The sequence below is a fragment of the Lissotriton helveticus genome, chromosome 10, assembly GCF_964261635.1.
Source record: "Lissotriton helveticus chromosome 10, aLisHel1.1, whole genome shotgun sequence".
NCBI lineage: Eukaryota > Metazoa > Chordata > Amphibia > Caudata > Salamandridae > Lissotriton > Lissotriton helveticus.
This window is the reverse complement of record NC_136071.1, coordinates 841,814,267-842,967,699: the sequence shown is the minus strand read 5'-3', so window position 1 is coordinate 842,967,699 and position 1,153,433 is coordinate 841,814,267. Positions and strand designations below refer to the sequence as shown.

The 1,153,433-nt window shown below is 43.8% G+C and overlaps 1 protein-coding gene across 3 annotated transcripts; it reads left to right on the top strand.

Moving 5' to 3' along the window:
* The first annotated feature begins 269,351 nt into the window (after window positions 1-269,351).
* OSBPL3 (oxysterol binding protein like 3) lies at window positions 269,352-1,131,214 on the top strand. Of its 3 annotated transcripts, XM_078663461.1 has the most exons (25): window positions 269,352-269,593; window positions 415,315-415,433; window positions 551,485-551,568; window positions 686,551-686,791; window positions 712,141-712,257; window positions 744,153-744,206; window positions 787,755-787,868; window positions 789,515-789,679; window positions 792,581-792,707; window positions 805,068-805,171; window positions 805,288-805,380; window positions 818,682-818,838; window positions 859,972-860,102; window positions 867,078-867,185; window positions 881,553-881,687; window positions 896,563-896,656; window positions 931,186-931,436; window positions 942,905-943,042; window positions 985,614-985,677; window positions 1,043,517-1,043,595; window positions 1,059,245-1,059,389; window positions 1,061,056-1,061,200; window positions 1,066,201-1,066,327; window positions 1,081,296-1,081,418; window positions 1,129,005-1,131,214. In XM_078663461.1, the coding sequence occupies exons 4-25, from the start codon at window positions 686,696-686,698 to the stop codon at window positions 1,129,099-1,129,101; spliced, it is 2,664 nt and encodes an 887-aa protein (XP_078519587.1). In that variant the 5' UTR covers window positions 269,352-269,593; window positions 415,315-415,433; window positions 551,485-551,568; window positions 686,551-686,695; the 3' UTR covers window positions 1,129,102-1,131,214. The 3 variants fall into 3 exon arrangements, with proteins under 3 accessions (XP_078519587.1, XP_078519585.1, XP_078519586.1); XM_078663459.1 differs by lacking the exon at window positions 867,078-867,185; XM_078663460.1 differs by lacking the exons at window positions 269,352-269,593; window positions 867,078-867,185 and adding an exon at window positions 367,428-367,587.
* Window positions 1,131,215-1,153,433: the final 22,219 nt, after the last annotated feature.

The following is a 1,153,433-nucleotide window of genomic DNA, read 5'->3' as shown; positions in this document are numbered from 1 at the left end:
TCCTCATTGGGTGACAACAAGTGGTCCTCTCCTAGTGTCCGTGTGTTTGCTCCTGCTGTTCAAAAGTAGATGTTGTCGGTGGGCACCTTCTTAGCAGATGGTTATGAGGGGGGTGTTCTGTTGTGTCCCTTTACGCCCTGTTCTTTGTAGCCTTTGGTATCTGGCATCTGGTTTGTGACCAGTACCTTGAGTTTAAAGATTGAGTCGTTGCTTGTGGAGCACCTCAGTTATGTTGGTTACTGGCGTCTTACTCGGGTGGTTCCACTTATCGCACTACATCGCCTCCATGTGCATATTGGTTCTTTAAGGGGTCTGGTGGTGCAGCATGTTGAGGCCCTCCAAGTTGGCACGCGATCCTAGCACTGCGGAATCCCGGCCCGTCTCCTCCCATGGGACAGCGTGCCAAACCTCTCCAGCAACTTCTTCCCAACCTTCAGGGTTCATTGTGGCCAGTTGCTTTTCCCTGCTGGGGGGAGCGTTTGTCCCCTGGCACTCTGGGCGGTGCCCGCGCTGGAGTGTTGGAGTAGAGAGGTATGGAGAGAGGGGGGGTGGCTTCAGTTCCGATGGGATCATGTCATCCCTGCCTCAGGTTTGCCTGTGTGGCCATTACGCTGTGGGGCATCTGAGACTGTGCAGGACACACTCTCCCCCTCCTCAATGTGTATGATTGCAGGCACTAATTCTCCCTATTTTTGGGCATCTAGGCCCGTGGGTTATTCCATGTCACATCACAGACCTCAGTGCAGGCTGCAGTTGTTGATTATTGATGCCACTGATGCTGGAGCCTCATGGAGATGTGGCCATCTTGGCAGTGCTGGCCACGCCCCATATCATCAACTGCTCTTTATGCGAGAAGTCCCTCTCCAAAAGGCACGATGCAGAAGTATTTGTGAGGCATAATGAGTATGCTCAAACATGTACACACTTACCACTCCAAGCACTGTTGAAAAAGAACACAAATATAAGCTAGTATTACATTTACAAATTTCCAGAAACAAAACAATACCCATTATTTATACAGTAATAGGATGTCACATTATAGTAAAGCATTTAATTTCTCCTTTTTTACTGTTCTCAGCTTTCATACTTGTACACCACAAACAGTGTACTGTAAAGAGCTTCATCCTTGATCAGTGGGGAAATACAATCATACAGATCGTAGAAAAAAAACCAGAGCTGCACAGTATGTAACCATAAAGAAGTGACACTAAACATTGCACTCACTACAATTATTTAATACATGGTTTTATCTATAGTTACTGAACTAGTCTAAAGAAACTTATCCTAAAAATAACTATTTTATAATTAGAAGCGTTGCAATACTACTAACAGATATAAAGTACACGTCAATTATAGAGTTGCTTTTCAAAACATCACCTCAGATAGGCCGAATGATTTCTTAAACACTAATGCTCCACATAGAAAAAATACTGTACACCACTTTTTTAACAGTTATCCTCCTTAGAACTTTGGTTGAAGAAACAAAACGTAAGAATTTGGTAGTTTGAAATGCAGTTTTGGTTTAACTTTAAGGTTGCTGTCATTGCGTTGCTCCTTCTAGTTTCACTATTTAAATAGCGTAGTGTCCAGTTGTTATATTAAGTCTCTTGTTAAAGATGATGATCCAAAGTAGTATAAGTTCTTCCTGAAACTGATATTTATCCAACTTTGAAGTGCGTAATTTCGGTTTCTAATTTAGATCTATGCACTCTGCATCATTGTTGCATCAATATGAGGTATTTTTCACTTCTTCGTATCTGCACTGTAGACATAACATCTGATCTACAATTTGGGCAGGTCATAGTTTGGTGAGCTCAGAATTGATTTGAGTAGTAGATGTGAATGATCAATAAAGCAGTCATGGTTCCATATTTAATTCAGTCCAAATAAGTCATTATAAACTCCTGTGCATCTTGTTGAGTGTTCAGTGTAAATTGTACAGATCCACTACATAGATCTACTAGTTCTCGAATGCCTGAAGCACAATGTATTACAGTCCTATCACAGTGTAAACATGACAGCAAACTACATAGTGTAGAACATAATCTATTCTGTGGTTACTGCATTTATGAGATGTGGTAAATGAAAGTGTACATTGAGAACACCATTTGCATATCAGTTGACACCAGAAGGGTTTGACAACTGGTAACCTATAATCTATCTCTCATTCTCCTGTTTTTCTTCTTAACACCTTTCTTGTTGTCCTTCTTTTCCTTCTTTTCAGCAACATTCATAGATTCTTTTGTGAGCATTCGCTTTGGACAGATTTTCAGTTTTTCCATATATGGGATACTGACCTAAATGAGGAGCATTTAAAGTTCTTAACTGATTGTTCAACGTGACACAACTTGCATCAGCACTAACTTTGGTATCATCAAAATCAACCAAAGACAAAATGGATAATGTTCTTACTTGAGACAATGCAACATATGACATACCTTGTTTAAATCCTGTGTCACCAACATTTAAATAGTTGTGTCTACTCTTAAACCTTGTGATTTATAGATAGTTACAGCGTATGCTAGAGATACTGGGAACTGCTTCCACTGGACATATGAGTCTATTATCAACAAAAAAATACAATATATCAACCAATCTGCTTCACAGCTAAGTATTCAATCTCATCTCTATTTGGAAAGTTAATGAAATCAATCACTTTACCCATAGCACCATTTAATAATCCTTCCTCAATATTTAATTTATGACACAAAATGACACAGTTTTTGCATATGCGTAAACATTTTTCTAATCCTGTAGTCCTCATAACAGATTTCTCCATTGAATCCAATTTGCCTGAAGTTTTCCACTTAGCAGTACTGTCACCCCCTGGTGTTCCATTTTGTCAATTGGTGTAATTTTTCAAAATTTCTTCTTTCTCCAGATTTATTAATTCTTTGTTAAAATTGGAGCACTGCTGAAGTGTATGCATTAAACAGACAATGGATTTTCCTTCTTCTATGATATTACATTTCCCCTCCATTGGCAGAACTCCTACTCTAATGTCCTTCAGAATATTTCCATATTCCATGTCAGATGTTTGACGCATATTCATAACCAGTATCCTGTATTGGAAGTTTATCCAAATGTTTACATTGCTAATACCTCACAAAGAATTTATTTCTAGTTACATCATGGAGAAGTGTCTTGAAAACAGGCTTTCCTTTGATGGGAGTAAGTTGCAGCAGATCACCAAAGACAATTAAATGCTTTCCTCTAACCAATACTCTGTTTTCAAAATCTGTTGCATTCCCAAGTGTGCGAAAGGCACGCATTCAGTTTGAAACCTCATTGATGATTAAAAACTTCAGTTTCTTCAGTACTCTTCAGATTTCATGACAAGCTTCACCGGATATGGCCAGGTGTTGCTGAGTCCCCGCTTCAATGGAAACGTCCCCTCCAACCATGAGCCCCTGGGTACCACAACCCCTCTGCTCTCCCCCGAGGCACAATGGCCTTGGATTAGGGGTCGGAATTACCCCGGCCGTATTTTATTAAAAACAAACAACATATTAAAAAACATTTTCATATTTACAATACGCAGAAAACTCGACCATCAATCCAGAGTATTCATGTACCAATTTTTTACAATGTATTTCTGTTATTTCATATTGTATGGCTAACCTTAACATATTATCTAATACATAGCCATTCCTAACCTAACTAAATTTTTATATTGTCATTTTTCTGTGTATCCAGAATTGAGCCTACGGGCAAGTTCATGACTGGTCCAACTAAGTGCTAAGTCCACCCCTCTTACTGGAGTGACCTTGCGCAGGAGGCCCGTTACCCTGATGATTACCTCCTTTGGGTGCCCCCTACACCCTCAATACTACCTCCGGGGGCTGTGCTGTTATGCCAACTTGGTGCCCATGCGCCTGTGCAGGGATTAGCCCAAATGCCTGCCGGAAGCTGAACTTCTCTAAACCCGCACCCTCCAGCCTATGCCCCAATACTACCTCCCAGAAGCTGTGCTGTTATCCCAATATGGCGCCCATGTGCTTGTGCTGTAATTGGCCCAAACGCCTGCCAGAAGCGAGACTTCTCTACCCCCGCATCCTCCAGCCTACCAGCCGCAAACACCCCCTGTAGTTCTATGAGAGAACACTGTCCCCCCAGGCATTCCTATTGACAATGGGGATGCCTATTAAGGACCGTAAAATGCCCCACCAATCATGACCCACTGCCACAGGCCAGCATAGTTGACCAAGTATCTGGCTCCCCAATGTCCTAAGGTCATGCCCTGTCCTTTATCCATGCCCACAGTGCTATTAGGTTCCCTGACCATCCCATTGTCCAATTTTGGGAGGGGAAATACCATCTTTGTAGCAAGAACCTCACCCCGTGGTTTGTAGCGTTGAGGACCTGAACAACTTATCACTCTACTTATCTATTCTCTTCTCTCCACCCGCCACTGAAAACTGGGAATAATGTGGGAGCGTGCCAAACTGTTTGTGGGCACCTCCATGCCAAACATCTGATCTCGGAGGTCCGAGCCTCAACAATGCTTATCTAACTCAGGTGCCCCAGGACTTTGCCACCCTTATATACACTTGCTGCTTTGGGGGTATTTGAGTCTTAGCCAGCAGAACCTCCAGAGCGATTTCTTTGACTGTCATGGGCAAAACTCCTTGCCCATGCAAAGAACATGGAAACCAGCCCGCCGGGCTCTCCGCATACCTGGCTGCGAAAAACATTGTTTCACCCTGTTCACAAATGGATGACCAGCTGTCCATCCTTCCATTTCATCTGGCCCCTCAGACAGGGACCTGAGCTGGGTGGGGTTCCGGCAACCAGCGCACAACAGCGAGCTTCCTTCCTGTAGCACAGAGCCTGAAAACAAAACCTTGCTGGAGAACACTTCCATGCATTATTAGCACCCCTCCTGTTCAAGTGACACCAGATGGCCGTTCCGCTCACCCCACTCGTGAGCGACTCACATACCCTTGCGAGCCATTGCATGCAGGTATCCATCTGAAATTAATAACAAAAAACATGAGAAACCCCCCCCCCCGCCCAGCACCCAATTATAGCCACTGCGCACTTGGGTGTCTGGGTCACTCTTGTGAGAACCAGAGAGCTGAGAAGGGCACCTAAAGCCTCACGCTACCGGGCACTCTGTGCCCCATTACCGCTTGAAGCCAAACATGGCAAAATTAATTATCCCCAATGAGCTGGCTCCCCCCCAGGGCAAAAACATTCCGAAAGCTACCTCCTCAGAAGAAAAAAGGTGGCCAGTTCCACACAGGCCATGGCAGTACAGGCCCCCCCTGCTAGTCTTGTACCGTGCATGTGGTGAGTTGCTACCCTCCAACCCTCATGCTTTAGTTTAAGGGGGTGGGACCAGAATCAGCTGATGTTGATTTACATCTGACATCACCACCTGAATCACCGCTTCAACTGAACCATTTTTTGTAAAAGCACATGAGCACTCTGAATGGCATTTTACATTTAGCAACAGTGCTCACTGTCACCCCATGGCACATTAGACCACTCAGCCACACAGCCCTGAAGCTACTGGGGCATCGTATGGAAGCACCAGTTACCTTACATAATGAGATTCATCTCTTCAGACTCCTAGGCTGTTAAGCGCCGATATTTCCACTTGAAAATTCTCACTGAAATCGAAAGTCAGCAGCTTTAGCCTATATCACAAACCTCACCCATATTTGACCAATGTAAATCCCCCATGAGCTGCCCATTAAATGCTGAAAAAAGGAGCAGTCACCCAACCACTGTGTCCACCTCCCCTTCTGGGCCCTTCGCACTGGAGATGCCCCCACATGCGACACCGCATGTCAAGCGAGAAGGACTCATACCAAGTGGCTCCCAGCCTTACGGCCTCTATGTTGCTCCTGTGATGCAGATCCCTGATGGGACTCATAAAAAATATTTCGCACATTAGTGTAAGAACTTTGAAATCTCTTCCCAGGATGCCTAGTGATGCAGTAGATTTCATAGCGCTATAAAAAAACCTGGACCATTCCAGAATAAGGTGCTTGTTATCAAAACCTCTCCGAACCTTGGCCCCAGCTTTGCCGTAAATTGCTAGTCTGCCAACTGAACGGTCACCTTACGGGTATCTGGTGTTGCATTATATGATTTTTATTGCTACCGCATTCAAAGCTACTCCTTTTATCGCCTGCAGAATAATGAAGAAGGTGTATGGGCCCGCCAGGGATTGACACCATTACCCTGGGGCCACTATTGTGTAAGCTTTAGTTCACTAGGCAGCTGGATCTGACTTTGTGATAGGATAAATTGCCGGGATCCAAACCCAGGTCCTGTGAGGGCCCTTGCCACTGGGCAGAAGTCTTACTCATGGGCTTTAGCTCCTTGTCTGCTGTCTAACTGGCCCTCCCGGCTGCACCTTACTCCTGATCACTTGCTAATATGAAAATAATCACCAGAATGAGATTTCACACTATCCAGCGCCAACCTCATCCCCCAATGCTTTCCTCAAAAAAGGGGGTGGGAGGGGCTGCTATGAGTTTCTCGTGATTATTCCTAAAATTTTACATAAGCATTCAACAATGTGACCATCAGCGCTCATTCTTCTGCTGAAACAAGTGTACACAAGGACACATTCAGTTTTTTGGGGCACCGGGAGGTTAAAATCACAAGATGTTAGGAAGGGACCTCTCAGGCTACTTTGGGTCAATGCCCCGACTCGACCTGGCTACTCAGCTTCATTCTGGTGCCCAAGCCATTCACCACAATGGCTCCCTCAGAAAAATGACTACCCCCCACCAAAATGCCCCCTCTCACCTGGGCCTCCAGGACTGGAGCTGTCCCACGTGACACAACGTGGGTCAGGTAAGTAAAACTCTAACCCATGCTGCAGCACAACAAAAAAGGTGGTGTGGCGCTGGGGCCAGGGAGACTGACACCAGACACTGGGGCTCACGGTTCAAACCCCAGCACCGGCGGCAGGTCAGCCCAGCCCCATGTGACTCTGGGCAATAGCTCGCTTAATCTTCATAATGGCCCCTAGCGCCGGGATGCCACCGGGTAGCTGTGTGCTTTACAAATACTGGATTTACATTTACATTTACTCAATAATTGGTTGTGCAAATGGATCTTGACTCAGTGATCCTGAACTTTGCCTCCTTTGGAAATGCTAAATGCTGTCCTTCACAGCCTTAAAAGAATCATTGTAGCATTCTTAGGACTGGCACCCGACATCGCCATAGCCATCCCGGGCGGCTACAAGATCACCCGCAGGGACCGCACCTACGGAACAGGAGGAGGAATCGCCATCGTCCACAGGAACACTCTCAGACTCTCGACCAACACCGACGACACCCTCAGCACCGCCGAACACCTGCACTTCCAGATCCACACTGATCCGAACACCACCCTTAGAGGAACCCTCGTCTACAGACCCCCAGACACCTTCACAGTTCAGGGACTCCATCGCCAACTTTGTCAGTACACACGCCCTCGCCTTCACAGACTACATCCTCCTCGGGGACCTGACATTCCACCTCGAGAACAACAACGACACCAACTTCACCACCTTGATCGACAACCTCGCCAACCTTGGACTCAGATAACTCGTCACAACACCCACCCACTCTGCCGGCCACACGCTTGACCCCATCTTCTCCACAAGCTCCCACGTCTCCTTCAGCCACACCACCAAACTCCACTGGACCGACCATCACTGCATCCACTTTACCTTCCGGAAACCCACCACGCACAACCACACCCAACAGATCCCACGACAACTTCAACGTCATGACCGCCCGACAGCCACTGAGACCTTTGTCCCCACAGCCGCCATCCGTGCCGATCCCCTGCTCTCCTGGACCAACATACACAACGACAGCACCATCAAAATCATGAACACCATCCACTCCGGATCTCCGTCAGACACATGCCCACACCACATCTTCAACAAAGCCAGATCCACCATCGCACCCCTTCTCCGGAAGGCCATCAACATCTCCTTCGAGACAGCGACTTTCCTGGAGAGCTGGAAGCACCCCGAGATCAATGCCTCACTCAAAAAACCCAAGGCTGACCCTAAGGACCTCAAGAACTTCCGTCCCATCTCACTGCTCCCGTTCCCGGCGAAGGTCACCGAGAAGACCGTCAACAGACAACTGACCCGCTACCTCGAAGAGAACAGCATCCTGGACCCGTCCCAGTCTGGGTTCCGCAACAACCACAGCACCGAAACTGCCCTCATCGCCGCCACCGATGACATCAGGGCCCTGCTGGACAACAGCGAAACCGCTGCCCTCATCCTCCTGGACCTGTCAGCCGCCTTCGACACTGCCTGCCACCACTCCCTATGCACATGCCTCCACAACGCTGGGATCCAAGACAAGGCTCTGGACTGGACCACCTCCTTCCTCTCTGGCAGAACCCAGAGCGTCCACCTCCCTACTTTCCACTCCGAAGCCACCGAGATCCTCTGCGGCCTACCCCAAGTCTCATCTCTCAGCCCGACATTGCTCAACATCTACATGGCACCGCTCGCCCACGTCGCCCAACTACACAACCTCAACAATATCTCCTATGCCGACGACACCCAGCTGATCCTCTCTCTCATCAAGAACGCCCTCACGGCCAAAACCAACCTCCACGAAGGAATGAAAGCCGTTGCCGAGTGGATGAAGAACAGCTGTCTGAAGCTAAACTCGGACAAGACAGAAGTCCTCATCCTCTGCTCCACCGTCTCAGCCTGGGCCGACTCCTGGTGACCGACCACACTGGGAACAGCACTAACACCCACCGACCACGGACGCACGCAACCTGGGGTTCATCCTCGACTTTACTCTCCTCATGATAAAGCAGGTCAACGCTGTCTCGTCCTTCTGCTTCAACACCCTCCGCATGCTCCGCCAGATCTACAGGTGGATCCCCACTGAAACAAGAAGAACGGTCCCCCTGGACCTCGTCGGCGGCAGGTGGGACTACGGAAACGCCCTCTACGCAGGAAGCTCGGGCAATCTCCTGAAACAACTACAACGCATTCAGAACGCCTCTGCACGCCTGATCCTCAACATCCCTTGCCGTAGCCACATCACACCCCACCTGAGAGACCTGCACTGGCTCCCTGTCAACAAGAGGATCACCTTCAAGCTCCTTACCCACGCACACAAGGCACTCCACAACACCAGACCAGCATACCTCAACAGACGACTCACCTTCTACACCCCCTACCGCCAGCTCTGCTACGCCAACCTCACCCTCGCCACTATCCCCCGCATCCAAAGAGCAACCTCTGGTGGCAGATCGTTCTCCCATCTCGCTGCCAAGACCTGGAACACCCTCCCTATCCTCCTAAGGCAGACCCAGGACCTGCTAACCTTCAGAAGACTTCTCAAGACCTGGCTATTTGAGCAGTAGCAGCATCCCCCCAGTGCCTTAAAACCCCCATGGGTGAGTAGTGCTCTTTACAAATGTTCTGGTTGATTGATTGATTGATGTATTATGCATTTTACCGGTCGCAAACGGCCCGATTCGGGCCATTTGCAAGTGGTAAAATGCACTTTGGTATATTGGTATAAATTCCAATTTGCAGTTCGATAGCATGTTACTGAATCACAATTGGTACTGCGAATACATACCAATTTAGTATTGGAAAGGGGAGTGTTTAAGGCATCATTTCCTAATACCAAATTGCAGGTGTATGTAGGAATGTTTTGTGACCAAAATGTGGTTGCAAAGCATTAGCATTTGACCACCTACTTCGAGTAGGTAGTAACCCATTTGCAAAGAGGAAGAGGTTCCCAAGGACCCCTTTCCCTTTGTTAATGTTTATTAAAATGTTTTTAAAGAGAAGGCAGTGGTCCCACAGACCACTGTGTGCTGTCGTATTACAGAAATAATCTATGGAGCTATACCTACCAATAGGCCCCAAACTTCGTCTTACCAAATAATCAGTCAGTTGGCAGTGAAGAAAAGTCAATCGTTTATTAAACCAATAATACTCTATAGAGGAGCCTCTCCGATGTCACATAGCCAGTGCGCAGAGAAGCCTGCCAATTCACACTCCATACATGGCAAATATACTTTCATTGCGTTACATGAGATCACCGTGCATGGAAAAATACTGGTTGGCACAGTAGCTTAAAGGAAAGACCATATATGGCACACAAAGCTCGTTTAGAAGTCTGCTTCTGCTATTATTGAGGAGGGTCAGGAGGGGTGACTCCCTTTCGTCTCAGTGCCTGGGAGCACAGGCACAGCGCCTCCAGGAATGTGCTTATCACCGCTGAAGCCAGATGCGACCTTGGGTCTTAGAACGAGAAAGAATAGTATGAATTCAGCTGCCATGGGTAACTCAACTAACTGGGTCCTACTCGACTGCTGGAGGACAGCACATGACCGCTGCCCGAGTCTAATACATGTACAACAAAATGGCGTCTGTTTGGTTCTCAGATCGAGTACAGAGGAATACAATGCAAGATCGGGAAAGGAATTCCTGTATTGATGTAACTAATTATTCTAAACTATGATAAACGTAGATAAAATATATATATAGATAGATACATCATGCCAACAAAAGATTACAATAAGTGCAGAAAATCGATTCCATCCCTCAGAACCACCCTTTTAGCATGATGTAGACAATCAAGAGAATCAGTCCTCGAAAATACCCTTGTCAATCTGCATCATTTCTCGTATTTCTTGTTGAACCATTTGAGCGTTTACCATAGTTGGGGATGGCTTTGTCACAGAGAAAGTGATTTTTGCAGCACAATAAGAACAACATGCTAGTCCACAGTGCATACAGAGGCAGCAGGTAAAGATAACTCCCGCTATACCAGCTAATAGCATCAGGATCTTCCAACCCAAGGTAGACAACAAACCCCAAAACCATTTATTTATTTATTTATTTTATAGTATTTGTAAGGCGCGCAGCTACCCACAAAGGGTTTCCCGGCGCCGGAGAGAGGATCACGAGCCAGCTGACCAGAGAAGGGAGTCCAGGGTACCTATAGGAAAAACTGTTGTTTCCTATAGGTCAAACAACCAGGTCTTTACGTTTTTCCTAAAGATCCTGTAGTTTTCCTCTTTGCGTATTTGAATGGGCAGAGTGTTCCACAGGGTTGGGCCCAAATAAGCAAATGATCTCCCACCCATTTTGGCCCGTTTGTACCATCCAGAAAGGGACCAAGTACCAGTGTCTGCATGTATTTCAGAAGCTAGACGGTGCAGCTTTTGAATAGCCAAATGGACAAATGGGGCAGAGTCAGGGACATATACACAGCAGGAGCTGCAGATCACGTGACAAGTTCCTCCTCGATCTGCTAAGATAACATCTAGCACCATACGGTTCTAAAGAGAAACGAGTCTTGTAGCCTGAAGCTCCACAGTCAAATTAGTTAATATACCAGCTGTAGTATTTATAACTCTCTCAGCTACTCTAGACAGGCGCCTTACTTCCTAACTAGTGATAATGGGACCCCAAATAGGAAATACTCCCTTTGCAATGTCAATAAAGTGCTGCTCTGGAGTATCAGTATGATCTATTTCAGATGTATCAAGTTCTCTCTTATCTCGTATTTCAGGCAAACTTTGTCCATCTAACCGATGATCCTTATGATAATTGGAGGGTGCTATATAAATGGGTGGATACAGAAAGGATAAATAACAACAACCTGTCCATCCCCGGGGAAGCCATGTGTGGGCATTCTCGCCACACACAAAATAAACATTCGGGGGGGGGTCAACAAAGGTGGGCTACTAAAAGTACGTAGTCAATAAGTATAATTACGACTGTCTCCCACTGAAAGTTGTCCAGCCCCTTGTACACAGAATGCCGAAGTACTATTCAATATAGGCACCGGGATAGTTTTGTTATCAGTAACGTTTCGATCTTGATATTGCTGGAAGGACTGAGTGAAATTAAATTCCGCAAAGTCTAAAATTTCACTTTTCAACCACGTGACATTTTCACATTCTGTATATAAATTCATACAAGCATTAGGGTCAAGTCATCCTTCTCCGTTGTTTCCCTGTGGATCGAACCCCCTGATGTACTTCTATATAGGCCAGGATCATCTTGTAGTCCTTTTCGGAATACCGAGATGAATCCATCGTGTAATGCATGTACATCATCGACAACAATTTAAACCAGGCCTCACAGATAAAGGCAGTGAAATACAAAGATCATGTCTATGCATTACCGACGGCAGCAGGCCACAAACCCAACAATTTGTCGTATTGGTAGCGCTATGGGTTTGATGCAACATTTCTACAAATACATTTTTAACATAAGTCTGGCGATGCCTTTCCTTATGAGGGGCCAAAGTAAGGAAGAAATGCTCAGTCGGTGGGGTAGGAGTGCCTAGTACAGTATGCATGGGATGATGAAATTCTAAATATAAAAATACACCCATTATTATGATAATAAGAACTGCAATAGTAATCACAAAAGCAACTTTCACACGTGTTGTCCAATAAAAAAACATAGGGACATAAGTAGACATTTATCGAGGAGCGAAGGGGCGTTCCGCTTCAGGAATAAAACGACCAAAGGGATACATTCTAACTAAAAGTCCAAACTACACTAAGGGATGCAGTCCAACCTGCCAGAGGGTACTTCTTTCCTGTGCCTGTCTAGAGCCTCACAGGCAGGCTCCTATCGTTCATCAAAAAGGAAACAAATCCTTGCGTTGACTTTTTCATTCCGTTGCAACCTGGGCCCCCTTTCAGCTTTCTTAGTCTTTCTTTCTGAACAGAGCAATACAATGTTCCAGCTCTCGACGTGTTCAGTCCAGTGTCTCGCTGAGCACCCCCGAACTAGTCTAGCAATGCCCTATTACTCAAGTCTCTCCCTATCTCCTACCATGTTCGGGGGTACCGTGTCATTGTCTGGGCCGCAGGTTGTATCGAACATGACCAGGTAACTTCTGGTCGGCAAACAAAACATCTGAAGTGGCATTCGTGATACCTGACTTATCATGAACTCCTTGTGCAACGATAGGGGCAACAGATTCGGGGGCCAATCCAACTGCTGGTGATAAGACCCCTTCCGTGTCCAATGCTCCTTCCTCTTGCCCTTCTTCGATTTCCTGGGCGTCAGAAAAAGGAACACCACGAGTAGCTTTCTCACTCTCCTGGGTCAAGACTTCTTCTGGGTTTCGTCGATCAAAAGGAAGTGGGAAAGGTATTTTCTTGAGACGGGAAACATGAATCCAATGTTTCCGACCATTCACTTTCACCGCTGTCCGAGTAGCCAGTAGTATTTGGACTGGTTCGGTCCACCTAGGCTCCAAGCTAGATTTCCATTGATAATTCCTCACCAACACCCATTGGCCTGGTTCCAAACGATGTCCGAGACCCTCCAGCAGGCGCTGCAGCGTATCTGACACCTGTCGATGGATAAAACGAAGGTCTTTAGTCAACTCATCATCATTGGATAATCAATCTCTCGAAAATTTCTTGGTCGTGGAACTCCCCAAACATTAGCTGGCCGCCCAAAAATAACCTCATATGGTGACAATCCTGATCGGAAATGGGGGGTGATACGTAAAGACATTAAAGCTAAAGGCAAAGCGGCGGTATAATGATGAGCAGCAGTTGGTATGATGATATAAATTAGGTTTATTTAATTCTCAAACCTTAGACCCACTGGAGCAGGGGAACAACATCCCAACTCTCCAGAATCCAACCGCCTTCTCCCAACAAGCAAAACACCAGTATTCTCAGATTGCATCACATAGTTCCACAGGTGACACAAGCATATTCTAAAGGTGAGCTAACAATAAACATACAATAATAAACATAGAAGAAAGAATATGACCTACTACCACATGTATCTTTTTACAAAAAACAATAAAATACAAAACTAAACATCCAAAATATAATCGTCAAATTTCTAGGGAATTCTAGAAATTCTTTTGTGAGGAGAAGGATTAACCTGAGAAGAAGATTCAATAGACTCCTGAGGGTTAGAAGCAGAAGATTCAATTGACTCCTGTAGGTTAGAAGCAGGAACATAGGAAGCTTCAGAACAACCCTCAAGAATATTAGAACAATCAGAAGGAACAACATTTTCGGCACGAACAACATTTTCAGCACTATCATCACGAGCAGAATCATTCCAAATGCAATCACCATCCTCATCTTTAGCAAAGAAGCGTTCTTGCCCAGGTTTAAGAAGAATAACTGAACCCTTGCTCCACCAACCCTTCTCAGCAAGAAGAACAGCAGAATCAGTGACTCTTTCAACCTGAAAAGGATTGGAAAACTTAGAAGAACCTTTCCCAGAAGAGGTGGGTTTCAAAACACGTACCCAATCGCCAACCTTGATGGACTTATCTTTGGACTTAAGGGAGGCGTCATGATAAATCTTGCCTGCAGTACGAGACTCCAGAATGTTCTGTTTAACTTCATCATTGATACCTTTCATGTTGACATCCTGCCTAACACTCTTAACAAAGTTGGGACTTAAAACAGATCTTGCTTGTCTGCCTCTCATAAGTAAATAGGGTGAAAAACCAGTAGAAGAATTCGGAGTAATATGGTAACTCCATAATTTCTCCTTCAGAAATTGTAAAACATCCAACTTGCTCTCTAAGGCAGCCTGAATGCCCTCCTTAATGAATCTATTGGCCCTCTCCACCTGGCCATTGGCCCTAGGACAATATAAAGGAGTGGTTTCTGACTTAACGCCAAATTTTTCCAAAAACCCTTTCATTTTCCTGGAAACAAATTGCACCCCGTTATCGGATAAAATAAGATTGGGAGCACCTTCCAAACTGAAAACAAAATCCAAAAAATCAATAACAGCATCTGTATTGGGATGTTCCACAAAGGTGTAATAGATCCACTTCGAAAAATTATCAATCACCACGATGGAAAATCTCTTATCCCTACCTAAACACTCAAAGGGACCAGAAAAGTCAATAGAAATTCTATCCCAAGGACCAACAGCTCCTTCTCTGAGAGACAAAGGTTGAGTCGAAACCTTCCAGTGCTTATCGGCCCTGACACAAACAGGACAATTGTCAATCACTTTCTCAATACCTGCGTCCATGGCCGGCCACCAATAATGGTTCTTAAGAATTCTTTTAGTACCAGAGATACCTGGATGACCAGCGTGAGCAAGCCTGATAAGTTTACTCCTTAAACCATCAGGAGGAATAAACAAATGTTGATGTAACAAAATATCCCCCTCAATGCTAAGCTCATCAGCAATCTGGGCAAAACTCCTCAAACCATCCTCTAAATTTCTAATGGGCGGCCAGCCTACACCAACAAAATTCTTAACTTTATTAAGCACCAAATCCCTGTCCATAGCCTCAATCCACTCTTTCTCTGAAATGCTCAACTCAAAAGAACTCACGGCATCGACCAGAGCCACAACACACTCATGTTCATCCAAAATATCATTATTATCTTCTTCCAAAGGAGGGAGCCTAGACAAACAATCAGCAGTGAAATTTTTCCCACCAGGAATATGTTGCGTCTCAAAGTTGTATTCTTGTAGTCTAGCAATCAACCTAACAAGTCTAGATGACGCCTTGCCACTCCTGACACCATCCATCATGAATACAAGCGGTTTATGATCAATGACAAGAACAAAAGGTCTACCCCACAAGAAACTTTTGAACTTTTCAACAGCCCAAACACAGGCTAAGGCCTCCTTCTCAATAGTGCTGTAGTGCTTTTCAGCACCCCGAATTGCTCTAGAAATGAAAGATATAACTCTTTCTCTACCATCAATAATTTGAGAAAAAACAGCACCAAGACCAATAGTACTTGCATCCACGGTGACAAAGGATTTACCCTGCGGATCGAAAGTCTTAAGACCAGGTGCTTTAGAAATAAGTTTTTTTACATTGCCAAAAGCTTCATCATGAATCTTGCTCCAAATAAACTGAACACCCTTTCTAAGTAACTGTCTGAGAGGTTCCACTACTAACGCATACCCTTTCACAAACCTTGAATAGTACTCTCCCAGACCTAAGAAAGAGCGTAAAGAATCTTTGTCCTTGGGTGTACAGATATTATCCAACGTGTTGACTAAGTCTTCTTTGGGAAAAATGCCATCAGCCGTGATTCTGTGTCCTAAATAATTTAGCTCATCAACTAAAAATTTGCACTTTTCCTTGCTGACAGTCATGCCTTTAGTACCAAGAATGCCAAGAACCTTATTGAGAATAACATTGTGTTGTTCACTTGTTTCTGCAAAAATTAATATATCATCCTGGAATGATTGAACACCAGTAATACCGTGAAACAAATTCTCAATAAGCTTCTGAAACACACTGGCTGCTGAAGCAAGACCAAATGGCATTCTTAAAAATCTATACAACCCAAAAGGCGTAATAAAAGTGGTAAGATCCTTAGAAGAATCATCCAGAAGCACCTGATGATAGGCAGATTTGAGGTCTATAATAGAAAAATATTTGGCACCATTAACAGCTGACAACATATCTTGAATGCGGGGTAAAGGATGCGTGTCAACGACAATGTTCTTATTAAGGGACCTCAAATCTACACATAACCTCAAATCTTGATTCTTTTTGAGTGCCAAAACAATAGCCGACACCCATTCAGAACTATCAGTTGGTTCAATGATACCTTCTGAGCATAAAGTATCAAGATGGACCTTCAATTTCTCCCGCATACCAAGTGGAACCATGCGTACTTTATGTTGAATGGGAATCGCATTCTTCTTTAACTTAATTTTATGCATATAGCCTTTGACTTGACCCACAACATTTTTAAACACATTTGAATGTTTCTTAAGGATCATTTCTAAACTATATTTGTCCATGTAAATATTGTTAACATCAAATTCTCTGAGTTGCAGAGGACCAGGACCAGGACACAAAATTACCCCCAGTCTACCTAAATCAAACCACCCGACTATATTCTTTCCATCAATGGCAACATAAATTTTGGTAAAAATTTTCCTAGATTCAAATTCTAACGAATCTTCAAAGTAACCTAACATAGTAATATCAAAGTTGCCAAAGGCTTTTGGATTAATATCAGATTTATGGAGAACAACATTTTTCCAATTTTCCTTGAAAAACACATCAGACAAAATGGTGATCGGTGAGCCAGAATCAGCCATGGCTTGAAAAGAAATATCACCAACCAACACAGAGCCTAACGGTGCTTTAAAAGGCAGATTGATGTTGTTCACAGAATATTCAAAAACATTGTCATAGATGGTTAATAACATGTTCTGCAAATCTTCTTCAACAACATCAACATTATTAATACCCAAATTTGAAGAACTAGAAATAATTTTAGGAGCATGACAAACAGAAGAAAAATGGCCAACTTTTCCACAATTAACACTTTTTTTCTTAATAGCGGGACAGTTGACATTATTGGCTAAATGTGTTTTGGAACCACATCTATAACAGGATGATTTGTTATTAGAAACTTGTTTAAGACCAGACCTTCCTTTGTTAGAAAATTGCACCGCACAAACTGGTGAAACAGAAGGTGAGTTGAAAGATTTAGAACTCTCAGCAGAAATGACTCTTGAGGATAAAATGGATCTCTCAATCCCTTTGGCCAAATCAACAGCCTCACTCAATGTAGGATTGCGACAAGCTAAAAGTCTTTCCTGAACTTTTTTAGACTCACATTCAAAAATCAGTTGATCCCTAAAGCAATAATCAACAGTTGCTCCATAGTCGCAATTAGCAGCTAAGACTCTTAAGGCAGCTACATATTCCTCAATGGTCTCATCAGGAATTTGCTTCCTTTTATGAAATGCATGTCTTTCAATAAGGACATTAGGCTCATCTTGAAATTGTTTCTCGAGTCTAGCTACAGCTTCCTTATAAACGTTCCATCCATCACCACCACCACTAGGTGGTGGAATGGGAATTAAGTTTTTGAAAATTTCAATAGCTGCAGAACCCAAAAAACTGAATAAGATGGCCTTTAATCTTTCCGCGGAAAATTTGGATCCGTCAATGGCCACAATATAATTTTCAAAACTTTCAAACCACTTTTTCCATTCCAACTTAGGCTTACCTGGAATTTGTAGAAAAACTGTGGGTTGATTGCAAATTTGCGCATTAGCCATGTTTAAATCCTGAACAAATAAAGTAAAGGATAATAGTCAAAGTTAAAATTTCTTCACAGAAAGTCTAAACAGAGAAATAAGGATGGTAACTATATAGTAGAGTTCGAAATTGAGTCAAAATACCAGTGTGCACTAGATAACACAGAAATAGTATATAAACTCGAAATAAAATAATAAGTGTGCGCACCACAGAAAATGCGCTACCAAAAGAATGTCTTCCTTAAAGCAAAATTGAATCAAAGTGTGCGCACCACTGAAAATGCGCTCGTATAGCAATTCCACAAATGAAGTAAATAGAATTAAAGTGTGCGCACCACTGAAAATGCGCAATTAACCGAATGCTTTTGATGAAGAAAAATGAAGTAAAGTGTGCGCACCACTGAAAATGCGCTAAAAACGGAATGCCTTTTATGAAATAAACAATATAAAAGTGTGCGCATCACTGACGTTGCTTTGGAGTTAATTTACAATTGTAGAAAGAGCAATCTCACCCGCTTTCCAGAGAAATACACACGAGCAGTGACAGCTAGGTGTTACGAAAGTACGCACAAAGACAGAATTTAAAATGGCCGCTCTCACGTAGGTGCGTAGTGACGTCGTTGGAACGCAGGGCAGAGACTAATATTAGATTTGAAATGGCTGCCAAAGCGTCGCTGAGCTCTGAGGTCACTGGAACGCAACGTTGGGAAGAGGAAACGCACAGCAGGAAGAGCAGGTGACATGAAGCAGACTCAGCAGGGCTCTTTTACGCGCTGGAACTCTGAAGCTCAGTCAAACATAACGGATCCATCCAAAGTTAAAGGTAGTTGAATTAAGGTAAATCGAATTAAAATTGAGATTACAGTACCTTGAAATTCGTCAAATTAATCGAAGGCAGGCAGAAAAAACTTTTTCGAAATTTCCAGAAGAGTTTTGTGCTGTTTTCGGCCTATTATGAGAGTGAAAGCTCCCAATATTTTCAAATTAGCCGAATAATCCGGTGGGTCTTCTTGAAGTTTCCCTCGTCGCCAATATAATGATGAGCAGCAGTCGGTATGATGATATAAATTAGGTTTATTTAATTCTCAAACCTTAGACCCACTGGAGCAGGGGAACAACATCCCAACTCTCCAGAATCCAACCGCCTTCTCCCAACAAGCAAAACACCATTATTCTAAGATTGCATCACATAGTTCCACAGGTGACACAAGCATATTCTAAAGGTGAGCTAACAATAAACATACAATAATAAACATAGAAGAAAGAATATGACCTACTACCACAGGCGGGCCATTTCAACCCGATGCTTTCCTGTATTTTGGCCATTTTGAGTTTCAGAATTCCATTATATTTTTCAACCAACCCTGCGGACTGGGGATGCCGAGCAGCATGAAATTTCTGTTTTATGTGCATTCTGTTTTATGTGCAGCCCATTACAAATTTGCTTGATAAGATCTGCATTAAAGTGCCCCCGTTGTCAGACCAAATCACTCTAGGTAATCCATATCTAGGGAAAAACTCCTTGATCAAGGCTTTGGCTGTCGCTAGAGCAGTGCTTTCCTTGGTGGGGTAGGCTTCTACCCTTTTACTGAAAGCACAAACCACCACCAAAACGTATTTCAAATTATTCACTCTTTTTAACTGAATATAATCCATCTGGAGTACTTCAAGAGGTAATGACGGGGGTGCAAAGTTTCCACTAAGAACAGGTTCCAGTCCCCCTGGATTATGTCGTAGCAAACCATGCAATGCTGAACTAGATGAGCTGCAGTTTTGGAAAAATTAGGATTATTCCAGACTGGATCTAACAAGGCACAAATGCCCTTTGCTCCAACATGCACTGTTCCATGAGCCATAGTCACTACAGCATTGACAAATGCATTGGGAAGCATCCACCTTTGTTTCTCACTTAAGTCAATCCAGCAGCCATTATCATCCAACCTCCCCACCTCTTTCTCCCAATCGAACAGATCAGCAGGGGTACCTTCTTTCTGTATTTCTCGGACACTTTCCATGGTGTTATCAAACATAGCAGTCTCCTCGACCCATCTGGCCGAACTCACATACATGGGACACATTTTAGATCTGGCAGTTTCCTTCGCTATTTGATCAGCAAAAGCATTCCCTTCTCCCACAGTACCCACTATTGCCTTGTGTGCACTACACTTCACTATTGCAGTTAACAACTGTAAGATCAAAGGGCCATGTTGTATTCGCTGGCCATGCGAGGTGAGGAACCCCCTTTCTACCCACAATTTTCCGAAACTATGAGCCACACCGAAGGCGTACTGGCTATCAGTGTAAATGTTTACCCTCAATCCCTCACTTAAATCACAGGCTCGCAACAATGCTATTAACTCAGCTGCTTGCGCTTAATGATAGGGAGCTCGAGGAGTCTCAACTACAATGCGGAGAGTGGTAATTGCGTATGCAGCTGTTGCTGTGCCATCTGGTAACTTGAAACAGGAGCCATCCACATACAACTCCCCTTGGGGGTCAGATAGGGGCGTGTCTGTGAGGTCCACCCGTCCCTTCGTCTCTTCCTCAGTCCGAATATACAATCATGTACGTCATTGTTTGGCTCGTCATAAGGGAGGGGTAGTAACGTGGCTGGGTTCAGAGTGGCACACCTTTTGATAGTGATACGGGGAGCGAATAAAGTCAATTCGTATCTAGTAAGACGTGCACTCGTAAGGTGCTGAGTCTTGGTTTTGTTCAGGAGCGTATCCACAGTGTGCGGTACCATCACTGTAAGGTCAGAATTCAAAACAAGTCCTTCCGACTGTCGGATGGCCACCGCTACCGCAGCGGTAGCCCTCAAACAGCTAGGAAGTGCTCTGGCGACATAATCCAATACTGCCGAAAAATAAGCACAAGGCCTTTGCTTACCACCAAATCCTTGTGTTAACACAGAAAGCGAACAACCGTCCACCTCGTGTACATAAAGCACAAAAGGCTTTCGTAGTCAGGAGTTCCTAGGACAGGTGCAGAACAAAGAGCAGTTTTTAAAGAATCAAAAGCCTTCTGGCATTCATCAGTCCAAGTTAAAGGTTCATGCACATCCTTAGTGGTTAGGTACAAGAGAGGTTTAGTAAGAAGAGAGAAATTAGGAATCCACTGGCGACAGTAAGAGGTTATGCCAAGAAATGCACGAACATCACGTTGAGTATGAGGAACAGGCATGTTAAAAATAGTAGACACACGTTCAGGAGTTAGTTTCCTCCCCTCTTTCAACAGTAGATGACCAAGATAGGTCACCTCCTGTCGACAATATTGAAACTTAGAAAGAGACACTTTGTTACCGTTGGCTGCTAAATGGGACAATAATTTAACCGTGGCTTCCTTACAACATTCCTCAGTGTCTGAGGCCGCTAATAAATTGTCCACGTACTGAAGGAGGACGTTTCCTGGGGGCAAAGTCAATTAGTTTAAAATTACCTTCAGGGCTTGACTATAAATACTAGGACTCTCCGTGTAGCCTTATGGAGTGCGACAAAACCTAAAGCTGCGCCCAGATAACGAGAAACTGAAAATATGACAGCTATCAGGGTGTATCGGAATGCTAAAGAAAGCATTCTTCAGGTCTATAACGGAGAAACACTTAGCTGCTGGGGGAATCATGGTGAGAATACTAGTGATATCTGAAACCACTGGATATTGGGGTACTACTACTTTGTTGATTTCGCGCAGGTCAATTACAAAACGATAAGTATCAGCATAACCAGGGCCACTCCCTGTAGGGGCCTTTTTCAAAATTGGTATTATAGGGCTATTACAGGTATTTGAAACCGTTTCTTTCACTACGCCTTTGTCAATTAAATCCTGTATGATCGCCAACAATGCTTTCTCACCAGCCGGTGAGATCTTATGCTGCGGAATACGTGGCAAACGAGCATTTGGTTTTAAGGTGATGGAGACCGGCAGAATATTTAAAAGGCCAATGTCCGTATCACCAGTCGCCCAAAATGTGGATGGAATGGCAGCAAACTCAGGCGGGAGGGGTTCATTTATCGCAAAACACTGCCGAGTATGCTGACCAGGCGATTGAATAGTCAAATACACTCCATCAGGAGAACAATAAATCTTTGCATGCAATTTCTTCAGTAGGTCCAAGCCCAATATATTTTCCCCACAATGTGACGTCAACAGAAATGGGGAATCCGCCGTAACTGGACCTATGGTAAGTGGGAGAGTTTTAGAAATGGGGCTCACTACCGGGATTCCAGAAAACATTCTTTTGCCCGGACAGAGCAGCCCCTGGGACCAGTGAGCGAGCAATCGAACTATTCATTGCCCCCCTGTCTACTAGAAAATCCTCGACAGTTCCCATTAATTGTCCTTTAACATAGAGCCCTCTCTGATTGACGGGTACTGACACTTGGCCCCTACTCTGTCCGTGGCTGTCCTATGCATAGCTATACCTATCTGTCCTGTCAGTTCCATAATCGTCATTATAGTACTGCCTCCCTCTCGAATTATCAAAACAATTTCCCCCTGCCTCACCTCGAATCACCTCTTCTCTTCTCATATCACTCCGATCAACTCCTCCTCGTCCCCTTCCTCTGCCTCTTACTGCTCCGTTTTGTGCGAGGCGCAAAGGACACTGAGCTTGCCAATGCCCTTCCTGTTTACAGTAAGCACATTGGTTTGCTGCCAAAGTAACAGCTGGACCTCCTCCTCGTCCTGCTCCCGCCCCTCTCGGGACAAACCCTTTTCCCACTCCGTCTCTGCCCCGTCCTCTAGCTACTTGCTGTAATAATACTCGGGTCTTAAGATCCTTCATCTTCTTGTCAGACTTATCTTTGCTCTTGTTTTCCCTATGCTCATAATATTGGACCATACTCAAATTAACAGAAGGAGTGGAGGTGGTCCAAGTACTTTCTGCTGCCTGACTCCAGGCAGATATTTCGGGCAATAGATTAGTCACAAAACGAATAACGAATAATCTTATCCCACCTTCCACCGACAAATCTTGCCTACTAAAATCAATGAACACCCCCTCAAATGGAGTAAAGACATCAGACACACTCTCATCCTTCTTCTGTTTGCAAGCAGTTAATTTATCCCAATCTACCTTCCGGGGTGGGATTAAAGAATGCATATATGTGATGATCCGATCACCCGAAACTGCCGCTCCTGCAAGAGGCTGGCTTTCAAAAACTGCTTGGGAAGCTAAACGTCAGTACATGGGGGGACCTGTATCTGGACGGTGTCTTCCGAACTAGAGATCAGTTTTACGGGAGCATACAACCCACACCTCTTGACGTGTTTTACTATGTCAGACTCAGACACGGGTTACAAGCCATAACGCCTGACTTCCCTTGCGAGCCCTCAGTACTTCCTCCCCTGCAAAACATGTTGCTTCTTGATAACCCTATTAAACTGGTGTCCACACTGTATAAATCTGTTAGGACTAACATCACCTATAATGATCTGCCCGCTAGGCGTAAATGGGAACAGGACCTGGCCTTCGCTCTCACAGACACCCAATGGGATTTTTGCCTGAAACAGACCGAGCGCATCTCCTCTAACAGCCGTTATAGGATACTTCATTATAAATTCCTACACAGGCTATATTACACTCCAGCGCGCCTCCACAGGTTCCAGCTTAGGCCTACTGATACATGTGACAGGTGTGGGGCTCCAGGGGCGGATTTCCTTCACCTTGCCTGGGGGTGTGCTGAAGTGAACTTATACTGGACTCAAGTGTTTACGGCACTATCCAAAATGATACACATGACGGTTGCTCCATCCCCGTTGGTGGCCCTTCTGGGGTATGTTGCGCCTCTCCAGGCGGCTCACCGTAAATATGTGGCGCTGGCTATGCTTCTGGCCAAACGCAGGGTGGCCTGTAGATGGGGGAGAGGAAGGGCGCCAAAATTTAAGGACTGGATGAGTGACATGGTGTACTGCCAAGAGCAGTTAAGTACATATTCTGAGCTACTGCCGCCCACTTCTAGGCCTACTGACATCTGGGCCCCGTTACAATGCTATTTGGTAACTAACCCGCTAGAGGGTGATGGCACTTGAGGTTGAGTTATTGAGATATTGAGCGGTTGTTGTTTCTTGATCTCACATTGACACTCCTGGACTGATGTATCTGGCATGATATGTGCGCTGCTTGTTGCTCCTGCCCCCCCCCCCCACCCCCCCTTCTTTGTGCTCCCTGGTCACCCCGTTTCAATCAGAACGTCCTCCCCCAAGTCTCGCGCGGCCTACTACCTCTGATACTGTGGCCCGCCTCGCACTTGGCTGGTAGTTGTGTAGCTATGCTGCCCACGTGCCCCTCAGGATTTGTTGTGCCCGATGTGCCTGTTTCCCCCCCCCTCATGCTTGGGTTCGGATAGACATTGCACATGTTACTGTTCATGTTTAGTTTAAGGTATAACTTGTAAAAATGCAAGACTCATAGATTTCGCTGTACTGACGCTGCATTTGCCACTCTGATTATGCTGGGGCCTGGAATGTTGTCACATTCATGCATATCTGCTATGATTTATATTTCTGTATGCATTGATGGCGGCCGGCCTCCGGGTTGTTGGTAAGACGCTGTGTACTCCTGGAAATGCTAAATAAATGTTTTGCACTTTAAAAAAAAAAATATATATATGTGATGATCCGACCTGGCAAGGCTAGAATTTCTGGTCTCGGTTTATCTACGGATTTCCGATCCTTGTTCTTATCTTTAATTTGATACCAAGTTCCTCCTAACTCATTAACGTGATGATGATCATGCACCTGTCGCCATACATCGACGGGGACCAGTAAACCAAAAAATAATTCTATATTGGCTAAGGTCAACACGGCCGATGAAGCGGCCTCAGTAAGTTCTTTCTAATAATCAATGGGATTCTTTCGAGGGTCAGGTAGCTGTGATTTCAAGGAAAGAACCTCACTCCTTTTCCAAGGGGTGTAAACCTATTGCTCCTGGAACCGGGCCTCAACGCGGGCTTGAATGATTTGATTCCCACCGTCCCTGACCTCGGGTATTTCGGGATGGTAAATGGGATGAACTTCCCGCATGGGATGCTGAGAGTCCCAATTCGGGCATTTGGAGAAGAACCGTTCTCGGTACTTCATTATAGTCATGAGAGTCCCATATACATCGTCTAAACCTAATTCGAATTTATGTGCCCGGTCCACAATGTCATATAGGACCTGCAGGGCTCTCCCATCTACAAAACACTGTTCCTGAAGGGAAATTAAACGATTTGCCGTGGTTCTAAAGCATAATGCAGCATGGTCCCCCATATATCTGGAACAGTATAGATGGCATTCCGTACCCATTAGGATGCTTGATCTAATACCATCTTCTTTTCCCGGTAACCCCTCGTAGCGCTGGTATACAACCGTCGGGCACCAAGGGTTCTGGAGGCATGGGAGGGGGTTGAATCGATCATAGCAGGCGTCGAAGTGGCTGACAAAGATGGCCAAGCCGAGGCCGGCGAGACTAATGTTACCGAAGACATAGTGCCAGTCAATAATGTGGACGTGACTGGTACTGGGGAAGCAGGAGTAAAAGTTGGCCCCGTAGGGGTGGGGGCTGTAGTAATGGCTGGGGCAATAGCTTGTAGGTGGGGGCCATTACAAGAGGTATCGCGGGGTATACTTGTTGCGGGGCATAAGGAGGCAGAGGACGTACATCCAATAGGTACTCCATTTAATCTTCCGATTCGGTTTGAGCTGTGTAACTTTTATCTACCTGTAACCTAAACTGTCTGTCTATACATTCAATATTTTTCTCAGTTTGCTCCTTATCGTATGCTACAGCCTTCTGAGTTTTGGTCTGACCATTTTTTATTTTGAGCAACTTTTCTTCCCTTATACGACAGCGTTTTGATTCTTTCTGCCATAGCTTCAAAGAATCGAACATTGCCTGCCGGCTTCTTTTGGCGAACAATCGATCCTGTAAATACTGTATCTTTTTCTCGTCGATTGACCCAGTTAAGGGCCACTGCAACTCCACGTTATCTTTTGTGTATTTGTGCCATAAATTATTAAACAGTATAGGCGAAAGGCCATGTTTTACATACATATCAAAATTTGGGCTGCCCTCTGGCGGAGGAGGCTGGCTTTTATCCAATCGTCCGCTCTTACGGCGGCAACAACACCTGAAACACAGTTTACTAAAACACGACATTTTGGTTATCAACAATACACCCACTCACAAATAGTACAAACTCTCAAACATGGCCATGTTCACTCATGCTCAATTTTTCCTCAAACAGAGTCATACGCACAGAACGGATAAACAAAAAGTACAATATTTTACATTGACATGTTTTTTTCCAGAACCAGAAACCAGAGAACGGAGCCCGTCGACTCTCGCTCGTGGAGAACTCGCATATTTTAGAACACCAGACCAACAGATACCAAAAACAGGCAGTCCGAAGACTACTAAAAGGCCATCAGACAGGAGGTAACCACAGACCGGCCTACAGACCATCCCGCGGTCTTCCTGGTTCACCTTCAGGACTATTCAGCCTGAGCCCGCTGAATTAGCGCTGCTTCAGATGTGTCCAAAAGGCTACCCAGGTGCAACCGCGGGCCTTTCCGAGAACAGTCCGTCCGGGTGCGCACCACACGTGCCACACCTAAGCGTCAGATTGAAACCTCTATTATTCACCAAACAAGTCCGTGGAGCATCTGCCCGTGCAGCTTCAATGCCGCCCCGTCAGACCTCCAAAGTTCTCCGTGGTAAACCGACCACCAAAACCAAATACAGTTAACTGTTGCCAAGACGCTGCTCAAACAGCGTAATCCAAAAAACACCAAATCAATACACTCACCTAGTGCACACAGGTACGATCGCGTGTTCTCCACTGCCCACTCCTGCAGACCAACACGGTCAGCTCCTGAGTCACGCCCGTAGGACTCCGGCGAGGGGTCACTAGCAGCTGGGGCTCTCTGATCGCGAGAGCGGAGTTCAGCCAGAATCATTCGTCAGTCCACCCCCTCGACCAGAGTTCCCCTTCATTTGTCCTTTCTCACCCCGTGTTACGGGAGGACGACCCTAAATGCGGAGTCCCACCAGAGTCGCCAACTTTCGTATTACAGAAATAATCTATGAAGCTACACCTACCAATAGGCCCCAAACTTCGTCTTACCAAATAATCAGTCAGTTGGCAGTGAAGAAAAGTCAATTGTTTATTAAACCAATAATACTCTATAGAGGAGCCTCTCCGACGTCACCCAGCCAGTGCGCAGAGAAGACTGCCAATTCACACGCAATACATGGCATATATACTTTCATTGCGATACATGAGATCACTGCACATGGAAAAATACTGGTTGGCACAGTAGCTTAAAGGAAAGACCATATATGGCACATAAAGCTCGTTTAGAAGTCTGCTTCTGCTATTATTGGGGAGGGTCAGGAGGGGTGACTCCCTTTCATCTTGGTGCCTGGGAGCACAGGCACGGCGCCTCCAGGAATATGCTTAACACCTCTGAAGCCAGATGCGACCTTGGGTCTTAGAACGAGAAAGAATAGTATGAATTCAGCTGCCTTGGGTAACTCAACTAACTGGGGTCTACTCGACTGCTGGTGGACAGCATGTGACCGCTGCCTGAGTCTAATACATGTACAACAAAATGGCGTCTGTTTGGTTCTCAGATCGAGTACAGAGGAATACAATGCAAGAGCAGGAAAGGAATTCCTGTATTGATGTAACTAATTATTCTAAACTATGATAAACATAGATAAAATATATAGATAGATAGATACATCATTCTAACAAAAGATTACAATAAGTGCAGAAAATCGATTCCATCCCTCAGTGCTCTTGAAAAATGAAAATAAAACTTTTCTTTTTTTTTAAACACAACCCATTTTTCTTTAAGGAAAACAGGCCACATTTAGAAAAAATGATTGCTTTATTTAAAAGCAATCACAGGCATGGTGGTCTGCTGACCCCAGCAGGCCACCATCCCTGTGATTTTAGTGATTCCTAATGGGACGTAAATTGCGTCCTGCCTCATTAATATTAAAGGGGTAGGTCGAACTGTGAACCATTAGGAAACGTTAAATGAACCTCATGGAGTTTCATGCATTTAAATAGCGATTACCTAATTGTGATAGACAGAGAATTGAAATTAGGTAATCACTATTTGAAATAATGATTTATGTGGCCCATAGTGTCCAAGTAATTGCAATTCAGAACGCCAAGACTTGAAGAATTGAAGAAGTGCCAAATAGAAAAATTCTCTTTTGTCTGGAGTTTGGCAGCTAAGTTTTCTGTGATTAATTAGATTTCCTTTTGGGTGTCTGATCAAACAACTGTCACAACCAACTACTGCATATTCCCATCCTTCTATGTTTTCTGTAACATTGCTTCTATTGCCATAGTGTTGAAGTATTTAATAAAGGCCCATGTTTCTAGATACAGGGTTCGTCTTGGATAGTACGTGTCCACATACAATGTCCGTACTTTTTGGGTTGCACTCTGATATGTACTCAATTTCTTGGAAAATTGTCAATACTCTCAATCAGGTGCTTGCAAGGCCTAGACTTACCCAAACAATTCCCCTTGACTTCCAGTACAAACAAATTGAGCTCAATCTATTGCAGCATTCATAGGAGTCTATCTCTCTGAGGGAAAGCATTTTGAAAGCTGAAGCTGTACAATTTCTTGATTAAAGCTTTTCACCTGAAATCTCCTCCCACATCTCCTTTATCTCTGTCTTCTCTGATTTTGTAATATTTGAAATGACGTAACGAACAACAGTAATGGAGTTGTCTGCAACAAATTGTACATCCATATTAGTATTCCATATTTTGAGAATCACAGTGTTATAGTCATTAATATAAGTGGATGTCTCTGTTGTTCTCTGGTTGTATGTGTTTTTCAGTGATTTTCGTGTCAGTGTATGTCTGACTGTAGCAAAAAAAAGCTCTACCTTGGGAAATGACGGGTCGTGGAGATCCAAAAAACATCTTGCGTAAAAGTTTCCTTTACATCTGTATTTTCGAAGGCAGTGCTTGCCACATCTATGTGTTTGAAAGTGCACAAATTGCTGTCTGAGGCCTTTTTCACCACTGTCTTTCGGGATGATGCATATCACATACTGATCTATGAAAGAGAGTTCATACTCATCACTGTCTGTTCCAAATTTCAGAGCGTCTTTTATCCATAACAGCATGTGAATACGAGGAGCACCACTTGCTTGGTACTCTTTGCCCCAAAACAAATCAGTTACTTCCCCAAGAGGAAGATTTGTTTTGTTGCAGATTGAAGACTGCATGGCTTGAAACTTGAGGGTAAAATATCTACAAAGATTAGCAGGAGCCAAAGAGTGAAGTTCTCCTACTGTCGTCACATTGATGTCCTTAATGTTTGCGTTTGCTTCTCTCACAAATTCAAACAAGTCATCCCATGCATACACCCTGCGCAACTTAGTGTCACACACCAAGTGTGTGAACCTAGGTTTCTCAACATACGTTTCAGTTCTCCATAATGACGATACCAATACTCATTGGTCCCCGCCATTGGCACACCATCAAATTAATCAAGTTGTATTCCAACTTTTCATCTTTCCCATGAACTGTGTCAATTAATTTGTTTGCAGAAAGATTTTGTAGGTTAACTCCTGTCTTCAGTATGTGGTTTACAGCATATGATAGTCCAGACAGACAAATAACTCTCAAATAGAAGATGGAATTTGTATGGAATACACTGGCAGAAACTAGGATTAATGAATAGAATCTGGTTGACCTGTACTCAACTGCTGGCATTTGTAAGGGTTGGCCATCATAACGGCCACCTGCTCCAGTGGGAAATAGTTGTGGAAAACAGCGAGACTCTAAACATTTCTCCCTCACACTCATGGGAGCTATTTTTACTTGTTTCATTTGAAAGAGATCAATAGCATCACCAATAACTTCCCTTAGAATGCAGTAGATGGATGCTGTAGAGTTCATAAATTTCTTCTGATCTGGATTGATCTACTTTTTCAATCTGCTCACTTGATGGTAATGTTTTATCCCCGATACAAGTTACATCTTTAACAACATCAACATTTGTATGATAAATATTATTTTATACAAGGTATAATGTCACTTTTTTTTACTTTATTAGCACCCACTAACTCTTGCCAGATTTTGTTTATTCTTGGTAGGCACAACATTTACTAGAATGATAAGAGGTTCATTCATATCTCTGTCTACCCCTACAGTTTCAATATTCCATTTAAAATCCTTCCTCAAGCTCTTTCGGTTGTAATTTTCCTGTCTTTAGTTCCATACAAACTATTGTTTGAAATGTGTGTATACCTTGTATGAGAATTGATTCATAAACATGAAATTCTCAAAGTTCTTCTGGAATTGATATTCATTTTAACTTGTTATGTACTGGTCTGGCTGGCATTTTGTTATCTTCTAACTTATCGTAGCAATACTTAAATATAGTTTGTTGTACGAACAAATCAAAGCATTCCTGCACAACTAAATATACAGCAAATTCTTGTCGCTTATCTCTGTTCTCTTGTTCAGTTTTTGAGTACAGAACAACATTGCAAGTTTGGCTTTTCCAATGAGTGCATCAACAACAAATTCAAACACAGTTTGGTTTATCTGAAGGGCCTGTGTTAAACTGTGTTATCTCCAGTGTAAAGTTGTCAATACTAATACCTGTGTCCTGTTCCTCTACACCTACACATACCACTTTCTAGCTTTCCCTTTATTCTAGATCAAAACAACAAAACGGAACATCTTCTCAAACTTTTTCTACCCCTGCTACTGTACCATGTAAAATATCTCTGTTCCTTTCTCATAAACATAGGGCAGGGGTTTTCACATAGTAAAGACTCCTAGCTAAATTTAGCATGCTAGAGTGATGAACAGCTAACATTCTGAAGTGATGAAAGATGCCTTGGCACACTTTCTTTGATAGACATGCCAGTAAATGTCATTGTACATTTCCATGCTTCCTTACTTTGCATGGATCTAATCCTTGCAAAATTGCAATTTTCCGTTTTAGACTTCTTATAGAAACTCGCATAGGAAAGTTCTCAATATATCAATTCATTTCGGACGAACACTGCAATGCTACTACAGTTCCATTTGTGTACAGGGGCCTGCCTACGTGTTCCTCGTAGCTCTTTAGCTATCACTTCCTTAATATTCCTAGGAACCATCTCTTCTTTTACAATTGGAGTACCATCTTTAACTTCATGACATTGACCAGTTGTTTCAACTGCATTCACTAATGGTGTTCTCTTGGAAGCAGCTTTCTTCATTTAAGAAATGCTCAACACTGAACGTATGCTTCCATTCACCTATGAAAAGTTTTCAGAAATGACTTGTATTCACAAGTCTTTTTTGTGGCATCTCTTCATAAACAAAGGGGTAATTGGTGGTTCACAGCAATGGTTGAATAAGTTCAGTTTAGGGTAAATGGTGTAGTGGGTGCACTGGTGGGCGGTGTCTCCGGCTGGAACACTATAGTCGTAAAACAAAGTTGTGTATGCATAACGGTGACACCAATTTCCAAGAAAAGACTAAACTCTATGTCAGATACATCGACGATTTATTCTTCGTCTGGACGGATTCCAAAGAATCCCTGGAACAATCTCTTCATCAACTTAACTCAAAAGATGAACGCATCAAATTAACCTGGCAAATCAGCAATTCGGAAATATCATTTTTGGATGTTAACATAAAAATTTCTCCCACTGGTATCATCACGGACCTTCACAGAAAAAGTACTGACCGGAATAATACTTTGCACTATCACAGCTACCATCAAGAGTCCCTGAAAAAGCATCTGCCTTTTTCTCAACTACTACGAGTCAAACGTATAGTATCTGATGAAGACACCATGAAAACACGTCTGCAAGAAATGCACAATCGATTTTTGGACAAAGGATACCCCACACAGATTCTATCTGAGGCACAAAATCGAGTGATACAAATATCACGACAAGAGGCCCTTACCAAACAACCTATGAAGGACCAACAACGAATAGTTCTGGTATCTAAATACTCTACCGTCAGCCACATCTACAAAAGAATCATCCTCAAACATTGGCCCATCCTTCAAGTTGAACCAGATTTTGGTGACATGTTTAAACCTTTACCTTTGTTTGCTCATACAAGAAGCAAAAACATCAAAGAAATCTTGTCTAAACCAACTTCCACTGTCCAAACCTACAAAGGCACCCAACCTTGTCTCAACTGTAGTCACTGTAACTGTGTCATCAAGGGTAACATCATTCGGCACCCTATGAAAGGCAACGCCATCAAATTACAAGTCAATGGGACATGTGACTCTTGCAATTTAATTTATGCTTTGAAATGTCCGTGCGGCAAACTATATGTCGGCAAAACAGAAAGAAAAATTAAGACACACCTTAATGAACATAAATCCAACATTCGGCTTAAAAACACAAAATCCAACATTGCCATACATTTTTTTGAAGCCCGACATACCATTGCCCAACTGCAATTTATTATTCTTGAAATTGTGAACAAAAAAGAAGGGATTGATAACAACAAATTCCTATTGAAAAGAGAACTTGAATGGATGTGCCGTTTACAGACCCAGAAGCCGTTTGGCCTTAATGATCGTTTTGAATATAGCTGTTACCTGTAATTTGTTCTAAATTGTATTACATTGATTCTTTATTGCCTATGTTTCTTTTAACTTTTACTGCGTTCCATTCATCTTCTTTGAATCTACTTTACTTCACATTTGTTATCTTTTTTCCTCACTCTCCCTTTCTACTTTCCTTACTTCAATATGGCGTCACCTCTTCGAACACATTTCAGTCCGTTTTATAGTCCGCTTTCTATCTCACGGCTTTACTCCACGTTTATATCAGTTGCACCCAGCGCTTTCACCCTGCACTGAACCTGAAAGTAACGCTCCGCGTTACATCGAAGCACAAGTAATTTTGTTTGCCGCCCGTTAACCTTCTGTTAACCTTCCGTTCACAAATATTTGCCATTCACGTCCAGATACCGGTAAATTTCACACCCTGTTTTAGTCACCAGCTAGCATCACTTTCCATTCACTCCTCCGTTTCTAACGACGCTTTCACGTCCTCACACATTGATAGACACTTTAAGTTATTTGGCCCCACACCATGCGCCTCATTTCCCAATCCTTATACACTGGTGTCTTCTTTCCAGCACTCCTTGAGAAGGAGTTAATTCATGCATCTTGAATGTTCCTCATTTTGACAATGTTCAACAACATTGAACTGATATGAATTGAATATCGACTGTTCTATGATAAAATATGCTATCCGAATAAACTTCCTACACTTGGAATTGAAAAGCATTTCGCCTAATTGGTGTGCCTGAGAGGGGATGTATCTGCATCTCTTCATAAACCACACAAGTTCATCAATCAATGTTTATCATTCGGCTCAGAATCAAAATAGATAGCATCCTCTTCAGGGAAAATGCCTAATCAATTACAGCCTCAACATGTTACTTTTGTTTGACTGCTTATCTTCTTTTTCTCTGCTTCATAGTCCATATGAGATTCTGAATTACCCTACTATGAAACATTCTAACTTTTATTTCCTTAAACTTCCTGTCTTCTTGTTAAACTATCTGCTTTCTGATACAATTTATTACCCTTAATGTCTCTTAGTTTTTCTCCTTTCTAAGATGATTTGAAACGCCCCTTTTTATTAACTTGGTTTTGCTCACTTTGCAGTTTTCCACATACTATTTTAAGATACGTATTTGTTTTCTTACCAGCAGCTCTTTTCTCTTTCTTCAATTTGTCTTCATTTTGACCCTTTCATTTTTCTGTTGTACGGAGATAGTATTCTTTCTTCTGTTTTTTTCTTGTTTCAGTTTTTTTCGGCATTCTAACTCTCTGATGTCTGGAATGAAAAAACAAATCAATTCATTTAGCTTTCCATTCTATTCTATAATTAAATATTTTAAGCATGTATGTACCTTTAAACACAACTAAGTCCCAATGTTTTAGCCACTTTAAGAATATTACTTTTCATGGTTAAATCAGTGTGTACCTGCATATGTTAGTATATGCAGCAGTATGTACCTGGGCTTCTCCGAGTATGTATCAGTGTGTGCCTGGGTGTTTCAGCATATGTGTCAGTGTGTACATGGGTGTGTCAGTGTATGCACAAATGTGTGCCTCGATATGATAGTGTATCCATCACTGTCTGCTTCGGTATGTATGTGTATATATCAGTATTTGCCTGGGTATACTACTGTATGCATCAGAGCGTATCTTGGCGAGTCAGCAGCTGCATCACTGTCTACCTGTGTGTTAGTATATGGATCAGTGTGTACCTGGGTTTCTTACTGAATGGTTCAGTGTGTCATTGGTTGATTTAGTGAGTGAATCACTACGGGTCTGTGTTTCAGTGTATGCATAAGTGTGTGTCTGCGTGCATCAGTATATGCATCATTCTCTGCAATCGTTAGGGGTAACTAATATGCAGTCAAATGGATGTTTAAAGCTTGGCAATAAGTTTTAAATGTCAACTCAACCTTGTAGTAAAACTGCCCACACACCCTCTGCAGTACATCAGTACATATCTAAATAAGTATATCAGTCCACCTCGGGTGTATAACCGGATGTGTAAGTGACTATGTTGCTACATGACTAGTTGTCTCACTACCTCAGTAGGGGATCTATATGTGTATGTAGCTGGCTATATGTATTGCCTCCTGGCTGTATTAGTGAGTGTTGGGGTATATACCTCTGTGTGAAGCTGGCTGTGTTACTGCTGCATACATAAGAGCTTTGTGGGCATGTGACAAAAATGTGTAAGTGCCTCTGTCTCTTTCAGACTGGCTAAGTAAGTGACTCTGGTTTTGTAAATATGTATGTAAGTTGCAGTTTAGATGAGACACTGGATATATTCAATTGTGCCTAGGGGTCTCAAACTAGACAAGAGACTGACTGCGAATTTAAAGTGCATGTCTTACCTTTTGACCACATAGCACTCTGCCCTGTTGCCTACATAAACCCTGTGTTAGGGGTAACTTATATGCAGTTGAAGGGAAGTTTAAAGCTTGGCAAGAAGTATTAAATGTCAATTTAACCTGGCAGTAAAACTGCATACACACGCTCTACAGTAGCAGGCCCAATGCATATAATTTTAGGCTACTTGTCTGCATGGGGGATTAGGAGTATGAGTACTTCAGTACATATCTAAATACATTCATCAGTCCCTCTCTGGGTGTGTCACTGGATGTGTAAGTGACTCTGTCGCTCTATGACTAGCTGTCTTAGTATCTCTATGGGTCTCTATATGTGATGTAACTCGCTGTATGGATTTCCTACTGGCTGTTTTAGTGAGCGTTGAGGCATATAACTGTGTGTGAAACTGGCTATGTTACCGTTGGATACATAAGTGCTGTATGGGCATGTGACTGAATGTATAAGTGCCTCTGTCTCGCTCTGATTGGGTGGGTGACTAACTCTGGTTTTGTAAATATTTATATAAGTTGCAGTATGGGTGAGACACTAGATACTTAACTCTACTTATGGGTCTCAAACTACACTGAATGGCTGAGACTTTTAAGTGCATGTCTACCTTCTAAGCACATAGCACTCTGCCCTATGACTTACCTAAACCCTAACCTAAGGGGTAACAGGTACATAGAAAAAGAGATGTTTAAAGCTTAGCAATACACATGCCTGCTCTACAGTTCCAGTATAACACATTATTAAAGGACTACTCACACACCTATTCTCAGACCCAGACAGACACACACCAACACACAGACCCCAACAAAGAGACACACACACTCATAAACCTACAAAATCAATCACACTCACTCACAAATACCCATATATATACTCTCAATACTTTTGCATATATGGTCAATCTCAGGTGTAGAACAATCTTTTCAGTCACATTTTTATTAAACTACAATGTAACTCACATACCTGTTAATTGAGTTGGTTGGTCAGTAATTTATTTCGGGGATGTTGTCAGTTGCATATACTTTCACACAAAATGAGAAAACTAAGCATAAGAATGATACACCACTCGCATACAAAGCAACCATTGATAGCAACCTTTTCAACTTTGCTCTCAGTGATACTGTTGTAGTTCGCAAATCTAAACATCTGTTTCATATTTTACTTTTGTTTGTTCTACTTTTCAGTGGTCAGATTTCTTAACCCTTTCTTGCACTTTAGGAAAGAATCCCATTCTGGAAGTGGTTTTGGGCATATGCGATTTTGTTGCAATCCTCAGGGATGACCCCTGTGTAACTTGGCAACGAATTTGTGATCATGTACAGGAGTCCAAAAACATACTTACCTTTGTACTCTTAATAATTTACAACTAAAATAAACTTGACTAGGAAAATAAACTCTCCTTCATAAATAATGAGTCTAAACCACTCTTACTTTAACTAATACAATATACTCTGTTTAATACCCTTCCCCCCACAGTCTCTTAGCTGAGTTTCCATAGAAACTCCTTTTGGAACACTCTTGAACCAGTAGCTCACAAATTCACAACACATTGTAAAAGCAACATACTAGTTTCAAAATTGACAGCAGCAGGTGTAGTTGACTAGTTAGAATTAAAAGCATATCCAAGTTTGCATTACATTTTTTTTATTTTTGCCAGAGCCAATCACAGATCTTATTACTTATCCTTTAAATACACTGCCTAATTGTATTACCCTGCATATTTACACCATCCAATCAAATATGTTTTTTTTTCAAACCAGGTACTGTCCTCCATTTTAATGCCTTTCATTTTGAAAACTGTCTCATTCAGCTCCAGCCACTTCCTGTATGCTAATTCTCCTTACCTTCAAAATGGTTAGAGTGTGGATTGCGGATGACAGTCTTGTGCTTTGGGCTAGAGATTGTGCTAGAAAGAGTAGCATTGAGAGTGACTTAGGTTTGACTCATTTTGACATTACTTGGATTGGCCAGTTTTGGGCTATAGAATTTGCTAGAAAGAGTGTTAATGACAGGGAATTAGATTTTGCGGGTGTGCACATTACTTGGATTGGCCAGAGATTGTCAAAGTGTCATCAATTGCTGCCTTTAGTTTAAAGCAATGCAGATTGCCAACACCCTGACCTCATGATTGTGAACTGCGGTGGTAATGACCTAGGCATACTTACTGGGGTAGGACTGGAAATACTAATGACGGATACCTTTCTCAATTAATGGTACTTTTACCTCAGACTGCTTTAATACTCTCCAATATATGCCAAAGGCAGAACTGGAAGTAGTCAAAAAATCTTGTCTACAGATAGACAAAGACAGGAAACATGTTAAAAAAATAGTTTCTGCATTCCTCAGTGACCATCACATGTGCTTAAACTACAACAACAACTTACGCATTGACATGGATGGCACCTATAGAAATAATGGAGGTCATTTTTAAGTATGGGCGAATTTTGCGGATTTGTGGTCCGCGAAATCTAGTGAGATGGCAAAAAAATCAGCGATTTGTGTGTCTGTAACTTTGCCAGCGCGCAGAAAGGCGCCGCGGTCCCTCGAGTGAGCAGTCCATCATAGTGAGGAAAGGGCGCAAAGACGTTGCATACCCTAGTGTGTGTGGGGCGGGGCCAAACGGGTGGGGCTTGCATGTGAGTTCACATGCCTCTTGTTTATAAAGGGTCAGAGACCGATCAGAGCAGCAGATGAGAAGAAAGCAGCCTCCTGGTCACTGCAAGTACATGGGGATTGCGCTCAAGAAACTCGTGGATGCAAAGACCTCCATCAAGGAATAGATCTAATTGTAGGCGGTAGATATCGGGAGGAAGCACACCTGTCTAGTCTCGACCATGCTCACTAGTTGTTTGGGCTGGTCACAGGAAGTACATGGGGATTGCGCTCAAGAAACTCGTGGATGCAAAGACCTCCATCAAGGATTACATCTAATTGTAGGTGGTAGATATGGAAAGGAAGCACACCTGCCTAGCCTAGACCGTGCTCACTAGTTGTTTGGGCTGATTATAATGCGTTACTGAATTTGAGCTTCAACTCGGGCACCTGCTTTATTAATATCTATAAGTGCTTCCTGTTGAGGTTTAATTTTTGTGACAGGAGCATCGTGCCAGAATGAATCCTGCCTGCATATTTATCCACGAAGATGCCACCGTGTTGTGCCATACCTCTACTCAACTGGAGTACTTTCTACTGGCTAATCAGTAAGTGCTACCTTGTTGGGTAAATGTATAGTGCTTTTCCTACACTACAGCTTCGTAAAGGGCCAGAAGAGTTGTCTCCAGTGACCACGTGTGTCTGTAACTTTGCCACCGCGCCCATAGGCGCCGAGGTCCCTCGAGTGAGCTGTCCATCACAGTGCGGGAAAGGGCGGGAAGACGTTGCATACCCTAGTGTGTGTGGGGCAGGGTCAAACGGGCAGGGCTTCTATGCAAGTTCACATGCCTCTTGTTTATAAAGGGTCAGAGACCGATCAGAGCAGCAGATGAGAAGGAAGCAGCCTCCTGGTCACCGGAAGTACACAGTGATTGGGCTCGAGAAACTCTTGGATGCAAAGACCTCCATCAAGGATTACATCTAATTGTAGACGGTAGATATAGGGAGAAAGCACACCTGCCTAGCCTCGACCGTGCTCACTAATTTTTTGGGCTGAACGTTACTGAATTTGAGCTTCGATTCGTGCATGAGCAAAAAAAAAAATCCACCCGTGAGCGGATTTGCGGATTTTTCGGCAATTTCGCGAGATTCGCGGATCGCGAAATTGCCGAAAAGCCACAAATTCCGCGAGCGGAACGGATTTTGCGCCCATACTTAGTTATTTTACAGAGAAAGGCAACAGTGTGTTCCTCAGCAACTTGAAACACAGCATCCTGATTTATGCGCAGATATCATCTACACACAATAAACACAAAGGCTCTTCTCAGAGCCACCCTATTTCCCAAACACTTGTTCATCTTCTTTTTAAACCCCCTTTTTATCAAAATCGCGAATACATCATGAAAATGCAAAACAAAAGCAGACATTCAATAGACACCAGCACATTTAAAATTCACAAATATATAAGACTTTATGTACATGACTGGGTGTATGAGTGTCTGAATGTGACTGTGAGTGGGAGTGGGAGTGTCTGAGAGGGTCTGTGAGTGGATACATAAGTCTCTGACTGGGTGTTTGAGTGGGTGTATTAGTCTCTGAGTGGGTCTGTGAGTCGGCACATAAGTCTCTGAGTGGGTGTGTGAATGGGTGCGGGAGTCTTTGAGTGGGTAAATGAATGGGTTTGTGAGTCTCTAATTGGGTCTGTGAGTAGGTGCACGAGTCTCTGATTGGTTCTGTGAGTGCATGCATCAGTGTCTGGGTGGGTCTGTAACCAGGTGTGTGAGTGTCTCAGTGTGACACTGAGTGGGTGCATGGGTCTATAAGTGGGTCTGTGACTAGGTGCATGACTCTCTGAGTGGGTCTGCGTGTGGCTACAAGAGTCTCTGAGTGGGTGTTTGAGTGGGTGCATGAGCCTCTAAGTGGGTTTGTGATTAGGTGCATGAGTCTCTGGGTAGGTCTTTGAGTGGGTGCATGAGTGTCTCAGTGGGTGAGTGAGTCTCTGAGTAGGTGTGTGAGTGGGGGCATAAGTCTTTTAGTGGGTCTGTGAGTGGGTGCATCACTTTCTGAGTGGGTCTGTGAGTGGGTGCATGAGTGCCTCAGTGTGTCTGTGAGTGGGTGCATGAGTCTCCAAGTAGGTGAGTGAATGGGTCCATGAGTATGTGGGTGGGTCTGTGAGTAGCCACATAAGTCTCCGAGTGGATCTGTACGTGGATGTGTGAGTCTCTGATTGGGTGTTTCACTGGGTATGTGAGTATCTGAGTGGGACTGTGATTGGGTACCTGACTCTCTGAATGGGTATGTGAGAGGGTGCATTAATCTCTAAGTGGGTCTGTGAGTGGGTTCTTTAGTCTCTGAGTCAGTGTATAACTGGATGCATGATTGTCTGAGTGGGTCAGCAAGTGGGTACATGAGTTTTTGAGTGGGTCTGTGAGTGGGTGCCTGGTTTTCTGAGTGGGCCTGTGAGTGGGTGCATGCGTGTCGGAGTGGGTCTGTGAGTTGGTGTGTGAGTCTCTGACAGTGGGTCATGAGTCTCTAAGTGGATCTGTGAGTGGGTGCATGATTCTCTATGTGGGTCTGTGAGTGGGTGCATGAGTCTCTGATTGGCTCTGTGAGTGGGGGCATGAGCCTCTGAGCAGGTGTGTGAGTGGGTGCATAAGTCTCTAAGTGGGTTTGTGACTGGGTGCATGAGTCTGAGAGTGGGTGGGTGAGTGGGTACATTTGTGCCTGAGTGGGTTACGTGAGTGGGTGCATGAGTCTCTAAGTGGGTCTGTGAGTGTGTGCATCAATCTCTCAGTGGCTGTGTGAGGGCGTACATGAGTCTCTAAGTAGGTTCGTGACTGAGAGCATGAGTCTCTAAGTGGGTCTAAGAGTATATGTGTGAGTCTCTGAGTGGGTGTTTGAGTGGGTCCATGAGTCTCTGAGTGGATATGTGAGTGGCTGAATGAGTGTCTGAGTGGGTCTGTGATTGGGTACATGAGCCTCTGAGTGGGTCTGTGAGTGGGTGTAAGAGAGTGTGAGTGTGTCTGTGAGTGAATGAGTCTATGAATGTATTAAAAAATATATATATTTTCAGCGATATTCACTAATTCATCGCAAAGTTACACGAGCCGCTCTGAGTGTCATGAGGCATTCGCAAATATCACACATGGGGAAAAAACAGCTTTTCTGTATGTTTTACACATAAAGGGATCCCTCCAACACACCTATATACCAGCCATGGAGTCAGGATACCTCTACCCTGATGCATTCTTTTACTTTGAATAAATATTTACAGCCCTCAGGACCATGTCCCAGTACATAACATGCCAGCCAAACTGTTCGGCTCAGGTTCCAGCCAGCCAATCACGGCATTCCTGTTGGCACGTACATTCGCGATTCATTGCAAATTAGTTTTGAAGTATTCACGTACCATGATATACAAATGTGTTTTTCTTTAAATATCTTTAAAACTACTGAACAGATTACACCAAATAAAAAAAGGGGCTTCTTCTGGACCAATAGCTACCTTTCTGCCAAATTGGGTGCAATTCCGTCCAGCGGCTCAATCTGTAGTGGTGTCTAAAATCCCTATGGGAATTACCATGAGGAAAAAGTGTTTTGTGCCCCTCCGTTTTTCTCAGCCCCCACTTCACGGATCACCCCGAAACTTTTAGCACAGTAGCTGAACTCAGCGTTGTACTAATTTAGAAAATTTCATGAAGATTCATCAAATGGTGCCAAAGTTATTAGAAAAAAAATGGCTTTTCCCATGGAAACTAGGCCTTAACCAAAGGACTGAGTATTGTGCCCTCATTCCTAATCAAAAGTAAAACACATGACGTAGCTGACCAATATGTGCAACAACCCTTACAACCCTTTTCAAATGTATAAACAAAGAGCAGTATAAACAAAGAGCAGTAATATATTTAAGTCAGTATTCAAAATACTACAATAAATTGTAATATCAAGGAGTGGGCTGCCAGGTGCTTCCCCTTTGACTAAAAATTGAACCACTTTGGGCAGCTGGCACTAATTGGCAAGTATGGCATCATCAGACCATTTTCTAGAAACAAGATACACACACATGTATATATGCATAGGAAAGGCAGTTGTTCTTTTAAAAAAACTTGAATGCCAAATATTAACACATTTTTCAAAAACAAAGTGTGCTTATTTCAGTGGTGGTCAAGTGGGGGGGGGCAAGAAAAAAGGTGGTTCAAAAACATCAATGTCCCATAATAATTCCCATATTAGTCTTTGCCATCCAATACAGAAAAAAAATTCTGAAAGGAATTACACCAGATTTGGCAGAAAGTTAGAAATTTACTCTGAAATCATGCTTTTTAGGTCTCGCCTGAGCCAGCGCGCATGCTCTTCCTGCAAGGCTTTTTGTAAGGACATCAAACTGGGACCACAAGCTTGTGCGTGTGTTTTTTTGGCGGCTCCCATGCTATTGGCCTTTGCGTGCGTCTTTCCAAGAAAGACAGCACGCAATTGGTCAAAGGCGGGTCCATGTCCCACCTTGCCTGGAATTGTAGCCGCCCACGGCCTATGGCTTGCGGTTACATGCAGCCTGCCACACAGCGCATCTGTTTCCAATTAGCTGCATTCCAGTATCGGGTTACTAAATTAACCGAGCGCGGTCACTTTCACTTTTGCTAATGCGCTTGCTTAGGAATGTAGTATCGGTTCGGTTTCCATTGATTCTTTACACTTTCCCACTGTTACACCACCCCTCTCCACCACCCCCTCCCTCTCCAAAACGCATGTCTTTTCTGGCAAATTATATATATTTAACGTGAAAAACATCATAAACCAAAGGCTTATTTTAGGAATTTTATTCTGCGATTTCGGTGCGTGAGCAAAGAGAGATTCTCAATGGTTTGTATACCCAATTGTTTGTTTTCTTTGTGTTGAAAACACGCCTTGCTTGGGGGTGCTGTAAATAAATTGGCGCTCTCATTACATGAAATTTTGGTGGTTTCCCCACACCCGGGCAGACAAGATAAAGCCCCCAGATTTACAGCCCACTCCCCCCCGGCCTTCAAGGGTTGCAACTTGTATTCACCACATAACAGAAGCAGTGGGGTGCTGCTGCTAACAATGCAGGTGTGCACACAGACAAACAAATTGTCCCGCAAAGAAACTGACTTCACAAATACTCATTCACAGACACACAACCAAAAAGACAGAGACCTCTAGGCGTAAACACAGCAAAAGACACTCATAGACACGAGAAGGAAACTTAGAAATTTCTACAGTCCAAGGGAGACAACGCACAAAGAAGCGCAACTATTCCCACAAATATATATGGTAAGACACAAATATCCAGGTGCGTAAGTATAAACACTACCCAGTTTGTACACAATTATTAACAAGCAAACAGAAATTCAACTCAAATCGGAAACAAATATGAACAAAGGAAGTTCCAAGAATGCATAAACACAAATCCAACTGCAGTGCTGAGCTTTTTCAAAGTGGGTTATAAAAAGGAAATTATGAGACTGACTTTCTATGGCTTGAAAAATTAGATTTCTAGTTATAGTCTTCTTTTTCTGATATTCTTTGTAATTAGCTCTCACTGTTCATGCGCTGCTAATCACACAGCAGCAGACAGTCTTCCACCACGTGCATAAATCTGTCAGGTTATTTAAGAACTCATGGTATTCAGCGCACAAGGGTTCAGCAAAGGGTTGCGGGGCCGTTCATCTGTGGGTCGCTGATTCGTAACTAACTCTGGCTTTGCCATCCTTGGAAGGCTGAGCATGTCTTGCCAAGACTGGAACTAGTGATACGCCGATGTCAGCAGTGAGCGTTTAACTCTTTGTAATAACTTTCTGTCAGGTGCAGAATATTTTATGTAACAAGTCAAGCAAGGTGCATTTCACTCCCAGAATGCATTGGTTTATCCGCTAAAGGCCCCTGACATGGAATAATCTGGTGACGCTGCCTATTTACTCACTTGTGATGATTTGATGCACACACTAGTGACTATTGTGAGAAAACTCGAATTCACTTTGCAAGCTTGTGCAGTGTTCTAATTGTAAATGTTCTATGTCTGTAACTAGTAAAATATATTTCACATTTGTATTCCCTTTTCTCTTTATCGAGTACTCGTATTTAATGTTTTCCCATATTGTTACTTTTTCTGGATTATAAAGGTATACCCGTAGAAGTGCAGGTAAGTGCTGGAAAATCAGGGGGGATGTTTTGTGAATAGCCACAAATGTGGCTCTCTCACCCTTTTCCCACTGCATTGCCTTTAACTCGGTGCTGGCATTACCCTGAGAAGGCTTGTCTACTCATCTTATTGTCACGTACATATGTAAAGGTTGCAAGTACATTGTGTGACTTATTTTTGCCCGAGTCATCCGATCACAAACTTTTTTAATGTAGACATTCCACCATTGGGACAGGCAGATAGAAGTTGTCAGCATTGACTGGACAAAAAAAAACTCAAGACATTAATTATTTTTAATACTTTTTTAATATGGTCATTCAGTTGTACATAATGCTTTCTTGGTCATATATAAGGTAATAAAATAACTTTTCAGCATGATGCAGACTTCTGTACAGCACAGCTTAAAACATAGGCAAAGTCAATATCTCTGGCTAAACACTTATAAGGTCCCAAAGGCTAGACCTATTGGCTATGCCAATGCTTGTTGTTATTTGGGGTAAATCCGTTTAGTCATTTCAAAGAAATTTGTATTTAAAGAGGTTTCACAGGGTGGTAATGAAGGGGTTAGTTTCATAGAAAAATTAATAATATGGCTGAGGGGGTCATTTTCACCCATTGTCAAATTGGGTACCATGGTATCCCATGATATGATTTGCCACCTGCAACAGCTCAAGAAAAAGTTGTGGTAGCCTTTACAGGTAAATGGGACTCGGTCCCCGTGTTCTGAAAATGTTTTTTAAAAAGGCATAAGAATACAGGGTATGGACACATTGATACCCAGAAATTTATGGGGGGGCTCAGCATGAACTCTTAGTGATTAAGTTTTTTGGGGCTGCAGGTACCATGGAACTCCTGCAAGACATAGCATGGCCCTACTTTAAGGTACTGCAGTACTCCCACAGGCCACCACACAAGCATTCCTCTCTAACACCATCGTACCATGATAGTTTCATCCTGGCCAAAGGCAAGGCCCTGTAGTCAACACCGGCTGTACAAGGCCAAAGGCCGTGTGCACCGTGGGATGGTTGCATGTGAGGATTGGGCACAGGACCTGGCCTAAGGCAAGGCCCTCCAGATGACCATGATTGCCCATAGGTGAAGGCCTTGCACAGTAGGGGTTGGCTGCATGCAGTGGGTTGGCTGTTGCTCTAATTTAGAATATGATCAAACAACTTCAGAACTTCACTGAAAAAAAGAAAGGTTAAAGTGACGCTATAGATAGGTTGGGTTCTAAGACCTTAACTCCAGTAAAAAGAAATCCTAGAGTTTCACTGAAAAAATGAAAAGATTAAAGATGTGTTATAGTTAGGTATTGGAACAAGGCATGAGGTTAGAAAAATATCAAAAAACACTGACATACACCAGTTATAGTTTAGTAAAACAAACTATAAATTCTCACCTATCATATATTGCTTACAACCTCAGATACCTCATCACTTATGACGTTCAAATTTTGTTTTAAAAATGGATGAGAATGTGGGTTGGGTGTTTGCCCAGGGAAGGTTGTGGGACATTGCATGATGGGGGCAGAAGTTATAGTTTTTTACTCTCCTTATGAAATGCTTTTAGGAGCAAAAATATAGATACCAAACTGTAGTGACTTAACTGTTGCGATTCTTTTTTCTTAGCCACATCTTCACTACTACTCAGCCAGGATGAGTGCTGGAGTGATTGGTGATGAATGGAATGATGCATGTTTGGTGATTTCATCGAATACATTGGTGCCTGGTGATGGGCTGAGTGTCAGTTGGAGTGTGCAGCCTAAGCCTACTTAACTGGAACTTAACTTGTAACCAAGCTTAAATAAACCATCTATGGAATATACACCTCGGCTAATGGTCTTTGTATTACTACACAAACCTTACAGGATGGGAAGATCGGCTGGATCAATCAAGCCTTACTCTGTTGAAGCATTGCTGCATACTCAGAATATCCTAAATCAAACTACAACTTCAAATCTGTATCTAGTGGCTGGCTGGGTACCAGAGGCTTGTGAGCTCTGGTTAGAGGGATGGTGCTTGAAAAAAGAGTTCGGTCTGACCTATTGAGATCCTGTTTTGGTGCTGTGGGCATAGGGAACAAGAACAGTGATAAAACCCTATTGCATGTGAGAAACTGAACAAGACTGGTGTCAGTGGACACAGTGAAATCCTATCACGTGGCCCATCTTATACAGTATACCAGTGATATTACAACCATTACCTGGGATAAAGAGAACAAGACCAACCTCAGTGGACACAGTGAAACCATATCACTCAGTCCATTTTATACAGCATACCAGTGATATTACTACCATTGCCTGGTGAGAGAGAACAAGGATAGTGTCAGTGGACAGAGTGAAACCATATCACATGGCCCATCAAGTAAAGCAGACAAGTGCAACCCCTGACTGTGCAGCTGGCATTTCTGTTGCAGATCGTCTCCCCGTTGGATCCCCATCAAAGAAAAAGTACCATTTTAAAGCACATATCATCAAGGAGAAAAGCACTGAAAGAACCACTGATAAAATGACATTTCGAGCTGTACCACATCTAGAGCGAAGGAAACATTAGATGAACATTCTGAATGCTCCAGTAACTATAGCTCACAAGGCTTTAGCACAGAATTCATAGAATGTGATATAAAAGGTACCTCCTGTAATCAGGGAGCCCATTCATCACTATAATCTTTTTTGATGAATGATGAACCATGACACCAGTGGTGGCCGGCACTGATCGGGGGTAGAGGAGGTAGATGGTGCAGAGGGGCAGCGGCGGGGGGTAAATAAAAAAAATATTTGAACTTTCCTGCTTGACGCATCCTCTTTGCCACCACTCCTGGTCACGTCTCTCCTCCTCCTGCCGGTCTGACCTATTGAGATCCTGTTTTGATGCTGAGGACAAAGGGAACAGTGATATAACCACTATTGCATGTGAGAAACAGAACAAGACTGGTGTCAGTGGACACAGTGAAATCCTATCACGTGGCCCATCCTATACAGTTTTTTGATGAATGATGAAACATGACACCAGTGGTGGCTGACACCAATCGGGGGTAGAGGGGTAGATGGGGCAGAGGGGGAGGTAAATAAAAAAACACCTGAACTTACCTGCTTGACGCGTCCTCTTTACCGCCACTCCTGGTCGCTTCTCTCCTCCTCTCGCGGCAGGAACAGGAAGCAGCCTAGAAGCACCCAGGCTACCCTTAGCCAATCACAACACTGTAATGAAGCATTGGAATTGGTCTGAGTGCCGTGGCTTGGTGCTCAGAAGGGGCATGGGGGCCTTGGCATGTTCTCCACCCAGGCTGTAATTTAGCCTCGGTGGAGAATTGGGAAAGTGTGCATGACTGGTTTGGGTGGCCTGAGAGGGCCGGCCAAACAGTCATTGCGCACCTGGGAGTGGGGGCAAACCACTCCTTGGCTGCTCTGTAAGCCTGTAAGCCCCACCCCGCCCTGCCCGCCTCACCTTGGAGTCGCAAATCTGCCTCACAAAAATAAAAAAATAAAAATTATAACTGAGTTATTATCATTTCTTTTTTTCTTACACTGCTGGAACAAACAGTGGGACAACGCTCCTCCGCCTTACCAGAGGAGACGCTACTGCAGGACACCTAGGCCTGCTTAACAATAATTTTTAACTTTCTGGGTGCTCTTCAAACACACATACACAAGCTTTTAGGTTTCCTAACAGTAGGGTTATTCATTTTCTCTTAGGACACCTACAGTTCTGTCGCGACAGCCGATTCTCTTCTAGTGATAACTACACTCCATTGGCCAAATGTTAACAAACTCTCCTTATCAAATCTTAATGGATTGACAATGATATTTGAATTGCTATTGAGACAAGACTTAGAGATACAGTCCGTGAGGGAATATTATGACGCTCAGATTGCACATAGTGCAATAAGAAAAGTACAAATATTGCAAACAATGTAACCATATTTATTCATAAACCATATTTTATGTGCCTAATACGTTAGGCATACTAACACACATAAACAAAGCAGGAATGAGTATATTAGGGTAACCTCAAAGAAACATTAGGGTACAGCTTTACATACACTAGGGTGTATGTTTTCATAATATTTTACAGGATTGGCTCGAATTCTAATAGTGTGTGTGATTGCATTGTTTCTTATCCCAATGATGAAGAAATAAATGGACTTAGAAGTGAACTTAGAACTGATAATTTCCTTGCGTGGGTAGGTCAAAACTGTGAGAAATGAGGTTGCCTGTAACACACAACAAATGTGAACTAAACTGTTAAGGAATCAAGCGCTTGTAAATGAGAAGTATATTACTCGAGACCTGCATGGTTAGCCCATAACATTTTGCCAGATACATGATGCCAACTTGACTGAGTGTGCCCTGGGACCCTGCCAATAGGACTCCCAGGGCCTGTGTTCCTCCCCAACACTGTACCTTTGTCTCCACAATTGGCACAACTCTAGGCCACATGTAAGTATCTTGTAGAAGGTACCCCTGTTACCAAGGGCATTGTGACCAAGGAGGGCCTCCGAAGGCTGCAGCATGTATTGTGTCTCCCTCAGAGACCACTCACCTTATGCCATTTTGGAAGCAGGCCTTATAACCCGAAAGGCAGGGTGCTCCACCCCACAGGTGAGGGCATTGTAGTAAAACTGCCCACACACCCTCTGCAGTACATCAGTACATATCTAAATAAGTATATCAGTCCACCTCGGGTGTATAACCGGATGTGTAAGTGACTATGTTGCTACATGACTAGCTGTCTCACTACCTCTGGCTATATGTATTGCCTCCTGGCTGTATTAGTGAGTGTTGGGGTATATACCTCTGTGTGAAGCTGGCTGTGTTACTGCTGCATACATAAGGGCTTTGTGGGCATGTGACAAAAATGTGTAAGTGCCTCTGTCTCTTTCAGACTGGCTAAGTAAGTGACTCTGGTTTTGTAAATATGTATGTAAGTTGCAGTTTGGATGAGACACTGGATATATTCAATTGTGCCTAGGGGTCTCAAACTAGACAAGAGACTGACTGAGAATTTAAAGTGCATGTCTTACCTTTTGACCACATAGCACTCTGCCCTGTTGCCTACATAAACCCTGTGTTAGGGGTAACTTATATGCAGTTGAAGGGAAGTTTAAAGCTTGGCAAGAAGTATTGAATGTCAATTTAACCTGGCAGTAAAACTGCATACACACGCTCTACAATAGCAGGCCCAATGCATATAATTTTTGGCTACTTGTCTGCATGGGGGATTAGGAGTATGAGTACTTCAGTACATATCTAAATACATTCATCAGTCCCTCTCTGGGTGTGTCACTGGATGTGTAAGTGACTCTGTCGCTCTATGACTAGCTGTCTTAGTATCTCTATGGGTCTCTATATGTGATGTAACTCGCTGTATGGATTTCCTACTGGCTGTTTTAGTGAGCGTTGAGGCATATAACTGTGTGTGAAACTGGCTATGTTACCGTTGGATACATAAGTGCTGTATGGGCATGTGACTGAATGTATAAGTGCCTCTGTCTCGCTCTGATTGGGTGGGTGACTAACTCTGGTTTTGTAAATATTTATATAAGTTGCAGTATGGGTGAGACACTAGATACTTAACTCTACTTATGGGTCTCAAACTACACTGAATGGCTGAGACTTTTAAGTGCATGTCTACCTTCTAAGCACATAGCACTCTGCCCTATGACTTACCTAAACCCTAACCTAAGGGGTAACAGGTACATAGAAAAAGAGATGTTTAAAGCTTAGCAGTACACATGCCTGCTCTACAGTTCCAGTATAACACATTATTAAACGACTACTCACACACCTATTCTCAGACCCAGACAGACACACACCAACACACAGACCCCAACAAAGACACACAAACACTCATAAACCTACAAAATCAATCACACTCACTCACAAATACTCATATATATACTCTCAATACTTTTGCATATATGGTCAATCTCAGGTGTAGAACAATCTTTTCAGTCACATTTTTATTAAACTACAATGTAACTCACATACCTGTTAATTGAGTTGGTTGGTCAGTAATTTATTTTGGGGATGTTGTCAGTTGCACTATACTTTCACACAAAATGAGAAAACTAAGCATAAGAATGATACACCACTCGCATACAAAGCAACCATTGATAGCAACCTTTTCAACTTTGCTCTCAGTGATACTGTTGTAGTTCGCAAATCTAAACATCTGTTTCATATTTTACTTTTGTTTGTTCTACTTTTCAATGGTCAGATTTCTTAACCCTTTCTTGCACTTTAGGAAAGAAGCCCATTCTGGAAGTGGTTTTGGGCATATATGCGATTTTGTTGCAATCCTCAGGGATGACCCCTGTGTAACTTAGTAGAGGGGTATAGATGCCTTCAAGGGATGTGATTTGAATAGGTACAAATTATAAGTTGCAATTAACTTAAGAGGAGAAATCAATCATCCTAATGTGTAACTAATACATCAAAATCGAATAGATCAAGATTATGAGATCACATATAACAAATTTGAACACATACACAACATATAAACAACAAAACACGAAGGTGTATATAAAAGATGAATTTTATCAAAGGTTATTTTAAAAATAATTCAACAGAGCAGAAAATAGGCAATGCAGGTACAACAAAATTGATGCCAGATTAATAGGTACCACAGCAAAACCTAAAGGAACATCTATCCCAAAACAAGACGAATTAAACACTGCGGGGATAAGATGATAGTGTCTGTATTTGACACTATCATCTTATCCCCGCAGTGATTTCTCCTCTTAAGTTAATTGCAACTTATAATTTGTACCTATTCAAATCATATCCCTTGAAGGCATCTATACCCCTCTACTAAATTACCCAAGCCCTCAAGGGTCACTTTGGGTCGCTCACTTTTTATAATCATCCCTGTGTAACTTGGCAACGAATTTGTGATCATGTACAGGAGTCCAAAAACATACTTACCATTGTACGCTTAATGATTTACAACTAAAATACACTTGACTAGGAAAATAAACTCTCCTTCATAAATAATGAGTCTAAACCACTCTTACTTTAACTAATACAATATACTCTGTTTAATACCCTTCCCCCCACAGTCTCTTAGCTGAGTTTCCATAGAAACTCCTTTTGGAACACTCTTGAACCAGTAGCTCACAAATTCACAACACATTGTAAAAGCAACATACTAGTTTCAAAATTGACAGCAGCAGGTGTAGTTGACTATTTAGAATTAAAAGCATATCCAAGTTTGCATTACATGTTTTTTATTTTTGCCAGAGCCAATCACAGATCTTATTACTTATCCTTTAAAGACACTACCTAATTGTATTAACCTGCATATTTACACCATCCAACCAAATATGTTTTTTTTTTCAAATCAGGTACTGTCCTCCATTTTAATGCCTTTAATTTTGAAAACTGTCTCATTCAGCTCCAGCCACTTCCTGTATGCTAATTCTCCTTACCTTCAAAATGGTTAGAGTGTGGATTGCGGATGACAGTCTTGTGCTTTGGGCTAGAGATTGTGCTAGTAAGAGTAACATTGAGAGGGACTTGGGTTTGACTCATTTTGACATTACTTGGATTGGCCAGTTTTGGGCTACAGAATGTACTAGAAAGTGTGTTAATGACAGGGAATTAGATTTTGCGGGTGTGCACATTACTTGGATTAGCCAGAGATTGTTAAAGTGTCATCAATTGCTGCCTTTAGTTTATTTATTTATTAAACGACTACTCACACACCTATTATCAGACCCAGACAGACACACACCAACACACAGATATTTATAATTTATAATATTTATAAATATTGCCAACACCCTGACCTCATGATTGTGAACTGCGGTGGTAATGACCTAGGCATACTTTCTGGGGTAGGACTGGAAATACTAATGACGGATACCTTTCTCAATTAATGGTACTTTTACCTCAGACTGCTTTAATACTCTCCAATATATGCCAAAGGCAGAACTGGAAGTAGTCAAAAAATCTTGTCTACAGATAGACAAAGACAGGAAACATGTTAAAAAAATAGTTTCTGCATTCCTCAGGGACCATCACATGTGCTTAAACTACAACAACAACTTACGCATTGACATGGATGGCACCTATAGAAATAATGGAGGTCATTTTTAAGTATGGGCGAATTTTGAAGATTTGTGGTCCGCGAAATCTAGTGAAATGGCAAAAAAATCAGCGAGTTTGTGTGTCTGTAACTTTGCCACCGCGCAGAAAGGCGCCGTGGTCCCTCGAGTGAGCTGTCCATCATAGTGAGGAAAGGGCGCAAAGACGTTGCATACCCTAGTGTGTGTGGGGCGGGGCCAAATGGGTGGGGCTTGCATGTGAGTTCACATGCCTCTTGTTTATAAAGGGTCAGAGACCGATCAGAGCAGCAGATGAGAAGAAAGCAGCCTCCTGGTCACTGCAAGTACACGGGGATTGCGCTCAAGAAACTCGTGGATGCAAAGACCTCCATAAAGGAATAGATCTAATTGTAGGCGGTAGATATCGGGAGGAAGCACACCTGCCTAGTCTCGACCATGCTCACTAGTTGTTTGGGCTGGTCACAGGAAGTACATGGGGATTGCGCTCAAGAAACTCGTGGATGCAAAGACCTCTATCAAGGATTACATCTAATTTTAGGTGGTAGATATGGAAAGGAAGCACACCTGCCTAGCCTAGACCGTGCTCACTAGTTGTTTGGGCTGAATATAATGCGTTACTGAATTTGAGCTTGAACTCGGGCACCTGCTTTATTTATATCTGTAAGTGCTTCCTGTTGAGGTTTAATTTTTGTGACAGGAGCATCGTGCCAGAATGAATCCTGCCTGCATATTTATCCACGAAGATGCCACCGTGTAGTGCCATACCTCTACTCAACTGGAGTACTTTCTACTGGCTAATCAGTAAGTGCTACCTTGTTGGGTAAATGTATAGTGCTTTTCCTACACTACAGCTTCGTAAAGGGCCAGAAGAGTTGTCTCCAGTGACCACGTGTGTCTGTAACTTTGCCACCGCGCCCATAGGCGCCGAGGTTCCTCGAGTGAGCTGTCCATCACAGTGGGGGAAAGGGCGGGAAGACGTTGTATACCCTAGTGTGTGTGGGGCAGGGTCAAACGGGCAGGGCTTCTATGCAAGTTCACATGCCTCTTGTTTATAAAGGGTCAGAGACCGATCAGAGCAGCAGATGAGAAGGAAGCAGCCTCCTGGTCACCGGAAGTACACAGTGATTGGGCTCGAGAAACTCTTGGATGCAAAGACCTCCATCATGGATTACATCTAATTGTAGACGGTAGATATAGGGAGGAAGCACACCTGCCTAGCCTCGACCATGCTCACTAATTTTTGGGGCTGAACGTTACTGAATTTGAGCTTCGATTCGTGCATGAGCAAAAAAAAAAAATCCACCCGTGAGCGGATTTGCGGATTTTTCGGCAATTTCGCGAGATTCGCGGATCGCGAAATTGCCGAAAATCCACAAATTCCGCGAGCGGAACGGATTTTGCGCCCATACTTAGTTATTTTACAGAGAAAGGCAACAGGGTGTTCCTCAGCAACTTGAAACACAGCATCCTGATTTATGCGCAGATATCATCTACACACAATAAACACAAAGGCTCTTCTCGGAGCCACCCTATTTCCCAAACACTGGTTAATCTTCTTTTTAAACCCCCTTTTTATCAAAATCGCGAATACATCATGAAAATGCAAAACATAAGCAGACATTCAATAGACACCAGCACATTTAAAATTCACAAATATATAAGACTTTATGTACATGACTGGGTGTATGAGTGTCTGAATGTGCCTGTGAGTGGGAGTGGGAGTGTCTGAGATGGTCTGTGAGTGAATACATAAGTCTCTGACTGGGTGTTTGAGTGGGTGAATTAGTCCCTGAGTGGGTCTGTGAGTCGGCACATAAGTCTCTGAGTGGGTGTGTGAATGGGTGCGGGAGTCTTTGAGTGGGTACATGAATGGGTTTGTGAGTCTCTAATTGGGTCTGTGAGTAGGTGCACGAGTCTCTGATTGGTTCTGTGAGTGCATGCATCAGTGTCTGGGTGGGTCTGTAACCAGGTGTGTGAGTGTCTCAGTGTGACACTGAGTGGGTGCATGGGTCTATAAGTGGGTCTGTGACTAGGTGCATGACTCTCTGAGTGGGTCTGTGTGTGGCTACAAGAGTCTCTGAGTGGGTGTTTGAGTGGGTGCATGAGCCTCTAAGTGGGTTTGTGATTAGGTGCATGAGTCTCTGGGTAGGTCTTTGAGTGGGTGCATGAGTGTCTCAGTGGGTCTGTGAGTGGGTGAGTGAGTCTCTGAGTAGGTGTGTGAGTGGGGGCATAAGTCTTTTAGTGGGTCTGTGAGTGGGTGCATCACTTTCTAAGTGGGTCTGTGAGTGGGTGCATGAGTACCTCAGTGTGTCTGTGAGTGGGTGCATGAGTCTCCAAGTAGGTGAGTGAATGGGTCCATGAGTATGTGGGTGGGTCTGTGAGTAGCCACATATGTCTCTGAGTGGATCTGTACGTGGATGTGTGAGTCTCTGATTGGGTGTTTCACTGGGTATGTGAGTATCTGAGTGGGACTGTGATTGGGTACCTGACTCTCTGAATGGGTATGTGAGAGGGTGCATTAATCTCTAAGTGGGTCTGTGAGTGGGTTCTTTAGTTTCTGAGTCAGTGTATAACTGGATGCATGAGTGTCTGAGTGGGTCTGCAAGTGGGTGCATGAGTTTTTGAGTGGGTCTGTGAGTGGGTGCCTGGGTTTCTGAGTGGGCCTGTGAGTGGGTGCATGCGTGTCAGAGTGGGTCTGTGAGTTGGTGTGTGAGTCTCTGACAGTGGGTCATGAGTCTCTAAGTGGATCTGTGAGTGGGTGCCTGATTCTCCATGTGGGTCTGTGAGTGGGTGCATGAGTCTCTGAATGGCTCTGTGAGTGGGGGCATGAGTCTCTGAGCAGGTGTGTGAGTGGGTGCATAAGTCTCTAAGTGGGTTTGTGACTGGGTGCATGAGTCTGAGAGTGGGTGGGTGAGTGGGTACATTTGTGCCTGAGTGGGTTACGTGAGTGGGTGCATGAGTCTCTAAGTGGGTCTGTGAGTGTGTGCATCAATCTCTCAGTGGCTGTGTGAGGGCGTATATGAGTCTCTAAGTGGGTTCGTGACTGAGAGCATGAGTCACCTAAGTGGGTCTAAGAGTAGATGTGTGAGTCTCTGAGTGGGTGTTTGAGTGGGTCCATGAGTCTCTGAGTGGATATGTGAGTGGCTGAATGAGTGTCTGAGTGGGTCTGTGATTGGGTACATGAGCCTCTGAGTGGGTCTGTGAGTGGGTGTAAGAGAGTGTGAGTGTGTCTCTGAGTGAATGAGTCTATGAATGTATTTAAAAAATATATATTTTCAGCGATATTCACAAATTCATCGCTAAGTTACGCAAGCCGCTATGAGTGTCGTGAGGCATTCGCAAATATCACACATGGGGAAAAAACTGCTTTTCTGTATGTTTTACACATAAAGGGATCCCTCCAACACACCTATATACCAGCCATGGAGTCAGGATACCTCTACCCTGATGCATTCTTTTACTTTGAATAAATATTTACAGCCCTCAGGACCATGTCCCAGTACATAACATGCCAGCCAAACTGTTCTGCTCAGGTTCCAGCCAGCCAATCACGGCATTCCTGTTGGCACGTGCATTCGCGATTCATTGCAAATTAGTTTTGAAGTATTCACGTACCATGATATACAAATGTGTTTTTCTTTAAATATCTTTAAAACTACTGAACAGATTACACCAAATAAAAAAAGGGGCTTCTTCTGGACCAATAGCTACCTTTCTGCCAAATTGGGTGCAATTCCGTCCAGCGGCTCAATCTGTAGTGGTGTCTGAAATCCCTATAGGAATTACCATGAGGAAAAAGTGTTTTGTGCCCCTCCGTTTTTCTCAGCCCCCACTTCACGGATCACCCCGAAACTTTTAACACAGTAGCTGAACTCAGCGTTGTACTAATTTGGAAAATTTCATGAAGAATCATCAAATGGTGCCAAAGTTTTTGGAAAAAAAAGTGGATTTTCCCATGGAAACTAGGTCTTAACCAAAGGACTGAGTATTGTGCCCTCATTCCTAATCAAAAGTAAAACACATGACGTAGCTGACCAATATGTGCAACAACCCTTTTCAAATGTATAAACAAAGAGCAGTAATATATTTAAGTCAGTATTCAAAATACTGCAATAAATTGTAATATCAAGGAGTGGGCTGCCAGGTGCGTCCCCTTTGATTAAAAATTGAACCACATTGGGCAGCTGGCACTAATTGGCATGTATGGCATCATCAGACCATTTTCTAGAAACAAGATACACACACATGTATATATGCATAGGAAAGGCAGTTCTTCTTTTAAAAAAACTTGAATGCCAAATATTAACAAATTTTTCAAAAACAAAGTGTGCTTATTTCAGTGGTGGTCAAGTGGAGGGGGCAAGAAAAAAGGGGGTTCAAAAACATCAATGTCCCATAATAATTCCCATATTAGTCTTTGCCATCCAATACAGAAAACAATTTCTGAAAGGAATTACACCAGATTTGGCAGAAAGTTAGAAATTTACTCTGAAATCATGCTTTTTTGGTCTCGCCTGAGCCAGCGCGCATGCTCTCCCTGCAAGGCTTTTTGTAAGGACTTCAAACTGGGACCACAAGCTTGTGCGTGTGTTTTTTTGGCGGCTCCCACGCTATTGGCCTTTGCGTGCGTCTTTCCAAATAAAGACAGCACGCAATTGGTCAAAGGCAGGTCAATGTCCCATCTTGCCTGGAATTGTAGCCACCCACGGCCTATGGCTTGCGGTTACACGCAGCCTGCCACACAGCACCATCTCATTCCAATTAGCTGCATTCCAGTATCGGGTTACTAATTAACCGAGCGCGGTCACTTTCACTTTTGCTAATGCGCTTGTTTAGGAATGTAGTATTCGGTTCGGTTTCCATTGATTCTTTACACTTTCCCACTGTTACACCACCCCTCTCCACCACCCCCTCCCTCTCCAAAACGCATGTCTTTGCTGGCAAATTATATATATTTAACATGAAAAACATCATAAACCAAAGGCTTATTTTAGGAATTTTATTCTGCGATTTCGGTGCGTGAGCAAAGAGAGATTCTCGACGGTTTGTATACCCAATTGTTTGTTTTCTTTGTGTTGAAAACACGCCTTGCTTGAGGGTGCTGTAAATAAATTGGCGCTCTCATTACATGAAATTTTGGTGGTTTCCCCACACCCGGGCAGACAAGATAAAGCCCCCAGATTTACAGCCCACTCCCCCCCGGCCTTCAAGGGTTGCAACTTGTATTCACCACATAACAGAAGCAGTGGGGTGCTGCTGCTAACAATGCAGGCGTGCACACAGACAAACAAATTGGCCCGCAAAGAAACTGACTTCACAAATACTCATTCACAGACACACAACCAAAAAGACAGAGACCTCTAGGCGTAAACACAGCAAAAGACACTCATAGACACGAGAAGGAAACTTACAAATTTCAACAGTCCAAGGGAGACAACGCACAAAGAAGCGCAACTATTCCCACAAATATATATGGTAAGACGCACATATACAGGTGCGTAAGTATAAACACTACCAAGTTTGTACACAAACATTAACAAGCAAACAGAAATTCAACTCAAATCGGAAACAAATATGAACAAAGGAAGTTCCAAGAATGCATAAACACAAATCCAACTGCAGTGCTGAGCTTTTTCAAAGTGGGGTATAAAAAGGAAATTATGAGAGTGACTTTCTATGGCTTGAAAAATTAGATTTCTAGTTACAGTCTTCTTTTTCTGATATTCTTTGTAATTAGCTCTCACTGTTCATGAGCTGCTAATCACACAGCAGCAGACAGTCTTCCACCACGTGCATAAATCTGTCAGGTTATTTCAGAACTCATGGTATTCAGCGCACGAGGGTTCAGCAAAGGGTTGCGGGGCCGTTCATCTGTGGGTCGCTGATTCGTAACTAACTCTGGGTTTGCCGTCCTTGGAAGGCTGAGCATGTCTTGCCAAGACTGGAACTAGTGATACGCCGATGTCAGCAGTGAGCGTTTAACTCTTTGGAATAACTGTCTGTCAGGTGCAGAATATTTTATGTAACAAGTCAAGAAAGGTTCATTTCACTCCCAGAATGCATTGCTTTATTCGCTAAAGGCCCCTGACATGGAATAATCTGGTGACGCTGCCTATTTACTCACTTGTGATGATTTGATGCACACACTAGTGACTATTGTGAGAAAACTCGAATTCACTTTGCAAGCTTGTGCAGTGTTCTAATTGTAAATGTTCTATGTCTGTAACTAGTAAAATATATTTCACATTTGTATTCCCTTTTCTCTTTATCGAGTACTCGTATTTAAATGTTTTCCCATATTATTACTTTTTTCTGGATTATAAAGGTATACCCGTAGAAGTGCAGGTAAGTGCTGGAAAATCAGGCCGGATGTTTTGTGAATAGCCACAAATGTGGCTCTCTCACCCTTTTCCCACTGCATTGCCTTTAACTCGGTGTTGGCATTACCCTGGGAAGGCTTGTCTACTCATCTTATTGTCACGTACAAATGTAAAGGTTGCAAGTACATTGTGTGACTTATTTTTGCCTGAGTCATCCGATCACAAACTTTTTTAATGTAGACATTCCACCATTGGGACAGGCAAATAGAAGTTGTCAGCATTGACTGGACAAAAAAAAACTCAAGACATTAATTATTTTTAATACTTTTTTAATATGGTCATTCAGTTGTACATAATGCTTTCTTGGTCATATATAAGGTAATAAAATAACTTTTCAGCATGATGCAGACTTCTGTACAGCACAGCTTAAAACATAGGCAAAGTCAATATCTCTGGCTAAACACTTATAAGGTCCCAAAGGCTAGACCTATTGGCTATGCCAATGCTTGTTGTTATTTGGGGTAAATCCGTTTAGTCATTTCAAAGAAATGTGTATTTAAAGAGGTTTACAGGGTGGTAATGAAGGGGTTAGTTTCATAGAAAAATTAATAATATGGCTGAGGGGGTCATTTTCACCCATTGTCAAATTGGGTACCATGGTATCCCATGATATGATTTGACACCTGCAACAGCTCAAGAAAAAGTTGTGGTAGCCTTTACAGGTAAATGGGACTCGGTCCCCGTGTTCTGAAAATGTTTTTTAAAAAGGCATAAGAATTCAGGGTATGGACACATTGATACCCAGAAATTTATGGGGGGGCTCAGCATGAACTCTTAGTGATTAAGTTTTTTGGGGCTGCAGGTACCATGGAACTCCTGCGAGACATAGCATGGCCCTACTTTAAGGTACTGCAGTACTCCCACAGGCCACCACACAAGCATTCCTCTCTAACACCACCGTACCATGATAGTTTCATCCTGGCCAAAGGCAAGGCCCTGTAGTCAACACCGGCTGTACAAGGCCAAAGGCTGTGTGCAGCGTGGGATGGTTGCATGTGAGGATTGGGCACAGGACCTGGCCTAAGGCAAGGCCCTCCAGATGACCATGATTGCCCATAGGTGAAGGCCTTGCACAGTAGGGGTTGGCTGCATGCAGTGGGTTGGCTGTTGCTCCAATTTAGAATATGATCAAACAACTTCAGAACTTCACTGAAAAAACGAAAGGTTAAAGTGACGCTATAGATAGGTTGGGTTCTAAGACCTTAACTCCAGTAAAAGAAATCCTAGAGTTTCACTGAAAAAATGAAAAGATTAAAGATGTGTTATAGTTAGGTATTGGAACAAGGCATGAGGTTAGAAAAATATCAAAAAACACTGACATACACCAGTTATAGTTTAGTAAAACAAACTATAAATTCTCACCTATCATATATTGCTTACAACCTCAGATACCTCATCACTTATGACGTTCACATTTTGTTTTAAAAATGGATGAGAATGTGGGTTGGGTGTTTGCCCAGGGATGGTTGTGGGACAGTGCATGATGGGGGCAGACGTTATAGTTTTTTACTCTCCTTATGAAATGCTTTTAGGAGCAAAAATATAGATACCAAACTGTAGTGACTTAACTGTTGCCATTCTTTTTTCTTAGCCACATCTTCACTACTACTCAGCCAGGATGAGTGCTGGAGTGATTGGTGATGAATGGAATGCTGCATGTTTGGTGATTTCATCGAATGCATTGGTGCCTGGTGATGGGCTGAGTGTCAGTTGGAGTGTGCAGGCTAAGCTTACTTACCTGGAACTTAACTTGTAACCAAGCTTAAATAAACCATCTATGGAATATACACCTCGGCTAATGGTCTTTGTATTACTACACAAACCTTACAGGATGGGAAGATCGGCTGGATCAATCAAGCCTTACTCTGTTGAAGCATTGCTGCATACTCAGGATATCCTAAATCAAACTACAACTCCAAATCTGTATCTAGTGGCTGGCTGGGTACCAGAGGCTTGTGAGCTCTGGTTAGAGGGATTGTGCTTGAAAAAAGAGTTCGGTCTGACTTATTGAGATCCTGTTTTGGTGCTGTGGGCAAAGGGAACAAGAACAGTGATAAAACCCTATTGCATGTGAGAAACAGAACAAGACTGGTGTCAGTGGACACAGTAAAATCCTATCACGTGGCCCATCTTATACAGTATACCAGTGATATTAACCATTGCCTGGGATAAAGAGAACAAGACCAACCTCAGTGGACACAGTGAAACCATATCACTCAGTCCATTTTATACAGCATACTAGTGATATTACTACCATTGCCTGGTGAGAGAGAACAAGGATAGTGTCAGTGGACAGAGTGAAACCATATCACATGGCCCATCAAGTAAAGCAGACAAGTGCAACCCCTGACTGTGCAGCTGGTATTTCTGTTGCGGAACGTCTCCCCGTTGGATCCCCATCAAAGAAAAAGTACCATTTTAAAGCACAGATCAACAAGGAGAAAAGCACTGAAAGAACCACTGATAAAATGACATTTCGAGCTGTACCACATCTAGAGCGAAGGAAACATTAGATGAACATTCTGAATGCTCCAGTAACTATAGCTCACAAGGCTTTAGCACAGAATTAATAGAATGTGATATAAAAGGTACCTCCTGTAATCAGGGAGCCCATTCATCACTATAATCTTTTTTGATGAATGATGAACCATGACACCAGTGGTGGCCGGCACTGATCCGGAGTAGAGGAGGTAGATGGGGCAGAGGGGCAGCGGCAGGGGGTAAATAAAAAAATACTTGAACTTTCCTGCTTGACGCATCCTCTTTGCCACCACTCCTGGTCACGTCTCTCCTCCTCCTGCCGGTCTGACCTATTGAGATCCTGTTTTGATGCTGAGCACAAAGGGAACAGTGATATAACCACTATTGCATGTGAGAAACAGAACAAGACTGGTGTCAGTGGACACAGTGAAATCCTATCACGTGGCCCATCCTATACAGTTTTTTGATGAATGATGAAACATGACACCAGTGGTGGCTGGTACCGATCGGGGGTAGAGGGGTAGATGGGGCAGAGGGGGAGGTAAATAAAAAAACACCTGAACTTACCTGCTTGACGCGTCCTCTTTACCGCCACTCCTGGTCGCTTCTCTCCTCCTCTCGCCGGCAGGAACAGGAAGCAGCCTAGAAGCACCCAGGCTACCCTTAGCCAATCACAACACTGCAATGAAGCATTGGAATTGGTCTGAGTGCCGTGGCTTGGTGCTCAGAAGGGGCATGGGGGACTTGGCATGTTCTCCACCCAGGCTGTAATTTAGCCTGGGTGGAGAATTGGGAAAGTGTGCATGACTGGTTTGGGTGGCCTGAGAGGGCCGGCCAAACAGTCATTGCGCACCTGGGAGTGGGGGTAAACCACTCCTTGGCTGCTCTGTAAGCCTGTAAGCCCCACCCTGCCCTGCCCGCCTCACCTTGGAGTCGCAAATCTGCCTCACAAAAATAAAAAAATAAAAATTATAACTGAGTTATTATCATTTATTTTTTTCTTACACTGCTGGAACAAACAGTGGGACAACGCTCCTCCACCTTACCAGAGGAGCCGCTACTGCAGGACACCTAGGCCTGCTTAACAATAATTTTTAACTTTCTGGGTGCTCTTCAAACACACATACACAAGCTTTTAGGTCTCCTAACAGTAGGGTTATTCATTTTCTCTTAGGACACCTACAGTTCTGTCGCGACAGCCGATTCTCTTCCAGTGATAACTACACTCCATTGGCCAAATGTTAACAAACTCTCCTTATCAAATCTTTATGGATTGACAATGATATTTGAATTGCTATTGAGACAAGACTTAGAGATACAGTCCGTGAGGGATTATTATGATGCTCAGATTGCACATAGTGCAATAAGAAAAGTACAAATATTGCAAACAATGTAACCATATTTATTCATAAACCATATTTTATATGCCTAACACGTTAGGCATACTAACACACATAGACAAAGCAGGAATGAGTATATTAGGGTAACCTCAAAGAAACATTAGGGTACAGCTTTACATACACTAGGGTGTATGTTTTCATAATATTTTACAGGATTGGCTCGAATTCTAATAGTGTGTGTGATTGCATTGTTTCTTATCCCAATGATGAAGAAATAAATGGACTTAGAAGTGAACTTAGAACTGATAATTTCCTTGTGTGGATAGGTCAAAACTGTGAGAAATGGGGTTGCCTGTAACACACAACAAATGTGAACTAAACTGTTAAGGAATCAAGCGCTTGTAAATCAGAAGTATAATACTCGAGACCTGCGTGGTTAGCCCATAACATTTTGCCAGATACATGATGCCAACTTGACTGAGTGTGCCCTGGGACCCTGCCAATCGGACTCCCAGTAGGTATCAGTATACAAGGGAACCCGTAAAATTGGCCAAGGACCACGGGTGGAACTACTTATTTTTATTTAACAAAGGTCCTAGGTTTTTAAGTAATACTTAGAGAAATAATTTACACAGCCTCGAGATAAAGGCTGTGTTTTTCTTCTTCAATGTCCAGCCGGACTTAGAAGCGTTTATTTGGAAAGCAATTTTTAGTATAGGCAGAATAGGGCGAGACAAGTCGCACATTGGTAACTGGGCACAAGCCTGTACCTAGTCAGAAGAAAACAATACAAGGGAAAAAGAAAAAGAGTTTACAGGCAAACAAGGAGAGCAGGGTGGCTTATAATACAATGCAAACAATTTTTGTATATAAGCACAAACCCACAGTAACTGCCGTGAAAATTATAAATCATGAAACGAGCAGTACTGCAAAACAGTCGACGAACGTTTCGATCCCTATCTCCTACAGTATAGTGGGATCATCTTCAGGACTATAATTGACTTTGCCTGATTGGTCGAGTGAGCCACAAGCGAGGCAAGGTTGGCCGGGCGTGGCTGAAGACACTTCAAATGAGCAATAGGCTTCCGATATAGCTGATGCCGTTTCCGCTTCGTAGTTGGGCGGCGTCAGAGAATGGTGGATATCAACCCAGTTGGGTCGGTTCAATTCAGACCCTTGAAGCCTAGCATCTAGCGTGGGCTCGACGGGGAACTTCAATGGAAGTTTAACCGTAATATGCGGTTTGTGATCTCCGCATGGCGCTCAATAGCGTGGGCCTTATCCGTGCGAGCCGTAATACGCTCGTAGTGGGGCCGCAATGGGTTCCCGTCTGGAGGGTCAATGGCCTGGTGCTTGTGCTTATTCAAAAATTGTTTGCATTGTAAATTATTTCTCTAAGTATTACTTAAAAACCTAGGACCTTTGTTAAATAAAAATAATCGGACTCCCAGGGCCTGTGTTCCTCCCCAACACTGTACCTTTGTCTCCACAATTGGCACAACTCTAGGCCACATGTAAGTATCTTGTAGAAGGTACTCCTGGTACCAAGGGCATTGTGACCAAGGAGGGCCTCCGAAGGCTGCAGCATGTATTGTGTCTCCCTCAGAGACCACTCACCTTAAGCCATTTTGGAAGCAGGCCTTATAACCCGAAAGGCAGGGTGCTCCACCCCACAGGTGAGGGCATAGCTGCTTGACCACCATCCCCCTACAGTGTCTGTGCCATTCACAGACATTGTAAGTGCAATGAACGCCACTTTGAGCTGGAGGTTTGTCATCACAAACTCCACAGCTAGATGATGGCTTTACTGAACACTGATAAGTTTGGTACCAAACTTCTCAGCACATTAAACCAACACTTATTCCAGTGTTGGATTTAATGTAAAATGTACTCAGCGGGCATCTTAGACATGCCCCTAAAAATACAACAAACCCTTGTGTGGCTCCTGAATGGCTAGCTGCCATTTGCCACCACCAGCCAGGTTTCTGGTCCCCTGGGTAAAGAGTTTTCCACTCTGGGTCATGAAACAAAACACACCCAGGGAACAGATCCTTCTCTAGGATGGGCTGAGTCCACAAAGGGGTAAGCTTCAAAAGCTTGCTGCCTTTGTTATCAACCCCCCTCCCGGCTGCTATCAGTAGCGAGCTTCTACCTATTCTGACCCCCACTTGGGCGGAAGAATTGGCAAGAACACCCAAGAAGGAAGAGAGGTGTGCCCACCTTTGTCAACCCCACCCACAGGTGGGGGAGGTGAATTGCAGAACACATCTCAGTCCCCTCCATCTTGAAGATGAGGGGACTCCCCCAATCAGTACGAGGCATATGCCCCCTCCCACTGGAAGTTAGCATAAGCGAGGGCATAAACACCCCAGGGAAGGGACCCATTGGTCCTAACCTGCATACCCCGTAACACCCCAAATCCAGGTATTTAGTGGCACCCATGAATCTTGCTCCTTAGATTCAACAAGACAAGAAGAAGAGGGACTGAAGATCCATGCAGTAGAGAAGACAATGACGACAACTGCTTTGGGCTCAGCCCTAATGGCTTGTCTCCTGCTTCAGAACCCATGCAAGTTGAAACCGGCATGTCCTGCAGCCAGTAGCCTCCAAGAACCCCAGTGACCTGCCTTGCCTTCAAGGAACGACTCTGATCTGTCCAGCAACCAGGTCCGGATCTGGACCAAAGCGCATGTCTGCACCACTCTATATCCGAGGCCCACACCCGAGTCCAAGTGGCCAAACACCTTAGCGAAGTCCCGCTTGCGATCCGGGCCCTGGGATCCAGCATTGGACAACCTCCTCTGACCTCCAATGCGACTCCTTCAGCCCCACCTTGAAGGATACCCCCTGCTGCGACATGATCTGAAGAACAAAAAAACGACACGAAAGGACACCCCTACACCCATATCCCTCTGGCCTTGGGGTGCCTGACAGACAGTGTCCCTGTGTCTAGCAACTTTATCTTCCAGTTTCTAGGTACCTTCTCCAAGCTTCCTGTGCCGAGTCTACAGCATTTCTTCACAACCGACATTCCCCCGTTGGTTTGAATTGGGAGCCTAATGCCTACTTTGCACAATGCACCCTGCCGCCTGAGTGCCCCTTTAAGTGCGCCATTGGTGCATACTTGTGGCCATTTTTGTACCTGCCTTTGATCCCTGGGCCCTGACCCAGAAACCACAGGTACCTACCTGTGACCCGTGCTCTTAGGAATACCCCTGTCTCCATAGCACTACATTAGGCCCGACCTCCCCTTTAACCTCTGCACACGGCCACCCCTGTGCTGCTGAGGGTGTACACTCTTTACCTACCTGACCCCTGCCCGCTGTAAATGCCACCAGCCAGAGACTGAACTGTAGAGCTGAGTACTTACCTGTAAGTCACAAACCTTGTTTTCATCCATAGGAATACATTGAACTGTTACATTACATTGTATTGCAAATAATTTCTATTGCAAAGTCTAAACCTGCATGTAAGTGACATTTACTGAAATCATTCTCAAAACTGTACAGTATTTACTGCATTTACAAAACAATTCTGCATTCTTGAAAGGTATTACCAATTTTAAATACTGCATGACTTACCTGCACTTAGTGATTCTTGGTTCTAGTAATAAAATAACAAAGTAACAATTTTTTATACAAACGATTGGCCAGGATTCAGTCTTTGAGTGTGTGACACCATTTCTTGCCTGAGTGTGTACAACAAATGCTTAATACTACCCTCTGATAAGCCTAAATACTCAGCCCAGCTACCACTAACATGAGAGAGGAATGTATTATCTACTTTAACCTTTGTCATACCTATGGGGACGCCCTGGACGCTGTGCACACTATACCTCCTTTTGGTATAGTATATACAGAGCCAGCTTCCTACAGATCTCCTTACCCACTGAAAAATAACCCCATAAAGTAGAAAATTCTGATTCACTGAGTGTAACACACTCTTCTTTTGCTTCCCCATTATAGGTAGACCATATAGGATGTTAGGGTGCATGTGTAGAGGATACACTCTGCGAAGAAAAAAAGCAGAAAAGGAATACAGGTCTGCCTCCAGAATGAACCTTTGACACATATATCCTGGAGAATCTCTCCATCACATACTTCCTCTTGTTCTGCCACTTTCCGTGTACCGCCACCCCCAATGCATTTCCCAACATTTGCAATATGGCTGCCTTTTCTGGTCCAGTCAGGGTGCATGGAAGCAGACAATGTAGTTCCCTGTAGTGTTCTACATTAAAGTTAACTGCAAGGTCTGTCTCCAACTCAGTGAATGTATCCTTACTCTTGCATGAGGTGGTCTCCATACCGGAGGCTGGATCTGATTCCTGGGTAAGCAGGGTCATGTAGTCCAGGAGGAAGAGGACAGTGCCCAGGGTGTGAGCAGATTGTATGTGTTTGCTGTGTGAATGAGAGTCAGGTATGATTGAGAAGATTAGAAATCTGGTTGCAAAGTTTCTTGTAGTAGCTTTATGGTCATCATTTTTGATGTAGGAACTACCACCCACTTGTGCAAGTAGGTGGAGACACATAAATCCTACTAAAAAATTGTGATTTCCACCTGGAAAAGGTGAATACCACCTGGGCAGAGATCTGCATCTGGGCATAGGTGGAAATCTGCATGTGAGGAGTTCTATGAATGTAAATTTTGTTTTGTAAATCAGGTTCTTTGAATATGCATGTGATGTACTAACATGGGTCACCAATTTCTTGAACCTATTTGACAGAATATGGTGGTGGACAGTGTTGAAGGCCGCTGATAGCTCTAACAACATTTGAGTCTAACATCATCTAGGTACAATATCATCTAGTTTTGCAACCGGCACTGACTCTGTATCATGGCCCAGTCACATACTGTCAGGAAATGGCTGCAGTAGACATATATTCAACCCTTTCTGAAGCTGACTGACTGCCAGCCACTACATGAAGCTACCCAGACAGGGCAAATTCAGGATTGCCAGTACTTAACCAGGATTTCAGATCAGATCAGATCAGAAGTATCTTTATTCGGTTTCCATACTTTTTCGAAACACCATAAAAGTTCATAAAAAATTATTTAGCAAAGAATTAATATTGATACAATCCGAGTTGCGACAAATATTTTCCAACATTTCATTTCCAAATATACAAATTAATTCATCATATACATTGCAGATACAGTTTTTTAGAGGAATTTTTTTTACAAATACATGACATTAGATTTTAAAGGTTCGATCTGTGATTTACACAATATTTCAGAAAACATGCCACAGATTTGGCTTGTATCTCGTTGTCCAGATATTGTAATGCTAAAAACACAGGGCGGCAGGTACGCAGGCCCATGGATTTTAATAAAGGAATAATCAATCGTCTGCGTGGAATTTCATAAAATTTGCAGAATAGGTTGGTATGAATTGAAGATTGTGGCGAGCTATTATGGCACGGGCATATTGAAAGTTCCCTCAACCAATCGTTCTTGTATGGGAAAGTAATTAACCGGAAGAACATATTGAATCTAAACCTAGTTAATAAAAACATTTCATATTGTTTTAAATTGTACATCAAATATGGTTGGATGGAAAAAGTGGTTTGGATGGCTACTGAATTCTGTACTGCGCTTTTCCCTGATTCACAAGCTAATATCAGTTGTCCTAGATGGGAAAGACATATTTTCTTTAGCTCTTTTTTAGGGATCTCACAAATGGTCGCTGGATCGTGAAAATATTTGTGAAGACCTAAATCAAACAAAAAGGATTTAACATAGGTTAGCCATTTGATATTATGCATATTATCAAGGTGCATGCAGTCTTTCAGTAAACATTGTGTTAGCTCGCACTGGGCCGTAGTCCAAATCCTACGCCATGGCATGATCGGTTGGGTTTTTAGATAATCCGAAAGATAATCCATGCCCAGTTCTAAATGACAGGCATAGGTTGAAGAGCTCTGCGGTAGTGCTAAAAGATATCGAAGAAAAGAGTTCTCAACCCTCTGCAGTGCGTCAGTATCTGCAAAGCCCCATAATCCGGAGCCGTAACTAGCGGTACTAATGCACTTAGCCTCGAAGATCTTAAGCATCTCTTGATGTGGTCTCTTCCCTAGTTTTTGGGCAAAACTTACCAGTGCAGCAGTAGCTCTCAAGAACGTCAGCTTCCTTGCATTAATGGCTGGCGTCCATTTCAATTTATTGTCTATCAAGATTCCTAAGTAAGGATAGGAAGTTGTACATTCCAATATTGTATCATTGACAAACATGGGTTTAGTTTTCTTTGGTCTAGGGCCCATATGCATTGCGTACGTTTTTTTAACGTTTACTTTAAGATTTAAAGAATTCATAAAAGCACAGTAATTATTCAGTATTTTCTGACGTTGGAGGGGAGTCCTTGCTAAAATTACCGTGTCGTCGGCATATAAAAGAGCTGGAATAGGCCGACGACAGATTGTAGGAAGATCTTGACACCCCCCCAACATTGCTGCCTCCAATCTGTTAGTATATAATGTAAATAGGAAGGGGGCCAGAACGCAACCTTGTCTGACCCCCTTCTCTGTTTTGAAGGTCTCAGTAAGTTCCCCCCCTGTTCCATATCTCACCCTTGCCGATGCCCCTGGGTAAAGTTCTCCAAGGAAGTTGACCAGCACTGGGTCTACCCCCATGGCTAAAATGATTGCCCATAACTTAGTATGGCTGACGCAGTCAAACGCCGCAGTAAAATCGACGTAAACCATGTGCAGGGGGCTTCTCTTAGCTTGGACATATTTCCCAATTAACAATGAGAGATTTAGGGCCTGGTCCATGGTGCACAGTCCCTCGCGAAACCCGTATTGTATATCTGAGATTAACTTGTGATCTGATACCCAGTCCTGAAGTCGTTCTAATAGTATGCGCCCAGCGGCCTTACCTAAAGAATCCAGAAGGGATATTGGCCGCTAGCAAGTTGGACTACTACGGTCGCCCTTCTTAAATATTGGGACCAGAATTGAGGTAGACCAAGAGTCCACCACGCCGACCTCGCATGCTGCAGTTAAAACCTTCATTAGAACTGGGGACCATAAGTCTAAGTTGTGTTTAAAAAAATCCACAGGGACCCCGTCGGGTCCCGGTGCTTTGCCAGATTTTGATTTCTTTAAAGATTCTATTATCTCTACATGGGTTAAATTTAGATATATGGGGAAACTTGTGCCAGTCAAGTGGGATATGGTTGATGCACCCTCTATTTGCTCTGGGGACTCTTCTTCGTCTGAGCTAAAAAATTTAGAGAAGTGTTCCACCCAGGTGGTTGCATCAATAGCCACCTCCAGACTTGGGGAATTACTCGGTTCAGAAAGAAAAGGAGATCTGACTATACTCCAGAATACAGTACTATTTTTCATGGAGCAACTTTCTTGTAGTTGTTTCCATAGCTGGGTTTTAATCTCCATCTTACGTTTCTTTATAACTTGGTTATAAGCTTTCCGTAGTTTAGTTACTTCCTCTCTGTCCCGGGGAATTTTGTTCAGTGAAATTTTTAATTTGGAGTACGCCTTTGTACATTCAGTACTAAATCAACCCTTTTTACCGGTAACTTTTCCATTATTTTTGCGGTGGAGTTCCTCCACAATATTATTTGTGATTATACCATAACTGGCTAGTATTTGTTCCGGTGAAGAATTGGAACAAATTTTAAAAGAAGAAAAACATTTTTTAACCACATTATTAGTCACTAGCTCTTTATTTACCTTTTCCCACTTCAAGGTGAAACCATTAGATTTTCCTATATTGAGCAATTGTTGGTCTAAAAAATTCCGATGGACTAAGTACTTCCGTAAAGTAGGGATATATAGGGACAAGATGTTCGGAAAGTGGTCACTCACTGCACTAAGAATTGTTTCAAATTTTGGAATATATGGTGTGGCGAAGAGAGAAACAAATATAAAATCAATCGTACTAGCGAACCCCATCCCAGTATAAGTTGGAGCAAACGGAACTGGTGGGCTAGTTAATTCATTAGCAAAACCCATGTCAAAGGTAGCCTGCACCTCATTCATTCGTATACCAGCTCCTGTGTGTGCAGAATGTGTTAGGGAATTTCCTGCCTCATCCTCTATTCCACAGTCTTGTGTAATACTCTTTTTACATATTGACAGATTAAAATCCCCAAATTAATACAAAATAATAATCCATATATTTCGAACATAAATCTTGCAATAAAAAGGAAACCTCATTTAAAACTTGAATTAACTCAACAGGAGTTAGATTATTATAAAAATGTATAACTAGATAAATGGACGCTCTGTTTATGGATATTAAAATAGCCTGATAGTTAGTATCTAACTTCAAGGCCTCCATTTTTTCTACTCTCAAAACATTAGAGATATACATTATTAGGCCCCCTTTTTGCCCTTCCCAAGGTTGATTGTATTGCCTTTGAGAAGAAAGTTTTATATCCTACCAAATGGAGGGGGGTTCGGAGCCATGTCTCCTGTAAACATATAATACTATAATCTCTAATTAAATTTATCCAGATGTCATTTGAAAATGTATTTGATACACCAGCCACATTACAAAAAATGATGTCTAAATGTAGGCCTTCTCCTGCTGGTAAATTACTTTTTCCCTGACAGTGATGCCCTACACTAGCTCTAGGGGCAATTATATCTCTTACAGGGGGTTCCTTATCAGCTCTACTTGAAGCGGAGTCTATGGCTTCAGGGCCTTCGAGAGAAGCATTTCTCCCAGGTATATTTAGTTTGCCTAGTTCTTTTGTACGATTTATTATCGCTGGTTCTAGTGATGTGGGATCTAGTCACTCATTATCATCTAACCCAGAGAGTACGTTATATCTGTTACAAATCGGAACAGGTAGTACTGATCCATGGTAGATAGCCCATGTGTTGAATAAATTATCAGGGGGGTAAGTCATTTTTTTGGGAGGATAAAAAAAGCCCAGTGGTAATATACTAATGTCTGCAATATTGGCTGTGTAGGTCATCCCTATCCTCAGGATTTGATCCACCAAACCTGGCGATCCGAATGTCATGACTATACAGAGGTCGTGGAAAGAAAAATTTCAATCAGCTTGGAGAGTTAATCAGCACACTCAAGGCCAACAATGGTGGCCACCTAATCCTTGGCAATTCGGAGGTCCGGCATTTTTTCCTAACCAACAAGGTCCCTTCCAGCCACCTATGGGCCCCTTTCCTCCTAACTATCCATCCAATTTCCCTACCAACTTTAATGGACAGCCTTTTTTAGGGCATGGCCACGGCAGGTCACGGGGCAGGAGGAGAGGTCACCCTCAAGCACAACCTCTAGTACATTTCAGCCCCCCAACAATGTCGAGCTCGACCAGGAACCTACGGAGCACGTCAGCCAAGAGCAAAGAACAGAACAACACGGAGGCGGCATCGTAATTAATTTGAGCAAACATATTTTGACTCAGACGGAGCAAGCTGCCTTGAATAAAGGACTTGGCTTGGTTCCGACACATCGGAACGAACATTTTGAGACCCGACTGGAATTAGCTAGATTTATCAGGAAGGTGAGATTGCATTTCTTCTTTGCTGATAAACAGGGATCGGAACAATGTGATCAGATGACCAATACAGGCTTGAAACGGAAATCGACGTTTAACCCACCTACCCATCTCATGCCTGCCCATGTGTTGGCTTTTGAACAAGCTATTGAACGTGATATTGAGGAAATGTGCAGACAGGACAATAAAGCGTTCTGCAATCTCCCTAAAGCCGAACATCAGGCTTTGAAATCATTATCTACAGACAAATCTGTAACTATCAAGCCGGCTGACAAGGGCGGGGCCATTGTCCTCCTTGACACTGAGACATATCGAGCAGAGTGTCTGCGACAACTTAGTGATAGAAGATCTTATCGCCTGTTGGATTATGATCCGACCTTGGAACTGCAAGGGATAATTCGGAACATGACTGAGGAAGCTCTAGCTGAGGGCTGGGTGACCGAATCCGAGGCTTTATTCCTCAATACAGGAACGTCCACCGCCTGGAAGACCCATCATTTCGGGCATTGGCTCGATTCTGGAACCCTTATCGACATTCGTGGATTATTTTCTACGTCCAATGGTCCAGAAGATGCCAACATACTTGAAGGATACCACCGACGTCCTGCGCTTACTGCCAGACTTGGATTTTGATGCCACAACTGACCTGTTGGTCTCATTCGATGTGGAGGCCCTTTATACCTCCATACCGCAGGACGAAACCCTGGAAGTCATCCATCACCTGCTGGATACCAACGAGATGGACACCATCACTCCAGTCCACTTCATCATGGCCTGTGCCACTCTGGCCATGAAAAAGAACTTTTTTAAGTTCGAGGGAGACATGTATTTGCAAGTTTTGGGCACCAGCATGGGGAGTGTTTATGCCCCCAGCCTGGCTAATCTGTATGTTCATGCCTTTGAGCAGAAATACATTCTGAATGAGTCCAACCCTTACAACGGCCAAATAAGAACATGGAAACGATATATCCACAATATATTTGTGATATGGCGGGGCTCAAGATCTAGTTGCCAGGATTTCCTAGGATGGATGAACAGCAGGAATGCTTTCCTACGGTTTACCATAGAGATTGGTGAAGACAATCTGGCTTTTCTTGATCTCTTAATCATAGCTACTGCCAACGGCTTACAATCTGAATTGTATAGAAAGCCAATGTCTAGAAATTCCCTTTTGATGTACGACAGTCACCATCCTAAGTCGTTACGGGACAATTTGCCCTTCGGACAATTTTTACGAGTTCAAAGAAATTGCTCTACAAGTTTGGCCTTTAAAACTCACTCTGCCGCCCTCAACAACCAGCTGGTGGAAAGGAAGTATCCTCCCCGCCTGATACGCCGTGCTATGAAACGAGCAGGCAATAACAATCGAGCAGCATTGTTGGAACCATCCCCTCCTAAGGAACCTCTGGAAAGGCTCACATTTGTACACACCTTTGGAACATTGTCCAATAACATTAAAAAAGCTGTGAAGAAACGTTGGCCCATTCTGAATTCGGGACCTCAATCTATCCAACAGCCCCTATTTGCCTTTAAAAGAGGACCTAATTTAAGGGATAGAGTGGTCCATACCAGACCACGTGAAGAAGCGACCAGACTAGTAGGCACTTTGTGGGATATGCCTCCAGTGTCTGGCCACCATCCATGTGGTACCTGTCAATCATGTGCACAAACTTCCAAAACCACCGAAATTGACATTGGTACCTCGAGGCCCTGGAGACAAACGAAATTCACTAACTGTAATAGTGATAAGCTTGTTTATCTGATCACCTGCCCCTGCGGACTAAGGTACGTGGGAATGACAACTCGGAAGATCAGGGTGAGGCTGTCTGAACACAGAAGCACCATAAACTGCAAACGTCAGGCGACCAAACTCACTACCCACTTCATCAACTCAAATCACCCACCCACTTCTTTTAAGTGGACGGTTCTAGAAAAACCATTCATTCCCATACACGTGACTGATTTGAGTAATTTTTTATTATTAAAGGAACACAAATGGGTGCTGAGACTTGGCACCCATGTTACAGGGCTTAATGACGATATACCTTGGTCCTTGTTATGAGTGCTATACTCTGCCATTGGATGCCATGTTCTGTTTACATGTCTGACTTTTTGCCATTTACAACTATTGTAGGGTCACTGATCGTCGAGCTACATTTGTTCCTGTTTTACTAACAGGCTGTGCAACATCACACATTGATTACACAAGAGAGGTGCATAACACCATTGGGGTTATTGGGATTTGTCCTGACAAAATGACGGTATTGTAACGAGGTGTGTTTACTTAATTCACCATGACTACTAGACACCGCGCTTGTGATTGGCTGCAATATCGAGTGCTGAACCAATTACAGCGTTGTCGAGATACATATGTTCCTGTTTTACTAACAGGGGTGCAACATCACACATTGATTGCATAAGAGAGGTGCATAATACTATTGGAGTTTTTGGGATCTGTCCTGATAAAATGCCGTGTTTGCAACGAGGTTTGTTCATTTAATTCACTATGACTATTAGACATCGCGCTTGTGATTGGCTGTAACATCGAGTGCTGAACCAATTACAGCGCCTGTTACGCCGCCAGCGTAGCTTCGATTTGACGCTGAGTTCGAGAGTCTACCACGTGGGTTACTTGGCCTATCGGAGAAGGTCTAATATAAACACTTTTCTGTTGAGCGAGCGCCACCTCCCCAGACGGCAAAGATGCCGGTTTGAAGTACCGACGGAGAGGTAGGGTTTAATTTTGGTTGTTTTTTGGCGTCTAGAGCATACTATTCCTGAGCGTGAGAATGTTGTAGGCACAATATTTATGACATCGATTTAAATATACTTATGATATCGATGTAAGAACGTTCTAAGCATCATGACATCGCTGCTTCGATGTTGATTTTTCGGGCTCACTATCAGAGAGATTGGGTGACCGCCATATGTCGGACAGCACATCACCACGCTGCCTAACGGTTTTGAGTATTGATAAACGCTGAGGGTCACAGGATCATAAGGAATATACCTCAGCCATAGAGAAACTGCTGATTTTTATCGTGGCAGTTTATTGTCCATACAATATAGCGGTAGAACCCTTTGGGAATTTTACGCTGCAATTAATGAATAAAAGGTAGTGACACTCACTATCTTCTTGTCAGAATTTAGGAGTTTGAGTTGTATCCTTGCTGTGCTTTAATACTTTAGTGGTGAGTGATTTTTGTCATATTTATTCACCCTAACAGAGCGGTGCTTCACTTCTTTCCTGAGCCGCAGCCAGGTGGGGTGAGGTCAGCACATCTTACACATCGGGCAAGATGTATTATGTGTAATTTGAAAATTTTCAAGTCCTGTGTAAATAAGGAGTCACTAGTACATACAGTGCAATTGGCCTTAGGAGTTCATAGGCCCTATTGATGATGTAGGTCATGCATTACAATATAGATAAGGATGTTTGGAGATAGGCTGTGTATAATGTACTCATGTTATATTTTTGAATCTTTTAGCAATCAACCGATTTTGTAAGAAGATACGGAAGAGTACACCGAGGAGGTCCAGGTGACTTTTATACCAGTATCTGATTTGTTTCACTTTCTTAGAACACTGTTTCTTCTTATTTGATTAACTTTTTTGTGCAGTAGCAGTAGTCATTATTGACAAGGTCCTGAAGAAAGCAAGGCCACATGGCCGTTATTTGCTGAAACATGTTGACCACGTTCCACTCCTAGACAGTTCATACATTTTCTCTGTCTTTGCTATTTTTAACATTGGCATTGGAAGCTATATCTGATTAAAATAGTTTTCTGCTTCCTAAACCAATTTTAATTACACTACCCTCTTTTTTTGCTATCACAGCTCTTTTTTGCACTGCACCTTAGCTAGTTACCCCATGAGCCACACCACTCATTGATATACAACTAAACACTTTTGATAAGAAAGTGACCCCACATTGTCCACAGGAGGGACCCTTTATCATTCACTAGGCCCTTTTCTGTGTGTCATCAAGCAGCTGTTTGTTGTGTGGGTCCCTGGAACCCCAAATGATGAAGGGCGGTTCCGAGTGGTGACTGATGGGTGTTCAAGACCATACACATGTTTGGCTTATTCTTATTATTTTCTGAAAGTTTTGAAATTTGGCTTGTGGTACTAATTCCCAGTCGCTATTCAGATAATCCTTGTTATTTCTTTCTGACCCTCTGATACCTCTTGTTGATATAAAGGTTTGGAAGGACGTGTGTCTAGAGCTTGGTCATTAAACTGGTCCTATGGTCCCCCATAACTGTATGTATTTGAAATGACTATACAGTCACCTGTCAGGACTTTTTCCCGCTCTCCCACCCTTTGGACCCTTCTTATCATTTTTAGGTCCTGGAATATTTGATTAAGCATTCCAACCCTGTTTGTTAGCCAATATAATGACTTGTTTGTTAGAGAGGCCCATGTTTCCTCACTCGAGGATTGAATAGGTGGAACATTACTCAATATGATAACATAAGGAGTGGCCTCTGGTGGAAGATTCAAATGTACAGAGGGGGAACCTTGGGTATGTAACAATGTCGGTTGTAAGGGGGGATACGTTAGTCTCATTATCCAAATTTCTTTTCACTTGATTATGTGACCGCATCTCCTCTACTTTTTTATATGTCTGTCCCGCTACAGAAACAGAAGCTATGGTAGAGATTAGGGTCTTATCTTTTCTACCCTCTCTAACGGTGGCAGACGAGGTTCCTTAGTTATTATCTAGAGTTTTGTTATTTAGGGTGGACGTTGGTATTAGTGCCGGATCAGCTATTTTAATTTTGTTATTTAAAAGGTTTTCTACATTGGTCATTCTGGATGAAAGCTGATCTAGCCTAACCCTTATATATAGGTCCAGTCTTTCCACTAGGGAGGTAAGGTTATGTAATTCAGATTGTGATTCAGGCAGAGTGACAGATTTTTTACCAGATATTCTAGACTTTTGCTTTGGTTGTTTTTTCGGTTGATAACCTTTCGTAGTCTTTGAGGGGACATTTACTTTTTCAGATAGGTGGCTTGACACATGGACCACTGCTACTTTATTGTCTTGCTTAGATGATTGTGGTACCTCTGATCCTTTATTTGTTTTTTTTTGCTTTTTCGGGGGTGGTTGTTTTAGAGACTCGTTACTGATATGTAATAAGTCATCAGTTATTGGTTGAATACAGCCATTTACAGTAACACATACTCTTTCCCCCGAAGTCAACAATATGGGCTCTTTGTGATTTAAAGACTCCTGGCTTACCCCAGAGGAGGATCCCAAAATTGACTCTTCTATAGTCAATATTTGTTTATCTATGGCATCCACTGCTCCAGTTAAACAGTTCAGCAAAGTCTGTTGGGTGTTACTGATAGTTTTAGTCCCTCTGGGACTTATCAATTTTCTTTTTCCCATAGTATTTACTATGCTGTACTTATTATTTCAATTTGACCAGATACAACACTGTCAGATTTATTTTTTCCCCCAATATATTGTAATAAAAGCAAGGCTTAGACACTCACACAGCCAAATAACCTGTCCCAGCCCAGCCTCTTCCTGCCGATGACGGCCAAGGACGGGCCCGCCCGTGGCCTGGGCTTCGCTCGGGCACGCCCGCACGTGTCCCGTGGCGCAGTAGAAGTCACACAGATTTAAATGCCCAAGAGGCGGGGGAAGAGTCACTCGCCTCTCGCGAGACCGCACTGCCCGCTGAGATGTGTCGTCCTGGGCAGCGCACGGTCCGGGAGGGAGAGAGAGAGCGTCCTCAGGAGCCTGACAGTTCCCAGCAGTGTTCCGCTCCCCTCACAGCCAGCAAAGCAGTCAAGAAAAACGGAAAACCAGGGGTAAATAAAAAAGCAATGGGCAAAGTTTTAGATGTTCGGTCTTCTCCTCCTCATGCAGCGCGTCCCGCGGCGCGGTAGAAGTCACACAGATTTAAATGCCCAAGAGGTGGGGGAAGAGTCACTCGCCTCTCGCGAGACCGCGCTGCCCGCTGGGCTGTGTAGTCCTGGGCAGCGCACGGTCCGCGAGGGAGAGAGAGAGCGTCCTCAGGAGCCCGACAGTTCCCAGCAGTGTTCCGCTCCCCTCACAGCCAGCAAAGCAGTCAAGAAAAACGGGAAACCAGAGATAAATAAAAAAGCAATGGGCAAAGTTTTAGATGTTCGGTCTTCTCCTCTTCATGCAGCGCGTCCCGCGGCGCGGTAGAAGTCACACAGATTTAAATGCCCAAGAGGCGGGGGAAGAGTCACTCGCCTCTCGCGAGACCGTGCTGCCCGCTGGGATGTGTAGTCCTGGGCAGCGCACGGTCTGCAAGGGAGAGAGAGCGAACGTCCTCAGGAGCCCGACAGTTCCCAGCAGTGTTCCGCTCCCCTCACAGCCAGCAAAGCAGTCAAGAAAAATGGGAAATCAGAGGTAAATAAAAAATCAATGGGCAAAGTTTTAGATGTTTGGTCTTCTCCTCCTCATGCAGCGCGCCCCGCAGCGTGGTAGAAGTCACACAGATTTAAATGGCCAAGAGGCGGGGGAAGAGTCACTCGCCTCTCGCGAGACCGCGCTGCCCGCTGGGATGTGTAGTCCTGGGCAGCGCACGGTCTGCGAGGGAGAGAGAGAGCGTCCTCAGGAGCCCGACTGTTCCCAGCAGTGTTCCGCTCCCCTCACAGCCAGCAAAGCAGTCAAGAAAAACGGGAAACCAGAGGTAAATAAAAAAGCAATGGGCAAAGTTTTAGATGTTCGGTCTTCTCCTCATGCAGCGCGTCCCAGGATTTCAGAAACTATTGAGGTTTTTTTAAGTGAGGCATTCCTGGAATATTGCAAAGCCCAAATTGAATTACCCCTGAGGAAATTAAGAGTTTTTTCTGCTTGATCCTCCTGGGGATCTGGAAATAAATGCATTTATATTTTAGCTGGCATATAGTCTCAAGGTGACCTAGAATATTTTCCTAATTTAGGTGAGAAAGTGATAATCAGATTGTGGAGCAAAACAGTACAGCATGGGTAACCGAGGTAAAGTATTATTATGTATTGTAGCTTTGAATGTTGAAACAAATGTGATTTATTTTCTTTGTAAGGTGCTTCAGTTCGTGTCCATTTTAGATAGATGATCATGAGCAAATGTTTCAATTTAATGCAGAATCTAAGAATTATTAAAGCTTCAAACTTATTGCATCTAACATCAGTAAATATACCCTCCAGCAGACTCAATATTGTGATTTTTCTCTAACAGTTATGGCTGTCCACCAAAGAATATGTTTAGAGCTATTTTTCGCTAGGGAAATGGACTTGGGTGAACACTTTGCATGGCGAAAGTCTCTCAATACAAAATTTGAAATGGGTTTTGCAGGTTTATTAGAATGAGAGGTGAGATACTTAAACTTAGGTAAAGAACAACACAAATAACCAGGGGGTTGCAAGGTGATAGTACCCTGCAGAGAACGAGGGAAACAGTCAATAGTGTAAAATGCAATGTGGAAATTGTAGGAAAGTAGGATCTGCTACTTATGGTTACCCCCAATTTTGTCTTGAGGTTTCGCTGTTTTTGACTAGTCTGACTGGGATCCTGCTAATCAGGACCACAGTCTATCTGCTTTCTCCTTTAAAATGTTACATGTACTATGGTACACCCCAGATTGGATACTGGGGTACCCTTATCAGTCCCTAGTATATGGTACCTATGTATCCAGGGCATAGGTACCCCCAAGGCCTCCCATGGGCTGAAGCATGTATTATGCCACCAATGAGAGGCCATGTAAAATGGAACTACAGGTCTGCTACTGCAGACCTGTAGTTCTATATATATCTATGGCTCACTACACTCAAAACGTATAAGTCACCCCTATAGCAGGCCTTATCAATCCTGAAGGCAGGGTGCTGGGTTTTTAGTGAGAGGGTGCCCTTGCATGAGCAGAACCTCTCTGCAGCCTTCGGAGACCATTCTCCGGGGTTGTCTCTGACTCAGCCAGACATATAGGTAGAGGTGCATTATAACCTCGCGGTAAATGCTATCTCGAAAACAGCTGCATAGAAGCATATTGTGTTTGGTATCAAACACCTTGGAATCATACCCCCACACCAGTAACCGGTGTGGGAGGTATGATTCCAACCTTCTGAAGTAAGCTACGTGGGGTCACTGGTCTATCCGGTGCCAGCCTTCCCGACCCCGCCAGCACAAAATGGATGCTGCTGACCAAAGACACATTTCTGCCCTCCTGCTGCTGAGCTAAGCTCCAGCAGAGGAAGGCAGCACAATAGGCATCCTGTTTTAGTGTACTGGGGCTGGGTGGGTGCAATCGGAGAGTGCCTGAAAGTCTGCACTGTGGGCACATCTGGTGTCCCTGTACATAGTCCAGCTCAAACCAGTTCAGGGAGCCATTGGCCAAATGACATAGGTGTAACCACCCCTCTGTCCTGACCCTCCCCTAGGAGGGTCTCACAAATCTGTCCAACCCTCTCCAGTGGGTACAAAAGGGCTTACCTGGGTGTTAAACTTTAGATTTTACGTGGACAAGAATCTACAAGAAGAAACCACTGACCTTCGACCGTCTGGACAGTCTGGACCTTGCTGGACTTCGACTGGGCCCGACTTTGTCTCCTTCTCCATCCAAAGCTTTGTTTGTGCCTTTGCTCCATATAAGCTCTGTGAAGGACCTGTGGTGCACTAAGGACAACTGAAGAATCTCCCTTGGAGTGAAGGAGTCACTCCCCTGTATTTGCAGGCACCTTAACACAACTGACCGGTCTGCTGCTCCTGAGCTCCTGCAGACTTCGAAGATTTCAGCAGCACAGGAGGTGGGTTTTTGAGGGTCCCTGAGGTTGATCTGCCCTCTCAGCAAGATTGAGGCCAGTATCCCTCATAGGGATTTCATAGCCCGAGCCCTCTGCACTGCGTCCATTTGCAATTGTATATGCTTGTTGGTGATTCCCGAGCTTGAGCATTGGACGATGTGTAGTCCTGACTCGGAACAGTATTTGCACCAAAGAACTCCGGCCTCCTCATACTGAGTGCTCTGTGGGCTGGTACTTTGCAGTCTTGCTCGAGGTCCCTGAGTGACTCCTGGTCATTCAGCCTGCGGGCCCTCCTGAGGGTCATCTTGATTTCTGCTGGGCTTTCCTGGTTCCTCCAGTCGTGCCCTGACTCCCTATTGCTTGGTGATACTCCTGGACCTTGCTGGTCCACACCGTAACCGGTTTGACCTTCCTGCATTGGTTGCTTTTGCCAAGGCTTGTTTGTGCTCCAGCCATACACCGACCCATCAGCACTCTACATCCTTTGTGGGACAGCTCACCGCCTGGTCATCGTCGACATCTTCTGGTCCTCCTGGCTGCAGAGTCAAGCATCCCTTTTTCGCACCTGAAGCACCTGACATCGGTGGGCATTCGTCTACCGAGCCCCTGCTCACTCTGAAGTGACCCATACTCTGTCCCCTCTGCTTTCAGGTTGCTTCCTTCCAGAATCCAGGCTTGGATTCCACCGGACCCTTTTCACCTTCTCGGCAGCAGTACTTCTTCACAGCCCCCCATTGAGAACGACTGCGGTTTTCAACACCAATCCAGACCTATGCACCCGGCTCCTCTGGGATAGGTAACTCAGGTACTACAGTATTCATGGGTGGGGTGGCTCTTCAACCTCTTAAGTTCCAAAGGGTTCGCTCAAAGTCCTCCTAGAAGGGTCCTTAAAATTTTAAAATTGCAACCACAGCTTCCCCAGAGAATTGTATGGAGCCCGCAGTCGTGTTAGCACACTGCGCGTGTCCTCCGTGGGGTCCCTATCTACTCACCTTGGGTGGTTCCTTGGGGTCACAGCGATTCTACATGCTCTAGACCTTGTCTTGACTCAAGTTGTGATTGTTATACCACTATTTTAGTACATGGTTTGGTCTCCCCCTGGATCCAACTGTGGATTGTGCTACTTACAACTGTTCTATTGATCCTGTATTGTGTGCTTTGCATTCTATCCTCGTGTATAGGATACTGGAGAGTGTTATATTAATAAATACATATTTTTATATAACTACTGTGTGGTTCTCCTGCGATTTGGTCAATGTAGGGTGTGATATTCTGGTAAAAGAAGCTGCTTTACATTCCTTCAAGATTACACCTGAAGGTTGCTCTCCACAGCTACCAATAGGATAGCTTTCCATAGGTTATCTTTGACCTCATACATCATAAGGATCGTTTGAACTGGTGCAAGGTGCCCACGTTAATGAGTGGACAGCATATACCAGGCCAACTTCTCACAGAAATGATAGGTGAAATTATTATATTGTTAGATCTGTTAGCCTTAGGGTGGTCTTCCCCATAACCTTTCGCCTTCACCTCTCCTCCTATTTTTGCTGATATAATTTTTGTTGATTTAGGATTCTGTGCACTTTACCACTGCTAACCAGTGCTAAAGTGCTTGTGCGCTCTCCCCTAAACATGGTAGAATCGGTTTGTACCCATTTGACACTTTTTTTTTTTTTTTTTTTTTAAAGCAAGACTTTATTGGCATTTATCGGTTAGGTTACAATCACGTGCCCCAAAATGAGAAGACCAGGTGCGTTAAACATGACATTGAGGTAAACATTCATAAGCTGTAGAGCAGTCTGGCAATTTGCATATGGAGTATACAGGGCATGAAGAGCATACCGAAACCAATGTACATCATACAGAATTTTTCGCTTGCATTTTGCATTTTTAAAACAACATAACTAAGAACTAAACCCAAGGCTCAGCATCAATCGACACATCAATAAGCATGAAATATCGAGTTAAGCGGCTGCTGGCAGTCATCGACTTCATGCACATCACACCCCACCACCCTCTTGCGTATCCGCCCTCCCGTATCCACCCGTATCATCATGCTCCTTGTGTAGCGCCCCTGCTCATGGCATGGCATACATCCCCACAATTAGTCAGTATCAGAATCCTCATCCGAGCTCTCGCTATCATTCTCCGGCAAAGGATCACAAATGTCCCCTCTGTATGAGTTCCATTGTAGCCATACTCCATTCCATTTACGGGGATTGTCTCTCATCTTATAAACTGCCCTTTCCGTTACCATGAGTGTGTCCATGTTTCTGAGCCACTGCGCCAGTGTGGGTAGCTCGGCCGCACCCCATTTCTGCGCAATATCGCGTTTGGCCACCATGCAGCCTATCGTGACCCACAGTTTGTCATAATGTGTTAGATCAGTAGGACCCCAGACATTCAACAGACACACCCTGGGATCTTGCGGTATATTGGAATTCAGTGTTTGTGCGATGGTACGGAGCACTCGCTGCCAATAACTCAATATGTAGGTGCAGCCCCAAAGCGTATGTAAAAGTGTGCCCTCCCCACCACATCCCCTCAGACAGAGCGGGTCGTCTGCCCTTTTCAATTTGTGTAGTGCCACCCGAGTGTAATAAATTCTATGGAGGACCTTCAGTTGTATGAGGCGGAACCTAGCCGAGATACCGGCTTCACGCGGGGATGACAGAGCCGCATTCCATTCGGATTCGTCAAAATCACCAAGGTCTTCCGTCCATTTGTCCTTAAGTTTCCCTAGGGGCTCAGGCAAATTATTGAGCAGTTTTCGGTATGTTAGGGAAGTCGCACCCTCCAACATATAGTCCGTGAGTAAACGGTCCTCCAACGGTGAGGACTCCGGGGGTGTGGTGCCTGGTGGGATCGCCGCCAGGAGAGCATGTCTAATCTGTATGTATCTGAAGCGTTCCGTGCCTCTCAGTTCGTATTGTTGTTGGAGGGAAACGAACGGGACCACCCGCTCCCTGGACCACATGTCACCCACTGTCGAGATTCCAATGGCGTCCCACTGGTCGAATCCCTTGGTACGCCTCAGGTGGCCCAGTGCTTTAGTATCCCACAATGGTGTTAATTTCGTAATCACCCCTGCCCAGTGCAGTTTCGCTTGTGCTTTATACCATAGTTGTACTGTGTGCTTGGTGGGCCCAATCAATTTCGTCGCCGCGCCCCTGTGATATAGGGGCGCCAGCATGCAGTTAGTACCCAGCTGGGCCCGGTCTGCCTTGAAGGCTGGGTCGTCCTGTGGTGCGTGCAACCATTTATTGAGAATTTTGAGTTGTGTCGCCCAGTAGTACAACTGCATATTAGGCAGTGCAATCCCACCGTCGTACCAGCTCCTGTTAAGTTTTGCGTGTGCAATTCTCGCCGGCCGATTCCCCCACAGTAAGCCCGACATCAGTGCTGTCACCTTTTGAAAGTAGCCGGGGGGGATAAGTGTAGGGGTGTTTTCGAGGACGTATAGAAAGCGTGGGAGAGCCATCATTTTGAATAAGGCTGCTCTGCCCAATATCGTCAGTGGAAGCGTCTGCCAGTGTTTTACATCGTTACGCAAGCGGAGGAGGGGAGGCTGCAGATTGCGAACAGAGAATTCTGCCGCATCCCGGGTGATGTGTATTCCCAGGTACTTGAAGGACGTGAGTGCCACTTCCAGCGTGCACTCGTCCGGCAGTATCGGGAGAGGACCCCTGAGAGTGTAGATGACTGATTTTGACCAATTGATGGTATAGCCCGACACTTGGCCATGGGAGGCGCAGATGGTCAGAAGGTTAGGGATGCTGCTACCTAGGTCAGTAAGATAGATTAACATGTCATCAGCATATAATGACACTCTGTCCTCCCAGCTCGAATCCCACTGAATGCCCTGCAGGAGCGGCGTAGTCCGTATAGTAATCGCAAGGGGTTCCAAGACTAATGCGAAGAGGATGGGTGAGAGAGGGCATCCCTGCCGGGTCCCCCGTTTCAGCGGTATCTCCCGTGATATGTGGCCATTTGCCACTACACGTGCAATTGGATCCTTATATAGTAACCGGACCCAGGCAATAAAGTTCGGACCGAACCCCATAGAGGCGAGGACCGCAAAGAGGTAATTCCACTCCACCATATCGAACGCCATCTTGGCGTCTAGTGACAGGATGGCCGCCGGTTCCGTCAGAAGCGGGATTCTAGCCATGACTCCCTGCACCCTACGAAGGTTCAGGGCCGTACTTCTGCGCGGCATGAACCCAGACTGATCCGGATGGATCAGCTGACCTAGGTGGGACATGAGTCTGGTCGCCAGCAGTTTTGCCAGAATTTTAGCTTCGGGGTTCAACAGTGAGATAGGTCTATAGGATGTGCATTCGTTAAGTGGTTTACCCGGCTTTGGTATGGCTACAATAGTCGCCATCCGTTGGTCAGGTGGTAACGTGCCGCTCTCCCTACTGTCCACGTACATCTGCAAGAGGGGCGGACCCAGAGGCTCAGACATTGTTTTAAACCACTCAATGGGTATCCCGCTGGGACCCAGAGCTTTGCCTGGATGGATAGCGCCAATCGCCATTTGGATTTCATCCGTAGTTATGTATGAATCCAATTCCCTCATGGCATCGTCAGTCAATCTGGGCATCGCCACGCGGCTCAGGGCATCACGGGCTTCACCCTCCGTGACACTCACCGTCGGTGTGTATACCGCACTGAAATGATCAGCTAGTACCTCCACTATGTCCTCTGGTCGCGTGTGCACCCTCCCATGCGCATCCGTAAGCTGTAATATGTTCCTACTGCCTCCCTGCCTTTTATCCAGCCAAGCCAGGAGTTTACTGGCCTTGTCCCCAATGTCGTACACTCTGTGTTTGGTGGCCGCAATGTCCGCCTTGGTCAGGCGGCGCACATGATCCATGTGAAGACGTTGACGTAGCTGTAGGGAGTGGAGGTTAGCACAGGAGGGATCCGCCATATGGGCCGTGTTAGCTTCGTTGAGCTTTAGTTCCAACTCTGGCGTCTCCTCCCCCTGCCGCTTCTTGTAGTGCGAGATCGTTGCTATCGCCTGTCCCCTAAATACAGCCTTGTAGGCCTCCCAGAGTACTGAGGGTGAACTCACTGACGCCTGGTTTTCTTCAAAGTAGTGTTTGGTAGTATTCTGCAGGGCTTTACGAATAGCCGGGACCTTGAGGTAACCCGGGTAGATCGGGTATAATCTCCTGCGTGTGGCCGAGCGGCTAGACAGTGTCAGGGTAATAGGCGAGTGGTCGGAGACACCCCGTGTCTTTATTTGTGCGTCTTCGATGGTAAGGCAACCGGTCCCTAGCGTGAGGAAGTGGTCGATCCTGGATAGACTGTTGTGTGTTGCAGAGTAGTAAGTGTATTGTGATTGTTCCGGGTGTAGTGTGCGCCACACATCCACTAGGCCTTGTGCCTCCAGAAACCCGCCAAGTTTGGTGGTGCCAGGTGAGTGCGAGCGCCCGGGGAATCTATCACGTGTGTCGTGCAGTACTGCATTGAAATCCCCCCCCCACAATCAAGTCCCCTTCCGGGAGGTCTAGGAGGAATTTACCAAGGTCGGGCAGTGCCACAGCGTGTAGCGCAGGGGGGATGTAGACCGATACCACAGACAAAGCTCTGCCCTCCCATTGGCCGGACACTGCTGCAAAGCGGCCCTGGTCATCTATTTTGGTTGAGGTGACGATGTATCGTGAGGACTTCTGCATTAGTATGCCCGTGCCACGTGACCCTGGAGTGAACGCTGCATGTGTAACCATGTGGTATCCCCGTCTATCCATGGCCCGTGTATTAGCGCCCATCATGTGAGTCTCCTGCAACAGGACCAGGGCAGGACCCGCCCTCTTAATTCCCTGAAGAACCAGGCCTCGTTTGATCTTATCACCTAATCCCCTGACGTTCCACGACATAATGTGTAGTGGGGCCGTCGGGACGGAATCCTCTAGTCCGGCCATGGCAGTGAGGTGTGTTTGCGTCCCACTAGGACTGTCGTGTGAATTGCATGCCGTTTTCTGCGTGAGGCACTCTCTCGGGGGTGAGCCCACCTTACCGAGGAAGCGCCACCTTGCCCCACAAGAGTAGGTATCCACGGGGTCGCAGCAAGGGCATCAGTGTGGGTGCCCCGGCGTGTCACGCCGGACCGTGCAGTGTTCATGTCGTGGTGTGACATATAGTGCTGAGCCAAGCCAAAAACTCGTAAAACTAAACCAGTTACAGAAATAAACACCCCCCCTCTCCCAACTTCCCCCCTCCCTGCTTCCCTGCTGTTCGGACTTTAACCTGCCCGCCTCCCCAACTTAGCAGAGTGCATTACCCCAAACCCAACCAGTGTACTTGCGCGCTGGGGTGAAGGAGTCTCCGAGGTCAGCGGCCTCTCAATCTTCTCCCCGGAGGCCCTTCGCCCAGAGTCCAACAGTGCGCCTCAGGTGTGCTGTACAGTAAGTCCCAAAACGTTGCCAGTCCGGAAATCACTGGTCATCGGTATTTTCCTCATCCGCGGCCTCGCTGTGGGGCGATCCTTCGCTCACTCCATTGCCTCTCGAAGTCTGGGAAGCCGGGAGGCTATCATTCGTACGATCCTTCTGTTGCCGATGAGGCCGTCGGGGGCGAGCGTTTGTTCTCCAGCCGTCCAGCCAGTCTCTTGCGGAGTCCGGGTTATCGAAGAAACAGGTCTTGTTTTCGGCGACCACTCGCAACCTTGCGGGGAAGAGCATGGAGTACGGGATCTCTCTCGCCCTGAGTTCTTTTTTGACCACGAAGAACGTCCGGCGTCTGCGGGCCACCTCCGCCGTGTAGTCAGGGAAGAATGCCACCGTAGAGTTCTGGATCTTGATCGGAGGGGATAGTCGGGCTGCCTGTAGGATGACGTCCCTGTCCCTGAAGTTGAACAGCCGGGCCACAATGGGTCTCGGAGTCGCACCAGGTTTTGGTTGGCCTCCCGGCACACGGTGCGCTCTCTCCACCGAGAAGAAGGAGGACAGTCCCTTAGGCCGCAGTTCATTGGTGATCAGGCCCTCTACATACAGATCCATGGCTCTCACCCCCTCCGTCTCCGGCACGCCGAGTATGCGGATGTTGTTCCGCCTGGAGCGCCCTTCCTGATCGTCGAGCTTCTCACGCAGTACCTTGTTGTCCGTTACCAGCCTCTCCACCGCCAGCTGGAGTTCGGAGACGTCTTCCACCAAGGATTTCGTGACTACTTCCATGGCGTTGACCTTTTCCGTCATCTTGTGGAAGTCCGCTCTGATCAGCGTAATGTCCGTGGAGATTGTGCCCACTGTCGTTTGTAAGTGTGCCAGGGCCTGCATCACGTCGTCCAGAGTCGCTTTCTTGGGTCCCTGTCCCTCCACGGATCTAGCAGCCGTCTCCTTCCCGGCAGTCGGGGACACCGCAGGCCTATCGCAGGCATACCGGTCAATTCTAGTCTGAGTAGGCCCACTCTTCAGGCCCCTCCCCGCCATAGCAGCAGAATCCGCGGCCCCTGGGCCGTCCAGCGACGGGGGGCCGCGTCTGCCCCTCCTGCGGCGTATGTTGACCGCCGATGTTGTAGTCCGCGACCGTGGCAGGCCGGGGGCGGAGGAGCCAGCCCGGGACACCTCAGGGGGGGGGTCGTCACACCGCTGCACGGCATCCAGCCGGGAGTGTGGAGAGAAGCGCGACGGGCGGGATCCAGTTCCCCGCCTCTATCAGTTGCTGGTACTCTGTTGTGCGCTCGCAGACAAGGGGGGCGAGGGCCAGGTCCTAGGATCCCCCCCAGGTGCCGGAGTCGCTCAGCAGGTGTTATGGAGGCTGAAGATGGTACTCAGGTGAATGACGTGCGGGGCTCTGTGTCTTTCAGTTACGGATGCCGTGAGGTCAGTTGCCCGCTGTACTATGGGGTCACTTTAATGCCAGTTCTACCCGCAGGGTATGCTCCCCAGCCCTGGGTAGTTTGTGGTCACTGCGGGCGATGACTCGCACAGCGGCCGAGATGCTGCACGGGTGATGGCGTGGATCTCCTGATCAAGCCTCCGGTGAGTGTGGCTCACACTGCCTGCCTCTCAGAGGAAACGTGTGTTGTGTGCGGCGGACAGCGGGATGATCGCCGCCTGTGGTGCGGCGGGTGAGGTCTGGATGTCGGTAAGGTCTCGCGGGGCAGTACTGGACCTACTCAAAATGGCGGCACACCGCCGGGAGGCAGTCCTGGGTGTCCGCCCGCCGGACGGTCTCAGAGCCCGGAGGAGCGAGGCGCCTTCCACCCGGCACAGTCTCAGTGACACCGGGCGCGCCCTAGCCCGGGTCCGCCCTCACTCACCCCGCGGGCCGGCGCCCGTCCGCCGAACTGAGAAAACCAGCGGGCACTTCCGGTGCAGGTCCCCCGGGCAGTCACGCTTCCTGTCGGGCCGGGCGACGAAGGCAGTCCCCGGCTGCGCCGCGCTGCGGAGGCCTCTTCTTCGCCTGGGCGGATGTCGGCTCTTGCTCGCCGGACGGGTACGGCGCTTTCACCCTTCGGCACCGCTCGGTCCCGGGCTCCGGGTTCCTCCTGCTGGGGCAGAATCTGTAGCGGATAATTTACAGGATCGCTGGAGAGGCCGCCACGATCGCGGAGCTACTCCTCTAAGCTGCCGCCATCGTTGGCTGCTAGCCACGCCCCCCCATTTGACACTTTAAATTTAATTGTAAGTCGCTAGTAAAGTGGTACCCCATGTACCAGGGTCTGTAAATTAAATGCTACTAGTGAGCCTGCAGCACTCATCGTGCCACCCACTTAAGTAGCCCTTTAAAACATGTTGCAGGTCTGCCATTGCTGCCTTTCTGTGTAGTTTAAACCGCAATTTCGACCTGGTGAAATAAACCTTTTGCCAGTCCCAAACCTTCCTTGTTAATACATATGTCACCCCTCAGGCAGGCCCTGAACATCCCAGAAGGCAGGGAGCAGTGTATTTAAAATGTTAGGCGTGACTGTTAAGACCTTTTAATGATAACGTTGGATTAAGTCACAGCTCTGAAAATGGCACTTTTAGAATGTGGGCATATTCTTGTCCTAACCATTGGGTGCCTGCAGCCTGTCCCGGGTTCACATGACTAGGTACAGCTAGCATTTGTGTTTTGCTCCCAGACATTAAGGTGAAGGGAGGCTAGGTATTGGCAGGATGGGCCACACTGACTTAACAAGGGGGGGGCTGTCACCTACCACACTTCGCTTTGTTATTCTTTAAATTGCTGATAAATACTTTACACATTGGCACTATATTAGGTCTGACTGCTCTGTGCCAAGCTACCAGAGGGTTGAGCTCATGTTTTTTGGGGGTTATCTTGTGACCCCCCCACACCCTCACAAGGACTGTGGTTGCTTCTTGAGTAGGGATTGATCCAGCGGGCTATAGAAAATATATCATAAACTACGCTACCCAACTTCATAACCTATAAATAAAATTCTATACTAAATATGGACCCATTTATGAACCTGATATATTTTGGGCCTACTGAATCAGGTGGTCAGAATAAATCTATATACACATTATCTATACACTATATACATATTTATACATTTGCAGAAAGAACATTGTCATTAGAATAAAACACAACCGTTTAGACTACCACCATAGGCGACATGATCTAGCTAATGGTAACCTACACTTCTGAATAACCAAGACCAGCTTGTTTGTCAAAAGTAAGATTTTATTTTCTAAATTATGGTATATAAGTTGTAAGTTTTATAAATGAAATTTATTTGCAATAAAGCAAGCATGATGGTAAGGAAATTGAGAAAAATACAATTTAAGCAATTGAATCAGTTTAAAAGAAATTATATAAAGTTTAGCATTTCTAAAACCTATTTCCCTAACTGAGCTAAATAGACAGAAATTAAAGTAAAGATCTTTGAGGATTCTTACGTGCTCCACGCAAAGTCCAGCAGCACATCACCCTCATCGGAAAGTCAGAAAGCAGCAGCCAGCCCAACCCTAAGGGCATGACTTTTTATACCTTTCTACGCTAACTAAACTAGTAAAGGAAAGTTTTCAGAAATCTACGACGTCCCATTGGCTGAGAGTGACAAGTGACATGTCACCCGATTCTTAAAAAGTTCCACAAAATCATGTCTTACAAAGACCATTGTCTCTTCCACGTGAAGCCAGAGGCTTCCTTCGATTGCAACTTTGTATTAAGTCATCCTCGCAGCTTCCATAGTCTTTTCAGTGCAACTTCCGCGGATGCCAAGTTAAGGACTGACAAAAAGTTCACTTTCGACCTTGGCCATGTCCGACAGAATGATGTCAGCTCATCAGTTTTTGCTTTGTGAATGCAGCCTCAATAAACGTTTTAATTCAGAATGGGCGTCTCGTGACTTTCTGCAGAATTATGGATCAGCTTTAATTTTTGCGGCTCAAATAGCTAGGCCTCAAAAGCAGGCAACTTATGATTTCTAGTATAAAACAAACACAAGAAAAGTATTAATGTAAGAAATAATGTAGATTCTGTATCCACCCCATGGTTTACTAATTAATTAACCCACCCTATTAATCAAAATGTTACCTAGCCATTGCAAACAGATAAAGCAGCGTTTATATTTACCAGTCTCCGTTTTTCTATGAGACCCATATGCACCTAGAATAGTAGAAATGACATTACACAGACAAAGAAAAGCAAAACAAGCACATGCTTATTTAAGTTTGCAGCAGTTAGTAATGACAAAAACGAAAACAATATTTTATTTTATTATTTTGCACGAACAAAAAGATGCAACAAATATGCACGTTTATGAGCACACATGTTAGTCCCCCCACGTGTAAAGTTTAATCTAAGTTGTATTAGCACGACATATCACAAATCATTAATAATTTTATTCATGTTATGGAAATGTGACTTTGCGAGTTTAAACAAAATTTTGTTTCCTATCTCGCTCCATCAACTCCCTCATCTGGTGATTAACAAATCACCACACCAGCACTCAAATTTTTGATAAACTAAATTTATTAGAAATCGATTCAAATTCAATTGTATTAGTAAAACTAAAAGTCTGTTTCAGCATAATCTTTGCAATTAACATGACGCTCTCTATGTAACTCCTGTAACTCAATCTCCCTTTCCTCTTCTTTTCTGAGTTTATAGATTCTCTTCTTTTCCTTCATATGTTTCTTTCTTTTATGCAACAAACAACCTATTTTAGTCAAAATAAAAATGAATACTATTATAATCAAAGGTGCCAAAATCTTGCCAAGAATTGAACTTCCGATATTATGAAACCAGTTTTTAATTGCTTGAAACCTTTTTGAAAGTTTCCCAGTAAAATCTTCTTCTTCTAAAGGAATTATCTCTGAATGCATTTGTGTAATATTCTTAATATACATTTCAATATTCTTACTTTCATCAGGTATATATGTACAGCAATGTTGGACATGTAAAATGCCACAGACTCCTCCCTCTTTTGCTAGGATTATGTCTAAAGCAAGACGATCTTGAATTACCATGGATCTAATAGCAATAACTTCAACATTCACTAATTGAAATCCATCAGCAGTGTCAGTTGATAATCTATCAACTATAGTGGACAATTTTCTAATTCTCCCTGCATTTAGAGTTATACCAACAAAAGGTATTACAGCTTGGAAAATATCTCCCAGAACTTCAGTAAAAGTTTCTCTTTTAGCTCTATTTACATAATTATGAATTTTAAACAATCCTTCCGAATCTCTGTCAACATGAAACACTTTAGGAAAAACAATTCCCACATAACAAGTTCCATACCAATGGTCTGGAAGGTTGTAATAGGCTTTGTCACCACAAACAAAATAAATTCCAGGAAAGATAGGATCTTTTCCACCTTTAAATCCCCAACCTCCCATTATCAAATAAGTATCTTCACAGTTGCTTGCACCTACAAAATAATTATCAAAAAGTGTGTTATCTCTTCTAATGCAAAGCTTTCCACTAACAGGCTTGTCTATGTGAATTGCAATATTTTCAAGCATTTTGCCATTTAATTTCTCATCCTCTTTTTGCCAGAAGGATGACTTAGTCTGTTTGACTAATTCATTTCTCTTATAAATTGCTCTTCTCTCCTCAACCATATTCAAAAATTTCTTTCCTTCAGCACTTAATTTACATGTTAGATTATTTTTGTAAGCATACTCATAAGTGAGTTCGTTAGTAACAAGGAAATATTCTCTCATTTGTTTAGCTTTCTTATGCTTATTTAAAGCATTATCAATCTTAACATTAGCAAAAATTTCATCAAAATTTGAATAGTAATATTCTAAACGACCAGTTTGATAAAATAAACTAGTTAATACACTACATGTAACAGCATAAGTGAGAGGAAGCATATTATATGTTACTCCCTCAGAAACAGAAGCAGGTAATTTAACACATACATAACAGTCCTTTGCATCCATTACCTTTACATATTCACTCAAAAGCTTTGTGAATGTATTGCTTGAAAAATCACCTATTGATTTATCTTGATGAATGTTAGGCTGATGATCGATAACTTTTGCAGATGTACTATGTTTAGTTTGGCTAACCAGAGCTTTGCTTGTTATGTTAACTTTGTGTAATTCTCTATCCATTTCTAAAGGTATAATCACAGCTAGTACCAACCAGAGCAGAACTAAAATGAGCAGACATACCAGAGTCATCTTACAGCATCTCTTAAAAACAGAACATTTTGAAGTGCTCTCCTTAACGTAAGGCATTTTTAGGTTAGTTTTAGCCTCAAAAATAAAAATAAATTTTAAATTTTATATACACCCCCCTTTTAAAATATATTTTTCTTTTATGACCCTAAACAACATTTCTTCGACCTTATGTCATACATAAGTTTTCTTCTACTAAACAGTTTTTCTTCGACCTTGTGTCAACTAACAGGATTTCTTCAGCCTTTTGCCAATTTAATAAATCTGTACTTCAATCATTGTCACTAATTTCTTGGATTTCGTTTTCTTCTTCACTACTATCATATATGTCAATAACAGGTGGAATTACTAAGTAAGTCCACTCAGGAGACTTGTATTTCTGGTTTGGTCTAATTATTCTCTTCCCTTTTCTCGATATCACTTCAATCTTTCTTCCAACTCCAATTTCATTTCCTGGACTCTTTTGACTACTGATTTCTTCAACTTGTTCTATTGGCTTTTTAATCAATCTCACTCTCAATCTTCCACCAGGCCAGTAGTCTGCTTTTCTCATGTACTTCTTCTTTGGTTCAGAATTATTTAATTCTGACTTCCAAGTCCTTTTCTTTCCGTTTTCACTTCCACCTTCCACGTCACTTTCTTCAGTTTCGTAATCTGAAATTTCAATTGACTCAGGAACTTCTCTATTCGGCAATTTCACTCCTTCAGGAACTTCACTTTGTCTTCCATCACTGGTACTCGGTAATTCGTTCTCTTCCTCTTCTTCAATTACCTCTAGCTTCCCACATTTCAGATTTCTGTTCCTTACTTCAGAGCTTGTTCTCTGCCTTTCGATACTCTCCTTGTTTGAAACTTCTTTTGGTTCAGCTTCTTTGTCTTCAATATAGACAACCGAATCCTCAGTTATCTTTCCTTTTAACAGATTCTCTTCACCTTCAGAATCTATTTCAATTATATCTAAGTCTTTTCTTGTCAGATTTCCATTCACTGGCACAGTTTCCAGATGTCGACTTTCTTGTCGATCTTCAGAATCTGGAATTACTTCACCTTCTGTTCTGTCTTCTGCTTCAGAATCAGAATCATCTGTGGTATCACTTTCAACATCAGAACTCTCAGGAGTTGGTATTGGAATAGTATGACTTGGATGAATCCAGCGCTTCAATCCTCTGCACTTTACAGCATTAGTAGTGATCAATATTACCTGCCTAGGTTTCTGCCATCTAGGAGATAGACAATTCCTCCTCCGATGTACTTTCGTTCTGACCCAGTCTCCAGGTCTCAGATCATGTGTCAAAACTTTTTCATTTGATTGAGCTTCAGTTCCCACCTGATTAGACACAGAAGTTACCATATCAGATAACCTTTTACAGTAATCCAAAATTGCACTGTCATTTATGCTCAACAGTTTACCTACAGGTACAAAAGCTTGCCTCATAACTCTTCCCATTAAAATTTCATGAGGACTCAGACCTGTCTTTTTATCTGGTGTACTCCTTAATGACATCAAAACAAGTGGAAGAGCATCAGTCCACTTAACTCCTGTCTCAAGACACATTTTTCCAATTCTGTTTTTGATAGTTCCATTTATTTGTTCAACTACACCTGATGCCTCTGGTCTGTATGCACAGTGTATTTTCTGCTCAATGCTCATAGCTTCACAAATTAACTTCAACAGTTTGTTATCAAAATGGCTTCCTCCATCACTCTCAATAGTGACTGGAAAACCGTACCTTGGGATGATTTCTCTGAGCATTAGTTTTGCTACTGTAATTTAATCACAATGTCGTGTAGGGAAAGCCTCTACCCACCTTGAGAATAAGCATACAATCACAAGTACATATTTCAAACAGTTGTGTAAGGGCATTTCAATGAAATCTATTTGTAACCTGGTAAAGGGACCACCCTCTCGACCAATTATTCCTGTCCCCACCACTGATTTTCTGTTTGGATTCATTTGTTGGCATGACAAACACCTTTGACAAAAAGATTCTGCAATCGTTCTAAATTTTGTATTGAACCATGTTTCTCTAAAAATTCTGACCATTGAATCTCTTCCTAAATGTGCAGGACCATGATATAATCTGGCCATGTCAGAAATCAAACAATTTGGTAAAACTACTCTGCCATCTTTGTAAACCCACACTCCATCTTCATCACGTGGTCTACAATCTGATCTTAACCATAGGTCTTTTTCTTCATCATCTGCTTCGTTTTGTAAATCTCTAATCTCATTCCATGTTTCTACAACAGTTGTTAGCATTAATGAATTTGAATCAGTTTCTGTACTTCTATTCCGATTGTAAGAATAATTTTTCCTTGCGCAGTACTTTGCTGTTTCGTCTGCGAAGGCATTTCCTTTGGAAATATAATCAGTTCCTCTAGTGTGCGCTGCACACTTGACTATGGCAATTTCTTTTGGCAATTGTATTGCTTCAATTAATCTTCTAATGAAAACTGCATTTTTAATTGGTGATCCTGTTGATGTCATATATCCTCTCTGTGACCAGAGTTGTCCATAATCATGCACAACTCCGTATCCATACTGACTATCAGTAATGATGGTAACTCTTATATCTTTTGATATTTCACATGCACCAATTAAAGCAATCAATTCAGCCACTTGTGCTGAACGAACTCCTTCAAGACATGATGCTTCTTCAACATCTTCGACTGTACAAACTCAATATGAAGCTTTTAGGACACCTCCTTCGGATCTTAAGCATGAGCCATCTACAAAGTAGACAAAATCCGATTCAGGCAAAGGTCTATCTTTGATGTCTTTTCTGGGTTTAGTGCAGAATTCCATGACATCTAAACATTCATGTTCTGTCTCAATATCATCAATAATTTCAGAATCAGGCAGTAATGTAGAAGGATTCAGATTCAAACATCTTGAAATCGAAACATTATCTGCTCCTAGTATCATTTTCTCATACTTTGTCAATCTGCTACTTGTTAAATGTTGAGTCTTACCTCTTGTCAGTAATATTTCAACTGAATGAGGCACAAAAACTTTTACAGGAAATCCCATAATGATTCCTTCACTTTGTTCTAGGCTGATACTTGTAGCTGCAACTGCTTTCAAACAACCTGGTAATGCTTTTGCAATTGGATCAAGAACTGCAGAGAAGTATGCAATAGGTTTCTTTAAATTTCCATGTCTCTGAATTAACACCGATAATGCACATCCTTCTCTCTCACTACTATATAGTTCAAAATCTTTCTCATAATTTGGCATACCCAAAGCAGGAGCTTGGCATAAGCTCTTTTTCAGGTTCTCAAAAGATTCCATTTCAATATCATTGAGAATAATTGGATCCTTTACATCTCATTTGGTCAGTCTTTGTAGTTGTTTCGCAATTACTGAAAATCCACTTATCCATTGTCGACAGTAACCTACCATTCCCAGGAACATTCTGACCTGTCTTTGTGTTCTTGGCGGTAACATTGCTTGAATCATTTTTATTCTCTCTATAGTTACTTGTCTTTTTCCTTTTGCAATTCTGTGACCAAGATATTTTACCTCTTGTTTGCAAAACTGTAGTTTAGCTGGGGACACTTTGTGTCCTTCTTCTGCAAGGCGATTTAACAGAATTATTGTGTCTGTTACACAATTTTCTCTTGTCTTTGCAGCTATTAACAAATCATCAATATACTGCACCAGCGTAGACCTACCTGGTAAGTCTAAATCTTCTAATGATCTTTTTAACAGTTCGTTAAAGATTGAAGGACTTTCTGTATAGCCCTGAGGGATTCTTGTCCATCCAAGGGTTTTACCTTGGAATCTGAAAGCAAAGATTTCATAACTGTCTGGGTGTAAAGGAACAGTAAAGAATGCATTGCAAAGGTCAATGACTGTGTACCATTCAGCATCATATGGAATCTGAAATAGTATTACTGCTGGATTTGGAACTACAGGACAACATGGAATGACAATTTGATTAACCTTTCTCAAATCTTGTACGATCCTAAATGTTCCGTTAGCCTTTTTAACTCCCATAATTGGTGAATTACAAGAGCTACTCTTCATTTCCTTTAATACACCTTGCTTGATTAATTTTTCAATTACAGGTGTAATACCTTCAACTGTTTCTGTTTTCATTTTATACTGTGGAGTGTTTGGAAATTCTATTCCCTGTTTCAATGCAATCTTTACAGGATCTACGTTTTTCATTAGACCCATCTCATTCCCAGTAAAATCCCATATTTCAGATTTCACTGTTTCCTTTAGCTCTTCAGGTAAATCCTTTTCTTCAAATGCAGGAAACAATTTTGTTTCTTCTGCTTCCATCATCATCATTGTCATTCTATACAAACCATCTTCCTCCATTGTTTGTAACTCAACTCCTTCAGGAGAACAATATATTCTGCAATTCATTTTACATAGGATGTCTCTACCTAATACATTTACTGGACTACTATTACAAACCACAAATCTGTGTTTGTCTCTGTAATTTCCAATTTCAACTGGTACTGGATCAGTTAAGTCTGTTTTAATTTGCTGATTACTTACTCCCACAACTTGGATGGTATCCCCAGAGAGAGGTAGGTTTTCAATTTCCACTGATCTAACAGTAGAACCGGTAGCACCAGTGTCCACTAGAAAAGTGATGTCTACATCATTAACTTTCCCGTTTACATAAGGACCAGACTGGTCAACCTCAAGAGTGGCTCCAACAACACACTCTTCCTCCTCTCTCGGGCACCGTCAGCAATAATCATCAGAATCACTGTCTTGGCTTTCTGTTAATAAAAATTGTTGTGAAGCATTTTGCATTTGAACTTTTTGCTGCTTTTGCTGTTTTTGTGGTTTTATTACCTGTTCACATCCCTGAAATCCCACGTTTCGATTATATTTTTGAACTCCCCCACAATTCGGAAAAGGTGGTTGTGGCAACTGGTCTTGACGATTATTCACCTGTTGTTGTTGCTGTTGTTGTAACTGTCGCTGAATATTAAATTCATTTAACCCCTGTTGCATCTGTAGCTGTTGCTGCAGGTTAACACCATTCTGCATCTGTGGATTCAATAAGGCATTCTTTGAGTTTCTAGGAGGATGAGGACACTCGTCCCTCCAATGTCCAATTTCGCCACAATTAAAACAAGGTAATCTTTGTTTCAGTTCTTCTATCTTTGGGCTAAATTTCTTTGGGAAATTATTACCTTTAAACTTTCCTTGTGTCTGGTTTGCATTTCCAGTTTGAACAAAATTAGTGTTCTTATTTCCCATGTTGGCAATCTGTTGCTCAGCCACCTTTACCTGAGCCCACATGGCTTTCTCCTTCAGCTTCTTCTGTTTTACTTCTAATTCATCGCTACAATATTTTGCTTTTCTCAGAATATCATCTATAGATAGTGCTTGCCATCCGACAATACTAGTTCTGATCATTTCTCCAATTTCAGGTTTTAATCCATAAACAAATCTATAGATAAAATGACTCATGTCTTTTTCATCTAATTTTTCATAACCACTGTATTGTTTAAAGATTAACAGTAGTCTTTCATAAAAAGAATGAACTGATTCTTTTGTTTCCTGCTCTGTTCTTTCTATTTTAACCCAATCAACTTCTTTGGGTGGAATTTTGTTTTTCATCCAAACAATTACTTTCTCGTAAAAATCCATTACAAGTGGATTTGGGGCACCTGTTTCTTTAATTCTTTCAGGTTCTGCTTTTGGCCAACTAATAGATATTTTACATTCTGTCCAAAGATCAGATGGAACTACAATGTCAAAAAATCCATCTAAATCAATCCACAGAACTTTTGACACTTTGATAAATCTATCGACTTGCCTGTACCACTCAACAGGTTTCTCTCTTAATTTTGGAAAGTCATTTGTGAATAACAGAATGTCCTGTCTTGACCATGGGACATGAACATATCCTCCACCTGCAACTTCTCTCATTGGAAATTGTCTTGACAATTTTTCCAATCTTTCATCTTCCTTCCTTTTGGTCCATTTCACTCTCCATTTGTTCAGTTCTCCTAGCTTTTTGATATAGACAATTAAATCTTTAATGTGAACTATTCTTCCCATTGAGTTCAAACTCTCAATGTCACTTTCTGAAAAATCTAATCTGTAATGCTTTGCAAAATTCTTTTGTTTACTTACATCGATTTCAAGTTCTGCAGCTAGATCCTCTAATTGATCATATTTATTTTTCGTTTTCCACTGAATACTTTTGCAAATGAATAGTAGTTCATCATCTCGATAGTAATTTAAACTATCTGGGCCAATTGTTCCAATTATTAATTCTTCTATATTCGCTTTTAATTTGGCCACATCAAGTTTTGGTGTGGTTACCCTAACTTCAGGACTTCCTACATCTGACATAGCACCCATTGGTGTTTTTGGAGATAAATCCTCATTAAAAGTTAAATCAGGCATTCTCGATCTAGAAGTGTTTAATTCAGTCAAGTCTGCTACCAGATAATTGATCCAGCGGGCTATAGAAAATATATCATAAACTACGCTACCCAACTTCATAACCTATAAATAAAATTCTATACTAAATATGGACCCATTTATGAACCTGATATATTTTGGGCCTACTGAATCAGGTGGTCAGAATAAATCTATATACACATTATCTATACACTATATACATATTTATACATTTGCAGAAAGAACATTGTCATTAGAATAAAACACAACCGTTTAGACTACCACCATAGGCGACATGATCTAGCTAATGGTAACCTACACTTCTGAATAACCAAGACCAGCTTGTTTGTCAAAAGTAAGATTTTATTTTCTAAATTATGGTATATAAGTTGTAAGTTTTATAAATGAAATTTATTTGCAATAAAGCAAGCATGATGGTAAGGAAATTGAGAAAAATACAATTTAAGCAATTGAATCAGTTTAAAAGAAATTATATAAAGTTTAGCATTTCTAAAACCTATTTCCCTAACTGAGCTAAATAGACAGAAATTAAAGTAAAGATCTTTGAGGATTCTTACGTGCTCCACGCAAAGTCCAGCAGCACATCACCCTCATCGGAAAGTCAGAAAGCAGCAGCCAGCCCAACCCTAAGGGCATGACTTTTTATACCTTTCTACGCTAACTAAACTAGTAAAGGAAAGTTTTCAGAAATCTACGACGTCCCATTGGCTGAGAGTGACAAGTGACATGTCACCCGATTCTTAAAAAGTTCCACAAAATCATGTCTTACAAAGACCATTGTCTCTTCCACGTGAAGCCAGAGGCTTCCTTCGATTGCAACTTTGTATTAAGTCATCCTCGCAGCTTCCATAGTCTTTTCAGTGCAACTTCCGCGGATGCCAAGTTAAGGACTGACAAAAAGTTCACTTTCGACCTTGGCCATGTCCGACAGAATGATGTCAGCTCATCAGTTTTTGCTTTGTGAATGCAGCCTCAATAAACGTTTTAATTCAGAATGGGCGTCTCGTGACTTTCTGCAGAATTATGGATCAGCTTTAATTTTTGCGGCTCAAATAGCTAGGCCTCAAAAGCAGGCAACTTATGATTTCTAGTATAAAACAAACACAAGAAAAGTATTAATGTAAGAAATAATGTAGATTCTGTATCCACCCCATGGTTTACTAATTAATTAACCCACCCTATTAATCAAAATGTTACCTAGCCATTGCAAACAGATAAAGCAGCGTTTATATTTACCAGTCTCCGTTTTTCTATGAGACCCATATGCACCTAGAATAGTAGAAATGACATTACACAGACAAAGAAAAGCAAAACAAGCACATGCTTATTTAAGTTTGCAGCAGTTAGTAATGACAAAAACGAAAACAATATTTTATTTTATTATTTTGCACGAACAAAAAGATGCAACAAATATGCACGTTTATGAGCACACATGTTAGTCCCCCCACGTGTAAAGTTTAATCTAAGTTGTATTAGCACGACATATCACAAATCATTAATAATTTTATTCATGTTATGGAAATGTGACTTTGCGAGTTTAAACAAAATTTTGTTTCCTATCTCGCTCCATCAGGATTCACCCCTCAACCAGTAACGCATTTTCTTTTTACATTTATCAACATCATTTCATTGATTTTAAAAAAAGGCCTCCGTTTTTCAAAAATGCAGTCACTTCATATCAATAGCCTACATAATTTTTCTGACTTTAGATAAGCATTCATTTGCATAGGAATATATTATATAAACCTGCTAAGTCCACGCTGGGAGCATCACAAAAGAGGAACCCGCCCCAGACTAGCAACCAATAGGTACTTTGAAACATAATTCCATCGAGAGACAGCAGCCATTCCTGACCTCAGCTATGTCGCTGCTGTATCATATGCTGTAATGACAGAATCATTTCTGTTAGATCTGTTTTTGAAGTAGAATCCTGCATTCATCTCACGGCAGCAACATAAAAAGAACATTCTGGAATTTTACAGGTCAGAACATTCAATGCAAGATAAAAGTAATTCAAAGCTGTCGTGGTGTGAGCTTTTCATCCAACAGAGGAGTTTCAAATGGACTGGTGGGAAAAAACGGTAAAGTCAAAAATACATCAATTCAGAAAGTTGTCAGATGCGCTCCTTAGAGTAACATCCTTCAAAAGGAGCCACTCCTCGAGGACAGAATGTTCTTTGCCACCGATGCCAAACATTACCCACGTCGTGCAAAATATGGATGCCCATGATAAACAAACGTTGCAGTTTTTCAAAACCATTTAATCTCAGCACACACGTTTCAGGCATACACGTTTGCTAACTCAAATTGTTTCATTTCGTTTTCTAGAATACGATTTAAATTTCTTGGTGGGAGTTTTCTTAGTTCTTGCTAAGTGTTGGACTTGGCCCTTTTGGCAGGTTTACCCCTGAACTTTTTGCCTTTTAATATGACCTCATGGTAGTGATTTTAGGCTTCTGCGCACTTCAGCACTGTGGCCCAGTGTAAATTGCGTGCGCTCTCTGAGTACATGTGGTGACATTGGCCTGCCCTCCCATAGGAATGCATGGGGGATATGAGTGTCCATGATCATTCCTGATGTGAGAGGAGTGCAGGGGCGATTTTGGTATGTGCAAACTCGTGAGATTAAATGCTGCGCAATGGTGTGCACAGATTTATTGTGACTAGTGGACGCCAATACCTGGTTGTGTGTTATTTGTGCTGCCTGCCATTTGCTACTGCTACTCCAGGGACCTGGCCCTGAGCCCACGTTCTTCACCTGCCATCTGCTCCCCCTGAGCACGGACCGCCCGGGACTACATCTCCCTGGGGGCATTGCGCTCTCGCGAGAGGAGTAGCGTCATTCACCTGGCCTTCAAAACTCGGCGGGGGCTCCCGCGGCGCGGGACGTCCATACCTGGTTGTGTGTTATTTGTGCTGCCTGCCGTTTGCTACTGCTACTCCAGGGACCTGGCCCTGAGCCCACGTTCTTCATCTGCCATCATCTGCTCCCCTGAGCGCAGACCGCCAGGGACTACATCTCCCTGGGGCCATTGTGCTCTCGCGAGAGGAGCAGCGGTCATTCACCCGGCCTTCAAAACTAGGCGGTGGCTCTCGTGGCGAGGGACGCGCGCCCGGGCAAATCCCGGGCCAAGGGCGGGCCCGTCCGTGCCCGGATGAGGCTGGGCTGGGCCTAATCTCTTGGCTCTCTCATGGATTAGGCGGACTTTGATCATCAGTAAGGACTCGATCTGTTTGATTAAGTAACTCTTTCTGTTTGATCATTATTTCTGGTTCTTCTTGCAATTTTTTTCTGTAGTGACGGGTGGGAAAGACTTATACCACTGTTTATTATTGTACTTGTTTGTGGGTTTTGTTACAGTTGGAAAAAAGAACCTGGGTCATTCTAAGATTTTATTTAGTGGAAGGTAGCCGGATTTAATTATAGGCGTTTAATTTTAAAATCAGTAGCCAACAATGGGGAAAACAAAGTTGCCAAGCACTAAGCCCTGTACAGTAAAGAGAACTCCTAGGAGGCTCAGCAAACTCTATTGAGTTATCTCACAAAGGCAATGGGGGCTCTGGACAAACAAATATCCTCTGTAGCAGAGTCGTTAGAGGCAGGAGCATCATGCACTATCCTTGAACTAGAGAAATCTGATGCATTAGAGCCTCTGGGGTCAAGGTCAAAGCCTAATGCATCTTCTAATGGTTGCATTCAATATATTTCTGAGGAAATTTTATTAAGTGATTCTGACTCCTCCTTACAACCTCCTCAGAAAAAACAAAAAATCCAACTCCTAGAGATAAACCAAGGGTCGAGTCCGAAGGGGGCGATGTTTCTAAAAAGACACCCAAGACTAAAGTTCCCATTGCGATAAAACAGGGCAAGCAAGGGAAAAAAAGAGCAGGGTCAAGAAAAGGATCTTGGAAAAGTAAGGATGAAGCCCATAGAAGGTCTGATTCACATGGTAATGACCATAAACAAAATACCTCTAACCTGACCTATTTACTTTCGAAAAATTGGAAGGCAGTACAACTGCATGTGGTATGAATGAAAGACAGACTATTGGCACTTTATGGCTTATATGTGGGGTTCATATTTAGATTAGCACTGTAAATAATGAATTATTAGCACAGAAAATATCAAATTTGTATTACAAAATATAAAAAAAATGCTATATTTTTAAAACAATGTTTTCTCTTCTCAAATTGTGAAAATGAAAATAAACATAAAAGTAAAGAATAATATGTCTGCCTGAATACTCCTTCTCAGTGTTGCATCCTTATGAAATGTTTAGATTCATTCAATTTTTCGAAAGTAAATGGGTCAGGTTAGAGGTATTTTGTTTATAGTTGTTTTTTTCTCTCCCACCTCTAGACCTAAAACTAAATTTGGGAGTACCCTTTGTTATACTTTTATGTCACATGGTAATGACCTAAAGAGTCTAACGGCTCTGGTTGAAAGACTAGATCTTTACATGCGAATCACACTAGACCCAACGGGCGCTAGACTAACCCTTATTGAAGCATCCATGACTAATTATACCAACTAGGGAAATAGCATGAAATCTATACCCATCGACCCTAGAAAGGAGAATAGTGGTAATATAATGCCCAAAGCAGGAATCCAAGCACGATAACAGTAAACTCTCACACCGTTCATAACAATGAGGTTGTAACGCCCAGTTTAAACAACCCTATCGAGAGTGCCAAACCTCTGAGGAAAGATTGCCACCAACAGAATACGACGGGTAAATCAATGAACAGTGTAGAGAATGGGGATAGGAAAAGCAGTAACATGAAGAAAGTCGCAGACACTAGGCCTAATTATTCCACTCGGACGCAACAGGTCCATCAACAACCTGGGGCATTTTCCTTAGATCAAAACCACGACAGATTTGAAATAGACCAACATCTTGACCTACCACTTGAGGCAACCCAATATATAATTATCCTGGCCAATGTACCAAAACTGGGGCAATTAGAAAGGGAAACTTGTGAAACGTTAAGAAATAAAACACTGCACTGGTTAGGCAGGAGGATAGGGTCAACTGAACAAATTTTTGCCGAGTTTAAGATGGCGAGAAGGGTTCAGTAGGTTGGTGACCGCGGGGAAATGCTGCCAGGGGACTGTGTTGTCCTATCATTTAAAACACCATTACTTGTGGGAAAAATCCCTTGGACGGAAGGTAACAATCCAATATCAATAGAAGGGATTAACGCATTACCCCTCGGTTTCTTCTATCCACCTTCTCATAGGGCCATGAGAGAAAATAAGCTTAGAAATGGTGAAGAAATGCATAGTTATCGTTATAACCTTCCGACTTTTAATAGGTTTAACACGCTCTCAGGCATGGAAGAGATAGACTGACTGGTTCAGTTAAATTCTACACATTTTAGGACTCAGGCAGAACTTATTACGCCGGGAGAACCCTGTTCGGACTCTACTTCCAATTTTAGCCTACAGGCTTTAAACTCGGAAATCAGTCACCAATCTGATTCCCAGATTATCCATGTTGATAGCGAGTTAGTTAGTACTGGCTTAGTATTACATACAATTATGGAAACAGAACAGGGAATATCAGGGATCATGAAGAATGCTGAATCTCAACTGGGGTTGATCATACATGACACCGCCCGGACAGGAATTTCTAACAAACTCATTTTCAATATCGTATTCTGGAACATAGCGGGCCTGCAATCTAAAATCACTAATGATAGATGGCTCGATTTTGTTGGTAAATTCAATGTGCTCTGCCTACAAGAGACCTGGGTCACTATTGTAACACATATAGAGGGTTTAATAGGGTTTGAATAGGGCTGGGCCTCCCCTCCACTACTTTTCGCGTGCGATTCCCTCTATTTCAGGGAGGGACAAGGGATGACTGATAGTCTATATTTCCAATCTCTTGGTGATTAAGGAAATGACTCTTTTCAAATCAGAACCCAATTTTCAAATTATAACCCTTAACACAAATAAACAAGACAAGTATGTACTGGTTAATTTTTATAATAACATGCACAAGGACCAGTTGACTATAACCTTAAAAGAAATCCGTCTTGCCCTGCTGGAAATTCAAAAAAAGTGTTCCAGAAATGTTTTTGTTATATGGGGGGTGACTTCAATCAAATGCCATGTGGACATAATGGTAATTTAACATGTGGCTTAATTGATGAGAACAGAACCAATTTAACGCATTTCCCTCATACTATAAGTGGCAAATGTTGAAATGAGATTTTATTTGTTTTGGAACTGGGTTTTGCTAACAAACTGGTGTCACCCCCAATTCCACTCACTCAGACATTTAACGGCAGAGGAGCTACTACCATCATAGATTTTATTTTTGCATCAAACAGGTTTGCGCCCAGTTTGCTGAATTTAAATACTCACGACAATGCCACTAGTGATCACTTTCCAAACAGTGTTTCAATATTATGTCCGTACAATTCCGATAGAAGTAAGCCGGAGAAAAAGTTTGGGAAAAAACACCTGACTATTGACAGAATAAATGGGTACTCTCTTAAATGGGACAAAGTTGACCCATTGGAGACCACAAAAGTGGTAGTAAAAAATTCCCTTAGTTCCATAATGAAATGTCTGGATATCTCAACCTCACATTAGGAGGTTTTAAGTAGCTTTATGGAAATAACAAAGGTGGTAAAGGAAACATTGAGAGTCCAACAAAAGCAAAGGAAAGGCAAGAGTAAAAGATGGTTCATTAAGACTTGCACAAAAGCATATGCTGACCTAAAATTTGCCCTACATAGAGTAGAATGGGATAGACATGAAATCAGTCAGCTTAGAAAAGCGTATAACCAGGCTATAAAATTAAGAAAAGCTGAATGAAAAAAAAGAAACCTGGGAAGAATTACATAAAAGCTGTAGGAACAAGGACAGTACTGCCTTTTGGAGGGTTAGTAAATCTCCCTTTCTTTCAGAAGCTAGGGACAAGCCAATAATTGAAATTGTCGTAGACGAAAAAAACTGAGTGGAACATTTCTCTCAGATTTTTAGATGAAATACTAAGGAGAATCACATGATAGAAGATCACATGATAGATAAGATAAGTCCTCATATTAACTCTATAATTTTTCCCATAGCCCTTGACATCACTCCAACGGATGTCGAGCAGGCTCTAAAGGCCAGTAAAGGGGGAAAGGCGCCAGGCCCGACGGGGTTCCAGTTGATCTTTTTAAGCACAACATGAACCTATGGACCCCAATACTAACCAGAGTCCTAGAAGGCACGTGTACAGTGGGGCTCAATAACTCATGGTCACAATCAATCCTGGTCCCGACATTCAAGAAAGGAGATCGCCAGAATCCGGCCTGCTACCGCCCTATTTCTTTATTAGATTATCTGGGCAAAGTGGCAGGTTGTATCGTCCTTAACCGCTTACAGCAGTGGGCGGACGATAACAAAATACTGTCTGATCTCTAATTCGGGTTCAGGGAAGGTCTGGGCACCATGGAGCAAGGCCTTAACTTGACTCTTTTAATGGGAAAATATGTGAATGCAAAGGGGGGAAGCTGTACATAGCCTATGTAGACCTAACCGCTGCATTCTATTGTGTAAGTCATGCTAAACTTTGGAGAACTTTAGTAACGATGGGCATAGAGATCTCCTTGGTAAATTTCTTAAGAGAACTATATGCGAATGCTACCGCCAAGGTGCGGTTTGGTATAGGCGGGGATCTTACGGTATTGTTCAAAGTGGAGAGGGGTGTTGGGCAGGGCTGTGTCCTGGCACCCTTCCTTTTTACACTCTATACAAATGACCTTGAACAGGCCATGTTGGAGGGGTGACAGACCTACCTCTGCTACAGAAGCGCCCAATACCCGCCCTACTCTATGCGGACGATGCCGTAATTATAGCACAAACTCCCATAGAATTACAACGCGCCCTCAATAGGTACCACATGTTCATGGCGAACTTAGATTTAAAAATAAATATAAAAAAACCTTTGTAATGAGTTGCGGGACAGGGAGAAAGAAACAGAAGGACATTTTTATTGAAAATGTAAAGTTAGAGCACACTACCACATATCCCTATTTAGGTATTTTAATTGATGATAAGGGTTCATGGAGACAAGCAATAAATGCCAGGAAATTGCTTTTTATGAGGACCACCACGGCACTGGTTAATTTTGCGCAGAGGCTAGGTAAGAGGCCACCGGTGGAGATGCTCCAAATATACCAAGCCAAATGTATCAGCACGGCGATATACGGGGCTGGAGCATGGGGTTATGGAAGGGTTGATGCGCTCCAGAAAGTTGAGAACACCTTTTTAAGGTATCTGCTGGAATTTCCACAAGGCACCTCGACTTTCCTTTGCCATGTAGAACTAGGTATACCGTATATCACTGACATAGTAGAATTACAACCAATCTTACTATGGCATCGTATTTGGTCATCCCCTAAAACACTATTTAACCAGGAGATTTTGAAGGACTGTCTTGGCCTTGAAAACGCACATAAGATTGGGTGGCTCACCTCTGTGAAAAATTTTCTGTGTTACTTGCCTCTGATAAAGTACTACTATAATCCCTTACAGATATCTGAGATTCCCAGGAAAAGGTTTAAAAAACAGTGAATGAGTCATCTGGAAGGGCTCAGATTAGCTATGGATGTAACCAAATGTTCAGTCCAACATATTTTAATGATCCAAACCACCTTAACTATACGGCCATATCTAACGTATAACTTGAGTGGATATGATAGGTTTGTTTTGATACGGTTTAGGCTGAATATATTCCACCATCTGATAACCTTCCCCAAAACAAATGACTGGTCTAAAACGATGTCAATCTGCCCCTGCGACGATGTATCAATGCAATAATCAAATCAATGCATGTGTTTTTTTTCTGTAAACTTTATAAAGAGCTGAGGAAACAATGGGTAATACCTATATTATAAATATTGGGTTTGAGACAATGCCGCCCAGCAGGCCTCCCCTTGCAGTTCCTGGAAGCAAATTCTGAAGTTCTGTGTTAGGCACAGGAAAAACTTAGAGTAGGGTTGGTGCTGTACACTCTGTGTAAGAATAAGATGTTCTCCTTTTGTGCTTTAAGCATGTATTAGACAACTTCAAACACGGACCCTTAACTTTGGCATGTTTGTTGTTGTAATGTACCTCATTGTGTTTAATTATTTATTACAAGTAGAGGATGACATTTTTATTATTTTTAATCAATGTTTTTAAAATTGTACTTTTAGGGGTTTTGTATTTTCATGAAAACCGAATTAAGGAATTGAATTGAATTGAATTGAATTGAATAGTGGAGAAGTGCCACTTTTAGAAGTTGGCATTTCTTTGTGCAGTGTCTGCCTGCCTGATGTGAATTGCATGTCGGGCTTGTGATTGACAGGGGCTGGCTGGTGTGCTTGGCTCCAGGAGCCAGGATGGGTCTACCCGGTGGTGAATAGGGAGATCTGCATGTAGATGGGAGGGAGGAGTTGCACCTGAGACCTGAATAGGGCTGGGCCTCCCCTCCACAATACTGGCTCCACCCCCTGTGGTGCGTCTGATGTCCCTGGCCTGTCCTGTGAATAGAGTAGAGGAGCTGAGCAAAACAAAGTGCTCAAGTGCTCCTGAACAAGTTGTATCTGGTTCTCTCCTAGCCCTGTGCTGTGTCACAAAGGGATAATGGTGTGTAAAAGAAGGGGCTGTGACCCCATGAATATGTTCTACTTTTGGGATCCTGACAGAGGGGGGCTTGCTGCTGGTGGGGCCCACGAGGGACCGCCATGGAGGCTGTCTCCTTGCTGGAGTGCCCTGTGTGCTGGCCCCTGAGCCCTACACTGCCCTCCCTGATGCCCAGGACTTCTTGGACCTATTGCTCTGTGTTTTGCTTTTACCAAGGCTTGCTACAGCCTTCCTGCGCTTTATTTTCAGACTGAGCGCACTTTTGATTTAATTCCCCCAGCGAGAGAGAGCCTGGGGGCTGAGCAGCGCTGAGCTGCAGCCCGGGCTGAGGGAATCCCCCTCGTAGGGATTCCCCCCTCCTCTTGTGCCTTGCGGGTGCCCACCCCGCTTATTTGGTTGTTTTTGGTGTGCAGGTGCCCACCCTGCGTCTTTGTTGTTTATGTGAAATTAATACGGGTGCCCACCCTGCTTATGGGAGCCCTAGCCGGTGCCCACCCTGCGTCTACATTCGTGTTGGAGGGAGCCTACCCCTCATTGTGCAGCGGAGAGCCAAGATTGCCGCCGCGGCCCGCCTGGTTGAGGGAGGGGGCGCCGGACGGAAGCGGAAGCGGAAGTGATGCCGCGGCAGGTCCGAAAGTTGTGTGGCGTCGGTGCGGGACTTTCGTAAACCGAGGGAAGCCCCCAGCGAGGTTCTCGAAAGGGAGAGAGAGCCCCGCCCGCTGCACCGATGAAGCTGCTGAGGCTCCAGTGAGCAATGGAGAGCCCCGGTAGATCGCAGAGAGAGCCCCGCATCGCACAGACCACGAAGAAGAGCCAGCATCCCCCTGCCACCTCCGGAGAGCAGCCTGGTGAGTAGAGCTGCCTGGAGGGGGGAGGGTGCCAGATCAAGGCACACGTGCAGTGCTGAGCGGCTCCGATTGACAGTGGGCCGCTCCACCCTGCCTCCCCCGTGTGTGTGCCAGAGGAGGCGCCGCGCTGGATTCCTCCTTTCCCCAAGCAGCCCCCGTTTGATAGTGGGGCTGCTCCAGCGATGGGGGCCAATTTGATTTAGAAGCCCCCCAGTGCGTAGTGAGGCACAGTGTTGGTGCCTGTGTGGTCCCGCTGTTGCAGCCCGCTCCGATTAGGGGGCATCTTTTGGTTCTAGAGCCTGCGTAGCCCTAGTGATGGGTAGGATTATTTCTGGAGTCAGTGCGCTCCATGGGGGCAGATTTATTTTCAGCGGCAGATGGTTCCAACACTCAGCATATTTGATTTCCAGAGCCCAAGTGGCTCCTACCTTTTTGGCCCCATTACCTCCAGAGCCTGAGTGGCTTCCAGGGGCCCCTTTATTTAAAGTGCCAGTGTTTGGGGGCCAGTTCTTTGTCTATGTTGGGCGCATAATTAGTTTAGGAGCCAGAGTGCTCCATGGAACATGTTTATCTTGCAGAGCCAGATGGCTCCAACGTTGGGCCCAGTCATTTCCATGGCCAGTGAGAGCTCCTGCCCAGATCTTGAAATTTCCAGCTGCGCAGCAATTAGTGCCAGCTGCACCATTAAGGCACAATTCTTGAGAGAGTCTCTGAGAGGGACAGAAGTGGCACAGAGGTGCCAGGCCTTCCACAGCTGTGCAGCACTTAGTGCCAGCTGCTACATTTAGGCCCTTCCTTTGAGATTCCCAGCTGCCAAGCAAGTAGTGGGCAGCTGCAATGTTTAGGTTTGCGCAGTGGTGCACCCTTGACCTTCGCTGCCTAGGCAGCAGCCCCGACTTTATGGACATAGGGCATTTGAGCCCCCTATTGGAGATGGCCAGCTGGCCAGGGGGATTGTTACATTTATAGGGCGCCAGGCCCTAATGTGATTTGTGTGCTAAATATGCTTTTGGTGCTAGGAAATGTAATGCATTGTTGCGGGGCAAGAGTACCTGAGTCAGACGCCTTAGTGAGAGTTTTAAGTGACGGTTTTATTTTTATGAACACTTTTCTCCGCCTGCTTGTGAGTCTTTCTCTGGCGAAGGCCGCCGGGTCCACCTTGGTGTTTCTTAGGGGATCCAGGCTGTAGGAGGTACAGATGAGAGGTTGGGCCCTCCGTAGGTCAGGGATCTCCCTCCGTGTCGGGTACGAAACCGGAACCAAAAGAAAAGAACAAACACAGGGATTAGGACGGACGTCCTGTCTTAAAGTATGCGAGGGCCGGGAGTGAAGGAAACCGAGTGCTTGAGTGCTCACACAAGTACGTCTGGGGTGCTCAGGTGCTCGTGAAGAGGGTAAGGGGGTTGCAGACTGTACAGGTTATATACAGCTATGTACAGGCGGGCTTTAAGTGGCGGGCTGGTTTCGACGTCCCACCCAACCCACTACCCTGCCCCTTACCTGTTCAAGCCACGCTCCTCCCGTGGGAACGTGGCAGGGCGGCTCGTGAGGTCATTGGCCTCCTGGCTTGTCAGGGACGCCGGTGGTGCTTTGAGCCTGGCACGTCTCGTCTTCTTCCTCCTGGGTCTTCGGGTTCTCTCTTCTCGTCCACTCACGTTCGCCTCCTTCTTCCTCCAGGGAAACGCCGTCCGTCTTCTTCCTGGTTCCTCCTTCTTTTGACGAGCTTGGCGCGATGACGTCCACCAGGGGAGGAGTGTCGTCTGGCTGGAATCCCCAATTAAAGGAGCCTTGCCCATTTTCTTCCTCCTGACTCCATAGGGGCTGATTATCCGATTGCCATTCCTCGTTGCAATATGGATTGGGATGCTGTTGAGAGGGGATAGAAGCTGATGAGAGGGGGACTACTGACCACCATTCCCTTATCTGGTCCTGTCCCTCGTGAGAACGACCCACCCTGTCACATGCATTTAGTACGTTTTACGCACCCTATTTGATACCTCTAAATATGGTTTATGATTATGAGGTTGTTTTGCGTATGATGGTTTGTGTTAGTAAGATTATACTTCACAGTTTGATTTACGCCCCTATTGAGATTTATACTTAGGTGGTTATGGTCTAATGTATTTAGACTTGTGTGATACTGTGCATAATGTAGTTAATGTCACAGACTGATGCAAAGTACAGTGATTACCAGTGTGTACTGGTTGTACGTTTTATGATCTATTTTACATTTACTAAGTTCGCTCTGTGATGGTTCTGACAGTGGTCCATGTGGAACTGTCAGGTGTACATAATCCCTTGTAAATATTGCCCAGTGTCAGTTGGCACAGTGTTATGTTATGTTATGGGGGGGTTTTGTATAGCGCTCAGATACTCCAAAGGAGTGTCCCGGCGCTTTCAGACCAACAGGTCAGCAGCTAACACATAACACAACAGAGAAAAAGAATCAATAAGAAAAGTAGAAACACCAGACTAAAGACCAAACAACCAAGTTTTAAGTCCCTTCCTAAAGGCAAGCAGATTGGCGGTGCTGCGGAGTGACAGGGGGAGAGTGTTCCAGAGCTGGGGAGCAAGACGTTTGAAGGAGCGTCCACCAGTCCGAGCCTTCTTCACCACAGGAACCACCGCAAGAGAGAGAGTTTCTGATCTCAGAACCCTGGTGGGTTTATAGAAGGCTAGCCTTTTCTGAATATAGGTCGCTCCAGTAGAATATAGCGCCTTGTGGGCCAAAGTGAGGGCCTTGAAGGCAATTCGCTTTCTGACAGGGAGCCAGTGCAAGGTGGATAAAAGATCAGAGGCACTGGCCCGGCGGGGGAGACCATAAATGGCGCGGGCGGCCGAATTCTGGACTACCTGAAGACGCTGCATCAGGTAGTCAGGCAAACCCAGGTAAAGAACATTGGAATAGTCCAGCCTCGATCCTATGAGGGCATGGACAGTAATCTTACGATGGTCAAGAGAGAGCAGAGGGAGAAACCTCCGCAACATCCTGAGCAAGCCAAAGCAGATGCCCACAAGGCCAAGAACTTGGGCTTTCATGGTCAAGCCATTATCAATTTTAACCCCCAGGTTTTTCGCCACGGTGGAGGAAGATGCCGGTGGGAACATGTCACGCGGCCACCATTCCTGCCAGCTCGGGTCGGATTGGCAGCCGAAAAAGAGCACCTCAGATTTTCCAGGGTTACACTTAAGACTATGACCCTGAAACCATTCAAAAACAGCTCCTAGGCAGCCACAGATACTGTCTCCATCAAACTCAGCCCCCTTTGCACACGTGAAAAGGAGCTGGGTATCGTCGGCGTATGATATTATCTGGGCCCCAAAAGACTCAGCCAGCACCGCCAAAGGGGTCAGAAAGATATTAAAAAGTGTCGGGCTCAACACGGAGCCCTGCGGTACTCCAACCCCCAGCGGCGGCACTTCGGCTGAGTGGGGGGGGGCCCAGACCACCTGCCGGCGACCAGTCAGGTAAGATTGAAACCACCTCAACACCGTCCCACGCAGACCTATCTCATACAGTCTGCGGAGAAGACCTTCATGAGGGACGGTGTCGAAAGCCGCCGACAGGTCAAGCATGACCAACATGGCCCTGCCCCCTGAGTCCAGCACCTCCTTGATAGCCTCGCTGACTTCAAGAAGCGCCGTTTCAGTGCTAAAGTTGGTACGGAAGCCAGACTGAGAGGCATGAAGCAGGCTGTGTGACTCAAGGAAGGCAGACAGGACCCCATGGACATGTTTCTCGACGATTTTAGCAAAAGCAGGTAGGAGAGAGATCGGGCGATAGTTCGCATGAAGGTCAGGGTCGAGTCCCGGTTTTTTGAGAAGCGGAACCACCCTCGCCTCTTTCCAAATACCGGGAACAACGCCACTGGTCAAAGAACAATTCAGCACAGGATTCACAAGTGGATTGACCACCTCCGCCATCCTTGCCAAGAACCTGGCAGGACACGGGTCAGCAGGTGAACCGGATTTAAGCTGAGAAAGCAAATCATGCGACGCAATAATAGATAGAGGTGGAAATTCTGATAGAGTGTACTCAGAATCTTCCACCAAATTCCCATAGATCTCCTGGCACATCCTAGCCCCGATGACAGGGTTTGGGAAAGAGTCCTGGATCAGCTTGATCTTGTCATGAAAGAAGCTGGCCAGTGCAGTCACCCACGGTTCCGAGAACTCGTGCTGAGATGCAATAGCTTTGGGCGACATAAACTCCTTCACGATAGCGAAGATCTCCTTACAGGAGCTAGAGGCTGACTCTATTCGAGCCGCGAAATAGTGCAGTTTTTCTCGCCGAATGTCAGCATGATAGGCTTTAATAACTAACTTGTAATCCGTCTTAGCCACATCCTCGTACCTATGGCGCCACCGTCTTTCCGCACTCTTACAGGCACGTCTGGACGAGGCCAGGGCCTCAGTAAACCAGGGTGCAGATGACCGCCTAGGAATTTTACGAGGAGAGGATTCGGGAGCAAGTTCATTTAGGCGCTCCCTGATCCAATCTTGCAACTGAACAAGGTCGGACTCCAGGTTTCCAGACAGCCGGCAGGGATAATCAAGGCAGGCCTGTCCCAAATCTTCAAGAGAGACCTTATGATAGGCTCGACGGGACTGCCCCGATGGACAAGTGGGGGCACACACGGGCTTACCGACCCCGACAATCTGAAAAGATATCAGAAAGTGATCTGACCAGAGCACAGGGATTGGGAGGGCCATGATGAGAGGCAGAGTGGAAAACACCTGGTCAAGAGTATGACCTCTATTATGAGTTGGTACAGCCAAGTGGGGGATAAGGCCAAGAGGGGCGGTGACTTCCAAGAATCTAATCGTGTCACCCTCATCTCCTTGATCCATATGGATGTTAAAATCACCCAAGACCAGACAATGTTTACCCTTCAAACAAAGTTCCATGGCCCTTGCCTGCAGATCCTCATAAAAAGAACCAAGGGGCCCTGGGGGGCGATAAACAAGAAGCCCCAGAAAGGATTGGTGGGCAGAAAGAGTCATGGAGAAAGCTAGGGCCTCACAGCCCGGAATGGGCTCTATCGGGACTACAGCGCAGGTGGCCGATCTCCTAACCACAATCGCCACACCACCACCTCTCCCTTTCACTCTATCTTGCCGTAAGATGACATAATCAGAAGGGATGGCGGCTGCGATATCGGGATTCGATGTTTCTCCCAGCCAGGTTTCAGTCAGCATTAAACATAGCGGCCTCTCTGTTACAAGGAGCTCATAGATATTAAGCGCATGCCTGCCCATGGAACGTGTATTGAGAAGCAAGCACTGATGGTTGTTAGTGACCTCAGGGGCCACAGGTAGCCCTACACGTATATTACTTGGGAGCCAACCGCAGCCAGGGCAGCGCCGCTTCCCACAATGTCTACCCGGAAAAACAGTACGACATGCTCCCCTCCCCGCCCTTATAGCCAGCAGCTCACCAGCCGTATATGATATTCTGGAGGTAGCGCCTCCCGCCGCCCCGTCCGCCTCCTGGACGCGGACGGGCGCAGACGGGCTTTCCTCTGGCGCTCCTCCGGCGCGACGCTGCGCGCGTGCGCTGCGCGCTAGCATATCTGAGGATTAAATAGTATGGGTCAGATTCCCTAGAAAGACTGCACCGCTAACCGGCAAAGCAGCTAGATGGCGTCTCAGCCCCCACACCCAAAATGGCGGTCGGCAGTGAGGCGGCGATCAAAAAACCCCAAACTAAAGTCACTGGGGTGAAGTGTGGGCAATGCGGTCAGTTTTACCAATTTCGAAGCGTCACAGATTTTAATAATGAATTGTCAGTGCAAAATACGCAGATAAACACAATACACACTAAAAACGAGCAGGAGGCTCTAAAGGTTAAAAGAAGCAGCCAATATTAAAAGTTTTACAAGCAGCAGTGTACAGTATGTATTTACTATTCTAATGTGTTTTGAGAATACAAAGGCTATTTTTGATATAACCTTGTGTGGAGTTCCTTTTGTGGTGTGTCTGGAATGTTGGTGCTGTTGTGTGCGTGCGCAAATGCTTTACACATTGCCTCCGGGATAAGCCTGACTGCTCGTGCCAAGCTACCAAGGGGTTGAGCACGGGTTATCTTTGGCGTGTAACTCCCTTGCCACGACTAGAGTGGTGGTCTTTGCCTGGCTTTGGCGCAAGCCTTAGCCAACCAGAGATCCCATTTCTAACACTAAGGTTTACATAGGTGTTTTCAAGGTGCCGTGAGAGATACATGAGATGCATCAGCAAAAATAATAAAAGTCTCCAATGGCCTGATTTAAAGTTGAGTGCAATTAATAAAAATCCTCCTTTTTCTGAAGTTAAATACTGAATGAAGAGAGTCCATAGCTGAAATGTCCTCATGTATATTATATTGATGGTAGAAGAGATTCACCCAACGGATTTGCACTTTCTTCATAAATTGGAGTATTTCCTGCCCCCATCCTACTCGAATCCATGCATTTACTGATCAGATTTGTGCGGTTGATTACTCTGAAAGCACGTGACAATCCTTTCAGAAAATGAACCCATTCCCACAGGTTTGTATTTTCAAAATGGGTACCTTTTGCAACAGTAACTGGTACTGGTGGTGGGTATCATAGCACTGACGACCACATAACGAGGTTCCGTTTTTTTGGGTGCTAACAGTGCCACCCAGAGTTACTGATACTGGGGCACTGTTAACCTCATCGCTGTGGCGCGAATTCCGCTGCAGTGCTGAACATTCCGATCACGGGCGTGGTCATGACGGCTCCCGGCCGTCATCAGCACACGCCCACCGTGACTCATGACGGCCGGGAGCCGTCATGAGCATGGAAGAGGTTAACACAAGGGGTGAAATTACTTTTTTTTTTTTTTGGCCTCATACATGCCACCAGAATAGATAAACTCTAGATGGGGTCTCTCTGCGCCTTTCACATCGACCGACTCGATAACCGCCCTTGGTGTCTATGCCCAGCAAGCAAAGTTCACCCAGAGGCCAGGCTGTCTCCTGGTCCAACTCCCATTCCCCCGGCTGGACCGAAATAAATACAAGGGAGGAACGGACCACAAACCTCTGGCATAATCATTGGACCGATATTAGTTCTTCCTCCAGGCCTCCAGTGCAGACCAGATTTTATTAATACTAGCTTCGTCACAAGACATGTCTGACTGACTGATCATAATAACGTTTTTTAGACAATCAGCAAATATAGGAGGGGCCTCCAACTTCCATGCCGTACAGATTTCCCTTCTAGCTATAACTATCATGCAAAACAAAAAATTTGAGGCAAAATTATTCATGTTATAGCCCAACGGCAGACCAAACAAGACAAGTCTAATGCTGAAAACAATTGGCTTTGATAGGACCTCCTCTAGGAAGCCACATACTGCAGCCACGTACGTAGCGATCTTTGGGCAGTCCATAAAGATATGTCGATCATCCAAAGCCGGATGCTTACATCTGGAACAATAATGTGTATTCATAGTCACCTTGGATAGTTTAGCCGGAGTCCAATACACCCTGTAGGTGGTATAAAGGTGATTCCTCCTCAAATTAGCTGGTTTAAATACTGTCTGAGACATAGTGAAAGAATCCCTCCAGATTTTCTGTGTCTCTTCTCGGCTTCCTGTGAGGACATTACCCCAAAGATTCACCAGTTCAGAATCCAGACAGCCTTTTACTTCAATGAACGTCTTATACCAGAAGGCAACCTCACGTTTCCATAGGCCCACTCTGGAGATGGAATCGAGGGGCAAACTGTCTTCTCCGATACCCCAGGATTGTCTTGCCCACCAAGCAGAGAGCTGATAAAACTTAAATCTAGTTAAGGACCCATTTGTTAGGTTAGTAAAAGACTCCCAACTCATAAGCTGCGAATTTAAGTCACTTTTTTTACTTGTCCAGAGGCACAGCGTTGCAGACTCTTCCTACAGCCTTTCACAGTTACTGCTCGCGGTACCCGCTTCGCGGGTCCCGCTTCGTGTGTGGACTCACCTCATCTAGTCGTTCTGGGCAAAGACTGCACCTGAAGGACAGCGACCTCTCCCAGAGGTAGCGACTGTGGGAGTGCATGCAGGGCTGCGAGCGAGTGCGGGCGCAGGACTCCAAGTCCCAGGAGCGCCCGCCAGACCCAATTGGAAGCACCTGGGCCGCTCTCCCTGCATGCTCCGCCCCAACTACAGCCGTTAAAGATCCCCTGCCCTTGGATATTCGTTGAGTCACTTTTTTTACTTGTCCAGAGGCACAGCGTTGCAGACTCTTCCTACAGCCTTTCACAGTTACTGCTCGCGGTACCCGCTTCGCGGGTCCCGCTTCGTGTGTGGACTCACCTCATCTAGTCGTTCTGGGCAAAGACTGCACCTGAAGGACAGCGACCTGTCCCAGAGGTAGCGACTGTGGGAGTGCGTGCAGGGCTGCGAGCGAGTGCGGGCGCAGGACTCCAAGTCCCAGGAGCGCCCGCCAGACCCAATTGGAAGCACCTGGGCCGCTCTCCCTGCATGCTCCACCCCACCTACAGCCGTTAAAGATCCCCTGCCCTTGGATATTCGTTGAGTCATTTTTTTTACTTGTCCAGAGGCACAGCGTTGCAGACTCTTCCTACAGCCTTTCACAGTTACTGCTCGCGGTACCCGCTTCGCGGGTCCCGCTTCGTGTGTGGACTCACCTCATCTAGTCGTTCTGGGCAAAGACTGCACCTGAAGGACAGCGACCTCTCCCAGAGGTAGCGACTGTGGGAGTGTGTGCAGGGCTGCGAGCGAGTGCGGGCGCAGGACTCCAAGTCCCAGGAGCGCCCGCCAGACCCAATTGGAAGCACCTGGGCCGCTCTCCCTGCATGCTCCGCCCCACCTACAGCCGTTAAAGATCCCCTGCCCTTGGATATTCGTTGAGTCACTTTTTTTACTTGTCCAGAGGCACAGCGTTGCAGACTATTTCTACAGCCTTTCACAGTTACTGCTCGCGGTACCCGCTTCGCGGGTCCCGCTTCGTGTGTGGACTCACCTCATCTACTTGTTCTGGGCAAAGACTGCACCTGAAGGACAGCGACCTCTCCCAGAGGTAGCGACTGTGGGAGTGCGTGCAGGGCTGCGAACGAGTGCGGGCGCAGGACTCCAAGTCCCAGGAGCGCCCGCCAGACCCAATTGGAAGCACCTGGGCCGCTCTCCCTGCATGCTCCGCCCCTCTCACAACCTCCACTTAAATACAAGCTGCTGGACCCGCTGCGCGGGAGCGCGCGGGAGCGACCGGGAGAAGCCCGGGACAAGGGCGGGCCCGTTCTAGCCCGTTACAGACCGAGTAAGACCGGACCGGGCCACCCCTCTTGGCGGTGTGGTTGCACCACACGGTTTAGGTAATAGCACTTATCGCATACTCCTGACCAGGGTCCCTGTGTGGACGATGTCTACACGCGAAACCCGAAACAGGACAAAAAATGCGAAAAAGGGTACAGGAACTTTGGACGACTTTATTACAAGGACTAATACAAACATTGACATTGAGATTAATAAACTCCAGCATAGAGTGTCCCTGGAGCTGGAGGCAGCTAGAAGACTGTCCTCAGATCTTGCTTTAGGAAAAAAATCTTCTCTAGGCAGTATTGCTCTAGCTAAAACCCCTGAGCGTCCTGTTGGCCCTAAACCCATTATTATATCGGCCGAAGTGCATACTGTCCCCGAAGAAATCGCCACTCCTGTTGATGCTACACTTGACCTTACTCAACAAACAGACAATAGTAATTTACCTGAAACCCCCCTAAGGTGGACATACTGTCGGAGGATAATAAAGGTAACGAAGAGTCAAAATGTACTCCGGGCGTTATCAAGGTAAAACCATCACAAAAGAGAAAATGTCAATTAAAGTCAGTGTATGCGAGGAAAAAGTCTAAAGTGGTAAAAAATCAATGTTTTACAGCATGGTCTAAACCACAAGGGGGCTTAAGTAGTACGTTTCATCAGACCCCTTCCACTATGCTGTTGACTAACAACGGTGATAAGATGGAAGCGTCGAATGCAGTTAATATAGACGTGTACCCTGATATCGGGGAGGAGAAAACAACTACACCATTGGTAGACTTAGAGGGTGGCAAGGAGGAATTTTTGAAAACTGTGTGGGAGACACTAAAGAAACTTCTCAGGCCTCTGGAAGTTAGGCTATCTTGTATTGAAAACCAGCTTCTTGAGGTGGAAAAAAGTATTATTACACTGTCCAGTCTAAGTTTAAATCCAAGTGGCAGTGAGCTACAGAGCTCTGATGTAGTTACCAGTAACATACCTGCTCCTATGCCCCCGGTACCTTTGAAAATAGCTGCTAAGAAGAGTGTGTCAAAAGTAATCGATCATATTGTGAGTGCAGCTCATACTTCTGTTGCAACCCCTATGGTTCCACCTAAAGGAAAAGCTGTTAATAATTCAATCTGTAAGGGCTCTGTATCAAACATGAATAATCGAATAACGAGTGTTGCCAATACTTACACCCCTGCACATACCGCACCTACCACAAATGTGCCCTTGGCTAAAAAAGAATGATAAATAAGCTCACAGTCACCAGACATTCCATGTTAGCAACAACCCAAGGGAGGATTTATAGATCTTCCACCTGATGCTAGCTCTTTTGTAATTGTACTTACTGGGGTCCCTGAACTAGACAGCCAATACGAGGAAACATTCTTGTCCTTGAAAAATAAGGTGATTTATTGGATAAATGAAAACAAGCCCGTCCCAAATCACATGAAAAGTAGAATTCTCATGCTAAGAAGGGTGCCTTGGATTGGTCCTATAAATAAATCAATTTCGGGTGACTGCATCGTTGTTTCATTTGAGGATCCTCATACTGCCCAACATATATGTACATGGAATACTTATGCAGGCACGTCCTCTATTGAAGCTAGACCCTTAACATTTTTCTATCCCCCACTGAGGCGTACTAACCATGGAGGGAATTGGACCACAATTAATCACCATTTTAGGCGTGGCACTGAATTGAGTAGGCAGGGCTTCCACAATCCGTGGAATGGAGTTCCTACCTACAATAGGTTCAGTTGCCTAGATGGAGTTGATTGACTTATAACCCAGTCAAATTGCTCTACTAATTCCAATGGCACCGATCACTTAGCTTGTGATGAAAGTACTTTCGTTAAATCTGATAACTCTAAGGTAATGCGGGGAAAGGGAGAGGGGGGTAATGATCACCGAAACAATGGGGATGTCCCAGCCAAAAATCACATGCTAGCAGCAAGCTTGAGGAACCCTGGGAACAAATTGGGAGGCTCGATTGATGGAGCCATCAATGGTGTAGTGGGTATGGCTTCCGGATCAGAAATGCTCTCTGTAGATGCCACACTGCAAGACATCGTGATAGGATCAGAGTCCCTCATATTGGACACTGCAAATTCAAATTGTCCAGGTAAAGGGGTAAAACCATCATTGCTTATAACCTCCTGGAACATAGCGGGGGTAAATAAAAATCTGAGGGATCCAGAGTGGGCCGAATATATTGATTCCTGTGATTTCTGCCTTTTGCAAGAAACCTGGGCAATAGACATACCTCATAGGATAGGGTATAAAACCTTTGGTATTGGGGCTGTACAGTCAAACAGGGGCAGACCCTCGGGGGGCCTTATCACATGGGTCAAAGTTACACGGAATATTAAGATCAAAATTATAGAAGCAGGTTCACCGGACATCCTGGCCCTTAAACTTACAAATATAAATGGGGAAGAATGTTACATAATTAATGTCTATAACTGACCCTTAGTACACTCTAAAAATTCCCCCACTATTGAACTCTTGGATAGCTTCTTAAAAAGGGTGGTTGGCGATGTCGCAGTAATTATGGGAGGTGATATTAACTGTAACTTTGAACCCGTTTTGGGGCTTGTTGACGTCTTTGCGGACGAAGACCATGCGAATAACATTCCTCAGCTTGAGACCTCAAACTTCGTCAATTGTTCGGCTCTGGTCGTACAATTGGTGAGATTAACGGTTGATCATAGTCTCAGGGCATGTAATGGTCGCTTTCCCTCCGACCTTTTAAAACACCCCACCTTTGTAAGGTCCAATACTTCAAGTAACCTGGATTTTATATTTGTTTCATTGAGTATTTGGCATTATATGATTGATTTCTTGGTGGCTAATAGGGGTGAGAGTGACCACTATCCACTGGAATTGTCGGTTGATGTTATTTTGTTTAGTGAACCCTCTTTACTATTCGCAACCGAGATTCCCAATTCTATTTCAAGTGATGTGGTGCATGTCAGTAACAACAGACGTGCACTGAAATGGTCACATTTACTTGAACATGGAAATACACTTGCAAATGTATATTCACTCTTTGACTCAATTTTTGGGTCTTTAGATGATCACTTCCTTTCACCCCATTGCTACGATGAATTCATCGATTTACAACAGTCATTCTTTCAAGAGCTAAAAATATGTTTGACAAAAATGCCAAGAAAGAAGCAACAAAATGTAAGGATGGGGTGCCATGGTAAACTATGGTATGACCGCACGTGTAGATCAGCCAAGAGGGAGTTATTGTATGCAATAAAAAATAAAACGAAGGATGATGTTAGAGTCGCCAGGGAAACTTATAAGCTTACCCAAAGGAAATCAAAAAGGACATGGGAGGAGTCAAACTGGGCGGACATGTTGGCCGCAGCCAAACTGAAGGATAATGTTGGGTTTTGGAGGCTGGTAGCCAATGGGTCCAATGCAGGTAGAGTTGTGAAGGATGTCTTTCTAGACGAAATGACTTGGGTGACGCACTTTACATCTCTTTACAAACAATATGACAGTGGATCAGGTGACACTCCCTGGTCCCCACCACCGATTGAGTGTTTAAACTTTTCAGTTGGCGAAACAGAAAGGGCAATCGCCGAATTGAAAAGCAGTAAAGCCCCTGGTCCCGATAAAATACCAGGTGACTTGTACAAACATGAGGTAGAAGTCTGGGCCCCATACATAAACCACTTGTTTAATGCTTTATCTAGCAAATGTCACTTTCCAGATAGTTGGCGTGCTGCTGAAGTTGTCCTGATATTTAAAAAGGGCAGCAGGTTTGTTCCATCAAACTATCGACCGATTAGCTTGATGGACATCTTGCAAAAACTTTACTCTAAGCATCTACTATTTCGGATAAATGATTGGCTTGAGGAAAAAGCAATACTCACTAAACTTCAGGCCGGGTTTAGGGGCAAGGTCAGCACTATAGACCAGGTCTTTAGATTCTTTTGTATATACTGGAAGTATGTACTCATTAGGAAGGGTCACCTGTATGTCGCCTTTGTAGATCTGAGAGCGGCATTTGACCTTGTTCCCCGTAATCTGCTTTGGAGGTCACTAAGTGAAGCTGGATTACCTGGCCGTCTTCTGGCTCAAATAGTTGAGCTGCATGCTAGGAATCACGCTAATATCAGGTGGGGTCCAAAAGGGGAATTGACATGTGACATCCCCATAGAGCGTGGTGTACGTCAAGGATGCGTTTTGGCCCCTACTTTATTTTCATTATTTGTCAACGATATCCCTGATCATTTGAACAGTTGTACAAGTGATTCACCAAAGCTTATTGGGGAAAGGGTGCCTGCGTTACTTTTCGCGGATGATACCATCCTTATATCCCAAACCAAGAAAGATCTCCAGGCACTCTTGAACTTCTTTAGTATATACTGTGTGAAGAAAGGTTTAGAGATAAATGTTAATAAAACCAAGTATATGGCATTAAATCCCTGCAGGCCGGACAGGGGGACCTTAAGTCTGGATGGCCAAGCCCTAGAAGTAGTGGACAATTTTTCTTATCTGGGGGTGGTGCTAGATTCAAACTTAACTTGGAAGCACCAAATTGAGAAAAGTAAGGTGTCTTATGCCCATAATGTTAAACCAATTATTAGCAAACTCAATACTAGCTCAAGTAAAAGTGTGACCCCTGCGCTTGAGCTTTTCAAATTCAAAACTCAGTCTGCTGCCCTTTATGGGGCTGAGATATGGGGGCCGTGGGCAAGGGACAGTTTTTATGGCCTAGACAACAAATTCATGAGATCAATTGTAAAGGTCCCCACCAGTACACCTCTGATTCCCCTTCAAATGGACTTGAATCTTAAAAGAACTGATAATTACACAATTTTAAGACCATTGATGTTTTGGGTAAGATTGTGGTCCACCCCTGAATTGATTGATTATAGGAAAGGCCTTCAGGAGATATTGTGTCTTGATTCTCTACACTCTGTTGTATGGCTCAATCATATTAAAAAATGGTTTTTATCCTGGGTCTATCTCAGTTTTGGGAGAGTCCTGAAAGGCTACCGTTTTATGCAAAATCTATGGTAAAACAAGCCTTTTGGTCTTTCATCACCAATTGGTTAGCAAATGGTAACAGCACGGTTCCCTTACTAAAAATTTCTTATGTTTTAAAGATGAACCTTTTTTCGAGGTATTCCTAGATGAGATAGAGCCTCCCCTTACGAAGTCTCTATTTCTGAAGTTCAGGTACGGGAACCTCATGACAAATTCTAATGTCGAACGTTGGTCTAAGAGAAATCTGGATGGGGTAGACCTTACACAGGGAAAGTGTATAATGTGCCCAGGCCTTCATACGGAGGATGAGGTCCATATATTGTTTTTTTGCCAAGCTTACACCAAAGCAAGAAAAAGATGGATCAATTCCCTGTGTAACATCCTAGGAATAAGATCTTGTTCTTTGGCATAAAGAATTGTCAAAACCAACACCTCACAATTCATTGTTTTTAGCATTAGTAGATTTCTCTATTCAGTTTACTTTGCACGAAAGAAGATTGGCCAATTATTCTGAGTAGTTAAACTTTGTTAGAATTGTCTTTTTTAAAGATGTTAACTGTGACGAAGCCTTGTGCATATGTATCCATGTATGTATTGTCGTTGAAGATGGTTTTTATGAATTTTGTAATTCATGGATAAAAAAAGTTTTAATTGTTTCATGTGACTTATGTGTAAAATGATATGTTGTGTTTTATGTATGTATCTTTTATGGCTAAAGCAGTCAAAATAAAGATAATGAATTGAATTGAAATCGGGTAAGGCCAAGCCGCCAATCTTCAAACTCCTCCTCCTCAATCTCTTCCAGGCTATCCTAGGTGTTTTTATAGCCCATATAAAAGAACCAATCTTCCCTTGAAGGTTAGCAATTAAATGGTAGCGGAATTGTATTAAAAAGAAAGGTTATTTTAGGGAGGATCGTCATTTTTACAAGGTTAACCCTCCCGTAGGTATTCAATGGCAAACTCCACCACCTTGTCAATAACTTACACACCTCCTTAGCTACCTTATGCCAGCTAACCTTAGGGATATCCATCAGCTTCTGGGTTAAATATACTCCTAAGTACCAAATCTGTTCTCTGGCCCCCTGTATGGGCACTAAATTATTCCACCCCATTATATCTGTTTTCTCTCTGTTAATTTTATACCCAGAAATCCTACTGTATTCCTCAGCTAATTCGAGTAACCGTGGAATTGCATCTGTGTGGTTCGAAGTATATAGGCGAAGATCGTCCGCATATAGAGCGGTTTTAAGCTCTAGATCTGCTATTTTAAAAGGTAAAATAGTACAGTCCGTTCTCAGTGCACAAACAAAAGGCTCAATATATAAATAGAACAATAAAGGGGACAGGGGACACCCCTGCCTGGTACCTCTAGAAATGCTAAACCATTCTGATAATGCACCATTTACTAGAACCTTCGCTCGAGGATCCAGATATAGAGATTTTACTCCTCCAATGAAGTTTGATGGAAAACCGAACCCAATCAGGGTCTCCCAGAGATACTCCCAGTTAACCTGGTCGAACGCCTTAGCGGCGTCGATTGCTATGATGGCAAGTGGCAACCCCTTTTCCTCTGCAAAGTCAATTGCACCAATTACCTGGAAAGTGAGCTCATTGAGCTGCCTCCCTGGTATAAATCCTCTCTGGTCTGGATGTATAACCGATTTTATAACTCTGGCCAACCTAGTGGCCAGTATCCCATAGAAAATCTTCAGGTCGGAGTTTAATAACGAAATTGGTCTGTATGACTCAATTTTTTGTGGGTCTTTATTTTGTTTAGCAATCAATGTTATGGTAGCTTCTGACCATGATGAGGGAATATGATCTCCTTGTATAAGTATTCTATTAAAGAGTACCTTTAAGACCGGCACAACTATCTCCAGGAGGCCAGAATATACTTCAACCGGTAGTCCATCCGGACCAGCAGCTTTGCCTCGACTCATTTTCTTTAGTTGTACTCTAATTTCCCCCTCCATTATTTCACTAGCTAAATATTTCTTATCAGGTTCAGACAGTTGGGGTAAATCTCTAAGGTCCAGCCAGGTCCTGATTTCTTCTGGTGCATGTGTGATATCCTCTTGGTAGAGACCCTGCATAAATGACCTGGCCTCCTCTCTGATCAACTCATCTTCAAATATCAGTAACCCAGACTCAGTTTGTGTCAGGTTTTTGATGTTATTTCTAACCCTTTCAGTCCTTGACTTCCATGCCAGGAGGGAGACACTTTTTTCACCATATAAGCAAAATTCTGTAGTTTGCTGGCCTCCCACCTGTCTTTAATGAACTTATCTGGCTTTAAACTCTGCTTGTAGGTTGAGCAACTCCCTCTCCAATTGGGGGATACCCTCCCTAGCTATTAAGGCAGCTTGCTGTAGTTCTACCTCTTTCTCCTTGATGGCCTTAAGGCCACTTGTTTCTATTTTCTTATTGGTATTCCTCCTATGAGTCATTAGAGAACTCAATAACCCCTGCAGGTAAGCCTTACAGGCCTCCCAGACAACCTGTTCGGTAGAGGAGCCTATATTGAAACAAAAAAAGTCCGTTATTTAATCATTTAGCTCCTCCTTCACCCTCTCATCCAGTAATACCGTCCTATCAAGTGTCCATCTTTTCTCTGTGCTCTGAGACCCCAGGTTAAGTGCTAACTCCACAGCAGAGTGGTCTGAAATACCCACTGGAATATAGCAAATCGATCCTGTATCTGCAAGCAGCCTCTGATCTACCAGGAAATAATCTATCCTAGACTATTGCTTGTATTTTTTACTATAAAATGAATATTCTCTTGCAGTACCATACTTTGTTCTCCAGATGTCAAGCAAGTTAAAATCTTTCATAATATGTGTTCTGATTGTAACACATTATTTCGCTTTAGAAGTCCGATCCAATCGCATATCCACGACTAGATTAAAATCTCCACCAAGTATGACCGGAGCAGAAGTATATAACAGACTGGCTCCGAGTTTCAGGAGAGGACCGGGATTATCTTCATTAGGGCCATAGTATACCGCTCAAATAATCATTGACCCGCATATAGACAGAGTTGCCACCAACCATCTACCAGACTGGTCTGTATCCCACTTCTGAACCCTAATCCCCTTATTTGCTCTTACCACAATTGCTACACTTCTTGTACTCCCTTTTTGCCTTGAGCATAATACTTCCTACACCCAACCCAATTTACTAAAGGCTTGTTCACAGCCCTTGGCTTCCAGGTGGGTCTCCTGCAATAAATAAACATATGCTTCAGTATTTTTAAGGAATTCACAAACCCGGGATAGCTTCCTACCTCCCCCTAAGCCGTTCACGTTCCAGGAGAGGAGTTTTATATTAGTTGACCTAATCTTGACCTGCCCGTATAGACCATACATCTAGAGCTTTCCTTGAAAAATAAGACTTCTTTTATTTTGCATGAGGACAGTTTATCAAACCGCCAACCCCCTCTACGGCCCCACCCTAACCCTCCCCTGAGGAACCCACCCGTCATGAGCATGGAAGAGGCTAACACAAGGGGTGGAATTACTGGGGATGTGCAAGTGAGGCCATAAGAGTCTCCTTTAATGAGGAATTACAGATTTTTCAGGTAAATCCTCATTTTCTCCCACAGTTTCACATAGACATTTCATCTGCTTTCAATGGCAATATTGGTTCCATTGAAATTAAAATAGACCTTGTGATTATCAAAAAGGGGAACAGGAGGTCCTGAGAGTTAGGTTTAAGGACCCTGTTCAGACATTTTTAAGAGCAGAAAGTATGTCTTAATATCAAAAATCTAACAGTTCTCGTACCTCAAGAGATAAAACACATCACTTTTAACGATTTCAGGCGAGCAGCTTAGCCTTCCAATGACAGTACATTTGTGGTTGTTCGATGTCATGGTAGACATACTTACACTTAAGATTCCTTTCCAACGTAATATAATGATAGTTTACCTTTCTTCTTTGGGTAAAATTAATACATAAATTGACTGGGTTGCAGTGCTCTTGCCCCTGAGTGCACTCCTGAATGTGTGTCTGAATGAACAAAGGTGTGTGTAAACTTGTGCCTGAACTGGATGCCCACTGCCTCATAGTACCTGACTAGGTATCATTGTGCGAGGCGGTTCCCAATGATGAGAAATGCGCTCAGTCGCAAAAACCTATATGTTCAATGTTAAATGTTTTGCAAAACTGTGGAGTAGACACCACCGCAAATTGTATATCCCTACATGTATGTCCGCAAAACTTCTTATCTGTCATATATCACAACGTATTTTGTAATGTATAAATACCAATAAAATATTTTTTTAAAGGGATATTCCATCACGGCTGGGTCAACGGTTAATTAGTATTTTGCTCATTGTAGACCCAGGGTTTTATTTGTGATTCATCCAAAACAATGCCCCATTCATACAATATATGGAACTATATAATGGTTAGTTGAGACCATTATTTTGCTCACTGTCTGTAATTCAAATTCAGTAAATGGAGATTAATGATGGTCATCAGTTAGGATGAATTTCAGGTTTTGACTGACCTTACAAACAAGTGGAAGTGGATAGTAAGAGTGTATCTCCATAGAGGGTTATCCTCTGCTCCAGTTCTGGCCCCTTGTCATGTCTGACAGTTGCAGACACTTAAACATATTATTTTAAAAGAGGATCCACACCCTTATCAGACCTCTTATTCTCCTGGTTACCGCGTATTTCATAGGGAAATCAGGCGGCACCATTCATGTCTTAAGGGCTATATTTGATGTAAGTCTAGATCGTCATGCAATCTTTGCTCTTTTGGGTTTTTGTATTTTCATGAAAACCGAATAAAGGAATTGAATTGAATTAAATTGAATAGTGGAGAAGTGCCACTTTTAGAAGTTGGCATTTCTTTGTGCAGTGTCTGCCTGCCTGATGTGAATTGCATGTCTGGCTTGTGATTGACAGGGCTGGCTGGTGTGCTTGGCTCCAGGAGCCAGGATGGGTCTACCCGGTGGTGAATAGGGAGATCTGCATGTAGATGGGAGGGAGGAGTTGCACCTGAGACCTGAATAGGGCTGGGCCTCCCCTCCACAATACTGGCTCCACCCCCTGTGGTGCGTCTGATGTCCCTGGCCTGTCCTGTGAATAGAGTAGAGGAGCTGAGCAAAACAAAGTGCTCAAGTGCTCCTGAACAAGTTGTATCTGGTTCTCTCCTAGCCCTGTGCTGTGTCACAAAGGGATAATGGTGTATAAAAGAAGGGGCTGTGACCCCATGAATATGTTCTACTTTTGGGATCCTGACAGAGGGGGGCTTGCTGCTGGTGGGGCCCACGAGGGACCGCCATGGAGGCTGTCTCCTTGCTGGAGTGACCTGTGGCTGGCCCGTGAGCCCTACACTGCCCTCCCTGATGCCCAGGACTTCTTGGACCTATTGCTCTGTGTTTTGCTTTTACCAAGGCTTGCTACAGCCTTCCTGCGCTTTATTTTCAGACTGAGCGCACTTTTGATTTAATTCCCCCAGCGAGAGAGAGCCTGGGGGCTGAGCAGCGCTGAGCTACAGCCCGGGCTGAGGGAATCCCCCTCGTAGGGATTCCCCCCTCCTCTTGTGCCTTGCGGGTGCCCACCCCGCTTATTTGGTTGTTTTTGGTGTGCAGGTGCCCACCCTGCGTCTTCGTTGTTTATGTGAAATTAATACGGGTGCCCACCCTGCTTATGGGAGCCATAGCCGGTGCCCACCCTGCGTCTACATTCGTGTTGGAGGGAGTCTACCCCTCATTGTGCAGCGGAGAGCCAAGATTGCCGCCGCGGCCCGCCTGGTTGAGGGAGGGGGCGCCGGACGGAAGCGGAAGTGACACCGCGGCAGGTCCGAAAGTTGTGTGGCGTCGGTGCGGGACTCCCGTAAACCGAGGGAAGCCCCGCGCCACAGGAAAATGCAGCCACCGCCAGCGAGGCTCTCGAAAGGGAGAGAGAGCCCCGCCCGCTGCACCGATGAAGCTGCTGAGGCTCCAGTGAGCAATGGAGAGCCCCGGTAGATCTCAGAGAGAGCCCCGCATCGCACAGACCGCGAAGAAGAGCCAGCATCCCCCTGCCACCTCCGGAGAGCAGCCTGGTGAGTAGAGCTGCCTGGAGGGGGGAGGGTGCCAGATCAAGGCACACGTGCAGTGCTGAGCGGCTCCGATTGACAGTGGGCCGCTCCACCCTGCCTCCCCCGTGTGTGTACCAGAGGAGGCGCCGCGCTGGATTCCTCCTTTCCCCAAGCAGCCCCCGTTTGATAGTGGGGCTGCTCCAGCGATGGGGGCCAATTTGATTTAGAAGCCCCCCAGTGCGTAGTGAGGCACAGGGTTGGTGCCTGCGTGGTCCCGCTGTTGCAGCCCGCTCCGATTAGGGGGCATCTTTTGGTTCTAGAGCCTGCGTAGCCCTAGTGATGGGCAGGATTATTTCTGGAGTCAGTGCGCTCCATGGGGGCAGATTTATTTTCAGCGCCAGATGGTTCCAACACTCAGCATATTTGATTTCCAGAGCCCGAGTGGTCCCTCCCTTTTTGGCCCCATTACCTCCAGAGCCTGAGTGGCTTCCAGGGGCCCCTTTATTTAAAGTGCCAGTGTTTGGGGGCCAGTTCTTTGTCTATGTTGGGCGCATAATTAGTTTAGGAGCCAGAGTGCTCCATGGAACATGTTTATCTTGCAGAGCCAGATGGCTCCAACGTTGGGCCCAGTCATTTCCATGGCCAGTGAGAGCTCCTGCCCAGATCTTGAAATTTCCAGCTGCGCAGCAATTAGTGCCAGCTGCACCATTTAGGCACAATTCTTGAGAGAGTCTCTGAGAGGGACAGAAGTGGCACAGAGGTGCCAGGCCTTCCACAGCTGCGCATCACTTCCTGCCAGCTGCTACATTTAGGCCCTTCCTTTGAGATTCCCAGCTGCCCAGCAAGTAGTGGGCAGCTGCAATGTTTAGGTTTGTGCAGTGGCGCACCCTTGACCTTCGCTGCCTAGGCAGCAGCCCCGACTTTATGGACATAGGGCATTTGAGCCCCCTATTGGAGATGGCCAGCTGGCCAGGGGGATTGTTACATTTATAGGGCACCAGGCCCTAATGTGATTTGTGTGCTAAATATGCTTTTGGTGCTAGGAAATGTAATGCATTGTTGCGGGGCAAGAGTACCTGAGTCAGACACCTTAGTGAGAGTTTTAAGTGACGGTTTTATTTTTATGAACACTTTTCTCCGCCTGCTTGTGAGTCTTTCTCTGGCGAAGGCCGCCGGGTCCACCTTCGTGTTTCTTAGGGGATCCAGGCTGTAGGAGGTACAGATGAGAGGTTGGGCCCTCCGTAGGTCAGGGATCTCCCTCCGTATCGGGTACCAAACCGGAACCAAAAGAAAAGAACAAACACAGGGATTAGGACGGACGTCCTGTCTTAAAGTATGCGAGGGCCGGGAGTGAAGGAAACCGAGTGCTTGAGTGCTCACACAATTACGTCTAGGGTGCTCAGGTGCTCGTGAAGAGGGTAAGGGGGGTTGCAGACTGTACAGGTTATATACAGCTATGTCAGGCGGGCTTTAAGTGGCGGGCTGGTTTCGACGTCCCACCCAACCCGCTACCCTGCCCCTTACCTGTTCAAGCCACGCTCCTCCCGTGGGAACGCGGCAGGGCAGCTCGTGAGGTTGTTGGCCTCCTGGCTTGTCGGGGACGCCGGTGGTGCTTTGAGCCTGGCACGTCTCGTCTTCTTCCTCCTGGGTCTTCGGGTTCTCTCTTCTCCTCCACTCACGTTCGCCTCCTTCTTCCTCCAGGGAAACGCCGTCCGTCTTCTTCCTGGTTCCTCCTTCTTTTGACAAGCTCGGCGCGATGGCGTCCACCAGGGGAGGAGTGTCGTCTGGCTGGAATCCCCAATTAAAGGAGCCTTTCCCATTTTCTTCCTCCTGACTCCATAGGGGCTGATTATGTGATTGCCATTCCTCGTTGTAATATGGATTGGGATGCTGTTGAGAGGGGACAGAAGCCGATGAGAGGGGGACTACTGACCACCATTCCCTTATCTGGTCCTGTCCCTCGTGAGAACGACCCACCCCATCACATGCATTTAGTATGTTTTACGCACCCTATTTGATACCTCTAAATATGGTTTATGATTATGAGGTTGTTTTGCGTATGATGGTTTGTGTTAGTAAGATTATACTTCACAGTTTGATTTACGCCCCTATTGTGATTTATACTTAGGTGGTTAGGGTCTAATGTATTTAGACTTGTGTGATACTGTGCATAATGTAGTTAATGTCACAGACTGATGCAAAGTACAGTGATTACCAGTGTGTACTGGTTGTACGTTTTATGATCTATTTTACATTTACCAAGTTCGCTCTGTGATGGTTCTGACAGTGGTCCATGTGGAACTGTCAGGTGTACATAATCCCTTGTAAATGTTGCCCAGTGTCAGTTGGCACAGTGTACAGTATGTATTTACTATTCTAATGTGTTTTGAGAATACAAAGGCTATTTTTGATATAACCTTGTGTGGAGTTCCTTTTGTGGTGTGTCTGGAATGTTGGTGCTGTTGTGTGCGTGCGCAAATGCTTTACACATTGCCTCCGGGATAAGCCTGACTGCTCGTGCAAAGCTACCAAGGGGTTGAGCTCGGGTTATCTTTGGCGTGTAACTCCCTTGCCCCGACTAGAGTGGTGGTCTCTGCCTGGCTTTGGCGCAAGCCTTAGCCAACCAGAGATCCCATTTCTAACACTAAGGTTTACAGAGGTGTTTTCAAGGTGCCGTGAGAGATACATGAGATGCATCAGCAGAAATAATAAAAGTCTCCAATGGCCTGATTTAAAGTTGAGTGCAATTAATAAAAATCCTCCTTTTTCTGGAGTTAAATACTGAATGAAGAGAGTCCATAGCTGAAATGTCCTCATGTATATTATATTGATGGTAGAAGAGATTCACCCAACGGATTTGCACTTTCTTCATAAAGTGGAGTATTTCCTGCCCCCATCCTACTCGAATCCATGCATTTACTGATCAGATTTGTGCGGTTGATTACTCTGAAAGCACGTGACAATCCTTTCAGAAAATGAACCCATTCCCACAGGTTTGTATTTTCAAAATGGGTACCTTTTGCAACAGTAACTGGTACTGGTGGTGGGTATCATAGCACTGACGACCACATAACGAGGTTCCGTTTTTTTGGGTGCTAACAGTGCCACCCAGAGTTACTGATACTGGGGCACCGTTAACCTCATCGCTGTGGCGCGAATTCCACCGCAGGGCTGAACATTCCGATCGCGGGCGTGGTCATGACGGCTCCCGGCCGTAGATATGTTCCCCCCCCGCAACCTTCGCTCACTCCATCTAGGCCTTCTTCAGATTCCCCCGTTCAAGCTTAAACGTTCTGGTGGACGTAGGTTTGCAACACTTGCCCCCTGCTTATGGAATACCTTTCCACTGGAAATTCGGCTCTGCCAAGATCTTCTACCTTTCCGGAAAGCACTTAAGACCTGGCTTTTCAGACAAACTTTTTAAACCTACCTTTCTTTACCTCTGTTGTGTTACCGTCAAATTTTAGCGCCAAGAAACTAATCAGTGTTAGTGCTCTTAATAAATGATTTAATAACATAACATAACATAACATAACATCAGCACACGCCCACCGTGACTCATGACGGCCGGGAGCCGTCATGAGCATGGAAGAGGTTAACACAAGGGGTGGAATTACTTTTTTTTTTTTGGCCTCATACATGCCACCAGAATAGATAAACTCTAGATGGGGTCTCTCTGCACCTTTCACATCGACCGACTCGATAACCGCCCTTGTTGTCTATGCCCGGCAAGCAAAGCTCACCCAGAGGTCAGGCTGTCTCCTGGTCCAACTCCCATTCCCCCGGCTGGACCGACATAAATACAAGGGAGGACCGGACCACAAACCTCTGGTATAATCATTGGACCGTTATTAGGTCTTCCTCCAGGCCTCCAGTGCAGACCAGATTTTATTAATACTAGCTTCGTCACAAGACATGTCTGACTGACTGATCATAATAACGTTTTTTAGACAATCAGCAAATATAGGTGGGGCCTCCAACTTCCATTCCGTACAGATTTCCCTTCTAGCTATAACTATCACGCAAAACAAAAAATTTGAGGCGAAATTATTCATGTTATAGCCCAACGGCAGACCAAACAAGACAAGTCTAATGCTGAAAACAATTGGCTTTGATAGGACCTCCTCTAGGAAGCCACATACCGCAGCCCAGTACGTAGCGATCTTTGGGCAGTCCATAAAGATATGTCGATCATCCAAAGCCGGATGCTTACATCTGGGACAATAATGTGTATTCATGGTCACCTTGGATAGTTTAGCCAGAGTCCAATACACCCTGTAGGTGGTATAAAGGTGATTCCTCCTCAAATTAGCTGGTTTAAATACTGTCTGAGAGATAGTGAAAGAATCCCTCCAGATTTTCTGTGTCTCTTCTCGGCTTCCTGTGAGGACATTACCCCAAAGATTCACCAGTTCAGAATCCAGACAGCCTTTTACTTCAATGAACGTCTTATACCAGAAGGCAACCTCACGTTTCCATAGGCCCACTCTGGAGATGGAATCGAGGGGCAAACTGTCTTCTCCGATACCCCAGGATTGTCTTGCCCACCAAGCAGAGAGCAGATAAAACTTAAATCTAGTTAAGGACCCATTTATTAGGTTAGTAAAAGACTCCCAACTCATAAGCTGCGAATGTAAACAAAGGTCGCCTCACGTCTGAATACCGGATACTATAAGTGGCCGACACAATTGATCCAAGAAACAATCAGGAGTGCCAGGGGAATCCCAAATAGGAGCCTGTAGATAATAATATGGTATCCCCAAGACTTTTCTGATATATCCAGGTTTTTAAGTGCGACCAGCAAGGTCTTAAGGCAAACTTTTTTGTAGAATTTGGGGTCCCCAAATTTAAAAAGAAAAAATTCCTGGCCCTGAGGCAAGTCGTGTAACATTGCCTGGAAAAGACGGCCCTGTGAGGAAAAATCCAATTTATTGGCCAATATCCTAAAATTCTTAAAGTGAAGGGCATGGCAGTATAAAAGTAAATCGGGTAAGGCCAAGCCGCCAATCTTCAAACCCCTCCTCAATTTCTTCCAGGCTATCCTAGGAGTTTTTGTAGCCCATATAAAAGAACCAATCTTCCCTTGAAGGTTAGCAATTAAATGGTAGCGGAATTGTATTAAAAAGAAAGGTTATTTTAGGGAGGATTGTCATTTTTACAAGGTTAACCCTCCCGTAGGTATTCAATGGCAAACTCCCCCACCTTGTCAATAACTTACACACCTCCTTAGCTACCTTATGCCAGCTAACCTTAGGGATATCCATCAGCTTCTGGGTTAAATATACTCCTAAGTACCTAATCTGTTCTCTGGCCCCCTGTATGGGCACTAAATTATTCCACCCCATTATATCTGTTTTCTCTCTGTTAATTTTATACCCAGAAATCCTACAGAATTCCTCAGCTAATTCGAGTAACCGCGGAATTGCATCTGTGTGGTTCGAAGTATGTAGGAGAAGATCGTCTGCATATAGAGCGGTTTTAAGCTCTAGATCTGCTATTTTAAAAGGTAAAATAGTACAGTCCGTTCTCAGTGCACAAACAAAAGGCTCAATATATAAATAGAACAATAAAGGGGACAGGGGACACCCTTGCCTGATACCTCTAGAAATGCTAAACCATTCTGATAATGCACCATTTACTAGAACCTTCGCTCGAGGATCCAGATATAGAGATTTTACTCCTCCAATGAAGTTTGATGGAAAACCGAACCCAATCAGGGTCGCCCAGAGATACTCCCAGTTAACCTGGTCGAACGCCTTAGCGGCGTCGATTGCTATGATGGCAAGTGGCAACCCCTTTTCCTCTGCAAATTCAATTGCACCAATTACCTGGAAAGTGAGCTAATTGAGCTGCCTCCCTGGTATAAATCCTCTCTGGTCTGGATGTATAACCGATTTTATAACTCTGGCCAACCTAGTGGCCAGTATCCCAGAGAAAATCTTCAGGTCGGAGTTTAATAACGAAATTGGTCTGTATGACTCAATTTTTTGTGGGTCTTTATTTTGTTTAGCAATCAATGTTATGGTAGCTTCTGACCATGATGAGGGAATATGATCTCCTTGTATAAGTATTCTATTAAAGAGTACCTTTAAGACCGGCACAACTATCTCCAGGAGGCCAGAATATACTTCAACCGGTAGTCCATCCGGACCAGCAGCTTTGCCTCGACTCATTTTCTTTAGTTGCACTCTAATTTCCCCCTCCATTATTTCACTAGCTAAATATTTCTTATCAGGTTCAGACAGTTGGGGTAAATCTCTAAGGTCCAGCCAGGTCCTGATTTCTTCTGGTGCATGTGTGATATCCTCTTGGTAGAGACCCTGCATAAATGACCTGGCCTCGTCTCTGATCAACTCATCTTCAGATATCAGTAACCCAGACTCCCTTTGTGTCAGGTTTTTGATGTTATTTCTAACCCTTTCCGTCCTTGACTTCCATGCCAGGAGGGAGCCACATTTTTCACCATATAAGCGAAATTCTGTAGTTTGCTGACCTCCCACCTGTCTTTAATGAACTTATCGTTTCTGGCTTTAAACTCTGCTTGTAGGTTGAGCAACTCCCTCTCCAATTGGGGGATACCCTCCCTAGCTATTAAGGCAGCTTGCTGTAGTTCTACCTCTTTCTCCTTGATGGCCTTAAGGCCACTTGTTTCTATTTTCTTATTGGTATTCCTCCTATGGGTCATTAGAGAACTCAATAACCCCTGCAGGTAAGCCTTACAGGCCTCCCAGACAACCTGTTCGGTAGAGGAGCCTATATTGAAACAAAAAAAGTCTGTTATTTAGTCATTTAGCTCCTCCTTCACCCTCTCATCCAGTAATACCATCCTATCAAGTGTCCATCTTTTCTCTGTGCTCTGAGACCCCAGGTTAAGTGCTAACTCCACAGCAGAGTGGTCTGAAATACCCACTGGAATATAGCAAATCGATCCTGTATCTGCAAGCAGCCTCTGATCTACCAGGAAATAATCTATCCTAGACTATTGCTTGTATTTTTTACTATAAAATGAATATTCTCTTGCAGTACCATACTTTGTTCTCCAGATGTCAAGCAAGTTAAAATCTTTCATAATATTCCTGAGTGTGGAATGTGTTCTGATTGGAACACAATATTTCGCTTTGGAAGTCCGATCCAATCGCATATCCACGACTAGATTAAAATCTCCACCAAGTATGACCGGAGCAGAAGTATATAACAGACTGGCTCTGAGTTTCAGGAGAGGACCGGGATTATCTTCATTAGGGCCATAGTATACCGCTCAAATAATCATTGACCCGCATATAGACAGAGTTGCCACGAACCATCTACCAGACTGGTCTGTATCCCACTTCTGAACCCTAATCCCCTTATTTGCTCTTACCACAATTGCTACACTTCTTGTACTCCCTTTTTGCCTTGAGCATAACACTTCCTGCACCCAACCCAATTTACTAAAGGCTTGTTCACAGCCATTGGCTTCCAGGTGGGTCTCCTGCAATAAATAAACATATGCTTCAGTATTTTTAAGGAATTCACAAACCCGGGATAGCTTCCTACCTCCCCCTAAGCCGTTCACGTTCCAGGAGAGGAGTTTTATATTAGTTGACCTAATCTTGACCTGCCCGTATAGACCATACATCTAGAGCTTTCCTTGAAAAATAAGACTTCTTTTATTTTGCATGAGGACAGTTTATCAACCCGCTAGCCCCCTCTACGGCCCCACCCTAACCCTCCACTGAGGAACCCACCCGTCATGAGCATGGAAGAGGTTAACACAAGGGGTGGAATTACTGGGGATGTACAAGTGAGGCCCTAAGAGTCTCCTTTAATGAGGAATTACCGATTTTTCAGGTAAATCCTCATTTTCTCCCACAGTTTCACATAGACCTTTCATCTGCTTTCAATGGCAATATTGGTTCCATTGAAATTAAAATAGACCTTGTGATTATCAAAAAGGGGAACAGGAGGTCCTGAGAGTTAGGTTTAAAGACCCTGTTCAGACATTTTTAAGAGCAGAACGTATGTCTTAATATCAGAAATCTAACAGTTCTCGTACCTCAAGAGATAAAACACATCACTTTTAACGATTTCAGGCGAGCAGCTTAGCCTTCCAATGACAGTACATTTGTGGTTGTTCGATGTCATGGTAGACATACTTACACTTAAGATTCCTTTCCAACGTAATATAATGATAGTTTACCTTTCTTCTTTTGGTAAAATTAATACATAAATTGACTGGGTTGCAGTGTTCTTGCCCCTGAGTGCACTCCTGAATGTGTGTCTGAATGAACAAAGGTGTGTGTAAACTTGTGCCTGAACTGGATGCCCACTGCCTCATAGTACCTGACTAGGTATCATTGTGCGAGGCGGTTCCCAATGATGAGAAATGCGGTCAGTCGCAAAAACCTATATGTTCAATGTTAAATGTTTTGCAAAACTGTGGAGTAGACACCACCGCAAATTGTATATCCCTACATGTATGTCCGCGAAACTTCTTATCTGTCATATATCACAACGTATTATGTAATGTATAAATACCAATAAAATATTTTTTTTAAAGGGATATTCCATCACGGCTAGGTCAACGGTTAGTTAGTATTTTGCTCATTGTAGACCCAGGGTTTTTTTTGTGATTCGTCCAAAATAATGCCCCATTCATACAATATATGGAACTATATAATGGTTAGTTGAGACCATTATTTTGCTCACTGTCTGTAATTCAAATTCAGTAAATGGAGATTAATGATGGTCATCAGTTAGGATGAATTCCAGGTTTTGACTGACCTTACAAACAAGTGGAAGTGGATAGTAAGAGTGTATCTTCATAGAGGGTTATCCTCTGCTCCAGTTCTGGCCCCCTGTCATGTCTGACAGTTGCAGACACTTAAACATATTATTTTAAAAGAGGATACACACCCTTATCAGACCTCCTATTCTCCTGGTTACCGCGTATTTCATAGGGAAATCAGGCGGCACCATTCATGTCTTAAGGGCTATATTTGATGTAGGTCTAGATCGTCATGCAATCTTTGCTCTTTTGGGTTTTTGTGTTTTCATGAAAACCGAATAAAGGAATTGAATTGAATAGAATTGAATAGTGGAGAAGTGCCACTTTTAGAAGTTGGCATTTCTTTGTGCAGTGTCTGCCTGCCTGATGTGAATTGCATTTCTGGCTTGTGATTGACAGGGCTGGCTGGTGTGCTTGGCTCCAGGAGCCAGGATGGGTCTACCCGGTGGTGAATAGGGAGATCTGCATGTAGATGGGAGGGAGGAGTTGCACCTGAGACCTGAATAAGGCTGGGCCTCCCCTCCACAATACTGGCTCCACCCCCTGTGGTGCGTCTGATGTCCCTGGCCTGTCCTGTGAATAGAGTAGAGGAGCTGAGCAAAACAAAGTGCTCAAGTGCTCCTGAACAAGTTGTATCTGGTTCTCTCCTAGCCCTGTGCTGTGTCACAAAGGGATAATGGTGTATAAACGAAGGGGCTGTGACCCCTTGAATATGTTCTACTTTTGGGATCCTGACAGAGGGGGGCTTGCTGCTGGTGGGGCCCACGAGGGACCGCCATGGAGGCTGTCTCCTTGCTGGAGTGCCCGGTGTGCTGGCCCCTGAGCCCTACACTGCCCTCCCTGATGCCCAGGACTTCTTGGACCTATTGCTCTGTGTTTTGCTTTTACCAAGACTTGCTACAGCCTTCCTGCGCTTTATTTTCAGACTGAGCGCACTTTTGATTTAATTCCCCCAGCGAGAGAGAGCCTGGGGGCTGAGCAACGCTGAGCTGCAGCCCGGGCTGAGGGAATCCCCCTCGTAGGGATTCCCCCCTCCTCTTGTGCCTTGTGGGTGCCCACCCCGCTTATTTGGTTGTTTTTGGTGTGCAGGTGCCCACCCTGCGTCTTCGTTGTTTATGTGAAATTAATACGGATGCCCACCCTGCTTATGGGAGCCCTAGCCGGTGCACACCCTGCATCTACATTCGTGTTGGAGGGAGCCTACCCCTCATTGTGCAGCGGAGAGCCAAGATTGCCGCCGCGGCCCGCCTGGTTGAGGGAGGGGGCACCGGACAGAAGCGGAAGTGACACCGCGGCAGGTCCGAAAGTTGTGTGGCGTCGGTGCGGGACTCCCGTAAACCGAGGGAAGCCCCGCGCAACAGGAAAATGCAGCCACCGCCAGCGAGGCTCTCGAAAGGGAGAGAGAGCCCCGCCCGCTGCACCGATGAAGCTGCTGAGGCTCCAGTGAGCAATGGAGAGCCCCGGTAGATCGCAGAGAGAGCCCCGCATCGCACAGACCGCGAAGAAGAGCCAGCATCACCCTGCCACCTCCGGAGAGAAGCCTGGTGAGTAGAGCTGCCTGGAGGGGGAAGGGTGCCAGATCAAGGCACACGTGCAGTGCTGAGCGGCTCCGATTGACAGTGGGCCGCTCCACCCTGCCTCCCCCGTGTGTGTGCCAGAGGAGGCGCCGCGCTGGATTCCTCCTTTCCCCAAGCAGCCCCCGTTTGATAGTGGGGCTTCTCCAGCGATGGGGGCCAATTTGATTTAGAAGTCTCCCAGTGCGTAGTGAGGCACAGTGTTGGTGCCTGCGTGGTCCCGCTGTTGCAGCCCGCTCCGATTAGGGGGCATCTTTTGGTTCTAGAGCCTGCGTAGCCCTAGTGATGGGCAGGATTATTTCTGGAGTCAGTGTGCTCCATGGGGGCAGATTTATTTTCAGCGCCAGATGGTTCCAACACTCAGCATATTTCATTTCCAGAGCCCGAGTGGCTCCTACCTTTTTGGCCCCATTACCTCCAGAGCCTGAGTGGCTTCCAGCGGCCCCTTTATTTAAAGTGCCAGTGTTTGGGGGCCAGTTCTTTGTCTACGTTGGGCGCATAATTAGTTTAGGAGCCAGAGTGCTCCATGGAACATGTTTATCTTGCAGAGCCAGATGGCTCCAACGTTGGGCCCAGTCATTTCCATGGCCAGTGAGAGCTCCTGCCCAGATCTTGAAATTTCCAGCTGCGCAGCAATTAGTGCCAGCTGCACCATTAAGGCACAATTCTTGAGAGAGTCTCTGAGAGGGACAGAAGTGGCACAGAGGTGCCAGGCCTTCCACAGCTGCGCAGCACTTAGTGCCAGCTGCTACATTTAGGCCCTTCCTTTGAGATTCCCAGCTGCCCAGCAAGTAGTGGGCAGCTGCAATGTTTAGGTTTGTGCAGTGGCGCACCCTTGACCTTCGCTGCCTAGGCAGCAGCCCCGACTTTATGGACATAGGGCATTTGAGCCCCCTATTGGAGCTGGCCAGCTGGCCAGGGGGATTGTTACATTTATAGGGCGCCAGGCCCTAATGTGATTTGTGTGCTAAATATGCTTTTGGTGCTAGGAAATGTAATGCATTGTTGCGGGGCAAGAGTACCTGAGTCAGACGCCTTAGTGAGAGTTTTAAGTGACGGTTTTATTTTTATGAACACTTTTCTCCGCCTGCTTGTGAGTCTTTCTCTGGCGAAGGCCGCCGGGTCCACCTTCGTGTTTCTTGGGGGATCCAGGCTGTAGGAGGTACAGATGAGAGGTTGGGCCCTCCGTAGGTCAGGGATCTCCCTCCGTATCGGGTACCAAACCGGAACCAAACGAAAAGAACAAACACAGGGATTAGGACGGACGTCCTGTCTTAAAGTATGCGAGGGCCGGGAGTTTTATTTTCTTTTTATTTATTTATGCATTTTTATATAGCGCGGACTTTACCCGAAGGTGTCAGAGCGCTTCACAATAGGAACAGAACTGATACATGAGAACATTACAAGTGAGCAAAATACAAAGGCAAACGTTACATTAAATGAAGCAAAATTACAATTGTGCGCCAACAAAGTATAAGAGGTAGTAAACGGTGCATTACAAAAGTGACAATCGTGAGTCAACAAAATACAAGAGGTAGCAAACGGTGCATTGCAGGAGGAAAAAGTGACGTGTGCAGGTTACAAAAAGCGTACAAAATAAATTTAGAGGTATAATACTGCAATATATGGAGGACACTCCAGCACAAGAACAAACGTTACGTAGGCACTGGTGGCACTTGTGCAGGTGTCGAAACAAACAAATGTAGGAGGTAGAAAACAGTGTGTTACCGGAGAGAGTGACGGGTGCAAGTCACCCACGAGTCCCAGACACAGGAGGAAGGACAATACTGCAATAAGAGGCAGACTTTCAAACCACAAGAACACACTTGGAAGACACTTCCATAGTCAAATAAAGTAGGTCTTTCAGTAGTTGAAGGGCTTCCTTCAGATAGCAGAGAGGGCATGAATTACATTTGGAAATGTCTTTGAAGAAGGAGAACTTTGAGGTCAGATTTGAAGGCTTGGGAGGAGGAGGTGGTCCGGAGCTGAGGCGGAAGTGAGTTCCAGATTCTCACTGCGCTGCCTGAAAAGGATTGGGCCATCGATCCCTCCTTCTTGAAAGTGGGAGGTTCAAGCAGTAGATTTTCCGCATTTCGTGATGGTCTAGAGCCTCCAGAGAGTTTCAGTTTATTCGCCAGGTAGCGCGGAGAGAAGGAGTGCAAGGCTTTATGGGTGATGCAGGCAGTCTTGTAGATAGCTCTCGCCTCGATGGGGAGCCAGCGGAGGGAGGATAACATGGTAGTGATGTGGTCGCTTCTTTTGGCCCCATAAATGAAACGAGCTGCTGAATGAAGAACAGACTTAAGGGGGGATAGGTGGGATTTGGGGAGGCCAGTCAGAAGAGAATTGCAGTAGTCCAGTTTGGAGAGGACCAGCGATTGGACCAGGGTTTTGAGGTCATGCACCGGGAAGAAGCGACGAATCCCCCAAAGAAGGCGCAGTTGGTATCGGGCAGACTTTGCAATTGAATTAATGTGGGAGAGTAGATTGAGTTTTGTGTCGAGTATGACACCAAGGGATTTTGCGCTGTCGACAATGATGGGATTAGTGTTCAGCAGATTCATCTGGTCCATCCATGATTGCACCGGGGGAGGAGAGAGTGAGGAGGAGAGGAGGAGGAACTCAGTTTTGGAGGGGTTCAGGATCAGTTGATGTGTTGACATCCAGTTATGAATGGAGTCGAGGGTAGAGCTTAGGACAGAGAGATCGGGCGTGGAGGTAACCTTGAGGTAGATTTGAGTGTCGTCAGCGTAGAGGTGATATTTGACCCCAGATTTACTTAGGAGATTTCCCAGAGGTTCCAAATAGAGATTGAACAATGTGGGAGCAAGAATAGAGCCTTGGGGAACACCTTGACCCACCGCCAAAGGAGGTGAGAGACTGTCCTCTATTTTGATCATTTGGGATCTATCAGAAAGGAAAGAAGCAAACCATTTAAGCACGGTGCCTTCCATGCCCATTCTCTGTTGAAGGGTGTTGAGGAGGGTGTTGTGGTTGACAGTGTCAAAGGCTGCCGAAAGGTCAAGGAGAATTAGAAGACAAGACCCCCCGAGTCTAGTATTCTCAGCGCGTCATCGATCACTTGCAGCAGGGCAGTTTCAGTGCTGCAGTTTTGGATGAAGCCGGACTGAAAATTGTCAAGAAGATCATTTTCCTTGATATGACGTGAGAGTTGTTTCGCAACACATCTTTCTGTGATCTTCGCAAGAAAGGGTAGGTTAGTGATGGGGCGGAAGTTGTTGAGGTCATTCGCATCCGCAGTGGGTTTTTTAAGCAGAGGGGTGACCTGCCCAGATTTGAAGGGAACAGGGAGGGAACCTTGACAGAGGGAGAGGTTGACCAGAGTGGTCCAATAGGGAAGAGAAAGGGTATAGAAGTCAATGGCATTGGCACTGGGGATGGGGTCGAGCGAGTGGTTGGAGGGCTTTGTTTCGAGGATGCACTTGAGGAGGACATCTTCAGAGATGGGGTCGAAGTTCTGCCAGATGACTAGTGATTTGCGCTCCTCTGGAGGGGTAGGATGAGCGACCTGAACCACAAGTGATTTCACTTTTTCGTCAAAGAATACAGCGAAATCAGCAGCTTTCTTTGTAGAATCCTCCAATTTGGAGGTTGGGGGAGAGTAGTTAGAGGTCTTGATGAGATCAAATAGTTTTTTGGGTCTATTTTTGGCTGAGTCAAGGAGGGTTCTGAAGTGTGATGCTTTCCCAAGGAAGATGTGCTTGTGGTACTCGGATCTTGCTGAACGAAGCGTGGCCAAGTTATCGGTGGAGGGTGCTTGCCTCCAATGTTTCTCCAGGCGTCTTAGGTGCCTCCTTTCTTCATATAGGGATTTGCTGAACCAGGGTGCTGAGGGAATGGGCCTTTTCTTTTTGCTTTGGAGAGGAGCAACGCTATTGATTTCGACTGCAAGGACTGAGAGGCATTGTGAAGTGAGATCATCAACATCTAGGTTCGGGTCTAGCCTTGGAAGTGACAGCAAAGCTGATTCACAGAGGGAAGCAGTGTCAATGTTTTTAGCGTCACGGAACCAGGAGGTAGCCCTCTTAGGTTGGCCAAGAGTGAAGAGTGTGCTAGGAGAAGAGAGAATGGAATGAGGAGGTGGTCAGACCAGTCTACGTGAATAGGGGTGGCGATAGAAAGCATGCCTGCTTTAGAAATAACAAGGTCCAGGATAGAACCCTTAGAGTGTGTTGATTCTGTGCCGTGTTGGGTGAGATCGTTTGTAGAGAGGAAGGAGGCCAGCCCGTGAGTTAAGGAAACCGAGTGCTTGAGTGCTCACACAAGTACGTCTGGGGTGCTCAGGTGCTCGTGAAGAGGGTAAGGGGGGTTGCAGACTGTACAGGTTATATACAGCTATGTACAGGCGGGCTTTAAGTGGCGGGCTGGTTTCGACGTCCCACCCAACCCGCTACCCTGCCCCTTACCTGTTCAAGCCACGCTCCTCCCGTGGGAACCTGGCAGGGCGGCTTGTGAGGTCGTTGGCCTCCTGGCTTGTCGGGGACGCCGGTGGTGCTTTGAGCCTGGCACGTCTCGTCTTCTTCCTCCTGGGTCTTTGGGTTCTCTCTTCTCCTCCACTCACGTTCGTCTCGTTCTTCCTCCAGGGAAACGCCGTCCGTCTTCTTCCTGGTTCCTCCTTCTTTTGACGAGCTCGGCGCGATGACGTCCACCAGGGGAGGAGTGTCGTCTGGCTGGAATCCCCAATTAAAGGAGCCTTGCCCATTTTCTTCCTGCTGACTCCATAGGGGCTGATTATCCGATTGCCATTCCTCGTTGTAATATGGATTGGGATGCTGTTGAGAGGGGACAGAAGCCGATGAGAGGGGGACTAATGACCACCATTCCCTTATCTGGTCCTGTCCCTCGTGAGAACGACCCACCCCGTCACATGCATTTAGTATGTTTTACGCCCCCTATTTGATACCTCTAAATATGGTTTATGATTATGAGGTTGTTTTGCGTATGATGGTTTGTGTTAGTAAGATTATACTTCACAGTTTGATTTACGCCCCTATTGTGATTTATACTTAGGTGGTTATGGTCTAATGTATTTAGACTTGTGTGATACTGTGCATAATGTAGTTAATGTCACAGACTGATGCAAAGTACAGTGATTACCAGTGTGTACTGGTTGTACGTTTTATGATCTTTTTTACATTTACCAAGTTCGCTCTGTGATGGTTCTGACAGTGGTCCATGTGGAACTGTCAGGTGTACATAATCCCTTGTAAATATTGCCCAGTGTCAGTTGGCACAGTGTACAGTATGTATTTACTATTCTAATGTGTTTTGAGAATACAAAGGCTATTTTTGATATAACCTTGTGTGGAGTTCCTTTTGTGGTGTGTCTGGAATGTTGGTGCTGTTGTGTGCGTGCGCAAATGCTTTACCCATTGCCTCCGGGATAAGCCTGACTGCTCGTGCCAAGCTACCAAGGGGTTGAGCACGGGTTATCTTTGGCGTGTAACTCCCTTGCCCCGACTAGAGTGGTGGTCTCTGCCTGGCTTTGGCGCAAGCCTTAGCCAACCAGAGATCCCATTACTAACACTAAGGTTTACATAGGTGTTTGTGAGAGATACATGAGATGCATCAGCAAAAATAATAAAAGTCTCCAATGGCAGTTGAGTGCAATTAATAAAAATCCTCCTTTTTCTGGAGTTAAATACTGAATGAAGAGAGTCCATAGCTGAAATGTCCTCATGTATATTATATTGCTGGTAGAAGAGATTCACCCAACGGATTTGCACTTTCTTCATAAAGTTGAGTATTTCCTGCCCCCATCCTACTCGAATCCATGCGTTTACTGATCAGATTTGTGCGGTTGATTACTCTGAAAGCACGTGACAATCCTTTCAGAAAATGAACCCATTCCCACAGGTTTGTATTTTCAAAATGGGTACCTTTTGCAACAGTAACTGGTACTGGTGGTGGGTATCATAGCACTGACGACCACATAACGAGGTTCCGTTTTTTTGGGTGCTAACAGTGCCACCCAGAGTTACTGATACTGGGGCACCGTTAACCTCATCGCTGTGGCGCGAATTCCGCCGCAGTGCTGAACATTCCGATCGCGGGCGTGGTCATGACGGCTCCCGCCCGTCATCAGCACACGCCCACCGTGACTCATGACGGCCGGGAGCCGTCATGAGCATGGAAGAGGTTAACACAAGGGGTGGAATTATTATTTTTTTTTTGGCCTCATACATGCCACCAGAATAGATAAACTCTAGATGGGGTATCTCTGCGCCTTTCACATCGACCGACTCGATAACCGCCCTTGGTGTCTATGCCCAGCAAGCAAAGTTCACCCAGAGGTCAGGCTGTCTCCTGATCCAACTCCCATTCCCCCGGCTGGACCGACATAAATACAAGGGAGGAACGGACCACAAACCTCTGGCATAATCATTGGACCGATATTAGTTCTTCCTCCAGGCCTCCCGTGCAGACCAGATTTTATTAATACTAGCTTCGTCACAAGACATGTCTGACTGACTGATCATAATAACGTTTTTTAGACAATCAGCAAATATAGGTGGGGCCTCCAACTTCCATGCCGTACAGATTTCCCTTCTAGCTATAACTATCACGCAAAACAAAAAATTTGAGGCGAAATTATTCATGTTATAGCCCAACGGCAGACCAAACAAGACAAGTCTAATGCTGAAAACAATTGGCTTTGATAGGACCTCCTCTAGGAAGCCACATACCGCAGCCCAGTACGTAGCGATCTTTGGGCAGTCCATAAAGATATGTCGATCATCCAAAGCCAGATGCTTACATCTGGGACAATAATGTGTATTCATGGTCACCTTGGATAGTTTAGCCGGAGTCCAATACACCCTGTAGGTGGTATAAAGGTGATTCCTCCTCAAATTAGCTGGTTTAAATACTGTCTGAGACATAGTGAAAGAATCCCTCCAGATTTTCTGTGTCTCTTCTCTGCTTCCTGTGAGGACATTACCCCAAAGATTCACCAGTTCAGAATCCAGACAGCCTTTTACTTCAATGAACGTCTTATACCAGAAGGCAACCTTACGTTTCCATAGGCCCACTCTGGAGATGAAATCGAGGGGCAAACTGTCTTCTCCGATACCCCAGGATTGTCTTGCCCACCAAGCAGAGAGCTGATAAAACTTAAATCTAGTTAAGGACCCATTTGTTAGGTTAGTAAAAGACTCCCAACTCATAAGCTGCGAATTTAAACAAAGGTCGCCTCACGTCTGAATACCGGATACTATAAGTGGCCGACACAATTGATCCAAGAAACAATCAGGAGTGCCAGGGGAATCCCAAATAGGAGCCTGTAGATAATAATATGGTATCCCCAAGACTTTTCTGATATATCCAGGTTTTTAAGTGCGACCAGCAAGGTCTTAAGACAAACTTTTTTGTAGAATTTGGGGTCCCCAAATTTAAAAAGAAAAAATTCCTGGCCCTGAGGCAAGTCGTGTAACAGTGCCTGGAAAAGACGGCCCTGTGAGGAAAAATCCAATTTATTGGCCAATATCCTAAAATTCTTAAAGTGAAAGGCATGGCAGTATAAAAGTAAATCGGGTAAGGCCAAGCCGCCAATCTTCAAACCCCTCCTCAATTTCTTCCAGGCTATCCTAGGTGTTTTTGTAGCCCATATAAAAGAACCAATCTTCCCTTGAAGGTTAGCAATTAAATGGTAGCGGAATTGTATTAAAAAGAAAGGTTATTTTAGGGAGGATCGTCATTTTTACAAGGTTAACCCTCCCGTAGGTATTCAATGGCAAACTCCCCCACCTTGTCAATAACTTACACACCTCCTTAGCTACCTTATGCCAGCTAACCTTAGGGATATCCATCAGCTTCTGGGTTAAATATACTCCTAAGTACCTAATCTGTTCTCTGGCCCCCTGTATGGGCACTAAATTATTCCACCCCATTATATCTGTTTTCTCTCTGTTAATTTTATACCCAGAATTCTTACAGAATTCCTCAGCTAATTCGAGTAAACATATTATCAGTAGCAAAGTTACCAGCATAGTTACTAGTCCATAAAAAGCGAATGGTGACAGCATGATAACATGCTGTAAATGAATAAGGGTTAACAACACTAATTTCTCACCCTCCCTAACACACATATTATATTATTAGCTAAGAAGGTCTCTTTGGGTTGAATCAGGGCGGGCCCATACCTCAGTGTCCTAGCATGAAGGAATCACATCAGCATACACCAGCTCTCTCTGCATGCGAACAGCATCAAGTGTGTTTGTGTGCCTCAAACAAAGCAATATAAAACCAGCCTCGAGCCCAAAGTTGGCAGAAGCTGCACTTATGTTATGTCTATGAAGCCGTGAAGATCAGACCTCATAACAAATCTGTATCGTGTTGTTCCTGCACCTTCAGCACTCTCTGTACAGACATAGTTTATTAAGCAAAGCTGATATCAGAGTAATAACATATTATTCTCATGTAAACCACAACGAACTACTAGGTTGAAAGCTAAATCAACAATTAAGTGTCGTGTGCAGAAGTTGCAAAAAGGAAAAATGGCGTTTAAACCTCTAATGAGCCTATGGTAACTTAACTCGGTATAAAGATATTCAGTAGCTCCATGACACCCCCCCATGATCCGTGAACGGACTAAATAAGATAACAGAAGTGCCACCTCATGAGAGCAGAATGCAACATTATATGAGCAATGTTATCAAACAAAACATTTAAAAAATTGCAAAATTCGTAATAAAATGTAATGCTAAAAAATAGCCAACAAGTCTATAGTGGCTCAAGCCAATAGGCAAGGGAATAAAAAATTTCTGACAGATAAGTCAATGAATGTAATTGATATTCTTGTACTCAGCATGTCAATATACGGAAGTGTCTAGGACAGAACTGTGTATGCCAAATAAGCAGCAACAGCCTCCAACAGGAAATCACTGTCTTCATCCAAAAACAGTTCAGCCATCCAATTTAAAAGTGGAAAAGAACATACGTGTTCTCCCAGCACCGGATCCTCTATCACCATCAGAGGACAGCTCGGTGGGTTTTCAAGAAAGCTCAGTTCCAAGAAATCCTGTGCTGCCGCCAGTATATTCCAGGGACCAATTAGTCCATGCATCACTGCTAAGGCCATAATCCTTTCGCCAGGACAAACCAACTCGTGAGTAATGATAGGACTCATCAGCTGATCAAAATCGACGTCAGGAGAAACCGGTCCGCAGAGACACAAATCAATTGCCCAATCGAAATCACAGGTCAGGCAGTGAAATACAGGCTGGACACAGGTGAAGTAGGAGAATCGATACGATAATCCATATGCCGTGCTTAATATCGCTAACGGTAGTGTGCCATAATATTCAAGCATTCGGTTGCGGAACAGCGTCAGGACCTGCTGGGCGGTGCCTTGTACAGGAAGGACATCCATATTTAAAGAAACAGAAAACCACTAGAGCGCCCGCTGCTAATGCAAGTAAGACTGGGAATCCACCAAACAAACTCGAAAAAATAGAATGAAAGAAAGCAGGGACGACTCCAAAAATCTTTTCAAAGGAAGTCACGAGACCACTGCTAACAGTTTTAAAAAAATGTGCCAGGCCCTTTGTGGAGGACGCGTTAAAGATAGTACGAATCATCTCGCTGAAATGTAAAGGCAAATCAGTATTTAAAAGGGCCTGAACCTCTGTACGGGTGTTGGCTATGTGAAGAACGAAAGTTTCACGAGCCGAACTCAAGGCCACCTCTTTCTGGGACAAAAGAGCCCTTATTCTTGCTATGCCGCTGAATTCTGCTCTCAAGGTTGGTATATGTGGCCAGATGGAATACTCCCTATGTTCATGTGTGGGAGGATACAGAACATTTCTGCAGCAAACAACACGTTCACTTACTGTTACTATAAAAGGTACACCTTTTATTAACCCGCAACAGTCTTCATTATTTAAAAGTAAATAACTACCATTTCCTAATAAGGTAAATGTGGGGATGATAGCAGGAACCGGTGTGCCTTGCAAAACACAAGCCAAATTTGGTCGGTGTCGGTTGCATGAACCGTGTAATTGTATGTGTCTACACATTAATGAATGATCTGGTGTCTCAGTACACTCCTCCCCATTCAGATAAACTTCTTGATCATCTTTGAAACACCTGTATGTGTATGGAAGGGATCAGACTTCATGAAGGAAACCACTACCTAATGGTTCATAACGACCAATTGGTACATATCTCATACAATTCGTGAATTTATATAAAGCAAAAGGCAGCGTTATTAAACCGTGGATAAGCCATGTTGCAGCAGTGGCCTCTGCCACGGAAAAAGGCAAAGATTCTAACCTCTCAATATGTAACATACTAAAGGTAGCATCACGCATTGAAAGCAAGCGTTGTTTGTCAGTCAAATTAAACGGGGCAAAGAGTGACGAAACGTTCATGTACGTCCAGGGAACCTTATTATTTTTCAGAGTCTGAAGGGTCCATGCAAATTGCATGATTGACCGTAACTGATTTTGACCATGGTACAATACTGACACTTCATCATGCACAATATCCACAACGGATGACACAATATTATCTAAAGTGTAAATTCGGGAGGAAAGCACGTTAATACTATTATCAACCACAGCAAGCACTTTCTCAAGATTTGCCTGATCAATAACCCTAAGGCGTGTAGCAGCCTCAATCTGTGATGTTTTCCAAATTTCATTGTAAACTGCATATATCCACCTTTTTGACCTACCACTAGCCGGGCCTTTAATGAAATCATTTAAATCCACGTCTGCATTTAGTTTGGAAAGGTGACTCTTAACTGCAGGTAAGGTAGAATGTTTCAGCCAATTTTGACACAATTTGCCTACAGAATAAGTTGTGACAGTGTGTACCAAGTCAAAACGTGGATCTGACCTAACGGTTTTAAAACCGTCAGATAAACCTAAAAATCGATGCTGGCAAGAATCAGCACTACGGTGCCAAAGCAGCCAACCTTTAGGATCCAAACTGGAAATGTTAAAGGAAGAATTAAGCAGTAGGGCCTGTAATTCTCTAATGGACAATTGAGTAAAATTACTCCAACCATCATATTCCTCCAAATCTGGGATTGTAGGGGTGTTTAATTTTTTAGAAGTAGCCAATCCAAAGCAAGTGGTCTGGGAAATTGTTTCATTCAAAAACAACATGTGGTTCGGGATGAGACATGCACGGTGCAAAGATTCCATGCCTTGTACCTGCCAGGCTCTTGAACCCCAAACTGATTTAAGGTCTATTGTTTCCTTCCATAATTCGTAGCCTCCAGTAACTAATTGATCAAGGAAGGCCCTCGAAGACAACAATTTAGTATCGGTAAGTCTAACCTTGGACATTGGCATTTTTATAAACTTAAAGTAAAAGGACTCGGGATTGGATTGGTTAAAGTCAGTGAAATAAGTATACTTTTTCAGAAATGTTTCAGAACTGCCTTGCGCAGGCGCTGGGCAATGTTCCCACTGTGTAAAATTAACAGTATCCCTCCGGGATGAAGTTTTATGTAAGAAGTGATTGCCATAATGTTGGTAGCAAAATAAATCACCATAATTAGCAGATTCTAAATATAAATCCTCAGCATCAAAGGCAGCATAGTATTGTAAATCAGAAAACAAACTTTCTACTGCATTAACATCCCAGTCATCAGAACGAATGTTTTGTTTCACCACATCCCCCATATTCACTCTAAGTACATTAGGAACATTAACGACTTCCGTTGGGCCATGAATTTGAAATCGAACCGCATCCCACACTATTCCATCAAGGACAGGCCATGCTGTGATGTTAACCAAAGTCAAATCTCTCTTCAACCTGTGTGTAGAATGTGACGAGGAAAGCGGGGCCAAAGTTCCATTTAGATGTGTAATGCACGTTCTTTCCTCGACATAGTGTCCATTGACGAGTCGAAAAAAATAAAACACAAAACCAATTGACATAAAGAGGTAACCTGAAAAAAGAACCAGCCAAATGTATGTCCAAGGGGGAATCAAAAAATGTTTTTTAAACAGGCTGGCATAAACTGCAAAACGAGAGGGCTTCTTCGAGGCAAGGGAAACAGAGTCAAATGAAAATCTGGATTCCGTGGCCAAACGTGCTTGCAGGTCAAGCATGGACAAATCAGTGGGGTAAGTATAGTCTATCTCATCAATGTTAGTTCCAGGTAAAGTATTTAACAAAGGACTGGAAACAGCAGGTAACTCGATGGCCACTTCAGGTTCAATATTAGAATTAGTGGGCATAACTGAATTTCTCACAATGGAAGGACAGGAAACAGCCGGTGTCATGCTAAGAAGAATCGGCCACTCTGTGTATCTTGACATTGTCAATTGAAATAAACCTGTTTTCCTTACGACCAGGAAGTGGTGGTAAAATGACTGTTCTTGTGCCCTTCACTCCAAGGACTGGAACCGGAGCTCGATAGGAAGGACCAAATTCTTTCTTGTTATCGATCTTCTCTCGAACCAGTTCTCCAACTTGGGGTAGCCAGCCGACTACCGGGATCTGCAACGCATCATCCGATGTGAAGGGCAAATGTTCCTTTGCAAGACTGTCTCTGGTCTTTTGTAGATTCTGTAAAACATTGCAATGTTCATCTGCGTCAAAGGAAGTGGCGCGAACCACACAGTCTAGACCGTCAAGGTCAGGGACGTACATCTTGATGCCAAAGAGCATTTCGTATGGGGTCCACCCACCCAGAGACCTTCTAGGGAGATTATTAAGAGCACGCTGCACGCCATTGAGGTGGGCCAGCCAGTTTCTGCCAGTGCCTATAACTCGAGCTGTCAAAGATTGCTTTAAATCACGGTTCATTCGCTCCACTACACTGTTACCCTCAGGTCTGTAGGGAGACGAAAATTTGACTTGGACCCCCAACGAAGTCATGGCATCCTTATACGCCTTAGAGGCGAAAGCTGGACCCTGATCCGAATGGAAGGTACCACAGGCAAAAATCCCTATAAAGACACGCAAATCTCTAATGACAGTCCGTGAATCAGCGCTGCGATGGGGCCATACCCACACAAAGCGTGTGCATGAGTCGACTGCTACTAAGATGTACTTATACGCAGTATCAGACGAAAAAGGACCGCAGTGATCTAAATAAACACAACCAAGTGGTTTATTAGAAATGTACATCTGTGTCTGTGGCGGACGCGTAGCAGTTGAAGGTTTAATCTGCTGGCAAATGTCACAAAGAAGAACATAATCACGCGTCTGTTTGTACAGTCCCCGCCACCAGAAACGTTGTTGTAATTGAGATACAGTGGCCGAGACGCCCGCATGCGCAGACGCCACACCTTCATGTGCCGCTGTAATCAAGTCTGCCCTGCGATCCGAGTTGGGAATCAGCCGTTCCCCAACATCAGGAATTGTCACAAAAGGAACCTTTTCTGGACTTAAGTGGTATTTGTACTTCGAAGGGAATCCCGAAGGATGTTTACCTCCCTTCTCAGAGGCAGAAACTGCTGCCAAGATGTGGCTATCAATCTTGGTCTTGGATCTAGTAACTGCTGCAACTAAGTATGTAGATACTGCTGATTTCGTCGCTTCATCTGCAAGCGAGTTACCGACAGCGTGAACTCCCACGCGCTGGTGGCCAAGAGTATGAATCACATAAACGAGTGGCAACTTAGCCTTAAGTTCTGCCACTCGAACCCAGATCATCTTGTGTTTTATTGTGCTACCCTTGGAATCACGAAAATCATTCTGAATCCAAAAGAACAAGTTTTCATTGTAAGACTGGACACAGTAGTAAGAATCACTTACAATTAGAGTAGTAACACTTGGATCAGCGTACTCCAACGCTAGTAAAAGAGCACGAAGCTCTGCCAATTGTGCGGTGCAATCGCCCAGGGGCAGCGTGTGCACATCACTGGAAATGAACTCATCGTTCAACATAGCACCGACCACAATAGCGCATGCGGAAACGTAGGCATGTTTAGAGCCATGCGCAACCTGCGCCGACCCATCAGTGTAAATGATGCAATGGAAGTCCTCCAAAGGCTGCATAGCTAGAGGAGCAGGATGAACGAACTCATACTGCAAGTACTCTTGCGACCGTAATGAGGCGTCAAAAATAAACGTGACGTCCGTGGACGTCAAGGAAGCAGCCCATTGAATCCACCGAGGGTGCAAAGCTTTTGAATTCGGTACACTGGCTTTCGTGACTGCCTCCAAATGAGGACAGGGTGTTACCACTAACATGCGTTTCCCCTGCGACAGAGCTCGTTCCTTAAGAATCGCCATCTGTACAGCTGTTAAAACCTTTTCCACAGTGGGAAACCGCAATTCAGCCAAAGTGTACAAGTTTGACTTGTAAGCAATAGGTACTGTATCTCCTTCATTAAAAGTGAGGTACGTGAAACCCACCGTCCCAGGAATTATTCTTATCATCAGGTTGGTGTGGTTATCACGAGTCAGTAAGTATTTAGAAGCGAGCAGATCAGCCTGCAAGGACTGCAAGATGGCTGAGTGCTCAGGCAGCCAGCATGATTTTGAAAAGGTAGGTTGTATCAATGCATACAACGGCTTGATACGCTGGGCATATTCCGGAATGTATGTCCTTCCGAAATTCAAAAAGCCCAGCAAAGACTGTAATTTTTTCAGTGTCGTAGGAGCGCGCAATTGTGCGCATTTCTCCAAGAAGTGAGGAGCCAAACCTCTACCTTCATTGTTCAGCTCATAGCCGAGGAACAACACTGTGTGTTCTGCAATGTGCGATTTTGCAAAATTAAATTTGTAACCCATATCAGCAAAGTTACAAATAATCGAATTCACTCGACACAGATGCATCCAAATTTCGGCGTCTGTGAGATAAATGTCATCCACATACGAGTAAGCATCTGGGTCGATTCTCTCTAACAGAGAGACTATGCGTGCGGTAAAAATACCAGGACTATTCTTGTAGCCCATAGGAAGACGCCGGAAGTGTTTTTGCACTCCTGCGCTAGTAAAACTTGTCAATTGGGAGCTAAAGCTATCCAATCTATGGGCATAGAAACCGTTGGATATGTCAAGCGTTGTCTTGAAACGCTTACGCACTAGACTATCCACTAGGGCAGAGCCGTGAGTATTCTGTACTGCACAGTTACGGCAATGCGAGTTTAAATGCCGGTAATCCAAGACCAAACGATACGATCCGTCAGGCTTGTTCACAGTAAAAAGGGGATTATTCATCGGTGACACACACGTTTCAATAACTCCCTGATATTCCAATTGTTCAAGGATTTCTGCGACGGAAGCTTTTGCCTCACGCCGAATGGGATATTGAGGTTGAGGCTGCGGCTGAGACCGCAATGGAATTTCGTGGCAAGGTGACAATTTATCCCAACCACATTGGTTGCGGTACAGAGCCGGCGCAAGAGCCCGAGCCCACTCTTCTGCAAAATGCTGCGCATGCTCTCTCGAGACAGTTTTCACGAAACTGGGGAGGATTACCTCCTCCCCTCGCGGCGCCGCGAGCACAAAAGGTGGGGGCCAGTCAGCCTCCGAAAGCAAAATGTCATACGTAGAAGAAAGATTTTCCCAAAACACCCCTTTGATAGTACGCTGTATGTCACCTTCAATCAACAGGACAATTTCATAAATTCTTTCAGGGGGAGCAAGTCTCGTGTCCGCCGTTTCAATTACAACGTATATATCAGTCGCTGTCACCCTCAGTAGTGGACGCAGCGCCTCTCTGACTATGGTAATCTCCGCCGCGCTGTCCAGCAAGGTCAGAGCCCACGTCAGATTCCGAAGCCGCGTTCTCACTATCTGTGGCATACCTATGCGCTGTTAAGGCTGCGACTTTCTTTTTCGCAAACTGCTGTTTTTTCGGCGTAGAATCCTCCTGCTTCGCTGCGCCGTCCGTCTGGCGGGACTGGCCACGTCCCTGTTGGCCACCACGTCCCCTACCGCCTCCTCCTCCACCGGTTTTCGGGGCCGATGAGTCCTGAAAGGAACGAGGAGAGCGCTGATCAGAAACCTGAAATCGATCAGGTGATTTAATCATCGCGCGATCGCGCAAATCATAAACTTTTTCTGTCGGCGCAGGGACTTGTGATGCAGGATAAGAATCCTGAGTCTGCTTATTTTGCTTCCCCTGTGTCTATTTCTTAGGCCAATTTTGTTTTTTGGACTTGGGCTGGACATCTGACACAGCAGATAGCCCTTGTGGTTGTTTTTTCTCCTTGACTGAAAAATATTTCAGACCTCTACTTGTGCGGCCAATAGTTTTATATGCGGCCACAACTATCTTTGCTAACTGTCGGGGGTTATCGGCATCGGGCAGAGCAGCCAAAGCGTTCGACACCTGAAAGTTCACCGCATCTCCTTTTATATTGGAGAGTATGAGATCGCTTACAATCTCAAAAGAACCACACAGGCGCATACCCAATTCAACCGCTGCCTCCGGTCCGTGATCATCCTGAACACGCTTAACGATCTCAGGCAGTGCGTTCATAGACGGGGTGCCGAAACACCTCGTATAAACGGCCGCAAAAGTTTTTCCCCAGCTTTCACAGTCAACAAGCTCAGGAGTTAAATCCTTCGGTAAAGTTATCGTCAACATCCTATGTTTATCAGCAGGAGTAGAATTCGGAAACACAGCCTCCAGTTGGTCAAACTTCTCGGCTAGCCAGAATGGGAAGTCATCGTTATCAACTGGACGTTGACCAAAAACCGAATTTACCATCACCAGATTAAGCCGTAAGCCGCCACGATCCGTTGGAACGGCCGCACCCCCCTGGGGACCTCCCGGGAGATGTCGACCTATGTATTGCACTAAAGCACGAATCACGGCAATTGAGACAACATGTAGCCTGCGAATTTCTGCAAGGGTACAAGCGCCGTGATTCGGGTGCGGGGTAAAGCCACCCAATGCAGGCCAATTCGTGCCTGGAATGGATAGAGGGCCTAACCTCGCAGCTGAAAAAGAGTGGGGGAGGGCGCCTTCAAACCAAACGCGATGCTGCCAATGATCAATAGGTATTTCCAGTGCCCTGTACGGTGTATACTCAGCCGGTACAGGGGAGGGTGTGTAGGTGTGGAACACACCAGAATTTGCGTCCACAGCCGGAAACGTAACCCAAGAGTAAAACAATTCAAATGGGAACGCCGGATCCGCACACACCACTAAAATCACAGCCATGCCCTCCAACGGGACCTGGTATGTCTGTAGATGGGTGCGCACCGCAATGCGACTATGCTGCGGAATGGCCACAGCCACAGCCATGATTTCACTGGAACTACAGAAAAACAAAGCAAACTTTGTAGCACAAGTGGGTAGTAATTCAAAGAAACCGTTTTAGAAAGAATCAAGCTTGAAAAGACCTATTCCATAAAATAGGTAGGTTTTACCGACACCACGTTTTCCGGAAACGGTAGTGAAGCGGTTAAGGTTTGAACGATATACTACTCGAGTGTCATGATATAAGACCACCGAAAACGTTGGGCGCCATGTCGCAGGGTTTCTGTTCTCACACAGAACTGTGCACAGAGGATTGGAACCTCGGAGAATTAGGGTGACCCAAAACTCACCTAGGTACCCAACAAACCCCTTACCGAGCTAGCTACAGTGTCTCATTGGTCATAACAAACTCCCAATGTTTAGACAAACCAGAACATGAACTTACAGTACCTCAGGATATGTGGAACACATGAACACTCTTTCGTTATACTATCATTACAAACCAGAACATGGAGTAAAGAAGAACACATGAGCATTTGAAATGTTTATTTACTAATGCCGTCTTCTCAGGCGCAGTATCTTAGATAATACAAGTAAACATATTATCAGTAGCAAAGTTACCAGCATAGTTACTAGTCCATAAAAAGCGAATGGTGACAGCATGATAACATGCTGTAAATGAATAAGGGTTAACAACACTTATTTCTCACCCTCCCTAACACACATATTATATTATTAGCTAAGAAGGTCTCTTTGGGTTGAATCAGGGCGGGCCCATACCTCAGTGTCCTAGCATGAAGGAATCACATCAGCATACACCAGCTCTCTCTGCATGCGAACAGCATCAAGTGTGTTTGTGTGCCTCAAACAAAGCAATATAAAACCAGCCTCGAGCCCAAAGTTGGCAGAAGCTGCACTTATGTTATGTCTATGAAGCCGTGAAGATCAGACCTCCTAACAAATCTGTATCGTGTTGTTCCTGAACCTTCAGCACTCTCTGTACAGACATAGTTTATTAAGCAAAGCTGATATCAGAGTAATAACATATTATTCTCATGTAAACCACAACGAACTACTAGGTTGAAAGCTAAGTCAACAATTAAGTGTCGTGTGCAGAAGTTGCAAAAAGGAAAAATGGCGTTTAAACCTCTAATGAGCCTATGCTAACTTAACACGGTATAAAGATATTCAGTAGCTCCATGACAGAGTTTTATATTAGTTGACCTAATCTTGACCTGCCCGTATAGACCATACATCTAGAGCTTTCCTTGAAAAATAAGACTTCTTTTATTTTGCATGAGGACAGTTTATCAACCCGCCAGCCCCCTCTACGGCCCCACCCTAACCCTCCCCTGAGGAACCCACCCGTCATGAGCATGGAAGAGGTTAACACAAGGGGTGGAATTACTGGGGATGTACAAGTGAGGCCCTAAGAGTCTCCTTTAATGAGGAATTACCGATTTTTCAGGTAAATCCTCATTTTCTTCCACAGTTTCACATAGACGTTTCATCTGCTTTCAATGGCAATATTGGTTCCATTGAAATTAAAATAGACCTTGTGATTATCAAAAAGGGGAACAGGAGGTCCTGAGAGTTAGGTTTAAGGACCCTGTTCAGACATTTTTAAGAGCAGAAAGTATGTCTTAATATCAGAAATCTAACAGTTCTCGTACCTCAAGAGATAAAACACATCACTTTTAACGATTTCAGGCGCGCAGCTTTGCCTTCCAGTGACAGTACATTTGTGGTTGTTCGATGTCATGGTAGACATACTTACACTTAAGATTCCTTTCCAACGTAATATAATGATAGTTTACCTTTCTTCTTTTGGTAAAATTAATACATAAATTGACTGGGTTGCAGTGTTCTTGCCCCTGAGTGCACTCCTGAATGTGTGTCTGAATGAACAAAGGTGTGTGTAAACTTGTGCCTGAACTGGATGCCCACTGCCTCATAGTACCTGACTAGGTATCATTGTGCGAGGCGGTTCCCAATGATGAGAAATGCGTCAGTCGCAAAAACCTATATGTTCAATGTTAAATGTTTTGCAAAACTGTGGAGTAGACACCACCGCAAATTGTATATCCCTACATGTATGTCCGCGAAACTTCTTATCTGTCATATATCACAACGTATTATGTAATGTATAAATACCAATAAAATATTTTTTTTAAAGGGTTATTCCATCACGGCTAGGTCAATGGTTAGTTAGTATTTTGCTCATTGTAGACCCAGGTTTTTTTTGTGATTCATCCAAAATAATGCCCCATTCATACAATATATGGAACTATATAATGGTTAGTTGAGACCATTATTTTGCTCACTGTCTGTAATTCAAATTCAGTAAATGGAGATTAATGATGGTCATCAGTTAGGATGAATTTCAGGTTTTGACTGACCTTACAAACAAGTGGAAGTGGATAGTAAGAGTGTATCTCCATAGAGGGTTATCCTCTGCTCCAGTTCTGTCCCCTTGTCATGTCTGACAGTTGCAGACACTTAAACATATTATTTTAAAAGAGGATCCACACCCTTATCAGACCTCTTATTCTCCTGGTTACCGCGTATTTCATAGGGAAATCAGGCAGCACCATTCATGTCTTAAGGGCTATATTTGATGTAGGTCTAGATCGTCATGCAATCTTTGCTCTTGCTCTCAGTATATCTCCTGATGTGGCTTAACCTTATTCACCATACTGCGGAGGGTGTGTAGCTATAGTTTTTCCTTCCTCTCTGTCTCTCTTCCTACTTCTTTCTCTTCCTCTGTTCCTCCCCACCACTTACTTTCTTCCTTTTGCACTTATTCTCTCCTTTCCTTCATATCTTCCATTCTTGTGCATTTTGGAAGACTTTCAGTGCCCCTCACAACAGCAACTTAGCTCTGTTGTGTAGTAACTAACATGCAGCAAAAAGAATCCAGCACTGTCTGTTGGTAACGGTTAACTAGTTTCAGCAGAGTTACACAGCACTGTCTTTATGTGTAGCAATACAATTTACTGTATCGAAAAACATGGAGTAAACTTACCTATTATGCACATTACTCTTAATATATGAAACCAACACTATCTGATCCTAGCCTTCTATTTAATGAATTGGGAACCAATCTATCATTGTAATGACCTTTGTTGTTCTATCAGAGAATGAATGGAGAGTCAAACCTGCTTATATAAATATGGGATTTTATTGCAAAACTCCTACAGCAACAAATGTCTGCCACATACTGTAGGCATAATTATAGAAATCAGTGGAAAGTGGGTGGTATTATTGCTACACATACAGTTAATATACAAAAATGATCATTATGGTTTGTATGTATGTATGTTTTTATGTTTATAGTATTTCTAAAGTGTGAACCTACTGGCTAGCAACAGAGTGCTGTACAGAGGCAACCCCAGTAGGGACTCATGGGGGTGAGGGGACAGAGAGAGACGGTAGAGCTAATGGAAGGAATGAGAAGACAGACTATCTGAGGCAGCATTCCTTGATGAAGTGAGTTTTAAGTTTCTTTTTTCTGATTATTAGAATGGTTGGTGCTGTTCTGTTGTCTGAAGGGATGTTGTTCTAGAACCTCTGGCGTAAGCTGAAATCCTTGTTTTCTCGTATATAACTCCTGCAATGTTTAGTCTCTAATTTGATAATGTTGGAACTCCTCATCTGGTGTTGGTCTCCTGACATTGTTGGTCTGTTGGCTAGGAAGACATGTGTCTTGGTGCAGAAGGGTTTGTATGTGGTGCACCTGATCTTGAAGATGGTCTGGGCTCGCAGCCCCTTCAACAGCTGTGCTGCTGCATAAAGGCTATCTCTCAGGGAAGGGAGGGTGGTCGCAGGGAGTTTCACCTTATAGGTGGAAGAGGAATGGAGTTTTGACTGCCACTCTGAAGTCTTTTTCCTGGGACTAAAAGGTTTCATTAAAAAGTTTTCACAGAGGTTTAAAACCGAGTTTGTTTGGTCTTCTCGAGTTATTTATAGATCCATGATATCTGGCCTGTTTTTTCGTTTGGGTGGGAAGCCCATTGGCTTTACATTGGAGAGTTGTGACCAAATAAGAATATTTGGAATTGTTGACAAAGAGGATGAATTAGGTCGACCTGGGGTTTAGCATCAGGTAGCTTGTTGACATGCAGTTTTGTATTATGGGTGAGCATAACTCATGTAATTTGTGTATTGGAATTACATAAAAATACAGTAAACTTATGCAAAATTATACATAATGGAGTGGAATGCACCTTGCACTCAAACAATTCGTTCGGGTAAAAATTCAACTTGAAAAGGTAATTTCAAGTTGATTTCCTGTTGCTTGTGTTCAAAACATTCCAGCTTATATTTGTAGTTGTGCACTCACACATTACCTGAATGGTTTGCTTGGTTAAAAAATCTACCTGAAATGTTTCTTTACCACTCACATTAAACGAACTGATCACATTCAAAATGCTGATGTTTGCATTTGGATTTGTAGTTTTGTGCTCAAAAATTACCTGAATAGTCTGCTCAGGTAAAAATCTACCTGAAATGCTATTCACGATAGAAAAAATACCCGAACAGTACAACTCGCAATAGAATTTCTCTCTGAAATTACACAATGTGGCGTAATAGCGTAACAGGCATAATTGTGTGAAAAGTTTGTTACCCAAAGTTACCACATTTTTGCCAAATACTCCAGTATCATTAAAATTTCTCCCAGATCTAGTTTGTATGCATTTCAGACAGGCTTCAAACCTCTATATTTTGTTAGTTGAGGATATTTTGAGATAGAGTTGGTCATCATCAGCAAACTGGTGAATTCTTATGCTCCTGTCTGCAAGGATGGCATCCACCGATTCCATTTAAAGTAGAAAATGAGGAGCAACAGGATGGAGCCCTTGGGGCATCCCCAGGTGATATTGAGAGTCTAGGGTAAGGTAGTTCCTATATGAATGCTTTTCTAGCTGTTGGTGCAGTAGGATGAGATTACACCAGTGAAGTTCATGTCAGTTTTCAGAGTGTAGATCAATGGCAATGGTCAACGATCTTGAAAGCTGAGGAGACAATAGTGCATTCTGCAATGGAGCTGGCACATTGTTCGATGGTCTTAAAGAGGGCTTTGCGGTTGTTAATTGCTTAGTCGATGGTGTTCTTGTGGTTGATGGCTTTAGCTGTGGTAATGATATAACAATGGTTGTGGAGGACAGCTTTCAAAAGGGTTAGGTCTTCCTGGCAGCTTGATATTGATTATTTATCTGATGCACAATTGATTAAAGCCTTCAAAACAATATGCCATAAACTTATTTTTCACAAATTTGGAATAACATGTTGCGAAATATGGTTGTCTAGTATGTGCGGTGTAATTACTTATCATCAATGGAGAGAACTGGCAGGTCAAATCATTTTTGTCTTGAAAATGTTCATATCCTTTTCTTCATGCACGGGCTACCTATAGATTGGATAAACTGTGATGTGAAGCTTTGGGCACATTGTTTACAAACATATTGAACAATCTTCCCCAAAACAGTGTCCCAGGAACCTGATCAAAATAGATTGTGCATATCTTTAAGAAGGGTGATAAGTCGGAGTCCAAGTGCTACTGCCCCCTCTCCCTGATCCATACCTCGGTCAAGATCACAGGGAGGGTGATATTTAATAGGATGCACAAGTGAGCTCGGCTTCATAATATACTCCACCCCAGCCAGTTTGGGTTCAGGGATCAGCTAGATATAGTGGAGCAGGGTCTGAACTTGCGCCTTGCTGTGAGTAAATGCACCATTGCAAGGCACTGCTCACTGTATCTGGCTTTTTATAGACCTTTCCATCGCCTTCTACAGCTTGAAAGCTGCTGTAAGACCTTGAACTGGACTTGATGTAAACCTAGTACATTATTTATATGCCCTGCATGAACACTGACAGCTAGGACTCGGCTTGGGCTTAATGGGGCGCTTAGCTTCAGAGCCGAGACGCCCCTCCGGGGGTAAGTCATTGGGTTATACCAAGTATCCATTAACATAACATAACATATCGAACCCTTTGAGCTTGCATGTGGTGTGAGTCAGGCCTGTGACCTGCTGCCACTGCTTTTCGTTTAATACATAAACAACTTCAGCCCCTTTCTAATCGATAATTGTACGGACCTTCTCATGATAGGTGACCAGGCTATCCCTGTGTTGCTGTTAGAGCATAGTGCAGTTTTAATGGCATGTAGGCACAATGCATTGCATAAGCTGGTTGAGTCCTTTGTTTAATTCATGCTCAGTGTGGACCTAATTAATTTTGAAAATTATGGCTATGGGTCCCAAGAGATGCAAGGTATCTACCCTAATGTGTGGTACCCAAAGGATAACCACTGTGAGCAATTTCCCATACCTGGGAATCATGTTGGACGCTTGGGGTTTCCACATTTCAGTTTGCACTCTAAAATTAACTAGGATTATTGGGGCAATGTTAGGTCTCCCATGGCCTGCCGGTCATAATGGCTTATTACCTCTTCTGACTATCTATTAGTGTCAATGAGTCCCAACTACAAGCTATGGTGCGTTGGTCTGGAGCTTTTCAACCTGTCCCATTCAACAGGTCAAAGAAAACTAGCTATGTAGGCTGCCGCTAACTACCTCTCTTTTTATTTCTCATAGTGAGCTGGATTTACCGTATATGGAAGATACCACCAGGTTGGTCCCAATCGTACTGTGGTTCTTGGTTTAGATCAATCCCAAGACCATCTTGAATAAGGCCACTATCAAGGATTGTCTACTGCTAAAAAAAGGGAACAACTATCCTATGGATCACTTATGTTGAGTAATCGCTAAAAGATCTGGGTCAGCCGGAATTATTTCATTCAACATCTCTTATCCAAATAGAAGATAAAAAGATAGTAAAATTCCTCTCCCTGAAGAAAATATGAGATCAAAGAAAGTACACTGAAATTTGTAAAACTGCATAATGGAATTATCTTAATCTGAAGGAAATACATGGTATGAATCCTATATATCCTGGGCTATGGGAAGTTAGGAAGGAGCATTATTATTCCACTTTAGAGCGGGAATGGTTCATTACCTGCTCAGTATTCCTATGGGAATTTACCATGATTCCATGCTGGGTGCTTGTCCATGCGAAAGCTTCTCTGAAATAACCTGCTCTATTTTCCGTTTTTTTGCAAATTTTATACAACTTTCACTAGACAGTTTTTATTATCGCCTTTACAAAATCCTGGTTTGGCTCAATGCAGATTATCATTTAACTACTTGCAACTGTTAAGAAATGAAAATCTGTAGTGTACTCAAAGAAAGGTTTGGCCTATTGAGCTTTATTTTGCCTATAATTTAGTGCTGCCTCCTCCAAGTGCATTTTGCACCTGCTGTATCTACACATATTTATATTCATTTTTACCTGATGTTTTTCATCTGATCAATTGTTGTATTTATGGATTTGCTATGTCTTTTTTAACTGTGATTTTATGTGTACATGGGTCTGCAAATAAAGAACTTTTGACTTGACTAATTAAAACCATTGTATGTATGAAAGTACAAATGTTAGAAGCTGTAAGTAACAAGCATGCCACATGTTAATGCCTAACACTTTCTCAGTAAAAAAACTCCAGCATAAGTCAAAGGTGAAGTCATCCAACTTTTTCTCTGCTAAACCCAAGAACTTTACAAGGCAGATGTTCAAACCAATATATTTTACTTTGAATGCTTAAATAAAGGCTTGTCTTAATGTCCGAATGGACAGTAAACATATACGACAGGTTTTAGCGGCCGTAAACAGAGAATCGGGCCTTTGCTACTGCTAAAGAGCCTTTGCCATGTACTAATCCTATTTTGCAAGTCAGTAACCTTTTACTGAATCCCAAAATAGGGTTTGTGAGTCAGAATTGGGAAGAGACGTGTCAAGGGCGTCCCTTCTTAATAGCGAGTTGCTGGGGGATGTACGAATGTTTTGAGACCAGAATGCGGTCGCAAAACATTCACAGTTTACCCCCTTCTTCAAGCAGGTGGTAAGCCAGTTGCAAACGGAAGAGGTCCCCTTCCCCTTTCTGAAGGGCAGCGTTAGACCTGGCACCTTGGCGTGGGTCTCCCTTCCATTTTTGCCGTTACCTCATGTGTTTTTGCTGGTGTTAGATGCTTTGGGCACTGTGCCACTGTTGTCCAGTGCCACAGTGTAAGTGCTCACTATTGTAAATTGATGTATGGGTTAGTGGCTAGTTTGGTTTACCTGTCAGACCCAAGTACCCTGCACCAGGAGTTCCCAGGGCTGGTCATCCAAATGCTGCTAGTGGGCTTGCAGCACTGGTTGTGCCACCCACAGAAGCAGCCTGTAAAAGTGTGTCTAAGGCCTACCATTGCAGAGCCTGTGTGCAGTCTGGCACTGCCATGCTGATTGGGCAAGTGCACCCACTTGCCAGTCCCTAAACCTTCCCTTTTCTTCATATCAGACACCCCTATGGTAGGCCCAGGGGCAGGGTGCATTGTACGTATAAGGTAGGACATGCCCTGGTGTGTGTGGCATGTCCCAATAGTGAATTACAGCCATTTTCGTTTTTCACTATTGCAAGGCTACCTGTTCTCCATAGGCCAGAATGAGCAGTTAGAATATTACATCTTATAATCCTAACTGACTCAGAAAACATGGTAGCAATTCGAGTTTAGTATGCCTGAACTCAGAATGATAAAATAAATCTTTTAGTGAAGTTGGTTTTAACATTCTGTGTTTGAAAATACCACTTTTAGAAAGTAGGTATTTTCATGTCTAACTATCCAAACCTGCCTCTGCTAGGTTGTGTATTCCTTGTCTAGAGTTTGAGTGACAGGGCTGGGGGATTCTAGGAGACAGAGTGAGTAGGCCCAGTGGTGAATAGAGAGATCTGCATCTAGAATGGAGGAGGTATTCGCATCTGGGACCTGAATAGGGCTGTGCCTTCCCACCACAATGCTGGCTCCACCTGCTGTGGTGTGTCTGATGTCTCTGATCTGCACTGTGAAAGGAGAGAAGGAGTAATGTCAACATAGTGTGTTCCAGGGCTGTGCCTTCCCTCCACAATGCTGATTCCACCTCCTGTGGCGCGTCTGATGGTTCTGCCCTGCACTGTGAAAGGAAGGATGCAGTCATGTCAACAGAGTGCTCCAGAACTGGTTTGGACTAGGCAAAGGCCCCTCTGCCCTCAGAGGACAAAGAATTTTGAGGTATAAGTATTGGGACCCTGATCCCAAGAATTTAGATCACTTTGGGACAACAAGAAGAAACCTTTTCTGAATAGAGGAACCTGAAGAACCTGAGGAGAGACTATCCCTAAGCTGAAGTGCTGCTTGGGGGATTGGCCTGCAGTGTTTGCCTGACTGCCAAAGAAAGGAGAAAGGGACATTGTACCCTATATTTCAACTTGTAAGGGCTTGAGAAAAGAGCTTGCCTCCTGCTGAAGTCTAAGGGAAAACAGACTTAACCCATTAGCTCCCCAAGAGTTTCTTGAAGTGCCTGCAGTTGTGCTGGACTTTATGAGGCCTTGCGTGTCGCAAGGAGCTGGAAGCACGACTCAAAAACAGGAAGCGTGTCGCCAAACTGCCGCTGCCGCTTCACAACAGGAATCGCCTCTCATCGTTGGAGAAGAGGATCGACGTCGCAGCAGACGCCGCCGCATCACCAGTAAGCGTGTCGCAGGAGAAGAGGATCGACGTCGCATCAGACGCCGACGCATCTCCGAGAAGGGTGTCGCAGGGCCTGTCGCGGCTCATCGCCAAAGAAGAAGATCGGCGTCGCAGCAGATGCCGTCGCATCACCGGGAAGAGTGTCCCAGGGCCTTTCGCGGCTCGCATCATTGTGGAAGCTACTCACATAGCCAAGAGAGAGGATCGATGTCTTTGCAGACGCCGCCGAATCACTGGGAAGAGTGGCGCAGGGCCTGTCGCGGCTCGCATCATGTAAAGCATCTTGCATCGCCGGAGAAGAGGATCGACGTCGCAGCAGATGCCGCCACATCACCGGGAAGCGTGTTGCATCAAAGAGAAAGCGCCATCTTTATTTCTTTGCACCAGATCTTTAACGCATCACCGTCCTTGCATGTAAGGGACTACCGCATCACCTTCCCTGAAACACTTTTGTTGCCCTGCGTGTCGCATCTTAAGGTACATTGACTCAAAGTGTTGCATTTTAAGATCTAAAGAAAACTGAGCTAATTCTACCAGTTTAAGTACAGTATTGTGGATTTTTGTCATTTGTGGTCTTGTGATAAGTCTATATAAAGAATACTTATTTTTGATATGAAACCTATGTGGTGTCCATCTGTAGTGTTGTCATTTGATTACTGTATGTGTTCACAAATGCTTTACACACTGCCTCTGAGATAAGCCTGTCTGCTCGTGCCAAGCTACCAACGGGGTGAGCAGGGGTTATTTTAGGATTGTACCCCCTTACCCTGACTGGAGGCAAGGGTCCCTATTTGTCACAAGTACCTACCTGTGCCAACTAGAGACCCCCAAATCTAACAGGCAGCGAAAACATTTTCTAAGAGCAGGCAGTGGTCCCAGGGACCACTGCCTACTCTTAAAAAATGTCAACCAAAACGATTCATTTTGGTTTTTTTTAACACTTCCTGTTTTCCTTTAAGGAAAACGGGCTGCATTTAAACAAAACTCTGCTTCATTTAAAAACAAACAGAGACATGGCGGTCTGCTGTCCCCAGCAGGCCACCATTCCTGTGTTTTTCGCGATTCCCAATAGGTCGCAAATTGAGACCTAACTCATGAATTCTGATGAGGCAGGTCAATTGTGGCCGAATTAGGAATCATTAAATGTGTCTGAGACACATTTGTACTTCGCATTTTGCGAGTTCCTAGTTGCGAATCACAAAATAATTGCAATTACGGACTTGCAAAATGATTCAGTCATACATGTGGCCCTAAATGGCTTATGCAATAAAGCTCTTTTCTCTTTACAAGCGCAGAACAGATGCAAACGATGTGAAAGATGGTCTTAGCCAGTTTTATTGCACAGTCTGCATATATTGCCAGGTCCCTTTTTTGACCATTGTGGAACAAGCACCCAAAACGGTATGTCATAAACTTGTGTTTTACAAATCTGGAATATGTTTCGAAAAATATTGCTGCTTACTATGTGCGATGTAATTACTAATTACTTATTATCATTCATGCATGGGACCGCCTGGCCACCTCGTTTTGTTTTGATATCCATTTCTTCAATTATCTTCGTATGCCGCTAAATTCTAGGTTGTACCTTTGCCCCATATCCAAATATTCAGGGCACTAATTTAACCGCAATGAGATGCTCAGTGCCTTAAAAAACGGCAAAACAAGTATGTACAGTGTCATTGGTGCAGTTACTACTTAGTGATCGTCGGTGATGAGCTCTTACCACCTGCTAGAAGAGTTAATCTCAAAAGCCTTATTATTTGATAAAAAGGATTTGAAATATTTTTGTGTCATTGTGTCAACAAAGCGTGTCTCCCTGGATCATGTATAAGAAGCATTCTTTCCACTCCATATCAATGAATGCTCTAAACATGAGAGTTAGAGCAGCACGGAAAGATGAGAACTTTTCCACTGTGCAATGCCAACTCACTTAAGTTAAAAAGGGAAATGCTTTAACCAGCACCTTTCTGAATAATGTATTACCAAACCACTTTCTTTGATCTGTTAGCAGCTGCTGCTGGCAAAGACAAAGGTGAAAGCCTGACATGTTAGTCCTAGCTGTTTTCAGGAATAAAGGTCTTTACTGGAGTACTGCTATACACTACACAAACAAGGTTTCCATACACTAGCAAAGTCTTTATTGCTGCCTCCTGGAGGCAATTCTCTATATTTTCACAAACAATCTCTTCTGCTTTCAGAACAAATAATGTTGATTTATATCTATCAGATTGTTGCTAGTGGCTTCTCTTAGGGAGGCATTCATGGGCAAGAGATGACATTAGCATGCCATTTATAACCTATAATGGCAACTACTGAGAGCCTGATTCACAAAGGTAAATGTACACTTATGTGTCGGTTTACTAGTGTGTGCTATTCACAAAGGGATTTATGAGTAGTGTCATTAGGAGTGCTGAGTCGCCCCACATAAAAAAATAGGCCTTTCACTGCCAGTACATGCAAAACTTAAAACTACATGTCCTACTTTTTTTTAAATATGCCACCCTGCCTCTGAGCTTTCCAGGGCCTAACCTAGGGATGACTTATATGTATTGAAAAGGAAGTAGTTCTACTTTACTTGTGACATAAAGTAAATTAACTATGCCAATGGGGTATAAGTAGAGCTCACGGTTTTATGCTATTTACTTTTTTTAACATATCCGTCCGTATTTATCCATATTTATTTTTTGCTCCTTTTATCTGTATTTATCCACATTTATTTTTGTCTCATGCAAAGGAAGAAGATGCAGCTAGTATTTTTTCACATTTATTTAAATAGACAACGCGCACTCTGACTCGGTTGTTATGGGTGTAGATATATATAGATATATATATTTTCAGCAAAGAACTCTTCAGAAGAGACAACGCCGCACACCACATCGATAGTTGATTTTTAGTTTATTTTCTGTAGGTTCCCCACCTACGCGCTTCGGACAAACAACTGTCCCTGATCACGGTTACAAACATATGTCCATCATTTGTGTTTACCTTAAATACCTGATGACACCACATGGCTTGTTAAGGTGCATTGTGGGCTCAGTAGTTTTAAGTTTGAAATTTCTCCAAACAATGCGCTGTGATTTGCCGGATCGCGGCATTTTGGTGGCACTTATAAGACTTTATAGTATTAAAGTAATACTTAACAGTTGCGCATAATGTTACTCAACATAACGTTGTATCTTCAACATTATTATGTATACTTATATTAACTGGCGCACCACGGTAGCAAACCGCTCAGAAAGTTAGTGATGGACTGAGTGTCCATAAATTTCAATTGTGGCTAAGTGCCACATAATCTAAATTGTGCCATTCGATGCTTTGATCAACAGCTCACACAGTGCAAAGATAACATTCTTATATTTCTGTCACATATATTGCATTTGAATCATTAATAAGATATAAAGTTCATGAGGAGACACATTCTATATATTTTGTTTTGCGTATTCAGTTCATCAAGGTTATAAGTGTACATAAAGTTCCTCATTGGCGTTGAGGCCCCACGGGTTTCTAGTTTTGAATCGTATTATTAGTTTCGATTCGAGGCGTCTTAGTCTAGTGACTCTAGAGGCGATAGAGTCACTAGACTAAGACTATATATATGTATATATCCAAAACACAAAGTTTCCTTTTGAAGAAGGGCCCACAAGCAGGTAAGGATTTAGCTCAAAACATCTTTATTGGAGGTTGGTTGTAGCAGAAGATCAAAGCGCAGCTTCGCGTACAGATAACCATTAACTACTGGCAGTCGCCAGTAGGTAGTTATAGTTAGGACCTAGTTTCCATAGGAAATCCGTAACATTCTATTGGGATTTAACTTTGGCCCTGGTGGACGAATGTTTGCGATTTTCTCAAAGAAGATGGCTCGGTCCGCTGCGCTCATTCTGTGAAAGTTTGGGGGGGATTGGTGAAGTGGAGGCTGAGATAAAACGGGGGGTCCCAAAACGTGTTTTCCCGTGTTATTTTCCATAGGACGTTTAGACACGGCTACAGCTCGAACAGCTGAATGGATTTATAAGAAATTTGGTAGAAAGGTAGAGTGTGGGTCGCAGATCACGCTTTTGTTTAAATAGTGTAAATCCGTTCAGTAGTTGCTGAGAAAATTAAAGTTGGAATCAGTTATATATCTGTAAGCGCGCACGGGTGCGCGCACCGCGGGTGAGCGCGAGCGGCATTGTGATTTGCTGTTTAACGTCTGTCAACATTCGATTCGGAGGAAATCAGGAAGTGTTGTCCTCCATTTTGTTAGTGCGAGTGAATATATTGTACAGAACATAGGGTTAGTATATGGAAAGGGGAGAAGGTAGAGATTGTCTGGTCGGGTAGGTTTTCTAAGGGGGTGCAGTATGGACCCTGAACGCGAAAAGACCATTTTTTTTGGGAGAAAAAAGTTGCGGGGTGCACGCACTCGGTCGCGCACCCCTATTTACAAGACTGTGAAATACTATAGTGGTGAGAATGGAAAGGGAGCAGGGTGGAGAGTGTTTGATTTCGTAGGTTTCTTGAGGGGTTTATTAAGGATGACAAAAGTCTAAAAGTAGCTTTTTTTTGCAAATAAGTTACGTGGTGCGCGCACCCGGTCGCGCACGGCGATCAAAAAACATAAAGAAAGATGGAGATAAATTACAAGTTTGAGTGTTTAGATCTAAGGTGGCTCTTAAAAGAGCCCTTGTGTTAATTGAGTTTTTTCTGCACTTATAAGTAAGTTCCAATGCAGAGTCTCATGTTACAGAGGAAAATTCTATTTCCCTCATCCGTGAAATGAACACCATCTCTCCGATAGATGCCTTCCATGTTGAAACGCAGGTTGTTGTTGTATATAGAACCCATGTTATATTCTCTGAGGAAAGCAGAAACAGATTTGTTTACATGTTTCCTTGCTTTCTCAATTTGTGGACAACGTTGATTGGACCAATTCCATTTTTGTCTTTGGCATATATTTGAATACACCAAGACAGTTCGAGGAAAAAGTGACATCAATTGACGAAAGGTGTCTTTTAGAAGCATTTCCAGACCTACCCCTGTTAATGTGCCTAGATCATTCCCACCACAGTGCACAATTATCAGGTTAGGTTCAGGGAGATGCATAAAAGTTTTCACCAATGGTATCAATTGGTGACATCTTAATCCTCTTTGGCCAATCCACGTAATTTGCACATTTGGTAAGTCAAGGTTAGAAATTCGTCTGTTTGCAGCATATTTTTCACTCCAGTGAATATAACTGTGTCCTACAAGCCAAACCTTCATTTTCAAGGCAGATGCAGTAGTACTCCGATGGGTTCTGGAAGTGGAATGGCAAGTAGATGGTGAAAGTCACGATAAAAAAGTGTATGAGGTGTCGTGTTGATGAAAAACTGAAAATGATTGGTTGGTTGTTATACCTCAAGATTGAAGACTACGTTGTATGTTACTGTTTTTTTAAAACGAAATCTTGTATTGGTTGTGGAAAAAAAGAAATGTAAAAACACAGTGGATAGGCAGGTGTGTTTGCAGGGAATTGCGCCTTTTTGCTTTGATTTAGAACGTTGAGATATTAACTTTTGACCTATGCCTTCAGCCAGGTGCAGAATGAGCTGTTACCATGGTAACAGCCAGAGAAGGCAGAGGGTGAAGGGTGACCGTTATGTGACTTTGAAAATATTGAAAGGATAACCAAATGAAATGTTAATTTGATTATGAAATTGTGCGGGAACAAATATGATTGGTTGGAGAGACATATATGAGTGTGTATTGACAGGAAATCTATGCCATTATTCTTTGGTTGCAGCGATAGAAGTATTATTGAGAGCTCCGTCAAACGGCTATCGTTTTGCTACTATCATTGTTCTACATCTGATAAAGCATTGGTAAAGGTGAGTGTATAACTGTTTGTTTTATGATGTACCGTTAAATGTGGTTTGATCATTATATTTGATTATTTGACTTACAGTGTCTAAGCAAACACATTTTTGACTTTGTTACGGTTTTATATGTTTTCAACTACTGTTCCATTTTATTACATCACTGTTTTTAAACATTGTTTCTTTGTAATTATTAGTTTAAAATTGCGATTAATAAATTTGATTAAGGTTAGTGGACTTCAGTCATGTTCTTATGCTATCAGCTACTGTTAGGTTTATGAATTAAATGTCAGTTAGAGATGGATCTGCAATGAATTTTGGGGGGGGGGGCAAAAAAAAATTATTTTTTGTAGGGGGACATGAACGTGTAATCAGTAGGTAGAGTAAAGCAGGAGGGGCTCTTAGAATGGGTAAAACAAGTGCAAGGCCTAATTAATATTGAAATGGTTCTTTATAGAGATGTGAAACGTTCAGGTGCGGCTCTGTGTGTATCTGGGATGTATGTTATCTTGGGCTTCCACAGCAGACGTGAGGGGGGGCTGAATTTCTGTGAAGTTAATGGGGGTTGTGCGCCGTTTTTTCACTTTCTTTGAAGTGTGAATTATAGTTTTGAATGTATTTGTGGTATACTGAATAAACGTAATATAAAATGTAATAAAATAGACAGAAATTAATTGAGATTTGGGAGCGTTTGCACATAATTTGTAAAGTTGGTTACAGATCAAAAAAAAGGAATTAGCAGAGACACTGATAAAGCAGGTAGAGAGAAAAATAGCAGATTATATGTGATATCGTCGACAAAAAGTGGGAATGCTTTAGGTATTTTAAACTTTAAGTTTGAGGAAAAAATTACGGTGTGGTTTGCGGCTGAGGGATGCAGTGGTGGGGGTGGGGTGAGAAGGAGAGGTGTCCCAGTACAATCAAATGAAAAATTGTGACCATGAGGTTGTACACAGGTTCGTGGCGTATATGCCTTCATAAATTGATGTAGAAGACCAAATATATATAGAGGTTTCTGTGTTCCGCCGTGTGACTGTATTTTCATCTCACTCCTGCTTTCCGTATCAGTTGCTTTGTGTTATCTTAGTGTGTGTATGTGTGTGTGTGTGTGCGTTCAGTCTGGGCTGAGGAAGTTTGTTCTGCAGGCAGACACGGATAGTCACATCAAAGTATTTGGCAGGTTTTGAAAATATTATTTATATAATTGAGATGGCTCTTGGAAGCGTTAGTCAGTGTATGTCGAGTTTCAGAATTACCGCTCGGTGGGCTCCACAGAGCTGAGGGTTTGTTGTGTTTCTCTTCTTAGTCCGTTTTGTTTCTCACTTTGTTGTCTGATGGCTGGCAAAGAAGTGTTTGTTATAGTGGAGATGAAAGGGTGATAAGTACTGAAATACGAGATAGCGTGTGCTCTGTGGAAGTGGGGGAGCAGTGATTAACAGTCTGAGTGAACCACAACTGCGGCGGTGCTTGGTTACAGTAATAAATAATTTTTTAGTCAGAGGTACGATTGATGCTATGGTTCACAACCCGCAAAGAAAGGCTTGAGTGACCGTCGCAGGCCAGCGGGTTGAACTATGAATAATTCAGGTTGACAAAAGAAAACATGAATTGAGTACAGCTGAGATTACATCAAACACATGAATACAGTTTTAGTATACATTATTTCAGTTGTGAATATTGGATAAAAGAGGGAACGTATATATTTCAAATTTTTATTCACGGATGTAGTGCTTTGAAGCAAAGTTTTTGATGTAATACAAGTAAACATATTATAAAGAAAGTAGTGGGCATAGTTACTAGTCCATACAACACAAATGATGGAAATGTAGTATGAAGCAAAATGAATAACGTTTAAAAAACATATTGTACAGCCCCGCAATCAAATATATTAAATTATATTGCATGCAAGAAGGTGTTTTTTGATTTTAAGTTCAGTAATCATATATGAAAATGCTAGTGGTTAAACATCACCTCATTAACAATTAGTTTTCTGCATACGAAGTAGTAACAAGCTTGTTGTATGGTATTGTGAAAGGAAATGAAAAACGAGCCAAAAGCGAAAACTTGGCTGGAGGTGCATGTATGTTATTTGCAGGGACGTTCGAAAATCAGTACTCAGAACAACTATTGTATTGAGATAATTTTTTTAAAGGTTTCAGTACTCGATGTGACATACAGGTTGATAAGCTAGGGTAATATTAGGGTAATCATATACTTTTCAGTTATGAATCAAAAATCTTTCAATAGGCATAAAACAAAAGTAGCACATGTGTGTGAGGCGGAAATAAGGAGCAGAAAGGGAAAATGATGATAAACGATATAAAAAGTCATTGTAACTATACACATTTATCAGGGCACATTTAACCATATTTTACGCAGCCTTGCTTCGAGAATAATTCAAATCAGATAAGATAACATAAGGTAGTGATTTGTTGAAATTAGAGCATCATGAAATGTTTTGAAGAAAATCGAGTAGGTGTGGAAAAAAAATTAACTCCACATAAAATAAAAAATCTCACCAGCAGGAAATTGCAATGTCCAATGTTAGTAAAGCCAATAGGTCTGTTTATAAAAAATATAAAAATAAAAAAATAATAAGAAAAATTAGGAAGGGAAAAACCAGTCAAGATATCAATGGCTTGCATAACAGTTATCCTTCCATTGAATAGGCAAAGTAAGTGGCAACCGCTTCTAAAAGAAAGTAATTGTTATCATCCGAAAACAAGTCAGCCATCCAATTGAAAAGAGGAAATGAACATACATGGTCATTAATTACCGGAGCCTCTAGTAGCATCAGAGGAGAACTCGGTGAATTTTCAATGTAGCTGTGTGCCAAGAAATCTTGCGCCGCTGCGAAAATATTCCAATGACCCAGAATTCCATGTATCGCTGCAAAGGCCATAATCCCTCCATCGGCACAAAGCTGTTCATGAACAAGTAACGGATTCATGAGATGATTGTAATTCACTTCAGGAGGTACGGAGTTGCAGAGACATAAGTCCAGGGCCCACATGAAATCACAGCTCAGGCAATGAAATACAGGCTGCACACAGGTGAAATAGGAAAATCGAAACGATAATCCATATGATGCACTCAAAGTCGCGAGTGGCAGAATGCCATACTGGTCAAGCATCCTGTGGCGAAATAGTTCTAAGTGTTCCAGCTCATTTGCGAAGGCAGGACGGACATCCATTTTGTAATAACGAAAATAGGAATACAAAAGTTGCAGCTGCTGGTAGTAGATGAGGAAGTTCAGAAACATAGATCTGAGAGTATGGAGTGAGAGTAGCAGAATGCCTTTAAATGATTTGGTGCAAAAAAATCACCAAACCATTGGTTAGTAGTTGCAAAAAAAATAGTGCAGCTGGGAAGTGGAGGAGCGTTAAAGATTATGAGAGTCACCTTAGAAAATTGTAAAGGAAGGTCACTATTTAATAAGGTATGCAGTTTTCTGCGAGTGTTAGCTAAGTGAATGAGATATGTTTGTGGACAGATGCTCGGGTAGCTTCATTTTGGGACAATAAGGCTGTTGTTCAAGTCTTGGGATGAAACTTTGAGTTCAAGGCCGTATTTTGTGGCCAGATGGAAGCATGAAGGTTCCCATGCGTGGGTGGATGAAGTTTATTTTTACAGAGAGGCATATGCAGAGTGACTATTACAGACTAAAGCTTGTCGTTTAAAAAGTCATAGTAATTGACATTGCTTGAAAATAAATAATTACTGCTGAGTGTTAAGGTAAAATTCGGCATTATAGGAGATACAGGTGTATCTTTGAAAACACATGCAACATTACAGCGCTTCCTGTTAATTAAGTCATGCAATTGGTAGTGCCTGGATGTGAACGATTATGTGCGGCATTGATATTTTTGACACTGTGTACTTATGAGTAGTGGAGAAGTGACGCAATGAAATGATGTTAGGTGAGTGTAGTGTAGTTACGGAACTGAAAACCTTTAAAGAGAGTTACATTTAGTATGGAATACTTTTTATTTTTTAACAAACTTGGGTATGAGAATATTGTTATAGTGTCAGCGGGACTGTAAGTTGAAGTTTGATAAACATTAGTGAGATAAGTCAATTAAGGTTTATTTAACATGTGCAGCTAATAATCTGTGAGAAAAGGCAATAGTCTACAGTCTTGTAAATAGTGGTGCGCGACCCAGTGCGCACACCCCGTAACTTTTTACGGCGAAAAAAATGTTTCTTTCGCGTTCAGGGTCTATACTGGACCCCCTGAGAAAACCTACTCGGTTAGATAATCTGTACCTTCTCTCCTTTCCATGTTCTAACCCTTTGTTCAGTAGAATACATTCACTCGCAGTTACAAAATGGCGGGCAACACTTTCTGATTTCCTCCGATTCTAATGTTGACAGACGTTAAACAGCAAATCAGAATTCTGTAAACTGTATATTTTTGTAATTTTAAACAATAGGCAAAATAACTAAACTTAAAGTTCTGAAACTATCTTCAAGTGTCGTCTGCCTTTGCACCATTAAATTTTATTTATAAACCACGTGAATCACAGTCTTGTAAATAGGGATGCGCGACCGAATGCGCGCACCTCGTAACTTTTTCAGAAAATAAAAATGTTGTTTTCGCGTTCAGGGTCTATACTGCACCCCCTGAGAAAACGTACTCGCTTAAATAATCTGTACCCTTTTCTCTTTCCATGTTCTCACCGTTTGTTCGGTAGAATATATGCACTCGCACTAACAAAATGGCAGACAACACTTCCTCATTTCCTCCGAATCGAATGTTGACAGACGTTGAGCAGCAAATTATAATTCCGCAAACTGTAAATGTTTGCATATTTGGAAAAAAAGGCTAAATTATAAAACTTTAAGACCTAAAACTATCTTCATGTCTTCTCTCCTTTTGCACCATTAAATTTTAATTACAAACCACGTTTCCTTTTCATTACACAGGATTGTTTCTCGGTTTTGCACATTCAATGCATAGACACTTTTTCTACCTTTTTAATCAGTTATGCGGGTGTGCGTGAATGGCATTGTGATTTGCTGTTTAACGTCAGTAAAGATTCAATTCGGGGGAATTCAGAAAGTGTTGACCGCCATTTTGTTAAAAAACACCCTGCACATAATCTATATGTATTTAGATAATAAATATAGAAAGTAAGATTGTGTAGCAGTGCATATCAAAAATATTGCATGTAGTATCCTGGTAATGTATGGTAGATTATATTGTAAATTATGATTGATTTAAAAAAAATGTGGGTGAAAAATTTGGTAAATAAATGTGGTTCACAAAGAAATCTGAAACTTAGGCTTTACGATATATATTGGATAGAAAATTAGGGAATGTATCTGTTAGGCATGATATTTGGTAGAATGGGTGTATGTTGTCTATTACATATGTCTGTATTATGTTAACTAAAATTCAGTTGTTTATTTTTTTTAAAGAGTGTTTGGTGCTGAAAAGCAACAACCTGAGGTGAACGTGAGTGTATACAAACAGAAAATCCTTTTTTACAGGTGAGTTGATAATTTTTAAATGATAATTTAATTTTTGAGCAGATTACCATAATATGCATGTTTTTTAAGAAAATTTACACTGCTTCTCTTTTGCAGGAGGATTTTAATTTCTATTTTAAACATGTCTGTACATGCTTGTAGTACATATGTATTTTGAAATACGGTTCCATTGTTTATTGGTACAACCTTTTTATGGGCCGGGTCCATGTGTTATTTTCTAGGCAGTTTTGGTTCATCAATTCTTTGACTGTAAGAGTTTACTGTTTACGTGGATTAATTCTTGCTAAGTCATCATTATGTCTCTAACTTATGCTGTATCATTTGTGTACAGTCATTTTTCTGAAATTATAGAGGTGTATTATGACATGGCTGTTGGCGTGATGGGCATTTCGGATGCATTTTTGTGACTGTACTATCTATTTGCACTCTATTATATGCATTTGCACAGGTGTATTATGATGAGGTCAGTCGGACGCCATGGAGGGACTTACGGTGGGGCAGGGAGGGAAGGAGGGGCAGGTGTAGGGTGGAGAGATCTAAAATGTGGCCTATAGATAAATTCAGGAAAGTATACAATTCAATTAATAAAATTAATTTTTTAGTGTACACAGCATCGCATTTTGGAATGCAGTGCACACTGCAAAATTCATTTAAATAATTAAATTATGTACTTACTACAAATTATCTATATCCTGGTTTTTAGGTCCCTCCACCCTAGACCTCTCCCTCCTCGTCTGCCTGCCCCACCATAATTCCTTCCACGAGTTGCGGCTGAATATGGTTTCATATGGTTATGATGAAATGTTTTCCATTAGATGAAATTTACATGTTGAGTATGCTGTTAAAGGTAAAAGCAACTGCCTCTGTGGGAAGTAGCAATCTGTTTAGTGAATGTTTAATTGGTATATTGTGAGTCACTCCTTCAGTTTGCATATAGTTTGAATCACAGTCTGTAGTGGTGAAGTTAGAAAATAGATCTCTACAATTAAATTAGAAAGTGTATACATAGTTCTACAGCACAGAAATGCAGAAAACAAATTTCACACTGAAATGTGTTTTTACAGCATAATTTCAATTAAAGAAATTAAAATGGATAGTGTTAATGTCTAGGATCATAGTATCAGTTTCTTTCTAAAATAAAGAGGAAGGTCCTATATTAATCAATGTAGTTAATGTCTTAAAAAGTATGAAAATGTATGTAGTTCAAAGATTAGTTAAGGTAATTTTTGGTTAACTAATCATAAAAAAGATATAATTTAGTCTTTATATTTTTTTAAAAGGACACAGAAGATAGAAAATAAAAAATAAAATGGAAGATTACTCAGAAAATATGAATGTCCATTTTGAAATGGCAACTGAACTTATTGAAGAATTAATAGAAGGACTATTTGAAGAGGAAAATACAACAGAAAATGAGGCGTTTTTGGACTGCACTTTTGATAGTGCATATTTAGAAATGGTGGAATAAGAAGAGAATTTGGAAGAGGAAAACAATAAGGAAGTATCTGATGAAATGATGCTACATGTGCTTCTGGAATATGAATTATTAAATGAATAAAATTATTTTTGTTTAAAAAAAAAAAACCTTGAAAATATTATTGTTGTACTATTAATCGTATTCTCTTTTTTGAGAATGACAGTAAAAGTTGTGATGAGGTGCATAAAAGATTAAACTTATGGAAATAAAAAGCATTAGGAACAACTACAATGCTTGAAAGTTAGAATAGTACTTATATGCCTGAAAAATTACATTCATTCAATACATGTGTAATGATAACACAGATATGGAGTGTCATGAATTTAGAAACAATATTCACTATAGGATCTTCTACTCTGACCAGAGACTGTTTCTTTGTCTTTATTCAAGTTATAAAATCAAGCAGTGGTTATAATTTGTATGTTATATGGTAGTAGGGGTCTATAATATTTTTTAACTTTTTTCCAAACAGATTGTCATTTATATCACAAACATCAATCACTATGCCAACGAGAAATGAAAAAAGAAAGCTGTATAAAAAGACATACCATTTGAAGAGAAAAGAGGCACAAGATTTACCTAATCAACAAAGGACGGAGAAAAACAAGAGTGCTCCTGGTAAGAGCAGCAAGGATTTTTTTTTTAAATTGTGTCAAAGGAAAAGTCAATTGGATAATGTTGAAAAGGAAAAACAGTTTTCAGTATCTACAAGGAGAAATGGAAGAAAAAAGGAAACGGTGTCTAAAAACAGTGGTGAGGAAAGTATGTACAGTAAAAGACGTACGAATCAGTTTGCGGAAATAAGGAAACGTATGTTTCATAAGAGAGTTGTTATGAATTTATTACAAAAGGAAAAAGTTTCTAAAAGGAAATCTGCTTTTTATAAGAAAAAGAAATATATAGAGGAAGTTGTGGATGATGCGTTCGTGACAAAAAAATTGTTTATTTTAGTGCTTAAAAGAATAAATACACTAAATAAGGCAATCAGAGTTTTAAAAGCTAAGAGTAAATGGAAGAGACACATAAATAGAACTAATTTTTGTGAAAAAAATTCTGGTAAATGGATGCATACTTCAAATTCTGAGCCATTTTTTAATGAAGAGAGTTACTTTCAAAGTAACGATTTGTTGCATGCAGTTGACACCAGTGGTCGAGCGTATGAAGTGAAGGATGGCTGTCCTATTGAGAAAGAGAAAATTGAGGTCAGAAATACAGAAGAGGAAATAGGTGGAGAAGTTTTACAGGGACGTGTTCATGCTCCTGTTTATAGTTGGAATTGTAGCAGTATTTGCAGTGTACGACAGGATTCAATTGATTTATTTCACAATTTCTTACGTAAGTACAGTAAGGAAAGTCTAAAAAAAAAATTGTAATGTTGCAAGAATTAGATCGTTGCAGAGTGAGAGAAAAAACTGGTTTACAAGGCCATTCTCTGGCTTGTCTGTCAAAAAAAATATGCCAGAGTGTTTTTCATCACTTTAGGATGTTAGCAGTGCATCATACCAAAATGAGAAAATTAGTCAGAAATATGTATTATGCAAAAAGTCCAGCACTTAAACTTAAAGAGTTAAATAGTGCTCTTTTGCATGGATGTGCATTAGATGTGAAGAATATTTGTGCAGAAATTGAGGTAAGTTATTTTGGTTGAGATTAAGAGAATGTAGAAACTAATATAGTTATAGAAGGAAATGTATTAGAAAATGTTGGACATTTTAATACTGAAGAATTTGAACAGGAAATAACAAAATTTAAGGTGATTGCAGGTGAAAAACCAAATTTAACTTGTGTGTGTTGTCGACGCATTTATTACAAAAGTCAAACTAGGTTAGTTGATTTATATTTAAAAAGTGAAGATGAAGATAATACTCAGTGGAGAGAGTTTGCAACTTATTTGCTGGTAGAAAAGTATTTTGATTTGGGTTTTGAGCAACGTATTTGTAAATATTGTTATAATAAATTAAATGAAAATAAAATGCTTGCTAGAGCTGTTCATAATAATCTTGAGTTGATAAATATTCCATCGGAACTGAAGGATTTAAATACTTATGAGACTATTTTGATTCAATGTGTACATCCTTTTCAGGCTATTGTTCGTATGGAGCCTAAGACTGGGAAATTAAATCCTACAGATTTACAAAGAGGATTAAAGGGTAGAGTTGTATATTTGCCACTTGATTTAAAAAAAAATATGGAGACAATTGGTATTGAAAATGTAGAAGAGGAACCTCTTGTTATTCTAGTTAATGGTGTACCTACAAAGAGTAAGAAAATCTGGCAAGATTTAGTGGATGTTAGGAAAGCGAAAAAGGCAATGTTGTATTTAGTCAAAAATAATAAATACTATAAAAATGTGTATGTAGAAGTAGAAGATGTAAGTGATGAAGAGGATAATAATTTGTCTATTGGACAAATTGAAAAAGTCGACATGTCCAGAACTGAAGAAATTTATGAACATTACAGTGTTCATCCACTGCATTCCAAAGAAGCAATGGGGAATGCTATTGAGTTATTTCAGATGAAAAAAGCAGAAGGAAGTCCTATTAGTGTGTGGGAAAAAAGTTTGGAAGGTCGTTGTTTCCCACAGTTATTCCCAACAGGTGAAGGTGCGCGATATGATGATCGACCTATGCAGATTCCTGCATCTGAGTACCGGACAACAAGATTATATGCAGAAGATCCCAGATTTCGTCAATGTATTCCATATTTGTTTCATCTTCTGTTTGAGAGTGACTTATCTGGTCTTTCTTATGCAGTAAACCATATCTTAAAAAGTGGAGTGCATCTGCAAAATGTTTCAGCAAAGGATTTTATGGATAAAGTGCAACAGAAAGATAGTGTTTTGGATTCTTACCTAATTAATTTATTGGCATGTCAGCGTGGTACTAATGAATATTGGTACCGTCGTCATGGAGATTTAAAATGCATGCTAAGAAACTTGGGAGCACCAACATGGTTTTTAACTCCAAGCTGTGCAGAGTATGCCTGGGAAGATTTACTTGAATATCTTCGAGAGGCAAATGTAAATATTGAAAATATAAACTACAAGACACCAGGAGAATTGTGTTCGTTGGATCCGGTTTATGTTTGCAGATATTTTAATCATAGATTTGAAGCAATGATGTCATTTATTACAAACAAGAAGAATCCACCGCTTGGTGAAGTTTTGGATTTCTTCTGGAGAAAAGAGTACCAAGCAAGAGGTGCTCCTCATATTCATATGTTACTATGGATCAAGGATGCTCCCAAACTTGGAAAAGACTCCGATGACACTGTACTGTCTTTTATTGAACAATATGCCACTTGTGACATACCTAACAGTACAACTGATAAAGACTTAAGAGGAAAAGTGTTACGGTTTCAAAGACATCGTTGTGGAAAATATTGTCTGCGAAAATTCAAATCAAAGGATAAGTTCTATACAAAATGTCGTTTTGGATTTGCACGACCGGTGCTTTCAAAAGGAAGAGTCAACAATTTGATGTCATCTTTGCGACATAATATCACAAGAAGATCACCCAAAAATACATACAATTTAAGAAGAGGAGAAGAGTCCAAATATATAAATGACTACAACCCTGTCATTTTGACCATGTGGAATGCTAACACGGATATACAATATGTTGCGGACAACTCTATTGCTGTGGCTCGATATGTAACGTCTTACATCACGAAATCTGAAAACACGGAACTGAAGGAGATGTGGGAAGATATTTCTCAGGAAAAGAGCCTAAGCAAGAAATTGTATACATATAGTTTGAAGATGTTATCACATCGAGTAATTGGAGCATATGAATGTTGTGATCGATTATCATCAGCAAGTCTTTATGCGAAATCTCGAAGTATCCTGTGGGTGAGTTTAGGTCTAGCAGGAACACGAAACCATGTTTTGAAAACTGTGCAAGAAATTGAATATTTAGCACAGAAAGAACCAGACAGTACAGACATTCTGAAAACAAATATGTTGGATACATACTATCCAAACAGAAGTACTCTGCTTGAAAATATTTGTCTGTATGAAGTACTTGAAAAATACACTTTTAAAAGGAATATTAGAGAGAATGTTGAAAAAGGTATATATGCTGTAATTGGACAGGAAGGATGTCTGGTGAAACAAACAAAAGGACTTTTAATTAATCACCGAAAACTGAGTTGCGAAAATCCAGACAAAAGAGAATTTTACTATTTAGCTCTTTTGCAACTCTTTAAACCATGGCGTACTGAAGAGGAACTACTTGGAGACTTTGTTAGTTATGAAGATTCCTTTAACGCATCTAAAAGTAGTATAGAATGTCCTGTTTTTAGTAATTATCTTAAAATGTTGAACGACGAAATAGAGCAAGAATCAACAATTGCAGCGGAGATTGCTAGAGAAAGTTCACAAGACTCTCAAAGTTCAGCATCGTTGAGTCAGGATCCACTGGGAGAACCAATTATCCGAAATGAAGCAGCCACTGCCATGGATGAGGTGGAAAGAGCACTGCAGCAAGCTCAAGAGGATATAATAAATTTAGAAGAATTGGAGAAGGAATTTAATCTTGAGCAAAGACAGATATATGACGAAGTGACAGAGCATATTGAGCATGGTTTTCGTCATGACAAAAAAGAATGCTCATGTATGTAATTTGAACCTATTCGACTATATGTAAGTGGAGAAGCTGAACAGGGAAAAGTTTTCTTATAAAAGGAATTACTACATATCTACAGCAAAGAACTCAGTCACCATTGTCTTGTGTTGTAACAGCACCAACTGGATTGGCAGCACATAATATTAAAGGTATTACTTTACATCGTTTACTGATGCTGCCAGTTGAACATGAAAATAAATTACAATATCACAAGCTATCTGGAGACGCTTGTTATGAAGTTTCTAGAGTTCTTAAAGAAATGACACTTCTTATTATTGATGAGGTAAGCATGGTATCCAATTTAATGCTTGCTTTTGTACATTTAAGAATGCAGCAGATACTTAAAACTGACTATGATGTTTTATTTGGAGGGAAACATGTCATAGTTTTTGGAGATCTACTGCAACTAACTACTGTGAAAGGACAATCTGTATTTGAAACTGTTACACATGAAGACACCAGAAAGTGCCTTGGCAGTATTGGAAATGTTAATATATGGTCACATTTCAAATATACTGAACTGATACAAAATATGCGACAGGCAAAGGATACTAGATATGGAAATATTCTTCAAGATATAAGGATTGGAAGACTAACTGAAGATGCAAAAGAAACTCTACAAACTCGATTACTTTGTAAGTTGTTTCCCAATGAAGATAATGTACCTGAGAAAATATATAGTAAAGAGGTAAAAGATAAGTCAGTCATATGCTTGTTGCCAACTCTAAAAGAATGCTCAGTTTTCAATGAGAAAATGTTGAAGTTGGAAAATGAAGAAATTAAGAAACTGGAAGCAAAAGATAAATTAGAGCATGAAGGAAGTACTATTGTTTTGTCTGAGAAATTAAAGTTAAAATTGGATAGTCTACAGAAATCTATATCTAAAACTGCTGGTTTAGAGAAGAATCTGTATGTATGTTTAAATTGTCGGATTATTTTACGCAGGAATTTACTTGTAGAAAGAGGTCTGGTGAATGGAGCAATGGGTAATGTTGTTGGTTTTGTAAATTACCCAAATAGAGATGAGATTGAATTTTTACAAATAAAATTTGATGGAATTGAGGAAGTTCAACCAATCAGTCGCTGCTCAAGTCGTTTTTTACTTGTGAAAGACTTGTATGTCCGTCGGAAACAATTTCCAATTTGTTTGGCATATGCAGTGACTATTCACAAATCGCAAGGTTTAAGTGTAGATTGTGCTTTGGTCAATATTGGAAATAGTGTATTCAAAGAGGGTATGGGATATGTTGCTTTATCACGAGTTAGAACTTTATCTGGGCTGTATCTAATTGATTTTGATGAGACAAAGATAAGTGCAGATTTAAAATGTGTGAAGGAGTATAATAGGTTAAGAAGAGAATATGCTCCAAGTTTACCTCAATATCCTTTAATTAAAAAGAGTATAGTTGGTCAGAAAAGGAGAAATGAGGAACAATGTACTGAAGTAGTAGAGAAACGAAGAAAAAAAGATGAGACTGTCATTGGTCAGGAGTAAGAAAAAGGTTAGTACTACAGAGATTGTTGGATTTAAATTTGAAAATAGGTCTGGTGTCAACTGCTATGCAAATGTAGTGGTTAATGTGGTTTTTTTCTAAAAAGTTTACAGCAACAGATTAGAGAAAATCAGGAGCAAACATTATGTTGTTCTTTAAATTCTGTGTTTGAACAATGTACCAGTGGTAATAGTGAAGTAGGAAGTGTTTCAGAAGTAAGGAATGTTTTAGACATATGTGCAGGACTAAATCAATTTTCTCAGAATATTCAGCAAGATTGTCAGGAATTTATTATGTATATGCTTACAGTTTTGGAAGAAGAAGGTGTAGGTATTGATAGTCTTTTTTGCCTTTCTTATAAATGGGAACATATTTGCGATAATTGCTCATTTACAAGTAGTACTGACATACACACAGAAAGATTTATATATTTAACATTACCTGATTCTAAAACAGTGTCCTTTAATAAACTAGTTAAAGAAGCGTATCAGAACATGGTTTGTTCTCAATGTAATTCAGAAATGTTATCAACCTTATTTATCCATAGATATGGACAGTATGTAATTTTAATGCTTCAACGATGCAGAGCTGATGGAAGTAAATTGTCAACTTTAATTAAAAACTATGTGGCTTCTCAAATATCTATTTCTAGAAGAACATTTGTAACTGTAGCAATTATTTTTCATGAAGGGCCATCAATATCATCAGGACATTACATAGCTTATTTGAAGTGTCCAACTGGTTGGACGCTCTGCAATGATAGTCAGTTAAGTTTTAAGAATCGTTTGCCTTCTGAGTTAAGAAATTCTTATCTGATATTTTTGCAACCAAAATTTCAGTGAAATTACTTGGTCTTGCCAGAGTAATACTGTAAAGATATGAAAATGTGTTGTTTAGAAATATCATGTGTTTAAGGGTGTTCAAATATAGAAATGAAACTTTTATGTGCCAAAGAGATAGCATAAGGTAAGGTTTCCTTAATGTTGATGGTACAGGACATGTTGGACTTAACTTATACTATTTGGCCACGCGGAAAACAATGAGATATGAAAATGTGGACTTAAGATAAATGTTTTTAGGGTATACTTACTTGGAGGTTTGTTGAGAGGTACTCAAAAGAAACGAATTAGCTCATACTATTTGGCCATGTGGAAAAGTATGAGATATCTAAATCTGGATTTGAGATAAATGTTTCTAGAACATACTTACTCGCAAGTTTGTTGAGAGGTACTCAAAAAATAATGACTTAACTCATAGTATTTGGCCATGTGGAAAAAAATGAGATATCAAAATGTTGACTTGAGATAAATGTTTTAAGAACATAGTTGCACGGTTATTTGTGGAGAGGTATTTAAAAGTAACTGGTATACTTTAATTAGTTTGTAATTGTGGAGTATGTGCTGTGCTTACTCAAGAAATTGCGATTTAGAGAAAAACATTTAAGACATGTTTTTTTCTAGGTATTTATAGTATGTATAGAGATCTTGTACGGGTTTTTTTAAATACAATCATTTTGATTGTGGGTTTTTTTCCCCGCTGTCACATGATGATTACTATTGAAATCACTGTTTATAGTGAAAATCAATTTATCTGAGGACAGCAAAAATAAACCAGTAAATATGTTGTCTAAGTTATTTTGTTACATAGGATTTAGAAATATGTATTATACCAGATTTCTTTATTGTCTACCACAGATATTACATTTTTAAGGTAAGAACAACTAATCATATCTGAGAGTTTCGTGTACCTGTGTCTTATCATTATTTTTTTCATCCTCTTCCTTTGTTAGTGGTGTTTAGATTTGGTTATTCCCTTTAACTCATGCTTTTTCTCTTACATCTTTTCTATTAGTATTCTATTCAGTCTTTCTTACTCTTCAGTTTATTACTTATGTTGCTTTAAAGAGAGTCACCTTTATTGATCCTTTATCATCTTTGTTTCCTGAATCTTAACTTCTGTCTTACTGTACCTTACAATTTGTTCCCTTACTCTGCTTTCTTTAATTATACTCAATTTCCAAGCTAAAATCTATAGTTTAGTTCTCTCACCCTACTTCTTTTCTCTTTATCTGTCTCTCTTACACTCCATGTCTGTTTGTATTCCATTCATCTTCTGTTACTCAACCTTTTTCACTCTTTTTCTCTTACTGTTGTTTCTTTATTTTATCTATGTCTTTAAGACATTTAGGTACTCTTAGTCTGTTTAGTTCACAGACTGTTTTGTGTATTATCACTGATCATACTCTCATTTTGTCTCTCACTTTACTTTCCTTTAGACAGTCATTCTTTGAGTGCTATTATTTCTTTCCAATTATTCTGTCTCGGTCTTTTTCTGTCCCTCAGTCTTCTTTTCTTTCACTTTCTGTTTCATTCACTTCTACTTTGTTTTGTTTTATAAAATAACACTATAACCATATTTGTACTTTCCTTCCACAGATACCATGTTTTTTAAAGATTTTAAGTTTTTCTTTATTACTATTTCTTAGGTAAGTATAAATAATAAAAATACTTTTTCAACACTGTGTCATTTCTTTGAGTATCCTGGTCATACTAGTGTTGTGTTTTATGTGAGCACTTCCATGGAGGATTGGCTGCACGGTCACAAGGAGCCTCTTAAAAATTGATTTAAGAAATCAGCAACATTTCAGTGAGTTAGTTCACAAATGCGGATTGTCAAAACATTGCAGGTAAATGATATGTGTTACAGAAGTTTAGAGCATATTATCAATGGGGTTTTATTTTGCAATTTTGAATTTAAAAGCCAAGATAGCAGAGATAAAATTATCTCTCTAGTATGTAGCAGATGCTAACACCAGTTAGCGACATGTAATAATAGATAATGCCTACATTGGGATTTGCTTTGTTTGTCTGTGAAATGTAATATAATTGACATACAAAGTTAGCATTGCAAGATGTTAGTGACTGGAAACAGTTCCTAACATTGCTATCTGCTCTTACCCACTTGAAACATATTTGTGTCATGTTCCAAAATCTCAAAAATCTAATAGCTGCCCCTGAGCAGTTCTTACGTATGTCATGTAATGGTAGGTAGATAACATGACTAAGACAAATAGTTTGGTAATGGATGAATATTGCTGACTTTACAACAATATTTATTTATTTGGACCGATTTTTATCACTTAGGACAGTGGTTCGCATACAATGTTCACCTGTGGGTTTCTTGACCTACTCAGCAGTTTACAGTGGTTCCACACCCTTTTATCCAACAGTTGGTAGGTGCTTTGTACATCCTGTTACCTTTATTAAAGTAATTGGGACACTTTCTATCACTCATTCAATCATCTGTTCACTGATCCAGCCATCCGCTCTCTTAACTATCCACCCTTTTACTTCACTGATGTATCTATGTTTTTGTCTATCTACCCCCTTTCACTTACTAATTTATCTTTATAATCACCCTTTCAGTTAAGTATTCTTTTATCTTTTCACATATCAATTTATCTATCCACACATTTACTTGACCATCATCTACCCTTTCATTTATTTATCTATGTATCCTTTCACACATCCATTCACTAAATCACTGATCCATCACGTGCTCTTTTACTCATGCATCCATCCTTTAACATATCTATCCATCCTTCTAGCCATTCAAGCAGCCTTCCAGCCATACATTCATCTATTTATTTTTCTCTGATCTATACTTGCTCTCATTCATTTATTCATGCATGTTTTCTGAGATTATGTAACTATTCTCTTTTCATTCATCTATTCATTCTTTCAATAATCGATCCAGCCATTTAGACATTCCAAATGTATTTACTCTCTCAGCTTTGTAGTTTATGACCTGAGTCTTTCTCTGCAGAGTTGTAGGGAGAAGAGGCCTGTGAAGAACAAACTACAGCAAAGGGTGGGGTGCGGTGGGTGAGAGTTTACAATACTTCCTCACATAGGCAGACTGAAAAGGTAGAAGTTATCAGTTATACATGATGTTCAGTAACAGGATGTGAGGTTACTGTTAAATGGTGTTGTGTCCATGGCTTTAAGGACTGTTTAATAAAGGGAGGGGTCTTTTCAAAGGAGGTGTTGGATGTAATTCCGTGGGCACATTAAAGCACCTAAACTACAAATATGCGTCTAGCATAGGGTGGTGCTCGACTGGTGGTATGGTGTATGTCTGATTGCATGCAGATATGTAGAACAGGAAATATCTTCACACAAACAATAAGCAAAGACTATTGGCTTTGAGATTAGGTGCTAGTTCCTTTAAGTACAAAAGCAGTAACCATGGCATTGTTGAATATGTTAATGAAAATACTGCTGTTCAAAATTCATGACAGAATGAAAAAACATTAATCTGTTTTTTTAATTTTCTTTCATAGTCTTCTTTAAAGAAAGTGGGGCATATTATCAAGGGGGATTATCTCTGCTTTTTTGGCTTTAAAAGCCAAGAAAGCGGAGATAAAATTATCTCCCTATTACCTAGCTGTCGCTAACACCAGTTAGCGACAGCTAGTAGGAGATAGCGACCATCTTGGGCCCCACTTTGCATGTCAGTGATATTTATCACTAATGACATGCAAAGTGGGCGTGCCAAGATGTTAGCGACTGGAAACAGTCGCTAACATCGCTATCTCTTATTACCAACTTTTGGAGATATTCGCGCTAAGCGCGAATATCTCCAAAAGCTAACACCTGCCCTGAGCAGTTCTTAGCCATGTTATCCAATGGGAGGTTGATAACATGGCTAAGAGCATTAGCTCGGTAATGCATGAATATCGCTGACTTTCCAGCGATATTCATGCATTGCGGCCGTTTTTTATCGCATTTGCGATAAACCTTGGTAATACCAAGGTTTATCTGCGATAAAAATCGCCGCAGCTCTGCGGTAAAATTTTGTCTCTAACCACGCAATAGCGATAATTATCGCTATTGCTTGGTAATATGCCTTAGTGTTTCCTAATATGGCATGCTGGTGGTTTTACTTTTTTTATCGAAGGCAATGCCTTCTGTTCGTTGAGGCAGGAAGCTCCTTTGAGAATTCACATGTGCGGGAGGGGTGCTTCTGGTGCAGTAAAACCCAAGGCCGTTCTAGCATTGGCTGTCAGCCTTATCACAAGGGAGGAGCGCGCAGCTCTCTGAGATGGATACAGTTACACATAAAAGGGTAGTGATGTCTGTGGAATTTACGGACGGTTGGTCACCCTAGTGTGCGCCGTGCCCTTGGCACCTTATTACGGCGGACTGTGGAGACGCGGTGCACAGTTTGGGAATCAGTAGTTTTAGAAATAAACTTTGATAATTTTAACACTCCTAAGCGTTAAAAATCGCCGTTGGTTGACGAAAAATAATTGGAAGTAAGCCAACATAGTGATAATTATTGCTAGTTGTTTACGGTAAGTAGATTTCTAAACGCAAAAAACGGGACATTAAATTAAAATAGACTATGACTATGATTTTACTTCTAGTGATGACAGTGCATGTTAACATTACCGCGTGAAAACAAGCGTTGTTTTTATGCACTAATGTGTTCTTTGTAATTAGGAGAGGGGGTTGATTTAGTTTTATTTTCCACACCTCCATGTTAACGCTGCCAAATGCTTCTTCAAATCAGCCCGTGCAACTCGTACGATAAACAAGTTTATATAAACTGTTTTCCTAAGAATAGCCGTGTACGTGATAGTATTTTCGCCTTCAAAGAGATTTTGCTTGTAGTTTAACACACGCCTACTATGCATGTCATTAACTGTCTGTGCTGCACACACGCAAAGTGCTTTTACCGCAGGCGGTGTTATGACGTTCTAACAAAGGTGTTCAGGACCATTTACAAGGATACAGAAGACTTTATCACTGCCTTGAACGGCAGGAAGTTCCCGATATAGGAGCGAAAACGGCGTCCATAATATGCTTTATAAATTGCAGTCGAACGTTATGTTAGATATAAAGGCTTATAACATACGTTTCAATTTGAATTTTTTAGAACATAGAGGCTTATTATCAAGGACGGTCGATACATTTTCGCCGATTTTACGACAGGAAATTGCCGATAAAGCGGCGATAATGGGTTTGATAATATGCCGTATGGAAATCTTATCAAAGCCCATGTGAGATGTGAAAACATCTAATATGGGCTTCGATAGGAATTCCATACAGCATATTATCAAGTCCATTATCGCCGTTTTATCGGTAGTTTCCTGCCGATAGAAGCGGCGATATTGTATCGTCCGTCCTTGATAATATGGCTCATATTATGAAGGCGATTATCGGCTCTTTTGTTACTGCGTTCTGCCGATAAAAGCGACGATAAATTATCACGTCTTCTTCATAATATGCCCCAAGTATTGCCGCATTCTTTAATTATTGTTCTGAAAATGCGGCGATACTTTAGCATATGAATAGAGCTGTTTTTGGTATAATGAGGTCGTTCTGAAAAGAACTGGTTTTTTTTTTTTTTTTTTTTCAAAAAGTTTTTTATTCTTTATAATTTGTAAAACTGGAACCACATTTTTGAACTGTAAAACAGGAACATAGGAAGTTGTTAAAAAATTAGCTGCATTCGAATCTTACATGGTCATTATATCTTCTTTCAACCAGAATGAGGCTCTGCTCCCCGTACACAATCAATCCTTTACACTTGTTGCATTATATATGCACTTTCGACAAAAATGGTTTCAACTCCATCTCTGCAGTAGATGGAGATGTAGGTCGTCTGGTCGATGAAGTACTGGCCTCAGCTGGTGGTAGTTCTGTTGCCAGAGCTCTTGTCGCTGCCTGTGCATATTGCGCAGGGTGGACTTAGCTCATATGTCTCTTCATGGTATGAATTGAAAAGGAATATTTTTTGGAAGGATTTCCTCTTGAAAGTACTGAGCTACAAATTGTGCAAGTTACTTTCGGAGCATTTACTTTTTTTTTATCCTGAGGAAAGGTAAAGAATTGCCAAATGAAAGATTCCTTCTTTTTTTTTAAAGGAAGATGAACATTTTCATCAGATTCCGAAGATGAATTGCGTGCGGCAGCCATTTCAGCGAAGTCTCAGGAAAGATGATAAAGGTTGTTTCTCTCTTCAGCGCCAAATAGATAGTAAGGGAAGTTGGTGGTTTCTGGAAAATTGCAGAATAGAAACTACTATGAACCAATAGGGAGTGTTCTTTTCAAGTCACATGATTTGACATGCGCGTATTAGGACGTATACACGGTGACGTATTCCAGACACGTACATCAATTAGAAGCATCGGTCTAATTTAATGAAGTTTTAAAATGTGAAAAGGAGGAAAGGTATACATTCTCAAATGTTAAATACCTTCATATAGGGTCACAAGAACAATGCCGATAAAGTTTCAAACATTTTTTATTCTTTCAAAATACCGGGGTGCGCGCACTCGGTCGCGCACCTCAATACGTTTTTCAACATTTAGTGACAAGTCTGAAAACGGTAAAATGAAGGTAAGGTAAAGACTTTGTAAACCTTTTGAGACTTACAAGGAGTCCCCAAGCAATTCTGACAGTGAAGAAAAGTTTGTAATACTATGAAAACATTTCTCGAAAATCTATGATAAAACTATAGAATACATTAAAAACATATTTTATATTTCGCAATTAAAAAAAACAATGAAATATAATGAAAAAAATAAGTTATGAACAGCTTATACTTAGGAAGTAGCCTTTAAAAAACCTATGAAATTCACTGAAAAAACCATAGGTTTTACACACGTTATAGTTAGGAAGTAGCAATTAAAAAACCTATGAAATTCACTGAAAAAAACATAGGTTTTACACACGTTATAGTTAGGAAGTAGCATTTAAAAAACCTATGAAATTCACTGAAAAAACCATAGGTTTTACACCAGTTATAGTTAGCTCGAAATTTTATACGCATAAAACCATTGAAATTCCCACGTTATAGTTAGTTGGACTCACTATAACTTGCGCGTGCAATGCACTGCTGATGACGTCACATATTACATCACTCATGACATCACTGATGACACCATCCTTGTGACAGAGTGACAGACCTCCTTTCACTGTAATATAACCGTTGAAACACATTCAAAAATAGAAACTAAAATTTTCAAAAAAATCGAGATACCCATACCAGTTACAACAACCAATTCAGTAATTCCACCATCTATATACACATCCACTCATTCACCAACAGTTCTATATAGTCACTCATACATATACTCACTCATCATATGTAGTGATACACCTATACATCCTGTTACACACCGACAGTCATCCAAAAGTTACTCACACACATACTCACACATGCAAATAAACTATTGAACATCCATTTATTTGCATATAGAGCTATACTCACACTACCACCTTACTTCTAAGCAAAATTTACACATATTTATTCTCTTAAACAATCACTTATAGAAACAAATACTAATTTAAACAGGAACTCTTACAATCCCTCACTCTCACATATACTCACTTATATAAATCAATATTCACATACACTAGATTAAAACATATGTAGTTACTGATAAAGACCCTAGTGAGACAGTCATTCACTCACTAATACACACATATACACACTCATCCACCCATACAGTCCTGCACATATGCTGTCTTCAAAACACATACAAAGAGAGAGTCAGTCATTCATGCATCTATGTGCTAAGTAATACCCCCACCAATCCATACAAACACTCATACTGATACTAAGAAAAACATCTAATAACCCATATACATACACATGTAGCTACTCACTAACCCATGCAGCCACTTATACACAAAGTGAAACACTAATACATATATTTAAATATTTAAACATTACTCTCTAATATATGTATTCACTAAGATACACTTAATAAACCAGTTAACCAATCATTTTTTTTTAAAAAACATCCATGTAAACACTTATTTAAACATTTATTCTTCCATCAACTTTTACATATACTTATATAACACATATTTATTTTTCAGAAAGACACACATTCATTGGATGGTGTCATCAGTGATGTCATGAGTGATGTCACTGACCATGTCATGAGTGATGTAATATGTGACGTCATCAGCAGTGCATTGCACGCGCAAGTTATAGTGAGTCCAACTAACTATAACGTGGGAATTTCAATGGTTTTATGCGTATAAAATTTCGAGCTAACTATAACTGGTGTAAAACCTATGGTTTTTTCAGTGAATATATATATATACACAGTACATTTATCTTAAAACTTTGCCATTGTAGTACAAGCACACGTGCATTTCAAGAGACTTTGAGGACCTTAAGGCACTTTCTGGTTTGTTTTTATCTTTGTGCGGTCTGATCTCTAGACAGTAGTGCAAACTATTCAGAGCACTGCTGACTGAGGGAGTCCCTGTGTCCCAGCTATCCATATGGTCAGCACAGCTTGACCCCGCTTAGGACTTCTGATCTACATCTTTATAAACTATTAACAACCTTCACTTTAGAGCAAAAGTAATCCATGAAAACGCGTTCAAGGGGCCTCTTGCCGCCTGTACCCATTACATGCACGCATTTCACTTTAATTGATTTGCCCAGAATCACGGGGCAGTGAAGTCGACACCTAGACTAAAATTTTACTTTCATTCTTCCCATTACTACACGCTCATCTTGAATGGTTGGTTACCTTTTTCTTCGGGAGAGTTTTTTTGTCAAGAAAATAACAATTGTTTGGCCTTGTGCATATGTTTCTAGTTTTGTATAGCGTGAGCTCGCACCAAAGGTATTGGAGTGCTTTACAAGAGCACCAGTTTCGTTACATAAGGTCACTTTCATTTTTACAGGCACCGGCAAATTAACTGAGTTGCCCAGAATCACGGGATGGTGAGCAGGCACTGGTTACTCACTTCAGGATAAATAAGAGTGCTACCCATGAAACCCTGTCTAATAGGCTTGACCAAATGAGAGAGCCCTGCTTGCCTATGCCCTTAAGCTGCTTTTATTGGCGACAGTGTGAAGTTATTAAGAATGCCAGTAGAGGGACGGCACTGAATAGGACTCGAAGTAAGAAGGGATTTTTTTGTGATGATTCCAGAGAGGTGTCGAATATAAAACCCCTATTGCTTAAACAGCTTTTGAATGGCTCGGGACAGGACACTGAGTTATCAGTGTTGGCACAAGGCTTTTGTTACTCCGTCATCCTCCATGGGAAAAGGGAGGGTGCACTTGAGGTTCCAAAAAGAACTCGAGCTGAGCCAGGCTTCAGTCCTGAGTTTTCAGTGGCTCCCCACCTCCAATATCTGGACACAATGACTGCTAAAAAAGGCTGCAAATTGCTGGCCAGGTGGCACAGGGAAATCAAAACAATCCACCCTGTGCAGCAGCAGACGACCAACACCCTTACGGCTCAAAGTGCTTCAGCCCCCCCCCCACATCCCCCCCCACACTCATTGTGTGTGTCAGCCGGGCCGAGACTGAGTACTTCACAGGTCTTTTAAAAGGCCATTTACTGGTTCATGAGGCTTTGTTGCTTTCTCACCCCTTCTTAGAGCCAGGCTGCACCTCCCCTCTGCCTATTGCTGGAAGTATTAGCCCCCCTAAAATTTTTGTTAGCCGCTCCCCCCCCCCCCCCAAAATGTGACTCTAGTTACGCCTCTGTGCACAAGGACACATACCTTTGGCTTTAAACTGGCTAAGTGACTGGGGCAGAGATCACTCGCAGGGAGGCAAACAGGCAGCAAGTCCAAGGACCAAGAGCACAAGTGATGTCAGGAGACAGGAAGGCGTGTTTCCTCAATAAGGGTGGGCCAGTAGTGTTCGCAGTGCAAGTAAAAAAAGAGGAAGCAGGGACGTAAGACCTAAAAACTAAAGTGCAAAAAGGAATGGGGACTGGGCCAGAGAAGTGTTGACATGCCCCACACTTAAGTTGAACATTAATGATAGAGTTTACTGTGATGTCACAGCGAACCATCTGTGATGTCATAATTCACTTGAGGTGATATATTGATAGTGTTTGCACTCCTTGCGAACTTCCCCCCAAAAAGGAATGGTAAAGTTACTGAGAGTTCACTATCAAACCCCTCTGACGTTATAAAGACCCTCCTGGTATCACTCTGTGCCCCTTACAATCGATTTTGAGAACATTCTATATTGCAAGTGTCCTTAATCTCTATTACTTGCCCGTGATATCATTATGCAAGACTCTGTGATGGCCAATGCCCACACTGTGATTTTAGAATTTCCCAGGGTCCCCTCCCCACTTACCCATGATGGTCCCTCCCTTGCCACCTCTGCCACCTGCGGCCATAGCTAACTACACAGGCTGAGTCTAGAGAAAGACTCAGTTCATTCCAGCCTAAACATCAAGTATGTATATTCATAAAAGTCGATAAGCGCTATGGCCTGTTGCTGTCTGGGTCATAGAAACAAATCAGTCTTCCTCTGCAGCGGAGTGCTTAGGCCAGACAGAGATGCCAGGGTGATGTAGAGGGAAGAGGCTTCAGGAGATCCTGGCAGCGGTTTCAGATTTCTTTCCACAGTCCCTGAGCGCCCCAGACATGAATATATACAATGTAGTGAGTTTGTCAGTATTTTTCCGTCTTTATTTATAAATACAGACAAATAAAACAAGGTTTTCTGTCTGTATTTATATGTAGAAATCCGTTTAAACGGAAAACCGGGAGCCTTAGGTATAAGCCAATGCTACCATGTTTTAAGAAGAGAGCACAAGCACTTTAGCACTGGTTAGCAGTGGTAAAGTGCACATAGTCCTAAGGCCAACAAAAACTAATTCAGCAAAAAAAAAGAGGAGGAGGAAGTCAAAAAGTCTGGGGATGACCCTGCATTAAGGCCCAATTTCAACACTACCTTCCTCTAGCCAAATTCCAGGGTAGACAAATCAATACCTAATGAGCTTCCCTACTTAGGCGATAGAACATGGACAATGGCTCTGTTATGCAGAGTCACTCGTCAGTTCTACACCTCTGTGAACTCAGTTGGATCCCTTTGTCTACACTCTTCTGAGCCACTGAACTGATCCATGGGGAACTCTTCTACTCATCTGTGGACCCCATCTATGGGGCACCGAACCTTATCTTGCTCACAGATGCATCCAAGTATGCAGACAGTACTGCCATGGCCAACAAAGTGATGTGGCCCATTCCACGCCTTGGATCAGACTTCTGTTCCCAACCCAAGAAAAATTTCTGCCCAGAAGAACAGTATCCAACAGAGGGCACTGACAGCTATCAGTGTTAAGAGCCAGGACATGCAGGGTTCTCTGACCTCTGAGGTTTCTCAGAGTGGCAGTCAGTAGCCCTGGGTGTTTTGCACCCTATGTCCACTCTACCTCCCACCACTTCAGGGGTGGTATCCTGAGACTGGCTCCTCAGACCAGCGTCTGTACCCAAAGGTGCAGCAGGGGACAGGGGTGAGTCCTCCCTCCTTCTGCCCCTCCCTCCGGGTTCCAGTACCCACTGCTTGGGAGTGGTACCCCCAGAAAAATGAAAGGTCAGGGTGCCCCTCCCCAGAATGCAGTCTATGGGCATCTGGGGACTAACTATAATCATCCTTTGGGTTACCTCCCCACCCCACTCCAGGGATACCAGGGCTATAGGGCAGAAAAAGTCTTACCCATGTGTGGAGTTCTGTGTAGCGGAACTCCGTGAAGTGCACAAAAAACTCTGCTGTGCTACGCGTAGCTCTACGAGTGGCAGAGTTTCTTTAGATAAATGCAGTTCGCTGTGATTGTCAGTGCCAGGTGCTTGTCCGCACTATGCAATCATCGCGAATGGCATCATGCACAGCGCAAGCGGGCGCTGCTTCTGTCATGGAGATGGGCTTTGCCTTTACACTGTGTTAAGTTAGCATGAGCTTATTAGAAGTTTAAACGCCATTTTTCCTCTCTGCTGCTTTTGCACACGGCACACAGTATTATAAATGTTTAGAGTCTAGTAGAATAATTTGCTTCACACAAGAATAATATGTTTTCCTATAGTATCAGCCCTGCTTGGTAAGCTATGTCTGAACAGTGAGTGCCGAGGCCTTCAAGGTTATTTCAACACAGTGGTTGTTGATCGGTCTGATCAGCACACGTCCTAGACATAACACATATGCAGCTGTGGCCACCTCTGATTTTGGCGCGTTTAATAATGCACTGGGCAGAGCATGCACACACAGTTTGGAGAACATTCGCATGCAGAGAGCTGGCGTAGAAAATGATGTGATCCCTTTCTACTAGGACCAGAGGTATGGGGCCGCCCTTGTAAACCCAAAGAGACCTTCTGTAGATATAATATAATATACTAGCAAGGGAGGGTAAGACTGAGGTGCAATTTAGCCTTCTTCCCTTTAGCATTTTAACATGTTTTCTCCCTTTGTATTTTATGGAATAGTAACTATGCTGATAACCTTGTTGCTTATAATATGTTTGCTTGTATTAACTAAGATACTGCGCTTGAGAATACGGCATTAGAAATAAATATTTCTAACTTGAACGTGTCTTCATTTACTCCTCATTTTGGACTGGTATGATAGTATAACGAAAGAGTGTTCATGTGTTCCACGTTACCTGAGGTGTTCTAAGTCCATGTTCTGGGTTGTCTAATCATTGGGGGTATGGAAGAACCAATGAGACACTGATTGCTAGTCTGTTAGGGGATTTTGGATACTAAGGTGAGTTTTGGTACACCCTAATTCACTGAGGTTCCAAGTCTCTATGCACAGTTCTGTGTAGGAGCAGAATTTTCTGCCGCTCGAGTAGATTTTTACTCGAGCGACAGCTTTCTTAATGCGAGTGGGCTGTTTCTCAACGCGAGCGGTCACGAGCATACGCGACCACTCGCAATGAGAAATCAGACCGCCCACGTTGAGAAATCTCACCAGGAGTTTGATTTTCCACGCTCGCGCTCGCCAACTTGATGTTGATGATCGCGAATGAGGAAAAATCTCGCCGGGAAGTGGATTTTCCTTGCTCGCCAACTTGACGTTGATGAACGCGAGTGAGGGAAAAAACTCCTTTCCGCAACGCGAAACTGAGTTTTACTGAACTCCGCAAGCTCCGCATAACGGGGAGTGCGGAATAAACTCTCATACGCCATGGGTGGAGCGGAGTTCACTGCCCAGACTTAGTGCATAAGTCATACTAAACACCTGGCTGGTGTACTGCTCTGGGGGAACTAGCTTTTCTACTATCATGGTCTGGCTAGCCTCGGTGTCCCCCAGAACTGTGACTAGAACCCCATTCACATTCACCGGGTGTAAGTGACAGCTCCCACCCTCAGAGATTACCAGCTAACCCTCTGAGTCTATTCCCTAGCTAAAGGATCATGGCTTGGTCTATGACCTGCCCCTGGGGACAACCTACTCCCAAGGCCATATTGGCCACCCCTGTAGAGGTCCAACCAGTGGATGTTATCTTAGGAAAGACAGATTCTCCTTGCTTCTGTCCCAGCGGAGAACAATCAAAGCAGCGGTGCTGGAAATGGGGTACCTAGGGGCCAACGCCCACCAGAACCCCCTGTCTATTTCTCAGAAGGGGTATGGGAACCATTTCTTTCCCCCTTATTCTGGGACCTGTCTGAGTGCCCGTTCACTCTGCTGGGGGGAACTTGAACCACCCTTCTTTGGGTCATTCCCAGGTAACATTTTGTAGACTCTGGGGTGAGCTAGTGGTCTGCCTCCTTAGCATGCTCCCTGGGGTCAGTGAGCTTGCTGTTAATCAAGTTTTAGGGAAGCTCTAGAAAACAATTACTGAACATGTGCTCTCTTGCAAACATATCATAAAGCTCTTTGTAACTGTTGTAATAAATTATGAAGGCCACGTAAAGAGGAGTATGTTTATTATCACACCATCAACTTTTCCGTCAGAGCAACTGTCAACAGTCAAAATGTTCACTGAGCAGCAAGGGAAACAGCCATTACAACGCAGCTGTTTCCCCGCAATGCCATTACATCGCAAGCGTAACAACGCATGCGATGTAACAACGTGTAGCCATTACTACACGTGTTTAACATCGCATGTGCTGTTACAATGCATGTGATGTAATGCCGATCCACCTCGTTGTGAGGAAACAGAGGCTCTTCCGTATCCTCACAACGACGTGCACCGCCCCTCGACGTGAAGCAGGAAGCAGGAACTGGGAGCAGAGACGGTGACGCTGGAGAGGAACCACGAGGAAAGAGAGGTAAGGGTGATTGTGCTTGGGGTGGGAGTAGTGTGGGTAGTGGTTTAGGGTAGTGTAGTAGTGTCATAGTGTTATAGGATTTAGGGTAGTGTAGTGGTGTTTGGGTAGGAATAGGGGGTCGTGCTAGGGGTAGTGTTTTAGGGTTAGGGGTAGTGTAGGGGTGGGAGTAGTATGGGTAGTGGTTTAGGGTAGTGTTGTGGTGTCGTAGTGTTTTAGGGTTTAGTGTAGTGTAGGGGTGGGAATAGTGTGGGTAGTTGTTTTAGGGTTTAGGGTAGTGTTGGGGTGGGAGTAGTGTGGGTAGTGGTTTCGGGTAGTGTTGTAGTGTTTGTGTAGTGTAGTAGTTTAGGGTTTGGTGTAGTGTTGTAGTGTTTGTGTAGTGTAGTGTTTTAGGGTAGTGTTGTAGTGTTTGTGTAGTGTTTTAGGGTGTAGGGTAGTGTAGTCTTTGTGTTGTTTTGTAGGGTTTAGGGTAGTGTTGTAGTGTTTGTGCAATGTAGTGTTTAAGGGTAGTCTTGTAGACTTTGTGTAGTGTAGTGTGTTAGGGTTTAGGGTACTGTTGTAGTGTATGTGTAGTGTAGTGTTTTAGGGTTTAGGGTAGTGTTTTGTTTGTGTAGTGTAGTGTTTTAGGGTTTAGGGTAGTGTTGTAGTGGTTGTGTAGTGATTTAGGGTTTAGGGTAGTGTTGTCGTTTTTGTGTAGTGTTTTAGGTAATAGGGTAGTGTTGTAGTGTAGTGTTTTAGGGTTTAGGGTAGTGTTTGTGTAGTGTAGTGTTATAGGGTTTAGAGTAGTGTTGTAGTGTTTGTGTAGTGTAGTATTTTGGGGTTTAGGGTAGTGTTGTAGTGTTTTTGGTTTTAGGGTAGTGTTGAAGTGTTTGTGTAGGATAGTGTTTTAGGGTTTAGGGTAGTGTTGTAGTGTTTGTGTAGTATAGTGTTTTAGTGTAGTGTTGGGGGGTTGTGAGGGGTGGTGTAGTGTTATTGTAGGGAGAGGACTGGGGGTCGGGGGAGGGTTGTGCAGGGGTAGGGTAGAGTCACTTACTTTGCCAACTTTAACCACGAGTATAGCTTTACCATGCATGCCTTTGCGTTGTAATGGCATGCGTGGTAAAAGCATAGTCGTGGTAAAATTTTGCGATGTAATGGCATGTTGTTGTCATTGACATCGCGTAGTAATACCCGTTGTAATGGTACGCGTGGTATTGATATGCGATGTAATAACATACATCCAGCAGCAGTGCTTACAACAATAAGAAAGCTTCCGTAGGAACAGGGGCAAGGGGGTGCTGACAGGAAGGATAACAGAGAAGATTGTGAAATGGAACAATCCAGACCTGAATTCACATGAATTACAAGAGTAGTCCTTCACCTCACTGCCCTTTACCCAACCATTCAGTGCCTTGCAAAAGGAATCCACGAAATCTACCCAGAACTGATTGGGCAGCTTCTGGCTATCCCTGAACTTCTGCATTTAATTCTCTGAGGTAAAGCCACATTTTCTGACGAGTACTTCATTCATGGAGGCGATACCTCATCCTATCTACCTTTCCTAAGGCCGGGAGGGTGTCCCTCCCCTCACAAGGGATGTGCTTCCACAGACTAGCCCTTCAATCCTTCTCACGGATCCTGTGCACCTGCAAAGCCACTGCATAAGCTTCAAATCATTTGTGAATGTCATCCCCCACATCAATGTCAGTCACCAGACCTTTACAAATATAGACACTCTTGTCTCCAGAGGGCACTGTAGGTAGCCTGCCACCATTATTGCTGGACTTTAATCGCTTAGCTCCAATGTCCAGTTCTCTGAGATTTTGCTGATTGGCCATTCTCCTTTCCTCCATGATTGGTCTCCCCTCCTCTCCTCCAAGATTCTCTCAGCCTTCTCCTTTGTCAAGGCCCTCTCAGCCTCAGCTTTCTGTTATTCTGCCTCAAAGGCCAGTTATTATCTTCCATCCTGAGTCTGGCCATCTCCAGCATGAATTCTGTCTCCTCCCTCCTTTCTGCCAGCTCCTCTGGGGATAGGCTGCAGGAAGACATGCTGTTCCCTGTCCTGGCAGGGAGCTCTTCTTCAGGGGCGAGGTCAAACCCCTCAGCTGCAGGCTGCATCTCAGGGAGGCCCTTTAATTGTCCACCCATCACATCATCCTGCTCAGTGGCTTCCAACACTGCCTGGTGGTCTTCCTCAGCACTTTTTGGAGCTCCACCTTCTCCTCTCCTTGCAGAACTCTTTGAGCTGGGCCATGGTGTAGACATACATGTTGGCCTTCTTGAATTCCATCCTTGCAGGTGTGGTTTCACACAACAGCAAAACACACAAGATGATGGACGGAATGTTGCACAATGGCAAAACATTCACCCCCAGTCACAGATCTGGGTTTAATCCATCGTTATTTTGCTCACCAAGCCACCCCAGTTCAGACATGGCCATATGCTCACTTTGCCACTGGATTCAAGCAAGCCGGGCTGAAGATGGGGTGGGGTGGCAGAGTGGGCTAAATAATGGTGATGGATTAAACCCAGATCTGTTGACTGGGTGTGAGTGTTTGATTGGTTCAGATGCTCCGTCCATCACCACCCCCTTTTGTACCACTTTGTTCGCCATAAGTTGGCAGGGTATGCTCAGACGTGAGTCCCTTGCTCACTTTGCCACTGGATTCAAGCAAGCAGGGCTGAAGACGGCTAAAATGCCAGGAACCGGTCCTCGGAAGCTTGTTTCCGGTCCAGGGAAGGCATGGCTTGGCAGTTCGGGCTGGACTGTTCCCATGAGGCACAGGGTCAGACTGATTTGCATATGGCCATGTCTGAACTGGGGTGGCAGAGTGGGCTAAAGAACGGTGATGGATTAAACCCAGATCTGTTGACTGGGTGTGAGTGTTTGATTGGTTCAGATGCTCCGTCCATCACCACCCCCTTTTGTACCGCTTTTTTTGCCATAAGTTGGCAGGGTATGCTCAGACGTGAGTCCCTTGCTCACTTTGCCACTGGATTCAATCAAGCCGGGCTGAAGACGGCTGAAATGCCAGAAACCGGTCCTCGGAAGCTTGTTTCCGGTCTAGGGAAGGCATGGCTTGGCAGTTCGGGCTGGACTGTGCCCATGAGGCACAGGGTCAGACTGATTTGCATATGGCCATGTCTGAACTGGGGTGGCAGAGTGGGCTAAAGAACGGTGATGGATTAAACCCAGATCTGCTGACAGGATGTGAGTGTTTGATTGGTTCAGATGCTCCGTCCATCACCACCCCCTTTTGTACCGCTTTTTTTGCCATAAGTTGGCAGGGTATGCTCAGACGTGAGTCCCTTGCTCACTTTGCCACTGGATTCAAGCAAGCCGGGCTGAAGACGGCTGAAATGCCAGAAACCGGTCCTCGGATGCTCGTTTCCGGTCCAGGGAAGGCATGGCGTAGCAGTTCGGGCTGGACTGTTCCCATGAGGCACAGGGTGAGACTGATTTGCATATGGCCATGTCTGAACTGGGGTGGCAGAGTGGGTTAAAGAACGGTGATGGATTAAACCCAGATCTGTTGACTGGGTGTGAGTGTTTGATTGGTGCAGATGCTCCGTCCATCACCACCCCCTTTTGTACCACGTGGTTTCACACAACAGTCAGGAGAATCATTTGGAAAAAACAAAAAGCATCCAATCAAGAAGAATTTAAACTCAAATTGGTCTTAGATATGGGATGGTAAAGTACACCAAATCCCTGTATGGCACTGCACAAACACAAATTCTAATCCTCACCGCTGATCACCAATGTGAGAAATTGGGTCACTGGTTGACTGGTGTGTGGGCCCTAGTAAAGCAGCAACCACAATCCTTGTCAGAGTAAGGCACAAGCAAACCGCAAATTAACCTGTGCTCACCCCTTACCCCCTCCCCCGTAGCTTGGCACAGAGCAGTCAAGCTTTACTTAGAAGCAATGTATAACGTATTTGTGCAACACTTCAAAGTGTAACACTTGTAAAACACCACACAAAAAGGATCCCATTCAAGTTTAAAACATAGAGTAAAATGTAATAAATAAAACAAGACCAAAACGACAAACAACGAATCAATAGAACCAGAGATATCAAGTTTTAAAAGTTGTACTGAGAATAGCCTCAATAGCACAACGCCCCAACTCTGGATATCTGGTTGCGCTGGACAGGGTGAAAGTAACACTATCAGGCCGATCATGATGAAGCACAGATCGACTATAGTCACCCGGTTTGGCCCGCTGAAGCTTACCCTCGCAAATTTGTGCCAAGAGTCCTGTGCGCGTTGTAGAGAGCCATGAAGAACAGGGAGAGATTAACAGGAGGCTGTCAGCATAGCACAAAAAGCCAGCCGGCATTGCAGGCAAGCATTGTTGGAGCTTCGCCTTGGTGGTCCCCAACTAGTAGTCAGTGCTATAGCATGAAGAGGCAGCTGCCGGAACTTTGCATTGATTCGCTGTGCGAACGTGAGGACTTGTTGCAAACTGCCTTGTTCGCTGTCACAAAGAGACCAACAGCTTTAAGACAGCTCCGTGAGCCACATCAAGGGATCAGGACCTGAGGGACACAATTTGGGGGCTAGGAACTCACTGCAGCTGGGTCCAGGTGCTACTGCAGGATGTTGGGGAGCCTTTTATGTCCCTGAGGCTCAGATCAGGAGGCCAGCAGACTAGCCCTTAGAGTCACTCTGGTGTCCTTGGTTCAATAATGAAGTTACAGGTCCAGTTCTGTGTTCACCCGAGCAGGAGGGTAGCAGGCAACAGGTCAGCACAGCATGAAAACAGTATCTTCAGAGCAGCAGTCCAGCAGAGTGGCAGTCCTTTCAGTAGAACAACAGTCCTTCTTACTGGTAGAGTATCCACTGGTCCAGAAGTATACTGAAGAGTTAGTGCCTGAGATACAGTATGTATACACAGTTGTTCCTTTGAAGTGAGGAGAAGCTTCTTGTGGCATGCCCTTTAAGTGCACATATGACCTACATTCCTGGCTCCGGATTAACTACATGGGGTATGCTGCCCTTTGTTTGGAGACAGGACACAGTCTATTCAAGTGTAAGTGGGGCTCATCCCAGCTTCTCCCTCGCATCCAGCTAGCGATGGCCCATCCAGTCACACTTAAAATCCCCATTGTTTTAGGCTGTCTAGGAGGAATACACAAAGCTTAATTGTCTCCCACACCCAGTCCTGTGACCCACAGACAGGCTGCAGGCAACAAATGGCTAGGGCAACAAAATGCCAACTTTCTAAAGTTGGCATTTTAGTTACTTAATCCCATTTGGAAATTGCACTTATAAAATGCAGTAAGGTAACTCCAATGTTATCCAATGGGATAGGTAGGCCTTGCAGAAGTGAAAAACAAATGTAAGAGTTTTCTACTGCCAGGATATGTAAAACTTAAAAGTACATATCTAACTTTTTAGATACACTGCACCCTGCCCTCTGGGCTGTACAGGGCATACCCTAAGGATGACCTATATGTATTAAAAAGGAAGGTTTAAGCCTGGCAAAGGATTTACTTTGCCAGGTTGCCATGGCAGTTTAGCAACAGCACACAAAGGCTGCAGTGGCAAGGGAGTTTAAAGGACTACTTAAATGGGTGGCACAATCAGTGCTGCAGACCACCTAATGGCATTTAATTTACAGGCCCTGGCGCATGTAGTACCACTGTACTAGGGACTTATAAGTAAATTAAATATTCCAATTGGGTTTTAGCCAATGTTACCATGCTTTAAGCAGAGATCACAAGCACCTAAGCACTGATTAGCAGTAGTAAAGTGCGCAGAGTCCTAAGTCCAACAAAAATGAATTCAGCTAAAAAATAGGGGGGGGGGGGGACAGTCCTGAAGAGGAGTGGAGCTTGGCCATGCCTGTGATGTTCACTTATTTGTAATGTCTCAGGCAACTAGCCTAAACCACTGGGATGTTTTCCAGCATGGCAGCCCCATCCCCGTACCTGCAGAAAGGGCTAAGTCAAACAAGTAGGAACAACATTTGTAGGGGAATTGTGAGGCATAAAGAACATTTTTGGAGGACAGTGGGAGATATGGAAGTTTCCAGACATGTAAAATGCCTTCTGTTGTGAGAAAAAAACAATTTGAAGATGCTAAATTTATGAATTTTGGCTATGATTCTAAGTGTGCTAATGTGGTTAAGTTTAAGATTCCACTGAAAAGTCTTTTTCATTTGTTCATAACTTTACTGCACATTTGAGGAATCTGCAAGAAATTTGGCAAGAACTTAACTTACTCTTTGTATGTCGGGATTCGTATAGGTACATCAAAGAGGGCCAAAATTAAAATCAGACATCAATAAATGTAGAAATGCTATTATCTTTGGCAGAATTTCATGAAAATTGGAGACACTTAAACTGGACTTAAATTGCTAACTGCATGCACTGCCAGTAGGTTAGCAGCATGATCGGCTAGGCAAAGTCCTAGCCTCACGCAAAGCCATAAACCTAACCATTGCTGAAGATGGATAGATTTAAGCTGTGCATAGTAAAATGGGCAGAGAGCTGAGCAGAAGGGTTATCAGCATTATAGATTACAAAACACAAAGTAATCCCAAACCTATGCTCTAAAAACCAGGTGTGGTGAGTTGATAGATGGAACAATCAAAGTCATACTTAGTTGTGTAAAAATGACCATCACCCACTCCATTAGTGGGGTATGCCCCCTGAATATCAACCACACAATATCGGTGGGACAGAATATTGAGGACTAACTATACAACAAAAAATAGACAGGTAAGGAAGTCTAGATTTTCTATACCTCACTCCACATATATGTACGTATGTGGTGCATATTTCTTCATGGTAAGTAGATGTGAACTTAAAAATAGTGAATCTATACTTCCCTGTGTGTACCTGCCTTAAAATATTTTGTTTCTCGATATTCTATCCTTGATAGTCATAGACCACGATAATGTTGGTATCAATATTCAGTAGTATAGTTGTTAGTGGCATGCTTTATCATTGGGTCTCATCCTGGTATACTAAGTACCAGGATGGGCTTGACTTTAGTGGAGGGAGCACTTAGATATTACTTTTGTAGGGCGATCCAGAGATTAAAAATACCTAGTGACTTGCCTGGTATACCTTTATTGTGGGTGCCACTGGTAAGGTTAAAAATAATATATAATGGATGCCTAAGGATGTAATTCTCCAGCATCCTGCATGTCAACATGTTGTGATTTAGCTGCCCAATTCAAGGAAAGTAAGAGTCATCAGGACTGATTATTGATCCTGATCAGCTTTTGATATCTGACCTTTCCCTAACAGTCTTTTATGTGAACATGATTAAGGTAAATTCATAATACGCGGGCTTTCTTAGCTGGAAGGGTAAAAACATATAATCATGTTCCCTCACATAAGTATGGGAGGGCATAAGAAAATCCCTTGACAATGTCAATAGTGGATACAATTATTGGTATAATGGGCTAAATTTATGGCAAGTTATGCTGCATCATGGAGCAGACTCTGTGGCATCATCTTGCTATTTTGACATTTTAACCTACATTGATATGGAAGGGATCTCAACATATTAAAAAATGTAAAGGTCTCTTGAAAAAGAAAACTATGACAAATAATGCTTTGTCTTACAGAGACGTACAGAAACATCCTTTTATTTACACTGTTTACTCTAACACCTGGAGTGCAATATTTGTATAGCATGTTGTAATCAGCAAAAAGCAAAGCTTACATTTGTACACTTCTTGCAATAATAAATGGGCCTCTTTCATTCTGTGCATTCCATAGAATAAAAACCTTCTGGTGTGGGATAAATCTGTGTTCAACACTGTGAGCAATTGATTCCATTATGGAACAGTCCTGAAGAGGAGTGGAGCTTGGCCATGCCTGTGATGTTCAATTATTTGTAATGTCTCAGGCAACTAGCCTACACCACTGGGATGTTTTCCAGCATGGCAGCCCCATCCCCATGCAAGCAGAAACATGATTTTGCTTCTACCAATGGAGAATTAGACTCCCACTTATCAGACACCAAGTCAAACAACCTTCAATCAGACAAGTGGTGTAAGCACTTGAAGAAGACTGAAACAAAGCTAGAAGCCCAAAGAAAAATACTGGTGATCCATCTCCTTCATATTTGGTGCCTTGAAAAAGGTCACCAAGTGACTTATCTGAATTTTCACTGACTGTCACATGCTCCACAGACACTGTCTGGAACAGCACCCACACCCTCTTGACATGGCTTATATCTGACTATCCGTATATCATGCTGGAGGTCATGCACAGTAGGTTGCTTTGCCTGGTCTAAGAGGATAGAGGTCATGTACAGAGTATTTTTTTCATGAAGGTTAGGCTCGAGGACAATACTTGCACCCAACACCCTCCTCGCAGGTGTCTATGTTGAACCAACCATGCGCATGGCTGGAAGCACAGTGAGTTCTATAGATATGGTGGGTTGTGTGCAGGGCTTGTATGGAGCGATCCAGCGTCTAATATGTTGTGAATACTTTGGCCATATATACAAGGTTATGTGTGGAACGGGACTAGGTAACCAGCCTGTTTGTTGCCACATGATAGTTGGATGCAGCCATATCATGAGGCACAGGATATTTTAGGTTAGGCTTCTTTGACATTTAAAAAATATTTTTTAATAAGGACCATAGATATATGCAAGGTAAGCAAATTTTAACATTTGTATCTAAGAACAACTACAGACTTCACATTACATACAAACGATGTTCTATGTATACTTGGGAATATTAAATGTGATTTAAGGTACATACAAACAAAAGTACAAATTACAGCAGTTCAGCTGCAAAGTTGACAGGTTGAGTGGCATGTTCATGGACTGGCACTTGATGCTTGTTGTAAACACGAGTATGCAGTTCCTATTAGGATAAAGGGGAAAGAGAAAGCAAGTTGGTAGGTTGGGGACTGACCAAACTGATCCAAGGGTTCTGATTGCTCACAAGCAAGAGCCCTCACACACCCAGGTGGGTGTCATGCTTCATCATCAGGCAGCTCCTTGTTGGGCTGGCGCTGCAAAGCCCAAAGGGTCCTTCGAGGGGGCTCTTTGCAGCAGATCTCTTTAAATAAGATGCCAATGTGAAGGGTGGGATTTTAATGCTCTATGTGCAGATTGGTGTTCTGTGATTTTAAAAATAGCTAAGAGGTACCAAGGGAATATATTTAATGTGGAAGTCCTCTTGTAATGATTAACAACAGTGAATAACTAAAATATGGGTGTGTTAGAACAGTCATCGTCAGGGTGGTCTTTCCCCAGACCTTTTGCCTTTTACCTCCTGTTTTGCTAATTCTTTTTGTTGGTCTCCGGGCTCTGACCACTTTACCACTGCTAACCAGTACTAAAATGCATGTGCTTCTCCCCTAAACATAGTGACATAGGTGAATACCTGATTGGCATATTTGATCTACCAGTACGTCCCTTCTAAAGTGGTATCACATATACCTAGGGCTTGTAAGTCAAATTCTGCTAGTTGCACCCACATAAATAGCCTTTCAAACAAGTCTGCCACTGCAGGGCCTGTGTGTGCAGTTTACTGCCACTTCGACTTGGCATTTAAAGCTACTTGCCAAGCCTTGAACTCCCTTTTATTACTTATAAGCCATCCCCAACGTAGGCCCTAGGTAACACTAAAGGGCAAGGTGTCATGTAAGTAAAAGGTAGGACAGGTGTGTTTAATCTTTCTTTACATGTCCTGGTAGTGATAAACAGACACATTAGTTTTTCACTATTGTGATGGCTACCCCTCTAACAGGCTAGCATTAGGAATACCTTAATACACATTTAAGCAGTAATTCCAGATCAAAGAGGATTAGATTGTTCATGTTTCATATCTTTGGAATGGTAATGATAAATCCTCCTTACTGGTGAAGTTGGATTTAACATTACTGTTTTAGAAATGGCACTTTTAGAAGGTGGACCTTTCGCTGCACTTAGTGCTCTGTATGCCTGATAGCCTCCAATACATATCTGGGTTGGGTGACAGCTACGCATTGTGCATGTTCCCACTAGACAGCCACAACACAGGGAGGATAGGCGTGGCTGAGTACTCATCTACATACATCTGCATCATTCTGATGGCCTTGCTTGGGCACTTCACTTCAATAGGCACTGTCCTGTCCCCACACAAAGGGCTGATTACCCCCAGAGATAGCCTGGCAGACAAGACTGGGTTAAAAGGGATACTTGTTCACTTCAAAGAGCTGTTTTGAAGTCACCCCCACTTCAAAGGCACTTATGGGTACAAATACTGGGTCACTATCTCCCTGTAATCAGACACAACAGGACTTGTAACTGAAGCTCTGTCAGAAGAAATGATGTTCTGCTTAAAGGACTCAACTGGACTGCTGATCTGGCAGGCCTGCTTTTCTCTTTGTTGCCCTGCTGCTCTCTGACACTGCGTTAGGTGAGCTGGATTCTGCCTTCACTTTAAGTAATCTCCAAGGGCTTGTTGGCTTGCCTCATGTTGCTTGAGACTCAGAGATATCAAAGTCTCTACCCCTGCTCCTGTGCCTGGCTCACTGGAAGTGCCCGCCACTTGCAACATGGTTTTTGACACATTTACTGTATGCATGTAGGAGAACCGGCACATTGTCCCGGTTGCGGTAGTAAAATCGGAGCATCGCCTTGGAACCAGAGCTCTGCGTCCAGAAATCGATGCATCAGACAGCATATCTCAGCTGATGCAGCTTGGTGAGATAGACGCATTCCCTCATCTGCTTGGCAGAAACCGGCGTATCACTTGATATCTCTCCACTCCAGCACCCGCCTTCGGAACGGATGAATCATTGACACAATGTCAAAGCTAAAAATATTTTGATACTGAAATATCGTGTCGAATATATTGATCACAAAAATATTGTTTTTCTATACTCATTATGGCAAGTGCAAAAAAATATATCTTTTTTAATTGTTGAACACAAATATTGAAAAAATATTTACAATAATATTTCTTCTAACAAATAACATATTTGAATAACTCTATTAAATAACCAGAATTATAAGATTCTAAATGTCTTAATTTTAACAAAAATTTAAAATATAACACATATAACAATTTTCAATAATTATGATCAAATACCACAAATATTATTATTATAATTTTTTTTAAAGCACTATATTCCCACAAACATAACAGACAAAAATGTAATAGAAATGAAGTATAACACAATTAAAATATTTTTTAAAAAATTATAAATGAATTCTTTTTTTTACATTTATGATTACTTAAGTAACTTCCCACATTCCTCCACAAACTAAACAACACAAACCTAAAATATAACTTAACAAGTATATGATAAATTCACAATTAAAATAATTATTAATTAAATAATTAAAAATATTTAACGTTAATAATTATTTATAATTAATTTACTTTCCACCTTGTATCCCTATAAACACCAGAACCCGCACCTAAAACATAACTTAAACAATAATTTCATTACATTCTATACATAATTAGTTATCAATTAAATAATTAATGAACAATTAATTGTTAATTCATTAAGATTTAATTTGCTTCCCAACCTGAACCCCTACAAACCCCACAGCTTGTAATTTAAAATGTAACTTAAAAAAATAGATTAATTACACAATTTACACAATTATCAATTAAATAACTGATCATTAGAAATTAATTATTAGTTAGTTCAAATGAATTTACTTCCGACCTGAGCCCCTACAAACCCCACAACCGCACCTAAAACATAACTTTAAAAAAAATGATTACACAATTTACATAATTGATTATCAATTAAATAATTAACCATAATTACAAACGTAGGGCCTTATTAAGATGGCGGGTGGCCGAGCATCCGATCTCCATCACAGAGGGATTAGGACAGCTCGACAAGCAGTCGGCAGTCCCACCTGCCATATTATAATACAACCACTGTGTAGGCGGTCGGAAACATGCGTATTTCTATTGTGGCTTGTGCCATGGCACACAGTGTATGGATGTGTGGGGGGTCACTACATGTGTCCCCTCTGGCCACATTCCAATGGCCCTTGGGAGACGGGGGCCCTGTCTGGGCCCCCAAAGTCCCTTTTTGTCTGCCTATACATTGCTTTGGGACTGCCATGTAAAGGCTTAGGAAAAGGGACATCATAAACCCCATGGCGGTGCCTATATGCCTATACATATATTCCTCCATTGTAGGAAGTACAGTCCGACCAATGCCCGATGGGCTCCTTGAGCCTTTTGGAGGTGGCGGTCTTTCCCCCGCCTTCTGCAGTCCGACCGCCAGTATTGTACTACAGTGGTTGGACCGCTACCCTTGATGTCAGGCGGGCCATCACCAATGGCTTGTCAGTGATAGTCCAGCTGGCATCGCAATGAGGGCCTTAATTATTAATTAATTTACTTCCCAACCTATACCTCTACAAGCCCTGCAAACCCCACCTAAAACTTTAACTTAAAAAATTAATACATTTCACAATTTACATAATAAATTATCAATTAAATAATTGATAATATGGAAAAAATTATTATTAATTCATTTTAATCAAATTAAATCCCATCCTATACCCTTACATAACTCACAACCTGGTACGAAACTACAGATTACAATAAACATATAAAATTAAAAAACAACAAAAAATGTACAGACTTTATTAAAAAAACATTAACAATAATTATACAAACAAGATAATAAAAAAACGATATTAACAATGATATTTTTGTGAATGATATTAACAACTTAGATATTTATAACATCGATACTAACAACATAGATATTTTTGTAAACGATATTAACAGCGTAGATATTTTTGACATCGATATTACTTCCCTTGGAAAATCGATATTCTTATCAATGATATTCCTGCATCACGATATGTGTGTATCACAATATTAAAAACTCAATATTTCTGCATCTCAATATTTTTTACTCGATATTTTGTCTGAATACTGAACTGATGCATCACTTTCAGTGCATGGAGGAAATAGATGCATCCTTCACCTGCCGCCCTCAACATTCATGCATCACACTGTTTGTGACCAGGAAAGGTACTTTGTTCACCGGGGGCTGTGTGGGTCCTGTAGCCGGCCGGTGCTCCATTGTGGTCGCCCTGAACTTTGACTTTGACTTTGCCCCGGTCCAGTGCCACCTAAAGTAACCTTTTCAGCGCTATTTTCTTCTAAGCATTTTACTACATTTATTCCTTTAAAATCCATATCTGAACTTCCATACTTTGAATTTTTGTAATTTTGGTCTTGTTTTGTTCAGAATATAATAATCTATTTTTCTAAACCTGTGTGGAGTCTTTTCTGATGTATTCATTGAATTGGGTGTGTTGCACAAATACCTTACACGTTGCCCCTTTAGATAAACCTGACTGCTCAGTGCCAAGCTACTAGAGGGTGAGCACAGGTTACCCTGACTACAGTGGTGGTTCCTACTTGGCATGTGTGCATACCTCTGACATCCAGGAATCCCATCTCTAACAGGGTGCAATGATCCAAGACAGCTCACAAGGTAGTGTACATATAGTTGGCATGTTCTTGCCATAGTTATCACTATTGGTCAGGGAAATTCATCAGGAGACCAAGAACCTAATCTACAAGTGATTGAGAAGGTGAAATGGGCTAATATTTAAGAAATACCCAATCATATAAGAACTGATACTATCTAAATGTAGGGTATGCCTGTGGATATCTACAAACCGACCCAAATTAGGTATGCTACTGGCCTCTTAGGTGATGTCACCCAGAGTAGCAGAGAGGGGTAGGCCACTGTGTACAGCGCTCCAGGCACTTTTTCACTCTGCAGCAAGTGTGGACTCTGTCAACACCTCCAAGTCCCTCCAGTATTCTGAATTGACACTTGTCCACAGGTTTGCCCATATGTGTTTGGGCTTTCACTGAGCTGGTAGGTGATCCACAGTCTATGCAGTAGCAGAATATTGTGCAAAAGATATTGAGCTACAAAACGCTAGTAGCAAAATTTCCAACTACCAGATTTCATCAAAGTAAGTGTATATAGAGGTTGACTATACTTAACGCTACATACATGAATGTTAACACCATACATATTCTTAAATTACACAGATGTGAACTTAAGAATAATAAATCTCTCTTTACCTGTATATACTTATATTATCATTATTTTGGTAGTTGATATGTTGACTATGATATTTTTGTACAAATATACTTACATTCACGATCTTCTGACATACAAACCCGGGGTCTTGTGCAGTAGCAATAGCTTGATGTGTGTCAGTGGATAGTTCATGGATAATTAATGTTCTTTTGCAGAGTTATACCTTGCAAATTATGCCATCAAAATATGTTTTCAGGCCTATTTCTGATGGTTTGCGTAAAAGTTGCAAGTACAGTTCAATAGCTGTTAATAGAAATATACATGTTTCATAGAAACACTATGGGGCTAATTACAATGTCGTGCGGAAAGCCTCCGACCAACAGTCAGATTCCCCTAAACCGTGTCAGAACCCATCCGCCCAACTCAGTCCGAAACAATTCCATCCGACTGATTATGATGCTCGTGTTTGGAAGGGAAACCGTTCGGTCATCTAAAATCGGTTCTGATCGGCACTCAGAAAATCCGTTGGTCAGCTCTACGGACAGCATTTCTGACCGACTGATTACGATGTTGGATTGTGACAGCGTTTCCGACTCGGTCTGTCCAACACAAAAAGGCTGTCAGAAACTGACTTTGGGGGCCCCTAGCAGGCCCCCCTTCATCCTGACCCTCTGGTTGTGGGCAGTGAGGGTACCTAAGGGACACCCTTGTAAAACCATGCACTGTGTGGCAGACACTATGTGGTGCCCGCGACAGGGTACAAGGTTTTCTGCAGGCATCCATTTTCCCCATAGGGGCCTGTGTTCTCGGTCGGAGCACAGGCTCCCATTGAAGTCAATGCGAGTCCTTCCAAGCGCTGTTTGGAAGCATGGTAATCGGTCGTGCGGAACCGCCGATTACAAGTCGGTCGGAACTGAATTTCAAGGAGTCGGGTGGAAAGTTTCCGCACAACATCATAATCTGACACTATGTTTCAATGTAGAGTTAAATACACTCCATGTTTTTAGTACATGCCTCTTGAATAAAATTGGATATTATTCTTGAAAATCAATTGCCATTCTTGACTACTCTCTTTGTTGTCTTTTTTTATGTTTGAGCAGACAAAGTAAGTATTTACATAAGGCTCTATGAAGGAACCACTGTACAGTTTATATCAAGTCTTAGTTGAGACCCTTTTGTATATCGTACGGTATTGGTATACTGGACTGAAGGAGAAGGATCTGTTGGGAGTCCTAATCCTCCCGCCATTTTCTGACAAGCAGCAATCACAGTAATAGCACAACCTAGAGAGCAGTGAGGGGAAAATGGGCAAGGGGTAGAGGCACAGTAGCTGATAAACTCACACAGTCAGTTGAGAATCATGTGTAGCAAAGGATGGTAGAAAGGGTCTCAAGGTAAAAACTCGAGACCAGGAATTGTTGCACCACAATGGGATGGCAATTTGAGCAATATACAAAACTCTGAGATGGATGATGCTATGATGAGCCCTTGTTCCAACTGGGAACTGGTAGAGAACTCCAGGATGCTAAGGAGTGGTAAATCAGAGATTTGATAGTAGAGCAGCCAGCACACACAAGTACATAAATAAAGAGATAGGTTTTGAATATTCTAGGAGGGGAACCAAAGAAAGGCAAAATCATAAGTTGGTAGAATGCATAAACTAATTGGCAAACGCAGTAGCTGCACGAGTACGCAATTCTTTGCCAGGCAGTTAACTATAGTGCTGAAAGACTTAAATACTCATGTTACCATTGTCAACACCGAAGGTGCAGCCTGTAAGTGAGTGAATTTCCATCAATCCGCTGACTTGTCTTTTCTTCTTATCCTCCACTGCTCAGTTCACCAGTGTCTCCAACTCCTAACCATGAATAAGAAAGAACATCGAAAAAGTCAATGTGACTGTATTTTGACAGTCCAGACAACACTAAAAGCCTGATTATGAGTCTGGCAGTCCAAAGACTGCCAGACTCGCGAGTGTGCTGCAATGGTGAACCAGCCACTGCTGCACCAGTGGTCCAACCACCTGCTTACAACTAGGGCAGTCAGACCACCATTGAATCACTGCAACCGCCAGGGATCAGAGATTCCTGGTTGTGGTGTTGAGGCCTTAAGGCCTCAATATGCTTGGCAGGAGGCACATTAAGAATTTCCTCTCCACCACGGTTTCCATGGTGGGACCTACACAATGAAATCCATGGCAGAGAGGAAACAAAGGCAGCCTAAAAGGGTCCTCTTGTCCCTCAGGGCCATGGGGTGCATGCAGGGGGGGCACATGTTGTTCCCCTCTGTGTGTATTATGCACCCCAATATCTGCACGGTATGGACTGCACCAGTCCATGCCGTACAAATAATGTCTTTGGTGTTCCGATTGTGGTACCTATTTCATAGACAACGCCGTGGGACCACCAAAGAACCGCCCACCAGTGACTGTTAAAGCTATAATCTGGCGGGCGGTGCGCACACGGGTTTGGCAGTGTGGGAGCAGACCACTGCACATATGAGAATCAATCACAATAAACTGGCTTCTGATTGGTGTTTTTCATGAAGAGAAGGAATTGAATACTAATTCAAAGAAAACAAGAATAGTTTGGTATCTTTATTCTGCTGGCTTGACTGTGCTGGCCACATGGATTATAAAACCATTGTGCTCATTTACTGTGATTCGAAGAAAAATCCCACAATCCAATGAACTCTGGCTGAGTGTCATTCAGAAAAAGGTCATTGTACTGTGAACTTTTGGCCTCTGGCTGTCAGCTGTTCTGCCTGTCAATTTCTAATATTTCATTTCTCTCTGTAAGGTTTTTAGATGTTCTTTTAATCTATATTTTACGATAAAGAGGCATTTAAGTTTTCATCAACAAGACTAAGAATGTGATATTAGCAGGGGTTTTCATATTCTTCTGAGATTTTGCATTGAAAGCTATGACCTAGTCTCATACACTTTAAGTAGCTTGACATGCTTGTATTCATGCTTGTTAGAAAAGTAAAGTTTAATACTGCTGCATAGTGCCCTTTATATGTCAAGTTTAAGTCAATGTTTAAGGTAATCTGTTATTCGAGATATGGTTTAGTACATATTAGTTGCCATAATGCAACTTGATATGTTACTGGTCCAGTGGAAGAATTATAATGGTTTAAATTGTATCTCTTACTTCTGCTACTTACTCATTTATCCCTCTAACCATATTGGGTCCTCTACAGTTAGACTGAGCACAGTATTATCCTTCCCGCAAATGGAGAATGGACCTCTGATGGATGTTTCTCTGCCGATAGGAGGGTGTCCATAACACAGAGTTAGCCACCCAAAGAGGACTATTAGTTTGTGACTAACTCACAAGTTCAAGAACAGCTTCAAATACACCACTCCCACGACCAAGCTATAGAAATAAAGTATTCAATGGGAAAATCCAACCTTCTAAAGAAGTTAAGTATAACTAAAATTTTGTACACGAGGAGCTCGGCTACAGCAACACAGAATAAAAGAAGCAGAACTTGATCCTCTGAAAAGATTCCCGGATTCTCCCTACAATGAATTTAAAATGAAATGGAAAATTGCAAAATTCAATGAAGGAATATCAGGGCACAATATTAGCCTCAGACAATTTAGATAGTTTGTTTATTTTATTAATGATCCGAAATCAGTACAGATAAGCAATCTCTTAATCATTTCAGTCACTAATATTACAGCATGAAGTACAAGACTACACATTTAGTCAGAGATGCAAATCCAAAGAGGATAGTTTAAAACAGTCATCAGATACAAGGTTACAGATTCCTACCACCATTTAAGCAAAAGCATGGTTCATTTCTCCAACAGCATTCAAAGGTTCTAAAGCAAAAAGTGGTAAAAGGAATTAATTTAAAGTCCACTAAGGGCAAATCCAACAGTATGGGCAAAAAGAGGAAATAAGGCAAAATCAAGTTGTTCGGCAAACAGGGATTCCAGCTCAAATGCTTAAAGCAGCAGTATCGGCAAAAGTCAGTCCATAATAAAAGAACAAAGATGATATATAAAATGATAGAAAAAAGCGTTCAGTCCTCTTGCATAGGAAAAATATATCATATGCAGCTCTTGCATAGAAAAGAAAAAGCAGGGCATAGAGTACATCTTCCAAAGGAAGAAAAAACTAATGGCGTTTACCTCTCATAGAAAAGAAAAATGATAGTGTTGCCCCTTCTTTGGGGGTTTCTTCTTTTATAGTCTTTATGATGCTTTAGGTGATGTAGTATCACTCCACTAGTCAGTCCATCACATTCTTAGTTTACGTATGAAATCACCAAATATATGTTAGTTATTGCTGCATACTTTCCCATGCTGATCATGAGAAAGCACTGTCTTTCTGGGCCTCGCATGTTTGTCGAGGTTTAGAAGTTCACTTTGTATCAATCCATGACATCAGGTTATGGTTCATTTTCCCACTAGAATATTTCACATTGAACTCTAGAAGAATATCCTTTAAACCTAAGATGATGTGTGTACAGAACAAATAAGGCATTATTTGCAGAAACGCCATGGGACCATTGTACTTGGCTGAGGGGGAAAATGCAGCTTAGGAAAGAACACATTTAAAAAGTCTTAAAATGCACATGTCAGTTTTAATTTGAATTCAATTAAATTAAGATCAAATACAATGCATTAAATCAAATATTTCATAATAAGAGAAAAATTGTAATGCTTCACCAATGAATTATTACACTAAATTGATTGACGTTAACTGTGACCTACTGCAACAATTTTCAACATCCATACATGTCAATTATTCTTTAAAAAAATCATTTAACTAAAATTGCTTCTTGTTTCCTATAATTATTATAGTCTCTACTGTTACATTTCATTGCAACTGTATTGCATAATTGCACCACAATCTATTCATGATGCATGTAAATATAAGGCAATATAAATGCTAAGCCACACCATTAGAATCATTAGTTTCATCAGTAAATCAATAATAAAACATCATTTTCATAAGTAATCTTCTTATGGAAACCTATTAGGAATCATTAAATGAATGTATCTTTTTTTAATACTTTCAAACAGGCTTTCTGTGTCTAAAATCAATCAATGTGTTAGATAATGTTTTTTGAAATATTTAGCGTCATCAGTACACATATATTTAAGATGGTTATGTGTTCAATGTTACATTTTTATTTGGGAAAATATTGGTGCTGTTTCTCAGTACTTAGAGGTTAAAGATGAAAGTATGATTATATAAATATGGCACATTTTACACAGATTTGAAACATTTGTATTGCCCATTTACATCTATGTATATTCGGAGAGAGATAGGAGGTTTCTTAAAAAAGACATAGCTTTAGGTTAAATGTTAGGATTTTAAAATATTTGTGATATCTGCAAGTAATGCATAATAAATGCCATGAGGGTTATTATATTAATATGACAATATAAATATGAGCGGTAATTGCAAACACAACAGTGATGGACAGAACGTGGATCAATGTCACACATTCACCCCAGTCCAAAGATCTGGGCCCAAATCCATCGTTTTTCCACTCCACACCACCCTGGGTTAGACAATGGCGAAATGCAAATCAGCGCTGACCCTGTGCCCCATGGGAACAGTCCAGTCCGAACTACAGAAGCCATGTCCTTCCCAGAACGGAATCAAGCATCCGAGGACCGGCCCGGTTTCGAGGTAACACCTCTCATCAGCCCGGCTAGCTTGACTCCAGTGGTGTGGAGTGCCTGGGACTCACGTCTAAGCATCCCCAGTACACTTAGAGCGGTAATTGCAAACACAACAGTGATGGACAGAATGTGGATCAATGTCACACATTCACCCCAGTCCAAAGATCTGGGCCCAAATCCATCGTTTTTCCACTCCACACCACCCTGGGTTAGACAATGGCGATATGCAAATCAGCGCTGGCCCTGTGCCCCATGGGAACAGTCCAGTCCGAACTACAGAAGCCATGTCCTTCCCAGAACGGAATCAAGCATCCGAGGACCGGCCCGGTTTCGAGGTAACACCTCTCATCAGCCCGGCTAGCTTGACTCCAGTGGTGTGGAGTGCCTGGGACTCACGTCTGAGCATCCCCAGTACACTTAGAGCGGTAATTGCAAACACAACAGTGATGGACAGAATGTGGATCAATGTCACACATTCACCCCAGTCCAAAGATCTGGGCCCAAATCCATCGTTTTTCCACTCCACACCACCCTGGGTTAGACAATGGCGATATGCAAATCAGCGCTGACCCTGTGCCCCATGGGAACAGTCCAGTCCGAACTACAGAAGCCATGTCCTTCCCAGAACGGAATCAAGCATCCGAGGACCGGCCCGGTTTCGAGGTAACACCTCTCATCAGCCCGGCTAGCTTGACTCCAGTGGTGTGGAGTGCCTGGGACTCACGTCTGAGCATCCCCAGTACACTTAGAGCGGTAATTGCAAACACAACAGTGATGGACAGAATGTGGATCAATGTTACACATTCACCCCAGTCCAAAGATCTGGGCCCAAATCCATCGTTTTTCCACTCCACACCACCCTGGGTTAGACAATGGTGATATGCAAATCAGCGCTGACCCTGTGCCCCATGGGAACAGTCCAGTCCGAACTACAGAAGCCATGTCCTTCCCAGAACGGAATCAAGCATCCGAGGACCGGCCCGGTTTCGAGGTAACACCTCTCATCAGCCCGGCTAGCTTGACTCCAGTGGTGTGGAGTGCCTGGGACTCACGTCTGAGCATCCCCAGTACACTTAGAGCGTTAATTGCAAGCACAACAGTGATGGACAGAATGTGGATCAATGTCACACATTCACCCCAGTCCAAAGATCTGGGCCCAAATCCATTGTTTTTCCACTCCACACCACCCTGGGTTAGACAATGGCGATATGCAAATCAGCGCTGACCCTGTGCCCCATGGGAACAGTCCAGTCTGAACTACAGAAGCCATGTCCTTCCCAGAACGGAATCAAGCATCCGAGGACCGGCCCGGTTTTGAGGTAACACCTCTCATCAGCCCGGCTAGCTTGACTCCAGTGGTGTGGAGTGCCTGGGACTCACGTCTGAGCATCCCCAGTACACTTAGAGCGGTAATTGCAAACACAACAGTGATGGACAGAATGTGGATCAATGTCACACATTCACCCCAGTCCAAAGATCTGGGCCCAAATCCATCGTTTTTCCACTCCACACCACCCTGGGTTAGACAATGGCGATATGCAAATCAGCGCTGGCCCTGTGCCCCATGGGAACAGTCCAGTCCGAACTACAGAAGCCATGTCCTTCCCAGAATGGAATCAAGCATCCGAGGACCGGCCCTGTTTCGAGGTAACACCTCTCATCAGCCCGGCTAGCTTGACTCCAGTGGTGTGGAGTGCCTGGGACTCACGTCTGAGCATCCCCAGTACACTTAGAGCGGTAATTGCAAACACAACAGTGATGGACAGAATGTGGATCAATGTCACACATTCACCCCAGTCCAAAGATCTGGGCCCAAATCCATCGTTTTTCCACTCCACACCACCCTGGGTTAGACAATGGCGATATGCAAATCAGCGCTGGCCCTGTGCCCCATGGGAACAGTCCAGTCCGAACTACAGAAGCCATGTCCTTCCCAGAACGGAATCAAGCATCCGAGGACCGGCCCGGTTTCGAGGTAACACCTCTCATCAGCCCGGCTAGCTTGACTCCAGTGGTGTGGAGTGCCTGGGACTCACGTCTGAGCATCCCCAGTACACTTAGAGCGGTAATTGCAAACACAACAGTGATGGACAGAATGTTTGCAATTACCGCTCTAAAAGTGGAAAAACGATGGATTTGGGCCCAGATCTTTGGACTGGGGTGAATGTGTGACATTGATCCACATTCTGTCCATCACTGTTGTGTTTGCAAAATGTATTATATTTGATATAAAAATGTAAAGACTTTGCTTACGGTGTGATAATTTATTTGATGGTTTCACTACAATGTATACAGTGAAGCCCCTGTGGACTTACATAGGGGCGTAATTCAGGGGATGCGACCAGAGAGTCCATGAAAATCATTTCTGTGAACCAGACTAAAAAACAATAGTATAACATGCAGGTGTAGAGAGTGGAATGCAGGAGTTGAGAGGGTTTAGAAGGGTAACGAGGGTAATGGGTGCTAGTAGGAGGGAGGAATATGTTCAAAGTATTGTTCAAACCTTACAAATGTATATAAGAACTAAGAGCTCTTTGTTTAACAAAATATGGCAGCATATAGATAGGAGAATCAAACGCATAACAGGCAACCTGCTACACCCTGGGAGCTCCCCAGCCACCACAGGCCTGTTCTCCATGCTCTCCCCTGGATGATTCTGTGGCAAATGAATCTATACATAAACAGAGAGAATCCACAGTAAAGTATTTGGTACGAAATTCACTTTTAAACCTGATTTTACTGCTTCCAACTTCACATGGAAATCCTCTCATATTAAATACCTCGGCTTGCACATCACTTCCACCATCTCAGATACTGTTTCCCTATGCCTATCCAAATGCACCCAAAAATTAGTGGACCTGACGTCCAAGCGGCACCCTCTCTACTTGTCCTGGTGGGGCCGCCTTGACACTATTAAAATGATGTTGTCTCCCATAGTCCTCTATACTATTTCCAATATTCCTGTATCTATTCCGTCTAAATTTTTCAAAAAAATCAACTCCATTCTGATGTCCTTTTTATGGAATAAGAAAAAGCCCAGAATGTCTCTTGCCCGACTTACTCGTCCTAAGACGGAGGGTGGAGTTAACTTTCCAAACTTCCCTGCTACCATAAAGCGTTCTTGTTGCGACAAGCCTCTTTCTGGCTGCAAGATCCCAGTATCCCTTGTCCTTTATGGGCTAAATTTGAACGCCTTCTTCTTTCTCCGTTCTCCTTTGCTGAATATCTTTCTTTTTCTCGTAAACCCTCTTCCATTTCCAACCCGATTCACAAATTTACTACTAAACTGCTTCTATCTTCATCCCTTTCACCTCCCACGACCATTGCCGATTTCCTTTCCTCCACCATTTGGCATAACACTGCCCTACTCATTCGCAATAAACCCTTCTTCTGGAAAGCCTGGCATCAAAAGGGGCTGGTATGGGTCTCTCAACTCTTCTCTACTTCTTCTTCTTTCCTGCCTTTCATCACTCTCCGCTCCCTTTATAACTTACCTGCGTCCTTCAATCGCAATTATCATTTACTTAGGGAGGCTGCACTAACGACTTATAATCAACTCTCTCAGCTACATCCACCCCCTGCCTCTCCCACTCCCGTCTCCTCACTTCACTCATTTTTGCGCAAGACCCCAAAAGCCTCTTCCATTTACAAATACCTTCATGCTACTGACTCTCCTAGGCCCAAATCCAAAGTTGAGGAATGTTGGGAACACGATCTCTCCACGTCCTGGCCAATTTCGTTATGGGATAAAATTTGGACCAAGATACGTAAATCTTCAAGAGCGGCAACTTTGACACAGTCCCTGTTTTTTGTTTATAACAGACTTCTCTTCACACCTTCTGACCTCCACAAGTGCTTCCCTAACACTTCTCATACATGCTGGTCTTGTTCTTCCCCACAAGCAACCTTGTTTCATATGTTGTTTTTGTGCACATCTGTTCATGCTTTTTGGTTGCAGGTTTGGACTCAAATTAACTTGATTTTTCACACAAGTATCCCTTTCTCTTATACTAACATTTTCTTAGGTAGCCTTTCCCCCTGTTGGGACAATGTTGATTTAAAGCCTCAGATTATTGACTTGCTACTGGCTGCTGCATTTCAGCAGATAACGGTAAACTGGAAAGACTTTACCAATGTCTCCTTTAAGGCGTGGTGGTTTAATGTTTGCCATAACCATAGACTAGATACTGCTTTTGTTTTTCCGACTCACATGGCTGCAAAACGTCTGGACTTATGGCTCCCTATCACGCTTTACTTGAATACATGTGCCAGTCGTTCATTTCATCCACTGCCCTCGCAACAAGAGGTCCTTAAACCTCCTTAAACGCTCATTACATTCCATTTTCTCTTTTTCTCATTGTAATATTTTTATATTTCTTTTAGATATTCTCTTACTTTTATGATCAATGTTTATATGCCTTTTCCTCTTTTCATTCCAATGTCCGGATTTTCCCTTTGATACTATTTACAATTTTATGCTTGTTTTATTTCTTATAGCTTTTATTGTTTTATATTTCCATTGTACTTTGTATTGACACCTTGCCTTTCTCTTTTTGTTATCAAATAAAATTTTCTTGAACTCAAAAAAGTATTTGGTATGGTCCATACGATGGTGTGGAACACACTATGTTCTTTAAATACCCCTTGCACACCAAAAGGACCCTTGGTGTTATGCTTCATCATAGGGGTCTTCGCATCCCTCTACGGAATGCGGCGTGCTACTAACCAGCGACTACGTGGGAGCACTGTTGTTAACTCTATGTGTGATACATGAGGGTGTTGGGTACTGTGTGAGTGGTGGGGTCAGGAGTGAATGAAAGTGTGAGTGTTAAAAAATACCTGTAACGTGAGGTCAGAAAAACCTTTATTCGGCCTCCAAGCTGGTATTATTAAAAGGGGTGTGGTGGAGGTATTATTGTATTTAATGTACAATACCTCACTTGTGCGTTGACATGTTTCGAAGCAGGGCTTCTTCTTCAGGACGGGGTGCACAGATCCCCCCCTTACTCACGTCTGGAAATAGGTTAAATTACCTGTACTAAACAATAATAAGCAATATGCTAAATGTTCCTATTCGTCTCAATTTCTCTCAAAAAATGCCTACAATGAGGATCTAGATTGAAAGTACCTACAATGAGGACCTGAAAAAAAAGAACACAGGGGAAAAAAACACATGTGGTACATCAGTAGTAACATCCAGCATGATTAGATAGTGACCTAAAAAAGTGGTAATAACTCTCTAGACACATTGGGTCATTCTATTCCGGTGCAGTGCCCTGTAAAAAAGGACAACTACAAGACAGACATACACATAACATAAAACACACACTCTATTCAGAAGGCCATTATTTAAAATGGTAGTCCTGCAATCATTACAATGTTTATCTGCAGTAAAAATGAATTGTAAGGGAGATGCATACTTTTTACCAGTTGCTGATTGGCGACATGAGCCTAACAAGAACGGAGGGACCAGGTGCTTAATAGCCCCTGGCCCAGACTACGGATACATACCTGAAGGACACAAAAGCAGTACTCCAACTTTTACAGAATCTACCTTTCAACCCCGAAAAGGCAGTGATGACAGATCTAGGCAAGCTAACAACAGGCAATGGCGATGTGTTTCATAACACCAGCAGGTTGGAATAGGAAGACATTCGCCAATTATCTGGAAACAAGGAAATCATTATCAAACCCGCCGACAAAGGGGGTGCGATTGTTGTCCAAACAACGTCTGCTTATGACCAAGAATGTCGTAGACTCCTATCAGATTGGAGGAACTACACAGTCCTTCATGATGACCCAGCTGAGTCATTACAAATCAGAATCATGGGAATGGTGGAAGAAGCTCTGGCACACGACTGGCTTTCCAAAATGGAGGCTGAGTTCTTAGTCCAGAAAACACCTAAGACTCTGTACTTCCACACCATTCCTAAGATAAATAAAGACCTGGCCCACCCGCCGGGTAGACCAATAGTCTTGGGCATCGGTTCAATTTGGGAACCTATGTCCAGATTTGCTGACACTTTCCTACGCCCCCTGGTCCAGACTACGGTTACATACCTGAAGGACACAGAAGCAGTACTCCAACTTTTACAGAATCTACCTTTCAACCCCACAAATCAATTCCTACTGAGCTTGGATGTAGAAAGTCTTTACACCAGCCTACCCCATGACGAAACACTCTACATCATAGAGGAGGTCCTTTTTTCCACACCATGGGTGTAGCAGACCCCCAGGAACCACGTGATGGAGTGTATCACTCTGGCACTCACCAAAAACTTTTTCCAGTACAAAACCACGTTGTACTTAGAGAGCCATGGTACCAGCATGGGGAGCACCTTCTCTCCTAGTCTGGCCGGGCTCTATGTGCACCATATGGAGGATCAAAAAATCCTCCACCAAAGTAACCCCTACCGACAGAATATACAAACCTGGAGGAGATACAAATGACGTGTTGGTCATTTGGGAAGGTGACTTTCAATCCATTGAACAATTTATGGTGTGGCTGAATGCACAGAATCCGTTCCTCAAATTTACCAGCTCCGCATCACGGGAGAAAATGGTGTTCCTGGATCTTAACATCTACCCGGAAGGGTTTTTTTTAAAGACAAACACTCACTTTAAGCCCACATCAAAGTACTGCCTGCTCAGATACGACAGCTTCCACCCACGCCACTAAGGTGACAATCGCCCTACGGTCAGTTCCTCCGCCTGAGACCGAATTGTTCCTGCCTGAGTGATTACAAAATCCAGGGAGTGGATCTACAGAAAAAACTGGAGAACTGAAAATACCCAAAACCAGTTATAAACAGGGCCATGAAAAGGGCACGCAATAACAACAGGGATGCACTTATAGAGGACAAGGTACAAAAAGAACCTAACGAGAGATCTATCCGTGTAACCACCTACAATACTCACTCCAAATAGATTTCCAAACTCGTGAATAGACACTGGAGGACCCTTGTATGTGGCGATCTTAACCTAGAAAAAACACTTTTCGCCCACAAGAGGGGGAGGAACCGGAAAGACATCCTGGTCCATACCCGACCCCGCGCCAACCAACCTGAGCAAGCCACTGTGCAATGGGTCCAGGGACACCACGCTTGTGGCAACTGTAAAAACTGCCACCTAACCAGAAAAAGCAGACAACTAAAATTCAGCAATGGAAGTGAGTGGGAACAGAAGAAATTCACCAACTGTAATAGCCGCAATGTTGTGTATTTGGTTACTTGCCCTTGAGGCTTAGAATACATTGGCATGACCACAAGACAAGTTAAGATCAGAATTGGGAACACAAAAGCAACAACAGGTGCAAAAAGAACACAACAAAAATGGCGTCCTATTTTCTAGCTGAAACGCACACAGTGAACAACCTGAAATGGACAGTCATAGAACAGCTACCTACAGAGAATGGCCTTTTTGAGAAGGAGCAGCGCTGGGTGTTCAGCCTAGGGACCAATACCACTGGACTCAATGACGATATCCTGTGGCATCAATTCAGTTAGGGGCCAACCCATATACCTGTGTATCTACCTTGGGAGATGTAGAGCACCCCTAAAAGTTGCCCCGGGTTGGCTCCGTGTATAGGGTTGGCTCTGTCGAGGTTTGGTTTGCAATCCTGATGCTCTGCCGGGGTTGCCACTGGTTGACAACCAATTAGAGCCAAGCTCGTGCTCGGGGGTTAGGCTCCACCAACATATGTACTTATCCAATCCGACCACCAATCCCCAAGCACTTATAAATTCACCAAACACACACCTTGCAGTAATCTAATCACTCACTCTCTACCCATGTACTCATAGAATGACCCAGACAAAGTTACATAACCGAGGTCTTCCCTACTGCCAGAACTAACATGGTTGTGTGCGCAGTCAACAGCACAATGTAATGTGGCAGGGCCTAGGGCCATCATGCATACATAATGAACACATGGACACAGTTAGATAGATAGTGGAACTGGCTACGGGCACGGGCACGCTGCCCCTTTTTATTACCAGGCTCACATGTCCAGTGATTCCTGTGCTAGATGTATGTGGGGTGAGTGTAAGCCAGCCCTCAAGGAATGGTTGGTGCTGGCAACAACTACAACAGTGGTCATCGGATCACACACAGAGATTCAATCATAAAGGGTCCTTGACTTGTGGTTCACTAATGTAGGGGCACCAAATCTTAAATCACACACAAAAGATTGTATCATAAAAGGTCCATGACTTGTGGTGCACTGGGGTAGGGGCACCAGAGATGAGCCTGCTCATATGAAGAAATTGTTAATGTTCCTTTGGGATATTCTTGCTGCCTGAGGTGACATTGTTGCAATCGGTGTCCACAGAATGAAATTCAATCATAAATGGTGCATGAGCTGTGAAGCACAGAGTTAGTGGCACGTGAAGAGCACACCGTATGCGCTGCCAGCGATGATGGCGTGTCCTTGCAGTTCAGGATTAGATTGGATATGTGTGAGACCTGCTGACAGCAGTGTAGGCCGGAGGCAGCGGTCAGCAAGGAGTCACAACGACGTGGTGTTGACTTGTGGTGCACTGAGTTAGTGGCAACAGTGGCACTCAGCGTGTGTGCAGCCAGCGTTGATACGTGGTTCGGGCAGGCCTTACTGGGAACAATGTCTTTTGCCTAATGAATTCTGCCTTAATAAGGCCACATGGCGATGACTTGTGGTGCACTGAGTTAGTAGCATCAGAAGCATTCAGAGTGTGCGCAGCCAGCGATGATGCGTGGTGCAGGCGTGCCACACTGGGAGCAATGTCTGTTGCCTACTGGACTGTGTCATCTGCAATTGCGACTTGATCTGAATTGTGAGCCCTACTTTCCGCAGTGTAGATGGAAGGCAGTAGTCAGCACAGCCATCGAAAAATGCTTTTTGTCACTTCCTCTTGACAAAATCCAAGGACATAGAGTACAATTCACTCTGCAATTAATGAATCAAGACTGAATTTGAATTGTGAGCTCTGCTGACCACAGTGTAGGCCGGAGGCAGCGGTCAGCAAGGGCCCACGGGCACGTGGCATTGAGCTGAGCTGCACAGTTAGTGGCACCCGAAGCACTCAGCATGTGCACAGTCAGCAGTGATGCGTCGTCCGGGCGGGCCGCACTGGGAGCAATGTCTGTTGCCTACAGGACTCTGCAATTAATGAATCGAGACTCGATTTTAATTGTGAGCCCTGATGACCGCAGTGTAGGCCGGAGGCAGCAGTCAGTAAGGGCACACAGCCACGTGAAGTTGACTTGAGCTGCACAGAGTTAGTGGCACCTGAAGTGCTCAGCGTGTGCGCAGCCAGCGATGATGCGTCATCTGGGCGGGCCGCACTGGATGCAATGTCTGTTGCCTAATGGACTGTGCAATTAATGAATCAAGACTGAATTTGAATTGTCAGCCCTGCTGACCGCAGTGTAGGCCGGAGGCAGCGGTCAGCAAGGGCCCACAGCCACGTGGCGTTGACTTCAGCTGCACAGATTGGGAGCATTTGGTCTTCTTAACCGATTATAGTCTCTTACACAATTTGCATTGGTAATAATCTTGAATTGTGAGCCCTGCTGACCACAGTGTAGGCAGGAGGTAGCTGTCAGCAAGGTCCCACAGCCATGTGGCGTTGACTTGAGCTGCACAGAGTTCGTGGTACCTGAAGCAATCAGCGTGTGCGCACCCAGCAATGATGCGTGGTCCGGGTTGGCCGCACTGTTTGCAATGTCTGTTGCCTACTGGACTACGTCATCTGCAATCGCGACTCTATCTGAATTGTCAGCCCTGCTGACCGCAGTATAGGCCGGAGGCAGCGGTCAGCAAGGGCACACAGCCACATGGTGTTGACTTGAGCTGCACAGAGTTAGTGGCGCCTGAAGCCCTCAGCGTATGGGCAGCCAGCGATGATGCGGGTTCCGGGCGGGCCGCACTGGTAGCAGTGTTTGTTACCTACTGGACTGCGTCATCTGCAATCGCAACTCTACCTGAATAGTCAGCCCTGCTGACCACAGTATAGACAGGAGGCAGCGGTCAGCAAGGGCCAACAGACACGTGGCGTTCACTTGAGCTGCAAAGTTAGTGGCACCAGAAGCATTCAGCGTGTGTGCAGCCTGCGATGATGCGCGGTCCGGGCGGGCCGCACTGGGAGCAATGTCTTTTGTCTAATAAATTTTCCCTCAATAAAGCTACTTGTTAGTGACTTGTGGTGCACTGAGTTAGTGGCACCTGAAGGACTCAGCGTGTGTACAGCCAGCGATGATCCGTGGCCTGGAAGGGCCGCACTGGTAGCAATGTTTGTTGCCTACTGGACTGCGTCATCTCCAATCGCGACTCGATCTGGATTGTGAGCCCTGCTGTCTGCAGTTTAGGCCGGAGGCAGCAGTCAGCATTGAGTTGAGCTGCACAGTTAGTGGCACCAGAAGCTTTAAGCGTGTGTGCAGCCATAGATGATGCGTGCTCCAGGTGTGCCGCACTGGTAGTGATGTCTATTGCTTACTGGACTGCGTCATCTGCAATCGCGACTCAATCTGAATTGTGATCCCTGCAGTCCTCAGTGTACATCAAAGGCAGTATTCTGTACAGACATAAACAATGCATTCTACACCAACTATTTTGCACAACTACACTCTTTGCCACTATATTCTACTCTGAAACAGTCTACTCAATGACACTGCAGGCTATGCCACTCTATACCACTGCATCAACGTCAATTCACTCAACACCACTCTATGCTACTCAGCACTAGAGTTGGAAGAGGTTTGCAGAGTTGCACTACGCGGAATTCCATAAAGTTACATAAAAACTCAGTGGCATTCTGCGGAGTTCCGCTCCACCCTAATGAACTGGGGGGATCATATTTCTGTTCCACAAACACCAAATTCCGGGATGGAAGTCTTGAGGTATTTATTAATCAATAATCTCCCACTGCTACAATGCAGGAACTACACAAACACGGTATGAATACCTATTTGCAAACAAAAAAACAGTCTCCTGAAAGATAAACAATACATAGGTGGAACTGCGTGCTAAACTTGTTGAAAAGTTTTGATTAAAACTTTTGCGCTGCATGCTTCTTCTTGAAGTGATTCAGAAAAAGGGGTGGTGATGAACAGAGTGTCTGAATTAAGCAGACCACTCTTACCCAGTCCAAAGATCAGGGCTTGATCCATCACCGTTATTTAGCTCACTGCCCCATCCCAGCTCAGAACCTGGCTATATGCAAATTAGTCTGTCCCTGGCCCAGTGCATCATGGGAACAGGGCAGACCAAACTACCAAGCCAATTCTTCACCAGAAAGGAGACAAGCTTCCGGGGACCGGTTTCTGCCATTTCAGGCGTCGTCGGCCCGGCTTGCTTGAATCCTGATGGAGCAGTGAGCAAGGGACTCATGTCTGAGTATACCCTGCCACACCTATAGTGGCCAAAAACGATTCAGAAAAAGGGGTGGTGATGAACAGAGTGTCTGAATTAAGCAGACCACTCTTACCCAGTCCAAAGATCAGGGCTTGATCCATCACCGTTATTTAGCTCACTGCCCCATCCCAGCTCAGAACCTGGCTATATGCAAATTAGTCTGTCCCTGGCCCAGTGCATCATGGGAACAGGGCAGACCAAACTACCAAGCCAATTCTTCACCAGAAAGGAGACAAGCTTCCGGGGACCGGTTTCTGCCATTTCAGGCATCGTCGGCCCGGCTTGCTTGAATCCTGATGGAGCAGTGAGCAAGGGACTCATGTCAGAGTATACCCTGCCACACCTATAGTGGCCAAAAACGATTCAGAAAAAGGGGTGGTGATGAACAGAGTGTCTGAATTAAGCAGACAACTCTTACCCAGTCCAAATATCAGGGCTTGATCCATCACCGTTATTTAGCTCACTGCCCCATCCCAGCTCAGAACCTGGCTATATGCAAATTAGTCTGTCCCTGGCCCAGTGCATCATGGGAACAGGGCAGACCAAACTACCAAGCCAATTCTTCACCAGAAAGGAGACAAGCTTCCGGGGACCGGTTTCTGCCATTTCAGGCGTCGTCGGCCCGGCTTGCTTGAATCCTGATGGAGCAGTGAGCAAGGGACTCATGTCTGAGTATACCCTGCCACACCTATAGTGGCCAAAAACGATTCAGAAAAAGGGGTGGTGATGAACAGAGTGTCTGAATTAAGCAGACCACTCTTACCCAGTCCAAAGATCAGGGCTTGATCTGGGATGGTGCAATGAGCTAAAAAAACGGTGATGGATCAAGCCCTGATCTTTGGACTGGGTAAGAGTGGTCTGCTTAATTCAGGCACTCTGTTCATCACCACCCCCTTTTCTGAATCATTTTGTCCACCATAAGCGTGGAAGGGTATACTCAGATGTGAGTCCCTTGCTCATTGCACCATCAGGATTCAAGCAAGTCGGGCCGACGACGCCTGAAATGGCAGAAACCGGTCCCCGGAAGCTTGTTTCCTTCCCAGTACAAGAATTGGCTTGGTAGTTTGGTTTGCCCTGTTCCCATCATGCACTGGGACAGGAACAGACTAATTTGCATATAGCCAAGTTCTGAGCTGGGATGGTGCAGTGAGCTAAAAAACGGTGATGGATCAAGCCCTGATCTTTGGACTGGGTTAAGAATGGTCTGCTTAATTCAGGCACTCTGTTCATCACCACCCCTTTTTCTGAATCATTTTGTCCACCATAAGCGTGGAAGGGTATACTCAGATGTGAGTCCCTTGCTCATTGCACCATCAGGATTCAAGCAAGCCGGGCCGACGACGCCTGAAATGGCAGAAACCGGTCCCCGGAAGCTTGTTTCCTTCCCAGTACAAGAATTGGCTTGGTAGTTTGGTTTGCCCTGTTCCCATCATGCACTGGGACAGGAACAGACTAATTTGCATATAGCCAAGTTCTGAGCTGGGATGGTGCAGTGAGCTAAAAAACGGTGATGGATCAAGCCCTGATCTTTGGACTGGGTAAGAGTGGTCTGCTTAATTCAGGCACTCTGTTCATCACCACCCCCTTTTCTGAATCATTTTGTCCACCATAAGCGTGGAAGGGTATACTCAGATGTGAGTCCCTTGCTCATTGCACCATCAGGATTCAAGCAAGCCGGGCCGACGACGCCTGAAATGGCAGAAACCGGTCCCCGGAAGCTTGTTTCCTTCCCAGTACAAGAATTGGCTTGGTAGTTTGGTTTGCCCTGTTCCCATCATGCACTGGGACAGGAACAGACTAATTTGCATATAGCCAAGTTCTGAGCTAGGATGGTGCAGTGAGCTAAAAAACTGTGATGGATCAAGCCCTGATCTTTGGACTGGGTAAGAGTGGTCTGCTTAATTCAGGCACTCTGTTCATCACCACCCCCTTTTCTGAATCATTTTGTCCACCATAAGCGTGGAAGGGTATACTCAGATGTGAGTCCCTTGCTCATTGCACCATCAGGATTCAAGCAAGCCGGGCCGACGACGCCTGAAATGGCAGAAACCGGTCCCCGGAAGCTTGTTTCCTTCCCAGTACAAGAATTGGCTTGGTAGTTTGGTTTGCCCTGTTCCCATCATGCACTGGGACAGGAACAGACTAATTTGCATATAGCCAAGTTCTGAGCTGGGATGGTGCAGTGAGCTAAAAAACGGTGATGGATCAAGCCCTGATCTTTGGACTGGGTAAGAGTGGTCTGCTTAATTCAGGCACTCTGTTCATCACCACCCCCTTTTCTGAATCATTTTGTCCACCATAAGCGTGGAAGGTATACTCAGATGTGAGTCCCGGATGTATGACGTTACATCGCGGCCACACTGATCGCGCGCTGTAACATCGCGTCTGTCACATCGCCCCGTCCATTACATCGTGAAGAAAGACATCGCTGACTTTTGCAACGCGACTGCATTGCTTCCCATTGGCCCGAACATCACCCCGCAGAACATCACGTCGCAGGGCAAAACAACGCATTTTTTTTATTTGCCGCGTGAACCTGCTTGTACCCCAGCGCATTCGGCAGTCTTCAATTCAACTCTTAGCCCGACTAATAACATTTTAAATGGCAGATATTGCGTAATCTCTGCTTGTAAAATTGTTCCGGTGACATGGGGGTAATTCATGCTGCTGTTTACATTGTACAGGGAAGGCAACCTTTTTAAGGGAGATTAACTGCTTTGCATACATAAAAGTAAATCTGGAGGCTGATTTGGATTTTGGTGGGGTGTACAGCAGGGGAATATGTGAAATACATGCAAAATGCAGGCCCGGCCGCACTACGGGAGAGGATGTGGCCACACAAATAGCACTGCCGACTTTGGTGCTGGGAACTAAGGTTCGAGCCTCGCCTAATCCACAAAAAAACAAGAAATTTACAAGTGCTTTTTTTTATGTTCCTGATTAAAATGCATGAAAAACCATAAATCAGCAACATAAAAAAGAAACAAGCATCCTAGGAGTGGTTTCAGGCTTTCAGCCCTCATCAGCCAGGATAGCTTGATTCTTAGATCTAAAGCATGGAGTTCTCATTTGCCCAATATTTCATCCGATTATTTAGGGCCCTTTCCAATTTTTGTGTTGTATCATATAATCATATAATCGTGCCCCTCTGCGCTATGTTTCACTCGTTTTTGTGTGCCCATCTGCCCCATGTTCACCTCGGTTTTGTGTGCCTTAATGCCCAATGTTTCCATCGTTTTTTGTGCACCTCAGCCCTATGTTTCACTCGTTTTTCATGCCCCTCTGCGCTATGTTTCACTCGTTTTTGTGTGCCCATCTGCCGTATGTTCACCTCGGTTTTGTGTGCCTTAATTCCCAATGTTTCCCTCGTTTTTTGTGCACCTCAGCCCTATGTTTCAAACGTTTTTCGTGCCCCTCTGCGCTATGTTTCACTCGTTTTTCTGTGCCCATCTGCCCGATGTTCCCCTCGTTTTTGTGTGCCTTAATGCCCGTTTCGCTCGTTTTTTGTGCACTTGTGCCCTATCTTTCCCTTTTTTTCGTGCCCATCTGCCCTATGTTCACCTCGTTTTTGTGTGCCTTAATGCCCAATGTTTCAAACGTTTTCCGTGCCCCTCTGCGCTATGTTTCACTCGTTTTTGTGTGCCCATCTGCCCTATGTTTCCCTCGTTTTTGTGTGCCTTAATGCCCAATGTTTCCCTAGCCAGGGCTGAGCTTCACTTCCCACCACTGGGCACGCCTCCTGCTCGCCGGTGTGTGACCGACTGGGAGGCAGCACGTGCCCCAACCATCGGCCACTAGTCGCCAAGCACTCTGCCTACACTCCAGAGGGCGGCGTGATTCATAATGGAAACTGCTCAGAAAGGGCAGGGCGCCTCCGTGCAGCTGAGATATGCGGATTTATATAGCGCGAACATTACCTGAAGGTGTCAAGGCGCTTTACAAAAGTACCAGTTGCAATACAAAAGGACTTTGGATTACCCGAGTTACATTGTGAAACGGCATGTGAGCCCCCACCCATCCATCCCTTCATCCACCAATATCCTTCCATTCATCCATCCATTCATCCACCAATATCCTTCCACCCATCCATCCATCCTTCATGCACGCATCCAGCCACACCCAGCCATACATTCAGACACCATCACCCATCCATTCTGCAACATCCACCATCACCCATCCATTCACTCATCCATCCATGCAGTATGCCACACATCCACCCATCCCCTAGCAACCACCCCTAATAATGTTCCTTGTAGCTCCGCCCATGTTAAATGCCACCCATCCATCCATTCATCCACCAATATCCTTCCATTCATCCATCCATTCATCCACCAATATCCTTCCATCCATCCATCCTTCATGCATGCATCCAGCCAGTCATAAACCCACCCATCCACCCATCCCCTAGCAACCACCCAGCCATACATTCAGCCACCATCACCCATCCATTCTGCAACATCCACCATCACCCATCCATTCACTCATCCATCCATCCATGCAGTATGCCACACATCCACCCATCCCCAGCAACCACCCATAATAATGTTCCTTGTAGCTCCGCCCATATTAATGTTCCTTTTTGCTCCATTTTGTTGACACATTTGGCAATTTGTCATGTTTTTCAACATTTGCATCGCACTGTCATTTATTACACATTTTGTGACACAGTTGGCAATGTGTCATGTTTTGCATTGCGCTGTGATTTATGAAACATTTTCTGACACATTTGCCAATTTGTCATGTGCAATTTGTCATGTTTTTCACCATTTGCGCGGTGATTTCTGAAACATTTTCTGACACATTTGCCAATTTGTCATGTTTTTCACCATTCGCATCGGCAATGTGTCATGTTTTGCATCGCGCTGTGATTTATGAATTTCAACATTCGCATCGCATCATTTTCTGACACAGTTGGCAATGTGTCATGTTTTCCACCATGTTTTCCGACATCGCATCGCACTGTCATGTCTAACATCGCATGCGTTGTAGTTGCATGCGATGTTAATGACATCGCGCCGTCGTTGCATGCGATGTGAACGAAGATGCGATGTAAAAATCGCGCTGCGATGGCACCGCGAGGTTTTGACTCCGATGCTGTGGGCGCTTCCCGTGAGTCCCTTGCTCATTGCACCATCAGGATTCAAGCAAGCCGGACCGACGACGCCTGAAATGACAGAAACCGGTCCCCGGAAGCTTGTTTCCTTCCCAGTACAAGAATTGGCTTGGTAGTTTGGTTTGCCCTGTTCCCATCATGCACTGGGACAGAAACAGACTAATTTGCATATAGCCAAGTTCTGAGCTGGGATGGTGCAGTGAGCTAAAAAACGGTGATGGATCAAGCCCTGATCTTTGGACTGGGTAAGAGTGGTCTGCTTAATTCAGGCACTCTGTTCATCACCACCCCCTTTTCTGAATCATTTTGTCCACCATAAGCGTGGAAGGGTATACTCAGATGTGAGTCCCTTGCTCATTGCACCATCAGGATTCAAGCAAGCCGGGCCGACGACGCCTGAAATGGCAGAAACCGGTCCCCGGAAGCTTGTTTCCTTCCCAGTACAAGAATTGGCTTGGTAGTTTGGTTTGCCCTGTTCCCATCATGCACTGGGACAGGAACAGACTAATTTGCATATAGCCAAGTTCTGAGCTAGGATGGTGCAGTGAGCTAAAAAACTGTGATGGATCAAGCCCTGATCTTTGGACTGGGTAAGAGTGGTCTGCTTAATTCAGGCACTCTGTTCATCACCACCCCCTTTTCTGAATCATTTTGTCCACCATAAGCGTGGAAGGGTATACTCAGATGTGAGTCCCTTGCTCATTGCACCATCAGGATTCAAGCAAGCCGGGCCGACGACGCCTGAAATGGCAGAAACCGGTCCCCGGAAGCTTGTTTCCTTCCCAGTACAAGAATTGGCTTGGTAGTTTGGTTTGCCCTGTTCCCATCATGCACTGGGACAGGAACAGACTAATTTGCATATAGCCAAGTTCTGAGCTGGGATGGTGCAGTGAGCTAAAAAACGGTGATGGATCAAGCCCTGATCTTTGGACTGGGTAAGAGTGGTCTGCTTAATTCAGGCACTCTGTTCATCACCACCCCCTTTTCTGAATCATTTTGTCCACCATAAGCGTGGAAGGTATACTCAGATGTGAGTCCCGGATGTATGACGTTACATCGCGGCCACACTGATCGCGCGCTGTAACATCGCGTCTGTCACATCGCCCCGTCCATTACATCGTGAAGAAAGACATCGCTGACTTTTGCAACGCGACTGCATTGCTTCCCATTGGCCCGAACATCACCCCGCAGAACATCACGTCGCAGGGCAAAACAACGCATTTTTTTTATTTGCCGCGTGAACCTGCTTGTACCCCAGCGCATTCGGCAGTCTTCAATTCAACTCTTAGCCCGACTAATAACATTTTAAATGGCAGATATTGCGTAATCTCTGCTTGTAAAATTGTTCCGGTGACATGGGGGTAATTCATGCTGCTGTTTACATTGTACAGGGAAGGCAACCTTTTTAAGGGAGATTAACTGCTTTGCATACATAAAAGTAAATCTGGAGGCTGATTTGGATTTTGGTGGGGTGTACAGCAGGGGAATATGTGAAATACATGCAAAATGCAGGCCCGGCCGCACTACGGGAGAGGATGTGGCCACACAAATAGCACTGCCGACTTTGGTGCTGGGAACTAAGGTTCGAGCCTCGCCTAATCCACAAAAAAACAAGAAATTTACAAGTGCTTTTTTTTATGTTCCTGATTAAAATGCATGAAAAACCATAAATCAGCAACATAAAAAAGAAACAAGCATCCTAGGAGTGGTTTCAGGCTTTCAGCCCTCATCAGCCAGGATAGCTTGATTCTTAGATCTAAAGCATGGAGTTCTCATTTGCCCAATATTTCATCCGATTATTTAGGGCCCTTTCCAATTTTTGTGTTGTATCATATAATCATATAATCGTGCCCCTCTGCGCTATGTTTCACTCGTTTTTGTGTGCCCATCTGCCCCATGTTCACCTCGGTTTTGTGTGCCTTAATGCCCAATGTTTCCATCGTTTTTTGTGCACCTCAGCCCTATGTTTCACTCGTTTTTCATGCCCCTCTGCGCTATGTTTCACTCGTTTTTGTGTGCCCATCTGCCGTATGTTCACCTCGGTTTTGTGTGCCTTAATTCCCAATGTTTCCCTCGTTTTTTGTGCACCTCAGCCCTATGTTTCAAACGTTTTTCGTGCCCCTCTGCGCTATGTTTCACTCGTTTTTCTGTGCCCATCTGCCCGATGTTCCCCTCGTTTTTGTGTGCCTTAATGCCCGTTTCGCTCGTTTTTTGTGCACTTGTGCCCTATCTTTCCCTTTTTTTCGTGCCCATCTGCCCTATGTTCACCTCGTTTTTGTGTGCCTTAATGCCCAATGTTTCAAACGTTTTCCGTGCTCCTCTGCGCTATGTTTCACTCGTTTTTGTGTGCCCATCTGCCCTATGTTTCCCTCGTTTTTGTGTGCCTTAATGCCCAATGTTTCCCTAGCCAGGGCTGAGCTTCACTTCCCACCACTGGGCACGCCTCCTGCTCGCCGGTGTGTGACCGACTGGGAGGCAGCACGTGCCCCAACCATCGGCCACTAGTCGCCAAGCACTCTGCCTACACTCCAGAGGGCGGCGTGATTCATAATGGAAACTGCTCAGAAAGGGCAGGGCGCCTCCGTGCAGCTGAGATATGCGGATTTATATAGCGCGAACATTACCTGAAGGTGTCAAGGCGCTTTACAAAAGTACCAGTTGCAATACAAAAGGACTTTGGATTACCCGAGTTACATTGTGAAACGGCATGTGAGCCCCCACCCATCCATCCCTTCATCCACCAATATCCTTCCATTCATCCATCCATTCATCCACCAATATCCTTCCACCCATCCATCCATCCTTCATGCACGCATCCAGCCACACCCAGCCATACATTCAGACACCATCACCCATCCATTCTGCAACATCCACCATCACCCATCCATTCACTCATCCATCCATGCAGTATGCCACACATCCACCCATCCCCTAGCAACCACCCCTAATAATGTTCCTTGTAGCTCCGCCCATGTTAAATGCCACCCATCCATCCATTCATCCACCAATATCCTTCCATTCATCCATCCATTCATCCACCAATATCCTTCCATCCATCCATCCTTCATGCATGCATCCAGCCAGTCATAAACCCACCCATCCACCCATCCCCTAGCAACCACCCAGCCATACATTCAGCCACCATCACCCATCCATTCTGCAACATCCACCATCACCCATCCATTCACTCATCCATCCATCCATGCAGTATGCCACACATCCACCCATCCCCAGCAACCACCCATAATAATGTTCCTTGTAGCTCCGCCCATATTAATGTTCCTTTTTGCTCCATTTTGTTGACACATTTGGCAATTTGTCATGTTTTTCAACATTTGCATCGCACTGTCATTTATTACACATTTTGTGACACAGTTGGCAATGTGTCATGTTTTGCATTGCGCTGTGATTTATGAAACATTTTCTGACACATTTGCCAATTTGTCATGTGCAATTTGTCATGTTTTTCACCATTTGCGCGGTGATTTCTGAAACATTTTCTGACACATTTGCCAATTTGTCATGTTTTTCACCATTCGCATCGGCAATGTGTCATGTTTTGCATCGCGCTGTGATTTATGAATTTCAACATTCGCATCGCATCATTTTCTGACACAGTTGGCAATGTGTCATGTTTTCCACCATGTTTTCCGACATCGCATCGCACTGTCATGTCTAACATCGCATGCGTTGTAGTTGCATGCGATGTTAATGACATCGCGCCGTCGTTGCATGCGATGTGAACGAAGATGCGATGTAAAAATCGCGCTGCGATGGCACCGCGAGGTTTTGACTCCGATGCTGTGGGCGCTTCCCGTGAGTCCCTTGCTCATTGCACCATCAGGATTCAAGCAAGCCGGACCGACGACGCCTGAAATGGCAGAAACCGGTCCCCGGAAGCTTGTTTCCTTCCCAGTACAAGAATTGGCTTGGTAGTTTGGTTTGCCCTGTTCCCATCATGCACTGGGACAGAAACAGACTAATTTGCATATAGCCAAGTTCTGAGCTGGGATGGTGCAGTGAGCTAAAAAACGGTGATGGATCAAGCCCTGATCTTTGGACTGGGTAAGAGTGGTCTGCTTAATTCAGGCACTCTGTTCATCACCACCCCTTTTTCTGAATCTTCTTGAAGTGGCCCCACGGACAACGCACACCACCTTACCCACCTCACATTATGCTATACCTGTAAGTCAGTCTACATTTGAAAGGAAGCTCCGCGCACCACTATGCACCGAGCCGCACTGTAAAGCTGTAAAGCCTGTTAGTACCACCACCCGGCTACTAACCACCTCTTGGCCTCCACAACCCCAAACTCCTTACCGCTCCACTGTTTTGCGTCCAGCTATCCTCACATGCTGACTGCCCTAAACTTCTTTGCCTCTAGGCATGTGCTCCTGCACTGGACAGAGGGTCATACCAGAGAGCCACCTCTGCTTTCCCATGCAGGGCTCCCCGGTGATGCCTGGGGGTGCGGTGATAGACACAGTGCACTCGCTCACCTACAACCAGGGAGCGGCACGCACAATGCATATCAGCTGCCTGGCAACTGCCATAAGCCGGCGCAGGACAGTGACCTGGGCGGGAAGAACAGAGTGTGGCTAAGGAGGCAGGTACAGGGTCAGTTGGGGACTGGGGCAGGCACATTTTGGGTTGGACCGAGCCGCCATCGCTGGGCTCCCTCCCTTTACCTTCTTTACTGCCAGGGACGCCCTCTTCTGGGGAAACTTCTTGGGGTTTGTCTCAGCGGGCTTGGCACCCTTGTGGCTCTTCTTCTCAAGGGAGGAGGGCTTGAAAATGGCACTAGTGATAAATGACTGCTGTAGAGCTGTTGCACCCTCGGAGCTCGCTTGCGGCTACACAGCTGTGTGCCTTAGACATGTATTAGACATGGGATGTTTGTGGTAAGACTGACACTTCCATCAAGCCCCCTTGTGACGGGAAGGCCCACCTCATAGCCTGGAGAGTCCACTTATGTCCCAGCTCTGGTGCCTGAGTCTCTGGAGCAGAAGACACTCAGGCAAATGTACCCTGTTACCACCTGCACAACGGGCCCCCCGAAATAACTGGAATATGACTGCAGAAAAAGGTCAGGGTCTACTGCAGCGACCACTATTACTACTGTGACTATACTACTGCTACTGCTGAGAATAATAATAAGTGTCTTACAATGGAGTGCTGAGTAGAAGTGGGCAGCAGGGACAAACTACGCCATGTGGCAGAATCAGAGTTTTCGCAGAACTCTGCGCTCCCAGTGGAGCGAGGAGTTGGAAAGACTCCGCTGGCGGAGCGAAGTTCACCGCCCATCCCTACTATGCACCACTGTACTCTATGCCACTGCTCTCTACACGACTCTACTCTGCACCTCCTACTATACGCCAATGCATCCTATGTAAATGCAATCTACTCTACACCACCCCACTCTACAGCACTGTACTCTATAAGACTGCACTCTACGCAATACACTCTGCATTACTCTAATCTGCATCACTTCACTCTACCCCACTGCACTATACATTACTCTACTCAACATCTCTGCACTATACTCTGCACCACTCCACTCTACCCTGTACCACTCCACTCTATGCCACTTCATTCCACTCTGAAACAATCTATTCTACAATACTCTACTCCACTGCACGCTATGCCACTGTACTCCGTGCCACTCCACGCCATTGCACTCTACTCCAGTGCAACACTCCATGCTACTCTGCACCACTCTACGCCACTGCAATATATGCAACTCTACTCTATTTAACTGCACTATACACCAAAGCACTCTACATCACTTTACTCAAAACTAATGCACTCCATGCCACTTCACTCTATGCCAATCTACCCTGCACCACTGCAGTCTATGTCACTGTGCTTCACTCGATTTCAATGCACTGCAAGCCACAACATTCTATGCCACTCTACTCTGCATTACTGCACTCTACACCACTGGACTCCACGCCCATCCACTCTAATCTACTCTGCACCACTGCACTTTACGACACTTCCCTATACTCTGAAGCAGTCTACTCTATGCCACTGCACTCTACGCCACTCTATTCCACTCTATGCAAGTCCACTTTATGACACTGTTATCTGCCCTGCAATACTCCACTCTGCACCACTCTACTCTATGCCACTCTATTCCACACTGCTGAACTCTATGCCACTGCACTCCACGTCAATGAATTATGCACCCCTTTACTTAAAGCCAATGCACTCTATGGCAATCTACTCTGCACCACTGCACTGTATGCCACTATACTCTACTCTGCAACACTGTACGCCACTGGACTCTACATCATTGCACATTATGCCATTTTACTCTACACCATTCTACTCTATGCCGCTGCACTCCACACCAATGCACTCTATGCCTCTCTACTGCATACCACTGAGCTCTATGGCACTCTACTTTGGAACACTGCACTCTCAACCGCTGAGCTATACGCCACTCTACTCTGTGCCACTCTACTCTACGCCACTCTGCTGCACTCTAAACCACTCTAATCTACTGTGCACCACTGCACTCTAACAATGTGCCCTATGCCACATGCAATCTATCACACTCTACTCTGTAAGTCTGCACTGTGCAATGTACTCCACACCACCCTACTCTGCATCACTTCACTCTACGCCACCACACTCTATGAGACTCTACAAAACATCTCCAAACTCTACCCAGCACCACTCCTCTACTCTACTCACTCCACTCTATGCTGCTCCAATTTACACCACTCAACTCCATCTAACTGCACTCTACACCATTGCACTCTGCACTCTACACTCTGTGCCACTCCACTGTTTGCAGATCTATTCTGCACCACTGTATTTTACGCGGGAAACAACCTTTACAACGCAACTTTTACAACGAACTACCATTACAACGAAACTTTTACAACGCAAAAACTTTTACAACGCATACCATTACACCGCAGGATTTTACAACGCAAGTACCTTTACAACGCATACCATTACAACGTAAGTATTGGTAAGTATATAATTATTTTTAAAATATTATATGTTTGGGTTTTTGGGTAAAGGGGTATTTTTAGGGTTCAGGGTCAGTTTTCAGTTTTTGGGTAAAGTGGTATTTTTAGGGTTCAGGGTCAGTTTTCAGTTTTTGGGTAAAGGGGTATTTTTAGGGTTCAGGGTCAGTTTTCAGTTTTTGGGTAAAGGGGTATTTTTAGGGTTCAGGGTCAGTTTTGGGTTTTTGGGTAAAGGGGTATTTTTAGGGTTCAGGGACAGTTTTGGGTTTTTGGGGTACAGGGTTAATTTGTAAAAATAAAATAAAATTATATTTAAATTAAATTAATTAAATGTAATTAAATAAAAATTTATTATATTTTAATAATTTAAATTAATTTAAATAAAAAATATATATTTAGGGTTCAGGGTCAGTTTTGGGTTTTTGGGGTACAGGGTTAATTTGTAAAAATAAATTAAAATTATATTTAAATTAAATTAATTAAATAAAATTAAATAAAATGTAATTATATTTTAATAATTTAAAATAATTTATATTAAAAAAAATATTATATACTTACCAATATTTACGTTGTAATGGTATGCGTTGTAAAGGTACTTGCGTTGTAAAATCTTGCGTTGTAATGGTATGCGTTGTAAAAGTTTTTGCGTTGTAAAAAATTCGTTGTAATGGTAGTCGTTGTAAAAGTATGCGTTGTAACGTCATACATCCTTTTACGCCACTCAAGGCCACTCTACTTTCAATCTATGACACTCCACTCTATGACTCTCCACTGTATGAAGCTCTATTCCATTAAGCTCAACTCCACTCTGACTCTCTACTCCACTCCACTCTTCAGTGCTCTTCCCCACTCAGTTCCACTCTATGCCACTACTTCACTCTACAACACTCTAAACAACTCCCTATATGCCTCTCCATGCTATTTTTCTCCTCTACATTCTACCACACACGAATCCACTCTACTCCATTCCACTACTCCACTCTATGACACTCCATGCCCTTCCACTCCATGTCACTCTATGACACTCTACTCCACTCTACACCACTCCACTCTATGCCATTCCACTCTACTACACTATTCCACTCTGTTACTCCACTCTATGACAAGCTATTCCACTCTGTGCCACTCTACTCTATGCAACACTCTACGTTACTCCATTCTGCTCTACGCCACTCCATGGCACTCTATGCCACTCCACTCTGTGCTACTCTATGACACTCTACAACACTCCACTGCTTGACACTCTACTCCACTCCACTGTGCGACACTCCACTTTAAGACACTCCTCTCCACCCTATCCACTTGACAACACTCCACTCTTCAACACTCCATGAAACTCTGCTCCATTCCATTCTACAACACTCTACTCCACTCTACACCCTTCTACTCTAAGACACTCTACTCCCTCCACAACACTTTACACCACTCCATGTTATGTTAAAATTATTTCTAGAGCGCACGTACACTGATTGGTTTCTAGGTGCTGTTTCTAGGAGTTACCAGTGCCCTGTTGATTTAATCGTATGTCTGGGTGAATAAGCATGTCTTGAGAAGTCTCCTGTATCTCGAGTGGTTGGTGCAGGATCTGATGTCAAGTGGAAGGGTGTTCCAGAATCTAGGCTCCAGCACTGCAAACCTGCACCGCCTTGTCGCGTCAGTTTGTAGGAGGGTGTGACCAAGAGGATCATGTGGGCTGAACGCAGGTTGCGGGTAGGTATATGCCTTTGAATAAGGCTAGTGATACATTTTGGGCTGGCGACATGCAAGGATTCAAAAATAAGGCAACCGAATTTGAAGGCACAGTATTGTGGTCTGGGAAGCCAATGCGACTTCCTCATGAGAGGAGAAACGTGTTGCTATCTAGGCTGCTGGAAGATCAGCCTAGTTGCCTGGTTCTGCACCAGTTGCAGTCTTTTGATTAGATATGATGGTATGCCGAAGTATAGAGAATTGGCGTAGTCTATGTGTAGGCTACCTGGTTTTAGGTTTAAAGCCATAATAACTGATAAAACCCCACCGAAAGGAAAATAGCCATCACGGTGTAAACATATAAATACTGAAAAAAACACCTTCGCAACCACAAACTAAGTGCCATTCAAAGAAAGGAAAATATGAAGGAAAGAAACCAATACAATACATTAAGCTGCTTGAGTTTTGTTGTTTAGGGTTGTCACCAAAATATTGCCTCTTCTTCCTTCTGCTTTTTTCATTTTGTGGCCTTTGGTCTAAAGATGTAGTGTTTCGAAGCATCTTTTAGGTCTTATTCAGTTATTTTAAAAACTTTAGAGAATCAGGAAATATCTAAATCATAATTTGATATTTTGGCTACGTTTCATTTCATTGATAGGTAAAATGGCTGGTTTCATAAGAATATTTCCCAATATGTACCATCACATTTACCCACAGACAGAGAATGAGTGAAATCCTTTTATACATCAGCTCCCTTTTATAGTGAGTCAGTATTGATTGTAGGTGAATAGCCAAACACCCCAGGGTTTAAACATTCAATGCAAGGTGTAGTGACAGGTATATGTGAAAAGAATGCGTGCACCAAGCATCTGAGATAGTGGTGAAAACATGACACCAGATGTTGGTAAACATGGAATGCAATGTCTTAAACAGGTAGATAACAATTTAGTAATAAGCAACAGCGAATCCGTATGTCTTTAAATCTTGTCCTTCAGGAGGGTCGGTAAATGAGGGTATAATAGTAACCCTGAGAAAACTAGTTTTGATGTTCTGCTCTGGATATAGAGCAGTTGATAATCTTCAGTAACGGTAAATTCCTACCAAGTTTGGTGATGTACCCAAAGGAATACTGGATACGTGTGCGTACCAGACCCTACCGGGAGGGGATCCAAAACAAAGTATTCTGGAAATTAGTGATGGTTCGATCCCTCTGTGGATTACGAACGAAGTTATGGTATCCCTCCTCTGTGTGTTCCCGGTCGCCGTGTTTCGAAAAACGGAACTAGTTTTCTCAGGGTTACTATTATACCCTCATTTACCAAATCCTCCACTAGAAACATCTTTGGAATCTGACCTACTGACCGGTGGGTCTCTCCACTAGCCCTGAAGAGTCGTGTTGACTCAACTCTAACACGACGAAACACGTGTCGGCTGAATGTGGAATAAATAAACGACCCTCCTGAAGGACAAGATTTAAAGACATACGGATTCGCTGTTGCTTATTACTAAATTGTTATCTACCTGTTTAAGACCTTTTGTCTTTGTTTGTACTAAATTGTGGTTGCGAGAGCTTTGCCTTTTGTATGTTTGAAATAGCCTTAGGTTTTTTCATTTGAACGGTTAAGGGCTTTCTCCGTTCGCTCTTCACGCACCACATCTTCTGATTGCCTCTAATGTACTTTTAAACGTTGATTCTAGGCAGAGCGCCCTACTTCCACTGAAACCCTAAAAAACCCTTATGGTTAGTCATGGAATGCAATGTCACTTGGAATGCTGCTGGAAAAAGTTCCTACCAAGTTCTATAAAGATTGGAGTGATATTGTTTGTATTTGCAGTAATTCAGCTATGTATATGAAAAGGTTGTATGATGACCTGTCAAAATTGCTACCTGAGCTGAAGTGCTTCCCTGTAAGAGATCCTTGTCACTTGCTAGATGGCTTGCTGAAAGCATCTTTACAATCTTCAGAGTTATTGAAGAATGCTATTGACTTTGTATTCTATTCTGGTACACTGTTTTGTTATGCCTGGGAACTAAAATGCAAATATTCCTCATTTTGTGCTTTGTGTGGCATCACAGAAAGAGTCATCCTAACTGTGTCATTTAGCCGGTTGTTCTAAGTCCTAGAGGCTAGGAATGCCATATTATCCATGAGGGGACTGTTTACGGAATTTTTACTTAGTGATGATGCCAAAGACACAAAATGTGATGATCTTTGGTCACCTATTGATAGTGATGTGAAAAAAGTACAGTCTACTGCATGCTTAGGTTCTTACAGGAAAACATGACTGCTGTTGTGGACTTAATCAAAATACTGGATTCTGAAAACACCATTGTCTACCAAGTGTTCAGCGTAATTGGTGTAGATGTGAAACATCTCCTTGAGAGTAGGCTGGGCAACACTTTTAGTGACTTTGGCACTGCAGCATGCTCCATGTTAGAATTCTTGTCACTTGGTAGGCAAATAAATGTTTAGGAGCAATTCAGTAAAATTTATTTTACAGTCAATGGGAAATGGCTTGCAATGATGCATAGAAATGTCCCTTCCCCAACCATGGCATTTGCAGTTAATGAAGCCTCACTGAGGCACTCTACACAAGTCCTAGAACCCTTCTGAATTTTCTCCAGACTTTGAAAAGTACTGCTTCATTTTGGACCGCTTCAATAACTGAGGGCATATGTGCCCAATTCAACGCATAAGTGGCAGATCATGTCCTAGACAATCACAATCTTCAGGTGCACCAGTATTGGCATGGAAAGCTATGTCATTGGCCAGAGTTAGCAAATTGTGTACTGGCTGTTTTGGCATTGCCCGTCCCAAGTGCCAATGTTGAGAGGGCCTTTTCACAGATAAAAGTTAACATAGGAAGGAAGGAGCGAGCGTGCATGACCAAACGCTCTCTAAAGAAGTATTGTATGGTGTACTACAATAAGTTTGATTTGTAAAAATGTATTTGGACCTCATAGACCCTGCACACACGTTATCTATACCAATGCACTATCAGTGCAGAAAGCCAGCAATAATTAAAAGCAAAACATTCCATGAACACCGGAAAAACACTGTTTCTGTTGTTTTTAATGGCGCAAAAATATGTATCCACTGATAACTTATGTTTTTTAAGGTATTGAAAAAACTGAAAAAACCCCACCAGAATTTACCAAAAATAGATAATGAAAACAGGAAAGCCTATCTCTGTGCGACATAACCTTGGCTAGAACATCCTGAATCAGTGCTTCCCTAGTGAGGAGTCTGCTGATTTTCTTTATCTTTCTTATCTGAAAGAAGCAAGTAGAGATTACCAATCGAATCTAATTTTTCATAGTAAGGTCACAGTTGATTGTCACCCCAAGGCTCTTGGCTGAGGGGATGGAATAGGGGGAGTACCCAGCTCAGCTAGCCAGAAGTGTGAGCTCCATGGGTTCCGAATACACCCTGTCAGAATAAATTTGGTCTTGTCCGGGTTTAATTTTAAGTGGTTGCTGTTCATCCAACTACGGATGTGCAGCATAGTGGCTCGGAATTCAGACATGGAGTCAGGTGTGTATTAACGGTGAACATTAATTGCAGGTCGTCTGCATAGTTGAATGTGCACACCTTCCTTTCTTTCAAGAACCAGATCAGTGGGAGGAGATATAAGTTGAACGGATGAGGTGATAATGAGGAACCCTGAGGTACTCCACATGTTGTTCTCATATTAGGTGCAGTGAAATGGGATAAGCGTACCAACTGGAAGTGGTCCTCCAGGAATGATATAATCCAGCTAAGAGCCGAGCCCTGGAGGACTGCGTCCCTGACATGGTCTACTAAAATATCATGGTCGGCCGTGTAAAATGCTGCGGAAAGGTCCAACAGCATCAGGGCCTGGGAAGAGCCTTTATCGGCTTCCTTACAAAGTGAATCCAGCAGGGTCAGTATTACTGCCTCTGTGGAGTGGGAAGGACGAAACCCTGCTTGATGGGAGTCGAGGTATTCAGACTGTTCAATAAAGGAGCAGAGGCATTTAACCATGTGTGATTCCAGTACCTTGGCTAAGTAGGAGAGCAGAAAGATTGGACGGTAGTTGGTCAGAGTCTGGGGTTTGGCTCCCTGTTTTTTTTAGAAGGGGGACAATGATCGCTTTTTTGAAAGCTCTAGGGATACAGCCTTGTGACAGTGACTCATTCAGGAGAGAGGGGGCAGATTTGGGGAGTAAAGAGAAAACTCCTTTTAAAATATGAGGCGGACAGCTGTCAGTGGGTGATCCATGTTAGATCTGGGGGTCTCTAGTTGGCAATAGTATTCACCTTTGTCCAAATAGGGACCCTTACTTCTAAGTCAGGATACGGGGACTATACTCCTTAATAACCCCTGCTCACCCCCTTGGTAGCTTGGCATGAGCAGACAGGCTTATCTCAGAGGCAGTGTGTTAAGCATTTGTGATTATACACAGTCATACAGCGAAAACACCACAGATGGACACAACACAGGTTTTATAAAAATAAGTATTCTTTATATAGACTTAACACAAGACCACAAACAACAAAAAACCACAATACTATACTTAAAGTTGACTTAAAGATGATAAAAGTTGCTTAGTTGATGATAAATGTGACAGAGTTCTCAACTAAGTACCTGGATGCGTAACGCAAAGTGAACAAAAGGCTTGCAAAAGGGGAGATGCGTCGGTTCGGTGATCAGGGGGAAATGATGCGTCGTGCCTCAATGCTTGCGCAGAGTAGGGGATGCGTGATCCTTACCGATGCGTGGTTGATGCGTAGATTCTCGGCTTGCGGTCCGGTTGCGATGCCCAAGATGGGGCCGCGATGCGATGATCCTTGTGCGATGCGAGAAGATGGCGCCCTTGATGCGACGATGCGATGATGCTGCGATGATGATGCGTAGGCGCCCTGGCAGCCTTGCGACGACTCTGTACTTTCGAGCCACGACAGGCCCTGCGACATGCTTCTCCGGTGATGCGATGGCGACCCTCTCGATGGCGTGACGCTTCTCCGGTGATGCAACAGCAGGCAGCTTCAACAAAGACACGGCTCCAGGGAAATGCAGCGAATACACGCTTCTCCGGCGATGCGACAATCTCAGCTGCGACGTCGACAAGCTTCCTCTCGATGCGTCGCGCTTTTAGCTCCCAGCGACACGCAAATGTCTGTAGGTAGAATTCCCAGCAAGGAAATTCACAGGGGGAGCTGGTAATGAAGTCTTTTGTCCCTGAGACTTCAGCAGGCGGCCAGCACATGTTCAAGCCCTTGGAGAACATTCTGTAGATGATGAAAGTCCTTAAAAAGTTCCTTCTCCTTTCCCTTGGCAATAAATAAACCACTGCAGGCCAACCCAGCAAACAGCACACTGGCAGAGGGGCAGGTCAACCCCTGCAGCTTCCATGGTTCTTCTCCTTGGCAAAACGTTCTTGTTTCCAGAAGTGATCTAAAGTTCTTGGGACTGGCTCCCAATATTTATATCCCAAAATCCTTTGTTCTCTGAAGGCAGAGAGGCCTCTGCCTAGTCCAAACCAGTTCCTGAGCATTTTGTTTACATGACTCCTTCCTTCCTTTCACAGTGCAGGGCAGAGACATCAGCCGCCCCACAGTAGGTGGAGCCAGCACAGGGAGGGAAGGCACAGCTCTGGAGCACTTTGTTGACAAGATTCCTTCTCTCCTTTCACAGTGCAGGGCAGAGACATCAGACACACCACAGGAGGTGGAGCCAGCATTGTAGAGGGAAGGCCCAGCCCTATTCAGGTCCCAGGTGCAACTCCTCCCACCCATATAGATGCAGATCTCTCTATTCACCACTGGGCTGCCCCAGCCTGTCTCTTGGAATCCCCCAACCCTGAAACTCAAAACTCTAGACAAGGAATACACAACCTAGCAGAGGCAGGCCTGGACAGTTAGGCAAGAAAATACCTACTTTCTAAAAGTGGTATTTTCAAACACAGAATGTTAAAACCAACTTTACTAAAAGATGTATGTTATCATTTTGAGTTCAGGCATCCTAAATTCGAATTTCTACCATGTTCCCTGAGTCAGTTAGGATTATAAGAATGTAATAATCTAACTGTCCATTACAGCCTATGGAGAACAGGTAGCCTTGCAATAGTGAAAAACGAAAATGGGTGTAATTCACTATTAGGACATGCTACATACACCGGTGCATGCCCTACCTTATACTTACAATGCACCCTGCCCTTGGGCCTACCATAGGGGTGTCTAATATGAAGCAAAGGGAAGGTGTAGGGACTGGCAAGTGGTTGCACTTGCCACGTCGACATGGCAGTCAGAGACTGCACACATGCCTTGCAATGGCAGGCCTGAGACACACTTTACAAGGTGCTTCTGTGGGTGGCACAACCAGTGCTGCAAGCCCACCAGCAGCTTTTAATTTACAAGCCCTGGGCACACATGGTGCACTGTACTAGGGTCTGACAAGTAAATCAAATAACCCAATCATGGAACCACTAATAAGTACATCAATTTAACATAGGGAGCACTTGCACTGTGGCACTGAATAGCAGTGGCACAGTGCCCAAAGCATATAACCAGCAAAAACATATCAAAACAGAGGAGGCAATCAGTACAAAAATGGAAGGGAGACTCATGGCAATGATGCCAGGTCTAACAATCCAGAGTTTACTTTGTCCAGAAGATCCAGAAAGGCCTGACTGCTTATTGATGGGAACTGCTCAAGGTATCAGGGTTTTTTGGCGTTGATGGTGGTGCCTCGAGGGGGCAGGGGATAGGAATACTGGCTTTAATCGTGGTAATTTTATCAATAAAGAAGGTACTTGGAGCGTTACAGAGTGCTTGAGAGGGTATTGGTTTTACTGTGACTCTGTCAGGGTTGGACAGTTCATTGACGGTTGAGAATATTTCCTTTGATTTATTGGTGGAGCTAAGGATCTTTGAAGAAAAATAGGTAGTCTTGGTCATTAAAATTGTTTTTTTGTATTCCTTGAGTTGAGCTAGATAGGTCTCTCTTTTGTCAGGGGAGTAGTTACATCTCCACTTCCTTTCAGATTGGCATAGGGCTAGTTTTGGGGGTTTTAGATCAGTAGATCAGGAGAGAACCATCTCTGAGCCTCATGGCGCCTGGCTGATCTTATTGCCCTAAGGGGGGCGTGTTTGTTGCTGGCTGCTGTTAGCCATGCTGTGAGGTTTTCCTCACTAAGGTTGAGAGATGCCACTCCACTTCACTTACTTCGACTCTACAACTATCTACACCACTCCATAACACTCCACAACACTACACTTTACAACACTCAACTCCACGCCACACTCCATTACACCACTAACTTTTAGCCATGCCGCACAGCAGCCACACTAGTCCTATAACAAGGCTAAAACATTGGCAACGCCAATAGCTGTTGTGTTGGCAAGACCTATTGGGTTTGCCAATGCTTTTTTCTTTAGAGATTGCCTCTGGCCCCATCAAATTTGCAGTGTTGCCATAGAGCTCAAGACTGCATAGTATTAAGTCCACCTCATTCTTTTTCCTTCTACCATCCTAAAGTTCCTGTCTCTTTGTCTCCATCTTGCTGGCTTGTTTTCATTCCTTCGTTCTCCCTGCCACATTGCTTCTTATCCGTCTATTCTTTCTTTCTCCTTTTTCTGCCTTGCCCTCCTTTGCACGGGTTTAAATTGGCTCTAAAAAATAAGTCATGCTCTCAAGGTTTTATAGAGCCGCCAAGATGACGCTAGGTCATTGATTATCCTCAAAGCATCATCTTAATGCCATTTGATGGGGCAAGGTTGTAGCAAGGACACAGGAAAGCTTGTGTCTTGACTGAACACCTTCCAGCATTATTCCATGAGCTACTACGGCCAACAAACTCGAATTTTGCACTATGTGTTTTCATTAGTAACTAGGGAAATTCTTAGTTTTGTTCTGTGTATTTAAAAAATGTGGATATGCTATGACAAGTCTTACAGTATTTCCCAGTTATCTCGCTAGCCATGAGGTCTCCGCAGCCATGTTGGGTCTGGTCACTTACTTAATCTATGACAGTGCTTAAGTTCTTTTTTTTACTTTAACAGTTCTGAAACCTTTTAGCTTCAATCCTTCCAACTAGTCGATGACTCGTATTGGCAGTATACTAGTCTTGCAGAGTTCATCCACACTTTGCTCCACAGACCCAGTGCTCCTGGCTCTGCATACATAGAAGTGCGACTATATTGTATGACTGAAGTCTGCACTCTTAAAGCCGGTGTTATTTCTGACCTGTGTCCAGTCGTACTTGTGCTTGTTCATTTAGAACTGTGATTGACCGTGGTAGCGGTCATAAGGCACTTGAAACTGTAATTGGGCAGCATAGTGTGACCACCTGGTATACTATGCCTCCCACACGGTATGTGGTGGCTGCTTCCCTACCATATCAGCCAAGTATGCTCTTTTTAACAATAATACACGTGTACCTGCTCTAGCAGCTTTTTTTATTACAATAATCTTGAATTTACTGTAAATTTTGCATTTGCAGGGTATTTTTAATGTTGGTGGTGTCACGTCATATAATGTCCTCAGAGTCAAAAAGTCACGTGAAGTTATTTCCTGTTGCTCTACCAGAGGCAATATTATGCTCTTAACACGATGGTGAATCGACATCCATAACTTGTTCCTACAATGTTCGGAAAATACAAGGCCTAGACAAAATATCGGAAAGTGGATGATAGAGAGAATTGCACATTACCTGCTAAACCCTGGTGGGATTGATGGCTGGTGAATGTCTTTTTTCTACTTCGGAGTTCAACTAAATTGTTCTGTTGCATAACACCTGTTCATAAAATACTCAAAGACAATTAAGATTCTCACGTGAGTTACATACAAGACTAACACAACTAGTATAGGCCAGTAGTGTTCGAGGTAGGTCTAGGATAGTTGGGCCTATTACCAATGATGATGGTGGTAGCAATTTAGGGTTGTACCTGGGCATTTGATCGAGTGTCCGAGTATTTAAATCTATGTTTAGAAACATAATGAAGAGTGTAGCTGGCCGTTGGTAGGTGTGCTCCTCACATGACATGCGTCTACACTGGGCTGTTTGTGGATGAGTCTTCGGTATGTCATGATACCAGAATTCCTAAAGGTGGGTGTGCCCCAGATAGCACTAGGTCTAGAGATGTTACACTGTATACATACAGTACCTAGTGACGGCTGTCAGTAGAACCCTAGACAGCTTCGGCTTCTTCTGCTAAGGTGCACAAATCAAACTGACTTATTCGGGCGCAATGGAAAATCGATACAGCAGGCAGTGTTCACCTCCTGAAGGACGGACTGACAGACTGATATTGATAGCTGCATGTATACCTTAATTGAATTAGGTTTAGGTTATAGTTACAGCTGACGCATCTGATAAGAGTAGAAAATGAGTTTCAAGTTTTTTTTAAATGCATAGCAAGTAAGGTATACCCTCCTTGCTGGAAACCCTATTTGATTCGGGTTCACATCCAGTAAAAACTCCCCCACTGCCTGCCACAAAATAAAGAACAGGTCCGACACTGCATGGAACTTCAAACTATTCAAAAATATTGAATCAAGCGTGGTCTGCCATGGATGCGTTTGGGCAGAGAAACCGGTCTTTCTCGCACATAAAAAGTGCCATAATGAGTACCCAGTAAAAACATGTAGTAGTAGTAGGATATTTAAAATCACAGCATATTAACACAATAATAAAGGAAAGGTGCACCATAACTGTTACCAGTGCTTAATTTGAGCCGGTGGTTTCCGGTGCTCGGCACCCCCAATTAATTGATAACACTGGGGCTTATGACAGCCAGCCACATGGTGGCGCTGTTTGCTAATTTTGTGATAGACACAACAACAGTTGTTTAATAATTCTATATACATTAACAATTAATAATACCTGCCACCCAAAGCTATACAAATAGCTGGGGTGGCAGGTATTAGTAAATTTTAATGTATAAACAGTCTGAATTGCCATTAGTAGTGCAATGGGTGGTGCAAGCTGCTGTGGTCTCCTGAGAAGGGCCCTGGCAATTATTTATTTACACAATAAGTACTGCTGATAACGTAATGTGAAGGCAGGGGTAAAGCGTTTAACTTACAAATAGAAACAAATAGTAACTATAGAGAAAGCAACACCAAACGGTTTACAGTAATTCTTCTTTCTATCAAACTGGCAAACTCAACGAAAAGGTGATGCAGAGACAATTTGAATTAGGTCTGTATTTAGAGTGCCATTGTGTTTGTATGTGTGTACACTGCGTGACATGAATTTAGAATATATTGCGCTATATTTATGACAAATGTGCTACACGCTCTCTCAGTCCCACAAAAGTTGATGAAAGTAATGCTTGCAATAAGTCTAACCACTGGCAATCACTCAGGGTAGCATTCCAACCCATTGATATTCGGTCAGTGGGCCACTGTTGACAAAGTCCCACCATATTCAAACAGTACTGCCCCCAGCTCCTCGTAGGAACAATCCATGCCCAAAGGCCAGACGAGGCCCCCTCCAGAAGGGAGCACAGGCAAACTGATTTCCGCCTTTTTAGGCCTCGTATGTGAGGTATATCTTGGATCCGAAGGCAAGAGGCCCACGTCTGGGAATATCCTCTCTGTTTCTCTGTTTCTTCAATTGTTTCATGCCCTCTTCATAATGAGCAAAATCCCAGACGAGTGCAGTGTTCTTTCATTCTGCTTCGCCATCCTGTAGTTACCATCAGAATGCTACTGTAAGGAAAGCAATTTGAATGACAGCATTTTGCCTATGCAAATGTGAGTCATTTTGATACAGTGGGGGACAATGTGTTCTTGCCTTTGGGCTGTGAGGCTTTATTGTGTTATTGTTGTGTAAAGCTTACATTTCAAACTTGTAATTGAAGGTTTTGTCTAAGCAGTTATTACTTTTTGTCTAAGCAGTTATTTTGGAAGTGTTTCATTTATTTGTTTAGACTGTTTCTTTGGTAACATACTTGCATGCGGTATGCCTTTCAACTGTTCTCAGCAATACTGACTCCTGCTATACTGACCCCTTCTGTGAGCTTCTCGGCTGCTCACAGTCTTCCCAGCTCCATCCTGACCACTGTGACCACCATCACCACCAATAATACCTCTACTACCTGCATCATCACCACTAGCACTTTCACAACTATCAACCCAACACCACTACAACTACTAAAACCACTACTAATATGTGTTATATATGTATGTAAGTAAATGGCTGAAGGAATGTGTGTGAGAGAAGCTATCTTTATGCTATCAGTAATAAGACACTTAGGGCCAGATGTACAACCATTTTTTGCGGTCGCAGAGGTCTTATAGGCCTGTTTGTGACAGCAAAAAACATGTGGGCCATGAACCACCCTATTTTGCGAGTCGCACACAATTTGCGACTTGCAAAATAGGGTTAGCGACTCGCTATTAGGAAGGGGCGTTCCAAGGGCGTCCCTTCCTAATAGCGACTCCAAAACCAATGTATGAATGTTTTGCAACCACAATTGCAGTCACAAAACACTTGCAGTTTACTACCCTTCTCAGAAGGGTGGTAAAGCATTCGCAAACGTGAAGGGGTCCCCAGCGGACCCCTTCCCCTTTGTGAATGCCTCCGCAAATATTTTTTAAGTGCAGGCAGTGGTCTCAGGGAGCACTATCTGCCCTTAAGAAATAAAACAGAAAAGAATCATTTTTTGTTTTTTAAATGCATCCTGGTTTGCTTTAAGGAAAACGGGCTGCATTTCTTTTTTTTGAACTGCTTTATTGACAAAGCAGTCCAAGACATGGTGGTCTGCTGACCCCAGCAGACCACCATCCCTGGGAGTGCCAGCCATTCCCAAAGGGGTCGCAAATTGCGACAGCCTCATTAATATTCATAAGGAATGCAATTTGCGGCCCCATTAGGAATCGCAAACAGTGTCTCAAACACTACAACCAAAACCTGTTGCACACCAATGAAGAAAGTACAAAAGCGATGTCTCAATGGACATATAAAAGTTCAAGTATCCATTTTCGTAGACAAAGGAAGACGAAGGGTAGTACGACTCCTCTTTTATTGTTATGGATGGCCAGCCATAACAATAAAAGAGGAGTCGTACTACCCTTCGTCTTCCTTTGTCTACGAAAATGGATACTTGAACTTTTATATGTCCATTGAGACATCGCTTTTGTACTTTCTTCATTGGTGTGCAACAGGTTTTGGTTGTTGCGTATGGTGTGTGTTTTCACACACACTTTTGGAGGGGTTTAGGGTCTTGTATCCCCTCACCTGCATGCACCCTTTTCGTTATATTTTCATTCCGTTATTACTATCGTGAGCAGTGCGCCTGGTATTTCCCTCCTTGCAAAAAAACCCTGGTCTCAAGTGTCTCAAACACTGTTGTACATACTATTTTGCAAATTGCGACTCGCAATTCTTCGCAATTTTGAGAGTTGCAAAATGCTATGGTCGTATATCTGGCCCTAAAGCATACAAAAAAGTGATGGCTGGAATGCTTCCATAAATCTCATCCACTGGTAATTACTCAGGCTGCATCCCAGAGTTATTTTGCACACCATGCCACCTTAGTTTGGACTGATCTATATGCAAATCAGTCTTCTGTGGGAACAGTCCAGCACGAACTGGCAGGTCAGGTTCTCCTTGAACCAGAACAAAAGCAACATAGGACCAATTTTGCTCTTATTAACGCTTACCATCCAAGAACACCTTAAATCCAGTGTATTTTGTATACTTCAATCAGTAATAAAGCCAGCATTGGCAAAGCCAATAGATCTCAGCCATGACACCTGTGCGTCAGTGCTCTTAGGTTTGAGTTTCTGGGGTCAAGTCTGGCTAGGCTAAGACTGTCGCATCAGATGCAAGTGCATCGGTAATGGCAGTCTTTGAATATATTTTGTTAATGATTTATTAAAGAACAATCAAAGACTGCTGGCACTGTTGCACAAGCATTCGAAGCAGACATTTTTTAATGTAATAAGTTCAAAGACAGTCACCAAAGAAAAGCGCACATCTACAATGTCTATTGTAATGCTTGTTTATCTGGCTTGTAGTGCTCATGAAGAAAGTGCAGCCAAGAACAGTACAGAACTTTAATTGGCAGCCATTAGACTTTGCAATGTTTTAACACTGTAGTTTAATGCCACAGGCAGTTGGGAATGCTTCTTGGGAGAGTGTGAAAAGCTAATCTCTGGATAAATAAATGAGCATTACTGCATCCATCTTTGAATGCATTTTGTGTGCATTTTATGATAACATTAACAAAATAAACTGAAATATGCTTGCCATGCGTGCATAATAATGTTCTCTCATGTGTGGCCATCATGAAATTGTTAAAAAAACATTTTAAGGGGGCACGTTCCAAGCACACAAGATGCCTCGCTCCAGGGCTTCTGCTTGGCCTCCATGGAATCTCTGGTCCCAAAAGTCCTAGACTACCAGTACAATCCATGTGTTAGAATATAAGAAATGTCTTTGCTGTGTTGTTTGTATATTGTTCTGCATTTGCGGCACCATTTTATATTTGGCCGCCATTTTGATCCATGAACAAAACTAATCTCTCTCTCTGCCCCTGTGAGAAGAAGCTTTGGTAATTTTCCAGTTCTCCAAGGTTGGGACCTGCTGTACTAATCAATACACTGTTCTTATTAGCGCATACCTTTCTCACTAGATAAAGGCCTGCTCCCACTAGTCCAGCGATGGGCACAGACAGAACGACCTTGGCATAGAGATATTGTGTGCCTGGTCCCAGGATCAAAACTTAGCCTTCTGTACCTCCTTTGTGTAGCTGCCTCTGTCTGGGTGTGCCTTCATTGGTTCTGAATCGTACATAATGTATTACCATGTTTTCTGATGTCAGTCCTCTCTGCAGCACCCCAAGCGACTGGGCAGACCGGACTCTGCTCGAGTGTATCTGAATAAACATATGCTTGGATTGTATTCTCTACTGTCTGGCCGACCCTTCATTTGTGTGAAAGGCTGAGAGGTGGTCGTGAGTGAACCGGGTGGCCCTAATCCGGTCACTTCCTTCACATGCATACAGTGGTGACACCTGTGAGCAGAAGAAGTGAGTAGCCACTTGTTTAACCCACTGGGGGCTGATTGGTGACTGACAAGCTGTGGCCTGGCCGGGCAAATCAAGATGGTGGCTCCTCAGCCCTTAAAGTGACATGGGGAAGGGTTAAAGCCCTAGTGGACCCAAAAGAGAGGCAGAGGAGACCCATGGGCCCCTGATGCAGAGGTCTGAGGAGAGGTCAAAAGAAGAAGACCTGAGGTACTGATACAGCATGCTATGCTGCTGTAAACATAGTATAAGATGGATAAAAAAAGTACAGAGAATATTGTTAGTTATGCCTATCGGCCCCTGTAAACAGTGCATAAAATTTATGTATCTGTCTGTAACAAGTGTGAAAACCTGATGGGCTGGTTCTGCTCCCACTGGTGCCCGATGCTAAGAAGTTGGCTAGTTGAGTAGTTGGCTGACCTCCTGTGTTGATACAGGAACCTATAGAGCAGCAGGAGACCTTTTTCGTCAAGTGACCAGTTATACCTGGACCGGACCTTGCTGGGGCCCATGCTGTGTGGGTTCTAGTCTCGAAGTGCTGTCCCTGAGGTCCTGGGGCCCTTATATGTGGCTTTTAAGAACTGCCACAGAAAGTCTAAAGAGGTGGGACATTTTTAGCATTTCAAGACCTCCGGAGCTTCAGCAGGACCTTGCAGCAAAGGTGTGATTCTGGAAGTACTTTGTCACATACAACTTCAGGTTTGCCCAGCTGGAAGATTTTGATTCATAAAAGAGACTAAGTCTAAAGGGAGAAATCTTGGCTTTGTGAAGGAAGCAAAAGTATCTGCCCAACCAGAGAAATTCCATGGGTCAGAGCTTTTCCCACCAAAGCCAATGGGATGAGAGGGACTATCTGGATTCAAAGGGACTTTGGCAAATACAACCTTCATCCAAGCCCCGCTGGAGGATTTTGACTTCCATAAAAAAGACAAAGTCTGAAGGTAAAAACTTTGACCAGGAAGACCCAATTGGTGTATCCGATCTCTGCTCCATCACAGTTGGCCTGAAATTGCACCTAGGTCCCGTCCAGTTGCAAACAGTGATTTCTCAAAGGCGAGTTAATATTTCTTGGTGGTATTTAGCTGAAAACTTAAAAAATGTATATCCACGGTCTTCCATATGGGATTTTAGTCATTTCAGTATCGTTTTTCTTACTGCATTAATCTTATTTTTTAAGAAACCAGTTCTGGGATTATTATTATTGTGTTGTGTGTTGAGTTTGACTTTTTTAGTGTAACTAAATACTTGACACATTTTCCCATGGTAAGCCTGTCTGCTCTGTGCCATACAACGGGGTGAGGCCATGTTTAAATTATTGAAACTGCGTGTTTGACCTTACAGTATTTTCTGATTTATTATTACTTAGGTAGGAGTCACATCCTCCTCAACCAACATTTTCTTATGCTTACTCCAGCAGGGGGCTACTTGCAAGACTGTGAGTGATAAAGGGAGCAGCAAAGCTAGATGGGAGAGATGGACATGACCTCCTAGGAGAGATAGGCTAGAATATTACTTAAACTTCCTTCTTCAAGCATTCCAGTAAATCAAGGATATAATGAAGTTGGTAAAAGTAGATCTTCAGTCAAGCCAGCAGGAAATCATGAAGGATGTCAGTGGGATGGAAAACGGAGATAATATACTGGAAGGAAACCTTGATGAGCAAGATGATGACTGAACACCTTCAGAAATAAATGCTTCAGCTAGAAAAGCAACACACTGCCTCACAGGGGTAGTGTGAAGTCTTGCAAAATTGCTATAGCTAAAATAATGTTTGAATTAGAGGAATTACCAGTGAAGTGTGACAGGGTGACGTTGATCAATATGTAGTGGACATGTTCAATGCTATAATGAAAGGAGCTGAAAGTGAACCAAAGACAGGGCTCAGAGAGTGGCTCCAAGATCCCTGATCAAATGTTCCTAAGGAGCACGAATCTAGTTGCTTTTAAAATGACCTTCTTTCCTGATGTCAACTTATTGTCCCTGGAAGCCCCACAGCACTCCCTTTGGACACTGACATTGGATCCAACGGTATACCAAGTGGTGGCAGGGTTCCATATATTTGCCCACAAGTTGGGTAATGGTGGGAGGGGCACATGGTGGCTACTTTAAAGGCTAGTCCCCCTTTTTAAGTGTCAACTGAAGGCATCCAGTAACTGGGGGTCTTTATTACGCCCAACATACACTCATGTGCATCTGAGAACCTTGAATCTTTCATTAGGTTTGTGAAAATAAACAATCCATCCCTGGAGTACCGCAACGCTATCGTGGGTGGGTTGGGGAATTGCTGCGAAGATTATTGTCCTCCTATAAATCCTACATATGTTTCAAACCTTCAACATGACCATTAAGCTCAGTGATGTATCCGCTCTGAGAACTGTGTAATTCTTTTATTTATGTTGGGAAGAGATCCCATCTGCTATGGGAATTATGCACTTAATGGCCTGCGCAGTTAGGCCTGGGATGTCACCACCTGCTCTGTTATTACCAAGCCACCATTTCTCTTATATGGTCGAGTGGCTGACGGGTAAGGCAAGGAAGTTATGGTACTTTATCAATCAAAATCTAGCAATGCATCCACTGGGGGAGGTTCTGTGGGTGTAAAAACCACAACACAGTTGCTTAGTATATCTTTTCCCAGTCACCAGGCCCACATTTGAAGCATGGGACCACCTAACTTGCAAGGTGGCTTTTAAGTTGTAGTCGTCCCCTTCCGTCAACCTTTGGCAATGACGACTTTACAGCTGGATTGGCTAGGCATAGCTTTCAGATATGGAAGAACCAAGGGTGCTTTAGACTGTAAGTACTTTTCCATAAGGGGTATGATCACATCTACTGAGGAGGTTAGGAGGGACTTTGGCTACAATCTGAAAGTCAAAAGGGAGTAACTAGGAATGTCATGCTCCAAAAGTGTATTAGCTAAAAAAATACTCAGTTTTAACTACACAACAGGAACAACCAAACACACTTACCAATTACAATGGGAAAGGCGCTCAATATTACATGAGATGCTAAAGGGTGGGAGGAAATCTTTATGTGAGTGAACAACTTTGTGGGAGATTTAGTGTATAAGATATTATACAGATGTTATACAGATAGCACAACAGACAAGATAAGCTGTTTGAAATAGATCACATGAAACGGCTGATTGGTGGACAGCATATAGGGAAATGGGGTACTAGTGCATATCTTATGGTCTACCCCAGGGCTGGGAAATTTCTGGTTGGACATCCTGGATAGCATCTCGCAGGCAAAGGGAAAAGATATGTAATGCTGCCCTTAAAACTTGAGAATGTCTCACACCAGCTGCTTGCACTCAAGCAGGTGATCCTCTCCCTATGAGATTCTTAATTCTGTTCTGGGTAAGAGGAGACCATCTCGGGACGCAGCAAAAGAAAAAAGGGTATCAGCAAAGAGGGTGCAAAGAGGCACAGGAAGCAACTTCAGGACAACATCCAGGGCATTACCAAGTCTGCTATGCGCCCCCTGACGGGCCACGGGGGGAGTCCAGCACATCTCCGCTCTCATCCAGGAGGAGACCTGTAGAATGCTCAAGGTTTCCTGGAGATTAGAGCCAAATCCCAATGAAAGGCATGTGGCTACAGATTAACAATATGTGGGTTAAAAAGCCATGCATAATTAGTGTATGACGTGTTTGTTTTGGAACAGACTTTTAGTACGGTATGGGACCCGCGGCAGGACTAAAAAGCCCTTACTTGCCCAGTGAGCTTGAGAGTATTGGTCTTACTAGCCCTGGATAAATAAGTCCTTAGCAACTAAGGTGAAAGTGGGGAATCTAAACAGTTGGTGCATTAACAAATAACTGGAGTCCTGGGGAAGGAGCAAGGTGAAATAGTGGTGAAAACTAAGGCTGAGCTTGTGAAGGTGTTACGGTTTACAAGTGGAATGCCCACCTTACATTGTACAATTTTACAAAGTGTCAATAGGAAACAACTCAAACCTAGAAAAAAATTACATTTGCCACCTGGTTGCAATACTTAGAGTGTGAGGAGGCGGGGGCAGGGGGGGGGGGGGTCAGTGGGTGATGAGGACTGGGATTGTTTTAAATAAAGATAGGGAGGTGGTAACGGAAGAAAGGAATCAGGAAGGGATAGAGAGGAAGCAAAAAGAGTCCATTTGATGCAGTGTAATGCAATGTCTAACGTCAGCAGTGGGGGATACGTGCTATCCAATCAAAATGCAGACATACAAAATAAACCTGGGTACACAAGACAAGAATAGGGAAGAAAACTATTGAGTCTGGATCCGGATTTGGGAGTGAGCTAGACAATAAAGGCATACAGTAATGAGCAAGGGGCTGTCCCATGTCCCACTCTGAGTATATGTAATGTATTGAAAACAGTCGGTCTCCAAGAACAGTCTGTGGCCGTGTTGCCAAGACCTAAAAATGCCAGACCTTCTGGCTTTGCCAAAGCGTGTTTTAACATGGACCGTGCAACTCTTATCTGCCCTTGCCATTCGAACACTAGTTCAAGGGATTCTTGAATGTAAAAAAATGTTGCAGTGTGGTACCAAACCTTGGGCCCTCAACGCGATGTACTTGGTTTACTGTTTTGTTCACTCCAAAATAGGGAAAAATAAGTATATATTACATCGGAGCATTGCCAATATGCGTCATATCATATTAGGAAAATCTCCCCGTCCCCTGTCAGCAGAGAATGCTAATGTTCCTGGCAAGTACTGTACCTGAAGGCATTGAGAAGCAAATTCAATAGTCCTTTGGGTCAGTGACCTGGACGTTTGCCCAGATTCAGCAACTTGTTTGTTAACAAAGGAGTCACATTGACAGCCAGTAGAAGGCAATGAATAGAAAACAACTAGTTCCTGTCTGTGCTAACTTGAAAAGCATGTAATAATAGTATTAATAAAATGGTCAAACATTTGGATCAGAATTCTGATAGAAATGTAATTCTTGCACAAGTAAATGTTTAATGACATATCTGTTAAGAAACCTCGAGAACCTTAAAGATACATGTAATGGTTTGAAGCTAGATAGACAAAGATTTGCTCTTGGAGATTTGTGGTTCAACTTGGTTATGTGCAAATATACACATATACTTACATAGGTTTTCCTGAACGTGAAAAATAAAAAGTGGTGGGTGGAATGCTTTAATTAATCTCAGCCACTGTGTAATTTTTCTACCTGCATTCCAGTGTCATTGATTTTTGCTCACTTTGACACCACCAACAAAGGCCAACCACTTAATTCAGCCTCGGTCCTGCTCCGATTGTAATAGTCCAGCCTGAGCAGGTAGGTCACATTCTGAACGAGAACACTACCTCTAGTGCTGTCTTAGTGAGTCTTCACAAGCAGGTGGGGAATGCTCACATCTGGGTTTTAGGATCACTCACTCAATTAACTCAAGCTGCACCTCACTGGGGAGGCCTAGAAAGGCCAAAATCAGCCTGGGTTGCTTGTGTTCTTGTTTGGGGGGACTAGGAGGTGCATGTGTTCTTGTTCAGAAGGTACATGCATGTCATAGAAGAATGGGCTGGACTATCTCTTTTAGGGCACACCTACGACTGCTTTACATATAACTGGTCCCTGTTGTTAAGGGCACAGATAAACTAAAATCAAAGGACTAGAATGAGCCCACCCATGACGGCAATTAATTAAAGCATTCTACCTACTACTTGTTGTGCTGTCATTTTGATAGTCCATTTCAGGTCTCTCAATACTCCAGTTATCTCCTGGTTTGGCCAAAGGCAAATATTAGTAAATAAGGTAAATAAGAAAAAAACATAACTAAGATTCTCTGGTATTTGATCATTTGCTGCACAACAGTTTTTTGTAAAGCTGGTTTGTGTATGGAAAATCAGGAACTGCCATGTTGCAAAAGTAACCTTTAAAAATAGGTTTTAAATGGAAAATACAAGTGAACTGGATTTTGTATTACTAGATAAGCGATGTTGCATGTTAAGAGGAAATGTGAGTACGCTCTTTCCTTCCAACCCCATGTCCTGGCAGTCTGGTCGACAGCAGCTTAGTCACACAGACAAATGCCATAGGGTCTCTACCCACACAACATTAATGTTCATTCACCAAAATGCCAAGAGCAGGGGCTTCTCTAAAGACCGTGCAGCAGGCCGAAGTTGCACTGGTCCAAAGGGTTTGAAGGCCTTAAATATAGCTTTTTTAACGACCAAAACAGATTATGGCAGACCATTTCTCTTCATTGCATTAGGAACCATGGCAGCTTTGCTACGCCACTGGCAAAAGGGGTGCTAAAGTGATATAACATATCGAATCCCTGATGACATCACAAGGGTTGGTGCATTGGCCCACTCTTAGCCCCACAACAGACCCTTTATGCTGCTGAGGGGCTAGCAACAAGGTACATAGTGGAAACTACAAACGGGACCAGGGCTCTCAAAACCAGCTTACATTATGTTCCTACCCATGCCGTCATGATCCCTGAGACCAAGGGTATGAAAGGCTAATCAAGGGTACCCCAAAATGATGTCAATGCTGCCCGAGCCCTGAATAACTCTCTATTGTCCCTGTAGGGCTTCACCTGGTGGTGCAGGCCTTTGCTAAAAAGTGAATGGAAACGAGACATTATCTTGAAGGGTGGTGCCTCGACCACACGTAACAACATAACAATCGGGCTTTTTATCCATTGTGTTTATGTTTTACTTTAAGTGCCTGTGAGGAATATGCATACATAGTTTAAAATCATGAAGCTATGCCAGCCCCTAAAATGAAAGACTTCATGTTTTCAAGACATCACGAACAGCCATTGATCTAAAAACAACATCGACTCATGATCAAAATAAGGAGAGTTGAAATGACTCAGCATTCCCAACATCAAAAACAAGTTCACAAAGCCCGAGTGGAAGTTAAAGACAGCCTATACCTGCACACAAAATTCAGGCAAGCTCCCATACGCAAATATTTCTGCTTATTGTTCACACACGTGATGCCGGGGTTTGGGTATCTTACCAAATTGGTTGCTGTTGGCAAAGAAATGTATATTAAATACCAACTCCTAGGATGTGGCAACATCAGAGACAGGGAGTGGTGTACTCCTGATACAGACTTTGGTGCTCCCCAACTGGAACCGTCCAGTGGTGTAACAAAACTTGAGGGGACCACGTGCAAAGTACATTGAGGGCCCCCCCTTGGACTCACTCAGGAGATGCCAGGGTATTGTGCTGAGGGGGGCCCAGGGAGCTCAGTCCCCCCCCCTGCACTGCAGGGGCCTTTGTTACTCTACTGGAACTGTCTCTTTAGCTATGAAAACATTATCAAAAGAATGACTGACAAATGTTATCTTTTCAATACTTTATATAATGGTAATTGGCAAAATACAGAAAACTTGTCATGAGCAAATTTACAAGCAAAGCATACAAGTCATAAATACAAAGAACTCAGTACAGTTCTAAATTAATTCCGGCATAGATTTGGATTAAGTACATGCTTCTCATGGTTTGGACCAATAGGGATCATCTTAAAAGAAACATTTTACTACTGAATACATTTGAAGATTGTCTCACCATAAGAGCAGATTGAGATTCACCCATTCTCACAGTCTTCGCTGTACATTTAGCTGATACATTGTTAACATGGCCTGGAACAGTAAGAGCTGTCTTTGATTCAATGCAGCGAGGAAATTTCTAAGAGAAAATGTTCTGCTTATTCAAGCAGAAGTAGATGAGTGTTGTTTAGAAACAGGATCCACACCGGTCATCATGTGATATCCTGTGATGTTGAGGTAAAATGGAGGACAGTGTAAACATAAGCTAATGTGAGCATAAGCTCAAATCATGGTGCTCTTTTTATTAACAGAAAATCAGCGCTTAAATTGCCATGACACAAAGTGGCTCCAGCGTTTATGGCAATGATGATTACTAGGCCACGGAGATGAATTTTTCATTTAATATGTGACTTTCGCCTTTTGTACCTTCCACGAACTAGAAATATGATCGAATTTAGTCTGCTTCTGATGCCCTTGTCCTGAAAACAGTTGAGTTTCCCTCGTAGCTAGTTATCAGTGTTGGCTCCACCGTTAAGGCAGAGGAGCATCAACCCACTTCTTTTCGCAGTTTAAAAAAGGTAAAATAAAATGATAATGAGTAGATTTCTACTTGAGTGGCAGCTTTCTCAACGCGGACTGGTAGTTTCTCATCGTAAGCGGTGGCGAGCATACGCGACCACTCGTAATAAGAAACCTGACCTCCCCGCATGGAGAATCTCGCCGGGAGGTTTATTTTCCACGCTCGCGATCGGCAACTTGATGTTGCTGATCGCGAACGAGAAAAAAGTCTCAGCGGGATGTCATTTTGCTCGCTCGCGGTCGACCAATTTGACGTGGAGGACCGCGAGCAAGCAAAAAATGACCGCTACGCATGTTTGCACTGTGCTAGGTGCAATTCTCGTAGTGCGAAATAGCGCAAACTTCGCAAACTACGCGAGCGTAGCGCAGTACTTAGCCCAGGGTTAATCATGTGTGCCCTGATATGCTCCTTTCCTACTCTGCTCACCCTCACTTCTGTGTCTCTTTCATCTCTTATTCCACTCTCTCATCTCTGCATTGTCCTCTTCTTTTCCCCTGCACTTCCTCCCCACGCTGCCCATTGTCCCTAATTCCCTGTCCGCTGTCTCTCACTCTCTGGCCTCCGCTAGAATTATCTCAGCCTGGCTGGATATAGTGACAGGTACTGAGGAGCTTTTTCCGCTTGGCCATACCTTGGCACTTGCAACAAAAAATATTGTAAGATTTTACTTTCAGCTTGAGGACGCCTCAGACTAGGCAATCTGTTGTTTACATTGTACCCATAGACCACAGTGTGGGTAATCCTGGGAACCCCAACACACCACGGAGACCTTTGTTATGCCCCTGGCGTGTGTGTGCTCAGAAGTATTATACTCTAGCACTCAGCTGGCAACTTGTCCATGCCACGCAGATGACTCTCAGACAGCCTTGCTAAGCAGTGTGGGTACATCCTGCACTGACTAGGCTGGAACTTGTAGGTCGTACTGACGATGCATGCTGGGACTTGTAGGCCGTACTCTCGCTAAGATCCTCCAGCACGCCTTGTGCAGTTAATTGGCTGTTGAACCAGATAAGACAGAAAGTTGTCACCATAACATGGACAATTTGACATGGTAACTATGCCTGCAGTTTGCTGCCCGTTTTACCCTAATGGAAGGTCCCGCGAAGACAGCCACTCAGTCTCCGTACCCAACAGAAGTGCACGAAATGCGGGAACTGGAAATCCCCAGTTAACCAGTACCTTGCTGCTCTACTCCCAAGACAGGAATGCAGAGAGTCTGAGGCGCAGTGCGCCGAAGCAGACAGCCTCCTTCGAGTGCAGGCTCCGAGTGCTCCTCTCGATGACAAACACTCGGCAGATCAGCCTCTGGTGAAGAGCCCCGGCTCCATAACAGACCCGTCACGCCTCTCACCTGTCAGGGGCTCCCGGCTGATCATCAGCGTCAGGAAACTCCGCCCCGCACGGGGCGCGACCAGATTCCACGGCACTGCTCAGGTGGACCGAGATCACTCATTGGTCGGGAGATCTGCTAGTCAGCGCCTGGATGCCCGCCCACCTTGGAACTTCCAGGCTGCGAGCCCAGGCGGAGTTCCATGTGGGCATCAGCCGCGCGGTCGGAGGGTGGCAGCAGCGCGCGGCCCCGCACAAGTTGGAGGTGGCTGTGGCTCTAAGCATTCCGGAGTCCCCAGGGGGCGCGCGTCTGTGCCTCAACCCCTGCCTGGCCGGGCAGCACTTCCTGGCACCTCGCAGGTAGGCTCTTCCATTCAGCAGCTTCACTCCGAGCAACACCCAAGCAGCGCAGGCAGACTGTATGAGGCTTAGCGAGCAGCTCAGACTGGGAGGCGCTACCTCGCTGTCTGCCTGACGTGAGGGCTGGTAATACCCCGGGTCTTTCACGACCAAAAGCCTGGTGTTTAGACACGAGGTATCTCCCGAGCTGAGCCCACCGACCGTCCCCATTCTGTTGTCACACCCTGCTGTGCTTCGAAGGCACTGAGACCCGCAGCACCGCACCGACTACACCCTTCCTAATTGTAATGCTTTGATTGTTATATAGCGCTTCCCGTTATGCTTGCGAGTCCAGGGCCGGCTCGAGGGCAGTGCGACCGTGGCCACTGCACCGGGCGCTGACTGCGGGAGGCGCCGTGTTTTCAACAACATTGTGATTTTAAAAGCACCTTCTGCCGCGCTCCTCTCATCCAGCAATAAGAAGGCAAAGATAACTCTGGTCATTAACGGGCCTGCTGGATAGAGATCGGAGTTTTATGTAGTGACAGTTTTGACACTTCTATAGTAGTGCAGGTAGGGTTAACGTCCCTGCTGCAAAGAACGTTTACCATGCAGATCACAAAGTGCATAGAACTAGCTAGATCTGTGAGTTGCTTGCTGCTATTGTAAGAGATCCTTTTGTTAATTGTGGTTTATAGATTACAATCGTAATACAACTATTAACTGCCATTAAAGAGCTGTAACCACTGTACTGTTAAAGGCTTCTCTAGTCCAAGCACTCTTAAACTATACTGTCTAGAAGTATGGATCACCTATGCCTCCTACACCAGTTGTATTCCTCTTTTATGTAACATTTTGACTAGACTTAGACACCTATGAATCATTGTCTCTGTTTGATGTGTGTGTTATGTAAAGTGCTCTGACACTCTAAACTGGTATGAATAGTTAAATAAAACAAAAGGAATGCGAGAAAGTGGTTATGAAAACACTGATTAAGGGTTTTGGTGACGGAATCCGAGGAGGGGGCAATTGGGGTTGCGCCACTAGCTCTAAAGCCGACAATGGTTGCGAGATCTAAGCGCCTGCTGAGAACGGGAAGCGCTCCGATGTGTGTTGTGCGCCTGGACACCTTCGGAGTGCGCGATGAATTAAATGAAACGTCTGCAGGCTGCAGCACGTGGCTTACCCTAGTGTGCACAAAACATCTGCTCCCCGGCTTTGGGCACCTCATTGGCTGTGAGGCGGTGCTGTTTGTACCAGTCGCCTCGCTCCTACGCAGTATGATTTGGCAGGACTACATGGGAGCCTTTCCCGAGCATCTCCCCTCGGCTGGGCAGCGGCGGGCCGTGTAATTGAGCCTGTGCTCTTGGACTTCAGAAACGGTCCGCGTGTGTACGTCTGACGCACCTGACTCGATTCTGCAGTGAACTGTTTCATCAGAACAATTTTGTGGGCAGTTCGTGAGTCAGACGCAGCGCGGCGGAGCAGCTCACGTGCTGAGAGGACAGGGAAGCCCTTGCGTGACTCGGCATGCCTTTTCAGGGAGCAGGATGTGAAACCCCAGCGCTTTGGCATGTTAGGGTCGCGGTGAGAGAAAAAAACTGTCTACGCTTCTCATAGACATAGAGGTTACAAAGTTGTACATTCTTGTTAACAGAAATGCTCCGGAATTCGAAAGACCTTGACAGCTTAGGATGTATTTGGAGGCTTGGAAAACATCCCAGTTTGCTAGATGACAGTGCCAGGGTTAATTTTCGGCACATCAAACCCATGCTGTGTGCAGGTATGTGCTTTGTATATGCACTATTTACGCGTGTGCAGAGTCCAGTTTGCAATTTAAAGAAAACGGTATAAATAAACAGTTCCGGTATACAATTGTATCCCATTCTGTCCTTTAGCTGGTTACGAAAGGGATTAGACACTGAAACAACGTTTCTAACATGTTTGTTGCCCACGAATCCACCTCGGCGTGCTCTTGTTACTGTGTCACTTACTCAGGGCGCATTTTATGAGGTGCGTGATCAGGAGGCAGGAAAGCAAGCAAGACCAGAAAGGGACTCTTGTGACCCACATCCAAAGTCTTTCGGAGTTTCGGGTGGGCTGTACATTGTCGCCCACAGAGATGTGAAAATACCCCTGGGTACTATGGTGACCAGGGTCCCGGATTTGCCAGGGCAGTCCCGGTTTCCCTCTCGTGTCGTAACATTTAGAACATGTGGTTTCTAAAGGAAGTCAACTGAACTTGCAGTAGGCAAGAGGATAGCAGCCCTACCAGAAAGCAATTTAATGAACACTGTTGTTACCATGTTTAAAGGTTCCATTTAATTGCCCTACGTGCCTGTGTTGCAGGGCATGCACATTTGAAGTCCTACGTCTGAAGTAGTGGAATGCCCTCGTTTTTTGTTTTTGGAAATATGATGCCCCTGCCCCACCCCGCATACAGACATGTTGAAATGAAAGATGGCTATAACTAGAAGGTGGGCACTGCTGTGTTGCCATTCTGCTTTGTGGCTGCGCGAGGCCCCTTCCCACGCGTGTGTGTTTCCCGTGCCGTAAGTAATGCTCATTTCTCAGACTGCTGAAGTAGGCGTGGGCTGCACAAGGTGGAGGGTTTCCTACCCCTGCTGCTGTTCTTAGAACTGGTCCCGCAGCATCCGCCTCCCTCGTCGGAACGGCTGTACTCGCTGCACGCGCAGGGTTCAGTTTGTGAATTGCTGACTCGTTTCCATGCGCACGCGAGCGAGCACGTGGCTGCCACGCTGGGTGGGGCGCTCCGCGTTAAAGGCGTTGTGCTCCTACTGGTTTAGGGACATAATTTAACCTTGCCTGGTCACATTCCTTCTTATTAACATTTTTAAGAGTAAAACAAATGTATTTTGCAAGACACCTTCTGTGATGGAGAACCTTCCACATATTGGTCATGTAAACTAAAGGTGACCTCTCTCCGGCACCTGTGCAAATATCTTCTTCAGTTTGAAAGGATGGCCACTTTAGGATGTCAAGCATCCTTATGACAAATGTGGCACCCTCAGCAAGTTGTGTGTTTTTTCTTTAATTTATTTTTTGTGGGCTCATACTCTAAACGAGAAACTCCATGTCCCAAAATGCATTGTTCTACCAGCTAAAAGACCTGAACTGGTTGGAGAGTTCCCATGATATGGGGACTCTAGGGCAGGGAGGCTTGCACACGTCTAGAATTTCCCAATTATAGGGCCTGATTAGGAAAAATTTTACTATGAGATGCGGTGTCTTACTCCTTTTTAGATGTCTTGCACCTGAATTTCCAGGCCTAATTCATTACCCTTTTTGTGTGAGTATATATGACTTACTCAAAGTTAGGTGTAATTTACTCATGTATTGCTTGGAGAAAAAACGCTGGTTTGCAGAAGAAAACCCTCCTGCATCACAATATGTTTTTCTGGGATTAAGCATGGCTTATTCCGATAAATGAATAGGTAAGATGAGGCCAAGCGTAAGGCAGACCCAGTAATTCATTTGTACAAATATAGGTGCAGGGGCCTAAAGTACTTCTTAGAGGGCTGGCGCTGCTGAATGCCTGAGTTGCTGAATTCCAAGTTTACCTTTTATTAATTCAGCCTCATACCCCTTGCTTCCACTGCTCTACACCACATGATGCTTTGTTTTAATCTTGTATGTTCGTTCTTCTTTGATTTCCTTCTTTTGTCATTCTTTCTTAAGTCTCTTTATTCTTCTCTTTTCACTTTTCTGCCTTTCTCTCTTGTCAACGACATATGATAAAAAAAATACGCCCAGTTCCCCCCAAGAAGTACCGGTGCCCTCCACCTGCACAAATTGGGAACTTTGTGGAACCCACTTCTCAAAAAAAATGTTTGTGATTTAGCCCCACAGACTTGTGACATAAAGAGAGAAACCATTGTGCTCTGTGGTATAGCATGCATTTGTTTTTTAGCCATACTGTCTTCTTCGAGAGCAGTCACCCTGCTTGGTACATGGATTAGTGGCCACTCATTGCATGTCCTTTTTGTTCTTTAGAGATGGAATGAATGCCTTATGTTTGTTTGCCCAAATTACATAGTGATAACAATAATAAAAACTGTCTTTCCCTACAAAGTCATTGTTTGGGTTGCAACGGGTTCAAGTAGAGGGGGATACAGGTCATGCCATTGACATTTTTCATTACCTACTTCCCTCCCATTCAATTCACTATACACAGTGCAGCATTGGTTGCACACAAAGATGATACAATTATTGCAAACATCACAAACATGCGTTGCTTTTACAGATGAGTAAAAGTTAAATGTGCAGCACACAGTTTACTTCTATTGGCATCTTGTGCAGATGCCATATTGAAATCTGATTTATATGGACATTTGGTTATAGTCACTTCTCTATGTTGTGTGGGAAGGTATTTGACAAAAATGCTAGACCTATGTTCTGGAATGGTAATTAAAAAAATCATGTTTGTTTGTTCATGTTGTACACCACAACACCAAAATTAAGGCTGGACAACATCTTCTAATTTCTGACATAATGTAAAAATACTTTCTGGCTAAGGTGTATTGTATTAAATGTTGACAGTCTTATTCAAACTCTCTGGGATATTTTTTCTTCTTGAGCATATATGAGAACTCCTTCTGCATTTGAGGCCAGGCACTAGTTGAGTTGAGAAGGACGAATGCTTCTCAAAAAGGCATTTCACAGTTGTCGATTGGGGGATGTCTTCTTCATCCGACCAAGATTTAATGGTATGAAGGGGATCAGTGAAATAACTGTTTGATGGATGAATATTTCAGCATGGTGGATGGTTGCTTGCCTACTTCTTTCAGTGTTTAGTTTTGTTGAATTTGTCAAACAAGTACTGCTAGATTGCATTGTGCAGAGTGAGTCATTTGATGTCAGTTTTGCCAATTAGGCTAATGTAAAGTTTATTGACTTTTCTGTGAGGATCATGTTTGTGGGTTGGGATTTTTGACATAATTCATGTGTGTCTAAGATCTGTTTGTGATTAGTGAGTTCTTGGGGCTTGGAAGACCAGAACATGGATGACTTTCCTATAACTGTAGGACATTTTACATGGTTTGTGGGTGTTGTCCACCACTCCCAGTGTGTGTGGTTTAGTAAGTTTACTTGGGAATCAATGCTGGCACAGTTTATGTTACAAAGGTTGTGCAGTCCTGTTTAAGATGTTTGGTGGGAGAGCTCTTAGAAAAAGTAATATCGTTTGGTGTGTTTAGGTTGGCCAGGGTGGGTGGGTTCACTGTATTGGATGAGGATTACAATTGCAGCATATTCAGACCAGGTGAGCTGTTGGTAGATCTGGGTCTGCCTGAAGGGGAAGAAGAAATCAAGAGCATTGCCCTATAAACGGGTGAAAAAGTGATTTGTTTGATCTCTATCTTGTTGGTAAAGGCCTTAATAGTGTTGTTGGACATATTTCCTGTGAGGTTGAGATCTCTGAAAATGATGTTTTCGGAGTGCTAAATGGATGAAGTTAGGATGAGGTTTCTGATTTTACGCAATAATAATTGTCCTTACTTCGAGGGTTTTGCAGATTAGGTGGGAGGTAGCTACTTAGGAGGTTGAGAGGGGTAATTCTAGTGTGTAACACCATAGAGCTGAGGATGGAGGTTTTCCTGTAGCATGCAAGACATATAGGTCTTGCCAATTAGGACGAGGTGTCCTCTGGCTGGTACTTTCAGTCACTGTTTTACGCTGAATTTTTCTGGGAAAAGTACAAAAAGGTTGTGTGTGGATATGAGTGAAAGCGAGAGCCATGTCCTTTTGATGAAGACCTCTTCTAAAAGAAAGATTGAGATGATGTCTGCCAAATATACCCTAACTTAGAATGTACACTCAGGACCAGGGACAGCTACTTTATTAGGGGAAAAGGGCTACGCCCCCCTCCCGTCTCAATACTTACTTGTTAGTTATTTTTAAAACTGTGATAGTAGTGAATTGTTTGGAGCTTCTGACCCTCGCTACGAGTGAGGTCAGGCAAAAGCAGGCTCTTCCGAAAGACACTTGCACTAGTGCGCAGGTGCATGCTGTCGCAGGATTTACAGGGCTCACTTCTATTTAGCCCTGATCCTCCGTGCCCTGCAAGGCTGCAGGGCCACTGCCTCTTATGACACAGTGCAGCCTCGCAGATAGAAAACAGCCGGGGCGCTTTAAACGTAAGCCCTAGGTTTCTCATGGCTGTTGGTCAGTCAGCAAGGCTGCACTGTGTACCAGTGCAACAATACCAATTTCTAAACGCGTCACAGGTTGGGGTGGGAGCACGCACCCCACCTCATACTGGGAGGAGTTAAGAAATGAGTGAGGTGTACATGAGGCTGTGGATGAAGGAGATCGGAGCCTGCAGCTGCTGCTAGTTGGTGTTTAAGGCAAGGATGGGCAAAAAACATAAGAAAATTAAGCATTGGTAATGCATCAGTTTTGCCGTTGTAATGAATAAAGAGCTATTTTCATCAATTATCGTCCAGGAGAAGGAAAGAGCTCCCTGATAGATAATACAGTAGTGGAGAGGATGTGGCACAGTGGCTAGAACTCCTGACTCGAGAGCTGGGGATCCCGGTTAGAGTCTCAGTGGCACTACGCAACATCCTGATATTCTATGCAAATCACTTAATCTCTCTGGGTGATAAATTGTTATATAAATGGGCTGCAAGAGTAAAAGGCAAAACTTTATAAAAAATGTAGTTCCACCAAAGCGGATAGTAACACTATTTTGGCACCAGGAATCTGATATGAGAAGTAGAGGAACAAGCATTGGCATATGCAGGAAAGTAGGCTTCAGCCAATAGAAATGGAAGAAAGGTAAGTGGCATGCGCAGGAACCAATGAGCAGCCAGGAAAGAGAGGTGGTGGGATGTAAGTCCCTTCTAAGTTTATATTAAAACTATACATTTCTCAAGCACAGTGCAAGTGCTGTGCAGGAGAAACCTAAAAATGAGCCTTGATTTATTGACCATCATCACATTCGCCATTAAAAACAAAATACAAAAAGCTGTCAGTGAAAGACTTGAGAGTTGGGAATGTTCTAGTGTTGCGTTATTTCTACTCCACTTGGATGAATTTGTTGCCTTACATTCACTCACCACAAAGTTAAATGATTAAAAAAAATGTTACATAGAAAAGATCGCATTGGACAAATATGCTGCAGCTTCAACAGACTTGTGTACAGTCTGATAAGTGCCCATTTCTGTATACCATTTTTTAAACTATTTAACTTTATGGTAAGTGAATATCAGGGCTAGCGTTACTCCAACTGGTGTTGAACTCTGTGCTTAGAAAAAACCAATGGGTTTAATCGCGATCCACTGCAGAGTTACTTGTGTGTCCAGCCATTGTCAAGCAGCAAAGAAAATGTCATGATAACGCCGGTGATTAATGTGCCTGCTGGAAGGAGATGGAGTTTTGATTAGTGGCAGTTTTGACTCATCAGTGGAGGGTTAATGTGCCTGCTTCAAAGATCTTGTATCAAGAAGATGAGAGAGCTGTATTTTATGTGGATAGGTCAGTGGGTTACTGCTTTTGTCTCTGAAATCCTTTTGTCACTTCCATTTATTAGGTTACAATCCAAATATAGGACAGTGACCTATAAACTGTCATCAAAGAGCTGCATGCAAACTGCAAAGTATATGTTAGAACATTGTGTTTTTTCTCATTCTTTCATTATTCTAATGTTGCAAAAAAGGATTAGTTTGGGTAGAAATTTATTATTATTATTTTTAAAGCCAACCCTATTCACTGTAGTACATTTTAAAATCCTGGATTTGTGCTTCTCAATAGTATACCAAACACTCTTCAGATATGCTGCCTACTTCTCATTGTTTAATGCAACTTTTCCTATAGGCTGGTTAATAGCTGTATGGTTCATTGTCTCGATATTAAGTGTGTGATGTAATGTGCTCTGACACCTAAACGGGTATGAGTAGCACTATAAAACATGAATGCAAGTGAAAGAGGGCCTGTGGAGAGAGGAGGGGCTCTGTTGGAGGGTGGTAGTGAGGAGAACCATGCAGCAGGCGGTCATAGGAGAGGGGTCGCCAAAAAAGAGTCACATCGGGCCCCACCAGTGCTAAAGCCGGAACTCGGTGGACATGGCCTGAGCAGATGTTCCTTTCAGCAAAAGCAAGCACCCTTGCAGTCTGCAGGTTGTTGCTCAGCTGTAATAGGTAGAAGAAGTTGACATTCCCTTCCACTTTTTCCTTCCTGATGAAGTTAAGGAATATGCACAATGCAAATCCCATTACTTTGTACCACACCGCAGTATTATTGGGTGCTGCAGGACTGCATTTCTGTTGCCCCTCTGAGGCCCAAGATGGCCTGCCAAACCATCATGCACACTGAGAGTGCCACCATTCCCCCTGCAGTGCTTTGCCCAGCCCTACACTGCACCTACAGGCCCGCTAGTGAAAAATAAAATAGCAGCATTCTGTTATAATTGGGTTTTTTTCTTGTGGGGCGATGCTGCTCCGCCTTAGTGGAGGAGCTGTCGCTGCCTCCATCTCATAAACGGTGAACTGGTAAAATCAAAACCCCCTTAGAACATTAAGGGAAAATATGTATTTTGGTGTCAACGTAACATACGTATTGACCCTTTTCTAAGACCACAGCTATAACTTTCTATATCAGGGAAAAAGAAGCAGCTTAATGCTATCCTCTTTTGTAGTTCTTCCTTTTTTGTTTTGTTTTTTAGTGAGTCCTTGCAGAAACAACTGCTGTCATTATTCATCCACGTGTGATATGCCGCAGGAGCTTTAAAGAGCAAGGGGTGTGCTTGGCAGTAAAATAACCTACAAAAACTGATCTTAATCCCATCTCCAATCAGATTACTTCAATTGGTGCATTTGTGATAACAGAAACCCCCCTGTTGCATTATTTGTTACATTAGTGAGTGTAACCACTCTGTGGCCCCTTATGATATTAGGAGAGATATTTAGCTATGCTTGCATTCTTTAAAGGAGTTGCAGACACATACCATATCTTCAGTTTAATCATTGTAGCTCCTATTGCACAAGACTAAGTGCCTTTACCTAAGGCTACCACGTTAAAGTATTGTTTTGTTAGCTCTTTTGTGGCCAGTAAGTTAACACCAAACGCCTCTTCTTTGTCTCTAGATCCTAGATTAGAAGTTTACTCAAGCAGACCAATATCATGACTTGGATCTTTTGCAGATTTATTTTAAATAACTTTCCTTCATGAAACTTTTTTTAAGACCGCCCAGGGTATGATGAATATCAGTAGATTTTGGTTCTTTGCATTGCGTGTTTGGATAAGGAGTCCCACTCCAATGTGGGGGCTGTACTTGACTGCTAGAGTCACCATTTGGTTCACTCCAACTTGCCTTGGTGTTTGTCCACATCTCTGTCCCCCTTTCACTGACTGGGGACCTCCACACAAGCGAAAGTCAGAAGGAATTTAGCAGGCCATCACATGTTCAGTAGTTCAACAGGCATAGACGTAGCTTAGAGGAAATGGGCAGCACAGTGTACACATCTCAATATTCAGGAAGCTCTGTGAGAGGGGCCTGACAGGACTGTGTTGATTATAACCTTCCAATTGTTGGCATGAAACTCCAATTTATAGTCTCAATCTGTAGCATTCGCGCGGTAACCCTCTTCCAGTTTTTGTCTGTGCCTCTTAAAGTTCTAAAATCCAACCAGTTAGGTTGGGGTCAGAGTTTCATCCTCCGAGAATGATGAATAGAACATGCCTTCCCTTTCCATTTTCCAAGGGAATGGTCAGTGGTGGCTAATCCCCACGTGACAGCATGCAGGTACATTCATCAGGGGTCTTGTGTGGTGAGAAACTTTGTGCCAACATGTAAGAGTATTCCTACTGATTGCTGCAGTAAAGATCATACTAATTCTTTGCAAACACCCACATTTCATTCAAAACTAAAACAAACACAAAAAGAGTCCTGTTTCCCAGGCATCATTGGACTTCATTTGCATTGGGAGGCCATTACTCAGCACACAAGGGTTTAGCTCTTACACCCCAAAACTACATAAATACTTTACCAGTTGGCACCTCGATGAAAGGGTACAACTGGGGAATTACTACCTAATTGTGACATTATGGGGGACGGGGATAAGAATAGGATCTTTTCCTATCCAATGGTACACCAAAGTGGTCCATAATACGCTTGAAGAAACTCAACTCTTCATTCTCAGTGGTCTCACTAATACAAAAGAAGAATCTGACACAGAAGCTGTAATATAAAGAGAACATTTTTATTAAACTCAAATGAGTGAAACTACGTCACACAGAAGCCGTAGCAACTGAATGAGGCAGTCTAAAGAGTACAGAACACAGAGGCCTTTTATATGCTTAGGGTTACAAACTCAGCACAAAAGTAAGGGGCAGTCCTAGCTTTTGCAAGCATGCAAAATACCTAATATGGACATACAATATCTGCAAAATATTAGCCAATAGGAAAACATTCAAAACAAGGCATCATGTAACCAGAACATCCCCCTTGAGTCGTGCTTTTGCCCAACCCATAAGTCAATCAATTACACCACCTACAGGTCAATCAGTAATGGCAGAACATGTTTGCGTGCTTCAAAGGAAAAGGTTGTGGAATAGGAAAACACAGGGAGAGAATAGCAAAGGCCAAAAGATAAGATACAGCACGAGAAGAATGCTAAAGGCTAACAGATAGTTGATACAGGGATTAGGTGGTCCAGACAAGAATTAGTTAGGCCAGCTGGTGTCTGAGATGGGTTTCAAGACAAGGACAGAGGGGGTCTTCAACACGTTGCAGTCCAAAAGGGCAGAGACACTTCGTGAATCATGCAGCCTGTGTAAAGGCAACACAAAATGGAGTTTGAATATAAAATGGAGTCAAAATTAAAGAACCTCAGACCCTCCTTTTGCCATTACACAGGCAAATCCGAATTCATTGCTAGGTGAGCATTCTACTCGTTTTATAAAAACAGGAATATTTAAGCTATCAGCAGGAATACAAAGAGAACAAAGCATTTAACATTTAGATAACAGAAGAAAATAATGACCACTATCTCAAACAAAAATTATCATTTTTCACTACCCTAAGCAAAAGCAAAACCTAAAATTATCTAGTAAATTTTTTTAGGGCTCCTATGCATTTCAGAAACGTATTATATATTCAGGTGGAACAGTGGCGATCCTTATAAATGCTCTCAGATGAAAAGGGATACTCTTCCACAGAGAATGGACTTTATTCTGCTTTTACTAAACAGAATACTACTTTAAAACAATGCCAGCAAAACAACAAGAATCAGTCTCCTAACACCCATTTTATGCAATCGCACGGAAACCACTTGTGCAACCAACTATGCCCAGAGTCGGTTCAAAGCCTCTCTGGCAGACTTCTATCATCCATCAAATCTGCTCCCATTGTTGCATGGGCCTCTTGATTCAGGCCTCCCATAAAAATTAGTGTTTCTCAATATTCGTTGGAGTGCCCTCCTGGCAAACACTCACAGCTCATTCGAAAGTCTCAATGTCTCAAGGCAGTGCACCAATATCTCTCCTCTGCGGCAGGCACTACAGATGGTGTGCTCTTCATTGATCAAGGTCACAGATCATCTTATGCAGATCCGGCTCTACATTCTCAGGCTCCAACACTCATTACTCGGTGTCAGAGAATGCTCAGGCTGCTCTTTCATGGGCACCATAATGTAGTGCTTTTTGCCAATCTTGGATCCTCGGGTGCACTGCACTTCCGTTGGAACAAAGGAAAAGGGGTTGTGTGGCCAAAACTCAGGCCAAGGGGCTCAAGGGACTGCACACTGTCAGAGGTTACCAGCACATGGCAGGTGGAAAACTGAAGCCTCAAAACAACAAGAATCAATCTCTTTTGCTCTTTTGCACTGAAATTCTGGTTCTGTGATGTCCATTGCCGTCTGATGGAGCAAGTTCGATGCTTTAGAGATACCATTGATGGCGCGCTGGAGATCGCTATCCAGCCTTGCTTCTTTTCTGGGTGCTGGGACTTTTCATCTAAAGCTGTCACTGATGAGATTGTGGTTGAGTTCCGCAGGTTATTATGACTTAATCCCGCAGAACCTAGTGACGTAGGAAATGTGACACAGTTGTTAGTTTCCTTCAATTTAGTACAAAAACAGTTCATTGTTTTTAACAAGGGGACTGTAAGCAGGTGGCCTGCAATCTTCAAAGGAGTGGCCATATGCCATGGGACAATTCTGGTCTAGAATACACTGTAATTCTCAAAGGCAATACAAAGACAGTAGGAAAAACAGTGCCTCTAGCCTCTTCAATTGGGTTTCCATGTGAGAGCATATCCTCTACCATCTAAGGGTAGATAGCGACATGGGAATTCTATCTGAATGGATGTCCTCACACATGGTGACATCGTCTAATGGAGTAAACATATTTTTTCTCTCAATGATTACATATAGGTGTTCCCTAATTCCTTATCTAGAACATCTAAAAAGAGAAATTGCATAATACAGATTATCAGGGGCATGTAGATACCTCCCTTTTAATAACTGTGCATCAGGTGCACTATGCAATACACATGCTAATGATCAAAAATGTGGAAACAAAAGACAAGAACTAGAGAGTCCTGGTATTTCCATGATTTGGTACACATCTGATTCCACCAAAAATTAAAGAAGCAGGAACAAAAGGGTAAAAATCCAAATTAAAACAGTCATTGAAAATTTGTCATGTTCAAAAAATAAATGTAAGGTATCTCCTATTGAGGTGGAAAACTTGTCTTACTATAGTATTGAGTCAGTTAACCAGTCCATCACTACCCTGACAGTCAGACTGGAAAACATCGAAGTAGGCCTAAAGAAAATTCTTAAAAACCAGCCTGGTCATATAAAAGGGAATTATGCATAATATGGGGGTTCCTAGTACATTACTGCAATCTGGAAGTGTGAACCTGAACAATACATCAACAATAATAAAAGCTGACTAGTGAAAGGAATATGGGAAAGAGAAATGGGACTAAGTCACAGCAAAAATCCCCAATAGCTAGGCACGATGCGACATCGGTCAGGGGAGAAGTAACAAATGAAAAATCTATAGGAAGAACAAGGAATTACTTGGGTGAACAAAAATCAAAAATAGTTCAGAAATGTTAGCTCTACCGCTGGCCACTAAACCATATATGGTAATCTCAGCTAATGTTCCAGTTCCTTCTTCAGGGAAAAATGAAACCTTGTTTCCTTTATGGTACAAAGCCATACACTACTTAGGAAGCAGAACAAAACTGACTAATGTAATATAGAAATTAGGTCACCATGTACAAGAGTCACAGATCTATAATTTATCCTTACGTCCAATCAGGATCCATAAATCTAGGGCTGCCTGTTCCTTAAGGGAAGGGGGCAGTAACGTGACTAACAGCAGGTGACACACTTTGATCCTGTATATCTCTTTTTTATTTTTCTTCAAATACCATTATAGCCAAATTTGACATACACTGATGAAGTGTTGTCTGTCTATCTGTGAAATTTAGTGTCCGAGCAAATCTACCCAACTGTTGTGCAGGATACACATCGTCATGTATATCCCTTCACAACACAGGTAAACTTGTAATAGTATCAAAAGCAGCAACATAAAACAAAAACATGCAAAAAAAAATGCACATGTCAAGCCATCCGATATACTTGCTGTATATCAAGCACAAAAAGCATAGACAAAACAATAGCATATATAAATGAGCGGTGACGCACAACACCATGTCATGTACTTTATGCACTGTGAACCTGAAGCCCAAAACCCAATATTCGGGCCTGCTTAATTTGTCATGTTTAAAATCCTCACCCTCCTTTTGACAGCAGCTCACCAGTTAGTGGAGATTTGGCTGTCAAATACAACTTACTGTGTCTCTTCTGACACACAGGACCAGCAGGAACAATTCATAAAAGGATAAAATGCAAAAATATGTAAAACGCACGAACATTTCTTTTCAAAGAAGTCATAATTAAAAAAAACATCTGTTTTCAACATACTGCTGACACTGCACATAACTAACAAAATATCAACTGTAACCAACCATCTTTTGAAAACATGCTAAACCACCGTAATTTTTATTTTCAAAAATAAAAGTCTTTCACAGACACTCTGCGTGTCCCGTGCGCCAACCACCTTTGAGGCCCTGCTTTTCCAAGTAATAATTTCTCCATCCGTTTACACTTACTCCTAACTCCCACCTTACTGACCTTAAGGTCAAAACCTGCCTTGCGGGCTCCTCAGCCCTCTCCCTCTTCCTTACTCTAAGGCTGACAAAGACAAAAAGCCTTCCCAACTCTTTCTAACCTGCAATAACCAACCCTATTTAAAAACACATGATATATATATTACTCCTGTTAGGGGCTACAATTTATTTCTATTCTTAGATTTTTAAAACAGTTACTGTGAATAATTTGCAGAACATAATAAAACACATACCAGTTTTTAGAACAAATGCTTGTTTGCAATGGTACTCCTTTCATCAACCTTAAATGGATGAACGTCTCAGTAAGTCCAGCTAAAGTTAAAACCTTCCACCCTGATATTAAACTCAAACCTCTGCACCGGGCACATTGGCTCACTGAGCCATTTAAAAGCAAACCCAAATGGGAACAACCTGCAAATTTGTAGTATACCTAAATGTATGCATTTACTGAAGCCTAAAGCACTTTAAAGCTATTGTAAATGGCAAGAATGCCCAAATGTTACCCAAATCCGACTTTGATATCTGGGGCACTTAAAAATAAATATCCTATAATTGTGATACATATTAATCATCCTCAGAATGTTCTTTACACATTGCAGAGATTGGACATTAGACATATCTCATGCAAATCCTGAGAAAAATGAGTTTTTCACGCCTGCGCCAAGTGAAATTCTATATGCTAATGTCCTCATTATGCAGTGCAACACAACTTAAATTAAATTATAATGCTAGGAGGTCACAGTATGAGCATTAAGCTTCATGAATAGTAAAAATCGAATTTTGTAGCACTTATGTTTAATAATTATTTTTCATAATTAATAATTATTTTTAATAACCCCAATCATTTTTGATAATTCCACATATTGTGGTTCTGTAATTCCTCGAGTCTGACTTAATGTTTTTTTCCTGTTCTGGTTCACCATTTTTCGCCTTCCTCCACGCAGGCCTGCAAAGATAGTCCGGCGAACAAGGTGGCCTGGCATCCCCAGTTCATGTACACATTAACCAGGCTTACTCTGAAATGAACTGTAAGAAACTGACCTCTTCACCTGAAACTGACCTTGCAAAGCCAATTTCCCTGATTGATCTTTATCTGAGATTGCCAATCAATGTTCAGGACATCATTAACTTTTTAGTTTCCTTGCACATGCCTTATCTTGTTCAGCATTTGTTACTGTTTCTTTTTTTTTTTAAATGTTTCTTCATTACATAGGTTAATTATTATTTAGCAACAGAACCAAGAATATACTTACAGAAATGCTTAAAGCGAGGAAAACCCTTAATTGAAATGTCTTCCTATAATACAAAATAATGAACCTTAGTTTTGGAACCTTTTTAAAACGACATTCTGAAATACAAAGATTCACCCGTGCAACTGAGGGCGAAGTCCTGGCTTGAGTAAATATTCCTGTTTATTCTGTGACCTACAAAAACAACTGCTCTTTGCTCAGAGGTAATAAAAGTTCTCCTCTCAGTATTAACATGAGCACAGTGGCAATCTTTTTCAAACTAAGACACATCAATGCGTATTCTATATTATGCGTTTGAATTCAGCAAAAATTTACTTCAGCTGAAGTGTTTGCCTGTTAATATCTAACACAATGTATGTAAGTAAAAAATACTATAAGTTTATTTTTCTACATAACACAAAATTTTCGTTTTTGAGGCTTTTTTTATTCCTAGTGAATGTGAATTTAAATTTTAGTTTTTAAGCATTTAGACATTTTGCTTAATACACTGAAAACATCAAGAAAAACCACGAACAGACATTGAGCTCATTTCAGACATAAACAGAAAGGGGTCAAACACTCAGGACACACAATACGGCGCGCTTTAACCATTTATTTCGTGAATAGCGCCATCGCTATTCACTTACAGAAATTGCACTAATGGGAAAACCACATAGACATTTAAACACACATTTAACCCACAAATCAATACTTAGAACAAAAACAAAGGACAGCCCACAGACTGTACTTAAACCAAACCATATGTAAATACTAGTTGTAAGTCATATTTACAAGAAGCGCTTCTCAATAGTGTTCCAAAAGACTGCAAAAACAGCCCAACAGACTGATGTGTATCCAAGAAGCGAAAATACACTCAATTCACTAGCTTTGGCTAGCAGAACACCCAAAAATCACTCTGCATATCTTCATTAAAAAAAAAAAATTGCACAGAACAAAGGATCCTTGTATGTATTATGTCCATATTTTAATTCCCTGGGGATACAGAATCACCAAGGAAGAAATATGTTTGTATACCTAAACCTATTTAGGTATTCCTTCTAGGAGAGCCGGCTAATTAATTTCACATCACACTATGGTACCTTCCAAATAAAGCAACACATTCTTTGATGTGAGCTTGAAACAGGCATGCCAAAAATATTGCAGAATATATAATATTATACCCCAAGTAGTGCTTAAAGTACTCTTCGTAAGTGCACCGTTCAAATTTTATACAAAGTAGAGAAAAGTCTCCTCATTACCTGCCTACACAAATTGCAATTCGCATATACAAACCTATACAAATCCAAAGTTGGCCAACACAAATTCCAAAGCTATGGTAAGCGTTACTAAACTACTTTACTTTTACCAATCAAAAGATTGTCCAAATTCTAACTGCCAAGTTCTACATGACCTAACGGTCTTTTTTCTTTTAGAATACTCACGCCAAAAAGGTTCTCAGTCAGGAGTGACATCATGTGGAGGATCAAAATCAGGAAGATCAGAAATATACTTGGCTGCAAAGATAAAGAATCTCCAGAATCCTTGTGCACAGAGTAGTAGAGTCCCGTCCTGTCCTCCTCAGTAGATTTCAGTCTCCTGACAAGATCACTCCTTCTGAAAGTCACTTCTCTGATGAAGCCCACGCTGGTCGCGCCATTTGAAGAAACTCAAGTCTTCATTCTCAGGGGTCTCACTAATACAAAAGAAGAATCTGACACAGAAGCTGGAATATAAAGAGAACATTTTTATTAAACTCAAATGAGTGAAACTACATCACACAGAAGCCGTAGCAACTGAATGAGGCAGTCTAAAGAGTACAGAACACAGAGGCCTTTTATATGCTTAGGGTTACAAACTCAGCACAAAAGTAAGGGGCAGTCCTAGCTTTTGCAAGCTTGCAAAATACCTAATATGGACATACAATATCTGCAAAATATTAGCCAATAGGAAAACATTCAAAACAAGGCATCATGTAACCAGAACATCCCCCTTGAGTCGTGCTTTTGCCCAACCCATAAGTCAATCAATTACACCACCTACAGGTCAATCAGTAATGGCAGAACATGTTTGCGTGCTTCAAAGGAAAAGGTTGTGGAATAGGAAAACACAGGGAGAGAATAGCGAAGGCCAAAAGATAAGATACAGCACGAGAAGAATGCTAAAGGCTAACATATAGTTGATACAGGGATTAGGTGGTCCAGACAAGAATTAGTTAGGCCAGCTGGTGTCTGAGATGGGTTTCAAGACAAGGACAGAGGGGGTCTTCAACACGTTGCAGTCCAAAAGGGCAGAGACACTTCGTGAATCATGCAGCCTGTGTAAAGGCAACACAAAATGGAGTTTGAATGTAAAATAGAGTCAAAATTAAAGAACCTCACGCTTTAGAGTTGCATTTTGGGGTTATTCCCTTGAGCAAGGGGACCCTTCAAACCCTTCCAAAAGATAAAAAATTGCAACTGTGTGGGCTAAAAGATGAGGCCGTTGTGCATACTGTCAGGATCTATCATCTGTACATTTTGCATTCTTGTTTGCAGAGCATGCTCCTGGAATAGTGTGTTACTTCATTCCTAAGACAAACATTTATCAGATTTCTTTTTAAATCATTTTCTATTATCTAGGGTGTTGATTCAAAGTCGCTCCCCACATTTCCTAACATTACTTAAATCTGTTTTTTTCAAACCTATAGCCCCACCCTTCCATTCATCATAGAAGGCATTCCTAAGATTTCTGAAGTTGGACTTCACAGAGGACACAGTATTGAGGCTGATGTCTCTGTATCTGTATCTAGTCCTAAAAATATTTTCAGAGCCTCTTTGTCATGTCGTCAACTCGGTGCCAGGCAATTGTAAGAGAGGGCGCAGAAGCAAAGGCTGTAGCAGTTTCCAAATCCGATCACACTTATGGAAAAGTTAAGGAACACCAGTGTGCTTTGTCAGTGCTGACGGAATGGTAAATGTTCAATGTCACAGTTCTAGGTAAAAAGAAGTCCATATTTCCCACACATTTTCTGAGGCAATTAGACTTGTGCATCAAGTTTTGAGTCAAGGAGAACATTTCTTTGTTGGAGAACACTATTCCAGGCCAGTTCTGTCAAAAATACAGACCAGTGTTTTAAATCATGACCAGCACTTTCAGAATTCAAATCTGAGGAGGTGGCGGAAGTGGAAGTCACAACAACTAACAAACCACCATTGGGTCTCCCTCTCATTATTGTAACTGGTCAGATCACATAAGGTCAGTTAAAAGCAGGGTAAGCTCTTCTACTATCCAAGTTTGCTACAAAAGAACATCAACGTGCTAAGAAAAGTTAGATATTAGAGTCTTGCAAATTGTGTTTGAATCTAGCAATATTAAACTAAAATAAAGTATTGGAAGTGCTTATTACCAGGGATCCTGTTTAGGATTGTTGGTGTGCCATTTTGTGAAGTGTCAAACTTGATGAAAGACAATGGACTGTTGTGTTCGGTAAAATGCAGTTATAATCTGAGAGTAATTCTAGATAGGAGTCCATAGTTATGGGAGTAGACTATTTAATGAGTTATTATGTAATGGTCTTTAAAGAGTTGCAGTTCAGTTCTTTCCTAAATAGAAACAAGCATTGGCATTGCCAATAGGTCTCGCTTTTAGGACCTTATAAGTATTTAGTTATGTAGCACAATATCATTGGTGCAACAACATTAACTGTTGCATAGTTAAACACTTCTTCTAAGGTCCCAAAGGAGAGACCTATTGGCTATGCCAATGCTTGTTAAAAGAGCCAAGTATAAAGGCCAACAGGTAAATGAGTTGAAGAGATCTTACAATAACAAGTATTTTAAAAGTTTATGATCAGGCAGTCCCCTGAAGACTCTTTGCACGAGTACCAACTACCCCAGGGGGTTCTATTTTACACAGTGTGCAAATACATTGACATTGCCTTGTGAAGAAGGTGCATACATGTGATATGATATTGTGGACAGAGTCGCTTGATCATTAGGGCTAAGGCATACTCCAGTCGTGTTTGCAAGAGTTTAATTTAATGAAGGCTTCATTATAAATTATGCACGTCCTGGTTTTCAATGAAGGTCGCCGGCTCAGCACTAAACGGAAGGTTTTCATACGTAGCGGCTCAGTAGTGGGCGGCCCTCATCCGAAAATAGTATAATTCTTTAGCCCGAGGATAATGCTATTCCTGTCTTGCGTTTAATGACTAACAACCAGTGATGATACTATAACATTATCCCAACAATAGATGTCCAGATAAGCACATTCAAAACAATCCCTTCGCAATGCAATCGGTCTAGCATGTTTGAAATTTGGAGTTATTGGCATTGGCCAGTAACATGGCGGCCGGCCTGAGGAGCGGGAGAGGGAGGGAGCGGGTCAAAGGGAAACCCCAGTAACATGGAGGCCGGCCTGAGGAGCGGGAGAGGGAGGAGGGAGATGGGCTGCCACGGAGCGGGAGGGAGGGAGCGGGTCAAAGGGAAACCTCAGTAACATGGCGGCCAGCCTGAGGAGCAGGAGAGGGAGGGAGGGAGATGGGCTGCCACAGAGCGGGAGGGAGGGAGCGGGTCAAAGGGAAACCCCAGTAACATGGCGGCCGGCCTGAGGAGCGGGAGAAGGGGAGAGGGAGGGAGGGAGGGAGATTGGCTGCCACAGAGCGGGAGGGAGCGGGTCAAAGGGAAAGTGCTGCTCCTGCGGGGGTGATCGCCGCACAGAAAAACGAGGGAACAGAGGGCAGAAAAACGAGGGAACAGAGGGCAGAAAAACGAGGGAACAGAGGGCAGAAAAACAATCACAACGCAGGAACAGAGGCAAGAAAAAAAATATCAGAAGCAGGGAACAGAGGCAAGAAAAAAGGCTGACAAGCAGGGAACAGAGGCAAGGAAATCGAGCACAAGCACTTACCCTCGGTTGCTCTGGCAGGAAAGCGGACCACGCCACAACACCAACCAACTTTTTCCGAGGTCAAGAAGAAATGCTTCGGAGAAACGCACAGTCCTTTTCGGATTCGGGGGCGTGTTTTTCTTTCTCTCCTCTTCCCATTGGCTGGAATGTAAAATTCCAGCCAATGGGAAGAGGAGAGAAAGAAAATGAAAAAGCACGCCCCCGAATCCCAAATTGACGGGGCTCAAACTGACAGACGTCCCTCTTATTCAATGGCTGGCCTCCGTTTAGGAAGCCAGCCAATGGAGAAGAGGGGCGGGTTCAAGCCTCACACTAAGACATAAGATCTCGCCGGCGAGACTGCGCAAGCGCAGCCTACGCAGGCCGAGACCTAAAAAAATGGCTGTGGAATCAGCTTTTTTCAGCTGTGCCGTGACCAAGCACTTACAGATCCTGAATCTTCAGTGGGCAGGACAGTGAATGCAAGCCTGTAGGGTGGGGGGTTGGGGGGAGGAGCATCAAATTAATAGATGTAGAAACTAGACAAGCCCCCACCTGCAGACCTGGGTCCCTACTTGAGTCCCTACTTGAACCTGATATGCACCCTAGAGCACTCTTCCCATCAGCGCAATTAGGGAGCTGAGGGGAATCACAGCCATGGCACCTAAGCCTCCGGTAAACGTTGTTTACAACGCGGTGTTTACACCGCACGACCTTTACCACGATGCCATTACAATACAAGTCGTTACTACGACTTGCGCTGGATGGCGCTGTTGGTTAAGGAATATTGTAATTTTATATTCCAACACCTTCCCTACTGTTACGTGGACTGGTGTTGGAATATAAAATTATAATATTCCACAATCCGCGCCCTCCAACGCAAGTCGTTATAATGACTTGCGTTGTAATAACCGCGTTGTTAAGTACCGCGATCTAAAAGATCACGTTGTACTGACATACATCCAAGCCTCCAAATGAGGGCTGAGTGCACCTGCCCAAGCAAATCCAGGTGCTGCTCTCATGGATCAGCGTTTAAATTGGCTCTGGTGCACTAGGTAGCATGAGGGGAGAGCATGACCAATCACCGTATGGCTTATCATGAAGCCATGTGGTGATTGGCCATTTCTGCTCTTCCCTCTTCATGCACATTGTCACCATTAACGGCACATGTGAGTCCCCTTGCCACTGGAAATGTCCCGGGCCGGCCGAAATTACAAACACGCTCCAAGTCACAGAAGCTGCGGGCCACAGAGTCGAACAAAACGTAAACTCTGTTTTGTTGACTTTCTATGGTATGCCTCTATGGCATGCCTATGCCGCCATCACCAGTGTTCGAATATGTAGCTGTAGGCTAGTGCTGTTTATTCTTAAGGGTGCTAATCATAAATTGTTTGTTACTAGATCTGAATTACAGGCAGAGTAACCAGGCTAGAGTCTCGGCGCCTCTCAACCTCCCGTGATCCTGGGCAAATCACTTAATCTAAATCTCCCCGTGCCTAAAAATAAATAAATGAATGTGTCTTTGTGTAACGTAACTGGTGCTCATGTAAAGCACTCCAATACCATTTTACACCCTGGTATGAAAAGTGGCTTTTGTTTTTCTTGCTAATAGGCAGTAGGGCACGCATTGCTGGCCGTGACTCAGACACTGCAGAAACTATTTAAATTACAATGAATGTCTGGCCTTTCCCTGGGATGAATTGTGACTGAAGGTATTTAAATACTTTCCAACAGAGCGAACAGTATTAAAGTGTGCTCTGTTCGCCCTTGTGGAGAGCAGTGAATCTTTGCTCCCCGTAAATCAAAGGGTACTTTAAACTCCAGTGTTTTCAAGCCTCTGTGGTTATGGGGCTGGTCAACTCTCTTTTGTCTTTTTTGGACTTTACATATGCTCTATAATTGGGGTAAGTGCAGGGCCTTATCTTGAGAGAGAGATGGGAGTGTGCTGGTGTCAAAAGTATCAGGCTCTCAAGGATTTTGACGTTATTTATGGAAAGGTCAAGGGAGTCTCCTCTTTAAACGCTGCAGACGCAGACTTGCCTGCATGTGGCACTTTTTGCCAGGCCTATGAAGGAGCCAATGTTGACCCCCCCCCCCCCACACGCCTCCCCACCCTCCATTCACAAAATATATATATTAAACAGTGCATTCTGCTCTTTAAATGAAAATAAATTTGCCTGGACCCTACTTGTGTAACTCCTTTCTGTTAATCAGCCTGAGAACTAATTTAACCCCATAAAAAATGCACAGTAAATCGCCACGGACTTCATAAAAATGTGGTGCCCCCTCTCAGCCTCACCTCTCTGACTACACCAACCGCCACTAGTTGTATGTGACATACGATTTCTATTGATTAGAAAAAGCACACATTTAGGAGTGCAGGTTATCACACTCTGGCTCATTGTTATATTGTATGTGATATGGGCCAGACTGGTTAGTTTTGATTGCCAGATGAGTCTGGTATGACAGGGTTACTTACAGCGGTCAGGACCATGTCTCTCTGTGCTGTGGCTGGGCAACTGCTGTTTTCTTGACAGTATCCAGTAGGGGTTTATGAAGCATCTCATGCAACAATCTGGTGAATCATATTTATATCTGTGTATTATATGCAAAATACAAGCAAGATGTAGATTTATTTCATTCATTCTAGAAGAGTTGAGAAATAGGGGGCTGAAGCTTCATTCATGGACCAGGTGGGTCACTGGTCGCGTACTGAAATGCTTTGGTAATTAGTAGAGGGAATTTAGCTGGGCAGGTCGTTCCACAGGGTCGGGCTACCACTAACAATCTCTGGTCACCCTATTGTTTTTGGGTGTCCAAGCGACTCCCTTTTGCTGAGCCTTAGATGCATGCTTTGATCTATTGTACCTGCTAGTAAAAGCCGGCATGGGATGTACAAATTTCTGAGTGTGGCAAATCTGATTGTTGATACTGGGGATTGGGAGAATCCGGACTCTTTGTCTACTATAGAATCTCTTTAACGGTGTAACATGATTTCTAACCCTCTGTCAACTCGCATCACCCTCTGACTTCTACATTCTGTCCCTCAGCTGTTCTTCATACCCCCACATTACCGCTCCACCTCTCTCCCTGCTAATCAGACACCTCGGGTGCTCTACCCGCAATGCACTATTGATGTGCCCAGGGAGCTATTGGCATTTTGGGGAAGGCTGCTCCATCCACAGGCCAGGTTGCTCTATCCACAGGCCTACCTCATCCCCCCTCCATCTGTCACTTCTTTTTAGTTCCCCCTGGTCCTTCTCTACCGCATCTCCTTGCCACCGTTTCAATTGCTTTGAATTTACATTAGGCAAGTATAGAGTGCCATTCAAATAAGAAGCCTAGCGTTTTCTCAAATGTATGGTACGAAGAGTATTCTGAAACAAAGATCTGCTCAGACACCTATGGGCCATGTCCGAACTAGCAGCTGGAGCCTGAGGCACAAGAATGGTAGGCAGACTGTAGTGTCAGTTTTATTTACTCCTATTTTGCAGCCCCCTTCTTTGCTGTATCTATCCATCAATCAAAAAGTAGGTTTGCCTGAAGACTCATTAACTATTTATTAATTGAAATGTTTGTCCACCCCTAACATGTCATTGGTAAAGTGCCTCCCAATACTTGGCATATAACCTCTGATGGCAAGCTTGGAGTGCTCAACAGTTGGGTAGATTTGTTCTCCAGCCAGGTATCCGTGTGATTTGGCATGGACTCAGGAGCCAGAGATACATCATATGTATTCATTAGGCAGCCCCCCAAAACATTTTCCCCTCCGATGGCACCAGTCTATGTAAAACGCTTCTCTGAAAGAAGAGAGAAATACAAATCCGCCCATAACATTTAAATGCAGCCAATTCTTCCTAGCCATAGGGCATTTTGAAGAGCGCACACCAGCAGCTGAAAAAGGTGATTGTACATTTTACTTGAAGTGCAACTCAACCATGGGGAGAAACCAACAAGTGTGTGCAGTATTCAGGGCCGTACTGGCCGTAGCGCGCACAAGGCAATCCCCCGGTGGGCAGCACGGGTGGGGGCCGGTTTGGGCCCCTGGGGGCCGTTTTTGTTACAGGGCCGTTTTGGTAGCATAGCTGCAAAATCGACTCTGTAACAAAATCGGCCGAAAACCGGCCCTGGCAAAGAGCTCGGCGGCACCCCCAATCCCCCGGGGGTGCCGGCTGAGCACTTTGCCAGGGCCGGTTTTGGTTCCCAGTCCGGCCCTGGCAATATTGCACTGCTGGAGCATCGGAATACAGTCCACAAATGACTGAACAAAATGAAAGTGTCAATCATAAAAGACACAGAACATATAATGTCTTATTGGTTATATATGAGGTAACAAAAATGCTTATGACACTTTCCTATTATAACTTTTTAACGTGCTGCACTGTACCCACTCTGCTCTAAAACATAGCTTGAAGACATTGGCAAAGCCAATACGTCTGGCCGAACACTTGTAGGTCCCAAAAGCAAGTCCTATTGGCTATGCCAGTGCTTGCTTTTTTCTTGCACTTCCTTGTCTCTAGTATGATACTCTCCTGACCCAGAGCCAAAGCAGATGTAGGGTTTCTTAGCCAGGTAGGTGGGGTTCTGGTGGGCCAGCTTCTAAGTGGTGCAGTTGTCTTTAAAGGTGTTACAAGCCATTAGACTGTTTATTAAGGCTTTGGAGGTGTGCTGCAGCATTTATGATGCTCTTAAGGAGGGTCTCTATAGACTCTGGCTGGTTGTGCAATAGGGTGTTGCCACTTGCCAGATGTAAGAGTATGAAGTCAGTTCTGAAGTCACTTTCTCGGATAGATGATTACTCTCTCTTGAGTAAAGCAGGCCTAAAAAGCCCATTTGGTTTTCTTGGTAAATGTGTTCCTTGAAAGTAAGAGTAGTTTCAAGGTGGAATCTGAATTACCTGGCATTGGTTGAATTTGAGGTTTAAATCTATCACACCCTACATTGGCGAGCCAGGTTTGGAACTTTTATTGCTTTTTGTTGGATTAAGTTACAGGTAGGTGCTGAACATTCAGGTCTGAATGAGGTGCAAGCTGTGCCGGAGGCCCCTGATGCCTAGAGCGGAGTAGAAATTAATGTAGAGCTATGTGTCTTGAGTATATTAATGGTTTTTGAGTGTGCCACCAGTGACTAAGGTTCAAAGGGAATCCATGTTGATATCGATGGTAACGCAGGACAAGATGGATCCTTGCAAGAATCTAATAATAATAATCTGCAAGTGATGGGGATATTTTAAGGAATGGAGGCGCCCAAGTGAAGAAACTGGTGTTGGTTGGAGTTGGAGGAACAGCATCAGGGGTCCAGACCTTTGACCGCCCATGGAGGCCCCTGCATTTGTGAAAGCGAGGGGGCGTGTTCTGGCAAATCCGCGTCGGGCCAGTTAAGAGCCAGGTGGGTGCTAGCTATTCCGCAACACATCGCTGCAGGTAAGGGGGGAGGCGCCACTCCTGCCCCCACTTTAAAAACTACTGCAGAAGACCTCTCTGGCCAATCCCAGTAGAAACATCATGGTTTGGATGAGGGTGGGGTGCTCAACTGCGTTGGAGGCAGCTAAATGCATTACATTAGAGCATCCTAAGAAGCCAAAGCCCATTGTTACTTTTCCATAACCTTGCTTGAATTCAGATTCAGCTTTCTGCTGCTCCTTTTGATTAGATGGAACTAAATAGACTCATCCACTTACTGTTCAGTTTGTCATTCTCTGCCATGTACCTTTCCCAATACTAGAAAAAAGACTGATGCTAGAAAAAGTATTAAAATAGGTTGGTATTTGTGTTAGAACAGACCTTCAGAATCTGAAGAATGTTGTAACCTGGCCTGCTCAGTCACATAATGAAGGAAAACCCACTGTCTAATACATGATGAAATATAAACAGAACCACCTGGATTTTGGCATGACAAAGGCTTTGTGAAATATACCCGTACAAATTCTCTCCTCGATACTTAACACAACTGGTTCTCTAGTTTAAACAAAAGTATGGCTTGTTTCACTTTAAGGGGAGGCGACTCTAATAGGAGGTAAGGTTGATCGAAAATTCAGGGCTGTGGAGTCAGAATCTAGTTCATCAGTGATGTAAGTGGGTCCTCTGCCCAGCCTGTCAGTGTCAGAAACTGCACTCTTAAGTTTTCTGTACCGGATTGGTAAACGGCTTGCCACTCCGTATGGATTTTAACAGTCTTGGTGATGATCCATAACAAGGCTATTGTCAAAACGTCATCAATAAATAAAGGGCGAATGGAACCTATGATTCCAACCACGGATGGACCAAAAATTGAATGGAGATTCAGAAACCTCAATTATCATCTATTGATGTGTTTAATTCTGTAATAGGGCACATTTCTTATTACACTGAACTGCAGTTGTTTGTCCAATATTTAAAAAGGTTGGACCTAAGCAGGAGCCACCCTCCCTTTAGTATTTCTGTTTAGTGCTCTTCAGGCCAAATTTTTTTTCTCTCAACACATAGCCCGATATCATACATGTACATCTTGATTTGAAGTTGAATATGTTCTATTTTCCATATGAACATAAATCTTCACTATTGTGGGTGAAAAAGAGGGTTAATGCGGTGTGCATTAGGACATTATACCATGATGACTCAAAATACACTATACATATATGTTGCCTCCATTTCTGAAGGAATAATTGCACCCACAGTGGAACACTGTCCATAATTCACGTAGGTATTCAAATCTTTAGGTCAAGATATGTACTTGTTTGGTCATGGGTTGGTAGTTTGTCTGCCATGGTACATTTGAAGGAAGGGGTTGTGAGAAGTTGGCCTGGTATATCATGTTCACTATTCTAGTGAGCACCTTGCACCAGTCCAAACAACCCTTATGGTGATGGTTGTAAAGTCAACCTTATAGACCAGCTATCCTAGTGGTAGCATGGACAAAGCAGTCTTAGGCTAAACTCAAGGGGGCATGTGAAGCCAGCTGTTTTAAGATATGCAATCCCTTTAATACCAAATGAAAGGACACCACACAGGTTATATATATAAAATATATATGTATTTATTACTAAATTAATCCTCTGAACGCTTTATGAGGTCAGAGGTACAAGCACATAACAAGATAACAAGATACAAGATTGTTGTATAGACATAGACACCACTGAAACGTGTTGACGCACTTGTTAAGAATCCACCGCTGAAGGGTTTTTCAGGACAATAAAAGGGGGGAAAAAGTATTTTGCCGGAATTACCTTTTAAATATATATCAGCTTTGGATCTACTGTTTGGCTACAACTGAATTTTATTATTGTGCTGTTAGTGGCCATGGGGTCTTGTATTTTAGCTTTATGAATTGTTTGATATATTGTGTGATTGCTTTTTATAAAAAATGTGTATGTTTTTAATGGACTAGTGTCCTTCATATATACATGTGCAGAAGCTGTTCTTTTTATATTTTGTATTGATACAACTAAAGTTTTGTTTAAACTGCTTTTTTTTAAAAAGAAATAAATATATTTTAGCACTACTTTCTGGTTTGGTTATAGATCTATGCCACAATGGGGAATATCCTGTAAATTGAAGGAAGAGTGGATGTGGTGTGTAGTATTACGTATGAGTGAATATCCGAATTGGATGTTAATTCCTACTTATTATTAGAAAGTCCAGGGGAACCTTTCTTGCTTTCCTTAGACTAGGCTCAGCCCCCTGGGACCCAGCGAGCCACCTCTCCTCCTTTTTCGATCACTGAGACTTACTCCAACTCCTGGTGCCCCGATATCCAGGCGCTCTTCACCAAAGCCTCCAGCTGCACCTTGACCCTCTCGCCGTGTCTAAGCCTCACTTCTCATCCAGTGCACCTGATGACCAGGCGCACTTCACCAGCGCCTCCGGTGCAATTTAAGAGTTTTTCACTGCTAGGATATGTAAAGCTTACAATTACAGTTCCTACCTTTTAAATAAACTGCACCCTGCCCTCTGGGTTGTCTTGGATACCCTGGGGGTGACGTGTATTAAAAAGGACTGTTTGGGTCTGACAAAAGGTTTATTTTTGCCAGGACAAAATTATGGTTTAGAACTTCACTGGCAGGCTACAATGGCAGGCCATGGACATGTTTAAAGGGCTACTTAAGTGGGTGGCACAATAAGTGCTGCAAGCCCACTTTTAGTATTTAACAAACAGGCCATGAGTGCATGTATATTTGTTTTATTTTTATTTTTTTATCTCCATGCCTGAGCACGTTCCTTAATTCCTAATGCATCCCCACACCCCCCTGGCAGCCTAGAAATGTCAGAGCTCTTCTATCCTCTTAAACACTTGTTTTATTATTGCTTCAACCTCTTTGACACAAGTCACTACATAGTTGACAAACTCATCCAAACTCTGGCTGCATTTCTTTCCCTTGTTGGTGACTTCTGCAGCCCTGTCATTCATCCAAACTCGTACAGGGGAAACTTTCAGTCTCCTATTTTTCTAAACTTAATATATAGTATGACATAGTTTCAGGTACCGCGCTAGTTTTTTAGGTCGAGCCTAGGCAGCGTGCATACGCTGTCTGCAAGACTTGCTATAATCACTATATGAGTGTATTCCCACCTGCTGCTTGCCATTGGTTCACTCCTGTGCTGCTTTTCTTTTGTGGCTCTTTATTGGTTGGTGCTTCTGATACATAATTTCAGTTTTATACCGAGGAGGACCGATCAACTGCAGTTTACCTACACTGTAATTGATTGTGGTCCTTTAGGGACTACTTCTTTTGTTTCCTGCAAGCCATGGTGCCCGCTTCACAGGCTGCCTTGCTCATAACTTTAACATGCACGGGCGCCGCACTTGATGTTTTAGCACCGCACCCACTTTCATAATTTTTTTTTAATACCATGCCACCCGCTTTACCAGCCGCCATGCGCATAATGTTTATGTGCACGGGCACTGCTTTTTAAATTTTAGCACCATTACGAACTAATGGGGTAATTCAATGAACGACAAAGGACCTGAATATAATGCAATAAGAACAACCAGTGGTCCTAGCGTCCCTCCTTGGACAGGCCAAAGAGGTTGTGACTCTTATAATTAATTAGCTAAGTAACTCAAAATGTTTTCATGCAATTGTTGCACAAGAGGGAATCAAATACTCTTCAAAACGCACCAGAGAAAAAGAAACAACAGCTAAAGACAAAATCCTATTTATATTCTCTTGTTATGAATAGCAAATTCATCGCAACATACAACCATAAATCAATAGACGGTCGCTCTAGGAAAGAGTGCAAGGAAAAAGTGCTCATGTGCGAGGTGAGTGAGAGAAGGGGAATTCAAAAGAAAAACAGTTGGAGAATGCAATATCATAATTTACAGAAGACACTGGCTGAGAGGATGCTGGGAAGTGTGGATGGGCCTGTCTACAAGAAAATGTTGTTTTATTCTTCAGGGTCTATTTGACAGAATGATGCCAGCATGTACCTAAGAGACAACCGGTAGCTGGTGCCCAATTTGGCAGACCAGGGCACAGCTCCCAAAAATGAGTGGTCCCCACAATGATGCGGAGTACACAATATTCAGTTGGGCATCCAGGAAGATGTGGTGCCAATACAGGTAGCAAAATCGCCAAAGGTTTCCACTGCGGTTATGCGGGGTGAATGGGAGGCTCCGTGTGCGGAGGAGCGGATTAAAAGCCCCATAAGTGCATCCAACCAAATTGGACACCATGTAAGCTGCCATAGGGAGAAAAATGTTGTTTTTGAGAATGAGCCGAATAAGTGAGATAATCCTGCTTATATGTTCGTTCTCGTGAATCGGCATCACCATTTTGTTGATGCACTAAAGAACCTTCAATCCTCTTCTCTCCACATGGAGCCTTCCATTCACCCCTCATAACCCTGTTGGAAACTTATGGCAATTCGGCCACTTATATTGGCCCCACATCTTCCTAGAGAACACCATCCACCCCTCACACACCAGCCCCCTCGACTACGGCAACACCATCTATGCTAGAATTTCAACCGAGCTCCTCAAAAAAATGCAGACCACACTCTTTCTAGAGTTCATTCACCTCTCTGTGAAAAAACTATCTATCCCTCTCTATCTTCCTACCTATTCCTTGCAGTTCTCACCTCCTGTCTATTCAGTATATCGCATAATTCCACTACACAAATCCACCTCACACAGCAACAAGCCATTCTCCAAGGCATAAACAGGATGACACTAGTCGGGGTCAAGCAGATCACTGTCAGCACGAAACAGTCACCTGTCCTATAAGAACAACCAGAAGGATTGGGCATCTAGACCCTTGAAATTTAAACATAAACTCCGATATAGTCATTGACATGTGCCCACCAGAAACCGTAACAAATCGTTCTCTTCTGATTAATTATCAGACAGGAGTGCCCCTGCTTGAACTCCCTGACACCCCTATGGAGCCAGGAAGCACTTGCAAGGGACCAGGCCTTGGGGTTGTGGCGTCGACTTTTACTTCTGCATCTTCATTTCCATACACTTGTGAAACTAGGAATGTTGTTAACCTGCTGGGATCTTTTAACAAATAGTTAGGCAGACCAGCTAAACACATTGAACCTGCAACCAAGACCTTTGAACAACATCAGTCAATTTTTGCAGCACTCCAGAATAGAGCAGTTCTCCAAGCTGAAATGTGTCAAAGCATATATTAATATAATGTATGAGACCGATTACAATGTGTTTTAGGGAACCAGTTAAGTGGGGACCTCTTCTAATATTTACCGGCAGAGCAGAGAAAATAATTTCAATATAGCATAACATCACAAGGAGGTGCTTCCTGTAGTTAAAAGGATTCAGATACTGAACATGCGTTTTTTAGGAAATAATTTCTCCCTTGTCTGCTATTTCCTTATTTTCAATAAAGTCCGTACAGGAATATGCTAAGAGGTCATAAACTAGACATTCGTGCAATTCTTTTGTGTAAAGCCTTAATTCTGTTCGGATTTTCAGGCAAATTAGTTAGAAAATCCAGTGCAAATAATCGTAGCAGAAGCGAGCTATTTGTTAATGCACGATTATTTTATATTTCAGTTTAGCCTTTAGAACAGAAAGGTTGTTTGTTTCTGGAGCGCTGCTGGAGAATGTAAGACTACTTAGTGGAAGTAACCTTCCTCATTCTCTATCAGTGACACAAGCCAGAAGAACACTCCCCACATTTCAGGCAGGTTTTGCGGCTGAGAACCGAGCACCGTTAGCTCGCACATCCTATGCAATACAAACACAAGAGGAGATCTGACACTCTTTCCTTAAAGCACATGACACAATCTTATCAGTCTTTAACAAAGTTAGAAATCACTCAGTAGAAAAACACATTTCTTTTCTTTAACCCATCTATTCACCTTGGCTCAGGGGTTTTATAACACACATTCACTATTTGTCATTCCCTAGCAGCCTTATTCATTATCCTATTTTTACGAACAATAACAGATTTCGATGAACAAGAAAAATGCTTCACAGGAAATGAACACCATCCAATGCACCCTGAACATTCACACTTTCAAAACAGATACCTGTACATCAGTGTCTTTCTCGGAGAAAGGGGAAGGAGTTTTTCCTTACAAGGGATAAGCAGCCACACATTCCTGCAATTTGACCCTTTAATTTTGCAAAGGCAGACTAATTTAACAGGCTCTACAAATGTCTACATTAAGCTTTGTGGGTTCACACTGCACATTTTTGAATTGGACATTTTTAAATAACAAGTTAACAGCAAGCTCTCTTTCATCAACACAAACGCATCCAAAAAAATGCAGTTTATTTGAAAGTTACCATGTCTGGAGCTGTAAATGTCGGCTATCCTGTGACATGCTACAGCAATAATTCATTCACAGACATTTCTAAGCCAACATATTCCTTTTGTTTCCGTATTGCTTCGATTCTAACACTTTGCATACCTGCCCATTAAGCTTGCTCTCATTCACTTTGTCCTTTACCCCTTCGATTCATGGAAAATGTCTGCACTGTTCATAGATTTATGCAAAAAATACAAACTCTTCATTTCCTATGTACCATTTTCAGTAAACTGTAACTTGCACTCCGTTTTGTGTGCTCATACCATTTTTGTCAACCACAGACAAATATGCATACCAACCTTTAGTGGGCTTGTGTGCATGGCGTTCCTTTGCGGGGGTTGTACGTCACGTGACCTGCTTTTATTGGTAGGTTCCTGCACCTGAAGCCATGAGTAAGCCTATCTCCCATACTCACGGGGTGGGCGGGGCGTCCCTCCCAAAATATTTTCACTTTCACAACCTCCAAGGTTGAAGCATTCCTAGCTTGTGAGATTACCTGGGTAGGAGGATGGTTCTCAACCACACCTGCATGTATCCTCTAAACAACTTGCACACCTGGAGGGCCTGCCCCTTTGGCAGACTCATTTATACGCTTGTAGCGGTACCATCGCTCCCCTGAAGGAAGGCACATGCACCCCTTTCTTTCACCAGTCTTCCCTTTTACTTTTACTCCATTATGATTGGGGAAAGGAAAAAAACCTTGCATGCCTTTAACTTCTCACCGGCGACCTGACTGCAGGTTAACTAGGTTAACTTTTTATTCCTTGTCTTGCGCCTCACACCTCTTGTCACTCTCAAATAACTACTAGGGTTACACACTCGCTGCCTACCAATGCTGCCAAGCTGTGACATTGAGCAGAGGTTTGAATTTTAGGGGAATATTCCTCAATTTGGCGTGCCTCCAACCTCTGCTAGGTTTGTCATGACTTGGCTGCATCAGATCCTCTAATCTGATCATCATAAGGGTCAACAGCGTGCCCACTTTTCTCCAGCAATCCGTCAACGCCCAATCTTAAATAAATGCACAAGCAGAATCATTCTTTGAGAGCAAGGTTCTATTCAGCTGAATGACATCTGGAGCTCCGAACGCTTTCAACGAGATGTATGACAAAAACCTGTAGGCACAGAATAATATACCCTTTCTCAGTGATGAAAATGTACCCAACCATTCAGTTCTGAGGCAAGGCACACCGTCAAAATGTCCGTTATACGTGTAGCAACTCCTTCCTGGTACATTCAATAACATGTGGTAAACAGTGCATTCTTCCCACTGCAAAAACATACTTGAAAACCCACTGCAAATGCCAGAATGAGAACATCATATCTCGTTCCCTGGTCTTCCCATGCCATCCAAAGCTGAGCTCTGCAGAATACCTTAAATGAGTTGCGGAAGCTTATGTGTCCGGTAGTGCTGTGGCAATTCATTCACGTGATTTACGCAAGATGGAGTCTGTTTATTTTTCGTAATTTCGGTCCTGGCGCAGATTATGATTTATCATCTGAAGCACGGTGGCTGCTCAAGATTATTGGAAAGTACACCTTTCCTTTGTAGCCATTTTAACTATTACTACATTTGTAAAATTCATGTTGTTCTGGCCGCACTTCAGAGATACTTTATAGGAATAGTTGTAGAGTTTTGCAAAAAAATTAAAATGATAAAATAAGTATACTGTCTTTTCTTAGCATTGTTATTATGTCTAGGAAGAGCTGTTTTGTGTTGACTGAGCTATCTGTCAATCTAAGTGCATTATTTTGCAAGGTTAATGTGTGTTCCAACTCATTGCATTTTACCACTTTTTTCTTCATTGTTTTTTACTTGGTGTAGATTTATCACAAAGTGACACAAGCTCTGCATTTATTCTTTGCACAACTTTTTGTCTTAATGTGTAGAATGGGGCAGGGTTTGGACTGAGAAGGAAAAGTGTGGGGATGAAGAGATACCTTCCGTCTGCTCATTAATTCGAGTGAGCTGGGCCCACAAGCCAGCATAGTCCTGAATATGCAGTGTGAGTTTTTTTTATTTCTTCTGCCCCCTGACAAAGACAAGATCTTGAAGGGGAGAATGATGAACAAAAGAATCACATGCTCTGAGGTAAGGAGAAAGAAGGCCTGGTCTCATTCTGATCCAGTGCTGCATTAATGACTAGATCTGCACTTTATTTGTTTCGAAACACAAATGCAGTCATGGAATGGATTAAATAGTTTTCCTTTCAGCCTTATCCCATGATGAACTGATCATTAATCTATTATGGCAATCTTTGATACAGTATATCTATATACCAAAATCTATACCATTATCATTCCCTGCGCTGCCTTCATGGGGGCAGTATGTGATACCCATATTAAATAGGATTTTGCATCCTTGCACTGTGATAACCTCATGATATTGTAGGTTCTCTCCTAACATGCTGTGCTATCACAGGCATCTCAGCCACAGGTACTTTGGAGCGAAGTCCCACCAGCTCAGAAAGAGGAAGGAGGTGCACATTAGACTGCTCTGTTGCACTTCTACTTTCAGACCGGCAGTGCAAGAGCAACAAACCACAACAAATGTGCATACAGAAACACACTGCAAGGACTGATCTGCTCCTCACAGCGTGCGGTATACTCGCACACCTGATTGAAGGCGCTGCATTTGTTTTGCTGTGCAAGCAGGTGAGTAAGCACTACCAAAAGCAGCATTTTGTCTGGTGCTCAGGGCAAGAAAGCATCTGACGCGAAGCTCAGAAAGCTGTGGACCACACTCTCATGGTCTCTGCTTCCTGTTTATATTGGCAGACTTCTGATTGTCAGCCAATGGGAAGAGGTGGGCCCAAGAACGGATGGAGTATATACCAGATATGATGTAGATATTGTTGCCTGTGCATGTCCATGTGGCCACCACTGCCTGCCGTTCTCCTGTCGCAGGCCTTTTCCCTTGCAGCCTCGGCTGGTTTCCTGCTGTCCTAGCTTGTTCCCTTCCCTTGGTATTAGGACTTCTTAGGGTTCACTAGGCAGAAAAGGTGTTGACTTCAGGTCTCCATTTCCATAGTTCCTTTCCAAAGGTCTCCACCTCCTGAGATCTGGAGAGGCCTCGGGCCATGTGGCTTGATTCAGGTCACAGCTAATTCCTTAAGCTGTCAAGCAGTTACACTGGCCTAGCTGGGGAGATCACAGTGCCTAGAGTGAAGAATCACTGTACAGTAGAGCCGGGGCATTATCACTACCTCTTCCCAGTAGCTGGGAGAAGAATGGGGAGAATGGCGGTTTGTTTGTGTATTCAGTGCTTTGTAAAATAATTAATGCAGTTGCCTAAAGCTTGACTTACACACCCGCTGCCATATTGCTAAATGCTAGTATTACTGAATGTGAAGTTTGACTAATCTTATTTCCACCTCTTTCTTCTACCACCCTACACGTGCAGTCCATTTGCGCTCTTGCATCTTCTTTTCATTTCTGTTTTCTCTTTTGTCACTGTTTTCCTTTCTTTCTCCTATGTTTTCTTTGTATCCTTTTGCATTTCTCTTTCTTGCTCTAGATCAGGGTCGAGATGAAAAATAAGTGCCAGTCCCCAAGAATTAGTTGCCAGAGCCCACCTTTTGCAACCACTTCACATATTAAGCACTGGTTGCATCAGTTGTGTGTGTGCTTGCTGCATAAGTGAACGTCCGTGGACTGCACCCAGGGTGGGGTCGTGGGGGAATATGCCTGCTTAAACAATCCTTGTGATTTTTTTTTGGGGGGGGCGGGGGGGGCGGGTGGTTGGGGGCTCGCATACAATTTCCCTTTGACTAACCCAGAAATACCATTGGTCGACCCGTGGAATCCTTGATAGATTGGGGGCATTCTTGACAGCTGACTTTCCCTGGAGCAATAATTGACTATCTCTTAATTTGAGCATACTTGGCCACCTGCTGTCTTTTGCTGGCATTAAAATGGCCCATCCATAACCTATAGTTGGCATTCTTGAAGTTCTTCTTGCTTGTGGCTTAATGGAGACCCATTCTTGTGTTTAAAAAAAAAAAAATATATATAGGCATTTTTCAGATCCGTTTGATTATCTCTGGCACAATAGTGGTCCAGCTTTAACATATTTTGGGCATTCCCAACGGCACTCTGGCCTAATCCTAAAAAGGGCTCACCCTTGATATGCTGTGGAAATCTTTACTTAAATTTCGCTATGTCTTAAAAAAATGTATCTTGCCCTATAGGGTGCATCATTGGTATTTGATGATGAATACACATGAACATCTATTTGTGGCACTTGCTCTTGACAGTTTGGGATTAATCGGACGTTTTTTTGGGGGGACCACAACATTTATTAAATTAACACGTGGACACACATTTGAAAGTGAAAATCTTTTCTTTAGGAAGCTGAGCTTACTGAACCAAAATCAAAGTGTGTATTTCATAATAAATGAGAGTTTTTTCTGAAATGATCATGCTCATGGTTGGGGACAAAGCACTTGCATTTCTGATATTTAAAACTGAGAGTTGAGTGATAAGTCATCTGAGGGGAGGAAGGTTCTTTCTGGTGCCTGTTTCTTGCTACCGGAAAGCAGTCCTAGCTTTGTGTTATGTTTCCCTGATGCATAGGCAATTAGTTGTTCATGTTCATAAAACATTTAATATTATCATTACTGTTACCTATGGACTCTAAGGTTGGTGTAATCCGTCTGCTTTCTGCCCTTGTAAGGTCTCTGTAAAAACAGTGCTAGCATTACTGTTAGAGCTTGTAACATTTGTTTATCTCTGCTGCCTATGGCCTGTGATTGTGAGATTTGTTAATGTTTTAATGTATTTTTCCCACCCTGCTTCATCCAGGTAGATTCTCAGTCATAACCGTAGAGAAAATTTACTTGATAGGCGCCTGGCAAATAAATGTAACCTAGAAGTGAAAAACTGTCATTCTGTTGATGGAAATCATAGGCCCTGTCCAATTTCATACTGTAATACCTGTTGCTCACTAGAGAAATAATGCTAGCAATGCACTATTTAACAACCATTTTTCGAAGTTATCTTGTCAGCATATGAACCCTAAACATCCTATACGTGAAAGTAATGAAATATTTAATTAGTTCCCCCTTAACCTCTACTTTGTTATACAATGCCTGTAGAAATTGTGATAGAAATCCAATATTTGGTCTGGAATGTGTCCCAAACTCTTTTTCATTAGCCCTGTAGAAGAAATCGAGCTTGATCTCTTCTCTTGCTTGGTGTGTTTCATGGTTTGTATTTAGACTTCACCACTTTGAAAGTTCACCAGCTACAATTGTGTGTTTACATAAGAAAAATTATTTTCATTTTCATCGTTAACACTCCTCACCGAAAAGAGTGTGTTTAGTAGTTGCAGTCCTCCTAGAAGAGGGCATGCTATGTTTAGGATGTTCTGCTAAACACAACAGTATGTGCTCTCCATGTGTAATAGGATGGGCTTTATTAACTGAGTGTACTCTGTGGAATATTAGGTCCCCCACTATGGAATAGGGTGTAGTAGCCTCACAGAGTTCATCATGCTGTCCCCTGTGTACTGCCTTGAGGACATCAAACAGTTCCTCCCTCATTGTATAGGGTGTGTTCTACTTATGGGAAACGCTGTGTATACTCATGGAATGCTCTTTTCTCAAGGAAGTTGTACTGTCCCTGTGATAACCTTGCATACAGTCCAAGTGGCATCGTTGTCCTGCTGTCCTTGTACCTGATCTGCTGTCCTGGTGTTAGTAAATGCAATGTTCAGGTGCAACCAAATGCATCATCTTTAAGCTTTTGCTTTCATGGAACAAGATGTGCTGTGTTACATAGACTAAGATATGCTGTCCTCTCAAACTGCACTATCTATCAAAAGCAATTACAATTCTGTCAACTTTTATTGTTAAATAGGAGAATTATTTGAGTAGTCTCTTCCAGTATTGACTTTTCCATTAGTAAGCATGTAAATTTCCCTGTGCCTCAAGGGAGTTATTGATTTATGTGACAGATCAATATTTGCAACTGAAATGGGTACTTTCAGAATATCTAGCAGGGCATTCTTCTCAAATGAGCATCTTCCGGACCTTTGTAATGAAAAATACCATTTGTGAACTCTGTGATCTGAGTGCTGCAAACTGCATCTTAATGCACTTTGATTGCACATTCTAGAGTAATGTATCTTATTTCATTTTTAAATGGTTTACTCCACGCAGTATTTGTACCGCATGGATTAAATATTTTGACTCAAGAGGAGACCTGAGGGCTAGTCTATGTCTTCAGAGTCGGGCAGCCTGGAAATGGCGATCCAAATGTGTGCGTACAAACGATGTTAGTGCATGTTTGGAAAAGCATTAACCCCTTGGCCGCGGCGGTAATTCTGCCGCGGCGCTGGAGGGGGGAGGGGGGTCTGCGTGGCGCCGCCACGCTCGTGACGGAACCACTCGGTCACATGCCACGGGCCCGCTGTGCTTGTGACGGAGTGATTCTGTCACGGCCAGCCCGCTCAATAGAATTCATGCCGCGCAGGCACGGCGGCCGGGCCGTGACAGAACCACTCCGTCATTAGCACAGCGCGTCCGTGGCTGGTGACGGAGTGGTTCCGTCACCAGCATGCAAAGGGTTAATGGGGGAAAGTTGGTCCTTTGTATTTTTTTGCCATGATAGCTACCTTTTTTCAAGAGCCATTGTTCTATTTGGGAGTTTCTTTTTGGCGTAAGGCCCAGTTGTTGCTCTGGGCTATTCTCCTGTAATTTCTAAGATAAATATTGTGTTCAATTTATATTGCCTGTATTGCGTTCATGGATTTTGACAATTGGTCCTGTTATTTTAATACTTTTATAAGGATGTGATTTTATATAAAGTTGTGTCAACCACTACTTCCTTTGTGGGTTTATCTAACTCATGTATGCACCCATTTTATCCGTTTGGACTAAACTTGTTGTTCTATGTAAAAAAAATGTTGTTCTTATAGGGTGCGATGCTTCGGCTCTCATACTTTATTGCAATTGTTTTTTATATCTTGATTATTTATTGCTGTATTATTAAATTTTATGTGCTTTTATGACTAATTGTCGAATAAAGTGTTTTGAAATGTACCGGATTCATTTATCTCAGTGTAGTAAACAAAATACAGTATAACCATAGAGGGACAATGTTTTTTTTTTTTGTTTTCTTGTGCACAGAACTTGCGTGCTCAGACTCCTTGGCTCTCCTTCTAATGCAAATCTTATGGCTCTTTAACTAGCCCATTTGAATAACTGGACTGCATAATGCACAGTTTGGTTCCATTTATTCAGGGGTAAAACCTCCCTCGAGCCACACGGTATGTGTGAGGCTCCCTAGGAGACTGACATATTGGGCTATATCCTGGATGCTGCTTAAGAACTACATGTAAAATATATAGTCATTGGTGCCAATTCTTTTGAGTTTAAATATTGTGCTGTAGAATGTATGATTATTTTTTTAATTTTACCTGTATTGAGTTTGAGGGAATACATGGGGGAAATGTGCTTGTTGAGTTCAAGATGGGTCTGCCCCACCTGTTTTAAAGATTGATACTTGACATTGTTGTATGTCCCTTTCATTGCTACTGCAATTTTAGAGACACTTTCTGTATAGATTGTTCCAGAAGTGTTTTCATTTAATTGTATGCCATTTCTGTGGAGAGGCTGTCTTAGCTTTCATTTTGGTTTTCAGATGCTTCTAGGGCCTCGGTCCAATGCTATTTCACCCACACATCATTTCACTTGCGGTCATAGGGACATTTATTGTTCCCTCGTCCCATAAATTCTTATTGCTAAATGTGATTATTGGATCCCACTAAAAATATGGAAACCGTGGTTACTACAGCCTCTTTGGCAACCTGAAGTTGTGGTTACAGTACTCTCAAAATGCATTGCATAGATTACCATGGTAATCTGATGGAGGGATTCTGGTTCCTCTTATCCCAGAGTCCTCCTTTGTTTCAGTATAATGGTGAATTATTTTTAAAGCCATTTATTTGAAGTAAGAACCTATTTATGGCCAAGGGTCAATCTTTCTACAGTCTTAATTCACTAGTGAGATCTCAAAGCAAGCCTTGCTACGTGCTACAAGTGGGTTTTGATTCTGCATGCTTTAGAAAACTTTGTAAAGGTGTCAGGGTTTTGGCTGTCAATGTTCTGCACCTTTGAGTTGATTTTATACAAACCATATGTGATATCATTATGCAGCTGGCATTTGGTAAGAGGTAAAGGCCGGGTTCTTTTCTAAGTTGAGTTAAGTTCACACACTGACTAGCAAATTGTTCGTGGTTCTGCAACCCACTGGTCTTCCTGAATTGTGAAAACGGAAGCGTTTCTTTTTCTTTTATGTTAATCAGACTACATCAGTCAACAATATGTTAAACAGTTTTGTCGGTTGAAAATCGCCAGGGAACTATGGATTGTGGTCGTTGTAACAAATTTGAGACAAATGCACCAAATTGCTGATTATCTCCGCAATTCTGGTTAGAAGAAGCGATTTGAATTTTTTTATTTTGATTTCTTAAGTTCTTCTGCTTAGTATGAAAAGGAATGTTTTCATGAGTTATTTGGTTTCAATGACTATTTTGTGTCTGCTACCAAGTTCATGGATGAAAGTTATCCAATTTTTCTTTAAATCCTAATGGCTACCCAGATCACTCCAATTCAGTTACATTACCACACTTTTAAAGCAATCATTGCCTAAAAACCCTACCACCTAATAAAAGCCATGTCTATGGAGAGCTAAAACGACAATAAAATCAAAACCGTTTAACAGCTTTGTAATTCAATTTAGATTTCCTAGCTTTAAACTAGTCTACCTTTTTCCCCACAACCTAGAAATGCTTAATGATGTGTACCAAATGCTGGACTTCGCGGGGACAGCTGACATCTTGCCAAGTTCTTTTGGCTCTTCTGGCCGCCTATGTGGACCATCAATGATTGAGCTCATTGCATCATCAGGATTCAAGCAAGCCGGGCCGAAGACGGCTGAAATGCCAGAAACCGGTCCCCGGAAGCTTGTTTCCTTCCCAGTGTAAGAATTGGCTTTTGTAGTCTGGTCTGCCCTATTCCCATGATGCACTGGGACAGGGACAGACTAATTTGCATACAGCCAGGTTCTGAAACTGGGATGGTGCAGTGAGCTGAAAAACGGTGTTGGATCTAGCCCTGATCTCTTGACTGGGTGAGAGTATTCTGCTTAATTCAGAGACTCTGTCCATCACCACCCCTTGTTGTAAATAATTTTGTCCACCCTAAGCGTGGAAGGGTATACTCAGATGTGAGTCCCTTGCTCATTGCACCATCAGGATTCAAGCAAGCCGGGCCGAAGACGGCTGAAATGCCAGAAACCGGTCCCCGGAAGCTTGTTTCCTTCCCAGTGTAAGAATTGGCTTTTGTAGTCTGGTCTGCCCTATTCCCATGATGCACTGGGCCAGGGGCAGACTAATTTGCATACAGCCAGGTTCTGAAACTGGGATGGTGCAATGAGCTAAAAAACAGTGTTGGATCTAGCCCTGATCTCTTGACTGGGTGAGAGTATTCTGCTTAATTCAGAGACTCTGTCCATCACCACCCCTTGTTGTAAATAATTTTGTCCACCCTAAGCGTGGAAGGGTATACTCAGATGTGAGTCCCTTGCTCATTGCACCATCAGGATTCAAGCAAGCCGGGCCGAAGACGGCTGAAATGCCAGAAACCGGTCCCCGGAAGCTTGTTTCCTTCCCAGTGTAAGAATTGGCTTTTATAGTCTGGTCTGCCCTATTCCCATGATGCACTGGGCCAGGGACAGACTAATTTGCATACAGCCAGGTTCTGAAACTGGGATGGTGCAATGAGCTAAAAAACGGTGTTGGATCTAGCCCTGATCTCTTGACTGGGTGAGAGTATTCTGCTTAATTCAGAGACTCTGTCCATCACCACCCCTTGTTGTAAATAATTTTGTCCACCCTAAGCGTGGAAGGGTATACTCAGATGTGAGTCCCTTGCTCATTGCACCATCAGGATTCAAGCAAGCCGGGCCGAAGACGGCTGAAATGCCAGAAACCGGTCCCCGGAAGCTTGTTTCCTTCCCAGTGTAAGAATTGGCTTTTGTAGTCTGGTCTGCCCTATTCCCATGATGCACTGGGCCAGGGACAGACTAATTTGCATACAGCCAGGTTCTGAAACGGGATGGTGCAATGAGCTAAAAAACGGTGTTGGATCTAGCCCTGATCTCTTGACTGGGTGAGAGTATTCTGCTTAATTCAGAGACTCTGTCCATCACCACCCCTTGTTGTAAATAATTTTGTCCACCCTAAGCGTGGAAGGGTATACTCAGATGTGAGTCCCTTGCTCATTGCACCATCAGGATTCAAGCAAGCCGGGCCGAAGACGGCTGAAATGCCAGAAACCGGTCCCCGGAAGCTTGTTTCCTTCCCAGTGTAAAAATTGGCTTTTGTAGTCTGGTCTGCCCTATTCCCATGATGCACTGGGCCAGGGACAGACTAATTTGCATACAGCCAGGTTCTGAAACTGGGATGGTGCAATGAGCTAAAAAACGGTGTTGGATCTAGCCCTGATCTCTTGACTGGGTGAGAGTATTCTGCTTAATTCAGAGACTCTGTCCATCACCACCCCTTGTTGTAAATAAATTTGAGACAAATGCACCAAATTGCTGATTATCTCCGCAATTCTGGTTAGAAGAAGCGATTTGAATTTTTTTATTTTGATTTCTTAAGTTCTTCTGCTTAGTATGAAAAGGAATGTTTTCATGAGTTATTTGGTTTCAATGACTATTTTGTGTCTGCTACCAAGTTCATGGATGAAAGTTATCCAATTTTTCTTTAAATCCTAATGGCTACCCAGATCACTCCAATTCAGTTACATTACCACACTTTTAAAGCAATCATTGCCTAAAAACCCTACCACCTAATAAAAGCCATGTCTATGGAGAGCTAAAACGACAATAAAATCAAAACCGTTTAACAGCTTTGTTATTCCATTTAGATTTCCTAGCTTTAAACTAGTCTACCTTTTTCCCCACAACCTAGAAATGCTTAATGATGTGTATCAAATGCTGGACTTCGCGGGGACAGCTGACATCTTGCCAAGTTCTTTTGGCTCTTCTGGCCGCCTATGTGGACCATCAATGATTGAGTTCTGCTGAATATTTTGCCAGAAATGTATAGGCATTTAGTGTCATTGGATTGGCATAGTCCTCCTCATTAGTAAACCCCGAATTTTATCTTTCTAGGAAATAGGCATTCTTGAATCTAATCGTGGCTTTATTTACTTTAGTGTTCACCAAGGATCTGTTGTTTCCCGTGGTACACCGTTGTCCCTGAAAGAGTTTAACATTAAATACCAATTGGTTTGTAAGGAAGTCTTTAGGAGATTCTGGTCTATGGCTAACCATCATTTACACTTCATACTTCAAAAACGGAGTTATTGTTAGTTTGCAAATGTTATTCCCATGCGAGCATCAATGAAGAATTCGGCAGTTGATGGAGTTGGGTTCAAAACCCTCTCATTCACTACGGCTCTGGGTTGAGGCTTGATTGCTATTTATCAATGAAAGTTCAAGAATTGGTCATGTTTTTTTATGAGCGGAGTATGAGCGGAGGGGATGCCTGATAACATTCCCAAAAATCTAGGCCCCCTGAATAAGCCACAGTGGCATGACATAGTTGTCATGAGTCCTTGGTTAACTTAATTTGATATTATATTCTGAAACCTATACCGATGCACATTGTTATACGTTTTTATTCGGGGTGGGCATTTTTAAGATTTTTTTTTTTTTTAAGTTTGTCTGAGGAAATCTGGGTCGGCATTTGCTCTTTAGGCACATTTCAATATGAGACCAATTTGTATCACTAGCAAGTGATACAAGCAAGAAGGTCAAATAATTTGATTCTCCTTCTCCTCTTCCAGGACCAATCTCCAGAACCAATTAAACAAATGTGAAAGCGCTTTGTGATAGTTAAGTTTTGGCATCAAGTTTTGTAAATGACAGAAAAACTAATGCCAGATCCACTACCCCGAGCATTTTAATTAGCTGTCTCCAGTGGAACTTTGGACAGTAGCATATGCTTCCATCACGACTGCTGATGGGAAAGCACAGCAAGAGCCTTGGTCCTGTAATTGTAATTCCCTGGCACTTCATATAAGGGCTATACAGTGTTAAGTGCAAGACAGAGGATCAATATCAACCCCACTCTATTCAGTTTTTTCCCAATGGTGGGAGGTGGATATGAATCCAGCACACAATGCACATTTCCCATTAGATTCACATCTACATCTGCCATTTCAATGGACTAGGAAAAATAAATCCAGTCCTAGTTTAAATACAACATGCATACTTTCTCTGAAAAGATTGATGGATTCTTGTAAACAAGGCCCACTTGGATATGCATGTTTTTAGATCTCGCCCACACTGCGCATGTGTTGTGCTGTGAACCATATTATTTACAATTCAGTGGGCGTACAACCCGCCCAGAGCATACCGTTAGTTGATTTTGATGTCACTTTAATTGCAATCTTTTGATTGCTTGGCTCCCACATGCTTTCGTGTGTTGGTTCCTATCTGGAGTATAGACCAAGTACATATGTTCTACCTTGTCTTAGTTCTCCCTAGTCTTTTTCCAAAGCACATATTATTAATTGTTTTGCATTTTGGTATTATTCCTGAATGTACAATCTGCTTTCCTACTTTTAACACAGGCATATAGCCTATCTGCCATCTCTATTGATGCTTTAGTTATTTATACCCACAACTGTACTACTCTGCCATTCCACTCCACCCTATGCCACTCTACTCTATCCCTCTCAACACTACTCTACTCTATGCTATTTCACTGTACTCTATGCCATTCTACTGCACGCCAGTCTCCTCCATGCCACCCCACTAACTTTTAGCCATGCTGAACAGGAAAAGCCATTAGCGCTCACAAAGGTGCGGCCTATTGGCTTTGCCAATACCTGTTTTCCAAAAGTGGTCATATGTTTGTATTTTAATCAGAATAATAACATTATTAAAAAGAATAGGATGGGTTGATATCAATTCTTTTAATCTTCTCCTGGTTATTCTTTAAAATTTCACTCCTTCTTGAAAGGCATTTTTTTAAGCAGCGTAAAAAATGTGTATCCGATTTAGAGGCAAAAGGCCGATTATCCTTCTGTGAACAAGACGTTACTCCGTTGTTGGTAAAAAACACTTGGTCTCTCCTTACACTTGGAGTTTATTATTGAATTGCGGTAACATGCAGCTGGGAAACACAAACTTTTTAAAGCTATAAGAATCGTACTTTTGGAATTAATAACAGTTGGGTTATACGAATAAGACCTGAGAGCCCTATTTTAGCCCTGAAGAAGTCTGTGGTCTATTACCACTAAAGACGAAACACGTATTGGCAACGGCTAGATTGCATTAAAAGAAGGTTTATTGCACAATAAAAGAAGAAAAGAAGAAACACTTGATTCGTCATTTGTTCATCTATATATTTTACTGTTTATTAGCTCAAGATATATCTTGTTTTCATGTTTATAAGGTATTGACTTGTTCATACCTGTCTGGTTTTAGTTGGATGGCCTAAACCTTATCCTTCGAGCTTTCTCTTACTGTTCACTATATAATTGTTACCACTATAACTCAGCGCAATTATAACCCAGCCATCTATTCTTGTTTTTGATTTAGAGACAATTTGATCCTTCAGCATCTGTGTTAGACGTACAGTATGTGCTTGTCTTCTTAGCTTAGGTAATCGTCTGTCACTCCTAAAGTGACCTATGTTGTTCTCTGCAAGTTCTGGCTGAGAAATTTACAATCTATATCTTTAGCATGATTTATTTACATGCCAGTACTACAATTAATTGTGACTTTTTCCATGAGCATTATCTTACTTTCTTTGTGGGCATTTGTTCTTGCATAAAAAAATACGCATATACGTTCAGCAATTCTTGCATTTCAAAATGTTATGTTATGTTATATTAATTTATTATGCGCACAGCGACTCCAGCGAAGGAGCGTCCCGGCGCAGAGACAAGGAGAAACATAACACAACAGGATAAAATAGGACCTAAAAGTGATAACTAGAACAGAAATGTTTTAATGGCTCTTCGAAAAGACAACAGGTCCTCGAGCAGACGGATTTCAACTGGGAGGGTGTTCCAAAGTAGTGCAGCTCTCACCTTAAAAGAACGACCCCCCATCCTGCTGAGCCTGAATCTGGGAACAACAGCAAGGGCCAGACCTTGAGACCGAAGGTTACGGGTGGGGACGTAAAAGGAGATACAGTTGGACAAGATCTCAGGGCCTATACCTCTCAGGATTTTAAAGGTCAGACAAAGGACCTTAAAAAGAATACGCTTCCTAACAGGGAGCCAATGTAGGGAGCGGAGGACATTAGCCACCGGGCAGAATTTAGGTAGGCCAACAATGGCTCTCGCCGCGGCGTTTTGAACCCGCTGCAAGCGAGTTAACTCAGCCTGGTTGGCCCCAGCCAGAAGAGAGCTAGCGTAGTCCAGGCGAGAGATGATGGTTGCCTGGACAACAAGCTGTCTGGTTGGGGCGTCGAAGAATTTAAGAACTGGTCTTAAACCTCGTAACAGTCCAAAACAACAGGCTGCAGTTTTTTTGGTATGCCCTGCAAAGGTGAGACCAGCGTCCAACCAGACCCCTAGATTTTTCACCTCCGACACCGGGGTCGGAGTAGGGCCCAACTCAGAAGGCCACCACTGATCGCCCCAAAGCTCCACTCCCTTCCCGACGACCATTACCTCTGTTTTAGTGGCATTAAGCTGGAGACAGTTTCCTGTCAGCCAGCTAGCCACCGCCTTCAGTCCAGACTGAAACCTGGGGGCATCCTGTTCCGTATCCCCGCTGAGAGTAACCGCCAGCTGTGTGTCGTCGGCATATGAGACCAGAGTTAGGCCCCACTGCCTTGCGACATCAGCCAGCGGTCTCACGTAAAGATTGAACAACGTGGGACTCAGCGAGGATCCTTGCGGAACCCCCATGGCCAGAGGCTGGAACCTGGACTTGAAGGGAGGGATGGCAACACAGAAGGAATGGTCGTCCAGGAAAGAGCGGAACCACTGCAGCGCTTGGCCACCGATACCAATCTCCTCGAGCCGATGCAGGAGGATGCTGTGAGATACAGTGTCGAAGGCGGCGCTGAGATCTAACAAGATCAGCGCCGCCGTCTGACCAGCATCCAACCTTGCACGGAGATGTTCCACCATCACAAGAAGGGCGGTCTCCGTGCTGTGACCAGCACGGAAGCCATTTTGTGTGGGATCGAGTGCATTGGTTCGGGCTAGATGTTCTGACAGGGCCAGATTGACATGGGCCTCTGTCAGTTTAGCTGGCCAGGGTAGCAGCGAAATGGGGCGGTAGCTTTCTGGTTTAGACGGGTCCAAGGAGGGTTTTTTAATGATCGGAGACACCACCGCCTGCTTCCATCTAGTTGGAACCACCCCCGACTCCAGGGAGAGGTTGACCAGGGAACGTACAACAGGGCGTCCCATAAAGGTCTGGTCTCGAAAGAGAGCAGGTCTCACTGGATCGGATGGGGACCCAGATTTAACTTGCAAAGCAAGTTTATCAAACCCTTCCAAGGTCAGAGGGGGGAATGAAAGCAGGGTGATCTGATGAGGTGTCTCGTTGGAACTACCCAACATGGTCCCAATACTGGGGAATGTCCGGTATATAGCTTGGACTTTTCCCAGAAAATAGGAGGCAAGGGATTCGCAATGTGCGACAGAACTCTCAGCCATGGAGGTAATACGCTTTGCCATAAGATCTTTAACCGCCTTAAAGATGGCCTTCGACGGGTTGGTGCTGTTCCGGAATTCATCAGCATAGAAGGCCGCTCGGGCACGACATATAGCCCGATGGTAGAGCTTGACGGATGCGGCATATGCAGCTTTTAACTCAGCCCCATATGTCTTCCGCCAGGCCCTCTCCGCCCGTCTACAAGCTCCCTTCAAGGCGCGCAGAGCGCCATCATACCAGGGACTCGACTCGCGTGGATTGATTTTCATCGATACAGTAGGTATCAGAACGTCCAGAGCCCTAGTGAGCCAAGAGCAAAAAAGATTGTACCCCTCCTCCACGTTGTTCAATGGGCCCAGGGGTTCCACTGACAGAAGATGATGGAAATCTTCCAGCCTGAGTTTATTCCAGGATCTCCTAGGTACCCGTCTAGCTGAAGAGGTAGAAGTGGTAGCCAATATAGGGCAACAGATGGACACCAAAAAATGATCAGACCATTCTACAGGGGTGATCGAGATGACTTTAGCCTCTGTCAAATTGGTGAAAAAAGGGTCAAGAATATGCCCCCCAGAATGAGTAGACTGGGAGACCAGCTGGAAAAGTTGAAAGGCCTCTAAGTCCAAGGAAATACTACGAGTAGTCAGATTGGAAGGTGTATCGAAGTGCAGATTTAAATCACTCAGGATAGAGAAATTGGCGCAAACGGTGATCAAGGCGCCAACAATATCCGGGAAGGCATTCCTGAACGCCACGTCACTGCCCGGCGGGCGATACACCACCATACCAGAGAAGGTAAATTCTGGGCTGACAGAGACTTTAAACGAGGCACTTTCACACCCAGCGATCTTGAGACCGTTCCACACACAAGGAAAGCTGGACCTCACTATAAGGGCTATTCCCCCCCCTCTAGATGATCTATTCAGGGTGTACATAGAATAGCCAGGAGGGCAGACTAGATTGGGAATGGCAGTGTCAGCTTCCTGAAGCCAAGTTTCAGTTAAAGCCAGGATATCCGGGGCTTCATTCTCAATCAAGTCATACACGTTCTGCTGATGTTTCAGAATCGACCTGACATTTAAGTTCATGATCCTCCGAGTGGAAGGAATACTCTTACAGTGATGGACGACAGAAGCTGCAACTCACCTTGCCGATGGAATACAGACTCTCCCTAGAATATGACCGCATGGCAACAGGAGCAGGAGCAGGTGTAATACGCGACACAGGGCCCGCCACGTCCCGCACGGCCTTAGCGCGGACGGGCGCAGACGGGCAGGACTCTGGCACGACTCCGGCCACGCGAGGGCACGCCCGCTGCGCGATCCCGCTGCGCTAGGGGAGGAGCATTAAATACGCGTTCCCCCGCTGGCGCATGCGCAATGAAGCGCTGTCAGGTGTAATGGCACACTCACCCCAAACCAAGATGTCCGCCACCCCAGGAACCAACCCGCCAAACGGCGGTGCGGGACTCAATTACTGTGCAAGTGAGGGGCTAAGAAGAGCGAAGGTCTAAGCGACCTAAAAGAATGAAAAAATAAACAATATTCAAACTGTTAAAAGCAGTAAAACAGCAAGCGCCGTCACGCTCCTGTCTGCAGTGCGCTCCTTGGTTTAACATAACAAGGACATATGCTTGAGATATTGAAAATTGACATGTTAGTTTTTTGTAGTAAATCTCACTTTGTCGTAGCTGATATTCACTGAGTAACATAGTTGTTTGTGTTGATCATTACTAAACCAAGCAAAAAGTTAGTGACCCGTTATAAAAAATTTAAAAATAGGTGACTATCCTCCTGGTTTGTACAGTGGAAATGGAACTTCACACTATCCTAAACCCCTCCCCTACTCCGGCTAACTTTCATCATGGTGATTGTTGTTCTCTTCTAAACCAACAGTCCTGAAGCACGGTCCCCGCCAGAGCCCTAATCTCAGGCGAGGATAAAATACCTTTAAACAACAGGATACACTCTCTCCAATCCAACCAGGGAAAAACACAAATGGGTATCCCCTGCCTCAAAATACGGGTGTCCTTGTAAACAGTACCCTGTCATTATCAGGGGAGGAAAATACTCTTTTTCTTTTGTTAGACCCTCACCAACTCTAGTAGTGGGATGCTTCATCATCGGGTCTCGACCTGGTCCCAAAAACTAGGATGGACTTGACCATATTTCAGGGAGCACTTAGTATATCTTCATTGCCGAGGTACCTAAAAAGATTTTAAAAAATACCTCACATCAGCCTCAGTTTTCCTTTATTAATGGCTGTTTGAGTAGGTTAAAAAGAAATCTCAAAAGGGGGGGGGGTGGAGGTGAGGATATTAAAGTCCTCTGCCCTAATAAATTGTTGGCAGGGTTCAGTACCTACACTAAGGCCACTTGGTTCCAGGGCTTTCATCAAGACATCACGCAGCAGCATCTCTGGGTGTGCAACATAGCATACGCGATGATTTGGTGATGTTCGCTGTGTGATAAGATACATGGGACATGTCGTCCCGTACCCCTCCATCATGGGATTTCAAGTCGTTCCATACAGAACACTCCTAGAATTGCTTCAGAAGGCTCATAAGAGGCAAAGCCTTTATATAGAATATAACGCATAGGTTGAAAAAGTCTTTATGATGGGTCACACTTAAGATTATGGGAACTTATGGCAACTTTGTCAAATATAGTAACTATCAAAACAATGAGTGTCACTGGTATTATGATGACAACAATTATTGGAGTTCTCCATAATAATTGATTGGTTAGTTGATATTCAAAATGCCAAAATATCCATACACTATATGAATTGTTCAGTCAAAGGATAATATACATTATATTTAACCAATGCTTCAAGGCCAAGTATAGTACAGAAGTTATACTGTCTGAACATGGTTATTTTAGACCTCCAGGATTCTGGTATGAGACAGGATAAAATATGCCATATTCATTATTATAGAGGGATGTTCTTTCTCTGTTAAATATAGGAAACAATTCCCCCCCCCCCCTTAAAATAACATGAATATACTGCAGGCGCCCACATGGGATAGTAAGGTATAAGTACAGGACTACTTGTTTGTTTAGCTAACAATGGACAAATAATTTCTGTGTGTATTTTGGTGTCTAATAGTATTCCAAAATCTAATATAAGGAATTCAGTGGATTTCAAAGACTCCTCATGTATGCCTTTTTTATGGGGTTTTAATCCACAGACCCATTGCTGTGCTTTCTCTAAATGTGTCCTAGCCATGTTATCACTGTGTGTCACCTTTTATATTATGGTCCAATGTATCTTCCAGTCTCATTCTTTTTTTCAATGTAATATGCTGCCAATCTAGTTCATGTCTATTTGCGATAGATGGTGCTGCGGTGTTCCATGATTTTTATCTCAATTTTTCTCCTGGTCATTCCCACATACTGTAATTTACAGGAGCACTTAATCCAACAACATTTTCAGAGTTGCAGTTACTGTATGTGCGCTGTGAGAAGTTGGCCTGATATATAGTGTTCACTATTCTAGTGATCACTCTGTATCATTCCAAACAACCCTCATTGATGATTGGTTGTAAGTCAACCTTATCGACCAGCTATCCTAGTAGCGTGGACAAGAGCAGTCTTTAGGCTAAACTCTAGAGGGCGTGTTAAGCCAGCTGTTTCACCATCACATATACCCCTTGAACACCAAGTGAAAGGACACCACACAAGTTGTTATAAAAAATAAAGGATATTTATTAATAACAAGACTACCCTGAACTCTTTATGAGTCAGGGAGCTAAGCACAATACAAAACTCTTAAGAAAATACTGTAAGTTGCACAAATAACACAAATGCCCGAGGGGCACGAAAAACCATATACTCTAAAAGTGGAATGCGAAATACTAGCAGGTAAGTAACACGATCCAGAGGCTTTAGGACCGCTAGGACTACCTTACTGAACCCTCAGGTTAGGAGCAGGAGGCCTAGGGAACCCGGTGCAGAGTGGGAACTCTTACGCAGGATGCGGGACAAAGTCTATGGATGCTAGTAATTCTAAAGTTACTGTTTCCGGACGAATCCGACTAAGTAGACTAAAAACGAAAAAGGATCTGGGCACTAGGATAGTGAACCTGTGCTGGAGCACCGAAATGCTCGTGTTACCTAGCCCAGGGGCTGCGGCTGCATAGGGTTCAAATGACGTCAGGAATCCTCGTTGTAGTCTATGGAGCCTGAAAGAAGATGTTGCTGGCAGGCGACCAGTGAAGATGTTCGGTGTGATCCACGGCTGGATCAGTGAAGGAGATGACCTGAAAGCAGAGGGGACTCAGTTCTTAATCACTAGCCAGTGATTGTGTGGGCACCAGGATGGCACCGGATGAAGTCACCGCGATCAGGTGAGTGGGTGACGCTGGACTCTGCAGTCACATGGGCCAGGAGGCGTTGTCGGCGTCCAGGCTGGAGGTGCGAGCTGTCCCACGATGGTGTCTGCTGTCGGCGATGCTGGATCCAGGTTTGGAGCAACAAGCCTTGGCAAAGGCAAGCCCACGCGGTTGAGTCAAAATGGCGTCTGGAGTGGACCAGGAGGGTCCAGGGCACTTCTTGTTGAACAAGGAGCAAGGGCCAGTCTAGAGGACCTAGACCAGCTGTGAAAACGTCGTGGTACGTCATCAGGAGGGCCACTAGCCGACGGGCAAGTGACCGGACAACGTGGCAAGCAGCAAAGAAGCAGAAGGGCCCCACGCAGATCTCGTGGATGCTGGGGGGCTGGACTTCGGTGCTGGAGCTGCTCAGGGTTGGGGCTTCTCAAACCCCAGTGCACCCACTCGAGGGTCCCTCGGTGGTCGTGCTGGTTAAGCGTCGTGCAGGTCTTGAAGATAGCCGGTCCCACGGGTCTCGTCGCACCCACGAATCTCAGCTGGGCTGATGATGCAGGTAGAGGTCAAAGATGGCAGGGAATCCGGGTCTCGTCGAGCTGGTCAGTCTTGATCCGGAGGATGGACGTGCAGCAAACCGCAAGCGCTTAGATGGTGCCTGCTGGTGCAGGGTGGCTACTCCTTAGCCACAAGGGAGAGTCTTCAGAGAATGACAAGAGTTCCTTTCGTGGAAAGTAGTTCAAGTTTCAAGATTATCTAATTTGGGAAGGGTGCCCGCTCCTACCTTTATTCTAAGAAAAGGGGCTGGCACGCGACTAGGTCCTGCCCATGGGTGGGACCAGGAGGGGGGTGGTTACACCCCTCTCCTTTGTCCGGTCTCTCCCCAGCTCAGGGGCTGGTGTGCCCCTGGAACTGGTTTGAGCCGGCATATGCACAGTGAGCACCGGGGTGCCACTTGCAGTCACCTTCCTCTCAGCCCTGCCTACCTGGGATACACAAAATCCTGTCTGGGATGGTGCTGGCACCGCCCCTGACAGGAAACCCTTTGTCCAGGCCTCCCTCGCTGGAAGGACTCCCAGCAGCAGGAGGTCAGACTCGTGTCTCAGTGGCAGCATCCATTTTGTGGAGCTGAGGCTGTGTTTAACTTTAACCAGGGTTACAGCTACCAACATGTCTTCTCCCTCTAGAGGGGTGGAAGGCTACCCCCGTCGCCAGAACTGGCGAGGGGGTAGTATTCCAAAGCGTATGACACCTTACACGACATGTTTAGATAATGTCAGACCAAAGTTACCATAACCGCGAGGATTATAAGGCACTTAAAAGTATATGGTCTGACGCTATCATGGGAACGGCTAAGGGATAGATCCCGAAGGCCGCAGACAGGCTCAGCTCATGCCAGAGCACCATCTCACACGATTCCAAGCACTCTGCCTTCAGGATTGTTAAGGCCTGCCATAGTTGTGACTGATGGGAGATCTGTGTGCCCATTTTAGGTTTAGATATAGGTATACTATATCTAAAGCAAAGGGTGATTACACCACCTTGCCCCAGCTGTCAAGCAGCCAGTTGTGCCTGTTTTGGGTGGCATAATACACGCTGCAGCCCCTGGTAGTCCCTGTGTGCACCTATGCCCTGGGTTCCTAAGGTACACTGTACAGGGGCTGATAAGGTGACTCAGTATCCAATTAGGTATGTACCTAGGGTACGTGGAATCCATTTTACAGAGAGCAGTGGGCCTGGGGTCCTGAATAGCAGGGCCCCAGGTCAACTAAGTCGAAAAACCAGCAAAACACCAGGCAAAAAGTTTGGGGCAACCATAGTCAGATATCCACCTTCCTACATGCGCTGTTCCCAGGGTCTTAATAGGCTTAAGTCCAAAGTCTTTGAGTGATTAGTAAGAGGCAGGCTCTACATTGGCAGGTGTGGTGTGGACTAAGATGTCCCTAATGCTTCTATTCCTCATGAATGGAAAAAGGGTTTTTCAAGGATAGCTGAGTGGATGTCAGGATGCGCCAGTGTTCTAAAAATTATTTTCTTAACCTGATTAGAGGAATATTTATTTATGCTGGTGCAGATTCAGGCTTTCTTCTCGTTTGTATTGCTGTCTTCTAATAGGGCCTTTCGATGGTTGTTCTGTGCTCCTAGCCCTCTCAATGATCTGTCTAGGATAGTCACTTTCTAGTAGTTTCACTGCAATGTTTTCTGCTTCCTTCTTAGTCGTTGACTGACCTACTGTGGGATTATCCCTTAAGGCGTGTGGGTGTGCACTTTTAAAATTCAGAAGGCAGGTTTTATCCATTAGTTTGGTATAATATTTAGTAGAAAATCTGCCATTTGTTGCTTGAATAGTTGAATCCATGAAACCTGCTTCTTGATTGTTCCAAGTCATTGTGAATTAGAGGTAGGGGTTACAACCATTGAGCCACTGTAAGAATGCCAGGGCTTTTGCCTCGTCCTAATGCCTTGCGAAGACCTCGTCAATATACCAACGCCAAAGGCATGTCTCTTCTCCAAAGAGGTTGTCGGTTCAAATGTTCTCTCTTCAAATGGTATACATACAAGCATGCTATGCTAAGGGCAAATGTGCTCCCCATAGAAGTACTGTGTTGCAGGTAAAAAAAATTCAAAGGCAATTTTTTTTATTCATGCCAATTTCATGATCCACTCGATAGGAGTAATGAAGTTCCATTCATGCTTCCTCAGAGGAGTGTTAGGGTCATCCACAACCTTCTGAGAAAAGGAATGGAATGGAATGGAAAGGAAAGAAAAGGATTGTTGTTATCTACTTACAAATCACTAGTCAGATTATGATCTGTTCGGTTTGCTTATAAATTATTTGTGTTTATATCCTGTGCGACATTTTAAATTTGGCTCATTAGTAAGGACCTCCATGGTCCAACTTAGCATTTTTTAATTTCATCGAGCCAAAAGACAATCTACTTCAGATACCATAAATGAATTTACCATCTATTTGAAGCATCATCTTCACAATTCTTATGCTTTAGTGTTTACAGGAAGGTGAATAATATCTATGTAAAGATTGGTCTTCTTATTTGACTTCATCACCCATAAAGCTCCTTCCCCTCACCTTTTTGCCAATTTTTATGTGATAATGAAGACTGATGTTAGAGAAATGAAAAATATATTTTATTTTTAAACGAGTTCCACATCATGTCCTTTTAGAGCCTTCCTACCCATTCATATTTTGTCAAATGCTTGCCCACATTTTCATCTATGCATTGTCGGATGTCTCCATTTCCTTCAGGATATCCTATTCCTATTAATTATTCCCTTTTTATTAACAATTGCAAACTAGAACAGTTGTGCAGTTGAGAAGAACCAAAACTACAACTTTAAGAACTCTTCAGACAGTTAAATGAAATTGAGAACTGGATTAGAGCATGTTGTCCTTAATGACATGGATTCCTCTGGAAAGCAAATAGGGGTGATTTCACCTCAGCCTACTCAAAGTTCTTTTCTTCCACCTTCCTTGAACGTTCATTAGGTTCCTTTTAGAGCAGTGAGTTAGACTTGTGGTGTGCCTTCACATTTTTCTGCGAACTACAGGCAGCTTATTTCTTCCATCATATTGTGGTGTCTCACACCCCTTTCATCATGGGATTGTTGGTGGTGGTGTTTTTCAACAATCATACTATCAAAAATCATGTTTTTGGTTACATTTATTTTAAATTTCCATCTGTTCCTGTGATTTGCAGTGCCAGTACTCTGGACTGACACCACCTGGAGTAGTTTCCTGTGTTTTTTGTTTTAGCACTTTTCTCCATTCTTTGAGATCTGCTGAGTCAATCCTTTAATGTCTGCAGTTTATGCAGTGCATGAACCAATGACCTTGGCCATCCTCTCCCTGGTGTAATTTTAGCCACCTTAATTTCTGCAGTTTCCTCTTTCTCAGCACTTCTTCTATTAAATTCAACATGCAGCAGAACTTTGTCCTTCACTCATTTGATATGTGTTAATTCATTTAAGTTTGACATTTATTTGCTTTGCAAGGCTTTTTAAATATCCGCTTTTAGTATTGAAATGAAACTTATGTCCAAGCAAATATATCTTTATATTCACCGTTTCACATGTTCTCCCATATTTTTATTCCTCTCACATTGCTCACCAAAGATCAAGGATCGACTCCTGAGGCGGAAAGCCGGGAGTAAGGCTACTAAACTGAAAATAACTTGTGTCACTAAATAACTTGTATTTTTAACTAAATTGTCACAGAATACTTGTGCTTTTTAAATATACACTGTCACAGAATACTTGTGCTGCAAAAGCTACTCACCGGTTAGACCTGCCGTGTAGTCAGCGGAGCCAGCGCTGACGTCACACGCGTTCACCCCCTCGCGCCCTCCCGCCACGAGCGGAGGCCACGCCCCTTATTAGGCCACGCCCCCAACAAACACTCGCGCATAAAAAGCGCCGCGTTAGGGCTCCCAGCAAAGATCAAGGATCGACTCCTGAGGCGGAAAGCCGGAAGTAAGGCTACTAAACTGAAAATAACTTGTGTCACTAAATAACTTGTATTTTTAACTAAATTGTCACAGAATACTTGTGCTTTTTAAATATACACTGTCACAGAATACTTGTGCTGCAAAAGCTACTCACCGGTTAGACCTGCCGTGTAGTCAGCGGAGCCAGCGCTGACGTCACACGCGTTCACCCCCTCGCGCCCTCCCGCCACGAGCGGAGGCCACGCCCCTTATTAGGCCACGCCCCCTGGTCCACAACTCGTAACACCATAAAATATGTGTAACGCTCGGTCGCGCAGCGGGCGAGCGCAGCGGGCGCGACGGATGCGCGCCGAAGGCGCGCCTAAGGCAAGCCCGTCTGCGCCCGTCCGCGACCGACCGGGACCAGGGGCCATGCCCCCTACAGGCCCCAGCCCATCCAGGACAGACACCATTCGCTACAATCGCAGCGAATTACTAGCTATGACTAAATCCACCACTACGACCAACTGCAGTCATACCGGCCCAGGCCTATCTTACGGACCCATTTCATGCCGCTCATGTCAATGGACCAGCTTGGGTCAACTCCCAACTGATCTTCACACAATCCCTACCAGCTACCAGCGGGAACTAAAATGCCTATACCTTAACGCCAGATCCCTACCTAAGCATGCATTAGATATATGGGACACCTTAACCTCTAAAAACCCAGACCTGGTCTTCATCACCGAGACGTGGCTATCAGACGCCAACGCTCCAGACCTAGCTAACGCCCTCCCCCATGATTATAAAATAATCACACAAAACAGACAAAACAAGAAAAAAGGAGGTGGAGTTGCTGTGATTTTTAGGGATTACCTTACATGTCTCACGGAGACAACTATTGTATATCCCGAACATGAGCTGCTACCATTCAAAATTCTCGCAGAGAATTTTACTATTCTAGCAGGCGCAGTTGTCTATAATCCACCAGGACAACAAACCAGCGTCAGCGCCAAACTCCTGAACCAACTACTTCCTCTGTGCCTAAAACACAAAAACTACATGGTCATCGGAGACTTTAATGTCCACTACGAAAACACCAATGCCCCTGGATCGACACAGCTCAAGTACGACATGGAAATCCTGCAACTCAAACAGCTGGTCGCCGGCCCTAGGCACATAGCAGGGCACACTCTGGATCTCCTTTTCACCAACATCGAGTCAACCACCCTCAAGGAAATCCTTCCCCTGGCATGGTCTGACCACTTCATGCTTTCATTTTCGTTTAAACTCCCCGGTAAAACGGCAAAGACCAGACCCACCCCCCGCACCTCCAATAGAGCCTGGAGATTAATTAACAACGCTAATTTCCAAAATCTCTTCCCTGAAATAGACTTCTCCTTACCAAACAACTCATCTATCTGTAACAACGCCATCCGACTAGAAACAGGAATCCGCCAAACGTTGGACAAAATAGCACCCCTGCGAGAAGTCAAGAAAAAAACATCCACCAACGAAAAATGGTATACTCCCCCCCTCAAGAGCCTTAAAAGGGAATGTCAAAAAACAGAACACCAATGGAGACAAACCAAAGACTCTGAAACCAGAGCCAACTATACCATCAAAAGGAGGCAATACATTCTCGCCATTCGAAAGGCAAAAAAAGATTTCTTTACGCAACGAATTCACGAAAATCACAACTCCGCAAAAGAGTTGTTCAAAGTCGTGAAAGAGCTCACCAATCCAACCAGCATTTCGCAAACCCTCACCCCCTCAACAGAAGCATGCGAACGGATTAGTACCTTCTTTTCCGAAAAAATCAACAAAATTTACTCAACCTTTACCCCCTCCCATCCCACCACCCCTCATGATAACTCTAATGTAATTCAACCTACATCCGACAAAAACAACGGCCTTCAAGACGCAGGCAACTCCCCACGTCTAACCAACTTCCAACCACTCTCTGAAGAGGGAGTGTTGACAGTTCTTAAAACCATCAAATCCGGCTCTCCTGCAGACCCCTGCCCGCACTTTGTGTTCTCAGAAATTGCCCCGACACTCTGCCCCCTCATTACCAAACTGTTCAATCAATCCCTTGCCTCTGCGTCCTTTCCAGACTCCTGGAAACACGCATCTGTAACCCCTCTCCTGAAGAAAGCCGGCTCTGACATCCTCAACCCAGAAAACTACAGGCCGATCTCACAGCTCCCCTATCTCTCCAAAGCACTGGAGAAAATGGTAAACTTACAACTGTCCAAATACTTGGAGGACAACTCGCTTTTGGACCCCACCCAAACCGGCTTCAGATCTAACAACAGCACCGAGGCTACGCTGCTGGCAGTGTCGGACAGTGTCAGATGCATCACTGATCAGGGGGGATCGGTGGCTCTGATACTGCTAGACCTGTCGGCAGCGTTTGACACGGTGTCGCACGAATGCCTATTAAACATCCTCCAGAGCAAAGGAGTACAAGACACAGCACTAAAATGGATTGAATCTTTCTTGAGCAATCGCTCTCAAGCAGTACACATGGGTCAATTCCACTCCAAACCCCGTCACATTGGCTGCGGAGTCCCACAAGGGGCCTCTCTAAGCCCCACTCTCTTTAATGTCTACGTTTCATCTCTGGCTGACATTGGAAGAAAGTGGGGCATCGGCGTATGCTCATACGCCGACGACACACAGCTAATGGTGACCATGGATGAAAGATTGGAAAGATCGGAAACAACTAAAGAAAAACTACATAGTTGCCTCTCCGAAATGGCAGAGTGGATGCGCAGCCACTGCCTTAAACTCAATGCCGGAAAATCTGAAATATTACTGTTCGGGGGAGCAAAACTATCATGGAATGATACGTGGTGGCCACCGACACTGGGAACAGCCCCCACCCCGAAACAGTATGCCAGAAACCTTGGCATCATGATGGACGACGCACTTTCCATGAAAGACCACGTACGCATACTCTGGGGTAAAGGATTTGCAATCTTGAAACTCCTAGCCAAAATTTTTCCCTGGATCCCACTGGACTGTCGGCGTACAGTTACCCAGGCCCTTCTGGTCAGCCGCCTGGATTATGGCAATGCCCTGTTCGAGGGGATGAACGAACAACTGTTCTCCCGCTTACAGGTCCTTCAAAATCAGGCAGCTAAACTGGTATGTAAAAAGGGCAAACGAGATTCAGCATCAGCATGCCTGAAACAACTCCACTGGCTGCCAATGCGCCAGCGAGCCACCTTTAAACTACTCTGCCACGCGCACAAAGCCCTCCACAAAATAGGCCCTACAATCCTGCAAGGAAAAATCGAGTTCTACATTCCAAATAGGAACCTAAGATCCAATAACTCAGCCCTTGCAAAACCCAAGCGCATTTACAAGACAAGAACGGGTGGACGAGCCTTCTCACACCTGGCGGCCAAATGCTGGAATGAATTACCCATGGATCTTAGACACACTACCAACCTTCTTCAATTCCGGCAAAAACTCAAAACTCACCTTTTCCCTAAAAACTAACTCCCCCTGCGCAACTCAGCAGTCCCCTTTTTCTTTTTAGCGCCGTGATATCCCTTGGGATGAGTGTTGCGCTCTATAAATACCAGAAATAAAAAAATAAATCTAAATTCTTAATCTTTTCTGCTTCTTTATTTTCCCTTACACACATTCCGGTGTTGTCAGTCACCTCTTTCTGAACTTAACGCCATGCTCAGTCGCATACTTCTATAAACTTGTTTTTACAATTGATTTTGATGAGATCTGCCAATAAATGTATTTTGGGCATATGTCCTTACAATAGGTTTCTCAGTGCACACATTAACCAGTCAGTTTTAAAGTTGAACTTGAATCAAAACTTAAGCAAAGCACATGTAAGTTGAGTTATAACTAAGACTTCTTATCATAGCCTAATGCTTGGTTGGGCATGTAGAATCTGAGAATCTTGAGAAACCAGTCCCTTTCAAAACGGCTAGTGAGCTATAGAACGACCTCAACAACCCTACATTAATTATACTCCGGAAGAAAATGAGAAGAAATTAGCTGTATACCTTTACTGCTAGCAGAGAAATAGATTATCTTAAAATAATTATCCAAATGTTCTACATCAGTCTGTGCTCAGATAACCCATTAAGGTATTGCACCCCCCCTACCCCTGCCCCCACCAACATCTGTCTTTCCTGAAGGAAAATATTTCTTGACAAAGTCCCACTCAAACGATAGACTGTATCTCTTGCTACGAATTCAGAAGTGCACCAGAATCAATCGGCACCTCCCCTACCTCCATAAAATCATCCATCGCACCCCACCTCCAGAAAACAATCAACAGCTCCTTCGAGACAGCAACCTTCCCGGTAAGCTGGAAGCATGCCGAAATCAACGCTCCTCTGAAGAAACCCAAGGCGGACCCCAAGGAACTCAAGAACTTCCGTCCCATCTCCCTGCTCCCGTTCCCAGCAAAAGTGACAGAGAAGATTGTCAACAAACAGCTGACCCGTTACCTCAAAGACAACAACGTCCTGGACCCATCTCAATCTGGCTTCCGCAGCAACCACAGCACCGAGACCGCTCTCATCGTCGCCACCGACGACATCAGGATCCTGATGGACAAAGGAGAAACAGCCGCCCTCATCCTCCTGGACCTATCAGCTGCCTTCGACACGGTCTGCCACCGTGCGCCTCCATGATCTCTATCAGCACGCCTCCATGATGCCGGAATTCAAGAGAAAGCCCTGGCCTGGACCACAGCCTTCCTCTCCGTCAGAACCCAGAGCGTCCACCTCCCTCACTTCCGCTCAAGAACCACCGAGCTCATCTGCGGCGTCCCACAGGGATCCTCCCTCAGCCCGACGCTGTTCAATATCTACATGGTTCCACTCGCCCACGTCGCACGACAACACAGCCTCAACATCATCTCCTACGCCAACGACACCCAGCTGATTTTATCCCTCACCGAAGACCCCAACACCGCCAAAGCCAACCTCCGCAGAGGAATGAAGGCCATTGCCGACTGGATGAAGGACAGCAGACTGAAGCTGAATTCAGACAAAACGGAGGTCCTCATCCTCAGACCCACCCCATCAGCCTGGGATGACTCCTGGTGGCCCACATCGCTAGGCACACCCCCGGAACTCACCGACCACGCACACAACCTGGGTTTCATCCTCGACTCCTCCCTCTCTATGACCAAGCAAGTCAACGCCGTCTCCGCGTCCTTCTTCAACACCCTCCGTATGCTCCGCAGGATTTTCAAGTGGATCCCTCCCGACACGAGAAAAACCGTCACCCAGGCCCTCATCACCAACAGACTCGACTACGGAAACGCCCTCTACTCAGGAAAAACAGCCAAGCTCCTGAGACGACTACAACGAATCCAGAACGCCTCAGCACGACTGATCCTCGACGTCCCCCGGCGCTGCCACATCACACCCCACCTGAGAGGCCTGCACTGGCTCCCAGTCAACAAGAGGATCACCTTCAAACTCCTCATCCATGCACACAAAGCGCTACACAACACCGGACCATCATACCTCAACAACCGACTCAGCTTCCACACCCCCACCCGCAACCTCCGCTCAGCCACCCTCGCCCTCGTCACAGTTCCTCGTATCCGGAAAACCACCACCGCCGGCGGCAGATCCTTCTCCTACCTCGCCGCCAAGACCTGGAACGATCTCCCTGCCAGCCTACGACCGACCCAGGACCTGCTGGTCTTCAGAAGACTTCTCAAGACCTGGCTCTTCGATCAGTAGCAGCCCCCCCCGACCCCCCCCCCCCCCCAGCGCCTTGAGACCCTCCCGGGTATGTAGCGCGCTTTATAAGTGCTTGATTGATTGGTTGATAAAATCATTCCCACACCCACCCAAGCCTCCAATCCAACCAGGATCATGTCACCTCCTGAAACCTTTCAAGATGTCAATGTGCGCACAGGTTTTTAGGTGGAGGAAATCCTCTACAACGGAACCCATTGTAACCCACAAAGGTGCCCTCAGGACATTACCCACAGGGAAATGGTAGCATTTATTAAGAATTAATTAGACCATGTATAGATCTAAGGATAGAAATATCACCGCATACTATATAATGGTCCTCTCTACTGCTTTTGCCTTAACGTGTATATTGTCTCGTGTGAAGATCTGTACACAGAGAATCTGCAAAGTCTTCTTTTCATTTCTCTATTTGTATATGGCATTCTGGTATTATCTTACCACTTTTTTACAATGGATAGCAGGTTTCAATATTTTAAATGATGTGACCACTCTGTTCTTTGTGTACATGACGATGAGCTTCAAAAGAAATTTGGAAATCCATCCCACTGCATACAGGTTCATTCTTAGCTCTGCATTTACATACCCTGAAGACATATTTATACATTGTAAAGGTATGTTGAGTTAATGTGGAGATAAATATATAGTAAAGCTATATTTAACTGCTTGTATTTGCCACCACAAAATTCTTTAAGTTGATATTTTGGCCGCAATTCTTTGGCAGAATATTATCTGAATATTTTAATAGTAAATCCTCTCTGCATTACAAATTAAAATCCAATTTCCCTACAAACTAGAATGTGCTAGATTTTTTTCTTTCTTCTTTCTTCTATTTTACAGAGAAAATGATGATCCACGAGATGTAAATTTCTTTTAATCAATAACTTAATATTCCTAATGCCCCTTGTATAAAGAGTTTTCTCACCTTAAACAGATACTTTCTATGAAAGGAACCTGATCACATTTTAATTTTGAAGAAATTACATAGAGACCCGAACTCTGACAGTTTTCCCCTCACTGTAGCTCAAGAAATCATCTGCGGTTGATAGCTCTAGAAAAAGAGTCTCTGTAATTCTATTCCTGTATTATAATACCTGATGAGTGCTCTATACCATGAAAATGTGCCTAATATGTTTTAAGTTAAGTGTAGATAACATAACTATAACATTTCATAGTTAACACACAGCATGCATTCTATTTACTTGGAAGGATAGTCATTCCCTGCTGTCCTCACTATATATTTGCTGAGTCAGTAATTAATTGTCCAGTAAGCTTACAGATTAAAGAGCTGTCGGTTCCCATTTAACAAAGGATCGCTGAGATTTGATGCTCATGTAATATAAAAAAATATTCAGCTTGTACTTGCAAGACAACTAACCATTTTTATAGCCTATACAAGTAACATCCATCCTAAAATCTTAACACTCGGACCTGGAAAAAAAAAAGATTTTTGTGAATGGCCACATGCCCGGATGATGGCCTCACACACAATGCCCTGATGGTGCCTCCACACACCGCCAATGAACCGAAATGCCATTGCCCCTACACAAGCTTTGTGGATCTAAAAAAAAAACAAAAAAAACAACCAAGTGTTTGAATAACAGATGTACTCACTTTATCAATCAGTGGATTGCCATGTTTACAGTGTCATTCTCTGTTGTCCTGACTGAAAATGTATAAGATCGTATGTTAGGGCAAATTGTGTTTCCGTATTGAATGGTAAAAGTGTATTAAATGATTACTTCCTTTACAAAACTAACTTCTCATCTTCCCTATTGATGTGTATAGCAGTATGTGTATATATAGAACGCACAAGTCACAAATATTAAGGGTTGTGCCCATCCAAGGTTTATACAAATATTGTAAATACGGGCAGGGGAGTACATAGGCATCTGGCAGTCTAGGGGTTAAAATAGTTGATCATTTATTTACACCTTTATTTTGATATTAGACGTTTGCTTTCCATTCAAAGCAAAAGAAGGCCCCAATTAGTCATGGTACAATGCATTACATCCTTTTCTTGTGAGTGAATCTTCTTATTAAATTAATATTACTGTATGTTCTGAGGTGACAGAATGTCTCTATTCACTGTGCAGATAAAGTAGAAAGAGGCGAGATAAAAGTTGTCCTAATGACTGGTGAAAAGAATCTCCAATTTAACACCTCCAATTATATTTTTGTGGCCGCCAGCTTTCATTAATAATTGAAGTTGCTGAGTCAGAGATAAATAAAATGTCTTCTACTTGTAAAGGTGTAGTTGCTACCTAGTCATTAGAATTAGTCAATCTTTGAGCAAGATGGCAAATTGAAGTGTTAGAAGTCCACCCCGAACCTCACTAAAATTAGGTGAGGGCCTGAACTCCAAGCTTTTTCCCCTGAAGTTAACAAAGGAAGTAACCTAGAAATGCCATGAGCTCTTTCATTTCCGGTACACTTGTATTATAAAGAAAAAGCTGGCACAAGGGTACAAATCTTGTCAAGACCAGCTTTGTGCCAAATAAATTTCAGATACGTTTATCTTTTACGTTGCTCACTTATCTGGCAAGAAATTTAGTAAACTGTGTTTTTATGTATTACTTTCAGAGATGGTGGCAGGAGGCAAGGTTTGATTATTTATTTTTTATTTTTCAATCTTTAATTTTTAATTTGGGTGTAAGGGAGCCCATGTTCTGTATGGCTCCCCATTGCCCCTTCACCACCACATAGCTACTGAAAGGAGGACAGGTGATTTGGGGAGGCCATTCTACTTGATGTCATTCAGAACTCCTTGATTAATAACATCAGTGTAATTTATTTTTTATTGTTGCCCGTTTATAATTATATATGCTGTGTATGGATTCCGTTGTAAGCCTGTATTCTGAACATTGGATTACAAACCTAAATACCCAATATGTGGGTTCCAAGTGTAATCAAAGACTGCTTAATTGGAGCCCATCAGCGAAAACCCCACTTATAATTATGCAGGTCAAATTGCTTTGCTTTAATATCTTTTTTTCTTAAAATTGATCGTGGTTGCCAGCCATCAAAAGAATGTTTGATTCCCTGATAGGTCTTAGGTTCCCTTAACAACTGTGTGGCATGGCTAATGAAGACATAGATGTTGATGCTCTAATCCAATTAATATTTAGGATGGTCCCGTTGCGGGAAAGGGAGCCTCCTGTGCTTCAATAATCATCCACGAGCATTAAGGAAAAATGTACACAAATGGGATTCGTCCAGTTCTCGGTTTACAGATTTATTCAGTTACCAAATTAATCATTACAGAATGTAAAACGTTAGTTGCAATCAGAAGCCAATGCATTAATAAATGCAATAATACAATGTTAATTTAAGAAATGAAGTAGCCACGGCACATTAGCAATAGTCACTTAATAATAATCCCTTAATCCAAAAGAACTAGATATGCATGCAATGCAGAACTAAAGCAAAACGTCTGTTGCCATAACAATCAAAATGAGCAATGTCCTCCTACAATAAATTGAGATCCAATCCATGACAGTATCCCGATGCGGTGATGCTGCAAATGAATATTTTCTGGTACTCGCCGTGACACCATCCTTAGGACCATAAATTGGGGGTGTCTCACTACCCTCTCTTGCCAAGTAAATACAGCAAGCGCAGTCTCTAAATCAGTCTAGACCCAAGGAGGTCCCTCAACCTCTGTCAATACCAGATTGTTTTCATTCATTGATCTACGGTCTTCAGTCTACATATGAACATTTTCGTCCTGAAGATGGTCTCATGGATGATAACATAAAAGACCGAAACGTCGACAATTTTACCCATTTTCATATACAAAGAAACTCCATGGAAATGTTCATTGTTTAACCAATGATTATCTCTTTATTTGAAAATGTTTGAAATGGGCAATTATAACAATTTTGATGAGAAATCATCTTTTGTATAGACAATCTATCTCAATCACTTTTGCATTCATGTGACTTGAATTCTGTTCCTTTATTAATGGATGTTTTCTATATAACTTTGCATTTAAAGAAAATATATACCCTGTTTGTTTGTGTTCTTTGATGCACATGTTTTGAATGAATTTTGTTAATGAGTTCCTTTGGAGTCACTAATTCGGGCTCCTTATAACTATTTGAATTGAGAAAAATCCTTTTGCAAAAGAATCCCTTGTTGGCACATTTACTTCATTCTCCTAAAATAACAAGCATTGTTTTAAATGTGTAGTGCAAAAATGTCTAAAGCCTAATGTCTATAGTAAATTAAAAATGTTCAGTTCTCTCGAAATCACAAGCAACTTTTCCTTTATAAATCCTAACTGTCATGACCTGTTTACAGAGCCTTTGTAATGTTTTAGACAAAGAAAGTACACAGTTTAATAGTATGACATTACATAGAAAGGCAGTACTAAAATGTTACTTTGCACAGCAAACCAATCAAAACATTAGCTTCCAATCTACCTACTTGTGCATAATTGTCATAGGCTATACACTTTCAGGGCTTAGTTGCACAGAGGAAATAAACAAGAAATGATACTTAATACTATGGACATGACCATAAGGACAGACATAGCAATGAGGATTCAGCACATTACATTACAGTATTTCAAAACACATCCCTCCGGATGATGAAGCTAGAGAAAAACGTTCACACACAGAGACAGACCGTTGCTGCATCTGAATTTCGATGATTGTCTAAAAAGCAATGAAAAAACATGCTAGTGCACAACATTTAAACATGCATTTTCAGCAATATGGCCTAGTCAAGTCAACTAACCCAAACCTATGTTAAGCATTATTTCACTAAATTAAATTAATTTTCCACATATAATTCATTTAAACAGTCAAGAGACCACCAAGTTCATGGCTAGAAAGTTATACTATTGTATGAACACTTGGGTGCTAATATAAACATGAATGCCCCCAATGTCTCAGCCTATCACAAATTTACATGTCATTAGATTCTCCTCAATGTTTCTCTTGCTTTTGGAGAACGTTAAGATTTTGCAGCTGAGCAAAACAAATATCTTGCACAGAAAGCTGCCTTTTCACATTCTCCTGTTTTAGTCTGCATCAGAGCTTTGTTTCAGCCATATGGCGACCTGCTGCATACTTTGCAGGACTTCCATTCATATCGTTATATGCATCATGGAGGTATTCACCTAGGTGTAAATAACTGCACAAAAGAGTATTTAGCCAACAGTGCCACACATCTACAAATGTGTCTGTTCTGCTTATGCCTTTCTGTACTGGAAATCAGTCCTAATGTACACATTTGTGGGATATATGGTTCCTTTTTTCCCAGTCATTTCCTCGAACAGAGTCATCACTAGTTGCTAGAGCTCATGCTTCAGTGGGTACAAACGCAGCAAATCAAAAGATGCACCCAAAACCTTTGGGACATCCTCACTAATATCCTGGGTCATTGACGGAGTTAGATGTATGTGCTAGATCTTGTCAGATTGCAATAATAAATGTTATGTCCCTTTGGTCTCTGTATTTGTTCCAACTGGCTTTTTTCGTATACTTAAGTCACACTGGTGTTGTGAAGTGTTCGGATTAAATGAACCTTTCTGAGACATTTTTGCGACACATGAAAACTGTAGCTGTTGAGCTTCCTGTACTCCCAAGCGCTTTATCATTTTCAGCAAATGGCACGCCATTCACAATGGTTCATTGTGGCTCTGTCCAAATTTTAAAATCCACCTGATACTCTGACTTTTTAAAACTCTCCTAGATCCACTAAAGGGCTGCTTTTTTCAGAGTGCACCCTAACTTCTATTTTTACACAGGATGTTGTCTAAATACACAAAAGTAGGGAGTCAAGATGGGTATAAAGGCACGAGCTGTTTGTGCCATCTGAAGTATTTACACCTGGTATCCCACAGACAAAACCGAAGCTGTGCAGTAAGGTATTAGTGTTTCAACTGTATGAGCTTCTTATTGACCTTGTCTTGTAGAAGGTGATGTAGCATCGTTGAGATACTGTCAAACACATAACTACATACTGCTTAGGGTAAGACTATGTGTAGGTCTCAAAAAGTGGGCCTTATAACGAGTGGCAACTTGTCCACGATGGCAGGATTAACTTCATACAGGGTGCCATGGGGCAGCAAGATTAAAACAGGCAAATGTTTTTTTAGAAGATCGCTCGCTCTCAACTCGCTCTCAACTGAGTGGTAATAACTGTGTTGGAAGCATTGTTTTCACTGCGTTAATTGATAGAAATATTGAACATCTACAAAAACCTAATTCTTAGCCAGTTGATACTTAACAGCCGTATATGTCAACGTGCAAACAAATTTAACACCACAACACTGCTTTGCAGCTTCAAAAAGAATACTCTTGTACGCTTAACTTCATATTTTTCTTAAACTGTGAAATGAAAATACTTTCTTTAATAATAGTGCAATAAATCTTAAACAAGGAAGTGTCATTCACTAAAAGTGCCAACAGCTCAGCTTTTAAGCTTCCTGTACACGTTAGAGTTGATGATTGATTAATGTATTGTGTCCTGCCACCCACATGGTGGATTTTCAATCTGTCTTTGAATTTGAAATTATTTAGAAATGATGGTTTGTACTTTTTTTTCAGTACATTTAATTATGCTTCAATGATTACAGAGCACGTTTCCACGTTCTAGCTTGTATGCCGCATACCATCTTTATTAGTTAACTTGTAACTACCGACGTTTCAGTTTTTACCCTTAGCCGAATTTTTTCACCAGCCTAAATGAGGCTAGGAAGGCAAGGGAGTAGATAGAAGTAGACTGTGTACATACATAGAATAGGATGGGTAGCTTCAATAGCTTTAGCATCTGTGTATATGGAAGTTTTTTCTAGTGTAATGATTTTGCCCCTACCCTACACCATCTCTCTAAAATCTGTTCCCAATATTACTCTACAGCCCCACTAAACATTGCTCTTCCTAGATAAAGGCCCAGGGCTCTAATTGCGTAAATATGTATACTTGCTGCTGGTATGTGAACTGAACGTTTTGCTCAGTGTTGCACAGTTGTCCACATGTCCACACTCCACGATTAATGTATATCCTCATATCTAATAGAGAAAGCCTCTGCTCCATTTTTTTTCTCTGAGTCGGGTCTGGAACGGTTAATAAGAAGGCCCTCGATGTGTTGCAGTCTTTGCCTATCTCCTGTATGGATCTCCCAAGGAAGCTAGAACAGTTGCTGTCCCTTTCGATTCCCCAGTAGGCACTTGGACGAACTACTGAACAAATGTATCATATTGAAAGCAAGTGGAGGGGTTGTGTCCTAACAGTTAACTCGTGACATATATTAGCATTTCAAATAATAGTAAAGTGTACATCGCAGTGTCAAAAATGTTAACATAGTCGGACACCCGGCTATTACACCTCCCTGTACAACAGGCTGGTCAAGTGCAGGACAGCTTGGTACTTAGTGGAAAATATATCCTCATCTATGAAAAATAGTAATCGACATCTGTGCACATCAGCGGTTACTGCACTTTGCTCCATCAAAAAAACATAAAAGTACTATGATCAACAACCAAGACAAGCACCACTTGCATTAACACTGAATTTAACATTTATCCCCCCCCCTTCCCATTCCGCCCCCCCCCACCTCCTCAGCTTCCAATCGGTTAGCAGGTCGCACACTCCGTTCTATTTACGGGTCCTCAGCTACCTTTTCTCGGTGCGAGTGGTCACTTGTTTCCTGGTGTGCAGAGACCTTGCCCCTGCCCCTGCATAACGTCCGGACGCTCCGGCCAGCTCAGAGCCCCCAGTTTACGGCGGACCGGCGGACCACAGCATCCCAGCAGCACCCCACGGGGGTTTCCTGGGGCTCCAGTATCCTGGTATCCTGGGGCTCTGAGCCCGAGCCCAAGCTGGGGAGAGCCCGATTTGGGGAAAGAAGGAACCAAGGAGCCAGGAGAACCGGTGAGTTGGTGAGCCAGCAGGTCAGGAGGTCAGCAGGGCACTGGTGAAGGCTAACGGAAAAAGCTGCGAGGGAGAGCTGTCTCTGGGTAGTGCGGAGGCAGGGGTGAGACTGCAAGCAGGGGCTGAGGTCGAGACTGTAAACTCAAACCCCGAGCCTCATGACCAGACCCCAGAGCCCAACCCCCCCAAGCATTGAGCCTCATGAAAGAGAGTGAGTGAGTGGGGAAGCGACTACAGAGCACGACCACAGCACACGAACCGCTGACCTGGCCACCAGCCCACCAGTCTGCGCGCCCCTCCAGTGACGAAAGGGACAGAGATAGAGACAGAGACACATGAGGAGGAAGTCTGAGGAGGAAGACTAGAGGGACTTAACAGGCACCCAGTCTCGCAGCCCCCTTCCCCTCCACCCACAGCATTCTGAGATCAAAGACTCACCCCAGACTAACACAAGTAGCGTCAAGGTCTGCCTAACCCCAGTCCGGCACACTCTCCTGCGCAGCGGATCTAGAGGCTTGCGCGGGGGGGGGGCTGGAGGGCCGGAGCGGAAGAGAGCAGCAACAAAGCCCACCTCACAGACCCTGGTCCATCATGAGATGAGGAAAAGTGAGAAAGTCCTTCACAAAACCAGCAACTAGACGGAAAAGGGGGGTCATAAAAGACACTGGAGCTCTCCCCAGGAGCAGCAATTTTCACAAACAATGGGAACTTAGAACTACTACCCACTCCTCTGGAGCCTGGGAAGATATAATACCCCCCCCCCCTACAAGCACAACAATCAGAGGAAGCAGTGGGAGTCCCAAAACTTGTGGTAGCTGACGTCCACCTTGCCTACCACCAGAAGGCTCCGACCGAAAGCGGGCAAAAAACCAACAAGGATGAAAAAGAGGAAATAGCACGCACAATAACAAATTGGCCTGCGGAGTCTAGCAGCCCACTAAACACTGCTCTAATTAGCCCCCAAAGCACGCAGATTCTGATCGAAAGGACAATAATAGAAAGCTCCCCAGTAAAGGACATCTCGCCAAGTGGGTTAAGACCAAACAAGGTATTAAACGCCTCTATGATTTCCATACCGCAAGAACAACCGGACTGGTGCAACTCACCAACTGGATCGCCGCAGCAAAAAGCCCTGGGCAAACAGGATGGAGTGGGAACGATAGCGCAATCAACAAGCACACCGCCATCAATGCTTATGGGCGCACGAGACGCCCTCCAAACGGCTCCCAAAGAGCAGAGCATCATAGACTGCTTCAATACACCTAACACACCCAAAAGCCAGAAAAAAGGGAATCAGTACGCCACAGCCAACGACATGACTTTTCTAGCAACACAGGAGTGGCAAGATTTAGTGGCAGCCTACAATTTAAAACCCACTAACACTTCAAGTACCAGTAGACCAGCGAACGAGAGTAAAACCTCGCACATCACGTTCTGGGCAAATCTATTAAATACAATACAACTTTCTGCAACAGCTCTTCAATACCAATCAGAGAAACTGGACATGCAGCTAACAGTACTACAAACACTAGCCGAGTTCACCGCCGGGATCGAACGGAAACTAGGTGATCTAAATGGCCTTATAAAAAGGGGACAGGAAGCAGCAGAACTTTCAGCAAAAACAGAATGTGACTGTTCCCCAATAATAAACAAATTATCTACGCTACCAACAATGCTAGAAAACCTCTGGGACGACCTGAAACCAAAGATGGCATCTGCTCCAACAGGACCACATACAGAGGGACATGAGAACAATGACCAGCAACCAAATGGCAAACTGCTAAAACCAGAGAACAAGCCGCCCCAACATGGGAAGATCTGTCCTTCACAAGCAAAACGAGCACCAACAAACCCTCCGACAACCTTTCTACCTTCTGAAACTGACAGCACAGTAGAGCCCACAAATTCACGAGCTCGTCGAAAACAAAAAAGGAAAGGTAGGAAAAGGAAAACGACAGTCAACATCCAAGAACAGGAAAGGCAACCAACGGAGCTTGATCATCAAGAAGAACAAGAGACCGTACCCCAGTACAAGGCGACAAAACAGCCCACCTTTGACTGTAACAGACTGTCCTCGGGAAAAAATGGGTCCCCTGCTAGGACCTCTGGAACGCCTAATAAACCACATACAACAGAAGCATCAGTAAAAATCACTGAACACTCTGTGCACAAGGAGGAGATAAACACACATAATACCCAACCGTGGATAAGCCCTAAGCAAAAGACCGATGAACTTAGCACATTCAGGGGTCACATCCCCACACCACAAAACAATAGCTCGCTGGTGACCGAGCAGGATCAGGCTCACTGCAAACCAAGGAAAACAACAGTTAAAATAGAACACAACTGTGACCAACTTTCCAACAGGATAAACGACCCCGCACAAACCGCAGCCAAAGAACCATGTGCTTCTCAATCCAACAAGACAAATATACTACTATTTCACCCAGAGTACAAATCCAGAGGCAGAATGGACGTCCTAAACAGAGGGAACATAATAAAATTGATCAACTCACTTGAAGGCCTGGAGGGCATTTCCTCAACCGACCTACTCGAACTTGAATTCCAACCGGCTCTGGCACAGAATAAATCAGAAACAACTAAGACAACATGGTCATCGAATGACCTGGTCGATCGCATATTAGGAAAACTGAACAAATTTGCACAGTGGGGAATAAAACTAGAACCAGGAAGAAGACCATTCTACCCAACACCATTTTTAATCGAAAGCGCAACAGAACAACGTCCCAAAGCTACATCAATATTGAGAGGAGCACTCAGTCAGACACCGGACCACCTAGGGAGGCCTCTACACATGAAAGCGGGACTAACAAAACCACCAACCTTGAACTCTGTTATTGTACGTAGTATTATACCTAACAAAGGTGAGCAGTGACAAGAGTGCCTAGCAAAGCACCGGGAACTCGGAAACATGACCACCCTTAGAATATGCATCTGGAACATCAACGGACTGACTGACAAATTGGAAGAAGAGGAAACATTAAAATATCTAAGGTCATTTGATATAATATTATTGCAAGAAACCTGGGAAACAGACGAGATAGCCCTGGAAGGATATACGACGCAAACTGTCCCAGCAACCAGGTCCTCACCGTTTGGACTCAGCTCAGGAGGATTGACGATCCTTGCCTCAGTACTCACAATAGGAACAATGAAGGAAATCAAAACTAAAACCATAGCCCCAAACATGATACAGGCGGCAGACATTACAATCAACCCAATGAAGCACGACCACCACCTCGTAATAATTAACTCTTATATACACCCGAAACACAAGCAGAGGGGCGCAAGAGAGCTGGTTAAGGAAACAGCAAGAATCTTGGATGAGGGCGACGCCGACGACCTAATCTTGGCAGGAGATTTTAACCTCTTTCTATTTGGAAGTACAGAGGACAAGGAATTCGCACAAGAACTCAATAGAGCCTGGGGAATCCCACCGCAAGCACAAGTGCAGGCGATCAAACAAACAAAGTGCTCAAAGCAATTATTAAAAGATTTAGAGCAACTAAACCTGAGGGCACTGAACGGCCGGTTTAAAGAATATACCCCTCTAGCATCGACCTATCATACTTCCACAACCTCCACTTACCTAGACTACACATTTGTAACCCTCTCCTTCTTCGACAGCATCAGATCATTTCTACTAGGCGCCAGTGATCAAAGCGACCATCTGCCGCAAGAAATCGTTTGAAAAACCCCTAGTGAGAACCCCAACGAACCCAGTGCAACTATAGGCAATGAGTACACAACAGACTTCAAACGCATCAGACTTAAACAAAATAACATTGAAGTTCTGTTCACCGACATGCAGGTGATACTACAGCAAGGCCACATGGCTGCAAACGAAATAGAGGCCTGGGAAGGGTTCACTAAGGCCCTCGGGATAAAATACGCAACCAAATCAAGGACACCAAAAGGCCAACCCCCGATGAACACACTAAGAAAGACATCCACACCGGAGATAAAAAGCCTTAAAAGGGACATAAAGCACACCCTAAAACAACTACGAATAAAGCCTATAAAGGAACCTCTACAACACACCCTACATGGTCTAAAAGTAAGCTTTAAAAAAGCAATTTGGGAAAACAAAAGGCAAGCGAACGACTAACTATGGACAAAAATAAAGCATGATTCCAAACAAACTAAAAAACAGCGCCAACTTTTGGAAAACAATTCCTAGCTTGCAACACCCAGGGCACCAAGGGATAAGCTCATACATAGCAGAGCCAGCCTGGGCAGACTACCTGCATAATCATTTTAACAAACCAAACGAAGATACATCCACAGCCTCGTCAGCAAATAAAAGAGACCACAGCAAAGAGGACAGAGCAGCAATAAAGGTAGAAAAAGGCCTTGGTAAAGTAGCAGAAGGCAAAAGATCACTAGTCAACGAAAAGATGGCAAGGGGAGAAAAGGATAACAGCACCCCAACACCCAACACTGATTATGACATCAAAATATCCGCGACCCGGCTAAAAACTCAAATAAAGAAGGGGAAAACGGAGGGAGCCCCGGGTCCTAATGGGATTCCACCGTCCATATTTAAGCACGATATCGAGTTCTGGAGCAACACACTATTTCCACTTTTTACAAGCATACTGGAACTAGAAGCATGCCCGGAATCCTGGAAAGGCTCCATTATAAGTCCAATTTACAAGCAAGGAGACAGGAGCAACCCAGGCAACTATCGCTGATAGGCCTTTTGGACATAGAGGCAAAGTTCTATGCCGGCATAATACTAGAAGAACTGACACAGTGGGCGGAGACAGAGCACATAATCCCAGCAACCCAAACAGGATTCTGTAGAGGGCAGGGAACAACCACCAACATCATGGCTCTATCGTTACTAACAGACGCTGCAACACTAGGAAAAACCCCACTGTTCCTATGCTTCATTGACTATAGTTCAGCGTTTGACCATGTGGACCGGGGCAAACTATGGCAAAAACTTTAAAAAATGGGGGATTCCAGAACTGCTCTTGAAACAACTTATCCTACTCCACACCAATACCTGGGTCAGGATCAAGCTGGGCAAAGGGACACACCTCTCAAGGGGAATCAACACCTATAATGGCCTAAAACAAGGGTGCGTCCTAGCCCCCACCTTATTCAACCTTTACCTGGCAGACCTCCCAGAGAAATTGGATAAAACCAACTCGCACGCGCCCCGGTTGGGGGACATCACGCTGACCAATTTCCTTTATGCTGACGACCTTGTTCTAATAAGCCCCACTCCAACAGGCCATCAACATCTCATAAACACCACAAGCTCATTTTCACATCGTAACGGCCTAACCATAAACTTGAAAAAAACAAGAACCATGGCAGTGAACAACAATAAGACCAGGAAGAACAGCTGGTTCTTGGATGGCCACAAACTGGACCAAGTGACGTGCTACAAGTACCTGGATATTCTGGTGGACAGCAGAGGGTCATTCAAACCCCAACTAGAGACACTTTACCAAGAAGGAACCATGAGTTACCTCGCAATTAAACCCCTTAAGAAGATTCTGTCAGACCACACGCTCGATCCCTTCCTACAAGTACTGAGAGCTCGTCTCCAACCAACATTAACATACGGGAGCGAATCAACCCTAGGAAAGGATGCACAGACACTAGACAAAGTGATCGGCAAAACCAACAGGTCACTCTTTCAGCTTCCTAATTATGTCTCACCAGCACAAATTCGTCTCGAATTTGGGATACAAAAGCAAACGGTGGAAAGAAGGGGCAGCTTTATAAAATGTTGGCACAAGATCAGAAACGGAGAGCCAGGCACCCTAAACAACCACCTCTGGACTGAACTGCAAAGACGTGAACTATCACATGCTAGAGAGTACTTGATGCAATCACTGGAAAGCCTAGAACTGACCGGCCTCTGGAACAGCTCAGTAGATCATAAAAGCTTTAAAAAGCAAGTAACAAAAACAACGAAAATAGTATCGCTACTTGAAGACAAAGAAACCCTGGCGAAAAGAGCCCATGGCTGGATAGTCTTAAACGACTATAAAACCCTCAAACCACAAGCATACTTAGACCACGGCTTCAAGCAAAAGACAAAGGAGAAATTCTTAAAATTCCGACTAGGCGTACTACCGATCCTCCCTCATCTGGCGCCATGGGAAAGGAACCATGAAGATCAAACCTGCCGTCTCTGCGGGGCAGGACCTGAAGACCTAACCCACATAATATGTATTTGTCCCAGCTTAATGGACATAAGGAGAACACTATTACGTGTAAAATGGAACCAGGAGGGGGTCAGGTCGTGCCGACAGGCAGTTAAACTGTGCTTCAACCCAAGCGAGATCCAACTAAACTGCAGAACCACAAAATTTCTTGATGCAGTGGCAAAGAGAATCAAGGAGGCACAAAAAGAAATACCTGCCCAATAGCCGGAAACATGTCCTAGGGCATTTTTCGAACTTGCGGCCCGAATGCAGAAGAAGTTGAACCACTGAATCATTTTAATTTTTGATACTTATACTTTTATTTCCGTCAGCAACCACTTTTTCTTTTAACAATGTATTTTAAATTGTGAGTTTTAATTAACTGTGCAATAAAATTTACCTTACCTGGTGTGCATGCAACCTTCCCCCATAGCAGCTCTACCCCGCTGCCTCATTCAGCCAATCAGCTCCAGGCTGATTGCACTCAGGGGAACTCATGGTATTTATAATTTTTCACAGGTTTCCTTAAATTTTTTGGTAACTGCAAAACTCTGAACTTTGCTGTCCTGGTCTCCTTTTCTAGAGATTCAGCTTTTTAGATGTTTGTTTCATATAGGACGGCCTGTAAAGATTGAGGGATCTTTTTGCTCCTTGCCGAGGTGTAACAAAGCCCCCCCAGGGTGTGGGGGCCCCCAGGCTTACCCAAACTGGAGCCCCCCCCTCAGCCTCTACTGTTGTGAGTGTGAGGAGCCCTTCAGCATATCTTGCAGGGGGCATCAAGTGTTTACACAACTGGCTCCTAGGGAGGTATGCAAACTTTTCAATGTTTCATTCTTTCCACAAGCATCTTCCTAAGCTGCTGTCCCTGGAGCACCCAGCCTGCTCCTTGCCCCTAAAGGAGGGACAGCAAAACTGGAACAATGGGCATTGTTGACAATATACAAAGAAGACTGATCTTACAGATGTAATACATTCGTCTGTGATAGCCCTCTGGTGAAATGTCATAGAACCACTTTCATCAGGCTCTTCAGAGAGTATTACTCTCTTTGTTTATTTCCAGAGTAGCTTGTTTCTGATCTGTTGTCGGTGTCTGGGCCAAATGTACAAAGCATTCATTTGACCTCAGTACTAGACATGTGTGTCATTTTTTTTTATTTTTATGGAGCACTTTGAGTGAATCTAATGGCAATTTCCCACTTATTAGCTAATGGCTTTTGCTTACTACTCTACTAGTCCTGCAAGACATGGCAGCATTGCGTAGGAAATCAAATTATGATCCCAGAACTCTGAGAACAGTGTCAGGCCATTGCTTTTGGTTCTTTTTGTTTATTTTGTTTTTTAACCAACTCCTGCTTTGGGAGTTTATTTTGAAAAACAAAACAATTTGCTGAATGGATGCCTTGTTGTTTTGGCCATGCTGTGCAAAGTGCTCATGTTGCACTTGCCATTGCATTGACAGCAATGAGAATGCCTCCAGGCAGGGCGAGATCTCATAATAGAGCGGGGAGTCCTCTGACATGGGAGTAGAGGTCAGAGCCTCTGCTAATCTGGTGGGTTGATGGCTCAACCACTAGTCTCTGAATGATCCTCTTTAGCATTGAGCAATTGTGTTCAAAACAATGAAGAAAATTCCCATCCTTTTTATGGTCTGGTTTGACAGGGCAGCTGTCACCAGGCAATTAAGCAAGAATCACTAGAGAGGGGCTTTGGCTTCACCCACATGCCAAGGGGTCAGTAGTACATGTTTTGATTGGGCAAAAGTTGTGTGCTCCAATAAAAAAGTAGTAGCCCGTCACATAACTGTGGTCATTTTGTTTATCCTGCTGAAAGAGCTTGAACTTTGTAGCACACGGATGATATTGTATTGTTGTTAAAGTGTATTCTATAACTAGATATTTTATTGTGTCTTTCTCAGGCAGCAGCACAGATGGGAGGAGGGCAGTTATTGACATACATGGATGCTTAGATCTGGCTTGACACCTGAACTTTTAGTCTACAACAATAAAATTCTACAGTTCTTTGCTTCCATGCAAATACTTATCCATTCCCATGTTATTTACTTGTAAGGCTTCACATTACCAATAGCTTACAACATTCCTATCAAGCGTGAGCAATGGTAATTGCCTTTGCTTGTTTATATATTTTTAGTTGTTTATATATCTTTAGCTTGCAAAATCTATTGCAGTGATTGCACCAAGAAATAGCGGTTAGTGTGGTGCAACAGCGCATTTCAAGGAAACCCAAGTAATTGAATTTGGACCCCATCGTAGTGAAATTTTGAAAAATAAAACTCGTGTCTGTTTAAATGCTCTGGCACTGAGGTTTACATGCTGACTTTTGTTGGTTTTCTTCGTGAGATGTCTCCCTGTATGATTAATTACCTTTTCATAATCTGCATTCGCCCTTTGCTCTTCTTCTTTCTGAAGGAGTTGTACCAGGAGCAAAGTACTCTTTGATCCATTTTTATGACACTGATGTCAAAGGTCAGTTTTTCCTGGCACCTTGAGGTGGGGAAAGTTAATGAAATATTCAGTACTGTTTCAGTTCAAGTTTTCCCAGTACAATGTTGCACTGTCATGGTTTTGGGAAGACAAATAGCAATTCAATGCGAGATTCATATTTGTGTTGTTAGACTCTTCTGGTATCATGGAAGATTATTTATTTTTGCCTCCACCTTTTTATTTTTACGTCTTACCAGAAACTTTAAAATAAATATTGGAAAACGGGTGTGCAGAGTATAAAAATAACATAACGCGTATATTTGTAAAGCCCACATCCACCTCCTGGGGGAATCTACATTAACAGGTGAATATTAGCCAATTCACTGGCATTCATTTTATCTACCTCGAAATGATCTGGCCAAACCACGGTTTCGGGTGTGAAAGCATTAGTCCACTGTGCCACCTGACATATTTGCACTGATAATGGTTTTCTATTGTAGCTTTTTTTGATGACCTAAAAGATCACTTTTCGCCTGCTGTAAAAAAAAGAAAGAAAATAATAAATAAATAAATTTAAAAAGAGGATTTTTGTCTAAAATAAAAGTTTAAAAAAATATATCAGGCCCATCTTTTTAGGGTCCAAAATGTTCTTCGTCATTGACATTGGGTTGATAATAGCACATCGTTATGATTATCGCTTTGCCTCCTACAATTCCTTCGTAGAAACTTCATTTTCTACCAAGTGTAACAGCCTGATGCAGGTAATTAGAACTGCACAACTAGTACAGAAGCAAGTAGAACAAGCGGCCATTGATTTAGAAACAGATATTTTAAGGATATGCAGCAAATTTAAAAACGATGACTTGGGAAATACAAAACAATTGCAGAAAAATAAAACATTGCTGCAATGAAAAAATTGCTGCAATGGAAAAATTGCGGCAATGGAAACCCAGGAACCATAACGTCATTCTTATTTAGGGCCTCATTATGATGTCGGCCGGAAAGCATTCCGACCGACTCCTTGTCAGAATGTTTTTTTTTTTTATTTTTTTTATTTTTTTATTTCAAAGAGATTTTATTGGAAGAATTTAGATATAGTATTGCCTTCACTTTATCTGTACTGTCAGTGTGCGCTGGTGGGGGTTACATCAGGCGTCTCACTGGCCAGGTTGGTTACATGAAACATACCCAAAGGCTTGGCATTTTCTGTAATCGATGGGCTAGTGTATTGCCCTCGAGGGGGAGAAAGAAAGTGAAAAAGAGAAAAGTGGACAGGGTGGGTGAGGTTGTTTCCAGATTTTGCTCTGTAAGGAGGATGTGTGTTGGGTGGTTTGGCCCTCTGGTTTGCCTATGGAGGTTTGTGCGAGCCCAGGTAGTTGTCTAATGAGTGCCACATCGCTCCCTTTGTTGTTGGGTTGGGTGATTGTCTTGATGTTATGTTGTGCGCCCCTCTGAGGTAGGTGATCCAGTTGAACCAGCTTTTGAAGGATGCTTTCCATGTATCTTTCCAGTTGTTTAGGATGGTTTTGACAGTTCAGAATGGTTTCTGACCTACTCAGTTTCGGGGAGTCCGACTGACCGATTACGATGTTTTGCGAACACCGTTCTGTCTGACTCCCATTGACTTCAATGGGAGCCTCTGTTCTGATCGACAACACAGGCTCCCACTGGAAAAAAAGGGTGGTTCCGGAACACCTTGCACCCTGTAGTGGGCACCCCATGGTGCCTGCTACACTGTGCATGGTTGTACAGAGGGGATCCATGGGTACGCCCATGGGCACCCACTGGAGTAATTCCCATTTCATGTCGGGCAGACCGATTTGGAAAGGCTGTCAGAATCTGACATTGTAATAGGTCAGTCGGAAACTCGGTCTGGGTCTGACCAATTCAGAGTCTCCAATTGCCGTTTGGAACCGAGTCGGAAAGACAGAATGGTTTCTATCCATCATAATCGGTTGGTCGAAAATGTTTCAGAGTCGATCAGAAATATGGGTTCCAACATGGGTTAAGAAATTCTGAATGCCTTTCGGAACCTTTCAGGCCGACATCGTAATGAGGCCCTAAGTTTGAAACCTTTAAATAAAGCAGGTGACAAATGGTAGGCCATTCATTTCCACTACATATATTCATTTCCACTACATATATTCATTTCCACTACATATATTCATTTCCACTACATACATTTAGCCCTTTCCCTCTATGTCCTTATTCATTTCTCCACTCAATGTTATGTTTTTTTTTTCTGCACCTTGTACTTCCCAGAGATTTGCAAGCTGGCTGTGGTCTCAAAATGCACGTTTTTACAAACTGGAACCCTCTTGCTAGCCTAAGTATGAGGTAATATTAAGGGATCAATAGTGACACAGAGGGGTATGCTCTCCAAGCAGAAAACCTTCATTTAAAATGCACATTTACGGTCAGTCTCTGTCCCTGGCATGGAGTTCGAGAGCCTCAGCAGATGTTTGTGAAAACCGGTATCCGGCAAAATCAGTTTTTGGGTTGCTCACCTCTGCTCCAAATTGAGAGATGCAAAAAGAAAAATTAATGGGCAGAATGCTGAACAATGTTAAACATTCACCCCCAGTATAGTGCCACTGTATTCAAGCTAGCCTGGCTGATGTGGGGTGATACCCTGAAACCGGTCCCAGGATGCTTGTTTCCGGTCCAAGGAGGACCTGGCCTGGCAGTTCGGGCAGGACTGTTCCCATAGAGAGCCGGGTCAAGACTGATATGCATATGCCCTGGCTCTGCGTCAATACAAAGTCAGAGCAGCGGTGGAAGGTGCAGCATTGACATACGCACTGACAGTGTAACATCGTCCATATGACGTGGGGAGCAAGGCATCCAGACTACCTTGCTTGGCAGGAAATGCGTGATAAAGAGAGGTCATGGGTTGCATGTATTCAGGATAAAGACGCCATTCGCTGGTCCTCCAGTGTAGGCATTGCCGAAATAATTGTTTCATACTATGAGTGTGTCTATTCGCCAGTAAGCACAGGATCTGAGAGTGACAGCACAGAGTTCCTAAGGAACTTCTTCTTACTGGTTGTGTCGGCCTAGGCCTGTGACACTTTAGAAGCAGATATCATGGAGGAAGAATTGTCAACGGCACTGGGGTCCTTAAAGGTGGGCAAGGTGGTGGGCCACAATGGCCTCCCAGTTGAGATATACAAGGGTCTAGCTTCCAGAATAGTGCCACCATTACGTAATAACCTGAAAGAGGCGCAGAGAGAGGGCCAGTTGCCAGGTTACCAGAGAGTGGCCACTATCGTGGTATACACAAGTCAGGAAGGCCCCCAAATCTATGTAGCTCATACAGGCCAATCTCCCTCCTTAATGTTGATGTTAAGGTCTTGGCCAAGACCTTGGCAAATAGGTTGATGCCCATTATCACCAGCGTAGTTTCAGAGGGATCAGTCGGGATTTATGCCAATAGAAGTACCTGGCATAATGTGCGCAGGTTATGTGAAGTGCTATACATGACACAAGACCCCACAGGTCATCAAACAGCACTCATGGCATTTGGCTCATCCATGGCCTTTGACAGTATTGAATGACTCTACTTATTTGCAGTATTGGTTAAATTGGGCTTTGGGACAAATTTCTGTAAATGGGGGAGACTGCTCCATCAAGATCCGCTGGCTCAGGTGCGAGTTAATGGAGTGTTGTCATGGCAATTCCACTTGCGTAGAGGCGCGAGGCAGGCCTGCCCCTGTATCCCTTACCATTTGCCTTGGCCTTCGAGTCGGTGGCACACTGGATCAGGAGGGACCCTATGATATGGGGCATAGAGGCACCGAGGTGCTGGAAGATCACATATCCTTATATGCGTTTGATATTCTCATGTACCTCGCAAGACCATATTATTCAATTGCCAGAGTACTCCATCTTTTTGACCCATTTGGGAGTTACTTGGGGTATACCATCAATTGGGCCAAGTTGGTGGTGTTTCCGCTGCCCCCCCCCCCTTTCCATGAGGCTTCCAGCACTCTGCACAGCGCCCCTAGTCACAGAGGGCTTTAAATACTTGGGCTTTCAGATTGTTCTGAATCAGCAGCTGTTCCTGTAGAGGACTCTCACCCCCGCAACTGGAGAGACTCCATATGGATGTAAAAAAATTGACGAACCCTGCCGCTGTCCATTTCAGGGAGAACTTTGCTTTTTTAGAATGATGGCCCTACTGCGCCTGTTATACATTCTGAAAAACACCCCCTGTCCCATCCCACTGACTGTTTTTAAAAAGATTTCTCAAGATACATGAGTTGCTATGGCAGACGGGTACACCCAGGATAGCACTGCATAAGTTGCAGAGACTGGTATACGATAGTGGCGTAGCTATAATGGATATTAGGCTTTACTACTTCACAGCTGTTAGTGGAACCAGGGAACTGCTGTTGGGAAGCTATGTGGATTTGCTTCAAATTACCATATAATAATAAGAAATGGGATTGAGGGTGTACTATATGGGCAGTCCTCATTCTCCATCTTGTAGGTCCCATTCTTACTTTGTATCAATTGTTTGTGACCATCTACAGGTTACCCTATTTTAGGCAGGTTGGTAATTTTCACAGCCATTATTATGATTTAACCACATACCTGTTGTTGATGTGCCACAAAAGTGTTAGTTGCATTTTTATATTCACAGTCCTAGTTTACAATATGTTTGAAGGGGCCCTCGTCGCTTAAGGCTTCTGGCCTTCAGTTTACTTGCGTAGGCCAGAAGACTGCCCCACTGGGTGCCCCTGTGCATCCTGAAACCTACACATCAGCTGACACCAGTTAGGATTTAATCAAAGGAGAAGGGGGAAATGCTCTTTGGACAAATGGTGGGCAGACCAATGATTGTTTTTCTTGTCCAGGTTTACCCTAGAAATTTCCCGGAGGCACCTAATCTTTAGTTTGGGGGAGTGCTTTGGGGTTATTCAGACGGTCACCAAAAAGGAAAAATCAAATCGGAGCTTCAGGAGACCATAGACAAAATGAGCTGATGTCCTGGTATTAGATTTTTATTCTTTCATATAACATGATTTTGTTATGTTTAACATAAACATTACTCTGCTTATTTGAAAGTATTTAAACAACATATTGTAATTTGCGACATTAAAGGGCAACTAGAACCTCACGAGAACTTTGGCGATGCATTAGCTCTGTCTTAAATAGTAGCAGAGAACTTTAGGAATCCTTGGTCTGTTCTGATGGCCTAGTTTTGTGGGCTTTCTACCTTATTTCTTAGGCTGAGTTTAAAATCTAGGCTTGAATTGTTTAATAGCTGGTACAGTTCCATCTGTTTAAGTTGGTTGATGGTAATAGGCAGTCAGATCCGAGGGTCTACAGAGGGTTTCTTCAGGAAGGGGTTGACTTCGGCGTGTTTCCAGTTGTCGGGGAATTTGGCTGTTTCGAGGGAGTGGTTGGTCATCTGGCGTAGCTTGTGTGCGATGGCTGTAGTGGCTTTGTGGAAGATGTGGGGTGGGCAAGGGTCTGAGGCTGCTCCACAATGTATGCTCTTCATGATCTTTAAGGTGTCTTCTCTAGTGAGGGGGGTCAATGTGAGCAGGGTCTGTTGTGTGTTATCATTGGGGGTGGGAACTGGGGCAGTGCAGAGGTCTTTGTTGTCGAACTTGTCATAGATTGTCTTAATCTTGAGGTGAAAGAAGGTGCTGAGTCGGTTGCAGTGGTCTTGGGAGGGTTGTATGTTTGTTTCGCTGCTGGGTTTGGTGAATACCTTTATGATGGAGAAGAGTTCGTTGGAGTTGTGGGCATTGGTGAGGATTCTGTTTTGGAGGACTTTTGTTTGTGGCTTTAATGAGGTGGTGATGTGCTGTCGTTGCCGGTCTGTAGGCGGTGCAGGTTTCTGGGTTTTTGTTGTTCCTCCATGTCTTCAAGTTGATGGCAGGAACGCTTAAATTCTTGGAGTGCAGGGGTGAACCAGCTTGCTTTCCTGATGTCACCATGTGACTTTCTTGAGGGGTGTGTGGGTGTTGGCCCAGTTTGTGATCCATAGGTGGTGGTTGCGTGCTGCGGTGTTGGCAGCAGGCATTTTCGGTGGTGGGGTGCTGGTTTAGGGCGGAGGTGAGTTGGTCTTCAGTGCCTTTGTTCCAGCTACTACGGGGTCGGCGGTGGGCATGCTTGTGTATGGCTGGTTTTCTGAAGGAGAAGAGGATGCAGCAGTGGTCTATCCAGAGGAGTTCTGTGGTGTGGCTGTAGGAGACGCTGTTTCCTTATGCGAAGACTGGGTCGAGTGTGTGCCCCACTGTGTGTGTGAAGGCGGTGATGCATTGCTTCAGTCCTATGTTGGCAAGGTTCTCTAGGAGGGTGGTGGTGTTGGGGTCATCATGGTGTCCAGTTGGAAATTTACACATGACAGCAGGTGCCAACAGTAACCATTTAACTCATTGAACCATCAATAAATCAAACATCTTTCCGCAAACTTTACCACCAGTGGAAGGGTGAGCATCCAAAACTAGACAAACCTTTTGTGTGAGCGGCATGCTCCAGTGGGATGCCAAATACTAACCCTGAGTGCCATACCGTGAACAGTTGTGCTAGTTCTGTGCAGAACCTAGAAACTGCTTTTTGGACTTGCATGGTCTCGGCTGCATTCATTTAGCACAATATTGTTCTGAGTTAGGAAACAGGGAGGGAGCCCACTCCTGACCTCTCAGCCGGGTCGCCCCTTCGCATTCTGGTAAATGCAGTTCACACGATTCAGGACAAAGTTCGTAAGTATTACACCAAGGTTGGTGCAAGCAGGTGCTTAGTAAAAGGTGTCTCTAGACACGAGACATGGCTCGTGTTTCTGGATAGTATCCTTCATCAGTAGAGATCAGTTTGGGGTGGCTAAGAGGCTACAGGCGAAGCACCTCTGCGCCCGAGAGGCAACGAAGCCTGGATTATTTGGCAGCCTCTTAGCCACCCCAAACTGATCTCTACTGATGAAGGATACTATCCAGAAACACGAGCCATGTCTCGTGTCTAGAGACACCTTTTACTAAGCACCTGCTTGCACCAACCTTGGTGTAATACTTACGAACTTTGTCCTGAATCGTGTGAACTGCATTTACCAGAATGCGAAGGGGCGACCCGGCTGAGAGGTCAGGAGTGTGCTCCCTCTCTGTTTCATTGTTCTGAGTTAGCCCTTGAGTTTCAGACAGCAGAGCATGCAAACAGAATAAGGCAAGCCCTGCTCCTGCATTCTGAGCACCACCATCTGAAATTATGCTTTAACTCTGTGTAATATGGGTTTAAATCAATGCAGATTTGACAGTGCAAGCACATCAAATAGCCTCCTACTACAAACTTCCTAGACTATGCAGTTGTATCGTTTATTTCACAGATACCACCCTCACGTTGTGTAGGAATAGCAGATCCCAAAACGCACCACATTACATCAAGTGATGCTTCTTTCACAGCCTACTTTTCTCCATGGATCCTAATGTGTCCTTTGTTGGTGGCTGTACCTTTATTTTCAGTGCTGTAATTTCTCACTAGCAGTATGACACTGGGGCTTTTAATGGAGGAGAGACTTTAATATGAAATACTTCTATTGTAGCCAACACTGACAATCTAAAAAGAAGCTCAACTGCATATTATAAAAAAGTAAATAAAAAAGAGAGTACATATCACAAGACACACAACCCTATGTCAAGTAGCGTACCCATCCGTAGGGAGAAGCTTTCAGGGCTAGTGCCAGGTATTGTCCAATTCATAAATTACTCTTCAGTCTAGTCACTTGACAGATTGTGTACTTTGCAGCGAGGCGTCAACGCGTTTCGATGGACTCTTATAATACCATCTTTTTCAAGACAAAAACTTTTTGGGACTCTCAACAAAATATATATGCAAATGATACACAAATGATCAATTAAAAACCTTTCTAAGGCAACGATGTATACTCATAAAGCCATGAGCATATGCTTCTCGGGTGGTAGGGGTCAAATCCTCCTATACCTTTACTGGAATTCAATTCTATACTCTAAATGATTCTACAAGCGACAGGAGGATGGTTAACTAAATATAAACTGATCCTGCTGAATGATTAGAATTCAGAGCTGATATTATATAATCTAGAACTTAACGATGGAAGATGAAAGTAGACTCTTCCGATTAAAAGCAGATTCATTTGAATACATCACTCTGTCTAACATACGTGGCGTGCAAATTTGCTGACCGGATCGCTGGCTCTGAAAGTTGCAAAACATTAGTCTTTCTACGCGGAAGGGGATAATTATTAATATACTCTATCCCTTTAAACCGAATGTGCTGGTTCTGGTCACCCTTTAACAATTGGGGTTTGTATGGCTGCACGCTCTTGCGTGAAATCGTGTTCCGCTTTTCTTACCCGATAGAGAGTAACACATTTCTTACACCTAAGTGACTGGATAAAACAGAATTTTGTTAGCAATGTTTGTTGGTAGGCACCTCTTCCATATTTAATTACAAAATGTACGAAATTAGATTATTATGTAGGGTAGGTTACTTCTCGCCTCAAGGAATAACTGCAAATCTTGCCAGGGTGGACCCTCAAAGTCACTAAATTAACATGAGCTCAAACCACTGGAAATTACGGCACAGAGCAGACATATGTTAACTTAGGGCAATGTCTAAAATATGCAGTACCAAAACAGTAAAGATATCAAAATATTATGACCGATCTCAATCATCCTAGTCTTATGTTGGGCAAACTGCCTCCATTTGAATTTGTGCCAAAATAGTGAGATAGCGAGAGTGGCAAGGTGATCTTAGCTTTTGAGTGAGGGAGGGAGGAAGGGACAGGGGAATTGGCATAGAGAGTCACGCATGACCTCTTTGAAATAATTTTGTCTACTTTCATAATCTGACAACCTCACCATCTATGCTTAGAAGATCAGCATTGTCAAAGCCAGTAGGTGTTGCCTTTTGAAACCCAATATCTGATCTATTGGCTTTACCAGTGCTTGTAACATTGCTGCTTCCATGTCACAACTCATGTGCGCCAACAGAGTGCTGATGCAAGCCTGGCACAATAGCAGTGTGTACATGTGCACACATGGCGGCCATTTTGGAATGATTAGAAGAAGGATTTCAAAATAGTCTATGTATGAGTGCCTGCTTTGTACTGCATAGTGACTATTTTGGCATTTTTAGGTTGATCTAGAACTAGAAGGGAGTGGCCCCACTTACCACGAGACGGGGTCCAAGCTACAGAATGTGTGAAAAAATGACAATTCTCTTGGTTAATGCTTCACAAACATTCACACTCTACTCTTATTCAACTATATAGGACAGCATTCAAAGGAAACCATACATCAGTTATAAATTCAACAAAAAGACAAAGTCTTGAATATATTTATTTAATATAAAAATTCGATTAAAATAAACAGTGCAACAAGTATGTATATGTATATCACTACATTTCTTGCATAAAAAAGAAGAGAAATTCATACAATATGTGCAAGAGACAAAAAAAACAAGTGACAACATAGAAATCGTCATAAAATGTGTTAATTCGATGGCATCAATTCCATTGGAGGTCTATCAGTCCCTTCACGATTAGACTCAGACGTTCCTCGAATTTAACAAAAAAAGACAGTGCGCCGATGCGTTTCGGTGTACTAAACAGTTTTGAACCACCTTCTTCAGGACTTTATTTCTGTTGTCTCTCTTGAAATAGGCACCTTATGAAGAAAATGTCTGTTTTAAGGACAAAAAATGTATCAATATACAATATTATCACATAGTATACATAGCACATTAAAAACTTTTTATTTATATTTCCTAATTAGCAAGCATTTAAAACAATAATACAAATAAGAACAGCTTTTTGTTATAATTCATAACTGTTCACATGGCTCCCTGATGTTTCAAAAACCCATTCATACCTCTCAAAGTTAAATTGCAATCTAGCATCTGCGAGCCTTGCTGTATTGGAGTATGTACTTGAAGCCCTGCCCACTCTCCATCCATCTTTGTCATTAGTCTGTGTCATTTTCCTTTGTAAATGCTGGCTTCTGATTCATTATTAGGCTTTTTAGTCACTCTGTAGTACCACCTTGTCTTCATTTGTAACCTTCCATGAGGACTGGCCCTTTTACTTCGGTTGTTACACAGTACTTCTTTATTCTGCAACCACTATTTTGTTTAATAAGTTTCTCTTACTGAGGGAGGGTCTCGTGCATTTGTGACCACTGGCTTGTTTAACTCGTAGCAAACAAGGAGCACATGAAGATCCATGGGAGACAGAAGGGGCAAATCAGGGATGCCTTTAGGGAGGTCAAAGGTGCATCATGTAAATTACACTAGATCTGATGTGTTTATTTTCTGAACGAACGTCGAACGTCTATGTTGTACACGAATATGCTTTAGGTTTGCTCCTCCACTCACTTGCTAAAGACCATGACTTCAACAGAGGGCTCTTACTCTCTTTTCTCAATTTGTTCCTCTGTGAAATGGATCTAAAAAAGAAAGTCTTTGGCTGCAAATGTCTTTGGAAACACTCCTTCAACCGCGAACCCGGAGAGCTTTACTGAGCAGTTCTCCAGCTCCACAGTGGCAGCTCACTGCTCTTTGCTCCTCTGCTCAGATTACCTGTAAAGGGTGTGCTTTCACTCCCAGTTTAACATTGCTCTCAATCATTTGCTTTTCCCCCCATGCCCACCACATTGCTCTGTCTATCGTTTGCTTCTCTATGCCCTCGTTGCCTTTCCCCAACCGCGCTATCATTTTTGCTTACCCGCACCCTGTTTCCATTCCCCACACTCTCCTCGTCTATATACCTTCGGTTTGCAACACGCACACACACTTTTCAACAAGCATTTGGAATGAAGTAGGTTTCGCATTTGCCAGAGTTTAAGCTATTAGCATTCTAAATGGCATTGCCTGTTTATTTTCAAAACCAAAACATAAATAAAAGGCATTGTCATTTAAAATGCCATTAGCTCAAACGTGTAAATGTGAGATCAATTGCATTGCATTGTAGATGTTTGTTTACTTTACTGCTCAAACATGGACAACCGTGCTATAACAGTAAAATAACTAAAGTGTGTGGGCACATGTGAAAACTGCATTAACCCCTTAAGTGCTGCCGTCGGATGTCGCGAGCACTACCTTCGTAGTGCTGCGCACGTCCAACGGCCGACGCGGCCCCGCCCGTTTTGCAGAAGTGCCGCAATGCCGCGAAATAGCGGCCGCGGGAAACGGGTTAAGAAGTGCAGTAGCACTGTGCAGCTGCTGGACCCTCTGTAGGAGAAAAAGAAAAAAAATGGAGAATGAGACAGGAAGGTGTTGGGAGCACCCCAAGGAGCAACAGATTAGTGGGGACAGGTGCTAGGCTCCTGGAGGAAGAAAATAACTATGTGTTTGGAGTTATTATTTTTAAATGTTTACATCCGCAAAATGCTGTGAACCGGTACCAAATTTTAAGCTGGCTCTAAAGCCAGCTGAACCACAGTAGCCAACGGCTGACACTTAATGTTCAAAAGTCCATTTTTAGGTCGAGCTGGCGTTGGAGCGCGAAGCGCTCCCGCCAGCGAGACTATAGTCACCTTCCTCCCTGTCAAGGGAGTAACAGCTGTGAACGAGCCCGATACAGACCTGGGCACGAGCCGACCCAGGTCTGTGAACGAGCTTCAAGGTTGAGCAGCTTGTGCACGTTTGTTGGACGTCAGGCGCTGCAAGCCCGCCAGACCAATTATCCCAGCATGAAACTCTACTTCCTGAGGCCCACAAGACCAATTATCCCAGCAGGAGTCTCCACTTCCTCAGGCGCTGCAACAATTATCACAGCATGAGACCCACTTATCACAGCATGTCAACAGGCGCCCCAGGCTGCTGGAGCACTCAACTATAATTAATGTGCAGTTGAGTGCTCCAGCAGCGTGGGGCGGCTCTCTGCATGCTGTGATAATTATCACTTTGGGGCCTCATGCTGTGATAATTACGGCGGCATGCTCTATTTGCAGCACTGAACATTTTCAAAGAAGGCGAAGCAGTGACATTCATTGGAGACACTCACCCTCACGCCCTCACCCCTCACACACCTCCTCACCCTCACACACCTCCTCACCCTCACACCCTCACCTTCACACCCCCTCACACACACCCTCACATACCCTTACCAGCACAGCAAAACACAGCACAGCAAAACACAACACAGCACAGCAAAACACAACACAGCACAGCACAGCACAGCAAAACACAACACAACACAGCACAGCAAAACACAACACAACACAGCACAGCACAGCAAAACACAACACAGCACAGCAAAACACAGCACAGCACAACAAAACACAACACAGCACAACAGAGCAAAACACAACACAACACAGCACAGCACAGCACAGCAAAACACAGCAAAACACAACACAGCACAGCACAGCAAAACACAGCACAGCACAACGCAGCACAGCAAAACACAGCACAACACAGCACAGCAAAACACAACACAACACAGCACAGCACAGCAAAACACAGCACAGCACAACACAACACAGCACAGCAAAACACAACACAACACAGCACAGGACAGCACAGCAAAGCACAGCACAGCAAAACACAGCACAGCAAAACACAGCACAGCACAACACAGCACAGCACAGCACAACACAACACAGCACAGCAAAACACAACACAGCACAGCAAAGCACAGCAAAACACAACACAGCAAAACACAACACAGCACAGCACAGCAAAGCACAGCACAGCAAAACACAGCACAGCACAGCAAAACACAGCACAGCACAACACAGCACAGCAAAACACAACACAACACAACCCTCACGCCCTCACCCCCTCACCCCTCACACACCTCCTCACCCTCACCCCCTCACCTTCACACCCCCTCACACACACCCTCACATACCCTTACCAGCACAGCAAAACACAACACAACACAGCACAGCAAAACACAACACAGCACAGTACAGCAAAACACAGCACAGCACAGCAAAGCACAGCACAGCAAAACACAGCACAGCACAGCAAAACACAGCACAGCAAAACACAACACAACACAGCAGAGCAAAGCACAGCACAGCAAAACACAGCACATCAAAACACAACACAGCACAACACAGCACAGCACAGCAAAACACAACACAGCAAAACACAGCACAGCACAACACAACACAGCACAGCAAAACACAACACAGCACAGCAAAACACAACACAGCACAGCACAGCAAAGCACAGGACAGCACAGCAAAGCACAGCACAGCACAGCAAAACACAGCACAACACAGCACAGCAAAACACAGCACAACACAACACAGCACAACACAGCACAGCACAGCACAGCACAGCACAGCAAAACACAGCACAGCACAGCAAAACACAGCACAGCACAGCAAAACACAGCACAGCACAGCACAGCAAAGCACAGCACAGCACAGCAAAACACAGCACAGCATAGCAAAACACAGCACAGCACAGCAAAACACAGCACAGCAAAACACCGCACAGCACAGCAAAACACAGCAAAGCAAAGCACAGCACAGCAAAACACAGCACAGCAAAACACAGCACAGCAAAACACAGCACAGCACAGCACAGCAAAACACAGCACAGCAAAACACATCACAGCACAGCAAAGCACAGCACAGCAAAGCAAAGCACAGCACAGCAAAGCAAAGCACAGCACAGCAAAACACAGCACAGCAAAACACAGCACAGCACAGCAAAACACAGCACAGCACAGCAAAACACAGCACAGCAAAACACATCACAGCACAGCAAAACACAGCACAGCACAACCAAGCACAGCACAACCAAGCACAGCACAACCAAGCACAGCACAACCAAGCACAGCACAACCAAGCACAGCACAACCAAGCACAGCACAACCAAGCACAGCACAACCAAGCACAGCACAACCAAGCACAGCACAACCAAGCACAGCACAACCAAGCACAGCACAACCAAGCACAGCACAACCAAGCACAGCATAACCAAGCACAGCATAACCAAGCACAGCATAACCAAGCACAGCATAACCAAGCACAGCATAACCAAGCACAGCATAACCAAGCACAGCATAACCAAGCATAGCATAACCAAGCATAGCGTAATAAAGCACAACAAAAAATAGCACAACACAACAAAACATAGCATAGCAAAACAAAGCATAGCATAGCAAAACACAACACAACATAGCATAGCATAACAAAGCATAGCATAACAAACACAACAAAACATAGCATAACAAAACATAGCATAACAAAACACAACATAGCATAGCATAACAAAACACAACATAGCATAGCATAACAAAACACAACATAGCATAGGATAACAAAACAAAGCATAGGATAGCAAAACAAAACATAGCCTAACAAAACATAGCCTAACAAAACATGGCATAACAAAACATGGCATAACAAAACATGGCATAACAAAACATAGCATAACAAAACACAACATAGCATAGCATAACAAAACACAACATAGCATAGCATAACAAAACACAACATAGCATAGCATAACAAAACACAACATAGCATAGGATAACAAAACAAAGCATAGGATAGCAAAACAAAACATAGCCTAACAAAACATGGCATAACAAAACATGGCATAACAAAACATGGCATAACAAAACATAGCATAGCAAAACATATAATAGCATAGCAAAACATAGCATAGCAAACACAACAAAACATAGCATAGCAAAAGATAGCATAGCATAGCAAAAGATAGCATAGCATAACAAAGCATAGCATAGCATAACAAAGCATAGCATAGCATAACAAAACATAGCATAGCATAACAAAACATAGCATAGCATAACATAGCATAACATAGCATAGCATAACAAAACACAACATAGCATAGCATAACAAAACACAACATAGCATAGCATAACAAAACACAACATAGGATAGCATAACAAAACACAACATAGCATAGGATAGCAAAACTAAACAGAGCATAGCATAACAAAACAAAGCATAGGATAGCAAAACAAAACATAGCCTAACACAACATGGCATAACACAACATGGCATAACACAACATGGCATAACACAACATGGCATAACAAAACATGGCACAACAAAACATAGCATAGCAAAACATATAATAGCATAGCAAAACATAGCATATCAAACACAACAAAACATAGCATAGCAAAACAAAGCATAGCATAGCAAAACAGAGCATAGCATAACAAAGCATAACAAAGCATAGCATAACAAAACAGCATGACAAAACATAGCATAACAAAACATAGCATAACAAAGCATAGCATAGCAAAACAAAGCATAGCATAGCAAAACAAAGCATAGCATAGCAAAACACAACACAACACAACATAGCATAACAAAGAATAGCATAACAAACACAACAAAGCATTGCATAGCATAACAAAACAAAGCATAGGATAGCAAAAAAACATAGCATAGCATAACAAAGCATAGAATAGCAAAACAAAACATTGCATAGCATAACAAAACATAACATAACATAACAAAACATAGCATAACAAAACATAGAAAAACAAAGCATAAAACACACAAGCACACACACACAAGCACACACACACAACCACGCACACATAACCACAACCACACACACAACCACAACCACACACAACCACACACACAACTATCTATCTATCGCCCTCACTCTATCTGTCTATCGATCTATCGCCCTCACTCTATCTGTCTATCGATCTATCGCCCTCACTCTGTCTATCTATCGCCCTCACTCTATCTATCGGCCTCAGTCTATCTATCTAATCGCCCTCACTCTATCTATCTATCGGCCTCACTCTATCTAATCGCCCTCACTCTATCTATCTATCACCTTCACTCTATCTTATCGCCCTCACTCTATCACCCTCACGCTATCTATCGCCCTCACTCTATCGCCCTCACTCTATCTATCGCCCTCACTCTATCTATCGCCCTCACTCTATCTATCGCCCTCACTCTATCTATCGCCCTCACTCTATCTATCGCCCTCACTCTATCTATCGCCCTCACTCTATCTATCTATCTATCGCCCTCACTCTATCTATCAATCTATCTATCGCCCTCACTCTATCTATCGCCCTCACGCTATCTATCTATCGCCCTCACTCTATCTATCTATCACCTTCACTCTATCTTATCGCCCTCACTCTATCACCCTCACGCTATCTATCTATCGCCCTCACTCTATCTATCTAATCGCCCTCATTCTATCTATCTATCAATCTATCTATCGCCCTCACGCTATCTATCTATCGCCCTCACGCTATCTATCTATCGCCCTCACTCTATCTATCTATCACCCTCACTCTATCGCCCTCACTCTATCGCCCTCACTCTATCGCCCTCACTCTATCTATCGCCCTCACTCTATCTATCGCCCTCACTCTATCTATCGCCCTCACTCTATCTATCGCCCTCACTCTATCTATCGCCCTCACTCTATCAATCTATCTATCGCCCTCACGCTATCTATCTATCGCCCTCACGCTATCTATCTATCGCCCTCACGCTATCTATCTATCGCCCTCACTCTATCTATCGCCCTCACTCTATCTATCTTTCTATCGATCTATCGCCCTCATTCTATCTACTTATTTAGATACTGATCGCCATCACTCTATCTATCTGTCTAGCTATCTATCGCCCTCACTCCTATCTATCTATCTACCTATCTATCTCGCTCACTCAATCTCTCTATCGCCCTCCCTCTATCTATCTATCCCACTCACTCTATCTATCTATCCCACTCACTCTATCTATCGCATCACCACAGCATCACTAAGGGGCACAACAACATCACTATGCGCTACCACAACAACATCACTATGCGCTACCACAGGATCATTGAATGCCACAGCATCACTAGTCGCCACCACAACATCTCTCAGCCCCACCACAGCATCAATCTGTGCAACCATTTACCAACAACTGGGTCAAATATGATCTCTCAATGTTTCAAGCTTTATTACAAATGTCACAAAAAGAGGTTAGTATTTCACTTCTGTTCTTGGATTTTCGTCACAATAAAATACACTGAACATATTCTTCAGAAAAGTTATTTACAAAAGTTTAAGCTATTGCCATTATAAATTACAATAACTTTTATTTAAGTATTAATTATTAAAAAAATTCAAAGCCATTGTTATTTGTAATATCAATACATCTAAGTCACGTGAATACAACACATATTGCATTACAAATGCTATAGGTGTCACAAGTTATAACTATTGGCATTGTAAATGACAAAGCTATTATTTTTGCTATTTTCAAAACCAACACATATATAACAAATGTGTCATTTACAATACCAGTAGCTCAAACTTTCCTAATGCGAGACCTTATGCATTGCAAATGCTTGTTGTATATGTATTGCATGATGGCATGCGTTCTCATCCGGGAGGGATCTCGGCTCACCTCTTCCAATAATTGCAGACTGTACTGAACGCCGCAGCCAGACGCATCCTGGGTCTCCTAGGACAAACCCAACTCGCCCCCTACCTCAGGGAACTCCTTTGGCTCCCTGTACAGAAAAGATGTCAGTTCAAGCTCCTGATCCATGCCTACAAGGCCCAAACCATGCATACAAGGCCCTACTCAACTGTGGACCCACCTACTTAAACCAGCTCCTACACTTCCATCAGCCCACCAGACACCGTCGCTTCTCCTCATTTTCTCTAAACCTCACCCCTGCATCCGATGTAGCAGATGCAGAGGTTGCTCTTTCTCCTATTGAGCAGCAAAGAATTTGAATGTGCTACCATTTAATCTATGGACCTCCAGCTCTCTTCCAGAGTTCCAAAAGTCTCTGCTAATCAACTGGACCCTGTCAGTGCCCAGATACCCTCACATGTAACAAGTAGCACTCTACAGGTCTATTGATTGATTGTTAAAGCTGTCTGAAGTAGAGAACTAAAAAAGCATGTTCCACCCTCTTGTGCCCTGCACTCTAAATATACCACCACCAAACGTAGCCTTCTTAATGCTGGGTTCTGTTTGTCAAGCGCGGGGGGGGGGGGGAGAATGGGAGATTGAGGGGGGAGGGAATAAACAAAGTGGAAAGACTGAGGAAGAGAAACCGTGAAAACCGTCACTAATGGAGAAATCGGGAACCTGCAAGAGACCAATAAATACGTAAATCACAAAAACATGGCCTGTTAACATTTGAGAAAGGTCTTCCAAAGCGCTCCCATACATATTGCTATGCTTTTAGTAACTATTGACCTGCTTGAGCTCACCAAATTATTATTATTTTTTTTTTTTGTTAAAATCTGCAGATTATGCAGCACATGATGGATTGCGGCAAATGAGGCAAATCCTTAATTAAGAGAAAAAAGCCGCGGCGGCCGAACCTCATAATTCCAGCGGCCCTGTCTAATGTCACTGCGCCTGCTGCATTATTTATTGCTGTTCCTTCTGTCGTTTTCCTGTTGGGTCCTCCCTGGAGAGCAGCGGGTATTGAATAGCCGCTGCATTGAGTCCTTTCGTAGGCAGCACAAGATTAAACCAAGGACTCTATCATGTAAACAGGTTTTTGTTAGTGCCATTTCAATTTTGTCAGTGGGAAAACTGTCGGGGATATTTTAATTTGTTGCGTAGGATATGGTTTATTGAAATATCACTTTCAGCAATGCAAACCCCGTTACAGGATACCGCATGGTGCTAACATCTGCACTTTGGGCTGATACTACATTGAAATACCACCCACACCTTTTACCACTGTCTAATTAAAATACCCCATCACGTCTGGTTTTAGTGACACGACCCCTGATCATTATACAGTTTTATTTTCTCATTATACAGTTTTATTTTCTCCGCCGGATGAACAAATTATTTTTTTACTGTAAAAAGTTACTCAGTTATCTTAGTGTCCACGACCGCCTGTAAAAAGTGTTTCCCAGGTATATGAAACATGTCCTTTTATTATCTCAGTCATTCGCCGTAAATATTTGCTAACCCTAAAAGTAAGCTCTGGCCTGACTCAGTCCATTAGTCTGATCAGCTTTAAGAGAAATAGGAAGCAGTGCGTAACTTCAATTGTAAATTGATCGCCAGCGGCATCAGCGTTTGCCTTTTGTAAGTGCTTCAGTAATGTGACATTAATATTGAATGCCTGGTTACCGTTAACATCCACGCAGGCAAAGCGGGCCTAATGTTTGTGTTGCAGATAAACCGAAGCAGCTGACGGGCGACTGCAAGGAGCAGGCCCAGGCTGCTAAAAGGCTCCTATTAGATGAGTGAAAGGCTTCCCAGGAAACTCACCACGCAGCTGCTGGCGATGACAGAGCTGCAGCTGGGACCACAAGCTAACAAGGGTACACATTTAGGTGGATTTTATCACTTAGTTTGGAATCTATAATTTTTTTGTGGCGCCAGCATTTATTTATTTATTTATTTATTTATTTTAACGACTTGTAGAGCGCCTGGTGACCCGAAGGCATCCCCGCGCTGTAATGATTTTGATATCCAGATGAGATGGAGGAGAAAAAAGGAAGAAAAAAGGGGGGGACGTTATTTCGGAAATAGAAGTGTTTTCAATTTTTTGCATTATCATACACTGTTAAGACTCGGTACGGATCTAGTTAATTGTTAATGCTGTGAAGGCAGTAGTTTGTCAGCATTTGACTCATATAATTTCTGAAGACATTCATATATGTTCACTGCGGCGCTGCAGCCTTGCACTTGCTTAAAACATTTCTGGACATTTATCACTTTCGAGTGAAAAGGCACTCGCTTTCATGGCAGTGTAATGTAAACTGTGTTGCTACAACAGTGGTGTAATTGGTGTTGCAGGAGTTACTTCCTGATTAGAAACAGATTTACTTATTAATATGAGTCATTTGCAATTGAGAAGAAAATGCTGAAATATACAGAACTTAGTTTTTCAGACCTATTCTAAATATGGCCTCGACTAGCCTCGGTTCCTTATTGTATTAACATGGCTACTGGTGCACTGTGTGCTTATATTACTCATTGACACCACGCATCAAAATGTGCACGGTTTGCTTAGTAATGACATTTTGTTTTCCAAGAACTCAAGAGGAAGCCTTTAGATCCTGCTCGAAAACTGTAGTTAATTCTGTCATGAGGCTTTTAATTGTTTATGTAACCAGATTTGCTCTGACACTTCCGATGACATTGGGTCAGAAGGGGCGAATTTATTATTCATTTAGGGGGATAATACTAAGAGGGTTATATGACGTTTTTTAAAGTTGAATTTTTGATTTGTTCTTATATTTATATATTTTCTCACACCATGCTGACAGGGCAATTTCTAATGCTTCCTATGGTGAACATTTTGATAGAAGGCCTTCATTTTAGGGGAGTTGCATCGTTTTGGATCTCTACTAGGGAGGTTTTCCCATTTCTCTATTGACTTTCTGTTCATTTTGGACTTGGTTTATGTTTTCAATTTAACCCTATGGTAGCTTGGTACGGAGCAGATAGGCTTAACTTAGAGGCAATAAGTAAAGTATTTGTGAAACGCTTCAAACAGTAATAACCTGAAAACACAATAGAAGAATCCCACACTAAATTAGAAAACTAGAGTAAGTTCAATAAAATGATCCAGTCCAAAATGACAAAACTTTAATCAGTAGAACTAGAGATATGCAAGTTTAAAGGTTTCAGTGAAAATAGATATAAAAAAGTACAAAGCGCCACCTGTTGCTTTCTATCTGTTGTTGTTTTTTCGTTTGTCCCAGTCTTCACTAAAGCATTCAGTGCTATATAAAACTTTAATAAAAATAAACATTGGAGATCTGGCCAAGCTAGACCAAGATAAACTCACAAGTTCAGGCGCAATAGAGCGTGGACCGGCTCCAGGAACCCAGTTAGGCCTGCTGAACAATAGTACCTTAAATCTTGGTTGTGAAGCATTGCGAATTCCCGTGTTGAAGATGCGTCGCACAGCTAAGTTGATGCGAGGTCTGGGTCGGAGATGCACCATGCAGCGTTAGTTCTTGGGGGCTGCGAGGCCAGGTCCTGCATTGTTGTCAAGGAGCATGTCGATGAGGGGGTTTGTGATTCAAAGTCCAGCATCGAGGATGCTTCACACTCAATCTGGTTCTGAAGAGACTGCAGCATTTGCGATGCAGAGCCTTGCGCCTGTTGTCGAGGATGCCGATGACAAGGGGCTGAGGACTCGAGAGCCAGCATCATGGATGCGTTGCGCAATGATGGTTCCAGTGAGGCTGCAGGCTGTGACAGTGATGTCCTTGCACTTGGAAAGGTCATGAAACTGAGACGATGCATCTGTTCTGCTCATGGCTGCGTGACGCAGTAGAGGATATGCATTTGTTTTGCTGGATCCATAGATAGGCTGGCAGAGTATCTTCAGGTCCACCTCTAAAGATCCAGGACTGATGTGACACCACTTGGCAGGCTCAGGACTCACAGTTGCAGAGCCCAGGTGCTAGATACAAGTGACTAGCCTTTGGGGTCACTCTTGTGATTCTTGGTAAAGGTTGCAGGCCCAGTCCTTCTCACCAAGGCAGGGGGGTAGCAGTCCTTCAGTCCAGCAGTCCAGCAGCGTGGCAATCCTTTCAGTAGCACAGGAGTTCTTCCTCCTGGCATATCCAAAAGTGTACTGAAGAGTTTGTCTGAGGTCCAATATTTATATTTGATGCCTCCTTTGAAGTCGGAGAAGCTTCTGGAGGTTTCCCTTTTGAAGTGCACAGGTTTCCTGCCACTCCTGCCCTGGCTCCAGACTAACTAGAGCAGGTATGCAATCCTTTGTGTGAAGGCGGAACACAGACTATTCAGGTGTAAATGGGGCCGTGCCTAACTCTGCCCTACTATCCTGTCAGTGATGGCCCATCCAAGCACACCTACGCTCTCTATTGTGTGTGGCTGTCTAAGAAGAATACACAAAGGTCAAATACACCTAGTCATGTGATCCAGAGATAGATTGCAGCACTAAATGGCTAGGGCAGAAAAATGCCAACTTTCTAAAAGTACCATTTATAGAATTGTAATTCAAAATCCGACTTTACCATAAGAGGATTTTTGATTACAATTCCAAAGACACGAATATGACCTGGTCACCTATTCCTATTTGGGATTCATCCTTATTAAATGTAATAAGGTAACCCCAATGTTACCCTATGGGAGAGGTAGGCCCTGCAGTAGTGAAAAATCAATTTAAATGTAAAAGTGCGTCTCCCTTTTTGAAAACTTTGCACATACATTGCATCCTGTCCTGTGAGCTCTTTATTGTCTACCCTAGTGGTGACTTTTATATATTAAAATAGAAGGTTTGTGCCTGACAAAAGGTTGGCTTTGCCAGGTCGACATGGCAGTTCAAAACTGCACACCCGAGCTACAGTGGTAGTCCTGAGACAGATTTGCAGGGACACTTAAGTGGATAGCTAATTTTTGTATGGGCCTTCTGTTGTAGGTCCTAATGCTGCTATTTTCCTCACAATAATCTTTTGGTACTTTTTTGGATGGAAAAAAAAGTAAAATTGTCAATTTGAGATGTTGCATTCTCTGCCTTTGCAAATGGAGTTGTCCCCTAAGGAACACGCTCCCTGATTCTTATTGTACTGTATTATTGATTAAGATTTTTGGAGATGTATTTTAATGGATGTTCTTGATTAATTGTTTTTAATCGGTACACTTGTATGATTTTTTATAGTTTGTATCTTAAGAGAAACTTCAGTGAAATAACTACTATTGTTAAGGGAAGTTCTAAACTTTCGACTATATGGACGCCTGCAATAATGTATGAATACTATAACTAATTTCGTTTAGAGTCTAGATGCTACTTTACTCTTCATAACAATAGTTACATTACATTGGTACTAGACTTTAAAAATGCATTGCCTTTTGAGTTGTGATAACACGATTCTTAACAAAATCCATTAGACAATGTGCATGGAAAGTAGCTTTCCGGGTCTCATGTTTGACCCTTTCCGCCCACTTTTAACTAATTTTCATTAGCCAATTTGTGTTCCATGTTTATTTGCTGAACTGCTCTTAGTTCAGAACAAGAAAGCAGGGATCTGTTTGAAGGTTTTAAGACAATCTGTTATGGGTATGACAGCTAAGCTCTCCTTTGCAGCAAATTACAAACTTCCTACCAGCATATTTATGCACACGTTACAAATTCATATTTATTCTACATACCCATAGCCAGGAGCTGACTTTCATAAGAAAAAGCAAGGACCCAAGTCTTTAATAGATGATTGCAGGGATCGTGATGGTGTGTGTGACCATGTATTATAAAGACTCCAGTATCTAGTAATTTAATACTATCCTACTGACAATAACTCCAGAGTTCTGTGATCTTATCAAATAACTCTGCATTCGTCCTTGTTCCTATGCATAGTCTTGGAAGTTTTTTAGTGACTTGCAATATTCCATTAATATCCAACCATGACCCACAATGATATATATATATATATATATATCATTATTTGATTTTCAAAAATATTACAAAAAAGAAAACCACATGAATAGTCCACGTCGGCACTTTCGTAGATTACACTGTGTAAGGCATTGAGTGTGCAAGGTTCATAGCATCAAAAGCAATGAGACATCAACGGGGGAGGGCAGAATGTCTCTAATGACAGCCGTTCTCCAGTTGCCACGACACAAAATGCCCAGCATCTACAAGATCAATATAGCGCCACAGGGCAACTAACCCAAGGTGCATCTCTAACCATACACCTCTAACACATCATCTTTACCACCCAGTCCTAAATTACCATTCTCATCTACCTCCGGCCTCAAATCATAATAATGCTGCAAAGGAACCCCATACTTTTCTAAATCTGAGTACCTCCCCCATCTCTATGTGGGTCTCTCTCCACAGCCATGTACATATCCATTTTTTAAAAACTATTTTTATTGAGTTTTTTTGTTGTTATTAGTGAGTGCACTGGTTACAGCTCGCTAAATGCAATCACAAGACATGTAATCAAAAATCATGGTACAACTTTGGTAAAAAGGATAACAAATGAGGATATACGCAGAATGAATGGTGCAAATCCCGGTAAATGATATTGAAGAGACTTACATCACTCAGTACATAATGGATTGGTGGTAGTAGTGTATCCCAGGGTGGTCATCTGTGGAAAGCGTAATAATTAAGGGCCCAATCTTAGGCACTTCAGGTGCCCTGTAGGAACAAATACATAATGGAGGGAAGGAAAGAAGAAGAAACCTTTATCTTCACAGAGCAAAGGGCAGAATACGAGGGGACTGGGAGTCACATAAGGTAGGGTGTGAAGTAGGTGGCAGAGTAGGTGGCGGATGTAGGGATGAACCAATCATCACCCCTCAGTACAGCAAAAAGGGAGTGAAACAGCAGTTCAGTGCAGGGAGAGCTATGAAGCCAACAGGGGAGGGATACTGGGGCAAACGTAACTAAATGGCATCTCAATGGAGCTGTGGGGACAGGGAATTTATCCCAGACCAGCTTCTTAAATTGGGTAATCATGGTATCCCAAGCTGTTGCTGTGGGGCGCCTTCTGAGGTGACTGGCTTCCGCCCAATGTAGTGCACCGCTCTCCGCATCGCCCCAAGGGAGAAGTGCCTGATGCCACAGGGAAGGTGTTGGAGGTTGTTGGGCTCTCCAATATACAGTGAGAAGACCCTTGGCTAGCAGGAGGGGGAGATTGGCAAAACCTGCCCCAAACCTTGATTCTTCCTATAAGGAAAGATACCCAAGGCTTTGGCTTCCCAGGAATTCATCAACGTGAGTTCTGTGAAAGCGGTTGGGTAGTGTAAATGGCATGCCAATAGCTGGCTAGTCTGGGGCATGACCAGAGCATGTGTTGGAGGTCAGCTGTCTAAGCCTGACATCTGGGACATGTTAACCTGGCTGCAGGGAACATAAGGCAGGCGCTGTGTAGGACCATATATTGAATATTTTTGAACCATGCGTTACAGGAAATAATCTCGGAGGACTCCAGGGCTCAGGACCCCTCAACATCATGTAGGGGGAGTGCCAAATCCTCCTCTCAGACCTGCCAGAGGAGTCAGAGGGACCTGCCAGAGAGGAGTCAGAGGGACTCCTGTGTGTTCTTTGATTGCTTTCTATAGCCATGTTACTAGGTGATGTCCACCACGCATAACGTGAAAGGTGTGTTGTTCCGAACAAGTAGGGGTCTCTTCTTCAACTATGTGCTAAAGCATACAAATCCCCACTAGACTATGTCTGTGCAGTAGGAATTGGTCAGGGGGAATTCCATGACCCTGAAGCAATCAATCAAAAGTAATAAGATGCTCATTTTGGAAGAGACCACCCACCATGTCCAAGGAGCGGTCATGCCCTGCTGTCAGTTGGTTTGCTATAAAGTACCATAAGGGTCCCGAGAGACCATGGAGGGGAATAGCAGGGAAGTAAGGTAGCACCCATCTGGTCAGTTGAGCGTTCCTAGCATGGCACTTCCAGGCCACCCAAACATGGGGAGGACCAAGAGTACTGCATCTTTATGGTGGGGTAGAGTAGTTGACGAAGTAGATATAAGGGCTCTCCCCAGCATCAGTCTCAACAGATGCGCACCCGCCAACCAATGGGCCACTCACTGGAGCTGTTCCACAAGGTAATTTAACTCAAAGGCTGGAACACCCAATCTGCCCTGTCCCACTGGGAGCTGGAGTTTAGTAAGGGCCACCTAACATTGCTTACCATCTCAAAGCAGATCTCCCAACATCTGGTCCAGGTCTCGGAAGAAAACGTTGGTGTGGGAACATGGCACATTGTCCTCTCTTGCCTCATATCATTTTGTCAGTCATTTTTTAAAGTGTAATATTTCCCTTGAGGGCAAGTGGTAGCTGCTGCCAGAATCTCGTTTGGGACTTGAGGGCTGTAAATGCACGCCACAAGTTGCCCTTGAACAGGCCCTGTTGTGAGTGGTAAACTCAGATTCCAACATAGCAGATCATTGCCCCAGGCGTATGGCCTGAGGGGCACATCTTGTCTGACTGGGAAGGTCCATACTTACCCCAATTCCCTCAAAGGCCCGCTACCTCATCAAAGTCCTGAAAAGTCACAGAGATCAACTTTACATCTGTTGCTGCATTCCAAAGATAGAGTAGCAGGTCGTCTGCTTACAATGACACAGCACGAGTGACAGGGCCCAGGGGGATGCCCCAGTGTTGGTGCTCTAGTCGCGGACAGTGGGCTAATGGCTCCAATGTGATTGTAAAAATAATTGTAGGGGGGGGGCAGCCCTTTTGTGGACCATGACCGACTGGGAAGGGGATGAAATCAGGTGGCCCACGTGTGCTCGGGTAACTAAATTGGTATAGCACAACCTCATGTCTGCCAGAAGGCACCTGCCGAGGCCCACCGCTCTCAGAACCTCAAGAAGATAATCCCCAGAAAGGGAATTAAAGGACTTCTCGAGGTCTAATATGAAGCACGCTACCTGGGGATAACATAGGGGCTCCTAGTCCATAACATGAAAAAGCCATCTGCTGTTAGACGTGCTTCTGCCTGAGAACAATCCATTCTGATCTGGGTGGACAATGGCGGGTAACACCTGGAGTGGTTTTCAGAGAAGTACTGACTAATGTAGGTCAGTTGCAAGTCTCAACATATTGGATCTTCTAGCGTGTCCCTGGGTAACAGCCAGTTGGGAACAGGAGGAGTAGGGGAGAGAGTATGGCGCCTGCCATTCAAGGTCCACAATATGGGCGGAATGTTCAGAAAGGACATGGCCTAGGTAGTCGGAGTAAGGATGGGGGAACACTAAAAGTGATCCAAACTGACATGTAAATCATGGGGGGCTGAATACTAGGAATACAGGTAGAGGTGTGGGTTATGGGCCCACCAGGTGTCAAGTAAGGGCCAGTGCTGGGCCATCGGGAAAACTGCTGTGTGTGTGGGTGTTCTGGGGCCAGAGTGAGTAGGGGGTGAGAGGGGTCAAGATAGAGATCCAAGATGATGTTGTAGCCCCCTCCCACCCCCTAATATCCAAGAGACTTCCACCTGTTGAACTAGTACGATGGATAGGTCGACCCACAATGCTGCCTATTCCATGTTAGGCGCGTAGATGCAACCCAGGAGGATGAGATCGCAGTCTAACAGGTCCTGCACAAAGACATGTCTCACCTCTTTATCTGTGACTTTATTGTGGGCTTAGAATGGTACGACCGGATGGATACAGAGCAGGGTGGCTCTAGCGTAGGGTGAATAAGCTCAGCCATATATCGTGCCTCTCCAGCACCTGCCACGCCACTGAAGTTTGCCGCCAGTGAGATGGGTTTCCTAAAGGAAACAAATGTGGGCCTGATGACGTTTACTATAGGAGTACACTAAATAACCGTGCTGTGCTGAAATGCATTCCTCACACGTTTTAAAGAACAGGAGATTGCAGCTGCATGGTCTCAAAATCTGGAAGATGACGCGTGGGGTAGAGGAAGAAGACAGCCAGGGGGAGGGCAATGGGCGACAGGCAAACTATCCAAGCCATGATTAGATGAGGTGGAAGCACACCCTCGATGGTCTGCAGAAGAGTCAGGTGTTGGTGTCTCAGTGTTTAAAGAGGAAGTGGGAATGCAGAGGGAGGAGAAGCAGAAGCCCCCTGACCTTTGGCCAGAGGTGATGTGATGTGATGTGATGGTTGGTCACAAAGGCCAGCTCTCCGTACTGTGTACTGTCCGCCCAGGGCGAAGGGGATATTAAAGCAGTTTGTCCAGAGTTTGTGGTGTGACCTGGAGGACTGGGTGACAGACCTACATTCCCGAGGTGCCTGATGCTGCACTAGTCTCACTGCTGGCCAAGCTGGAGTCTGTATCTAGAGGGGGCGAGGACAGATTAAGGGCAAATGCCCCGCGAGGGCTGATTGCATACTTTGTCTCAGTTCCTGCTGTAAATGTGCCCTGGGAGCTCCCCCAATCTTGTTGTGCAGATGTCCTCACCGTCCTCTTCAGTGGCCATGACTGGACGCATTGCCCCTTTACAATGGGGGCAATGGCTTCCCTCGAAGTGGGTCGTAACTCAGTCCCAAGCCGCGGCTGACTCCTTGAGAAAGTGTGTCTGTTGGTCATGAATGACCTTCAGGCTCGCAGGGTAAAGCAGAGACTATTGGATATGGAGGTTGCGATGGCGCATTTCATGCTGAGAAAAGAAGACCGTTGACACTGGGTCAACCTGGCATAATCCGGGGAATCGAGATCCGGCAATTATCGTATTTGAGCAAAACCACCTGTCTGGATGCTTGCAGGATAGCGTCTGTTTTTATAATGAACTAATTTTGTGACTGGAGGGTGAGAGGGTGCAGCTGGTGGGGGGTGGTGTGCTGGCACCCAGTGTTACCTCTTTAGAGAGAAGTGGGGGGGAAGGACTAAGCTGGTGTGAAGGATTTCACCCATTTGTCGAGTAACTCTATCATTGGTCGGAAACCCTCAGCACCCTTTGGGAGTCGAACTACGCATGTTGTTTCGACAGACCCTCCAGAGTGCATTATTCTTGATCAGTTAATCGTGGTCGTATGTCCTCAATGTTACGTTACTTGCCTGTGACTATAGAGGCCAGTTTCCACTGGTCGTCGCGTAGCAGTCCGAACTCTACCTGGAGGTCCTCTATTCTGGATTTCACTGAGGTAGGTGGTGTCTCGATTACATGCAGGATAGCGTCTGGTTTGGCTGAAGAATCCTGGAACTGGGTGGATTGCTGGTCATCTGGTGCCTGGCAGTCAGGAGAGTGGGGCACCAGCGAAAGAGGCCAGAATTGGCCCTTAGCCAATTTCTGCTTTGCCATGACTATGAACAACAGTGCAGCAGGAATTCTACCTTTCGCTTCTCTTGGATTCTAGGTCCTGTGATAAACGATTGGCAGCAAGGAGTGGTGCAGGGCAACGAGGGCTGTGATCCAGGGACAGTGAGAAGCAAAATCTTGAAACGCCTGTTAATTGCAGTCCACTCTAAAGGATGAAAAATGGTGGGAGACCTCCATGCACCATGCTGGACATCAAATGTGTGTCATTGGTCCCTGTGCTAGCCCCTCCCCATGGGAACCTGGACCACTGATCAGGGCACCGGGCACACATAGCCTGCATCAGGGCCACAGCACAGTGTCGGCAATCGAATGATCAGTCATAACAGTGGAGACTGTGCATGGTGACCAGGGTGGCCAAGGTTCACCCAAACAGGCCGGGGGGCACCTGCTTGGTAATGTCACCTCACCTCATAGCCCTCAAGTTTATGATCCAGTGCTCTGACCAGCGTGCTGACCACACGGTGGAGGGGCCCAGCCGTGGGCTCTAGAGGATTGAGGTAGGTAACCTTTCAGGTTACCTGCGTAAGGGGCAATGGCGCTTCCCCAATATGGACCCTAGGGCCACATGGAGCTGTGATGTGTACTGGCGTTCCCCTGATCAAGGGAGCAAGTGTGTTGCTCTGCGTACCAGCCACACGCCGAATGGGGCCCCCTCTGTGGCATTGTGTGCTGCAGGAGGGATGATCCCAGTTATCGGTGGGTGCTAATGTGAGCAGCTCTGTGATTAGGGCTCAGCGGCCCTGTCTAAGTGCACAGCCGCTCTTGTAGGGGACGAAGAGCATTGTAGGGTACCCCCGCAGTGTGGGCACATGGCTGAAAGGGGTTGCTCAGTGGGGAGGAGCCCCCTCCGAATAGTACAGGTTGGATCCAATGACACTCTGCCAAACTGAATTATTCCCACCATCCGGCAAGGCGGAACATTAGCCTGCCGAGTGGCTCACATTGTCTCTGTGGCAGCCAAGTGGGTGAGCATGTGTTGGGGCTCAGCGACCCTGTTGACACCTGGAGTCCCACTCATGGGGAAAGGTAGGCAGCATTGGGCACCTCCGCGGTGCTGACATCGGTCCACAGAGGGCCTGCTCCAGTGAGACGCAGTGAGGAGAGGGCCAACCTCCCTCTCCCTCCTGAAAACAGGAGGTGGATCTGGTGGTGATGTAGTATGTCCCACAGGCCAGCAAGTAGATGCTCTGGCTTGCGTGCTGATTGCATGCCGAGCAGCCCGCATTGGAATAGGGCTGGCCGGAATGGTAAGCTCTGCATGGAGAGTGTACAGGCTCAAGGAGGTGGGCCCCACAACACACAGCGACCTCATCAACAGGGCCTCGCAGTTTCAAACAAGTGGAACAATCACCACTACACCTCAGTGGTAAGTGGTCCGCCCTTCAGTGGTTCCAGTCCTTCCTCGATGGTCGTTTCTTCTGCGTTGCGATTCCGCCGTTCCAGTCCAGTTTCCATCCTCTGAAACAGGGAGTACCGCAGGGATCCTCGCTGAGCCCCACATTGTTCAATCTCTATGTGAGACCGCTAGCTGAGGTTGTCAGGCAGTGGGGTATGACAATGGTGTCCTATGCCGATGACACCCAGCTAGCGGTTACGATCAGCGGGGATGCGGACCAGGATGCTCCCAGGTTTCAGAGTGGACTTAGAGCGGTGGCGAGCTGGATGAAGGCCAATTGCCTCCAGCTCAAAGTGAAGAAAACCGAGATCATGATCGTCGGCAGAAGGGCAGACCTCTGGGGGGACAGGTGGTGGCCTTCGGAGCTTGGGCCGGCCCCCCTCCCGGTGACGGAACTAAAAAACTTGGGAGTGTGGATGGATCTAAGCATGGGCGGATGTAGCGGATCTCGCGTACGCGAAATTGCGGATTTACGGATTCGCAATCCGCGAAGATACGCGAACTCTAGCGGATTTGCGGATTTTCCCGTTTTTTGTGTTGGCGCGCGTTCGCGACGATTTTGGGACAATTTCGCAAATGCGAACTTACTTTTCGGCACGCAACGGTCGCGACTATGTTGTTTCTACGTCTGGTTTATCATCACAGGTTCACAGCACCCTCTGCTTCACCACTGCCACCCTCTGGGACACCCATGCCACCCTCTGGTACATCCTCACTGCCACCCATTAGGTTTGTTTATCACTGTAGTTTATGGGGGGTGAAAAAAGCAAGCACACCTCCCCTACTTCAACTGCCATGAATTAATTGGGGGTTGATTAATGTGTCAGTTATTTAGAAAGTTCCAGTCTGGCTGGCACCTGCTTCCTTCCTTATCTGTAATTTGCTTTCTGTTGCAGTGAAATTTTTTTTCACAGGACCTTTATGGTCTACTTGTAGCTATTCTATGAGCCTGCTGTTTGGGTCATAGCAGGGTCATAGAATAGTTGCAAACTCTGGAGGGGCCCCTCAGGAAGCACTACAGTGAATGTTACAAATGTTAAGTTTGAACTTTTGCACCTGCTCATTGCTTTCAGTTTAGCAAAAACCGTTTTTTCTGCAATTTCGCGCGTTTTTTGGGGCGCGAATCCGTGCGAGATCGATTTCGGGAGCCGCGAATGCTTGCGAATACACTTTTTTTTTTTGCGACGTGTATGTTTGCGGGCTTTTGCGCGTGTTCGCGAGGCGCTTGTAGCTATACGTTTGCCAAGTTACCCTAGCGGTCGTACACGGGCGCGGCCATCTTGTTTGCGTCACGTAATTCCGTTTCCGGCCGCTATGTGTAATCTCGCAAACTGTGCTGCTCGCTAGTACAATTTCGCGCGTGCTCGCGAGGAAAATCTCGCGCGAAGTTACCCACGCGGTTGTGAACGGGCGCGGCCATCTTGTTTCTCATTCATTGCTATGGTTCTGGGCATGCTTTCTGTATCCTCTCTGAATCTCTGCCATCCTTTGCTTGTTTGAAGTTTATTTAATCTATTTTACTTATTATCTATCCCTCTATTTTTCTAGCTGTATATTTTTGTGTTTTCTGCTACTTTTAGTTACTTTTAAACTACTTTTTTAAACTCTTTTCTTTTCTTCTTCACTATTTTATTTCTTCTTTATCATTTAAGTTTATTTCTGCCCAGACCATGGTAAAGGGAGCCGGGAAGCACCCTGAGAAGGGGAAGGGTCCCGCACCCCGTGCCCGGCTCCCGTGCGGGCGTTTGAGGGGGGAGCAAGTGGTGCCGCGGGAGATCTTCAGCGCGGAGGAAGTGGCGGCACTCATCTTCCACGTCCAGCGCCGCCTCCCCAAGACGATCCTGGGAGGCGGCAAGATCGCGACTGGCTATGGCATCCGGGAGCGCCGGAAGCGGTGGGAGAAGGTGTGCCGGGCCATGTTTCAGCTCTCTGGGGTCCGGCGCACATATAACCAGGCCACCCACCGCTGGACCGATGTCATGGACCGGGAAAGGGACTTGCTGGACGCGCTCGGCGTAGAGGTCCCCGGGCTTGGTGAGTAGTAGTAGCTATTCATCACTACTCTATTTTATCCGGCTCTGTTATTTGCAAATCTTTGTTCTTTACCAAGAGCAATAATGCTGCCGATTACATTGTAGGTAAATTATATTTCAAAATCTTCTATGCATTTCAGGTGCACTGCTCTCCTTCTCAGTAGCCTTGCTTGCTACTATGCTTATTTGTTTTGTACATTGTGTTCATTTCATTGGCCTGAGAAATTATGTATGAGTGTAGTGTAAAGATAAGAACTGCGTAATGCTAGACACTAAGGGTCATATTTTCAATTAACGGCGCATCCCTGCAAAGTAGCAGGGATGCGGCAGTAATTGTGTGCCATGCCACCATCACCACCCATTGGCCCAAAACGTCACAGAAGCCTTACGCATCTGTGCCGTAAAGGCGGCGCATTGCTGGAGTTGCGTGCCAACGATGGCGCAGCTCCAGCAATGCTCTGGGGTACCCTATCTCCCCAATGCTGCATCAAGCCGTACGTCGGCTTCAAGCGCGCAGGGTTTGACTCATGCATCATTGTCTTAAAAGTGACTGATTGACATCTTGTAGATTTCCCTCAGCCACTTTTAGGATTCGTCCCTGCGCAGGTACGCCCTCCCTTGCGCCGGAACGCCCCCTGATGGCGCAGGGCTTTACAACGTGATGCATCGCCCATAATTTCTTTTTTTTTAATATATACGCCGCACCAACACCATGGCGAGTCTTTTGTTCTGCCGCAGCGTCACAAAAGTCACGCAACAATGGAGGAAAATGAGCCGCAAGGGACTTCTAAATCAGCCCCAACAGACTGAAGTCCACTCCTTCCTTTAGACACATGGCTATAAGAAGAAATAGTGTTGGTGGTGGGTGGATTGATAGTTTGAGTATTCACTGATCTGCAAGCAGGATGGACTTTGTCTGTCACTTCGCGTGCTGCGGACTGCTGCCTGCAGTGCCAGGCCTAGGCAAACCTCTTTAGTAGTCTGTTTATTGAGTTACATAGGAACTTTCTAAGTCAACGTTCCGCAAATCAGGCAATACGAATAACGTAGTATACCACATGAGATAGATCCCGTGGAATAGTTGTCTATCTATTTGCTATTTCTCCAAAAAATGTTGTTATTGTTCTTTTGAAATGGTTGCTTGGTTGACAAATCTCATCCATGTTTTGTGGTCTTTCTTTCTTTCATGTTGTACATCAGCTCCCCCCAAGGGCAAGAGGACACAGGAGGAGGAGGGTGCTCAGGATGCAGGCCAGGATCGGGCAGGCGAGGGCTCCTTTGCTGGCCCCAGTAAGTTTTAATTGTAATAAAGAGTACCTATTTTTTCCTAGCGTTCCTCATTCGATTTTTTCTAAATCGTCTTTGATCTTCTTGTACACTGGATATAAATTCTTATCCTGGCTCTAATATGACTCCCTGTGGTATTACTAGATTATTCTTATTAGTCTGTCTGTGTAGCTAACTAAGATTGGACATTTGGCAATTCCATTGGACTCCCATTCTATTCAGCAATAGCTCTATGCACTGTCTCCTTACTGACTAGATAGTGTGGCAGAGTCATTCAGCTCTGTAGTCACCGATTATTGATCCCCAATGATCTCTAGATTATCGTACGCAGGACAAGAGAGTACGGAGTCACAGCACAGTCAAGAAGTGTCAGAGGCACTCATGCTTGCAAAAATTCCAAAACCTTTAGCTCATCCACTCTAGTCTGGAGGACCAAAAACCACAGAGTCTATTTAAGTTTAAAAGCTTTATTAAAAGTAAACACATTTATTAAAATCTACTTTGTCATAAAACTATTTAACTGAAAACGGAAAAGTGGTTAGTGCTGACGATTAATTGGACACATTTCTTGTGGTCGAGCCGAGCTCTCACCTGGTTTGAACTTGATCCTGGTCGTGTTCTTAGGAGTCAAGCTTCTGTCTGTTAGGAGAAAAAGTGGTGCGTGTTAAAAATAAAAAGCAAGCATTCATCAGTTGTGCATAAAAGTGCAGCAAGACAACAGCCTTCCCTGGAAAAAGGGACATTTTTACTTTGGAGTAGACAGTCACAAATTATTACATTGTATTGAGTTTTTTTAACATTTCTCCTAGACCAAATATTATATAGTAGTGAGTGGTGTATTCTAACATTCTTAAATGTACTTTGTAGGTGTAACATCTGGTGACGGGGCCAGCGCGGAGGTGGCTGTGTTGGGCGAGGACTCGGAGGACTCTGGGGAGGAGGCGGTGCAAGAGCCGGCGGACGGTCCTGTGGGGGTTCAAACGGTGGTGGCGGAAACAGGTAAGCTATATATTCCTTACTTATTGAGATTGAAGACTGCATAGTGTGCTTTCTGCACGGGTGTATTACAAATCAACCAGGTAGTAGCCTCCTCCAAATGTACTTCGACTTAGCTGTGAAGTTTTTGGTGAGAAGAATCCCAATAAGTTCTTAGACGAACGTGATGGATGGGATGAACGAAAAGCGAAAGAAGGGTGTAAGTAAGTGGGACACGAAATTGTATGATGGCTGGCAAAGAAGAACGATATGTGTTTGCTTGGCCCCCGAGGTGGCTTGGAAGGAAAGAATATGGTATGGTGCATGGCTGGGTCAATGATGAAGCAAGGATGGGTCGAAGGACAGCAGCCTGGGTGGGTGAAACAGAAACTGTATGTGTGCGCATACTTTGAGTGAATGGATGCCTGGAGCATGGTATTCTCTGACTCTTAGATAGCACATGTGTATCTAGAGAGAGTAGATGGTCGCCAGATGTACTAAGTGTTACCTTGAAGAGCATGTACCACCGCACCCGCACGTCCGTTCCAGTGCAGGGAAGGAAAGGAAAAGGAATTGTAAATGTGTCCAATACTACCATGAATAGTAGCAGTACTTTGTATTGCGTCTGTAATCACAGCATATATCTGGTTATTACGGTGGACACTCCGTACCTCTCTTAATAACTTTAGTTTGCTTGTAGTACGTCATTCATGTGTGGGTGTATCACTGTTCACTCAATATTAAGCAAAGCACCTAAAGTCATCCCATATGTCATCAAATACGTCCCATGTGAAGTGATAGATAATCAAATTAGTTAGCTTCTTCATTGTCCTTTTCTAGTACTCATTTGCACTGTAGGGTGAAAGGTAAATTAATTAAGCAGTAGCCCTTGTAACAGAGTATTCTCAGTGCCACCCGTAATAGAAAAGTAATAGCTTCACCACATGCATGTACTGGACCGGTACAGTAACGCAAGTCTGTCTCACTCATCATGGTGTGCAACTTTTTTTCTCGGGTGCAAGTTCACTGTGCTGTCCATGTCATTCTGCCGGCTTGCCTAAGATAACGTACCAATTTTCCTAAACAAGAGAGAAGAAGAAGAATAAGACTGGTGTACTGTCATAGTCGACTGTAATTGAAGTCCATAGTGGTCGTAGAATTTGTTCATTAAAGTACCACTAATGTTAGAGCAAGGATGCAGGAGTGGGAGGTTACATAGATACTGTCCTCAATAGTTATGTACTGTGCTTTCAATTTGCTACTTGTACTGTGACCCAACTTTCGGCTCAATCACTTTGTGTTATTAATGCTCAGGAGCATTGGTTACAGACTATGTCTTTCTTTCTTCATATAGTTGCTCCTTCCAAATCAACAACACGGAGGGAGCAGGCTAGAATGGCCCGGCAACGGAGGCTGGAGGCCACTGTCGCCGAATATCGGCGGCTGGTGGCCCTGGAGGAGGAGGAGGACACGCAGTCGAGCGGTGCAACAACAACATCCTCGGCTGGGACCGCTGCATCCTCCTCCAGGTCCCCCAGTGCTCCAGCGGGACCGAGCCGGGCTAACAAAGCCAACCGCCACCGCCAAGCAACAGAAAAACCAGCTGCCCCCCACAGGAGCTGCAAGGAACGCCAACGCCACCTACGAGTCCGAATGTCCAACCTGGAGCAGGAGGTCCAGAAGTATAAGAACTTGGTGAAGGGCCTCCGCTCCGAGCTTGCCACCCTCCGCAAGGAGTATGATGCCCATGCGGCAAAATGCACCAGCACCAGCACCCTCCAGTAGTGGAGTGTCCCTTGCCCTTTTTTTATAGACTTTTGGGGGGTGGGATTTGGGAGTTGGGATCGTTTTGGGACGTTTCAAAGACAATCGTTGGGGTTAGGGTGGGTCTTGAGGGAGATTATTTTGTTAGGGCTACATAAATATAAATTTTTAAACTTTATCTGACCATACCTGTTTTTTACTGCTTTTCAGTCTGGTGGGTGGGGGACGGGGGTGTAACAGTAACTTTGTTTTCCTGAACAGTCGTAGGACTTTAGTAGTACAACCGTCAATCTCTTGTCTACTCCGAAATAATACTCCATTATACTACCTCCCACCAAACGCTTATCTTACCTGTAATTAGTGTTAGAAATTAGGGCTAGGCCCAGGGCTGGCTCCACGTGAAATGGGGATTAACGTTGTCAATCCTGGGCGGGTGACATTTCCTCATTGCGGTGGTACTAGTGGTGTGACACAGTGGCAGTTGCATGCCTATGGAAAAAAAGAAAACGAAACCTTGTTTGTCCTTACTGTAGCATTACAACGGTTACGGTACGATCGAGAATATAGCAGGTGAGGTGACAGTACACTAGAACAGTGCCATAATGTAGCCTAACAAATGGTAAAGTATTTGCTTGCAAGTATAAGTAACTAGTACTTGCGTTGAATTTATTTGACATTGGCTACTACTACTAGAAGATATAGTACTGAAGCTGAGTAAGTCTAGAAGATATCCTCGTATTCCTTCACCAGCCTGTTGCTATGACCTTATCCTCCCCAGCAAGTGTGTGGAATTATTGATGTCATTTTAGTCAGACATCAAGCAAAACAACACAGCCCGGGGGAAGAGGGTTAGGGTTTGTAAAATGGATGGGAATGGGGGTTTCTTTTTGGGTAGGTTTTGTTGAGAGAAGAAAAAAAAAGCAGAGCATGGACAAACAATAATTGAAGATAAAGACAATCTTTGGTTACAAACTAAAGCTAAGCACATGCAGTCACACTCATAGAATAAAACAATGGATACTGTATCTGTATTGCGTATGTTGTTGGAGTTGTCCTGTTGAATTTGGTAAGTAAGTTGCATGCAGCAAACAATTCCTCTTATTGGCGGCACTCCTCCATTCCAGCTGACGCTTCGTCCATCAATGTTGGTGACCACTGACAGAAGACACCCTGTCCACTGCCTGCCTGGCGGATGTTGACTGAAACCCGGCCTGTAATTATTGAACGGAAAACAGGAAGTGCTATTACAATACCACTGATAAATAAATAAAAGGTATGTACGCTGTGTGGTTCAAAAAGTGACACTTTGATTTCCCTAATAGACAGTACAATATTTTTGAAATTGCGTGCTCTGTCTGAGTCACCTTTTTAAGGATAAATAAGTATGGCCAAAATATTATAGCGGATCTTTCCCCTCAAGGTAGGTGTACTGTAAACTGTGTTTTAGAACAAAATTTGACCTTCCCAGCAATGCTCCCACCAAGACCCTTACTAAAGCCAGTCGCAAAAATGTAGAAGAACCCCAATCAGATCTCCAAAAACGATGCCTAGCAGAAAAATGGTTACAAAACGTACTTTGAAAGTAACAGTAGGCCCAAATACAGACCGTGCATTGTATTCAAACCACTTGCAAGCAAGCAAAAGTATCCATAGCCAGCATTGCTCCAACAGTGCTCTACAACACCAGAACTGCGTTGCAATAGAACCCCCCCGAAACACATGCAATCCTGCTGCTAGGGCTAACCCTAACGAACCCTAACTTACAAAAAGTGCCAAAACTGGTGTTTCCTTATGGATTTTGTCCAAAACACTTCTATCCGGTATTAGACCTTCCCAGGAATGTCCCAGGCAAGACCCGCCAACCCACCCGGAAAAAACCACCCGACAACACCCCCAAACAGCGAAAAAGCTAAATCTCATACTTACAATATCTCTCGGCCTTCGGTCCAATCGCGGCGCTGTGCAGCTAGGTCATCATCATCAATCATCATAACTCCTGTTTTCCACCACGGATTTCCTGAAAAGCAAATGCAATCAAGATTAGATTGTCGCAGCAGTGCTTCGACAGAGACCCCGGCCGCAACCCACCCACGAACAGCAGGAAGCCCCCCAAAACGCTACATTGAGCAAGATGACAGAAGAAATAGCAAAAAAAAGGCTGTTCCTTAAGGATTTTGTCCAAAACACTTCTGTCCGGTATTAGACCTTCCCAGGCAAGACCCGCCAACCCACCCGGAAAAAACCACCCGACAACACCCCCAAACAGCGAAAAAGCTAAATCTCATACTTACAATATCTCTCGGCCTTCGGTCCAATCGCGGCGCTGTGCAGCTAGGTCATCATCATCAATCATCATAACTCCTGTTTTCCACCACGGATTTCCTGAAAAGCAAATGCAATCAAGATTAGACTGTCGCAGCAGTGCTCCCAGACACCAAAAATCACCCACAAACACCCGGAACCCCGCCAAAGAGCACCCCAAAGGCAAGCAAGTCAGCAAAAACGGCAAGAAATTTCCACCTCATATTTGGTCCAAAACACTTTTGTCCATTATTAGAGCTTCACAGCAATGGGCCCAAATCCGTCAACTCACCCGCAAAGAAGTACAACACCCCCATAAGTGCTGAGTCTTTCTTCATTGGGCGTAATCCAGCACTCTGCTTTGAGGGAAATCGCAGTCTGGAGGAGGAGGATAGAGGAGCATGTTCTTCAGAACTTGTGAACCTGAGGAATGTAGACTGCGGCACCTTCAAATCAATAAGCAAACAAGTGAAGACAGTTCTGCTGATGGTCTTGTTTTTGGGATTAGGTGATTAAAGTTTGAATTAAATTAACTGTGCAAACCAAAGAAAGCGAGACAAACAGGAATAAAAGTGAATAAGGACGAAAAAGAAAGTTCTTGATTCATTGTCTCATTTTCAGGGCTCGGTGTCAGGGAATAAGAAGATTTCGTCATCATACTCTGCGAATTCAGGCAGGATGAGGTCAGTGCCACCGAACAGAGAACAAATCCCCTCATCTACGTTGCCGTCCTCCTCGTCTTCATGCGGCGTGCTTTCTCGTACTTTGTAATCTGGTGGTATGAGGTGCTGATTCATCTTGATCATTGTCAGCCGCTCCACATTTTTGGGCGAGAGGCGGCTCCGTTTGGGAGTTACAATGCCACCAGCAGCACTGAAAACACGTTCAGAAGACACACTTGCGAGTGGGCAAGACAAATAGTTTATAGCCAGGTTGGAGAGCTGTGGCCACAATTGTTTTTTGCCATGCCAATACTGCAATGGCTCATCATTAAGAAAGACCTCTGTTGAGTCATTCATATAGTCCTGCACCATCGACTCAAGGTCATCAACGGTTCCTCCACTTTGCTTACTTTTTGCTGTGCCTTTGACATTTTTTCGAGAACCATACCCAAGCAAACTTAGCCAATCCTCTACAACAGCCACTGATACTGTTGTGTGTGGTGCAGATGATCCAGTTGCCTTTAACGGCTGAGAGGTCACTTGTGCCCCAGCCACAGGTGCAGAAGTGGATTCTTGTGACTGGGGATGGCCTGCTGATGCTGATGCTGATGTACTGTCTTCTCCTTCAATAACCTGCCGTTCTTTTTCAAACCTCTTGGCTGACAAGGCTAACCAATTTTTGTACTTTTGAACATCTGCATCAGCAAAAGGAAAGAATGCTTCGCCTGCCAGTGCCTTTTTGTAGCGTGGATCCAGAATAGTAGCACAAATGTAATGCTGTTCTGACTTGATGTTTTTAAGACGTTCATCACCACGTAGGCGCTCTAATAATTTCTCAGACAAAATAAAATGGTCTTTTTTTTTTCATCTTTTTCAAACTCAGAAGACACCGCCATCAGTTGGTGCTCCAGCATGCACAACAATGGGATAGCTTTTCCCAAATTACAGTCCTCCTGGCTGACTGCACGCGTGAAGAACTCAAAAGGACGAAGCATGTCTGTCAGGCTTTTAACTATGTCCCATTGCGCCGCACCCAACCGCATGTCCTCCTTCTGAGATGTACCCTCTGTGAAGAAATAGTGATCGAGTACCGTATACTGCTCATACAGACGCTCAAGCATGTAGAAGGTTGAGTTCCAACGTGTTGCCACCTCCTGGATGAGTGCTTTCACTGGCATTTGACGTTCAAGTAGCAGTCTCCTCAGATGCTTCCGGGCCTTAAAAGAATGGCTGAAATGGTTGCACATTTTGCGGCAGGTGGCCATTACCTCGAACGCTGGACTGTGTTTATCACTCAAGAATTTTTGAACTACCAGGTTGATACAGTGCGCCAAACACGGCACTCTAAAATAGTCACCCTGAAACATGGCCTTAACTACATTGGCGCCATTATCTGTGGAAACATAACCAATCATGCGTTTTTGGGGGGATAGCATTTTCAAGACCTTTTTGTTAAACTCTTCCAAAAGGTTTTCTGCTGTGTGACTTTTCTCCAAGCCAAACATGGCTAGTGTTGCATGTTTCCGAGCAGCTTTAAAAACTTGGTCCGGGTCAACACCTGCGTTTAGCTTTGCTTTAACACCTGAAAAAGAGACCCAGTGTGCAGTGATGCACATGTAATCAGCGCCTGCGCCACTGGTCCACATGTCTGTTGTCAGATGTATTGTGTGAACAGCACTCTTCTGCAAAGCTGCCCCATTCGCCTCCAGCACATCTTCATGTAGTGCTGGAACCGCAACTCTGGCAAAATAGAACCGGCTAGGAACCTTCCATTTAGGGCAGAGCGTTGCCACTAATTCTAGAAAACCTACCGCTTCTACAAAAGAAAAAGGGAGAAGGTCCACAGCTAGCATTTTAGCCAGCTTAGTGTTATACAGACGCGTCAGTGGGTGGTTGCGTTCATATGGCACATCTGAAGTAAGCATTGTTCTAATGTTGCCCTGGACCAAGCATTTACGGGCTGATAATGACTTCGTTGACCCAATTTTGCTCGCTGGTGAACTTTTGTGCGTTGGTGTCTCAGTCGCTCCAACACTCTTAGTGTGCCTCACATTGGGTGTGCTGCTGACAGGGGTACTGGGTGCAAGGGAAGTGTTTGACACGTCTTCTTCCTCCTCGTCATCATCAGATGAAACATCAACGTTTCCTTGAATTCGGCCTTTCTTGATCGCATCTAGGTGCGCAAACCATTTGACAGTGTGCTGTCTCCTAAGATGACCTCTCTGGCCTCCGGTACCATAGTTGGTACCTGGCTTACCACGACTAACTGCTTGCTTACAAATGGTACAAATGGCAAACTTTGGATTTTTTGGACAAACAGTAAAGAAATCCCAAACTGGGGACTTGAAGTGTCTGTGGGACATGGAGGAGGCGGCGCCGGCGATACTGGTGGTGGTGGTCATGAAGCTAATGCCAGATGAAGTGGAGGATCTGGATTGCCCAACTTTTGTAAGTTTTGCACTTTCACCGCCACTAATTAAGGTCGAGGTTGACGGAGGTCTCTTCTTGCCAGAAAGAAATATGGAAGCGGGACGAGTTGGTGTACTACTTAACTCCAATGATTGTGGTGTTTCCACTGCCTCCTCATCGACAACATCATCATCATCATCACGCTCAGCAGCTCTTCGGGCTAGGGTCAAAATGTCTGTTTGCTGCATGCCCGCTGGGGCTGCAGTGACCTTTATGATGACTGGGTCGTCGTTGGCAGAGTCTTCATCAGCAGCAGTATCCGCCACTTCTTGTTGAGCCTCATCACACTCCATAACTCTGAGACTTTGGACGAGCTTCCTTTTACGCTTAACTACCTTTGTCGGATCATGGTGTGCCTCACTCTCAGACGGCTGTGGTGCTGGTTCCCAAGTTTGATCCGTATCATCAGAAGGAGGTGTGCTTGAAGAAGATGTAGACACCACCCTTGATCTCTTCCTTGCTAGGGGTGTGGAAGACAATAAAGGATCATCAGGAGGAGTGGATTCCTCAAATGATACCTCGCCTTGATTGTCGATTTCCTGATGTGCCCCTACTTCGGGAGGAACAACTATTGTGGCCACTTGTGACCCTCCATGCACCTCTGCTTGCGCATCTCCTTGCGCTGCCTCTCCTTCCACATGTACTTGGGCTTGTACTTGCACATGTGATTGTTGTTGCGGCTGTGGTTGTTCAACACTCGTCAGATGAGCTACAACAACCTGTGTTGATTGAGGGACATTGCTGCTGCTTTCTTGCGATGAGCCAACATCACTGGTCGATGGTGATTGAAGAACTATACTGGCTGCCTCTGCAGCACTCAAGGGCTTGGACTTAAGTTGGAGTGGTGGTGGTGGTGGCACTGAGCCCAATGGAGCGGGGGTGCTGCTGCCAGCTTGGTCCCCAGCAGATCCCCCTGCAGGCATACTTTTTTTTTTACTCCCAAAAAAAGGGGCGGGCGGCACACCAGTGTCCTTGGTAACTTGCTTCTTCTGCTCCTTACTGGCACCTTTCTTGCTAGAGGAGCTACGGGTTACTTTTTTTGGGGCCATCTTCTTCAGAGCAGGTCAGCAGGCAGCAGTTGCACGAGTTGCAGAGGGTTCTGTGTCCAGACGTGACGTCGCGTGACGTTATGCTGCACACACACACTGCTGCAGGACTTCTTCCTGGCACTGGTGGTTCTCTTGAGTCTTCTTGTGCACCTAAAAGCAGTGGAAGACAGAGGAACATCAGTTCAGTTATACACCCCAAAAAATGGACAAAACACAGAAAAATGAGCACAATCCCATGCCATCCATGATGTTTACATTGAAGACACCCCACAGAAAGACTAGGGACATGCAAGTATGCAACATTCACTACCCCTGGACATAATGGATGAAAAGTAGGCAAAATAAGTGCATGCCTCAGACACTGCCTCTCTTCAAAATGGCCCCTTACACCCCTAGCACATGTTGCCTGTACCAGCCAGCACTCAAGATGGCCACCACCACCACCCACATGGCCAGTCCACATCAACAGTACACCCCCAAAAAACAGAAAAACAGCCAGAAATCACCACAATCCAATGCCATCCATGATGTTTACATTAAAGAGAGTGAGACCAGACCACACCACAGGCACACTCAGTCCATGCACCACCACCCCTGGGCAAAAGGCCACACCAGCAGCCCCCAAAAAACGACAAAAAACAATAAAATAAGCACAATCCCAGCCCATCCATGGCCTCAATTATGTTTACATTCAAGAAGACACCCCTCAGAAACACTAGGCCCATGCAACACTCACTACCCCTGGGCATAATGGATGAAAAGTAGGCAAAATAAGTGCAGGCCTCGGACACTGCCTCTCCTCAAAATGGCCCCTTACACCCCAAGCACATGTTGCCTGTACCAGCCAGCACTCAAGATGGCCACCACCACCACCCACATGGCCAGTCCACATCAACAGTACACCGCCAAAAAACAGAAAAACAGCCAGAAATCACCACAATCCAATGCCATCCATGATGTTTACATTAAAGAGAGTGAGACCAGACCACACCACAGGCACACTCAGTCCATGCACCACCACCCCTGGGCAAAAGGCCACACCAGCAGCCCCCAAAAAACGACAAAAAACAATAAAATAAGCACAATCCCAGCCCATCCATGGCCTCAATTATGTTTACATTCAAGAAGACACCCCTCAGAAACACTAGGCCCATGCAACACTCACTACCCCTGGGCATAATGGATGAAAAGTAGGCAAAATAAGTGCAGGCCTCAGACACTGCCTCTCCTCAAAATGGCCCCTTACACCCCAAGCACATGTTGCCTGTACCAGCCAGCACTCAAGATGGCCACCACCACCACCCACATGGCCAGTCCACATCAACAGTACACCCCCAAAAAACAGAAAAACAGCCAGAAATCACCACAATCCAATGCCATCCATGATGTTTACATTAAAGAGAGAGACCACACCACAGGCACGAGCACCACCACCCCTGGGCAAAAGGCCACACCAGCAGCCCCCAAAAAACGACAAAAAACAATAAAATAAGCACAATCCCAGCCCATCCATGGCCTCAATTATGTTTAAATTCAAGAAGACACCCCACAGAAAGACTAGGCCCATGCAACACTCACCACCCCTGGGCAAAGGGCCCCACCAGCAGGCCCAAAAAAACGACAAAAAACAATCAAATCAGCACAATCCCAGCCCATCCATGGCCTCAATGGTGTTTAAATTCAAGAAGACACCCCTCAGAAACACTAGGCCCATGCAACACTCACTACCCCTGGGCATAAAGGATGAAAAGTAGGCAAAATAAGTGCAGGCCTCAGACACTGCCTCTCCTCAAAATGGCCCCTTACACCCCAAGCACATGTTGCCTGGACCAGCCAGCACTCAAGATGGCCACCACCACCACCCACATGGCCAGTCCACATCAACAGTACACCCCCAAAAAACAGAAAAACAGCCAGAAATCACCACAATCCAATGCCATCCATGATGTTTACATTAAAGAGAGTGAGACCACACCACAGGCACACTCAGTCCATGCACCACCACCCCTGGGCAAAAGGCCACACCAGCAGCCCCCAAAAAACGACAAAAAACAATAAAATAAGCACAATCCCAGCCCATCCATGGCCTCAATTATGTTTAAATTCAAGAAGACACCCCACAGAAAGACTAGGCCCATGCAACACTCGCCACCCCTGGGCAAAGGGCCCCACCAGCAGGCCCAAAAAAACGACAAAAATCAGCACAATCCCAGCCCATCCATGGCCTCAATGGTGTTTAAATTCAACAAAACAGTTGTATCATGCACCCCTAACCAACCCTGGTCCTACTGGATACTGTGGCTACCCACAATATAATTTATTTAATGTTCTGAAAAAGTTCCAAAATGTTACTTGCAGCAACTGTAATGCCCCAAACAAACTTACTTGTGAAAGTTGATTTCTAATCCAAAAGTGATCCAAAGACAGTCAAAAAGGCCTCAAATGCAAATATCCAGCAGCACCCACAAAAAGTAATCCTTCCAGCTCCAGATCCAAATGAAAGTGACCAGGAGATGGACAAAGCACTGGGAGGAGCCTGCTGGACAGGAACAGGAAGTTGGAGACTGTGGGGCACTTCCTTCCTCCCCCCCCCCCCCAAAAATGGACTCCTTGCAAAAAAAAAGGCCATGCAAATGTCAATCTGAGGAGTGATTCTGATAACAATCATAATTTTCTGAAGGTTTATCCTGTTTGCTGATGATTTTCTTGTGCAGAATTGCAAAAGCTCTATTTCGCGAGTGCGAGATTGTTCCTTTCCGCCGCAACTACGTGTTCGCAATTGCGAACTCTCGCGAGGTGTGCTGTGCAAGGTGGCAAGCCGCGATTACGTATTCGCGGGCGCCAAACTCCCGCGGGATCACGCAGCAAGATCCAAAATGGCGCGTCACTCGCAAAGAAAAACAACTCGGCAAACGCTAAATGACGGAAAGTGAACGCCGTGCACCACGCCGCGCGCCGCAACCAAGCAAAAAATCCGCCGCGAGCGGATTCACGGATTTTCGACAAATTCGCGAGAGTTCGCGGATTGCGAATTTGCCGAAAATCTGAAAAATCCGCGATCGGAGCGGATTTTACGCCCATGCTTAGATGGATCCCACTCTCTGTTTTGAGGGGCACACGAAGAAAACGGCAGCATGCTGTTTTGGAATTCTCCGGGCTCTGCGGCCAGTTCTGAAGTTTTTCGACCCTCGTACACGGCAGTTGGTAATCCAGGCGACTGTTGTATCGCGCCTGGATTACGCCAGCTCTCTTCTGGTCGGCGCTAACCTGGCCGAAGTTACTCGCCTTCAACGAGTGCAGAACGCCGCCGCCAGAGCCATTTTCGGTCTTCCTAGATCCTGTCCTGTTTCCAGCACTCTGAAAGCGCTGCACTGGCTGCCGGTCAGAGCAAGAATCCAGTTCAAAGTGCTGTGCTTGGCCTTCAAAATCTTAAAGGGCACGGCCCCTCAAACCCTTACGGGTCTTCTGGCCTGGGATGTCCCCACTCGACATCTGAGATCCTTGGGCCAAGCTCTTACTATCACCCAAACTGTGCTGTATCGGCGGTCGTTCCTTCCGGGTCAAAGCGGCCGAACTCTGGAATTCTCTCCCGGTGGAGATTCGGCTGTTGGAAGACCTTCTTTCCTTTTGTAAGGCAATAAAAACTTTCCTGTTTTAACTTCAACTATTACGTTGGCTGGTGTGCTCCCTGGTGTGCTCCCTGTGGTTGTTGCGTGTTACCTTGACATGCGCCGGGACGCCCCTTGGCTGGGGCAGCTGTGCGCAGTACAAATGCACGTAACATAACATAACATAACGTAAGAGGAAGGGTGATGAAGCACAGGTCGGCAGGATTTTGCTGAAGGTCCTCACCTGCCGGCTTGGAGCTCTCTTATCAGATGTTCTATTCATGCAGGTTGGGGACCTCCTGTAGACCCCAGTATTTAGCTTCATCCCTTTTCACAACAATCAGACCCTTGGAACATCATTCTCTGTTGGGATTCCGAGCAGGGAATATTTGTTGGACGTTTACCTCCAAAATAGGCAGGAGTACTTGAACAGTCGCAGTCCAGTAATCTGGATGACTGGACAACCCCAAAGTGTGTTCAAGAAGTCACCTCAAGCCATCGTACATCTCACACACTCTGGGAAGCTCCACATCCTGTGTAACCTGACGTGATCATAATACACCTGATGGAGCACTTTAAATTGCATTAGTTGGATCCTTGACTTTGATGCAACTTCCTGGGATGCATCAAAGCCGCCTCCCAATTGGTGTCATCAATGTCCCCAATGTCTGTCACCCATCTCTCTCAGTGTACCTAATGAGTCAGGAATATTACATTTGATGGTTTTGTAAGTGTGCGAGATGGCCTTACTCTGAAGCTTCTCCAAAAGTAACCTTCACTCAAGTGGGTCGTATTCAGGTATTTCAACCACATCTAGCCCCTCAGCTATCCAGGCATGACTGAGTTGCGCAAATTTCAGGTATTGATTTTTGTTGAGGTGATATTCCAACCTCGGAGTGGAGGGACATGAGGGTTCCATCTTCCAGTACACATATTTTGGAGATGCCAGTTAAGTCCCAGGGCTCAAACCCTTACAGTTTCCCTAATCCTTTCATCATGCCCTCTTCGCTCAGAGGTCTTTCCCTAGTAACCTTTGATGCCCAGCCCATCATCTTTGAGGCTCTGCATCACCCTCCCAATGTCGCCTGCAACGCCATCAGTAACCTGCCCGAACTAGCACGTTTGTGTGTATATAATGTAGGGGGGAGTGCGGCAGAAACCGGGCCTTCAACATATAAGTGAGGTGATCCCTTGGTGCCAACAACCAATTGTTAATGGGAATCAGATGTGCAACCCAATAGTAAGCCCGAACATCCAGAAGAGATATTTCCCCATTATTGGAGTTCCACTGTAGCATTCACCATCCCACCCCATACGAACAGCCTCACTTTTCTGTCTATTTTATTAAACATCTCCTCCAGAATTGTGTAGTATGTATTTTGTAGTCTATAGAACAGCTTGGGGAGTGTAATCTTAAAGATGGTGGCCCTCCCCAGGATAGTCAGCAACCCACACCAGCATTCTGTATCTTCCCGAAAGGCAGTGTGCACCCTCCCAAGATTGGCAGCCAGACATAAATACCCTATCAGGCATGATCTGAATGCCTACATATTTAAAATTCACTGTTTCTACTCCCAGTCTACCCGGCAGGGCAGTGGTGTTTGGGGGGCAATAAGTTTGTGTATCCCAACTATCTACTAAATGCCTCTATGGTACTGAAGATTATCAGAAGCATGGACTACGATTCTGTGACATAAAGGTGATAATCATCCGCGTAGAGCGAGATTTTCTCTTCCAGTATGCTAGACATCGAAACTCTGAACCCCTGAATATCCGAGTGAGTGTCGATCGTGAATGCCAGTGGTTAGTGCATAAGAGCAAAGAGGAGAGGGGAAAGAGCACTCGTGTCGCATCCCCTGGTCAATCGGGAACAGTTGGGAGAGGACTCATTCACTCTTACCATGTCCATCAGGGCTTCATTGAGTAGTGCCTCCTACTGTCTAAATCTGGGGCCAAAGTCCAATTTCTCCTGCATTTTCTGTAAGTAGGGCCAATGAATAGCTTCAAAAGCTTTCTCCGTTTCCAGTAAGGGATGACATGGGGCGTCCTCCTATGGCAAAACCCTGCCAGCCAGTTGTGGAGTCTTTCCAAGATAAGTTCAGTGGATCTACCTGGCATGAAGCCTAATTGGTCCCCATGTATTAGTGGGGATATAACTTTGATCAACCTAGTCACCAGGATCATGGCCAACACCTTGGCCTCTACATTCAAGAGCGAGATCGGGCGGTATGAATCACAGCTGGTTCTGGTCTTACACTGCTTCTAGATTGCTGTTCTAGTTGCACATTTAAGGTCTGGTGCCAGTGTCCCACTATCTCTCACCTTATGAAACCTGTTAAGGAGATGAGGGCCCAATATACCTGCGTAGCATTTGACAAATTAAGATGGGATACCAGTGGGCCAGAGGTCTTCTCGGGAGTGCACCTTACAATGGCCGCCCGAACCGTGTAGAGGTCTATGTCCCCCCTTAAGATCCATATGTTCCTCCGCAGAGAGAAGCGTGGTAGCTATTTCAGCAAGAATTCCCAGATTTGGTCAACTCCGGGAAGCAAACTTGCTGCGTAAAACTCCTTATATTGTCGGGCAAACTCCTCCACTATTTGGGTGTCAGTGGTACAGGACTCTCCTGTGGTGGATGTGGGTCCTCTTACTGTCATATGAATGTGCGATGAGCGTGCCCCACCTCCGAGCTGGATCCTCTTAGGCAAGTGGATGGTGTAAACCCATAGTGAGACACTTGCAAAACAAGAGGCGGACAGAATCAGAACATTGCCCAACACCAATATCATAAACTATGCTCATTTCGTTCGGAACAAGATAAACTAGAGCAAAACACTCCTTTATTGGCTAACCTTTGGTGTGGGGGATAGTAAGTGTAAGGTAATGACTAATAAGTACAGTGTCCCAGTCGAAGTAAACCTACCCAGGACTAGACTACAACCTAAAATCTTGGCATTTTGGCACCCTGTTAGCTCTCTTGGTAGGGTAAGGGTGTTTTAAGATGCTAATGCAAATGGTAGAGCGTGAATATCTTTCAGTAGACAATGAGCTAGATGCCCAGCTGCATAGATGTTGCTGATGAATGGAGCAGAGCCTGTGCCCAAGCCTCATGTCAGACAGTAGCCTGGTGAATGGCGAGTGTGGGGAAGTTGGAGATGGATCAATAGATGTGCAGGCTGGTGAAACACAATGGAAGTATTGGACTGCTGCATGAAAACCTGAATTAGATGCTTGTTGCAAGCAGGGCCGGACTGGTGTTTCCGGGCACCAGGCAATCCTCCGGTAGGCCGGAAGGTGTGGGGGCCGGTTTTATCAGAGGGGGTCGGGTTTGCTGGGGGCAGTCTAGAGTGAATACCTGGCTCTGACTCTGCTGTGATCTTGCGCCCTCCTGACCCTTCTTTACACAGAGGGAATACTACGCTCCTTCCCATCCTTGTATTCCCTCAGTTTACAATAGTTTCTTCCGAGTAGTACTGTCTCTGGGTGGTAGGCCTTGTAATTATTAACAATAAATTTACCTGTGTCCGGCTCTCGGATGTTTGCTTTATATGTCTCCAGACGATGGTCTTCCCAGGTCCAGGAATGATGATTGCATCACGTTAGGGATGTCAGCAGTGCACGCCTGCCTTTCACTAGGGAACATCATTATTCCAATTGGATTATTTATATGGTTGAGGGCGGCTGATGGGTAAATTGGGGGCGAGGCAGGCTGGGGAAGACTGTTGAGGTCTGAGAAACTGAAAGTGCGTAGCATACTTTAACAGCTCGCACGCACTGACCTGAAAATGAAACAAGCCACACATGTTGCCTGGGCCCACCACCAAATGCAGTCTGACATCAGTGATGGTGTACAGTGCACATGCTGCTTTGCACTGGCAGCACTGTATGAAAACTGCCAGCTCCAGCACAGTGCCTCCCAGCAGTGCAAGGTAAGGGAAGTTTAGAAAATGCCTCAAACAGGTGTACTATAATAAGGTGCACAGATGTAATTGGCAAGTACTGTAAGTTATGCTTTCACACTAGAGGCTTGATTGAGGTTGATTTTTCGGTAAAAAAAAATATACAGTGGTGCCAGGGAGAGTATGTTTCACTGAAGGCAGATCAGAGTAAAGGGAGGCCGAATGGCGCAGAAACGATGGTAGGTGTCTTAAATGAACAGACAAATATGTGCTTTGTTGTGAAGGAAATGTGAACCATGCTTAGACTCTCTTATTATATATATTTTTCCAATTTATTGACCTCTGTTACAGTAGGGTATCTTCCACCATTTAGCAATAATAGTGCTGTGCACGTGACCAGGAAGGCTGCCGTGAAAGTCTCAAGGGACTCTGAGCAGTGTATCTGGTGACAGTGTGTGGGTCATGCAAGGGCAGACATTGGCAGGAATCCAAAAACACTTGAAGCCAGCCCTTTTGCAGAGCAGATGCTGATACTGCGGGAGATAAAGGGAGAGAGTCAAAGGTATATTAACTGTTGAAGTAAGAGTGACCATATCAGTCAAGCATTCTAATTAAGTTCCTCATTTTGAACAAACTGAATCCAAATTAAATTGTCTCCTCTGTTTGTTCCAGTTTTACTTGGATTCTTGCTAAACTTGAAGCGTCTTGCATCTTTGACCCCAGATATATCCTGAAGCTTTCCTTCTACGTTAATGATGAGAGGCTTGAGCGGTTATCAAAGTTTGATTATCTGGACTATGAGATCTTGGCTGATAGTTTTCAGAAGAGCCAATGACCAAGGTCTTCCACTTGCCTGGGCTGAAAATGGTAATTTGACATTCAGTCTTAAACTTGGGTGGCTACAATTTTCAAGATCCACATCTACCAAAAGCCTTAACTGCTATGGGTATCAAGCTAAAGATGTAAAGCTAAGAGTATAATACAGAGATATGGGACATTGAACACCACCAAGACAGCTGAAAATACATAGAGGCTCTTAGAACTTCCTAATCCCACAACTACCATACAGAGCCATAACAATGGTTTCATGTACTCCAAAATAAGCAAATTAAAAGGCCTCAATATCCTCTGCAACAGTAGTTAATGACACAATGACTGGGATGCATTGAGACTCCGCCACCCCGGGACGCGTTGCCACTGTGCCTGTCCAATGATGATGGCTATGCCTCTGCTAGCCTGTAGCTCATTTTGTGCGGAGCCTCTAGCCTGTCTCTCATGTCCTGGAAACAGCTTGCCTACTTCATTAGATTAGAGATTATCCCAGTTCCACAGAGGTCTTTTCTTTTGGAATGTTAGTGGGTCTAATAAGATAAGAAGTAGAGGAGGAACGTGTGTTGCTTCCTCTGCCAGGGTTCAAGTAATGAACACCTATTTTCCCCCTAGAGGTTGAGGGTCTCTGTCACTAGAAACTTCGAAGTAGTTGTCCATTTACCTACATGGTATTCGGCCAGGATCTAGGTGGTTTTCTGGGATTTTTTTCAGATTAGGGAAGTACTTAATACTTGTACATGGTGTGTTATCCATTCAGACTTCCATCCATCATTTGATTTTCCATTCACACGTCCATCATACATTCATACATACATACATACATCCACACATAGATACATCCACACATACATCCACACATACATACATCCTTGATTTACCCATCCATGAGTAAAGCTTTTCATCCACGCACCCACAAGATTCCCTTTACTCTGCCTCCTTTCACCTATCCATCCCCATATCCAATTCCTCAACCTTTCACCCACTCATTCATCTACTCACTCATTTATCAATCATTCTTTACTATCACCCTCACTACCTTTCATTCATTCATTCATCCTTCCTTTCACCCATCCTTTTATTGAATATTATCTTTTTTGTTTACTCATCTTTCATTCTTCCGTGCCCCCACTTGTTTTGCTATTGACACTGGTATTCAATTATAAGGTTAACTTTAAGCTCGTCAACTGAGGTGCAGACTGAAGAGATCCATAAAGAACCCCCACTGTAGCTGCTAAAGTGGGGGGTTCAGCTGGCTGTAGCGGGCACCCGGCATTTCTCTGGGGTGCCTGAAGGGTGGGGGCCAGTTTGTACCAATGGTGGCTGTTTTTGTTGCTGGGGCCGATTTTTCAGAAGTGCTGCAAAATTTGCGCCTTGTAACAGAAGCGCAGCAGCAGTGTTCCCGCCAGCCACCGCCCCCGACTCGGGCCGGTCAGACGTAGTTGCCATGACTGGTTTGCGATCCCGGACCTGCCCTGACCCTCTGTTGCTCTCGTGTACTTGTATATGTATTTGTTTGTTGGACCATGAATCCAAATAAACATCAATGGTGATGATTATAACTTGATGAGCAGATGTTTCACAGTACTGTTGCCTGATTCCATTACATCAAAATGTTGGTTTCCATTCAAAGTAGAGTTTGTTGCAGAAGAGTTTTAGTTCTGAAGCCAGGATAACGAGGGTATGGGTCTGATCCTGCTTGTCATGAAACACATTTCTACTTTAAGACTCTGTAGAGCCGTAAGTTCCAACTGTTGGTGAATCGTTGTCCATACATAGAGGAGTATGTTAAGAGCCTGAGAGAGGCAAATATTTGTCCTTTTTAAAAATGAAGCAGAACGTGAACCCGCTCAATGGCTTTAAAGTCTGTTCTTATCGATCAAAAGTTAGTGAACCATACTGCTTGTTTCTTTTGTACAAACGAGAAACTAGTGAGTCGGATTTGTAAAGTAGTCTATTTTTTGATGATTTGAACTGATGCAGTGTAATATTAAAGGAGCCATCCCTTGAATGATCTCTCAACACATCTCAAAACCATAAATGACATCATCAAACAAAGCAATATTCTAGAATACCTATTTGTGATTTATTAGAGGTGCAGAACTCTGTGAAGAGAACATTTTTTTCTCTGAACACTGGAGTGTCCCTTTTTAAATCCTTCTTCGTCAATTAATTTGGCCCTTGTTGCCTGAGAACCTATAACTTCTGTGAAAGGATTTGCTGACTTGGCTTTCTGCAACCAAAAACATTTCTACCTCCGTTGATGCAGTTCAGTAGCTTGTTTGCTACTGACGAAGGTATTTGTTTTGTAGCTATTTTAGCTGAGCTATCTAAGGATGTGTCCTTGAAGTGTTTGACACTGCTACGATGACATCCTGGCCGATCAGCATATCCTTCAGGTGTAATGGAGAACAAAGTCAAGGACGGGGCCCGTTCCCTTCAGACTTCCCTTAAAACAGAAAGGTTGAGTCCCTCTGAGACTTTGTTAAAGGGATAATTTCATTAATGGCATTGTTTATAATCATTCGCTGTGTCAAAATAGCTGCAGGGAATGCTGAAAAATTTAATTTTCCTGCTTTCAATGTTCCAGCGAAATGCCTTTTATTAGTTGTTTATCAATATTTACAAAATATGCAAATTTATAGTACACCCTGTGTTATGAAAGAATAGATGTTGTGAGCAGATTTCAGTTCACCGCAGGAAGACCTGAAATGTAATATTCTTCTGTAAGTTCTTATTAGGCAGAGGACCCATTTCAGGCTCCTGCTGCGACTATTTTCTAGCCATTAAGCCCTGCCTGTCTCCTTCTATCAAGGCAAATAACACATCAATGTTTCACCTTAACTTTTTTTCAGTTCTGCTTCACAGGACAGCCAGAATGAACATTGGAATAGACAGTTTTAGGTTGCAGTTCAACTCCACAGACGCAAATTGGAGGGAAAAGTATAATCTGAACCCGAGCAACAGTTCTCCTACTCAAGGTTTCACAGAGTGCCGTGTAGCTTGATTTCCACTGCATAGCACAAAACCTAGAGTTAACATATCATGGAACTCCCTTCTCTGTCTAGTCTACCAAACTTTAGAACTCAATACCAGCTCAAATAAAGAGAATTGATAATCTTGTCCAGTTCTGGAAAGCATTAAAAAAAATCTTTTTCCAAAATTAAAAACCCCAATATCCAGGGTATAAGCTAAGCAAACAAAAAAGCAGGTACATGAAGCTGTATGTTCCGTCACTACATGCTTAAAAACTGAAGTACTTACTGCACTATGTTTGGAGTACGTCTCTGAACCTCGTACACCTCAACCATTCTATCCTACATTGGGCATTGCTCCTCCAGCCCTGTTATACCTACATTCTGATATGGTGCCAGGGCAGTGATGCACTGAGGAGAGGTACTGAGAAGATGGGGAGTCACTCGCTTATCTTTCAAAATTTAGAAAACAAGACTAATCATTTTGTCTTGTGCTGTATTAATGATCAACAATAATGCTACAAATATCTCAAGACTTGTAATCATATGGGAGGTGTGAAACGAGCATTTATTGACCGCATTGGTTGTCATCAATGGGAGCTTTACCACATCATCTTTTCCATGTATATGGCAGGTGACACACACTACACTAACCCAAGAGTCCTTTGTGCAGGACTAGCCTTTCTAAGCAGTCTATTCCTATAGGTTGGTTAGCCTAGGTATGCGCATGCGAGGTATGCCTTCAATATCACTGCACAAGCCAAGTCCCTTTGCTATTTCAAAATCAATAACTATTTGGGAAAACTCTAGGTTTCCTTACAGGTTAGTCCATTCTCACTGCTGATTAACAAACTCACTTACATGGGAAATGCAAGATACATGGGAGAGGTGCTGATCCAACTCTAGTTGGATTTTTAAGATAAGTCTGCTGGCTCTTTTCCTCCCATCTAGTGATTTTTAGTGCAGGAAAAAATAATTTTCCTTTCTTTGTAGAGATGTAATGACTTTGGTACCGGCTGCTGAGATCGGTATATAGCCTTGACTAGCAAACCTATAACGAAATATTGTAATTCACTTAACTGTGGGTATTGTGTGTACCCTTCACATCACTGGTTTAGATCTTTTTTTTTTTTAGGTCACTTTGTCTTTCATCCTTCCGTAGTTGAAAAACTGACCACCATTCAGTTGGGTTATAGTGACACGTAAATAGCACTTTGATACATTTATGGGGCGGCAGCATATAACAGATCTATTCAATTTAAACCATGCTCTTTGAAGCCCTGGAATTACTGTAAAAGCGACCTGGGGACGGCCTACTGGCCGCGGGGACCCCATCCCCCTCCGTGTGTTCTCTCTATTTATTTATTTTTAAAGGGGAGTTGGGCACGTGGCCCACCTCCCCTCAGCCACTTTGGGCCCCCGAGACCTTATCCCCCAGACCAAATGATATTTGTGAAGAGTACAGGAGCTTGTGACCACACTCCCAGAGGCATAAGGGGACCTCTTGTACTCCATCCCCTCAAACCACTAAGGGGAGGGAGGGTGCACTGCTTCTCTCCTTGAGCCTTATAAGGACCCAAAGACCCCCACCCCTGGGATTCCATGTCATTATAAAGGGTAAGGGGTCACACGGCCCCCTCCTCGAGCCTATTGTGGCCCAGGGGTCTTTCTCTTGGAGCCTCTCTAAATTATAGGTGGGTGCCCACCCGGGCACCTACCAAGCAGCGTGTTGGGGGAGCACCATGGCCCCACAGACCCAGCTGGCTACCCACTAGGTGCAGGAGCCGGTATTGTTAGTTGCCGGAGTGAGCAGCTGTTTTTGCTTGCTCCCTCATGGTGGAAGCAACATTAGTTTTTCTGCTGGCAGGAGTGCGGGCAGGGAAACCATTCTGTTCCCACCTGTCAAGAACCTGTTTAAAGCACCCGTCCGGTGGGATCAGATATGCTTTCCCTGACGGCACTCCTGCAGATAGGAAGGGCACGTTTGCTCCCACCTGGCGGGAATTGTAAAATGCTCCTGTCATGCAGGAGCAATCCTATGTTTCCCTGTCCGTGCTGGTAAGGGCAGGGAAACTCTGTATCTCAGGGGTGAGCTTCACAGTAACTGAGCTGGCCCCAGGGAATGGGGTCACCAGGGTGTCACCAACGCTTGGGGTGGGGGGGATAAACTACGCACCCCCCCTCTCCCCAAAAAAACTGTTTGCACTGCTCCCACACCCCTCGTCACTTGCCCAACCCCAGTGAAGAGTTTAAAAGAAGCACTGACCTTTTTTTCTTTTTTTTCTATTCAAGCTGAATGGTGGATGCTCCTCAAATTTGTGGGGCAAAATGTTTTTTTTCTTTTTTAAGTTTTGGTCCGGTGCAGTGTTCCTCTGAGACCCTACCACCAGGCCTAGGGGGTCAGGGTATCCCTACCATGCCCCTTATGTCATGTTTTTTTTATTTAGGACTCTTTACTGAATCCTAAATCCTAAGATGTCTGTTGCCACATCAATGTGGTGGCAGCCAGTCTGATCTCTCCAAGAGATCTGTCAGGTCTGCGGATTCTCTGTAGTGTGAAATATACAACGTTTTTGATCAGTATATGCTCAAAAACTACTGAATGGACATACCCCAAATCACAAAAAGCTCTCTTTCTGGATCAAGATCTACCTTTCTGCCAAATTTTGTGGAAATCCGTTCAGCAGTTTGGTGCTGTAGTTGTGTCTAAAATTCCTATGAACGCATTTTGGGACCCCCTTTTTTCCCCGCCCACCCTTGACCAGATCCCCAAAAAACGTTCCTGTTAGGAGCTGTGGTGAAGTTGTTTTGGGGGGAAAGCTTCATGAAGATTTGTCAAACGACACCAAAGATATAAGCAAAACAAAAAATTAATTTCCTATGAAAACTCAATCTTAAATATAACTACTCTGTTGCGGTTTAATCAGTCACCTAAAAAAGGCATCCTGGCACTAAGCTAAACTTAAACTGATCCAGACACGCCAGAACTTTGGAGCTTTTAGAGACAGGTCTTGAAGGTTTTCCTATATGCATAGAGATTGCTAATGCAATGAACATCGTCCAGCATTCTGTTTCATAAGGAAGCTGCCTGTACAGAAAATGATCTATAACCAAGTTGATCTTTCTTAAATTTCGGAACTTCGAGCAAATTGGCCTTCACAGAGTATATTGATCTAGTAGGGAGATAGCTTTGTGGCTTATGTCAAAGCAGAAATGGATCAAAGCTCTATGTGCTATGCACAGTGCTGTAACTATATACACTTGTCCACAAGGTGACTGTAGAGAAACAAGAGCCACCAACGTAGAGGGAAAGCATGGCCAGGGTAGAGCCAGTTTTGCAGCCAGTTCTTGTATGTAATGGAGACATGGAACAAGCTATCTCGGTCCACCTAAAAATAAGGCATTGTATAGTCAAGTCTGCTTAAGTTAAAATTTTTGCACTACAAGTAGGCAGAGGTGCATTAGCAGCAGAGGTAGAATTTTAAAGAGTACCCTCATTAGTCCAAACCAATTTATAATGGTTACAAACTCCTCTGCCAAGGTCTTAAAGCGCTTCCACCCCCCCCCCAAAAGTAATCAATGGGTTTATTACATGTTACGCTTATTGTATTGTTTAATTGTTGTTAGCAAACCCTGTCCATTGGGGAGCTATGAAGATCATGAATACATGCTGGGTGAGTATCAATAGATTTTCTGAGTAATTAATAGATGAGTTTCAGTTGGGGGGGGTGAAACTGTAGAAAACTGTTGTATCATTATGACATCTAGTGATTATCCATTGTTTCTTTGTCATGAAAACATGCAAACAAATGAATTTTTTAAGTGTTTCTGTTATGTTAAAAACCTGTGGTGTATATAAAAACAAGTTTCAAAAAGGCGCTCACTGTCATGTTCAAGACATCGTGAGTAGCCGAAACGCATTGTGCTGGGTGACTAATAAAAAATGTTGAGTACAAATAGAAGCATTCCAGTGTCTCTTTTTTAATGAAGGATGATGTGATAGATATAAAGAATTCTTAGATTCGTATTGTTCTATCAAACGGTCTTATTTTAAAGCTTCTTCACTCCAGAGATATGTAGGTACTCAGAGTACTTCACTTTTTTGCGTCCCATGTTTCATTAGAATTCAATTTGCTTTGTGTGTACTCCAAAATGGCTGTTTTTAATTAATCAGTTTTTCTGTGATCATGCCATATTTGGAGAGAAAAAAATTTAATATGAGCTGCAGAGTGACCAAAGGGCTTGATAGGCTGGTGAAAAACCGCAGTTCCTTATGTGGCCTCAGTTGGGGTTAGATTTATTTTGAAGATTAGTTGGGCTTGAGTTGAGCCCGCTAGGATCTGTTGACCATATCAGCACTCATGTCGCTTGAAAGGAAAGTTTAAAAACAAATATAAAGTCAGATATAGAACTGTAGGGAACGGTTTATATTAGTCTTTCATAAGCAGCGTGCTGCTAAAGAAAGTTCTATACAATGAGCATTTTCCTCATTGTGCATTTTCTTCAAAAGAAGTAAACAGTTGTCGGAGTACACTGATCAGCTTCCGTGGGGTGGCTGTCTTTATGGGCAAACTTACAAGGTTCCGGATGGGTCTTGAGAGTTAATTCACATGAGCTTATGATGACCCGGTGAACAAGTGAAGGTATAAATGTGATTTTTGTTAAGGGAACTGGACAGTAAAAAAAAAAGGGTAAAAAAATTAATCGCTTTAGGTTTCTTTAAGTAATGAGCTTCAGCCTAACCATATTGAAAGACAACCTTACCCTTCCTTTGTTTCCTTTCCCTCTCCTGAACTCCTTACAGAGAGTCAAAACGATACAAAATAGGGATGCACTCTGTAAGTTACAAAAGGTTTGCTAATGTGGGTACTGGTGGTAGAAATTGTATCTGAAAAGGGGAGGGGCACTAGTTGACCACACTTGATAGTGATAAAAGTGGATCCATGCTCCCCAGTGGTATCAGTTTCCACATTGCTGTGTCATATACCCCTAATTAGTTGTATCTACCAGGTCTTTAATTAAAGGGACAATAATAAGGCGGCTTTTTTTTAAGTTATTCCTTCATGTATACATTGCAGTGTATTTGTTTTCATTACAGTGCAGCCCATTCCTAATTAGTAAAAGCTGTCTCCTTCTCTGACTCTTCCAAATCTGGAACTGTCAACTTGCCCAGTGTCCTTTAAAGCGCAGCACTCTAGAATCTGGGATTCTTTAAATGTTTCCCTTAAGAAATTGTTATAAAGGTCCCTGTGAGCAGAGTATTAAAAATTCCAACTAGCCAAAGAGGTGACCCTCATGACATAAGGTAATTTGTGCATCCAAAAAGGAACAGTAGAAAATGTACTCACCAGTGATCATAAGTGTACGTTTTATGACTGGACTCGCCTTGTGTATTTTAGTTTGAATTATAATTGTGTCTAAACCTCACGGCTCCCTTTTCTCTATTCTGCGATGCCACTGCCCTGTTCCATTATTTTTGTGTTTATTGTTGCATTGTTTGTTCTGCTGGAATTTTACATTTATTGCTTGATTTAAATTATAATAAGTGTTCCCAAACACAAAGCAATAATTAAATCCTGAAAGTGATAAATGTTCAGTCTGCTTTTAGGGTTAGGCACTAAAACATATTGAGTACGGAAAGGCCCTTGAAAGCTGTGTTGCATTTCACAAACTGGCTGAGGCTCATTTAATTATTATTATACATCTCTTGCAAAATAAGGAAAGGTGCGGAAAGTTAAAGAAGCAGAGCGGTCCGAGGCTTACTTAGGGTAGTGGTATGTCTGGTTAGAGACTCAAGTTCATGCTCTTGGCAAAAGCAAACCTGCATCCCCAAGGCCAATCGACCCAATGTTTCTCATAGTTTGAGGCCTAGGCGCGAGAACTTACAACAGCAACGACTTTGGTAAGCTTGTTCTTTCGGGCATTGCTTCAGTAGAATAGTACTTGTCTCGCTGTCAACGAGCCTTACAATGATTCTCCCCAATGGCAAGATTACTACCCATCTTCATTAACTGGCAATGTTTATATAAGGTATCGTTCAAATCAGGAGCTTTTCCCAGGCTTCCTACAGCCGACTGCAGGAGAGGAATTTAACACGTTTGTTATAAGAGTATATGTCCTGGACTGAAACTACAAGAAGAAATTGAAAGTTCATAACTGTAATCTTTTATTGCAATAACGCTGTCATCTGCATTTGCTTAATATGCAGGTCAGAGCATCCTGTCTATTTGGAGGAAAGCCAAATCTTTCTTTGTATTTTAGTTGCGTACAGAATTAACAATTTTCTTTACATAGCTTCAAAGGTGTTAACATAAACGCATAAACGTACAAACGCTACCTTAGAATTCTAAATCGCTGGCATCCTCAAATCCTTGGTATTTAATCATCGAAAATTCTGCCTATTTTTTATGTATGCGTTTTTATATACCCCGAACTTTACACGAAGGTGTCAAAGCGCTTTACAATAGAACCAGTTACATTACATAAGGAATTCAAGGTACATAAATTACATAAAAGATGCAAACAAAAACTCTAAACTCAAGAATGGTAGTAAGTACGTATGTCTTCTACAGATACTTATGTAATCTTGAGTGAATTTGCAATTTGTAGCTATGTAACTAAGCCTAAGAAAAATTTAAGCGATTAGGATTGGACAAATATATATATATATTACATATTTAGAGAGCATGATCTTCTTGCCATTGCTGGAGTTATTGCAGTGCTTGTTCAGCAGGCCTTCAGGGTGCTTTTGCACATATGGGCGGTGTTCTTGGGCTTGGAGGGATCTCCGAGCTGGTGCAGGCCATAGTGGTAGAAGGCCGGGTGGTGGTAGGCGAAGGCAGCATGCTGGGTCCTGGCATGTCCAAGTTAGCTCGCACCGCTGGTTTTGCTGATGCCCAGAGGGGTGCTGCACAGAGAGAGGGACTCCTTCCGGTAATCGGGCACCACCACCAGCCCCTACTGCTTGCAGGAGTACCGTTTGCAGCCCCCAGAGGCTTTTGTGGCACTTTGTCTCTCTCTTAGTTAAGCTGATGGGGAGAGCACCCGCTCTCTGCCCTGTTCCACCACGAACCATTTTGGGGATGATCACTGGCCTGCAGCGGCCCCTAAATTAGCGCACTAACCTCTATGCGCGTGGGGCCCTCCTCTGGTTTCTCCTCTCAGGCCGCCTGCGATCTGGCAACCCGAGGCATAAGGCCTCAATTGGCCCTTCTGATGGTGCTATGGTGCCTGCCAATGAGGCCTCCTCAATTCAGTGCCGCAGCCACTGCTGCAAGCCCCAGGGTTCAGGCCCCATCCGTTGACGGGCAATCAGTGTTGCCGGGAACTGCGCGTTCGTCCGTCACTGCCCCTTCCGCCATCTTGGGGGTCGGGTGCTATGCAGCAAACTGCAGCCGTCAGCAGCCCAGGCCGCCTCAGTTCTCAGGCTACAGCCCGGTGCTTGGTGGCCCTACCAGGTATACAGTTGGCTTACTTAGGCGGCCCCCAGGCTCTCGTAGTCCGCAGTATGGGAATGGATGGGGAACACCTGCTGGAGCTCCCACCATCACCCCCTCCATGCATCATACTCCATGGACACCATCTTGATGCCTAGTTCATTTTTTTTTTCTCCATTAATCCCGTCCCTAAAGTATCCGTGTTCCTTCTTTCACCTAGCAAGGCTAGGACAGTGACGGCCGTGAGACCTAGGTTTCCCTCAAACACCGTGCTCACTATATTTTCCAAATTCTGCTCCGTTTTTGGTAAGTGTGCATTGAAGCAGCTTATTGGAGCATTCTGGAGTGGCCAAAAGGTGGAGTGTTGAAATTGTGCAGAAGACTGAAGCTACAAGTTTACTTCCATTCTTCCCGCATTTATTCTTCCCTCCTTTCACTCACTGGTCCCTCCTCCATTTTCCCATCTTTCTGCAACCCTGTTTAATGTAATTTTCTTCAGTTATCTACTGCCTTGGAGGATTCCGTAGAGCCTAAAATGCCACAAGCTGGTGCAATTCAAAACACAGGACCAATGAATAACAAATAATGATGTGGTGAAGGCGGCATAGCTACTGCCGGATCATATCAATACTTTCTTCAAACTCTGATGTTCTTTTGCCAACTCCAGACCTCAGATCCGCCTAGACAGGCTGTTGCATAACATCGCTCTAGTTTTTGCTGTGCTCGAATACTGCTCGACATTGTATCTGTATCTGAATCTATAATTTTTATACATATTTGACAAAACCAGTCTAGAACGAGATACTTACCCAGCAGCGATAGTTACTGTTAAGTGGTAAGATACATGTCAAGAATACATACATACATACATACATACATACATGCCTGTTTTTAACCATTGAACCAGGCACCTCTGTCATCCTGAACTCCCGACTGCTACAGGTCTACCCCCTTATAATACCTCTTTTGGCGCCGTACTCTGCAGCACAAATGCTCTGGTGGGCTGCAGGACATTGTATATATTATTGATATTAACAAATGAGTTGGTGGAGCAGATCATCAGTAAGTAATGTCGGTGTTCTCCAGCGTGCAAGAACAATGTCCCATTTGAATAGATCTCTAAAGCCAGGTATCCCAGGTTGTGCTGCTGCAAGCTTCTGCCATGCACACGTAGCTAGTTCAGCATAGTTGGCAGTAGAGTAAGCTTCTGCCACACCGAAGGATTTTTTTACAGCACGACCAGCAGCATCCTTAAATTACCATTTCATTTGTTCTAAAGTTGTCAAATCATTTGCTCAAGCCACATGGAACGAAGAAGAATATTAGGTTCCAGACAAAGGTATAATAAGAAGAAAAAAGATGACCATTGCACAGTGTATCCAGTTCTAGAGGCTTCTTCTGGTGTAAAGTGTCAAGCTGTGCAGACCACCACTTCTGGACACATCCTCTGGAAGGTTGTGTCCATTTTTAGAGTCCTTATTTTTTTCTGTTGCTTTTGGTTCTGGAGGTCTAATCGGAGTCTCAGCCACTTATGGAGGCCACCACTGGCATATTGGGTCAAGGTTTGGAGGCTACTATTGATTCATTCTGTCCATTTTTGTGTATCTCCTGCTAGAGTATTATGTTGAGTTCTTAAGCATTAGGTATAGTTCTGAAGCCACTTTTTGGTGGCCATCAAAATTTGTAAAACATTCACACCACCTGGTGGAAATGTATGTTTATTAAAACAAATAGTACCTAATCAGTATCTCTAAACAAGATGTTCTGCTTTATGTGATTACTGTATTGGAGTACACATTTAACTCTCCGTGTAAGGAAATGAAGGATTGCAAAGCTTCTTTTTCTTTGCAACATGAACCCCACACTTTCTCTGAGAGGTCAGCATCACATCATTGCACACAGCAGGCACATAACTTGAGAAAGGACAGCAGTGTAGTACTTTACTGGAACTCTGTAGTGAGCATAGTAGAAGACCTTCACATGCAAGGGCTATGTCTTCCCTTCGTGCTTCACATGGGGAGTGTCTGAACTTGTTGCAAGTAACTGTCTGAGTTCAGCCATACTCCCAGAAAGAATTGGATTAGGCAGGCCTCTTGCATATGACAAGCAGTAGCTGACTCTGAAGTGTACTAGCATTTTTTACTTGTGCGCCTGGCCCACTGACATAAAACTTGGTGTTCTGAGGGAACCTTTCTCACAGACCTAGGGGTATCTAAAGTCCAGTCTACTTTCTGGCAAGGACTTCATTTGTTAGTCTGCTGTGGCAGCTCATATCAGGGGGTGGGGATAGCAAGGGGCTTGTGAAAGGATTGGGAGGCAAGGGGTGGCACTTCATGTCAAATTGCAAGAAGTAGGACTCCAATACGCTGCCAACCTCAATTGAATAAAACGGATCAATGCACCATCTTTACATCTGTGCACACTGTACCACGTATGCCTAAAAAGGGAAGCATACTTTGGCAGAGCAATCATTTGTGAAGCTTCCTCTAACCTCAACCCCCTATGTCCTATTTTCTTGTAATTACACCCATGTAATAGTCTCCTCCTAATGGCATTAAAGTGTTGCTATGTCAAAACATAAAGGGCATTTATAGCTAACTCGCAAACCTCGCTGGGATGCAATAATGACTTCCTGCTGCTCAGGGCTCGAGTCGGGGTACCACGCGGGTGGACGGCGTCCCCCCACTTATTTTACAGTGTGGACACCGTCCCCCCTGCCAAACAGCTGGACTTCACCTTTTTGGCCTCTCTAGGACGAGATTGGAGCCACCTTTCGTGACGTCACTTCCTGTTGTGACGTCACTTCCGGTGACAGCGTCCCCCTCCACTTCTTTTTTTAGGACTTGTGCCCTGCTGCTGCTGCGTTTGTGTCTGTTGGCATGTATATTGCAGCAAGACCTACTGAGGTGAAATACAGGACCGTGAAGTACAATAAGGAAACGGGCACTGCATCCGGAGAGTCAAGAATGAGTGCAGTAGAAAAAGTAACCACACCACACCCCCAGTAGGAAGTAGGATGAACCATTGTTTCATTGGTTGGTGATTAGTCTGATCTGTATTTTAGAGTCCATGAGATTACAAGACCTCCTTAAACTCTATCCTTCTCTATCGGCTTCCAAGTTTTCTAAAGAACTGTGTCTGTTTCCCCTCTTCTCTTGAACTGGAGCTCCGCTGATCTCCGGCATTGAAGGCATGGGAGGGAAAGGGGGCATTTAACATGCATCCTTGTGTTTCATGAATTGTTGATGAAATGTATAATGGGCTTCAAGCTGAAGCTTTTAAGCATGGTGTGCAGCTCGTAGGAGAGCCTGCGCCGCGGGGATTAGCCTCGTGTTCCTGTGCTCCGAAGGAAAGCTATAGAAGTAAGCGTTGCAAAGCTGGTAGTCCAGCCACAGGCGCCGGCACCAGTTTTAATGTTCAAGCCAGTCCGTCCCTGCAGGGAGCAGCGGCTGAAAAGGTCCACCGGCCATGGGTGGGTGATAGCAGCCCATCCTGCTCTGGAAGAAGCGCCCTAACCTGCAGCCTCCCTGGGAAATGCCCTTACGGCAGAGTTGTCAGTCCTGCCCTGTTAGTATAAGCCTCCTTGCCACAGCTACTCCCACATTGTTCTCTAGTATATTCCACTCTCTAGCAAAAACTTAATTAGGGCAGCGTTTCCTTTTTTGGAAGGTTTACAATGTGCTGTCTATCAAAACTAATTACAGCAGCTCTGCTGGGTACAGCAAAACTATGACTCAGCCAGGCAAGGGTGTTTGTTGTTTTTTGTAGCAACAATCGTCTTCATCATGTGAATAATTGCATACTGAATATAGAAATACATACGCTGATATTTAAAAAAAAAAAAAAAAGCCTGGGCTACATCAACAATTGAGATATGATGTTTGTCTTGCCTAAACAGAAGTATGAAACATTATGTTTCTTAAGTTCATTTTCATTTAACTTTGCTGTTGAAGATTAAAACAACCTCCTGGCAGGATCTGATTTTGAATTTTCTTTTTTTTGGGTGGTGGTGGGGATTTAATAACACTCCCCTCGTAGACTTTTGTGAAACATTGAATGTGTTTCCCAGGTCTGTCAGAGTTTTTACTTTATTTTACTTTTTTTCTGTGACCGTGAATAATTTTGCTCGTTTTAATGGTATTCAATTTATCAACTCTGAGAGCTAGAGGGATGAAATATTGAGTTAGCTCTTCCAGAATTGGACTTGTGGCATGTAGGTCACATACGTCGTAGTAACCGCTTAACAAACTTAGTCAGTGGTGTCTGCCACCTGCGGGGAGTGGCGGGGAGGGCAAATGGGAGGTGGCTGCTGGTGCATGGCAACATTACATCAACAAAATTGCTGACATGCATTATATTATCGTAACTTTAAAACGGTAATTTAATGCATGTTGGCGATTTGGTGCACATTAAATACACATTTAATATATTTTTTAAAAAAAAGGAAAACGTGCCTACCCTGCGGAGTGTCCGCGCTCGCATTTGGTGACCTTAACTCTTCCAGCGCAGGCCCCCGGCAAATGCCCTGACCAATTCTGGCGCTGACATTGTTGGATGGAGCAGGCTCTCTCAGCGCTCCAAAGAGCACTGGAGGCCTTTGCTCAGTCTCAAGCCAGCTGCCCAAGACATCTGGATTATAAGACTTAAAGTGCGCATGTCTGGCTGGCTGTCCCAAGACAGACGACCAAAGGGACATGCGCACTTTCAACACAAGTGCCCTGCCCATAACTTCTTTCTGCTGCTGCCAGTCAGCTGCTGCCCCACCCATGTCCTGACGCTCTGCACACGGTTATTGAAATATAAAATGGTAATACATTATCTGTATTGCCATGTTATTTTTCTTTTCTGGGGCATGGGGGGCATTTCAGTCAGTGGGGTGACAGTCCTCTACCTTAATGGAGGATATGCCTATGATAATTGTGCTGCCTATGAGAAAGACCTGCTGCAGTTGATTGTAACATTGAGATGTCTTTCCCTACCCATCACCCCCATATGCCCCCGTTATGCCATTATGTCTTTACCTTGCATCAGGAAAGTTTTAAGTATAGCTCTGCGAGCTACTCTGTCTGATTTACCAACCTGTAAATACAGGTTACCTGCCACCAACTCTGGGCACAATTCACAAAACTTTGCGCCTCTAAGGAAAAGGTACTTGCACAAATGAGTGCATTTGAAAGGTGAAGCTCCCTTGCTTGATTCACAGAATCGGGATTGGTGGATTTCTGTCCTCACAAATATGATTTGCTCTGTCTGGCATGACACTCTGCCACAAACGTGCAGTCTCTCTGTGTGAGCCAGTTTACCTCAATGAGTCTGGTTAGGTTCAAGTCATTATGCCTTTGTCAAAACCAGTGGAGTTGAAAGTGTTGGAGGAGAGTGATAACCTGAAAGTAAGATATGACAGAGGCAGTGAATAGGATGGCTGGGGAAGAGGTCATCTGTGGTGGAGAATGACCAGGAGAGAAACAGAGTGGAGAGCAAGAAAGGAGTGCAGAAAGGGTGGACAGCAGTGGAGTAAACAAATTCTAACATTGGAATGTTAATAACAATGGGGAAGAATGTGTTTTTAAAAAAAAAGTGTTTCGAATTAAATACCTTTACCATTAGACTTCTAATTGTTTACATTGTATTTTTACAGTAACAGACTGCTGGCCCCGTGCTTGGTAAAGGAGGTTTACTTGGATTGGTTAAGACCCAGTAGCCAATTACCGCCACTGATGGCTTCTAAGATCCTTTTCTTCACAGTAACATCCTAAGGTAATCAAAAATATTTCTGACTAATTGATAATCATTTCTAATAGCGTGGCTGCCTTTTGTAGTTTTGTTAATATTTTTACAGCGTTAATGAGTCTTGCAATGCGAACATTTCTTGCAGTTGTAAACGAAATGTTGGTTATATTTTCTCTCAAGCGTTTACACTCATAGGAAGCAAACAGGTAGATTTTATTTCTATTTTCGGGGCGATTTTCTTTTTTTTTTTTCCTTTTTAAAAAAAATATTTTTATTAGTTCACAGCAAATATACATCATCATTAATGAAATAATAGCTGTCTTAATTCTTCCATTGGCAAAACAAAAACAAAACCATACATGTGCACAGGATTCAATTATAACAAATGAAATTACATTTTAAGTTTCATCACATTCTCCATCCTCATAATAATCTGAAAAGGCACCCCAAATTTTCAAACCCATTTTCCTCTTCCTCCTAGATCCAGTTACTGAAAAAAAGTCCCCACTCTAGTTTATATAAACAGTACATTCGTGCTCGCCATTGCTGAAATAGGGGTGGCTTTTCCTGAAGCCATTCAGAGGCAATGCACAATCGTGCAACAGTCATCGCAAAAAAAATAAAATGACAAACGGTATAACCTATCCGCAGGATTATCTTTAGGAATTTTCCCCAATATAAGCATAGCAGGGGTGACAGCCAGCTGAAAATTAAGTACTAATGACATTAATTTTTCAATTTCTCCTATAAATCCTGCCAGCCTTGGACAAGAAAAGAAAATGTGTACACTATCGGCATGGTCAGCTTTGCACCGAAAACATTTTCCATCAAAACCCTGACCCCATTTGGACATACGTTCAGGAGTATAATATAAATCAAAGAGGGTTTTGAAGAATTGTGCTTTTAAATTAGCCGACATTAAAGCTTCTTTTGACAATAAAATAAGATCTTCCACTACTATTTCTGAATCTCCGAAACTGTTGGCCCATTTTCCCCTTATTTTCTCCAAATCATCCAATTTTCTTTCTAATAGCATTCGATACAAAATACCAATTTTCACCTGTCTGCCAATCCCCTCTATGACTTGATTCTTTTGTAAAATTAACTTCTGTCTAACAAGAAAATCACGAATTTGTAAAAATTTAAAGAAATAGCTTCTAGGTAAAGAAAACTGATCCGTTAACTCAACAAAGGATTTACATTTGCCATCCTCCATGCACATGTCACCCAACCACCCTACCCCTTTTTTTGCCAATATTGAGACATTCCATCCAAAAATACCTTTGGCAATATCCTTGATGCACTAAAGGGAGTATAGTACGAAAACTTCCCAATTGCCATTGTACGAGCCAGCCATCTCCATGTCTTATATGCACCCGATATCACCTTGAAACGGGTTCTCTTATAATAGCTGCCATCAATTTCAATAAATAAACTCTGCTTCACGCAAGACCCCAGCAAGATTTCCAAAATTGATGGATGATTATATGTATGTTCGGTTGCTTCCGCTGTTAACAAAATCCCCATTTTCAATAAAAAACAAACTATATAGTAAAGAAAAAAATCTGGGACCCCTAGCCCTCCCCTTTCAATTGGTAACATCATATGTTTCATAGCGCGCCTTGATTTTCCGGGGCTCCAAATGAATTTCCCACATAAGGATTGCAAAGCATGTATCCTGGGCTTTGGAAATTCCAAGGGTATTGATCTAAACAAATATAGCACTTTGGGTAGAACATTCATTTTTATAATATTAGTACGACCAATGATAGTAAAGTATAATCGTTCCCACCTCTCCAGTGACGTCTTAATTTTGTCATATACATTGTTCCAATTAGAATTGACCAAGTCTGCCATATTAGCCTTAATCAATATCCCAAGGTAAATAACCTCCTTAACCACCCTCACATCTTCCCATGTTAGGGCTTCAGAACACAAGATCTGGGTTTTTGATTCATTGAGTTTATAACCGGTTATAGATCCAAAATCTTTTGCAAGCCTCTCGATCTCTACAATGGCAGTGGCGGGGTTAACAGTAACAACTGCAATATCATCCGCATAAGCGAAAACAGAAAAGGCAAATTTGGATACAATAAAAGGGGGTATAAGTGGATTTTGAATTAATTGTTCTACGAAAGGGTTGATATACAAAGCAAATAATAACGGGGAGCAAGGACACCCTTGACGAGTCCCTCTAGTAATATTTAATGAGTCTGAAAGTGCTCCCAAAGCAGAGATCTTGGCAGTTGGTAAAAAATACAAGGCTTTGATTGATTTAATGAATTTTTGGCCAAATCCCATTCTATCCATTAGTCTCCATAAATAGTCCCAGCACACACGATCAAACGCCTTTTCTGCGTCCAGCAGAAAGAGCGCTAATTCCAGATTGTTCACCGCCGCAAAATCAAATAACGTGATGACTCTATTTATGTGATCCACCGTTCCTCTTTTCGATATAAAACCGTGCTGTTGTCGAGAAACTAATGATGTCACAACTTCAGATAGGCGGTTAGCCAAAATCTTTGAATAGATCTTATTATCAACGTTCAGTAACGATATTGGGCGATAAGATCCCACAATATCCGAAGGTTTGCCTTTCTTGCAAAAAACCGCAATAGTCGCTTCTGACCAAGTACTAGGTGGATTACCCAGCTGTGCTATCAACATAACATTCAGCATTTCCTCCTTTAAACTACTAAAAAACAGTTTATATACTTCCGCGGGTAATCTGTCGGGGCCTTCCGCCTTACCAACTGTCAAGCTCTTTACTGCCTCTTCTAACTCAGCCATCGTTATCGGTAAGTCCAATTGTTCAGCAATATTTGAATCCAATACTTTGAGACCTATCACCAATCTATCGCTCCATTAGGCACCCACATCTAGCCTATCTTCCTGCGAATATAGTTCAGCATAAAACCTCTGAAATATGTTAAGAATCTGATCCGGCTCTGAATGCGATACACCCTGGCCATCTTTCATTGCATTAATATTTCGAGCTGACTCCTTCATTCGCAATCTGACCGCAAGTCTCTTCCCAATTTTCTCCCCAAATTCATAACTTTGCATTTTAGAGGTTAAAAATCTCCTAGCAATTTCTGTATTCCAAAACCCCAGAATATTGTCTCTAGCCTTTGCTACTGCATTTTCCACCTCACAAAGCTCCTTTCTACCCTGGACAACCTCCCTTGTTAAAAGGATCTCGGCCCGTGCCAACTGCTCATATAACTCATCAAGATCTTTTTTTGAGCTTCTTTTGCTGACGTATTGAAAAACGTGTGCACTCCCCCCGGAACCCCGCTTTGAATCCTTAGCTGTGCCCTGATTATTACTGAAGAAAAATCGGATCCAATTCTTCATGTGCATACTAAATTCCTTATTTAATCCCAATTTACGGTCATAAGAAAACATGGGGGGTGTTAGCCTCTTCACCCTTCTCTGAATTTCAAACAATATCGGAGAGTGATCAGAAGTGATTCTGGGGTAGGTTCGGGCTGTAGCACCTTCCAATACATTTTCTGAGGCAAAAAAATAATCTTGTCTAACCAGTTTTTTGTGAGGATATGAATAAAAAGTAAACCCATTGTCTCCCCCCCTCAGCTTTCCCCATACATTAATTAAACCTTGATCTTGTAATAAATTAACAAGAGCTTTATAAACTCTTGGTTTTCGACCTTTATAATTCCCATACCCATCCTGTATTACACTATTGGCCAGATTTATGTTCATATCCCCACAAATCACTATTGGTTGAGAAAAATTAGCTAGCTCTAGATTTACTTCATTTAAAGGAGCGGGGTCATCCAAATTTGCTCCATAAATTGTAACTAAAGTTAACTGCATGCCCCCGACCCTACACTCTACTATAACCCACCGCCCATTTTTATCCTCCACTTTCCGACCGACCTTTGTAGGATTTTGTTTAATAAGTATGGCTACCCCCCTTATCATGCTAGACTGACCAGAAACAGCAAGTAAGGTAAAACCAAGTTCTTTTAATACCCCCCTTTTTAACCATGGGATATGTGTTTCCTGCATGCAGACTATATCAGGTTGAATATATTTCAATTCTGCAGCTAGTTTCTGTCTTTTCATATGATTATTCAATCCGGACACATTGATTGAACAAATTCTTACCCCTTTATTCGCCATAATGATAATTTAAATCCATTGCCTGCCACAATCTGTCTGCCATCCTCCCATTCGCCCTCCCATTCACCCTCCCATTCACCATCAATCTTAAAGCTTATATTTTTGCTGCCAAGCCATTTCTTTTATTCAAATTATTCTTCACATGTTCACAGCAAAATACTTGGAGAACTCTTTTTCCCCGCTTTTTCACACCCTCCCGTGCACCACTCCCTCCCCCTACCCCCCTCTTCGACCCTCCCCCAGCCCCACCCTTCCCTTCTCCCTTAATAGAGGCTTTAGGACTTATGGTCCTGTGATGCGAGTGTGTCCCCCAAACCCCCTGCCGTCCCTCCACAGGGTCTATCTCAGTAATTCTACACCATGCCATTTACCTCTGCCTCTGGGGTATGTCACCCTTCATCAGCCAGGCTAGCATGAATCTCCTAAACTGGTCCTAGGATGCTTGTTTCCAGTCCAGGGAGGACCTGGCTTGGCAGTTCGGGCTGGACTGTTCCCATGGGGCACAGGGTCAAGACTGATTTTCATATGGCTGTGTTCAAACTGGAATGGCATGGTGAGCAAAAAAACGATTGATTTAGTCCCAGATCTCTGTACTGGGGAGAATGTATGACATTGTTTTGCATTCTGGCCATCAACTGCTGTTTTTGCTACTTACAAGCGTGCATTTAAATCACAAACTTGCATTTTCTGACATTTTAAGTGGAGTTAAGAACCCAGAATAAGTATCATCCAATGATAATCCAGTTATAGTATAGTAGTATTACATTTGGGTTTATCTCTGGAAATGAAGTTGGACAATTCTACCCAATATTGTAAGCCTATGAACAGAAGACCCAACAGAGTACTGGAAAGTGTTTTCGAAGTTACAGGACACCCTGTCACTGAGCAGACTAGATTGTGGAAGGGAGGAGGGTACACTAATGCCATCACATCACCCTACCTGTCCTCCTTGCCAGTGACCAGAGGTAATATCTGCAAGGGAAAAAGCTGATCAGAACACCTTCCCATCAAAGGAAGATGAACTGGCACTTTCTGAAGTGCCTTCGGTGATAAGGTGTGGTAATCCCGGCACCGACTGCTTCATGTGGTGCCTGACATCTGAGATTTGGTTTTCCACTGACTGGATAAGAAAGGGTGCAAAGAACTAAGCACAATTTAGCAGCATCTAGTGTCACATGTACTGAGCTACTTGCACACTTGCAGGATGGTGAGCAACACCATGCACCCTGTTGTGAACAGTGAAAGGCTGAAGTATGAAGGGTGCGGACCCAGTTCCTCAGAATCTGTCAATCAGACCTGCCTGACAGCAGCTTCAGCAGGGGGATGGGTCTTTGGCCGGGCTCTTTTGGTGACTCATTTCTTGAAGCATAGTTTCAAGCCCATATGCGCCTGATTGGGAAAAGGGGCAAGGGACCCTGCCCGTTTCTTTACTATTCGGACCTGAAGTTTCACACTTTACTTTAAAACAGATCAGTTCCCTTGATCGATAGGTTCGTTAGACCTTGTGTAGAGCAGGCTTACTTAGAATTCCTCCTCCGGAGTATTCTCTTGTCCTGGCCCGATCTGGTTATATTTGGCCAGTTCTCCTCTGTTTGCCCCTGCTTTGCGGGCATCAAATTTCCAAGGAAGGTGCCAACTTAACACCTAAGGAATGTAGAGGTTCCATGCCTTTTTCAGCCTATGAATCTTTGCCACCATTTTCAAATGGAGCTTTACACATAAAGACATTAATAATCCTATTTGATATTCAGTCAAGAAAGAGAGTTGGTGAAGGTTTAACAGTTAAATCTCTCATTTAGTAGACTAGACTGTATTTTGAACTTTATTCCAATTAGTGGCAAATCAATTACAAAAAATAATAACACAGATTGGTTAGAACAAGCATAGAGAAATACAAACGGTGTGTACCATTCAGGGTATCGTTGTTCTACTGAACTAAAGGATCTAATCTAACCTAACAAGAACCCATAAAGATTTTTTTTTTCTGGAAAAGAGCAAGTAGTTTCGGAGCAGAGTCAGAAAACTAAGAGGAAGAACAAACTCCTCATAAAGGGTTGTTCTGAAGACTCAGCCGAGTTCTCCTGACAATTGCAGTAGCAACCATCTAAAAGAGAGCAAGAGGGAAGGAATCCCAGCATTTGCTCTGTTAGGCATAAAATAGAAAATCTCATCATAAAACTTTAGGAAAACAAATCTCTGTAACCATTAGTTTATGGCAAGATTGGCTAGCACAACAAAGTGCCAAGGTGCATGGCAGGGTAGGAACACGTACAATATAGAAAGCATCTAAACATGTTGCAAAAACAAGTGAATGTCCTCATCATCCTCTATTGATGAGAGGTCTTCCAATGGTCTGTTGTCTTCACCCTCAATTACCACGGTAAACGTTCACGCCTGCATGAAGTCGGTTAGAAATGGCTACAGCGTTGTTAGAAATGGGGGTCTCTAGTTGGCAAGGGTTTGCACCTCTGTACAAGCAGGGACCCTTCTTCCTTATGAGGATAAGGGAGTTACTCTTAAAATAACTCCTGCTCACCCCCTTGGTAGCTTGGCACAAGCAGTTAGGCTTAGCTTAGAGGCAGTGTGTAAAGCATTTGCACATAACCAACAGTAATACAGTGAAAACCCTACAAGAGGACTCCACACCAGTTAAAAAAATCCAATATTTTATATACTTAAAACAAGACCGAAACGATACAAATTCACAATACAGTACTTTAAAAGGTATGCTTTGCAAGAATACTTGAAAATCACAGTTTTTACGAGTCGGTAGCTCCGTCTGGGGCTACCGCAATGCTGAAAACAACAGTCTAACAATTCCAACCAACCATGTCGGTACAGGCCAGCGAAAGCGCAGACAGATTTGGTAACAGCTTACATGGTGGTACATGCCTGTCATGGCAACCTTTGCAGTTGTGTTGCAAACTGGAAGTGGTGCAGGATGCGGTGTCCTCTCCATGTGGTGCAGGCAGCGGCTCGGTGACAATCATCCAGACCGCATTGGTGAGACCAAGGATTATGGTGCAGGGCGAGACAGTACTCCATGAGGAGCTGGCAATTTGCGGTAGCTGGCGTTGGTTGGCCAAGAGGGCAGTGTGGGATGAGGCGGTGCATCGTGAAACTTATGAGCGGTGCCCCCAGCCAAAATGCAGTCACAGGTGTCGAAGTTAGCAGCAGCAACGGCCTCTGTGAGACCAGGATGGCGAAGTGAAGCGTGGAGGTTGCAAGTGCGGTGCCCACAGGTCATGGTGCAAGCAGCATCTCGGTGGCAGCGTCGTCGGTCGGTCGTCATTGGCGGTGAGACAAGGGTTGCTCTGCGAGATGGGGACGGTGTAGTCTGCGGTGCCATCAGGACACAGAGCCAGCTACGGAGTCAGTGACAGTCTGTTGCTTTTCCCTTCTCTGTGGTAGCTGAAACAGCAGTTCCAGAAACAGTACCCATAGGTTGGTGATGTCTTTGCAGTCCCTGAGACTTCAGAACAGGAGGCAAGCTCTATTTCAGGCCCTTGGAGATACTCATTAAAGAAGTTGCAGAAAGTTCAGTCCGTCCTTTCACTGCCCAAGACAGAAGCAGCCACTGCAGGCCAACACAGCAAAGCACTCAGCAAAGCGGTAGTTCCTCCTCAGAACTTCTCCAACTCTTCTTCTTGTCAGTCTTCTTGGTCCAAAAGAGTTCTCAGAAGTATTTTCTGTCCCTGAGACTTTCAAAAGAAGGCAAGCTCTACTTCAAGCCATTGGAGAAAACCCTAACAGCTGGATTATGAAAGTACCCTCCAGTCCTTTCCCAGCCCAAGACCGAGGCAGCAAGCAGCAGGCCAACACAGCAGAGCACACAGCGAAGTGACAGTTGCTCCTGACCGCTTTTCTATCCCTTCTTCCTGGCAGCTTCCTTAGTTCAGCAGAAATCTGAATCTTTGGGGTCTGGGCCACAATATTTATACAGGAAAATCTTTTGCTCTCTGAAGGCAGAGTGTGTCTGTGCTCAGCCAAAACCAGTTGTATCCTCTCTGGCCCAGCTTCCCGGCAGGAGGTGGAGACAGGATTGTCCAAGGCAGACTGGGCCTATTCAGGTGCTAATGAAAATTCCTCCCACTACCCTGAATGCAGCCCAGGTCTATTCAGCCCAGTCCTCACTCATTCAGGAAAGGTAGCACACTCCTCAACCACCCTGCCTCCCAGTGGCCATCTGAGAGAATGCAGCCCCCCAGCCCCTGTCATTCCAAAGTCAGACAGTCAATACACAGCCTAGCAGAGGCACACTGGATGGCTAAGCAAGAAAATACCTCCTTTGTAAAAGTGGTATTTTCAAACACCAAATGTAAAAATCACCCTCACTAAAAGATGCATTTTAACATTCTGAGTTCAGGAATACTTAACTTTATCTTCCTATCTGGTCCCAATGGGAAATTATATTTATAAGATTTTATAAATAAACTCCAATTCTATTCTAAGGGACAGATAGCCTTTCCATAGTGAAAAATGAACTGCACTGTAATTTATTACCAGGACATGTCCCACCTTTAACATACACAGCACCCTGCCCACAGGGTTACTTTGGGCCTACCTTAGGGGTGACTAATATGTAGGAAAATGGAAGATTAGGTCCTGGCAAGTGGGTGCAGATGCCAGGTCGACATGGCAGTTACAAACTGCGGGCAGACTTTGCAATGGCAGGTCTAAGTTACCTTTTCAGGGCTACTCATGTGGGTGGCACAAGCAGGACTGCAGGCCCACTAGTAGCATTTGATTTACAGGCCCTGGCACACTCCGTGCACTTTACTAGGGGCTTAACAGTAAATCAAATATGCCGATCATTGAAATACCAATCCATAATACAAATTTCACAGAGCGCATATGCACTTTAGCACTGAATAGCAGTGGTAAAGTGACAAGAGTCCTAAAACCAACAACAGCAGGTCAGGAAAAAATAACAGTAACAAGCAAAAAGTTGTGAGATAACCCTGCAAAAAGGGCCATATCCAACAAGCGCATTACAAATGTTACATCTATGCAGGTTCTCATTAGAGCTTTTAGCAAGATTACTCTGGTAACTGTCTGGTTTCTCAACATATAACAATGAGCTATTCTATGAAATGAAACATTTAACTTCTGGTATGTCCTGGTTAGATCATGAAATGTCAGCTACAGCAAGCATTTTCTTTTCATTAATACACTTGTTTATTGTGGATATGTGGCAAAGAAAATCATTAAAGTACAGTTAAGTCCTATGTTGCGAGGGAATATGGAATATATTTTCCAAGACAGCACTTTTTACAATAAATCAAGTTCTAGAGTTCGATTTATAACATTAAATCATTATTTTATGAAAAGCAATAATTTTCCTAAAGAGGTAGAGCAGAATAAATTAATAGTGCGACCTAGCAAGTGGAGAACGATGGAAATGAAAGCCTTCGACAGAAACAAACAAATGTTCACATTTGTGCATTAAATAAAGGCACGTTTCTCTAATGTTAAACTTATTATTCATTTTTAGGTTAAGTATTTAGCACGTTTCTATATTATGTGGCAGAATTTGTGTAACAATTTTCAGCCTCATCACGACCCTACCCACCAACAATTCCAATAATTCCCTACACATTGCTCTCCTCAATACCAGGTCACTCAGTAAGCATAGCAATGAAATCTGCAACTTGCTGGAGAAATCACTTGACATAGGAGGAGTTGTCTATGCCTGATATCTTGGTTGCCTTGCCCTCTCAATGTAATATGTTCAACACCAACAGAGGCTCTCACGAGGGGTGGAGGGTTTGCCATCATCGCACAGCCCACCCTCAACTCATCTGTTTTGATCTGTACCACTTTTCCTCAAGTTGAAATTATGACAGTAAAAATTTCATTTCCCTCTTGCTGTCTAGTGTGCATGGTCATATATAGACTACAGCACTGCATGCCCAACTTTACTGCCTCCTTCTTTGAGGTAATATGCAGCCTTGGCACCTCATATAACCAACTGCTAGTTATTAGGAATTTCAACTTTTGGTACAACAACCCTCCAGCAGATTCCAAGGATGAAGAGTTATTTGACCTCATGTTCTCTTTATTAGTCAAGCAACAGGTTCAATTAACTTTGCATGCTAAGGGGCATATTTTGGATTTGGTATGGTTACACAACATACTTCTAGGAAGGTGTTGGTCCTCCTTTATATATAGTCAGGTCACCGCTTCATTAAATTTGAAGCATTTCTGAGGACTGATACTGGATTGCGTAATGTGTGCCCCAGCACCTTCTGCAACTGGAGCAGGGTGATTCTCCACAAATTGGCTAATACCCTCCGTGAAACCTGTCCAGTCCTCAAACTCTTTGTTGAAGAGGCTTCTGTTGATTTTTTTCAACTGTCTGCAGCATGCCCATGATGTATATGTTCCAGAACGTACTTCAATAATGCAGCCTCCTTCTAAATGCACTCCGTGGTTCAATGATTTATTCAAAGTGGCAACTCCGGCTATGCCAACCCGAAAGGCAGTGGCATAAGATCTACGGCTTTTTAGAAAGAGAACGTTTTAGCGAGTGGTTGAAAAGTATAAAAGCTTGCTCCTCACCAACAAATCCTCTTTTTACTCTAACCGCATTAATTTACCGGGAAATAAACAAAGGGAACATTTTGAAATATTAAACAAGCTTACTTGTTCTAAGTGAGTGTGGGAGCGCAGGTTTGATAAACCGGCGAGGAGGCTGGATGTATTTGTCAAGTGTTCTGGTTTTATTGCCAGAGTAACAAAAGATTGGGATTCAAGAGGGTTTTCTTCAGGTTCTCCTTCTGATGGTGTCCGCGTTGAGCTGGATGGTGAGGTAGAGGGCGATGTTCCGTGCTCCTCGTCTTCAGAATCACGGGGGTCTCCCCGGAGGCTCATAAGAGGGAGAAAGAAGAGCCGTTGGAATACTATATCTTGGGTTATTCAATAAGTTGTTCCCGTCACCACACCTTATAGTGCTCACAGAACGTCCTGCTCAGGATAGATGGTGACCGCAGTAAGCGGTAAGAAGTGCCTAGAAAAGGGACTAGGTGAAAGTGAGGGAAGGTTGGGGCAAATTTAAATGGAAACGTCCTGTTTACAAAAGAAACAACCAAAACAGAAGTTGCACAGTCAATTTATCAGGGCCACCCGGTACCTACGGGTCCGTTCTATGGCCTTTAAATGACAGACAACAGAGGACCCTACACACAGCTCGGGTTTATGCTCGCAGGTTTGATAGGGTTCAGTTACACATGACCCGAAACAACAAGGTCCCAAAACAGTGAGCTCCCTGCTCCCTTAATTAAGAAACAAAACAACCAAAAGCCACATTCTTAAAGTAATGCCCGGTTCCCCACCTGCCTCCCTCGTTCCCCACCTGCCTCCCTCGTTCCCCCCCGCCTCCCTCGTTCCCCCCCCCTTCCTTCCCGCGGGACGCTGTTACTCACCGGCTCTGCCGCAAAACTCCAGAGTTGCGGCAGCTCTACAGCATCCTCCGGAGGACTCCACCACTCCTCACACCACTGCTCATCCGGTTCTGTCTCCGCCGCATCTCCGCTCCTCTGGTCTTCTTCTGATGCACCGCTACAGGGTCCGTCTTCCCTGCTTCGCACTTCTGACGTCCTCCCTCCTGGTTCCACGCCACCGGTTTGACCACCCTCTTCTCTGCAGTCTTCTCTTTTCATTGGGTAAGGAAAAGAACTTCCGGGTTATTCTCCTCTCCCTTCCGGGTTCCTGTCTGCGTCTCTCTGTGGAGATACAGGACAACGGCATGGATTTCATGTTCGTGCGGGATCCTGTGAGCGTCGTCGGGAAAGGGGCACGGGTGTCTGCAGAGGAAAATCCGCCCATGGCTCTATACCGGTGAGTGCCTCCTCACAGTGAGCAACCCAGAAGAACGAACTTTCCCAAATGTTGCACAACGCACTCAACACTTTTTTCAGTGAGAAAAGGAACTCAGTTAAGGCTAGCATTCTGACCACTTCTCTGCCTCAACAACCTAGGAAGAACCAGGACTGTGACGCCTTTAATTTAGTCAGTTCCCCCAGCTCCAGTATGAGACCCTTCTTTTTCTTGCGAATGGGTGAAATCTGGTTCCCCGCTGGATCCCTGACCCCCTGCAATTCTGCAAGCACTATCCGTCATAACAGCCAACCTTCTGTTAGACCCTTTCAAAGAATCATTCACTCATGGCATTGTCCCTGTCCCTTAACGCTATTGTGAAAGTTCTCTTGCTGAAGAAGCCAGGCGTCTGTCCTAAGCTGCTGAAAAATTATCACCCCATTTCACTTTTCCCCTACGCAGCCACAATTGTAGAAAGTTTTGTTACTCGGGAGCTAAGCTGTTTCCTTTATTCATCCAACTTTCTTCATCCATTGCTGACTGGTTTCCGTATAGCCCACAGTTCAGAAGCAGTGATGCTTTCAGTCCTTGTTGATTTACCATTGGACTTGTATTCAGGAGTCCTGTCTGCACTAGTTCTCCTAGATGTATTGTCTGCCTTCAATACTGTCGACCATGTGATTCTGATGGATCGTCTGAAGGTGGCTTGTCTATCAGGTCAGGCTCTATGTTGTATATCTTTCTTTCTATGAGGACGCACGCAGGAAGTTGAGCTTGCCCCAGTTTTGTCTTCTAAGGCCCATGTCATCTGTGGGGTCCCTCAGGGTTCAGCATTACATCCCTAGATGTATAATTTTAACCTCTGCACATTTATCTTAGCCCTGGCTAGTCGTCATCGTAGATTCTACAGCTACGCTGATGACTCTGCTCATCTTCCAGCTTGCAATTATTGTCTCAATCCCAGCAGGAATTTCAATCTACCCTGAAGTTCATTTAAACTGGATGGGCACTAACTCTCTCAAGCTAAATGCTGATAAATCTCAGCTGGGTATTGTCAATCACAGGACAAATCTGTAGGCCAACACCTACTGGCCCTCTGACCTCTGTGCTCCTCCTCCTCCTGCTGCTCAAGTGGCCTCTGCCAAGAGCCTAGGTGTTGTGGTATTTAATCAACTGTCCATGATCCCCCAGATCAAGGCTGTCACTGCAAAGTGCTTTGGCCTCTGAAATTAATTACGAAGGTCACTCCTCTTCTGTCACCTAAGACTTTGAGCGTGGCTATTACAACGGTAATTGTGTCCCACTTTGACTATGCAAACTTTCTGTATTTGGGTCTCCCTGCAACTTCTATACACACATAACAAATCATTCAAAATACATCAGTAAGCAGAATATCTAAATTACAAAAACATGCTTGTATCTCTTGTTCCTTAATAAAGCTTCACCGGCTCCCTTTCAAACAGAGATCTCTTTTTAAAACGGCTTTTATTCTTTACAGATCCATTCATGACCAGACTCCAGCCTTTGTAGCAAGCAGAATTATGAAGTATGTTCCTCCTTGATCTCGCGGATCCTCCCTTGCCAATCAGTTGAGGTTACCTCTATTCAAGCGACATGAAGCGGGAGGCAGGAGCTGCTCTGTCCTGGCCCCCATCTTATGGAACTCTCTCCTTTCCTGGATCAGACTGGAACCAAACTTCCTGAGATTGAGAACCCTTTTAAGGCCTAGTAGATTGAGCAAGCTTTTGTTTAGCCTGAGCCTTCTCTCCTCTCCCTCCTGGTTGTTAGTCGCAAGTAACCCTTGGGTGTACATGCGCTCTATAAGTCTTCCTAACATAACAGGTTCCAGTACATGAGCCTGGGGTTTTGCAGGCATAGGCACGTTCTATGCTACCATGGTCACTTGTTGGGAAGAGCCTGGGGGGCCCATTTGCACCCCCTACGGGTGGAGCAGGTGCAGGAGGAGTGTGAAGGCAGGAGGGCATACCTTGGTTAATAGATGTTGCTAGTTGCTGGACACTAGAGCTGACCCAAAGCCACTTTAACTACCCTGTGATGCAGATTTACGGATTGCCCATGCTGTGACTGAACGGCATTGCAGAAGGGAGATTTACTTGCTGTGACATACTTTGATTGCTAGCAACTGGCATGGGTATCTTCGTGGGGGAATGTGCAGTAGGCAGAACCTGTGAATTATGCTTGTGCAGCCAAGGATTGCAGGTGTGCCAGTAGACTGCGTCCATTTGCTGTTAGTCCTGAATGCCAAGACGCTACGGAGGACTGCATATCTGGGGTTCTGCATGTAAATAGCCACACTCCCTATATCAGCAGTCTGAGCAGCCACCATGGCATGGCATGGCACTGAGGGACGTGGGTGGAGGAAATCTGCTGCTGGGCTGTATAGTGGAGCTGCTGGAGTAGAATCTGTATGAGCTGTAGATGGGGGAGGGGTTATTGGTGCACTAAAGCATGACCTCCAAACCATGATCGGCTAGGGAGTTCAATGGGGTTAGGGCGGCACTGTGCACCTAATATACCTCTTTGTCCCGCAGTCTTTCTTCCCGTGTGGAATCACAACGCGGTTGTTATTCCGTGATTCCGCAGACCATTACTCCGCAAGTCGAAACAACGATATCATTTACTATTCCAACTCCAGTCTGCGGACAATAGGGAAGGTGTTGTATTTTAAATCCAACACCTCCCCCCCCCCCCGCAAGTCGTTGCACCGACTTGCGGAGTAATAGTATGCGGAATCACAATGCAGTCGTGGTAACAACCGCGTTGTGATTCCATGCAGGAAGAAACATTTGTCATTAATGTTGTTTAGCACTGTGCACCCTGGCTCAGGATACACCTGCTGCAGCCTACGGCCTTCTCTACTGCCAGCACTCACTGTATATTAGTTTAGGGTGCTGCCCGCTGAACTCTCACTGGTGCTCTTTCTCTCTCCTCAGCCACCTGCCTCATGTTCTTCACTGCCCAGGGCCTTAAATGACTATTCCTCCTCTTAGCCAGAAACAGTGGGTGGGTTCAGGGTTATGGGACAAGCAACAACTGGGGGAGAGGGACAGAAGAAAGTGCTTTGACTTCGCCAGGGCCCGACTGGGAATGCAAACCGTCCCTGGCAATTCATTCAAAGTGGCTGTGGGGGGGAGATGTGAGGAGGCGATACGCTGCAGCTTCTTTTTTGTTACAGGGGCCGATATTGCAGCTATGCTGCAAACCCCGCCCCTGGTAACAAAAATACCCCAAGGGGTCAAAAACCGTCTCCCACCCTAGTATTCTACTGGGGAAACGCCCAGTGCCCTTTATGGTCAGTCTGGTCCTGGACTCTGCCAGCGCTGGCAGCATCATAGCTCCTTTTTTAGGTCTCGGCTAGAAGCGCGCGAAGCGCATTCTCGCCAGAGAACTATAGTTGTCGGCTCAGCCGACAACGAGGGGAGACAAGAGCTTGTCTGTAGACAGCCAAGTTTTTTGTTTTTTTTTTTCGCTTTTTGCTACTTTCTTGTTAATCCGGTTCTTGCCAGAGGAATTATTTTTAAGAACCTGTGTCTAGATCAATCGTCCAGAACAGAATTTCGCAACATAGCGGGACTGGCAGAGGGGCTGGCTAGGGACTGGCAGGGCTGTGCCCGGCACTCCATGTGGAAACAGTGACGTGTGTGTGGGGGACGGGAGGGTGAAGGGTGGTGGGAATCTCTCCTGAACTCATCCCATGTGCAGTTCAGACGCAGGCAGACAAGTGAAGAGACCTGACGTACCCAGCGGACTGGCACAGGAGCCTCCCCACACCTGGTCCCGGCTCTCCACTCTGACGCTATCTGTTTTACTTGGCAGACGAACAAGAAGTGAAGCGCGGGAATGGACGAGGGAAAGCACGCGCAGGTTTTGCGGAAAGTGGCCTTGACGGGAATGCTGATGGCCGTCCTCCTGGCTCAAGGTATGTTGTGGAGTGAACGTGTTCCTAAAGTGCACAACGCCCACTGGGCCAAAAGGACTCGAGTCCCCCCAACCCTCGCATCCCTGGCCCGGGCAGCTGCAGCTTCGACAACACACACAGCTCTTCAGCTGTTGTGTGCTCGGGCAGCAGTGACCAGGGGGCCTCAGTGCCCCTCCTCCCACCCCCCCCACCAAAAAGTATTCACTGCTTAAAGCAAGAAGGGAAACTGAGTGCAACGGGGACTGGGTCAGGAATGTGTCTCAAAAGGACAAAATATGCTACAACTATCATGTCAGCCTTTCACCTTCATAAATTAAATATAAATGCAAGTTGAAGAAATCTGTAGGAAATGCGTGATTTTATTCCACAAGAGATCATTTGGTTAATGCTGTCACTGCCGATGTCTATATATAGAACGAGACAGTCCTACAACTGATCCTGGTTAGTGCAGCGGGGTATAGTGTCATCTATTTGTAGCGCTACGAAATCCTCAGCCGGAGACTGAAAGCACTGTAAATATGCAGGTCATTATTTTAATATTGAGTTACACACAGCGTAAGCTAGGCTGCTACCTAATTAACAGAGATATTCGGGTTTGATGTGCAAAGTCATTTTGGGGTTCCAAAGTTTGGGATTCGCAAAATGACAGTTTGTGACTACTAAATGGCTTTTTTTTATTGTGATTCGGTAAGAGGTTGTTTATATTGCAAAATGGACTTAGAAAAACGTAACAAATCAGTTATCAGAAGAGGCGTGTTTATGGCATCCTTTCTAAATAGTGATTCCTTATAAAATGTATCGATGCTTTTTAACCGAAATCCAGCTGCACATCTTTGAAAAGTTACAGATTCCTGAGTTGGGGTGTTAACATATTTGCAATTGTGAATGTAAAAGTTTGTTGGGGAGTAGGTAGTGGTTCAGAGGACTACTGTAACTCTTAAACAAGTCGAAAAAAGAAACTTTTCTTATTTATATCCAGTCCCATTTTCTTTAGGAAACAAGCACTGCCAAAGCCAATAGGTTTTCACGTCTGCGGAATCTGTCGGTTTTGTTAGTGTATTTTAGACTTGTTACACAGCGGTGCTTCCTGTACAGCATGGCTTAAAGTTAACAAAAAAGTGCTATAACATGGTCAATGTAGTGTGCGTCAGTGTTTTTGAAAAAATCTTTGAACTATCTTGTGTGTGGGCTTGGAATTTACTTAGACAGAACTCCCTGGCAAACCTATTACAGTAGCTTCGTCCACACACCACAATCTTTTACTAATCCCTGGTTGCCATAAAATGGACCACAGTAGTCACAGTACTTCAAGGACAACAGCAGGACTGGAAGGGCATCTTTTTTGGAAGCATGCGATGTGTATGCCCATGATTAGCATACATCACCTATTGAGGACAATGGAAATACTTCATATACTATCCACATGTATATCCCAAACTGCATTTGGGTATTGTATGTAAGCCTTGCCAGAACAGTGTTCCCCATTAACCCCTAAACCCACTCACATTTAAAAGAAGCATTTGCAAAGCCATTAGGTCATGGTCGAGAGTTATTGCTTTTGTCAATGTTTTTTTTGGGCATGTGGTATAGCAGCGCAGATGTTGGTCAGCATTGGCTGAAAGCTGTGGAGAAATCAGCAATATCCTGGGCATGGCCACCAACCCGTATGTCTACATGGAGCGGCAAAGTCACTCGGGGACACCACCACATCACTCGGGGACACCACCACATCAATCGGGGACACCACCACATCCGCAAACCATTCACAAACCATGTTTATATACCAATTGCAAATAAAAAAAAAATGAATGCAAAGCATTGTCATTTACAATGCCAGTAACTCAAACTTTAATGCTGCGAGACCTATTGCGTTGTAAATGCTTGTTTTTCTTGGGGCTGGGAAGGAGCAAGCAACAGTTGGGAGGAGGTCAGGGGGACAGGGCTTCTAATGGAAGGGGGCGAAGAGGGCAGGACAAGCGAAACGATTGATTGCAAGGAGGGGTGGGAGGGACAGGGCAAGCAAGAACAATTGAATGCGGCAGAGGGTGGGCGGAGCAGGGTTAAACAGCAACAGAATGCAGGAGATTTGGGAGGGACAGCCAGGTTCACAAGCAGTGGAAGGACCAGGGGTGGCTCCTTCTAAATAGCAGAGGAGCGTTGCCCCACCTTCTGAGAGTCAGCAGGCAACATACAAATAAATAAATTAGCATGTCAATGCTATTTTATTTTGCCACTGGCTTGCGCTGTGCAGCATGAAGGTGGGAGTGGGACTCAATCCTATGATTGCAGGATGACTGCTACCCCTGCCAGTGCTCATGTCAGATTGGCTGGCTGTCTACAGCCGTCCTATCTGACATGCGCACTGTAGACACAGCAGTGCAAGGGCTGTGAAACAGCCTGTAGTTTGCTAGCACATACCCCCAGCCTCAAAATGAGTGCAGGGTTAGCCTGCTCCACCCATTCCTAGAGCTCCTCTCAAGCTGAAAAGAGCAGGAGAGTAGCTCCAGGAGTGTATGGATCTCGTTTCCATGTGCAGGAAGGAAGTCCTTCGCTTTCCTGCTTGTGGGCTTAAGGATCGCCAGCAGATAAGTGCCACACTGGGCAGGAGCCGCCGTGTTTTTGGTGAGTTGTGCGCCAATGCGCCTCACCATATTTTGTTTCTGGTTGCCGCCATTGGGAAGGACACTGGCCTCCAAAAGGGACCAGTAGTTGGGTCAAGCTCCAGGGAAGGGACAAACAGACAAAGAGAAGCAAGCATGTGCAGACCAATGAGAAGCAAGGAAATCAGAATGATGGTGACGTCAACCGATGGTAAGTATTCGTCGGGCTCTAACCCTCTTTGAGCTAACAAAACGTGCATGCACTGCTTCTGGTGAGACCCAAAAACGCTTAGCAAATAAGCTGAATAATTAGTTGAAAGAACTTTAAATTCGTTTTAAAATGTAATATTGAATACTAATGCCGAATTTCACATAGTACTGTGCGGTGGCAGGCTTATCAGAAATTATACCATATTTAAAATTTGGGTTTATTCCAATGAGAAAATTACAGCTAAATGGCTTTGTGCATTCCATTCCTGGAAGCATGCAGCAAGTATCGATCTTAAAGAAACAAACAAATTGTGAAAAATGTAAAGTGTGCCATTAAAGCAGCAAATAATCATTGCCCAAATCCCCCAGAGCGCTGATTGTATTTTATATTGAATCATAGCGTGAAGCTCATGTGTTTAAAAGCTATCCATGAGTCATAATGACACGAGTCTGAGTGGCACTTCCTAATACATTTGTAATTGCTTCCTCGCTGTATTTTCAAAAGCGCTCCAAAAAAGCCTTGGTTTATTACCACTACTATGATTGTCCTTGGATGAATGAAACCTTAGTGATCCTGTGGCCCTGTCCGACTCGGGCACCTTTTATCCAAATTATCCTTAGTTTATTCGTGGGTTTGGCATGTTCATCCGCCCTGACTCGCATAAATCAATAATTCTCGCAAACTCCTTTAATGGCAGTAACCCACTCATTTAGGACTTTCTGGTAAGTTGCTGAGGCGGTAAGAATGTCAGTCGGTAACCTTTACCGTATTCAGACTTTGATGAAAATGAATGCCACTTTATGGTAACTGCTCGAAAAGTTTAACACCTTTGATTGAATATGAGAATCGAAAATTCACTGTGAAGATGGAGAATTTGCTGGTAAATAACCTTATTACTGCAGGTTGTGTTTAATCTTTTCCGGCAAAAGTCTAAATACAGTGTTACTTCCCGGCATTATGATTGGTTGACATCACTGTTCTATGTAGATGTGAAACGACTCTGTAATTAGTGTATTGGTAGTTAATCAGAAGGATACCAACCTAGATTGGGTTTCTTTACAATCAGAGGGAAAGTGTTGAAGGCTGATAACGTGACCTATATTGTTTTCTTATTACAGGAACGTTCTGACATCTCTGCCAAACAAATAACTTCACTAGTCACTTGTAATAACTTATTACAAGGTGGTAGAGAAATTGCAGCATGCTTGGTTCCACGTTTGGCCGGTTGACTATGGCAGGCATGCACTTGAATCACATCATGACGTACTTTCCAGAAATATATGCTTTGATGTAATATAAATGTGCTTGTCCCCACTAATTATATTGAAGAACGTACCCCCAGCTAGGACTACATTATAGGAATGGAGCAAGTCACCTCTGTGCACCCCTGCATCTATCAAGGTACCCTAACTTCAGCCATGTGCATCTATGTGGTCATGTAACTCCTCAGTGACTTGCAGTATCTTTATGTACAGTTGGGTGTACATTATCCCATACATGCTTAGGAGGCTCGACAGGTCAGCTGGAATGCAAGGTGATAACGTTTTTGAGCTTAGAACTAGAGAAGAGTGACAGATGAATTAAACATGCCTTCTCAAAATTAACCTTGTTTACTTAAACAAAATCCTACAGCTCACACGACCATTGCAGCAGCACTTTATTCAATAACTATGGTCATATATTGGGGGCTTGAACAGCCTGCGATTGGCCTAACCCAAATCTATCAGGATGCCTGGTTTCTCCAATAGGGCTGGACGCCACGTGTTAACACGCAATCAAAGAAAATCGTTTTTAACATCTGTTTTAGAACATATTTTAACGAGTTTATTGCAATTTCATATTCCAATTAGTACTAATATTCAATGATTTTTAAGTATTTTGTGGGTTAATTGTATCACACTTTTATGATTTTAAATGGAATAAAATTATTTCTTTCAATTCATGATACAAATCCAAGGCTGTGTACAGCGAGTTTTGATGGAAACACATGTATACAATTGAGGTGTGCAATCACTAGAAGCTATACTATCATTTTATCCTATCCTGGTCCAGAAGTAGTATGTTTGTAATCTAAAAACATGCTTTTTACTATTGAGTGATTTTAGTTGTGCCACTGTCGTAAACCTCCTAAGAGGTGTAACCTACTCTGATTGCTAGACTTTCTCTAAATATTACATTTCTTGGGTTCAGCCTGGCGGTGTTGCAGAATCTCTGCCTGGGTGTTTTGTTAAAGCACTTCTTTGGTTGGAAAAGGCTTGACATGCTAATTAGATCAATTCATCCATAAGAACCGCCTGTGGTAGAGGAACCCTCTGTATGCATTAACCCTCATCCTCCATGTCTAGCAGATTGAATTGTGTTTTTCAAAGTAGAAAGGGTTGAGACCTGCATATTATGTCACTCTCTGACATGGCAATTGGAGAGAACGTTGGCACAGACATTCTGCATCTGTTTATATTAAATGGTTCCCGGATCTTTGAGTGAGCACAGGCCTAGTGTTGTATCTAAGTCAACCGAAAATAGGGGAAGGTAGTGACTGTGTAAAAACCTTCTTCCTAACTGATTGTTGATGAGGAGTAATGAGCCCATGGACCAAATGTGTTTTTTTTCTTCTTCAAATATCATGTGTCATATTATGAGTCATTAAACAATGGAAAATGTGAACCGAAGTGGATGATAGAAGAGATGATGAATTCTACAATTTATCGATGGTATAGATATCGTTTTGATAAATTAAACTTTAGTTAACAGTGGACAAACGCAATTTCCATCTGGCAAGTTTTTAGTCATACAAGACAATGAAATGGTGGCCAATAGAAATTAAGCTATATTTATTTTGATTTGGTGTCCATGTTTTCAATATTGCTGTGAAAAGCATTACTTGCATAGGTACACAATATTGGTAAAGGTATAGCGAAAGATATTTTCATCCTATTTATACATTCAGGTTGATATACTACCTTAACGTTTAGCAGCTCTGCTATACAAACATTAATGTATCAGTAAGACAATAGAAATATATGATTTACAGAATGATTTTTTTTGATTTAGCAAATATTAGACTCTAAATACTATTTTGACAGCAGAAACCTTTCAAGCATGAGAAACTTTATTCTGTCCTACATGTATGGTTCTGGATGAGAGCTTGGCTGTTCCTAGAGAAAATGTCAATCGATTAGCCAGTAAGAATTTGGTCCTCATCTACTAATGTTTTACTTTTTGGGCATTCACAAACATTTGCAATGTGTTGCTGTTTCTCTCCTGAAACAAAGCTTCTGCCTTTATCGCCTATAAAACACAAACATTGTGAAACCGTTCATATCAGGATGTTTCCCACTGGATGGAAGACAGGACCAGTCCATATGATTGCAGCGAAAACGCTTCTTGAGTTGTTTGTAGGGACTTTGCTGTCCGGTTTGTCCTCTGCTTTTAATGGTTAGCTAAAGACAATTATTTTCTGTGGGTCTCTCCATCTAATATGCACTAATTCCCCAAAGACAGTCCCTCACAGTTGTTACATGCCACTGTCGTGAGGATGCTGGAGCAATGCCATGATTAGATGCCCCATTGGCTATGCTGGATACTAAATGTAATTGACTCCTCGCTGCCCATCGTCAAGCATCTGCAGGATGTCAAAACCTGATAAGAGCCAGAACAGGGAGGTATCATGCACGTATTAGCAGCATTGGCTCTTCTTGATCGTTGGCATCACCCCTGTTGCTGCCAGCATGTGGCAGTAGGAGCAGTGAGACAATTCTGCCTGGGTAGTAGGAGAGTGGGCACTGTAGTATCGTGTACAGCAGTCTAGTGTTCAGGATAGACTCGGGGGAGGAGCAGGAAAGGGAGGGGCAAGAAAGAAGGAATGGGAAGTTAGTTACAAGTAGGAGGCAGGTGAATAAAGACATGTCATCTACTACTCCTGGCTCCTGTCCTATTTGGGGGGGCATGACAATGGCGACGAGGGTAAAGTAAAGTAAAGTCCACATTTGTAAAGCGCACAATCACCCGTAAGGGTCTCTAGGCGCTGGGGGGCCGTCGGGAAGATTAAGCGAGCTATTGCCCAGAGTCACATGGTGCTGGGCTGACCTGCCGCCGGAGCCGGGGATCGAACCGTGGTCCCCAGATTCCAGCGTCAGTCGCCCTGGCCGCGGCGCCACACCTCTTCCACTAGGGTGGGGTCCATGCCGAAACCCACATTTGCCCAAAACTCCTGCCGTTTGTGAACGGCCCAAGACCAGAGAGCCTGCAGCCCGTGTCGGCGCCGAGTGCCAGAAGCGCGAAAATGAAACGCGCTACATGTCACGCCTGAATGCTGACCCACGCGAGTGAAGTGAAGTTGCCCGTACAATCGGAGTGCCACCCGGAGCGTCTCTACCTCAAAACGAAGCAGCTGGAAGAAAAGACACGGAGTGGAAAGCAGCACAGAGGTCTGAGAGCACCCGGGGACAGACTGCCACGATCGGCAGTGCGAGGGTGAGTCTCAAAGACCCATGAATTCAATTTCAAGTCCTTGCAAGTGAGCCAACTCCACGATCAGGCGATCGTGTGAAGCCCTGACTAGCAAGCGCTGTTGAGCGCTGGAGCCGCCTGAAGCCGAGCGCTGTTTGGCGCCCAAAATCGAGAGCTCACCCCGATGCGTGAGACTTGACAAGTTGTCGCCGAGTGAGCGCGGGACCCAGAGAAGCAAGGTGGGAGCCCACCCCAACCTTACCTGAACGTGGCAGCTGTGGAAAGGTGTGGAGACCTGGAAGGTGCTGCCTTTGAGACCAGCTGCCGGTGAGTCCTATCTGAATTGGCCCTGGTGAGAATGAGCAGTGAGGAAGTCTCGTGTGAACTGAGACTTCAGTGACGGCGGCCATCTTGAAGTCAGGCAGCCATAAGGACAGTTCCCTGTGGAAATTATAAGGGGCCATTTTGAAGTCAGGCAGCATTGAAAGTTGCAAAACAAGCACTGGAAAAAGGACAAACAGGCACTGGTAAAGAAAAGAAACACAACAAGCATTGATCAATGTCAGTAAACAAAAGGAACAAGCAGTGGCAAATGGAACAGCTGCAGTAAACAAACATTGGCAAGTGCCAGGATATCAGTGAACAAACCTTGACGGATGCAAGCAAACAAGCACTGGCGAGTGCAAAAGATAAAGTGACACAACAGCATGCAAGTACAAATGATAAATAAGCACAAGTAAAGGCAACGGTGACATACAGAAAACACAAGCAAACACCAGAGCCAACACAAGCAACTACGAGTAAATGCGAGAATCGCAAACTGTAAACAAGCACAAATAACAGGCAAAGGCGACTTGAACACAATCAATAACCGACACGAGCAACGATAAACACAGCAAGCACAAGCCAGTACAAATCTCGAATGCAACAAACACAAGCACATGCAGATCCTGAATGGAACAAAAGGCAAGTACCAAACTAAACGTCAGAACCACATGAAGACAACATACAAGAGTCACCCGAGCGCAGCGACTCTTATTAAAACCAAAGGAAACGACCAAACAAAGACTATCGGCCGAAAGGGGGGGGGGTCAGGAAGAAAACAGGAAGAAAAGGAAACCGTCCCATTCACCATCATGTCGGTGAGAGAAGAAACACACACATCCAAACCCCGCATTGAAATACCACCCCGAGTGACGCAGACCAACAATCAGAGCTTGAGCCCCCAATGGAACAGGTGGATGAAATCACTGGATGGCTTTCTTGAAACAACCGGTGAGCGAAGGGATGAAAAAGTCTACTGTTGCTACTTCAGCTTGTAGGTCACGAAGGACGATGTTTAATCAGAACATTTTCAGCAAAAGACAGACATATGGAAAACTCAAAGAGACGCTACGCGCTCATTTCAACACAAAGTACGAAGTGGATCATGAACGCATCGCTTTCAACGCGGCCCGGCAGGAACCCGGAGAATCATTACCAAACTTCATAACAAGGCTACAAAGCCTAGTGCACCACTGCCGTTTCAATACATTTACAGATGAGGAAGCAGTTCGACTCCGGGTAATTGAAGGTTGCTCAAAACCTGACACAAGACGTAAGATCCTTTAAGGGCAGTTCTCACTAAAAGAAATCATCAGGAGGGCTGACGTTGGAGAGCGGGTTAAAGCAAGACAATCAGCAAAAGGACTGCACCCGAATGCAAGTCACGAAGATAAAAGAATGGAGACGTCTATCATGTCTGTGGAGAAAGCCCAAGAAACAAACACCAGAAAGAGGGAGGGCGAAGGCAAAACGGAGACAAGACAACGGAAGAAACCATGTGACGTGAAACACCCTGAGTTTACAACACAAAAGACGGTGAAGGATGGTTACGACAGCCTCACTGATACATCTTCATTGAAGTCTTCATTGAATCATTCAACAGACATTACAAACTATTCAGATGAAGCATCAAGTGGGACAGACCACACAAAGGAGACAGATGACAGTCTGCTCAATAAATATGTAGAAAGAATCAAAAACAGACGAGGGGACAAGTCACGCCAACTCTGGACACCAGTATACGAACACACTCGAGCAACCCACTGCCCATCAAATGTCGTAGACACTTCTGAAGAAACACTCAGCAGGAGGACACATTACACAAGTGTCACTGCCGTCAGTGCAACCAACGAACTAGAAGAAGAAACAAATCACATAAGGCATGGTAAGTCACTCCGGAACCAAAAGGGGATAGGCATATGCACTAAAGACATCCACGACAGTGTGAAAACTGGGAAGAGACAGCTAATGTCATGTGAAAGGGACAAAGACCAAATGCTCCACGACCAGACCAAAGAAATTAACGCGTGGCTAGCAAATAACTTTTCCACAGCAATAACACAAAAGCGACACTCACAAAAATGTCTCACAGATGACTCCGATTCCAGGAGCATGCCATCAGACTACCAGCTCAAGAAATGTATCGGTCAAATCAATCTCAAAGAAACGTTCTCGGAGGAAACCAGCAAAAGGCTCCTCCAACTCAGAAAGCATGTCTGTATGGTCACTCCAGTCAACCAGCACCTCTCAGGTCAATGACTCAGAATATTTGATCACCCCACAATACAACATGTCCTGGCGGTCACAATCATTTCAAGACATAAAGAATATCCCGGCACCCCTGAAGGGGTCAGCGAGGCTGACTCAACGCGCTTGCAGAAGGAAACCAGACATACGGGACAGCGCCCACCGGGTGAGCAAGGACTATCCTACGACTCAGCAAAGAAGGCGAAATGGGTGGATAAGGAAGACACACACACATGCCCGGATGAGCAAAGAGTCCACCGGTCCCAAATGCGAGTGGGAGTGGGGGAGACAAACCGGGTCAACGAATGAGTCCCGAGCCCAAAACGAGCCACCCATGTCAGATAGTGCCTTACTGCCTGGTATGCGCGACTCGGAACGAGAGGACACTGCTGCCCCCGACCGGAAGAGACAAAAGGAAGAAAGATCTCATGCAGATGTGCGGAAGAGAACCAGAACACCGTCCACTCTTGAAAGGGATCGAGCGCCAGTTGAACGAGGGCTACCAAGAAACAGTTTGTCGCTATCGAACTGAGCCATCAATTGCCACTCCACAAATGGTAACCACGATAGCGTCAGAATCTGTAAATGAGTGGATAACTCGGAAGACTATTGGAAACCGCAACGAATCTGAGAACCAGAGGATCGCACACAATGTCTCGCACTTTCAAAGGCACAATCCCGCAGCCAAGGATACTCTTGTCAAGGCAGCTGACAGCTCAAACGATGCAGTGTTTTTAACAGACTATACCGTGCCAACGCCTGAGGAGCTGACTGAGCCTAAGCCTGGAACGGCAACGTGCCTATGACCCATGCGGACAATCCGCAGACCTGTGCGGCCAGTCAAGAAACCATAAACGTGTGAAGTTAACTCTATTTTGTTAAGAAAGGGGGAGATGTAGTATTGTGTACAGCAGTCTAGTGTTCAGGATAGACTCGGGGGAGGAGCAGGAAAGGGAGGAGCAAGAAAGAAGGAATGGGAAGTTAGTTACGAGTAGGAGGCAGGTGAATAAAGACGTGTCGTCTACTACTCCTGGCTCCTGTCCTATTTGGGGGGGGGGCATGACAGGCACCCTTTTGGCTTCCTCCAACCAAAGAGAGGTAGCCACAATATATTTTGAGTCTAAAGCTCATGTAATTGGTGTCGAGAGGGTTATGAGGGTCTGTTGTCTGCAGCTACTGGTTATTTAGAGTGTGATTTATCATATGCATGAGGTGTTTGTTTGTAACTGTCATTGATTATGAATGGAGTTTTTCTATTGCATCAAGGCACACCCTAATTTTGTTGGCACGAAAGTGTGATGTGTCCACATAGCATAGGGAGAGGCAACCTACTTCTGCAGCTGAGTTGGGAAGACATCACATATTCAGAATCTAAGGAACAGCGGATTTTCAATATCTTTTTGTTGACCTGGTTGCTGTCTGCAAAACATAATTCCACTTCTGATCGTTTGCTCTGCGATGGATTGCCTTGAGTGCTGTTTAGCAGTGGTACTGCCTTTTGGAAATGCAGTATTACTGAAGATTTTGGAATGTAAAACACTGACACATTATTGAGCAGCTATTACGATGTGTCCCCCTGAACATGCACTTTTAAGTTCTAGAATGAGCTAAAACTGCTCTTGTGGTATTTTAGAGCCATGCGTGCCTTTCCTCCTCCTTTGAGCTTGAACTGTGTCCATTCCTAGACGTTTTATAGTACTAGTGTGGACCAGGGGCCACTCCTCCACCAAGGTGGAGTAGCGTCACCCCACTGCTCTCCGAGCAGGAGAAAGGAAAAATAAAATTATAATAACATCGTTATAATGTTATTTTTCGGAGCTACAAAGCTCTGTTAGGGCAGGCGGGGCTGGTGTCACAGGGGGAGGAGCGGTTTCCACTTAAGTGCGCATGACAGTTTGACAAGCCGTCGTGGGCTGGCCAAACAGTCATGCACACTTAGCATGTTCTCCACCAGGCTGTAATACACAGCCTGGGTGGAAAACATGCCCAGGCTTCCAATCCCCATCTGAGTGCCGAACCACAGAACTCAGACCAATCACAACGCTGATGCAGCGTTGTGACTGGCTTACGGAAGTCTGTGTCCTTCCAGTGCTCATAAGGAAGCGAAGCTGAGGCGAGACTGCGGGCATGAGAAGGTAAGTGCTTTAAAAAAATGTTTTTATTTATATTGTGTTCGCCACTCTCATTACCTGCCAGTCACCACTGGTGTTGGCATGATTCACACTAGTACGTATGCTATTGCTTAAGCACACCAAAGAAGACGAGACATTATATTGATGTACTGGGAGGTAAAAAAAGGTACTTGTGCATGACATTTATTTTGAGTTACAACACTGCAGCACCTGCGTGGCAGGGTCAGGTCCAAAGCGTATGCTTATTAAATTTTTCCAGCCTTTTGCTATTGTCACGGACATTGTTTCCAACATTTTCATCAGGGACCTATATTTGTCATGCTCTGTGAAGCTGCCGGTTTAGCCTATGTGATCCCTGACTCTGGCTTCTATTTCTTTGCCACTCCACAAGGTGATTGCCTTGGGAACAGGATGTAGCTGATCCTCATTTGACATTGCTGTTGAGCGGGTAAAAAGACAGTTGTAGGAATGAAAAGAATAGTTGTGTATTCTGAATTTCCGCATACATGTGTATTTATCCACAGAGAGACCGCTCTCCCTAGTGTGGCAAAAAACTGATTACTTTTGGGTGCAGTTAAATCATTAATTACCCCCTAGCTCTCTGTAGACTAGCATTTGCAATGTAATAGGTCTCGCATTTGTTAAAGTTGAAGCTGTTGGTGTTGAAGATAACAATTTTTTTTACTTTTATTTTTTTATTTGCAGTGGAGTTATTCTATTTGCATAGCACTATTGCCAATGGTATAAAAAAGCAAAAGTAAAAATCATTGTCATTTTCAAAGCTAACAGGTCTAACTTTAACAAATGTGAGATCTATTACAATTTTTTTACCAAGCCATCTTGCAGGATGCAATACCATATGTGGCCAAAATAGATCCCATGGGACCTCTTTTGGCCACATATGGTACTGCACCCAGCAGAAGATATGGTAAATCGACCCTACCCTTAATGCATTGCATACAAGACAGTACCACGAGTACATTCAAATAGCTATCTCCATATATACAATTAGAACATTGGAATGTTGGGAGCTCCATTGAAAACAATGGAGTGCTCCGGGCTTATAATGGCTGGTATAATCCTGGATCTCCAACATTCCAATGTTTCTTTGTTCACAGCTCTGGCTGTGAACAAAGGCTTCAGGGAGTCTGAGGGGATTCCAATCCCCTCACACTCCCATAAGGCTTTGTTTTTTTGTTAGAACATTCTGCCACTAGAGGGCAGAATGTTCTAATAGCCTTATAGCCCTTCGTAGCTGGGCTATACCGGCTATTAAAGTCCCTCTCCCTTGTTAAAGGCCCTCGCCTTTGGCTCGGGCCTTTAATAGCCGGTATAGCCCTCTACGGCGGGCTATATGGCTATATTAGTAACTTGGAAATGTGACAAAAGAATTATTATATTAAATTCTGGATTAGGTTGTACTTTGTGTGGAGCTGATGAAGGGAAATTTATAGAAGGTCACATATATGAGATGTGCTCGTGAGTAAAGTAGCCACTGCCAGCCTTGCTTAGGATCAAGCGTGTGTCCTTCCAAAAGCCCTTTCAAGCAATTAGTGCTCTGAGGCTGTAATTAAAAGCTAGGGAGTAACAGCACATGTAACAGGGGGTATCCTCATGGGAGGTTAGATGAAGAGACAAGGCAGTACTAAGTAGGGACTACTTAGGCTATTGGCCAATGAAAAGCCACCTTTTACAAAGGACAGGGACAGGAGCCACTTAAAAACAATGGGCAGAAAGTAGGAGGAGCTTTATAGCTATATCCTGAATACAGCATGTCTGGAAGAGACGGCGCTGCCCAAGTGAGACTTAAGGGCTGAACCGTCTCTGAATTTTGCCTCTTTTTCTTAGTCAATAAGACCTGGGATTTATTTTCCCCTTGATCAAGACAAAAAGGAGAAAGACAGCAGTTTGGCTGCAGTGAGGACAAGTAAGAGCAGAATAGCGTCTAGATATGCACTTGCCAGCACTTCTCTTCTGAAGCAATGTGCAGTTGGGTGGTGGCTCGTAGGGAGCCTTGCGCCCGGGATCGAGAGCCTAGGCCCAGTGCAGCAATCTCTGGCTTCTCAGGGCTGCAGGTGAGCCAGCTCTTGCCCCTTTCCAAGCAGGCGGTCCCTGCATTGCTTGTGACCCCATTTTAACTTGGTGCGAGACGACCCACCCTTAGCAGGAATCCTGATTGGCAGCCGAGTACCACGAGTCAAGGATGCAGCAGTACTGACTGTGCCTGGAAGTCTGCTGAACCTACCAGCAACCAGATATCTACAGGGCGGCAGAAATGGGGTAAGGTTGCAACCTTACTTGAACCAGCAGCCTGTTAGAGGTCCATGGAGAAACATTAGAATAAATAAAGGAGAAAACAGCAAGAGAGCCTTTGCTGTGAAACCTATCGTTTATTATAGTAAACTCCCCGCTCCCTCCTGAATAAAATGAACTCCACATTTCAGAATAACAGGATGCTGGAGCACTGAAATGTCTGGCTGTGGCTCCTTGCAAATGAGTGTCGGGTGAGCATTTTATGAAGGATGAGCAGCGAGAGAACATCCCAGTTACTCCTTAGAGGGCCATATGCTTCGAACAGTAATTGGAAAACTACAAAAGCCAATTTAATTTAAAAACTGGGAGGATCTGACCTGGGAGCCGTGGTCTGGAAAGCTGATAAAATCGCAATGTTTCATTATTACTGAGACCTACTTTTCGTTGGATGTTCACTGTTAGCATTGGGTTGCAAGATTAGACGTTTAAGAGATAATGGTTCCCACGAGCTAAGCACATTTTAGGAAACATCTTTGTTTACATAAAAAAAAAATACTATTCCTCTGGCATATTTATGAATTCCGGAAAGTTGATTTGTCTAGGTTTGGTGCTTTTTGTCAAATATTTCTTCTCCCAGATGCATGCTACTTGAAGCAGCAAGAGCCCTGCTTTTAGGAGCCAGGGCGGAAGTCTGAAAGATGTCTTTATTGGCGTGCACAGTACATGAATCCATTAGCGATGCTCCCGGGGGTGTTTCTTATTTAATTTCCAGTGTCAACAGTCATGCATTAGCCTGTTGGCGTGAGGGGCTGATTAACAGCAAGAAGCTTTGTTGTTTTACTGTGGTGAGTCTCTTTAGGCAATCAGCCGACCTCAGGCTCGGTAAAATGGAATTAACATGTTTGATATTTACAAAAAATTCTAACCTAGGTTTGTTATTTTGGAGGATTATATGGCGGACAATCTACTATTTGTGGGGCAATCCAGAGAATTCGGTAGTCTAGGGATACTTTTCCAAATTGTTCGCAGTTTGATGTGGTTTATCACCTGTGATGATGTGCAGTCAGAGAAGTGTTGTGTTGTGGTGTGTCTGTGATGTCCCGGAGGAGATGCGCTCCTTATCGCACCTCGGGAAATAGGTTATTACCGTTGTTCCCTCTTTGTTCGGAATTCAGTGGGTGCGTAAACTACCTTCAATTACTGGGTTTGCCCTTCAAAATCGGGTATACATAGATTTTGGTGCTTCTGTGTTGTGTGCCATGTTATTTACCAGGCATTACTAATCATTTCCTCTGTATCTATCAGTAGCATTATCATGCCAGCATGCTGCTGTGGGTAAATAATCGGGCCTAGACTATATCACATCTGGGAATTACCAGGAACAGTAAACTTTGCTTTATTTTAAATTCTGATTTATGTGCACACATAGGTATGTGTATGCAGGGGTTGGAACTATCTGGCCCACTTGTAACCGGGACCTAAGTGAGTTATGGGACGAGGCCAAAGGACATTACCAGGATAATAATTCCCTGCCTTCTTCAGTACGCATGCCCGCTGCCTGTAGATGTTACGGGAAGCTCAGGGGAGCATGCACTGTTTTAGTCAGTTGCATATTTGGGAAGTGTTGGGTGCCTGCTGGAGTTGCGTCTATACCATCTACTGTAGGAAGGTGCGTGGAGTGTTTTGAGAATGGTGTAGTGAGCAATGATAGTCTTCTGCTTGTTGCATCTGTGCTGTTTTGAGTGTGACTGTGGTGATTTACTTGTATTGTGACTTGTTGTGTGAGAAGTGTTTGGTTAGGAGTGGCTGCTGGGGTTGGAATGTGGATACCCACCTGATGGCGTATGCGTGCTGTGTCTATTCTGTGTCTGATGTTCGGTTTACTGTGTGCTCTTGGAATTGGCTTATGTAGCTAAAGAAGTGCTTCTGTTAATGCAGATCTTTCTTTCGTTTGCTGAGGACATGAGAGCAGAAAGGAATTTACCCACAAGAGCACTTTAGGTTTCTAAAATATGTGTGGAGTGCATTCGAAGTGCGCCTCGTGTGGGACGGGCAATCTTTCCACAGATGTATTGACTGCATTGTTACCAATCTAAGAGTGTTGGTTCTCTCCATGAGTTCCCTCAGTGGAGTCACTCTTCCTGTAGAAGGGTCAGGGAGCCCATGCTATAAATCAACAAAGTGTACATTGCCCTGCACTTGTCCACCTTCTAGCAGACCAGAGGGACGGTTTGTTGGGTGTATAGCAGTGTATATGCCACTTTCTATCGCACATCCTCTTCACCCACAGTGAGGAACAAAGACTTCTATGATTTGTGTGCTCCTCTTTGTGCTTCACTCTATGTAAGCAACTAATCTATAATACTTGCATTACTGTGGGTTGCCATTTTGTATGTTTAAAAATTGCGATTCTCCTGTTAACATGACGAGAGAATCTGGATTTCATTAAAGACACGGAGGCTAACATTATGCATTAATCTTTTAATGCAGCTCACAACACAGCCGCTTACATCACAAAGGTAAGAATAAGAATTAGGTGACATCATAGTATCCATAAAGGCCAGGTGTCAAGGGAGATCAGCCTCTTTTAAATGCCTCGAGTGACAGGAGAAGTTGAAACAGAGGAATAAAACTTGAACTTGAATAAAGAATTGGAGACCATCTTGAAATCCATGTGGATTCATCAATTAGAATTGTCTGAAAAGGAAAACAAAGTAAATCAAAGAGAAGGAGAGAAAAGGACTTCATAAGAAGCATGAACAGAAACATCAAAGTAAGTAAACCAGCATGAACAGAAACATCAGAGTAATTAAATAACAATTCACCATTACCCTCAGGGAGGGAAGGGAGGGATAATGTTAGCCTCCGTGTCTTTAATGAAATCCAGATTCTCTCGTCATGTTAATAGGAGAATCGCAATTTCATTACAAGACAGGAGGCTACATTATGCATGTTGGTAGCCTTGAATAACTGCATCAGAAACATGTTCAATTGGTTTACAATAATGATGTGCGAAAGTATAGGCATTAGACCAATCAGCGGACTTAAGGATAGCATCCAACTTACCACCAGACCAGAATGATTTGCTGGCCATAGCACTCCTGAGAGAGTGAGCCTGGAACTTAGAGAGGTCAATACCAGCAAGGTTCATAGCAGTTTTAACCCACCTAGCGATAGAGCATGATGAGATGGGTTTAAAGGGACTAACGTAAGAAACTAAAAGTTGATTTGCATCAGGAGGACGAAGGATAGACATTCTGGAATCGTATTCCTTCATGCAATCAACAACACATAGTTTTGGATGATAATCGAAACGAGGGTAAAAAATAGAATCAGACATGGTTTTAGTTCTTCTAAATATTTCGAATTTAACACCAAACATGTCATAACATCTATTAGAGATGTCTAGAGCTTTGACATCAGAAACTCTGCGACAAGAAACTAGACATAAAAGAGAGGCAAGCTTAATTGAGAGACATTTCCTGTTAAGGAGAGAATTGTTAGGCCAGGAACAAAAGAGATCAAGCAAAAGTTTGACATCCCAAACGGATTGATATCTAGGACGAGGGGGTCTCTTAAGGCGAATACTTTTAAGAACTCTACAGATAATAACGTTCTTACCTACCGTTTTACCATTGACAAGAGCGTGACCGGCTGAAATTGCAGATCTAAAACAATTAATTGATCTATAGGAGAGACCGTTATCATAGATTTCAACAAGGAAATTAACAATACAGACTATAGGAGCCTCCACGGGATCCAAGTTCCTCTCCAAGCACCAACTAGACCATTTCTTCCAGATGTTATTGTATCTGTAATGGGTTCCAGGTGCCCATGACTCTCCGAGGAGAGTGAGAGCAGACGACGAAAGTCCAGACAATTGGTGAGATTGCCTGACACTTTCCAGGCAAGAAGGTTCAAACTCCCTGAAAGAACCAGGTGATGATCCTCTCCGTCTGTGTTTAGGAGGAGGCCCTGAATTGCGGGAATCAGGAAGGGAACGTCGCAAGAAAGTTCCAGAGCTGTGGGGAACCAGGCTTGAGACGGCCAGAAAGGAGTTATCAGGACAAGGGAGCATTGTTCCTGTCTCACTTTCTGAAGAACCCTCTGAATCATTGCAAAAGGGGGAAAGGCGTAAGGGCGAAGGGGAGATCCCAAGGCTGGAGGAAAGCATTCACAGCTAGAGCACCCGGGTCTGGCATCCAGCTGAAATACTGGGGGAGTTGGAAGGTCAATCTGCTTGCGAAAAGGTCCACGTCGAAGGGACCCCAAAGAATGTTCAGGCAATTGAAGATCATCACATCGAGTTTCCAGTCGCTGAAATCTTGAAGGAACCTTGAGTTCCAATCCGCTGAAATATTGGATTTGCCTGGAAGGTATTCTGCTCTCAATGAAATTTTGTGTTCTAGACAGAACATCCATAGTTTCTTGGCCAGATCCGATAGGTCTGCGGACCTCGTGCCACCGAGACGGTTGATGTAAGAGACCGCAGAAACGTTGTCCATTTTCAGTAGGACAGATCTGCCTTGAAGAGAGTGTCTGAAACTCATCAAGGCATAGAGTCCAGCGGTCAGCTCTAGAAAATTTATATGATGGGAGGACTCCAAAAGGGTCCAAACTCCACCGGTGTCTTGGTCGAGGAGGCGAGCGCCCCAGCCGTGGAGGCTGGCGTCTGACTCCAAGACAAAGTCTGGGGAGGAACCGAAGATAGCCCTTCCATTCCATGCATCCAAATTGTCCAGCCACCAAGAGAGTTCTAGTCTCGCTGGTTGGTCCAGGGAGACCTTGTCCCCATACCAGAGACCGGACCGGAGGGCTTGGGCTTTCACCCTCTGGAGAGCACGGTAGTTTAAGGGACCCGGAAAGATAGCTTGGATCGAGGAAGAAAGAAGACCCAAGAGTCTGGCTAATTCTCGTAGGGAGAGAGATTGATGTCTCAGGACAAACCTGATTTCTTTTCGAATTTTCGCAATCTTCTTTTTCGGCAGTGAAAGAAGACGGCTTGAGGTGTTCACGGTGAAACCTAAAAACTCGAGGGATTTTGAGGGCGTCAGGATGGATTTTTCTCTGTTTATAATGAAGCCCAGATCCTCTATCAACTCCATGGAGACCCTGAGGTCTTCCAAAATTTGTTCCTGGGTTTGAGACATGATGAGGATGTCGTCTAAGTAGATAATTAGACGAACCCCTCTTGCTCTCAGAATCGAAACAATGGCTCTCATGACCTTGGTGAAACACCAGGGGGCGGATGAGAGACCGAAGGGGAGAGATTGAAATTGGTAGAGGTGTCCGTCCCAAATAAATTGGAGGAAGGATTGATGTTCCTTGGCCATGGGGATAGTAAAATAGGCATCCTTTAGGTCTAGCTTGACTAACCAATCTCCCTGAAGGAGAAGGTCCCTGAGAAGATGGATGCCCTCCATCTTGAAGTGGCAATAAACTAGGTATTTGTTTACTTCCCGTAAATTTATCACTGGCCTCCAACCTTTGTCCTTTTTCTCTACCAAGAAGAGGGTACTTACAAAATTCTTTTGTGACCAAGGAACCTCGATAATAGCTCCCTTTTTTAGCATAGAGGAGACCTCCTCCTTGGCGAAGCTAGATGTTCCGGGGGGAGGTCCAAGGGTCTTGGAGTCGTGGATTGGTAAGGGATGTCCACGAAGTCTATCTTGAACCCACGGACAGTTTGTAGGACCCACGGGTCCTGAGTATAACTTTCCCAAACATGGTAAAACAATTTGAGCCTTCCCCCGACCTTTGGAGGGGAAAGAGAAAGGAGGGCACTTACTTGGGGTGTTGGTATTAGGTGCTCCACGGGAGGAGAAGCCTCTGCCTCGGGAACCACGACCTCCTCGTTGGGGGTAAAACTGTTTGTTCGAGGGGTAGTATCCCCTTCCTGCACCACCTCTTCCTCTGCCGGAGTTATAGGGCCGGAAGTTGGCACGGCCGGAAGAACGGCCCCTTCTTCCGGCCTGACCAAAAACATTAGAAGGGAAGACTTTTTTCAAGTTGCTTTGAGCCCTATCAAGCGCCGTAAAGGTCGCAACGTTTCTGCCAATTGACTTAATCATGTCTTGCCCGAAAAGTAGGCCTTTGGGCTCGGACGAAGGCTCTTTTTCGGCAAGGTCCCCAAGTTTGGGGTTAATTCTGTTTAGGACAGTTTTCCTCCTTTCCATGTTCAGGCTCAAATTAGCGTTTCCTAAGAGCACGATAGCTCTCTGGCTCCAACCCCTAATGAGCGCAGTGTCAAGGGGAGTATCTGAAATATAGGATTCCTCAGCAAGGTCAAGGATTTTGGTGAGGGGGCCTAGCATGTCTAGGAGACGGTATTGGCAGGATTTAAATGCTCTTTCAAGCCCTTTTCTTGGGTCCTTTCCTAGTTTGAAAATAAATTTTAATAAGGTCTGGGTCAAGGTTTGGGGTCTGGCAGACCTTATCCCCAATCCATGGTCTGGGGCACTCAGCTCGCATAATGTTCCTTGTATCAGTTTCCAAGGAGTTTCTTAGCCATTTGGTTATAAACTTGCCGACATGTTCCTGGGGGGACCATTTAGAACTATTGGGGCGTGAGATATTCTCAGGAGAAAACATCTCTACCCCTAGGGGGTCGAGGATGGCATCCGTGGAGGAGGGAGGAGGGTCTAACTCGGAAAACGAGTTGGGGTCAGAGTCATTGAAAAAGTAATCATTGGGGTCGAAGACTAACTCGTCGTGGGGTTCCTCGAAGGTCTCCTCTACGTCAGAGTAGGTATCAGAATGAGCACTAGCACCGTCACCACTTGTGCCGCTTAGGACACCTTCCATAGTTGTACCGCCAGGGGTACCCAACCTAGTTGTGCCGCGAGGGGCGCCAATGCCTCTTGGAGCGCTAAGGCATCCCAAATCCAGAGAGGTGCTTGGACCTCCAAAGTTCCCCGCACAACTGTCCATAGTGTGCTTGGTTTTCCTAGGTGCTTTAGGCTTTGTAGGGTTGTTAGGGTGTTGCCCAGGATCACTGAGAGTCCTCTTACGAGATATTACCTCGTTAAAAGTATCGAGCATGCATGCTCTCATTTCTTTTTTTAGAAAGTTTTTAAATGCGTCACTATTATGAGAGGGAGAGCTGTAGCGTCTTCACTCTCCATATCTGACATGAGGACAAAGTAAAGTGGTAATATAGACGACAGAAAAGCTTATCTTGCCTTTTCCCACTTTTTTTTATTTTATTTTTTTTATATTTTTTACGAATATAGGACTCCAAAGTAAGAGTAAAGTCGATTATGCCTCCGTTTGCCACTAAATAGTGTTTAGCATCGAGTAATATGAGGGACAGCTGATCAGGAAGACAAACAGCTGATCCCCGCGTTTTGGAAAAGCGCAACGGGGGAACCGACGCGCTCGAGCTACAGAAGGCTCGAAGGGAAGAGGAATGACCCTTAGGAGGCAGGGCGCGCTGCGCTGCCGCTGCCGAGGGTCACTCCTCGAGCGCCTCAGAGCGAGTGCCTGAACGCGAGCGAGTCAACATAACGGGCATTTTTCAGAAAAGGAGGCTAAAATCAAATGAAGTTTAGCGTAAAAATGGCGTTAAATAGATCGCGTATCTGCGAGGAGAACGGGAGACGAAAGCGTAATGAAAGGGAGAGTGCCTAAAGTCGGACATGGTCCGAACAAGAGGTGAGGGGAGACGACCATAGATTGGAAGTCTTTAAGGGAGGGGGTTACGGCGAGGGTAGCCGAGAGGCATGGAAACCAAGAAGAATTAAGAGCGTTCACATAATCTCTAAAATAACTGTATATTACACAACTTAACGTCTACATATGCCATATTAACTTGTTTACATCTAAAATGTAGCTTAGCTTATCGATATGAAGTCTAAATAACAGTAGTTAAAAACAAGTCAAAAGTAAGTGTTAGTAAGCAAGACAACTTATCTGTTTGAGAGCCGTATTTAAAAGAGGCTGATCTCCCTTGACACCTGGCCTTTATGGATACTATGATGTCACCTAATTCTTATTCTTACCTTTGTGATGTAAGCGGCTGTGTTGTGAGCTTCATTAAAAGATTAATGCATAATGTAGCCTCCTGTCTTGAAATGAAATTAAAATGGTATTCAGCAACATTAGCGTTAATTTAAGGAACTTGTACTAAAATAAAGAAGTGGAGCTGTTAATCATTCTTTTTGTGTTTTACACTTGCCACACTATTGTAGTTAGCCTTTTCCCATCTAATTGTTAAATTGCTGCATCGCTTTCGAAGGAGGAAGGAAACCGAGGTCTGCCTAAGTAATGGAGCAAAATCTGTCACTGCTGTGTAAACTTTTACTGCAACAGTACTGACTGAGGAAAAACGCTGAAGATTTGGGTAGTAAAACCATCTTCATCTAGCTGTCCCATGAACAACACCAAACAAATCTTGAGACATTCAATTCTATTTGACTTTTCCTCATTTGACCGGACCTAGGTATTCATTGTTGCACCTACCTACAAATAAATAGGATTTTTTACATCATGCTCCACGTTCAACTTTGTGGACAGCCACTCTCGCTCATGACAATCAATCTCCAACAGAGACAATCTGATTCAAAGCAAGTTTTTCTTTATTGCACTCTTTGAAGATTGATTTGCTAGATGAGTAACCACGCTTTATATCCGTCACCACCCTCCACCATCTTCATTTTTGCATTTAAGACTGTTTTCCATAAATAAAATCTTTCTCTAACCCATGACCTCATGGCGTCATTCTGTCATTGTGGTAGTCATCTCTCCACTTAATAAGTATGATTTTGTCTTGTTGCTAGAGCCTCTCACTTCACACTGTCCGGAACTCAACGGTGGCCAGTTTAAATTGTGTCTTTGTTCCCTGTAACTTCTCATTTGTAGTTAAAAAAAAAAAAACAAGTATCTCTAGTTATTGCTATTAGCTGCCCTGCAACTGCTTGATATCGCATTCCCCATTATCTTCCGTTGAGTAGGGCACACATTGAACACTGCTAAAATAAAAAAAACAGCCTGGAATTTGCCAGCCCTCGTAAGAAACTGGGTTACTGGTTGAGGGGGGGGAGAAACCCTACTCAAGCAGAAACCACAGTTCTTGTCAGGTCAAAGTCTCAAGCAACTGCAAATGAACCTGTGCTCAACCTTTTGGCAGGTTGGCACAGAGCAGTCTGGCTTAACGTAGAGGCAATATGTAAAGTAGTTGTGCAACAACTACAACACTAATAATGTGAAAATGTAGCACAAGATGGATCCCACTCCATTTTAGAAAAATAGTCCTTTTTGATAAATAAAATGAGACCACAATGACAAAAATCTGATCTGGAAAAGTTCCTGCGTCAAGAATGCGTTGCCCAGCCAAAGCAATGCAATGCAAGGTCTGGGTGGTTTTGGGGAGCTGCGAGGCTGCGCTGCTAGGACCTACTTTGTCGTCAAGGATGTAGTCGATGAGGGGTTTGCGCTGCAAGGGTCTGTGTCAGGAGTGGGTTGGGCAGCAGTGGTGTTGATGAAGCTGCGGTGGAGATGTGAAGTCCTTGTGACCGGGAAGCCCACGCAGCAGAGACAATGCTTTGGTTCTGCTCAGGGTTGTGCAGCAGAGGAGATGCATTGGTTCTGCTGGTTCCACAGATGGGCAGGCAGAGCACTTTCAGGTCCACTTCCAAGGGTCCATGACTGGAGGGGCACCTCTTGGCAGGGTAGGACTCACAGTTGCAGAGACACTATGTTGGTTACAATAAACAAGCCTTTGGAGTCATTCTAGCGGTCCTGGGTACAGGTTGCAGATCCGGTCCTTCTCACCCAAGCAAAAGAGCAGCAGGTCAGTACAGCAGGGCAGCAGTACTTCAGGCCTGCAGTCCCGCAGATTGGCAGTCCTTTCAGCAGCACAGCAGTATTACCTGGAAGCGTCTTCCACAGGTCCAGAAGTGTACTCTATAATTACTGCCTGAGGTCCAATATTTATACCTGGTGCTTTTCTTGAAGTAGGAGAAACTTCTAGGAGATTCCCTCTGAAGTGTTCCGGTTTCCTGCCTCCCCTTCCTTGGCTTTAGACTAACTACAGGGAGTTTGCAATCCTTTCTGGGAAGGCAGATACAGCCTATTCAGGTGAAAGTGGGGCTGTGCCTGACTCCACCCTCCCAACCTGCATGTGAAGGCCCATACAAGCACACCTAAGCTCACTATTGTGTGTAACTGTCGTGGAGGAATACACAAAAAAAACTGCCTACTACACCTAGCCAGGTGACCCAGAGACCCACTGAAAGCACTAAGTGCCTAAGGCAGGAAAATGCCAACTTTCTAAAAGTAGCATTTTCAAAATTGTAATTCAGAATCTAACTTTACCATAAAAGAGTTTTGTTTTCATTACAATCCAAAGACACCAAACTTGCACCTGTTGCCATTGAGAAGATATACTTATTAAAAGTAATAAGGTAACTCCAATGTTATCCTTTGGGAGAGATAGGTCTTGCTATAGAGAAAAAATGATTATAATATTTTTTTTAACTCTCAGGATATGTAAAACTTAAAAGTACATTTCCTATTTTTTTAAATATATTGCCCCTGTGACCTGTTTAGGGCCTACCTTAGGGGTGACGTATATGCATTAAGAACAAAGGTCGAGGCATGGCAAATGGTTAATTTTGCCAGGTCGAAATGGCAGTTTACAACTGCACACCCACGCTGCAAGGCAGCCCTGGGACAGGTTTGCAAGGCTACTTAAGTGGGTGGCACAACAAGTGCTGCAGACCCTCTAGTAAAAGGTATAAGGTCAGCAAAGGAATAATTTGCATACCATAATTTGGGAATGATTTGCTTGCATTATTTTCCAAGCAGTTACAGTAGAAATTTAGTCAAAACTAAACTATCAATGAAGTCCATTGAAGGAATTGATCCTAATAAGCTGGCACACACAAGGTTTAGATTAGATATGCATCCTTGTATTCACTTCAACAATTCAGGGTACAAATCACATAATTCCAGACAAGCATTAAACTTGTAAATCAAAAAATCAAATCAAAATCTCAATAAGACCAAAGATTAATGTTTGAAGTGTCCACTCTGGATGTTATCAATGTCTTTACATCATAAGATTTGAGTGATTAACTGGTGAAGAGCCTGTAGATTCCTAGGTAAAGATTTGGATTTGGCATTGATGTTTCGGTCTCTGTTGTGCTTAGTCCATGAGACCATCCTCAGGACTACAATAAATTGGAAATACAACGATGACCCCTCATTAATTTATGAAGTAGCATAAATAGCCCTCACAGAGAGAATAAATGGTCCATGCTGACTATACTTTGAGTTAATCATATAAAGTTGGAGAGCCACCATGTAAAGTTTGGGAGGGCAAATTCTGAATGAAGTTCTAGTGAATGACTCAGCATGCAGGTAGGGTCATGAATAATACCTTTTTTTCGTAGTTCATACCCAAGATCGCAAGTAATTATGGGGTTGCCCTTCCTCTTTACATGCAGGCCCCCTAGTAGTATTTCAATTACAGACCCTGGGTACATTTAGTACCATTTTACTTGGGGACCTACAAGTACATTTAAATATGTCAATTGGGGATAAGCCAATGCTAAGGAGTGAGCACATGCACTTTACCACTGGTTACCAGTGGTAAAGTGCACAGGGTCCTAACACCTTCAAAAACAAGATTAGAAAAATATGGAGGAGTAAGGCAAAACGTTTGGGGGAAGACCCCCCTAGTGCTGACCAGTGAAACAGCCCTCATTACTAGCTACACATTACCTTTGAGTTCCAAGAAACATTTCTCTAAATTGTCATTTACAATGTTTGAACGAGTCATAATAGTGAGCAGTGGTGTTGACTAATGGAAAATGATCAGCCAGAGGGTAACTGTTTATTAGCCTTTCGCCTGCACAAGCTCTGTGTGACAGGAAGTCTATTTGCTATACCGCCCAGACACAAATGGAAAGGTCTGGCATCATATAGCAATTGACTACTGCAACTCATTGACACAACCATCAAGATAGTAGAGTTCCTGGTTTTGAATTCCTGTGAACTAGGTGATTCCATTTGGAAATTGTTTTTTATAATGGAGTTTTACATTGAGATGCAGCTCCGAATAAGGGATTTATGTGCTCTGAAAAAATTGCCAGATGGGCAGAAACCTCGGTCTTCTTCCTGAGAGTCTTGATGCCTTTATAATTGTGTAAATTTACAGAAAAAGAGTACATAAAAGAAACTGGGATTGTACAGGGCGGCTCTATCCTAACTGTTCTGGTCTATGCAGAATAAACATATGGGGTGAGTGAGTTTGTCTTACTCAGTGCACAGTGGTTCTCCCTCCACTGGAGACTCACTCCATGAAATGAAACTGAAATTTGGACATTTGTTAGTATTTGGGCGGCTGAATACACTGTCCGTATTAATAAAATCTCTATTACTTTCATCTGGTCTGCACAACAGTTTCTTCATAACCAGGTAATTGAATTCTGGTATTTGTACATTGTCGTTCCTAGAGTTTTAAATACAAAATTCTTGCACCTAAAACTGCTCCAGGAGTACCTGTTTCACTCTAGTCCGCATGATGGAGTGAAGTGATTTCCCTTGTGTAACGTTTGGTGCACAAATTTTGCTCCGTTTCTGCCAATAGCACACTGGGTTTAAAAAATGTTTTTTGAGCACCAACAGTTGTTTTATATTTTGGTAAGTTCTGTTTCTCACTAGACCCTTGGGATTTCCCACTTTTAAAGAACCCTACTCTGTGCTGGGAGCTTCGTTCCTTTTCCATGGTATTTCCCTGTGTTCTTTGGAGACTGAAGCTGAAGTAATCCTCCTGTGCTTCTTCAGCTTTCCCTTTGTGCAGTTCACTGAATGCACCAGAGCATTGTTTTGTCATTGAGTTGCTGCTGCACTTTGAGCTTCAATAAAATAGCAAAGTCATCGTTTCTGAGATTGGGTAACACTGATAGAGTGCCAACAAGTTATTTCCTCTTGTCTAATGTTTCAAGTTGAGTCACCCGGTGATAACTAGTCCCACGCCCATCACAGAACAGTTGCCAAGGATTCAGCAGTTTAGCCTCTATTCTCAGAGAGCACCACGCCAGCTCTATTAGCAGGCCTTTGGGTAGGTGTATGCTCTGCCCAGCCTCCTCATTTTCCATCCGCCCGTGGTCATGGGGCCCATGCCACCCAGGCAGCAGAGTTCATCTTGACCACCTTTCGTCCAGTTTGCTACTATTTTCAGACGCTGCCTGCTGAGCCATCCTTTCCTTAGCGCCCTGGTCTGGGCTTTAGCTCCCTGGCAGTACTCACGGCCATTCCTGCTAGTGTCCATCCAAAGGTGTGGCATGAAAATTAAACTACTACGGTTACCTACAATCAGTTTGTGCATCACCTGGTGTCTCCACGGTGCCCTAGAATTTCCCCAACTTCAATCTTCTGCTTCAATTTTCTGTGTATTATGCATGGAAATGGTATTACATCGCTTTATTGCGGTGTTTTTTAACAATGTTTTAGCTTTGAGATGTAAGTACTCGTGCAATTGTGAATGTTGTGGATTTAAATTTGTTTTGCCTACTGAGCGTGATTGTTTGGATTTCAATTAATCGACAGTATTTTTTCTGACTCTACTATAGGTTAGAGGTTGTGATACTGTTACTTGTACTAATCAAGTAATTCAGTATTCGTTGCCTAGGACATTAGCATTCAGAAGTCACATGGACCGCTGTCTCCTGAGGATGAATGCTTAAACCCACAAACCTTTATCTCTTTGAAGGTAGCTTTCAATTTGAAAAGCCTGCAAATCTCAGGTGTGATGAAAAGGGAGTAGATTTGCCAGTGGTACTGAATATGACCAGAACCGATCTGAACTGCCCACAAAGTGGCTCCTGCCTCCGGATTGCAAAGGAGGAAATTAGTCTGTGTTAGGCGACAGAGCAATTTATCAAAACTAATATTGTCAATTCATGTCAAGGCAAAACGGTAAGCCACTTTCTCCTGGGCAAACCATGATATATCTATTTCAGGATTTTCTCTATTCCCTATTTCTCTGTTCCCTTCGTGTCTAGGTCTTGTCACCTCTTTACTGATGGACGTTTTTATAGATAACGTGTTTAGTCCCTAAGATTAAAACATCCATTATAGAAAACTGTCTGTTACCTGAAGGTGGCAGGTTTGAATTTCACGGGTCCACTCGGCCGTTCCTCCTTCTAAGGTCGATTAAATAATGAATGCCATTGAGTTAGGTAATAATAATACTTGCTATCAGAACTCGGAAACCAGAGAATTAGAGTGTGCTATATGAATGTACAAATGATTGATATTACACACGTATGTTGCAAGAGAAAGCCTCTGAAATAACAAGCATTTTTATGAGAAGTAATGTCCCATTGGTGTGCTGTTATGAAAGTCACCCTCTGTTGAGTCTCTCCCTCCTCCTTTTGCTTGGCTTTAAAAGTTGCCCTGCAGATTCATGATGTTCTAGACCTCAGGCTGGAAGAATAACCACTAACACTAGTGGCGGCTGGTAACATTAATTTATAGCGAGGTACTCACCATAAATGCTGCTGTCCGCCTGGCACTCCAAACCGATGCGTCTCTCCCCTCACCGATCCAGGGGCTGACGAGGAGCAGGAAGGAAAGGGAAGGACTTCCCTCCTTGTGCACCAGGAGTCCAAACCGATTGGTTGGAGCAGGCTAACCCAACGCTCATTTTGAGGCTGGGAGCCTGTGCCTGCAATCCCTTGGCTGTTTTACAGTGCAGGGGTTGCTGGCTCTGAAGTGCGCATGTCAGAGTGGCCAGCAGAAGGCAGCTGGCCAATCTGACTTGCGTACTGAGCACCTACAACTTGCAGGAATCTGCCCAGCCCCCCACCATCCACACACTACTGCAGGCGGCACACAGAATTATAAAATGGTAATGACCAATTTATTATTCTGTGTTTACCGCTGTGCTTGCAGCAAGTGGATCAATGCTCTTCTGCCCACAAAAGATAAACCGCCCCTGTGTAACACACATTTGACCAAACATACATATGAAAGAAGCATCTTATTCATAGACTTTCAGACAACCAGAAATCAGACTCTGGTCTGTGACGAAATCTTTGGACCGAGAGATTCCATAGCGTCCCAAAACTTTGCAGCTAGAAGAAGGTATGCTATAGGCAGGACACTAGAATTGTGCGGCGTGGCATTTTTTGTAGAACTATGGATTTGCCGCATTTAGGTGTTAAATTAATACCAATGAGGTGCAACCTACGCCTAGATAGTGTTAAAAAGTGTAAAAATGACAAACTATTATTACAAAAGGTGCCACATTATGCGCATACTTTGGCTTTTTGTCTGCATAATTTAGTCAACCAAGCCACATAATTTGTCCCTCCCCTTCCACATAATTCCAGAGGCCCTGATTTTAGGAATCTCTATAATTTAAAATGAAGCCATTAAATGCGAATGCACTACAGTCTTATTTGTAACCTTATTTTTAGTTGCATAACATACTTCACAGTCTGTAACATATACAGTTCTGGAATTAGCATATTGACAAACTGTATGGGCTTTGTGCCACAACTGCAGGAAAACTTCCATAGACCGATTGAAATATTCCTTGTCTCATTATTCTTTTCAGGGCCCATTCATCTGCCTCAGCCTGAAGTTAAGAGGGAGTGGGAAAAAAAAACCATGAAATATACTTTCTTTGTGAAATACATAATGGCCGAAGGTCTTCAAAGCACTTTGAGAACAAGCATTGGCAAAGCTAATGGGCGAGCTACTGGCTTTGGCAATCATGTGGTGGTAGACAATGGGAGAGCGGGTGAAAGGAGGTAACAGGATGGCTACATTGTTTTTTTTTTTTAAAAAGCATTTTTAACTTTTGGCAGTTGGGGTGGGGGGGATTAGCAAGATGAACAATGAGGTGGTTGGGAGGGCAACAAGGCACACTGCCAGGGGCTGCATGGACGTCATTTAGGGATCGCAACTATGACCCCCTAATTGTCCCTTGCTACCCATGGTACTGCATTTGAGACCAATTATATTATTATACTAATAGTGGAATATATATATATATGTATGGTTTTTTTTCCCTTCACTATTAGTATTGTAAAAATGAAGTTCAATTAGCTGAAATATGACCCTCTCTGGCAGCTGAGGTATGTAAAAATGTTTGTTGTGTGTGTAAATGTGTGTTTATATGTAAGCATGTATGTGTGAGTAAAAGTGAAGGTCAAAGGGTGTGTGATGTCACTTCTGCTACCCCTGGCCTTCTGGTGAATTGACGTGCATGAGGGGCTGGAGGAGGAGGAGAAGAAGCAAAACACACAGGGTGGTGGGAGAGGAAGAAGCAACACAGATGGGGGTCGCGCTATATGAAGATGCAAAAAAAACCAACAATTTTTTTAAATCCGCAAAACGTTTTTCGTGAACCCAGTAAGAACTGGCCGGCGGTATATCTGGAGATGGATCTAATTTGCAAATGTATCAGTTATCCTTGGCTCAAAAAGTGTAATTTCCACTCCAGATTTAGAATACAAATAATGCTAGAGAGGATGCATTCAGTGTCAATGATGCGTTGCTTGCAACTGCAGATACATCTTAAAAGACTTATTGTGCTACATAATTTTACATGTAGACAGCGAAACAGAACGTGTCAATTGTCATACCAAGTTCACGGTGAAAGCGATGTGTTTTTTGTAAGCACATAGAGTCCCACAAAGTGACTCACACTTGTTCACACTGGAAGAAAGCAGCAGCCCAGATCCAGGCTCATGAGCCCGGACAAACATCAAAGTAGAGAGACTGCGAAATGTAAGCAGACAAGCACCTCCGAGGCTTGTAAATGGAAAGACTCCATAAAACAACGTGTCCACCTGAAAGACCAGAGGATTTGGAAGGCCTGGGAGGAGGAGCAGCAAATACGCGTTTGACATAAAATTAAGCAAGCCAAAGAAGTGCTTTATCGACCGCCTCAAAAACTGTTTAGATCTACGTAAATGTAAGAGTGCCATAAAACCACTCAGTTAACTGAAAACAATCAAAAAGAGATGGGGAAGCACCAGAGAATATGTATTGTACATATTAAACATAGATAAACAAACAGTGGAAAACAAGGGTGGGGGGCTGCAGTCAGGGCCAGGTCCTAGGCATTTTGGGGCCCCGGGCAGAAAGGGAATGTGTGAGGCCCATCTAATTTGCATACAGCATGAAATCACAGGAAAGGACATCACTGGAAATGACATTAATTGACTACTGTCGAACTGCTTTGTAAGAAGCAACTTTCTTGGTGCAGATATTAATAAAACAAAAAACAAATATTAAAACTAATAAAATAAGTATGCATTTTAAAGTTCTCCTACATAAAAAAATATATTATACTTGTGCTGTTGTACAAGTCTTGGCTCCCAGTTGTCATGTTAGCAAATGCTGGCCACTGCGCAGTGATTGTTCCCAGAGACAGTGTTGTAACATCCTACTAGGATGAGCGGCTTCAGCCTTGCCAGCAAAACTATTTGTTTGCACCCCCTATTGATTAGCATGTTTGCCTACATCAGTCCCCTGGCAAGCAGAAAAAGTTGGACATTTGACACCAACAGGAGCTGGAAGCAGGACAAATATCTAAAATGAACAACAATCGTGCCTACTTTGGGAGGCCTCCGAGCACTGGACCATGATCGTAAGGCCCAAGGGAGAGAATGACATTTGGACATCGCAGAACAGGATCGTGGCTGCAAGGTGTAGGAGAGCAGGCCAGCCGTCGTGCAAACAAGGCAAATTGTGACTCCCCACTACCCTCTGGTCACTGATTGAGCATTAAAATACAACCATAATTTGGGTGCATTGGACACATAACCCCATAAGACCATGGTCTCATTGCACTTTCTACACTATTGATAGCTATGCCCTTCAGATATCGCCTCTTGCCCTAAGCATGGAATTCATGAATCTGTGCTGCCTCTCAGCATTGGACGATGACAGTGAGGCCTAAGGGAGGGTGGGCCTCTCGCAGGCCTCACAGCTCTGTAAAATGGCTGTGAGGCTCATGAAAGAGAGGGCTGTAGCACACCAATGGTGCCATGGTGCATAATGAAAGCATCCCTCATCCTCATCCACTGGCTGCACAGTACAGTAAAGCCATAATATGGGAACATTAGGCTCTTAATATGTCTCAGCCTGGTGCCACGCCACCTGCTGCACTACTGATTGCTATTCCCCTGTTAGAGACATATGCACAGAGCCAGGGTCCAACACTGTGAGAAAAATTTAATTGAACCCAGGGGTGGGGGCCCACACAATGCGCGCCCCTTTCCTTTGCCTCTGAGTCATGGTGTAGCATTGAGTGGATTAGGATAGACCTATAGGCCTATCCGCACTGAACCGTGACTATGAGGCCCAGGGGAGAGGGGCCCTCTGCATGGCCTTTCAGTGCTACCCCATGGCTTCAAGATGTGGACCACCCCAACATGAGCCCGTGTTGCAAGGCCCTGGAGAAGGTGGTTCCATCCCCTTGGCCTTTCAGCTATGGTCTAGTGTTGCAAGGTCCATGGTATTTGGTCTAGTGCCCCTTACATCAAATCTATGGTTTGTTGCTGCAAGGCCCAGAAGGGGAGAGTCCCCTTCCCTGGGCCTCGCAGTCTTAGTCCCCAGCCATCGCTGTGAGGACCAAGTAAGGTGATCAATTTTCCATTATCACTTCACAGGTCAGTTTTGCCTTTGGAGACACATTGCAGGTGTGGAGGCATATTGCGTGTGTAGAGGCATCAGAAGATGTGCATTGGGAAATAGGAGCACTATCGGTCAGATAGTGTTTTTTTTTCTTCTAAATACCTCCCGTTAAAGCAGGCCCTGTTAAAAGATAACGCAGCTGGAGATTGAGTTTATCAAGCTTGTTTTTTTCATACTATACTTGAGTTTGTATCCCTTTACCACCTCTTGGAGTGAGCCTTGACTGCTCACTGTTGCAAATTTTGAGTTTAGAAAATAAACTCTGGTATCCAATTAGAATAAAATAGTCTCTAGGTTTGAAGCACCAGTGGTAAATCGCTACCACGCATAAAGTCCAGTAAGTACCTTCTGCCACAGGACCTGGTCCGGTGGTTACACTGGACCATGATATTAGCCATGGATATTTGACAACTAATCTCAGCTTTATGATAGAAATAAACAGTGTTCTTAAGGCTGGGCAGGGTCCACAACAAAGTAACAATTCCCTGGGAGGGGCAGCCTCTTCGTCTTGCCTTCAGAATCACTGACACCCCAGTTGTAGCATGGCCGACTAGTTGGAAATGTGGAACCAGCAGAAGTTTTTAATCCCGGCCCCAAATTACGTGCTCTTGGGCAATCATTTTTCTGAATTTATTGCTCTGCTGCTCCCTTTATGGGAAGATTGGGAATATTTTGAGTCTGTGTAAAAACTACTAGTCAGTGTGGTTTAATAAATGGACTGAATATTACCTTGGAGCAGTGAGGTTCCCTGTCACATGGTATAGTCACCTTAATGCAGTACAGTGGAAAATATATAGGCATTGCTCCAAGTAGGAGTGCACTGCAGTCCTGGCTCTACTGATTTAACCAACTGTTTGATTCTGGGCAAATAACTTTCTCTCTGTGCCCCGTCCACTGATTTGACAGCATGGCAGCACTTTGATCAGCTTTCATGTGAGAAATAGACATTAAAAGATTCCTCCCCGGAAAGGTAGAGGTGGGGAGAAGATGTGGCATTACTTCAGAGCTGCTGACTTTGGAACTGAGGAATCCGGCTCGAGTTTTGACCTTGTCTCATCCTGCGGTTTAGCAGCCATCGTCCAGTGTTGGGAGGCACAGGGGAGGGGGGGGGCCTCTTCCCCTATTCCTCACAGCGCTGCACGTGCTTGCGAAGCCCAGGTGAGAGGTATCCCTTCCCTGGGCCTCGCAGTGCTGCAACACAGGTGCGAGGCCTAAGATGTGGTGGGTAAACAATTTTGCGAGGCCCCATGTTGATGGGCTGAGCGCGAGGCCCTGGGCAGCCGCCCATGCTGCCCATGCCTAGCGCTGGCCCTGGCTGCAGTGGCATAAGCAACATGGTGGGGTGTGGGAAGGGAAGAACAACATGGACGGCAAGGGAAGAAGAAAGAAAATAGAAAATAGCAGCTCAATAACCACTCCAGCAGCGGAAGGACCTTAATCAAGATGAATCAAGTACTTGGTTCGTGCTCCAGCAGAAAGAAGAGGAAGAGCAGTCTGCTTGCGCTGTTCAATGGGGGAGCAGCAAATGAGAGTGACATTGAAGCCCATGAATGTCAAGCAATGGGCAGGTTCCAAGCCCTTTGTTGAACCCAATATCTCTCGCAAGCAAAAGCACATGGGCACTGGCGAGGCGGTGCCTAAAAGCGAGGACCTGACAAAATAATTTAACAGCAGACAGTATTTTTTTTCCATTTAGTGTAAACCTTTCATAAAATGGAGATCGTAGTGTGAATACCTTGGGTATGAAAGGAGAAACATTTGCAGTGATATCCGTGGCTTAGCTATTCTTTGTGCTGCCCTTGGCGGTCACTGCGCTTGCCTCCCTCCAGGCCGCATGAAAGGAGGGGGGTGGCGGGGGTGGAGGCTGTCGCCCCCAAAACATGTGCCACCATGGACGGACCGCCCTCTACCCTTTGCTATGCCACTGGATAATACATAAAAGTTAAAAGAAAGATGAAAAGAAAAAAGAATATGGGATACAGCTAATGAAAGGTTAATGGGCCCCATAGAGTGAGCCTTTGCAAATGTGGTATACTAAGCAAACTCTGAAAAAACGGTGGCATTTGTGAGTGTTTGCTGAAATAGTTCTGCCTTTTCTGAAATAATTCTAGATAGATTAGCTCGTATTTACAGGAGAAAGGGGAGTAACTTCGGGAATCCTAGATAGAAGCATCCGTTATGTTGTGCTTGTGATTGGTTCTGATGCATGGGATGCAGGATGCTAATCTGGTCAATGGGTCTTCCTGGGTCCACCCCTCTGCCCTCAAACATGGTGGTGCATCTGTAGATACAGGTGTTGATGTTCCTCTAAGTCTGGTTGAAGTCCAGCCAAAAACCAGTTGCCACTGGTCTCTGGTTACAGCAAAATGAGTGATTCCCTTTCATTGAGGTTAGTGTCCATATTTGGTGACCAAACTGCTCTCCAATTACTCCCTGGGTCCTAGCAGACTGGGGTGCAACTTTGTGAGCATTGAAACTCTGTCCCCCCAGGCTGCACTTCGGCAGTCAGCCACTCTTAGCTACTAACCCGCCAAGACCGGCTTCTTCAGCTTTTGTGGTCCTGTAGCTGTAACAGGAAGTCACTCAACTGACTCTTGGAGACACTTCTTCTGTCTGGGGCTCAGGGATGTTATTTCCTCTAACAGGGCACCACAGGCAGTCCTCTTTGCTTGCCCAATGATCAGAAGGAGCAGTCCAGTCTTTGGTACAGCCTTTCTTTACTGGGTCCTGTGAGCAGCAGGGCAGTCCTTCATTTGTCCTCTCTCCAGTGCAGATATGATCTGAGGTCTGGGTGCTAAGGATGTCCCTTTTGTGCTGGGAGCATTTCCTCGGGGGATGCTGTGGATACTAGTACCAGGTCCCATCCTACCTGTCCAGTGTGGCATCTAACAGTCACAGAATGTAATATTCTGCCCACCCCAAGATGCCAGAACCCGCCTCTTGGTGTGGGGAGCTTGGTAGACCACCCTAGAGGTGTGGCTAAGGGCTGTAAATCCACTTGGTAATTCGTTTGGCAACTATCCACCCCCCTGTCTGTCCATGACACCAACCTGTCCACCAGAATAAAAGAACAGTCCCTCTTGTGTGTGTCCACGATTTGCCCTTTAAATGGGACTTCCTCGTTGAAGCTCTGTTTTTGACCTCACACCATGTTTGCCTTCCTGCCAGCAAGAGATAACCAATTCCAGTGGCAAGCCCTTTGTGTTCTTTATTGAACGTCGTTCACACCTTATCCCCCCCAGGAGGAACGAACGTTGTCTCATGGGAAGCAACCTTAAATAGTTACTGGGAAACTTGGGCAACAGTTTGAGCATGCAAAAAGAGGCATTTTCTTAGAGTTGTGTTAATGGAAGGTAAATGTTTTTAGGTCTGGCCTAAAGGTAGATCTGGCAGTTTTGCGCAACTCATGTTTTCCAAAAGCAATCCTGATAAAAATGTGTACATTTATATGATCAGATAGCGTTTGTCAGTCAGATCTCTTCTTCTAATAATCTGTGTAGTGTCATTCATGTTTTGCTTACACCCACAACAGCATAAAGCATGGGTCACTGGTTAAACCTCCTTAACCCCTTCGGGGCTGATTACGAGCTGAGCTCGTCATGGGCGTAACCTGCGCTACGCGGATGACGAGCTGAGCTAGTCACGTAACGCTGGTTTTTTGAAATCGCAGCGCGCAGCGGGAAAACCGCTAGTGCGCATGCGGTTTAACTTTTGTCTCTCTTCACTGTGAGTGACCGCATTGTGCATGTGCACATTCATTTAAAAAGTTGAAGTTGTTGACCTACTGCCAGGGATTGTTTGTTTATTTTTGCGATAGATATTTTTATTTTTTATTTTTGTGGCAAGCATATGCTTGCCACCTAAAGATAGCATTTTTTTCTTTCAAGGGGATCTTCATTGAAATCATAAGCACTCAATTTTCCTCCCCATGTGTGGGATCCCAAAGCATTTTTAAAAAGATAAATACTTTTCTATGCTTTTGGTTGGAAAATAAAAATCTAATTTAAAAACAATTCAGTAATCTACTAAAAGGCTATTTGGTCAATTCCATGTATTTTCGTTAAAAACCAACAGCCTATTTAAACTTAATGAAGTCAACAAATAACACAAGATGACAGGAAAAAACCTCTTTCACAAACCTTTTTAAACAAATTGAAAAGAAATGCTAGGGATTGCAGCCATATTGGCTGTAGCTATGTGAGGATGGACAATTTACACTCATGGGGCTATTCCGAAAGGTAACTTACACTTATAAGCAAGTTGCAAATATACGTTTACTGTTACACTTTTGATTAACCTTACTACTTTTTGCTGTTCCCCATTTACAGTTTGAAAGTTACTCAAACGTGTAGACGTACATGTCTGCAACCCCTAAAACAGGGGTAGAGCCAAATGAACTAGTGTAAGTTACTACTACTGCCAAAAAGGAGCAGTAGCAAGTCCAGCACCATACATGCAACCACTGATATTGCAACACCTTCCCTTAGAAAATAATGAAGGTAGTAGCTAAAGATAGAACCCCATAGAAAATAATGTTAAATTCATTTGTTTAGCTGCCCTGACCCTGGATCATTTTGATGGTTAGCTCTGTGTACAGAAAGTCTTGGTTTCCTTTCCTAAATAGCTTGCAGAGGTTTCAAAGTGGATCCTTCTTCTCTAGCCATCACTTTTGCAGTGGCACTTTATCAGCCAATTCCATCATTGCCTTGATCAATCATTGTGGAGAGTGAGAGGCAAAAGTTACTTTACCACTACGTTTCACATCTAGTGGACATGGCCCTACAAGAAGCCAGATTATGTCATGTGACTTCTGAATTTTTATAGCACTGATTTTTATTGGGTCTCTCAGTCTCAACTTTTAGTGCTCAGTTTGTTGGCATAATAGTGCTTCAGGAATGTTGGGCAGAGTTGCTTAACCCCTTCCCTGCTGATGACGGAACCGCTCCGTCATCAGCCGCGGTCGCGCTGTGCTGATGACGGAGCGGTTCCGTCATGGCCCGCTCGGCACGCCTGCGCGGCGCGGATTCCGCGCCTGCGCTGAGCGTTCTATTGAGCGGGGCGGGCCATGACGGAACTGCTCCGTCATAAGCACAGCGCAATCGATGCTGGTGACGGAGCGGTTCCGTCACCAGCATGCGCCCGCCGCTCTTCCGCCCCGCCCCCTTAGCACTGCGGCGGAATAGCCGCTGCAGTGAAGGGGTTAAATGCTATGTGATTCAACTCATTTGTAGAGTTGTACTGTCCCGGTCTCCATCTGGGTTGTCCTTTTGGTTTTAAACTTGAAGTTAGGCCTCAAGACTGCAAGGAAAGCTCCCTTTGAACCTCTCTCAGATTTACCATTGTTGTCTTGGTCTTTCAGAATTTTGTTTTAGTTGACCCTTGCTTCAGCCTGGCATCTGGATGTACTGATGTCACTTCTTTGCTCTAAATCCTAATTCCAATTCACAACCGATGACGTGGTTCTTTGCCCTTCTGGTGCCAACGCTTAAGTTGGGGATATATATTCCATTTTGAATCAGGAGATAGTTTTGAATAGTGCCTCACCAGCCCCTCATTTGTGAAGCAAATTCATTAACTCAACTGGGTGTAGAAGAAACAGTGGGAACTTATTTTTCACCCTTCTCTCTGCTCATGAAGGCAAGAAGCAGTGGTTAATTTATAAAAGCAAAATAAGTGCCGGGGCTCTTGTCAGGAGACTGCTTGCACCAGCCCATTCCACTTGTTAGCACCACCTAAAACAGACCCAACTACTAACCATGAAAGTTGGGAGAGAAGGTCGTGTAATTTTATTGCCAGAGCTGCTGACTTCGTAGTTGGGGAACCAGGTTTGAGTCTCTCATTGGTTCAATATCCTGTGATTCTGGGCAAAGGACTTAATTTCCCTGTACATTAATGTGTCCTTAACTGATGCTCATGAAAAGTGCCAGAAACCACTGACTCAAATTAAGCACTGGTAAAAAGCCTTCACTGACCACACCAGATTGTTGGGTGCAGCAAGGCATTGTGTTCGCTTATGGACAAACACTGGTTTCCTTGCATCTGGTGTTTTGACACAGAAAATGGCGGCCTCATGGGTCGAATACTTTGTCTGAAAGCTACTGAGTGGGGATGCTGTCATCTTGCATACATTGATTTCACAATACAACTTCCAAGTGGAAAATTCTAGTGATGAATATTTTAGCAAAAAGGTTTTGGGTTTTGCGAGGCTGTAATTGTTGAATTGAATATTAATTGCAGAATGTGGGAACATTTACATTAGACCATTGTGGCTGCCTGCTGATTTTTCCTTGTTATATTGCTTAATGTAAAAATGAGGAAGATGGGCAAGATAATAATCCTTGATTACTTACACTGAATCCGACTCTTCCTTTTGCTAGTCCTGCCCCTCAGCCCAGAATGACTGTGACTTTGAAATGTTCTGTGCTTAAAATAAGAATCGGAGAATTCTTCGAGTAGCCGGGTAGACCTCTCCATCAGAGAGAACACATTTCGAATTGACAGCAACGATTCTTATCAGTCTCTAAGAAGGCTGTTGTGTATATAATACTGAGATGTGAATAAGTGGGGGCACTCTGTTATCATCATCAACTTTAAATAATCAGGCCATTGATCTTGTCCAAGTGCAACAGGAAATTAATGATGTTCCCCCAGGATCATACATCATCCTGTACTCGCCTGGAGTGCCAGGGGGAGTCATGAGCAAGGGATTTATAGTTTATTTGAGCGAATAATACAGCAATGACAATGCCCAAGCAATCGTTAACAGGTCCTTTATGTCACGTTGGTACTTACTACAAAACAAATACACATGAAAAATTGTGGAAGATGTGTGGATCATTATTGCGGAAATAAAGAATATTTCAGGCGCCGAGCTGTCAAAAAGCAATTGTTTAGCGTCTGTCGCATACAAATGTTTTCTTAACAGGTAGCTCGAACTGTGCCAAAGTTCCTTTATTTCTACTGTGACATGGCAAACAGGAACATTTTTTGTTTGTTCCAAAGAAGCTTTGTAGTTTGTTGTTGTTAAAGCTAATGAGATGATTGGTGTCGGAACAGCGCAGATTTCAAGACATGACCTAAATCTACCAGTTACCGTGCATTGTGGTTTTATTTTCCATTGTGAACATCTAGCTCTGCCAGGAAGGATTTTTTGTTAGGTTAAGAAGGGCTCCTTTTCTGGAATAAGAATCATGACCATAGCAAATGCAAGTAACTCTTTAAATACCTTTCTCATATATATATATATATATATATATATATATATATATATATATATATATATATATATCTCTATCCAATCATTGGTAGGTACAGGTCTCAAAAGTTCTACAGTAGCCAGACGCGTTTCAGGATATATTCAGTCCTTTCTTCAGTGGCCTTGACCGTCTGCTGGCAAGCGGTGAAATTTTCAATAAACGAGTGAATCTTAAACTTCTTGTGGCTTGTCTCCGTGGGGCTCTCCTGCAATGATTGGATGTTTACGGCTGTTGCCCAGCCGGGAAGTACAAACCCACCGCCTTCAAGCGGGTCCGTGCAGGCAAAGACCCTTGCTCGCACTTTGGAAAGAAGAGGAAAAGCGCCACGGCAGGGCGGCGCGTTTTCAACTCGATTTTCACTTCTACAAAGCGGGGCAGATGGCAGCAGTGACAGTTGCTCTACTCCACTTGGATAATACGTATAGCTGAATACAAAGTGGATCTGAAAGCCTCCCCCACCTGGGGAACAAGACCCAGCACTACAATGACCATGAGGCTTTGCACAGAAGCCCCACCCACTGAGGTGCTAATTAACATTGAAAAGGTGCAAGGTGTTAGAGTGCTCTCATCCCTTTTGCTCAAGGCCACTGAAGAAAGGACTGAATATATCCTGAAACGCGTCTGGCTACTGTAGAACTTTTGAGACCTGTACCTACCTGACCGTCTGCTGGCAAGCGGTGAAATTTTCAATAAACGAGTGAATCTTAAACTTCTTGTGGCTTGTCTCCGTGGGGCTCTCCTGCAATGATTGGATATATATATATATATATATATAATCTCCAAAAAACAAAGGTGGCGTGCTTCTGCCGCTTTTCACAGCGGGCACTCGGCGGGATCGCCAAACCCCAAAAATTACTCCAATTCCTGGCACACTCTTCTTTTCAAGATACCAGAGTCGAGGCCCAAGTCATTAGTGCAGTGCTAAGGTTTATTGGCAAAGGAACAAACCCTACGCGTTTTGAGGTAAGCAAGAGGTAGGCTTACCTCGAAACGCGTAGGGTTTGTTCCTTTGCCAATAAACCTTAGCACTGCACTAATGACTTGGGCCTCGACTCTGGTATCTTGAAAAGAAGAGTGTGCCAGGAATTTGAGTAATATATATATATATATATATATATCTCAAAACTAAACCCTTTCAGGTAAAGAGTGACGCATAAATTATGCAAAAAAGGAGAGAACTCTGGGTAGTTCCCAAGTTTAGGTGGAAAGCAGCCCCTGTTAGAGCACTCTCAACACCAGCGACACTCTAGATCTGCTCACCTCAAATGTCTTTTTTTCTATCAAAGTTTTAAGCATAGGATTAGCACAGTGCTATCCACGCCGAGATAGAAAATGACAAAGTCTTTTGCAATTTATACAGCATAGTCTTAAAGCATAGGACTAATACAGTGGTGTCCTTGCCGAGCTGTAAAATTACAAAAGCCATTTATCACTCCAGGCACAATATTACAGCTTTGAATTAGTGAAATACCAACTCAAGCCAACCTGAAATGAGTAAAAGCAATCCCTGACACAGTGTTTCGCTCTAATTAGAGCTCTTCAGAGAGGTATAACTTTGTCCAGACACAAGGGAGTACCCAGTATTAAGTCAAAACAAAACCCTTTCAGGCATAGAGTGACGCATAAATTATGCAAAAAAGAAGGAGAGAACTCTGGGTAGTTCCCAAGTTTAGGTGGAAAGCAGCCCCTGTTAGAGCACTCAACACCAGCGACACTCTAGATCTGCTCACCTCAAATGTCTTTTTTTCTATCAAAGTTTTTAAGCATAGGGTTAATATATATATATATATATATATATATATATATATATATATATATATATATATATTGATATATCTATATAGATATATCGATATATCTATATTCACTGAAAAAACCATAGGTTTCAGGCCTTATATGGTTAGGAATTAGCATTTAAAAAACCTTTAAAATTCACTAAAAAAACTATAAGTTTAAGGGGTGTTATAGTTAGCTGGACATTTCACTCATACAAAACCATTGAAATTGCTCCTATATAGTTAGTTGTACTAACTATATTTCGCGCACCCCCAATCCACTGCTGATGATGTCACATATTACATCATTCATGACATGGTCAGTGACATCACTGATGACATCTCAAATGACATCACTGATGACATCACTGATGACATCATCCAGTGAATGTGGTTTGCTTCGTTATTTAAATATGCATTATATATATAGCAATTTGCATTGAAGAATGAGTGGATATATAAAAATACATATTTGGATGGATGGAAAATTTAGTATCAGTGTAATTAACTGTTTACTTAACCAATTTATAGTGTCTCACTAAATATAGTGGATAGTGACTAAACTGTTTGAATATCGGTATCACTTTGTCAGTTCTTGTGTAAACTGGTTCTCCAGTTGGTTACTAGCTATGTGAAAGTCTATATTAGTTATTGATTAGTTAACTGAGTATTTGTATGGGAGAGTGAATGTGTGTGTGGTTCGGTGGGGGGTGTGTGACTGCCCAAAGATGTATGAATAGTTGATTCACTAGATATATGAAGTTAAAACTACATGTTCTAATAGTTGTTTGGGTGAGTGAATATCTTTATGGGTGTTGTGATGAGCAAATATATTTCTCAATGGTACATGTCCAATAAACTAGAAAAATAAAAGGCAGTGTATGTGTCAGTTGTTGTATATAAATAAGTATACATAAGACTCAATGATTGTGTGAGTAACTGTATGGATAACTTTATACTTGTAATAATGATTTTATAATTCACTAAGTATGACTTACTATCTAAATGAATAGATGAAGTTGTGTTTGTATAAGTGTGTAGCTAAGTAAATATGTAAGTATGATCCATTGTTTGCATAAGTGAGTAAGATGACTTCATATGTGAATAGGATGTGTGCTGGTGTGTAATGTCGATTTAGGTGCATAAGTATTTTTGATACTGTTCTATTGTTCATTGACAGCATGTATTAGTGAATCTACAGGTAAGTGATTAGATGTGTGTATACATCTATGAACCACTGAGTGGGTTTTTAGATACTTGTATTGCTGTAACAATGGATTCAAATATGATACTCTGTATTTTACAAAGAGTGATCAAAGATTTTACTAGTGTATGAAAAGGTGTATGTGATTGTCACGTGGATGATGTCATCAGTGATGTCATCAGTGATGTCATTTGAGATGTCATCAGTGATGTCACTGACCATGTCATGAATGATGTAATATGTGACATCGTCAGCAGTGGATTGCGGGTGCGCGAAATATAGTTAGTACAACTAACTATATAGGAGCAATTTCAATGGTTTTGTACGAGTGAAATGTCCAGCTAACTATAACACCCCTAAAACTTAGTTTTTTGAGTGAATTTTAAAGGTTTTTTAAATGCTAATTCCGAACTATATAAGGCCTGAAACCTATGGTGTTTTCAGTGAATTTCAAAGGTTTTTTAAATGCTAATTCCTAACTATATAAGGCCTGAAACCTATGGTTTTTTCAGTGAATTTGCAAGGTTTTTTTAATGCTAATTCCTAACTATATAAGACCTGAAAGCCCACCAGGAATCTCCAGTATGTGCCAGGGGACTGCATTGCAGAGAGGTGTAATGAAGCCATGCCCCTTTTTACACCTCTCTGCAACGCAGCCCCCGTGCATGTTTGAAGAGGGGGAACTAATTCCCCTTGCATACTGGAGGCCCCTGGGGGCCAACTAGCCCACCTGGAACCTCCAGTATGCGCCAGGGGGCTGCAATGCAGAGGTGTAATGAGGCTATGCCCCTTGTTACACCTCTCTGCAACGCAGCCCCCTGCCGCGTTTGCAGAGGGGGGAACTAATTCCCCTTGCATACTGGGGGTCCCTGGGGGCCAACTAGCCCACCAGGAGCCTCCAGTATGCGCCAGGGGGCTGCATTGCAGAGAGGTGTAATGAGGCCACACCCTTTTTTACACCTCTCTGCAACGCAGCCCCCGTGCATGTTTGAAGAGGGGGAACTAATTCCCCTTGCATACTATGGGTCTCTTGGGGCCAACTAGCCCACCTGGAACCTCCAGTATGCGCCAGGGGGCTGCATTGCACAGAGGTGTAATGAGGCTATGCCCCTTTTTACACCTCTCTGCAACGCAGGCCGCTGGCGCGTTTGCAGAGGGGGGGGACTAATTCCCCTTGCATACTGGGGGTCCCTGGGTCACATCTGCCCAAACGCCGATATTCCGAACAATTGAAAATGACTTTTCTTGAGAAACATTTGGATTTGGATTATCATGTCCTATTCTTTGGAAGTTTTGAAAGACTGAATTTGAGGATGCTATAAATTACTCAAGTCTGCCCGAATTGTGTGGGTAAAATTGATACCTAGTCACTTTGAATAAGAATGTACTTACGTCTCGTCTAACATTTGGAAGCAATATCTAGTTATATGACAACAGGATACCGACATAACTTGAAGGAAATAAGAATGCCCTGAAGAAGTACTGTTGTACAGAACGAAACGTGTCGGCTGGCTGTGGTACATAAACTTAAGGAAAATAAAAGCATTTGAATATACACCAAGATTCAGCGCTTCAATAAGGACTCTAAGTGATATGATTTGATTGGACTAATTGTGCAAGTGGTGCTGTGCCAAACTTTGGAATATTCTCCACTACTCTCTACTACTTACTCTCTCCTACTCCACTACTCTCTAATACTCACTCTCTACTACTCCTTCTCTACTACTCTACTACTCTCTACTACTCTCTCTCTACTACTCACTCCCTACTACTCACTATCTACTACTCTCTCTACACTACTCTCTCTCTACTACTCACTCTCTACACTCTCTCTACTACTCACTCTTTACTACTCACTCTCTACTACTCTCTACTACTCACTCTCTACTATTCACTCTCTACTTCTCACTCTCTACTACTCTCTACTACTCACTCTCTACTACTCACTCTCTACTCACTCTCTACTACTCACTCTCTACTACTCGCTCTACTACTCACTCTCTACTACTCTACTACTCTACTACTCACTCTCTACTACTCTCTCTCTACTAGTCTCTACAACTCACTCTACTACTCACTCTCTACTATTCTCTCTCTCTCTGCTACTCACTCTCTACTACTCACTCTCTACTACTCACTCTCTACTACTCACTCTCTACTACTCACTCTTTACTACTCTCTACTAAATCTCTACTGCTCTCTACTACTCACTCTACTACTTACTCGCTACTCACTCTCTACTACTCACTCTCTACTACTCACTCTCTACTACTCTCAACTACTCACTCTACTATTCACTCTACTACCCTCTACTACTCACTCTCTGCTACTCTCTCTACCACTCTCTGCTACTCTCTACTACTCACTCTCTACTCTCTATTACTCACTCTCTACTCTCTCTACTTCTCTCTCTACTAGTCTCTACCTCTCTACCTCTACACCTCTACCTCTCTACACGCACACATATACACATAGATATATGCATATATATATGCATATGCATTTATATATATGTATGTGTGTATATATATATATATATATATATATATATATGTATATATATATATATACACACATACATATATATATATATATATAAACATATCTGTATATCTATATATATACAAATATAAATGCATGCATACATATACATATATGCATGTTATTTACATGAAAGTTCAAAAAACACTAATAAAAGCAAAGCTAAAAAGCCACCTCATTACAAACAGAATGGCTTTAACTTAAACGAGGGCGAGATCTATTGCATTTTCAATACTCGTTTACTTTGGTTCCATCAAGAAGGCATTCAGATGTGTCACACATTTGCCATAAATTCTGAATGTTAGCACTCTAGTTGCTCATTAGATCACTGTAGTAAAGCTACTGCTCACCAGGGAAGTCTGCTGCTGGTATTCAAAGTGCATGTTTCAGTCTGCATGTCAAAATGTTTTTTAATGAAATTGAAGAGGATTTGAGAAGTCACTCAAAATGTGCCCTAATTTTTTTTTTTCTGAAGCACTAATCATACTTTCTATGGCAAAATGAACCCCCTCATTTTGTTCCTTTTTAAATTAAATGTTTTCAGACTTACCACTTCATTCCAATCAAGATGGCTTCTGGTGTGCCATACTTTTGTCATACGTAAGACTGTTAGCGCTCTAGTAGTTCTTTAGAACACTCTGGGGCATTCTGTCATTGGGCTATACTTGGGCTACATCTGGGTGATATTTGGGCTACATTTGGGCTCTTTTGTCTCTGGTGGCCATTTTACTGGGAGACTGCATGTCAGAATTTTTAAATGAAATAGAAGAGGATTTGAGAAGTCACTCAAAATGTGCCCTAATGTTTCTTTCTGCAGCACTAATCATACTTTCTATGGCAAAATATACCCCCTCATTCTGCTCCTTTTTAAATTAAATGTTTTAAGAGTTACCACTTTATTTCAATCAAGATGGCTTCAGGTGTGCCATACCTTTGTAATAAGTAGGACTGTTAGCACTCTAGTTGTTCTTTAGAACACTCTAGGAGGCTGCAGTAGAACACAAAGGAATCAACTGACAGACTCTGTCCTTGTTGGATGTACACGTTTTACTGAGAATGTCAGACTTCATTCTCACATGACTGAGAAAGATAATGTGAATGTACAGAAAATGTGCTTTCAGTTTAGCTTATAGATCCCCTTCCAAACCACTGTGGGAAAAGCATGAGAAGTTTTCTTTCAAACATGATTCATGATATCCCAGCAGAAGGCTTTTTCACATGGTAAAATCACCTTAGAACACACCACAATTCCTAAAATGAGTATGGTACCATCAACAAATGATTTATAATGTAACTAAAGTCCTAAAACCCTCTATTAGCTACAATGCTTTTTAATGAGGTGGTATCATGTATATTGGTCCCAAGATGGCTGCCAACACTTCTTGGATGAAGTGCTGACAGCCAATCAGATCAGATGTGTGGTTAGGCTCCGCCCAGATTTATGTGTTTTTGAAGTTAATTTTCATAAAATCCACTGGAGCAATTTTCACCAAATATAGCAAAGGCACTTCTGCGTACCAGTCCCTACAATTTCGCCAAGTTTGGTGTAATTCCGTTCAGCGGTTCGGGCTGTAGACTTGTCAGAATGTCCTATGGAAATTAACATGGGGAAAACACGTTTTGGGACCCCCCTTTTATCTCAGCCCCCACTTCACGAATCCCCCCGAAACTTTCAGGGAAGGAGCGCAGCAGAGCTGGCCAACATTTTGGAAAATTACACGCAAATTCCTCAACCGGCGCCAAAGTTATTCCCAATAGAATGTTGCGGATTTCCTATGGTAGCCAATCCTAACTATATATACCTATTGGCTATCGCCAGTAGGTAATATATATATATATATATATATATATATATATATATATATATATATATATATATCTCTATCTCTATCTCGGGTCTGGTGGGTCAGTGGAATAATGTGTCCACTTCAGGGCCTGTGTTCGACCTCATGATCACAGGTTCAAATCCCGGCGGGTCCACTCAGCCTTTTTTATCCATCTGAGGTCCATAAAATGAGTACCATTGATTTGGGTAACAATAAACATCTGTTATTCAGCGCCAAGATTCCTCTGTGTGAACGTGCACTTGACAAATAGGCATGTTATGTTATACAAGTACAAAAAAGACAATTGATGGACACAATGCAGAACAATGTCATACATTCACCCCAGTACAGCTATCTGGGCCTAAATCAATAGTTTTTTTTGCTCACCATGCCACTCCAGTTTGAACCCAGCCATATGCAAATTCATCTTGACCCTGTGCCTCATGGGAACAGTCCATCCCGAACTACCAGGCCAGGTCCTCCCTGGACTGGAAACTTGCATTCTAGGACCGGTTTTGGGGTTTTGCCCCCCAACAGCCTGGATAGCTTGACTCCAGTGGCATGGAAAGCACGGGACCCACGTCTGGGCATACCCCTCCCACTCGGGGTGACAAATGCTGGGCCTAAATCCATTGGTTTTTTGCTCACCATGCCATTCCAGTTCAAACCCAGCCATATGCAAATCAGTCTTGACCTTGTGCCTCGTGGGAACAGTCCAGCCGAAATGCCAGGCCAGGTCCTCTCTGGACTGAAAACCAGCATCCTAGGACCAGTTTCGGGGATTCATGCTAGCCTGGCTGATGAAGGGTGACATACCCCGAAACCGGTCCAAGGATGCTTGTTTAATGTCCAGGGAGCCCCTGGCTTGGCAGTTCGGTCTGGACTGCTCCCATGAGGTACAGGGCCAATACTGATTTGCATAGGGCTGACCTAACTGGTGTGGCATGGTGGGCAAAAAAACAATGGATTTAGCCCAGATCTCTTGACTGGGGGTGAATGTTTGAATCATTCAGCATTCCATCCATCATTTGTTGCAGTTACATGTTATATAAGTAGACTCTCCACCACCAAGGGCAGAATCACCAAACGGTTGAAAAGTGTTTGGTCATTTACATGATAAAACCCCAAATAATGCATTTCCAAATGCAGGTTTTGAACCTCACATCCTGCTAACTTTACCCTCGCTCCCATGGTGTCCTCTTGATAAGTCATTGATTAAAGATATGAATCTTGCAACACAAGATGCATTCCAACCATGCACTCCTTTATAACTTCATCAATAATTCAAATAATCTTTTTTCATGATTTTGTAATTCATTTATTGGTAACGAAGATTTTTGTATGTGGATATTTTTATGGATATTTTACTTCATATTCCATACTTTTATTTTGCCCGATGCATTTCAAGCATATAGCCCTTCTTCAGGGGACTTCTTTTATATCTGAAAACAGTGTCATATGTCATTATTGGTACCATCATTGAAATAACAAAAAAAGTGACAACTTGTGTGAACATAATTCCAATGGAATATTTATGACATTTCAATCAATGCAATTTAAGTCGCATGTAAATGTGCCTGTTAATAGAATATATATCATATTGTACTAGATGGACGATTGCACCTTATAACCCACGTAAGCCTCATTCTTGTGGAACGAATTTTGAAATAGTGAGTATGTGAAAATGCACACTGACCTGAAATATTTTTGCAGCGTTATCCCTGTGCTGCAATATAAATATAAATATAATTGAAATGTATCCAGAAAAGAATCTGGTACAAGAGATAGAAGCTGGTACAGATGAATCCGTAGATAAACGTTCTGAATCTTACTGAGTAAGTTGTGATTATAGTTCTCTCCTCGCTACCATTGGCGTGCAACCGAGAGACGTTTTCTATGTCTATTACACGTCCAACCACGTGATTCCCTACCCGGCTATAGAGTTTGGGAACCATAGAGTCCCGTTATACAGAGCGTTGCACGCCAATGGTAGCGAGGAGAGAACTATAATCACAACTTACTCGGTAAGATTCAGAACGTTTATCTACGGATTCATCTGTACCAGATTCTATCTCTTGTACCAGATTCTTTTCTGGATACATTTCAATTATATTTACAATTATATTTATATTTATATTGCAGCACAGGGATAACGCTGCAAAAATATTTAAGGTCAGTGTGCATTTTCACATACTCACTATTTCAAAATTCGTTCCACAAGACTGAGGCTTACGTGGGTTATAAGGTGCAATCGTCCATCTAGTAAAATATTATATATATTCTATTAACAGGCACATTTACATGCGACTTAAATTGCATTGATTGAAATGTCATAAATATTCCATTGGAATTATGTTCACACAAGTTGTCACATTTTTTTTGTTATTTCAATGATGGTACCAATAATGACATATGACACTGTTTTCAGATATAAAAGAAGTCCCCTGAAGAAGGGCTATATGCTTGAAATGCATTGGGCAAAATAAAAGTATGGAATATGAAGTAAAATATCCATAAAAATATCCACATACAAAAATCTTCGTTACCAATAAATGAATTACAAAATCATGAAAAAAGATTATTTGAATTATTGATGAAAAGTTATAAGGAGTGCATGGTTGGAATGCATCTTGTGTTACAGGATTCATATCTTTAATCAATGACGTATTAATCCTGATAGCCCAGCAGGATTACCACCTTTTGCACCAACGAAATATATGAAGTTATAAAAACTATCAATCAAATATATAATTTGAGTGCGGAACCCAATTCAATTGATTTGCATCATAAGTAGTTTCTGAGCTGAGAGGTTCACGCACCCCCAGAAATGCAATTTGCTGAAATAGCTGATACAACTGATCAAAGAGCAGAAACATTAGTATTTACGGAAGATGACACCAGTCATATATATTCTCTTATAGAAGAAGCAGAAGTCCTATGTCCAGGTACAGGATCTAAAGAAACCAATATCAAACAACTCCTATACATATCAAAACGAATCGTAAACCAAAAACTTCACGCAAGTACCTTAATAAAATACCATAAGGCACAAAGAATTCCTCGAGGACTAAGGATACCCCTTAAATCTAAGTTATGCAAAAACAATGCGAGATTTACAGAACGCTGGCATGCTATATTGAATAAATGTTCACTAGACTTAATACTGTTGATAATAGAGGAATTAGCGAAACTAATTGAGGATTTAGTAAAAGAAGTCAACCAAACCAAAGATGATCTGAATAAATTGGTAACAAAAGAGGAATGGGACCAAATACTGGATGATACAAATAAAAAATTGGATGAATACACAAAAGAAATCAATGACAGAAAACTTAGAAAATTCAAAAGGGACACTACGGATTACCGCTTAGGAGAGGTATATTCATGGGCAGAGATATACGCTAAAAGACGACAACAGAGGCCAAACACAGATAGATCTACAGACGATACATCTTCAGATGACTCACAACACCGACGTCCAACATTTGATAACAGGAGATCTAAACCAGGGCAATCCACAGAACAACCCAGTCAACAAACAAATAAAACAGTTGCAAGCACATCAGCAACTATCGCACAAAAAACATCGTCGACTTGTTTATTGACAGGTACCGGACCACAAATAGAACCAGGAGGAGTAGACGCACAACAAAACACCGAATCAGTTTCCAAAAACACGGGGAGTCCGAGAATCTCGTAATAAACATATCTAAATATCAAACCAGTAATTTAGAATTGCGCGCATTACAAAAAGGATCATCCTATGTTCCTACTTACCATTCAAACATCCTGGAAACCAAAGTATGTCTGTACAAATTTCTCAGATCACTAAGACTTCGACACTTTTTTAGTAATGTCATAGAACCATCGACAGTAGCTAAAGTCAGTAACGAAAATACCTTAATGGGATTAAAAACAAAGAGTAAATTCGTAGCTCCAGTGAGCCATAAAGTATTAGACGCTTTTGAAAAGGTAGTTACCGCAGAAATTGAAGAAACATTTAAACTACCAAGACCAAAACATTCCAATATGTCACACAAAGAAAAACAAATCTTACAAAATTTGGCAAACAATCAATCCATCACCATTAGACAAGCCAATAAAGGTGGAGCTTTAGTTATAATGGATACCATCTTCTATAAACAAAATGTGGAATCACACGTTCAAGACAAAAATGTGTACACGCGTATGATAACAGATCCCACAAAAGAATTTACGAAAATCCTAACAACTATTGTTCAAAAGGCTGTGGATCAAGGCACTATCGGGCAAAAAGAAAAAGAGTACCTCATCAAGGACAACCCTACAATTCCCTACATTTATATGACACCAAAAATACATAAACATGCTACATCACCTCCACTACGACCTATTGTATAAACAATTGGATCGATACAAGAACCAGTGGGAAAATATATAGACAAACACCTTCAAAATATGGTACAAACAAGCTCAACATATATAAAAAATACAACTCACTTTTTAAACATCTTGGAATCTGAAAAAGTGAATTTCACAAACAGTATGATCATGTCAAGTATAGATGTTAAATCTCTTTATACATCCGTACTTCCCGATTTGGGTATGGCAGCCGTGGAAAGTTTTTTAATGTATGAGGACACATCAGAAGAACAAAAAATGTTGCTTATGGAATTACTGCACTTCACGCTATATCATAGCTATTTCAAATGGGAAGACAACTATTTTGTGCAAACCTCAGGAACGTCTATGGGTAATTGTGCAGCGCCGACCTACGCAAATACATTCATGCATAGATATGAGCTAGATCACATATTGAATAATGAAGAATGGACCAGGAACCTAATATTGTATAAAAGATACATTGATGACATTTTTGTATTATGGAATGGAAGCCAAGAAAGTCTCACAAATGCACTATATCATTTAAATCAAGTGAATGAAAGAATACAATTTACATTCATCATTAACAAAGAAATGTTATCATTTTTGGATGTTCTAATCACAAATAAAGAAGGAATCATTACTACAAGTGTATTTGCAAAAACAACGGACAGGAACAACCTACTCCATTATAAAAGTTTTTATCAAGCTCCATTGAAACAACATTTGCCTTTTTCCCAACTATTGAGAATAAAACGAATTGCATCCACCACTGAACTATACGATAAACACAAAAAAGAAACCTTGGAAAAATTCAAAAAAAGAGGATATCCCCAATCCATCTTGGATTCTGCATCAGAAAGAGCTGATAAACTACAAAGAGAAAATCTGTTAAAAACCAAAGAAAAACAGGAAAATCAAAGAACAGTTTTCGTATCCAAATTTTCAACACGTAGCATGAGTATCAAAAAATCAATTAAAAAGCATTGGCCAATGCTAGCTTTGGAGGAAGATTTCACAGGAATATTTGAACGACAACCAATCTTCGCATATGAAAGAACCAAAAATCTTAAAGAATTGGTAAAAGAATAGAGTAAAAAAGGAACAAAACTCATACAGAGTAACCCTACCATGTCACAATTGCGGGAATTGTTCAGCAATTATCAAAGGCAATGTAATTAACCATCCCACATAGAGTACACCAGTCAAACTAAAAGTAACAGGAACATGCGACACAAGCAATGTGATCTACATGTTAAGGTGCCCATGCGGCCTTTCATATGTGGGAAAGACACAAAGAAAGATCAAAACAAGAATAATCGAACATAAAAGCAATATCCGCTTAAACAATGTGAAATCTACGATAGCTGTACATTTTAATGAATTGAAACACAATATGTCAATTAAAATTTTGCATTCTAGAAAAAGTGGCAATACTTCCAGGTAGAGACAATAACAGCCACCTACTGAGAAGAGAAGTTTTTTGGATCAATTACTTATGCACACTCCATCCAAAAGGATTAAATGAAAGGATGGATTTGAATTGCTACCTATGATACAAAGAGAAGTATCAACATTAGGACTGTTGAACTACGATCAACTGATATCAGTTAAATCATGTACTTTTGATCACACATCGTGATAATCCTGGTAGAAAAATATATACATTACATGGAAATCAATAGATCACCTGAGAGTGATTTAATAGATTATCTAATGAAGGTTTGCGATATAGTTTTGTTATGTATATATATGTAATTGAAATTTTCAACAATGTAACTATTGTCCATTAGAATTTGTGTAATCATCTATAACCCGGGGTTTTTTCTGTTATATATTTTTCGATCGTTTAATATATTTTAACACATCTCTGACGTGCCCACAAGAATTTTAATGCGGAACATGAGCCTGACCCTTATTGTTGCATTCGCTGTGAAGCCACACAGTTTATAGTATTCCGTGTTACACATTAGAGAAAAAATATCGGCACATCACCGAGAGACGTTTTCTATGTCTATTACACATCCAACCACGTGATTCCCTACCCGGCTATAGAGTTTGGGAACCATAGAGTCCCGTTATACAGAGCGTTGCACGCCAATGGTAGCGAGGAGAGAACTATAATCACAACTTACTCGGTAAGATTCAGAACGTTTATCCACCGATTCATCTGTACCAGATTCTATCTCTTGTACCAGATTCTTTTCTGGATACATTTCAATTATATTTACAATTATATTTATATTTATATTGCAGCACAGGGATAACGCTGCAAAAATATTTAAGGTCAGTGTGCATTTTCACATACTCACTATTTCAAAATTCGTTCCACAAGACTGAGGCTTACGTGGGTTATAAGGTGCAATCGTCCATCTAGTAAAATATGTTATATTCTATTAACAGGCACATTTACATGCGACTTAAATTGCATTGATTGAAATGTCATAAATATTCCATTGGAATTATGTTCGCACAAGTTGTCACATTTGTTTGTTATTTCAATGATGGTACCAATAATGACATATGACACTGTTTTCAGATATAAAAGAAGTCCCCTGAAGAAGGGCTATATGCTTGAAATGCATTGGGCAAAATAAAAGTATGGAATATGAAGTAAAATATCCATAAAAATATCCACATACAAAAATCTTCGTTACCAATAAATGAATTACAAAATCATGAAAAAAGATTATTTGAATTATTGATAAAGTTATAAAGGAGTGCATGGTTGGAATGCATCTTGTGTTACAGGATTCATATCTTTAATCAATGACGTATTAATCCTGATAGCCCAGCAGGATTACCACCTTTTGCACCAACGAAATATATGAAGTTATAAAAACTATCAATCAAATATATAATTTGAGTGCGGAACCCAATTCAATTGATTTGCATCATAAGTAGTCCTCTTGATAAGGTCATCTACTGACGATTCACTGAGTTGTAACCGACCAACATAACATAAAACAACACTGGCAATTACTATACATAGAGCGCTTTTGTTGGAGAGACTGACATATTATTGGTGTGAAAATATTATCGAAGCGTTCTTTATCTCCTTCCCATGCAGACCAAATGGATTAAGTTCAATACAGAATATTGTTAAATGTTTTCTTTCAAGGCATTTAATTTTTCCTGGAACTTTAGAAGTTAGAAAATAGTTATTCCATATACCTTAAATGTAATCATGCAGCAAAAAAGAAACTTATTTTGCTCACAAATAGCACCGGGTCACTGGTTTCTTGGGCCAGCAAAATGTATGGTCATCTCTGATTATCAATATTTGGGAATTGTAACTATTGACCAGCAGACACAGAATCGTCTTTCAGGAAAGAAAATCAGCCAGTTGTGAGTGGTCTTGAATGCTGCAACAAAAGTTATGGTAATTAATAGTTGCATTCTTTAAGACAACCATATGATGCTTAAAAGCAACGTACCCTTCTTTATGAGACTATATCATACTTTTTGACCAGCAGGGGCCTTCCATAGGAGACTGTAGGTCCTTTATGAAGCTGTTCAGTAGGTCTGGGGGAATCCAACCACCCCTTAGCCTGTTTGATTGCACCTAGCTATAAAATGGAGCTGCCTTGGCTTCTTCCATACTATGGACGTGTGACAGGCACAGAGGATATCTTGGAACTAAGGTCAGCACAACTATTATTAAAAGTTATAGAACTTTGTTGAACACTTGATACTTAGCTACACTGTCTTGGCAGAAGTTGTCAACCCTGCAGTTTTAAGAACTAACCTCCCTAACTACTGATGACTGACTTGCTAATGTGGTCAAATAAATGTTCACAATTGACATCACAGATTGTTTGAGCATAGAGAAACTCATTTTAATCTAGAAGTTCTTCTCGAGCTAGAGGACCAATAAAATGTTCTACTTTTCAGATTAAAAATGTTGCAATTGCTAGACGTTTAGAGGCAATGGGTTGATATTCAAACCAGGAAAGTATTTTCCGTCTCACAGTGCAAGTCGCTTTTGCATCTCTTAATAAGGAATATGGATAATGCCGGTATTATTGTGGAAATGTTATAACTTGATTTTCTAATGAACCAGCGCTGCTGTCTTAGGGGCGTGCAGACAAACTATTGACGATTTTCTTTCATTTCATACTATTCATGATTTATTTTTAAATAAAAATCAATAAAATTGACAGATTCCTCACAATTTCCATCACCCCGAAGCCACGAAGGCCTCTGATTGGGGAAATGTGAAAGTTTCTGTAGTGTTGTGAAGGGGCACTTTGAGGAACTATATGACGTATCAACGATTGTTTTGTAGTTACAATTAACTTCTAATGCAGTATGATGCATTCTAGCCGCGGTGCAAGTGAGAAAGCATGCATTTTATGATAGTCTGTGTATATATGTGTTTGTGTGTGTGTATATATATATATATATATATATATATATATATATATATATATATATATATATATATATATATATATACTAGCAGCCTACCCCGGGTATGAAATAGAATGTGTGTAATATGTGTATTTGGCAAGGGCAATTTATTTTAAAATCTTGCGGTAGACAACATTTTTTGTTTAATTAGAATAGGGACGGAGAAGGCCCCGCTGCAGCCCTGGTTGATGTTAGCAGGCGCGTGTAATTGGTGTAGTGATCCGCCGCCTGAGCCCGGCTACAGCCCTGGTTGATGTTAGCAGGTGCGTGTAATGTCGTTGAATGAGAGAGTTATCCGCCGCGGGTAAATCCGTTTAATGAGAGAGTTGAGTGACAGCGAGTAGGAGAGGCTGCAGTAAGTGTCCCCGCAGACACGCTCATGTGCGTGTTTCCCCGCTTGAGGCCCAGATGCAGGCCTGTTTGATGTTAGCAGGCGCGTGTTCCCCCGCTTGAGGCCCAGCTGCAGCCCTGGTTGATATCCGGCGCGTGTAATTAGTGTACTGATCCGCCGCCTGAGCCCGGCTAGAGCCCTGGTTGATGGTAGCAGGTGCGTGTAATTTCGTTGAATGAGAGAGTTCAGTAACAGCGCGCAGGAGAGGCTGCAGTAACCTTACTTACCAGGCCTCCAGGTGAACACGTTTGTCACGCCCCCAACACACGGCCACAGCAGACTATCTTCTGATTAATGTACGACCCACATGGCATGAAGGGCGGAACGTAGCACACGCCCCCAGCGTTTCTCACGCCCCCAGCGTGCCCCTTGATGCGGCGCAATTGCGTTCACATGGCATGAAGGCCGGACACACACCGCCAGCGTGCCCCTTGATGCTGCGCAGCAACGTAATTGGCGCTTGTATGTACGACTCACATGGCATGAAGGGCGGACACACGCACCCAGCATTTGTCACACCCCCAGCACTCACCCACGATGTGATGGCCGTACCACACGCCCCCAGCGTTCGTCACGCCCCCAGCCCACGCCCACAGCACAACGCAGACACGCCCAAACGGGACTACTTTGCTGGCACGGTTCTTTTACCTTTTAAATGTATAGACGAGTTGGCCTAACGGCTAAGGCGCCGATCTCGGACCTGGGGATCTGGGTTCGTGTCTTGGTTACGACGCCAAACATCCTGTGATTCTGAGCAAATCACTTAATCTCCCCGTGCCTAACAAAAAGGAATGTGTGTCCTCATGGAACGTAACTGGTGCTATGTAAAGTGCTCTGATACCTGATTCAGTTCGGGTCAAGTTCGTGCTATATAAAACTCTGCAAAAAAAATATATCTATATGGTGGCCGTCTGCATAGCCTATGTCCTTCTGCTGCAACTGCCCTTTCCAACGCTGTATTGGGTGTTGTGATTGGTGCTGTGGTTACTGAGATTACCCGCCTCAAAAGTTTGGGCTCTCTCTTTATAATATTAGTATGGATATATATATATATATATATATATATATATATATCACAAGTTGCCCAAGGTGGGGCGCACTCCAAGTAGAGGGAGAACCAGGCACAGCCGGCGTCCGCAGAGCCTGATTGCACTTTGATTTTGCAGACTCACCTGACCTGTAGTGCCTAATAAAGATGGGAGAAATACTGGTGTTCTTGTGGATGGTGGTCATTTGGGGAGCAGAGAGCCCATGAGGAAGGGCGGATGCCCGAAATGCGTCAGGCTCTGCGGACGCCGGCGGTGACTGGTTCTCCCTCTACTTGGAGAGTGCTGATTAGGGAGTGCGCCCCGCCTTGGGTAACTTGTGAACTTTGCATATTGCGGCTGATCCAGCCGGGGGCGCACCACCGCTGATTCGGGCGGTTCCACTGCTGAGGGTTGATTCAGTGGTTTGATCTAACGGCACAAGATTTGAACGAGGGCTTACATCAAGACACACCCGTGATTATGGATTATTTTGCCGGATGACTGCCACCGAGCCCACTGGGGTTTTAGGGTGAAGAATTACCAGTCCCAGATTGCACTTTGATTTTGCAGACTCACCTGACCTGTAGTGCCTAATAAAGATGGGAGAAATACTGGTGTTCTTGTCGATGGTGGTCATTTGGGGAGCAGAGAGCCTATGAGGAAGGGTGGAAGCCCGAAACGCGTCAGGCTCTGCGGACGCCGGCGATGCCTGGTTCTCCCTCTACTTGGAGAGTGCTGATTAGGGAGTGAGCCCCGCCTGGGTAACTTGTGAAATATATATAGATATATATATATATATATATATAAATATATATATATATATAGATATAGAGATAGATAGAGATAGATATATATATATATAGAGAGAGATAGATATATATATAGAGAGAGAGATATAGCTATATATATATATATATATATATATATATCTCAAAGCAGCCAGAATAGTACTGCGCTCTTGCTGCTGGTGCATACCGTGGGGATTGACCCCTATCCCCAAGATAAATTGTACACATAAAAAAATAACACTGCACTCCCGACATTTCACTAGACACCGCCAACACGTTACGAGTTTCTAAGTTTTGATCACAGTGGGTGATGAGTTCGACCTGCCAATTGGTCAATTAGTACTTTCATTGCTGTAAAAGAATTTTGGGACTTGTAGTCCAATATGCAGATGTACATAGATGCAGTAATTCGGCATGTATAATATCTGGTAAACAGCATGATCAAATGTTTATTGGGGGCATTATTGATGTTCGAACTAAGAGTAACTCATATATTGATGTAATTTATTTATAGGATACTGACTAAAATTACTTTGTATCTTTCATTTCATTTGTATATTCTTGGTTTATATGTAACCCCATATTCCTTATCCCGTAACAACATAGTAACCATAGATCGATTTACTACCCCAACTCTACCCAAATAACCTCCTCTGTCACTTTCTGGATGCAAGGCAAGCTAATTTCATCTACCCCCACGACCCCATTATCAATAGATTTGCTCTCACCTAAACAGCATCTCCACAGATGTAATCCTTTGTGTGTTTTCCCCTAACTTTTTGCCTTCAGACCTCCTGTTTTGCTGACTTTGTTTTTGCTGATCTTAGGACTCTGCACGTTACCACTGCTAACCAGTGCTAAAGTGCTTGTGCTCTAGCCTTAAAAAATGGTTAGATTGACTTGTACCCAATTTGCATATTTTGTTTACTTTTAAGTCGCTAGTACTGTGACACTGCCTCTGCCTAGGGGCTGTAAATTAAATGCGGCTAATGGGTCTGCAGCACTGTTTGTATCACCCACTTAAGTAGCACTTTTAAACCTATTTCAGGTCTGCCATTGCAGCCTGTGTGTGCAGTTTTAAACCGCCATTTCGACCTGGCAAAGTAAACCTTTTGCCAGGCCCAAAACTTTATTTTTAATACATACAAGTCACCCCTAGTGTGGGCCCTGGACAGCCCAGAAGGTAGAGTGGAGGCTATTTCATACATTGGACATGTACTTTTAACATATATATGTCCTGGTAGTGAAAACCTCTTAAATTCTTTTTTCACTGCTTAAAGGCCTACCTCTCCTGTAGGATAACATTGGTTTTACCATATTACATTTAATAAGCTGTAACTTCCATATGGGAACAGGCAACTCATTTATGTATGGTGCATTTGGAATTGTAACGAAAAATCCTAACTTATAGTGAAGTTTGATTTTTAAATTACAATTTTGAAAAACCACTTTTAGAACGTTGGAAAGTTCAGGCCTTAGCCATTTGGTGCCTGCAATCTGTCTCTGTGTCATATGACTGAGTGTACTTGACAGTTGGACTTTGTGTATTCCTCCCAGACAGCCACACACACACATAATAGGGAGCGTAGGTGTTCCTGGATGGACCATCACTGGAAGGATGGGAGGGAGCAGCTGGGCACAGCCCCAGTTACACTTGAAGAGGCTGTGTCCTGCCTCCACACAAAGGGCTGGATACCCTCTGTAGTTAGTCTGGAGGCAGGGCAAGGAAGATGGGCACCTGTGCATTTAAAAGGCATGCGTTTAGAATCTTCTCCCACTTCAAAGGCAGAACTAAGTATAAATATTGGACCTCAGACACCAACTCTTCAGTACATGCCTGTACCTGTGGATACTCTGCCAGGAAGAAGGACTGTTGTGCTGCTGCAAGGACTGCCACTCTGCTGGACTGCTGCTCTAAAGGACTGATGCCCTGCTGCTCTAAATGACTTTTATGCTTGCTTGCTGCCTGGTGCCCTCTTGCCTGGTTGGAAAGGAATGGATCTGCATCTGTTGAACCCAGGACCTCGGAGTGACTGCAAGGACTAGTTGGCTGGCCTCCTGACTTGAGCCCCAGGGACAGAAAACTTCAACAACCTCGACCCCAGCACCTGGACTCTGCCATCTGTGAGTCTATCCTGTGAAGTGGTGAAACCCCAGCCCTGAACCCTTGAAAGTGGGTCTAATGTGCTCTGCTGACCTCTGTGGAGCCACCAGAACCAACACATCTCCTCTGCTGCGCAATGCAACCCCGAGCAGAATGTGATGCATTGCCACACCTGTATAAATCTCCACCGTCACAAAGATCCAGATCACAGCCCCATTGCCTCATCAGAACTGCCGCTGTGCGGCTCATCGTCAATGCAGGCCCTCATATCCATAGCCTCAATAACTGCATCGCAACCATGCAACTCCTCGGAACCGATGCATCACCCCAACTTTGTGACCCCTCCTTGATGGCAGACTTCACTTTGCAAGCCCTCGTCGATGGTATCCTTGATTACTACGCAGGACTTGCATTGCAGCCTTGCTGCATCTCAGAACCGATGCATCCCTTCGGCTGCGTAACGCATCTTCAACTCGGACCCTCACAACGCTCCATAAACCAGGATTTAAGGTACTTTGTTCAACGGGCATAACTGGGTCCAGGCTGCTGGCTCATGCTACCTAGCGGTCAACCTGAAATTTCGAGTTTGTCCCAGTCGGGGGTGATCAGATATCCGCAGTTGGCGGTTTGTGCTTTTTGGCGTTATTTTGACTGAAATCTTTAAACTTTCATATCTCCGGGTCTACTTATTGAATTTTTGACCTTTTGATATTGTTTTATTTATTAAAAATTGTATTTGCCCAACTTGGTGTGAGATTGTTTTGTGTGGTGTTTTTTACTTTATTATTTTTTACAGTGTTACACAAATACTTTACACATTGCCTCTAAGTTAAGCCTAACTACCTGTGCTAAGCTATCAGAGGGTTGAGCTCAGGTTCGTTTAGGGTTGGTTTGTACCTCACTCTGATTGATTGTGGTTGCCATTTGACCAGCACTCGCACCCCAGTCAACCAACAACACAATTTCTTATTCACCCAAATTGTATTATCGGACTAAAGCCTTTCTCCCTACTCTGAGGTCATCATTAGCCAATGGTGATGTTCTTCCTGCCTCCCTTACATAGGAGTGTCCTAGCACTAAAGCCACATAAGTTACGGAAACCATTAACTATACATTCTCCAAAAGACCTGCACACAAATCATTCAAACAGATGGTTCTATTCTAGAGCTTACAACATTTTTGACCCGACAGCAGTGGGAAAATGCTTTATCATGGCAGGGTTCCATGTCCTATGATCCCAACTACAACTGTTTTGGTTACTCACCTTCTCAGCTTTCTACTGCTGATCTGTTTTTTGAAGGACCCTTGTTGCTGGCTGGTGTGACATCAATTACTTATCCATGAAAAAACAATACTATGGCCATCATTCTAGGTCTGTCCAGAAATGGATTCATCAATTGATTGTGACTGGCTGCTCATAAATATAGGCATACTCTAATATCTATAAGATCCCTCTATGCGGATCACAAATTTTATTTCTGTCCAAAACCACTGCCATAAATCAAGGTCCCCCAGGTTTCCATCCTCCCCATCATCTTACACATCTCTTTGTTCCTTTTCATGCATGACGCCCCATACGTTTCAAGATCTGGCAACCCCAAAGATAATTATTCCATTATCTTTAAGGACCAGAGCGTTCCGGCCATGATGATGCAAAGAAGTGCTCTCAAACTGATGAGGTCTAAAACAAATGTTCACGTACTAGCTCCAAAATGCATGGTCTTCTCCCCAACGTACATCCCGGTATTCCCCACTTTCTAAAAACTCCAAGTCACTTTTGCTACTACTATGAAAAACCTTATTGGATATCAGAACAGCAACACAAATAAGTCTTACCAGTTAAATGAAATGAATAACCGATTTTTTCCAGCTCCGAAAATCTAGACCTACACTCCTCAACATTCCCCCTCCATGCTTTTCAGGGAATAGAAACTGTAGTCCATGTGAAACCTAGTACTGCCAGCCCCCATGCCAGTCTTTCAAAAGACTAAATGGACAGATTGCCAAATATTTAAAACACTGCAGCCAAGCTTATTGCAGACTTGAAAGGTATACGTTTTTTGGCTGTTTGCTACAAACTGCATGAAGGTGCAAGAATATAATTAAAACCTGCACGCTTGACATACAACTGCCTTGCATTTACAGCCTCACCCGACCTCTGAAGCAAAAGCACCCCTTTATCTCCAAGGAGACCTTCCGCTCTGGCAGGGTCTCCCTGCTTATCCATGCCAACGCACTCCCAGATGGGACACTTCTGGTTCCAAATCCACAGACTTTACTCTTTTATCCTCTACACACACTATTCTAGTCTTCCTATCTAATGACCTATTGAACAAGAAGCAACGTAATATATAGATGTAATGTAGGATTCAGCAGCCAGAATATAATCTATCCACAAATCTATGCAAACTTAATTTTAACTATTGAGCATGTAGCACAGGGTCAGATATAAAATACAATAAAGTTTAATGGTGAATGACATTTTCTGCATTCACCTATGTACATTACTGAAGCATCAGACATAAACAGTTAGGTTTAAACATATAAGTGACAAAAAAACAAGAAAGTTTGGTTATCTTTTTGGATTGACTTGGACAACTTTATGTACCATGGATGCTCTGCAGACATTTCACTTGTGTTACAGTTCATTCATCTTTAAAATCAAGTCTTCATTGTAAGTGTGCAATGTAGAGGATGAACCAAGGATCATGTTGTTGAAGGTCTTGGGGATGTTGTAGATACCCATAGGGAATTAACTAAAAATAAATGAGTCGCCTGTTCCCATATGGAAGTTATAGTTTATTAAATGTAATAGGGTAACCCCAATGTTTTCCTATTGGAGGGGTAGGCCTTTCAGCTGTGAAAAACAAATTTAAGAGGTTTTCAATACCAGGACATGTAAAAGTTAAAAGTAACCCCCGCTAATAACAATTAATTTTGTATATAAATTGTTTTTAGCCAAAATGAGACATATATATAATATCCGTTATGGTTGCAGATTATCACTAGATTAACAAGTGTATGAAAAAACCATTGCAAAAAAATGCTACTGCGTTTTTGGTGGAAAAACTACACCCATGTCGAGGAGCCAAAATGCACCCACAGGCTACTCTGCCGAAATGATACACATTGAACACAGCAAATCACTGAACATAGTCATTGTACAAATCTTTGACCCAACTACTCTTACTGAAACAGACATGGCAATCTGTTTCCATCCATGTGTGCTCCACAATGATTGGGTGTTTGCTTGTCTTAATTTGTAAAAGAATGATTGCTGGTAAATGGCAGTGTACCGAATATCAATGCTGCTAAGTTTTGAATCCACCTTATGCCTCTTTAATCCACTACCGTAAACTCCCTGCCCTTTTATCTCTTGCCTGTTTTCTCCTGCCTGTTTTCCAACCTTCTCTTCCTCCTTCTTTCACCTTTTGTGTGTGTTTTTCCTCTCTTGCTCTCGGTAAATGTCTTATAAAGAAAAACAAGTACCAGTACTCAAATGTGTGCCAGTGGGCTCCACCGGCTCAAATTAATCACGAACCATCCCTTGTCTTGAGGGTAAAACCATAGACCGCAAATATTGCCCATCTGCAGAAGTTCATCCCATCAACTTGTCAAAGAACGGGATTTGCTGGCAAAGAGGCTAGGTGGACAAGGTGACCCTGCCTGGCGCAGTCTACACCAATTAGCGCTTGCGTGATAGCGCTTGCTTGCTTTTAAAAATTCCTGTTCGGATATTTGATTTAGAATTTCATTTGTTTTACCTTGCTTTTAGCTGCGCTCCCCCCTGGCCCATTACTTGCATTTAAATGAGTAACCACACCGCTGTTTAGCGGATCCGGGATCACGGGGCCGCCATCTTGAGGAGGACGCTCCCTCTATCGCCAGGTCAGCGCTCTAGCGCTTCATTTTCATTGAGCCACACGCCTACTTGAGGCGAGGAACCGCCGGCGGTCAGCCTGGACAAGGTGACCCTGCCTGGCGCAGTCTACACCACTTAGCGCTCGCGTGATAGCGCTTGCTTGCTTTTAAAAATTCCTGTTCGGATATTTGATTTAGAATTTCATTTGTTTTACCTTGCTTTTAGCTGCGCTCCCCCCTGGCCCATTACTTGCATTTAAATGAGTAACCACACCGCTGTTTAGCGGATCCGGGATCACGGGGCCGCCATCTTGAGGAGGACGCTCCCTCTATCGCCAGGTCAGCGCTCTAGCGCTTCATTTTCATTGAGCCACACGCCTACTTGAGGCGAGGAACCGCCGGCGGTCAGCCTGGACAAGGTGACCCTGCCTGGCGCAGTCTACACCACTTAGCGCTCGCGTGATAGCGCTTGCTTGCTTTTAAAAATTCCTGTTCGGATATTTGATTTAGAATTTCATTTGTTTTACCTTGCTTTTAGCTGCGCACCCCCCTGGCCCATTACTTGCATTTAAATGAGTAACCACACCGCTGTTTAGCGGATCCGGGATCACGGGGCCGCCATCTTGAGGAGGACGCTCCCTCTATCGCCAGGTCAGCGCTCTAGCGCTTCATTTTCATTGAGCCACACGCCTACTTGAGGCGAGGAACCGCCGGCGGTCAGCCTGGACAAGGTGACCCTGCCTGGCGCAGTCTACACCACTTAGCGCTCGCGTGATAGCGCTTGCTTGCTTTTAAAAATTCCCGTTCGGATATTTGATTTAGAATTTCATTTGTTTTACCTTGCTTTTAGCTGCGCTCCCCCCTGGCCCATTACTTGCATTTAAATGAGTAACCACACCGCTGTTTAGCGGATCCGGGATCACTGGGCCGCCATCTTGAGGAGGACGCTCCCTCTATCGCCAGGTCAGCGCTCTAGCGCTTCATTTTCATTGAGCCACACGCCTACTTGAGGCGAGGAACCGCCGGCGGTCAGCCTGGACAAGGTGACCCTGCCTGGCGCAGTCTACACCACTTAGCGCTCGCGTGATAGCGCTTGCTTGCTTTTAAAAATTCCTGTTCGGATATTTGATTTAGAATTTCATTTGTTTTACCTTGCTTTTAGCTGCGCACCCCCCTGGCCCATTACTTGCATTTAAATGAGTAACCACACCGCTGTTTAGCGGATCCGGGATCACGGGTCCGCCATCTTGAGGAGGACGCTCCCTCTATCGCCAGGTCAGCGCTCTAGCGCTTCATTTTCATTGAGCCACACGCCTACTTGAGGCGAGGAACCGCCGGCGGTCAGCCTGGACAAGGTGACCCTGCCTGGCGCAGTCTACACCACTTAGCGCTCGCGTGATAGCGCTTGCTTGCTTTTAAAAATTCCCGTTCGGATATTTGATTTAGAATTTCATTTGTTTTACCTTGCTTTTAGCTGCGCTCCCCCCTGGCCCATTACTTGCATTTAAATGAGTAACCACACCGCTGTTTAGCGGATCCGGGATCACTGGGCCGCCATCTTGAGGAGGACGCTCCCTCTATCGCCAGGTCAGCGCTCTAGCGCTTCATTTTCATTGAGCCACACGCCTACTTGAAGCTCGTCACTTAGCGCAGCGGTTACGCGCAGTGGGCGTGCCTTCGCAGCGCCTGAGTCCAGCCAGAGTCCTGCCCGTCTGCGCTCGTCCGCGCTGGGCCGGGCTCCGGGCTTGGCACACTCTTCTCCTGGTGAGTAAATCTATTATATTCATCATGATTCTTACATACTCATATGAAGAGTTGTATGCGCTACGAGGTGCTCTTAATAATAACTGCTCTATCTGCCTTTTGCCGCCTCACAACTTCAGCTGTACTCGCTGCAGCTTCTCATTAAGAACCCCTACTAAATGCAGATCCCTTCAACACCAAGGTAGACGAAAGAGGCAGGCATGCTCCAGGACAGCTTCCACTCGCCCCCCTTTAAGATTTTGGAGCATCAACTGCAGATCCTTGCCACAACACAGATATAATATCCATGATTTTCTTGTTGAAAATCAACCTGATGCGGTATTCCTGACTGAGACGTGGCTCCGGGATTGCTCAGGTCCGGACATTGCAGATGCAATTCCTTCCAATTATGCCATTCTTCGTCAGGATAGGGTTTCTGGCAGGGGTGGCGGAATTGCAATTGTCTACAGGAATGTATACACTTGTAAACTGGTAGATGCCACTCAAAAAGATTGTGAATCAGCCCTATTTAAACTGACCATTACCCCCCAATTTACGTTGTCAGGATTATTGGTATACCGTCCCCCTGGGACAGCGAGTTCATGGATAACATCATTACCGGATTTTTTAGCTCCAGTACTGCTCAAAGCGTCGAATTTTACGATCTTAGGGGACCTAAATATACATCTAGAAGACCACAAATGTCCTTATAGAAATCAGTTTCTCTCCATTCTGGAAGCTTTTAATCTTCAACTTCAAAACACAGGTCCCACACATTGTGCCGGTCATTTATTAGACCCGATTCTGTCCAATCTTTCTTTAGACTGCTCTCGAGAAGCCCTACATATTGCCTGGTCCGACCATTTAGCCGTCCCTTTCTCTTTAGATATGGCTGAAACAGCAATAAGACCTGAGGTGGAAACTGCTAGGCCAGCTCGGAATTGGGGGAAGATCAACATGCCAGAACTCAATAAGCTGTTGATCAAAACACTTCCGTGCACTGAACTACCAGTTGCTGCACTCAATTGTGCCACTGAACTCTGGCTAACCAATGCTGTTAATTCGGCGTTACCGATGACATCGAAGTCTGCTTCCTTACATCATCCCCCGGCTCCGTGGTACTCTGAACAACTTAAATGCCTCCGCTCACAATGTAAGACCTTGGAGCGTAAATGGAGACAAGGTTATTCCCCCTCACGTAAAGTCATCTATAAAGAAGCCTTGAAAAAGTACCACAATAGCTGTAAAACTGCTAAAGCAGATTATACTAAAAAAACTGTGACTGATGCACAAAATTGCCCAAAGGTACTATTCTCTGTTGTTAAAAAATTGACCGGTGCAAATTCTACTCCCCCCCCCCCGGCACTTGATGCCGCCCAGTGTCAATCCTTGGCAGATTACTTTATAAATAAAGTATTTTTTTTTTTTTTCAAAAACCTTTATTTGAGCAAGCATAGAAAATACAAGAATGGGCCTACAACCTCACGGGCTGGCCGCTAATAATAACGCACATGGCACAAATCAGAAGTGTACACCCGTGGTCAGGCACAAATCCAGCACAAAGCATTACTCCCAACACGTCACAGAGCATATTGAATTTTATTTATACAACAATAAAAAACAAACACTAGAAAGGCGAATGCACGGTAATCAAGGTCAGCCCAAAGAACGGAGGGGATGGTCTACAATCAGGAGAACCTACCAAGAGCCCTGAGGCTCCAACATGGTCGGGGGGGGGGGGAGCAGCGGGGAGAATCGGAAATTCAAAAAACAGTATGAAAGGGTTCCGGGAACGCTCGCCTAGGGAGATAGGACAACATCAGTAGTGCCTACAAGGGGAGGTGTACAGATATCTCCACGATATTCATTCCACTGGCCCCAAATCCTCGTCCACGCCCTGGGTCTGCCCCTGGCCACATAAACAGTCTTCTCCCGAAACATGGACCAGTCCATGTTGTCCTCCCATTTCGAGACCTCAGGGGGCCTGGATGCGCCCCAGAGTTGCGCAATATCACGTTTCGCAATCATGTAGCCCAAGGTAGCCCACCTGGTCTGGGCCACAGAGTAGTCAGTGGGCTCCCACACATTCAACAGACATCGTCGAGGCTCCGGCCGCAGGGCAACACCAGTCACAGCAGTCATCACCTCAAGCACAGCAGTCCAGTAAGCCACCACAACCGGGCATTCCCAAAGAATGTGTAAAAAAGTAGCACTCAACCCACAACCACGCTTATATAACCCATCCAAGGAAAAGCCCATCGTTACCAGACGCGGACCAGTGACATACACTCGATGAAGGATTTTAAGTTGAACCAAACGGAGACGGGCAGGAATGGCTACCTCCTTGGGAGAAGAGAGTGCCGACTGCCAATCCTCGTCGTCCAGTTCCAACCCATCGCCGACCCAAGCCTCCCGAAGTCGGACCAATAAGTCCGCCCGATTATTGATCAGCTTCTTATAGATCAGGGAAATAGTGCTATCAGGCAGGTGCCCATCAAGGACACGATCTTCGAGGGGGGAAGACTCGGGCAGGGCCATATCAGGAGTCAAGACTGAGGCGAGGGCGTGCCGGACCTGCAGATAACGAAAAAATTCCCTACCATTCAAACCATATTCCTCCTGGAGGGCTTGGAACGATTTCACCCTACCTTTCGAACATACATCACCCACCTTACTTATACCAATCATATCCCAGCGGTCGAAGCCCTTAGTAGACCAGAGACACCCCAAACGTTCCGAGGCATAAAGCGGCGTCGCCAGCGTCATTCGATCCTCCCATCCCAAACTCACATTCGCGGCTCGCCACACAGTTACTGCACTCCTGGACGGGCCCACAAGGTGGCGCCCGGCTGATCGGGAATAAAGCGCTCTATTAAAGTCCCCACCCGGCAGCTGGAGTCTATCCATCTCGAATGCAGGATTTCGACCCGGTGAAAACATCGCGTGATTAATAGCAGACAGCTGGGAAGCCCAATAATATCGCTTGATATCGGGGAGCGCCATGCCCCCGTCGTACCAAGGGATGGTGAGTTTCGCGAGGGCAATACGTGGACGCCCGTCCCAAATCAATTGCCTTTGAAGACTCTCGATCTCTCGGAAATAGGTCTTGGGGATAGCGTCATAGGAGTTCTGGAGCGCGTAGAGGAACCGCGGCAAGGACATCATTTTAAACAGGGCCGCCCTGCCCAGAGGAGACAAAGGAAGCTTACGCCAGCGGGCCACGTCCAGTCGCAATCGAAGCAACGGGGGGAGGAGGTTACGCTCAAATCGGAGCGAGGAGTCCAACGTAATAAAAATCCCTAAATATTTGAAGCCAGACTGGACCACCTGGATGGGAAGTCTGCTTGGCAAAGGGGGTAAAACACCCGAAAGAACATACACGCAGGACTTGGCCCAGTTAATAACGAGGCCCGAGTTGGCACCAAAGGAAGTGAGAACGTCAAACAAAACTGTCAGAGATTTACGCGGGGAGGTGAGATATAAAAGAATGTCGTCCGCGTAAAGCGAAACGCGGTCCTCAAAGTCCGGAGACCAGCGAATCCCCTTGAGCGAAGGCTCCCACCGAAGCCAAGCAGCCAATGGTTCCAAGGCGAGTGCAAAAAGCAACGGAGACAAGGGGCATCCCTGACGGGTACCCCTACCAAGGGTGAAAGGGGCCGAAACTCTACCATTTACCACTACTTGTGCCAGAGGTTCCGCATATAATAACTTGATCCAACCAATAAACTCAGGCCCGAAACCAAATTTCTCAAGAGCCGCCCAAAGATAAGGCCACTCCACAGTGTCAAAAGCCATTGAGGCATCCAACGACGCCAAAATGGCCGGCTCCGTCAGAAGCCCCGCCCTCGCAATCGCGCCGTGGAGACGACGTAGGTTCAGAGCCGTGTTGCGATGCGGGATAAATCCGGATTGATCTGGATGGACCAAGCCACTAATGACCGTCAGGAGGCGGGACGCCAGGAGTTTCGCCAACACCTTGGGTTCAACATTTAGCAGGGATATGGGCCTATAGGATGAACAAAGGTCTCGCGGTTTACCATCCTTGGGGATGACAACTATCGTGGCCAGTCGCTGATCATAAGGGAGAACACCCCGTTCCCGGGACTCCAGAAACATGGCGCGAAGATATGGCGCCACTCTGTCGGGACGTAACTTGTACAGTTCAATTGGCAACCCGTTCGGGCCCAATGCTTTGCCCGAACGGAGTGAACGGATGGCAGTGGCTATCTCATCAACCGTAAAGGGGGAGTCCAACGCTACACGATCCAAATCAGAGACACTGGGCAGAGCTATATCACGCAATAGAAGGCGAGAGTCAGCCACATCTCTCACAGACACAGGGGCATACACCACACGGAAGTACTCAGCAAAACGGTCAACTATTCCAATCGGGTCCGTCACACTCACACCACTCGAAGACTGAATCACGGGTACCACACGATTAGCTCTCTCCTTCTTATCCAGCCATGCCAGCAATTTACCCGCTTTGTCACCCACATCATACAAACGACCCTGTTGCTCCCGAAACATCACTTTAGCAGCATCCGTGACCATGGATTTATAGGCAAATTGTTTCAGACCCAGGGCGTGGAGTTTCGCAGACGTGACACCAGATTCCAAAGCATCCTCCAATGCAGAAATCTCTCCCTCAAGGTCCACCACCTCCCTATTCCTCGCACGCTTAGCTTCAACAATAAGGGAGAGGGCCTGCCCACGAATCACCGTCTTAAAGGCCTCCCATAGGGACACAGCTGAGGAAACCGACCCCTCGTTATCCAGAAAATACGCGTCCAAAGACTTAAGCAAAAGGCTGCGGGTCTCGGGGGAGGTAAGGTACCACGGATTGATGGGAGCTACTCTGCCCACTGCCTCCACTCCAACCTCAAAACGAAGCCAGAGCGGAGAGTGGTCAGAAATACCCCTGGGTAGGTGTACAATCTCACGCACCGCTGGTGACTGAGCCGCAGGCATCAGGAAATAATCCAGCCTAGACAGACTCCCATGGGCCCCAGAATGAAAGGTGTATTGAAGCTGAGTAGGATGCAAAAGCCTCCAGCAATCCACCAAGCCAAAGGTATCCAAAAATCCACCCAACCACCGTTGGGCCGCAGGAGTATCCCTAGGGGGGTGGCGATCGTGGAGACCAGAGAACACCGAATTAAAATCACCAGCCAAAAAGAGAGTACTATCAGGGAGGTCCAACAATACGCGGCCCAAATCCGAAAAGGTAGAAGTCTGCAAGCCGGGGGGCACATAAACAGTAAATAAGGAGAGGGCACGACCCTCATAGCGACCCACAAGGACAGCATATCGCCCCCGATCATCCTGAATCACATCATCAATAGCTAGGGGGAGGGAAGCCCGAACAAGGATACCCACGCCCCTAGAACCCGAGGTAAACCCCGAATGTGCTACGAGGCGATAGCCCCATCTATTCATTGCATGACAAACATTGCCTACCAAATGAGTCTCCTGCAGGAAAATGTATAAATAAAGTTGATCTTATCTACGACCATTTTACCACACTCCCAGGGACTACTTCTACTGTCCCTGATATGGTCCAGAAACCGGTGAACACCGCCATTGATGCAGTAATCACTACTTGGCAGCCTTTAGATGCCATCTCCTTTGTCTCCTGCTTAAATAGTGTGCGATCGGGCTCCCCACGGGATGCTCTCCCGGCCAAAATATTAAAACAATTAGATTCCCTCACACACCCTATTATTATCAAACTACTAAACGCTTCTCTGAGTGAGGACCATGTCCCCCAACCTTGGAAACACGCCATGGTTGTACCTTTATTGAAAAAATTGGGTGCAGATTCTTCCAACTCTGCCAATTTCCGCCCTATATCATTGTTGCCTATCTTTTCGAAGATACTGGAGAGACATATCAATTCCCAGCTTTCCAAACTGTTCGAAAACACTGCTTTTCTCCATCCTTCGCAGTCGGGCTTTCGGCCGCGGCACTCAACTGAGACTGCCCTCCTGGGGGTAACAGAGAGTCTTAGGCACGGTGTCGATCAGGGAAACACCATGGCGCTCATCCTGCTGGATTTGAGCGCAGCCTTCGACACCGTGTCGCATTCCATCCTTATTGACTCTCTGAAATCTCTAGGTGTGGCAGGCCAGGCCCTGGCCTGGGTGGTGTCGTTCCTTAGCGACCGAACCTTTCAAGTGTTTTCCCCTAAAGCAACTTCCACCATCTGCCCATCTACCCGCGGCGTTCCCCAAGGTTCAATTCTTAGCCCTTTATTATTTAATATTTATGTTAAACCCTTGGCGACCATAGTTGAACAGGCTGGGCTAACCTTGTTCTCCTATGCAGATGACACCCAGATTGTCTTCTCCCTATCAGGGAGAGATGAGAACAATACCTCTGCACTCAAGTCTGGCCTCATCCTTGTGGCCGACTGGATGCGGAGAAATTGTCTCAAGCTGAATGGGGAGAAGACCGAGGTGGTCTTTCTGGGTCGGAACAAACATCTCTGGGGCCCCCGTCATTGGCCCATTGAACTGGGAAATGCGCCGACACCATCCTCTGCAGTTCGTAACCTGGGCGTCATTATTGACGACAGGCTAACTATGAAGCAACAGGCCACTAAGGTTGCAGCCATTTGCTTCTCAACGCTGCGGTGGCTTCACAAGATTCTGTGGATGCTCCCCCTCTCCTCTCGCAGAACCGTAGTCCAGGCACTTGTAACATCACGCCTGGACTATGGCAATATTCTCTACCTGGGCGCAGATAAAGCTACCATACATGTGCTTCAGGTTGTACAAAATGCGGCTGCGCGCCTGCTAAAGAACGTCCCTAGACGCACTTCAGCCGCTGCCGCCTTGCGTGACCTTCATTGGCTGAGCGTCCCCGAACGTGTTAAATTCAAGGCACTCTGTTACATGTTCAAGACCAAGCAGGGTAGCGCTCCAGCTTATATTCAAGGGTTGGTAAAACCTTACAGACCCTTGCGCTCACTACGGTCATCGGACACTGGCAATTTCACAGTGCCAAGATGTAAGCTGACAAAAATGGGAGGCCGTTCCTTTTCTATTTTGGGCCCTAAATATTGGAACTCCCTCCCACTGGCACTAAAGTTAGAGACCAACTTACTTCGCTTCCGTAGGGCTCTGAAGACACTACTTTTCACTAAGCGTAGCCAATAGTTGGTTGTGGCCTCAAGTCAGGTGCTGCACCGTCCTTTCTTCTACAGTCTATCCCTGGCGCCGGGAAACCCACTGTGGGTAGCTGTGCGCGATAAAAGCTTAAATAAATAAATAAAATAAATAAAATCCCTGGACAAAGTTTTGTTCATCTGGTAAAGTATCTACTTTCTGTACATCTTCGTAAGTGAACCGCATTTTTATTTGATCAGATTTGCAAGGCCCTGTAAATCGGCCCTTAATCCGTAGAACAGTGCGCTGTGTCTAGTTTGTATGCATATCGCTCAGGGCTTGGCAGCTCTGTTTTTACTGATTATTAAATTGCCTAAGGGGGTGTGCCTATATCTGTTACTAACGAACATCAAATACAGAAAAATTCTTAGAACAAAAAATGTGCGTGCTGTATTTATGATACTAAACCTCTAAGCATCATAAAAGGTAAGTCTTGAATTACATGCCTCTGATGCGTTTTTCAGAGACTCTCACTCTAAAATTAAAAAAAAAAAAAAAGAAATATTGGGAAATCTCCTGCTGAGTTATACAAAACAGATACTGACCGTGTAGCACTGCCGTCATGTAATTGTTTTCATTTCTACTATGACTACATCTGCACCAAGGTATGCGTTCATACAGGGCCAGCCTAGATGTGAGACAGCGTCGTGGTAAACAAGAGAGCGAGGTTTGTACAAAATGAGGGCAAGTTCTGCTTGCTTCCAGTTGGCAATTTTTTTTCATTGGAGTCCATGTGGTTCTGAAGTTCGTAAACTAAGAAACAGTGATAAAATGCAAAAGCTATAAAATTACAGGGTTTGGTGGCTCATCTGACAGGATGTCGATTCACTAAAATAACTGTGGTAAGAGAGGTGTCATAACACATGTGGCCCCACCCCCTCGTGACATCACATGAAGTGACCTTACACGACCCAAGAAGTGACGTGACTGAAAAATAACTATGCTTCAAATATATAATAACTGTTCTGTTACGCAACTATAATGAACGCATTCTGACACTCATATTACAGTACATGCATCTTCAATTGAATACTATTATGTGACTGTACTACTGTTCAATAAAACTATGGTGGCAAAGCGAATGTGACCCCCAAAATTCCTTTGGCAGATATTATGCTTTCCAACGTTGCTTTGCCCATACTGACTATCCATGTGACATGCAGAAAATAATTGCCTTCACATTTATTGTACCAGAAAGTTATTCGCCCTCGACCCTTCTGTGCCAGCGGCCTTTACCTGCATTCTATGCCATCTACCCTTTCTATGAGGCTTCATGCTAAAAAATGGGTGTGATTTTGATCAAAGTGCTTCTTCGTTGCCCCAGATCCTTTATCTGCAACACTTGTGCCTAGGTACAGGTTTAGCACCATTGTTCTGCACTAAACACTATACACGAAGCATGGATGTTTTAAAGTGAGATTGAGTAATTATGTACCACAAGTACACACCACAGACTGCTTTTACTTTTTATGTTTCCTAAAAAGCACAATTAACCAACGGAAAACATTTTGCCATTGCTACAAGCTTGACACAGATCTCCAAAAGGAATCGCATTTTTGCATTATCCATAAGGGTTTGACTAAATATACCAATTTCAATGGTAAGAATGTAAGCATAGTCGGCATGCCATTTCCAGCATGATATTTTGAAATGCAGTACAGCACTATTGTGATGAACTCAGTCACAAAATGTAAGCATTTATGTATCGTTTGGAGGCATGAAAGAATACGTATAGGCATCTGGTCAGGCTCATCTACAGTCAAATCCCAATACATGCAAGAACATTGGGCTGTCCTTCTCTTGGGTTGGGAAGTAAATGTCAGCCATACTTAGGGGGCAGTGGCCAATCATACCACCAAGCCTAGAGGACCTGCACCTGCTGTACAAATGATAGCTATACCCATGAGAGTAGGTGCTGGTAATCAGAAGAGAGGTACATGAGTAGACGGGGCTGATTTCGGAACCCAGGGGTGAACTGCAATATAGGGAAAACCTGCTAATCAGCATAGAATGAAATGCATTGGTAGCTCTTTGTTTGGACCTTAGATGCTGAATAGTTAGAAGTGTTGTTTAGTTGGACTCCTGAAGAAGGGCAGAGCTGTGCACATCTCAGCTCAAATCAAAGGAGCTGCTGTTGTCCTAGAAAAGGGACATGAGGAGCATTATTGCAACTGTATTTGTGTCTCTATTAGGGAAGATTAGCAGATTCTGCTGGTTTGGAATGGGACACATTACTAGAGCTGTTTGTATCTTACTTGTGGCGTGACAAGGACATTGCTGAATTACCAGGACAGTGGTGAATCCATAGAGCTTTATTTGGATCCCACTCGAGGTGGAATATTAAAGAGCGTTCAACCGGGGCACATTGCTAACGGTTGAAGAAAATATCACCAGTAGGATGGCATAAGGTGTTGCTGGTTAGAATGGGGTGCTGCTTAGTACTCTTTTAGAAATGGTATCTATGCTGGACTGGCCAGGAATGAGGTGCATTAGTAGAGCTTTGGCTCTCTGCAATTTACATTGGTAAAATCGTATATGATCTACAAATCTAGATGCAGTTAGAACTCAGAATAAGCTACTTCCTTAATATAGATTTCCAGTGTAGACAAAAACTTTACCCAGTCTTGCATCTCTAACAAACCTGAAGCTGCCATGCCATGAGACATCTCGTTTTCATCTGTATCCGACCAGGGTTCTGCATTTTTAGAGAGCCTCTCCATTATTTCTCATCGCCTGCGTCCTAAGTTTCCCTGGTACTCTGACTCGCTTGGAGCCACCAAGTACTATTAAACTCTTGGCGACACGAAGGCAAGCATTGTACAGTCTGATGGGCAGATTGACTTATAAATCTGAAATAAAAAAAATACCAACCTCTGACCCAAACTGCTTGATTTACCTACTGCTCACACACAATCGAATCTACCCCCTTCCCTTGAACACTGATAGAATCTCTCCCCTTTATTTTCTTGTTAATACTCCTTTATTTAGCTGGCTTCCTCCCCAAACCTTTTCAATCTTCGTGCTGAGCCCTTACGCCTGTTTACAACTCACTCTTTGCTAGTCTTCTGCACTCTGCTAAGAAAGGGTGCAGACAGTATGTTGCCACACACAGGCAGAACTAATTAGAGGGAACATTGACAACAGACTATAAACATTGTGGAAATTTGTTTTATTTGATGAACATCCATCGGTTTACAGTGTAGCCAGGACTTTGAAGTGTTCCAAATACTTTGTATCTCCTTTTTAATTTCTCATTTCCTCGTTATGTCTGGATGTTTAAATGCTTCCAAGCCCTATCAAGACACTCCCAAATCCCTGCAACTTTGCGATTAGGGGCGTTTTTATATAAAAAAGCTATGGGTTGGTTCTTGCAGCATTAAAAAGTCTACTAATCTCTAGCTGTCTCCTCAGCTTTTCTCTCCATTGCTAACGACCCGATCTTGATAAGTACACCAAAAACTGGTGCAAATTGTGCACCTATGAATGCACTTTTTTTTATTGCTCAATTGTATCCAATTACACGGGTATAGGCAATGACACATGAATGGCATATGTTATATCTCATTGGAGCATGTATAGAAAGCAACTTCAACCTATTAGCTCCCACTATTTTTTCAAGGTTTACAAACTGCAAATCATAGACAGAAATACCCTTAATTTCCCTAGCAGCATAATCCCATTTTTGGCGCAAAAATGAATTTGTCCTCAACATGGGATTTGGAATGGATTTAGATGAGCCTGTGTAAATACATTATCTTTTATTGTATTTTTTTTATTATTTTTTTTTACACACGTTGCTAGGAATAGTGAGAAAGACCAAAGAGAATGCGAGAAAGAAATGGAGAGCAAAAGAGAAAAAAGGGATGTAAGAAAAGAGCTACATTGTGCATAAACAGATCGGCCAACATTCGGAGATCATGGGAACATTTTCTGGTAATATGACAACTCTGATAATCGTCATTATGAGTCGTTGTGATATTACAGCTAACCTCGATTTAAATGGGGGGATAGAATGTGGCAACTGTGCCTCTGCATAGTTGCCAACGTGTTAAGCTGTTGCTCATGGGCGCCATTTTCCTTTGGCGAGAACGTGCATTACTGCATTTGTTGATCTGTTAACATCACTTTACTCTCAAAATAGTGTTAAATGAACATATCTATTTCCAACACATTTATCAAAGCATTTTATTAAGATCAGCATTCTTTAAATGAGGGCTTTAGTATTCACACACTATGCAAGCCATAGTTGATGCATAACTGCAACTGATGTAAGTAATTACCCCCAAATGTACTCTCTCAAAACAAAGTGCCATATTTAGTAACTTTTGGCAGAACACAGAGCAGCAACCAAAGGGTGAGAGAGAAACCACACCATCTGTACTAAAAATGTGGCTGTGTTTCTCCCACCCTGTGCTGGCACACTTTAGCTGGCCTTCTGTCACACACACACACACACACTTGCCCCTTAGGGGCAAGGGTGTGTATGTGATGCCTAGCATAGGTTTTGTACAGGAAGGGTATTCTATGCTTTGACATAGTTTAATAGTTTTCCCATTTTGTATGTGTGCTGTACAGTGCAAAACACATGCAAAGTTAGATAAGTGTGCTGACTTTTCAAATTTACTCCACTGTTACCCCTGCATGGAGGAGGTGTAATTTTGGGAGCAAACCCCCCACCTGCAAATGTTAGTAGATATGGATTTGTGTCAAAACCCATCGGTAGATGCATAGGAACACATCATTGATGCAAAGGAGCACATACTGTTATTTTGTGTTACTTTGTGCAACTTTGCAATGCAAATCATGATGTAAGTTGGAAAACAAATCCCAAAAGAACATTTCTTGCTGTATTTGCTTCACATTCGTGATGCAAGCCAATTTCAAAGTGTTTGTACATTTTGCCAAATAATCCATGTCTGAACTTCCATCCGAGATCTGTCATGGTGGAGAGTGACAAAAAACTCGAGGCTGAGCTTCAATTGAAGAAGTTTTTCAGCAGAGTTTCAGTGTGACTGTTGCTCCTGGGTATCATGCTTGGTAGAGCTGTGTTCTATTAAATCTGTCATGCAATGGTTTAGTGAAGTCTTGAAGACACCACTGCTTTTAGAGGGCTGAGTTTCATAACTTCTGTCGCCTGAGAGTGAACTCGAGTCTAATGTCTGAGCCATTACTGCCATGCAGCATGAGGCATGACTCTGTGAGCTTTCAGGAACCCCTTCCGTTTTTCATTCACTCAAAGGATGGCTCTGAATCTAAACCAACCACCAGTAAGACTTGTGTACATTTTGAGATGAAGTCATGAACTCCTTTTAAAGGAAATATTTTGATTTTGCCCTACCTACCAATTGCAAACTACCAAAAACGATATCAAGAGATCTCACTAACCATATGTTTGCCTTAATGGCTGATTGCTGCACCTACTCTGTAATAATAATATGTAAGTGAGTCAGCATCAAAATAAAATTGACTGAGGGGCCAGTGACTACCCCGAGACTGGTTTGGGGAATTTGCATACTAACATACCTATTTTCTGACCACCCATGAGCATCATAAAATCTTCTGTTTGCGCCAGTGGCTTTATTTTGGAGCAGAGGGCATAACTCGTTACTAACCAGCAAGAAATGGTCTAATGTGCACAGTGGTTTATCTAATGTAGTCTTGGTATTGCCTGCGAGGAAGCTGCTGCAGGCTCAGTTCACCATGCCCGAGGGAGCAGGACACGAAATCAAAACTTGCCCATTTCTGCAGGGTAGCACTGTGGCACAGGTGGCCAGCTCACTGTTCGGGCCCCATCACCTTTTGTGGGCTCTCTACTTTACTCCACCCAACCAGCCAATCTGGAGGAGCCCACACACACACTCCTGAAAGGAGCAACCCGGACCCCCAAACCCTGACCAAGCCTCCTAAGAAGAAAAACTGTATACATAGTGCAGAAAATGTAAAATCATTTGTGGCGTTCGTTTCTGCTGAGCAGTGCTAGCATCGCTGTCCCTCCACGCAGGGTCTTGCAGGTTTGAGCCTGCTAACCAATCTGAGGACTACCTGGAAGTGCAGAGGAGCCCCACAGGGAGGCTGGCCGCCCACGCCCACACCATAGAGGCTGAGAGGGTCTGTATTTCGCTCCCACTCTGCAAAACCAATGAAGTGATCCTGCTGATATAACTGTTCAAGGTGTCACATGTACTTGGTCTGGGGTAGTAGAGGGCAGGCCAGGGGTTGTAGTTGTGACGCCCTTGTGACTTCCATGCATTTGAAAAGTTTCTGTGGTGCATTTCTGCAGAATCTATTTTTGATGCTGATTTTACTCCTAAGAAACGCAATGTCTGCTTAGTAGACACATGTCATCTCATCTATTGTGTGGGACAAGTGGCTGGAACCGGTTTGTCCATTCCACTCTCACTGACTCACGCACACCACCGCCACTGCTACCGCTGATTCTTTCCTCATTTGCGTAGAAAACCTATTATTTGCCTTCTCCACACCCTCTTGCCCTATCCTCCCCTGTTCACCTTAACTTCCCTTATGCTGTGCCTTCCTTCATTCGTGTATCACTTATTCTCTTCCACTCTTTTTCTTCTTACATACACAGACGATCATTAGCAAAACATCGCAGTTTTTTTCTATTCCCTGTTGGCAGTGCTTATGTTGAATCATTATTTTTCAAACTTACGATTGAGAAAAACCAAGCTTTGTGCCCCAAATAGGCATTATTGATGTAGAGAAAATCATAACGGAATTGAAAACTTAAATAAGTGTGGTGATGATTTCAAGATGAAATAACGATATTTAATTGTGAAAAGGGACTACATGCTTGCTGCTATTTGCAAACTGCTGAGTTTGTGTCAATTCTTCGATGCTCCATGTACTAAAGCATATCTCAGTGAATTAATAGGTCAGTGTTCTTGGCTGTAGCCCAGCCAGCCAGCGCCTACGTAATTATGATCAAGTCAGACGCACACATGCCAACTCCTTTGGAAAGGTTTTGAATGCACACGCACGGCATGCTTTGCAATTCTAATCCAGTGCCAGTGCTGCATCTCTTTCTAATGTTGAAGGATACCACTCTGTGGTGCTATAAAACTTTTAAAACCTTACCTGACCTGATGGCATTAATGACTTTACAGTTCAGTACAGTCCAAGACAGTCTAACCCATTGCATCAGCACTGACTCCCTTTTATGAAGCACAGGAGTTCCAATGTAGACAAAATGTAGTTTATTAGTGGGATTGGCCCAAGTGTGGTGCTCCCTCACCCGCCAGTGAACAACGGACTGGGTTGGAATCTCCAAATGTCGGGTCGGGTATAATAACAAATCATGGATTACATTTTTAAAAGAACCTTTTCTAACAAACTGTTGAGAGCACTCCGCCCAGAAGCTTGTCGACCTTCACTTGACCCATCTAGGAGCGCACAAACATGCACCTTCTGCAATTTCTCTGTTCACCCACAAGGTAACCAGGTGCAACTCACTACAGGCTATGCTCCCTTTGTAGAGCATGTTCCGCTTCTACAGCGTCAACGTGACATCCTCACTTAGTCATCAGCAAAAATATTTGGACTTTGTAGCGAACTGTGCCCGGATGCCATGTTCCTTTCAGAAGCCTGGCTCTTCAATGCCTCCACGCCTGATGTTATTTCGGCCCTACTTCAAGACGACTCTATGCTGAGGAAGGGTAGGCTAATAAACCAGGAGGGGATATCACTTTTATGTTTAAAAACAAATACAGATGCAAAATTCAGGAACTATCCATACCAGCCTGTGAAGCGGTCTCCTTCTCTCCTGTGCTTTAATATATCGCCCTCCAGGATATGCAGGCAATTGGTGTATGCTGCTGCCCGATTTGCTGGCTCCCCTCATTCTTAAACCTGCTAATTTTACACTTTTGGTGGACTGGAATATCCATGTAGAAGACAGTTTTTGCAGCCCTGGTCAGTCCTTGTCCTTTATTTGAGGAACTTGGAGACCTGTACTTGAATCTTATCAACTCCACTCCAGCTCATATCGCAGGCCAACTCTTGGATCTGATCTTTTCTAATAAAAAAAAAAAAAACCTTGCTACTACTGTGCCGCTAATGTGATCGTATCACTATGCTGTACCTTTCTCTGCCTGGACCTATCCTGCTCACGTAGAGAGAAGGACAGATAACAAGTCCAGGGCTTGGTTGACGCTGGACATCTCAGACCTCCACCATCAACTAAGGAATACGATGCCCAAGCTAGATCAAGTGGCCGAGCTTGATCAGTTAAGGGTTGATATTTGGCTGCAGGATTCACTGGATAGTATCCTGCCAGCTAAACTTACCCTTCCGGCTAAGATACATCCTCCTGCCCCATGATTTACTGAGACACTACGAGCTGAGAAAAACAGACGTAAGGGTATAGAGAGTGCCTGGATCAAATATGATGTGGATACTAAGCACAAATATAAAAGGGCATTGAAAAATGACCTTGGGCTGTGTAGAGCCGCTCGAGCCATCTTCTACTGAAATCAAATTACCTCAGCTAAAAATTGTCCCAAAGTGCTTTTTAGGGTAGTGCAAGAACTTTCTAAGCCGAATTATGTTGCACCTTCCCCAATACTGTCACATTGTCAGTACAAAGAACTGGTGCTTTTGCTTGTTAAAAAGGTGCAGGACATTCGCCTTTCGCTAAAGGTGGGAGGGAAGGACGTGTCTCACTCTTTCATCAATTTAACGCCCCACTGTTTCTAAGGCATCCTTCACCCCAGATATAACTCACACCTATACGCTTAACACCTCAGTTACCACACTTGTTTACCAGAAACTTAACTCCTCAGACATGAAAGACTTACCGCTATTCATGTCACTGGCGCTGTCCATAAGATTGGGCTTCCCCACAGATCCTCTTCCTCCAGCTAAGCTCAATACCATGAATCCCGACGTTCTGGGGCTTCTGGTGGGGCTCCTCAATTGCTCCTTACAGGCAAGGTATGTTCCTCAGCCATGGAAGTATTTAATGTTTCTGCCCCTCCTGAAGAAACCCAATCTGGATCCCTCCAATTGGTCTAATTACAGACCGATCTCTATACTCCCCATCCTGGCCTAAATAATGGAAAAGCATGTTGACAGACACATCTCTGCTTTTGTGGAGTCTCAAAGGTCACAGGCAGGATTCAGAGCGGGTCACAGTACTGATCTTAGGGGACTCTTTGCTGGAGATCTTTTAAAATGAGATGTTCTATACCATTCTTGGTACCCTCTCTGTGGTGAATCGGGTTCCCATTGAGTGGGATCCGAGCATTACATTGTTGCATATCGTGGAAGATGTTGGAGGGCCCAGGAGGGATATAGCTTTAATTGGTCTTGGCACAAACATAGCAAACGGACATAGCGCACTACTGGGCATCCCTCAAAGCCCCCGCTATGATAGCCTGGACACGAGGCATGGACTGGTGTAGCAAATTGGTAGAAGCAACATATAAAAGGAGGAGCTGCCCTCAGAGGTACATTAAAATATGGAGGAAATGGTGGGACTATTATGGTTTGGTTGGTTAAGTTAATGTATAGGTGCCATATTGCTTATCCCAGAAACGGTGGGGCTGTGCGGCTTTGGGAGCATTGCTTTCACAGTAGACTATTGTGTTTCTATTTGTAAACTGAGCAGAATCATTGTTTGTAATAACTTGCTGTTGAAAACAATAAAATCTTTTTTTTTTTTTTTTTAAGAATAAGATGCTGTGATGAAGTCTAAGTGGAGGTGTTGTGTGTATAGATTGGTGTAACTGTTGTATAAAAATAACGAAGAGGGACCCTGCAAGTTTTAATACGTGGGCCTCTTGTTTAAATGTTTTAAAAGGGTGGCTGTGTTGGAGATAGTGATGCAGTACTGCATAAAAGAAAGTGAGAATGGCTGTCAACATGTTTTGCGCCATGTAAAGTCCCTGCGGGTATGGGCACTTCGTCAGGACCATGTAAACTAATCTACCAATGATCGGGTGTGGTTATTAGCAACAATACCCAATCTCAAAAGTCACCCTCAAAGTGTAGGGTATACCATAGGATACCTAAAATCTGACCCAATTTGAGTAAGTAAATGGCCCCTTATGTGATGGCAGAGATCAGGCTAGCTGCAGAATGAAAGGTGTCCAGCACGCTAGGAAAGCTTCGACCTAGAGGGGCAGGCTGATTATTATATGAAATTATGCTTTTAAAAAAAAAATACTTTAAATGTTGATTATTTATATGCATGCAAGGGGGAAAGCTGCAGTTGTAGGGAGCTGGAATTTGGTTGTCTGTAACCAAGTGGATTGATAATATGAATTATTAATTTCATATGCACTAGCACTTTGCAAGCTGTCAAGTCTGTATTTAGGTGGAGCGATATTATGAATTGTTATTTTATATGCACTAGCACTTTACAAGTTGTTTTGCACCTTAGGCTCACTATGGCCAGCCTCAGTTCTGAACGGTGTATTGTTGTGTTAATGCAAAATGCATTAGTCTAGTCTTCACGTTTTGAGTATATGAGTCTCATTTTAATGCGAATACGCCTTATTGGTTCCTTGTATTACTGTGCTTTATTATTATTTGGACTGATTTTGCTTTGAATTTGTACCTCTGTTTTTTGCTAAAATGTACTGTATCAATGAGATATTATCCTCTCCTTTTTCTCTTTATAAATACAAATAAAATGATTTAAAAAATATAAATATTAGTTATTTATTTTGCCTGCACTTTGGGTGCTCATTAGATGGTGATTTATTTTCCATCTCTTTCGAAGTTGCCCTTGTAAAGTCTGTAAGTGGCATTGTAACATTGCAGCCGCATGTGTTTTGAGTGCTTGCGTAAGTGATATATCATTGACTCCATGAGAAATCATAATAGAAAAAGACTTACTAAAACGGAAAGTTTTGATATTTAAAAAACGTCATTACTAAATCATCAAAACAATTGAATGTTTTTAAATTTAAAACTGTGTATTGCAAGCACGTGTTGAAAATGATTAGATGAAGGGTTGTTTTCTTTTTTTTTTTTTTTTTACCTTTGTGGCATGTATTTGCAATCAAAATAAATAAAAGAAAAATCATTGTGCCAGCTTGCCAAGGCCAGACCTCTTTATGATCCATATGATTGCAGCTCACGTTTAGGGAACCACTTTTTAATTTTTCTTTCACTGCTCTAAGAATGCATATGTTAATAGCTTACTTGCTTTTGTGCTCCTTCTCTCCCTCAAATATGTTGCTCCCAATCTCCCCAGGTTGTCTGTAAAAGCAGAGCAACAGGGTTATTTTTTACCGGGGTGGGGGGGGGGGGTGGAGGGGGGTGACTGAGGAGCAGAAATTACGTGGTTTTTTTGTTGCATTGCTTTGTCTTTTTTGTAGTTCGCATATTACATGAAAGTACACGCTTTTGCACAATAAGGCTTTCATGGCCCCTCTGAGGCCAAATGTATGCTTAGCATGACACTTCCCCTGGAGGCCCATACATCTCCTCCTTGTGCTAATGAAGAAGACTGTCAGAATCCTCTAGAAATTAAATTAGGCCTTGCCAAGCATTTACTTTTAAATTCTGACACTACCTTATTCTTTTGAAATTCTGTTCAGTTTTCTGAGTGAAAAGTATTTGAAAAATAAGATGCCTTTTATTTAAAACATTCAGTTCAATGTATACTTTTGATCTACCTTAAGACATGTTTCATTTTCCTACAGTATTTTGAAGTTTTTTTCCTTTACTCTTTTATTAAGACTGCTTTCTAGACGAAAACTAGCAAAGCCAAGAGCTGGGCACCGTCATTATATGGGTGAGACCTGTTGACTTTGCCAGTGCTTGTTGTGGATTTGGGGGGGGGGGGGGTGTCACTGGACTTCGGCACCTAAGAGGCATTGCAGTCAGGGGATATTAAACTATTCGAGCAGGCAGATATTTTCAGAGTTAAATACCAGTGGCAGGTGATATAAATACGTAATACGTCCCCCATAAGAAAAGGTAAAACGTCCCAGTCTTTCGCCTAATTTGTAAAATCGAGTCTGCCTCGTAGCAGAATAAATATCTTATCAATCTTTTGTTTGAGCCTACTACTCTTGTCCGTGTTTGTGCTATTGGAGCAAGTTGATCAGTTTATCTTTTTAAATGTTGTGTAGTATAAAACCTGTATCCGAGCCTATCATTTTCTTAATATTTATTGTAGTCAACCATATTTTCTTTACCTAATTTTGACAGTTCTCAGGGCAGCTTGTGCAATAGGCGGCAGCGCCCCGCGGATGCACCCGCTTTACATGATAAGGCCCTGTTGTGTCGGCGGCCCTAGGCCCACATTAGCATAATAACTGGATACAGACACTGCGCAGTATGGTGGGTTAATGAGCACGTGCGCTCGGCTCCTTTTATTGACTGTGCCACGTGACTCGTGACACAGTGGTGGGTGGGTGTAAAGTGTGTGATCACTTCCTGTGATCAACTAGAATGTGTCACGCAGAACACAACATTCCTCCCAAAATTTGATAAAAATTAAGGAAAGACAAAAGTCCGAACCTGTGGGAGGAAAGACATGAGTATACAATAATTACAAATTTACATTGAGTCTCTTCAGCTGCTTGCTTGATGACGACGGTGGAAATTGCTGCTGAAACATTAATTCTTCTTGGCTCGACGTCCTGGTTCTCGGGGGGGGGGGGGGGGGCATGCTCTTCTGCACTTGCGCCGTGGAGGTGTGTTGGTCAGTCCACTGAGATCTTGCTTTTGAGGGTGACGTCAAACAGGATGACCAGATGTTAGACTTGAAGGATGTTGTCTTCTACTGGTCCGTCTGTTTCTTCACTGTAGGCAGCTTGGCTTTACATTACAAAGGATGAAGTGTTTGAAGGACATTCTCACTAGGACGCCCCTCTCTCGGGTGTTCTCCTGACACGAGATGTCCCGGAGGCCCTTTTCATCAGGTTTCCACTGGGCCGGGTATTCTTCCGCAGCGTTGCTCCAACTCCACAGTCTGCGTGTGAATGGAGGAGACGATGAGGGTACTACCTCACAAAGTCCGTATCTCCACCTGAAGGGTAGTTGTTGACTCCTGCCTTCGCGCACAAGTTCCTCTCCTTCCTGGGATGTGCAGGTTAGACGGCGATGGATCCATCTCTCGTGTCGGGACCCTCTGCCACCGGTGTCCCTGAGGTCTTTGCCCCTTGGATCTCTACGGGCTGGTGTGAATTGGTCAGTTCTCCTTGTTCAGGCCATCTGAGCTCCCTCCGCATCCAGGTTTCCGCTGGATCCCAAAGGTGGGTGTTGCCAATGGTCCGGCCTGTGCTCTCCTACCGTCCACGGGTCGTCGGGGTCTTGTGAATAGGTGCCTGTTCTGTTCTTGGTGCTATCAGTGTTCTCCATTCTCTGCGGGTCACTGTACACGATGTTGTGGTGTGTCACCTCTTCTTGTTGTAAGTGTGTAGACTTATCACACCTCTCCTCACCTTTTCCAGATGTTGTTCTTGGCGCCGTGCCATAAGACTTCTTTCTTCATTCTTTCTTTTCACGACACGGTGCGGTCACCTTTCTGTCTTTGTCTTCCTGACCAGGCTTCTTCAAGCAGCGTGCACTCCGCCTGTTTCCCTCTGGTCTTGTCCTGGCTTTAGGACACTGTCTTCTCTCCACTCTTCTGTGACTGGACCGGTCGTTACGATCTTTTCTCTTTTTTTCCTGTTGCTTCTAATTCTTGTAGGTGTTGCGTCCGTCTCTCCGGGTCTTCTTCTGGACATTCTCCTGATCTCTCAGTTCACGGACGTCTTACGGCAGGACATCTTCATCCTGACTTCTTGGCAGAATACATTCGCTGCGCCTTTATGGCGGGTCAGCATTCCGGCGACCTGTTGGCAGGTCGGTTTTCTTTTTTTTCCTTCTCGGGCGACCATCTAGGTGATCGTTTTTTGTTTGGGCGCCCCTCTGGCTTGTCAGATCATCCTTTTCTTCTTGGGCGATCTTCTTTGCTACCAGATGGGGTGGACAGCTTCCTCTTCATGAGTCTTCTTGTTATCCGCGATCATTGGGATCACCATTTGCTTCTGCTGCAGTGCTTTTGCGTTGGCGCAGTTTCGCCTGCGCTCTTCGTGTGCTCTGCTGTTTCCGGAGGGTTACTTCACCGCTCCATGGACCTTCTCCGGTCGGTGCAATTCTCGTGCGCGCTGCCGGTGAGGCTCTTTAGATTCTTGGCGTGGTGATCTTGCGTCACTTTTTCATTGCACATCATTGTGCATGGCAGTTGCAAGTTTGTGCTTCACTTCGTACCGTCGTGGTACATCTTCAGTGTCGCTTTGTTCTTTGCTCTTCTTTAGCTTCTCTGGCATCATCGCTTTACTCCACATGCGTGCTGCACTTCTGTTTCTTTGCGTACTCGGGTACTTGCTGCGTACTTCTTCTAGTACTTGAGGTGTGGCTTCCTTATTCTTAGGCGCTGTCATGTACCATCCGCGTCCGGGGTACACTGGTGCGCTTCCGTCGGTTGCCTTTGAATCTTGCTGCTTGCGGTAGACGGTCTTGACTCCCCACTGCCGTGTCTTCTGTTGCTGTTCTCTTCACTGCGGTTGCGGTGAGCACCTGTGGCACCCAGGTGTCACCTCACCTGTGATGATGGGTCTCTGTCTCCGTCCGCGTCGCTGCAGGCTTGTTTTCCCTCTGTAGGCTTTCCCTTGGCTTGTCTTGTGCTTGTTTGCTTCTTGTGGCTTCTTTTGGTGCAATGCTCCCCAGTGTCCACTAGTGGCAGCGTAGGCTGTTGGTCTTCTTTCAGCAGCATGCCTCCTCTCCTTGGTGACTTTCTTTCCTTCGTGAAATTTACTTTTACTGCCCCAGCTTGCAGGACCTGCTATGTGGACATACCGGAGGGAGGGGTGCTGGAGCCACTGCTGATTCAGGTAAGTCTCAACTTTTTTTTCTCAGCATGGTGACAGTAGGGCACAAAACACCTCGAGGGAGTTGCAGATGGAGGGAGGATCTTATCCGTGTCTAGTAGCTTGCATTGCTGCATTTGCAGTTCTTTTTATTTCTTTTAATGTTGAAGATGCTGGCCGTTTGTGGATTTCCCATTTCTCCTACCGGGGCCAGGGGGTGGGGGCATGTCTCTTGTGCCGGCAGCCATACTGTGCTTTTCTTCTCCCTCCCTGCCTGCGGTAGCTTCACATAGTCCTTGCGCAGGCAGGGGGGGCTGGGGCCACATGTGTAGCCGTGCGGGGTTGGCACCCGCCGGCTATTTCTTTTTCCGGCCGCATTTCTATTGACTTTTCCCGCTCCCTGCCCGTGGCAGCCTCAGTCCCTTCGCGTGCGGGCAGGGGGGGGGGGTGGGGGCTGGGGGCCATATGCCGTTGTGTGGTGCTGCTTGGTCGGGCACTTTGGACTGCGGGTGGGCTCCGCTGACGATCGGTGTATCGCGGGTGGCTCCGCTTCACTCCTTTGGGGCCCGGCAGCTTTCTTTTACAGTTCATTCACCCCGCCGCCGCAGCCTCAGAGCATACACGCTGCGCGGCAGGGGACAGACGACATTGCTGCAGGCAGGCCGCGGGTGGGCTCCGCTGGCCTTGCTGTATCGTATAGTTACTTTCCGATGCATTGCACGTGGCAAGGCACCATGGCTATGCGGGTGGGCACCGCGTCAGTCTCTCATAAGGGGGGGGGTGCTTCAGGCATGCGCGGCCCCCCGAGGCCATCCACAGCACCCTGGGCTCACCTCCGGCCGACAGGCCTTCTCCAGCTGCGGCCGTGGCGGGTGGGCTCCGCCCGGCCAGCACTCAGCTCCGGTGGGGGTCCCTGCTGCTGCGGCTGACTCGGGTGGGCTCCGGTCGGTCCGCTTGTGGCACAGTTGCGGCCGATGCAGGTGGGCTCTGCCCGGTCCGCTTCTTGTTCTGCGCTGGGGGTCTTGGTGCGGGGTGAGCTCCCGGTCACCTCGATGTGGACCTCTGGGCCCGGGGCAAGGCACACGCCCCATGGGCCACTCGGCAGGCTGGCGACGATCCTGGGGGAGGGGAGGGGGCGCGATGTCGCCCTGCTGTTCTCTCCCCCTTTCACCCATGACGAAAATGGCTTGGCACGCGTGGACACAGCCACCACTCCTCGTCGCCATTGTTGTCGGGGCCCTAGGTCCACATTAGCATAATAACTGGATACAGACACTGCGCAGTATGGTGGGTTAATGAGCCTCAAGCACGTGCGCTCGGCTCCTTTTATTGACTGTGCCACGTGACTCGTGACACAGTGGTGGGTGGGTGTAAAGTGTGTGATCACTTCCTGTGATCAACTAGAATGTGTCACGCAGGACACAACAGGCCCCAGGGATCGAGTCGGGGTACCACGCGGGTGTACGGCGACCCCCCACTTATTTTACCAGGAGCTAGATTACTGGAGCAAATGGAGCCACACATTCACTCGTTGGCCTCTCTGGGGCGAGATCGGAGCTCATTCAGTACGCTGCTCACGCGCTGGCTTCTCTGATGCAATTGCATCTAAGGGGTGGGCGAGGGGAGGCAATGAGTCTGATGGTGCAAGCCACCTCTCGTGACGTCACTTCCTGTTGTGACGTCGGCACACCCCCACTTCTTTTTTTAGGGCTTGTGCCCTGTAAGGCCCTGCACTAGTACCTGCCTATTTAGCTCCCCAATGTAATGGTTTCATTTCCGTTTAACACTGGCCCTGCCCCCTGATGACGTTAAACTGGAAAGGAGAACCAACGGTGCTTAATTTGAGCCGATGGAGGCCACTGGCCCTCATTTTGATGGACCAGCACTTATTTCCCCCATCAGAGATTCACAAGAGTGAGAGGGAAAACACACAAAGCGGAAAGACGGGGACAAATGCAGGAACATCATTGCAAAGGGAGAAAGCAGAAACCTTCAAGCATGAGATAACGGGTCAAGTGATGGATGAATGAAGCATGAGATAGGTTTATGACTACGCAGCCTCGATATTAGATGCGCCAACATTTAAGAGCAGCGCCCACGGGCTTCTGTGCAAAGACCTGGGCGCCGGCACTCTTTCTTTTACAAGGTTAGCACGGACAAGTGCCCCAGTGAGTGTTTTAACCTTATAAATGAATATTCGTGTACTAAAACGAAGTTGGCAGCAGGGAGTTTCCACATGTGCCCAGGAGCATCGCGCCTAAAACATGCTAGTTGCCCTAGAAATGTAAGCAAACGCTTGCAATGGTGCAAAGCCCCAGCGCTGCTCCGAGTGGTAATCACTTATCAGCAGTGCTCACATTTCAAAGACGTTGGGTATAAAAAAAAAGTTTGACTAAGAGAAAGTGTTTGAGGTATTTACTGTCTGTTTGCGGAGTATGCAGCACTGTGGTCGCTGAGATATTGTAGCAATAAAACCGGTTTATTTGAAATTTAGAAATTGAAGAAAATAGCTATGCGTGCGCAATCCTCCCCCAACATTGTGAACACATGCTTTTAATGCTTTAATTGTCTCAGTTTTTTTTAAGTTGGAGGGTTAGCTGCCTCTGCTTCTTTGTGCTATTGCTGAAAAATTAATTGTGATGAATAAACTGCATGACCTCATACCATTCCGCCTCCACGATTTATGCACATGGCAGGACTTTAGCGTGAGGAATGAGGATTACATATGGTGTTAACTCGACTTGCTGTAAAAATCAGACCATTATCATAGTACTGCTAGTAATAGTATGTATTTTTGTGGCACAAAAAGTATTTAGCTGAATTTACATCGAAGTAAATTAGAGAACAGCTTTGGTACCCGTGAAATGTATAATAGTAAATTACATAAAATAGTAGCATGAGATGAAAGAAAACTGGCACTAACGTTGTCTTGTAACAAGAGGAAAACTGCAATATATATTTACGGTATGTTGCACGCACAGTCATGACTCCCAGCACTAGTAACCTGGTTCTAAATTCAAGAGGTTACAACAGAGAGAAGCCTCTTCATAAACCTGATGACAAGCGGATTAAACACTCCAGTGTAATACTTTGCAGACCATGCTGGGTTTACCCAAGAATCTGAGATCATAAACTTCAAACAAAGAGACTGTAAACGAAGTATATTTAGGGCCTTATTATTAGATCTATGTGTCAATTCCATCTAAAATTTCCCCAGAGGATTAACACCCAGGGTACTGGAAACTACAAGGTTGGGATGTTACCTGGGATTACAAGTGGAGCCTTGAAGTTGCCATGAGAAAGTAGGAATTAATCCGGGAATTAGTATTTTAGGATCAAATTTCCGGTTTATTCCTTATTTTTCCCTCCTTTTCAACCAGAATAACCTACTTGCTCTTTGCAGGTGAAGTCGCTGGGTAAAACATCACAGATTCATGGAGTTATAGTGGATCTCATAATTCTAATGGGGCCAGGATCAACATTCACTTGCCTACTGGAATTAAAGTGAAGGTTCTTGTGAAAACTTAGGTTTGTTGGTTAAGGGGGCTGTGATCCTTGTTCGAGCAATAGCCATAATACTTGTCAGGATGGAAAACAAAAGTCACTAAATTAACCTGTGCTTAACCCTTTGGTAGATTGGAACAAAAGCATTCAGGCTCAGTTTAGTGGCAATGTGTAAAGTATTTATGCAGCACAACAACTGCGATAAGATGAAAACAAAACAAAAGCCCACACCAACTTAGAAAAATAGAGTACATTTTAATAAATGATCTGCCACCAAATAATAAAAATCCAATCAGTAGAACCGGAGTTATGAATTTTAAGGTTTAAAGTGAAAAATAGTGCCTAAAAGATCAAAACATCAACCGCAAACGTGTAGTCACAGCAGACCAGGGCAAAGTTGAAAGTTATAACTGACCACGATGGAGCATATTTCGGATACACAAAGTGGATTGGGTGTGGTCTCTGCTTACCTTTGGGCTTAGAATTTCTGGAGAGAAGGTGTAATCGTCAGGGAACCGGTGGACGAATTTGCAGTGAAGATTTAAATGTTCAGATTTAAGGCCTGATTTAGATCTCGGTGGATGGGTTACTTTGTTGCAATGGTGAGGGATATTCAATTTGCCGCAATATAAATACCATTTTATCATAAGGGATTTATATTTTGGCAGACTGGATATCCATAACCATTGTGATGAAGTAACCAGTCCACCAAGATCTAAATCTTTTATGAAAGTAAAAATTTTCCAGCTAGATGAAAGGGCAGGCTGTAGCAGACGAGGGCTCCATGATGCTGGATTCCCCTTCTGTGAGGAGCTGCTGAACATGTTTTTCTGCTGCGGAGAAGAACGTAGAGGAAGCTGCAGCAAAGGCAGGCCGACTGGTGGTGCATCTCGGGTGGATCGGCGAGCAGGAAGGTCCCTATCTCCTTATAGTTCTTAGAGCATTTTTGGGCAGAACATTTCCAGTCTCAAGTTTTATATGTCGTCTATCTGGGCACCTTTAGCACCGCTTCCCAAGGGTCCAGGACTTGAGGGGCACCCCTTGGAGGGTCAGGCTGGGTCCTGGTGCAGGTTCAAGTTGGTTAAAGCCTTTCCTGCCCATAAGGCTCTGATCAGAAGGCCATCTAACTAGCCCTTGGAGTCACCCTAGAAGTCTGGGGTCCAAGCAGGACACAGTAGGACAGTCCTCTGAGGGCACAAGGCATGCTTCAGGCAGCAGGACCGTCCTCTTGGTGCAGCAGGGTAGTCCTCTGAAGTACTTAGCAGGCCACAGGCAGCAGAGCAGTCCTTTGAGAAACCTCCACAAATCCAGAAGTGAACTGAAAAGTGGGTCTGAAGGTTCTAGTTTTATACTCATTGCCATCTTTGAAGTAGAAGAAACTTCTGGAGTTCCACATAAATGTATGTAATTACCGGCCTCCCTGCCCTGGTCCCAGGCTGCCTGCAGTCACAAAAGGCAGGTGTGAAGTTCTTTGAGTGTGAGTGGAGGCAGGGTCCTTGGTGTGCAAGAGGGGCTGTGTATAGCTCTGCACACCCAACATACCTGATTAGCACTTTCTGTCAATACCCAGTCCCTCTATTGTACAGCTGTCTGGGAGGAATACACAAAGGCTAACTACACCTAATCCTGTGACCCAGGAAAGTGGCATTTTTAGAATTGTGACTTAAAATCCGATTACTATTAAGATGATTTTAAATTACAATTTCTTAGACCGCAAACATGACGTTCCTACCTGCTCACAAATACAATTTATCACTTATTACATGTAATAATGTAACCCAATAGTATCCTATGGTAGAGGCAGGCCTCACAGTAGTGAAAAACGAATTTGTGAGGTTTTCACTACCAGGTGTTGTAAAACTTTAAAAGTGAATGTCCAACTTTGTAAATACAATGCACCCTGTCCTATGGGCTGTTTGCGTCTTACCTTAGGAATCCTGTATATGTAATAAGAAGCATTTGCAATGCAACAGGTCTCGTACTAGCGAGAGTTTAAGCAGTTAAGTTGTAAATGACAATGTTTTTTATGTATCCGTTTTGATAATTCACACAACTAAGGCCAATAGCTCCAATTCTTGTAAATGTGAGACCTATTTAATTTCAAAGAAGCGTCACCCATTGTTCCGGGCTGCTTGGAAAGTGAAAGCATGCATGACGTGCTGAATTTTGGCAGGAAAGCATATTGTGCCTGCAGTAGGAGAAATGCATTAAAGAAAATAGTGCTTACGAACTTAATAAGACAAACCGCGTAACAACAGAAGTAAAAGGGCCAGTCCTCATGGAAGGCTGCAAATTAAGACAAGGCGGTACTAATGAGGGACTAACAAGCCTATTAACGAATCAGAAGCCAGCATTTACGAAGGACAATGACACAAGCCGATGAAAAATAAGAGCAGAGAGTGGGCGGAGTTTAAGTCCATACTCGAACACAGCATGGTTCGCAGAGCAGCGGACGCGCTGCCCAGGCTCGGCCTAAAAAAGACCTGTTGCAGTGAAAACAATAAAGAAAACAAATATTTTCTGCATGCAATGTTTCTTAGAGAAAAATTATGTAATTTGGGACGACTCAGACTGTTTTTGAGAAGTCTTCCATTCAATGGAGGGACGCCAGAGGAGGTGGAAAATACAAAAAGCACCAACGGAATGAGGCGGGAGAGACACTCTGACTCTTTCGGTCTACTTTTGAGAGGTGATAGCAACAGCTATCACAGTCCAAAGCACAGTCAAGCCAGACCTAAAAACACAAACGTGCTTCAGTTGGGTCCAGCACACCCCAGCTTTTCAGATCTGGTTATAGAAAGCTGTAAGTCCTCAATACCACAACACTTTTGTTATTTTAAGAAGTAATACAAGACCAGAGAAGCTTCATTCCAGACACACATCACGTTATGTTATGTTATGGGCTGTGCCCCTCCGCCCCCAAAGTGGAAAGGAATGCATTCCTACACATGCTAGCCTTAAAAAATAAACAATATGCATGTATGGCTGGAGACAGGAACTGGCTTGAATGACTTCTTTTATAACTTGAAAGAAGTTATGGAAAGGGGATTTTCTGGTGAAAGATGCGTGGAGACAAGGCTGCAGACGCCTTCCCACCACTCTCTGCGGTGACACAGATGGCCCTGCTCGGCCATAGCACTTGAGTGAGCTGCAGGTAGACCCTGGAGAGCAGGGTCGCCAGAAGAATATTACCCCCTCCCCTGGCACAAGTATCAGCAGAAAGCAAGTTGTTACCTTTTGTTCCACACAAATCAACAGCACTGCTGCTGGTTGCAAACAGCAGCATCGCGCAAACATGAGACATCATATCACGTACCTACGCACATTAGTGCTCAGTGCGAAGGCCTCGCTGTGAGCGGGATTCCATCACGGCGACCCCTGTCTTCTCCCACTGTCTGTGTAACATAAGGAGCCTGGGTCTGGATCAAGTGGTAGCGGAGCCCGGAGTCTGCACCACATGGGCAGTGTTGAGCTGACCGCGACAGCCAGGTACAGACAGTGAAACACAAAGCACGGCCTCTCCCGACCACAAGACCAAACCACAGGGCACATGGACGCACTAATGAGCGGCGGGTGCAAATCAAAGCCACACGGTGTGGCGAGAGCAAGCCAACTCACGTGTATGCATCAACTGGTGCCACAGCAAACCACAGGAGAGATGGTGACCCACTGAGAGGCGAGAGAGAGAGCGAGCCACTGCTCCTGCCTGCAATGACTGGTGCCGTGCACAAGCAAAATATCCAGTCCGGGTGGGTGAGCCAAAAAGGAGAAAGGGCGGGAACAAGCAAGCCTCACTTGCAATGAAAAGCGAGTGTTCAGCATAAATTGAGACGCGTGCCAATCAAAAGCATGGGTGAAGCTTCCACCCCACTTCCAAAAGCAACCCGACGACAAAAGATCTCGCAGAGTGAACAGCATATGCACCACAACGCTAGGCGAGACCTAAAAAGGGAGTTTAGGCCTAGGAAAGAGTTTAATTTGCCAAGTCGAATTGGCAGTTTAAAGCTGCTCACAGTCTACAAGGGCAGGCCTGGGACATGTTTTATGGGGCTACTTAAGTGGGAGATACCCCTACTTCTACAGGGGTGGGTGTGGCCTAATTTACCGTGGATGTCTCTGGTCTGTGGATTCGGTGCCAGCTACTCCTTATAGTGTGAGCACTAGATTTATAGAATATTTGTGTACTATTAATCAAACTTCATTTGGGCAAGGTTTTACCCATAAAAGTAATAAAAACATCAAGACATTTAATAAAATTGTTCAAATAACATAGATTGTAAAATATTTAATAGAACATAGCAGCATAATTGAGGATATAAAAAATGGTACAGCATAGTATTTCTAGCCATGACAGCATGTCTTAAAAAAAAAAAAAAGCACCTCATGTAAACTAACTTCTTCATTTGGAAGTTGCAGGGCAAAGGAAAATGCAGCTCTAGCACGCCTAATAGTTTCACTTCTTAAAAAAAAAGTGGGATTAAAAACACCTGGTATATAACTCTTAGAATTTACAAAAAAGCATAAAGTGCATCATTGTTTGGCCTGTTTTCCCATCACATGGACATGGAATAGAGGCTAGGTTGGAATTAAAACCGAAGGGGAAACAAAACAAGTATTTAACTGTACCCGCTCTCAAACAGAATAATAGAGAGAATTCCCAACACCCCTGTGGCTGCCAAAGATAATTAAAGAGTCCAAACGGGCCTATTAGAGATAGATATGCCTTAAATTGTTCTTTACCTTCTGTTCTATTTGTAGGTAGTGCCTCCTCACAGTCATAAAAAGTTAATACAACTTATTTTTTATTAAGCGGGTGCATATCTCTGGCCCTGCAAAAATCCTCTGTAAATCGATTTTACCGAGTTCCAATTTAACATACACCAGCCACGGGATTTGGAGATCCTTATCACAAGAGAGGCTGTCCAAAATAATATCTCTGGTTAAAGCCGCCTCCTCATTCTTCCAGATTGATAGCCAGAATATTAATGGTCTAGCTCAAATATAGTTGCTTATATAATGCAAATGTAATTCATGACAAATGAGGTGAGAGGCTGAGATAGGGGCTTCTAAGAGCCATCTTTAAAACCTATTTTCTTTAAGTTGTAATGCCTCACAGTTAGCAATATCCTATAGTTCCGCAATATGCGTCGCCGTAGGGACACATTGAGATTTATATATCTGCAACAAGGGCGCCAGTTGTCGTCCTCCCAGGGATTTGGAAGGCTATAAAGGGAACCAATTGCTTTTGATAACTGTGTTTTACGATGAACAATACCAGGGGTCCACACACCCGATGCAACAAAAGAAACTCCCAAATACGCGAAATATTTACACTGGTCAATCGATTAGCCCCCACCGACATAGTTGAAAGCTGACTACATCGGGTCCCATGTGCCATGATATGTGACGATTTAATTTTTTTTTACATAAGTCCCTAGTAGCCATAAACTCAACAAAGGCATGCACGAACAGGCGCAATGCTTTTGTGGTGTGGGCCATAAACATGGCATCGTCTGCATATAAAAGAGGTGGTAAAAGGGCACCCTTACTTTTTGGAACATCACTGGTAATGCCTGTTAAAAACTGCTGCAAGTCATTAATATATTCAGTTAATAAAAGGGGGCGAAACACAATCTTGCCTCACCCGTCTCTTAATCTCTATATCTTTTGTCACATCCCCCTTTTCACTAATTCTGACTGAGCGCTCATATAAGTGTGTGTATAAACAAGAAAGTACTAAAGTGCTGCATTCATTCCTCTAGGTATCAACATTTGCCATGGCTTAAGACGACTGATGGAATCAAAGGTGGCTGATAAGTCCATAAAACAAATAAAGAGGAGTTTGCTTTGTGACAGTATATTTGCCTATCGGCAGGTTCAAGTTTACACATTACTCAATTGTCCCAATCTTATTTCTAAAGCTATGTTGTGATGAGTGAAATATGGTCTCTGCTTGGACCCACTCTTTGGTTCTGCTATAGACAACACAACCTAATATCTCAACAGAGATGTCAAGAAGCGATACGAGCCTATAGCAACTAGGGTCTTCCCTATTGCCCTTCTAAAATGCTAGGACAATAATTGATGTAAGCCATGAGGTAGGCAGATCTGAATGTATGTACAAGGTTATTAAACACCTTGCTCAAGAGGTGGCCCCAAAAATAAATAGTATGTGTTAATACATCAATAGGAATGCCATCAGGCCCAGGGGCATCCCCCCGCACTCTAGTTTATAACCTTGACTGAGGTGGAAGAGGCTATCTTAATACCTGTCAACATCCTACTACAAATTTTAAAATCAACCTCTAACGGTGGGGTGGCATAAACATTTCTACAATGAGCTTACCCGTGCCTCGCTAGTGATGTGACAGGAAATTGGAGATGCTGGCTGATTCTTACTTCTCATTTTGGAGACAGTCACCCAGACCTGCCCACTGTCTTTCAGAAGGGCTACCTGGGCTAATGCATTCCATTAATCAAATAACATTTCTTGGCACCTCTTAGAGGTGACAGCCTTATATTGTTTTTGCAGGGTGGTAACTAATGCTTGGTCTCTCGGCTTCTTCCCGAGGGCTACCCTCAGGTCCTGATAAGCCACTGGACATTCACAGGAGTGACTGGTTTTGGGAAAAAGAGACCCCGCAGGGCAGGGACAGGGGAGGAGGACGGGAACAGAAAGGTGAGGAACAGAGGACAACGAAGACTAAAAAACTTACCTGCTGACCTCCAGCATCGTGCTGTGCACTTCAGCTCCGCCGCTGCAGGTAGGCACAGGCTCCCAGCCTGCCCTGTGGCCAATCCTGAAGCTGCTCTCGCAAGAGAGAAGCTTCAGGATTGGCCTGAGCGCCGATGATGTGTGCTCCAGGACAGATTGGGAGTCTGTGCCTGCTCTCTCTAGCCCAAGCATTGCAGCTGCGGTTGGAGAGGGAAAAGGGTCACTGAGCATGTGATTTTTGGCTGACCTGAGACTGCCTACCAAAAAGCATAAATGCAGTGTAGGTAGAGCCCCCCACTTCCCCTCTAGCCTATCATAACCCAGGCCCACCCCAAGCCGGGCAAAACCTAATTCAAGGGAGAATAAAATGGGCTTTAACCACATTTTATTATTGTTTTAACATTTTTTAATGTGCTGGCAAGGGGGTGGGGGCGCAACGCTTTGACGCCATAGCCGAGGAGCCACAGCTCTACAGTCATGATCAAACCAACATTGAAATGTATCTGTTGGCCAGACAGGTTTAAGAAGGACTCTTTTAATACTTAAACATTAACCATTAAAAGCAACGAGAATCTAGTGTTTGGGTTCCTACTCAGCCAAACATGTCTCCACCAACTCCCTATTCTCCTTAATTATTAATTCAAATATTTGGGCATTCTCCATAGCAACCTTAAATTGTCCGAAGTGAGTTGGAGATCACTGCCCCCTATCTCTTTAGCATGCTTTTTCCTAGGCCCCACTGATAGGACTATTTCAAGGGAATTACGATCACCGAAAGTAAACTGGACAATGGTACCACGAAGAAGCACTTCCTCTAAACCTTTTGTAGCAAATATATACTCTATTGTTGAGGAAGTGCCTCTATATATAGGTGGGGCAATAGTATCCCTACCTGTAATCTCCATTACATCTACTAAGTAAAGTGAAGATAGGAACAGCAGCTCTTGACTTCTCTGGTCTGGTGTAGTTCTAGGACAAGTTGTGGTTACAGAGCAGCCAGAAAAATAGATGTTAAAATCACCAGCTAGGCATAATGCATTAAATGTCTGTTATTGGCATTTGGCATTTTTGTCTGCTAGCTCTGTAAGATAACTCGAAAAACATGATATGCAGTATATTAATAAAATCATCATTATTATAAAAATTGAACAGAGAAAGACTAAAATGGTTCTGCCAAAATATCACGTGGAAACCGGTACTAGGTGTCTCGAACAGCTCAACGTATCCTCCTATGGCTGTATTTAACCAGACTGCTAGCCCACCTAAAGCTCAGCCGCAGCGGGACTTGGTTGCCAGGATACATAACATTGATACCCATTAATTATGGAAGGAGCAACATCCCATGTCTCCTGAAGCATAATAAAATCATAGCTTTTGATAAATAACAACCAGTTGGACAAACAGAGCTTAGACTGAAGCCCAACCACATTCCAACTCACTTCTCTGAGTGATCTCAATAGGTAAAAGGGGCACAGTAGGGTAGGCAGAGAAGGGTGTGGATATGTTGGGGAGAGACTGAATAGTGGGCACAGCCTCTTGCAGTCATTCTACCTCTCCTAGACTGCTCTATACTTCATACTGATTACTACACGGAGGCAAAGTAGCCTGCCAAAAGGGAACAACTGTACAAGGTGAAAAAACTACTGGTTTATAAAAATATCCAAGTAGGAGAACTGCAATTTGAGGATTGACCTCATATGCTTGCTCCTTCACTCTCAAGATATTGCGAACATAAGCAAGATCCCGAAAATGTACCATTATGCAATCCCCTGAAATGTCCTTGTGTCCTTGACCCACCCATCCGACCCTCATTGCCATAATGATTCCATCCATGTTTCTCACATCAAAATGTTTGCGCCTGTTCAGCCAGTGACTAATTTTTCTCTGTATTTGGGGCCATGATTCGTCTTGGCCTTGTCTGAGTGGAGGGGCATCAACCAATATCAATACAAATGGGCATGCCGCAGGCTGTAAGTTCAACAAATCTTTACAGGGTATCTGGCTGTGTCTGTAGTCGATATGGCAGAATCCTTGTCAATGGGCCTACAAGCAGCCTCCACATTGGCAGTTTTATCATTAGGAGTTTTGCCAGCTTGGGCGTGAAGTCCCTGCAATTTACTTGCAGGAACCAGAACAGCTTTACCCCTTGCTTGGTGGTGGATAGGTTGCACTCGTACAGTCCGGCATGAAACACTCTGGTTGTTAGTAGCCTTGCATTTTTCAGAAGAACCTGTTATAAGATTAGGGGAGAGGGGTTGGCCTAACGGCTAAGGCGCTCGACCTCGGATCTGGGTTTGAGTCTCGGTAACGACGCCAAAACCCCCCTGTGATTCTGGGCAAATCACTTAATCTCCCCGTGCCTAAAAATATGAGTGTGTCCTCATGTAACGTAACTGGTGCTATGTAAAGCGCTCTGATAACTGATTCAGTTCGGTTCTAGTTCGCGCTATATAAAACTCCGGGGGAAAAAAAATCCACTTTATGGAATAAACGTGTTATTAAAGAGCTCAAATTCTGGTCCAGGATCACACAGATTAAAACATTCAAATCAGTCATATTCAATATATCCTGTGCTCGTACAGTTTTAGTTGGTTGTGTTTGGGAAGACTGGGTTAGAGATTGAGGTTTAACGCAGGAGAGAAGCTGATTCTGGTGTAAACCTTGTAGGGATGGATGTTTAAGCTTAGTTCTTGTCCTTGATGCCTTGGGCACCCCACCAGGTTTCCTTCTTTTAGATGCTGGTAGGCTTGTATGTGGACTTTTAAATATACAAGGTTGATTAGAATCCGTATCTGGTGCATCAATGATAATCCCTTTATCCACCATGCAAACATTTGAGAGGATGGGGCTCAGGACAGAGTTAAGGGCCGAGCAACCAGCAGCACCATCAACAGAGGAGAAACTCATCATTGTGTTGCCTTAAAGGGAGACTAAGATCCAATGATAATCTGCTTACACCAATATGATCTCATTAGAAATAACCCCAACAGCTCTTGCTAACATACTATTAATTGTTACTGTAGATTGGGTCAACATAGTAAATCCAGCGATTTTGCACTTACCCATAGTCATATGCTTAAATCTCTCAATATCTGCTCAACATTTCCTGTGTGACAGTAAGTTGCTGATGGGCTTCAAAGAGAGCAGGCCCAGCCATATCCGGGTGCGGACAGGCACAGACTGGCCCGCTCTTGGCACGGGCGTGACCTGTGCACGTCCCGCGTTGCGGGACTGGCTGTGCGCTTTGAGTGCATCGTCATGGGGCTGGCCTGCCCACAACAGGCTGCACTCTTTGCGACGAAGTCTGACTAGAGAGACGCTTCGGGAGTGCAAAAGTATAGTCTAGACCCCGGCTGCTGCTGCTGATCACACCCGCACTGCGGGACTTGCTGTGCGCTTTTCAGCGCGTTGTCAGGGGGCTGGCCCGCTCACAACAGGCTGCACTCTGGAGGATGAAGTCCCACCCCAGAGATGCTTCAGGAGTGCAAAAGAATAGCCGTGGCTGCTGATCACGTGTAATTGTACTTATTGAAATTTATGGATCCAAAAAGGCAAGGATCCTAGAGCTTAATTTTGTTTGTAAAAAATAACAGTGCACTCCCCATTTAACAATAAAACCACCTCCATTATTAACCAAAGTAGCTATCAAAATGCGTTCCCAGTAGAGAGTGTAGGTCGGTGTAGGCAGCTATTTATGCAGCTAAAATAGATAATTCTCAGAATTCTTCTAAAGAGCTCTTTCTTATTATCAAGTGACAGTCTCTTTCAGATCTCACCAGAGTCTCACCATCATCTGTCCTCTCTCAACAAATGTGTAATAAATAAGGCAAGTTCTTCCACAATAAGGTGGCAGTGACTTACACCTCTTTGGATACTTCAGAGCTAAGGGGTCAAGTTTTGATATTGATAATGTTGTCAACCTCAGTTTATTTGACTTGCGTCCTCTACACAGCCTTACCCTTGAGAATGTATTGTCAACTATTCAATTCAATTCAAAAAGCTTTTATTCGATTTGTACATACAAATCATACAAGCAAAAAGATACATAATTAGAATATTTAAAATCACCATATGAACACTTATAAGAAAGGGGGTAGGAAGATGTGCAAAGGCTGGAGTGCAACAATTAAAAACTAATCTTGCCATTTTAGGTCAACATACTGTTACAAAAATGCAAGACATTCATGAATAAGCAGACAGGAAATCAGTAGGGTTTACTTAGTAGGCCTTTCCTGGCAGTTGTACATAACAATTTAAATAATCATAATATACTGTGGACATAAACAGATAAAAATAATACCTTAGTTACAAAAATTGATATAAAACTTGGAAACATATATATACAGACAGGAATGTAAAAGGTAATAGCAGCATAATACAATTCCTGGCAGCTGTATAACATAGGTACAGACAGGTAAGTATAAGAAATGTTATAATACAATACTTTTCCTGGCAGCTGTACACTTCAAAATAAAAGTAGCCAGAAAAAAGCAAATCTCCTCATTCTCTAATGAGGATAAAAATATCAGTGCAGTTTCTGTAGTACAAATATTATACTTAATAAAAATCGGTTTAAGGTATTTTAGCCTAAGAGAATGAAAAAATTTACAGAAAAGTAAAAAGTGGCAACTACTCTGGCGAGAAACACTGTCACACGGGCAGGATGTCTCTGAACTGGTTCTTGTGTTTGGAAATGCAACCAGATGGTGGACAATACCCAATCTGACACGTGTTAAAACATACTGATGAGAGGGACGGGTCACGAACACAAGATAGGGTTGGAACCCCGAAGATAAATTCAAATCTTTATAAAATTTCACGGTAATAAGATTACCAGAAATTTTATCTCGCTCTGCCTTTCGAAAGTTTAAAAACGTTGTCTTAATTTCTTTTTTTGAGATAGAAACAACCTCTTCTGGCTCACGGAACACATCGATATTAAAAAGAAGGAGATACCAACGGTGAATGTATCTCAACCACTGTATGCGTAAAGAGTGGTCCAAGCCTATACAGTCAAGAATAATATCCTGAGTAAATCGAGTCTCTGGCTTAGCCCAAATAGAACGCCACAATAAGAGTGGCCGGACTGCTGCTAAGTCAGAAATGAACTCGACCCCGACCTCTTCATGGATCAGTTGAACGGAGGCAGAAGGGGGGACGCATAACAACCTCCTTAGAAACTTATTTTCCTCCTTCTGCAGGGATATACCCTCGCTGTGGCCCCATACACCTGCCCCATACAGTGCAGAGGAGACACAACAAACATTGTATATGTTCATCATGTCTAAAATGCTTCGTGAGCCAAGTTTAGAGGCAAAGCGAAAAATACTGCTAGTAGACCGCAGCATTTTTAGTCTGATAGAATCAAATTCCGAGGTCCAAGACCCGCTATTGTTGTACGTAATTCCTAGATAACAAAAGGACTTAACATGAGTCAACTTTTCCTTATCCAGGAAAAAAGTATGCTTTGACTGTTTAGCTGCCCGACCGCATGACATAACATACGTCTTGGTTTTGTTCACGCGGAGCCGCCTAACTTGAATAAACTGCATAAAATTATCAATTAGGCGCTGGAGGCCAATCTGTGTTCGGGATAAGAGAACAGCGTCATCCGCGTAAAGTAACAGCGGGACAGGTTTACCACCAATCAGGGGGGCGTCTGCTGGGATGTCAACCAAGGAACGGTCGACATCATTAATAAAAAGGGAAAATAAAAGCGGGGCCAAAACACATCCCTGGCGTATGCCCCGAGACACTTTGAAAAACGGGGTGCATTCGCCAAGGGTGCCATAGCGGACCTTACAGGAGAGTTTTTCATAAAGTCTAGCTAAGAAATGAACAATTTCCCTCGGAGCCCCTGCATCAAGCAAAACCTCCCAAAGAATGGCATGGTTGACCAAATCAAAAGCGCTGCTCAAATCAGCAAAACATAAAAAGAGGTTGCCATTTTTGGCCACAGTATATTTATTAATTAAAAGGTCCAAATTTACACATTGATCCAATGTGCCCAAACCTTTCCGAAAGCCATATTGGACTCTGGTTAAAATATTAAAATCAGTTGCCCAATCTTCCAGCCTTTTGAGCAAAATCCTACTCATTACCTTTACAGAGGCGTCCAATAATGAAATTGGCCGGTAGTTAGAGGCCTCTGATTTGTTACCTTTCTTATGTAAAGGGATAATAACCGATTGACCCCAGGTAGACGGGAAATTAATTTCTGCCGCGCAATTAAATGTCCTCGCCAGGATGGGAGCCCACAGAACTGGTTCATCTTTGTATAAATCCAGCGGGACCCCATCAGGGCCAGGTGCCTTGCCTCCTTTGCTAATAGAAATTGCTTCATGGCTTTCTTCTAATGTTATTCCCAGCGGGAGGGGTAGCCAAGGGGTAGACTCAGATGACAATGACTCAGGGGATAAACCTTCTGGATTAAAAATTTTTGAAAAGTGACTGACCCAATCACTGCATGACACATAAGATGTTAGTTCTGGAACATCTTCTTTATTGAGAAAAGGGCTGTTAATTGTTTCCCAATAAAGTTTGCAGTTTTTGGTCTCGGCTGCTTCCTTCAACTTATCCCACGCCTCAGTCTGTAATACCCTTTTCCTAGTATTAAGTGCTATTTTATATCTAGCCCTGAAATATTGTATATCCTTCTTATCACGTGGTTTGGTACCTAAAGCTTTCTTTAGTTCTCGGAGGGCGACTATACAGGTCTTATCAAACCACCCCTGCTTCGGACCACTATTGGATGACGGGGCCTTAGTAAAAATACCGTCAATAATACTGTTCATGGAGACAAAGTGAGCTAATAAGCAGCCTGAATCACAGTCATTATCTAGACAGGAACTAATTTGGTTCTTACAGCTAGTAAGAACCTCCTTCTGCTTAACCTTAGAATTAAATCCAGTCCATTTAATCCTAAGACCCTTCGGTCTTATAGGTACTAGGTCAGTTGAGCATTTTTCGCCTGAAACTGTCGAGGTACCATGCCCTAGGAGGGTAACACGAATGCTGTTATGGTCACTGAGACTTTCTTCGTTTACATACAAATCAGTAAAGTCTCCACTGCTAGACAGAAGAATATGATCTATAAATGATCCTGCATCTCTGCCTGTAAATGTGGGACATGTTATTGTCTGATTGTTTATGTTACAGTTTAACAGGGTCATATCTAGTGTGACTAGCATGTTATTTAGTGTAGAACCGTAACTGCAATGTTGGAAGTGAGGAGAATCCTCCCTCACTCCCAAACCCCCCCATTGACTACTCATAGCTGCTCCAAAGCCACAGATGTTCCCGTTAGACAAATGGCAGGGCTGCAAGTTAAAATCCCCTGCCCAGACAACCTCGGCCTTTCTTTTCGAAATACCCAAGGCCTTGGCAATTTCCCTTTCTAGAGGCGGTAGAATATCTCCTCTGGTGGCATCAAAGATATTGTTGTAGAAATTTACTACAACTAAATCAATACTCTCCCTGCACTCCACCCTTATGACTTGACTATGGGTCCCAACTGTCGTGCTGCTTTTGACCGTACAATCACACAACTTAGTGGATAAAAGCATCAAAAGGCCCCCCTTAGCCCTGCCCGAGCTAGATTTGGTGGCTTTAAGACAGTAGGATGCGTACCCTTCGATGTTAATGGGGTCCAGACACCACGTTTCCTGCAACAGGATCAGGTCCAATCCCTCCCCCATAAAACTGGTCCAGAAGGGTGTACCTAGTTTGCTGGCAAGGCCAGCAATGTTCCAGGAAACAAGAGAGAGCCCTGCTGGTTTACCCGAATCGCCAACAATAGTCGACTCTGGCTGAATTACACGTGATAGAATAGGACCATCTTCCCGGAGATTGATATCTGGGCTTAATCTGGGAGTAACAGAAGGTGTACATGCATCAAGGCTATCCCTATTTTCTATATGCGAGAGGGGTATTAGCGATGACACCATTGGGAATTCAGGAGGTGCGGGTAAAGGTGTGACTGGAGGAACACTTTCCATATCTAAATAGGACGTAAAGATGTTTGACTCAGCTCTGCTGAAGCTTTGGATTTAATCTACCTCGTCTAACGCAGCATATCTGTTAGGATGGGCAAATTGTGAGTACAAGGGATCTTGGGAAAGGGGCAAGTCCTGCCAAGTTTGTTGCCACTGGGATTTAGCTGGTTGTAGGGGCTGAAAAGATTGCTGCCACTGATGGGCATGCTGAAATAAAGGTGGTGGAAAATGGGGAGGTTGTTGCCATTGAGGATTAACATGATGCGGGGGAAAAGATAGAGCATGTAATGGCTGCTGCTGAAGATTAGCATAATGTGGAAAAAAAGAAGAGGGGTGTGGTGGTTGCTGCCAGGGTTTGGTAGCATGATGCGGGGGATACACAGATCCTCTGTTACTTTGAAAAGTGGGACAAGGAGGATTTGGTCTTAATGGCATCGGAAAAAAATAAGACAAGGGAAGTGGATTGATTTGAGTCGCAGGACCACTGTTGGGTGCATTACATATATAACTAGCTGCCCCTATATCCCTAAAATTAACTGTAATTACATTGTCAACTATTCATTCTGGCACCCTAGTGACCTCTAATTACTCCTTGCCTTCTTCAGTTATTAATCACCACCTTCATGGAAGGTGGGGTCCCAGTAGTGTGGAAACATGCTGTTGCTTCCCCTCTACTAAAGAAATCCACCTTAGATGCACTTGCCAATTATCAGCAGAAATCGCTACTTCCCATCTGTGCTAAGAGCCTACAAAAATATCACTCGCCAAATGTATTTTTATCTGGAGGATCATAATCTGCTGCATGTCTCTCAATTGGGCTTCTGCCCTGGGTTTAGTCCCACAACTGCATTAGTTGGTGCGGTAGAGCATTGAGATGGCAACTGGATGGCAGCTGGATAGCAGCTGCCACCAGAGTCAAGCTATCCTGGCTGATGAGGGATGATAACCTGAAACCGGTCCTAGGACGCTTGTTTCGAGTCCAGGTAGGACGTGGCTTGGTAGTTCTGGCTGGACCTTTCCCATGTGGGGCCGGTTCTAGACTGATTTGCTTATGGTTCGGTCCAAATCAATGATGGATTTAGGCCCAAATCTCTGTACTGAGGGTGAGTATTTGACATTGTTCAACATTCCGTCCATCAATTGTTATTTTTACAGCTGGATAGGGGAGGCATGGCTGCCCTGATCTTGCTAGACCTTAGCGCAGCCTTTGAAATTGTCTCGTCCAGTCTTACATCATAGGCAAGCTGCCTCTGGGATTCAACACAGCCCTAGCTTGGTTCAGTTCCTTTGTAAAGGATCAATCGTTCCAGGTGTTCAATAAATCTCCGGCCTCTGAAGTTCTGCAATTACCATGTAAGTAACCACAGGGCTCTTCTCTGAGCCCTACTCTGTTCAATATTTACGTTCACCCTCTGGCCGATATTGTAAACTCACAGGTTTTAACTCTTTTCTCTTATGCTGATGAAACACAAATTATAGTGTCTTTACATGAAACTGACGGGTCTAGGCATTCCAATCTTGGCCTACGTCTCTTGGAGGTGGTTGACTAAATGAACAACTACCTTAAACTGAACGTAAATAGAACAGAGGTTCTACTGGTGGGAAATCAACCTTACTTATGGGGTCCAAGCTGGTGGCCTGCTGACGTCAGACCACTACCTGCTCCCAGTCAAGTGATCAGAAATTTTGGCTTTTGGCTGGATGCCAGACTTACTATGGACTATCATTTCAACAAAATGGTGGCAAGCTGTTTTGGTTCTATCAAATGCATCAGAAAAATTCTCTGGCTCCTTCCTGTTTCTATTCAATGCGCTTTCGTACAGATTGATCACTTCAAGGCTAGACTGTAGCAATATTCTCTACATTGGGGCCAATATAAAATCTCTGAAAAATGCATTCCAAAATCTGCATCAGTCTCCACTCACCTGCTTGCTCTTTATTGGTTGCTGATTGCCAACCGCTCTCATTTTAAGCACTTTGCTTTATGCACAAGGCCCAGAATGGGCCAGGCCCCTCTACTGGAGTTCTTTGGTGCCCTTTTCACTGCTTGGCCCTATGTTATGAAACACTCTTGTCAGTGTAATTCCTTTTTGGAGTTTCATAAGCTGCTTGAAACCTGGCTGTTCTAATGCTGTTTCTACCACACTTTTCCTTATTTAGCACTGGGAAACCCAATTGGGATAAGCCTTGTTCTCTACAAATCATCAGATTAGATTTCCAGTATCTCAAAATACTAATTCCATACAATAGCGGAATAGTTTATTTTTGTGCAACACTGATCTGTCTCTGTAGTGGGTGTTAGTACACTTTGCAGTATAACACTCAAAGAATGAGTTCAATTTACCATATAGTTGATAACTTACATACAGACAAGAGATGTTGGTTAACCAATGAGAAAAGAAGTTTGTTGAACTGTGCTTTGTAGTGATTTAGATTCATTCCCTCTTGCTAAAGACTGGTAAAGTTTTTTAGATGAGGGAAAATAGGGCAGGGGTAGTGAAGGCTTAAAAGATTAGGTGCAGAGATAGCAGTTGAACCTCTGTTTTCAGTTTTTTCCTGAACAAAAGAATCTCTTTTTGGAACCTGAGTACTTCTAGAGTGAACTCTGCAACAAGGGAGCTCCCCCACAAAACATTGTGATGCATCATCCTAAAACGTGGATTTCTTTGTGTAGAATATTGTCTTCGGAGTTTTTTCTTGTCTCCTTAAAAGTTCGTGTGACTTAAGAGGGGAGGACCAAGAGGGCAGTTTGAGCTGAAATGCCTTGGAGATGATGCAGCCCAGCTTAAATTTAATTATGGCACCCATTAGAAGCAAGTACAGGTCTTATATGCAAGTGATGTGGCTGAAGTTTCTCTCAAACAAATATACTAATATTGTTCCTTAATCGGAAAGATATCTCCTCAGTGGTGCAGGTTTTAGTGATCTTCTGCATGTGTTATGGCAGTATCACCCTGATGGGTCTTCCGAAACCTCAGTTGGGGTGGCAAGGAGGTTTTTGGTAATATTGCCTTAACTTAGGCATGGGTTCACTAATGCTTGTGGGACTGAGGCAAATTCCTTCCAGTTAAGGAATGATCTTAGTTTAGTTTTTTACAGATTGGAGTGGAGGTATTTTTAGGTGTGCTTTTACATAGAAGGATACATTTTGAGAGAAGCAGGTAATGTTGAGTACTGAGGCATTCTTTTTTAAAGGTGTGTTTGTGTTGTCTAAATATTAGGAAAAATTCAATATTTTCGAGGTCCAAGAAATTCTGTCAACATCCAGCGATGAAGATTTAATAGAAGTGTTTTAAATTTGAGTACATCTTCAATGCAATTGGGTAGTGTCTGTATATATCATGGGTACTCACAAACCTTCTCTGTGCGTCGACGCGTTTCGGTGGGTTCTCCTTATAGTTACCACCTTTATCAAGACCAATGGTAAGCTGCATCGATCCGCTGTCTCTGGGGTTCTGCGTCCATCTAAACTGGGATAATATAATAAGTCGTATAAGTTTAAACAAGCTAGACAACTGGCAGCAACATACTACCCATATCTCGACTAGAAACCATCGTTCGAATCACAAACCGAGTACTCACTATAAGAAGTGATCCTCATCAAGAATCAAGTGGCAATTACATATACCCCCTGATTGTGACAGCTTACCATTGGTCTTGATAAAGGTGGTAACTATAAGGAGAACCCACCTAAACGCATCGACGCACAGAGTGGTATAATTCAAGTCTCCAACACCAGAGTTGATATGCTGATGTCATAGCAATACAATATTGGTGTTATCACAACGGAGCCAGAATATACAAACTGTATTCAACAATTGCATGTTGTACCTGTTCTGTCTTTTCTTCTCAATTGTGCAGGTCGCAATTGTGTGTATTGTTTTAACCGTGTTTTAAGACTAGGGATCTAGATTAGTGAAATTTACTCCTGTGTTTTTAAGTCATTCAAAATAAATGAATTTTTAACTACCTATATGTTTCTATTGTATGTACTTATGACATTGTGAGGCTTGGTATCGTAACCTTCACTTAGCATTGTCTCAAGGGAAACTTCTCTTCTTTTGGTTGTATAACCCCATTTCCCTTGGTTCCTCAAGGGGTACCTCTCGACTTCCTTCATCCCTAGCCATTAACTACAGGCCCAAGGATGAACCATAATAAAACTTTCAAGTCTTGGTATGGGGCAATATTTCATTTTGCTAAATAGCGTGGTTAAAAAAACAAATGTCACGCAAATAGATGCCATTTTTTGAAGTGCAAACTGTGCTTGTTTCAGGCAGCCAAGTGGATATTCCAAGCAGCCAAGTGCATAGTTCTGTTGCCACGCTGTAATAGTGGGGAAATGCAGAGTTACCAGAAAGCAGATCGCCTCCCTCATCTCCCTTTCTCATTGACGTTTCCCAAATAGCCTCGGAGATCCAGTGGCTGGTAAGTCAATTAAGCGGGTGAGGCCCCCTCCATCGAATGTTTGTACAAGGGCTCCATTTTAAATGAAAAAGAAATACAGGGTAAAACTTCGATTTAGTTACAAAAACTTTATTTAGTTATTCTTTCTATACAAACCAAACTTAAACTACAGAATCATTAAACATTTTTAAGTTATAGTTGTACTTTAAATTTATAGTTTACACACCACCTTCAAATTACTGTAACTCTCACACCTCTGAACAGTGTTAACTCGCTAGCCACATTACATTAACAATAACTCACCCCTCTAACATGCACAGTGCTTTCACAAACCATCTAAATTGAGATGTCATAAGTGGTATGATAGCTATAAGTTTACATAATGTATGAGTGATGTAAAATGAGAGGGTATAATCAGTGCATTGTAAAAGTGTAAGTTATAGTTAATGTAGTGTGGCTAGAGAGTTGACAATACTGTGTTTGGAAGTGAACGAGTCATAGTAATATGAAGGAAGTGCGTAAATTATACTTGCAAAAGTAAAAGGCAGTCATATCATTTTCACCACATTGTGGCTGTGCTCTGTGTTAAGGACTTAGTTATATGTAAGTATTACATTTTATTGTTGTTCCCTACCTATTTCCACTTTAGTGGTAAGTGGTAATAGGTAGGGAATTTGTATTTATATTTTTCTATGTATTTTTTTTTAAAGTTACACAGTGCCACGCTACTGCCTACAAAATACTGGTGTAGTTACAGGGAAAAAAAAAAGAAAATACAGCGTAGCACACTATATTTGTGAAATATACCCCCAGATTAATCAAGAACACATTTTGCTAATCCTTAATAGCGAAAAATACTGAATCGCTACTAAGGAATAGCAAAATGCTATGCATCAAGAAATCACTAAAAAAATAGCGATTTCTAATAATTCCTTAATTGCGACTCACAAATTGCGAGTCGCAATTAAGGAATATCTCTATTCATTCCTATGGGGCTAGAGGCCCATAGGAATGAATGGGAAGAGCATCTCAATTTGCTAATCGCAATTAGCGATTCGCAAATTGAGATTGCGATTTCAAGCGTGCAGGGGTGTCCAAAGGACACCCTGTTGCACCCCTGAAATGATGTGTGCACATATGTTGCGCACACACATGCCCTTAATGCATGTGTGTGCGCAACATGAAACTTTGAAAAAAGCACTTTAGTGCATTTTTTTAAGTTTTTGCAATTTACCATGAAGTTGTACTTCATGGTAATTTGCGTACCCTAATAGCGAATTCGCTATTTTTTTCACTTTCATGCATTGCATTTAAGGAATCTCAATTTGAGATTCCTTAAATGCAAAGAATCGCAATTTCGCAATTTAGCGAATTCTTAATTAGCGATTTTTGCATTTGGGATGATGCATCCCAAATGCAAAAATACCGCTCGCAAAGGGCCAGATTCTCTGAATCTTGCCCTTTGCGAGCGGATTTTTGTTTGATGAATCTGGCTGATAGTGTAGTAAAACAAATTTCACAATAAAAAAAATTGGTAACTAGCACAGTACATGCTAGGTAGTGCCATGGTACTCTGTTTTTTATTTTTTTTATATAAAAAAGTCTATACGTAACAAATTGAAAATACACTGTAGTACAACATTTTTGAAGTAGTGTATTTTTCCATTTTTTATTCCTTCCCCTTGACAAATCTATTACTATCCCAACTCGGGATTTAGTAACTCATCAATGAGTTGTGACTGCTGTTGCAGTCACAAACTATTGATACGCTTATCTCCGATTTGAACATAGGAGCTGGTGTCTTTTCCGAGCCCTTTCCTATTAGCAATTTGCAAAAGATTGCAAAAGCCCTTTTATAAATCAGAGAGAATTTCCGGAATCAGGTCTTTTGTACACTAAGCTAAGCCCTTTTGAAGTTGCAAACCCTGTGGTTTTGTGAAATGCAGGGTTGATACTGTGAACCGGTTTTGTACACTGGGCACTTAATAGTTAAATGTGTACTAGAGTTTCAGGTGGGGTGACCAGGTGTCATAAATGGAATGCATTTCATCACCCTGGCACAAATATGCACAACTGAAAATCAGCATTTGAAGTTTCCAAAGAGTTCAGGTTGACCTAGTTGCTATTTGAGAGAAACCTTCATAAACACTTTACTTAAATTTCTCCTTAAGACCTCTGGTTGCCCTTCCCTCATCCACTTTGATGTACCACGATAACTACATAACAGTTCACCCCAGTGGTGTCTGTTCGCTTGGATGACTAGATGGGATGGTAAATACTTTCTATCCTTTGTACCATTTGATAATATTTCCTTTGCAGATTACTTCTATTCTCTTGACACTAATTCATTATTTTGTAAAATACAAACTGTTAATGGTATTTTCACTTTGAAATCAGTTTTTGCTACTGTACTGCACAGGATGAGACCCCAAATGTATTGTTCTGTCTTATCACTGTTCTGAATAGCGCTGTATGTACTCTCGACCTTGTCCACTCACAAAAATGATAATACATAATAAAAAGGATGTTGTAGAGTCATTTAGTTAAGACCTTTGTGGATCTGACTATCAGAGAGAAGTTGGAGGTAGATAACATAAGCTGTGGATGCCTCCAGACGTGATCCTGACAATTAACGATCTGTACTAATTTGCAACATACTGTTGGTCTCATGAGTGGGATTAAAGCGGTTTGGCCATGAAGCCCAAACAAAGTATGGAGTGAACCACTGCCTTATGACATGTATTGAACAGGTGGAAGGCTGGATCCCAATCCCCCTAGATGGAGAAGCAACGGGCTTCATGGCAGCGATCAGTTTCTTATTGTGGTTCACAGCTCAAGCCACAGGCTGTCCTCACTTAAATCGCAATAGTTCTGAATACTTTCAGAGGCACATGCATCAACCCTTTTTTCCGTTCGCAAATGGACCGATTTCGTCGTTTGCGAATGGAAAAGGCCTTTTCCAATGCATGTAGGTTTTGTCATTCGCAATTTAGGTAAGCACAATTTGCAATTCCCTAATGCCGATGCATGTAGCCTTTCCTAAATGCGAACTGTGCATTTAGGAAACTAGGTAATATGTGCATGCTTTTAAAAATGCACAAAATGTGTTTTTCAAAGGGCCATGTAGCGCACACATGCCCTTAGTGCATGTGTGTGCTTTATATGTGCACACTAACCTTTTTTGTGGGGTGCTTCAGGGGGTCATTGGGTCCTCGGGCACCCTTGAATTTGCATTCGCTATTTGTGATTACCAACACACCAGTTGGTAATGCAATTAGCAAATGCAATGCCATTCATTCTAATGGGCCTGTAGGCTCATAGGAATGAATGGAGTTACATTAGCTAATAGCTAGTCAAGGAATCGCACATTTTTTGGCGATTTCTACATGCATAGGCATTTGAGATTGCCAAATAGCGATTCCTTAATAATCGCTATTTGATAATCTCAAATTGTAACTTTGATGCATGTGCCCCTTTGGTGAATAATGCAAATGTTCCAAATTAGCACAGACTAAGGGAGTAGGAGGTAACCCCTCTGTTTGTACTATAACCAAGGTGATGCTTAAGATCAACCTAAAATTTCAGGTGAAGCTTTAACAGGAAGGAGAAGGCAAGGCTTTTTGGTGTATGGAAGCACCTACATTCCGATTGCAAGTGTTCTCTCTGGTGCAGCAGTAAATACAGACTGCCTAGTGAGATTCAGATCGTGGAGCGAAACCAGGCAAGCCTAAAATCACTCGTCAGCATTCATATCTGAAGGCAGTTCATAATTTATCAGTCTGATCATTGTCCTGCTATAAAATACAACGTAAATTTTAAAATTGTACGTAACCATTTTTTTCCCAAATATTTCTTGTGCTGTTTGGCTGTACATGTTTCTCATTCATTAGCAGATCATATAAGGAATGGCGCATTTGCTTTAAATTAATAAGAACATTCCCTAAATGTGACTTGCAGCTGTAAATTATCATGTACTCTTTGCCATTAGGAGATGCAGCGCATGCTGACAGAAATTATGGGCCTCTTAAATCACGATTCCATTATTGTATACATGTGTCGGTCTTCATTCAGCTCGGATGGCCTTTGGCTGTCGACACTGGTGAATAAATACGCTTTACTTGGCAATCCCAGATCCGGTATATCATGTAAATGGATGAAGGCAAATTTGAGATGCTAATCGATCAAGATTAACAGCCTTTAAGAAGAACATGTAGTTTGATGGTTTGCTTGAGAAAATTAGGCGGACAAACGAGCAGGCAAAGGGGGACCTACCAGGGATTCATCATCTTGAAGCTAATTTGCAGTGTACATTTTGCAGCAGGCATGGACGGGTCGATGAGCGGCAGCGGGGAGCTGGGACTACCATCGCCTCGAATCCGGAATCTGCATTCCAACAACATCAAAATGTTACTAAAAGTGATATCCGTAAAATAAGATAAATTGCTCTCCATCCCATCCGTTCAATTAAAGAACAATTTACCTTTGCATTTTTTTGTTCTGTAGTGATTTACACAATATATTCAACACCTTCTATTTCAGTGTCTACTTTGAACAGCATGATGATTTCTGGCTATTGTTTTTGTGTAGCCTGCTACTAATAAAGGGTATTTTATATTTTTTCCCCTGCTTTCATTGTTCTCTTTGGTAGCATTCGGTAGCATAATATTCCTTTCCAGCGACTCTGGTGAAGCAATATCACAGTACTGAGCTGCTGAAGAGTGTTCTAACTTAATATTTATTGTAGAGTTTTACCCTGAATTGAATTGCAGACACTTAAGAATGGTTGGGGGTCCTGAAACAAAACATAACTTGTGTGACAGGACAGTCAACATCAAAGAACCCCTTTTTTCCAAGGTGACCACTGGGTGGAGCTGCATAACCTCCGGGAAATGGAACGGCTGAATTACTGCAACATAGTCCACACTGGGCTCACTAACAAACTCATTTATAGGCAACAGATACTCCAGAGTCAAGTGGGCAGAGTAAACTTCAACCTGAAGAGGTGTGACCAGATAAACCCAATCTGCAAGATCTTCACTGTCAAAGAGAGGATGCAAGAATCAAGATCAAAGTAATCTGGATGTAACCATAATATAAGCTCTATCTGTGCATAGTTCCTGGATGACTGACACCCAGCACTCCTAAACTGCTCACCCAGAAAATCTTCAAATGGATGAAACTTGGATGCAGAACACTTGGTGGGAGCCCCAAACTATTTTTTATTTTTTAATTTTTTTTGCAGAGTTTTATATACCGCGAACTAGAACCGAACCAAATCAGTTATCAGAGCGCTTTACATAGCACCAGTTACGTTACATGAGGACACACTTTCATTTTAGGCACGGGGAGATTAAGTGATTTGCCCAGAATCACAGGGGGTTTTTGGCGTCGTTACCGAGACTCGAACCGAGTTCCCCAGGTCCGAGGTCGAGCGCCTTAGCCGTTAGGCCAACCCCTCTCCTAATTGCTAATTAATTGCTCTAAACCCATACCTTAGAGTTAAACTGAACTATCTGTGCTTCTGTAAGAACCTTACCACAAAACATCCAACTTGCCTATTACAGAGTCTCATGAGATTGTGATTGATGAATATTAAACTGAAGTTTCCTTCCTCCGACTGGACTCCACCCATGTTCCCTTTTGAAAGTACAATACAAGGTCTGGGTTATATATACCACTTTGCTCTGAAATAACTGGAAGGTAGCATGCAGCGTTCAACGAAACCTGTTAATGTAACAATAAACAAGTGGGCATGTTGAGAATCAGGGCCCATTCGCTTCAGAAAAGGAACAGAGGATCCTTCTATTGTGGGATAGCCAAAGATAACTGACAGAACACAACTGTTCTGTGTCTTCTCCTGAACAACCAGTGGATGTATAGCATCCCTAAAAAAGGTCCAGTTTGTTCCAAAGAGACAGTCACAATGACTTGCAAGTCTTTCTTCTGTATTTCTTACTGATCCATGTGCAGTGTGTGGTATATTTTTCGTGATAGTCTAATCCCTATTCACAGAATGCCTTGTGCACAGTGCTTTGCATTTCATCCTCTGTTCCACTGGAAGACACTGAAAGGGTGTTTATACCTGGGCCATGCTTTTGTTTATCAAAACTGATACACATGCTCTTTCCTTGATATGCCTCCTCTACCATGTATGGGCATATGTTTTGAGAAGTCCTGTCGGGGCTGGACTGGGAAGCAAAAGCAGATTTGGTGTCCGAGGCAGATCTTGACTTTAACAAACTGACCTCCAGTTGATAGAGCCCCCTAAAGAAATGTCTGATGGGATGAATGGCAGTTTGGACCTGAAACTTGTATATAGGATGTTGCATTTCTATAGCTGTGAAAGAACCTGACATCTAGCTAGCTTTATTTGGTAATTTGACTGGGGTAGTGGAAGAGCCTTCCCTAACATGTTTACCAGAAGTTTGTTTCCTGAATAACTAGGCATACATCTGAGGGGTAGCGGAGTTGAACAAAATGCCTAAGTTCCTAAACTTTGTCCTCTGGGGTTTGGCCATCAACCAGAAGCTTATGCACAATGAGGGTGAGGAAGCTTTCTCTCTTCTAGTGGTGGATGTGCTTCACTCATGTTGCTCCAATCCCCACACAATGTTTGTAGTCCGAGGTAGATCTGATAGTATTTGTGTACACTAGAAGTGGGGGTGATGTATCGGGCTACAAAGAATATATTCATGTTCCGCATTAGTATACATAATGATGGCCACTTTGACTCCATGCAGGTTAAATATATCTTGCGGGATTCTATTTTGAATTGCACAGTGTAGATGACAAGCAAAGATTCCAACACTTCCCCCCATCCTTCCAGGCAATTTAGTATGGTTGTCCACTATATATAAATCAGCAGACTTATTCGAAAGGATGATTGTTGCCAGGTGGTGCTCTCTTCGTGACAAAATTGAAACCCTTCGGGGCTAAGTTTGCGCGCTACAAAAACGCCCTCATTCATTCATTCACATGTCAGTAAAGACTTATTTGTACAGGTTCAGTGCCTTACTGTTAGCTTTAAAGAAGGCTGTAAGACTTCATGAAATGTTGTACTTGTTTGCTAACTTCGGTCTCCATGATTTTACCCTGTTACGGTAAGTTAGATAATGGATGGTAGTTGGCAAGATCCTTTGAAACTGATGATTGTTTTTGGGGGTGGTGCAGTTGAATCCCATGTTGTGCTGTCACAAGGACAAGTACGAGCTCAACACTGCTATAATGTCAGGTGGACTCGCTGTCGCAATGATGAAAGAAGGAGCGCTGAAACTTTTCAGACACTCACCCCCAGTCACAGATCTGGGTTGAATCCATGTGGGTCCCTTGCTCACTTTGCCACTGGATTCAGGCTCGCCTGACTGATGAGGGGTGTTACCACAAAACCGGTCCCAGGAAGCTTGTTTCCTGTCCAGGGAAGACCTGGCTTGGCAGTTTAGGCTGGACTGTTCCCATGAGGCACAGGGTCAAGACTAATTTGCACGAGGCTGGGTCTGAACTGGGGTGGCGAAGTGAACTAAAGAACGATGATGGATTCAACTCAGATCTGTGACTGGGGGTGAGTATCTGAATAGTTTCAGCACTCCGTCCATCATCTCCTTGTGTTTGCTTTATCTGTGCAGCTGCACAGATTTGAGCTGACCGGAAAGATTCTTTGGATTTCATTGTGACCTACAGTACTGGCACTGTGCTCATTGATTTGACGGCAGCGTAGGATATAGTGTTGGTGGTAGTATGTGGAAAAAGGGTACGACATCTAGGAAGAAACTGAATGGATGGGTTTTCTTCAAGTTATCAATCGTCCCTTATTCCATGGGGAAGTGAAGTGCAAGTCTTCTTAAATAAAAAAAGAACACGCTTGTAGGGCAGACATTCCCAAACTGTGGGCTGTGAGACGATTTTTGGTGGGTCACTAAAAGCCCAAGCAATAGATAATGAGGATTTTAAATTCTGTATTTATCTTAGCACTATTGCTGTGCTTCAAAGGCAGAGGTCAAATGTCATGTTCTATGCCCTGCCAAAATTTACATGGGGATTGGTGTTTATAAACTCATTTCACTTTGCACTCAAAGAAAGAAAAATAAAGTGAATTATGTAACCATCTTGCTGGGTGCAGGGAAAGTGAAAGGAAAGAACGCAAGATGTCATTTTCTGTTTAAAACAACAACAAAAAAAGAGAAAAGCCTGAATCTGGGCAGGCTCTTTTCCCTTAGGCCTAATGGTCCAAACAATTCTTTGACAGTAGGGGAATACCAGCAAGCCTGTTTTCTGCTGTTCATCAACAAGGCTTCAGTACACTCCTGCTACGGGTATCTATCCTTTTGTCTTATTGGCAACAAGCCTTCATTTGAATGTTGCGGGCCCTGTGATATGTGTTTCACTTGTTTGTTGGCTTGCTAGTATGTTGGGAACCACTTGCAAAATTCGCAAGAATTTTGTTTACATGCCAGCCTTGACTGCTTCAAAAGTGCATGTATTATGTGGCACGGCACTAAAAAAACTCACCAGGATTTTGGGTCACTTAAACAAGTATGTTTTTGTGTAACCAGTAACCATTCAGGATTTTTTTTAATTAATTCTGATATTAGAATTGAAGGAATTATGGCTATACAGTTGATATTAGATGGACAGGATCTACTCCAGATGTTTATATATTTTTAGCATTACTATATTGATTTTCAGTATGCTATAGACTTTTACTTATATCAATTAATTGGCAATGCAATTGATGTTGTTACCTTCTTTCAGTGTTTCTTCAATAAAAAAGAATCATATGATCTCCAAGCATTTTAATTAGAGATGCATCTATAGCCAATTCAGTGGTAGTACTCTTGTTGACCGTGGCGGGGCAAGAGAGTGACTACATAGTGCTGCAATTTGAAGAGTTTATTTAAGGCTTTAACACACTAATGTTCCCTACAAGCTGAATGCTTCAAGCTTTAATAGATGACGATCTATTCTTTACCTTGTCAAGCAGGTTCCACACTAAATTCTTCTGATGAACATTTAAACATGTAGTGGTAATCCTGCCACCTCCCAGCTTCTTACTTTGCAAATGAAACGCAAACGGTTTGTGTTTTTCATTATAACTGAAGTGTTCCGCCCTTTTCATTAATTTGGTGATGCAGCATTGAATATTTTTTTTTAATTCATTAAAGATTATTTTTGTTTCTAGAGGACACTGGAAACTAAGTGGATTATATGCAATGTGGCCAGGCTAGGGTTGTATGCGATATTTAAAGGCGGCTATAGAATTCTCTTCTTGCCTTGTTCTAATGAAGGATAATATACCGCTACTTTGTAAACTAAATTGTTGCATTGTACTCTCATGTTGAAGTTGTTGTCTGAGTTGGCCTGTGATAATATCTGTTTCTTTGCTTTCTCAGGAGGAACCCGAGCTGATTTAAAAAGGGTCTGAACGCTGAAATTTATTCCAGTGGATAAATAGATGAGATTAAACCACATGTAATGTAAGTACCAAGTCAAGTGAAAGTATTTGTATGCCAACAGTATCCTGAAGGAGGACCCTGTTGCCTGGCACCCCAAATTTCACCCTAGAACAGAGTATTTATTAATGCAGAGCATTAATATGAATGGCCATCAGTCCGTAACAAACGTAAGACATATCCGTGGAAATAGCTGCATAACCAAACAATATATGTAGAATTAGTGTGCAGCATATCTTTTAAGATTAGTCGAGCCCTGGCAATGCCTCGGCTGTTTATGGATCGAGACTAGGCGGTCTGTGCAACTTTCCATGTTGTCGCTGTGAAAGATGTACACATTTTGAAAAATATGGCGGCAGATGAGCCTAGATGTTTTAGACTGTCTCTGAAACCTATGGCTTTTTAGCAAATGTGGCATAGAAATGGTACAGTAAATGCATCGTTTCCACCTTTTTCCTCCTTCAAACAAACGAATCCCTCACTTATATCTGTGGATGATCAAGTTTGCTTATTTTATTATTTCATCAGTGTTCCTTAAAACAACCTGATCAGCCAATGGCTTTTTAGCCAATTAATTTAAAACGTTTGTGTTGGCCAATGCACCACTTTTGCCCATATTTTTGGGAAATGTCTTTGTGGTTTAACAACCCTGTGAGAAATGAATTTCCATTGAAAAAAATATACTTCTCATAGGTATGGTTCAGTTAGCATAACTAGACCATATTATGAAAAGTGCATGTTTAAATGTTGTGCACGATCTTTGTTTTCATTTGTTTTCTGAAAATTATAGACACTCGCCTCCAACCACAGTCTGTCTCTGTACGTGTATTAACATTGTCTTTTGGTTTATACTCTGTTGATAGGCAATTTGAACTACAACAATACAATTAGAAAGACATTACTGTAACTCAGTGTGCGGGAAAAAATTACGCAGTCAACCAGTCACATTCACTCTGAACATGTCTAAAAGTGTACAATAATATAAACTAGACAATTGCTTTTAATGGCTCTACATGCTTCGTCACCCTGGTGTTTAAAAGTCAAGGCTAAAGTGACATTTTAGTTGGCTTCCTCGGCAGAAGCCATATGCTTTTGCAACATTAAAGTGTATGTGCTGAGATCTCCATTGCTTTGTTGTCATTATGAATGTGCAGAACAAGTTAATTGTACAACGTTTCATTTCTTGTTTATTTCCCCTGTGCACGTTCTTAATGTCCAATGACAATTGTTTTCTAGTAGGTGTTTTGTAAATTAGCAGCCTTATTGTTTTAATGTGCAAATAACATTTTAGTTCTACATAAAAACATGCCATGAAAGTGTGTCCAGTCTTTGTCTGGAACATTATAAACAAGCATTAGAAATGCAATAGGTCTCGGATTTATTTGAGTTAGAGCTAATGGCATTGTAAATGGCAATGTCTTTTAGCCATGTGTTATGGAGTGTATGCATGTGGTGTGTAGTGGAATTATGTGGGTTGGATTGGAATTGTTAGTTGTGGAATTGTGTGGCGTGAAATTGTGTGGTGTGGATTGTATTTGTGTAGTGAAATGATGTGGCATGGTGGAATGTTGTGGGTAGTAATTATGTGGTATTGAGTTTACTGGAATTGTGTGGAGTGGGATTGTGTGTTATTGAGTATAATTATGTGTAATGGTATTTTGTGTTGTGGAATGGTATGTGGTGGAGTTTAATTATGTGGTGTGCTGTAGAATTTTGTGGCATGATGTGGAGTTCTGTAGTGTGGATTAGATGTATGTGGTGTGTTGTGTTATTGTGTTGTTTAGTTGAATTATGTGGATTGATGTCAAATTATGTGGAGTGTTTGTGCGTGTGGTTGTGTGTATGTGTGTGATTGTGCGGTTGTGTGTGTGTGGTTCTGTGTGTGGTTGTGTGGTTGTGTGTGTGGTTGTGTGGTTGTGCATGTGGCTGTGCGTGTGGTTGTGTGTGTTTGGTTAGGTGTGGTTGTGGGTATTTATGTGTGTGTGGTAAACAGTTGTTTATTATTGAATGTGCATTGAAAAAGACTACACCTCACTCAAGCCATTCTTATAGCTTCAGGGGCTGGGAACAGTCTGAATTGTCACACTTGGCAGCGCTGGCAGAGGCCATGGGTGGTGCAAGCTGCAGTGGCCTCATAACTAGGTCTCTGGCACTTATTTATTTACAAATTAAGCACTGAGCTAAGTATTATCTATCCTGTAATATGATTATCAGGAGAACTGCCTCCAGCCTGAAATTAATACTCCAGTACCAAAAGCGAGCCCCCTGTTGCACACTATAGAAATATTAAATCCCGTGCAGCGATAGCTGGGCCAGCAGGTTTGAAAAGTAAACACTGGTATCTATTCTCTGCAAGACCCCCATGTGGAAGATGGCTCTTGGTTCTAAGAAGTGTAAACCTACCAGAGTGCGTGGCAGCCAGATGGGGCTATCTGCCCTGCAGGATCTGCATTTTGCAAGAGATGGAAAAAAGAACAGGCACGCACGGGCCAGGCAGGAGACAGATATCACCCTGACCTACTCGTTTATTATTGATTGACTCGGGAGATGACTGAGGCCACTTCAGAGCGCACACATGGGTCTTCCAAATCTCGGACACAGTTTTAGGGAAAGAGACTTGTTGGCGAAACAATGCAAGAGGAAATCAAAAAAGAGAAGGGGGTGAGAGAAAGAAGAGAGAATGAGCGTACAGTAGCCACTAGATAAGGGCATTTGTCCAGCTACTAAGAAATAACTCCAATTTCTTATTTAACCGGAAAGTAAACCGACTGGAGACTCTTCCTTTACATGCACTGTCTCAACAAAGCAAAAAATAGCTATAACAATGGTCCAGGGTGGCCCTAAAGGGTGCTGTGATTACAGACACTAGGGACCTGACCACGTGAAAGTGTATCCTTAAAAATATATTTTTACATCAGCCCGATAGCTGCCCTTTTATCCTTATTTTCTTAATTTTATGTCAGGTGATGCAAAAAGCGACTCACAATCCACTGTTATGCAGTCTCTGCTCCATCCACACAGGAGCTTGGTACAAAACGCCCACTTTACATTACTCCCTACGTTTGTTTTCATTCGATGTATAGGGAGATACAATTACTTAACTAGAATCACACATGGCTGCGGTTCAAGTGGCGGCGCCGGAATTGCAGCTTGGTCGCCGAGCTCCGAAGACAGTTATTCAGCCACAAAACCACACCTCCCCTGCACTCCTTGTTCTAGAGTGTTAATTCAGTGGATAAAAAAACCTTAGATGGAGGGGGGGGGATCTGAGAGTGTCACTTCTTAAACTTTCGGCTTCAACTGGACATACATTTAACCGACTGCCGGGCAAACAGTGCAAAATTGCTACTATAACAGATGCTTTTCCCATTATGTTTTTTCTCATTGTCTAAAATCATTTGTCTCCCCCCACTACCTAAATTTGAAGATTAAAATACAGTCTGTGCCACAAGGACAAAGAAAGTGGAAATTAAAAACTTTTGAAAAACTTTTCTGCTTACCTCGCATTGCTGCGGGAGGTCGAGTCCACGTGGAGCGCGCGAGGAGGGAGGTGCGGCCGGGGTTGCTGCTGGTGCTGCTGTGAGCGCGAGCTCTGCCCCCTCACTCCTTTTAAGCAAGTGAATGAATCAGCGGCGCGAGGTCTCTCTGCACATCTCAGCCGGGAGTCAGCACCCGGCGAATTCCCCCTTTTTTTTTGCAATCCCAGGTTTCCCACCGCCTGGCGTCCCCCGTCTAGCGGTGCAGTGACGAGCCCCTGAGCAGGGCGAGACCCGGGCAGGACTAAAGGGCTGACTCTCCTCTGTGCTGACTGAAAAGCGTGGACAGTGGTGACTGAGGCACCGGCGCGCGCTCATTCATTTCCCAGGACAAGGAGTCTTTTGGAAGAAAAACGAGGGCGGTGTGAAGCCCCAGTCTGTGTCGGACTGCAGCGCAGGGTAATCTGGCTCCGACTTCCGGTTTGGCCGGCAATGCTTCCGGGTCGCCGCAGGCAGCGCGGCGGCCCGCCCTGCACGGGGAAGGGAGGCAGCTTTCGAGGAGGACAGCACCTGGCTGCGAGCGCGTTCTCGTGCGCGTGGCCTTAACAAATCGGCGCGCGCGGCCAGTGCTGTCCTCCTGGGAAGCTGAGCCGTTAACAATAAGGTCTCTGGCGAGAGCGAGCTTCGCTCGCTTCTATCCGAGACCTAAAAATGGGCCATATTCGCTCATTTTGGGTCATTCTGCTGTTGTACTAGAGAGCCATGTATGCTGTGTGGTTGTTTTGTATTAGGGCTTGTAATTAATTTGATTATTTTCTAATGTGACGTGGCTGCTTAATTTACAAAAGGCCCGTTGCCATTGCATGTATTAATGATTTTGGATTCAGATTCCAACAATTTTTATACTTTCTGTAATGTCTAATTGGGCATTTAAACAAAATATACAAGCTAAGAACTGGAAGAAACCCATTTGTGCATATGTTTCAGTAATGATTTTGGCTGATTTCATCGCAGAATTCTCCTTTCCTGCAAATCGAGCCATCTAAATGTTAAGCTGCAGCATCAACACCCCCAAATAATACTCCATTTTAGATATAGACATTCACTTACCAGTGCCATACAATTTAAGGAAGCTATTAACATTCCATCGCTTTCTAACTTATCTGCTACTAGGTCTCTATATTCCACCCCTTTGTTGACTTTTGGCATGTTCCATATCTGGCCTGAATCTGGGCAGGCTCTTTTCCCTTAGGCCTAATGGTCCAAACAATTCTTTGACAGTAGGGGAATACCCGCAAGCCTGTCTTCTGCTGTTCATCAACAAGGCTTCAGTACACTCCTGCTATGGGGTTGCACACTATTGGTTTTGTATGTGGCCTTCCATAGCCAGTTTGACAGCGGGGTATCAATTGCTGCAAAATACGACTTTGCTTTCAAATATTTATTTTTTTCCTCCAGAGGATAATGCTCTGAGTAATGGAAGAGAACTGTGAGGGTATCTGCAAGCGTATAGGTTAAAAGATGGAGTCAACTAAATAGAGAGAACTAGCTCCGTTTTGTTGAGCAAAGCTAGTCAGCCAGAATGTGCCACTGGTGTCTAACTAGACCCCCGCATCTGCAGGGTCCCACCAAACTTGGGAATTGTGCTGGAATACATTGAGTTCACCCAGATAGGACAGTCTTCTCCTTCGGTGGTGCTTGTGTGGTTTAGAGAGTGCGAGCTAAGTACTAAAGCATTGGCAAGGAACTGAAGAGTAATTAGAGGGGATAGCATCTAGCCATACCCATAAAACCGATGCTATTAGTCCTCTGGAATCCCATACCATCAAGTCATTAACTCTGCCCCCCTCCCCTTCCCCCAGAGTTACCCTCCATATACTGAGACTTCTGGGGAAGGTTTGGGAGAGTCACAACGTGCTTAAAGCCCAGCACCTGCTTGTTAGAAATTGGGTTACTGGTTGGCTGGGGTGTGAGCCGTGGTTAAGCAGCAACCACAATCGTAGTCTGAGTAAGGCAGAAGCAAAGCCCAAATTGACCTGTGCTCAATTCCCTGGTAGCTTGGCACAGCGTATTCAGGTTTAATTTGGAGACAATGTGTAAAGTATTTGTGCAACACCAATAGTAAAACAGTGAAAACACCTAACAAAAACGCCATTTGAGGCATGGCGTTTCTCTTTGGTGCCTTGATTTGTAACGTTGTGACAGTCCAAGGTGAACTTTTTCCTAGTAAGTCAGGAAAGAAGTAGTCTAATTATATGTGAAAAGGAAATATTAAATCTTGTATTATTTTTGCTGATTGGTAATAATATTTGCTCTCTTTAAGAGTTTTTTTTTTAATTTGGATTTTGCGCACTGCCGATGGCGCATGCAGAGAGGAGCTTTAATCTAACCCTATTTTCCAAACCGTAGTTTGTTTACACACGGTGATATGGGAATTGCTGTTCCCTGGGTAAGTTTGATATATGGAGCTTTAGGATATACGTAGCTTCCCTTGCTCCCTTCTTGTATGATATTTGCACATTTGTTTTACCAGAAGTATTGTATTGTATTGTATTTTTTGATTTGTAGAGCGCCTTATCACCCAGGGGTCTCTAAGCGCTTAGCGGAGAGTAGACACAAGTGAACACAGAGTTGTTTAGGGGAGCAAGCTAGCACGGTTTTTAGCTTTTTTCTGAAAGGCAACAGACTTGTTTCTTTGCGCAGGTTCTCAGGCAGTTTATTCCATGCACTGGGGATTGTGTGGGAGAACGTGCGTCCTCCTATAGAGGACAGTTTGAACCGTGGGCAGATCAATAGTGCTGCTTCTGCTGATCGTAGGCTCCTGCTGGGGGCATACGGGACAAGACGTTCCTTAATGTATTTAGGGGCTTGCCCATATAAGGCTTTATGCGTAATGCATAGGCCCTTGAACTTGGCCCGTTGATTCATTGGCAGCCAATGAAGTTTGCGAAGAAGGGGGGTGGCATGGGTCCTTCTTGGTTTGTTAAAAATGAGTCTGGCCGCGTCATTCATAACAATCTGAAGTCTGTTCATTAGTTTTTTTGGAGTACCGACATACATGACGTTGCCGTAGTCCAGCCGTGCCAGGATTAGTGCTGATACTGCTCTCCTGAGAGTGTCCGCCGTCAGGATGGGCGACAGTTTGCGCAGTTGCCTCATTAGGCCCACACAAGTGCCCACTACAGCTGAGACCTGAGCTGACATAGTGAGGTTGGCGTCTACAACTATGCCGAGGCTTTTAACTGTTTCTGCCGGTACTGGGGGGTTTCCTAATTCAGTGGGCCATAGGAGGTCACTCCAAGGGCTAGATGATGTCGTGATTGCAAGCACCTCCGTCTTATCAGGATTGATTTTTAAAGAGTTTGCCGTCATCCAATTGACGGTGAATTTTAAGATGTTTTGCAATTTTTGATCTGCTGTTGGAGTGTTACCAATTTGAATGATGATCTGAGTGTCATCAGCATAGTTGTATATACTGCAGTCCAGTATTCAACCTAGGATGGTCTCAAATTATGCTACTCTATGGTTGAGCATCGTTTTTTTGCATTCATTTGAACATTTTTCCCTTAATCATTTTGGAGCTCTATATGCTGCAAGTGGCTGGTATCTTCGTTGCCTTATTTGCACATGTGGAGTTTTTTTTTTATAACTGAGATGCACGTATCCCCTATTTTTAACTTAGTATGCACTTCCCGTTTTCTTTCACCCTGTTTTCAGCTGTGTTTTGTGGTGTTGGCCTAATTAATAAATTAATATGGCCTGTTGAGCGTTTTAATCTACTTAGTGTTCTCACTTAAACACAGGGATGTTAACACTACGGTGTTGGTGGTGAATCTTGAACTGGTTATCCCTTCAGACATACATGCATTTTGAGTACTTAGTTGCAGCAACTGTCTTCGGTAGTTAGATATCTCTCTAGTACTAAGTCCTATGAAAGTCTGGCCTGTGGTCTCTTTTCAATTTTCGGTTTGTAATTTGATTGTCCTTGGTACATGCATATGCATTGATGTATATTATTTTTGTTTTCATATTTTTTCTTGGTTGCTCTTAAATTATTTCTATGTGTTCTGATAATGACCTAATAAACTGAAAAGGTCAAACGCCATTGGCGCTCCCCTGGCATATTGAAATAAAACATTTGTTGCATTATGTTCCAATCATAATACAGACAAACCCTATTGCATTGTTATCCCTCTGCCATTGTTTTATGTCTACACTGTATATCTTTTGTATATGTTTGTTTAGTGTAACATTGTGAACACAGACGGTCTGTTTATAGACTGATTGTTGTATTGTATTTTTATTTATGTTAAAATTGCTTTCAATGACACAACTTTTTTGCTTTGAAGAAATTTATTTTGTAGGTACCTTCTTTTATTTTAACTGTTAGTTGTTTGTAAAGGGATTAGTTCCCGAACCATTGTGGCTTTGCTATTTTTTAATGCCCCAAGTTCTGGGTAATATGACTGCCCCTGTTGGGTTTTAAACTTTCTAAAAGCTGTATTTTCAGAATAGTAATTTAAAATCCAACTTCACCATCATTCAGGATTTTAAATAGGATCTCAGAGACACCAAACATGAACCAATCATCTCTTCCCATGTGGAAATGGCACGTATAAAATGTAATAAGGCTACTTAAATTGTATCCTATGGGAGAGGTGGGCCCTGCAGTAGTGAAAAAGAAATGTAAGGTTTTTTTTCTATCATGACAAATTAAACATAAAAGTACATGTACAACTTTTTAAATAACTGTACTCTGCCCTTGGGGCTGTCTAGCGTCTACCTTAGGGGAGAATTGTATCTGTTAAAAAGGAAGGCTTGGGCCTGGCAAACATGGCAGGTTAAAACTGCCCACACAGGCTCTGGTTTGGTGGGCCTTAGACCTGTTTAAACGGCTACTTAAGTGGGTGGCACAATCAGTGCTGCAGGCCCACTAGTAGCATTTAATTTACAGGCCCTGGGCACATATAGTGCACTTTACTAGGAACATATAAGTAAATGAAATATGCCAATTGGGAATAAGCCAATGTTGACATAGTTAAGGGAGAGAGCATAAGCACTTTAGGTCTGGTTAGCAATGGTAAAATGCACAGTCTTAAGACCAACACAAATGAATTCAGCAAAAAGTGGAGGTTAAAAGGCAACACTTTTGGTGGTGACTCTGCAGAGAAGGCCAAATCCAACACTCTTATTGGGGCTCTTAGTGTTATTTGTATCTGTTCCTAAGGACTTGTCACATAATATTGCTTTGCGAGAAACAGAATGTCTTTAATTGGATCCCTCCCTGAAAGTTTATCAGGGAAGGGATTGCAAGGAGTGACTGATCTGCTCCCTTCTAATTAAAAACAGAACTAAGGCCATCTCTTATTGACTGGAAGTAACGTCGTATGTCTAATAGATCAGTCGACTCCATACATTTAACCTTTGAATGTCAGCATGTACTGAATAATCAATGATTAAATATGAACTTTAACATTCAAATGGTTTTATTTTAGTCCCTTTTAGGTGAAGTGATGCTTGATTGTTAAAATATTAGCCTAGTGTCCAATAATCCAGTAAAACTGTAAAAAAAGCATAAACAACTATTTGTAACAAAGCAATTTGAAACTGGTTGCACTGACTTATTGCTTACAGGAAAGCCTACATTTCTCACTCTCTCAATGTTCGTATGTTACCTTACAGCTAGGGTGGTTGACCTCGAATTTGGGGAACCAGGTTCGAATCTCTGCAATGACTCTTAACATCCTGTGATTCAGGGAAAATCACTTAATTTCCCCATGACTAACAAAATGAATGTGTCCTTATGTAACGCAACAGGTGCTCATGTAAAGCACTCTGATACATGATAACTTCAGGTCAAGTTAGCGCTACATAAAACTCCGGAAAAAAAATTGAATGTGTCCTTCTGTAACTCAACTGGTGCTTGTGTAAAAAGCTGTGATACCTTCGGGTCGAGTTCACGCTATATAAAATAAAATAAAAAAATTTTAAATGTGCTTTTAGGGTACTGGCTAAGCTGAATATTTTTCTTTTGAATGCACTTATGTTGGGCTTCTTCAATGTTTAGCCCTTGTGAAACAAACATTATTATATGCATTAATGTATCTATGAGCAGCACTAATTCAGCAGTGTTACAAAAAAGTTCCAAAATTACAATTTCTCATGATCACGTTTTTACTAGTCCCAGATGAATTTTGCACATATAATGACCCTTTTCTGTCCTGCCTTTTGTTAATCTGAGTGTGTCTGCTTAAACGGGTATTATTTGTGTAAAGTGTTGGGAAATCAACATCTGTAAAGTATGAGTTCATGAGATGACTGGATGGGAAGGAAAGACGTAGGTAAGTTTAATTCGTTTGCATGTTGAGGCATGACATCTAATCAGCGCACGCTACACTCCACTGCATCGAGACAATCAATAGCCACCGAGCCAACCATGTTCTTGGCCCCCGAGGGCTGAAGGGGACAGTGGTCTTCGAAAGAACACTCCCAAGTTTGCCATCACAACTTAAATCACAGATTATATTCGCTTAGTCGCTTTGTCTGTCTTGTTTTTTTACACCAAATTGCATTCCAATATGTTTATTTTTAGCTATGGGTATGCACATCTGTGATTAGGAACCATGGCACTTCTGTGTCAACTAAATTATTCATAGGCACAGAATAGGCAAAAACCTTTGATACATGAAGCCGCACCATGACTATCTCCAGTGTTTGTATGGCCTTCTATTCTACCCTGTTAAAACCTTCACATGCAAAAAATGAAACCAATCAATGCCTTTTCTTTTACACTATCACATTCCTTAGCTTGTAAATGCTCAACTTTATTAGAATCATGTTATGGTCCAAGCCTATAAATGTGTACCTGGTTACTTTCAAATGAATGAGTTTTATTGCAACATGAAAGGTATTCTAAATTAGTTATGCAAGGTTTCTGCCTTATAAATAATGAAGTATGCACTGTGGCCTCATGCTAAATTGATAAGACCGTGAAATTTGCTCCTACTGCACATAGACTATAAAAACGAATTTTCGAATAGTCCTTGTGGAGTGCTAATCTAATTTTGTACGGGAGCAAGTCAGATTTCACTTTTCTTTCAACCCTGGCGTGCCTTATCTGTCGCAAAATATAGAATGTGGGTCATGATTGGGTGATCATGTCCAGTGTTGGAAAAGCATGTGAATCCATTTATAGTTCGCTTATACCTTTTCCTTAGTCTAGTAAAATAGGCACGATATAAGTACTAGTGAAAAATACATCTTTGGAAACCAAGCTCCTCTTGGAATGTAATTGAAGCACGATTTGGCTCGTTCCCATACACTAGTCAAAAACATGTCGGTCCCTTTACTATGGCTGTTCCAAGTTCAGCTGTCTTCTACTCTCTACCCTTAACCTTAAAGCAATAAATAAAAATAGATATCCTAAATATATGATTGGCTCCCATTGAAGACTCCTTTAAAATGATGATTTGTCACATTGCAGAGGCAGGGAACAAAGTGGGGACAGTGAAGCCTCATATAGACAAGACATTTACTATCCTTGAATAATGTGATCCGGATAATAAAATGGAAAATGCTGGAATAATCTCGCTCAGTAAGAGTGATTGAATTATTTGCTTGCAGGAAACGTTATTTTCGAACCCTTCATTTTTCAATAAATTTCGAGAGGTTTTCAGTAGGTACTACATCCTCTGGGAAGGAATGACCTTCGTGAAAGCTTGTATTTTTAGGTGGCACTGGTTGCTGTACGGTGTGCAACTTTGAAAAGAATAATCTCAAATAAATTTACGGTTGTTCTATTGACTTCTTTAATGGTGCCTTGTTCGGTTATCTTATTTTATGGATAAATCATGCAACACAACAAGGCGTGGTGTATTTTAGTCAGCAATTCATATGCTCAGTTACTTATGACAATTCCCTTAGGACAGACCAGGCAGACATATATCAAAAGGAAGATGTTCACCTTCTAGAATTGGTTTCATCTTAGTATCTAGGACTTCTCCTTAGTAGATAAACTACGGTCTGTGGTTTGTTTTTTTCTATATTACATACACAGCCCCATTAAACTCGGTGTTAATGAATCCTGGAGACAGAGTAAGAGCCTGCCTTATTAACTGCAGGTCGCTGCTCAAACATGCAGACAACATATGGTTATCTTTATCTAATAATAATTGGTAGTTGATGTTCCTGACCGAAACCTGGTTAAAAGAGGAGTCTGGACCGGTGCTGGCTCTAGCTGTCCCTACAGGCTTTAACCCCTTCGATGCTCCCTGTGTTTTTAGCGATTCCCAATAAGTCGCAAATTGAGACCTACCGCATGAATATTTGAGGTAGGTCAAATGCAACCCCTTAAGGGATCACTTAAAGTGTCTGAGACACATTTATACATCGTATTTTGTGACTTCAATCAATCAGGGGTTTATAGAGTGCAGCTACTCACCCAAAGGGGTCTCAAGGCGCTGAGGGGGAGATGGGAGCACACAGCTCCCGGAAAATTACGAAGTTCTGTTGAAGAGCCAGGTCTTGAGGTCCTTCAGGAACTTGGGGAGTGATGGAGTCTGCCAGAGGTGGAGGGGGAGGGAGTTCCATGCTTTGCCAGCGATGAGGGAGAAGGAGCATCGCAAAGGAGAGCTGGACCAAGCGGAGGGATCTTTGTGGTGCATGGAACGTGAGGTGGTGCTTCATGTAGACAGGTCTGATGTTGTGGAGGGCTTTGTGGGAGTGGGTAAGAAGCTTGAAGGTGATTCTCTTCTCGATGGGGAGCCGGTGTAGAGTCAGTAGGTGTTGGCTGATGTGGCAGTGGCATGTTAAGTCGAGGACTAGTCTGGTGGTGGCGTTCTGGGCGTTTTGTAGTTTGCGAGTAAGGTTCTTGTTGATCCTGGTGTAGTGAGTTGCCGTAGTCTAGTCTGCTGCTGTTTAAGGCATGGGTGATGGTTTTCCTGTGTTTGAGGTTAATTCAGTTGAGGGACTTACGGAGTAGACGGAGCGTGTGATAGGAAGAAGAGGTGATGGCGTTGATCTGGTGGTCCATTTTGAGTTCGGAGTCAAGGATGATTCCGAAGTTGCGTGTGTGGTCCCTGGGGGAGGGAGGTTTCCTGAGGGCTGGTGTTGTTCTAGGCGTCGGGGTGTGGGCCCATGATGAGCTCCTCCATTTTGCCTGTGTTGAGTTGTAGGGAGCTGTTCTTCATCCATCTGGCGACTGCTTCCATACCGTCTTGAAAGTTATGTTTGGCAAGGTCGAGTTTGTTGGACAGGAAGAGGATGAGTGTGACGTTGTCTGCGTACACTATCATGTTGAGTCCATGTGGTCTGAAGATGGAGGCAAGAGGGGCCATGTAGACGTTGAACAGGTTCAGGCTGGTGGAGGAGCCTTGGGGGACTCCGCAGGTGGTCGGTGCAGTTTCCGAGAGGAAAGGAGGGAGTCTGACTCGTTGTGTTCTGCCGGTGCAGCAGGAGCGGATCCAGTCAAGGTCCTTGTTTCGGATTTGTGGAGTCTGCAGGCTAAAGTGCGATGAGAGACTGTATCGAAGGCCGCAGAGAGATCTAGGAGGATGAGGGCCACAGTCTCTCCTCTGTCGAGCAGGGAGTGGGTCATCTGTCGCAGCGAGAAGGGCAGTTTCGGTGCTATGGTTCTTACTGAAGCCTGATTGGGAGGAGTTGAGGATGTTGCTATCCTCTATGAAGGCGGCGAGTTGGTTGTTGATGGCTTTTTCCAAGACTTTCAGCGGGTACAGGAGTAATGAGATCAGTCTGAAGTTTTTGAGGTTGGTGGGGTCTGCCGAGGGTTTTCTCAGGAGAGGGTCGATTTCTGCATTTTTCCAGTCATCAGGGAAGGAGGTCGTTTCGAAGGACTTCCTAATTGTGAGTTGCAAAAAGTCACAATTAGTTCAGGGGCATAGTTTCGAGGGTGGAGGGGTGTTTGCATTATTACACCCCCTCTTAACAAATGTATTTTCGGGTGAATAGTTGGGTACGGGTGCTTAAAGTCTGGTATGATGAGGCATCTGTCTGATTTCACTGGGATTTTTGCGCGCGCACACTGGCAAAACCACACACACACTGGCTCATCTGTTTCAGAAGCCCTAAACAATGTTGGTTATTTTAAAAAAATATTGTGTTTCTCTCGTATAGTAGTGCTATCAATTCTCATGCTTCTCCTTTCCACTGCCTCTTAAGCCCCTCTTATGTGCCCAGCTTGTTGTATAATGTATTTAAACATTATATGCCAGCGTTATTGTTGGGAAATCTGAAGCTCATCCCCCGCCCCCAATCTTGCTGACCAAGCTACGCACCTGGTCATGGTTAATTTCCTGGCTTCTGGTAGTCTTTTAAAATGGTGAAAGCGTATTTTGAGGCATTGAAGAGCGGCCCCGCTGAGGTACTCCAGTGATAGATAATCCCACATAAGATTGCTATTGTAGAAAGAGTTTAGCGATTTTTTTGCGTAGAAAGGCCAACTGTGAGTTGTGGAAAGCCTATGCAAACAGTTGTATATGAATAACCTTAAATATTTAACAAACGTTTGGCATAGGAAAGAGATACTCAATGCTAGACATGAATATTTAAGAAAGGACCGAGATAAATTGTAATTAACCACATCCTCGCGGCACATTTTCCCTTCCTGCGCTGGGATTTTCAAAAACCCATTATTCATGACGAGCTGGGCTCGTCATGAGCGTGCTGGGAGGCTACCTCATGACGAGCCCAGCTCGTCATGAGCGTCGAAGGGGTTAAGCTGTCAATCGGCACTTCTCTCTTAGGTTTGTAAGCTGCTAGTGGGGCATCTGAATAGTCCATGTTAAATGTAGCTTTCGGAAGCAGATACATGGCTCACTTCTTGTTCTAAATTGTACCGGGTTGAAGTAGCGCCTCTTTCTGGCGACCGTTTGCCTTAAAATATACAGATATATTTCTTTGTGGTTTCTCTGAGCGAAGTCTGCTAAGTCACATTGAGAATAAAAGTCACAGTTCAGGTGATGAGGTCCCAATTCACCCATATCCCCATTATTAATTTTGGGCACCATTTATTACTGTGGTGTTTAATACTGCTTGCAGCACACTTAACTTTTTGACGACATGGCAAGCCTCGACTGTCCTATCCGTTGTCAAGAAGTGTGGGGGCGGGGGGCGGGGGGGGTTGGTAGGGTGATCAGGGTTGTGATTTCCCATCTCCCGTGTTCATTCTGCATTGAAACTACGAGGGAGGATTCAGCTGGAAAGACCGCAGGTCTGGGTTCAAGTGGATACAATTATTTTGAAGGTTCAACTGGAGTTCAGAGAAGGACTTGAGACGAGAAGTGTCTGAACATATACATGATCATTACCAGATACTCATTCATAATGAAAGCAGCCATCTATTAGTAATTTATGGACCTCTCCGCCACATTTGATATGGTTCACAGGTCCAAACTACGGAAAATCCTGAATGTTATCGGTGTGAGTAGGAGTTTCTGATATTTATTTTACTGCTTTGGTTTCAAACACATTTGATAGCAAGTGCAAGATATAATACATGGGCGACACTGCTCCTTTCAGTTCTTGAAGAGGAGTAAGGCAGGGGTTCCTACTTGACCCATTCCTTTTCTCCTTGGACACTCACGATTTGGATGACACCTTATTGTTAGCCTAGTTAGGTCTACCTAAAATGGTGATAATGTTTTCCTGCTGTTACTTTACACAGCTAATAAAGTATTCATCTGACAGCCAATGGACGTGAGCGATTGGTAAAACTATATGTGCGCCTTATTGAACTGCTAGGCCTCAAAACCAACTTGAAGGAGTTCAAAATAACTGCTGGCACCCATTACACCAAATGTATGTCTGTAAGTATTGCTAACAGTATATGTGGGAGGATTGAAGTATAAACCTACTTGGGTGTCACATTTGACACCAAATATATTTGTCCGCTCCTAGGATACATTTCCAAAGACTCTTTGTTAATAACATCTCCTTTACAAAAACTACAGGGGAATTCCTACGACACCTATGTTAACATATATATTGCAAAAGGTAGCTGTCTGGCTGTCTATGAAGCTCGTATTTGTGAGAACAAAAATGTGCAATCTCGCCAACAAAAACAAATAGTTCATCCTACACTTGCTTATAATTGTGTCCCATCAGGAGCAAAGCCCTACCTCACCCTTGAGACTGGGTTTATGGATATCATTTTGGGCTATCCCTCGCACACCTTCTAAATTGAGGTATTCTTATCATATCTTGGTTGAGGACAAAGTATTACCTATCCAGTGGGTTGACTACGCTGTGAGATTAGCTAAGGGTATAAGCTGTAAAGACATCAACTCCTACCTCTCTCCTCTAAAAAGATAGGGTATCGGTTTCAGTCATTTCTACTACCTTTACTACGCGGTCATTACTTCGTTTTACCATTACTACGCATATTTTAGTTCGCAGATGCCATTACTTAGCATGCATTTACTTAGCATGTTCCATTACTTAGCATGCACTTACTACACATAATGGAGTTACTGTGCAAATTAAGTTGGGTTTAGGTTTTGGGGTGCTGGGGTAGTTTTAGGGGTCAGGGTGGGTTAGGGCTTTGGGGTGTAGGGGGTATTTTTAGGGTTCAGGGTGCGTTTAGGGGTGCTGGGATGTTTTTAGGGGTCAGGGTGAGATAGGGTTTGGAGGTGTAGGGGGTATTTTTAGAGTTCAGGGTGTGTGCCAGGGGATAGGTTACTATTAAGATTAATTTTTTGTTTTAAAGTACTAATAGCGCGTTGTAATGGTATGCGTAATAATTAACTGCGAAGTAAAAGCATTTTAATGTATTTGTATATATTTGCAAAGTAAAAGCATGCGCACTAAAATCATGCGTAGTAATGGTATTTGTGAAGAAAAAACGTGAAAGTAAATACCTTCGGAGTGACGGTATGCTAAGTAACAACATATATTCCTTTTGCAGAAATAGTAATAGAGTTGTATGGGGCAGAAAAGCCTTTTGTGATGGCTAGTTTACCTTTAAGTATGGTTAACAGGGTCTAACCATGCCTGAGCCACATGAATAAGTCAAATGAACATAATAATAGTGTAACCATTTTAGGGTGGGTCTCTTCTGAATGTAGATTAGCATACAGAAATGCAGGGTATTAGAGTATGGCACTTGTGGCCTCTGTCACCAACAATCAGAGTGCATGTTGCTAATCGATTTCGTCAGAGCGTTCTCACCAGCAGTAAGCTTGACCTTGCTAGGTGGTGGCATCCCAGATCTTTAGAAACACCTTTGGTTTAAAAAAAAAAAAAAAAAGCTTCATCTTTCTTCCTTCCCTTGTTGTCTGCCCTAAGGCCTGCCCATCAAGGCCACTGCCTTCCAGCTGTAACTGATTTCTCCACTGCACCTTGTGCTCAGATGTCAAGCACATGGCTAGACCCAGGCACCTCAGTAAGGAGCTGCTGCCTTCAAGTGGGCTGACAGGATAACTGGACAGACTGTGCTTCTGTAATCCAGAACCCACATGAGCCTCCACCTGTACGTATAATCTTTTTTTGGTTGAAATCAACTATTTTTAATGAATGAAAAATAAAAAATAAACACTTCAACATCATTTGGGTTAACAATTGACATTGGTTTATCATATACACACAACAGATCTATAGATTTCTCAGAATATCTACAGACTACCTCTGAGTTGTTCTGGGATCATAAATATTCTGTGTGCCATTTTCATGCTATATGAAATTCGAGCTTCTTCTGCAGGTTTCCTCAGTGGTGATCAGATTGCATGACCTCTTCAGTCTGCCTGCATGCTGCAATGCTTTGTGCAAAGTACCCCAAATAATCTTTATGGCTTAGAGCAGTATCTGGTCAAAGTGCCTTCATATGTTGCAGATTTAGCTGTAGTAGAATCCATGTTCCCTCTAATTTTTTTCCTCTGTGTGCGGCAGTGTAAGTCCTCGGTGCGCTGCAACTTAGGCTATGTGTCCTGGGAACCAGAACGCGCGTGTGGGAGCAGTGCCAAATCTCACTCCAAACTTTTACTTAAAGTGAAAAGAGGGTGCATTTCCACACATGTAGCGCCACATGAAGTGTCTTAAGACAGGTTTTCAATTTAGAAATACATGCAATGATATGAATTGGTTACACAGGCAAGTACTCTTTGAGTTTAGAAAAGCACAGGACTCCAATGGTGGTACTGTAATACGATTTTACTAAAGATCCTCACCTCGAGCACGGTTTATAGGGTGGGGAATGTTGGGAGCCTATACAAGATCACATATATACACAATTACATAACATATTTACAATTTGATGGGCAAGCTACGGAGTAATTTCTGGCTTTCACTTCAGAGATAGTTTGTGACCAGTCCAAAAACGAGCCCCCTACAGCAAGTTGTATTAACAACTTCTGGGTTAAAGTAAGTTGTGGTAAAGTTGGGGTAGTGAATGCTTTGCAAATTCTGGTCGTTGTTGAGACTGCGAGGTAAAGGATGTTTCCCGTGATTAATATTTCTGCTGGAGAGAGTTGTTTGTCTAGTTGCAGTTTTGACTCCTCATAAAGTAGTAAAGTGGGTTAATATGGCTGTTACAAAAATGCATATGAAGTGTCAAATAGCTGCTTGCAAACTGCATGGTATAGGTTAAAGAGTTATGTATTTTTCCTTATCTTTCCCTATATGAATGATGGTAAAAAGTGTTCGTTTGGGTAGAAATAAATTCTTATTAGTAAGGACAATCCTAACCACTCCAGTATGTTTTAACCCCTAGACTTCTCGTGCAACCACTGGCTTAAATTAAGCACTAGCAACACAGTCTGTTGCCTTCTGCTAGGACACTAATAGAGTTTCAGGTTAGAACTTTGAGGTATGAGTTCTGGCCTCAGCATTCAACCCCTTTATGAAAGTATAGTGGTTGGCACAAGCCATGATCCAAACCACCAACTGCACAGGATTTAGGGCAAAACAGAAAAACAGTTCACATAGATGATTTTATAGCTCTCATTCCAAACTACAAGTAATGTTTGCATTTACCCGTGTTTTATATTGCAGGACAAATATGTAATAGAGGCACATTTTATTTGTTCTTAAAAAATTAACACATATGCTTTTTAAAATTAGATGAATATATTGTACCACATTCTGCCTGCAAAGCTAATAAAGACAGAATCCGCTTTACAACTACTTCATTTAAATAAAAACTGTCCTGCATTTTCATTTTTTCCTTTGTTTTGGGATTGAAATGTAGAAGACCAAAAGGTTCTGATTTAAATATCCTTTACCTTTTGGAAAATGATACAAATTGCTCGTGCCTTTGCGTCCTCAAATATGGAAGGCCTTAAGGTATCTCGATTTCAAATATATGACAATAAGCAGCAAGAGCCTAGCGCCAATAATGGTCACTCTCTCTTCTTTTGTTACCTGTTTGCGATGGGTGATAGCTGGTCACTGCAGGGTAATGATACAGTGATGGCTGGTGACATAATTAATCCATGCAGGGCAGGAGAGTTTCGGCCTATCATTGGAGAGGGTGCGGCACAGAATATTTAAAGAATTACAAAAATAAATCACCATAAAAAGGAGACCCAGGGAAGAGGGCACAATAAAATAAGTATGAAGACAAGTAATAGATGGTGTAGAAGCACTTGAGTATAGGTAGCCTAAAATTGAATGTGTCCGTCCTTAATGCAACTGGTGCTTATGTAAAGCACTCTGATACTTTCGGATCGAGTTAGCGCTATATAAAACTGCCAAAGGCCTACAATCAGCTCCACAGCCCCGCACTAATAAAAGAAATGCAGTAAGCCCTGCCAAGTGTCACACATCAGGCGTGAGACTCTCGCATTTCAGTGCGGTGGTCCGCCTCACTGCACTGAAATGGAAAGTCACGCATTATAGCGCCTCTTACAGCTGTCAAGCGGAGTGTCTATGATGTATACGCACCACGCTGAAAGCTGTGAGAGTGGTGCGCGATGCTACTAGCATACTTAGGAGCTGGCTGGGCTCATCTGCGCTAGTGCGGCTACAATGTAACACTACATCTGCACGATATCTTTGATGTCAGAGGAGTCACTGTCAGCGCTCCCAATGGCTACTGTGGAGACAGTGTGCGAGTCTTTTAAAGTTGTCAGACTCTTTTTAATAGGCGGTAGTCCGCGGTGCGAGCGGAGCTGGAGGCATCTGCAAGTTAGTCATCCTACAGCGTTTTGCAATAGCTCCTTGGGCCGGAACGTTTATCATTTGAAGTATCCTCAAAGCTTATTACTTGCCGAGGCCGCTACAAAATCCTCTATTGCCCACGGCAATAACACTCTCATTGGGTCTCCTCCGTGTCATGAAGGGGCCCTCAAGGTAAAGAGGAAAGAGAATCTGTGCAGGCTGAGGCCTTGATAGACCCTGCCTGGTAAATGCCCCGGGTGGGTGTAGCCAAATGTGCCCGGGCCACAACTGCCAGCCCTTGCTGGCGCCCGGAGATAAGGTAAGCCCGCAACATGAAAAGAGAGGTGGGATACCAGTGATCAGCTCCGGTCCTGAAGTAGCAGCATGTGCGATAAAAACACCACGCGGTGGAATTTGCTCAGTTCAGTATGGGTAATAGCATGGCAGCTGGGCGCGTTGATCTCACCACCACGGTGGTGCCTGTATTATATTGAGCATTATGTATCCTGGAATAAGTCGACGCCGGCCCCACCAGCGTCCACGGCGGCTGTCTCGCAGTCATGAGCCAGACCCACCTGTACCAGGTAGATGGCATTGGTTACCCGACAAAGTCCAAATCTCTGCGGTCTGGCTACGCAGGGGCCCACCTGTTGCCACAAACCCGACATGCCTGAGAACATCAACCAACAAAGTAAGAGACTGAGCTGGGATAATAATCTTAATTAAAGACGTGTTGTGCTGTCACCCATCAAACATAATAAAGAACCAAAGTAGCAGTTTGTATTTTAATTTCACAGAATGCTTTTTTCCTGGCTGAATATTTTACTTGTGCTTTGCAGCAGTTAAATTCATAGAGTTTCTCATTACTCAAATGGATGTTGTTTCTGATAGTTGTATATGTCCCTCGTCTTCTTTGCTTGATTTAGCTTGCAAGAAAGTGTCACTCCTAGTCATTGAAATGTCACTCATAATTTGTCTGAAAATATGACAATGTCACACACTGCAATCTGAAACCTTGGCAGCTATGCTCAGTCTCAAACATGACGTGGGCTTTCAGAATCCTGAACGCACAAGTCGTGCTTGTTGACTTTCTGCATTCCTTTTCCTAGTAGTGCACGACTGCGAGGCTGATTGTGGGCCTTTGATATAGTATTCATGTTAATTGCAGCGCCTGTGTGCTCTGCAATTAACATGAATACTATCTCAAAAGCCCACATCAGCCCCGCAACAGCGCACTCTTAAGAAAAGAAATGCAGAAAGTCAACAAGGACGACATGTGCTTTCAGGATTCTGAAAACACATGTTGTGTTAACTTTCTGCATTAATTTTCCTAATGGTGCGTGGCTGTGGGGCTGATGTGGGCCTTTGAGATAGTATTTGTGTTAATTGCAGCGCACAATAGCGCTGCAATTAACACAAATACTATCTCAAAGACCCACATCAGCCCCACAGCCACACACCATTAGGAAAATTAATGCAGCAAGTGAATGCCAGCCCTCCCTAACCCCACAAGCGGTAAGGGAGACACTTACCTGCCGACGCGGCACGGATGGTCTCTCAGGAATGCAGTGTGCGTGCTAAATCCAGGACACTGCGCGCTCCGGGTGACCATGGTGTGTGCACAACTTATTAGGAACAGTGATCAGAAGGATTTCAGTCTTGTAATTACCCATTTAGTGCTGTAGTAGTTGTGAGAAGGAGAAATTGATATCAATGAATGATTTCTTTTTTTTTATTATTTATTATTCCACAATTGGACCATATAGAGGAAAAAAAAGAAACAAATAATACAATCAAAGGACAAGATCATAGATACATCAAAATAACATTATCCCATGTCCATATGTTCATGGATTGCCCCCCAAATCAGCATGCCAAGTTTACGCTTTTTTGCCCCTTTTACAGCATAAAGACTCCATTCTAATTTGAACAGATTGTACATTTTAGCCCGCCAAAATTCAAATACAGGAGGTTCCGGTTGCAACCAATCTGATGCAATACATAGGCGAGCGGCAGTCATTGGCTGACAAAAAAACTTCCTTAGAAATCAGGATAGAATCCTCTATTATCAGATCCGCTTCCCCCAGTTTAAGCTGCCAATATATGTTATGTTTCTCCAAGTCGTCAGGTCTAAATTCTAATAATATTTTATATAGACCACCAATTTTATCCTGACGGCGGATCGCCTCAACTAAGGCGTTAGGTCCAGAATTAATATATTTCCGGGTCAAGAAGTCCCGAACCTGAAGATATTTAAAAAACTGAGTATTAGTCAAATCATATTTCCTAACTAGTTCTTCATAAGTTAAAATAAGCCCTACCGGTCCAAAGAAATCCCCAATTTGCACAATGCCCTTGTGCGACCAATCTCTGGCAACCCTATCCCAAAATATAGAAGGGAGTATTTTAGTAGCATTCAAGGGTGTATAATGTGTTAATTTACCTAGAGCCATTGTTCTAGATACCTTCCTCCAAACTTTAAATGCCGAATCCAATACTTTAAATCAAGTTCTTTTATAATCGTTCCCTTCAAGTTCTCTGAATAGACACCTATTAGCCGGGATCCCTAAAAGTAACTGGAATATTGATGGTGCTTCCGCAATTTCATCTATCTGTTCCACTATCAATAGTAAACGCATTCTTTGTAAAAAAAACAAACATAAAAATACAAAGTGAAATCTGGAATGGCCCGTCCCCCTCTTCCGACAGGTAGTGTCATCAGTCTCATCGCCCTCCGTGGTTTCCCCGGGGCCCAAAGAAAGTTTGAGCATAGGGATTGCAGTTGTTGCAGATATGTTAAAGGTATCTCAAGAGGAATAGATCTAAATAGATATAATACTTTAGATAGAATGCTCATCTTTAAGATGTTTCCTCTTCCTATTATCGTTAATTGTAGACGTCCCCATCTATCTAAAGATTGTTTTATATGTCGTAATGTGGCCAACCAGTTGACATCTACTATTTCTTTCATTGTTGTCTTGATTTTTATGCCCAACTATGTAACTTCTGACACTACTCTAGAATCCGTTATTAAGATATTATCAGGCTTGGGTTTTTAAAACATTTAGTTTGTACCCCGAGACCAGGCCAAATTCAGAAGCCAACCGCTCAATCTCTACAAGGGCCTCGACCGGGTCAGCAGTGATCACCGCTATATCGTCAGCATATGCAAAAACTGAGTGCGGAATATTTTGCACAATAAATGGTTTTATTTGCTGACTATTGGATAATCTTTCTATAAAAGGGTTTATATATAAAGCAAAAAGCAATGGGGAGCAAGGACATACCTGCCTTGTTCCTCTTGTAATTTTAATTGTGTCAGATTTCATCCCCATAGCAGCAATTCTAGCATTAGGTGAAGTATATAATACCTGAATTGCCTTCAAAAAGTTTTCTCCAAACCCTGCTCGCTGCATAACATCCCATAAATAATACCACTCCACTCGATCGAACGCTTTCTCCGCGTCTAATAAAATCAATCCTAATTTGCGTTGTTCCACTTGAGCAATATCGAATAAAGTTATAACTTTATTTATGTGTGTGACAGTTCCTCTATTAGGAATGAAACCATGCTGATTTATTGAAACTAATGAAGTGATGATTTTTGAAATACGATTAGCTAGAATTTTAGAATAAATTTTACTGTCACAATTAAGCAAAGAGATCGGGCGGTATGAGCCGGGCAACTCTGGAGACTTACCCTTCCTGTTAAAAACCACAAGAGTGGCTTCATCCCATGATTTGGGTGCGCCACCAAGCTGCGCTGCTTTAAAGGTTTCTAGCATTATGTCTTTTAGTGAACCAAAAAAAAGTTTGTAAACTTCTCCCGGGATAAGGTCAGGGCCGGCAGTCTTCCCATTCGCTAAACTTTTTAAAGCATTCTCTAACTCTTCCATGGTGAGGGGGCTATCTAACCATTCCTTCTCACTAGACTCTAATTGACTAAAGCTCCCCTGTTGTGATATTGAGTCTACTCCCACAACCCTTTGCTGCTGCATGTATAACTCTGTGTAGAATTGATGAAAGATGGCTAAAATCTTATCCGGTGCGTGACATAAGTTTCCATTCGCATCTTTTAATCCCACTATTCGTCTCGAAGTGTCCTCTATCCGTAACCGTAAAGCTAGACACCTCCCTGTTGCTTCCCCATACTCATGGCATTGTCTCTTGTATATCAAATATTTCCGGGCCATCTCGGTGTTCCAAACCCCAGATATTTTGGCCCGACAACAAGCCACCCTATCCTCAAAGTCCGAGATATTCCTTTGATTAGTTGTTTTCTGAATTTCTGTCATTAAATTCTCTTCTGCAATTCTTAATGCAGTGTACAAATCTCGCATTTCTGCCCTTAATTTTTTGTGACGGGAATTTCCATAGCTCAGGACTTCACCTCTGAAGCAGGCCTTAAATGACTCCCATACATTATCAATACTTGTAGAATGTAGGTTAAAATAAAAAAATTCCATTATCCAATTTGACATGACTTTTAAATTGATCATCCAAACATAATTTTCTATCAAAGGTGAAACCCCTCCTTATACATTCAATCTTTAAATCAGATATATCAATTAAAATTGGTGCGTGATCGGACGATATCCTAGGAAATAGTTGCATACGTGCTCCAACTAATAAAGAGGGAATAAAAAAATCATCTAATCGGGCCATTTTTTATGGGGAAAAGAGTAAAAAGTGTACCCTGGACTAGTAGGATAAAGATGACTCCAAGCATCGACTAACCCATGATCTGCTAGCAGGTTATAAAGAGCTTTAAAGACCCGGGGTTTACGTCCTGCATAGCTTTTCGGTCTTCCCAGTATCTCTTGAGTAGTCAGATTAATGTTAATATCACCACAAATAATCAGGGGTGATACCCAAGATGCCAGTTCTATGTTCAAGCCCTCCAGAGTCTCTGCCTCGTCCAAGTTGGATCCATAAATTGAACATAGAGTAATTTGAGAACCACCTATTTTTAGTTCCGTTATGGCCCACCGCCCCCATTTGTCAGTTAAACTTCGACCAGCTGTGCAAAATTGTGGTTTAATCAATATCATAACTCCCCGGGTCATCGAGGTCTGTTGTGAAGCAGAAATTAATGAATATCCTAAATCAGCTACTAAATGTCTATTACTCCATGACAAGTGTGTCTCCTGAAGACATAACATGTCTCGTTGTATATATCGAATTTCTGCTGCTACCCTCTTTCTTTTATTAACATGGTTGAGACCTGATACATTTAGGGAACATATTTTTATACCCCGCAACACCATAATTAATCATATTTGACATACACGTTGTAAATACATAAGACATTTTACCATGACCCTTTGAACAGTTTATGAATATTGCGCAGAATGTTTGTTTTGTCATTATTTTCTCTTGCCCCATTCGTGGATTTTACCCCCTTTTTACCCCACCACAGTGCCCATACCCACCCAACCCCTCCACCTCAGGATCTCTCCATCCCCATCCCTACCCACCCTTCCCCACCCCTTACCGAGGCTTTAGGACTTATGGTCCTGAAGATGTAAAGCTTCCCCAGAGCCCCCTACCTTCCCTCACAGGGACACTGATTCATTAAAAAAGAAAAGAAGTAAGAAGAGAGAAGAAGCCATAATCATATGGAAGGCGACCAATAAAGAAATAGCGAATCAAGGAGAAGCAGCTAAAAAAAATCATCATTGCTTTTTAAACTAAGAATTTACCCAATAACTATTCAAGCATACCATACTAGGCCTACATGGAATGCAAAAACTCTTTCGCAGCTACTTCACTTGTGAAAAAACGAGTACGCTCTTTATTAATGATTTTTAACTTGGCGGTGTTCATTAAGTACGCTTGAGCGCCTTTACTCTGAAATTGAGTGATCAACTGGCGAAGTTGTCAGCGGCTCTCCATTGTATATTTACAAAAATCCGGCATAGCAAAAAACTCAAAGCCATCCCCCACTCTTTTCTTATTAGGCCTTGTATTCAAGAAACATTCCTCCCTAGCCAAAAAGCTGTTAAAGGAAATAAGAAGAGGCCTAGGCTTAGACTCCACTTGCCCTGGGCGAAGGCGAATATTAAACGGAAATCTATGCGCCCTTTCAATTTCCCTGTCCCAATCCCACTTGCAGGAAAAGAAGATTTAAATAACTCTACGATAAATTTACGGCAGTCCTGTCCCTCTTTCCCTTCCGGAATCTGCATAAGTCTCAGATTATTACGGCGGGCACGATTTTCGAAGTCTGCCATTTTCCACTGTGTGTCTTCTTTATTACTGCTCAATAACTTTGTCACAACCTTCTGTTGAGCAAGTTCATCTTCAATGTTTGAAATCCTTGTTTCAACTTCAGTAAATCTAGCAGCAAAGTCCGATTGGAATTTTACTAATCGCCGTATTGAATTCTGCAGTTTCCTACAAGAGTTCTGCATTATTTGACTCTCCTGTTGTGTTTTATCCACATGAGACAAAATTGTTTGATAAATCGTCGTCCGAGTAATGTCCTCTTCAGCTAAATCTTTTGCCCCTTCATTAAAAGAATGAAGCTGGTCCCCTCCGGAAGCCTCTTTCTCCATTACTAACTCTTCTCTTTCCCAGACTGTTACTGGGCTATCTTCAGTAAAATCACAAGAGTCCTCCAAATCCAAATCAATGTCACTATGGTTACTTTCATCTGCCATACGCATCTGTTTAGAATACTGCAACGGTAGATCTTCACAAGACGAAGCAGAACTCTCAGAAAGGGAATAAAAGTCCCCAGATTCACCATCCATTACCTGCGCCTGTGCCAGTGGTAACAATTGTGCCTGTGCTTGTGCTGGTGCTTGCCCACACATAAGAGTCTGTGCTTTTTGAGAGTTGGGGTCTTGTGCACCTTCCCTCCCATTGCTATTCACAGCTTCGCTGCTCAAGCGAACATGATTCACTGAGCCAGGGGTGAAGGCGGATACAGTTTCAGGTCTTCCTAAAGATACATTAGTATCCTGTAACGCCTTGCTGCCATCCATAACATCCACCCCCTCCATCTCTAAAGCCGCCTCTGCAGTGCAAGTACTAGACTGTTTGGCCTCCAAAACCACCGGAGTTTTTTTACCCTTCTGTTTTTCCTCGGTGGTCGAAAAAATTGCTGGTATAGTTCTGTTATCACCCATAGTGGTTTTACCTTTTGAAGTGTCGTTCGTTTTTTTTTTCTCAATGCCTGCCAAGCACTTCACAGTTTTCTCAACCCCCTCGGGGTCTGCCTCACCATTTACTGCCTCCTGAGCCCGCGGTTTTCCACGGTTCCCCTTTGGAGGCATTGTAGATCCGCTGTTCCTTTCCCCAGCGGACACCCGAGTGGTGGAGCTGCCTGGTTTCCGCAGATTGCAGACAGCTGCGAAGGATCCCGCCCACCAAGTGCGTCGGCACCTGATGGATCTAACAACGAACGCCGAAAAAGTCTCCACCATCGGCCGCCGACTCCGTCGTCCTCAATCCGTCCTTAATCCGTCCGGAGAAACACTCGGGGAAAAGACCACACGCTACTCAGGATTTGGAGCGTAAGTGTACAAACAGCGTTTGCAGAGTCTGCCTAGTCCACAGTCTTTCAATTTTTAAGATATTTTTTAAGGCATTCGAAGCATTAAGAGCTCCTCCAGCAATATCCCTGTAGGGCCGGCAGGAGAGGTAAGCTTATGCTTCCACACGCGTGGCCACCATCTTGCCTCTGTTCAGGAGAGCACTTCTCACAACCAATGAATGATTTCTTTATGTAATTGATTGTTCTGACATAAGGTTTTCGTACTATAATATTAACATTAGTTAGTAACTGGCAACCCCTGAGTTTCATCTCAGAACATGTTTACTGCATCACACGTATGAGGCTTGAATTAGGGTGAATGGGGCATGTCTATGATTTGGGTTATCTGTGGGTAGCAGTGTTTGAATTGCACCAAGACGGTTTGACTTTCTTTCGAAATTCTAGCAGATTTGTTCAGCTCCCCGATGAGGATGGATGATTTCCATAGTATTGTGGGATCTCTCCGGATTGTTGTTTTTACACTGCATCTTAGCAGCTTGTTTTTGGTGGGTTTCTTAATTGCCTTCTCTAGAAGAGAAGATGCCTGATAGGTGCATTTTGATTGAAGATGTTTTGTATGCACTTTGGGCGACTTTTCCAGGTTTTTTGGAGTTGCATCAGAGTTTTGAAGACTTATTGTCAGTCAGTCAAAAAATACTTTATTCGGTTTCAAGCATAAACCACAAAAGTATACAAAAAACATGCAAATTGGTCCAAAAAAGCAACAGATTATATAATTAAAAAGGACCAAGGATTGACAATAAACAATACACAAGGTCAAGTTAAAAGTGATATAAATATGTTTTTGCATTAAAAAGAACATTTCATAATTAAATTTTAATAACAATCATATCTATACAACCAGTTAAAAAAAGAGTTGCGTGCATTATGATGTTACTTTGCCCAATTAATTTTTTTGCTTAATCTTGTTACAATTGTCAAAAATGTAGCAATATTGTAAATTTCCCAGACACTTGGTAATAACTGGAGAAATAACAACGCAGGTTTCACTTGGTAGAACCCTTTACCCTTTAATAAAGGTACAATAAACTTTTTCCTAAGGGCGGTGAAGTGTTTACAAAAGAACATAAAATGGGCAGTGTCCATAAGGGAAAGCCCGTCACAATTACATAGCCCCAGATCATTTGAGTTTGTCCAGCCATGGCGGCCACTGATCAGTAGGTGGATTTTATTCAGCCGGAATTTAGTTAGAAGAAATCTGTGGTTTGAGATGTTTACCACTTTTAAGTAGAGTTCCAGCTGACACCCTGACGTCACAATCAACTGGTGCGTTCTTACTGTGGGCTTTACCAATTCCAAATATTCTCTGTCCATCCTTCTGATTTCCAGAAAGGCATTTTTTACCCAGTTGACATCACCCTTAACCAGATGGGATGGATTAGTGAACATCTCAGGGCGTCCCAACTTGATTGATAAGAGGTGGACATATTTCAACCAAGGAATATGGTCCCAATGCTCCAGTGCTAAGCAATCGATAAGGATTTTATGGTTTACTGTCAATTCTGGGTTCAACCATACAGAAATCCACTTCATTATTAGAATTAAAAATGATCATAATTCAAGTAGGAGCAAGTGCTCTGCTTTAGTTGCTTCCCAAATTAGCTTGACTGTATTAAGGCATGCAGTTTATTGGGAGATTTATTTGATGCTGTCTCCAAAAGTAGCGCAGATATTTGTGAGTGAAGTTGAGGGACCTGAATTTTCCTAACTAGCTACAACCAGTGATGCCATCTTTGACCACGTATTGATTTCGAGAGAAAGGCTATTGAAATTGTGATGAATCCTCGGCAGACTTGGCGTCTAGGACTAGTCATTCTTCCTTGGTCATAGCCTTGACTTTGCTGGTGTGTGTTAGCTCAGGTTGTGTTAGGTTCAGCAGCACACTGCAGTTTCAGTTTATGGATTTTGCTTCATCTCTGGTTCAATTCATGACATTATCTTTAGACAATGCTCTTTTCCACAACACGCTGAACAATATTGCTCCATGTTTACCTTTTTAATCAAATGTATGCACCACTTTTTCAATGCTATATTTCCTGCTATGGCGTGGAATATTCGCCTGTCTGCTTTATTTTGGTACCTGACATCTGGCTATATTCCTTCCCTAGGATAGAAATCCCAGACCTTCCCATAGCCTACTTGTAAAGACTTACTAGAAAAATGTCACCGTTTATCTGCACCATGGGATTCACCTTGTAGCCAAATTCCTACCAACTCATTTGAAACAAATGTGTGCAAAGCAAGCGCCCAAAGCCCTTTCGTGTTTTTGTGAAAATGCTGTTTGGCTCCCAGTGATTGTAGAAAAACGTAGGCGTTACACTTCAAAAACTAGGTAAATCATTAAAAAGAAGTATGTTTGCTGAGCACTGTTAGGCCCGGCATCCTTGGCATGGTTTCCCCAGACTTTTTGCCTCCTGACCTCATGTTTTATTTACTTCCTTTTTGCTGGCTTTAAGAGCACCCCTACCCTGTGAAAATAATGTCTTCTTCTGCCAGGGATAATAGCGACTACTTCTGGATTGTGCTTGATATCCTTGACACTGCACATACTACTCATTTTCTCAGGGGAGACAAACGCAATTGCTGGATTAGAAAGTTTGCTTTCTGTAATTTCCACACCTCTACCGTAGGCAGTAGCACATACATGGCTGAGAATAGCACAGGGGATTATCACCCATGCAATGTTAAATGCTATCGGGGATCAAAGAGTGTGTGATCTCCCATCCACAACCTCTGCATTTTTGGCCCATTGATATTTCTTGTTTCCATGCATGTGAGTCCACAGGGCCTTCAGACATCATTTTAGGTGCAGAGTTCATCGTCTGATGCTTTATTCTTCAAGAGAAACGCATAGCATTCTAGCAGTACTGCACAGGGCCTCAAACTATCTACAAGTTATCGCAGAAAAACAATCTTTATTTAAGCTATGTCAAATTGAATGTGTTAAGCAGGGGTAATTAAGTAAAACATTACTACACCGAGGGCAAAGGTTAAAAGTGCTTGCTTAATCTAACTATGAGGTTGACCTTGTTTGAAGCACTCATGCAATATTCATATAGAGTCACGTGCTACAAGAGAAAAATCACATTTCGAATTTAACCTTAGCTTTAGTTGCATTAATACAAGTAGGACGCACAGTTCATCTGGTCATTCTCCACCACAAAAATGTATAAACCTACACCTCTCCTTATGACTAACATTGTAGTAAGTGAATCCTAACTACATACAAATTCACTTTTATTATCCTCTTTACTTTGAAGCCTCCATTTTATTTCCTTGTATTTTGTGCTGCTGCCAGGAAAAGAATAGCTAACCAAAATAAGCGTGAGAAAGGAACACACAAAAATATAACCAAACACTTTATTATTAAAATAATACATTAACATTTCGGACGTGATGAAACCTGTATCAACATGATTGTCCCCAAAATATTCATGAAATCCTGCCAAATTATAATGATCTTGCGTTAAGGCACATTTAATTTGTTCGTGATTTTGCTTGAGCTACGATTGGTTAATGTCATGCGAGGAATTATTTATTCCAGTTTGAGGATGACTATCCAATGTCTGAGAGGCATTGTATATCTCTTTTGGGAAATTTAGTTTTTCCTAGTAAGTTTTGAAGGAAAGTCTTTATTTTCTTAAAGACACAGAGGTGAATAATATGCTTCTCTGATCTTGCTTTATTCAGATAGCAGCAGTCAAACTCAAAGAACTACATATTCCATGAGGCCTGGAAACAACGAGCCTATGGGAGAACAAAACGTAGCAAAACAGTAACCAATGGCAGTGCAGTAATAGCTAAAATAATCACCTTGACTATGAGCAGTCCTCTTTTCTTGGGCAAGAATCAACTCTAAATGACTGAAAAACAGATAATGCAATAGAAAAAGCTAACGTATCTTGGCAAAAGTCTATAACTCTCTATCCCAGAAAAGCTAGTGGAGAAGACGGAGAGCCTTGAACATCAGGAAGAGCAATGGTAGAGGAATCCTGAATGGAAGAACCAGTATGAGATGCAAAATCCCTAGGTGGAAGAAGACCGAGGCGTCTGAGCCGCTGACAGGGGTGGAAAAGAAACATGAAGTTAATTCAGATTGAGGTGGGAGGATACTTGCCTCTGTGTCTTTAATAAAATGAAGACTTTCCTTCATAACTTACTAGGAAAATCTACATTTTATTGTAAGACTGGAGGCTCTTCTAATGCTTTTGTTTTTAATGCATGTTAACTACAGCAGAAGGTGCATTATGTACAGGTTTACAATAGAAAGTGCTGAAAACATCAATCAATCAGGGTTTTATAAAGCACGCTACTCACCTGTGAGGGTCTCAAGGCACTGGGGGGTTGCAGCTCCGGTTCAGTCGAAGAGCCAGGTCTTGAGGTTCTTCCTGAAGGCGTGCAAGGTTGGGAAGCATCTGATGTTGACTGGGAGTTTATTCCAGGCTTTGGCTGCGATGTAAGAGAAGGCTCTTCCGCCTGCTCTGCTTCTGCGGATCTGGCTCTGCTTCTGTGGATGCAGATCATTAGACTAATCAGCTGATCTCAGAATATCCTCACGCACAGAGCCTGCCCAACCAGCTTTGGAGGCCATAGCTCCTCTGGAAGAATGGGCATCAAAAATGGAAGAATCAATACCTGCTAGAGACATAACCCACTTAACCCAGCAAGCAAGGGTAGGGGAACACACCAGCTAAGGCTTTTTTTTGTCTGTTTAAGGAAATGCAGCTAAGGATGTTCCGAGATCAATTGTGTCCTTTTCATACACTTGAATACATTTATCCAACACAAAGTTTGGGATGATCAGGAAAGGAGGGATGAAAAACAGAGGTTCAGTTTGTTTTAGTATGTTTAAGGATTGTAAAAAGTACAACCGTAGGAGTAAACTGTAGAGAGGAGATATCTAGAGCTCTAACACCAGGTAAACGTTTAATGGATATCAGACATAATAACATGCTTAGCTTTGCAGACACCATCTTAAGGGAAAGGTTATCATTATACGGCCACAAAATAAAACATTTTAAATCCAAATTTACATTCCCTAATGTACTGTACTTTGGAACAGGATTGCAAAATTGTACTCCCTTTAACAGTCGACAGACAAGAGGATGTTCTCCCACCTGTTTTCCAGCAATGTAATGATGATGAGTAGAAATGGCTAATCTGTAAAGATTTACAGTACAATAAATGTTTACCCCTGAAGCTTCAGCTGCCCAGAAGTTAACTATGTAGGTTATATCCACTGAAATGGGATTAACACATTTTCCCACAGATCAGCTTGGCCATGAAGACCAAACGGACTTGTAAGCCTTGGTGGTACCTGGTGCACAGGATTTATTAGTGTACTCTGAAGCTTCTGGTGAAATGAAACAATGACTGGGAACTCCTGATATTTTCCATGCTGAAAGAAAGAGGGAGCTGTCTAACACCAGACTGTAAGGAAGGCCGCACGGGTCTAGGAGAAGGTCAGGAAATGAAGGAAGGTCTTCTTGAAGGTCTATTGTTAGCTCCAGGAGAGGATGGAACCACAACTGAGATTGCCAGAAAGGAGCTACCAAAACCAGGGTGGCTTGTTGGTTTCTGACCCAAGGCCCGGTTTATCATAAGAAAAGAAGGGAAAGCGTAGTTGGTTGACGGGGACTAGTCCTGAAAACATGCATCTAAAGCTAGAGCTAAGGGATCTGGGCGTCAGCTGAATAAGAGAGGAAGTTGGCAATTCAGTCTGTAAGCGAAAAGGTCTATCTGAAAAAGACCCCATTTGTGAAGTAGGGATTTGAACATAACACCGATGGATGAAGCTTCCAATCAATTGAGTCTCAAAGGTGGTGTGAGTGCTCGCATGCCACAGAGTTTAGATCGCCTGGCAAACATTCTGCACGTACAGAAATTTTATTGAACAGGCAGAATTCCCAAAAACCTTTGGCTAGTTCTGCTAACTGCTTTGATCTGGTATTGCTAAGGTGGTTGATGTACCAGACTGCAGTAATGTTGTCCATATGAAGGAGAATGGCGCAATTAACCCTGTTTTTTTGCTAGGCATTTGATTGCAAAGGAGCCTGCTAGCTTCTCTAAACAGTTTATATGCAATTTAGACTCCTCGTGAGACCAAGTACCACCAGTCGAGATTGGTTCACATCGGGTACCACACCCCATCCAACTTGCTTCTGATTCTAACACAAGATCGGGGGCTAACGTGAAGATGGTTCTGCTTTTCTAGGCATCTAAATGGTCTAGCCACCATTGGAGCTCTAAATGGGATTCTGGATCCAGATTGATGGACTCATCGTAAACAAGGCCTCTGCGTAAATTCTCAATTTTTAATCTTTGGAGAGCCCGATAGTGGGGAGGACCTGTGAAGATTGCATGTATGGAGGATGAGAGAAGACACAATCCTCGCCAGAGTATGGAAAGAGATTATCGAACTCCAGAGGGTCTGGAGGATTTCTGATTTGATGGTTTTGATCTTTACAGAAGGAAGATGAAAAGTTGCGCCTGAAGAGTTTATCAAGAAACCTAAGAACTCTATTTAGGAGGATTTATCATGGACTTCCTTGTATTGATGAGAAGACCAAAATCGGAAAGGAGAGAGCAAGTGAGATGAACATGAATCTGAAGAGAGCGAAACCTTTGGGCCATTATTAGAAAATTGTCAATATAAATGATGAGTCTGATGCTTTGGGAGCAACAACAGGTTTCTTAGCTTGGTAAAATACTATGGAGCCAAGGAAAGCCAGAAAGGGATGGAGGAAAAATGTAAAGCTTGACTTTGACACTAAAAATGGAGAATTGTTCTGTAATCTGGAAAATTGGAACAGCTAGATACCCACCTTGAAGATCCAAACGAACCATCCAGTTGTGTTGGAGCAAAGAATCCCTAAGCTGGACAATGGTCTCCATCTTGAAATGTTGATAAACAACAAACTGATTGACCTGTCTGAGGTTTATTACTGGTCTCATATTTTTTTTTTAACACTAGAAAGAGAGAGCTGAAGAAACCTGAAGGATCGTAAAAAGTGACCTGAATGGCCTGTGTGCGTAAGAGAGACTGTATCTCTAGACAAATGATATTGGATATCTCAGAGCAGAATTTTGGAGAGGAATGAAACACTGTTTGAAAAGGCCTAAAATACAGTTCTATAGCATAACCTTGGAAGGTGTTTAATGGTCAATCTAAAATGGGCAGAATTCCATGCTTTCTGCCTGGCTGGATCCAGACAAGTACAGATGTAATTGATTCTGGCACACCAACATTTATCCATGCCACCGGCCTATGTAAGTAGTGCTCAGCAGATGAGGACAGGACATGGCCACTGTCATTGAAGTAAGAACTACTATACCAGGTTATAGAGAAACATGCATCCCACCACCAACCAGGATACTTCAGGAAGTGAGAATTGGTGCTTACTAACATGCCTTCGCTCTCTTGACTCAAATATTGGCATAAGGAATCCTACTTAGCCCTGAAAACATGAGGGACTAGGGATGCAAAGGGGTGCACCACCAACCAGGTTACTGCAGGGTTGGAGATGATGACTCATGTAAATGTAAATGTAAATGTAAATGTGCTGGACTTGTAAAGCGCACAGCTGCCCGTGAGCGTCCCGGCGCTTGCTTAGGGAACCCGTCCTGGTATTCCCCTGTGAGAAACCCCGGTAGGGTGTCCACAAGGTGAAAGCCAGGCATCCCGCCGCGAGGGGCCGTAGTGGAGATTAAGCAAGCTATTGCCCAGAGTCGCAGAGTGTGACCCCGTGAGTTGAGTAGGCACCAGAGGGAGAATTGTCGAGTCCGTGGAATTTTGAGCCCGAGACCCGCCGAGGCGGGGAATCGAACCCTGGTCTACGGTCGATCTCAGCTTCTGGGTCTGCCGCCTCTAACCACTGAGCCACGCTTCTCCACAACACACATTGGAGAAATCAATACAATAAACTGTTATGCCCTGATGAAGTCCACAGGACAAAATGCGTTAGCTGCTTTTATGTTATTCCTGTGAAGAATAAAGAATACTTTTGGACACAGTATTGACGGCATGGACCAATTTATTGTGGAAAATTTCTTTTGCTGTGCACTTCAGATTTGTAGTTGAAATTGTTTTGGTCCTTGGATCACTCTCTCGAAACAGCGGGAGTAGTGGATGTGCACGCCAAGCTGCTTCAAACTATTGACTTTGGACTTAATTTGGGAAACTGAGAGGGAGGTGTGGCTGCTATATAGGTTAACTGTTTCATTTTTGTTTATACACGTACAGATCCTACCCTGAGGAAAATCTTCGTGAAATGTACCCAGGCCCCACAAGAAGGTCAGAAAGCGTTGGCGTATATATAAATGTGGCCAGCAGATAATCATTCCCTTGCAAAGGGAGACAAATTAAAAACAGGAGAGGCAGGGAGAGTATTGATACTTCCATGACCATAAGAATGAACTCCGATTAATATGGCACTTTTGGGACCTTAACACTGAGGGCCATTAGATGTTTCCTGTTAATGGAAATGTGTCACTATTGTTGGTTATTATTGTTGTTGGACACTTCACAAAGAATACAATGTGTGAATATATATGTTGGACACTTATAAATGTATAGTTATGTCTTATTTTAGAGGAATTTCTGTATTGAATGTATGTTGTGTAGTTTCTTGATGTGAAGTTTACATGAATGTCATTATTGGGTATTCTTTGTCTCACATTATATACTCACATTATATAATGCATCTGTGGGGATTTCTGAAGTAAAGATACCAAATTAAGCGAAAAGCATTCCCATACATGCCATGTCTTCTGAGTAGAGTATTGGTGTATTGATTTGAACAAAATAAGCATGAGCTGAATGGACAGAAATTTAAAAAAGAATAAGAAGCCGTTCTTGGCCAATGCAGACACGGATTAATGACATAGTCTGGTACAAGACACAATAGAATCTATGGTGTACGGGGTATACACATTTTCTATGCATTAGTTTGATCCCTTCCCCTTATTACCTCAACTGGATCAATATCCGTCATGATAGACACACCAATTTCTATGTTGGCACCTAAATGCCTGGGATAGACCTACAAACACTCTCCTTGGACCCTGGAGGTAGTGACAAACTTTTAGGAATGCTGATGATAAAAGCAAAAGTAAATTTAAACCCAAGACCTTCCTTATTTAGATCAATTTCAACTCCACAACATTGCTTATTTAGAAAATGTTGAGGAGTCTGCATGTTTCAGGGAAGCCTATGAATCACAGGTCTCCCACCAAAGGGATACCCAGACTTAATAGGAACTATGAACTTTTTTTCCAGAAGGCATACATCATTCGTAATTCAAGGACAAACCTTTGCTAATGTTGCGGGGTCTGGTGTTTTAGACAGACTCCACTTTCTGATTAGCCACTCAGTGAGAGAAACTATCCCACATAATCTGGTGTGACCGAATGGAGAGTAATTTATTGCAAAAGACTGATTACCGGTCTTTGACAATGATTGGTTCTGCACCTTGTTCTCAACTAGGAGAGGTGGACCAAGAGCAACTTCATAGTGACAAAGGACTACAGTCTGTTGTGGGTTTCATGCATGGAGTGTGGTGAGGGCAGCATACCATGTTAAGTGAATTGTAGCATCAGATATTTTTGCCTGTGAGACATGAACATACACTTACAGACAGATTTATCTAAAAAATTCAGCTGCTCATGATGAACAGGGAATCTGGAACATTGACATCCTGTGCGTTGCACATGTGTGTCTGTGCTAAGATTGATAGTGTGGCATGCATGTGTGATAGGTCTGTGGGTTCCAATTCGTAGGCCCACAGCCTGGACTAGTACACAATGGATGAGATGCTGTTTTCCCCAGACAACATATGTGTATTGCTTGCATCTTCTAGATGGGAAGGAGAAACATCAGTGCGGAAAGAGGAGGCAGGCTTTCTTTAGTAGTGCCAGGGCCCTTCCTGATACATTGGGCTATAAATGACTGACTGCAGCTGCAGTTCAGTAGATGGTAGTGGGTGCAGGGTGATGACTGCAGTATCTGTTAGGAAAAGGAGTTCTTTGTAAGGGCACATAATCTCGCCTTTCTTATGATTTCTTAATGGCGGGCCATACATTGCTATGTGCAGCCTGCTTACACTTCTTTGTCCTTTTGTGGCAGACATTACACCTGTTGACTGTCCTGCTGGGCAAAGCAGTATTGCAGACCAGAACCTGGTCTGGGAGGTGGCCTGATGAGGACACATGAAAGGGGAACCCTCCCCCACACTGGTTCCAAGGAAGCAGACCTGGAATGCACTTTTTCATTCTCCGAAACTAGTATAAAGTTGGGAGCACAAGACCCACTGTTGGTCTCTTCTACTGAGGAGGGGATGCTCCGTAGTACTCAGGGACTAATACACAGCCAAGGGTTGATGTCGCACTAACCTCCAACTCCCCAGAGGCAAGGAAATAACCGATCTGATAAGGAGTTACTTGACTGCCCTAGGTGCCAGGACATCCAGCCTGTGAGCAAGGGAGGGAAATGTCAGCTCTACAGTATGATCTGTTCATAGAAGGGACTGCCACAATTGACCTTGGCTTATGATCTGTCTGACAGACTCGTTGAAAAATGCACCAAAGGAATTGTGGTACTACCTGGTCATGCAGTGCGATTTTCACAATTTATCCCCACCACCTACCAAGGAGCTGTATGCCTAAGTGGTAGCCCATTGGTAGTGAACCTGGTAGCAGTGCCTGCTGATGTCCTGTGTGTCCCACAATTAGACTGTGTGACTGCAGCAATGCCAAAGAGTGCCTTTGGGTCGTGATCATCCCTAAAGATCAAGTGACCAGAAAGGTACCCTGGGGCACCTCGTGAAGAAATGAGGTTGTTGATTTGAGGCTCTATGTGCTGAGATAGTGACTAGTGACTGCTGCACAAAAGGATCATCTATGGATGTGTGGCCTTCCTCCTTATGATGAAACACAAAATACCCGCCAGAGTGTCTGAGTTCAGGGCACCATATTGCAAAGGGTGGGCTGAGGGTAAAGGACATCAGCCTTCCTCTTCCTCAGATGGAGCTGGGGTGGGGGTGGAGGGGAGTTCGGATGGGGAAGCACTAGGGGGTTTGGGGAGGGAAGGGTTGGGGGAACACTAGCATCAAAAAAGAGCAGGTATATAATGAAGTGCTGTGCTGTTAGCGCAACCTCAGCAGCTTGGTTATTGTACCTCTCCCCGAGTGTCAGTGTGAGTCAGCCATCTGATAGACAGTCACAGACAGAAGCCTCCACCCCTAATGCAACACTCCGAGTGAGGCACTACAATACCAGCTCCTGACAGCTCTCTGGAAGACTGTCTTGGACTGCCTGGGAGCTCCCTGTGACCAGTGAGAGTTTGCTGCCACAGGAGGGCCTAACATGGCCCGGGGCTTTTCCTACCAACTGGATGAGAAACTGAGTGAGTTTTGACCCAAGAGACTGAGTGCAGATACCTCAGGGATCTCGTGCTGCAACTATTGACCTTACCTCAAACTCTGAACCTGTGGGGGTAACCCAGAGAAAGGGATTGGGGCACAAAGAGACAGATGGCCGGGTACTGGAATTAATTGGCAGAGACCCTTGAAAGCACTCCGACTTGCACCCATGAGTTCTATATTTGTTAATTTCTAAATGTGTTGTGAAATTCTCTGTATTCTTTGCACTTTTATTTTCTACAAAGAGAAGCATTGGGTTGGACACATTGATCTTATTGTGCTGCTAGGGGGGAGGAGTGGTTTTGATTCTTGAGCCCAAACACCCCCACATTACCCTCCCTGAAAAACCTGTGACTTCTTCTCTCGCTACCATGGGAGTCCAGTGCGGAAGGGATTGTACTTGGCCCTGTTTACGTAGCCATAGTAGGACGGGCCCCAGTACAGCAGTAGTAAAAGGTGTCCACTCCCACAGTTGTCCCAAAAGCCCCTACCTGCTCTCTGGCCTCATAAACGGGGTCTAATGGGCATGGAAGGTTGCCAGATTTTGCCTGGGCTTTGTCTTATGGGCATATTCTGTAATTAGCTCCGAATAAAATGTAAATTGATACTTGTATAGCGCACTACTCACCCGCAAGGGTCTCAAGGCGCTTGTACGAATACCGCTGTGGAACCCATCATGGCTTTCCCTGCGAGGTGTCCACTCCTGGGCACCCCCAAGGTGGAGGCCAGGCATCCTTAGCATTGTGGGGGCCGTTGTGGAGATTAAGCAAGCTATTGCCCAGAGTTGCAGAGTGGGACTCCATGATTGGAATAGGCACCGAGGCGAGAATTATCAGGTCCGTGGAATTTTTGAGCTCAAGACCCACCGAGGCGGGGAATTGAACCTTGGTCCCGAGCTAGACCTCTGCATCAGGGTCTGCCGCTCTAACCATTGAGCCACTTGTATAGACAAATAAGTGGTGTTTTATAACAACAAAAGGATGATGTTGATATCTGACTTAAAACATTGAAAATGTGCTTCAGTAAATTAAAAACTGCATCCAATACATGCTGTCTTTCTAAATTTCACTAGATAAATGTTTCCTATATTAATGTTATAATGCATCAGAGATAATGGTGGTTTGTGAGCACCAAGTGCCCTGTGAAGAATTACATGTCATGTAGAGACATTTGCTAGGTAGTATAATCACTTAACCTTGTTTGCATTCAAGTAAACATTTCTCACTGATTTTATCTGACCTCAGAAGTTTGTTTATTTGGATGTGTAGAATTCCATGGTATAACCTCACATATCAAATACAGTACAATTTGTGAATTTGATAAAGCATTGGCCTTTCAATGAGGAAAGAACTTATTTGAAGTGAATAGTTGTATGATTCCCTAAAAAAAAAAAGGTTATAGTCAAGCAAAAAAAGTTGTATTAGTGCACTGAAATATGGTTTTAGTGTAAAATTGAAAACCAGTTGAGCTAGATTGTCTATATCTTTATACGGATGAGTATGAAAAATCGTCTTTGTAGAGCCATGAAATGGCCTATTAAAAGTTTGTACAAATTGTGGGTCACTATCCTCTTTGTGCTCTCACCTTATTTCTAAGAATGCAATAAGAATGGAATTCTATTTGGTTTAGGCCAACCCTCAAAACGGGTTTGTGCTAAGTTAAGTTTGTTTAGCGTAGGTGTGGGGCTTAACCAAGAAAAAAGACTAAGATTTAGATGGTATACAGAATGCTTTTGCCTCTATGATTAAAATAGGAGAGGAATTTAAGCTGGAATGCATTTTTACGTTATCCAGTGTGTATTATAAAAGCTTGAGACTTAATGGCTGAATGTTATTCCGCAGCAGGAAAGACTCAATTTATGAAGATTGTTCAACCAATGCTGTCCAGTTTGGAACTTTGAATCACATATGGAAATCCTGGAAATTGGGAGCAAGGAATTTACTGCTTAAGTCATGATTGTTTTATTTAAAAATGTTACTTTAATGGTATTTGTAATAGCTGCTGCATAGTAATTGTGATTTATCTATTTTATGAACAAGTCTGTTTTTCTATTTTATTTTTAGAGTTGTAATGTTACATTTATTCTGATTTTTGGGATATTCAAATATAGATCAATTAAAGAAGAAAAAGAAAATAAATAGCCTTTGCGTACATGAGCACAGTTGTCTTCGGACGAGGTATGAGGCAACCTTGTAGAAGGAACTTAACATGGGCAATAGACCACATTAGTCTAGAACAGACTTAAGATAAAGAGGAAGACTGAGTGGTAAAGGCAGATTTGGTACACCAGTACCCGTGTTTTGAGTTAAACATCTCAGATTAAGACCAGTTAGGTAACCAAAAAGCAACATTAATTTTGAGTTTTCTAAATGTATTTCATAAACATTTTTCAACCTGAATGTAATACCTTTTTTCAAAAGGTTAGTGTCAATTGTTAATTTTATTGCCAGCAAACTATGTATATTCAAAGAAATAGAAATGTGGGTGGCAAAAGCACAGGAAAAATTAAATAGACATTTGATGTCCAAGGAAAGGCCACATATTTTGTTACGCCTTATGAATATAAAGGGGTTAATATTGTATTTTAAGGAATCCGGAATATATCAACAAAGGATAACTGCAGTTGACCATTTGGAATACTTTGTTGATCTAGTGGAAATGGAAGGAGCTGAAGTTTGATGGTTTTATACTTGTGCACTAATTACCCTTTGTGATCTCCCCTTTTTGTTGTAATTCTTGATATCTTTCTTTATTTTCTGCTTTGATTTCAAAAGCACCATGTATGTCTCATAGCAAACAGTTCTAATATTTGGCTAATTCCTACACAGATTAAGTTTTATAATAAAGTTTCACTTTTCAGGCCCAAATCTTCACTTTAAAAATTAAATGACCAATTGCTGCATTATTTGGGAACACACCTGAGAAGCGTAGTCTATTTCCCACTCCTTCATAGTTATGGTAGATTTTAGGGGAAGCCAAAGCTGCAGTATTTGAAGCCAGCATTCCCTGTTACAAGAGCAACCCATTTACGCTGAGGGTGCTATTTCTAGGGAGAGTATCAGAAAACAGCTCATTTATCAGAAAATAGGCTGTAACCAGTACATTCATACTATATACGTTTAGGAAATACATTGCTTGTCATCCATCGTGTTGGGTTCCATAAACTGACCAGACCACAAGACATTTTATTTTAGTTGAGTTTAAAATACGGCGGTGGTAATGTGTAAAAACATCTATATGTCACTAGTTCTAACTTTTCTTCAGTTTCTAAACCATGCCTGCGTTATACCTCGTGTTGTTTCTTGGAGATGTAGGTGTATTCCTTATCACACTGTATGGATAGTTACATCTGTTTTCAAACTGCTTGAACTAACTGGGCAAAGGGGTGAGTTCATTTTACCTTACTTTACCAAATAAGAACTTATCTTAATTAAATATTATGGGATTATACGGTTGATTCTGGGTCCTTTCCTAGTACTGAATGTTTCCGCAGACTCTTCAGTATTCAGCTTAAAAATGACCTTATTTTAGGGATTCTAGCTTCCCTTGTGTGAACAGATGTTCTTTTCTTTGTTCTCAATAGTGGCTTTCACCGGAAACTGGGGCCTGTATATTAGCCTCAGTCCACCTGTGTTTCTGTAAATGAACACAGCCTTGCACTCATGTATTAACCTCACCAGGAAAATGGGCGTGCCTGATGAATTGGGAGGCCTATTACTCTACATGGATCCATTAAATTAATTTAAAAAGTGCTACTTTTAAAAGGGTTTCTGCGCATGTGTGCTCACACCCTCTGCCAGCACTGTACTAACAATAAAGGCAACGTCGGAGCAATGTTTTCCCTTTTTGTACATTTGAGCCTTTTGACGAGGCACTTCAGCACATATTGTTCTTTATACCTGCAAGCATTGTGAATGGCTGACCGCTTAGTCATTTCATGATTTCTCACATAGGAGCTGAAGGGGCATATGTATCAAGCTAAATTGCAATCGCAAACGCTAACATTCGCAGAATTTCAGAGTTTGCGCTTGCAATTTAGCTCTGTGCAATGTATGAGGAAGAAAACCACTCCCAAAATAAGGAATCACAACTTTTGCGATTCCCTATTTTGCGATTGCATTTAAGGAATCGCAAATTGCGAGTCCTTAAATGCAATGTAGGAAGCACAGAAAAAGTGCGATTTGGCCGTAAGGAATCGCATATTACCACCAACTTCAAGTTGGTGGTAATTTGCAACTTCTTAGGAAAATGCACTTTTTTGCATTTTTTCAAAGTGCCATGTGGCGCACATACATGCCCTTACGGCATGTATGTGCGCCACATGTGCCCACATACATATTTCAGGGGTGCAACAGGGTGTCCTTTTGAAACCCTGGCATCCTTGAAATTGCATTCTCAATTTGCGATTCTCCAATTGCGAATCGCAAATTGAGAGTGCCTTCCCATTCATTCCTATGGGCTTCCTAGCCCATAGGAATGAATGGGAAGGTATTCCTTATTTGCGAATCTCAATTTGCGATTCGCAAATAAGGAATATGTGGGATTCGCAAAATTATCAGCAAATCCCACATATATAGCATTTTGCAATTCTCAAATTGTGATTCGCTGAAAATCGCAATTTGAGAATTGCAAAACAACATTTTGATAGATATGGCCCGAAGAAACATGATCTGAAAATATATGTAATTTCGTTGAAACCACTAATTTTGAAATAAGCTTGGAACTATCTATTTTTCTAAGTTATTTTATTTGCCAGAGGATATGTAACTTGGCTGAACTGACCTAAGTAGATCTTTCCAAATATTGAGGGATATTGCCTGAGTGGTTTTATATATCAGGCCCTTCCCAGAACGCACCACTGACATGCCCCCATGATGAGATCATATCCAAAGTTGTGGTAGCCGAGCATGTGGAGAATCCCCTCTTTGTACTCATCAACAACCTTCCCTTTGAAATAGAAATGAGCGAAATAAAGACAATTTAAGAGCTATAAAATGAGAATAGTCAAATTTACAAAAACACAAGGTCTCGCAATATAGTGCCACTTGAATGTTGTTGTCCAAATGTTACAGGATGTGTTTCTGGGATTGTCTCTGGAGTTTCTCTATTGTGAGGACATATGATCAATGACCTTCAAAGGCATACTAGTTATTTTCGCTTTCCCAGATAGGCAAATAAGTCCAATAGTTACATTTTTATTAGAGTTATAGGTTACAAATACGACCAAATGATGTTCTCCCCCAGGAAGAGATAGGAGGTGGCAGCAGAATAAAAAGGAAGCTATCCAGTGCCGGACTGGCTGTAGCGGGCAATGGGTATTTTCTCAGTGGCCCGGAAGGGGGGGGTGGTTTGGACTGGTGGGGTATGTTTTTGCTGCTGCGGCCCGATTTTGCTACTAGGGGCCTGTTTTGCAGCAGTGCTGCAATATCTGCCACCTGTAACAAAAGCAGCAGCATTGTTTCACACCAACAACCCTCACCCCCACCCCGGGCAGGTCTGACTTAATTGCCAAGGCTGGTTGGCGTTCTCAGTCTGGCCCTTAAGCTATCCCTAGCCCAGAAAATGATGTGATCGAAGTGGAGATGAGCGGATGAAGTTGACCAGAAGATAACTATTAGCATGCCATGCCAGAAATCCAAAGTGGAGTGATAGCAGAGCAGAAAATAGTGACTGCCCTTGACAGAGGTGGCTAGATCTGATTAGAGTGGCAAGTGGAGGAGAAGAACGTAGCCCCTGAAAGAATAACAAGTACTTCAATGTGATTGGACTAATTGCAAGACTGAAATCTAGAGAGAGGAGTGAGTTAGAGGCAAGATTGACGAGATTTGGTTGTTGGCTAGATGTTCCAGACACTTGCACAATATGTTTAAAAGGTTGGCTGAAATCTAGGAAAGAGGAGTGAAGAATGGGAAGAGTGGTAACATATTTGAATGAGTTTGGCAAGATGCCAGATAGAAGTGTGAAGTTGAAGAATGATATGAAGCCAGACACCAGCAACTGAACAATGGAGAGAAGAATTGAGGACAGTGAGAGGTTGAAGAGGACGCTCCGGCATAACACCTACAAAGGAAGAGTTCAAAGTCAAAAATTGGAGAAAATGTAGAATAAGGAAATTGGGTGCGCCAGGAAAGATGACTGGATGTATCTATCTTGCACATGAAAGGATTGTGTGGATGATATGTTAGGGAGGCAAGGGCCAGGAGCACCGAGGGAGAATGGATTTTGTTTGGAAGGGTTGAAGAGATGGTGGAAGTTTGGTAGAGCAGTTGTGTAGTCTACAGTGAAGCTGCAGCTGAGGAAACAGTCATAGCGTATCAAAATCAGAGGGTATGTGTGATGACTTTGCTATCAATCTGCTCTCAGCCATTTGGAGATTATCAGCTTGCCAATGCCAAGTCATACTAATAAGTGTAAGGTCATGTAAGCCAGGGTAACACTTGCTTAGTATAGGGCATAGGTAGATAGCTTGAGGCAAAAGCAAATATTCCAATGTAGAGATTATTAAAGACTTAGTGGTGGAGAAAAAACAGAGAAGTAGATGGTATGAAAAGCTAACCGAAAAGTGACGAGGATATGGAAGCAAATATTTAAGTGAGCACATTATCACAGAATAGAGGATGAGGAATGCAGAAAGGGTGTAATGTCATGGAAGGACTGAAAGAAAGAATGATCAGGTATAGTGATCATTGGCTTGGGTGGAAGGAGATAGGGCAATACCCTTGACTTGCAGGAAGCAATGAGATGAGTCAGTTATAAGAGAGGGGGGAGTATTCAGCCTTTGGCTGTTGAGCATTGGTGGAAAGGGGATGATGCATGTGTGGATTGCAAATGAAGAGCAATCTTAAAGAGAAGCAATGCGATCGAGAAATAAGTAGACTAGTAAGTAGGCCAGATGCCTACAGAAGGGGAGCAGAGGCCCAAGAGTATGCAAGAGAGATGGCTAAAGAGAATACGTTTTACATGAACTTGTAATGAGGGCCTATGCCTTTCACCTTTCAGAGGTTCCTCTTCCTAAACCGAAGGCCGTTCCCAAGTCAGCAGAAGTTAGCTCACTAGTGAGCTGTATTACCACCTACAAAACCAGGACAATGATCATTTTTGGTAGTAGAAAAATCTAAATTATTTTCAGAACATACTGAACTAAAAGAAGCCGCAAGAAGGAAACACATGGTAGAAATGTATTTAATGGTCAACTCAACCATTCCAGTTAAACTCTTGCTGGCATCTTGTAAGGCCTGCCTATCTCAAGTGTAAGTCTCTGGAAGGCAATCGCATCCTTTTCCTTCATAGGTCACCAACTTAGATGTTCTTTAAATTGCATAGTAGTATTGTGCTACTGAGAGAGGTTAGACTTGGTGAAAGCTATTGTATGAACTGTAGAAAACATTTATTAATTCAGGACGTCTTTAATAGCCCTTTTCAACTCCTTTCAATGTGTGCGCGCAACACTTTCCTGTTAGCTTTGTTTAGTAGATCAAAGGCCAGCTCCCCAAGCTTCAGAAGAATGATGACACCAGCTTTCCTTTGTGGTGCTTTTGAATTGCCTGATCAGCTGATTTATCTGATATCTTCTTGTTCAAGGTGGAACACTTACACAAATATCCCATAAATTATTGATATTTCGCATTGTCATTGCCTCCTTGTGGACAGAGCTTTTGCTTTGTTTGATATTTGGATTACTACTATTTTTTTTTTTAAGTGCACCATTTGTACCATTCTATCGCCTATATTCTGGACATTCATTGCCGGTTATACCACCTCAAGGACGTTTATTTCCTTGGCAGGCTTTATTATGCACTCCAATGCAGGCGAGCAGAACGCTCGTTAATACAGATTGTAAGGCTAAGCGAAAGGAACAGCTGGCCAATTGTCCTCCAAATCCTCCTTCCCCCAGCTTTCCATTGCAGCTCTTACAAGCACATTGTCTGAAAATCTGCCAAGTCACCATCTCTTTCATTAGACTGTTCTTGCAGATTTACTGCATGGTCAGCTGGTGATCTGAAGTTTGCTTAACAAACTCATTGACCTGAAACACTTGCACAGTACAGCTTTATGGTTGCTGTACGTTCACCTTTCTGTGAATTTTGTGAAGTTCATTTAAACTATGAAACGATCAGGCCTTCAGGGGTTACTCGATACAGATGTAAAATATAGAAGAAAATTAAAACAAATGTTCCTCTTCTCTACCCTTCTGCAAATCCTCTCGTTACGACACTTCATCTAGAAAGTGCAGACACTGGGCCTCAATTCACAGAGCGTTTTCTAAATTTTTGCTTTCATTATCCAGCGCTGCCTGACAAGATCATTCTAATTGCAACAAATAAAAGTCGATATTAATGGTCCCACAAAATAGACTTTAAAGAGCTGCAACAACAGCCTGAGCCTCCACCTGCTACAATTCCAGTCATCCGGGCCAGACTGGCTGTAGCGGGCACCGGCGTTTCCCCGGTGGGCCGCCAGAGTGGTGGTTGGTTTTGGGCCCCTGGGAGGCGGTTTTGTTACCGGGGCCAGTTTTGCAGCATAGCAGCAATATCGGCCCACTGTTAGAAAAGCTGCAGTGCTGAGACAGGAGCAGTGCTTCCAACTAGCATCCCTCAACCCCTGGGGCTGGCTGAGGTGTTTGCCAGGGCCGGTTATGATTCCTAGTCCGGCCGTGCCATCCATGATGCCCAAGGACCTCCTCCAACCCAGAATCAAAAAGTGGCTGTAGCATCTGTCTGTTGGCCCTGCAGTTGTGGTACCTACCCTCAGTTGACGCGTATCTTCTCTTGCTCCGTGCTGTTTGTTCAACCAGAGGACTGCAGCACGCTATAGAGAACAGCCTGCATGTTGTGAAAGAGGGCCTACAAGCTTGGTCCCCTTTTCTATTTTGCTCCACTTTGCCCGAGTGTTCAGCTGAGTAGAAAATGTAGAGGGCATAGCTTGACAATGCAGAAGCGGCGTTCCAGCTAGCAATGGAGACCTATTATTCACCTTCTTCTTTGGTGACTTTGGCTCCTACTTCTGTCATATAAGCACAAGCGCCGCCAACATGGCAACAGGGCCTTATGTTTAAAGGCCAGGCATGGAACATCCATCGATTATGTTTTCCTGTTGAACCCTGGCCAGATGCTCACCTTTGGTTAAACTCTCTGCTTTTTAAAAATCTGCCTTACATTTTTTAAATTATAAACCCCAAAGGGATGAGTATTGCAAAATAGACAACACATGGCATTAATATTTCTGAAATATCCTCAATTTACTTATTATTATTAAAAGGAACCGTTACCCAGAATTTTTGTACTATAGATATATATCTATAGTAAAATCTTTCTGGGTAACGGTTCCTTTCACAACATCTTTCTGTAAAATTCACATATTTAATCAACATGGGATAAATTACAAAGTATGTGTGTGTATATGTATATATATATATATATTCTACAAAATGTAATGCATCATGTAAAAAAACATTTTTGAGAAAAATGGTCAGCACAGACAGAAGGGAGTTGAACAAAAAGAGGCTTGTGTAGACATTGTGATTGAACATCACACTTTTATTCTATTCCCTTTTCCTTATGGCTTCTGATTACAGATTTGGTAATGTTCTTAACCTGCTGTTGCAAAATGGCGGGTTACACTACAAATTGGCCCCATGGTATATTATTTTTCATGACTTTAGTACGTGTTGTAAGCCTAAACACCCCCTGTTCTCACTTGCAAAGTTTGGAATCGCAGTTTAATGGATGTCAAGTGTTCCAGGACTACCCATCGTTTGACCTGTGCTGTGTGTCTTTTCTCAATAAAGTGACTCGAAATTTGCGATTTTGCACAACTCCCCTTAGATTACTGCGATGTTTGTAGATCCTTGGCTTTACCTTGTGGGTCATCATCCCCCCATAGTGCAAATTGCAAGGGCAGGTTATTATGTACCCTCTGTGAATTACACTTTGTGAACTTTCAGAGTTCTACTGTAGTGTTGTTGAAGGAAACTACTTTCTTGGCTTTTGTTAAGTGGCAGACACTTCATCCGCCACATGGGTTATGACCCACGACTAGGGATATTGTACCCTATTATTGTACTCCGTCAGCAGTTCCTTTACAGGGCGTGTATGCACTAACATATCCCTTACACTTTGCCCTCGCCTATGAGAGAACATGGGTTTGGGGAACTGTAAGGTACCACTATTTGATGTGGCAATGTTGAAAGTAGTGATGCATATAGGTCTCTTTTGGAGGGGGGATATCGAGTTGGTCTTCCCTGTTATTCTTTTGTGCCCATTTCATAGCCCGTGCCACTATCCTTGGTGGGTACTGCCTGGCCTCAAGTTTTGTTGCCAGTCTGCTTGTACTTTGTATTCCTGTAAGTTGGAGCAGTTCCTCATCAATCTTATAAACTGGCCTAATGGGAGGTTGTCTCTGAGGTCGCAGGGAAAAAGACTGCCATACAGCAGTATGCAGTTCTTGGCTGTTAGTTTTTCATGTGTTGTAATTCTAAGTGTGCCCTGGTCAGATATAATGCTGAGGTCAAGAAATGCCAGTTCTCCCTTGCTTATAGTTTGGATGAACTTCAAGAAATCGTTTTGTGCATTCAACCAATTTAGCAAGCTTTTTACTGTAGCTTTGTTGCCCTCCCATATGGCCAAGACATCGTCCATATACCTTTTCCACAATGTTATGTGATTTGTAATAGGGGTTCTGAGGGCATAAGATCTTGTGCACCTCCAAGTGGTGGATTTAAAGATCAGCAGTGCTTGGCGCAAAGATTCTGCTCTTGCTGGGCCCGTGGTTCTGTAGATACAATGTCCCTTCAAACTCAAAAACATTTTGAATTGGGGCCCATTTGCAACACTCCATCACATCATTTGTAGGTGTTTCATTAATACCAATCTACCTCAAAGAGAACATCTTCGATTATGTTCAGAGTCCCATTGTGAGAGACACTTGTGCAGAGATTCTCGATGTCCAGACCCATGAGTAAGTGGATTTCTGGCTCGACTGAAGTGTCTCTCGGGAGCCGTAGAATGATCTTGGTATCTTTTAGAGACATGTTTGTGTTCTGAACTAAAGGCCTCAGGAAAACATTCGCAAATTTTGATAGTGGTTCTAAAATGGAATCTTTCCCTGACCCGGCAGGACCCGGTCCACTTAAAGACTTGCAGTTGTATAGCACAGCCCGAGGGGAGGACAAGGATCACTCAGTGCGGCGGTCACAAAGAACAGGATATAAAGGTTTTAATTGGGAGCCTATCGCTGTAGGCACCCCAGGACAGTAACAACTAAACAAACATGCTGAGTCATCCACCCATTGTGCGGTAACCGCGCAGTCGGGCCGGGAGGAGGTGTTTAATGCGGAGCTCTGCCACCTACTGCAGTCTGAGCATCATTGCACTGATTCCCATCACCCTCTGACGTTACCAGGGTGACGTCATGGAGTCTGTGCTACAGCAGTCTGGGCACTGAATCACAGAACTCAATCTGGGCACTGTACAGCTTCTACTGCAGCACTCTGGGCAATGCACAGCGAAAGTGACCGGCAGCGACCACACCAAGTCCCTGGCAGGGCACCGTGTGAGGGGTCAGGGAGGTGGGGGAGAGAGAGGGGAGGTGGAGTGGGGCTGGTGAAAGAGGGGGGGGCTCGGGGTCTGCGGATGTCTGCTGCGAGGGTGCGCGAGACGACCAGGGCAGACACGAACGTCACTAGTCAGAAGAGGCCCGACTGCTGGACTTTAAAAGTATATTCGGGCTTGCCAAGACTGCTGCACGGATCCTTCAAAAGCAGGACTGCCTCACGCACCTGCCTTTAAGAACCCTTGTTAGCAGCGAGTTAGAGAAACGCCGTGGAGTGCTCAAGAAAGTGAAAGTGATCGGCAGCTCACAAACGCCATGGAGTGCTCGCGAAAGTGAAAGCGACTGGCAGCGACCACGCCAAGTCCCTGGCAGGGCACCGAGGGAGGGCCAGGGAGGAGGGGAGAGAGAGAGAAGGAGGGGGGCTGGTGAATGAAGGAGGGGCTCAGGGTCTGTGGATGCCAGGCAATAAGCTTCTAGTGCGCGCTGCTTAAACAAGGAATAAAAAGGAATGTAGCGTCCCTAGAGTGGCGCAAGAGCGAGCACCTGGCCATATGTTTTGAATTATCGCACCCGTGTCTGGGCACGATAACTCAAAACATATGGCACTCGTGCGGGTAACCGCAAGCAATAGGTTACACTTGTGCATGTGTGGCCTATTGCTTGCGGTTACCCTGCGTGTGGTGAGCTTTTGAAAGCCCCTTACAATAAGTCTCGCAGAGTAGTGCATGCGCCCTGCTAGGCGAGACCTAAAAACAGATGTCATCAGCATCATCATTTGTGAAATACAAAATCTAAAGATGGCCCTTTTCCATCACTCAGAAGCGCTGGTGCAGGCATCAGACTATCTGAATTCTTTGTAATGTAAAATATAGCATTCTGTTCTGTGTGGTTTATGTTCCTGTTTTGTAGACGTAGGAGGGGTGGGGGTGGAGGAGGGTTGAAGTTGATAGGGGCCCTGTGAAGACCTCCCCCAAGGTTTTGAAAGCGTAGTGCAACATGCCAGTTTGTTGCTGATGGTATCGCCAACTGCTTGTCTGGACTACCAGGGCCGTACTGGCCATAGCGGGCACCGGGCAATCCCCCGGTGCGCCGCATGGGTGGGGGCCGGTTTTTGGCTCCTGGGGGCCGTTTTTGTTACAGTACCGTTTTTGCAGCATAGCTGCAAAATCGGCCCTGTACCAAAATCGGCCGAAAACCGGCTCCGACAAATAGCTCGGCTGCACCTCCAACCCCCCCCCCTCCCCCCCCCGAGTGGGGAAAGGGGGGGGGGCGCGGCCAAGCACTTTGACAGGGCTGGTTGTAGTTCCCAGTCCGGCCTGTCAGCTACGGTTTAACAACTCCAAGCACATTTAATTTGGAGGGAGACACTGCATAGGAGTTACTCTTAACCTCTTCCATGCTCAGGACGGCTCCTGGCCATCATGAGTCACGGTGGGCGTGTGCTGATGACGGCCGGGAGTCGTCATGACCACACCCGCGATCGGAATGTTCAGCACTGCGGCGGAATTCGCGCCGCAGTGATGAGGTTAATTCTGAAATTCCCACATAGATTTGTATTTGTTTACAATCTCCACTATAAAATTCCATAGTGACTGGCCCAACTAGAAGTAAAGTGCTCTGCGGTTTCCTGCTTCCTCTACAGCATTTGAAATCTAAAACTCTAATTTATCACAATAATCTGTTAATTGCCAGTGTAGAATTCAACACTGCTTTATTGCTCTACGATGTCACTGAAGATAGTTTCCTGTTTTCAAAGCTAATTCAAAGTGCTGCTGAAACAATAATTGAATCATTATGGATTGCTTTCTTTGGTTTGAAACATTCAAGGACGTCTTTCTTATAATTGGGAAGTGGCAGTTATCCGTTTTATTTTTAAATTGATGTAACAAGAGATCCCTCCGATATCGATTGTGTTTTTCGGCCATGATGTGTGCAGAAATAGTGTCAAAAGTAGGCTAGAATGTCCGGTTTCCCAGCAAGAAAATAATATTGTGTATGGAATGTTTCCTTCTGCTCTAACACCTGCCCATTTCGATGTAACCCCTGTCAAGTATGTTTCATTGTAAAGCGCCTAATCACCTGCTGTGTCCTGTCGCGCTATATAAGTTGTTACATAAATACAAATAAACATTATTTTAATAACTCGAGCTTTAATGTGTAATATTGTTTAGATTTGGGGACAGACTGATCAAAAGTATTCTAAAACTGAAAAGCGTTTCCTCCTGTAATCTGTCAGTTTCTGCCTCTATCTTCTATACAATAAAAGGTACCTCATAAACCCCCAATTAATTTGTTTTCATTATGGAGGAGCTATGTGCTGTCAGGTGCACTGATTAATGATCTGAGAGCAACACTGTCATTGTGAAAGCATTTTTTTTTACCCCAACTGAAAGAAGGAATTGAGGATTTGGAATGCTGTGTTCTCCATCTTTTTACCTTTATTTGCTTAGAGACGGTAAATATCTTCTAAGTGAATCTAGCACTGTGAATTACGAAAAATAATTCACAGTTAAGACCTTTTTGTGTGAAATAGTTTTAAAAAACACTGGCAAACATTCAATCAGAAGGATTATCCATGTGACATATCCACATACAATAGTGTGTGTGTGTGTGTATGTATATGTGTGTGCATGTGTATGTATACATTTATATATATGTATGTATTACCTACTGGCGGTCGCCAGTAGGTAGTTATAGTTAGGACCTACTATCCATAGGAAAATCGTAACGTTCTATTCCCAATAACTTTGGCGCCGGTTGACAAATCTTTGCAAAATTTTCACAACTAATGGCCCATTCCGGTCAGCTCCTATTCTGAAAGTTTGGGGGTGATTCATCAAGCAGGGGCCGAGAAAAAAGGGGGGTCCCAAAACGCATTTCCCTATGTTATTTCCCATAGGAAATTTTGGACACAGCTATAGCCCGAACTGCTGAATGGAATTGCACTGAATTTTGCAAAAAAGGTAGAGCTTGGTTCAGAAAGCGACCTTTGTTATAAATGGTGTAAATCCGTTCAGTAGTTCCTGAGAAATTCAAAAAAATAGTGGTGACATTTTTTTTTCTCCATAGGAAACTTTAGACACTGTTATAGCAAAAACTGCTGGAATGCAGCCTGCGTGGAGAACATGCAAAGTGTTCATGGCTTTTTGGATGGCCCTAGACGGCCGGCCAAACATTCATGCGCAATTAAGGAATGCAACCCACATCTCCCCTACTCGGTCGGCATAGCAGCCCTGTTCCACCAGCAAAGCTGCTGGAACAAGGAAAAAATAAAATGATAACTTAAAGTTAGTATCATTTTCTTTTTCCTTTATTTATACTGCTTAAAAGCAGTGGGGCGACGCTTCTCGTCCTTAGCAGAGATGCAGCCACTGCATATTTCATCATCTGTGGTTCCCAAAAGGTAGATGCGCGGTGAACTGTCCCTGGGACTCTTTAAGGGGTGTAAAAATTTGTGTGCCTACCTGTCTGAGGTGCTTGGGATGTACTAAGTTAAAAATGTGCTAGGGATGGTTTGTGATTTTAACCTTTTAATTTTACCTCCTATAGGATGAGTAAATGTAGTGTGTGCAATGCAAACTCTTAATCTATAGTTGACATGTTTCAGCTTCCCAGTTTAAGGCCCTACCTGGGTCCGGAGCATTCATCAGGACTAGGTCTCACCCTACTTCTATCCTAATCCGCAAAAATGATGTGTTAGATATCCAATTAAAAATGAAGGAAGATGGGAAAAGTTGTAATGAGATTGCTACACATTGCCTGGAATATTGCAGCTTTCGGTACAATGACTGACTGTGATTGCTTCAGTCCAACTTAGCAAAAGCTGGTGTCTTAGTGAAATATTGGTTGTAACAATGCAGGTTGTTACAAAGCGTTTATATTGCTATGTATCGCCACACTGTGCTTTACAACCCATTATGTACACAAATATATATAAAGGTGTTTGGACAAAATATCGGAAGACAGAAATATCGGAAAATAAATATTGTGATACATTAATATCGTAGTCAGCAAATATCATTGACCAGAATATTGTTTTTTACTTAAATATTGTTTTAATTAATATCAATATTTAATATATATGAATGTGTTTTAGTTGATATGTTAATTTTGTGTTACTATTGTTCATATAAATATACTTATTTTAACTAAAGCCTAAAATTTTAAGTGACATATCATTTTTTATTTAATTCTTTACAGTAATTTATAGTGGTGTAGCAGGTTGCTGGGTTTATAAGGAGGGAAGTTATTGAATAATTATGAATTATTTAATACATTTTATTTAATTATATGACTGACATTTATTGTCTAAATGATGTAATATTGATTTATTTTTGATATGTTATTTGCTTGCTGTCAAGTTTGTAGGGGTATAGGGTGAGAAGTTAAGTAATAATTATTGATTGTTAATTATTTAATTGATTTTTAATTATGTAATTTATGGAATACTTATTTATTTCACTTAGATTTTAGTTGTGGATGCTGGATATGTAGGGTTTAAGGGTGGGAAATTAATTATTAGCAATTTATTAATTTTTTTTTAATTATTTATTTTTTAATTAAGATAAATCTGGAATGCTGATTTACTTTAAAGATATTTTAGCTATGGGGTAGCTTCGGAGTATAGGCTGGGAAGTTTATTAGGTAATTATTTGTACATTTATCATTTAATTGCAACCTGCAATTAAATGCAAATTACATGTGTAAATTATGTAATACCTATTTTTTTAGATATATTTTAGGTGTGGGCAGCTAGACTTGTTGGGGTATAGGGTGGAAAGCCGATTAATCGATAATTAAATAATTATTTATTAAAAGAATATTTTATTGATAAGTAATTCTGTAAATTGATTGTTTTTTTTATTTTTATTACGTATATATTTTTTCTGCTAATTTATAATTTGTATATTAAGAGTTGAATAGATTTCCAAATTCATGGTGTTACTTACATGAGTAATGTGTTTGAAGTGAAGTACTTTCCCTACTCTTGTTTAGACTGCAGGAGTAATAGTAAAATGAATAACCTCTTTACAGTTCAACACTTTACCTACTACTTTTTTAGAGTGGGAATAGTAAATCTCAACCCTCTGAAATCAACTCAATTCCCTTCAGTTGCACAGATTGGAGTGAAAATAGTCAATTTTACCCCTCGGAAGTCCAATACTTTCCCTACCGTTGCATAAACTATTGTGGAAATAGTATATTTAATTTTCTGAGGACCAGTTTGTCTTTGGCAGTCCTAGTGTCCGTACGCGTATTGTACTCGTACGCGGTGGAAAAGAAAAAAAAAAAGTAGAAGTTTGTTTTATTCTTAATTAGCTCCCGGGGGGGCCAAATCCTGGGGTCAATTTTCTTCTATAATGGGGGGCTTGGAAGTGTCCAAGAGGAACGAAAGAATAGAAAAAAAAATGGCGAGGACAGCGATGCTCCTGCTTCCTGCGTTTTATCAGGTCAATAGACTGTTTCCCGTAACACAAAAGTTTATTGCAATAAATACATAGAATTTTAACTTCACCGAGGCAAGATGGCGGCCAGCCCTCTGGCTGTGTGAGCTGGTTTTAGCGTTTCTCTCCCCCTGGATGACCTGCTGACTCCTACGGTTTATAGCACGGGGTCAAACGAGCTTAACAGCTAAACAAGCTTTTTCATTCTGACCTGTGAAAGGAGATGCTCCGGTGGCCCTGTATCTATCGACGCTGTTTTTCACATAGTTTCACATTGTTTACCTGCAGGGGCTCCTGTGCAGCTCAGCGGCTCTATCAACTGGGCTCTATCAGTGCTGCAATGCCGCCAAAAGGCCAGTTGAAAAACCCGCCTCTGGCCACTTCGAAGACCGGATCTTCAGTGCCTCAACCCCCAGGTACCCAGACGGCACTTCCATCTGCCGAGAATACTGAAAGGGGCCAACCAGATAATGTGTCTGGTAAAACATTGAAAAATGCTAAATCCGTTCCTGTTCCAGCAATGTTTCAACCTCGTGCAAGCAGCATTAATAAAACGCCAGTGAGTCCACAGAGTCCAGCTGCTGTAAAACCTCGCCATTCGCATAATGCTCCTCCTAAGGCTTCTACAGGGACAATTGGTAAGGCAGATAATGTTTCCTTGCTATCTAGCCCGACAGTTTTTTCTGGAGATACCGATGGGGGCATTGTTTGAGGTGCAAATGGGCAACCAGAGGTGGGGATGCCTGTTGTTAATATTTCTGGAACTGTGTCTTCCACAGAGTCTTTACTGGATTTGATCGCGCAACCCAGTGGGCTGCTAGGAGATGTAGTCCCCTCAGACCCCGAGCCTAACACACAATTAGCAGTTGCTCGCCGTCCGGTTCTTTCTACAGCCTCTCAAAATAATCATCCCCACACAGAAATATTGCAAGCTCCTCTATCACTTGCCTCAATAAATACTGATGGTGATACAGATGGAGATAACTTTTTTTCTCTATCAGAACACATGGGCTCCTCTGTGGATGATAATGGGCTGGATAAGAACTGGACAGACGATGAGGACAGTGAGCTGGGCGATTGGTGAACAAATGATGTCTGGACCTCTGCTGGCATCTTGAAGGGCCTCTCCACAGTTTGAAAAGTACCTCAAGATTCTAGTTCCAATACTGGCTCCCTAGCTTGGGACTATTCATTTTCTGCACAGTCTGGAGTACAAGGTAATCTTCAAGATCCAGTTACTAATGACTTTGACTTCAGCTCGGCCAGCCTCCGGGTGAAATGACACTGGCAATAATATACCAGACAATAATGGCACATCGCGAGGAGACTCGACAGGAGAGCGCCTGTGCACAGGGGGCGTGCCGCAGGGTTCAAAACTCTCTTCGTAGAGTGGTCAAAACTTGTGCAGACATTGCATCCAGGGTAGCCGAAGCAGAAACACGGATTTCTACTCTTGAAGACGACATGGCCACCCAAAAGACCACTATAGATTCAATCCAATCCCAGAGGGACGACATCCATTGGAAACTTGTGGACATTGAAAACAGGGCCCAGAGAAATAATTTAAGAATCCTGGGGGTTCCTGAAAGCATTGAGGCATCGGATACTCGGCAGTTCGTGGCTGAACTATTTACTGAGGCCTTTTCAGAGGTTAAGGAATGGGACTGGCAATTGGAAATCCAACGTGCCCATCGGTTTCCCTTCAAGCCTAAACAACGATCTGGCCAAACGGACCATAGACCCCGTGCTATTTTAATCTGTTTGCATAACTTTCTAGCTAGAGAAAGGATATATGATTTAGCTAGGCCTGATAGGCTAAGAGCAGGGAAGGGCTGTCAGTTTTTTGTTAGACCAGATTTTTGACCAGCTACGTTTGAACGGAGGTGGGAGCTCCGTCAGCTAATTGCCCCTTTGCAGTCTAAAGGGGCGCAGGTGTTTTTGCTCTTTCCTTCTAAACTTAGTCATCCATCAAGGCCAGACAACATTTTTTGAGTCCGAAATTCAGGCCAAGGCATTCATGGATTCAATATAGAAAGTTGAATTTGTATGGATTTAAGTCTTTAGCTTTTCCTTTCTTCTAGAGTTATTAGGGGGGACAAAGCTCTATAAAGGGGAGGATGTTCCTTTGTACATATTTTGTTTCCTTGTTCTCTGATATCTCCTTGGGCACGTCCTCCAGTGGTATCCCTAAGTTGGCAGCGACTCCGGGGGGGTCCCCGCTCATACCAGCTCCTCAATCATTCGGACTTTGGTCCTATTGCCTAGGTTGGGGGGTGGTAGCGTGAGGGGGTTGTTGTTGGGTGGGTGTAAGGTGTGGGTGGGTAAGTGGGGGTGTTGCTTGGGAGGGGGGTAGGTTGGGGGTGCATTCTTAAAAAAAGCTTGACATTTTTTTTATTTATCATGGCTCTGTTTTGATTACTGTTACTACTCTGATTCTTGTGTTTAAAAGACGTAATGGCGTCGGGTAAAATTCATATAGCCTCATGGAATGTTTGTGGTCTGAACAATGGGAAGAAGAGCGCTTTATTTTTCGAGTGTTATTCAGGCTTTACATTTAGATATATTGTGCTTGCAGGAAACCCACGTGTCCTGGAATAATCGAGATTATTTAAAAAACCCTGGATTAGATCTAATAGGGTGCTCCCGACAGACCTCAATGACAAGAGGGGTGGCAATATTAGTAAGGCGGGGGTTAGGATCATGTTTGAGAACTAGTCAAGATAATGGGGGGAGATGGGTAATTGCCGAGCTACTGATCAATGGTAGACCCTTGACTATTTGTACTGTATATTGTTCAAATGTGGATGACCCAGCAGTTTTACACTATTTGAATGTAGAATTGGCTTTGTGGCCCCACCCCATCTGTATTTGTGGGGACTTCAATATTAATTTGTCAGCCGATTTTAATCTAATAGGGGGGCAAAAATATGTAGGTAAGAAACCTAGAGTTTTTAGGGCCGTGCAAGCTCTGGTCCAGGAGCACGTTATGTCTGATCTTTGATTTCATCATTGTAAGACCCTGGACGGTTATACATACTTCTCTGCTCTTCACAATAAAATGGTGTGCTTGGATTATTTTTTTCTGTCTGATCAACTTGCAGATACTACATCAATTTCGATTTTACCAAGAATTATATCAGATCATAATCCGCTGATTATTGGCTGTACCCTTAACTGCATAGCGAAGGTCCCCAGGCCATGGACCTTCGAGAGAGAACTTCTATCTGAACAATCATATTTAGATCATATGAGGTCCTGGGTATCAGAATTTTTGAATAGCAATAGAGGGTCAGCCTCCAGTAATATCGTCTGGGATACACTCAAGGCAGCGATCCGTGGTGAAACTGAGTTTTTCATTCTCTCGTCAGAGGCAAATCCAAGAGCAAATTAATGGGCGGATTGATGAATTGCGTCTCGCGGAGGTCCAGCTCACAAGTGCGATTAAGGAAGGCCGAGATACAGCCCACAGTCAAGCACAGGTCGCGCGTATCAAGGCTTCCCTGCTAGAATTTTTCAGTCAGGATCTTGCAGCTAAATATTTACAGTTTCGCTCGATGTTCGAGTTCGGCGAAAAATCGGGCAGGGTCCTTGCTAAGCGGCTTCAGCAGCGAGCCCTGGCTAATCGCATTGTTAAGATTAAGGATTCTCAGCGCCATATTCATGATACTCCTGAAGGAGTCCTAACTGTTTTTTCTGAGTTATATTGTTCTCTATATACAGAGGAAGCCAAGGATCTCAATATAGATCATGAATTCGGGGCTTTTGTTCATGAGCTTAACACCTCAAAAGTTGCTGATCATCAGAATACTGTTCTGGCTGCACCAATAGGATGGGAGGAGGTCGAACTAGCACTGAACTCACTGGCTAAGGGCAAGGCGGCCGGCCCGGACTCTATTCCTTTGGAGTTTTATAGTATATTTCGGTCTGAGATTCAGGAGGATTTCTTCACAATCCTTAGAGATGCGCAGCTTAACCATATACCAGACTCTTGGCGTCATACAACCATTATCCTTTTTAAAAAGAAAGACAAGCCGAAGTTGGACCCTGCCTCATTCCGCCCGATATCACTGATTTATACGGACAGCAAGATTTTTGCTAAAATTCTGGCCACTAGATTAGCGTCAGTGATATCTCTATTAGTCTCTATTAGTCTGTATTCGCCAACACGGATTTATTCCCGGCAGGGACACGGCGGATCATGTCCGCCAGGTTATAGCACTCTTGGACTGGGCTCAAGCTACAGGATCCCCCCTCGGTGCAATCCGGTTAGAGACCGAAAAAGGCGTTTGAAAGGGTTGCCTGGGGGTTTTTGTGGAAAATTTTGCACTGGAAGGGGTTCTGTCCCAGCTTTATCTATGCCCTGCAGTCACTCTATATCGCACCTCAAGCAACTTTATCCATATCCGGTCTAGTCTCAAGATCTTTCGATATTAGCAGGGGCCCTAGGCAGATTTGCCCCTGCTCGCCCCTGCTATTCGCTCTTTATATAGACCCCTTTTTAAGCAAAATCTAGCTTTATCCGAATATATCTCCAGTTAGAATCAATGCGTTGGAATTTAAAGCTCTGGCATACGCTGATGATATTATCGTGTTAACTAGCGATGTGTCATCCTCATTCCCAGCTATTAAGAATTTATCGGAACAGTACAGTCAGTTCTCGGGCTATAAACTTAATGTCCAGAAAACTCAGGTGGTTCAATCCACTACTATGGGTCTGTCTGATGCGCCAGTGGTTCAAAGTGCCATGTATTTAGGGATAAAAATTTCAGCGGCAGTAGATAAGTTGCCAGATATGAATATTTTACCCATTATAGACACGGTTAGTTCCACCTTGCGCAGATTAGATAATCTGCACTTTGTTTGGAAGACGGAATGTGTTAAAAATGCTGATTTTACCAAAATTTCTTTATATATTCAGGACTATTCCGTTAGAATTTCCTCAGACAAGTCTTGCCCGTGCAGAAAGACGCTACAATAGGTTTCTTTGGGGCTACCGGGATGCACTTGCCGCTAGATAGGGGTGGGTGGTCAGTACCCAATCTGTTGCTCTATAACTGGTCAGCCTTTCTTCAACACTTCGCTCTGCTGCTTTTCGGTGACAGAGCAGTACTTCCACCATTCTGTAGTCCCTCTATTTTTGAGATTGACTTAGGAGAGGAGGCCAAGGGGATACTACTGTCGGTTCTCCAACCTAGCTACTACAAAAAACGAAATTCAAGGTTATTATGTCGATGTACTCAGTTTGGAGGGAGGTACGGCGGAAATGGTTAATTCCTAATATTAACTATTACACTCCCCTTGCAGCAGCTAGATTGCTACCCTCCATTTTTGACCGAATTACAATCAGGTGGAGGCTACACGGTATACCTGTTTTAGGGGATTTAGTTCATGAGGGGAGTATGGCCTCCTTTCTTTCTCTAAAAGATAAGTTTGCCTTGGACACGCATGAATTTTTAAAATATTTACAGGTTCGAAGCTATTTAGATAAACTTTTGCATAAAATCCCTACTTAATTTTTTAAGAACACACTTATGGAATTGATCCTGAGGAAGTCACGAATTGGGCTGCTTTATCAAAATTTACTTTTAGGTCTCCCTGACGATCTATCTTCTTATAATACTAAATGGGAGAATAAGCTAGGCAAGGTTGGTATGGATATTTCTCAGGCACTAGAATTATGTAGTACGGTGTTAATTTCCGGGAGCTCCGAATGGATCAGTACTGCTGCCCCCACCTTTGTAAATTGGAGAGCAAGGGTTCTGGCTCTCCACAATTTGTGATCAGCTGTGTTTTTGAGGGGGGTAAGAGGAGGCAGGAGAGGGGGTTACAAATATGGGCCCCATTTACACAATGGTTGAATGGTTGAAGTGTAAGAACTTTTTTTGCTATATGGTTTATTGCATTTGTTTTATGGGGGCACAGGCGCTCTAACTGACCTATTCTTCTCTCCTTTTTTTTCTTTTTTGTTTGTTTTTCCTCTTTCTTGCTGTTTTGCTTTTTCTATGATTTTTTGTAATTTGTATATAAATTATGTTAGGTTTCAACAACAGCAGAGAGAGGGGAAAAGGACACTCTCAGTCCCCCAAGTAAATGTATTCAACAAAAGAGTGCCAGTCTTTAGTGTTTGTAAGCACAGACACGTGAGAAAGGTTGGGAAAAATAAATAAATAAATAAATTGGATTTTTCAGGAAGCCCTCACTCACCACCCTGGTTGGTCACATGCTTCATCATTGGGCCCACCAGGAGAAGCCGAATGCCTCCCTGGTGTGCTACAACGCCAGGATACTGCGGAGCTGGTTTTTGTGACAATAGTGTGAAAAAGTGAATTAAAAATATCAAGGTTGAATGCCACACACAAAAACTTTAATCAGTGGTCAGCCTGATATATTAAAAAAATATGTGTAGGGAAATTACCAAGTAGATTGATTGGATATTTCCACTTATAGTGGGGTCGACATGTGTCTGCACGTTATGTGTGATTTACTGGGCATTCTTCAGGACCATGGGGAGTGTACCTCAGCGGTATGGACGCGCTAAGGCCCACCCTGACCAGAGGACGTGAAAGTTAAAATTGTGTAAAAACTATTAAGTGCAATGAAAGAGAACAAACCAACAAGTTGTGGGATTTACCTCGAAATCAGAGGAACCTGTATAGTCTGAAAAAGACATACAAACATGTAGAATTTTAAACACTGAGGTAATGAGGTCTGTCTTTTGCGTTCTCTAAAGGACCAATCTCAGAGTAAATGTGCTAAAGGTTAATCATAATTGCGTGACCTTGGTGTAATAGTAAGTATTGTGCCTGATCCATCGGTCTGCAGCGCAGACAGATACGTGGACATGCACTATGCCTGAAAGAAAAAGGCTTAGCCGGTGGCCCTCCACGCCTGTTAATGGTGTCTAGATCAATACTTGTGCATAGAGATCAATGGGCCAAAATACGGGGCCAGTGAAGGTACAGTGATTAATAAATGACCCAGCGTTATACAAAGTTCGGTGGGGAATCTCACTTGTTAATAAAATGATCGACGCCCCATAGGTCTCGGGAGGGGGTGGAGGTGAAAAATGGCACACCCTGTAGGAGGGAAGATAGTAAAATAACAGAAAACAGTATTAGAAATGAGGTAGGATGCCCACGGCATCGGGGAGCACTTAACGGAGTGTTGTAATGTCCGTCGAAACACTCACACCCGCAACGCCTGGCACCCTCTTGGTACCTACGATCAGCCTCTCTACCGGACCTCGTGGATAGCATTTGGCCGGTGGAGTAACGCTAAAGTAGTTGCCGGTGGAGGAGGGCCAGCCCGGTCGGTGTGCCTCGCGTCGTCACAGTGACGCGCAGCCAATAGGCGGCTGTTGTTGAAAGCGAGGCTTGAAACACAAGCTCTCGCGTCAGGGGTATGACGTGCAGCCAATGGGTTGCAAGGACGGAAAAGAGGCTTGGAACACAAGCCCAATTTACTGCAAGACTAAAGGGACTCGCTTAGAGTCTCAAAGGTGCATGGAAAAAGGGTGATTGATACTGTTCTGAATACTTTATCGGAATAACTGTGTTTTTATATAGAGCAATAAAATTACGACTGAACAGAGGGAAAAAATGACTAGGAACAAAAAGGGGGGGCGCAGACAGTTTCTTATGGGGAATTGTTGTTGTATTGTCAGGATGGTCCTGTATACTGGCGTATTGACTGCTAGGATCTGCATATCAAACATGCCAATAAATTACTATCTCCCTCATAACAGGAGGAGGGGATTTTTTATTTTATTAGTTAGGTCAGAGCTTCAACGCGGGGGTTCATGGTAAGATAAACGTTGTCTTGGGGGACTGAACTACGCTGACGGGAAGAACTTAGTTCCAGGAAGAGTCATTAGTGTTTTAGTACTGATGACCACAGTATTCCGTCATTTAAACCATAGATGTGTGTCCCCAATCTGTACACCCATCGTTGCTCTTTCTCAAAGAGTACATTAGTGATGCTTTTTCCGGTGGGGATTTGCTCAATGATCGTCCAATGTAGATCATTCGGGGTATGATTTTATTGAAGGAAATGTTCACTCATTTTGGTTGTTATTTTGCGACACCTGATGTTGCTGTGGTGCTCGCAAATACGCTGTTTAATTTTGCGGGTGGTCATCCCCACATATCTTTTTTGACATGGGCAGGTAATCAGGTAAACCACATTTGTGGAATTGCAGTTTGTATGCGCTCTCTGGGTCCATACTCTGCCTGGTTCCAGAGCAAGCTGCTTGGTATGTTTGGTTAAATGGCACACACTACAGTTTGAACACTATTGAATTGGATGGCTGAAATGTTTTCAGATGAGAACAATGACTTCCTCTTGGAGGCTGATGCTACATACTGTGCTTATACGCTGTTGGAGTAAGACTCTTTGATTTTTCTTCCTATTCTTTATTATTTAGTTCCTGCTTTCTATGAAACAGCAAATCATTTTTTTTTGCAAATATGAACTTGACCGTGGTTTTCAGGCTTGGACTCTGCATTCGTAATTAGTCCACGTTTATATCACGTGCTTCGATCAAGGAAGGGTGTCGTGGGGCTGAGGCTTGCACTCCCACTGTGTTAAGTTAGCATAGGTTTATTAGAAGCTTTAAACGCCATTTTTGCTTTCCTGCTCTCCTTTGCACATGACACGCGCTTGCGATATTGTTTAGAGAAGGCTGAGTATTTTGATTCAAATGAGAATAATGTGTTATGCTACATTTGTAGAGTGCCTTGCTAGTTTAGTGTGTATAGTGAGAGCATGGAACATCAAGGTTATCTTGGAGACTGTGTCTGTTATTCGGAGTGATCCTCGCACATTCGAGCCATAGCACATATAAAGCTGTGGCCACCTCTTATATTGGCACGTTTAATAATGCACTGTGCAGGCATGATTACACACAGTTGGAGAAGATTCGTATCCTGACAGTTTGTGCAGAACTCAATGTGATCCGCTACTGCTGAGCACCAGAGGTATGGGTTCGCCCATGTAATCCTATGAGACCTTCTGTAGTTATAAACTAACCTGCTAGGTAGGGAGTGTGAAATCTAGGTATATTTTAAATCTCTTTCCCTTTAGCATTATAAGATGCTTTCACCTTTTGTATTTTATGGAATAGTAACAATGCTGACAACCTTGTTTCTGATAATGTTTGCTTGTATTATCTAAGGTACTGTGCATGAGATTACAGTGTTAGAAATAAACATTTCAAACTTGCATGTGTCTTTATTTACTGCTTGTTTTGGACTGGTGTAAGACTATAACGAAAGAGTGCTCTTGTTTATCCACCTTACTTGAGGTAATCTAAGTTGCATGTTCTGGGTTGACTAGTTATTGGTGTTTTTGCTATAGGACGAAGAACCAATGAGTCACTGATTGCTAGTCTGTTAGGGGGTTTGGATACTAAGGTGGGTTTTTTGCACACTGTAATTCACTGAAAAAACCATAGGTTTCACACAAGTTCTAGTTAGGAATTAGCATTTAAAAAACCTTGCAAATTCACTGAAAAAACAATAGGTTTCAGCCACGTTATAGTTAGGAATTAGCATTTAAAAAACCTTGCAAATTCACTGAAAAAACCATAGGTTTAACACACGTTATAGTTGGGAATTAGTATTTAAAAAACCTTAGAAATTCACTGAAAAAACCATAGGTTTTACACGTTATAGTTAGCTGGACATTTCACTCATGCAAAACCTTTGAAATTCCCCCGTTGTAGTTAGTTCAGCTAACTATAACTTGCGCGCCCGCAATGCACTGCTGATGACATCACATGCGTGGTAAATGCATGCGTTGCAACGGAATGCTTTGTAACGTCATACAACACTGGGACCCTCAGCAGGAGCTAGGAGACATGGGTTTCCTGTACCCACCCACTTTGTTCCCCTTACCCTGTACCAGGCTCACATCTCCTACCCAAATCACAGGATAGTTTTCTACTTATAGAGAACACCATGCCTCAGGTTCTTTCTTCCCTGGCTATTTGTATGGCACCGATCATCTTCTTTCACTAACTGTACCACACACCTAGACTTGTGTCCTCTGGAGGCGGCAATGTTATGTTTTGAGGAAGTCCATAACAACTAGACGTCTACTCTACACAATACTGCAAGGCCCCAATAGCTGTGGCCATGGTGGGAGTAATAATGTTCAGCCACCCATCTCCGCTAATACAAATGTATGTCAGATCAGCATGAAGGCTGCATTCTTGCAACACACACTGTGCACCAATAAGTCAGCATGGAATTGCAGAGATTGTGAATGGAACTGTGTTGGACTCCTGTGTCGATTTATCTCCTTTCGAACGTCCTAGACGGTAGGCCAGTCTGGGTAGGACTGATACCAGTTTGATGGTAACTGAGGTTTACTGAGTAGTGAAGGGGCTGACTATGTCAGGGTAATCTTTCCATACAGTTTTTGGGCTACATGTTGACTTTGGAATGTGACATATTATATAAACACACACTTAACTTGTATTCGGTCTCTAAATAATAATTAATTAATCAATCAATGACCCATACTATAAAACACAAAATAATGCCCCCTATCAATTAAATTGTAAATTGTTAATCTTTTCAAAAACATTAGGCTGTATGGCCCATATGCTGTATGGCCCATAGGCTGTATGGCCCACAGGCCATCTCCCTAAAACGGTTGATGAATGTTTTGGTGGATTATAATATCTTTACTGCCACCCTTTTCAGGATAAAATGACATTTAAAATTCTTAGTTAATCTGCTGCAGCGGGGCTTGAGACATCGTCTTAGGATATTTCTTGATTCTTGATACCTCCTAAATTGAGGGTAGTAATCTGGAACAAAAAATCCCTCCTAGCAAATCTTTAACCCCAGGTCCTTCTTTCCATCACTATAAATCTTCCTGTTTTGGTCCTCATAGAATTCCATGTCGTCCGTGCATTCTTGATTTCAAATGTCTGTCCTTGCTCAAATACTTGTTAAATGCATATCAAATGCTGGGAATCACAAGTCCTAAAAACGAACTTTTCCTTTCGGTATCAACAAAAAAAGCAGCTGGTGAGCTTAGATGCAATGTGCTCTAAGAACCATGTGGTTTTGCTTTGGGATGTATGAGATGTGCGTGGCTGGGGTGTATGAGAGTAGTGAGTGTGGGGCCTGTGTGGAGCAAACAAATGAATTATGCAATGAAAATATATAAGCAAAATGAATTGTTAAAAGGTATAGATATTTGTGTACAAACAATGTGTGACAAAAATTGTAATTTTGATGTCTTATCTTCTGGAACATTGATTAATTCTTTAGATAAGGAATACAGGTTAAGCAGGAGTTTATATAATATGTATTTTCTAGAATTACCCTTATCCTGAATCTAAAGTTTACTGTGGGGTTACCCTTTGTGGTTTTGTTTGCCTTCGAATTAGTGCACAACCTGCCTTTCTTGCTTAGTTGTAAGTAACTCCCTTCCTGAAACCTTTCTTGAGTAGAGTATAATGTAAGGAAGCGTGAGTGCTTATGTACTGCAACTGTTTCTCAATTAAAGAGTGCTTTCACCCATCTGGGTCTTGTCTGCGACTGTAAAATTGCAAATAAATAACAACCAAATACTGTGTATAGTGTTATCTAATAAGAAACATGTAGATGCATAGCTGCAAGCCACGAAAGCTGCTTGATGTCCCTGGGATAAAGTAACGTGAGTTAACAGATAAAAAATACCTTCTGTCGTGCATTGTATGGCTAATGCAGGTTACCAAGGAGTACTCGGACCATATGATGGTTCAGCCGCTTCATATAGGTGAGCTGGCGTGCAAAATGTATTTTAAGTACTTTACAGAGTATTTTATTCCAGGTAATCCAAGGACAGGCTATCACCCTTTCCTCAAACGTCTTAAATCATTAGTACCCATTGATTGGTAAAATAAATTCGGATTCTGTTATGTCAAAATAAAAGCATCAATATGCAGCTAGTAGTTCGTTCCAGGAGCATTATTTAAGCATATTGTAAGTCAAAATACTCTGGGCCTGATTTCGACTTTAATGATCGTACTAGCGGACTGTGCAACGCGCCCGTCTGCTGTAGGACCGCCATAGCCGTGGTGTGACCGCCCACCAAATTAGCAACAAAAAAAAGTGACCCATGTGTGCAAATTGAGGCCGTTTTGAATTTAAGACGATCTGTGGTTTTGCAAGTAACGAATACTGCATGAGTGTCCGCTTGCAGCAGACAATGTTTGTTCTAATTTCAGGGAAATCAATAGATTAAAAAAAATCTGTCTAGCAGACCATAAAACAGACCCACAGCCAAATAACCGGCCCACACACTGACCAGTCGGACGACCCCGTAGTGCACTGCCTGGTCGCCCTGTGCGCCCACACTCACGCTGTTTCCTGGAATTCCTCTCGCTCCTTGACGTCTGGTTTACCAGCGCCCTTTAGAAACATTTTTCTGAACAATTACATCCAAATATCAGAGTTCATGTTCTCAGTAATGTGGTAGATGGCTAATCTGATTTCTGAATGTTACCCCCTGGGAGTCTAAAGACTAAGTGCTTGCGGGAGCTGGTGCCAAGTTGCCTTTCAGCTGGCAGAGATAGTGCGGCCCAGGAGCCTGTGAGGCATACCGTCTCCTCCGCAGAGGCGGGCTTGGCAGAATTGTACTGTTCTTGGACATTGCCTTCCTCGATTATTTTTGTTGTCCCTCCGCTTACAGGTCTCTTCATTTTTGCGGGAGGCCTTTAAATCCACTCTATGCCACTACTTACGAAGTTCTGATTGTCCCTTTTCTGGGAATTCAGCATGATGGCTGCTTCGATAAAGGCCGCCCCTTTTTAAATGTCTGATTATAATGTAATTCTCTGTTTGTCAGAGATGCGTGCTTTGGTTGGAGGAGGGTTGTGCGTCAAAGAGGCTTCCTAAACCAGCATGAACACGTTCATCAGAATATGTGGGCCTTATGCCAAAAATCATGATAGGAACTGCAGCCTGCTAACAGAGTTAGGATACTTCACTCACTCGAAGGCACAGGGCTGGTCTGTGCCAGGGCTGGGCCGCTGCCCTGGCAAGGGGTCTGTGTTGTTGCCCTTATTTGAGTCATGCGGATGTGGGCTACACTGTCTGAGACCCTGTCTGCTCTGCGGCTTCATTACATATGTGAGTTACCACTGTTCTGTCAGTGGCATTTGTGTATTGCAGTCTGCCATTAGCATGGCTGGTAGTCTGGGTTGGTTTGCATGCTTTTCTGACATTTCAATAACAGACTGAAGTATGACATTATCCATGATGATGCGTGTTGTATGGCTGTGATCACGATGGAGTATTACTGTCTGATCAAGTGATCTGTGGATGTAGGATGTTCTTCTGGTCAGAGAGGTGTGGCGTGGGGCTTTGCTAGTTACCTATAGATATCTTAGGTTAGTAACCTGCCTGAAGCTGGGCTGATATAGATAATGAACAATGCGTAATCAAGAGAGAGAGGTAGGACCAGAAAGCTAGTCCATGTCCCCGGTTAATATATGATTAAATCAAAAAGAGACTAGCTCAAGTTACTTTAGGGGAGGGGGAAGACTCTGATATGTTTTGTCACGGAGTGTGAACACCCAGCAGGTGTGTTCAGAAAGCCCTCACCCACCAACCTAGTTGGTGGCATGCTTCATCATCGGGCCCACCCAGTGGCACCTAGCGTGCCCCGGGTGTGCTTCAACGCCTGACTACAGCGGAGCTGGTATTTTACTGAGTGTGCGGTGAAGATAGTTAAGGAAGTGATGTTAAAACGGCTGAACGGTGGTCCCAGTACCCGAAGGTAAAATTAGACTTTAATACCTGGGCCTCCGTCAGCGGTTAAAAATAAGGCAAGGGGATGTAAGGGGCGAGTTACGACCTCTCACATCCAATGGGTCAACATGTTTCAGCCAGTGCCTTATGACTAGACTGGCTTTCTTCAGGACCTAAAATAAGTGAGTGCAAATTACCTAGTGGGGGTGTAGAGGAGACTATGTGTCTACACGCCCTAAAGTGTATCTACGTGTGAGAGGGGGATTCCCTTCTCAAGACCACCTGTACACATAACATGGAAGGACAAAACAAAACACACAGGGAGAAGGTAGAGTCATTAGGATGTACAGTTTTACGCACATCTGATGCCGTCACTATAGCGAGTGCTGGTGGGCTATAGGCGGCTATGGTGTGATGGTATTGGTGGTACCATCACAGTGGGAATCGCACTGATAACTCGGGAGTGAGGTGATTTAAGAGACGGAGTAAAACAGGGTGCATTAGTGAAAATGCGGCGCAAGGAGGGATTCTTACGCAAGTTATTTGCTCAGTCTGACCTCAAGGTTGGGAGGTGGCAAAGGCTTGACCCTGGGGGGACAAACATTTACCATACTGATTAGGGAGACCTGTTAGGAAAGAAATTAGCGCTTACCAGGAGTCGTGATGGTGGTTTCTCATACTCACAGTACTTCTGGGTTGAGCCTGCTCTGGACCTGTAGTGCCTCCTTCGCATACCGGTGGGGAATGAGTGTTTTCCCAGGTCTTAAGTAGTCTTGTTAATTGGTCTAATTAAGTGCACCTGTGATGTGGAGGGCAATGGTGAAAAGACTCACAGGCCTGAGTCATGCTGCCTGGAGTAAGTATGGGCGCCTTAGGTGCGCGCGCGCTCTAGCGCCCTGTCGCGCTGGGAGGCATCGTTATGGGCCACTGGGGAACCACCCAGGCGCTCGCGTCTATAGTTAGCGCATGCGCGATAGGTCCAAGTGCATGCTCCTCAGGGGAACAGCCTGGAGGGTAGTTTTAGTTGTACGCGCATGCGCATTATGACCGGGCTGGTCTGCGCATGTGCGGCGTATGACGGGTGATCGCCCGCGCATGCGCGGTGTGTTGTTCACCGGGCACATTTGTTCTGGTCCATTGAGTGGACCTGGGGCATATAAATAATTTCGTTTCGTCCATTTCATGGACGTCGGGCATATAGAAACATTTAGACAAGTGTATTGTGAATAAATGGGGGACAATCTTTAGCAATTTTCAGGAGAAAGACTGCTTAGAGGACGTAGTCGTTTCAGTGATACTGCGCCCAACCATATGTAGTTTGATGATGGGGGTAGTGTGATCACTGACGGGTCAAAGAATTCCACGGGATGGCATCATTCAATCCCTGGGTGGATGTGGAAAGGCGGTAGATCCACCGTTGTTCAGCCTGCAGTAGTTTTTGGTCATTGTCCATAGCGCCTGAGGTGATCTGCTCTATCACCGTCCATGATAGGTCATTTGGTGTGTGGCCTTCGGTGATGAAATGGTTGGTCATCTTGCTTATGTTCTTTTTGCATCTGATGGTACTGCGGTGTTCGGTTATGCGGGTTTTTATTTTCCGTGTGGTCATCCCAATGTATCGGAGTCCACATCTACATGTAATTAAGTAGATGATATTGCGGGAGTTGCAGTTAGTGTGGCTACGTTGGGTCCACATCTTGTTTGGTTCCAAATCCAAGGTTTTGGTGTGGGAGGTGAGGTGGCACACGCTGCAGTCATTGCACGGATAGTGCCCGCTGACATTGGGGAGGCCCCATATGTTGCGGAGGGTGTTGGTGGCAGGTGGGGATGGTGGTCTGGGACGGGTGTTGACAAGGCGGTCTTTTAGATTGGAGTTTCGCTTGTATGCGAATCTTGGAAGGTCCCATTTCCTCTGTCCTGAAGTGATGATTTTCCAATGTTTTTTTATAATTTTCGACACCTCATTCGATGCTGTGTTATAGGTCGTAACGCAGGTGATGGGTGGGTTATCTTGGACTTTGGTGACAGTCTCGAGGAGGGCCTCCCGATTTTGGTTTCTTGCTCTTTTCTGTGTTTTGTTGATGATTGGTCTTGGATAGCCCCGTTGTGACAGCTTGTTGGTCAAGTCCATAGCCTGTTTTTTATAGTCAGAGATGTTCGTGCAGTTCCTGCGTATACGCAAGAACTGTCCATAGGGCAGGTTCTCTCTGAGGGGGCGTGGGTGGAAACTGGTAAAATCAAGCAATGAGTTCCTTGCTGTCGGTTTGTAGTACGTGGTAGTGGTCAGAGTGCCATCTTTGGCTCTGATATCCAGGTCTAGGAAGGGGAGATGGCTGTTGCTGGCCGTGCTGGTGAACTTGAGGTAGGGGTCCCTGTTGTTAAGCCATGTCAAGAATTCGTCCAGGTCGGAGTGGGAACCTTGCCAGACCACCAGAATATCATCTATATACCTGCGCCAACTCAGGATGTGGTTGATGTAGGGGTTGGTGTCTGTAGTTATGTGGCACTCTTCAAAGTGGTGGACGTATAGTCCCGCCACGCTTGGAGCGAAGACACTGCCCATCGATGTCCCGTTGGTCTGTAAGTAGAGAGTGCCGTCGTACTCAAAGAAGTTTTCTTTGAGTGCCAAGGTTGCGCATGACAGTATAAAGGCTCTTGGCGTGTGGTGTTCCCAGTTAGCAGCCATAAGGATGTCATGGAGTACTTGGAGAGTGGCATCTTGTGGGAGGCTGGTGTAGAGGCTCTCCACGTCTAGACCCACCAGCAGTTGTGTGGTAGGGTTGAATTCCTTGTTGTTGAGGACTTGTAAGAGATGCTTGGTGTCCTTGATGTATGTCGGGGTCGACTGTACCAGGGGGTTTAAGAAAAAGTCGCAGTAGCGTGACAGTGGTTCCAATAGGGAGTTGATCCCTGATACTATGGGTCTTCCAGGAGGGGGAGTGACCCCCTTGTGAACTTTAGGCACAGTATAGAAATATGGGGTTCTGGTGTTCTGTGGGCATAGGTAATCTGCTTCCTGTTTGGATATGTGCTCAGCGTCCGCTGCCCTTTTGACCAGTGCGTGGATCGTGGTCCTCAGTTCGTTAGTGGGGTCTTGTTCCAGCCGGCGATAGTTCCTGTTGTCGCTTAGTAATCTGCGGCACTCAGTGTCATAGTCCTGCTTGTTTTGGAGGACAATGCCTCCTCCTTTGTCCGCCGGTTTGATAACGATCAGGGGGTTGTCTTGCAACCGTTGTAGAGTCCTCCTATCCTCCCACGATAGGTTGTTGAAATGGTTGGTAGGTTTTAATCTCTCAATATCGTTGTACACGGCCTGTTCAAACGTCACGATTTCGGGGGGAATGGCAGAGGGAGGTGGTACAAACGTGGATTTTGGTCGCAGACCAGTGATATTGGGATTGTCGTGGACTGGTTCTATTTCTGGGATTGGTTTCTCGAAGAACGACTTCAGTTTCAGTTTCCGGAAGAATTGCGCCAGTTCCACATGTAATTTGAACTTGTCGAGTCTTGTTGTCGGAACAAATGATAAGCCCTTCTCAAGTACCGACTGTTCTTTGGGGGTCAGGGGTGTGCTAGACAAGTTGAAAACCAATGAGTCTTGTTGTTTTTGGGGAATCATTGTTTGCTGGTTCCCGCTGTGCCCTCTTTCGCCTTCTGGCGTGTATTCGCGCTGACTGGGTTCTCCTCTCCGCCCCAGTGTACTTGCGGTTGTTGTGGGTTTGTTCTTCTTCTGCCCCGTGTTCTTCTGCCCTGTCCTAAAAAAGGAATGTGTTGTCCCTGGTGGCCTGTAAATAAGGGCATTGGTCCAGGAGGGTACATGGGCGGGAATCCAAAGTAGGGGTTTTGCATCGGGCCGTAATTAGGTGGGAAACCGTGGAATTGTCCAGGTTGACCTCCTTGCCAGTTGTTCTGCCAACGCTGTCCACGTCTGCCGCGTCCTCCTCGTCTCGCCGAGCCAGTGCTGGAATCGCTGGACACGGAGCTGTCATCTCCGGAGGTGTTGGACATACTGGTGTTTTTGTTCTGAGGGGTGTAGTCATCCTCTGAGTATGGGTAGACTTTGGCGTAATTGAATTTCTTCAAATCCTTGTCGAATTTCTTTATTTTTGCCTGAGTCAAGTATTCTTTATATTCGTTTATGTCTTTATTCTGGTCATCCAATTTCTTTTTGTAGGCGGTTATTGTGGCTTTAAAGTGACTTTCTGTTGCTTGGATTTCTATCAGAAAGGCTTCTGAAAGGCGTTTTGCAGTCTTGATGATAAGGCGTTGAAGCACACCCGGGGCACGCTAGGTGCCACTGGGTGGGCCCGATGATGAAGCATGCCACCAACTAGGTTGGTGGGTGAGGGCTTTCTGAACACACTGCTGGGTGTTCACACTCCGTGACAAAACATATCAGAGTCTTCCCCCTCCCCTAAAGTAACTTGAGCTAGTCTCTTTTTGATTTAATCATAGATAATGAACACACATTAAGCATTGTGTGACATGGGCAGTCTGTATTGAACAGACGTTTGTATTCTGTGAAACTTGTGCTTAGTGTTGTGATGTATGTGTACTGTTCTGTCTAATGTGTTTTTGTGCTGTTCAGTGACAAATCTCGAACCGGCAACGCGGCATAGGTAAACTGTTTTGAACAAACGTGTATTCTGTGTAACATGCGCTTAGTGTTGTGATGTATGTGTACTGTTCTGTCTGATTTATTTTTGTGCTGTTCAGTGACAAACCTCGTACTGGCTACGCGGCATAGGTAAACTGTGTTGAACAAACGTGTTGTATGGGAAACTTGTTCTTCGTGTTTTTGATATTGCTTTATCTACTGTATTTTTGTTCTTTTGAATTGGACATCTCCATAGCAGGTAGTGCTATTCTTGTGTATGAATTGTGTGGTAAATTGAGACATCTGAGGTGTTTATTTGTTTTCCGTTGGATGTTTGTGTGTGGCTTGGCTTGGTGGATAGTACTGTTAGGAGCACATGATGGTGCACTACAGTGATATATGTTGGATGTATGTGATGTGTTGGTTGTTGTACGGCACTCAGTGCAAACCTTTCTCAGTCTGAGTTAAAAAAAAGTACATTTGATTACTTTGCTGCTCAAAAATCAGATCCTTTCCTGCGTCTCTGGTGATGTCCCTTTTTATCAAGTGATGAGTTTTTGAGAAGAAAAGTATTGAAAGGTCCGCCCTCCTCTCCTCCACCGACGTTGTCAACACCTGTGCTTAATTGCTTTAGAGCAACTCCTCTGAATAGGGTTTTTTAATCCTTAATGGAACACATCTCACATTCAGAAACCAGTGACATAACATTTACTACTTGAAGTGTTAGAGCAGCTATGTTTTTGGTTCAACGATCAGTCGCTTGTATTCCCCATTACAACAATCAGTTCCTTGTACACAGCAGACTGACCAGATAGCCAATCTATTAGCAACAAGAGAACGAGAGATGCAATGATGGTCACATTAATGCAACCTAGCTGCAATAAATAAAGGAACATTACAGAAATAATATTTAAACAGATAGGCTTGCCAAATCACTATTCTTCCATCAATAAACCCAATAATTACAGTACGGTGAATCAATCACCAGCAATACATATCCCATCCCGAGCCCTACTCACTGTACTGGTGAAGCGCAAGCACTTTCAATTAATTGTGAAATGTGAGAAAAGAAGGTGTTAGCTGGAATGTAGGTGGGGAGGAGCTCCAAAATGTGGGAGATGCTGCAAATACTTGCTTAAGGGTCTCGGTCTGTGTCACATAACTAGTACATAATCAATTCAAGCTCTGTCTGCATGTTCCACGAGAACCTCAATAGTGATAAAATGGCATCCAGGTAGATAGCAGTGTGTAGAGTCCAAAGCCTTTAAAATAAAAAAAAACTTTGGTTGGGGGCACAGGTCAAATAAAGTAGACCATCTATGCTGGCACATTACAAGTCCAGCTCCAAAACAAACGTAACCACAAAGGAATACCCCTCACCTAGTTCTAGTTAAACAAACTTTGGCAAAGTCAGTAGATCAGGTGTGGCTGCCAGCCTTTTGGCTTTGCGAGTGCTTGTTTTGTTTGATCATGTTTTTGTACAGCTTTATTTTTGAGGAGCTGCCAGGGTCTTTACAATATAAACATTAGCTAAAAGCAAAGCTATTTTTTGGCTTCATGAAGCATACGTTGCCTTATTGTCCCTTGGTACTGAATGCAACTACTTTGTATGGATGTGCTCTTTGTGAAAGAGCAGAATGCTGTCACTCGCAGTGAAGTTATCCAATGGCTGAAGTGGGCTGATTCATTGCCCTATGATCTATACTGTAGTGGTGAGAAGAAAAATGTAAATGGCACAACAGCACACCAATGGATGAAGAGGCTGGCTGAAAACCACTATACGTTCATATATTATATATAATTTTAGGAATATCAAAAGGTCTTTGCCTACGCCAGACATAAAAATTGACAAAAAAACATCTTTTTATAGTTCTCATTTTCAGCTGGCAACAATGACAGCAAATCCATCAAAGAGGAAGTAGGGAAAGGAGAGGAAGGATATTTTATGAACACCATATTACACATTCAATTTCATAATTTGAAGGCCTCCCACATTCCATATATGGCCCCTCAGGACCTTATCATGCCAGTGAAGACCACTGAATAGCATTGCCCAGCAAAGCTCAATTAAAACTTTCAGCACAGATCATGTGAGGAAAAATATTAAAACTGAAATATCACATTGTTTTTCATGGACTGCCCTATGATGAAGCTGTCCATAGTTGGAGTCTGGCATAGAGGTGATCTTACGGTACAGTCCCAAAGGTGGATGGCGAGTATGACTTCATGATGATGTGGTAGGTCTAGATCAGTGTGTTTTGCAACTGGATTTCTTAATATTAAGTGATTTGAGTCGTTGAGCAGTATCTCTCATTTCCTGTCCTTCAATCTGCTGGGCTTTCTAGAACATTGACCAGTCTTTCTTGTACTTCAGTTAACGGGCCATCACTATTTCTTTACCTTTTCTGAATCTTTTGGTCTAAGCTTTGGCTGTTCGCTGTCTGTCATGGTGCTGTCTACAGGCACTACACTTTAGTTCTTGTGTCAACTCAGTTTCTGCTTGTCAGGGCCTTCTTTCCGTAAGTTAGAGTTAATATCAGAGTCCTACAGTACCTACTGTGAAGTGGTTAGGTGCTGTTGGGCAAAAATATAAGAAAATTGAAGCTTTTCATTCATACCTTGTCATCTTTATTGCCACTGCACAGTGCTTTTTCTGAACTGATCTGATTGTCCTTCCCCTTTCAGTGGCACATGGAGTGCCTCAAAATGGAGAGAATCCGAAATCCGAAATCACAAAGCAGCACTCCTTGTATTATCAATAAAATAAATATAACCATGCATGAAATGCTTGGAAATCTAATGACTAAGGTGTCAAAGTCGTCTGGCCGTCGATCAATATTAACTCTGAATGTTGTACATGTTATTAGAAGTCAAATTACGCCCCTGAATTGCTAATGTAAAGGAGTCTCTGAATGGCTCCGGTAACAAAATTTGATGATTTGGCCAGTCAGTATCAGACTGGCCATTCTGCCAATCTGGCAAGCGGGTTTCTTTCAGAGCGGGGTGGTCTGCTTTGACCCAACACAAGCCCCATTCAATTCCGCCTCTGCACTGAGGGTATGTTTGAAAATTATTTGCCATGGTGCTTTTTGGTTTCCAGTCCTACGCTGATGGTCTTACTGTGCTTCATAAATAAAGAAACAGACTTGGGAGGATAAGTACATTTTTTAACAGGTTGAATCAGTTGCTTCTTTCTTTTGTGAAGACTGATGATCTAGCTTGCTGCTGCTGATCACCACATTTCAAGAAGTGCCAATAAATTTAGAGACTAGAGCAGACTCTAGAAAATCCAAATTCAGCGTTAAATTCAGAGGGAGATTTAGCATGAGGTACTCATCAATAGTAAATACTACTGCATGGAAAAATCATCTAACTACTTCAGCGCCCTGGTGGTGGCTGGGAAGTCGGTGGTATTAACGATGACCTTTCTCCTGTTTCTGTCTCTTGAGATCATGGGAGCTGATTCACAAAAGCATGTATGAGCATGGAAAGTAATGCTACTGGAGTACTCTCTTCCATACTCTAACATGAGTTTGTTAATCAGTCTCGAAGTCCAGCTCTATTAGGAAAAGTGCAAAGAGGGGACAGTCCTTTCTATTCCTATTAATGGTATATGAGTATTCCCATTTTAGATGTTTTGGGGCCGATTTACCAAATCATGAAATAGTGTTCAACAGAGTACCCCAGGGGTACTACTTTACGTACTCAAAATGTATTTGTAGAAAGGCTCAGTAGATTAGAAATGAGCACATTTCTTTGTGCCTCTGTTAAACAAGGATGTAGGAAGTATAATGGATTTTTGAGGCTGTTTAAATTGTTAGAGACATTGATCGCACAATAAATTGTATCTCAAATGCTGGCTAGTGAAGCAGTCCATTAAATTTGTAATGGATGCGAGCGCACGAATACTCTGGCTGAGCAGGCCTCTTAAGTGCCTGGTTCTCAAGTATATCAACTGAACACATTGTACAATTTAATAGTAGTCTGAGAATTGTTCTTTTTTGATTGAGATATGTAAATGCGACCCAAATCCATTCTCCTCGGTCTCTCTTGTAAGACTGCCTCGCTCTGTGTGATTTCAGTGAAATGATGACACCAGAACTCATCCTCTTGTTTTCACTTCTTATGTAGCTCTAAATCCGACCCTCACCCAGTGGGGTTGCTAAGGTACCATGCCCCCCCGGGTCGCGTTTAGCAGAAAAATAAACTGTTATAAATATTTGGGGTGATGTTGACCTCTCCTATCCACGGGCTCCAGTGTAACTGCCCCTCCTGCCCCTTTGATTTGTATGCCCCTGGCCCCACCTTGTGATTATGTTGAAGTGTCTCCCCTCTTCTGTTTGTATTTCCTTCATTCAATCTCTTCGCACAAACATCACCTTTTAGGGGCGTTAGTTCAAGCCTGACACCTTTTTATTTCGCTGCATAATATCTTTCCTATTCCCCCTCCTCAAGCTTATCCGAGTTTCCCCCCAAAGCAGGAACATAAAGCTGCCATTAGATTAGCGGGTGCAGTGGCATCGGGGAGCAGACCATATGGGACCCCCTGCAGCCATATTATGGTTTTCGGTTAGCATCTAAGAGAGATGGCCTTTTTTCCATGCTTGTACTGGGGCCAAAGGCCCTCTTGCTGCTCGATGCCCCCCCCCCAAGGGAATGTGGTCAAATATCAGGCTGGTTATTTCACTGCAGCACCTTGGTCCTGTATGCTTATGTGTTTTAATTGCAGCAGTGTCTGTGCGAAAATCTGAGGAATCTCTCAAATACTAGTTTCTATTACTCATTCACCAAACGTAAAAAAAACCTCACCACTAAATGAGTAGACAGCAGCAAGACACAGACTGCTATTTCTGTATCCACCGAGTAGGTTGCTATGTTATTATGCTGGTATTTTTAACCACTGATCGTTGCGCACGTTAAGATGCCCACGGTATCTGCTGAGTGAATGAGCTGGTTGTACCTTTGAGGAATATAAATCTTTTCATTGAAGTAATTCAGGAAACAGCTGGTGCTTTGTGAAGGTTTTGGGAAATGGAGTGGTCTGGAGGCAATGAAAGAGCTTCATTGCTTTCAGCGTATACAGGAATTCCTGTTTGACTTAGTACTCCTAAATGTTTGTAAAAGCAGGGGAGGCAGTTTGGAGCACAGGAGTGCAAACATACCAAATAACTGAAAATGTGCAAAACTATTTGGCTTTCAAAAAATATTTTTTACTTAAAATCTCAAGCTTAACGACTGTAAAAGTGTGTTTCCGTTTACTAAGTGTGTGTTGTTAATAGTCAGAAATTATTATCTGACTCGCAAAGTACAATTTCGGACCAACAAACAATAGTAAAGGACAGGGTGCGTGTTATGGGCATCCTAGTCTCCTTTGTATGTTGGCAGGTAGAGTAACAGTGGTTGGTCGCAAATTATTGCTCTGTATCCAAGACCTGAAAGGGTGTGGTATGCCAAATGCAGATTTGTGAATGATGGCTATCCACACTGGGGGAAGCAGGCAGTGGTTGTGGGTGCTGCTGCTTGGTTGCATAATGTTACTGAAAGGCCGGGCCCATACGTTCTGGCCCTATTCTAGAATCACAATCCGATGGTTCTTTTTAGCAGCAATAATGCCAATCAATTCAACAGGAATTTCTCTGGACACACAGTAACCACAGACAACTATGTAACTTTAGTTAATATATTACAAAGCCCAAAATAACTGGACATAAGACACCTCAAAACAAGAGTGTAGAAAACACATCGGAATCAGCATGAAGCCAAATCTGTGAATCAAGTTGAAGCAATCCAACATACACAAAACAATTAACTCAAGAAATAGGATGTAGAGGATCAGAAAGCATAAGTCCAGATTACCCTGCATCGAGGGATGGTGAATGTAAAGCTTTAATCTATCCCTACACTAATGCTAAAATGGCATCCCTATCTTACAGGTCTAGAGATAAAAGGTGTCCGCATGTGGAGTCTTCCTAAGAAGTCTCTCCACCATCAATGGGGGATAATAGTATAGAGCTATTCTGACAGAGCTCGTTCTAAGATGCTCTCCCTCCAACGGCAGAAAAAGAAGTAGGCACTTTCCCTAATTTCAACATCGAATTATTACAGGTTACGCCATCTGCTCTGGGCATTATCCTAAAGATAATTTTCAATGGGAACGTAATATTCTTCTCACCATTTCTGTACTTGGTTCCCAAGCCTTCTACTGTGCAAAGGACAACGGCCTTTCCTGATCGATTCAGACAAAACGATATAACTTTTTCTCTCCTTGATTGACCAGTAAAACAAAGACCTTATTCTAGCTAAGAGCGCTTCTTTCACCTGCAACACAAAACGTGAGAGAACAAATCCCACAGCACACATGAAATTCAGCCATTAATTCTAAAGTGAGAGTTTCCAGGGAAAATGCATTTCAGGCCTTCAAGGTTCGGCTAACAAAGATTTGTCAAGTGAGCTTTACGAAATTGCATAGGAAATAAGGCATATTTAGTTAATACATTTACCTGCATGTAAATTGACTCATAGACAATTTTAATACATAAATGATGGTCAGTTACACAACACAAGTTCTTCGTGTTAATGTTTTCTACTAGTTACACCCACCTTCTACATTAATTCTTCAAGTTACTGTAAATGGTCTAGACACATCACGTTATATGTTTTTACATTTCAAATTCTAACACTTCATGTTGATACTACAAAGGATTATATGCGAGTGCACTCTATACGTGTGATTATAATGCACCCCTACAACTAAATGGGATTTCCGCTACATCATTACCAAGAATGCCATTACCATGCATGCCTTTAGCATGAATGTATATTAACAACCGTTGACCTTACAATGCATGGCATTGCATTGTGGACCTTTACCACACTTTTTTTGTGTTAGGTATAGATGGAGAGAGCGAGGGAGAGAGAGACATAGATAGCTATATATCCCAGTGCAGTTATGTTTGAGTCAGTGTTTCCATAGGGAGAGCATTTTTGTTTTTGCTAATAATTGCTATTAACTTTGGCACTGTTTGACAAATGTGCACAAAACTTTCCCCAAAATAAGTCCATCCACCTCTGCTCCTTACTGGAAAGTTACAGGGTAATCGATGAAATTCAGTAGTTAAAGTTACCTGAGCTAACTGTAACTTACACCACTGCAATGCACTGCTTAATACCTCACATATTACATCACTCATGACAAGGTCGGTGACATCACTGAAGACATAATCCACAGAACCATTCACACATCCACTCACACACACACAACAACTCATACACCCCCACAACCACTCATACAGCCATTCACTCACCCATACAGCCTCACACACAGCCACTCACCCATACAGCCACTTACGCACACTCACTTTCCATTAAAACCACTCACACACCCACCCACTTAACCAAACATCCACTCACTCATCCAAACACCCACCCACCCACCCACCCACCCACACAACTGCTCACAAACCCACTCTCTCACCCATGCAGCCGCTCACACAACCACTTTTTCACCCGTGCAGCCTCTCACACCCACTCATACACCCATTCACACATGGATAGTGTGTTACACAGTGGCGGCTCTTCTGCCAAGGTGGAGGAGTGCTGCCCCACTGCTGAAAAGGAAAAATAAAATAACATAACGTTATCATTTAATTTTTCCTATTGCAGTCAGTGGTGGGATGGGGCAGGGCTGGCCAGAATAGGGGAGGAGTGCTGTGCACTCCCTAAGTGCACATGAAGTGTTTGGTTGGCCCTTTTCAGCCGCCACACAATTCATGCACACATTGCATGTTTTACCAGGCTGTATTACACAGCCTGGTCAGTAACATGCACTGGCTTCCTGTTCCTGTCTGAGTGCCAATCCACGGCGCTCAGACTACTCACTGCATTGCATTGCAGAATTGTGATTGGCTCTGGGGAGTCTGTCTGCCCAGGTGCTTCCTGCTGCTGCCTGGATAGGGAGAGGAAGAGAACAATGAGGGAGGACGGAGGAGAAGCAGCGACCGGCTGTTAAAGGTAAGTCCCTTTTTATTTTTATTTAATTCCTCCCATCCCCCCGTCCGCCATCCCTGTCCAGTAGCAGCCGCTGCTGGTCACACAATCACTCAGATCACAAATGTTAGAAATTGTATCACCTAGTAGTACAGAAAGAATAGTAATTTAACTTTTGCAGTAGGTTAGTATATATATTTAAGACTCTCAGACTTTTTTTACACACTTACACTGACTTATTTTATCAGTAATGTCATTTTAGATGTCATCAGTGATGTCAATGACCATGTAATGAGTGATGTAATATGTGAGGTCATTAGCAGTGCATTGTGGGAGCTTAGGTTATAGTTCGCTTAGGTAACTATAACTGCTGAATTCCACTGGTTTTGTATGAGTGCAATCTGAGCCTAACTAAAATGTCCCTGTAACCTTTGTTTTTTTTCAGTGAAAAATATAGATCTGAAAAAAGCAAAAGTTACAGGAACATTATCATTCAGTTTGAACTTACTAACACAAACCATAGAAATTCAGAAGTTATAGTTACTAGACCTAACTATAACTTATGCCTGACTATGCACTGCTTATGACCTCAGATATTACATCACTCATGACATGGACAGTGACATCACTGGATGACCTCTCAAATTACATTACTGATAACATCATCCAGTGTGTGTAAGAAAAAGTTTGAGAGGTAAAGATGGATAATAAGATACTGCATAAGGTAAATTTGTATTCTTTCAGTACTACTGATCCGTGATACTATTTGTAACATGTCATCAGAGTGGATGTGTGAGTGTCTGCACTTGTATGTGAGTGGCTGTGTTAGTAGCGGTTTTGTTGAGTTATTGATTTTGTGTGTGGCTCTATGATGAACAGCTAGATGTGTGGCTAACTCTATATGTGAGTGAGTGGTTGTATAAGCAGCTGTGTGGGTGAGTGAGTGTCTGAGTGGCTATATGAGTAGGAGAGTGGATGTTTGAGTGCCTGTATGGGTGTGTGGGAGGCTGTGTGAGTCTGTCTGGTTGGTGCATGGCTATGTCAGTGACTAGGTGGGTGAATGTGTGCCGGAAAATATGGATGAGTGTGCACTTGTGTCGGTGACTGTGTAGGTAAGTGAGTACATGTGTTAGTATCTGTATGACTGAGTGGGTGTGCAAGTATCTGTGTGGGTGAGTGTATGGTATGTTAGTTGTATGGCTGAGTGAGTGGGTGGGTGTGTAAGTAGCTGCATGGGTGAGTGAGTTGGTGTCTGGGTGCTGTATATTTGTATGAATAGGTGTTTAAGTGGTTGTATTGGTGAGTGAGTAGATGGGAGTGTGATTGGTTCTGTCAGTAGCTGTTGTATAGGAGAATACGTGTGGGTACTATTAGCTGAATAGAGGACTGTGTGGCTGGTTGAATTGCTCCATAAGTGTATAAGTCAGTCTGTGAGTAATTGTATGGGTGAGTGAATGGTTGTTTGACTGGCTGCATGAGTGAGTGAATGGGTGTGTGAGCGCCTATAACAATGAGTGAGTGGTTTTGTGAGTACTCATATGGGTGTGAGAAGGGGTATGTGAGTAGTTGTGTAAGTGGGTGTATGAAGATTTTGGGGTTGTGAGTGGGGTATGAGATATTAGGCGGATGATGTAATCAGTGATGTCGTTTGAGATATCATCAGTGATGTCATTGACCATGTCATAAGTGATGTAATATGTGAGGTCATAAGCAGTGCATTGCAAGGGCATAAGTTCTAGTTACCGGAAGTAACTATAATTGCTGAATTTCAATGGTTTTGTCCGAGTGAAATCTGAGCCTAACTATAACGTCCCTATAACCTTTGTTTTTTTCAGTGAAAACATTTTGTTTTTGTTTACTCCTAACCTCTTTGTACCTCTTTGCTGCATCCTAAAACTAACTTTAGCCTCACCTAAAATATACGATTTCCCTCTCCAACTTTTACCTCTACTCACCCCATAACCATAAAATCACCCTTACCTCCCTTTGCCCTTATCCACACCTTTATCCCCCTCCCCCTTTTTAAAATAGCATAAGAAATTATTAAAAAAACAAAAAACTTAGCTGAGTGGGAAAGTGCAGCATGGTAAAGGTTAAAAATGCTTACCTGATTGGTAACGGTTGTGTGGTAAGGACTTTTTTTCCCGCTGCCTGGACTGCTAATTCAGTATTCTAAATGTGCACATTTATTTTGTAATGCAGACCCTGCCCTTTTAACAACACGAAGACAGGGCTGTTAAAAAAAATTATGTTGGCATTCATTGAATGGTCTTTTTTTATCGCAGGCCTTTATAGGCATTTGCAGAGAGTAGCAAACGGAGACCTACTTTGTAAATATTAATGAAGGAGTTTTTGCTGCTCCTTCCTAGTCTGCATTTTGTGATGGTGGATTATTTCATCAGTTGCTCTGCAAAATAAAGGGGAGAGCACAACCCAATCATTGTGCAAAAATACCAACTGCTTTGCAACTTTTAGAGAGCTGTTTGTATAAGAGAAAATGCATGGTGTGGGGTAGGATAGTACATGAATAGGGAACTTGTAAAGAGTTGCATCACTGAACTTGCAAACTAGATAAGAAGGCAGATACTCAAGAACAAGTACTAGAGGCATAGATCATTCCCTCTGTTTTACAAAACCAAAAAAACGCTGTAGATGGGTTCATTGTGACCAGATTCTTTGCTTGGTTATTGTAATGTTTCAGCTGGATCAACTGGGTGCCTTTAAAGTATTCTGCAGTTTTTATCCTGACCAATGTTTTATTCTTTCTCATTTAAATGAATGTGGCCTACTGCTATCTACAACTTACTGTTGTGTTCAGAAATAAGAGTAGCTCTGGATGAGGATGGTAATCTCACTCTCTCTATTTGCTGGTAACACCCCCAAAGCCTGTTGTACTCAGGGATTTGGGGATATCCTTTGAGAGAGAAAAGAGGTATTGGAAACAGAGAGAGAAAAACACAGTTTTCAGCAGGTGACCCAGTTGAGAGCATCCTCGCAGTGAAATGGTCTGAGCGGTACTCGACAGCAGTTATCACAGGTTATCTAGAGTAAATTACCCCAAGGCAGGTCTTGTAGTCCACAACGTAGGGTACTTCATGTTTAAAAGTGGTACATGTAAGAATTTAGTGTTGGCATGTACCTATTGTGACTAGCCTCCAAAAGCTATTTTCACTGTGAATGGCTATAGCTGTCCTATGAGAAAACAAAGCTTAGAACAAACTCTCATATCTTTGGTTTGGGACAAGCTATGGAAATAATTCAAACATTATATTCATTGGCGAAGTTGAATTTGTGATAAATATCTGGAAAAAGTGACTTTTAAAAAGTTAGAATTTGTCAGCCTGAAGCTTCAAAAGGCTAATTAGGATTAACCTGCTACCGGCTGGGTGTGAGTTTTTTCCCCTTAATAAGATGTGAAAACCTCTCCAAGAGCCTAAAAACAATAGCTTAGACATTTTGGCCAGAAAAACTGGGTGTTGGGTATGTGACACATATCAGCTCAAGAACTTCAATAATTTTGAAGGGACCAGGGTGAAAACTGTACATTCATAGTTCAGTGCAAACGCGGCCAAAATGTGGAATTCATTGCCCTTTTATCTCAGATCCAACCCCAATCTGTCTTCATTCTATAAACAGTTAAAAACTCTTCTCTTTAACAAATCTGACTAGATCCCTTACTGGCGACCGTGGTCCTTTGTTTGTGTTATCTACGGGGTGGACGCTCAGTCTGACATATGACACGCATATTTAGAATGCGCGGTGTCAGCCGGCCCGGATGCTCTGGTGATTCGGCTGGAGAGGCGTTGGAGCAAGCATTGAGTGAATGTGCCACTGCCCTTGTGTATAAATTGAAGGAAGATTGCGAGACTTGAGCCACTTCAGAGAGTTTTTTTTTCTACCTGGGTGGACATCACGAAGATTTAAGAGTCCGCTGGAATAGAGTCTAGACGGTGGCTCCTACCCCACCCACTCCTGTGTTTGTGGTGGGGGGCCGGCGATACCAGCCCGAGGTTTGGCCGGGGCCTTGAAGAATAGAGTACCCATGTCCTGATGAAGCATCTTCTGGCTGAAACGCGACCGCGACTGCGTCGACACCTTATGTTTTGAACAGAGTCCCCTGTAAAAATTTAAGGAAGATTGGATTTTTTCCAAGGCACACCAACACAAATGTAGGCTGGGTTGATAAGTTACCCCCTGGTGTTTTTTGTGTTTAGGACTACCGTTTTGTTGTATACTCCACCCCAAATTGAGAGGAGGTACATATGTAAATTGGTGTATGTATTCTTTTTTCTCAAGGGTACAGAGAAGTGTGTTTGGTATTGTATAGTGTTTTGTGTATTTGTACATATTGTAGATGTGGTGTGTTGTATATAGATTGTATCATTTTTTGATAGTGTGCCTCTCTGGCTGTTTGCTCATATATGTGTATATGAATTCATATATACCTATGCTGTGTATAATTCGCGTATCACAATATAATTGATTGTTTCTTGTTTGAGAATTAAAAGTAGATTGATCCCATCAGTACCTTTTTGTTGCTACTTCTTCATCCTTGGATGTCTCCTGTTCAGGTACGTAGGGTAAGGTGGGCAGAACCCCCAACCATTTTTTCTAACCGTTCTCTTTAGGTAGCACTGTTTTTCTTTAGCGCTTGGACGCCTCAGGGCAACTATCGCGCTTTATAAATTTTCATTTAATTTCATTTCAAAGGGAGACCTGGTAAATAGGAGCCTTTTGTTCCCTGGGCTCTCTGTAGCTATTTTCATACCACCCCTATGAGAGGAAGAGGTGGTCCAAAAACCAGTTTGATGTAGTTGAGTGGGAGGGCACACAAGCCATCTCCACATGCAGAAAGTCTGTGTCGTCTCGTGTTTTACTTAAAACAGTGCACTGTGGTTTAGTGTGCAGGAAGGCAAACAGTATGTGCTGCAAACGTGTGATAGTTTGCCCTTGAACATTTTCCTCATTGGTTAGGAAGTGTCCAGGATTCACCCCCACCGACTGGCTAGTCAATTTTACAAAAGTGGCACCTCACCAACTCATCAGAACACTCGAAGGACGTATGGAAAAACAGAAGAAGACTGGACTTGCTTTTTTTTTCAATATCTTTTTATTGGCATTTACATAGATATGTATACTTAATAATCAACACCGTTTTTGAGATAGTATCCAATCTTACATATTGCAATATTTATTATTTACATCCAACATAATACCACACATGAGTTACTGCAAAGCAAGAAAAAAAGTCCTACAAAGCTGTAATATCATATATACGTTCAATTACACGCAAAATAACTAATCACATTGGAGGCAGGTCCTCACTACAAGAAATTCTAATTCGTAACTTCAGTTCAGTGGGGAGGAGTTGAACATCTACTCCTGTGGCTGTTTAAACGCCTACATCTCATTGTGAACTTCAACCTGACTTCTGTCTAATCTCAGTTAGTACTAAGTCAATAAAAGAAATGCCATCGATAAAAAGAAAACCCAATAATACAAACATTCAACCATAACGAAATCTAACCCACCAGAGCTCTGCACCTTTTACGAGCCACAGTCTGGCTGAAAAGCTGAAAAAAACGCTAACTGTGCGTGACAGGGGAGCAGGCGACGGGGTGGGGGGTGGAGAGGGAAGAGAGGCTCTAAAACGAATGAGTGCAAAAAAAGGAACCAAGACATCTGAGCTGGTGTCCCTCGCTAGCCCTCAGAATCAGTCGGAGTTGAAATTGGGGTCTGGTTCGGTGCTTGCCGTGCCTCCCACTTCTTTACTACATCTGCCCAGGGTTCAGCCAACGGCGTACGTCTCTTAGTAATCCTGTCCTCCCGGAGTAAAGCTTGTTCTTCTGCCCTAACTCAGCACGTGACATCCTCCTCCCAGGCCACCACCAGCGGGGCATATCTTGACTTCCAGCCCAATGCTAACCTTCTTTTGGCCAGGACAAGAGCCAGGTCAATAAACCTATTTCCAATTTTGCATGCTTTCGGTCTCGGGAACAATCCCAATAGGCATATCTCCGGAGAGCACTCGAGTTCTGGCCAAACGACTGGACTTGCTGTTTGAGACCCATTTGGAGACCTTAAGTTCTGTACCTCTCATGTGTACCCTAGACTAAGCAGTGGACTCCAAGGGTCAGTAGGCTGATCTCCTGTGTGGCTAAATGGACACAACAAGCTGCAGAAGGCCTTTTGCCTGAAGTACCCACCTGACCAGTAGAAGCTGAACCCAGCTGGTGGTCTCTGCTGGAGTGAGTCCAACCCCCTCTCCCCCCAACTGTTGTTCTGGAGGTCCTGTGAACCTTAGATTTGAGCTGCTCCAGAAACTCTTGAAAGTTGGGACTTGGAAAAATGTTTGGCTTCCAAAACCTCCTGAGCATCAGTGGGACCTCGTAACAAAGCTGTAGGATTTTAAGGGACTTCATCAAATAGAGCTTCAGGCTTGCCCCGTTGGTGGACTTTGAGTCTGAAGGTAGAATCTTGACCAGGTGAAGAAACGAAAAGTATCCACCTGGATCGGGCGTAACATTTTAATTTCTCCTTCTCAGAGACTTTCCCACCAAAACCAATGGTTTCAACTGGACCATTTCCAACAGCTATCTGGCTTCGAGAAGACCTTGTGGGATACAATCTGCAATCTTGCCCAGCTGGAGGATTTTGGCTTCCATTTCAGAAACTAAGTCAGAAGGTCAACATCTTTGACCAGGACAATCTCCTTTGTGTATTCGAACTGCACTCTATCACAGCGAGCCTGAAATCCTGCCTATGTCCCAATCAATTACTAACAGTGACTACTGATTGATGCTTTCCTTTTTCTTGACATTTTTTCTTTAAAAATGGGAATCTCCCATTCTCTTTAATGGACTTTTGTCATTTGTTTTGATGTCATTTTGCTGGTTACATGTTTGACCTTTATTGTGTCGTGTTTTGACATTTTAACTGTTTTGTTACTGCATAATACTTTGCCCATTTTCCTACATTAAACCTGTCTATTCTAACATAGCTATAAGAGGACTGAGCCCAGGTTACAATTACTGCAGCTGTCTTTTACCCTGGCAAGTTTGTGGTCTTATTACTTGTGGTGGATTCACATGAACACATAACAATAACCCACTTTTTACATCAAGAAACTATGCTAGCCAATGGATACTGCTCTGGGGCATTTTGGGGCAAGATAGTTACAAAGTTGTTGTCCCTGACCTTCAAAGCATTCTTAAGTGAGATTGCTGTATGTCTGGGCTATTTGGCATGATGAAAATATCTATTTTCCAGTAATATCAACATGTCTAACAGAATTATTAGTGTGTGGAAGAAATTAGGTGAGATAGGAAGTTGTCTGCTAGATTGCAAGTTGAAATTGTAGCCAAGAGCTAATTTCAATCAAAAATCAACCAATTAGAATTCCATTTAATGGAATGAGGCTTAGGAATAAGAATAACATAAGGGAACAGACGTTACCAGACACGTAATACAGTAGTCCAGAGATAAAATAGTTTGCATAAACTAATGTACTAATTGCATCGAAATGTGAGCCTTTGTACTTATTGCTAGGGCGACATAAAGTAGCGTTCTGTCCCCATCTCTATAGACTACATCTTTAAAACGATGAGTTCATATGATTCAGTTTAGTTTCAGTAATCAAAAAAGTGTGAAGTTGAGAACGACCGTAAAAGCATATACACAATAAAACACAAAATGCAGCACTAAAAACGAGAGCAACTCTGCCATGCCACAAAAAACCCACATAAAAATACATAAAATATATTGGCGAGAAAAGTGCTGAGTGCAAAGGGAAGTAGCCCTCCAATTACAAAAACCAGGAAGCCCATAAAATATACTCTATAAATTAAACATGAATAAAAAGACATTTGTCTAAGAAGGTATTGTCTCCCGTGATCGAATGACTGCCCAGAGAAATACGCTTATGGGAGAAACATGTCTCCTCATCCGGCAATCTTTGAAGATACAGATAGGCTGGAGCACAATGCCTAAGATTTCTCAACTTCTTAAAAGGGAATCTAAAAAGGACTTTGTGTACAGTTAATACAAATATCAATAAATAAAAATTGCAACATGGATTGCTTAGAGGAACCATTGCAAGGACATACACTCTCTTCGAGGTTGTGTTGGTGCCCAAGGGGCAAACAAAGTCAGAATTTTGTTGTCAGTCCTAAAGCAAAATAGCAGAGAGCGCTCCCAACTCACTCTGCACTGCCACAGTTAACTAGTGGCGGGACCGCAATACTAAGATTCAAGCAGGTTACAACTGTGGGCTTCTGAGATTCAACCTTTAGCCTTTCCTCTTGCAGTTGGGCTTAAATTGGTGTGGTCCCGTGCTTTTTTTAAATCTCTGACCGCACATAAGGTAGTATCTGAAAATACTTGACCAATACCAATCTCTCCCAGTGATCTTTGACCATTTGCCAGACATGGGATTGATAAGCCCTTGTCGCAGCCTAAACAGTCCATAATTCTTTCTCTTGTCACTATAGCTTCCTCTGCCTGCCAAATGGATAACATAGCAGTGGGGTCTTGTGCATATGTGATCACTCAAATAGGTAAGACGCAACTCTTTATGAAAGCTACAGTTGGAAGTAGATATGGGAGCACCCAGGATATTTATGTAGAATCTGTTTTCTTCCCTTTGTAATGCTGGGCAGTCAGATATGCTCCAGATTCCTGCCCCATAGGTGGCTGTTGGGGCACATTGTTCAATATATATTTCGAACACAGGGGCAATAACCCTGCCACTAAAGGCAGGTGTGGGGGGGGAGATTTGGGAGGCTTAACAAGTCACTCTGGTTTATTTAACCCTGCTTTGGGTGATATGTGGGGCCCAGGAACTTGCTTAGGTAGAGGTCTTTCCGTGTATGAAATAGTGTTTGGGCTTAATAGAGGATTTGGGCCAACTATAATCCTAGACACCTAAGAGCACTTGCGGCAGGATTACAAAAATGATTTAGAGAAATTGGTCAATAAATTCAAGCTAGCCATAAACTGCACAAAAGACTCAGCCAGCTGTCGTAGGGCGTTTGGCATGCGGACCATTAATACGTTGTCATCTGTACAGCGTAATGCAGGAAGGGGGGTGCCCTAAAATCTAGGGATATCTTGCGAGCTCTTAACTAAATGGAAAGCTAAGATTATTAACGTATAGGATGAAAATCAGTGGGGCGAGCACGCAGCCTTGGTATACACTGCGCCCAACGCTGATTTCATTCATTTCTTCTTCACCCTTATGCCAAACTTGTCCCTAACTTTCATGTTCTAACTCCATCTCTAATCAAATTACCACAGTTTTTACCTATTGACACATTGAAATACTATTGACAAGTCCATGAACGCTAAGTAAAGTGGGGATCGTTTTGCCACTGCATATTTTTCTATGACGAGATTTAGTTTCAGACATTGCGCTATAGTGCGGATGCCAGTGCGGAAACCGTACTGGCAGGTGTCTAAAATGGTATTGTCAGTGGCCCAGTCCCATATCCGGTTATAAAGAATCCCCCCTAGAATTTTTGCTGGGATGTCAGTTAGTGAGATTGGGCGATAACAGTAAGGTTTCGAGTGGTCCCCTTTTTAAAAATTGGCACGATTAGTGAACTAGTCCAAGAGTCAGGGATTGTAGAATGACTCGGACTAATCAGAACATTAGTCAACAAGAGGGCCCATAAATTCACATTACATTAGTTTAGATGTATAGGTGCACCATCAGGTCCCATGGCTTTACCATTAGCTCTGCTGGATGGCCAAAGTGGCTTCCTGTAAGGTAACCATAACAAATGAGAACCGATCCTCATAGCCAGCGTTTGGAAGCATGATCGATGTGAAAAAAATGGGTTGCCCAGGCCTCCCTATTAATGACAGCTGGTGCTAGTTTTCTGATCTATGGACCGCATACTGAAAACAGCCAACCAAAAAGATGTACTATTTTTAGTACCTGCTGTATGCGCAAGGCCTTTCCCATTGTTGTGTGATTTCTTTTTTTTTTTTGTAGTTTCGCCTGCGTGCTGTTGCTGTTTGTATTGCTTCTGCATGGTAGCTACTGTAAAAGGGTCTCTAGGTTTATCTGCCAGGTCTCTGCGCAATGCTTGATTTAAAGTAGAGCATTCGTGGTTAAACCATCTAGAGAACAAAGGCGCTGTTCTATTAGGTTTACAAAGGATTGTCTGATTTTGGCATATAGCTTCACAAAAGAGCTAACTATACTCCCTTGATCCACAGCCTCCGCCAGCATCCTATAAAAAACTCCAGGTTTACTGATATTATTTTCTCTCAAGATAAAGAGCAATTAATAGTTTTCCAGCACAATCTTAGGTATCTAGTGGATTTGGACAAAATTGTGAGGGATGGGAAGTGGAGTGGTAGCTCAGCTGGGTTGTGATCCCTGTAATTGGTATCAATGACTGTACAATTAGAAAGAAAGGGGCTGAGATTACAGGACACAAAATGTAATCAATCGCTGCATGTCTGTTCCTAGTCCTTCCTCTAAAGGTCGGTATGGATAGCATGTCCCCATCCTACCCTACATCAATGAAACTAAGGTTGTGGGCATTTGGAAGTTTGGCATTAAAAGCTTCTCATTGTATTAAAGCTCAACAGTCTCCTTACAATACAGGGACGCCTGAAGTTAACGGCATACCGTCTCCCATAATATATTTTGGGGCAGGCTTGAGCCAACTGGCCCGCATAACCATTAAAATGTCCTGTCCCTCAGCAATATTACAATTTTTGTTTGCACTTAACTAATGAACAATTGTATTATGTGCCTGTTCCCATGTTTCAGACTAGCTACTATTTAGAAGGGTGTACACCTGCCATTATTAAAACATATGGGCATGATTCTGGTGGTAAGTGTAAAATGGTCGCACTAGGTTTTCTGCCTTCAGCCCTGTCCATCACTTGCCTGGCAACTGCAATGCCCTGCTAGGCTTGCACGAAGGGGTGTAAAGCGAGGAAAGAGATGCAGCGTCACCCCCCTACCCACGGGACGCAGCTGAAAGAGCCACAGCTCGACTACCCAATTTGAGCTGTGGAATATTCCTAATTAAGGAGCCACCCACATTTTGTTGTCCTATTGCCCCATCCCCAGGGTTCTGTAAGGGTACTATTATTTTGTTCCCCCGTGAGTGCGGATAGAAAATTGGAGGCAGTACGAGATTTGATAACATTGCCTAATTGGACTTCAGTTGCTGTCAGACGCTCTTTTCTGAGGCCCAGGTGCCTCTCGAGAACGTGCCTAAGCAAATTGCACATATACTTATCCTGGTTAGCCAATAGCCCCTGGATGGAATGTATCTAGCCCCACCCTGGGATCTGCTTGAGTGGGCTGTGACTTCATATGAAGAACTCAATTATTGGCCTTTTTCATCTTACTACAAGGTCAGGGGAGGAATTAGGGCCCTTAACGAGGGGGCGAATGGTACTGCTACGGGTGTTTATTACCCACGCTGCGTCTGTTAGGTTCTCTGTCAGCTGGACCACCGCCAGCTGTACTAGATGCACCAGGAGTTTCTTTACCTCAGAGGTGTAGCGTCCACTGCTCGGCTAGGTCACCTCCAGTGATCTCCGGCCCCAAAGACAATCTGCTTTCAGTCAATGCAGTTTCGGTACTCGCGACCCTAATTGCTCACTCAAGCATAGTGTCAATACTTGTGGGTCTATGGGGCTGCATAATACTATCATTCACTTTATGCTTGCCCATAAAAATGTAGAGAACTTGGAATGGTCACTTACGCTAGCTGAGGAGAAGAAATAGGGGATGTTAGAGACTTGGCCTTGCCAGCCTTAAACAGCAGTGGATGTACGCATAACCTGCGCTTTGGGACTTGCAAACGCGTTATATAGCGCTGAAGAGAAAACAGCTGTTGCTGTGTGATGCAGGGACCCCCTCCTGGGGCCCTGAGGAATGCTGGCCAATGTAGTCCTCCTCACCCTGCCACTGTGCTGGAGTACGTTTGATAGATTGCCCATGTAGAATCTCCTAACATGAAAGAGGTTTTCCTGCGTTGACCTCTCCAGCACAGTAAATTCCCTTTCTTGGAGGACACCAGCCTTTAGTCTTCAGAGCAATTGCCTACCCTTGACTTCAATGCAAACTGGACAATGATTGACAAATCAGACTTGGGCCCTCCTATGACTCTTTGGATACTTTTTTTAAAGGACTGTTTAGAAGATTTGGATATATAGGTATTACCAATATAAAAACATTTTGAAATCTAAATGTCATCTTTCAATACACACAGACTTTCAACTATCAAATTATCCAAAGTGATTGTACGGTGATATGCAGCGCTAAGCAAAACATATAAATGAATACTTTAGTGCCTCTGTGGGAGATTGTTAATGCTATACTTTAAAAGGGCAGGTGGCTCCACACTCCTAAAACATGTATCCGATAGCTGCAAAAGGAGCCAATTTTTCCTTAATTTATTGTGCTGGATTGGAGTTAAGGAGGGAATGATATACTATTTCAAATGCCTCCGTCCAATGGACACAACACAGTCCAAAGAGCTGTCCTGGCAGTATTGGTTATGAAACACGATTGAAGGGAAGACTGGGGAGTAACAGAAGATGCTAACACTTCATGAAACCGATAGGCCAGAGCTGGGGGAACACAATATTAGTAATCCATTGCACAAGCATCAGCCGCATAAATAGGCCTTCGGTTGTGTTTTAAATTGAGAGGGATCACATGTGGAAGCTGAAAATGACCCTGTATAATTGATAAAATATTGAGCGTTACTTAAACGCCATGTAGGTTAAACTGATTGAGCCATAGCAGGAACTATTTTTTTTACAGAAAAACTACCCATCCGTCAGCTGAAGTAAATGAGAACACAATAACTTATTGAGCTATTAGATCAACTAAATATTTATAAACAGCAACTCCACAAGGGAAAACACGGGCGGTCACCGGAGGACATGGGGGCATGAGAGAGGGGCAAGCAGAGGTTCCAATGAGGAAAGCAGAAAGATGGTTGTATATGTTCAGACCTTGAAAGTGGATCTCTCCAAAGTGTGCATGCTTTTTTCATCATTGAGGTACTCCTCAAAATTCACACCTTCGTATCAATGAGAGGCAACATATCAGCTAGAAAGGGCGTTGCATCGGAGAATTTATTTTGTCAGTGAGAATCACTTCATGATGGAGTGCATATCATTTTATAGGCAGGATTTACCTATTTTTAAAGTGCATTTTTCCATTCATTAAAATGCACCTTGTGGGGGAGTGTAAATCCTATCTTCACCAAGAGGTACCTTATGAAAATGTGGACACATTATCTGCCAGGGGTGCCTTTATTCAAAGTGTGTGTTCTCTTGTCATTAAGAAGTAGAGTTTATCTTGATATAGCCTTTGAGTCCACCGTAGCTGGCTGTACCAGCCATAAAAGACCTGCACCATCATCATAGCCCTGAGCCCGAAGGTATGGGCCTACAACAGAGTAGCAGGAACAAGGGTTGCTTTGGTGGGCTGCAAGACCATTCGAACACTTCACCCCGTGAGGGCAAAATGCCTTAATTGGAAAGGTAAAAAAGCAGACTCCAGGGGGACACTGGAGGTTTGAAGCTTGAGTTCCTTTCATAGTTCTTGCTGTGTTTGTGTCCGACAGTTGCTAGCATGAGTACACCGCAGAAACTGTGAAAGTGGCCAGCAGTCAGCCCCTGGTTCCCCTTGGAGTCTGACCATCTGTTTCTCTTTGTTTGGCAGTGCTGACTGAGGCAGGAGCTGAGGCAAATTTCTCCCGATGTTCCATCTGGGGTACCAGTGACACTGCGCAAGAGGAGGAGGAAATGTGGAATGCTTGCTTTGTGCCCTCGTCTACGGTGTTTGTCTCCCTCATTCTCCATACTATGCAATGTGGATTTGGACTTTAGAAATCTAAATTGACCACATCAGGCTTTTATCTGTTTATTGCCCACTGATGCTCCATTGTCTTCAATGGAGCTGCCCCATTCCTTATTTTTAATACTTTTTATTTAAAACATTTTACTTCATAACAAGCAGCAAAGACGTATTTATAATACCAAACAGTTAATTAATAAATCACGAATTTCACTCTAACAATAATTAGTGAACATTATGCAAATATTAAAACTACCAATCCCCAAAACAGGTGCACTCTCCACACCAAGAGATCCATCACTTCCTTATTCTCCCTCCCAAGTTCCCCTACTACTATTAGCTTTCTGATATCCAATCTGAAATTGGCACCCATATTCGCATTCCCTTTTCCCTTTCTTTTTTGCTTTTCCGTGCATATAAAACCTGTTCCATATTATATATTGATAAGTCGCGCCAGCCCATTGGTGGTAAAGCGGGGTAGGATCAAGCCAGGCTGATGCCAAGCCAAATCTAAATACAGCTATAGCAACAAACATAAATAATTGAGCATTGCAGGGTACCACCTCATTATGTTCCCCTAACAGAATAAGTTGGGTGGTTACAGTTAACTATTCCAAATGTAGCATCACAGAAATCTTTGATCTCCTTCTTTAAACCTTCCAAAAGAGGACAAGTCACAAAAATATGAATCCAGTGAAGGCCAAGTAGATGACTTCGGGGAAAACACGGACGGACCGACCGACCCGCCCAATCTGGCAATTTTTTCTGGGGGTATAATATAAATCAAAACTGATTTTAAAATGTTGAACTTGTAAATTGGTAGACAACAATATCGACTCGGCAAGATCAAAAGAATCTAAAAGGACAGTGTTTTCCAACTATAATTTCTCATGCCACCATCTAGCATGTTTGTCTAAATCATCCAGCGTCAAACTGTTCATAACACCATACAGTTGCTCTATCAAGCACTGCCTCCAAATAACCATATCAACCAATACCACCCTAGAAAACCCAGATAAACCTCTCCCTTTTTTTTAACAAAAAAACAGTTTTTAAATACTTCAAAAAATGTGTGTTGCGGGTGGCTAAATTCTGTCTTGAGAGCCTCTAAAGAGATTATATACTAATCAGCATAAAATCCCCTAATCTATGAAGACACTGGTCTTCATCTGCACACATAAAGGTCCCACAAAATATCCATAATGATGGGATTTGTTTGAAGCAGAATATAAAAATTAAGCAGCCAATCCCCAGTCTTTTCCGCACTGTCACAGATTTTATATGCACACCAAAGAGTTTTAAATCAAACTTTTAAAATATCCAAATTCTATTTGCCGTAAAAGACCACACCATGCCTCTTCCCGTATTAACAACTCATAGGTAGATGGCAGATCAAGGACTATCACCCCGGCGCCTTCTTTAGCCTCAAACAAGATAGCCAGCTGTTGAAGTGATGCTGCCCAATAGTAAAATTTTAAGTTCAGAGCGGCCCATCCACATCGATCTCTCTCTCTCTAGAGAGAGAGAGAGAGAGAGTCAAAAATGTTAACGTGCTTCTGGGCCTGGAGTATGCTCATAAGAATCTTGAAACCATGCAGTCAATTAATTTAAACCAATGATTCCCTACTCCAAGAGGAATGGCCCTAAAAAAGTATTTCGATTCGGGGCAAGAAAAGCATTTTAACACTGTAACTTCTAGCTATTATTGCCATTCGTAGATTCTTTTTCTGCCCAAAATCCATTTTCGTTTTCTTTATTAAAGGATCAAGATTAATCTTGACAATTGTATCCACTTCTGAAGAGATATTGACTCCAAGGTATACCGCGCTGTCGACCACTCTCCTGTCCTTGAGTTGTAAATTCCTGTTTACACCAAAGTGAGTTTCTTCTTCATTTAATGAATATCCAGAAACGCTGCTGAAGCTGCATGCCTTTTTCGATCTCTCCAAAGAAAACCCCTGGTTCCGACTTATCTACCGGCACATTGTTTGCATATGCCAATATTTTAGTATCCCAGGCATGATTACTTATTGGTAGCATTGCCAGGTTGTAATCAATCCTCCTGATCAGGGGATCGATATAAATGGAAATAGTAAGGGAGACCATGAGCACCCTGCCTAGTCCCCCGCTATTTCATCACCGTCCCAGATTGCTCCCTCATCAGCGAAATCTTTACCCTTGGGGTACGATACAGTGCTTTTACAGAATCAATAAATCCTGTCCCTATGCCCATTTTCCCCATTACTGCCCAGAGATATTGCCAGGAGACCCTGTCAAACGCCTTTTCTGTGTCAAGAAGCATTAAAGCCATAGGGCCTCCTGCTGTTGTTGCGGCATCGAAAAGGGAGATAACATGACGGATATGGTCTGTCGTACCCCTGTTGCTTGGGGAACACTATCTTACTAATTACACCTGAAAGTCATGTAGCAAGTATTTTAAAATAAATCTTGGCATCACCATTCATTAGTGTAATAGGCCTGTATGTCCCTAATTCCTGTAAAGGCTTATTGTTCTTTGGAAACACTATATTTGAAGAGGCCCAAGACTGCGGTTGATCTACTCCATTTTGAATATGCTCAAAAACCTCAAGTATAAATACCTGCAAGCTGATGAAAAACACCTTATAGAACTCCGTGGGAGTCCCATCACTTGCAACTTACTTCCGGAGGGCAGATTTGTAATAACCAATTACATATGGTTGCATAAAAGAGGTTTATCTAAATAATCCTGATCTTCCTCATTCAATTATATAAAAAACAAAATCTAAGTACCTCCAGATATCTCCCACTGCAAACCTCTCTTCTTTTGTGTAGAGCTGCTGATAAAAATTTTGGAAGGCAGATGTTATACCTTCTGGCTCAGATACCATTCCAATTTGAGGATCCCGAATTTCCCTTATCAAACCCTGTACTGCCTTTTGTCTGTATTGAATTGCTAGTAAATGCCCCACCTCTTCTCTATACTCCTAGAATTTGTTTTCCATGCTATACATTTATCAGCTGCCATTTTAGTGGAAACATCCACGAATGCTGTTTTGGTGACGGCCACTTTGTTGTGCACTCTCTATATCCACTCCCTCAGTTACTGCGACGATAAGGTGGGTCTCAGCTAGTGAGAGCACACTGTATAATTCTGACATTTGCTGTTTTTCTTTTCTTTGCTAGGACCAGAAAAACTGCATTGTCTCCCCATGAATACCCACCCTAAAAGCGTCCCAAATCACCCCAACTGGAGCACTCCCAGGGTTTTCGCTAACAAACACCAGAATCCAATCAGTTACATACTTAATATAATCTGTGTCTAATAAAAGAGCTCATTCAAAAGTCCAGCTTCGAGTGGGGTGGGGACACCACTAACTACCAATTCCAGCACTAGTGAGTTATGGTCTGACATTACCCTTGGATATTCCTTAATTGGACAGTCCTGAAGCAGACTATATGACATAAGGAAGTAGTCTGGCCGTACTTGTACCCGATGTGGTGCTGAAAAATATGTGAAACCTGGGTTGGGCACACATTTCTCACCCCAAACATCAGCTAAAATCCCAGATTCATCAGGGATGTAAAAACATTGGGCTTCTGTCCCTGATAATGTTGGCTACCAGAGTGCAAAAAGCCCCTAGCCAGATTTATGTCAATCTCCACAAATAATGACTGGGAATGGCCACAACGCCAGCTCTTTATTTAGCCAATCAAATAATGTCGGATCATCAACTACCAACCTGTAGACCGAACAGAGGGTAAAGGTCCCCTTAGAATAACAGCACTTGGTTATTGTCCATCTACCATACATATCCGCTCTAGAAACTACAAGCACCTCTCGGGCCAAGATTGCCACCCCGTGTTCGTGACCCTTGTTATGTGCAGCAAACTACTTCTACCCCATAGAAACAAATACATTTGGTCTTGCCCCCTCGAAATGCGTCTCCTGCAAGCATATTATATCAACTTTTAAAAACCTCAAACCTAACACTACCCTCTGTCTTTTTAGCTGCTTATTTAAACCACGTATGTTCACTGTAGCAATTTGAAGATTACTCATAAAACATACTTAACAAAAAACACTGCAAATCATCCAAAACTATTATAAAGCAGTCCTACCAAAGTGCTGCAGAATAAGCTAACATTCCAATTGAGTTGCCTTACTTCCCCCCAATGCCCACCCAAACCACCACTTGCCTTCCCAGAAACAACCCCGCCCGCCCCTCTCTACCCCACCACCAAGCAAGAAGGTCAACAGTGACCCTTGTGATGCCGCCACTATCACTCTCGCTTCCCACCCCTCCTAGCTCCACACACTGCCAAAAAATAAAACCCTGTATTGTAGCAGAAAAGCATTAAATTAAGCTTAATCAGAAGAAACAGTAGTGTTGTAAAAGAAACCCATCCATTAGAAAAAAACAAAATCTTGAAAATCCACCAACACCCCCATCTTAAAATCCTTCAATCACCCTGACAAGCTTAGAATAATCAAGAAACAGAACAATGTGATCCACAACTCAATGATCATGTTAGGCTTGCCAATTTTAACTCTGCACCCTTAGCCCTGCCCCCTGCCCAGCACTATCCCACCAAAAAGCTCCTTTAGGTATTCTTGAGCCTTTATTTCAGTAGTAAATGTCCGAGCTGTTCCTTTGTAGAGGACTTGAAGACAGGCGGGGTTCCTAAGAAACAATTCACACCCAAGTCCATGGAAGGGCATTCATAGCTGTCTTAGGCGCAGCGTAACAAAAGTCCAGACGACTGAAGAAAGTATGGCCATTATATAACCCCTTGGCCTCTGCCCTTGCTTTATCGAATATCGCCTATCGGAGAAGAAATGTGCCTAAGTATACTAAAACAGCTCTGAGAGTCTCAGCATGCCCGGCCTGCTGATATTTCCAAAGCATCAGTTGGAAATGATGAATTTGCTGCACTTCGGATTCTCAGTCCCACTGGGAAACATCAGGAAAAGCCCTCTTTAGCAGACCAATTGTAAATGACCAGAAGCCATTCCTCTCTGCATTTTCAGCCAGGCCAAGAAACCTCGTTATTTCCCCACTGGCAATTTTCAAAATCCTCTAATTTTCACATCACATCGACCAATTGGGATTTATGTATATCCTTCTGGTCTTTCAATGCCCAAACATCTGACTCCAAGGTAGCTGCTCAAGCTTCAACAAAGGATATCCTATCTGCTATTTCAGAGCATGTTTCATTGACATTGCAAATTTCCCCTTGTAGATTTTTAGTAGACAGGTGGGCTCTGTGATTCTCGTTTCAGGCATCCCCCTGCATCTGTTTTAACATGCCGTAGATTAGACGCATAGAGTGCTCCTCTGGTTTCCCAGAGCTGCCCGTTGTCACTGTTTGAGAGGTGAGATTCGATCCATCTTTATCCGCCTTGTGGAACTGTTGGGTGGCTAAGTAGTCCAAATTCAATTTGCAAGCAACACTAGCAGCAGATTCTTGCCCTGCTCCCCCCCCCACATAGGTGTGATCTTCTCTTTGTGACAGCCGGTGTTTAGCCATAGTAACTGGTTTACCATGACTGCTACTGAAACTAACACCAGAAATCCCGATACTGCCTCTTCATCTGTCACCCCATCACTAGTAACTGAGAGATCAGAGTCCTCTGTGAGAAAAAAAATTCTCGCAATGTTCTGGGTAGTCCGCATCCGCTAGAGAAGAGCTCCTGCCCTTTGTGTTATTCAATGTCACAGGACTTGACTCCCCAACGAAAGAGGATGTAGCTGCAATATAGGGGCGGCTCGGGTTTCAAATCCACCAAAATATTCTTCAACACTGTGAGATAGCCCCCATCCACCCCGGCTGTTAGACAGCTGGCTGAAAGCCCTGCAGGACTTGCCCCCTTCACTGGACTGCCCTCTGTATTCATCCTTACGACATCCCCCAAAGCATGCCCATTCTGCGTATGCAAAGGGATGCACTTGCCTGCAGTCTCTGGGGGATTACCGGTCCGTGCTGCTACTGCTGTTGCCTTTGTGATCAACTAGTCTCCTTTGTGAAGGTTCTTTGAACCGGCAGCAGCTGCAAAAATATCTAGGAATGAGGGTTGAGCCAGCCCAGCTAGACCAGAAAGGTATCAAGCCTCCTTACACACCGCCAGTTTCTTATGAGTGCCTCCCAGTTCTTCATGTCCAAAGCTGTAACTTCAGCATTTTTACCCCCTGCATCGTCTTGTCGACCCTGTGTCCCTGTCCGAGCAGGCACTGTTGAGTCAATTCGCTCCTTAATTAGTTTGACAGATTTTGGAGGCATGTTCCACTTAAGCCGATGAGACTGACCTTGCGGCTGAAATCAACAAGTCTAGCACAAACTAGCCTTAATGCCACTGCCGCGACCAACAGTGTGCCCCGAGCACTGCTCCTCATTTGCTGGTTCCCTGTTCATGCTGCCATGAGTCCCTTTCTCACTGCTCCATCAGGATTCAAGCAAGCCGGGCCGAAGAGGCTGAAATGCCAGAAACCGGTCCCCGGAAGCTTGTCTCCTTTCTGGTGAAGAATTGGCTTGGTAGTTTGGTCTGCCCTGTTCCCATGATGCACTGGGCCAGGGACAGACTAATTTGCATATAGCCAGGTTCTGAGCTGGGATGGGGCAGTGAGATAAATAACGGTGATGGATCAAGCCCTGATCTTTGGACTGGGTAAGAGTGGTCTGCTTAATTCAGACACTCTGTTCATCACCACCCCCTTTTCTGAATCGCCATACAGGGGGACACCTACGTGCTGTGCTTCCGCGACCTTCATCACCTCCACTTTATTCTTCCTTTTCTGCAACCATCCAAACCAATACTGGCAGAGCTGCTGGTTTACATGTTTAACCAGTACTTTTGGCAGAACTGATTTGGGTCTCTATTTAGATTGCCCTCCCGGGTACACCTGAGGTTTCGTAAGCAAAGGGAAGATTTTAGTCTGCTTCCAGGAACGGGAAACTGTCACTGTAGACAGTAAGTCATTCAACAGATTGTTAGCCAAGAGATTAATGATATTGCCCCTAATGAGTTGGGAGGGCAGGGATCAGCTGGAGATCCCGACTTAAGACTAAGTATAGCAGTTAACAAACCCTCTAGGGAGATGTGTTCAAACCTAGAGAGAGTCGCTATAGATGTGGCAGCCATGCTAGATGCATCACTTCCAATATCACCTCTTCAGACTGCGAATAGAAGGAGACACTAGCTTAGATGATCGAGATCTTATTGAAAATAGAACTCCAGCTGCTCGCACCACTCAGCTGAAGACTGTTGAAGTCTAGAACAGGCTTCAGGTGACATAAAGTAGTTTTAACAACTTTAAAGATTTCTCTTGATTTATTTCCCTCTCTCTATATTCGTCCGCGCAGATAAGCCTTTTTGGCTATTTTGACTTCCATAAGGTGTTTCTTTAAGGCATTTTTGTATAAAGCCTTGGCATTCGGGATGTAGTGTTTCCTCCATTGTCTTTTTATGACTTAGCATTGTTTCTTTCCATCTCTGAGATTACCTGTACACCAGGGACTAGACTGCTTGGCTCTGTGCAGTGTATGATGAATTACTGGTGCAAGCTTATGGATAGTATCACTAATACCGCTTTCCAAAAGACAAGTGTCATTTTCCACAACACCCAAGAAGGAGGGAGTGCTCTCCTCCAGAGACCCAGTGAACTCTCCCAGTTGAAATCGATGGAAAGCTCTGGAAGTGCAAGAGGTTTCAACTATCAATGGTTGCACTTTTTCTAGAGCCGGTAAATAAAACTTGATCAAGTGGTTGTCAGACCAGACTTGCGGAATAGTTTCATCTACTTCAAAAATAACGTTGAAGATTTGGTCAAGTACATTACCTGCTTGATTGAGTCTGAGCTCTAATTGAGTAAGTTCCAGGGAGGACATCTTTTCACATAGGGAAACCACCTCGCTATCTTCGGTTTTATTCATGTGAAGGTTAAGATCTCTCAATATTGTAAAAGGAGCATATCTTTACGCCAAATATACCACCGCATTGCCCAGGGAGTTGAGGAAGGGACCCACAGGTCTATATATTAAAACTCCACCCATCAATTGGTGGTGTGATAGTGTGAGACAGCAACCAAGTGCCTCGGCTCCTTCCAGATCATCAATGGGAATCTCTAGGCAGTCGAAGTTTTCTCTGTAAACCACGGCTACCCCTCCACTTAAATGGTCCTTATTGTATATTTTTTAACCCTTTGGAATGGCTAAGTCAATTATGGGGTTAAACGACTCCGATAGCTATGTTTCGGTCAAAAATAACATGTCAGAATTTTCCTCATACAGAAAATCAGGCATAGCAGTATGTTTCTGCAGTAACCGGGCTGCAGAAAATCATGTGTACCTACAATTCGCAGTCTTAGGAGGGAGAGTAGGTTCCTTATCTTGAAATTAAGGTTTAATTTGTAACCCACAATGCAAATTGGAGTAACCATTCATTAGTGAAAGTGGAGGTGGCTTTAAAATTCATTTGCATGCTGGGGCAGGACTAATCAATTGTTTTTGGCTATAGCATATACGATAATTACCTTCTGGAAGGCCATGGGAATAGTGGCTGGTGCTGGTCGCTTCCAGGATGCTGAGGAGTACAGATGGGTTTGCATTAAGTGCGCCTGTGGCACGCCCACTGTGCACATCCGCGCAGCATCCCATGTTAAGTGCATATAACTGTGAAAAAACTGGAGGACGTAATACCCAAAAGTGCCAACTCTAGATGTCCCTGAAGTGGTAAAATGGCCTAGAGTTAGCTTAAGGAAATGTTTAGCTGCTCCCACCTCCTTCGTAAGAGCCCTGAAAGGTGCAAGATAGAGCAATGTGCAGAAACTCTAATCAATTCAGTATTCTTAAAAAGGCAATAAAAACAGGTAAAACTTATGTCCTGGGACCTAGGTTAGAATTAACCTCCTGATTGTGTTCCAAGTACTTATCTCTGGTCGAAGATTCCCCACGTGGTAAACTGGCTGAGCTGCTAAAGCCCACTTTATGAAACAATGAGTCTTGGGAATTCTGATCTTGTATAATACATCTTTTTAAAAACTAGGAGTCTGTATTTATAGCTGAAAAAGGTACATCATTTAACACTACTATTTCTTTAACCACAATTCCCCTGATTATAAGATGGAAAGCATATTGCATGAGACACTGAGTGACTATGCCATTGAATGTGTAAGAGGGTGAATGATTCAATCACAAAGATGATGAAAAAGACAAAATACATTTTTATTGTTTTTGTTTGAGTGTCGGTGGGTATCAAGTTCTATAATTAGCTTTAATACAGATGATGTCATGTCCTTTTGTGTGAGTGTGAAATGTAAAAGGTAAATAATGTTTGATGATGGCAGTTATGGGTGTACCTCAACTTCTGAAATTTCTGTCTTCTTAGGTTTTTAGTTCTAGTCTTTTATTGCCTCCTTTACCATTATCCAAACTGTAACTCAGTTTGTGCACTGAAGTTCAATGCTGTTTCAGTTTACAAACACAATTCCTTGGCATCCATTGATGCAGGCCTTAATGAGGGTGAAGATCCTACCTTAGGAACACGTCTTAATGTCTCCATGCCTTTATAGTCATTAATGGCTCCCGCCAGTAAAGGCTATTAATGGAAAGGAATGGACATCAACTTCTCCAGGCACTTACAAGGTTTCTAGACTTCTAAGGAACATGCAGCTATGCACATGAATGGCTGTAAGCAGTAATGAGTATTCAGTGCCAGCTCCATTATTGGACTTCTATGGCCCCCATCATTAGTAAGCTGTGTTGCCCCTAGGAAGTATGCGCAATAATGGCCCCAAGCTGTAACAAACATCAATGTCACCAAGTAGTAATGAGACTCAACGGGGGGGGCAAGGGGGGGTGGGGGATCTGTGATGAGTTTCAGTGTTAGTGACACGTTGTTGCCATAAGCAGTAATGATCATCTGTGATTTCATAAATTAACAAATACTACTTACTTATGGAGTTTTATGTATCAAGAAAATGTCGTCCTACAGCCTTGACAGAGCGCGGAAGAAGAAACTCACTTCTACTGCATAGCCACATTTTTGCATTGGTGAGTAAGGAGATGTCCGAAATGATATTGGCCTCTATTCTCATTTTATTGAATGTGAAGGAGACCCCGGACAGCTGTCCCTAGTCCTCATCCTCCTTACCTTTATTTTTCATTGGTTGAAGGAGATACTGGATAGCTAATAGCCAACCATGTTTTCAATTATATTTTTTTTCCTTCAAACTGTTAAGTCCAAACCCACCCACTCTTGGGCAATAATACGGCACACACATCAATCGTCCTTCTGGTTGCGCAAGTCCTGTAGCTGTTTTGACTATTTTTCCATGGGAGTCTGATATCCCTGTAAACGTTAAAAATAATAATTGTACATCAGCATATGGCACCCTATATGTAGAGTTTTCCAAGAAGCTGCTGATGTCTAATCACTTAGGCCAGAATTTAACACGGTCACATTACGTTGCTTCCTAAGCCTGACAAAGTTTAGTCTGTTCCTGTTACAGGCCTATACCACTGATCAAGTTGGATGTAAAAATATTGACAAAAGGAAAGCGCTTTTGTTAAATGTCGAAAAGATATTCGGCAGTGTCAAATGGGATCATATGTTTAGGATCTGCACTAAAGCAGGCTTCATTCTGCGTTTTAGATCTAAGAGGAAATGCTTACATCAAGAAACTTTGGCCAGTATGAATAGCGGTGGCATTTTTCTTGACACTTGCCAAAGTCGTAGAGGCGTGTGGCATTAGTGTCCACAGTTGTTCCTTTTAATTGTCTTGGCCCTGGAGCCTCGCATGGAAATAATCAGGTTGTCCAAATAAGTTAAAGGCAGACAGACACAAGCAGAATATATCAAATGACTGCTAAATGTAGAATATATACTGCTAACCATCACAGAACCAGAGGTCTCCAACCACTTCTGATAGATTTAATTTGCAAATAATTTCTATGTTCAGGATACAAAATTAATTGGTCCAAAAGTGAGGTACTTCCAATATCCAAGCATACTACTAAAACTGAACATGGAGTAAGCCACATACTTTTAAAATGGTGGTGACTCTCAGATCCAATTTTCAATTTGCGATGCTCCAGCTCAGAATTTCCTTGCCACCTCTTGTGACAGATTGATAAGGTTATTAAACACTTTATACAGAATTCATCTCAACTGAGATTACAAAGCAGGAAGGCTGTGGTTGCCCTCATATGATCACATTACAAAGTCCATCATCTGTTGTAAATAGCGTACTTTTTATACCTTGAAGCAGAACCCCGTGTATGGGTACTGATTGAAATAGAAATGCTGCAGCCATGTGCGCCTAGACTGAAAGTCACTTACAACAGTGACAAAACCCCGAAAGAGTTAAACACTCGGTGTTTTATGCATTGTTCAATATTACGACACTCCATACACATTTCCCTGAAACGTAATTCCTGGAAACATCTGAGTGGATGGATATGGCATGAAGGTGGTATATCGTAGGTGATGGCACATTCCACTGGGCCACCTGGAAATCAAAAGGCATCTTGGCTATTGGTCATAGACTATAAAGATGACGTGTCAGAAGATGTAAAACAAAGCAAGAATTTGAAGTGCAAGATGATGACGAACAGTGGAAGTATATGCTGCTGTTGTATTGTCGACTAATTCCCGAAGACCATATCATGCTAGAATTGCCTATCCATTCTTAGCCAGGAGCACAGATGGCTGCAGATGGGTTGTGACAGGCAAATGTGGTATTCTAATCAGAAAATGCCTATCCTAATCCACTGTAAGAACACTATTGGTGGTGTGGCACAACAGACTGCTGACCACTTTTCCTGAAGCGGGCTGGTTGGAAATACTGGACATGATAGGGATCTGAGAAAAACCCTTTTGAATACATTTATTAGAAATATTTAAAGGCTGGCACTGGTCACCTCAAGGTATTTACAAGGCAGGCCTCAGTCTGCACGCCTTGTTGCTGTCAACAACCAGAAATTGGTATTGTGCACATCTTGGGGTCCTGCATATCACTCAGTGGATAATAGAATGACGTTTGGGAACCTCCTAAAGATTCCAGTGAAATGACCGTCACATTAAGTACTTCTTTCAATTTGTTGTCTGACATGTCATACATTCGATTATTTGCCACTCACAAATGGAGCTAGTTGTGCACATCAATAGCTGTTACAAAATTGATGCGGTCTTCCCAAATAGAAATCTACAAATCCCCCAACTTTTAACGACTTGCGGTCTGAAAAGAATAAGGTGGCATTATATGAGAGGCTTATTATGCACTAAATAACCAGCTGGAGAAATTTAGGGCGATCTGAGGTCCTTCATAACTTAGTAGCTGCTCAGGGAATGTGAGTATTGCCACCATTAAGTTTAGAATTGTGATCTGCCTTATACCTGCCTATATAGGTAAACTAAGTTTTCTGGCTTGAAATGTAAAGTGACGGAGGAACATTATAAATAATTCTGTTGTACATATTGAATTGTCATAGGAGTAGTAAAGGTCACGTGGCATAGTTTTGATTATTCAGAGTATATTTTTGCATTATGGAAAATGTATCTCCCGCTATGATGATCATTTTGAGGCACAAGGGCAATTATTGTATTTTGTCATGCACTCTGCATCTTAAATCTGCTCTCTTTGATTGTTAGTTTATTCTTTTGTGCAGCTAATTTTTTGATTTTTCTGTCCTTCCTTTAACCTTACTAATTGCGCAAGAGTTTAGTGAAAATACATATAGCTACCTCTATAATTGCAAATCCCAAACACCTGCTTTTTGTGTGCCAATCCGTCAGCTAGCTTCCTTGATATGTGAAATGCCTGCCTTTTTATCTCCCTCCACCAATTACACTTAAATATTCACCCCAGCTTCACTGCTTTATTTGTATAGCCTTTTTTGTTAGGGCTTGTATTCTGAATGCATACATTGCCCAAACTCTCCCTCTTATTACAGCTTTTTATCCTTGTTCTTACTTTCCTTTACACTGCACCCTTGTACTGCCTGGTATGGGTACAACAACCCTGACTTAGGGCTGTAAAGATTGTAATACATAGAGCAGTTCTTAATGACAAAAGAAAAACTTGCTGGCATTGCTGCAAGGAGTAGTGTGAAACAGGTGATTCACTCTAGAAGTTTTGTGCATACTGGGCTCTAGTGTCAACAAATACAGCGAGTATCCAGAGCAATCCCAGAAGAAACCGGAAAGAGACATGTTTTAGTGGCATTTAAAGTTTTTGTGTAGAATTGTGATGCTAATCCTCTTGACGAGGCTATTCTGAACCATCTCTGGCTGGAAAAACGTATTGAAATTATAACATTATGGGATTCAGATTGGATCCCTAACGAGCTATTTAAAATGCTTCTTATTTCAGAGGTGAAATATATTTGTCCTTACTTATAAGCGCAGTAAATGCTGATGCCCTTGACGTGTCTGGGTTTCTTGGTAAAATCCATTTTAATAAGTGTGTATTAGTAACTCGCTGAGCGGTATTGCATCATAATAGCCTTATCTACAGGCAGTGAATCCATCCTTTCCTAAGGATGTCAGGAGAAGCCACAGACCTAAATCTGATTTTATAGGAACTGCCATGGTTTCACCCTGGCCTAAGTAAAGGACATTTGAGTTGTTCGTTCCGGTTCGTTGTGAGAAAATCCACATTAGAAGAAATCAAAAAAACCCAGCCGCTCAAACTTGTACACTGGCTGTATTAACCAAAACAGATACAGGGGTATCCCTTTGAGCGGAGCCAACTGTGCACGGTCTCTGATCACTTGAGTCTAAGGTATACTTGGACCTCCGCGTCATTGCTGGTGGCAACACGTGGAGAAAGGGAGGAGTTACTGGACACACTTTCAATACCCTATAAAATTACAAAATTAGATCAATCAGCATTCAGGGCACCAAATGGTACTGGATAATATGTTGGTACCTCGATGTTTGTGCCAAGTGGGAGCCACCAAATGTTAGAACCTGGGATGTTATTATCAGCATGGTGTTTTTGAAAGTGTCTATTGGTAGGGTACACATTGGACTGATTGACACCTACAAGAAGCAAGTGGAGCAACATACTTAGGATGCTCACACATTTAAATAGCCGAATTCACACTGTGCCTTTACACAGTCTTAAAAGTAGCCCTGGATGTTCTGGTTTAATGCGTTTTTTATTTAGATGCAGAAAAATGAATTTGTCATCGATAAATCCAATTCTATTTTTGTCGGGTTGTTTTTTTATGTCTATATTGCCATTTCATCCTGACTTTCTTTGTGAGATAAAATCAATTTTAAATAGACTATACACTATAAGTGCCATCTTGAAGTGAACATGTCCGCCTCTTTCTTTGTCCTTAGAAAGCTATCTAACGCTGCAGGTGGTACCTAGGAATATTCTTCTGCATTCAGCAAATGCGTCAATATGCTGCGGTAACTGCTCGAGATTGCTGCATCATAAGCAATCATTTAGTTTCATACTATGCTGTAAGAACCTGAATTCGAATAGCGGAGGCATCGGACATTTTGTGCAGATGGAAGAAAGTGGTTTATCTAATGAAAGAACACAAAGTGCTGGATCAGTTGGTAATGTGCCTGACTGTGTGTTGTTTTGTTGTTGTTGTAGTAATTGCAGTAGTAAATAGACTCAAAGTTTTATTAACTAATCAGATTGATAAGCATCTTATTTTGTCTCCACTTCACTGCGTTGACATCCGTGTCAGAATGAAGTTCTTAGCCCAATAGATGTTATGCATTAATGTTGCTGAATAATGTATGTAAACAAAGAATTTTATAGATATAAAAATGTAAGATTTAAATGTGATTTACATACTAAATTGCTTACATTCTTGTATGAAAGGAGCATCTACAAGCTATTTTTCCAGGAAAAGTCAGTTTATAAACTATGTAGCATGCCACGTGTAACCTAATTTACAACAATAACATGCTGTGTGTTATGTATCACTAATAAAATTATTCGTTGAATTTGTCAGTGTTTGGAAAAGTTGAAAGCAGCGTTTTCAAATCAAAAATCAATATTGTAAGAATAGTATTAGAACTATTAGTATGATTCTCAGAGACTACACAAAAATGACCTAACTAGCTGTACGAAGGGGCCTACTAAACTAATAAAAGCCTACAAATTCTGGGCGGATATATAGCTCTCAGGCAGAACATACTTTTATTTGGTATTCATAACATTCCGCCTGGAAAGTTAGGTCAGGCACATATTTCCAGGAATAATGAAGGCACGGTCATGTTACTATTTCTATGTTCACTTATTCTCACTGGACCACATTCTAAATACAGATCCGTCCAGCAGGAATACAGCCACCGCCAGACATGCACTTTTCTTCTTTCATTTTCTGTCCATCGGATAAACATTTTGCAATGTTTAGAGGCATGTTTCCTTACACCCCCAGGAAATCTGGGATGATCTCTTCCCATACTTCTCCAGAAAGGAAAGTTACTCCAGCCTTAATATCTGACCATTTCCATGGTGGGAGGAGGTCAGAGAGGAGTTTCGGAATGCCCACAAATGTATGTATTTTAGGGCTTTTCCATACTTCTAGACAAACTATGCCTTGGAATAACAATGAAGACAAGAGGTATTAGTGGTTTAGTTATTACATCTCATTAGAGACATACAATTACTGTGGGTACAGTACAATGAAAATGGAAATTGTATTCGGAATGATGCTTTTTGGCTATCCCACACCCTACTACCGAAGGTGTGACTTCACATTGGATCAATAGATCCAGTATGTATATATTTGTTTAAAGAAGGAAACCATAGCACTCAGTCAGTGTTAAGAAATAGCATGAGGTCAAAACAGTAAGGACTTGTATTGAATAACAGTTTTCTTTATTGCAGATCTGGAAGACCTTAAACTATATTTTAACATTGACTGAGTGCTATGGTTTCCTTATTTAAAACAAATATTCCTTGGAATACCTGCTTCACACCAACTGATTGACAAGTGCAGATTTCTCCATACTTGTGGCTAAGACGTGTATGAGTAAATTGGTTTATGCCCACCAGGAATCCCACAGTTATGTATTCTTCGGTACATTCATATTTCACAAATTCCTTCTTCTGAAATTGACAACAGCCGACACTTGTTACGTGACACAGTGACTTTTTCAAGGCTTTGAGTCTACGTCACACTCATCCTTGTGTAAAGGACTTCGATGCGACCTCGAGTTTGCACTGAGGTAAAGCTGCTGCTTAGCACCTGACATTGTGGGTAACACCTACCAGCGGATCGCTGACCAAGTGGTGTTCCACTACAACCACTGGTTATGTATACCAGCACATTTATTGATGATTTAGTACGTTTTCCACATAAGCCATACTACATATTCTTTCACATTTGTTATGTTGGTCCTGAAGAAAGCTGCTACACCTCCACAGAGGGTATAAGGCTGACACATATCGACCCTCCTGGTTCTATGAAAGGTTGAATACACTCTTGTCATAGTTGTTTTTTAACCCTGGCTCAAGGGCGTCCCAATAAAGTTAGTTTACCTTGGAGTTTGTTTTACTTCACACACACACTCTTTCTTTTCTCTCCTCTTCACACCCTGCTCATCTACCGGTTTTAGGATACCTGTTTCTAACACTGAAACCATCCCTGAGCTCCTCCCTCTCAGAGAGGGGGTTGTAGCCCGCATTATGACTGGGCTCATAATGCGAGGAAGTTACCCTATGATGAAGCATGCCACCTTTGGGTGGGTGAGGAAACCCGTCCTTTAAAAGGATCATCCCTTCAGCACTCCTCCATATCTTTTAGGACAAGGGACCTTTTTGTAGTCCTGATTTCGGAAAAGGGGAGTCACCCCCTGCTGGTCTTTAAACCTCCTCGGGCCCTCTTTTCTGTTCAAATATCACACAATGAAATCAAGTAAAATCTTTCCTCCCTCCCCAATCAAGAACCTTACCTCAGAATACAGGGGATAACGGCAGAGAGAGGAGTGTTATATTATCATTTAAAGCGTTGATTGGGGGCTTATTATTATTGCGGTTGTTATTTGAAATGTGCATGGTTTTACTGGTTCTAGACATTTACTTTGTCTACAGGGATCTATTGCTAGAACACCGACAACGTTGCACTTGCACTCTATCATCTTGATGCATTTTCTACCCCCTTTTACCCTAAACCTGACTTTATGAAGTCCTTTGTTAATGTTCCTTCAGACAGTATCAAGAGCGTTGTTGTAGATAACATTATGAGGAATTCATTTTATTACTAATACCTTCTTTTATATATGAGGGCTGGTTCCTACTCTGTAACTCAAGCAAATGCAAAAAATGTATGTATCCACCCCACGCCCTTGAAATTTGAGATGTTCATTAAAATGTATAGAAATACCACAACACATTAACAACCTTCTATCTCCTACTCCTAATAGAGACATCAGCTGAGAAACTGGTAATATTCCACAACTTTGTGGGTGGGAATCTGACCTTGCAGCCACAAATGATGACATGGGAGGTAGACCAACAACTGATACATCGGAAAGAACACCATGTCGTACAGACATGCATACTCTTTCTTTCTCAAACTGAGAGTGCCATGTCTGTCTTGTCTAGAGGTTAAATCATTCAAAACAACATCTCCAGACGTCGCCTTCCTCACGGAAACATGGATGAACGCCTCCTCAGCACCCGACATCGCCATAGCCAAACCAGACGGAAGGACCGCGTCAACCAGACCGGAGGAGGCATCGCCATCATCCACAGGAACACCATCCGCATCACGACCAACTCCGACGACACCCTCACCGCCGCCGAGCACCTCCACTTCCAGATGCACACCGACCCCAAGACCACCCTCAGAGGCACTCTCATCTACAGACACCCGGGACCACGCACACAATTCAGCGAAGCCATCGCAGACTTCATCAGCCCGCACGCCCTCGCCTCCTCTGACTACATCCTCCTAGGGGACCTCAACTTCCACCTGGAGAACAACAACGACAGCAACACCACTACCCTGCTGGACAGCCTCGCCAACCTCGGACTCAAGCAACTGGTGAACACCGCCACCCACTACACCGGCCACACGCTTGACCCCGTCTTCTCCTCCAGCAAGCACATCTCCTTCAGCCACTCCACCGGACTTCACTGGACTGATCACAGCTGCGCCCACTTCAGCTTCAAGAGAACCACGATCCACCACCACCCGCAACAGGTTCCCCGCAGGAGCTGGAGCAAGATCACCGCCGACCAGCTCACCACCTCCCTCAGCCAGAACCCTCCCACCAACATGACGGACCCCAACGAAGCAGCCCGCATCTTCACACAGTGGCTCATCAACTGCGCCGACGACCTCGCACCACTGAAGAACCCTCCCAGCAGACACGGCAGAAAAAAAGCCTTGTGGTTCACCAACGAACTCAAAACATCCAAGAAAAACTGCTGCACCCTCGAAAAAGCCTGGCGCCACGACCAGACCACAGAAAACATGACCGCCCTCAAGAACGCCACCCGCACACACCACCAGCTGTTCCGCACCACCAAAAGGACATCATTCAAAGAACGGCTGGACAACAACACCCACAACAGCGAGGAACTCTTCAGCATCGTCAAAGAGCTCTCCAACCCCAGCGCCGGAAACAACGACATCACACCCTCGCAAGACCTCTGCGACTCACTCGCCTCCTTTTTCCACCGCAAGATCGCCGACATAACCAACAGCTTCGAGGCACCAACCACGCACCCAACCACCGAAACAACGCCCCCCACCACCACTCTCTGCAACTGGACCCCGGTCAGCACCGAAGACACCACCCGCACGATGAACACCATCCACTCCGGATCCCCAACCGACCCCTGCCCCCACCACGTCTTCAACAAGGCCGACTCCATCATCGCACCTCAACTCCGGATCATCATCAACATCTCCTTCAACACCGCCACCTTCCCGGAGAGCTGGAAGCATGCCGAGCTCAGCGCCCTCCTGAAGAAACCGACAGCGGACCCCACCGACCTCAAGAACTTCCGCCCCATCTCGCTCCTCCCTTTTCCTGCCAAAGTCATCGAGAAGACCGTCAACATACAGCTCACCGCCTTCCTCGAGACGAACGGATCCCTCGACCCCTCACAGTCCGGTTTCCGAGCCAACCACAGCACCGAGACCGCTCATCGCAGCCACCGACGACATCAGATCCCTGTTTGACAACGGGGAAACAGCTGCCCTCATCCTCCAGGACCTCACTGCAGCATTCGACACAGTCTGCCACCGCACCCTAATACAGCGCCTCAGCAACATCAGAATCCAAGGGAAAGCACTGGAGTGGATCACCTCATTCATCGCCGGAAGAACCCAGAGAGTCCACCTCCCCCGTTCCGATCCGCAGCCACCGAAGTCATCTGCGGCGTACCTCAAGGATCCTCGCTCAGCCCCACCCTCTTCAACGTCTACATGAGCCCCTTCGCAGCCATCGCACGCCAACACAACCTTAACATCATCTCATATGCCGAGGACACCCAGCTGATCCTCTCCCTCACCAACGACCCAGCCAACGCTAGAGCCAGCCTACACGAGGGAATGAAGGACGTCGCCGAATGGATGAAGAACAGCCGCCTGAAGCTGAACTCAGACACGACGGAAGTCCTCATCCTGGGATCATCCCCCTCCGCCTTGCACGACTCCTGGTGGCCCCGTGCCCTGGGCACCACCCCCAAGCCAACCTGGGCTTCATCCTGGACTCCGCCCTCTCAATGACCAGACAAGTCAACGCCGTCTCGTCATCCTGTTTCAACACCCTGCGCATGCTACGAAAGATCTTCCGATGGATCCCCACCGAAACCAGGAAGACGGTCACCCAGGCACTCGTCACCAGCCGAATGGACTACGGGAACACCCTCTACGCGGGAACCACTTCCAAACTACAGAAAAGACTTCAACGCATACAGAACGCCTCCGCACGACTCGTCCTGGACATCCCCCGCCACAACCACATCTCCGCCCACCTGAGAGACCTGCACTGGCTCCCCGTCAGCAAGAGGATCACGTTCAGACTCCTCACCCATGCACACAAAGCTCTCCACGACCTGGGCCCCAAGTACCTCAACAACCGCCTCATTTTCTACACGCCCACCGGCCAGCTGCGAACGACCAGCCTCGCCCTCGCCACTGTACCACGCATCCGCAGAGCCACCGCCGGAGGTAGATCCTTTTCCTACCTGGCGGCGAAGACCTGGAACTCCCTCCCCATCCACCTACGGCTGACCCAGGACCATCTCTCCTTCAGGAAGCAACTCAAGTCCTGGCTTTTCGAGCAGTAACGGAACCCCCCCCCCCCAGCGCCTTGAGACCCTTCCGGGTGAGTAGCACGCTATACAAATTGTTCTGATTGATTGATTGATTAAAACATGTCCTATAAATTTCAGCTGTCTGTGAGAGAAGATCAACAATTAAAGATGTGGTAAGGGTCCCCTGTTGGTTAGAGATAAACACAGCTTATTACTATAAGATGCAAACGTAGAAGACGTATTTTGTAACTTGAAAATTATTGAATTCCTAAAGCAAATATTCAGTATTATCCCATTTAGAATCCCACAGACAACTGAAAGCACCAGTACACCTTTTCCTAGTTACTTGCGGCCCTAACAATGCTCAGGTCCATCAAAAGCTAAAGCATACAGACTCCATATTCAACCCTATCAATCCTCTGTATAACATGGAGCACATTTCTTCTTTTTAATTGCGTGATTTCCCGCTATGCACTGAAATGTTGACAATGTGAGTTCATTACTGCATTATGTTTTTAAAAAAGGCACCTGGATTTCAACTGTTTAATATATGTTAACATTTTATGTTATTGTGTTGTTGAAAGTAAATGTACATCTCATTTAATATCTGTAGTAAGTCATAACTGGCTTGGAGGTCTCAAGATTAATTTTTCTTTTTTCAAATGAAAAAGAGTTACTTGTGGTATTGTAGATGCTTGTTGTGTCCCCCGGGTGATGGGCACCGGGGACTCTTGTGGATGGGGGCACTACGATATATGAACTAGGCCTAGGACAAATGGCTCAAACACGTGGGTTTCTACTTACACGCTCACTCCGCCGTCACCAACTGGCGTACGTGCGGACGTGACGTCTTTTATTCACACAGGTCACATGGGCAATGACTAGGCACGCCTGTTATGCCACAGGCGGAAATACAACATTCCTCCCCAACCAACAAAAAAAAAACGTGTCACTGGGCAGGAACCATTATCTTCAAACACCATTCACAGCCTATTGCTGTTTGCAGTAGTGTAAAGACTCTCACAAATGAACGTTAAATAACCAGAACAGTCTTACGTGAAATAGTCTCTCAGGCGGCTGGATGGCACCGGTTTCCTTTGCAATCTATGTTGAGTGGTACCTCTGCTGGGGAGTTCAGCTGCAGCAGGACTTGGTGAAGGGTCTTCGCTCACACCCTCAGGCTCGCTTCCTTGGTGGTCAGAACTTGTATCTCCATCGCCTTGGCACCGGTTTGGCACATTGTCAGGGATTGATGACCCTTCTATGGTACTAGACATATCCATGAGATCACTGACGTTGTCACCACTCGCTACTGGTGCCCTGGCCGGGGAGACAGGGTCTTCTCTGACTGGTGTGGAGGGTACACCGCCGCTCCTATATTGATATTTCTTGAAGTATGAAACATTTCGAGTCACAGTCTCTCTCCCCCTGGTGGCAATTATTCGGGGTCCCTTGACGTTGACCACGGTCCATGGCTCTCGCTCATAGGGCAGTCGGAATTTTCCACTGTTGACCCTGTTTTTGAGTAGTACGATATCTCCCACCACAATTTGGGGTGGCTTGGCCCTTCTCCGTTGGCTAACCTGAGCATGCGTCTTCCTGCGCCGGGCTTTCACTTGGTCATCATTGGGGGACTCAGGCTGCCATTGCGGATGGTGAGGGATGGAGTCCACGATTACTCGGCCCATCATTAGGTGTCCTGGAGCAACGCCCGTTGTGGTGTGAGGAGTTTGGCGATAGCTCCGTAGAAATGTGAAGAGGGCCAACTCAAGGGATTGCCCCTTATCATGCGCGATCCTGATCACCTTGTAAGAGTTCGCATAAATCTCTCTACCTCGCCATTAGCCTGAGGCCATCTCGGAGTGATTCGGCTATGGTGTATGCCCAAAGCCCGTAGGTAATTGGCCAATTCTTGGCCTTGAAAAGGAGGGCCATTGTCTGTCTTCAGTTCTTTCATCAGCCCGTGAGCAGCCATTATTTTCTCAAGCTTGGGAATTACTTCGGCAGCACTGGGAGTGGAGATGATCTCGACCTCAGGATATTTGGAGTGGTCGTCAATGGCTACCAGGGTGTGGCGACCATCTGGGAGGCTGCCAAAATCGAGACTGACACATTCCCATGGTGACTTTGGCCGGGGTTCCACTAGGATGGGGGCTGGTCGAGGTGCTTCTCCGGCTGTTTGACAGGCCGCACAAGATCGGACCGTGGATACAACTAGGTCATCCATCAGTGGAAACCACACTTTGGTGCGAAGGCGGGACTTCGTCTTGACCATGCCTTGATGGCCGACATGAGCCAATTGGACAACGTGTTCAGTTAGTGACTAGGGTATCACCAGCCGATGACCCCTCAGCAGACACCCAGTGCTGTCCTCATTGAGCTCCTCTCTCACATGATAAAGACAGTCCATGATTCGTTGTGCCGCATTAGTCAATATTTTCCACTCCTCCTTGGCTTTGTGCCAGTTACCATGTCGCACCGCGGCGATAGCTCTCTGGAGACACTCATCCCTCTGGGTCGCTTCCGCCAGCTTCTCCAGGGATATTGGTGAAGGACAGGATCGAGCAGTGATACATCTCACATATTCCTCCGTGTCAGCTGCGTCTTCCATCTCTTCCCGAGTTGCTGCTCGAGGATGGCGTGAAAGGTAATCAGCGGGGTTTTTTGATCCGGGCTGGTATTCTACCCAACAATTATAATTCTGGAGTTGCAGCATCCATTTCTCAATACGCGGAGGGGGCTTAGAGGATGTTCCAGAAAACAAAGCTACCAGCGGCTTATGGTCTGTTACAACTACAAACGGCTTTCCGTATACATAGAGATGAAAATGGCGACAGCCCCAGTGTATCGCTATCTCTCCCTTCTCAATCTGGGAGTATCTTTGCTCCGTTTTGGTGAGCGACCGGCTGGCAAATGCTACTGGCATCCAGTCTTCTTCCACCCGCTGTCTCTGCATCAGTACTGCGCCTAGTCCTGTGGGACCGGCATCCACAGCTGCGAGGGTTAGTTTCCTCGGGTCGAAAAAGGCCAAGGTGGTTGCTTCGGACAGTGCTTATTTGATGTCTTGAAAAGCCTTGTCTTGTTCCGGACCCCATCTGCACGGGGTGGCATCCTTGGTAAGTTCCCTCAGCGGCAATGTTAAGTTGGCCAAGTCACGAATGAATCTGCCACAGTAGTTTACCATTCCAAGGAAACTTCGAACCTCTGTGACAGTCGTAGGAGGATCGGCTTCTTTGATGTCCTTTACCTTCTCGGGATCAGGGTTGACCCCATCAATCGAGAATGTGTATCCAAAGAATTGTAGCTTTCTCTTGAGGAATTCACACTTTTCACGGTGCAGGGTGAGCCCCGCATCTCTCAACCTCCGTAGCACCTGAGTCAACTGATTGTGATGTTCTTGGATGGTTTTGGCGTGAATCATGATGTCATCACTGACATTTATCACTCCCGGGATATCCGCTATGAGTTCCTGTATCACGTTTTGGAAGACTTCTGCGGCGCTGGATATCCCAAAGCTGAGGCGAGTATACCTCCGGAGCCCCAGGTGTGTCGAACGTAGTGATGTTTCGAGATTCCTCATCTAGGACTAGTTGGTGATAGCCAGATCTCAGGTCCAGTTTGGAAAACAAACTCGCACCTGCCATTTCACCTATCAGATCGTCTATTGTGGGCGTGATGTGGCGTTCGCGCTTGATCGCGACGTTGTGAAGTCGCATGTCCACGCATATTCTCACCGCTCCCGGTTGTTTGGGTTTGCGGGTGACCACTATCGGCGAAACCCAGGGGGTGGGGCCAGTCACTTTTTCTATTATTCCCGCCACTTCCAATTTCTTGAGTTCCTCCTCCACCAACGGTCGTAAGTGAAACGCTATTCGGCGGTGCCACAAAGCAACTGGCTGGACCGTATGATCGATGTGTAAATGCACCTTCTTCCCTTTGAACTTTCCAATTCCCTGGAATACTTCGTCGAAGTCCGCCAGTAGTTGTTGGATTGATTCTTGATGGACGCCGAAAGCGAAAGTTACTACGCCCAAATCCTCCGCCGCTCGGCATCCTAGCAGCATTCCTTGTCCATCTTCGGATACGAATATGTTGGTGGTTACTGACCGGTTTCCATGTGATATGGTGGTCCTGAATTTTCCCCGAATCCGGAGGGGTGTGTCTTGTCCATACGCAAAAACAGTGATGGCTGACGGGGTTAGCACTGGCGGTGGATTTAGAGCTTGGTGTAGAGCCGACGCCATCTGTTTGATGGTGGCACCGGTGTCAACCACTGCCATGACTTCATGTGTCCCAATCTGTATCCCGCACTGGGGTAAGTGTCGTGCTGTCCGTGTCGCAGTGCCAATCATATGTACCTTGTGCACTGTTCGCTCCTCCTCCTCATCATCGTCCATATCGCTCGGACTTGGATCCTCTTCGGGCACTGTGTTCACCACTTGTCTGGGCTTGCGGTATCGCTTTGAGCGGCATACTTTTTCAAAATGGTTATAGCGCCCACACGCCGAACACCGTTTTCCTTTTGCCGGATATTCGGCTGCTGAATGTGGCGTTCCTCCACAGTATCCACACATTTTTGGCAGTCCTGACGTGGCTGCCCCCGTTCCCTTCTTAATCCACTTTGTCGGTGACTTTACGGTTACTTTGTTCACCGGTTCTGCTTTCGCCGGAGCCTGGAGGGCAGCCTCCATGTGGGCGGCTCGCGCCTTTGAGAGTTCCTTGGTGCGCCCTAGGGTTAGTATGTCAGTTAATGACTTGCCCGACTCTTCCAGGATTCGTTCTCTCAGTTTGACTGATGCGCAGCCTTGGATGATCTGACCACGGATCTCCTCGGTGGCATCGGCAAAGCCACATGTTGATGACAAGTTTTTGAGGCGCGCGTGATACGTGTCCAAGGATTCCTCTGGCAGCTGTCTAGCCTGTCTGAAAATGAACCGCTCATAGTCCTGGTTAGCCATCGGCTCAAAGTGGGCATTCAGGGCATTTATAAGTGTGTGGTGATTCTTTGGGGTGACCTCCACCAGTGTTTTGGCAATATTGTGCACATCCTTGCCTCCTAGATGAAGGACCATGGCCCTCTTTTGTTCTTTATGTACTTTTGTGGCCTCAAAGAATATCAGCAGGCGATCAACCCAATCCTTCCATTTGGGCGCAAGTGAGGAAGGTGAACCTTCTACCACGAATGGCTCGATCAGGGGTATCGTGGCCATTTTTCGTACCAGGGTATGGGATAATGCGTACTGACTCCGCCCCAACCCTTCTTCTGTGTCCACGTGGATGAGGCGCTGATAGAATATCCCTGAGTGTGCTTTACTGTGGTCACCGGCAGTTTCAGCTGCCAATGCTTGATGGCTTGGACACCCCCTTGGTGAGGCTGCTGTTGCCGTTACCAATGCTTGATGTTTCTGGGATCCCCCTTTTGTGTAGGGTTGCTTATTTCCCTTCCAGGGCCGGGCGTGAGGAAGTACAGGCCCCCACTGAGTTGGTGCGTGTCCCCTTTATCACCAGCGTGTGACTACTCGAGATCGGGCCTGCAGGGTGTGCCTCAGGGCCCAGCTCCGTACTTGCTCCGTGTCCCTCCCCACAGCGCTGAGCGGCAGTGCAGGAGCCGCTCGGGGAGACGTGCGCGCGATGTCCTGAGCATGGGCGCGAGAGCGTCGCGCAGTGTCCTGGGCCTCCCTGGGCCTTGTTATCAGCAATGCGCCAATCGAGCGCCACACCCCAATGCAGGGGAAACTAACGGAGCGAGGTGTCGGCTACGCCGGAGGGGGGCCAAACCGCCTCACCTGACGCGCTCCGCTGGTGTAGGAGCGCTTCCCTCGGCGTCCACAGAGGTCGTATGATCAGCTGCGGCTCCGGCCGCACAGCGTGAACGGTGCCGGGCACGAGCGCCGCAAGCCAGGTGTCGGGATCGCGGCCGCCGCACAGCATAGCGTGAGAACGGGTGACCACACGCAGCGAGGGCACGCCCATCCTCGTCGCCAGCTGTTGTGTCCCCCGGGTGATGGGCACCGGGGACTCTTGTGGATGGGGGCACTACGATATATGAACTAGGCCTAGGACAAATGGCTCAAACACATGGGTTGCTTCTTACACGCTCACTCCGCCGTCACCAACTGGCGTACATGCGGACATGACGTCTTTTATTCACACAGGTCACATGGGCAATGACGAGGCACGCCTGTTACGCCACAGGCGGAAATACAACAGATGCTGTCCGATAATGACACTACAGAGTCCTCCCTGGAGCATAAGGTATTAATTCTTCCAGTAATGCAGATGGAAACATTTCATAACCACTGAAAGTTTTTCTTTGATAAGCAAAGGCAAGAAGACAGTGACGTGATGGTTGAAAGAGAAAAATATAGCAAAATAGGTTTACTGGTCTCAAAACTGAACACCTCTCCTATTATCTCGCAAGGCTGCTTTTACAGTGTCATATTGTATGGGCACTCTTGACACTGTAAAACCTGCAATCATTTTGGCTGATCCATCACACCATACACCTCGTGTTGATCTCCTACCTACAGTAAGCTGGTCGTATCACACTGGAGTGGCGCGGTCAGCCCACAGAACATAATCAATTCCACTTAAAGAAATACTATATTCTGAGTGTCCTCTCCTTGATTTAACTTTCAGCAATGTACTCCATGCACACCAATATATCCTTTCAACCCCTGCAAAGCAGCGGAACATTAGATACTTGTGAAAGCATAAAGGTGACTTCCACGTTCTATTTGGTGTCTTAATTTCTTCTTCTCTTTGTATATAGTATTTAATTAATCAATTAGATGTGTTGTATTACTGCATGGAATGATTTTCTAAAATCCCAATTTTAGGTTATAACTACATAGATTCATTCTCCTGCTATGGTGTGGTTTCAGGCAGTTTGAAGGGTGCAGCCCTGCCAAGTGTCACACATCTTGTGTTACACTAATGTATTTTAAGCCAATGTACTGCATTAACGCAAGTAAAAAGATTGTCATGCAAATCAGCTTATTAAAAAAGTTTAGTGTATTACCTCTTTTCATTGAAGAATCAGATGTTTTTCGTGAGTCTATAGTGAGGCAAACAAGGCAGACAGTGCACAGCAGCCAATGGATGTTGTGTTATGCTTTGATTGGACCGGCTAGTTCACCATGATTGGACTGTGTTTCGGGTGCGTTACTCAGTGATTCGCAGGCTGACCTGACTACCTTCCCCTGGCTCTATTTGGTCAACATTAGTAGTAGGCACATGCATGCAGCCGTAAGGACTGCTGCCCTCCACAAACAGGTTTGCTGGCAGGGTGCGAGTAGTGTTGGTGCTGCTCATGTTGACGAACGAAGTTCCTCAGTCGCCTCATTTGTGGCGTACCGATGACTAAAATGCTTCGGTCTGCGCAGGTATTATTTTTGTAATTTCAAATTCCTACCACAACCACCCGAGCCACTAAATGAAAGGACAAGGAGTGTCATCCGTGACCTTCTAGACACGTGCTGCCTTACCCTGCTCGTGCGGGGTCTCCTAAGGCTTTGTAGGATGTCTAAAGGCGCAGGGCATGGCTCTGAAGACAGCGTGCCCTACACCATGATGCCCTCTTCACTGTGACTTCAATCTACAGCTCAGCTGTAGATTAGATGCAATGCAGATCTTTCTTGTCTGCAGAGAGGAGCCTCAGAATCATGAGGTCACTGTGCCAGCAGTCTGCCCTCTTCTGCCATCACTGTCTGAGCAGCTGTCTGCAGTGAAGGTGTCTCCCAGCTACAGCGGCCAGGTCGAGCAACAGGAGATATTATTTTCCCATCACTGTCCAGTGACTCCGTTGGTAAGTCAAAGAGAACATGTTGTTTAAAGTTCTTGCTGGAGAGAGATCAGAGATTTGTCTAGTGCAAGTTTTGACTCACCAGTAACTCAAAGGGTTAATGTGCCTGCTTTAAAGAATGTGCATTATGCATTTATCAGAACCTAATGTTGCTAAAGGAGTGAGTTTGGGTACAAATGTATTATTAGTAAAGCCAACCCCAACCTTTGTGGTATGTTTTAAACCCTGAGTTTGTGCTTCCCCAGACCAAATGCACTTAACATTTACTGTCTAATAGTATCTGTGACATGTGACTCCTACACCTTGTAATCCTCATTGTTTTATGTAGCAGTTCCTAGACTGATTTACACACGTGCGATTGTCTCTGTGTAATGTGTCTGTGATGTAAGTGCTCTGACACCCTGTGTTGGTATGAGCATCACTACAAAACAAATTAAATGTTTGTGACAGAGGGACTGTGGAGCGATGAGGTGCGATGTTGGGCAGTGGTTGTGAGGGAAGCCGTGGTGAAGGTCATGGGGCGCCCAAAAGAATTGATGCATCGGACGCCATCTGATGGTCCTGAGAGAGTGAGAAAGTAATGTCTGTCACTGTGCTGTTTGAAATTAATAGTTTTGTCTATTTGGGAAGGTGTTGTAATCGTTCTTGACTATATATATATATATATATATATATGTATGTATGTATGTATAATATATGTATGGCCTCTAATAGTACATTGCTTATTGTTATGTTATGTTAAATGGGTGTCTTATAGAGCGCACGGCTACTCGGGCAGAGTGTCCCGGCGCTAAACAGATCTGTAGAGGAGAGACCAGGGAGTAAGAAACTATAGGCCATAGAGCCAGGTCTTAAGTTCCTTCCGGAAGGACAACAGATTGTCTAACTTTCTGAGAGACAAAGGAAGTTTATTCCAGAGTTTTGAGGCCAACAGTCTGTAGGAGCGTCCACCAATGCGAGCACATTCAATGGTTGGAATAATGGCCAAAGCTTGTGAGGCCGAGCGGAGAGATATGGAGGGGAGATAAAATTGAACTCTTTTCCTTAAATAAACAGCACCAATGCCATGCAATGATTTGAAGGCCATGGTCAGAGCTTTAAAATGAATACGCTTCCGCACCGGCAACCAGTGCAGGGAATCGAGGAGAGCTGAGGTGTGAGCCCTGCGGCTAAGGCCAAAAATGGCCCTCGCAGCTGAATTCTGAACTGTCTGGAGGCGTGCAAGAAGGTATTCCGGAAGACCCAAATATAGAATGTTAGAATAGTCGAGTCTGGAACCAATCAATGCCTGGACTGTAATTCTCCTGTGAATGTGAGATAGGAGAGGAAGAAATTTCCTAAGAGTACGCAACATGGCGAAACACTGGCCAACTATGCTGAGAATCTGGGCTTTGAAAGTTAAGCCTGTGTCGATCTTTATACCTAAGTTCCTTGCCACTGGGGTAGGTGATGCTGGAGGATGCATGTCGGCCGGCCACCAAGATTTCCAATGGACATCGGGAGGACAGCCAAAGAAAATAATCTCTGACTTGTCCAAATTGCATTTTAACTGGTTCTCTTGAAACCATAGAAAAATGGCCTCAAGGCACCTCCTGATGGAGGGGCCGTCGAAGTCGGCGTTCTTGTCGCAGGTGAAGAGGAGCTGCGTGTCGTCGGCGTACGACACAGTACGCGCTCCGTGCGACTCAGCCAGTTCCGCCAGAGGAGAGAGATAAACATTAAAAAGGGTGGGGCTCAGCACCGACCCCTGCGGAACTCCAACGGCCAGAGGAGGAACAGCGGCTGAGAAAGGGGGGGCCCAGACCAGTTGTTGGCGGTCAGTCGAAAAGGACTTGAACCAATTGAATACCGTCCCTCTTAGTCCAATCTCCTGGAGTCTTGAAAGAAGACGGCAATGAGGGACGGTATCAAAGGCCGCCGACAAGTCCAATAGGACCAGCATCGCCTTCCCACCACTGTCCGTAACCTCCCCGATAGACTCGGTAACTTCCAATAATGCTGTCTCAGTGCTCAAATTTGAGCGGAAACCAGACTGAGTAGGATGTAGGATGTCACGAGCTTCAAGAAAGCTGGAAAGGGTGGAATGCACGTGCTTTTCAGCTATTTTCGCCAAGGCGGGGAGCAGTGAGATTGGTCTATAATTACAGTGCTCTAGAGGGTCAAGGTTAGGTTTTTTTAGCATAGGGACAATGTATGCCTTTTTCCAGGTATTAGGGACGATGCCGGTTTCAAGAGAGGCATTAAGAATTGGGTTCACCAGCGGGTTGATGACATGGGCCATTTTGGCTAAGATTTTAGCCGGACAAGGATCCGATGGAGAGCCGGATTTTACTTTAAGTAACATATCCAATGAGAGTTGGGGCGATAGAGGTGGAAAAGTTATAAGCATATGCTTATCAGAGAGGGAACACTGACTGTCAGGAAGGGGATATGTTCCAGATGGCATACATTTTATAACACAAGTGACGATCTGTGGCAGTATTTTTTTGCATGTGTGTTCATATATGTGCACAAAATGTTAATAAAGTACTGATTCGGAAAGACGTGTTTATTGTTTAATAGCATGGATGCACAATTGTTTTACTGTACGATCAGCTTACAAGGGAACTAGGTTGGTGCCCTTCCATTCCAGGTGCTTTGCAGCAGTTTCAAGATTATCTTAGATTCTCGTTGCTCATATGGGTGTAATATCTGATATTTATCTGTTTCCATGGACTTCAATACTTGATTTTGCTCACCAAAAAGTGTCACTCTAAGTGTCCCACATTTGGTTATTGAATGTCACTCATAAGTGCACTGAAACCATTGAAATGTCACATATATGAAGTCTACAAACTTGGCAGCTATGCGCCTTGCTGTTATTTTCCAACAAAACGCTTTCCCCCCTGTGTCCTGCAGTATCTCATGTCCCGACAGAGCAGGCACTGCGGTGCCCTTCCTCTCTGGTGCTTTGCAGTAGTTTTAAGATCTTCTTAGAGTTTCTCGTTGCTCAAATTGGTATACAATTTTGATATTCCTGTTACCCTCCTCTTCATTGCTTGAGTTTGCTCGCGAGAAAGTGTCACTAATAGTCATTAAATGTCACTTATAATAACACTTAAATCATGAAAATGTCACACATAAGCAATATGAAACCTTGGCATCTATGAGGGTGTAGAATTGGGCTTGTGCAGCATGAGTGACATTTTTCAAACAGTGATCTGCTGCATGCAAAATAGAGTTGGTGGGATGGATAAAAAGTTGTCAAAAATGGTGGCTGGAAATGGTTCGAATTTTTTATTGTGAAATATAGGGCTTTATATTTGGGCATAAACAGCATATGTACACCTAATTCTAGTACTAAATTAGTTATGAGTTCTATTTTGTCATAACATTTACAAGCATAAAAAAAGTTTGTTCAGCACTGAAGTGCATTAAACGGTCTAGGCCATTTCCCTCAGTGTAAGATTATATATTATACTGTGTTAAAATGGCTTAAAAGAAAAAGGCATATTAACTATTGATACTTAGACTCACTGTGGCTTTGAATGCTCAACATTGATAATGTATTATTAATGGGACGAAATAGAACTTGCAGTATTTGAAACCAGATTGTCCAAAGATGCAGCTAGCTGGGTGTATCAAAATAAATGTTCTCATTATACATATTGAGTTGAGTGATAAGCACTTGGAGAGCATCTTTTGTGATAAAGGAGATGGTAAAACAGTGTACATGAGGACAAGTGTTAGGCACCCGTGAATTGAATAGACATCAACATCTACGTGAGATATAGCATAATACTAGCCTACGTTCTCAAAATATTGCATTTCCAGCATCCTGATGAGGTGAAATCTCCCTTTGTGCAAATACATTGAAGATGTATCAAATGCTTTTATAGGAACAGAGTAGTTTATTCCCAACATAACTGCGCATTCTGTGGTAGGTCGTGTTCCTTTTTTAATCACTGCAATACATTGCATAGACATTTAAGGCAGTGCTATTGCATACATTTTAATTTTACATGCTACTCGTAATAGGAAAGAAGCATAACTGCCTGGTGTGTTATGAAAAATGCCCATAAAGTCCTTACTTAATATTTAACAAGAAGAGTATTCTTTTTTGGTGTGGGAGGTTATTGTATATTACTCAGACACAACACAAAAATAGCCAACATAGGCTTTTACAGCAAATATCAGGTTTACAGGTACAATTATGTTGCATAATCAGGCCTCCATTGCATGGGGAAGGCTATGCGAGTAGCACCTCAAGCAGAAGTGCCCAGTCCTGTCTACCCTTGTGCCCTACCCACTCGTCTCATGGTTCAGGCCATTTAAGGAGCGGTGCTGCTTCTACTTCCTCAGTTTTTAGCAAGTAAGTTCAGAGATATTCCCATATGTCCTTGGGTCTAGAAGTAAGGGGCTTTGTTTCCGCATATATCTGTGATTGTTCATTACATGTAGCCAAGTCTCTGATCCAGTCCTCCTTCTGGGGGGGCTTGCGTTCTGCCCCACTACACGTTCCCTTTGCGCTTTGCTAGGAGCACAGCTAAGGCCATAAACCTCCTGCATGACAATGGCAACATTTTAACACAATTTAGCGACGCCTTCATTAGATTAGGTACCACGCTGATTCTGGTCATGAATGAAAATGTTGTGAATATATGTTGAAGATGCTTTAGAGCGCTTGAGTACCCGTAGGTGTCTTGACGCTAGATCTGCTGTCTGTTAAGACTGATGTCACTCTATATTTCAAATAGTCAGGTTTTTAAGGCTTTTCGAAAAGCCACCCATTTTTCTGATATTTGCTCGCATCACCAGGCCAAGGGTATGAAATCTGCATTTTCTGCCCGGCAGTAGGGGCAGTTGTCTCCTGCCTATTCTTTCGCATTTGACTGGTGTAAAGTATGCCCTGCATAGGAATTTTTTATGTATCATTATATGCCTATGATTGGAGGATACTAGTTTAGTTTGTCCACAGCAATATTCCTAGTGTTTCACATTTATTTTGGTCCCAAGGTCTGTCTCCCATGCCTGTCTATATCTCTCCATGTGCCTTAACTTCGAGACCAGAGCATATAGTCTAAATAGCCATCCTGTGGAGTCTGGGAACTAGATGATTGCGTGAGTGGTAGGAGTTCTGGTGGTTTTTTTGAGAGCCCTGGCTTGTCTCTTCCTCCGTCTACAATACGTGGAGACAGCTTGTGGAGAGGTCTCGTGTTTCGCCACAAGCAGATCCAGTGTTATGAATTTTCCTCTGATTATAGGTGCCCTATTTAAGTCAGGTCTTCCCTCTCAAGGGATACTTCAACTTGGCCCTCAGTTTTCATTGCTAATGCAGGGTTGTTTATTAGTGGTAGAACAGCTGAGTATATGAACAGAATTTCAGCTGCCTTTTCTATACCCCTCCAGGCACAGCATGTTGTCGCCTCTGGGAGTTTCTCTGTCCTACAGTGACATGACCCAGCTGGCATTAAAGATGCCAGGGGTATCGTGTCAATCTGTTCCTTCTTCGGTATCAAGTATGGGACTCTCCGATCAGGGTGATACCAGTGGCGAAGTAAGTGTTCCTTCACCACCAAGTAGTACAGCTTGAAATCTAGTACCTCGAATCCCCCTTATTCATATGGTAAAACCATTGTATCCCAGATACTCCTAGGTTGTTTCCCGGCCCACAGCAACTAAATGAGGTGTGTCTGAAGTGTGGAAAAAAAACGCTTTGTTGATTGGAATCTAGATATTTATAATAAAGTAGAGCAACCTAGGGAGCATGATCATTTTTAACAATGCTGTGTGACTCCCTCCGCACCCCCTTCCCAATAGAGAGTGAGATTCTGATCCAGGATTCCACCTGGTGCATAAACCTCTCGATCGCTGGACCATAATTCTGTCAAATTAGCTCCTTCGTGCCTCTATGCAACTTTAAGCCAAGATAACTTACGGAGTCTTCTAGCCAATGCACTGGAAACTCCATCTCTGGCTGTCTGGTATTGTGTGTGAGCAGAAATTGCTCATCTTGTCCCAATTGGCATCTTATTAGAAGAGGCAGGTTTATGTCAGGGTCTCTAACAAGCAATACAATATCATCTACACTCAATGAGTGTAGCAGTCTGCCAACTTGAAATTGTTGCCTATGCATGCGACATTCTTGTAGGTGTATGGCCAGTGGGTCCATGGCTAGGATAAAAAGCAGAGGCAATAATAAGCATCCCTATCGAGGGCCGTTAGAGGTTGAGAACGCACCGGATGTGAGGCCATTGCCTCTGACTTGGGCCATAAGACCTATGTAGATCAGCGTGAGCATTTCAAAAGAATGTCTAGAGGTACCATATCTCACCAGTGCAGCTTTTAAAAAAGGCCACTCGAAGGAGTCAAACGCCTTCTCCACATCCAGAAGGGCCACTGCAGCCTCCATCATGGGGTTTAATATAATTGATGTAGGACAGAATACACTGGCCTCCGGTTGATTCCAGTGTACTTGTGTGGGACAAAGCCAGACTGCGCAGGAGACACCAGCTTTTCCATCAATAAAGAGAGGTGATCTAACAGTATCTTGGCCAATGTTTTATTATCCAGGTTTAGCGCAGATAAGGGCCGTAATGACACACATTTGTTTAAGTCATTGCCTGGCTCAGGCAAGACCGTAATAATGGCCTCCTGCAGCGTGACAGGCAGCTCTCCTTTCTCGAAAGAATCCTCCTATACCCTAAGCAGCCAAGGCACTACAATATGGTTGAAAGACTTGTAATACTCAGCAGGTAGGTCATCGGGCCGTCGGCCTTGTCTCCCACTAGGTTATGAATGGCACCTGCAGGGGTGGCCTTAGGCATGTGCAAGCTGTGCACCTGCACAGGGCCACCAAACCCCAGGGGCCACCATGCCAATATATATCCTTATAATAATCCTCTGGCTCTGTTCCACTTCCAAACACCCTGACCCCCCGCCCCCTCTTTACTGGCCTCCGCGCCTGCGTTCCTCCTGGTTCATGATTGGCTTCTTTTTTTCCCAACCCACTGCTGGCGCGCTGGTACCTCCCTTAGCTCCGGGGGGCTCCGCCCCACCCGGACCCCCTGTTCCGGGGTCCCCTACCTACGCTCCCTGCCCAGGGCCGCCATGAGCCTAAAGCCGCCCCTGGCACCTGTAACCTCCTCAGCCGGGATGGGCTCATTCAGAAATAGTATTTGAAAGTTGTCAAGCCAGACTAATTCTACCTTATCAAAGTAGCCCTCAATGTAATCAGTGCACCGGATAGTTCAGAAGTGTATAATTGCTCATAATAGGTTACCAGCATCCTGACTATCTCTTCATTGGTTGTAATCCGTTTGTGTGAAAAAAGGAGACCCCCTGCTTAATGTGAATGTTCCAAGGGCAGGGACATTAACATCAATGTACAACAACCCCCGCAGCTAGCAAATTACAGGCTAGTTTCCAATCTACATTCTAGGGCTCAAGAGAAAAGTAACTCTAGGGTGAGGGCAAACGTTATTTTATTAAAAATTCACATTTTATAGAAATTCATTAAAAACATAGTTTATTCAATTATCATTGTAGTCTGATTTTTATCACTATTAAAGTCAACGATTAGGTTTAGAGAGGTGCATTTTCATCCTAACTTACACAAAACATTCACACCTTCAGTCATACCACTCACTCTTAAAATTTCAGCAGTGGGTAAACCGTATGCAAATAATGCATAATACCTAACGAAATAAAACGTATATTGACACTTCTTTTGCACAATGCTAGTTCAGCACATTTCATTATGATTTTCTCATTTAATTACAGTATTGTCTATTTTGTTCTTTGTGATGCATTTATATCAAGGGATACTCTATGCACACATAACAGTGGCTTAAATTGTCAGTCATTCTGTGTCGTTTTTTATGCGCTTTTCAGCGGATCTGCGCTTTCATCAGGAAAGCCACCATCACAGAAGGAAATTGTAGGTACCTATATGGCACAGCTCACTAAGATGAACAGCAGAATATACAGAGGAGAGTAGTTGTGAGCACAAAGAAGGTATACTAATGCTCACAAGATATATGCATACGCTTAAAAGGTAGACCAATGTAGGAAGATAGGTAAGAAACTTGAATGGACAAGAGATTTTATAAAGAATTAGTTCAGCTAACTAATGTATATGGCAGGTGTCTAACCAGAGTAAATCCACCTCATCAAGGCAGAACTCAATGTAATCAGTGGGACCGGATAGTTGAGAAGTGTATAATTGCTCATAATATGTTACCAATGTCAGACTCTCTTCACTGGTTGTAACCAGTTTATCCCCATCTCTGAGTATCTGTTTTATGCATCTACGTTGCCGATTATGCTTCAGTTACCAGGCCAACCTCCTACCCAGTCTCACTCACTCGCCATTTTGCCTAGCTCTAGCGTACTTGTCCATGCATGCCACTTCTTGGTCTGCAAGTTCCCTGTAATTTCATAGAAGCCTGCGGGTGTCTTTAAGAAATTTAGGCTGCGGAACACTGGTGCCTCGGCTCTCTAAAGACTTGAGTTTAGCCTTGGTGCACTTCAATTGGGTCTGTATATCATTGTAGATGCCGGCGTGTTTGGAAAATTATGATGCCATTGATATAGGCCTTAAATGCATCCCATAGGGATGCCACACTGGATACTGAGTCTTCATTGGCTTGAAAGTACCAGTGGCTGTCCACATGTTTTCGTAAAACACTGGGTCTTGTAAAACCTGTCAGGAATCGCTACTGTGCAGTAAACACCCGTGATTGCGAGACCTGCAAAGCCAGCGGAACTGCATAGTAGTCAGATAAGGTGTGTGAGTGTGACTGGTATATCATCTCTGTCGCCCATGAGTTTGTGTTGTACAATAATAACCAGAAGTCAATGCGGAACATTGAATTTTGAGGGTGCAGCCCACTCCTTCTTTAGTTGGGTAATTTGAGATTCACAACCCCCTAATTTCACTGACTAAGCTTCGCCTTTCACACCATATAAAGACTGTTCGCAGACTGAGTCACGGCAGGGTGTGGCCAATTGAAATGGTGAAGCAGAGAGAAGATTGCGATGAGTGCAACTGCAAATAAGGGAAGAAATATTAAGCATGAAAACATGAACAAAACAATCCTAAAGAAATGGAACATATAGATCGAAAAGTTTCACAAATGTTTTCAGTTCAGTATGTAAACCTGGCACTAGTCCAGCACCATACTAATTTGAAATCTAATGGAGTAAAAAACAGGTGCTAACTAAACATCTGTTCGGGATGCGTGAGGGAAATAGCAGCGTCAGTGGAGATATTAATGAAATGCTTGAATGTGGCTTGCCACGCCTTTAGATCTTTTTGCACACACATTTGGGTGGGCGTGGTCTTAGCTTTTTCCTTTGCTCTCCCTTCATGATAGTGAAGAGGTGTGGCGCCGCGGCTAGGGTGACTGACTCCGGAATCTGGGGATCACGGTTCGATCCCTGGCACCGGCGGCAGATTAGCCCAGCACCATGTGACTCTGGGCAATAGCTCGCTTAATCTTCCCGACGGCCCCCAGCGCCTAGAGACCCTTACGGGTGATTGTGCGCTTTACAAAAATGTGGATAAATCCATTCAGATCACGTTGTGGTACCAGGAATGCTGACAAGGCTTTGTGCAGAAATTACAAAGTACTTTGAAAACGAAGACACCTTTAATCTGAGTGGCTGCTATGTTGGTAAACATATGGACACACGGTGGTGTGTACTAAGGGACACATTCATCCTTGCTTAACTTTTTGCAAGAAAAGAACATTTCTGATCTCATTTTACCAGTGAAACTAGGTTCCCGTCCTATTGAAAGCAAAGACTGAAGTAGGTCCCTGACATTTACTGTGCATTTTTTTTGTGAAGCGTCACTCTGGTATATTCCCGGTACTTAAAGGTAACTGGTACAACACACTTTCAAAGTCCATAGAAAATTATAGTTTTCTCCTGGGACTCCTAAAATTGCGAGGTATATTAACTTATTTGTAAAAGGAAGAATTCAGACAACATTTCCTATCCGATTGGGTGGGCCTGAGTGTGTTTCATCAGGAGTACAGGCGACGTTACTTAGAATAAAAAATACAATACTAGCTCATCACGTAAACTATGGAACAAGCTGGACCTACATGCACAAATCAAACCCACCACGTTTGAGAAACAAATACAGTCCAAATCAATACACAATTACTATCCCTGTCGTATACAGACAATCGATAGTCACATCCAAATCACTCTCGTCATCTTATATTATGTTCACAACTCCCTTATAACCGAGGATGCGTATTTTCCCATCTTTTCTTTTCATTCATTTCTTTTTGTCTCTCCTTGTGTGTATACCTATCAGCAATGCTCATCCCTGGTCCTATAACTAAAATAAAATGACCCTCTAATCCTCAGTATTTTATTGCTTCTGTAAGAAGACACTGAGGATTCATACCAATGCATTGATGTTTTTGTTGCTGTTACTTTTTGGGTTTATTGTTAAAACTTCAATAAATATGTAATGAACAAATGTACAGTTTAAAAGGCATAAGATTGCAGTTCATAATACATTTTTTTAACTTTCAATGCGTTTACAAGCATTAGCCTTTCATACAGTCAATGGTTTCCCTGCAATTGCCTGGGTGTTTTGTGGGTGAACAAGTACGCACACTTAACTTCAGACTGTACCATGATTGTTGAATAAAACCACGCTAACTCTAATTTTCCTAATAGTCTCCAAGAACGGTGTTCCAACACAGCCTGTACTCTGTGATGGATGCTAGCCCGCACCCCCTGCTCCAGTTCAACCCCTGCCTGTGGTCTGTAGACTGGCCAAACTCTAGCCTTTAGAAGCAGCACTCTACTGTTCTGCGCATCAGAGAAACCACTGCACTAAGGCTATGGTAGTCAAATGACAAGATCTCACTGGGACACAGGGCTTCCAGTGCTGGGATTTCCTTTTACAAATCATTGGGTTGAGCTGTGGGAGCCCAAATGGCTCAATGGAAGTGACGCAATACTCCCAGAATGCACTGCTCTGTAAAATGGACACCAAGTGCTGTAAACTAGATGTCTCAATCGGCTGTCTAATTTTTGTAGCTATGATTCAGTTAATAGAAAAACAAATATTTAATGTACGTGTGTGGGTACTTTAATGTGCAGCCAGCAGTGAACCCTAGATTTTGCTAAGGTTTGAAATAGTTTCACATATTAATATCAATGATGAGGTTCATGGATAAGCTACAGGTTATGTTTAGCGTGTACAGGAGTGATGCAAAATTTGCCTTTCTTTTTATTGCAGATGTGCTGGTGCTTGCTATATAACACAGTTGCAAAAACTGAAAGATGAAGGGGCGACCTGAATGTACATCTTGTGACTTCCAATATATGGCCGGGATGCATTTTTGATGGCGGTTTTGATGTAGATTTAAGGAAGGTCAGAAACCATGATGGGTGACGAGAAGAATCTTGGAGTGCCTCGGAAAATGCAGTCGCCCTTAAGAAGCACTAGTAGCGGCTCCTCTAAGCAGGAGAGTCGGCAGGTTGGTATCTGCTCTTGAAGTCATTTGGCAGAAAATTGTGCACTTTCCACATTCACTGTAGGCCACCTCGTCACGATTGCATGACAATCCTAGTCTGTCTGACATGGACACATGAAGTTGGAATCTCCTAAAACATTATCATTTTAGGTTCGGGATATTTTGACTGGAATACAGGTTATTCAGCTTCTTGGCTTTCGAATGACTGGCCACGACCATCATCATGCATGATTTAAAATATTTGATCTCGTGGTGTTTGCCAACTGATTTACTCTTTATGTTGAATGTGCATTTTTTATGACAATTGTTTAATCGCCTTTCTTTCACAGGTTAGATTTTTCTATCACAGGTTAGATTTCAGCTGACTCTGGATTTGGTTTCATTCTTCTAGATTTGTTTAAACTACATTATTTGTTTAATACAATTTGCCATTTTGAGCTTCATATTAATATTTTGACTCAACAGCTGCTTATATATCTGCCAAGGCAGACACCATGGTAGTATCCTGGCTGTAATGAACCTTTCTTTGGTACTGATAAATAGATTTCTTAAAGTCTCTCCCCATAAGATATTTAGCCATGTAGCCTTAGTCATCAAATACACCATACAAATAAAGAGCCAAGAATGGGAAAAGACCGATCTGTAAGCTGTCATACGTCTATGGTTAGTTAATGGCACAATCCAGTACATTGCAGTCCTAATAATTCCGAGTTTGGCAATAGCTAGAAATGTTTCTTTTGTCTGTTTCAGCAAGGTCCACTGAACGTCTAATAAACTTCCCAAAGTCAGGAAGGTGCAGGAGGAGTGATGTTCAGAAAGACTCCATAAAGAAGGATCAACTTTGCAAAAGAGTGATTTCAAAGCAATGAGTTTGTACAGTTCAGAGAGGCAATTGTGAAATGGAACAGTGTTACTCCAGGTTTTTTTAAGACGTGTGTTTATCCAAGGACTTAAACAAAGCATTTGCACATCTACATAAACCAAAACGCCTATGCACTTGCCCAAAATTTGCTTACAGAGCACTTGCATTGTTCACCAGTATTTATTCTTTCATTTCTACTTACTTGTGAGATATTTAGTGGTAATAGGGTGTTCTACCACTCACATGGTCCAACCATACGGCAATATATTTTAACCTACCTGTTGGGCCTAACATAGACCCGCCACTGCCACCTCTACCCCCAACTAAAACTCTGCCCTGGCGGAACATCAGGCCAGAGGCATTAACAGACCTACTTGCTAACAATATGCCTACCTTAGCGATAGACTCCAATCTGGCGTCTGAAAATTATACGAATTGGATCAGGTCAGCCATTAATCAATTAGCCCAAGAAAGAACTGTTAAACAGCGTAGAAAAAAAACTACTGCTCCATGGACAAGACTGAGCTGAAAAAAATTAAATCCAAATCCAGATGCCTGGAAAGCATATGGAGGGTAGACTACAGCAAAACGGACAGAAAGAATTACAACCAGCCAATAAATGATTACAAAGCTGCCATTATTAGCTCAAAAAAGAATTTCTATACTAGTAAGATCGAGGGGGCCAAATATTCTGCCAGAAAACTCTTTAGGGCCCTCAATACACTATCCAGGCTCCAGCTTAACAGTGCATTTGCTCCGGATTTAGTACTGTGTGATAAAATGGCCACTTTCTTTCAGTCAATGTTTCAAGTTATGTACCAGGAACTAGAGACCCAGAGCCCTGACACTCCCTTCTCTCAGGCCACACCTACATCAGATATGACACCCAATACGTGCCATCTAACCAACTTCTCCTCTTTGACAACCGAAGGAGTAATTGACCTACTATTGGCCATCAAGTCTGGATCTCGTACAGACCCATGTCCGCCCAACATCATTCACAGTGTCTTTAACATAGTCAGCACAATACTTGCCCCTCTTTTGAACAATGTTATCAATTCTGGTGTTTTCCCGTCCTCCTGGAAGAAAGCTTGTATCCGACCTTTCCTAAAGAAACCCTCCGTTGACCCTCTTGAGGTCATAAATTACCGCCCATCTCCTGCCTGCCCCTGGCAGCGAAAGTCCTAGAAAAGGCCATCAATGTAGAGCTCACTGACTACCTAAACTCCAACAATCTAGTAGACTCTTCACAACAGGCTTCCATTCGGGCCGCTTGACGTAATCAGCACTTATATGGCCACAGTAGAAATAAGTTGGCAAGTTGACTAGGGTGGCAGGGCCACTCTGATCCTACTTGAACAATCAGCTGCGTTTGATATGGTTAATCATACTGTACTTACGAAACTGCTGGAGGCGGTAGAAATTGGGGGCACTGCACTTTCCCTTCTCCGCTCCTTCCTCTCAGGTAGAGAACAGAGGGTGTGCTGGAACTCCCTAAAATCAGGCACATTCTATCTTCCTGGGGGAGTGCCGCAGGGATCAGCACTTTCCCCAACGCTCTTTAATATTTGTTACCCCGTTGGCCAAACTAATTAAAGACCACAGCTTCCCGTTGGTGTCATACGCTAACGACACTCAAATCATTATCTACATTGCATCAAAGGCAGAAATGGTGGCAGACAGATTTCACATCTGTCTTGGCCACATTATGGAATGGATGCATAATAATTGCTTAAAATTAAACACGTCCAAGACCGAGGTCATGGAATTTGGCAATGTTCCTTCTATCTGGTCCCAAGCTTGGTGGCCAGCAGCAGCTGGGGCCTGCCCTGTCCTGGTCACCAAAGTGAGAAACATTGGCTTTTTATGTGACACCCAGCTAAATCTCTCAGAGCAGATCGGTTGACATCAGCATGCTACTTTCTTCTGAAAGCACTTCGGAAAATTCTGCCTTTTCTACCTGAGGATCTGAGAAAAACGGTTGTGGTGGCTCTCATTCTTTCCCGCCTCGACTATTGTAATGCCCAGGGCCGGACTGGCAAGGCCGGGCACCAGGCAATCCCCCGGTCGGCTGCCAGGGGTGGGGGCCGTTTTTTTGGCCAGGGGCCGGTTTTGTTGCTGGGGGCCGATTTGTGGTCTGGCGAAAATCAGAGAAGTTCACTCACAGTAATCACTCATCATTACTCCTCGTGTCGCGCTCCCTGAGGGCATAAAAAAGCACAACTATCACCAATCTCTGCGGAGTGGATTCTGTACTTCAACTTCAATAATTCATAAAGATATGCATTGGAGAACCAACTGTGCAACGTTACGTTTAATAGGTGCGTGCGCAGTGCGCAGACGTCTCTGCCGCCGTGGCTCGCGCAAAAAACGTGCGCGTGACCCATGAGCCCAGGGCAGGTCGAGAGGAGCAATCCAGAATTTAGCCAGAGTCTAAAACGAGTCGAGGTCAGGCAGCACCCCATAATTTAATTATTTCTAGCCTTGGCCTCTGCCTGTCCCTGCTGCCGCCCGCCGCAATCAGATTCCTGATGGCAATGTGGACCGGGGTCAGGTGGACCGGGGCGGGCCGGGATTAAACAAAAGGTATAGCCCCCCCCCCGCAGCGCTGTCCCGATTACTCAGACGAGGCTTCTAATATGCTTCTTGTGCCTGTGCAAAGTCGGCCTGTGCATCGGAGCTACAAGTGAAAGCGCTGCACATTAACTGTACCATCATTCAGTGCTGTGTGATATCTTTTTGGCATCCCGTGAAGCTGACAAGCAGGAGCAGCAGAGGCACGGGGATGAAATCGCAAACGAGGCCGCTGCATCGAATGTACTTTGACTTTCTCATAAGGTATGACAGTGCCAATGTCAAATACATTTGTTATTACAGTGATGAAGATGATTTGAGGAAACGGCCCTGGGGTTAACAGGCACAGCCTGTAAGTAAGAAAAGACAGGGATAGGACGTTATCTCTTTTAACATCAAGTACATTTTTTAAAAAGAGTAATTTAACTGCGTAAGAAAAAAATACTAATTCCCAGCCCAGGGCCTTGGCCTATACCTTTTTGTTTAACCCCCGGCCCGGTTCGGAGCAGACAGCACAGCGCACTTCTAGCACCCTGGCCCCCTGAGTGTGACTTCACTAATTTCAGAATAAAGCTGAAATATGTGAGCTCAATCATTTCAGTGCAGCTAGTTCTGCATGATTATTATTTCAGTGAGTCGCCTCTTTATCCATTTTAAATATTTTGCCATAAATATATTGGGAAACGTCATGCTACTGTGCTGATTAAAGACTGTAGCGTTGATAAATATCGCACAGTTTGTCTGGGAACTAAAATCAACCATAGCAAATATGTTTAAATCAATTGCACCAGGCCAGGGACCGCAGAGTTAGCTTGAGCAACATTTTCCGGAAAGTTTGGGTGGGTTCTCCACAATAAAAATGGGCATAGTGATGTTTTACAATAAACTTTGTTGTTCACCTTAAATGGATAAAAATATACAGAATTTGTAGCCAGATCTAGAGAGAAGCCTATGACATTTTGACATTTTCCAAAAGTGCAGAGTCCACTACTTTATTACATGGGAGCTATATTTATCCAAAGCAGGAAGTCTCGTGTGGGTGTACCATTGAGAAAATAAAATTGGCAGGTGAAATTGAACTGAATGCACAGAAGGCAAATATTAATGGCCCAGGAGATGCGATCCCCGTTTGATGCACTGTTTCCTAATGAAAATATTATTATAGAACAATCTACACTGAAAGAAAAAGCACGAGTTTTAAATTGTGTCAGGACACAAGGCCCATCAGTGTGCCTGTGCTTAAAGAGACCAGTCACCTTTGCGTTAATAATATGATCACAAACATGCCAGCGTTTCAGGGGCTCCCACCTGTCAGGCGTGATCACTGACTCGCAAAACGATCAGTGCTGCCCACTGTGGCACAAGAGACAGCTCACATTGCCAGGGTGCTGGTCAGAGTGCCATGGTTGTTGTTCGCAATGCTAGATCTGGCCGAGGTTATTCATTATAGAGGCAAACTCTCATATAGTTAGCAATTACGTTAAATGTATTCACATGATGCAATGATCTACAATTTCACAGTATGGAAAGCAGATATTGCACTGACAGTTTACTACGTTCATGCCAGCAATCACATTGTAGGGTTTGTAAAGCACCATTGACAAGCCATTATCCACATTGCCAGCATATGAAAAGTACCAGTGCCATGCCAGACATATTCCATATAGGACCTGCTTCATTTTGGTTCTCAATGGTCTCCCCTTCCAGTCCACAGGCCTTTGCAATCCATTATGGACTGTGGTGGGCCTCGGTTTACCTGGGGGCTCTTGAGCTCCAAGGGGGAAAATAAGGCATGCTTATTATGGCTGGTCTGTGAACATGCCCCACTGACTGGCATGTTCCCTGGACCATCTGTCCATTTTGAGGGGGTGGTGCGGGCTGCAACCAAGTTGCTACAGTGCTGAAACTGATCTGTAGTAAATTTGTTTGTCTGACTAGACACACTTCATTGAGGAGATTGCTGTGCCTTTGCCATCTTGGAAACGGACGGCAGCATGTGCTTTGGGGGAGACCATGACCACAAAGTTGTTATTGTTGCAGGAAATGGCTAGAATATTCATTTAAGGTCTATTTTTCATATTTATTAAACAGCAAATTAGTAAGCAAAATTTGATTTGCAGAAGATATTTAGGTAATGTAAGTGTCTGTAGTATCTGGAGGCTAATATCCATTAGCTTGCCAGCAACTGCCCAGTAAGTGCATCACCTTAATGAGGTGTGTAAACGTTTCCCAGAGCCAAACAATTGCTTAGGACTAGTGACAGGATAGACTGAATGTGAGACATTTGTTGATGAAGGACAGTAGGGGTGGACGCAGGAACTTTACTAACTTGCAAGGGATAGAGATTAGGTCTCTACATTCATAGTTTAGTGTATGGAGAGAGAAGGGAAAGACTATATCTTTACGACCCTCACTAACGAGGCAGGCTCTGAATCAGTTGGTAGGGAAGGTGCCCCCAGAACTGGTTTGGAGTAGATTCTAGGGTGGTGGCTTCTCATTTCCCTCGCCGCATCTCTGGGTGGACACAAGAGCTCTGTAAAAGGGAGAAAGGGTTACCCCATTTGGATTTTAGGAGTAAGGGCCATTGTTGGAATGTTTGCAGTAGGGCAAACAAGTACTGCTGGTGGGTAGGTTTGTCCCTGGGAATGTTTTCCCCGTTGGTTAGGGAGCCCAGGATTCACCCCTACCTACTGGCTAGTGTGAATCGTAATAGTGGCACCCTAAGCAGCCCTCCTCAGACAATGTTTTGGACCTGTGGAAGATCAGCGGAGGACTGGACCTGCTGTCTGTAATCTGAAAGAAGCCCTGAAGGGCTAGACCTTATCTCGCCTGTAAAAAGGTCAAAGAAGCAGATGCCAAAGGGTTATGAGGTTGACTTCTATGTTCTCGGACATTACAAGCTGCAAGAGGCCTTTTTTCAAGGTGTGACCATTTGGCCAGTACCAACTGGATATGGACTGGACCTTGTTAGTGGCCTCTGTTGAAGTGATTCCTGGCCCCAAATTGCTGTCCTTTAGGTAAGCAGAGCTTTAGAGGTGACCTAGAGGAGCTTCTCCAGAAACTCTGCAAAGTTGGGTCTCTGAACATTTATGGACTTCCAAGACCTCTAGATCTGTGGGGGGGGGGGGGGAGTCCTCACAGTAAAGATGTCCATTTTATTGCACCTGTCTCTGGTAGGGTTTCAGGCTTGCCCTGCTGGAGGATTTAGAGCTCCATAAAAAGTCAGAAGTCAGGCGGTAAAACGTTTGACCTGGATGAAGTAGCTTGGTGTATATGACCAACGCTCCATCGTGGTCTCCCCGATATCACGTCTAGGTCGACCACTTCTATAAGCTATCATGGGTGCTTTGTACTTTTAGGTACTATTTTTACTTATCCTCTTCGCCGCGGCGGACTTAAAAAAATTACGCGTGCGAGGTTTGGACAGCCCCCGGCCGTCCTCCGCACAATTATATTCTGAATGTTTGTGTTAGCCGTCCATGAAGTAGTGGATGATTTTATTAGTATCTATCAGAGCTAGAATCTTCAAATGATACTGTAAAATGTATAGTTTAATTCATTGTTTTGCATACTGTCTCATGGATAGACCCACCTCCCTTCAACCTTTTGCCCTTTGTGGCAGTCAGGCTTACCTTCTTCCTTTGTTAACTCAGTGCAGTGCGGGCAGGATTTTCATGCGACAGCTGTTTGAATGTTCTCCATCTGCCACCGCTCTATTGACATTTTACTGTTTGTAAGATGTGTTATTCACAATGGCAAAGAGACAGATACCTGATAGTGCATACACTGCTAAGCTCACTCTCAGTATACCATTGCAGCTGCAGATAACTGTATATTCTCATCAAAGACTGAGGGCCACACTTATCAAGGTTTTGTGTCGCCCTTTTTTTAGAGTTGTATATAGCACAAACTCAACTTGAAGGTATCAGAGAGCTTTACATAAGCACCAGTTGTGTTGCAGACATACACATTCATTTTGTTAGGCACGGGGAGATTATGTGATTTGCCCAGAATCCCAGGATGCTGAGCAATGGCACTGGCAACCCTTTGGTTCCTCCTTTCATGGCCCATGGGCTGCCGCCCCAGCACTGCAGCACTGACCTCAAACATGATCTCAGGTCAGATTCTGTATAAATGGGTTTTCTTTTTGTCAGGTGGAGTTTGTGTGTGTGTCCAACTCCGAGCAGGGTCAGGCCAGCTGAAATATTCAGAGCCAGCAGGCAGGATATGTGTGCTGCTCCTTTGGTGGCGCTGTGCTGCTTGACTCTTGGGGGCTGGAACTGGGGCGAAGGTTGGAGTCAGCAAGTCTGCTTAAAATATATTTTTCAGCACAAGGCTTGTGCCGAAAAATATATTTTAAGCAAACAGGGCTTTCTAGTGTGTTTTTCTTTGTTTAACACAACTGAGTCCTTTTCTTTTGTTTGCCACTGTTGTTGTTGCCACTGGCACTTGCCACTTAGGCTAACATGTACATTTCTGGGAGCCCCTAGTGAGTTCCCTTGACACTAGCTCAGTTGGTTTGTGACCTCTATATTATTTTTAATTGTCCGGATATCAGTCCGGATTTCACATGAAAGGTGTTTGCGCTGTTAAAATGTGCACACTTTGGTGTTCAGAGGATGGTTCATTTCTAAAAGATGCAATCGGGCCACAGTGATGGTACAGTAGCTGCAGTTCCCAGTGTACAGTCTGACAGAAGTTTTCGAAAGAGATTTGCTGTTTCATAATACCCAATTCTTGTGTGTTCTATGATGTTTTGTTTTTAATGTCTAAGGAACAGATTATCCAGCTGAATAGTATTAGTGTTATTTGGCCTCAGAAAGCTGAAAAGGCTGGGTCTGGTTTGCATCGATTACAATCTGTAACAAATTAGCTGCACAGAGTTCTCTACAGAAGGCGCAGTGTTAGGCAAATGACATCACCAATCCTATGATGACATCACAGAGTTGATCTCTGATTCCAGCCCAAGCCCTTCAACAGCCTCCTAGTCCTACTTGCACCTAAGGGCCCAGAGCAGCAAGGGCAAGATGTGGAAGCTAGAACTGCTACCTCACACGGTGTGTGTGTGTGTCTATTGGCTCCCTTCACATGGTCACCCGGGAAAGAGCTATTCTCATAGTGCTAGGCAAGGTGAGATTGAAACCCTTGCACAGAGCAGCCTTCCAGCTTGTGTGTGGTGGCTCTGCATTGCTGACGTCCGTAAAGCGGGTTGCAATCAACCTCCCTAGGTAATTAGTGGTAGCCTCTGAAGCTTTTGCTAGAGTTTTTAGGATAGAGAGTGGTGTGGATCTCAGGCTACTCGCTAGCCATACCTCTCCTTGTTTATGCCCTTCTCCTCCTCTCTCTTATAGTGAAAAGTTTTTAAAGTCTTCAGGTATGGGACACTTCACACACTAAAAGGTTCTTTAAAACATTCCTTAGTTTCTCTTTCTGCTCCTGCCTTCTTCATTACGCCTGGTGCAGGGGTAGAAACCAACAAAGGCAGTGCCACACTGAGTACCCAAGGGCAAGCCAGGGGTGGGAGATGCTACTCCTGGACAATGGCCACCCCTAACTGAGTTTCATTCTTACCAGCCAGAGTCTCTGAGATAAGGTACTTATATTAATTCACCTGAAAACGTATGGTGGAGATCAGCGCAATGACACCATTCAAATCATTGTGTTTTGTGCTAAAATACCAAGCTCATAACAGCAAATCTCCCAGTGACTGCCATGCAGCAAATGAACTCGAGTTCTGAATAGTGTTTAATTACCAGCACTGCATTTAAGATTTAATAATACTGTGCTTTCAAAGTTAATTGGCATAAATCTTAATTAAGTGACTTTAGCCTTAAGCATATATTCTGCATGCAAATTTCATAAAGTTACTTGGTTGGCTCATCTGAAAAAAATGCAATTGAAGATGTGAAAGGAGATGTATTATAATCAACAGTTAAGGCTCTCTGTTTAAATAAAGGCAGGAAGGAGTGGAATTGCAAGTGAACATTGTCAGAGCCTTTCTCGCACAGCCTTTGGGTACTAAGGCATTGTAGCACACAGAGCATAGAAGAAAAACAATTGGGAGCCAGACGAGGAACAAATTATGCTGCAGTGATAAGGCACAGTGACTTAAGAATGATGGGTGGTTCTGGTGTACAATGGCACATGGATATGATTTTTAAAACATGGCACATGGTTTAATAGACTTAATATTCAAACTGAGAATGTTGCCAATTTTGTACATATTCTTTCCAGCTGCCAATTTAAAGTTGTATGGAGAAGGAAGCTTTACATTAACCATCAAAAACACTACATCTATTATTACAAAGGGGAGTAGGTCAAGTTTCAGTATGGTTCAAGTAAGAGGGAAGAACTGATTATATGCTCAAGGTCTGTTGGGTGCTTTGTTTTTACCCTGACTACTGTATTAACGATGTATAATGAATTAACAAGGATGGCATGAGTAATTTGCATTAGATTTAACACATAGATCCAGAAATGTCTGCTTTATAAGGGCGCCTGAGTAGTTCTTCTGTGCACCAAAATATATGTTGGACTCGGGCTGCCACTTTCTGGTAAAAAAAAAAAACATAAATTAAGACACTCTGTCATATTTTCTTCATGGACTGAAAAACAATGTAAGTAATTAATCCCATGATTGAACTTGGAAAGGACACTAACTGATGATAAATGCCTCCATTCTAAACTGCATCCTTTTCATCAGGTACCCAAGGAAATATAGAAGGAAGCTATCTCAGAAAAAGTCCCAGCACTATTAGCACATGTAAAATGTTTTTTAGATACATATTGTTCATACTGACTGCTGAGACATGGTTAGATAAGTCCTTGTTGGCCTCAGATTCCTCCAAATTAAAATCCTGTTTGATCTGCTTTATTACATCAAAAAAGGCAATTTTTGTTGGCTCTTAGGGCTCAGTGAACTTTACCACCACTAACCAGTGCTAAAGTGCTTGCGCTCTCCTTCAAACATGGTAAAATTGGCTTACACCGAATTGGCAAGTTCAACACCCCAAACTCCCCCTAGTAGTGGTTGCTCACTGCACTTGCTTGCTACACACCATGTGGGGCTAGTCTCACTTTTACTTTGTTCTCTCTGATTCACCAAGTGTGTCTATTTTTGGTGCTCTCTGAAACAATGTCTATGGGTGCATATGACTGGGTGGGTAACCTGGTGCTCCTTAAGGTCATCATCTACTATTTACTGTGCTTTGAAAGTTGATACAATTGAATATGTAATGTAAAATGTGCTGTAAAATTCACCATTTTGGTCTGTAATTTTTCAAAATTTTCTTGGGGGGAGAACCCCCCCAAACCCTCCTAGTAGCAGTCTGGCTCGCTCGCTGCGCTCGCTCGCTACGCGCCGGACGGGGGCTGGTCTGGCAAAATTTGCCAGGGCTGCTTTCAGTTCCCAGTCCAGCCCTGGTAATGCCCTATAACTAGACATTGATAAATGCCAGCTGTTGAAACTCCAGTCCTTACAAAATGCAACGGCTCGCACCCTGCTAAAAATCCCAAAATTCAGCTCTATCTCGGGTGCAATTAGAGATCTGCACTGGCTTCCGGTCAAGCACAGAATTCAGTTTAAGGCACTGTGCTTGGTCCATAAGCCCTTTATGGAGGGGGGCCCACGACTACCACAAACTATTCAAACAGCATTGACCCAGCTGGACGTTAAGATTGCCCAACAAAACCCTGGTTCACGTCCCCAGAGTTAAGAGAACCAGATGGGGAGACCGCTGACTATCTTTCTTGGCATCTAAGCTTTAGAATGAACTACCACTTAATATGAGACTGTTACCGTCAATATCACAGTTTAGGAGCCAGGTTAAAACCTTGCTTTTTCCTCCACTACAGTGATCTAGCCACTCCTGACTTCGCCGCTGTCCCGCTCTCCACAGCGCCAAGACGCATCAGCAATCGTGCGCTATATAAGACCTTACTTACTTCTAACTTGGTGCTTGTAGAGGTCGTGGGAAGTGTGCGTTTGTCAAGGGCAAAGTTGACTGTTTTATGTAGTTCTTTATAACAGAGCATTTCAAAGTCTGCCAACTTGAGGCTTTGAGTTTTTATGAACTTTTTTAGCAGTTACAGTTCTGTGACTGTCAAATACAGAATTTCAAAAGGTTGTAGAGTTTCTCACAATTAGGTCACAGAGACTGCTATACAAGGTTAAATGTGTTTCTTTAGACTATACAACATTCCATTATGCAGAGACTAGCTTTCAAGTATTTCACAGTTCCTTCACTTCGGTATATGTTAAAGCTTTTAATGTCATTGCATGTTTTTTTATTCTCAGTAGTCTTTGAACAAGAGCATTTAATTTTTCTAACTCCCTTTTTTATACAGATCTACTGAAGGGGTGGTGATGCCCTGCCTATTTTTAACATGGGGTTCACAAGGCTTGTTGTAGTTGCTGGGTTTCGTGGCCTGAAAGGGAGAATGGCTGAGGTCAGGGTAGGAGTTCTGTAATGCAGCTTATTCCCTTCTTCCTCCCTTTATAATCTTCCCAAAACCTCCCCTCCCTTTTCACTTATCATCTTAACTGCTCATTTGCCTGAAAGGGCGGATGGATGAGGTCAGAAAGGACTTCTGGTATACTGCTTATGCCCACCATGACTGAAGACGGCATCTCTTATATAGACATAGGAAACCCCACCTCTGACCCTCCTATATCTCTTAGGGTCTTGAATGGTGAGTATTCCGTTGACTCCACCCATGGCGGTACATCCCTTTGGGATTGACTGTGAACTTTTCATGGCTCTGCCCGATACAAGAAGTTTGTTTCCTTCCTTCCTTCTCGTGGTACAGGAACCCTTACATCATTTAAGTTTCCATGCCTATGATTAACCAGCTACTTTGTTCTCAGGGCGCCAGACCTCAAGCTTTCCGGATATCTTTTCTTCACTTTTAGCATTGAAAAGGGCCTGTAAATTGGAAGGATTTGCTCCATGTTTGGAAAATCAATTATGAGGTTAGGGTCATTAGCAAAATAGACTGGAGATTGAGAGGGAGATGTTCTGTGTATTAGGAACCTTCTTGTATTGGTATGGACTGTTGACTCCAGTCCATACAGAGCCACCCCTACTTCTGTATTCTAGGCAGGTGAGTGCAGTATGAGTGATGCTCAAATGCTTGTGTGTTGTTAAAGGTATTTGAGTTCGTTAGCCACATTGGTGTAATATATTTTACCTCCGTCTACCTAGGAAAAGTCGTTACAAATTCCAACTTATTCATATTTGTTTGAAATGAAATGAAATGAAATGAAAAATTATATTTGTATAGCGCCAAAACTACCCGGAGGCCTCGCAGCGCTTGTATTGATTGTTAAAATGGGCTGCCGAGGTTACCGAGTTTTGGTGTACAGATGTGTTTTCAGCGCTTTCCTGAAGGCCATCCTGTTGGGGTTCCCTCTAAGGGCGAGGGGGAGGGAGTTCCAGAGCCTGGCAGCCGTGTGGGAAAAGGAGCGGCCACCCCACCTAGCTTTGTTGATCTTTGTTGTGGTCGCTAGATGCAGTGATCCGGAGCGGAGGGCTCTGGGGGGGACATAAGGCAGAACTAAGGGAAACAGGATGGCAGGGCCCGTTCGGTGAAAGGATTTGTGGACGATGCACATAGCCTTGAACTGAGCTCTGGCGACGACTGGAAGCCAGTGAAGGTTATTTAGGGCGTGCTTGGCTGACTGCCAACGGGGGATGTTGTACAGTAGGCGGGCGGCACAATTCTGGGTAACTTGGAGCCTGTGGGTCACGGCTACCGGTGCTCCTAGATATAACGCGTTACCATAATCCAGGCGAGAGAGGATCAGGGCCTGGACCATGATTCTCCTCGCCTGGAAAGGGAGCAGAGGGAGCACTTTACGAAGCATCTTCATGAGCCCCACGCAGGTAGCCGCTGTTTTGATGGCTTGAGCCGAGAAGTCAAGCAACTTGTCGAGCCAGATGCCCAGGCTCTTTATCTGTGATTTGGGGGGGAAGGGCGCCAAGGCAGGTAGGCCAAATAGAGGCCAGAGAGGTCAATGGAGGGTTGCCCAGAAGCATAACCTCCGTTTTCTCCCCGTTGAGTTTGAGGCAGGAAAGTTGCAACCACCTAGCTACAGCCTCCAGACAGGGACCTAAGGTGTTAGACGACCCATCTGTGTGGTCTAGAGAGACCACCAGTTGGGTATCGTCTGCGTAGGTGACAATACGCACACCAAAAGGTTGGACTATCCCCGCTAGAGGTTGCATATAAACATTGAAAAGCGTGGGGCTCAGGGAGAATAAGTGGATGTTTGATGGAAACTGCCTCACCCTCAAACACCTGGAAGAAACGCTCCTCCAGGAAGGAGGACAGCCATTCCAGTGCCACGTCCGACACACCCATGCCCATCAAACGATGTAGTAAGATGGTATGGTTAACAGTGTCGAACGCGGCGCTGAGATCGAGCAAGATAATGGCTGCCTTTCCTCCCCGGTCCAGCACGGCTCGGGTTTCCTCCGTCACCGCAATAAGAGCAGTTTCGGTCCCATGCTGGGGGCGGAACCCTGTCTGAGAGACACAGAGTAGATCCGCTGATTCCAGGTAGTCTACTAAGATGGTGTTAATGTGTCTCTCAAGCAGTTTACTCATCCAGGGGAGTAGGGAGATTGGGCGGAAGTTAGCCAAGTTGTTCTGGTCCAGGGAAGGCTTCTTTAATAATGCCTTGACCATCGTTTCAACAAGGATATTTTACAGCCTCTGCTGCCTCATCCTCATAAACCCTGTTCTTGAGGCACTTCAGTGCGTTAGATAGAAAGACACTCTTCCTACTTACCTTTGGCTTTGGCCTATAATTCTGGTTCAGGTCCGTTAACAAATGCACTCAGTGATGGGCTATAATGCTGTGTTACGACATTGGAAGGGGAGTGCTCCACTGATGACGATGGAGTGCATAGAGGCCTAAAGAGCCCACATCGCAGGTCATCAGTGGGAAATGTCTAATAGCAATATGGGCCGCCTTCTTCTTGATATAGATGCCCTCTCTCTCACTATAGGTCATCGCCTGCTGCTCTGTCCTATAACTCCGGCAGAGGGCGTTTATCAACCAGCATACTCCACATCATAGAGCTATTATGTTATATTTGTGGTGCATCACAATGATCAGTAGTCATTCTGGACCTGTTTGATATTATTAAAGATACCAATTTATGGTTGCAGGAATGTGAAGGTCTACATTAGGTTACAAACCAAGCGGGAAGAAAAGAAAGCAAAACTACTTAAAAAGATGGAAGTGGAGGGGCATGGTCAGCCAAGATGGCCGAGCGGACGTAATCCGATACGGCTCCGCTACTGTCTTTAATCAAATTAAGGCTATTGATAGAGTAAGGAGCTAGCCTGACACTACAATACACGTGGAAGGGTTCTAGCTGAGTGCGGAAGCCCAAGGGTTTGCCCAATGGCTTTGCGAGGTGGAGATTTGGAGAGGCCGATCACTGATTGCCGGGAGCCCACAAAGCAAGGCAGCTTATGGGACCCCTCGCTACACCCTCAGCATACTGGATATTCTCCCTGTAGCTGAAAAGGCTTGGTGAGTGGAGCAGCACTGCACCGGCTGAAGCATTGTAGTACCCCTTCCGATTGTCCCAACTGAATGGCAAAGGCAGTGGTGGTGGAGGAATAGCAGTGGTCCTCCGCCGGGCAGTGAATGAAAACGGGGCATAAAGAGGCTCTTTTCAGGGTGCATGAAGATGCAGTCTGCCTGATCTTGACATGGCGCTGTGAATTGCCTGCTGGACATACTGAGTGGCCCAGGAGGATACACAGTGGTTTCTTCTGGTGATGGGGGGATACGGATGAGAAGCACAACCAGGGGATCCAAACCTCGTGGCATCCAGCGTAACACCACTTCACCTCCCTCTGTGAACCTATACACCACATGATGCCTGACTCAGTTATGGAAGACACAAGGGAGCAGTCCCAATAGCTGCCACAACCATTATGTTGGGCCTCAGCATGGTGAACGGGGAAAGTTTCTTGGATGTGATGCCCTAGCTGTCGAGAGGCGAGTGCCCCACCGATATGGCGCCAATAGCGCCTGTGGGTCAGCTTAAATACAGGGAAGTGCTCACCTCGCAATGACATAGGGAAAAGAAGGGCTAAGCATTGAGTGCTGCCCCACAGAACCAATCACCCATGCAGGGTTTGGGTCCCTATCCATAGGTGAACACAAAACAAGAAGACTTACTCCAGGGAGGCAGAAGACAACAGGATCCTACAGGCTCCCAAACCACACCGTATATAACTATATGCCCCCAAAGAAGCAGCTACTTAACTGGGTGTACAGCTATTTCTCTTCAACGGAACCGAGAGAACACACACACGCTCCAGGCCCGCTCAACATGTCACGTGCGAAGGAAAAGCTTCTAGCCTCCCTCCAAGACTTTAATAATGAACTGCGAGAGGAGGTTAAAACAAATTTACCTGGATCCCTGGAGTCCCTGTGTGCAGATTTACATGGCGAACTGGTAACTCTACAAAAAGATGTGGTCTCTTTGAGCACTCGAGTCCTGGACCTTGAAACCAAGACAACGGAGATGTTACAGATCACCGGTCAAGTGGAAGAAGCAACAAGCGCACTTCGTCAAAAGCTCCAGACAGCGATCCCGAAATGTGATAACTTGAAAAATGATTGCAATGCGATAATACACTGATACGAGGCCTGGTTGAGGGGGTCGAGGGTGCAGAGTTGGATGCCTTTGTGTCGGGCCTTTTCACTGAGCTACCAGGTAACTCATCAACAAAAGTGAATATCGATAGAGCACACAGAGTGGGTCCGTCAACACAAGGAGATAAAGGTCGCCCTAAAGATTTTCTAGTTAAATTGCATACATTCAAGACAAAATAAGCCATTCTCCTGGCGGCCCTGAAAGCAAACTCATCGATTTTCAGGTGTCCTCTTGCTTCTGGGACATTGCCCTGGCAACATTGCTCAGACACCAGCAATTTCACCCGATCACTCACAAGTTAAGAAATGAACACATTAAATATCGCTGGACATTTCCTTTCGGGGTGGCATTCAAACTCCACTACAAACCCCAACATGTCACCGAGCTAGCAGAGGCTATGACACTGCTAGATATACCACATTGCACTTACCCTCTCCAGAGGATCAGGAGGGCTTGTCCAGGGGACTGACCTGAAGTCCACACAATAAAGGACAATGGCTTGTGTACGACTGACCACATCATGCAAAAAAAGAAATGATACAGATTGGCATCCTATGCTTCCTGCTTACTCATAACAAGGTTATCTACACAATCAATGCTGCTGGTCAGTTAAGAACATCCCACTGCAAGGGCTAGCGATGGCTAGCCAGTGTAGGACAACTAACTGATACCTGTACACATGCATAAGATACAATTTAAGTAGCATTGGAGGGTTACTTAGTGATGCTATTATTAGCCTACCTGACTCCATCAATATACTTTTCTAACAAAGCCTTAATTCTGCTAATTACTGGGAAGGAAAGGTAGCGGTATTAGACTGACATGTTTAGTTTTTCTCTCAAAGACAAAAGACTTTTAGGTTTGAATGTTGTACTACTTATTAATTCAAGTGTTTTTTGTTTGTTTATTAGGAGTCTATTTTTGCAGTGGTGGACTACAATGAAAGGATGCTGGAATGGAGGGAAGTGGGGGTGGCCTGGGGTCCAGTCCATGGGTGGGGGCCAGGAAGGGGGTGTTGAATGATATAGCCATGCTGAGATTAATTGATTAATCTTTACAGGAGACATTCAAAGGGTAGGTTAAACAATCGCCACAACCATGATGATCACTACACTAACCTGGAATGTTAAAGGCCTTAACTGTCAGCCAAATGCCAAAGATTGTGGAAGTATTTGAGGGACCACTGTTATGATGAAGTGGCTCTCCAGGAGACTTGCCTTAAGAGAAATGAGGACCAAAAACTGAAGCACCCCACCTATCCCACAGCTTTTAAGTCTTTGGCCTCTACCAAGCACAATGGGGTGGCTCTGCTTTTCCACTCCTTGTTGCAATTTAAACCTGACAGTTACAAAACAGACAGGGACAGTAGGATTGTCATGGTTAGGGGTCATCTTACAGTAGGGTATGTACTTTTGCCTCGGTCTGTGTACCAAATACCAATCCGTATCCTTTTCTTCACTCTTTTCTGGCATAATTGAGTGGCTTCGCTGAGGGAGACATAGTCGTGATGAGGGATTTTAACCTGGCATGACATTCTAGCTATAACAGTACCCACTCCCAAAGGGCATCAACGGGGAGCTTCCCAGAATCAAACAGGCTTTCTAGAGCCTCGGCCTCCCGGATACTTGGAGAATGACCCACTCCATGATATATGAGCACACCTTTCTTCCCGACCTACATCAAAAATAATCCAGATTTTTTTTGCCAAGCATTGAGATAGGACATACAAAATGCCACCATCCTCCCTATATCCATTTCCTATCATGCACTGGTCTCAGTGACATTGGCCAAGGATACCCCTCCGCCACAATACCAACACTGGAACTTTCCCCTATCCCTGACACAAGATCAACTGCTACGGGATTACCTTAGCAAAGCAATTGGGGAATACTTTGAAATTAATAACCATCAAGATACATCTTCCCCAATAACTGGGATGTATTTAAAACATATATTAGGGGTTAATTTATTGTATTGAACTCCACCCTTAACAAACAGAAAACCACCGAATGGGTGACACTTGAAATGGAATTACACCAACTAGAGTAGGCACATAAAGTGACCTCGACATTGGCTCTCCAGTGGAAAGTTACTGCAGTGAGAGACAAACTAAATGCGATTTATAAAAATAGGGCAGAGTTCACTTTTCTTCATCTGAGACAAAGCTCTTACCCTCAAGGTAACAAAGTAGGCACTCACCTAGACCGCCAATTAAGGACCAAGTGTGAAAAAGAGTACATTGGCAATTTACACAAACCGAACAGATGGCGACCTACAAGACTGAGAAACCTTGTGCCTTTAAGGATTTTTATGATAAACTATACATGAGGGAACGCCTAGACCCTCAGGCTTAGATTAAATATTCTAGACCGGTGCGGATTTCTCAAGTCACAGAGGCCCAAATGAGGTATTGGGAGACCCCATCTGCGAGGAAGGGGTATGCAAAGCCATTGCAACCCTAAAACTTCATAAAGCATCTGGACCAGACTGCCTCACAGCTCATTTTTAATTAAGCTTTCAGTGCAGATCTGGCTCCACAATGGACTGTTTTGTTTGAGCAATTTGCTACCCAAAGGTCCCTCACTCCATCTACGAAAGAGGCACTGGCGACAGTTATCCTGAAACCAGGGAAGGACATGAGCTCCTGCGATTCATACACACCCATGGCTCTAGTCAATATAGATACCAAATTATTCACAAAGATATTAGCTTCCCGCCTTGACAATTTGATGACGTACTTGATTCACCCAGACCAATCAGACTTCTTACAGGGCAGACAGACTCACAATAATGTGAGACGTGTGCTCCACCTGATAGAGAAAGCCACGAATAAACAGATCCTGGCAGTACTCTTAGGCCTCGATGCTGGAAAAGTGTTTAACTGCATAGTCTTTTCTCATTCTAACATTAAAGCACTTTGGCTACTGAGAAGCTTTCAGAGCCATGATATGAGCTATTTATGAGGCCCCATGATTATGCGAATTAGTCAGCGGTTTCAGTTCTGCCACTTTTCAACTCAGGATGGGGACGAGACCAGGTGGCCCCCAATCCCTGTTATTTGCTGTAACCATCGAAACCTTAGCTGCTTAGATCTGGTCTAATCTGTTCATTCAAGGCCTCACCTTTGGGGCGACAGAACATACAATATCCTTGTTTGCGGATGTTTAGTCCTGACCCTCATCTCGCCCGCCTCTTCCTTAAAGGACTTACAAAATGAATTGAATACATTTGAAACCATAGCAGGCTTTTGCTTCAATACAACTAAATCCTTCCTCCTATATTTGACCCTACCCAATAGAGATTCGGAGACACTTGTGGCTTCCAATCAATTCCAGTGGGTGAAAAAAGATACAACATACCTGTGCATCAGGATAATTCCTAAACTGTCTAGACTCTATAAGGCCACCGTCCCTCAGCTTCCTCTCCGGCTGAAAGCAGACCTCCGATGATGCGTCTCTCTCTTTACATAATGGTTATTCTGCATTAATGCGGCTAAGATGACTATCCTACCTAAGGTTCTCTATCTTTCTCAGTCTTCACAGAAATATGGAACAAGACTTTTTCCCAATTCTCCGCTCACTCATTACCCGATTTATTTGGCAAAACCACAGACCTTGCCTGCTATATTCACTACTCTGCCTACTGAGGTGATCGGGTGGGCTAGCCCTACCAGACTTTCCCCTTTATTATAGAGCGGCTGAATTAAGCATGATTGTTGAATGGTCTTTTCAAGCATCAGACAAGCAGTGGCATAATGGATAGGGCCATTGCAGGGAGAGTCATTTGGGATATCCTATGGAAACCCAAACCGGAGCAACCCCCGAATGCTTATCTCAGCACACCCACGGCAACTACGCTGAAAGTATGGGACGAAGCGGCCAGACAGGCAGAATGGATGACCTTACCCCCACCATTCATGCCCATACCCTACAACCCAGCTTTCGCTCCAGCATTCGAACCGGGCCCTTTTGATGCTTGGAAAGAGAGCGGCTGCTTAAAACTGGCAGCTCTCTTTCACAATTGGGTTTTCCTACCATTTGAGAATTGTTAACAAGATTTCCATCTAACAGACACTGAACAATATAACTACACAATTGAAACTTTGGGCATTATAACCCAAATATAGGGCAGTGGCCACTAGTGATCTCACTCCCGTAGAACAATTTGTCAAACAGGCTGGGACGCCTAGAGGGAACATATCATTCCTATACTCTGTTATTAAATACACTACACACTTTTGTGTGTAGTGTATTTAGTGTATGTTGCTGCCGCGCGGTACCTGTTACCTTGCGCTGTTTGAATGAAAAAGCTTGCACTTGTATAAAATTTAATCTGGCATTGTTTTAAAAAACTTTTAGACTTGTACTTCACTTACTCGAATCGAGATCTCCACGGCTGTCCCAATCACACCCCTAGCTCACCAACCTTAGGCCTTAGCCAATCGGCCGGGACGGGGTGGAGCTTGGAGGCGGGATGAGGGGTTAATGCAGGTCCCTCCGCGGGAGCGCAGCGGACCCGCGCAGCGGGCGCGCTGGCGGCACGCCAAAGGTAAGCCCGCCTGCGACCGTCCGCGCCAGACCGGGCCCTGGGGCTAGGAGTCCCGCTCAAATCATCTCTTATACCCCAGGGTCACTAAGAGAGCTACGTCAACTCCCTTCCACGCTTCCACCAGCTGTTCTCAACCGCATCACCTCTTTGGGCATCTCTCAAAACCCAAGGGACCCTTCCACTAATACAGGTTTCTACATCACTCCTCCTTCCTCCCGCACTATAGTCTCCTCCACAGCTAGTGAGACGACCCTTCGGGTGTTTTACCTCAACTCGCGTTCTATGGTCAAATATCAACTAGATATATTTATACTACTAACATCAGAAAAGCCAGATGTGCTGTTAATCACCGAAACCTGGCTCACTACGGATTCCACCCCGGACGTGCTGGCTGCACTCCCTTCAGATTATTACATTCTTAATGTAAACCGAACGCCGGGCAGAATAGGTGGCGGGTGGCGGCCATTATACACAAAAACTACAAGTTTATCACCATGGCCTCTCTAGCCCTACCTGAAATTGAAAACCTCGTCATTAACCTCGAAACTGACGCAGGCGCCCTCGCTCTAATACTTATCTATCGTCCCCCCCAGCCCATGCCCTCATTCCCTCTTTCTTTAAGTGAACAAATGTCGAACTTAATGACCAACAACACGAGAGCATTACTCATTGGCAATTTTAATTACTGGTTTAATGATACACAAGGGGGGCCACACGCGACTGTATCTGCCCCCACCCATGTTAAGGGCCATATTCTCGATCACATCTGGTCCCATAATATCACAGTGTCAACCCCAATAATCTCCCCCTGTATCTGGTCGGATCACCACCCGATTGAGGTCACAGTGACCGTCAAGGGTAGGGTCAAGCCCCCTAAAATGGCAGGAGGCCTGTCTCGCAAATGGAGCGCACTCGACGCCCAGGGTTTTATTGATTCCTTGGCCAGTACACTTCCCATTATTGACTCCAACTCCAACATCGAATTGATGGAGGTAGACATCACCAACTGGCTACAGGCGGCCAGCGATAGGTATGCCCCGCTCACCAAATACTCGTGCACTAGGCATGGCAACGCCCACAAATGGTTCACTAGTGACCTTAAGGCGCAAAAGCTCAAACTTTGCCAACTTGAAAGAAATTGGAGACGCGGCTACTCCAAGGCAGACAGACTGCTCTTCCTGGCGGCTCGTAAAGAATAGAAAAACTCAATTTCCATGGCCAAAGCAGCACACGTCTCAGAAAGAATACTCTCGGCCCATAATAAATCTAAGGAAATTTTCAAAATCATGAATGACTTCACTAACGACGATAGAATCCGACCGGCTCAGGCTCCTACTCAAGAGATGTGTAACTCTCTGAATAACTTTTTTGTTGAAAAAATTGCGGCTATCAAAAATAGTATTCCCCTCACTACACATACGGGCCCATCTGACCTCTCTCATCAATCCACTTCCATTTTCCCATTTCCCAGACATCTGCCTAAACACCCTCTCAGAGCTCACAACCCGCGTCAAGTCGGGCTCTCCAAATGACTGTTGTCCTCCGTCAGTCCTCAGGGACATCTTTTCAAATCTACCCCAAAGTATCCTTCCTTTCCTTAACGAATCCCTCGGTAAGGGCATAGTACCTAGCTCCCTCAAGGATGCTATACTGGTCCCCCTATTAAAGAAACCAGGGCAGACCCCATTAACCCCGCCAACTACCGCCCTATTTCCCTTTTACACTACCTGGCAAAGATCCTGGAGGCCCAAGTCACTAGGTGCCTCTCTAAGTTCATTGAAAACACCAAGTTCCTGGAGCCTAATCAAGCTGGCTTCAGGCCTGCACATTCGACAGAGGCCGTCATCCTGGCAGTACTAGACACACTTGAGGGGAAATGCCGACAAGGGGGCCCCCCCAGGCTCTGGTGCTCCTGGATTTGTCAGCCGCGTTCGACACGGTGGACCACAATATACTACTACACCGTGTCGGACAAGCTGGCATTCAGGGTCCTGCTTACGAATGGATCAAGTCATTCCTGTCAGGTAGATTGCAAACGGTACGCTTGGGCTCCTATACTGCCACTAAGCTACCCACAGTATGTGGATAACCGCAGGGTTCTTCTCTTTCACCACTGCTGTTTAACTTCTTTATTCGGCCACTCATTCATTCACTAAAAAACTGGAGGATAACGGTCTTCAACTATGCCGATGATCTGCAGATCTTCTTCCCCTTGGACTCCCCAAATGCTGCGGCAGAATTCCAGCCTGCGATGCTCCACATCCAGCAGTGGATGAATCACAATCAGCTTAAACTGAACTCAGAAAAAACTTAACTCGTTCTGCCAGGAAACAGCGTGGCACATTGGGGCCCACACTTCTGGCCAAATGAATTAGGTCCTCCACCCACGCCGTCACGTTCAGTGAAGAACCTAGGGGTGGTGATCGACTCCGACCTCTCTCTCAAGGGACATGTGGGGGCAGTGATCTCCGCTAGTCTGTTCCAACTGCGAAAAATTAGGAAGATCTCCCACCTGTTATCGCACGCCGCCCTGGTGTAGGTGGTGATCTCCTTGGTGCTATAACGCCTTGACTTCTCCAACTCCCTTTACATAGGGCTACCTCAGACTCTGTCCCGCCGCCTTCAAATCATCCAGAATCAGGCGGCAAGGCTAATTCACGAAACCCCCAGATGGCAATCTGCTAGGCCTTCGCTACAAAAACTACACTGGTTGCCTATTGCACAAAGAGCCGCTTTCAAAACAGGCTGCCTAATCTTTAAAGCACTCCAATGCAACAGCCCTGAATTTTTGAATAATCTCATTGTAAAGCACTCCCCGGCCCGTAACCTCCGCTCAGCACACCTTCACTTACCTGCTACTCCTTCTATCAGACTGAAAAAGCTAGGTGGCCGCAGGTTTCCATACCTGGCACCCAGGTTCTGGAACTCTCTTCCCCTTCCTATCAAGCTCAGTAACAACCTACTAAGTTTCAGAAAGGCTTTAAAAACCTGGCTATTCACGCAATCCTGTTAACTCGTCCTACCGCTTCATCTTCCTACATACCCAGCGCCAGGAAACTTATGGTGACAGTGCGCTTTACAAATTCCTATTAACATAACATAACATAACTCCACAACCACAACACAAAACCATGTAGGAACAAGTGCTCCAAATGAACATACCGGAGAGAAAATGGATATACTTATGGGGGGACATTGCAAAATGCAACCACTCAGACAAGAGAGGCACATTATAAGATTATGTTGGATTGGTATTTACACCCCACCAAGTTAAAAATAAATATTACCACATACGCCAGACCTCTGTTGGAGAGGCTGTAGCCTACTAGGTGACTTCCATCACATATGGTGGGACCGTCCGACCATTCGTCCATTCTGGACTGAGGTTCTTGCGCAAATTAAAAACATCTTTGGACACCAGAACCCTGAGCTTTTCCCTATTAGGTTTACTGAAGTATCAAACTAAACGGGGCAAAGCAATTAAGTGGTTGTGCCTGGTAGTGGCGAAGCGGGCAATAGACGCTGCATGGAAGAAAAGGGAAGCCCCGGCACTAATTCATTGACAAGCGCAGCTATGGCAGGCACTATGGAAATAATGATGGATAATTTTAGAGACTATTTTAAAGCCTTTGCACTCAAATGGGGCCCACTGGTAGCATATCTTTCAATAGGTCTCCCTCTGACGACCTGCCCACTCAAGCAAGGGCCTTCCATCTATTCCAGTTTTTAAACGGATGAAATGCCCACCCATCCCCCCAGGAAAGCATTGATCCCCAGCAACGAGTCCTCCCTTAAATCCTCCACATGTGACTGACACCAAACACTCCTGTGCAGCCCATAAACACCCGCTCACTTCTCTGTTTCTTATTTTGTTAGTTATACAATCTTTTATTTTTACTCCCCTTGTCACTCATTGTTAAATGTTTCTTCAGTTGAGGTAGGGGAAGGGGACTAGGGGGGCAATTTTGTTTGTTAGTTCAGGGATTAATACTTTGTAAGACATTAAAAAGGTGGGGAATATAATTTTGCATTCCCCTCATGTGAATGCCTATATTTAGCTCCTGCAAGACCTGAAACCTGTATTTTGAAGTTTCTTCCATGTATTCTATGCTGTTTCCAACTGCAAAATCAATAAAAAGGGTTTTGACAATAAAAGAAAAATAATTAAGTGCAATCTTGGTAGTGGTACATAGCAGTTTAAATCTTACAAAACAAAAGTGTAAATGAGGGGTTTAGCTCTCTGAACATTCCAGGAACGGCACAAATTGAGGGGTGAGGATTAGAATGCAACCATCTGTGAATGAAACCTATGCATATTGTATATGATCATTAAAAATTACTATGAGGTGGCAGGGAGAGCAACACACAAGTGTTAGGGTTTAAGCAAGTGATCTAGCCTGCATTAAAAAGTTGTTGTGTTACTGCTGTGTACCTTAACAGTAAGCTCTCATCTAAAACAGTGTGTCCAATTATGAAAGACACATTATATAAAGGCTAGAGTCACAGGATAGAGCTCTCCAAAGAGCCAAGAAATTTTGACTTTTGTAATATCGTGTTTATTTCTTGATGTAAGCTCCTACACTCAGATTGAAGAACTAATATGGGTTTTGCTTACAGAAATGGTGTATTTCCTATAAAAGATTAAAAAAAGAAAAGCTGTAAGTTTGAATTTATTAATTTTACAGGACAGCTGGGAAATTGTAGAAGGTCTCCGGGGAAGTACGAGTGTAAGTCAGGATCCACAAAAGCAGGAAGGTTTTCTATTGAAAAAGAGAAAATGGCCACTGAAAGGATGGCATAAGGTAAGTGTCTTGTAATTAATGAAAGAGTGCAAAGTTTGCAATTTTGCCAACATTATTCATAATTTGTTTTAATGGTGTTAAGCTCGATCCTCCAGTCACCACTACAAAGTAAGTGACAGAGCGTAAACATTTCCTATATATTTAAGCATTACTAATGACAAAGCTGCCTTGGGCTTCAGGCACAAATGCAGACCTTTGGTGCTGGAAAATGAAACCATGAGGCCTTAAGTGCTGGAAAATGAAAGCATGAAGCCTTAGACAGACGCTTTCTACTAACATCATGTAAAACATGCACAATAAATTCACAGTTTTACTTTAAAATGACTAGCTTAGATTGTTTTTCTCACTATAGGAGTGTAATTGTAACGTCTAAAGTCTTTAAACATGTGTGCAGTGCATTGAAATAAGACAACATTTTAAAGTGAAGAGAACTGAAAGCAACTTTTGATTTAGCTTGGTCTGAGAGCTTCAGCTCGACCTTCATATAAGAGAGGAATGTTTCCTCTCCATGAAAGAAAAAAGCTTCCTATAATTTGCAGCCTGTAACCGGTTTTATTTATTTAGTTGCTGTTAAAAAATGTTTCAAACAAAGCCTCAATTATTTTGTAGCATAGAGAAAACTGAAAAGCACACACATTTTAAAATGTATTATCATAAAATGTACTTAATGTTTCCTGCCTAAATAATAAGTTCTTTTTGGAGCTAATGTTATTCTTTTTAGTTAAAATGAAATGTTTCTTTAACAGAAAGTTAGGAGATGAAGTCATTTAAAGTAAGATCCAAATGTGTTGTGAGAAGAATTTTATTCTTCTAATGGATGACATGTGCAGACAGCGAGAAGTGGAGATGAACTTTTGAGAAATTCTGTATTCCAATTGGAGGAAAAACAGAGACTTATGCCACATTCTTTGCAGCATCAATTTCTTTATATATAAACAAGTTTCTAGTTTAGGAGTAGCAGGATTATTGCAGACTTTTTCAGATTCAGATTTAGAGACCTGCAGAAGAGGGGAGGGCAGACTTCGATGGAGAGCGAAACAGTTTCAGACAAAGCTGAACAAGGGGTGACAGAACTAGCTGGGACGAGGGCAGATTAGAAGTAGGGTAGGTTTTAAAAACCTTGAACTTTATGCTTTGATTAATTGGCTTTGCTGAGGCTTATTTGCTCTAGACTTCATTTCTCTTTATGGGAGATTTTGTAGTTAATAATTATTGATTTAGCTTCATGCTAATCTCACTCTTGTTTTTATTCTTGAACTCTTCATGAGTTCTGACTGACATTATTTGCTCCTCACTTTCTTAGAATAGGAATTCTTTCCTTAAAGGAATGCGCTGGAAATTATGATATGCTCTGTACTAACTTTATTTTTCTATTATCAGTTCTGTAACCTGATTGATATCTAACTAATGAATGAAGAGTCAGAAAATCCTAAATTTATATTGGAAAATAAATCCCTTTAAAACTACTCACAACTCTTATTATTGACTAAAATATTTATTTACATTTGATTACTTGTCTGTGTTTATGAACAAGCTCTTTCGGTCAAAATATGGTGGGAAAGATTCACCACCTTGAGAGTAGATAGAAGCAGAAACAATGGTAATGGTAATTAAAGGTAATGGTGCCACATTTTCTAAATTTCCCAAAGGGAGCTATCATAAATCCTAAACTTTAAATGTACAAGGGTTTGGACATGCAGAAATAAAATGTTATATGAAAGGTAACCTCATCATTAATTAGATATATTTTTTACAGTGACATAAAGTATGTTCTCTGTTAGTTGAAATAGGCATGGATACGACAGGCCATTTTTGTGGTCAGACAACAATTTAATTTTAGAGAAATATTGTAAATATTTTGGCTAGTAATTCAGTTAGACAAAAAGACTTTAAGAGGCCATGACTGTTACTTAATACAGATACAATGCTGATCCCACTTAATGCAAATATGGGAGGTCACAGAAATGCTGAAAGCTGGTATGTCTAGGGCTGGGTTCGCATGGTGTGCCTCTTCAGCATCACTGCTTTTGTTCTTTTACATGTAAATAACTAGCCATTAGCACTGCCTCTTTGGAGAATACCCTGGCACACTTTCAAGAATGTTCAAAGAGACACTGTGAATCAATCGTCATATTATCAACAATGAAAATTGTACATACAAACGTTTACGGAAAACTAAGCTGCGAACAAAAGCATATATTGCAGACCACACCGTATAATCGTAAAACTAGAGCAAGCAGTGCAGGGCTCAGTGAAACATAAACACCAAGTAACAACATCACAATTAATTTACACACAATATAAATCACGCCTCGCAATAAAATGCAAGTGGCGATATGATGGATGTGCTGTAGGGTTGTATCAGTTTTTGTATGTCTTTCTAAATAAAATTTAAAAAATGATGGCTACTTGCATCTTGTCAATATAGCTCTCTGTGGCTACTTGCATCTTGTCTATATAGCTCTCTGGAGATAGGTAAACATTGTAAAAATAAGCACAACTGTGTGAGTAGAAATGTCTGACAGTGTAACCATGGACAAAAAATGAAGTTGTATAACTTACTTTCCCAGTTATGGGTCCCTCTACTTGTAGCCTGTATAGGGAAATTAAACGTGAGAGCATAAGTAGAGTAAGGAAACTGCTATGCTGAAAAAGATCAGAGGGAGAGGTTTAATCGGTGCTTATCAATTCAGATATACATTGGGCGGGAAGCTCAGAGGAATGTTGAAATCCTTCAATTGCTTATAGCGGTTGTGCGTTCTATATCTGAACCTTAATTCCAATATTTGTGTATGACTAATGCAGACACTTAGGATTACACAAACTGGTACTCGCTCAAAAATTAAATATATATAGCCAAATCAAAAATTAAGATTGTGCCTGCCAATGGTTTAGTGCAGAAAGTGCCAGCAGTCTGCATCTTTGAATGGGAGAAGGTATGTCTGGGAAGAGGAAGTAAATATTGGCCTTCAATCAATGCATCTAGCATGAGGGGGAACTACGTGTGACGTGGGTTGAGCAAAGCAAAGTAAAAAAAGTGGTAAAAAGGCGGAGGAACAGTTTGATAAAAAGGATAAAGGAAAGCCTAGCAATGTGAAACCGCAATATATACACAGTTCCGTGTCAATGTACATAGATGTATTAATTTTTTTTTTTTGGTTATTGGTTATAAACTTTTATTCATCGTCAGTACACACACACAGCTTTTTTGCCTACAACCCCGGGGCCGGCAGCAATGTAGAGTAACCGAAATACATTGTACAACAAAATTGTAGGCCGTAAAACCAGTACCCCGGCATCCCAAGGTTCAGGAGGCGCAGGAGCTATCTGATACTTTTTTGTGGATTTCCCGTGTGCGCTGTCTCCCCCCACCCCGTCCCCTCTAGCCTCGGGAAGCGTGTATACGTTGTGTGCTATGCGTCAGAGTTGTTTGTGAGTGTGCCTGTCGGTCAACGAAACGCTGTACCAGAACTATCCTAACAACAATCCCGTCCAACCCCATCCCACCCCCCCTGTCTGCCCATGTCCCTGCTACCACCACTAACCTATTGCCACGATGCCTCTGCACCCTCGCCCAGGTCACACCCTATCTGCTCCCCCCCCACTCGGTTGACATCCTAGCACTTCATGCCTCCCCGTAGCGCGAGGCGCCCAAAGTGTGTGTTCCCACTTGTCTAGTGTCCCACCATCTCCTTCTAGGACCCAGGGGTCCCGCCTCCTACCCCACCAAGATCTCCATACACTATGCCTCTAGTCCTCTGGGCTCTCCTCTCCTACACGACACTGCTCTGTCTCCTCCTGATCCGGAATCGCGGCTTCCCTATTGGCAACGTAGGTGAGATACAGGTCCCAAAAATGTTTTGGTCTACTCACAGGGGGTAGCAGTTCGCTGTATAGTTGTGACTGGGTGCAGCCGTACAGCATGTCCCTAGCCCATCTGCCTTTTGTCAGGAGGGGGCCCCGCATCCAACACTGTGCCACCGCTCGTCGAGCCATAATTAGCCCCATGTCTGCCAGGCGACGTATCGCTGGGGGGAGAATCCTGAAATGACCCAACAACGCCAATGCCGGATCTACTGGGAGCTCAGTCTCGAGTATTTGGCCCAGTTCCAGAAACACGTCGGCCCAGAAGTAGTTAATGCCTGGGCAAGACCATGCTAGATGCAGGAAGTCCGCCACCGGTGCATGACAGCGTTCGCATTCCGACGATTGTCGAAGACCGTATCTGTACAGGCGTTCCGGAGTGTAATATACTCTTTGCAAAAATTTAAAATGTATGAGTCTATGTCTAGCATTAAGCGACACTCTTTTAGTATTGCAACAGCAGTATTTCCACATTGAATCACTGATCTCTACCTGCAGGTCCCGCTGCCATGCCAATCGAGCTTTCGAGAGTGGCTGCTCCCCGCGTAGCTGCCCTGCCTTGTATAGCCGCGAAATCAGATTACTTGAGGACTGGGTTTTAATAACGTATGTTAGCTCCGGCAGTTCAGGAGGCTCAATCATAGTCGAACCTGGCAGTGCTTGCAGCGCTGCCCGGACTCTATGGAAGTGGAAACGGTGCAGCAGTGTTGTCGAGCTCTGGGGAGGTGAAAGTACTTCCCAGGAAATCACCCTCCCATCCTTGAATAAGTCACCCAGTGTAGATATTCCTAGTTGTTGTAGTGCTCGCGTGACTCCCTTTTCCCTTAGTGGCGCAAGCCAGACTGCCCAGTCTATCGGTACAAGCGGGGAGTACAGAACAGTGTGAGCCTGCCTTTTGGCCAGGGAGTGCCAGGCGTGGTTCGTCGCCGTGATGGAGTCCAAGGTACCCATCCTGCGCGTGGCCCGCTCAAACACAGTAGCCGGAGGAGGGAGGGGGTGAGTGAAGAGAGTCTCCAGGATCACATGTGGGATATTACGATCCCCGTGTATCCAGGTATGTAAATGTGCCGCTTGGACAACACTGTAGTAACTTTCCAAGTCCGGAGCTCCTAGACCTCCTTGTTCATATGGAAGAGTTAAGACCTGCCACTGTACCCTCGGTTGTTTTCCCCCCCCATGCCAACCGCGTGAGGGTCTGAGTCATTGTCTTAAAGAAAGCCTTCGAGAGGACCACCGGGATATTGTTAAAAAGAAACAAGAACCTCGGGAGGACTATCATTTTCATCAGCGCGATACGGCCCGCCAGGGACAGCGGTAATTTGCACCATCTATCTACATCTTCAGTCAATCTAGTATATGCGACTCCATAATTTTCTCTGACTAAAATATCCGGATCAGGGTGCAGGTGGATACCTAAGTATCGAACCGGGTCGCCTGACCACTGTAGTGGGTAGTCCATCACAAACTCCTCAGTTACTGGGGTCAGCGGGAACGCCACCGATTTATTCCAGTTCACTTTCAGTCCAGACAGTGCTCCGAACTGCACCACTTCCCTGAGTATGGAGGAGAGGTTAAGTTCCGGGTCCCTGACGTACAAAAGCGTGTCGTCCGCGTACGTGGAAATGCATATCTTATATGTTGGGAAACTAATACCCTCATGGCTATGGTATTCTCTAAGGGCACACGCCAGCGGCTCCGCCACCAGTGCGTAAAGTAGTGGTGAGAGAGGGCAGCCCTGTCTAGTGCCTCTACAAATGGGAAACTTTTCGGTGACTCTGTTACCTAAATGTAGCCTGGCCGATGGTTTATAGTACAACGCCCCTATCATTTGTAAAAATGGTTCGCCCAATCCCAGCTTCCTAAGCACTCTCGACATGAAGGGCCATTCTACTGAGTCGAACGCCTTCTCCATGTCTAGAAATACTGCTAACGCCTTATTCTCCGGCTTCACATGCTGCATAGTCCCCAGTACCGTGCGTATGTTGTACGTGAGGTTCCTAGAGGGAATAAAACCGGCCTGTTCTGGGACTACGAGTTCCGGGGCAAGTAGTGCAAGACGTGTCGCCAGCACCTTGGCATACAGTTTCGTGTCGACGTTGATCAGTGAAAGGGGTCTGAACGACCCACATTCAGTAGGGGGCTTCCCTGGCTTAAGGAGAGTAACAATGAGCGCCTCCCGCATGGACGGAGGCATGCTGCCTTCCAAGCATATGTGGTCGAACAATGTTGAGAGGAAGGGCAGCAATTGATCTTTAAAGGCCTTGTAGAAGCCTACAGTTAGCCCGTCCGCTCCTGGAGCGCTACTAGATCTCATGCTATCTAGAGCCTCCACTATTTCTTCCTTCTGAATGGGCATCATGAGGAATTCCCTTTGCGCGTTTGACAGTTGCTGCATTTTAATATAGCTTAAATAATCGTCGATCGCTCCCTCCATGCCCGACGACTTAGATTCGTAGAGATTAGAATAGTACTGTCTGAATTCTCCAATTATCTGCTCCTCATCCGTGAGGACATCCCCAGCACTCGACCCTAATTCACCCACTATAAGTGGACGTCTCTCGCTTCGGACTAATTTAGCCAGAAGGGAGCCAGGCCTCTCGCCCTCACCATAGGTGCGGGCCGTGGCGTATTTACCCATGTGTTGGACCTCCCTGTCAGCCTCCGAGTTATATTCTGCCACCAATCTTTTAATCTGTTCAATAGGTTCCCCCCCGGGATCCGCCCGTTGTTTCTTCTTACGCTCTGAAAGCTGTTTTTCCAGGTAGTGAAGCCTCTGTCTAATGGATTTTAGGACACTGGAGTGTTTAGCCATGGCGACCCCGCGAATATATACCTTAAACGTCTCCCACAGAGTTTGGAAGCTCTCCACTGAGCCCACATTATGTTATGTTATGTTATGTTAGTGCTATTTGTACTGCGCACAGCTGCTCCAGCGAAGGAGCGTCCCGGCGCACCGACAAGGTGGCGACACAACACAACAAGGAGACAGAAAATATTAAAAAAGGGGTTTAAAATTTAACATAGCTGGGGAAACAAAAAGGTTTTAGCAGCCTTGCGGAAAGAGAGCAAGTCGCCAAGAGTCCGGGTTTTCAAGGGGAGAGCGTTCCAAAGTGCGGCTGCCCGCACCCTAAAGGAGCGGCCCCCCGCCCGACTGAGTTTGAATCGAGGGGCTACTGCTAATTCTTGGTCCAAAGAACGCAGAGAGCGGCCCGGGATGTAGGGACACAAAAGTTGATGCAATAAGGGGGGCGACAAGCCCTTCAGAATCTTAAAAGACATGCACAGCACTTTAAAATGGATCCGCTGCCTAACGGGTAACCAATGCAAAGCCCGCAAAGTTGGAGTGGCCGAGCAAAACCTAGGAAGACCTACGATTGCTCTGGCCGCAGCGTTCTGCACTCTTTGGAGACGGGTCAGCTCGGCCTGGTTTAACCCTATAAAAAGGGAGCTGGCATAGTCCAGCCGAGCCAGAACCGTCGCTTGAACCACGAGTTGACGGGTTGCGGCATCGAAGTACTTAAGAGCAGGTCTCAAATTGCGCAAGATGCCGAAGCAGCACGCCGCCGTCCTTTTGGTGTGGCCAACAAAATTGAGGGAGGGGTCCAGCCAAACCCCCAGATTTTTGATCTCCGTAACCGGAGTGGGGGTGGGGCTCAGCTCAAGAGGCCACCAGGTGTCTCCCCATAGTTCCGTCCGCTTACCAAAGACCATCACCTCCGTTTTTTTGGCATTTAGTTGGAGACAGTTGGACGTCATCCAACCAGCCACCGCCCGAAGTCCTTCTCTGAATCTTGGGGCATCCACCCCGGAGTCCCCGCTGATCGTGACCGCTAGCTGGGTATCATCTGCGTATGACACCATGGTCATACCACAGAGCTTCACAACCTCAGCCAGCGGCCTCACGTAGATGTTAAACAACGTGGGACTCAGCGAGGAGCCCTGTGGGACCCCAAGAGACAGAGGATGTCATTCGGACTGATAGGGCGGGGCAGCCACACAGAAGGAACGGTCCATGAGAAACGAACGAAACCACTGGTGTGCAGTACCGGTCACCCCTATCTCCTCAAGACGCTGCAGGAGAATTTCATGGGAGACCGTGTCAAAGGCGGCGCTTAGATCTAACAAAACAAGCGCCGCCGTTTGACCTGCATCCAGAACTGCCCGCAGGTGCTCGACCATGAATAACAATGCTGTCTCCGTGCTGTGGCCAGCCCGAAAACCATTCTGGGTTTCGTCCAGAATGTTGGTACGCGACAGATGATCAGTGAGGGCGGTGTTAACATGCACCTCCGCGAGTTTGGCTGGCCACGGGAGAAGCGAAATCGGGCGATAGTTCTCCGATTTTGTAGGGTCGAGAGATGTTTTTTTCAAAATGGGCATCACTACCGCATGCTTCCATTTCAAAGGCACCTGGCCAGATGATAGGGACATGTTGATTAAGTCACAGACCGGGCGAGCAAAAGTCTGGTCTCTGAACATTAGTGGCTTGAGCGGGTCAGCTGGCGACCCAGACTTGACTCGAAGAGCCAAGGCCGTGTAAGACTCCGAGGAGAGACAGGGGAAAGAGTCTAACACCACCTGACCTGGCAAGATGGATGACCCCGCGCTGGTTTGTGCAGCAGTGGGAAAGGCCCTATAGATGGTCTGGACCTTCTCCAGGAAGAAAGCCGCCAGCACTTCACAGTGGGTGTTGGAACTGATGGAATTACCGGCAGGCTTCCTTGCCACAAGGTCCTTAAGAGCCTTAAAGATGGATTTAACAGGATTCCCACTGCTGCGAAACTCCAGAGCGTAATATGCAGCCCGGGCTCTACAAACCGCACGGTGCTAAGACTTGACAGTAGCCGTATACAGGGATTTTTTGCTGCTGTCATACCTCTTCCTCCAGTCTCTCTCTGCACGTCTGCAGACACTTTTCAGGGCCCGCAGATTGCCATCGTACCAGGGGCTGGGGGCGCGGAGACCACACTTACTCGAAACCATCGGGATAAGGGAGTCGAGAGCTCTGGTTACCCATCCGCAGAAATGGTCATAACCAGATTCCACGTTCTCCACTACACCCAGTGGATCGTCAGTGAGAAGGCGATAGAGATCTTCCGCCTTTAGTTTGCTCTAACGCCGTCTGGGCATGGCTCGCAGCGACGAAAAAATTGTCAATGTCATTTGCAAGTTCCCCCCTGAAGACTTCGTCTAATAGCGAGTATGGGGGGAAGCGCCACGTAAAGGGCGGGATTCTGTGTGCCGGTGTCTCCAGAATCAGGAGGAGAGGGGAATGATCCGACAGCGTTCGTGGTAGTATCTGGCAGTCCCTTACACTACTGGAGAGCCTCTGTGATGCAAGCCAATAATCTATTCTGGTGTGTAGAGCATGATATGCAGAGTAGTGAGTGTATCCCCCCCTGGCGTGGTGCCTACTGCGCCACACATCCACCATATCCAAGCGCACCAACTCAGAATGGAGCACCGTGGCCGCCGCAGACGGGCTCCTAGAGGGACCAGCGGACCTATCCAGATTCGGGTCGAGCACTAAATTGAAGTCCCCACCCCAAAGCATACTGGAGTAGTCGAGTGTTCTGCATTGCTGGGCTAATTTTGAATAAAAATCTGGGGAATCGTAGTTAGGCCCGTACACATTCACAACCACAAAATCTAGCCCCCTGCCCGAGCATCTACAAATAACGTATCTTCCCTCATCGTCGGTCTCTAGTGAAGTCAGTGTGAGCTTGGAACCAGGGTTAACCCATGTGAGTGTCCCCCGTGAGTGCGTGGTGAAGCCTGCAGCGACACTACAGCCCGCTAAACCCTTGTGTGTCAGCATTTTACTGTTTAGTGGTAGATGAGTTTCTTGCAAGAGAGCGAGGTCAATGTGATGTCTGCGTAAATAACTAAGGACCTTGCGCAATTTTCTGAAGTCGTTTAGGCCTCTCACATAGATGTATTCATTATCACAAATTATAGTAGTAATCAGATACGTATGAAAATCAGAGAAAATGAACAGCATAATCCGATTGTTTCACTACTCAATACTGTTGAGTTCCTGTTATTGTTCCTCTACTGGCATTCTTTCTTGCTAAGTATTGTAGCAAAATTTCCTTCCCCTGAGGATTTTTAGACCACAGTAATGTGTCACATCAGGTCATTCCCATTGTGCCCAGTTTGAGTGTAGTTTGCTACCAAACGACGGTCTGCAACTTACATCAAATGCTACTGTAATGTTGTGCAACTTCTCAGGCATGCTTTTTTAAATAGTTTGGCCAATATTATGAAGTCTTCAAGGACACTAAATACAGTATATCACATTGCTAATGTTACAGCTCGAATGGAAGTTGAGCAGGAAAGACTTGGACCTTTGGATTAGGGATCTCTTATTGTAAGTAAGCATACAAGTCAAACTACTCCCACTCTTCGAATGGCCTAATATTGGAGTGAGCCTCCAACGTGCTGCAACTGTTATTTTTAAGTGCTCTTTAAGCTTACCGATCCTTTCAAACCCGAATATAGTAGGTAATGTCACCAGCATGTGCCAATGTTTTCTTTTCACATTTTAGTTTGAGCAAGAGTTAAAACTTGACATATGCAACAGTCCTCCGTATTATATCTGGATCACAAAGTAAACAATGTCTCTATGGGGCAATTTCAAATCTGTTTAATACCATGCCTGTTGAGGTGTCTGTGGTAGCCTCTGTTCTGTAGTTTTTGATCCACGATGTGTGCTTCTGAAATCCTCCTCCTGGGTACGGTTGAGGCTGATCCTGACAAATTATTTGTAAGGGGAATGAGTCACTTCCACAGGGAGCACTAGTTCTAACATGCCAGCGTTCTGCCCCCAAACCATGCACTTGGGGCTTCTCAGAAAGGAGTCTGTAATGTTTGATAAGCTGATTGGGATGCACCTAATCTTGAAAAGGGACTTGGCATGACGAATTGATATCAGCATGTTAAGCACTCCAAAAGCTAAGGACTGCTTTTAGCCAAATAGCTTAAAATACTTGCCCAGAGAAGTCCAGCCCTGACTGCGCCTCTATTGGATGGGTGATACCTTCAATTGCAAGTAAAAATAGTGCAACAGAAAATATATACCATACTGCATGTAGCAGAACTCCTGCTAACATGCCAGTTGAGTGATCCCATGCCCTGAAAATGAGAGCTGTGAAGTTACTATCACAAGCAGATCTAATGTACCAATGTTTTTTGATGCTTTTCATACTTTTATTTGAGAGAGTTGAAAGTTGAACCACATATAAGACTGTCCTCATGGTTCCATTTGTGATCTAGGTGCAAGTAATGTGTCCTGGGGAGTATAAAGTACTGTTTAATGGCCTTTATGATTAGACATCGGGAGTAGCCTCTCGTCTGTAGTATTTGACCCAAGATGTGCACTTATTTAAAGAAATGCTCCGACTCAGTACAATTGTGGTAGATCATGGGAAACTTGCTATACGGGTGAAGAGCAACTTTGCCATACTCTTTAACTAATTGAAGTATTAAAAATGTCCAATGCGCTTTCCACCAAGTATACATTCTAATTGGTGAACCGTAGTTTGACTTCTTCCAGAACATCTGTTTCCTCATTCTAAACATACTTTCAAACTTAAGTTTCATATATAGGTTGCATGAGCGACCATTTACAACCCCTTCTCAAGGCGTGCAGGTGTAGTACGCTGCATGTAGCTTCCCTTGCCCCAAATTGCCCCGCACCAATTCCACCATCCCAGAGGATCGAGAGGCATGGCTGCTGCTGATGAATGCGGAAACAAGCTCAGGTCGCAGACTTGCTGGATCGCTGAACCGTCGTGGCAAAATCAGCTCGAGGGAAGCAACAGCTTTTGTTGGGGTCAGCATCAGTGGAATCTGACTAAGTTGGCTACATAGCTGCATGCTGCACGATACAGTTTATTCCGCTGATTCTGCCCTTTAGAAGATCCCGTAGGGATGCTCCTTTGGCTTTTCACCTCACATTTTATCAATAAACTCTCCAGCATGTGGAAATTAATTGTTTTTTGGATCCATTGCCCCCAAAAAGGCAGATTACACTCAGGGTGGTTCATAGTAAGCAGTATAGTTATGTTTAACTGGGAATAGACACTGTTGGAATATTATTTTACCAGTTTTTTCAGCATAAGGGTATTGAGGGGCCCTGGTTAAGATTATGCCAATAAAATCAACTGAGGGAGGCACTAAAGCTTAAAAGGTTACCCCCTCGGGTAGACATGTTTGCCGGGTCTGGTGGCTCAGTGGACTAATGCATTCATTGCAGGGGCCTGTGTTCGACCTCATGGTCACAGGTTCAAATCCCGGCTGGTCCACTCAGCCTTTCATATATCTGAGGTCGATAAAATGAGTACCATTGAGTTGTTATTCAGCGCCAAGACACCTACAGGTAATCGTGCGCTTTACAAATACACCTGTTATGTTATGTTATGTTTGGCAGTTGCAGGCTAAGCAGCATGAGGCAGAAAGAGAACTCTCAAGGGGTGCGGCATCCGAGTTGGACAAGGGTGGAAGATATAGCCTCTGAATTTGCATTGTATGACTCTGCAGGGTTGTATGACATTACAACGCATTCTAATACATCGCATGCCATTACATCCCGGTTTTTACAACGCAAGTCATTACAACGACTTGCGTTGGAGGGTTCTGGACTTAGGAGTAGTATAATTTACTATTCCAACTCCAGTCTACACACAGTAGGGAAGGTGTTGGATTGTAAATTATACTATTCCTTGTCCTAGAGCGCCATCCAGCGCAAGTCGTTGTAACGACTTGCGTTCTAAAAACCGCGATGTAACGACCGCGTTGTAAACGACGTTTCCCCTCTGCAGCACAGCTGTTAGAGGCAACGGGCCCCTCAAAGACTGGAATAGACCCTGTCCGACCTAATAACTCACTGCTCGGCAATGCGCCAACTACTGCTCCAACAGAAGAGGGTCAGCCCTCAGAGTTGATCTAGAGGGGGATGCAGTTCATGAAGAGTCACCTGGGTCATCTAGCCGAATTGAGCCACCTACGGGTAGTAGGGCCTCCAAGTTGTTTCCTCTTTCACAATCAGTCAAGTACATGGGGTCCTAAAAATGTTCAGGATTCTGCGTCCAATTTAGAGCTATCTCCTCCTGTACACGAATATTCAGGTACATCATTGGACAAATAGAACCAGATGCCCAGTCCTCCAGCAGAGATGAGACCTTGGTTGTGACAACTGAATCAATGAAAGTTGAAAGTTGAAAGAATTTATATACCACACTGTGACCAAGCGGCTTCCTGGCTCTGGAGGAGGAAAGTGAAAGCATAGCAAGAGGGAGCCAAGAGATTATTTAAGGGGAAAACGCTTGAGCAAATAGGTAGGTTTTAAGTACCTTGCGGAATACCAAATAATCAGAGATAGACCTAATGGAAAATGGAACTTTGTTCCAAAAGCGCGGGGCAAGGATAGAAAACCTTGTGCCCCCCCGTTCTGGTTTTTTGGAAGCGGGGAACACTAAGGAGAGCCTGGCTGGAGGAGCGGAGGTCATGGCCAGGACAATAGTGGGTAATCCTAGAGTTGATGAAAACAGGGGCCGTATGAGCACGGGCCATAAAAACTATGCATCCCAATTTAAAGAGGGATCTTTGCAGGACGGGGAGCCAGTGGAGGAACTTAAGTAAAGGAGTGGTGTGATGAGACCTGGGAAGCCGATGGATGAGACGAGCGGCCTGATTTTGAATGGTCTGGAGGCGGCGCTGCTCGTAGGCTGGGATGCCCACATACAGGCAGTTCCCGTAATCTAGTCTCGAAAGAATCAAAGCTAAGACAATTATCTTGAGAGCGTCAATGAAAATAACGGGATATTTTACGGATGATTCGGAGGGAAAGGAAACGGGATGAAACCACAGAGCTAATTTGCGGGCGCATGGAGAGGTCCTGGCTAACCTTGATTCCTAAGGTTCTAACAGAAGAGGAGGGAATCGGAGGAGGGCCGAAGATGGGAGGCCAAAAGGCAGGAGTCCAAGGGGTGGTGGAGCCACCCGTCAGGACCAGCTCCGTTTTATCCGGGTTTAACTTAAGATGGTTTTGGTTCATCCAATCAGAAATGAAAATAAGGGTGGTTTGGAATTTGAGAATGGACTCCGGAAAGGGGGACAGATCAAAAACAAGCTGGAGGTCATCAGCGTAATTGTATACGGAGACCCCCATATTAAGCAGTGAAATAATAAGGGGATAAATGTAAAGATTAAAGAGAAGGGGAGAGAGGGAGGAACCTTGGGGAACCCCAGAGGGCACCGGGAGAAAGGGAGCAGAGAAACCGGAGAGGCGAACAGCCTGCGTCTGGTCCTTAAGAAAAGAAACAAGCTAAGAAAGAGCGGTTCCCTGGATGCCTGCTGCCCTGACACGGTCGAGAAGGATGGAATGGTCGACCGTGTAAAAAGCAGCAGACAGGTCAAGGAGCATCAAGGCTTGAGGTGAATTAGAGTCCGCCTTGCTTTTCAACTCACCCAGTACAGCAAGGACCACAGCTTCGGTCGAGTGGGCCGGGCGAAATCCCGCTTGGTGGGAGGCCAAAAGATGGTTACTCTCAATATAGTTAGACAAGCAGGAAGTGATGTGGCTCTCCAGAATTTTGCCTAGATAAGGAAGCAGTGAAACGGGCCTAAAATTAGCGGGGACATTAGGGTCAGAGCCAGGTTTTTTCAAAATAGGGATAATGGTAGCCGATTTAAATGGGGTCGGAACAATGCCCTGAGAAATGGAAGCATTCAGAAGAGATAGAGGAGGTTCAGGACAGCCCGAGAATAGATCCCCTAAGATGCGGGCTGGGGCATAATCAGCAGGAGAACCTGACTTGACCTTTTTGAGCAGGGCAAAAAAGGATTCTTTCGAAATAGGAGGGAAGTGATTAAAGGAGGAGGACAGAGAAGGGAGAGAGGGAAGGGGGAGAGAGGAAGATATCGGGCGGATGTTCTGTTTAATGGTGGCAATCTTCTCAAGGAAGAAATTGTTCAAAGAAAGGCAGAGGGCTAGAGAAGGGACAGGGTTGGGGTTGATACGGTCAGATGTAGCCAAGTCATGGACGATGGAGAAGATCTCCTTTGATTTATTGGCTGCAAATAAGATTTTACTAGAAAAATAGTCAGATTTGGCTGAGAGAATGGCTCTCTTATAGTTCTTTAACAGGGACTTATACTGATCTCTTAGGAGGGGACAGTAGTTGCGCCTCCACTGGCGCTCTGAGTGTTTCAGAGCCGTTTTAAAGGCTTTGAGCTCACTGGTAAACCATTTATTGGCTTCGTGGAGGCGACAGGCCTTGACCCTCCTGAGGGGGGCGACAGAATCACATGATATAAATAGCCAGGTGTTGACGGCAGCCACCTGATGGTCGAGGGGAAGATCAAGTAGATCAGGGAGAGAAGTCGCCAAAGAGGATTGAATAGCATTAAAATCTACCCGGTTCCAATTTGCTGCTAAGACGTTCTTGGGTAAGGGGGGCTTGTCCCTAACTGCTAGCTCAATAAAAAAAGAAATGAGGGAATGGTCAGACCAAATGCAAGGAGTCGTGTCAATGGAGGAAATGGCCCGATTAGCCGTCCAGATCTGGTCCAGAATATGACCATGGACATGAGTGGGGGTATGAATGTGCGAAACAAAATTAAGACAACACAGAGTGTCCGAGAAATCCTTGGAGGTTTGATCTTCCCTGGGGTCACCCGGCCAGTAGTTAAAGTCGCCCAATAGGAGGACTGACGAGTTGTTAATCACCAGGGTGGCCAACAAGTCTTCAAGAGCAGACAAAAAATGGGGCATGGTTTTGGGGGGGTGGTAAAGAAGGACTATAGTGAGGGGAGCTGAAAGATTCGTTGAACGAGCAACTAGGAAGTCCACATTAGGTATGAGGGAGCAGGGCAGGGGCTGGAACTGCAGAGTGGACCGGATGATCATGGCTACCCCTCCACCGACTTTCCCGTCAGGACGATCAGCCCGAAGGGCATAATAGGAGTCGGGTAGTGCAGACAAGACATCGGGCGCCGAACCTGCTGAAAACCGAGTCTCCGTCAGAAATAGGAGATCCGGGGACTCAGTGTCAAGCAGATTAAAGAGCTCCAGCTGGTGCTTGCCCACCGAGCGGGTGTTGAGAAGAAAAGCCGAGGCCAGCACAGGGGAGCGGGGGGGGTGGAGGGGGGCATATGGGACGGGCAGCCAACAAGGATTTAGACAAAGGGGCCGCACAAGGAAGGGGAGGAGATGCAGCGATACCAAAGGCAATGATGCGATCGAGCGCAGAAGGCCCAAGAGGCCAGTTACCTTGATAAACAAGGAGCTGGTCAGACGTTTGTTAGAGAAAGGGCAGGGTCTGTGGCCCTGGGTCCCGGACGGGCACAGACGGGCCCTCCTTTGGCGCGCAGACGGCGCGCCCGCTGCGCGCGACCGCTGCGCGTCCTAAAGTGCATTACTAGTTATGGCCCAAGCCCCTCCACCAGCTGGACCGCTAACTCTGGTCTCGCAGGGGTCCGGGACTCACCAAAGATGGCGCCAGACCTGGCCCTCCACAGCAATCGGCACCAAGAAGCCGTGGTGGAGCGGGGCACAGGGAGACCGGGTTGCAGCGCGCAAAAGATTTTAAAAGGTACAATTCAGTATATCAACACACAACACAATTATTAAATCAATTGTTTGTAGTATTTTTAAAAAGCTATTGGTCATGCAACGGAGAACAAGTGAGCAGAAGAGAGTCCCTCACAGTCTGCTCGTCTATCCAAACGAGATAGCAAGGTGCTGCCACCACCCTGATCAATCGCCCAGGCCCCCGGAATCAGATACTATTTATGGCCCAAGCCCCTCCCCCAGCTGGACCGCTAACTCTGGTCTCACAGGGGTCCGGGACTAACCAAAGATGGCGCCCAACCTGGCCCTCCACAGCAATCGGCACCAAGAAGCCGTGGTGGAACGGGGCACAGGGAGACCGGGTAGCAGCGCGCAAAAGATTTTAAAAGGTACAATTCAGTATATCAGCACACAACACAATTATTAAAACAATTGTTTGTAGTATTTTTAAAAAGCTATTGCAGCTATGCAACAGAGAACAAGTGAGCAGAAGAGAGTCCCTCGCAGTCTGCTCGTCTTTCCAAACGAGATAGTAAGGTGCTGCCACCACCCTGATCAATTGCCCAGGCCCCCGGAATCAGATACTATTTATGGCCCAAGCCCCTCCCCCAGCTGGACCGCTAACTCTGGTCTCGCAGGGGTCCGGGACTCACCAAAGGCTGTGGGGTGGGGTGGGGACAACTCCAGCTGAAGGCCTGAGAGTAATTGACTTCCCAACCACTTTGCAATGGGTCTTATTTGAGATCCTCAAGGAAGTAAGATCAGTCAAAAGAACTTAACAAACCATTGCCAAACAGGTGATGGACTGTCTGTCCAGCTTAGTGGGGAAAAAAATCAGACACTTGATTGAATGGATGAGATGGAGCAGGTTATCTCAGACTGTGCTGATAAGCTAACCTAAGCCACCGGGACAATGTAGCATACTGAGTAACAGCTAGTGGCATTAAGAGCTAAGCAGGAAGAGTTGGAGAATTCTTCATGAAGGTCTAATCCCAGAATCACTGGTATTCCTGAGAACAAGGAAGTCGCTTACATACATGAATAACTTGATCAAAAATGATGTCCTGCCTGATCACTTGCATGACCTAATAATTGTGCGTGTGCACAGTGTACCTGCTGAAGTTCCGGCCAACTCTAAATACCCTTGTACATTACTGATAAATGTAGCCGATTTTCGGGTCAAGAGAAAGTACTAAGAAAGGCAATGCAAGAGAAAACATTTGATGTGAATAATGAATATTACATTCCCATCTTTTCAGACATGACTGTGGAATTCGCCCGGAGGCGAATGGACTTTAAGATCTTACTTCCAGCGTTTAGGCAGGCGGCAGTGCTGGCAACCATTGTCCACCCCACCACGATGAAAATTGTACATGCAAGCTGGTTTAGTCTGTTTTACCGTCGAGAATGCACAAAATGCTCTCAAGGAGACAAGAGAGAGCCCTTAGACTTGGAAGACTTTATAGCTGAACTGAAAGCATAATTACATTTCTTTTTTTTTTTTTAGGTGGCAGATGGGGCAGTGGGGGGCACAGGGAAGCAGGGCACAAAACCACAGTGCCAGCTAGAGGAATGTTGGACTTGCTACAATGGGTGTGGGTGCTCCAGAAGAGGGGTAGGCACAGGAGGTGTGGGGGGAGAGGAGTACAAAATGGGAAGAGTTTGCATGATGTGAAACTGATAGGTTTGAGCATTAATTTGCATGTATATCCTTCAATAAGCAGCTTGGAAAGCACACTCACTATTATATGTGTTTCTGTATTATTTAAACAGTTGCCTCAGACAGAGGTCCAGTCGAAGGAAGCAGCAGTCGGCATGTTACGTTCTTTCTTTATCTGCTGAGTGCTGCGGTAGGGAGGTGGTGGCAGCGTCCCCTGACCCGCTGTTGCATACGAAGGTAAACTGACTGCTTGCTTGTCCTGACTGCGAGGGCTGCGAGGAGTTGGGAAGGAGAACGGCACGCAAGGCATTTTTTAATAGTGAATATCGTGATTTTAAATATTTGTTGGAATTGATTTAAGAATCCACATTTATTACTACAATTGCCCAAATTCCTGATACTCTCCCCCGCATTGTCCGCATTCCCTGGTTCGATACTGAAGCCTGTCCGCCCCGGTCCGACTCGGCAATTATTGCCGTAGAGCGGAGGGCGGCCAGGTAAGAACCAGGCATTACCAAATTCATACTTCCGCTAGAGCGGAGGTCAGCGCTCTAGCTGTCACCGCCCTCAGGGCTATTTAGCAACGCCCTTCCAAACAAGCGCGCAGCGGTTGCGCGCCTTTGAGCGCGCCTAAGAAGCGCCGAAGAAAAGCCCGTCTGCGCCCGTCCGCGACAGGACGGGACAAGGGACATGGCGCGGATCCCTGGGTCTTTTAATACTCAGGTTAGCCCCATTTTATGTTACCCTAGAGAAACGCTTCTCAGCTTAAATACAACCCCTGATGAGATATGCATACGTGACACTTGGCCTAACTTCGAAGGCCCCTTTTCCTGTGCTAACTGCCATTTTCAGACCACAAACATATGCCTACCCAGAGATATCCCCAATGATGTGGGCTCTATAACTGGAACACAACAGCTCGCTCGGACCCTTCCTCTAATCGGAGCTGATAGCACAGACAATATTAATCATGCTGCCAGGAAAGGACCCCCAGGACTCAAATGTTTTCTATTGAATGTACGTTCATTAGCCAAACACCACCAACAACTGTGGGATCTCATTAACTCCAAATTGCCAGATATCTGTTTTCTTACCGAAACATGGCTTAAACCTCATACCATCCCCACAATTATGTTAGCGATACCTGCCGGATATAAGATTCTACACCTAGATCGACAGATTAAAATCGGAGGTGGTGTGGCTGTTGTCTACAAAGATAACTTAAAGGTCTCAATACTTGACCAGTGTAGCAACGACCAGATGGAAATAATGATTTTTAGATTTACCTCCTCTCCCAAATCACAATGGAAAGGGGCATTATTATATCGCCCCCCTGGTTCTTGTCTGGATTTTTCCTTAAATCTCATAGAATTATTAGCCCCATATTTTAGAGCCAATGAAAACTTTATTCTCCTTGGAGATTTTAATATTCATGTAGACATATCAAATAATCTTGATACCAGATCTTTACTTGATGATCTATCCAGTTTAGGACTTGAAATTCAAAACTATGGTTCAACACACATAGGAGGTCATACACTAGATTTAATTTTAACTAACTGTCCTCAAATAAGATGTTGTTCACCCATTCCTATTCATTGGTCAGATCATCATCTACTATCCTTCCAATTACTTGGTTCGTATACACGGTCCCAAAAACCCCTTCCACCTATATGGAAAAGGAAATGGCACAAAATAACACCAGAAGTACTACAACAAACATGGAAAGAACCCACTTTCCTTGAAGAGGATAACATTGAAACAGGATTGGCCAAATTCAATAAAGCACTATTAGAGGCCATTGATCAAATTGCTCCACTAGAATTACATAAACAATGTATTAGGTCCAAAACTGAAATATGGTATACAGAGGAATTAAGAGCCGAAAAACAAAAATGCAGGAGCTTGGAGAAAAAATGGAGGAAAACTCATACTCCTATGAGCAAAACTCTTTATATAGAAGCTCACTCCAACTACCTTAAAAATATAAAGAAAGCTCGGAGGCACACACTTGACTCACAAATCACAGAGGCAGGAAATTCCACTAGGGAACTGTTCAAAGTGCTACAATCTTTTGTTAAACCTACAGTTTGTGAGAGTCCAGATGATTTTAACCAAAATCTATGTGCTGAGATCTCGATATTCTTTGAGAAAAAGATAGACTTAATCTATGACAAAATCACCAAAACACCATACAATAACAGAGATATCATAGATAGTCCCAGGGATGAGTCCACTAATAATGGAATATGTAGACTCACTCTGACTTCGATTCCAGAGATCAGTCCCACTGAAGTAGACTCGCTTCTTAATTTAATTAAATCTGGATCACCGATTGACCTATTACCAGCCATGATGATTGCACCTTTGGCCAGCATTCTGGCTCCAAGTCTTAGAACACTGATCAATATCTCCCTAAAGGAAGGAAGGATCTCTGATGACTGGAAGATGGCGGTAGTTAACCCCATTCGTAAAAACACCGCGCTACCATGGTCAGACCTTAATAACCTACGTCCTATTTCCCTCCTACCGTACATCAGCAAGATGACGGAGAGACATGTTAACACCTATCTCTCTAAATTCATCGAGGCAGCGGACGGTCGGGACCCTTCTCAATCTGGGTTCAGACCAAATCATAGCACAGAATCAGCTCTCCTCTCCGTGACCAATACCATCCGAATGGCACAGGATAGAGGAGGCTCTATGATTCTAGTGCTATTAGATTTGTCCGCTGCCTTCGACACGGTGTCTCATGACACCCTGATCAGTCGTCTGGAGGGAGTAGGTGTGGAGGGAACTGCTCTATCTTGGCTGAAAAGCTTCATTTCCAACAGATCACAAAATGTTCGCCTGGGCTCCCACTATTCCATCTCAAGGGAGCTCACCAAGGGGGTTCCACAGGGCTCATGCCTAAGCCCCACATTATTTAATGTGTATGTGGCCCCCCTGGCGAAGGTCGCAAGGAAATTTGGGTTCACACCAATATCCTATGCAGACGACACCCAGCTGCTGTTTCCATTCCAAAACATGACTTCTGCAGTAAGGAATTCCTTTGCTGCTGGAATGAGAGCCATAGCTGGATGGATGACCTCCAATTGCCTACAGTGTAATGTGGGCAAGACGGAGGTCATGCTCTTTGGAAATGCCCCTCTCCTTTGGTCGCCTGAGTGGTGGCTGCCGGAATTAGGTACAGCTCCTTGTCCCAAGGAAAGTGTGAAAAATCTGGGTGTCAAACTAGATCAATCCCTGGTGTTAAAAGATCATGCCACACAGGTTACGGGAACCTGCATGAGAGTCATTGGCCTACTCAGAAGGGTTTTCCCATATTTAGCTGACCATCATCGGAGAACACTAGTACAAACTTTAGTTATGAGTAGGCTTGACTACTGTAACGGATTGCTCATATCCGCTAATACAGAACAGCTGAAGAGACTACAGGTCGTTCAGAATACTGCTGCCAGATTGATCCTTAATGTCCCTGCAAGATCCCCTTCACACCCCCTATTGAACAAGCTACACTGGCTTCCCATACGTCAGAGAGTACAATTTAAGATATGTTGTACCATTCACAAGTGCTTATACGGTACTGGCCCTAGGTATCTGAACAAAATCTTCCAACTCTATCAACCTGGAAGAACTTTAAGATCTGAAAATCAAGCTCCGTTACAGATCCCTAGGATCAAAAGAGAAAGACAAGGAGGCCGGGCCCTTGCATTTAGAGGTCCTACCTTATGGAACTCTTTACCCCCCTTCCTAAGACAAAATTCAAATCTTGTTACCTTCAGAAAACACTTGAAGACGTACTTGTTTCCTGCCTAGTAATCCTAAGATATGTCATATAAACTTGCTGTCATTACCTATCTTCGGAACAACACAGCGCGGAGATATCTCCTTGGAGATCGAATTCCTGCGCTTTATAAGAAATATAAATAAATAAATAAAATAAATAAATTGCTATAGCGCCAGACATTAACTATTGGAAGACCTCCCCTTAAGTTGCCTTATCTCCATATTACATATTTTTTGCTAGAATTAGATCCTAGAAAAATCAATGGCTGCCTTGGATTAGTAGAATAATTGTGTGTGTCGAGTGCATGTAGATCAGCTAGCTACTGGGCAGTCCCATTCAAAAATATAAGGAAGTCGATGTGTTTAGTAAAGTCAGATGGGGGAGTATCAATCTCTGATGAAGGCATTGAACAAGCTTATATGTCATTAAATTTTCTTTGTTAAAGGGTGGCTTAAAGGAAGATGTGGGTCATTGGTGGCATATTGTTCCAGACTGCACAAAAATGCGGGATACTGAGCCCTATTATGGAGTTTTGCAGATGGACGCCTAATAACTTTTCTCAGGATGTTCAAGCAATTTTATTAAGCTATCCCTTAAATGTCTGTATTAATACTGCAAATATGAAGAAGTTCCATGTGGTTACCCTGGTTGCCAGATCTGTCATCTTGCAAAATTTAGGTCTGAAGTCGCACCCACCTACAAACATCGGTGAGCCTAAATGCCGAAGATAAAGGGCCTGGAGCATCATTGTGCTCTGTGATATGGCTCATACTCCAAGTTCCTTAGGCTGTCGGGGAATTTATGACTATTGGACTGCTATGATGCTCTGTAAGCTGATAACGTTTCCCTGCTTGAGGTGAAAGGTTTGTGATGAAGCTGTTCTTTTTTGGAACTTGGATTTTAGAAAGGAGCATGTAGGGGTTGATGTGTTCTTTCCTGTATGAATATGATACATTCTATGTAATCACCCTCAATTAAATATATATATATATATATATTCACTGAAAAAACCATAGGTTATAGACCATATATAGTTAGGAATTAGCATTTAAAAAACCTTATTTTACTCACACAAAACCATTGAAATTCCATATATAGTTAGTTGCACTAACTATATATCGCGCACCCGCAATCCACTGCTGATCATGTCACATATTACATCATTCATGACATGGTCAGTGACATCACTGATGACATCTCAAATGACATCACTGATGACATCACTGATGACAACATCCAGTGACTGTATGTTTCTGTAAAGTTAAAATATGTCTTACATATTGAAGAATGAGTGGATGTATAAGTGTCTGGATGAAGGATTTAGTAGGTGCGTGACTGACTGTATGAGTGAGTGATTAAATGTGTCTCACTGAATGCATGGGTTAGTGACTAAACTGTCTTAATTTGTGCATCATTATGTCTGTTGTGATGTAAACTGCTGCATGTGTTGATCATTAGCTATACGAGAGGCTATATGTGTTATTAATTGGTTGCCCAAGTATTTCTATGGGAGATTGAGTTTGTGTGGGGGTGGCTGGAAGGTGTGTGACTCTGTGCATAGATGTGTGAGCAGTTTATTCACTAGGTGTATGAGTTCAAGAGTGCATGTGGAAACAGCTACATGGGCAGTTGACTGTGTGCATGAGTGTATTGATGAGTGAATGGATATCTCAATGCTACATGTCATAGTAAGTACATATGTAAAACACAGTACATGTGAGAGTTGGCATATATAAATAACTGTGCATGAGAGCCACTGAATGAGTGAGTGGTTGTATCGATCATTGTGAACTTGTATCAGGGATTGTATAAGAGAGTAAATATGTGTTAGTATATGTTTCAATAAGTAAGGTGTGTATAACTGTATAGTTGAAGAAATGGAGGTGAGATTGTTTCTTTGCATGACTGACTGGGTGTGTGAGTAACTCCATGGATGAGTGGCAGTGTGTGAGTGTCTGTATACACTGAGTGTATCTAAGGTTATATTAGAGTCTGAAGAGGTTTATCGTATTAGCACAAGAATGATGTCATCAGTGATGTCATCAGTGATGTCATCAGTGATGTCATTTGAGATGTCATCAGTGATGTCATCAGTGATGTCACTGACCATGTCATGAATGATGTAATATGTGACATGATCAGCAGTGGATTGCGGGTGCGCGATATATAGTTAGTGCAACTAACTATATATGGAATTTCAATGGTTTTGTGTGAGTAAAATAAGGTTTTTTAAATGCTAATTCCTAACTATATATGGTCTATAACCTATGGTTTTTTCAGTGAATTTTCAAGGTTTTGTAAATGCTAATTCCTAACTATATATGGTCTATAACCTATGGTTTTTTCAGTGAATTTCAATGGTTTTTTAATAGCAAATATCATAAGCTGTCGAATGTCAAGTAGGAGGCTCATATAAATGAAGGTGCAATTTGCGATTAACAATTTGCTCATCACAAATTAGGAATTTATTCCAAAGGTGCAGGGGTGTCTCAAGAACACCCTGCTGCACCCCTAAAAAAGAAATTTGGGGGCATATGGCGCACATAAATTTTAACAACATTCCTTTACCTCAACAACGATTTTCAAATCATAACTTCAAAACACTACACATGGGAAAATTACTTAAATTGTCCTTAAGACACATAAAAGCGTTTTTTGATTGGCTTTCCTGCATGGTAGGGTCACTTTTAACATGGCTATGTAACACAAACATTCAAAATCTAAATTTTCCATGCACATGTGGGAGCATATTTACAAGCAATTTGCGCCACAGAGAAATGTCTTACACTAAAATGAGAAAAATAACATCAGGGACAGTCAATTGCCTTATAAAGAACCATACACCATTATGTCCTTGTCATGAATTTAAAAACAATTCCTTTTCCCCAAAAACGATTTTCAAATCATAATTTCAAAACACTGCACATGAGAAAATGACTTAAAATGTCATTAAAACACATGAAAGCGTTTTTTGATTGCCTTTCGAGCATGGTTGGGTCACTTTTAACATGGCTATGTAACACAAACATTCAAAATCAAAATTTTCCATGCACATGTGGAAGCATATTTACAAGCAATTTGCGCCACAGAGAAAGGTCTTACACTGAAATGAGAAAAATAACATCAGGGACAGTCAATTGCCTTATAAAGAAGCATACACCATTATGTCCTTGTCATGAATTTAAAAACAATTCCTTTTCCCCAAAAACGATTTTCAAATCATAATTTCTAAACACTGCACATGGGAAAATGACTTAAAATGTCATTAAAACACATGAAAGCATTTTTTGATTGCCTTTCCAGCATGGTTGGGTCACTTTTTTAACATGGCTATGTAACACAAACATTCAAAATCAAAATTTTCCATACACATGTGAGAGCATATTTACAAGCAATTTGCGCCACATAAATCATAATTTTCTCCTTAAAGCACACTATTCTCTATCTAAATTAAAGAAATATTTTCTCACCTTAGCAAATACTTTGAGTTTGAAAACAGTCTCAGAAACACACCAATTTGTCTTCAGCAGAGCAAAAGGTATGCACTCCAGAGTCTGCAGCTATCAAAAGCACAGAAATGCTGTAATTCTTCACACATATTTCTCATGTCACCCAATCAAAACTCTTCCCTCACTTTTTTTCAAATGAAAACCCTTCCCCCTCTGCCCTTTCTGCCTATTTTCCATAGCAACCACCTCTTGGAAGACCTCTGGTGTTTGCAAGTTCACACAACAATGTTGCAATTGAACTCTGAACTCTCAGTGCACCTGCATATCCAGTGCATTCTTTCATTTAATGATTTTTTATTGACCACTCAAAATACATCTTTCAAAGAACACATCTGTGCACCCTAACTTTCTGTTTTCATCAATCAAAATCCACCAATCACTGTTACTGCTTCATGAACACAGAAACTCCACAGTTTTTTTTTCATTTTACACTCTCATTTTTTCAACTGCCATTTCATTGCCACACTTCATCTGACTGCAGGAGAACCTTCTCTCACCATGTTTTCTGTCTGGATTGTTGGTCATAGTTATATTCACTGGGCTCAAAGGTACGTTGAAAGCAGGAATTTACCTAACCTCAATTTACAAGATGTGGAAATTAAGTGGTTTGGCCACAGAGGATTAAAATGTCACCAATTGATACCATTGGTGAAAACCTTTATGCATTTGCCAAAACCTGACCTGTTAATTGTGCACTGTGGAGGTAATGACTTGGGCACTTTCACTGGTGTAGGTCTGGAAATGCTTTTAAAGGACACCTTTGAGCAATTAATGGCACTTTTTCCTCAGACTGCCTTGGTATATTCAAATATATGCCAAAGACAGAAATGGAGGTGGTCAAACCAATTTTGTCCACAAATTGAGAAGTCGAGGAAGCATGTAAACAAATCTGTTTCAGCTTACATGAGAGACCATGGAATGGGCTCCCTGTACAACAATAACTTGCGTTACTACATGCAAGATATCTACAGAGGAGATGGAGTTCACTTCTCAGATGAGGGCAACAGAATTTTCACTCTGAATTTAAAAATGTGCATTGGTACCTACTTATAAGTACCTAAATGTACCATAAACCCAAAAGCTCTTCTCAGAGCTACCCTACATCTAATCATGTTTACTATAGAGGGCAACCCAATATTCCCCCGGAACTGGGTATAATCAATAACAAGGACAAAGAGGTTCCTAGAGGAATTATTTCTTATTATTCAATGAGTTCGATACTTGTCATAGAAAATGAACAATCTTCAAAAGAATAACTGGAGATTATAATTATATAATCATTGATTTTATATCAGCAATTTAAGAGATTTTACAAACACATTGGTGAATATCCAAATGATAATTCATGAACTGGCAACAAAAAACTGCTACTTAAATTTTGTATGAGCAGTGATAACAGACACTTTTGCTTATTATATAGACAATATATACAGATTATGTCCTATATACATTGATTATTAACTATATACATAAATTTACAATACATAGTCAAATAATATTTGGCAAAACAGTGTCAATGTGTCGACGTTTCGGTCTCAAAATTCAAAATTATATGAGACCATCCTCAGGACCAATGTTGCACCATGAATTAATGGAATGTCACCCTGGATTAATCCTCCTGACACTCTAACATGGGTTCACTTGTTCAATCGTGATAGCCGGGCATAATTAAAATGCCTGCATGGAATTTTGTCGGGAATTCAATCACCGCCCATTATCCAAGCCTCGCTGCAACAGACGAGTGCAGGTCGGCGTCTTCCGGGTCCACCCGGAAGACGCCGACCTGCACTCGTCTGTTGCAGCGAGGCTTGGATAATGGGCGGTGATTGAATTCCCGACAAAATTCCATGCAGGCATTTTAATTATGCCCGGCTATCACGATTGAACAAGTGAACCCATGTTAGAGTGTCAGGAGGATTAATCCAGGGTGACATTCCATTAATTCATGGTGCAACATTGGTCCTGAGGATGGTCTCATATAATTTTGAATTTTGAGACCGAAACGTCGACACATTGACACTGTTTTGCCAAATATTATTTGACTATGTATTGTAAATTTATGTATATAGTTAATAATCAATGTATATAGGACATAATCTGTATATATTGTCTATATAATAAGCAAAAGTGTCTGTTATCACTGCTCATACAAAATTTAAGTAGCAGTTTTTTGTTGCCAGTTCATGAATTATCATTTGGATATTCACCAATGTGTTTGTAAAATCTCTTAAATTGCTGATATAAAATCAATGATTATATAATTATAATCTCCAGTTATTCTTTTGAAGATTGTTCATTTTCTATGACAAGTATCGAACTCATTGAATAATAAGAAATAATTCCTCTAGGAACCTCTTTGTCCTTGTTACTACATCTAATCACTCACAATTATTATTTTACTCTAACTTTTTTCACTAATTTTCAACAAAGTACGCTCCCTGGGGCGCTACCCGGTACGCGTACCGGGAGCTAACCTCGCGAAATTTTTTTAAAAAAATGTTTTTTTTTCGCACATATAAGCCTCCTCAGCCACCCTCAGAAAACCTAGGGGGTCAAGATAACTCTACCGTGCCCCCTTCTACCCATTCTGAACATTATTTGCCCTCCATCTTGTATCTTAATTCGACCGAAACACAAAATGGTGGACTCCCGGAACGCTTAAGGTCCGCGAACCGAGGCGCTCAACGGTTCGCGTACCGGGTCGCTCCCTGGGAAGATAAAGGAAATAAAAAATAATCAACAAAACCAACAATCAATTAACATACAGCATTTGAAAAGTCTATCATTCATTTTTCATTGTAGTACGCTCCCCAGAACGCTTCCCGGTTCGCGGACCGGGCGCTACCCACGCAAAAAAACAAAAAAAAAATTATTTTTTTTTTTGCCCCGCGGGGCCCTTTTAAAGCCTCCACATTAAACCTAGGGGGTCAGCGAGGATCTACTATGCCCCCTTATGGTTATTTCCCCCTTTGTTTTGGCCTCCTCTTGTCTCTCGATCCTACCGAGAGACAAGATGGCGGCCGCTCCGGACTGTTTAGAATGTTGACAGACACCGGAGAGCCAATCAGCTTCGCTACGCGAAGTTCCGATACGTGTAAGGTCCGCGAACCGGGGCGCTGCCTGGTCCGCGCTTACAGATATATATCTTTTTTTAAACGTTAATTTCTCAAAATCCACTGCAGCACATATATTGAGACCTACAAAAGGCACATCGGGCTACCAGTCCCTACAATTTTGCCAAGTTTCGTGCAAATCCATTCAGCCATTCGGGCTAAAAGTGAGGCTAACCGCCCTATGGAAAACTCAATGTTAAAAACACGTTTTGGGACCCCCCTTTTTTCTCGGCCCCCCCTGGACGAACCCCCCCCAAATTTTCAGGGGTTGCTCAGAAACAAAATGTTCCATTTTCCAGAAAATTTCAGCCAATTCCGTCCACAAACGCCAAAGTTATTAGACATAGAATTTTCAAAAATCCCATAGGGAAAAAATCCTAACTATATATACCTACTGGCGACCGCCAGTAGGTAATATATATATATATATATATATATATATATATATATATATATATATATATATATATATATATATATATATATATATATATTTTTTTTTTTTTTTTAAATCAACCTCTTCTCAGTAAGTTATTCTACTTCACTTGTTTCACCTTGGGTACACTGTGGACATTTCTTTTTAGACCATTGCGGTCTTTTTTTTTTTTTCGTTTTGTCCCGTTTTCCAACAGCATTTGCAGATAATTACCAAATTTTCATTGTCCGGATGATGACCCGTTGAACAACAAATATTCGTTCAGTCCCACAGCCCATCCATCGACTCGCCTCTTGCACTTTATTACGCGGCCTGAATAATGGTGTTGTAAATTAATCTTTGCACTATTGTTAGGTGTTCCTTCATATTTCACTGAGCAGTGAATATCCTGCATTAGTTTCATCATTCTACTATTTGATATAAAATACATTGTTTTGTTTGCATTGTTTGCATCTTATTTTTGAGTTTTAAAGTATGTCATTTCATATTTTAATATTGATTATCTGGTGATCGATTTGCCTTTATTTTACATGTACCTAGGTTAATTTCACTCTCGGTTTTATTCCATTTCTCCTTTTATATATTGTTGTGTACATCAAGTTGGACATATGGGCTTATATTAGTTCCTTGCTCATTAATTTTTGTGTTGGCATATAAAAGGATTTCCCATACACAGTAGGACAGATAGTGACATATTCTGAGAAACATGTTGCCATAATACTTGGTGACCCTTTTATATATAAATCCTCTTCTGGCAAGTTTTTTCTCCACCATCATCAGATATTAACCAAGTTGAAAGTGAATAAAGAAATTGGTCTTAACTCTGGTGCATGCAAAATTAATGAAGATTTATTGACAAAATAACAATGTTCCTCTCAGTCCTCTTGTATGTACCAGACCAGTGATTTTTCTAGATGGCCCTTAATTTTGTTACAACATCAGTTATTCGACTACTAAATATTCTCGCAACTGGATGGGTCTAGGGAACGATACAACACTAAAAAACATTAAAAAACCACAACAAGATATGTAGGAATTTGAAGAGAAAATTGTGATGCCAAGCTTCTTACTAACAAACAATTATAATTGTCATAGTGTTTAACATCATGAAAAAGAGCAGCAGAGTAAAACAGTTATTCCTGATTTCTCCAAAGGGAAAGTGTAGCCTTACATTTGTGCTATCATCAACAGTCACCATTAATTGATTGTCAAAAACAAAACAGTTGTAGTGGCTACAAGAATAAGGCTGTTACTTTTTCTGAATCTTCTTGTCATTTCTCAGATTTAGAAAACCCATGTGCTAGTGCGAACACTGTCCATATGCCAAAAAATGATCCACCTGTATTGTGCATAATCAACGATCCAAGAGCAGCTGGAATCCCAAGGCAGGATTGGTACAAGGTGTCAGTACTCCCCACCTTTACCAGTGTGTTGATCAGAAGACCTACTACTTGTATTCGGTCTTTCTTCACTCTTACTGACATCAGTTGAGAAATCACTTTTCTATAAGGGCTTATTTTTTCTTGGAATGTAACAATACAGTTTGAATAAAAAATACAACTTCTAAAAAAATGTTTTCATTGACTAGAGCACAATTTTTTTATCCCACGCTAAGATTGCTATTGCTGGTATTCATCCCCCCTTGAAGTTCAGTCCTCCGAATCATCTTATCTTCAAAGAAATAACCACCTTCTAAAAACTGGTACTTGAAGACCGTAGGAACCTTGAGAAAAATACCAAGCCCATACCAACTTTAAAGGCAACACCTCACAAAATATTGAACTGGCTGACAAAAGTAGAAACACTGTCCCTTAGGGCGCTTATTATTAGAATAGTGACATTTGCAGACAATTTAATAATGATACTCCTTGTGAAAGACTTACCTAGTCTTTGACAGGGATAACGAAACAGACTATTCATTGACATGAAACTAGAGACAAAAAAAAGAGGTCTATTGTCTTGCCAATGAATAGCATATTATGACAAGTTCTGTGCTTGCATATCCCTTTCTCTATGTATGTGCCGATGATGTATTTAATAGACTAACCATACAGATAACCGACACCCCTGAAGAGTTCACTCTTAGACTACAGTGCTTCACTAGTATTTTAACTCTCTTGCTACGATTCACACATGTGCTCAATGGACGCATGGCAGGTAAAAATCTTGCATTACCTTCAGAGGATGATGGTGCCAACAGACCAACCTATGTATACGTGTACAGGAAATACAAAAAAGGATATGGATGTAGAGGGATGTGAAAATGGTTGAGGAGAGCAGAAATGTATAGTTTGGCATGGGGTTAATACAATGAAAATGGTTCCTCGTTTTTTTCACCAACAAAACCTGATCAAAGTGTAAAAGCTCATATTTTAAATACACAGTTTTCTCGATTTAGACTGGCACCATTAAACTTTAAATTCTATAATTCCTACAGGTATGTATTCTAATATAGCTTGCCATCCTTTTCTTTCATTTGGTCAGTGAAAACAAGTATACGTATTCAAAGCCTTTTGCTCAACAATTCAGCATCGTTCTTTGTTTAAGGGTAGGTGTAGGTTGAAAATTTAGTAGTTCAAGTTAGCTGTGTTATACCTGTCAAATGTATTGTACTTTAACCAGTAGCAATCTAAATCATAATGTGTCTTTCTTATTGACAAGTCCCCTGCTATTAACTTACAATACAGCAGCTCAGTCCCGCAAAGTATCTTATATAAATTTATGGAAAATGTCTATTTTTTATTTGATTTATCTTGCTGCTGAATGCTTAACATTTGTCCTCACTGTATACAGGAAATAATTTGTGTTTGTGTTACTCATCAAATGACTTGCTAGTAGCATGCAGAGTAATGCAGCATATTCATTGACCCACTGAGCTATCTTAATTATTTTTTACCTATCATACTAATTAATGTTCATGGTAAACTTATTGTTCTTTATTGTTTACAGAGATATTTTTTCCTGGACAAAGGGATATTGAAGTATGCAAAGGGTCAAGGCGATGTAAGTTTCAATCCATACATACCCTTTTTTAACATTTGCAATTTGCATGTTTCCTTACCAATACCCCAAAATTGAGAGGCTTCTTTAAGCAGACTGCTCCCTACACCTGCTGCCTTTTGAATTACATCCTTTTTCTTTTGTACCTCCAGACTCAGCTGAAGCAGTTTTACTGATATAAGTTGAGTTTTGTAGTTTGATGTTATCCATTAATTTTCACCTTTTCCTGTCAAATCTGTGATGGTTCCAGACAAACGGTCCTTTGAAGAATACTCTCTGCATGAGTTATAACATAATTATCTTCTGTATTATAAGCATGAAGCAAGAATGCTGTGTGCTTTAATTTAGACATCACTAATGCATGTGACTTGAAAGCGAGTGAAAGCAGCTAGACTACACAAATACTACTTTTGGCACAAATAAATAAGACCTTCTGAGCCACAAAGATGTCAAATTAATTTCCCAAAACATTGCTTAGATGGCTAACTCTGTTTCACACCCATACCAGATTAATCTGTTGATAAATATTTGATTTTTCACTGTGGATGAAGTGCAGAGTTGTAAGCGGCATTTTGTAGTAACTTCTGCGTCTACTGTTGAATTCTTGTGTGGCACGTACCATTGACCTTACTTAGTGACTCCAGGAATTTCAGGTTGTCATGTTGCAAATCGATTCTGCTGATTTAGTTGCAGGTGTGCAAGAGTCTTCAAAACAACTACCATGGAGAGTAACAATTTGAACTGATTATTAGTGTCCGAAGATGGTTGTTTTAGTTCTTTAATCTGACAAGTAGAATTCCTCTTCTTTTTTTTTTTTCGATTGTGTCCATACAAAGTCAAATTTTCCTAAACGCCATCAGCGGTAACTTGAGCTCTAGAACCCATGTGTATCTGACCAATTAGAATTTCCACCAAGGTTGGATGAGTCAGATGCGTCTAAGAAGTTGGTAACTAACTTGGCCGCCTAGAAAGCAAACAAACATTTCGCACCTCCCTTTGTCATGCTTTTACTTCTAAAATAACACTATGCTTACCTGTCTCCAGAATCTGACAGGCCACTGCTGAGCAGAATGTGCGGGTTTGCATGTGTGTCTGTTTCCTATATCTGTTTGTTTGCTTGTCTTGTTCTAAGTTACTAATCTTTTCTTTGTTAACTTGCAAGTGCAGTCCTTCCCAGAGAAATACTTCAGGGACTCTGCTTGAATAGAGCAGTGACTGACAAGCTAGTGAATTTGATAAGGCCACTCATATATATATATATGACGCTCCAATTCTCCTCCATTTGGCAAAAGAAGACAAAACAGCACTCGAGGGTTATATGCCAACCACGCTAGATTTTATTGCGGGGAAGCTCACACAGACGCGTTTCGGCGTGCTGCCTTCGTCAATGTGTGTCACAAAGCAAACAAACACAGGCATGTTAATAAAGTTTCCCAATGCTCATTAAAACTGACAAAGGACTGATCCCACTCTGATCACAGTGCGCGAAATCTTGGAGTGATGCACAATACATCCTGTTACTCCACATTAAGGTGCTTTTAGATGCTATTTAAGCCCATAGATGGGCAGAGGCACCTCAGAAAAGGTGGGATATTGGTGTTATTAGGGTTGTTGCAACATAAGCAAAAAAGATCAAGCCATGGATCGGCTAATATCCTTCATCATTTCATGTCATCAGATAGCTATATACATACAGATACATATCTATTACTTATCGTAAAAGAAGTGAATACTAAAAATGCCTCATATCATAGCAGCAAAGGGTTGCATGTAAGTTCAACAGTTCAACCTCATCAACGACACTATCCATGCAGACCCTCATTAAACATTGATTCATTATTATCAAAACTTCAAAAGGCTTATATGCTTGGGCAACTGCATATGGAAAGAAAAAAGACCTTATCAGAATAGGACAAATTCACACTTATAAGCCACATTCTGGACTTAATGAACATATCAGTAGTATGATTAATATACGCTCAAAATTTCAAAAATTCATAGGAGACAGATCAAATCAGAGATCCATAAGTATTCAGAACAACAATTCACAGGTTCACATCTCCTAAAAGAGGGGGAGAGATAAAGAGAAAGAACAGGCAGACAAGAGACAGGTAAAATAATGATGTTGCCCTACAGAGAGGAGTGTCTATGTTGCAGAGATAAAGTGGGGTGAGATGAAAAATGTGCCACCATTCTCTATTTCCATGAGAGTTCGATTTATCCTGCAATGCTGTAGACTAGGGTATTCATTTTCCTAACTGGAATGCCATCTCTTCCCCACTATTTAGACCTTTCGGATGTTTCGTACAGAGGTCTATAATATATCTCGACTCCAATCTCCGGAGTCGCCTTAGGCGGTCACCAACCCTCACATTTGGTGGTACAGTATCTAGTCCAAAATACTGCAGTTTATTACGGTCCCGCCCATGTATTTCAGCAAAGTGGCGAGCTACCGGATAGGCAGGGTCTGCTTTGTCTATGGCTCTAAGATGTTCCAGTATTCTTAGTTTCAGCTCTTTGATTGTACTGCTGATGTAGCGAAGGCCACAAGGGCAGTGCAAACAATAGACCACGTACTGCGTACTACAGGATATATATATATATATATACATACATACATACATACATACATACATACATACATACATACATACATACATACATACATACTCCAAACACTACCTCCGATCCCAAACTCGGAACGGCGAAGCAAACAGGAGACGGACCACCAGGATAATTACAGGTTTTCTTTATTGCATTTCTCAGCTGGGTTGAAGGGCAAGACGCGTTTCGGGCTGGAACAGCCCTTGTTCACATGCAATAGACCCGATGTAACTTTTTACTTTTTATAATGCTAGTGATCCTCATGTGACCCGCCTCTAAACTGGTCATATGACCATAAAGATAGAAAACATACTGCCTAATGTGCAAAATACACCAATAGTCACACTACATGAAAACTTCACAAGTGTTAACATTCTAATGAAAGACATAATTTGGTTAAATCATGACAATTGAAAATAACAGGATAAATCCTTACTTTTCTGATAAAGTTAACGGGGCGTTATATTATTGTATAATACACAAAAGATGTTCCTAAACTGTATCCACAGTGCAAGATAATACTCGGGCAGGACGGGGGAACTTATAGTGCTACTAATAGTGACACCTGGTCAAATGCCTAAAGTGCAAGAAGCTATATTACATGTGCAAGACAAAGCGGGATAAAGTGCTAAAGTGCATGATAAGATCAACCTGTAATTGTAATGCACAAATGCCTTCTTAACAATTGTTTTTTTTTTAGCAGAACCTCATTTTGTTAGTTAAAATTGGGTTTAAAACATTACAAAAAACGGTTAAATAGTTTATCATGATAAAAGTGAATAAAATACCTGATGTGCAAAACAGTTATAGTCAAAAGCTAATAAAAGACAGAATAATGAATATATATACACATACCTATATACACTAGAGGAAACTTTGACGCTGTTGAAAGCTATCTAATTACTAACCGGGAACCTGACTAATCAATAAAATACAGTACAAAAATATTAGCAATGAACATCATGAGAACAGTTTTGGCCAACAAATCCCCTCAGGCAACAGGGAACCTGACTACCTGATGGTTAAGGGTACAAGCTAGAAAATTGAGACAAAAGTAAGTTCGTAAATAGAGTCCAGACAATATAGATCACAAGAAATTGTGGAGGTCCTCGGTGTTAAGACCATTCGGCCATTTACTGTCATATTCGAGGATCATGCTGGACTCTAATTGTCTCAATTTCAATTCTCTGTTACCTCCCCTTAGAGGTTTCGGCACCGCAGCCACTACATAATAGGTGAGACAGTTTACATCCTTATTATGTTTACTTTGAAAGTGGCGGGCCACGGGATAGGCAGGATCACTATGTAGGATCGCTCAGAGATGCTGTAGGATCCTGACATGCACATGTTGTTTGGTACTGCCTATATAATTTAGGCCACAGGTGCACGTCAGGACGTAAACAGCAAACTCCGTTTTACAGGTGTAATTGCCTATAATGGGAATTTCAGTACTGTTAAAAGGGGTACGGTAATGAGTTTTATCTATGCCAAACTTGCAGGCTCGACAGCTGGAGCATTTGCGAAATCCGGCTGCAGGTTGCAGCCAGTTCGCCTTATGTTTTAATTCCGGACTACTGGTGTTTAAAACAGCTCCCATGCTGCGCGCTCTGCGGAAAGTTACTACTGGTTTGATGGGAAGCATGTGCCCTAATATGTTGTCTGTTAGAATGGTAGACCAGTTCTTATTCATGATCTGTTTGATCTTGGATTCTTGGTCACTGAAGGCCGTTATGAACCTGGGACAATCATTTTGTGAATCAACAGTAACGGGGGTAGATGTAATCACCTCTCTGTTAGGAATGTCAGACGGAAAAAGACTAGCCCTCAATCTAAGATTGGCTTTATTCAAAGCTTGCTCAAACATTGTGTCCGAGTAGCCTTGATTTTTTAACCTGGCACGCAATTCTTTAATCTATCAAAATCATCAATAGAGCTGCATATTCTTTTGAGTCGTAAATTCTCACCTAGAGGGATGCTGTGTTTTGGGTGAAGACTCGAGGCGTGCAGAGTGGTGTTGCCTGCTGTGGGCTTTCTATGTAGGGTAGTCTGCACTCTATTGAACTCGTCAATATAAATGTTGACGTCAAGAAATTCAATCTGCTTAGCACTCATGTGAGATGTAAATTTCAAATTGAGAGAGTTGTTATTGGGATCCTCAATGAAAGCAGATGTTTCTTGTGCATCACCCTGCCACACTATAAAGATGTCGTCTATATAGCTGAGGTATTTGATGATCTTCTCCTTCACCCACACTTGATGTGTTACGTTGAGAACCCGCTCCTCCCACCAGCCCACGTGTAAACACGCGTAGCTGGGGGAGAAGCAGGCTCCCATCGCAACACCCCTCAATTGTCTCCACACTTGTTTATCAAATACAAAGTATTTATTGTACAAACACCATTCCATCAGACTCAATAATGCCTCGTTGCTTTCGTAAAATTCTGCTGGTCTGAGACCAAGAAAGTGTCCTGCTGCTAAGAGACCTTGATATATATATATATATATATATATATATATATATATATATATATATATATATATATATATATATATATATATATATATATATATATATATATATATATATATATATATATATATATATATATATATATATAGCCTTATCAAATTCACTAGCTTGTCAGTATATGTATATATATATATATTACCTACTGGCGGTCGCCAGTAGGTATATATAGTTAGGATTTTTTCTCTATGGGATTTTTGAAAATTCTATGTCTAATAACTTTGCCGTTTGTGGACGCAATTGGCTGAAATTTTCAGGAAAATGGAACATTTTGTTTCTGAGCAGCCCCTGAAAATTTGGGGGGGGGTCGTCAAGGGGGGGGCCGAGAAAAAAGGGGGGTCCCAAAACGTGTTTTTGCCATGCAATTTTCCATAGGGCGGTTGGCCTCACTTTTAGCTCAAACGGCTGAATGGATTTCCACGAAACTTGGCAAAATTGTAGATATTGTTTGCCCGATGTGCCTTTGCTAGGTCTCAAGATATGTGGTCCTGTGAATTTTGAGTAAATTAGGTTTAAAAAAAGATATATATCTAGAGCCGCGCCCGGTACGCGTACCGGGGAGCGCTCCAGGCGCGCCACGCGACTTGCGCACGGCAAGCTGATTGGTTCTCGGGTGTCTGTAAACATTCGAAACAGTCCGCAGCGGCCGCCATCTTGTGTCTCGGTAGGATTGAGACACAAGAGGTGGCAAGAATCAAAGGGGGGAAATGAGCAAAAGGGGGCAGGGTACACCCCCCTGACCCCCTACTTTTGATGTGGGGGCCTTAAAAGGCTCCCGCGGGTGAAAAAAAAAAAACGATTTTCGCGGGGGGGAGCGCCCGGTACGCGCACCGGGGAGCGTACGGGGGAGCGTACCATGGAGATAAAAAATGACAGACTTTTTAAGAAAAAAAAAAAAGCTTCTTTTTATAAATTGGAGGTAGTTCTGAAAAGAACTTTTTTTTTGATTTTGTTGTTTTATATATTTTTTTTGTTTGTTGTTTTATATATTTTTTAGACTTTTTAAAAACAATTTTATATATTTTTTTGGGATTTTTGTCAAGGGAAAAACAAAAACAAGGATTCCAAAACTGCTCAACAGGAGCAAAAAAATTTGAAAATTTAGGGACTGGAAGAGCAGCGGTGTTGCTGTTTCTTTAGGGCAATGAGTTCAACACTCTGCTCCCCATAGCAGAGCAGTTCGTCACACTCCGTGCACAAAAATTTGATGCCTGCAAACACCGGCTGAATGTTAGGGACCATTCTTCCACGGGGTGGTCCCGAAGGTGTTGCTCCACCAGTGGAGGTGCTGCCGCCATCTGTGGGTACATTCCGTGCCAGCTCTCTGACACTCTCCCTGGCAAAGTTGTTAGGGTGTCTTCTTTTCACATGCCTGATCAAATTAGCATTTCCAAAACTATATTTTTTCAGAGGATTGCCTCTGGATAAACTACTCCCACATATTTTGCAGGTTACTTTGGGAGCGTTGACTTTTTTCTGTCCTTCAGGGATGTCGTAAAATTTCCAGATGAAATGGGTTTTTTTCTTTTGCTGAGGAGGGTCCTCATCTAAAAATCCCTCTGAATCACTGCTGGATGACTCTCTTGCAGCCATTGCTGGAGATCAGAAAAGTAGGAGATAAACAGAGTAGACAGAACAGCTCTTGCTCTCTCCAAGTACAAAGCAATAGTGAGAGAAATGGGTGGGTTTCACACAATTTGGAAAAAAAAGTTCTGAACCAATGAAAAGTGTTATTTTAAAGTCACATGGTTTGACGCGCTTACGCTACGCGCCCCGGGGCGCGTCCCGGGTGTGTATCGTAAGCGCATCGGGGCGCTTACGTTGCGCGATCGTATGCGCTTCCGGGGGCGCTTACGCGGTGCGTCATAAGACGCATCTCGCGGCTACGCGATACGTGTCTTATGACGCAAGGCGTGGCGGCTACGCGATACGTCACGATGTTGTTTTCGTTCGCGGCAATAGCGCTTCCGGGACGCGCATCAGTACGTGCCCCGGGGCGCGCCGCAAGATTGCGCTTACCCGTGCGTTCACCTGTCCGCGCCCCGGGAGCGCACCAAAAATAATATAAAAAAAAAAAAAATTATAAAATATAAAATTCGATTTAAAATGTATTATTTTTATAAAGATTTGCTATTAAAAAACCTATGAAATTCACTGAAAAAACCATAGGTTATAGACCATATATAGTTAGGAATTAGCATTTACAAAACCTTGAAAATTCACTGAAAAAACCATAGGTTATAGACCATATATAGTTAGGAATTAGCATTTAAAAAACCTTATTTTACTCACACAAAACCATTGAAATTCCATATATAGTTAGTTGTACTAACTATATATCGCGCACCCGCAATCCACTGCTGATGATGTCACATATTACATCATTCATGACATGGTCAGTGACATCACTGATGACATCACTGATGACATCTCAAATGACAGTGATGTCATCATCAGCAGTGGATTGCGGGTGCGCGATATATAGTTAGTACAACTAACTATATATGGAATTTCAATGGTTTTGTGTGAGTAAAATAAGGTTTTTTAAATGCTAATTCCTAACTATATATGGTCTATAACCTATGGTTTTTTCAGTGAATTTTCAAGGTTTTGTAAATGCTAATTCCTAACTATATATGGTCTATAACCTATGGTTTTTTCAGTGAATATATATATATGTGTGTGTATTTATGTATAATACACAATGCTGTCTATCGATTTTACTGTTTACATCAGTAGGAAGAAACAAGTATTTTTACTATGTCTATTACCCCATACGTCTAGTGAATGGCGTTACGTATGCACTGGTCACTTTAAATTTGAAAAGTTTTGTCTCACCTGCGTCATGTGATCAAGGCTCATCGAGAGCCGAAACGTTATGGCGGCACAGCAATAAACAACTGAAGACTGGAATTTGGGTCTGTGTCCGTGTTTTGTAGCGATAGCAGAGTTATGCGGAGTTTGGGCTATATTGGACCGTTTTCGTTTCGCACGGCCATACACTGAACCCCCACTTCATTAAGAGTCAACTCGCAAGCGGGACACTTCTGCCGAGTACGCTCGGCGGCTTTTGGATTCTTAGAAGGAAGTCCGAGTTTGACCCCCCGAAGCCCTTGACATTTCCGGAAACCTTACTGCACCATTGAGAGGCACTGACTCGGAGGAGACAGACTCACTGCAGGAGCAAAGGTAGGAATGAGTGGACAATTAGGGGTGAAGAGGAAACCAGCGCAAAAACGTGGGATTGCCTGGATAGTTTTTGGAACTGCTACATAGAGTAATACAAATATTGCATGATGTCTGCCGACACAGAGACAGGGAGGCTGCTGCAATACATGTTCTCAGACAGCCCCCCCAAGTATGATAGGTGTCAAACAATCGGACGCCAGTAGAGATAAAGACGCAGACTCCTTAAAAGAAAAATTTTAAAAACTTGAAAAAAGATGAAAAGCGAACAGAGTAAATGGTGGAAATCGAAGTCGCTTCAAAAGTATATTGATGTAGGCAGAATACAGAGAGGCCTGCAAATAATAAATGCTCCAAGTTATGAGGACCCGAATCCGGAATTAATGAGGGAATGGGCGAAGAGTGACCTGGACTCATCAAGGAGACTCGTACTAATTCTCATCAAATACGCTGATATAGACAGAGCACAGCTTTTGAAAGAGATCGATAACATTAATGATGACTTGGGGCAGCTCGAGCAAACAGAGGAAATGGCCAAATTGAGGAAAGATATGTTGACTAGATTGAAGAAAGAAGAAGACAAAATAAAGGAAAGGAAAGTGTACAAATTTCAAAGGGACCGCACAGATTATGAATTAGGTCAGATTTTTAAGTTTTCTAAAAAATATGATGGATACAGAACAGCGAAGAACAAATCAGCGGCGAATGCACGAAATATAAATAAAGTGTCAAACACAAAGCGAGTAACCTCGCAGTCTGACCTGAGCTCAGGGGGTGGCAGCGAATCGGAAATAGAAATGCGTAGTCTAGAACCAGGTGACCACGCAAAGAGACCAATGCCGGAAGAAGAGCTCGTTTATTTATGCGAGCAGCGGAGACAAACGCTACGCCCAAGGCTGCCAAGAACAAACGAAGAAAAGCCATCAACTTCAGGAGGAGGCAGAGCCGGAAAGCAAGCTAACAGCGGGCAAAGTTACCCTGCCAAGAAAAAGACAAGAAATTACAGGCAGAAAAAGTGAATATCACAGATAAAACCGGGAATAACATCCTCAATCTTTCAAACAATAAACTTACACCTGAAGAGGAAATGATTTTGACCCTGGGTTTATCATACTCACCGGGTAAAGATTTTGACTATGCATCTACACGACTTAATATCTATTGAACAGTGAGAAAACGTAAATTGAAAAAATGTCATACTCTTAATCAAAGACAAAAAGTAAATGACATTCCGACACCAGAAATATTACTGAGCAATTCTAATTTAACACAAACAGATATACATTTAATGGCGGAAATTGAAAGCCTTTGGAATGATACTGATTGTATACAGACACAATGCAGAACAGAGATGACCAACAATGAAAGTGATGTTTCAGGAACTGAACTAGGAACACAGACATTGCGACAAACCCCATTCAGGCAACCCTCTACCTTCAATCCTATCATGCCCCGGGACTCTATTGATGTATTCCATGAGACCGTAACATCCAAACTAAAGAAACTAAATGAACAGTTGGGAGGGACAAAAAGGAAATACAATAACCAACAACGTCAATATATAATCTTGTAACGAAATTAAAAAGTAGCAAGAGCGTGGTTATTAGGAATGGTGACAAAGGGGGCAACGTGGTCATCTGGCCTCAAGAACAGTATCTAAAAGAAGCATTCAGCCAGCTTAATGATAAGGAATGCTATATAAAGAATACAATGATCAATCTAAAAGCAGTATACACGACGTATCACAAAAAGTTGTCAACATGGCGGACCAAATGGCTCATCACGGTGGAAGAGTTCAAATATTTGAAAAATGACAATCCAGTGACACCTACAATATATTTCATCTGGAAGGTGCATAAAAATGCTGTAACACCTCCAGGGCGTCCGATAATTTCAGCGAAAAACAGTATTCTGGAGTGTACATCGGTCTATGTTGACTACTTTTTACAGTACTTTGTAAAAAATCTACCTTCTTATATACGTGATACAGGGGACTTTTTGAAGCAAATCCATGAGATCGAATGGCGGAATGATTATTTACAGATGACACTGGACGTGACGTCCTTATATACCAGTATCAAACATGAGAATGGCATCAAAGCAACCGAATATTTTCTATCTAGTAGACCGTCTGCTTTTCATGACCATAATGTAATGGTAATTGAAATGCTTGAATTTTGCCTTAAAAACAACAATTTCATGTTCAATCTATTGTTCCAACAAACTGGAGGAGTGGCCATGGGGGCCAGTTTTTCTCCTAGTTATGCCTGTTTGCATATGGGCTACTGGGAGGAACTGGTCCTCGTGGATACTCAGTCTCTAGATGACGAAGCATGTGATTAAGTGGCTACGCTTTATTGATGATTTGTTTGTTGTCTCGCGAGGTACACAAATAGAAGCACAAGCATTTGTAGAAGCAATTCACATCAGTCAGCTTAACCTCCATTTTACAGAAACAATAAGTGCCAAGTCTGTAAACTTTCTAGACACTGAGATCTATGTCCAAAATGATAAACTAGAAAGTAAATTGCACCGCAAGGACACAGCAGGAAATACAACATTACATGCGACCAGCGCACATCCTAGACATTTCATAGAAAGCATACCCTATGGGGAAATGCTGCAGTTGCGTCGCATATGTAGCAATGAAACAGATCTAAAAGCAGCCCAGTTGGAAAGCTCTAAAAGATTTCATGAGAGAGGCTACAGTTAACCTACCATTTCCAAGGCCATAGCCAAATCAATGATCCCTACCAGAGATTCTTTGCTCAAAATTTCTGGATCAGATCCGGACCTAGACAAGACTAAAGACCCTAATACCAACTTTAGAATGATAATTGGCTACAGTAAGCAGCACAATCAGATATACAAGATTCTGCAACAAAGTTGGCCACTAGTATTAAACGATACTGTAATAGGACCCCTGTTACCACACATGATTGCAGTTACATACAGTAAATCACCATTCAATAGAGTTGTATTGGTAAATACTAGTCCCAGAGGTATTGGAAAGAACTAGTTGGCTACAAACCAACAAGGGGTTTTACAAATGTCGCACATGCAAGGCATGTGCACACGGAATAAACACGAATACATATGTAACCCCGCTTAGCAGTAAGCCCTGTACAATACAGAAACTCTTGACATGCAAGACAGAGTATGCTGTCTATGTATTGAGGTGCCCATGTGGTCTCCAATACATAGGCAGCACCAAACTACAAGTGCACAAACGCATACTACAGCACTTGAGAGCCATCAGCAATCAGGATAATACTGATCCTGTTGCTCACTACTTTAGAGAAACACATAATTCAAACAGTGGACTCAAGTATTTTGTTATTGACAGTGTCCCACCAAGTAGGCGAGTTGGAAATAGAGAGTTAAAGTTGCGCAGGCTTGAGACTAGATATATACTGCAGTTAGACTCCAACACCAGGAGGTCTCACTATAACTGAAGATTTACATATATGTCTAGGCTAACTGATCATAGTATATGCATAAAAGTGTGATTTACTGTGCTATATTCATCTGTATATATTTTATTAGGGCTAATGAGGGCAAGGCATTAAGACTTGAGGTAAACAACGATACTCATGATGTCACAGGGTCAGCAATTTTGGCCTTAGTAACGAACAATACTATTCAAGACAACTAGAAATGGTATTTACAATTTGGTTTTAGCAACAATTTTATTGTTATTTAATATTATTGTTCATATGAATATTTAATGATCCTATTTTATATGTATTTATTTGTTTACAACGTATTTATACTTAAGTAGGATTTTAAGACCATGTATATATTTTTAAACACAATATTTATTCTATATGGTGTTTTAATATACTGTGGTTTTATATGTTAATCTATGGATCTCTATTCAGTTCTTTATATGAATTTGATATTGTAATGATATCTTTTTAGTCTGTAGTTGAATGGTTTGTTTGCACTTGGCACGCAGTATAGTCCAATCATGAGGGATTTTAAGTGCCATATAAGATGCTACTTTTGAATTCATTACAGGATAATCCATTTTGGGCAGCATCGACTTGAAAAAACATTTCCAATGTTAACATTTAAGGAGTCTATCGAACAAAACTTTTTAAAATCGCTACACCTTTATATTTATTTCCACTAAAGCACGTTTTGCACTTAGGGAATATTTGGACATTCACATACTGACGTATTACGCACAGTAATCGCTTATAGATTCAGTCAGTAGAATGAAGATGTATGGGTTGGAATCTAAAAGTAATCTAAGATCAAATTGATCAAACACTCCTAGTATCTTACTAAGATGTACCAATGATTTGCAACATATATTTATTTATGTGTAAGACACAATGCTTTCTATCGATTTTACTGTTTACATCAGAACGTAGGAAGAAACAAGTATTTTTACTATGTCTATTACCCCATACGTCTAGTGAATGGCGTTACGTATGCACTGGTCACTTTAAATTTGAAAAGTTCTGCCTCACCTGTGTCATGTGATCAAGGCTCGTCGAGAGCCGAAACGTTATGGCGGCACAGCAATAAACAACTGAAGACTGGAATTTGGGGTCTGTGTCCGTGTTTTGCAGCGGTAGCAGAGTTACGCGAAGTTTTGGATATGTATGTATGTATGTATGTATATATATTTATATATTTCCGAAAGGAAAAAAATAGGGGGCCTTCCAACTATATCTTATGATAAGAGGACCTCGTTAGGGTAAAAAATAGCATTAATGTTTAGGAACAAATGCCCTCACCCACCAATTTTATTACATGCTTACCGTTAGCCATGTGTTCCTCCTAGGGCTGGGGCTACAATGCCCTATGGGCCCCATAAGGGGGGGGCTCTTTGCCGGAGATTTTATTTTATTTTTATTTTAAGGTTTTATAGAGCGCGAACATGACCCATGAGGGTATCAGAGCGCTTTACAGATACAATAGAGTAATACAGGGTCACGGCAGGTCCTAGCACAACAAAAAACAGGTAAAAACTATAAAAATTAGTACATAGGAGAGCTTACAGTAAATCAGAGGGATGAAGGTGGGACAGGGTAGCAAACAGGTACTGTACCTGGGGGATAGGATAGGCTATACAGCAGGACAAATATAATACAATGAACAAGAGAGGTAATGTACAAGGATGCAGGATAAGGCACTAGTCAAGGAAGTTATCCATGAGAAAGGCCTTGGCCTCTTTTTTGAAGCGAGCAAAGGAAGGGATTTTTCTAATGTCAGGAGGGAGGGAGTTCCATATTCTTGGTGCAGTTCCGGTGAAAGCCCGATTGTAGGTTTTTATTTTCGTAAAGCGTGCAGGCCGGAGTAGGAGGGCCTTGGTCGATCTTGAGTTTCTGTTTCCTCCAGATAACACAAGCTTCTGTGCAAGATACGTAGGGGAGTTAGAGTGAAGGGCCTTGTGCGTGATGCATGCCAGCTTGGGGTGAATTGAATCCTCGCCTCGAAGGGGAGCCAGTTTAGCGCTTTCAAGTGAGGAGTGATGTGATCGAATTTTTTTGAGCCTGTAAGTAGTCTGGCGGCTGCGTTGAGGCAGGCTTTTAAGGGTGCAAGCGAGATCTTAGGTAAGCCAGAGTGAGTGGAGCAACCGTATTCCAGTCGAGAGATGACTTGTGATTGGACAGCAAGTTTTAGGTCCGGAGCGTCTAGAAAGGGTTTCAATAGCCATAGGTAGCTCAGGTGGAATCTGGACGATTTCGCCATTGTGTCGATGTGATCTCGCATATTTAGGTTATAATCCAAGGTAATTCCCAGAGATTTGGCTGAATTCACAATGTTCGGGGAACAGTTTAAGGCTGTGATGGCTTTAATCCATGTCTGGATGTCGGGGTTGTTCTTGGGTGGGGAGATTAGAAGGAACTCCATTTTCTGGGCATTTAGTTTTACTTGATTGGAGGAGAGCCATCTGACGGTCAGCTTCAGGGCTTCATTCAGGGTAAGGGTCTCTGCAAGAGATGAGATTTTTATGTAGATCTGAGTGTCATCAGCGTACATATGGAAGGAGATATTTGCATTGCGCAGGACTTCGGCAAGGGGTTCTAGATAAAGATTGAAGAGGGTGGGGGACATTGTTGATCCCTGAGGGACTCCCACCGTGACCACGGACGGAGCGGACAGTTTGCCATTGACTAGAAATCTCTGAGATCGGTTATGGAGGTAGGATCTGAACCAGTCGAGGACTGTGCCTTCTAATCCCATCCTGAGTTTAAGGCGTTCGAGTAGCATCACATGGTTGACCGCGTCGAAGGCCGATGACATATCAAGGAGGATCAGGAGACCGGTTTTGTCTTGGTCAAGGGCTTGAAGAGCGTCATCAACGATGTGGAGCATGGTGGTTTCGGTGCCGTGCCCCAGTCGGAATACTGATTGACAGTCGTCGAGTACATGGTAGTTGTTGATGTGGTGACTTAGCTGTAATTGTACACACTTTTCCAGCACTTTCGCCAGAAGCGGAATGTTGGAAATTGGTCTAAAGTTGTCTGGGGAGGCTGGGTCCAGCGACGTTTTTTCCAGAATGGGTAGGACTTGGCCTGTTTTCAGCGAGGTCGGTATTGATCCCTGTCGTAGGGAGGCATTGATGATTGCAGTCCAGCTAGGAATGATGGATTTGTGAATGGTCGCGAGACAGTTTGAAGGGAGCGGGTCATTGAAGTGGTTGTTGGGGTTCAGGGAGGCAAGGATTTTCGCGACAGTGTCTTCCTCATAGGATGCAAATTCGGACCAGTGAGCTAAATTCTTTGGTAAGGATCGTGGCGGCAAGGAAGGAGGAGGCAAAGGGTCAAAGTTCTCCACGTAAGGGGACCCTGTGTATAAAGTAGACTGGCTCTAAGGGCAGGTGTGATTATAAAAGTAACTAAAGTAAAATATATTTCTTATTTCGTGGGCACCTTTAAGATTAAAAATAAAGATGACCTTTGGGAAATAATGGTCCTTCAGATCTGATCGTGGTCAGCATGTTTCTTACCGTTTAATAGTCCCTAACCGGATCAAATGGCATTTCATCAGCACTTAAATTATGAAACCTAGTCTACATGGGTGGCTCAACTGAATGTAAACTGTTGCTACAATAAATGGGAGGTAGTGTGCTGGACCAACCCTACTCCTCCCTTCCTTATGAACGCATTATTTTCCATATCCAGATTAATATTAACAGAGATGGGGTGGCGCTGATCTTAGAACTGTCCGGATCCCTAGATCAGGCGTGACATGCCCATTGGTTTAGGTCTACTTAATCCAATAGCATCCACAGTCTGCACCTGTTTGCGAACAAATCTCCTATGGTACGAGGGTTGGGTAGTCCCTCAAGTAACTGTGTAATTACACAGGGCTTGTGCGTAGGTACTGTCCCTCTTATAAGAGGTCGAGAATGCCCTGTTTTCTTCTGGAAGCTTTAGTTGTCCAGTGAAGGCATTGCTAGCTTCATTAGAGAGGACTCAGAAGAGGGGAATGTGGCTTTAAATCTTCTGATCAAATTTTGTGAAAACCTCTCGAGAGAATCGACCTTAACATTTTAAAGCTATGGTCTCCGATAATAAACTTTGTTTATGCGGGCTACAGTGAACTAGAAATGTCCAATCCTACTCAAACTGACAGTAGCGGGGAGTTTTCAAAGCAAATTATTGCCTGCATATTTGCCTACATTCTTGGGAAATCTAATATTTCCTGGAGCAATAACAAAACTAAATGTGGTTTAAATCTTACACCACTCAAAGGGAGTGGTGAGGGTCGGAATGATGGTGGTGTAGACTGGTAGCAGGCTGTGTAACTTGTTAGACTGCATTGTGCTGATAAAACCTCTTTTGAATCTATTCAAACACTAAGATAAGGGTGCAGAACACAGATGCATACGTCCTGGGCATTTTGTTGTAATGGGTATGATATCAGAACATTTCAACCAAAACATTGACCGATAGAAATATCGTCTCCTAAATGTTGTGTATGAAAATATTAGAAAACATTTACCCAATCGGACAACATTTTTGTACTCAATATTTAAGCCATAAGATTTGTCAGATGATTTTTATGTTGACCGTATTCTGAAATACAGCTGTTGTCGTGATATGGTTCACCTGTTAATATGACACATCCACATGACTATACTTATGACAGTCTGGTTTATGAAATGGTATAACACACACCTCTGTTGCCCTGGTCGTGCATGAGTTCGAATAGTCCCTCAGTTGTGCAAATTCGCAACCTGGTAGGCTAGGTGATTTACAAAGCGTTTTTAATTGAAGACTGCAAACAGTAGTCTGTCCTTGTTGGGTCTGCCTTCAGACTAAGTATTGGCGCAAAATCCCTTCCGCTCACGGAATTTGCGAATTTATTGCAAATTCGCGATCCGCGAATCTCGCGAAATTGCCGAAAAATTCTCTTGCGGGCGGATTTTTTTGCACATGCCCGAGTTGAAGCTCAAATGATCAGCCCAAACAACTAGTGAGCACGGTCTAGGCTAGGCAGGTGTGCTTCCTCCCTATATCTACCGCCTACAATTAGATGTAATCCTTGATGGAGGTCTTTGCATCCACGAGTTTCTCGAGCGCAATCCCCGTGTACTTCCTGTGACCAGGAGGCTGCTTTCTTCTCATTTGCTGCTCCGATCGGTCTCTGACCCTTTATAAACAAGAGGCATGTGAACTCGCATAGAAGCCCCGCCCCACACACACTAGGGTATTCAACATCTTCCCGCCCTTTCCTCACTATGATGGACAGCTCACTCGAGGAACCTCAGGACCTTTCGGCGCGTTGGCAAAGTTACAGACACACATGGTCACATTATTTGTGCAAATCCGCGAGTTCGCGGATATTCCCGTGAACTCGTGCATTTTGTTTGCCATTTCGCGCGAATTCGCGGACCGCGAATGCGCAAAATTCGCCCATACTTACTTCAGACCGCTTTAGAAGTGTGTTATACCTCATTTTATCAATTGTTCAAAAAGGTATAATACGATGTACAGTCAAATTCTGGACTTTAGTCAGCCCCTTTCAGTAATTGGCTTTTGTGTGTTTTTATGGTTTAGGGATTATAGATCGGATGTACATTAAGACTACGGCATTTTGTCATTGGTTACAGTATCTTATTTGTATTCCCAATAGGTGTTCAGAAAGGGGCTTCAGGTAGTCTTTATTCGTTAGACTGCAAATGTGATATGACATGCAGCTTTTAATGTCAAACTGACATGTGATGATTTTACTAGGCAGACAAGATGACCTTATAATTGCTGTTTTTTAGGTTTCGCCTGTCGAAAGCTGCGCAAGCAGCGTTTCGCGCAGGCGAAATCTTATGAGAATAATATGTGGGCTTTGTTCCGCCTCTGTCTTCCATTGGCTAGCTCCATAAATGGAGGCTAGCCATTGGAAGAGAGAGGCGTCCGTCATTGTGCGAGGCGATTGGTGGGCGTTCCCGGTGATTTTTTCTCATCCTGCCTTTTGACAACGTCATTGCGGTGGTGGGCGGTTCCTATTTATTCATTTTTTGGACGCCATGTTTTGATCATTTGCCGCCGGAAGATGTCCAGGTGAGTGCGTCCTTGGTGAGTGCTTGCTGTCCTGTCTTCCCCCCTCCCCCCGTCCGTGTGCCCGTTACCGACCCCCCTCCCGCTGTCCATGTGTGCCCGTTCCTGCCCCCCCCTCCCGCTGTCTCACTTCTTGCTCTGTGCATGCTCCGGGTGTGTGATAGTAAGCTCGACTCCCCCACCCCTCCCGTCCCCGTGTTTCTCTCTGAATACAGTTGGTGGGATTCTGAAACTGTTTACGGTGTTCCCCACTTACTCTCCCTAACCATAGTCTCTCCTAATGTCAGTTTTCCATGACTCTTCGTCTGCCCCTAAAATAATCACTTTCTTTTCGAAAATCAGCATGGCTTCTAAATCAATTACAGCTTAATCTCTGCACCACAAAACCACATGTAAGTCATCACGGTAGCATTGAAGCTGTCCTTTCCGGTGTTGAAGCTGCGCAGCCGCAGTGCAACCTCTGTCAACAGGGCCCGCACCTTTTAGGGCTCGGCACCCTTATATTGCATTAAACAGAGTGTGTGTGTTGGATTGTTGGGACTTGAAGTTAGAGGTCGTCTGTTCTTACTCCCCGCCCCTCCCCCACTACAACTTCACAATTTAAGCATGCAAACTGTATTTCCTGCCTCTCGGAAGCCCGGCGAGGACCCACAGAGAAGGCGGCCGTTGTACATTTGTACCTTAAAAGCCATCGTGTGAGGGGCAGGGATCCACTTGGGTTGCCTTTGAAATGAAACGCTGTCACCACAGAACCTCCAGTGTCTCTTTTGATTCAAGCCGCTATAAAGACCTCCTGCCTGTGTGTGTCAATGAAGGGAGGGTGTTATCACGTCAGTCATATGCAGATTCAAGCACATTGCAGCCCTTTGATCAGCAAGGCAAGGCATTTCCAAGTACATTTATGTAGACCATTTTCGTCGGAGAAGGAGGCGCGCGGGGGGTGTTAGGAATCGATACAACACCCAGTACTGTCGCATACGCATCGCCAGTGCCAGCGTCTGATACCTGAAGCGACAGGGAAGTTGCGATTTTGAACGCTTCCTTTCAGGACTATCCCATGCGAAAAGAGGCCTTTTTCAAAGGCCCTACCTAAGGCACTGATTAAATGAACAGGTTTTCTGTACCCTGGGGAAGATGATTCTAGCAGACTGTATCCACGCCCCACCCCTGCCCTTTGTAGACATTCCTGATCTCCTCTTGTGCGTACACCACATACTGCCTTGCTAACCATTGCCCGCCTTGGGGACAGTTGCACAACAAGGGCATTATTTATCATCACTGCGCTTGTTCGGAGTCTGTGGCCTGCCTCAGAAGTGTAGCGCTGCATTCTGAGGTTTTTCATTTTCTTTACTGAAAATATCATTTCCGCTTTCGATTCTTTGACCCAAAGAGCCCCCCCAGAGTGCAGCGCTTTAGCTCAGTGTACATTTGTACATCTCCTGTCCTCGTTAAACGATGGTCGTAAACAGTGGTAGTAACTTTCTGGGCCATTAGCCCCCAGAAGCCTTCACAGCAGACTTGCAGCCGCGCGACGTGGCCGACGTGCTGCTGACAGCAGTAATTGAGGCAATCTGTGGAGGCAAGCTGCCTGCAGGCCTGGGCTCTGTTTCTACAAAGCCCGGCAAAACGTATTCCACAATGCACACTTATCCGGATCACAGGTCACCCTGTGTGTTGTGTAAACACCAGCAAACGCTCCTCTGCTGCTAACACGACAGATGCAGAGCGCCTGGCCTAAACTGCAGTAAATCTTCCGTTTTGTACAGCCTTTAACATGACTCACAACCGCTGTGCATATTGCTGTTACTGCACTTATTATCTCCTCAAATGGTTACAGTAATATGTGCTTTGTGGGGCTCGCAGTGTGTGGGGGGGCTCGCAGTGTGTGGGGGGGGCTCTGTGTGGGTGTGTGGGGGGCTCGCAGTGTGAGGAGGGGCTCGCAGTGTGTGGGGGGCCTCTGTGTGGGTGTGTGGGGGGGCTCTGTGTGGGTGGGCTCTGTGTGGGTGTGTGGGGGGCTCTGTGTTGTTGTGTGTGTGAGGGGCTCTGTGTGGGTGTGTGTATGGGGGGGGCTATGTCTGCGTGTGGGGGGGCTCTATGTGGGGGGGACTCTCTATGGGTGTGTGTTTGTGTGGCATTTGCGAGAGATTAAGCTATTGGCATTGTAAATGACAATGCATTTATTTATCTGTTTTCAAAACCAACAAATAAATAAAAATGTTGTCATTTACAATGCCAATAGCTCTAACTTTTGCAAAGGCGAAACCGTTGCATTGTAAATGCTTGTTTTGTTTAGGGACTGCTGTTTGGATGTCGTAGTCTGTTTTAAAGGCACAACACTATTTACTAATCATTCTTGCACATTCATTTGTTTTACCTTGCTGACATAACATGTTAGTATTACATATTTTTTGTTCACAATGTAAAGACGTGCTAATAGGCTTTTTTTTTTTAAAAGTGCGAGAAAAATACTGGTCGTTTGTAAAAAAAAAATATACATTTTTTTTAAAGTCTGCTGTTCAATATTCTGTATTCAGCAAAGGGCTTCTACACCCAGCTGTCATTCTGTTTCAGCACAAGATATTCCTTCATTGTGGTACTTTCTACAACAGCTTAGGGCAACATATACAAAGTTGACAACTATTGAAAACAGAAACTTTATTTGCTTTCCCTATTGGATATGTAATGAGATTTACAAGAACGGAGCTTTCGCACTCTCAACCAGATGGCTGAAGTTCGAAAACTCCAAAGTGACAATTTGTCTACATTTGTGTGTACAGAGTAGTCCCAACTGGTGTTATTAAGCTTTTGTTTTGTTGAATTTTATGTTGCAACAAATGAAAGGCTCAATCGAACCACCCATATATCCATGCAAAAAGACTCAACAGAATAGTGACTGAACAGATAAGCAATAGCCTATGCTGGTAGTTGTGTAGAATAGAGAACCAAAGACTATCAAAAAAGAATAGGAGAGCAACAAATAAGCGAGAAAAAAGCAGAGGAACATTAAGACCCCTCCATCAGGCTGGGCAGCTCTGCATGTTGCCTAATGAAGGAGTCTATGGAGAAAAGTATATTGGCATGCATATTGCTCTCTAGCATGGTGGTCCCCTTGGTGAAAGGCATATAGTTACATAATATGAACTAGTCGCAATTATACTCATCATTAGTAATGTTTCCATGTAGGAGAGTATCAAATCCATCCAGGCTTATCAGTGGTGCCCCTGACCAAAGCGAACTGACCTTATGCATTAACCCACAGGACCCGGAACCCCACCAAGGAGACCACGACACTGTGCTCATTGCCATTAGGAAACACCCAAGGGTGACCCAGGCTCGTCCTCCTGTATCGTGATGTAACTGTGTAATGGGCTCCAGATGTCACTGGACTTGTAGGTGACAGGCTGCAACAATGCATAGTTATCAGCCCTATTCTTGCATGTTTACATATACTTAAACTATTCTGATATGGTGGGGAACGGCTTCCTGCACCAGAACATAGCGACCCAACACTTATCCGTAACCAGTGCTGCAAAATGCCTTGCAGCATAGGGGACCTGCTTCACATAGCCTAAGGGGGCTATCAAATGGAAAGCTATTGGTTGAAATTGTAGGATTGTTATTAAAATTCACATTGTATGATGCCAGAATATATGTACTGGCGGGTATAGCCAAGAAAGATGTATAAAGTCTGCACGCGAAGCATGACACATAGGGCAGTTGTGGCTCTTGGTTGGATCTATTCTGTGCATTTTAAGTGGTGTGTTATGTCTTAAGAATGAACTAAAAATGAAGGTTTTGGGACTGTGATTAAGGGATACCTGCCTTTCCTGGGTACATCAAGATCTCCAGCAGTCCTCCGATATCTCACTTCTAATGTTGCAGTCACTTGTCAACCTGCTACATTCTGTATTTATATTGCTGCCCTCCCTGGAATAATAGTCCCATTACCCAATGTTGGGAATCAATTTATAGGATAATCTTTGTCAAGGGCATAAATTCTATTGATTCTTTTGGAAAGTCATGTGTGGATTCTCCCGCTGAATGGCGAAGTCAGAAGTATGTGAACATATCCAGCGGATTAATCTTTTTGCCTGATTTATACTGTTCTAGCATTGTACATTCTTTTCTATAAATAGTTGGCTAAAGAGACAAAGGTCTGTGGTATGGACAATGCAATATTTGGGGGAGACAGGGTCCTTAAATAGTCTCTTTCACTCTTAATGCATGGAAGTCCTGAGTTTAAGGATGAAAACCCTCAGCCACCCTGAGGTGGCATGCTTCATCATAGGGTTATTCCTCACACCAGTCGCATTAACACATAATGTGAGCTGTGTCACTCCAACAAGAATAGAGGCGCACTTTTATAGATGGTAAGTCAGAGATAGTCCTACATGATGATGGGAAGCTCTATGTGTGGGATGCAGAGTGCAAAGGTGTTAAAAGTGAGTATAAAAGTACCTCTTGTTGGAACTACAAGTCTTTATTCGTGCCCCCCCCCCCCCCCCCCGGGTTAGATCTAAAACTAAGAGGGAAATATTTCAATTCAACGATGAGTAACTGGCCATGTGCATGTCTGTTGTGATCCCCTAGAAAGGGTGTTGAGGCATTCATCAGTACCAGTAATGTCTCTCTGCCAGATAAATAGTGTGATTGGATTGGTAAAAAACAGTACAACCAGTATTCCAAAACTGGAAGGTCTCCATTGGTTTAAAAAAGAAAAAACTTAGTTTCTTGCCATTTGCCACAACTTCATCTTTCAGTCAGGAAGAAAGCACAGGGCTCTCCTGTTGCTTTGTATGTTTATTTTCCCTGAGCTGGAGGGATTTGGAGACACACACAGCAGACCGTCCTCGTTTAGGACTATCTCCACCTTACCATCTCTTAAAATGCTCCCACTCTACTGGTTGGAGATTTGTAGCTCACACCACGAGCTTGCACAAGTAATGTAAGGAGAAACCCTTTGAAGAAGCATTCTACGTCAGGGTGGTTGAGGGTTTTTGCCTTTAATTAACAATTTTCCTGCATTAATAGTGAAAAACTATTTAAGGACCCCTTCACCCCAAATATTGAGTTGTCCTTATCGTGGGCCACAGGCATTTTGGATTTTGCTAACAGAGTCAGGAATCATGGTCATTGGCCTTTAATCTCCTCTAGCCCTTCAGTGTTTATCTAAGGAAGAAAAGCCAACTGTAGACAGGGACTCTCACAACTTGCCCTGTGGTTAACAGTAGGAGTTGATTCTTGAAAAAGGGGATTGCATGTGAATACAGAACCATTATGGCCACCTTCCATGCCATGCATTTCCATGTCCACGCATGGTTGACGCTGTGCCCATCCGATTCCTGGGTCTTGGCGGACCTTTAGGGAATATTGTGAATAGTGTGTTGGTTTCAACCTGCTTCCTTCCTTGATTTCTGGCTTCTTCAGACCTAGGGTGAAATTACTTATTTACATATTGGTCCTGTGACACCCAGTGGGAATATTAAACTTGAGCTCATGGGTTTGTAGATATTTTCATTCACTATACACTTCCTGATGCTAGACCTGCAAAGTATTGTTGCACTCTCTTTTGGCATTTGGCGTGTTGCATTAACAGTTGTCCACAGTATATGTCTTTGGTGTAAAACAGCCCTTGTTGGAAAAAAAACGGCAATAGGCAACAGAAACATAGAAGTCACAGACTTTTATGAAACACACATATTTACATTTCCTTTGTTTCCTTCTGCTATATGAACCTCACTCAGAACGGCACAACTTAATACTACAAAACACATGATCACCAAAGACTCAGTTGGAATGTCAACTTAACACGACTAGTAAGTAAGCTTCATTCACCATATCATGGTGTTCACTACTGCCTCACTTTGAAAATCTAATTTATTTCCATATGACTTTGGTGGATCTATGGATGAATGCACATGAAGATGACTCCTCAAGTACCTGCTTTGAATTCCTTGACCCTCATCCTGCACCATTCACTCAGTCACAGTTGTTCAGTAATGCGACCTTAGGCAATCAAGGAAATGACTCCCATACCTCAATGGTATGGTTGGTATGGATGCCCCTTGTCTCCACTGCTGTTTGATATCTATATTGAACCTTTTGTTTGTTCTTTAAGGCATGATTCTATTATTTCTTCATTTAAAATTGGGGAATTATTAATTAGGACAGCACTATATGCAGACGATCTTCTGTTGTACACCTCAAACCCCCTTGTAGCAATTCCCAGGCTATTTCAGCTGGCGGAGAGTTTTGGCTCGATTTCAGGTTATTCTATTAACAAGGAGAAAACCGAGGTAATGTGTTGGAATAACTTACTCCCCATTCCCGAAGCCAAATGTAAGATGAGATATTTAGGTATTTATTTAACCCAGAATATAGATGACACTCCGAAGGTTAGCTGGGAAACAGTGATAAAGGAGATTAAAAAACTTCTGTCCAGGTGGAACACTCTGCCTTTAAACATCTATGGCAGAGTGAATCTTGTCAAAATGATCATTCTCCCCAAGGTTACGTTTTTGTTTAATTCTATCCCCTTAGTTTTCAGCAGAAAAGATATTCTTAATTTGCAAGGTAGAATAGGGTCGTTTATATGGGCAACAAAATCTCCAAGGATAGCCTGGAAGAAGCTAAGGAGAGGATTAAAATTAGGTGGTTTAGCTCTCCCTGATTTATTATTTTACTGTTATGCTTTCCAGCTTAAAAACTTTAGGATACTAGCTAATAAATTGGATTTCACAACAAATAGTTTACTATTCCAGGCAATGCTGCAAGATCTCCCGTTTGGTACTGATTATTTTCTGTTTAAATTTGGTGACAAAAAATTTTTCAAAAAAGTCAGGCTGAAAGTTCTAAAGGCTGCTTTACACTATTGGTCGCAGATGTGTAGGTTGCGGAGTATTCAATATTACCATCAATACTCCCCAATTTGGGACTCACCAGGCACCCCGGAATGTTTAATGGACCAATTGGCTCTCCCCTTAAAAAGAGCAGGCCTTCTGAAATGGGGGGACTTATGCGATGAAACGAAAGCTTTAAAGTGGGAATTTCTAGAGGGCATAACTGGAGGGACGTTAACAAGGTTTAAGTTCTATCAACTATCGGCCTGGTGGGGTAGTCAAAATTGGGATATAAATGATGAGGAACCGTTCCTAGAACTATTTAGTCAGCCTAGAGTAATGAAAAGGGAAACGGCACAATGGTATAATATATTATTGAATAATAAAGACAATTTGGAGATAGAGATTGCAAGAATATGGGACCCCTCCACAGTTCAGATAGCTGAGGATGTAGAGAAATTATGGATTGATTCTTTTTCATTATCCCAAAAGATAATCAAACCTTCTAATCTAAGAAGAAATCACTTATACACACTGCACAGGGTATATTGGACCCCAGCGAAACTCTCTAGGATCTCAGGGGCGCAATATTTTTGCCCTAGGTGTAACCTAATGAGCGCAAATGACATTCATATGTTTCTTGAATGTCCTAACATAGCTAATTTTTGGGAACAATTGCGCAAATTCTTAGAAGAGGTACTGTCGGTCCCAATTCAATGTACACCCAGATTGGTTTTCTTCGGCCTATTACCTGATTATGTGTTTAATAGTAATTTGTCACAGTTTATTTTCTATGTAATGACCATTGCCAGAAGAGAGATATGCAAAGCATGGAAGTCTGTATCCCCCCCGAAATTTGCAGAGTGTCTTAAATACATCGTCGCGGTGAGTAAATTTGATATTTTATGTGGGGGTGAGAAAGCTGTCAGGTTGTGGTCAGCAATGAATGCCTGGATCGAAAAGTAACAATAGTCCAATGATTATGCCAGAGGTAAGTGGTCCTGTCCTTCCTTAGCAGCAAGTACCAACCCGAAAGGAAGTTGGACGGGTAACGACCATTCCTCTGGGCAATCTTCTACAGCTATCCACAAACACGAGGGCTGGAAAGGACAGTTTGTGACAGTGGCTTGAAGAGCGCCTATTATAGAGCAGTCATTAACTGGTGGCATATATGAGGACAAAAAAAAAAAAAAAAAAAGTTGTCCACAGTATATGTCTTTGGTGTAAAACAGCCCTTGTTGGAAAAAAAACGGCAATAGGCAACAGAAACATAGAAGTCACAGACTTTTATGAAACACACATATTTACATTTCCTTTGTTTCCTTCTGCTATATGAACCTCACTCAGAACGGCACAACTTAATACTACAAAACACATGATCACCAAAGACTCAGTTGGAATGTCAACTTAACACGACTAGTAAGTAAGCTTCATTCACCATATCATGGTGTTCACTACTGCCTCACTTTGAAAATCTAATTTATTTCCATATGACTTTGGTGGATCTATGGATGAATGCACATGAAGATGACTCCTCAAGTACCTGCTTTGAATTCCTTGACCCTCATCCTGCACCATTCACTCAGTCACAGTTGTTCAGTAATGCGACCTTAGGCAATCAAGGAAATGACTCCCATACCTCAATGGTATGGTTGGTTTCTTGGTAGTTGACCTGAAATAGCACCTTACCCATAGGCTCTACATCTCACCCACAGCAATGGTAGAGAGGAATGGAAGTTGGTACATTTAAATAAACTTAATGTTTCAAGAGCTAGGGATATTTCTAAGGCTAAGCCTGATAGAGACTCCAATTGCATCTCAAAATGTAAGTTACCTCAGAGTTTATCATTATGAAAGATTCTATCTACCTGGTGGTTACCTTGTGGGAAAGGTTACACTAAAAGTAGTAGGCCTGAATCGGTCATGGTGATAAACTAACAGGCTGATTGGTGCACTGGGAAGAGTTAGTTATGCCCGATGCCATTGGTCAGATCTCCTTATTATGAGGTTATGGCAAAGCAGTAGGCCTAGCTTATTTATTGTGAAAAAATATTTTTTTTGTGCCAGTAGACCTTTAAAAGTGGGTTATCCTCACATTCTGTTACAGGGTCTAGACAAGTATTTTGTTACATGTAATCCTACAGATTACTCTAGAAGTCAAGGGTTTTGGTAATGGCCAGTTACTTTGACAAACCCAGAGTGTTTTCAGAGTAATGAATCCTGTTCGGCCCTATTGCGAGGAGGTATTTGTTGTTTTGTGAAATGTATTTTTCTACAACATGTAATTTTGCGACATCCTGCATGATGGGTGCTGACTTATGTGCACTTGAATGTGTTGGTTGTGGAGTAAAGCCTATGGTAAAGGTATAGGTCTTACTGGTTCTCTATGAAAAGAGATCCCAGATTTCATAAGTTTGATCTGTTTATTAGGATGCGTTATGGCTTACTTATTGTTAAAGGCAATGGTCTTTTAAAGGTAGATTGTTATTGCACTGTGCTAAAGTCTGTAGGCAGGTACTTTCATGCATGGAATCTCACATATTACTGTAGCTGACAAGAGTTTTGGAGTTGGTGACTCACCCAAACTAAACATACCGATAGAAGATGTGCCCTATGATAATCCATGTTAGGCTCTAGTAAAATCATTTTGTATTGTTTTGACACCTGCAATTTTGTACATATTGTAATTTTATCATATTACTCTTGATGTTTGCCTGTGGGGAAGATCATGTCCAACACAGTGGGTCTGATTTGGTAATAATGACAAACCAATGACAAAAGTTGTATGCCTGATTGTTTGTTATGAACTGTTAAAATAAAGGCAGTAGGCCTGACCTATTTGCTCTGAGTATCTGTAGGCATTAAATGTTGGGTGGTTGTTACTCCATATTAAAGCCTACAGATAGGTATTTCGTTACATGGGTTCTTACAGATTACAGTAGTGGGACAAGGCTATGGTGTTGGTGACCCAACAAACTATAGAATATTGCACTGTGAATATCCTTGTTAGATCCTCTTAGAAGGGAAAGCATTTCCTTTTCTAACTGTAATTTTATATAGTTGTATCGTTTTATGGCTGAATGCCTAATGGCTGCCTTGTGAGAAAAGAAAGCTTAAGCTCAATATACTAGGCCTGAATTGGATATGTTGACAAGCCAAGGATAACAGCTATAGGCTTGACTGGTTCACTAGAAAAAGGTATGTCAGATGCCATATGCCTGATCTCTTAATTATGAAAAGTAATGACATAAATGAGTACGCCTAATATAGTCAATATGTAGCACATATTTTTAAAGCCAATTGGCCCTCAAGGTAGGGGGGAAATGCTTTTGCATCACGTTAAATCATACAGTCAAGTATTTTGTTACATAAAAGCTCCCAGGTTACCTTTGTAGAGAAGGATTGTGGTAGCAGTAACGTCGTTTGACAAACCCTAGGGTAGAAGATTTTCACTGTAATAATTCTTTGTAGAATATCTTTGGAATCCCTGTCAGGTGTGGTCTGGTTTAGTGCCATTTGAACTCACTCCATAACTCCTTTGGGTAATAGATCACTCCACATCAGTCATTGTTTCTCTTGTCCTGTGAATGTTGGCATTTTCTGATCACATTCACATGAAAACGAGAGCGCTTTAGTGTCCAGGCTGGTTGGCTAGTCCATTACTTTTTTGTTTTCTCCTTTTATAGTTCTCCTTTCATTTCTTTGCTTCGCCTCTTTTTCTCTTAATCATTTTGGTGCAGGCTTTGGCCAATGGCTGCACTACCTTGCCAGTGCCAAGCTGACACTGGGGAGATACCCAAAGGTCCCTCTGGTGCTCTGCTTTAATATTTTTTTTAACTCTGGATGCTCAGTCAAAGCTTCTCAAACAGCCAGTTTTTTTTACGTCACTACTCTAAAGTGAAAGTAAAACAAGACAATGGGCTTGTTTCACTTTCACCACATCAGTGCTCGAGGGGCATATCCCAGGCAACAAGCACTGATTGGGGTGGTAGAGGGTTCGTTGTAAAGGGTAGAATCACCTGTTGCAAAAGATTTCTCTCCACAGGGTATCCCTGCTTAGGGATCGCCATTAGACAGCAAGCCTCAAACAGGCATCCACCCTCTGGTCATCAGGGTTTTTGGGGGAGCAACCCCTTTAGCAAGGGTTTGTGCTTCCCCAATAACTGATCAGTCTTTCTGCCCAACCCCGGCAGGCAGATACAGGTAATGACCACTGATTTGTCCCCTGGGGGAGCAGAAAACCCACTATACACCAGGGCTGTTTTTTTACAGAACTATAGGGGGTGGGGGTTGCCCATGGCAGTGCCCCAACACCCAAAATCTATAGTGGCAATCTTTCTGCCCCCCTGGTGGGTGGATGGGGTAACTTAGACCAATCCCCCCTCCACCTGAGGTTGGGGTAGAAAGCACGTTATACCCCAGGGAATGTTTTTTTTTTAATATAGAGATGGGAACTCCACACCATGGGCATAGCCATGCCCCCACCCCAACAATCAATCAATCAATCAGCACATTTATATAGCGCACTACTCACCCGGAGGGTCTCAAGGCGGATATATGGGGTAATTACCACTGATCTGCCCTGTCTGGGGGGCTGAAAGCTCACTTTAAGTCAGGGAATTGTCTTCATAAATATAGGGATGGGGCCTGCACAGCATGAGCATGGCTATGCCCCCCACCCCAAGTAAATGGGGAAACAGTCTTCCTGTCCCCCTGGGGCAGCTGGGGTCATTACTCCCAATCTGCCCCTGGAGGCACAAAGCCCACTAGATGCCAGGGATTTATTTTTTGAAATATAGAAATTGAGGCTGCCCACCATAGACATGGCCATGCCCTCATCCCAACTAAATGGGGCAACAGTCTTTCTTCCCCCCTCGGGCAGATTAAGGTAATTACCCCCAATATGCCCCCCATGGGGCAGAAAGCCGACTAGAAGCTAGGGAATGTTTTTTTGTTTTTAAATATAGGGGTGGGGGCTGTGCACCATGGGCATGTTTATGCCCCACCCCAAATTAAAGGAGGCAACAGTCTTTCTGCCCTGGGGGCATATTGGGGTAATTACACACAATTGGCCCCTCTGGGGGGACTGAAAGCCCACTAGATGCAAGGGATAAAAAATGATATATGTTGGGGTGTGGGTTGCCCAGCATGGGCATGTCCATGCCCCCATCCCAAGTAAATGGTGCAATAGGCTTTCTGCCCCTGGGAGGGCAGATGCGGTAATGACCCCCCAGTCTGCTACCCAGGGGTGCAGGAAGCCCACTGTATGGCAGCAATATATACTTTTAATTAAAAAAAATAGGGTGTGTCTTTCCTATCCTAACATCAGCCCACCCTCACCTCTAAAACTTCAATAGTCTTTATTCTTCCCCTGCAGACAGAAGCATCCCATCCCAATGGCAAACGAGAGGACATTTAATTCTTTAGAGGGGTGTTTTTACATATGGGCCATGAGAATATTGTCCCACTTGCAATGGTGCTGCTGCACCTTTTTGGGCTGCGGTAGGCTGCCAGCTGGAAAAACCTACCAGACCAAGACAGTTCTGAAAACTAGACATCTGAGGGAGTGCAGGGTGACTTGCTTCACATGCATCCCACACAATTTTCCTATAATGCCCTGAAAACCGTAAGGGTTGAATAAATTAAACACACATTTTACTAAAATTTCTGTGAGGAAAACTTCTGACGTCTGTGTCAAGCCATAAAAATTTCCTGACCTACAGCATTCACCCAAATCTCCCAATAAGAATGATAAGAGATCTTGACACAAAAGGATCTAAAGCGCTATGTGGAGACATTAACAATAGTGGTAGCTTCGGGCTTTGGAGCCATGCTCGGCTGCCACCCATGAAAATTTACCAACCACAGACATTTTTTGAAAAGTAGACAAACTGAGGATTTCAGGGTGGTGTGCATTGTGTGGATCCCACAAGGTTTTCATGACCACAATGCCCTACAGACCTCAAACTTTGCCAGAAATCATGCATTTCCCTTACATTTCTGAGATAGAAACTTCGAGAATTGGTAAGAATCCACAAAATTCCTAACACCCAGCATTGCACCACTTGTGTTGATAAAAACGTTGCCCCATTGTGTGGTTGGGCCTAGTGCCCGTGACAGGAACTGATCAAACCGAGGTCAATAGGAGTCCACATGCTAGGGTCACAGGGTTTTATCAGAGGGTAACTCTAAGAATGAGTCTGTGGATGGATGGATGGATGGATGAATGGATGCAGGAATACAAAGTGCCAGAGTGCATGTAGAATGACATTTTCAGTGCTTAAACTCACCAGTGGCATTTTCATTCTTAAGTCAGATCTTTTGACATTGCCAATGCTTGTTATAGTGCTGTATGCTCATGCTATATAGCATTCCCATTGAATGCTTGTTATTGCATTATAGCAGCTATACACCATGCAGGTGTTTGCCTTCTCCAAAAAGAACATATTGAAAGTTATTATATAGATAGGTAAATAAGTAAATTGTAACTTATGCTTTCTAGCTAACCAATCTCTGAGAGCCACATTGCATGAGAAGAAACCAAGTCATGCACTAAACTCCATGCTACGCACTGCCTTTGACCAGGCAGCGTGAGGGTATGGTGTGTGAATGGGTGAGGATTTTTTTTCTCCATTGGGTTTCGAATAAGTGGGTATGCGTGGATCCCTTTGGGTACTTGCGTGTTCCACGTTTACACGCTGATCCTCAATTCTGGCCAATTACTTCTTGCCCATGAGGGCTCCCTCGGCTCAGAACAACTCCAGGTGTCCTATAGGGTCAGGATACCTGTATCCTGACCTCTTATATATCTTAACACAATATTTTTTCTTCCCCCGGACCAAGCAACAAACAAGATGGCGGCTGCAGTTTTCCTTAGAGGTTGCAGCCAACCAATCGGGGCTTTCCTTTTCCCCCAGATCAGCAGGTACCCGCGAATTCCCTGCATGTAGATTAACGTCTCTATATATCTATATATTTCTTTCTTTAATAACTCCCAAACTTTTGAACAGATTTTCCCTAAAACACAAAAAGCACAATCTGAGGACCAAGATCTCACTTTCTGCCAAATATAGTGTAATTCCTTTCAGCGGTTGGGGCTGTAGCCATATCTAAACCTTGCATAACCCCTATAGACATTGCATGGAGAAAAATCTTTTTGGAACCCCTCCATTTTCTTTGCCCCCGCTTGACGAATCACCCCGTAAACTCCAGACAGCAGCTAAAGTAACTTGTACACTACTTTTGAAATTTTTGTGAAGATTTGTCAAACGGCGTCAATGTGATTGGCAAAACAAAAAAAATATTTGTCTATGGGAAAAATTGGTCCTACCTACTGGCTATCAATATCTTACTTTGCTTCTTTTTTTTTTTAAACTTAGAAATACACTGGAAAAAAATAAGAAGGTTAAAGGGGCGTTTTATTTAGGTGAAACTGTCAGTTAAAACATACAATTTTAGAACAAAACCACTGAAATTCACCAGTTATAGAAATCTCAAGTAACTATAACTCAGGCTCTAAAATAACTATAACTCATGCCCCGGCCGTGCAGTGTTATCATAAATGATGTCGTTTCAGATATTGCAGTGATATTATCAATGATATCATAGAGCTTGAGTTATGTAGTATGTGACGCAATTAACAGTAAATGCAGAGGGCAAGAGTTATAGTGGCCAGGCCCTACACCCAATAGCACACTGCTGCACACAGCTAACTAAGTAACACTATAAAAACTATCATTTTAAATAAGGCAAACATACTAGCTTTGTCAAAAAGTATAATCAAATGTATATATTTACTACATTCACACATTGCAATGATTAATAAAAGTGATTGTCAGAAAAGATTTTGAATAAAGCCTTTTTGTTTAAAAAAAAAAACAGGTCTTTGAGTCTCTCCTTTAATATTTTTCAAAGCACAAAGTACCACCACAGAACCAACCACTAGAGGGCCCCACACTCCAACTGAAGAGCATATAGGTCCAGGCCACAGTGCTTTTATGAAACATAGTAAGCTCTCCTGGGGATAAAGATTAAATGACCCATGAGACTTCCTCTTTTTATTTATTTTTTTTATTTTGCTGCGGGGTTTCTGCACTACCTGCAACCGGTCCCCTACAGCATTAAACAAAAATGTTTGGTTGTGCTCCTGCATCTTCTAGGGGCACAACCAGCAAGAAAATATGTTGAACATGTTTGGCATTATGGTGTGCTCCTTGCTAGGAGGGGTGAAAAATAAATGAGCATCTCTTGCCGCTCATTTATTATTCATCTTGCATATTTTGTTTGTTTTCTATATTAGGGATGGCGTCCCCTGGGCTCACATGCATTTAAAGGGGCGAGAGTCATAATCCCCCCTTCCTGAGTCTTTACATGCCCCGGGGACCCTATCCCCGGGTCCTTATCAATATTTAAAGGGAGTGGGATTGCCCAACTCCCTTCCACAAGAGCTTTTTTCAGGTCCAGGAGAACCCATTCCCTTTGCTTTGCTACCGTTCAACGAAAACAATTTTTCTTTATTTTGCTGGGCAGAAAAAATCTCGGTATCTCTGCCCGTTGGAAAAAAATGTGTGCTTCCACCTACAGGGAGCATTTCTGTAGCTCCCTCTGAGTGGGAGCACACCGTTTTGCCCTGCCCACTCTCTCATGGGCAGGTAACCAGTGTACTGGGTGTGGGCTCCCCAGGACACAACAATAGAGCGGGGCCTGGGGAATGGGATTTCTAGGGCCTTGGAGAGGCTTGAGGGGGACATGCTCCCCTTTTAATTAAATATTGGCCTCGGGGGATGGGGGGCCCTGGGGCTTTGGCAAGGATGGAGGAGGGGGGCGTACTCCCCCACATCTTTTAATTCATTTTGGCCCTGGGGATTTGGTCGCCTGAGGGGGGAGCCACATGATCCCATCCCTTTGAAATTCTGTGCCATTCCCCCGGGGAGGCTTTGGAGGGGTTGGTTATTTAACGCGCGGGAGCCCGAGGTTTTTTTTTTTTTTAAATGTTACTGCAGATTTGCAGCTTTACCTCAAACTTGCGGTAACAGTTTTAAAAAAATCTTTATTTTGGCCCAAGTAAGCCTCTGGGGGGGGACTGGGTGATGTGGTGGCAGCCAATCGGATCTCATCTTGGGATTTGTCAGTTTCACAAATCCACCACTGCTTAAAATATATAACGTTTTTGACCCTTAATTTCTCAAAAACTACTGAAAAGATTTTCATCTAATCACAAAATGTACAATTTCAGGACCAAGGGCTAGCTTTCTGCCCAATTTGATGTAAATCCGTGTCTAAATTTCCAATGGAAAACTTAATTGGAAAAATGTGTTTTAGGAGCCCCCTCTCAATTTTTCTTGGGCTCCACTTGTTAGAGCCACCCAAAACTCAGAGAAGGGGCTGAGGTGGACGAGACACTTTTTGGGAAAGTTTTATGGAGATTTGGCAAATTGCACCAAGTTATAAGCAAATCAAACATGCTTTTCTACCTGAAACGCGATTCTAACTATAACTGCCCAGTGTTTACCACCATTGGGAATATATATGTTATGCATAAAATGCCAAGGCATATAATTAGTACCTGTAGATATCTGGAGAATGTATGAAAAAATCAAAGTAAGTTAACTTTTGGAACACATCCAGTATTTAAAATAAATAAATAAGCCATCAGCTGATTTAAGTTAATACCACCTAACTGAAGATCAGCGTAAATATATTTAGAATAAAAGGAAATCAACAAAATAACGTTACTAAATAAATAACCGCAAGTGACTTACATTTTAAAGAGTCTGATCATTGGATTGTTTTTTTGTACTCCTGAGAAAAATTACATATGCAGGTTGAACTCACAAAATTGTCCAAGAAACTGAGTACATTTTCCAGGATGCATCAGAAGAAATCTTTAATTCCTGACACATGCAGCTACAATAAAAAGGATTCGCAGAACCAAATATCTGAGCACATAGCTCTGATATAAACCCCCTTTTGAGAGGCACTCTATGGAGTTTTACTGGAAGTAACATCATGTGCCTGCGCATTTGGAATTGTAATTTCTACCCCTGCTAATACCTTTCAATATTTGAAACAGTTCTTCCATAAAAAATGTCATGCTTGCAACTGATGAAGGTATGTACCATACAATGCTGACTCTGCTTGCTCCTGCATGTATAGTAGGTTGGAATTGGGACTGACCGAATCCTGAATATGCCTAAACGGATATCCCTTATCACAAATGCATTATATCCTATGGCACTACTGACAAGGCGGACGGGATAGTAACGGGCAAGACAAACTCTAAATCAGGACCTCGAATATTTAAATAAAGGTGTCATTGTAGTACAGTCGCTATTTACATAAGTCAGCAGGAGATAAACCTGTAATTGTATTCTTTAAGTATGTTCACGGTGGTGCATAAATCATGCATAATAGGGAGATTTAGGCACAAAAAAGACTTGTATAGATTGCTAGTAATCCAGCAAATGAAGTCAAGCACCCTGATAAATTCTAAATTCTACTGACAAATACCTTTGACTTTGTGGGCTAAGTGTAGGAATTCACCCTACTTTCCTTACTAAAATGTTTGGGTTTTTGAAGAGCAAAATATTTAGACCTAAGCCACTTATTTATTCCAACAGTACTTCATTCTAGATCCAAACTAAATGTAATTGGGTGGTGGGTTTTCTCCTCTCTCACCAATGCATGCTCATGTTAAAATTAAAAAAAACATAACCTTGTTAACTTCTCTCCATTTTCTAATTCTTAGATCCACCTTTGATCCAATTTTAGTAACTTTGTTAGATAATTGTAATAACTTTCGTTCTTTTATCAACACATTGAGGGGGCAATGCCAACTGGTCTAAAAACCCTGTTTCCTCAAATCTCACATGAACCAGTACTTAACTTTGTCTCTAAATGTAACTTGGATGAAAGAAAAATAATATATCCGAATTTAGATATTTTTTGTCAGACAGACACTTTGAAGATGGGGAAAATCATGAGTTTGCATAAAGTGGGAATATCAGTGCATGTTTTCCCTACATGCTCTGTATATTCAAAACTCCGCAACTCAAAAGAATTCCAGCCGACATTAAGAAAAAGTTGATATATATTTATGAACGCGTACTTTAGCCGTTATATGGACAGCTCTGTGATCCAACTGGACAATAAGCAGAGATCAGAATACTTTGTTCATAAATTTGGTTAGCCAGGGTGGTCGGGTATGGGCCACAAATAGGATAGTGAGAAAAGTAAATTGATTTAAGGGTGACAAAGATCCCATGGCCCCAAACTTTACAATGTTGCCTTATCTGCCACTGCATAGCAACTTTGAGATGCTGCATATATCCCAAAGCAGATGACTTTGGTGTCCAGAAACAATTCAGCATACCAAATCAGAGGAAATGTGAGAAGAGCAAACTATTGTTAGAAGAAATTGAGAAAGTGTTGATCTTTAGCACTGATAGTAATTGCTGTGGTCTCTGCAGACTTTAGTCCACATTTAAGCTAGGAGCTACTTTATCAAAACGCTCTTTTGAGTACATAAATAATGGCATTGTAAAGAATCTGTGTGGATGGTGTTCTAGTTCATGTGTACCCTATAGATTTATGGTACGAGAGCATCTCACTACCAGAATCTGGGGTGGAATATCTGCAGAGTCAACTCAAAAACATAAGCTTGTCTCACGATGTCAACTAAACCCATCACCCCACCCCCCCTGCAAAGTACTGCTGCATGCCCATGGTTTGAAAAGGGTCCCAATATACCTGACCTCAATATGGCCGCCAGTGATGACTCTGTTTTCCCCCTCCTGATCTTCTTCCTGACATAACCCCTACCAGGACTACGCCTGACCTCAAGAAGACGCCCGTAATTCTCTGGACCATTGCTCCCCCACGAACGAAGCCGACTACCCCTGAGTCCCGAGTGCACTTTAGCTCTATCTCGACTGCGGAGTCAGATCACAATGCCCGACGCCCGGTGGAGATGCTCTGCTCAGCTAAAGAGGAGATTGGCCTTGGTTCACCCCCTGACCGTCACCTACCCAGCCGGACCTTGGGCACAGTTTCTCTCCGTCTCCCTGTCTCACACACCCCCCTTCCTCTTTGTTTTTCTGCAACTTTCCTTTTATCCTCTCTGTCTATCCCTCTGCCTGACGACCGTTGGAGCTACTTGGCGAGCTTTAGGGGAGACTGGCCGTCGATTACCTCCTCGTGCCATCGCCTACCCACTCTGTTTCTGGGCTGTCTTCCCCTTCCCCCCGTCTCTCATTCTTGCTTCCCCCGGTCTTGTCCCCTTTCACTCCTACTCTTTCCAACTTCTGTCCTTTGCCCTCACCTGTCCTTGCCCTTTGTCCCCACCCTGTTTGTTTTTTGGGAACTTCTTCCCTCGCCACTTGAGACTGAACTATTTTGTCTGATGCCCGATGGAGCTATTTGGTTTAGCTATAGGGGAGATGGGCCGTGGATTCCCTCCTTGGTCGTCACCTACCCAGTCTGTCTTTAGACAGACTTCCTTTCATCTCTCCTTGCTGTCTCTTACTTTATCCTCCCTTTCTCACCTCCCCTGCCCCCTCCACTACGTTTCTCTTTCCTTTCTCACCTCTCCTAATGTATTGCCTATTTTTTGATGTAATGTGTAATTGTTGATCTTTTTCTGTTACATTGTTGATTCTCATGTAAAGCGCTCTGATACCTTCGGGTCTAGCCAGCGCTATATAAAACTCTTTAAATAAAATAAATAAATAAAGTGGCTACGTTTTTATAGTAATGGCAAACCTTATTAACGTTCTGAAGATTATGCTTAACTTGAAAAATTGACATTTGTACAATTAGATATGACTGAATAGAACATTGTGAATATGGAATTGTTTATGCTAATTAAAGGCACAATTCTAAGTCCCTCCAAGGCCCAAATTCCATTGAAATGGGGACTCTGGCTTATTTATACACTATCGTTAAAACAGATTGTGCTTATTGTCAATTTTTAGGTCGAGCCTGGCCAGTGCATGCACTGCTCTGCGAGGCATGCTGTATTGAGGTTAGGTATAGAAGCTCTGCCCATTTTAAGCTCATCTTTTTAATTGGCTCCTGTTACTTTCCTTGTGAAATCGTTGCTTTTCATTTGTGAATAGGCTAAATAGCCCCTCCTTGGAATCGTCTTGTCTGCATTTGTAACCTCCCATAACGACTGGACTTTTTACTTGTGTTGTTACATGGTCTGCATTATTTAGTCGGTGAGCACTATTTTCTTCAACAATCTTCCCCTATTCCACATGACATCGCAGCACGATGCACGCTTTTATATTTTTAGTAATGTATCTATTTAAATTACAGCGCGGTCCACTTTATCTATAGCGGCTGAGCTTATCTAATGTTTAAATCCATGGCGCGGAGCGCTTTCACTTTAGCGACCATGCTTATCTAATTATTTAATTTACAGCGCTGGCCGCCATCACTTTAGCGGCTTCGCTTATTCATTTATATATTTATTTTACAGCGTAAAAGCTTTCACTTTGACAGCCGCTCTACAGAAGCTTTCTTTAGACGCTGCTCAATGTAACCTTTTTTATGGCGAGCAGCGTCTAAATAAAGAGGCTTGCCGCCATTAAAGTGGTCTGCATTTGCAAGAGATAGTTATTGGCATTAGAAATAGCAATGCCTTTTATATATGTGTTGCTTTTAAAAACAAATCAAAGGCTTTGTCATGCAATGCAATAGCTTAAACGCTCGCAAATTTGAGACCTATTGCATTGAAAATGCTTGTTTCTTAATGTTAACCTATGAAGAAATGAACAACTCTTGTGACATCTTTCAATGGCTATATGACACTGAAATTCAGCTAGGCCTCTTAGAGCTTTATATTGTCCAAAGCTCCTTTTCTTTCAGGACTCGGCTATCAAAAAGGTACATAATAGCTGCTGTCCTTAATATCTCTTAGTGCTGGTTATTTAAAATATTATTCATACCGTACCGTACATTTGATTAATAAACCTCATGCAAGAAAATGAGTTTTCAAGATCTATAACTTCTCATTCCATCCTTGCTATTTCTCAGTCATTCTCTCATCTGAGCCACCAATTAAAGTTGTCAAAAGATTTTTGTCTCTTCCCTTAACAAAGCTTTAATGTCAATATAGTTAAACATTAAAATATCCTCACTCCAATTCAAAACTACAAAAAACTGTTTTGGATCTTCTCTCTAAAAATACCTGGAGATATTTAAAGCAAGATGTTGTACATACCCAATATGTTTATTCAAATAGAATATTTGCAGTTTTCATTTTTAGGTCGAGCCTAGTGGCAGCGCCCATGCACTGCTCATTGTGCAAGACTGCTGTAGAAGAGTATGGGAGAGAAGCTGCGCCCACTCTCCGCTCATATTTTTCATAGGCTTGTGTCATTGTCTTTCGTAAATGCTGCCAACGGATTCGTTAAGTCTTGCTAGTCCCTCCTTAGTACAGCCTTGTCTTCATTTGTAACCTCCCATAGACATTGGCCCCTTTACTTCGGTTGTTGCACGGGACCTGTTATTTAGTCTATCAGCACTATTTACATTAATGAGTTTCTCTTACTGCGGGCTGGACATGCGCTGCTTCAGCTGAAACCACTTGTGTTTTTAGGCAGCAGGGCACCCTCGTAACACGGGGTGCCTGCTTTTAATCACTTGACCCAGCATTATCTGTCTGTTTCAACCCCCCACAAGCAAAATGGATTTCAAAATGATTCGCGAATTAAGTCTTGTGAATTCCAGGTAGCGCTTAATCCTGTGCTAATGGACTGAAGCTGACAACAGCACATCTGTATTACACCTCATTTGCACTCCAACCACCTGATGGTTTATTTTAAAAAGCCTGTTTTATGAACAACACCACCACTACCAATACCCCAACACCAATACCACCACCTCCAATACCACCACCTCCAATACCACCACCACCAATACCACCACCACCAATACCACCACCAATACCACCACCGCCACCAATACCACAAATACCACCACCACCAATATCACAAATACCACCATCACCACCACCACCATCACCACCACCAATACCACCGCTAATACCAATATCACTACCACTAATACCACCACCACCAATATCAATTCCACCAATACTACCAATACCACCACCAACACCAATATAACCACTGCCACCAATACCACCACTAATAGCTCCAATATGACCACTACCAATGCCACCACCACCAATACCACCACCACCACCAATACCACCACCACCAATGCCACTACCACCAGTACTACCACCACCAATACTACCACCACCAATACCACCACCACCATCAATACACCACCACCAATACCACCCCCACCAATACCACCACTAACACCAATACCACCACCTCCAATACCACCACCTCCAATACCACCACTACCACCACCACCACCACCACCACCAATACCACCATCACCAATACTACCACCAATACCATCACCACCACCAATACCACCACCACCACCAATACCACCACCACCACCAATACCACCACCAATACCACCATCACCAATACCACCACCAATACCACTACCACCACCAATACCACTACCACCACCAATACCATCACCGCCATCAAAACCATCACCGCCATCAAAACAATCTCCAATACCACAACCACCACCAATACCACAACCACCACCAATACCACCACCAATACCACCATCACCAATACCACCACCAATACCACTACCACCACCAATACCACCACCACCACCAATACCACCACCACCAATACCACCACCAATACCACCATCACCAATACCACCACCAATACCACTACCACCACCAATACCACAACCACCACCAATACCACAACCACCACCAATACCACAACCACCACAAATACCACCACCCCAATACCACTACCCCCATTCCACCACCACCCTCAATACCAACACCACCACCACCCCCAATACCAACACCAATACCACCACCACCAATCCCAATCCCACCACCACCAATACCACCTCCACCAATACCACCTCCACCAATACCACTTCAACCAATACCACCACCACCAATACCAGTACCAATACTACTACCACGAATACCACCACCACCAATACCACTACCACCAATACCGCCACCAATACCACCACCACCACCAATACCAATGCCTCCACCAGCAATACCACCACCGCCACCAATACCACCACTGCCACCAGTACCACCACCCACCAATACCACCACCACTAATACCACTGCCAGTACTACCACCAAGACCACCGCCCATACCAATACCACCACCACCACTTATACCACAACCACCACCGATACCACCACCAATACCACCACCAATACCACCAGCACTAATACCACCAACACCACCACCATCAATGCCACACCAATACCACCACCAATTCCACCACAATACCAATAGTACCACCACAATATCAATACCGCCACCATCAATGCGATCACCAACAATACCACCACCACCAATACCACCACCACCACCAATTCCACCACCACCACCAATTCCACCACCACCACCAATTCCACCACCACCACCACCAATTCCACCACCACCAATTCCACCACCACCAATTCCACCACCACCAATACCAACACCACAAATACCAACACCACCACCACCAATACCACCACCACCAAGACCACCAGTACCACCACCATCAATACCACTTGTACCAATACCACCACCAATACCACCACCATTGATACCATCACAAATACCAGCACCTCCACCAATACCAGCACCACCATCAACACCACCAACACCACCACCACCATCAATACCAATACCACCACCACCAACGACCACCAATATCACCACCACAACCAATACCCCAATCACCAATACCACCACCAATACCGACAAAATGACCAATACCACCACCAAAACCAATACCATCACCACCAATACCACCACCAACCCAATACCACCACCAACCCAATACCACCACCACCAACAATAGCACCACCACCACCACCAATACCGCCACCACCAATGCCGCCACCAATGCTACCACCACAAATACCAGCACTACCAGTACAAGTACTACCACCACCAATACCAGCACCACCAATACCAGCACCACCAATACCAGCACCACCAATACCAGCACCACCAATACCAACACCACCAACACCAATACCACTAACACCAATACCACCACCTCAGCGCCTCTTGTTCACTAGTAACATCAGGAGCACTGCACGAGGCCGGAGCTGCAGCCAAGACCATCCCTCTCTCCCTCTATGCCTGCCCTAAAGCACAGCCCGCCCTGCACCAGGAAGTGAAGTCCGGGCCCTACTACAGCTGGAGTGATTTTTTTTTTTTATTCGGACAAGATAGCAATGACATTACGCAATGCCACAATGCACACTCAAATCACTGAGAGGGCAGGAAATAGCCCCTCCCTCCCGCTTATCCTCCTGAGCTGCAGCAGTGTAGTCGCAGAGCAAAAGGTGTTGGAGCGCTTTGTTAGTGTTTATAGCTCGGATCATATGTAACTCTCACTTCACACTTTGTGTCAGTGTAATTCACAACACTTACACATCATCTTCACAGCACTATTTATCACTACTTTGAAGACATTGCAGGCCAGTCTCTTCCTCTGATATTTACAATTTAATAAGCGGTCGACAAGGCCTTTTATTGCAATGCAATCGGTCTTGCATTTGTGAGAGTTAAAGCAATTAGTATTGTGAATGACAATGCCTTTTTATTTATGTTTTAAAACCCACAACCTAAATAAAAGGTATTGTGATGTACAATGCCAATAGCTCAAACTCGCTTGAATGTGAGACCTATTACATTGCAAATGGTTGTTAATTCATCTGCAAGTTTTTTCCATGTCTGATTTACCAGCAACATGAGTGACTTAAAACTTTAGGCCTTATTCCAGAATGAGTGATTACACACTCTAGAAATGACAGAAGATTTCTTTTTTACTAGATCATTCTTAGTGCCCTGCCTCTTGATATTCACAACCTCTTTCTCAATTGTGGTAGTATTGGCCCATGTGGTAAAAATTATTGCATCCACATTAGTAGCAGATAAAGGGAAGTTTTGTGGTCCAGTAGTAAAATACCTACTGCTGCAACAATTACTGCTTGTGCTAATGTCCTAGTGATTATATAGAATATTGATATTACAGAAAATTCTAGCAGGTAACGTCATATGTAAATATGTTATAGCAATGTAAAAAAGATCAAAATACCTCAATTAGGGAAACAAATTGCAGAATTGTGTTGCCAATTATGAAAACTCTAGTATGGTATTTGGGTTTTTCGCGTTCAACATATAATCATTGAATTATGCTTTAAATGCGATTTGGAAGAAGCTGATTGATGGAAGAATGCGGAAGTGACCCTGCAGAGTGTCACTCAATCGTAGTTTTCTGTGAGGTCAAACCGGAGTTAGAAAATTTCGTATACTTGGGAGAAGAAAATGAAGGTTTTTATATTCTGTGCTTGTGTCAGACGATTTCACTATTTATTCTGTGATCGGATTTGATTGCTAATCAAAAATATTGTTCTGTGAGCGAGCCACTGAGCTGTACAAACCTATTTATATAAAGCCCCCGGTATCCACTTTATGTATTTGTCTTCAATCGCACCTTGTCTAAAGAAAAGGAAATTGATCTTTAATGCTAAATACTCTGGGGAAATGTATCGTACTGGAGAATGGATAACTATTAAAATAATAGTTTTGCATTCATCACCCAGGTGAGAATTTACCAGCATGCCAAAGATGGAAAAGAAAAATATATTTTAATTTCTGTAAAGTATAACATTTTCTACAAATTCATGCTTTGAAAATATGGGTTCCAAAAAATAAGAGCAGTTTCTCAAATGATTATAGCAAGGTATTTAAGGATCTTCAATCGGTATTGTAATGATTTCTTACAGATTGACAAAGGAAAAGTGCATGGATGTATTGATGTTGGTCTGTCTGTGATGTCCATCAAAAAGTCAACAAAATGCATTGATCTGGATACAGAGGAACACATTTACCACCTGAAGGTACAGTATATGATCAACAGTGCAGAGATTAGATCCTGTTGTAGATACATCACCAAACGGTTTACTTAGTACCTCTTAGCAACCTTAGGGAGCCAACAGTATCTTAGTGATTTAAAATTAGTTCTGAGTCTGGCATTGTTTTTTTTACACTCTCCCTCTAAACTCTGAACGCTCCAGAGTTGCTTTTAACTCCCTCCACCACGTCCTCCACTCTCTTATCCAACTGTGCACACCAGGGGCAACACACATTTAACAAAACCTTGCAAACGGTCATTCTTGCGCTGTCATATGCAGGGCAGGACATACCATATACTCTTTCATGCAGCGTTTACTTTCCGTTTGCCACAACCTGCACTTTCGTTGCCATACCTTGCACAGGCATTATACAGCTACTCTGCGTACCATGGGTGTTTTTATTACCAGGACATGAAGATTACTAAACCACATGTCAATCTTTTTAATATAATGCACCGTGCCTTTAGGGCTCAACAAGCCTATGTTAGGCTTGGTTTGGGCTTTACCATTAGTTTAAATTGCAAAGTCGAGTTAGCAGTGTAAAACTGATCTGGCAGCCGGCAGTGGCGGACTGGGAGTTATGCTCGCTTTCTCACACTCATGGTGGCACAATAAGTGCTGTAGCCCACAAGGGACACTTTAATTTTCCTGCCCTGGGTTCCCCTGGTAACATACACTAGGGACTTATAAGTTAGTTAACTTATGCCAATTGTGGGTGAGCCAATTAGACGTACCTTTTTAAGAGTCAAATGTCTGTTTGGCAGGACTAGGTGCACCTGCAGAGTCGAAAAACCAGCAGCATTGGTCCAAATACTAGTGATCATTCAGAAAGAGGAATTTCCTTACAGTTTACTCTACGCACCATAACTTCTGCGCGTTTTGATATTATCTCCTTGCTGTAATCAAATCCCTGTACTCAATCTTGAAGTTCGGACCATGTGAATTACTGAGTCTCCTTCTTTGCACTCCTCATCTTTGTTACTCTTTGCCTTACAGATGTAAACTCGATGCAAAATACCCCTTATTCTGCAAAGATCATGCCATTGACGTCCATCTTATCAGTTCTTCATCTTCACAGACTAATTGCAAAATGCTCATCTAAAAGTAGTACCATTTAATGGTTGAGTTTGTGTATTGCTCATTCTGTCTCCATCTTACTACCCAACCTACTATACATTACTTCTTTACCACTGCTTATCCACTGCAACCACTAATGTACTTCTGTTCCAATTAAAGCTCTGCACAGCAACTCATGTTGATGGTTATACATTCTCCAATAAATGTAATACAATAAAGATAAAGAGAGAACAGTGCTTGTGTTTTGATGGGTGTATATAGTGGTGGTAGCTCCACACTTCATCCATCCTGCTTAGGAAAAGAAGCTTCTAAGCTAAGTTCTGGTTCTGCAAAGAAATAGGTGGTAGCTGCAGGCTTGCACATTAATATCATTAGAATAAGCCTCTTCGGATGACTCTAATTGGATCCACTTTGGAACATTTTAATTGGCCCGCAACGAGGCCTTCAAAGCACAAATCCCCTAGAGAAAAGAAGGAAATGTTCACGGTCTAATAATTTTAACTTAAGTCGTTTTGATGGCTTTTCTTGTAATTTCAAACTGATTTTTGTTTCAGGTGAACTCTCAGGAACTCTTTGATCAATGGGTAGCAAAGCTCCGAGACCATAGGTTGTTCCGTCAGAATGAAATTGCAATGTTCCCCCATGATATGGAAAACCACTTCTTCCCGGTGTCTGCAGACTCGTCACCCTCCGTGTTCGATGCTGCTTCTCTCAGAAGGGTAATCATTATCAGTTGAATCACCAGCTTTTCTTTTGTTTAATTTTAAAGCATTACCAGCATGAGCTTAATATATGTTCTGATATTGTGCCATTACTTCAGGGGTGATAAGAAACCAGCACTTTTTATTTGAAGAGACCATGCATTACCAGTACAAGAAAATATTAGATGAATTCCATTCTCTTACTACTCTGTGCTATATAGATATATATATCACATATATATATATATATATATATATATATATATATATATATATATATATATATATGATATATATATGTGGCATCTATAACCGGCATCATTCTATATATCACATACATATATATATATATATATATATATATATATATATGTGGCATCTATAACCGGCATCAGCATTCCCCCAGCATTGTTCGCCACCACCCAGAGAGCAATACATGATGCCTTCTATGCGCTCTACTAGACTCTATACTGGTACAACGACAGTCTAGTATTTGTGATTTCCTCTTTGCCATAATCTTACTTGTGATTCCACCTCCCAGAGGACAGAGGCTCTGAATAGCCCGATCACGGAGCAGGAGATCAGATGTGGCATTTGTGATTCTTACACCTACAAAACTCTGGGTTGAGGTGGCCTTTACCTGTTGAATTTCCTAAAATGTATATGAAGCACCTACTGGTCTCCAAACAGCTTGAGGTCTATAACATTGCTCTTGCTGTGGGTAGTTTGCCACAAACTATGCGAGAAGCAAATCTGGTTTCACTGCTCAGATGGGAACGGTTAGTCTACTCCTACAGACCACTATCCATGATAGGCAGTGATTTATAAAATTCTTAGTAAGATCCTTGTGACATGTCTGCTGGGACATATGCCAGTGCTGGTCCACCCTGACCTTTAGATAAAGGGGCATAAATATGAATCATACAACTAAAGAAATGCAAGCTGGTAACCTCGCAAAAGAATTTCCTCCTTGCGACTCCAGGTAGTCTTTGGGTGCTCTCTCTCCACCTGACTGTGCAAGGCTGGGTGGCCCTCTCAAATGGTTATGCTGCCAAGACTCCTGTATTTCACAAATATAGCGATACTGGTCCCTCGCAGCATATTTAAAACATTGAATGCAGTGGTGGACGGTCTAATGTGGAAAAAGGGGTGTCGTAGAGTGGTACTGGCCAAGCTTCAACTCAACGGAGCATGGACGACAGAGATTTGGTGTTCGAACACTACTATCTTGCTGCACAGGTCCATTGGCCAACCTGTTGACTGGCTGGGCACCACCTAGCGGAAATATGTCTGGAGTCAGGGACAAGAGCCTTGAGGCTTGAGAAGGAATTGTTTCACCTGGGATCGGCGTGGTCTGTATCCTCAAATGCCCTCATTCGAGTGACACATGTGTGCCATCGTACTGTACTGAGAGTTGTACCTGGGCTGCCATTGTATGCTCTGACACTCCCCCTGGGCTCCATCTGCTCGTTCTGAGCAAGCATTGGTAGGGAAGGAAAGGCACTTTGGAATCGGTGGGTGGGTACGTTGGAAGGCTTGTTCCGAGATGAAGTCCTGGTCCCCTTTGACCTCCTGCCTGAACAAATAGGTCTTCTGGTCAGTCATTTTTTAGCATGCAGGCATCACATAAAGGCACTAGAGTGCATGTGGGACATTACCGAGACCGTGATGCACCCCTCCTGACGCAGGCCCTCTACACGATGGGTAATGGGTGGAGATTGGTTACATTGTTGACAAGAGCCATTCCTTATACCACTCAAGACCCTTTGAGAATCTTTTGGCATTCCTGGGAGCGGGAAATAGGACATGCATTGACCCAGAAGGAGTGAGACAGAGTGTTCATAGAAAGACAAAGGTTTTGCGCAATACCTGCTTTCGTTATGTACAATATTACGTATTACAGAGAGCTTAACACCAGATAAGATACACAAAATATATCCTACCGCATTCCCAGACTGTCCTCACAGCTGGGCCCCAGTGGTGGATATGTTGCATATATTTTGGAGCTGTTCCTCAGCTCAAGCGCTTTGGGTGGACGTCTGCACCATACTCTTGAGCGTGAGAGTGCAGAGGGATTTGGATTGCATAACTGGCTGTTTGCTGGACTGCTCCAGATGCCGTGGAGCGGGTGGAGCCACCAACCCCTTAATTGACCTGCCACTAATCCTCATCAAGTGGAAAATTATCATGCACTGGAAAGCCCCAGCATTGGCCAGCGTAGCGCACTGGAGTGTTGACGTGCAGTGGGGCATGTCGGAGGCAACGGTGCTGCGCTGCGATGAAATACGGCGACTGCTAAGGCGTCCATAGCGGCGGAGTGGAACAAATTGCTTATTGCCCTCCAGGACCCCCCTGTTGACGATGTGTGCTCTAAATGACTTGTCATAGCATGCACCTGCCTAAATAGCACATCCCCACAACGTCTCCCCCCTGGGATGACCACCCCTGGTTGATCCCCTCATTAACTGGTTCACAACCAGGACTGTACCACCCAGACACCGTTTATGTTCCATAATGGTTCAAAGGCTCACATTCGTGTTTGTGTTACACCAGTTGTATACTACTACACTGTCGTGGAATCTGGATGCAATGTGTGTGACTGTAATTAAGCATGCCATTTGAGATTCTTTGGTTTATTCATGATTCCTGTTATGCTGGTAGCAATGCATATTGTCAAAACTCAAAGATGGTTTTTACTGAAATGTGATTTCCTAGCAGTTCAGTCACTAGTGAAGAGTTGCTACAGGGCTGATTCCTATTGTGAGGTGTTGTCAATTTAAATAAATAGAAATGTTCTTTTTCTTCAACTACTCCATACTTGGTTAAAGTATACTTTAAAACCCCACACCGACCATGACGCTGATAAATTCCATGTTGTGAATGATTAATACATGTTATTCTTCTTCAACTCTGAAACAGGCAAGTATTTTTGCAAGGCAGAACTCTGTCCAGGCGGGAAGTGGCTTACCTTTCTCATGCTTAAGCAGTGAAAGCAGAGTTCCAGTTTGGCTCAAATCCTCGGAGGACTTGGACAGATGTTCCAAAGGTAACTGTACTATGGCCATTTTAATTATGTTGTGCTACTTGTTGAGTAACATCTCAATCTGTTGCTTTCTTTGATTTATTTTGCAAAAATAGTTATTTATGGCTCTTATACGGATCAATTATATTGGGCACTACGTACAAAAAACCCGGTTATTTTGCTGAGAACCGAGCAGTGAAAATCTGGGCTCTGAAGCCTGTGTTCAAGTGGGCACTGATCCGCTGCCTGTTCAAGTCTTCAGAGACCTGATGAAGGTGGTGGTATGGAAGATCATGCTCCACCATCCCCGCTGCCTTCTTCTACCTCTCGAAGGTTCCACACACTTCTTGAGTGGCGGGCAAAGCTCCATTATTACCAGCTGCCACATCCATTGCCTTCCACTGCACACGCCACATATCCGGTAGGAGTGGCCTGTGCTTGGTGCCCCATCTTTTAGACCAGCTCCCCTCTGCTCAGAGAGCAGCTATAGAGGGATTGTGGCCGTTTGCCAAAAAATTACCTTTTTAACATAAGTTGAGGACATTCTGAAAAATGGCTCAGTGAGTTAAATGCTCACCACTGACATGTGTATGATGTGGACGTCCAGGTATACAAAATAAATTACGCCTGCTTGGCTCGTGTAGTTTTGTCTACAAAAAGAGCACATGGCTCATGGTTGGGACTCCGAATAGACACACCTATGCTTGCTCATTGGTTAGATCTGCCTGAGAATGAGAAGTGACGTTTTAGCTTAAAGTGGAATTCCAGCCAGGCTTACCTAGTCTGCAATCCTCCTTAGGTCAGTAAGTATAGTAAAATATTACATAGGCAAGCAGTAATACAAGTTAGTTACAGCACTTAGAGGTAGCATATAATGTGCTTTGTGAAAACAAATATTATAGATTGGGGTCAGGGAGGAAAAGCATAAGGGACATTGGTGAGAGGTAGATTCTGTTAGTTTGTTTAAAAAGAAGAGGCTGAGGGAGTTGGAAACTAATGATGAAGTGCTTTTTATGAGAGGCTCACCTACGATTCCTCCACACTGGTAGTGATGGGATCAGATATAAAAATGTGTGAATAGGTACTTGGAGATGGCAATGTCTATAATGAAGGATTGGGTAGCGTATTTTTTGTGGACCCACCACTAGCACTCCTCCAGTTTTTCCATTAGGTTCTCTTCTGAAGAGAGATTGGCGACCATTGGGGATTAGTTCTTTTAGGGTGATTTCTGCATTATTGACTAATGAAAACAAGGTCTGGTGTATGGCCTGCCAGTAAGTTGTGTAATTGTTGCCTGTTTCTGTTTTTGCGTAGCGAGCATTCATTAGCATACATGTAATGTTGCTTTTATTTGACTGGTAGTGATGCTAGGTTGGGTACCAATGACTATGATCATGAGATGTAGGAGTCTTTTAAAGGCTTTTGGTTTCCTGTGAGATCTGCTATCTCGCGTCACGTGTCTATATATATGGACCATATTACACGTTACTCATCATGTATGTTTTATATCACAAGTTATTAATTGATTATAGTACACTTTTCTTGAGAAATTTGTATTTTAGAGAATAATGTGCTATAAAAGGTGTTTTGTGTGAAAATATGTATTGTTATAAATCAGATTTTAAATTCAAAGCATATTGTAAGGAAATTAAAAACACACGAATATTATTTTCTTTTATAGTACATTAACACAGGGTTTAACAAGTTCTGTATATCTCCGTATATCTAAAAATCACCATGGGTACCTCACCTGAAGCTTCTCTTTTTCCTACACCCCTCTGAAACTTCTACAGACTCTCTCTTGTCTAATAAAACACATGCTGTTCTACCCCTTTCGCTTGCCCTACTAACATGTCAGGCCATTTCTTGCCCTGCTAGACTCTGCCAACCTAAACCCATGCGCCTGTTCACTGCCTCTAGAAGTTACCTCTTTTACCACATCCTCAGCCATCTTATCAATGCAGGATAACAAAGGCACTAAACATATGATTTTCTCGTTGATTACAGATTGGAACTATTCTTCATGTTTGGGACATGGCATGTGGACAGTGCAGCCCCTTTCTCTCATGAAACAATCCAACATGGCCACAAAATTGTTCTCGGGGACTGACTTAACAAAGCAGTTGCAGGGCTTGCTATCATCCGCAAGTCCTCATTTTGATTACTTTATTTTATTGCCATCTAAGCCACTGAGTATAGTCACGACTGTAAATATGCAACCTCTCCTTGAGAAATTCTCGCTCCTTTTATTAATTTATAGATCTTAGATCCTCTCTAACTTTGCCTTCCCTGATTAATTCTGTGACTTAATCGCATCAGTGTTTCTCAAGCACATTTCCTAGATCTTCCTTGGCCACTTAAATATCTGGTCTGTCTATCCAGATATTGCAAATGCAGTCATTTTCTCTTAACTTTCATCTGTGCCTCTGTGAACGCCTACCCATTCAACTCAACAGACCCTAGGTGCTATCTTATTCAATCCTCCGTCTCTTAAAATACTTGGATGTCAATTAAAACCTGATGCCTTCCAGCCTCTCCTACATTTGGTTAGGCATAGTGTAGTAAAGAGGGCCACGGAGGTAGGATGTACTTAAAGATGATTTTTTCAAGCAGGTAACATGTTGAATAGTTCCAGACAACAGGTAGTCGAGTTGTGAAATGGGAGAATGCCAGCAAACCAGCCCAACAGAGGTCACATGCATGCACCTACTTATAGAATGTTCCCAGCTCCTCTCACCTCAAGAAATAGAAGGCTGTGAAACCAGCAGAAAACTGTCTCTGCATGTAGCCCCATTTTAGTGTTCATGAAATGTGCCAGAGTTCCCACCCTGACGTGGATTCCCAATCCAGAACGAAAATCTCAAGTTAAACTTCTTCGAAAGCCCCCAGAAGCGGTAGGATTGCCTAATACTGTAGTCCTGACCAGTAGAGCCCTTGGATCCTACGACAGCCTCAGACGGCATCAAGTGTACATGGATGGCACACAACGGGAACCACCATAGTCAGGCGCTTGCATGCTAAACACAAGATGGAGGCACGCCATGCCGGATGGCTCACGGCGCTCTTGAGGCAAAAAGTGTGATTCAGGGAGTTCTTATGGCGGGAGAAGTCGTGTCGTCAAGGAGCATCCACAAGGAGATTCGCGCGGCACCAACAGTGAGGTAAGAAGTGCGCGCTTCCCTCACAGTTTGAATATGGTGCGCAACTGCCAATCTGTAAACCGGCCCAACTGAAATCTGGCAAATGGAACGGTTAAACAGACATAAAATCAAGGAGTCTAGTGAAAGAAACTGTGAAGTAGAAGCAAATGACTCACCGGCAATGTCCCATCACTTGTCGACACAGAAACATCATAGGCAGGCAGAAAAAAGGCACTAATTAAAGCTGACTCGTCAGCAAAGTCCTGCACCAGTAAAAGTACCACATAGTAGGCTGAAGCAAAACAAAACTTGGTACATAGATGTGGTTTAGAAAGTGCCTTGGTCAGCAAAACTTTAAGCACATAGCAGAAAGCATAACTTGAAGAGATTCATCGTGACAAAACACTGCAGCCAAACTGACACCATAACACAGGAGGTGCTGAGGATCACACAGCGTAGGCAGCAACATGACTCCATTGCAGGCCGCATTGTAGTTGTATTTCCACAAGGTCATAGAGTGTGTGCCTGGGACTGCACCAGCGTGACTGAGATGAATTTTCTACCTGTAAAGTTGATGTGCTGGAAGGTACAAGCAGTGGAGGTAAAACCAAAGTCCAAAATGCGCAATATAAATGAGCACAACACGCCTGGGCGAGGGCTGTACGATGGAGATGACACTGGTGGGACTGAGAGGAGTAGTGCTTCATCTTTTCTAGTTTCTTGATGTCTTCTTTTCCTTTCTGAATGGGACTTGTTTCTCCCTAGTTGTTATCATGGTTGTTAGGTGAGGAACACGCATGTATAATGGTCATATTTTTACATTTCTAGTGGATACCTCCTCGTGTACTTCTTGTTGCCAGGAAATGTAGGCAGTAGTTGTGTTGTCTTCAGGCCCTCTTTTGTTCGCCAGGTACCTGAGATCCGCTTGTTTCACATAGGTTTGTCACCAACTCATCGCCAATTAAATGTAGTAAGGAGGTCCAAGCAGGTAGGATGTAATTAAAGATAATTTATTCAGCAGGTAACATGTTGAATAGTTCCAATCAACAGGTGGTTGAGTTGTGAAGGGGAGCCCCACCAGGAGCAGCCTGCCCGCTGCTCAGCCCATGCTAAACTGTTACTTCACCTCTGTCTCCCAACATTCAGAGGCACATCATGACTCCAACATTCTATTGTGCACACAGCACAAACACTGGTTGAGCAGGAGGTGTAAAATTACATGACATTAACAAGAGCAGGATACTACACATAGTTTTGTCAAAGAGCCTTTCAGGTTAATCTAAGGTGTAATTGTATAGTAATTAGTTGGAGCGCTCCTACTGCTTTACTTATGGAGAAGTATTGCTTTTCAAGCGCCTAGAAATAACTAATTTTAAATAATGGTGTTCTTAACAAGTAAGTAAACTTTATTGTATATAGTTAATTAAAACTGATGCAAAATTTGCGATAAAAATAGAGCGTACAAATGATGCTCATAAGTGACTAAGACAAAATATTAAAACCAGATAAGAACAATGATTAAAAGAATTGTCACGTGAATTGCCAGACCCAGTTAAGACAATGTTCATGAGTCCTTGGGTTTGACCCTCTTGCGCAATTGCTTAATTTGTCCTTCAGCCAGCTTTCACGGAGGTTCATATCAGTTCATTGACGTTGTGCTCTTTTCCTGCTGAGCAACAGTGTTCTAACATTTGCCTGTGGTATTACCAATGTTTCCCAGCTTCTCGTCTATCCATACTAAGAATTTTACTAGCTTTCAGTTTAACTGTGGGTTGTATGAGTTCAAGCAGGCTATCACAGCTTGCCTCCGTGTTCCGATCCCTCACAGATTGAAGTGGAGCTTGAGCAGACACGATCTTTCCCTTCTTAGGATGGGACATGTGCATATCTGGTGACCCATGTCCTCAGCTCCGTTAGTGCACAAGTGGCAATCTGGAGACTTTTGACCCCGCAGCCATGGTGGTAAATGCTGAAAGGCTTACAATTTTACTTTTAAAAAAAAAAAAAATTATTTGTCAGAACCAGTAAAGACAGGAGTCAAAATACAATAATACCGCAAAGTAAACAAACACATTCATATATGATACATTCTCACATTGTTGGAGGGGAAAAAAGAAGAAGAATGAAGAATTCACAGAAAAGAATATCATGGAAGAAAAAGAAACAGGCAGAAATTACCTTATCATAAAAAAAAGGAAAAGAAAAGACACCTCCTCATGACAGCAGAGATTGCTCGTAAAAGAAGGCAAATTTAAGTAGTTCATCATAGCCCTGAGCAAAGCCCCCTCCTCCAGTTAGTAATGGGCTGCCAAATCGCCTTGCCACGCATAGCGGATTTTAACCCTCTAGTAGCATAAATGGCGCTTTCCTGATTGAAGACACCTAGGAGGCGGGCTAGCCACATTTAAAAGCTCGGTGGATCTGAGTCTTTCCACCGTGCTGCTAGTATTAGCCTGAGAACTGCAGAGCCTATAAAGATCATTGCCTCTTCATCTCTATTCAGACTGAGTGTATTTTCAGTACCTAGCAGATACAGAGTGGGGGAGTCAGGTAATTTATGACCAAACACTTCTTCCCAGAATTCGCAAATCATTCTTTTAATTGGTGTTAGTTCGTCACACTCACTGAACATGTGTATTAATGTTGCGGGTCGTTAAGATATCTAGGGCAGTGATCGTTCTCCCTTTTGCCCAAGCATGTAGTTTAGCAGGGGTAAAATACAAATTATATATGGTTTTGTAAGTCTGGGCTTTTAAGCTAGCTGACATAAGTAATCGTGATGATAAATATAAACTCATATCGATATCTACGTTTGGGTTGTCAAGTTTGTCTGCCCAGGCAGTTTCTGTATATTCTATATCATCTTGTAGTTTATCCAGCAGTTGGCCATAGATTGTCCCTATTCTTGTAGTCTTTTTAGCTATGGTATCGATAATTTCAATTATCCCCAGGTTGATATTGGGGGCCTTAAGTTTAAGCATAGTGTGAATTTTGGATAAATTTGAGGTAATGCCTATTTGAAAGGTGAAATTTTTGTTGTAGGTCTGCAAAAGTAGTGACCAGGTTCTCCCCCAAAAGGTCGCCTACTGAGGTAATTCCTAAGGATTCCCATTTCTTTGAGATGGCATCATTCCCTAGCTCGAGGAGTAAGTTAGAGTGCCATAATGGAGTATATCTATTGAGCTTTGGAATATGCATATATTTAGCTGTTCTTGATCAAATTTTCCAAGCGTTAGAGATGACTTTAAATGTATTCTTTTTATAATAGCTTCCCTCTACTTGCCTCAGAAAGAGACCTTTAGCCTTCTGACCTAGGGACAGCTCATAAATGGATGGGAGTGGTGTAGCCTCGAGATCTTCTGAAATAGGATTAGACTAAAGAAGTGGGGGCATCTGTTGGAGAAATGAAGCCCAGAAGTAAAACAAAATATTGGAAACTGCTAATCCTCCTCTATTATGAGGGAGTGAAAGACGCTTCAGAGATCTTCTAATTTTGCCCTGTTGCCCCATAAATTTAGACATAAAAGATTCTAGTGCTTTAAAGACCTTCTCATCAGGAATCAAGGGAATAGCTCAAAAGAGATAAAGCATTAAAAAATTTCCTCTGCCGATTATTGATAAATGTAAGCTATTTACCCGGTCTAAGTCTTTCCTTATAGTGTTCAGTAAGGGCTCATAGTTACATTTCGGGATTTGTGTGACATCAGGAATTATGCTGACACCAAGGTATGTAGCTTTATCGGCTTTCCCACGGTCTTTGCAGATGACATTATCCATGCACAGCACGATTGTTTTTTCTTTATTTAACGAATACCCAGAGTAAAAGCCGTAAGCTTGTGTTACTGCCTCTATTTCAGACACTGCCTCGGAGGGGTTAGGTGTTAACACCGCAATGTCATCGGCATAAGCCAATACCTTAGTTTCAAATTGGTTAACCACTATAGGTGTAATTAGCGGGATTTCTAAGAGTTTCAAAATTAAAGGATTTATATAAAGGGCAAATAATATTGGGGAACAGGGACAGCCTTGTCGTGTGCCTCTGGATACTTTAATTATGCTAGATTCAAAATTCCAGGACACACGGTCGAAGGCTTTCTCGGTGTCCAGAAGAATCATCGACATCTGGCCTCCCGTTGCAGACATATCAAACAGGGAGATGGCTCTCCGAGTGTGATCTGTCCGGCCTTTGCCTGGGATAAACCCATACTGCCAAGGGGAGACCAGATGTTCGATGACCCGCCCGAGCCGGATGGCCATTATTTTATCATATAATTTGGAGTCAGAATTGATTAGGGAGATTGGGCGATAGGATGATAACTGGGCCAGCTGAACTTCTGTAAATGTGATTTCTTTCTCAAGGTCTTCCCTGATGTTATCATCAAGAATATTACTTGCCTCAGGATGATCAAGAATATTGCTCAAAAACACATCTGATTCTGCCCTACTGGTTATATTATCATCCTGATAGAGGGTTTGGTAGTATTGTTGGAAAGCGTTGATTATATCAGGTGTTTGTGTAAGCGTCTGCCCTCCTGATTGTATGTTTGTGATGGCGTTATATGAGATTTTCTGGCGTGTATGTAGTGCGAGTTGTTTGCCAACCTTTTCCCCATTCTCATATACTTCTTTCCGATGTGTTTTATACATCTCAGCAGCTTTCCGAGTCAAGCCAGAGTTAAGCTTGGTTTTTAAAACCAGCAGGTGGTACATAGCAAGCTTGCCATTTTCACCTTGCGCTATTTGCGCAATATGTTCTTCCTCGGCTGACAATTTTCCTAAGCAATGTTTCAGGAATTTCTCCTTGATGGTCCTGGAGTATCCTGCACTAAAGCATGGTTGGGGTCTCAGTGATACATAGCCGTTTATTGTCATCCAAGCGTGTTTTCTCTGCGCGAAAGTAACTTTATCTTCTACAAGTGACCTACTCCTTATTGTCTTCCCCAATATTTTCTTCAAGACAGCATGATTGGTGGAAGTTCCCAGACCTGGCTGAGACTGGTATTCTTAAGGCACTGATGTTTACTTGCCGGAGCCACTGCTCTCTGTTGAAGCCCTTGCCACAGTAGACTGCTTAGACTGTTTACGGTGGCATTCTTGATCTTTTGCCAGCAAATTATGTACGCCCCCTGCTTTGCTAACTGTTGTTTGATGAGGCCAAATTCTAGCTGCATCTGGGTGGCAGATGTGTATGCGGGGATGTTAAACATGATTCTGTAGGCCTTGATTTAGGTGCTGTCCAGGGTGTGTGCATCTATTCCTTTTAGCGCTTCACTGCCACATGTGATCGTGGGCAGGATTTTGGCTTGCACAATCTTAAGAAGCAGAGAGAGCCTCTGGCCCATAAGCTTGGTTTTATTTGCCTCAGCGTTGTCGCTGATAAATTCTATTGAAAGCAGGTCTGTTGATCTTATTTCTCTTAGAGTAGGTATGGTTGATATTAGCTGCAAAATGTTGCTTATGCTGAAGGAATCCCAAGGCCCGTTAGCTTTGAATTTTGGCTTCAGAAGCATGATGCAATTGTCAATTGGAAAGCTGAAGAAGTTTGCCCTTGGGCCCTCTGGTCCCCGTAGCGGCCCTTCGGAGGAGTGGCACTTCCTTCTCTCCCCGCCAGAGTTTAAATTTTTGGCTTCTTCTCTTGCAGAGTTTTGTATTTGGAAGACTTCAGGATCACTAATCATTGCGTTGTTGTGAGATCTCATATCTTTTTTCAGGTCCTCAACAAGGTCAAACAATGCCGCTCGAAGGGAGGATAGCTTTTCAATGATAGGCCCGCAGCCACAGATCAGGCTAGCATCTTGTTGAGCTTGAGTTATTAGATTGTTAAGATCCCTAAGTTTTTCATTTATGCTACCCAGATATAAGTCTAATGTGTTTAAAAGAGACAGTTGGATGTCCATCATGTCTGATTGGTGCAGGAGAGCTTCCACTGGTATTTGCATGGTGCTTAGCAGGGAGATGAACACCCTTTTCCTTTGCCGTGGGACTGTATTGTTCAGGGGCTTCGTTGTTGGAATCCATTCCCGTATCTGCTTTACTGTCTCTGCTGTCGCTGCCGGGATTGGCTGAAGATGATCTGCGTGAGAACTTTTTAGGGGAATCCTGCGAGTAAGAGGCCACGATATCTGCCCATTCCCGAGTGCCCAGATAGGAGAGCACTTCCTGATTGACCTCTTGCTTCTCTTTCTCTTGCTTCTCATTCTCTCTGGGATTGTCCTCTATGCAGTGTTTAGGTTAGGCTAATTGAGATGATATTTCTGCCTGGAAATCTGGAGAATGAAGAGGCGATGACGGTTGGCCTGAGGCCTGGATGTGTGTTGCATTTTCTAGAGCCAACCTTCCCCTCACTGCCTCCTCAATCTCAGCATTATTACTGGACGCAGATGCAGCACCGGGGGGGTTCTGGATTGTAGGGGAAAAGAACGAGTTGCTGAGAGGATTTAGGTGACTGATCCTTCTCTATATGTGCAGCTATATGCTCTGGAGATGTCAGCTCTTGAGCGCGAGAGCAAAATCCTGTTTTTTGGACAGATTTGAATAGCTGGTCCGTATCCTGTAGCACGGCTATGTACTTAGGAGAAATCCAGACTTGAAAATGTTGCTGCTTTTGCGCTGGCTTTAGCCTTAGGGTCTTTCTGTTGTTTGGGTTTGCTGGGCTCATCCCTGAGCTGTGGGTCCTGGAATCCGTGTCCTGGGCCATTCCGGTGATGGTGGTGGTGCACTCCTTTGGCTTCTCTGAGGCCGCCAGTTCCACTGCTGTCTTCTTTTGTTGAGAGTGCTTCCCTGGGGCTATTTGCCTTGCTTGAGGGGCTTGATAAACAGTGGGCATAGAGGGAAATAGACTAATGGGGTCCTGGAGACCGTGTATCCCACTGCTGGAGGAGAAGATGGTGGAGGCTGCATCTTTTAAGAAGTAACATTTTGAGAAGATTTTTGGCTGGGAAAGATGCTTGCATGCCCCGTGCTGGGCGTCACAGATTGAGTGTTGTCTATGACTGGAGCGAGAGAAATTAGTGGCGCTTGCAGGTGTGCTGCCTCGCTTAGGTTCTCCGGTGCCTTCTTCTTGCCTATCCTCCCTCTCAGCTGTGTGGGGGAGAGGCTCCCTTGATCTCCCTGACCTCATGTCCCAGTCAACTGGTTTCCTTGGATTCATTTCCTTGTGCTGCCTCAGCTGCCTTGTGGTCTTGTGGTCTTATGGTCTTAACTTGAAATAGCTGTGATCCTTTTCAGAGATCCTTTCCCCTGGTGCCAAACTCCGGACCGCCAAAGCCCGCAGGCACTTTCTGGAGTCAGATTTCCGCTTTCTCTCAGCAGAGGTAGGCTGGGTGTCAAATGCTGAGTGCTCTAGGATGAGGGAGAATGGAAGAGGGGTGGGTGGCAAACCCACCGGCCAGCTATGGAGCTCCCTTTCAATTGGCTGCTATCACCACAACCCTGTTTGCTCCTGCCGCACCCTGGCCTGGCCCTGGCCCTGATCCTGTCCCAATCATCCGCCTGAGCTCTGCCTGAAGGGTGTGCCCCCCACACCCTCAAGCAGTCTGGCTAAAAGGCTGGAGAGGGACGTGGTTAGAGGTTGGTGTTCTGGGCCAGGGTGACCAATGGAGTGAACAGCTTGAAAAATAGGGGCTAGCGGACAGGACTTTAAGCAGGGCATGGCCGCCGCCCCAGCCTACCGCTGATCGCTCTCCCACTCCTCCCTGTAATCTCCGCAACTCTGAGCCTTACCTGCTCGATACCTGCTGAATTTGCTGAATAGCTAGGTTGTTGGTTTGATGCTGAATATCAAGATTGCTGCTTATTCACTGCTGTGATGCGGCTGCCTCGTCCCTGACTGTGGCTTACCTCCTGATGCGTCATTGGCTGATCAATGACGGGCCTTCTGCCAGTTGCCGGACCATGTGTGTGGGGCTAGGGCTGAGCTGAAGCTGGTAGTACAGCCTGACCCAGACGCCGTCCCACAGGCACAAAACTGTGGGGCCCTGCCTCCAGGTCCCAAGTAGGCAGCTCCACCCGCTGGTTGCAGGCCCCCAGCTCCTCTGCTCAAATGAGGCGGGAGGGCACACCAGATGAGGGGGTGAAAACTGCAGCTCGCAGGCTTGTCGAGGCTTCTCAGCCTAAATCCTAAACCGCACTCACCTCTTAACAGGCGAAACCTGTCATAGCCTACGATTTGGCTGAAGAAACCTGCGAGCGGAAAGATGTACTTTTGCCTTGTGGAAGCTCGCAAGACAGAAAAAATGCAATTACGGTTGAAACTCAATGGGACCAGAATCCACATGACCGACTGGAGTAGCTTGTGTCAAGGAATAGAGGACCTGGAGGGGGAGGTGAATGGGGGACGAAGGAGAAGCATAAAAAAATGTAAAATAATGTACCTGCTCCCCTCTAGCATTGTGCTCTTCTGCTCAACTCCACTGCAGGCACAGACTCCCAGACTGCCCTGCAGTGAATCCCGAAGCTGCTCTCCTGCATGAGAGCAGCTACAGGATTGGCCTGACCACCGTACATTTGCACTCCCAGACAGACCTGGCAGCCTGTGATTGCTGTCTCCGACCCTGCAACGCAGCTCGGTTTGGAAAGAGCTTCAGTGCGCATGATCGTTTGGCCAACCCAAGACGGCTGACAGAACTGCCATGTGCACTGGTAAGTGCCCACTACCCCCCCTCCAGTACTGTCACCACCCAGGCCCCGCCCCCCGACTCGGCACACAGTCAATTTGAAGAAAAATAAAATGGTAATAAAACGTTTTATTTTTCACTTTTTTTAGGTGCTGGCAGAGGTGCTGCCTCTGACAGTGTGTGGCTTTTACCACGATTTTATGAACAGAATATTTAAATTCCTCACTTATGAACATAGAAAAATATAAGAATGTTGAAAATTGTAGGTCTGTTTTTTATTTAATATAATTTGGAAAATATTCTGTTGATTCCATGTTTACTCTTTGATAAAGGAGCAACAGACATGTTAAATAAATACCTAGTTTCAGGCGTATTGTCCATATTCGCCCACCTGTGAAATTTCTTTCCATAGGCTGAAGGATTTCAAAATATTTCCATAATGTCTATAGGTGCAAGCGATTGGTACATTAGCAGCCCCTTAGCTCTGATTATGCGCTTGATTTATGGCAATATTACAGAGTAGTTTGCATCAGCATTTGAAGAGTTATTGTATGCTGACCAAGCAGTTCGTCTTTAGTGTAATCCTCCTGCACCTAAGTTCATCAGATTTATTTCATCTTTTTAAACAGATCTATCTCAATGCCAAGCGTATTTGTTGGAAATGAGTCAACTTCTCCAAAACATGGAGGTCCTTCACAGAACGTACTCCGCACCTGCTATAAACGCCTTCCAGGTCAGATGGGACATATTGTAATATCAATTAGTTTTACTCACTGTTTTCGAGCATTATGCATCTCCTCTCTTTATCAGCAGTTTGGTAACTCCTCATTGTTAATCTCCTACCTAAAGGTCCCTTATGAAAGTCCCAAAAAGGAAAAGGTAGTGCCGAGGAGAAGGTGGAGGACGAAAGGAGTTGGAAAGGACGCTAAAGGAACATTACAGGTAAGAAAGCCAGTGTAGATGTGCTGAAATTACTTAGTAAAACCTTCTCATTAAAATAGATAGGTCTCTGATGCTTTTAGCATTAAGCTTCAGAAATGCATACCCTCGGCAAATAGGACTCACATTTCTGCTGGTGAACCCATGTCATGTGTGTGATCTTCATACAGCTTTGACTTGCATTCTGGAACTTTTATCAGTCAATCCATCAGTACTTGTAAAGCGCTGCTGGTCACGATGAGGGTTTCCAGGCGCTGGGTTGCTGAGCTTGGTCGAAGAGGCAGTTCTTGAGTCTCTTCCCGAAGTCAGTCGGCGAGGGTGATGTTCGGAGATGCAGGGTATTCCAGGACTTGGCAGCTGAAGCTTCCGCAGATGTGCAGTCTCTGTGCGAGGGAGGCAGAGCGAAGGTTTCTGGATGTTTGGTGGAAGTCCAGGCAGTGGTTCATGTATGCTGGTCCTTGTTCATGGAGAGCTTTGTAGGCATTTGTCAGTAACTTCAATTGGCATCTTTCCTGGATGGGGAGCCAGTGGAAGTTTCTCAGGTGTTTGGTGATGTGGGTCTGTTTGGGCGGGTTTAGGATCAATCAGTCTGGCATCTGAGTTCTGTATTGTCTTCAGCCTTCTCATAAGTTTGGTGGTGGTTCCTGCATACAATTTGTTGCCAGAGTCCAGCTGGCTGGTGATTAAGGCTTGCATGACTCTTGCATGACTGTTTTTATTTTGCTCATGGGGAGCCATTTGAAGATTCTTCAGAGCTTTTGATCTGTCGTTTCATGGTGAGTTTGCTGTCCAGGATGATGCCAAGGTTGTGAGCATGGTCTTTTGGTGTGGAAGTGGGTCTGATTTTTGTGGGCCACCAGGTGTCATTCAAGAGGGAGGTGTGGTTGCCAAAGATCAGCATGTTGGTCTTGTCAGTGTTGAGCTTCATCCAGTCTACAACATTCTTCATGCAGTTGTGGAAGTTGATAGTAGTGTTGACAGGGTCTGCTGAGAGCGAGAGGAAAAGCTGGGTATCATTGCCTTATGATATGATGTTGAGATCATGGGTTCTGACGATGTTGGCTAGAGGTGTCATGTAGGTGTTGAAGAAGTTGGAGCTGAGGGATGAACCTTGAGGGACACCGCGTATGGTGCTCGTGGGTTCCACGGTGAAGAGAGGTAGTTAGATTCTCAGCCTTTTTCCGGTGAGGAATGATGCAATCCACATTAGTGTGGCATCTTCCTATATCCCATTCTGGTGCAGTCTCTTGATAAGTTTGTGTTGGGATACGGTGTCGAAAGCTGTGAAGTGGTCGAGGAGGATCAGGGCTGATGATTTTCCCTGTTGAGTAGGTCGTAGATATCACCAGTGGCGGCAATCAGGGCAGTCTGTGTACTGTGGTTGGCGCAGAAACGGGATTGGGTGGCTTCTAGCAGGTTGCTTCTCTCCAGTTGTTCAGTGAGCTGCCTGTTGATGGCCTTCTCCAGGACGTTGGCGGGGAAAGGGAGCAGTGAAATGGGTCTGTAGTTCTGGAGTTCGCTCAGGTTAGTGTAGGGGTTTTTGAGGAGAGGTCTGACTTGTGTGTGTTTCTATGCATCAGGAAAGGTGGCTGTGGCGATGGATGCTTTGAGAATGGTGGTGAGTTGGTTGTTGATCTTGTTGCTTCCTAAGTTGAAGAGGCGGTTGGGACAGGGGTCCGTGGGTGCTCCCAAGTGAATGGAGTACATGATAGCTGTGGTGTTCGGTATTGTGAGCTGTTCCCATGCCAAGAGTTGCGGGACGGCGAATGCTTCCATTGGGGTGAGAAGGCTGAGGAGGTCTGTGGGTTGGAGCTTGAAATTCCTGTAGATGGTGGATATCTTGATGTGGAAGTGATACACTAGAGCATTGCAGTGTTCCTGTGAAGCAAATGTGTTCTCAATGGCTGTTGGGAAGGAGAACTCGGATGATGCTGAAGAGTTCCTTGGTGTGGTTAACACTTGACTCGATGCAGTCTGCAAGGCCACCCTTTTTCGCGTCTGAGTCATTGGTGGTATTCGTTGAGGACTGACTTGAAAGTGGTTTGTCTGTATCGTCTCTGCTGGTGCACCACCTTCTCTACAGTTGTTTGTAGATGTGATTCAATGTACTCTGTTCTGGTATGTAGCAGCTGCCTTGTTTGGTGCATCTGTGGGCTTTAGATGTTCTGATGGGGGCGAATAGGTCAGTGGTGTTGGTGATCCAGGTGTTGAAGTTCCAGACTGCTTGTTCCAGGTTGGTTGCGGTGATGGCTGAGTGGTGTTGAGGGCGTCCATTCATTGGGTTTGTGTCACTGAGCTTCAGCTGCGGAAGGAGGTGTTGGGGTTTGGAGACGGTGAGCGGTGTGCCTGCGATGGTGAAGTGGACAATGGAGTGGTTGGGCCAGGTTGGTTCTGTGACATGACTGTATTTGACTCTGCTGCTGGATGTGAAGATAGGGCTCAGTGTGTGTCCTGTTCTGTGTGTGGGGTCTGTAACCAGCTGGGTGAGGCCGATGTTGTTCAGTTGTTCCAGGAAGTTTGCAGAGTTAGTGTCTGTGGTGTCATCCTGCTGGAAGTTGAGGTTTCATATGAAGATGTAGTGCTTGGGCTCAATGGCAAGTGGACAATTAAGTCTGTGATGGCGTGATTGAGGCCGGTGCCGCCTCTGTGTTTGATGGTGCGGTACCAGTGTGTCATCTTGTAGTCATTGGGTGTTGTGGTGGCAATGTCAGGGGCTTGGAGGGGTTGAGCCAGGTCTCTACAATGAAGGTCCCGTCGGGGCAAGGGTATAGATGGTGTCCCAGACTTTGTGGCGTGTTTGCAGAGAGATCTGGCATTGATCGAGAGGCATCGGAGAGATTCTGGGTGATCTCGGTCTGCGGAATGGGAGTGGCATGCGTTTCTGTGAGGGCTGTTGGTCCAACTTTGCAAACGAAGAGACAGCGGTGGCAGGTGAATGGTCCTGCTGTGGAACGATGAAATGCGACCAGTAGTTTCGGCATCTGGGGTCCAAAGCTCAGAGATCTGCGGTAGAGTATCTGTGGGTACTCGGATTGCCAGGGATCCTGGCGCTGGGTGCAGTCAAGGTATTGACGGGTGCAGATGGGCTTGTCATTGGCGCCGAGATGGTGCACCCGCTGGGGGCTGGAAGCAGGACAATGCTGCTGAATGAGTGAAAAGAATGGCAAGAACCCAAAAGGAATTACATTAAAATAAATAAACTAAAACGGGCTGACTGGTCAGGCTGCCAAGGACTCACCAGCACAGGGTGGGAGCAGCCCTTAAACCAGTGCAGAGGAAGGAGGCAGTGGCTGCAGTGAGGGGGAGCTGGTGAAGACTTTCTGAATGGGGCCGCGCTGCGGCCTGCTTTTCGCGCAATAATCAGGCCACACTGTTGTTAAGCATAAAAGGCCATTTATTAGGACCAGGCTGCACAATATAAACCACAACAATAATCAACAACAACTACATATCCCCCCCAATGCCAAAACTCTATCATCATACTCTCCTTTCATTCCACCTTCCGTTCTTCAACCTTACCTCCAATCTCTCTTCGCATCCTGGCACTACTCTCATGCCACCAGTCGCCCCTCCCATCATCCACTCCTCCCCCCCCACGAGAGGTGGGTGCGCCCGCTAGTGACTCCCCCCACCCCTCCCGAATACCGCCAAACCCGCAGCCCGTCCTAAACTGGCACGCTCTGCCAACCCTACCCCCAAACCCTAAAACTGTAGGGTCGGTGGGTGGCCACAGAAAAAATTACTCCCCACCCAGCAATGCCAGAATGCAGGGAGAGGAAGTCACCTTACTTCCCCTGCATTCTTATACCCACCCCCCAACCCCAGCCTGGCCCTTCCCCGCGCGAAAGACCCCGGGGGAAGACTAGACTGCGTCTTCGCCTCCCCCGGGGCCCTCCATCGCGCAATCATCAGGCCACACTGTTGTTAAGCGTAAAAGGCCATTTATTAGGACCAGGATTTACAACATAAACCACAACAATAATCAACAACAACTACATCTCCCCCCCAACGCCAAAACTCCATCATCATACTCTCCTTTCATTCCACCTTCCGTTCTTCAACCTTACCTCCAATCTCTCTTCGCATCCTGGCACTACTCTCATGCCACAGTCGCCCCTCCCATCATTCACTCCTCCCCCCCACGAGAGGTGGGTGCGCCCGCTAGTGACTCCCCCTCCCAAATACCGCCAACCAGGGAACCCCCTTTAGGGCAGTTACCTGCCCCCCCCCCCAGGTGCTCCTGTGCATCTTTCCACTCCACACCCTCACACATCCCTGCGGCACCAGATCGCTTCATTCCACAACTTGCTCATTACATCATGCACTTCCATCATATAATACACATTCCCAAGCGTCGAAAGATGCACTCCGTCGTCCCTAAAAAGCAACCTTTCTTCCAGTCGTAGTCCGGGATGGGAGATCACCTTAATGTCTTTCGCCTCACAGAAAACCCTCATTGCCCTGTTCAATTTTCTCCGAGCCTTCTCCACTGCCCCATGCTTATTTGCACCCCTCCAAACTCTCCTGGGGATGAATTCAGTCCAAGCAATGCAAGCCCCAGATAACCTTAGCTTCATGACCTCCAGATCCCTCTGCATCAGCTGCAAGAGCACCAAACCCGACAGATGAATCAAGTCATTTTCCCCCAAGTGGATGATCAACAAGTCCGGGCATCCCCTCTGTGGGACCATCTTCGCGAGCCAGGGCAAAAGTGCCCCCCATCGCATCCCCCCTTTTCCCCACCAGTGCACCTCATGATGGAGTCCATTGAGTCCCAGGTTACGGCCGTACACCTGCTGCTCCGCATATTTCGATGCCCAGTGCACAAAGGAATGCCCCACGATCCATGTGTCGTCTTGGCCCCCGGTCCGCCCACGCATCCTATGAAAGAAAAAGGTATTAATACACAGCCTGGGAATATTGTTTCTTCAACATCCTACCATCCCACCCCTAGTCCAACTACCTATTTCCTGACATATCGCTCACAACATCGTGACCTCCATCTACCAATCAACGTATCCGATCCCAGGACTACCCCAAACGCGCCGCCGCAGTAGCCTCCCCTATTCTAAAAGAGTGTGTCCCAAACCCCACTGGATTCAGCCCCCACCTGCCCACTGCCTTGCGCAAGACCGCCAACAGCTGCACCGCCGTGACCCTGGCACCAGACTCATGTCAAAATATCTCACCACCCGACAACCGTACCTGGTCCACAAACGACCTCCACTCATTCACCGGACACACACCGTCCCATCCACTTTCACATAGCCAAACCCATTTGCCCCTTCCCAACTGGTCCGTCGTAGACTGGCTCAGCCAAATACCCAAAAGTCCCGCTTCCACACGGACTTCCTCAAAAGGCCTACCACCACCGGACCTTGTCCCCAACAACTCCGAAACCCTAAAGGCCCCAAAAAACATCCACACCATGCACAATCTGAACAGACAAACCTCAAACCCATTGTAGCAACATAACGGTAACACATCAACAATACGAACCAGCAACTCAAATGTCACCGTCTCTCTCAACACTCCTCCCCCCTTGTTCTCTCTGTCCCAACCCCGAAGCATCCGTCCAATGACTACATCTCTTGTTGGGCCAAAGCCAAAAAACAAACTGGCATTAAAAGACAATCCCACCAGTTTTTCTGAAATCGTTGCAGCCGACAAACCTTTGTCAATACAGTGCAGAGCAAAATGCAAAACTCCCTGCTCAATCACCGAACAAACCCCCCAGCCGCTTCCAGTTGCCACCCCATAAAAGAAACAAGTCATCCCTTCCCTGCCTATACGTCCTTCTTGTTGATTCCGCCACAGAGCTCTCCACCAGTCTTAACACTCTCATTCCCCCAAGGCCCAAACGCCGGCCGGCAGTCTAGTCTTGTGCTGGTCCGCTCCAGGCGCTAACCTCCGGAAACGCTGCCACTGCGAACGAGACAAAGCATCCGCAATGTCGTTATTCGCCCCAGGGACATGCTTGGCACGGCAAATCGCATTCAACTTAAAGCAACGCAGCAAAAACCCCCTCAAAAGCCGCAAAACTCTCAAGTCTCTTGCCCTCTGTCGGTTGACCAACTCGACCACCGTCATGTTGTCCACATGAAACAACACCGACCTGTTCTGATATTCCGCTCCCCACACATCCAGTGCCACCAACAGAGGAAAAAACTCCAAGAAAGCAATGCTCCGCCCTTGCTGCAACCAGTGTGCCGGCCATTCTTCCGCGCACCACCTGCCGTCCCAGAAAAGGCCAAAACCTGCCGCCTGCATCTGAAAAGATCTGAATCTGCCACACCGTCCGCTCCTCCACAAATTCCAGAGACACCCCATTGATGTCGGAAAGAAAAGTCCACCAAGTCCGCAAGTCAGCCCGCTCCCCCATGGAGATCCGGACCCTATGATGTGGTAACACTGCTCCCGACATGGCCATGCCGAGTCTCCTGCAAAACGTCCTCCCTGCTCGCACTACGCGGCACGCAAAGTTCAAGAACCCCAACAGCTGTTGCACGGCGCGCAGCGCAATCCTCTTTTCTCCAATAGCCCATAGCAGACATGCCTGGATCTCAGAGACCTTCTACCAGGGAAGGCAAGCCCTCCACAAAACGGAGTCCAGCTCAATCCCCAAGAACGTCAAGCATGAGCTAGGCCCAGCAGTCTTCTCGGGCGCCAAAGGGACCCCGAAGCTCTGCGCCATGTCCTGGAAATGTGACGGGGCCCTGCCACAATCCCCTGACGGCTCGCTTCCAATGAAAAGAAAATCATCCAAGTAGTGTGTCACCGCCCTGTGCCCGCTAATCTGAGTAAAAGCCCACTGCAGAAATGTACTGAATACTTCAAAAAGCGCACAGGATATGGCACACCCCATGGGCAAGACCTTGTCCATGTAGATGGCCCCTGCGAACTGCATACCCAACAAAGGAAAATCCGCCGGATGAATCGGCAGCAGGCGGAAGGCTGATTTGATATCACATTTAGCCATCTCCGCCCCCCGCCCGCTCATTCGCACCAAGCGAATAGCATCATCCACCAACGCATAAAGGACCCGGGAGTCTACTTCCGCTATGAAATCGTTAGCGGACTGGCCTTCCGGCCAGGACAAGTGATGTATCATCCTAAACTCCCCTTCCTCCTTCTTAGGCACCACACCCAATGGAGAAACGATCAGATGCTCCAAGGGCCATTCCGCAAAGGGGCCCGCCACTCTGCCCTCCAACACTTCTTTTTGTAGTTTAGCCGCCACTACCTCCAGCAATTCCTTCGCTGACTTAAGATTGTCTGCCCACCTACGCACTCTCGGTCCTTGGTAGCCAACTCTAAAACTCTCCGTGAACCCCCACTGCAACTTCAACGCAGCCTCCCTGTCAAGGTAACACGCAAGCCAGTGGGCCATCGCTTCCACCTTAACCGGAGTAGGCGCCCTTCGCGCCAGGCTGTCCCCTACCTTTCGCATTGGAGTTTCGCCACTGCTCCGAAGGCGTGGCCAGGGTGAGACATTGAGTGACCGCGTGACGCCCTCCGCACTTGGAGCACTCATGCTTAAACTTACAAGGGTATCTTGAGCAATATCCCTTGTTGTAGCTCCAGCAGGCACCGGTCGTGTTGGTGCCTGGTTTGGCCCCCGGGGCTGTGTGTCCTGCTAGGGGAACCACCCCTCCCACCCCAGACTGGGCGGGCCGCGCTGGAAAAGACCAATAAGGTACCGGTTGACCACTAGCCGTGTGCGTCGAGGTGGACGAATGCGTCTACGCCATCCACTGCATCCAAAGTTCCTGATCAATCTCCCCCCCATGGCTTGTCAGGATTCACACTAACTCGCGCAATAAATTCTTCGTCATAGCTCAGCCATGCGAAACCTCCAAACTGTAACTGCGCCTTTCTGATAATGTCCATGTACTTGAACAGGGGGATGGCCCTATCCAGGTGCTTCTCGCAGTACATGCTGGCGTATATCAAAAACGCTGACGTCCAATTTTCCATATTGACAGGGACCCGAGGCCTCCTGGTCAATTCCCACTCCTCCTCCTTGGAGCCCTCCTTGGCCTGCACCTCCCTGTGTAGCAGCTTGAAAATATCAACATACTCGTGTTTCCAAATCCTACTCTTAATCTTTTCGGACAAATGAGACCCCAAAGGCATGACCAAACCCATATAGGGCAGCTTCTTCTGGTGCTTGTCCCCCCCCTTTCTCTTCCTTGTCCTCCTTTCCCTCCGACCGGTCCTCTGACCCCGGCTTGTCCATCTGCACCCCTGCCGTCACCACCTGCTTACCTGTCAACGCAAGTGCCCCCACCTTAGCCCGTTTTGCCCCTTCGTCTCGCACCGACCCCTCCCCCACTCCAACTGACCTGCATGCCTTCTTTCTGCCACCTTTCTGGCCCTCCTCCCAAGCAGCCCACCAAGCACCCTCACCTGTCAATGTGGCTTGCGATGGTCCCGGCCGACGGTCTGTGCTGCTGGACTTCACCACCGACCCTCTCGCCTTCCCGGTCTTCTTCTTAGGGGCCTGCAAGACACCAAGTCCACTGTTGCCCTGCACCCTTTCCACCGCCCTGTCCACGTCATCTCTCACTTCACCTTCTTCCAGCTCCTCACTCTCAGCACCATAGTCCAACTCCAAATCCCACTCATCCTCCACAAGCTTCCATTCCACCTCACGCACTGCCCGTTTCACACCCTTCTGAACTGGCACACCACTCCCCGACCCCGTATCCACCAGACGCGAAGCCCGGTCCCGCGCCGGAGGGAGAGCCACCGCCGACTCCCCTACTGCTTCAAGGCGGCGTCCAGGAGCCGTCTTGCGCTCCGCCGAGCCTCCCACCCTTTTGCTGACCTCCGCCAGCTGGGATCCCCCCTTACCCCCTGGGCCGCTCCAACCCGGGCGGGCTCTGGCATTGCCGGGCCTCACCGCCGTCTTGGCTGTCCCTAACCGACCCTGCCTATCACCCACGCCCCCCCTCATGCCCCCGAGCCCCCCCCTCCTCTCAGCCTCCTCCTGCTCCACCCAAAATTCCTCCTCCGACGTAGGGGTAGGCGGGCCCTCTAATTCAACCCCCCAGGCAGCACCCGCCCGCATGTCCTCCAATTCAGCCCACCTGACGTCCGCCTCCTGAACCAGCAACCTCTGCTCCCTAATCTTTGTCTCCACATCCATGGTCCCCCACCTGCCCAGCAGTGGTGGGCAGTAGTCCCTGGGCCCCAACCCTTGCATACTGCTCCAGGGGACAAACCCCCCCCCCCCCCCCCCCGTGCCCCAGCCCCCCCAGGCCTGGGCCCCAGTGACACCTGCCCGGCGGGCATGCCCCCAACTCCCCGCAGTACCGGGGTGCTGGTCCTGGAACCCACAGACAGGTCCAGGGGCCCACACTTTGCTAACCCCCCCCCCCACACCACTCAGGCTGCCTCCTCTCCTTCACTGCCCCCCTCCTGCTCCAAAACCGCAGCCCCAGACCCCCCCTGCACCGGGCCACCCAGGTCCACCGCTCCAGACCCCCCCGCAGACAGCTCAGGGACCAGGCTCTCCTCGTGTCCCTGGGGCCCCCCACTCGCACCAGGACACAACCCGGGCCCCAGGGGGGCCCTGCCATGCCTCCTCATCAAATCCATGCCTCACTTGCCCCCGGGCCCCCACAACCAGGCCCCCGCACCCTTCTGATTTTGAACGCGGAGGCTGACTCTTACGCCGGCCTCCGCGCTGTGCACCTCTTCCCCCCGCCCCCGACTCGACACAGGCTTGCCTGCCGGAGCAGAGTCCTCCTGGCAGGCAAAAACGGCAGCACACACCCCCGCAGCAGCCGCCCGGGTCGGACGCTCCAGGCCCACCCATGCCTGCTCTAAAACCCCCGGCCTCAGTAAATCCGCCCTCACGGCCCTCCCCAACACTCGTAAGGCCTCCCGCACCGCCTCCACTTCCCCGGACATTATCCTCACCAGAAATACCGACGCCGCCTCGAGCCCCAGCCACCGACCAGATGGCCACCGACAACCGCAGGAAACCGCTCGACCAGACCTCGCCGCAACTTCCAAGGCCCGAAAGCACTCCCCACAGAAAAAACTACTCCCCACCCAGCAATGCCAGAATGCAGGAAGTGGAAGTCACCTTCCACCCCCAACCACGCCCCCAACCAGGCCCTTCTCCGCGCGAAAGACCCCGGGGGAAGACTAGACTGTGTCTTCGCCTCCCCTGGGGCCCTCCAAAGTAGGTCCTGGGAGGGCTGCTGGGAAGGCGGGTGGCAGATGCGGGAAAACGGCGCAGAACGGGCGAAAGGAATGGAAAGAACCCAAAAGGAATTAACTTAAAATAAATGTAAACTGGCTGACAGGGCTGGTTGCCAAGGGCTGGCCGGCACAGGGCATGAGCAGCTGTGCAGAGAAAGGAGGCACTGACCGCAGCGTGGGGGCTGGTGTGGTGTGTTTTCGCTACTATAAGCATTAAGTAACAATCCCAGCGCTTTCTGTTGGTTGAAAATCCAGGACTAAGGAATGTTACATGGATCATGAGGCCACGTGACCGCTGTTACATCATAATGTGTGGAGGAGGATGTCAGACAACAGGTTCCTTTTAAAAATGATTCCAATTTTTGTGTAAAAAGAAGGAAAGTAGGCAGATTTTCCAAATGTTTATTTGTTAATCATTTATACGCCACTGACTAAATTTAAAGTAGTGTAAACATGAAACATGAGTCGATGTATCCATGTTCTCTTTTTTTTTTTTGGTGACGTTGACCAGTGCGTGGGCGCATAGCCGCGATCCGTTTTGTGTGTGTGTTTAATGTAACTGCTTCCTCAGCTAGAGCTTCATTTTGATGCATTTTTGTGTGCCTGGTCAGTGGTTTTCAGATCTCTTAAGTCATTTATTAGGTGTTGATAATATGTTGCTGCTCTGAGTTTTTAAGAGTGTGTTAACAAAATTTTCAATTGCTAAATAACACACTTGTCTAACTTTTTCCCGGATGTTATCTCGAGTGTGGCTATATTTCGATACATTTCTTGCATGCCTTGAGGAATGCAGTATAATCCTGTACAAACTTGTTTAATGGCAGTACTTCGTTCTTGCCTTTATTATAGAGAACTCCAAAGGGCGGGCTATTTGCTGCCAAGTCTAGCTTCCAATAAAGCAATGATTTCGTTCGAAACTTTGTTGGAACTGATTATGAAATTTATCATTGATGTCGTTCGATTACACACTAACAGCTAACAAGAATACCAGGAAGAGCATAGTCAAATCTTGGCCGAGAAAATGCACTATCTGATCCTATCCTCCATGGATTTGAAAACATTCCCTGTGCAAACATGTTACGACTTAAATTAGAGCTGTGAACAATGCAGGGAAAATTGGAAACTAAGGTCCAGCGCTAGAGGCGCTCTTAAACCTTAGCTGCTTTACCCCCAAATGATGCAGTTACTGCACAATTCGAATTCCCTTTGATTGAAGCACCATAAAAACAAGCACAACAATGCAAAGCCAATACTTCTCAGCTCTAAAAGACTGAGTTATTACATTCCTAATGCTCTTTTTCATTGCTATTTGCATTCATAGTTATCCTCCTGCAGATTGCCTAGCAACCAGAGAGAACCAAAATATAGAGGCCCATCGACTCCAAAGACTGGGTCTAAAACTCCAGCCCTTGATATACTTAAAGAGAAACTTCTCCCAGTTGTCACTGTTGCTGGGAGACCTATGAAGGTAAGGTATACTAAAATGCATAATGGCTCTTAGAATGAGAGCTACCACTCTCCTTGCAGTCCTCAAACACCACAGCACTTTCCTCATAGTTTCTTCCCTCCTGGGAACAACTATAAACAAACATGCAGATTAACCAAGCCCTTGCAGGAGTATGTGGCGTGAGTATTTTCCGCCTTTACCGAGGTGGGACTAGTGATGGTAGTGAAGGGAAAGCCACCCCCTCCACCCTCGGCATAGAGTGGGCCTCCTAAAATGGTACAGAATATGGCAGCTGATCCAGTGGGAAGTCACCGGCGATTGGTGGTCTTAGCTGAGACTGTGGGTGGGTTTTTTCTTTCCAGTGAAATATCTACTCTTTACCTGCTTTCCTCCTAAACCTTTGTGGTTGTGACCCTACCCAGCTTGTACTACTAGAGGGCTTCATACACTGAGGGATCGAACAAGTTCTTCATGATCTTCTATGGGTTTGCAGCTCAAGTCTGTGATATTAATCCAACACTCCTAACACATGACCAGGCCAGAGTTAGTGATCCAGGCAACTGCCCCTGGGTCACAAAAAATGTGTAGTTCCTGCTCTGCAGCTTTCTTATCAATTTGGAGCTGCTTATTTTTCTTTGCATAGTTTTAAAGAAAGAAGGCATGTTGATGAAACTCATGCTAGAAGTGGTGAAAGTAGCTAGCCATGATGACACTGGCCTGAGGAAGGGAAAGACCTATGGCCAGCCGCATCTTCTTGTGTATCTCCAGACACTTCATTTCACAGAGGTGAGGACATTGCTTTGTTGGAAGCTGCCATCCCCACTACAGACTGAGCGGGATGATTTTGGACCCAAAGTCTAGACATAATCTGAAGGAAGAAGGAGATAGAGGAAAAGAGTAGCAAAAAATAAAAGCGAAGAAGACCCCAGTTAAAGGTTTGAGGCCCTATATAAGCAATTCTCTGCACATCAAAAAAGCAGGTTCCGAGCCCCACCATTTGGCAGAAAAATGTAAACTGGCACAGCAATGGTGGTGTTCCATATATTACCTATGCATGCAGTACAAGCATGCAAGCCATCTATTGATATAGCCATGGAAGCGGTTTCTGGTCCCACCACTAGGTGGCAGTGATACCCTCCAGTTGAGAATAGGGAAGAACCACTCAGAGTAATTTCTATACTACAGTGATAGAAGGAAGCATAGCAACTCTGGTTGAGGCTCATGTTTATTGGATCACACTTCTATAGGACAAGGTGTATGGTAGCCTATTTCCATGGTGTTAAGATTGACTTTCTAATTTACAAACACATTTAACCGCATGCGTGCGGCGGCTTTTTTAGCGCTGTGCGGCTTTTTTAAAAAAGCCGCGTTACATGACGAGCTGAGCTCGTCATGAGCATGCAAGCGGCGCAACTCATGACGAGCTCAGCTAGTCATGAGCATGGAAGGGGTTATTTATGGATGGATGAAACGAATTGTATTCTTTTTCTGTTAATGACAAAGAATGCAGTAAAAAGAAGAATGCAAAGTCACACCAATATACCTAGCTACTAATCAGAAAGTGGATTAATAATTCCAATGTTTTTGTTAGAACTCTGTCTTTCATTTAAAAAGATGTCACATGCAAGTTTTTGTGTTGTAGGTTCCTTCTTCTTTAGCTGGTCAAACAAGACTACATGCTTCCAATCCAAATTTATCTACCATTGACTATGCAGAGGAGAAACCATACTCTGATGGGCCCGAAAACTATTCAGATTTTTCTAAAATGCATGAAGATTTGTGTCGCGTTGGTCATAAAGGTAGGTAATAGTGAATTGGAGCTCTTATTGGAAGCGTCTTAAAATAGAATACAAGAAGAAATATTTTTGGTTGTGCCTGTTTTTTATGGAATCTTGAAAACATCTTCGTAATTGTTGTGCATTTACTTTAGGAAACTTTAAAATTCCGCTGGTAAAAAAAAAATAGTATTGTGTATGTGTGATCTATTTTGAACTGAAAATCGATAAAGACCGTATTCATGCATTCAACAACATCTATAGAAAGATATCTCCTCATACTTCAAGTGAGCATGAATTGCTCAAAACAGTAATGACCTTGTTAGTTGTGTACCCTGAACTGGAGAGCAAGACCGATTTTATTAGACTCCTGTATGTCTTTGGTTAAATTGGATCCTTGAGGTACTTTTTAAAGTTTGGTGTGTTTTTTCTTATTTTTATAGCATGAGTGCCTTGGACACGGTCACCATGATGAGGATTAGGCTTTGCTCATTTTCTGGCAGAACTAAACTCTCTCATTTCGCTGTCAGATTAAAGTTTGGCCATTGGCTAAACAGTGAGTTTATAATGTTGTCCTTACACCGCCAATTTGATGTATTCTAGTTATATCACCTGTTTGTTCCGTGGAGCAGTTTGATCGTGTTGGTTGTATGCTTACTTTTGTACCAGCTTACTGACTTTGCATTTTTTCTAGTTTTATTGCGCACCCCCAATTCCTTAAGCCCCATTCATGTTGCTGCATTATGTTACATAATGGAACATAACTTACACCTTCCTTCAAACTGTTAATCAACAAGGTTTCTTAGTGAGCTTCTCTGCGAATTATGTCATTAATTTTACTTTTGCCTTTTTGAAGAGTACAAGTTTCCATTGTATGCTTTCACATTCATTGATAAACAGAACTGGCCCTGGAAGACAATGTGTGTGTTGCTGTTTTTGGGTGTCTGTATCAGCACCCCCTTATCATTCTGACAAACTCGTAGTTATATTGAATTGGCTCAGACCATCAAACCCCTGAGTTGGGTACCAGATTTGTTAAAATCGCCGCTGCACAGTGCTACTGTGATCATTTTGGATTGATATTAAAGCATCTGTGACTAATCTTTGATAACATTTTTGCTGAGGGAATGTTTTGTGTAATCCTGGATAGCCTCAGAAAAATAAAAACTAGACAAACATTGCTCATGATTGCAACAACCACTGGCCGGGTATAATCTGAAGGTAGCACAGTGGCGGCTCGTAATGTCGATGAGTAGTGGGGCGGACACGCACAAGAACACTCCCTTCCTCCCATCCCTCACAAGCACCCACACACACATACTCACTCCCACGTCCCACTCATCTACATGTGCACTCACACCCATCCATTCACAAGCGCGCACACATACACCCATCATTCGCTAGCACATACGTACCCATGCACACACCCATTCAAAAATCACAGCACTAATTCACATACATTCAGTGAGCCGCCATGCTTAGTAACTCAAGGCTGTTGAAACCTCCCAGCGGTTTGTCACCCACTTGACGTATCGGAGAGCTTCCAGCAGGATTATGTCTGGAATCCCTTAAAAGAAGTTAGTGAGTAAAAGCACATAGCGCCGAGATCTGTGAGTTACTTGCAGGTAAAAATGGCAAAAGCCTATGGGATCCATGAGTCTTCCTTCTGCAGAGGCGCCCCACTGACTGCGCTAGATTGCACCAACATTATCCATTTCTAAGCATCCCTCGTTGTCTGCTGCTAACGGAACAGGGCTAGAACGTTCATTTGCCGACGATCACACAATGCATCTAGTAAGGATAATTTGGCGCCAGATTTATTTGCTTTCTAGTGCACAGTCTTCCCATAATGTAGCGCTACGCATTAGCCAGAGAAGCTCACCTTCACCAGTTCAAAATAATTATATATCCTTATCCTCTATGATTTAGCAGTAATCCAGACCCAACACGTATTAATTGTTTGAATCATTTTCTTTGTATGTGTTATTAGTATTTCTTTATGTTCCAGCGCAAGAAGAAAGCACACTACTTGCTTGGTGATGGAGCAGTGCGCACTTGAGATTGCCATTTATTTTATGTTCAGACTAATTTCTGAAGGCTTTGTATCCTAGAGACATTTTTAGGTTTCGCCTGGCGTCCGCTGCGCAGCAGCGTTCGCGCAGGCGAAATCTGTTGATCTACACTATGTGGCAATGCCCCGCCTTAGTCTACCATTGGCTAGCTCCATAAATGGAGGCTAGCCATTGGCAGACATTGTTGTCCGTCACTCTTTCCCCCGTCCGGACGTGAATCGGGGGCGTTCCCGTGCCTTTTTTTAAGTCCCGCCCCCTTGTTTCGTCACCCGCCCCTTTTTTCGTCATGGCTTTTGTCACCCGCCCCTTTTTTCGTCATTGCTTCTTTTCAATTATAAAAAAAAAATTCACTCGATTTCCCGCTGTATCGTTTTCCTTGGCACGTACGATGGATGCTGTAGGCTTTCGTTGTTTTTCGTGAAACCGCCATGGGTTTTTAGTTGAACCACCCAGTGCGCTGTGATTGGTTCTCCCGGCGACGCGTCATAGCGAGGATGCACTGTGGTTGGCTGCCGTCGGGAAGACCCCGCTGACGTCACTGGGGGCTCGCCGAGAGAGCCGCGACCTGATTGGTCCTCGTCACCCGGGTCGTTTCTCAGAAGCTGCCGGAGCCTCGTCCAAAGAAGATTGCGGGGAGAGGAGACCGAGTCATCGATGACCCGACCCCGCCGAGGGATCTCCAAGTGAGTTGCGCATCCCTGGCCTGCCGTCCCAAGTGCAGAGAAGCGCACCAGCTTCCCGGCGCTCGCTGGGGTGCTTGGCGCTTCTGTGCCTCAAGTGGTGCATTAAAGGCTGGTGCATGGAGTTGTCGTGCTGCTTCCACACGGCACCCTGTCCGATCCTGCTGAGATGGTGCTCCCTCCATCTTACGTTGCTTTCATACATATTGCATAGATCTGGTCGCCTTGTACGCTCTCCGTACCAGATGCCATGTAGCGTATGCAAGGGGTAGAGATCTGTTTTGATTATTGTAAATACACCAGGCAAAATTAGACCCACCCCTCACAGACTCCGACGAGCCGGATGTCCACACGTGGCTGAGAGCGGCCGGCACGGCTACCAAAGGGAGTTCAATTGGATTTTGGCTAAAACAATGTTGACTTTGCTGTGTAACCATAATAAAGAGTTCCCAGCCCTGTGGACAGGCTAGACTGCTTTACTGGCAGCGCGGTAATATGCAAATTAAGCGCTGGGTGCGAGGCTCCTTTTCGGAGAGCACTGTGATCAACAAAGATGTCGGAGAGCTCTGCATGTGTGACTAAGTACTTTCATGCGGTGATCCTGGGCAAATCACTCCTTTCCCCTCTTTTCATATTGACAAAAGCCGACAGTGCTTAGAAATCTGGCAGGCTGTATGAAGAACTATGTAAAACATACGGGAGAGATCACTCCGTTCAGGCTGGAGGAGCTGTAGGTAGCTGCAGTGTGTTATGATTATCTGATAGTGCCTTCTATCGCTAGTAAGGCTTCGAAAAGCTTTCTTAGCGTGATCGCCGTTTTCATGCTATTAACGGATTCAATGAAAACTATGCTGCACCGGCCTATCTATAAAGCTGCAGGGTGTTGTTTAAGGGAATGGCGGGGTGTAAAAGCAGAAAACGCATTATTATAGTGATTTCATTTAGAGTTGTGCTATGGTGCAAAGTACTCACTCACTCACACACACTCTCACTCACTCATTCACTTGCATACTCACTCACACACACACTCACACACACACTCACTCACACACTCACTCACACACACACTCACTCACACACACAATCACTCACTCCTGCCAGCCCTCCAATCGTAAGGTAATAAGGCGCCAGGGTGCTTGGAGTAGTCCAACAGTGTTAATGGGATCAGGGGAAGTGACAATTCCCCCAAAGAGTGGGTCACTCTGGGGAGTGGGCTCAGGAGAGACCCCCATGCCGTGGGCTTCCAGTTTGTCAAGCTTCGCGCCCGGGCTGTGTGGGTGTGTGTGGGAGGCTCTGTGTTGGGGAGGCTCTGTGTGGGGGAGGCTCTGTGTGGGGGAGGCTCTGTGTGGGTGGGTGTGTTTAGCATTTGCGAGAGATTTTGCTATTGGTATTGTAAATAACAATGCCATTTATTTATCTGTTTTCAAAACCAACACATAAATAAAAATATTGTCATTTACAATGCCAATAGCTCTAACTTTTGTAAAGGCGAAACCGTTGCATTGTAAATGCTTGTTTTTTTTTTGCCGTGAGGCAATATGATTATATTTTCATGTGGACAATGTCATTTTGGAGGCGGTCGGAATGCTCTGCTCGCAATCGGTTCGCAGCTTTTCAGAGGTGACTTTTAAGTGCAGATAAGAGTAGAAATGACTGCCCCACGTGGACTCGCGCAGCCCCCCTAGACTGCTTTCCAACACTAAATATTTAACCGATCTGATTCCAAACCCTTTAAAAAATAAAAGATGCCATTTATCTGGATTTAGCAACTGTCTGGTTGAACACGCTATCAGTCTATATGTATTAACACTCTGTAGTCGACAGTCTTCAAAAAACAGCTTACAGAAGAAAGGTGGCCTATATCCTAGGGTCAAGGGGCAAAGGATGGATGTCATTTCCGGACTACCACGTGATGTTGGTGAAATTATGTCTCCACTGTACTATTGCCTAAATTCCCACAGATTCCCTCTTTACAATCAGGAGAGCAATCTAGCGCAGCATGTGATGTGATGTAATGAGATGACTATAGGTGTGTTGTTGCACAAACAACAAAAAGAATGAGGGCTGCTGCTGGGAGGAAGTGCATCACGCCAGAATTAAGCTGCAAACATCCAAACACTTCTAACAAATGCCACTTCAGCAAGAATGCGCGCGGTGGCTTTTCAAACAATAAGCGTAAAAGCAGAGAACGCGTATTAATGATTAAGCAAAGTGTCTTGAGCCCATGGCAAAAGCCTTTGAGGAAACAGGCCCTCTCAGTCGAGGCCGGCATTATGGGCGGGTGGGGGGGGGGGTGGAAATGGGATTGTCGCGCCGCGGACGGGATGGGGGGGGAGGCGGGAGGGGTTTAAGGGAAAACCTATATATAAAATACAACAAGTTAAACTTACCGTCCCCGTCCCGCTTTTCCCGAGACTCCCGACGTCCTGCTTGTTGAATTCTTCAGCTCGTCACCAGGAAGGCTGCAGGCTGCCTCCCTCCCCTCCAACAATCACAACGCTGCAATGGCAACGCTGTGATAGGTCAGGCCGCTGCCCCACACGCGTCATTTTCTCTCTGTATGCTGCAGCATACAGAGAGAACAGGGGGAGTGGGCGGTGTTTCTCGAGTGCAGGGGGGAGTGGCTTGCCCACTGTTGTACATACTGCCTGTTTGGGCGGCCTCAGGCTTCCCAAACAGTCAGTATGTACAACAGTGGGCAAGCCACTCCCCCCTGCGCTCGAGAAACACCGCCCACTCCCAACCAGGAACTTCAGCTTTCTCGCCGGTGCGAGAAGGCAGAAACAAAAGTAATTATTTCATTTCATTTCATTTTGGACATTTATAGAGCGCCTGGAAGTACGCCCACCGGCGTGTCCCCGCGCTGTGATAAGTGAGAACTGAAGATCCACCCACCCTCCCAACCGTCTACCTGCTAAACAAAAGGGTCTTGAGTCTTTTCCTAAAAATCCCGATGGCTCCAAGCGCAGGCTTAAGGGTAGAGCATTCCAGTACTTGGCCGCCAGATGTCTAAAAGATCTACCCCCCATACGCGCTTTCCTTACTCTTGGTACCGTTAAGAGTCCTGTGCAGGAGGAGCGGAGGTTGCGTGTGGGCTCATACCCGGTCACCAGACTCCTGAGCAACGCAGGAGCCTTGCCATTCAAAATACGATGGCATGTGGAGAGAGATTTAAATTCCACCCGACTGGCAACTGGAAGCCAGTGAAGTGCGTGGAGCGCAGGTTTGGAGGGGGATCTCCTGGGGAGCCTCAGCACCAAACGGGCTGCCGCATTCTGCAACACCTGGAGGCGCCTGGTGACCTTACCAGGGGCACCCAGGTATAGTAGGTTGCCATAATCAAGACGGGATGTCACCAGGGCATGCACCAACGCTCTGCGAGCCGCAAGAGGAAGAAGATCTAACACCTTTTTTAAGGTCCTCAGAACGCCGAAGCATACCCCAGCCACACGGCCCACATGTGTGTCAAAGGTCAGGCTAGTGTCCAGCCAGACCCCTAAATTCCTTGCCTCCCGGCAAGGAACTGGCGCCTCGCCCAAGCAAGAAGGCCACCATGCCGACGACCAAGCATCCGGAGTCCCACCCACAATCAGTACCTCGGTCTTGCTACCGTTTAGCTTTAAACAGTTGGCGGACATCCAGGCTGCTAGATCTTTCATGCAGTTCCTGAAATTGTCCGCCGCAAGATCCGGGGTACGTGAGAGGGAGATGGCCAGCTGCGTGTCGTCGGCATAGGACACAACACGTAGACCATATTTCTCCACTATTCCCGCCAAAGGGGCAACATAGAGATTAAACAAGGTGGGGCTCAGGGACGAGCCCTGAGGCACTCCCTGGCCCAACCTGATCTCTCTACAATAACAATCGCCCAGATGGACCTGAAAGCGTCTGTCAGATAGAAAAGATCCTATCCACCCCAGCGCTGCACCTGAGATTCCACCTTCCTCCAGACACTGTAGCAGAATGGAGTGTGCTACAGTGTCAAATGCAGCGCTGAGGTCTAGCAGGATTAAAGCCATAGTTTGGCCTTCATCCGCACCCTGACGCAAGGCCTCCACCGCCATTAGAAGAGCTGATTCCGTCGAATGACGAGGGCGGAAACCAAACTGAGAGTCGTGGAGCAAACAGGCATCATCCACGTACTTCATCAGCTGGTGATTGGCAATCTTTTCCGCAACCTTTGACATGTAAGGCAGGAGAGAGATGGGACGTAGATTCTCAAATTTGTCAAAGCTGATATTGGCTTTTTTTTGCAGCGGGAGGACAATAGCTTGTTTCCATGCAGCAGGGACAGTCTGAGTCTCATAAGAGGTGTTAAGCAGATGGCGGATGTGTGGTTCGAGAACATCCAAACTTCCCATCAGCCGTCTGGGAGTAGTGGGGTCCCTAGGTGAGCCAGATCGTATCGATCCACAAATGCGGATGAGCTCCTCAGTCGGGGGGGTAGTGAAACTGGACAGCCGTTGTTTTCCTAATCCCTTGGTAGTTACCCCAAGCCTGGGGATTTGCTCAATCTGGTGTGGAAAGGAGGCGTAGATTGTTGCTACCTTGTTGGCAAAATATTCTGCTATTCGGTCGCAACCCTCCACTGTGCAAAGTTCTTCTTATTATCTTTTATGTTTCTGCCTTCTCGCACTGCGAGAAAGCAGGGGGGCGGCTCCCAAACGCTCCTATAGAGGAGCGGCCCCTGAGGTAGGGAAACATCCTTTACCACACAACTTTTACCACGCAGTGCTTTTACAACGCAGGTTTTACAACGAAAACCATTACAACACATTGCACTGGGGGGCGCTCTAGGATAGGGAATAGTTTTAATTTACTATCCAACACCTTCCTACAATCCACGGGGACTGGAGTTGGAATAGTAAATTAAACTATTCACTATCCAGCACCCCTAAGCGCTATGCGTTGTAACAGCATGCGTTGTAAAAACTGCGATGTAAAGGCATGCATGGTAAAAGCATTCGTTGTAATGTCATACATCCCTGAGGTAGCATGGTGTGCAAAAAAGATGGACCGGAACGCAGTCATGTAATTACCAGTGACGAGATTAATTCAAGCATTCCTACCTTCACTTTTTTTATATTCTTCATTGTGACACTCCATGTGTGGCATATATGCCCTGACGTGGGTCCTATGGTCACTTTGCCACTGTTGGCAAGCTGCACCCGACTGAAAAGGGGCCAAATAGGTCAAAACCAGTCTTGGGCTACCTGGTTTTCTGGTTCAGAGATGACCTGGCTTGGCAGCTTGGGCTAGACTGCTTTATTGGAGCAGTACCAAGGCTGATTTGTAAAAGGCTGGGTATAATCTTATGTGGTATGGTGGGCAAGAAAATGATATCCTGGGATGCAGCCTGAGTAATTACCAGTGGCTAAGATTAATTCAAGCATTCTAGTCATTATTTGTTAGTTTTTTGCATTGTAGCAGACACTTAAAACACCATTAGCATCTAAAGTTTGTTACAAAGAAAAGAATGCCAATTAACATAAAGTAAACACAAGGAGCTAAAGAACGATGATGGATTCGACCTAGATCTGTGGCTGAGGGTGAGTGTCTGAAAAGTTTCAGCGCTCTGACCATCATCTCCTTGTGTTTGCTTAATTACATGAAGTAGCAGAATCCAAAAATAATCTGCACACTTGTGTCCTCGTGTATAATATGTATGGAAATTTGTGAAGACCCAAGGCTATCAATTCAATTCAAATCCTTTATTCGATCTTACACATAAGATCATAAAAGTATTTACAGTCACAGTTTAAGAAAAGATATAGCTAAAAATAGCATAAGTCCTGACACTTAAAAATCTGCTAACATCCAATTTGGTTAAAATCCATTTAATCTATATACATATACAAATACAATAAGGATTTGAAAACCAGTCCTAAATCGTGTTATGAGCCAACCTGCTTCCTCTTTTTCAAACCTGCCCATAAAAACGATGCTAACGAGAAACACACAAAATAATTCTGCAAGGATTTGAGAAAAAACAATGCTACGCGACAAAATTTAAAATTGTAAGCTTACAGATCGGTACAATAAAATTATCTTTCCTGGCGGTAAACACCACAAAAGAATAAAAGATGATCATTTTGTGGGGATAATTTGTCACATAGACACAGGAAAAGATCAGAATGTTTATATTTCTTTCCTGGATATCCTACCATCAATGGTATCAAATTTAGGCAAAATCTTAATAAAATATATTTGTGATGTGGCAATGTAACATCAGCCAAATAAAAGTAGCTTCCCTCCTCCAGCACTGAGGTTAATTCATACAGACGAGCTGACTGTGTGTGGAATTTTTTTTCTCTTCTTAAGGATTCGGCTCTCTGAGTGAATATCTCAATTACTTTCCGCTTTATAATGGAGTTACAGATGGATGGATCTTTAAAAAGGCGACTTAGACCGATTGCAGATAGTTCTGACTGCACGTACTTTATCCACCTATTCCTGCTGTTGTCTGATTTTAAAATAGTTATTACATTTTGGGTAAGGGGGACTGTGTCCCTACGCCATAGAGAATGCCACAACAGGAGCGGTGCCATTTTGATATAATCCATAATGTATGGTAGAGTCAGTTCCATATGAAGCACATACTTCGAGTATGACTGGGGTAGGGAAGTAAAAGACTTAAAAAATGTATTCTCAATGGATTGCAGAGAATCGCTGGGAGCCATTCCCCATACTGCTTGCTGCCCCATACACCGCTGCCGCCTTTGTTTTTGCATGAAATATTTTTTTCATAGGAATTAGAGGTTTGGCTCCCAATCTTTTAGAAAATGTTTTCAATGCCACTAGACTTCTCTGCATACCCATTGCTCTGCCCTCTAGCAATTTGGACCATGATTGATTTTTATCACAAGAGAACACCTAAATATGGAAACAAGTCCACCACCTCAATTTTACCAGAGTCCATAAAGAAATATGGTGGTCTTTCTCGTTTCCCTGCCCCTGCAATAATTATAAAAGATTTGGTCTGATTAACCTTTAAATCTAGTGAATTTATAAAGACCACATAGGCCGATATAAGATGCTTGAGCCCCATCCCAGTTCGGGCCATCAGAACGGCGTTATCAGCATATGCCAAGATCAGTAACCGCTGATGGTTGGAGAGCACGGGAACATCCAAGGCTGCACCCTCAAGATGTTTTCCCACACCGTTGGTATAGATGGAAAATAAAAACGGTGCCAGGACGCAGCCTTGCCTCACCCCTCTTAAGATCTTACATGATCGGGTACACTCCAGAGTCTTTTCGTATCGGACTGACGAAGAGGTGTCAGAGTACAGCTGTCTGATGAAGTCGTCCAATGCCTGATCGATTCCCATCTCTTCCATTATCTGCCAGAGTCTAGCGTGGGACACGCAGTCAAAAGCTGCCGACAGGTCCATAAAGGCAAGATAGATCTTCCCACCCTTGGCTCTTACATATCTATCCATGATCAATGAGAGGTTCAGGCATTGGTCTATTGTGCCCTTACCCTCCTGGAAACCATATTGGGACTCCATTAAAATATTCTTACTCCTCACCCAAGCCTCCAATTTTGTCAAAAGAAGGCGGCCCATGAGTTTGGCCGTCGTATCAATTAGCGAAATTGGCCAGTAATTTTTAGGATTACTTTTATCTCCCTTTTTGTAGACCGGGACGATTATGCTAGTTTTCCAAGACACGGGGGGACCAACTATAGCAAGTTTATTAAAAACATTAGTTAGAAGGGGGACCCATATATCTGTGTTCTCAAAGAAGAAGTCCATTGGAACACCATCGGGACCCGGGGCTTTCCCAGTACTGCAGGCCTTAATCCCATCCCTAACTTCTTTAGTGAGAAAAGAGAGAGGATTCCCAGAGATAATACAAACTGGTGGTATTGTTTAATTGGTTGGAGCAAAGGTAGCTTTAAAGTGAGCCACCCACTCCTCCTCCCCTACATTGACATTGAGTGATGGATCATCTTTAGGCATTTTGAAGTGGGGGCCATTAATTATTCTCCAAAACGCCTTTGAGTTCCCTGAAACCGCGGCCTCCTCTAATTTGGCCCATGTTTCTTCCTTTATCGCAGTCTCCCTATTTCTCCTGGCTATTTTATATTCCTTACGGAGAATGACAATTTCAGAGATGTTTCTAGATTTGCATCCTAAAGCTTTAGTGAGGGCTTTCTTTTTTTTTTTTTTTTTTTACAAATAGCATCAAACCAGCCCTTGACTTTGTTTGGGTTGTTCGTATTTTTTCTAGTAATTGTATTCCTTATTTGATCTAAAAATTCTACAAAGGAAGACACCACATGTTGGGGATGATTATCGCAGTCTAAACAGTTACTAATATTATGAAGGGCATTCCTAATTATATTGGGTATCAAATTTGTTTTATCTAAGGCTATCAAATGTGTCTATGTTTTGGAAACTGCACACGTTTTGCAAAGTGTGGAGCCACAAGATTGTTTTATTAAAAATGTTATGGGCAATTTGAGTAGTAGTGAGAAGCTGGTCCTCCTGTGGCAAAGTACTGTGCACGAAAGCTACATAATTGGGGCCACTTGGTAGCTCTCCCCAAAACCTGCATTCAGCCTCCTACTATGCAGCAAGGTTTAGAGACCATCTACTTTCTGTATCCCCATTAGTAAACCCTGTCTGCTGGGGTGGCAGACTTGCCCAACCAACCATTCTGCCCTCACCTAGGTGCATCCCATTTGGTCATGCCTGCAGTCCTTGCCATATTCTACAACCTCCCCGTGATTGTTACCAGGTAATTGCTGGAGACTTTGCTGATTTCCAATGATCCTCTGTTTGAAGGGATTCCATCTGTGTGTAATAAGGAGTAAAACATTGTTAGTGCAACCCCAGCCAGTAGTTCTTTCTTATTATTACTAAGACTTGAAAATCAGGTTAAATCAGTGTACTTTAGAAAGACTTCCCAAAGATGTATATTTCCTGTTTACTCCTGTCTATTTGGGTATAAAAAGTGTGCCCACCACAACTTATATAGTTACACAATCAGCTTTGGTGACCTTGGAAAGAAATGTTATTTAATTGAAAATCACAAGTAAGAAATCATTGCTCACCCAATCAAGTGCTTTTATGCTTTTAACAACAATATATTTAGGCTAACCTATTTTAGATATAAACCTATAATAAATGATAAAACCCAACTGAACGTAAAACAGCCCTTAACCTGTGTAAACATATAAATACTGATAAGCACCTGCACAACCACAAACTAAAATACTATTTAAAGAAAGAAAACTGAGAGGAATCATTTTTATTACTTCCTGAAGGGGCCAACATAGTGCGCCTTTGCTATACAAGGTACCAGCAATGAAAACTCGTCTAGGATTATTTTGCTAGAGTTTTGCTGTCTAGGAATGTCACAAAAATGGTGAACAACCTTTACAACAAAACTTTTACAACGAACTACCATTACAACGAAACTTTTACAACGCAAACTATTACAACGCATAGCGCTTGGGGGCGCTCTAGGATAGGGAATAGGTTTAATGTACTATCCAACACCTTCCCTACTATCCACGGGGACTGGAGTTGGAATAGTAAATTAAACTATTCACTATCCAGCGCCCAAAAGCATTATGCGTTGTAATGGTATGCGTTGTAAAACTTGCGATGTAAAGGTAGGCGTTGTAAAAGTATGCGTTGTAACGTCATACATCCCACAAAAATATAGTTGTTTATTTCTTGTTTTCCCTACAGTGTTGTGTGCTTAAATGAAAGGGGCAGAGTTTAGAAGCCTGTTGTTGGACTGGTCTAATAAGTTTATACACTGTAGAGAATCTGGGAATATTAAAATCATATCTGATTAATTGGCAGTGTTTAATTCTTTCACTGATTGGTGAAATGGCTGACTCAATAGAATTGTGGCCAATATGTACTATTACATTTACATCCAGACACAGAATGGGTAAAACCCTTTAATACATCAGTACCCTTTTCTAGCAAGTCAGTTTTGATAACTGGCCCACTGCCAAAAAATACATGCTTTGAACATTCATGCAAGTTTTAGTTACTAGGTATCTGTGAAAAGATAGTTGTCATCTTGCACATGGAATAGTGTAGAAAACTGGACACAATACTTTCCACATACCAACAAAATTCATGGCAGGAAGGTACCCCATTTTTGTGTGACACTTTCATCTAATCCAAGCTTTTTACCCATCTGCACTTTACTGATTTGGGTTTAAGCCCATATTACAACGTTAACAGCAAATATTAAAGTCCTAGTAAACAATGTGATGTCTTTTGGATCAAGGCTGAGACCCCTATCGAACTTACATAATCATCAGTGGACAAAGACGGGCTGTATGCCTTGGTGAAGGGCAGGCTATTGGGGAAGGAGGTGATCTTGGGGAGCATTTATGAAATGAAATGAAATAAGTCTTATAATGCGCTACTAAGCCCAGAGGCATCAAGGCGCCTAGCAAAAGAAATCAGAATGACCAGATAACCAGCACTACGGGTACGCCTTTGAGAATAGCCACGTTTTTAGAGCTTTCCGAAAGTTCAGGACCGACGGTTGGGATTTAATTTCTAGGGGAAGGCTGTTCCACAACTTGGGGGCTACTGTTGAAAACGCCCTCCCGCCCCATTTACTTCTACGAACACGAGGCACCACCAACAGACTCTTAGTTGAGGAGCGGAGGACTCTATCCTGTGCATATGGGCGCAACAGTTTCCTCAAGCCCGCAGCCCCTTTGCCAACAAGCGCCCCATAGGTCAAGCAGAGAGTCTTGAAGACAATCCTGGACTCAATGGGAAGCCAGTGCAAGCTTTTCCTGGCAGCCGTGGCGGAGGAGAGTCTAGGAGCATCAAGTACAAATTTGGCCGCTGCATTCTGGACAGTCTGAAGGCGCTGCACCAGACCTTTGTTAGCACCAGCATACAGAGCGTTACAATAATCAAGTCGCGAAGCAACAAGTGCAACAACGACCTGCTTACGAGCCTGAGGAGACAGATAGTGATTGATTTTCTGAAGAATTTTAATAATGCCCCAGCAGGTAGCGACTGTTCTATTGACCTGCTGTGTCATTGAGAGAGCTGGGTCAATCATCACTCCCAGATTCTTCGCAGAATCTGTTAGTGTGGGGCAGACTCCCAGCGAGGGGGGCCACCATTCGGCCGTCCAGATGTTGGTGTTTCCGCCGAAGACCAGAATCTCGGTCTTCTCCCCATTCAGTTTAAGTGAATTGAAAATCATCCACTTAGAAACCGCCTCCATGCAGTTTCTAAAATTACGAATAGGAGCGTTCCCCGAGTGAGAAAGGGACACCAGGATCTGGGTATCATCGGCATAGGAGACTACCTCCATCCCAAATGATCTAACAAGCCTGGCAAGTGGGGCCACATAGATGTTGAACAGGGTCGGACTTAATGCCGACCCATGTGGCACCCCACATTGCGCAGGTGTGGGAGGAGATAGATATTCTCCCAGCTTGACCCTCTGCTCCCTATGATCCAGGAATGAAGCCAGTAAACTCAGGGCCGCGCCATCTACCCCTATCTCCCTCAGACGAGATGTAAGAACCGAGGGAGACAGGGTATCGAAGGCAGCAGTCAGGTCTAATAGGATCAGCAGGGAGGTATGGCCCTGGTCGACCTCGGTGCGGATGTTATCAAGCACTATCGTAAGGGCCGACTCCGTGCTATGTGCTCTCCTGAAGCCATGTTAGGACTGATCTAATAGACCGGAGGTATCCAGAAACGCCGCCAGATGCTGGTTTAGATGGATCTCCAGCATCTTTGCTGGTGCTGGGAGCAAGGAAATGGGGCGAAAGTTTTTATGTACCTCAGGGTCTAATGTAGGCTTTTTGAGGAGGGGCTTGACTACAGCACTCTTCCACTGAGAGGGGAAAATACCATCCATCATTGCCCTGTTCATGATGTCCAGAAGCAGAGGCAACAAAGTGTCTCTGTAGTCCTTAAAGACTTTAAGAGGACAAGGGTCTAACGGAGACCCTGACCTCAATTTGCTTAACAGCAAGTCAAGTTCCTGCAGAGAGAGCGGTGGAAACACCGACAGACTCACTGTAGAAGTCGGGGCATCAACTTCAGAAGGGAGGAAGGTTGAACCAGGAAGAGGGGGGGGGGGGCATTAGGGCCTTTTGTGAATCAAGGGGCGAGTAGATGTCTGCTATTTTCGTGTGAAAATATCCTGCGATTTTATCACAGAGGTCTTGTGAACACACAATAGGATCAGGCATCTGTAGTGTGCAAAGTGAATCCACTATCTTGAAGAGTTCTCTCGGAGAGGAAATTTATGCACCTAATCGAGACCAGTTGACGTTTCTCCATTCACTATCGGCACCCTTGGAGCATTTGGTAGGCGGGGCGGGGGCCTGCTTGAACAAGGTGACTTAAATTTTGTTACAGATGTGCTCCTGGATCGCTCCTTCCCCTTACCTGGAGCATAATCTCATAGAATAGTGAAAGGCTTTTATTAGTGGTTACAACACTGGGTGACGCACACAAAACTATACTGAACAAGACTACTCTTATTACTCTCCTATTTATGCTCGCTACACTAGGTTGGACAGATTCCTGTGCACAGAGAGGCTGAGCCAATATAGATCTTTACTGAATATCTAGGAAGTCCTCTCAGACCACAGCCCTCTACTGCTAGGGTTTCAATGATTGAAAAGTCAGTAATTTCCTCATGGCGACTAGAACCGGCGGCGCTTGAGGGCACTTGTTACAAGAGTTCACTAATGTAGTGTATTTTGTAAAGCGCACAGCTGCCCCAACGGGGCGTCCCGGCACTGTATAACACTGTGGAACCCTTCCTAGCTCTCCCTGTGAGATGCCCCTCCTGGGCACCCCCAAGGTGAAGCCAGGCATCCCAGTGTTGTAGGGGCCGTTGTGGAGATTAAGCAAGCTATTGCCCAGAGTTGCAGCGTGGGACCCATGATTAGAGTAGGCGTCGAGGCGATAATTATCGAGTCCGCGGACATTGAGCCCAAGACCCTGCCGCGTCGGGACTTGAACCCTGGTCCCGGGCCCGATCTCTGCTTCAGAGTCTGTCGGTCTAACCAGTGAGCCACACTTCTCCACTACACACCGCCATCACAAGAGTAGTTTAATAATAAAGGCGCTGCATCATCTGTCCTTACAGAATAGGAAGCCTTCAAAGTTGTAGTCGGGGGTCCACTGCATCGGTCATTCAGTAGAAAGAGCTACACACACTAGATGTCACTCTTTATACTCTAGACAATAGCGTAGGAATGCACCCCATTAATCACTGAAGGCTACTAGATGCAAAGGAACATTATAATACCAACTCAGAATGTCTGAGATGCCACAATTATAAAAACTACAGAGCCCGGGCCCACGAAGAATAGAGGAAATCAGGGAGGTTCCTGGCGTGGCTCATTCACCTGAACTGCGAGGCACACCCATGAACTGTTGCAGGGGCTCATATCTATTGCCCGGGGCCATTAATGGTGAGTTTAAGGACTACTATAAGGCACCATATTTTTACCCTGGGGCAGTGTCGGAAAGCTTACAAGATTGGACAGTCTGCCTATCCTAACACTGCCACCTGAGGCTTCAGAATCTGTTGGAGGACCAGTGACAATTCAAAAGATATGACATGCTATTAAGGAAATTGCTACTGGCAATGAACGGCCAGCTGAGTTTTACTCTGCTTTTACAGGTCAGATAGCCCCAAAGCTCTAAGCGCTCTACGCTGAATCCTTGAGGGCTGGCAGCCTGTCCAACTCTACGATGAATGTGACTGTGATTACCCTCCCCAAGACCAAAATATCAGGTGCACCCACTTCCGTATTTCACCCTCTGTCCATGTTAAACATGGACCTCCATATCCTAAGTAAGGTGCTAGCATGTAGATTGCTTCTCTATATGCAGGTTTTGGGCCACAGAGACCAAATGGTTTCATACCCAACCACAGTACCTCCCACAACCTCAGGAGCCTGTACCATATTCTCTGCCACCCAGAGGTACAGGCTTAACTGGAGGTGATGCTTATATTGGTGGACCTTGAGAAGGGCTTTGACTTGGTACGGTGAGATTTCATGTAGAAGGTCATACGTACGATGGAAATGGGGGACAGGATTGAATGGGTTAATTTACTCTACCTGGACCAAGGGTGCAGGTTAAGCCTGGTTCTACAATCTCCAACTATGATGCATTTCGGGGCACAAGGAAGGACTGCCCACTATCTCCTCTGCTATTTGCCCAGCTTTTGAACCTCTGACAGAGCTATTTTAGACAGAGGTTGGAGGTAGTAGCATAATGGTAGATGTCATTAACATGTCATGTAGCTTTTTGCAGATGACCTCCTTCTGTACCTATGTGATGGCCCTACTGGGGGCTCAAGATGCGATCCGTCACCTGGAGGAATTTGAGTAACTTTCAGGCCTACATGTCCATAGGACCAAAAACCAAACCTGTATCTTCCCCTGTAAACAGGGAGCTCCCCAGCCACCAGACCTTCCTCCAGGACTTACATAGTTACCTGCAATCTTTGAATAACTGGGTATTCCGAAATATCATAAACTAAATGATCTGTGAGAGGGAAACTTTGGAGGAGCGTTTTGCTCCCTTAAGGCCTGTCACATTTTGGAGATCCCTATGATTACCAATTATGGCCCGAATCTCAATACCCAAAATGATGATGCTCCCTTGCTTATAATATTTCTTCACAATCCCTGGTTAAGATTTCTGTTGCGTAGTTCAGGCAGTGAGATGTCCTGCACCATGAATTAAGATGGGATGGAGGCTGCCATAAAATGTTACTTGACATCATAAAACACTCACTAGACGTTGGAGGCCTAGGAGCGCCGTACTTTGTAGGGTAGTATTTAGCATCATAAATTCAATGGGTAGCACGATAGCTTGATGAATCCTAAAGGTGCGAATGGGACCTTATTGGCCTAACCCCTTACCAGGGAATCCTACTGGCCCGGCTGCTCTGTCCCGAAGTGGCTAATCCACAGCCAAGCAAACTATTTCTGGTAGCTTTTCATTGTTGGCACTGGTTTGTGGTGCGCACCCGAAGAGCTCCGCTTTATGCCCCTGCTTTGTCATTGGTGGGTCTACCTCATGAGGGATCCTGTTGCCTATTTTGCCACTGGTTAACTCTCTGCTTGGACAGAGGCCAGTCTAAAGACAGCAGGGGTTTTCTTCCTGTTCTCAGGCCACTAGAAGAACTATCGGAGCACCATGCCCTGCCCCGAAGTTAATTTCTGAACTATGAGGCATTTGTATGGCCTTTGGAAGCTCTCTGGGACAGAGGTTGGGATGAGCCCACACCTCATGTAGCAGTCCAGCTCTTACTCTCCATGGGCTCGACACAACACCACGTGACATGGTTCTATAGGGCTTTGAACAATATGGGGGTGAGGCCATTGTTGACCCTCAGGACCAGATGGAATGGAGTCATGGGTCATGAAGTCACAGATAGTGAATGGAATAAGATATTAACCTACCCTAAGAAGGTTTCTTGCAATGGATGTTCCAACATTACCGTAACCATAATACACTCAAAGCAGAATTCTTGCTCATTTCCTTACCGTATTGTACCATACCAGTTTTAGCATTTGTAAACACACTGGACTTGCTTGACTGCCACCCTCTCATTATCAACTGCACTTAGTCCACAGGCTTCATGCTGAACAATCATTCCCACTATGTGCCTTAGCAAATAGTGCTCAGTTTCACTCAAGACTGCTGATAGAAATAAAAACAAAAGTGTGGGAAGACCATTTGAAAACAGTGGTACAATGTCTAGTCCTAGCTAAGTTAAATTGTGGCAAATCATTCATCATAATGATTCCAAAGATGCAATTGACCCTGCTGAAGGCTGCTCTACCTGCCATGGTTAGGCTAGTCTATGGTACCTTAAGGTACAGTAAAGTCACATCTGTATATAAAACATTCCACTCTGAAAACTTCCTACTATCTTGAACAGAAACTGCTAACTACAGGTGGTATCTGCGCCTTTAAGAACATAGTCGCCCTGTAATCAAAACTCCTGTTTTTATAACGAAAATAGCTCCAGACCACTTCTCTCAGATTGTGGCCATATATGGAACTTTATTCTTCCAGTTGTCAGGACAATCCCCTTTTTTAAAATACATCCAAAAGAGAGATGAAATGTTGAATGTTTCCACGTCATTTTAACCTATGATTGGTCCACAGATGTTGGGTCTTGAGCATAGTTGGTCTACTGATACAATCAATTTATCTGGACAGTCAATTGCCCTACACCAATAATGAACATATGTCCCTTTGTGTGTCCAATTACTTTCAGTAATCTGCAAAGCAGCAGGATCCAGCAAAATTTAAAGGATATAACGAAGAGAACAGTCTTTTTACTAGCCAAGAGCTACAACACTGAATCAGTAAAATATACAACCAGGAGAACACTTCTTTTCTTGCATATTTTACACTGAACTCCACCCACAAAACACCTGCTTCACAATGCCCTTTTTGTAGAGAAGATATGAGCTTATCAGCTTATATATAAATCCATACCAGAGCCCAGACATCACTGCCCAGCTGGGTATGTTTGGAACAATTGCCCTCCATGACAGGTCTTCTCCTCCTCAACACTTCTAAGCTAAGGGCTTATGCGGTGTGTGTTTAGGTGGAGACAAAACACCAGGCATGAGATGCTTTAGGTGGAAGAGAAAAGATAACCGTTCTGAGTGCATGTTTGGTAAGGGGAGAATGCCAGGGATGGGCAGAGTTACCATATGTCTCCAAGTCACTTTGGACTTACATTTCCATTCCAGTTTTTAATTTAGGATGCAAATGCCTTTTAGGACTTATAGCCCACAGTGGGTCCGGACCTATCCCTTGATCTGAGAAACGGTACCCAAAGAAGCTGATGTCATTACGCAGAAAATCGCACTTTTCCCAGTGGAGGCCTCGTTCTTGGAGACGGGCGAATACTGCATGGAGGCGCCGGATGTGTTCATCCAAAGTTGGTGCATGGACTAGGATATCCTCACTGACGTTCAGGACGCCGTCCAGCCCTTGCAAGACATTCTGAATGATGTTTTGAAAAACTTCTGCAGCACTTGATATTCCGAAGTTTAGCCGGGTGTATCGCCAGAGTCCAGCATGCAAGTCAAGTCATAAGCTTTTATTCGATTTGAGAAATACAAATCATACAAGCAAAAAACATCTAAAAACAATTCATTGCATATATAATAATTCTAAAAATGACTCAAAATATACTCAGGAGTAATAAAGAAAGTAAAACGTAGCTAAAAAGCTAAAAAAAGGTCATGTATGTACAGACAGGAATAAATATATTTATCACACCAAGTGCTTTCCTGGCAGCTGTACATTTTAAAACAAAAATTCAAATATGGCTCGGGCAAACACGGGAATAATAATTTGATATATGTAAAAAGGACCATACGTTTACATACTGTGAGCATAAAACAGCATAAACAAGGACATTAATGTACAGACAGGAATATATAAAGTTATAGCAGCACTATGCTCTTCCTGGCAGCTGTACATTTTAAAATAAAAGTAGCAGCAAAGAAACAAATATCCACGTTCTCTAGGGAAGATAATAGTACTAGAGCACTCTTTGAAGATCGGATATTATATTTTAAAAAGATGGGTTTTAGATACTTTACCCTTAAAAAGTGGTAAAATTTACAAAAAAGTAGAAAATGACAGCAGCTCTGTCGTGAAATGTTGTCGCACGGGCAGGGAGTTTCAGATCTTATTTTCTGGTTTGGGAATGCCACAAGGTGGTGTACAATACCCAATCTATCTCGGGTTAGCACAAATTGATGGGAGGGACGGGACACGTTCGCAAGGTAGGTTTGAAGCCCCGGGGTTAAATTCAGTTCCTTGTAGAACTTCACGGTGGATAACTCGCCATGCACCTTATCTCGCTCAGTCCAGCATGCATAGAGAAGGTGGTTATTGGGCGTGAATCAGGGTGTAGGGGAATTTGGTGGTATCCTGACCTCAGATCCATTTTTGAAAAACATTTCGAACTAGATAGTTCCCCGATGACGTCTAGTTAGTGTTCCAGTCATCTGCTATATGATATATGTAGCAAATAATGTGGTACGGGTATGGTCTTAAATTAGAAAATGCTGTTGCATGCTGCAAAATGTCCTTCTTTCTGTAGAAAAAACATTGCAGTCTATACCACAATATCCTAGGGCCCGTTGAAGAACTGTAATCTTCATTCTCATGGGTCTCACTAATACAAAAGAACTTGGCACAGAAGCTGAAATATGAAAAGACATCTTTATTAAACTTAATTAAGTGAGACTACGTCACACAGTACCCTTTAGCAACTGAATGAGGCAGTCTAAAGAGTACAAAACACAGAGGCCTTTTATATGCTTAGAGTTACAAACTCAGCATAAAAGAAAGGGGCAGTCCTAGCTTCTGCAAGCATGCAAAATACCTAATATAGACATACAAGGTCTGCAAAATATTAGCCAATAGGAGAACATTAAAAAAAAAAAGCATCATATAACTAGAACGTCCCCCTTACGTCGTGTTTCTGCCCAACCCACAAGTAAATTAATTACAGCACCTATAGGTCAATCAGTAATGGCAGAACATGTCTGTATGCAGTTAGGCCAGCTGGTGTCTGAGATTGATTTCAAAGCAAGGACAGAGGGGGGTTTTCAACAAGTTGCAGTCCAAAGGGCAGAGACACTTCATGAATAGAGCAGCCTGTGTAAAGGCAACACAAATTGATGACAAATGTAAGATGGAGTCAAAATTAAAGAACCTCAGTCCCTCCTTTTGCCATTACACAGGCAAATCCTAAAATTATTTTGCAGTTATTTCAGTGACTATTGACAATGCCAGTAATACAATAAGAATCAGTCTCCAAACACCCATTCTATGCAATCGCACCGGAAAAACCCAGAGTCCGTCGAAGCCTCTCTGGCAGGCTTCTATTGTCCATCAAATCTGCTTCTGTAGTTTTTCTTCCGCATGGGCCGCTTCATTCAGGCCTTTCATGAAAATGGTGCTACTCAGTATCCGTTGGAGTGCCTTCCTGGCAAACATTCACAGCTCACTTGAAAGTCTCAATGTCTCAATGCAGTGCACCAATATATTTACTGTGCTGCAGGCACTACAGATATTGTGCTTTTTGTTAGTCATGGGCACAGATCATCTCATGCAAACCCAAGTACTATTAATTGGGAAAGAGCAACAGACTGTCACTCTCAGCAACACTTTCAGGCTCCAACACTCTCTATTCAGTGTCAGAGGATGCCCGGGCTGCTCTTTCATTTAATCATAGGTACCACAATGTAGTGCCTTTTGCCAATCTTGGATCCTCTGGTGCACTGCCTTTCCGTTGGAGCAAAGGAAAAGGGATTGTGTGGCCAAAACTCAGGCCAAGGGGCTCATGGGACTGCACACTGTCAGAGGTTACCAGCACATGACAGGTGGAAAACTGAAGCCTCAATGCTGTGGCAAAACCAGCTCCTCCTTCTTTTCTGATGTTCAACGCCTTCTGATGAAGCAAGCACAATACTTTGGAGATACCATTGATCGCACGCTGGCGATCGCTGTCTGGGTGCTCGGACTTTTCCTCTGTTAACTGTCACTGATGGGATTGTGGGTGAGTTCCGCAAGTTATTAGGACTTAATCCCGCAGAACCTAGTGACGTAGGAAATGTGACACACTTGTTAGTTTCCTTCAATTAAGTACAAAAACAGTTCATTGTATAACAAGGGGACTGCAAGCAAGTGGCCTGCAATCTTCAAAGGAATGGCCATACGCCATGGACTATTGTGATCTAAAATACACTGTCATTCTCAAAGGCAATACAAAGACAAAGGCAGTAGGCAAAACAGTGCCTCTAGCCTCTTTAATTGGGTTTCCATGTGAGAGCATATCCTCTACCATCTAAGGGTAGATAGCGACATGGGAATTCTATCTAAATAGATGTCCTCACATATGGTGGCATCATCTAATGGGGTAAACACATTTTTTTTCTCTCAATGATTACATATAGGTGTTTCTAAATTCCTTATCTACAACACCTCAAAAGAGAAATCGCATAATACATATTATCAAGGACATGTAGATACCTCCCTTTTAATAACTGTGCATCAGGTGCACTATACAATACACAGGCTAATGATCAAATGTGGAAACAAAAGACAAGAACTAAAGAGTCCTGGTATTTCCATGATTTAGAACACATCTAATCCACCAAAAATTAAAGCAGCAGAAAAAAGGAACTAAAAACCAAATTAGAATAGGCATTGAATTTGTCATATTCAAAAAAAATGTAAGGTGTCTCCTATCGAGGTGGAAAACTTATCTTACTATAGTATTGAGTCAGTTAACCAGTCTATCACTACACTGACGGTCAGACTGGAAAACATCAAAGTAGGCCTAAAGAAAATTCTTGAAAACCAGTCTGGTCATACAAAAGGGAATTATACATAATATGGGGTCTCTGGTACATTACTGCAGTCTGGAAGTGTGAACCTGAGCAATACACCAACTGGTGAAAGGAATTTGGAAAAGGGAAATGGGACTAGGTCACAGCTAAAATCCCCAATAGCTAGGCACGATGCGACATCGGTCAGGGGAGATGTAACAAAAGAAAAATCTATAGGAAGAACAAGGAATAACTTGGGTGAACAAAAATCAAAAATAGTTCTTAAATGTTAGCTCTACCACTGGCTGCTAAGCCATATATGGTAATCTGAGCTAATGTTCCAGTTCCTTCTTCAGGGAAAAATGAAGCCTTGTTTCCTTTATGGTACAAAGCCATACACTACTTAGGAAGCAGAGCAAAACTGACTAATGTAATATAGAAATTAGGTCACCATGTACAAGAGTCACAAATCTATAATTTATCCTTGCGTCCAATCAGGATACATAAATTTAGGGCTGCCTGTTCCTTAAGGGAAGGGGGGCAGTAGCGTGACTAACAGCAAATGACGCACTTTGATCCTGTATATCTCTTTTATTTTACTTCAATACTATATAGCCAAATTTGACATACACTGGTGAAGTGTTGTCTTTCTTGTTCACAGTACGAAAAATCATATCTGTGAAATTTAGTATCAGCGCAAATTCACCCAACTGTTGTGCAGCGATATACATCGTCATGTAGAACCCTTCACAACACAGGTGAACTTGTAATAGTATCTAAAGCAGCAACATAAAACAAAAACATACATAAAATAAAAAAAACACACACATATGCCAAGCCATCAGATATACGCGCTGTATATCAAGCACAAAAAGCATAGACAAAGTACAATAGCATATGTAAATAAGCGGTAACACACAACACCATTGCATGCACTTTATGCACTGTGAACCTGCAGCCCAAAACAGAATATTCAGGCCTGCTTAATTTGTCAGGCTTAAAATCCTCACCCTCCTTTTGACAGCAGATCACCAGTTAGTGGAGATTTGGCTGTCAAACACAACTTACTGTGTCACTTCTGACACACAGGACCAGCAGGAACAATTCATAAAAGGATAAAATGCAAAAATATGTAAAACGCACGAACATTTCTTTTCAAAAGAAGTCATAATAATAAAAAAACACGTCTTTTTCAACATACTGCTGACACTGCACATAACACACAAAATATCAACTGTTACCAACCATCTTTTACAAACATGCTAAACCACCCCAATTTCGACGTCCCACAAACTCTTTCACAGACACTCTGCGGGTCCCGTGCGCCAACACCCTTTGAGGCCCTGCTTTTCCAAGCAATGATTTCTCCATCTTTTTACACTTACTCCTATTCTACCTCACTGACCTTAAGGTCAAAATCTGCCTTGCGGGCTCCTCAGCCCTCTATCTCTTCCTCACTCTAAGGCTGAAAAAGACAAAAAACCTTCCCAACTCTTTCTAACCTGCAATAACCAACCCTATTTAAAAACACATGATGTATATATTACTCCTGTTAGGGGCTACAATTTATTTCTATACTTAGATTATTACAACAGTTACTGTGAATAATTCGCAGAACATAATAACACATACCAGTTTTTAGAACAAATGCTTGTTTGCAATGGTACTCATTTCATCAACCTTAAATGGATGAAGGTCTCAGTTAGGTCCAGCCAAAGTTAAAACCTTCCACCCTGATATTAAACTCAAACCTCTGCACCAGGCACATTGGCTCACTGAGCCATTTAAAAGCAAACCCAATGGGAACAACCTGCAAATTTGTATTATACCTAAATGTATGCATTTACTGAAGCCTAAAGCACTTTAAAACTATTGTAAATGGCAAAAATGCCCACATTTTACCTAAATTAGACTTTGATATTTGGGGCACTTAAAAATAAAGATCCTACAATTGCATTACTTATTAATCATCTTCAGAATGTTCTTTACAAATTGCAGAGATTGGACATTAGACATATCTCATGCAAATCCTGAGAAAAATGAGTTTTTCACGCCTGCGCCAAGTGAAATTCTATATGCTAATGTCCTCAGTATGCACTATAACATAACTTAAATTAAATTATAATGCTAGGAGGTCACAGTATAAGTATTAAGCTTCATGAATAGTAAAAAACGAATTTTGTAGCACTTATTTTTATAACCCAATCATTTTTTATAATTCCACATATTAAGGCTCTGTAATTCCTCGAATCTGACTTCATTTTCTTTTTTTTTTTTCTTTTTTTTTTTTTTTTGCTCTGTGCCACGTAGGCCTGCAAAGTTAACCTGGCGAACAAGGTGGTACACATTAACCAGATTAAACTGTAAGAAACTGACCTCTTCACCTGAAACTGACCTCGCAAAACCAATTTCCCTGATTGATCTTTATCTGAGATTGCCAATCAATGTTCAAGACATCGTTAACTTTTTAGTTTCCTTGGACTTGCCCTATCTTGTTTCAGCATCTGTTACTGTTTCTTTCTTTTTAAATGTTTCTTCATTACATGGGTTAATTATTATTTAGCAACAGAGCCAAGAATATACTTACAGAAATGCTTAAAGAGAGGAAAACCCTTAATTGAAATGTCTTCCTATAATACAAAATAATGAACCTTAGTTTTGGAACCTTTTTAAAACAACATTCTGAAATGCAAAGTTTCACCCGTGCAACTGAGGGCAAAGTCCTGGCTGAATAAATATTCCTGTCTATTTAGCTTGTCTCTCAAGGTTTAAAACATAAGCACGGTGGCTGTCTATTTAAAACTAAGACATTTCAAGTTTCAAAATGCGTATGCAATACAGCAAGGTCCAATATATTCAGATAATGTGTTTGCCTGTTAATATCTAATACAATATATCTAAGGAAAATGCTGTAAGTTTATTTTTTTGCAAAACACCCAATTTCGTTTTGGGGGGCTTTTTTTATTCCTAGTGAATGTGAATTTACATTTTAGTTTTTAAGCATTTATACATTTTGCTTAATAGACTGAAAACATCAAAAAGAAACACAAACACACATTTGAGCTCATTTCAGACATAAACAGAAAAGGGGTCAAACACTCAGGACACACAATACGGCGCGCTTTAGCCATGCATTTCGTGAATAGCGCCATCGCTATTCACTTACAAAAATTGCACTAATGGGAAAACCACATAGAGATTTAAACACGCATTTAACCCACAAACCAATACTCAGAACAGAAACAAAGGACAGCCCACAGACTGTACTTAAACCAAACCATTTGTAAATACTATTGTAAGTCATATTTACAAGAAACGCTTCTCAATTGTGTTCCAAAAGACTGCAAAAACAGACTGCTACATATCCAAGAAGCAAAAACACACTTAATTCATTAGCTTTGGCTGGCAGAACACCAAAAATCGCTCTGCATATCTTCATTCATAAAATTGCACAGAACAAAGGATCCTTGTATGTATTATGTCCATATTTTAATTCCCTGGGGATACAGAATCACCAAGGAAGAAATATGTTTGTATACCTACCTATTTAGGTATTCCTTCTAGGAGAGCCGGCTAATTAATTTCACATCACACTATGGTACCTTCCAAATAATGCAACACATTCCTCTATGTGAGCTTTGAATCAGGCATGCCAAAAATATTGCAAAATATACAAAATTATAATCAAAGTAGTGCTTAATGTACTTTTCGTACGTGCACCGTTCAACAAAACCAAATAGAGAAAAATCTCCTCATTACCTGTCTACACAAATTGCAATTTGCATATCAAATCCATACAAATCAAAAGTTGGCCAACACAAATTCCAAAGTTCCAAAGCTATAGTAAGAGTTACTAAACTACCTTACTCTTACCAATCAAAAGATTGTCCAATTACTAACTGCCAAGTTCTAAATGACCTAACGGTCCTTTTTTAGAATACTCACGCCAAAAAGGTTCTCAGTCAGGAGTGACATCATGTGGAGGATCAAAATCAGGAAGATCAGAAATATACTGGGCTGCAAAAGCAAAGAATCTCCAAAATCCTTGTGCACAGAGTAGTAGAGTCCCGTCTTGTCCTCCTCAGTAGATTTCAGTCTCCTGACAAGATCACTCCTTCAGAAAGTCACTTCTCTGATGAAGCCCACGTTGGCTGCGCCATTTGAAGAACTGTAATCTTCATTCTCAGGGGTCTCACTAATACAAAAGAACTTGGCACAGAAGCTGAACTGTGAAAAGACATCTTTATTAAACTTCATTAAGTGAGACTACGTCACACAGAAGCCTTTAGCAACTGAATGAGGCAGTCTAAAGAGTACAAAACACAGAGGCCTTTTATATGCTTAGGGTTACAAACTCAGCATAAAAGAAAGGGGCAGTCCTAGCTTCTGCAAGCATGCAAAATACCTAATATGGACATACAAGATCTGCAAAATATTAGCCAATAGGAGAACATTAAACAAAAAAATCATATAACCAGAACGTCCCCCTTGCGTCGCATTTTTTCCCAACCCACAAGTAAATTAATTACAGCACCTATAGGTCAATCAGTAATGGCAGAACATGTCTGTATGCAGTTAGGTCAGCTGGTGTCTGAGGTTGATTTCAAAGCAAGGACAGAGGGGGGTTTTCCACACGTTGCAGTCCAAAGGGCAGAGACACTTCGTGAATAGAGCAGCCTGTGTAAAGGCAACACAAATTGATGACAAATGTAAGATGGAGGCAAAATTAAAGATGGATCCTTTAGAAAGTGTGGAAGTCGATAGATTTAAACACACCATTATTTTTATAAACTAGGTTCACATATTTGCTCTGATCTTAATGTATTCTCACTTCATCCTAAACAACTGTGTATTTTTGAAGTAATGGAGATTTATTTTATCTTTGGAATTAAATCACAATATATTTCTGCTATTACATCGGTCTCTTGCTCATCTTGTTTTATTTAAAATGCTACAGCATGTTGCTCACAAAATAAGGAACATTAAGTTTTGAGCATAGATTAAAAAAATATATATAAATAAATTCCGTTGTAAAATACAGGCAAAACTTCATAGAAGGCTAAAAGCAAAACTAATGTTTTGCCTTGAATTTCTAATTATTAGGTCTGGCGTTGGCCATGACCTTTTTGTTTTTTGTATATTTTTTAATACAAAATAGAATTAACAAGGAGGTCTTTCAGCCATCCCTCCTTAATTAATTGGTCTCTTCAGTTGTCACTGACATTTTGCTGAGCCCACCCCAGCTTAAAAACCCTTAAAAACTAAAGGTTGGGGGAGGAGCTACGCTACCAACCAAGATGGCCGCATAAGCTCCCGGCTCCGCCGACCTCCGCCGGAGGCTCATGAATCCTGACTCCCATCCTGATTTCCCACCGGACTCCCATGCAGCTGAAGTGTGCCTGATTCTAAAGGTGCAATCCCGGAATCTCTAGCTGCTCGGATGGCGAAGATACGTTGTGCGCCATTCTTGGCCTAACTCAGAGTTGCAGCCGGGGCCTCGAGTTATAACCCGTCCGGGTTGGAGTTGAACAACATCGGCCGCGGGACGTGGGTGGCTCCGGTCTCCCGAAGTGGCATCTTTCTTTTCCGTTTTGGATGGTGACCTGGTGGCAGCTTTCTCCTGCAACTACGGCGGCTTTCCATATCGACTGCTTTGACCGGGGATCCGCTGCCCGGACGCCCCGTTGATGGGCTTGGTTCGTCGTTGGCGGCGACGGCACTGCGATCGTGCTTTGGTTGCACCCACAGTTGTCATCTACATTGCTTCTGCCTGGTGCCCCGGAGAAGTCGACCTCCGGGGTTCGGATACCCGCCCGGTCGCTCACTGAGGGGCGATGGAACGGGCCGAAACTACACCGTCGCTGCACAATGTAATGGGCGCCATTGGGGAGCTCCACAAACGAGTCACCGCCACCTTCCAAAGGATGGTCTTAACGGTTGACCACATCTGCCGGAGACCGGATTCCGACCCTTTGTTGGTCGTAAGCTGAGATGCCTTACCCGCGGAGCAAGCTCCGATTGCTACCGAGGACCCTGTGAGGACGTTGGACTTGGAAATTTCTAGCGACCCTAAGATGGCGGCGAGCGAGCCCGAAAGTACTGGTTGTGTGTTCTGCCCTCTGTCGATACCGCCCGAGATGGATGTGCCTCTTTCTGTACTTCGCAAAAAACACAGTTGATGGACAGAATGTAGAACAATGTCATACATTCACCCCAGTACAAGGATCTGGGCCTAAATCCATCGTTTTTTTGCACTCCACACCAACCCTGGGTTAGACACTGGCTATATGCAAATCAGCTCTGACCCTGTGCCTCATGGGAACAGTCCAGTCCGAACTACCAAGCCATGTCTTTCCCCGACCCGGAATCAAGCATCCAAGGACCGGTTTCTGGCTATCAGCCTTCATCAGCCTGGATAGCTTGACTCCAGTGGTGTGGAGAGCCTGGGACTCATGTCTGAGCATCCCCAGCCCACTCGGGGTGAAATTGCAAAAAACACAGTTGATGGACAGAATGTAGAACAATGTCATACATTCACCCCAGTACAAGTATCTGGGCCTAAATCCATAGTTTTTTTGCACTCCACACCACCCTGGGTTAGACACTGGCTTTATGCAAATCAGCTCTGACCCTGTGCCTCATGGGAACAGTCCAGTCCGAACTACCAAGCCATGTCTTTCCCAGACCGGAATCAAGCATCCAAGGACCAGTTTCTGGCTATCAGCCTTCATCAGCCTGGATAGCTTGACTCCAGTGGTGTGGAGAGCCTGGGTCTCACGTCTGAGCATCCCCAGCCCACTCGGGGTGAAATTGCAAAAAACACAGTTGATGGACAGAATGTAGAACAATGTCATACATTCACCCCAGTACAATGATCTGGGCCTAAATCCATCGTTTTTTTGCACTCCACACCACCCTGGGTTAGACACTGGCTATATGCAAATCAGCTCTGACCCTGTGCCTAATGGGAACAGTCCAGTCCGAACTACCAAGCCATGTCTTTCCCAGACCGGAATCAAGCATCCAAGGACCGGTTTCTGGCTATCAGCCTTCATCAGCCTGGATAGCTTGACTCCAGTGGTGTGGAGAGCCTGGGACTCACGTCTGAGCATCCCCAGCCCACTCGGGGTGAAATTGCAAAAAACACAGTTGATGGACAGAATGTAGAACAATGTCATACATTCACCCCAGTACAAGGATCTGGGCCTAAATCCATCGTTTTTTTTGCACTCCACACCACCCTGGGTTAGACACTGGCTATATGCAAATCAGCTCTGACCCTGTGCCTCATGGGAACAGTCCAGTCCGAACTACCAAGCCATGTCTTTCCCAGACCGGAATCAAGCATCCAAGGACCGGTTTCTGGCTATCAGCCTTCATCAGCCTGGATAGCTTGACTCCAGTGGTGTGGAGAGCCTGGGACTCACGTCTGAGCATCCCCAGCCCACTCGGGGTGAAATTGCAAAAACCACAGTTGATGGACAGAATGTAGAACAATGTCATACATTCACCCCAGTACAAGGATCTGGGCCTAAAGCCATTGTTTTTTTGCACTCCACACCACCCTGGGTTAGACACTGGCTATATGCAAATCAGCTCTGACCCTGTGCCTCATGGGAACAGTCCAGTCCGAACTACCAAGCCATGTCTTTCCCAGACCGGAATCAAGCATCCAAGGACCGGTTTCTGGCTATCAGCCTTCATCAGCCTGGATAGCTTGACTCCAGTGGTGTGGAGAGCCTGGGACTCACGTCTGAGCATCCCCAGCCCACTCGGGGTAAAATTGCAAAAAACACAGATGGATTTAGGCCCAGATCCTTGTACTGGGGTGAATGTATGACATTGTTCTACATTCTGTCCATCAACTGTGTTTTTTGCAATTTTCACCCCGAGTGGGCTGGGTATGCTCAGACGTGAGTCCCAGGCTCTCCACACCACTGGAGTCAAGCTATCCAGGCTGAATGAAGGCTGATAGCCAGAAACCGGTCCTTGGATGCTTGATTCCGGTCTGGGAAAGACATGGCTTGGTAGTTCGGACTGGACTGTTCCCATGAGGCACAGGGTCAGAGCTGATTTGCATATAGCCAGTGTCTAACCCAGGGTGGTGTGGAGTTCAAAAAACGATGGATTTAGGCCCAGATCCTTGTACTGGGGTGAATGTATGACATTGTTCTACATTTTGTCCATCAACTGTGTTTTTTGCATCTTTCTGTACTTCAGTGTGTCTTCTCCGCGGACTATCGGATTCGTACCTCGCCTCTTTCAGAGACTGCTCAAAACGCTTTGCTGACTTATCGTTGGTGGGCAGTGGACCTGCTTTGACTTTTGAACTTTGTCAGCGTTTATCCTGGTATCACCCCTTCTGTGGCGACTTTGAGCCGTTTCTGTCTTTGGACGTTCTGATTGTGATGGCGGTTCGAATGGTCAGGGCTCGCATGAAGAATCGTAGCGGCCTGGTTGCATTTGCTGGGGTCTGCGTAATGGATCGTCAGGGCCAGGGCTGACTTTGCAATGTTTTCTTCTGGCTTTGCCGGGTTGTGGCTGTGGGAGCGAGGGCCAGATGGGATTCTGATTGTCTGGGTATTGTGTAACTGCTATGTTCGAAATGGGATGTACTGCCTCTGTGGTGCCGGGCAGGACGGTCCTTTCTCTGTTTGTGGCTCCCCTATTGAATTTTTATTGCTCTGCTATAACTTGCTTATCGCTGCGGTAGGGGATGTCTGCTTCTGGTGGGGGGGATGGGAATCTGGGAGCCCGTATCGTTTTGTACCATATCTCCTCCTCCAGCTTTTCCCTTCCTTGGGGTGTAGTTTAGTGGGCGACAGGCACGCTGCTAGTGGGGTTAGGTCGTAGCCATCGGCAGGGGTGTAGGGTGGGGGGTTGTGTTTTTTTTTTTTCCTTTATTTTTTTCTACGACCTTTCTATTCCCTTTTCCTTTCTTCACAAGAAATGTGGCATACTCTCCTGATCTTTTGTCCATCATATCTGGGTGTCGCATGTCCAATTCGTATATCCTGTATTCCTGGTGGGCGGGTGCTGTTGCGATGTACTGTGGTCCTTTGCATCTTATTGTTTTGCTTCAGCTTTAAGCTGGTATTGATCTTTTTTCGATGCCTATGACTGTGGTGTATTTCTTCAACTTATTTGCCTGTCCCCAGCTGGACTGTATTTCACCAAATGACACCTGATATGTATATTTTCTTTCTTGTGTTATAATCAATAAAAATATATATTAAAAAAAAAACTAAAGGTTACGGGAACATTATAGTTAAGAAATAAAAAAATTAAAAAATTAAAGGTTACAGGGATTTTCTAGTTAGGCTCACATTTCACTCCTATAAAACCATAGAATTTCAGCAGTTATAGTTACCTGACCGAACTATAACTTACGTCCCTACAATGCACTGCTTAAGGCCTCACATATTACATCATTCATGAGCTGGTAAGTGGCATCACCGAGGACATCCATGATAATATTTCAAATGACCTCACTGATGGCATCATGCAGTGATTGTGAGTTGATTGTGAGTGTTTTCTAAAAGTTTGAGTGTTAACGTATAGAGTAAGATACTACAAATGTTAAATTAGTAACCTTTATTTACTACTAAATAGTGATACTATTTGTAACAGATATTATGTGATTGGCTGTGTGACTGTGTCTATCCATGTGTGAGTAGGGGTCTGAGTGGCTCTATGGGTGTGGGAGTGTTTCTATGGGTAAGTGTGTGAGTAGCTCTATTGGTGTGACTGTGGGTGAGCGAGTGTGTGTGTCAATGGTGTATAGGTGAGTGAGTGGGTATGTGAGAGGAGGTATAGGTGAGTGATGGGGTGTGTGAGTGGCTGTATTGGTGAGTGAGTGGGTGCATAAGTGTTGTATGGGTGAGTGAGGGTGTGTGAGTGACTGTATGGTAAATGTGAGAGTGGCTGTATGGCTGTGTGTGTGTGCTTGTGTCAGTGACTGTATAGGTGAGCGAGTACATGTGCTAGTATATGTATGAGTAAGTGAGTGGGTGTGTGAGTAACTATAGGTGAGTAAGTGGCTGGGTGAGTGACTGTATGGGTATATGAGTGGATGTGTAAGTTTCTATATGTATGACTGGATGTGGGAGTGGCTGTATTGGTGGATGTGTGAGTGTCTCTATGGATCAGAGTGGGTGTGTGAGTGCTCGTATGGGTATGTGAGTGGTTGTGTGAGAGTGGGTGTATGAGACATTCCATGGGGGTGTGAATGGGTGTGTGAGTAGTTCCGTGGATAATGTCACCAGTGATCTCATCAGTGATGTAATTTGAGATGGTATCAGTGATGTCACTGACCATGTCATGATTGATGTAATATGTGAGGTCATAAGCACTGCGATGAGGCGTTGTAAGTTATAGATGGCTTAGGTAACTATAACTGCTGAAGTTCTCTGGTTTTGTAAATAAAATGTAAACCTAACTATAACGTAACTCCAACCTTCGTTTTTACCAGTGAATTGCTTAGGTTTTTTAATCCTATTTCCTAACTATAACATGCCTGTAACCTTTCTTTTTAAGATAATTTCTAAGGTTTTTATAATTTTATTTCCTAACTGTAACCTTTGAGAGTGAGTGTGTGAGTGAGTGCATCAGTGTCTTAGTTTTCTGTGAGTGAGTGTTTCAATCGGTGTGTGAGTGGGTGTGTTCATCTTTGTGTGGGAGTGGCTGCATAAGTATATCCCTGGGTCTGCCAGTGGGTGTGTGAGTCCGAGTAGGTTTGTGAGTGGATGTATGAGTCTGAGTGGGTGGATGGGTCTGAGTGGGTGCATACATTTTTGACTGGGTTAGTGAGTGACTGCATTAGTCTCTCAGTGGATTTGTGAGTTGGCGCATGAGTGTGAGTGGGTCTGTTGGTTGGTGCAGGAGTCTGAGTGGATCGGTGGGTGTGAGTTTGTAAATCTCAGAGGGTCTGTGAGTGGGTGCATGAGTGTCTGAGTAGGTCTGTAAGTGAATGTGTGAGACTGAGTGCGCAAATGTTTGAGAGTCTGTGAGTGGGTGTGTGAGTGTGTCTCTGACTGGGTTCATGAGCTTCTGAGGGGTAGAGTGTGTGGATGTATAAGTGCCTCAATGGATCAATGATTGTTTACAAATAATGTGTGACAGCTTTTTTACATGGGGGTGCCGCGCTGAGTTCCGTAATGGAGTCGAGAATCCATCCACGGGGAAGAAAAAAACGTACAGCTTTGTAAAACTCAAACTGTCTCTTCTACACACCTACAACACATCTATGGGGTCAGGGTACCCCTACCCTGACACTTTCTATACTTTTTGTCTTCATACATCATTCCCTGGAGAGACAGTTCTGCTCTACAAAAGGGTGTGTGCAGTGTTCTATTCAGAGCAGCCAATAACCGCATTGCCCCTGGTGCACGGATCCACAACGCACCGCGCCCGGGTCACGAAGGGACTGTGTCCCTACATATACAAATTTGAATTTTCTTCAATGTCTCAAACTACTGGACAGATTTACACCAAATAACAATAAGCGTTCTTTCCTGACCAAGAGCTACCTTTCTGCCGAATTTGGTGTCATTTTGGCCAGAGGTTCAGGATGTAGTCGTAACTACAATCTCTATGGGAATTAACACTTTTTTGACCCCACCCACGTTTTCTCGGTCCCCACTTGACAGATCACCCCGAAACTTTCCATGTGTAAGCTATAACTAGCTACTGGCAATCGCTAGTAGGTAAAAAAAATATATATATATATATCCAAAGAACTTTGTTTCTCCTTCTGCCTTTGTCCAGAATAAACGAACACGGACCCATCCAGGTAATTTGCCAAAATTGTATTCCACGTGCAACACAACCTCCGCCATGACGCGATTCGGGCCCTTGATCACATGACGTTGTCAGACAACCTCCACCATTTAAAATGCACAAACCGGTCATCTGACCACTGGGCCTAAGAACATAAACAGACTTCCGCATTATATCAGGTATGTTGCTCTAACGGGGTATCAGAACTGTTTCTCGCAATCAATGTTGCCATTTAAGAGAAACCCCCCCTCCTCACCGCAGTTTCAACCAATCATATTTAGTTGTGCAAATTTCTATGTACATTTTTTGCAGTGCAATTGCAAATTTCTGCAAGTACATAAATAGATTTAAAAATAGAATACATATGTAATCACATATAAATATACATATATAAGTACATTATTCTATTTACAACACTAAAACTCTGTCTGTGCAAACCTGCCTATAAATGTGCAAAATCGTATTGGACATGTACAAATATACAAATAGCAGCTGCAAACATTATGGTCGAGATAGCGGTGATTTATTACAGCCCATGTGGGCTTCATTTATATCCTGAAATTACTGCATCCCAACTGCCCATTCGTTGTGGTAAACCTCTACTGTGCATTATTCGGAGTTTCAAGAAAAGGAAGAAGAAGAAAGGAATACATATTCCTGTCACCCTGTGGGTCTAATGGACCAATTCTTATACACCAAAATAGAAATAACACTAAATTTAAAATTCATACCAGACACTAGAGTGTCTGTTGTTTTTTTCTTTTTCAAAAACAGTTGCATGTTCAGACGATTCCCCTTCTCCAATGGTTAGCCACAGGCCATTGAACATCAAACATCAAGGTCTCCGTGTCCTTTAATACAGACTTTGCCCTTATACCAATCCGGGTCCCCTAAAGACATGTGTGCAAATCTTCAGTGACGTTCAACCCATTGGGGATCTTGGAGTTAAGCTCAAGAATATACCGTGTCTCCAGTAACCTCAATTGGGCCTCTCTGTCACCTCCCCTGCGCAGTGGTGGGACCATGTCTATGGCAAAATAACTCCGGCACCCCAAATCACTATTGTGGCAGGAATTGATATGCCTTGCTACTGGGTAGGCCTCATTTCGATTATTGACTGCCCGCATGTGCTGGAGTATGCGCTTGTGGACCTGCAACTTGGTACTACCCACATATTGCAGCCCACGCGCACACTCCAACACATACACGACGAAATCTGATTTACAAGTTATTTTCTTGGAGATGGGCTTGGGCCTATCACTAAATGGGGTGATGTAGGATGTCCTGCTCTTTCCCAATTTGCACGCCTTACAAGAGGCACATTTGATGAACCCCTTTGTAGTTTGTAGTCAGGCATTGTTGTTAGAGACTTCTGGACTACTTTTCACCAGCATGTCGCTCATGGACCGTGCTCGGATAAATGTAATTGCCGGTTTTTAGATAGTGTCCTGCCAATAATGGGGTCCCCCTTAATAATAGGCTAATTCCTACGAATAATGGTTTGTAATTGTTTGTGTTGCCGGCTATAAGCAGTGATGAGCCTCGGTTGATCTGAGACTGAAATGTCTACATTTTGTGGGTTTACACTGTCCTCCCTATGGTGTAGGTGACTTTGATAGTGGTTTGACTTCGTAATAGTTTTGTTTACAACTGCCATTGAATACCCTCTATTTAAGAACCTATCCCTACTGTTGTTTTGGGCTTCTGTACATTCTTAGTCAGTGCTGCAGATCCACCTGATCCTCAGCATCTCCCCATAGGGGATGCTGCGGATCAGGTGGCCTGGGTGGTGACTAGAAACATGCAGGATTGTATTTCCCGCTGTCTCCTTCCGTTGTAATCTTGTCTCTAATTTGCCACTCTCAATGTAGACCTCCACATCCAGGAAGTTTACTGCGGACTTGCTTATAAGCCCAGTGAAATTAAGTTTACATTAATCTCCGCAATGAATGTCTCCGCACTCAATTCCGAGCCCCTCCAGATTATAACGAGGTCGTTAATAAACCTGTGCCATGCTATGACATTGTTTAACATGGCCTCCTCAAATGTGGTCCTGAGGACCTGCTCCTCCCACAGCCCCATGTGCAAGCACGCGTAGCTGGGGGAAAAGCAGGCCCCCATCGTCACTCCCCTCAGTTGTTGAAAGATATGTTTCTGGAAGAGAAAATAATTATTGCGGAGACATGCCTGAATCATTTCACGTAACATTTTGTTGTGGTTTAACATCAGGGCGGGTTTACTTCGCAAGAAATGTTTAACTGCTCGGATGCCATCCAAATGATTGATGCTGGTATAAAGAGCAGTTACATCAAGTGTAATCAATAAAAAAATCCTCTTGCCATACTTTTGCCCGAATCTTCTCCAGGAAGTCTCTCGTGTCCCGTAGATAAGATGGGTGAGCTCTCACGTGTTCTTGAAGAAAATGATCGATATACCTAGATGTATTCTCAAATATCCCCTGTCTGGCCGAAATAATCGTTCGCCCAGGCGGTTTAGCAGGATCTTTATGCACTTTTGGGATTAGGTAGAATACCGGGATCACAGGGTAATTTGCCTTCAAAAACTTAAACTCATCTCCACTTGAAATTCCCAAGCTTTTCCAGGCTACTAGTTTGGAGTTGAAATGATTCCATGCAGCTTTTTACAGTTACAGTATATATACAGACACACACACACACACACACACACATTTTTGGCTTTTTGAGAGCCAGGCAGATACTAATGCCACGTGCCTAGCTGATATTTGCAGAGCTGAACATAATTAACAATTATCTTCTACCCACCACAGCACACGTCATAGGACATTTCTGCTCTTTCACAAGGACTACATCTCCACATGAAGTATTTCATTCAGTGCAGTGTCCTAGTTTTTTTTTTAGATTTTTTCCCTAATGTGTCCAAATATGTTTCTGTTTGGAAGTTGCTCATGTTTTGGCTTACTGCAGTGTAAGAATGCACAGCTGGACTTTATTATTAGCGGCGATAGTTACCTGTATAAACCTATCCGGATGAAGCCCTTCAAGAGTGTGGATAACCTGGGTGTTTTATTACTAGTTCACTGGGATGAGGCAGATGTCATTACATTATACAGTAGATTGCATAGTTTGCCAGTGAGTATGCTCATCGGTTTTGCACTGTCATCACTATATGACAGACCAGGTAGTTGTCAATGCATTCTGCATTAGCCTACACAGGTCTGCTGATCAGTATTACACTTGCATACGAAATGGTAGGAATGAGCTCGTGGTTGAATACATTATGTAGTAGCATTCACGTGGTGCCATCTGTTTTACACTCATCACTAAATGATCAGGATGAGGTAGCTGTCAATAGCTTATATAGTTTGCCAACGTGTCAACCGTTATTGCACTGTTAACATGGTATAGACATTGCTGTGGAATCTACTATTTCTTCTCAGGAAACATTCTAAGAAGTAACTCTTGTCCTTTTCGTGTCTTTTATTTGGTAGACGCGCACTTGTACAATTCTTCAATCCCCTCTGCCTCTGAGCATTTTCGGAGCTGGTTAGACATGTCCTTATGCCAGCCGGAACAGCGTTTGCATTATGACACCTTTCCATGGTGGTGGATGGTCAGAATGTGCATTGTAAATTTAGCATGACATTTTAATTTCATTAAATGCTAAGCCAAGTCACTGTGCCATTTCTGATGCAATGGTATAGCTCTAAGATGTGAGCTGTATTCCAAATGAGACATGGAGGAGAACCGGTCTTAAGTAACTGACAAGTGATAAGAGTCCATATTCCAAAAAGTTCTTTGTTTCATGACTAATACCATTGCCTCTCTGAATGGTGTACTCCCCCTATCAGTAATAATTTTTACTGTCGGAAACTCTAAAGTCACATTGTTTGTCGTTAACCTTAATTTGGACCCTCATCTGCATATTCCTCGCAAGTAGTGCTCAAATTGATATCTATTTCTTGCTTGTCTGCATATTTAATTAAGAACTGGTCCAGTTCTCATGCGGATTCGTATAGCTAATGTTCCCTTCTGAGAGTCTTGAATTGAAGGAAGTGCTCAACTTCTTAATTTTATGACCTGTAATCTTCTGGTGCTAAACTCATTGGCAGTTTGGCCTTTTATAAAGAAACATCCCAACAACATATATGTGCCATAGGATACTTCAAAGCATATCATGCTTCATGATTTTAAATGCCTTTAGTTTGTATAGTCAAATTAATGAAATTGCTGTTGTTAAACTTGATGTCCCATCAAGCTCTACAATTATTCTAGCTTCTCTCTGATTATTCTCCCCCCCACCATACATCCCTTTATTATTTTCCCACCCTTCATCCTGAGGCATTGATGCTAATTACTTCGTGCATTAAGTGCCATATAGGAGACAGATTGATGGGTGTTTGACATTGTCCCAATACATCCTTGGGATTTGCAACTGAAAATGCTTGAAACATTTTGTTTATATAGTCCCAGAAAAGAAGCTTCTGCAGTCTATAACTTCTCACTTCACATTGCTTGGGTGAAATAGAAGACCTGACAATAATTCTTCATGACTTCCCATCCATTGGGTCATTATAGTTCATAGTTAAACCGATCTTTTAGATCAACCAGGTCCCATCAACCTCTAGGCGTGGGAGGACTAGAAAACTCAGTTAAACTATTAACCAATTTTCTTAATTTATGATACACCTCCATCTCAGAATAACGATTAAGAAGTATATTACTGCTAGACAGGATGACACTATTGATACTGTGGCATTTAAGAGCCTGCTTTCAGTTGGTCAAAAAAGGATGAGCAACACCCATGTGATAATGCCACTGAGTTATGTGAGTTATCAGTAGCTAGGGATACTTTTAACTCGTTAGTAATCTGAAGTATTTTAATGAACGTGTCACAGGTTATTGAAGTTCAAGTGCTGCACAACCCACACATGCTACAAAATAAATATTTATTTTTATTTAGTTTTTTATAGAGCGCATGAATCACCCCAGAAGGGTATCTCCGCGCTTAGGGCACATCAACGAACCCAGGAGACTTGTTGGAAGAGCGAGGTTTTCAGTAGTTTCCTAAAGGCCCTGAAGACCTAATATGCAAATTTACAAGGCGTTGTGATTGCAACAGAGCAGGTATAACAAAAGATGCCACTCAACTGCAGCTCTTCTGACTCAACACCAAGATTTCCTCTGTATTTAATTTAGACTGGAGATAAGCATCAGCATTAGCCTGGCAACTGAAGCAGGTAGTTTGAGGTGATAATACTTATCCCAAAAAATAAAAATGTATATCATTCTTAGAAAGAACACAGTTTAATATTAAAATGCTGATGTTAAAGTATTAATTGTCTAATGAAATCTTAAGAAATGATGAAAAACATTTGCTCACTTCCCAAAGCTCACAAGAAGTTCAATCATCAAGATTCGACTTTAGATCACTTATTAACCCCAATAGGAATTATGTCATTCGTAGTCATCCTATCAAAGGCAACTTGCTCCCAAGGATTCATTTGCTCTCTGACTTGTCCATTGTACACTGGGGTAATTTTGCTTTAGGGCGGCTGCAGAATCCCTCTTCAACGTGATATTCATGCACTTACATTTAGGTAAAATGTTTGTCAGCAGCATGCTGTGAAACGTTTATCTGTATGAGATCTGCCGGGAAGCCATGTAGGTTTCACCCAATGCCTTCTGTAAGTGTTCGGCTCTAGGGACATACACTAAATTCAGTTATTTCAGTTATGTATCCCTGACTAGACCCTCTTGTTCTTAAACTGGCGGCAAAAACTTCCTTCGTGCAGATCTTTTGGCTTCTCTGGATAGTTTCTAGTAGTCTGGGATGAGGTTTTGGCAAGTAGGAACAAGGACTAACAGTTTATGGTAGGCTTTTATGGTTACTCGTTCTGCATTCCATTTGCTGAAGATTTCCCAAAGCTACATCTACACTGTTTACTATGGTTGACCTCAACGCTGATCTAGATAGCAACAAAAGGATGAAATCCTGGGGAAACAGGGGGTTGTATTTGGGTATGGGTCTTTGTCCAGGGCAGAGTGTTCCTTTGTCTGAGGTTCCAAAGCAGTTTCTTTAAATATTGAGCTGAACATACTTCTGTCTCCTCCAAGCCACAGAGGACTTTCCATTAGCTTGGAAGAAGAGGGAAGTGTAGTGTCTGGTCCAAGTCACTGAAGCAATTAATATGTTTTTTTTTATTATTATTTATGATTTGGTTGTGCAGTGGTCATTGCAGTGACATGTATCCTTGACTTACGTTGTCTCCATTGTTCTTCTTGCAGTTTACGTCACCTTGAGGGCTTCCTTCAATACTGTGTCAAGTGAGAGAGAGAAGCTGAAGCAGATGCTGGATCATGACACCTGTTCTTCTCCCTCTGCTCAGGTTGTTGGTCTGAAAAACGCTCTTGCGTCGGTAAGCCTGCGTCCTATTTCAGAAGTGTGTTTGGAGAAGTTTTCATTTAAAGCATGTTCTCTCACATAACTTAAGGAGTTCATATTGTTTCGTTTTTGGGTTCTATAGACTTTGAGAAACTGTGCCATTTTTTCAATTTCAACTCTATTTAAAGCAAAACATTTAAAAGTATTTTATTAAATCTTACCTGTGTTTTGAAGTATGTGATACATTAATACATGATATACTGAGAATTTATACCTGAGGAAACATGGTTCAGGCAAACCGGCGGCCTGCTCAATATTTCACAAATAAAAATGAGACTAGCTTGCTTTGATATTTGGCAATTAGACTGTCAAAGGTTGTAACAGTAACACAAACCTTTTGGCATCCCACCTGAACCAGATAACTAGAAGTCTTGGTTGGCCTTCCCAACTGAGCATTGCACCTGCAAGCTTGTCTTCATGTATCGCAAAAACTTAGATTGCTTGCTCAAAGGCACATCTGTCTTGTATTTGAGATCCTATCGTGTGTTAAATCCTCTTTATTTTTGGGTCCAAGAAGTCACACCAAGAGGTGAGCAGAGGGTGTATTATGCCCCCGTCCTGTGCTTTCATGGCCCACACTCTGCATCAGCTACATTTATTTATAGATTTCTGATTGTAATCAAATCTGCTGTCTTAATTATTAACTAGGTAGCTTATTTGGCCAGACTACTAGATGGTGTCCGATGCCATGCGCTCTCTCTCTCTCTCTCTCGCTCTTTCTCTCTCTTTCTTTTAAGTACATTTTTCAAAAAACTGAGAAACGGGTATAGTCGGCAACTGATAGAAACAGAAGCTGCATCCACAAGGGCCCACAGCAAGTTTTGGCTGCAGATAGCACTTTGCCTTCTGACAAGAATACTTGATTTTATGGTATATGCAGGGCTTTGTTTAGAAAGAATTCAGAATGCAGCGTGACCTGCACTTTCTACGTTCTGTCAAAAGTTATTTTTGTTATGTCAGTTATACCGTAAATAAGTAATCCACAAATTCTCTGTGTCATAACAGGAATCATGAAGGAATCACAAAAGTAGAGACGGAATTCGAGAAGTTGGAAATCTGCTCATTTGCATGGTTTTTTTCCTACAATTTCATTAGATTCCTGAATGTTTGGGTATTAATAGAATTTCAAGGTGACTTTCTTAAATTTGTCCTTAACCCCATATCAACCATGAACGTATTAAAAGCTTCTAAAAGTATCTGTAGCCCGTTAGCTGTTCTGGCTCGAAAATCTTGGAAACATGTGCTACTCAAGCTTTTGCGGTGATAATTGCAACTACCTGCGGGCTATCATGACTTGAAAAGAAAGAGCAATTTACAACTTTCCAGAAGAAACTGGGATCCTTCAAGTTGCTCACATCCTCAAGGTCTTCCCACACCTTATTCCGAAGTTCAACCTTCCTGGTTGCTATTGCTACTTTATAAGCTGCCCTAGCCTTAACTACTCCCAGCTTTACCTGGGTTGTTTCCTAAGTACCATTTTGGGAGTTTTGTGGGCTTTAGCACAAGATTGATTAAACCAACTTGGGCTAGTCCTGTCCACTAAAACATTCTTAGTTAATTGTGCTGCAATATACAAGGTCAAAAGTGTATTCTTGGATAATGTCACTAGGAGGTCTATCGTGATGTAAAGCAGTGGTGATTAAAGTTTGGTTATCGATCACGAAGTCCATCAAAAAAAGGTCCTTATTGATCTGGTTCCATTTGATGCGCAAACCCTATTCTTTGTATATTCAAGTTTGTGTGTAGCATTGATACCTTTGTTACCAAGGTCCATTTCTAGCCCCAAAGAAAGGAGGTTATGGTCACTTATACAACTTATCACTACCTCGTATTTATTGAAAACCGATTCTAGATCCCTAGAGAATAACATGTGGTCAATTGCTGTGCATGAACCAGTGCCAACAACTGTTGGAACAGCCCCGTAATCAGAGGGAGTATAATCCTAGGGAGGAAAAACAGATTTTTAGAGATATCTACTCTGTTCAGGGCGTCTCCATTAGGGGTGTGTTTAAAATGTATTACTGGCAAACTTATATCATCCCAGAGACCACAGATCATCATGATTTTGGGGGTCACATGTGCATACATTAAAATCCCCTATCCATATTATGAACAACTCCTTGTTAGGACTGTTCTCAACTATTGTATAAATTATCCTCTAACTCATCCATGTTCTTTGTCATGGAAGGATCAAAAATATTATGATAAAAATTGATCAACAACAATTCAAATGTTTTCTGGAGCTTAAAAAATAACATTTGGTAATAGGATGTACAATACAGGTCTGGTGACCATGTCCCTTGACATCAAATAATGTCATCCTGCTCCACTAGCTGCAACCAGTCAGGATTATGGAATTTATACTGGAAGCCGGTCACGTTCCAGGAGATCACATCTAAAGGCATCGAGGAAACCGGGTCGCAGCTGCTTGTTGATTAATCAGTCGTATGAAAAAAACTAGGCTTTTGATTAACCTGGAGCACCCATATTTAACTCACTTGCCAAATATAAAAAGTTGTTATTGTGGTAACTGGTGATTAAGGTACACATATACCTTGAAAGTTAATTCACTAAGAACCTAATGAACATAATTATAATCACAATAGAATTCTAGACTAAATCAGGCGGGCCTTCCTTTTGAAGATGGTTAAAATGCATAGTGTAGGTAAAATATTCGGTAATTAGGTAACTGACCATACTTGGGAATCTCCCACATTTAATTATTGCCAGTAATAGTTGTGATATACCGCTCTGTCATTTCCAGCAGTGATTACCAGCTGGCAAAGGCTTCAAAAGTTAAGATACTGAATTCATTAGTAGGGACTATGTTACCACCAGCCTGCCCTCTTTTACCAACAAAATGCTAAATACTGTTGCAAAGTTGTTACTGGTACGGGTCTTTGCCGTGGCACTTACCAACAAGTCATAATTGATGGCTGTACTTAGTCAAGGGTCCAGTGGGCTTCAATACAGTAATGATGCTTGCCAGACTGCTCTTTTTTTATTTTATTAGTTTTTTTACGAACTAAACAAATTGTTGACCGAACCTATATAAAGAAATAACCACAAAAACCTGAATTTAACGATATGACTCTGATATGAAGCTGGAGATTGAGGCCCTGAACTGTTACATGCTGTGGTTTGAGGGACTTTTAGTTTAAAGTTACTGCAGGGGCTGGTAATTTAATTTAGGCAATTCTGTCTTTGTTATGCACATCATTACGTGCTACTGCATATTTGGCTGATTTTTATATATATTTTGAAAAATTCATAAAAAAGTTGTTTTTTTTAAGTTGGCAGCCCAAAATAAGACAGGCCTACGAATGAGGTTCATTTTTATTCGTGGCATGTGTACACAAACCCTATATAGTGATGGAAAACAAGAAAAATTATACAAATGGTAATCCTGTAGGTAAAATGTACAACAAAGTAATCTGTTTTCCACGTCTAACAAACACCTGTGGCAGTTGGAAATGTGTTGACAGAAGACAAGCCGAAAAGATTGGCACAACAGAAGCTGGGAGCTTTGAAAACTTAAGCTTAAATTCAGTTATTTGTGCTTCCATCATATTATATTAATTGGTTACCTAATTATGCGACAATATGTTTATGCAGTTTTAACCATATTTGCCTCACCAGTAATTTAATGCAAAAAAGCGGGCAAGAGAGCAGTTAAAGCTATTCATATTATGTGAATGAACTTCTTTTTACAGAACGGAGGGTTTTTCACTGCGTTCACAGCTGTTCCATGGCAGATGAGTAGTTCCTATAGCAACACCTATATTATTTATAGACTTTCGAAGAAGACCTCAGTAATGGGTACATCATTTTACCGTCCTTGTTTGATGTTCATTTGTGAAAGGCAACACAAGGGACAGTAAATGCAGCCACTCGCCGCGCCAAATGGTGGCCTCCAAGAATTCTTTGTGAGTGCACACACGTTACTGTTTTACTTTTTTCTGCTACCTCGTCAAACATGAATTGTGTACATTTACTTTTGTGATTAAATGCCTCCCACGTGTGACGTTAACTCTAGCGAGAGGCTGTGAATAGGATTTGTGAATCGGAGGAGACCTGTGCAGACGTCTGCTGGGGATTCTTTTTCCATGTATAGCGCCCTCCTGGTAAATAAGAAACACCCACTTTTACTCTTTAATAAAGAATGAATGATCTGTACCTTGTTATTACTGGAACACTGTTATGACAGGACTGCCAGGGCTTCCACTTGCTTTCCTTGCACAGCCTCGCTTTAGGTATTGTGAAAGGGATGACGGTTCACGTCTTGCTGAAGGCGTGATAATTCTGTGAAGTATGCTCTGAGCTAAGAGGTTTAAGCATTACATTTTCTATAAAACGAAAGTTTTGTATGTGCACGTGATGCTGCTGAAAATCTGCGGTTCTCACCAAAAGCTTTGTTACAAAAGGTGTGGCACCCATCAGGACCCCACATTGTTACCTGGGCCGGGAAGGTGAAGCCGGACACATGGGGGCCCGGGTCAAACACCATCCCGAGGCGGGAAGCCCTCCCCCATTTACATCACGGCGAGTGAAGGGGCTACCAGGATTGGTCCCCCAAGGGTGAGCGCAGGCCCCCCCCCCAATCAGGAGCAAGCTAGGGCGAGGGGGGATGAGGAGGGCCAGCGGGCCACAAGCAAACACAACCACCCCCTTTCGCATAGGAGTTAGAAGAATCCCACCCACCCACACCAAGAGAAAGTGGGCGTCGCAGCCGCAAGGGTGGAGGTGAAGCGGAACAAACACAAGGAAGTTAGTAAAAAGAGAGAACTTACTAAAAGGTAGATGGAAGGCTCTCGGTGTCCTTGGGATACCTCACGGCAGGGGCACTGAGGGAGCCAAGGGGCAGCGTGCCGCCATTGATAGAGTAGATGTGATGCTCTTGCAAGGACCATTTGGATGCCTCACGGCAGAGGTACCGAGGGAGAAAGATGCCGGGACTTAAGAGTGAAAGGTCTTGTGTATTTTAAATGAAACTAGACATTGATTAGGAACAAAATAAAGAAGTGTGAAGATAACAGATGAGGTGAAGTCCCACTAAGCTTGCGCTGTCCCACTTTGTGGGAGGAGACACGACTTGTACCTTGATTTCGTACATGAAAATTGTCTTAAAGGGCTCACATATTGAGGATATGAAATTAGCAATATGCTATGGAAGATTTTTGCTTATGTGATTTCTGGATGTGAGCTATGTGTCCATATAAAGTAAGGGGATTAGGAATAGAAAATGTTTTCATGTACTGCACAATAAATATATGGTTATGCCTGTATTCACAACGAGAGGTAAGAATAAGTATATCTTGAGGTAACTACAGCTAGAGCTTCAAATATGAACACTCAAATCATGAAAAGGGAGTAACAATTTGAAGAGCACACAAGACAATTCTCTACCTGAGCAAAGTTCCTATAGAGGGGTTTCCAAAGCGGCGTGATAATGAGGTGTCTTCAGGGTCATCGTGTGGATATTGAACTTTAAAAATCACAAGTGGAAGAAGCTAAATGTTGAGAGCTGCCATCAAACATGGGTAGTGTCCATCATCGAAAGAACGTTATGATTTTTGGGTAACTATGTTTTAGTAGCATAAAGTTATCATATAGACATCTGGTGTGAGATCGTTCTCTTAAAGGAACATGACTGGACAGCTTATGAAACATGGGAAGTAGAATTGTACAAGGTTCTGACCCAAAAAGGAGGTAAGCTTAGGTGAGAATATGAACTAATTAGGTAACAGAGTGTGGTTGTTAGAGAGAATATGTGCTAATTATAGTTTGAGATGTGGAACCAGTTAGTAATTGACCTAGTTAGATTAGCATGCAATTAAGTGCGGGAGGATAGGGTTAGTAGGTAGTGAGGGGATATAATTAGCTTTTCATATTTGAGTGCTGAATTTCCACAATGAAGGAGTCCAGATCTGTACTGTCATCAAAGACGGATATTTTCCCATTGGAGATAATTTCCAGTTGTGCCTGATCAATGAAGGAGAACTGTGTAGCAAGATCCTCAATTATCTTCCTCTTAGCTAGACATACTTTTCTCCTTTGTGATATCATTTTCGTATGTGAGTAGCAAAGAGATGTGAAGATTAGAGCTGTGGGTGAGGAGCTTCTTTTAGATTGAGCGTGGGGACACTGTGGGCACGTGATATTTCGAATTTACTGAACCAGAGGGTTTGCGATCGCTTAAACTCTTTGTACATGAAGCCCTAAATGTCATTACTGGTGATCCATTACTCGTATACTTTATGGCTTTGTTTGTTCATCTGACAGTTGCAATCATCAATTAACAGGTCTGATTGATTCTGCTCCATTCCTCCCTTCACCTGCAAGTGCTCCAGGTACATAGAAAGATAGGGGATTCACACAGGCACGATCCCTCTGGAGTTTCAGCATACCTCCTTGTAGAATGCTTGTGAGACATTAACCATTGTATCTGAGAAACATTGATCCGGATTGTAGCATAATGACCATCACATTAGAGTTCAGTGCAGCATGTTTGCAAAAGTTTCTCGACAGGTTTGCTTTGGTTGCAGTTACTCTTGATTGCTATTTTACTCCTTAGCCCACTGTAGTGTATCCAGAGATGGAGTATGTAGAGCTGGGTTACCAGCTATTACAGTATGTAACCCATTTGCAGCCAGATCAGCCTTACCACATTTTTTAATCAATATCAAATGACACTCTTCTAAACAGACTTCTGCTATTTTTGCCCCATGAGAAAAAGCAGAAAATTCAGAATTGCAAATAATGACAAATGTGAATGCATAGGAAGAGCTCAAATATTGTTGTGAAATACCACTATGTTTAGTATTAATGGCAACTGTATGCGGTAAAAGTGTGCCTTGCATGTTCCAATTATATAAATGTAACAATTACTATGGTCGATGTGTATCTCTTTGAGTGATTTTACTCCACCATATTTGTTTAACTATTCCAGGCCATTGCACAAAACTCAGAGCTTAAAGACCGGTTGCGTAGAATACATGTCGAATCTATGCTTCTTGATTCAGCTACCATTGCACAACCAAGCCCAGGGTCTATGAAGGTTGGTACACTGCAGACATCTTGCCTTGTCCTGTTCATCATTGTACCTTAACCCTACCCCATACATCTCCTTGGATACCCCAACAGCATGTGTTGCATCAATCCCTGTGCAGTTAATCTGTGCTTGCTCCCCCTTCCATGATGCCTCTTCCAGTTTAGCCCTGCTAAAACTCCTCAACACTAAGACCCTCACTGCAAATGGCGATTTAAAATCCCAGTTCTCTCCGTGCTCTGTAGTTACCATTACCATGGTCCTGGTAATCCACGTGTAAGCAAATTATAGAGATTGCACCTTTTTGGGGCACTAGCATGCAGGAATTGGTGATTCTACCCTGGCTTTCACACAGACTTCTGCTGCATTTACATGTGAAAAACAAACGTGTGATTTTGGTCGCAGTAACCTTCTTTTCTGCACCCATCAGAATTTTCAAGCCACTTGTAAAAAGAGTCTTCGTATTTTGAGTGTTGCCTATGTGTTTTAATTTTTAAATTAAAGGAGCACAAAACAAAGAAGAGTAAAAAAATTTTTTAATGCATTTCGCATTTGTTTTATTGACCTCAAATGTCCTATTGGTAGGGATAGAAAAAAATGTAATCTTGTAAAAATAGACTGTTCCATCAAAATCCGAGGTTTCTGAAAATAAGATGACACTTGATCCAAGTTGTGTTGCTTTTCTTTTGCTCCTTAAATTAGAAATGTTATCATTTTGTGTTAGAAATGTTGTATGCATTCGTGTACTACCTGGCCGTGACATTCCATTCTACCTCAATGTTGATCCCAGGAGCAAAACAAAAATAAACCAAGCATTGGTTTAACGCTTAAGCGCATCTCAGTAGATTAACATCTAGGCCACATAAATGCAAACACTTTGTTTCATAAATATGTTCCCAAACATCCCGCAGTTCTGACGTGTACAATAAAAGAACCACAGGAAACAATGCTCTGAAGTTTTACTATTAAAGCCATACCTGCAACAGTTTCTTTGATCTCCCTTATAGCGTTGTCTAGCCATTCATCTGCCATCGTAAGTCGATCAGTGTAAATTTGTTGGTGCATTTTAAAGAACCCGCTATCTCTAGCCATACTCAAAATGTGTGCATCTGTTGCTGTTTTTATCGGGTTACCTTGAAAAAGATGTTGTTTTACGTCTTTATTTTAAAAGTACAATTCACGAAGAGAAGTAATAAAATAAAACCCAAAAGTAAAAAGAAAAAAAATCGGAGATGCAAAAACATTACGAAATCTCAAGAACGAATAGGAAAATCCAATGAATGCAAGCTTTTTGAGAAACCACCACATGCTCATGAAGAGAAAAGAAAGGTGATAAATGTGTTTCCACTTGTTTCTGCGAGGGATCCCATTGGGCTTACATTGCCACTAAAAGCGACTTTCAAATCTGAGTGCTTAAAATAATTGTTCCGCTTAAAAAATAGTAAAAACTCAAATACTAGTGTATTCATCCGCCCATATGCCAATTTCTAGTATTTATTATTAGAATAAATATAAGGCTTGTACATTTGATGGGGAGACCCACATTTACATCCTGCGTAATATATTTAGTTGGTGCATTTAATTATTTCAAGTTGGTTAGAAAAAATAAAACTCAGAATTTGTGCAACATCACAAACGTGGAGATACGTAGCATCTTGAACTCTGTATCAGTATATGGCAAAAGAATATATGAAGCCCGTTTTAAATGCTTTTTTTGTGTAGAGCATAGGTAAAATATTGTTTGGGTATGTTATAATTTTAAAGTAAGGAATGTGAGAGTATTCGTTAATGGAATGAGAACTCACCTCTAATAATAATCATTCCTTGTCAGTGTGAACAACTAAATAACCTGTACTCAACTCTCTGGTAGCTTGGCACAAATTAGTCGAGCTTAACTTAGAGGCAATGTGTGAAGTATTTATACAACACCCAAACTGTATTAAAGTTAAAACACAATACAAGGAAAATCCCAAACCAATTTAGAAATATAAGGAATATTCTAATAAATCGAATGACCCTAAAATAACAAATATCCAATAAGTATAACCAGAGATATGATTTTTTTAAAGTTTGAATTAAAAATAGCACCAAAAAGGACAGAGTGCTGGTCTAAGCCATATCTGGTCACTTTTGACCCGGTCAGATTCAAATATATTACGGCTGACCGCAGGTCAAATACAGGGGCCGGCAATGAGTCGTCAGTGGAGCAAGCTGCAAGATGGATCTGAAGCAGAGCTCCGTGCTAAAGTGTGGGGTCCCTATTAAAATGATTTCTTGATTCATTTTTCTAGCTATTCCCAAACCGTATTCAGCACTTATAAAAGGTAAAAGTGTAAACAAGTGTTAACCTATGGGAGAGCCAGCCTTGCCACAGTAGAAAATTATTTGAATGTTGTTTTACTGCCAGGACATGAAAACATTAAATATTATACATACATTTTAAACTCTGTGCACCCTACCTTTAGGGCGTTTAAGGCCTGTTTTAGAGGTGACTTATAAATAATCAAAAAACAAGAGTTTTATTTTGCCCTGTTGAAATTGCAGTTTAAAACTGAACATGTCTCCTGGACTGCCACTGCAGCCTCGTGTGCACAGTGCTACTGTAGTGGGTTGTGCAATAAGTGCTGCAGCCCTCTGGTAGCATTTAATTTGCAGTCTCTGGGTACATGTGGTACCTTATATTAGGGACTTCTAAACGAATGTAATGTGCCAATCAGGAGTATACCAATTTTAACAGGTTTCGGAAGGCGCACAAGCACTTTACCACTGGTTCGGCGGGGTAAAGTGTACAGGGTTCTGTGGCCAACAAAAGCAAGTTCCGCAGTAGAAGGTAAAACATCTGAGGGAATGCCCTGCAAAAGAATCTGTGCCCCTTTTACAAAGATTTTGCCGCAACTTACTCTTGAATTCAAAGGGTTATCAAACAGTATTATAAGAGTAAGTCACACTTACTACAGAATAACAAAGCATATTATTTGGCAGTAGAGATCTGAGTAATAGATTTTAAGGAAAAATCAACAGCATCATTGTCAGCCCAAAGAAAAGTAAAGACCTCCTGTATAGTGTGCTGAATTTCTAGTTACTTAAACAAATCTTCTTTGCAATCTTATGAATGTCATAGAGGACCAAGGCTGCCCACACTCTTCTTAACCAGCCACAAGGACAGATGTCATCCCACCAGACAGTTGAATAATTTTCCTTCAGTAAGATCTCAATCTCAGAGGTAGCTGATGGTATCTCTACCTCCAGACACTTCTCTTTCTCTCTCTTTCTCTCTCTCTCTCTCTCTCTCACTCACTCACTCACTCACTCACTCACACACACACATATATATATATATATATATATGCCCCACCAACATTATGCAACAACTTACTCCTCTTATCTTCCAATTTGATCACTCTCTTCAATGAGTTCTTTATTCAGGGAGTGATACTACATGATTGGAAATCATCAATTACTAAACGTTTCTTAAGAGTCTTCTCTTCCACAGGATGATTCCAACAATGTTCATCCTGTTTATCTGCTGCTCTACCTGGCTACAAACATTTGTTGAATCTCAAAAGCACTCCTTTAAGGCTAGTTTCAGATCTGGCCATTATTCAGAGCCAGTTGTGACCTTGGTATTAGGCAAATCTGTGTCGTTTAGTTGACAGCACAGAAGTAGGACCTGTTAATGGCTTTTGATGGCATCAGTTATTCGCTGCTATAGAACAGAGTCAGAGGTGGGTCTAGATGATGTGGCTGTTAAATGGATTACCTCTTTTCTTGCCAATCACTGCCTGACCATCTTTCTCCATCCTTACAGATCAGAAGCCAGATGTGGTATACACCGGGGCTCAGTGCTTTCACCTCTCTATGTAACATCTATAGGTTACCTATTACCCATCTCTTCCACAGTATGGCAGCCCAATTTTATATTTACACTTATACTCATGTGATATTGAAGCTAGCCACCTACTTGATCACTACTTCTGGTTCTATTTCTGGTAATACGAACGTTCTAACAGCAGTGTGACGCTGGATGGCTGCAATAGTTTATAAACATATTACAGTTCAAATCGAGAGCCTTGTTACCAGGGATTTTATTCACAGCTAGAGTGGTACCTGTTGGCCAGTGACCATGGGCTCCCCACTGCCTCCATTCAAAAACTGTCCATAAAGTTGCCCATATGGCTCCAGATTCCAATAGTAGGAAGATGTTGCTTCTGGCATACCAAACTTCTGAAAAGAAATCCTGTGTTACATCAGGTTTCCACTTAAGATTTGATTAGGTTTATAACTTTTACTGGGTTCACAAAAATCACAAAGCACACACGTTGGAGTGTGTGAAATTCGACGTAGTTGTGTTAAACATTAAACCAGAGTAATTTCCACCTGCAAAAACGTTACATGTTTTTGGTTAGTCAAAGTTGTTCATTTACTTTTAGTCCTCTTTTTCTCTAAAGGTAAATTGTGTTTTTCTGTGTATCAGGTCATTCCTTCCTACACAGAATGCAAATACAAGGTGAGCAAACAGATATTTCACATCCCTTTTAAACACTTGCTCCTGCCTTTACCAACGTCATTTGTGATGTCTATCACATGTCCCGTGATCAAGGCCATAACCCTCCCCTCCATGAGAACACCTATTGTTCCACTCCAAACTTACATGATGGAAGAATTAACATACTGCCGTGTGGAGTTCCTCAAGGCTCATCCCTAAGTCCGACACTATTTAATATCTATGTGTCGGACCTTGCTAGTGTCATCAAAAGCCATGGGATGAGCCTAACTTCATACGCAGATGACACGCAACTGGTATTAGCCATCAAAGGCGACGGTCGGGAGGTGGCCCAACGCTTTCAAAATGGAATGCTGGCCATAGAAGATTGGATGGCGGTAAACAGCCTAAAACTCAACTCGGAAAAAACCGAGGTGGTCATTTTCGGACCACTCCAACCATCATGGTCCCCAGTCTGGTGGCCATCTACTCTTGGAACACTCCCGACACCAGTGACTAAGGTCAGAAATTTAGGAGTCACTTTTGATGATGGTCTCATTTTCATGGACCATGCGAATAAAGTAGCATCAACAGCCCACTTTAAGCTACGCATGATCAAGAAAATAAGTCTGTTTCTACCAGCAGCTGCCATTAAAACTTTGGTTAGCTCTCTGGTCCTTTCGGCACTTGATTATTGTAATGGTTTATTCTTAAATACTCAGGCCAGGGTCCTAAAAAAGCTGCAGTCGATACAAAACGCTGCAGCACGTCTACTCTCGGGACTTCCAAAATTTGCAGCCATATCAGGAACAATAAAATAACTACACTGGTTGACAATCCAGAATAGGATTAAATTTAAATCCTTATGTTTAGTTTACAAGTCCTTAAACAACACAGGTCCCCTATTTTTAAAGGAACAGTTGGTTCGATACCTCCCCCCTAGACAGCTCCGGTCCTCCAATCTCAACCAACTAATGGTCCCTCGGTCCAAAACAGTTTCTTGGGGTGACCGTCGTTTTTTGACAGCGGCACCTAAACTATGGAACACCTTGCCACAAGATATTAGACTCAGCCCATCACTCCTACAGTTCCGCAAGAAACTAAAGACCTGGTTGTTCAACCAATAGCTGTTTTCTAAAAAATACTTTGGACATCGCAAGCCGTATTGAACAACAATCATGCAAATTTCAGCGCCAAGACGCCCTTGGGTATAAGCTGCGCTTTATAAATGCCAAACATAAACATAAACATAATATCTATAGTTATAAGTGACATTTTCATTTACATAGTTCCACTAAACTTGATTCTGTTAATCAGGAGGGACATTAACAAAAGTAAATGCATTTTTGTGCATTTGAATTGCACATATGTACTCACACTTATCAGTTGAGCCGTGAGTAAGTTAATGCACACTAGGTTCTGCCCTTCTCTGGTCCATTTACAGGTACATATAGAAGCTTCGACAGAGAATCCGGTACGAATAGCAGGGGTGTTACTAATGTTCCACGAACAAATCGGTAAAAGTTTGGTAGCTGCTTGATTGTTGGTTTGGTTCCTAGAGTCTCTGGCGGGTTAGGTCAGATAGATAGCTGGACCTGAGCAAAAAAATGTACAAGCTGCTGCGCCGTATGGGTTGGTGGGGCAGGCTGACAGCCGAGACTCCGCTGTGGAATAACGGTCGACTTCCGGCGCTGGCCTCCCTATCGGGGTTTGGTGGCTGGGATGCCATTGGGATCTCCTCCCTCGGCCATGTCCTCGCAGGGACCACCCTCAAATCCTTTCAGGATCTCAGCTCCGAATTCAATATGCCCAGGACCCAATTTTTTAGATACCTACAATTCCGCCATGCACTCGCGCCAAGTCTGGTGGGACTGGACCAGCTTCCTGAATTCAGCCCGGTGGAGGCCAAGCTCTTCATGGGGGACCTAGGAGATAAGAAAGTCTCCAAAATCTACCAGACGCTAGTTACTCACTGCTCTTCTTCTCTCCTGTCACTGAAGGCCTCCTGGGAGACAGATGTTGGCCCGTTGGATGAGGATGACTGGAGGGAGGCCCTTGAATCCCCCCGCGGGGCTGCCATTGCTGTGCGACTCAGGTTCATACAATTTAAATACCTGCATAGAGCTTACTACACTAGGGAGAGATTGTGGAGGGCAGGCCTCATTGCCGCTCCGGAATGCTTGCGCTGTGGAACTGAGAGAGGAACGCTGCTGCATACAGTGTGGTCTTGTGTGGGTCTGACTCGCTTTTGGAATGGGGTGTGGAATTGTCTGTCGGAGGTGCTGGGGTGGGATCTCCCCCGTACACCCAGGCTGGGCCTCCTCCATGTCCTGGAAAATGTTGGAGGCAACGTCTATAAACGCCATCTACTGTTATTGGGTTTGGTTGTGGCTAAGCGTGATTTAGCGAGAGCCTGGAAGAGTGATCGTGCCCCCCCACTTACCGCCTGGAAAGCGGGCTTAGACTTTCTTACGGGCTTAGAATTACCTGTATTTGAGGCCAGGGGGTGCCCCCGGAAACATTATAAAATTTGGAAGCGGTGGGCAGACTACAGAGGACTGACTTTGGAACCCCCGTTGATTTAGAAGATGTGCCGCCTCCGACTGGGGACCTTGGGCCCTAGGTCGCTACCTGATACCTACATTGCCTTGCTTGTATCTTTGGTGAAATGAGAACACGTGCATGGGGTTAGGGTGGGATAAGGGGTGGGTAGCCGGGAGAGGGAGTTGGGGTGTGTTTTGGGGGTGGGTGGAATGTAGGACCGGGAGGGGGGCAATTTCAAATGTAGGCTTTCTGTTTATCCTGCTATATGTTTACTGTGGACGGTATCCTCCTGATTGTGGAGAACTGTACTCTGCCTAACATTCCAATAAAGACGGTTGTGAAAAAAAAAAAATGTACAAGCTTAAAAATTGTGAGAATTTTGCGGGCCTTTGGTTCATAGACTAGAAAACCCAAAGGATGCACAGAGTTTAATCTTAAAATCTACCACATATGGTTTGGGGTCCCCATCCAAAAGTTATTTTACAGGTTAGGCAACCGTAAACATTTCTGTGTCTTTGAAGGTCAAAGTAGAGATTTCTGAACTACTGGACCGTGAAACTTGATAACAAGGATTCCAAAAGCATAATTTTGCCATTTTCTGCAGTCTGTAGTTTGTGAATTTAGTTGTTTGGTGGTCCATCATTGAGGCAATTTCTGCAGTCTATGCTGGATGAATTAGATTGAAAAAAATCTGTGAATTTGGTGTTCAATTCTTTTAACCATGAACCTTATTTGGGCTTTTGGTGACTGTTAGCTGTCCAGCTAAACTCCAAGGCATGTCCCGTTCTCCTGAACAAGACAGTGTTGGTTCAGCTGCTGGATTACAAATGGCTGTTTAAAAACTTGATAATCTTTTTAGGGTGCACATAGCTTTAGCCATGTTAGTGTTATCCATACTGTTTCTGTTGTTTAGGTGGTCGACTGAGTCAAGTAACTTTTACTCCATAGTAATGCAAAAAGAAATCCATTCATGGAGATTGGGTTGAGGCTGGTTATAAGGAAGATGTTCATATATGGAACAAAGATGCTTCCTGAGCTTCACTGCAGTTGGGCTTGTTTAGTTCTGCAGAGGGGACCAATGACCATTTGTTTGAAGCGATGATCTAGACAGGGCTGCAAGCACCCTCACCCCATACTATGGGTACACAACAGTAAGTTTGTAACTGATTAACAAAATAGGATGTCTATGGCTTGGTGTCTTCACAGGGCTAGAATAACAAGTATTTCCAGTATGTGCAGCTTGGCCTATGTCAGCTGAAACACAAAATAGTGCATTGCGAGTGCTTGGATCCTGATTAAACAGGGTGACGATGCTGGTGGGAGTTCAGGGTGGGATGTACTGGTTCACAGCAGTTTCATGTATTGGTTTAAATATTGTAGGCAAAATTGCCAATTTCTCCAAAATTGATTGGGATGTCCTTGATAAGTGGTCCTATGATATGGATGTCTTTACATAGGACCCATGGGAAGTATATAATCTGCTGTGAATGGGTGAGCGTAATTGTTGTTAACTGTATAATTTCTTGCAGAGAGATGAGATCACTAGGGAAATTGCAGACTAGGGGATTCATGTCTCCTGAAGCAAGATGTCCCATAGAGTGACCACAGCACTGATTTTGTGGATTGCATCATTGAAAAGTGAGGACAGTTTTTACAGTAATTGCTTACATATATGGTATAGTGATTTGCATTGACAGAAGGGCCTGTTTTGGCTACTGGGAAAAGGGTTTTGAAGCTTTCCCTTCGTCAGAGTCTTTTTGCAGAACCTACTGTGTAGTAAGTTAGTGAGTTGTAATAGCTTTGTCTCTACGTGAAAATATCGCTTGAAATAACGTAGGAAGTTTTTCACTGGCGCTTGCAGCTGGAATCCGCAAGTCAGGAGTTCGAATTCCCTGTTCTGTTGATGTTGGTCATGTACTGGATGATGGAGGGTTTGTAGTTGAGTTTCGCTTTCGACAGGGCGGATCTAATCTTAAGGAAGTTGTAAAATTCCAGCTCGGAGAGGTTAAGCTTTGTTTTTAGCACATTAAAGGAGGCTGGGCTATCCTCCACGTCTAGCTGTTTGGGGTAGGAGATGCCCATTTCCTTCCACGTCTCCATGGATAGTGGTTTTCCCTATATTTTATCTTCCCGTTCCCCCACAGTGATTCCCATCTTGTGTTTTTTATGCTGATGTCCATTTTCTGGTCTACCTTGAGTAGGGCATTGCGAGTGTTTGAGTGTCGGATTTGAGGGTTGTGTGCGTTTGTTGGCTGTGAGGAGGGTTATGGGCTCTGGTTGTTTAGTAAGCTCCTCTCAATCTTTAGCCACGCTGGCATATATTCCTGTTCATGGAGAACCCAGTATGCCCCTTGTCTTGCCAGGAATGCAGACTAGAATGTTCTGAAGTCCGCGAGGTTCAACCCCCCTAGCTTCTTATGTAGCCTAAGCTTCTTCAGGCTTATCCTCGCTCTCTTATCTCTCCACAGGAATTTGTTGATCAGTTTGTCTAACTTTTTGTGGAAATCGTCCGTTAGTGAAAGGGGAAGCATATTGGCTAAGTAATTGACCATTGGTGTAATCATCATCTTTATTGTCTCTATCCTCCCCCACCATGTTATGTATCTCGGTGACCACCCTTCCAGGAGCCTTTTTACTTTTTCAACCAGTTGACTTTCATTCTGGTCCAGTGTGCTCTTGAGGTACCTGCCAAATTGTATCACCAGGTATTTAATTAAACCATGTCGGGGTCCAGTCTGAGGGCGACTTAGGTGTACTACGGGTGCCGAGCGTTGAGGGCGGTGTGCCGAATACGCTTCCACCCCCCTCCTGAGACCCATGGTGTTTATTTATAACACCCAGAAAGTGCAGAAACGATCAGCAGAAGCCTCCTAAACCAGGACTAATTAGGGATAAGTCTCTATTCCTAATTTTTTTGCACTTTTTACACTCTTTAATTTAATCTTTTCACATTCACGTCCCTTGGTCAGGGTGGGCCTTAGCGTGTCCATACCGCCGGGGTTTTTTGCACACCCAGTCCTGAAGAATTGCCGGGTAAATTAACACCGTTTCTATGGCAAGAAACATGTCGACAACATTGTAGGAACCCACCACTCAATTAAAAGTGGACTGGTCCCTCACATACTTTTAACTCCATTGTCTTTAGTGATCATTTAATAAAAAAAAATTCTTTGATACACTACTGACGTTTTTTAATCCTCCATCACTCACTAGTTTAAGTTTGCACGCAACACGCCCTCTCCTCACCATCCCGCTCCGCAGTAATTCTGGCGTTGCAGCACACCAAAGAGACACTCGGTCTCTTTGGTGGGGCCCGATGATGAAGCATGTCATCACTAGGTGGTGAGTGAGGGCCTTCCTTAACATCCCAGTGAGGTTGTTCTGATGCTCCCGTGATTTAATTAAACCAGTCTGCCACGCCAGACCCGAATCCCCTAGCATTTCTTTGGTGGTGTGGATATTAAGGGGTTTACATTCCGATTTGGCTACGTTTAGCTTGTATCCAGAGTGGCCAGAATATCTACCTATGGACCTTATTAGGGCGTTAATAGATAGTTGGGGGCTCTCCGTGAGTATGAGGATGTCATCTGCGTATGCGGCTAGCTTAACCGTGACATAATTTATGGTAAAGCCCTTCATCTCTTCATTGGCCCGATGTCTCTGATCAGAGGCTCTAGGGCCAACAGGAACAGTGAAGGCGACAGGGGACAACCCTGTCTTGTCCCTCGCTGTAAATTAAACGGTTCTGAGACAGCTCCATTGATTACTATCCTCGCGCTAGGCATTTTGTATAGGGCCATTACTCTGTTTATGAATGCCTCCCCCAGTTTGAAAGTCTGCATGCATTGCCTCAGGAAGTGCCGGGATACTCTATTAAACGCTTTCTCAGCGTCTAGTGTTATGGCGACCGCGGTCTCTTGAGTCGCTGCTGCCTGCTCTAGTATGTGACACAGGAGCCTTGTGTTGTCGTGTGACATTCGCGTCTTTAGGAATCCTACTTGCGCATTGCTTATTACCTTTGGTAGAACCCTGTTCAGTCAGGAGGCCAATATTTTCGCATAGATTTTACAATCGACATTGATTAGTGAGTTAGGCCTATAGTTTTGCGGTAACTGTGTGTTCTTGCCTTCCTTTGGTATTACTACTATGTTTGCTTCCAACATATTAGTAGAGACTGCTCCTGCCTTGACTAGGTGGTTGAGTGTTTTCTTCAAGGTGGGGGTCAATATACTTAGAAATGTTTTATAAAATGTGGCTGTGTAGCCGTCCGGGCCAGGGGCCTTGTTGTCCTTGAGAGACTTCACTGCCCCTTCTATGTCTGTTTCGCTTATCTCTTGCCCTAGGGTGTGTGCTTCCTCATCTCTGATCTTTGGTAGGCTTAGACTTTCCAGGTACTCTGTGCTTCCTTCCTCATCTAATGACTGGCCTTTATTGTATAGGTCCTGATAGAATTCGCTGAATGTTTTTAGTATCTCTTTGTCTTGTGTGTGTAATGTTTTTCGCGTCAGTGACCGATGCTATGGTGTGTTGTTTTTGTTTGTGCTTTAAGTGAGAGGCTAGAATCCTACCTGCTTTGTTTGCTTCACATAGGTTGATTGCCTTATACTTGTTTACCCACAGTCCTGCCCTTTCACTCAGTTTTATTGTATTCATATTTCTTCTTTATGAGCAGTGTTAGGGTGGATCTGTCCTTTAAGTCTATGCTGTGGGCTGCTTCTAGTCTTTTTGTCTCTTCTTCTAGTTGGTCCATTTGTGCTTTTGCCCTCTTATTAATTTTTCCCTTAATCTCTATTATTGTTCCCCTGATTGTAGCCTTCAGTGCATCCCATACGGAGCTAGGAACCATGTCCAGTGTGTCGTTGGGTCGTATGTATTCTTTAATGTCTTCTTCTATATTACTTTTGTTACTCTCATCTTTCAGGACATCAGAGTTGAACCTCCATCTACGCGGCATATCTTCGTTGTGGCGTCCGTTCAGCAGAAGGCTGATGCATGAGTGGTCTGAGATAGTCCTAGCCGCTATATCTGAGTGTTCTGCTAAGTGTGTGTGGGTGCCTGATATTGAAATGTAATCTATTCTACTGTAGGAGTTGTGAGGGTTAGAGTACAATGTGTAGTCTCTGGTTGTTGGGTGCTGTAGTCGCCAGGGGTCTTTGAGGTTGTATTTGTTGCATATGCTCTTTAAGTTCGTTTGAGCTTTGGGCGGTAGGGAATGGCAGTGTGACTGTCTGTCTAGTGTGTGGTCTAATGTTAGGTTGAAGTCTCCTGCCAGGACTAGTAGCTCGGTTTGGGAGATTGTCACCAATCTCCTCGAGACCCAACCCACCCCAAAATTCAGGGCCTTCTTTGTTCGGCCCGTATATGTTTGCGCTATGGAAGATCTCTTCCCCTCTTTTCAACTATGTGATAAGTATCCTCCCTTTCTCATCGCTTTGTTGGTCAACTATGGTGATGTTAGAGTTCTTAGCCACCAGCGTAATCACCTCCTGTTTTTTCCCGGTTGCTGGGAAGCAGGCCATCTGCCCAATCCACCTCGCACTTAGTTTTTGTGAGTCTTCTAATGAGTCTGGATCCCTGCAGGAGCATAACATCTCCTTTTGTCTTTGCTAGGTAGTCTAGGTTTTTTTTTCCTTTTTAACCGGATGGTTGAGGCCTTTGTCATTTAGGGACACTATCATTAGGTTCGTAGCAATTGAATAACTGCTGGCCTGTGTCATTTGTGTTAAGTGCCTGTCGCCGTCTCTTTGGGCTTTGTTGTGTAGGGCTTGCTCACTCCCTCCCCCAGGGTCCGCTTTCATGCTTTTTCTTGTAAGAGTAGGTTAAGTGGATAGTAAAGTGTTCGAGTAGGGGACAGTAAACAGGACATCAGGTGTCACACCTATACCGCCTACTAAGTCCTAGCACCACAAAACTAAACAAAAAGGCAACCGCATACTGGGAGAAAGAGCTAGGGACTACGCTCAGTGAGAGAGAACAACAACTTCTATGGTCTTCCACCACACAAAACAAAATAACGCCAACACTAGCACAAACAACATTTTGGCTACTGTACAAGATCTATTGGACACCAGAATGTCTGGCGACCTTAGAGCTCGGGGAAAACGACCTTTGTTGGAACTGTGACAAAGTGGGCGACATTGCACACCTACTATACCACTGCGCCAAAGTCAAAGCATTCTGGACTAAAGTCTTCGACTTTATAAACAAAACACTAGGATGTACAATCAAACCAGAATTTACCTCCCTCACAGCTTCATTCCTAACCACTGAGCTAGACTCAAGACAAGATAGGGACCTAGTAGATCTACTAATCACAGCGGCAGTAAAAACAGTCCTCACCAAATGGAAAGACACCGCCAAGTCAATTTTCAAGGGCTGGCTCAACTGGGTCATATACTTAAGGGGGGGGGAACCCAATCACCCTCCAACACTCACCATGGAAGCAACAACACATGGACATGTGGGAGACCCTAGACAAATACCTTGACTCTTATGACCCGCCATAAAGAAGACCAACGCTAAGCCACCAACCTGAGTGCTACATGCCCCCACTGTAGGGAGCCGAGACAGAAGCAAGAGTAGGGAACTTCTTGTATTTTTTCTTCTCACTTTCCACTTTCTTTTCTTCTTCACACCTCCTCCCCACCTTATAAGGGGATAGTTGGATAAGGGGATCAGCCTAGCACGAACATATCTGTAAAGTAGGACTACACAATGCAAAAAACCTGGGCTGTAACCCTGGAAAGAGTTACCCATGATAATTGTTTGTTATATGTCTATATGTGTATGATTATGTGTACGCACAAAACAATAAAAAACTTATGGAAATAAAAATAAAAGGAGTTCGAATTCGTAAGGCAAACTATGCCTTGCATTCTTCCCACGCTGGAGTTTGCCTTCCAATGAAATGTGTAAAAGTATTATATTTGCGTCAACAATTACAATAGGCAGAAGCTTTACAAAGGGATAAATAGAAGCAAACTATAATTGTTCAAAAAAGCCATTTGACCAAAATATCTCTTCCTAACAAAAGCTGTTGTATTTTCTCATATTTAGGTTTAAGCAATAAAACCTAGATGTTGACAACTATTGAATAATTGTGAAAATTGATTTGCAAAGAAATCGGTGGTATTGCCTGTAATAAATCCTAACGCTGTGCTCCATTTTCCAAGAGATGCATGCTGAGCCACAACCATCCACATGTACCCCCCCCCCACACACACACACCCTCCCCCGCGAATGTCCTCGTGACAGTGCTCCGTACACCTAGTATGCCTGTTGTGTGTAATGTCCCTCCCCTCCCCCATGTAACTTTCAACAATGTATTTTATCAAATCTTTCATTGACAGGAAAAGCGGAATGAAGGAAGTCGACCTCTCCTCCACCAGCTGTCCAACGAAAGTCGGCTGTCCATCGCCGAGTCTGTCAACGAGTTTTTTGATGCGCAGGAAGTGCTGCTGTCTGCAAGCTCCTCGGAAAACGAGGTCAGAGGTCCCTTTCAGAACTAATTTTACACTTCTTTGTCCTTCCGCTTTCTTTACATCTTGAGTCAAAGTGATCGCTTTGACCAGAAGAAAAAGCGTTTGAGGGAGCTATGTGAATGAAGACACTGTCAGAAAATGCATGACATTAAAAGACCCTAAATATGTGTAAAATGTGTTTTTAAGTTTTAGCCACTTAATAGCATACAAGCGAATGATACACCCGAGGATCTAACCACCAGAGGCGCAACTATAGCCAAATTTCGTGGGGGGGGGGGGGCTGGGGGGGGGGACTCTACGAAAAGTTTTTCTTGTTTCTTGAGGGAGGGGGGAGCAATTCTTCCAGCAGTTGGAAGTGTGGCGAGGCAGGGGCTCTAAGAAGGGGTGAAAAAACGACAAAGCCTCATTAACATGCAAATGGGATTTTAAGGACCTGTGAAGAACTCGGGTGCGACTGTGTCTGTGTGAGTGCCGGGAAGCTGTCTCACCCCTGGCTGCCACACACAAGGGAAGGGGCATCTGAAGCCCTTTGAGCCCAATGGGCGTTTCGCGCCTGCTAGCTACATCGCATAGACCATAAATGTTAATATAGGTGCACATGTCAGATTTTTTGTGTGGGACTGTAATTCTATATTTTAAGAGGAAAAATAGCAAATACTTGCTGATTAATTGCTGAGAACATGGCTTACATATTTTCATGTTCACAACTGTAACAAGGCAATGCAATATGGTACAATAATGTGCAAGTTAACAGCAGTGGCTGTAGTACAGAATGCCTTATACATATTATGTTTCTTGGTTTAAAAGGTGTCACAAATTATATCTTTCGCTAGATGAAATGTTCTTTGTTTTGACTCCACTATTGACGCATGTCCTGCTAAGATGCTAGGGTCCCACGTCATTAGCTTTAGCTAAAACCCTAGTTAATAATATCAAGGTGCTAGAAATTGGGTTTATGGTTGGATAAGACATGCACCCAAGGCAGGCAGAACCCACCACTCGAGTCACATACACACCAAGATAACCTGTGCTCACCCTCTGGTAGCTTAGCGCAGAGCAGGCAAGCTTATATACAGAGGCAATGTGTAAAGCGTTTGTGCAACACACTCACCGAGTAACACAATGAATACACCACAAAAAAGACTCCCAACAGGGTTGTATGAAAATAGATTACTATATTAGTCATAACAACAAAAGACCAAAAACTATAGAAATAATTTTTATACTTTGAAAGGAATGCAGGGTTTTTAGAAACAATCACATAAATTGCAGGGAATTCATAAATGATTGCATTAGTAAGAAAACATAGGGCATAGAAGGAGCTGCTCTCAGACTGTTGACGGTAAGTCCTGCAAGCTGGAGTTGCATTAGGCAGTTCAAGCTTTTGTCAGTGCTCTACACAGCACCTGCAGTCCCCCCTCCACCCTGCTTCAAAGAAGAACAATGGTCCCAAGCTTTTAGTCTCGAGCCCTTCGTGGCTGCTCAGACTCTTAACATGTGCAGAAGAAGAATCCCTACGAAGCTGCATGCGGAAGTGCGCGAGACGGCTTCACTGGCACAGGAAGTGCCTTCCACACAACAGTACCTTTCTCTGAGTGAGATGACCCTGCTAGCGCTAGAGAGCGCTTCTGGCATGGCCTTCAGAAGCAGTGTCCTCTCCTCACCACTGTGGATCTTGAGCACTCTCCATCGCATCTCTCGCGCTGCAGGGGCCTCACTGGGGGATGGGTTCCCCTCATGGCAGCGGCGATGTTGCATGCAGGGAGATTGTGCCTGGGAATGGCACCTATCTCCAAACTGTTGCTCGTCGTGGTTCCCTTGCTGGAGGGGCTACACTGGGAGGGGGTTTCCCTTGACGCTGCTGTGACGCAGTTCCTGTTGTCACGGGGACCAGGTGGGGCCACGACCACAGGGCTTCCCTCAGCTCCGCGGCAAGCACAGGGTGTGGAAACATGGGCCGGTTTCTGTGAAATAAGATGCACTTGACACGTGCTGGTCCTTGGAGTTCACAGAGCGCTCAACACGCGCTGGGTTTCACAGGAGGCTAAGCGCTCAACACACATTGGCCAGACACTAGTGCCCTGCACACGCTGAACCTGGTAAACTGGGGGGAAATAGGGAGCGTTCAACATACGCTGCTTGTGGAATACAAAGCAAGGAGCAAACAATCATGGCTCCCGGTTAGTACACCCTTCTGCTGGATTCACGATTGACAGAGTCCCATGGCAGTGGTGTGTAGGAAAGATCTTTAACGGCCCGAGATCTCAAAACAGAGGGCAAGACAACATTCTCTTGGAGAGCAGTTGGGGCACAAGCAGGTAGCAGGCTGCAGGCCAGTTAATTCAGATAGCTACAAAGGGGCAGTCTCTTCTTCAGCCCAGCAATCAGAAGGCTGCAGGCCAACACAGCAAAGCAGTAAATTGGAATGGCGGTTTCTACTGGCAGCACAGTAGTCCTCCTGGCAGTTGGCAGATGTAGAGCCAGCAGCGTCTGGTTACAAGTCCCATACAGTTTCTAAATAAAGGGGGTCATACCCCCAATACCTATACTCAAAAATGCCTTTGATGTATGAGGTGACTTGGAAGGAACCATCAGAAGTGCATAAAGATCCTTTCAGCCCAGCCCTGGCTCCAAACTATCAGTAGGGGGTAAATCAGCCCTTTGTGTGATGGCAGAACACAACCTATTCAGATGTAAGTGTGAAGCACCTCTTCCTACCTAGGAAGACCATCAGTATGTAGATGAATGCAGATGTATCCCCTGCCACACCCAGCCCTACCTGTGTTGTGACTGTCTGGAGAGAATGCACAAAGTGTAGCTGTCATCCAGACGTGTATTGGAGACAGGCTGCAAAGCACAAAGAGTATTAAGCACAGAGACCCACTTTTTAAAAGTGGCATTTCTAAAATAGTAATGTGAAATTCAAATCCACCAGTAAGCAGGTGCGACCGCCACAATAAAGAGGCAGTGGGGCTGGTGGAGGGAGCACCGGAGGGGGAGCTCACCGGGGCCGGTGTGGCTGGTTATAATAAAATAATTTAATGTAAAAAACTACCTGGAGCTGCCTCCCGCGGTGCGCTCGGTCTCCTCCTTCTTGGTCCCAGCAAGCACTGGAGCCACGTCACAGGCTCCCTGCAATCCCTGCGCTGCTCTCATGTGGGAGCTGTGCTGGGATCGGTCTGAGTAGTCAGGAAACACTCCCTGCGCTGACCAGGGAGTCTGTGAGGTTTCTCCAGCCCGGCTGCTCAATGCAGCTGAACTGGAGAAAACCGAAGTGCGCATGTGTGTTTTGGTCAGCCCGAGACAGCTGGCCAAAACACATATGCGTGCTTAGCAACTGGAGTGCACGTTGCACTCCTTCTCCCAATGCCCCTCCCCTCCCATCGCAAGCTGGCTCAGAGGCGCAAAATGAAAAATAAAACTAAGACATCGTTTTGTTTTTCATTTACTGGCTCTGAGTAGAAGCTCCTCCACCATTGTGGAGGAGCCACCACTGCCATTAAGTAGGATTTATCACTACCATTTTAAACATACCAAACATGGCAACGCCACTCCTTTCTAATCCTGAATTACATCTTAAAACTATATAAGGGAATTCCCAATGCTAACCTATGAGAGGAGTAGGCCTCACAGCAGTGAAAAACGAAATGTGCTGCTTGTCACTTCCCGGACATGCAAGACATAAAGGTACAGGTCTTCCATTTTACCTACACAGCACCCTGCCCATAGGGCTACTTAGGGCCTACCTAGGGGTAACCTATGTAAAACAACAGGAGAAGTTGCAGTAAACTGCACCCACAGGCTCTGCAGTGGTAGGCCGGAGGTTTGAAAGGCTACCCCTGTGGGTAGCACAATCCGTGCTGCAGGCTCACTAGTAGCATTTAATTTACCAGCCTTGGGTATATGGAATACCACTTTACTAGGGACTTACACATGTAAATCAAATATGCCAAGCAGGTGTAAACCAATCATATCATGTTTAGAGGAGAGAGCACATACACTTTGGCGCTGGTTAGCAGTGGTAAAGTACCCAAAGTCCTAAAGCCAACAAAAAGAGGGTCAGAATAAAAGGGAAGGAGGAAGGCAAAAGGTTTGGGGATACCCCTGCAGAGTGAAGAACTGTAATCTTCATTCTCAGGGAATACTTACTAATAAAAAAAGAACTTGGCACAGAAGCTGAAAATATGAAAAGACATCTTTATTAAATTTAATAAGTGAGGCCACGTCACACAGAAGCCATAGCAACTGAATGAGGTAGTCTGAAGAGTACAGAGAACAGAGGCCTTTTATATGCTTAGGGTTACAAACTTCAGCATACAAGTAAGGGGCAGTCCTAGCTTTTGCAAGCATGCAAAATGCCTAACATTCCTTCTTACACAAGCCGGACAAACCCATAATAAAAGGACCACAACCCATATCATAAATAGACCATAAAAGAAGGAACAGAAACAGATAGAAGTAGGATAAGGCATGTTTGTGTGCAGTAAAACTTTATGATGTCCTGTGCTCTGATCCTTAATCTTGATCAGCTAAAGGGCAGGAACTGGTTTAACAAGGTCAGCTTCAGGCAACAGGGTCAGTTCACTCAGGTCAAACAGGAGTCAGCACGAGCTCGAGCTAAGGTGTAAATGTCCTTAAAAGACTAGTTCAGCCACAATCATCGGCCTATGTGAGGGCAACCACAAAATGGCTGCCATACACAAAATGGAACCCACGGGTTCAGAACTCACAGATCCTCAGACCCTCCTTTTGCCCTTACATAGGCAATCACTCAGTCTGTATATGAATCGATGTCAATATTATCCGTTATTCCCTTCACTAAGGCATTATTACTCAAGTTATCTTTCATGGAACGCAAGGGATAGACTTCGTTGGCATAAATAAACATCGTCTGATATGCCCATACAGACCCATTGTAACTAAATGACAGAACCAAATAGGGAATACCTCTATCTGTAGTATGTGGCATAAGACCACACACCCAACAATTAGTGGTGTTCATTACTAACTGGTGTTGATGCAGAAGCTGTACAAAGGAATTATTAGTAAACTCTGACCTAACCAGTTCATTTTCAGGTAAAATATGGAAAGAATGCGAAGAAGTAGTAGTAGGAAGAGACCTAGGTTGGGAGGTGGGTACAGATGTCAATTGGGTAGCAAAAACAATCCAACCCACAAAAGACAACGTCATGCTTAAAAATACTAGAAAACATGTTATTAAGAACATGTGGACAACAGGAGAAAGTAATGACCACTATTACAAACAAAATGATCATTTTTCACAACTCTAAGCAGAAAGCAAATCCTAAAATTATCTAGTAACATTTGTTATGACGCCTATGCATTTCAGTAACTTATTATATGTTCAGGTGAAACAGTGGTGATCCTCATCAATGCTCCGAGGTGAAAAGGGATACTCTTCCACAGGCAATGGACTTTATTCTGCTTTTACTAAACAGAATACTACTTAAAAATAATGCCAGCAAAATAACAAGAATCAGTCTCCTAACACCCATTTTATGCAATCGCACGGGAAATACCCAGAGTCCGTCCAAGCCTCTCCGGCAGGCTTCTATTGTTTATCAAATCCTCTTCTGTTGTTTTCTTCCGCATGGGCCTCTTCATTCAGGCCTTTCATGAAAATGGTCCTTCTCAGTATCCGTTGGAGCGCCCTCCTGGCAAACACTCACAGCTCATTTGAAAGTCTCAATGTCTCAATGCAGTGCACCAATATCTCTTCTCTGCGGCAGGCACTACAGATAGTGTGCTCTCCATTGATCCAGGGCACAGATCATTTTATGCAGATCTGGGTCTACATTCTCAGGCTCCAACACTCATTACTCAGTGTCAGAGAACGCTCAGGCTGCTCTTTCATGAGCACCATAATGTAGTGCTCTTTGCAATCTTGGAACCTCCGGTGCACTTCACTTCCGTTGGAGCAAAGGAAAAGGGGGGGGTGGGGCCAAAACTCAGGCCAAGGGGCTCAAGGGACTGCACACTGTCAGAGGTTACCAGCACATGACAGGTGAAAGGCTGAAGCCTCAAAACAACATTAATCCTTCTCTTTCGCTCTTTTGCACTGAAATTCTAGTTCTGTGATGTCCAATGCCGTCTGATGGAGCAAGTTCGATGCTTTGGAGATACCATTGATGGCGCGCTGGCGATTGCTTGTCCAGCCTTACTGCTTTCTGGGTGCTGGGACTGTAGCTGTCACTGATGGGAATTAGACTTTCATCAGAGTTCCGCAGGTTATTATGACTTAATCCCGCAGAACCTAGTGACGTAGGAAATGACATAGTTGTTATTTTCCTTCAATTCAGTACAAAAACAGTTCATTTAACAAAGGGACTGCAAACAGGTGGCCTGCAATCTTCAAAGGAGTGGCTATACGCCATGGAACTATTGTGATCTAAAATACACTGTCATTCTCATAGAATACAAAGACAATAAGCGAAACAGTGCCTCTAATCTCTTCAATTGGGTTTTCATGTGAGAGCATATCCTCTACCATCTAAGGGTAGATAACTACATGAGAATTCTAGCTAAATGGATGTCCTCACACATAGTGACATAGTCTAATGGGGTAAACACATTTTTTCTCTCAATAATTACATATAGGTGTTCCTAAATTCCTTATCTAAAACATTTCAAAAGAGAAATCGCATAATACAGATTATCAGGGACATGTAGATACCTCCCTTTTAATAACTGTGCATCAAGTGCACTACGCAATACACAGGCTAATAATCAAAATGTGGAAACTTGTCTTATAATAGCATTGAGTCAGTTAACCAGTCCATCACTACCATGACGGTTAGACTGGAAAACATCGAGTTAGGCCTATAGAAAATTCTTAAAAACCAGTCTAGTTATACAAAAGGGATGTATACATAATATGGGGTTCCTAGTACATTACTGCAATCTGGAAGTGTGAACCTAATACAATAATAACAATAAAAGAAGGCTAACTGGTGGAAGTAATATATAAAAAGGGAAAATGGGACTAGGACACAGCTAAAATCCCCAATTACTAGGCACGATGTGACATCGGTCTGGGGAGAAAAAGAAAAATCTATAGGAAGAAAAAGAATAAACCATATACGGTAATCTCAGCTAATGTTCCAGTTCCTTTCTTCAGGGAAAAATGAAACCTTGTTTTCTTTATGGTACAAAGCCATACACTACTTAGGAAACCGAACAAAACTGGCTAATGTAATATAGAAATTAGGTCACCATGTACAAGAGTCACAGATCTATAATGTTATCCTTACGTCCAATCAGGATGCATAAATGTAGGGCTGCCTGTTCCTTAAGGGGAGGGGCAGTACGTGACTAACAGCATGTGACACACTTTGATTCTGTATGTCTCTTTTTTTATTTTCCTTCAAATACCATTAAAGCCAAATTTGACATACACTGATGAAGTGTTGTCTGTCTTTCTGTGAAATTTAGTGTCAAAGCAAATCTACCCAACTGTTTGCAGGATACACATCGTCATGTATATCCCTTCACAACACAGGTAAACTTGTAATAGCATCAAAAGCAACAACATAAACGCAAAACGCACATGTCAAGCCATCAGATATACTTGCTGTATATCAAGCACAAAAAACATAGACAAGACAATAGCATATGTAAATGAGCGGCGACGCACACACTTCAAGTCCTTTACTTTATGCACTGTGAACCTGCAGCCCAAAACTCAATATTTGGGCTTGCTTAATTTGTCAGGTTTAAAATCCTCACCCTCCTTTTGACAGCAAATCACCATTTAGTGGACATTTGGCTGTCAAATACAACCCACTATGTCTCTTCTGACACACAGGACCCGCAGGAACAATTCATGATAGGACCAAATACACAAACATAAAAAAAAAACACATGAACATTTCTTCCCAAAGGCTACGCAAAACACATCCCTTTTTAACCAACCAAACTCACGTGTCTTGTCAGCCTTAAAATCACCCAGAACAATCCATGAATGATCTGTGGGCAGAAGCAAAAAAAAAATACACAACACACAAAGGAGAGACATTTCTCATAACAAACAGACATAATTATAACTTTTAAACAGAAGACAAAACATAATTCACATGAACAGACACAAAAATAAATTTCCATTACTTAACTGTTACCATTTTGTCAGTCAGCTTGCAACAATAAGCCATTTTAACTTTCCAAAAATAAAATTCTTTCACTGACACTCCATGTTATCTTTGGGCCAAAATTTCCACTGTAAGAAATAATTCTTAATTGGAAAATCGTTCTCACTTAGGCATGTAGCCTTCACAATTTCAATAAAAAGCTTCGTCTTATTTTCTGTCTAAGACTTAATGCAATGCTTCATTTTCGGTCAAGTAAAAGCAACTAGCAGACATTATTTTTTTAGAGGCCGAGATACAAATATATCATTTCTGCAGAGCATTTAGCATGTGTTGGGACTTTCAAAGAAACCTTTTTCATATTTTCCCTTTGGAATTAAGTTCTTTAATTTTGTGGTGGAGAAACCAGAAACCCTTCCTTTTAGAGGCCTGTTTAGCAAGGTCATTCTGCATTTCACAGAGACAAGGCCTTAATTTAGAAGGTCACAAATGTCAACATGACAGCCTCCTTCCATTGTTTATAGGGAAACTAAAGATAACACCTCAGCGAGACTTGAGCAAACCTCTGCAGCTCTACTAGCCCCCACCCTCTGCTCATTCTGAGGCTGACAAAGGCAAAAGGCCTTTCCTAATTCCTCCTAACCTGCAATAATTCACTCTATTTTGAAAAAAGATGTCTCCTTTTTAGGCGCCAAAAAAATTATCTCTGTTTCCAGATTATTAAACAACATTTACTGTGAATAATTCACAGAACCTAATAACACACATACCAGTTTTTAGAACAAATGCGTGTTGCAATGGTACTTATTTCATCAACCTTAAATGGATCTCACTGGGCCATTTAAAAGCAAACCCCAAATGAGGACAGCCTGCAAATGTGTATTATACCTAAATGTGTATGCATTTACTGAAGCCTAAAGCACTTTAAAGCTATTATAAATGGCAAAAATACCCAAATTTGACTTAGATATTTGGGCCACTTAAAAATAAATATCCTATAAGTATGTTACATATTAATCATCCTCAGAATGTTCTTTACACATTACAGATATTAGACATTAGACATATCTCATGCAAATCCTTGGAAAAATTAGTTTTTTACACCTGCGCTAAGTGAGATGTCACATGCTAATGTCCTCATTATGCAGTGCAACACAACTCAAATTAAATTATAATGCTAGGTCACAGTATGAGCATTAAGCTTCATGAATAGTAAAAAACGAATTTTGTAGCACTTATTTTTAATTATTATTTTTCATAATTTAATAATTATTTTTAATAAACCCAATCATTTTTTATAATACCACATATAAAAGCAAGCTGCATCCCTTATTTCAGACATAAACAGAAAGGGGTGAAACACTCAAGACACACAATACAGCGCGCTTTAGCAATGCATTTCATAAATAGCGCCAACGCTATTCACTTACAGAAATTGCACTAATGGGAAAACCACATAGACCTTTAAACACACATTTAACCCACAAACCAATACTCAGAACAAAAACAAAGGACAGCTCACAGACTGTACTTAAACCAAACCATTTGTAAATACTAGTTGTAAGTCATATTTACAAGAAACGATTCTCAATTGTGTTTCAAAAGACTGCAAAAACAGCCCAACAGACTGATGTATGTCCAAGAAGCGAAAATACACTCAATTCACTAGCTTTGGCTAGCAGAACACCAAAAAATTGCTCTGCATATCTTCCTTCATAACATTGCGCAGAACAAAGGATCTTTATATGTATTATGTCATATTTTAATTCCCTGGGGATTACAGAATCACCAAGGAAGAAATATGTTTGTATACTTAAACCTATTTAAGTATTCCTTCTAGGAGAGCCGGCTAATTAATTTCACATCACACTATGGTACCTTCCAAATAAAGCCACACATTCTTCGTATGTGAGCTTTTAAACCGGCATGCCAAAAAAAATTTGCAAAATATACAATATTATAATCAATGTAGTGCTTAATGTATTTTTCGTACGTGCACCGTTCAACTAAACCAAATAGAGAAAATTCTCCTTATTACCTGTTCTACACAAATTGCAATTCGCATATACAAACCTATACAAATCCAAAGTTGGCCAACACAAATTCCAAAGTTCCAAAGTTACAGTCCTAAATTTGCTAAGACCAGGCATCTTATAGCTCACTAATCTAGCTTCAAACTTCAAGGGGTTATCAAAAAAGATATACTTGCAAATATATGAGACCCTCGGCTTTGGTAATTGCAATAACCAAATCAAAACCAAGAAACCAAACAAAGTCGTGGGAGCGACCCACTTGTACTTCTTATTCTTACTAATCAAAAGGTTATCCAAATTCTAACTGTCAAGTTCTACATGACCTAACGGTCTTTTTTAGAATACTCACGCCAAAAAGGTTCTCAGTCAGGAGTGACATCATGTGGAGGATCAAAATCAGGAAGAGCAAAAATATACTGGGCTGCAGAAACAGAGAATCTCCAGTATTCCTGTGCACAGTGTAGTAGAGTCTCGTCCTGTCCTCCTCCGTAGATTTCAGTCTTCTGACAAGATCACTCCCACAGAAAGTCACTTCTCTGATGAGGCCCCACGTGGGCGCCATTTGAAGAACTGTAATCTTCATTCTCAGGGAATACTTACTAATAAAAAAGAACTTGGCACAGAAGCTGAAAATATGAAAAGACATCTTTATTAAATTTAATAAGTGAGGCCACGTCACACAGAAGCCGTAGCAACTGAATGAGGTAGTCTGAAGAGTACAGAGAACAGAGGCCTTTTATATGCTTAGGGTTACAAACTTTAGCATACAAGCAAGGGGCAGTCCTAGCTTTTGCAAGCATGCAAAATGCCTAACATTCCTTCTTACACAAGCCGGACAAACCCATAATAAAAGGACCACAACCCATATCATAAACAGACCATAAAAGAAGGAACAGAAACAGATAGAAGTAGGATAAGGCATGTTTGTGTGCAGTAAAACTTTATGATGTCCTGTGCTCTGATCCTTAATCTTGATCAGCTATAGGGCAGGAACTGGTTTAACAAGGTCAGCTTCAGGCAACAGGGTCAGTTCACTCAGGTCAAACAGGAGTCAGCACAAGCTCGAGCTAAGGTGTAAATGTCCTTAAAAGACTAGTTCAGCCACAATCATCGGCCTATGTGAGGGCAACCACAAAATGGCTGCCATACACAAAATGGAACCCACGGGTTCAGAATTCACAGAACCTCAAGAGGGGGCCAGGTCCAGCACCAGGAAAGACTGGTTTCTATAGGAAGGGATATCTAACTTTGTAGGCTTGCAATTCTTCAAACCAAGAGAATTTAATTTCATCCATTGGGCATGGAAAACTGAAAGGTTAATAACAGCAACAGATGGTCTATGTTAAGGGATATATGGTTTTCAGAGTGCAAAATGACCTTCAGATGCCATGAATACAACTCCTCTGTTCCAACAAGTAAGGAGGTACCCACCAGGTACAGTTACACCAAGGTGTGAAGCACATGACCTCATTAGTAACACCGCTGGGGGCATATCGGTTTATTAGAATGCTATTTGGCCTGACCTTAGCTGCAGCTTGTTTTCAAAGAATAATGAAAATATTCCTGTAAGGATATCTAACATCTTATTCTTCCACAATGACATTCTCATTTATGGTAAGGATGGGGGTGAGCTTGATGGAGATTTAAGAAACATATTGAGGAGATTGGTCGACAAGGGCCTCACAGTAAAGAAGCAGAAGTGTAGAATTGGTGTCCTGTACCCGGGGCATCTTCTCTCGGGGGAGGGCATCCAACCTAAACTGGAGTTAGTGGACAGTATTGTGAATGCTCCCACCCCTACTGACAAAGAATATGTGAAGTCATTTTTGGGACTCTGAGTTCTACACTAAGTTCATAAAGGGCTTTGTGAGTGTGCTGGAGTCAATCAGAACTCTACTGAAAAAGGGTATTCTTTTACTTGGTCAGAGGGATTTGAGGCAGCATTCAAATCAGTGAAATTGGGTATCAGCACAATGCCCACCTTGGGTCGTTTTGACACTAGTAGAAAGACTATATTGACCACTGATGCCACTCTTTGGGGACTGGGTGTGGTACTTTCTCAAGTTGAAGGTAGTGTGGAAAAAGGAATGGTATTTGCCTCAGAACGCTTAGGAAGGCAGAGGAGCACTACTCGTGTACTGAGAGAGAGGCTCTGACTATAGTCTGGGTGGTCCAACATTTAAGTTTTATCTGTGGGACATTCCCTTCTTGGTGAGAACTGACTACCGGTTTTTGGTTTCGGTGTTCTCCTGTAACAGCAGGAGACTGACCCCTAGACTCAAGGTGTAGAGTGAAGGTCTAGAAGAATTTAACTCCCAGGTCCATTATCTTCCTGGGACAACTAATAAGGCAGCTGAATGCTTGTCACAGCTGCAGGTGGCTGGCAAAAATTACGGGGTGATTGAGGATTTCAATTGTGTGAAGTGGGTGAGGTAGATTACGAGGGGGTAGTGGCTGAAAAGTAGTGAGGATGAGGTACTATTTCCAATTATTAAAACCTATGTAGTGAATGGGTTGCCTAATTATAAAGGGTTAAACCATGAACTGCGACCATACTGGTCAGTAAGAAACAAGCTTGCATTATTCCAAGTTGACCTGGTGAGGAGTGAAAGGATTGTCCCACCCAGAAGCTTGAGGCTCAAGGTGATCGGCTTAGCCCATGAAGGCCACCTTGGTAAAAGTCTCACAAAGGCCCAGATCAGGGAGAGGTACTGGTGGTTGGGGAGAGATCACCAAGCATAGGAGGTGGTGAAAGGGTGTTTGTGTGCTTCCAATGATAAAACCCATGTGAATAATACCGCCCCTTTGTCACCAGTTACTGTTCCAGAAGAGCATTGGACAAAGTTTGGCCTTGATATAATGGGCCCATTTGAGTTGTTACCGCCAAAGAAGAGATTTGTGTTACTGTTGGTGGAATACACGTCCGAATGGGTAACTACTAGGTAGTGTTCATCACAAATATGCTGTATTATTCTTTTATTCTTTTCTTCAGGCAAACATTTGGGGTGGGTGTATCCTTATGTTCTTGATTGCTCTATTAGTTAAAATGTAGATGTCTTTTATTATGCATCGTTTTGTTATGTAAGGGGATGTTTTATAGTTGTGCACAGCTCCTTTAAATGTGTATCAGCAGCTCATGCCAGGAGTGTTCGCAGTCTCCATGGTAGTGATGTTCTACTGAATGTCAGTCAGAGACTGGGAGCTGCACTGCTGGTGGTGCCTGCATATTACAATAAACTGGTTTAGTGAAATAACTGGGCTCAGTGTCAGAATACTGTGTTACTACATACTTTAAAGGCATTGCCTTCAGAAGTCCCTGTGACTTTTTTTGAAGCCCCAGGTACTTTGGTACAACTAGTTATGGTCACTTATTTGCTGTAACAGACCTCTCTGTAATTTGATGGATCACTGGATATTATTATTGCATTAAATCTTGACAGACTGTCTTAAATCGTTCCCCAAGAACTAGATTTTACTTAAGCTTTGGCATCTGCAGTACCTTCAAACACGACAATAAACAATTCTGTACTTTTCTTTTCCAACAGAACTGTAGCAATCTACCATGCCCCGAGCTGTATTAATCAAAATGATACCTTTGCAAGCAAACCGTCTTTGATGTTTATTTGGTACATCTCTCACATTATGTTGAGAATAAATATTCTGCAATCTGTATAGACATACCATTAGCTCTATGACTTGAAATCTTGTAATTCCCATCATTTACAGCATTTCATGTTATGTTTTTTGCATAAAATTCTGCAAGATTGCGCCATTACCCACTTGGCATAATTGGAAGTTGCTCGGGTACAAATCCTATCTCAAGAGAACAGGTCAACTTGAACAGACATAACACTAGTGGCTCCTGTTAATGGCACTTGCGTTTTCATGCTTTGTGTTTTTTAATGCGAAGTGAGCCAGCACATCCAAGAACCGTGAGGGGATACATTTTTTGCACTAAAATATAGCACAAAAAGACAGATTTAGCATTTTGTGGTATTTGTTTCATTTTTCTAAAATTTCACATCATTACACAAAAAGAAATTAAGCCAATTTCACACACCCTACTTCAAACATAGACATGCATTGCCAGCTTGGACTTTGTGTGCCAGTTAGTGAACTCCAGTCTTTGGTCTCCTGTTTGACATTTTTGTCATTCTATTTCGAGACAGATGAAGGTTTGGGGCTGATCTTTACCTGGTCCAGTAAAATACCATTAGAACCTCAAACACCATCGACTCTCCTTATATCAAGCATGACCATACACTTGAGTTGCCCTTACCTCCGCCAGCACACACTTTGCCAGTACTGTATTGGTATTATTTTAGTGAATCTTCAATTTCCAAGTGGTTGCAAGCTGAGATAATGGTTATGGTTGAGATAATGTTCAGGTCAACATAGTGGGAAGTTGCCATCTTGGGGTCAGGGTCATGACATTTGGGCGGGGCTCAAGCTTCTCATTCTTTTCCAAAAATGTCTTATGTATCAACACCAATTTGTTGTGTAATATGTTTTTAGTGCCATGTTGTACAATGCAGTGAACTGCAATAGTATAATTGACTATTCCTATAGTAATGCAATAGGATGTTTTTATATATTTGTTTTTACACATTTGACACGAGGACATAGCTTTTGGAGCTCAATTGAACATTTTGTGCTTCTAGATGTCTTGTTTGCCAAGCAATAGATGTAAACAAGTTTTTCAACTGTCCGCACAGTTTTTTTAACCTCTTTATCTCCTTGTAGGTGTCCGAGGATGACTCTTACGTCAGTGATGTAAGCGATAACATTTCAGAAGACAACTTGAGTAATGACATTGAGCTGGATGGACATACTTTGGGTATGTTGTGTACTGAGCTGCCTGATCATGACCTAGTGCGCATGATATCAAGTGTGCAAATGTTCTTTCTTTTCTACTTTATCTAGGTCCTTTCATTTTCCCTCAGTGGGAATAGAGACTTGGGGCCTGATTTAGAGATCGCAGACGGGTAGTGCGTCACAAACATGACTGATATCCCTTCCGCCTTATTACTAGTGCATTATATCCTAATGTGGTTGTACACGACTCCTGTGCCCCACTTCTTTCTCCTTGCACACCTCTTTATTACTGGGCGAAGAGAAAGCTTAGCTTTGCCTCTTGACGTCTTGTAAATAATACAGAATAAAAATGTGTGTTTGTGTGTGTGTATATATATATATATATATATATATATATATATATATATATATATATATATATATATATATATAGTTAGGACCTAGCTACCATAGGAAATCCGCAACATTCTATTGGGAATAACTTTGGCGCCGGTTGAGGAATTTGCGTGTAATTTTCCAAAATTTATGCCAGCTCGCTCCGCTTCTTCCCTGGAAGTTTCGGGGGGATTCGTCATGCGGGGGCTGAGAAAAAAGGGGGGTCCCAAAACGTGTTTTTCCCCATGTTAATTTCCATAGGACGAATAGACAAGGCTACAGCCCGAACCGCTGAATGGAATTACACCAAACTTTGCAAAATTGTAGGGACTGGTACGCAGAAGTGCCTTTTCTATATTTGGTGACAATTGCTCCAGTGGTTTTTATGAAAATTTACTTCAAAACACATATATCTGGGCGGAGCCTAACCACACATCTCATCGTGAGATCTGATTGGCTTGTCAGCACTTCATCCAAGAAGTGTTGGCAGCCATCTTGGGACCAATATACATGATAGCACCTCATTAAAAAGCATTGTAGTTAATAGTTACATTATAAATCATTTGTTGATGGTACCATACTCATTTTAGGAATTGTGGTGTGTTCTAAGGTGATTTTACCATGTGAAAAAGCCTTCTGATGGGATATCATGAATCATGTTTGAAAGAAAACTATTATCTCATGCTTTTCCCACAGTGGTTTGGAAGGGGATCTATAAGCTAAACTGAAAGCATATTTTCTGTAAATTCACATTATCTTTCTCAGTCATGTGAGAATGAAGTCTGACATTCTCAGTAAAACATGTACAACCAACAAGGACAGAGACTGTCAGTTGATTTCTTTGTGTTCTACTGCAGCCTCCTAGAGTGTTCTAAAGAACAACTAGAGTGCTAACAGTCCTACTTATTACAAAGGTATGGCACACCAGAAGCCATCTTGATTGGAATGAAGTGGTAAGTCTGGAAACATTTAATTTAAAAAGGAACAAAGTGAGGGGGTTCATTTTGCCATAGAAAGTATGATTAGTGCTTCAGAAAGAAAAATTAGGGCACATTTTGAGTGACTTCTCAAATCCTCTTCTATTTCATTAAAATAATTCTGACATGCAGTCTCCCAAGATGGCCACCAGAGACAAAAGAGCCCAAATGTAGCCCAAATATCCCCCTGATGTAGCCCAAGTATAGCCCAATGACAGAATGCCCCAGAGTGTTCTAAAGAACAACTAGAGCGCTAACAGTCCTACTTATTACAAAGGTATGGCACACCTGAAGCCATCTTGATTGGAATGAAGTAGTAAGTCTGAAAACATTTAATTTAAAAAGGAACAAAATGAGGGGGCTCATTTTGCCATAGAAAGTATGATTAGTGCTTCAGAAAGAAAAATTAGGGCACATTTTGAGTGACTTCTCAAATCCTCTTCTATTTCATTAAAAAAATTCTGACATGCAGACTGAAACATGCACTTTGAACACCAGCAGCAGACTTCCCTGGTGAGCAGTAGCTTTACTACAGTGATCTAATGAGCAACTAGAGTGCTAACATTCAGAATTCATGGCAAATGTGTGACACATCTGAATGACTTCTTGATGGAACCAAAGTAAACAAGCATTGAAAATGCAATAGATCTCGCCCTCGTTTAAGTTAAAGCCATTCTGTTTGTAATGAAGTAGCTTTTTAGCTTTGCTTTTATTAGTGTTTTTAAAACGTTCATGTAAATGATATGTATGCATATATGTATGCATGCATTTATATTTGTATTTATATAGATATGCAGATTGTATATGTTTATATATGTATGTATATATACACATCCATATATATAAATGTATATGCATATATATGTGTATATGTGTGCGTGTAGAGAGGGGTAGAGGTAGAGAGGTAGAGGTAGAGAGGTAGAGGTAGAGAGGTAGAGACTAGTAGAGAGAGAAGTAGGGAGAGGTAGATAGTGAGTAATAGAGAGTAGAGAGTGAGTAGTAGAGCGTAGTAGAGAGCAGTAGAGAGAGTAGCAGAGCGTGAGTAGTAGAGAGTGAGTAGTAGAGAGTGAGTAGTAGAGAGTGAATAGTAGAGAGTGAATAGTAGAGAGTGAATAGTAGAGAGTGAGTAGTAGAGAGTGAGTAGTAGAGAGTGAGTAGTAGAGAGTGAGTAGTAGAGAGTGAGTAGTAGTGAGTAGTAGTGAGTAGTAGAGAGCAGTAGAGTGAGTAGTAGAGAGTGAGTAGCAGAGAGAGAGAAAATAGTAGAGTAGTAGAGAGTGAGTAGTAGAGTGAGTAGTAGAGAGTAGTAGAGTGAGTAGTAGAGAGTAGTAGAGAGTGAGTAGTAGAGAGTAGTAGAGAGTGAGTAGTAGAGAATAGTAGAGAGTGAGTAGCAGAGAGAGAGTAGTAGAGAGTGAGTAGTAGAGAGTGAGTAGTAGAGAGTGAGTAGTAGAGAGTGAGTAGTAGAGAGAGAGTAGTAGAGAGTGAGTAGTAGAGAGTGAGTAGTAGAGAGTGAGTAGTAGAGAGTGAGTAGTAGAGAGTAGTAGAGAGTGAGTAGTAGAGAGTGAGTAGTAGAGAGTGAGTAGTAGAGAGTGAGTAGTAGAGAGTGAGTAGTAGAGAGTGAGTAGTAGAGAGTGAGTAGTAGAGAGTGAGTAGTAGAGAGTGAGTAGTAGAGAGTGAGTAGTAGAGAGTGAGTAGTAGAGAGAGAGTAGTAGAGAGTGAGTAGTAGAGAGTGAGTAGTAGAGAGTGAGTAGTAGAGAGTGAGTAGTAGAGAGTGAGTAGTAGAGAGTGAGAAGTAGTAGAGAGTGAGTAGTAGAGAGTAGTAGAGAGTGAGAAGTAGAGAGTGAGAAGTAGAGAGTGAGTAGTAGTGACTAGTAGAGAGTGAGTAGTAGAGAGTGAGTATTAGCGAGTAGTGGAGTGGTAGAGAGTAAGTAGTAGAGAGTAGTGGAGAATATTCCAAAGTTTAGCACAGCACCACTTGCACAATAAGTCCAATCAAATCATATCACTTAGAGTCCTTATTGAAGCGCTGAATCTTGGTGTATATTCAAATGCTTTTATTTTCCTTAAGTTTATGTACCAAAGCCAGCCGACGCGTTTCGTTCTGTACAACAGAACTTCTTCAGGGCGTTCTTATTTCCTTCAAGTTATGTCGGTATCCTGTTGTCATATAACTAGATATTTCTTCCATATGTTAGACGAGACGTAAGTACATTCTTATTCAAAGTGACTAGGTATCAATTTTACCCACACAATTCGGGCAGACTTGAGTAATTTATAGCATCCTCAAAGTCAGTCTTTCAAAAATTCCAAAGTATAGGACATGATAATCCAAATCCAAATGTTTCTCAAGAAAAGTCATTTTCAATCATTCCGAATATTGGCGTTTGGGCAGATATGACCCAGGGACCCCCAGTATGCAAGGGGAATTAGTCCCCCCTCTGCAAACGCGCCAGTGGCCTGCGTTGCAGAGAGGTCTAAAAAGGGGCATATCCTCATTACACCTCTGTGCAATGCAGCCCCCTGGTGCATACTGGAGGTTCCAGGTGGGCTACTTGGCCCCCAGGGACCCCCAGTATGCAAGGGGAATTAGTTCCCCCTCTGCAAACGCGCCAGGGGGCCGCGTTGCAGAGAGGTGTAAAAAAGGGTGTGGCCTCATTACACCTCTCTGCAATGCAGCCCCCTGGCGCATACTGGAGGCTCCTGGTGGGCTAGTTGGCCCCCAGGGACCCCCAGTATGCAAGGGGAATTAGTTCCCCCTCTGCAAACGCGCCAGGGGGCTGCGTTGCAGAGAGGTCTAACAAGGGGCATAGCCTCATAACACCTCTGCAATGCAGCCCCCTGGCGCATGCTGGAGGTTCCAGGTGGGCTAGTTGGCCCCCAGTATGCAAGGGGAATTAGTTCCCCCTCTTCAAACATGCACGGGGGCTGCGTTGCAGAGAGGTGTAAAAAGGGGCGTGGCTTCATTACATCTCTCTGCAATGCAGTCCCCTGGCGCATACTGGAGATTCCTGGTGGGCTTTCAGGCCTTATATAGTTAGGAATTAGCATATGAAAAACCTTGCAAATTCACTGAAAAAACAATAGGTTTCATGCCTTATATAGTTAGGAATTAGCATTTAAAAAACCTTTGAAATTCACTGAAAACAACATAGGTTTCAGGCCTTATAAAGTTAGGAATTAGCATTTAAAAAACCTTTAAAATTCACTCAAAAAACTAAGTTTTAGGGGTGTTATAGTTAGCTGGACATTTCACTTATACAAAACCATTGAAATTGCTCCTACATAGTTAGTTGTACTAACTATATTTTGCGCACCCGCAATCCACTGCTGATGATGTCACATATTACATCATTCATGACATGGTCAGTGACATCACTGATGACATCTCAAATGACATCAATAATGACATCACTGATGACATCATCCATGTGACAATCACATACACCTTTTCATACACTAGTAAAATCTTTCATCACTCTTTGTAAAATACAGAGTATCATATTTGAATCCATCGACACAGCAATACAAGTATTTAAAACCCCACTCATTGATTCCTAGATGTATACACATATCTAATCACTTACCTGTAGATTCACTCATACATGCTGTCAATGAACAATAGAACACTATCAAAAATACTTATACACCTATACCGACATTACACACCAGCACACAACCTATTCACATATGAAGTTATCCTACTCACTTATGCAAACAATGGATCGTACTTACATAGCTACACACTTATACAAACACCACTTCATCTATTCATTTAGATAGTAATTCATATTTAGTATATTATAAAATCATTATTACAAGTATACAGTTATCCATACAGTCACTCACACAATCATTGAGTCTTATGTATACTTATTTATATACAACAACTGACACATACACTGCCTTTTATTTTTCTAGTTTGTTGGACATGTACCATTGAGAAATATATTTGCTCATCACCACACCCATAAAGATATTCATTCACCCAAACAACTGTTAGAACATGTAGTTTCAACTTCATATATCTACTGAATCAACTATTCACACATCTTTGGGCAGTCACACACCCTCTACCGAACCACACACACATTCACTCTCCCATACAAATACTCAGTTAACTAATCAATACCGAACATAGACTTTCACATAGCTAGTAACCAACTGGAGAACCAGTTTACCTAACAACTGACAAAGTGATACAGATATTCACACAGTTTAGTCACTATCCACTATATTTAGTGAGACACTATAAATTGTTAAAGTCCTCCATCCAAATATTTATTTTTATATATCCACTCATACTTCAATGCTAATCGCTATATATATAATGCATATTTAAATAACGAAGCAAACCCCATTCACTGGATGATGTCATCTGTGATGTCATCATTGATGTCATTTGAGTTGTCATCAGTGATGCCACTGACCATGTCATGAATGATGTATTATGTGACATCATCAGCAGTGGATTGCGGGTGCGCGAAATATAGTTAGTACAACTAACTATATAGGAGCAATTTCAATGTTTTTTTTAAATGCTAATTCCCAACTATATAAGGCCTGAAACCCTTGGTTTTTTCAGTGAATATATATATATATATATATATATATATATATATATATATATATATATATATATATCGAGCTCCAAACACCAACTAACTGCACACGTGAGCGGGTGCACGCCAAAACGGGGGTGTGCCCGTTATCTAAATCGCAGCTCCAAACATCCACAAACAATCAGTTTGTATGGAAAGCAGCACACGCAGGGGGTAGTTCCACATGAATTTTATTGGGGAACTTTACAGCATACGACGCGTTTCGCCAGAGGGCTTCGTCAAGATATGCAAAGAGCCGAGGCGCTCAACTCATTTAAATCAGCAATCTAACACCCACCATGATGATGAAAAGCAAAAAAGGACTAAATCCAAGATCACAAATAGATCGGCCATCTTAAGATGGTGAAATAAGACATTGTAAAATCACATACTTGCGATAAATTAATCATAAGTGAATATATATACACTATTAACATGAATCCCAACATAAATATACAGGGAATAACATGAGCTATCAAGCCCTGAATGGGCATGATAATACAACAGTACAATAGTCCTTTTAAGCACATAATCGCCCAGAATGGGCATACCAAAGAAAACACAGGTGAGCAGTGATGCAAATAGAGGTGCAGATGAAAATGTCAAAACACCAATCAAAAATGCAGACAGCCAAGCAGGCGCGTCTGCATACATGAATACAATGCAGCCCAAACACTTTAAATATTGTAGTTGCCAAAGTAGACATGATTAACAATAAGTGTCCCTCTACTGAGATCTGCTAAATGGCAAATATAAATATAATGCCCATAATGGGCTTATATATGAAGAACTGCTCCTGTGAAGAAAAAATCAATTAACATGGGGATGTAAGTACAAAAATTGAGCAAAATTTACGATTCAGATATCTTAAAACCAGAAATACTGACATGAAAAGGACCTATTAAGAATACAATGCTTGTGCCCAAATGAATGTCCATGACAGAAAAAGATTAGCAGAAAATTAACCCAAGTGGACTGAAAGTTCTTCATGCATATTAAGGCCATTCGGGTGTTTGCTCTGCAGATCAATTATATATCTGGACTCAAGTCTTCGAAGTTTTAGAAGACGGTCACCACCCCTAATGTTAGCTGCTACACTATCGATACAAATATAAGTTAACAGATCCCTGTTACTCTTGTGTTTTTTCTCGAAGTGCCTCGCTACGGGGTATGTGACATCTTTTTTGGCAATAGCACGCATGTGCTCTAGTATTCTTAATTTAACCGCATTGGTGGTACTGCCAATATAGTTTAAGCCACAAGGGCAGGTGAGACAATAGATGACATAAGCAGTTGAGCACGTTAAGAATTTCGTTATCTTTTTCGGTGTGGAAAGACCTGGAACTCTATAAGCAAGCGTCCGCTTGCTATGTTTACAGGCCTTACACCGGCCACATGGATAGAAGCCATTCAGAACAGGAAGCTTAGATTTCTTCTCTGGGGCAGTGTAATGGCTGGAGACCAACTGGTCTCTGAGCGATCTAGCCTTTCTGAACGTCACAAGGGGATTACTGGGCAAGTCGACTTTGATGGTGTTATCAGACATAAGAATATTCCAATTATTTTTAAGTATCTTTTTGATATGTCCAGCATTACTGGAAAAAGTGGTGATGAGGCGGAATGCCCCATTCGTGGATTTGACAGTTTTCTTCGGTTCCAACAGCGCATTCCTTTGCATCTTGTTGGCTCGGTCAAAAGCACTAGTTAACACTTTTTCACTGTACCCCCTTACCCTGAATCTTTGAAGACTAGCATCCGCTGCCTTCTTGAAATCATCAGGGTTGGAATTATTACGCCTAAGCCTCAAAAGTTCACCATAAGGGATACTTTCGACCGATTGGCGTGGGTGGCTACTGGTGGCAAAGAGGGTGGAATTACCTGCCGTCTCTTTCCTGAATAATTTGGTTTGCACCATTCCCCTGTCATCTATATATACTGTCAGATCCAGGTAGTTTACTGAGTTCCTACTTTTTGATTGGTGTTTTGACATTTTCATCTGCACCTCTATTTGCATCACTGCTCAACTGTGTTTTCTTTGGTATGCCCATTCTGGGCGATTATGTGCTTAAAAGGACTATTGTACAGTTGTATTATCATGCCCATTCAGGGCTTGATAGCTCATGTTATTCCCTGTATATTTATGTTGGGATTCATGTTAATAGTGTATATATATTCACTTATGATTAATTTATCGCAAGTATGTGATTTTACAATGTCTTATTTCACCATCTTAAGATGGCCGATCTATTTGTGATCATGGATTTAGTCCTTTTTTGCTTTTTATCATCATGGTGGGTGTTAGATTGTTGATTTAAATGAGTTGAGCGCCTCGGCTCTTTGCATATCTTGACGAAGCCCTCTGGCGAAACGCGTCGTATGCTCTAAAGTTCCCCAATAAAATTCATGTGGAACTACCCCCTGCGTGTGCTGCTTTCCATACAAACTGATTGTTTGTGGATGTTTGGAGCTGCGATATATATATATATATATATATATATATATATATATATATATATATATATATATATATATATATATATATATATTAATTAATGTATGTATGTGTATATATGTCATACGTCATGTGATCAAGCGCTCGGGGAAGCGCGAAACGCGTCATGGCGATTTGAAAAACCAACACGAAATAAAGAACTAACTTTTGCACCTATCTTGGGCCCGTATCTGTTTCTGCAGCTTTGGAAACTCTGCATTTGGATTCGGATATCCTTGGAATATATATATATATATATATATATGTGTGTGTGTGTGTGTGTGTATATATACATATGTTCACACTAGTATGACTTTTTTGACTGCTCATTAGAGGCCATAAAAAGTGCTTTCAGTTGGTTCTGAGAGGCATTTTTAACCGGCATCAGTGTCCCTTTATGGCCTTACTTAGGAATGGATTCATAAATACTGAAAATGCATAGATTCATCGGGGTTGAAGATTTTTAGTCTAAACATAGATGAGCAGTGATTCTAGCCTATACTTCTTGGGCTTAGTCCTGTCAACCCATCAGCAACATGATGATCCTAATTTTCACAGAGAAGCACCAGATCGGAACCTCATCCATGTCCATGCATTGGTATGGGAAGGGAAGCTGCTGTGTCCCGGGGGGTGGCCTCCCCACAACATAGCATGCAAGCCGGTCCCGGGGGGATGTCGTCCCCAGGGTCATTAAAAGCTCAGGCAGGGGTAGGCACATGGCCCTTCTCCCCTTTATAACAATGCGTGCTCGTGGAGGATTGATCCCCGGATCCAAAATTAGTCCAGGGAGGAGGGCTGCCCGCCCCTCCCCTTAAAAATGCTATGGGTCTGGGGGAAGGGGTCCCCGGTGCTGAAAATGGCCTAAGGGGCACCGAACACCACACTTCACAGAAAAATAACTAAGGGCCCCTGGGGCATGGGGCCCCTGGGGCCGAAAACAGACTGGGGTGGGAGGGGTACATGCTTCTCCTACTCTTATAAAAATGCTTTGGACCCAGAGAATGGTCTCCCTGGGTCAAAAACATCCTGGGAAGGGGTGTCACGCGCATACCTCCCCATTCAAAACAGCCATTGCGTCGTCCCTCTGGCCCCTGGCTCACTCCAGGATCTCTTTATTTTTTTTTTTATTTTGCCGTAAATCCTTCGTGAATTTGCAGCAATTTGTTTTTAAAAAACTAAAGTTTTTGGCACCAGGCTGACTATGTCACGGTATCCCTACCCTGCCCCTGATGCCTTTTTTTTTTGGTTTGCGATTTTTAGAACTCTGGACTGAGTCCAGAGACCTACGATGGTTGCCACCACTTCCTTGTTGATGTATTGGCAGCCAATCAGATCCCAGCATGAGATCTGACGGATCCTTGGAGGCTCTGCGTCCCTAAAGATTCAAAGTTTTTGAGCATTCATTGCTCAAAAACTACTGAATGGATTTACACCAAATTAGTAAAAGCTCTCTTTCTGGACCAAATTCTAGGTTTCTGCCAAATTAGGTGTAAATCTGTTCAGAGGATCTTAGAGAAAAATTAATAGGGAAACACATTTTGGGACCCCATCTTTTTCTTGGCCCCTGTTTGATGGATCACCCCCAAACTTTACATGTGCAAACTGGTCATAAAGTGGCACTGTTCTGTGGAGATTTCTCAAACGGGACCGAAGTTATTACCAACACAAACAAATGCACTTCCTACTGAAAACCTGATCTTTCTCTAAAACTGTGACAGCCATTGGAATAGAGAGAGAGACAGATAGAGAGGCAGATAGAGAGACAGATAGAGAGACAGATAGAGAGACCCATAGATAGACCCATAGATAGAGAGACCCATAGATAGAGAGACCGACAGATAGAGAGACCGACAGATAGAGAGACCGACAGATAGAGAGACCGACAGATAGAGAGACCGACAGATAGAGAGACCGACAGATAGAGAGACCGACAGATAGAGAGACCGACAGATAGAGAGACCGACAGATAGAGAGACCGACAGATAGAGAGACCGACCGACAGATAGACAGACCGACCGACAGATAGACAGACCGACCGACCGACAGATAGACCGACCGACCGACAGATAGACAGACCGACCGACAGATAGACAGACCGACCGACAGATAGACAGACCGACCGACCGACAGATAGACCGACCGACCGACAGATAGACAGACCGACCGACAGATAGACAGACCGACCGACAGATAGACAGACCGACCGACAGATAGACAGACCGACCGACAGATAGACAGACCGACCGACAGATAGACAGACCGACCGACAGATAGACAGACCGACCGACAGATAGACAGACCGACAGATAGACAGACCGGCAGACCGGCAGACAGACAGGCAGACCGACAGGCAGACAGGCAGACAGGCAGTTAGACAGATAGGCAGTTAGACAGATAGGCAGTTAGACAGATAGGCAGTTAGACAGATAGGCAGTTAGACAGATAGACAGTTAGACAGATAGATGTTGCACCAAATTGGCCAGTTGGATTTCTGTCAAAATTGACAGGAATTCAATTTATGGGGTGGAAAGGGTCCTTTTTGATAGATCTAAATTGGTTCTCTAGTTTTAAAGGCACAAAAAACTAGTGATATATTGGGCCACGTTATACTGCTATAATTTTGGGGTACACTGCAGATGACAAAACATTGTGTGTGATTGGCTAATGTCTACCCTTACAAAAGTAAAAGGCAGCTATATTGTTTAGACCACACTTAGGCTTTGTTCTGGGTTTTAAGTGTAAACATAGTGTACCACTATTTTATAAGTGGATAGGAAGGGATGAGTCAGTCTATATAAGTCTGTAAAGGTAAGTAAAATAATTGTTTAAATAAATGTGTGTACACACACACACACGCACACCCACACACACACACACCCTCACACCCACACACACCCCCTCACATACAACCCACACACACCCTCACATACACCCCTCGCACTCACTCACACACACACACACACACACACACACGCACACGCACACGCACACGCACACGCACACACACACACACACACACACACTATGGCTGCATTTTCATTTTTTAATGCTGAAATATTTAAACCACAGTCTGGGTTTTAAGGGGAATTATAGTGTAGTACCGTGTATTTTTAATATTGAGCATCTTTATTTTTTTTTACCACTCCCAATAATATCTTGCATCTTTCCTCTATTACTCTTTTTTATTTTATTTATTGTCCGGCAGTACATTGTCCTATAATAATCCTGTGGAGAAGTGTGGCTCAGGGGTGGAGAAGTGTGGCTCAGGGGTTAGAGGCAGCAGACCCGGAAGCTGAGATCGGTCCTGGACCAGGGTTCAATTCCCCGCCTCGGCGGGGTCTTGGGCTAAAAATTCCACGGACTTGATAATTCTCGCCCCGGTGCCTCCTCGACTCACGGGTTCACACTCTGCGACTCTGGGCAATAGCTTGCTTAATCTCCACAACGGCCCCTCGCGGCGGGATGCCTGACTTTCACCTTGTGGATACCCTGCTATCTCACAGGGGAATACCAGGAAGGGTTCCCTAAGCAAGCGCCGGGAAACCCACTGCGGGTAGCTGTGCGCTATATAAGCTCAACTACACATTTACATGTCAATTAATCTATCCTCTTCATAGCACTAACGTAAGTACATCTCTACAGCACAAACTTAACACAACTAATCTTAGAAGGAAACGGAAGCACATATTACTAATCTGCTATATATTACCTCTAACCTTGGGTTCCAAAGTACTGCACTTCTTGCCTTGTCAAGTTACAAAAATGTTGAAAAGTAGAACTTAAAGTCAATCTTTTGTTATCTTCATTCTCCTTCTTAACTAGTTGGAAATTGCCTGGACTGCTGGAGGGAAAGGGAAATAGTTCTAATTATTGATACCAATCTTATATTGTGCACAGATACTCAGTGCAAGCACCTTTATCATGCAAAGGCGACGTCCCTTATGTATTACCTGCCGCCCAGTGAGGGTCTATTTTAACAAGTTTGTGCAGAGAGATTTTATCTCTCCCCACATGCTAAATTCACACTGCACAGATACTGTTACTAAGCGGCAGCTCATTCTTTTAGGCACTAATATGCAGTGAACTTGGACACTTTTCTCAACTGGTACCTCCTTCTTGTTTTCCAACATGCATGGTTTGAGAACAGCATATACTTACAATGAAGATGGTCGTGTGGGCGCTGTCAATGTGTGGGAGCAAGCACTGCTAGCTTTTCCGTACAAACTGGTTGGGAACATCATTCACTGGAAAAGGGAGACTGGTTATGCCCAGTCAGACCTAGAAGGCAATAATATTTAGAACTGCATTGCTAAAGTTGAAACTTTGAGGATGCAATGCTTACAAAAGCATCTGTAGTGGCTTTAGTTGCTGCTTTACAAATGTATGCAATGGCTATGTGTCTTTGAAATGTCATACATGCTGTCTTTGCTCTGGTGGAATGAGCTCTCTGGAGACGCAACCCCTCTAATGCTGTGGGATTTAGATCTGTTAGAAAGTATCCACACAGGGATAGTTGCGTCCTTTGCTTTGTTGCTATCCTAGGTAATGAGCAAACCGTCTGAATGAAGAAATTTATTTTAAGTAGAACTTCGGAGCACTGGAGGCATCAAGATGTTTAGTCTAATAAGGGATTTTTTTAAGGTGTAATCTCAGAATTCTAGTACCTGGTCAAGGGGAATTACATGATGTTTTATAAAGTGAATGGAGCCACAGTTTAAACAACAATGTTTCCCCTATTGTGGACAATATAAGGACCTTTGGGAAAACAGTTTGGAGTTCTCATCTTTCTGGCTGAAGTTGCTTCCACTTCAAAGAATGTCTTCAAAGTTAGTAAATCAGAGTCACAGACGACCATAGATCTTAAAGCTTCGGTGCCAAACAGGGTAGCTCCAGCTCTAGTGTGTGGACGTCTGATGCCCTAGTCAAAATAATAGTGAGACTTTTGGCCACTCTCACTTAGTAACAAGGCCTTTTTTGCAGCTTGACCACCTTATGTTGCCATTTCCAGTGACTCTATAGGTCAGCTGCCTTCAGTTGCCTGAAAGCAGTAGGGTCCTTTACAGTTGAATATCACTTAGAGTCCAGTTCAGGAGAGATGTAGCTCCTTTGTCAGGCCTTGGATTACGGGAAGCAGAATTTATAGGTTACAATATCTTCCTCTATTTTTAAAAGTAGGGTCCAATGAACTATGCGGTTGGTTGCTACATTGTTTTCTTTGTTTCCTTAAATATTTTTGCACTTATTGACAATAAATTAAGCTCCATAGACCTCCCAAAGAAAGTTGATGTATGGTTGTTATTCTAGATTTTGCGGCAGGGAACATTAGTGCATTCTAATATCATTTGGTGAGTAGTGCTCACAGACAGTTGTAAGCTGATCTGTCCAGTTTGTGATCAGAGATTTTACAAAGGACAGATTATTAGGTTTGGTTTTCAAGTATGGCTTGAAGTCACTCCTGGGCCATGACCTTGTCAACCAAGCATCATGCCTCCGGTCTTTGCCGTGCAGAGGTCGCAGTTTGGCTCACAGTTTGAAGAAAGTTTCTACATATGTTCATAGTTTTTGCTGCAGTTATCTTTGTGCATGATGGATAGAATTTGAAGTTGGTTTTAGTTTTGGTGTAAAATGGTAGCAAGTGAAATACTTTGAAGGTGAGCTTTGTGTGCTCATGATATGACACACCTTTACTTGAAAGTCAGTCTCCTCTGCTTCAGACATTCAACAAAGAATGAATTTATCTTATTTGCCAAGAACAAGAAACGGTATAGACCATTATCAATGGCATGAATCTTGACCGCTTCAAACCCCAACTTTCGCCCCATGCAAAATCACTTAAATTTCAACCTGGACACCAACCTCACCCTCCGGAAACACACTGCCAAACACAAGGACCGCTTAGTACCAGCTCTTTTTTTCTAAAGAAAGGGCAAATGTTTCTTCCAAAAAGTGATCAGAATTGCTTTTCAAGCTGTGGTACTTTTGCATCTGGATGATGGTAACGCCCTGCTCCATGACCTCTCAAACTCCATACTGGCACCCCTTAAGGGCATCCTACACGCTGCAGCAAGTCTTATCCAGGGCCTGAAGAAATGTGATCACATCACCTCCATCCTGATGGAACTCCATTGGTTCCCCATGCTGCCCCATACCATCCTCAAAGCCAACAGCATCATTTACAAAGGCATCACAACTAGCATCCACGCTTCTCTTGCTGACAGGCTCGACATTTCTACTAGTTCTTGGCACACCCATAGCCAGGACACCATCAGGCTGCTGACTAAGGCCTCGTATTACACTCAACTCAATTAAATCCAGTATGAATGGTAACTTTTGTTACTACACATATCGCAATTACAAACTGTGCGATACGCCTTGTACCCCCTATATAAATTTCAGCAGGTACATCTTGCCAAAATGTAATGGTAAGCACCAAAATCCACAGAATATGCCACATTTCTTAGGCAGTAATCATAAATGGGTGCTATTTTTTCGCACCCAATATATTCCAATCCCAGCTTTGTTGGAATATAGCAGATACAATAGATAACGCACCCTTTTCCAGATTACTGTAATAGGGGCCTAAGACTGCAGAAAAGAAAAACCAGGACAGCAGCTATTTTGCATTTAAGCACCGAGGATATGAAACCTCCCTTTATCCTTCAGGACTGCCCCAGCTCTGATCCAATATAGGAAAGAGTTGAAAACACATCTCTTGAAAGAACTTTACTTCACAATGCATTAACTGTTCCCAATCTGTTACATCACCTATCACTCATTGACTTTATGCTTTAATTTTACCCGTTACAGTATGTAGTGTAGTTCCTATATCCCTGATAGGCTCTGCCCATTGGAATAATATACACTATAGTTTGGACATAGGACTGAGGTCAGTATGTCTCTATCAAGTATATTAAACTTAATTACTTGTGTGTGCCAGCTAACTCAGAGGTCACTAGAAACTTCTCGAATGAACAAGAAGGGATTCGTTTCTGACAACCACATAAACATGACAACCTTGTTTCCCTTAGAAGCGGAACAGTCTCAGAATCGTGGAAACAATGGATAACAGTTTCACTCAGTCAATCGTGCATGCTTCGTTTCTACAGAGTTGCACAGAAATAGAGATCCGGGCGTTTCAATAAAAAGGGTTTATTGAACAGTCTTATTTCTCATGCAAGAGATATGAAGTGCTAGAATCGAAAGACAGAACGTGAAGTATAATACGTACAGCCTTAGCAGTAAGATAAAATAATACTGCAATAGCGTGGTCTGTAGCTATGACATATATTCATAAAAATACATACATAAATAACACAGGCTAAAATACTCATCTGGTGCTTCTAAAATAATCCTACCCCAGTGTACCTAACCTAAGTGTAGTACGAGGAAAGAAGTAGGTGTTGTTTAGCTATAGTTTAGTTGGGCTATAGTTTTAGATTGGTGTTGCCAAGATTTGCCAAAAGTTTCTCTATGTTCTAGTCTGCTCCATACCTTTAGAATGAGAGAGGTTGGAATCTCTCTCCGGGTCTCGATCTCTAACGCCCCGCAAGGGGAGTCAGAAGCTCTGGAGCTGGATTCTCTGCGAGGAGGACGACATGCCATGGTATGTGAAGGTATATTTATACATTGAAGGTGTTTAGGAATGCCAGTATTGACGTACAAGTCGGACATAAGAACGTCATGAATGAACCCCTAAGGAATAGATGTTCATGCATAATAAATGAGTTCTTGGAAGAATCAATATTCAAGCAAGGGGAAGTCCTGAAGTCTGGATTTCCAAGAACTCGTTGTGACGTACATGAACGGATGTAGGTGACCATGCCTGTATTTGGTTAGCATGAGCAATGCCTAAATAAGGGCTGGATTTCTATGCCTAAATATGGGCAATACGAATTGTGTCTATATAAAGTCATAAATCGGGAAACCTATGTACGGTATCTAAATCGACACACAAGTGCTCCGCTGCCTCTTGGCGAGATACACGCTATAGAAAAAATACCACCCTTTTCAGGAAACCCTCTGAAAGAAATTCCCTCTTGAGCTACACGAGCCATCATACAAGAGGACTACGGGACAATTTACCCTTTGGTCAATTCCTCCGCATCCGGAGAAATTGTTCTCTCAAAGAAGACTTCTTTATAGAATCCGAAGACCTTATCAATCGCTTAATAGACAGAGGATATCCAAAGTGCCTCGTAAAAAGATCCCGAAAAAGAGCATGGTTCCAAGACAGATCTACTCTATTGGTACCCAAGACACGTACAATATCCCAAGAACGAATGATCTGTGTAACGACGTTTTGCACAAAAAGTAATGATATGCGAAGAATTGTTAATAAACATTGGAATCTGGTTGCGGACATTCTAGAGAGCCCTGAGCCACCGATGCATGCCTTCAAAAAGGCAAAAAGTGTAAGGGATCACGTTGTACGATCGTTGCTAGATACTCCGCAGGCACCGACGATTCAAAGTCTATGGAATCTACCAGAGGTGGTAGGCCATTTCAGATGCACCACGTGCAAAGCATGTCCTACATGCTGGGAAACCAAGCAAATTGTTCACAACAACCTTACGATAGATCTGAAGTCTTTTACAAACTGCAACACGAGTGGAGTGATTTATGCGATTCTGTGTCCATGCGACCTGATGTACATCGGACAAACACAACAAAAGGTGAAAAATCGAATATTCCAGCACTGCAGCAGGATCCGCTGCTCAACAGCAGGGGCACCACTAGTGGACCACTTTAAAGACAAAAACTACACCCCAGAATCCATTAGATGGTTGGTACTTGAAAAGATCTCCCTGGGGCCACATGGAGGAAATTTGAACTCGATTCTAAATATCGGGGAATGCAAATGGATGCATAAATTCAAGACTATCACCAGAGGGCTCAATGAACTGGATGCTAACTTTGCCCAAATGGCTGGTATAAATCCTGAATAAGCACTTTGTATCCTGGATTGTCTCCCATACACCAGATTCATTACAGTATATGGTCTCTGATCAGATTGAATTTCCTCAATACATGCATTTCCACCAGATAGGGGCGGCATTGTGTATGGTTATGCTAACTTTTGTTTGACAATCACATCTTTATACAGCATGTTAGTTTAACAAAATTGTACTGTATATGTTGTCCGACACCGAGAGGCATTATGTGATTCTTCTTCGTTACATGTTAAACTGGGGTCAGATCAGAAACACCTTAGAATCACCCACAAGACCATCCTTATTAATGCGAGAATCTTTCCCCCCCCCCCCTTGTTCAGCAACCTATGTTTGCACCCACTCCCCTAGCCAGCCACCCGGCTCGTTGTGAGACGCTCCCTTGCTCACGCGTCGCGCGGTGACAGAGCGTTCTACGGCTCTCAAACGTGATTGGTCCGTCACTGACGAGCCCATTCCCCACAACTAGCACTAAGCGGCTGCACCACGAGCATCGACTGATGCATCAAGGCAGCTAGGAGTACTGACGGCAGCAGCCTGGCTACGAAGAGGTAAGATTTTGAGACCAAGCAGACCCTATGACCATGAACCCGGTGCTGGATAACGTTACACGTACCCGTCCTACCATTCACGGGACTGTAATTTAATCTTCAGTCCCACGCAGAACCTAATGGCGTTTTTTGTTAATTTTTCCAGAACGGCGCACACAGCGCTTTTGGACGCAAGGAGTGATCTTTTAAACCACATCCGACACGGTGATGTTTACTCCTCTATGAGGAATACTGTCCAAGTAAGTCCTCCCCAGTGTCTTCTATTTCATTGGCTTACACTTTTACTTGGTATTTCTGGGCCCACAGCCTCATACAGTCCTCTGAGACCTCTCCCTTAAAATATGTATTCCAGAAACCACAGGAGCACACCCAGGCCCACTATTTGACGGCACAGATGGCGACCGTCTACTGATGTATGTAAATCTTGTTTCTCTCCTTAACTAGAAAGACATTCCACCACAGCAATCTAACCTTAGCCTTCGCATTATTTTATAGGCTCTCTAATCACTGTCCTGACGAAGACCCCAACATGAGGCATGAATAACCCGTTAGCGTGCATGGGGGTCGAAACGTAGACTACGCCAACCGAACACACCATAGGACTCAAAAGAAACAAGAAAGAAAAATTGATTTAAACCTATGTGTGATGTAATTTGGGAACTTCTTCACTAATTCGATTGTAAAGGCGTTTTTTGATTTTAACGCGATGTTCTTAAAAAGTCACATCACCTTTACCCGGTCCCTCACTACTTTTGCACTTCCCTTCCCCTCTTCACAGAGAGCACTCCGAATGTAATGACTCTACAATTACATTGAAGTATTGTTTTTGTATACACGAGATAGAATTTGTTGAAAAAATACGGAAATAACTACTTATAAATGCAATTTGAAGTTTGAATATTGTATATTTTCTTCGTTAAACATTAATTTCTCAATTGGTATAAACAAACTTTGTGGTGTATGTCCGTATAAACAATACAGAATTGATTTTGTGTACTAGCTAAACCATAACTCGGACCTACTCTTCTTTGTACTGTTTCATGGACCCAGGTCCCCGAGTTTTCAAGGGCATACCCCTTTATTACTCACATAGAAAAAATACATGCATTCATGCCTACATAGATATAGGCATACATATGACTCAACTGGCAGCTTGTGTTTGAACTTATTGCACTTTATAACTTAATGAAGGTGGCATGCTTTAGACTACATTGTGCAAATGTAGGTAAGTCATAAACAGGCATTTTGTCACTACATTATCCAGGCAAGCCATAATCGTGTATTTTCTCTCTGCCTTAAGGAACATGGAGAGGAGGAGAATTCTGCTATTGGCCATCTTTATATGTATTGAAAATTATGAGGGCCGAGTCATAAAGTGCACCCATTGTTTATGGTGTTTAAGTTACTTCATATTTGCTCTCTGTCGTTAGCTCTGTATATACATCCCACTTTTGATGTATTAAACAATCTAAAGGACTACCAAATTTGATAGGCTAGTCCACAGATCATTTTGGCGTGCAAAATAATTAATGTTGTGCATATCAGCAAAGAGCATCAACCAATGCCTATATTTACTTGCAGTAAATGTATGCAGAGAACATGTAAAGTGCTCTGATACATTCAGGTCTAGCTATCGCTCTATAAAACTCATGAATAATAAGTAATGCTGAAAACATACTGCAATCTAAAGATCCAAAGTATTCTCATTATCTTCAAATACAAAAAAAGCATCAGCATATCTTCTCGTGCCATCAGTGATAGAACTTCTGTGACTCTTAATGGATGCATGGTGCTAAAATTAAAGGACACAGATTTATGATATTGGTAATGATCCAGCACAGCTGCACATAGGTCATGACATGACAAACTTAAACATAGAGAAAGACCCAAAACCCTGGGCCAAGCATGTGTGACACTACATCCCTAGCCACATAGAGAAGTGAAACATCCACGAGAATGGGAAATAATCCACTTAGTGGCACTCATTATGGGACTCAACATCCCAAGTCCTTGAACCGTTGAGAAGGCATAGTATCAGATCAAAGACAAAAGCAGCACTGCACCATTCGATTAGTTGTGGCAGTAGTAGAAGTAGTGGAAGAAAATAATGGCTCTGGCCTTGCTCAAGAGCACCATGGGTCAGATGCCCTCCTCTGAACCCTGCATAGGGTGGGGACTGTCCTGCTTCAGAGGTATTGACACAAGGCAAAGAGCAACGAGTCATTCCATAGGTTTCATGATTAGGACTGGGTACAAAACTAACAGGAGAATGATCAGGGATTAGTAGTAGAAATACTTGTATTTCATTTTTTTAAAATCCTAAAAGAGTGGGACAAGACACTAGAAGACGCAAGACTTCAAAGCAATTAGTCCGGTTAAAAGGCATTAGAAGGTATAAACACATCAGAATTCATATGTGCGGAGGGGAACAAACATTCTAGATAGTCAAGTTAGAAACTGACTTGCTTGCTTCTACAGGATGTAATGTGCTGCAAGCGCTAAGAAAGAATAAACGACATTAAAAAAGTGAATATGCAAAGTAGTCCTCACTTTTCGGTTCAGCATTCGTTCTTGTCTAGTTCTTTTGCCCGCTAAGTTCCAAAGTTTTATTGCTTTGCAGGACATTTGAACTGACAAGCCTCCAAGATATTGTATGACCGCTGCTCTGCAGGTCCTTATTTGTTCTCTCCTCCGTATTTCTCAAAGGAGTGTTTTACGAACGTCTAGTAGCGCAGGACAAATACATAAAAAGTAGCAAAGTGACTCATCTCCTTGTCCGCAAAGGCAGCATGCTTTTGTCATACACTTCTGTTTCCATTTAGGAGTGAGATCATTCGAAGGAAATGATCCCAGCCTTAGTAGGGTTAGGTCCTGCTTTTTTTTTTATAAGAAAAGTGTTCTCACAGGTACGGTTGGGGTTTCAGCGTTTTGTAACATTGCATCACGTCCATGCGTGGGGTTTCTAAGCCAAGGCGGCTATGTCTATTAGCAATGAGTGATGCTTGATGGCTTTGTTCACTCCATTTTAAAACTCAGAGTAGGTCATTATTGTGTACCAAGCTGTGTCTAACTGTAATGCAGAAAGCAATTCCTTTAAGACTGGTAATCAATGTTCCCTCTAATTTTTTTCCTCTGTGTGCGGCAGTTTAGGGTCTCTGTGCGCGGCAGCCATAGCTATGTGCGCCAGAAACCAGACCGCGCGTGTGTGCAGCGCCAAATATCCCTCCAAACTTTTGTTAAAAAAACTGAAAATACTGTGCTTTTCCACACCCACGGCGCCACATTAAGAGTCTTAAGGCAGATTTGCAATTTGGATACACAGAGGCTTATGCTTGTTTAAATCTGCTGAGTGACGTTAACCATGGTTATGGAATGAGGCTATGTCATCTAGAAGTGCGTTCCTACTTTGGTTTTCTTTCGAGGCAGCTATCATTTTGCCCGGCAGTTGCTCCGCTGCTTTTATACGTCGGTGTGGTTACGTCTTTCTGGGTCCCTTGATTTCTGGCCGTGCACCGGCACGGAAATGTTGCTCATGCACATTCGGTATAGCTGCAGTTTCTCTCCTTTGTCGCCTCCTTTGAAACAACAGCTGTCGCCGCAGCAGGGATGAGAAATCCCAGCCTGTGGTTGGCTAGGGCGGTGGGTGGCGCATGAAGTGAAGGCTGAGAGAGAGGAGTTACAGTGTCACTGGTCCGAGCACAAGGAGCTGGTGTTGGTGGATATCTATGGCCTGCCAGCTGCTGTGAGGCATACTTTGGGTGGGGTGGCACCATGCCACCAGAGCTCAGCTACTACCGACAACGGTGCAGTTCCTCTTCGCCCCACCTTCACCCTCCACCCTCGGTTCTCTTTTTGGTACTTATTCCCTAAACGGCCTGCCTCCGCCCTGGCTTCTGTCTCATTGTCACCTGTCCCACAATTCTCTCTGATGCCCAACCTCTTCTGGTGTGCTAATAATAATAGCAGGAACAATAATGTGTTTTTGTATAGCCCTTTACATACCACGCCTCATTTATAAGGACTGGAAATAGCAAGCAATATTATGCAATCATATAAACTCCAAATGCACGTGGATGTGGGCAGTGAGCATTTTATTAACTTCGGGGTGATGCATGGCTACATTGTTCCAGGCCCTCCCCATCATCACAGCTATTCCAAGATATCAGCATACTCTTTCTTTCACATAAAGAAAACTCTGACATTCTAAAAGTATTACTTCTTGTACGTGTGCAAATTTCCACTCAATTAAACTCCACTTATTTTTAACCTCCTAATGTTCCATCAAGGAGGGTAAGGCACACGCACCTAAAGAAATCAAACATAGAAGTCACCAAACTTTTGATAAAGTGTTAATCTTTCAAAAAGCTTAAGGTTGTTACTGAAGATCCTTCAGGAGCCTAAAACAAATATAGAGAGATTGTCAGTCAGTGCTAGATTTTCAGCATCTGAACAAGTAACTCCATAAACGAGGTTTTGAAAGATCACACTCCAAAAAATTCTCCCTTTCACGAAGGAGGAACATTGTTCAGCTTTCTTGGATTTACTGGATGCATACTTCAACATCCTGATACATGAGTCACAGAAAGTCTGAGTTTCAGGGACACAAGACACCATTTCCCATCAAAGCAGTTCCATTTAGTCTGAAGCCGGCACCTCAGATTTTCACAAAGAGTATGTCCACACTAGCAACCTTTCTACAGTATTAATAATGTACAGTTTATCCATACCTAGAAGGCTAGCAGATCAGAACAATCACTTTTGCAAAAGCCAAGATAAGACCACAAGCAGCTAATCAATTATTATCAAGTCCAGGACTAGTTACCAACATCAAGAAGTCTGTGCTTGACTGATCCACAGATACTGTCTTTCTTGGTGCAAGAATCCTATCCAAGCAAGAAAATATTGTTCAACCCATGGAAAGAGGACACATATTTAAGGTGCATGGCAGCACATATACAGTCAAAGGCAAACACAAGAGTCATTGTCACTTTGCATCCTGTTGCTTTCTCAATGCTGCCTGCAGATGAGGAAAATCTAAGAGCAATTATGAAAATCTAAGAGCAAAGATGCAGTGCCAATAAGTGGATGGGGAGTTGAAAGATGTCAGTCAAGCATCAGATGAGATAGTCCTGAGAATGGGTAGGAAGAGGGAGAACATTTTCAGGACAAAATCTAATGCCAGAAATGAAACAGCTATTTCTTACAAAGGACATCTCCCTACAGGGCTAACGCACCTTAAAGGCATCCATATCAGTGTCTCTAGACAGAAACAGAAGAAAAATTACACATCAATTTGCTGTAATTCCGAGCATTCAGATTTGCACTAAAAGCTTTTCTTCAGGAAGGTAAAAAATGTGCATGTGACGAAGTGGACAGAAAATTTGACAATGTACTATATTCTCAAGGAGAAACCAAGTCTCGTTCTCGCAATACAGCACAAAATAGAGGCATCAGAGGAGTTCAGACCAGGATGCAAGACGATTTTCCATATTTGCTCAGCCGGCAAAGATCAGCCAAGCATGAGTGAGAGTTAAACAACAAGCAACACTCACTCCACCTGTATGGCTGCCTCTACTGCTCACCTAGTGAGAGAGAAGTGTAAAATGTCATTGCGCAGGACACATGCCTTCATAAAGCACTATGGCAAAAAACGTGTAATTCAGAAAAGAGTTGTTGGTGGAATCAGTGGTGAGTTGGACCATATTGCCGTAAGGTGAACTTCATTATCAACTCCTGGCCTTTAGTACTGTTATGTTAATCTCATTTCAATCATGTAAATTTATGAAAGATACTGGAGAAGAAAAGGGAAAGATACTTGCCTTCAACTGCAGATCTCCACAATTGGTATCTTTCAGATTCACAGGTGACCCTAATTGCCCTGCTTTCACAAAGTTCAAATAAATATCCAGAGTGCTGAGTGCATTGGAACTGATAACTGGTGAACTTCAGTCATGCACTCTCCGTTGTAATTTCTAATATTTTAATGTTTCCCGTGTCTTCATTGCTTGATTTTCCTCACGAGAAATTGTCACTCATAGTCCTTGAAATGTCACTTATAATTGCACTGAAATTATGAAACTGTCACACATGGGAATCTTAAACCTTGGCAGCTATGCCCCTCCCGCTCCGGCCTCTTTTCCCCTGCTCGGATCCGCCGCCCTCTTCCTTTCCAGCCTCTGTCTGACAGGCGCCTCCCTCCTCCCTTTCTCTTTAGCGTCTGTATTCATATTAATTGCAGCGCACACGGGCTGCCATTAATATGAATACTACCTCAATGGCCCACAATCAGCCCCGCATCTGTACACTGTTAAGAAAAGAAAATCACAGTGTCAAACACCGCGTGTGCTAATGCACACGTCGTGTTTGAAACTCAGTTTTTCTTTTCTTAACAGTGCACCGCTGCGGGGCCGATTGAGGGCCATTGAGGTGGTATTCATATTAATTGCAGCCCGTGTGCGCTGCAATTAATATGAATACTACCTCAAAGGCCCTCAATCAGCCCCGCAGCGGTGCACTGGCAGGAAAGGAATAGAGCAAGTGCAAGGGCCAGTTGCACGTGAACGCGAACAGAAAATTACGGGTTTTCGCGCCGCTCGCATGTTAAAAGCGGCGGCGCGAACAGTCTCGGAATGTGCGCGCTAAATAATGAGCACTGCGCGCTTGGGGCGCCTTCAATGCGCGCGAGCGCGGGCGCGCAGGTTATTGGGAACAGTGCTGGTAATCCGGTTTTACTTAACCTGGATTACTGCCAGCAGTAATGCGCTAGGTTGTTATCTTCAGCTACCCTCATCTTCTAATAGTATTTAACCAAGGCTCCTTGTCGTGCAGGTATCTGTTTTTTACACCATATTTTAGCCTTATCTGTGCTTGTGAAATGTGGCGTGGGATTAAAAACAATTTCTTGAAGAGACAAGATTGTGCTGTGTTTAAAACTTTTGAGTCCTTTGCATTTATCATTTCAGATCCATACGATATGGATGGCAAGAATTTTGTCGCAATAACCTTGAGCAAATGGCTTGTTGGACAGCTGCTGAGTTTTTTGTGCAGGGATTTGAATGCAAATAGCAGTTGTTTGGCATTTGTTAGCCCTTGGTCCAGGTATTGCTTGAAATGAAGATGTCGGTCTAATTGGAATCCTAGATATTTGTTTGTGTCCACCTGGGACAAAGGTTTATCGTTTAGCGACCAGATGAATTTGGGGCGTTTTTGTGGCAATTGGAAAAGCACACCAACTTTGATTTTTGATGGTAGATTGCCAATTGGACGGAGGTAGTGTATGCTTCAAGTTAGGAGATCAACCGCTGCAAACCAAGTGGCGTTTGCGATAGGAGGACAATGTTGTCCGCGTATTGGAGATTGGAGACTTACTATTGCTGTTTTCCCAGTTCTGGGGGATTGCCTTGTATTGAGCAAAGATTTTTCTCCAAATCGGCTGTGTAGATGTTGAATAAACAGGGGGCCAACACGCACCCCTGATTTAGGCTGTTACTTGTTGGAATTTTATTTGTAAGGCTTAGCCCATCCCCTTTTATTTATTTGAACCCATGTTTGTGAATAAAGGTTGATAATAGCATCTAATAGTTTGTTCGGAGCTCCCCATGTTTTCAGTTTTGCCCTTAGCTTGGATCTCAGGACTGTGTCAAAGGCTGCTTTCAGGTCTATAAAGCGCACGTGCAGGAAGTTCAATTTTCCAATGGCTTGGTTAGCTAGAAGGATAACTGCAGATATGTTCGTTAGGGTGCCCATCCCTGACCGAAGTCGTGTATGTGTGTTTGGGATGAGGTTTGTGCGGCTGACCCGATCCTCCAAGTCTACCAACAAGTTTGATGCATAGATGTTTGCCTCTTCATCAATGAGTGCTATCAATCTATAGTTGGATGGGTCGGAGCGTTCCCCTGATTTGTGTATTGGTTGTAGGATACTTCCTCGCCAAGAGTCTGGGATCGTGCTGGACTCAAGGATGTATGTGAACAGAGGAATGATATGGCCAGACCAAAAGGATGGATTTTGTCTGAATAATACATTTGGCAGACCATTTGGCCCCGGTGCTCCATCTGGTCTCTGATTCTTTATGATTTTCAATACCTGCTCTTGTGTGATTTGTAGGAGGTATTCTGATGGTTCTGGCCCAATTACCTCCCAGGCTTCTGGTTCGGAATTGTTCTCTTTTTCATTATTCCGATATTGGAGTGAATTCTTAAGTTGTTGGGTGCTAGTTTTGGTCTAATTTTTCTCCGAGGCAATTGTTTTTGTTAACCTTCTGAGTTGTTGTCGCCCTGTTGTCCGTCCCTGTTGGTTTTGCTGGTTTAGATATATTTATCTCTCCTGAGATCATATTGTATATTAATTCAATGTGGGCTCTCCATACATCCTCCATTATGTCCGAGTTGAAGTATCGTTTTTTATCATTTAATAAAAGGTTAATGTTTTCCCAAAAGAGTTTGGATTATCTTTGCTTGCTGGCTGGAGTAGTTTTAGCCAGAATTTTTCTTTGTATGTCTGCTTGGCTACCCTGATTTCTTTTTTTAGTTTTTTTTATTATTGACGTCAGAGTTTGCTGTGCCAATTCTGGGCCCTGGGTTCGCAGTAGTCTTAGTTGTTTATTCAATTGTTTTTTTTGTCCTCATATTGTTTGTGTACCAAGCTGCCCCAGTTGGTCTATGGGCTTTGTGACCCTTAGCTTGGTGAGATCATTTTTTGTTTAGCTCAATGATAAACATCTCCCAGGCGTCTGTGCATGGGGATTCCACTTCTACTGACACCAATAATGTGAGGCATGACCCCATGATGCTGTCTATGTGGTTCTTGCTCCAGTTGAGGCATTTTAAGTTGTGGGATTCAATTGATCATGTCAAGGCCTTGGCTTGGCCCGGCCTTGTTAGAGTTGTGGTCAGTGGGAAGGCTTGAGGATGGTGGTCGCTTTCCGCTCTTTCCTTTATTTTTTAGTCTGGGTCAGTGGCGGTAGATCTGGGTCCGTCAGGGTGTAATCGATAGTTCCTGTTTTGTTCATCACTCTGGTGAATGCTGTAGGGCTATCCAACTGCCCTCGTCTATTTAGAGTGTTTAGCGAACGTTCGTCCAGACGAGTTGCGCATCTCTTGCTCTGTGTGTCCCATCTTTTTGTCTTGCCTGTATGGGACCTGAAGCATTTTCCCCCCTACCTTGGTGTTTTTTCATCTTAAAGTTCCCGGGCAATATTATATTAGCTTGTGGATGGGTAAGTTTGAATGTTTCTAGTGCCGCGATCAGTGACTTAATTTTTGGTCCCTTTTAGTTTGGCGGCAGGGTGAATGTAAAAGTTCAGGATTGGCAAACTAGTTGACTGTGAAAAGTAAAGTCTGATGCATTGCATCCAAGTGGAGTCAAGGTCAATGGCAGATACTTTCCAAAGTATGTCCGTCGAAATGAAAATCGAAAGGCCACCCTTTGCCCTTCCAAACTTTGTATTTCTTAAAGCTGGAATCTAGTTATTCTTTATATCCTACTATTGATGAATTATTCTTTTGCCCTGTTTTTTTAAATAGAATTATACTGTGCTGTAGGATAAATTCTGCAAAGTCAGCCTCTTCGAGTTTTGTACTTAGGCCGTTTACGTTCCATGAACATAACTTACATCCCAGGCTTGATTTAGGGTCCTTGTGTGGTTTTAAATCATAATGTTACTTAATTAGTTGTAGAGGCGGTTGTCTGCCGAATGTCTGAAGAAATAGCTGCTTCAGTGTGAGCGAAAGTGATGGTGATTTTCCATGCTGTACGCCCATTGCCACTTGTTATTATGTGCTCTTCCTGGCCTTTTAGGACGCCCTCTGTCCATTTGTGTTGTAGCGGGCTTGGGTAACAGGGGTATTCCGCCTTTTTTAACTTGATACCCCATTCAGAGAAAGACTCCTTGTGCCGCCAGATTTGTTCGACAAAGGTGTGATCCGTCCATGTTGCTGTTGTAATTTCGTGATACTAAAGGGGATGATGGACAGAGCGTTTGAGCAAATCAAACACTCACCCCCAGTCAACTGATCTGGGTTTAATCCATTACCATTCTTTAGCCCACTCAGCCACCCCATTTCAGACATGGCTATATGCAAATCAGTCTGACCCTGTGCCTCATGGGAACAGTCCAGCCCGAACTGCCAAGCCATGTCTTCCTTGGACCGGAAACGAGCATCCTGGGACCGGTTTCGGATTCATAATCCTCATCAGCCAGGCTATCTTGAATCCAGTGGCCAAGTGAGCAAGGGACTCACGTCTGAGCATACCTTGCCACACTTAGGGCTAACAAAGCCATACAAAAGGGGATGATGGACGGAGCGTTTGAGCAAATCAAACACTCACCCCCAGTCAACTGATCTGGGTTTAATCCATCACCATTCTTTAGCCCACTCAGCCACCCCATTTCAGACATGGCTATATGCAAATCAGTCTGACCCTGTGCCTCATGGGAACAGTCCAGCCCGAACTGCCAAGCCATGTTTTCCATGGATCGGAAACCAGCATCCTGGGACCGGTTTCGGATTCATAATCCTCATCAGCCAGGCTATCTTGAATCCAGTGGCCAAGTGAGCAAGGGACTCACGTCTGAGCATACCCTGCCACACTTAGGGCGAACAAAGCGATACAAAAGGGGATGATGGACGGAGCGTTTGAGCAAATCAAACACTCACCTCCAGTCAACTGATCGGGGTTAAATCCATCACCATTCTTTAGCCCACTCAGCCACCCCATTTCAGACATGGCTATATGCAAATCAGTCTGACCCTGTGCCTCATGGGAACAGTCCAGCCCGAACTGCCAAGCCATGTCTTCCATGGACCGGAAACAAGCATCCTGGGACCGGTTCCGGATTCATAATCCTCATCAGCCAGGCTATCTTGAATCCAGTGGCCAAGTGAGCAAGGGACTCACGTCTGAGCATACCCTGCCACACTTAGGGCGAACAAAGCGATACAAAAGGGGATGATGGATGGATGGATGTAATTTCGTGGCCAGTTTGGTTAGGATTGGCTTTAAACTCTATGCTTTCCAAGTCACTAGTTTTTATATGGCTCAGAGTTGGAAGAGACTTGAGTAGCTTTAGTAAAGCCCCTCTGTTTAAGATATCATGTGCTCCCCTTGAGACATAATGTGGGACCAGATCTATCTTGTTATGGCCTTTACGAGGAGGATCTATTTGTTGTTCTTTGACTAGGCCTTTTGAGATCTCTGTTGTAGCCTCAGTGGGCAGTAAGTGGTAAGAGATTGGATTCGAGTAGGCTCGTACTCTGTTTTGTTGAGTGGTTCGGGGTTTGTGGCAGTGTTGGTTTCCTTGTCTCCTGTGTAGTGCGCTTGTGTCTTGGCTACGTCGTCGTTGTGCCTCTCTTCCCAGATGGCTGACCTATTACTGACTGCCTCCTGTGAGTGAAATATACATGCTTCTGTCATTTGGTAGTGGTGGTACCTTCGGCAAGTATCGAGGGCGCTTGTGGCTTTGGATATTGGATCCTGATTTATTGTTTACGAACTTTGGCTGCTCTGATGGGAGAGAATTGCACATTGAAACCCATGCCCTGTGTTTCTTTATTTTTGTTATTGCAACTGGCGTGTGAGGAATCCTTATTGTGTTCGCTTTGGCCTTCTGTAGAGTTGTTGCTTTGCGTGGCGTCCTTGAGCTCTGTGTGGTCCTTGTTGCTTTCAGGGGGGGTTATCAGGTATTTTTAGGAAGTCTGAAATCTGCACCCGCTTTCTAGCTTTGAAATCCAAATTGTGCGTAGCGGGTATTGACGACGCTGATTTCTTTTTACCTTCTGGATCTCTGTGTGGGGTGGCCTCAGTGGAACTATTTGGGCCATTGTATCCTTTCGACGATTGTGGTGATTGTGGACCCAAGCGGCTCTTTTTTTGGGTACTCACTTACTGCTGCCACCCGCTAATGGCAGCTGCACTTGACCTGACCTTCACCAGCACCCTGGAACTGCTGCTGCCACTGCTATGATAGTTTCCAATGCTTGTATTGTCTCTGCTGACTGCGAGGGCGTGGCCCCCCAGCTTTGAGACCGGGAATCAGTAGTCGGCTGCGGTCTGCAAGCAGGCGGGCAGACAGCGGGCAGAAAAGACAGAAAGTGAGCAAACTGCGCTGCCCGGTTGTGCACGAGGTGCGAGTCCCGCTCACGCAAGGCGGCTTGCAGGCTCCTCAGCCTTGGCCTCTGCTTCTGCGTCTGCCTCAGTGTCCGCCTCACTCGCTCTGATCAACCTGTAGTATGATTTGCTTCTTTAATGGCTTAGAAGGTGCAGACAGCACAACGTTTTAGTTTTGTATTGATTATATAGCAGCATTGGTTCGGATTCTAGGTTCTAAAGCCAGTGCTTTAAATGAAAATATAGAAGTGCAGGTACTCATTGTTCAGCGTACTGTTTGCTTATGATAGGTGCCAGTGCTCTCCCATTAAACGTATTGCCAGAGTACTGAGAAGTGTAAGTACTCTGCCTCTCAAAATTAAACAAGAACAGGTAAAGCGCAAGATGACTTCATGTTACCAAAAGCACAATGCCATGAATAGCTTATTTTCAGCAATATTATTGGTAGGCACTTTGACCCTCCTAAGAAGGACATTATTCTTGTGACAACAGCCTCACTTGACAAACATTCTGTGAATACCAGAGATTATTCATAGTTTTAATTCAAATGGAAGTTGGTTCTTATTTCCTTGGTAGTGGTCTTTCTGCTAAACTACATCACACACTTGAAGAGGGATTTTGGCATTGCACCATGAAGTTCGTTTTGTTTAACAAAACGTTTGTCAGAGCCACAATATAAGCATCATTTGTTTGATCTGCCTAATTTCTTTGTGGTTTACTAAGAAGTGGATGAACAGGTCTAATAAATAGTTTCAAGGGATGGAGAGCTAATTTGCTCTCTTGAAATATTTCTATCAGGCCGCCTTACTCTGTGTTCCATTCTTTTCTCAACTCTTCTTTTGGACATTCTATGATCTTGTCATATGGTTAAATCAATAACTTCTTCAATTTACTTAGGTCTATCTGGAATTTGGGAAAGTATATCTTTCAGTTCATCATTTCAGCCAATTTGGAAAATAGTGGCTCTTTTTTTCTTTAGGATCTTTTAAGTTGTGTAATATATTGTAATAGTTCTTTCTCCTGGTCTTAAGTCTAACAGGTCATTATCAACACTTCGTGTTAAAGTGCATCGGTCAGAAATTCATTTTAGTTCTTTCTTGAAGTTTTCTACATCGTATAATAGGGGAGCCTCTAGAATCCCATGGCTTAGGGAAGTTAAACAGGTTTTTTTAGAAATGGGTCTTCACCAGCTCTGGACCAATCCGGGGGGTTCCATCTTCCCCTCCAAACAAGATTTTAAAGACCTGTTTTGGGCATCTGTTAAGTTAACCACAGTTACCCAATCGGAAGATACCAATTTAACAGGTCTTTTTCTGACTCACAAACTGACACCTTCCCTTGAGCCATATTGGGATGTGATTTGTAAAACCCTTGACCGGAAATTATATCATCAATTCCGTGTCGGGACGCTCCCTATTAACTCCTTTACTGTTAAGTGGGCTGCGAATTCAAATAACAGCTGTCCTTGGTGTCCGGATCATTTAGAGAGTATTGGTCACTTTTTCTTTGCCTGCCCAGCCTATCGAGCCCCACGCCTAAAATGGCTCAAACCCTTATGTTGTAGACTGGATGGTAAGGGGTACCTTGAAGCCCTGAGGATTTTTCGTACTAATCTATCTGAGTTTGTTGTGGTTGGTGTGGCTAAGTTCCTAGGTTGGGCATGGATCATCCGTACTAAGAATCCGAACATTTTATGATGGTTTTATATATTGATGCTGGTTTATAATTGATAATGTCTGAAGGCATTTTTATTGTAAAGTCTTTATCAATTGTGTAATAACTTTTTTAAATGTTCTTCTGATATGATGATTTTATTAATATTCCACGTATTGTATACTTGTCTTTTATGAATTTTATTTCGAAATAAAGACTTATTGAACTGAACTGATAATAGGGGACTATTTTCTTCCACTGGAACTATAGACCAAGAAATTGCTTCATCTGCCTTAATCTGTCAAGGTTGATAACATAAAAGCAACCTTTGATTCAAGGGTTGGCAAAGCACTGGGTTTGCATAAAAATGCAGATAACATTGATTAATAAATATTTTCTGTGGATTTCCTCCGTATCTTTCTGGGGATGACAAAGTTGTTTGCATAGGCATCACTATCTGTGGTATTTCTCTATTAACTGTAACCTGAACTTAGTCTTCCTCAGAATCAGTAGCTGGGAAAGGAGCAGTAGAGTAATATATTCCAGCTACCCTGTCTGAAATTCCCATTATTTGTTGGCGCAACCATTGAGTTTCATTCTTGGCGTTCTCCATATCTCTGTGTAAGACTCTGATGGCCTTTCCCATTTCATCCAGAGAGAAAGTGGTGGGATGCATGGTACTTGCGCAGAATTTTATATTTTTTATATTTTTGGGCTTCTCCATCTGTCATGACCCCATGGGACTTAGAAGTCTTGGATCTGCGGAAGTAGCATAAATTCACTGAGGCTTGCCCTAACTCTCCCAAAAATCACTCCAGACCCACACAAATTCAATGTTAATCACGAATACCCAAGGGAAAACGGGAATGGGATAAGAGAAAAGATAGCTGGTGCGAAATTTTCTTCACATCTGATAAAATTAGGTAAGCACAACTTCCGTATTCTGGTCTAAAAAAGAAAATGTAACTTATGAGTTTTCGTTTGACAACTACCATAAGCTAGATTCTAAAATCACTTTGTTTTAAAGCACCTGGTTTACAAACACTCTCAGCTACTCTCAAATGTAAGTGTATCTATAAACAAAAAATATCTCAGTGATTACTTTTTATGCTGACATCCTCTATAGAGAGAATAACAAAATGTGTATTAAAGAACTCCCTCTGCTTCCAACCCTCTCTAGAAAAAAGCAAATGAGATCTCTTATAGGAGGTGAGGTAACCGCAGTCACAACCCAGTGAAGTTCAGCTTTGACTTCATTCATTGACTTGATTCACAGTGCAGCAATGTTCATTCCATAGGGTGAATATAGTCACAAGCAAATGCTTGCAAGACATTATTAAAGTTTAGTAAAAAAACATTCATATGGGGTAAGTAAATCCTCCGACGAGATTCCCAAGACCAATAGTAATAGTGGAAAGAGAAGCAAACATCCAAGGCAACATGTAGAATAAAGTTTGACTCCAAAAATTCAAAGGTATCAAGACTTCAGCGACAAGTTTGGGAAGTGATTTGATTCACTTCGCTTTCTCCTTTTATACTGACGATTCAAGATGGCCACTACCACGAAATCTTGTGAGATGCGATTTTCAAGTCTTGAAGTATTGAGTTTTAGTCTCACTGTCTCTGTGTATCATCATTGTCCACAGCAACTGCCATCTTGGATAAAGTATCACTGCAAACAATTTCCTTGTAATGGAAGTCTATTAAGGTACATTGCTGGCAGATTCCATTTCATTTTATTACAGCAGGTGAGGCTACCTCTGTATTCCTCTTTAACCTTATGCGGGATCATGACAAATGAATAGCATAATGCAGAGAGAGTAAAAATATATATTTTACAGTGATATTAGGTGAAAAAGTCCTGCTATGTTAATTTTAACTAATTGGGCCTTGATAACCAACATATATCTGATGTGGGACAATAGCTGAGAACCTTGCATATACTGCTTTTTGTGCAGAGGTCCAACTGCCATCCCTCATCCAGATCACTGGGGCAATGTAGTTTTGCTATGCACCATCCTGTCTGTATGTCAGCTGCAATAATATGATTAATAATGCCCTGCAGCTCTTCTAAAGAGACCGTTTAGAGGGACTGTTGTCCTCAATCCGAATACGTCCTCATTATTTGGTGGCAGTGTACTTCCTAGCCCACTGCTCCCTCCTGAACTACAGAGCCAGCCTTTTGTGCTAGAATCTGTGCCACTCAGCTGAGTACTTAAAGATGCAGAGTTGCCTAATAACCTGACAGCACAATTACATATTTGCTGATGGCTAGTTTGGCACCAACTTAAGACCAAGCATTAGCCATGCTGCACCATACCAAAACTAGAGTATTCCACTGCAATCACCTGACACATTCATACTACTCTGGAGAGTTTGTAGGATAGGACGTAGTATAGCCGAATGTATGCATCTGATGGGAGGCAGCACATGACACAGGAACCACCAACTTAGGGACCAGGCCATTCTGGAATGTGGGTAGGATTTGGGGCTAGTTGATTACAATGAGTGTGTGGGGGGGGTAGAAATATAAAAATGAGGGGATGAAAGATTAATCTAAAGTATTCCAAAAGGGGTTGAACATGGTGGTAATACTTGATCTTTACAACTCCTTTGTAGACTGAATCTCTGCATTTTCATGGGTGACTTTGGTAACCAGTTGAAGATATTATGCAAAAAAAAAAGTTATTTATAGAGGGTCACAGGTCACGCTGTCAGTGCAAGGTGTTCTACTTTATGGCATGAAATGTTATTGTCTCTAAACACAGTGATTGCATTTGGAGCATGACATTCAGTTGCAAGTATACAATGTCATTTATTTCTGTTCCCTCTCCTCCCAATTGCAACTTTTAGATTGTGAAATGGGAAATAATTTGCAGTTTCATGCAAAACGAAGAACAACTCTGCCAGCTCCATGCCCCAACACCAGTAACATCAGCTTGTGGAACATAATGAGGAACAACATAGGGAAAGATCTCTCCAAGGTGTCCATGCCGGTTCAGTTAAATGAACCACTGAACACATTGCAGCGACTCTGTGAGGAGCTAGAGTACAGTGAGCTGCTGGATAAAGCAGCGGAGACCATGGATCCCTTTGAAAGGATGGTAATTCTATATTGGTGTTTATTATTTATGGAAATGTGCGATCAATGTATGTATTGTCAATTCATCCGTTCACATTTTTCTGCTTATTTGAAACTTGTTTGATATTCATCCATGTTCATTGACTTAAAAAAAAAAATTCTTTGGGAAATACTGTTGTAAGGCGTTTCATTTTAGCCTTGGTGAAAATCAATTATGATAAAAGACACATACACATTTTTCGGAATCCTTTCTCAAATACTATTTAATCTCTGGCAATTTTCTAAGCATTTTAAATTTATAGACGTGTCAACTCATTGGTCTTGAGAGTAGATCCACAGCAGAAGCGCACTTAATAGACACTGAGTACATCTCCTCAATTTTCCATTTCATTGATGCAGCTTTTAGCTCTGTGCGTGTGCATCGGAGAGATCAGGGAAATCAGCCCATGTTTTCCTTAAGTGTTGGACCCTAATTGAAACATACATACGAGGCCTGAGTTGAAACCCTTTTCTTTGCTGCCAGTAAGCCACTAATTTATTCATTCGTTTGACTTTTAAGTATTTATATATTACATCTTTTTCCATTAAATATTCAATTAATTTAAGTAATTTAAAAGAAAATTTAACATCTATAAAAAAAAAACACCTAAAAAGTTAATATTTAGATATGTAATAAAATAAGTTATGCATGTAATTAAGTAAAATTATGTATAATTTTACTACATATATATATATATGTTTTAAAAGTCAAAATAATGTATTTTACATTATTTCCCTGTGGGAGTTATATTTTGAGTTTCTGTCTCCATTTTTTTCCTTTGGGGAATGTTGCAGCACCAGTAGATGGCCATGTGTGGTGCTGGGTGTAATCAAGATCTGAACTGGAGTACATTTACTAATGTTTTGAGTTATTTTTGGCTGTAATAACTTTACAAGTGCAGTGTGTGGATAGCAGTGGGCCTACTCTTTTGTGGGTATGTTTCTGTCCCTCCCTAACCCCCTCCAATTCAGTAGTGTTCCCCTTTTTCAGACACTCTCCCAATCCCTCCCACATTTATTAATAAGTAGAACACATACATGTATGAGGGTCTTCCCATAGAAAAGACTGGAGATTCAGAAACTTTCACTTGTAGGGTCTAATTCACAAATGTAAACTTACACTTTTGTGTAAGTTTGTGTTTGTTTTGGAATTCGAAAGATCTGATTTAATGGTAAGATTACGACTGCGGAGGCTCTGCATGCAAAGTGGAGAACTCCGCGCATAAAAAGATTGATATGTCTTATCTGTTTATGTGTGGAGTCCTCCACTCCACTGCATAGTCTCCACAGTCATCATCTTACTATTAAATCCGAGTTTGTGAATTCCAAAACAAATGTAAACTTGCACAAAACTGTAAGTTTACCTTTGTGAATTTCATTTTAGAATCCAATTTAAGTCCCTATGTATTGCTCATCGAGCTTATAAAAAAAAAGGCCCTCAACTGCTTAAAATTATGATGCGTCCTTACAGGCTTTTTAGACCCCTAAGCTCCTCCTTAAGTTTAGTTGAGACCCAGAGGGTGCGGAAAGCAAGCAGCGGTGGTAGGGCTTTTTATGTTCTTGGTGGCAAAATTATGGAACAAACTGCCTATTAGATTAAGACAGAAGATAAAGGCTGCTTTATAAAACTATTGAAAACCTGGCTGTTTGTGTAGTTGGGACTTAATGAGCACTGAATCTACTCTGAGTGCTGGGAAGCTGCTTTTGGGTAGCTGTGTGCTATACAAGCACTAATGAATTGAACTGCTTATAACACAATGAGTAGTAGCATAATTACATCAAAAAAACTAATTAATCTACATTTCTAAAAAAGAGATGCATGCAGCAGTCTGTAAAAAAAAAATCTTTCATACGGCCTTCCGCTTCACCTTTGGACGGCACCCTCGCTGCCGTAATTCAGGAAAGGACTCCTCAGCACGATCCTCAGTGTCTGGATACCCTCACAGGTGATCAGTCGTGCTGTACAAATCATGATTGATTGATGGCAGAATTAATACATGTAAATAGTTACATAGGTAATATTGAACGCCTAGGCTATTAAATGGGACATCTGTTTTTTAAAATCTGCAGAAAGTAGTATCACTGTCAGTGAAACCAGTTTAGAAGAGCGTAATCATTTGATGTGTAGGCAAGTGGTCAAACACTCTTTAATATATACCTCACTCCCTTAGTTTTTCTGGACGAGGAACTGGGTGTGAAGGTGCTGTCATATGCAGATGACACTCAAGTTCTGTCTTCCTGAAACAAATGGCACCCTAATCAAGAGATGCCTCACCACTGTCTTCTATTGGCTAGTCAAAGTGCAGCCCAAATGCAATGAAGATAAGACGGAAATTGTATTTTTTAGGACGTTTCCCCCCTAACTTAGTGTTAACCTTCTGGCCAGATGGCATCTCCCCACCTGGTCACTCAAATGAATTAGTCAAGAATTTAAGGATAATCTTCGACAATAAACTGTCCTTCTGTCCTCAGGTCAAAAAGCTAGTGGGTCTTTGCTTTGGGATCCTGAGGTCATTAAAGAAGTTTTTACCTCTACTCTCTTTCTCAGCCAAGAAAACTATTATACAGGCTTTGATTATGTCCAGACTGGACTACGGAAATGCCCTGTACTGGGGCATACCAGAATTTCTTCTAGACTAATTACAATCTGATCCAGAATACTGCAGCTCGTCTTCTGTTGAATATTCCAAAAAGACAACACATTAGTGGCCATTTGCAGGGTCTTCATTGGCAGCCCATTCGGAAGAGGATTACGTTGGAGGCTCTGACACTGGCTCATGATGCTTTGTACCAAACTGGCCCGATAATCTCTCTCCCAATTTCAGTTTCTAGAACCCTACCAGGCCACTACGCTCTTACAGTAAACGGCAAGCGGTAGTACCCATGAACTTGCATCAAAGGTCTGTAGGCAGATCAGTAGCTTTTCTGAACAACTCAACTTAGAACCAGCTCCCGTTGGAGCACATTTCAATTGACACTCACTGCTGTTTAAGAAAAAACTGTAAACGTTGCTATTTGTGAAGTGCTAATCAGAAATACTTCTGATCGGCAGCCACACCGAGCTGTGGAACGACAGCTGGTGGCCTAAAGCACTGGGCACTCCACCTATCCCGGCGCAAACTGCGAAAAACCTTGGAATAACCATGGATACTGCACTATCCATGAAGACGCATGTAGCTGCCATCTGTGGCAAAGGCTTTGGAATCCTAAAAATGCTCAAAAGAGTCTTCCCATGGATTCCACTGGAGTGCAGAAAGATCCTGGTCCAGTCACTCTTGATGAGTAGGCTGGACTATGGCAACTCTCTGTTCGTAGGCATGGCCGAGTACCTTTTTACCAAGCTCCAAATGGTGCAGAACGCTGCAGCCAAAGCCATATGTATGAAAAGGAAGTACGACTCGGCCAAGAGCTGCCTGCGCCACCTCCACTGGCTGCCTATGAGGCAAAGAGCATCCTTTAAAATGATGTGCATCACTCATAGAGCACTTCACAAAACTGGCCCCCTCATCCTCAGAAATAGGATTCAGCTTTACGCGCCCACTCGGAACCTCCGTTCCCAATCTCTGGCTCGCGCAAAAACTTGCAGGGTAAAGAGAGCCAGGATGGGCGAACGCGCTTTCTCTCACCTTGCAGCTGCCAAATGGAACGAACTACCCACAGCCCTCCGACTCACTGAAGACCATCTAACATTTAGGAAGCAGCTAAAATCTTTCCTCTTTCCCCTTCCCGAATAAATCTCCTCCGGACTGTCATCCACGCCACTTTCACATTAGCAAACACAGCGCCGTGATATCCTATCTAGGATGATTGTTAGCGCTTTATAAGAACCTAAAATAAATAAAATAAATAATCTTCACCTGTTCGGCCTTCTCATGCTCTGTGCCAGGATACTCCTGGGAGTAGCTGTTACGCACTATAAGTCACATATATCATATCATATCATGTATGTCGAGCAAAACATGGTACTCTTCTCTCACATTCAGAACCATCATTTTACATCTTTCTCCGTTGAGGAAGTCATGGTTGCAGCTATGTAAAATATATCCTGGTTTATGTGTGTACCAGCATACACTGACGCATACATTTATTTACTCCCTTTTCCTTTCATTAATCTATCTACTCACTCTTCCACCCATCCATCCATATCTTTAAGCACTGATTCATCATGCACTCATCCATTTGTGCACTGACTCACCTATTCATACACAGTGCACTCATTCATTCACCTAAGCAGTCACTCACCATATATCCTTCTATGTATGCACTCACTCATCCATGCATTCAGTCACTCACTTGTTTATTAATCTATCCATACACTAAGGCATCAAACCATTGAATTGCACATTCACCCACTCACCCAGCCGCACAATCTCGCACATCTCAGCAATCGATAATGAAGCATGTTTACTTAATAAACAAGCATTTGGCAATGCCATTAGTTCTGGCCCTGCCAGGCTGGTGCAATGGGCAATTTATTTTTTATTTTTTTATTGCAAGAATGTGCAGGGCACATACCTGGACCCCATCTTTACAGCCAGCGACAAGCTCAAATTCAGCCACCTAAGCAAATTGGAAAATCCCTGGAGAAAAATCTTACATGCTTTCACACAGTCATTTCAAAGAATCTCCTCAGTAGCCTCACCATACAACTAATTAACACCACTGCACTAGATGCGCAGATCCAGATTCCAAATATACTCTCAGACTGAAATGTAATGCTTACTCAGTTTTATTAATATAAATTTTCTTTTTTTCAGAAATAATTAAAATCTTGGAAATATCCTGAAAATGTGCGCACAATCAATATATAAAAACATTTTTCACAATTTATACATTCCAATATCTTTAGACCAAATAATACAATACAGAGCAAACAAGCAAACAAGCAAATTGCAGGAGATTGTTGCTCCTCTGGGGCTGATTCCGTATATTTCTAGCCCCACGCATATTAAAGGCCATACCATTGACCAGATCTTCTCGACAAAGATCTTGGAGGTTTCTGTGCCACATCCTGTGCTTTGGACTGACCACTTCCTAATTGATTTCTGTATTCTTTTTTCCGCTTCGGCTGGTTTCAGAGTGCAGAAAGAGGGGAAGCGGTCGGGGCGGTATTTCCATCTTGTCACCATGGAAATGCTGTCCGAGGCCTTGTGCTGTCATCCTTGTCTGCTATTGGGCAATCTGGAGGACAAGTTAGATTCTGTCCAGAAGTGGCTGGTAGCTAGATTTGATGAGCTGACCCCGAGGAAACCAGATAAATCAGTGGCCAGATTTCTCTCGGCCCCGTGGTTTACTCCTTCTATGGGGAAAAAATGCGCCAGGATTGCAAGATAAGATAGCAGAAAGAAGGTGGCGGCGTAAGTACGACCCGGATGACAAATCCAAATATCGGGAGGTAATTAAGAGCTACCGTAAGCTCATTCTTGAGGGTAAAAAAGTCTTCCTGGAGCGCAGAATTGACGAGGCGGAAAATAGGAGTAAAGAGCTCTTTAGGATTGTAAAGGAGTTTACTTCCCCTCTTGTAAGCACTCCCCTCCATTCTCATTCTGAGGCCTGGATCAGCCAGCTGGGGGACTTTGTTATTAACAAGATTAAGTCCATTCAAGACTCCTTCCCTGATGCCGAACGCAGTTCTTCTGCTAGCCATCCGGCCAGTCTCTGCTAGTTACCTGAGGATAGGAGTATTGTCCTTGCGGACTTTCCTTCCCTATCAGTAACTTCTTCCCTCAACCTTCTTTCCCGGCTCCAATCTGGCTCGCCGCTGGATCCGTGTCCAGCGAAATGTCTAGGCAAGATTGCGCCTGCACTGAACAGTCTGCTTAATCCGCTGCTTAATCTTTCCTTGACTACGGGCGAAGTCCAGCCGGCCTGGAAGCATGCGCTGATCTTGCCGCTACTCAAAAAGCCCACTCTGGATCCTTTTGTCCATGCCAACTACAGGCCAATCTCCCTTCTCCCTGCTCTGGCTAAGGTGATCGAGAAACATGTACAGCTCTCTATTTCCAACTTCATAGAGAGCAATAACATCTTACATGACTCCCAATCGGGCTTCCGTGCTAATTATAGCACGGAGACAGCTTTGCTCGAGATCACCGATGCCATCAGGGAGACGCTCGATCTGGGGGGGAAGGCAATTCTGGTTATGCTGGACCTGTCGGCGGCGTTTGACACCGTCCCGCACGCCGGTCTCCTTTCTAGACTCTGGGAGATCGGTTTTCGCGGGACGGTGTGGAACTGGTTTAAATCCTTTCTGACCGGCCGTCGACAAGTGGTCTGGGCACCTCCGTTCTCCGCGGAAATGCCGCTGCTCGAAGTGGGGGTCCCTCAGGGGTCTATCCTGAGCCCCACCCTTTTTAATATCTATATGGCCCCTCTGGCGGCGGTTGCGGAGTCCTTCGGTGCCCGGATCATATCCTATGCTGATGACACCCAGCTCCTTTTTTCATTTAAAAAGGGAGAGGCTTTTGATGGCGGCCTGATCCGGGAGTGCTTGGGAGCAGTTTTCGACTGGTTCAGTCGGCATAGTCTTAAATGCAACTCCGACAAGTCGGAGCTGCTTTTTTTTGGGTGTCAGCCGGATTCCAACTGGAGGACCTGGTGGCCCCAGGACATGTCTCCGCCTGAAGTGACCTCTGTGAAGGCAAAAAATCTTGGGGTGCAATGTGACGACAGCCTTTCGTTTGGACTCCAGATCATTGGTCTATCGGGGAAATGTTTCGGCGTTTTGAAAATGCTCTGGAAATTTCTTCCCTTGCTGTCTCTTCAGCATAAAAAAATCATTGTGCAGTCTCTGATTGGCTCGCGTTTAGACTATGCGAATGCCCTGTATATCGGGCTGCCTAAATATCTGCTGGCCCGGTTGCAGATTGTGCAGAATTCGGCTGCAAGAGCCATTTTTGGTCTCCCTCGCAGGGCCAAAGCCTCTGAACTTTTAAGGAGACTGCACTCGCTGCCCATTGCCAAAAGAATCACCTTTAAGGTGCTCACCCTGGCATTTAAGGCCCTCCACTCTATTGGCCCAAAGTATTTGGAGAAGCGCCTGGCTTTTTATGTCCCGAGGAGGTCGCTTCGGTCGGCCTTGCTGGCCAAAGCCGTCGTCCCCTCAATTAAACTTGCCCGGATCGGAGGGCGTTCCTTCCGATATCTGGTCCCGCGCTGCAGGAATGAGCTTCCTGTTTCTTTAAGAAAGTTAAACAGTCTCCTTGCTTTTAGAAAGGAGCTGAAAACTTGGCTCTTCTCAGTATGATTTGTTGGTAGGACCGCCGTGAGCTGCTGTGTTGTGTTTTCTTTTTCCGCATATCTCTTTGCCAAAGCGCCGGGACACCCCTTGGGGTAGCCGTGCGCTATAAAAGAGCCCTAAACATAACATAACAATAAAAAACGTACTAGAACCCTGTTGGACTTGGGCCTTAGGGCAGGTTCACCCCTAATCTTTTTGCTTTTATTTGTGACCCTGTGTAGGGACTTTTGGGTCTTGGCGCACTTTTTCCATGTGTCCCAGAATAAAGTGCGTGCGTGTAGTATGGCTGGCCTGCCCTCCCATAGGAATGCATGGGGAATGTGAGTGTCCATGTTAGTTCCTGATGTGTGGGGAGTGCAGGCTCGAGTTTAGTATGTATGAACTCGTGAGAGTGAATGCTGCAAGATGGTGTATGCGGCATGTATGTGTCTAGAAGGGAAGTGCTACTTCTGGACATTGATGTATGTGTGCAGTGAGGATACTGGAGGGTGATTGGCTGGAGCTGGCTGGCATGCCAGGCTCCAGGAAGTCTGGATGGGTTTGCCCGGTGGTGAGTGTGAGATCAGCATGAGTGATGTGTGGGAGGAGTATACCTGTGTCCTGGATGGGCTGGGGTTTTCCCCACACAATGCTGGCTCCGCCCCCCTGTGGTTTGTCTAACGACCCAAGCCTCCCCAGTGAATGAAAGGGGTGGTTGGGCCATCAAAGGTACTCCCAAGCCAGCTGCAACTGGTTTCCCCCCACCCTGCACCCTGAAGACAAAGGAATTTATAGTATAAAAATGGGGCTGTGTCCCCACAGAAATTGTTCTACTTGTGGATCCTTGCCAGAGGGGGCTGTTGCTGCTGCTGGGGCCAGGAGGACCGCCACTTGGCTTGTCTCCCTGCCTGGAGACCCAGTGTGCTGGCTCTGGCCCTGCCTTGCCCCCCTGCCTGCCTCCAGACCCTGCTGGAGCCTTTGCTTTGCTCTTATCGCTTGGGAGCGCTTATTTGCCCACTAGCGCTGTGGAGCGCTTTTCCTTTTACTCCTAGCGCTGAAGAGCGCTTTATTTTACCCCTAAGCGCTGGGTGCGCTGTATTTTGATTCTAGCGCTTTGGAGCGCTTTGTCTGCCTAGCGAGTGCCCACCTCGCTTTATCTTTAATCTGGAAGCCGGTGCCCACCCGGCATTGCCCCGTCTGTGGATATTTAAATCATCACGAGGGAGCCCACTCCTCGGATGCTGAGAGCCCGCCTGCCTGCCTGGTACGAGCCGCCGCGCTGCCCGCGGCGACCCGGAAGTATCTGGCCGACCGGCCAATCACAGCGCGGCCCCTCGAGGCCAACCGGAAGTCCCGCCCCGCAGCCGAGCAGCGCGAAAGGAAGCAGCCGGCCGTGTCCCCGAGGCTCCCCGAGTGGAGAGAGGAGCCCCGGGAGAAAGAGAAGAGCAGCGCGAGAGGAGCCGGCAGTGTCTGCCCCCGCAGCACCAGCGAAGTACCGGTGAGTGCGGGGACAGGGTCCTTCGTCTTGATTGAGAGCGGCCCCGGTTGGCAGCGGGCCGCTCCCACGAGTCCCCCCTGGTTGTGAGTGAGCCCCGAGAGGCTTGAAGGGCGCCTAGTGGTTTCGAGCCCAGAGAGGCTCGTGGGACATTGGCCATTGCTCCCGAGTCCCCCGTGAGGGACTCCAACAGCCTGCATTGGTAATTAGGAGCCCCGAGGCACCTGGGGGCAATCTATTTGTTTAGAGCCACGAGAGGCTCCCGCCCTAAGTATATTCACGAGCCCCGAGGCTCGAGGGGGCATTTTATTGATCTTTGAGCCCCGAGAGGCTCTGGGGCCATCTTAATTGATTGAGAGCGCTGAAGCTCTTAAATCCCAGCCCACATTTGTTTTGCGAGCCAGAGAGGCTCAGGGGCTCATCTGTTCTTCGAGCCCATGTGGCTCCAACGTTGCCCAGCCCTATTTACAACTGTCCAGCACTTAGTGGACAGTTGCTACGTTTAGGCTTTGTGTTCTGTGCGGCCTGCGCAGACCCCCTGACATTGAGACTCAGGGCATTTCAGCCCCTTTCGAGGCCAGTTGGCCTGAGGGACAGTTCTAGTGTTGTGCTTCATGCACCCTGCGCAATTTGTGATTTACTTGTGAATTTGATTCCTGCGCAAATGTTCTACCTGCACCTCTGAATGTGTTTTAATGTTTCATGTGCCATTGTTTGTTTTTACCTTTGCTACAAGTGACCTGCTTAGGTAATTCTTTATGTTTTTATCCCCTTTGCTAAAAGTGACCTGCTTAGAGGATTGTTTGTGTCATTACCTTTGCTAAAAGTGACCTGCTTGGGTAATGCCTTGTGCTTTTATTTCCCTTTGCTAAAAGTGACCTGCTTAGAGGAATGTTGATGTTTTATTGCCTTTGCTAAATGTTACTTGCCTAGGTGATTATTTTAGGTTTCCTTCCCTTTGCTAAATGTGACTTGCTTAGGTGATAGGTTTTCCGTCCATAGGTCCTGATGATAAGGTCCTAGTTCCCTGCGTGATTTCCCTACAGTGTTTAGGGTGGCGTAGGAGGTATTTACCCTTTACCAGTAGTTACTGGTTGTGTGCTACATGTAACTATTTTGTGTGCTACATTCATTATGTTTATGTGCTAAAGTGTTATACCTACAAGTATTATTTCTAAAAGTGCATACCCCTGACAGTGGTCCAGGTGGCCCTGTCTTGTACATAATCCCTTGTAAATCTTGCCCGTGCCTGTTGGCACATTGTAAAGTGTGTGTGTTATCTAATGTGTTTTTATTATTATAATACAAAGGCTATTTTTGATATAACCTTGTGTGGAGTTTCCTTTGTGGTGGGCCTTTGGTTGTTGTCGCTGGGGTGCGCGCGCAAACGCTTTACACATCGCCTCTGAGATTAGCCTTGCTGCTCGCGCCACGTTACCTAGAGGGTGAGCGGGGGTTATCTTGGTGTGTGACTCCCTTGCCCTGACCTTGGAAATGGTGATCCCTGACTGACCTTGGCGCAAGCCTTGGCCAGCCAGGGGTCCCGTTTCTAACAAACTCCGTTTAAAAAGCAGTCATGATTATCTGTTTAAACATCTATTTGATCCAATTGCCATACATGATCTGTATGGACCTTTTAGTAAAAAGATTTCTTTTTATCTAAATGTCCCTAGGCTATTTTGGATTCTTTAAAATGCGAAGGCTTCGCATTTTAAAGAATCCAAAAGAGCCTAGGGACATTTAGATAATGTCCTACATCAACCACCACCTGGCTTTCCACCAACTAGCCAGACCATTCCAACCTGCCTCCCTCGCTCATGTTCTCCACATTTGACAGAGATGCAGTGGAGGCCGCTCTTTCTCCTACCTCCTAGTTCTTGAATGACCACTCACTCCACCTACGACCATCCCCTTACTCGCCAACTTCAGGAAAGAACTCAAAACCTGGCTCTTTGGCTGAGGCTCACCGCTCCCCAGCGCCTGGATACCCCCCCGGGTAATAAGCTGTGCTTAACAAATACTGATCATGTGATATAGTAATATCATTCAATCAATCATACACTCTATACCTCGAAAAAGGAGACAGGAAATAAATCACCATCTAACTTAGCACCCAAAGTGCAGGAGGTAATTCATATTTGCTTTTTAAAGTTAATATAAAAAACAATAAAATAAAAACAAGCACACAGGTTCATCACTGAAGACAAGTGAACTATTTTAGGCGGATGAGAACAAAGTCCATGGTTTTTGTGCAGTCACTTAAAGTGAAGGGAGCCAGTGGGTAATGTAGTCAGACCCATTGTCCCGTGTTGTATGCCGTGTGGGCAGAAGCAAAATGTGAATGACAATTTAACTGACCAATGGATGAGCCAGCTGACCAAAAGCCCTCTATGTTTGTATATTATGTATCGTTTTTTGGGGAGATAAACAATATTCTGGCGAGAAAGATAATAAAGTTATCTCAAAGTTCAAACCTAAAAAATTTGTTACTGTATGTTTTGTATTGTTTTTAAATATTCACAGACTGCCTTCTGAGTTTGATGCTGGCTTATTGTACTTTATTTCTCAGCATACATATAAATTAGCGCACTTGTGTAATGCCGCTTGAAAGGTACAGCCTAAATAACGTCACTGTTTTTGCATTGTTAAGGGTTTTGTATTTTGTGATACCATATTATTTCACAATAACCAAGGAAATCATTCAGTGACGAGCTCACTCCCATTCGTTTCTTTTTAGGTCTACGTTGCGACGTTTGCGGTGTCTGCCTACGCCTCCAGCTTCTACAGAGCGGGAAGCAAGCCTTTTAATCCCATGCTAGGAGAGACCTATGAATTCACCAAAGAAGAAAAAGGCTTTAGATTTATTGCAGAACAGGTATGGTTCTCCCTGGCACTTTGACTTTATTTATTAATTTATTTATTTATTTAATGAGTTTTATATAGCGCTGGCTAGACCCGAAGGTACCAGAGCGCTTTACATGAGGTTCCACAAAGTTACGAGATGGGGTCATGAAACAGCTGAGATAGGTTGTTGTTGAAACTAGGCGCTGACACGAGGCTCAAGCAAAAGAGGTGTATTGTTGCTCTTCCGGCATCCAGTATTTCATGTGCCTAATGAAGTCACTGCTCTATAGCTCTTTTTCACGATTTGCCTTGTGTCAGAAACACTTCCAGGACCAATACAGCTGCTGCATGGCGTTGTTTCAGTTTTAAATTGTCATACCAGTTGATCATTCATAGAGCAGAAGAGAGGATATGGATTTTTAACTATTTGAAAAACACAGTAGGCCTCCCAAGGCGATACTCATAAAAGGGCTCTATATAATAGAATAAAACCATATTAGGGAAAAATGGAGTGTGGGGTTGGAAGGTGTGGTTAGGTCATCGATGCAGTGCGGACCTGTTTCGACGGAGTCTTGTTTTGCATCGATGGCATCATGCCACATGATATGCTGTATGTGGTAACAGAAGCAAGCGGGTGATATGGGTTGAGACCATGTAGCCGGAGCTGTACTAGACTGCACACTGGTCCGTTGTTTTTTAGGCATTTACATATATTACATTTGCATATATTTACTTAACATTACACATGTTTATATTTTGAGTGACAGAGAGATAAAGAGAATCTCAACTGTTGGTCAAGGTTGTAAAAGGCATTTGCATTGCTTGGGCAAATTTTTTGAATCTCATTTCTACACTGTACGTGTTGTATATCAGAGGAACGTTCCATCATTAGTAATGGACGGAAGTGGCCTTAACACCTCCCATGCTCATGACGGAGCCGCTCTGCATGGGTAGTACACAGGGATTGTAGCAGTGCATGTGTTAGTGCCTGGATCATTGCATGACTACATGGGTAGTGACTGGATGATTACTGCGATTACTGCGAGAAGAGTGTATGGTGAATTTATAAGTGCTTGGGTTTTGGCGCAGTGATTGGATAAGGACATAGGACTTGCTGGATGATTAGGGGACTGCATAGGTAGTACCAGGGAGATTACTGGACTGCATAGGTAGTCCTCAATGGATTGCAGCAGTACATTGGTAGTGACTGGATGATTAGAGTGCTGCAAGGAGAGTGCATGGTGAATTTATAAGTGCTTGGGTTTTGATGGAGTAATTAGATAAGTACACACATGTCCATAAGGCCCACCCCCTCAATTCACCAGTGTGCAAACACGCCCCTTGGCGGGTTTTAAGTTGGGGGATTAATTCCCCTTGAATCCTGAGGGTCTCTGGGGGCCAACTAGCCCACCAGGTACCTCCAGTTAGCGTCACACCGCCGGTGTGTGAGTAGTGTGCGACCCCACCCCCATTTGTAACTTTAAAGCTCCCTTGAGCAGCGGGCTGACGAGTCTGGGATCCCGCACCTACGCGCCTGAGTGGTACTATACCTGGCAGATATTGGCAGCCATCGGCAACCCCAGTACACGGCCTATCCCTGCTGATGAGGGGTAATACCCCGAAACACGTGTCCAGGGATGGCGAAGACAGCGAAGATAGTAGAAGATCGAAAGATGATGCATCGCAAACACTTTACTACATTGACCAGAGTCCTTAGGGGCGACACCGCCGGTGTGTGAGTAGTGTGCGACCCCACCCCCATTTGCATACTGTACATGCCAGTAAATTAAGCCCTTTCTTCTGCTGCTTCAGCTTTAATTTTCCACTTCTTTTCACACTGCGCCTTTTCAGCCGCGCTCTCAGAAGCCCACTTTGTGAGAGCGATGATCACCGTGTGATGTACACGGCTGCGGCCCCACGGCCACGCGAGAAATGAGGTGTGACGTGTGTAAAAGGCGCATTGTCTTTCTGTGGGTTTCTCTCAAAAACTTGGGTTAGCTGAGAAGCCTGTGTCCACTGCCCATTAAAAGCCAACAGATCCCTTTAGCAGCAAAACGTGTCTTAAGTGAAGAACGTTCACAATCCATCATTAGAGTGTTCTGCTGCACAAATGATAACTTTTTCTTTAATTAATAGGAAGGGTCGTTGTGTAAGCAGAGTTCACGCAGCCTCGGAGCCTCTCAAGTAGAACTTTGCCTCCTAGCTCTCTAAGTTGGTAATGTAGCTCAGTGGGGTTTTACTGCAAAAGTTATCACAGCCACATGTTTTTCCAACTATGGGATCAAATATATTAAGTACACAGTGGTGGCCAGCGGTAAAATATGAGATCCGGGTGCCTGGAAGGTCAACATGTGTAAGTGCTCGTCTCTGAAGTAACTATTTAAAATGGTGTTTATGTTTACCCTTTCAGTTCAAGTTCAGATTAAGCTATTGGCATTGTAAATGACAATGCCATTTATTTATTTATTTTCAAAACCAACACATAAATAAAAATATTGTCATTTACAATGCCAATAGCTCAAACTTTTCAAAAGGCGAAACCATTGCATTGTAAATGCTTGTTATGTGTATGTTTGTGTGTGTGTACATCTTTTTTTGTGTGTTACAAAGTGTTTCACTGCTACCCAAATGTACTGTCTTTTGTTGCTGGTGTGAAGCCTCTCGGAAAATACTCCTGTTTCCATATGCTGTACAAAAGTAGGCAGCACTCCGGGTTGTGATAATCACAACCCAAAGCGTTGCCTATGTTTATGCTGTATATTTACGCTAAACTAAATTCTTGTTTACTTGTGAGGTTAAGTACCACAATATAAATATATTGAAATCTAACCTGCGAAGTACTTACCTGCGATGTAACAACCCTCTAAATACTGACATCTTTACCATTGCTTCTGGCTTACAGATTAGTACTTTGCATACAGGTTTTAAAGTTCATTAGCCGTGGACTAAATAAACATGCTCAGTTTTGATCAGAAACATTACTCTGGTGTGAATGTGTTATGTTCTCATGTGGGCATTCTGTATTTGAATTCAGAAATGTATGTAATTTTATTTTGCTAAACTATCATTTAATAGGCACTTTTTAGTGTAACCCCTTTCACTGAAAAAGTTATATTAGTCTATAACATACATTTTAATGAACATTTCAATTACTATTAGATTGTAAACATTTTCATTGAAAAAGTATACATTTACAATTAAACAAACCACTACTTTTGTTTTTAATTTTTTATAATACTCTTTTAGGAATGCCTTAAAACTGTACAGCTACCCCAGTCCTCTCCTTAATCCTTGATAATAGCCAGGATCATTTCATTACTTCACACTTTTGGTTTCTAGCCCCTAATTAAAACCCAAGGCTGCCCACCCCTAGTTTCTTAACCTTACTGAAATATTAGCTTTAACCTTCTTCATACTACTAGAGCTGGCTCTTACATGACTACAATTCCAGCCTTAATCCTTTCCTTATCATAATTCACCCCTAACCCTGGCCATAGTCATAACATTGATATTGACGCAAAAGCTTAACCTTAATGTGACCATAGCAGAAATTCTTCCTTTACCCTTATCATGGCTCTAAAGGTAATGTTATATCTACCCTTACCCTAATATATAAACCTCCACAACAGGCCATATTATTCATCATGTCCCCTGAAACCCCTTAATATTAATACCCATCTCAGTCAGTTACTATAAAAAGATAAGTGTTGATGAATTCAGGGTCACCAACTATTCAGTCCGTACCAACCTCATCAATTCTTCTGTCCCCAAAGCCTTGCTGAATGATGTATTTCATGATATTACAACCACTTTGGACATCCCTGCCCAGCTGAAACTCTGGAAATTAGAGGCAGACAAAAATCCCTCAACAGGTGCTATAATGGGGAATGCTAAGAAGATTTGAGAAATGAGCAGAGTTATCCAGGTCCACTATAGTATTCATTAGTTCAGCATTTTTTACTACAATCTACAAGTCCCCTGATCTTTTGTGAGCATTCTAGGTTATGGTGTAATGAAAATGAAAAACAAGCGCTGTCCTAACTGATTTCTGTAGAATGCTATTCACATACCTGTCCCATGTTGGGAAATAAGGAGTCCTGTTTTCTCAATAGAGTGGCAGGGTCTACAATCCTCAACATGTGGTCATCATTTTTTTACAATTGCCTCCATACTGATGGAAACAGTGAACATATTTAAAAGACTCTGTTGCCTTATTGATTACAAAAATGCAAACCCCAAAGAGAGGAGGATGTACAGTGAAAACGTCAATGAGGTTGTAGGTCTGTAATTTAAAAGGATAGATCATCATCAGACCACTCCTTGTTCTGAATGCAAGCCCACAAATGGCCATTCTCTGGGTCTTTTAATTTCCTAGAAGAGCTATGATGTCCACAGTGTCCCTATTACTCTACTATATTCTCCTAAATGGCCAATAGTAACAAGCATTTACAATGCAACGGTCTCGCCTTTGCAATAGTTAGAGCTATTGGCATTGTAAATGACAACATTTTTATTTATGTGTTGGTTTTGAAAACCGAAAAATGAATGGCATTGTCATTTACAATGCCAATAGCTTAATCTCTTGCAAATGCGAGAACTATTACATTTGCAATGCAATAGGTCGCGTATTTACGCGAGTTTGAGCTATTTACATTGCAAATAACAATGCGTTTTATTTATGTTTAAAAAAATAAAACATCATTAAAATGTCTCTCACACTGCTGTCTCTCACACTGCTCTCTCTTTCACACAGTAGCAGAGAGTAGTAGTAGTGAATGAGTAGTAAAAAGTTAGTAAAGTGTACTAGAGAGTAGTAGACAGTGAGTAATCAAGAGTATTAGAGTGAGTAGTAATGAGTGAGTAGTATAGAGTGAGTAGTAAAGAGTTGTAGTAGTTAGTAGTAGAGAGTGAGTAGTATAGTGATTTGTGAGTAGTGAGTAGTAGAGAATGAGTAGTAGAGTAATAGAGTAGTAGAGAGTAGAGTAGTAGAGCGAGTAGTATAGTTAGTAGAGTTGTAGAGAGTGAGTAGTAGATAGTAGAGAGTGATTAGTAGAGTGAGTGGAGTAGAGAGTAGTAGAAAGTGAGTAGCAGAGAGTAAGTAGTAGAGAGTGCGTAGTAGAGGAGTAGAGAGTGTGTAGTAGAGTGAGTACTAGAGAGTAATAGAGTGATTAATAGAGTGAATAGTAGTGAGTAGTAGAGAGCAGTAGAGCATGAGTAGTAGAGTGAGTAGGGAGTATTAGAGAGTTGCAGAGTAAGTAGTAGAGTATTAGTGAGAGTATTAGAGAGTGAGTAGTGAAGAGTGAGTTCTCGGCCATCGGTCACCTTTAGCTAGCCCCTCCCTCTCCCGTCCCGAACCGACTCCCTCCCAGACCCTGATAGGAAACAGACAGCCAGCAAGTGAGGTGAGAGAGAAAGTGTATGGGTGCGAATGTGAGTGCGTGCAAGAATGAATGTGCGATAGAGAGACTGGATGAATAAGCGCACTCGTCTGTGCATAGGTGTCCATGTGAGAGACCACAGTGTGCGAGACTGAGTGGGAAAGACGGTGGTGGTGGTGGTGCTAGCTACAGTGCAAAAGATTAAGTAGGGGCCTAGTTACACTGTGAATATTTTAGCAACTGGGGGGGGGGAGAATATCGCCCATAATTCAAGGGTTTCTTGAAGAATCGGGATTAAAGACTAAAGAAAGTATATTTAAACAAGTGTTTCTGTCCAGTCTTAATCTGATTTCGTCAATAAATCCTCACTGCCAAAACCAGTAGCCACATTCATTGTGAATTAGAAAACTCGGTAAGCCGAGTGACACTGGCCGCAACCTTTGACTGGCACTTCTGGCCACAGGCACTGAGGCGAGTGTGAAACCGTGCTCGTGTTAACACACTCTCTGCCCTGCGCCTAGTAATTTTTTCTCCCGGACTTCATTCAAGTAATTCATTCATTGGCATTCCTCAGACCGACAATAACCTCCTAGATGTTTTTTGTTGCGGGGGGGGGAGGTGGGAGGGGAGGGGGGGGTTTGCCTGTAGGGGTATTGGCGACATGTCCCAGAATAGCAAGAATTTTCTCACCATCAGAATTCGGGGCATGCTTGAAAAAATGTCCCCTTGGAACAACCAGTGCAGGATTTTGGCCAGAAATATATGCTGTCCTTCAGATAGTGTTATTTGCATTTTACCATTGCTTACAACTTAAATTGCAAACAAGGTTTGATTGCTCCCTGTAAAAAAGGGGGTAGAGCGATAACACATGTTGTGTGCATTTCAATGTAATTCGTATAAAAATGAAAAGCACAAAACTAAATTTGTGCTTCTCATTTTTTTTTATCGTATTTACCGCAACAGAAAAACGTAGCGCACCCACATACATTTTAAAATCAATTATTGACTAACAGTATCACAAGGCTCAATGCGGGGCATACTACATTGTTTGGTGCTAGTTGGTGCAGCAAATATCAATATATTTTTCCCCAAAATGTGATGCACTCTATTCATCAACACCGGGAGGATGAACAGTTGAGTGAACATTTGTGACTTATTAACCGCACTCAGAAGCTACAGCAGGTGAATACGCCACTGAGCTAGTATCTTGAAGGCAATTTAATCGGTTCACAGCACTTTTACACTGTTTATAACATACACATTGTATTCAAAAGTTCATAATGAACACAACACAAATATACATCGTAACCTATTTAATACACCATTTCTAGCATTCAGCTGCTGTTTGAATATTTTTCAAAAGTCAGTAAATTCTCTGAGCTAAGAGGTGGTTTGGTCCGACGTGGGCGCTATATAAGTGACGTCAGTGACAGCGAGTAAAGACAGCTAGCCACACCCGCTTTTATAAAACAATCGCGGGGTTCCATAAATAACACACACCTTATCCAGCACCGTTTGATTTTCTGGTAAATGGCTGCGTCTTTATTGCTGGGGATCTGTGGGGTGGAGGGGGAGGAGGAGCAAATCTATTTTCGAGCGCCTTACTGCAGAAGGTGATGGGCGCGAATTGCCCCCCACCTGCAGCGTGAGAGCATCCCATGAAACTCATACCCACACAAATAAACGAAAAATAAAAGGCCTCCTGACATTAACTGCACATTGTTTGTTCGACACTTTAATTGTGAGAGGAGGATAAAAGCGATTGTTTAAAAAAAAAAAAGATAGTCCAGAATTGTAGGGAAACAAGACGAAAAGGTCAAAGGAGGAAACTAAAAAAAATTGCCTTTTGTGAACGATAAAACGAGACAAGTTGCTTTTGCCAGTACCGCTAAAAATAAACATACGTAGACGATATTCGAGTTTTGTTGCTAAGAACGTTTGATGTTCAATTGTTTTAAGAGTCTTAGGAGAGGTGTTTTGCCTACTTTTACGCCCTCTCCACAATTTCCTGGTAACCAATTTCTCTGCATGTTTTAGTCAGTTCGTGTGATCTTTTTATGGAAATAAAGTTGTGAATGACTACATAACTGCTTTTAAGAGCTTTGAGGTACAGGTTTAGTAAATGACTCGCATATAACTTCAGACGCTGCCAGGGGCGCACACCTTCACACCTCTCCGACTATCAAGCGTTAATTAAATTTCAGCGCACTGGCCCTCCTTTTATCAACCTCAGACGGATGAAAGGCTGAGTATAAGACTTTGAATGGCAACATACTATCCATACTTTCAACACAAATCCGAGCAGAACTTAACAGCCGGCGCTTAACCTCCTGAGCTATTTTAACCAGTCCACGTCCCGGTCAGTACTAGAATAGCAATTTTTTCATTTGTTTCATGTGTGAACTGTATTCCCGAAACGATGTTATCTTTAAGAATGATCAAAGGTTTCGATTTCAACAAAGTTTTTGCAAAGCGCACAGTTTTCTCTCTGATGCCCCTTTTAACGTTGCTACAGTAAATTGGAACAAGCGCGTGGCAGAAGGGGGAAGGCACGCGCGGCGGCAGGGGGGAGGAGGGGAGGTGCGCAAGGGCCGAAAGGCAGAAATGTAAAAACAAGCGCCCGACAAGTGCCTGACTTCCTGCTGGCATAAAAGGTTCCTTATCTTCTTTATGTGGCCATCTGGACCCATAAAGAAGATAAGAAACCTTTTATGCCAGCAGTATGTCAAGTAAGCCAGTCTGAAAAGGACAGAGCTTACAGAGAAAGAAGACCGTCGCTAGGACCTCTTCTCCAATGGCTGGCCACCGTTTAGGACGCCAGCCAATGGAAAAGAGGGGCGGGGCTTAACCTCGCTAGTGAAAGTTCCTCTATCTCATTAAGTCTCGCCAGCTCGACAGCGCATGTGCGCCGTCTTTCGCAGGCCGAGACCTAAAAATGGTGTAGTTGTCAGTTTATTAGTTTACCTATTCCGCAAAATCTATAAAAAAGGGACTTGGCCATGACCCTCTGTGTCTCAACAGTTGATGCCCTTTAGGGCAAAAAAAAGAAGCCTGCTGTAATCATCAGGAGTCACTTTTCGAAAAATACACTAAGAAGGATACTCAGATTCACAGGCATAGCAAATGTGGTCCCCTGTCCACACAATGAAAAGAACAGTGAACAAACCATGGAGAGTCTTGAGAAGTAGACAAAGTAACCTTGCTGACATAGCAGACACCTCTAGGACTTTTTACTCCACACCCACCAAAGTTCTTTGAACAAACTGACCAAACTATTCTGTGGGGTTTACCCATTGTCATAGGACCTCACCCTTGTGCTTGTGGTCAGATTAAAATATTTAATTTTGAAGGCTGGCCTTTCCAGTGTATGTTATAGAATGTCCTTCTCAGGCATCTAACACAGAACTCTATTTTAGAGATCAAACCAAGATCAAAACCAGCAGAACCCATCCTATGGAGCATCTTCGAAGATCCCGCAGCAATGGCAGAAAGGAACATGAACCGAACTAGACACCCAAATAGAGCCAGGACAATTTGTTTAGCTAAGACTTAACTTGATTCCCCTGGGAGCAAAGTAACCCTGGGTGTAGGACTACGCTACGCGCGCGGAGCGTGCGTAGTTTGCGCTACTACGCACTACGCGAATTGCATGTAACACAGTGCAAAAACGGGTAGCGTGGTGGGCATTTTTTGCTTGCTCGTGGTTCTCAACATCAAGTTGGTGACCGTGAGCGTGGAAAATAAACCTCCCGGCGAGATTCTCAACGCAGGGAGGTCAGGTTTCTCATTGCGAGTGGTTGTGTATGCTCTCGACCGCTCGCAATGAGAAACTATTAGTCCACGTTGAGAAAGCTGCTGCTCGAATACAAATCTACTCGAGCGGCAGAAAACAGCCGCTTGCACTGTGCAAGATGCCATTTGCAATGATTGCACAGTGCGGACAAGCATCCGGCACTGTGCAATCAGTGCGAACCACATTTTCCCTACCGCAGTTCACGTAGCTACGCGTAGCTTGAGTAGTGTGAAGTGCACTTTGCGTAGCTAAGTGTAGTGCTACAACGCAAACTATGCCCAGGGTTAGAGCAAAGTCCATTTAGGTCCTTTTATTTGTCAGAGATAGGGAGAAATAGGTGCAAGGCTGATGCTCTATTGAAGTGTTGGCAAGGCTGATACGAATTTCACAATGTGTTCACTGTGGATGACTTCATTCCTCACTTACACACCACACCTCACCTATTAACCACACTTGGCTAATATTGCCTTGGTAAGTTGTTCATTGGTGTTATGCCCTATCTTGGTCTTAGTTGTAGCTATTATCACTTAACCGTTTGAATTGTTGTGGGTGTGGGGTTGAAGGCACACCAGTAAACAGAGACTACTTCACTCTGGGATCCTCTTAGTTTATCTGGGTAAAGGGCAGATGACTGCTTTGTCCTTCAGAGATATGACACAAGGGTTAGAGGGCATACAACACTGAAAATTGTGACGTAAAATGTCGGAGAGTTCAATAACCCTTATAAATGACTTTGCATACTGAAGGAGCTTAGCTTGCCTGAAGCTGATGTCTGCTTGTCTGCTACCTACAGGAGACTCACTGCTCTGAGCAGACAGGGGCAGACTTTGGTACTTCCCTCTCTGATATCCTGCAACAGCTTCATCAAAAAAGAGTAGCAATACTCCTCAGCCCCTGAGGCCCTTTCACTGAGTGACACTATAAAGCTGGTAAGCATGGTAGATGGTTGGTGATCAGCGGCCATTGGAAGGGGTAGCCCAGTTAGTTTTGCAGCTATATGTATTCTCCCAATTCTCCAAATCATTGGTGACTTTGCCATGGGCCCCCTGAAAGTAGGGGGAGACTTTAATGTAGTCTTGAATGCTGTCCAAGATAGATCCCAATGATTTAATGGCAGGACCCCAGAATTGTCTGTGGAGACACGTGCTTAGCTAAATGATTTGGCCTGATAGTTGCATTGCACCCTCAACATCCTTTAACAAGAGACTGCTCACACTATTCCGTAGCACCCTGCACGTATGCCAGAATGGAATTAATTTTGCTGGATAAGAGACTAAAGCACTAACTGGAAAATGCTGATTAGTTCGCCCAGACACACTCTGATGATGGTCCTGTTGAAATTATACAACAATGGCAGAGGAAGGCTGAGAGTCCCTAGCGGGGCCTTGGCATCCTAAAAAATGCCCATTAAAAGCTCCAGTAGACATAGCTGAAGTCCAAGAGAAACTCACGTATCATGACTCTGTGGAACTGAAGCAGATAGGGGTTTAGGATGCACTAAAGGGGTTTGTTAGAGGGACCATCATCTAGGAGGCAGCCATACTTAAACACATTTAACTAAAGCTACCTTAGCTGTGGAACTGAAAGAGTTTGAAAATCAACACAAAAGTTTCCATCCCAGAAGATCTGAACAAACGCAACTGCCATAGGGTACTAGCGCAGTACCTTATAGCTACATAAAGCAAACTATATACTTACTAGACTGGGGACCTGTTTCCATGAAGGTGAGTATATACTGGGCACATTGTTAGCCAAATGTTAAGAGCATACCAGGACTTAAATGCAGATAAAGGAGTCTCTCGGGGATGGCTGAGGCTAATTTTACACACCTTGTCAAGCCCGAAAAGGATCCAAAGTGCCTATCCTATCGCCCCATTTCATTGCTTTACATGGATATTAAGATTTGTGCTAAATTTGTTATGAGTTGACGAGAGAATTCAATTCCACATATGATCCATCTGGGCCAAGCATCACTCAATAGCAAGCAACAACACCAAGGTGGTCATAGATATTGTTAGTAGGAAAGGGAGAGAAGTGATCCTCCTGTCTCTTGATGCTGAGAAAGGGACTGGGAATGTTGCTTGATGTGGTAAAGCGATTTGGTTTGGGCACTAGATTCCTTGGTTGTAGCTGCCCTATAAGGCAACCCACAAGCATTGGTAAATGTCGATGGCCAGTCTTCAGCCCACTTACACATAGGTGTGAGCACCTGACATTGATGCCCCCTTCTCTTCGATTTCATCCTCAAGCCTCTTCTACAGAAAATTAGAGGTCACCCACTATAAGGGGCATTAACGTCTGCCAAGATATATTTCAGCTGACTACCTTCACAGAGGACATCCTCGCCTTAACTGAAACCTTGCAGTCACTCCGGGCCCTCACTCCACTACTTGAGGAATATCAGCTTGTATCAGGCCTCTAAATCAGCATGACCCTATCCAAACACCTGGTGCTAGTTGGAGGTGGTACCCTTGAACCTCAAAAACACAACACCATTTCCCTAGACTCTAGATGGCATTAAGTATTTTGGCATTTATCACCTGATTTCTCGATTCTTCCAGAATCTGTGCTTTAGTTATGCCACTGACACTCATTTTTGGGGGTCCCACACTTCTTTTTCCTCATTAGACCTTTCCTGAGAGCAAAAGAGGAAAAAAATAGCATAAGAGAAAAAAGGAGAAAGAGAGAGAAGGAAAACCCATTACCAGGGGCGAGAACAGGGACCAGCAAGTGTGAGATAAAGGGACAGGGAGTGTCTGGTAGTTGATTATAGGCCTGACATGGACTCCAGCGTTGGTATTCATTCCACCAGTGTCAGCCTTGAGCTTCTCAGCAGAGATTTGGGCACTTGCCCTCATTTGCTTACAAATTAAGCATTGGCCAGGATCAACTTGAATAGCTGCTCCGAGAAACCAGTTTGACCATGGCTGTTTGGAAAAACTACACTCTTCAGTGGGCGTAATAGCTGCAGTGAGATCACTTTACTACTGTAGATATGTCGTTCTGACACTCCCTCTGAGGAAGGAAGATGTTGTCCAACCTATATCTGGGATGGTGAAGAGTCTGAGACTCTCTGCAAAGGCTTGCATGTAGTACTTGCAGGATGAGGGCTGAGAGTGCCACACCTGTGTGCTACTACCAAACTTCCCAACTAAGATACATAATTGAGTCGTTGAAGGGGAAAATCAATAGGTAGGGGTACTTTTTTTGTCAGAATCTGGCTGCCAGACCACTGGGTGTGGTGCCCTGACACTCTACAAGCTTACAAAACTGACTTCTCTGTCTCCCCAGTTACTAGAGCGGCACTTGGGGTATGGGATTCTTTAACAAATAAAGGCCTTGCCACATTACCATCACCCCTTATGCCGATAGCACCAGTGGATGGAGAAGCGCAGGTTCCAGATTTGGGGGCAGAAAGGATGCTTCGAGCATCTACTCTAGAGGCACCTTGAAATTATTTGAGGAAGTTAAACAAGAACATGGGATCCCTGAGATGGAACATTTCTATTATCTTCAGGTTAAGTATTGGCTAGTTCAGATTGGGGTCAAAGAAAGAGCCATTAGAGAGCTACCACATTTTTAAAAACAACCTTCAGCACCAATCCTCCACTAAACACCTAGTCTCTCAAATAAATGCACTTCTCAACCACCCAGTGAACACATATGAGCTCTGTTTTCAGATACAGTAATCCTTCAAGCCAATAATTCTGTTAGACATGTTGGGGGAAAGAGACACTACAAAATACGGTTTCCTGGCATCTTACACCTGCACAACCCAACACTACAAGTTAGGTGTATTCCTGCACCTGCTGGGGGGTTTGTGGCGAAGTGGGTTCCCTGCTTCGTTTCCTGTGGTCTTGCCCATGGTAGGAGGATTACTGGGATAAGATCTTCCAAACCATGTCGTAAATCCATGGCTAAGACAAACTGCCTGAGTATGCCTTGATGAGCAGACCGACAGAGGGGGCTATACCCAGAGTACACCCCTTGCATGCCTCAGCAGGAAAACCAGTATCTCACCTCTTACTGGTAGCCATGTAATCCATCTTGTCATTATGGGGCAAACCACCAGATCATCATATGACCTCCATTTACATATAAGCTTTGGACTCTACTAGGGTGATAAATAATTGTGTATGAATTAGCAGAAAGGTCCTTTTAACAATGGTTGCAATCCAGTTTTTCTATACCTGAAACTAGACTATAGGAACCTTACCTGACTGCAATACTTGAGAACCTTTGCCTTTGTTTATTATGGCACTATATCCCGATTTGCGGCATTGTCCCTTCAGGACGATTGAAGCGTGACAGAACTTTGCAGTTTTATAATCGAATGTGGATGGGGCTAGGCGGGTAGTGTGGGAGATTTTGGTAGAGGGGAAAGACTTTGGGGGCATAAGTTCAAGTTCATATGCCCACCTTACCGTTGTTCCATATATTCACTCAATTAACAATAAAACTATTGAAAAAAACAGGTCTAACTCAAGTAGTGAGCATACCTAATTATAAACAGAAAAGTTCCTGCTGTGAAAGTTTAATTCATAGGAAGTAAAAACATGCAGAAAAAAAGCTTAATGAACATTTTTTAATGTCCAGATCTGTTGTCGCAGTTGATATTTATGCCTGAAATCACACTTGTGCTGAATTGCCAAGACTATTGCTGCGTATAGCGAAATTTCTTGTGCAGGAGGTACTGTGTTGCGAACAAGGTAGAAGCCAAAGGTAGTTCTATATTAACTTTTGCTTTCAACCAAATTGTTGAACCTCACCTTTCTTTTTAGGTCTGACTACAAGCCGCTTTCACTGTCTGCCAAATCACATATCAGCACAAAATACATCAAGGGGCTTTGTGTCAGCCTCCTCTCTTCAGCAAGTGGGTTGATAGGGTGAGCTCTCTTCAGGCATTGGTTTTCTGTGTTATCCAACACATTTGGGAGCTTCCCATAGCATTTTTCCATTGATGCCTAGAGTTAAGTAATACTTTAAGGCAGCCGTTCTTAACCTTTTAACTTCTGTGGACCCCCACTGAATCATTATTGGAATCCGGAGATCCCCAATGAATCATTATTGGAATCCGGGTACCCTTGCTGTGTCATTACTGGATGCGGAGGACCACGGCATAAGCAATTTTGATTATTTGAACTTCAAAACAATGCAGAAAACAGCATTTATCAAACAAATGCACAAATGAGGAAATATTTTATTTAATCCACAAACAAATATAAAAAAAACTATTTTAGTTTTAATGGGAAAGTTGGACCTTGTCTACTGACTGAGACCACCCATCATGTATGCTGTATTCTGTTTGATGCACTGATGCTGCTTCTACGAATCAATCGAAGGATACCAACCTTTTTAGCGCCCAATTTCAATTTTTTTCCCCTTTACAGAACATTTAAAAATGTAAATATTATTTAATTTTCCAAGCAGTCGCAGATCCTCTAAGTAGGTGTCTCAGACCTCCATGAGTCCGGGGACCACAGGTTATGAACTGCTGCTCTAGCGCATTAAATGGATTTTTCACACACTTTATAGGCAGACAAGAACAGGAAGAGGTGACATAGGCTTTCAGCTCTTTATGGAATCTTTCCACTTTCAGTTCTTCTTGCTGCCAATTGCCCTTGTCTGACATTTATTCTCTGTTCAACACCCTGCCACAAGCTGTGACTTCACAAAAAGCAAACAAGCTACACAGGAGATGGGCACTGCCTGGTGTGAGTCTGAGAACGTTTCTAAAGTGCTTAAAGCATTTTGGAATGTTGAAATGCTCTCTCAAAAACTTGTAAATAGTGGAAACCAGTCTAACTAGATGTCGCAAGCTCTCACTTCTCTAAAACAAACACGATGGCACTGATTTACAGATGCAGATAAGCATTTTCACGGTATGTAAGGACGATTTGTTAGATGGGAACAGTGCTTGAAACTGAAATATAAAGCAGGTAATCACTATTTAGCATACCTGGTTTCTCAAGAGCAGTGCCCTTACACTCCCTTTAAATGGACTAAAATTGGAGCTGAGAAGTGCAGGTACTCTCCCATTCGAATTCAAGAAATGCAGGCACTCAGTACCTGCCCCTTTAAAGCACTGGATAGGCCTGATAAGTCGTTGTGCCCCTCATGTAGAGCTGCTAACAACATGCTGAAAGGTTTTGATAGCTTCACTTTATTAGCACTGTTGATCATTCCCAGATTAGACCTCTGTTACTTCCCATCTCTGGAGATTGATTTACAAAATAGATTTTGTTCCATCCTAGCTGGTTATAGCCTGAAAATATGCGGAACAAACAGTCAGGCAGGCGATGACATCCCCCTCATTTTCTGACTCCATGAACAGTCATGCATGCATCATAAAGCCTGACACCCCTAGGGTGGCCATTAGCTGAGGTGAACCCCTCTCTTCAAAAATCTCCATTTTGAGTTGGAGAATTGGGCCCAATAGGAACAGAGATGTGTCCCTCTTCCCAAAGGGAGGGGGCACCAAAAGGGTGTAGTCACCCTAGGGGACAGTAGCCATTGGCTACTGGCCTCCAGCCTCAGTAACACCCTTAAATGTAGGATTTAAAATTGCTCCCCAGAACCGTATTACTCAGAGTTAAAAATATACAAAGACGGACCAATGTGCTGTGCAGCAGTGGAGAAGAAGACAACTGACTTGACCCTAGCCCTACCAGTCTGTCTCCTCCTCCAGCGACCCTACTCTAAGAAACTGGCGTGGGCCTTAGCCCGCAACCTCCAAGAACCCCGTAGAACTGAGCTGCCTTCAACAAAGACTCTTTTCTCCTGTGGACATTGGATTTGTCCAGAAAAAAACGAACCCAAGACTCCGGATCAAGACTAATTCGTGACGCTTTCACCACTCTGACCTGACGCCTACGGCCCGAGTCCAGGTAGCCCCCTGAACCAGTGACGTCTCCCGGGCAATCCTGACCTGGGATCCATCATTGGACGACCTCTCCTTAACTTCCCCACGACTCCTGAAGCCACATCTTGAAGGGTCCCCCAATCGCTGGGGTTTCATGACGCTTTCTACAGGGCACCGGAAGCCTCCTTTGTACCTTTCACCAGGCCGTCCCTGTGCCGCTGGTGGTGCAGCTTTGGTACTACTTAGTGGCCCCTGCAGTGCTAACCTCAACATCCTGGATCTGTGTCCCTGAACCACGGATACTTACCTGCAACTGGTGCCTCTTCGAGGATAGCCCCGGCTCCCATAGGCTAAGCTTGGGTCCAGTGCCCTCTACACCCAGCAGCCCCAGTGCCGCTGGTGGTGCAGTACCTATCTTTGGTCCAACCCTTGCCCAGTGTTGGTCAAACCTTCCGAAGACTGGACTTGTAAATTGAGTACTTAACTGAAATTACTTACCTGCCTTTCCTCCCTTTGGATTGCATTGGTTTTCTCTGTATTGCACTTACTATTGATTCTGAGAATAATATAAATTATCTTTTTGACTTTGAAAAATATTACATGCATCTGTAAAGTATTGTGTATGCTTTCACAAACATTTGCCAACTGCATATTGAAAATATTTCATTTCGGAAAAGTCTACTTACCTGTAACTTAGTTCAACTTTGTTCGTAAAATAAAAGTAACTAAAGAAATAATTTTGCAAACATTGGCCTGGGGTTAGTCATTGAGTGTGTGTTCCTGCCGTGAATGAGTATGTACACTAAATGCATTCACACTACCCTTTGATAAGCCTGACTGCTCAGCCCAGCTACCACTAAATTGAGTGTAAGGTAGTATCTACGTTATCCTCTGCTATACCGTTGGGGACTCACTGCACTCTGTGCACACTATAACTCTTTTTGGTATAGTATATACAAAGCCAGCTTCCTACAGTAGTCTTCAGATTATAGACTTAGATCTCAGAGCCTTTCATTCTTCTGAAGTGAACACAACGGACAATAAGTCAGGATGAGATACTTGGAACATGGATAAGTTATATATTAAAGCTAAACCTTTACAACCTAGATGAAAATTAGGTCTAAACCTTTCCTTGTGACTCTTCCTCTTCCGACTATCCCCCTCTGGTTTGAGTAGAGGTAGCCTGGCATGATTCTCTCTCTGGGTTCCATTACCCAGGTTAATATACCCTTTAACCACAGATACGAGTGAACTAGATGAAACCCAGACTTGGGAAATCGCTGTATTGGTAATTTAATGAAAAAAAGACAAAACGAAAGATACTGTTATACAAAATAACCGGAATTAATTATTAAACTATAAACAGGATAAGTCCCCATAATACAAATGTAAATGCATTGTTTAAAGCAGGAACCAATGCCTATAGCATAAGTGGAAAAGGGCACATCCTGCCACCTCTCAAAATCAGATTGTTGTTGGAGGAATTCAGGCCACTCAGTGACTTGAAGGGCTTTCTCACTACTTTTAAATTCAACCACTTGCCCATCCACAATACCACACACAAACTAACCAGTTAACAACGAGAAGACCATTTCAGTTATAATCAGGCTTGTATTTTTTTCTAGCGCTTGGGTTTTTTACAACTGCTGCATTGGAACCAGTCAACATTGAATGTATTGCTAATAATTTCCTGAGCTCTTTGTGCTTTCTGGATTTGCTGGCTTTATTTTAAGGCAATTAAGGCATTGTAAGAAATTTGGTTACTGGTTGAGGTGGGTGAAACCCTGCTCAAGCAGCAACCGCAATCACTGCCAGGGTGAAGTCCAGGGCCAGACTGGTAACCACAACCGGCCCTGGTAGAGTGCTCGGCCAGCCCCACTCGGGGGGTTGGAGGTGCCGCCAAGCTCTTTGCCGGGGCCGGTTTTCGGTCGATTTTGGTACTGGGCCGATTTTGCAGCTAGGCTGACAAAACGGCCCTGTAACAAAAACGGCCCCAGTGGGCCAAAACCGCCCCCCACCCGTGCGGCGCACCGGGGGATTGCCCGGTGCCCGCTATGGCCAGTCCAGCCCTGGTGAAGTCACAAGCAAACTCCAAATCATTTAGTGCACAACCCTTTGGCACAGAGCAGTCAGACTTAACTTGGAGGCAATGAGTAAAATATTTATGCAGCACTTCAAACAGTAATAAAGTGAAAACATAACACAAAAAAAATCCCACACCAGTTTAGCAAAATAGAGTACATTTTAATAAATAATTTAAGACCAAAATGGTAAACACCCAAACAGTGGAACCTGATATGTGCAATTTTAAAGATTTAAGTGAAAATAGCACGAAAAGCACAAAGCACCAACTATGGATACCTGGTTGCGCTAGACCAGAATAAAGTCACAAGTTCAGACCGACTGCAATAATACAATTCTGCATTCTCCACAGAGCATACCTTACACTAGCATGGTTAGGAAAACTCTTCCCGAATGTTCCCACACACTGCCTTCCATATGCAACATCGGACGCTAACTTTTTAGGTCTCGCCTGGCGAAAGGAGCGCATGTGCTGGTCTCGCCAGAGGGGACCTTTTGGAATCTATTCTCCCCGTGGTCTCATGCACGCACCTGCATGGACAAAGATGGCTGCTCTCGGCATCTGTCCATAGCAGACAGCATACGCGTGTCCGTGGGACAGTGGACAGTCCACCGCCATCTTGTTCAACACACCAGCTTTCTTCAACTCTGGCTCCGTCAAGAGATGTGCACGCGCGCGCACATGGCGGCATGCTTTCACTTTTTAACAGTGCACAATGCACGCGCGATGGACCCAGAGTTGAAGGAAGCTGGCGAAAACCTCACAGGAGCCCCAGCCCTGCCAGCCTCTCTCAAGCAGCTGCAGCCGCCCCAACGCCGTGTGACACAGGAACCCCAGCCCAGCCTGCCTCCATTGTTTCACTTCCAATCATCTCATATGTTTCCACGGCAACTCTCGGGACGGTGAAACGTGATCCCGGGGTTTCAAAAAGCAGTCAGTACAATGTGACAGACCGGAATCTGTTCAGGGGAATGTTTGTTCTTTTCACTTCACTGTCCTTCCTGTCAGGGTTTTACACGGGCCTGAATTGCCCCCGCCCTGCCTGGTAAAACCCAAAAAGCGCTGTCCTCTAATACGGAGCGGTGCACGTGTGTGGACCGGACTGTAGGGAGGACAGTGTTCAGTGCTGTACTCTCAAAACATCCCTGTCCGTGAAGCTAGAAGCGCTGGTCGTTCTTCCTGTGCGAGTGTTTGCCCTGTCTATATGTCTGCTCCGATGAACGCTTGTGTGCACTCTATGTAAATGCATGTGTGCACACTGCTGTATGAGTGTGTACTCTCCGTCGCGTTAGTGTGTATTCGTGCCTACATTTTGTGTTACCCTAGGTGCTCTAGTGTGAGTATATGTTATTTTTTCAGTGTGTGCACCCGCTTGTAGTAGCATGGAGTTGGTCCGCGTGTGCGTGTACGCTCTTGTGTTACTATCGTTACACTTTGTTCCTGTGTGCGCATACCTTTGTTCATTTGTGGGTACATGCTTTTATGTTTATGGGTCCACTTATGCTTTCCTGTCGCCTCTGCATCACAGTGTACGTGTACTCTTGTGTTAGCACGTTTGTCTTGTGTCACATTGTGAAAGCTTTTTTGTTGATGCGTGTGTACTCCTTGGTCAGAGTGTGCAGGCGCTCTCGAATCAATATTTGTGTGCCCCAGTGTCCCTGTCTGTTATTTTGTGTCATATTGTTCATGCACATGGTTGTCAGTTTGTGTATGATTGGTGTCAGTTTGTGCAGGTCTGTGTTTTTGTGATTGGATGTGTATGCTCTTCTGATAGTGGTTGTGCGCTTGGATCAGTGTGTGTGCTTTTCTGTCAATGTGTGTATGCTCTCGTGCTTAAGTGTGTTCTTGTGTTAGTGTGTGCACTTGTGTGTTCTCCTGTGTCAGGATGTGTATGCTCTTGTGTCCTATTATGTGCATTGTTTTGTGTCAGTGCTTTTAAGCTTGTGTGTCAACATGTGTATACTCTTACGGCAGTACTGTATATGTTTTTGTGTCACTTTGTATGTACTTGTGTCATCGTATGTATGGGCTTGTAAGTTTGTGTGTTCTTTAGTGTCAGTGTGTACTCGGGGGATTTTTATGTATGATCTTGTAGTGTCTGTATTCTCTTGTGGCAGGGGTCGTTTTCTATTGAGTCAGATTCTGTACACCCGTGTCAGTATGAAGGTGCTGTTGTGTCAGTGTTTTATGTGCTTTTGTATTCCCATGTATACAGTTGTGCGTGATGTTGAACTGGTGTCAGATATTCTTCTGCAGGTTTTCTTCTGTCATCTGAATGTGCTCTTATGCCACTGTATGTGCACTATTATGTCAGTGTATATGTATTCTCTGGCGCCTGTCTGTGTGCTGCTCCTGTGCTCTTGTCTCGGTGTTCTGTGGATAGTGTCTGCAATCTTATGTTAGAATGTGTGTGTGTTCTTGTATCACTGCATGTGTACTTTTATACTACACCATGTATGCTTGTGTGTCAAGATGTTCAGGCTTATGTCATAGTGTGTATGATTTTGCTTCTGGTTGTGTGTTCTTATGACCGCGTGCGTGTTCTTGTTTCAGTGTGTATACGTTGTTGTGCCAGCGACCATGTTATTGTGTGTCTCGCGCAGTAATGTTTATTTTAGGGGTTTTATTCAGACCGGAGTTGCCCCAAAGGCAGCTACTTTGTCCCAATGACGTTGTCCCGATTTTAAATGTGCCACTTTCCTGTTGTAAACTATTGACAAGTATGTTTACGTAACTTTCCTGTCCAGGGCACACTGCCTGTAACGTCGCTGAGGGGGTCAAAGTGCCTGATGCCGAAATCTGTGTGAAACTTCCCAGTCAGGTGTACCAACGCTAGAAAGGTATTTCAGGGCACGGGGTTAATGTGCTGAAAGCAGAGCTCTGTGTATCAGGAGAGGTCACAAGTTTAAATATGTTTAGTCTGTATTTATTATGCGTGTTGAAAGTGGACCCTGGCACCGTCGTAACTTGCACCTCAGCCTCACCTCCGCGTACACAGTCTGGCGGGAGCTTATTGTGGCATTGGCATGAGAGTCCAGACGAAGGGCGGCGGCAGACACTTTCTGATTAACCAGGCCAGAGATCAAGCACAACAGACCTCTCTGCTCCAGCCTCAGCCTCCAGGAAACGCGATGTCTTTTCGCCCAATTCTTCTGCCTGACAGGAACTTCAATGTAATAGATCTCGCATTTACATGACTTTTAGCAAATTGCATTGTAAATGGCAAAGCCTTTTATTTATGTTTTTGTTTTTGAAACATAAATAAAAGGCATTGTCATTTACAATGCCAATAGTTTAAACTCGCGTAAATATGAGACCTATTGCATTGCAAATGCAATAGGTCTCGCATTTGCGAGAGTTTAAGCTATTGGCATTGTAAATAACAATGCCATTTATTTATCTGTTTTCAAAACTGACACATAAATAAAAGGTTTGTCATTTACAATGCCAATAGCTCAAACTATTGCAAATGCGAGACCTATTGCATTGAAAATGCTTGTTTCACATGCTGTGGGCATGGCCATGGCTCAGCCAATATTGAACTCGAATTACTGTTGTATTAACTACTTTACTGGAGTTGCCCAACCTATGCATCCCAGAAGTCTGTATATTGGGACTATTTAAGAGATCCAAGACCTGCAGAGCAAAGTCCAGACTGACTGATTTAGCTCACCCATTAATCCGGTGCCCATGGCATGGAAGAGTGCAACGATGACTGATTGCGGAACAGCAGGTATTGTACACGGAAGAACTGAGAGGGATGTGCACATTCTCCATTGTGCACAGGTAGGACGAGCTCATTGAGTAATTGGCACTTGGCAAAATAGGTGGCGGAATCGCATGCATCTACAGGAACAACCTCTCCGTTATGAAAGGCAAGGCCACCTCCCTATCATCCTGTGAATACATCTGCCTCGACATTATTAATGAGGGCAAACCGATATGCTCTCTACATAACATTTACCACCCACCCAGAGACAACCTCACCTTTTCCCAACAAATCATGGATATGATCTCCACCAATTCTGGACGGCAGATCACCCAAATATACCTTGGCGACTTCAACCTCCACTGGAACGATCGCAATGACGCAGTGGTAAATAGTCTTAAAAGTTTCCTCAATGCCCTTGACCTCACCCAAATATGCAACAGCCCGACCCACGAGAAAGGCTCTATCCTTGACCTTATCATCTCCAAAGAGGACTCCATCCAACTCGATTCCATCCAACCCTGTGACTGGTCAGATCACCATATTGTCACATTCTTCATCAATGAAAAAATTAAATCTAACCCGATTCAATCTACCAAGCCCAAAGTCTGGAAAAGAGACCTGAAAAAACTCAACCCAAGCTCTCTGCCTCCTAACAGCTGCAATCTCCTACTCCACCGACAGGCGCCAAGGACGTTCAATCCCTGACTGACCACTACCTCAACGTTATGACCTCAATAATTAATGAGGCTGCACCTATGCAGCTAAAAAGAGTCTCTACTAAAATCTCCAATCCATGGTACGACGGAAGTCTCAATGAGGATAGACGAGACATGCGAAGGGCAGAACGCACCTGGAGATCAGCTCCCTCTGCAATGCACCTAAAATCGCTGAAGAAAAAGAGAAACGCCTATTTCAGGAAAATAAAACGCTCAAAACTAGACTTCTTCAGCCTCCAGCTCGACCAAGCAAAAAACCGCCCGAGAAAATTGTTTGAACTAATCAGAGCACAATCCAAGGAACAACCCCAACCACTCAGCACTGTGCGCGAAGCTCCCTCCTGTGAAGACTTCTCCGCTTTCTTTATCCAAGAAACTGACAACATAACGAGCGATCTCCTCATTGACGCAAGCCTCTATCCCAAACCCCACTGCATAGCACCCACTGAACCAAAAAACAATGCTACATGGTCAACATTCGGCACCTACTCAGAAGAAGAAATTGGCAAACTGCTCAGCACCTTGAAACCATCCAATCACCTCACAGACCCCCTTCCTGCTAACGCAGTAAAAGACTTTACCCCTTTGCTTCTCCCACTCTGGACTGAAATTATCAACAGCTCACTTCAACAAGGAACCATACCTGACTCCCTCAAAGTTGGACAAGTCACACCTATACTAAAGAAACCTACAGCCGACCCCTCCGATCTGAACAATTACCGTCCCATTACTAATATCCCCACTCTCGCCAAACTACTGGAAACATGCGCACAATTACAATTGACTAAACACATTGAACAGTTTGATCTCCTCAACCTTCATCAATCAGGCTTCCGAGCAGGACACAGTACAGAAACTGCTATCACTCACATAATTGACGACGCACTTCAAATGCTAGACCAAAACGACACCTGCCTCCTCATCCTTCTTGATCTCTCTTCAGCATTCGACACCGTTAAACATGAGAATTTACTCGAACTACTAAACACAAGAATGGGCTTATCTGGAACTGTTCTCAAGTGGTTCACTTCCTTTCTACACAACAGGTCGCAGAAATTCAAGAGCAACAACCTATTGTCCTCGCCAATACCTGTAACGCTGGGCGTCCCCCAAGGATCCTCCCTATCCCCAACTCTGTTCAACCTAGTCATGGAACCTCTCACCACCTTGCTACAGGCATCCAATGTACACTTTCACATGTACGCCGATGACACCCAACTTTATCTCAAATTACAATCCCCCAAAGACATTCTGCTCCTGAACTCAACGATCAGAAGCACCCAATCCTGGTTGGCCGATAACCATCTCAAACTCAACGCTCTGAAAACAGAGTTCCTTCTGATCTCACCTCCAGCGAAGATCTCCACCACTCAAATTTGACTTAAACACCTAACAGCACTCAATGTCCAACCCACCATCGTGGACTCAGCAAAATCGTTAGGCATAACCCTCGATACCAATCTCAACATGCAGCAACATATCAGCAAGGCAACTAAGGGAGCGAACTTCCAAATCAATACCCTGAGGAAACTTAAACCTTTTCTCCCAGCCAAAGACTTCCAAACCGCAGTACAAGCACTAGTCATCCCGCGAATTGAATATGGCAGCGTCGCCCTCTGCGGACTCCCCCTAACTACTACTGCACCCCTAAGAGCTTCTCTAAACGCTGCAGCGAGACTCATCACTGGGTCAAAAAAGCACTCCCATATTTCTCCTGACTTGAAATCCCTGAACTGGCTGCCTTTTGAAGCCAGAATACATCTGAAAATCGCCTGCATGACACACAAGGCGGTACACCTGAACTCTCCCGGATACCTCACCCAGAAGCTGACAATCTCTGGCGGCGCCAGAAACACTAGAGGCTCAAACAATCTTTTGCTGAAACCTCGTAGATTCCGGAAGGAAAAAAACTATAAACGCTCCTTCTCAGGAATGGCACCCAGGATCTGGAACTCACTCCCCCCCAAAACTAGGCTCATCTCTTCCACTACACTCTTTAAGAAGGAAGTAAAAGCTATCCTCATGGCAAAATAGACCTGAACTATTACCTCGCACTCCTTTAAAGACTCGGCACCGATCTGTACTATCTGTTTAACCCAGTTGTTTATTTGCATTACCTGTATTATTGATTTATATGTTCCTGATTTATCTGCTTGACTATGTACTGCTCCCTCATGCGCTCCTGATGTGTAAAGCGCTCTGATATCTGCAAAGACCTTGTCAGCGCTATATAAAACTTTCAAAATAAAAATAAATAAAAATTGGAGGCTCACATTAAAAAAGACAATAAACCTGCATGAGAGTCTACCACAAGGACAAGGGCCTCTCAGTCATCCTGGTGCTATTAGACCTATCAGCAGCGTTCGACACCGTGTCCCATACCATCCTGACGCAACGGTTGTCGAACGCTGGCATTCAGAATAAGGCTCTTGACTGGCTAAAGAGTTTTCTGACGGACCGCACCCAGAGAGTCACCATGGGTGCATACCGCTCGGTGGAAATAGAGATTTCTAAAGGGGTGCCACAGGGCGCATGCTTGAGCCCTACTCTTTTTAATATCTACGTGGCACCCTGGCAGGAGTTCTGCGTAGATATGGCTTTATCCCCATATCATACGCAGATGATACACAGCTCCTTTTCCCCTTTAAAACTCTCACCACTGAGGTCAGAAACTCTTTTTCGACAGGCATGAAAGAAGTGGCAAAATGGATGGCTACCAACTATCTCCAATGCAATGTCACCAAGACGGAGATCATGCTATTTGGAGACGCTAAAATACTCTGGACTCCTGAATGGTGGCCGTCAGAGCTTGGAGCAGCCCCCGAACCCAAACAGGTTGTGAAGAATCTGGGAGTCAGATTCGATCATGACCTGTCATTTAAACAGCATACCAACTATATATCGGGGATCTGCTTCCACACCATCGGACTCCTCCGTAAGGTCTTTCCGCTTCTACCCGATGCAATAAGGAAAACGCTTGTTCAAGCGTTGATCCTCAGCCGGATTGACTATTGTAACGGCTTGTTACTATCAGCCAATGAGGGTGTGTTGGATAAACTGCAGGTGATCCAGAACACGGCGGCTCGCCTGGTTCTGAATGCCCCTCCGAGAACTGCTTCCAAACCTCTCCTGAACCGCCTACATTGGCTCCCAATACGACAGAGGGTCAAATTTAAAATATGCTGCCTGATCCACAAATGTCTGAACTCACAGGGACCAATCTATCTGGAACGGAAATTCATTCCTTATGCTCCAGTACGATCTCTTAGATCTAGTAACAATCTCCTTCTTGTGGTCCCCTACATAAAAAAAGTAAGACACGGAGGCAGAGCCTTGTCTGCTACTGGCCCTAAGCTGTGGAACAAGTTACCTCTGGCCTTAAGACAATGTAAAGAACACCTGACATTCCGCAAACTTTTAAAAACAGCTCTTTTTAAAAATGAAGTCTAGCTTATCTCCTCGTTGTCAATGTGTTGCTGATTTCTGGTCAAAAAAAGCGCAGAGGATTCCAGCGCTATACAAACTCATAAATAAATAAATAAAATAAATAAATAGTAAATGCCAAGACCGTCTACCATACTTGCAGCTCCCCCCCCCCCCCCCCCCCGGAGGCTCAGATGTTTGTACCCATTGGGGGCGACTGCCCCACCCCCGCTGTTCCCTCAGAGGCTGATGCTAGCATGGAAGAGCTTTTAGCATTTAGGGGACAAACAGTCCTTATTTTGCTAACCTGGCCCATGGGACTGCCTTGAAAGTGACTCCTGGATGTGACGTTCTTTCTCTTCCCCTGCTGTTGTCTCCCCCTCCCCACCGTTTTATAGTTTTTCTGTCCCCATCCTGTGCCCTAGGCGTTGACCTCCATGGCAGCGCATATTTACCACTACTGTGTAGGAGTGAGATCAGACAAAGTTTTCTCTGTTACCTTCTGTGTAGAGGTACGCCCAGTTGATGGGCCTGGGTTTGGTCATTTACTATTGTTCGTTGCTATTGTTATTGTGTAAATACGTTGCGATGCTCATTGATTGCGTTATTATTAAACTGTGCTATACCTTGTCTGTTGATCATCAGTGTGTACTGTCTATCCATCACTTGACTGACTGTATGACCTGATGCCAATAAAAATGGCTTAGAAAAAAAACTTACCATATGAAGCTAAAGGTAGGCCTGCCTGTGACAGAGATTGACTCTACATTGGGCAAGCACGGGAACTCCACTATCTCTCCCCATTGCTATGCCTCTTCCTCTTCTTCATTTTCCTTCTATTGGTTGCTGGAAGGGGGGAAGCAGGACATGGGGAACAGAAGGGAAAACAACTAGATCAGGGTTCAGCAGTTGTCTTTCAGGATGCAATCTTCTTCCTGCTTAACTGACCCTCTTAATTAGCTCTCCTTAATTTCCCTAGAGAAGAGCAACAGTTTTTTGCAGAAAACATTGGGAATTATTTGGATTTATTTTTTTATTTGTTTGCTAATCCCACTGCCCCAGGTGCTATTGTATGTCAACCACAATAGTAACCTTCTGTGTTATATATGTATTACAAAATTTAGATCCAAGTATTGTTTCATGTAATAGTCTTGGATGTTCTTTAATGAATGTTTTTAGTTATAAACATGGTTAGTAAAACGTTGTTTTTTCCCAAATATTTGCTAAACGTTAAAGCATGCATTTATAAATTCGACCCTGAAATCTTCTCCCTTTGATTGTTATTTAAAAGGTGAATCTCATTTCACTGTAGCAGGACGTTTATTGTAAAGTATATTTTACAACCAGAATAGTCTTTGCTTCTTAACTAGTCGGTGGAATTTGAGAGCAATGTGGATTATTCAGATGAAGATATAGTTTTCCTAATTTTATCGATTCTACAGCTGCTGTTTCCCTGCTTTAGAGTTAACTTCTGCGTTGTTGTCGTCGTCTGTTCTGGTTCGGCTTGTTGATACTGTGTTGCTAGTGATTTTGATTTGTTACTTTCGTTTTTTCATGTCTTTTGCCAACGCTTTTTTTTTAAATGCCCAAGACTGTAGCAAACCTGAGCCTGGGAAGAGAGTAAGACGCTGTGAAATCTATTTTTTGTTTATTACTCGCATTATTTGCACCTACAGATTACCATAAATGTGGTGTATTATAGTACTTTATAAAGGTTAGAGATTGTGTCTATTTTACACTTTTGTTCAGGCGCCTTTATGGTCTCCGAGCCAGAGGCAGAATCGCCTGACAGCTGTTGTAGACGTTACCATGGATACAAGCCGGATTTAGACATCATATCGGGAAAGGTATTTGTGACTGGAATGTGTTCCGATAACCACAAACCTATTGGAAAAAATAGGTAGACTTTTCAAAAGTATTTAAAGATCCGTATCCGCTTGTGATTTGAAACGTTTGTGCTGCAGTCCAGCGCAACCATGTGGTGAGATAAAGGACGCATTTACGACTGTGAAACATTATGAATTCAGTAAGTCAATACATCTACTGCTGTTTTTCGCTGTTTGCTTCCCTTCTGCTTGCGGAGCCTAATTTGTAAAAATAAATACATACAGAGAAATGCCAGAGACTGAATCCCAAGGCTGGCTTGATTTTACTTTATGCCGTTTTCTTCTACCACCCTATGCTTCCTGTCTCTTCACTCTTGTAGGTTCTTCTTCCTCCATATTTTCTCTCTGTCTCACTGTTTCCCTGTCTTTCTTAACTTCCTTCCTTCTTTCTTGCTTGTTAGGTCTCGCCTAGCGACGCAGCGCATGCGCTAGACACCTTGGCGAGACATATTGTTGTCGGTTTGGCGTCCGAAGGGGGACAGCCGATGTGCACGCTCACTGCGTGTCTTATCTGGCGCCCGGACAGCAGATGTGCGCACTCACGGTGCATTCTGATGTGCACTTGCCCAGACAGCTGATGTTCCCACGTGTATGGGTTGCACGTCCACGTGCATGGCGCGCTTTCACTTTTTTTTTTGGTGTCTCTGGACTGGGTAGATCTCTATATTGTGTTTCTATGGCCTACGGGGAAACGTGTTTTGTCTTCGGAACTGTGAATTTGATTTTCACAGTATCTGTAAAGATGTTTAATGTGTCTATTATGCGGACTGGTGTATATGTTGTTCGTTGTTTATTCAGGGTTGTGTGCATTTTGTCTGTAAGAGGTGGGAATTTGGTCTATTGTTTAAATCTGTGTCCATGCCCCAAAGCTTTTATCTGCCACATAAAATGAGCCTCCCCTTCTGCACAACTCCCGTCATCTAGTTATGATAAACGTGACTCGCCAACCGCGCACACAATTCGTGAACGTCCGGGCTGTGTGTAACTCGCATTGCAGGCTCTCTGCGAGCTCTGCAAGCCGTGTGTGCCTCAGGGAGTATGCGTGCCACGTTATGGTCCCACTGTTAACCTGCCAGTAGGCTAATGTGGTGGTGAGGCAGTGGTGATCACACCCCTGTCCTGTCTGTGACCAAACTTGCACCACAGTAATGCGGATGCAGGCAGCTTGTATGCCGCCACATCAAGGGGACACAAGATGACCACCCCAAGCTCTTGCGAACTACCAACCCTCTATTAGAGGGAGAGCGCCCAGAAGGAAAATGCCACAGTGTCTGGGAGAGTGGGGACGCTTCCACAATTGTTGCACCGGAGCTCTAGTCCTAGATAAACACCACTACCAAACAACTTCTCTTTCCGGAATGAGGGGCCCCATGCCCCTCCCCATTCACCGAACCCCCCCCCCCACTCACGCGCCCGCGTCACCCCCAGGTCAAACTCCTCATTGCAAGTACGCTGGGAGACCGGCAATCAGCCCAAGATCACAGGATGTCATCCAATGCTGATATCAAACCCCATTCCCCGCTCCAAAATCGGCAGTCCCCAGCCAAGGACCCCCTCGCATCCCCCCTCCTCCCCACCCATCACTCCAACTGTGCACCACTCCCTCCCCCCTCGCAAATAACCCCACCTCTAGAGCGTAGCACCAAACTGCCCACCATACCCCTCTCCGCCTCCACGCTCCAGCGGACCGATCTAGGACGTTCCACGTGGTCCCACCAAAGTCGCCGCAGAAATGTCCACCGCCTCCCGAGGAGCCCCCATCCCATCGATGGCACCGTGACCTGCGCTGCCCCACTCCCGTGCACTCCCACCCCCACCGGTCCCCAAGCATACCCAACTGGCTGCCCCCATCCTTCCCACCCCTTCTCCCTGCTCAGCTGCCCCTCACTCCTCCCAAGACCCACTGCTCTCCCACCCACCCCACTCCTCCCCCCTCACCGCACACAGTGCGGCAGCAGCACATACCATAAATATTAAAATTCTTTTTTCAGAAGGCAGGTATAATTCTTCAAAACCGATCTTGCCGTTAGAACCGGTGCACCACAACTCCCCAAGATGCAAAAAACTCGGGGGTTACAGCATGCCGCAGTGCATGAATAATCGGATTTAATAGAATATCGATTGACTTCATCCAAATATTAATTGATATTTGAGCCTCTACTGTATATTCTCCTGTTTCATAATCCTAATGAAATTGTTAGTACTTTTAAAAGGTGGGGCGTGCTGCCCCCCTGTGTACGTGCCGTGCCTAGAGTACTACCGGCCCCCTCAACATACCCTGCCAGCTGCCCCACACATCTCTCCACTGCCCCCTGAGACACCTCACCTTACCTCTGTAACTGCAGTACCTTCTTTTCTTTTCTAGAAAAATTCCCAGGAGAAAGAGGGCCCTTGTTTTTTTATGTATTGTCTCTATGGCCTAGTTTGTTTTCGCATAACTTTTGTTTACCAACTACATACTCCCATTGTTCTGTCATCTGTGTGTGCATTTTGTGCCGTAGCAGCATAGTTAGGTCTTGCATTACTAAAAATTACAGCTATTGGTGTTGAATTATTATTTGCAAATTCAAAATCTCTAACTCTAACTGATGCAAGACCTATTGCATTGCAAATGCTTGTTCTAATTTCTCTATGTTGCCCTAGGTCAAAGGCTAATGATGACTGATTAGGCCCGGCCTCCAAACATGAGTGCCTGTTCCCACCACCTGCAACAACCTGTATGAATTAAGCACTGTTGTCAGTGCTTAATTTGAGCCAGTGGGGACACTGGTACTTCTATTTGGGGACTCGCACTAAATATTTGCACCATACAAGAGAGTGGAAAAACACCCAGATCGGTAATAGGGTGGAAGGAAAAGACAGCAAAACCGTTACAACAGGAGAAAGCATGAATCTGCAAAAGTTAGAAAAAGGAACAAGGAGTGTCTGGTAGCAGGGGCGACTCCGCTAACGCGGAGGAGCGTCACCTCACTGAGCAGGACAAAAATGAAAAAATTAAATGATAACATTGTTATTATCATTTTATTTTTCTGATCTTGCTCAGCGGGGTAGGGGTGGGGCGGTGCTGCTCTACTCCGAGCAAGAGAGGAGTGGTTTGTCCACTCCAAGCATGATGCTTTGGCCGTCCGTCTGGGGCAGCAAAACCGTCATGCGCACTTTGCATGTTCTCCGCCCAGGCTGAATTACAGCTTGGGTGAAAAACATGCCCAGGCTCCCATTACCTGATGGAGCACCAAACCACGGTGTTCAGACCAATCACAATGCTGCATTGGCTATGGGGAGCAGGGGTCTTCCTGCTTTCTGCCCTGAAGTCCTAGAAGTGGGTGAACAGGACCAAGAGGCTGCAGCACACAGGTAAGTGTTTACATTTTTTTCATTCCCTCCCCCCCCCCCTTACCCCCACCACTATTAAATACCAACCACCACTGTCTGGTAGTGGATTAAAGATTAGGTATTCAACGTGTCGAAGTTTAACCGCACCGGCTGCTGGCTTTTGAGCAGAGCTTCAGGCACCTACCCGCATTCTTTCTTTTGAAAATTAAGTGCTGACTGTTGGGTGTTTTTTGGCACTCATTTCAAAACATCAATGGGCCATATCACAAAAATTGAGCAATGAAAGCTTAATCATCAGACGTGTCTACCATACACTTTTGGACTGGCTGGTTCGCTTAAATAGTTGAAGAGCTGGTACAGCTGTGTATTTCCACCTTAGGGATAAATGGTTGTTTATCACTGGAACATCAAAGGAATGTGCTGCTTTGGCTGCAAATGTAGCAATATTTGTCGACATATATAAAGAAATTATAAAGCACAACATAACACAAAGCAAATCAATAACAAAACAAGAGCTTACAGGGCAGAATCTGTTTTCATCCCTTTGATATGGTCAAAGGCACCTGGAAGCTAATTGAGCATCCAATGAGCCATTCTGGGCTCTTCAACACAGTTGAAGCCTTACAGGGGGCCCGGCTTGGAGTGTATGGGTTTGGGTCCTTTCTACGGCACTCCTTTATAGCTGGCTCCACAGAATAACTATTTTGATGAATACAGACAGAAAAACAACACCAATTGTGCACTGCCACCAGAAAACGAGAGGGCATCTGTAGTGTTTGCAAAAGTCAGTATGATATGTTACCCTGGTGGACACGTAGGAGCTGGCCATGGGCTGGTAAAATTATTTGAATTATTTCAAAATCCGCACTTTATATTCTTCTATTCTTCTGGGAAATCTGCTGTCCGGGTTAGCAGGAAATGTGAAGTCTGGCGGTGCTTCACTATAAAAAAGGGCCAGCACAGCAAAGAGTGATTCCACACTGTAAGATAAAGTTACACTAGGATATCTACACTCTTATAAGAGTAATGCAAGAAACAGTGATTTAGCAATTGGAGGCCTCATAAACAAGTGCTTCGGTAATTCTGAATTGAGAGGAAGCAGGTATTTCCACCTGAAATGCCAATACAAGTTCTCCTGGAACACAACACTTTTGAGCCCTGAAGACGACAAAACAGACAGGAGTTGTCTACCAGCACCAATTTCTTTGATTCAGTGGCAACTGCCACAGAGTAGTACAGGTAGGGCGGGGTGGGAGGAAAAAATATAAAATGTCACTTACCTGGCTGCTGGCCGCCACCTCTCCTCCATCCTCTTCTGTTCCTCCTGGACCAAAAGGAGGAAGCACACAGACTTCCCTAAGCCAATCACGACGCTGCTGTCACCAACATGACAGCAGCATCGTGCTTGATCTGAGCGCCGTGGTTTGGCTCACAGAGTGGGAGCCTGTGCATGTTCTCCAACCAGGCTGTGCTTTACTGCCCGGTGGAGAACACGCTAAGTGCGCATGAATGTTTGGCTGGTCCAAGATGTCCGGCCAAACCATCATGCGCACTAAAGTGCCCCAACCAATCCTCCCCTTGCTGGCTGTGACGACAGCCCAGCCCTGCCCGCCCCTCCCCACCCCACCCCGCCCCGCCCCACCCCATAAAACCGCCTCAAACAAATACAATAAAAATAACATTGCGTTATTATCATTTTCCTTTGACTTTTTCCACTGCTGAACAAGCAGTGGGGCGGCGCTCCTCTGCCTTAGCGGAGGAGCCGCCGCTTCTTTGATTACTTCCCAACTTAAGGGAAAATCGTGCAGTGCTGCAATCAGTAGGTCACAATCTGAAAATGAACAAACTCCATGATGTCAGTCATTTCGGTGCAGAATTTCAGATACAGTGCTCCCACATTAGTTATAATAAAAGCCTTGGTGTTTTGATCCAGCTTGTGCAGTGAGCTTTGGAATGTATTGCCGATAAGGTAACATTGAAAACTGACCTTCTGCACAAGCCGTTGATCACTAAAATAAACAGTAACCATACTGTAACAAACAACCTACAGGACTTAGTGGCTTCTGAAGGTCCCCGTGCCCATCCCCCACCTTTTTTAATGAATGTCTCTACTATGTGCATACATGCACCACAATACTACTCTGTCAACACCGCCAAAGGTTCTCCATAAAAATACACACCTCTGCACAGCCGGATGTAATCATTAACCAGACCACAACATTCCTGTGGGTAGTATTTTCAGAGCATGATCTTATTATTTTGGTTCATATTTTCCCTTTTCTTTACACCAACTGAATTGTGCTAACTACTCAAAATGGAAAATGTGTTCATTGTCTTCTGAATTTTTGAATAATCACTGTTGCAAGTGTCGCACTGTTTCCTTCCCTTTAGAGTAATTCGCTTAGACTTGACGCTGTATTACACACGTGTTGCTTAAGAGCGGCCTGCACAGGTAGTGGAGACAGTAATTTATGACCAAACGTCAAATCATCCTTCCCAGGGTAAACTGAAACAAAAGTCACATGAAAGTGCAGTGCCCTTTTTAGGTCTCGCACCTGGCGAGGCAGCGTGAAGCGCTGTCGCCAGCAAGACCTATAGTCGTCGACTATGCTTTCAAGGGCTTGCAAGGGAGACCGGAGATGGGCACGCGCAGGCTGCAGGCCGGATCAGATATGTGGACCCGTGCGTTCACCACATACAGTAACGCGCTGTGCCCATCTCCTGTCTCCCTTGCAAACCTCCTGCAGTTACTTTCACTTTCCCTCCCCCCTCCGCCGTCGGCTCCACGGCCTGTCAACGCGCCCCGAAGTGCTCCCTTCTGCTATCACAGCACAGCACTGATTGAGAAGGGCTCACCGACCCCACTGCCCCCCAGCACCCAGATCTGTCCCATCCGCAGGGGTCGCAGCTCTCCTTACCTGTGTAGGTCTCGCCTTCCCGCACCGCAGCCACAAGTCCAAGTAAAGTCCTGAGGATCACAGCTAGCGCCTGCGCCATGGCTGCTGGCGGCAGCGGGAGGCGCCCCTGTGCCCCGTCGTTCCACCCGCGCGTCCTCCTGAGGCTCCGACTCCCTCTCGGCTGCCCTCGTGCCCCTGCACATCTCCTTGCTCCGCCAGCAACTCTTTGCCCGCGAGCCCGTCTTGCACTCCAGCAGCCTCCAAGCCTAGGCAGCCGCGCCACTGACGTCAGCAGCGCGTGAGCTCTTCTCCCACACTGGGCCACTAGAGGGCGCGTACCAGCAACAACAGCTGAAGGCAGGGTCCTTTATCGCAACAGAGAAATAATATGCTACGAATTCCAATTCTCGTTTTACGCGCCCCAAGGGGGGTGACACAGCGATTAGAACGTGATCAGCGCATGACTGAAGAGCTTTGCTGAATTGGCAGCATGTTTGAAGGAGATAAAAGGCCGGGCTGACCCCTGTGCTCTCACTAAACTAATCCGGACACAGCTGTGAAATGAATCGGAACGGGCCTCTTCACTCCTTGCTAGCTAAAATGAACAGAAGGCCCTCAATAAAGTCTATGAATACGGTCAGCCGCCTTTTCGAGGACAAGTATATTTGAACGGATTCCAATGGAATGTAAGCCCTGCACGATTGTTTCTTTAATTTTTTATCTCATTGAAAGAAAGAATTTAGCTCCTTAAACTAGAATTGTCTGTGGGATCTGTTTTTTCTTGCCACAAACTTCAGTTGTTACTGATGTTTTTTTTTACTTTGGGGTATATATGTGCATCAAAAGACAATAAGGGAAATCCTGCGTTAATAATAAAATGCCAGCTGATGGCAATAGGCACAATTTTATATTGCAAAGTCATCGAAGAATGTAGTCTGGGCAAGCATGCATTCCTGACTCAGACTGAATGACCCATTGAATGGCAATTGTATAGCTAGTTTGCGTTTTCTTTTGTCCCGTGAAAGTGCTCCTGTGACAAGTGAGCTCGTGGCAAGAAACTCCGGGGGGACTTTTTAACGTTGCACAATATTGTCCATCATCTAAGTACACTACATTTGTGGCCTTATAAAGGTTTCATTTGCCCTGATAGAAGTAAGTCAAAGGAGGCCCCGCCCTTCACTGGATAGTTAGACAGCCGTAATTGGGGTGTGGTGAGCCTCTTACACGCAGCTAACACTGCTTCTGCTGCCGCAATGACAACTATGCCCCTGCATTACACAGTTCATTTTCCCGTCCAAAATGTACTTTTTACCCACCGTCATTTGGTCAAAAGATTACGTACCCAATTGTTAACTGAAATTAATAGATGCTCTAAATACTGCACAATTTGAAATGACATGCCTAGTGCATACACAGTGATAAACACACACAAGCACACACACACAACCACACACAACCACACACAGACACAACCACACACACAACCACATCATCAGTGCACACTTTCTCCAGAAACAGACACCATCAGTCGTCAGTGCACGGTTTTGACGGGCACAAACACCATCAGTCATCAGTGCACGGTTTCAGCGGGCACAAACTCCACCAGCCGTCAGTTCACGCTTCCACCAGGCACACACCACCAGCCGTCAGTGCACGCTTCCACCAGGCACACACACACACCACCAGCCATCAGTGCACGCTTTCGCCAGGCACACACACACACACACACCACCAGCCTTCGGTGCACGCTTTCGCCAGGCACACACACACCACCAGCCTTCGTTGCACGCTTTCGCCAGGCACACACACACCACCAGCCGTCAGTGCATGCTTTCGCCAGGCACACACACACCACCAGCCGTCGATGCATGCTTTCGCCAGGCACACACACACCACCAGCCGTCAGTGCACTCTTTCACCAGGTACACACACCGCCAACTGTCAGTGCACGCTTCCACCAGGCACACACACCACCAGCCGGCAGTGCACACTTCCACCAGGCACACACACCACCAGCCATCAGTGCACACATCAATTGTTAACGCATCCACAATTAACTATTGTAGCAATCGCAGTATGGCGCACTTTACTTTTAAACATATTCATCTAAAGCGCAGCATGCCACCATTGCTACAAAAATAAATACATATTTTTTTACCTACAATTTAAAGACTTTTGTTGCAGTTGGTGTTGCAATATTTAGCAATACCAATAGCTGAAACTTAATTAATGCAAGACCTATTGCATTGCAAATGCTTGTTCATATTGCTAAGGACTGATGAATCCTCATAATCTCCCCTTCTCGTTCAAGATGAAGGGATCGTAATTTTTATTAATTGCGGCTATTGATCGGAATAGCTTTTGCACATTGTCGGATGGCAATGCTTCTTGGTAACAGTATGTATTATTTTATTTATTGTACCGCTACAAAAGTTTCATCAATTAGTTGCACCCTGCATGGTTGCATTTTTGTATAATTCAGGATAATGTCCTCTTTAGCATGCTATATAGCTTTTATATTCATTCATTCATCATTTATTATGTTATCTTGTTTAAAACAATATGTGTACTGCACGTTGCACTTTTATCTTGTCTGTTACAAGGTTTCATTATCCCCTTTTAAAAAATTCCATGTTTGCATGGGCTCTGTATTTCAGCTCTTATGTTTGAGAGTATGCGTGGGGGAAAGAATGAGTCTGATTTAACAAAGTTTAAGTTTTTTAGTACTTCTATCGTGCGTTTTTATTGTATGGCTTTTTGTATTGCTGAACCAATAAATACAATTTAAGATGAAGGGATCTAGAGATGATTTATGCAGTGGATTCTGAAAATAAATGATTTTTTAATGGAAACCTGAGATCACAGCAGTCTGATGTGGTTTTAAAACTTGTAGCTCTCCAACACATTATCCAGACATGTGGTTCATGGCCTTGTTTTGCAAATGCATACCCCAATATGAATTGTTACACAGACTCATTAAAAAAAAATCTGATCTCCAGGCCTTCATGGTTCAGCAAGTATTCAGGCAACAAAGCAGCCTCTTGAAAGTGCTGATGTTCCACCCCAGGTCAGGCCATTCTGCTGACTGGGCCTTTTTCATTTTATTGTCTTGGAGGACTGTTAGAGGTGCTAATAGATATTTTATTTTAAAGTGCTAAGCTCTATGGAAGATGCTCAAATTGCTGTTTGAGATGGCTGCCCCAGCCGGTGTAAGGTGAGAGACCCCATCGCCTAACAGGTGCTCTTTAGGAGGGATTATAAACACAATTATTGTGGCATCCTGATATCTGCATTGTGGGTCATGGAAGATTACCACAGGAGTGCAAATGATAACCTGCCCCTCTGAGTGCGGAAGGGACTGCGTGAGATGGGACCCCAAGGACCAGCATGGCTAATTCTAGTATCACTGCAGGGCCAGATGATAACTGTAGCTATTAGTTAAGTGGTCATTTTAACAGACTAGTAAGTAATGGCAAGAACACGACAAGCACCACTCTAGCAAGAGGCTTGCAGATGAGCCAGTTTTGGCTGAAAGGAAGCGCCGTCTTCATTGAATAGGGAATCTGTGATCTTGCATGTTTTCGTCTGGTTTAATTAATAACAGGCCATTTTATTTTAAGCGAATTATTTTCAGATGACATTAAGCAAAATCTACCTAGCATTGTTCTTTATGTCCTTCAAAGATGTACAATGAGTTGTTTTTAAGTGTGTGCTTTTCTTACAAGGGACCACTAAGCATGACTCTTTACAAATGTCTTTAGTAAGGGATCACATTTGAGTTTCCTGTCTTTCTGCACTCAAAACTACTGGGTGAAAGAATACCTCTATTTTAGTGGGTGGGGAAATTCATCAGACAAAATCATCAGTGCCAACAATGGAGCAGACCCAAAAGAATGAAACATAGCCTAGCACTCACCTGACCTTCACCAGCTCCATAGGAGGAGGAGGGAGAGCATGGGACACTTTCCCCTGCAAGCCTGACCTTCCCCAAAATACCCTATCCTTTCTACAGCCACCCCACACCTCCTCACATAGTGTCCCGAGAAAACCTATGTTTGTTTACCAAGTATTTAGGGTATGCAATGTTATTTCATATCCAGGTAACTAGGACACGCTGTGACAAGAAACAAATTGCAAAACGCAGATCTTTCCCGGGCATCGCTCCCATAATTTGGAACTCTCTCTCCGTGTTATAAGACAGACTCTGTCCATTACCTCTTTCAAGAAAAATGTCAAACTCCTGTTAATAAACAAATTTTTGGTATAGATCATCAGTTCTCTGCCCCTTGAGCTATCTGCCTCTTCGACACTGTATGTACTTTTACTATGCTTAAAGAGTTGTATGTCGTTGTCTTGTAAAGCGATTTGACACACACAGGGGTCGAGTTTGCGCTATAGAAAACGTTTCAAATGTATAGTCTCAAATAGTTCACATCACAAAATCTCCATTTTCAGCAGATCGCAAACTACATGCCTATTGAATATTAAGTCTGGTTGCTATTTTTGACCCTCTGTGTTTGACTCCAAACACAGGGTTGGTGACCTACAAAGAGCTGCAGACCACCATCCCTGTGTTTACATTCCCAAATCGGAAATGTGTTTAATTTTTTAAAAGCAGATGATCTTACTTAAAGGAACTGATGCTGCTTAAATAAAGGGTTCCTGTTCAGGAACAAAACGGGAAGCGCAGGCACTGGTCCCCTATATACGGTTCTATTTGTGAATCAGTTACCACACCCTTGAAGTGTTGGTGACTGATGAATGGTTTGTGACGCCAGTTGTGGAAGCTAACTACTAATACATACAATTCTGTCTTGCAATTTCGAGGGGATGCCCTTTTCAGAGCCCCTAACTTATTGCGATTTGGAATGGATGGCAACACCCATTCTGCAAGTCTGAAAGGCTTTTCCTACTCACAAAATGGGTTTAGTAAATATAAAACAGCAAGTATGTGGTCCAAACCCTATCATTGTGCGAATCACATGGTTTGTAGTCACACAATCGCTTTATACACCAGGCTCCACAAAATCACTTTGTATAACTGGCTTCACATCTCCTGAATGCAATTTAGTCATGGGGTGATAGCTGCAAGATATGATATGATATGCCCAGGCATCAGTCCAGACAACTTTGCTCCACCCAACTTGCCTTGGCCACAGTCCCATGGATTCACAAGACTAGAACCGGAGGAAGATCCTTCCCCTACCTCACCCCCAAGAGCTGCAACACACTGCACCTTCACTTCAGGCATGCCCTGTCCCTGACCCAATTCAGGTAGTATCTAAAGTTCTGGCTCTTCAGCTCAACCTCAACGCACAGATGGATCACCTAGAGCGCCTGCCACTTGACGGTCTGTATCCAATCTCGATATAACAAAGCCACTAGGAGATTGACCATGTTGTATCCCTGCTAAATCAGTCACAACATGTGTGTGAACAGTGGACCATAAAAGAAGTACAACAGCAGCAGCCTGAGCAGTAATGAATGCTGTCCCTCTAAAGTGTGGAACTGCAGGAATCAGAGTGAAAATGAGTCTGGGGCATGATCAGCTCACGACCTGAGAAGAGGGCATGATCCAGACCAGTGAAAACTAAGAGACTCATCAGCATTTATGTCTATCCATAATAAAAACTATTGCTTCTTGAAAGCTACGCCTGGTGTCAAGGCCCACCAAATGTATATAGTAGTCCCCATCATAAGGGTGTTATCTCTGACATAATTGTGCCCACTCCTGGCATAATAGTGCCCATTGCATAATAATGGTCAACCTTGTCTATTTTGGGTATTTTTGGTCTAGTTGTGGTATACTGGAAGCCATCATTTACATACTGGGAGCATGACTGGCCTACATTGACCTATTCCTGGCATAATAATGGTCATGACTTGTATATGATAGCATAAATAACGGGACCCCCTCTATTAATACTTTCAGGACCAGGGAAAGAGAGGAAAATAACAACAAAACATGCAAAAATTCCCCCGTGGTCACTATTTACTTTCTCATGTGAGCGAACTCATCAAATTAATCCATTGGCCTTCTAATCAATATAGGTACCACACAATCCGTAATTTCATTTAATAATTTATTTGGTTTTACTTTTTTTGTAGTGTATAAAAAATATATTTTTTTCCTTTTTTTCTATTTTAGTTCATTTCTTCCATATACATCAGTATCATGATTAATGGTACAAATCCAATCAATTTATAAAAAGTACAGTACATTATATCTAAAACATTCGTGACATCTTCCTAACTCAAATATTTATACAATACAAATCATCACCCTGATTTACACACATAAATCACCAGACACACTTATACATTCATACAACTTCACACTTATCCTACTCCCAGCCTACTCCCAATCAAAAACAATTCCTAAGGTTGAGGTAACACAGTTGTAGCTTGTGTGTAGTTACACGCCAGGTCTACGCGCGTTTCGGTGGGATGAGACCACCTTCCTCAGGACCAAGATAGAAAGAGTTTTATTCTCTCTTCTGCTTGTGTATACAGGGTACCTAGTCTTTGTTGTATGGCGGAGATATCTGCATATCTTTATAAATATGGGGTAACTTTGTCACTGTTGTAAATAGGTATATGATCAAACCCCTTAGTTTGTTATAAAAACCTCATTTGGGAAGTATTCTTTATCTCAGTCAGTTTTGCCGTCGGTAGTATCGAGAAGTCAGGTCGTCTTGCCACGTCTCAGTGTTCATCTACTGGAACACTGAGACGTGGCAAGACGACCTGACATCTCGATACTACCGACGGCAAAAGGTTACACTATCAAAAGAGTGAACTAACAAAAGAAATACAAAATGGATTACGTGCTGTAAATATAAAAGAAGATTAAAGAATTTGGTTATCCCACTCTAAATAAAAGGGACTATCGTCACGAGGATTTTACCAGGAAACGTCTTGCCCGGCAAAACTGACTGAGATAAAGAATACTTCCCAAATGAGGTTTTTAGAACAAACTAAGGGGTTTGATCATGTACCTATTTACAACAGTGAAAAAGTTACCCCATATTTATAAAGATATGCAGATATCTCCGCCATACAACAAAGACTAGGTACCCTGTATACACACGCAGAAGAGAGAATAAAACTCTTTCTATCTTGGTCCTGAGGAAGGTGGTCTCATCCCACCGAAACGCTCGTAGACCTGGCGTGTAACTACACACAATCTACAACTGTGTTACCTCAACCTTAGGAATTGTTTTTGATTGGGAGTAGGCTGGGAGTAGGATAAGTGTGAAGTTGTATGAATGTATAAGTGTGTCTGGTGATTTATGTGTGTAAATCAGGGTGATGATTTGTATTGTATAAATATTTGAATTAGGAAGATGTCACAAATGTTTTAGATATAATGTACTGTACTTTTTATAAATTGATTGGATTTGTACCATTAATCATGATACTGATGTATATGGAAGAAATGAACTAAAATAGAAAAAAAGGAAAAAAAAATATTTTTTATACACTACAAAAAAAGTAAAACCAAATAAATTATTAAATGAAATTACGGATTGTGTGGTACCTATATTGATTAGAAGGCCAATGGATTAATTTGATGAGTTCGCTCACATGAGAAAGTAAATAGTGACCACGGGGGAATTTTTTCATGTTTTTTTTTTTTTTCATGACTTGTATATGGTCTCTGCCCTGACCCTTATGACTTACAGCCTTGGATCAACTGTGGCCTTAGTTTAATGGTGGGCATTACTGGCATAACACTGGCATCTGTGGGGCTAGAGTGAGCATCCATGGCACAAGACTGTAATACCTGGGTTTCAAATTAGTCTGTCCATATAAGGCATTTGTACATGACAGTACATGATGAAAATGACAAGCTGATGTGTTTGGGACTGTGCATTTCCTAAAATCTCAAAACAGATATTTTAAAGGCAGTTTTTGTTTTCAAAAATTGATTTTCTTCTAGAAAATTGAGTTTGTTTACCCACAGTGGAAATTGGTATTTGATAGAAAAATGTTCATTTTCAGAAACTGATGAATGATAATTCAGCTGAGCTAGGGAGACCTGCTGCTGTACTTGTATAGTGTGTGCCATAGGGCATGTCAAGAATGTAATGTTACTTCATAAGTCAGGTGGAGGCATTTTATCTTGATGAACATTTTCCCGGCATTTCTGCTGGTAACCGCACCTGGAATACTTGGGTGGTAACTACTGAAAATCCTGCTTAGGGTGGTCATATAGTCACTATTTTACAGTTATAACATTTGCTAGAAGCTCTGGAAGACTTTCCTTGAGCAGAAATAACTCTCACTACAGAAAAGGTTGGAGACCCCTGTTCTATTGTATATTTTCGTGGGTACTGCCTATTTATTTGTTACTTTTCATTAATTATGCATCATTTATGCTGAAGAGATTCTCCTTTTCTGCGCCTATGGAACACCTACAATAATACATAAATAGTGACGCTTTACTTGGTATCATTGTTGGTTTAGTTAGATCTTGGTACCACTTCTATCTTACACAAATGTTTTTTCCTTTTCAGGTCAGCCATCACCCACCCATATCTGCTTGCCATGCAGAGTCTGAGAAGTTCGTTTTTTGGCAAGGTAATTACGGAATTTAATTTTGACTCTTTGTTGTCATTTTGTTTGTGTTTTTGAAACATTATGACTGGATTATATAAACATGTATAAACAACCAAATGTATGCTAACTCCAGTTTGTGGTTATTGAATGATCTACAGTTGGGTAAATGTACTTCTTTCAAAATTGCCTAAACCATAACTGAACTTATCTGCAAGTCATGTCATTTGGAGTTCTTCCTCTCTGCTGATATATTGCTTGGTGTGGTATGACAGCCACTATGTCATGTTCCAGAGCAACCTGCATCCAAGTATGCCTTGTCTATCTCCATTGCAGCCCCACATGCTGCTCATTTGCAGCACTTAATGACGACTGCACCATGAGCCCATGCAGCCCTCAGTAGGCCAACCTCTATAGAGGGAGTAAGCATGACAGGCATCATGGACTGCTATCCCCACACCTGCCTCCCAGTGGCTTTATCAAGCAGACTATTTACGATGTAGTCCTTGGCTCAGAAGTGTGGTAGAAGGTGATCAATTAAGTCATCATTGCAATACTTCCTGGTGCAGGTTTGACATTCATGCCATGATGGTGCCAACCACCTCACCTGCACAGCTAGAATTTGAAAACCTACTTGATTGAACAATCATTTGGCTGCTAACATGTGAGACTTCATTCCTCCACATAGCTACAAAGGGACTGTGCCATCCATATACTTTACACACTTTTCCTACTTTTAGCAGTCCTCTGACCTTTCGGCTGGTTTCCCTCTAAACTATAGACCCCAACAGCCACTCTGCGCTACAGGAGTAAACATTGTACATCTCCGTACATCGTGGATTCAATACATTCTGCTGTATAGCATTACTAGCATCATTAACTTGTGAAATAATTCCCTGAATAAATCACAAAGTTGCATTCTTGGGCTAAACACACTGTTAAATAAATGTATGGAAATACCAAGACGACAACCCACTAATACTTGTCCATATGATGAGCTAGAAAAGGCTTTTTTGGAAAAAGTTGCCAGATGAAGATGCTTACTGAAATTGACTGCAATGCATTTCTACACATTTAAGGCCAGTTTTAGAGTTTGGCAAACAGGTTACTCCATCAAAAACGTGTTGGACATCCCATCCACGGTATCCCAAGTCGATTCTATCCTATGGCACTTTTAATATGGCTGACAGGATATCCATCACGTTTGTGATGGTGTAATCCATGCGCAAAACTCTAACCCAAGCCCATATTTAATAATTAACGATGACTAGTTCATACAAGGTTCAAAATCTGTTTGATAAAATATTTATATGTTTTGTTGGGGTTGTGAAGAGATTTGAAGAGCAGAACGACACAGAGTTTGGATTACACCCAGATAATTTCCTACTCTATGGGACTGTAACAATGACCTTCCGCAAGCATTGGAGTCTGGGCTTGAGGAACCGCATACTCATGCAACCTGTCAATATATTGTATCCTCTTCAGGGACCTTTAGAGCAGTGAACTGCTTATATAGGACAATACACAATGGCATGCTTTTACCCCTTGAGTCCCTCAAAACCCGACGGGAGGAGGATCTGGTAATTTCCATGTTGAACAATGACTGGGAGATGATACTTGAGTGGACTCCTAAAAAATGTAGGAATGCCCAGTTCAAACTGATTAATTGCTACATACTGCACAGAGCCTATATGACCCCTGGATGCATTAATAGATACTTTCACTAAATTGGAGAGTCCTGTCCAAGGTGTGAGGAGAGTGGAGCCGAGCTGATGCATATGTTGTGGACTTGCCCAACACTGGGAACTTATTAGGAGGAGGTAACAACGGCGTTTGCGAATTATTATTATTACATGTATATGTCCGCACAACAGCTACCCAAAAAGGGTTTCCCGGCGCCGTGAATGGACAGCAAAAGAGACTGGAGAGACCTACTGGCTGAAAAGCCAGGTCTTCAGAGACTTGCAGAACAAAAGGAGGTTGGATTGCGTATGGAGAAAAAAAGGCAGAGCATTCCATAGGATAGGACCCAAGTAAGCGAAAGAGCGCCCTCCCATACGAGAAAGTCTGATCTTAGGGATCTGGAATTTCGCTTGTGTGGAAGACCGGAGAGTGCGCGAGGGGATATAGAGATGGACTAGGCGTTGTAAGTAGCGGGGAGCCCTTGCATGCTTAATGCAGAACATGTAAGTAAGGGCCTTGAACACAACCCGTTTCTCTATCGAAAGCCAGTGGAGGTTCCCCAGCAACTTGGAGGCTGATGCGGTTCTGGGAGCTCGCCAGAGTAATCTAGCAGCAGAGTTTTGAACTCTCTGCAAGTTACACTTTACATCTTTATTGACGCCCAGATAAAGAATGTTCCTGTAGTCCAACCTAGACGTAACAAGGGCCTGGACTACGGTACGCTGAGTATGAGCTGGTAGCATCCACACAATCTTCCTCAACCTTTTTAAGATGGTAAAACAGATAGCGGCAACCTTGGTAACTTGCTGACGCATGGATAGTGGCTCGTCGATTATAAAACCAAGGTTGCATACCGGGGTCAAGGGTTGTGGGAGAGTACCCATTTCTGCGGGCCAATGTTGGGGGCCCCAGAGAACTTTATCTTTGCCCAGAACCAGGACCTCCGTTTTATCGCCATTCAATTTTAAGAGGTTGGCGTTCATCCAGGTCATAACTTTGCTGAGGCCTGTCCTGAGAGTAGATGGCTTGGAGGACTTGCCCGCTGAAAGGGAGAAAACAATCTGGGTGTCATCGTCGTATGAGAAAAGCGACAACCCAGAGTCCTCTACCAACACTGCCAAGGGTCTTACATAAATATTGAAAAGCAGGGGGCTGAGAATTGAGCCCAATGGGACCACATAGGGTGAAGAGTATAGCTTAGATTTAGCGGTAGATGAAAAAACCTGAAAGGTACGATTGGAAAGAAATGACGAAAGACAATTTAGGGCCATCCCAGTGACCCCAAAGGATTTAAGGGCCTTTATAAGTACGGTATGAGAAACGGTATCAAAGGCCGCGCTGAGATCGAGCAATACCAGGGCCATAGTTCCACCTGAAACCAGGTTCTGTCGGAGCATTTCAGTAACACCTAGGAGTGTAGACTCCGCAGAATAACCGGTCCTAAAGCCGGATTGGGAAGGATGAAGAAGCTCATTGATTTCGATGAACCTGGATAGTTGTCAATTTATATGTCTCTCCAAAATTTTAGAGAGAACCGGGAGTTGCGAAATTGGATGGTAGTTTGAGGGAAGTGCGGGGTCCGAGTTTTTTTTTTTTTTTAATAATGGGATGACCATTGCATGTTTCCAATCTGGGGGGACAAAGGACTCCATAAGAGATGCATTAAGAAGATCAAGGATGTGACACAATGATGGTTGTTCAATTTGCTGTATGGGGAGTAGATCGCAAGGGGATCCCGATTTCTATTAACTAAGGTGTTGTATAAGTGTCACCATGTCCAGAAGTGGCCAGGCGTCAAGTGTATTCTTACGGGTATGGTCAAAAGAAGAGGTAGTACAGCTTTCATGTATAGGGCCAGGTCGGTCAAAGATCACAGTAGGCGAAGGAATGGAAGGATGGATGGAACTAGCCAACGCAGAGTATATAGTTTCCACTTTGTTTAAAAAGAATTGGGCAAGATCCTCAGATTGAGTTATATTCAAACTAGGGGATGCCTGAGTGGTTGCTGAACTGGATAGTTCTTTAACCATATTGAATAAAGTTTTAGGGCAGTTTTTAGCCTGGATGATGGTTGATGTAACAAAATTAGCTCGTGCAGACCTAAAGTGGGAATGGTAGGTCCTTTTGGAAGTAAGATAGGCGGTTTTGGCTTCGGGCGCATAAATCTTACGCCACCGCCGCTCCTGGTTTTTACATTTGGTCTTCTCCTTTTTTAGTTCTTCGGAGAGCCAAGGGGCCGAGGGGGCGATGCCTGTTTAACTTCTTGACTGTGATGGGGAGACAGGTGTCCAGTGCCGACTGAATCCAGTCGTGGAAAGCCACAAGGTCCAAAACAAAATTATTCTTAAAAATAGGGGCGTTAGTGGAAAGAAATAGATTAAAATTAGCAATATCAAGGTTTTTCCAGTTTCGTGGCGGTTTAGCAACGCAGTTGTGGGTAACATAAGAGACAAGGAGCCTCAAAGCTAAAACCTACCAGTAAATGGTCAGTCCAGCATAAAGGAATTGTTGCTGGGTAACGTAAGGAAGATAGGTTGGAGAAAATGGGGTCCAGGAGATGACCTGCTTTGTGAGTGGGCCCACTATTGTGAAGTAGAATGTTCATTGCAGCCAGATCAGAAATAAAAGTATTGCTGGTAGTATAAGTGGGGTCCTCAAGATGTAGATTGAGATCTCCTACGATTGTGAAATTGGCTGAACTGAATAGAAAAGGAGTGATAAGATCGAGGAAATTTGTAGCCAAAGAACCAGCAGGCCCAGGGGGACGATACACCAGCATCCCAGAGAGGGTGAAGTGAGGGATCATGAGGATCTGTTTAAACAATGCTGCTTCACAGCCAGGGACCAGTAGCTCATCAAATTTTCAGCTAAAGATGTTTTTAAAAATAATAGCTATCCCTCCACCCGGCTTGTCTTCTCTGTCTTTCCTGACAATGGCATAGTTGTGGGAAAGGGCTTGGGCTACATCAGGACCAGACCCAACATTAAGCCATGTCTCGGTGAGGAAGATGGCATCTGGTTGTTCATCCACCAAGAGGTCAAAAATGTCCGCCTGGTGTTTAGGGAGGGAGCGACAGTTGATGTTATAAAAGAAAAAATTATTGGGTTTGATGTCGCCTTGTGTGTGCTGGGGGGCAGTAGTGACACTACCTAATCCTTCTAAGTGCGATTTGACTGTAAAATTGCAACCAGAGCATGTAGCAATGGTTTCCTCAGTATTAAGGTGAATGCAATTGGGCTGGGGATTCATTCGGAGATGCCACAACTGAGTGGGGGTAAACCTTATTAAATCGCTGTGCAAAGGGGCGGGTGTTAGGGCCCCGGGTCCCAGACTGGCTCAGACGGGCTTGCCTTTGGCGCAGACGGGCTTGCCTTTGGCGCACCCGCGGCGGGTCCGCTGCGAGTCGGCGCCATGCTGAATTAATGTAGCCTGCTGCTGGTGGAGCACTAGAGCGTCACCCTGTCACAATGGCCGCTCTGCAAGTGTTCACCAGGAAGTGAGTGATGTAGTGGCTCCCTCCACTCAAACAGCACGAGGTTGCTGCGGTGGACCGGGGAGTACCAAGTAAGAGAGCACAGTTCAGGTAGGAAAATAAATGAGAACTAATAAACAGTGTAGTTTTTGATTAAAATTCTTAAAAAACGAAATTACAATGCCGCGCTAGCACAGCTTAGCAGACCTCAGCCTCAGCTTGCTGTCCTGAATTAATGTAGCCTGCTGCTGGTGGAGCATTAGAGCGTCACCCTGCCACAATGGCTGCTCTGCGAATGTCCTATGAAAGGAGGCTCCCTGCTACCCTGGGCTCTGCATTTTTGCATTGGTTCCAACAGGCATCCAAACCTAAAACAACAAGCAGGTTCCAAGAACAGGCTTACCTGTTAGCAAAGGGAGAAATAACTAGGAACTGGAAAGCTCCCTGGATCAACACATTATGCAAGGAACTTGAGAGGTGGGCAGGATATGCGGGGGAAGTATAGTTGCGAGAGGCTTCACATGGTCTAGATTCCCTGGATACAGCACAGGCATGGGAGGCTCTGGTGGACTGCTTAAAGGACCTTCCTCAAACATCGTTAGTGGGTACACCCCTGGGTTCGTCCTCTACTGCCCGCCCCTTTGCTCTGTTATTAGAGCTCCCTAGATGCAATTAACCTCAACCTCCATTATGAAAAATATACGTTAACTTTACCTCCATGTAGACACGGGTAAAGGACATATTACTGTCTTGAATTGTTTTACAGACGATGGAAATAATATCCGGCGGCCTATGGGAAGGGAAGGAAGAGCGGGTAAATTGGGTATTGATAGTATAGTGTCTTTAGACTCCCGAGTATGATTCTAATATATCTTTCAAACTGTAGTACAACAACTGATCGTTAATGTATGAATCACAATAAAATCTGTTTAAACCATGAGGTATACCCCAGTTTGTAGAGGAGTTCAGTGGCCCTCCTTTCTTGGAACAAATAAATATCAAAGCCTTCTATATATTCCCTCCAGTCTGGTGCTAGCAAATTGGACTTGATGCCTACAATGTTCCAGGAGAGAATGTTAACTGCTCCATTGGGATTGTTATTAGAGCTAATGCAAAAAGGGTCAACTTCCAAGCCCACCTAGATTTGAGGAGAAGTGACTGGTAATGATGACACTTTATGTTGGGAGCAAGACTCTCCTGCTCAAACCAAAGACAAAGGGATATTGCAGGGAAGTCCAAATTGCCAGTTTAGTCACCAGTCCTAAAAATTGTCCGGATTCATCAAGTGCTAGATTTCCCAGAGGAAGGACAGCAAGCTGATGTCTACAACCCCCTTTGTTTGAGTACAGTTTGAGTCCACTAAAGAGAGCTGGTTTGTGACATCTCCTTTGACACCCATTTTTAGGTCGAGCTGGCGTTGGAGCGCGAAGCGCTCCCGCCAGCGAGACTATAGTCACCTTCCTCCCTGTCAAGGGAGTAACAGCTGTGAACGAGCCCGATACAGACCTGGGCACGAGCCGACCCAGGTCTGTGAACGCGCTTCAAGGTTGAGCAGCTTGTGCACGTTTGTTGGACGTCAGGCGCTGCAAGCCCGCCAGACCAATTATCCCAGCAGGAGTCTCCACTTCCTCAGGCGCCGCAACAATTATCACAGCATGAGACCCACTTATCACAGCATGTCAACAGGCGCCCCAGGCTGCTGGAGCACTCAACTATAATTAATGTGCAGTTGAGTGCTCCAGCAGCGTGGGGCGGCTCTCTGCATGCTGTGATAATTATATCTTTGGGGCCTCATGCTGTGATAATTAGGGCGGCATGCTCTATTTGCAGCACTGAACATTTTCAAAGAAGGCCAAGCAGTGACATTCATTGGAGACACTCACCCTCACGCCCTCACCCCTCACCCCTCACACACCTCCTCACCCTCACACCCTCACCTTCACACCCCCTCACACACACCCTCACATACCCTTACCAGCACAGCAAAACACAACACAACACAACACAGCACAGCAAAACACAACACAGCACAGCAAAACACAACACAGCACAGCACAGCAAAACACAGCACACACACAGCACAGCAAAACACAGCACAGCAAAACACAGCACAGCAAAACACAGCACAGCACAACACAGCACAGCAAAGCACAGCACAGCAAAACACAGCACAACACAGCACAGCAAAACAACACAACACAGCACAGCACAGCAAAGCACAGGACAGCACAGCACAGCAAAACACAGCAAAACACAGCAAAGCACAGCACAGGACAGCACAGCAAAACACAGCAAAGCACAGCACAGCAAAACACAACACAGCAAAACACAACACAGCACAACACAGCACAGCACAGCACAGCAAAACACAGCACAGCAAAGCACAACACAGCACAGCAAAACACAACACAACACAGCACAACACAACACAGCACAGCAAAACAACACAACACAGCACAGCACAGCAAAACACAGCACAACAAAACAACACAACACAGCACAGCAAAGCACAGGACAGCAAAACACAGCAAAACACAGCAAAGCACAGCAAAGCACAGCACAGCAAAACACAACACAGCAAAACACAGCACAACACAGCACAGCACAACACAGCACAGCAAAACACAGCACAGCAAAACACAACACAGCACAGCAAAACACAACACAACACAGCACAGCACAGGACAGGACAGCACAGCACAGCAAAACACAGCAAAACACAGCAAAACACAGCACAGCAAAACACAGCACAGCACAACACAGCACAGCAAAACACAACACAACACAGCAAAGCACAGCACAGCACAGCAAAACACAGCAAAGCAAAGCACAGCACAGCAAAGCACAGCACAGCAAAGCACAGCACAGCAAAACACAGCACAGCAAAACACAACACAGCACAGCACAACACAGCACAGCACAACACAACACAACACCGCACAACACAACACAGCACAGCACAACACAGCACAGCACAGCAAAACACAGCACAGCACAACACAGCAAAACACAGCAAAGCACAGCACAGCAAAACACAGCACAGCACAGCAAAACACAGCACAGCAAAACACAGCACAGCAAAACACAGCACAGCAAAACACAGCACAGCACAGCAAAACACAGCACAGCACAGCAAAGCACAGCAAAACACAGCACAGCAAAACACAGCACAGCACACCACAGCACAGCAAAACACAGCACAGCACAGCACAGCAAAACACAGCACAGCACAGCAAAACACAGCACAGCACAGCAAAACACAGCACAGCACACCACAGCACAGCAAAACACAGCACAGCAAAACACAGCACAGCAAAACACAACACAGCACAGCAAAACACAGCACAGCACAGCAAAACACAGCACAGCAAAACAGCACAGCACAGCAAAACACAGCACAGCACAACCAAGCACAGCACAACCAAGCACAGCACAGTCAAGCACAGCACAGCCAAGCACACCACAACCAAGCACAGCACAACCAAGCACAGCACAACCAAGCACAGCACAACCAAGCACAGCACAACCAAGCACAGCACAACCAAGCACAGCACAACCAAGCACAGCATAACCAAGCACAGCATAACCAAGCATAGCGTAATAAAGCACAACAAAAAATAGCATAACAAAACACAACAAAACATAGCATAACAAAACATAGCATAACAAAACACAGCATAGCATAACAAAACACAACATAGCATTGCATAACAAAACACAACATAGCATAACAAAACACAACATAGCATAGCATAACAAAACAACATAGCATAGGATAGCAAAACTAAACAGAGCATAGCATAACAAAACAAAGCATAGGATAGCAAAACAAAACATAGCCTAACAAAACATGGCATAACAAAACATGGCATAACAAAACATATAATAGCATAGCAAAACATAGCATATCAAACACAACAAAACATAGCATAGCAAAACAAAGCATAACATAGCAAAACATAGCATAGCATAACAAAGCATAACAAAGCATAGCATAGCATAACAACACATAGTATAGCATAACAAAACATAGCATAACAAAACATAGCATAACAAAACATAGCATAGCATAACAAAACACAACATAGCATAGCATAACAAAACACAACATAGCATAGGATAGCAAAACTAAACAGAGCATAGCATAACAAAACAAAGCATAGGATAGCAAAACAAAACATAGCCTAACAAAACATGGCATAACAAAACATGGCATAACAAAACATGGCATAACAAAACATAGCATAGCAAAACATATAATAGCATAGCAAAACATAGCATATCAAACACAACAAAACATAGCATAGCAAAACAAAGCATAGCATAACAAAACATAGCATAGCATAACAAAACATAGCATAACAAAACATAGCATAGCATAACAAAACATAGCATAGCAAAACAAAGCATAGCAAAACAAAGCATAGCATAGCAAAACACAACACAACATAGCATAGCATAACAAAGCATAGCATAACAAACACAACAAAGCATTGCATAGCATAACAAAACAAAGCATAGGATAGCAAAAAAACATAGCGTAGCATAACAAAACAAAGCATAGAATAGCAAAACAATACATTGCATAGCATAACAAAACATAGCATAACATAACAAAACAAAACATATCATAGCCTAGCAAAACATAACATACCAAACACAACAAAACATAGCATAACATAACATAGAAAAACAAAGCATAACACACACAACCACACACACACAACCACGCACACATAACCACAACCACACACACAACCACGACCACACACAACCACACACACAACTATCTATCTATCGCCCTCACTCTATCTGTCTATCGATCTATCGCCCTCACTCTATCTGTCTATCGATCTATCGCCCTCACTCTGTCTATCTATCGCCCTCACTCTATCTATCCGCCTCAGTCTATCTATCTAATCGCCCTCACTCTATCTATCGGCCTCACTCTATCTAATCGCCCTCACTCTATCTAATCGCCTTCACTCTATCTTATCGCCCTCACTCTATCTATCGCCCTCACTCTATCTATCGCCCTCACTCTATCTATCGCCCTCACTCTATCTATCGCCCTCACTCTATCTATCGCCCTCACTCTATCTATCGCCCTCACTCTATCTATCGCCCTCACTCTATCTATCGCCCTCAATCTATCTATCGCCCTCAATCTATCTATCGCCCTCAATCTATCTATCGCCCTCACTCTATCTATCGCCCTCACTCTATCTATCGCCCTCACTCTATCTATCGCCCTCACTCTATCTATCGCCCTCACTCTATCTATCGCCCTCACTCTATCTATCGCCCTCACTCTATCTATCGCCCTCACTCTATCTATCGCCCTCACTCTATCTATCGCCCTCACTCTATCTATCGCCCTCACTCTATCTATCGCCCTCACTCTATCTATCGCCCTCACTCTATCTATCGCCCTCACTCTATCTATCGCCCTCACTCTATCTATCGCCCTCACTCTATCTATCTAATCGCCCTCACTCTATCTATCTAATCGCCCTCACTCTATCTATCTAATCGCCCTCACTCTATCTATCTAATCGCCCTCACTCTATCTATCTAATCGCCCTCACTCTATCTATCAATCTATCTAATCGCCCTCACTCTATCTATCTAATCGCCCTCACTCTATCTATCTATCAATCTATCTATCGCCCTCACTCTATCTATCTATCGCCCTCACGCTATCTATCTATCGCCCTCACTCTATCTATCTATCGCCCTCCCTCTATCTATCTATCGCCCTCCCTCTATCTATCTATCGCCCTCACTCTATCTATCTATCCCACTCACTCTATCTATCGCATCACCACAGCATCACTCAGCACCACCACAGCATCACTAAGGGGCACAACAACATCACTATGCGCTACCACAGGATCATTGAATGCCACAGCATCACTAGTCGCCACCACAACATCTCTCAGCCCCACCACAGCATCAATCTGTGCAACCATTTACCAACAACTGGGTCAAATATGATCTCTCAATGTTTCAAGCTTTATTACAAATGTCACAAAAAGAGGTTAGTATTTCACTTCTGTTCTTGGATTTTTGTCACAATAAAATACACTGAACATATTCTTCACAAAAGTTATTTACAAAAGTTTAAGCTATTGCCATTATAAATTACAATAACTTTTATTTAAGTATTAATTATTAAAAAAATTCAAAGCCATTGTTATTTGTAATATCAATACATCTAAGTCACGTGAATACAACACATATTGCATTACAAATGCTATAGGTGTCACAAGTTATAACTATTGGCATTGTAAATGACAAAGCTATTATTTTTGCTATTTTCAAAACCAACACATATATAAAAAATGTGTCATTTACAATACCAATAGCTCAAACTTTCCTAATGCGAGACCTTATGCATTGCAAATGCTTGTTGTTAGTGGTCCTCCACCAGTGGGTGACATGACACCGTTAGTCTTGCAGAGTCAATCTTGAGCATCCAATTATGTTAGTAGTTCAAAGGAATTGTTTGATGGAATGTTAAAGTTTATTTGGCCAGGACTGGCAATGGGACCGTCAGTACAGTATGCACCCTTTTTGGCAATAGGAGCGAATGACTGGGGTCTATAGAATTAACCTAAAGGAAGCGTCTTTATTTTTCCAGGTAACCGTGTTAGGTTGCAAAGGTGCCTTAAGAGTATATCCACAACCGCGGATGACTTTAAATTCATGAATATACAATCCACTGCGCATTCTTTTGGATAGATGCCAAGGCATTAAACTTTTCTTGCCTAAATATGTATACTGGGGGCATTTCGTATTAGTTTTTATCCAATGCACAGACTTATTTTTCAAGGCCACATGGCCATCAAAGGTGCCTGTAGGCAACACAGAGACATCCTTAAGGAGAATCAAGTAGGGTTCGCACTCCAGGGAAAGTTGGGGAAATTTTAACGTGAATTTTCCAATGTTGGCATGTAAGTTGGGTTTGTATGTACTAGTTTGCCAGTTGTGGTTTTTGGCATGCAGTTAATGGGGTAGAGGGAGCTTGAGCACGTGCCTGTGGCTGTTACATGGGTGCGGGGACCATCACAGACCTGGGAGTGGGGCTGTTTCCTTCGACTGGAAATGATGGAATCTTAAGAGCTTTTATCTGCCAATTGAAGTTATCGAGTCAGGTCACTAATGGCGCTAGTTCCATTTTCAGAGATTGAGGACAAAACAGATCACTGCACTGTGAGGCTTTATTTTATGTGGTAACTAGTAAAGTAGTAAAGGAAGAGGAGGCAGCCTTTGTTCTCTTTTTTTGTTGTTTCAGGCGAGTTGCCTCCTTAGATTATGGGTTGGAAACCAAGGGGGCTGAGTTGCCATTTTGTGAACAGTGGTCTCTTAAACGGGACTGGAGAGACATTCCTAGAGCTGGGCTTGATTTGAGACACGTCTTAAAATAGAGAGGATGCCAATTCCGTTTCTGGAGTAACATCCGCAATAAAGGGGGGCTGAAGGAGAGTCTAAATTTAAGGCTAGCCTCCTTGCTGAGCGGCCATCTCAGATGATACTACACCTATCGCCCTCTCTAACATGCAGTCAATAGAAGTGAATTTATTTACAGGAGTGTTAGACAAGCCCCCTCGATCCCCTGGTAGTTTCTTACCCATTCTCAATTGGAAGGCCTAAAAATCAACAAGAGATGGTGCTGAAGGTCAGATAAGGTCTAACTGAATTTATGTACCTTGGAGCCAAATGGAGCGGCCCATCCCAGCCTCCTCCGGTCTATTACGGATTAAGATATGACTGACCCTTTTTGGCCTTGGTGCATGCCGCGGCACGTCCTAAATGCACTTGAGTTCCTTTGAGAGTCTCGCCTTGAGCCAGGTGTTGGCTGGGGGGGACATAGTCCCACCCCATCCATGGTGAGCAAAATGCAGCGCAGCTGCGGGCATGGAACCGCTTCTCGAAGAACCTAAGCTGCAGGAGGGTAAACGTGCTTAAGAGTGCTGTTGAGAGTCTCGCCCCAAGCCAGTTGTTGGCTGGGGGACGCAGTCCCACCCCAGCGATGGTGAGCAAAATGTAGAGCAGCTGCGGGCAGGGAACCACTCTTCAAAGAACCCACGCTGCAGGAGGCTAAACAGGCTTAAGAGTGTTGTCAAGAGTCTCGCCCTCAGCCAGGTATTGGCTGGGGCTGACGTAGTCCCACCCCAGAAAAATGCAGAGCAGCTGCTGGCAAGGAACCGCTCCTCGAAGAACTCCTCAGTAGTAATAATTGAACCTTTTACTCCTTTCTGACGTTGGTCTTTTTTTTCCAGATCGATGGTAAAGCCAGTTGTTCTAATGTTAGCTTCTCTGTGCTTAGCAGCCTGCCTGTTCTATAGAAAGGGTCCTTAAGCAGGAATACCTAAACAGCTTTAAGGATGAAAGGAGATCTTTGACTATAAATTCATGTTCTAAATGAAAATAGAGCTCCTTATGTGATGTGATGTGATGCAGAATTTATATAGCGCACTATCACTCCACGGAGCATCTTGGCGCTTTGACTCCACCTAGCTGAAGGTGTCCACAGCTGTACTGTCCTCAAAGGAAGGAAGGAAGATAAATTCACATAAGTGCTTTGCATGCTGGGTCCGACAGGCTATATATCCAAGTTTTCAGGGATTTCCTGAACCCTTGTTCGGGTGTGATCTCACGAAGCTGTTGGGGTAGTTTATTCCACGCCCTAGCGCCAATCACTGCCAGGGATTTACCTCCCTTTGTCACCAGTCTAAATTTAGGGACAATGAGCAGGTTGGCTGTAGCGGACTTAAGATTACGAGAGGGGTTGTATCGCGCACAACTTTTGAATTTGAATTTGAATTTAAAAGTATTTATTGAGCGCACGTACACCAGGCGGTTTCATGGCGCTGTAGAGGAGAATGATGCTTGAGTAAAGAGGGAGGAGCGGTTTAGATTTTAAAAACCTGTGCAAACAAATTGGTTTTCAGGGTGCTGCGGAACTCCGGATAGGATGATGTTGATCTCATTTGGATAGGTAGAGAATTCCAAAACTGTGGAGCAAGGATGGAGAACTTAAAGCCTCCCATTCTGCTCTTCTTAAACCTGGGCACCACCAGGAGGGACAGAGAGGAAGCTCGCAGTTGTCTGCTGGGGATGTAGGGTACGATTTTGGATGTGATAAAAGATGGAGCTGTTCCCGCCAGAGCCTGGAGCGTAATGCATCCCATCTTGAAGAGGGCCCTTTCTCTAATTGGGAGCTAGTGGAGGGATCTTAGAAGGGGGGTGATGTGGTGTGATTTGGGTAAACCATAAGCCAGGCGGGCAGCTTGGTTCTGCACCAGTTGGAGCCGCCAGATGGCGTATGCGGGGGCACCGTTCTGTAGGGCATTCCCGTAATCCAACCGGGAGAGGACCATGGCCATCAAGATCAGTTTAAGGGCTGAAAAAGAAAAAAAACGTGAGATCTTTCGAATGGTGCGCAAAGTAAAGAAACAGGAAGAAACCACTGTGCTAATCTGAGAGTGTAAGGTGAGTTTTTGATTGAGAGTGATTCCCAAAGTTTTGACAGAAGGAGAGGGAGAGGGGGAGGGACCAAAAGAGGGGGGCCAGAAAATGGGGGACCAAGGGTTGAGTTTACCGCCAGGGAGAAGAAGTTCGGTCTTATCAGGGTTGAGCTTTAGATGGTTAAAGCTCATCCAATCCCTGATAAAGACCATCACCAACTGAAAATTATAAATAGAGTCAGGGGAGTCAGAGAGGTTAAAAATAAGCTGGAGGTCATCGGCGTAATTAAACACCGTGACCTCCATCCTCTGCAGAGCAGAGATAAGTGGACAAATGTACAAGTTAAAAAGGAGAGGGGAAAGAGAGGATCCCTGAGGAACGCCACATTGCACTTCGCGGGCCTCGGAGGAAAAGTTCGCCAGGTTGAAGAACCGGGTTATTTAAGACCCGGCGGCGCCAGGGGCATGCCCAAAGTCTTCGGGTATCACCTGTCTTAGAACACAGAGACACTGAAACTTCTTGGTGGCGTCAAAGATCAAATTTATTGGCTGCAGCCAGTAACAGAAGTCCTAGAAGTCAACACGGTATGAGTTCTCAGGAGACTGCTCAATTTTACAAAGCAAGTCATCCCTTTTTATGCCAAAAATCACATTCCAGACAAATATCTTACATTTACAAACTGTCCAATCACATGTATCCACACCAGAGGTACCGCATGACGGTAAAACCCACTTTTCAGTTGCCCAGCCCATGATCAATCATTGGTCAAACCCAACAATCTTCTTCAGACAGGTCGAACGAACCCATAATAAAAAAAGGCACATCCCCATCGTAAATAGACCATAAAGAAAGGAGCAGAAACAGGTGAGAGTAGGATAAGGCATATTTGTGTGCAATAAAGTTTTACGATGTCCTGTGCTTTGATCCTCAATCTTGATCAGCTACTGGGAAAGGAACTGGCCTAACAAGTTTGGCTTCAGGCAAGAGGGTCAGTTCGCTCAGGTCATTCAGAAGTCCGCTAAAGTGTACGCGTGCTAAAGACTCGTTCGGCCGTAGTCATCGGCCTATGTGAGGGCAACCACAAAATGGCTGCCATACACAAAATGGAACCCAAGGGTTCAGAACGAAATCCCTAAATACGTAGTGAATCCATCGGTCTAACGTGATGAAAACACTCATACTTGTCGTACTAACTAGTTACCGTTCGCTAATATCAAATTTGTAACGAAACCATGACCTTAATGAAACGGGTTCGGAATTCACGGAACCTCAAGGTGGGCTGCCTGTGAGCGATCGCTCAGAAAAAGCTGAGCCAGTCCAGGGCAGAACCTCCAATGCCTGCCGCCTCGACACGGGAAAGAAGGATGGTATGATCCACCGTGTCGAAGGCTGCTGACTAATCAAGAAGCACCAGTGCATGTGGAAGATTAGCATCTTGCCCCGCTCTGAGTGTGTCTAAAACGGAGACCACCACTTTTTCGGTGGAATGGAGAGGGCGGAACCCTGCTTGGCACGGTGAGAGATAGCCACTGTCCTCTATGAAGGAGCTAAGGACTTTGGTGACGTGGCGTTCGAGAACTTTGGCCAGGTAGGGGAGAAGGGAAATGGGCCGATAGTTTACTAGCGCTGTTGGATCTGCGCCTGGTTTTTTCAAGATTGGGATGATGGTGGCTGATTTGTGGCATGGAGGGACAATACCTGACTTAAGGGTCTCATTGAGAAAGATGGGGGGGGGGATGGGCAAGTGAGGAAAATGTCGCGCAAGATGTAAGCCGGGCAGATGTCAGAAGGGGATCCAGACTTGACGCAGGGGAGCAGGGAGAGGAAGATTTCTTTGGACAGCGGGGCTATAAGGTCGAGGTGAAAGGTGTTGGATGGTGGGTCAAGGTTTACAAAAGCTGAGGAGGGAGGAGGAATATTGGTCTTGATATCTGCAATTTTGTTGATAAAGAAGTTATTCAACGAGTCGCACAGGGACTGGGAAGGTACCGGCTTGGATGTGGTCCTGTCTGAAGAGGCTAATTCGAAAACTGTGGCAAAAATTTCTCTGGGTTGATTCTCTGCCCGGAGGATCTTATTTGAAAAGTAGCAGGCTTTAGCGTCTAGGATGGCTTTTTTGTACTCTGCCTGGGTGGAGGAGTACAATAGTTTGGTGGCGGTGCAGTAAGTGCGTCTCCACGCACGTTCTGCACGGCGGGCAGTCAGTTTTTTCTCCTTAAGTTCTGGAGTGAACCATTTGTTGACGTCGTGGGCGCTTTGCGAAGATACATCGGACCCTGCGTGTGAAAGGCCCTATAGGTAATAGTCAGGATCTTAAATAAGATGCGTTTGTGAATTGTGAGCCAATGGAGGGCATCTAGTGCAGCAGAGGCCGAGGACTTTCTAGGCCATCTAAGTACCAATCTAGCTGCTGCATGTTGGACCATCTGAAGTCTGTGCAGGGCCGATTTGTTTGACCCTGCATACAAGCTATTGCAATAGTCCAGCCTTGATGTAATTAACGCCACAGCGACCGTGCGTCTGGCTGCAAGGGGGAGCAGGTCAAAATAAATTCTGAGGCCCTTTATGATGTTGAAACAGGCGCCTGCTACCTCCCTTGCTCGCTGTTTAAATGAAAGGGTATCATCAAATTTGATCCCTAAGTTTCGTGCTGCCTTGATTGTGTTTGGCGGGGCTACCGCATCCTCTGGCCACCACATCTGAGGAGACAAGGAGTTGTTAAATCCGAACTGTAGAATTTCCGTTTTAGCGGAATTACACTTTAGGTGATTATTTGTCATCCAAGTGAATGTCGCAGATAGGCAGTCTTTCAGGGTCTGTTCAGCATTGGCCAAGTCCTTATCCAGGACTAGGACTAGCTGCGTATCATCAGCGTAAGCAATGGTGCTGATGTCAAATGAAGAGATTAATGTGATCAGGGGGACCATGTAAAGATTAAAAAGTGTGGGGCTCAGACTTGAGCCCTGCGGTACCCCTAACTTTAATGCCTTTTCCTCAGAACAAAACTGTCCCAACGTGATTACCTGACGCCTATGCATCAGGAAATTTTTGAGCCACTCTAATACGGTGCCTGCTATGCCCGCATTGACCAGGCGATCTAAAAGGATAGCATGGGACACCGTATCAAACGCTGCAGATAGATCTAAAAGGATCAGGACAGCCTTCTTGCCCGATCCAGTTCAGCTCGTATGGTCTCCGTTGTGAACAGCAGGGCCGACTCTGAAGCCTGCTTGATTAGAATGAAGAATGTTATTCTCTTCTAGAAATGCCGTAAGCTGCTTATTTGCACAAGTTTCCGCCAATTTGCAAAGGGCTGGAAGAAGCGAGATAAGGCGCAAATTGGATAGTCGTGGGGTCCTGTAGTGTCTTCTTCTGAAGCGGTCTTACTGCTGCGACTTTCCATTATGGTGGAATCTCACCTGATTGAAGTGATGAGTTAATAATGGAGTTTATTGCAGGATTGGCCTCCTCTATTATAGCTTTTAACAGATTCGGGGGACAAGGATCAAAAGGAGATCCTGATTTAATTAGAGATATAGCCTGGTGGGTATCCTCCAGGCTAATCGGGGTGAAGGTTTTCCAACAAGCCGTGTAAGAATCTAATTTGCCCCTTGACTCTGAATCCACTGGTTCAGCCTGAGGGAAATCTTTGGTGAGATTGTGTATTTTCTGATCAAAATAGTTAGCTATCTCGTCACATAAGATCTGGGACTATGGAATATCCTGTGATAAGAATTTAGGATTTCTGAAACTATTGACAATTTTGAAGATTTCCTTCTGCTTGTTTTTTGTAGCTTCGATCGCGGTCGTGTAGAAGTTGGCTTTCGCACGTTTGATCAAGGTGTGATAGTGCCTCCTGGCTGTCTTGTACGCCTCATGTTCTTTACTATCATAATGGCATCTCCATCTACGTTCTAAAACTCTGACTGCCCCTAATGTTTTTTTTATTGTACTCGAAAACCAGGGCGCAGATTTCCTCTCTTGCCGGGATCTAGGCCTTGCACCTAGGGGTTTCATCTTATTCCCTTATAGCTCCTACACAAAAGATTTGATGACTTTTTAATTTGAAACAAAAGATTTGATGACTTTTTAATTTGAAAACAAGGATGTAAATCCAATTATCACATTGTGAGGTTTGGCGATATTACAGCAGATCCTAAGAGAAGAGGAGTAAAATATTTCTTTTTGGCAATTATTATGTATTGTAAGGAGGCAGGCTTTTTGCAGATTTACCCCCACTTTATGCCCAACATGTTGAAAACTAGGTACTGGTGTAATGTCTTTGAAATTCCATGCTAAACAGGACTCGGTGCATGTGTTCTGACCCTTAAAATTGTGTATTTGTAATTGACATGTCCAAAATTGGTATAGCCAACTTACTTGCACGTCCTTCGTTTATAGTACCAGGGACACCTAGTAAGTTGAGGTGTCTCTTGTGGACTGTAGAACTAGTTGTTCCACCATGATTATGACAAGGTAAAACATGGCTCCCAGTCTGCCCCTGCAGAATGCAAGGGCAGTTTAAAACTGCTAACTTGACTCTGCGATTTAAGATAATGGCACAGCCCAAACCTCTCTTTTTAATGAATGTAAGTCACGCCTAAAGTAGGCCTAATGAGCCCTAAATTAAGGCATTATGTGTTAAAAAGTGGAATATGTGCTTCTACATGATCCAGCAGTAAAAATCCTAAATTGCCATTTTTCTGTGGAAAGGCTAGTAGCCCCATTGGCAAGTGCAGAGTTACAGGCCGACATCTCAGCCCTGCAAACGTCTGAATGGGACTACTAAAATTGGTACTATAAGGTATGAAAATAATCTGTGCATTAAATCAGATGTAATGGTGACATCGAATTTAATGTCACTGGTGGGCAAAGTGTAACTTTAGAAGATTTCCAGTGCACTTTATTGGATCTGTCCTGCAGACTGATGTCTGCCCTTCTAGGAAGAAAAGCTAAAGACTCTCAGGACAGGAGACAGCAGGGGGATGCTAGGGAGATCTTTTTCTTTGTGGTGTCTAGAAATACATAAAAATACAGTCACTTTTTATAAATTGTTGTCGGATATCTTTAGTGTCTTGTCGATTTCGTCTCCAATTGTTTTGGTGCTGGTTAAATATTTAACACTTGTTTATTTGTTTAAGCCTTGCTGCTTTGGGCCATTGCTACCCGGGATTGAGCTGAAGGTTTCGTAAACAAAACCTCAGGGTCCTAAAAGGGGTTAGTGAGTGTATTACATGGTGAGTTTGCACAGCCACACCATGTAATACACCCCATTTCCTCACATGTATCAAACTAACAGAAAAGGCATGACTAATTGCATTTTCTGGGGGTCCAACTCGCAAAAATAGTTCACTTTAGGTGTATAAAGTTGCAAGCATAAAAACTACCTGGAATAAGTTATAAAATCTGTGTGCTTTGGTAATTGGCAAACATTGTAATCAGCACCAGGTATACATTTTGGATGATTTAAAATGTGTATAGTGCATAGTATTCTGCAGTCCCTATATAACACCTGTCGAATATCTTTATGATCTGGACTTGTGACACACCAATATGCATGAATGAAAAGACACACCAACTTAACTGTAATAACTTATTACAGTGGAGTTCCGAAATCACAATGCTTTCTGCCAGAGTCCGCAGCCGAGAGGTAAGGCAGGTCGGGTCACATAGCATAATTGAATGAAACATGCCTTTTCTTTCCGCTGTGGTTTTCTAGCTGTAGTGTGACAACCAGAAAGGAGATAATTATGGCAACATAATATTTTTTTGAACTCCTTAGGTAATTATAGAAAAGTTAAATTTTTGCCCGCATGTTTCTACACCTGCCAAGCTACTGTGCCTTGAAAAAGAAAACTGGCTTGTATGAAACTGATTCTAAAATCTTCTCACAATTTTTGGGATGTTTTTAATTTTGCACAAGAGGTTCTATTTTTAGTCTTTATGTTGCAAACATGCTCTTTATTTTATATAAAAGAGCTACTTACCAAAGATGTAAGTGGTTTTCTGGAAAGGTGATGGTGTGACCATGTATTATAAGGGATAAAGTACGTTTTGCCGTATATGATGAAGGGATATTGCAGGTCCCCTTGGAGTTCCATAACCTTATAAAGGAACTCTGCTTTCGGCCTTGTTCCTCTATGGTTATGGAACTCCTCTGTGACTTGCAATATCCCAATAATGTACTGCAAAAGGGTACTTTATCTCATATATATCATTGTAAGTGAATTGAACTGGAGTTATCATGTTGGAGACCGAGATAGTCACAATGATTGATGGATGTTGGGTACATTTAGAATGTTCTCTGTATATACTGCTCCTTCAGAATTGAGAATGTTGGTGGAAAACAGACGTCAAACAGCAACGGTACATCAGAATGATATGAAGAACTCCAAATAGTTAAAGTGGTCTCACGGTACGAGTAATCTAAGGGATCCCATCATAAAGAAGTTCTCCAAGGACCTCTGTGGTAGATATTCTGGGAACTCCGGGCGGAGCAGGAGCCACTGCGAGTGGGAACGGGACTCTGAGGTAGCAGGCGACCTACCACGAAACCCAACCAGGAGGTGTTTCTTATTCATGTGCAAAACAGCGGCACACCTGCTTCTCATTGTAATCACGATGTCTGCAGGCCATGCATTAACTCAAACTCTATGAATCTCTCTGAATTAGTGAAAGAATTGCAGACGGCTCTGTGCAAGTAAACAGAGGGGAACTTCATCTCCACGTTTCTGAGCTGTGCTGCCAGCAGCTCATGCACGGAACGGGATGTAGCTATCATTGGTGCATCAGATGCATTGGCACCGGGGCCCAGGGGTATGAGGGGCCCACTGCACCTTAATTATACAATTACTTTTTTAGTGCACACACATGCAGGCAGCTTGATTAGGTTCATAAAGGCGAAAGCACAACTCCAAAGGAGCAAGCACAACTCCAAAGGAGAAAGCACAACTCCATTGTGCACCTGCGGGCCTTATTCATGATTCAAGCACTGCTTGCTGAGTGTGACACAAGCTCTTAGCATTGACCAGGGCCGGCTTTAGTGCTGGTGGTGCCCGATGCGACTATCATTTTTGGTGCCCCCACAGCCCATGATCGCCTCCTCGGATTCTCTCACTACCACCAGGCAAAAGTGTCCCTCCTCTCTCAAATCATAAGGTATTACTAAACACAGCATCCCCCCTCCCCCCTTGAGGTCAGCGCCTCTCTCCACAGGTCAGCTCTGTGCGGCCACAGCGGTCGCACTGCCAAAAAGAGCCTGAGAAAAACATCTCATTTATCATTTATTCCAGCATTTCCAAAAGTGCAAAACAATGGAGGATGTGTTCCTCTGAAAGAATCATTTAAAAACATGATTTTCTTTTCATTTACTTCAGTTCAGTGCTATTTGCAAACACAAACGAGGCAGTGGCGTAACGTGAAATGATGGGGGCCCCCTACAGGATGTGCTAAGGGATCATTGAAACTCTCCTATCTCACAGATATTCATTGAACTTGGGCTTAGTGGGATCCCCTTGAAGGCTTAGAGGAACTCTGGAGGGTTGCCTCGCCCCCCCCCCACCACCACCACCGCCAACACCGTGCCACAGGGGGTGCATGGACCTGCATTTGTTCCCCTGAAATCGGGTGATTATTCTCAGTTGTAACCTATTACTTGCATACTTTTCCCGCACACTCGCATTTTAAGTCTTCATAGGTTACTCACATGCAATATAAATTGCAGATGTACATTTCAATTTCTGTTTTGCGAAGTATGGTTTTTTTGTTTAATTAGCCCAAGTCATTTGTGGGCAGGATGGGCAAGCACCTCCCACTAGTGAGGGTGTGCCATTAGTCGCTTTGAGGGTTCTGTGAGGCTCTCCATTGGCACAGGCCTTGACTGGTTTAAGGGGTAGTCTTTGAGATGGTGGCTATTTCTTTGTACTTTTTCCCACCATGGACGGTTGAATTCTCAGACAGTTGTTGAGGGTGTTGTTACGGAATTAAAAGTCAGTTTTGCGTTAGGTGACCATCTCTTTGTCTCATCAAAATGCTCCGAAGTAACTAAATCCCACCATCCAAACCCTCTTTATATGGGATCCTTGTACATCATGTGTGCTAAAAGGCGAGGTTAAAACAGCAGAAAGAAGAAATGAGATGGAACTTGATGGCACCTTACCTTATAGTTTCCAAAGAGTTACAAGATGGACTGTTAACAATCACAAGTCAATGCTGTAAGAGAGGATGCTTGCTATCTGGGCATGCCAGATTGGATGTAAACTTTATGCTTTAATATGGCTGTTTTTAAACTCTGTAAAAAGGTTTTCAAGTGAGTAACTTGATAAATAGTTTGGCTGTTGAGGTAAACGACTTAAGGTCGGAGATAAGTATCAAAAACATAATCTAGACTATGGCTGATTAATTGTGTCACTGTTATTGGCACAGTGTAGTAAGCTGGGTGGACGAGTGAAGAAACAAAACAGACTACATGTGTATTTTCTTTTTAATCTTTTTTAGATCTCAGCATAAACGGCGCACACACTGCATGCACTCTCGCTTATGAGAGATATTGTATACAACAAGGAGCTTGCAACCAGCCCATTGCATAATATTCATTGGTTTCATTGTCTCTCTTATTTGCTGCTTTTTAATTGGCCAGGTCATGCTGGCTTCACTTCCTGTTCTTTAGGCTGAGGCATGGATCAAGTGCTGATTGCTTCAGTTTGATTGCTGTCCTTTCACTTATTGCGCTGTGATTGAGGTACTACTTTTATCTTTTCTTCTTCCCTGTTGTCCTTGTTGGACATCTTGCCATTTGTAGATATGTTTTTCTATGCCACATGCACTTCAAAGAAGCCCTTTTCTTCTTTGAAATTGATATTTGTTCTGACAATAGATGGTATCTGTTTTTATTGTAAAAACAGATATCTGCTTCCAAATGTATTTTCACAAAAGCATGGATAAAGACTCAATTGCTTTTGAAGAACCGGGTTTTCTTAGAACCCAGCGGTGCCAGGGACACACCCGAAGTCTTCGGATTCACCTGACTTGGAATACAGAGACACGGAACACTTCTAGGTGGCGTCAGAGATCAAATTTATTAGCTGCAGCTAGTAACAGTAAACCAAGCAATACAACACGGTGTACAACTCAGGAGACTGCTCAATTTTCGTAGAGCAAGACATCACTTTTTATTCTGTTTTCGACTAATTACGAATGCACACCCATTGCAGCAAATTCTGACCAATGAAATTCATTTCATACACATTATCACGTTCCAAAAAGCTCACTTTACATCGTACCAACCCACAAGTTAATTATTAGGACTGTCCCAAATTCGATTACCACAAGCCGGACAAACCCATAATTGAAAGCACTACCCATGTAATGAAAAGTCGTAAGGAAAGAAACAATTCAGATGTTGAGTAGTATAAGATATGTGCAAGAAACTAAAAGTTAAGGATATCCTGAACATTGATTGGCAATTTCAGACAACGATCAGCTAAAGAAAATAGGCTTCGCAAAGGGTCAGTTTCAGGTGACGGGGTCAGCATCTTGCAGTTCACTCACAAATCGAAAAGGGCCTGTTAATGCTTACATGAACAACGAAGCCCATGCAACTTTGTTTGTTCGTTTACCTCTACGGCCTACGTGAGGGCAACACAAAATGGCGTCTACGAACAACGCAAACAAAATGGAGTCCGGTCCCGAAAACCACGGAACCTCACTTTCTTTGTCATGGTATTTTCTGCCAAATGTCATATTTCTTTTCTTTTTTACGTATGAGGAGATTAACTGATTTGCTCAGAATCTCAGGGGTGTTGTGCCGAGACCTAACATCCATTGGAAAAAAACAATAGGTATCGCCTTTAAGACTGTCAGCTCTGCCATTTGCTTTTTGTTTATACTTTACAGCAATAGCCTTGCTGAGTTTGGCAATGATTTGTAGCCATACTATATAGCAGAGTGGCTGCTGTGTAGCGTGGCTAAAAATAATAATAAAAAAAGGACAATGGCTGTTAAAAAAAAAAAAAACTCGTATTAGCACAGGCATAGTGCTTTTTCAAATGTGTGTTAGCCACACAGCAAAGCGTCGGCATTACTGTACGCCACAGCTACAAAACATTGTCAGAACCAATAGCTCTCATCGGTGAGATCTATTGCCTTTGCCAATCTTTATTTCTTTTGTAATTTTATATAGCGCGAACTAGACTTGAAGGTATTGTTTTTTTTTGTTCAAACATATTTTTATTTGGCATTTGATTCATCATACTGCGGAGTATTGACACATATCCGTACACAACATGACAATTCAAATACAACATCAGTATAGTATACATGTACATGTGTGCCACTGTTTGGCGCATTAATCCAACCTGGTTTTTAATAAACATGCTATTGGTGTGTGAACCTGTATGTATGATAATTCTCATAGAGTTAAATCACTCCAGTATCTTTCTCAATATGTGGTTAAAGAATAATTGGTCGTGGTCTGCATGTATATCTATAAGTAGGGGGCCTACAAATAAGCATCACTCATTTTGTGTAGAACTGTAAAACGAAAACAATTAGTAACCAACTGGTTATGCAGCGGGGTCTAGGCTACGTGTCTGTGCCATTAATGGCTGTAAAGGATACTGGGAAGGGTGGTGTGTAAGGCAATAGTGTGGGGTAAAGCCCCCGGTTGCTACTTCTCAAATATTTAATTTCAGTCACATCCATACTGTATCTTATTGGGGGGTGGGGTTCTGACTATTCAATTACATTTGGAGATCTGTGCTGAGTTCCATCATCTACCTCACTATTAGACCACCATTCAGCTACTATCGGGATCACCAGCTACCTAGGTGTGTTCGTCGTCTGATTGTATACTGTCACTTCCCCTCTCCCTTTCACTCCAATCATGTTCCGGATTCTCACAAGTCTGCAGAACATTTCTCCATAGCTCTGCGATGGGGCGGCATCTGAGCCCTCTACTTTCTTCTCTGACCAGGACCCCCTTCCCTCTGCTCCAGCAGGTTACATCTCGCCTCCATATATCCATTGCAGGCCCAAACAATGATATCCAAGCCAACGCTAATCATCTTCTAGCCAGGACTAAGACAAGGTCCAGGAATCTATTCCCTATCTTTTGTGTAGGTGGCCGGGCGAAGATCCCCAGTAAGCACACCTCCACTGTGTTCTCCAGTGTAGGCCACACTGCTGCCCCCACAGACCACAACACCTCCTCTCAAAGCTCACATAAAGCAACACAGCCCCAAGTCATATGTACGAAATACACATCACTGTGATCGCATCTCTGGCATTTGCGTGCCTCGCCACCGTAAACAAGCCTGAGTTTGTGGGGAGTTATGTACGTCATATGGGTATAATTAAACTGTGTGTACTTCTTTCTAGTGTTACGTGAAACTCTTTTTGGGTATGCGAGAATTCTGCCCCATTCTGGTCCATGATTTCCCTACCCAAGATAGTCTCCCAGCAGTTTCTCAGTTTCGTTAAAGGAGCCAGAGTCATCTTTGGCAGTGAAATATAAAACCATTTCACCTGGTGCGGCGCTGCACCCAGTGTGACAACAGAGTGCAAAACCACGTGTCTTGGGTTCCTCACGGCTTCCTACCCACAACTCCCTGAGGGTCTGGATTACCATTTCATATAGCAGTAATTGACCAGGTTGGAGGCCGAAACCCTCAACTAGTCCTCAAAGGGGGACAGGACTGATTGCTGGTAGTAGTCGCCTACTGTTTCCAATCCAACTTTGGCCCAGGCTTTGAGTTGTTCAGGGGTCAGTATCGTTCTCGGGGTGCCATGTGGCAAACCAGCTAAGGGTAGAACCGGGGTATATAAAGGGGTACCTGCCCTTTTAACTGTACAGCATTTCCAGCATCGTAGTGCAGTGGTCTGTAACAGAGACTGGTGGGGTATGGTGACCGCCGCATCAAGCTTTGTAGCCATGAGCATGTCTGTACGAGTCCCAAGGTCCGTCAAGTCCATCCCTTGAGGGCCTGTTCCTTCCAACCACTGTGCTGACCACTGCAGTTGAGAAGCTAAGAAGTAGAGTTTGAAGTTAGGTACACCCAGACCACCCTCAGCGAGGGGGCGTTGTAAGGTTGCTAGAGATACCCTCAGCCTTCCTGTTTCCCATATAAGGTCTCACAGTAACAAGTCCAACTGTCTAAACCATGAGGCAGGTATGGTAACGGGAAATGAATAAAGAAGTATAATAGGTGTGGTAACATAATCACCTTAGCTAGGGAGCTTTGGGCCATAATCGGCAGCCAGAGGGAGCACCAGAACAGGACACATGATCTAGAGGCCCAAGTGTCCTCCGAAGGTTTCCCTAGCGCAGGACTTCTAGCGAGTTAAAAACATGAAATCCTGAATATTTATAAGTAGTGGAATCCCAATTGATGTCCTCTGTGAGGTCCGGGGGTGGGGCAATCCAGCCAACTTGGGGAACAAATAAGTCTAGTTTCAATTTACCTTTAGTCCTGACATGACCTCAAATTGTCCCGTGACACAAATCACCTCCTAGCAATATGTCTGGCATCATCATCTCCGCTATAACAGCTGAAAGATCCCGGAGAAAGACACCTGGTCCTGATTAGGTGCGTACACGCTACCCAGTACAATATAACAACCAATGAGCTTACCCTTCAGTAACCTATATCTACCTTCTTTATCCACTAGGATATGCCGTGGTTCGAAGGGTACTCCAGCCCGTATCCAGATTAGCATCCCCTAGCGTATGCAGACTTGGAGATTGCAAATATTTGCCCTCTCCACCTTCTGCGTAATTTCTCCACTTCATTATGGGTTAGGTGTGTCTCCTGTAAGAGTGCTATCTGTACCCTTGTCTGCATAAGTATCTCTGCGTGTTATGCCATTTGAAGGCTGAGTCCATCCCCCTGATATTCTATGTCAGGAGCTTTATTGCGTGGAGGTTGAATGCCATTAACTAGAATTCGGGCACTCAGACCTGTCATCCCCCTCACCCCATCCACCCAGCCCCAAATTAAAAAGCCAGGACCCCACCTGCAAGAAAAACAAACACCTAACAGTAGGAATCCCCATAAACTCTTTTTTTCACCAGAGCAGTTTGGCAACGGCCAGCCACCCAAACTGCAGACAAAGCAGTTATGGTCAACAGAAGACCCCATTTAGATGTGGGTGCTTGCCTCCAAGAGGGGGTGTGCCTCATTTTCTATATTGCCGGTTAGGCAGCTCAGTGTTACAGTGCGATTTGCATCGGCCACATCTGCAGCCACCTCCAGCCTGGTTAGGTGTTTCCATATAGTAGTGTTCCATACCATCCCACGCGTGACCTCACCCAGGTGAACCCCGCCACTTCAAAGGTCATATGCTGCTGTTGGGGTGACACAGTAGTGTAACACTATCTGCTTGTGAGGCCTCCATGTCTGTATCTCAAATGCCTCTAGCCGATCGAGAGCAAGGCTCCGAGGCTGATTAATTTCCTTTCAAATGGTCAGCTACCGCCTGGCCTGTAAAGCATCTGCACTTTCCTTCTCTGTTTGAGAGGGGCTCAGTTTTTTAGATGGTCTCCGTTTCAGCCTGGTTCGTGTCCTCATCCCGACCCGTAGGTCCCAAGGAATGTCATCAGTATTTGCTTTCTTGGATCTTTCCCCGGTATGTAGGATTCAAGCCACTCTCAAGCCGCTTCGGGATCTTCACAGAAGTGCGTCTTCCCAACCAGCATAATGTGGAGCCTGGTGGGGAACATCAAGTAATACTGTAAGTTCTCATCTCGCAGGACCCTTTTGACTTCTAGAAACGAGGCCTGGCGTCTTTGCACTTTGGCAGTATAATCGGGGAAGATGGAGACCTTACTGTTATCTATCTTGAACGGGCCGTCTGTCCTCACTTTCAGGAGGAGAACGTCTCCATCTTTAGAAGGAGCATTGCCACCACAGGGCGCGGCGGGTGGCCCGGCACAGGGGGCATGCAGGGACCCTATGCAACCTCTCGAGGGTACAGAATGATGAAAGGCCCACTGGTGCCACCACTGCACTCAACCAGGTTTCAAGGAAGGAGATCATGTCCTCACCTTCCAATCCTTCCGGTAGTCCCACAATTCTGATGATGTTCCTCCTAGTTCGCCTGTCTGCATCTTCGGCCCTGCGTTCAAGGGTCTGGGCCCGATCCGTGAGTCCATGACCCCAGAGTCAGGGTTTGTTGTGTGGGGTGGAGCTCCACAAATGAGGCCTTAGCCACCTTTACTCTCTCCACCAGCTTGTGGTGTTTGGCTCTTGGCAGGCACAACCTCACTGAAACTGAACTGATATCCTGGTGGAGTGTGGCTATGGTATACGCAATGGCTTCCAGGATTTTGGTCAGTTGTTGCTGTACAGGGTCCATCATCAGTGGGACCTGTGGTTCCTCCTGGGATTCAAATTGTTCCTCCCCCGGTCCGAGGGCACTCCTTTCATCTTCGCCCTGGCTTTGCCCATTTTGTACTGTATTTGGAGGTTCAACTGTCAACAATTGGGTCAGACAGGGCTTTCTGGAATAGTGTGGCTCACCTGTCGGAGAGGGAGTGTATCTGCTAATGGGAATTTGGGGTAGCAAGATATGTAGTCAGCGGGGGGCAAGAGGGGTTAATAAACTAAGTCATTTGCAGATAAGTGTAAAAGCCAGCGGCCCCATTAACATTCCAGGGCCCCAGATCATCCTTTCCAATCAGGGCTCAAGGTTGTACAGATGTAGAGGAAGTCCCAGGGTTGCTCTCAGGCCATTCAGTGGTACCAGGCTGGGGCCAAGTTTGTGCTGGTTATGTGTGACAGGGCACCACTGCCAGCCAAGACCAGTCACGTTGCAGACGTGTCCCTGCCCGTTACTTATTAGGGTTTATCGTGCCTCGGGCCCTCTCTTGACCATCCGCCCCTTTGCCTTGGCACAGGGTTTGCTCCGGAAGACCCACAGTCCATGTTCGGGCCCCGGCGTGGGCATGTGTCCGAAAGGGTAGGTGGGTATTAGGTAGGAGCAGGGGGGGGAATCACCAAGACCCTCGTCACGCCAGTGTAGATGCGAGCCAGGTGACCTCCGCCGGATCCCGACTCGGGTCCTGAATCGCTATGCGGGACAGGCAATGTCCCGCCCCATGCGTGGCTCTCATCTCTCCGGTCCTGAGATCAGGCCTGGTGTCTAACTCCTCGGCCTCCCCTGGCCCGACTCAGTTCCACAGTCAGCCACCGCCAGGGTTCAAGAGGCAGTCTGGAGCCCTGCTACGCAGCTGGTCAGGCTCCCCCTTTTGGAGGACTCCGGAGAGCAGCAGCGATGAGGCCCCGGCTTCCTCTTCCATGTTCAGGAGCGTCGATTCGCTGATACGGTGGGTCCGTTCTTTTCTTATGCACTCTGGCGGCTTTCTTGATCTCCCCCTCGTGTGCTCAGAGAGGGAACATTGGTCCACGTGCAGGCCACCGCCCTCTGCATGTCGGAGCTGCCATCTTGCGTCTGGGTCTATCGCACGGCCGTCTTACCTGCTACACCGCACACCGCTGGGCGCTCGGCAATTGACACAAAGCCACTGGGGCTCTCCCCAGGCCAGGGCAACACATCCGGGATGCACCACGCAGGCTGGGCTACGTGAGGACAGGATACGGGCTGGCGCGGAGCAGCAGGCTCCCACATCCGCCATCTGCTTACCGACTGGAAGGGATTTTGAGAGCACTTTACATAAGCACCAGTTGCATTACACAAGGTCACACTCTGTTTTATTTTTTATATATACAAAGGCACAGGCCTTCGTTTCCCAGTTCCATATACGACAGCTCTGGCCGTAACCCACATTCTCTGCCCCACCTTCAAGCCCCTTCAATGCTTAAGAGTACTTAACAGTGACCAGGAGCGTCACTCTCTTGTCTTTACATTTTAGAAGCAGGATCTGCATGGCATGTTATTTATGCTGAAGTAAAATGTAGATGCACATCTTCCGGCACATTACTAGCTGTAGGAAAGCGATGTTTGATGACGCAGACCACTGAAAAGCAGCTTAGACCAGCTGTAAACACTCAGTGTTCTTTTGACACTGCTGCAAATGCGCCTGCCCGAGGCCACGCAGTGGCCATAGAGAGGGCGGGCCACTAGTCACGGAGGGCTGTCCCGCCCCCAACAGGATGTTCAGCCTCTCCTCCTCACTGGTTGGAGGAGGCGGCTGGCCGTGATTCTCGTCCGGGACGGCGGGGAGGGGCCTCCGTGGGCTTTTATGCTTCTGCACCACGCTAGAGGGCCTCTTTGCCGCCCCGGACGCCGTCTTATGCTCATCGGGACACTCTTTTCCCCCGGTCGCGTCGGAGTGTCCTCGCGGGGGATCACACATGTTGGTCCCCTCCCCCTGAAGTCATTCGGTCTGAGCGTGTTTGTCCCTTGACGCCGGGGGTCGTTGTGCCTTTTCCGTCGGGTCCATCGGTCGGGTGAGTCTGGGATGCGTGAGCTTTGCTTGTGTGCCTTCGGGGTTTGTGGCTCCTTATGCGTGTGTGTGTATGCGTGGGCACGGCATCCCGGCGGTGTTTTGGCTTGGGCGCTGAGAACGGTGCACAACTTTGGGCCAGGACCTACTGCTGCCAGTGCCGGGGGTCAGTCTGGCGTGTTTGTGGCGACGGTTGTGGACATTTTAGGAGCACTAGTGGATAGTGACCGGTGCTTCTGAGTAGGGGCCCGGTGCGGTCAAATTTTGCTCACTTTCTCCGGAATATCCGGTGTGTGGAGAATGCGGTGCTCGATTTTAAATTGATTTGTGCTTTCCTTGTGGGTGTCGGGGGCAGGCGGGGCTTGGGGGCGGCTCCCTCCGGTACTATTTGTGTGGCCCCGACCACTGTGTAGCTCGGCATGGGCATCGTTTTCTGGCACCAGCGTTGCGCATTTACAATGTTTTGTCGGGTGGTGGGCCAAGTCCTCATGTCCCTCCCCACGTCCCGTGCCTGCTGCTGGGGTGGGGGATTTCGGCCCGGAGTTAGGCCTCGCTACTGGCGGGACACGTGGTGGTGCAGAATCATGATGCCCGCATATATATCTATAGCAACCTCTGGCAAGCAAGGTTTTTGGTGGTGATTTCGCTCCAGGTGCTAGTAACGGTCCCCTGGCATGGTACCAGACGTGCAAAGGAAGGTCCAAGTGGATTCGTATGGGACCTGAGGTGACCGACGGGGGAAAGTCCAGGCACGTTGGTTGTAGCGGAGGCCCTTTCCTTCTCTTTCGTGGAGTTTGATTTGAGTTTAGTTTGATCATTTCAATTTCACGCAGTCATCGGGGCCACGAGGAGGCTATTTTGGCAACCAGGGCAGCGGTAGGTCTCCGCCTTAGTAGGCATGTCGCGGCCATTTTAGCCCAGGGCATCTGTTTATTACCCCTCTGGTGGGCAAGGGCGGCAGGTAGCGGCCATTTGGAGACACGTGTAGCCCCCACGCCACTGGGAGTTGGTCGCATTGGCCCGGCCATCTTGCCTCACCAGTTACGGGTGCCTCGTCAGTTACCTAGTTTTCGGGTGTTTGCTATATTCAGGCAGTGTGTCCTTATAGCTCGCGTTCACGTTCCGCGGTTTTGGACTATCCCATGTGTTTCCTTAGTGTTACGGGTGTTTTATTTAATATCTGCAGTCCACCGGTTGCGTTTCTTGGTTGCACGATTGACTGCACTACTACGGTCCTTTGACGGGGAGCGGAGGCGGACGGTGTTGCCCCCCTCGGCTCGGTGGCGGCCATGCTATTGTAAATTCCATATTGTGTTGCCTTACGCTTTGGTGTCTCGGGATGTCTGTGTTTTCCCTTTGCCACCCACCCTGCGGTCCTTCCAGCGTAGTCTCCCCTCGCACGCCCTAGTCCGCCCTCTGCCTTCTTCCTGTTGCGGGGCCCGGGGTTTGCCTAGCCTGTCGTGGACTTAAGGTAAGACGTTCTCAAACAGGTATTGTTTGGGCGAGGTGCGAAGAGCGAAATGTATACTGCTAACATCGAAGTTTATTAAGTGTTTGACGAAGTTACCGTGTACTCCATCGGGTATAAGCAGTGTCTTTCCAGGCATATTGATCGGTGTCGGCACTAGATTCGCACATGCTATCTGTGTAGTGTCCGTGTGGATGAGGGTAAGCAACCTGCTGGGGTCAGCCATGCTATAGGTATTAGTGCTGGCACCTAAAGCACTGCGTTTTCAGGCGTGCACCGGGAACTTGCCACGGACTTTAAGGTTCCGGCGCCTCAAAGATGGACACTTTTGCAGATGGTATCATGTTTCAATGTTTTTAACGGTCACTTACCAGCATTGGTTTACAGTATCAGCAGTGCCCGGCATTCCGGGCGGATTTATGTTGTCCATGCTTGGGTCCGGTTTGGTGTGCACACCAGGTGCACCGGTTTCATAGGTGCGGCGTGCGGGGCCCGGAATGGGTACGGGTCGCGGCATACAGGTGTATTCGTTTGCATAGGTTTTCAGGTCGGTGTTGTGATTTGGCTCAGATTCAAGCAGCGCACTGCTTCTGTTCTCACTGATAATAAACGAATTACTCGCCAGATGGCGGGGCAGACATTTTAGTGTAGATCTCTGGAGGCCTGCAGACGGGAGCGTTTCCTATGGGCAGTGCAGTCACTCACCTCCTGCTGGCTGTGCTGGTTGGGCCGTCCTTCTGTCATACAAAGGGAAGATGAGGGGACGACATAACAGCTTATTTCACTCCTCCAGTAACTGCGGATGCCGTCCAGGCTGCGTCCGGGTAGCTCCTTGGTTTATGCCTGCTATTTTCGTGGAAACTGGGTTACAATTGACTTCCCCAATCATGCTGACTTGTTTTTCAGCCACAGATCGTGTGGGCAGAGCAGTCGAGTAAAAGGCACGTTTTCCTTCCCAGCTACACGCGCGTGTTCATCATGGCGGGTTCGTCTTTAAGTGGAAAGGCACTTTCGGCCGCGTTCGAGCAGGATCAGGTTAGGCATGCTTGTGCTTGGGCTGAGGGTGGTCGACTGGCAGGGGAGCGCGCATTGTATCGGTATGGCGCATCGACATCCCATGCCCCTTGTCAGGTCGGGACTAACAAGTGCGACGACCATTGCATCTTTCTCCCGGTGTGACCTTTCACAATGGGCACTCTTTTGCTATGTGTTCATGTGCAATTAATGCTGTCTGGACTTTTCTCACCTGGGTGTCCTGTCATTGAGTGTGACTAGCTTTCCGTGCACATGTAGTTCTAGTCGGTGTGGTGTATGCGAAGCTGTTATGCGGCTGGTTTGTTCGTGTCCGCGTGGGCCGGGTCAAGATAGCTGTGTTTTGGCAGTCTCCCAGGTCAGCCTTGGGCTCAGTTAATAGCTGTTTTTAAATAAAGTGAGGGAGTCCAGATACATGCAACCTACAGGCCGGTTGGCCCTCTCGTGATGGTGCCTTTAGCGGTGGTCGTTGCCTGTGGGGGGTTTTTTGTTCCCAATCGGGGCATCGCCTGAGGGAAACATGAGTTTTTCCCGCATTCGTTTGGGCTGGCTATCGCGGCAGCGTGTCTAGAGTCGACATCGCTGCCACACCTAAATATTGGAAAGGTCACTTCTGGCAACATGCCTTATTGGCAGCTAGCATCTTGACGGCGATTCACTCTATATCTTGTCTTTATATGGCGCAGACTTTACCCTTGTTGCCTGGTTCAAAGGGGAGTTTATGTCAATAGAATAGTGCGATTTTGAAGCGTAAATGACGCTATTTCTGCCCCTTACACATCAAAAGATCCCGACACTTATGTAGATCCATATGTGATACCTTGTAGTAGATTCGCTTTCATCCACTGTTCTTGCATGTGGGGTTTATTCTTGGGTCCTACTAGGTTTTGGGGATCTGGCTTCGAGATAGGAATGCGTTGCATTAATTAGACTGTGACTGTGTCACCGGATACCGTAGGGTAAAGCTTTTCAGCGTGCCTATGCGAGGTGTCACCTTCACTAAGAAGGCCTGTGGCCACCCTTCCTTCCTTTATCACTATAAAATGCAAGTGAAGTGTCACCTTCACTAAGAAGGCCTGTGGCCACCCTTCCTTCCTTTATCGCTATAAAATGCAAGATCGTGTGCCCCCCCCCCCCCCTTTTTACTTGATCTGTCATCTAAGACTACGTCTGCCCCATAGGTTGTCCTTTAAAGATTAGCAGGCTGAGTACTGCGGCAGGCGGCCTAAGTATTGGTAGTGCATACATAGGATATACTTATATCTCTATAGGGCCTAGACAGTTCTACTTTCTGCTTTCGGCACAATGTGCATCTAAGTTGGGTCATAGTAGAACTGCATCACTGGCCTAAAGTGTTTTCATTATATTCTGTGTATACCTAAAGTCCCTAGCTGGTGTACGTTGCACGAGGTGGTGGTTAGTAGAAGTAGCACAACGGTGGAGCTTACTTTCGCTTTGCTCTTTTTCATAACAGATCCAAATCGCGCGATAGGGCCTAGGTAATTGCATGCAAAGTCTTGTGGTTAGGTCCCCCCCCCCCCCCCCCTAGAAGCTAGAGGTGTTCGGTCCAGCTGAGATTAAGGCAATTTCTGTATGGAATGTTTTCCAGGTTTTAGTCGGTGCCATTCCGGTGGATCGCTTTTATAGGGTTCTAAGAGCCAATATTGGGTATGAAGGAGTAGTCTAAGGACAAATCATAGAAATATGCAGAAGTAAAGTTGAGTGAATGTCATCTAAATCACCAATGGGCAAATATACCTCCCATTTTTGCCATGCGTGATAACTACTATCATACCTGACACCACTATTTATAGTAAGAAGTAGTAAAGTAGCAATGGGAGATTGGTAGCATTGCCTAAACAGGTTAGTTCGACCGTTTGAACAGATGTAAATAGAACACAACAGTGTAATCAGTGTGCCATAGGTGGTAGTGGATGTGTGGAACTTTTCTTGGCCCCCGCAGTATTAGCAGTACGTCCGGTATACAGCCGGCAGCGTTTCTCTTTCCACATTTTGTGGAGTTAATTTTCATCCAATGCTGGAGCCTGAACTGCCTTTAATAACTGTAGTCGTGGGCCCCTAGTAGACTCTCAATAAAGAGTGCGCCAGAGTAAAGTTTCAGCCGCTGTGTAACCCGGAATGTCTCCGGTAAGCGTTACTATTTAACATTTCACACTGAATTACCCGTCTGTACTGGTCAAGTCTAGTTGCACAAGCGTACATATAGCGCAATTCAACAGTTGAAGTCGTTATCTGCGCCTCAGCAGAAGTTTGACGAGACTGGGTGTAGTCTGCTGAGGCTTTGTGTGATGTGTGTGGCTGATTTCTGTGGCTGCGCTGGTTCTCCCATCCCATAGTTAGGAACGCTAGCAGCGGGTGAGGTCGCCGTATCCCCGGTCTCTTCGCTGGGTATGAGGTCGCCGTATCCCCGGTCTCTTCGCTGGGTATGACTTGCGTACCAGGTAGAGCCTGCACTATTGCCGTAGGGGGATTTGTCCCGGGGGTATATGCTGATTAGTGGCTAAGGGGCTTTGTTAGGCAGGTGTGCCTGCCTACAGATTCACTACCTTAGAGGTAGCATGGCCGAGCGTCATGATGCGGGGCGGGATCTTAAAAGGGTGCACTTAGTCTTAGGCCCAGCGTTCGCTTGTTGGTGGTCCTAAGTTTCCTCTGACCAAGCTATCTTGGAGGTAGCATGTCCAAGCTGCCTTCAGTCCTCATCTCTGGAGGACAGGTGTGGCCCGCCTTTTAGTCCTGTCAATCCTGTATTGACATATGGAGGTTAATATGATGTGTATTGCCCCCCTTGTCCCTGCGCTTTCTCGAACTTTAGCAGCTAGCGTTCTTCGTGAGCGCACTTTCGCCATGTTTTGCGATGAGCGGCGCTTCTCCAGTAGTTGCAACTTAGCTGGGTTTACTGGAGGGGGCCTGTGGTGAAGGATGGGGGTTGAGTTTCAGGGCATGGGCTGTAATGCCTAAGGTTCAATAGCCTAAGTGGCCTTCAGTTTACAGCCCACGGTGGGGGTTGAGCTTCGGGGCATGGGCAGCTAGGCCTATTGTTCTTTAGCCTAAGTGGCCTTCTGTCAACAACCCGTGTGGGCATGTGTTGCCAGCGGTTACGCCAATCCTGTATTGGCATAGGTATGACATCACCCGAGTTGTATAAGATAAGTGGTACTGACCCCTTCTTTGTCCCGGTGCGCTTGAGCATTGCTGCACAGGCGTTCATCGTAAGCACACTTTCTCCATGTTTGGAGGAGGATGGCATGTCTTCCCGTTCTGGGGATGGCTACTCTACGGTTGCAAGGACTATAAGACCTAGGGGTATCCGCAGATGGTGGCGGGAGGCCTGGGTGTCTCGGTAGACATGTAATGTTCATGCCAGCATCAGGTATTTGCGAGGTGGTATGGGTCCACCGCGCTAACGTCGCCCTGGTTTTGTTCAGTTTGACTGACTAAATGCTCTGCAGAGCAAAGATTGCATGTTCCTTCCCGAAAGCATGTTGGTGGTGCCATGAAAAGGTTCACCCAGCGTAGGGGTCTAGGCGTGTCCATACAATGACAGGTGTCAGGACCAAGTCAGGGTTATTGGGAGGAGGATGGTGTTCACCTCAGTTCACCTCACGCCTGCAGGCTTAGACCTCCTCCTGCTCGACAACAGTGGCAGTTGGCCTGGGTGTCTCATTGGGCATGTTAAGTTCATGCCAGCACCAGGTATCTACGAGGTGGTAAGGGTCCACCTCTCTTCCGTCGTCCTGGTCTTGCCTAGTTTGACCGACTATATGCTCTGCAGGGCAAAGATTTCTGAGACCTCCTCCTGCTGGACAATAGTGGCAGGAGGCCTAGGTGTCTCACTAGGCATGTAAGGTTCATGCCAGCATCAGGTATCGGCGAGATGGTAAGGGTCCACCGCTCTATCGTCGGCCTGGTCTTGTTCAGTGACTGATTAGATGCTCTGCTGAGCAAAGATTGCAGGTTTTTTCCCCAAAAAGCATGGTGGTGGTGCCTTGTAAGGGTCACCCAGCGGGGTCATGGCGTGTTTCAACAATGACATGTGTCAGGACTAAGTGAAGGGTTATTTGGAGGAGGATGGTGTTCACCTCACGCCTGCAGGCTTAGACCTCCTCCTGCTCGACTTGAAAGAAGCACTCATGAGCAAAGGTTGCAGGTAGTAAAGGTAGCAATGGTGGGGAGGCCTGTGCGGCAGCGGGTACCACCGCACAGGCTGTGGCGGAGTTACTGGGCGATCCGGAAGAAGAGAGGTGCAAACGATGTACTTCAGCGGGCACATAAGGGTTGCCAGAGCCTAACCTGTAACCTCATGGGAGGTGCAGGAATTCGTGTCGGCGCCCCAGTAGTCCTTCGGGCGGTTGTGGGCCTGTGCAACCGGGGGTTTGCCTAGTCACGCCAAGGGGCGTGTCAGTATTTATATTCTAATTGTACAGCAGTTGGGTGGTTCGCCACTGTGCTGTTTGGCTCAACAGGCGGGCAGGTGGCGAGAATGCAGCCGGCCCGGGATCGCCCGTAATGTTTACCCACCTTCATTACATATGTTGTATGTAATAAACCTGCAGCAAATTTTTCCCCAAACTAATACGATGTCTGTGTATTATTTTGCGCGTTTGGGGAATGTGGGGGCGGGGGACTTCCTGTGGCCCTGATGTGACTATGCGCCTGCCCGAGGCCACGCAGTGGCCATAGAGAGGGCGGGCCACTAGTCACGGAGGGCTGTCCCGCCCCCAACAGGATGTTCAGCCTCTCCTCCTCACTGGTTGGAGGAGGCGGCTGGCCGTGATTCTCGTCCGGGACGGCGGGGAGGGGCCTCCGTGGGCTTTTATGCTTCTGCACCACGCTAGAGGGCCTCTTTGCCGCCCCGGACGCCGTCTTATGCTCATCGGGACACTCTTTTCCCTCCCTTGCCTCTAACCCAGAGTGTCGGTATAGGGGATTTGTGGAGGTTTTTAATGTGTCCATTTATCGTTGCAGGTTGGAGTTAAGCGGAGTTACTGGGCGATCCGGAAGAAGAGAGGTGCAAACGATGTACTTCAGCGGGCACATAAGGGTGCCAGACCCTAACCTGTAACCTCATGGGAGGTGCAGGAATTCGTGTCGGCGCCCCAGTAGTCCTTTGGGCGGTTGTGGGCCTGTGCAACCGGGGGTTTGGCTAGTCACGCCAAGGGGCGTGTCAGTGTTTATATTCTAATTGTACAGCAGTTGGGTGGTTCGCCACTGTGCTGTTTGGCTCAACAGGCGGGCAGGTGGCGAGAATGCAGCCGGCCCGGGATCGCCCGTAATGTTTACCCACCTTCATTACATATGTTGTATGTAATAAACCTGCAGCAAATTTTTCCCCAAACTAATACGATGTCTGTGTATTATTTTGCGCGTTTGGGGAATGTGGGGGCGGGGGACTTCCTGTGGCCCTGATGTGACTATGTTCCTTGGTTTAACTTTTTGTGCATTTGACTTCCTTCTCTGGCGGCGGAGGGGGCTGTTCGCGCAGTGTGGTGGGTTATGTCCTGCACAAAAGGAGAATGTTAACCTGATTGCTCCTTAGTGGTTTTTAACAGTTGAATGGCTTTGCTGCTCGGCAGAGGAATGCTCTTCTAATGGATCTGAGGGCAGAATATACGTACGGTAAAACAATCCCCCAGGTTTTAATCAGAATTTTGTCAATTACTGAAAACCGCATGATGTATGAAAGGTCCACGAGAATGCGAACATCCGGTTTATTAAACACCAATGTTATGGAATCTTAAAGCAAATGGAAAGTTGTCTCATGGCCTGCTGATGATGACCATAGGAGAACTATGCAATATGTGGGCTAGAGAACACAACAAGCATTGTCAAAGCGCAGTGGACTGGTCCGTGCATGGTGTCTGTGCATATCCTAAACATGCAGGCACCTTATGGGCAGAAACATACACCATATGTGTATACTCGCAGGTAGATGCACAGCAAAACATTTATAGCTATCCATGAACACACACAAATCAACATACACAAGGCGCAGTGGCTTGCAGACCATTAGCCATACAAACACACACAGACACAAAATACACCTTTGAGCACACATGACGTCTAAAATACACCCATTTGTGCATCTACATAACATAACAACTGGTATTTAGCAACTGGTATTTACAGTACAAAAGGTGCGATAAAGGCGGGTTATACTATCCAAATTGCCTGCATGCGCAGTGCATTTTTGTTCAGTTTGCAAATCTGTCTGATACACCTTTAGACATTATACACCTTTAGACATTTCTAGCACAAAGGTAAAAACTGTGCATTTAAAGCTATAGGAACTGAAGTTAACCATGGTAATGCAAAAAGCTTTTAGATAAGTGTTGCTTCAATTTTTCTATTTTGAAATGCATCATTGGAGAAGGGTAAATCAATCAATCATCAATCAATCAGAGTTTTGTAAAGCGTACTACTCACCCGATAGGGTATCAAGGCGCGGGGGGGTGAGGGGGGGGGGGTGTAGCTCCGTTGGTGTCATTCCAAGAGCCAGGTCTTGAGGTTTTTCCTGAATTGGTCCAGTGTCGGGCTTTGCCGGTGGTTGAGGGGGAGCTCATTCCAAGTCTTGGCTGCAAGGTAGGAGAAGGACCTACCAGTGAAGGACAGGTTTATATCTAGAATTCTTGCTCGGTCTTATTCTGTAACACTCGCACGGTGCAAGAATCACACCATGGAGTGTTACAGAATAAGACTGAACAAGAATTCTAGACATAAACCTGTCCTGCTTCCTGTGAATGGCACTGATGCACCTGTTCTGTTCTAAACACCTCACACTGAGTGCTGTTCCTCTGGCCACTCTCCAGGGTTCCTGCCTCGGACGTGTAGTGTGGTTTTCCTTATATTATCTCTAAAAATGACACAATAAGGTGAGATTTTAAAGAACACTACATATTTTGCTGTAATATTTTAAATAATTATTTTATTATAAATATACAACTATTTGTTATAATTTGTGGGAAATAGTGCCTTTTAAAGAAGCACAAATGGTGTTTAAAAAGCATTTACAGCCAGTTAAATCGATGAAAAAGGAATGGAACAAGAATGCAACTACATGGATTTGTGTCTGTCTGTACGCTGCTTGGGAGCATAGTGCGGCAAATGCTGCATTTTAGCAACTATTGGTAATAATTGAAAGGGTAATTGTAAACATAGTAGCACATAGGTAAAACTAAGAGTATAGAGACGTTGTGCATACAATGGGATGGTCTCATGCGCCGACGACCTCTCACCACTGAAGAACCCTCCCAGCAGACCCAGAAGCAAGAAGGCCTCCTGGTTCACCGAAGAACTCAAGGACTCCAAGAAGAACTGCCGCACCCTCGAGAAAGCCTGGCTCCGGGACCAGACCACAGACAACATGACCGCCCTCAAACACGCCACCCGCAAGCACCACCAGCTTATCCGCACCACCAAAAAGAAATCACTGAAGGAACGACTGGACAACAATGCCCACGACAGCAAGGAACTCTTCAGCATCGTCAAGGAGTTCTCCAACCCCAGCACCGGCAACAACGACATCACTCCTTCACAAGAGCTCTGCGACTCCCTCGCCTCGTTCTTCCACCGCAAGATCGCCGACATCCACAACAGCTTCGGCGCGCCATCCACGCACCCAACCGTCGAACCAACGCCCCCCACCACCACCCTCCGCACCTGGACCACGGTGACCACCGAAGACACAGCCCGCACGATGAACACCATCCACTCCGGATCTCCAACCGACCCCTGCCCCCACCACGTCTTCAACAAGGCCGACTCCACCATCGCACCCAACTCCGGAACATCAACACCTCCTTCAACACCGCCACCTTCCCGGAGAGCTGGAAGCATGCCGAGCTCAGCGCCCTACTGAAGAAACCAACAGCGGACCCCACCGACCTCAAGAACTTCCGCCCCATCTTGCTCCTCCCTTTTCCTGCTAAAGTCATCGAGAAGATCGTCAACAGACAGCTTGCCGCCTTCCTCGAGACGAACTGATCCCTCGACCCCTCGCAGTCCGGTTTCAGAGCCAACCACAGCACCGAGACCGCCCTCATCGCAGCCACCGACGACATCCGAGCCCTGCTCGACAACGGGGAAACAGCGGCACTCATCCTCCTGGACCTCTCGGCAGGGTTCGACACTGTCTGCCACCGCACCCTAGTTTAACGCCTCAGCAACACCGGCATCCAAGAGAAGGCACTGGAGTGGATCATCTCGTTCCTCGCCGGAAGACCACAGAGAGTCCGCCTCCCCGCGTTTCGATCCGAGGCCACCGAAGTCATCTGCGGCGTACCGCAAGGATCATCACTCAGCCCCACCCTCTTCAACGTCTACATGAGACCTCTTGCAGCCATCGCACGCCAACACAACCACAACATCATCTCCTACGCCGACGACACCCAGCTGATCCTCTCCCTCACCAGAGACCCCGACACCGCCAGAACCAGCCTACACGAAGGGATGAAAGACGTCGCCGAGTGGATGAAGAACAGCCGCCTGAAACTGAACTCAGACAAGACGGAAGTCCTTATCCTGGGATCATCACCCTCCGATGGGACGACTCCTGGTGGCCCCCCGCCCTGGGCACCACTCCCAAGCCAACAGACCATGCATGCAACCTGGGCTTCATCCTGGACTCCTCCCTCTCGATGACCAGACAAGTCAACGCCGTCTCCTCATCATGCTTTCACACCCTACGCATGCTCCGCAAGATCTTCCGATGGATCCCGACCGAAACCAGGAAGACGGTCACCCAGGCACTCGTCACCAGCCGACTGGACTACGGAAACACCCTCTACGCCGGCACCACAGCCAAGCTACAGAAAGACTCCAACGCATCCAGAACGCCTCCGCCCGACTCATCCTGGACATCCCCCGACGCAGCCACATCTCCGGCCACCTGAGGAACCTGCACTGGCTCCCCGTCAACAAGAGAATCACGTTCAGGCTCCTCACCCACGCACACAAGTCTCTTCACGACCTGGGCCCCAAGTACCTCAATGACCGCCTGACCTTCTACACGCCCACCCGCCAGCTACGATCCACTAGCCTCGCCCTCGCCGCCGTACTACGCATCCGAAGAGCCACCGCCGGAGGAAGATCCTTCTCCTACCTGGCGGCCAAGACATGGTACTCCCTCCCCATCCACCTTCGGCTGACCCAGGACCATCTCGCCTTCGGGAGACAACTCAAGACCTGGCTGTTCGAGCAGTAGCTGACCCCTTCCCCCAAGCGCCTTGAGACCCTTCCGGGTGAGTAGTGCGCTATACAAATGCTATGATTGATTGATTGATTGATGGTCAGTTAGTCCTGCATGAACCGTTTGTAGCTCTTGAGGGACCTTGATGGACTCACATCTGCTGATGAAAAGAACGAGAACTAGCCAGGCAGCCCTCCGGCCAAAACGTCCGAGCTTTGAGCCTATTGATTTATTTGTACCGCTGAATTCAGGTGTTGGCAATGTCACTCATTTTTTAATACGCAGCCTTTTTTCTTTAGACTTTGACACTTTTCAAAAGAGAGAATTGCAGGGAAAGGAGGTAAAAGATGGAGAAAAGAAAGTGACAAGGGAGGTATGAAATAGAACTTGTAGGAGTAGGTAACAGACGTGAAAAAGAGTGTAGGGTGATGGAAGAAAGTGTCATAAATTGGGCATCATAACTAGGAAGCCTTGGGTACTTGGCAACAAGGAATTAAGTAGTGCTGGTGGCATGCTCCCTTGCATTTATGTATTTTTATAACAAACTAAGCACTGCTTGGACCCCCAAGCCACTGACCATGAGTGACAGTGACCTATTTTCGTTCCGGACTCTCACCCAGTACTGTTCCTTATCTCGGTCTCTGGCTGCCTGCAGAGTGCTACAAAATTGACTGGGCAAGTGGTTGGCAGTGCAGTTTAAATGAGGAAGAATGCTTCAACCAGAAGGGAAAGAAGAGCTCCTCTTACCTGCCACATGCAGCTCTTTGCCTTATTGAAAGCCTCTCCCCTTCCGCCCTTTTCCTGACAGTGTCAGCAGATGCACGTGGTCCTCTCCAAGACTGGTAACTATAAAGGTGTGCTCTTGGAACCTACTTTGACTGAAGCTGGGGTTGTGGCTATTTTGCACAGGGCTGAGCAGTTATCGTGTGCAGAAGTTAATAATCTGTTGTTGTACCTAAAGAATAAAGTTTAGGTGGTATTGCTCACTAGCAGCATTTGCCAGTGTCATGCCCTCTTGGCAAAGAAGGCGGTTTGGTTGGACCCATAGATTTGCTTACTCCTTTGTGAACGGACTGCATTCCCATGGTCTTCCAGTCTGTATCCCTGGCCTAATTTTTTGTGTCCACACATTACTGTTCCTCTGTCCTTTGGTTCCCAATGTCCGTGACCTTTGGTACGTTTAAGTACCTGTGTTAGTGACCCCCTCTCAGCCTCCAAATGTTGGTGGCAGTCACAATGTCGGTCTGTCCAGTGCCCCCTATATTATCATTTTCCAAATGCCAGCATCCCCGTATCAGTGGCTGTGTTTCCATGTCCACGTGCCCCTATGCCAGTTTGTGTCCCAAGGCCAGTATTCGACTCTCAATGTCTGTTATTTTCCCCTCGTCACTATTCCAATGTCAGTGTCCTTGTGTAAGTTAAACTGGGCCAGTGTAACAGCGTCACAGAATCGGTGGCTGTTTCCCACTAGCAGTCGAAGAACTTGCCACGGTCTGGGCTAGTGTTGCCCCTCCTTGTCACGACACTGCTCGTACATGAACACTGACGGGGGACACGGATACAGGGATACCAACCCTGGGACACTGGCACACTTATATGGATACATTGACACGGGAACACAGATGGCTATACTGACCTGCACTACTAGCACTCGCACACATCCCACAGAACCGTATCAGGAGGAAGAGTGTTATCCTATATTGCTCCTAAAGCGTAAAACGCCTTCCACTGCACATCCGTCTACTCCTCTCTTCTTGCATTTCGCAAGAAGTTGAAGGCCACATTTTTTATTTAACCAACCTACCATAGGCAGGGCAAGGTACACACACCTGCTCAGTGCCAAGATACCCTCGCAGTTGATGGTGCGCTTTACAAATACAGTTTCACTTTATTGGTGCCCTTGTGACCGTGTCCTAGTGTCAATGTTTGTGACCTATGTGAATATTGCAGTACCACGTTCATATTAACATCATGTAAGGGTTGGTGGCCCTGTGTCATTCTTTGTGTGTGTGCATCTCCCAGTCAGTGTGTCTCCATGCCAGTGTCCTTGTGTCAGCACCTCCCTGCCAGTATTCACATCAGTACACGAGTGTTGAGTCTCCCCAGTCAGTGTCCCTGTGCCAGTGCCCCGTGGCAGTGCCCCGTGCCATCGATCTGCAAATGCATGCTGGTGTGACCTTTTTCGTGTCAGTATCCTTGCATCTCTCCATCCTAGAGAATCTGCCAAATGTAGAGGCTCTGAGTTAGTGATCATGCTCTGTCAGCATTCCACGGCCACTGCTCCCTTGTCATTATTAGTGCTTCAGTTTCGGTGTACCCTTTGCCGGTGTTGATGTGCATGTGTCAATATTCTAATAACAGTGCCCATTTGCCAGTGCCTAGGTTTCAGGTTTCCCTTGCTTAGAGTCCTAGTTTCAACCCCTCAAAACCCAAGATAATGTCCACATGTCAGTGTTGGGGACCCTGTGGCAGTGTTGGTGCTCCTTGTCAGTGCCCACTCTAACGTTGGTGAACCTGTGCCAGCTTGGGTTCCACTGTGTCACTGTGCTAGCCTTAGTGTCTCACGTGATGTCATTGTTTGAGTGTGAACTACTTGCCCTTTGCTTTCATGCTGACACTACTCCACGATGAAAGAAGTGTTAGATGAGCTAAAGGTTTGTTTTGAAAAGCAATCTCTTGACCTGTCAGCCATGCCTTCTGCCGGTTGCATTTATGAGGGGCGTTACGAAGTGAGTGTGTTCAACCTGCCAGACCCCCTAGGGTTACAACACTCCTATGTTGCAAATTTCTGTTGCTTTGAAATGGATCCTTCAGGGAAATGTGAAACACTTTGCATGGTTTTGCTGCATGCCTAGAGCTGCACTATGACAGAAAAGTATCACATTCGTGAACATTGTATATGTAAATGAATGTAGGTAGTTTTCATTCCCATTTCCTCTAAATGCAGCAATGGACAAAGTATCCGAACCAGATCCAAGAGAAGGAACGTTGTGTTGTAATTTTTTTTAAAGATGCACAGCATCATGATTGATAATTGTACTTCGTTGTGAATGTTACAGTGCTACATTTCAAACAATAGGTGCCGGGGCCAAGACTTTTCCTCAGTAACCCGTGGATGTGTTATGGCGAATATCGGAGGTCCCAGATACCAAGGTTGGATGGGCTTGATTAAAGCTCATGCCTTTTTAATCCATCAGGAGACAGCTTTTTTTTATAATCCCACTGCTGCAGGCTCGTTTTCATCCCTGCTTTTTTATATTTGTCACTCTTTTTCATCTTTCCCTTCATCTTTCCTTCCCTCTTTTGTGTTTGTTTTCTCTCTTGCTCTAGACTAAAGTCTGCTGAGAAAAAGTAAGTGCCACTCCCCAAAAATGAGCGCTGGTGGACTCCACCTGCATCCACCTGCTCAAATTAAGCACTGAAATCAGAAGACTCATTACTTTACATGCATTATGTGCCAGTTCCTTCCTGAATTTAGGGTCTCCTATGCATGTTATTGTTAGATTGTTAGTACCTCTGCACTGTTAGTGACGCAGAGTAGCCCTATGGCTCTCTGTGCTGGAGGACACATGGCATAGATGCTCCAGAAGATAAATAGCAGAGCAGCATAGATACTCCAGTAGATAGATAGAAGAGCACCATAGATACTCCAGTAGATGGATAGTAGAGCATCATAGATACTCCAGTAGATAGATAGTAGAGCACCATAGATGCTCCAGTAGATGGATAGTAGAGCACCATAGAGACTCCAGTAGATAGATAGTAGAGCATCATAGATACTCCAGTAGATGGATAGTAGAGCACCATAGAGACTCCAGTAGATAGATAGTAGAGCATCATAGATACTCCAGTAGATAGATAGAAGAGCACCATAGATACTCCAGTAGATGGATAGTAGAGCATCATAGATACTCCAGTAGATGGATAGTAGAGCACCATAGATGCTCCAGTAGATGGATAGTAGAGCACCATAAAGACTCCAGTAGATAGATAGTAGAGCATCATAGATACTCCAGTAGATGGATAGTAGAGCACCATAGAGACTCCAGTAGATAGATAGTAGAGCATCATAGATACTCCAGTAGATGGATAGTAGAGCACCTTAGAGACTCCAGTAGATAGATAGAAGAGCACCAGCAAAACTCCAGTAGATGGATAGAAGAGCACCATAGATACTCCAGTAGATGGACAGGAGAGCACCATAGATACTCCAGTAGATGGACAGGAGAGCACCATAGATACTCCAGTAGATGGATAGTAGAGCACCAGTGATACTCCAGTAGAAAGAAGAGCACCATAGATACTCCAGTAGATGGACAGAAGAGCACCATAGATACTCCAGTAGATAGAAGAACACTATAGATACCCCAGTAGACAGATAGTAGAGCACCATAGATCCTCCAGTAGATGGATAGTAGAGCACCAGTGATACTCCAGTAGATAGAAGAGCACCATAGATACTCCAGTAGATGGACAGAAGAGCACCAGTGATACTCCAGTAGATAGAAGAGCACTGTAGATACCCCAGTAGACAGATAGAAGAGCACCATAAATACTCCAGTAGGTGGATAGTAGAGGACCAGTGATACTCCAGTAGATGGATAATAGAGCACCATAGATACTCCAGTAGATAGATAAGCACCATAGATACTCCAGTAGGTGGATAGTAGAGCACCATAGATGCTCCAGTAGATGGATAGTAGAGCACCATAGAGACTCCAGTAGATATAGTAGAGCACCATAGAGACTCCAGTAGATAAATAGTAGAGCACTTTAGATACTCCAGTAGATAAATAGTAGAGCACCATAGATACTCCAGTAGATGGATAGAAGAGCACCATAGAAACTCCAGTAGATGGATAGTAGAGCACCATAGATACTGCAGTAGATAGATAGAAGAGAACCATAAATACTCCAGTAGATAGATAGAAGAGCACCAGCGAGACTCCAGTAGATGGATAGAAGAGCACAATAGATACTCCAGTAGATAGATAGTAGAGCACCATAGATACTCCAGTAGATGGATTGAAGAGCACCATAGATACTCCAGTACATGGATAGAAGAGCACCATAGATACTCCAGTAGATGGATAGTAGAGCACCATAGATACTCCAGGAGATGGATAGTAGAGCACCATAGATACTCCAGGAGATGGATAGTAGAGCACCATAGATACTCCAGGAGATGGATAGTAGAGCACCATAGATACTCCAGTACATGGATAGAAGAGCACCATAGATACTCCAGTAGATGGATAGTAGAGCACCATAGATACTCCAGGAGATGGATAGTAGAGCACCATAGATACTCCAGTAGATGGATAGTAGAGCACCATAGATACTCCAGTAGATGGATAGTAGAGCATCATAGATACTCTAGCAGATGGATAATAGAGCACCATAGATACTCCAGTAGATAGATAGAAGAGTACCACAGAACTCCAGTAGATGGATAGTAGAGCATCATAGATACTCCAGTAGATGGATAATAGAGCACCATAGATACTCCAGTAGATGGATAGTAGAGAACCATAGATACTCCAGGAGATGGATAGTAGAGCACCATAGATACTCCAGTAGATGGATAGTAGAGCACCATAGATACTCCAGTAGATGGATAGTAGAGCACCATAGATACTGCAGTAGATAGATAGTAGAGCATTGTAGATACTCCAATAGATGGATAGTAGAGCACCATAGAGACTCCAGTAGATAGATAGTAGAGCACCATAGATACTCCAGTAGATAGATAGTAGAGCTCCATAGATAGTCCAGTAGATAGATAGTAGAGCACCATAGATACTCCAGTAGATAGATGGTAGAGCACCATAGATACTCCAGTAGATAGATAGTAGAGCATCACAGATACTCAGTAGATAAATAGTAGAACACCATTGATACTCCAGTCACCCTCCATTGAAAGTCTGTAAATGGGGGCTTTGGTGGTTTTTCCCGCCCCAGCATGTGTGTCTCATAGTACAGCTTCGTGGAGGGCTGGTGTGTGAGAGAGCCTTTTTTTGTGGTGACAGATGAACTCCTTTGCGGTGCTCGCTTCTCTGTCTTGTGTTAAACAACTGCTCCACGAAGACATGTATGTAAGGAGAAAAGAAAAACATACTTTGACTGGCAGTTAAGACAGCTGTCTTCCGAGGATTGATGAACGTGTAAAAGACACAAAAAGCAGGGCCTGAAGCGGCTAATGCACACTCTTGTTAAATAGCTGAAACTCTCTCTGCAAGACCTACAAAAGAAGCTCCATCTATGTGACCCCAAAACTGCTGCTCCTATAGGCTGGCGGTTTGACGCGGAGACTCCTCCCGGCTGTTCATCTTCTAATATGCATTACATTATGTTCTGTAAGTTTGCTAAAGATCTACTTCACAAGTGTTTAATTCCTTTGTTAAAAATTATAGTTAAGTAACAGCGGCTGTTAATTAATTACCTGCTTAATAGTTGCTAGTTTTCTTAATGGTGCCATTAACATTAGAAATGTTTAAAGACTGTATTGTTGATTTTATCACTGTGCAATAATTTGATTGTTTTATTATAATTAACAGACTTAAAAACATGAGTAATATTTTTATAGTTGTTTGTATGTCTGTGAAATGTCATGAATTTAATTGAGAAGCCAGAAAATAGCTCATTTGCAATAATCGCAGTCTTTATTAAGATTTCTGTGTACATTTATTCAGCACTGTTTTAGTATCTGCTGAAAGTGAAGTGAATCTGATTGCGAGGGTTTAGGTCTATGTTTGATCATTTTCTCAGCATTATCTAAGCTGATAAGATTCGAATGTGGACTATTTTGTATGGTTTTGTGCATTTATTGTTCAATCTATATAATCTTACAAAAAAACGAATAAAGATTGATGTACGTACTTTCTGTCTGCAAAAATTTGCTTTCGTCGGTCGGATTCTCAAACGTGTTTTAGGTCCCTGAGAAAAACTTGTACAAAATACTTTTTGTGAGGGCAAACTCACATTCCTGGTTCATAGCCTGGTGGGATTTTACTATTTGGGACTGCATTTGTTTAAATGGAAATTCCACTGATAGGAGGGAGTTCTATGGAACCAAATGTAATCTCTGGGCAGGTTTGTGGGTGTTCCCGAGTCCCCTTCACAATCAAAAGTGGATGAAACCCTCATACTTGCAAGTATTTGGGTATTGATCAATCATTTTCTGGTTATTTACCACCGAAAAATAGTTGTGAATGTACTCTTGTCAAAGCATGAGTAATTTAGTTTTCCATTTGGGAATTGTTAGGGTGCATCGTCAGTATGGATGAAGGTGCATGGGATGTGGTTTCAGTTTAGAAAATAGTTTTCAGTAACAGGAGCCATTTTGCGTCACATTTCCAGTTGCATAAATGTACAGTGATAATGCTTCTGGTTGCAGAAGTACCTACGCATTTGAGCAGTACTTGTGTCTATTGTTACAGATTTTCAGAAGGGCTCAGAAATTCTTTGTGAATTTCTAAAGACATAGAAATTTGCTCCAAACTTAGAAGTACCTTTATGGGTAAAAATGTACTTTTTGTGTTTTTAATCTATGTAAATCATACCCATGGGACCATAATGTCAATTCTTCTGTCTCAAAAAAAGGTAGCGGTAGCATTACATTTCTGCATGTGATCAATCACATATGCTGAATTAGAAGTACGATTCCTGTAAATAAATACATTGTGTAAATTGTTGTTGCCAAGGCACAACTTGGGTAATCTCCTGAGAATTAGTCTTATTATCATGACATTACTTGTATTTTGTTGTTGAATTTATTGCACTTCATTGCCCTATTATGCCGAAGCATATGCAAATGAGTAGCAGACCACGTCCAGGGGGAGAGCTTGCTTGGAAGCATGTTGACTTGAAATGTGGTCTATGTGGGAAGTCTTTTTAGGTCTCCTAAGTGGTGCTCTTAGTTTTTATTGTAGCTCTCTGTGCATAGGGTTGTAATGACATGGAGAGGAAAGGGATATAAATCACAAGCGCTTTACTTTGTTTTTTTGTTTATTATACACATTTTCTTCAATAAAGATCTTGAATTACTGTTTGCTCCAAAAATAAACAAATTCCTATTCTCAAGTAATTGTACTAAAATCTAGTTTGTAGGCACCTAGATGTTTAAATGAACCTGTCAATGACTGGACATGGCTAGTTCGTCAGTTGTTTGTTTCTGATATACCCAAGATAGGGGTGATGCTACCATGCTCTGACACAATATAATTATGTGTAAGAAATAGGTGTCTGCAGACAACACCCACTTCAAAAGGTGGAAAAACCCTATTGTAGTGTTGTGTGAGTGCTCAATGACGGAATCCTTGTGGCTCCTGATGGACTTCGTAGAACTGTAACGTAAGAGTTCAAGTGTAGTGAAGTGAAGGCAGGTTTAGAATGTTAAGTTCACGGTTACAAGCTGAAGAATAAAGACATGTTTTACTAAGGTCCATATGTGGTGCAGTGATTGGGGAGTACCAAGGCTGTGGAGGATGCTACAACTGGCAACGAGATGAGGGATGTGTGACCTGAAGATCGACAGGGCTCTGCCAGAGAGTTTGCCGTGGTCCTGCAAACTACTCATGCATTCCTCGTGTACCTTTCATCATAGGGGAGAATTGATGTTGGTGTATTTGGAGTCAATGCGCAGCCCCAGTCCGTGTGAAGCATGTGAAGATAACGAAAGATACACTGAGAAGTATACACAACAGGTCAAGAACCTGCTGGGAAGGCGTAAAAAGAGGTATCGCACTAGTACGCCACCTAAAGCTATACGTCATACGGAGTGATAACACTAAAGGTGGATGCTTCCAGGTTTTAAAAGAGCAGCAAATAGTGACTACAAATTGCAAGATACAGCGAACAGAAGTGCTGTGTGGCAGAGATCAACCAGGTGTCAGACCGTATAAAGAGATGCCTAAAAGCAAAGCAAGTTAAATACAAGAAACAGTTATTTGCTGACCAGAACTGAGTAAAGAGATTCATCCTGCCACAGCACTGGGGGAAGTGACCCTAGAGGAAGCACCCGGGGTTGATCTTGCTGAGCCATCCATAAACTAAGCGGCATACCATCAAAGCTGCTGAGTGGGGCCCAGAACAACTCCTGAGGTCTCTGAAGATCAGAAGCCGAGAACTGTGATCAGAATCGTGAAAGTTGGCTTTTCCAATGTAGACCAAGAAAAAGGCCATGTTTCCTAAAATTATCACGGATGACCCACAGGCCAGCACATCCACAAGTTGTCAGATGGTGTGCATAAACAAGATAACCAAGCAGCATCGGAAGGCACACTACTCGCCACATTAGTAAGTTCTGCCAATGGTTATATTGCGGCCGTCTTCTTGAAACCACCACCACCATTTGATACTGCCAAAAAGCCATTTGAGTATTTAATTGACGCGATAGAAAAATCAGATAACAAGAAGATTATCAAATACCTTAATCTTACTGGTGAAGGTGTAAAAGAAGTCACTAAGAAAATGTGGTGAGCTGACAAACTTGCATACTGTCGAATCAAAGCAGCCTTGAATCTCAAGTTCAATCCAATGTCAAATATTGATGAGGAAAGATTCATTTTCAGTCAAGAATGACAAAGTTGGTGAAGCCATCAACTTATTTGTTGAGATACACTCATCAAAGTTCAATGAATGTAATGATGCCTCAGAGTTATTGGCGGATGCCTGTCAGATTCATTCTGACGAAGAATGCTGAGAGAAACTCTTAGTCTGGAGTGAATTCTCGTGAGCTGAAGAGCGTGCCGATTGACAATCTGCTGACATGCAGCTGGAGGTGTCAAGAGTGAGTTGGTCCTGAACATGAAAAGTAAGCCCAAACACCAAGCTGAACAAGCTGAAGGGTATAGAGTGATGTCTCCCTGGAGAAAGAAGTAGTGCTTCAGGTATGGATTTTCGTTTCCACATGAAGGTAAATGTACCGCCATTAAACAGATCTGCAAAGCCTGTGGGAAGGAGAACCATTTTGTAACATCTGCAAGTCAAAGGAAAAGTAAGTGCGTTCCAGAAGCGACGTTCAATGCACGCCAGTGAAGTAAAGCGACAACGCAAGCTGAGGCAAGACGACACCAAGCAAAGACGATCGTCTTAGAAATCATCGTAAAAGACTTCAGTTTTAATATCCAGTGAAAGTGAAGAAGATGGCTGTGCCATGTTAGTGTTTACTTCAGAGAAACATGCAAATGTTAGACTGGCCCCATGTGAGGAAAAACAAAGGTCAAAGAAAGGATGACATGACAAAACAACAATGTCATTCAAACGTTGTTTGAAAATCACACAAAGTCAACGGTTGCTCAATACCTTTTATTATCGACAGTGTAGCATTGATAAACATTATGCCCGAGGAGAAACACAATGAACTATCTGCATTGCCCCAACTTACGCCATCCAAAGCTATAGTGTATACATGGGCTGTATCTATGCCATTAAAAAGTCAAGGTTCATTTGTAGTAACGAGGAAACACAGGAACACAGACGTTCAAGTACCCATTCATGTACTTCAAAATACAGCATCAAGTGCCTGTTTGCTCAGCTGATATGAGACTGATATCCGTGAACCATGACATGAATGCTCATCACAATATAGCAAGTCAATTCCCTTTGTTGTTTCATGGGTTGGGAAAACTCAAGACTTGAAAGTATAATTACACATAATGAGGATGTCCATCATATTGGTCAAAGACACCGACTGATTGCATTTCCTCTGCAGGAAGCCATTGAAAAAAGAATTTGAATCCTTACTTAAACATGATATAATTGTGCGTTCCACTGGTCCCACCCCATGGGTTTCTCCCATAGTGGTAGTACCCAAAAAGGACAGTGAAGGAGCTCAATGCATCTGCGTGGATATGTGTCAAGCGAACAGGGCAATTGAAAGAGAATGACCTCCAGGTCCGCACATTGCTGACATGATAAACCAATTGAATGGTTTGAAAATATTCTCTCATCCTCATTTGAATAAAGGTTATCATCAGCTGGAACTAGAGGAGAATTGCAGGTACATTACAACCTTTGCTACACATATTGGTCTGTTCCGTTATAAAAGAATATGTTTTGGTGTGTCATCAGCTGCAGAGCATTTTCAAGATGTCATTCGACATATACAGCCTGTCATGAATGCTTTCAATTATATTGATGACATTAGTTTTCAGAGCTACACAGAAGGAACATAATAAAGCTCTCATGCAAGTGGATCATTTTCTTGCTGATGCTGGTTTAACTCTGAATGCTGAGAAATGTGAGTTCCATTAGACAAAGTTAAAATTCTTTGGCCATATCTTTTATGACATGTGATTCCGCTAAAGTGCAAGTGTTGTATACTACCATATCTCCACAAGATATTTCCATGTTACGTTTATTCCTTGGCATAGCCAGCTACTGTTCGAGATATATACAAAACTTTTCCACTGTGAATGCTCAGTTAAGAGACTTGATGAAAAAGAATGTTTCATTTAATTGGTCATATGAATGCGAGCAAAACGTCGAGAAAATTAAACACGCTATGTGGAACGCTATTGGAAATGGCATACTTTGATCTAAAGCTTCATACTGAGGTTGTTGTTAATGCTAGCCACATTGAGTTGGGCGCAATCCTTGCACAGCAGTCACCCGAATGTTCGAAGACATATTGTGATCTATGCAAGCAGAAGTTTGTCCCAAACTGAATGCACCGATTCACAACCTGAGAAAGACAGCTTAGCGGTGGTGTGGGCTTGTGAACATTTCCACATATTTTTGTATGGGAAGCCTTTCACACTTTTGACAGATCATCAAACACTGTTGACCATCATTGGCAATCCCAAGGCAAAGATGCCTCCTTGTTCTGAATGTTGGAGTCTACGAATACAAGAACTACACAATAGTCTATGATCCAGGAAAAAATCAAAACCCTGCCTACTGTTTCTCAAGAGTTCCTCTGCAGTGCCTTGGGACCTCTTCCAAGTTGGCTGAAGCAAACTTAAATTTCATTGTGAAATCAAGCACACCAGCTTCCATTTCGTAGAACAAATCAACATTGCCACGAGTCAAGATAGGGACATGTTAAAACTAAAAGACATTATTACACATCAATCTTGATACCAGTACCCTGGACCTCTTACCCCAGGCAGTGAGTATCAAAAGTTCAAAAATGTCAAAGAGCTATTGTTCGTTAGTCAGAAAGGCATTATCTTAAGAGGTTTGAGAATTGTTAATCCGGAGAGTCTTTGACAACAGATGATTGAAGTGGCCCATGAAGAACATCCTGAAATCGTGGCCACAAAACAAGCACTCAGAGACATAGTCTGGTTTCCACAGAGAATTGAAGGCCTGTAATCTATGCAACTGCTTTTCATCGAAAACAACTCAACACACCTTAAACATGTTAGAGTTGCCAAAGCACTTATGGGAAAGAATTTCTGTTGACTTCTTCCGTCCTTTTGACAACTGATATCACCTAATGATGACTGTTGATGAACATTCCTGTTTTCCATTGATAGAAGATCTCTCATCCATCACTCAGGAAAGAGTCATCAAGAGGTTAGATGGCATCTTCATGACATGGGGTATTTCTGCGATCTTAAAATCCGACAACGGCCCACCTTTCAACAGTTGAGAATTCAGAGACATTCTCAGTTATCTTAATGTGAAGCATCCGAAGATTCTCCCGACTAAGGAACTTTCACTAATCATTGGTGATTTACCATAAGATTTTGAACATTCCCTGATGAAGGGCCCATAGAGCCCTAATGCATTGGGACTGATTAATTGGGACCCTAACCATTATGTCATCCAATGAAAATATTTTCTACTGTGGAATTTACATGAATGTTCGTTTATAAAGCATTGAAAAAAGAATACATTTAATTGATGGATTATACATGTTTGAAAGAGTTTTGAATGGAATTACTCCACTTATCTTGAGAATTTGATGGCCACTGAGGGGATGTCTCCCCTGGGGGGACGCTTTTGTGATACATTAAGACACTCATGGACCAATGAGCGATACCCAATCTGCACGCAGAACTTTTTGAATTCATTGACCTTCACCTTCTAAATACTGGTGTGCATGTACCACCTTCAGAAGCATCAAAAGAACACACCTCTTTGGCCACAGGCCAATGGCCTTGTCAAGCGTTTCATGAATACTCTTAAGAAAGCTGTTCAGTGTACTGTACTGGATAAGCTAGACCTTAAAACGGTCTTGAATTCTACTCTTTGAGCTTACTGTTCGAACACAGGTAAAAGCCCTGCAACCTTGCTGTTCGAAAGAGCAATGATGACCAAGTTACCTCAATGGACCACCAGAAGATCAAGTACTGAGGATGAAATCTATGTAAAAGACTTGGATCATAAAAGGAACATGAAGGCCTATGTAGGTAAGCGCCCACATGCAAAGGCTGTTACTTATTCTAGTGTTGATAGAGTGCTAGTTCATTGCTAGTGCTAGTTCATTGGTCTCAGAAACGAAAATCTGATGCTCTCTTAGATACTGTGCCCTTTCATGTTGTAACCAGCAAAGGACACATGGTGACTGCCCAACATCCTGGGAAGTCCATTATGCAAGATTCCTTGCATTTCCGACATATGGCTCATCGCTCATCAGGCACTGATGTCAATGTAGAAACTGGATCAGAAGGGACAAGTGAAAACCCCCTGACTGCTGCTGTTCCTATATCACCCACACAGGTCATGGACAAATCTACTGACTGTCTCCAATTTTCAAAGACATGGTCTGGATGTGCGATCAAAGCGCTGCGAAGACTCATTGAACTATGATTGTGTGTATATATTTGTAAAAATAAAAAATATATATGTAACAAAGGGGGAGAAGTAGTGTTAAGTGAGTTTGCCATGGCAGAATGCTTGTGGCCTCTGACGGACTCCATAGAACTGTGATGTAAGCTTTAGAGTGTAGTGAAGTGAACGCAGGTTTAGAATGTTGAGTTCGCAGTTGTGTTATACTAAGCTCCATGTGTGACGCAGTCATTGGCGAGTATCCAGGCTGGGAAGGATGCTACACCTACGGCATAAACCAAGGTTTGAAATCTGTAGTTCATGATCGTGCTCCAAGGAAAGGTGCAGCACAGTGGAAGACCAGCTGCCAACATAACCTCAGAAGCAGAGAAGAACAAGGTTGAAACTAGGAAGAAGGCAATGGACAAAAATAATAATTATGGGTGATGAACCATCGGAAAAAAACACTGATTTTATTTCGTCATTTTATATAGGAAAAACAGGAAACCGGAGCATGAAACCTTCAAACAGGAAGTAGTTACCATCTTAGATTGGTTCTCCTTAATGATATATGGGCAAATCGATGACAGAATGACCTCAGTAATGAGGAAAACCTGAAGTGTATTGCAGGGCAGATCTCACTATGCCCCAAACTGCCCTGTGACACTGTTGCTGCTGTCACTGGCAACATGTGCTCCAAGAGGAAGAACCAACATATCCACGGCCCTCTAGTAACAAGGCCCGGACAGACCACAGCCCAGCCTGGAGAGAAGAAAGTGAGGTGAACAAAGTGCATATGCAAAAATCAACAGCCACCGACCGCAGAGCACCTTCTTGTGCTCTCCGGTGACCAGGCAGGCCTATGCAGGACAGCGAGTCTCTGCCACACCTGCAAAAGAGGGGGTGGCGCAAAAGACCCCTTGTTATAGCTTCTGAGTCTATCCATATTTAACTATCAAAGTAGTATAAAATATATAATTTGCATTTCTTCTCATAGGGAGCAGACTCCTGTTTTATACGACAATGTGCAGTGTCACGTTGGTAAACATGAAAGAAACGTGCCAAGCATTCACATGCATTTTCTTAGGCAAATTCATATCTTATTGTTATGTTATGTTATGTTACGAGGGGTTTTATAAAGCGCTCAGCTACTCGGGCAGAGTGTCCCGGCGCTATCAGACCTAGCTGACAAAAGAACAGGAGAACCAGATGAAATTATTGACCAAACAGCCAAGTTTTAAGTTCCTTCCTAAAGGCAAGGAGGCTGTTAGATACGCTATCGTCTTTATGAATGTTCTCTAAGTATATATTGTTGCCTGCATCCCTATGGTTTCCATACTTTTTTTTTCCTGTGATTAAATGTTACATGCATCTTGATTCTGATTTTGCAGTTTTGTTTATTTGCAGATGTGAGATGGAAAAACAAATTCTGGGGAAAGTCAATGGAGATTGTTCCGATTGGTACAACGCATGTCATGATTCCAGCGTAAGTTAAACAATATTTTGTTCTGTGCACCCTTTTTTATTTTAAAATTGATAACCAGTACTTTATATGATATTGAGCAGAACATATTTTGGTGTCCTTGTTAAAATATTGTGCGAAAAGGTTTATTTGCCTTGCTCTTTAAAAAGCATTATCAAGGTTTTTGTGCAACCCAGTGCTATAATATCAAAACGCAAATTTTGATATTTCCTACAACATATTTTCCCACATTCCACTTGTGCTATTTGGAATTCTGCTTTCACATTGTGCCTGGTCATAACCTGAAAGTGGTAGTGAGGGGAAAAAATTGTCGAAATACCGAAATGGCGTCATCCACCATTTTGTTTTTTTGATCACCTGTAAGGCAAGTAATGGACTTTGCAATGCTAAGAATGCCCTCAGTGGGAAACGTGTCCATATTTGTTCTGACTAGTTTTTCCTTTCACCATAACATAGTCCTAGAAGGGGTAGGCTGTCTCACGTATCTTGATTGGCAGCCAAAGAGAATGCTTTGAGCTCGAGGACCAAGTCTGATTTAATTGAAGGGCATCCGTTCAATCTAGCTAAAGCAGCAGGTTGTTTCAGGATTCCTGGATGGTCACATCAGCACTCGAGACATCAAATTTAACACATTTACCACAACTGATCCGCTAGACACAATGGAATTACATATTACAAATCTACCAACTAGTAACCTCTAATCATGGGTTCCGGAGTAGCTTGCTACTCACTGCTGAGTGCTTCAATGCCTTGAAAGGGGTAGTAAGCGTTAAATCAATACAATTTACAATTACAGTTGCCTGCAGCCATTCAAAATAGGTTAGTCGTTGTTAGTCGTTGTTCCAACTTGGTTTGCCTGTTCCTGACACGCGCTCGTTTGTCCCTCATGGATACCTCCTCCTGCTGCCTATTGTCATTGTGATGCAATCAGCTGGCATTCTAGAATGCCAGCTGATATTGTACCAACTGTCATTCTGAGAAGCCGGTTTTGAGCAGCTGTCATCTTTTTCTTCTGTGTGCATCCCTATTTTGATGTGGAGATTAAACCATTCAACCAACATTCTGTGGTCGGAATATCCTTGCAGTCTCAAGGAAGACATTGGTTGACTCTGTGTGCTGCAACCATGGCTATGTGCGCCAGGAACCAAACCGCGCGTGTCTGCGGCGCCAAATAGCACTTAAAATGTTTACTTTAAAAAGTGAAAAGATGGTGCATTTTCACACATACAGGTCCACAATAAGGGTCTTAAGAGCAGTTTGCAAATTGGATAAGCACGCCATGACATGAATTGGTTACACTGGCAAGTACACTTCAAGTTTAGAACAGCACAAGACATAAGCAATCTGAAACCTTGGTCCAGCCTGAGGCGCATGATATTGGCATGTAATTCATGCAACAAACGTCTTGTAAAAAAAATGGCAGACTCAATTCCAGCAATGGATACCCTAGTGATTTGTTTGATTGGCAGCCAAAGAGAATGCTTTGAGCTCGAGGACCAAGTCTGATTTAATTGAAGGGCATCCGTTCAAAATAGGTTAGTCGTTGTTCCAACTTGGTTTGCCTGTTCCTGACACGCGCTCGTTTGTCCCTCATGGATACCTCCTCCTGCTGCCTATTGTCATTGTGATGCAATCAGCTGGCATTCTAGAATGCCAGCTGATATTGCACCAACTGTCATTCTGAGAAGCCGGTTTTGAGCAGCTGTCATCTTTTTCTTCTGTGTGCATCCCTATTTTGATGTGGAGATTAAACCATTCAACCAACATTCTGTGGTCGGAATATCCTTGCAGTCTCAAGGAAGACATTGGTTGACTCTGTGTGCTGCAACCATGGCTATGTGCGCCAGGAACCAAACCGCGCGTGTCTGCGGCGCCAAATAGCACTTAAAATGTTTACTTTAAAAAGTGAAAAGATGGTGCATTTTCACACATACAGGTCCACAATAAGGGTCTTAAGAGCAGTTTGCAAATTGGATAAGCACGCCATGACATGAATTGGTTACACTGGCAAGTACACTTCAAGTTTAGAACAGCACAAGACATAAGCAATCTGAAACCTTGGTCCAGCCTGAGGCGCATGATATTGGCATGTAATTCATGCAACAAACGTCTTGTAAAAAAAATGGCAGACTCAATTCCAGCAATGGATACCCTAGTGATTTGTACAACTTAAATTACTTTTTAAAAACGCCTTTTGAAGCAGAGGCAGTTTCAAGAGGGAGACAGCCTGAATTGGGTCTGTTGGCATGGACATGTATGAATACAGCAGTGTATTAATTAGTGGTACGCAAGGGCTTGTGGAAAATGAGCAATCAGACAGCAGCACGAAAATCTGTGCCCCTTTTTCTTCCCTCTGTTCCCCTCGCTGTCCCCATGCTCTCTCTGCCCGGTCTTTCCTTCTGTACCCCTCGCTGCCCGTGTCTCTGCCCAGTTTTCCCTTCTGTTCCCCTCGCTGCCCCAGTGCCTCTCTGCCCGTTCTGTCTTCTGTTCTTAGCTGCCCCTATATTTCTGTATTTTGCCTCTGTGCCATTACGTTTTTGTGCCCATCTGCCCTCTGTGCCACTCGTTTTTCTGCCCCTTTTGCCTTCTGTTCCACTCGTTTTTTGTGCTCATCTGTCCTCTGTGCCACTCGTTTTTCTGCCCCTTTTGCCTTCTGTTCCACTCGTTTTCCCTCGTTTTTTTAGCCTTTCTGCCCTCTGTTCCACTCATTTTTTGTGCCTTTCTGCCCTCTGTCCCACTTTGTTCTCCCCTCGTTTTTTTGAGCACTTCTGAGAAAGTTGCTGCTACCGTGATCACCTTTTGCTTCTGGAGAAGCTGACGAAGCTCCCTACCTGCTGTTTGATTCAATTGGAGGCTAGCATCAGCTCCGTGGCCGCAGAGGAGAGAGAGGCGCCGGCCCCGGGACTGCGAGGACCAGCATTCACCCTCTACAGCTGGGTCCTCTTCCCACGTGAGCCGCGCCCCCTCCCAGTGCCACGCCCCCAGCCAATTGCCGATAACTTCTCGCGGCCCCCGCTTCGCGGGAGCCGCTCGCACTGAGAAAGTTGCTGCTACCGTGATCACCTTTTGCTTCTGGAGAAGCTGACGAAGCTCCCTACCTGCTGTTTGATTCAATTGGAGGCTAGCATCAGCTCCGTGGCCGCAGAGGAGAGAGAGGCGCCGGCCCCGGGACTGCGAGGACCAGCATTCACCATCTACAGCTGGGTCCTCTTCCCGCGTGAGCCGCGCCCCTCCCAGTGCCACGCCCCCACAATTTAAAACACTATTTAAACAAACCCCGTAACGCGCACCGCGGGACGCGCGCGGTGCGGAGCTCGGGGTGAAAGCCCGGGCAAAGGGCGGGCCGTCTGTGGCCGTCCGAGGACGTTCTAGGACGGGACGGGCCACCTTATTTTCATCTTCAACTGTGATCCATTAGAACTTGGCATCCTGGGGTCAAGTAGTAATTTGTATTAGTGTGGTAAGTGCAACTACTGTCTACGTGTGTCTGCGGTCGGGGAGACGACTCCTTGAGTAGTTGCCCCAACAAATACCCAGTGAGAAGGAAGTGGTACCGATACCAAGCGAGGCTTTTCCAGGAAAGTAAAATGGCTCTCAAAAAACTAAGATCTCGCACAATATTCATGAAGCGAATGGGCACAGAGGAAGCAGTCAGAAAATCTTCTGACAAGGCAGTCAACCACGGCCGGTTAACTAGAACCCCGGCAATCAGTAATTATTTTTCAGCTCTATCACCGAAAAAGCAAGTTACCCCTCAGGTATGGGAATTATCAATAAATCTTGATACTTCAACAACTAAGGAGGCAAAAGAGCTGCCCCCCTCAGATCATCAAACTATTCAAAATCCTAGGGTATCGGATCTTGAATCTAATCAAAAGGAATTATTCTCAACACAGGAACCACTCAACCTGAATCATGAGATCTTACACCTAACATCCTTAACTCCTATAAAACGAATAGGTAGCCTTTCTTGTATTGAGGATCCCTATGGAAATGACATGAAGTCGTTGGAAAATAATATAGATCTACAATCAAATCCAGACAAGTCATTCTCTAGGTTCCAGGAAAAGTCATTAGAACACGATCCAGCTCTCGATTCTTCTTTGGACCCAATTCTTCTTCAAAATATAAATTCTATAAATACTGCAACACCAATGTCTAAGGCTCTCTATTCCCTACAGGAAATATTGGAATCGGTACTTTCTTTCTTGGGTCACATCCTGGAAAACTCGGATCAAACTCTAGATGTCCAAATCGGCGTTTTAAAATTTCTAGTAGAAGAAAAAAGGAAAAAAGAACTCGCAGAAGCAACAAAAAAACAACAATTATCTGATGCGATGCAGGTTAACAACAATGATTCTTCAATTTTCATCAAAAGTACAGAGCCCCAAATAAAATGTGACACTAGTACCCAAACATCTGATGTAATAATACTAGAAAAACCAAATAAGAAAATCCGGAAAAATCCTAAGGACGTCAAAATATACTCCCTGAAGAAATTATTTAGAGAAGAGCCCTTACACACCGTCAAACAGTACTCTATTTTCTCGGTTCCCAATAAAACAAACCTGCAAAAAACTGGTTCCGATAAAGAAGAACAAGGAAACTCCTCCAATCTTACACCTGACGATGATGGAGGAGATAAGTTCCCCCAAACAAAAATCACCCAAGAAAAAAAGGGAAAAAGTACGAGAAGGAAGCAGCTAAGAAGAATCAATAAAAAGAAAACTCGTAAACAAAAATTTATAAATATAATCAATCCTCAAAAAAATCTAGAGGGACAAGATGATAATATAATACCAAATATTCCCATAGTAGAGGCAACTAGCGTCAGAAAAAATACACAATCAGCAAAGTTATTGAATCATAGAGCGAACGAATATATACCAGCCATATCAACTGAAAGAGTAGGACAGATAAATAAGGGATTAAGCAAAAAAGATAACAATATGACTCTAGGCGGAGAACAAATCACGTCCAACCATTTATTATTTGAAGAACTCTTTCCCATTGATAATATGCCATTAAATTTGAGGAAGGATAATTAATCTTCTACAGCAAATACACCCATTACAATCTCTAACCAGCAAAGAAATTGATTTGGTGACCTTTCCCACAAAAGAAAATTGTAAAATAGCGAAGGTATCATTCTGGTCATCAGTACTCCCCGGGATTATTCTAAATAAAAAAGAAATATTGCATAAATGTGGTTACGATGTTACCGAAATATCAGTACCAAAGGAATCTAAATCTAAATTTAACAAAAGGATCACTGGCTCATTTGGCAAAAATTCGGATACAACTAATGATAATTGTTACAAAAACAATCCCATTTTAGATGATCTAGGATCAACTCTCTTAAGAAAGGATACTTTGAAAATACACGTGAACAAAGGTGAAAGAAAAGTCTGGAGCCAAGACCTAGAAGCAATAGAGGACAAAAAATCAATACAGACTTGGGCCTGGGTCTCGGAGATATTAAACAGTAATAAATTAACTTACCATCAACATCCTACTGTTTAACAAAGGTTTGGAGATCACTTCATGGAACATGGCTGGAAAAACAATAAATAAAATGATCGAATCTACCAAAAACCAACCTGATATCCTGGCTTTGCAGGAAACCTGGGCGACAAAATCTTTCTATCAAAAGGGCTACTACGTCTACGATATTCCTGCTAAAGCTACAAACCGGGGCCATGCAAAGGGTGGTCTGGCACTTTTGTTAAGCGAGGAATACTTATGGGACCAAGAAGTTGTCGAGTCTAATTCTGAAAATTTTCAGTGTATTAAGGTTTCGCTGAAAATACATAATCTAGATCCAAAAAAGGCTTTTCTACTCTTTAACATGTACGCCCCCCCCGGCACTAATCAAGATGCCATATTCGTGGACACCATGGAAGCAATCGCACAGATAATCGAAGACCGACCAAATATGTCATATTTAATCATGGGTGACCTGAATGGAAAAATTTCAAACGTCGAGATCTTAAAATGGGCAAATCTCTATGAAGAAGAAACACTGGAATTGTCCATCCCTACATTTCCTAAAGGAAAAGCTTCGGACAAGAGAGGAAAACTGTTATTAGCATGTTTGCCAAACTTAAATGGGACAATCCTGAATGGCAACGTGGAAGGAGACATACCGGCATCTTATACAAGACGAGGAAATGGAACACTATCAATTATTGACTATATAATCTGTGGCAGGGAGTTAGTGGAGACCGTTTCACATTTGAGTATCAACTTCTCAGACGAAAGTGACCGCGCTCTCTTACACTTAGAAACCGGTTGGTTGGTTAATCCCGCCTCGACAAGCAAAATTTTGTTCCACAAGGACACTATTGAAATTCACAACATTCAGAGGCGGATCTTTTGGAATTCAGTAACATTGGACAATATTAACGTAATGATCACAAATAGTCAACTCTTAACTAGCAATCACTCTGACGATCTAATAACAAACTTTGAATGTATCATTAATAAACTTAAAAGTGCTCTTTCAGATAGGATAGGATAAGACAAGACTCAAATAGAAACAACAAGAAGAACAATAAAAAGATAACCAGGATAACTACGATTGTGAAAATGCGCAACAAACTCATTCGAGGGCAATACTTGAAATTTTCACCTATAATCCAACAAGAAATTAATAAACTAAAAAATCAACTGAGAAGAGAGAAGTACAGCCACAAAAGAATGTTGCAGGACAACAATTGGGTAGATATCCAAATTGCTGCTAAAAAATACAATCAACGAAAATATTGGTCCTTAATTGCCAAAATAACAGGCACAAAAAAGAAACCACAAGCCATACCAGTTCCTCCGCAGGAATGGGAAATCTATCTGAGTGACCTATATAAGGTAAATTTAATTAAATCTGATAGAAAAGCCACTGACAACATTATGGAAAAGAAATTACTCCAATAGCAAATACTACAGCATTTTCCATAGAAATGCATATTAGAAAAGCTAGAAGTACCGCCGCATCAGGTCCAGACCAAATACCGATCAAGGTCTTGCAAACTGCTCCTAAAGAGTGGAGTCAGATGTTACTATCTCTCTTTAATCATATTTTCAAAACTGGGCGAATACCAAAGTCGTGGCAGGGGAGTATTATAATTCCCATCTATAAAAAGGGGAGCAAAACTACAGCTGGCAACTACCGCCAAATAGCGTTGATGGACGCTACAGGGAAAATCTTCGCCGCAGAGGTACTGGATAGACTAAAAGACTGGGCATCCTCGCAGGGTATAATACCTATGTACCAAGCAGGATTTCGGTCAAACCATTCTGTTATTGACAATATATCAATTCTCCAGACTATTTTAGACAAATACATCGTACGAAACTCGCAACCAGTGTACGCGGCGTTTATTGACTATTCTACTGCTTTCGATCGCGTAGATAGACCTACACTGTGGAAAAAGTTAAGGAGATTGGGAATTCCGGAATATCTGCTGCAGATCATAATTAATCTCCATACCAACACTTGGTCACAGGTGCAAATGGGGGGTGACAAGGGACTAACTGAAACAATCAGAACGGCTAACGGGCTTAAACAAGGGTGCCTTTTAGCACCGATATTATTTTCACTATACCTTAGCGATTTACCACACCATCTGCAACAAGGCTCTAGTTTGCCTCCTAAGATTGCCTCACAAAGTGTGCACGCCCTGCTTTACGCAGACGACATTGTAATGTTGGACCTTACGCCCTTTGGTTTACAAAAGCTCCTGGACATTTTAAACGAATACTCAAAGGTCCACTCTCTAATTCCAAACTTAACAAAAACCAAAGTGGTAGCTTTTTCTGGTAGGAAACAAAGTGTTAATTACTGTTGGAAGCTTGGCGGGGTACAAGTAGAAGAAGTCGACGAATACATATACCTAGGCAGGATTTTCTCAAAGAATTTACAAAATATAAAACAGATAAATAACTTAAAGAGAAAATCAGAATTACATGCCGGGGCTCTCTCTAGACTGTACTCTGCCACAGGAAATAGGCACTTCTCTTCATTGTTAAAAGTGTACAAAGTAAAAATTCCTCCGGTTTTATCTTATGCTACTGAGCATATTCCAATAAAGCAATGGTCTTACATGGACCTAAATGAAGGGAAAATTTTGAAAAAAATCTTGAAGGTTTCAAAATCAATACCTGTTCAAGCCCTAAGACTGGAATTCTCAATAACAAGTTCTTATGCTACAGCTGTCGCCAACATCATCAGATGGGCTTATAATATCTTACATGCAAAGGAAGGAACACTGCGCTTCTTACTAAAAACTGAAACATTTGAATCAGACGCATCAAAGCTTAACTTTTATAGGAATGTGACAAAGGCATTTGAAATTGCTAAACTTACTAAAGGTATTTTAATTACCTGGTCCGCTTCCCAATTGAAACTCTATCTAAAATGCTTTACACCTAGGTTGAGCTTCGATCTTGATTTTGCCCATTATAGTAAGTTATTGTCATATAAACTCTACGCTGAAACATTGGAATACAAGCAAGTACAGCCATATATAGGGTTTTCCCTTACGCATGGTGCAAGAAGGGCAATAACAATGTCGCGCTTAGGTATTTTACCTGTGTTAACCTTTACCTCTAGATGGTCACTAGACGGATCTTCGACATGTAATCTCTGTCAAGGAGGCGATCAGAACATCGAGCATATTTTATTTGTATGTCCTCATCCAAACATAGTTACAGCACGGTCAAGATATCTTGACCCGATATACCGCAAATGTATAATTACTACAGTAAAAAATTTGCTACTAGTGTGTAAACAACCACCTAATGAATGGGTTTGTTATAATTTTTACAAATTTCTAAAGTCTTTTCTAACATTATATTAATCTTTGTCGATTTATCTTCATGTAAACTGTTTTTTTAAATTTGTGGTCCTCAGTTGAGTACCAAAACAAATAAAAAAATTTGACTTGACTTGACTTTGTGCCCTTCTGCTCTCTTCCATTCGTTTTTTGTGCCTTTCTGCCCTCTGTTCCACTCATTTTTTGTGCCTTTCTGTCCCGTGTTCCACTTCGTTTTCCCCTCGTTTTTGTGCCTTTCTGCCCTTTGTCCCACTCGTTTTACCCTTATTTTTGGTGCCGTTCTGCCCTCTTTCCCACTATTTGGATCAGTTGTTGATAGATTGGGGTTCTTTAGGCAAGGGACAAGCCTTAATAAAAAGGTGCCAGCTGGACTGATTGTCTCCTGCATCACAGATATCAGAATGCAGGGGCGGCCTTAGGCATGTGCAAGCTGTGCACCTGCACAGGGCCACCAAACCCCAGGGGCCACCACACCAATATATATCCTTAATATAATAATCCTCTGAGGATGGATACATATTAGCGTGGCGGCCCTCCGGCTCTGTTCCACTTCCAAACACCCTGACCCCCCTGTCCGGGGGCTCCGCCCCGCCCGGACCCCCTCTTCTGGGGCCCCCTACCTACGCTCCTTGCCCAGGGCCGCCATGAGCCTAGAGCCGCCCTTGCAGATTGTGATATCAGAAGGAGAACTTATCTCTGTCTGGGAGACTCACAACTCATTGGATTGTTCAGCCCTTCATCTGAACCTTGACCTATTTAGAAGAACTATGTCAGCTTAAAAAAACATGACCGCTTTAAATCATAGAGAACACTGTTAATTGCCTTAAATTTTACATACGTAGCCTGTCTGTACATACACTTCTAAGAACAAAAGTTTGTTGGTGGACACAGTACAGGTCCCTTGCTTGTACTATTTTAATCCACAAGATTGTGAACCAAAACACTATTTCATCATTTCATTTCATAAGGATTTTTGCTTTAGAATATGGTGATTGTGTGCTAATTGTAATTAAATAAAAGTTATATCATGCAAAGTATTTTTCCCACCCCATGTTATCATTAATGTATGCTGCATTGTTGCCACTAGCTCGATTGATAAACAAGAGGAGCCTCCTGTATGAAATGAATACCAAGTTTATGCACTGTATTTGCCATCTCAGCCTCATGGCGCCAACAAGATTTTAGAACGTGAGATATGGAGCTCAAAAACCAATCACAAAATAATTCACTTTCTTGAAAAAATACCATCCAGCTGGTGCTCTTGTACCTGATCTGCTAAGGCTCAGAACACTGGTTAAGGTGTGACACTGCTACTATCAACCTTTGATGTTCACGTTTCTGATTCATGCTCACCAAAATTTTTTCAAGAAGTCATTGAGCCTCAGAGTAGCATATCTCATGCTTCATGAGGGGCTTGAGATAAGATGGTATCTGAATAAGGAAAGATTAAAGGAATTTCCGAAATGGCAGGTATAAATATTCACTATAGAAGTGTAGCAAGATCTGTATTAGAACCCCACTTGCAAATGCCATATGTATATTTCATTTAAACCATGCACCTATTTGCTAATAAACCAATTTAGAGCACAATGCTGTTTTGCAACAAAGATATATGTTAATTGGTCTTTGAAGCACACAAAACAACCACTTTTTCTAGAGCCAAACCTCTGCACATCTGTTTTCATATCCCTCTGAGCCCTGCACATAGACCAGCAGATACGCCCCCAAGTTAAAACAACCCTCATGTCTGAGAGTCTGCCCCGCGTTTACTAACAAAAGCGTAGACACTTTCCAAACACAGCGTGTGCTAAAGTACGCGCTGTGTTTGGAAACTCTCTACGCTTTTGTTAGTAAAAGCGGGGCAGACTCTGGCCTTTTGTTTAAGTATTGCTGTTAATCGGAGCCCGTGAAGGGCTCTGATTAACAGCAATACTTAAACAAAAGCCACAGTCTGCCCCACGCGCTCCACAGCCCACCAGCCACCCCCGCCTCCTTACCTGCACTCCTTACACCCGCACCAGAGTCAAAAGTGCCTGATGAGTGATGATCGCGCCGCCCGCCTCTTCAAAGCGGCCGGCGGCGCGACTCTCTCGCGGTACGTCCTGTGTGCGCGCTCCACACGGGACGGTGCGCGGTGACGTCAGGGCAGGTGTGCGCGCGCGCGTGCCCTAGAGGGAACATAGACTAAGACCCTATAAGAATGCCGACCCAACCGCACCGGGAACTACAGTGTTGACATCAAGCTCTTCAATAAATGGTTCCCAGACTGCGCCAACTGCACCGCCCACACCAGATACAAGACCTACAAAACCAACAAATGACCCAGCTGGTACACAAATGATCTCAGGGAGTCTAAGCACCACTGCAACAACTTGAGAGGAAATGGAGACTCGACAAAAACATCACTGCAAGATCCACATACAAAGCCCCCCTCAGCCTCTACCACCAACAACTGCAAGACGCAAAGAAAAAGGCCCTAACTCTCAGACTCGCACCCATCTCAAACAAAGGCAAATAACTCTTCACCATTATCAAGGAGATTTCCAAATACCGTAGGTGCCAACATCATCCCTTCCCAAGCACTCTGCAACAACTCCTCAAACTTCTTCAGACGGAAGATCGCCTAGATCTACAACACATTGGACCTACAGTATACTAATACAAACTCCTTTGACCAACCGGACAACTCCTTCATTGCCAAACAGCAGCTAAGCAACTATAAGCCCCTCTATAATGCAGCTGCCCATGCCTAGCTCCGACCCTGTTTTAAGGTCCCATTTTTAGGTCTCGCCTAGCTATTGCGTAAGCGATGCTCTGCGAGATATTTAGTAAGGGGCTTTTGACAACGCTCCTAAAGGCTGCAGGCAGATCTGGTACAGTGCATGTGCGCCGGGCACGTGCACCATTTGTCAGCCTGCGTAATCACTTTCACGGCTCCTTTTATGTTCTCAGTGAGCCGCGTGGCCACTGAGAACATCAAAGCAGCCGCGAAAGTGATCACCATTTGCCATCCTTCGTGCCACCAGGCACAGGCCAGTTGTCTCATCTCCCAGGAAGTACTTTTCACCCTCATCAAAAAGCTCATTACTCTCCCTGGATAATAGCAGAATTAAATTAGTCTCCTGACTCTCAGGCAGGGGTATTTTTAAGAATTGATCTTCGCAGTATATTCAGCAAATGTCTATTTTCACTAATAAATGAGACTTTTGATACCTATCCTAACAAATGACTTTTGCGACATGTTTCTAGCCTGATTGTTATCCATAAGCAGACTTTTACTGTAGAGAAAGACGCTTTAGACCACAGAGTGAATCACGCTGTTGATCCAGTCGCTGAAGCGATATACAAGACTAAATATTAAGCGTATTCAACCTTTGCACATTATACACCAGTGCTTTGTTAGTCGTTAGTCAAGGCACTACTTGGAAGTGACTTGATTTATGCCCATAGTAGGTTTTCACACATTCCAAACACCGTTTCCTATGACATGGAGTTGCTGCAGCATTCCATACAGAAGTTAAATTGAAGGGAATCATGTATTGATTGTGAGTGATTTTTGGGTGTAGTGTGGATGCAGCCACGAAGGAACACAAACAAGCTACAGACTTGTTTCCAATATCACTGAAGCCCATAAATGACCTAACTGGAATTGTGCCAAAAAACACAACAACGCAAACACATGCATCAGATCATTGTAAATAAATTGTTTACGAACTATGACTCTCTCATCCTGATGGCTATTAGTCCGTTCAAACTAGTTTTGGAAATAATAATTCATAATTAATTTTAAAGACTGCCCAATGTAAAGAAATGTTGCATAAAGTAGAAGTGTTCTGAAGATGACTCAATGAATTTTATACACCATAATTTTAAAAAGTCTCAAAATTATTTTAACACCTTTTTGTGTGGGGAAATTAATTTATTTTTTGTTTTTTTAATGACATCGCTTTTAGTTTACCAACATATTTGCAGCCAAACGGTAGCATGAGGTATATATAATTTTAAAAATCTGTTTTGATTCAATAACAATTTGAGCCTGTATCTTGGAACTCTAATTGAGCCCTTGCAAGCGGAAGATCGGTAATCACTCTCTCTATTAGTGAAGTGCTGTAGGCCAAAATATAAGTGACAAATCATGAAAAAGTACCTAATTGGGGTTAGCTAATCTGTTACCGTGTTTAGGGGTCAATGCGGGTTCATTGGGAGGCTGAATAGCAGCCTATTTGTGATCAGAGTCAAAAATGGAAGTGCATCTAGTCTCATAACAGAAAATATGTGTAATGAGACCGCGCATACATTGAAATTCCTTGCACAGTGCAATGAAAGACAAAAAGAATTATTTTTGAGTTAAATACGTTTTTTATAGGATCTGTATATTGTTATTGTGCCTAAAATCTATGTATTTTAATTCTATTGGAATTCATGACCTACGAATGTGTTAAAATCTCAAAATGCTTAGATGATAATGGAACTTAGTGTGCTGAACAATGTTACCTCATTGCATATTATGCTGCATAGCTTGCCATTCCTTACAGAAACATTCACATTTTGATGTATTTTATTCAGTTCTGTTGCATGTTTGGCCCTCTACTCCTGCCTAATTCCCTAGGCCAACTTTTTGCCTAGAAGTTGTAGTTCTTTCCCAGTCTGGTTTTATCGGGTGCTCGATTCTGGAAATGTCTCCCAAACAGCTCTGATATCTTGGTATCAGCTCTCATCCATTACTGTCCTTGAAAAATCGAATGTTCGAATTAGTCAAGAATTGTAATTTCCGGTTGGAATTGCCTTGAGCTGTTTTTCCATTTCAAGAGGTTCCCCATTGATTGATCCTTGTTTGGGCTCTGTCATATCTTATTTTGATCATGCCAATGTAGCCCAAAATGGATAAGCTTCACCAGCTTAAGAAGGTACAGAACCGATGAGAGAGTAGGAGCGTTTTCTCAAAGAAAAAAGACTAAACGTTTAGTCAATAACACAGTCTGCCAGTGAAACAGTGACCTCAGACCACACACACAACCACACATACTACCACACAAACACACAACCACACACACACACACAACCACACACTACCACAACCACACACACAACCACACACACAAACACAACCACACACACAAACACAACCACCCAACCACACGCACAACCACACATTCACAACCACACACGCACAACCACACACGCACAACCACACACGCACAACCACACACAACCACACACACACACAACCACACACAACCACACACAACCACACACAACCACACAACCACGCACAACCACACACAACCACATGCACACAAGCACACGCACACAACCACAGGCACACAACCACAGGCACACAACCACAGGCACACAACCACAGGCACACAACCACACGCACACAACCACACGCACACAACCACACACACAAACCACACACACAACCACAACCACTCATACAACCACACACACACAACCACACACACAACCACACACACAACCACACACACAACCACAACCACACATACAACCACACACACACAACCACACACACACAACCACACCCACACATACAACCACACAAACACAACCACACCCACACACACAACCACACACAACCACACACGCAACCACAACCACACACACACACAACCACACACACACACAACCACACACACAACCACACAACCACACACACAACCACACACACACAACCACACACACAACCACACACACAACCAGACACACACACACAACCACACAACCACACGCACACAACCACGCACACAACCACACACACAACCACACACACAACCACACACACAACCATAACCACACACACACAACCACACACACACACACAACCACACACACCCACACACACAACCACACTGTCCGTACACACTTTAAACAGACACCATCAGTCGTCACTGCACACTTTCATTGGGCACAAACACCACCAGCCGTCACTGCACACTTTCACTGGGCACAAACACCACCAGCCGTCAGTGCACGCTACCACCAGGCACACGCCACCAGACGTCAGTGCACGCTTCCACCAGGCACACACACACCACCAGCCGTCAGTGCACCCTTTCACCAGGCACACACACACACCACCAGCCGTCAGTGCACCCTTTCACCAGGCACACACACACACCACCAGCCGTCAGTGCACGCTTTCACCAGGCACACACACACCACCAGCCGTCAGTGCACGCTTCCACCAGGCACACACCACCAGCCAGCAGTGCACACTTCCACCAGGCACACACGCCATCAGTGCACACATCAATTGTTAACGCATCCACAATTAACTATTGTAGCAATCGCAGTATGGAGCACTTTACTCTAAAAACATATTCATCTAAAGCGCAGCATGCCACTATTGCTACAAAAATAAATACACATTTTTTTGGCCTACAATTTACAGACTTTTGTTGCAATTGGTGTTGCAATATTTAGCAATGCCAATAGCTCAAACTTAATTAATGCAAGACCTATTGCATTGCAAATGCTTGTTTCTTATGGTAACTTGTAACCAGTATTTGAAATAATGCTTCCCTGTTGTATTCTTTATTTTTGTTCGTGTAGTGTAGTGTTTGCCTTCAAATTAAATGTATAAAGGCCGAGAGAAAGAGAACTAGAAGTTGTATGTGAATACATTGTTTGAATGGCAGCTTGGTTGCGTGAACAATCATGCCCCTGTCTCCAGGAACGCTGAAGTAGACTACATTGACAGTCCTGTGGCTCCCTCTGCAGGAAGTCTTGCGTGCCGCAAGCAGTTTTCCATCATTACTAATGATTTGAAGACCATAATTGATCACTGTGTTTGCTTTAAGATTTGAAGACCATTACGAGTGGAACAAGGTCACCTCGTGCATCCACAACATCTTGAGTGGGCAGCGGTGGATAGAACATTACGGGGAAATAATCATCAAGAACGCAAACAACGACTGCTGTCACTGCAAGGTGACGTTTTCAAAGGTGAGGCGGGGTGCGCATGGGCGTGGCTATACCCATAGTGCGGCAGGTACAAGGGAACTGAAGGGCCAACTGCACATTATAGCGGTTTTATAATAAAGTAGAAGATCGTGCCCATTTTCCTTTCTTGCATTAGGACCTAGAGTCCTGACTGGAAGCTGCATATGGAAAAGGTTTTACTCCCTCCCATAGCTGCCAGGTTTTCCAAATCCATGCGTTTTGTGTTTCTTCAGTCCAGGTTTTTTCCCCTTTGAATTCTGGGATTTGTAGTTCTGTGTTATAATCGAATAAACAAGACTACAAGTCGCTGAATTCAAATTCAAAACGGAACTGGAGCAGCACATCACGCATGAACCATGGGAAACCTGGCAGGGCTGCTCAGACAACTGCAGGGCAGGTGGGATTATGGGATATAAGAGATGTATAGTGGCTGAGGTGCAAGGTATTTGAAGCTTTCGGACCATTGGCATTGATTTAATTCTCACGAGGTTTTTTCTTGTCCCTGATCGTAGTAATGTAGTTTATAAGTAAAGTACCTAGTGTGTTAAACATCAAATGCCCCTGGTATAATCTGTCCAGTAATCTTACATAGGGGGTTCCGCTTTTTGTGGATTTTTTTTAACTGACGCTTCAACGCATAAGGAAACGTTGATCTGTCTGCATTGAACTGATTGTGTCTGTAATGTTCAGGGCTTCTGAAGCTGTTTTTGGAAGAAGGGCCTCCTCTCTGCAACCGTTCAGCTGCACTTTGCTATATTTCCCTCTCACGATGTCTTATTGATCTGTGTGAAGCACTTCACTGCCCTTGTTCCTGGGTTTGCCCTGTACGAATTCGAAAAAAATATATAAGAGCACCAATAAATATCTGGAATTGAAGTCCAACTGAATGTGAAAACAAAGATTGTATTTACAGATGTGTAATGCTGCATGAAACATACTGCAATGCCTAGGGTGCCAATGGCAACCCTGAATATTTTGAAAAAAGTTGTAGTTCTGGAGAGAAGGGGGGAAGATGAAGAGTAAAGGTCTTGAGGAGTGGGGGGGGTTGTTTTTGAGGTCATTACTGACGGAGCAGGCATCGGGAGGGGGGGGGGGCATTCTAGGGAGAGTGATGGGCTTTGTGCCAGGCACTCCCGGCGCACAGATTACTACCCTCCCTAAAACACAAAAAAAGGCTTCTGACTCCGCCACCACAAACAAGCTGGAAACCTATCATGTGCAGGGTTTTCAGCTGACCTTGTGCTTCTCGTGCGAGGTTTCAGCTGACCTTGTGCTTTTCGGGTGACAGCAGGACTTCCCTTAAATCCTGTTGCGCACCCAGGGGGTCCCCCCGCCTATTGGGCACTTTTAACAACACTGCCCAGTCGGTGCCCAGCGATTTCCCGGGCTTAGCTGCTGCCCGCTCGTCGTCCCGCCCACCAGTAAGGGTTAGTCGTGGGCCCCTTACCGGTCCGACTTTGCCCCACCGGCCCGCGTGATGTCTGCCTCCACTCCGTCATTATATGCGTGATCTGAGGGTATTGCATCGACGTCGTCACCAGCTACTAAAGCGTTTGTACCAAGTAGTACTTCAGTTGTAAAACTTGTGTGGGGTTTTATCCAAACGTTTAACCTGTATCTCTCCGAATGGGGCTAAGGAAACAGATCCATTTGTTTGTTTTATTTTTAGGCGAAATATTGGAATCCCAATGTTCATGAGATTGAAGGTGCTGTCTTCGACCGGAATGGGAAGACGGTGCATCGTTTGTTTGGGAAGTGGCACGAGAGTGTATTCTGCGGCACCCCATCATCATCAGACTGTATCTGGAGAGCACGTGAGTCTGACCTCTGCATGACCATTCAAACAGCCCATTCTTTCTCATCAGGACAGAACATTCTGGAAACAGTTGGCACTTGTCAACTTTTTATTTTGTGATGGATGTACTGATTGATTCTATAATTCGATGTCTTTTTAAAATTCTAACTTCCTTTCTTTTGTTGTCTATTTTATATACTTATGTTTGTAAGAGGATTCATATGATCTTCCGACAAAACATGATCTAATTTGATGATGGCATTCCACTACCACATGATTAATTGTGTGTATACAACAAAAAATGTTTTTTAACAGATAGTGTGCTCTCTGTCCCATATAAGCCAACAGACATCTAACATTAATTCACCTAGTCCTGTGATAGGTTCACAGCATTCCGGTTATCCCTGGCACCCTTTCATTTAAGCTACAGTTTCAATGCAACAGCCTAGATTCCATGCGAGGCCAATGGAGCCTGCCTGCTCTGTGTGTTTTAGTGAAAGGAAGTGAATTCAAGCATCTTTTGAGAGAGCTTGTTCATTGAAACATACTGTGGCTGATATATGTTTGGTCGATTTACATTCTTTCAATATTGAATTTCAAATTGGGGCAATGTACGAGCAAATCTGCTGACACTAGATAAGCTAGTGTTCTTACTCAATCTCTATAATATCTGGGGAGAAGTGGCTGTCGTGCATCCTCGGCCCAGGGGGTCACCATCAGACTAGTATTTATAGTAAAATATTATATTTAGTTATTATTACTGTGATTGTTTTTCAACAGAAAGAAATTCACCCAAACCAGTTTGCAACCAAATATTTCTTCCAAACGCCCTAACATTGGTACAGTCATCTTGGTAATGTTGTTGTTTGAGGGATGTACAGTATGAAAACATATAAGGGACTATAGGTACCAAGGAAAATGGCTTACTGTAGAGATCTGTGTGCAACCCTGCCATTATAGATCGAAACTAGAGTGGGTTCAACACAGCTGGATGAGGTTGAAATGTTACCTAACACCAATTGTCATTGTGCTTAATGGTCCCAGGGTATGGGCCCAGATATAAGGGTTTTGTCCCTCATTGTGGTTTTCTACTTTCCAGTGACAGTGTTTTTCTGTTTTGGGTCTTGGCCTTTTATTATGAACTGGTTAGTATAGCTGTGATTCAGCTTGTGCAGCAAAAGCATCCAGAATGTATTAGTGAGATGATTACAGAATGGCTGCTGATAGTATATTCTCTTTTTCTACCACAAAAGATATTGGAGCTTTGGTTTATACAGTGCATCAGTGTTAGGAGAACTATCATTTGTCCAAAGTTGGCTTCAATATACAATGCCAGGTTGGTCACTGATTCAGGCGCAAGGCCATCCTTTAAGAGTCCGTCCCTATAGAGCCTGTTTATTACTGTTGAAAAGACTGCCGCTCTGCTGGACTGCTGTCTTCTGTTCTCTAGCCTGGGTGAGAAGGACTGAACCTGCATCTCTTGAACCCAGAACAAAGAGTGACTCAGAGGGCTAGTTGGCTGGCCTCCTGATCTGTAGCCTCAGACTCGAGGAGGCTTCCAACAACCTTGCACCTGCCCCTGGACTCTACCATCTGTGAGTCTATCCTGCCAAGTGGTGCCACTCCAGTCCTGGAACCTTGGAAATGGGCTTAAGATGCTCTGCCACCCCTTGTGGATCTGGCTGAACTGATGCATCTCCTCTGTTGCATGACGCAAACCCGAGCAGAGCCGATGCATCACTGTTGCTGCATGGATTATACCCATCGCGAAGACTCGCATCACTGCCACAGCCCCATCGGATCTGCCACTGCGCAGCACATTCTCCGCGCAGGCCCTCGCTTCCCTCGCTGACTGCAGTCTTGATGACGATGCCGGACTCCACATTTAATCTTCACAGCTCTTTGCAACCGACGCATCGCCCTGACTATGAGCCACATCCTCGACTCTAGACTTTGCATCGCAAGCCCGTCGACAGAATCATCGACTACAATGCAGGCCCTCGCAACTCTGAACCAACGCATTGCTTCAGTTGCACAATGTGTTTTCGATGCTCATCCTCACAACGCCCCGCAAACCAGAATTATAGTAACGTTTGCTCACAGGGCCTAACTGGGTTCCTGAAGCCGGTCTGCATTCCATTGCGGTCAGCCTGAACTTCTGACAGTGACCTGGTCCAGCTCAAAAGATATCCTAAGTTGACGGTCTGTGCTTTTTGCGCTATTTTCACGAAAAACTTCAAAACTGAATATCTCCAGTACTACATATTAGATTGTTTAAAGAAAGTTCTATTGTTCTAACTTGGTGTGGGATCACTTTATTACGGTTTGAAGTGTTTCACAAATACTTTATATATTGCCTCTAAGTTAAGCCTGACTGCTCTGTGCCAAGCTATCAGAAGGGTTGAGCTCGGGTTAATTTAGGGTTGGCTTGTGCCTCACCCTGGCAAGGATTGCGATTGCTGCTTGGGCAGGACTTATCCCCCAGTCAACCAACAACCCCATTTCTCACAGTACGCATGTTATTGCTCCAGAAAGATGCATTGGTGATTTGGGCATGGTTCTGGTTGAAGCTGTAGTGCTCAACCTAGTCGGCTATTTCACATGCTATTCTGAAGTCCTAACTCAGTTTTATAAAAGTGGATGCTAGCTGGTTCGCACTATATAAAACCTTAAAAATAAATAATGGAAGACTATTTTCAAGTCCACCTTTTGGAAGGTCTGAACGTTTTACAAAACGTACAGGGCTTGTTCTCTAATAGACCTCTAGGACTGTTTCAAACTGATCTAATTCAATAAACAGAAATTTAGAAAGGGGAGAGCATTGTTTTTGACAGTAACTGGTGAGGGCTCCTGTCCACAGCAAGAGATTGTGAGCTGTGCCCCCTTCAATTTTAAGGTAGATTCACAGAATCTACTTGAAGGGGCAAGTTGGAAAAACAGAAGTGAAGAAAACTGAGCTATACATTTTGATAAGAGACAGACCATGTGAATTGGAAGCTAAGCCACAATAACCAGGGAAAATGTACGCTTTTTCTGTTTCGTTTTTAATTTATGTAGAGCAACCCTGGCCCAAGGGCATTACATCACTTTAAACAAGCATCACATTACGCAAGAGCATAGTCCTGTTTTTTACGACATGGGGGGACGAGGTGAATTTCCTAGAATCACAGGATGTTGAGCCAATGCTGGGATTCGAATCTGATACCCCAGTTCCAAGCAGTCAGCTCTGGCCCGTAGGCCACATCTCTTCCCCTCATCCCGTAAGCCGTTCCCTGGAGCATCAAAAAGTATTGGAACATTTCCTTGGAGTCCCTTCAGAACCTCTGGATTTTTTGATCATTTATGTGACAGCTGTGCTGTAAAGTTCACCATTTGGTGCTGTTTTCTTAAAAAAGATTTCATGTGGTAAACCACTCCACCTGAACCTGTTTAGAAGCTTCACGAGTGGTTATTGCTTCCAAGCGAGCACTAAATGTAGTGGGCTGCATCAGTGGCAAAAGTGGGCCACAACTTCTAGAAAATCTTTGGGCAACTACATGTATGTGTTTTTACAAGTTAAAGTAGTATAATAGTAACTACTGTTATAGCTTTTGAAAAGTTTAACGTGGAAACCTTGTGGGGGAGAGGATAAGAGGAAGGGAGCCTCGTTTCATTTTCTTAGCTAAGTCCAACCCTGAGTTAGGGTACCACTTCTTGGGGGGCGGCCATGTTTGTCACAACAGGATTGTGGCTTGTCATTGGGGCAAGCCCCTGGCCAGACTCCAACCTCTTAGTCACTTCGCCCAGTCTGTTAGAGCGGCCTCCAAACGCAGTTGAAAGTAAAGACATAAAGAGGATTCATGTTTGGATGCGGTGCTGTGGCACAGTATGAACACGAAAAGCATCACGGACTCCCTTATTTCAGAATGGTGTCCATGGTATTAGATGCGTGCTTCGACAACGTCGGTGTCTCTATTGACTTTGACTTCATGGTGCAAAGGGCCAGTTCTCTGTAGCTCTACACAATCCTTCCGACATAGATTTTAGTGTTAATTTTGCAAGGTGCATTTCATAAATATCTAGGTGAATTTAAAACTGTTGCAGGAGGCCTGTTGTAGCCTTAGCATGTTTAACACCCAACGTTGTCGCTCTAAGCATAACAAATGGGAGATTATGTTCTGGGTATCCAAACTAGCATTCATTCAAAGCAAACGTTGTAGTACAGTGGCCATTGAAACATACACGAGGGATCCTTTACAGACTGCATTAATAATGCGTGGCAGGAAAGGGACCATCATCAACTGTGGGAGTGGGGAGGTATTCGCCTTAATTCCTCATCTACTGCCGGGGGGGGGGGGGATATTTTGTATCTTCTGCGGTCCCAGAGCGCCCTCTGCTGCAATACATAATACATATGCTAAATGTGATCACTGTTCTTGGGAAGTGTTCGCTTATCCTCATGGACCAGTGTTTGCTGCATCAGCGGAGTAGACTTTGCAGGTCAGCTTGTTTGTGCAAGTGATGGACAGGTGTGTTAAAAGATGAAGTGTGCAGACACAGATGTCAGATGATGAGATGGAGAGATGTTAACTTGGAGATTGTGGGCTCTACAAAAACACAAGGCTCGCTGCGTCACCTTTCTGCAGAAGTTCCCCCAAGTGGTAGAAGTTATATTTTTACAAAGTCTGTTTAATTCTCTCCTTTGGATTCATTTGACTTCTCGAGTCGGAATCTCAGTGACAACCTTTGAACTCTCAGTGGTGTTCAGCCCATGCATCACTCTACGTTAGATATTATTACCGCTTTTTAAAAACTGAGCACCACTGACATAAGCCTTCGCACTCCTTTCACTCTTGTATCACTTCCAACTTATTGTTTTTGCACGAGGGTGTCCGAATGAAAGCGGTGCATGGAGTGGGCATCTATGAGCATTGGGCGGACATCCCCAGGTTAGATCATTCTGTAAAGTCTTCAGAAATAACATCTGGGGCATTGAACTGTTGATCGTAAACCAAATTTTGTGTCTCACTTTTCTTTTAGATCCAATGCCGAAGGATTTTGAGCAGTATTACGGGTTTACAAGGTATGCTCTGGAGCTGAATGAAATGGACCCACAGATCAAGCACTTGCTGCCGCCGACAGATACACGATTCAGACCAGACCAAAGGTAAAGTGAAATATTGAACTCCTCCAACCCCTTCGTGGAACATTTAAGGCAGAATTGTTAATATAGTACCGAGCTTTTCTGAAAACCTATGAACAAAAATGTTCATATATTTGTATGGCAGTCTGCCCTTTTAGAAACATTACAGTTATTATCATTACATTAAAAATATATTAAAACTCAGATTTCTTTTCATTATTCTCTGTGTTCACTCTGACCATATATATTACATATTCATTATCAGACAAACACACTTTTAGATTAACTTGTATTTTGAACAACATTACTTGAATACACCTGTATATTATGGTCAATAAACGTGACATGCTGAGCTTTTCTTTAAATTGTTGTTTACATGAGGAGTATCTTTGAATCATAACAGCTTTAGGCCTCCCACCACTTGACCTCCATCATTTTTCCTTGCCCCATTCGCAGTTTTATGAATTTGTATATCTTTCTGGGTCAATATAGCATGTGCATCTTTTTTTGCAGGCGTGGCAAATATTTTGCACCCAGACACCCTCGCACCCCACATCTGACTGTCAGCACTGATAAACACCATGGGCTTCATTTCGAGTGTGGTTACTCAGTCAGGAAGATGGAGCATTTTTCTACGTTGCTATGACGTAGTAACTGCACACCAGAGGATAGCTCCTACAATGGCAGACATGCCGCCATGGCGGTTCCTGTGAATGCATTGAATATGTGCTGTACGACTCCGCCAGCATGACGGAGCCGTACAGCACACTTTAAATGTATTTTCCCTGAAGCGGGCACACACCAAAGACTGGCTGCCGGAACGGATACAGGGGCTACTAGGTGCACTCTGTAGCGCACAACGGCAGAGCTCGACACCACGTTGGCTGCGGCCTCGGGAACTGGGCCAGGGCCTCCGAGTGACACGGAGCAGCTACCTATGCTGTATTCCTACCCTGAGCCGGCACCCAGGGGATGCCTATCAGCACGGGGTTTAGCTACTCAACCCTGCCTTGTCCGGCATGGCAATGAAATACTAAAGATTAAAATTGCGGGGACATACTACGACATGATGACCGTGCTGATGCCTGCCCCAAGCCTGTGCTTACCAGCACCCACCTGAAGTGCCCTCTACAGGGGATGCCAGTGGACTCGCCGCAAGGCCTGCATCTGGAGCAGTTGCGAGATCCTGAGCTCCCTGAACATTCACAACACGATGAGTCCCTGGGACCTGCACACCCTGACTGGTGAACCCAGCTGGGGGTCCACGTTTCGCACACACATGGTGCTGAGAGTTGGAGGACTTTACTCCAAGACCCTGTTGTCTCTGTGAGCCCCCATGTTGGAGCTTGCGACACGGGGCCCACTTCTCCCACATGCCTAAGACATGGACCCACAGCAGCATGGAGCCCTTGCTGCTGGGGAACAGCACATGCCATCGCCTGCGCAGCCCGAGGGTCCGCACCTCGGGAGTACTTGTTCCCAGCTCCCCCTCGAGGTGGGCAAGTTGGATACCCTAGCAGAAGAGGTCATGGCTGGGTGGGGGTCTGGACGGAAGGCTGCCACCCCCGGTGCTGCATCTCCAGGAGGCATGACATGCTTGTTCCCTACGTGCCTTCCTAGCTACTCAACACCTGGGGAGCTCCATTGCAAGGTCGCCAAGCAATACTACTTTCTGGCTCAGGAGGCATCAGTGGCCTCTACTCCACTCCATTTTGTCGACCTCCCGATCCTTCATCTAATTGGTAAGCCCTCAGAGGATGTATTGGGTCGCACAAGATCGTCCAAGAACCTCGGGTTTGGGGCACACTTCAGCCCAGACACTACGCCACCCTAAGTAAATGAGACCCAGCTTAAGGGTGATGATCCTCCAGGGCCCTGCGGTTCATCCCATAAACGGGACAATTTCCTGGAGGACATCGCAGCTTCGCGAAAGACACTCGCGGCCAAGATTTATAGGGTAGTGATTGACCCGAATCTCCTGCGCGACAACCATCGTAAGTAAACTGATAGGGTAAGCTGGCTAATAGGGTGAAAACTAACAATACTATCCTCCACTTGGTACACCCTTTAGTAGATAAGCTAAAAAAAAGAAACAGGTGGCATTCTCACTACGAAAGTTGCACTGTTGGATCAGTGAGCTGAAGATACAGGAGGAGCAAAAACATTAGACTGGTTGGCCTTCCCGAGGCCTCTGAGGGGCCCAATATGGTGCTGTTTTTCATACAATAGTGCCTCAGGGCGTGTCCCAATTCTTCGTGCTGGAAAGGGCCCTTGAGTGCCGGTGCTGCAACCCACTCCAGGAGCACAGTCCTGTCTAATAGTAGCAGGTTTACTCAAGTACAGAGACACCCTGTTGTGCACGGCCTGCACAAAAGTCCCCCTGCGGCTTGGGAATTCCGAAATCACACTCTTCCTGGGCTATACTTTGGCAGTTCAGTGTCTGAGGGCCTCCTACTCTGAGGAGAAACATTCCCTGCGGGATTTGGGTCTTCAATTTATGTTGCTGCTCCCAGCTTGCCTCAAGATTATATTCGATGGCCACACATTGTTCTGTGATTTACCAAAAAAGGTGTGGGACTGGATCTATTCCTGTTGTGAGTGGGAACGACAGACGCGGGACCTGCTGCTTCACCCCCAATGCCCAAGTGGAGGCACTGGGTGCGCTCCTTGGAGGTGCGTCCTACCAAGCAACAAGTGGACTTGGCCAGAGGGTCCATTGGAGATGGCCAGCCAACTTAGCAGTACGCCCGGCCTTGGATCCAGGGACCATTGATCTGTTACCTCTGGTGGTGGATCTAATTCAGCTCGGCCCTTAATGGATCATACTGCTCTGGACACCCTGATTGGCCTATGATCTTTGTTGATTACCAATTAGCATTGTAGCCTGTGCTGCTTTCCGAGGCCCTGTTGTGTGAAGGCTGAGAACCAGTCTTCCCCTGTGATTATTGCTATGTTGTTGGCATGTCCGGGTGGGTAGGAAGAAGGGTTGGGCAGTTTGGCAGCAGGGCGCACGGAGTTCCTCACATTTGTACTGCTGGGGGCCAATCACTCATGTTAGTTGTGTAGTACAGGGCCTAGTTTTGATGCGTCCGCTGCCCAGGGCCTATGGCGGGATAAACTGGAGGACCAGAGGGATTCCCGTCACTCATACACATGTTGACCACGCAAATCCCCTGCTACAAGATCCTCACCTGGAATGTCAAGGGGATGCACTCCGCTCATATACACAACTCCTGATACACTCTTACTTGGTGAGGAGAAGGATGGACATTGCATTCCTCCAGGAATCTCACCAGGCAGGGCCCTAACTGTCACATCTTCACAGGAGGTCGTAAGGCCAGGTCTTCACCACCGGCTACTCCTCTTCTGGCAGGGGCACACTCCTATGGATTCATGCACGGATCCCCTTCCTTTGCGAGTCTCAGCACACTGACAAAGAAGGATGATACATACTCCTCGCCGTAACCGTGGATGGGAGATCTTTGGGGTTGGGTTGCATTTATGCCCCCAATATTAATCCAACTGCATTCCAGGGATCCCTGGCCACGCATAGGGGTATGTCCTTGTGTGGGTTCTAGGATGCTGGGAGACGTCAACTGTGTGGCGGATATATCATTAGACAGATCATTCCCCCGTTTCTAGACTAACCCGTCAGGAAACTGGCCACCATCTTCCAGCAATGGATGATGAACAGGGACCTCCTGGATTTCTGGTGGCTTCACCACAGCCAGAGGTGGAATTATTCATTTTGCTCGCCGGTGCACAACCTTCATGTGCAACTAGACAGGATATTGGTGTCTCCAGCAGTCGTAGACCAAACCATGCAGCTGGAATACCTGATCTGTACTTAATCCAACCATAACCTGCTCAGGTTGCATTTACACTGGGAGACGTGGCAGGCCCGATCCCTAAATGAAGACTCAGAGCAGAGCTCTTGTTTGTTGTGGTATTCCGCGACTCCTTATAGGAAGCGATCAGTGATTATTTTCCACGTACTTAGGGCTCAGCGCCAGTGGTGGTGGTCTGAGAGGCATTTAAGGTGGTAAATAGGGACCACTGTATGGGCGTGCAGGCTGTGGTAGCAAAACTCTAGAGTCTGAGCTGGATATCCAGGAGCCTAGGATGCGAGCCCTAGAGGCCACATCTCTGCTGGACCCCTCCCTTCTCCCGGACCTCCTAGTAAAGCTAGCGTCTCAGAAGGATACCACACACCATGTGGGCCTCCCCTAAAAAAACATGTAGCTAAATCACATGTGGAGGAAGGCAAGGATGGGAGGCTGATGTCCTGGCTTGTCTCCACAGACCGGCAATCATAAACACACTCCGGGCAGCAGTCAGTGTGTTGCTACATACCCAATCCAACACTCACTAGGGGTTTGTGTGCCATTACACGACATTATATGGGGGCCCAGACCTTGCCACTGACAATATGATTAACAGATTTCTGGCTAGACTTACCCTGCCACGCCTTCCAGACACTGTTCAGCGTGTCCTTGGCCAACCGATTTCTGAATGTGAAATCAGAGGGGGCCATTAAGGACTTGGGATTGGGAAAGTCCCCTGGGGTAGATGGGCTCCCCGCAGAGTTCTACCAGGCGTTCAGCTTGCTGCTGGTACCCTAACTGGCGATCCCATATAATGCTGTATGGAAGGCGGGCGCAATGCCCCCCACCTGTCTGGAGGCACTGCTGATTTAACTGCTGAGGCCGGGGAGGGACCCAGAGGACACCTCTTCGTATCGCCCCTTGTCAATGCTCACCTCAGATCACAAAATCCTTAGCAAGGTCCTGGCTACCCACCTGTAACCCCATTTACCCCTCTTGATCCACAACAAAAGTCAGAATAGCTTTATTTCACTTCACAACATCTATCTGAACATCCAGCGCCTCTATTGGGTGCTGGATGAGACCCCTGGTGATACGGCTCCGAAGGCAGTGGTACTATCAGTTGACTTGAACAAGGCCTTTGGTACCTTACACTGGAGGCACTTGCAAATGGTCATGAATCGCATGAACATAGACCCAGAATGGGCCAAATGGGTAGCACTGCTATATACTGGAGGCCGAGCCCGAGCATAGGTAAAAACTGGGCAAAACATCTCAGACCCTATTGAGATTCACACAGGCACGTGACTGGGAGTGCCCTCTCTCCCCCATTTTGTTTGCATTGACCATAGAGCTGTTTGCTGACACTGGGCCTAGGTATACGACTCCATGACGGGGACTGAAACATCTCAATATACTCGGACAACATGCTCCTATTCTTCCGCGATGCCTGCACCGGGGTGCCCTAGGGAATCTCGATGCTCAGTATTGGTTTTGTTCCTTGGACACCCTGATGTGGGAATTAATTTGGGAAGGGGTAATTGCAGGGCATTTCTGCATACTATTCAGCACTTTACAAGGGTAGGTGAACTGGGTGTCCCAAACCTTGACCTATACCACACAGTGGTGAAAGTACAATGGCTGGCCTGCTAGTTGGTGGGCAGTCACAAAACTGACCTGGGGCACTATGGTGAAGACCCTGATTGTGTATGGTTGGTGCCGCTCATGCTGGGTGCACTCCCCACTAGGGGATCGACCCCAAACTACTGAAGCTCACACTACACTGTTGGGTAAAGTTCGCTAGGATAACAGGCCAATAGTGCCGCTATTCCTCAGTCCTGCTGCTGGTGGGTCTACCAACATCGATCGGGCCTATTTTTGGCCCACATGATGCACAACTGGACTGTAGCGAACACACACATGGTCAAGGACTGTTACGCAGAGGGTAGATAATGATCTCTAGAGGACCTAGTGAAGGAAACCTGGCTTCCCACTTCACAGTTCCTTACGTATGGTATGCTGAACTAGAATGGCAACAGGGTCAGCAGGCTGAGCCGGTGGTGCATGAGATCATCTACATTATCCTGATTTTCGGGGAAGGCCGAAGGGTAGTATCCTGGGTATATAGATCAGCTCGACTTCAATCGCAGCTGGCCTTGACGAGGCTCTAGGTCAAGTGAGAGGCAGCAGTGGGTCGGGAGTCGTGAGCTAGTGAATGGGCTAGAGCACTGGAGAGGGTACACACTGTGTCCTGAAACACCGTGTGTCCTGAAACACCCACTTTCACAACAGGCAGGCTTCAACGTGGGACCCAGCCAACTCTCCTAACCAATCCTGGCGCTGCTCTCACCAGCATGAGAGCAGCTCCAGGATTGGAAGAAGCAGTCGCATTCAGCACTCTTAAGAGCACTGGAAGCCTTGACTAAATCAGGAGACAGTGAAAGGCCCTCAAACTTGATGAGATGTGACTTCAATTATCAACATTAGCAATAGACCTAGCTGTCAAACTCTACAACCTGTTTTGCTTTTTATTTGTGCTCTCTGTTATTGCTACTCTACTCAAAAAGATGATTTGCCTCTTGTTATAGTTATGTAAACCAATCCTAAAACTGCACAGGAGTTTATATAATGGAATAACATGCATATTGAATAGCAGTAGAAAGGGTGTGACAGCAACACTTTTATACCCTTTGTCTAGGAAGGGATTATTAATTTAGCACTGAGACTACTCCTGTAAATTTAATAAAATCTACTGTTCTTAGGTCAAACAGTTCTCGGGTAATGTCTGTACAGTCCCTGGTAGCTGTGACACAAGCAGCAGACATTACCCAGATAAGTGCATGTTAAAATCAATCAGTACTAACAACATTAGGGTAAATAACACAACATAATGAAACTCACAAACCAATTTAGAAAAATGCAATAACCTAAAAGACACAATGATCAATAATGGGAGGATATTCATTTTTAAGGTTTTAATGCAAAAAGCCTCAAGGAAAAGTAATGCACCAATCAAAAACAGTTCTCTGCTGACCAGAGCCTTGGCTTGATTTCAGGCCACATTGGAATGGAGGTTGCATACACCAAACTGGTCTACCTGGTCAAAGTTTTTAATTTTGATCTTAGTCTGAGATATTGAAGTCAAAATCTTCCAGTGGGGCAAAGTCTGTGGCTGTGGCAAGTAAGGGTTCCTTGAAGTTGGATAGGTCATTGTTGAGCTCCCACTGAAGCCGTTGGTCTGGCGCCAAAAGCTCGAACAGGACAAATCTTACTTTGCCATTGCTGCACTCTCTTTTTTAGTTCAACTAGATTTGCTGCCAAGTACAAGGTTTTACCTTCACACTTAGTCACTATTTAGAAGTCAAAATCCTCTAGCTTGGCAAGACTTGAAGCTGTAGCTGGGCAGGGCTCTACAAGGCTGGGTACCTTCGCGGCTAGGTCCAGCTGAACCAATTTTCAGCACCGCAAAAAGCTCTGAGCATGAGGAACCTGGTTTGATTGTTCATCTTGGATTCAACCACCCTGCGTAAATTCAGCATTGTGGGTTAGTCCTCCAGATATGAATGAGTCACTAGTTTCATCAAAGTGTTGGAAAGTTCTTACTACCCAGTCTTGCAGCCACTTGTTCCTCAAGGCACACATCTAGGCACCAGGACTCGTCTCTCTCCTACAAGACTTACTTCTCTGTGATAAGATGGGCCTTAATGGAGTCAGGAATCTTGTTTTTTTGTCCCTCAAGCAGACAAACCACTTGACCCTTAGAGAGCAGTTCCAGTCGCTAGATGTTTGCGGGATTCTGGAGTCCATGATTCCTTGAATTAGTCCTCTTTCAACACAAGTCTTCTAGAAGGGCCACCTTCTTCAGGTGGAGATTTCCTAGTTGCTGAAATGTTCTGAGCAGGTTAAAGTTGAGGTTCCAGATTTATCCTGTATAATAGCCAGTGGCTGGAGAAAGTCTGCCACCCAATCCTGACTATTTTCTCAGTCTCTCCACCTCCAAATTTACCCAAGAGCTCATGTTCCAAGATGGCAGAACCAAGTTCCACAAGGGAGGCCTGTCTTCTGCTGCTTAGCCACTCCCCTATTTACATGAGCTCTCCTCCTATCTCACGAAATCAAAACTGGTTCTCTCTATAGTGAATGGCGCTTGGCTGCCTTGGAGGTCCCTGTTAAAGAATAGGAAAAGCCCTCTTTTGTATTTCCAAGTCAAAAGAGTAAGCATTAAAGCTGACCTGTGTTCTGCCAACTGTCCCTGTCCACTGCCAGATAACTAATCTCTGCTACGTGGTTAGTGGTTAACTCCTATCTGCTCTTTGTGGGCTCCAAGGCAGGCTACTGTCCTCTGAGCCAGGGTCGTTAACTCTCTTACGTTAGGATATGCATTTCATTCCTGGAGGGGCTGAGTGGCAAACCGCTTTTAGGCCAGTTTTGACACAGGCAAAATAAAGTACCTTTTTGCAAAGTGACTTTTCTACTTAAGTTAGCGAAAATGTTTCCATTCAGACTTTGAGTATAACATAGCTTTAAAGCATTTTTCTACCATTTTTTCCAAGTGGAGATAGGAAATACAGATTGTAATTTCATCTAAGCTTGTTCATTGAAACGTTTGGCAAAGCCTACACAGTGGAACATATTTTGGGATTGATATAACTGTGAGGAAACACTAACCTCACTATGTAATCAGCCCTATTTGTATATGTTAGCACCCCGCCCTCTGGGCTTACAAGGTATACTTTAGGGTTGATTTATGAATTTACAAAAATAAGCTTTCTCTACATGGTAAAAACAATTTTCCGTGCCACGTGTTAAACAGCAGCCCTCCCTGAAAACAGTGGTGCCCCGACAGACATATGCTTTTGTCATATATGTAAACGGTGTAACAACACTCACCCAACATATGACATTCAACCTTCTATGCCATTGGTGCACCTTCGGCATAATTTGCAATGAAACCAAATCGGGAAAGTTCAAGGTACAGCCATGTTTTTAAGGAGGAAGCTGATGTGTTTACTACTGCTTAGCAGTGGTAATGTTCACAGAGTCCTAAAGCCTACAAAATCGAACAAAATGGGAGAACCACAGCAAACATTGTGTCATTGCTCATATCTCGTGTAATACAGCTAGTGGGAGATGAACTTCCTGGTCTAAACTTATGCTTGCTAATCAGAAAGAGCAGATGCAAACCAGCTACTAGCAGCCTCTGACCTCTTTGGAGATGTATACTCGTATCATATATTTTTACTTCCGGCATAAAAGCCAATAAAAGAATAATGCATACAAATTGAAAATGAAACGTTCACACAGGTCACACCTCAATACATGTCAAAGAGCATGATTGCATCTTCAGAAGAGTAAAATGAAAGCCATACGCTCCTTGTGGCAATTACAACTATATTATGATGTTAAACCACCTCCAATCCTAAAATCATCCTTCATGTAGATATTCGTGTAAACCTTTCTATAAGGTGCTGGGTTTCGTGCAAAATTGGGGCACTGGGGTGTCTCAAGTGTTCTTGGCAAGCTCCTTTGGGACGTAACAACTAGTCTTTAAAGGAACGTATTGGGCACACAATACAACTGCATATAATAAACAGCTGGTCTTCAGGTCCATCGTACCTGCTGGAACAGCCATGATCGGCAGGCTCAAGTATTTTTTGCTATTGATGTGTTGTGCCACGAAATTATAAAAAAGTGACGTTCAAGCAGTACTAAACAATTCTGTTGAATAAAATACGTCAGATAAGAATCCATTAGAGTCCCGGTGGGGTGGGGCTACTGTTCATTAGTGACCACGGTAAGGGATCTCTGTGCCTCTCATGTGATACACCGAGCTCCCTTAATGTCCCAGGACACTGGCTTTTAGACGATTAGAAAGTCTGAACTGGCACAGAGTGCAGGTGCGTTAAGTGGGGCTGCAGTAACTTGGCGAAGGGGAGATCTCAATGCCGTTTTTATAATGAACCATGCTCCCATAATCTAGCTTGACAACGACTTTTAAATAATTGGTCAATCTGATCTGGCACAAAGTGCTAGTGCGCCTGTGCAAGATGTAATAAAACACTTGGGTATGAAGTGCTTGGTTTTGGTGCAAAATAGCATAAAGTGCATTCTGGACTCATTGCAGCTCACTGCGCAGTCGCAGAGTTCGGAAATGGTGCAGCCTTCAGAGAATTTGACGAAATGAGTTCTAATGGGCAGGATACCAAGACAGAATTTTAAATATTAGGTGCGTCGTGCGTTGGGGTTAATATCTTTTAGGTATTGCTCTATACCCAGAGGGTGCTTTGTGTTCAAATAGTTGCAGGATAAAACAGAGGCGCGCCTTTTCTGATGCGTGTCTTAAGTTTGGTGTGCAGGAATGCTTCCTGTACCATTGTTGGCTGTCTCAAACCATAGATGCTCGAGACCAAGGTTTTGAAGACCGCTTTTTACATAACTTGCCTACAGGTTGTGAGGAATTTTCCCAAAGAGGACACTACAAGCACTAATCTCAGGAAGGACTCTCCAAGCCTGTTGTGGTTTAGGCGTAGCCAGTAACCAGGGCTCAGGTGCAGTAGTGTTCTCAAAAATGCGTTTTCCAGAGTTTGGAGCTGCTTACTGTTGCTGTACCCCCACAGTTCTGCACCGTCATTTGCTGCACCCACTCTTTTTGCTTGTATACTTGTAACATGACACTCAGTGAATGGCAGCTAATTATCAGTCAGATTCATGAAGCAGAAATCGGCTCGCAAAGGGCCAGATTCTGCGAATAATCTGGCCCTTTGCGAGCGCTTTTTTTGCATTTGGGATTCATCATCCCAAATGCAAAAATCGCAGATTTTGAGATCGCTAAATTGCGAGGAATTGCATTTAAGGAATCTCTATTTGAGACTCCTTAAATGCAATTCATGAACCATTTCAGAATACCAAATTCGCAATTTTTGGCGGCTATTTACCGAGAAGTCTGACTTCGTGGTAAATAGCGAAAACTTAGAAAAATGCACTTTAGTGCATTTTTCTATGTTGGATGTTACACACACACATGTCCTTTGGACATGTGTGTGCGCAACACCAGTGTACATCACCATTTATGGGGTGCTACAGGGTGTCCTTTGGACACCCTGGCACCCTTGAAATCGCTTCCTTATTTGCGAATCGCTAATTGCTAATCGCAAATAAGGATAGCAATTAGCGAATCGCAAATAAGGAAGATGTAGAAATCGCTATTAATTTTGCCATTTCTACATGCATCCCGTTTTGCGAGTCTTTAATAGCGATTCCTTAATAATCGCTATTAAGGACTCGCAAAAGAGGAGCATGATGAATCTGGGGGTTTGTTCTTAAGCCTTAGGATTGCGTTGCGATACTAATACCTTTGCAGAATCCCCGCCTGTGCATCTGTAAGGACTGTGTTTTTATCTGCACAGGCCTGCAATCTATTCAAAAGGACCCACCCATAGTTTTCCCAGTGCTGTCCAAAAGCGAGATAGGTCTGTAATTGCACAGTAACACTTTGATTCCTTTTTTATGAAAGGGAACTATAATGGCGGATCACCAAGAGAGCGAGACATTGCCTGATCTTATGACTGCTCTGAATATCATGGGCAGGGCTACAGACCAAGCCTTGGGGTCTGATTGAAATATGTTGACAGATACACAGTCCGGGCATGGGGTTTAGTTGGCCTTCTGGTCTAAGATTACTCTTTCTACCTCGGGCAGATAACAGTAGCTTTCTCCGTTGGTGGGGGAGTATTGGGGTGAAGCAACAGTGCGGTACAATCACCACCAGCATATGTGGTCTTGTAATGGTCTATAATGGCTAAGTAGAGAGAACCATGGTCTACTCAGGTCTGCGTGGTTATATAGTTTTCCATGGACCGTGGCCCATCTAAGTATTAAGTAATGTTCCTCCAGAAGGAATTACGGTCCTTGTTTTCTGCTGCCTTGGTTCAGTCTTGTCATACTTCTTGCTGGTATAGCAGTTTCTTGCCCTTGATTAGTGCTTTGTAGTCTCTCATTGTGGCCCTGAAGAGGAGCTCGCCTGCTTGGGTGACATACCACTTCTTGTAAGCAAGTTTCAACTTGTTCTTGACTCCTCTACACTCGTTGAACCAACATGTGTCTGGTATCTTGTTTTTGCTCCTTGTTGTCCAAGGTGCTGACCAGTCGCATGTGAAATCCATTGAGAGTTTGGTGTAATTTGCTAGTATTGTCTCTGGCTTGTCACTGACCTTGGTGGTAGCCAGGAAATATTCAAGGCAAATTTTTGATGGAGTCTCGTTGCTCAAGTGATTCTCTCTCTTCCATTTATCTGCTCGTCTGTTGTTGTTTGGGGTGATACTGGCGGCAAAGCATTTGGCTGTTCGTTGCTTGGCCAGGATGGAGCACTTGAGACTAATGGGGTTGCGGTCACTCTCTGGTCTTTGGATCACTTCCATGTCCAGGACCAAGTCCCAGCACTCTCTGGGGAACAGGATATAAGTGATCAAGCTGGGTCTTCTGCTGTTCCGAAATGTATCCAATCCTCATGATAATATAGAGTGGGTGCGAGTGTTAAAAGGTGTTTGATGCCCCAAGAACATGCCATTATCTTTGATCTGCACACATTTGTTTTGTCCATCAAGCAGTGCTTTCTCTGTTTCAGTTAGGGTAGAAACCAAAGTGGCAATATCCTATTTCGTTATGTTTCTCCAGATCATTTTGCTTTTCAATACTAACAGCCTTTTCTAGTACCTTTATGAGAAAGTGGAAACTTTTGTATAATTATTCTAATCTAGAGAATCTTGAGATTACTTTTAAGGTAAAAGGGAAATCCCTGAGTTTTTAAATGCCCTTAGCAATAGTCCCATGTATTGAACACTCAGCTTACAACCTGTGATTAATGTCCAGTAACATTTTTGTGATTAAGTTAGATGGACATGGTCTGCCTGAACATGAAATAGGATTCATGCTGGATAGTGTGTTGCAAAGTTTCTCCAGGGTGACCACAAGGAGGAAGAATGTTACCTGTGCATTGAGGCGAGAAAGCATATCTTTCAGTGGTGCAGGTTGGCTCGACTGCCTGTTACATTGAATCATCACCCTCCTGGAATTCAGGATTTTTGGTTTGAAAGGAGTTTTGCAATACAAGACATAATGTTCCAGAAAAGGCCTGCATGTACGTGGAGTGACTAGATCTTAAATCAGTTTCAAGGTTTGAATCTGTTGAGGAATTCAATTGTATCTTCTGTTTTCCATAAATTAATACATGTCTGCGTTCTTGTGTGGCCCTTTTATTCTTCTACACATTTTCAGAAAATAAGTGTTTCATACAGAAGGATTTGTCTGCCAGGGGCACTTTGAATTTGTTAATCTTAAGTATTAGATGCAGCAGGCGTGGTCTGAGCCACACAGGAAAAGCTTCAGAGAAGGAGTAGCTAGAAAATTAGGATACCCCCCACTTTGAACTGAAGCTCTTATGGCACCAAGAGAGCAAAGCAAGTGAGCCAATCCCTTCATAGAAGAGATCCCTTGCCTCTTCGGTCCAAACATCTATGCATTCATCCTTTCATCCTTCCATCCACCCACTTTTTCACCTTTACATTGTGTCACCCATTCTTAGTTTCATATATTGGTCAATGTTTCTGCATCCCATCCATCTATACTGCCATTCATCAATCTGTCCATCCACTCTGCCATCCATCCATCTCTCCTTTCTTCCATCCTTCCGTCTATCCTTTCTTCCATCCTTCCAATTATCCATTTACTCTGACATCCCATCCGCCTTGCCATCCATCCATCCATCTATCCACTCTGCCAACCATTCATCCATCCACTCTGTCACCCATCCTTTCAATCTTCCTCCATCCATACACTCTGCAATCAATCCACACCATCTTCCATCCATCCATCCACCCACCCATCCGTTCTGCCATCAATCATCCATACAGCCTCTCCCATCCATTTACTAATCTTTTCACCCTCTCAACTTCCATTCCTTACTCTGCCATCCTTTCACTTGTTCATCCACTTAATCATCCCTTTACTCTGCCATCATTTCATCTGTCCATTCATTCACCTATCCATCAATCCCTTTATTCTGCCATCCTTTCATCCATCCACCTATCCATACGCTCACCCCTTCACCCACTCTACCAACTCATTCATCCACCCACTCACCTATCATCTTTCCTTCCTTCTACACTTCTTCTCCTCTCATTCAGTATTCCTCCCTCTTGTCTATTTACCCATCTTTCGTTCACCCGTTTTTCTGCTGGCTCTTCAGGTTGTGCTAAATTCCATTACAACATTAATTATGAGCTTTTGTCTGCGAGTTGCAGAAAGGAGAGAGCTTTAAAGAATCACACACCCGCTCTAGCTGCTAAAGTGGGGGTTCACGACACCCTTGACTGTTTTGGTATTTAAGTATTGCACAAACAGTACATACAAGTTATTTAAGTCACAAGACATCTGGGGGTAGATGTGCGACCCTAAATTGCATGCGCAAACGGGTTTGCAACTCGTTTGCGCATGCAAAATGGCCCAGTTACAATTTATTTGCGCCTTGCTATTTCGGAATTGCGAGTCGCTATTAGGAAGGAGCGTTCCCTTCTTAATAGCGTCCGCAAAACAATGTATGAATTTTTTGTGACCGCAATTGTAGTCGCAAAACACTTGCAAATTACCACCCTCTGCAAGAGGGTGGTAATGCAGTCACAATTTGGAAGGCTTCCACTTTGTGACTGTCTCTAAAAATATTTTTACTGGCAGCATTGGTTCCAGGGACCACTACCTGCCCTTAAAAATGAAACAAAATGTTTTCATATATATATATTTTTTTTAATGCATACCGTTTTCCTTTGGGCTGAATTTTTTTTTTAAAAATCCTGCTTTATTGAAAAGCAGACCCAGACATGGTGATCTGCTGAACCCTGCAGGCCACCATCCATGGGACTGCCAGTCATTCCCAATGGGCTCGCAAATTGCGAGAGCCTCATTAATATTCATGAGCCTCACAATTTGCGACCCCATTGGGAATAGGAAACTGTGTTAAACACACTGTTGTACATGCCAAAAAGCGCCTTGCAAATTGGAAGTTGCATAAGAGTGGATATTTGTGAGGCGCTATTTTGCAGGTCACACATCTGGCCCCTCGTGCGTTAATGACATGAGGCATATTTCCCAGTATAATTGGTATTTTCTGCTTTTAGGTTTCTAGAAGAAGGGGATATCGAGAGTGCTGAAATACAAAAACAAAGAATTGAACAGCAGCAAAGAGAAAGACGAAAAGAATTAGAGGAAAATAACTTAGAGCACCAAGCTCGATTTTTTAGGTAAGATTCTTCCCATGGTGAATTACATTTGTGCTTTCATCCCTTATACAGAAGCTGTGAAGATTTGAATATATATATATATTTAATAACAATGTAGTACTTTTTATCACCGGATGCACTTAAGGGCTTTGCCAAATGTGCTACAAAGCAGCATGTTAATGACTTATTTTGTTTGCATGGTTATTTTTATCCATAGAACAATACATATGCAAACAGCATACAACATGGTCTTTTTTAAGTCTCGGTTATTCTATCCCGCAGGGATAGATAGGCGAGAATTATAGTAAGCATTTCAAAAACTCTACCAAACTTGCGGATCACGCACAGTTCATGTGAGCTATGCGCGTGCACAAACCAGCCACGTCACACCACCATTTGTCTGTGGCTCGCATCAGACTTCAAAGGATCCGCTCCCCGCCCCGGCATCAGACTTCAAAGGAATGCGCTCCCGCGCCCTCGGTACACAGCAATGCCAAGAGCTTGTTGTTTGTTCACCCCCATGGATCACCATGATTATTTGTGGCATACAAACTTCTCCCATTATAAGCTCTGCATGCAAGTGTTCATGTTTCCTTTCCCTTAATTAGCGCAGCACCTCTTCACGGCCTTCCACTTCATCTTTCACACCAGACCACTTACATTTTTTATCGTATTTCCTGATTAGTGCCCACATAGGTACATGCGACAATGCGCTAGTCCTTCCATCTTAAACTTGGTTTACCTTGCATTACATCGAAATAAACACAGAGACAACAGAGAAATTTCTGTTTGCGAGAGCTGATTCTGCTCTGATGCTCCACGACGTGCTGCCACTCTGCACCACACATTAACTGTGTCCACTGCACGGTGTCTGCAACAAAAGGCAGAACCACTCCTCCTATAAACGTATCACGTCTGTGCTGCTTCTTCAACCATGGCTTGGGCTTTAATCAACATGCAAGCATTCCCATAATGTACGAAGTCACCTTTATTTAGTTTCAGCTACAGCCCCCTCCCCCCACCCCCCTCAGTAACAGATTTGCTTTCGGCGTGAGGCAATGTTTTGGGTTTTGTTTCAGTCTAGCTTACCTGCATTTGTTAGCCCGCGTTATTCTTCACGCCTCACACTGCTGCACGCCTCACACTGCTGCACGCCTCACACTGCTGCCCGCCACACACTGCAGCACGCCGCTCACTACTGCACGCCGCTCACTACTGCACGCCACACACTGCTGCATGCCACACACTGCTGCACGCCTCACACTGCTGCACGCCTCACACTGCTGCACGCCTCACACTGCTGCACGCCTCACACTGCTGCATGCCTCACACTGCTGCACACCTCACACTGCTGCACGCCTCACACTGCTGCATGCCACACGCCACACACTGCTGCACGCCACACGCCACACACTGCTGCATGCCTCATGCTGCTGCACGCCTGACACTGCTGCACGCCTGACACTGCTGCATGCCTCACACTGCTGCATGCCTCACACTGCTGCACCCCACACACTGCTGCACGCCACACACTACTGCACGCCACACACTGATGCACGCCTCACATTGCTGCATTACTCACACTGCTGCATGCTGCACACTACCGCACGACTCACACTGCTGCACCCTGCTGCACGCTGCACACTGCGGCATTACTCACACTGCTCCACACAACACACTGCTGCACACCACACACTGCTGCACACCACACACTGCTGGACGCCACACATTGCTGCACGCCACACATTGCTGCACGCCACACACTGCTGCACGCCACACACTGCTGCACGCCACACACTGCTGCACGCCACACACTGCTGCACGCCACACACTGCTGCACGCCTCACACTGCTGCATTACTCACACTGCTGCATGCTGCACACTTCTGCACGCCGCAAACTGCTGCACGCCTCACACTGCTGTACGCCTCACACTGCTGTACGCCTCACACTGCTGCACGCCTCACACTGCTGCACGCCTCACACTGCTGCACGCCTCACACTGCTGCACGCCTAACACTGCTGCATTACTCACACTGCTGCATTACTCACACTGCTGCACGCCACACACTGCTGCACGCCACACACTTCTGAACGCCACACACTGCTGCACGCCACACACTGCTGCACGCCACACACTGCTGCACGCCACACACTGCTGCACGCCACACACTGCTGCATGCCACACGCCACACACTGCTGCACGCCACACACTGCTGCATGCCTCATGCTGCTGCACGCCTGACACTGCTGCACGCCTCACGCTGCTGCATTACTCACACTGCTGCACGCCACACACTGCTGCACGCCACACACTGCTGCACGCCACACACTTCTGCACGCCACACACTTCTGCACGCCACACACTTCTGCACGCCACACACTGCTGCACGCCACACACTGCTGCACGCCACACACTGCTGCACGCCACACACTGCTGCACGCCACACACTGCTGCACGCCACACACTGCTGCACGCCCCACACTGCTGCACGCCCCACACTGCTGCACGCCTCACACTGCTGCACGTCTCACACTGCTGCACGCCTCACACTGCTGCACGCCTCACACTGCTGCATGCCTCACACTGCTGCACGCCTCACACTGCTGCACGCCTCACACTGCTGCACCCCTCACACTGCTGCACGCCTCCCACTGCTGCACGCCTCCTACTGCTGCATTACTCACACTGCTGCATGCTGCACACTACTGTTGGACTTGGCCCTTCTAGCAGGTTCACCCCTAGACTTTTAGCTTTTAATGGTGACCTGGTGATGGTGATTTTTGGGTTCTGCGCACTTTCACTGTGTCCCAGTGGAAAGTGCGTGTGCACTTTGAGTGCATGTGGTGAGATAGACCTGCCCTCCCACTGCCTGCCTCACACTGCTGCACGCCTCACACTGCTGCACGCCACACACTGCTGCACGCCTCACACTGCTGCACGCCTCACACTGCTGCACGCCACACGCCACACACTGCTGCACGCCACACGCCACACACTGCTGCATGCCTCTTGCTGCTGCACGCCTCACACTGCTGCACGCCTCACTGCACGCCACACACTGCTGCACGCCACACACTGCTGCACGCCATACACTGCTGCACGCCTCACACTGCTGCATTACTCACACTGCTGCATGCTGCACACTACCGCACGACTCACACTGCTGCACGCTGCACACTGCTGCATTACTCACACTGCTGCACACAACACACTGCTGCACGCCACACACTGCTGCACGCCACACACTGCTGCACGCCACACACTGCTGCACGCCACACACTGCTGCACGCCACACACTGCTGCACGCCACACACTGCTGCACGCCACACACTGCTGCACGCCTCACACGGCTGCATTACTCACACGGCTGCATGCTGCACACTGCTGCACGCCGCAAACTGCTGCACGCCGCAAACTCCTGCACGCCTCACACTGCTGCACGCCTCACACTGCTGCACGCCTCACACTGCTGCACGCCTCACACTGCTGCACCCCTCACACTGCTGCACCCCTCACACTGCTGCACCCCTCACACTGCTGCACCCCTCACACTGCAGCACGCATCACACTGCTGCATTACTCACACTGCTGCATTACTCACACTGCTGCACGCCACACACTGCTGCACGCCTCACACTGCTGCACGCCTCACACTGCTGCACGCCTCACACTGCTGCAAGCCACACACTGCTGCACACCCCACACTGCTGCACGCCCCACACTGCTGCACGCCTCACACTGCTGCACGCCTCACACTGCTGCACGCCTCACACTGCTGCACGCCTCACACTGCTGCACGCCTCACACTGCTGCATTACTCACACTGCTGCATGCTGCACACTACTGTTGGACTTGGCCCTTCTAGCAGGTTCACCCCTAGACTTTTTGCTTTTAATGGTGACCTGGTGATGGTGATTTTTGGGTTCTGCGCACTTTCACTGTGTCCCAGTGGAAAGTGCGTGTGCACTTTGAGTGCATGTGGTGCGATAGACCTGCCCTCCCATAGGAATGCATGGGGAATGTATGTGTCCCTGGTAGTTCCTGATGCGTTGGGTGTACAGGCTCGAGTCTGGTATGTGCGGACTCGTGTGATTGAATGCTGCGAAATGATGTATGCGGCATGTGTGTGTCTAGTGTGGAAGTGCCACTTCTAGACATTGATGTGTGTGTGCAATGAGGGTGCTGGAGCGTGATTGGCTGGAGCTGGCTGGCAAGCCTGGCTCCAGGAAGTCTGGATGGGTCTGCCCAGGAGTGAGTGGAGAGATCAGCGTGAGTGATGTGAGGGAGGGCTGCACCTGGTTCCTGAATAGGGCTAGGCTTCCCCCCCACAATGCTGGCTCCGCCCCCTGTGGTGCGTCTAACGACCCTAGCCTCCTTAGTGAATGAAAGGGGTGGTTGAGCCATCAAGGGTGCTCCAAAACCAGCTGCAACTGGTTTTCCCCCTCACCCTGTGCCAGAACAAAGGATTTAGAGGTATAAGAAGGGGCTGTGTCCCCTAACAAAATGTTCTCTTCCAGGATCCTGAGGGGGCTGCTGCTGTTGCTGGGCAGGAGGACCGCCACTTGGACTGCCTCCCTGCCTGGAGGCCCAGTGAGCTGGCTTTGGGCCCAGCCTTGCCCCCCTGCCTGCCTAGAAGGACTTTGCTGGAGTTTATTCCTGCCCTAGCGCTGAGCGCGCTTTACTTTTACCCCTAGCGCCTGGGAGCGCTTTATTGCCTTTATAGCGCCTGGGAGCGCTTTGTTTGCAGGAGGCCGGTGCCCACCCGGCGATTGCCCCGTATTTGTCAATTTTGTAGCCCTGGCAGGTGCCCACCCCGCCAGGGACCTGGTGCCATTGGTTTTGCCCCATATCGAGTGCCCACCTCGCTTTGTGATTTAATTGCCGAGGGAGCCCACCCCTCGAAAATCACCGCCGCAGGCCAGGGGCATTGAAATCGTTGCCGGGCCACTGCCTAGTGCGACCCGGAAGTGCCACCTCCACGTCCCCAGGGCCGCGCTGCTACTGGCTGCCCTCAGGAGTGCGACCCAGAAGTGCCCGCGGCTCGCCTGGTTGAAGGCGGGGCCTTGGGACAGTAGGAGAGCAGCGCTGGCCTTCACGGGGCTCCCGGGACTGAGGAAGAGCCCCGGAGTGCTGCCAGGAGGCGGAAGAAGAGCCGGGCAGAGGAGAGCCGCCCCAGGAACAGCCGCCAGGTGAGTGCACGAAGCTCTCCCGTGATGAGGGAGAGAGGGGGCACGTCGGGGCATAGAATCATTGCCCGCGCCAGCGAAGGGCGCCACAGAGTGGTTAGAGCCTGCGAGGCTCGGACGCATCCTTGCTAATTCGAGCCCTGAGAGGCTCAGAGGCATTTGGAAGATCTCGAGTCCCCAGGAGGGGGACTCCGACGAAGGGGCCATCTTGGTGAAGAGCCCACGAAGGCTCTTTGGGGCATTTGTGTAATTCGAGTCCCCAGAGGGGGGACCCCAACATCGCGGGTAATTGGCTCATGGTTATTGAGAGCCCAGAGAGGTTCCAAAGCTCCACAGTTCTAGTTCAGAGCCACAATGGCTCTAGGGGGCATCACTTGTTTGAAGAGCCCATGAGGCTCAGGGGCATAATTGATGTTCAGAGCCCCGAGAGGCTCAAAGGCCCCATTGATCTCGAGCCCAGAGAGGCTCAAGGGGGCACAGTTGTTTTACGAGCCCTGAGAGGCTCGGGAGGGCCATTCTGTTGGTTTAGAGCTACGAGGCTCTTGGGGGACGCAAGTGCTTTGTGCAGAGCCTGGGGGCTCCAACGTTGTCCCCACCATTGTCTTCACAGCTGCCCAGCACTTCGTGGGCATCTGCCACGTTTAGGCCCCTGACACTGGGACACAGGGCGTCCTAGCCCCAACAAGGCCAGTTGGCCTAGGGACAGTCACAGGTGGTGACTTATGTGAGTTGGCGCAATTGTGTTCTTTGATACACCTCTGAATGTTTTTAGGCATCATGTGTTTTCCTTCCTTACACCTCTGAATGTTTTTAGGCATCATGTGCTTTCCTTCCCTGCACCTCTGAATGTGTTGTTAATGCGTCATGTGCCTTGTTCCTTACACCTCTGAATGTATGTTATGCATCATGTGTTATGTGCTTATACCCCTACAGGTATTGTGATACTTAGGTGGTTGTTTTTCTCCTAGTGCAGGTGGTGCTAGTGAGGTCCTGGTTCCCTGCGCAATATTTTCCTAAGGTGGTTAGGGTTGCGTAGGTGGTACTTAACATTTACCAGTAGGGACTGGTTGTGTGCTAATTTGTGCTACAGATTTATATTCTATGTTCTAAGTGCTAATTCTACCAAGTGCTAAGTTCTAAAAGTGCTGATTCCTGACAGTGGTCCAGGTGGCCCTGTCTTGTACATATCCCCTGTAAATTCTGCCTGTGCTTGTTGGCACATTGTAAAGTGTGTGTTTTTATCTAATGTGTTTTGGTGTAATACAAAGGCTATTTTTACATATAACCTTGTGTGGAGTTTCCTTTGTGGTGGGCCTTGGGTGTTGTTGCTGGGGTGCATGCGCAAACACTTAACTCACATCGCCTCCAAGTTTAGCCTTACTGCTCGTGCTACGTTACCAAGGGGGTGAGCAGGGGTTATCTTGCCGTGTAACTCCCTTGCCCTGACGTGGAAGTGGTGGTCTCTGACTGACTTTGGCGCAAGCCCTGGCCAGCCGGGGATCCCAATTCTAACATTGGCTGGCAGCGTGAGGGATCCGGATTTGTGTTTGCGTTGTACCAAAGTGGCAACTGGCCACACTACAAAACTCTGCATTTTAGATAAATCACATTTTGGGGATTATTGTTTTTTTGAAGTTCCATATTTCTTCTCCTGAAGGTATCATTGTGTAATTGTGTCCAGTACATTTGTTCCCCGCCCTGCGCCCAGAGTCGGTACCTGTGTCACGTGTGGTCAGGTTGAGGGATCAGGGTGGTAGAAACTACCTTACCAGTCCGAAGGGAGGGTTGTGTGTGGATGAATGGTGTGTTGCACTGGACAAGTGAGTGTGAGTTCTCTGGGATAGAGAGCTTGCTGATACCTGTGTGAATTGTGTACTCCTGTGTTAAGCTCAGACCCCTAGGTTCCCTGTGTAATCTTGTCTCTGTAACGTCCTGCCAAGATGGAGCCTGTTTTTGATCTCAGTGATCTAGTTTGGTACAGTATGCAGGAGTTGGAAAGGTTCTGTAGAGAGAGAGACATAAGGGTGGATGGGTCAGATACTAAGTACGAACTTAGGAACCACCTGGTCCAATGGTGTAAGGAACAAAGGGATCTTGAGCGCAGTGAGGAAAGGGCCCGGGCCTCACACCAGGAGGGTGGTGGGTCTGTGGGGAGCCCTGAAGATTCAGAAGAAGAGGGAGAAGATGACAGTACCTGGACACCAGTAGAGAGTGAAGACCCCATAGGTAGGGAGTCCCTTGCTGGGTCCAGTGTAGGAGGCAGTGCCTCACCCCTTTCCCTGTCCCCAGAGGAGTTGGAAGATAGGAGGAGAGAAAGGGAGCACCAGCTGGCTTTAGAGAAGCTCAGGTTAGAGCATGCCCAGGCTATGGCACAGCTGGGCGTTAGAAAGCAACAGCTAGAGACTCAGAGGGTCTTAGCGCAAGAAAGGATAGAGGAGGCTGAGAGGGCCTTCACCAGAGAGAAATTACCTCTGGAGGGTAGACTATCCCCTGCGCGCAGTTTGAATTTTCTGGACTCCCCAGGGCGGGTTGAGTCCAGTGGTGGCAGCTATATAGGCATTAGTGCAAGAAGTCCCACTCCCAGTTCCCAGAGTATGGTACCTGTTTCCCAAGAGGAGGAGTATAGGTTGAAATTCAGGGGCAGTAGGAAACTCTCTCACCAGTCTTAGGAGGAGTTTGAGGATGAATGTTGTGGAGCACTGTGGGCTTGGGTAGAGGTTCACACTGACTCTGATTTTGACTCCCTGCTTAATATGGTTCTCAAAGAGCAGGTGCTCAGTTGTTGTTCACCAGGGTTGCGCCAACACCTGTTGAGGTGTGGATTGTCTGACGCATGTGAGCTTGCAGATGAAGCAGACCGCTGGGAAAGTGCTAGAGGTTCTCTAGAGTCATTAGGGAGTGACTCCAAAAGTAGTGATTCAGGTATCTTCCAGCCCAGCGTGATGGAAGAGGCTCAGTGTAGCCCAGCTGGGTCCCAGGATAGCGAGGAGGGTGTAGGGGCTCACTGCCTGGCTCAGTGGAACAGGAGTGAGAGGGAGACCGAGGGACCCCAGACGCCCGAAGCCCTGCCTCAGGACTTGGATGGTTTCTTGAGGGAACACCAGGTTGGGGACCTAGGCTGTCCTGTTAGTCCATTTGAGGAAGGTCTCCTAGTGTCTAGGGAACCTGGAGCATCTGTAACTAGAGCTCCAGGGGTTCCAGTGTCCGGCAGTGCTACTCCAGGAGGGAGTGAACAGAAGTCCGAAGTGAGGAGTGATTGGGGGATGAGTTTCCCAGTGGATGCACCAGTGGATCAGGGACTAGCCAGTTGGGCTAGATCTTCTTGGGGAGACCCGGGTAGCGCCACTTCTGTTCTGGGGGATCTTCGCGCACTGTCAGGTGGACAGGGGACGGGAGATCTGCGCCAGACAGACAGTCACACAACATATGTGTCATTTGTTAGCCTCAGGGGGATGGTGTGTGACTCCCCAGAAGTCCTGGAGTGCCAGGCAAGTATAGCACCAAAAGTTTTAGACCAGAGGTTGGGAGGCCAGGTTCAGGATCAGCCTGACCTGAAGGGTAGGACAACTGTAACCAGTGTCCTGACCGGTTCTTCTTCCAGAGGAACCTCTCCAGTTGGGAGAGGGCAGACCTCTGGGAGGGGGTGCAGAGGGTGGGAGAGCCCACCTCTGACCCCAGTGCAACCTGAGGGGTTAAACCCTAGGTTGGGTGAATGGCGTTCTAGGTGTACCCCCCGTCGGAGGTGGAGGAACCCTAGGAGAAGAGGTAAGGAGAGGAGAGCCTTCCCTGAGACTCCTGGTGCGCCTAAGGGTGTAGACACTAGGCTGAAGAACCAGTGGCAGTCTAGTCCTGTCTTGCAGACCGGAAGAGTTGAGAATGGCTACTAAGTGCCAGGGGTTACTACCCCCCGCTCTGCGAATAGGCAAGGACCAGCGGCACCTGGGTGGCCTAGGGCCTGGTCCTGGCAGCGGACAGCTCGGGAGTACCAGTGGGGTAGCCCAGTTGATCCAGACAGTGGTTTGAGAAGGAATCCCATGGGTTCACCGTGGCGTAGAACAGGAGGGTGTCCCTGCAGTTGCGGGCCCGCGTCCGTGTTCTTTCGCCCCAAGCAGGGAAGTCCATCATGGTGGTGATTGGTCTACCCTGCGTTTTGGCTGGAAGCGGGTTGTGTTGGACTTGGCCTTTCTGGCAGGTTCACCTCTAGCCTTTTTGCTTTTAATGGTGACCTGGTGATGGTGATTTGTGGGTTCTGCGCACTTTCACTGTGTCCCAGTGGAAAGTGCGTGTGCACTTTGAGTGCATGTGGTGAGATAGGCCTGCCCTCCCATAGGAATGCATGGGGAATGTATGTGTCCCTGGTAGTTCCTGATGCGTGGGGTGTACAAGCTCGAGTCTGGTATGTGCGTACTCGTGTGATTGAATGCTGCGAAATGATGTATGCGGCGTGTGTGTGTCTAGTGTGGAAGTGCCACTTCTAGACATTGATGTGTGTGTGCAGTGAGGGTGCTGGAGCGTGATTGGCTGGAGCTGGCTGGCAAGCCTGGCATCAGGAAGTCTGGATGGGTCTGCCCAGGAGTGAGTGGAGAGATCAGCGTGAGTGATGTGAGGGAGGGCTGCACCTGGTTCCTGAATAGGGCTGGGCTTTCCCCCCCACAATGCTGGCTCCGCCCCCTGTGGTGCGTCTAATGACCCTAGCCTCCCTAGTGAATGAAAGGGGTGGTTGAGCCATCAAGGGTGCTCCAAAACCAGCTGCAACTGGTTTTCCCCCTCACCCTGTGCCAGAACAAAGGATTTAGTAGTATAAGAAGGGGCTGTGTCCCCTAACAAAATGTTCTCTTCCAGGATCCTGAGGGGGCTGCTGCTGTTGCTGGGCAGGAGGACCGCCACTTGGACTGCCTCCCTGCCTGAAGGCCCAGTGAGCTGGCTCTGGGCCCAGCCTTGCCCCCCTGCCTGCCTAGAAGGACTTTGCTGGAGTTTATTCCTGCCCTAGCGCTGAGAGCGCTTTACTTTTACCCCTAGCGCCTGGGAGCGCTTTATTGCCTTTATAGCGCCTGGGAGCGCTTTGTTTGCAGGAGGCCGGTGCCCACCCGGCGATTGCCCAGTATTTGCCGATTTTGTAGCCCTGGCAGGTGCCCACCCTGCCAGGAACCTGGTGCTGTTGGTTTCGCCCCATATCGAGTGCCCACCTCGCTTTGTGATTTAATTGCCGAGGGAGCCCACCCCTCGAAAATCACCGCCGCAGGCCAGGGGCATTGAAATCGTTGCCGGCCCGCTGCCTAGTGTGACCCGGAAGTGCCGCCTCCACGTCCCCAGGGCCGCGGTGCTACTGGCTGCCCTCAGCAGCGCGACCCAGAAGTGCCCATGGCTCGCCTGGTTGAAGGCGGGGCCTCGGGACAGAAGGAGAGCGGCGCCGGCCTTCACGGGGCTGCCGGGACTGAGGGAGAGCCCCGGAGTGCTGCCAGAAGGCGGAAGAAGAGCCGGACAGAGGAGAGCCGCCCCAGGAACAGCCGCCACACAAGCCCGGTGAGTCCACAAAGCTCTCCCGTGACGAGGGAGAGAGGGGGCACGTCGGGGCATAGAATCATTGCCCACGCCCACGAAGGGCGCCACCGAGTGGTTAGAGCCTGCAAGGCTCGGGCGCATCCTTGCTAATTCGAGCCCTGAGAGGCTCAGAGGCATTTGGAAGATCTCGAGTCCCCAGGAGGGGGACTCCGACGAAGGGGCCATCTTGGTGAAGAGCCCACGAAGGCTCTTTGGGGCATTTGTGTAATTCGAGTCCCCAGAGGGGGGACTCCAATTTCGGGGATAATTGGCTCATGGTTATTGAGAGCCCAGAGAGGCTCCAAAGCGCCACAGTTCTAGTTCAGAGCCACGAGGGCTCTAGGCGGCATCACTTGTTTGAAGAGCCCACGAGGCTCAGGGGCATAATTGATGTTCAGAGCCCCGAGAGGCTCAAAGGCCCCATTGATCTCGAGCCCAGAGAGGCTCAAGGGGGCATAGTTGTTTTACGAGCCCTGAGAGGCTCGGGAGGGCCATTCTGTTGGTTTAGAGCTACGAGGCTCTTGGGGGACACAAGTGCTTTGTGCAGAGCCTGGGAGGTTCCAACGTTGTCCCCACCATTGTCTTCACAGCTGCCCAGCACTTCGTGGGCAGCTGCCACGTTTAGGCCCCTGACACTGGGACACAGGGCGTCCTAGCCCCAACAAGGCCAGTTGGCCTAGGGACAGTCACAGGTGGTGACTTATGTGAGTTGGCGCAATTGTGTTCTTTGATACACCTCTGAATGTTTTTAGGCATCATGTGTTTTCCTTCCTTACACCTCTGAATGTTTTTAGGCATCATGTGTTTTTCTTCCCTGCACCTCTGAATGTGTTGTTAATGCGTCATGTGCCTTGTTCCTTACACCTCTGAATGTATGTTATGCATCATGTGTTATGTGCTTATACCCCTACAGGTATTGTGATACTTAGGTGGTTGTTTTTCTCCTAGTGCAGGTGGTACTAGTGAGGTCCTGGTTCCCTGCGCAATATTTTCCTACGGTGGTTAGGGTTGCGTAGGTGGTACTTAACATTTACCAGTAGGGACTGTTTGTGTGCTAATTTGTGCTACAGATTTATATTCTATGTTCTAAGTGCTAATTCTACCAAGTGCTAAGTTCCAAAAGTGCTGATTCCTGACAGTGGTCCAGGTGGCCCTGTCTTGTACATATCCCCTGTAAATTCTGCCCGTGCCTGTTGGCACATTGTAAAGTGTGTGTTTTTATCTAATGTGTTTTGGTGTAATACAAAGGCTATTTTTACATATAACCTTGTGTGGAGTTTCCTTTGTGGTGGGCCTTGGGTGTTGTTGCTGGGGTGCGTGCGCAAACACTTAACTCACATCGCCTCCAAGTTTAGCCTTACTGCTCGTGCTACGTTACCAATGGGGTGAGCAGGGGTTATCTTGCCGTGTAACTCCCTTGCCCTGACGTGGAAGTGGTGGTCTCTGACTGACTTTGGCGCAAGCCCTGGCCAGCCGGGGATCCCATTTCTAACAACTACAGCACGACTCACACTGCTGCACGCTACACACTGCTGCATTACTCACACTGCTGCACGCCACACACTGCTGCACGCCACACACTGCTGCACGCCACACACTGCTGCACGCCACACACTGCTGCACGCCACACACTGCTGCACGCCACACACTGCTGCACGCCTCACACTGCTGCATTACTCACATTGCTGCACGCCACACACTGCTGCACGCCACACACTGCTGCACGCCACACACTGCTGCACGCCTCACACTGCTGCACGCCTCACACTGCTGCACGCCTCACACTGCTGCACGCCACACACTGCTGCACGCCACACACTGCTGCACGCCTCACACTGCTGCACGCCTCACACTGCTGCACGCCTCACACTGCTGCACGCCTCACACTGCTGCACGCCACACACTGCTGCACGCCACACACTGCTGCACGCCTCACACTGCTGCACGCCACACACTGCTGCACGCCACACACTGCTGCACGCCACACACTGCTGCACGCCACACACTGCTGCACGCCTCACACTGCTGCACGCCTCACACTGCGGCATTACTCACACTGCTGCACGCCACACACTTCTGCATGCCTCACACTGCTGCACGCCTCACACTGCTGCACGCCTCACACTGCTGCACGCCTCACACTGCTGCACGCCTCACACTGCTGCACGCCTCACACTGCTGCACGCCACACACTGCTGCACGCCACACACTGCTGCACGCCTCACACTGCTGCACGCCTCACACCACCACCACATCACTCAGGGACACCACCACATCACTCAGGGACACCGCCATATCACTCAGGGACACCGCCATATCACTCAGGGACACCGCCATATCACTCTGGGACACCGCCACATCACTCTGGGACACCGCCACATCACTCTGGGACACCGCCACATCACTCTGGGACACCGCCACATCACTCTGGGACACCGCCACATCACTCTGGGACACCGCCACATCACTCTGGGACACCGCTACATCACTCTGGAACACCGCCACATCACTCACAGAACACCACCACATCACTCACAGAACACCACCACATCACTCACAGAACACCACCACATCACTCACAGAACACCACCACGTCACTCACAGAACACCACCACATCACTCACAGAACACCACCACATCACTCACAGAACACCACCACATCACTCACAGAACACCACCACATCACTCACAGAACACCACCACATCACTCAGCCCAACCACAACGGCATCACTCAGCACCACAACGCATCACTCAGCACCACAACAGCACTGTCCTTGCTTGCTACCAACTAGCATTGCCATAGCCAATAGGACTCTCATTAGGAAAGTGTAAGCTATTGGCTTTGTGAATAACAATGCTATTAGTTTATATATTTACAAAGCCAACACATATTAAAAAAAATTGTCATTTACAATACCAATAGCTCACACTTTCCTAATGCAAGACCTATTGCATTGTAAATGCTTGTTTTGTATTGTCTGAGCACAGTCTTTTGTAGAGACATGGCATAATAGATATTGCCACCTTTTGACAAATGCTTTAAATGAGAGCACACGACGTAGAATATTTTGTGGGGGTGGGGCAGTTCTTGGATGCATCATTCTATTTGTATACTGAGCACGTAGGTGTTCTTGGTGTGATAGACGGTATTGTACGGTGAAGTGGGATGCTGGTAGGAACAAAGTGCCTCTTCGGTATTCGTGCTCACACAGCAATGCAACAGAGCATTGAAACAAATCTTTTGCTAGAAAGGAGGAGTGCAGTCCCTCCATGCGAGTACATCGAGTCCTACAGTACCCTTTGAAGTGTGCCGATTGCAGAGGGTCATCATTATAGGAGCGGTAGACTCATCACAGGGAGTATGTTGGCAGTGCGCTGGTGCATACAAATAGAGCAGCTCCCCCAACTCATGCTGTAAATGTATGTATTGAGTGTTCCCAAAGAGCAGAACGTACAGGCCCGGTTCTAGAGGGTGGGCCGGGTGGGCCGGGCCCACCCAAACATGAGCCTGGCCCACCCAAACAGGAGCCTTGGCCTGAGGCCTTATGTGAGCCGTTCCTCCCTCATCAAGTGTTCGGGCTGGCTCTCCTGATTCAAAGTCAAGAGGCTGCTGCAGCCTCTGTGCAGGCAAGCACAGATTATCGCGGCCCATTGTCACATAGAGAATGACAATGGGCCAAAGCCAGCAGGCACAGCATGTGGTGGGAGCTCCGGCCCTGGCCTTAGGGCACAGGTCTTCAAACGGTGGTGCACACCTCCCTGGGGGTCCGTGATTGCATTCCCAGGGGGGCACAACTGCGTCTGCAAGGAAGGAATTGTGAATGAAGATCGCCTGCAAGCGTCGACGTGTATCTGGTGAGTTCACAGGCTGTCTTCTTTTATATGCAGAAGTTAAACAGCATAAAAAGTTTGCACCTGTAATCCTGAGTGTTTCCTGGGGCGCTGTCAGTGAGTAGGGAGACGGGCTCGAGGGTAAACACAACATGCTAATAACTATGTAATTTTTTCATCTTCATATAATTGCATATTTTAAAAAAAAGCTCACACACAGTAAATGAAAAAACAAAGCAAATGGAACGAATTTTGCAAAAATATACTCTTATGTTATAAACCTCAGTTATCTAAAGCAATCACTGCAGATTTCTGTGTCTGACCAGAGTCGCCGTTTGAATCCTGGTTTTCACAGTGGGAAATAGTAACTAGTGTATTTATAGAGCTACACGTTCCATGCCTGTGGTAAAAAGCACTATGGTATCACATAAAGAATATATTAGCTCCTCGGCTGCTTTTATGTGTGTTGCTTAACCAGTTGCATAGGGTCCAGTGTCATGAGAGGCCTATTAAAGCCAGGGTCACTGGAATCATGCGGCAGGGGAGGACCAAATCATTTGGCAGGGTTGACTAAATTGTGGCAAGAAAAGGAAAATTATGTGGGGTTATGCAGAACATTTTGTCATGCATCTACTTTGTCATTTTTACATTTGGTAAAAACTATTTGGGCATTGATTTTACCTCATTAATGCTGGTTTAATACCCAAATATAGCAAAAACCAAAATAAAGGTGACCAGTCAAGCATTGCGTAGGGCGTTTCACAGAGAGATGAGAGCACCTTCACTGCGAAAAGGTGGGGACAGCACATTGGAGCTCATTATTTCTAAAAGGGAGGAGTTGTGTCTTAATGGCAAGAGCTTCCTACTTTGGAACCTAGTTCAGGTCCTCCTGTCAGCTCAACTCAAATCACTTAATAGTCCAGTGCCTAAAATAAAAAAATATATATAATACATTTTATGAACTTGTATTTGTGTAATGTAAATGGTGCTTATTTAAAGTTTCCCAATGCCCTTGGGCCGGGTCTTCCTTACATAAAACCAAAAAAGTGGTGGATAACCTGTGTCAAGATTGGAGTGATAGCCATGGTCGGTAAGTTGTGAAAGAGGCAGAGGAGGTAGGGGGCTAATTAGGGCCTCAGCTATAATTAGTGCAGAAAATAAAATTCCATTGGGGCCCAGGAGTGCGAGGGGCTCACAAGAACCAATTTATTGAGAAAACAGGTTTTTTGTCAATTTCTGTTATTGCTTGATGATTTTCCCTATCATATGTTTCACATTTACTGTGGATTATGAGCTACAAAAAAGTGTCCATGATATGATCTCAAAAGCTCTGCCTTTGCTCTCAGCCCTGCCTCTCCTGTTTTACGATCCTTGGAATAAAGTTTTGCAGGGGTCCCCAACTTCAAAACATTTTGCTTTGGGGGGCCCCATGCAAAAAAGTTTGAAGACCACTGCCTTAGGGTATGACAGTGAGGCCTCACCACGGGAGATGCTGCTACGACGGGCCAAAGTTTTCACTCCCCTTGGAACAGGAAGTGATGAGGGCAATAAACAGGGTTTTGCTCCCTCCCTCCTCGCAGTGGATGGCTGGCCCGACTCCAACTCATTCTGACCAGGCAAGGCATCCTCACTGCTCTCAACACTAAATTGCACAACTGTGGTCTCAAACATATGTGTGTAACAAATGTGCTAAGTTAACTCTCTCAAGACGGACATAATACTACAAAAATGACTGGGGGAGACATCCCTTAAGGATAAGAACCCTCACTCACCCAAGGGTGACATGCTTCATCATATGGGTCCTCCTTACCAGTGTAGAAAACCTAGTCAACACTGGGAGCTACTACTCCGGAGTTTAAGGGAGGAGCTCAGAGATGTTTTTTGGGCGTAAGGATGGTAATCCCATATGTGAGAAAATAGGTGTAGTGAGGTATGCAGCGCTGTGTGAAGGATAGATGAGTGAATATTAAAACTATCTAAGTGGATACACTATAGTCCTTTAGTATTGTGTTCCACTTGACAGGGTTAAAAATAACAGCACAGTAGTATAGATATAGAACCACTGTCACTAGATGGTCCTCACTGCTCTACCAACCTCCCATCTCAAACTCAGGATTTAACCAGAAACCAACCCCCACCATACCTATCTCTTTGAGATGTGGCATTTAATGTATAGGCTTTGTCAGCAGATGCCCTTGGCAGCGAGTTTCCTGGGCCCTAGGGCCACCACAGTGTAACTTTTAAGTTACCTCAGTCAAAGGAGGGTCACCACAGAAAGTGTTATGGTTTTTCTGAGAGACCAAATGTTTGATCATGTACTCCTTCCTTGGAAAAAAAAATAAAGCCCTTTCAATCAAAACCAGCGAAACTGAACATGTTTACGCCATAGTTATTTGTTTAGACAGCACAGTCATTAACTGCTGCCTGCTGGGGTGTATTGATATAACCAGCGCCACTGGAATTATGCACCATTGGGGAGGGAGCATGGCTGCTTGCATCCTGGGCAGGAGCTGAGAAGCCGTGGCACCTGGTAAGCTACATTTAAAAAAAAGATATTATTAAATTACCCCCCCGCCCCCCCCCCCCCCCCCCCCCCCCCCGCGTGACCCCTCTACCTCCCCCCGCGAGTCATGCCGGACACGACTAACTCAGTGGCCCACCCAAATACACCATTGGCCCACCCAAATAAAAATTCCTGGAGCCGGGCCTGAGAACATACACACCTGTATGCTAGATTTTAACTGACTTTTGAAAGTGGCAGATTGCACATTTTTAAAGAACAATTCAATGTTTTTGTTAACTAACGAGGCAGATTCAGCTAAAAACGCATCAACATCTGTTTAGCAGGCTGACCAGAAAATTGGACTATTGCTTTACCATAACACTGGAAACCACTCTTGTTCTGATAGCCCCATCTCTCGTGTGTGCAGAAGAGCTTGGGGAGCCCCAGGCTGTCCATTGTTTGTTTAGCAAATGTTGATTGTTTGAGGATAGTCAATCAGAAGTACAGTTACTACAGCTAGTTTAGCAGTGCTGCCGTAAACCAATCGGAAAGAGTCTCTGTGGTTAATCCCGTATAATCAGCTGAGAACCATTAGACATTGTCCTTTTCCTGCCCGCAGCCCACCTATCCGTTTATGGCTGATATTTTTCTAAGGTTTTGTAAAACGCTGTGAGATACCGCATGTCTGTTAAGGTCTTCAGGACTTTTGTTCTCAGTGCTAGGTTAGCGAAACAACATCACCGAAAAGGCAGATTTGCCCTGAGATTCCATCCATGTACTGTTGTAGCGCTTTTCTTCTTGCAAATTCCGGGCGCATCAAAATTCACAACTGAACTGAGGCGAGTCATCAGATCAATTCATTTAAACAAAGTGAGGCACCTTAGACTCCACAAGGAGGACAGAGTGGTTACGTTTTCAAACTGTAACAGTTTATTAAAGGTTAAACGTTTTTACAAATCCAAAGCAACGAATCCGTATCAATAAATGAATGCATTTAGTAATTATGAGTTCAAATCAGTCAAATTCAGATACATGAGAGGATAAATTGCTACACATTTGTCTTGAAAGAAACGTTTCTCCCATAAGAGGAGCACACTGCTCGAAGTTGTCTGAAAGTGTACAAAAGCATTTCTGCAATATGGCTGAGCTGCATTATACTCTGCACTAGTGTAAATCTCCCAGTTCTAACGTTTGATACGCCTGCACATGGTTTCCATAAAACTCTCCAATCCAGTTAAGGCACACAGAAATAATCTAACCTCATTATTCTCTCAGGACCGTTCACAATAAGGCTTCGCTAAACGTCCTTCAACCATACAATTATCTGCAACATAACAAAATACATTCGACCAGCCTATACTCTGCAGGTGCACTGTATTAGCTTGTTAATACATTCCATAGTGATCACGTAAAAGAAAACCTTTTCCTCGAGGAAAGAAAACAAGCATTGGCATAGCCAATAGGTCTCGCCTTTTGGGACCTTATCATTGTTTAGTTATGCAACAGTTGATGTTGTTGCACCAAGGATATTGTGCTGGATAACTAAACACTTATAAAGTCCCAAAGGCGAGACCTATTGGCTATGCCGATGCTTGTTATGAATGTCGACAGCCGAGTCCCACAGTGAATTCAGTCTACTAGTGCTTACACACACGTTAGTGGGACTGCGTTGGGATCATCTGTCCTAATCTGTTCCGTTTGTTCATGAAGTTGCATTTTCGGCGCAAAAGATGCCAGCCTCACCACATGCGTAGGTCACTCGTCTGCAATATTGAAAGAACCTCAACTCCAGGTGTATTCAGGTGTTGCTCGAGGGTGTTGCTCAGTCCAACAGTCTACACCAGGGGAGGAGGAGGAGTGTGCGCGGGCTCCCGGTCCGCGCACACTCCAGGAGCGATCATCGCCGAGGCCCCGGGGGACGTCAGCAGCAGATCCTGACAGCGGAACATGTAGCGCACTTAAGTGGGGCGCTTACTGCCTTCCGTGTCCGCGAGTCTTAGCGGTAAGGAAGTCCTGAACGATTTTGGGACCGGCACCTAAGATGGCGGCTGCTGTCCAGATCTAAGAGCCGGATCTCGCAGCAAACGGAGCCTGACGCCGCTTTCGGACTCGAGTTCCCCCCTTTGCCCTGACGCCACAGGTGAGCGGGCAGCTGGCGCGAGTGCTACCGGGTATTTGCGGCCCCGCAATGCGGACTCCCACCAGACAGCGCTACCTCATGGCCCCATGCCGGACCTTAAGATGGTGGCAGGCGCCGATCCAAGGCACCTGTGACACCCGATGTCCAGGCAATGAGCTACTGCGGCCCTGCGGTGCAAAGGCGACCCCGGTAACGTGTGCAGACATCCCATCTTGCAGCAGACTCCCTGAACAGCATTCTCCTTGCTGCTACCACTAGGGGACCCCTGTCATTGGCATAATGGGGGTACACTGTGTAGCGGTTGGAGGCCCTCGCCCACCCCAGAGAACACTCTTCATCAGAGCGGCCTGTCCCACCGGATCGAGGGGTGCAGAGGTGCCCCCACCCAGGAGTCTAAGCACACAGCCCCCGCTTCCGGGACTGGAGGTGTGAGGACAGCTGAGCCCAGCCTTATTTCAGCCCTTCAACCACTGTATGCCCCCTCTCCAACAACTTCTGTTGTAGTCAAACAAAGTGTTGCTGCAGCCAGGCAGGAGCGAGAAACCAGTGAACTTTTCCCAGGTATGGGGGCGAGGGAGCCATGACCGGCTGATTGTCTTCGAAGTTACTCCAGTGGACCCGAGCCTACTCGGCTCCTCTCCTTTCCTGACTTTGATCTCTGAACTATGTACCCCCCCGGACTTCTCCTGGCACTCTAACTCATACTCACTGGGTCACTCTCATGGACTTCTTTAAGTGTTTTCTTTTGCCCTGCCCTCCATTTTGCTGCTGTTCTCGGCCGCTTTTCCGTGGACCCTGACCCGCCATCTTGTCCATTCACTCGTCCTTTCCCCTTTTCCCTTGTTTCCCCCTTGACGATCCTTAAATGTTTCTTCCTTTTTCTGATTTGCCTTTTCTCCATACGCTTGTATCCCTCCCACCCTCCCTTGGTGTTGTGACTGCGTCCCCCCCTCCGACTCCACTTAATGGAACTCTGCTCTCCTGGTTTTTTGGGTCTTGACCTGAGAAAATCTACTATTTTTATATATATGTATATAGAGAACTCTAATCACTAGTATATGCAGTAGACCTTTGTACTCTACCATTCCTATGTGACTCTTAGAGTTTATCCATTCGTATCCCTTCCTTATATATATAGAGATAACTCTAATCACTCGTATATGCAGTAGACCTTTGTACTATCTACCATTCCTATGTGACTCTTAGAGTATATCCATTCGTATCCCTTCCTTGAATATCTCTTCCTTGTGTGACTTTATAACTTGTACATTTGCAATTTTTTTCTGTCTGTATCTTTTATGTAATGCATGCAATCCGAAGTCCTTATGTATCGCAACTGGTTCTTATGTAAAGCGCTCTGACACCTTTGGGTAATGTTCGCGCTATATAAAATCGCATTACATAAATTAAGTATCCAGGAACAGAGACCCCAACTACAGTAAAGGACACCCAGCTCTCGTCTCACAATTGACTCTCATATTATTACAGTGAAATGGTGCTACATAAGGGCCACCACATCATCACAAGGCAAAAGAACCGGATCAGGTTACAATTCTAGATACCACAACTTTCCTATTCTGCTACTACTCCAAGTCAACCCCAACTTGTGAAGTATTTAATAAGCTTTCACCACCAAATGCCATCCCTCTCGACTCCCTTTACAAAGCTTGGAGGGCCCGAACTCAAAATGTTTTGCTTGGCAAGGTTTGAAGGCTACAGGAATTCAAGACTGCCACTTCCATCTCATTAGTGGGCAACATTTCACTTTTTCGGAACTGTTGTGGTGTTCACGGTAAGGCAGAGTAATACAATGAAGTCTTTGGGAAGCCAAAACTAAACTCTAAATCAAAGAAGGGTTATGGTAGGAATGTTTATCCAGCATAAGGAAATGTAACCCCAATATCCACGAAATCATGACGCTTTTCATGCGCCCCGAATTCCCACTGCTGGTAGGTGCATCACACTGGGTTTATTGCACTCCACAGGAGGATTGTAAATGCCACTTGCATCAGGATCACTAAACGATCCTAGTGCGGGGTTGTGTGTGATGTTCGGGTATTACCGAACACTGGCCATGACCTAAATACAGAAATGCGCATATGTTACTTAGGTATGTTTTCTTTTTTCTCACCATTGTCACCTCTTCGGTAATTCCTTCTTTAAACCAGCCAAGTCGCTATGTAGACTCTTTTCAGTCATGTGATCTGTTATTTTCTGCTCCTACTTCCTGGCATGGGATGTTATTAATGGTGTTGTTACTTGACAAGCACAATAAACACAAAAAGAGGACAAACCTAATCACCATCTTGGTATGGGAGTAACACCACATGTTGCCGCTTGCACGCCGTTGGTAACAAATTATTGATGACTGCTAGACGGAGCAACTGGAATTATGCAGCATAAAGCGGTACATTTTGTGATCCTGCTACCTTCTTGTTTTGTCATTTTTACATGTTAACTAACACTCGGCAAAGGTTTCGCCTCAACAGTATTTGTCTGACACCCAGAAAGAGCGACAATCAACTGAAGGGCAGTGACTATAGGGTTGCCACCTTAACAAGAGAAAAATATACAGCCCAATTGTTGTTGTTTTGAGAGTCTGCAAAAGCAGGATGTGATACTAACAAGCATTTGCAAAGGCAGTCGGTCTGGGCAATAGCTGAGTACTGCGCTTTTGGCGTTGTCAATCAGTGACTTAATCTGTGTAGAAGTGCCCCCAGAGGCATTTTTTGGCAGCAGCAGGGTTACAATGATGTAAAGGATGCTACAAAAAAAACAAGGGCGCGCGCCTCGCGCTAAAAGTGGGAGGGTTGAGGGGAGTGCGGCCGACAGCACACAAAGCGTTTCCCTTGCGGAAGCGAGCCAGGGGCACCATGTGTTTGTAAGTTAATTACAAACCTATGGTGTCAAGCTCATTTACGCAAGAGAATTGCCAAACGTGCACGCGTTGCCATTAAAGGCAATGGAACAAAAACCGAAGCAATAGCTTAAGGTCTTTTTCCTATTCAGTGCATTCGCGCTGCATAGGCGAGAACTAAAAAGGACACATCACATTTGTAAATGAGGAGTCCGCTTCTCCTAAAATAAAGAAATACACCTGCTATGAAGATGTATGTACCCAACCGTTAGCCATTTTAAACACAGGCCTACATTAGCTATGGTCAATTTTAACGTGAATAAAAAAAAATGAATACATTTAATGTTGATATAATGCAAAACATTTAATAACGGCCTCATCAGCCTTTCCTCTGGTGATTCTGGGAGTCAACAACTATCACACTCACTTTGCTTTTCAATTCTCTTCTTATAAAACTGTTATCCGCTTTTTCAGCTTGCCTCTAGATTCCTCTAGATCTTTCAATCATCATACATTTTACTCTGTAGATCTTCAACCTCCACATCTGTGCGCTTCCGTTTTCTTCCCGTCTATTCAAACAAACTCTTTTCTCCACTGCATCTTGATCTACCAATTAGTAACTTAACTCCCCTTATAAACTGAAATAGGCATAGCACATAAATAATGACAATTAGCATCAGGGTTAGTATCTTAATTAGTATTTCATTACTAATATCACTAAACTAGTCCTCAATTTCAGAAAATCCTTCCCTATTGCTTTCCAGGCACCTGTCTTCTTTAACACCTTTACTTCACTAGAAATCTCTAACATTTTAGTTACAAATGTTCTAAAATGTTCACTCCTACCTTACATCTAAGGCCAATGAACCTGTTCTTTTTGTCTCATGAAACATTACTTTCCCTTCTTTTGAAAATTAAAATTTAGTTTTGGTTATATACCTTACTCTTTCATCATTCTTCTTCCTTTTCCCAACCCACCTTTATGACTTTCTTTAACCTCCTACCTATCACAGTACTCGTTTAGTCCAATTGCTATATAAAGTCCTTCTCACCACTACTCAGTTTACATATACCTCTAGCATTAAGCAAATTACTCGCATTATTTGGTGTGATAAACCTTAAATAATGACCCTTTCTCTCTACGGACTTGACTCCAGCATGTGGATTAACATTTTAAACCTAGGCATATCATCTAAAAGCAAATCAAAGTTAGAAAAATAATTTTCAAAGCGACCTCCTTGATGAAATAAACTCATGGTTAAGCTGCATGTAAGCGCATAGGTCAGCAGTAAGCTGTGTTACATCATATAAGCTGTTGTATAAACTTTAGAATACTCTTGTAGCAGATAAAAAAAAATATTGCTGGGAAATTTCCCTCAGAACCATCCTTATGCAAAATCTTCATATTAAATCTATGTTGTTATTCTAAATAGACTTAGTCAGGTTTAGCTTCTGTTGAAGCATGCTCAACAGAAGAGTTAAAACTCCCTAGTAAACCAATCATTAGTATGACTGGCAGATGCTGCTATTATGATGACCAATTTACACCTTTTTGGTGTACTGAACATCCTAGTTTCTCCCAAGTCAGATCAAAAAGAAAAAGCAAAACATTCAATTTATTTTTAATTTAAATAGGTTAGTTCAATTCACTTCAGAACTAGAACCCTACTATCCACAGCTGGACACTCTAAAAGGGACAAAAATCCAACTCTGCTACTGGAACCTATGGACCTAGTGTCTTCAGTGAATACTTAGAGTACAAAACACGAAACATCAGGGTAGGACATTTGTCACTTGAATTCAGTCAATCAAAAATATCAATCAATCTTTGTTGCGGTAGCACTGTTCATGAGGATTTTTCAAAAATACTCTGATAATTGTCAGTCTCATGTGTTCTCAGATCAGGCTTGCTTTCAGCAAAGTCCACTCAAGGGCCGAACACCTTTGACTAGGCACTCTGTCATTTTAATCTTCTGAATTCTGGTTGCTCACTGTCACTATCATTTTGTTCAATTGGCTCTGATTCTTTTCTGATAGTTTCTGGGATGCATTTCTCTGACACACCACTACTCTACCGGCCAAAGTACTTACACATTTTTCCAGCTCAGGGTGCACAATTTCAGCTGCTTGGTGCACTGTGGTTACCTTTGGCTCATGCACCACAGTCTGTGCCCTTGTATCGACTTCACTTTGAGACTATTGTGTGTAGTCTTCTCCTCCCTCTGAACATCTGTTCTGTGCTTGAGTTTGACTATGCAAATCAATGGTTGTTGTCACCACTTCTTCGCCAGCTTCTCTCACTCTTGGTGTGGGAGGTATGAATCCAGTTCAGCAGATTCCCATACTTCACAGTGGTGTTCGTCACAAGGATGACCTGGGAAGGGCCTCAAAAATGTGGTTCCAGGCAGGTCTTTCTGACATGATTCTTTACTAGGATCCAGTCTCCTGGGATAAGGTTGTGACACTGTTTTTGCCTTGGTAGTGGGGATTTCTAGTCAACCTGGTGAGAAAAAAAAGCACCACATCAGTCAATCCCATGCAGAAGTCAAGAATCTTATCATCCTTTATGTTCGAAAGCACAGCTGCTGGCATGACCGAAAGTTTCATTTCATTTCTCTCTCCATCAGAGTTTCGTGGAGGGAGAGGCCAGTCCTCTGATCAGCTGTGCTTCGGAGGCTCATTAGAACCAGGGGAAGGGTGTTCGGAGAAGCAGACGCGCACATGTTGGTTAGTTGAAATTTTAGCATCCCATTGACATGTTCCACCCCTTCTGATGCCTCTGGAAATTGTACCAACATCTTGCCCAATGTGGATGAGACTGTGAATATATCTTGCCATAGTAGACAACATATCATCTGGAAAAACAGGTTTTTCACCTCAATCACTTCAGCCATCTGTGTGGAGGTTACATTGCACAAATAGGAGGCTTCCACAAACACCTTCTAAGGTGCACACTGCATAAGTTGTTTTCAGAATTCCTATCCCATCTCTTAAGCAAGAGCCACCCACAAACAAGGTAAAATCAGGCTCTTCCAAGGGGACATCTCTAATGTCAGGTCTTGTCATGGTAGACGATTCTGTAAAATCTAGACAGTCATGGTCGACCCCATCAGTATCTGCAGTATTTTCTGGAAATAGCAAAATAGTATCAGGGTTCGGTACATTGCAGCACTCTAAAGAAATTGTATCTGCAGCTAAAATCAGTTCATATTTAGTCCGCTGTTTGTCATGTGCTGCATCCGAGTACAGCAAAGGTTCAGCTGAATGTACCTGTAAAATAAGCGAGTAGCCAGTAACAATGTCTTTTCACTGCTGGATATTGACACTTACCGTCTTCACCGCTTTTAGGCATCCAGGAAGCTCTGCGGCTGATGGATCAAGAGCGGCAAAGAAATAAGCCACTGGCTGTTTTGCTTCAGTAGGAGTCTGTGTCATCACAGACAATGCACACCTGTCATGCTTGTAACAAGAGAGAACAAAATCTTTGTTGTAATCAGGCATTCATAGTGCGTGTGCATGACAATGTTTCTCTCCAAGCTCTAAGAAGGCACTCATGCATTTGCTTTCCCAGGGAAGTGGATCAGCCTCACCGTTCTTTGTAAGTCTCTGTGAAGGTTTTGCCTCTAGGCAAAAGTTGGGAATTCTGACTACTGTAGCCCTCCATTCTCAGGAATATCCTGAATGCTCTGTGTCTTTTGGGGGTTCATTCTCAAGTTTATAGATATACGCTATTGGGGCATGTACCTAACTCCTTTCTCAGTGTGATTTTCCAAGTACAGAACCTCCCTCTAACAGTACTATAATTTTGTAAGGGACACTTTGGGTCTGTTCTCTGTCAAATGGATCAGTAATGTAATGGTGTCTTGTTTGCATGAATTGAATTGAATTGAATTGAATTGAAATTGCACTTGTATAGCGCCATCTACCCGGAGGCCTCGTAGCGCTTATGACTAAAGCTAACTTAGCACAGGCTCGGGCAGATTAGCGGGATTTGGCAAACAAGTGAGTTTTCAAGGCTTTTCTGAAGGAAAGATGATCGGTGGTTCCTCGAAGGGAAAGGTGGAGGGTGTTCCAGAACTTGGCAGCGGTGTATGAAAAGAACCGACCTCCCCAACGGGCTTTCCTCACTCTGATAGAGGTGTTGCATTATCAACACAATTAAAAGTCATTGATGTACTGGACCAGAACTGAGTTGCATGGGAACTCCAAAATCTCGAGGTTTATCTTCAATATCTGTTTGAAGATAGAGGATCTCTCTATATTCACCTCGGGGACTCAGCACCATGCCAGTTTTCCTAAAATTGAGAATGCGAAGAACTGACTATTGTTATGCAAAGGGATTGAAAATATTGCTTGGCACAGATCAGTAAAAGAAAACCACTCGGCATCACATAGGCTTTGGAAAAGTATCATGGCAGATTTCGGTACTATGGAACAACAATTTGATTCACCTTTCTTAGGTCCTGAACTATCCTACACTTTTTCTTTTGTTTCTGCAAATCAATCACAGGTGAGTTACAGGGACTCCCTAATATCTCTTTCAAGATGACTTGCTATAATATTGATTCCATTACAGGCGTAAATACAGCCACTGCCTCAGGTCTGAGATTGTATTGGGGCATTTGGGGATTCTAAATGGTTCAGCATTCTAAATCAGACCACTGTCTTTGCCTGTAAAATCCCAAACATCCTCTTTCACCAAATGTCCTTAGTTGGGAGGTAAGTCTTCTCTTGCTAGGACTGGGAACAATGCAACTGCTGTTTCTCATGATTTTAACTTATTGTGTATCTAGAGCGCCAAACCATCCGGTGTGCAATACATCACACAACTTGATTCACAGAGTAAACCCCTACCGAAAGATTGCCTTGACTTTAGTTTCATATTACAAACTGATGGTCTTTTTCAAGGGGCCCTATTTTTACAGGGATATTAGATGAAACAGTTGTCATGCCCTATTTCTTGGATTTGCCTACAACTTGGACTTTTTTTTGGGGGGGGGGAGAGGTGTTAGGCTTGGAACCACAACTGTTCAGTAGAGCGGGTAGCTCTAGTATAGATTAAAAATCATACCGGGTGGCCATGTGGTCATTTCCTCTGTATCTGTGTATGGCTTACTCTGTCTTGCCTCTAGAACTGCAGCAAGTATGCAATTCTTACACGACATTCTATACCAGCATGAAAACAGAACTTGCAAATAAAACCAGCATCATATGTCGGCGGTATTGTGAAGGAGTGGAGCGGAGGGGAGTGGAGGATGCCCACTAAAGAAAAAAATATAAAACTACACTTACCTGCTCCGACGATCACCGCGTTCCTCCCGATCCTCGTCTCTCGGACATCCAGGAACTGCTTCACACTGCGCAGGCTCCCAGCTCCCAGCTCCCAATAAAAGCGCTGTTCACAAGCTGGGAATGCTGTTCCCAGCATGTGAGCAGCGCTGGGACTGGTCTGAGCGCCTCTGTTCGGCGCTCAGATGTGGACCGGGAGCCTGTGTTGGTTTCTCCACCCAGCTGTACAACACATTTAGGTGAAGAAAGTGCACATGACCGTTTGGTCAGCCCCAGAGGGCTGACCAAACCGCCTTGCCCACTTGCCAGTGCCCACTCCTTCCTCCTCCCTCCTTCCTGGTGCTTCAGCATCAAGATGATTAGCCCGCCCCTCCCTCGAGCCGAGCCTGTAGTACAACAAATAAAATTATACTAAAAATGTTTTATTATCATTTGATTTTTGTTGGCAGCCTCTACTGGCTTTCAGCAGGGGGGTAACCCTCCTCCGCCACAATGGAGAAGCCGCAAATTTCCTTCTAAAACCTTAAGTTGCTCAGATTGTAATATCACCAAGTGGACACAGCAGTCAATCTGGCTAGTGCAGCTGGGGGTAATGCAAAATAAAGTGATCTTCCTCCTAAATCAGTAATCATTTAAAGGAGATTGTGTCTCGTTTCTTACCTGCTAATGCTAAGCACTTTCTTTCACTTTGGCTAGTAAACTCACCCAAGTTCATCTAAAAGAGTAATGTAGATGAAAAAGACCTTGCATATGCCCAGACATCTAGATTAAGGCAAAACAGTAGGAGCATCTTGTGGCCTAAACTATCAAAACTTAGACCCACAAACACAATCTACCTTGTATGTACTACAAGGTGTTTTAACACAACCAGTAGGAACACCTTCAGTCTGTTCTAGTATCCACATCATCAAAGACAGTGTTCAAAATTATCCTAATGTCGGAGCCTATGTTTCAGCCAGTTAACATGCTACAGAGGAGTCTCAAGCGTGAGCTCTATCCGGCCCACCTCATTAAGGATCTCCAAGTGATAAGAAAAACTGTGATGATCTCAGGGAGAGTGTGTCGGACAGGGTCCTATACAGTAGCTCCATAATTGCCCCGGTCCAGCCTGGCCATTTCCAGATGGTAGGCAGGGTCATGCAACCCCCACCCCTCAGCCAGTCATTCATCACCAGGATCTGCACAGCCCAACAATAAAGGCGGATGTCTGCCTGCCCATACCTCCATCACACAGGGACTATACACATTTGTCAAAGATCAGCCCGGGAGACCAGTGCTGCGAGAGGAAGGCACAGATCTTCTTTGATAAATCTTTGAACCAAGACTGAGAGATGAACAGGCTAATGTCCTGGAGCATATGCAGCTGCTGTGGCAGTACAATCATTTTAAAGAGGGCTACTCTGCCCAGGACGATGAGTGGCAATTAGGCCTATCTGGTAAGGTTGACTGTAGTCTTTAGCATCAAAGGTCTCAAGTTCAAAAGCCAGGTTATGTGATGTTCTAGAGCAATATGAATTCCAAGTTACTAGAAGCTTAGTCTACGGACCGGCAATATCGATTGCCAGTCTGTTGCTTCTCTGTCGGCCTTAAGGGATTTGGCCCAGTTTATTAAGTCCAGAGGCATCCCCTGATAAGGATGTCCTGTGAAGGAGGGCCATGATGGAAACAAGAGAATATCATCTGTGTACAGGGCAATTGGGTCCTCAGTTGATACCCTCCCAGTCAAATACTCAAACCTGTGCATCACCGCAAACCCACACCAAAGGGCTCTATAGCAAGGGCAGAGAGAAGGGGGGACATGGGGCAACAATGTCTTGTGCCTCTGCAAATCAGGAAGGGAGGAGAGAGTGCACCATGACCTCAGAAACTCGGCCCAAGTCCTATTCTTTTTAATACATAATTGAGAAACGATTATTGAACTAATGCCTTCTTGAAATCTGTTAGCATAAGAGAACTAGGTTCTGTCAACAACGTTGGGAGGGCTATCGCCATATGACTCTGCGAATACAGTGCATGTACTACTGTGAGAGATAAAGCCACTTTGGTCTGGATTTCCCAAATGTGGCATGAGGTGAAGTAGGCCATTTTCTAGGACTTTTGCATAGACTTTGAATTCCACGCTGATGAGGCCATGGATGCAGGCCGGCCCCGTTTTGAAGTACCACAGTGGTAGCCAGGACCGTTTCAAATAGGAATCGGTTTTTTTTTTCCCGGGGTCCCCGCACGTGAGCGGGACTATTCAGTGCTTATGACTATTGATGATTATCCCCTGGATGACAATAAGTAGTGTTTGGAAGTGATGGTAGTACTCCAGCAGCTAGCCATCAGAGCTGCTAGATGTAAGTTAATTTGTTTTCCAAAAAAGGGGGTAGAAAGAGGGAAATGAAGACCAGGTTCACCCTCCTCAAATTGACAGTAACATGAAACCCCTGGGACCAGGGGTCAAGAGCCTAGCTTTTTGTAACCAGTATTCACAACACTCACTGGAGTTGGAATAATTATGTTTTGAGTAGAAAGAAAATAATTTTTCTTTCTTGTGTCCCCTCACTCACCAGGGTTTCCCCACGGTGACATGCTTCATCATTGGAGCCATCCCAGCCCTCTACGGACTGAGGTGCGCTGCGACTTGCGAACTACGTAGAAGCACTTAAATGAGGGACTATGTGTAGTGCAAAATAGTGTTGTGAAGTGGAGTGGAATTATTTAAAGTGGGTTAAAACTACCTTCCTAGTGGGCTACAAATGATTTATTCTTGCTCCTAGGGGGTACATTAAAAACGGGGTAGAATGCTAGGGGTTCCTAGTAGCAATAAGTTAGGTGTACCTAGCACTTTCTGTCAACATGTTTCGAGCATTCTCCAAGCTCTTCCTCAGGACTACACAGGGACCATCCCTGTGTTCGCCACTCCTAAATGTGCTCAAGTGAGGTTAAAAAATGATTAAATGCTGCAATAATAAGGCATGCATTAGTACATACGCAAAATAATGGTCACGTAGTATCTGTAGGAAAGAGAGAAAAAACACACTATATGGTTAAGGGGGTACATGTCCCCCTCAGAGTGTTTACATATTTTTTATACACACAAAAGACAGTGTGTGAAAATGTCTGCGCCTTTGTCCATGCTTGAAAAGAAGGAGAAAGAGCCAAATGGCATGTAATTAAAACCGGTGTCGTCGAACACCGTGATACACACTCAGTGATTTAACACACACACACCACATATAATTGGGAAGGAGATGAAAGTGGAACTTAAGTAAACTTTTTACGTGACTGAGCACGCCTCAGTCCGTAGAGGGCTGAGATGGCCCCAATGATGAAGCATGTCACCGTGGGGAAACCCTGGTGAGTGAGGGGACACAAGAAAGAAAAATTATTTTCTTTGTACTCAAAACATAATTATTCCAACTCCAGTGAGTGTTGTGAATACTGGTTACAAAAAGCTAGACTCTTGACCCCTGGTCCCAGGGGTTTCATGTTAGATGTAAGTTAATCCCTTTAAGGGCTGCCCCAATCCCTTCCTTAGTGATGCCTTTCCGGTCATTTGGGTGCAGTAATTTCAGGGGATGGTCCTGCACAAGTGGGTCAGAGGCTGCATATAAAAATCGGTAATAATCTGCGAATGTCCCTGCAGTGTCTGTTGCATGCCACACTCAACATTGAGGTCTGGGACAAATCGCTAGGTCATGTCTCGGGTGGCTTACCAGTATAGCAGTTTGCTCAATTTAGCCCCTGTGAGGGGTGGCCGAATCTCGAACCCTATCTCATGTCGCCCTCTCCGAGATGCAAGCAGAACAATGGTGAGATGGAGAAGGGAAAGCAACTAAATAGTTAAACCCTTCCCCCTGGACTCTTCTGTGCAGGCCAACGACAAGCCGGCCCAACAAGAGAGCCAATCAGCTGTCCCGGATGACCCAGAAAAGGAGGGCCCACAGTAAGAACAGGCACGTCCGAACAGCGTCAAGAGAGGAAGTTGTGAGAACCCGGAAGACACCATGTTAAGACTCCGAAAAGGAACCCAGATGACGGAAGCGGAGGAAGACAGGGAGGCTAGTGACAGCTCCCAGTGGGGAGATGGTGATACCGAAGGTGTCACTTCCAACAAATGAAGCAAAGAATGGTTGATGCCCCAGGAGAATCCTGTGAGCCGCCACAACTCTAGACAGTTGCAGCTTCGGCGGTGAGTGACCGGGGAGGGGGAGAAGGGAGAGGGGAGCTGGACTCTGGTTGAAGGCGGGGAAGAAGAGGGAGGGTAGAAAGGGAACAACCTGAAGGCACTAACCTCGCTCCTCTGTACAACGCCAATAATTTTTCTGCATTGTTGCCGGGATATTATCTTTTCCTCACCTCTGTGCCACCCTACATTCTCATCAATTTCATCTTCCTCTCCATCTATATCTCGCGTGTTGCACCAACCTGAAATTATTGTAGGATCAGCAAAGAAACCAAACAAGAATGCGCAACCTATGCCAAACTAATAGGATTGCCAGCCTGGACCTACCATATAGTGTATGATCCCTATATTTGGGCCTAAATAAGAAGCGAATGATTTTTGTCGTTGTTCGTTTTTGTTTTGTTGGATATCTCACGTCATCCACACTAAAAGAGAGTTCTGTTTCACTTCCTTTTCTGGTGTGGTGGAAGCCTCTCACAACAAACTTAAAAGGAGTCCAATTACTTATCGCCTTTGACCTCCTTTCATTTGAGCCTCCTAGGGACACGTCCTTCACCTACAGGCCACCCTGTGAGAATGAAGAAGAAGAAATTTCTTTTCAGCAAGAAGGAAAGGAACACAGTTCAAAGATAATTCAAACTTGTCATACTATTATACTGTTAATAACCACTCTTCAATAAACCATGCAAAATTGAGAACCTCATCAGCCTCCTAGATTCTGTTTCCCCCCCAATCCTCCGACTTCCCCCCATTTGTGCACTCTTATCAAGGCTCTCCACATCGTCGAGCCAGTTAGAGTTGTCGCAAGGACGCCCTAGTGACATCCAGCTTGTGCCTTACTGATTCTATCTGATGTTTGAGGTAGTCCTGTTCCAGGGACAAAACCTTGTTTTCGAAGTCAGTTATTTGAAGGTACTTCTCATGTTCTTTACCTTTTAATTAAGACCTTGAGATGCTTCAAAGAACAGCCTTCCCAGCTGTCCACAGAGTGTCTGTGGAGGCCACAGTGCCCTTGTTGAGGTCAAGGAAGGCTTCACTTCCTCAGGCAAACGCTGTGTGATCTGCTAGGCACCAGGTGACGAGTCGCCAGATAGGGCGGATGTATTTCTCTGATGAGCCAAGTTGCATGTCACGGGAGAATGGTCCGATATGCCATGGGGTAGTATGTGGGATCCAGTTGTAAAACTAAGGTTGGTGGCAGAGAGAAGAAGGAAATCTATACAAGATTGTTTTGTGGGGGGGAGGAGCCAAGCTCGCGAGCGTAATGGTCGCCTTTTAGCTCGGCTCCCGCAGCCCTCCGGCCTGATCATGTATCCTGTATAATATCCTGTCCGGAGACGACACATTATCGGACAATCGGAAACGGAACACCTCGCTGGTACTCACCATTTGGCCCGGAGGTCTCGACGTGCAGCGGCTCCGAAGTTGTGCCCTCCGCAAGACCGGGGCCTCCGTGGAACCTAGACCAGGACCTAGCCTGTGGGGTCCGACGACTGTCGGCCCCGGTCGGGAGAGTGAACCAATGATGAGAGCCGTTGTGCGAAAATCCCGGCGATCCTGATCCGGGCCTGCCCTGGTGACCGCGCGGCTGATGTGGGTGAGATGCACCGGGGACTGATTCTGTGAAGGGGTCCTCCCCCCACCGCTGCTTTGACCGGCGGCCCTGGACCTCTGCGCCCGGACTCTGCTTGTTGGGGGCGCCGGTGCTGGTGTAGGCGGAGACCCGCATTGGGCGGACATCCTTTCGGCACCAATGCTGCCATTGCTGGGAACCCCCCGGAGCTCTGTGAAGTCCTACATTTTTGAACTGTTTTTTGGGGGTCGCGGAGGGCGGCGACTGGGCTGACTTCGCAAAATGGCGGCCGACCCTCTGAAACATGAATCGCCTTGTGGCGGCGGGCTTGGGTTGCCTAATTGCGCGGGGGTCCGGTCTAGTGAGCGTGAGCTTACGGTCAGAGATATCCTGGAAGCTCTGAGAGCCCTGCGCGCATCCCTGACCCCCGATATCCCTGTGAGTCCGCCACGATCTGCCGCCATTTTGAGCAGCCGTTTCTTCTTGCCGCCCCCTTGTTTCAGTGCCTCCATTGCCTCGCCCCCCTCTGTGGTCGCAGGTGTTGCTGCCGCTGATCGAAGATCATTTTGTGTGCCGGTGACTTTGGAGCTCCCTGTTTTTCGAGGTTCTGACCCCGGGGACTTGGACATTGTGCCGCGGCCCTGTTCGGCTCGGATGCCTAGAAATATTGGTGGACTGCCGCCTGCACCTGCTCCGATGGCTTCGCCTTTGTTTATTACGGAGACCCCCTCGCCTTCCCAAGCGGCGAAACTGAACTCCTGTTCTTCATCACCCGTGCTGCGATCGCTGATGCATTTAAACTCTCTGCTCGGACTTTTGCTCACTTGCGGACTGATTTACCCCCCATGTCTACATGGTAGTCAACATTTTTTTCGATTGTGTGCTGGTTTTGTATTGAATATCTCATTCTACACTGTCATGTGGTGGGTGGGATTTGTGGTTCGGAAGGGATGGGGGTGATATGCACGACTCCTGGTTGATTATTGGTATACGACTTAGTGGCGCAGTTGTTTGTACCCATAGAGCGGTGGGTAGTCCCCTCCTCTGTAAGTTTTATGGCGCTTGATGGGGTGTCGTCCTGGTCTGTTTTTGTTGCGATTGTCTGGTTGGGCGGAGGGCGGCGGCCGACCATATTGATTTCTGTTCTTATGCTCCTCCCTCCTGTTTTCTTTATTTTTGTTTCTGTTTCTTTTTGTCTCGTTCTTCTCTCTTTCTTTCTTGCTATATTTCGGGTTCTGGTTTAGGGCGACAGGCACGCTGTCTGAAGGGTAGGCCATAGCCTTCTACAGGGGTGCAGGGTGGGTTGGGTGGGTTGGGTTCTATTTGTTGTTTGTTTTATGGTTCTATGGCCCTTTTGTATCTCTTTATAGTAATGTCGCGTCTGTCCCTGCCTCCCGTGGTGTGTTCGGGGTGAGGTGTGTGGCGTCGTTAACCCTCCTTTTATGGTTCGGTTGCATTTCTTCTCGATTGCTGTACCCTCACTGGTGCTGATACTCCTGTTTTCTCCTGTACTCCCGCCACGGGACGCCTGTGTCGGCGTGTCTTCTTTCTTTCGTTTTTGTATTTCATTTCTTTTTCTCATTGTTCCGTCTTGTTCTCCTCCCCTCCCCTTCTTTCCCCTCCCCCTTCCCCCTCCTTTCCTCGCCCCCGTCCCCCTCCCTCCATTTTCCTAGAGGTCACTATGACGGGTTAGTTTTGATGTAATGTTTCTCCGATCCCTCTGTTCTGGCTTAGCTGTGGTTTGGGTGGTGGGCATGTGCGATGATACTGTTCAAGTGTCGATTATGTCTAAATTATCCCGATCTTCCTGTGTGAATTGTGTTGCCTCTTTTGTATTGTGGCCCCATACCCCCTTATTGTCGCTGAGGCTGGTTCTGGGATTTCGGACGTCTCTGCATTGAAAGTGAGCCTGTCATATGCCTTATCCCCATATTATAAAATTAACCTTTTTTGCTCCTGTGTCTTGGCCCTCTGGTTCCTAGGTATATTCTCCCTTTTTACGATTGTATTGCCTCTGCTTCTTGCTGCTTGAATCTGTAATGTTTGCCTTGGAACTTCTGATTGTTTTACGTATTGAGGCCGGCCAATTTGGTTGTAGGCCTAGACTTGTATATCCTTTTGACGCTAATAAAGGTTTAAAAAAAAAAAAGATTGTTTTGTGGGGTGGGTAGGGCCTTAGCAGACTGGGCAGACATCCCCTGGATTCTGGGTGGGGACTGGAATATGATCCTGGATGCGGGGCTGGACAGGTCCCACCCTCTGCTTCAAGGGGCAGGGGTTCACAAATTGTCTGACTCCTTCCGAGTGTGGCTTCAGGGATGGGGGCTGGCAGATATGTGGCGTACACTGTATCCGACACACAAGGAGTACTCATACTATTCCCCACTACATAACTTGCATACACGCCTGGATAGATTTGTTTGCACCAGGTCCCTGATGACACAATGTGCGTCCTCGGCCTATCTCGCCAAGACGTTCTCGGACCATAGGCCGCTAACTCTAGACTTGAACTGGGGCAGGATTCCCTCTCCGGTGCCCACCTGGAGGCTCAATCCATCGCTACTTGAGGATGGTCCGTTCCGGGCCCACATGGAGAACACGTTAGCGGACTACTTTAGGGAAAACTGGGACTCCGCGTCCTCGAACCTGGTTGTGTGGGACGCCATGAAGGCGGTGGTGCGGGGTGCTGCGATTGGCCGGCTGGTGGGCGCCAGGCAGGAGGTGTATGATAGACTCCGTACGACTGAGGACAGGCTGGCACTGCTTGAGACCGCAGTGGGGACGGACCCTGAACGGAGGGGGGATCTCCAGCTGTGCAATATTGAGCATGCAGAGCTCTTGGAGACCCTAAGTGTGATGGACTACAGAGAGTACTTACGACGGCAACAGGCGGAGGCGGACAGGTCGGGTGCACTGTTGGCTCGCCTGATTAGAGACACCCCTGAGACCCCGGTAATCACGAGTGTCAGAGATGACACGGGCAGACAAGTACATACGCAGGTAGAGATCAATACTGTGTTTAAGACACATTTGGAGAGACTATACGCCCCACCCCCTGCTGATACTAGGGAAGCCATGTTAGACTTCCTGGATGAGCTTCCGATCCCGGTCCTCCCCCGAGATATCCAGACGATCCTAGCAGGGCCTGTCACACAGCAGGAAATTAAAATAGCCATCCACTCTCTAAACCGGGGCAAGACCCCGGGCATGGACGGTCTGCCGGGTGAGTTTTACCAAACTTACTGTGATACGCTGGCCCCTATTCTGGAAAAGATCTACAAAACAGCGTATGAAACTGGCCACCTGCCGGCTTCAACTATGCAGGCCTTGGTCATCTCGATCCCGAAGCCCGGCAGAGATGCACTGGACGTGAGTAATTACAAACCTCTGTCTATGCTCCCCTCGGAGTATAAAATCCTTAGTAAAATTATAGCCCTGAGACTGCAGGCCCACCTCCCTGGCCTGATCCACACGGATCAGTGTGGCTTCCTCCCGGGGAGGAGTACCTCTCAAAATACGAGACGTCTCCATGCCCTCATGTCCACGACCCCCCCGGACTTGCCGCAGGCTGGATGTATAACCCTAGATTTGCGGCAGGCGTTTGACTCCTTGGCTTGGGACTTTATGTTCGAAGCTTTACGTCGCTTTGGCCTTCCTGACGCCCTAATAAAATGGGTTTGCCTACTGTACACGAACCCAACGGCCCGGGCACGCACCGGCCGACACACGTCAGACAGTTATGGCGTACACAGGGGCACCCGCCAGGGCTGCCCACTGTCGCCGCTGTTATTTGTCCTTACGTTAGAACCCCTAGCAATTGCACTCCGGACTAGGGCGGCGGGGACGGGAATCCAGGTTGGAGACACCCATAACCTGGTTTCCATCTACGCTGATGACATATTGCTGTTCCTACAAGACCTGCAGGGTGACCATGCCCTCCTGGCGCATACCTTTGAGCAGTTTGAGCGGATATCGGGCCTGGCGATTAACCCCGGGAAGTCGCTGGGGTTCTTTTTCCGAGACGGGCACCTACCCACCCACATACAGTTTGGGGAGCACGTGATCCAGGTGGCCCCGACTACCTTCAAATACCTCGGCATTAATGTTTATCGGAACCCTGCCGACCAAATTGAGGGTAATGTGCAGAGAGCAATTACTGGCCTCCGCAGTAGTGTGAACTTCTGGACGTCTCTGCCGCTGTCCGTCATGGGCCGGGTGGCGCTTTCAAAGATGGTCCTGCTTCCCCGAATCCTGTATTATTTTGTGAATCTGCCGGTCCTACTGCCACAACCCATTTTTACTATGTTGAACTCGTTATTGATCACTCTGGTTTGGGGTTCGGGGAGGAGACGGATAGGCCTCAAGAAACTACAACTGTCTACCAGACAGGGGGGCCTGGGTGTGCCTGATTTGCGTGGCTACTACTACGCTAGCCAACTACAGTGGCTGACTAGATGGGTGGCAGGCAGAGACCTCCACGAAATTGCTTTCACTCCACAGGAGCTGGCGCGAGGGGCGCTCCATTCCCTTCTGCTGCCTGCGGCCAAGACTCCGAGAGACTGCCACCCCTTACTGCTCGTAGCATTGAAGTGCTGGCGGAATGCACTTAAATACACGGCTGGGACCCTCCCTTATGCTGACAACATTCCTCTACTGGGTCTACCGACTCCACAGGGACCCCTGACGAGACACAGATTCCAACCCTGGATAGATGCTGGAGTAGACAGGGTTGGAGACTTATTTGGGGACGACAACTTGCTAGACCATGCCACCTTTACACAATCCACAGGAGCCCCGCAACGGCTATATCTCCTACACGCCACGGTCTCCCATTATGTGCGGCGAACTTGGGCTACACAACGTACTAAACCAACACAACACGAATTGGTCCATCTTCTCCACTACATGGGGTCGGGCGGTCATTTAGTAAAATGGCTATATGTGGGCATTAGAGAACACGCAGCAGGATCCCTCACCTCACTTAGAGAGGCCTGGAGCACGGACACAGGAGAGGGAATTACAGATGGGGACTGGAAGATCATCCTCGGACATCCCAGAAGAGTGTCCAGGAATGCTAAATTCAAATTTATACAGGCCATGGTGCTCCACAGGGCCTACCTTACTCCACAAAGATTACATAGGATATTTCCCACCGTCTCCCACTGCTGCCCTAGGTGTCGGGCTGATGACGCTGATATTGTTCACATGCTGTGGGCGTGCCCGAGACTGCGCACATTTTGGGAGATACTCCGGCACGCACTTCACGCCATAACGGGTATGCAGGTTCCGGTGGGTGCTTTACCCTGCCTGATAGGGAATAGGAAGAGACCTAAGGCCTGCAGGGCACAGCTGAAATTTATAGACCTAGCCCTCTTGTTGGCACTCCGGACCCTCACTATGAGTTGGAAGTCCCTTAGGCCCCCAGACATAGAGGTGTGGAGATCCGACATGCTGAAATGGGGGAAGGCTGAGGCTACGGACATGCGTAGGGAGGAGGAGAAGGGTCACCGGAAATACCCTGTAGCACAAGATTGGGATCGCATGCTGCTGGAGCTGGAGGATGAGGACCTGAGTTTGCCTGGGGAAGAGGGTATCTGAGTGCTCATTGGAGATGGAGGAAGGAGATATGTGAGGCCGACTGCCTAGACACACTGGTGACCACACCTATGACCTGTAATGTCTGCATACACCGTTACATCACTATCAGACGAGTGTTAAGAAGCTATACATGGGTATGACCAGAAGACAGGTAAAGGGTGGGGGGAGGTGGGAGGGAACGGGGACCGGTTGGGCGATACAGTATCCTACTAAGGTATAATAAGTGATATTTGTTACTCTGATTTGCTATCTAGAATTTTACGAAACGAGATGTGCGCTTTGATGTACGGAGTACTGCGCCACAGTTATGTTTCAGAAAACGGAAACGACTGACAATATGTTAAGAGAAAAGTGTCTTCAAATGTAATATCTGATCCAGTCATGAATAAAGAGTTTTATAACAAAAAAAAAAAAAGATTGTTTCGTGGGCAGCTGACATGTTGATATAGGGGAGAGTGTTTGGGTGCCATTTTCGACATGCATCTCATAAGCCCAGGGAGTCTGCTCATTGAGACAGCCCACTCAGGACTCCTGCCTCCTCCCCCGACCGTGGGCCTGGCTGAGTACAAGTCAGGCATCATAATGTCATTAAAGTCTCCAACAATGATGGTAACCCACAAAGGCAAACACAATATTTTAATTTTAGAGACTCAAAGGTGGATGTGGAGAGTAGAGGGGGGCATAAGTGCTGTGTATTAGAGGGCCTTAAGGGAGCCGTCCACCACCACGTGTCTTCCAAGGAAATTATCTCATACAGTGATGTGACCACATGGGGAAACGTCTTGTGAAGGAAAAATGCCACCCCTCTACAGCTCTAGTGTATCTGGCATGGTACACCCTGTTGTAGCTGTAATGGGCAAGGAACTGACCCTTGGTACCCAAAAAGTGGGACTTTTGTAAGAGTAAAGCAGCTGGCGATCGTCCTCCATGTATGATCGTGTTTGGGTTGATGAGCCCTAACATTTCCGCCACTTTGTTCGTTTACGTCCTCTTGGATAGCATCCCGGTTTGTTGTCATGCAGCTGCATATATTCCCCCCCATTGGGGGGGGTTGATTGCACTCGAGAGACCTCTGTTGGTTTGCCCAGGTCTACGCAGCCTCAGGAGTTTAAAAACTGAGGGACTTAGAATCATAGAGCACTTTGAGTTTTGCCACAAACAGGAACATGTATTGGACTTTGTTGGCGCTAAGATATTGTTTAACCTATTTGTAAGTCCTCTGCTGCTGTTGCACCAGGCGCGAAAAGTTCAGGAAGATCATGGGCAGGCTTTCTTGGAAGTGGAGATCACCCAATTTGTGATTCTCTGATAATCGCGTCTATCTCTGTAGTTCATTAGTTTTATGATCATGAGGTGTGAAGGGGCCCCCGAAAAGTTTTGTTTTGCACCAGGAATCTATTGCTCATTCTATGATGAAGCAAGGGAAGAGCTGGGACTTGGGCATCCAGGTATCAATCCAGGTTTCCTAACATTTTTCCGACATTGGACCCTCCATTCCCTCTGGAAATCCAACGGATCGGAGAATGTATCATCTTGCCCTGTTTTCTGCATCTTCTGGGCATTCCTCCAGGATTTTAGAAGTACTGGAGAGGCAGTAAACCAACGATTTGAGTTCTCACACTGCATCTTCCACCTCGAAAACCCACCACCCTCCTCGGAAACTCTGTCCACCATTGCACATAGATTCTGACACAAAAAGGCCACCTTCTTGCCAATTTTGATTTCTAGTACCTCACAGGTAGCCTGAATGGCTTGGAGGATTGCATCCACATTGCCAGTGGCTGAGGAGGCCGGAGACCACCCTCCGCAAACCTCAAGGACCCTGGTGCTGGGGCCGTTAATTTATCGATTTTGGCTTAGGTCTAGAAAGAAGAGAACCTGTTCTAGCCCATGGTATTGAAGTGGTCAAGATTCCACAAATTAGAACCTCAGAGGGGAGATAGGGGAGAAAGGCGTCACATCACCGCAATTGTTCCTGCCTCGGATGGTGTACCAGGAAAGTTTCCGAGGCCTAAACTTACATCACACCCATCTCACATATGGATAGCACTAGCAGCCAGGGTTACTTTCAATGGGACAACAAGTGCAGGAGGGCACCAAATGAGATGCATTTCACGTCCTCAGTAGGGGGCTTCCCAGTATATGAAGTTGGGTTGCCGGAGTATGCTAGGAGGTACCACACTTCCAGGCCCTGATTAGTGTCTGGAACCAACCTGCCCCCAACTGGGAGCAGAGCCCACGGGTCAGAAATTGGTTCCTACAGTCCGCCCTTAGGAAATCCTCTGCAGCTCGCTGTATTTCCTGAAGGGCTGCAGTAGTAGAGAAGCCACCTCAGCCCGCCTCAGTGCCCTCATCCAGCAATTTGGTTGTCAGGTCTCAATGTCTGATATACCAGGGACCTGATTAACCAGCACTTCCTGTGTGGCAGGGCTCACCCATGAGGGAGAGTCTTTTCAGGCTGAAGGGAGTGGGTGGGACCTCTGCAAGTGGATCAGTTGTCCGTGGCTGAGCGCCTGATGTCGGTGCCTCGGATGCTTTAGGCTGCAAACACTTAGGCAGGCAGAGCGGACCCTGCACTCCAAAAGCCCATGCTAGGCAGATGTACCTTATTAGCAATGAGGATGTATAGAGATCTGGGCCAGTGGCTGGGAGTCTATCGCTGTGCATCCACCATCTTGGCTCCCCGGCCATACCCCTAGATTTGATATGTTACCACAAAAGATAACACGATTCATGAGAAATGTATGTCCTTCATTGAAACCTGCACCAAGATTAAAAGCAGAATAACCAAGTTGGAAAACTGTTAAAAGATCAGCACTTCGCATCAAATGAAAATTCTTGAACAAAAATGCAAAGACTTAGAAAATAGGTCAACATTTGAATTCAAGAATTGTAGGTATTCCTAAATGGGACGTAGAGGAATGTAAATTCCAATATTATTCATGGCATCACAGACCTCTTCAGCCATTAGGTTCTCAATGAGGACCAGGTCAATTCTTTCTTGGAAAAACCCCTTTCTATAGCCGGAGCACACAAAGTAGCAATTTGCACACCTCGGACTGGTAACAGCCCACACACCAGCATCCTCCTTTTTTTTTTAAAGAATTCAATATCAAATTAAAGCCTCTGGAGGTTTTTTTTCCCATTCTATTCTTGGAAATGCTTTAATTTCATAATTCTGTTCTCTAGCGGCCAGCCATTGCTCAAAATTATTTGGCAAGGATCCTTCCAGATTTTTATGGATGTATTTCAACATGAGCTTTTCTATCTGGACACAATTAATAATGCTTACATATATACAAGTCTTGGTAACATTTATTATTGCTATTTTGAAAATGGTTTAACGAATGCTGACTTATTCTTGACTGCAGGACATGCAGCTGTAGGTCCACTGTATTATCAGGATGTATACCAATACATTCAAAAGGGGCAGGGGGGCCCTACTCTCTAGCCAAATAAGTAATGGAGGATTAGGGGTGGCAGGGTGTGGGGCTAGGAAGGGGATGTCGAACATTAGGGACACAGCAGCCAAATGGCTGTGACACGGGGCTTGGATGAGGGGAGGTGGAATGGGAGTGTGACACACTGGAGGGCTATCAAACAAAATTAGCAACAGATATCAGAAAACCGGTAACAAATACTTCACTGAGATCCTTGCTTTGCTACGTTGGAGTGTCAATGGCATTTGGAAGGCCATTAAAAGGCTTTTGCTCATAAAAACTGATATGCTATATTTTCCATTACCCTATGCCTTCAAGAGACTCCTCTCCTGGGAAGAGTCTCAAAGGTAAATATAGAAAATGATCCGCTCTACCCAGGACGCGATTAGCTCCTCAACTTCCACTGACGTAAATGCGGTCTCTATCATTATTTTAAATATTATCTATAAATTGACCTCATTGAGCTGATAAGGACGGTTGTTGAGTGATGGTATCAATAGCATCCATGGGGAAACGAGTGCTCTGATATCCTTCGGGATCAAGTTTGCGCTATATAAAACTTTATAAATAAATGAATAAATAAAATAAACTGCATTAGTCTTCTCTCGTTAGAGGCCCCCAACTTTGATATTACTAAATTCTTCATAAACCACTCTCTGGTATTATTGCATTTCTTGGGCTCATTAGCAGAGATTTTAACTGCATCTTCCATACTCTCCTAGATACATGTGCTCACATGGGCTGTATGAAAAACTCTTGATCTAGTTTTAAAATGCTTAAGAACATTCTAAGGTTCATCGACACCTGGTGACTTAATCATCCATTAAAAAGCAAATCTACATTCTAATCAAAAGTCAAAGAAAATATTTGTGAATCAACCTGTTTTTTTGTTAGCATGGCTATTTATGATGAGAGCACAGCTATGTATTCTGATCACCCAACAATTCACCCAAACGGGAATGACAACAAATTAAATTTGCCAAATAAATAACTGGAATGTTCCATATTATCTTTTAGGCACTTAGGGCCTCGTTTAGATTTTGGTATATGGGTTACTTCGTCACAATGGTGATGGATATCCTGTCAGCCGAAATATAAATTCCAATATATCATATAGGATTTATATTTCAGTGGACTGGATATCAGTCACCGTTGTGACGGAGTTCCCTGTCCGCCAAGATCTAAATCAGGTTCTAAGTGCTGGATGTACGACCCTCAATGTTTGCAACTCGCAATTTGCATTTTTTCGATTTGTAAATTGCGAGCCACAAACACTGATCTACATCAGAGTTTGAGACACTGTTTGTGATTCCCAAATGGGTCGCATAGGACCTGCCTCATTAATATTCTTGAGTCAGGTCGCATTTTGAGATCCATTGGGAATGGCCGGCACTCATAGGGATGGTGGCCCTCTGGGGTCGGCAGACCACCATGTCTGTGACCGCTTTTTCAATAAAGCAGTTTTTTTATGCAACCAGTTTTCCTTAAATGAAAACGGGATGCATTTAAATAAACAAGAAACTTTTCAGTTTCATTTTTTAAGAGCAGTCACTGGTCCCTGCGACCACTGCCTGCTCTGAAGAAAAAAGAATTCTCTGTCAATCACAATGGGGAAGGGGTCCTCTAGTGACCCCTTGCCGTTCGCGACTGGCTTACCAGCAATTTGAATTTTTTGGTAAATGTGATAGTTTTGCAACTGTGTTTGCATACGCAAAACAATCTTACATCCCCTGCGACTCGCTATTAGGAAGGGATGCTTTTGGTACGCCCCTTTCTAATAGCGACTCACAAAAACTATTTTACTGACTCGCAAAATAGATTTGGCACATGCTACAACCCTTTCTTAAGGTTGCAAATTGGCTGATTTCCCGTTTGCGACCTCTAAAAATGGTCGTACATCTGGGCCTTAGTGGTTTATTAATTATTTTAGGAATAAAGTGGAATTAACCTAGGTACTGCTACACCTTAAAGTTGTTGGGATGCAATGACATGATAAGGCTTACATACCAAGCATGACTGAATCATTTTTTACCCGGATTTTCAAGGCTGATCGGTTGGGAGAAGATAGATTAGGAGATGAATTACAGAATTTAATTTCCATACATATGCAACAAGTACCTAATAAAACTCCAGAATCCAAATCTACATCTATTGATATTAGCACTTTAGGGGAACATATCAAAGCTGTTCACTGTGCTAAACTTAACAAAATGGCCCTATCCCAAATATAAAGTTTTTGAAACTGGAGAAAAAATGGGAAGTCTGCACTTATTTATGAGCAGTCAACCTAAAAGCTTTATACAGCAATAATAGATAAATCAGGAGAGATCACTCAGAATTCCTGCTTGTCTCTGAACAAATATTATTAAACTCAATGTCAAAATGGTAAAGAAGTTACTGTTCAAAAGACTCCTAATTTTATGAACCTTCACATTGTTTACAAAAGTGATGAATTGCCCAGACTTTACTTTAGACAAGGTCATAGCCTTCATAATGCAATCCACATTCTGGTATTACATCTGTTCCAGACAATGTACCATTAGAGACCTACACGACTATTCATTGAAGTATTAGCTCCTCTCTATTTATAAAATCTTAAAGAAATTAGATTGAATATACAAATTCCTGATGCTTGCTCTAGCTGTTTTTAATAACGTTTTTTTTTTTTTTAAGGATCTGACCTGGTCCTACAGACCAATATCTTTCCTGAATTCCAGCTCCAAAATAGTTACAGAAATAGTTACAGAAATCCTAGTCAGGACTTGAAGACAGTCACTCCCTTTATAACATCTGCTATGCAATGCCGTTTTATACATAATACATATAAAAAATACCACCTTCAATATGAATCTTGCAGGAAAACCACTATTGCTAGAAGCAGAAAAAACCTTGACCAGGTGTCTTGGAAGTTCTATGCGAGATGCTTTAAACAATGAAGCTTACATCCTGCTTAGATGAGATGGATTCAGACCTTATATCTTTCTCCAATTGTATTAATGGTAATATATATTATGCTATTCTTCAGCGCGTCATCAGACAGAACTGTCCTTTCTATATAAACATTATGTGCAGTTTAGAAGACTTCAGACTTTTTTCACCAATCAAAAATCTTACTCCTCAAATCTCAGTTGCAGTGTCTGCTGAAGACTGCCGTTTTTCCTTCCCTACTAAATCCTTTTATCAATATTATGAAGCAAACTGCTGCTGATGTCAGCTCTACCTCAGGATGTAAACTCAACACCACTAACACACAGATTATTATGGGAGGAGGCGCACTAGCTAATGATCTGAGGGAAACACTCTTGACCCTTTATCTTGGTATTACTCGCACTGCAAATCTAGAGCAGTGTTTTGAATAAAACTACACCCTTTTTTACCAAACCAAGGCACAGTTACAAAAATGGAAACACTTACGTATTTCATTATTTAGCTGGCCAAATTGTTTGTTTTTTGTTGCATACTCTAATACTCTGTGTACCAGCCATCTAGTTAAAAAAAAACTGGATGCCCTGATCTTATGTTTCATGTGGCAGAATACGTCCCTAAATTGGGTAGACAATGCTAAGATTCTTTTACTTAAGCGATCATCAGTCAGGTTGCTGACCTAATGGTTAAGGCGGTGCCAACAGCAAAGACACCAAATGCAAAATTTGGTGATCCAAATTATTTTGAGAAAATTAAAGACGCAAGGACACATGGGTAAGATTTGGCATGTAAGATTTTACTGCACATTCCTGAGTTTGTCACTTTACTGCAATATGTTGTAATCCAGATTAGCCGTCTGTTTTCTAGAATAAATCTTTTCAGAAGTTACACAAATTCGGAATTACTCAATTAAAAGATTTATTTCAGGGTCAAACACTTAAACCTTTTCACCAGATACAAGACCCAGTTGGCCTACAAGTAAATGGTTTTTAAATACATACATATTACACACTGTCTCCTGCAAGAAGCAACACGGACTTTCCCACTACATCAACAAAGCTTATTCCAGAAATTAAGCCAACAGCTTGCACATTACTTCGGACTCATATATTATTCTCCTCAGTTTACATAATGATGATATAGTTTTCTTTTTCTATGTCTACTGAACGTCTGCTTGTTGCTAAAAACTGGAAAAATTGCTTAGCCCCAACTTGTTCGGAATGATGGAGAGATTTAAATTTAGTTTTTGACATGGAACATTTAACTGCTAGGCACTTTAAATGTAATTGCTCCTGCTGATTAACTATTTAAACATACAATAAGAGTATTCTCCTGATATTTTTTTTTCTCTTCCATTCCTTGCCTTTACTATTGATAATCTATGAATGAAGTTGCAATACAAATGATACTGATTCCTAGATTTTTGTGTGTGGTGCTCTGTACCCTGATCCTTAGTAAAAAAAAAAAAAAAAAAAAAGAAGTCTATTTCTGCTTTAAGTGTTTAGTTTTTAGGTTAGATTTGAACATTTGATGGAGATGAAGCATTGGTCAGAGAAGTTAGTGAAAAGCAAGGGATAGATCTTTCTGGACCCTGATAGTGGTACCTTGTTAATTGAGCTATAATGTCCAACTGACATAACTTCAATTATTAAAACTTTTTCTAGGGTTGATATCCTTTCAAAATGCTTTGTTTATGCAGCTTGTTTGAAAAGAAAGGTTATTGAGAAAACAAACAACTACATAGGTAGTAGACTTTCCATTTCGTAGTTTAAGCTTACTGCTGTGTTGTGTATTAGATGGAAATTTCATGTTACCAGCATACTAAGTTTTGCATTTATTTTAATCATGAACTCTTCAGTGCATCAGAGTACTGTACAAAGGTGTAAAAATGTATATAGCGTTATTAAATACACTGTACAGCTCAATACTTATACCCCATAGTAATTATTGGTCTCATGTGAATTGGGCATAATGACAATTTTTGTAGTGGTTTGTCAGCTGAACAGAATGGAAATATGCACGTTAGTGTAATCGATCCAATATATGCCACAGAGCGGCTAACTATTGCAATATAAAGGAAATATAAACTGCTAACCTTTCGAAGGTTGAAACACTGTCAGGGATAAGGGGGAAACACTTTAGCACTCATAGCTAAGAGAGGTTGACTGAAGGGGGTAAACGAGAAGGAAGGGGTGGTCATGTCTGAGGGATCTACGAATTGTGAATTAAAGGGTCATTCCAAAATAAGAGAATACACATTTTCTGTGTTGAAAGCTAATATAGGTATGTATAAAACTCTGTTAGAAGACAGTAACAAGGGAACAACACTTTCTTAGAAACATAGAAGGACTCCAGTAAATTTGTTTTGTGGCAAGAGCTACCCTGATACCTAGGATATATTGTTCATTTGAAAGCTAAAGATTGGTTTCACAGAAGATTATTTGACATGGATGTCCCTTTCCAAGTTCCAGGCATGGATTCCAGTTATGTATTCTTGCGTAAAGTATAGATTACTATGTACACTAATGACATTTCTCAATCATCTGCAGAAAATCTACTGATGAATCCTGGGTGAGCACTGAAACGTACTGGGACCTGAGAAAAGAACCAGGTTTCGCCAAGTTGGACTGTTTCATGCTTTGGTGAAGGACAGCATTGCTGCAGGGTACTTCTTATATGTGTGCCATAAAAGATACTAGGCAAACATGTTACTGATTAAGCACACAAGAAGACTACCATATTAAGAATTTTTGGCATATTATCTTTGACAGTTCCACCATGGTCATTTCAACAGTGCTAAATGCAGAAGAAAATGAGAACTTTCACTGAACACTGACCCAACAGGTCCTTCAGAAAAAGACAATACATAAAGAATGTGGCAAAACTGAATTCTTTTATGATGTTGGGATGCCTTGGAATAGTGAAACTTCTTGTGACAAAGTTGAATATATCATTTTGCGGTGTTTCTCCTAAAAAAAGTGTACATATGAAACTCTTTAATCAAATCACAACTTATGTTTTTCTCCATGTATGTTTGTTTGTAAATATATACATCTAGAATTTAACTTTTTACTGAAGCTTCAAAACATCTAATTCACAGGAATGCCATCATATTCTTACTTCTAAGGTGTGACAGTATTCCCTTGCATTCCATATTTTAACCTCATAGTGCATTATCTGTATTTCAAGTTAAAAGTACACATGTAGATATACTTTTACTGACCTTTGATGACTTGGAACATTGGTCTCTCTCTGCATATTTGCTGCCTCTCAAAAGAGAATTCGGGTGACTCTGAATTTTGTTAATTTAGTAGAGGTTGGTCAAACTGGGGAAAAGATGGAGATGGTTCCACAACAGTTGTTTTCCATTCAAACTATAGGAGCACTATATTTCCCACACAGCTTAAAATGATTTAACAATACTTCACTGAATTTCATATGCTTTCAGTAGCAGATCTCAACAATATCTCTGTCTGGATGCTATTGCAATTTAACATACCAACTGGCAATAGGGCTCCAGCCTTAGACCCAACCTAGATTTTCTTTCCAAATCAGTTTGTAATTATGTCTATCCTTGAACCCTCTCTATATGCCTACACAATTTTTTCACCAAAATGTATTTGAGCCATTCTTTTTTTGTTGTTATTTTGCTGAAGATCTTTTAAGGGAATGTCAATGTATAGGGGCTGGAATCTGGATTTGGGTCACAAAGATACCTTTAAATAAACCTGTATGGTGAGAAGAATGTTAAGATTACAATAAATTAAAGTTCCACAGGTAAGCCAATAAACTGTAGCAATCTTAATTTCCAACTAGGTAATCTGCACCCATTCATTGCAATTCACTGATAACCATACATAAGCTCACAATGTGAGAAAGATTAACTATTAATATTGCACAGGCACCTTAACTGGTGAATTTGCCAATATATGGGCTAGTATACTGTGAGCATCTCTCTATATAACTCTTTTCAGTGACTGACTATATATACCTTGTTCTCTGTATTTGTTCCTCTGCAAAATCGTCCATCTCTGCTGCTAAATTTGCAGTACAAAGTTAAAACAGTGAAAGCCAGATATGAATCCTTTGAGAATCCATCTATTCCTGCATGCAACCATGCTGTGTATGCCAATCTTTCAATGATGTGAAAAAGTTAAATCTACTTTTAAATAACTAACCTTTAACTTGACAAAAACATAATTCAAAATAAGTTATTTGTCTAATGTTATCAGATTATAAATTTTACCAAAAAAGGTTGAAAAAATGACTTCCTCAATCTGCTACATCTGCTTCTCTCACTCACTGCTAATCCTTTTCTATTAGATATTTCCAAAAAAGCACTTTAGGAGAGATGCACGTAGCATCCACGTAAGCTGAGAAGAGTTGAAATAGTTATTTCTTTGTCCTCTTTTCATTAATTTTAAATATATTTTTAAGAAACATGAGAAGTGCATAGATATGTTGCTTACATTTCCTAATGGAAAAGGCTCCTTACAAATGGCACGGGGTGACTAAAAACTGATACTTTTGAAAATAGCCTTGCACTTTTAAAATAAAGTACAGCACCTTACATTATTAACATTGCTCTTACACATTAATAGATATTGTACTTTGTACACATTTGTTAGTTATATTTAAATACTTTTGATCATATTCTAAAATTAAATGTCATCTTAAAATGTTGAGATTGACTCCCTCTTATGGCCTAAAGACTCCCGAACTACTTGACACTTTAACACAGCCATATATTCACACCATGCCCCCCCCCCCATTACACAAAACCTCCTGTGTGAAATATATACTTATGTTTCATTGCAGTTCAAATATTCTTTATCTTTTCTTCACTGCACTTCTAACATATTGTGATATTTAAAGAAAGATATACACATGGAGTGTGTTGGAATGTCGACTTACTGGTTCATACCATGGCCTCAGATATATCAGCAAGTTGTAAAATATGCTTTTGCAGGGCAAATGGTGTCCATCCAAGTAATTTGTGAACTTTACATCAATAATGTACAAAGAAAATCCCATTATCTAATATAAAAATACACCCTGGCTGACCTCAAATTATGTCTATTCTTAATTTAGGTGATATTAACTAATATTATTATACTCTTGCAATGCCATTTCTCAATTTTCTGATATTTATTAATACTATTTTGGTATTTTGAATGAATATATCAGTAGACACCCCCATATGACATTATTGAGCAATAGTACACTATAACCTGCTATTGGTCTGCTACAGACGAGGACATATATGGTTAGTCTCTAGTACTACTACATAAAAAGGGTAAAAGACCAGCTCTTCTCTAAAAATTAAAATCCTAATTCCTTTCTGCTTCCCAATCTAGTCGATGTAGACCATACTTCATACATTGACATCTGCTGTGTGAGACAACTTCTACATAACCTCATCTAAATCACTATATATCTGTCTGTCTTGCCACATTATGCGAATGTCAGACTTGTCATGAACACAACAAGCATGAATTTAAAATTAGTCTGGAGTCTGTCATTATATGCACGTTTAAAAAAAAAAAAGCTACATATATAAAGTCATTTGAAATGCTTTACGACCAAAGTGCCAGATTGCTTTCAGACCTTTATGTCTGATTTCAAAATGTTTGTATGTTCATATATAAATAATATAATATATAAATATGTATACATTTATCTAGCGTATTATAAACTACTCGTTTCATTGCCTTAAACCTCTCCGATTGTCAATGCCACTTTCAATAACATGTGCCTTCCCATTTGCCTTGGCCTTTGCCATCATAATCTGCAGGATGTAGCAGTGGCTAGACCAAGGCAGCACCTCTCTTGCATGAACAAGCATCTACGTACTGCTAGTGGAGTAGCTAGATGTAGTCTGCAATGCAGCAACCGTGGAACTCCAACCAGTTATATACGTATTAAATTAAACTAAACCTCTACCACAGAAACCTCACCATAACTATTTATTGCATTTCCCAATACTCAATGATATCTGAAGTCCACTATGATAACTGTAGTTGGCCAGGGACATTGCTCACTGGGATGTTAATTGTCATGGATCACATTTACTCATACTAATTTCAACCAAACGTACAGCATGTTGCAGTGTCTCATCATCTAATAAACAGATGATACAGTTTGTCATATGTAAATATGTGTTGCGGTCTAAGAACTTTATTTTTTCAAGCTTTCCTTGTGTGGAAGTCTGTCCCTTTGACATTGTTGATCACTTTCTGCAGAGTAAATAACATCTAGCTGTTCGATCAGCAATTAATCAAACATTTTCCCACGTTTTTCTTAAGATGTTTCACCCATAGTATGTATTAAAACCAAGATAGAAGGAGAAATATGGTGGCCACAATAAATTACCTTGCTGAACAGGAACTTAGATGGTCGGTGCAGTAAGCACACAGAAACATGGTCAAGTTAACTTTAAACCTTATGGAGATTTCTTAAATTGATGAGTTAGCCCTGATCAAATTACAAATGCAGAAATGTTGAGTTGTTATACACCTACAGAATGGCTACATTTTCACCTAAAAACATGGAGGTGTATGTTGGTAGAAATTGAAATATGATATTGCTGGAGAGATTGGATAAAGAAATCAGAACAAATTCTGGATGGTCTTTGACTGTAGCTGAAATATGGAAAAGATGAGAATTGACAAGTCATACTGTCTGCTCTCCCTAACTTTTCTGAAAGTTACCAAATTCTTTTGCATTTTTTCCTTCAAAACTGTTGTTATACATTATCACTGATAAAAACTGCATCACCTGTGTGTAATGATAGACTTTGCCTAATGTTTCCTCCAGTAGGTGGATCACTTAGACAGATTTGTGACTGCAATATTAGAATTTGTCAGCATTATTCAAATTTATCAGTGGTAAATTGTGTGGTACTTGATGTTAGCTTTGTATCGTACCAACTAAGTTATTTTTTCCTGCTGCCAGTTTTATTTCAATAAATGCACAATTCATTCAGCCAACAGCTTTCAGTGCAGAAAAATGTTGATACTGCCGACACATATATCTTCATGTGATACAGACTCGGATCTCCTGATTCAAATTTTTTAAATGTTCACAAATGCGGGTGTTCAGTTGATAAGACTGGAAAATAAACCATTTACTAAATTCAATGTTTTGTTTTAACTGTTGAATTTACCTCTGTGCCAGCATTAGAAACAGTTTTTAATATGTAGAGACTTGGTAGAAGGCAATGAGAGTAGGTTTGTATCTTGTCACTCCCACCTAGTTCTACTTTCGTAATATACACCTTTTATTTCAGTAAGAAATTGTCACTCCTAGCTCAAAAAATATACCTGCTTTGCCTCACTTCTTACATGACTGCAATGAGAACAAAGAGAACCCTGTAAATGGTGAAATTCTTACTGTCCATATACTGTGATGTTCTATGTGATTTTTCAAATACCAATAGGGCAGAAAACAAAGCGGAGCAAGAATTGGAACTGGTAAAGTGAAGCAACATATATATTTTTTTAAATCCATGAACCGTAGATAATAGTTAATGGAGAAAGAGGGACTCCCTGTACATCAAATGCACTTGCATTTTGGTGCTTAACTGTCTACCAGAGAAGACCAGATTGCAGCATAAAATATTTAATTTAAAGCTCATTTGAAGCTATCTAAATATGACATGATTGGAGTACATTACTTGTCTTGTATATTCTGATCTCATAATATACAAGACATCTGAAAGGCCACCTGATCACCCTTCGGATCAGACTACTATCAAAATCATTAGTCTTCCACCTAAGGAGTGTAAGTCTCAACCTTTGTGTTTAATATGAACTATTGCATCATCTGTGAGGAACACTGTGAGATACTCATGTTTGTTTGCAGTTTATCTTCCTTTAGTTTTTCCAGGGATTTGAACGTTGTATTCCATTGTGCAACTTAATGAGTGTGGCTAATGTTTTTTTGAAGTGGTGGGTTACTTCTCTTTGATGTGGATGCCCCATGTTCTTGCCTATAGATCTACCTCATATCAGTTATATTAGGGGCAGGGACAGTGCATCATATAAGGTCCACATGTGAGCTTTTTAATGTGTGATCCAGGTTGGATAATATGTTAGGTATAATTTATAAATATCAACTAACATGGCGTCACCAAACTGACTACTACTGAGGAAAATATTCTTTGTGCCCAGGTCTTAAATGTGGCTCTGTCATTAATTACACAGAAGAAGCAGAGAGAGCCTTTGCAGTGTCCGGGTTTGAAACTCTAAAATAATGTCCACCCAGTGTGTGCCTTGGAATGAAGAGTGTTCAAGGATTGTAGAGCTCGACCCAGGGTGTCGGAAGTCCACTTGGCAGTGTGAAACAGAGGTCTTCGATTATCGTTGAAAGCCTAGTGTGCTCTCTAAAAGAATGTCCTACTGAGTGTGCAGCATGGGATGTAGGAATTAAAGTTAGTGTCAAAGGATTGCAGAGCTCTACCCAGGGTATCAGAAATCAACTGGTCACTGAAATACAGAAGTCTTTGATTATTGTTGAAGGCCTAGTATATACATAGAAGACAATGTTGAGTTAGTTTCAGGCAAATTTGCGAACTAATTTTGGCAGTTACAGTGCATCACTTATTTGTGATAAAAAATGTTTGCTACTAAGACTATACCAAGAAAGAAAGGACAAGTGGACTGCTTCTACCCTCTCAAGAGCAGCCTGGGTCAGAGGAAGAATAGGAAAGAGAACAGGGGCCAAGTGGTATGCATGAAACTCATGATTGAGGGTTAGCACTCTTTAATCGCCAACGTTTTTGTCCAAATGTTATGTTATTTTCATTTGCAAAAATCACCTTACAACCCAGGTGGTCTCATGGCTCTCCTAGATAAAGGAAACATTTGAAGTTCAGCCAGTTAAAGAACGAAAAGCCAGACTGTTGGCATTCACCTGAATTAAGATGGTTTGATTTAATGTGCAGTTGAAGAGTGAGCGTAAAATGTTCAACTGTCTGTAGAGTGTCTTAAATGTTATGCTCTTTTGGGTGCAAAGCCAGTATAAGTCATAAAGTGCAGGCCAGATATTCATATCTCCTTTGTTTTAGAAGAAGCCAATCTGCCACATTGTGCATGCATTAGAGCAACCTAAGACGTCTAGGATGACAGCATTGCCGAAGTCTGGCAGAGACAAAGCATTTCATAACCTTACCTTGATACAGGGAAGAGAAAAATGGAAGAATGCATTTAAAATAAGTAGGAAGTAACATGATTTCATGTCTGACAATACATAGCCTGAGCATTAACTCTGAATCTAATACTAATCCTATTTTGTCCACCTTGTGGAAGGGCTGGGACATTGGTCAATCGATAAGGGCCACAGGCTGCAGGCCCAAAGAGGTTTCTCAGAGGAAAAGGAGAATTTCAGTTTTTGAAGGATTGGGGTTTAAGGTATTGAAAGATAAAAACTGAGCAAATATTTGACCTGCTGGACTCATCCATGTTTTTTCGTTGTAGAACGAGTAGGGTTTCATTGTCTTGAATGAAAAACCATTCTCCAAAAGAGTTGTTAGAGGTGTGAGGTAATTGTTAAAAAGTAATGAAGAAATAACCGGCTCTTGAGGGACACCTGAAATGACCTCACCAGAGACTAAAATGCATGGTGATTTGTATGGTGACATGCATTGATGTGGACTGAGCTGCTAAAATCCGTTGACCTATGGTATGTAGAATTTGTGATCCTTTCGTCGGGCGCTGTATGGGAAGTCACATTTTAACTAACATTTAAGTAGGTGTAGGATGAGAAGAGGGCAGTGGAATTTGGGAGTTTTACTACTTTTCCTTTTCTTGGAACTGTGAAACTTCTTTGTTTGCTGTTGACATCTGGTGTAACCTTTAGGTCAAATATTTGAATCCTTCCAGCTAAGCCTTTTATTATTCTTCACACAGTAAACCGAGTAAAAATAACATTGGTTTTTATATGCGCCAAAAGCTAATGTTTAAATACTGTATAAAATAACAACATAATACTACTATTGGTGTTCAAGCTGTAGCCACAGCCATCCACTGTGATTAGTAACTAAAACATATTTTTTCCAATTATTATCATTTTATACTTTTTTCACAGTGTCGGGTATTTATATAATATTCTATTCTAAGAGATTCATCTCTGGTTTGTTCCTTGTCCATGCCGCAATGATCTTTCTCTGAATCACTCAATGCCCAAACATTTTCACAACATTAGTTGCCTTTGGTTAGTTTTAACCTCTCCTCCTTCTCAATTCCTGATAGCAACTGTTGTAGCTTTTTCTCCATATGATCATGATGCATAATATCGTGATAAACAGCAAATTTGTTTACTAACAGTGGTGAGATGTTAATTTTTAAATTTTCCGTTATTCACAACATACGCATGTAAGGTTATCTGTGAAGTTTTATTTTTATTTTTTTAACTGTGAGTGTATCATTTTGAATCAATTAATCTGTTGCATTTATGGGGAATATATGGCACTGAAGTCTTTTTGTGTTTTCATTATATTGTAAAAAAAAATATACATTAGTTTGTACATACAGCAGCTTTAATACACGCTGACCAAAGGATATCGTAAGTCCAAATAGTGTTCTTCCTCGTTGCGCACAACTATATGCATTTAGGAACAGAAAAGCACATATTGTATTCAGAGTCCTTCTGTTGGTTATTGGGTTGTATTTGAGTTTGTTGACTGCCTCTTGGCATGGGTATTGTTTAGGGATGACATGCACAATCATGGCTCCTCACTTCATGAAATATGAACATCAAGAGTGGAACCAAAAATCTAATCAAATAGCATTTTGTTACAGGCGTGTTAACTGTAAAAAAACATAACATAAGTATTTGAAATACATAAAATGTGTGGGCATTGTTGTGTAAATAAAGACAAATATTAACTATTCCATTTAATGCTATGTCATATTTTCTACCTCTTAAGGTCTCTGTACTGTATGTTATATCATGTAAACATATTTGCCCATCTGCCTTATACATTAAGACAATACTTTGTAAGAAAACATTATTCATCCTTTGTTTGACAATACTGTTATCGTTGTATTCGCATTTATCTGTATATTGCACTAAAGCTTGTCCCACCTTTCCCATATTACCTTTTAATACAAACCGCATGCGAAATGGAGATTAAACTGCAATATTTGCACTTTTAAATGGTGGTGATTTTTTTTCGAATTGCTTTTCCAATGTGTGAAGTTGGGATATGTGAAACATGCTAAAGGTAAGTTTGTGGTGCATTTTGTTCACATGATAATATGAAACCTGCTTTTGGGTAGAATAGTCTTTCACTATTAAACAAACATTGAAAGTGAAAAATTTAGCAAAGGGTGACTATTGCCACAAAGGTAAATAATTATGTAGCATATCAAGCTATTACGATGGATATATATGGCACGGTATACCCTCACTATGGTCACTATTGTAAGAGGAGTTTATCCATTTCAGAGATTGGGAATATTAAGAAAATATCTCAATCACGCATCCAGGTAAGCATATATTCATATATATTTATATTATTTGGATTGATGAGGGGAACGCCATCCGCGAGCACCGAGGCCACCCTTTGGAGGTTAGGGCTCTGACATGGAGTTACTGGTAGCTGATGTGTAAGAGGGAGCCTGACCCGCCGGCTGAGAACACCAGGTTTAAGAGGTATGGAAATATCCAACATTTGAAGGGAAGGTATAGCGTGGCAAGGGAATGGAGGAACACTGTTTCAACCATTATGGATTGAAATGCACAAGAGGTTGAATAACGTTTACAAGCAAGTGGCAGTATTACATTGTTTAACATTGGACAATTTTGCACATTGGAAGCACTCGCAGATGAGCTTAACTGCAATGTCCCCCAAATTTGAACTTTATTGTGAAAATGGAATTGTAGTATTTACACAAAAACAGAGTTTCTGCTTTTAAATTAAGTACATTATGGGCTTGCCAGTATTGAGTGAACTACAGGGAGTAGTTCTATAGGATGCATAAAGTCAAGTGACATCCCTGCTTAAACACTACCCACCTGTGATCAAGGCTTGAAGGAGCTGAAACGTGTAAGGAAGGAGCTTACTGCCTAAATGCTGTTTTATCAATAAAGCATCATTTGTCCTGACGATCTAGGTGTGCTGCATAGTTCTTTGTTGGCAACAAGGAAGGTATTTGTATATATATATATATATATATATATATATATAGAAACAGAGCTTCTCCTCAGCACGCTCTGCGCTCGCAGCCGATGCCTCTGCGCCAGCAAGTAGAGGAACGGACCAGCAAAGTCAGCAAGATGTTATTTATTCAAACACAACCCACAGAACCAGCGACGCGTTTCGGGCAAAGGTGCCCTTGTTCACGCTGCAACATAGTAAGAATTTTAATGCTTTTTTATATACTTTTGTTGTAGAATGTCACCACCCCCTGGTGGTGACCTCCAGTGTCACATGTGCAACAAACAGTGTAAACATACTCTCGCTGCTAGTTTTTCTTTGACATTGCACCAAAAAAGATTATTACTGGTTAAATCCAGGTAATTCAAAGGAAATTCCGAATTACAATCAATTTAAAACATGTACATAGACTATTGTTTGCCAGTCATTAGAGATCTAAATTACTTTAAACTTGCAAAATTTAAGATAACAGTAAAAATACAATACTCATAATCCTAAGAGCAACATACAATTAAGTAATTACCCCAACCGGTCTTTTGTAGCGTTTCTTTTAACATGTGCAAATCTGTGCATAAGCAGCGAAAGGTAAAGTGCAAAAAGTGTAAAAAAGTGCAAAGTGTAAGAGTCAAAAAGTGCAAAGTGCAAGAATCAGCCACATTACCATCCGAACGGGGATACCATCAAGTTTCATACATATATAACTTCTCGAATTCCTGATTTCATAAATAACTATATGGCTGAATTATAGGTTCCCTAAAATTCCAAATGGTAAAAAAAGTATCAAAAGATTAAAAATGGGCATATGTAAAAATAGTACAATACCCCATAAATAAGTACATGTCATGACACCCTATAACTTGATCTAAAATCTTCTAGAAAAAGTAAAAGAGATTTCATAATATACTAATGTAAACAGTTCATATGTAAACATCAAGGCAAATAAGTTAACTTAAAAACAATGATATATACAAAAACATATAATATAAACCTGAAAAGATAGAAGTGTACATTATAAGAAAACCTTCACAATAAGAACATGTCTAATGTGATCACATACCTTAACTCGACCACTCAAGGCTCACTACTCATGCTAATAGCTCCACTGGTGTTTGGGTCTAGTTTCTCCTAATAGGGAACCTAACTAGGAGAAAGTGCACCAGGAGTGAGGAAAATGAACGAGCAATAGACCAACTCAGCAGTGTCTAGAGGTATACAGTCTGATGCTACAAATAGAGGTGCATTTCTTCAATATTATTGAGTCCGTTTGGCCAACGGCTGTCGAGCTCTAGAATGAATCTGCTCTCCAATTTTCTGAGCTGGAGTTCACGATCACCCCCTCTTTTATGCAATGGGACTGCTCCAATAACAAAATAGCTCAAACACGTTAGGTCATTGTTGTGGACCCTTTTAAAATGACGGTCGACCGGATAGGCCGGGTCACTATGTAATATTGCCCGTAAATGCTGCAATATCCGGACATGCACCTGGAGCTTAGTGCTGCCAACATATCTAAGCCCACAGGTGCATGTCAGGACGTAAACAGCATGGTCTGTTTTGCAGGAAAAGTTGCCCAAAATCGGTTTGGCAATGGTGCTAAACGGAGTGGAGTAATGCGAGATAGTGGTGCCAAATTTGCAAGCTCTGCAGCTTGAGCATCTAAAAAAACCCCGAGCAGGTCGTAGCCAAGGTTTTTTAGTTTTGAGCTCAGGGGCTGCTCTGTCCAGGCAAGTACCCATAGTTTTCGCACGTCTGAAAGTAACAGTAGGGGAAACAGGCAATCTGGTATTGAGTATATGGTCACTAAGGACGATAGGCCAATTTTTATTAATTATGGACTTGATTTTCCTATCCTCTCTACTGTATGTGGTAATCAGGCGTGGGCATTCTACTAGAGGCTCTGTTACGATAGGGGTTTCTTCCACAGAAGTTATTATTGGAAGAAGTCTTTCCCTGGACCTAGATAAGGATTTTTCAAGGGCTGTTTTTAAGATGGTGTCAGAATAACCCCTCGCCTTTAGCCGTATCACGAGTTCTGCTAGACAAGTTTCGTAATCAGAAGGAGAACTACAAATCCTCTTTAACCTCAAGATCTCGCCATAGGGAATTCCTGAGATGGTGTGTCTAGGGTGCATGCTGGTTGCGTGCAACGTAGCATTGCCCGCAGTAGGTTTTCTGTGAAGAGTGGTGTTAAGTGTGCAATTTGTAACATACACTTCAACATCTAAAAATGTAATTCTGTTCTTATCAATGTGCGCAGTAAAGTTGAGATTAAGAGTATTGCTATTTATCTCTTGAATGAATAAAAGGGCTTCCTCTTTAGTACCTCTCCAAGCTATAAAAATATCATCTATGTACCTCAAGAAACAACTCACATGGCCATCCATCCACGCTTTATGGCGCACATTGAGGACCTGCTCCTCCCACCAGCCAACGTGCAAGCACGCATAGCTGGGAGAGAAGCAGGCCCCCATCGCCACCCCTCTAAGCTGTCTGAAAATCTCTTTACCAAAAGAGAAAAAATTATTGTGGAGGCACCATTCCATGTGACACAAAATGACCTTATTATGTTCATAATATATGATTGATCGCTTGGAAAGATAATGCTTCACTGCTGAAAGTCCTTGTTCGTGATCAATGCTTGTATAAAGCGCCTCTACATCTAATGAGATGAGCCACATATCATTATCCCATTCAATAGTTGCAATTTTACTAATAAAATCACTGGTGTCACGTGTGAAGCTTGGTAGTTGTTTCACAAAGTCTTGGAGAAAAAAGTCAATATATTCACCAACTTTTTCACCCACACTGCCAATAGCAGACACGATGGGCCTCCCAGGTATCGGTTGCACAGCTTTGTGTACCTTTGGGATAAGGTAAAGAGATGGCAAAACGGGAAAATTAATACACATAAATTTGTACTCCTCTGATGAAATTAAGCACTCTCTTTTCCATTGGCCCAACATCTTGTGTAATTTACCTTTGGCGTTCTCATATTCTTTGTGTGAGGCTCTAACGTAACAAAGGGGGTCGTCAAGTTGGCGTTTGGCCTCACTGATGTAATCCTGTTTGGGCCAAATTACTAGATTACCCCCTTTGTCCGATTTCTTGATCACGATTTCATGGTTGTTTTCCAATTTTTTCATCAACTTATCATAGGCGCATTTGATATGTATCTCCTTTTTTCTGTGTTTGTTGTTGACTTTCGTATAAAGCTTTTTAATATCATTAGTAACGCAGTCATGAAAGATGTCGATTGCATCTTTAGGCATTAGAGGGATGTATTTGGATTTGCTTCTGAATGGACTTAGGCCTGCGCCCTTTTGAGAGATGGATATTTTGCTCAAGCGACTTTGTGTGGCCTCATCAGGATCCATTTCTAAATTGTTGGAAGAGTCAAGCAAGTCGTTTGCATCCAGAAAGGTATGTGTATCAGCAGCACATAGTTGGTTAATGTCGCTGGGTACATTTTCTTCACCTGAAAAGTCGGTTTTGTTGGACTCTTTAGCGGATTGCAAATCAAAATGTTTTTTCAGATTTCGTTTCCTTATGAAACAAAATAAATCTACCCTGGTCATGGCATAATTAAAACTCTGGACAGGTGAATAATTCAATCCCAATGATAATAATTGTTCTTCTGCCTTGTTTAAGGTAACATTGGAAAGATTGATAATCGTATTATCCATTAATGGCGTTTCCCCCCATGTTTTCTTCTTCTTTTTTTGTTGTTGTTGTGCACTGGCGTTGTTTCCGTTTGCGCCGTCGTGCTTTCCGACGTTGGTTCCTCCTTTGTCTGTTTGTGAGTTGGGTTGCCATGACCTCAGGGTTTGAAGCCTCTCCTCCACAACAAAATCCATTTCTTGCTGGAGGTTGAATGTCTATATATATATATATATATATATATATATATATATATATATATATATATATATATATATATATATATATATATATATATATATATATATATTTTTTTTTTTTTTTTCTCACCAAGGAAATAATTACTCGCACTCCACCAGGAATACAATTCTTTTGCAGGTTTATTACAATGCCATGTATATATATATATATATCTATATATGTATATATATATATATCTATATTTTGTTCAGATTCCCAATCTCCAAAGTATGTGTGTGTATATATACAACATGCATATAATGGGACACGCACTTAGCGAGATTAAAAATGCGTACAGAACTTCCTGTGTGACAGACTTGCCAAAAGTGACCTTTGAGAAAGAGGTGAAGTCCTTGAAACGCGTCCAGTCCGATTGATTGTTAATCCAGAAATAATATTGCCACTGGATTCAAGCAAGCCGGGCTGAAGACGGCTGGAATGCCAGAAACCGGTCCTCGGAGGCTTGTTTCCGGTCCAGAGAAGGCATGGCTTGGCAGTTCGGAATGGACTGTTCCCATGAGGCACAGGGTCAGACTGATTTGCATATAGCCATGTCTGAACTGGGGTGGCAGAGTGGGCTAAAGAACGGTGATGGATTAAACCCAGATCTTTTGACTGGGTGTGAGTCTTTGATTGATTCAGATGCTCCGTCCATCACCACCCCCTTTTGTACCGCTTTTGGCCGCCATAAGTGTGGCAGGGTATGCTCAGACGTGAGTCCCTTGCTCACTTTGCCACTGGATTCAAGCAAGCCGGGCTGAAGACGGCTGGAATGCCAGAAACCGGTCCTCGGAAGCTTGTTTCCGGTCCAGGGAAGGCATGGCTTGGCAGTTCGGGATGGACTGTTCCCATGAGGCACAGGGTCAGACTGATTTGCATAAAGCCATGTCTGAACTGGGGTGGCAGAGTGGGCTAAAGAACGGTGATGGATTAAACCCAGATCTTTTGACTGGGTGTGAGTGTTTGATTGATTCAGATGCTCCGTCCATCACCACCCCCTTTTGTACCACTCACCTTTTAGGCAGAAGGGAACAGCCCCACCTCACCTGGCGTCAGCTCAGGTACTTGGAGCACCGCTCTAACAGAAAGAAAGATTAGAAAGAATTTTCTTACTGTGGGAAAGATGTTTCCCTCAAACCACAATAATTCGCCAATCTATCACGCCAATCTATCACGTGCCACAAAGGGCGCTGATTCGTTTCTCACAGCAGCGTTCTGTAATTCTGTAATTGTGTATAAATGTCTGCCCTACTGGTCGCGTCTCTGATGTTAAACTATATGTCACAGCCTATATATGTTAATAAGCAAAATGGAGAGGCAGCGTGTGTCTACAAACTACAGTGCCCTCCCGGCATTCATCACCGACACCACAAAAGCTACCACAACACTCTACGCGCTGTCATAAACAGGTCAATATTCTGCTAACTCTCACCGCTCGACAGAAATCCTCTTACCTATCCATCGGTACACCAGTCGACCCTCTGGGCTGTATCTTGGGGAGGTGCAGACATGGTCTACCGGCGGCGACTAAGTTAGTTTCCGGCCAACGCGTAGTGCGTGCGTGTGATGTCATAACGGCGTGCCGCGTCACGTTAATTGGCAAATGTAGTTCCCTAATCATGCGATCCCCTTTACAATGAAGTATACCAAGCGAGTACTTGGAAAGCACCGTCATATGCCGTCGCAGCGACATATAAAGAAAGTTTTTTAATTTTTTCATTACAAAGATTATTTTAAAAACGTGAATGCGGACCATTGTTCTACTCAGTTCATGTGATAAAGTCTCTAAGGCATACTGCAGCGAGGTATAGTTGCCTTTGGGCATGAGTTATAGTTACCAGAGTTAACTATAACTGGTGCATTTCAGTTATTTTGCATGTTTAAAATGTTATGTTGTCCTTGAAATTGTTACCTAACTGTAACATTACTGTAGGCTTTGACCCCACATATGGGCCCGCATTGGGGCGGAGCCCCTGAGCCTTCGCATCCCTAGTCGGCTCCCCACATACTGTGGGAGCCGGCACTACTCCTGCCAGGAATGAGCAGCAATGCTCGCTCCCTCTGGGCGGGCGCAATATCTGTTCTGTTTCCCAGCCCACAGGAGTGAAGGAAGGGAAACAGAACAGAAGTCAGCTACCAGCCAGAGGGACATATTTAATTTCCCTCCAGCTGGGAGCAGACTTACCTTCCCTGCCCACACTCCTGCAGGCATGGAAGGCATGTTTTCTACTGTTTGGCCGGAGATTTAAAAAATGCTCTTGCCAAGTATGTGCAAACATATGTTTCCAGAAGCTACTCTGTCCTGGGGTGTCACGTGGCCCATAAGGGCATTGTTGTTTTTCACTAACTTAGCACTAGCACGTTGCAGCTTGCACATTACTACACATCTTTATTTTTTGTGATAATTTCAAAGACTGCTTTCACATGAGAACTCATCGCTGTGAAAGCTTTGAATCACTGACAGAATATCGATGTCGAAAATATCGATGTCAAATATATCGGAGGTGGAATATCGACACCAGAAATATCGAAGTTCTATCTACATTAAGGTAAGTTCAAAAATATCGGGGGGAAAATATCGTTGTAAAAAAGTATCTCTCTTTAAATATTTTTAAAATATAAAATTAAATAAATAATACATATAATCAAATTAAACATAGTTAAACATATATTTAAACTAGAAAATACATATAATGTGAAAATAATAATCATATACATATAAAATATAATATATATACTTAATAATATTTACAATAACTCGAATAACTTATACATTGTTAAAAAATAATTAAGAAATTATAAATACATACACATACAATAATATAAATATAAATATTAGAACTATATATAACGCATTAAAATTTTTTATTTATTTGAATAAATAAGAACCGTCATTAACTAAAACAATAAATATTGGATACCGTAGGGGTAAAAATTACTATTCCAACTCCAGAGGGTGCAACAGTAGGGAAGGTGTTGGATAGCATAGGGATTAAAATTGCTATTCCAACTCCAGTGGGTGCAACAGTAGAGAGAGTGTTGGATAGCGTAGAGGTTAAAATTACTATTCCAACTCCAGAGGGTGCAACAGTAGGGAAAGTGTTGGATAGCGTAGGGGTTAAAATTACTATTCAAACTCCAGAGGGTGCAACAGTAGGAAAAGTGTTGGATAGCGTAGGGGTAAAAATTACTATTCCAACTCCAGAGGGTGCAACAGTAGGGAAGTGTTGGATAGCGTAGGGGTTAAAATTACTATTCTAACTCCAGAGGGTGCAACAGTAGGGAAAGTGTTGGATTGCCTAGGGGTAAAAATTACTATTACAAATACAGAGAGTGCAACAGTAGGGAAAGTGTTGGATAGCGTAGGGGTTAACATTACTATTCCAACTCCAGAAGGTGCAACAGTAGGGAAAGTGTTGGATAGCATAGGGGTAAAAATTACTATTCCAACTCCAGAGGGTGCAACAGTAGGGAAAGTGTTGGATAGCGTGGGGTAAAAATTACTATTCCAACTCCAGAAGGTGCAACAGTAGGGAAAGTGTTGGATAGCGTAGGGGTAAAAATTACTATTCGAACTCCAGAGGGTGCAACAGTAGGGAAAGTGTTGGATAGCGTAGGGGTTAAAATTACTATTCCAACTCCAGAGGTTGCAACAGTAGGGAAAGTGTTGGATAGCGTAGGGGTAAAAATTACTATTCGAACTCCAGTGGGTGCAACTGTAGGGAAAGTGTTGAATAGCGTGGGGGTAAAAATTACTATTCCAATTCCAGAGGGTGCAACAGTAGGGAAAGTGTTGGATAGCGTGGGGGTAAACATTTGTATTCCAACTCCAGAGTGAGCAACAGTAGGGAAAGTGTTGGATAGAATAGAGGTCAAAACAACTTACTAATAATTAAAATAATAATTAAAAAATAATAGTTTAATTATTAAATTACAACAAACTAATTAACAATACAATAAATAAGTATTTAAAAATAATTACCAATTGAAAATTAATAATTAAAATAAATACAATTAAATAATAATTATTCAAAAATTCTTAACAAATAATAAATATATATACAATTATTACATTTAAAAACCCCAAAACAAGAATTATTAAAAAACATTTAGCAATTAATAATTAGCAAATTAGTGATAAATACCAATACATTATAAAGAAATGTAATTACCAATTGATAATTAATAAACAATTATTAAAAAATTTAATAATTTGTAAAAATGTATTACCTATTAATAATTGATTAACCATAATTTATTAAAACTCAACACTATTTTTTTAACTTCATTACAATTGAATTACTTCCCACCCTATTACCCTATATTCTCACAACACACTTCAATAATAAATTAATACACTTAATATAATTACCAAATAATCAATTAATACAAATTAATTACCAATTAATAATTAAACATTTATCAATACCAATAAATAAAAATTACATATTTAATTAATTTACTATAATTAAATTACTTCCCACCCTATTCCCCTATAAACCCACAACCCGATACGGTACTAAAACGCATAATTTACTTAAATAAATTATTACTAACTTCAAAAATGTAATATATATATTTTAAAACTAGTTCAATAATTAAAAATCATGAAAATAAACATATAAAATAAATAACACTAATATTAATATTGGTATTAGTAACATCAATATTTTTGCTATCGATATTACTAAGTTTGATATTAACAAAAACGATATTTCTTACCTTCAGGTCGATATTCTGGTCGTTGATATTCTTGATTTCGATATTCTGTCCCTCCGAAATTTTGGATCCGATAATATTGCCTGTCAAAATAAAAATTCGATATTTACACTGTTTACCGTTCGCTTTCTGCATGTTCCTGTTATTTTGACTGAACATTATGTGCAAGCTTGTACAACAATGCTCCTTGTTATTTTGTTCTGGCCAGTCCTTAGCCTGTAGACAAAATATACAGATGTAGCTGTTATTTGGACAGCGTACTTGGGTTTTTAGTGGGGTGCGCGAATAGGTGGGACACATTTGGAGAGGGACCTTTCGAGGAAGAAGAGCACCCATGATGTAGATCTACCATCTATAGGCTAAGGTATGGGGTCTGATGACAAAGCCCAGAGATCTTCTATTATTTAATAATACTTCTTCTTAGCAAGGAGAGGGAGGTTAGGCACTGTGGGCTGGGCTTGTGGACCAGGGGTAGCGGATGTATCAGGTTGTGGTGCAGGAACAGGCAGGACACCAGCTCGTGGGGTTAAAGAGGGCTTTATTGGTATTCCTCGTTGTGTTTTTAACATTAATGTTCTCCTCGTTCTTAACGTTAGTCTCTCTTTTGCGAACTGACTGGGATCCGTTTTGGCGTTCGGGTGTTCTTCCTTCTTTTATTCTGGGTATAGCTCTGCCCCTCGAGGTCTGGTCACGGGCTGGGTTGTAAGCTGCTCTCTTGGCTTCGGTGTCCCCGGGAAAGAGAAGACCAACAGAAAATGGGCCGTTAGTTCAGTTGTCCGCTGGGTTTTCATGCACCGAGGGACCAGGTGTAGTGAGTCGGGAGAGGGTTCACCGGTGAACGTGCAACTCTAGCATACACCAGTGAAGTGGTCTGGGAGTACACAGTCTGTGTGGGTAAAATGCGGGGTAAATGGAAACGAGAGGGGGGGGGGGGACGCAGGATACAAACAGGGGATCTGTACACTATTTTACACGCTTGCTTCCCACCCAAGCTGCCATACGCTGCCGTACCTGGGAAAGCCACGCTCCTCCCCTGGGAGAGTGGCACGGCGGCTCGCAGGGTCGTTGGCCTCCTGGCTTCCCCTCGGACACTCCTCCGCTTGCTCCCAGTTGTTCTTCAGGTTCTCCACTTCTTCCTTCGGGTCTGCAGTCTCCGGTCTCTGGTTCTCCGTCTTCACTCCTCGCCGTCTCTTCGGGGGTGATGTCACACGCCATCCACATCGCTTCCTGTGTTTTAGCCACTCCGGTCTCGCTGACGTGTACAATGGGAGGATCCTCCTCCTCCGTGTAAACCCACTTAAAGGAGCGGCGTTCCTCTTCTTCATGTTCGTCGTACTCCGTACCCCATGACTCTGTCTGTAAGGAAGGAGGTTGTACCGGGTCAGTACCAGGTGCCCACCATTCATCTGCAGCACGCAGCCTCACCCCGTTACACTCCTCCCCCCCTGATTTCTCCCGATTGGGGAGAATGGGCATGCGAGAGAGGAAATCTGCGTTCCCATTGTCCCTCCCCTTCCGATGAACAACCGTAAATGCAAAGGGCTGGAGGAAGAGGAACCACCGCAGTATCCTAGCGTTCTGTGTCCTGTTATTTTGCATCCACTGCAAAGGGGCATGATCTGAGTAGAGGGTAAAGGCCTTCCCCTCCAGATAGTAACGTAACTTCTCCACAGCCCATCGAATCGCCAGACACTCTTTTTCGACGGTGGGGTACCTTTGTTCCCGAGGGTGGAGTTTTCTACTTATGTACAGTATCGGATGTTCAACTTCGTCTTCCCCCATTTGTGACAGTACTGCTCCTACACCTGTGTCTGAAGCATCTGTGGCTAGTATAAACGGCCTTGTAAAGTCTGGGGGTATTAACACAGGACTGGTTGTGATGGCTTGCTTCAGTAGAACGAAGGCTGTCCTGGCTTCCTGTGAAGGAGGGAGAGGCAGGATGTTCTTGACGTTTTTTTTGTAGTAAATTGGTCAGGGGAGTGGCGATATTGGCAAAGTTCTCTATGAATCGCCGATAGTAGCCCATGAGGCCCAAAAAGGCCCTGAGTTCTCTTTTTGTAGAAGGAAACGGTGTTTCGGTGATGGCTTTGATTTTTTCCTCTTGGGGGGCTATCACTCCGTCACCTAACATGAACCCCAGATATTTCACTTTGGAGAATGCAGCCCTGGATTTCCTGGCGTTCACGTGTAATTGGGCGTCTCTCAAAGAGGCCATAACCCTGGTTACATGTTCTCGGTGCTCTGTTCATGTATGACTGAAAATGACTATGTCATCCAAATACACGGAACTGTAGCTGGCATGAGGGGTTAACACCGTATTCATGAGTCTTTGGAACGTGGCAGGTGCCCCGTGTAGGCCAAAGGGAAGGACATTGAACTCGTATAACCCTTCCTCGGTGGCAAAGGCGGTTTTGTGGTGGTCCTCCTCCCTTAAGGGTACCTGCCAGTAGCCCTTTGTTAGATCCAGAGTCGTTATGTATTTGGCTTCCCCTATGCGTTCAATCAATTCGTCCACCCTGGGTATGGGGAAAGCATCGAAGGTGGAAATGGCATTCAGTGCCCTGAAGTCCATACAAAAACGGGTGGACCCATCAGGCTTGGGCACCATGACGATCGGGGATGACCAGTTGCTATTAGAGGGTCTGATGACACCAAGCTCTAACATACTAGCGACTTCCTTCCTCACGTCCGCCCTTTTTGCTGCTGGTATGCAATATGCTCTTTGTTTTACTATGCTACCCTGGGTTGTATGTATCTCATGTTCTGCCAAGTGGGTACAGCCAGGAGTGTCAGAAAACAAGGGGGAAAAAGGGCGGAGGTCGTTCAGCAGTTCCTGTTTCTCCGTGTTGGATAACTCCGGGTTGATGGGTAGGTAGGCTAGGGTTGATTTATCACTGCCTTCAGGAAGGGTTAGATTGGCGGATCGAGGTATTGGTCCCAACCACTTTTCTAAGAGATTCATGTGAAAGGTCTGCTTGCGGGTGGGCGACATTTGTAGCCTGTAGGTGGTACTGCCGAACTTCTCTAGCACTTGATACGGCCCTTTTCATTCGCTCCTGAATTTCTGTGTGGAGGAAGGAAGTAGCACTAGAGCCCAGTCCCCTTGGTTCAGGGATCTCCATCGTTTGCCTTTATCGTAATACTGCTTTTGGCGGCTTTGGGCCGACTTAAGGTTTGAATAGGCCAAATCCCTGAGTTTCCCCAATCGTGACCTCAACTGCTGGGTGTTGTCTAGGAGGGACCGCTGTTCGTTAGCCTCTTCTTTTTCCCATGCTTCCTTGGTTATTTCGAGCAGGGACCTGGGTTGCCTGCCATACAGCAGTTCAAAGGGCGAGTATCCAAGGCTACTCTGGACCTGTGCTCTTACTACGTATAGAGCATTCGGTCCCAGTCCTTATTTTCAGAAGTCAACAGTTTCTTGAGTGTGGTTTTGAGAGTCCTGTTGTACCTCTCCACTAAACCATCCGTTTGTGGGTGGTAAGCAGACGTGCGAATGTGTTGTAGATCCAAAATATTGCTTACTTCTCTCATCATGCGTGACACAAAGGGCGTCCCCTGATCCGTCAGGATCTCACGGGGAAACCCAACCCTTGAAAACAATTCAACGAGTTTTTCTGCTACGTTCTTAGTGGTGGGGCTGCTTAACGGAAATGCCTCCGGGAAACGGGTGGAATAATCCACCACCACTAGGGCATAGGTATGTCCCCTAGAGGAGCGGGGCAAAGGCCCTATGAGATCCATGCCCACTCGTTCCCATGGATTGCCGATCACGGGCAGTGGTTGTAGCGGGACCGCTGGGGGTCTGGTCATATTCTTCCTCTGACACACCTCACAGTGTTGACAATAGGCCTCTGTCTCTTTGTAGATTCCCGGCCAATAGAATAAGCGCAGAATATTTTGTGTAGTCTTCTCCGCCCCACTGTGTCCTGCTGTCAAATGTGTGTGGGCGTAGAACAATATCTGTTCTCGGAATGCACTTGGTACCACCAATTGTCTGGGCTCTCCCTCCTTTCCTTCCCGATACAACAGTTCGTTTTCAACGCTAAAGCGGGGATATCTCTGAGACACGTCAGTAGTCTGGGCAATGTGGGCGGCCTCCCACGCATTCAAGAGAGTCTGGTCGTTGGACTGTGCAAACTTAAACCCCCTGTCTATGACCCATGGCTCGGTGGACAGGTAGGCCTCTGCAGGACGTTTGTCTAACTCCCTTTTAAACAGGGCCAGAAATTGCGGATTGTCCACCCCTAATATCAGTTCTTCAGGCAAGGACCCCACCACACCTACCCTTACTGTACAGGGTTCCCTCCCCGTTGGGTGTATGGTAATACGTGCAATGGGATACGTCTTGACATCCCCATGGACACACCGAATGTGGACTTCACCCTCCTGCCCTATCTGAGAGGGATACACGAGTTTCCCCCTTATTACAGACTGTCTACAGCCCGAGTCTAGGAGAGCTTTCACAGGAGTGTGGTTCACCCGTACCCTTACGTAGTAGGAAGGCCCCATCTCTGCGCTGTACATCACGGCCTTCGGAATGTACCCAACTTCCATGGGTTCCTCCGCTGTTTTTTTTCTGGGGCATAACCGTGCTATGTGGCCCCACTCCCCACACTCAAAGCACTGTGGACCACGTAAAGGAGTTATGTCCGGGCGGAAGGGCCGTGTTTTCATGGGTTCAAAGACGGCCTTTTTTTTCTCCATTTTGGGTGGAGGGACTGTAGTCTTGGATGGCTTCTCCGTTTCCCAGGGAAAGGTTCGGGGAGCGGCCCTTGTATAGTTTGCCGCCATTTCAATTGCCTGTGCTGCGGTCAGGCCTGGATGTTGCCTCAACCACCTTTGTGTACCATAGGGCAGTGCCTCCATAAACTGTTCCAAGATGACGCTTGTCATGACATCTTCTTTGCTCCGGGTTTCGGGTCTCAGCCATTTTTCCGCCGCCATTTTCAGACGTAGATATAATGTTTTTGGGTTTTCGCCTGTGACTCCTCTTTCCTTCCGAAACCTGAGTCTGTAGGCTTCTGCATCCATACCAAGGTGGTCCAGGATCACCCCCTTGATCTCGGTATAGGTGGATGTTCCTGATTGGTTAGCGACCTGGTATGCTGTCTGTGCTTCTCCCGTCAACAAGGGAGCGAGAAAGAAAGGCCATTTATCCTCTGGCCACCCACATGCGCGGGCAGCCCTTTCGAAATTAACCAGGAAGGCATCCGGGTCTTCGCCCATGACGTACTTCTGTAGGGAGACCCCCGATGGATGGGGTCCGAAAGGTCTTCGATCTACCGACACTGCGGTTCCTGGGGTCTGCACCACTTTCTGTAAATTGTCCATTTGTTGAGTCATGGTGTTGCGAAATAGGGCTCGGTCTGCATCCGCTGTACTGATTTGTTGGCCAATAGCCCACTCCAGTTTCTGCTGCCCATCTATTAAAGTTTGAATCACTTGTTCCATGATCGGGTCTTGCTTCGAGGGAGTAGATCCCACTTCTGACACCACTGTGGGCTGGGCTTGTGGACCAGGGGTAGCGGATGTATCAGGTTGTGGTGCAGGAACAGGCAGGACACCAGCTCGTGGGGTTAAAGAGGGCTTTATTGGTATTCCTCGTTGTGTTTTTAACATTAATGTTCTCCTCGTTCTGAACGTTAGTCTCTCTTTTGCGAACTGACTGGGATCCGTTTTGGCGTTCGGGTGTTCTTCCTTCTTTTATTCTGGGTATAGCTCTGCCCCTTGAGGTCTGGTCACGGGCTGGGTTGTAAGCTGCTCTCTTGGCTCCGGTGTCCCCGGGAAAGAGAAGACCAACAGAAAATGGGCCGTTAGTTCAGTTGTCCGCTGGGTTTTCATGCACCGAGGGACCAGGTGTAGTGAGTCGGGAGAGGGTTCATCGGTGAACGTGCAACTCTAGCATACACCAGTGAAGTGGTCGGGGAGTACACAGTCTGTGAGGGTAAAACGCGGGGTAAATGGAAACGAGAGGGGGGGGACGCAGGATACAAACAGGGGATCTGTACACTATTGTACACGCTTGCTTCCCACCCAAGCTGCCATACGCTGCCGTACCTGGGAAAGCCACGCTCCTCCCCTGGGAGAGTGGCACGGCGGCTCGCAGGGTCGTTGGCCTCCTGGCTTCCCCTCGGACACTCCTCCGCTTGCTCCCAGTTGTTCTTCAGGTTCTCCACTTCTTCCTTTGGGTCTGCAGTCTCCG

Bases quoted from the DNA above. Each gene is read 5' to 3' on its own strand.
- OSBPL3 (XM_078663461.1), top strand. From the start codon at position 686,696: ATGATGGGTGACGAGAAGAATCTTGGAGTGCCTCGGAAAATGCAGTCG. The intron at 805,172-805,287 runs GTCAGATGGGAC...TCCTACCTAAAG, and splicing joins CTGCTATAAACGCCTTCCAG to GTCCCTTATGAAAGTCCCAA. The intron at 818,839-859,971 runs GTAGGTAATAGT...TTCTTCTTGCAG, and splicing joins GTGTCGCGTTGGTCATAAAG to TTTACGTCACCTTGAGGGCT.